Below are 1,153,433 nucleotides of genomic sequence, written 5' to 3' on the forward strand. Positions count from 1 at the left end.
CTTGGGAAGAGTTGGCGAAAACTAGAAAACTGGCACAGATTGATGCTTTTAGTTCCCAGGTTGTTTTGGCTTAGAAACCAAAGAAACAGAGAGAAAAATCCTCTCGTCATTGAAATGTGACTCCTTATTTTCATCCTTCTTTCCCCTTTATGCACTCTAGCCTTATCCTTGATATGGGGAAGTGTATAAAAATTGCCATTTCATTGCTCATGACCTGCCCTATGAAGACAAATATTTGACAAGATAGATAGTGTTCAGGTAAGAAAATCCTAGACTAACACCTCCTGTGTGAGAAAGAAAAGGAAAGGAGAATATAAGGAGGAAAAACATGAAATGCTGGCAAATATGACCTGCCAGGAAATTTGTTTGTAAACATTTGCCTGGTTTTAATTTCAATATTTATGATTTTGTTATATTACAGAGCCTTTGACATTATTGTTATCTTGAGTAGTTTCCCAGGGAAAGGCAGGTAAGTGATCAATTGCTTTAGGGAAAAGTCATTTATTGGTGTCAAATAAGATTTTCACAGTTAATATTATATTCTGGCAATTACATAAATTAATCCAGCAAATCCAGCAAAGCTTATCAAGATTTTTCTGGATTTGTCATGAACATTAAAAGTCATCAGCATATATGGTAATTTGTACTGCCTACAATTAACAGTAATCCCTTTCGTCTCCTGTGAGAATCTAATAACCAGAGCTAATGGCTTTAATGCTAAAACAAACAGCAAAAGATCTCAGCATTCTCTCTTCCTTGTGGCTTTTGAAAGTTAGTTACCTGGTGTGTGTAGAATAATTTCATGGTGCACTTTTTTGGGGGGGAAGAATATAACTGTTTATTCCTATTCCAACTAAGTATCTCAATACATCATAGAATATGTTATTTGATTAGGTTAGTTACACATGTTGTGTTTTACTAGTATATGGTAAATATTTAGAATGCTCACAACTCCTCAAATTAATCCATAACTGTAATCTTTACACATAATGTCTTAAGCTACTACTAATTAAATCACTAGTTCTGTCACTATAACATGGAGATAACAATAGTGACAGGGCTACCACTAGCTCTTACAAGCCCATGTGTGAAATTCAAAAACAAAACAAAAACCTTTTCCAAGGTAGATGGGGCTTGTGGCAAATAGGTTGACAAGCCAAACATGGGCTACCTTTTAGTCCCTGGCTTGCCCCCTCAGCTAGGTACCTGTGTGCAGAGCACAGCCTGCTCATGATTAGAATCCACTGTGATAGTAAGAGTCTACTTAATGAATTGAAAGGCACCTCTACAAGAGTTCCTATTAGGTGCCAATACATCTGAATAACCACGCTGACGAGAGACTATCATGTTTCAAAAATCAATACATTATCTGTTTATTTGCTAAGTAAAAACCATACAGATATTTTGATGTTTCAAAGGCTGTGCAAGTTCTTTTTCTTTTTTTGAACAATACCCAAAAAATATTAATTCCTATCAGTCATATGCTAGGAACTTTCTATATACACAACCTCATTTATCTCATGCAACAAACCTCATTGTATGAATAATGAAAAGTAAGCTTAGGTAAATGTGCAGGGAAGTGCTCACCAGTGGGCCTGGGCTGCTCGAATTCTGCCCATCCCCTCAGTCTCCAGTGTTGGCTATTGGATCCTGGGAGGTGACTTCTGAGCCTTTGGGGAATCCAATCTACAAGAGTATCTCTGCAGGCTTGAGGCCTTTGGCCACACCAGATAGTTTATGCCAATGAATAATTTTTGGCGAATACCTGCTTTTGTATGTCTGAAGATTTGGGCCACTTTATATCAATTCGGGAGTTTGGGAGGCTATGAGTAGCTGAGGTTAGTCATATAGGTGTCTACTCTGACACCTCCTATGTGATTAATCTCCAATTACTAGTAAAACTCTGAATACAGGGTTGGGTGAGTTTCCCTAGTTGACAATACTTCACATGTTTTGTCACACATCATGGTTGGGAGAATTAAGCACTGTCCATGTGACTCCTTTGGGGACAAATGGAAGTTTGTGCCTCGTTTTTCTTAGACTCCTCTCTTTGAAGTTTTCCCTTTGCTGATTTTAGTCTGTTTTCTTTCCCTGTAATCAACCATATATGAGTATAATAGCTTTTATGGGTTTTCTGAGTCTTTCAGGAAATCATGGAGCTTGAGGGTGGTCTTGGGAATCCCTGACACAGGAGGTTATGTGAGTAGTTTGGTCATGCAGATAATTGTGGCACATCTGGCAGTAGTTGAAGAGAAGTGAAATGGAAAGATTGGGCATCACTACAGATTCTTTCCTTTATAATAGTAGCCTAATATGCAAATCGACTGAACTGCGGAACAACCAGTGGAACGACCAGTCGCTGTGATGCGCACTGACAACCAGGGAGCAGACACTCAATGCAGGAGCTGCCTGCAGCCCACAGGCCCCAGGCCAGCCAAGGTGAGCATCAGTGGGGGCCCCCCATCACCCTATCAGTCACCCCGCAGAGGGAGGTGACCAGCGGTGGGGGTGGGTGGTGGGGCCAGCAAGTGCCCCATAGATTGGCCCTGATCACTGGCCAGGCCTAGGGACCCTACCTTTACATGAATTTTGTGCACTGGGCCTCTAGTAGAATATAAAAGGATAATAAGGGAATGTTATGAATATCTTTATGCCAGTAAATTAAATAATCCAATAAATTCTGTGAGAAAAACTCAGGTACTGAATTATCTCAAGAGGAAATAGAAACTCTAACAGTCCTCTATTAAAAATTAAATTCATAGTTAAAATATTTTCCACTAAAGAAAACTCATGAATTAGATGGATTTAAGAGTAATTCTATCAAACATCTGTAGAAGAAATAAAACAAATCTTACACCAATTCTTTCAGAAAATAGGAGAGGAAATGCCTTCCAGTTCAATTTATGATACCAATATTAACCTAGTACAAAAAACCAAACACATTTTTATAAGAAAATAAAATTAAGGATTAATATTCTCTATGAATATAGATACAAAAATGCCCAATCAAATAATAATGTCTCTCATTCATTCCACACCTATGCCTCATGAAATATATCCTACTAATATCTGACTGAGAAAGAAGAAAAATTAGGCTTTTATAGAGATGATTTTGCATAATATACAGGCACCAGCCAGAATTCAATGATGTAGCATCATAGTCTAACTTAGGAATGGTTAAGAAGGACAGTGGGGAAAAAAATCCTCCCAGTTGGCAGAATATCAAGCAGTATATCTTGTCCTGTTTGTCTGGAAAGAAATATGGACAAAAGAAAAGATTCACAGGGATTTAAGGGAAATAGCTAACAGTTTATCCAAATAATCAAGACCTGGAAATCACACCATTAGGAAATCAGTGACAAGGGACTATGGGGAGAGATATGTGACTGGAACTTTGAAATGGCCACAGAGTGTAAGGATATTTGTGACCCATGAGAACGCTCACCAGAGCACACCCACTGCAGAGGGGCTTTCTGTAACCAGGTGGATGAGGTGACCTGCACTGTGGATGGGATCATGAATAACGTGGACATATGACATGGAAGGAGATTATGCATGCTCAAAAAGAGGAAATTTTCCATTCTGAGGCATATCTGGCCACTTGTGCTACTAAGTGTATAGTATGGCAATACCAGTGTTAAGTCCCAGATATGACATCATTCCTCATGAAACCAGCTAGCCACACTGTGGCAGGTTGTTTATACTGGCTTTCTTCCATCATTGAAGGATCAGTAATTTATCCTCCCTGAGCTATTATATTCGTTGTCTATAATGCTTTTGGTATTATCACTCATGGAGATGCGCTGTATACGTTGAACCAGTGACTAATGTGTAGGGCTGTTTCCCCCACAGCCAGAGCACATGAACATGGGAATCAAGGTGTGGAAGTGAGTCTGCCTCCATTCACTATTAACTCTTATAATTCACATGACAAATTAATCTCCCTATCTCCATGTACTTGGGCTCTATTGGTTGAGAGGCCTTAGTTCTCAAAGGAGAAATGTTTCTGCAGGAAATACACTCCTTCCACTGACCTAGAATTTATTTAAGATTTCCCTAGTTACTCTGGGATCCCACTGCCAAACAACTAAAAAGAAATGAAGGTTGTCACTACACTGACTGGATAACTGATTCTGATTAAAGAGTTGCATGTTGGAACCTATTGACTCAGCATTTCAGCTGTTTGGGGTTCTTAAACCCTTAGGGCAACCTAAACCTTTTACTCCTGAAGTACATCAGTCATTAGTGGTCCTATCTAAATTGAATTGCTTTACTCTTTATTACGCTTTACCACGGGCTAAAGTCTATTGGGGAAGAGAAAAATCATACAAGTACAAAATAAATGCATAATTACATGAATACATAATTATAAAATATGCTAAGTATTATAAGAAGAACCTAACAGGGAGACCAAATTTAGATCAAGGGATCAGGAAAGGACTCTGGAAAGATCTTGATGATATGCTTGGGCTAGCAGGGGGGAAAGCAGAAAGACCATTCCAAGCAGAATGAAATGCTGTAGAAATTTTTCCTTGGCCGAGGAATTGTGTGAGGATTGATGTGCCAGGGTGACAGTGGTAGTAGATGGGGCTGGAGAAGTAGGTCAAAACCAGGGCATAGGAGGAGTTGCATATGATAGTAGGGAGTTTGGACCTCTTTTATTAGCTATGAGAAGACATTGAGAGGTTTAAAGAAAATGAATGATGTGATTATGTTTTATAAAGATATTTACTGCTAAGGACATTGATTGCATTAGAGGTGGCATGAATAGATAACATGAGGTTGATTATGAGGTTACTGTAATAATCCAACTAGGAGTTAATAGTAGTGGCAGATGGAGAAAAGTACAATGGATGGCTCAGAAATATGCAGTGAGAGTGAAGAAGACTTGTACTATGAATTGGAAATGAGGAAGAAGGAGGAATCGATGATAGTTTCAAGGCTTATGGCATGAAAATCTGGGTAAATGGGAGGACCATTTACTGAGATGTGGGGACAGGAATTCAAGTAGGTTTCAATTGGGTTAACTTTTGGATATATTATTTTATTATTATTTTTCTAATCCTCACCCAAGGATATTTTCTACATTGATTTCTAGAGAGTAGAAGGGACAGAAAGATGGGGAGAAACACACTCAGGAAAGAGAGAGAGAGCAGAGAGAGAAAAAATGCCTCTTGCACATACCCGGACCACCAGGGATGGAACCTGCAATCCAAGTACGTGCATTTGACTGGGAATTGAACCCACAACCCTTTGGTATGTGGGCCCAATACCCTAACTAGCCACATAGGGGCGGGATATGTTTTTTGTTTTGTTAATCATCACCCGAGTATACCCTCTCCATTGATTTTCAGAGAGAGTTTGTGTGTGGGGGGGGGGGGGAGAGGGGGGAGAGAGAGAGAAACATCAATGTGAGAGAGATACATGGACTGGTTGCCTCCCACACAGGCCCCTACTAGAGGCAGGGAGCGAACCTGCAACTCTTGGGTCCCGGAGCCGTTGCTGAGCACACTGGCCAGGGTTGGACATGATATTTTTGATATGTTTGATGAGATATCAAGGGGAGATACCCAGTGGACATTTGGACCTATGAATTCTAGTCTGAGGTAGTGATTGTGAGTCCCTGGCAAAAATGATTTTTGAATCTCTGAAAATAAAAGAGGTCAGCTAGGGAGACAGAGAAGGAAAAGAAGGTAAGTGAACCTAGGACAGGTTGTGGAACTCTAACACTGCGAAGAGGGGAAAAGACAACAGAATAGTAACTCCATGTTCATATTATACTAGAGGCCCAGTGCACGGATTTGTGCCCTGGTGGGGATCAGTGGTCCTCCGTGCCGCCACAGCCCAGCCTTACCTACCAGCTTGTCAACGGGCTCCAGCCTGCTGTCCGCATTGGTCCCACACAGCACAAAGTAATATAGGAAGTGGTAGGTGGTCCAGGAGGAGCTCAAGTCGGGGCTGGGCGCCAAGCTGCTCCCGCTCATCCTGGCCCCGCTATGCCTGCCACCACCACTTGGTAGGCTCACTGCTGCTCTGTTGTGGTCTCTGCGTGCCCACAGAGGGTGATACTGGTGCACCCATGACTGCGCGGCCACTGCTTGTCATTGCAGCCTCGCTCCTCACATGGTGCCGGAGAAGCAGCTACAGGCTGGCGCCCAGTCAGTCTGGATGCTGGTCCGATCCCAGTCTGGTTCGGATGGGGGAGGGCGGGAGTCCATGGGAGAGGTTCGTGCGCTGCAGCTGTGCTCGCCAGCCATGAGCCCACCTCTGGCACCCACTGGTCAGCTGAGAATGCTCCCGCTGTGGGAGCATACTGACCACCACGGGGCAACTCCTGCATTGAGTGTCTACCCCCTGGTGGTCAGTGCGGGTCATAGCTACCAGTCGACTGGTCAACAAGTTGCTTAGGCTTTTACATATATAGATAGCTTATGCTAGTAAATGATAATTATATAGCATCTATTATCATAGTTTTATAATAAATAATTACATAATTGCATTTAAGATGCTACTGTTGTTTCAGATGAATATATTACATGTGATAAATATGCTTGCTAGTGTAATTGTTCCTTTAAGAGTTAAGCATTCTGATGTAGAGTCAGAAACTTGAGTTAAAATTCCACCTCTGCCACTTAGTAGCTTATGTGAGCGTGCAAGCTGGCTAACCTTTTAAAACCCCAGTTTTATTGTATGTAAAATAGGTATACCAATATGTCATATAACCATTAAAAGAGTTACTACCTAACAGGTATAAATCACGTTGGCAGGTACATAACAAGTACTTTAAAAATGGCTTATTATTGTGTGGTTAGTGTTGTCCCAGTTGTTATCTTTAGAATCTAGTGGTTGCTGGCCTTTCTCTTCCATTCCCAGGTAGTCACGTGGCTGGTGCCTGCTTCTCCGTAGTGACGTCTTTCTTGGTCTGGACTCCAGCACTAGCAGGTCTGCCACATCCCTGCTGTCTCTTTCTTTTTATCCTCTGCACAGCAACCTTCTTAAAATATATATTGAATCACTTTAACGCTCTCTTTACACATTTTCAATGGCTCCTGTATTTACTTAGGATAAAATTTAAACTCCTTAACAAGGCCCAGAAAGCCTCACATAATGTAGTTCCTGTGCATTTCTCACAACACATTTTATGCCACTTTCATCCTTGCTCACCACTCAATAGCCACACGACATCTTCCCCCGAGCTCCCTCTTGCACCAGGGCTTTTAATCTTGCCCTTCTCTGTGTCTGGAGCATAGTTTCCCTTTGTGTGACAGACTAGACTCCTTTTAATCCTTCTGCCTTAGCTCAGAAGTCATCCCTTGGCGTGAACTCTGCCCAGTCTAAAGTATCCTCTCTTACCCCTTGAATTACTCTCTATCTCATCCTCTTAATTACTAACAACATGAGTTCCATTAGGGCACTTCTATATCTCCATATTTAGCATAATGCCTGGCACATATTAGGAGCTTAATAAATACGTGCTGCATACGAGAATGATTATTGCCATCCCTTGGAATCGCTGAGGGCATAGACTCTGCTTTGTTAACCACTGTATTGCTAGCATCTAGCACATTGACCAGCACATTGTAACTACTCACACATATCTGTTGAATGAAACAATGCATGCATACATGAGTGAATTAATTAATCACAAGTGATTTTCCAGTGTTAGCATCTCGGATAGCTAAGACTACATCCTTCATCACAAAATATGAGCATGTTAGCACATTGGAAAAGAAAAGCAATGCCAGCAGTACTTATAATCATCATGTAAACTATGAAATCAGCATGTCCTAACTGTGAGCTCTTTGATAGCAGAAAAGCTTTTCCCTTTCCATCACTGCATTTCAGCTCTTGGTACACAATCACATGTAGAATTTCCCTTTCCTGCTGATCTACAAATAAAGGGGACATATAACTGTTATTACAGCACAACTTTAGACATGTTTACTCCACAAATGCCTTTGAGCCAGTTGCTTCTGAGCAATCAGGGAATATATTGACCCATGTTTCTGGGCAGTGAATTTTCTTCCTTTTCACCTGTGACTGTCATTCAAATTATATGATTCTTCCGCAGACTGGGCAAACTGAAAAGGGGAGTGAATAAAAAACTCTCAGCTGCAACATTGGACCTGCTACACATATTCCCACAGCTAATGCAGATTAGGTTGTTTTAAAAATAAATTGCTAGTGTGAAAAAAAAAGTTCAAATTAAGAGACACACAAGTGTATAGATCTAGATCATATCCCTTACTGATTTGTCCTTCCTGACATCTATTGGGGCTGTTGTAACCCATGTTTCTTGTTTGATTTAATAGAGGGGCAAAATCTCATGTTTGAGAATTTATATTACATTTCTCTCGGGTGCACAGTTTCTTTCCTCTCAAAGCTAAATTCAGGTGTACTCCGGGATTTCTTTGACTTAAAGGACATTCTTTTTTTTTCTTCCTGATTTTTAATTAATTAATGTTTTTAATTTAAATTCTTTATTGCTTAAAGTATTACATAAGTCTCCTCCCCGCCCCCGCCATTGACTTCTCCCTGGCCATCCCCACCCCCAGCACATGCCCTCACCCACCACTGTCTGTGTCCATTGGTTATGCTCATATGCATGGATACAAGTTCTTTGGTTGATCTCTTAAAGGACATTCTTGACTTGATTGTGTTAGAACTTTATAGTTACTGCTAGAATTTTATGATTCTCTGAGATTTAATGCTCTGATTCTGGACCCCACCTCTAAGAATTTTCTCCTTGTTAGAACACCTAGTCCTAGACCTACCTACACTGACATTTATGTTCTGAGGATTAAGGCTAATGTTTAAAAAATACAGAGTTCTTTAGAGGAAATATGCTATTTTGGTTCAACACATTAGTGATCCAGCAGAATCTTTTCAGTTATAAAAATCAAATCAAATGTGTTTACCAGAACAGTGCTTCCAATGTGAATGCCACCCACACGTTTTTATATGTCGAGCATATGCATAACTTATTAAAATATCTTACAGATGCAGTTGGATGAAAATGATGCACTTGAAATTTAATAACATTTAATTTACCAAGTACTTCTTCACAGTTCTGGCATAAAAGACCTCACATTCTGTTTGGTAGATTTAGCAATAGAACTGTAGTAATAGAACTGAATCTTTTGGATAATTTAGTCCTCTCATATCACTCTGTCATCCTGGTAGAAATTGCATCTTTCATTGGGAAGTTTTCTACTTGACTTTAAGACCAATCTATATGATAATAACTGTCTGAAGTCCTCAACTTGACATACACTTTCTGTGTCTCACCTGTGTTCTTTTAATTTATTCTGCTTGTGTCTTCTAAGTTGATCTGATTGTGTTTCAAATGTACCACAGAAGATTGTGTTTCTTTTTTTAAAAATATATTTTATTGATTTTTTACAGAGAGGAAGGGAGAGGGATAGAAAGTTAGAAACATCGATGAGAGAGAAACATCGATCAGCTGCCTCCTGCACACCCCCCACTGGGGATGTGCCTGCATCCAAGGCACATGCCCCCGACTGGAATCGAGCCCGGGACCCCCGAGTCCGCAGGCCAATGCTCTATCCACTGAGCCAAACCGGTCAGGGTGAAGATTGTGTTTCTTTAGACTCAGAAAATCAAGTCATTTTTTTTTTATGTTTAGCACAGCACCATGTATGCAAACAGGGAAGTTATTAGTATCTTACAGATTACAAATTAGGCACAGCTAGAGACTGTATCAATTTCCTTAGGCTAATTAAAATAGTGAAGCAATAATTTACTAATAGTGTTGAACTTTGCCCACTATTGAATAGGCAAGGAGTAGAATGATCTGAGCCTTTTTCTTTATATTCTACTAGAGGCCTAGTGTATGAATTCATGCGCCAGTGGGGTCCCTCGGCCTGGCCTGTGGGATTGGGCTGAAACCAGCTCTCCGACATCCGCCGAGGGCTCCAGGATTGTGGGAGGGTTCAGGCCAGGCCAAGGGACCCCACCAGTACACAATCGGGGCTAGGGAGGCATGCGGGAGGTTGGCCAGTTGGGGAAGGATCACGGGAGGGCTCCAGGGCATGTCCAGCCCATCTTGCTCAGTCCTATTCGGCCGGGCCCCAGCAGCAAGCTAACCTACTGGTCAGAGTGTCTGCCCCCTGGTGCTCAGTGCACGTCATAGCAACCGGTCATTCTGCTGTTCTGTCGATTTGCATATTGGCCTTTTATTATATAGGATTATGAAAGATATATTTTCTTACATAATGTTTGGCACATAGTAAAATCATTAAACAAATAATACTTAAATTCATTAAATTATATTGAATAAAAGTAATTTTTAATATAAAAGCTAGCACTAAGGAAGTTTAAAGCTAAATGGAAACAACATATCTAAAATTAAAATCTGACCAATCTGTTTATTTTAGAGCACATGTTATTGAGAATAGTTGTATTTTGAACCCAGATATTACTTTTTTTTCTATGACTTCAGTCTTATAGGTCAACTTAACAGATGCTTGGAGACTGAATTTAGAACCTTGAGTTAGGCTCCTGGATCCACAACCACAGTACCTGTCTTAATAGTTGTAGTCCTACTGAGTTGCTCCAATAAAAAAAAAAGATTCTGTATCCAAATTCATTTGGGCAGTGTTGTCTATAATAGCTATCTCCTAATAATTCATAATGCATATTAGTATAGTAAAGCTCTGAGGGCATATATATATATATAACAACATTTTAAAAATTATATTTGACCATGTGAGCCTTTTTTCAAGTAAGTTCCATTAATATCCCAAAGATCTAATGTTCTCTTCAACATATTTTGGGCAATGCTATCTTAAGGAGCCATTAATAATTTACATTAATTGTGAAAGCAAGATGAAGAAAAAGTAAACATGAATATTTTTAGCATTAGAAAAAATTTTAAGGGGTGCCCTTGAAGGAGGAAAAAAAAGCAAAGCATGGATCTATGGGGGAGATGGAGACCAACTTGACAATTCATCAAGTTGTAGTCTGACTGCAACTTCATAATTACTGACAAGTACTGTGTGTACATGTAGGGGATCTCATTTTATTCAGGAACTATTGTCCATGGTGGTTCAGAAATAAAATTAATTTGGACCAGGGGGTAAGAAATTTAGGATAGTTTAATTTGTAATATACTAGAATCTAAATGGAGATGAAAACATTAAAGGAAAATCAAAATCACAACATTGGAGAAGGCCTTGAAAGATCCTAGTCCATTTTGGAAGTTATTTAAAACAAAACACACCCAATTACTTTGTTGGTAAATTCTCCTAATTTTCATAACTGTTATGTCACTAAATTCTTTATAATATCGAATCCAAATCACTTCTCTTAAACTTAACCCTCATGTCTTGCCTTGGTGTGCATATTGATTTACTGTCACTTAACGGAATTTTGTCATTTTTAAATCTGAAAACTTAAGCCTTCCTTGTCCTTAAACAGAGGGATTTAAAATGTATTCTGAAGCTAGATTTCTGTCACAGAGAAAATGGCAGCAATGCCTTCTTCATCAGTGTGTTCAGAGCCTCCCGCACAAAGCAAGAGACAGCTATCCAGAAGTGCCTATTTGCTGGGAAGGCCGCAAAGAGGTTTTCAGTACTGTATTTGAGAAAGAGTTGGGATTTCTCTACATTTGGCACCTGAAACACAAAAGAAGTTTATATGCGAATAAGTTACTGACTTAATCGTTGCCCAGGTAAATAAAGTTAGGCAGCATGTGAATTTGTCAATTCTCTTTCAAGTCAAGTCTGATAAGAAAAGAAGGACTTTGTTGGCTTCAGGTGCTTCAAGGGCAGGGAGAGTGCAGGCGCAGGTGCTCAAAAGGGATCCTGGACAGAGGCTCTGCTCCCAGAGTGCTTTTGAACACCGTGCAGAATGCCTTCCTCTCCCTTCAGTTCAATAATTAATGTCACTATTCCTGCAGCTTCTCCTTGAGTTGCACAGGCAACTCAAGGCTTTCAAAGGATTTCACTTAAGATGCTTCATTTCATGGCATATTTTGGTCTTGATGGGTATATTGTTATACCTCAGAGTGACACAAAGTGGAGATAATTTTTGAAAAATAAAGGCTATTTTGATGAAGTCAAAATAAGAGTCACTGAACTGTTTGACAGAGTATTTTACTAAATCTTTATCATAAAGAGGAGATCAAAGCGGTCACATGATTGGTGCAGCACTGTGGAATTGGGCTCTAATTGGAAGCCAGAGGATTATTTGCACTTGACATGGAAGGTGACTTTGCCTCAAAATCTACAATATCTACACAGGTTGGCACTCTCAAAAGGGATTTCAGTCCAGAGTCTCAAATGAATTCTAAGGGAATGCTGAAATGGAAGCCACTTCATGGAGAAAAGAAAACACACACATACACACACACACACACACACACACACGCACACGCACACGCACACGCACACAGTCACACACTCAGTCTGCCTCTCTTTCCTGGGCTTTGAAGAACATGATGCTGTGGCTGTAATCATGGAGGGGAGAGCTGTCCTCTGTATTTTCCCTAGGGTTCTATTTCTGTGAGTCTCTGGTTCAGAGTCTTACATGTGCTTCTAACAGAATCACGCATGTGCTCTCCTTTATCTAGAAAAGCTATTTTATTTCATATGTAAAGGCTACAGTCATCAGATGTGGTACATGCTGGACATGATTTTCTACCACTTATCGTGTTTTATGCTAAGTATTCTCAAACTTATGTCGCATATTTTATATATTAAAATTAGTTTTAGCACTATAATTATACTCGTAACTTGATTTTTTATTTTTTCAACCTGTTATTCATTGATACCCAGGTTTTAGTTCTAAGAGAGACCTTTGTGATCACATGCTCTAAAGCACCATTTTCATCAGTCTGGTACATTTATTTATTTGCCTCAGGTCACATGATCGCTTATTAAAAGAGTGGAAATTAGAATATAGACAACTTGAAGTCATCTGCAATCACAAACTCTTGGAATGCTTATTGTGAACTTAAGAAACAGTTTTAAAATTAGCTGCTTTTCATACTCCAGCAGTCTTGGGCACATATTGAGTTCTCTCTCAATATTTGTAGACTGAATGCATAAATAATAGATGTTGAATAATAGCTGACTTAAATCATGATTTCTGTGCACTTGTTTGTTTTATTTAATATTCTAAATCAGCCTTTATCCATTTATTTCTTCTGCATAAATTAATAAACTCACTTTATGCATAGATTCATAAGTTTAACCTCTTCATAATTATAAACTTAGCCTCTTTTGCATGGAGACAAAGTGTTAGCCACAGTCTTTTCTTGATTTAAGTAAATTGTTTCTCATATGTTCATCATACCTATGCTGGCCCACTTGGCAAGACATACCCAGCCTTCTTTGAGTTGGGAGATAACATCCTCTACAACATTTGGAAGTGCCTAATGGGAATGAAAAGATAAAAAGTAACCCAAGTGCCAGTGAGTTCTTCTTTGATACTTGAAATGTTGTCTAGGTTCATATCAACCTTTTTACATATATCTCAAATCAAGATAATAAGAAAGCCAATTTTTAATCAGAAGTTTATTTTGTTCAAAAAAGTTATTTATAAAGGCGTGTGTTTTTTTTTCTGTTCAGCAATTATAGTTTAACATTAATATGGCAAAGTCACCAGAAGGAGAACAATGACATCTGTGATTTAGACAGGCCTCTTTGGTAGTTAACCATGAGATGTTATGAAAAATGGAAAGGTTTCTTTTGCTTGTCTATTTGCATAGGTGCTCTATATATCCATCAGGGATATAGCACTTACAGTTTAAGTAAGATATATCTGAACTGACATAAGTAAGAGGTTGGAATCATCTATCTTTGTATTAGTGTCTATATGAAGACATTTATACATGCAGTAATATATATGGATAATTAAAGGTATATTGATTTCAATAATATTTTTAAGGAATGTAATCAATCTTTCAAACTTTATATCATTTCTGATTCTTAAAGTCTTGGTTCTAAGTATCAGGATTATTCATTAAATGATCCACTTCTATTCCTCTTTGCTTTTACATTCTGAAAATGCCATAATTAATTTTTTTCTCAAAACTATATATATTGTCTCTCAGATTGCTTCTTTATGACATCCTCAGCATCATCAATTTCAAAACTGAGATGCACCATCTTATGTTTAATTACCTATTACTCAGTGGTTATGAATACTGTTACTGCTTTTACTCTTTTATGTCTTACTCTGCTGTCCTCTCTCATTTTCACATAAACTGGTGTGCGAACTGAAATAGATCCTGGAGTTGATTATCTTTACACTTTGGTCTAGTAAGGTGCTATCCTTGAATAGGTTTTATAGGCAATGTCAGTTAAGTCTCTCACTTTATCCCAGTAAAATCCTCCCAATCCAACAACCTATTGAGCATTTGGGAATCTTTTCTGATTTTCTATATATGGTTTCTTAGCCTAGCTTTCCAAACTTCCATGGTGTAAATTTAAATCTAAAATGTACTTGAGATTTTCCTGAAAAGTGTTCTTAATATAGACAATGTTTAATTGAAGATGGTACTGTAACTGTAGTTTAAATACATTCTCCTGAATTGTCATCAGGTGTTTAAAACAGCAGCCAGTAACGTATCTTCTTTTCAGCTAAGCACCTATTAAAGCTACTGGCTGTATTTGTTGGAATGAAGCCATTCCAGACTGGCTTATCAATCAGATATATAGTTTTGACGTACCCTCTCCACGTAGTCATATCACTGCAGTTTCCTTTTAAAAATGAGCCAACACATCTACTTTTAGCCCTCAAGTTTCTTGCACCTCTCTAATGTACTTCATGAACAAAAGTATAGAATAACACAGTTCCTAATTTATAGAGACACTAGAAGCCCGGTGCATGGATTCATGCACTGGTGGGGTCCCTCAGCCTGGCCTGTGCCCTCTCGCAATCCGGGACCCCTTTGGGGGATGTCAGACTGCCGGTTTTGGCCAGGCCTGTGGGGATCGGGCCGAAACTGGCAGCTGAACATCCCCTGAGAGATGTAATAGTAGGCAAAGTGGCAGGCAGCTAGGGAGGAGCCTGAGCCCAGACTGGGCGCGCAGCTCCCGCTCATCTGGCTCCACTGCGCCTGCCACCGCTACCACTTGGTAAGCTTGCTGAATGGTGCTCCCACTATGAGAGCACACTGACCACTAGGGGGCAGCTCCTGCATTGCACGTCTTCCCCCTGGTGGTCAGTGCACATCATAGGGACCGGTTGACAGGTTATTCGGTTGTTCAGTCATTCTGTCGCTTAGGCTTTAAATACATAGATTATATTCTCAAAGGACAGTTGTAAGCTAGGTGTTTGAAATGACATTGTTTTTCCCCAAAACAGTGCTGCACTGTTGTTGCTTAGTTTCCTTCAGTAGCCTTCAAATTTTTATCCGTATACTTTACCCTAGTACCTGCCTGGTATATAGTAGATACTAAATAAAATTTGTGGAATGAATGACTGAATGTAATGCTAACACTGTAAAACTTAATCACAATGTAGAAAACCATTGCTATAAGCAAATGTTTTCAAATTCTACTTTGGGATGATGCCAGACTTTTCTGAGATACGCTAGAGTTAAGAACTCTTACTCATGCCCCCACTGGAGAATAGAAACTCCTCTGGCTCAAGTCTGCCTTCCTGGGAGCCCTTAAAGTCCTGCATGGCTTACTCTCCTCCCTTCTTTCTTCTGCTGGTTCAATGATTTGGTTTCCTGCTTCCTGGTCCTTTATGTGGTTTTTGCATATTTTTACTTAAACTGTTATTTCTTAAATAAGGAGAAAAATTTTATTTCTAGAAGGGTTGTCTCTCTTTTTTTTCCTTCCTTCCTTGTCCTAATAATAAGTAAAGTATACCACAAATTTAAAAATAAAGAAAACATCACAAAGAAACCCTAAACTGCCTTCTATATTTACTCTTTGTATTTTCTTTTCTGGTTGTTTACAATAACAATATAGAATTTTATATAAATTCTAGATGACAGAAGTATTTTTACTCTCAAAGGACAGTTAAAAGAATTTTCTATTTAGAGTGTCTGTGGTTAGGCTGTCCTGGGCCAGAGTCCAACAGTGGAAAGATTAAGGCTTCATGGGTCTTAAACAGAGTGTATCAGTCAACTTTGGCCAAATTGATACTGATTAAAAACCACTCTGAAACTCAGTGACAGGCAACAATAAACAATTTTTTCCCCTTGTTCCTACATCTGATATTTGGCTGGGGCTCAGCGAATGGAGACTGGACTTGGCAGCAAATTTCAATTGAGGTTTAGATCTGCTTCACATGTTTCTCACTCTTCTGGGATCTCTGGGCTACTCAGGGCATGTTTTTCTCATGCCTGTGGCAGAGCAGAAGAGGACAAACCTAGATGCATAAACATGCCTCCAGCCTCTGCTTGTTAATCTCCTATTGGCTAAAGAAAGTCATATGGCCCAGCCCCAAGTCAAGAAGGAGACTTAAACTCCCCATCTTGCAGGAGGAATGGCCAAGTCACATGGCAAAGGGTGCAGGCAAGGAAAGGAATGGACTTGAGAACAACAATGCAGTCTCTCACCCCGGACGAGTGGAGATTATGTGAATGCCTCAGCACAGCTAATAATTTGGCACAGTTTAAAACCAATGCTCTTTAAATAGTTGTTTAGTGTTTATGTAGTGGAGGGGGAGAGAAATGAATGTCTATTGGAATAAACTGTGCAAAGAAATATTTACTCAGTAACTTCATTTTGCTGGTCAAACCAGGGTTACTATTTTGAAGAAAAAAGAGACAAAAATAGTGAAATAGTTAAGAATGCAGGTTCTGAACCAGGTTGCCTGGCTTTAAGCACCAGCGCTGCCCCTTACTGCCTGAGTGATATAAGTCAAATCATTTAACCTCAAGTTAGATATACTTATTATTAATATGGTTGCTGTTTTCTCTTTGGATTTATTTTTCTATATGCCAAGGCAGCAAACTTATGAAGAGGCAAAGAATTGAAAATTTTTAAGCAATAAAAGAAATTTCACTTCAATGAACTTGCATCAGTCAAATTTTGGAATCTCAGCTGATTGCAACTGACTTTTATCTGCCTACAACAGCAAATGTTCATTAAAAATATACTCAGGAGAGCTAGGTCTTTGGTAGATAGGGGTGTTTACTTGAGGGCATTATAAGCTTTCAACTTAGGATGAATTTAAAATATGACAACTTATTTCAGTGTTACTTTAGCACCCTTACAGATTGACCCCTAATGCAGCTGCTCCATGACTTTCCTCTCCGTCTTGCTACGGTTCTCCTGGTCCCAGATAAGGGAAGAGAGCAGATTTAGTCAGGGTGGATACTGACTGCTGATCCCTGAGAGGTTTTGAAACATCACTGGTCATATAAGGACATGTGCTCTATTGAGTTGGAAGGGGTACATTTGTAAGTTACTTGGAGAGGGAGGTGAGATTGCAAAAGGCATATTTGAATAATGAAGCTCAATTATTCTTTAAGGAAAGAGAGTTGGCTAACGGAGGGACTTTAATTTGTGTGTGTGTGTGTGTGACATGAAAATTTGGGACCAGGGTTGAATTGCAATAGAAGAAGCTGACCTTGCCCTCAGTGGAGGGTAGAGGAGGACCATGATGACTGCAATGTTCTCTCCTCTACAAGATAGATTTTGTTGAAAGCAACACCAATTTTTAAAGCCGTTTTCAGTCATCCATGTGTCTTTGTTTATCTCTGCTATGTGACTTAGTTTTCTTATTTTCAAGTCTGTCCTGCTGATTTGGTCTTGGGCCAAGGAGAAAATTAAGCTATGGTGGGTACATTATCAAACATTTATTAAATGGCTATTATGTTCTAGACATTCCTGTATATACTGAAGAGGAAAAAAAAAACTTGCTATTTTCAACAAACTAATAGTTTAACAGTGGAGTTTATCATGCAAACCAATTACTCCATGCAGCCCAACAAATTAATCATTGATTGAAGATAGCTCCTGGCTGAAATACTCATCTCTACTACGACTCCTGTTAGGGAAGGGCATCAAGAAGATGTGATCTCAGGTTTGACCTGAGGGCTGGACCTGGGCAGTTGGAGGCTCCCCACTCCCTCCTGGGTGCTTGGAATGTACACTCCGCTTGCCTGCCCTGCGCTAGAAGCTGCCCACGCACACAGCCTTGAGACGGGGAGGTGGTGATGAGTCTGGGTTAAGTGACTGAACCCTGTTAAGGTCTCTAGATAAACTTTCAGTATTCTGGCGGGCAGGTGTGGAAAGCTACTTGTCTTGTGTCTGCTCAAGACAAGCCACATAAATCAGTTCCCTTGCTCATGGAACCTGCCACCTACCAATCTAGAGTGGTCTGCCTTTTTCTCAGTCTCTCCCTGCCCTCCACTTATTGGGGCTGGTTTCAACTTATATTTGGGAAGTTTCCAAGGAGTTTGCAAAGCAACAACTTCTTTTTGATTTTGATAATAACAGCTTAGACAATCACCCACACTCTGGCCAGTAAGTACCCTGGCTTCCTCACTTCCTCTGATCTTGACCTCCTCATACCCACTTTCAGGGTTATTAAGCCCTGTCTATGGTAGTAGTGGTCTCACCATTAAAATATCAATTTCAAGCATCCTGTGTGAAACCATCACATCCTATCTTTTAGCTCATGTTCCCTGGTATTCCAACTTCATTTGTCCTTCACTCTGTCAGGACCTTCAATCCATAGGCCCTCCCCCACTTCCACACCACTTTTCTCAGTTCTCCCTTCCCACCCTCACCCATGTCCCCACTTCTCTCCTTATCTAGCTTCAAAGTCAATAGCCTTTAATCACTCTCTTGCATACACCGAAACTCATTTGCTTTTCTCTTACCTGACAAAACTTTTACCCTATTAAATATAATTCGTCTTCATTTTTGACTGCAATCAATTAGCAGAATGTGTCTGAGGGAAATACCCAACTGGTCTCTGTCTCTCTGTCTCTCTCTCTTTTGGAGGCCTAACTTTGTAAATTTATTTATTTAAAAAAATATTTATTGTTAAAAGTATTACATATGTCTCCTTTTCCTCCCTCCCCCACATTGAGCCCCTTCAGCTCACCCCACCCCCTTGCCCCAGGCCTTCACCACCCTATTGTCTGTGTCTATGGGTTATGCATTATATGCATACAAGCTCTTTAGTTGATCACCTCCCACCCACCTACCCTTCTTCAACTTTCTTCAGAGATTCTGCACTCTGTTCCGTACCCCCATGACCACAGGTCTCTGGTGAGTACTCAGCCCTGCAGGGCAATCTTACTACATTTCTCTAGTAAATTTATTTTCCATCTCTCTGAGGTGATGAAACTTTTCTCACTCTTTTTAAACTTCTATTACTTTTTATCCTTCCTTATTTTCAGCTGATGACAGAAGCACCATCACCAGACCTGCCTCCATCTTTGCTCCTTTCTGCTTCTTCTCTAGTTTCCGCAGATGAACAAATGCTCCCTGCTTCTCCCTGAAGCCAGGCTCCTTCCTTTGGGCACTGGCTCCTCCACTCCCTCTTATTTCCTGGCATTCTCTGGGACTGCAATGTCCCATCTGCTTAATCAGTATTTTTCTTTTTGACTGTATCATTCCCATCAGCTTATAAATGTGGAACAATAGGTTTTTGTTTTGTTTTTTAATATTTTTTAATTGATATTTTACAGAGAGGAAGGGAGAGGGATAGAGAGTCAGAAACATCGATGAGAGAGAAACATCGATCAGCTGCCTCCCGCACACTTCCCACTGGGGATGTGCCCGCAACCAAGGTACATGCCCTTGACCGGATTCGAACCTGGGACCCTCCAGTCCACAGGCCAACTCTCCATCTACTGAGCCAAACCAGTCAGGGCTGGTACAATAGTTTTTATCTTTAAAAGAAAAACCCATTCTTGACTTATTTTCCCTTCCTGTTATCACTCTATTTTTATGCCTTCTTTTTTTATTTTTTATTATTATTTTTTATTTATTGTTTTATTGCTTAAAGTATTACAAAGGGTATTACATATGTGTCCTTCCCCCCCCCCCCCCGCCCTTGACAATCCCCTGGCCTCCCCTACCCCCCAGTGTCTTATGTCCATTGGTTATGCTTCTATGCATGCATACAAGTCCTTCGGTTGATCTCTTACCCCCCTCCCTCCTGCCCCCCAACTCTCCCTGGCCTTCCCACTGCAGTTTGACAATCTGTTTGAGGCAGCTCTGCCTCTGTATCTATTATTGTTCATAAGTTTATAATGGTCTTTATTCTCCATGAATGAGTGAGATCATGTGGTATTTTTCCTTCATTGACTGGCTTATTTCACTTAGCATAATGCTCTCCAGTTCCATCCATTTATGTCTTCTTGACAGTAAAATTCCTTGAAAAAAAGTTGCCTAGAGTTTGTGTATCTATCTCATTTATTTTTTAAAAGGGTACTTTAATCACTATTTTCTTTTATATTTTAAATTTTATTTATATTTCACTTATATTTAAAATTAATTATATGTTTAATATACTAGTATGTACCCTAATTTTTAAAAATCTCTTAACAATATATTTTTAACTAATCAAATATAGCTTAACTTAATAAAAAGAATTTTTCTTTTATATCTGTAATTCCAACTTGTTTGGGACAAGGGCATTTCCTCAACGAGTCATTTGATCCATCTCTTTGAAAATAGCTATGTAATATTTCATTGTGTGCATTTGCCATGTGGATCCTTTTCCTTTTGGCATTTTGGTTGTTTCTACATTTAAAAAAATAAACAATAAGGTTGTTATGAATGTCTTTGTGCAAATTGTAGTTTTATGTGTAATCAGTGGGCCAAAGACTATCTATATTACATTTACAAAAACTTATCTTTATTGTTGAGAGAAATACAGACATACCCCTTCTTTCCCATTGACCCCTGTAGCCCGCTCCCTCCCCCCACGGCAGGCCTTCACCACACTATTGTTGTCTGTATCCTTGGGTTATGCATAGATGCATATAAATTCTTTGGTTAATCTCTTCCCATGCACCCATCCACGCCTGACTTACCTTAGAGATTCATCAGTCTGGTCCATGTTTCTCTGTCTCTGGATCTATTTTGTTCATCAGTTTATTTTATTGTTTAGATTACACATATTAGTGAGATCATGTGATATTTGTCCTTCTCTGACTGGCTTATTTCACTTAGCATAATTTTAAAGCCTTTCCATATATATTTCTGGGGCTTTGTTTAAAAGCCTTATAGAAAAGGATTGGTCTAAGTTGAAGGGTCAATATGAGAACAGAAAATTGTGGGCTGCTCTGAATCCTCCCTACTCTTACATCAGTGCTCTTTGGAGAGAAGGCCATGATGTGAGTGAAGCGCATTACAAAGATTTTTTATAGGACCCTGGGAGGAAAAGGCTCGACTTTATAGCCTTATTACATTGGTGAAGTGAGGAAACTGTGGAAGCATGGAACAGAGAAGCAGCGTGGGTCCCTGCATTGTTCAGTAGCAAGAGCATTATCAGCTTAGTTTAGGATTAGGACTTGGGCCAATAGACCCTCTTGTCAGTGTCCAGACAAGGCAGGAGAGAGTGACTGGTGATGGTTACCTGTCAGGAAGATTATATAGAACTGGGTCCTTGTTTAGTTGAACAGAACTGGAGACCATAATTAGTGAGATGGGTACCTGTGAGCTGAAGTCGATCTATACAATAAAGAGCCTTTCTAGGTAGGGCAGCGGAGGGAAGAGGGGTGAGCTGGATTGGAAGGGGCCATGAGAGAGACAATGGCGAAGTTTTTGTGTTTATGAAAGTTCCAGGAGAGATGGAGAAAAAAGATTATACGTTTTTCCATATCTTGTGAATGTTCCTAAGAGGCTGCAATACATATCTAAATTCCTTTAATTGTTTTTTAGTTGTTAGCCTTTTTTTTTGCGGGGGGCGGGTGGGGCGATAAGACATCATACTATGGCTTGCTTCCAGGTAGAGTAAGTTGGCCTGGATTAATATAGCATTATGATCAGGAATATTTATCTTGGCAACTTTGAAAAGGGCAGAAGGTCAAGCAGTGGCTATTCCGTTATTGTCATTGGTACCTAATTGTGTCTTTGGGTTGATGGGACCTAGGGAAACGGGGTTACACTTACAATTGCTGACATTTACAAACTGTTAAAGGAGGTGTGGATATAATATGAATAAATTAATATATTCTGTGTTTTCTTTTTTAATTGATTTCAAAGAGGAAGGGAGAGGGATAGAGAGATAGAAACATCAATGATGAGAATCATTGATCAGCTGCCTCCTGCATGACCCCTACTGGGGATCAAGCCCGCAACCCAGGCATATGCCCTTGGCCAGAATCGAACCTGGGACCCTTCAGTCTGCAGGCCAATGCTCTATCCACTGAGCCAAACTGGCTAGGGCTATTCTGTGTTTTCAAGTTACATTATGCCACAAGCCACACTGTTTTTTAAATTGCACATCTTATCCATTTTGATGAATATATGTATTTATGAATGCCAAGAACAATAGGAGTCATTTTGTAACAGGTTTTAGTTAAAAGTCAGCTAATAGCAAAATATTGAGAATTACGATCTACTTGACCAGGTAGAGTTCTGAAAGCTTGAGAAAAAATTATTCTGTTTAAAAAATAACTGTGGATAAACAGGCTGAGCCAAAAACTGTTACTTTACTGATGATGGCAATTAATTGTACTTACAGACTTATTTAATTTGTCTTCATGGGAATAAGACTTTCCTTTTAAGTAGGAATGCAAATATATTAAATACCATAAGTGGCATAGTGCATCTTGCTTTGATAGCAAATTAACATTCAAAAGTGGGCATTTTGGAATTTCTTAAATATATCCTATTTACTGTGCCCCAGTGACATTAAATGTATCTGCAATGATGTGACGCAAATAAATCCAAGGCATGATTAGAGTTTTAAACCCCAAATTGCAAACCAGGGTGACTTGTTTTTTTCTAATATTCAAATGAGGAGAGCAAGCCCTTAGGCCCTCCATCACCTTGTGTATCAAAATCTGCGGAATGAGTGTGAAGAGTCCGCTTTTAATACCGTGGAACAACTGGTGTCTGAAATGTCACATTTGGGAGATTTTATGGTGTCACTTAATGTGAAATAAAACATGAAGGGATTTCAGGGGAAGCTTGTCTGGATGTGCCAGCAGGCCTCTCAGCTGTGTGGTAGGTGAAGGCCTAGGGCCTTCATGGTCCACCTTGTCATGTAGTCCTTGTCAGCCACTCTCTCTTGTTCTCTCAGAAGTGCAGGCTCCTGAATTTTCACCTTTTGTTAAAGTCAACAGGTATTTTTTATTGCTTTAAATTCTGCTTGGAAAGAGACAGAGCATTAAATATATCAATTTATTTCAAAAGTATATTTGAGATTCTACAGAGGATACTAATAAAATCAGGTGCATGGGCCAGCCATCCAGGAATGCAAAATTAATTGGGAGACAAGATCTGGAAATATAAAAGAGTCAAATAATAAAAAAAATATGTGGTTGGGTGGGAAAATGAATGTTACTAAAGGAATACAGAGGTGGGAGAATGTGTTCTGGTAGGAAGTGGTGAGGAAATGTTGCTATGTCACTTGAGTGCTAAAGCCTGGGCAGGATTTCTGTCGGAAGTGAGGAAGGGGAGTGGGTTTGTAGAGACGAGGCGCAGTATATGAGTAGAGATAAGAAAGCAGGGGTCTTTGGATGCACAGTAGCAGCAGCTAATGACATAAATACATTTATGTTAATATGATGCGCTTCTGAGATGATTCGACGACAGGTATTGTTTATCCAATAGTAATCATAGGGTGGGAATGTCATATTTGAAGGAAAGGGAGGCAGTGAAGAGCAGTTTCCTGGAGATTAGGAGGTCTGAGTATTCGGCTCCATGCAGTTGTGTCCAAGTGACTTAAGAAGTGTCATTTTATTTTCTCCTCATAAGATGAAGTAGTTGGGTAGGATACTTTTGAGGTCCCTTCCAACTCAGGGATTTTTTTTGAGTTGGCTTATGATAAGCTGGGGAAAGGAGTTTCTGGACAAAAGAAACTTTAGGCACCTTTTAATTTGTGCTGTTCAGATGCCCTATTATTACATGTGAAATGGAACCATTTATCCTACACGCTAGAAAGACAGTAGATGTTCTACAGGCTGTTGCATTTTGCCCTTTTAGACTAACTAGACTGTGAAGTTTAGCAGCTGATGTAAGATTTCCCTTTTGGTTATTCTGCAAGAAGAACGAGGTTACTTTACTCTTTATAAGAGAACCCTTTGAGAATAAATGGCTTTAATGTTTCATAGGGTCAAACAATTTTGAACAGCCGGAGTGCGTTATTCTTATCTTGGCTTAGCAGGTGTCCCTGAGTCAGAAAATTCTCTAAATATTTAATGGGAAGCTTGCGAGGATTGGTCTGTTTTTTCCTTTGGACCAGTCACATCCTTAGTATTTATTAAGAAATGTCTATATATTCAGATTTATAAAACTTTATTATCTAAATTTGGTTCTACTGTCAGCATCCACTAACATTTATTGAACACCCACTGTTTCTCTGCCATTGCATTATGCATTAGGACGCTGCATATTAAGGTCTTTTTTCTCAATGACTCTGAAATCATTCTTTTTAGGTTAGAAATAGGAGTTGAAACTGGGTATAATAGTAAAATCCAGTGACCCAATAAATCATCGCAAGGTTTATATTCCTTTATCATAATTTGATATACTGTATTCATCTATATATAAATTATCTTATTATATATTACATTTATTCTCCTGTTATTTAAATATAGCAGGTGTAACTAATTTGGATATCAACCATCTGCTGTGTTGTACACATCTCTATAAAACTTTATTCTACAATCTGGGATATATCTAAAAATATTCAGAAGTAACTATATCATCAGTAACCTGTCATAAATAGTGACAGTCCCAGAGAAATAAAAAATAGAAGCAAACTAATGAATGGTGAGATAGAAGCCCGAAAGTAGCCCCTAATTTGACATTAGATTTAGAAGGTCTGTGTGGAGGCAGGGCAGCATCACAGGAAGAAGCTGGGTGTAATTTCTCTTGCATAAGTTGTGTGGCCACACAATGTGCAGTGTTGTGATGAAATTGTTTCCTATCAGTTAGTAGCTTCCAACAGAAGGACAAACATCTAGGATTCTTCTCCTTCATCCATGGAAGGAATAGTGTCGAAATTAATGAGTCACATATCTTCTGTGCATATAAGAACTATAACTATATAGTTCTAAGAATATCTTTAAAACTAGTGATATTAGAATTTAAAAATATGTCTCCTATGGGTCCGTGATGAGCATCCCATCAGTCAGATTCAATTGCCTTTTGTTTTTGACAGTTCTAATCCTTATTGAAATCACTGTTTTTGAGACTTTCAACAATGTTGGCCATTCTTCCCCTTTAAGACAAAATTTCCTCCTTTCTTAAAATAAACAAACCCTTATTAATAACACTAGAAAGTACAACTGAAAAAAATAAAAGGAGATACTCACCTGTAATGTACCACTGAAAGAAAGTGCCACTTTTAAAATTTTTTTTCTCACTTTATTATTTTTTCTTTTTTAAAAAATATATTTTTATTGATTTCAGAGAGGAAAGGAGAAGGAGAGAGAGATAGAAACTACAATGATGTGAGAGAATCGTTGATCAGCTGCCTTTTTGCATAGTCCTTACTAGGGATTGAGCTCACAACCCAGGCATGTGCCCTGATCAGGAATGGAACTGAGACCTCCTGGTTCATAGGAACACCAGCCAGGCAGAAAATGCCACTCTTAACAATATAGTATATAACCAAATCTTTTCTTTCCTAACATATATATTTAAAAAATGGAATCATCTTTGCATATGGTTCTAAAACTACTTTTCTCATTAAACATTTGATTTACCATTTCTCATGTGAGCAAATATTTATAATAGGTATGAACAGCTACAAATCAGATCAGTGCAAAAATTGAAAGTATTTCATAATTGCATGTGTTCTCCTTGATTCTAATCCTCTTTTGTTGTTGTTTTTGTTTTGGCTTAGCAGCAAAAACACTTAAATCTTGAACTTATTCTCATCTTTTCCAATTTAAAACTCAGGCTCTTTTTGGCAGTCAGTGTAAGTACTACGATCTCAGGTACTACTCAAAGTTTGCTCTCCAGATTTCTTTCCCTTCTAAAGAGTTTTTCCCTCCCTCGTTCATTCTCACTGTGATTTCAGGTGCTTGTGTTCATCTGAGTTGCCAGGGAAGGATGGGTGGTCTGTGATGGTTAGGTGAGGAGTGGTGGGTAAGCAGTTCTCTCTCTGCTGCTTCTTGTCACTAGTGTCTTTGCCTGTTTTGGTCCCTGCCACTAGGGATGGCTGCTGCAATCACAGCCCAGGGCCAGTAGGGTAGAGGAGGCCTCCACTGATGTCCCAATGGAATGGCTCCTGTCCTTTTGTTGTCTCTGTGCAGTTGCTGATTACTCTGTAGGCACTGATGGGCATGCTGGGATCTTAGCGCAGATGACAGTGTGTGAGGGTGCCTGCCTTGGCCCTGTGAGGCTATGGAAAAAGGCTTGTGACAGGCCATGGAGGGATGAGCATGCAGGGTTAAATACAGCTGGTAAAGGACATGAAAAGCTCAGTGCTCCTCTCAGAGGAGGCAGGGCAGTTTGTGAAGCTGTGTTGGAGAATGATGAGGGGAGGGTGGAGGAACTGTTGAGTTCTGAGACATTTGTTGGGTCCTTACTGATGGTAGGTGATGGTGGGTGAGGTGCATACTTGCTATGATCAAATGGGTCTCAGAGACTTTCTCATGATTTCTGCTGAAAGAGATGACAGATGTGGAGTTTAGGAGGACTCTACTGAATTTTATAAAAACTCTCATGATTAGGCAAAATACATGTATTATAAAAACTTTTTGAGATTTTAAAATATCATACTGAGTTGGATGGGTGGCTTAGTTGGTTGGAGTTCAATCCTTACATCAAAAATATTATGTGTTCAATTCAGGTCAGGGCACATACCTAGGTTTCGGGTTTGATCCCAGTTGGGGTGCACATAGGAAGCAACCAGTTGATATTTCTCGCTCACATAGATGTTTTTTTTTCTCTCTCTCTGAAATCAGTTAGATATCCCCAGGTGAGAATTAAAATAATAAAATTATACTGATGATAAAAGTGATCTTTTGTCTTCTCAAGGACCTTCCCAGTGGGCTGTTGAAGTAGTATTACTGCTTGAATTCAACTATAGAAGGAGGCTATTAAAATTTCAACTAGTCCTAATAAACGAAATGTAGTACTTTAATAAATATTTACTGAAGATGATGGTAGTTTACATTGAGAATTATGTAAGAACAAGATTTATGGTTCTTGTGTCTTGGGTTGGCACAGTGTTTAAGGAGGTATTATTGTCTTCATTTTACTAGTATAGAGGAAGAGTCTAAGGTTCAGGGCAGTTAAATAAGTTATAGGCAGGATTTGAACCTAATTGTGTTTTTTGTCCAGTCCCTTACAATAGGACACTACAGGCTCATGCTTGTAGTGTTTTCATATAAATGACCTTGTTTGCATAGATTAGTTTAGTTTTATTAATGCTCTTCAAAGGTCCCAGAATGTCAGAATTTGTTTTAGCCAACAAAACTTGTTGTAAACTTATGTTAGAGTTATATCTTACTGATCCTCAGAATCCACATGTCCTTGTTGTCCTGCAAATGAGTAGGTTAAAGGAACATGAACTCCTGTTCACTAGAAATCTCATGGTTTTCCTAGGAAAGCAAACTGCCATGAAAACTTGATTAAAAGGAACAAGTAAAACTATTACATTTTTATTCTATAATTTCTATTTTATTAAATTGTTTGATCATTGTTTATTATTCATTTTATTTAATTTTCCCCCTTTATTTTATTTTATTATTTTTCCCATCACCATTTATCCCCCATGTACCCTTGCACTTGTACCCACCCACTCCCCCCACCTGCAGTCAACACCCTGTTGTCCATGTCCATGAGTTCTTTTTCTCTTTTTCTTTTTTGCTCAATCCCTTCACCACCCTCCCCCTGCCCCTGCCACCAGAGCTGTTCTCTATCTATGAGTCTATCTTAATTCAGTTTGTTCATTAGATTCTATATATGAGTGAAATCATATGGTATTTGTCTTTCTCTGACAGGCTTATTTCATTTAGCATAGTGCTCCTCAGGTCCATCCATGCAATTGCAAAGGGTAAAACTTTCTGCCTTTTTACAGCTGAGTAGTATTCTGTTATGTGAATGTACCATAGCTATAGTAAGCAGTATGGAGTTACCTCAAAAAATTAAAAATGGAAATGCCTTATAACCCAGCAATTCTACTTCTGGGAATTTATCTGAAGAAACCTGAAATACTAATTAGAAAGAATATATGCACCCCTATGTTCATTGCAGCGTTCTCAACAATAGCCATGATTTGGAAGTCCAAGTGTCCATCAGCAGATGAATGATTATTCATTTTTAAAAACAGCTTTATTAAGTTATGATTTACATGCTAGAAAATTCACCCAGTGTGAGTGTGCAGTTTGGTGATTTTTAGGAAATGTATCCTGTTGTGCAATGATTGCCACCATCCAGTTTTAGATAATTTCCATCAACTCAACATGTTCCTCACTCTCTTGCCTCACCCTAGTCCTGGCTCTGCCAGAGACTGCATTAGTCCATTTTGAACTTCATTTCCCTGTGGGCATCAGGCTCATCTTACTTCTCCTGCTAGTAGCCCCAAGGCTCAGTCTCCTGAAACTTCCTTAATTCATTTAGATTCCTGCCTCAGTGCAGCAGTCTCAAGTTCAGTTCTCCTCTTAAGCAAGGGGCCTAAAAGCTGTTTCCTGATGTCGGTGACATACAAACATTTATCAGAGGTCCTCAAACTTTTTAAACAGGGGGCCAGTTCACTGTCCCTCAGACATTCCACACATGCGCACTGCGGGCCCAGGACAAGTCGGCTGCTAAGCAGGACAGGCAGCTGCGGCAAAAACACCCGGCAGGCCGGATAAATGTTTTCGGCGGGCCGCATGTGGCCCATGGGCAAGAGTTTGAGGACCCCTGATTTATATTCTTAGGCAACATGGCCTTTGGATTGTTTATAGTTCATTTCCATTCAGCCTAATTTCTTTTTTGGTTCTTTGTTTGAGATTCCCCTTACGTTTTCATAAAACATCAATGCATTGAAAAATATGTTACTTCCCTAGGACTTACTAGTAATCTACATAATGAAAGCTTAAGCGACCGTTATGGCAGAATGACCAGAATGACTGGTCGCTATGATGTGCACTGACCACGAGGGGGCAGATGCTTAATGCAGGAGCTGCTCCATGGTGGTCAGTGCACTTACACAGGGGGAGTGCTGCTCAGCCAGAAGTTGGGCTCATGGCTGGCAAGCCCAGTGGTGGTGGCGGGAGCCTCTCCCACTTCTGCAGCAGTGCTAAGGAGCAGAGAGCCAAGCGGTAAGGAGCAATGAGCAGGTGGGTGGTAAAGAGCAAGGGGTCCCGGGGTGTGAGAGGGATGTCAGACTGCCAGCTTAGGCCCAATCGCTAAGCCGGCAGGCAGACATCCTCTGAGGGGTCCGGGACCCCTTGCTCCTTACCTCTTGGCTTGCTGCTCTGATCTAGCCTAAGCCAGCAGGCGGGAATCCCCTGAGGGCTCCCAGACTGCGAGAGGGCACAGGCCGTGCTGAGGGACACTCCTGCCTCCCCCCCCTCGCCCCCCCCCCGTGCATGAATTTCATACACCAGGCCTCTAGTTTTATTATAATGAGAGAAGCTCTCAAAATATGTAGTCAAAGTATATTTGAAATAGTGACAGCTAATTTTTTTTAAAGACTATTATTTGTATATTTCATTCAACTAGAAAAATATACCTTACCATTTAAAAAAAAGCAGAACTCATTTTTTTCCAGAATGATTAGTAGATTAAAAGTGTAGACCAGCAGTTCTCAACCTGTGGGTCGCGACCCCTTTGGGGGTCGAATGACCCTTTCACAGGGGTCGCCTAAATACATCCTGCATATCAGATATTTACATTATGATTCATAACAGTAGCAAAATTACAGTTATGAAGTAGCAACAAAAATAATTTTATGGTTGGGGGTCACCACAACATGAGGAATTGTATTAAAGGGTCATGGCATTAGGAAGGTTGAGAACTACTGGTGTAGACAATAGGCTGACCAATAAATATTTTCCAACTGATTGGTTTGACCTTAAATAATAGAAAAATTTTTATTTTGACTCATTCATCAGTCCTTAAAATAGTACAGCTAAGTGCTTGGTGATTTTCTTCCTTGACTGTGATTAAGCCCCTGCTAAGGCGGTGAGCCTGACCATGTTCACAGAATGCTGATTTGCTTTCTTAAGGTACTTTGCTCACAAGCAGGGTTTCTGGATGTGGTATATGCTCTGAAGCGCAAGAAAAATAAAAAGTGAAGCCTTCCCTGTAAGGTAGAACAAAGTTACAATTTCACCCTAAACCTATGGTGAATACTCTAATTATTAAACGTTCTACTTCAGTGACAATAAAAATGAAAAACAGTTGATTTAATTAAGAAACTAAAGAATTTTCTTCCCTGAAATATCTAAGCTGTTGTTAGAGAATAGTAGGAGAAAGAAACCTAAAATAATTTTTTTTTTTTTAATTTAAGGAACAAAAGCAGGCTTAATGGGCCCATGGTCCAGTTCCTTTTAGTAACATAGGCTCTCTCTGGGCTCTGGTGCCTTTCCTGCAGAACAGTGGTTCTCAACCTTCCTAATGCCATGACCCTTTAGTACAGTTCCTCATGTTGTGATGACCCCCAACCATAAAATTATTTTCGTTGCTACTTCATAACTGTAATTTTGCTACTGTTATGAATCATAATGTAAATATCTGATATGCAGGATGTATTTTCATTGTTACAAATTGAACATAATTAAGCATAGTGATTAACCACAAAATAATATGTAATTGTATATGTGTTTTCCGATGGTCTTAGGCGACCCCTATGAAAGGGTCGTTCGACCCCCAAAGGGGTCGCGACCCACAGGTTGAGAACTACTGCTGTAGAAGAAGGCATTGGATGGGAGGGTATCTAAGGTGACCAGCTGAGCAACATAAAGCAGTACTCATAGCCGGAAACAGACAGGCCTGGCTGCAAAGTTCTGCACTGTTAGTGAACTCAGACTACTTAGCTACCTAGCATGGCTAGTTTAGCCTCCACATAAGAAAATGAATATAGCCCTGACCAGTTTGGCTCAGTGGATAGAGCGTGGGCCTGTGGACTGAAAGGTCCCAGGTTCGATTCCAGTCAAGGGCATGTACCTTGGTTGCGGGCACATCCCCAATAGGGAGTGTGCAGGAGGCAGCTGATCGATGTTTTTCTCTCATCGATGTTTCTAACTCTCTATCCCTCTCCCTTCCTCTCTGTAAAAATCAATAAAATATTTTTTTTTTTTTAAAAATGAAGATAATAACAGCCTTACCTTATTAGAGTGCTTTGAGGATTAAGTGAAATATTGCATGAAAAGTGCTTGGTACAAAGTAGATGTTGAATAAATATAGTCAATATTATTGTTGTTCTCCTCTTGGTTCAGGGAACTTGTGCCAAATCAGTTATAAGGCTGGACCTTTTGGCTTCCTTTGAAATAGTGCTCTATATCTCATAATAGAATGAGAGAAATAAGACACCTTAGAAAAGTTTCTGAAGAAGCTGGAATTTGAATATTTCATTAATGAATGTTATGTTGCAACCACCATATTGAGGAGTAGTTTCCATAGCTTAATTCTAGTGAGCTTTATATACCATGAGAACTAAACCAAATTCTTGTAATTCAGAAGGAAAATTTAAACATTTAAGGTAATCAACTCTATTCTAATCATATTCTTCATCTTATTAAAATGAAAAATTACTGTACATCTCATTATACTCTCCTGACTTTTTGTAGGCCTATGACCAGTATAATGTGATTCAGGCCTTCTGTTCATCGCCCAACTCCACTTAGTGGCTGCAGGAGAGTAATTAGCTTAGTTCGGTGTCTTATGTTCATTTCAGATCTCCATGAGGCTTGATAGTAACATTTCAGAAAAATGTACTGACAGGAAAAGGTTTAGAATGCCAATTTTGGTATCTCTGAGACTTGGATGTAGAGTGGTTCTCTCCTAAAGGGGTTGGTAAATACAAAATATATTTTTATATGTAAAATTCATATAGTATCTATCTATATATATAAAAAGCCAGCAACCGGAATGCCATAATGACCAGAACAACTGGTCGCTATGATGCTCCCTGGGGCCAGAGAACCAGCCTAATCAGGGGGTGGGGATGACTGGCCAACCTCTCGTGGCCCCTCCCCCCAGCCGGCCCCACCCCTGAATGACCTCTCCCACCCCGATTTAGGGCAGGGCAGTGGCCAACCTCCTCATGGTCCTTCCCCCTGGCTGGCCCCGCCCCCGATTGAGCCCCCACCCCAATCGGACCCACCAGCCAATCACCCGTGGCCCCTCCCCCCAGCCAGGCTGGGCTGGCCAGCCAACCTCCTGCCATCTCCTCCTCCCAACAGGCCCAGCCCCGATCTGCTCTGATTGGGGCCAGGCCAGCCAGACCCCACCCATGCACTAATTCATGCACTAGGCCTCTAGTCCTATATAATAAAAGAGGAACATGTAAATTGACCATCCCTTCACTACGCTTACCAGCCAATCAGGAGAGTATGCAAATTAACCCAACAAAGATGGCAGGTTAATTTGCATACACAGGTGCCCAGTGGCCTGGGTCTGGGGGACATCCTCAGGATCCAGGCCGCTCCTAGCCTGTAGGCCCGCGCATAGGCCCTGAGCAGCCAGGGTCCCAGAATGCCCCGGCCACTCCGGGCCTATGGGCGCAGGCACCAAGCGGATGTTCCTGCCCTATGGCTGCTTCCGCCTGCGCCGGAGCCAAGTGGCACCTGGGTCCACGCCCCCAGCCCAGCACCTATCACAGGGCAAACAGGCCAGGCCAGACCTCCCTGAAATGATCGTGGGGGAACAGGCCAGGCCTCCTTGCCATCGATCGCAGGGCGAACAGGACAGGCCAGGCTTTCCCGATCAATCATGGGGCAAACAGAACAGGCCAGGTCTCCCTGCGATTGATAGCGGGGCTAACAGGCCAGGCCATGCCTCCCCGTGATCCCAGGCGAAGAAGTCGTTCAGCTGACCAGCATGCGCTATGGACCTGTTCGGGTGGGTGGCGCGGAGTCTGGAGCCTCTAGCCTGCAGCCACAGGAAGTCTCCCTCTCCCCAGGGTTAGGAGCACCAGCCCAGGTCCACCCAGCTCCTGGTCCTGACTGTGGGGGTGAGTTCCTGCAGGCTGGGGTTTGATCCCTAGGCATTAGCAGTAGGAGACCAGTGCCTTTGTGTCCGGGTTTTAATTGGACAAATGCCCGGCGGTCCTGGGTGCCAGCTTAGCAAAATCTTTTAGGAGGAGAATTCTGTCTGGGTTTCCTCAAATTCCCTCAGCCACTACTCACCCCTCTGTAAAGACGCAGAACAAGTGAGGCCCCTTAAATAAAAACCAGAGGTCTCCAGCAACGGTGGGCCTCTCTCATCACAGTCATTTGGTCTGAATGGCATTTGAGTATTTATCTAGGCACCATGACAGGGAACACACAAGCTCAAGTCATGATCTCTGCCCTTAAATAATTCACAATCTTATTAGAGTGAGTGGATGATAAAAGCGCCGTAATAACATCAGAATGTAAGGCAACAATACAGAGAGGAACAGAGGCCATTGCTAGGATGATTTTCCAACAATTAGTACAAAGAGTATGTGCTGTGAATTAAATAAAAAAAATATGTGTGGAAGTAGCTGCTTCATGAGTATGGGATCCCTTCCTATTTTAAAGGAAATTGAGTTCCATGTGAACTGTGTAATATGCTATGATATCTGAGGCACAGGACAAGGGAGGCCCTAAGTGTACTATGCTTTGATATTTGAGTCATTCTTTATTGTTCAATGTGATTTATTTCTGCACGCCTCAGTTTTGTAATAGTTAAATTACTAGAATAATACATCTTGCTATAAAATATTACTAGAAGAGCAAATGATCAGGTGACGTTTATTGTTATTTTCTATAAATGAACACAATCTCTGGTATGCTAAAGTAATAGGTATTATAGAAATATTCAGATAGGGAGACTTACAGGCTTAATTACAAGTGAGGCTTACTATTACAACCCAAATTTATTGCTTAAAAAAAAAAAGCAGGGAGCCAACTAGAAACTGAACCAAATATAAGCCCTTGAAGGGCAAATGTAAATTGGATAAGCTTTGCTATTAAAAGAGCAAGAAGAAAAAATTCAGATGCAAGAATGAGAAGCACATTGCATCCACTCTAAGTTGCTGTTAAAGAAAAAGAATGATATACTATGAAAATACTTAATACAGATTATAGAGATTTGTTCAAAGAGGATTACCTAGAGTAGGTAGTATTTCAGTTAATATTTTTTAAATGTGAACAGGTTACCTAGATAAGAAAAAGGTGTAGGGGGTCCCAAATTTCAGAGGGTGCAGGCGGGGCTGAGGGACCCCCCAACCCCCATGCACTAATTTTGTGCACCGGGCCTCTAGTCCTATCTGCTAAAAGAGAAACATGGTAATTAGGCGTACCTCTGCTACGCTTCCCATTGGCTAATCAGGGCGATATGCAAATTAACTGCCAGCCAAGATGGCGGCCGGCAGCCAGGCAGCATGAAGCGAACATGAGGCTTGCTTGCTTCAGTGACGGAGGACTCCAGCGTTCCCCGCCTGCTGCTGCCGGCCTCTGAGCTTGCAGTTTGAAACATTGTTACAAATATAGAAGCTAAACAAAACCCCAGAAACCTGCTTTCAGCCAGCCGGGATCTCAGAGCTGGAGTTGAAACAGTGTTTCGATTATAGAACCCAAACAAACCAGATACCTGCTTTCAGCAGTGGAGGCCTAAGAGCTAGAGCCAAGACTCAGAGCTAAAGTTGGCCCAGAATAAAAAGAAAAAAAAAGAAAAAAAGGAGCAGTTGGGAGCTTCAGTCACCCCCAGCCTGAAAACAGCCCTCAACCCCTCACCCAGACTGGCCAGGCACCCCAGTGGGGTCCCCCACCCTGAAGGGTGTGTGACCAGCTGCAAACAGCCATCATCCCCTCACCCAGGCTGGCCAGGCACCCCAGTGGGGACTCCCACCCTGATCCAGGACACCCTTCAGGGCAAACCAGCCAGCCCCCACCCGTGCACCAGGCCTCTATGCTATATAGTAAAAGGGTAATATGCCTCCCAGCACCAGGATCAGCGGAGCAGCGAGGCCTCCCGGCACCGGGATCAGCGTGACAGGGGCAGCACCCAAACCCCCTGATCGCCCTGCGGCTCTGTGTGTGACAGGGGGCAGGGCCACAACCTCCCTATACGCCCTGCTCTGTTCGTGACAGGGGAAGGCGCCCCAACCCCCTGATCAGCCCTGCTCTGTGCCTGATAGGAGCGAGCTCCCCAACCCCCTGATCACCCTGCGGCTCTGTGTGTGACAGGCTGCGGTGTCCCAACCCCCTGATTGGCCCTGCTCTGTGCATGACAGGGGTTGGCGCTGCAACCTCCCCATTGACCCTGCCTTGAGTGTGACAGGGGGCGGTGCCCCAATCCCCCAATCGGCCCTACCCTGAGCGTGACTGAGGGTGGCATCGCAACCTCCCAATCCGCCCTGCTCTGTGCATGACAGGGGGCGGCACCCCAACTCCCCAATCGGCCCTGCTCTGAGCCCGACCAGGGGCTACACCTAGGGATTAGGCCTACCCTCTGCCACCCGGAGCAGGCCTAAGCCAGCAGGTCGTTATCTCCCGAGGGGTCCCAGACTTCGAGAGGGCACAGGCCGGGCTGAGGGATCCCCCCGTGCCGAGTGCACAAATTTTTGTGCACTGGGCCTCTAGTATATATATAAAAGCCTAAGCAACTCTTACGACTGGTCAACCGATCAACTGGTTGACCGGTCACTATGATATGCACTGACCACCAAGGGGCAGACGCTCAACGCAGGAGCTGCCCCCTGATGGTCAGTGCACTCCTCAGCCAATCTCCCACACTGGCCAACCTCCTGCGGTCCCTCCCCCTGCGGTACCTCCTCCAGGCCAGGTGGCCCTAATTGGCATGATTGCCAGCCAGGCCGACGGACCCCACCCATGCACAAATTCATGCACTGGGCCTCTAGTATATAAAATGTATATTAATATGTATATTGAATATAAATATATAAAATTATATATAAATCTGTTGTGTTATATTACACTAGTAGCCCTGTGCACGAATCTGCGTGCCAATAACTCACTGCCAACCTCTAGTAGCTCTCTGCCCATTGCCCCTCCCTCCTGTAGTTCCCTCCCCCTGTCCCTCCTCATAGCTTGTTGCCCTGCCCTCTCCTGTAGCTCTCTGACACCCGCTTGTAGCTCACTGCCCCACCCTCCTGCTGATCTGTGATCTGGTCGTTATGCAGTTGGTCATTACACTTCACAGCATAACGACCATTTGCATTTTACATCTTTTATATTATATCTATCTATCTATCTATCTATCTATCTATCTATCTATCTATCTATCTATCTATCCATCCATCATCTATCATATTACTGGCATAGGAAGCTGTTTTTGGAACAATAAGCTTGAAGTTATTGAGAGCCGTGTGATTACCAAGTAATTGACTTCATTTATGGGCCAGGCCAAATTGCATTAATTGAGTTGATCACAAATAATAGTCCCAAGCACCACTGCATCATGTGAATAATGACCTCAGGTACACAATACTATAATTAAGACTCTAGTTCTAAGTCATACTTAACCAATTTGTTCTTGCTTCTTGCTAAGTGAGGCATTTCAAGTGGCTTAACCTTAGCAGCTAACACGGTGGGGTTGTTACTGTAGGGCTGAAAAGAGGAAACAGGCTGATGGCCCATAGAATTATCATAGAGTATAGTCTGAAAAGATAGGCAGATCAAGCACCATAGTGAGGTGCAGAATGAGGCATAGATAGAAGGTAACACTGAACCCTGCAACTAAGCAGACTCTGAAGCCAATTCCTAAAAAATACCATGAGCTTCTATTTTCACCTCAAATTCTGATAGCTTTTGAAACATCTAGTTGGATGTTGAACAATTTTGCATACAGACTCCAATGATTTTTTCAATTAAAAAAGAGATCTGTTCCCTGGTGGGGGTTCTCTTATGGCTTCTCGCCCTATGTTCACAGCATGTGGCTGACTAGATGGTGCCCTGGATTCCAGTCAGAGGAGCTGGGGTTGTTACTGGCCAGCTAAGTGATGTGGGAAAGCAATATAGACCTTCTGAATATTGGTTCCTTATGTGGAAAAGGGATTATAAGGATGATTTCTTCTAAAAATAAATGAGGTAATTGGTATTAGCATGAGAACAGTATAAATAATTAATGTGAAATGTTTTATACAAATAACATTTTTAAAATACTACCATAATTTTATCTGTATGTCTAATTAATTTACTTCCCTACCCACTCCCAGGCTACTCATTCCTTTGACTTTGGCTCTTATTATATGCTTTCAATTACATTATCTCTCTCCATGGATCCTATTGTATTTATCATGTAGTTATTTGATGTTTTCCCTTCTAACGTGTAGGATCTATGCTCGAGGACCTGTGTCTGTTTTGTTCACTACTGTATCACACAATCTCTATTGGGATACCAAGCAATACCCAATCTCTATTGGGATACCAATTGGCTCTCAATAAAATTTGTTTAATGAATGAATGCAAAGCAAAAAACTTTGTACTTATTTGTCTGATTACATTTGTGTACTATATCTGATTCACTATATATGATTACTAACATATAGAAAAATCACAATATTACACAACCAGGCTAGTCAAAGGTTATAACTGGAAAATATAATAAACTGTGTCAGAGTCTTCCATCCTCTAAACTAACTTCTGGTTTCAGTCAGTTCTCTCTCTCCCTAGCCGAGCTCTTCAATCTTTACTCATCTCTTTCTGATGTTTTATAACTCTTGGTTGGGTTGGGTAGGAAGTTACGAAATAGTGGAAAGAACTCCCACTATTTGGAAACTTCTGCCAGGTATTTCTTGACAAATTTTAAGGCCTTTTTTCTCTTTAGACACAATTCAATTTTCATTCTTTATAATATGGAAATTTCTCCCTTTAAGGTTTAGTATATGCTACTATCTTCTGAATAGCTAAAACACACAGGCACTGACACTAATAAATTCCACTTACTAGCTATGTGACCTTTATCAAGTTTCCAATCCCTTCTACAATTTTCCCACCTATAAAATGATGTGAATGATAGCACCTACTACATAGAGTATAAAGTGCTTAAAAGAATGTCTGACACTTACTAAATACTTAATAAATGCTAGGTTACATTGAAAATCTGGGTCTCTAGTTAGTTTCTCTTGCCATACTTCACAGCCTTCACTCCCAAAATTATAGGACCTGATTGTCACTTAATTGAACAGATCTGACATCTTGGGGGATAGGAATCCATAGCTTGATCCCTCAATTAGATTATACATTTCCTAAAAGTAGGGACCATGCCCTGTCACATTGCCTAGTATATAAAGAGTACTTAATATATATTTGTTAATGGACTTTCTTTAAAAATATTATTTAATTTCTACTTTCCATTCAAACTTTCCCTCAATAAGTTTAATTTAGTGTATTTCTTCTATCCCATCAGAAACCCCCAAATTAGTTTGCATTACAGTAGACATGTCAGGGGTCATACCTTTTTAATTATCACTAATTAAGGCAATTAGTTACAATTAATAAGCAAGAAAAACATGGATGACTCTGGACCTGTGATTTCTTTAAAGTCTTCTGGCTGCTGGGCCTTGCTGAAAGTCCACTTATTAAAATGTTTAAAATATCAAGGATCATGAGACTGCCTTGCTATTAAAGTAAGACCAAACCAAACAAAAAGAGACATGGAAAAAAGAGTGTCAGCTTCAAATAGGATAACCAGCTGTTATGGATACCTTTCAATCAGTCGGAATTATGGACCAATCACACAACATATAGCAGTTGACTAGAGGTGAACAAAAATTAGGTCAATCTTTGAACTATTTTAACAGGCTCAGAGTGCAGAAGAAAAAAAAAGAACTTAACTTGGTGTACTGGCATCTGTGGGACAGGAAGCTGTAGTCAAGTGTGCTTTTTTGTCATTAAATTGATCCACTTTTGACAAATTTGGAAATTTTCTGTCTGTCTCTAATTGGTTGGTGTGATCCAGATAGGACCTACCTTACATTTATTGCCACTTTTCACTCCTCACCCCAGCTGGAAGCACTCACAGCTGAAGCTGGAAACAGGAATAATAAAGAGGCGTTGTTGCTTGGTTCCCTGTAGTCTCTGCATCTTTAGTTCTTCATAGGAGAACAGTGCTGATTGAGAAAGAAAGGGACTTTGGCAACTGTCCAGAACCACATGTCCTTAGCCTGCTTTAATTAGGGTGGAGAGCTTGTGGGGGAGGAAAATATTTTATTCTACACTTCTAGGTTTTCTGGCTGGTCTAATAATTAAATCAGTGAGACATATTAATAAGAGAAAATAATCAAATTTAATTACATACGTACCTATGGCAACCTCACACACGAAAGAATCAGAGACCCCACATACATGAGAAGTTCAGAGACAGGAAAGGAAAATAGGGTATATATGTCATCCTGAGCTAAGGAATGAGGTAAGGCACCCTGGGGCTTCAGAGGAGAGGAGACTAATTTGCAGAATGATAAGAGCAGATGTTCAGCAATTAGATGTTTGCCCTGCCATATAGATAGATCACACAAAATTATTTCTGGTAAAAACTCTTATGGGCAAGACCCCTACTGTCAATTTTTTAAGGTAGAGGGGAAAGATTTTTGAGCCTGCAGGGTCTCTGTTGCCTTCAGCTCAAAATAATCCACAGTGGCACATCTTGGGGAGGCCTGCCTAAACCCCTTCAGCTCATGGGAGATGAGAACAATTTTCCACCTTCTGTTTTCCCTTATATAGTATTATCATGTTTTGATTCTGAAATAAAGAAAAAAATCAGATTTTCCTTTGTAATTCAAATCTGAAATTTTTTATTTTTAAAAATTTTCTTCAACTCTCTTTTTATGACTTACATTAGTTGTGTTCTTTAAAAAAACTCTACATTCCCCATCCTCATGGCCATTTAATTTTCTCTTCCACTCTATTTAAATATATTTCAGAGAATGTGATAAGGATGGTAAAAAAGTAGATACTTGTAATCCCCAACTTCAAGTAAATCATGGAAGATTAACTTTATCTTTCTATAAAAAATGGAATAGTGTGTGAAATGGGCAATTTGAATATTTTCAGGAAAAGAGGATTCTTGCCTTACTTGATTGCTTTAAACCAATTGGAGAGATAAAAAACATCGAACACTTGCTCCCCCCTCCCCCCAGCTCTTCTCCTACCAGGCACGCTCCCCTTTCTAAAGCACACATTGACAACATAATGAACACACAGCACAGCTGTCAAAGGAAATGTTTGAGCCCTTGTGAAATTACAGGCTGCTGCAGAAATGACTTAAGCATGCCATTAACTCTTGCTGCATTTAGAACAAATAAGCCACCTGCCCTTTAGGTATTATCTGATCTGTTTGAATAGACTGCTATATAGACCCACATAGAAGACTGCAAACGTTCTCCAATTCTGCTCAAAGAACTGCAGCTTCAGCACCTCACGCGTCCTTTTCTCAAAGCTTTCTTCTCTACCTCAGCCTTTGCATATATTATAGAAACAGTCACAGGTCTGTCTCCTGTGTTAATGGAAACCTCATTTTTGTGATTGTTGTTACCTAGTCCTGGGCTGCTGTATCTTTGAGCTATGCTAGTCTGAGTTTAAACCTTCGTGCCCTCATTCCTATAAAACAAATTGTTTGGGCATGAATCCACATCATGACTAAAAGCCCTTTGCTATCAGACATGGGTACAATTGCATCAACAATCTGAAGTGGCTAAATTAACTGATACCACGCTGCATTCCCATAGCTATTATCTCTCTAGCAAGGAGGTCCCTGTTAGGTATGTGCCCTCAGGAGCACTACCCTTACCTTTCTGTGCTCTTGGTCAAACTCTAATTTAAGGGCAATAAGTACTGCTTGCACCAGTCAGGTTCCTGGCAAGTAACCAAGGACACACTGGAAATGTGTAGGTGGAGGAAAATTTGATAAAGTGTTTCTTTGCTAAGGTATGGGAAAGCATCAGGGACCATGTGAAACCTGAGGGATATTGGAGTGGCTACTGCTACCGCCCAGAGGTCTGAAGAGATAAGGCAAGAAAAGCTCCTGAACCTCAGGGAGAGAGAGAGAGAGAGAGAGAGAGAGAGAGAGAGAGAGAGAGAGAGAGAGAGAGAGAATGGAGTGGGCCACTGGACAGGAGCTGTGATCTTCCATCAGAACAGGGCATGGCCAGCCTGAGGTAACCTTTGGGGGGGGGGGCGAGCTGAGGAAATACAGGGTGGGAAAAAGTAGATTTACAGTTGTTCTTATGGAAATAATTACAATAATTAATAAATAATAATATAAAAATAAACTGTCTCCTGTACTTACAGCTATAAACCTACTTTTGCCCGCCCTGTTACAACTCAAGCTCACTCTCCTGCTTCCCCCAGATCTCTGTGGGTCCTTGCCACTGGCTGAACTTACTAGGAAATCTAGAGGGGGAGGGAGTCGGTGGGGCAGTCTCAGGTGAGAGAGCAGGTGGAGAATATGAAGTGTTCCTGAGGGCAAATGGAGGACATCCAGCTCACTTTCTGAGAAGAAGAACTATACATGGTTCTAGTGTTTTCCAATAGTTTGTTCCTTAGTCTCCTCCCCCGATTCCAATTTATCCTTTAAACTGCAGCCAAAGTATTATTCTCAAAGCAAAGCCGATTCTATCACATTCTTACGGAAAGATCTTTCATGGCTCATTCCATAGGGCATAAAGTCCAAGTTCTTTATCATTCAAGGCCTCACAAATCTCCTTTCCAACTATGTTTTGACCCTTTGCCAACCACCTCCCTTTTACCCAAATCGATTTCTTTAACCTGACAGTGTCCCAAAATTTCCCTCCCACCCCATTTCTTTATTGCCTCTCTTCCATTCCTCTAGATGGCTCTTAACTCTTGATAACTTCCTCCGTCTTAAGATAAATTACAAACATCACATTTCCATGAAGCTGCCTTCTGTCATCCTAGTCAGAAATAATCCTTCTCGCCAATATGCTGCCATGGCATTTTTGTTTGTTTGTTTTCTTATAACATTATAACACATTCTGTCTTATGATTAATTGTGGATATGTCTGCACATGTCTCTTGGTAGACTACGAACTGTACCATATTCACGTTGAAGCTCAGGGTCTGATGAGAAATAATTCCTTTCACATGGAAAGAATAGCCCTGGGTTGAGATATGCCAGGAGTGGCCAGAGATGGTGGAATTCATGGGTGAATCCAGGTTGTGTCTGAGTAGGTAGAAAGAGGGTATAGATGTGCCATGTTAGTCTGAGGAGTGAATGAAGATCTAAACACAGGAAAGCAAAACCAAAAGGGAATCAGCTGTTGGAATGGTTCTGGAAACAGTGAGTGAAAGAGTACACGCATAATGTGAAAGAGTGAAACTCGCTGACCGTGAACCAAGCTGTGAAGTACAACTATGCTTAGGGTTTCTGGTCATCTGAGCATCATCTGTGTGGCTACCTGTAATGAAAAGAGTGGGGTTAGGCCATGAACACGAGTGCTTTGAAAGTAGGGCCATGTTTTATTCATCTTTGTAATTATCTCTCTCTCTCCTCCACCTACACCCCCTTAACATCGTGTCTGGAGTTTAGCAGGTGCACTAAATATGTTTGTTGAATTGACTGGAAGTCTGCAGATTTTATTTATATAAAAATATTGTACAGAATGTGAAAAGATATGTGTGTACATAATGATGATATTTTAAGAACAGCTAAAGATAACCTGTTGTAAATAATTTTCAGAAGTGCATCTTTTGTGTAGGCTGTTATACCCACCTCAGGTAAACTTGCCTTCAATGTGTCTGTGTAATTGAGGGATGTTGGGTATCAGATATCTGTACCCATCAAGTGCTTATGTGGAGTCCGAGTTATGGAGGTAGGGTGGCAATAAGAAAGTGAATTCAACCACTGTGGTCCTGGACATGTGGATGGTGTGGGAAACCTTTGCCTATTTCTCAGATGCCTTCCCTCCATGGCATGTTGGAGTGGTGTGAAAGAATAAGAATTTCATAGTTCAATGCTGCCTGAATAAAGATTGCCTGCCTTTTGAGGATCAAAATAATGTACACCTCAGAGGGTTGTTCTCAGGATTCACATAAGTTAATAGCAATAACTTAATATAAAAAATAGTCTAACAGAGTCTGTCATGTAGTAAGAGATCCATAATTGTTAGCCATTTTTGTCATCAATAATTATAGGAAAGAACTATGGTTTCCAAACACAGTAACAAGAAGATCTGGCATGGTAAAAGCATGTCAAAAGGACCAGAGGTTGCACATATTTTTGTGAGACTCGGTGGTCAGAAATAGGAACAGGGAGTGGCTGTTGGGATTTTGATAAGGTCATTACACAGAAGGTTTTAACAACTTGAGTTCTCTACATTAGGAATGAATGGTTGCGTAAGGTATGAATTCTCAGTTCTGGAAATATTTCAAAACAAGTTGGTTGTAAAGGGTAGTGATTTGGACTATAAATACAGTTGATAAACCCTGAAAATGATTTTTAAATTCTAAAAGCACCAAAGTCCAATTACTTATTATTATCCTAATTACCTCTTAGATCTAGCTCTTAGAGTCCATAGTCCTGTGGTTTTTCTCTTTGTTATTGGAAACCATTTTGATAGCTTTTTTGCAAATCTTGTGCGAGGAAGTGGTTAAGAGGAATCACTAAAGGATGAAAATGTGTAGATGGCTTTAAGGCTGCCATTTATTATGAAATGTACCTGTAGCCAGGTTTGAACTGATATAAGCATGGAGGTTGCATAAGATATATGCCTAAGGCTGCTCAGAAAATTTAGTCTCTTCGGAATAAAGTTTTTAGTGTAATGATATATTTTCAACATAATATTCAAAGAACAAAATTCAATTATATGGCAATAAACCACCCCATCTGATTTAATTAAATAATGTATTAATGCAGCCCCCCGTGGGTCCTAGCTCTTGGAGCCCTGGATTTCACCACTGTTTCTTTATCTCAAGTCCTAAATACAAGCAGAGTTTCATTAGACCTTGAGTTTTGTTTGAAAAGGATGGATAGAGTAACAGGAAAAAGTAAATGGGAATAAAGTTGAGTGTGTGTGTGCATGTGTGTGACTTTATGAATATACTAGAGACCCGATGCACGAAATTCGTGCAAGAGTAGGCCTTCCTTCCCCCGGCTGCTGGCAACCGCTTCCCTCCGACACCCAGGACCCTGGCTTCCCTCGCAGCCCCAGCTTCCTCCAGAAAGACATCCAGTCTAATTAGCATATTATGCTTTTATTCTTATAGATTATTGCTGTGGATTGAATTGCATATCCTCAGAATTCTAATGTTGAAGCCCCAACTCCTGATGTGATGGTATTTTAGAGATGGGGCCTTTGGAAGGTAATTAGGATTAGGTAATATTTTTAAGGTGGGGCCCTTTTATGGGATTAGTGCCTGTTGGTTTGTGGATTGGCTCCTGTACATGGAGGGCAAGGGGAGACCAAAGAAAGAGGCAGACCACTCTAGTTGGTAGGTGACAGGTTTAACAAGAAGGGAACTTATATACAGGGTGGGGCAAAAGTAGGGTTACAGTTATGCATACACAAAACAGCTTATTCTTGTATTATTAATGATTAATTATTGTAATATTTTCTATATGAACAACTGTAGAGCTACTTTGCCCCACCCTGTATAAGGCTTTTCTTGGGTGGCCACAAGGGAAGAAGATCCTTGCACCCACCCACCAGAATATTAAATGTTTACATAAAGGCCCTAACTGGGTTCCGTCCCGTATACCGTCCAGGTGGTCTCAATCCCACATTACTCTCTCAAGGTTGCATCCTTGAAACCAGTTCCTATTCTGGGAACTGGGCAGAACCTGATGAGCTTCAGTTGGGAAGACTGAAATGTATATAATGGAAGCTGGTGTCAGAATGGAGGTTAGAAAAGAGGGAAGTTAGGAAAAACTTGCAAGAACAGAGATGTTTCTCATGTTCTCTTGGCCATTTCTGCGGAGTCAGCTGTCCCTTTTCCTGGACACCCAGGGCAGTGTGGCATTCTTCTAACGGCACTCTCCACGGTGTTCTTTCTCTGCCTTGTCTGTTTCACCAGCTAGACTGTGAGTACCTTGACATTGAGAGAGGAGCACTTTTTTTGTAGTTCTAGGGTTAAGATGGTGCCTGGCATATGCAATTTGCTTAATAGTTGCTGAATGGTGGATAAAATAAATGAGATGACATACCTGAAATTGTGCAAAACAAAAATATGAGACCAATGATACTACTATGGAGTAGAAGTAGTTAATTTGGGGGACTTGAGAGATTGCAGAACATGGATTAAGGCTGCAGGTAAACATTAAATTGACTTAGTATTTTTCAAGATAAAGAGCACATGCTGTGAGAAGGAGGAAGATCATTAGCAAATATGTGTTCTCACGGTCTAAATAGGGAGCAAGCAGAATGAAAATGATGAGCACACGGTCAACACTCAACACTGGTGTTTGATGAAATATAATGGAGAATCATGTGTAAGATACAACTTTACAGCACCAAGAATAATTTAAAAATATCATCACTACCTCATGGAAACTTGATACATACTTTTCTAATCAACTTCCCATTTTCTTAACCAGTCTCGGCTGAGGATCAGGAGATGCTCTGAAGGTAAGGACCAGCCTTGAGAGTCGGGAAGTGCTCACTTAGCCACCAGCCACTAGTTTTGTGAGGGGCTCCAGGGGGCCCATACCCATTTGAATGTATATTGCAACCCTTCAAGGATACTGATGGACCGAAGTTTTAGTTCAATGAAAAGGGCTTGTCCTACTACTAAGTGATGGGCTTTCTTCTGTCGGCTGTTACTGTATCATATCCCACGCTGTTCTGTCAGTTGCCATTTTCCAATTACTTCCTAGCACTTTATTCCCTCTGTATCTGTTGAGACAAAATCAAACTTTAAAAAAAAACATGCAGAATTCATAACTCATAGTAAAAAAGACTGTGAAATGCTGAGAACTTGAGGCTTTCATCTGTCTTGTCAAGAAAAAACTCTCCATTTCTAATTTGAATTAGGCCAGACATGCCCAGGATAATTTGAGGAGCTGCTGGTTAATAAGCTGCGGTTTACAGATTGGGCCTCTACAGGCTTCCTCGAGAGCACATCGCACGCTAAGCGGTACACTCTCATTATAACCTCGGCCCAAGGAGCAGCCCGTTTGGAGGCGGTGTAATGATGTGATGTTATATATCATAAAAGAGAGAGAGAGAGAGAGAGAGAGAGAGAGAGAGAAGACAAGAATTAGTAGGTTATGGTAACTCTTCCCTGCCAGGGCAGGCTGGTTCCCTGCAATATTTCTTTGAGTGCTTTTGTCCAGGCCTGTTTTAAATTTCCTGGGCAACGGAGCCCATGCCTCTTCCCTGGAGAGGCCGTTTGGCTGTCGAATGGGCTTCGCTGTCAGCAGACTCCCCCTTAACGTTCAGCCTAAGTTTTCCTTTGATTTCATCTCATTACTGCTATGATCCTGCTTTTGTGCACCCCAAACAATCCCTCTGTCTCCTTCACATTTACCCTGCCCCTTTGCTTGTGAATGTCTCCCTGCACCTCTCAGGCATTGTTGGGACCACAGAATGTTTGCCACAGTCTTTCAAAACTTTCCACTCTTCCTCCATCCACCTTGGTGCCTCCCCTGTGAGTTCTTCCCTCTTTGTTCAAACTTTGCTGATTTGTCAGGGCCGGGAACAGCACACCGTATTTCACAGGACATGATGCTCCTAGGAGCGTTCTTCTGCTTCTCTGTGATGGATGCGTTTATGGACACAGCCTAAAACTGCATCGCTTCTCTTTGCTGCCAAACCACACTAAGAAAGTTGAGGCCTGATGTACTGTCTTCCGGGGCTCACACTCTGTTAAACGGGAGAAAAGAGTTACTCACTGGGCATCGGCGATTGGGCATGTGCATTTGGCCATTTTTCTTTTCAAAAGTCTGCTTTAGACTCTTTGACTGGATTACAGTTTTATTAAGGACCGAAGAGAAAAACAAATTGCCCAAATAACAACATTGAAAATAATAATACCTTGTCCTCTGAAGCAGAGCATTTACTTTTTTTACCCTATAATTGCAGTGTGATGATGATAAAGTGAATAAGCTCTAACTTTACCTGTTCACCTTCCTGAAAAAAATGAAGCACATGGTTTTGGAATAGATATTCTTTCCTAAAAAACTTTGCAGTTTTCCAGTTTGAAAGGACTGGCAAGTTAGAGTAAAAGAGAAATGAGAAGTTATTAAAACTCACCTTCCTTTTGCTCATCAAAGATGAGTTCACCCATGTGTACAGGCCAGATTCCAACTGAAAAGATTCTCAGAAATATTTTGTTGAACTTAAGTTACATGGAGTACAAATACACGAATTTTGTGCACCGGGCTACTAGTTAAGATATAATGAAGCAAAAGCTATTTTTTATTTATTGCTACTTGGGATTCTACCTCTTTGCCTTGGCATACGGTTGACCTCATTTGTTCACTCTGAGTTCACTTTTTGGGGGGTTGCATCTAGATTGATTCATCCATAATTCCATCCCTTGAAACAGTGGTCAGGATAAATCTTATACTCCCTCCCTCACCCCCTCGATTTACTTAGCTTACCATGCAGGTAGGTGACTATTGGGTTGGGACTTTAGTCCTCTGCAGAAAAGCTGCAGTCGCCGAAACCGGTTTGGCTCAGTGGATAGAGCGTCGGCCTGCGGACTGAAAGGTCCCAGGTTCGATTCCGGTCAAGGGCATGTACCTGGGTTGCGGGCACGTCCCCAGTAGGAGATGTGCAGGAGGCAGCTGATCGATGTTTCTCTCTCATCGATGTTTCTAGCTCTCTATCTCTCTCCCTTCCTCTCTGTAAAAAATCAATAAAATATATTTAAAAAAAAAAAAAAGAAAAGCTGCAGCCAAGGAAGTTTGATGATGACAGCTGATATCTGTGTGCCAGCCTCTAATTTTTGATCTTTAGTAAAAAAAATCACTGATAATATGATTGAAGTATGACGCTAGGTCATGTTGCTATGTTGACCAATCATATGATGTTGATGTTCACTGGTACTGTGCTGGTCACTCTTGGGTTCTTCCGAAAAGGATAAGCTCTAAGCTTGATCCACAAAATGATTCAAATTTCTTGTTAGAGGCAAGAGTAATACATGGAAAATTAGAAAACTGTCAATGGTAGTAAACCGAATGTTCTATAAATTCATAACATTTATATATTAAGTGGTTCAGGAAAGTCTGGCAGTTCAGTTGTTGGTAAGGAAGGGAGTGATCTTGGGACACAGACCTAAAAGCCATAATGAGCATTTATTGAAGACTTGCTATTTGCGAGGGATGGTGCTATGGTGATCCATCTATCGTACTGATAATTTATTATCTAAATTCCCCATCTTTACTGATGAGTCTCAGAGAGGATAAGTCACTTGACTCAATTCATCCAGGTATTAATAGTGAAGTTTAGATTCATACACGGGGCTTTTCCCATGCAGAGCTTCTGCTATTGATTGCTGTAAGAGAAGGATTGGAACTGGCCTTGAAGTGTGGAGATTCTTACAGTTTGAATGAGAATTTTTTGGTATTATTTGCCATCTGACCAAGGAATCTCATCATGCTTGACTTTTTCCTTAAGCCCACAGCAACTTTTTTCTCAAGGAGAGAAATAATGGCCAAGAAATAATGGCACATGGCAAATGAGACATCATCCTGCCAACAGCTAGGGCTCTGCATGTGGCTCAGCACAAATAGGGCTCTTCCTCCATCTGTTTCCATATCTTAACCCCACCTGGACACAAAGAATGTCAGATTACCTGACAGAACTTGTGGAAAGAAGTAAGACAAATATGGCAAGGTTTATCCCAGAGTACAGGTCCTGGCTCAGCCCAGTGATGTGGGGCACAGGGCACTGGAGAGTGCCAGAGAGAGAAGCTACTCCCACATATGTGAGCCACTAGTGTCCTGTCACTCCAAATAACCATTGTGGCCCAACTATAATCATGAAATTTGATTCCACTCAGAGTAATGTATTCAAGAGTGAGAGAAGGAGCACAGAAACACTTTGTCTCCTCATTAGACATGTGATGTTGAAGAAGGAGAGGAGGAACCAGGCATGCCCTGCTAGGGAAGTGTGAGCATCAACTACATTATAGAGAGAATCTGCAGATCTTGAAGGCCACTGAGTCACCAGTGTGGAGACATCCCATATAGATGGTGACTGGGTCTGCATAGCTGAGGAGCCAGGGCTTGAGGTGCAGGTTAGGAAGTCTTTTGCACAGAGATCCCAGGAGAGAGCAGAGAGCAAAGAGGCTAAATAGTCAAGAAAATTCACTAGAAAGTGGTCATTGGCAGGAAGACAATCCATTAGAAAGAATATAAGAAAGATGGTAGTATATGTTGAAACCTAACTCCTAGTGTGATGGTATCAGGAGGTGGGGCCTTTGGGTCATGAGGGGAGAGACCTCATAAGTGAGATTACTAACCTCATTAAAGGGACCTCTGAGTGCTCCCTTGCTCTTTCCGCCTTGTGAGGACACAAGGAGAAAGAACTAGGAAGTAGGTCTTCGCCAGACTCCCAATCTGCCCATGCCCTGACCGTTGACTTTTCAGGTTCCAGAACTGTGAGAAGCAAACACTTGCTGGTGAAGCTGCCCAGTCTTGTGGTGGTTTTATTGTAGCAGAGAGAGTGGACTGAGACAGGGAAATGGAATGTTTGGAGATGGGCAGTTGGACTCGCTGCTTAATTCATCTCCTCCAACTCTATCTCATACACATGAGACAGCAAATCCTTTTGTCTGGTGTGGTAGATTGCATTTTGTGTGCGAGCAGCTTCCATCTGGGGAAATTTGTGCCCAGTATTTGATGAGTTATCTTGCTTTTTAGTCCACTATTCCCCATCTTCTCTTCTTCACCAGGTCTGGGCAGGACCCAGACTGCCTTAGATTCTGACTTCCTCTTCCTGCTATGTGGTGCCTGCATAAATCTACCAGGGGTTTCCAGAGACTTTTAAGATGGTAACTTTTCCATTGGACACTGTCTTCCTGTGAAGCTTCCCAACCTTCTTTGTCTTGCTGGAGAGGAAGGGACCTGGATTTTCCCAGGGAGTGGGATTTGGCGATAGGAAGCAAGGAAGGGCTAGGAGGGAGGGGATCAAGGAAAGGATGATTGGGAACATTAATCTGCAGTGAAAAAGGCAACAGGGCACAACCAACGTGTCCAGCTGACGGACGAGGCTTAATGGGCATTAGGGTTAGTGGCATGGTGGAGAGATTTGGTCAGGAAATGTTTTATGAAGAACAGTGGAGAGAAAAGCTCTGAAGGGCACTTTGCTGAATAGGTGAGCATGATGGAATGGTCAGGTACACTGAAGGAAGACAGGAAGAAGGATCTAACCTTAGCCAGGTGCTCACAGGTAGACACTCAACATACGATTTCTGATCTCATCTGAACTTCAGCTGTGTGGGCTAGTTGTAATCCCCATTTACACATGAGGAAAATTAGATGCATAAAGTCAAATGACAGACTTGCCTAGTGTTATAGAGCTGTAAATTGACTTTCAACTCAAGCTGAACTTATCCCAAGTCCCTTATGTTTTTCTCTGCACATTCATACTTTGCAAAGAATAAGGAAGCATTTGGAGGAGAAGGAAATCAAAGTGATAGGAGATGTGTATGGGCAACGCGTGCTTAGATTATAATACAAGCTGGGATGGAAATCTGAAAGAGGCAGATGGAGTCATTAGAGATGCTGTTACTTTTCCTTTCCAGGTGTCTGTAACTCACTGCTCCTTCACATGAGATACAGGGTTGTTTTTTGTTTGTTTGTTTGTTTTGTGTGTTTTTTTTTAAATAAAAACAACTATATTCCTGTATTATAGTAACACAATATAGCAGCCCTCTAAACAGGGTGCTAATAATGTAACAATGCATTGCACCACATCTTTGCTTCTGGATATTTTTATTGTAGTATCCCGCTAGGAGTGAACTTTATTTGAACTGCAATGAGCAAAGTGTTTTGGGAAACAGGTCGTTTTCCTATATAGTGCATAAGAATAAACTTTTCTCAACGTCAACTTGTAGTATCACATAAGCCAAGAGATTGTCTTGTTGCTAAGGATGCTATGTAGCCTTTGGACAGACAGAGGTCAAAGAGGAAGGTTGTCAGGGCCAGCCTGACAGGGTTGAGCCGGGCTGAGGCAGGGAGGTGGGAATTGAGAAAAGAAAGAAAGACAGGAAAGCGGGGTCGGGAGGACCCCAGTTCTCTTGATGAACTGAAGCGAGTTTATTAGCTATACAATCCTATTTATACACAACACACTGAATAGGAGGTCTGTCAAGAGGAATTTATTCTTTGTTCCTCTTAATCTCTAAGGGAGAGACACAGCAGAAAGACAAGTTCTCAGTACAGCATATCTCAGTAAATAGTTACAGACTTCTTGGTAAGCTATGAAAGGCTGTTCTTATTCTACAAATGTTGCTCTCATTCTACTGATAATCGCCAACCAAACAAGTCTGGAAAAATTGTGTGGGTAAGGGTCCCAGCCTTGCTAGCCCTTCATGTGCAAGGACCTTGCCAGCTTACATCTGGCCCCCAACAGAAGGTGTCGGTCCATGGAAACAGAAGACACTGTCTGGAAATACTTGAAAAATAAAGATACAATGTTTAGTACTTCCAGAGGAGATGTAGCCATTTGCTGTTCCTGAAAAAGCAAGCAATTTAAAATTCAGCTCTGAGATTTTTTTCTCATCTGATTAATTTTGCAAAAAAGTAGCATATTTCCCAAGTCAGATTCCACTATTTCTATGTTAATCCTCGATCAGAAGAGCAGATCTTAGTAAAAATAAAAAGAAATGTTATTCTTTCTATATTTTACTTTTACTTTGAAATCAACAGTTAAAAAGTTAAGGAAATCAAAATAAATATTTTGAGAATGAGCATTTTGTATAATGAGTCAAATTAATAAGTCCAGTTTGTCAAAAATGCTTCAAGTAATATCATTCATTTATTAAGCACAGTAAATATCAGTAGAGTAAAACTTCAGCCATGCAAAGCTTTTTTTGCACATCTATGTGATAGAAGGACCAACAATTTAATGCTGTCAAGTGATCTAAGTGATCTTGTGTGTGTGTGTGTGTGTGAGTGTGTGCGTGCGTGTGTGTGTGTGTTTGCAGGTCTGTATTGTTTCCTCATTAGGTACCCTGGGCAAATCTAAATATCACAACAGAAAAACAGATTTTCTGCTTTTATTTCTTCTGGGGTGAACATTTGGCTCTCCTATTCATTTATCTTTCTTACGTATTTGTTTGTTTATATGTCCAATAACTGAGAGTATAGAAAAAACAATATTTTCAGCTCTTTGCAATTTTTCTAGGATGCCAGGTTCTGTGAGAGACCTGGCTTATTAATGTACCTGACTTTTCCAGCATTTATCACAAATGTAAATGAACAGTCAGCGGTGTAGCCTGTTTCCAGGATTGCTCTGATGATCATGTTGCTATGGTGATAACAGAGCATCCAGGTTCATGAGGCAGTATTAGTAATGCAGCAGCTTGAAACTTAATCAGCACACCGCGACTTCTCCCCCATATTTCAATATCACTTCGGCAAATTGAATTCCAGGCAGTTGTCAGTCCAATGTATTCCCTGTGGTTTCTCCTCTGCAGAATTGCCTCTTTATTCTATACACTGATGATCATGGAGTAATTGAAATCTGCAGCTGTTTGTCATGCTATTTATACAACTCTGCCTTGTAGTCAGGGACCTTTGTGTAGTGTGCACTGCAGGTGACAATTAGATCTAGAAACCTTTTTTTGCTTGAACAAGTGAGTGATTGTTTTCCCCAAATATGCCTGATTTGGGTACTTTATGTGATACCTTGTTTTGTGGGGGGACAGTTCAACCAAGGTTTAATCACAGCCTATTACGGCAGTGTGGCAGGGCTCTGAATTCTTAGCTTCCAAGGGTGGTGAGACAATGAGAGTGTTGAGAAAAAGGGCTCACTCCTCAGGGAAGGTGCCCCTGGTCCCCCAACAATCTGCTCTCCAGCCGTGCCAGAAACCGGGCTCTCCAGCCCCCTGTGGCCCTGAAACATTTACGACAATAGATGTGGAAACACAATTCAGTGTGTAGAAGAAAGCAGGACCCGGGCCTGTGGCATGGCTGGGGCGCGGAACAATGCTTTCTCTTCGAACTGCTTTTGTAACCTGGGAACTTAAGCCCTTTGCTCTCTTCCAGTGAACTGTTCCATTATCCAGTCTACCCATAGCCCTTTGGCCTTGTTTTGAGGGTCACTACATGACTTTCTTTCTCTGACTCTGCACTCCAAGGGAACATAAACTGTTTCATTTGGAACCCAGCTGTGCCCCTTCTCTTCTCCTCTCTGTAATGTGGGCTGATATAATTGGGAAGCTGTTGCCTTCCCCTCCCAGGTGAAGGCAGGTGATTTTATTTTCTGGGTCCCCCCCGCCCCCATCAAAAAAGTGGGCATGATAGCATGAGATGGGAACGGAGGATTTCTGTTTTCATAAAGTAAAATAGTGACTGGAGAGTTGTGGGGTCTTTAGAGACTCAGGAGGGATTGGTCCTCTTGTCACCCCACGACCCATCATAGTCTTCCTACCACACTGTCCTTGCCCGGCATTGACTGAGGACCACAATGACCTGTTCCAGCTGAGCCCCTCCCCTGCTGTGTGCATTCTTCTCTTCCCTCAGCTGCCTCCCCCTCCCTTCCTCTTGCTGTTGTATTCAGACATTGACATTGTCTAGGGGTTCTTTGTACAGTTGAAAAGTTACTGAAGGTCAGTTTGTGAACAACCCTTTTGTTGTGCTGTGGAATACCAACTGGCTACAGAAAAGAAAAGAAAGGTTGCTAGAAAGCTCTTAATGGGATAATCAGCAACAAACACGGATTGTATCTCCTCACTGCACAGCCAGGCAAATGTGAGAGCTAAGTTCTGCACTGTTTTGCTACAGTGTTGCTTCCCCTCCCCCATGATTTATTAAGACAGTTGTCCAGCAATTTGACAGTGTTCTTACTTAGCTAGCTCTTGCCTTCTGGCCAATAGGTATGCCCTGCAATACTTCTCTCTTCACAACAGATGGCTTTGCATGTTCATAGAAGAGCTGATGGCAAAGCTGAAATTTAGTGGATTGATGGTAGTTGTTGATCCTGGAAGTATCTCTTTAGCATCAATTATATTTATCTTTTATTTCCTTAACGATTTCACAAGTATCCCTCCTCCCCCTCCTCGATCCCTTTCAATAATACTTTAGTTCAAATGCCAATGGAACAAATGTCAAGGGCAGAGCTGTAACTAGGGTGGAGGGCATGGAAATTCAGAGGATACCCAAATAGAAAATAACGTTTGAAAAGATTGCTACATTTACATGTTTATAGCATAGGCCCTCCTTCAGCACTGCAGAAGCAGCTGATCTTAATACCTACTTAGCAAGAGCGAGTGGCTCAGCCCTAGCCAGTTTGGGTCAGTGGATAGGAGTGTTGGCCTGCGGACTAAAGGGTCCCAGATTCGATTCCAGTCAAGGTACTGAGCCACACTGGGATGGTAGTTGGCGATCCTGGAAGTATCTCACACTGGGCCAGGATTATACATTGATGATATTAGATAATCTGAAGGATTATGACCTTGTATTTGTGGATTTTGGTTTTTGATGACCCCAGGTAATCCTTTCTATACACAGAAAAAAATCATGTTTAATTCCACTTAAAAGTGGTTCTCCAAGTATGAGACTATCCTCGGTTCCAGTCTGAAGGGTTTCCAGGGTTTTGTGATAATCTACTAAACCCTCAGGAAATCCTGCAGGAACAGGTCCTCTTTAGACCACTCCTTGGAATTCTTAGGAGAAAAACAGAGAAGGGATGGAGGTATGAAATAGGATAGAAAGGAAATTATTAGAGTATATCACAAGGAATAAGGACAGGTGTGGCTTTGGGAATTGTTCTTTCAGTTATATATTATATATTCATACAAATTACGTATATAGAGAGGTTTGTTTGTACTGAGTTACAATGAAAGATACATTTCTTCTTAATTTAAAGCAAGTTCAAAAAGATTGGAAGAGCCCTAGCCAGATTGGCTTAGTGGGTAGAGCTTCAGCCTATGGACCAAAGGGGCCCAGGTTCAATTCCGGTCCAGGGCACATGCCTGGGCTGCAAGCTCGATCCCCAGAAGGGGCATGCAGGAGGCAGTCAATCAATGATTCTCTCTCATCATTGGTATTTCTATCTCCTCCTCTTCCTTCCTCTCTGAAATCAATAAAAATATATTTTAAAAAAGTTTGGAAGATACTCTAGGGTTTATTCATGGGTGTGAGTAGCTGAGGATAAGGCAATTGGAGGAGTTTGCATGTCCTAAATAATCTAGAAAAAGCCAGCCAGTTCCTGAGCCTGTTGTGTGTGGGGAAAGTTAAACCACAGCACACTCAGAGCAGACAGTGACACACTTCTGAGGCTTCTGTTTTAAATTTCTAAGTCTTCTTCACAACTAAATACCTTTAAAGCTAGTTTTTTTTTCTGTATCTTCCAAATACAAGTTTCTTTGAAAAATAAATAAAAAGCTAACCCTTTTTATTGAAACTTTTATACTCACTGAATATATAGTCAGTAACTTTTACACACAAACACACACACAGGCACACACACACCACCCTGATTTCCTTCAAGCCCAAACAAAATTTCCCAGTTGTATGTTTATTTTCATAGCCAAGATAGCATCATTTATAAAACATATGAACTTATCGAGATTAAAAATAAAGACACCTCCAAGACAAAACTTAATGACATTAAAAACAGTACACCTCAGCCAAATGGGTATATCCTAGTTAAACAGATTATGTTTCAAAAGTTCATATTTTATGAAAATTATTTAAAGTTTAAAACCATGTCTCCATGTTATCATTTGATAGTTAGCTTTTCAAGCAAATCTGTGGGATCCAATGCAAGTGTAATATGAGTAAAACAAACCCATAATTACTTCTGAGTACCTTTGACCCTTGGGAAATGGAAGTGGTTGTTGGCGAGGTTAATTTTAGGCCAGGATAAGCCTCTGGTAGGTGGCGGGGCCTGGGGCGGGGGGTGGGGGGGTGGGGAGAGGAATAGTTTCCTAGGCTTCTGTAATAAAGCACCACAACTAGGAGGGCTTAAAACAACAGACATTTATTTTTGCACCATGCTAGAAGCTGGAAGTCCAAAACCACGATGTCAACAGGGGCATTCTCCTCCTGTGAGAGGTAGAAGCATTCCTTGTCTCTTAGCTTTTGGTGGTGGCTGTGAATCCTTTGTGTTCCTGGGACTGCAGCTGCATAACTCCCGCCTCTGCCTCAGTGGTCACATGGCTGTCTCCCACTGTGCCTACATTTTATAAGGACACTGGGCATATAGGATTAAGGGCTCATTTTAACACGGGATGATCTACTCTTAATGAACTACATCTGCACTGATCCTATTTCCAAATAAGGTTGCATTCTGAAACATGTGGAGTTAGGACTTTAACATCTCTTTGAGGAACACAATGGAACCCCTAATCATGAGCCTTTCTTTCTTCTTTTTTTTTCTGATTGATTGATTTGAGAGAGAGAGAGAGAGAGAGAGAGAGAGAGAGAGAGATTCATTTGTTGTTCCACTTATTTATGCTTTCATTGGTTGCTTCAATAAGGGTTAGACCAAAAGTGAGGTGCATTATGTAACACCTGGTGAACTATAGAAAGGGGTGAACAAAGACTGTTGATTGTGAGTCAAAATCTACTCTTAGCACTCAGCTCCTAAGCAATGGACAGCAGTATAGAGGGGTGAGAGCAGGGGCAAGAACTTTGTAGCAAATTATTTTTCCTACAAATATTCTTTTTTTCTCCAGGCTCACTTCAGTGTAGATGGCTCTCCTGAAAAAAGTGAATTTCAAGGACCAATTTCTAATCTTGGATCCATTCTATAGATGCTGTGCTAGTCATTGTCAGCAGCAAACTGTGGGACCAAAGACACTAAGGATTATGGTTCAGACAGGGGAGCACGGGAATTAACGTTAAGGCAGATTTTATCCTCCATTGGTGTCTCAGAGAATTGTTTTTTAATGTAACAGGATCCTGAGATCCCATTTTATTTCTTCCTTATCCTTTCACAGGTACACTATTAAACTGATTTAAAATCTGAAGTAATATCACAACTCTACATCACACTGTTATTTTTAGCAGGCTTCTTATTTAATATGCGAAGGGAAAAAATGAAAGCAGGAGAAAGTATAGACTGGAAAGTCAGTCTCCTTCTCAGCCCAACAGTACATGTTCTTGTTTTATCTTTATAAGAACTATGGAAAAATATTTCTTCCAGTGTTACCTTCATTCGTAAAGTTGCCATTCCTGGTTCCTACACAGTAGCTCTGGTGTGATGACTTGCTTTTCCAGGATAAGAAAATAGTTTGCTGATAACCAGATTCTTTCTCTGTTAGTGGCCACTATAAAGAGTTAAAAGATGGTGGTCAGGGTGACCAGCAGAGTTCATAACCAGGTCACCTCTGGCTTCCATGTATTGGACCTAGAAACTCCTGAGAACCATATGCAGGAAAGCACACCCAAACTGCAGTTGGAAGGAAAGGATTATCTGGGATATGAGATTTATTTTTCTCATTAGAAAAAAGGAAGAATGGGCTTCAGTGGTGATCTTTATTTGGATGGGAACTTAAAAAGCCAGGGATGCCGATAGTCCTCATTAAAATGCCACCTGTGTGCTTCAGTCCTCCAGGGAAAACCACCCACAGGAGGTAGGGTCTAGTGTGCTCAGGAAATCCCAACCACATCACTTACTTCCATGCAACCCATAATCCAGTTTCTGGTTTAAAACATTAAAATTTGCTAAAGGTGTTTTGCCTTTGACTTGTGGACTCCAATGAAAGGGTATTATTATAAAAGGTTATTGCAGCCAGGTTTATGAAAGCCCTCTCGATTGAGAGGGAAGAAAATGCAAGTAGACATTATAAAAGGTTACTTTCTGTGCCGCTAAAGAGCCCTTTTGGTTTCAGTTTTCCTGAATGCTCAGGAAAGAACCAGAGAATTTGTTGCAAAGGAATAATTGCCCCGTACATTACACAGCACAGTAGGGTTATAATGAGTACTAGAGGCCCTGTGCACGAAATTCATGCACTCGGCAGGGGGGTCCCTCAGCCCGGCCTGCAGCCTCTTGCAGTCCAGGAGCCCTCGGGGGATGTCTGACTGATGGCTTAGGCCTGCGACCCCTGGGAGTCAGACATCCGTAATGCTGCCATGGAAATGTGGGAGAGGCTCCCACCACTGCGCTCGCCAGCCATGAGCCCAGCTTCCGGCTGAGTGGTGCTTCCCCTGTGGGAGCGCACTGAACACCAGGGGGCAGCTCCTGCATTGAGCACCTGCCCCCTGGTGGCCAGTGCGCATCATAGCAACCAGTCGTTCTGCCATTTGGTCTATTTGCATATTAGCCATTTATTATATAGGATGAGGAAGTACAATATCGAGCCAACCCTTTGCTTTATGGTAATAGCTTGCCTCAACTTATGCAGAATGCTGAGCAACCAGATAGTTTTGTCCAAAGGATAGGACTGCAATTGTTTTGAAAGTTTCTTGGGGGAAATGCAATTAGACACACAATTTAATAATGCCAAAGCAACTGAATGTGATGAGAGGAGCCCACCATTCTTTTGTTCTTTCTATGCAATGTAAGGAAATAGCAAGAAAACGATTGCATTATAACTAAATGAATTAAACAAAGCTCCAAAACATAAATTAGAATTTAACTACGCCATTAAAAACTAATTTAATTTGCAAGCCATCATTACTAGATAATAAAGACCCACTGCAAAATGCGCAACAATGTCTTGTGAACATGTGAAAAAAACAACAACAACTAATAAATCTCACTGAGCAGATGAGTTTCTGTTACATTAGCAGATAAAAATGCTGAATGGGTGTTTCAGTATATAATGAAAACTAGTAAGTAATGGAACAATTGGTTTACTTATTTTATTTATTTATTTAGCCATAAATGGTTTTATAGTTAAAGGAAGGCCTCAGGAAAAGTTAGAGAAGTACATAGTGTATGGATCTGCTGGAATAAAACCTGCTTTCAAACCAAAATAAAGAAAAGACATTTAAATGTTTTGTTTATCCACATATGAAATATAGTCTATTTCATTCAAGTGCCAGCAATATCTCATTTTAGCTAATTGAAAACCTGATGGCAAACACAGCCTTTTTCCTATAGTGTATCTTATTAATTTGTGCTGAGAATAACAAGGTATACATAAAAATTTCAAGAGATGTGTGAATGAAAAATGTGTTTAGTTCCAGGGTTACCATTTTGAAACTTACTAAGAAAATATCATTAACATTTCCTAATATGATTGGAACACAATAAAAAAAGGTTTGAAAATGAGTTTTAAATGTATGTTCTCTAATAAAATAGCTAATGATAACTACCTTCCTCCACCTGTGGTGTTATTGCTGGCAGAGCCAAGCCTGCTGGTAGAATTCAGTACCCTCACTGACGGTCATCATGAGTGCTGCCAGCAGATGGCAGTAAAACCCTGCCATTCTGGTCTGGCCTGCTCCAGCATTTACAATTATTACCATTTTTATGGCATCACAGCATTAATATAGGGTGGAGATAAAAGCTTATGTACTTCCCCTGGTTGTGCCATCCCCTTTGAGGCTGTGCGGTGACTGTGTAGTGATCTGCCTCAGACAGAATGGACTGACTCTTCCACATGTTGACGCTCCCATGGAGATTTTCAGTCACATGCTGAATTATTGCGGTCATGATTTTATTAAATTGCTAGCTGATTTGATACGGTTGGACATGCTCACTGTTGTGGACTGAATGTTTGTGTCTCTCCCACTTCACCTCCTCCCATTCACATGTTTGAGCCCTATTCTCAATGTGACGGTGTTAGGAGCTGAGGGCTTGGGAGGTAATTAGGTTGGCATGAGGTGATGAGGTGGAGCCCCAGTGATGGGATTACAAATGCTCTTGAAAGAAGAGGAAGAGACACCAGAGCTTATCTCTCTACCCTCTGAGCAAGAAGTGGTCATCTGCACCTTGATCTTGGACTTATAGTCTCTGGAACCAGGAGAAATAAGTATCTGTGGTTTAAGCCCCTCAGTCTATGGCATTTGGTTATAGCACCCCACCCTGACCAAGACATTCATTTATGTGTTATATTCCATTATGAAATCTTCATGTTAAGAAAGGTTAACATTTCGCCTAAGCGTCCTTCCCTAAATCACCCCAGTGGACTGACCCTCCGTGCCCCTTTTCTTACTCACAGCTGGGAGTCACACTGCTTTATCTTGAGACTTTCCATGTGTCTATCTGCTTTCTCACTATCATAAGGACAAGTGTTCTATTTTATTTTATTTATTTCTAAATATATTTTTATTGATTTCAGAGAGGAAGGAGAGGGGAGAAAGAGATAGAAATATCAATGATGATAGAGAATCATTGATCAGCTGCCTCCTGAACACCCATCACTGGGGTTTGAGCCCGCAACCCGGGCAAGTGCCCTTGACCAGAATGGAACCCGGGACCCTTCAGTCCGCAGGCCAATGCTCTATCCACTGAGCCAAACTAGCTGGGGCAAATGTTCTATTTTAGTTCTCCGATCCCCGGCACTCTGCCCAGGGTTGGGCAGTTTGTAGTTACTCAAAAATTCTTGTTGCATTGACTCAAGTCTGTGTGAAGGCTCAAAGGAAGTAAGCTTTTCTATATTGCTCCATTTTACAGAGCAGCTAAAAGATGTCTTTCAGTAGAAGCCAGAAATTCTTGCTTTACAAAAGGAAGCCAAAAACTCCTAACTTTAATTTTGCTGAGCATACAAACAAGAAACTTTACTGATTGTAGTAATTAATAAAAATATAATATATTGAGTTGCATTGCCCAACTATGAAACGGGGCCGTGTTCTAATAGCAACTTTCTTACAGTTCATTCCAAAGAATGAAAAATTTTAAATCGAATGAAATGGCATGGGAGACAGAATATCAATACTAAGGTGAAATGAACCTTTAAATGCAGAATTATCAATAAATGTGTAATTGATTTGGGGAGAGTAGTCATAGATATAGTCATTTATTTGTGAAACCACTTACTTTTTGTTAATGATTTATTGCAGAAGAAGTGAGGAAAGACTCTTGCATTTCAAAATTCTGGATGCAAAGTGATGAAATAATTATCCAAACAGCACTTATATTACTTTCCATGTCACACAACATTCTTTATTATGTTATATACTAAACGACAGCTTAAAATGTCTAACTTGAAAGACTCCACCTATAAGCCATTATTAATATGAAAACCTTTACTGAGCCCTCGGGGACTTTCAGCCGGAGAACGTTTCCCCCCACAACTCAACTCGACTTGTCTTCACAGCTAGATTTACTGGGTTCGTGTGGCAAGGAGGGATTTCAGTGCTGCGCCTGCCCCATCCCTCGCTGCAATGGCCTCTTGCTAGGACCCATTCTGGGACCCTCTTGTCTTTTGAGGAGATGGATTCTTCCTGCTGGAGGATTTTGCTATCAACACTTGGGCAGACAGGGAGGATTGCAGGGCCCGGGTGCATGTGCTCTGCTGTGCGGTGGTTATTTAGTGCTTGGGCAGTGCACTCGCTCACACACTCCTAGGTTTCCACCTTGGCAGGTCTTCTTTTGACAGCCTTCATTCAAATGAATCCATACAAGAAAGGAATAGGCTGCTGAATGAGCCTTCAGTATCTGAAAAGCGTCTTCCAATTATTTCCATGATGGGGATGAACACAGGCCAGTGACAAGTTAAAGCTTTGTAATGCCCTGTTTTATAGTGAGGAAAATGGAGGTACCTAAAGAGTTTCATATCAGCGGTCTGTTTATAGTAGAAACGAGGAAGAAAATTACCTACTTCTCTGTGTTTTTTTCTCTAAGGAGCAAATGAAAAATGGAAATGTAAAAAAAGTGCTTTGAATATGAGTATGAGTGTTCACCGTATAATTGTATTGTTAACAATTGAGAGACCAGGCCTTGGGAGCAGATAAATCAAATTCCGTGTCATAGGCCTCATGATGTGAGGAACAGTGATCCTAGTGAGTTGCAACTCATGTCATTATGTCATCAATGGGCCAACATCCCCTGGTTCCTCTGCCTTTTACAGAGATTCAAATAACACCATACTTCAATAAAAACCAAAATGATAGGCCCATCTTCAGAGACCTCTCTCCCACTGCTGCTCCTCTTCTCTGTTCAGGAGACTGAGCGTGGGTGGGTGGAGGTGGTATTTTATGTTGGAAATAATTTTCTCTTGTTCTGGGCTTTTTAGTGACAAAGGTCATCATCAGCAGGGAGTGCTTGTTAATCTAGCTGCTCCTGCTTATCTTTGTCACCACATTAATTTTCACTAAACAGGCCAATGTGGCATTCCTTTGTTCCTGGGGCGGAGGTTGGATTCCGCATTCAGGTGGTGGCATTTAGCAGCAGGTTCTGCTATTTCTTCTTCATCCCGGTGGTACATTGGTGTTGCTCCTCACAGAGTTAAATTGTAGTAGGGAAACACGCAAAGAAAGCTCAAAGATGCTGTCTTGCATGGAACATAATGCACTGTTACAATAAACTGAGCTTGATACAATACCAGCAGTAGGGAGCACAGTTATTTATTGCTTCAAGGGAAAATCAAGCAAAATAGCTACAAATTGTTTAAAGTACACTTCCCCCCATCTTTCTTGAGTTTCAGTCTCTTTGGCTACGAAACAGAAAAGACCTTTGTTATTTCCTGAGCCAAGATTTTCATTCCTTGGTGTGCAGTGCTCGCCTTGGCTCCCTGCAAAGGAGCGAACTCAAAGCAAACTCTGAGAGCAGTTGCCTCCGAACCATTGCACACATGTGTGGAAAGCCAAGCGTGTGCTCCAGGTGGATATGCCTCCTGTAGCCTCGGCCTGGGAGCTGTGGTTTGGGAGCTATCTCGTTACAATGCCAAATCACATTCCTGCTTTCCACCATGCCTTGGGACAATCAGCCAGAATCCTGGGGGTGGACACTATTTTTTTTTAAAATATATCTTTATTTCAGAGAGGAAGGGAGATGAAGAGATAGATAGAAACATCAATGATGAGAGAGAATCATTTATTGGCTGCCTCCTGCACATCCCCTACTGGGGATCAAGCCTGCAACCCAGGCATGTGCCCCTGACTGGAAGCAAACCTGGGACCCTTCAGTCTGCAGGCTGATGCTCTATCCACTGAGCCAAACCAGAAAGGGCGGGTGGACACTATTTTAAAGTGGTAGAGGAGTTGAGTACAGAGTCAAGGAAAACACATGGAGAATCTTGAATTACTATGTTTCCCATCATTTCTGATCCACACCGCATCATTACATTATCGTGCAAGACAGTGACAGGCTAACACACAGGCATGACCCCCTGGCAGAGAACTTTGCGCCCCGTAAGTTGTCACTGATGTGGACAGTGTCAAAACTCTCAGGTAACTGAGAGGCAGGTTGCCTCTATTAGGCTGAAGGGGCCACCATGAGGTTGAGAAAGTGTGTGGAAATGTCTACGTTCAGTGACTGCAGCACGGGACCTCAGCTTGTCATTGAAATAGCATGGATTGCTTTGGCAATGTATTCTATCATCTTTACTCTGTCCTCAGAAGGTCTCTTAGAGTGTAATTATTGAAAGTAGTGAATAAAGGAAAATCTGGTTAATGATAGGAACTGGCAATCTATGGAGACCAGGAAAGTAACTGAACACAAAATCCGTATGTCTACAGGATGCTATGGATTATATCAGTAGACATAGCATGCTGCTGATATTGTACATTTGCAATTAAATCTCAAGTAAATGTTAAGAATCAGAAAAGCAAAGACCCAGAAATTCTACCCAGGTCCAACTTAGAGACCAACTGCTATAAAATGGACTGGGCTTGAGACACAGATGCTGCTATTTAGCAAAAAGTCAGCAATGCAAACATTGGTTTGTTTGGCTTTCTTAAGTAGAAACAGGATAAAATACTTTGCAGAAATGAATGAGTAAGAATGTGATGATAACCCTTATCAAAACATTGAGAATGATGGCCTAAAATAACACATCTAGTAAATGGCAGAGGAGTTAAGGCAGATGCAGACATTGAGTATTACTCAGCTAAAGCCAGTTATGATGTTTCAGAGCAACATTTTCTTCACATGAATTAACTGGTTGGATATTATTTCAATCTGGACATGCATTGGTATCAGTTAGGAATGCAGTGTCTCTTTGTGGTTACTACTGTGTTTTTGTTAGTAGGGTCCGTCCATCTGTTGTTATAGAAATTGCTCACAGATTATTCTTTCATTAATCCCACAAGAATTAATTGAATATATGCTTGGGATTGCTGGGAATACAAACATGTTTAGGACTTAGTCCCTGTACTCAAGGAATTTATAGCTTAGTAGAAATATAAAAAAGTGGCTTATAACATAACAAATAATTCAAAGAAGTGCATAATTAGTGCCAAAAGTTAGATCCTGTGGACTTTGGGCAGCTCCCTTTAAAACAAAGCCATCGACTAGATGGTCAGCTGCCTGCCAGTGGTTTGACCTTCATATGTTGCATAACTTTTCTCAGCCAAATTTTATATATTTACAATGGATATTATACTTCTTTACTGAGTACCCAATAATATGCTAAATGAAAAAGTGCTTTGTAAGCACTTTGCTATGTTCTGGACTATAGTTAGGATTCAGATGAGGGCAATGTTGCCTCAAATAAGTAGAATGATACAGCATTTGGCCTTTTATGCCTGACTTATTTTAGTTAGCATAATGTCTTCAAGGTCATCTATGTTGTCTGGTGTGTCAGAATTTCCTTACTTTTAAAGGCCAATTAATATTCTATTGTGTATCCATTTATCTTGGTCCTTGCTGCACACTTGGGTTGCTCTATACCTTTGACTATTGTGAATAATGCTGCTATGAACATGGCTGGATAAATGTCACTTCGAGATCCTGCTTCTGTGTTATTGAGTTGGAGGAGTTCTTTATATATTCTGAATACTAAGCCCTTATCAAATATATAATTCGCAAATATTTCTCCCATTCCACAGGTTGCCTTTCACTCTGTTGATGTCAAGTCCTTTACTGCATAAAACATTTAAATATTTATGTATTCTTTTGTTGCCTGTGCGTTTGGTGTTATAACCAAAAAATCATTGCTTAATCCATCATCATGAAGTATTTTTCTCTTTTCTTATAACAGTTTTACAGTTTCAGCTCTTTTTTTTAAAAAAATATATTTTGTTGATTTTTTACAGAGAGGAAGGGAGAGAGATAGAGAGTTAGAAAGATCAATGAGAGAGAAACATTGATCAGCTGCCTCCTGCACATCTCCTACTGGGGATATGCCCGCAACCCAGGTACATGCCCTTGACCGGAATCGAACCTGGGACCTTTCAGTCCGCAGGCCGATGCTCTATCCACTGAGCCAAACCGATTTCAGCCAGTTTCAGCTCTTAATGTTTAGATCTTTGATTTAATTTTGTGTATGCTGTAAGGTAAGGGTATGACTTTATTCTTTTTGCATATGGGTATCCAGTTTCCACAACACCAATATTTGAAAACATTCCTTTCCCCAATGAATGAAATGTTTTGAAGAATGGAACACACATAGAGTAACTAAGGATCTAGTCAAAGAGCAACTGACAGGTTTGTCTGTGGTCTCATTCTAGGCTGAACATTGAGTTTGGTAGTTTGGACTTAATTTAGGAGAGAGTAAGATGCCATTGATTAGGGCTGTAGCTTAGGAAAACAAACTTTTGGCCAATGCAGGAAGCAAAAGAGAAAACTGTAGAAACGTTTTTTTTTCCTTTGTTAACACCTATCATATCTAGTATAGAAACTCTTACAAATGGTATTGACGGATACTTTCACATTTTTATCACCTATAAAGCCTTTTTATGAATTTTTTAATGTGAATTATTTTTCTCATCAAAAATTTTATTGCTCATAATTCAGAACTTGGAAAATACAGAGTGGCATGAAGAAAAAACCCAAATCACCATTAATTCTATAATCCAGATGTCACAACTGCTAATATTGGCTGCCTGCAAGTCCAGTTTTATAAACATATGCATTTTATGTAACTAAGACTAATATTGAATGTGAAGTTTTCCATCCTTGCTTTCCTTTTTATTTCACTTGGCATTGTTCTATGAGCACATTTCCTTCCCATTTTAATGAGTTTTAAAGTGTGCTTAAGTAATAAGTATTGCAAAGGGAGGCTGGAGAACTGCCTCTAATCTCCATAATACACAGACTTGCTCTGGGACCTTTACCCAGATATTCAGCCAATCAAAACCTCACTTTCAGTGCCTGCAAAATTGGATAATACTTGCTTCCTATTCCCTGGGGATGTGATGCAGAGCAATGAGGTAATGCCTGGGGATTGCTTTTCTTCCCTATCAGCAAGGTGCTATGTGTGTACATACGTCTTCTTATATCTGGCCCTTGTTGAGCCAATGGTGGAGTGAGGAGGAGCCACTTTCTTTCCTTCTCTACTATCAGCCCCTGCATCCTCTCTCGGTGAGCTTGTGGGTCCGCCTTCTGTGTGAGGGGCTTATCACAGAAACACACAGCTGCATTGTGTTTCTGCAGCTACAGAAAATATTTATGGCCTGGAAAGCAGTCACTCTCGATGATTTTATTAGTGTGTTATGAACACACAGACAGTAACAGGAGCACCCAGTAGCATCTCAGTATTCCAATTTCATCTGTCCCTCTAGTTATATTTATCGTTGTTCTGTAAATCGGAGGTGCTGCTGCTGCCTCTGCTGACAGTGTTTCTATCTGTGCAAGTAAGTGCGGCTGTGACCTGTTGTCCTTGCCACACTCCCTATGTGTGCCATTTCTCTGCCCATTGCAGGGCCGGCATCTGTTAGCGTATCTTCCTTTGGCCACATAATGGAATGGACAAGATGATTGTTTCACGCCTTTCTTCTGATTACAGAGTTCCAGGATGACCTATCACCATTGCCCACATACCATGCCTATAATGATAGGATTCTCAAGTGTTCATAGAATGGATTTCTTTTGGGGAAGTTGACTACATTATTCATTTTGTGAGACCATGGTTTATGTGTTTTCTGCAAACTTCTTTTCGCTCTGAATCCACTCAGTTTTCCATAGGTGGTAATTGCATGATTTCTCTGTAGTCCTCATGACAGTAAAAGGCACTAGATAGCCGACCTCCTTCTAACAGCCTCTTACACTGAGTGCTTGCATTCGACAGCATCTTTAGAGTCCTCCTTTGTCATCCTCCAAACAGCCTGTGGCATAGGATCACACGTGTATTTTAAAGATGAGGGTACATAGGTTTCACATACCAGAGACTTACCTTATGTGATCAGCCAAATCAGGATGCTCACTCAGGGCTCCCAGCGCTAGCCCGGTTCTCTACCCACTGCCAAAGGAGAAAACATGAATGATTTACCAAGTAGAGCAACTGGAAATAAGAAATCAAAGTAGGAATTTTGGACGGCCATATGTTAACTCAGCGCTCTTGTCTTAACTTGCTGGTGCTGCTGGCGCAGGTCAGCAGAGAATCTCCATTGCCTTTGCAGTGGGTACACTCTGCAGCACCTGAAATAGCACCCTGGACAGGCAGCAAGGGCCTGAGGTCTCATTCTGCTGTCCAGACCAAAGAGTGAGCTGTTTGTTTTTGCTGCAGAGGCCTTTAAACACCCTATGTATGTGAACAAAGCCTCCAGCATCCTGAGAAATCTGTCCAAGTTATCAAGAGCACTTAAAAGTGCATTTCTGAATAGCAGTCTTTACACTTTATTCCATTACCCCTCATCTGTGCATCTTGAAATGCATTCCCAGCCCAGTTTTGTTAATCCTTCCACCTCTAATATGAGGAGGGGAGCACCGCTTTTATATCCATTTTACGGAGGTGCAGACCAAGTGGCGACCCATGCCCAGGGAGGCGTTAGGCGTTCTGACTTACAGGGTCTGGTGAGGACAGCGCTGATCCCCTTGTGCCCTCCCGCTCACTGTGATTTTCAATTTGCTTTATTGTCTGGAGAGAACATTTTCATTTTTTTTATATTTGGATGATAGTTTCCAGTTTCATTTGCACCATCAGTCTTGTAAATGTGTTTGTTCTGTAGAAGGCCTGGTCAGGGTGACATGTCTCTCATTTTTGGTGGGGGGAAGCAGGGGTAATCTAGTAGATAGGAAGACCTGCGCCAAAATGAATCATTTTCTTTGCTTCTTAACTCTGCTGAGTTTATCATATGCTGAGGGCTTAGATTTAGATTTAAAAGGACTGGCAATAATGTCCATGACAATGATATTTAAAGTTGTAATACAATACCTAACTTATTTTTTATCTCCTAGTGCTGCTTATAAATGTATAAATATAGATAGACCAATCTTAGAAAATTAAGTGGAAATCAGAAAATATATTCACTAAGTTTTTTCTTTTCTTCTTTTCTTTTTTAGTTATGCTCAAGGAAACTGACAATGACCATTTTTCATTAAAAAGCTTCGGTTAGTATTACAAACTGGTTCTTGCTGGCCATTATGTTATGAAGTGCAGTTTTTGTCTATTTTAATTTTTTTAAAATATATTTTTATTTATTTCAGAGAGAAAAGGAGAGGGAGAGATAGAAACATCAATGATGAGAGAGAATCATTGATTGGCTGCCTCCTGCATACCCCACACTGGGGATTGAGCCGGCAACCCAGGCATATGCCCTGACCAGGAAATGAACCTGACCTCCTGGTTCATAGGTCGACACTCAACCACTGAGCCATGCTGGCCGGGCTATTTTAATTTTTTTGAAAATGAAGGATAATTAGAGCTTAATAGAAACTGTGCAATGTGCTTGATGACCCAACAGCAGAGAGGTCCTATCTGCTAGTTCTGTTTAGTGACTGATCAGCGCATGCTGAAGGGATTAATGAGTGAGTGAGTAGCTAATAGAGAAAAGAGAGCTAATAGAAATAAACTGGACATTGGAGGGCAATTCATGCCATCCGGATAGAGATCAATAGGAACAACCACCAAGACTGTATTAACTGACCTCAGGAAAGTCCGGTGGGAAAAGCTGTAAGTGAGGAGATCTAAGAGTAAGTTTTCATTGAGGGAAAATAATCCAGAGGAATGGTAAAGGCATTGAGCCCAGCAGGGCAGGCACAACTCTCCCAGATTCATTTCCTTAAAGAACAAATGTGTGCTGACGGTTCTGTGCCAGGCCCTGCGCTAGTGGTTGAGCCTACAAAAGTCACTCCAGTTATGGCTTCTGTCTTCAGCTCAATTCAAATGGAGGACACAGACTGAAAATCTGATATCAGCATAATATATCATTATTGATATAGTAGAAATAAATACCTTATAAGATTCATTAAAATATATAGAAAGGGGGTGGCCAATTTTGCTTGGTAGAGTTACAGAAGGTTTTACAGAGAAAGGAACAGGAAAGCCTTTTGTTTTTGTTTCATTTTAAAGTTTTCTATTCAGCCTACCATGAGGAACTAAGGATGGGTTCTTTACATTCAGCATCTTTAACCTCATGGCTCTGCTATTCCCACTTTATAAATAAGACAACCGAGGTCCCAGGAGCCAAGTAAGGTGTCCAAGATTGGCCAACTAATGAGTGCATCCAAGCCACTCCTGTGCAGCTGCAAAGCACATGCTCCTTCCTGCCACCGGCTCTGCAGGCTTAGGAGGAGCTCAGCAGGCAGGTACAGGGCAGGGAGAGGGAATTCTCGGCAGCAGGGCAGCACCTTAAAGTGAGGGAGGCAATAGAGAGCGTGGAAGCTTGGAGGGGCTGGGCATCTCCTTGGATTAGGAGGGAGGGGCTGTGTTCTGGGCAGCGCTGTCTGAGAAGCAATAAAGGGATTCTTAATGTCCTTTCTAGCCTGGAGGCTTTATCACAGGTAAGAAATTACCACTAGCCTCAAGGGGCTTATTAAATCCTTCGCTACTTTGCCAAATATTATTAAGTACTTACTATTTGCTGCCAGGCTCTGTTCAGGTGCTGGTGATACAGCAGTAAGTAGTATAGAAAAAGTCCCCGCTGTTAGGGAGCTTGCAATAGAGGGTAACAGAAGCCAAACAAACACACATTGTTAGATAGTGAGAATGGCTGTGACACCAAAAAGTAGAGAAAGAGGATAGAAACAAATGGTGTGGGTTACATGGAAAAGTCATCTACAATAAGTTGATATTTGAGCAATATTCTCTAGTAGGGGAAATCAAATATATATATATATATATATATATATATATACACATGTATGAGACAACAGAGAGTGAGTATAGTGACTGAATGAGACAGTATGTGATAAAGACTGAAAAAAATACTGGAAGGGACAGAAAATAATTTTTAAAAAGAAATGAACACTTATTGAATATGCTGATGTGTTGGAGAACCCTCACAATATGCCTAAAGGCCATCATCTGTCCTAATTTTACACATAAAAAGCTGATAATTAAAGAGGTAGATAACTTTTCTTAATGGCATAGATCCTGGATCCAAACTCAGATCTGTCTGAACCCATAGCCTGTGCTGTGCCTCACTCAGGATTGCAAGGACTTTCTCCTGGGACAAAAATGGGAAGCTTAAAGGAGCATTTCTTGGTAGAGGGGGCGGTGTCGGGCTTCAGAGGATGGGTGGGATTTTGATATGAGAAAGATGAATGGGAATGGAACACCCAAAGCAACAGATAGCAGAAGGGAGAAATTCAGGGTTTGCCTAAGAGCAAGTGGGGTTAAGCCCAGGCTAAGAGTGGACCCACAGGGAGAGATGAGATTAGAAATGGAACCAGATTTCAGAACAAAACAGAAGTAGGAACAGACCCCCAGGACATGGATGGCCCTGCAGATGAGTCTGACTTTTAGGAGGCCATGGGGAGCCGCTGAAGGTGCTCCCAAGGGAGAGCTGCTCATCTGTCGGCTAGATAAGCCCTTTGGGGAGCTCTTATAGTTCTCTGTTTCTCTGATTATTTTATTAAACTCACCAGATTGAGCAGCTGATTGGCATGAATATTATCCACACTTGCTCACTTCTGGGTTAGATCTAGCATTAATTTGATGCAATGTTACATCAAAGAAAGGTATTTGGACATAGCTTTGCATGAAAAGCTTCAGGTGGGCCATTCTCAACTGACTCCTTGAGAAACAGCATCACCCCAGATATCACATTGCTAGATGTGTAATTCTTGGATGAACTCCACTTGGCTGATGCAACCCCCAACACACCGACAGGATGCTGACAGGATGAGGAGGCAGAGGCTAGAAGTGTTGGCATTACAGTAAGCATCCAGAGGGATGTTATTCATGAGAGAAGAAAGATCACAACTCAATTCACCTTTGCTCCCAGTTGGAGAGCAGATTACATTCTTTACAGTAACGTGATGACTCAAGCCACCTGCAGAGGAGGGAAAATAGGCTGGGGCCAGTTCTTTAAGGAAGAACTCAGTGGTATCATGAGAAACCGATATATGCCAACATGATGCCATGCAGGGTCAGACTCCCAGAGTGTCCCTGAGGCATTTTTGGTGGCTATTATGTAATCTGCCCTTTTTGTGTTTTCTGTCTATTTTTCCCCTTGTGTATTGTATATCCCAGCCTATGTATATCAAGCTGCTGTATGCCAAAGGCGACAGCCAACATGTTTTTGAAAATCATCTTTCAGGTAAAATTTTCATTCTGAGACATGGTTTCATAATACACTGTAATGAGAAGGTTCAATCTATGAATGGGCTTTGAAGAGAGGTTTGTGTGTTCTTGTAATTGTTTGTAAATTTTTATATTTATATGCATTTTCAGGGGACTAGTCATGAAACTTTAAAAGATTCTATTACCCTGTTAAGGTCAAAACCCCTTTACTTCTCTTGGAGTTTCTCTTGAAGAAATAGTGAATCCCAATGACAAATGTCCACTCTCAGTTCCCTTTCTCTGGCTTTACTCACCCTCCCACCTGCCGCATGGTGAGAGTTCAAAAAATCTTTGGTGTTATTATTACTGTACTTGCTGCTCCATTCTTCCATGCCGCAAAAGTGGGAAGATGAGAAATATCCAAGTCATGCTATGGGGTGACTGAGAGGGTTCAAGACCCTGTGCCTCCTCCCCCACCCCAATTACAAGGTGCTTCTCCTGACACGCAACTGTGAGAGGAAGATGCACCTCCCTTTTCTTCATTCAGTGTGGGCTACGTTTTATGCAGTAGATTGTACACAGCATTTCATGCTTGGTCCCCTTAACTGAACCCCTACACACATTTGAAAAGAAACATGAGATAATAGTTTCAATTAAAACTGCTCAATCATTACTTTTCTTAAAGAGCTATTATCCACTACACAGAACACAGTATCTTGAAGAAAAAAATTAAATAAAAAATTTTGAATGAAGATTTCAACTTTTTTTTTTAAATAGCTAAATAATATATGTGGCTTTAGATACCCAAGTTCCTCAGGAATTACTGTAAGACAATTCTGATGATGGGACAGTTCTAAAAAAAAAATAGCTCTTCAAACAAGGGTGACTTTAAGAGATGTGCAGGACTGGATCTGCCTGTAATCAAATCACAGCCAACCTGAAGACATCAGATTTAGAGGCCATGTGACACAAATTCATCCATCCTTTCCTTCTCACACATTGTATTTCATATTTCTTCCAACACTTCTTACTATTCTTTAATGGTCTGTATCCTCTGTGTGGAAATAGGAACATTCAAGGTTGCCATGGACGTATCAGTGGAGATTTTTTTTGTTTCAGTCTTTGTTTATAATTGTAAGTGTGAGAAAGGTTGAAATCTTTTTCTCCTCCATATATGTTCTGGCAGTGGAAATATTTTCCATGGTGTTACATATTAATTGGATCCATAATAGCAATTTTATCATCCTGAGGAGTTAATCTAGCTTGCCTGACTCAACCTTTTAAAAAAAAATATACATTTTTATTGATTTCAGAATGGAAGGGAGAGGGAGAGCGAGATAGAAACATCAGTGATGAGAAAGAATAATTGATCAGCTGCCTACTGCATGCCCCACACTGGGGATCGAGTCCACAACCCAGGCATGTGCCCTGACCAGGAATCTATCTCTTGGTTCATAGATCAACACTCAACTACTGACCTGGGGCTGACTCAAACTTTTTATAGTTTCTTTTATATTTCTAAAGAGTGTATAGTCAACATATTATCTCCCCAAATTACCAATATTTTATGTCATTTGTTCCCTTGCATGGAATTATCTGATGTTACAAGTTTTCTGTTTCTAAATATCTGAAACAATTTGATAACTATGGCCCATCAAAGGTTCAGTTTCTTTTTCTTCAGTATTGCACTTTATTTAGACTTTCTCAAAATTGAATAGCACACGGCACTTTCCAGCCCATAATTCTAGCCCACCTAGGTCATTGTTAGTTTTATTGCTTTCCTACCATGTATTGGCTAACTATTTCTACTTTGTATCATCAGCACATTTCATCACCTTACAGTATTTTCCTTCTTTTAGGTCAGCAAAGTAACCAAAATCAATACTAATGCTGATCCTTATGACATACCACAAGTCACTTCCCTCCATTTGGCTCTATTTCCATTCACAAACACCTTTGGCTTCAATATCCTATCCAGGTCATTACCCACTTCAGCAACTTGTTTCTTCTAATTCACAGTACGTCTCCCTACAGAACATGTCTCTCAAAGGAGAGCATGCTTCTTTTTAAAGAGACTCTCATGTCTATTATCAGAGATCCCTTTAAACCAAATATAAATACCTTTTGAGAAAGCAGTGGCCATACGATAGCATGTCACTTCTCAAGGAAAAAAGAACTCAATTATACTTCAATAGGATGGTGAATATTTATTAGGTAAAATTCAGGAATGGGAGACAAGTTATGCAGATACTAGAATAGTTTCTGATTCACCCTTTGCCACTGGTGATCTCAGAAAAACCACTTAACCATTATGTTTGATTTTATCTTTACACTGGAATTCCCATTAAGATTGCATTAGGTTGCTGTTCAATATCGATGCAATAATAATACATTGAGAACATCACTGTAAAGAGAGGGATTTAATGCCTACTATCAGAGAGTGAGAAAGAACTTATTCCTTCCTTGGAAAAGGGGGTTCACGGACCTTTATTATAAAGTATCACTATATTTAAGATCTGAGGAAGCCTAACCATTTAATTTAGACCCAGGAATTTTATAATAACGATTCTGAAGCTAACTCAAGAGCTCAATTAATTGTCTCACAGGTCATAACTAATGAAAAGAAACTTAAAATATTTGCTTACATTATTTTTTCTACTTTTGTATATGTCTTTAAAGAGTTTAAGAATAAAATACCCAAGAGTTTCCAGGGTATTTTAACACCCCACCATGTTACTAATAATATTGTGGATTTTCAATACTCTGTGCTCTAGATTTAATGATTTTTAAATGCAATCTATTTTCTTGTGATATTTTCAATGTAGTTCATGATAAATACAACCTGGCACACTTCATTTGCTATAAAGATCAATGCCCATTGTGCAAAATTATATCATGTCTATAAATCACCACTTTGCTCTAATTTCATCAAAATCAAAGGGTTGGTTGACTAACTACTTCTGTATTTAAAAAAATCACAGTGGTCTCTGTAAATTTAGCCTGAAATCTTGTAGCTGACAGATAATTTTATAGCATGTGTACAATATTGACTAAATCAAATTCTTAGGTTAATTCTGATTAAAAAAAGATACCACATGAATTCTGAAGGCAGTGAATTAGAAACATAAACACAAAAAAGTGATGGAAGGAGCTGAGGAGAACAAAGGTAATATTGATGTAACTTGCAGGGACATCATGCTGCACTTCTTCCCTTTGGTTAGACATGGGCTAGATTAGGGTCTGTCTACCTCTAATCATTTTAGCTGTTGTTGTAATGAATGTCAAATTATCACAGTCTCCTAAGATTTCAGTTAGGAAGACCTTCTGCTGAATCTTTTACCTTGTTTCCTTGCAGTGCAGCAGGAATTATAATGAAGAAATTAAATCGTTCTTCATAGACAATAGGAATACAGTCCCAAAAGCTTTTACGATTTGATGTCCTCTTGGCAACAGCATTTATTGAGTTTCAGATTTGTATTTTGGAAGATTGCTTTTTTTTTTTCAGGACAAAAATAAGTGTCTGAAATAACAATATCCTTAAAGTGAATGCAAATACCTATGTCTTTGTATTACTCAATAATTTATGACTCAATCCCTTAGAAATACCTAGGCACAGTGGAACCTTTGTTTACAGTTAAGAAAAAGCTAAAAGATACTTAATTTCATATAAAAATATTCAATGAGTGCCTATTATGTTGCAGGGATTGTGGTAAGTGCCAGGTGTATAATTGAAAAGGATAAATATACCTGCTTTTAAAAAGCCTGTGTTGTAGTGGGGGATTCAGAAATACAAACAAGGTGACAGAAGCTGTGAAAGGGAATGAGGTATAAGGCTCCATGGGAGGACCAAGGAAAGGCACAACTTAACCTGGATTTGGAGAAGTCTCCCTGCAGGAGGAGACAGATAAACTGAAACTGAAAGGAAGGCTAGGAGAACAGTACTCTAGCAATGAACACGGGAAAAGGTTTAAGAGACTGCATGGAACAGAAGTAGTGGCTCAGTAGAACTGAATGATCATGATGATGATGGGAATGGTGTTGGTGGCAGAGAAAAGGGAGGCTAGAGAGGCGGACCCGATCTACCCATGCTGTAAGACACGGTAGACTGAATTGTATCTGATGCAAGGGACTGATATTGGAAGGTTTCAAGGGGGACAGTGGTCTAATTACGTTTACCAGTATTTAGAAAGATCAGAGAAATCATTAAGCAACATGTAGCAAGAAGCTGAGCTTTTAGTATCTGGAGTCATGGAGAACACAATGCATGCACTGTAGATTTTTTTATTAGATTCAATATAAATAAACTTCTGCTTTTAGGAGTCAGGTAGTCTGGATTTTTTGACAGATCTTCTGGCTAAAAACAATAGAAAACATTGATGTTCTGGTAAAGAATTAAGAAATTCTCATAGGCAAAACCTAAGCAAAAGTGAGAACTTGGACAGGTAACTGGAGCAATGTGAACAGCTAGCTTTCACTCTGAGAGTATTGCCAAGTCTAGGAGACCTAATCTTTATGTCCCCACAGGGCATAGAAAATGCGAGAAAAAGTCTAGGTCCTGCTTAATATTGGGATTAAAATAAAAGACCTTATATGAAAATGGGACTTCAAAGCCCTGTACCCTTGGTGCAAAGATGAAATAAAAACTTGAAATAATAATATTCGCCTTGCCACTCTTATCACAGCAAAGGAAATTACTTCTCTCAAAGTTTGGGATTAATTTGAAGGAAAGGGATCTCTTTTAAATATCTAGCTTCAGAGTGCTCATCAGGTAGGTTGAAGTGGTGTGAGATTGATGTGTTTTAGGAAGAAGCAAATACTGTAAGATCTGAAGGAATCCATCTTTAAGTCAATTCTCAAAGAATTCCCATGGATACTCTATGGAATATGAGCTCATAGCCCGAATCCCAAAACACAAAAGAAACAAAATAAAAAAGTGAGAGCTTTCAGCTACCATCTGGTAGTATCAAGTTCCTTCCTATATTGCTAGTATTAGAGAAAGCACAGAAAATAAGCATGTTTAGTTTATTTATAGAAATAAAATATATTTTAAAATGATGAAGGAACAAGCTAATAAAAATGACTAAGTAAATATGAAAAAATAGATTTCTAGAAATGGAAAATTTGTTTTTTTTAAATTAAAAACTCAGTGAGCATGTTTAATACAGATTGGAAACAGCTAAAGAGAAAATTAGTGATTTGGAAGACACAGCTGAAGAGATTATGCAGGATGAGGTTCCAAGAGACAAAGAGTTGGGAAACATGAGACTTCAGGATCATAGAACAGAGAGTGAGAAGGTGTAGCCTATATCTATCAAAGTTCCAGAAGGAGAGAACACAGAAAGTGAGGAGATAAAATATTTCAAAAAATAACGGCTATAAATTTCTTAGAATTGATAAGAGATACTATTGCTCAAATCATGGAAGCCTAGGAATCCATTCATGAAAGGTAAAACAAGAAAATCTGTCTCTAGATTCATCATCATAAAATTACAGAATAAAAAAAACAAGGATATTTTAATTCAATATAGAAAAGTTTGTTAGGATAAATTCTATCCATATTAACATCATAACTTATTACATATAGAGGTTTTCCCATATTAACATAGTACTTAATTATAACTAATCAGAGAACATCTTGGGTAAAACTTTGGCTCTATACTACTTATTTATTAATCATTTTATTTTAGATTGTACCTAGTTTTTAACCACATGATTATATCGTAATATAACTAGGACTCCTAGAGTGAAAAGAGATTATATTCCATTTCTGACTTTTTTTTTTCAATGAGGAAATAGAATTACTGCTTTCCTGTATCATAGAGCCAGTTAATAGTTGCAGAAACATGTTTCAAATAAAATGTAATCCTAAATGATAATGACTGGTTAGTGCTATTCCCTTTTTTTAGTCTGATGAAGGGAAACACTAGTTTCAATTATATCACGGATAAGACTCATCTGGTAGGTAACTATTCTTTGCTGAAACACTGTTGAGAAAATAGACAAAAAATTGGAATCTTTTTTTTTTAAAGATATATTTTATTAATTTTTTACAGAGAGGAAGGGAGAGGGATAGAGAGTTAGAAACATCGATGAGAGAGAAAGATCGATCAGTTGCCTCCTGCACACCCCCTACTGGGGATGTGCTTGCAACCAAGGTACATGCCCTTGACTGGAATCGAACCTGGGACCCTTCAGTCCGCAGGCTGATGCTCTATCCACTGAGTCAAGCCGGTTAGGGCAAAAAATTGGAATCTTTTAAAATAGGATTTTCATGGGCACGGTGGGAATAAATATTGTTTTTTGGCTCAAAGTCACAAATAGAATTTTAATTAACCACAAAATAATAAAATTAAATGTAGGGATTGGAATTACAAGTCACAGATACTCCTTTCCTCAAGATACTGAGAACAGTACAAAGGCACTTTGCCTTCTTCCAGTGTTGCATGTGGGTACATTCTATTTCTAAATGAAACCTACGTTCTAACTTAAACAATTGTATGTCCAAAGCAATTAATAACATCTTATATAATAAAAGTATAGTATGCAAATTGTACCCTCAACTGGGAGTTTGACCAGGGGGTAGGGCCGGCCGGGGGAAGGGAGGAAGGCCCCGGCTGGCAGCTGTGGCGGCGGCAGCAGGTGGCTGGGGGAAGGGAGAGAGTACCCGGTCAGCAGCTGGCAGCTGCTAGGGACCCTTCCAGTGCACAAATTTTGTGCACCGGGCCTCTAGTATCATAACAATTACTGTTCTCTTGCTGTACCTAGCCTGTATATTGATGGAAACATCAACACCCCTATTTTCTTAGCCCCTCATCCCCATAAGCTCTATAGGTTTCATAATGTCTCCACTTTTGGCTTCTTTTTATAGCTATAGTTATTCCTGTTTTCATAATTTTCTAGGATATTTTAAGTTCATATATACTGAACATCACCACGATTTCATTTAGGTGAATGGCAAAACATTTTTTAAAAAAGGAAATGGTTAAATTATGCTGTAAAGAAGAACTATCAGAAAGGCGTGGAAGGAAATAGATGCACCGATTTGGGGTCCAGCGGTGTAAGGGCAACCCACATGTGATCCTGTGAGTGTCAAAGTAATTTCACACAATGACAGGGGTATGCACACCAACTCTTGTGTGTCTGTCTGTACTGAGGGAAGCCTCTTGCTAGGAGAGAACCACTTTTCATGACATCCGTTTGTCCTCACCAAGTCCATGTTTTTGTTAGAACAAAGGGTGAATAAAGGTGGTGTCTTCACACCAGATGAAGGGAAAATGAGTGGCTGGGCAGGAGGAGAATGAAACTCATTCCCTGCTTGCTCAGTCCCTCTCTGGTTCCTACCACTGCTCCCTCTAGATGGCAGCAGCACTCTTTCATTCCAAGACTGTTTTGTCTTGAAAAACAAAAAAAATATCTGTTCTGTCTCACTCTCCTGCATAGTTCTCAGATCTGCTGGGCCACGATTTAAACAGCGCTTTGATGCTGCAGGATGTTGGCGTTCACAAATCAGGTCTATCCTTTCCTTTTGTCTAAAAAGATAATATACTGCCTTTTCAAAGTCAATTAACACTAGGGCAAATGCAATGGGGAAAGCAAAAGGCCACTTTCTAAAGGGTTGCCTTGAAACCTTTTGATATCCTTCAGTTTTCATCCAGGAATTGCAAATCATTGGGAAAAGAAAGGAAATAATAATGAGTTCATTTTGTTTCTTGATAACACCCAATAAGATGGCTTAATATGGCTCTTCTGCTTTATTTCCTAGTGATGCCCAGGGTGTGTGCAGAGTGCTGGCTGGTAATTTCTATGTGTCTTGAAGTCACAAAGGCAATGCTTTTGGGCCAATTTATGTACCGGGAGAGGGCAGTTGGAGAGAATCACTAAAATGTCTGCATTGCACTGTGGCTAAATATGTTTTTTTTTTTTTTTTTTTTTTTTTTTTTTTTTAATAAAAGAAAGTGGTCCAGTTTGTGGCATGGCAGAAGATAGGGAGGTGATAGTAGAAATGGCAAAAATTATAGGACTCCCTCCTACAGGATAGCCAGGGTCAACTCCTCCCCCAAAACAGTGCCGCCTGGCCTAGGCTCTAGAGTTGGTAAAAGAGGCATAAACAGGGGGCAGTTCCTGTTCCCACCAGGGAAGGACTCTGAAATCATGGCTTCAGCATCAAGATGGTTCTCAAATCAGCATCTCAGAATGTTACAGCTCAAGGGTGTAAAACCTTATTTGAATTTCATTTAGAAAACAAGCCTGGACACTCCAAAACAATAAGCAGAAATTTAAAAATAACCATACACGTTGCAAATGAGATTATTAACAAATTCACTTTTAAATTGACTGCTGGCACTAATCCAGTCAGGACATGTGGACCTGGAGCCGTGCGTGGCTCACACCCCACACCACATGCTGCCCGGGCAAGACTGCAGGCACAGTTCTTTCTTGTTTTTATTTTTTTGCTTTAATATAGAAAAGACCTTCAGTTGGTTTAATAACCTTTCCTTCTTGAATAAGGAGTTCCTGTTTGCAATCACATGAATAGAAAAAGACCTGCTCTAGAAACTCTGGGAGATGATTTCATGCTTAGCTACAAAAATAAGGTTTTGAAAGAGCAGAAAGGATGGAATAATGACATAATGAGCAATTTCTTGTGAGGTAAATTATTACTCAGGATTTTTTAACGATCTTTAAAAAAAGCAAATAATAATGATTACAATCCTGCAAATACTGTTGCCTGGTGGGAGGCAGCAGTAGCTTTGCTGGAAATACTGCCAGGTGCCTGCACTTCCTCCTACCACACTGAAGCCTGAAACATTATAGACCCAGGAAAAGTCCGGTGCTCACCAACCGGCAGTGTCTCCTTGCTTTGATTCTCCTGCACTCCCAGCGGTACAGGGAAGGACAGACACCGTGGTGAGTTTCTTTCCCCCGTCTGGGTCAGAGTAAAGTTTGAGACCTCAGGTCAATTATAAGCTAGCAAGAGCTGGTACAAATGTTGCTATTGGGGTGCAGGTGTCATCCGAATACCCATGGTCTACCCACAATTGGGTAATTGAAATTAGTTGGAGGAGCAAAGGAGAGGGTGCGTGCAACCTGAATTCACAGGTCAGCCTCTCCTCCTCGTCCTGGTGTTCCCATTAGACCCTCTGCTTCACCGAGCTCGGGCTTTTGATCTTCTCCACCACTTCACAGCTACTGGGACCCATTTGATTCCCATTCTCCAAAGCTTTACTAAGGACAAATATCTCTCTTTGCATTCAGTTGAAGATTTTAGCTGCGCTTTGGGAGAGAGTTGGTGAGAGCAGTTAGGAAGGTCTAGGAAGAGGGGAAGCACAAGGAGGAATGATTCTCTACCAGCATCAGAAACTCTCAGCCAGGGAGGAGGCAGCTGATCCGAGGCAGCGGCTTACAGTGCTCTTGACTATTCCTGGTCTGATTGTGCTCTCTCTCCCACTGCTGTCAGGATGGAGTCCCGTGTCTGTCTTCCTCTCAGCTCCTATGTCAGCACATTCAGTACATGTGACACAAGATTGTCACCAGAATCAGCCTGGGCCTCCCCTTGTCAAAAGGACCATCAGCGCCTGACCCTGCTCTTCCCAAGTGACTCAGGCTCTGGCAGGTGCTACGAGTTAAAATTGAGTTGTGTGGCAGCTGGTCTTGGAACCCCTGTGACAGACCAGCATGCCTGGAATGGGGACAGTGCAGAAGCTGCCCTCGTGGTCTGCGCCTACACCACTCCTCCTTCTGGACAATATTGCTGCTTTCAAAAAAAAAAAAAAAAAGCTGTTTTATCTTAAATGAAAAAAAAGTGTTTTCTTTTCTTGCTTGTTTACCCAGTGCTCACCATTTTAAAATCATGCAGCATCTTCATTAAGGCGTAAACTTAAACAAAACATTACTCCTACTTACATTTTTCTCCATGTACCAACACACACCTCAGCAAGCTCACAGACAACAGTCACCTGGCAACAGTTTTTCATACATTCAATGATTTCAAACTCTCACATTTCCCTCAAGCAGAGCTATATATTTCACCGTTTCTCTCCCTCTTATGGCTCAAGAAAAAAGCAGCCAAGAAAGGGAAACTATATTCTGTTTCATCAGTTATAAATGATTAGAGGCCCGGTGCACAGATTCGTGCACTGGTGGGGGGGACGTGGCCTGTGGGGATTGGCCCACTGTGGACCTGTCCTTTGAGTGGCTGCTCCCACTGTGGGAGCACATTGACCATAAGGGGGCAGCTCCTGCATTGAGCGTCTGCCCCCTGGTGGTCAGTGCACATTGTAGTCATTCTGGCCATTCTGCTGTTCGGTCACTGGGCATTTATATATATACTAGAGGCCCGGTGCACAAAAATTTGTGCACTCGGGGGGAGGGGGGGTCCCTCAGCCCAGCCTGTGCCCTCTCGAAGTCTGGGACCCCTCGGGAGATAACGACCTGCTGGCTTAGGCCTGCTCCCGGGTGGCAGAGGGCAGGCCCAATCCCTAGGTGTAGCCCCTGGTCAGGCTCAGAGCAGGGCCGATTGGGGAGTTGGGGCACCGCCCCTGTCATGCACAGAGCAGGGCAGATCAGGAGGTTGCGATGCCACCCTCAGTCACGCTCAGGGTAGGGCTGATTGGGGGGTTGGGGCACCGCCCCCTGTCACACTCAAGGCAGGGTCGATGGGGAGGTTGCGGTGCCACCCCCTGTCACACACAGAGCAGGGCCAATCAGGATTGGGGCTCTGCCCCCTGTCACTCACAGAGCAGGGCCCATCAGGGGGGTTGGGGCTCTGTACCCTGTCACTCACAGAGCAGGGTCGATCAGGGGGTTTGGGGAGCTCCCCCCTGTCACGCACAGAGCAGGGCGGATCAGGGGGTTGGGGTGCCGCACCCTGTCACACTCAGGGCAGGGCCGATGGGGGGGTTATGGCTCTACCCCGTCACACACAGAGCAGGGCCCATGGGGGGGGGGGTTGGGGCGCCACACCCTGTCACACACAGAGCAGGGCCGATCAGGGGGTTGGGGCACCGCAGCCTGTCACACACAGAGCCACAGGGCAATCAGGGCATTGGGGAGCTCCCCCTATCAGGCACAGAGCAGGGCTGATCAGGGGGTTGGGGCGCCTTCCCCTGTCATGAACAGAGCAGGGCGGATAGGGAGGTTGTGGCCCTGCCCCCTGTCACACACAGAGCCGCAGGGCGATCAGGGGGTATGGGCGCTGCCCCCTGTCACGCTGATCCCGGTGCCGGGAGGCCTTGCGGCTCTGCTGATCCCAGTGCTGGGAGCATATTACCCTTTTACTATATAGAGGCCTGGTACACGGGTGGGGGCCGGCTTGTTTGCCCTGAAGGGTGTCCTGGATCAGGATGGGGGTCCCCACTGGGGTTCCTGGCCAGCCTGGATGAGGGGATGATGGCTGTTTGCAGCTGGTCACACACCCTTCATGGTGGGGGTCCTCACTGGGGTGCCTGGCCAGTCTGGGTGAGGGGCTGAGGGCTGTTTTCAGGCTGGCGGGTGACTGAAGCTCCCAACCGCTCCTTTTTTCCTTTTTTTTTGTTTTTTTATTCTGGGCCAGCTTTAGCTCTGAGGCTCCAGCTCTTAGGCCTCCGCTGCTGAAAGCAGGTTTCTGGCCTTTGTTTACCTTCTGTATTTGAAACAATGTTGTGATCCTGCTGGCTGAAGCCTGGCGACTAAAGCAGGTTTCTGGGGTTTTGTTTAGCTTCTATATTTGTAACATAGTTGCTTAGAGTTGCAGCTCAGAGGCCGGCAGCGGCAGGCGGGGAACGTTGGAGTCCTCCGTCACTGAAGCAAGCAAGCCTCATGTTAGTTTCAAGCTGCCTGGCTGCCGGCCGCCATCTTGGCTGGCAGTTAATTTGCATATCACCCTGATTAGCCAATGGGAAGGGTAGCAGTCATATGCTCATTACCATGTTTCTCTTTTATTAGATAGGATATATTAGTGGCCTGGTGCATGAAATTTGTGCACATTAAAAGGGGATTAATTAGAGGAAATATTTTAATATTGCTATTTGCCCTTTATAATAGAAGTGTCAGAGATGAAAGAAAATTAGTAAAATGTATATGAAAATCTTCCTCCTGTCAGAGTCTGGGGTGCACCATGGGACCTAGAGTCAAGTCTCCGCCCACCCACGTGCGCCTTGAAATCACGTGAGACCCAGATCCAGCCGGCCCCACCCCCATTGAGCTAGATCCAGACCCGGCTGGTCTCACCCTTGTCAAGCCCCACTGGGCGGGGTTGCAGCCTCAGCTCCCCTGGCCCGGTGCTGGGTGGAGGGCACAGCCTTAGGTCCCCCGTCAAGCCCCACCAGGCGATGGGCATGGCCTGAGTTACCCCATCAAGCTCCGCCTGTCAGGGAGCGTGACCTGAGGTCCCCCGGCCCGGCGCCGGGGTGGGGGTGCGTCCTGGGGTCCCCCAGCCTGGGCTGGGTTGGGGAGCACAGCCTGAGGTCCCCCGTTCCAGCACTGGGGTGGGGGGGAACACTATGAGTCCCCCATCAATCTCTGCCTGGCAGGGGGTGCAGCCTGAGGTCCCCCGTCAAGCCCTGCCAGGTGTGGGGGTGCCGCCTGAGTTCCCCTGGCCTGGCACCAGGGTGGGGGGAGCTGCCTGAGGTCCCATGTCAAGCTTTGGTGGGGGAGGACTGGGGGGGCCACAACCTCAGGTTCCTGCTGATTGCTAGTTAAGGCTCATTATGTGAACTTGGCCTCCGCTGTGGGTGTAGCCATCTTGTGTTATGGAAACCCCATCTCCACTGTGGGTGCTGTCATCTTTGTGGCAGAGTGATGGTCAATTTGCATATTTTCTCTTTATTATATAGGACTAGAGGCAGGATGCATGAAATTTGTGCAAGGGGCTCAGCCCTGGCAGCCCTGGCTGTCTTGACTGGCCCTTGCAGTTCCTCACAGTCCCTCGCAGCCTTGGCTGGCCCTTGCAGCCTTGGCCAGCTCTCAGCGCTGGCTTCGTCCAGAAGTTCATCCAAAAGGACATTTGGAAGGTCATTTAGCTGTTTGGTCTAATTAGCATATGAGCTTTTTATTATATAAGAAGATAGATTGCTTTAACTGTGTAAATATTTTCTGTAATAGTTTACTAATCCATGTGTGACTTTTTCTCTAAGTGACCAGGTATTATTAGAATTAGGTTCCATTGCAAGTGACAGAAAGGCCAAAATGGAGTGATTTTAACAGAGAAGAATGGACATGCAGGCTATCCTGGGCTGGCCCAGCAGTGCCCAGCTCCCTGGGAATCCAGGTTCATCATTTCTGATTTATCTACCATCCTCATCTGTTCCTTTGTCTGAGGTGGCTGTTGATGGTCCATTTGTATTCTCATTTCAGATACCAGGAAGAAGAGAGGAGAAATAAAAAGCTTACTCCTTCACTTCAAGGTTACTTCCTAGGACAGTGGTCGGCAAACTCATTAGTCAACAGAGCCATATCAACAGTACAACAATTGAAATTTCTTTTGAGAGCCAAATCTTTTAAACTTAAACTATATAGGTAGGTACATTGTTATTAACTTAATTAGGGTACTCCTAAGCTGGCCTTTGCTAAAAACGTCCTCAATCTGATTGAGGTACATTCGCTGAGGTCGACCCCTTCCAACTCTCCCATCCACACTCGTCTTGTATACTTGTTTCAGATAGACGAGTGTGGATGGGAGCGTTAGAAGGGGTCGACTTCAGTGAACGTACCTCAAAACAATGTACCTCCTCCATGCTGCGTATCCCACGGCCTACCTGCGCCGTGTCGCCCAACCGACCGACATCCCCCACTTCTTCTAATGCCACTTCTTCAAAATAGACTCGCCCAGGCCGAAAACCGACTTCTGCGCATGGGCCACAAAGTTTCAATCGCACTGTACATGCGTGCCCGTACGTGGTATTTTGTGGAAGAGCCACACTCAAGGGGCCAAAGAGCCACATGTGGCTCGTGAGCCATGGTTTGTCGACCACTGTCCTAGGAGTTTCAAAACACATTTCTGGTTATATTCCATTGGCCAGAACTTGGTTATAAGGCCACACAGAACTTCAGTGCAGTCTTTATTTTGTGCCTTCATGTGGCCAGCTGACATTCAGGGGTTCTGTCACTGAGGAGAGAGGAGGATGGATATTGAAGAACACCTAATAGTCTCTGCTATAGGTCAAATATTAAAATTTAGATAAACTGCAGAATTTGTATTCATCTCTAGGTCTTTTGTTCTACTAGATGAAATACTTTCTTTTCTTGAGAGGAATAGACGACAGAGACAAACATGCAAACATGACGTGAGTTGCAGTTGTTAGCAGGTTTTGAAAACTTCCTGGTGGATTGCACAGAGGCTTAGACACTATTGATAAACAATATTGGAACTTGACTGTGCTCCCTGTCACCCTGAGGAATTCAGAGTGAGGTCCATCTTGGTGCCCACCCAAGGGCATTTTCATTAAGTATTTCATGAAAAGAATTTCCTGTGAACTGCAGGTCACAGCATGGAGACAAGGTTATAGATTACCAGCGATGGAAACAAAACATAGCTTGTAGCTGAAAAGTATCTGGCATTTTAAGGAAAGGTTGAAGATGCTTAGTAATGCCCTTGGGTTTAAAGACAGCGAGGGTTTAAAGCTTCCTTACAGAATGGGGCTTGGCATCTAGGTCTTCACCAGCTGCCGGTTTTCTGGGCCAGCAGGACCATCCCATCATTGGTTGAATATTTTCCAGTGGTTACATCTACACAATTAAAACGTATTAGTATATAGATGCCTATTCCTCACCCCCGGGATGCTAATTTATTGGCCTGGAATAGGGCCAGACAGTGGTATTTTTTTAAGTTCCCCAGATAATTCTGGCACTCAACTAGGCTTGAGAACTAATAGATTAAATGCCTCCAAACCAGACACGTATGAACTCATACAGGAATCACATGGGGAGTACCATCAAACCAAGAGTAAGTCCATGAATAACTTTAATCTTTGGGAGGTGGTTTAGTCCATACATTCAGTAATTTATTACTTTGCGTTTATATTTTTGAAGATTCAGTAATAGTTAAAAGCAAAGACTTGGAGTCAAGTTTATGTGTATCCAAAACTCAGTTCTACCAATTAACAGCTGTGCAATTGGGAACAGTCATTTAATGTTTATATGGTTTCCTTTCCTTACCTGAAATGGGGTTTGTGGGATTCTATGAAAATAATTTTTTATTATTCCATAATTATATTTTATAGTATGTCTTTAACATTGTTAGGACAGATATCATTAGTATACTTTGGTGACTAAATACTTACAGGGAAGTTAAGTACCTTACTCTGGGTAATTTCATTAATCATATTTGTGCATCTCTCCAATGTGTAATTCCTGACTGGTTTAAACCCTCTGAGAATATAAAGTGTATATGTACTATCTGGGGGAGTTAGGCAGCCAAGTCATGTGTATAGAAGGGACAAAGTAGAAATATAGACAGTATATTGTAGTGGAGGTTGCATATTAACTACTGAATTTATTTTCACTATGGTCTATTTTTTAGCAGAATAGAGTACTTCTAAATTCCCCTTGTGGGCTTTGTGGTCAGGTGACTTAATTCTTGCAATTGGAATGTGAGTAAAAATGTCATGTGCCACTTCTGGGTCTGGACCTTAATTTCCCACTTGGTGGTACCTATATGTGGCAGACTATGTAGAAAATATTGCCCTAAAGAGCAGTGGAACAATAAAATTGAAGAATTCCATGTGCTGCAGGACAATCCTGATGTGAAATGCCCTAGGTCAGTGGTCGGCAAACTGCGGCTTGCGAGCTACATGTGGCCCTTTGGCCCTTTGAGTGTGGCTCTTCCACAAAACACCGACTTCTGTGCATGGGCCACGAAGTTTCAATCGCACTGTCCTTGCGCGCCCGCACGTGGTACTTTATGGAAGAGCCACACTCAAGGGGCCAAAGAGCCGCATGTGGCTCGTGAGCTGCAGTTTGCCGGCCACTGCCCTACGTTGTTGTACAAGAGGTAAATTAACTTTGTTCTTTAAGTGGCTCAATTGTTTTGTTTATTTGATAGGGATGCGTAGCATAGCCTTGCCCTGACAATACTATTTACTAAGCTTCCAATTAGTTGGACATTCTACAGACAGTGATTCTGCAGAATAGCAGCAGCAGCAAGTAGCACCCATGAATTTATTAGAAATGGGAATTTATTAGGATCTCAGGCCCCACTCCAGATCTTCTGAATCAAAAACTTGGGTGTGAGGCTCAGGAGTCAGTGTTTTGACACATTCTTCATATTACTCTAAAACAGACTGAAGTTTGAGAACCACTGTTATGGGGGAAGAAGAGGTTAGGGAAGGGTAGGAGAGTAGAGTAGACTTGAAGTGCTTTAAGAAATGAACTTGCAAATTGAATTCCAGGGTTTGAATCCTGGCTCTGCCACTTGCTCTCTGGGTGACCTTGGGCATGTCAATCTGTTTCTCAGTTTATTTATCTGTATGGTGGGATAATAATTGTACTAGGATGATAATAATGGAATTGTTGTGAGGATTAAATTAGTCAATATGTATAGTGCATTTAGAACAGAGCTTGGCATGCGATGAATATTATAACAGTTTTTTAAGCAATGAAGTTGTGTTGCTGAGTGAAAATTGATCTGTATGAACAAAAGGTGTAGAGGTGGGTCACATAACCTGTCTATAGGAAACAGTGGATCTAAGATTTATCTAATAATTGAATACACATGTATTCCCTTGCGTGGACACTACAAGAACATAACTCAAGAATTCTGTTGTTATTGAGCTCTTCCTGACATTGAGTCTCCTTCTTCTAGTCCCAACTCTGCAAAGTTGCATAGAATAAATTTGATTCTTTTTCTACATTGACAGTCATTCTTCTGGAGTGATAGTGGCAGTGATTACTCCAGAGGAATCTGTCTATTTATAAAAACAACGCTCTGGTCTCATTAAAAACAACAACATTTCAACATAATAGCTACAACTTCCCCCTCTTGCTGCCATTCCTCCACACTCAATCAGCTTTGTGATTTCTCCCTTCCCTCTAGATCTCAAAGCCTGGTCACATTATCCAACTATGTCCCCAAGGCAGGAGGGAGCCTTTAGGGGTCTATAAGCTAGATTTTAGCACTGAGGTTCTGGGGAGGAAGGGCCACATTGCCTCTATTACCTTTGAAGAGTATGTCACAGAGTCATTATCCTTCAGGGGTCACCTTGCGAGCTCTTTGTTTCCTAGGTCCGCTGCCCTCCTATAGACAGCTGTCAAGTCAAAGCCAAGCTCTCCAGTGTGGACTCATTGCTTTGCATTATCAAGGGGCCATATTGCACAACACAATTGTAGTTGTACTGGAACCAAGTCATAGGATATTGTATCAATAATCTATTATAGGTCCCCTTTAACTCCCAGGTAATAGTAGTACAAGCTCTCTTGTCTCTTCCTTCATATCACACCCAAGTCCTAGTTGGTATCTTTCCATTTCAAGATGCCTCCCATGCATTAAACACACACAAAAACATCACCGTCCCTTGACCCCCAATCCTTCCTCCAGCTACCACTCCCCTACATTAGCAAAATGTCTTCAAAGAACTTTTTGTATATGCTGTCTCTACTCCTTCATCTCATATTCTTTTGGTGTAAAAATACATATTTATTGAGCATTAGCTCTTTGCAAGAGACTATATTAGGTGCTGGGGTAAGTAAAAAGAAAAAAACACACAGATAAGATATTAAGGGCTTTAAACATGGGTTTTTCTGACTCCTAACTCTGACTTAGACTCCACTCTGTCTTGAAATGATCTAATATCTGTAATTCTAGCCAATTTCTAGTCAGTTTCAAATGTGGTTCTCAATCATTCCCGTATTCATCAGAAGACCCTCCGGGGGGCCAGAGTTACAAAGCACCAAGGCATTTAACAGCTTATCTGTCTGATTTTAATGTTCTATAAAAGCTACTTTTTATCGAAAAACCTGGGCTTTTACATCAAGTGATTTGACATTAATGCATATACCTCTTTAGAAGTAATCAAAGAACTGAGGTTTTCTATCAAAGTACCTGATTGCACTTTAAACTTTATTTTTCTATGAAATGGCATGAACTGAGAACACTTCTTATGATTTAGGAACGATTATACTCCTCTCTATTCCACCCTATCTTATATATAGTAAATAATAAGTTCAGGCTTACAATCATAGAAGAGAAATTCCAAGGTTTGGTATAAACACAGTTTATTATTGCTGCTGGGAGGGTATATATTTCAACATTAAAAAGACCTTGCTAGTTTATTTTAGACTAAAATACCAGCAAATGTACACACAAGAATCCTTACAATTTTCATTTCCTAAGCAACATTTAGTCAAGTATTAGAATCTTAGCACTGCTCTGATATTGCTTTCAGAACCAGGAGATACTGCTTTCCTAGGAGACTCATGCTTCTTCTTATTAGAAGCTCAACATCTGTTTCTCTGCGGCCGAAAGAGAATGTGGCTAATGAATAATAATAAAAAAAAAAAAAAGGAGAAAATCTGAAATCAGCAGCAACTTCAAATCTCAGCAATTAGAATGCCAAGGGCTCTGTGACTTGGCATCCTTAGGAAATATATTGTGAAATAGGGTAAGAGCAAAAAAGACTTAGGTTGAATATCAGAAAAAATTCAGGAGAGCAACACATATTCAAAAGAAATACGTCTTCTGAGCAGTAAGGGACACACTTGGAATCAGACTAGACCCAGTGTAGAAAAATATACTGAAGAAGTACTCTTGACCAGTAGAAAATGCATGCAGTGACCAAAAGATGATTTTCCCGTTATTAATATGAGGATTTCTAAGTAGTTTTTATAAATCTAAAAATATATCTAGTTTGAGATGCATGTAATTAGTCTGAGAAAATGTGGGTACTTACTATAAGCATTTACTGTTGCTCTTTTCTTTTTTGTGTGCTAAAAAACCACACATACACACACACACACACACACACACACACACACAAAGTATTTTTAATCTTTTTCTTTTTCTCCACCTTGAAGCATGATGAATAAGTGAGTTGTTATTTGTAATACATACTATGGAATGAAGATTAAATGTTCGTCTTTGTGGAGAAGAAATTTCTTTCAACCAGATATGTTATGGCTTCCTCCTAGAAATGAGTTGTAGTTTCACATGATGAGAAAAGTATCAATTATCTAATTATATGCAGGTATACATGAGGCACTGAGCAGACGGATTTGCACAGTTACAGCTAATCTGGCGTCTTGGCAATCTCTCTCACTCTCAGAGCGATTCAGGTGAAATTCCCTAATGTTTAGTAGGAAGCCCAGTTGCCTCTGTGCTGATCTGTTCTGAGTTATGGCTCTGAGGAATAACATTACAAGCTCCTGAATTTGGTTGATGCAGGCTTTGCTTTTCAATTAATCTAGGATTTCAGGGACAGTGTAATTCCAGTATTAATAGCTCAGTGTTACCAATCAAAATCAAAACCTCTCCCTATACCCGGCTAGTTCACAAAGTTGAGAACACAAAGAATTATGACTGACTTCTGTGTACATTCTCAGCCAGATGCGAAGGTCCTTAAAACATCGCCTATGCTAGCCAGCATTAGGTTCACCACCTTCTGTTTATGACTGCTTATGGCTCAGTTCTTACCAAAATGGGAGTAATCACGCAGGGATTTTGAGCTCAGCCTGGTCTCTGCTTCTGAAGTGGCTTCCTTACTGCCTGTTAAAATTCTACCCCCATCACGGTCCATTCCAAAGGCCACCTTCTCCACGAAGCCTCTCCGGACCCTGACTACCGCAAGCCACCTAGTCTGCGTTGTCTCCTTTGCCCCTCCCATTGTCTGTTGCTTCCTCATTGCCTTTCCCACAGTCTCCTTTTCATATTTACTTGAGTCTTTCCCTTCTCCCCAGCAGGCTATACCTGAGCTAGAAACCGGTACTTAGTCATACTTCCCGTGGCACCTAGTGTGGCGTTGTGCATAAACTGTGTGTCTGACATTAAACCCATTCTCCAGTAACAGTGAGCACAGGCTTTATATCAGTCACTGGGTGGACACGATGACAGGCTGTAAATTGGTATCCTCAAAAATGAGCAAAGTGGTACATAGTTAAGACTTGTGAAAAGATAACTATTTTATAAGGAAGAAAATAAAAGAAGTCAAATGAGAGGTAATAAACACAAAATGGGAACATCAATATGTATGTGGTATAGGACGGCATGGAGTAGGCAATGAGTGCCAAAGAAAACTTTACAAAGAAAATGCCAGCTAGTCCACGAAGGATACTAGGGACAAAGATAGGAATCCATAGAGGAGCCAGAATCCCATGCAGAAAAAAATAAAGGAGCAAAAAGGTCAACCTGGATGACCGGGTATATGCCAAGTTCTTAAAGGCTTAGGGAAAAGCTTATTCAGTGCCAGTCAGAAACCATTGCAAGACACTGTCTCAGGAAAATTCATCTGTGTTCGTGTGTAAAATGTTTTCAAGGGAGTTCTTCTAACACACATTCAAGGCAATTCTCCATGTAAAGAATGACAATCATCTATGCTTATACTGTAGACATGTTCACAAGGGATTCATTGCTTTACATGGTGAGCATAAAATTATTTTTGTTCAACTTTTATAAAACTCGGAAATATCACTAGCATGTAACACAAGATACATGTGCACGCTGCATTTGTGCACAATGTAGTTCTGGTTCATAAGGAAGAGTGTCCTGAGACAATGTGCTTGCACCATTTTATTTAGCTTTTAAGACTTTCTCAGAGACTAACCTTCAAAGATCTCAAAAGTAAATATTCTGGCTGAATAGAAATAGACAAAGTGCAGAAACTTAAAACTCACAGATTTTTTCTTGAAAAAATGTTGCAATGACTTCTAAACTTCCTTGAGACATGAGAGATTCACAAGGCCCACTCAGCCATCTGTTTTAGCTGATTTCAGACCATTTCCATCTTTTCCAGAGACACGGAGACAAAGCGTGTGAGAGCAAGTGTGCACACACACACACACACACACACACACACACACACACAGTGTTCTCCATATCAAGTTTTAGAAACTGTTCTTTTCTTGGTTTTATTTAACCAGTTATTTAGCAATAATATTTGCTTTTATAAAGTTATGGTTATTTTTAAAACAACAGAAACTTTTTTATACCTTTTTTTCTCTTTTAGCAGCAAAAAGCAACTTGGACGATTATAGCAAACTTTAAAAGTCAATGTTACTAAGTGTCCCTTCCATGGTCACGGGATTATTTAGTTTGTATTTTTATACAGTATTTAGAAGCTTTTGGGGGATGCTGTGGAAAGTGTTCTTGTTAAGAATTATGAGATGCACATCTAAATATGTATTATGAGAGTGTTATGGTTTGAATCATGTGTCCCCAAAGGATATTTTGAAGTTCTAGCCTCCTGGTACTCAGGATGTGACCTAATTTGGAAACAGAGTTTTTGTAGAAGTAATGTGGTCTTTAGAGTGTCACTATGAAGAGGGATGAGGAGGCTCAGACAGAGGCACAGAGAGAAGGAAGCCATATGAAGAAGCAGGGAGAGGCCATGTGAAATCAGAGGCAGAGATTAGAGTGATGCATCTACAAGCCAAAGGATGCAGAGGTTTGCCAGCAACCATCAAAGAACATATCCCTAGACTCTTCAGAGAGATCATGGCCTTGCCAACACCTTGATTTTGAACTTCTAATCTCCAAAACTGTCTCAGGATAAATATCTGTGGGTTGAGCTATTCTAGTACTTTGATATAGCAGCCCTAGCACCTACAGAGAGCCATTACAGTGCAGCTCTGAAAGCAGATGAATTCGAGAATGCCACAGCGGATGGCATTTTTACTCAAACAATTGAGAAGAGCACAAGTAGGCTTTCCCCTTAAGGACCTCGCACACCACTGATGCTTTTGCCATGATCTAAGGCAAAGAAATGTTGTCAAAAAGTAACAATACCAGCTATCATTGAGGGCTTCAGTGCCAAGTCTTGTTCTAAGCACTTTCTATGTGTCATCTGGTTTATTCCTACAACTACTTGTATGAGATAGATATTATTATTCCCTTTTACAAGTAGAAGGACAGAGGTTAAATAACTTGCCCAAAGTTACAGAGGTGGTAGAGCTATGTTGGAACCAAGACAGTTTAGCTCCTGAGCTTGCCCTCCTACCAGTGTTCACTTCCTTTTTACTTTCCCCAGAATCCCATGGCATTATGCCCTGTTGGAGAAGTGGAATCAGAAAGAAGGGAATCAGTGTTTACAGAGCTCCTAAGTGAGTGACATACTTGGATATGTTATCCTGTTTTATTATTTAATACTCATAACAAATCTTCAAGGCAGTTGTTATTTGTATAGCTTACAGATAAAGCATATGTGTCACATAGTTTGTAAATGGTGCCAGGATTTGAAGCTGAATCTAATAAGTGATATTTGTTCAGTGCCTACTCTGTGCTAGGTACTTTGTTTCTTTTCCCTTTGATCTTTACAGCAATCTCATCAGGGAGTTGTCTTTGGGAGTCATGCAAATGAGGTACCAGGAATGAACAGCAAATCTCGAGTAAGTTTCAGCCTGTGGAAGCAGGCTTGCTCTGGGTTGCTGTGCTATATTGTCTATGAGATGTGTAGGCTATAGATCATACAGAACTTGTTGTGGTTAAGAGAGAAGGTGTAAAATAAGTGAGAGAAAGGGCATTGGCTTTAGGCTGTGCTACATGCATAAATACTAATAGGTGTGGAGCTTTCTAAAGTTGGGACAAATGCATCAGTGGAAAGGAAACATGGCATGTGAGGTTAAGCTAGTTTCTGGCTGTGGAGAAGGTAGTTCCCCATGGATACATATGGGACTGAAAGCTTGATCCTGAGGTAGGAACCATTGGCTTTTTTTACAGTCCCGTCATGTGTCTAGGTTAGATTAGCCGTTGTCTGAGCCAGGTGGCAGGTGCCCATGCATGACTTACTTGATGTCTAGCCAGTATTCTTTTTTTGTTAATCCTCACCTGAGGATATTTTTCCCATTGATTTTTTTTTTTTTTTTGGAGAGAGTGGAAGGGAGGGAGAGAGAGGGGGAGAGAGAGAAACATAGATGTGAGAGAGACACATCGATTGGTTGCCTCCTGCACACGTCCCGACCAGGACCGGGGATTGAGCCTGCAACCAAGGTATGTGCCCTTGAGTGGAACTGAACCCATGACCCTTCAGTCTGCGGGCCAACACTCTAACCACTGAGAAAAACTGATGAGGGCAAGCCAGTATTCTTGACTGTAAAATGTCCTCAGATTCTGTGAGTCAGATTGGCTTCTGCCTATGTTTAAATTACTCCAGGAAACCTTCGTGTATAGCTGTTGAAAAGGTTCCAGGTATCAAGCACAGGTATAATTCCCATTTTCCAGATAAGGATCTGACACTTAGAGAGATAAAGTACCTTGTCCAAGGTTAGATAGCTAATAAATGAATAGCCAGGATTTGAAGTGTGGTCTATTGATGATTACGACATATATCAGAGTATAGCAACATATTCTCTTGCAGAATTTGTCACCTGTCTTGCTTGTATAATTTTTATTTCAGCAGTTTCTCCTGTTATTCAAACTTTATGTGAAGCTATTCCAGCAAGCATGTGTAATGGAGAATAGCATCAAATCTTGGACAGTCTATATTTAGAAACTATTTTGGATGCCACTCATCCTTAAACTATTGCTGAATTTTTCTACACATTCCCCACTCCTCAGCATTCTTTGCTTCACAGAAAATTGTCAGGAAAAACTTATTAAAAATGGATCACTAAAACCTGTAGTGGCTCACCTTTCCAATAATAAGTGCTTCTAGCTTCTGTGCCATGCGACTCAGCTTTGGAACATTTTAAACACACAGGTGTTCATGTCTTGCCCTGGACAGATGCTTTTAGGCTGGGTACTGAGCAAATAGGTCAGTGATGGCGAACCTATGACACACGTGTCAGAGGTGACACGCGAACTCATTTTTTTTGGTTGATTTTTCTTTGTTAAATGGCATTTAAATATATAAAATAAATATCAAAAATATTAATCTTTGTTTTATTATGGTTGCAAATATAAAAAAATTTCTATATGTGACACGGCACCAGAGTTAAGCTAGGGTTTTTCAAAATGCTGACACACTGAGCTCAAAAGGTTCGCCATCACTGAAATAGGTTATGTATACAAAAGTAACTTTTTAATTATGAAGGGTTATATGTCCATAATAATCTTTCCATCCCCCACAAAAAAAATCCCAGCATGAAAATAAAAAGTCCATATCTTACCTTCAAAGTCATTTCCAGCTTCAGGAACAACTTCTTACTGGTACAACTTTGGTTCCTTTTACAACTGGTTCCTAATGCCAGGTAATGGCTTTCATAAGAAAATGCTTCATGGGTGGATCTGACTCACACCAAATATTGCCACATACTGATTATAGGATGAGAAGCAAGCTCATTGAGCTGACATCCAAAGTTCCTCATCTTCTTACTCTAATTCCATCTTTCTCTGGTCTGATGTTCTAGGCACAGGCATTTTCCAGATTCCAATGTATTATTTCACGTTGTTCTCTCAGAGTGGTATGTCCTAACCTCCATTCTCTACCTATGATTTTTATTATTACGATGAACTCACTTCAAATGAAATTCCTCTATGAAAGTGTCATTTAATCTATTTTTAAACTGTTTTTTGGGGGGGTCATTTTCCCTGATACTTCCAGAACACTTATTTTATTCTATTAAGAACTATGTGATGACATTGCACGCTATGCTTATTTAACTCACCAGAATCGAACTGCAGACCTTCACAGGAGAGTAAAAGCAAGAGATGATGAGTAGAAATCTGTTGTTCCCACAGTTGGAATCAGTTCTCCAGGTGCTTTTTAAGGTGTTGATCCATGTGAAACTGTTAAAGTTGGACTCTACTCAATTTTCATGTTACATTCTAACTTTGGAACCCCACTTCCCCAGCCAGATACTAGTCCCAGTAATTGTTTGCATGTGTTTGTGCAACCCTCTCATATACTCACTAGAAGCCAGGTGCACGAAATTCATGCACCGGGGGGGGGGGGGTTGTCCCTCAGCCCAGCCTGCACCCTCTTCAATCTGGGACTCCTCAAGGTATGTCCGACTGCCCATTTAGGCCGGATCCCTGTAGGAAGTTAGACTTTCCTCTCACAATCCAGGACTGCTGGCTCCCAACCACTCGCCTGCCTGCCTACCTGATTGCCCCTAACTGCTTCTGCCTGCCAGCCTGATCACCCCCTAACTGTTCCCCTGCCAGCCTGATCGACGCCTAACTGTTCCCCTGCCAGCTGGATCACCCCCAACTGCCCTGCCCTACAGGCCTGGTCGCCCCCAACTGCCCTGCCCTGCCAGCCCCATCACCCCAAACTGCCCTCCCGTGCAGACCCCGTTGCCCTCAATTGCCGTCCCCTGCTGGCCCAGTCACCCCCAACTGCCCCCCTGCCTGCCCAGTCACTCCTAACTGCCCTCCCCTGCTGGCCATCTTATGGTGGCCATCTTTGACCACAAGGGAGCGACCATCTTGTGTGTTTGAGTGATGGCCAATTCGCATAGTGTTTGTGACTAATTAGCATATCAGGGCTAATTAGCATACCCCTCTCATTATTGTGTTGGAGTGATGGTCAATTTGCATACTGGTTGTGAATAATTAGCATATCTGCCGTGACTAATTAGCATACCGGGGCTAATTAGCATATCCCTCTCTTATTAGATATTTGACTACTTGTACACCAAGCACTAGTTGAGTATTCCCCTATTTCTTAGTTTCTTGAAAAAGGAAGTAACTGCTAAGCAGAGCTTAGTGGTTAAAGTTCTGGCCTTCGGGGTTACTCTGCTAGGATTTGAATCTCACCTGTACCTCATCCTTGGGTGAATGACACATATTCTAGTTTATCTAGGATGGTCCCTTTTTGTACTGACTGTCTTGGCATCCTATGTAGTTAGTGCCTCCTTTACTCTAAAAATGTTCTGGTTTAGATGAAAAACTATATAATCACCCTTCTTTGGCATATCTGACTTAGTTTCTTTAAGCCTCAGCCTTTTGGGCCTTAGAATGATATCTACTTAGACTTATGTCTAAAGCATGAAGAACAGAACCCTGCACATAGTGAACTTACGTTATCCATTAGCCATATTTCTTTATTGTTTTGTTTACACGTGGAGTGTGTTTAAGTCACACAGTCGAGAACTCACTCACCAATAGTCAGGGCTGTGGCTTCCTCCCACAATAACACTCCCTCACAGTATTTACTTTCAACTCTCAGAAAATTATTTTGATATACAAATTTTGTTAAACCATGACATTTCATTACCACATAAAAAATTGTCATTATATTTACATATATATATATATAAACACCTATACATGTATCTAGCTAATCTGTTTATAGATATATAGACACATGTACAAAGATAGGTTCATAAAGTCTTAATGTGAACATGCCCTGCCCTCCCAGATAGGATGCTCTGATGTACTGCAAAGCATGTATGACATCTACAATATTCCAATAATCTGAAGAATATGGATAATAAGACATAATCTTTTATGGCTTTATGAGCTCAACTTTCAAATGTTTTTAAGAGCTAAAGGAATTGAAGAAATCAGGAGTCAAAATGACTTCCACCTAATGAAATACTAACCAGTTTTTGGGTTTTATAGAGTTGGGGTTGAAAAGCTCTTTTAGAAATACCCTTAAGTTAAAAAGGCAGAGAAAAAGGCAATGATTAATTAGGTCACAAGTTTGTTAACATAAAACTTTGTAGAATATTTATAGCTTTCTAAGCTACTTATTACTAAGACCTCAGTAAGTGGTTGAGAATCTGACCTGTAAAATACGAAACTCACTTAAATAAACAACTACCAAGATCAGAATAAATGCTCTTTGCTTTATAAACCTTGCTCTTTTAGTTGCGAGAGAAGCCATCTAGAATGCAGTCTCATTCCCAGGGTTCTGAGAAACATGCCATTACTCCTTCCACTTTGAGAGAGGAGCCTGCCAATCAAGCAAGCTTATTTTGCAGGTCCTGCAGGGGAGGAATAACCCATTAAGTTTTACTCTCTCTTATTCTTGGTAGCACTTTATCTGAAGTGCCCATTTACTAGCACGCTCTCTAACTGGGCTGAGTTATGATGAAAGTGCTCTCAGAGAAGTCCAGGGCATCTGCTGCAGCCTTTGCCTTACAAGAATGAGTCTCTGTTTACAACCAACATAGGTGCAGTGCCCTCTCTAGTATCTACACAGAGCCTACTCCCATGAAGGATCAGAGGAGATTCCATTGTTTTCTGGTTCTCTCACGTCACCTGCTCTACCTTAGAAGTCAGTGGGCTTCATCTCACCCTTTATAATGACAGATGTAACAGTTCCTCTTGAGATTCAGATCTTAATTTTTCAGTTTTTTTTCATGTCATGATAAAAAATTCTGGGGAATATAGTGTCAGCTTCCTTTCAGATTCATCATTTCCATATTTTCATCTGCTACAACTGTTTAATTAGGAGAGGCTTCTTTTGGTAGGCTCCTTTTGTATAACTTTAATGAAACTGAAGAGCATGAAATGTGGTTTCCCTGCTTTTAAATGAAGCTACTTTTATAGAAATAAGATGAGAAATGGAGAAATTGTTGGAGTCACAGTGCATGAAATTAAGGGAGCCCAAACTGTATTGCCAATAGTGCTTTTCCCTCCTTAAGTTGATGTTTTGAGGACTAAGGTTGTGGTTGATAACAAACAGGGCTGATGCTGCTTTCTTTTTAAAAATTTTTTTCAAGTCCATAGTCTTCTGAAAGACATGCACTTAAAGATTTAATTTGTTGTTGTTTAGGAAAATTGTATGAAGCAAACTCTGTGAGGGAGAGGGCTATTTTCAAACAGCACAAGAACAAATTAATGATGACATCTAGTTATGAGATAAAACCTGAAATTGTGCTGGGTTTCATGTAAAGCAGGATTCAAACATGTAGAATTAGAAAAGGATAATTACAGAAGATTTCAAACAACTTGTACTATAATCAGAAGCCATGTAGTAGGAGGCCCCACCAAACCAATAGGGTATTAGTTTTGCGGGTATTCTAGTCATCATCAACTTTTCTATCATACATTTCTGTCTCTACAAATACAAAGGAAAGAGATGAAGCAACAATTTTCTTATGCATTAATTAATGTAACAACCACTTTGGAAATTCAGGTATCAAATTCAGATGGTCTGCATTGCCTCACTATATAACTTAGACTAATGTTATAATAGGCAGTTTTTTTGTGGGGGACAAAAGGGGTAGATTTAAAAACTGGTTATAAGTGCCAGTTCCAAATTATGAAGCTATTGAGACATTTTTTTTCTGTTGACCTAGAATATTAGGTGATTAATACTCTTAGAACAAAGAGACATTAAGTAACCCCAAGTTTAAGGAGAGAAGTTCCAAGAACTAGCAACATTTGGGGCCAGAAACCTCCATCAGTGATTATTAGCTCATGAGCCTCAACCTTCACTCCAGCACCCGCGCACTCCATGCAAGAATATAACATAGCATTGAGGAGGCGAAGACAAGAGAAGTTCATGTGCTCATGTCTCAGTGCTGCAACATTTCCCTTTTCTCCTCAAGGGCAGCTGGGTGTTTGTCTACTTCATTCCCACCCATCATGTAATATGGGGAGTTAGGAGCTGAGGGATTTGGAGGGTCTGACCAAACCTATTTTCTGTTGTCAGAGGGCTGAGAAGTGTGGACACTTCTTAGAGCCTCCTGATAAACTCAGAAACAACCCTCAGTCAGCACTTGGACTTCTGACCTTCAGGGAGCACAGGTTGGTCATTAAGTGTTAGCCAGGAGATCGTGGACCAGCAACCAGGAGGAGGAGGCCACAGTCAGGAACAGTCAAGAACTCTGCCTCTTTTTTCCGTCTTTCCTCCCACCTACTCTAACTCCAGAGAAGTAAAGTCTTGAAAAGTTAGTCTGCAGTCCCTCATCCACTCAAAGGTCTCAGCCGCACAGAGCTGTCCTGGCCCTGCTCTCTACCTCAAGCTTCTGGAGCCCCAGACCTGGCCTGGGCTGGGGGAGGGGAAGCAAGAGATAAGATTTAAATGAAATAGGAGAGTAATTTTAAACTGGAGCATGCTCTAATAATTGGGAGTGAACTGGAATGCAAAAGGCTTGCTAAAATGTTGGGTAAAACAAGATTGAAAGCAGTGGTTGGGAAAAAGAAGCAGATTCTACCCAGCAATTCAGTTAAATCAGTTTCCATTTAGTTGTTTTGTTGACTTTTGATCTCTTTTTGTAATTTTTTTTTTTTTTACTTTAGGGTAAAATCACTGAAACAATCCCTCTTTAATCGACTACAATTAGGCAAATAAAAGCAACAAATGCTGACTTTTTTTTTCAAATCAAAAATCTCTGATGTTTAATGTTACATTAAAAATACTCTGCAAGAGAAGAGACTTCTGTGAAAAAACAACAAAAACACACAGAACAAGAAATCTATGAAACTCACAAAATTGCTCTGCCTTCTCCTTCTTATCATTTTTTAAACAGTGCAATCAGGTAAATAATGTTATAATTAGTTATTTTTCAGGAATGGTTAATTTTCTATTTTTGCTCTGGGTAATACTTTTTCTATCCTGCTATCCCTCTGTTTCAGTTGGGTGTTTGAGGAGACTGGTGTGTATGGGGGTTTATTGGAGAGTGCTGTTTGAATCACACTTGTGAGGGAATGAAGGTGGCAGGGAGAAGTCAGTTGTGATACAGTCATAACAAAGAGTTGTCCTGAAGTGCCACTTGGGACTGGGACTTTGTCACTTTCTGCATTGACCATTCTTGGATGCAGGATACCCTCAGGAAGGGAATGTGACCTGACTCAACTGAGAGTTTCAGCTGCCAATACTCCCACCAGTGTGAGCTGGTAAACCACCTAACTGGAAAAAGGAAAACTCAAAACCCCAAACCCAAAACTTCACAGAACCCTCATTTGTAGTGTTTGCCTATTTCCATAGTGTAAATAGTCCCATCATGGCTGATTTCAAACTACTGAATGAGAATTGGGGAGAGATCCCGCACATCACTGATTCAGTCTTTGGCGGAAGGGCCTTAGCAGTCCCCATGACATCTACCTCAGTTACCTCTTTTCAGGTACAGTAATACTATCAAAAATTTAAACATTTTCAGTTACATTGGGTACACCATAATGAATAGTTGCAAGTTTCAATTCAGTGAAATTAAATCACCCAGAGTGAGAAAGTCATTTATATCCCATGATATCCCAATAGCCTATTCTTTTGGCAGTCTCATGCTCTGAACCAACAACAACATCTGCTGGCAAATTATTTGCTATTATTTTCTGCCTCTTTCTTAACCTACCAGATCAGAACATCCTATGTTCACTGTTCCGTATTCACCTATAAGTTAAAGTATTTACTTGTAAAATGTAAATGTAACTTTTGAAATTTTTTCATATTCTGATTGGGATGTCTTTATAAAGACTTCAAACACATAATAATCATTTTCTGCAATCCGCTGCTACCTTTGGCCAATTTTAAATTTATTTCTCTATGACTTCAGCCCTACTGATTTTCTGAAGACTTAGGAAGGGCAGACAGTATAAAAGGACCAGTGAGAACTGAATGGAGAAGTGCCGAATGATGGGCACGCTGTGGCTATGTTGCCTTTCTGGAACCCATAGTGATTGCTAATCTCAGAGCCTTATCTGCTTTTCTCACACATCATCAGAGATGGGCCTGTCTCCTATTAAAGACTCTCTCTTCACTTGTCTACTGTGGAATTGAATGTAGTAACCTAACTTCTCTCATTCTTGTCCCTAATATAAGGAAAAATTGTGTGCTTGTAATGTACAAGATGCATAATATTGTTTTATTAGATGAGACTGTATTACTTGAAAAACTAAAAGAAAGCAGACAGGGCCCATGAAATAAGACACAAGTGGAATTTTCAAAACAATAAGTTATTTTTATTCTTTGTAATAATAGCTATCATGTGTGTCATTGGAGTGTAAAATAGATCCCAATTTTATTTCTCATCTACTTAATTTCTTTGTGAATTGGTGGTTTTCTTTATTTCTGGAGATGGCTTTCTCGAATTTACCTACCTTACTTAGACAAGAAAGCTCCAAAGTCATTAAGAAGGGGCAGAAATATGCATGATATGTTAGTTATGGCAAAGGCTAAGCTGCCGTAATAAAGGGAACCAGATACAAAATGGCTCAGTAAGATAGAGGTTACTTTTGGTAACAACCAAGCCTGTACAGGTCCAGGTGATAGGGATGGCTGTGCTTCACAAAGGACACGGCCCTTGAGGAGCTCATATGTATTCTGCCTTGCTCCGCCATAGTCACCACCCTCTAGATTGCTGTTCTAATTGGCGAGGCCCCTGATGGGATCTGGAATGCTAGCAGGCTGTCTTCAAGTCCATGGGAAGGGGAAAAGTCCAGAGCAGGAGGTTTCTCTTTAACAAAGTAACAATGAAGTTTTAAAATGCAGATGTCACTTCTACTCACATCACTGCAGGCTGGACAATGTTTCTAGCTGGATGGCATGAAAGTATGTGAGGGCAGATTTTGGGGGAGAGCTAGCAGTCTGCCACTCTGGCCCCTAAATATTCATGTATAGATTTCTTACCATCTTCTTGGTCCCAGGAGAGAGTGCCTAAACCCTGATCTATTATGGCATCAGATAGATCAAAGTTTAGGAACTCCAGGTGTGATGGACACTTCTCTTTAACAGGTCCAGGTAAAGTTCTTCATGATCTGGTGACTATAGAGCAATAGACAAATTGTAAACCTAAAATATGCAATTCAAAACTGTCACACAGAGACAGACAAATACCATATGATTTTACTTATATGTGGAATCTAAAGAATAAAATAAACAAAGAAACAAAATAGTAATAGACTCATAAATAGAGAACAGACTGATGTTTGCCACAGATGAGTGGGATAGGGGGACTGTGTGAAAAGGTGAAGGGATTCAGAAGTACAGGTTGGTGGTTACAAAACAGGCACAGGGTCGTAAGGTATAGCATAGGGAACATAGTCAATAATATTGTATTAACTATGTATGGTGCCAGGGGGTACTTGAAATATTGGGGGGGATCATGTTGTAAAGTATAGATTGTCTAACCACTATGCTGTACACCTGAAACTAATACAAAATAATGTTGAATATAAACTGTAATTAAAAATATAACCTCCCACTCAAAAAATGAAAGAATTGGAAAAGTTCTGAGTTATTACAAAAAATTCTGCCCTAGCACTGGAGCAGCGGAGTATGGTCAGTATAGCCATTTAACAACCCTCTTTTCTGCTTTTTTAAAAAATATCCTCACCAGAGGATATGTTACTATTGATTTTAGACAGAGAGAGAGAAACATCGATCAGTTTCTTCCCATACTCACCCCGTCTGGGGATTGAATCCTCAACCTAGGTATGTGCCCTGACTGGGAATCGAACCCACAACCTTTTGGTGCATGGGATGATGCTCCAACTAACCGAGCCACCCGGCCAGGGCTCAGTTTTGCTTTCTGGAAGAGCTCCCATGTCCATTTTCCTCTGTGGACCCTAGCTCTATCCTTTGCAAGCATCTCACTTGTCAGTTTTTCTCTATCTGAAGTAGGTATTGAAAAGTTTTTGCCATCTGCTCTGGCTAAAGCTGGCCTGAGGCCTAGAGTTTCACCAGACTTGTGATTTCTTTGGTAATCCAATTTCCTAAAAAGGAACATAGACCTTCGATCTATTTGCTTCCATCCATCCTTTTGACAGATAACCTTAAATAAATATTTTTTTTCTAGACGGAGTCCCATGTCTGCTGATCCTCTTTTATTTGCTGGCATCTCTGCCCAGTCCATCCCCAGTTCTTCGGATAGGCTTGGGCTGGAAGACTACACTCTCCCACTAACTTCTGTACTAGATGCATTTCATGCTAACACACTTTTACAGGAGGTGTTTGACAGGGACCCCAGGTAATACACTTATGTCCTACTCTTCTCAGGTGTAGAGCAGCTTGAGTTTCCAGTTCTGTGAGTCCCGTTTCCAGGTTCTCAGGTGATTTAGATAGCAGACTACAGACAGAGAGTTTCATTGAACAGATGTGTAGTTCTTCCCAGGTCTGCCTTCCAACTGGGAAATTCATGCCTGAGTTTTTCTCTTTCTTATGTATCTTATTAAAAGTGACAAGGAACAACTAAGCCCTAAATTTCTGGTTGTTACCCACCACTTTCTCTAGAGTTAAAGCTCCTGGGGCCCGCTTTCTGACTTAACACTGGTGAGAGTTTTGCTAAATGCTTTATCAGCCACAACAAGGGGTACAGAAGGCTAGTGGGTGATCTAGCTCTTCACTGCCTATGACCACCTAATTTCTAAACCAGTTTACAAATATATTTTAGGTTTTGTTACTTAGTGTCCTGCTTCCAGGTGATGATTTTTGTATTAGTCAGGCTAAGGCAAGGAGAAGATTATGCTGCTATAACAAAACAATCCCAAAATATGACATATATATGAAGTACCAGTCTGGCTGGTCCAGGTCTTAGGATAGTTCTGCTACTCAAGATCACTGGTAGACCTAGATTTCTTCTGTTGTGTTGTTTCACCAATCCCCACCAATATTTCAAGATAAATTAATATCTTATAAATTACACTATGCTATTACTATAATTTTCCTCCTGTTTCACAAATAGTAAGGATCTAAAGCCATTCTGCACAAATGCCTTTTTGACTGGAATTGTTAAATTAACCATTGTCTCTTCATTGGAGGCAGTCCAGCCCCCTTAGCAGGCATTTGTGGGGATGTACAGGGCAGTTGAAATGTCTGGTGACTGCTATAAGTATTTAATGACCAAGAGGCCTGAATTTAAGGTGAGGGACATGATTGCAAAATAAGCATTGTCCCACCCAAAGAGTGTGAAAAATTAAGTTTCCTATTCTCGGCCCTCATTTTCAGGTCATTAGTTTCAGAACTGAGACAAGAATATAGATTTTCTGACTATTTGCTAGGCTCAATTTCTAAAAACCAATTCATGAAGAACAGTCTTGAGGGAAGTTATAATTTTTTTAAATTTTTGCTGTGCTCTTGTTTCCCACCTGTTCTATAGCAGCAGAAACTTACCTGCATAATTCTGGTTTTTTCTTGCTGTATTAGAAGAGTGAAACATCTCTTAAAAATAGAATGACAGTTGTAGGGACAGGAAATAAACATCTACACACAGTATCTCTATATGCATGTATAAATAGGAATACAAACAGACAAATATAGACTGACAAGTGCAGAAGTGAGCGGGCAGCAGGCTTGTATCCAACCAAGTGCTTAGAAAAGAAGCAGGTGGCACCAGGAAAAAGAGGTCTCAACACTGATTAACACGGTGCAGCCAAGTCTACCTTGTATGTTTCCTGCTGCAAACCATGTAACAGCAACAACAAAACGAAGTAGAAACAAAACATAGTAAGAACAATAATAATAAACACTGTGACAGGGCTCCCAGGGAAAGCCAACATGTTGCGTGGGAGAATGAAATCAGGGGTAGTAGATATGTTGTCTTGACCCAGGCACGAAAGGTCAATAGAAGAGCAAACTGTGACATCATCTGAGCCAGTTGTCTGGGCAAAACAGCATATTGTGACTGCAGATCCAGCAATGCCCCAGAAGAGGGATATTATACTGTTTGGCCTAGTATTTTTGTGTCCTTCCCTTTCAGGTATAGTTTAAACAATGAAAAAATCTGTTATGAATAGAGATGACAGATTTTGGAGAAGAGACTATAAAACTAAATCCAGTTTGTGAATATGCTGAAATAGGACTATAAGCACAGACTATGGAAGAAGCTACAGTAGGAAGACTGTGCCACCGATGACAGAGTCTGCTCTGAGAGTGGGTGTTTGCTCTGTTTAGAGTCTCAAACTGTCAGGTTCTGGAGCTCCCCCTGAGTTCCCCATAATGTTCTGATTTCAAGTAGTTTCATATATGGCTAACGAGGGAGTGTAACTTATTATTTGCCTCCTTCGAAACCTGTCCCATCTTTATTTCTCTTCAGCTTGCACTAACTGGCATTTTCAAATTTCAAATCTGGTACCAAGGAAGGTCACCTTATGGAGTTTTTTTTACCTACTCCTTTTCTCAGAACTCCTAGCTCAGTAGGATTTTGTCTTTTCTCAGTGAATGGCACCCTCCCATTCCCAGGCGTATAGAATTTTACTATTTTTTTTTAAAGATAGCTTCAGTTTAGCAACTTAGTGGACATGGTTGAAAGATGAGCTGGCTAGCCACTTACAAGTCCACATGCCAAACCTCTCCTTGCTTAGTATTGTCTAATCTGGAGTTCCAGAGTTTAGAATGGGAGGATGTGGGAGATATGTAATGCAAGATCGTTCTTTTCTTTCCCCCATTGCTGCGAGTTCTTGCTGCTCTGAACTGCACAGCCACAGTTGCCCCATGACAGCGAGGGTGGCAATAGCATGTCACTAAAGTGTTTCTTGTACATCTCATTCTTGAGTCTTCCGTGCCATAGCTGCTCAGACCATCCAGGTGTCTCTTTGCCTTCTCCCAGCTGGAGTCCAGCCTGCACTGTGTCAAGTGGTCTCTCTGGCTGCGTGGAGAGAATCAAGAGAGAGAATCTTGGACAGTTAGAGCTGTAAGGGAACTCATGGACCATGTGCTTCAGCTCCCCTTTTGCAGAGCGGGGAAAGGAATGAAACACTAGCCGGGAAGTTAATGAGGGCAGCGCTGGTCCTGGAACCCAGGTCTCTTCTGGTCTGTTTGCAGGAGGCCATGCCTGTTTCCTTGCCATCGACGGAGACTGCACAGTGCTATCCAAGTATTTTCTCTATAAATAGACATTTCTCAGGGTGCTTTATTCTTCATGTTCTGTATAATAACACTGTCACCAGCAGCAACTTACTTCCACCACACAGTTAGCAAACTGAAGAATGAAAAAATCCCACTCCCCTCCTTTTCTTTCCCTTTCTGTATTGTGACTCTTCTCCAAGGAAGACCTGGATTGGATAGAAAGAGGAGGGATATTTGAACCCCTCTTCTTTGCCCTGTGTAATTTCTGTATTTTAGGACAAAAATTGTATCTTTGTTCCAATTGCCTAAGAAGATGGTAGATTCCTCTGCCCCCATGAGAAATCTCCTTCTTTTCCCGTCATATCAGATTTGATCTTGAAGTGCTACATGTTGTCTGATGGCCTTGCCTAAGATGTCAGGTAGCTCCATGCCACTGTAACTGGAGTCATGGTAATCACTCCTCCCAGTTGGCTGCATCCCCTTCTCTCTGTGATGGTGTCTTCACTGACGTGTGTTCAGGTGTGTTCCCTGATGGGTACTTGGGCTCGTGACTGCCATGTGGTGTCAAGACCGACACGAGCATCACTGTCTTCTGGGCGATAAGTCTTTGAAAAAGCATTTGTTAGGGATTTGTGGGAACCCTGGAAGTCTGGGTGTGCAACTATAGTGTGATAAGCTCTTTAGTAGTCCATTTATTTGTGTTTTTTTCCCATTTAGCAGCTTTTTACTGAGTTCCTATTCTGGGCTGGCTGCTGGGGTTACTTCACTCAGAGGGACACAATCACTGCTCTCCAGGAGCTCAGAGTCCAGTTGGGGAGATGGAAGAAATGTGAATCCTATATATAATAAAGAGCTAATATGCTAATTAGATGGAAAGCTGAACGACCATCTGGACAACCATTCAGATGACCTTCCGCATGAAGCCGGGGCTGTGAGGGCTGGCCAAGCCTGCAAGGGGCTGCAAGGGTTAGCCAGGGCTGTGAGGGGCTGCAAGGCTGAGCCCCTTGCATGAATTTCATGCATCAGGCCTCTATTTATTACATAAACTAATCTGATAAGCACTGCGAAAAAAGGCATATTGAAAGCATTATAGAGGAAGCACAAAGAGATTGAATTTCACTTGATCCAAGAAGGCAGAGATGTCTCCTGGGTGTGGTGATGCTTGAGTGAGTGTGTAAGGACAGGTAGCCATGGGGACCAGGTAGTCAAGCAGAGGGCAGAGCCCATGCAGCAGCACAGAGCAGTGAGTAGACATGTCTTCTTGGGAAATCACAATATTTTGGTAAGGCAGGGGGGCTACATGAGAAATAGAAAGGCAGTGAAGGCCCAGATCACAGTGGGCCTTTTTAGTTAAACTTGGATGTTGAACTTTACTGCAAATTTAATGGAAGCTGTTGAGGCATAATGTTACCAGATTTATGGATGGGAAAACTGACCCAGGCAATAGGGTCAGGGGTAGGTTGTGAAACTGAAGGCAAAGAGATGGGTTAAGAACCAACCATAGTTGTTTACACAGAAATGTTGGCTTGAAACAAGGCTGTAGTAGTTGGGGATTGACAGCTGGGTCCCAGAGCTGTTGTAGTCTTAGAATTGTTGGGACTTGGAGCTTGCTGAACATGGAGAAGGAAACAGACTAGGATATTAGCAACTGAACTGGTACCAATTACTGAGATAGGAAGAGAAAAAGCAGGTTCTCTGATGGGGTGAGGTTGGGGTGGGGAACATGGAGTGACATGCCCGTGGCCCATGTGAGTGGACCTGTCTAAGAGGCAGTGGAACACACAGGTCTGTAGCTCAGCAGAAATACCAGATGAGAGATAGGGAGTTGGCCAGTGGCAAATTTATGGTGGCTAAACATTTACATATGGACAGGGTACCCAGGAAGAGAAGTGGTATGAATAAAAGAGTGGGTATGAATCAGGCTTCCTGGCTTCTCATGCTGGCTGTACCACTCCTGAGCTGTGCTACTCTGGGCATTACACCTCACTCTCTAAACCTTGTATTTTTAATTGTAAAATGAAAAATGGCAACCACCTCATGCATGATGTGAAGTGTTTAGTCAAGTGCCTGGCACATTGTAAATGCCAATCAATATTGGCCACTATTATTGATATTATTAAATTGAGAGTCTAAGATGGGAGCTGCCCAGAGAATTTCAGATATGAGCTATTTAACATTTCAGAAGAAGCAAAGTGAGAAATAGCAGGAGAGTTGGGGTTAGCCATGAGCAACTTAGAACTGGGGAGGAGAATATATTTAGAAGTGAGTGGCCACCAAAGTCAAATATGACTGTGAGTTCCAGAAGGAGTAGGTCTGACAAAAACATTAGATGGTGAAAGCAGAAGGCAGTGTATTTGAAAGTAAATGGACGATGAAGATGAGTGTAGAATACTGTTTTAATAAGTTTGGCTATGAAATAAAGAGAATGTCATTATCTAGAGGAGGTTTTGAAAAAGAGAAAGGACTTTTCTAAGTTGGCAGGAAACTGGCATGTTCATAAACTGAAGGAAAATAAATTGTGGGATGGTGAGAACCAGTTTAAAACTCAGTGCTGATCTTTCCTTCCTATGCTAGATAAAGTGTATTACATCCTGAAGTCCAAGGTCAAGAGAGAAAAAAGAGCCAGCTTTAGCTGATTTCTAGGCATCGTGCAACATGCTTTTCATTCACTTATGTATTCAGTCTTCCTGGAGACTTGGCAAGAGAGTTGCCCATTAATAATTATTTTTAAAAATATATTTTTATTGATTTCAGAGAGGAAGGGAGAGGGACAGAGAGACAGAAACATAAATGAGGAGAGAGAAACATTGATTGGCTGCCTCCTGCACACACACCCCCCTCCGCCCCCTACCGGGGATTGAGCCTGTAACCCGGGCATGTGCCCCCAACCAGAATTGAACCCAGGACCCCTCAGTTTGAAGGCCAACGCTCTATCCACTGAACAAAACCAGCCAGAGCCCATTAATAATTCTTATTTCCACCCAAAGAAACTAAGACTTATAGAGAGTAGGTAATTCACCCAAGGTCACAAATAAACGTTGGGATTTACCATGCTCTGTTGCTTTCAAAGCTTGTGTGGTGTCTTCTGAGCTACCCAGTGGTTTCATTTGCAGGATAGATTTTTGGAGAGTGGATATTTATTATGATGGATGGGTGTAGCAGACAACTTCAGCTCTGCCCACATTCCCTTGGGTCCCTTCAGATTTTCTCTGCACATTGGCTCACATTGCTTTCTTTTTCTATAGCCAGTACCTGCACCTTTTCATTGGAAGGCTGTCCTTAGGCTGTAAGAATGTGAATGTGCTTTCCTGTGTAGAAAGTAGGAAATTCCTGGAATAATAGGTTCTCTAACACTTCCTTATACTCCTATTCTTTAAGCAATGCTCAATGGATGCCATGGGGTAATACCCAACACTCTAGCCGCTGATAAAACTGAAGTGTGACTTACACTGTCACCAGATTCCCTCCAGGGAATCTGCTAATTACCCTCAATGGCAGCGATTTTCAACTGGTGTGCCACAAAAATGTTTAAAACATGCAATACTTGACTACTTAGTCTGGGCCACTGACCTCTTTTCCCTTCAGTTGCCAGATAAAAAAAATAACAGTTAACACAACAATAGCTGTCCGGTGTGAATGAATCAAAATTGTACCAATTTTTTTTTATCAGATCGGCAAAAAATATATATATATATTTTTGGTGTGCTCAGAATTTCTGTAACTAGTTTACTAAATTTCATCTCATGTGTGCCATGAGATGAAAAAGGTTGAAAATCGCCGCTCTCTGGTTCTTTGCTAAGTATCACATCTTCACTTGTATTTCTGTATGAGTTACCTATTATAGTTGTAACAACGTCACAATTTTAGTGATTAAAAACTAATAAAAAATAAAACAACAAAAGTTTTTCATTGTTCTGCAGAAGTCCTGTTGGGGGTCTCACTAGGCTGGCTAGCGGGACTGCTTCTTTCTGTAGGCTCCATGGGAGAATTCAGTTCCATGTGATTGAGGCTCTGTTTCCTTGGTGGCTGTCAACTAGTTCCACCCTTATCTCCTAGGGGCCTCTCTCTGGTCCTTGTCCATGGCCCCCAACATCTAAGAGCCAGCACAGGGCATCAGACCCTTCTCATGCTGCCATCTCCCTGACCTACTCTCCTGCCAACCCTTTCATATTTAAGGCCTCTTGTGATTAGATTGGGCCCGGCCGTCCATATAACTCAGGATAGTCTCCCTATTTTATGATCAGCTGACTAGTAACCTTAATTCTATTTCAAACATCACTGGAGGCAAAGATGACAAAACAGAAGCTGTCCTTCTTTGGGCAAATCTTGAGAAGACACGTTTGTTGGAAAAGACAGTAATGCTGAGAGAAACAGAAGGCAGCAGGAAAAGAGGAAGACCAAACATGAGATGGGTGGGCTCCATAAAAGAAGCCATGGGCATGATTACAGGAGCTGAGCAGGGCTGCTGACGGCAAGACACTGTGGACATCACCCATTCATAGGATCACCAGGAGTCAGAGCTGACTCAGCAGCGTGTAACAACCTTACTTCTCTTTTGCTGTATAAGGCAACATGTTCATAGTGTCTGGGTACTAGAAGGTAGACATCTTGGAGAGGGGAGCATTGTTCTGCCTACTATAATCTCTTTGTAGTCCCACACCCCCTCTGTTTTTTTTTTTGTTTGTTTGTTTGTTTTTGGTTTTTTTGTGTTTTTTTTTTCTGGAAACAGTTCCTAATAAATATTTTCACAGGGATCTTTGTCTTATGGTCTGCTTTGAGGGAATTCAACTCAAGACAATGATGAATGCTCTGAATTCAAGAACTGTTTTGGTTAGTGGATTGGGAATAGCTGTGAGGAGCTTAGGTCAGCATTCTAAGTACAGGCAAAAAACAACCATTGCTGGGCCTGCCTACGTACTTGCTGGGCTCCCTGGCTCTCCGGCAGTCAGACAGGAAGAACAGGGGAAACGCTGCTAATGAGATTCTCCCCACTCACCTGAAATCGTCTGCACATCATCAGCGGCCTTGCCCACCAGCGAGTCTCTGTGCATGGCATTTATAAACACAAACATGCAGCTTTCCGCAACTGTCAAAGGTGGCAGCTCATTAGCTAGCAGCAGATACCAGCCAAGGCTGGCCCAGCCCTGATTCTCGGTGGTGAGGCATAGAAAATGAACATGTCACCCAGTTCAGGGTCGATATGCAAAACAAGAAAGGAGGAAAATGGAAGCTTGACAACCTGTCACGAGGATTACGAGCCGCCTTCCAGAATCCTGTGGGCTCCAAGCTCCATGTACACACTTAGCCAGTCAGTGATCTATCACAGTTCTTTATCTGCTTGGCTCTGTGCATCACTTGGGTCTGTTTCATCAGGTGCCCAGTTCCTTGTCCTCTAGTAACACAGACACTCCCGTATGTCCCCTGCAGGAGAGTCGCCAGTGTTCATCTCTACCACTAGTGCACACATTGAAACCTGGGACCTTTTCGGGTGTGTTAGCCAGGTTAATCACAGGCTCTGCCAGGTGACAAAAGGAGGAGGGGGCTCTGAGCAGCCCTGCTGAGCAGAGCTTATATCTGATCCTTGAAAACAGCACTTCAGAAAGCATTAGTTAGAAGGCTGTGCCTGAAGGAGGCCTGTGTTCATGGTTGTGATATATGCCCCAGGCCTGCTTTTCCTTTGCCTCCACTCCCTTTCTTTCACCAGCCTAAAGCTTCAATTTATACTTCCACTTTCCTTTACAACATAATCCTCACTCCCTGAAATTTACACCTACATTCCAGACTCCACATGACGGCTACGTTCAGAATGCCACGCATGAAAAGGCTTTTATGATGTTGAATTTTATACTTCTCAACAGTTTTTTACCACTCCTTTCAAAATATACATTCTTAATATCCCAACAAAGGGGAGCAGATTAAAAAGAGAAATACCATAAAGTAATTCAGTGAAGAACTAATAAAAGATGCAATCAATCAAGTGAGTGACAGAAGTTTCTCTTACCATCAAACCTAATGGTCTCTTTTTCTGGTATAAAAGTGCTCCATTAACAGTGTGAGTCTTTTATTTCGGTAATTCACACAAGTGGTTGCCAGATGTAGTTTATTTTCAGGAGGGCACACTTACAGAAGCAGCACACTGAGTGGAGACAGAGTTATCTCTATCTAACGTACTCTCTGGTGACCTTTCAGAGTGGAAATAGCAGTGAAATCCTAAAACCCAACCTCTCAAAATCAGATCCAAGGAGCACTTCACATTTAAAATGATGGTCGGATGTCAGGGCTGGTCTATAGAGAAATGAAGAGTGATTCTTTGCCTCACCATCAGTCGACATTACACAGCCTCGGTTTGCTGGGGGCTCCCCCTCCCCTGCTGCACCTGCCAGCTCCCTCAACCCGCCTGCCTCTGCTGCCGGCTTGGTATCTGCTCTGACTCCCTCACTGCAATCAAAGCTCACCTGTTTGAGCCCTCTTTCCCTCAAATGCTTCTTTTCTACAAGGTAATCCAATCAACTAATGTTTGCTAATATATTCACCCTGTGATCGATAAGTTTCTACTCTGAATGTCCCTTAGTAAAGGGCACTTTCTGAAGATGCTGCCTTTCACCCAGGGATGGGTGTCAAGTAGAAGGGGAAGTAGATGGTTTCAGAGACATGGGTTGGGATTCAAACGAGTAATGCATTTGCTAGTGCCTCTGGATAAGTTATCCATGTCCTATGTTGATGAAAGTGTGTATAATAGTGCCTGAATTTTATTCCTTAATTCTAAAGTATATATTGAGTACTCTGTTTGATGATTAAATGAGAAGAGGTGGATTAAAATATTTAATACAATGTCCATCTAAAAGTTATTTTTCTAAAAAGTTTTTAAAAATCTAGTGAAAATTTCTGGGAAGATAGTTTTCAGTTGTATAATTTTTCTTCCCCTTCAGTTCATATCATAAGTTGGCTGCTTAGTCCATGGACCAAAGTGGGCCTGGTTTTGGGTGTCGTATATCAAAGGTGCTTTAGGAGATGTTTGGGGACATGGAAATCTAATCCTAGTGAAATATGGTAGACAGTTCTACCCCAGGAAAAGTCCATCTATCGTTGAGAAGATAGGGAAGTACATGAAATTAAAGACTTTTTATGAGTAGATGAATGAATAGCTTCTTCGGTTAATAACCTTGGGGACATGGATTTAGGGGTAGAATGGGTGTGTTAGTTAATAATTACATGCCCTAAGAAAAATCATTTAAACTGTCCATACCTTAATTGAAAATTAAATAAAATTGTAGCCCTGGCTGGGTGGCTCAGTTGATTGGAGAGTCGTCCCATGCACCAAAAGGCTGCAGGTTCCATTCCAGGTCAGGGTGCATACAGGAAGCAACTGATCGATGTTTATCCTTGGGTCAGGATTAAAAAAAGAAATCTATTTGAGATGTAGCAGGTTATCTCTAAGATTGTTTCTGGGTCTATAAATCTCTGCAAATTGTATTCTTGTGAATTCCTCCAATATCACACTATAGGAGCTGCCATTGTACAGATGATATTTGGATCAAGCCTTGATAAAACCCCTGTACGCACTTCAATTTCTTTCTACATTTCATTGGGCTGACCCTTCCCTTTTTTTTTTTCTTCTTTTACCTTCTCTCAGTTTTTCTATTAAATCTCCTGTGATGGGTAAGTTAAGGTATGGATAGAATTTACTTTATACAGGGCTTGCTAGACAATCACATCCTTGAGGGATTCAATAAACCACTTTTTAGTATAAAGGCAAAGAGAAAAACAATTCAGACAAATGAGTGGGATGCATTACAAGAATGGGGAAGGAAGAATTTATAAATAATCAACAGTTTTAGGATGAGGACAAAATATTTTGCTGAAGGTAAGCAGAAGAAAGAAAAGCAGATCAAAGCTCTGTGGCTGTACAATAGGGCCGAGGAGTAAAGGCTAATGTTTACTGAGTTTTCTCCATGCAGAAGGGACTGGGCTAAGGGCTTTACTAAAACCTTAAAAAGAGGATACTTTTAATAATCAGGCTAAGATGAGGAAACCAAGGTCCAGAAAACTTAATTTTATTACCCCAAAGCAGATGGGAAGTGGCATAGTCAGCAAATAGATTCAACCCATTTGGCTCCAAAGCCAGGGCTGTTGGTTACTATAGTGTATGGCTTTCTAGAACCTGAAAATAGGAGTTTGGACAGAAATGATGTATAAGCTCTATAGGTGTTCACATGAACATGACAGATAGGCACTGAGCAGATTAAAAGCTAAGTTGAGTTAGATTGGAAGGATATTTCTTTCTATTATTATAAATGCCTTTGGGGTGGGGTGGAGATAGGGGAGGTTGCTTTATCTGCGGCTTATATTCAATGGGGACATTGGATATACCTTAACATCTATAGGTTTCCTGAAGTTAGTTAGTCATAGTTAGCATGGAAAAACATAAGGTAGCATAAGTACATTTTAAAATGAAAAAGAGTGTATGTGTGTTTGTGTGTGTGTATTTGCTGAAGTGTTATTTGGATGACTCACTAAAAAGATAGGTTAATGCATTAACTGAATCTTTCAGTTGTTTAAAGACTAATCTACTCTCTTGCTTTATGCCAGACTAAAAGGGCTTCCCATACAGTTACATAAAAAAATGAAATAAAATATACCAAAAGGTGTTGTCCTTGAACCTCTCCCAATACACTTGTTTAAAATAAATATACATAAATAGAATAACCCACCTATTGGAGTCACCCAGTGGCTTCGGGCTGTATATATTATACATATTAATAAACTAGGGAATGTGGTTCCTGCCACACTCATTTTGTTTTCACCCTCCTGATGGGGCTCTTGCTGTCAGAGGCTTCCTTTCAGATAATGAAAGGCAATTCGAGACACACAGATTCTTTCCTTCCTCCTCCCAATCCTCTGTCCTGTCATCTCTGAGCAGCAGAACCTTCCATTAGTGTTCATTCCAATAAACCAATTTCTTTGGGTTTATAAGTGACAACTTTTAAATTAGCGGGGATCCATGCCAGTGTTTCAAAGGGGGGTATCTCCATGTTACTCTCTCACAATTAGGTTTTAATTAGCAAGGTCATTGCTAATTTAAGAGAGTGCAGCAGGGCACTTTTTCTCTCCCCTTACCCCCTCTTCAGTAATGTCTGGTTGATAATTAGATGGTATGTTTCATCAGGACGCACCTAGATGAGGTCAATAATGTCAACAAGCAAGTAAGCCAGACTAATCCCTACAGTACTTACCCATAGATTTCCTCTTTCATTATAACTTTGCCCTGTTTGTCTGTCCTGCTTCTGTGACTTATGGATGAGATTTAGCAAAATTATGTGCTTTTTAAAAATGTGCTAAAAAATGTTCACTCCCTTTAAATAGTTTAGAATTGTTCAGAAAGAAGAAATAAAGCTTGATATTAAGTTTGGGCAAAAGTTGCAGGGGGTTTAAAAGCCAGGTTTATTTAATGAAGACAGGCCATTTTCAACTGGGGACTCAGTAAGAGGGTAAGTCAAACCAACATGCTGGGGGAGCGAGCGTTAGCCATTTAAGTTCTTTCCCTAGATTCAAGGGTGAGTGGGAGCAATGACGTATGCTTTTGTCTGCTATGGCCCATGTGTCATTTGGTCCTCCCAGCTGATTGCAGAACATCTGAACATCAATATCTTTACACCACATGTGCTATCATTGGTGGACTCTCCATATCTCATTGTCCACAGCCCCCACATCATGTGGAAAAAGCTTCAGCATTGTATGCTCATACTGAGCTGTGGGGATGGCATATATCATTATAAACCCCCTTTCTGAAAGCTCAACTGCACCTAGTAAGGGCAGGCCAGCTGCTCAAACCAACAAAGCAAAACTAAAAGTTCACAAGTTTTTTTCTCTCTCATATAGCAGTCCAGGGAGTTGTTCCCAATTTCATGCATCTTTCAGAATCATCCCATAAAACCCGCTTCATGTTGTTCTGAAAGAGTAACTATGTTGAAAAGAACCAGCCTTTTCCAGTCTCGTACCATACATACCCTCTTCTTTGAAACTCCACAAAACACTTTGATGTAAGATGTTTGAAGTTAATTGCTGTGTTGTTGTGTTGTATAAACAAAACTGAAGCTTCAATTTGACTTATGGTCCATCACCGTGGGCTGCTGTGAGGCAGTGGTGGCAGACAGGGTGGTCTGCAATCCAGCCCCCAGAAACGTGCATTTTAGGGCTGGAAGGGATCCCACAGGTCTTCTCCTCCTGGAGGACTAGATGAGGAGTGAATATTACTAAAAGCACATTTGTGAATGCAAATTAGAGAATCACTCTGAGATCAGAGTAAATTTTCTATTGGTTTTTAATGATTCGAGTGTAATCATTGTTACTAAGGTAATTCTTGAAAATGTGTGAAAAAGCAGTGTATAGTTAGATTTAGCAGGATGAGTGATAATTCCTGTGTCAGTGTCATTGAGATGACCAGCTGTTGAAGAGATTTGTCAACAAGTTATTTCTTATTAAGGTCTTCTGTGGCTCATATAGCAGTCCAGGGGTCTGCTGTGGCTCCTTCTGGCTGTATAACTCAGAGGAAGTACAAAGGTGATAATGAGTTGTTAGGAAAAAAAAGACAGCCTAGAATTTCAACTCCAAACCAGCAACTTCCATTTTGATAGTGTCATTCAGCCTTCACGGCAAACTCTCTAATTAACTCAAGCTCCAATGAGGTCTGACTTGTGTTATTTGGATTCTGTTTATGGTTAATTATTGTGCTTTTCGGATCAATATTGTTCAAATATCTAGTGCATATTTGTAAGTAACGTTGGCATCTTTTCTTTTTTGATGACTGCTAATATTCTTTCCCAGGGTAAGAAGCCACATCTTGCTATTCTTAAGGAAGGCTATCATTTTCTCCAAAGAAGGAGTGAGTGCTATTATAGAACCTGACTGAAAGCGTTGGCAGGTAAAAGTGTGTGGAAAGCAGAAAGCAAAAACCCTGCTTCTCTCACTGTGGGCTTTCACAATGCTCCCACAGAGTTACTGAATTCCTGAAATGGATCAATTTTATCTGTAAAATAGGTGAAAAATGTATCCCAGCAAGATAAACCCTGAACTTCTTCTGAGTTAAAAAAGCAATAAGGATGAGTAGGGCTTTTGCTTGAAGGAACAGACACACATGAGACAGTATCCGGTGACAAAGCTGAACTCTAACATGGATTGAACTCCAACGTCAGATCTGTCGAGAAGGCACTTCATATTGTCATCTACACCAAATGAGTCTATGTTGTATAAGGCAGTCTGGGGAGCTGAAAGTTTACCTCTATACAGCCTTACCAAGGTCTTTGTGGCAGTGGATAATTCAAGTCAACAAATGTTTATTGACCAACTATTATGAGAACATCACTGTGTAAGATTCTCCAAGGTTAAAAAAAATAAGCAAGACATAAACCATGGTATCAAGGTATTATAAACCTAACAAGGATAAGACAGGTAAGCAAAATAACATAAGGCATAATATGACATGTCCTTAGACTCTATACATGCATATACTGTTGGACATTGAAAGGGAATCATGAAAAGTATTTTATATAGTTAAATGGAACATCAACTCCTAAAGGGCAAAGGCTATGCTTTAGGTCCTGTATAACATAAAATACTCAACATATGTAACATATTTTGTAAGTTTTTCAAATCGCTGTGGCTGTATTCATTAACAACTGTTGACCAAGAGATAAGTGAAAGCAAAAAATGTCTCATTTAAAACATTGGATTTGAGGAGAACCAAGATGGCGGCATAGGTTAACGCTGGAGTTTGCTGCTTTGAACAACTACTTCAAAAGTGAAACCAAAAAACGGAAGGGACATCACCCAGAACCACAGGAACGCTGCCTGAGTGGAAGTCCTACAACTAGGAGGAAAGAGAAACACATACGGACACTCAGAGGAGGCGCAGTGCTGAAGTCAAATTCTGAGGTGCGGAGTGCGCGAGCGGGCTGGCGGCGGAGGGCGCGGTTGGCGTTTTCAATCGGGAGGGAGTCGCAGACTCTGAGCTCCAGATCCGGGCGAGTCTTTAGGGACCCAGACTCAAACGGGAGAAGCGGGACTGTCTGGCTTCGGTCAGAGCGAGTGCAGCTTTCTCTCTGAGCTTTGCAGCGGGTGCTGGGACTCAGAGAGGCAGAGCCCCTGGGGACAGGACTGAGAGCCGCCATAACTGCTCTCTCCGGCCCACCCTGTTGATCCTGTGCGACCCGCCCCGCCCAAGCCCTGCACACAGGCATTTGCCGGATAGCCTCAGGCAAAGGCTAGATTAGCACCTCCCTAGAGGACAGAAGTTCTCTCACTGCTGACACAGCTGATTCTCATAGCCACTTGGCCTGGAGGTCAAACCCTCCCTGGAATTAGCTACAACAATCAAGATTTAACTATAAGACTGTGAACAAAGACCACTAGGGGGTGCACCAAGGAAGCATAACAAAATGCGGAGACAAAGAAACAGGACAAAATTGTCAATGGAAGATATAGAGTTCAGAACCACACTTTTAAGGTCTCTCAAGAACTGTTTAGAAGCCGTCGATAAACTTAATGAGATCTACAAGAAAACTAATAAGACCCTCGATCTTATATTGGGGAACCAACTAGAAATTAAGCATACACGGACTGAAATAACGAATATTATACAGACTCCCGACAGCAGACCAGAGGAGCGCAAGAATCAAGTCAATGATTTGAAATGCGAGGAAGCAAAAAACACCCAACCGGAAAAGCAAAATGAAAAAAGAATCCAAAAATGCGAGGATAGTGTAAGGAGCCTCTGGGACAGCTTCAAGCGTACCAACATCAGAATTATAGGGGTGCCAGAAGATGAGAGAGAGCAAGATATTGAAAACCTATTTGAAGAAATAATGACAGAAAACTTCCCCCACCTGGTGAAAGAAATGGACTTACAGGTCCAAGAAGCGCGGAGAACCCCAAACAAAAGGAATCCAAAGAGGACCACACCAAGACACATCATAATTAAAATGCCAAGAGCAAAAGATAAAGAGAGAATCTTAAAAACAGCAAGAGAAAGAAACTCAGTTACCTACAAGGGAATACCCATACGACTGTCAGCTGATTTCTCAACAGAAACTTTGCAGGCCAGAAGGGAGTGGCAAGAAATATTCAAAGTGATGAATACCAAGAACCTACAACCAAGATTACTTTATCCAGCAAAGCTATCATTCAGAATTGAAGGTCAGATAAAGAGCTTCACAGATAAGGAAAAGCTAAAGGAGTTCATCACCACCAAACCAGGATTATATGAAATGCTGAAAGGTATCCTTTAAGAAGGGGAAGAGGAAGAAAAAGGTAAAGATACAAATTATGAACAACAAATATGCATCTATCAACAAGTGAATCTAAGAATCAAGTGAATAAATAATCTGATGAACAGAATGAACTGTTGATTATAATAGAATCAGGGACATAGAAAGGGAATGGACTGACTATTCCTGGGGGGGAAAGGGGTGTGGGAGATGCGGGAAGAGACTGGACAAAAATCGTGCACCTATGGATGAGGACAGTGGGTGGGGAGTGAGGGCGGAGGGTGGGGCGGGAACTGGGAGGAGGGGAGTTATGGGGGGGAAAAAAAAAGAGGAACAAATGTAATAATCTGAACAATAAAGATTTAATTAAAAATAAAAAAAAAAAAAAAAAAAATAAAACATTGGATTTGCTCCAGTGAAGGAGGCCTCTAGCCATTTATTTCCCAGATTTAGTTCTAAGGCCATTTTAGATACTTAAAATATCTCAAAGGAATTATAAGAGAGTCACTTATGCTTAGGGATCTTGATAATTTTCTTATGAAGATTACAGTGGACTGAATTTCAGGAGCAGATATGGAGTCAAATTAGAATTCTTGAGTCCTTTGAAACAGTGACATCCCCAGGACTGGGTGAATCTTAAAGAAACGGCAAGAGTGGGATAGCCTTTCCTAACATTAATCTGTCCGTAAATAGAAATCCTAGTGCATGATTTTCCCCAAAATAATCTTTGTTGGGCCTTCAGAACCATGGAGATTTGGGTTACATCTATTTTTTCAATTATTCTAGTTACTCCCCATATAATTTGTATTTTTCGTTCTGAATGAATCTCTACAGTTATACTGGAAATCTATGTCTTGTGAGGGCACTGGAGCTAACCTTTTTAAGTACTCAGAAGGGGTGGGTGGAGGTTGTCATACTTTAGCTTTAAGACTGTATGTTATTTGAGTTCGAGGACTGGACTTTATATCCTATTAATATCCTCAACAACATAATTCAGTAAATATTCATGTGGACTCAAAGTGTCAAAGGAAGGGGCATTTCTACTTTTGATATCAAGTCTAAGAAATGTCAACACTGAGCTCCAATTCTTAATTGAAATTTTTGTTTATTTTAATTTAAATTTGTACTACTAAAACAGCCTGTAGATTTTGTCTTTGATGGGATCACTGTATCACATCAGACAAACTTTGGACTATGTGTAAGTCTATTTTCCTCACACAATATGTCCCATCAAGCTAGTGAGAAAGGGAGACAACACAATGGTATAATAGGGCATTGAGTTCAAATTATAGAATTCAAATTGATATTATTATAATAAATATGAGGCTGAATCAGGCTGTGCTGATGGGTTGCTAATAAATTACATTTTCCCACTTGCTGCTCTGATTTTAAAAAGTAGCAATCGGAAATTAGGGGCTTAAGTGAAAAGGCTTGAAATGAATTTTAAGGACTAATCTAGTTCATTTTTCTACCATTGGCAGATTTTGGCTAAATTCTTCCATAGAGGGACGAATCTTTCCTATTTGAAAACACCTGCTGGGAAGGAAATTCTAGCTTTCCCCATAATATCATTTAGGATCAGTGAAAACAACTTGTTTCCTTCAAAAAATTAATTCTCAGTTATTTTGTTTCTGGCAATGCTCATTTCAGGAATAATAAATTGCAGTGTGTCACTTTTTAGCAAAGGGTTTTAGTAGAATACATTAGATGGAGAGAAATATGTATTCAACAGCGAAGAAAGTTTTTTCTTCCAGATCAAGGTTAATTCTAATAAGAAAATAAAGGTCCATTACTAATGCCTTTGCATTAAGGCTCACTTCCTCTTGAGTGAGCCTGAAGGATGTTCCTGAATATCAATGTTGTACGAAATGCTTTCATTATCTTTGCAGTTTTGTTTATTCAAATATTATTCCCACATGTGATTTTTTCATGTACAAACTAAATAGATGCAAATACATGTCTTTTAAGAAGTCTGTAAATCTTTCATTAATGAAGGTGCCCTTCAGTGCAACGGGCCTATTTGGGGACTGTTCAAAGATAGGTTTATTCTCATTAATGTTATTTTTTTATTTTTTTAAGTTTAATCAGAGATGATAAAGTACAGATCAAATAGAAAGAAAATTTTCTCTTTTTTGATATGATTCAAGTCTCTTCATCTTCCTGGTGTTCCAGATAGTGGATTGTTCTCAACACAGCAGGATTTAGGCCTTTATGGAAGAAAGGGTTAGCTTCACCTGATCCTGGTGACCAAGGAGAACCGCTTGAGATAAGCAGAGAAAATAATTGTTATTTGGTTAGTTGACTGTATAATTTAAATCATTAACCATATAAACACAGCAATGTACTGTGACTAAAAAGCAAATAACTCACCCTTATCAAAAAAACTGTAGGCCCCCCTACTCCCCCACTGTGAAATTAGCTATCAATTCACATGCAATCCCTGATAAAAAATGGTGGTGAACCAGATGCATGGGTGCATAAGAATGGAAGTAATTGTTTGTGGTTTTCATGAGAAGATTGCCAGTTTGCAGCATTTAAATTACACACAAACTGCTTTTTACATCTCTAATTGTGGCTCTGTTGTTTTCAGGGAGGATTGAATTGACTTTGACAAACATAGACTTAGAAAGAACACAAAGACATGAAAACAGCACTAAATTTGCCCCAAAAATGATTCAGTGAATAATTCTGCAGCCTTCTATGTATTCTTTGATATGCCAAAATTTCCTTTATTTTTTTTCTCCCTAAGGGGCAATGCTGACTTTGGTTAGGTAATGAGGGTAGTAACTGCAGAGATGTTGAAAAAATCAAGCACATGACTTTCATGAATGGTTGTATGCCTGCTCCTTTTCAGAATTACTTAAATTTAATGTCGTCCTTTGCCTGTTCCTTTTCCTTAGCTCTTCAAACCCTCCATTTACTTTCAGCATTTAATTCATCTGCGACACCTTTTCCTTATTCAAATCTCTCTATATTTCAGTTCTGGGAAGGGTAGAAACAGGGTCCTATTAATATTCTACTCATCACTTTTTGCTTTAATCCTTGACTTCTCTGTAAAATAAGGCCACTAACCTCTTGTGCCTAAAGAATGAAAAGCTGGCTTATCAGAGGCACAAAACCATGAAACAAAGAGGTAATTTAGATTTTGAATTTGTAAAGCCAACTGAATGTGCAGTACTAATTCTAGTGCACAATACAACAAAAGAACCGATCTCCAAATCTACAATTCAGTATTGGTTTCTTTTGAAAATTTGTGGTTCCTAAAGGGTCACACTGAGTTAAAAATGTGGTAGTGAAGATAAACAATAGCTTAGCCAGAGGGAATTCAAGGTACCTATGTTGGGCAAAAAGACCATGTTAAAGCAGAAAACAAATGGGGGAAAAAATAAAAACCTACATTTGGGCAATAATATAAGAAAAATTGCTCACGTTTTGCATGGCACAGCCTATGGAAGTGCATGCGGTGAGAATAATTAGGAGAGGCGGTGTACAGTGTGAGTTTCCAGAAGGGCTGGCCCCATGCAGCTTGCAGAGAGGACTGAGGTAGGCCTTCCCTTGACACTCAAAGGAAAGCAAGGAGCCCTGCATCCCATAATGTTCAGGAGCTCTTGAGGAAGAAGAGATGTGGGACACTTTTGTTTTATATGCCTCTTATATCTTTAATTTTGCATTAGCTTTTTGCAACAAAGCTTTCCATGAAGCTATTTGGAATTTGAAGCCTGTGGAAGCTCCTGGATGCCACTTAACCCTTTGAGTGCCAACCAATATCCTAGGAACTATGCTAAAATTGCCAAGGCATTTTTGCTGATTTTACAGCAGTTTAGGGGAAAAATTATGAATCGCAAGTAAATGAAGATACATATTCAAAAATATTCCACAATATCTTCGACAAAATCATCATCTTCACAGCAGGAATTGACATATTTAGCAATATCGTCATCACTGATAAAAGCAGACTTAGAACTGGACGCCATTTCGAAGCTTTAGGGCTACAAAATCTGAGTAAACGTCATAAAATCGTAGTACCTGTAAAAAATTAGGCAGATAAATGCCAGTGGTCAATTTTAGAACTACAAACATTCGGCATCACAAGTAATCTGCACTTAGGTGCCATCTGTCAATAAAGAGTGAACGACTAGCATCTAATAGTGACACTGCAGGAGGAGCGCGATTCTGCTCCCCGGCACTCTAGGGATTAAAATCGGTACCCCTTTCTGTTCATTTAATTTGTAAAACCTTACCTTTCAGTGCACTATTTGGTAATCTTCTCTATCTAGAATGTTCCTTTTAATGGCAATTGTCATTTCCCTGAGGGCTGTCACTCTTTGGTAGGACCCTTAGCTGCCAATGAAGCTCAATCCACTTTTCTGTCTGATCATATCTGGCTAAAAATGAGGTGCAACCCACCTGCCTTTCTGGCCACATTTTGAGGTCCCCGACCTGACGGTGAATCAGTTAAGCTTTCAGGATATGAAACAAGCTTAGTAAGATTTTTATAAATATTTATAACTTACTGGAACTTAGTTCTTCTATGTAAAATAAGCAGGTGTACCAGAGGGTGGCATGCTTGACTTTTTTTGAAATTGAAGATCTCATCTCCTTTAGCTAGCCTTTACTACACAACACATGGCACACATATGCACCATAACACTCCTGCAGTGACCAGTTACTTCGGCTTGATCAAAAAAGGTTCTGTGGGACCTGGGATGGGGAAGAGGATTGAACCAGCAGACCTCAAATAGGGGCTGCAGGCTAATTCTAAACAAATGGGGGAGAGCAGCTGCCCATAGTTCCCAACATGGTTGGCAAACTGCGGCTCGCGAGCCACATGCGGCTCTTTGGCCCCTTGAGTGTGGCTCTTCCAAAGCCTTAGAAGTACCCTAATTAAGTTAATAATAATGTACCTACCTAGAGAGTTTAAGTTTAAAAAAATTGGCTCTCAAAAGAAATTTCAGTCGTTGTACGGTTGATATTTGGCTCTGTTGACTAATGAGTTTGTCGACCACTGGTTAGGCTAACTCAGAAGGGCCTGCACATTACAGCACAAAAATTTAATTTGGAAATTATCCCGCCTGCAATTATTATGGCATCTTTGGTTACCTGAAAACTCACTCTCTCCATCCCCAGTAGAAGACTTTCCAAGACTGTCTTATTTTTAAATTATGTTCTGTGAGGAAGGGAGAGAGGGAGAGAGTGATAGAAACATCATTGATGAGAGAGAATTGTTGATCAGCTACCTCCTGCACTCCCCTCACTGGGGATCAACCTGGGCATGTGTCCTACCAGGAATTGAATTGTGACCTCCTGGTTCATAGGTTGACGCTCAACCACTGAGCCACTGTCTTTTTTTCAGACACAATGATAAATCTACTAACCCCTGACTGGAAAGAAGGTGACCTCATTTATTTTTCAGAAGCCCATGCCCTTTGTTGTTATTATTTGACTTCTATTTTTACGTGAAAAATTTGGGCTGAGTGACCTAAACTCTTGTTTTATGTCTCTTTGTGGTTAGTAATACATGTGATAAGGGAATATTTTTAAACATTAATATTTGTGCTTTCTCCATTTCTTTTCAAGACCTTTCCTTTAGTCAGACACAGATATCCACTTTGCTTCTGGGGAAAAGTAGGATTTTTTGGGGGGAAATAAGAAGAAGCAATTAGTTCTTTTTAAAATTTTTTCCCCAAATGAGCTTTTGAGAATGAAGAATAAGCCATGAAGGTAGCAAGTTAAAGGGTTTGTATCATAACAATGGCTTTGAAAAAATAGAAAGAACCATTCAATCTTCCCCTCTGCCTACAGTGACCTAGAAGGACAGCTATATAGCTAGATAGGGGCTGGGAGGAAAGAGGAGTGGGTATGACCTGAGAGGCGGTCTGTAGTAGGAGCTGAGAGGATTGGGGGATACTTTTTGGAGAGGAGCAGGCCTGTTTAGAAGACTATGAATCAACCTTGGAAGTCAAACAGGATCCCTACCACTGAGTTTCACTGTTAAGGCAATTATAAAGGCCACTCAGGTTTAAGAGGAGGGGACACACAGAGGTGGGCAAAAGTAGGTGTACAGTTGTGAGTACTCAAAACAGAGAGTCTGCCAAAACCGGTTTGGCTCAGTGGATAGAGCGTCGGTTTGCGGACTGAAGGGTCCCAGGTTCGATTCCGGTCAAGGGCATGTACCTGGGTTGCGGGCACATCCCCAGTAGGAGATGTGCAGGAGGCAGCTGATCGATGTTTCTCTCTCATCGACGTTTCTAACTCTCTATCTCTCTCCCTTCCTCTCTGTAAAAAAATCAATAAAATATATTTAAAAAAAAACAACAACAAAAAAACACAGAGAGTTTATTCTAGTATTATTGTTTATTAATTATTGCATTATTTGTATTACAACTGTACACCTACTTTTGCCCACCACCATAGACCTCACCTCTTAATGGAGGAATGTCAATGTCAATTGTAAAGGTGTATGGAGCAGGATGTAGGTTATTATTACAGTGTTCTATGACAGACGCCACAGCGGCTTAGTGTATACAGAGTGCTCCAGATCCTTAGAGGACACAGTGGATTCTAACAGTGCGAAACTCCCAAAGAAAGACAACCAACAGCTAAAAGCTCTTCGGTGTTCTGTTATAAACTTTTTGGCTATTTTGGATAAAGTGACATTCTCCTGAATTAAAAAGAAACTTCCATAAAAATCGACTTTCCATTTCATAGACATGTAATTAATTTGTCTTGTAATAGAGATATTACACATTGCCATGATTTATATCTACCAATTTTATTTCAAGATACTTTGTTATATTTTTCCACTTTTCCTATTTATCTCATCTATATGAATACTTTTTGATATCTGGGATGAGAGCATACGCTGGAACTTTTAAGTAAAATTCTTAGGCTGTAAAGTGAGATTCATGTTTTATATATTGAATTTTAATGTCTACAGGACAAATACATAACTGCTTAAACTGTAATATATTGAAATTACCTCAGTGGAAGAAAAATAACTATTTTTATCTTGATTCTCTCTCTTTTTCTGGATTAGTTAGGCTGCTTTAGGCTACAGACCTTCATAAATGCTTAACCAATGTGGACATCTGTTACCTTACTAATAAGTATTCAAGAAAGTGGACTTCTCAGGTCAGGGCTGTGGCTCTGCTTCTCTGGGGAGCTCTCAGCTCTGCCCAGTAGTAGCATGGCTGTGGCAGTTCTAGGCTTTGCATCTGCTGACAATAATGAACAGCACAAATGAGAAACATTTTCCAGACCTCCTCTCCCTCATATTTCTTTGGCTACAACTGAGTCACATGCCCACCTCAAACAACTACTGGCTAAAAAATAGGATCAGCTTGATGGGTGTCTACCAAAAAAGATTTGGTAGCTGAGAGCTGGCATAGGGTCATGTTTCCTATATCAAGATTTGGCAAAGTATAGCTGTGGGTCATATCCAGACTTTTGCCTATTTTTGTAAATGAAGTCTTATTAAGTTACAGCTATATACATTCATTTACTTATTGTCTATGGCTGCTTTCACACTAAAACTGTTGAGTTGAGTAGTTGTAACAGGCACCGTGTCACCTGCAAAGCAGAAAATATTCACTAGTTGGTCCTTTATAGAAGAAGTTTGCTAACTCTTATCTTAAATCGTAGAAGAAAATTGGGGAAAAAGAGAAGATAAGACATTCAGTAGACAATAGATCTTACTAAATTTCCTACTTAATTTTCCAAAAAGCACCTTATGCTAATTTCCACAAACTCATAGATATTATTACATTTATACTGTGACATTTTATGCTGTGATTTTATGTCAGTTGTTCTGTTAGGTTATTAAGGTTATTATACAGCTGTATGTAATTTAAAGGTTTTTCCATGCTCTGGATCTCAGGATATAATCAGCTGTACTAGGTTAAGATTGTCTTTCTCTCTTTGCTTTCCAGAGTGGCCGCAAAGCCCTACTGTCCTCTAATCCTATCAGCAACAAAATCACATTTTCTTCTCAATATTCTACTTAGCCAAAATGCACAGAAATGAATAACTAGAATGAAACTTCATGAAGGATCTAGTCTATTTAAATATTATTTTTTATTTTAATTTTATAGCGGTTTTAAATTAATAATAACATTTAGAGAAAGATGACAGAGAATTCCAATATACTCCCTGCTCCCAAACATGTAAAGCCTCCCCCATTATCAACATCACTCACCAGAATAGTACATTTTTAATCAAAGGTGAACCTACATTGACACATCATAATAATCAGAAGTCCATAGTTTACCTATGGGTTCACTTTTGGTGTACATTTCATGGGTTTGGACAAATGTATAATGAATGACATATGGTTTTCACTATAGTATCATACAGAGTATTTTCACTGATCTAAAAATTTTCATTGCTCTGCCCATTCATCTCCCCCATTTTCTACCCCTGATAGCCACTGATATTTTTACTGTTTCCATAATTTTGCCTTTTCCAGAATGTTTTGTAGTTGGAGTCATACAGTATGAAGACCGTTTAGATTGGTTTCTTTCATTTAGTAATATGGATTCAAAGTTCTTTCATGTATTTTCATGGCGCGGTAGCTCATTTCTTTTCAGGGCTGAATAGTATTTTATTGTCTGGATTTACCACAGTTTATTTATCCATTCTGCTATGTAAGGACACCCTGTATGCTTTTAAGTTTTGGAAGTTGTGAATGAAGCTATATAACATCTCTGTGCTGGTTTTGCATGGACACAAGTTTTTAATGATTTGGTTAAATACCAAGGAGTGAGATTGCTGGATCATATGGTAAGAATATGTTTAGTTTTGTATGTTTAGTTTTCTTTTGTACTCTGTTGACATGATGGATTAAATAAATTGACTTTTGAATGTTTAACAAGCCTTACATACCTGGGATAAGTCTACTTGGTCATGGTATATAATTATTTAAATACTTTTTGGGTTCAATTTGCTAATATTTTGCTGAGGATATTCATGGGGATATTGCTTTATAGTTTTCTTGTAGTGTTTCTGTCTTGTTTTGGTATTAGGGTAATGCTGGGTTGAAATAATGAGTTAGGAAGTATTTTTCTCTACTTTTATTCTCCTAAAGAGATTGTAGAGAATTGGTATAATTTCTTCCTTAAATGACTGGTAGAATTTCCAGTGAACCTACCTGGGCCTGGTTCTTTCTATTTTGGAGGGTTAATAATTATTGGTTCAATTTCTTTAATATATATAGGCTTACCCAGATTGTCTATTTCTTCTCATGTGAGTTTTATTTTTTTATTATTATTTTTTAAAACACATTTTTATTGATTTCAGAGAGGAAGGGAGAGGGAAAGACAGAAACATCAATGATGAGAGAGAATCACTGATTGGCTGTCTTCCACACGCCCCCCACTGGGGACTGAGCCCACAATCAGGACATGTGCCCACGACTGGAATCAAACCTGGGACCCCCTCAGTCTGAAGGCCGATGCTCTATGCACTGAGCCAAACCATCCAGGGCCTCATGTGAGTTTTAGTGGTTTGTGTCTTTCAAGGAATTGGTCCATTTTATCTAGGTTATCAAACTTGTGGACATAGAGTTGTTCATTACAGTCCTTTATTATATTTTTTTTAAACATTTTTTAAAATATATTTTATTGATTTTTTATAGAGAGGAAGGGAGAGAGATAGAGAGATAGAAACATCGATGAGAGAGAAACATCGATCAGCTGCCTCCTGCACATCCCCCACTGGGGAAGTGCCTGCAACCCAGGTACATGCCCTTGACCGGAATCGAACCTGGGACCTTTCAGTCCGCAGGCCGACGCTCTATCCGCTGAGCCAAACTGGCTTTGGCTATTATATTTTTTAATGTTCATGGGATCTGTAGTGATGTCCCCACTTTCATTTCTGATATTAGCAATTTATGTTCTCTCCCTCTTTTTTTCTTAACTAACCTGATTTATCAATTTTATTGATATTTTGAAAAAATCATTTGATTTTCCTCTATTGATTTTCTGTATTTAATTTCATTGATTTCTGCTCAGCTTCTTATTATTAATTTTCTTCTGCTTACTTTGGATTTAATTTGATCTTCTTTTTCTAATTTTCCAAGGTGGAAGCAGATTATGGATTTTAGATGTTTCTTCTTTTCCAGTGTATGCATTCAATGCTATAAATTCCCTCTAAACTCTGCTTTCAATGCATCTCACAAATTTTGATAATTTGTGTTTTTATTATCATTTAGTTAAAATATTTAATTTCCCTTCAGATTTCTTTCTTGACTCATATGTTATTTAGAGGAGTATAGTTTAATCTCCATGGTTTTGGGATTTTCCAGTTATCTTTATGTGACTGATTTTTAGTTTAATTCCTTTGTGGTCTGAGAGCAGAAAATTTGTAATTTCTCTTCTTTTAAGTTTGGTAAGGTGTGTTTTATGGCCCAGAATGTGTTAATTTGGTTTTTATTTTTATTAGCAGGTCAATTTCAATCTAAGCAGAGATCAATGCAGATGAATCAAAACTATTTTCTGAGAAAGCCTGGGTGCCTGGGCGCACCTAGAATCCACTACTAGGGTTTGGAGATAGAAGGGGCATTGATTTAGCATGTGTTCCAATTAGTACTTTTTAGAATAGCGAATGTGAACCTACCTTTTACTCAAGGATGAACTAAGTTATAAGCAATTTAGAAAACCTATTTACTGGATAACATTGCCTTGAAGACCTTGGTCTAAAAGTTTAATTATGAGAAACAATATTACATGCTGGAAGATATGTGGTTCCGTTATGTCTTCCTAGGAAGACAGATATTTAAAATTACATCCTTCGCTTACCTGAATATCTGCACATTATATGCTTGGGTTGTATTATTTGCACTCTTATCACAGTTGTTGTTACCAAAGCATTCTTTGTCATTATGTCCTCACTTGGTACCGAGAACTGTTGTTAGAAATAGCCATGTGCAAATCCCCCTTGCACAAACTATAGAGATGTTGTTGAAAATATGTCTGCTCTACCACTCGGATAGCTGTATCAATTTTAGCATGAAATTCAGCATGAAAACTTCATCTTTTCTCAGTACCTGGAGTGTTTTTAAACTCATGGCTGATGAGAATTTTTTCCAGTATTATACTTTCATATATAATTATGTATAGACTTCATGTAAAACATGCCAGACCAACAGGAAATCTGTGATTGAAACAGAGATAATAGCTGGGTATACCCACTGCACCTGTCAAGGAGAGACCTGAGATGGTTTTTGGGGAAATCTCAGGTTCTGCTTAGTTTACTGGAATCTACCCACATACCTATATTGCATTCCCACTTGGCTTCACTCACCAAGAAGCCTAGAGTCATGTTGGTAGTCCAGCTTTACATTTTCAAACTTACATTACTTGACCTAATTATTCTGTCCCCACTTTATCTTTCCTCTGTATTCTGTATCTTTAACAACTACAGCCACAAAATATTTTTGTATAATAAAAATATTTATTTATAGAAAATGCTTCAAATCCCTTTTTAAGAAAAGGTAAAGTATAATTTGATAGTTACAAATATTTCTGGGTTTGTGACCAATAATTTCATGAAGAATCTATACTAAGCTCATATAATTGTTTTATGCAACATAACAAGTGCCCTCTGTCATATCCTTCCATTAATATTCTAAACTACAGGTGAACACACAGATTAGCACCTATATTTTTAAAGTGTTTGCTGGCCTCCCTGTCACCTGAAGGCACAGCTGATAAAGGTGAGAACTGTAGGTGGAGGCTTCACCTTATAAAAGTTGCTCTTATTTCTTGCAGGGAGTATTTTTCTTTCCCCCTTGAGATTCAAAAATTATATTCATTTTTGCTTCCCCCATACTGATGAAGCTAGCTGAAATCTTAACTGGTGATATGCTCCATCCTTCCCTCTGTTAGCTTTTAACACAATAGAGTGGCAGACCTTTCAAGGGGTTTTCTCAAAACCTCTCTGGGGTTTTGCTCCTGCTCTTTTAAAGACTTAACTTTATGAAAGCATTTGGAGCCTGTACCATGCAAACCACCAGACATAAAGTCTTTGACACTCTTCAGTGTGGCATTTCTCTAAAGCTGACATCTGTAAAAACCCAGGTCTCTTTGGAATCAATTGAAAATCTGAAATATTTTTAAAGCCTTTTGTATAGAAGAGCAATATGCAGATAGCTTAGCAAATTCAGCTGTCTCTGCAGTAGGCAGAGGAGGAGGTTCGGATAAGTTGTCTCACTGGTATCCTTACCTCCTGGCAGACACCTGCTTTACCTTAAGGACCAGGCATTCATTCCACTGGGATGCAGAAATAGTTTTAGAAATAGTTGGTAGAATTACCTCATATCTGCCTCTGGTACAGGTGGCTTCAATATTTCTGGGTGCATAAATGAAATAACGAAAATAGGCTCTTCATTCCTAGATTTGATATTCTGTCTAATTGGGCGCCTGTATTAAAGAGTGATAGTTAATAGATATATTGAACCTGGGCAGATAGCTAATATGAAGGCTAATAGAATCCAGAACACTTTCATTTCAACACATTCCCAGAATAGCTACACTATCTGAATAAAAAATAGTGGCAGGATTATCTGTTTTAATAGAGACAGTGATAAACCAGAAAGTGTCTAAAGAATAGAGTTCAGGATGGGAAAATATTTTAGGGAAATATTATATGAGGAAAAGGTGGAAGAATCATTTTTACCCCCATAACAGAAAATGGTGTGTGTGTCTGTGGGGTGTGTGAGGCATGTGTAAGTGTGGTTGCGCACACGTGTGTTTATGTGTGTAGTGTGTATTAATATGCAGGGGTGTTGGAGAGACAATTTTGAGGGCTAGCATATAGAAAAAGTAGAAAGGTATCAGATGTAAACTATGTGGCTTCAGAGGTTGCCCTTATCTATCATCTATCCACCCTTCCATCCATCTATCATTTACCTACCTACCTATGTCTGTAATTATTTTAGCAATTAGTTGATAGCAAGTGGAAAGTGATGAAATTACAGTCACTGATGATTTTCGATAATTGTTGGACCCCTCTTAGAGGGGCTGTGGAAGGCATCCAGCCTCCAACTTGGTTTAGAGAATTCAAACTGAAAGTGCAATCTGAGCTCTCACATTTCTCCAATTTTAGTTCAGCCCGACATCTTTGTTCCTGATTTCATCTGACTGGCGTCGTGCAGGTTCCAAAATAGGCATGCCTATGATTTTCTGCCTTGTGTAGTCTTAGAGGTTGCTATAGAATTATGACTGTTTTTTGTCTTTTTGGTGATCAGAGGTGTTTTGGACAGCTGGAACCTTCTTTCTTTCATCAGAGAAGAACTAACCATTTCTACTTGTGGCACCTCCTTCAAGATGGTGGGTCTCAGTGTTCTTTCTGTGTGCAATTCTCGCATAAGTCACGATGCACAGCATAGCAGCTTCCTTGGTTCTGTAGAAAATTCACTGTTTCCCTAACCATCTAAGTTGCTTCCACCGGAATGGTTCAGGGAATAGAGAGGACAAGATCTGACACACTGTAAAGTGAATATTATTGGCAATTTCTCAGAAAGGATGGACATTTCCTTCTGTCTCTTATACTTTATGAAGTCACCCATTGGTGCCACATTGCCTGGTTTCTTAAGGGATACATGCTGAAAGACACGCTTTTGGCAAATGTACACTGTTATTTAAGACATCCAACCATGTGTCCGTCTAGCTCCCAGATGGCCCATTCAAATTAGGATAATTCAAAGAGGGTTTAATGCAGATACTTTTTGATACTTTTTGCAAAAGTGTGGGATGGGTATAAAGAAAGTCAAAGGATAGCCACAACTCAGAGACTAGTACAGTAGACCTTGGACTGCCAGTAGATCTCATGGGAGTAGAGAGGAGGCTATTACTTTGACCTGAGAGGAGGGAGCCACGTAGATAGATATTTTGACAGGAACTTTGACCTCAGGTTGAAGCTGAGAGCCAGTTTGAGAAAAAGCAGAAAATGTGAGAACAAATATCCAACTCAGTGATCTGATCTCTCCTGTCTCCTGTAAGACCACCCACTCCCTTTTTATTTATTGTAGCCTCTTCAGCCCCAGGTAGAGTTTGCATCTAATGATAACTCTTCTACTTCCATAGGATGGCCCTCAACATTCTCCTTTTGATGTAGTCTTTGCCATCGAGCTTCTGGAGCCCAGAAGACTCTGGTGAAGGGTGGAGCATAGACCCAAGGTGGTGAATGACATGTCTCTGGCACTCAGCATTTGCCTGCTCTCACAGCATGGAAAGGCCTTGATTATATCTTTATTATTCTCCATGAATACCTAGAGCAGACTATTTGCAACCCCATCCTCCTTGAACCTTTTGTTTTAAATGCTTTTGGAGAGAGTATTGCATAAATAATATGCAGGGAAAGGACTTGGAGGAAGGAGATTACTTTAGTCTTTACCCTTCTCACACCAACAATCCTCTCCCCAGTATAATGACCCTGAGCAGCACTTGTGGTTTCCTTGCTGACTTCTGTTGTGACAGTGTCACATTTCCTATGGGTAAAATCGAAGGCCATCTTCGGTGTTTCTCTTGATTTTGGATTGAGGAAATTCAAGATGCCACAACCATCCTGAAATTCTCAGAAAACCCCCCACTGTCCTGAAATTATGCTAATAGGCCTGAAAACAGTGCTACAGCATGAACACACGTCTACTTCTATGGACGTAAACGCCGTATTGTTTCTCATGGAGAATTAGCCTTGTCTTCTTCCTCTTGTATTCTTGTTAGGGAATAAGTATTGTGAAGATGCTTTGGTTAACGCCACAACCTGTGTTTGATGTTTGCTTCTTTCTTACGTGTTGCCGAGTGAGAAGTCAGAATTCTCCTGTCGGCAAACCCTGGGCAAGAATTTGATTTGTAATGTCACATAAAGCACATACGACCAGGGTTTTAAAAAATAGAATTTGTAGCATATATTTGGTAGATCTGAGAGAAACCATGACTGGTTTTGAGATCTTGATGGGAATTAGTTGTTTTTAAAGCAAATGTAAGGTAGTAGTCTGGGAAAGGTAATTGATAAAAGCACATCACAGGTGGCATAGAGCAAATAAGCACCATTCTCTTCTGTTAGCCTTACTCAGCCTAACCAGAAAATTAATGTTCTAAGGATGACACAAAGATTCCCTTTTGGTTTTGGTAGAGTTAGATGAAAGTAATAATAATTTGCATGCATTAATATGCATGTTATTGGTAAAAGAAAATCAGAGGTTGCATGATATTGTACCCTGCAACATGATGCAGGAAAAATAATCATGCTTAATTTTATATTTTAAATAGGTCTCTGGCAAACGATTTTTCTACTTTTTAACCTAAATCTAGGGTTGGCAAACTTTTACATAAACGGAAGATAGTAACTATTTAAACTTTGCAGTCCAGGTGGCCTCTGTTGTATCTACTCAGCTCTGTCAGTGTAGCTCAGAGGCCCCCATATTCAGTACAAATAAATGCACATGCCTGTGTTCCACCGAAACTTTATTTACAATATAGGCATGAGCTGTACTCGGCCTGCAAGCTGTAATTTTGAATGCTTGACCTAGTTCTAACCATTTATGTGTCTACCATTTTTAAATGTTATATATTAATGCTGTTGGTGATATTGGACTAAAATTAGATATTTCAACAAACTGGAATTATGAGATACTTTACCAGAATTCAGAATGTTAGGAGATAATAATATCCCTAGCAGTAGCCACAAGAGGATAACACTCAGTAGGTACTGTCACATTTTAAAGCAGGGGTGGGCAAACTTTTTGACTCGAGGGCCACAATGGGTTCTTAAACTGGACCGGAGGGCTGGAACAAAACCATGGATGGAGTGTTTGTGTGAACTAATATAAATTCAAAGTAAACATCATTACATAAAAGGGTACGGTCTTTTTTTTTTTTTAGTTTTATTCATTTTAAATGGGCCGGATCCAGCCCGCGGGCCGTAGTTTGCCCACGGCTGTTTTAAAGCTACCATGAGCATCTCATGATTTTTGTGGTTTCAAAATGAAATGTTAAGTAACGTTATCACACACATAAACAAAATAATCTTATCTAATAAAAGAGAAACATGCAAATTGACCGTGCCTTCACTACACTCACAAGCCACGCCCACCAGCCAATCAGAGCGGCTATAGGCAAATTAACCCAACCAAGATGGCAGCCGGTAGCCACGGAGCTAGAGCAAGCAGGAGGCTTGGTTGCCCCGGTGATGGAGGAAGCCAAGCTTCCCACCTGCCCTGGCTGGCTGTGGGCTCTGCTAAAGGCAACAAAGTTTCAATTATAGAAGATAAATAAATATCAGATACCTGCTTCAAGCCAGCCTTCACTGGGAGCTTGGGTGGCTGGGGGCTTGGCCAGCCTGCAAACAGCCATCACCCCCCACCCAGACTGGCCAGGCACCCCAGAAGGGACCCCCACCCTGAAGGGGCTGTGGCCAGCCTGCAAACAGCCATCAGCCCCTCACCTAGGCTGGCCAGGCACCCCAGAAGGACCCCCCCTCCCTGAAGGGGGTGTGGCCAGCCTGAAAACTCCCCTTAGCCCCTCACCCAGGCTGGCCAGGCACTCCAGCGGGGACCTGGCTAATATAAATTCAAAGTAAACATCATTACATAAAAGGGTACAGTCTTTTTTTTTTTTTAGTTTTATTCATTTTAAATGGGCCGGATCCGGCCCGCTGGCCGTAGTTTGCCCACGGCTGTTTTAAAGGTACCATGAGCATCTCATGATTGTCCCGGGTGCCCCGGGACACCCTTCAGGGCAATCCAGCCGGCTCCCACCCGTGCACCAGGCCTCTATCCTAAATAATAATAGGGTAATATGCAAATTGACCCTAACAGCAGACCGACTGGGAATGACTGGTCACTATGACACACACTGACCACCAGGGGGCAGACGCTCAATGCTGGAGCTTCCCCCTGGTGGTCAGTGTGCTCCCACAGGGGGAGCTCTGCTCAGCCACAAGCCAGGCTGACGGCTGCCAGTACAGCGGTGGTGGCAGGAGCTTCTCCCGCCTCCTCAGCAGTGCTAAGGATATCCGAATGCAGCGTAGGCCTGAACCCTGCTGGCAAGTGGACATCCCCCGAGGGCTCCCAGGCTGCCAGAGGGATATCTGACTGCCAGCTTAGGCCCAATCCCCGAGGGAGCGGGCCAAAGCCAGCAGGTGGACATCCCCCGAGGGACTGCGAGAGAGCACAGGCTGGGCTAAGGGACCCCCCTGAGTGCACAAATTTTTGTGCACCGGGCCTCTAGTAATAATAAATAAAGAGGGTTGGAGGAAACTTAGAAGTGACAGATGTTTATGGTTCAGACTTCAATGATACTTTCATAGACGCATACTTATCTCCAAAGTGTTTTCAGCTTTTTGTTTCAACAGTATCTCAATAAACTGGTTAAAAAGAAAAAGAGTCCTCAGGACTGGTTCCAGACAAGCGAGAACAAATAAACATCCCCAATATGCTCTTGCAAATAATGTATCAATGTGATCCAGCTATTGAGCACATAAAGACATTAATTTCATTGTATTTCATATGGATCCCTCAAAAACCAAGAAGCTGTACCAAATATTCATAGGGGATTTTTTCCTAATTTGAGAAGATTTTTTTTAGTCAATCATGAGTTGAAAACAAAATCTCTTGTTTTTTTTCTTGCCTTTGTCAATACCCTCAGCCATAGATTACCAGGAACACATCTATAGTTGAAAAAGTTGGGTTTATACCTGATTGAAACTAGAAACAACACTGGATTGTGAGCTGATCATATTGAACCTACAAGGCTCTTTGTTGTTTGGTGAGAATTAATTTGGTCAATTGACTTCAATAGTTTCATTTTTATCATGGTAGAATTTTTTTCTTAGTCTACTGATGTTCCATTTATTGTGTAAAAGACACCACAGTGAATGGAAGATCTTCATTTAAATGAATAAGATTCACTTATTCACACAAAAATATTTACTGAACTAGAAACAAACAATCATGGGGACTGACCAAGACAACTCTAGTAATTCCCTCAACTTGACCTAACTTTAGGTAGGTTTCTTTCTGAATACCTCTAACCTCTTACCTCTCTCTCCTTAGATCACTTACTCTTCCTCTACCCTTTGTGATATAAATCTCCCAGTCTTTTGCTAGCTTTATAACCAGAAATGTCTTTCTCAAAGACCTGATTCCCTATCTGGTAGGAGTCTCACTTTGATAGGCACTAATTAGTAAACATAGTTGGTATAGTGACATTGACCAATCTCATACTAATGCCCTTAAGTACTTTTCCATTAGCTTACCCTAAACTTAAAAACTCACTCACTTTTTGTTTTAGTGGAGCTGAGTTGAATCTCTCTCTTATTGCATTATTCTTGAATAAAGTCTTCCTTATCTATTTTAACTCCATCTGGCACAATTTTTCTTTGATAGGAACTATGAGTGTCTCAATAAAGGGCAATTAGGACTTATAGGATTTGAATTTTGGTGGGGTATTTTTGGGGAAGCTCTAAGGAAGTGGGAATCTCATTCTGTCAGGAAGCAGGGAAATTCTATGAATGAGAAGTTCAGTAAATTTTATTCATAGGGAGGGCAGACTAGAGTGAGGGCAATGCTGTAATTGGTAAAGAAGTAACAGTCACATATTTAATGGGGGGATATTTTGTGGATTGCATAGTGACCTGGCTTTTGTCTCACTTTATCATAATATCAGGGTGACCTTGTCTGATATCATGTTCTGATGTTCTCTGAGACTGTTTTTGTCCAACAGAAGAACAAAATGACCTGATTGTGAGTGTCAGACCCACTTGTAATAACATTGAGGCCTAAGTGTGAGGTGTGAACAGCTCCCATATGTGGAGAGCGGCTTCTTTTTCTTTTCTTTTTCACGTTGTTAGCCAAAAGGGGAAATATTACTGCTGCGAATATTTCTGCTTTTAAATGACTAGAACAAAATCATGATTTTGGAATTCATATTTTCAGAAAACCAGAGGGTCCATTCAAACATTTACATTCTCTCTAATTCTTATAACAGTAATGTTATCTGATTAATGTTGGTCTTGAGGAACCTTAAGTAATAGTATGAATAAAATGCCCCCCAGAACTTACAAAATCAGGACTATTATCTATGCTTACCATGTACTCTTAATCAATTAGTGTTCTTTAAGGTTGATTACTGACAAATTTAGGATTTGTTTTATCTTGGAATGAAGGTTCTATAATAAATATCCCATGAGCTCATCTGTTTTTGTTTAAGTAAACAATCATTCCTACAAGCAAGGTCTTTGCCAGAAGTGAGCTGAAGTTTCTCATTAAATGATGTGCCAGACACTGGATTGTGAGCTGATCATATTGAACCTACAAGGCTCTTTGTTGTTTGGTGAGAATTAATTTGGTCAATTGACTTCAATAGTTTCATTTTTATCATGGTAGAATTTTTTTTTTAGTCTACTGATGTTCCATTTATTGTGTAAAAGACACCACAGTGAATGGAAGATCTTCATTTAAATGAATAAGATTCACTTATTCACACAAAAATATTTACTGAGCATCTCTTACATAATAGACATTGTCCTTCCTGGAGACTGGTAAACATGAGTTAACAAAACAGACTGTCATGGATCTTAGCATTTATGGAGACAGGTGATAAATAAATCAATAAACAATGTGTCAGTGTTGTGAATGAAAACAGAATTGGAAATAATATATTGGATGGGGGGTATATAGAATAAGTTCTCTCTGTGAAGCTAAATTTAAGTTGAGTCTTTAAAGTTGAGAAAAGATTAGTTACACAAAAATGGAGGTGAAGAAGGAGTTCCTTTCTTTCACTCTCCTTCTTCATTTATCCATCGACATAGCTTTAACTAATAGCCTGATGCCGTTGTTTTATTTTATTTATACAACATTTGTTTGTTTGGCTGGATCTTCAACCCTCATTAATTTTTTTTATATTGCATTTACACTTACAGTTTTTATTAATATAGATACTGTTACAGTTTGAGTCATAATGTCTCACAGAAAAATATTGCCTTTAAGTTGTGGAGGTAGGATACCTAACCTGTCTTGCTTTGGGAATTCAGTTAGTTTTGTATGGTGTTAAGGACAGTTTTCTTTTCATCAGAGTTTCTGACAGTGAGAAGTGCCAGCTTGTATTGGTAGGTTTGATATATAGAGAGACGTCATCTAAGTCCTTTTCTCTATTGCATTCTCTATAAGTGGCATGGACATTTTTGACAATAAGTAATGTTCCTGAGTAAATGAATGCAGGGAAAGCAAATGTATCTGTTATCATTGGTGCCCGGAGGGGTTCAGTGAACACTGTGAGGTCCCAATCCTTTTTTTTATGTCCAAGTTTTGGAAATCACTGTGGGAAAAGAGGAGACAAACATACAAATGAACTGGAGGAATGTCAAAGGTTTAATTTTGTATTATTGTTAATGTTAATCCTCTTCAGGCTGTGTAAACTTTGTTCAGTTAAGCAAATACTCTGGAAGACAAAGATTTTATATTTGCTGGGAAATTCACAGTTGCAAATGCCTGTGAGTTCTCAGTGTCCTTAGGAACCTTAGCAAATAACTAACAGATTTGCATTTTTCTCCTACCTAGAGTGAAAGGTCTCTAGGTCCCTTACTGATCAATGACATTAAATAAATACTTCGAATACAGGCACAGAGTTGGCAGAAGGGCTTTGGGTTGATCTTTGATTTTGGAATAGATTACTCACAGATACTGTAGCCCAGTAAAGAGAACAGAATTAAAATTACATTTATAATTATATTTGGATTGACTCCATATGCACTGTTAACATAAGGTTTTATAAGTCATGACTTTTATATATCAGGTGGGTCATGTAATTTTCAAACAAATATTCAATTCAAAGAGAAGCAAACTCATGTAGTGGGAAGCCCCCACATGCCTGACCTATAACCACTGATAACTTAAAAAATTTACATTGGAAAATTCATGCATAGTATTTTACCACAAAATCATCCAATTTTTATGGCATAAGTTTAGGCAACAGGAATGCTAAATTCATCAAACTTACCTAATTTTTGATGCTTCATAAATAAATAATGAAAGAAAGTAGATAAATCCAAATCTCCTTTCCACATATTTATTTATATAAACGTATGCTGTCAAGGATTTCCATAATAATTTATATGGGGAAATGCTTGACAGGGTTTTGTTTTTTTTTTTTTTTATCAATCCTTGTCAGAGCACTTTGACTTTCGTCAAATTTATGAATTCCGTTTTGCATATGGCTAAAATGGAGAAGGGAGATGGTGAGTTCCTAAAAGTCACAAATCAAGATACTGAAAACTTGAGTGAAAAAACATTGATTTTCACCTGAAAAGAGTTATTAGAAGCCAGGGGATGTTATCAGTAAGAGTGGTGCAGGGAAGGAGGTGATGTGGTCCATGGGCTCCTGGGATAAGACACAGATGTGGGGGGAGTTCAATGAAAGGATGGTCTAGTAATTGTTTATAGCCTGTGCTCCATGGAACTAATATTTTTTGCCGATTTCTGCTTTTTAATGAGCTTTTAGTCATTTTGTTGTTTTACCTATATGTTTTGGTAATAAAAAGTAAGGATACAATTTCTGACTTTCTTTTTTATTCATTAAAATCAGTCACCCAATCTTGGGATATCAAAGCCATTCCTTTTTTGTTCCCCAATAAGAGGCATCTGCAGCCAAGCCTGAAAGATGAAGAAAACTCTTGACTCTGTTCTTAAAAGTCTAGTTAAGAAGTAGCTCTAGCCTCAAATTCAGGGAGTAAGAATGTCACCACAGGTAGCCACAGAGCACTCTTCCTAATTACATAGGAAGTTAAAGAGCAGGAAGCCTTTGAGATTCCCTTAATATGGGAGCCTGCAGGCCCAGTGGTCATCCTGCTGAAGAATCCTCCTGGCTGGAAGCCGCCGAGTTTGCCTGAGTAAAGCTGAGTAATTGTACTCACTGGAATACGATTCTCCCGGAAGCGTAGTGAGTCTCCGAGGGACACACTGGGCTCCTTGGAGAGCTCATGGAGCATTGCACAATTTTCTAGTGAGCTTGTGTAGTCTTGGCCCACTTTAGGAAATAATACAGTATATTTTTGCCTCTAAATACACATCTGACTTTCATTTCTTCGACCCAGATCCTGGGACTAGGTGACAATTTACAGCAGCAAGGGTCCTCTGTTTCCTTTTATGCATTGCTTCTTTTTGAAAGAGGCAAAATCACTTTGCTGACAAAGTAATTTCTAAAACTCGTCTAAACTGCAACCAGGTTATTCTTTTCTTTTAAAATTTTCTGACTCTACTCTCAGTATTAAATTATTTCTTTCCTTTATAACCCTCCTCTAGCCTGCATGCTTTATATTATCAGCGTTATCCCAAGCTTCTTTTTGGTCCATTTGTCTAATCCTTTAAACTTACATTAAATGTCTTCTTTGCTATTTATTTATCTAAATTGACTGATTTCTCATTCTTTATAGACACAAATCTTCCAAGAAGTCTAGCTTCCTTAGTTAAAACAAAGAGCTCTCATTCAATCAACTACAGTTCACCACCTTGATCAATTTCTCAACATGACTCTATTTACCTCCAGGAATCATTTTCACTCAGGTTTCTTAGACATTTTTTTTAATCTGGGAAGAAAAAAAGTAAAAAGTCTCAGTTTTGAGTATAAGTTTAGTGCTGTACCTGTAAGGGTGGATGAAAGGGGCAGGACAGACATTATTGAACATCTTACACTGACTGGCCAAGCACACACAGGGAATTCAGACTAATGGTCCTTTAACTCAGTGTTAACCAGGGTAGAGAAAGTGGGGTCTATGTGGGAGATCCAGAATAACCCTCTCTATTCTTTAACACCCCCCCATTTCTTAGAGTATAAGGGTCCTTCAATCTCACTTTTCAGGGTGGGTTGGAAACCCATTTATTTTCATTAACCACAGTTCTCTTTTCTTTGTCTTCTGTGGTACTAGATTGTCCACGACTAAAATTTCTCTGATTCCTCTATAGATGAGCCCAGAGATGTGGGGGATGAGCTTGAACCACAATGACTTGAGGGTACTGAAGATAATTAGAATGTTTATACTGCCATATTGCTTACTTCTCAACAGATCCCAGTGTACAAATGAAGCAACAGTTCTCTCTCTCATTTTCACTACTTGACTAGTTTTCGTACATTAACTTTGATTTTAATATATGCCCAGCTTCAAAAAGGGCGAGGGGAAATAAAGAGATCCTCTTTGTAACACTTTTGTCCTCTAAAGACACCGTTTGAGCCCTTGAAAGTAGGACTGGCTATTTTCATATTAATGGGTAGAGAAACATGCTGAATTGGGTTATCAGGGATAAATTTAAGGAATATGTATTATCACTTCCCTGTTCAAAAACCTCTGGTGGTTTCCTGTTCCACAGATGATGAAATCTAGTCTTTACCAAACACTGTCTTATCCCTGACTTCCTCCCCAATCTCATTTCTCACCACATTTCCTTGAACATTCTTTTCAGGCTCTGTTAGCCATTCCTTGAATACATCACATGTGATCTCTTTCCAGAATTTCTGTACTTGTGATTCCCTCTGCTTGAAACACTTTTCTTCCTAATGTTTATCTTACCTCTCTAGTCAACTGTTACCTCCTAGGAGAGGCATCTCTGACTACTCTATTTAAAGGAGCATTATAAACTGTTGAACAAAAATAGATAGAGGCAAAGAAGCATCGAACAGACTGTCAAACTACAGGGGGAAGATAGGGGAGGGGTGGGGGGTGGGAAGAGATCAATGGAAGGACTTGTCTGCATGCATATAAGCACAACCAATAGATGTAAGACACTGGAGTGGGGGGGTGTGTGGTGAGGGCATATGCTGGGGTGCAGGGGGTAGGGGAGGCTGCGGAGAGGTCAGTGGGGAAAAAAGGAGACATATGTACTACTATTTGTAATACCTTAAACAATAAATAAATTAATTAATTTTAAAAAATAAAGGCACATGCTCATATAGCTTTTCTTTCCCCATAGTCCTTATCATTCGCTGGGATTAAATTATATAAATTGTCCATGTAGGGGCTTTATTCACATTCCCCAGCAATGCCTGGCTCATAGGAATCAGTCAATAATTATTAACCAATTTTTTTAAAAAAATATATTTTATTGATTTTTTTACAGAGAGGAAGGGAAAGGGATAGAGAGTTAGAAACATCGATGAGGTCTGCCTCCTGCACACCTCCTACTGGGGATGTGCCCACAACCAAGGTACATGCCCTTGACCGGAATCGAACCTGGGACCTTTCAGTCCACAGGCCGACACTCTATCCACTGAGCCAGACCGGTTAGGGCAATTATTAACTAATTTTGATTTTATTAATGGGTCACTGTATTGGTTACTACTTGCCTCATCAATGGGCTATGGTTGCAGTTGGTACTGCTTTAGAAATGCCAACCTTTATTCCTTGAGAGTGATGATGGGATGATGGCTGGAATACCTATAGACGATGCAAAGAGTAGATTTTACTAGAGCATGGCTCTACAGTCCAAGATGGTAGAGAATATCAAGACAAAACATAACACATGGGCTTAATTTATTCAGGAAAAACTGTCAATGTGACACATTGTTAGTCAGTTGTGACCTGGGATCCAATGAATTAAGTTTGAATTGATATTTTGTCTTTAATAACAAAGTCATCTAAAATGTGGGTGACATATCAGTGACAGATTTATTTACCTCCTCTAGTCAGGAATGAGTAATTCCTAGGATGAGTGATTTTTCCATCCTAGAATGATGTTACAGGAAAAAAAAATTGGTTTATTTCTTTGGGGGTCTTCCTGCCTTCATCCATTTACAGACAGATTTAAGAGTCAGTTACCTTGCCAAATATTCTAATTATTGAGGATCACAATTTTAAGACCACTGCACATTGTCCTCAAATGGACCCATAACCAGAGGAATTTAATATATTAATTTAAAAATGGGCAGCAATGTTTGTGGTAAAAAATAACCTTGTAAAACTGGCACATGGGTTTCCTTGTCCATACATACAGTGACTTCCCTTTCTTCCTGTTTCAGTGGAAGGTGTAAGTGTCTATTAACATCTAGTTTGGGGTAAGGGAAAAAGAGGGCAGTCAGGGATGGCTGGTATAAACATAATATCCCCATAGAAAATAGGTTCTCCTAGCCAGCGAACATGCTAGGAATTGCAGACTGGATATTGCTTTGTCAAGACTGACCTCCTATCTTCTCTCTCTCTCCCAATTTTTTTGGGGGGAGGCAACCAAATTTTTGGTGGCCTTGTTAAAAAAAAAAAAAGACTGACCTCCTCTTGGCATATTTCCTCTGCATGATTATACTTACAGAGTCTCTGTCTTTTTCTTTGTCTTGAGTTGCAGTAGCACATGATTCTCCTGGCACCACAGCCATGCACTTGCAATGATAGCAGGTAGAAAAGGAAATGCTGTCTTTGCACCACAAAATTTCCCATGGATTTAACCATCTCACAATTTCTTTTGGGATTCTGATACAAAGTTAATTTAGTTAAATATAAATTACAAATACTAAAACTGACTTGAAAAGAAATATTGTAAGTCGTATCCCTTTCATTGTAAGAAATTTCTTCTTTGACCGTGAACTTCATCTCAATAACTACATTATTAAACTGCTGCATGTAGATTTCAATTAGATCCTAATTTAGACTAATCAGTATGGCTTTTTATATATTTGAGTAAAAAATCTTTTATTTCTGTGAATTACAATCTGCACTGCATCCCAGCAGGTCCAACATTGCTGTGGTCTTTTTCCTTCAGTGCAACTGTAATCCGTATTCTTAAGGTTAAGAACACAAAGCCTGCAATCAGCTCATTAGTGGATTTGGGCATTATGTTCACATTGCACATTAATTTTATCTCAATTACTTGTAGCTAAGGAACAAAAAAATTTCCTTCATATCTGCTGCCTTAAAGGTTATTGAATTCAATCATATCGAGATAATAGTTTTAAATTAACATTTATTGAACTTTACAGATTTGCAGTTCTTTAAATTATTGAAACCGGTTACTCAAATCACAGAAATGGCATCTGGGCTGGATCTGCTTGACTCCAGCCTCTCTCTTTCGCTGGTCATCAGCTTCTCTAAGTCACAGATTGGGTAATGTGTCTTCCTGTTTATAAACTTGAGATGCTTGATTTAGTTTACAGAATTAAGGTCAAATTCCTTTGCTTATTGGTCAAGGCTATTTATAATCTCAAATCAATTTACCTTTATAGCCTCATCTTTTGCATGCACTGAGATTCTTCCACACCTACCTTCCATGCACTGACCTTAACCAACAAGCCAGAGTTTTCTAGTCATACACACACTCTCATGTCTCTGGAATTTGCCCACACTTTTTGTTCTTTCTGAAATGAGCTTCCTCCCTTCTTCATTTGGTTAAACCCAACTCAACCAATATTTCATCTCCTCTATTCAGCTTACTCCAACTTCCTAGTTATAATGGTCTCCTCCAACATTTAGCATAAAGGAAGGGTTTTACTGAAAAGTAATAATAAAGTACTGATTGCCAGTTAAGCTCTTAGACCTACTATATTTTAGGGTAATTCTATTTATTTTAAAATGAAACACCTTCATTGAATGACTTGTGTGGAAAAACTTTGCTTTGTTATTTATGTTGTAGAACACTACAAACAAGATTGCTTATGTCAGCTGGGGTATTAGCCTGTGAATCACATAAACTGCAATCCCTACCAGCTCATAAAGAGGGAATTCACACAGAATACTGAAGGCCTATTGCTAGGCCGGGTCTGGCTGCCCTGACTTACTCAGGAAAGGACCCTGACTATACCCCTGTTCTCACATCTGCCCATCTGCCAATGTAGAGGAGATTACATGCTATGTGCTATGATGATAGAGGAAACAATAAGGTACGGTGGGATGATTTTAGAGAATGAAGGAAAGTTTCTAGAAGGAAGTATCATTATCTAGAGACTTGATGTAGGGGTCAGTCAGAGTAAAAGTAGCAATAGGAAGAAGTGAGTCTCAGAGAGATGAAGGAAGCCTGGAAGTAAAAGACCAGAGAAGTAAAAGTAATTCAGGATGGCTGGAGCACTGACAGCGTCCCTGTGTGTACATGTGTGTGCATGCATGTACTGCACGTGTGGGTACATGGGTGTACATGTGTGCACTCATGCATGTGTACATGTATGCTTGTGTGTGCGTGTGCATGTGTGTGCATGTGTAGTGGAGGCATTTCGTTGAGAAAAGAACAAGAACAGTAGAGGCTGAATGTTCTAAGGAAGTGTAGTACAATAGTCAAACACTTAAAAAAATAAAAGTAGCTTTTAAACATTAATTTTTTCTTACCTGGTTATTTTTAGAGTTCTGTCAAACAATTAGCATTTAATGAATGCCTACTATGTGCAAATCGCATTGTGTTGTGGAGAACAAAAAAAATATTGAGATCTTATAGTAGTATGAGAGATAAAACCTGCATACAAAATAATTATAATACAAGGTAGAAAGTGATACGTGCCATATGAGAGATAAAAATAAAATGCAAAGAGTTCAGAAAGGGAGAATTCACACATTTATGTGTGGCTGACCTATTTTTACTAACACTGACAGTCTTAGCTCTGTGGCTCATCTCACCCATGGGGATGTTAATTTTGCAACTACTTTGACCTTCCATAGGGCACAGTCTTTATAAAAATATCCCATCTATGAAACAAACTTGGAAAATAGGAAGAAAAGATATGACACAAACTTGGACCAATCTGTAGGCTGACAGTCTAATGGCATCAATGCTGGAGAGTTTCCTGGTTACAGCTCTAGATGCATGGGGGCAACAGAAGTGGAGGCTTATCATTCATTAAATATGGGAGCAGTACCTGCTAAGTGTGCACCAGTGTGGAATTTTCATTGCTGATAATAGGCAAAGAGATAAATGAAGAGGTAATAAAAATTATTGGTGGTAGGCTTTTGTATTGTGTTGTGGTCAGCCTCTGCTTACCCAGGCATCTACAGGCTCAGCTCCACGAGTTGGTGATCCCAAATTTGCTAGGTCTGGTAAATGGGAGTTCCAATGCATTGAATGAAGAGAACATAGTTCTGCTCGATGTCTAGCTTTGTGCTCATTGAATTGTGATAATTTCTTCTAAGCCCTGATGAAATTGCCTGGATGTTAAGACTGAGTTTCACATCTTTTCATCTTTAAGCCGACCGTGCTATTCTGTAGGAAGTAATGATTACTTTCCATCCCCCCAAAGTAGAGTGGTCAGAGGCAAGAACTTGTGCTGAAATCTGAGCCACCAACACACATCTCTAAAAGGCAAATGCTGCAATGCAACAGTAATGGGAACACACTAAACTTAGAGTTGGAATCCTGATTCAGGAGCTTAGTAGTTATGTTACTAGGGCCAATAGATGAATCTCCTTAAGCTTCTCTTTAATCCTTTGCAAAACGGGTAGTTCTGGAATTAAATGTGAAATATAAACACAAGGCTAAGTCTTATGCTGTATGAGGTAAGGTATTATTTAGTAAAGATCAATGGCTCTTTGGTATTAAGAAATGCTTTTGCTTTTCCCATAAATTTATACATACGGACATTTATTATAGGCAGTCAATCCATATATCAGTAGGTCTGTTCTTCCAGATGTGCCATTGGAGACACCTTCACAAAGTGGAGATGAGTGTGATTTTATCCACCTTTTCAAGGGTAAGTACTTGCAAGCTCACTAAAGAAGTGGTCATCTTGTAAAATTCCATCAACTGAAAGTGAACTGTGTGTGATATTATTCCATCAACTTCATTTTCATACATTTCACGTAGCCTGTAAGCATCTAAATGAAAGAACATCTCAGAGAGGAAGAAAGAGGACAGGATAGTAATTACAACCAAACTTTCCTTGTGCTGACAGCAGCCAACTCATTTATTAAGTCAATGTAGTCAAGTAACACAGCAACATCACACTTGATTGAAATCTTGGCCAAGTCTGACAGATGTTCTCTCCTCATTGTCAATCTCAAGTATGTTTTAATGAGTTTCAAGTGGCTGGAGCTCCCTCCGCAGATGCCTCTGTTGCAGAGATTGTGAGCAGATTCTTCAGGGCAATGGGTTTTGTATTTAATAAGTGGTGCAGGGTAGGTAACAGGGAGAAACCGTTGCTGGAAATGCACTCACAGTTCTGGAAGCAGCCGCTCTCAGCCTGGAGTTGATGAGCCTCCTTCAAATCAGATGCATTCAGAATAGTGCCCCAAAACTAGTCTGTGTGCTTAACACCTCCGATCTTAAAAGTTGATAAGAGTATTTCAAAACCTCAATCTCTTTGGAGATTTAAGAGGGTTCCCACTTTTGGAGACCCACTAAAAGCCATGGAAACATTTTAAAAATTGCCTTTTTTTTTTACACCATTGTTCCTCAGTGAAATTGCAGTGTCTAAAGGGAACAAAGTTTACGAAGTGATTCCAGTTTTACTTGTATGTATTTTAAGTAGATTCAGGATAAGATTTTAGATGCTTTTAAAAAAACAGTTTTCAGATAAATAGCTTGATATTCCTACTGCTTTATAGATCTGCTCTTTTCACTTTAAATATTAAAAATTACTGCTTGTGTAGAGAAAAACCACGAGGATAATATTTTCTTTGATCAATTTCTATCTCAAACAAAATGGCTTATATATTTTGTATACTATGCCATAAAAATGAGTATTGCTTAGCTGCTCTCGTGTATTAGTTTTTTCCACACCAGGGTAAATCGACTTCCTATTACTAGTCTGTATCTCCAGTTTAATGTCATAGTTCATTTCTTTTTTCCTTATTCTTTTTTATACATCAGACCTAAACCATTTAATGATATAAAGTGTCGTTACCTAGTGGTCTGAGATGAACAACAAATTTCTGAGGAATTACTATGGTCTTATATGCAGGGATTGTTTAAGAGGAAAGAAACTCTTGAGAAAGCTGCAAACTTCACTATAAGTCAGAGGAGATGTTGTTGAAGTCCTAATTTTATTTATCCAATGCATTGTCTAAAGTAAATGGAACTTGCAGATATTAAAGGAGTGCTCTGTCAGACTGTTGATATTTACAACTTCTCATACTTCATGCTTGATTTGAAACCCCTAGTCTGCCAGGTAGCCAGATGTTAAGTAAGGACATCTCTGATACATTAATTAATATTAGCTACTGCAAGGTAGAAAAAGATCTTGCTTCTGGGAAGGTATAGGGTGGAGCAGAACACCCCTCCTCCACATGTGGACTGGGGAGTGTGAAAAGATTTTAAGAAAAAGAATATTATCCATTAGGTTTCTATAGCTCCCTGCCCTGCAAGTTTCCAGAGCCTGGCTGCTGCATATAGCAATTAGCTGATGCCAGAGAGAAAATGAGCAGTGAGAGCATTCTCTGGACTGAAGTGTGGTGTGTGACAAACACAGTGGAGTCTGAAAGAGCTGCTTGTTAGTTAGAAACTAGTCATGGGCTGGCCCCAGGGTCTGAGTAGTAACTGTAGATTATTCATTCTCATCTTTCTTTGGGCAGCCTTGCCCTCCTCAGGCATGCCATGCCCTCTGGGAAGTTGTTAAGGGCATTGCCAAAAAGTACACAACATTCAAGGGGAACACCAACTGAGGAGAGAATTCTTTGGAGACTTGGAAAGGCAACCAATAAGGTAGGCATGGAGGCTGGGAAGGAAGCTTTCTTCTTTCCCAAAGAGAAAGGCAGCAAGGGGTGAGGTCCCTAGCTGTGGGCTGATTCCCCAGGGCCAAGATGGTGGGCTGATTGAAGGTGTGTAAATAGACCACAGCGTCTATTAATCTAGAGAGCATATTTGCATGTGCTCATTCAAATGTAAAGCTGAAAGGTGGCTCAGATCAACAGCAATACTTGAAGTTATTATTTACCAAAGCAGCATTCCAGCGTCCTTGGCATTCTTATCACTTTGTGGGCAGGATACATGGGCTGAAAAGCTCAACCTCTGAAAAAGGGCAGCTCTGAAGCCGTAAAAAGCCACTAACTGCCTTAGCTGATTACAGAGCAGGCTCTTCAGACCGCCAATTTCTCGGCAGGCATTCCTGCCTCACATTTTCCTACTTATTTTTCTGAAACTCTACCATGAATTTTAAGCTACAAAAACACAAGCATTTGTTTAAGAAGAATCTGGAACCTCTCTGAGACACCGGTGTGCCGGCTTATTGTCTGACACCAGCTGTAACCACTTCAGCAGGTGAGCACTTTGTACTCATCTTGAAGGCAGTAATTGGTAAGTACATTTTCTGCCTGTAATCAATAGCTTTTATATTCAACATAATATTTCTAAACAAAAAGGAATATTAAATTGACTATACAAGCTACTGATCACAGGGAGCAAACGTCTTTTCCACATGCCACTCCACATGACTGAGTAATGCCAGAATGCTACAGTGCGACCAGTGTGACAAGCGCCTCTATCATTAACCGATTCTTCAGTCTTTGAGAACCAAAGAAGAAAATAAATTTCGTTACCAAATCCCCAATGAAAACATACCTTGTATATAAAAATAATGTCCTCGTTGTGATATAAACCTAAAAGTATGGTTTGAAGTAGTGATCAGTTTCTGTGTGTGTGTGTGTGTGTGTGTGTGTGTGTGTGTTTAAACATGAACACAAAACTTTGATTTTCACTGAAACACACATCTTTGGTCTTCTCCATGACTGGTAAGAATTGAGCTTCCCCTTTATTTCTCTCTCTCTCTCTCTCTCTCTCTCTCTCTCTCTCTCTCTCTCTCTCTCATCTCTGCCTCTGCCTCTATCTCTATCTCTATCTCTCTCTCTCTCCATCTAATCTGTATCTATCTAATCTATGTTTATGTCTGTAGTAGATTCTCCACTTATCCTTGGGGGACATGTTGCACCCCCGCAGTGAATGCCTGGAATAATGGATAGTACCAAAGCACATATATACAATGTATTTTTCTACTCGTACATACCCAGGGTAAAGTTTAATTTATAAATTAGGCACAGTAAGAGATTAACAACAATAACTGGATAACATTATAATTAACCTAGTTATTAATGAAAGGAGCAAAGGACAGGGCAGATTTTATAGGTATGTCACCTGGGCAGCTTTGCCGGGAAGCTGCAGTTTAATTCTCCCCAGGGAGCCACCTGGTCTATTCCCTGCAATCACTCAGGGCAGTGACTGGACAGGGGAGAATAGACGCATGCCTGGTAAAATCTGGGTGACATAGGGAAGGCACTTGTTTGTCAGTCACACCTGGGAACAGGTCATTGGCACTGCACGAATGGGAAGATTTGGACATTTAATCTCCTAAACAAAGAAGCTTGCTCTCTTGTGTTTTGGGGACTCTTGGGACTCTTGTAGGCATTGCGCCCTCTTGGCTCCCCTGCCTTTTCTTACATGGCTCCCACAATGGACTAATGGATAGCAACTAGACTAATGCTGTACCAGACCCAATTCCAATGGGGAACGGAAACTCCGGACTTTGGCTTTGCTTCTAGCTCTACTGAGTCTCCAGCTGCCCTTCTTCTGGGACTGGATTAAGGGAAATGGGACTTTGGAAAACCCAGGGATGTAATTCCATGCAAGTCAAGATCACTCATCCTCCTGTGCGAGTCTCAGGAAATTCTTTTTCTTGAGATATCATAAGGACCTCACTCCCAGCACCCAATGGGGAAGGGGATACTCCACTGGTAACAATAATATAACAGAACAATTATAACAGTATACTGTAATAAATGTGTGAATGTGGTTTCTCTCTCTCTCTCTCTCTCTCTCTCTCAAAACATCTTATTATACTGTACTCACCTTTACAGTTTCTCCTCGGCATATCTGAATTGCTAGCACCATTGCCCTCCCACTTTCGGGCCATTATTAGTAAAACGAGGGTTCTTTGAACAAAAGCACTGTGATATTTCACCTTGCTCTGATAATCCAGATAGCTACCCAGTTACTAATGGGTGGAAGAGTATACAGTGTGGAGACTCTGGATAAAGGGATGATTCACGTTCCAGGCAGGACAGAATGAGATTTCATCACACTACTCAGACAGCACACAGTTTAAAATGCACAGATTGTTATTTCTGGAATTTTCCATTTGATATTTTTAGACTGAGATTGACTGTGGGTACCTGAAACCTCAGAAAGTGAAACCTGGAACAAGGTGGGACTCCTGTGCACAAACATGAACATATATACCGATATTTACACACACCCTTATATTTGTACTGATTTACACTCCTTGATCGCTCGGTCTTTCACATGACTAAGGGTATACCTGTCCTGATTTTTGTTTGCAGTATGGTCTCTGTGCTGTGTTCAGGTTTTCCTGTGTCAAAGCAAACCCCTCAGGCGACAGCATCACTGGGATATGGGTACATTTGAGGCACCTGACTGAGTTGGTAAATATGCAGTGTACTTTTCGCTTGTGGAGCTTAAAGCTACTGCTACACTCTTTTGTATCTGTGTGAAGATGCCCTCTGCTATCCAGACCAGGTGAAGGTGTGTTTCCATAAAAGGGGCACTTTTTTTTTCTTTCTGATTTTCATAGCATTGTTGCATGGGCTAGCAGGGACCTTGTGTGCACCATTTCCTATGAACTTAGCTGATGAATTAAGCACTAGTATTTTTCATATAAATTCATAAAAACAGATAGTTTGTGGATGATCAAGAATCAGACAAAATGGACTCTTTCGAAACTGAGACTAGACTGCAAAGATGTGAAACTTTGTAACATGTTGCTAAGCGAATCAGAGGTGGAATTCAGACATCACCAAGGAGAAATGGAGTAACTAAGAATCTTTGAATTCAAAATTTAAAATATAATGTAGCCAATCTTATATCATAGACTCCACCTTCACACTGACCACTCCATAAATAATAAAAGAAGTCCTTAGAGAAATTTATTTCTTCATATTTGGTACTTTGGAAGGGTACTCTGAAATACAAATATGTAGAAGTCAGGCAGAGTAGCATGGGGATTTTTTCCTGCTGTTACAAATAGACCAAATTTAAGTTAACAGTAAAGTTACATACAGTAAGCTAACAGACTTTTTTAAATGGCTCTAAACCAATATTTATTCTGTGCTATTTAGTCTCAATACACAAAGTACTGTGAAAAACTTATACAGGTAGCTTTGATTTTGTGCTTTAATATGGAGTCCTGAAGTACTTGAAGTCTCTGTACTGCTAACAGCTTATGGGTGATGCACTGGCCATCCTGAAAACTTCCCCATGAACAGGATCTTTATCTTTGGTTCAGTCTCAAAGGCAGGTTCAGTGGAGTCACTAAGGGCACAGTAAGAATATATAATAAACTAGAGGCCTGGTGCACTAAATTTGTGCACTTGGGGGTGGGGGACCCTCAGCCCAGCCTGTGCCATCTTGCAGTCTGGGAGCCCTTGGGGGATGTCCGAGTGATGGCTTAGGCCCACTCCTCATGGGGACCGGGCCTAAGCCAGCAATCAGACATTCTTAGTGCTGCTGTGGAGGCGTGAGAGGCTCCAGCTACTGCCACTGCGCTCGCCAGCTGTGAGCCCGGCTTCTGGCTGAGCAACGCTCCCCCTATGGGACCACACTGACCACCAGGGGGCAGCTCCTGCATTGAGCATTGCCCTCTGCTGGTCAGTGCGCATCATAGTGACCGGTTGTTCCAGGGTCAGGCTGAAACCAGCTCTCTGACATCCTCTGAGAGGTCCAGGATTGCGAGAGGGTGCAGGGTCCCCCAGGAGGGTCCCCCAGGCTGAGGGACCCCACTGGTGCACAATCAGGGCCAGGGAGGGACGTGGGAGGTTGGCCAGTCATGGAGGGACCGTGGGAGGGCTCCAGGGCATGTTCAGCCTGACTTGCTCAGTCCCTATAGGCCAGCCAGACCCCAGCAACAAGCTAACCTACCGGTTGGAGCGTCTGCCCCTGGTGGTCAGTGCACATCATGTTGAGCGGCCTTAGCATATTATTAGTATATTACACTTTGATTGGTTGAACAGATGACAGGACAACCAGACACTTAGCATATTAGGCTTTTATTATATAGGTTATCTCCCGCCACTGAAAGCAGGTCCCTCTTGTAGGGTCTATGGATGAGAGAAGACAGCTCTCTGACTGAGCACATAAAAAGAAAAATTCAAGCTACCCTTTAGGGTGCTAAGAAAAATGCCAAAATGTAAAAGTTCAACAAATAAGATACCCTAAATAGGGTAGGGAAAATATTAGTAATTTACTTTCAGAGTAGACAAGTAGACTGTACTGGTTGCTTTTAAAAATACACACCCACAGGCAGAGAAACATTTGCCCAAATTGTACAGGGATGTGACAGCTCTAGGTAATGCTTTTCACTTATAATGAGGTATTGTTAAAAACATTCCTGCTTTTGTGCATGTGTCCAAAGGTCTGTGGCTTCATTCACTCATTAGAAAGATGAGCTGCTTTTTCATGCTTGTGTGTTGGAGGGAAATTCATTTCCTTCGTAGTGTTTTATTCCCTGGGGGAAGCCACACAAGGAGAGCTGTTTGTTGTATGGCGGAGTGTTTTAGACAGCATTAGATCCAGGAGTTTGTCATTTTGGGGACAGAGTCACATTTTAGAGCAAGACCAGTATGCACCTTAGTGTATTCTGCCCTTTTCCTGCAGAAGCATCCTGTAGAGATCGCCAAATAGCAATTTCCTTAAGTCATAGTACCAGAAAGTATCTCATTCTCAGCAGAGAGACATTTTTCCCAAAATGCACTCTGAGCTATAAGATTCCACTGTAAATCTTACCTCTCCTAAGGCTCAGGGATCGTTCTGAGGGGGTTTGTTGATGTTAAGTGGAAGACCCAATAGAAAGTTGTAGATTAAATGTTTTTAAAAAATGTTATACTTAAAACATTTTAATTTTAATTTTTTTGCAGAGTTTAGGACACACACCTATTCATGGATCCAGGTACTAATATGTATATACTAGAGGCCTGGTGCACAAAAATTTGTGCACTCAGGGGGTCCCTTAGCCCGGCCTGTGCCCTCTCCCAGTCTGGGACCCCTTGGAGGATGTCCACCTGCTGGCTGAGCCTGCTCCCCAGGGGATTGGGCCTAAGATGGCAGTCAGACATCCCTCTGGCAGCCCAGAAGCCCTCGGGGGATGTCCACTTGCCAGCGGGGATCAGGCCTAAACTGAAGTCAGACATCCTTAGCGCTGCTGAGGAGGTGGGAGAGGCTCCCACCATCACTGCTGTGCTGGCAGCTGGCAGCCTGGCTTGTGGCTGAGCAGAGCTACCCTTGTGGGAGTGCACTGACCACCAGGGGGCAGCTCCTGCATTGAGCGTCTGCCCCCTGGTGGTCAGTCTGTGTCATAGTGACCAGTCATTCTCAGTCGGTCTGCTGTTAGGGTCAATTTGCATATTACCCTTTTATTATATGCCTGGTGCAAGGGTGGGGACTGGCTGGTTTGCCCTGAAGGGTGTCCCAGGTCAGGTTGGGGGTCCCTGCTGGAGTGCCTGGCCAGCCTAGGTGAGGGGCTGAGGGCCGTTTTCAGGTTGGCCACACCCCCTTCAGGGAGGGGGATCCTGCTGGGGTGCCTGACCAGCCTGGGTGAGGGGCTGAGAGCTGTTTTCAGGCTGGCCACACCCCCTTCAGGGTGGGGGGTCCCTTCTGGGGTGCCTGGCCAGCCTGGGTGAGGGGCTGATGACAGTTTGCAGGCTTGCCAAGGCCCCCAGCCACCCAAGATCGCAGTGGAGGCTGGCTGGAAGCAGGTATCTGGGATTTATTTATCTTCTATAATTGACACTTTGTTGCCTTTAGCTGAAGCCACAGCCGGCCAGTGTAGGTGGGAAGCTTGGCTTCCTCCATTGCCTGGGCAACCAGCCTCCTGCTTGCTCCAGCTCCATGGCTGCCGGCCGCCATCTTGGTTGGGTTAATTTGCATATAGTCGCTCTGATTGGCTGGTGGGTGTGGCTTGGAGCATAGTGAAGGTAAGGTCAATTTGCATGTTTCTCTTTTATTAGATTAGATAATAAACCATAAATTCCCATATTCCAAAATAATAATCCTAAAACATTACTTGGATCAGCAGAATAGAAAGAAAATCAATAAGCCTATTATTTAATGAACTGGTTGAATCCATAACAATTCATAATTTCTTGTGCAGACATAATCTGGCATGGATATTTCGGCCACAGCAAAAACTTTATAACTACCAACCTCATCACAACACCCATGGTGTCTTTTACATTTCTGGAATTTTCAGGTTTTGTACTTCTTAATCTAATTCAAACTATGCAAATAGCAAAGCTTTTGCAAGCACTTTAGGGACTTAATTCAATCCTCATGGCCAGTGGAACACGATGCTGTAAAAACAAATGACACTTTCAATTTGAATAAATATATTCTTTTGAATACTTAAAGCTAAAAACTCTGAGTTGCAATACACTATTAGTGGTTACTTGGATTGTCATATCTGAGGATGAAACATACTTAACATATTAGATGTGCCTAAAATGAAGACTCTACTTTTTCTTTTCTGTAGAAAATGGTTCTAAGTCATCAGGCAAAATGATTCCACATGCTGTCGGCTGACTCAAAATGTTTCCCATATTATGTTCCTTGTCTAAAGTAGGGACCTGATTTGCATCTGAATATATGTAGTCAACTAACATGCACTGATGTTAGAAATGAGAATTAATGGCTTTTATAAGCACAGTTGAGAAAGCATGTCATGTAAACTGCTGCAAACTCTGGTTTAGTATATGAAAATGAAGCAGCCAAAGGAAGACCTAGTATGTTCTAGGCTTCAGGCTGCAGCCTTACATAAGAAAGGTGAGATGACAGACAGCAGATGGATTTATCTTTTTACTTTGCTGAAAAACTACAAATCAGTTTCCTATAAACAGATCTCTTGGCCAAATACAGCTTGACAGTAATTCTATAAGAGTCATTGAGGCAAGAAAACTGATTATGTCTGATGACATGAAATAATGTTAAGTCGGATAGGTCACATGACTTATATATATTAGGCTAGGGAATCCATTAAATATAACCTGTTTAATGAAAATGTTTTTCTGTGTACCAATGATTTCAGCATTCATTTGCTCTTTAGGATGTTAAATAATTCTTATACTTTTTAAATTTTTACCCAGAATAATCTGAAAGTATTCCTGAAACAGTTTTTAGATAGCAAGCAATATTAGATGTTTAAAAATTTTAAAGAACATCAGGTCAGTGTAAGTGTTTAAAATTATTTTTTTACTTAGACTAACATTGAAAATGCATATAGGATTTAGGTAATGAAATTTCTCATGAGAGAAGACACAAGACGTGATGTGCATAAAGCACTTAATCAATTATAGTTTAAAGCTTCTTTTATTTCCCTGTAATGTTTGAAGGCAGACCCAAACTAGCTCCAGAACAGTGATGGAGAGAGATTCTGAGCATTACAGCAAGGCTCTCAGGCTGCACTTAATTCTCATGTAATGACATCTGGCAAACATTCTAAGATGAAATTTTCAATAAATGCTGGCAACTAACACAATTCATTATGGTTTCTCCTGATAAAGGATGTGGGCAAAATTGCTTTGGCTCTAAAAGAGCTTTCGCTTCATTATGAGACCGGATCAATCACCATCAGCAGAAGATACTCATTGGGCTACTTCTTCGAGGCTGTTATGCACTTTGTTATCAGGGCCTGTTGAAGGGACTAAGAAATTGTTTCTATTAGGCAGGCATTATTGCTAGACTTCTCTAAGCTAAATTTGCTTTTAAGTGTATTTTTTAGTAAAGAGATGGAACAATCAGTCTGAACTGAGACCATTCTGAGATCAACTGCTTATCCCTATAAAAGCATTGCATTTAGATGACATTTTATTTGTATCTCTGTACAAAAAGAGGTGAAAATATATATTTTTTTCACTAATCTGAGAAAAGGAATCAAGTTACTCCCTGATTGCTATGCATCTGGGATGAGTGGAGAGGTTAAATTTCACATCCAGCATCTGTCTCCTCTTTATAACATTTTTTTTCTCGTAATGAAAATTTGTTTATTTATTTATTTAAAAATTATCTTGTTGACAGTATTATAGCTGTCCCTTTTTCCCCTCCCTATCGACCCCCTCTACCTCACCTCTGCCCCTTCCCCAGGCCTTCCTGGCAATATTGTCTGTCCATGGGTTATGCATATATGCATATAAATTCTTTGGTTAATCTCTTCTGGAGCTGCCCCTTCCCTCTGAAGCTTGTCAGTCTGTTGGATGCTTCAGTGTCTGTGCTGCTATCGGTTGAGGTTGTAATATAAACTAAAGCTCAACGACAGACCTACCTGCTTCATCATTTCATGTCTGTTCTGGTGATGCCAAGGAAACTATCTGTTCATATGTAAAATAGACCTTAAAGGCTATTAATTGCTAAATAACAAATTTTTTTTACCTAAAGAATTTTCCACCAGCTTTTAAAGCAATGCTCCCCTCCCCCCATCCTGAAGCTCATGCAACACTAAGCTTATAGATGTAGGCTTAAAGACAGATATCTTGGAATGAACATACAAGGGGGGCCTGAACACAGAGAGAAGAAATCAGATAAAGAAATTAAGACGATAATGTCCATGTCTGGGTTTCAGTAGAGACATGAAATATATATGGGTATCATTCCCAACACTGTAATACCTCCTTTGTCTACTTTCCATGTGCAGACTATCTCCTGGTTTTCAGACTTTCTTTGCATTATTGAACCCTTTGAATAATGCACTGTGGTAAACAGAGGGGTGGGTGGATCCTCAAATATTTTAAGCAGGAATCCTGACCAGACTGTTTAAAAAAGAAAAACTCTTTCTGATATATAACACGTATGATTTTTATGACCCCACCATGCTCACATTTCTTACTCTGTTATCACTCTCCTGGCTCTCCATCTGATTTCCATAATGTATGTTCATCGTGCACATGTTTATTACAGCAGATTGCTAAGTTAACATCATGGCTTTTCTGCATTTATATTTTCTTCCGATTTAAAATTTTAAGAGACACCAAGGCAAATATGACAGTTACGTAATAAAGCTGAAATTCTGTCTACGATTGGAGTACCTTGGGACTTCGACTGCCTGTGTGCTTGTGTTGCGTTGATCAGAATGAGTCTGCCTGCAGTGAGCCCTGGGCATGCTTTGGGCCGTGAAACTTAAGGGGATTGAGGGACGGTGTAATCATTGGGAGAGCAGCTTAGATGCGATTGATCGATGCTCATGAAACTCACAATGGACGTCTCTCTAGAGGGGCATATTGCAGTTGTGAAGTCAAGCAAGTGTAAGTGTGATGGGGTAAAACTTCAGTTTTTCTCCAAGTAAAGAAACTGGTTCAGAGGTCACAGCTGATGAATGATTAACTGCTCCATTCTTTGGGGTGTCTGCAAAGATGGGCTAGTATTTACTAAAAACTATTGCTAATTCTATACACATTTGCTCTGGGCAATTACAGAAAGGAATTAATTTAAAAGAACTCTGGCTTGCTGCAATCAAGTGTTGGGAATAATTGCACTAAAAAATCTCTGCTGAAAGTGAAATGCTGATGGCCCAATGGGTTTGGGTAGAAGGAACCTTTAGAAGTTACGCAGTATAGCTTCTCCTGTAGCTTGAATGACTGCTAGTGGTCATTTCAGTGTATGGGTGGGATGCTACAGTGATGAGAAGCTTCCCTTCTTGCAAGACCATTGCTGTTTTATTTACTTGGAAATTTTACTTAAATTTGTCTTTCTATATTACTTATAGTTTTAGTTTTGACATTTGAAGCACCACACAGTTCATTCTAATTTTTTGCAGTCTTTAAAATAGTTGAATGAAGCTTTTAAGTTCCTTCTGTGCTTTCACATTTCCAGTACTTGTAATTCTAATATTCATCACATGACAGAATTTGTAGAACCTTTATTGTTTTTGTTGATATCTTCTGGATAACTCCAGTATGTCAACATCTTATCAAAATGCGGAGCCCAGAACAAAATACAATGTTCTGGATTTGGAGGGAAAAGTTTACAGTACAATGGGGTATACCTTATCTTTTTGGATATTATTTACCTACAACTTAAGGTCATATGAGCTGCTTAAGCAGCCACATCTTATTATCTTATGATGGGCATTTAAAAAAATAAGAACTGCTCTTATATTAGGCCCATCTCACTCTGAAATTGTATAGTTGACTTTTGAGCATTACTTAATCTTTTTTTTTTTTGTTAGTTTCTTCAAAGATTTTTTTATTGATTTTTAGAGAGAAGAGGAAAGGAGAGGAAGAGAGAAAGAGAAACATTGATTGATTGGCTACCTTCTGCATGCCCCCTACCAGGGATCAAGCCCAGAACCCAGGTATGTGCCCTGACCAGGAATTGAACCAGCAACCTTACTCATTTTTCTGAGTCTTATCTCATTGTCTAGATATTTTTCAATAGCCGTTCCGCAATTGCACTGATGTTCACTGCACTGGCATACATTCCATCTGTGCTTGAGACTTAAAGGTAATTGAAAGCAACTTGGCTATCTTTCATCATATTTTGTGTGTGTGTCTACTTTAGACTTTTGTTCCCTGGTAACCAAGTTTGTTCTATCATTTCCAATTTGAGGATCACTGCTTTTATTAAAGAAGTGGAAGTAAATATAAATTGAATAGCTTTGCTTTTTCTCTGCCTCTGGTTATCATTGGAGCATATATCTACTACTCTGAGGCTGTCTCTTCCCTTTTCCAAGCACTTAAATAAAGTGCATGCTCATTGTGTGCTAACTCTGTAGTAGATATGGAGCTAACAGTTTTATTTACATTATCCAATCATCAAAAATCCAGTGCAGAAGTATTGTTATTCTCATTTTACAAGTGCAGAACCATAAGAGGAACTGGGTAAATTTGCCAAGACTACACAGTTAAAGAAGCAACATAGCCGGCTTTAGAATCAGGTCTATCTGTCTTAAAATCTTACTCTCATAAGCAACAGATTCTGTGATGTCATTTTAGAATATTTGGCATTTTATTTTAAAGCCTCAATGTAGTGTTTTTGCCGTCCTAATAATATTCTTAGTCTCTCCCCACCCCTAGGTTTGTGTTAATGTGTTTTGTCTGGTTTTGGCTATGCGACGTTTCCTTCCATATTTTATACTTGCCTTTTAAAAAGTCCAGGTTCATTACATTGGTCTATCTATAGCTACATTGGTTCCTTTTGATAATTCCTGGTATTCCTTTATTTAGATTGTATTTTCAGGATGATTTTTTTAAAAAAGCTCATTCTACTTGTGCCATATATCTAAACTTTAGGAATTAATAACCTTCATAAATGAGTTTAGGTTGCCTAAACAAATCTCTGCTCAGCTATGGCCATTCCCCACGGGTCCACTCTAGTAGTTTCATCACCAGGATGCTGCATGGGTATGGAGGCCATTCTAAAGGCATCAAGCAGGCAATGCAGGGCCTGTGACTGATCGCCTCAAAGACGGCAGACCTCGTTTTCCGTGGTCACATACAGTGCAGCACACCTCTACCCACACTTGTTGGTCAGAGTCACCTATTTGCATGTATAGGTTACACTAACCTCTGTGGTTGGTGCCAGTGTAGTGAACTGAGAATTATCTGGCTAATTCTGAGCCTGATAGTTTTAGTTAGGAGGGAATAGTTTAGAGGGGTGACAGATTGTTCTTTATTTTTTAGTTTTCAGTTTTGAATTGGTTGCTACCGGACTATTATCAGACCTCATTTCCAGACTTGTCTAACCATATTACCTAGGCAGAATTTAGGTTCCTTGGGAATCTAACCATTGAAAAAATGTAAAATCCCATAAATTTTCCATTTTTCAGAAGAGAATATGACTCTCAAAATTATATATTTTTCATTTATTTAAAGTTTTGTAATGGGAAGAGAACACAATTTTGCAATATAATTAATAAATATACTCATTTGCTACTTGAATTTTTTGGTTTATATTTAAAGGTACAGTTTTTACCTCTTTTCCCTTTTTATAAAAAGGCTGCAGTAGTTAATAATTAGACATAAATATATAATATTCATATTTTCCCACCATTGTCCTGACAGTAACTCCATGGGAAGCCCTGAAACGTGGACACTTTAATTCCTTCAAATTCAAATGTGGCCTCAGACATAGAAAAAGGCCCTATGTAAAACTCCTGCCTAGCACAGAAACCTGACCATCTGGCTCCATGCTGTGAGACAGGAATAGTGATACTACTTTCTTCTTCCAGTTTGGTAAGGGGTATCTGAGAACTCCTTACAGATGGTAAAACAATTAAGACATTAGTTATCTAAAATTTGGCCTTGGATTCTGAGCACTCCTGACTGCCACTTCAGTCCCATGAAAGTTGTCCTGTATCGTTTTCACATCTCACATCCCGTTGCTGCAAATCCCTTGCTCTGATGCGATTCAGTAGAGAGCATCGTCTTCCTAGTCAGATTCAGGGAGTCCTGCATTGAAAGAGTGTGTCTCCTTTGTAAACCAACACATCTTGTTCATTAACACAGCTCAGGGTAATCAGGCCGCAGAGCCAAGAGCCTGTTGGAGGAGGTCCAGAATGTTCCAAATCCACATAGACAGGAAGCAGATTGGGATCTGTCTGGAAACCAGAGTTTGCCCACTAAATACTACCTGCTTGCCCTGCAATCGCTGATTAGGAAAACAACAAGAAGGACATACCCAGACACTGGCCCTAACCCCCACAGAGCACTCCTAGAGGAATTAGACTGACCTTCCCCCCCACTCCCCCCCCCCTCCCCCGCCCCATCCCCCAGCTTTATATAGATACTAGGGACACTCTCAGATAACCAATGCTGCATGCTATTTACTTCCTCTTTCCCTCTGTTCTTCTGAATGACACCACTTGGCAGGAGGTTTTGCCACTTTCATGCGGTTCAGGGCCTGAGTGGGTAGGAGGCTGCCTCAGTGGAGATTTATCATGTGGAATAATTCATTGGACCATATGTTCCAATGAATATATACAGAATGTAAATACATCCACTGAATTTCTCATTTGCTACCAGAGGGAATCCATCTTTCACATTTTCCAGCAGAGCACTTGACTGCAGATGTTAGAAAATATTTTGCTTTAAGTTCTATTCTGACTGTTCCCTCTGGTCTGTTTTACCTGGTTTTCATTTTCTGCTAAAGTCTTAAGCTCCGCGTGAATATTTAATTTAGAAATGCCATCAGCACCCTTGGGTATTCTCAGACTGATTATTTCCACCGGGATAATCTCTCCTGGCATTTGCCTATCTTAATGCACTGACAGTGTCTCCCAAGCCACCTGTTTAGGCACTTACTTGTACTGATGCGATGCAGGAAAGGATTTTATTTTAACCTCTGATTCAAGCAGCATAACAAGATGGGCTTCTCATTGTTAGAGGTCCTGCAGACACATTCAGTGCTGCTCAGATAGCCCAGTTCGTGTGCCCTTTCTGTTCCCACCTTCCAAGCCAAGCCAGTGGTCATTCCTCTGAATGACATTACCGTGAATTGCTTTAGCTAAATTTCAAATCAGTGTTGACTGAGCTCAAACAGTGTCAAAATGTGGATTAGTGACCATGAGGATAGGGAGTTAATACCGGAGTATGGGTACTTTTAAGTGAGCTTGTCCTTAGATAGGGTTTGGAGGCATGCATAATAAAAAATAATCTGGAGCGGGGGAGAAATAGAGTTAAGAAGGAGGTAGGAAGGACCAAGGAATAACCGTGTCTGCCTGTATTTTGGACGGGATCCTGAAGATAATTTGTAAGTCACTGAAGATGGTTTCTTACTGCCTTTTTCATGTGTTTACAGTGAGTTGTCAAAGTATGAATTTGATGTCCAGACTATTTTGAGACCTTAAAAATGGAAAACCTTGGTTGTCTCCTATTAAAAGTTATTCTGATCTCTCCCCTTCTACAACTTGCTAAATTGAGCAAATGCTACTCCATGTGCCATTCAGGATAGTAAAGGGCAAATAGAGAAAGATAAAAGAGAATGAAAAACTATTCATGAATACCACAGAGGAAATAAGTCAGCTATCTTCTTTTCCACTTTTACTGTGGAACCTCAGAGATCTCTTAAAACCTACTGACCTTCTTCAAGTGCCAAGAGCTAGCCATGGTTTGGATGAGATAGATTCACGCTCTGAAAGCAGAGACGGGAGACAGTGGGGGTGGAGTATAAATTGGTTGTGGTTGGAATGATAGCAACTTGCATGTGACACATAATATAGGCATTTGACTATTCATATTTCATTTCCACCTGTGAGCATGTAGTGAAAACTAACAACAGAATTAGGAATAAATTGCTGTCAAGTAGATAACAGTTATAATTTTCTATATAGTTGATAAAATATACCTTTTAATTTTTCTCTTTACCTGCCTTCTCCAATTGTCTAATGAAGAAGCATTCCCTCTCATTTCTATGTCCCCGGCGGTGACCTGTTAATATAATAACCCAGGCAAAATAATAAATAAATAAACCTACACAAAAACAAAAACACTTGCCATTGGTTTACTACGATTGTGTGAAAGAAGCGTGTGAGAGCAGACACAGCTGCTACCCAAAAGACAGCTTGTTGGCAGCCTGACAGCTGTTGACTGTTTGAGTCTTTAAGTGCCAGGGCCCTGAATGCCCTGCAGTAATCCTATAGAAATACTGGAAACTTTCCAAGTGTAAGACACCAAGGATATAACTGTCACGCCTGCTTGTGCCTTCTTTTATCAAATGTAGCTTTATGTTATCAAGTTAATGTCATTTCTGAGCCAGAAAACAAGAACAAGAAAGAATATGCCTTCCAGAAAACCAAATTCAAAATGGCATCTGGCTCTCTGGTACCATGATTGTGGATTCGGTTAAGTTGCAATTAATGATACAAGATCAGGAACTTGGAATTAGTTTTTAAAATTTGGCTGCTTCTATTATTTAAGCCAGTGGTAAATGTGCTTTTACCTCCATCTCAAAGATGCCCAGTGCTTAGCATCGTAAAAATCAAATAAAAACCATTGTAAAACTTGCTTTACCTTAGGATTTCACAGATATTCAGTAGAGAAATGTTAGATTATTAAATAAGAAATTTTATAATTTGCCAAGTTGTGAGAAAAATAAGTAAAGATGAGATTCTGTGTTAGAGTTTGGACCTAACATGAAAGAATTTATAGATGTGTCTATAGCTCTGTCTATACTTACGTAGAATAATTGGAAGTAATATATGTGCATGTCTGTAATGTGAGACTGGTTTACTGATCCTTTGTCACTAGATTATAAGGAAAATCTTTAGCCAGGAGTTACTAGAATAATATATTGGTTCTGATTCTGCATCATCTTTTAGTTTCTTGTTGTATGTCGTTGGAATCAGGCTTTTTTATGTTGTGCTGGTCTCTTGTAGACGGAATGCTATGATAATTGAGAAAAATTTTTAGTTGATTTGTATGCAGTTGTTTAATGTTCATTCTCTAGGACACACCAACTTCCACTGCACTATCTATTTTTGTGTCTATTTGTTACTACACATAATTGTACGGTGCTGGAGAGACAGTTCTTTATGTGCTCTTCAAAATGCATGCAAATGCTTCCAGAAAAAAAAAAATGTTTACTGCAGCTGCAATGGGAGGGATTTTTTTCTAGTCTCCCTGATGTTAGGAGAAAATAAGAAAACTTCTGATTAGATTTCTACCTGGGAGACTTTATTTCATTTTCAAAAGTTTGCCTCTCTGATGGTTTCCCACAAACAAATATCATATGGCCTCTCCATGTAGGAGTTGGGGCAAAGAGAGGTTTTATTGTTGCATCTTCAGAGTTTTGATGTCTAATATACCATATTTTTATGTGTATAACATGCCCACCCCCACCCCCCCCTTCCAACTCAAAATTAAGAAATCACTATTATTTATTTATTTATTTATTTATTTATATATTTTTATTGCTTAAAGTATTACAAAGGGTATTACATATGTGTCTTTCCCCCCCCCCCCGCCCTTGACTATCTCCTGGCCTCCCCCACCCCCCAGTGTCCCATGTCCATTGGTTATGCATATATGCATGCATACAAGTCCTTCGGTTGATCTCTTATACCCCTCCCTCCTGCCCCCCCAACTTTCCCCGGCCTTCCCACTGCATTTTGACAATCTGTTCGAGGCAGCTCTGCCTCTCTATCTATTACTGTTCAAAAGTTTATAATGGTCTCTATTATCCATGAATGAGTGAGATCATGTGGTATTTTTCCTTCATTGACTGGCTTATTTCACTTAGCATAATGCTCTCCAGTTCCATCCATGCCGTTGCAAATGGTAGGAGTTCCTTCTCTTTTACAGCAGCATAGTATTCCATTGTGTAGATGTACCACAGTTTTCTAATCCATTCATCTAATGAAGGGCACTTAGGCTGTTTCCAGATCTTAGCTATGGTGAATTGTGCTGTTATGAACATATGGGTGCCTATATCCTTTCTGATTGGTGTTTCTGGTTTCCTGGGATATATTCCTAGAAGTGGGATCACAGGGTCAAATGGGAGTTCCATTTTTAGTTTTTTGAGGAAACTCCATACTGTCTTCCATAGTGGCTGCACCAGTCTGCATTCCCACCAGCAGTGCACAAGTGTTCCTTTTTCTCCACATCCTCTCCAGCACTTGTCGTTTGTTGAATTGTTGATGATAGCCATTCTGACAGGTGTGAGATGGTACCTCATTGTTGTTTTGATTTGCATCTCTCAGATGATTAGTGACTTTGAGCATGTTTTCATATGTCTCTTGGCTTTCTGAATGTCCTCTTTTGAAAGGTGTCTATTTAGGTCCTTTGCCCATTTTTTGATTGGATTGTTTATCTTCCTTTTGTTAAGTTGTATGAGTTCCCTATAAATTTTGAAGATTAGGCCCTTATCAGATATGACATTGGCAAATAAGTTTTCCCACACAGTGGGTTTTCTTGTTGTTTTGTTGATGGTTTCTTTTGCTGTGCAGAAGCTTTTCATTTTGAAGTAGTCCCATTTGTTCATTTTCTCTTTACTTTCAAGTGCCCTCGGAGCTGTATCAGTGAAGAAATTGCTTCGGCATATGTCTGAGATTTTGTTGCCTTTGGATTCTTCTAGAATTTTTATGGTTTCCTGTCATACATTTAAGTCCTTTATCCATTTTGAGTTTATTTTTGTGTGTGGTGTAAGTTGGTGGTCTAGTTTCATTTTCTTGCATATATCTGTCCAATTTTCCCAACACCATTTATTGAAGAGACTATCCTGGCTCCATTGTATGTTCTTGCCTCCTTTGTCAAATATTAATTGAGCATATTGGTTGGGGCCAATTTCTGGGCTCTCTATTCTATTCCATTGATCTATATGTCTGTTCTTGTGCCAGTACCAGGCAGTTTTGAGAACAGTGGCTTTGTAATACAGCTTGATATCTGGTATTGAGATCCCACCTACTTTGTTCTTTCTCAGGATTGCTGCAGCTATTCGGGGTCTTTTTTTATTCCAGATGAATTTTTGGAAAGTTCGTTGTAGATCTGTGAAGTATGCCGTTGGTGTTTTAATGGGAAGTGCGTTGAATTTATAGATTGCTTTGGGTAGTATGGACATTTTAATGATGTTGATCCTACCAATCCATGAACACGGTATGTTCTTCCATCTGTTTATGTCTTCCTCTATCTCTTTTTTCACCGTCCTGTAGTTTTCTGAGTAGAGGTCTTTTACCTCTTTAGTTAAGTTTATTCCTAGGTAGCTTAATTTTTTTGGTGCGATGGTAAATGGGATTGTTTTTGTAATCTCTCTTTCTGAAAGTTCACTATTGGTGTATAGAAATGCCTCAGATTTCTTGGGGTTAATTTTGTATCCTGCTACATTGCCAAATTCATGTATTAAGTCTAGTAGCTTTTTGATGGAGTCTCTAGGGTTTTGTATGTATAATATCATGTCGTCTGCAAATAAGGACAGTTTTACTTCCTCTTTTCCAATTTGGATGCCTTTTATTTCTTCTTCTTGTCTAATTGCAATGGCTAATACTTCCAGTACTATGTTGAACAGGAGTGGTGAGAGCGGGCATCCCTGTCTTGTTCCTGTTCTTAGGGGAAATGGTGTTAGTTTTTGTCCATTGAGTATGATGTTGGCTGTGGGCCTGTCATATATGGCTTTTATTATGTTGAGGTATGATCCTTCTACTCCCAACTTGCTGAGAGTTTTTATCAAACATGCGTGTTGGGTTTTGTCAAATGCTTTTTCTGCATCAATTGATATGACCATGTGGTTTTTTTCTTTCAATTTGTTTATGTGATGTATCACATTTATTGAATTGTGGATATTGTACCATCCTTGCATCCCTGGGATAAATCCTACTTGGTCACGGTGTATGATCTTTCTGATGTACTGCTGAATCCGATTTGCTAAGATTTTGTTGAGGATTTTGGCATCTATGTTCATGAGGGATATTGTCCTGTAATTCTCTTTCATTGTGTTGTCTTTACCTGGTTTTGGTATTAGGGTGATGCTGGCTTCATAGAATGAGCTTGGAAGTGTTCCTTCCTCCTGAATTTTTTGTAGTAGTCTGAGGAGGATAGGTTTTAGTTCTTCCTTGAATGTTTGGTAAAATTCCCCTGTGAAGCCATCTGGTCCTGGGCTTTTGTTTGATGGAAGCTTTTTGATGACTGCTTCAATTTCTTCCATAGTTATTGGCCTATTGAGATTTTTAGATTCTTCCTGATTGAGTTTTGGAATGTTGTATTTTTCTAGGAATTTGTCCATTTCCTCCAGGTTGTCTGGTTTGTTGGAGTAGAGCTGTCCACAGTATTTTTTAACAATCATTTGTATTTCTGTGGGGTCTGTTGTTATTTTGCCCCTATCGTTTCTGATTTTGTTTATTTGGATCCTCTCTCTTTGCTTCTTGGTGAGCATGGCTAGAGGTTTGTCAATCTTGTTTATCCTTTCGAAGAACCAGCTCTTGGTTTCATTGATTTTCTGTATTATTTTTTTGGTATCTATGTCATTTATTTCAGCTCTAATCTTTATTATCTCCTTCCTTCTGCTCACTCTGGGTTTTTTTTTTTGTTGTTGCTCTCTTTCTAATTCTTTGAGTTGTAGAGTTAGATGATTTACTACCATTTTTCCTTGTTTTTTGAGATAGGCCTGTAGAGCTATAAACTTCTCTCTCAGGATTGCTTTCATTGCGTCCCATAGGTGTTGGATTGTTGTGTTTTCATTGTCATTAGTTTCCAGGATGTTTTTAATTTCGTCTTTGATCTCATTGGTAACCCAATCAATATTTAATAACATGCTATTCAGCTTCCAAGTGTTTGAGTATTTTGGGTTGTTTTTATTGTAGTTTATTTCTAATATTATGCCATCGTGGTCTGAGAAGATGCTTGGTATGATTTCAATCTTCTTGAATTTGGGGAGACTTTGCTTGTGACCCAAAATGTGGTCTATTTTTGAATCTGTCCTATGAGCACTTGAGTAGAATGTATATTCTGTGGCTGTGAGGTGAAGTGTTCTGAAGATGTCAATTAAGTCCATCTGATCTAGTGAGTCATTTAGGATTGCTGTTTCTTTGCTGATTGTTTGTCTAGAGGATTTATCCAGTGATGTCAGTGGTGTATTAAAGTCCCCTACTATGATTGTATTGTTGTCGATCTCTCCTTTGATATCTTCCAGGAGTTTTTTTATGTATTTGGGTGCTCCTGCATTGGGTGCATATATGTTTATCAGGGTGATATCTTCTTGTTGTATTGATCCCTTTAGTATTATGAAGTGGCCTTCCGTATCTCTTGTTATGGCCTTCACTTTGAGGTCTATTTTGTCCGATATAAGTATTGCTACCCCAGCTTTCTTTTCCTTTCCATTTGCCTGAAAGATATTTTTCCATCCCTTCACTTTCAGTCTGTGTGAGTCCCTTCTAATGAGGTGGGTCTCTTGTAGACAATAAATGTATGGGTCATGATTTTTTATCCATTCAGCCACTCGATGTCTTTTGGTTGGAGCATTTAGCCCGTTTGCATTTAAAGTTATTATTGAAAGGTACTTGTTTGTAGCCATTTCTTTTTTTGTGTGGCTGTTTTCTTTCTGAGCTTTTTATTTCTTCTTTTTACACCAGTCCCTTTAGCATTTCTTGCATTGCTGGCTTGGTGGTGATAAACTCCCTTAGCCTTTTTTTTTGTCTGTGAAGCTTCTTATTTCCCCTTCAAGTTTGAATGATAGCCTTGCTGGATAGAGTATTCTTGGATTCAGTCCTTTGCTTTGCATCACTTTGTAAATTTCCGTCCATTCTTTTCTGGCCTGATTTGTTTCTGTTGACAAATCATTTGATAATCTAATGGGAGATCCCTTGTATGTAACTTTCCGTCTCTCTCTTGCAGCCTGTAAGATTCTCTCTTTGTCCTGAACATTTGCCATGGTAATTGTGATGTGTCTTGGTGTGGGTCTTTTCGGGTTCACCTTGCTTGGGACTCTCTGGGCTTGTGTGACTTTTTTCTTCCCCACCTCAGGGAAGTTTTCTGATATTATTTCTTCGAATAGGTTTTCTAATCCGTGTTCATCTTTCTGTTGTTCTGGCACCCCTATTATTCGTATGTTGTTTCATTTCATGTTGTCCCAAAGCTCCCTTAGACACTCCTCCTGTCTTTTAATTTTTTTCTCCAATTGAAGTACAGTTTGGGTGTGTTTTGCTTCCTGTCTTCTAATTCACTAATTCGGTCTTCTGCTTCTCCTAGTCTACTGTTGATACTTTCAATGGTGTTTTTTATTGCAGCTATATCGCTCTTCATTTCTTCTTGGGTCTTACTTAAGTTGTTGATTTTTTCATCTGTTTCTTCTTGCTTCTTGCATAAGTTTTCGATTTTTTCCTCCATCCGGTTTATGCACTCTAGGACCCTTATTCTGAATTCTTTTTCTGTCATGTTGCATGCCTCTGTATCACTTAGCTGCTTTTGTGGCGAGTCCGCCTTTTCTTTCCTTTGGGGATTTCTTTGTCTACCCATGTTTGATCTCACTGACGTATATAGATATTGAGTCGTTCAGTGGCTGCTCCCTAGCTGCCAGTGGCTCCTCGGGCTGTGTTTGGTCCTTAGGTGGTTGTGGTAGCTGCTGCTCCTCTGTTGGTAGCAGGTCCTCTGATGGGTGCTGTTCACAGCTGTTGTGGCTCTTCTGGCTCGTGGAGGGAGGCTTCACACACATCAGCTGTTCCTCAGACAGAGCGTGTGGTGATCAGGAGGCCGCTGTTGCTTGGATCTGCTGCGTTGATTTAAAGGCACAAAATACAACACAACAAGGCACAACATACCAGGCACTGAACACAAATGTATTTACGGTATTAATAACCCCAAATAAGGGTGGCCACCCGAGCTAAGAGAGGTGGGGGATAAGGAAGAAAGAAGAGAAGAAGATAGAGAAGAAAACAGAAAAAAGAAAGAGAGAGAGAGAAAAGAGAATGAAGTGGAAGAGGGGAGGAGACTATTCATATAAGGAGAAAACTCCGATAGAACCGCCACTAATCCCAACAAATTCCAGCAACGGATCCCCGGAGTGAATACAAACTACAAACAATCAATAATATCAAGCGAGGGAAGGGAATACAGAAGCACAAAAATAACCGGGCGGGGGAGGGGTATGGGAAACAGAAAAATAAAAAGAAAAGGCAGAACAACCTCACAAACAATCCTTAAAACAAACAAACAAACAAACAAACAAACAAACAAACAAAAAACCCCAATATACTCAACAATCAAGCAAATAGCAACAAAACAATAGAGAAAAGAAGAGAAAAAAAATTTAGATAGTGAAGAAAGATAAGGAAGAGGTGTATAAGGATTTAGAGCAGGTGATTGGAAAAGGGATATATAAGTAGGGTGAAATTTAGACGGGGTAAGAAGAATAGGGAAAATCTAAAGCAGGAATAGGGTAAGAGAAACAGGACAGCAAAAGGGGAAAAGTGGGGAAGAGGGTTTTAGCACAGCAGCACAATTGAGGTAGAGGAAAATGATGCTAAAGGAACGATGAAAATAGAATGGAGAACCCTAGCCCCAAAATAAAATAAAGAGAAAATAAAATGACACTTTAAAAAAATGGTAAAATGGTAGCAGTAATAATACTGGTTAAAAATAAAAATGTAGTAATTAAAAGAGTAAAATCAGGTGATGAAAAAAGAAAAAAAAATGGTTTCTTAGTTAAAAGGTGAAACAATAATTAAAAAAAAATAATTAAAAATAGGCTGTAATGAAGGTGCTTCAGATCTGCTCCTCTTTCTGGCGCGCCAGGTATTCAGGAGAATGTTGAATTTCCCTCTGATCCACTGTTCCTCCGTGTTGTAAGCCACAGTCCTGATTTTAAGGCAGGCTGTATTGGTTTCCCAGACAGCCCTTATCTGTATTTACAGAAGAGTCAGTTCGTGGCTCTGCCTCTGGGTGGCAGTGTGTCGGGATTGACCTCTGAGGCTATAAGACCTCTCTGACCAGGAGTTCTCTATTGTACCTGAAGCTGGTTTGGGAAAGTCCTCCGCCCAGAGCTGGTTCCCCAGTAGTCACTCCTCACTCTGTTTCCCAGGCTCCCCCAAAACAACCTTCCCTTACAAGCTCTGCGACTGACCCCAACTGGGTAATCCCATGCACTGGGTTCAACAATTAAACGCACAGATTTAAGAGCCTGGGAAGTTGTGTGAACTCGCAAGGCTCCACCTTCCAGATCTGCGTGGAGTCTCTGCGTGCGCTCTGGCTCCTGGCACCGAGTAGCCGACAAACTGGCATAATCTGAGGCTGCCCGTTTGTGTCCAGTCCAACTGTGGGCTTATTTATAGCGTTCCCTTCTTCCAGCAGCCCTGGGGGAGCCCTTCCACACTCGTGGGTTACGCTGGCTCCAAGGGCCGCGGTCTTTGTGGGGCGCAGAGTCCCCCCCCCCCCCCCCCCCGCTGCGCGCGTTCCACTCTCCAACCTAAATTGCAAACCGCATCTTTGGGGGAAGTCTAACCTTTCTGTGGGGAGAAGCAGGGCTCCTCTGAGTTCACATAGTCGCGCTGCTTGAGAGCCGTTGTTGCCAGGTTAGTAGCTGGTCTCTGGATGCCAGTAACAGCCATTCAAGATGGCGCGGTCTCTGCAGCTGAGCTGGCGCACCTGGAGAGGTTTCAGCCTCAGCCTCTAACCGTTCCCTTTTTCTAAGAGTTCTCTGTCTATCCTGGCTGCAGACTGTCTCTCAGCTGAATCTCCTCTGCTCATTCGGGCTGTATGCTACCCGTTTCAGCTGCTCGCCCTTATCTGCTCCAGGACAAGGCATCAACACGTCCCTCTAAGCCTCCGCCATTTTCTTCCTCCAGAAATCAGTATTTTAAACATTTTGCTGGTTTTCCTCTTAAGGCCTTCTTCCTTTTTGGCATCTTAAAGAGTTGTTCTTCCTGTTTTCTCCACTATCTGATCATACACTTAGTGGGAGGAGGTTCAAATTGTCTCTCTGCTGCTCTATTTCCATGCTCTTTTGCATAGCTGATGACATTCAGTTTGAATTTTGCAGAGTAAGACAAACGCTTACCGGTATTTATCTTTTTATTTTTTGACATCTTTATGGGCTCAGAATGTTCCGGTCCCTGTTACATCTGCACACTCTATGGCATCAGCTGATGTCAGTAACAATAAGGCTCACGATTAGAGGAAGCATTTTGACAAGGTATGGGCAGTTATGCACCTGCATGACTCCCTCTTCAGCTGACTTCCATATATAAGACACCCCTCTATTTTCAGTCTAACAATTTTAGAAAAAAAATAGTGTATTATACACGGAAAAATATGGTAATCCCTGTTGCATGTGAGCTACATGGAGAATGCTATCAAGCATTGCTGGGTAGCCCAGGAGCTAGTTCTTGAAGCATTAGCAGGATTTAAAGAGGTTGGAGTATTAAAAAAGAGGAATTATAAGCCCATAAAACCTTTCCAGTAAAAGCTCATAGGAGATAAATATGGGAGAAGATTGTTAAATGGTGGTCAAACCTGTGTTGGCTGGAGTATTTGTACTGGACAGAGATGTAAAGGAAAAGGGTAGGAAGCTGGATGGTCCTGTGTCATGAAGGGTCTGATTTTGATTTCATTCAGTAGGTTGGGGATCTATTCAGAGCTTTGTTTAAGAAGATTCATTTGGTAGTGTTGTAAGCAATGGATTTGGCTCCTGTCCTTGCTCCCAGGGAAGGAGCTATCAGTTAGAGGTTTCTGTAAATTAGGTGATGTGACAGGAGCCTAATGCAGGATGGTGACACTAGGGATAGAAGATAGGAGATAAATGTAAGAGGATATAAGGAGGACTCATTTATAAAAATTTGACCATTTACCCATATTCAGTTTCCAGCATCAGTGATGAAGAATATAAATATAACCCTGAAGTTCTCCACTTGTATTATTGTGGTGGAGTTATTTCCAAAAAATAGGCAAGAAAATAGTGTAGGACAGAGTGTATATTTTTGAGTTACTTTGTAATGTTTTCATATGAATATAGATAAATTTGGAAATTAAAAGATAAATAGATGATGGAATGTTTGATAACTACCTAATATTCACTACATTCCATCATTTAAATCCCCCAAATTGTTGAAAAGCATGAGGTATATTGTAAAAGAAACTTTCAGGTACTCAGAAATTAATGTGCTCTTAAAAAGTATTTTCTTTTTCTTTAGCTTTATGGAAGTATAACTGACAAATAAAATTGTACATATTTAAAGGGTATAACATGATGATTTAATATATGTATACTTTGTAAAATGATTACTACATCAGTTTGATTAACACATCCATCACCTCACATAAGCAACATTCTTTTTTGTGTGTGGTGAGAATGCTTAAGATCTCTTATCTTAGCAAATTTCTTATTTACAACACAATGTTTTTAACTATAGTCACTGTGCTGTATGGTAGATTTCCAGAACATACTCATAACTAAATCTTATACCCTTTGACCAGAATTTCCCCATTTTCTTCACCACTCAACCCCTGGTAACTACCATTCTACTCTCTGTTTCTGTAAGTTTGACTTTTTTTTTTTAAGATTCTACAAGTAAGAGAGATCATACAGTATTTGTTTTCTCTGTTTGGCTTATTTTACTTAACATAATGCCCTCAAGATTCATCCACGTTGTTGCAAATAGCAGGTTCCTTCCCCCCCCCCCACCCATGGCTAAATAATATTTCATCTTCTTTAAGCATTCATCTATTGGTAGACACTTAAGTTATTTCCATGTCTTGGCTGTTGTGAATAATGCTGCAATGAACATGGCAGAGATTTCCCTTTGAGATACTGATTTTGTTTCCTTTGGATATGTACCCAGAAGTGGGATTGCTGGATCATGGTATTTCTATTTTAAGTTTTTTAAGTCTCTGTACCGTTTTTCATAGTGGTTGCACAAAATTATATTCCTGCCAACATTGTATAGAAATTCTGTTTTCTCACATACTTGTTGTTATCTCTCATCTTTTTGATAAAAAACAATCTAACGGGTGTAAGGTTGGCAATACTTTATTTTTAATTCTCAGACCTTGTTGGGGCTTGATTTAAGAAGACAAATCCATGTTTTCTCATTTCAGGAGAGGCAAACCTGTGCAAGACACAACTTTTTAAAATAACTGACTTTGTAGAGATACTCACTATAAAAGCAACATTCTGTCTAAACTTTTGCAGTTAAATAGCAGGAATTAAATATAGCCAGAGTGGCATTTCTGTATTTAGCCACTAAACTAAATTGAGATGTGAGGCTTCATAAATGGTCAAAACAAAACAAAGAAAATAATCCCATTCCTTATCCCAAAACTTTGTCTTATTTTTGATACTTGGAAAAAAATATCTGAGCTTTTTGGAAATTAACACTCTGGCTTATTTTCTCGCCTAAGCAACTGCCTGTGGGATGAACATGTGTGTTTCATACTGAATGCACAGGCACACTGTTGGGTATCTGTTCTTGTCTGTTGGCATATGCTTAGCAACCCACTTATATTTAGTGGCATGTAACATCCTCAAGGGAAATTTTGATTGCTTGAGGAAGAGGAAGGAATGATAATTGTGTAAGCTAAAATCTTTTCAAAGGCTCTGAGTTGAAGTTACATGTACAGTCTTAGGGGTTGTGACATATTGATGTGAACCACTTATGTAAGTAATATTATGTCCCCTGATCTAGTTGATTTATAAGTGTCCTTATAAGTTTCTACTCAACTTTCTATTGCATTTCTATGTTCATGGAAAGTTGCTTTTAAAAAGATTTACAACACAAACAATGCTTTGCACCCCTGAATCATCTGAGATGTACACAATCGTTATCAAGTGGCTTCACAAATAGGCTCTTGAACAAAAGCCCTATTTTAAGCAGGATTACTGACAGGAATGCTCACTCAATACTGGGGCTCCCTGGGATTTTATTTTTCTACTATAATATCCATAACCAGAAACTTTCAAACATATAAAATAGCAGTTATTCAGAGATATTAAGAATAGCATAATTAATTCAAATGGTTTTTGATGGGATAATTTGAATTTTATTACATTTCTATCCTGGACTATTTGGCATCTACCTAATGCATCGATGAAAATAGGCATCACCACTATATAAATTATGAATTGTCTATGTTTCATTCTTTGATACCCTTTATAAGGGAGGGAAAGCATATGTTTATATCTTCAGAAGTCATTCAGGATTCAATATAATGAGTACAGACTTTTGCATTATTTAATGGAAAAGTTTTCCACTTTCTGCACTTGTATCTGAAAGGAACTAAGTAGAAAATACAATATTACACATTAGGAACTTTGCTAATAATACCTTTACTCATGCTGCATTATTGACTTGCCTATATTTAAAATAATACTGTGCTCAAACATGTTTGAATTACTAATGTCTGTAGCAAAGTAAAAGACAAGAATTTACCATTTTATTCTGCAGTACTATTAGTTTTTCAAATTCTCTCTGCTATTAATAGGTCTGTGGTTAATCCTGAAATACATTACATTTCAACTTTTCAGTATTTTGAATTAACCAACATAATCTGTTGGGTTTCTGGCAAAAAGTTTATGCTTCATACTTTCTTACATGCTATTTAAAACTCACTGGGCTTAGCTTGGCTTACCAGAAAACAAGGAATGAGACATGAAAAAAAGCTAAGGGGAACAACACAAATGCATTATGGGCTTGGCTACAGTGGGGCGACATTGCTCTAATCCCATAGGACTTTCTGAGGGGCCTATGACATGTGTCTGATAACTCTCTGTCTAAGGAATCAAAGGGAAAAGCAGTTATCGATTGGTTCCTATTCCCTATTAGTCAAGGGGTGAGTTCATGGACACAGGTTAATTCCCTCGAATTTCTGGATTGGACAGATGTGAGTGCCAGTGGGTTCCCATGGTTTTTCTGAGGTTTGGCATCAAAAGAGCCTTGGGGCCCTAGCTGGTTTGGCTCAGTAGATGGAGCGTTGGCCTGCGGACTGAAGGGTCCCAGGTTCAATTCCGGTAGGGGGCACATGCCTGGGTTTCGGGCTTGATCCCCAGTGGGGGGCATGCAGAAGGCAGCTGATCAGTGATTCTCTCTCATCATTGATGTTTCTCTCTCTCCCCTCTCCCTTCCTCTTTGAAGTCAATTAAAAAAAAGAGCCTTGGGGCAGGAGGCAAGGTGTACTTCAGGTTGCAGAGGTAGGGAGTCGGTGTATGTCTGCTCTGAACTGACCTCTAAGGCAAGGGGCTGGACTACAAGGTAAAGCCAATACAATTTCGTGGTATATAAGAGGTGTTTAATGCAGCTGTGTGGATCCTATATCTGATACTGTGACTTCATACCCTTTTTGAATGCATATATAAAAATCTAATGAAAATGTATACATTAACCATTTTACCATAGTGTCTTTCTTGTCTCCTCCCTAAATGTGAACAATTTCTGCACCTAACCATTGTCTTCTGTTTATGGAATTGGCCTAGATAAAAATCTGGGAGTCATTAATCCAACTATTCACCAAGTCTTGAAGATTTAATGTGCAAAATCTTACCCAAATCTATCCTGTTCAAGCCACCTCTGGTAATATGGCTTTCACTAGTGGCTGATTATTTGGGGCATCTCTTTTTTTCTTTGTTTATAATGGTCTTGGGCAATTAGCCATATAAAATCATTTATACTCTCTTAGCAAGTCTCGACAACTCACCATGATTAGTGGGGAAAGTAAAACCTGTTATGACAATTTAATGGAATAATATGATTATTAGAATATGAAGCAATATTTTGTGTATGGAGAATCAGTAGGGTGTGAAAGGGGAGTGAAGCAAAGGACATGGAAGAGGATTCTTATCACAGTTTTTCAAAAGAGTTACAGAGGGATTCACTTCATGTTTATCTCCTCCAGTGAAACCAGGGGCCCTATATTTTCTATATGTGAAGTTTGTATTTCAATGTATTGGTTATCAAACACTCAAACAGATGGCAAACGATTTTTGAGGACTAAGATATTTAGAGCATATGAAGAGATCAATATGAAAATTATAGTGTTTACAAAGTGCATTTTGAGTAAATCACATGTAAATATGTGCAAAATTTAAAGAAAAATTCTGCATATGTTACTGGGCATAAAATACTGCCCATTTTACAAGGTTATTCTGAGGCTTAAAAAATTAAAAAGTACCTAGAATAGTACATAGTACATATTATTGTATTATTTTTACCAAGTTTTATTTCAATGCTCAAGAACATAAATTTTAAAACTAACTGTGCGAATCTTGAGAAGATCTTTTCTTCTTTCCTTCAAATATGTAACTTGCCTAGAGTAAGTAGTCCTTTGCTTTATGTGTGTTGTGTGTGTGGAGGGGGGTGGGGTGGGGAGGGGTTTATGGGGTTGCTCACAGAACTATCCACTATTTAATTAACAAAATTATAGAGGAATTATTTCTACTTTTTGTATTTTAGAACCTACAATTGTTAGCAGTAGCAAGCACTAAATCCACGGTGGTCATCCTAATGACCAAATTATGAAATAAGATTCTTAATTGAGGAAACATAGATGTTACTTTTTGTCTATATCTTTTTAAGTGGAATATGGTATTCCCAAGTTGTGGTCTTTCTAATTTAGTGATACTGTAATTTTCTATAGTATTTTCTAATTTATTGATACTGTAATTTTCTGATTAAACATAATAACACTGTTTGAATCAGCAAATGAACATCAATTCCAAAAGAACTTCATTAACATTTTGTAGAAAGAATTTTGTGGTAGCTGCAATAGAAAGAAGGGAACCATCTAATTCATCAGGGCAGTCGTTTTCATTAAGACCAAGAACTCTGAGGACAAAGTTCCAGTCATCCATTCTATTCAAGGTGAGCTGCTTTCAGTTTCCTTTGGCTGGAAGACTCAGAGCGGGATCATCATCATGGTTGTTGATCAGTACAACTTCTGGGGCCTTTTCACTGGCACAAGAACCTATTACAAGGGAGAAGTCAATTAATGCCCATCACAGTTCAAAAAGCTTCCCTTGAAAATCAGATAATAGCAAATGCTTCAGTCTAGCAGGCTTCTATACTTACCAGCAGACTGCAAGGGTTGATCACCAGGGTTTTGTAAAATGAAAAGCCTCACGCCCTTGATGTATCCAGGCAGGGGATAATTCTGAAGTAGATTTTAGCAGAAACCATATGAAATATCACAAAAGGCTGTAAGATGCCACACAGGTTGCACCAGGGAACATAATGTGTCACTCACCACTGACTGTGTCACCTCCTGCCTGTCCAATCTGCACAGGAGCCCAAACAAATAAATTTGTGCTTTTCTGAGAGAAAGAGGTTTCTGTTTTCCTCTTTTCTAAATTATACATTATCAGTAAAGAATGAGTAATTGCTAGGAGAAAAATGTGAAATAAAATTAGTTGCCATTAGCACATTTCTGATAATGACATTAACTTAAAAACTTTCAATAATAATTTGGAGCATTTCAGGGCAGAGTGGCTCCACAGTGACTGGGGACTCCTCACCTTGGTCCCATTACTGTTAACAGGATTCGTGAGTGTTATTCCATACAAAGTATTTTGACAATCCATCCCTCTGTGTCTTTCACACTGTGGAAACAGGAGGCCACTGGTAAAACAGAAATGGAAGTTAACATGAAGAAATCCATATTGCAATGGGGAAGCCATTTGGGAGCAAAATAATATTCCAAGCTCTAGTAATGTGCATGATAAAATGGATCCTTGAGCTCTTAAATATCTTGGGCTTGAGCATTATCAGTCAGTGTTTGATGTTGCCCACCAGAGTGAGGGGTGAGCCCTGGGGAGGAAAAACAGAAACAAAGACTAGCATCTCATCTCTTTTTGAGATGCAGGATAATGTAAGAAGAACATGCTAGTCTGATTAAGATTTAAATTGAAGAGTATATATATATATGGAGTGGTTATATATATATATATATATATATATATATATATATATATATCAGAGAGAGAAACATTTCAAATTAAATTTTAGATTTCTCAAAAGATATTTGAGGCTTTAACCAAGACTTAAAAATAATCTTCCAATTATATTATTTACTGAATCAGTATTTAGTTTCTAAGTACTCATTAAGATATTGGACTCTTCCTCCTTATATATCTAATGTTCTCTTTGTAATCCCTACATTTCTATGTAAGGGCTTATATGTCTCCTGAATCAATGGGTTTTTTTTGACAAAAATAATATGTACTGGGTTGAATAGTGCCCCCTTCAATTAATGTTGACCAGGCACCTGTAAATGTGCATTTGTTTGGAAATAGGGTCTTTGCTGTTGGAATCAATTTAAAATGAGGTCATACAGGAATAGGATGGTTCCTAAATCCAAAATCACTAGTGTCTCTAAAAGAAGACAGATACTTGGATACAGAAACACAGATGCACAAAGAGGAGAAAGCCCTATGAAGACGGACACCTTAGCAGTGGTTCTCAACCTTCCTAATGCCATGACCCTTTAATACAGTTCCTCATGTTGTGGTGACCCCCAATTTCATTGTTACAAATTGAACATAATTAAAGCATAGTGATTAATCACAAAAACAATATGTAATTATATATGTGTTTTCCAATGGTTTTAGGCGACCCCTGTGAAAGGGTCATTCGACCCCCAGAGGGGTCGTGACCCACAGGTTGAGAACTGCTGGCTTACAGAGATGCATACATAAGACAAGGATCACCGAGGATTGCTGACATCCACCAGAAGCTAGGAGGAGACATGGGCTAAATTCTCTCTCAGTCCCTTTCAAAAGCAACTGCCCTGCCTACACTTAAAACCAGATTTTCAGCCTCCAGGAATACATATCTGTTATTTTAAGCCACCCATTTTGTGGTTCTTTGTTATGGGAGCCCTAGAAAACGAATACATAATCATAGTTTGCAACTTAATGGGGGAAGTTTGTGCCTTCTATCATTTTCTTCTTATTGAAAATTTTCAATTTAAACTGTGACTGCTGACATGGTCTACTTTAGTTCTTTGATTTGGATTTCAATATAATTCCTATGCTAAAATTAGTGAGAGAAATTAGTACTACTTCTTTCCTCAAGGACTATTATAAGAGCAAAGAGTGAAACACACATCTTAAGTTTAACAAGAGGTTGAGAAGAGTAAAAAAGAGAAGTATGGACCACACAACCTTGACTTCAGGCACTGAGAGGAAGAGAAGCTTTTGTTAGGCCCTCACACCCCTGTTCCTGCTGCCTGAGACCTCCCTCTGCCCCACAGTCTTCAGCATGAAGGTTCAGTGCCATCACCATTTTACCTAATCTGAGACCAATGGATCCTTTTTACTATTTACCTTTTTAGTTCATGCAACAGAAGTAGAATAGAGAAATAGTGAAAACTACTTTGTGTGAAACTTTAATTACTATTTAAACAGAAGAAACCTAAATATTTATTTCCTATATTCTAGTTTTGGAATGTACATAAGCCTGATATGGGTACTGCTCTCTGAATGAGACTAATGCTTATCAATTGTCACACATGTACCTGGAACATATTTATCTTGTAAATACTGATTTCAGATTTTAAATACGTGTCCAGTAGATCCCAGCTTATTCATTGTATCTGGTTCTTCTTACACTTGCATCACCAAAATGTATTACTTGAAGAACTTTTTGAAATTTTGACAGTGTATAGTTTTGCTGAAGATGGCCATCTTCTGTGTTCACTAATTGCCTAACATGTTCATCTTTAGATTTATGAACAAAGATGGTAATGACCAATCCATTTTTTTTCCATTTTACATCACTTACTTTCTTGTATTTATTTTGTATACATATGTTGTCAGCATTTTTCTACCTACAAATCATAAGACCACAAAAGATGAAAGAATATTGTTACCTGCTCTTTTAGCAAAATGAGATTGTCCAGGTACTTATCCCAAAATATTACATGATTAAGTCCTTCTGTCTGTTAAATGATTAAATGAATAAGAACACTCTATATTTATTTCTCTTTTGACTTTAAAAGTATTATTCACTCATTGATCTTGAATTTGAGAATATTCATATAGGATATCGTCATCTGAAGAAAGACTCACAGTCTGAGATTTATTTCACTTATACCATTAGTCTCATCATCATCATTCTAGTCTAGAGCTGTTGTTTGTCACTTTACATTCATCTTCTGAGTCATCCAATAATTGTGAATCATCGTCCTCTGTCAATTTTCTTCTCTTGTCAGGATGAGGAGAAAATAAAATTTTTGCATTCTCAACTGAGTTCAATGAAAGCTTAAAACAGACAACAAATATTGCATCTCCAGTCTGTTCTCTTTTCTCAAAAGATAATGATATAACAGTTTGGTCAACTCAATATGAAAATCTAAGGATGATACAATAGTGGTTATTTGTTTTGCTATTTCATGATCTTTCTAGATAATTCCATCATTTTTCTGTTTTATTATTTTAATATTTCTTAGCATTGTTAAAAATAATCAGTGAAAATTGATACAATTCTTAGAATGCTGAAATTACAAATCATTTCAACGTAAAAAGTATCTTAGATTTATAGAAAGGTTGAATGGGCTCATCATATAATTATGAGACAGAATGGATTTTCTTCATTTAAAAATGAATTTTTTCTTTGTTCTTTGCAAGACCTTTAATCAAAAATAAAATAGTAAGTATCATGGAATATCAATCCTTACAACTAGTTAGAACTTCTTATCAAGAAAAGCTCAAAACTAAAGCTGTTTAGCATACAAATCCTCCATTCATTTTGCTTTTCTCTCCTCCTCCATGTCCTTTGTCATTTTCTAATTTTGGCATTACTTTTTCCTTTTATATTGTTACTAGAGGTCCGGTGCATGAAATTCATGCACTGGGGGGGGGGGAGGGGGGAGGAGAGGGTGGTCCCTCAGCCCAGCCTGCACCCTCTCCAATCTGGGACCCCTCAGGGGATGTCCAACTGCCGGCAGTTGGACATCCCTCTCACAATCCGGAACTGCTGGCTCCTAACCACTCATCTGCCTGCCTGCCTGATTGCCCCTAACCGCTTCTGCCTTCCAACCGGATCGTCCCCTAACTGCTCCCCTGCCGGCCTGATCTCCCCCAACTGCCCTCCCCTGCTGGCCTGGTTACCCACAACGTCCCTCACCTGCTATCCACATCACACTTGACTTCTGTAGTCACATATCCCTGTGACCACACTGGGAAAGGTTCTCTACCTTTAACACTGTGTGCTTAGATTGGGTCCACCTTGATAATCCCGGATACTATCTCCATCTCAATTTAATCACTCCTGTAAATTCCTTTTGCCATGTCAGGTTCACATTAGCACAGATTCTAGGGATTGGATGTGGAAATCTTTGGAGATCATTATTCTGCCTGTCACATAGTCTAACCAACAGGTCTGCACTTCTGTCTTTGTTATGCCTGTACTTCCTTTTGTGTATTATTTAATTATCTGATCATATAGAAGAGCAACTTGTAAAGATTTAATGGGTTTATTAAAGTGCCTTCAGCTTTTATGCATAGTCGAACTAACATGTTCTTATTTAATTAAAATTTTGTTTTAGAGTCTCTTGAACTTTTCCCAGATATCTTTCCATTTAAAATCTCTGTCCATCTGTCCTAATATTTTTGGAAGTATTTGTAGTCTCAGTTGTAGAATTCTCATAAATCTAGAGATAATATTTCCCCTCTTCCCTACCTAAATATAGTCAACCTTGAAAAACAAATTCTCCAGGTTTGCTCCTGTTGTGCTTAAACTAATTGGGAATATACAATTGTCTTTTTACATGCTTTTCTGAACAAATATGTGGAGTGGTAATATATGCAGTGGTAAGAAATGTGTGTAGAATAGAGATATTTTGATCTTTCTCTTTGCATATGGTGAAAACTTGTGAATAGACTTCAAGCCATGTGGTCAGATTTTTAACAGTTCTTATCTTGGCCTCACTCAGCTCAGTTGTCTGCTTATTAAAGGACATTATCCTACAGGCTTCTTTGCAGACCCAAAATGTTAGTTCACCCTTTTTGTGCATATGCCATTGATTTCAATGTCTCCAAATATTATGGGTACATTGTTATTTTTTAATACAGGGTGTCCCAAAAATATATATGCACTTTAACAGTCAATAGCTCAATTTTAAAATGAAATGTATTTTAATAAAAACTGCCTTTATCATTATTAAAAGTGTATACATTTTTTTTGGATACCCTCTATACATCATTAAATCCCATATCTCAAAGAAAAATTTATCTGGAGTCCATTTCAGTTTTATCCATCCCTCTTTTTGAATTTTCTGTACTTCCTTTTCATATACCATAAATTAGTTCAGATCTTTTTATATATTCACATCACATTTTGCAAGGTAGATAAAAGAAATTGCTCTCAAGTGATGGGATTTTTACTTGCTGTGTTTCAGCTTAAAATATACTTACCCCCCCTCCCCCGCAAAAAAAACTAGTTTCATAAACATTTGCGACGCTGGTTGCATAAAGGAAATTGCTGACACAGCTGAACGGCATCTATAATCGTGCAAATGATATGACTGCGTGGGGAGAGTGAAGAAGATAGAAGCAAAAATTGGGCTATATTTTCCAGTTAAGTCTCAGTATGAAAAAAGAGACTAATACCACTTAGTTATAATTTGGAGTATTTGGAATGTTTCTACTTTGTAGACACTTGGCCAGAGTGCTCCAAATGGAGCTATGTTCTTATGGACCAAATGTGTTATATGCTAGTGGATTAAGGATCTCTGATGATTTGAGAAGAACATGATGTGCTCTGGAAAAATTCACCTAACCTTCAGGTTATTTTCTTTCTTCTTTTTTTTAATATAGAAGGAATATTACAGAGCTTTCTCTGTGGTGCCAAATGGCTAATTATAATGTCTGAAAATTATGTATATTTTAGAATACTATATTAGTCTATTAGATCTGCATTTGTCAGATCTCTTTCCTCTGTTTCAGTACAAATTCTATGAACACAACTTCTGAACCTCCAGATATTAATCTATTTTTTTGCAATTTCCTTAAGTTAGGATCACAGTTCCTTTGAGTAGCCTTTTAAATCATATATTTTTGTTTACTAAATTACTGCCCTAGTGTATAATATTGCCTCTTTCCCACTAGTATATGTCTGGGAGGTTTTTGTGATTTGTTGGCTCTGTAGTCCTGCTTAGATAGAACCCCGACCTAACCTCAGTCTTGCCTGTTTCCACTTAGCACTTGCGTGATTTTGAAAAAGTCATTTTTCACTTCTAAACTTTAGTTTTTAGGTCTCCAAAGTAATGAGGTAAAATCCTATTACCTCTAATCTAGTCTAACCTCCCAAGGAACTAGCTATGGGTCACACAGATTGGGAGTGGCAGAAATCTGGTTCCAGAGCTCACTTGCCTACTGCCTATATCAGGAGGTCTTTTTTTTCTTTTCTCCTTTTTCTTTTTTTGGTAGATAGGTGCTCTTCCTGTTGCAGCCAACTACAGACAAATCACACTGTAGATCTGTTACTTCTCCAAAGGTCATTCCCTTCCTTCCCTGAGTTTCTCAAGTGCCTCATGCACTCCCTCCTTCCAGAGCTTATTACTATGAAATGTCCATTTCAATTTTAAGTGACAATATCTTTGTAAAAAGCCCAAAGGGGCACTTTTATTAAACTTATTTGACTAAACTAAGACCTAACAGGGGTTCTAGTATGTGTTTTTTTTCAAGTGGACATATGTTTAGTCCTTGAACCTTGCTAATTGCAAGCTCAGTGAAACACAGTATTAATTTTAAAAATCTTGCAAAAGAATTTGATTTACACCCTCTTGTTTTGCCAAGTTTATGGCTAGATTATCTTTGAGAAACAATTGTGAACTATTTGAACAAGCCTACTTTGAGATCATGTAGAAACAATTTATTTGTGTGTGATTATACCACACTATTTTCTGTTCCTCTGCTCTTTATTTTTATAGAGGATTATAGCAGATGCTTTAGACTTTGTGAGAAAGGTCAGGTTGTTCTCTCATCTCTATTGGCATTAGGAAGAATACCAATGAGAAGCTATTTGTTATACTACATTTAGACAGTTGCATTTATACACTTGAAAATTGAGTTTACTTTGAGACAGTTATGGATGAAGTAATGGCAGCATTACTTAAACTGTGAAGAGTAAAAGCTCTTAATTCACAGTAGAAATATAAACTGAAGTGCTTCTTTAGTACCTTGTGCTCAAGGTCGATTTTGGCACTATTCAGAATACACATGCTGCCCATCTCCTTGTCTGTCTCTTCCTCACACTGGGAGCTCTTCTAGGCAGGGAATATCTACCATTCTAAGCACAAAACTCCAGCAAGGTACTCATTCACTGTTTTTTTTGAATGGATGAACAAATAAATGAATGAATTTTTGGTCATTCCAATAAGCAAGTCACATTTTTTGGCAAACCACAGTTACCACACCATGGGTGGGCAGAAAGAATGCAAGAAATATTAACAGTCTGAGTATATGTGTGTTGTGTAGAAGTAAAGCATAAACATTGAGAAGGATGGTGGTATTATATATTATGATCTAATCCAATATAATACACATACATGTACTATAATACTATAATAAATATGTTATAGATTTGGGTGGAGGGAGCGCCTATTTAAGTTGTAATTTTCTAAGAAGTTAGAAAGTTAGGGCAAGATTTCATATGAACCAGTAAAGACTTACTTTAGCCTAAAAAAAGACTTTGAAGCTATAGCAAGAAATAAACACCAAGTAACTTCGAAGATGTGGTTCCAGTGGATCTGTCGTAGTAAGATGCTCAGGAAGAAAGGCATCGAGGGGCTGGTAACTCACTAACACATCCACACGTTGGAATTTCTGTCTTTGGCTTAGCCTAACTTAGTCTAATTGGACTAAGCCTTTCCAAAGTCTTCCAGTTTAAATACTCCCAATGCATTCCAACTCTCCTTTATAATAGTATTTAACATATTGTGTTACAATTGCCAGGCTGTTCAATAGGCCTTCTCTCATGCAGGGACATCCGCTAAATTCCTAGGGTTGAAGAAGATAGGTGCACCTGTCTTCTGAAGATGCCAGAAACCTGGTTCCAAGGTTATCTTGCTTTCCTAACATTCCTCTAATCCTCACGATTATCCCACTACCTCCTAACCAACTTATGTGAAGAGGAGTATAGATATCACAGAGGAATTGGTAGAACAGGAAAGATAATGTCAGTGTGACAGGGACACAGAGGAAGTGCTTTGGACTTTTATCTCTTATTTCAGAGAGAGGAAAGGGGGCAGCCTTGCTCTCTTTAAGCCAAATAAGAGGGTGTGATGGTTGAGTTTCCATTTCAACGTGGCTGGTCATAGTGCCTAGATATGTGGTCAAACATTACTCTGGATGTTTTTCTGAGGGTGTTTTTGGATGAAATTAGCATTTAAATGGGGGAATTTTGGCTCTTACCTTCTGTCATCTGTACTTAATTGTCTAATTTCAGAATTTAGCCTTGACAGACTGGCTTCTTTGACTTAACAATGTATATTTAAGAGTACTCCCTCTTCATATATTTTATTACACACAATGGAAATTTCTAGAGATTTCCCATCTGTATTTAAGGAGAAATTTTATCATGGGGACTATAAATTAGCTTAAAGAAATGCAAACTGCTATAAAATTCAATCTATGCCTAATATCTTCCGTTTGCCCTTGCAAATCTACTTTCCATGTCTCCCACCTGCATTCCAGTTCTGGAAGGCTGACTTGTAGGGAATTCATTGACGGGCTTCTTTGCCCTCTGATCTTGATGAGATTAAGTTAATGGTTGGTCCTATGGAAGAAAAGAGGAAAGGCAGAGAGTGAGCCTATGATTTTACTCTCCGTGTTCCCTCTCTGCCTAGTGTCCTGCTTGCATGTGTTCTTCTCAAGGTGGATCTCATCACAGAATTTATCATTTTGGTTTTTAGTCATCCTCCCATCCCCTTTCTTCTGGGACCTGATGGTGGTAAGAGGATAGCAGTATTGCACTACACCTTCTGGTTCCTAAACTAGGCCCTCCCATTTGTAAACGGATCCTTTATTAAGCCCTTGTTGAATTATCCTACTTTGAGTGTACTAAACCTTTACCGTTGGGGTCCTGACTAATATATAACCTAATCAGGCTTTGCTTCACAAATACCCAGACTTACTTCATAAAAAAATAACTCCTGAAAAAATATGGAAGGATAACTTGTTTTAGCCCACACATCTGTGAACTCCACTCCCCTCTCTCTGCACTCAGAGATCGAGGATCAGGACCAACTCCTGGGAAAGGTATCAGTTTATGAGAGAGCCTAGAATACTAATTCTATCTCAAGCTTCTCCTTGAAGCACCTTAGCTAAGGTGAGTCACTAGTTTTTCTCGTCATTGTTTTCTATTATGCTTTTTAATAAGAAAGATGACTTTGTATAAGAGGCATATTATAACTCCTCAGGCCTGAGTATTGTGCATAGCTCTCATCTTTGCTCTAATGGCCCTGCTGTTCATTGCAGGGGTTGAGAGTACACCAGAGGAGAGAGCTCCATGTGGACTTTGCCAGGGAGAGCTTCCTTTGCAGGGGACGTTTTCTCCATAGCATTAACACAAGGCACACGGATCTTGGTATTTCGTGTTCACTTCTATCATATACATCATCCCTAAGACTCCTTACCCATGATTTTCAGCCTTATTTTTGTCAAACTCCTAATTAACTGGTCAAGCCATTCACCACTGCCCAGGATTCAATGTATATTTATACCTCTGGCTATTTTTTCTGCATTTTAAATTAATATCCAAATGTCTGACTTGCAACTTGGTCCATAGGAGAATTTTTATATATTAACAGACTTTCTACATAACATCCTTATAGACCAAGAACACGTGTAGTACCACTTGATTCACTAGGCTGTATGTTCTGAATCAGGGTAGCCTGTTTAGACCAAAGAGTCCTCCATTACTGTAAAAACCACTTTTGTTTTTTTGCCTTCAAATATAAATGGTTGAAGCAAGAGTCCCTCCAAAATCAAAAGTAATGCTGCCTCCAAAATCCAAGATGCCTACCCTATGCTATGCTCCTTTGAGTTGTGGGAAGTTTGAAGTATATTAACTTACTTTTGACTTTAGATACAACATATGCACCAGATCATTGGAATTCTAATACTTAACTAATATGTTAGGTGCCTGAGGTTTGTGTGGTTGATTTTCTACTCTTCATCTACCTATGTCTTATTAGGACAGAACCATTGGCATAGTGTCAATATAGTGTGTGGAATTAAAAGACCAAGTTCCTGCAGATTATATTAGGACAAAGAACCTAAGAGTTACATAGCTCTAAGGCATTTCTGTGAATCTGTGCTGCCATCCTTCCCATGAAAATGTAAATTTGTTCCAATTTTCCTTGGTGCTGTGTTTAAGGAAAAGACAGACATTGACCACATTGATATCTCCACACTAAGGACCAGATGTCATGGTGGCATGCTCCACATGAGATTCACATCTGGCAAAGCAGTTATAATTGAGGCCACCAATTTGTTAAGAATATAATAAATAATCCACCATTATTAACTATGACTTTTATTTTATTTTATTTGTAGAGTCTCACAGACTAACTGACTAGTTCTATGATGGGTGTCATTACCCTACCTCCTCAAGCCTTTAGTGAGGGTACTCATTTCTGCAGTCCCTTACTGTATGAGAATTGTTTCTAATTTACTATCTTGGCTATTGGGGGTGAGTTTCAGGAATTTCTATTTAATTCTTTCTAATAAAATTGGCTTCTACTCTACAAAGCTAAGTAAAACAAACAAACAAACAAACAAAACAAAATAAAACAAAACAAAACAAAAAATAATGTGCTTTCTGCCTGCTTCTAAGTATATCTATCTCATACTAGGTACATATGTTTAGTGACTGGGAAATAATTTCAGGGTGAATTATTTGTCCATTGTGTTCTCTGTAAGACTTAGAGCCAAACTCCATTTTTCACCCGGCCTTCATAAGCTCCCACTCTAACCCAAGGACAACATTGGCATTTGGATCTCTTGGGATTAGTGTCACCTCAGACGTCAGAAGGTATTTAGCCGTATTTGTAACATTTGGATATTCTCTCTTCCACAGTTCCTTGTTAGCATGGCAAATGGAAGGATCAGAAGAATAGACTTGTAGTCATATCGCAAAAACTTTCCTCAAAGGGAATGGACCTTCCCTTTAATCAATAGATTCTGAATCTGCAAACTGACTTAGTTCTGGAACTGGTTGAGGGACTCAAATTTTAATTGTGGTGGTTGCTTTGAGCCTTCTGATGACTAGATCTTGATTTCCATGCTCATAAAATTAAGCAGCACCCATTAAGATGTCAAGCTCTTCCCTCTGGGGCACCATGATATATTAGCTGCTACTACACATATCTTAGGTGGAGATATTCTAATTGCTCCCTCACATTAATGCCACTTTGATAATTATGTCCACTTTGCTTCAAATGGTTAGGTTCTACCAGCACTGACATTTAGGAATCTTATCATTGCTACTAATTATAAGGAGCTAATTTTTTAAAACTTTCTTAGATTTTTAATTATTTTATACAAAAGTTATCATGGTTTTCAAAATAGAGATGTATGCTTGAAGTAGTGTAAAAATGTGTTGTGATCATATAGTTATCTTTATTAACCCATTAATTAAACAGGTACCACACTATTAATGATCGATTTATTATATTAAAGTATTTTAATTAGCAGTCTTTTATAGGAAGTACTTGCTTTCCTTCCATTATTATTATTTTAGCAATTAAATAGCTTTTAGTAAGTTCATGATGAATTGTGTGGTTCTAAATATATAGTGCATAGTGTTACATCACCATAGCATCTTTTTCTTTGGTCGTTAGTGTCTACAGTTATTAAACTAAGAATGAAATGGAATTTCAATACAATTTGTAGGAAATGGACCTCTGTGATCCATCTCCAGCATGGTCAGCTTTTGATGGAATTTGCTGAATTTCCCCAGGGCAAACAGAATGCAGGGAGGAGAAAAGAGGATATAGGAACAAAGAACTGTGCATATGGGCCAGCATCATGGAGGTACCCTGCCTCCCCCCCACCCCAGGTGCCTACCTCAACTAGATAGGGGGAGGGAGAGGCAGCTAGAAAGGCCCCAGCCCAATTTTTTTAAATGGCCTAATGGGATACCTCAAGACCTAGGAGACCTATGAGGAAACAGGTGATCCCATAGTTCTCAGCCAATGAGGAACTGGAGGAGGGACTGAATAAATAGGGTATGTTCCCTGCCCCAGGTGTGCCTGTACAATGGGATGGACACTCACTCTCCAGAACTTATTAAAAGTCTCATTTTTGCCATACTTCTATCTCCAGGTCAGCTATTTGAATTCAGACAGGTGAGCATTTCTCACAAGTTCAAGCATAAGCACATTTTTAGGGAGAGAAGAAATAGATGTTTCACATTAGTTGGAAAGAAAGAAGCTGTTTTTTTCAAATAGAATGGGAAGATTTGGTCAAGAAGATAAATGCCAATAATATTTACATGTTTGTACACTAAAAGCTTAAACTTTTAAACTACAGTAGTTACTTATTTCCAGTTTTTAAAGCTCATTGTCTTGTTAGGGCCTTGCTTGGTCTCTGTGACATAGAGCAGTTGCCTCGTCTATAATGAAGGGGGCTCACTTCCACGTGTATCCCACCAAATGCCAGCCTGCATAGGACAACTGCCACTCAATATGCCAGGGCCTCCCTCCCCTGTGATTTTGTATTGCCTTCATAAAGGAAGTGTCTTCTGGGTCTTCTTAGAGAACATAGTCCAGTGCTTGATTTTCAGATCTTACTTAATATATCCATTCTAACAATCCCATTTCCTTGTGCTTTCTGATCCTTTCTTTCCACCTATGTTAAAGAAGTTCCAGAATCCACAACTTGTTTCAAGTTAAGGCAAGAGGGGATCCATCTCAGCAAACAATTAGGATCTACTCGAAAGATGCAGACAAGAGAGGAACCTTTTCTCTAGTAAGTGGAAAGGGGCTGCTTTTGTTGGCCAGGCAACTTTGAGGTTTGAGATTCAAGATTCTCAAAATTCTCCACCCAAATGTTCTCATCCTAACATCCATTATTTTTCTTCAGAGCCCACAATTTGACACAGGAGATCATTGAGGTATACTTTTAGTTTCCTTTGCAGCTTTGTCACTTTTATAATTAGATCCCAAGCCTGACTTCCTGTGCAGTGTGCCCCGAAGCTACTGAAGACAAGAATTTTTGTGAAGTTTCACAGAGACCTATTGATTTTTATGATATTCCTTTAGCTGGCAATTAGCTCTCCTAAACCTGTCATTTTTTCTTTAGAAAGACTTCCAGTGCCATATAGATCAGATGCCCTTTACCACAATTCTTCCAATTATTGTTGTTCCCATATCAATCACATGAAGCTTTGTTATTTGTGATACCACTCATTCTAGTGGCAGCAATGGGGTCTCAAAGACACCCTTAATACAGAGCAATTATCTATTCCATCATTCCACCTTGAAGATCAGCTTTCTAGGGCCACTCTTCTTACCAATCATCTTAGCTGGGATTTTATAGTAAAACTAGAGGCCCGATGCACGAAATTTGTGCAAGGGGCTCGGTCCCTGCCCCAGTGGTGGCTGCCTCTGCCTCGGCCCCCTCCACAGCTTAGTCCAGAAGGTCATCCAGTCTAATTAGCATATTATGCTTTTATTATTATAGATAGCCTGAGGCAAAGCACTCAGAGTTAAACATCTATCTATCTATCTATCTATCTATCTATCTATCTATCTATCATCTATCATCTATTCATCTATCTATCCATCTATCTTTTTAATCCAAGGGCAGTAAGAGAGGGGGAAAAAGAAGTAAGACAAAAAAGAGAAAAAGAAAAATTAAATACAAGCTATTGAGTGACAGAGCTGACCATATCTTTTATAAGAAAACATACTCACCCAGTGCCTTGGTCACACTGAAATGGGAACATTGGCCTGGAACCCATGGTGTTCCTCTGGGCAGGATGGTTCCTGGATTCTTGTTAGGTGGAGTAGGTGGAGTTGAAGAATGAAACCACTGATGAAAGGTGGTATAGTAAAAGGTGGAGATTTATTGAAAAACAAGCACAGACTCCCATGTGGGGAGGGGGGAAGAGTCCCACTAAGTCCCTTTTCCCTATGGTTTATAAAGACTGAAGTTTTTTTGTGCCTTGATATCCCTTCTGATTGGTCACTATCCCCTCTGATTTGGTCACTATTGCAACTTCAGAGCTCCCTCCTTCTTTTCCCTTATTGTTTCCCTATTCCTTCTGGGCTTTCCTCTTCCCTCTCTAAATGAGGGGCTTTCTTCCCTTTATTCTGTAAATGTACACCTTCTACAGCTCCCAGCTCCCTTATTCTATGGAAATGCACCTTCTGCTATTCCAACCTCCCCTTTTCTATGGAAATGTACTCTTGGCAGCTCTGTAGCCTTGTGCTTTCTCCACGGACCCCTTAATTCCTAAAATTTCCTAAACCTGCCTATTTCACCCCTAAAAACACCTTTCAATATGTGTGGTCTGGAGAGGTAGTATGACCTAGTGCAATTTGCAGAGGTTCATGATGAAGCTGGAAGTCTGTAAACTTCATCTACTGGTTCCTCCTTGAATTTTGTCTCTCAATGATCAAAGTTTACCTTATAGGGTAATAATTCCTTTATATGTCTAAATTATGTTTCCCATTCCCTTTAGGAAATCAGAGAGCCTCAATGCCATATGTTACGGCTCTTCAATTGAGCCTAGGAGTGGTAGGAGCAAATAAATTCTCCTTGTGTTCATTCATATTGGACTTGGACACTGCAGCTGCTCTGCTTCCTTCCTGAGGCGGTAGGGGGAGGGGAATGTGGGGGTAGGTAGAGGAGGGGGTAATGGTGGGGGCTGGAGGGAGAAGCAGGCCTGGCCAGAACCCAGCTCAAGTTACTCCACTCTCTATCTCCTGATATGGTAGCTAGGCTTTCTGTTGAGCAAAATATCAGAGGGTATAGATTGCAGGTAGAGATGAAGAAATCTCTGGAGATACATAAGTAGACCTTATAGAATACTGAAATAGAAGACTATAAAGACAATGAATCAATACAGAAACTACAGAAATAACAAATTTTGTTTCCTTTCCATCTTTTTTAATATTGTGTCTTTTCTAAATTATAGCATTTGCTATTTATTACATACTTATTGTATACCAGGTATATAGTATCTTAAACCTTTTACATATTGTTTCATTTTTATAACATTGTAAGGCAGCCCCTACTATTGCCCCCTTTCTAAATGGAATGAAATGATGACTTAGGGATGAAGGGGCTTGCCCAAAGTTTGAGAGCTAGGAAACAATGGAGCTAAGGAAATTCCAAACTAGCTAGTTGACCTCTAGGTAGTCTTTATGGTGCAGACATGAGCAGTGCACTGTGGTGCTTATAGATCTTGTTCACCTTTTGCAATTTTCATCTTGTCTTGATATAAGAACCTACCTAATTTATAGCAGGGTAAAATTAAGATAACAATATTACTTACATCATAAGGTTGTGGCGATTAAATAAATTAAGCCAAGAGAATAGCTTAATTTATTTTCGGTAGATAGTAAGAACTGAATACCAATTAGTTATTACTACTATTATTATTGACATTATTATAACTATTACAGTTGGCCATTCCTTATATAAAAATTCTAACTGTAGTATATTCGATGTAATAAATAAAAACCCTTCAGAAAGATGAATGCTTCTTCCATTTAGTGATTGATAAAAGTAAGTTATAGATATTCCAGTCTTAGTAGAGGGCATCATAGTGACCTGCCTGTTCTCTTCCTAGTCACCCCAAACCTGCCTCTATTTCTTTACCTGAATCTTGAACTTTCTTGACTCTATTTCACAGAGTTCTGCCTGCTGTCTTTGGACTTTGTTTCTGTTTCCACCGAGGATCTGCTTTCTGGGCTCCTAATGTTTGAATGAACTTGGGGACTCCAACCTGACCAATTTGGCCCATCAGAACATAACCCTAGTTTGGACTGGCTCTTTGGTTGGCCTTCATCTTCCTTCCTTCCTCCCTTCCTTCCTTCCTTCCTTCCTTCCTTCCTTCCTTCCTTCCTTCCATTTTACTTTTAATCCTTATCTGAAGATATTTTCCCATAGATTTTTAGAGAGTGGAAGGGAAAGGGAAAGACAGAGAGAAACATCGATGTAAGAGAAACACATCAATTGGTTGCTTCCTGTACGAACCCGGACCAGGGCCCCAGGCCCTGGAGGAGCATGCCCTTGACCTGAATCGAACCTGGGACCCTTCAGTCCACAGGCTGACGCTCTATCCACTGAGCCAAATCAGTCAGGGCTGGCCTTCATCTCTTGAGGTTTCCTTCTGTGCATTCAGTAACCTTACATACTGCTTTTTTTCCTGTATAATCCTGACATCGGCACAGGGAGGGTCACTCAATCATTCCAGGCACCTACTGTACATCTAAATTTTGACCAGCAGCTTCTAGATTTTGGATCTTGTGCTAAGCATTTCAGAGGAGTCCTTCTATTTTGTGAAGTGAGTAAACCCGTTTAGGAAACAACAAAAACAAAAACAAAAAAAACCCCAAACTGTAGTTCTTACAAGGAGTCTTTAGTTTAGACCTACACAGGTCCTACTTGATGATCCCTGAAAGCAGAGAACTTTATCTAGCAACACACCGTGGGCTCCCAATAGAGTTGTCAGACTTAGGAATAAAAATAAAAGACTCACACTCAAATTTGATTTTCAGATAAATGAGAATTTTTAAAAACTATAAACTATGTCCCAAATATTGTTTAAGACCTATTTATACTAAGAAATTATTTGTTGTTTATCTGAAATTCAAATTAGCTGGAGCCCTGTATTCTATCTGGCAACCTTACCGCAGAATGGCACCTCCTGTCACATTTATCACTGGAGCCAATCATCTAGTTCTCTGTTACCTGACAGCTATTGAGAAATAGTCATCCCTCTGAATGAAAGGGCGAGTCGTCGCGGGGCCTGACCACGCTGCTGGCAGCCTCGGGCACCGACTCCCCAGCCCACGGCGGGAGCCTGGTGCAGGCTGCCACCCGCCTGCCGCCCCCAGACCAGACCCACGCAGCAGCAGCGGCGGTGGGGCGGGGCGTGTGCCCTCGCCCGAGGAGATGGAGGACGTGGACTTCCTGTCTGGGCTGGAATTGGTCGATCTGCTGGACCCCCAGCAACTGGACTGGCCCCTGGAGCCCGGGCTCAGCTCGCCCTGGAGGGGGGCTAGGACTGCGCCCTCCATCTTGCCCTGGGTCCTCCATTTTTGGGGCGGCTGCCATGTGCTCAGGAGAGTGCCTTCTTCCCGGAAGCCCAGGCCCCTGCTGGCTACGCCCAGGATTTCTTTACCCAACTGGCGCCTGGCCAATCGGCGGGGCCCACAGTCCCCTCCCCTGCCCTTACTATAAAACCCACAATACCATCAGGCCTCGCTCTCTCTCGGCCACTGGGCTACCGTTGCATCGGTGAGTGTGGTCGGGGAGCTGAACTAGTTCGAAATGAAGGACTCTTTGCTTTTGCATCGGACTGACGGGCTCCCTGGGGGTCCTGGGAACCTTGAAATCTGGGCACAACACTATAACTTCTTCTTATCCTGATCTCAACGTTCTGTTTCCTTAGGGTGAAAATATCTTTGGGTTACCTTACATCTTGTTTTGTGTGGGTTAGTACCACTTTATTTTTGTCTTGACATAAGTGCTAACAAGTCTCACTTTTAGGGGTGTCTTGGTTTGTATAATAAATTATGACATTCCCTCCTTGATTTCCTGCTGACCCTATTAGTAAGTAAATTGGCAGCTTCTTTCCTTCAGAGCCACACTCTAAATTTCCTAAGGTGCCACCATGTTGACGAACTTACTTCCTTTTTGGACCCTTCATTTTTGCAAATCACCAGGTGACACCATGCTGCCTAAGTTCACACAGACAAATATTAATCTCCTGAACAACCACCATTAGTTGCAGTAACTTTCTGCACTTACTAGTATGAGTACAGAGAACAAGAGAACTGAGCAAATACTTGATGAATTCAGTAAACATGAGTGATTAACACAGATAAGTCAGGTACAAAATATGCAAATGACATTTGTTTGAAAGTACTTAGGTAATTTACACTTCCTTTCTAAAGCCATGGTGAGGATGTTGTCTGCTACATGTGATATATAGCAATCATTGATTAGATTACATTTTTTAGTGATTGTGCTGAAGTAAAATAATTTTCTTTATATTGCCTCAGGTCACTATTTCCATTTTACAGTTTCTACCAAATACAATTCTGGTATCAAACAAAAAAATGTTTAGTCAAAGAATAAAGTTGCAATTTGATTCCCATGAAATGTCAAATAACTTGAACAATTGCTTTCTCCCCTTGATTCACCCAGTTCTGTTTTATATTTAGGTGTGTGTGTGTGTTTGAGACATGGGCTTTTGTGCACACTCATAGCAGTATGTTGCTCAGTCAGAGAGCATCTGTATTCTTCCTTTCATAAGCATTACATAAACAGAGTCAGATAACTTCTCTATCTTTAACAAAATAATGAGGGATAAATGCCACTCTTAGTTAACCTGATACATATATGATTATTTTTATTACATATATGATTATATATAAGCCAATATATTAAGAGTATTCAAAACAGGAGAAAGAAAATCTCTCAGTAAAAAAACATATTGTAAGAATATTTATATCTAAATGTGTTTTTCACTTAAATGTTAAAAAAGTTACTTAGAACTTATTAGAGGAAAACAAATATGTCATTATATTTCCTTTATGTTAACTCATCCAATGTATAATGAAATGCATTATTATATCTTAGCAACTATAATTGGATTTTATTTTTAGATAGTAAAATAATAGTTGTCTTATTAAACCTAAATCAAAGGCTTTTTTGGAAAGCTTAATTTGAAATAATGCTGCTAATTTAATCAGTATTTTAATGGCCTCTAAGGAAAATGGGGAATGTTTTATGAATGTTTAGAAATGATGTAAATATTTCAAGAAGAAAAATTGAAATAAAAAGTGTAAAGTAATACAAAGCTACTTAATTAAGTAGAGAAGACATCAAAAAGAAAATTCCAGGTGACCTTAAAATGATCTTATGAGGAGCTCACATTAAGATCACTCAGAGGGAAGGCAGGGGAGGGTAGGTGGGTGGGAAGAGATGAATCAATGAACTTGTATGCATATATGCATAACCTATGGACACAGGCAATAGGGTGATGCATCCCTGGGGTGGGGGTGGACTGGGAGAGGTCAATGAGGGAAAAAAGGGACATATGTAATACTTTCAACAATAAAGATTTTTTTAAAAAGAAGATCACTTTGACTATAATGTGGAGGATAGATAGGTGGGGTTCAGAGGTAGGAGTGGAGAGATCCAATTATAAACATTAATTATGTCCAGTCTTTTTATATATCAGTTATATTCAATAAAGCTATTCAAAGAAACATTAAATAGAAGGTCATTGTTGTAATTCTAGTGAGACATAATTTTTGTCTTGAATTAGAATAATTGTAGGAATGAAGATAGAATAATTAGATTAGAGAAATATCTTAGAGGTGGAATTTATAGGTGGTGTTGAATGATTGGGTAAGGTTGGGGGAAAGTATAAAGAATGCTGAAGAACTAAAAATGACTTTTAGATTTCTGGAATGAGCAATAAAAGGATGTGAGTACTATTTATATAGAAAAGGAAGCCTATAGGAGGAATACATTTCTGGGGCAGAAATTGAGAGCTCACTTTAGGCATGATAGACTTGCCATATCTCTCATATAGCCATCAGAGTTATTGGTTGGCCTGAAGACACATTTGGAAGTCACCAGCATGTACATGGTTTTTGACATCATGGGGACTGGTGAGATCACCTGGAGAGGGAATACAGAGAGAGAAGAGCAGAGAGCCAAAGCCCAATTCTGAGGAGGGCAGTATTTAGATGTTGTTAGAATAGGAGAGATGAATAAAGGAGAAAGGAAACCCTAGAGAGTGTGATTTAAAAGAGAGAAGTCAAGAGGTTGGAGGGTTTTAAAATCCAGAAATCCATTTAGGATGTCTTGTAAAGATAAAGAAGGGAGATGTATATTCTTTGGATTCAGGAATTTCAAGATATTGGTGAATGCGTGGACAGGTTTGGCTAGCAGACGAGTTGAAGAGGTGGAGTATGGATTTGAGGAGAGGAGAAAAGGTTTGGGCGTGTATGAAGCATGGTAAGTTTGTTGGGCTCTATGCCAGCAACAGGAGAGGGCCTGATAATTTGTGGGAGGCTGCACAGCAGAGATGACAGATATGTCCTGTATCTCTTATCTGTGGCCACATGTGTGTATACATGTGGGTATGCATGTATGTGTGTGTGTGTGTGTGTGTGTGTGTGTGTGTGTGAGAGAGAGAGAGAGAGAGAGAGAGAGAGAGAGAGAGAGAGAGAGAGACTGGGAGAGATAGAAGGGGAAATACAAACTAGGATTCAAATCCAGGTTTATCAGCCTCTGAAACACATGCCCTTTTCACTATGCCACTCCAAACTCTAACTAGTAATGAGATTGATTCAATACATATTTTTTATTACCTTCTAAAGTAACACATGACAGTTAACATGTATAAAATGCATACTTATATGGGCAGGTAATGGTTTAAGCACTTTACATTTATTATCTCATTTAACCCTTACAGCAGTCATATGAGATCCCATTTTACAGATGGGGCAACTGAGACCCAGGACATTTATGTAAATGTTTAGAGGTTCAACAACTAGGGTGAATGCACTCAGGTTTCCAACCAGGCAATCTGGATCCAAGGCTCTTACTCTAGGACACTTCTGAAAAGGAAATTTTGACAGGCAGAGGGAAAAAGGAAATACAAAAAGACAGTCATTATTTCTGGAGCTTGGTAAGCTGGGAGAGGCTGCAATTGGCATTTTATCATTGGCTCTTTGAGCCCGTTCAGTTTGGAGTTTAATCCTAACAATGGCAGTGCCTTGACAAATTCTGAACAGTCAGGATGAGACGTGCTTCTAATCTGTAGTTGGCACTGAGCATGAAAAGCGAGCAGGCTCTGTAGAAATGGAATGTGCTTTGTAATAACGACTTCAGACACAGAGGCTTTTCCTGCCCTCGTCTCATTTCTTAGGCGCTCTCACTGTATAAGGTCCCCGCTAAAGTGATAATTGTGACTGCAACCATACCAAGTGAAGCTACAAACTCAAAATCAGTTTAAATGATAATCAGAAACTTGAAGGAAGAAAAGCAAAATAAATCCCCACACAAAGCCAGCCAAAGTCCTATTGTAAAGTTTTTGTTTTCTTTTTAAAATTCCTATTAGGTTCTAAAATAAATGTTTTATGAATGTGTTCAATTGCAAATTCTTTGGTTAAACCTTAACTCCCCATTCAGCATTAGTTACTACATGCTGTATTTTAGCATATCAATCTACTGGACTTCTATTGAACCAATCATATCCTAAATTATCATTGATCTGTTTAGGTGTATATCACAGTTTGTTTAAATTTGGTTCAGCAAAGATTTATGTCGCACTTTCCGTGAAGTAGTTTCTATGCTAAGCATCCCGACATCATATGCTGAGTGACTTAGAGACCTATAATAAACACTGAGTTATTGTAAAGGAGAGACTCAAATCTTTTAAATTTGTTATCTAGCAAGACCAAACTAGATATATCTGAGAAAACCAAACTCTTTATCATCCTTATTTGTTGCATACCTAAAATATATGTAATGCAGTATTTTAGCTTATCTTATTTAGTGGTAAAATCTTGAGTTAATTCCAGAGCCAATGTTTATAAAGACAATATATTTATAAATAAATGCATATTTAATAAAAGTATTTCTTGATCTTTAAAAGAGCAAATTCCTAAATTCTAAAAAGAAAGACAAGTTTAAACAATATATTTTATCAGAGAAATATTGCCTGTCAATAAACTTATTGTCAAATAAGCCCTCTACCGTTACACATTTAGCAAGAAAGAAAAAAATGTGTCTGTCGAGTTGATTGGCTTCTACTAGAGGTGTAATTACACTTCTGACTGTGAGCCAGGTGGAAGTTCTGACCATCTGATGATAACAGTCAGTTAAGAAGGGACTTGTTTACTTACAAAATTAAATTGGAGCATATTGAGTATTCAGTTACAAGTCTTGACATTTCTTTTCAAATGTAGGTTTAAAAAATATTTATAGCTCTCCAGAACAACTACCTCCTGGAGAAACTGGAAACTGAAAGAAATGTATGTTTTGATTGTATGTATCAGAGAAATTATGACCGCCAGCAGCCCTTAATCCAGGGAGAAAATTCATAATGTGGGTTTATCGAAAAGAAGAAAGAATCACCTCCTCTATCTTGCTCTTGTCTGGGCCTGCACTTGGCATTCTCATTCTCTCTCTCAAGAATGGTTATATCAAATGGTAAGAGTACCATTTGCAACGGCATGGATGGAACTGGAGAGCATTATGCTAAGTGAAATAAGCCAGTCGATGAAGGAAAAATACCACATGATCTCACTCATTGATGGATAATAGAGACCATTATAAACTTTTGAACAATAATAGATACAGAGGCAGAGCTGCCTCAAACAGATTGTCAAACTGCAGCGGGAAGGTCGGGGAGGGTTGGGGGCAGGAGGGAGGGGGATAAGAGATCAACTTAAGGACTTGTATGCATGCATATAAGCATAACCAATGGACATAAGACACTGCGGGATAGGGGAGGCTAGGGGACTGTCAAGGGCGGGGGGGAAAAAGGACACATATGTAATACCCTTTGTAATACTGTAAGCAATAAAAATAAATAAATAAATAATAAATAAATAAATAAATAAATAAATTCCCACACAAAAAAAAATATATTTATAGGATAAGTAATATGAGGATAGGAATTTCTTAATAAAAGGATAATTATTATAGAATAAACAGGGATGGAGTAGTGGCCAATTTGCCAGTGGTTCTAAAGAGTGATTAATCTGAAGTAAAAAAATTAATCCTAGATACATAGAATCAACTCCTGTTGTCATAGAACAATTATACCATTACCACATTTATTCAGAAATAACTCAACAGAGGGAAAAGAAACTGAATGGTTATAGTACTGATTTTTAAGTTTTAGTTGTATTCAGTTGTCTCATAAAAGTATGGTCTGTGTAAAGTATGAGAATCATCTTCTGTGGCATGGAACTTTGTTTCAGATCATGGGTGGGGAGTTTTTATTTTAGGGGGAATTCTTGAGATTGGAATTTTGGACTTGAATTGAATCTACATGGTTTTAAATTATGGATGTTAATGATATAATATAGATTTTTTTACATAATTATTCTGTTACAGAAGTGACTTTTAAACTTGTACCTTAGTGCACACTTTTCACATAAATGAATAAATTTTATTGTTAACTGAAGCTTAAATTTTAAACTTCCCAAGCTTATAAATTTTAAATAATATTGATTGAAATAGATTTAAATATTTTGATTTTGTTTTTTCAGTTTTACATGGAGGCCTCTAAATATAATGGCTTTTAGAAATGATTCAGAAACATTGTTGGGAGCATTCACTATCATGCTGGGTTATAATACTCAGCAAAATTCATGGCATGGTTTTCAACTTTTCAGTCTCCCCATTGCCTTGCCCATATTTCCCTCTTTCATCTGTTCTCCTCTAGAAGAATAGCATTTCTTTTTCATTTTAGTCTCATAAGTCCACTGATACCTAGCGACCAGAGAGTCAAAAGTGTGAGAATTTTGTCTTAAGAGAAAATGACTGAGTGGGAGGTCAGGGTTCTGCTATTAGATAGCACTGAGCAAGGGGCTTTTTTGTGATTCTCGGGCTTGTGATAGTGTCAGTGTTTTTAGATTTCTTACCCCACTATATTCTAGAGGTTTGAGATCTGGAAGCCAGTTTTCTGGTATTCATAGTATTATGAAATAGTTAATAAAAATTAGATGGCCAAAATTAATGTGAGGGGCATTTTACACCTCTTCTAATTGAAAAGGCAAGTGAAACAGGTGGCTTTGAAAGACTACATTTTTCTATTTTAACATTTCTAGGATATTGATTAGATGTTTGAAAAATACTAGGAAAAATAATACAGGTTTGGCAGATTTCTATGTGAAGTTTCACAAGCAATGAACAAAAACCATAGCCAATTTCACCCATCTATGTGCAGATGGCAAATGGCAAGAGCAGAGATTTCAAATATAGATGTAGACATATATATTGCAAACAGCTGTAATAGCTGAAATACATGCCAGAAGCCTTAATCATTCTGGATTTTTTCCTAATACATGCTAGCATTCAAAAATAGACGTCTCTCTCCTACAACTGCTGTAGAATTCTTTGAAATAGGCAAGTGCATCGATGATATAGGAACTTTGCTGTGTGCTGATTAGGCTACATTTTCAAGGCTCCTTGACAACTGGTTGATTAGCAAGATTCTCATTGCTGATGATTTTGTGTGCATAACTCATGACTGATGCAACTTCTTGTTTTTGCTACTGAGTTGGCTGAATCAACTGTTTTGTTGGGTGTAGACTTGCCAATACCAAGTATCTGGATGAAAACAAAGAAGCTGAATTAACTGCACATTTTATATTTGTTTACAGATGCTCCTCGACTTAGGTTGGGGTTGCATCCAAGCCCATCTTGAATTAAATAGATCATAAGTTTGAAATGCATTTAACATACCTAACCCACTGAATGTCCTAGGTTAACCTAGCCTATCTTGAACGTGCTCAGAGCACAGTGTACAAGAACTCTGGCAATGCAGTGACTGTACAGTTTCAGTTGTTTACCCTCGAGAATGCATGGCTGACCGGGAGATGTGCTCACTGTTGCTGCCAGCATTACAAGAGAGTGTTGTATTACACATTGTTAGCCTGAGAAAAGATCAAAATTCAAAATTCGAAGTACAGTTTCTACTGAATGTGTATTGCTTTCCCACCATTGAAAAGTAGAAAAATTCTAAGTAAACCATCATGAGTCAGGGACCACCTGTATCTGTCATTAATTAGGTAGAAAGGACAGCTAAGATTTTAGGGCTATCTTTCTCTCTTTCTCTCTCTCTCTCTCTCTCTCTCTCTCTCTCTTACTGAAGGAGTTCTTATGTTATAATTTGAGCATTTAAAAACATTCTGAGAATGTGTCTGTTAGTTGAAATAATCGTTTTGTTTGTAATGAAAAAAAATAACAATGAGTTTCTTAGCAGAGAAAGAGAAAATGTTATCTATATTACTTAAAAAAATCACCAACAGGGTCACCACTAAAGTTCTTAGACACTAGTTATTGTTAGCTTTCCAGGAGTCTTCTTTATAACTTAGTTATAATTGAAGAGGGCTTGTAGTAGTAGATCCACTGATATCCCTTTGGCCGCAGAGTGAGGGATGGCACATGGGTTGGAGTCTGTGGCTCTGGGTTGCTTCTGTCTCACATGTATGACCCTGTGTGAACTTCACCAAGTATCCTCATCAGTGAATTGAGGATGAAGATAATATTATCTAACTCAGGAAGGATGAAAGATGATTATGGGTGTCAAATGAACTTCATAAACTCTAAAGTGACATTTAAACGCTAGCTTACATGTTATATAGAGGATGTGAATCACCATCATTTCTCATTTCTCACAGTTTTCTGGCATTTCACCTAGTTAAGAACTCTGGCTATATATTGTTGACATCCTCTTTCCTGACTGTGACAAATAATTTCTTCTTATTCTACCCATTTCAGGACTATTGCTTTTCTCTCTACATTCTTCTTTCTTATATCTCCTCTCTATACCCCAGGCACTACATGATCAGAATCATCATTGTATCAACAACCTCAAGTCTTTAGGATAGCCTTATGTGGCTCTTACTCATCAAAATTTAAGAACACATTTCAGAAGGTAAAGGGTCAAACATTAATAAGAATAGATTCTGGGTGTTCTTTTTTTTTTTTGAAAATTTACTAACCAAGACTTTTATTTCATAAAAACTGTTTCCTAGGTGGGCATTATCCCTCATTAAACTGCTAATAAAATATGTGATATATAAGCATACATTCAAAACATGGGAAGACGACCAATATGTTAAGGTACAAGAAGCTAAGTTTGGAGACAAATGTGTCCAACAGAACTAAAAGGAGCTAGACTCTACTTACCCAGCATTTGGAAGCCTATATTTCATGTCTCCTACAGATGCAAATTAAATGTTATGAAGTAATTATTACTTAAATAACACAGCATTACTGGGTCATATTGCCTTAAATTGATAAATGACTTAATAATCCAACAGGACAGAGCTAAAGGTAATAGTGCTGAAAAAAAGGAAATTATTGAATATATTGGTATTTTAAAATTAGCATCATTTCTCTTATAGTGTGAATTTCTATAGTAGTATGTGTGTTCTTAAAAATAACTATATTATGGTATGGAGCTCAAATCTTATACAGTCTTATAAGAAATAGACTTACTACAGTAAAAACATACAATCCTAACCTCATCTTACTTTAAGCATCTTAGTTGTATTCCAAATATATGCAGTAATATTACAGTAAATATAGATAAGCATTGCAGTATATTTTGAAAAAAGACATTGCTTGCTTATGGATAAATATGGTGAAATGTGACATTTGAAGTATCTTGAAGAAATAGAATAAAAGACATTATTATTTTTTTATACTTTAAAATATGTTTTTATATTTAGAGAGAGATAAAGGGAGGGGGTAGAGAGATAGAAATATCGATGAGAGAGAAACATCACTGATTGACTGCCTCCTGCATGGCCCCCACCAGGGATAGAGCTCACAACCCAGACTTGTACCCTAAGCAAAAATTAAATCAGTGACCTCTTTGTTCCTGAGTGTATGCTCAACCACTGAGCAACACTGGCTGGGCTAGGACACCATTAGTATTAAGGCAAAATTGTGTCGTTAGAGTTGACACATGGATGCTGGGTAGTGAGAGCTGTTCTGTGGCAGCTCTGTGCCCTGCACCCTCTGCAGCCACCCTCATGGGACAGAGGCCTGTGGGGCCTGCCTCCTTTCTGCGATTCTAGCACTCTTGTCTCTGTGGCGCACACCACACCGTATATGCTCTGAGGCCTTTTCCTTTGGAGCCATCATGTGCTCTCTCATTTCTTTTAGGAAGATTTTATTACTTTAACTTCCCAGTATCTCTGGTTTTCAGTATTTATGATATTTGAATTGCTTTATTTGATAGTTTGAACAGGAAAAGTATATAAACCCAGAAGTATAGCATAATGTGTATGGGTAAATATATTAAAAAAGAAGATGAGGTACCTGAGTGTTTTGTGTATTCCTCTGCAGGTCACTATGTTCAACTGGGTAGTGTTTTTCTCTTTTATGTAGTATTTTGTGGCGCAGAAAGCATAGCTGTCTTGTGAAAAATCAGTATAAGTTAACATGGTTTTGTGTTTTTATTCTCCTGTTTATCCTCAGTATATAAACAAGTCCAACCCTTATAAATAAGGATTAAAACAGAGAGCGAAACAGCACTGTTTTCTGAAGTTTAAGATTTCCTAAGCTAAATGTGATTGGTTGTGTATAAAGCCTATGCATTATTTAAGAAATTGCACTAAAATGTTGCCTTTGATAATTTATTCATTGTTACTTATGAACACCCCCACCCCCACAGAAGAGATACAAATCCTCTCTAGGTAAGACAAGAAGATAAGAAAGTAGACATGGCCCTGGAAGACGTGCTCAATGGTTAGAGCATTCTCCTGCGCACCAGAGGGCTGCAGGTTCGATTCCAGGTCAAGGGCACATACCTGGGTTGCAGGTTCAATCCCTGGCCCAGGTCTGTGTGTGTGTGTCTCTCTCACATGGATGTTTCTACCTCTCTTCTTTCTCTCCCCTTACCCCCTCCCTTCTACTCTCTCTAAAAAAAAAATAGAAAAAATATCCTTGGTGAGAATTAACATAAAAAAAATTTAAAAAGTTAGATATGGTTGAGGGTTCTAAGAAAAGCTGTGCCCTGATACTTCCTTGTCCACTTCCTGGTAAACTCTTGAGAAGAGAGAAAGTGATTACCCCAACTACACCTGTCAATGATGAACCTGTGTTCCAGTTTCCATTTAGAAATCTATAGGCACATGGCATGGGATCAAGGAGACAGATTGCTTGAAGGCAACCCAGGCAGCGCCATTAAACTCTGGGACCCACATAGTCACAGAAGAACACCTAAATAGGCATGTGCTCCTGGGAAGGGGAAACAGAGTGTGAGGCAGTAGACCTGAAGTGGACACATGGCTATGATGAGGTCTTGGTGGTGCCTTGTCCTATGGACCCTACCTCCAGTGAGTAGATGGGGATGAAGGTATCTCAGTGGAGGACACTGTGGATGGGGGCGGGTGGTCCATAGCAGACATCCAGATGTGACAATGTGTATACTTAATTGGATGCCCTGCAGACAATGACAGGGCATGAGCTGCCTCCATCTATTGTTATTTATTTATTAAAAAATATTTATTGAATACCTACCATATTCTAGACACTGTCCTAGCCACTGTCAGAAAGTGTCTGGATTTACCTAAGTCTTCAGATGCCATCCTAGAGAGAAAGAATTACCTTTCAGTCAATACCATATTATATTTTTTGCATATTTATTTTATATTATCTGTGTTCTTTCCACTAGAATATGTTCTACAAGATGTAGGAATTTGTAGCATTCATATTGCTTATAACAAATCTAGCACATAGCAGGTGGCCAATAAATACTCACCGGAACAAATGATAACTCAGGAATAATGAGATTATACTGAGATAGAAATGATAGAAAAATCAAAACATGGGTTTGTTTTTTTTATATCTGAATGGATGACTGGAAAAATCACTCTCTGCTGTAGAGTCCATTAAGTCATGAAACTATCTTTATGTATCTAAAGTAATGCAGGGCCAGCAACTGAAGGCAGAAAACTTTTCTATATCTATGTTCACCTAATGTTGGGAAACAATATGCCTCATAAAATTCATGAAGAGATAGTAATAATAATAATAAATAATAACAATAGCTTTTCAAAGTTAACTAAATACCTTATACATACAGAAATCTCTGGGATGATATTGCTGGTGCTGGAGGTGGGAAGAATGTGTGTGTGTGTAATAAGTCAATGAGGAGGAAGCATAATTAGTATATGTGCTCTTGACTTTGATTTAGATCTCTGCTGTTCATTATAATTAATATTAGCCACATATAGCTATCAAGTACATTCCAGGTAGCTAACCAAATGGATTTCAAAGACATACTACAAAATGTAAAATATCTCAATAATTTTTACATGTTAAATTAGAGTATTTTATATATATTGGTCTAAGTAAATATATTGTTAAAATTAATTTTATCTGTTTCTATTTCTGACTACTAGAAAATATGAGATTGTGTATGTGGCTTGCATTATATTTCTGCTGGACATTGAACAGTACTGGTCTAGACCTTTTTGCTCAGACATATTCACTGCTATTATCCTCATACCTTGGACAGCAATATCATCCTGTCACTTGTCCTGCTGCTCCAGTAACCACCTACCTCCCATTTGACCTCCTTCCTCCCTCCCTTCCTTCCTCTCTCCCTTCTACTCTCTCTCTCTCTCTCTCTCTCTCTCTCTCTCTCTCTCTCTCTCTCTCTCTTTCTCTCTCTCTCTCTCTCTCTCTCTCTCTCAAGAATCTATCATTTCTAAATCACAGTTCAGAGACAAAAATGAATTTGATGACTAAGACTTCATTTTATGGCTAGGAATTACATATGGTTCTTTATTCTTTGAGTTTCTTATTTTCCCTCTGCTACGAGACATGCATTCTCTATCACTGCATTAAACATAAAGTTAGCAATGAGCTCACAAAAAGATGGGTGCTTGCTGTTACCTTAGGCACTTTTTTACAAATAAAACTTAGGGAATCATACATGGATTTTTTTACTTCCACATGGTATCAATGGTAACAATAAGTGGGTTGGGGCTGGGTGTAAAGATAGGACTATAGATAGCACAGAACATATAAACAATCCAGACATTTATAAAAGGAAAATATAACCATTGTTGGCAGGGGAGAGGCTTAACTTCTTGAATGGCTTAACTGCTCTGTGTCTGATGCTGTCTATGGAGACTTAGCTGAAAGGATAATTTCAAGAATTACATAGCTAGCACAGACATATAAAAATTCTATTTAGAAAAAAGTACTTGTGTTCACCCAGGACACCTAGACAGGCTGACTATACTAATCAGATCACTTGGATGATTACTGTAATTTCCACATTTCTGAATTTATATAGTGAAAGTCGTATAAGAAAAAAAGTATATTTGGAAAGAATTACCTGGTGTAACATGTTCATTTTCCAAATGTGAAATCTAAAGAGGTGATGTTCAGTGTTGCACAAGAACTAAATGGAAACCTAGATTAAAACTGAGGTTTTCTGGTTTTTAGATTATTCCTCAATAGAAACTGAAGGCAGGAAGAAAGTTCCAAATGTGTTCTAACAATCTCACTGCTCCAAGGACTAATGTTAGAAAAATTGATTTCTTATTCATTCTTATTTTTCTCTTTGGCTGACAATATGATGGCATCTATAATGAGAAACGTTCCTAAAATTTTTAAGTATTTTATTTTGTAAGGAGTGTCTCTATTCATTGTACCTCCCATTAGCTCAGGCCTCCATTGCAAGAAATTTGGGAAACAGATTGGTGTTGCACAGATGTGATGAAATCATTTTTTTCAAAGTCTATGATGAAATTGCAGAACCCAAACAAGTTTTGAAATCTGGATTTCATTAGCAATATTCATGTGGTTGACTGTGCCATTTTTTGTCTTCTTAACCAATCAACACTTTCTCTGTAATAGAGATTGCTTTCATATTGCTTCATAAATAATTTTCAGTTATCCTTTGATACACACAGTAACTTTACACTTTTTTAAAGTAATTGAAATGACTGATAACGGCTATTATTGCTCTACTTGTCCATTTGTGAACTTGTTTTAGTTCTTAGGATTTGAACTATTCATATTTTCTCATAGAGCTTTCTTCTTAGTTTTCTATATGGCCTCGTAGTTTTTTTCTTCTCTGCCCCTGGGAGTCAGTGTATTTGTTGTCATTGTCACTGGAATTAGGAGAGGGGAAAAATAGAATCTCCTGAATGTACCTTAATGATTGCTCCAAGAATCAGGTAATTTATATTTAGGTGTTGTGTTTTTTTTTTACCAAATGTACAAAGTGTCCATTATGTGCAGGACACTGTGTTTGGTTGTGGAAAGGTATGGATGTGAATGATGATATCAGAAACTACAGACATATGATGAAAATAACACAATGTCTTTTCCTTGCAGAGGCTGATAATCTTTAAGTCTCGTATTTCCATTCTTTTTTGTAGATGTTCAAGACAGTCTCTTAGAATCCAAAGTGAACAGCATTCTGACTTTAAAAATATCTTAGATTCTCTGTTCATTATTACCTAAAATTTCTTTAATACACACACACACACACACACACACACACTCCCATTCTGTTTTTGAACTTCCCATTGGTAAAGAATGCTGATCACCCTAGCCAGTTTTTCTCAGTGGATAGAGCATTGACCTGAGAACTGAAGGATCCCGGGTTCGATTCTGGTCAAGGGCATGTACCTTGATTGGAAGCTCCTCCCTGGCCCAGGCCCTGGTCAGGGCTCATGCAGGAGGTAACTAATCAATGTATTTCTCTCTCATCAATGTTTCTCTATCTTTCTCTCTCTCTTCCACTCTCTAAAAATCAATGGAAAAATATCCTTGGGTGAGGATTAAAAAAAAAGAATGCTGATCATTCCAATAACTTACACTAAGACAAACTAATGCACCTGAATATTCGTCTTATATTTTATAAAGCAAGCAAGAATAAATAAAGAAAGCATGGTGATTGAAGGTAACACTTTAAAATGTGAGATTTATATTAAGAAGTCACCACAAAGACTGAACAAGCTATTCAGGAATTATTAAATACTTTCAAAAAGTAATTTTCTCTTTTTAAATAGGAGAAGAAATTTTAATTTGCAACCAGATCTAAACTTTTTTTTTGTAAATCACCACCATTTCCTTCAGAAGAGGGGAAGAGTAATTTTTATGATGCTTCTTTTTCTAAGTGAAGGTTGCATTGAAGCAGCTTAGTAACGGTGCTCATATGTGGAGTGGAATTTTTTTAATGTGTTTTATTGATTTCAGAGAGAGGAAAGGAGAGGGAGAGAGAGAGAGATAGAAACATCAATGATGATAGCCAATCATCTATTGGCTGCCTCCTGCACATCCCCTACTGGAGATCAAGTGCGCAACCTGGGCATGTACCCTTAACCAGGAATCAAACCGTGATCTTCTGGTTCATGTCTTGACATCAACCACTAAGTCATACTGGCTGGGCTGGAGTGGAATTTTTTCACCTATATTCTGAATTTCCATTTTACCCTTGTTAAGTGAAACCATAATTGTATTGAGTTATCAATAACTAAAAATTGCAATGAGTTTCATAGTTCTCTCTCTCTCTCTCTCTCTCTCTCTCTATATATATATATATATATATATATATATCACATATATTGGATAAATTATATATAATTTCATCCCAAAAGTAATTTTCTTTTTTTAAATAGGAGAAGACATTTTAATTTGCAACCAGATAATTTTAATTTGTAACTAGATAAATTATACATAATTTATCTAATAATAATGATTGAAATGTTAGCTTTTAGATGAGATATTACATAATTAATACATATAAATTTTGGCTGGGGCTGTGTGTGTTCAGATGGCATGAAATGGAGAACTAAGACACATAGCATTTTCTTAGTAATAAGCAATAATAAACAGCTAAATGGTAATAGCCACAGTGTCTGCTTATAGGTTATAGTTTATACTGACTACTCAGCAGGGATGTTTCATACTTCTCCACAGCTAGTGTACTGGAGTCTGTTATTCATCCCTGCAAAGAATATGTTTTTGTTCAGACTTCATTTAGGAGTATGTGGACCCAAAATATCACATTTCCCTCTTAACCTACAGGGCAAAATGAGTAACACACATTTCACTAAGAAAAGTTGGGAGGAAATACAGAATGTCTAATGTAGGCAGGAAAGCTACACAATCACTAATTGGTCACAAATAACTAGTAGCAGTCATTTTAAGAATAGAAAGAAGAAAACTGAAGTCTCCTTAGAAATACATTTGGTAAAAATTAGGAACCTAAAGTGAAATATAAGCAATTGTCTTTAGAAAAGAAAGAACATTTTAAAGTAATAAAGTTAGGGATATACAAGTCATATGACATAGTACTGGTGTAGATAAAGGTGTGAAAAAAATTATTGACAAACAAAATAACAATTTAAACGTCTTACACTGGAACAATTCAGACTAAGCCAAAAGAAAGACTTCTTTAGCTGAACTGAATTATGCTGAAGGTAAGTGGTTAACTGTATGATAAACTATAATCTTACCTCATAATAGCCAAACATGGTAATTGACCATACCTTCGCTATGCCTCCCATTGGCTAATCAGCGAGATATGCAAATTAACTTCCAACAAAGATGGCGGCCAGCAGCCATGGAGCTGGAAAGAGCAGGAGGCTTGCTTGCTCCAGTGATGGAGGAAGCCAAGGTTCCCCACCTGCTGTGGCCTGCTCTAAGCTACACTCAAAGCAACAAAGTTTCAATTATAGAAGGTAAATAGACCCCAGATACCTGCTTTCAGCCGGCCGTGGACACGGAGCTGGAGCGCAGGAGGCTTTCCCTCCCACCCGCCCTGGCCGGCTCTGAGCTCCACTCAGGCAACAAAGTTTCAATTATAGAAGGTAAATAAACCCCAGATACCTGCTCTCAGCCAGCCATGGCCATGGAGCTGGAGCCTTGGCGATGGAGGAAGCCAAGCCCTGGCCGGCTCTGAGCTCCACTCCAGGCTACAAAGTTTCAATTATAGAAGGTAAATAAACCCCAGATACCTGCTCTCAGCTGGCCGTGGCCATGGAGCTGGACCCTTGGCGATGGAGGAAGCCAAGCCCTGGCCGGCTCTGAGCTCCACTCCAGGCTACAAAGTTTCAATTATAGAAGGTAAAGAAATCCCAGAAAAAAAAAAGAAAAAAAGGAGAGGCTGGGAGCTTCTGTCACTGGGGAGGCTTGGTCAGCCTGAAAATGGCCCTCAGCCCCTCACCCAGACTGGCCAGGCACCCCAGTGGGTACCCCCCACCCTAAAGGTGGTGTGGTCAGCCTGAAAACAGCCATCAGCCCCTCACCCAGGCTGGCCAGGCACCCCAGTGGCACCCCAGTGGGGACCTCCACCCTGAAGGGCAAACCAGCCAGCCCCCACCCATGCACCAGGCCTCTATCCTATATAATAAAAGGGTAATATGCAAACTGACCCTAACAGCAGAAAGACTGGGAATGACTGGTCACTATGACACACACTGACCACTAGGGGGCAGATGCTCAATGCAGGAGCTGCCCCTGGTAGTCAGTGCGCTCCCACAGGGGAAGCTCTGCTCAGCCACAAGCCAGGCTGATGGCTGCCAGTACAGCGGTGGTGGTGTGAGCCTCTCCCTCCTCCTCAGCAGCACTAAGGATGTCAGACTGCAGCTTAGGCCTGTTCTCCACTGGCAAATGGACATCCCCCGAGGGCTCCCTGGCTGCCAACAGGATGTCTGATTGTTAGCTAAGGCCCAATCCCCTGGGGAGTGGGCCTAAGTCAGCAGTTGGTCATCCCCCGAGGGGTCCCAGACTGCGAGAGGGCACAGTCCGGGCTGCCCCCCCCCCCCCCCCCCCCGTGCACAAATTTTTGTGCACCAGGCCTCTAGTTTTTATTAATAAAAGGATTTCAATGATTCCTGTACCTCCATAAAATCCTAAATCAAGCCACCCTCCAGAGATGGAGTGGGCCCAAATAGCAGTAGCAATTTCCAATAGATGGCTACTTAGCTTGGAGTTACTGAGAGAACTTACAGCATTTAGTACTAAATCTGTTTATTATTTCCTCTGACCTTTATGGAGCCAATTTAATTAAATATGTGACACAGGGGCCCTAAAGCAGAGACCATTTATTGGATGACAGCAGTCAAAGCAGGAAAGGGAAGAGAGCCCTTCTGCTTCCAGAGATATGGTGCCTCTTAGAGCAGGAAAGGTCTCCAGGGTCAATACAAGGAAACAGCCAAAAATTGGAACAAATTTCTCTTTCACTAATTGTGGTTGCCTGGCCAGCCTGGGTTTCTATTTCCAGGAGAAAATATGTGAATAGAAAAGTATCTCATATCAAGGGAACCCCCCCATCTGTTTTGTTTTGTGGGATTAGCTTCACCTGGGCCCTATGTACAGAATGGAGCAAAATGTCAAATTGGCCTCTTCATTCTTTTATCCATCCATTGGCACTTTGTTTTTGCTTTATGTTTGTCTGATGAAATTACCTCCACTTCTTCATGTTGCCCTAATGTGGACCCTTTTATTTTTTCCCTTCCTCTCCAACACAATTTTACCCAAACAGGACTCTTTGACATTTATTATATCCAGGAAGCACCTCTGGGCTGTCTTTGTCTCCTTCAAGTCCATTTAGCTAATAAATACTTGTAATGTTTGCTTGACCAACATTTGACCAACAAAATTATGTAATTCATTTTTTTCTGTTCAAATTAATTCATAAGCAATGTACAAATTTCAAAAGGCAGAAAAATGTGTGCTCTGAAAACACCTTTTTCTCATTCCCACAACTAAATTGACCATATTTTCCCTACAAGAGCAGGTTCTGTTATAGACTGGTATGTCATTAACAGCTTCATATGTAATTTTCTAGTGATTCTCTTTTTTATCTATCGTCTATCTATCTATCTATCTATCTATCTATCTATCTATCTATCTATCATCTATGGTAGCATTCTCTACATATTGATCTGCAACTTAATTTTGCTTAACTTAGCATTATGTCTTGGAAATTATTCCCTATCAGTTTCTGAAGTGGCCTCGTTCTTTTAAAGCACCTAGTATACTCTTTTATAGATATGCTTTATTTATCCAGATTCTTATTGATGTTCATCCGTGTTGGGACCAACATTATAAATAGTGCAATACTGAATATTTTTGTATATGTGTCTTATAGCTTTTGTACCTTTAGCTGTGAAATGAGGGAGTTAGTATATTTATACTGCCTTCTACCTTCTTTTATCTTCTCCCAGCATTTGTTATGTATGATACTTTCCGATACTAGATTAATAGTATTTACACTCTTTTCTATAATAATAACCTGTTCTAATGCTAGTGTCATATTTAAGCAGACTTGGTGCTTACTATCAGTCCTTTTGCCATTGTTTCTTTGCTCACTCCATAGTTGGCTAAAGTTGGTCCTTTAATAGTTTTTCTTATGAAGGCATCTTGAGAGCTACTATATTCTCTGAGGTATTGTATATGTAGTGCCATGTATTTACTATCTTTATATTTGAACAGTATGAATGGTATTTATCCTTTTTATTATTTTCTTAATCCATACCTTTCATGTCTTTTACTGTTTTTAGAATATACTTTCTGCTACTCCCAAAGTGGCCTTCAATTCTGTGATAAGCTTAGTTTTTCCACTTGCCTAAATTGTGCCAGCTTATGTATTTTTCCCTTCAGTTGTTTTGCCACTCCTATATTCAATCAAAAATATATCTAGCCCTGGCTGGTGTGGCTCAGTTCCTTGGGTATCATCCTGTGCACCAAAATGTGGCTGGTTTGATTCCCTGTCAGGGTACATGCCTAGATTGCAGGTTTGATCCCCAGTAGGGGGCATGCGGAGGCAGCTGATTAATGTTCCACCCTCACATCCATGTTTCTCTTCCTCTCCCTTTCTCTTTCTCTAAAATCAATAAAAAAATATATATTTTTAATGTATCGACAGCACTTAGTGTGTGCCAAGCACTATTCTAGGGACTACTAATAGAGCAGTTAAACACACACACACACACACACACACACACACACACACACACAAAATGTCTCCTCTCAGAGCTTACAGTATAGCTAGATATTATATATCTGTGATTATGTTTATATAAGTGATTAACTGATTGAACTTTCACAAAATTCAATCCAATATTTTTATCTGATCAATGAAAAGTGATTCTTTGAATATAATTTTTTTTATTGGCTCCCCTCCCCCCATTTTTTCCTTGTGGTATTATAATCTTATGCAGATGTTTTATGGGTCATTTTTTTACTCATCCTTTGATAACACTATTTCCTTTTAGACCAATTATTTACATGATTTTTTTGGTGGGGGGACATGAGAGAGAGATCAGGTCCATATTCTAATCCAGGGGTTAGCAAACTATAGCTTGTGGCTGTACTATGGATCATACCCTTGTTTAGTACAAGCTGTGAACTAAGAGGGCTTTATATTTTTAATGGAAGGAGAAGGAGTGCCAGGGCTGACCAGCAGACCCTGAATGACTGATGAATGGATTAGTATGACACAATGTTTGCTGTGAAAGAGAGAGCTAAGGGATTGCCTGGCTAAAGGAACCAGACAGCCTTGATCACTTGCCTTCCTAGGCTTTTATTGTAACAGCAGTTTAAGATAAGTTTATCTTTTAGATACAATCAGTAGGGTAAGTAATCTTTGGAGGACACATGTGTTTGCAGTGTCCTTTTGATGGGGCAGAGGCCATGCGCTCAGAAAAGTGCCTTCTTCCCGAGCCCAGGCCCCTGCTGGCCACGCCCAGGATTTAACAAGACCCGACTTGCGCCTGGCCAATCGGCAGGGCCCACAGCCGGCTCCCCTCCCCTCACTATTCTCACGGGGGGCACTCGGTTTCCGGTCGCTGAGGCGACTGGAGGCCCGGGTAGGGTTAGCTAACTCAATAAAGGACCTTCTGCTTTTGCATCGGACTGACTCCCTGGCATGGTTTCTTGGGGATCTTGAATTCTGGGGGGCTCGCCGGGATCCCCAACACCATGAGGGACCCCCAGTCCGGAGGGCCTGACTGACCGCGGTAGGTCTTTTGTTTGTGTCGTGTGTTTTGTTTTGTATCTATCCGGTGTGAGCTCACTTCTGAAATCTGTAAATGCCTGTAAATGCCTGTAATAATGATCTGAGTGGATGCACAGGATCAATAGGCGGGAGGAGCCGGGGGACGCCTCGATCCTCCATCTGAAGGGGTATAGCTTTGCTTCCTCGGAGTCGGAAGGTCTGTAGGAAACCCCTTAATCTGAGACAGGCAGGAGGAGTAGGGGGCCTCCCTGATCCTCCATCTGAAGAGGGGAAAATTTGCTTCCGCGGAGTCGGAAGGTCTGTAGGAACCCCTCAATCTGAGAAAAGGCGGGTCGCTCCTGCTGGTTGGCGCGCAGCCATCGTCTAGCTTTCGGTTTTTGCTTCCATGGAGTTGGAAGGCTGTACTTTTTTGGGCCCTTTAGTTGTTTGTGTTTCCGTTTTATTTTGTGGACTTGCTGGATTAATAATTTCAAGGAGATTGGGGGAGGCTTTAGAGCTCCCTCAGGAATGGGGAAGTTGTTAGGAATTGAATGGATTGTTTAAACTCTGAATAAATGTCTGGTGAAAGTGTGTGAGTGTGGAGGGAGGGGGACTGCCCTCCCCCCTCCTTTGTGTGGCAGTAGGGCGGCCGCCTGAGTGAGGGTCTGTGTAAACAGGTCACCCCCTCCCCAAGTAAATGCGTCTGGGATTTCTATGCACGTGTAAGGAGAAAAGCTGGCTTAAAACTAATGTGAGCACCGTCCGATTTTGGATAGGGTTTTGGGCTAGCGTCTCCTTTCAAATGTGCAGGATAAATCCCAAGCCTAACCCATAATAAAGAACAGTTTTTCCAAAGAGGGAAAAAAAAAAAACCACAAAAACTGGTCCTTTGTTAATTAAGAAAGCTTTTCTTAATGGAGGGAGGAGATAGTCGCCTCCTGCCTGCAGGAAAATCTTAAAGAATGTCGTCAATTTACATCTGAAAAGACCAGGGAGGCCAAAAACCTGTCTTGCAAGGCTCGAATGTGGTTCTCCAGAGCTGCTTGAAAGTAAAAAGTAATTTGCCTCATGAAAAATCTAGAAGACAGAATTAAATCTGTTGGTTAAGTATTGAGAAATGAAATCTAGAAAACCCTGCTTTCCTTAAACTAAGGACAATTAAAGGTTATGTCAAAGTCTTTAAAAGGATTTCAGGTAGAAACTGTGGTTTCATACTGATCTTAAAGGGCTCCAGTTACCTTGCCAACTCAGTGTTTGGGAGACCCAGGATATGCCTAAGTTTAACCTAGGTTCTAGATAATGTGTTTACTTAAATATGTATCTTTGTTGTTTAAAATTGTTTAACTAGTGCTAATCACCTAAAAATTAAGGCTAAAAGTTCTAGCTACCTGGAAAGCATGGCCTTGGTGTGATAGGAGGAAAAAGAAATGTTAAATGGATGGTAGACCAGTGAGCTGGGACTGGTCACTAATGGTGAATTGTGAGAAGGGCTGAACGTGGCCTAACTTCTCTTTCCTTGGTACCCCTGAAACGTCAGAGGGTACTTCTGGCCTTGGTTTTCCAATGTGTTTAATCTGTCAATTTTGTTGTTTAGCCGAAATCCTCTTGAATGACATTGAATGATTCTTTTCTTCCTCTTTAACTTTTGGGGGATTGTGTGAATGGATTAATGGCTTCTAGATGGCATTCACCATCTCTGAGACTTCCAGAGAGAAGTCAAAACTCGAACTGGCTACACAACTGAAACTGATTTGTTGGTATTTTGTGGTATAAATGTGGACCGTTTCTATCTGGATGAGACATAGGTCAAAAGTCCTGTCCTAGGATGTGAGAAAGGGAGGCCTCCACATCTGTTCCTGTCTGCTCAAGATCCCAAGACTGTAAAGGTACTTGTTCACTAAAAGGGTGTAAATGTTTATTTGATGTTTGTATGTCTACTTGGGTATAATTATTTGTTCATATAAATGTGGAAGTATATTCTGTGCTAGGTTGGGATTTTGGAATTCTGGGGTAGATTTAAAAGGTATTTGTGGCTTTTCTAATCTGATTGGGACATTTAAGGGTGGGGCTCACAGTTCCTCAGGGCAGAGATTCCATGGGCCCTTCCCCCTGCCTGTGCTGAATTAAATAATGCAGGCCAGTGTCATTTAGCTTGCTGGTTAAAGGAAAACAATGGGCCTTAGAATCTGTAAAGGTGGGCGGGAATGAAGCTGGTCTAATGTACTGAAAGGGTTTGGTACCTGTTGCTGCTAGCAAAGGAGGGGCTGATACCCACTTCTAGCACACTCCCTTGAAAGAGGCCTGGTTGCTGCTCTGCCAAAAAGGGAACTGGTAGAAAGACAAGAAAGCAGAGCCCTGTAACTGATAAACAGGGTTCCATCAGGACTTTGAAGTTCTCCAAGAGAGGAGGACTCTTTCCTTGAGAGGGCTCCAGAGGGCGCACGAGGACATTTGGTCGCGCCTCCGCGCCATCTATGGGACCAGCCCAACCCCAACTCCTCATCAGCACAGACCAGGAGATTGGGTCTACATCAGAAGGTACTGCTGGGAGACCCTAGAGCCACGTTGGAAGGGTGTGGTGCTGAAGACCCCCACCGCTCTCAAGGTAGACGGCGTCACGACCTGGGTCCATCCGGAAAGACTTCATCACCAAATAGAGTGTCGATCGAGATCCACGCAACCCGCTCAAGCTCAAGCTACGGCGTGCTCGACCTGCGTGATGCTGGTAACATTAAATAGATTTAGATAATGCCTGCGCCTTCATGGACACGGCTCCAAAATGACAAGGACAATTCATAGGATCACATGTCTAGTATCATGTTTTATTGTATTGATATGTTATATTGACCTTTGATTCTTTTGCAGGTTTGACTGTATGTTGGCTGTCCTGGAAGGGAGCTGTGTGGGGTGACCCCCAAAAGTAAAGGGTGTCTAGCTGCCAAGAGGACAAGTGCCCAACTGGGCAGGGAAGGGTGCCCATCAGGTTTTGGTCTCTGTTGAGAGACAGCTAACAGTTGACAGCCTGTAATACTGTCTTGCAGGCCTGAGTCACCATGCCCATGTCAGGGGTAGTAAAGCTGGAAAAAGCCTGTTTAGATTAGAAAGTCTGAGGCATGGACCAACAATTACTGTTTTGTTTTAAATCCATGAAAAGAAATTAGCAAGGAAAGTCAGAAAATCTTAGAGTAAATCAGTATGTTTTTCTCCTTATGTAATTCCTCCAAAATCTGGCAATGCTAAGTAAGTACGTTTCTTTGCATAGATTCAGTAAGACTGGTGCCTAGTAGTGGTTTTATTAACGGAAAACTTTGACTGGAGTATCATGTTTTAAAGAGCCCTATCTGAGCTCTAAAGACTTGAAGCCACTAAGAATGCCACGAAGAAAGCCTGGTATCCTGCCTGGGAGCCCTGAAGACGGCTGGCGCTGGAGCGTCAGGCCCATGCCCTACCATCACTGGCGGTTGGTAAGAGTAGAAGGGGAGCAGTAAAGATGCCTCTGCATCCCTGCAGAACCCCCACACACTCTGGGCCGCAACGAGTAGGAGGGCTACTGAGATGGGCCTTAAAGCCTGGAGCATGGGCTCAGGTGGAGTTGCTACAGGTGAGGGATTCACCTAACTCAGCAGATACTGCAGGCAGGCCTGATGGCAGCTGGATGGCTTGGCTTCCTGGCCCTACGGGGCACATTAAGGTTCAACCATGAAATTCCAGCAAAGGTAGTCAGTTACCATTCTTGTTGTGTTTATGCAAACATCAGGACAGTAAATAAATTAATCTTTATTTGGCTTTTTAATAGCCATGGAGGAATTTTAAGAAGAAAAATCCTATTTCAATAGAAGTTGTTAAAGCTAAAATGGTTTCTTTCCCTTCCACCGGACCATTTGTTAAGTGTATAAAATAGCTCAGTTGATAGTTCTGTGTGCTCACTACGGGCCCCTAGCGACGGTGAAATAAAAGTGCAGTCCGTCTCATGATTGAGCCGGAAGTTCCAAGACAAGGGGGGAATGATGGGGCAGAGGCCATGCGCTCAGAAAAGTGCCTTCTTCCCGAGCCCAGGCCCCTGCTGGCCACGCCCAGGATTTAACAAGACCCGACTTGCGCCTGGCCAATCGGCAGGGCCCACAGCCGGCTCCCCTCCCCTCACTATTCTCACGGGGGGGCACTCGGTTTCCGGTCACTGCGGCGACTGGAGGCCCGGGTCGGGTTAGCTAACTCAATAAAGGACCTTCTGCTTTTGCATCGGACTGACTCCCTGGCATGGTTTCTTGGGGATCTTGAATTCTGGGCATAACACTTTAATCAAGGACACCCAAAGATTAAGCATAAGGATTCCAGTAAATACCGGGGGCGGGGGGGGCGGTGTCTGCGCGTGCACAGACTTGTTTGGAAAGGTCAAGGAATAATCAGGGGTACTGCCTTTGGCACTCCCCTAAGTCGGAATTCTGATAAACAGGGCAGGCCGCCATCAGCACTCTTCCCTTATCTCGAAATGTCCTCCTTACAAACTTTCCAACCAAGTCTCCTGTGCTCCCCAACATAGGAGGAGGAGTAGAATGAGGTGGAGGTTACAGAAATTGTATGGAGCCCACAAAGTTTAAAATATTAATTATTTGGTTCTTTACAGAAAAAGTTCCTCAATCTCTGTTTTATGCTAACAGCAATCTTAAAAGAAAATAATGTGTTAGAAAAAAACAAAATAATGTGTTAATGAGTTTGTTAATCTTTATTCCAGGAAACTGAGATTAACAATGCAAAATAGTTCTCACCAATCTCCTTTAGCTTGCCTCAGAAACAGTCTGCTTCCTTCAAGTATGGCTGTGTGTGTGTGTGTGTGTGTGTGTGTGTGTGTGTGTGTATGTGAGTGTGTGTCTGATTTATCACTTTGCTCTCTATTTCCTGATTCTAGAAACAATGCCAATCTTGGTTCAGGAAACACTCTGCTACCACCATGTACAGGATTTTCATTTATGCAAGTGAAGGATTGCTGGTTTTCTCATAAGTATATGTCTCTTCTTTGGAGAATAATGCTCGGATGCCTGCCTCTGAGACCAGCAGCTGAGGGTGTATTCTCATGGACTTTCCTACACTTCTTTTCTAATTTTTTCCCTACATTTTGCAGCTTTTCCTCATATATTGTATTTGACTTACAGATGATATTTATTTCCATCAAAGGTGGACATTGGGTTCCTGCTTCCTTTTCTCTTAGTTGTATTTATATAATTTCTCAAAGCAAAAGAGGAAAACATCTACATTAGTCCCATATTGAAAAATGAATTGTCTATTTTAAAATAAACATACTTTACTTTTTAATTTTGGAATATGTTGCCAGAAAACTTTGAGGAACAAAAACAGTTATGTAAAATAGTAAAGATGATAAAATTGCAAGCACAAGTTGTCACTACTGTGCATGAACAGTAAGTTCCTATCAGACCGCCTCATAATGAAGTACAGGGCACTATTGTAATTGCACACCATGGCTAATCCCTCAGAGCCTGTGTGGTTGATCGGTTGCACTCTGCCTCATAATTTAAGCATCCAGAAGGACAACTTAAGAAGTATGGGAACAACTTGAATATTGTAAAGATTCGACAGAGAGAGAATTGTCCAATAAGTCAGTGACCATCAGTGCTTCCTCTGTACCACTTTACTCTGAGTATCAAGTAGATCATTACATTCTACTTTACAAAGGCAAGAGAAAGGTTTCTTTTGGAGATATCGCAGATGTGAAATAAATCAGTTAAAATGAGAAGCTAAAGGAAAATATATATACAGGAGAACTGGTTGCTTGAAATAATGTGGTCCAAAGAACAAGTAGGTTAGTGACAGTGTCCTGACCATTAACTTTGTTTCTAAGACCCTTGTCATGTAGGGAGAGATTTTAGGATAACTAGATGAGTCCCATTTGAAAGTATAAATGAAAAAGGAGATTAAGTTCATATTGGAGTTATTTATTTTAGTTGTTCTTCACACATATTAACCTATAAGTGAAGTTTAAATCCTTTAAATTTCACATTGTGGATCTTATCTAAAATCATCTGGCCTTAGCTTAATTTCCAACACTTTGCATTTGCCACGTGTTTGCAATATAATTAAAAAGTAAGTTTGTTCTGTGTGCTCTCTCCCACCCTCATTTCCACCCAGGACATGAATTCCTAAAAAATTTGCATAGTAACATTTACTTTCTTTTCTGCTCCATGAAGGAATATAATTAAAAGGGTAAAAGGCATTGAGCTGATGGCTCATAATGCACTAATTCATAATAGTGTATTAGCATTCTGATTAAAATAAAATACCTAATGGAACTGGAGAAAGATTTCGCTCTCGCCCTCATTATATGTATGGGGAGCTCTGCGATGCGGGCGAGGGTGCAGCACGGAGGCTACCGTAGTGAGTGCTGCTTAGGAAGCTATTCAACGGGAGTTTCTAAACAGCTGTTCCCAAGCTTCATTAAGACTCATTATGAGTTGTCATGTAATGGAGAACTTATATTTTTTGATGATCTCTGCATACCAGTAAAGATAAAAGTATGTCTTAAGGCAGCACTAAAAAGAACAGAAGTTGGTACATATTAAAAATAGATTACTAAAATGCCCTAGTTAGCTGGCACAGACCTTAAAAGCTTGGTACAATCATTCAGATTTAAAGGGAAAGATAAAAAGTGACTAAACTCACTGAGCTTTTAATACATCAACTGTCATATTTTAGGGGAAAAAACCCCTCTATTCTGTCATATGAAAGCTACCTGGCGGCCCCAAAGATTGATCTGTACCTCTCATCATGGGAATTCAGAGAGCTGGTGTGGTCACACCTGAGCAAGGCATCCTGATGGCTTTTCAATTGTTAACTTTAAGTGCAGGTAGAATCACATCTCCCCTGCGTGCATCACACTCCAGACACCTTTCTCACACCACGCGGAGTGAAAGGTTGTCTCAATTCTTGGTCAAAGTATGAAGATCTCTGATACACTGTTCTGTATCAACAGAGACCTGCAGAGTGAATAGATACACAGAATGGACTTGGCAGGATTTATTTGGGAGAGCAGAGGATTAGGAGAATTGGTTTTAAGTGTTGGGACTGTTTTTACAGAGCAAGCACACTGGCTTTTACTTAGATCAGTGGTTCTCAACCTTGGATGCACATTAGAATCACCTGGGAATCTTTTTTAAATCCTGATTTCTGGGCCTCATCCTCCAGAAATTCTGTTTCTTTGTTACTAATGTTGTGGCCTCACCCCATAACAAAGAAACAGAATTTCCGGAGGATGAGGCCCAGAAATCAGGATTTTAAAAAGATTCCCAGGTGATTCTAATGTGCAGCCAAGGTTGAGAACCACTGACTTAGATTGTCAATAAAGTAGCAAAGATTTTTAAGGGATGCCTTTATTTACACTTTACGAAAGGTAAGAAAATATCACATCTGTATCAAACATTAATATTGCTATTAATTAGAGTGTTATCTTGGGAAAGATGGAGATGAATGATGGTGACTTTAGCATCCCCAACTGTTGGGGTCCAGCCCCAGCGGGCCCAGGGGTTCCCATAGGTGTGGACGGAGTCAGCAAAGAATGAAGGAGACGGAGACAGCATTCAATTGATCAGCATAGTGAGTTTCTATATTTATTCTCCTATTACATCTGTATTTATACCAGTTGATTTTAATCCTATCCATTCTGTTCCAAAGGTTAGGGCGTTTGTTATCTCCATTCCAAGGTCACTACTCTATTGTTCTGTTAAGCTACAAGGCAGTAACTGAAGGAGATTATCCTAAGTAAAGATTATGTAGCTTAATCGTGATTGTTCGTAGTTGAAGTGATTAACTACCTGCCTGGCACTTAGGTAAGGGGTTTTACTGATTCATTCCCTTCCCTAGTCCTGCTAATCCCTAACTCCAGGGAAAAATCCCTACCTGGGGAAACAACCTTTCTTGGGGAGGTGGTCCTGTTTCAAACACATAGCGCTAAGAAGGGGAGCAAACCATATGCCATATACGCCAGGTCCCTTGAAACATAAGCTGTGCAGATGTTTCTTCCCTGCAGCGACTGTGTCAAGCAGCAAGGGTGGACCGGCTTCTGGCAAATTCCGCCATCTTTATTTTTTAAATGACAGCGCGTGTAAGTCAGTGGCCACCTCTGGGATTGGGTTGTTTAAGACTCAGAAGACCTGTTTGTGACTTTGCCAACAGGTCAGTCCGAGGCTTAAACCTATATCAGCTCTCCACATCCAGCCAGCCAAGAGCTGTCACTCTTCCAGCACATGTAACACTTTCTCACAGTGCATTTCCTGTCACCACAGCCCTCATCCCCAAACCTAGTCACACTCATCCAAAACTCTGTATGCCTTAGAAAAATTGAGAAAATGCCAAGCAAACAATTTTCCTGTTGACCAGTTGTTTTGTTTTGTGGAGAGGAAACCATGTGTTGTTGGTACATTGTACATTTGCTGGGGGCAAACAGAAGAGCAGATTGCCATGAATTCAAGACAACTTGGAGCTTCTTGGAGAAAACAACCTTTTTCTAACAGAGAGCCAGATGTGAACGTGATTACAGAGGAGTGGGCTTTGGGAACAAACAAATGCAGGCTCGTGGAGCTACAAATGCTGCCGAAAGCTGAGAATGAGGGGCACCATTGAATAAGGTGTGCAGGGAAGAGCAAGAGAAAACCAGACCTTTGTGCACAGCGATTTATGAAAAGTGTAACATCTCTTTTACTTGAGATTAGTGTAAAAGGGAAAAAGTTGGCATTAGGTGGGGAAAGAGTTGGTATTAGTATTACATGGTATGGAAAAGAGAAAAGTGAATAAAGGCAGAATGGGTTAAAGGAGAACATTTTGCCTGTTCTTGAAATGTGCCCAGATTATTATCATTTTGATTCTAAGATTCCCCGCCCCCCGCCCCCCACCCCCCACCCGCCCCCAAGATACCTAATTAGTTTTGTCAATCAGTTGTTGCAAACCAGACTATTGGACAGTTTCAAAGTTGATAGAATGTAAACCAAGGTCTTGATATTGCCAGCAGGTGTGTTAACAATTTGGAGACACGAGGAGAATTTAAGAAACATTTATTATGTTGGTTGCCTATATCCTGAAGAGATACCTAGGTAGAATATGAGCTTCCTGTTGGAAAGTTCTGATTGCTATTAAGTCTGCTCACGGATTAATTTGAAATGGCCATTTGAAACGTCATCGCTGAGGACGTGCTGTCTAACTCCAGGGCAGCAAGTCTAATGTTCTCCCTCACACTGGCTTGCTCCTCTTCCTATCTATCCTCTCATCATCACAGACATTTGCATAGTAGCTGCAGTTTCAGAAGAGGCTTTCTTCCCTATTATTCCACAGCCCTGACAGGAAGACAGGACCAGAATTACAATCCTCATTTCAGAGAGGAGGCTGCCGGAACTGGGCAGGCCATGCAGCTACTTAGTGGCTGCCCTGGGACTTCAACAAAGGTACCCTGAGATCTCAGCTGCAAGCATGTTCCCTCCTTGAGAACACGCGGCCACACACCCAGCTACAGAACAGGAGTGTCCTACGGAAGAGATGACTATTTTTGGTTAGCCCATTTCCTAGAATTCCTGGGAAGATTTTGAAATCAAACTTACAAGGATGGTGACTATTTTTGCCAATTGAACAGACATTTTGGAGGTTTCTGCAGCTTTTTTTTTTGGTCTGTGATTTCTTTTTTAAAATTACTTATATTTTAAAGAAATTGCCTGTTCAATATACAAAGCTTTTAATGTAAAGCCTGTAGGATAACTCATTAGGTGGAAAGATGACAGGCAATTCAGCTGGGCCATATGGACTCTGGTCCTGTCTTATAATGGATAGAGCCACCTTAGTTTTATGCTGAGTTTCTCAAGGCCCCTAAGGGTTTAACAAACTGTGCAGGGCTGTGTGAACGACCCGCTCTCCCCATGAAGACAGTGAGCATGCTGTGCTGGCAACACCATGCAATCAGTTCTCAAGATGGATCCTCTCAATTCCCGGTGCAGCTGCTGAAATAAGAATGGAATAATACAGAAAGGGCTTCTCTAAAGTAGGGCGGAACTCAGATGCTAAGAGGTCATGGTCTTCCATTTTGTATTTTTGCAAGCTTATTTCTAGAGGTTAACACACAGGATTTTTGCTGCTTTACATAAATAGCCATTGAAATGACTTGACTTTCTTATGTATCATGCCATGTTTCCTCTGATGAAAGTGAGCAATTATTTTGCCATGCTTTCCCATGCAATCTGTATTTCTCCATATGACAGGTTCTTTCACTTATTTCCCATGTAATTCAGACTTTCATTTTGATAATTCTCAAGGTCAGAAGGAGTTGGGGTTCAGATAAATATCATTTAAATATAGTCAGTCACGGGCCATTCGCTGGAATAGGTTTTATTTCCTCACTATCAAAGGTGCAATGTGTTCTTTCTGTGTGTTTTTTTTCCCTTCAATTCAGTGTATTCTCAGTATTGCATGGTATGTTAATTTGAAATATGAGCTCTATAGAGTATGGCAGGAATACGGAAGTTAAGGTGAATGAATTTTGTTTTTCAGGCCCATGAGTCAGACCAGCCTTTGCCATGATGTGTTCAGTGGAACATTAACCCTGTGTTGTGAAGAGGGCGTGTGAGTGTGGGCAAGAGGGAGGATATTTGAGAAATGCTGTATGTTTCTCTGAATTTGTAATGCACATTAGAATCTCAATGTCCTTGAGAATTCCCATAATAGATTTTTTTTTAAAAAAACTTTCTTTTATCTAATATTTCTTAAATTCACAAGTATTTTATTGAACTGGTCAAGGCCAAGATTTTTTCAAGGAAAAAAAAAGTAAAAATCCTTGCCCCTATGGAACTCAGAGTGGAGGACACAGGCAATAAGCAAATTAACAGTGAGTCAAATGGTGCAAAATGCTATGGAAATGAAAAAAAGAGACAGAGAGCAAAGGAATGGGGGTAGAGGTGGAGACGTCGAATATTTATTTGACCACAGAGTCTGTATTGCACATGAGTAATCATTCTTAAGGCCCACGGAACTAGCATTTTCTACAGAAAACACTTTGGGAACCACTGAGTTGGACCCTGAGTCAGGAACCTTGGACAGCTCATGTTCTACATTCATGCTCTGTGTTTCTTTACAGAAGATGATTTCTTTTGAAAGTACCCTACATTCCAAGTGGATTTTTCTGTATTTGACTAATAACTGTGATATGTGAGCTAGTGCCTATACAGTACTTAAAATTTTTAAGACTAGCTTTACCCTTAAAGGGAATTAAATAGATAACAAAAAATCAGATTAAGAACCACTAGATATTGGTGTTATCATTGGGTAACAGAGATTATCTTAAATCTAATTAGCAGGCTTGGTAACCTAGATAATTTGCTGCATAACTGGATATTAACAAATACTTTTCCAGTTTATTAAAGTATAGCTGCTTAACTTTCATCAGCAGTTCCTGGATGATAGAGACAAATATAATTTGGAATAAGATTTAAATAAACATAAGAATGTAGGCTTATATACCTATTAATCAATCTGAATAATTCACAAAACACATTTATGGTATTTCCCCTATGTTAGTTAAGAAATCTCTATTGAGTAACAATTTGTCAAGTACTTGACCAGGCATCCAAAGGGCAAGATTAATAATGTTCCTCCAACAAGAGTAGTTAGCAGTATCATGTGGTAAGGTCAGTGTATTTTCAGAAAAACATAAGGCAGAGGGAGGAAGCGAGGTGGACGAGTGACATAACCAGCCTTACAGTGTCAATAGGGAGGCTTGGGCTGCAAAGGACAAGACTGGGGAAGTGAAGCTTAGGAGACTTGCAACAGTTCAGGAAGAGAGAAAGAGGTTGGCAGATATTTACGCTGACTTCCTTCAAAGAAAAAGGAGAAGCCATCAGATAGTAACTCCTTCAATTTCTACTATCAAATCTGCAAAACTATCTGCATATGGACTAATTTTTTCCTCTTTCCTCTCCTTTTACTCTTTCTTCTATGTAAGTAGGGCTACTTTATGTACCTGTCCCCCAGCACCCATACCCGCCCTCCTGGCAAAGGGCCTGTGGCTTTGAGTATTCTGATTCTTCACTGTGTCCCTCTTTCTCAAGTTCCTTGTCATCAGATTTTACATGTGCTCTGTTACGATATTTTTTTAAAAAGAACTCACCAACCCACCAATACACCAACCAGTGAACATCACTGTTCTCACAAAACTCTGACAATTGTCACTCTGGAACTGATTACACTTGCCACTCACTCTGTCCTCAACGGGCAGCAATCCCCTCTGTGCACACTGCATTCACCATGGTTACCGAAGACCTTCCCTTCCCCAAACTCAATGGGCACTTTCATCTTTGTTTTGATGGTTTCATTGCACCTGTCACTGTTGAACATTTATTGCTATTGGAAACATCCTCTTTCCACAACACCACATTTTTCTAGTTTGTCTCTCTATCTCTTACCACTGTTTGTCAGACATTTCTCCTCCTCTCAGCTGTTGATTTGGCTAAGGTTTTCCCTGTACTTTCCGCAAGTAATGCTAATCTACTTTCATGGTTTGCTATTTTTATTTAATATGCCAAAGACTCTGAAGGGTTAGCTTCCTGTTGAGTTCTCCCTCATTTTTCTCCTAGCATCTTTAATTCCAAAATAGCAAATATTAACATCATTTTTATCCTAATACTTTTTCACTAATGAACTCTAATTTTTCTGTTGCTTAAACTGAACTGGAAAGTTTGGCAACATCTCTGATTATTCTTTCTTCTTCTGTGACTACATCCAAGAAATTTAACAAACTTAAATTTATTTATTGAGTGTCTACTATGTGCCCAATGCTTGCAGTATGATCGTAAATAAAACATGTAAATTCCTAACTTCATAGAGCTTACAGTTTAGTTGGAGAAGTGGACAACAAATATAACAATAAATCATATGTAACCAGTTGTGATAGACATTTCAAAAGCTAAGCTGTAAATAAAAGTATTGAGGGTCTAGCATTAAACATGGTGTTCAGGAAAGTAATATCTGACCTGAGACCTTGAGCATGGTAGTAAGTCAGTGACGTGACACTTGGGGAGAGAGTGTTTGAGGTAGAGAGAAAACATCCTATAAAGGCATCAAGGTGGGAGAGAGTTCGCCAGAGGCCAGTATTAAAACGGAAATGTGTTTGCATTCCTCGCTCCTTAAGTCTCTAAATCAGGGGTCCTCAAACTACGGCCGGCCCGTGGGCTACATGCGGCCCGCTGAAAACATTTATCCGGCCCGCTGGGTGTTTTTGAGCTGCTGCCTGTTGTTTAGTAGCCGACTCGTCCTGGGCCGCAGTTCGCATGTGTGGAATGTGCGCCGCACTCTCCTACTCCCCTTCTTCTCTCTCTCTCTCTCTCTCTCTCTCTCTCTCTCTCTCTCAACTCCTCCTCTCAGTCTCGGGTGTGATTGGGCGAATCATGAGCTTGCCTGTGCAGAGCCTGTTGCTGCCTGAGGACCAAGGTAAGAACAAGTTAGGATTTTTTTTTTTTTTTGAAGTTAGGAGGTCTATTTTTTATATATATATATATTGCAGTTAGTAGGACCTTTGTTTTGAAGTTAGGAGAGCCTTTTTTTTTTTGAAGTTTTGTTTTTTTACTTCAAAATAAGATACGTGCAGTGTGCATAGGAATTTGTTCATAGTTTTTTTTTTAAACTATAGTCCGGCCCTCCAACGGCCTGAGGGACAGTGAACTGGCCCCTGTTTAAAAAGTTTGAGGACCCCTGCTCTAGATGCTTAATGTGGTTACTAAAACTCTTCAGCATTGTGCCCCTGGCTCTCCTGGCCCCACCTCTTTCTCTGGCACTTGGATCTTTTTATTTGTTTTGCGTGGGACTGACTTCCTTTTCCCCCCCAATATGGGGAGCTTTCTTTAATTTGGAACACAAGCTCTTTCCTTTGCTGCCAAGAGTGACCTCACTGCACTCTCTCCTTTCCCCGGCCAGTCCAGACTCATTCTTCAGGCCTTCTCAAGGGGCCTCTGCTTGGCTGGCAGCCACACCCTCACCTGTGGCAAGAGATGGGTTCACATAAGCATCTGTGCTCTTCTTTCATGACTAGCTTTGCTCTTATTGAGCGTCAGTTGTCCCTGCTAGACGGTAGATTTATGAGGACAGGGACCCCTCTGTATTTCTTCACTCTTTACCCTCAGTGCCTAGTACTATTCCTGTCATACTGTAAGCACTCATAAAAAGGGGCTGCCTGAACGAGTGAAATGAATGAATGATTGAATATTGAAAGAGAGATAAACATCAGGGTCATAGCCAGATGTTTTAACATGGTTCACTCCTTCTTTTAAGTCTATGTTCAAATGTTGCTTTATCGGAGTGCAAAGGCATGAACACCTCATCAAAAATAGAATCTCCTATGACTCTGTCCCACCTTAACTTTATAGCACTATTCTCACTTGATAGTATATATTCCTTTCTTTATTTTAGAGAGAAGCCACATAATAGGCACATAAGTGAATGTAATAAGAATTATAACTAGAATTTAGACTTAGGTTCCAATTCAGAAGACCTATTCTGTTTCCTTTTACTTAACTCAGAAAAAGCAAAAAATAAAAAGTGTTTTAATGATATGTGTCCTTTTCTTCAGATGTTGACCTCTAAGGATAACTACTTATATGATAGAATTATGTGGTTCCTCTTTTTGCTGAAAACAGAATCATTTTTCCATGTCGGTTGCCCTGTTTTTTTTCCCTAGGTTACCCTGATTATTCACACTTATTTAACCTAGTGGATTCATTCCTCTTACTCTTTCAGCTCAAAGCTGCCTTAAAATTTATTCTGCATAAAAAAAACAGTGGCACTGTCAGTAACTTACTTTTCTAAGTCTGATTCTTGTGGAAAAATTCTAAAAGGGTTTACCTTGGTCTTTTAACATCATAACATTTTCAAAACAACATAACATAGCAAAAATAATTTGTAGAGAGTTACACAGTGATTTCCCAGCACCTCTCAGCACCCTGTGCCAGCTGGTGCTCTCAGGGTGAATGGCTGGATGATGGCTCAGTTCCCAGGGAGGAGGAAATGAATATCTAAGCAAGTTTTTTGTTTTGTTTTTAAGTGCAATTAAATTCCCTTAAGGCAGGCACTGTTTTGTTCAAAGTTGTTTTCCCTGGGCCTAGGTTTGTGCCTTGCATTTTGTGAATATACTGAAAATAAATGTGTTGAATTAAATAAGTGAATAAATGAATACAAAGAAGCAAAAGGAGTTCACATAAACAGAGAACTAAGGTAGTTTTTTTGGAAGGAGCATTAGATATGATGTGTAAGATATGGGTTTTAATCTCTGGTCAGGATAAACAAGCCACAGACTGTTCAGGCATTCATATAACAGGGATACTGAGACCACAGATGACTATTGTGAGGATGAGATGAAATAACATGAAATATGTAGCACAGGCTGGATATTAGGTAAAAGTTAAGTGTTTTATCCATCTCCTCTGAACCCTCCTTTCCTTTACTTCTTTGAGCCATTAATTGATTTGCAAATGAATGGGAATAACTGCTTCCTTGGGCATTTGTTTTTGGTTTCTTCATAATTGCTAGACTTCAGCACTACTGACACATTGAGCCAGAAAATTCTTTGTTGGGGTTGGGATTGTCTTTTGCATCATGGGATATTTAGCAGTATCCTTGGCCTCTACATGTCAGATGCCCGTAGCACCTACCTGGTTGTGACAAGCAAAGATGTCTTCAGATATTGCCAGTTATCCCTGAGTGGGATTGGGGCAGTGGCTTAAGTAGCTCCTAGTTGAGAACACTGACTTACAGGATGACTAGGGTGGACTAAAGAGAGTTTCCCAATTAATGGGTTTCCTCCCAGCCTTAAAAGATCAAGATGCTTTATTCCAGACCCCAGGGGAAGGTAAGTAAGAATAGGGTTATCTAACATTAACTAATTTTCTCTCACTTACTCTTCCTCACTGGCAATCAGTTCACTGTAGCCTTAGGATGGGGGGACTTTGCTTCCAGCTTCCTGAAGCTGCCACAGTTTACATTTGATCCTGGTATAAATATTAATATCAGTCCCATTTATTTTTAAAAGTGTCCCTATTTGGACAGTAAGCTATATGATTACCTTAGCCTATGTAGTGACCACTATTCTAGATGCTGGAATTTCAGTGGTAAAAAGATGCAAAGTCCATCCTTCCCTATTTGGAGCTGACCTTACAGGTGGGGAGGAAGAAGATAAATAACTATATGTATGTAATGCTAGTTAGTTACAAGTGTCATAGAGTATGCAAAGAAGGAGCTAGGGAGTGACAGGTGGGAGCTAGGATCATCCTTTCAATGATGTAATTGGGCATACTTCTTTCAATATACTGCATGGATATTGTACAGACTTCTCATGGCTCTCTCTAACCTCCATTTAAGTTCAAGGAGCAAAACCTTCAGTTTGTTTTTGTTTTCATATCATACATATGAATCTCTTTGGCAAATCTAGGTTTTGTGTGGCTTTAAGATTATACAATAGCGCCTGTCCAGCATGGCTCAGTGATTGAGCGTTGACCTATGAACCAGGAGGTCAGGGTTCGATTCCTGGTCAGGGCACATGCCTGGGGTGCTGGTTCGATCCCCAGTGTGGGGTGTGCAGAAGGCAGCTGATCAATGATTCTCTCTCATCATTGATGCCTCTATCTCTCTCTCCCTTCCTCTTTGAAATCAATAAAAATATTTTAAAAATTGTTTTAAAAAAGATTAGAATATAGGGTGTGTGTCATCTATTAAAATAATATAAAATTATGAAAAACAGTTAGATGAGAGGCCCTAAAGCTCAAGCTTTATTAATGTCGTGATTAATCCACGCCTGGGGTCAGAGGTGATCAAGGGCTCAGGGTAGAGCCCTGGCTGGAAAAGAAGAGTGAGAACTTTCCTGGAGGGTTTATATCTCCCCCAGGAATCAGTGAGATTCACAGGCCTGCTCAGTGAGTGGACGAGCCTGAGACTTCATTAAAAACCCAAGCCACACATTTTTTTCATAACGTTGAGTGCATACAACAAATGGTGGCTGGGTTACCTTCAGCATTTTATTGTAGGTCAGTGATTGGATGCCATTTGTGAGATAGTTCACAAAGGGAGCTTTGAGGTATAGGTGATTTTTCAAGTGCCATTCATGTTCCTAATGATAGCTGGCTCAAGCAATGAAGACTGTTTAGTGAAAGTAAAGGATGCCTGACTTTATAAGAAGGGTGTGGGTTTCATGCAGTTTATTTCATTAAGTAAGCTGCTCCATTGCAAGCAGATTCAGTAGCTCTTTGTTCTTTCTCTTAAACCCCAGAGCTTCAAATTGTGGTCCTATTTGAAATATGTCAGCTGAGGTTTTAGCCATAACACCAGTCTTATCTTTTCAAAAGGATTGGATCAAAGTAGCTTAGTTTTCTTCTGAGTTTAACAGGGAAAATGGCCTGTGGCTGTCACTCTGTAATGAGAACTTTCCCAAGTGGCCAACACCAAAGAAATACAGTGATGTGTTGACTTCATGTTTATCATCAGAAATTCCAGTCCTTATATACATATGTATATCTCACAGCTCTTTGGAGAAGGGCTGTACGGGTGGTAATTCACTATTTTACCTATGAAAAGACCTTAATGAGAACTGAGTATTTCTTTAATCTGGGTCAAAATCTAGGATAGTGACCGGTGTCAAATATCCTTAAACATCAAACCCTGCTCCAAAAGGGAATGTGTTATGGAAACAGACAGTTTGCATTCATGATAGGCTGGACACTATATACTAAATTGGGAAAAAGAAAAACCACATTTAGGCATTTGTACAAAGCTTAAATAATGGAATTTTTTTCTATGAGCACAAATATTTCTGCTACTAAACCAGAACTATATTCTTTCTTTACATATTAATTGTTTTTCTTATATTATCAACAAGAGTAAAAAATAGTTTTTTTTTTATTTTTTAAACTATATTTTTATTGACTTCTGAGAGGAAGGGAGGAGAGAGAGAGATAGAAACATCAATGATGAGAGAGAATCACTGATAGGCTGCCTCCTGCACGCCCCCCCCCCCACACACACACACATACACACCACACTGGGAATTGAGCCCTCAACCCAGGCATGTACCCCAACAGGGAATCGAACCATGAACTCCTGGTACATAGGTTGACTCTCATCCACTGAGCCATGATGGCTAGACAAATAGCAGTTTTTGATGTGAGCTTTTCCCTAGTGGAAGTATGTCCTTTAATAAGCAAGGGAGGTGAGGTGGTTTGTGCTTGCCTTCTTTCTGTTCAAAGCCTAGAGAAGCTGTTTTTTCTATTTTTCCTCGACAGATTATTTTGCTCTGATGTTTCAGTTAGTATTTGTTGTTCTCTATCTTCTAATATAACAACATGTAGACTTTTGGAAATATCTTACACTAGTGCAAGCACTGGTTTCATTATTACACTGTGCACGTATATCTGAGTGAGAAATGGCTCTGAAAATTGGATGTGATTAGAAAAGTCACTTGTAGTGTCAATCAGTCTGCCTAAATGGGAAAAAAAGTTTGAGATTTCTTTAAAAAATGTTTTTAAAGAAATTGTGATCAAAACTAATATATATGTATATAGGGTGTCCCCCCAAAATATAATAGCCTGCAGGGGAGGGCAGTTGGGAGGGACAAGGCCTGTAGGGGAAGGCAGTTGGGGTGACCAGGCCTACAGGGGATGGCAGTTGAGGGGGACCAGGCCTGCAGGGGAGGGCAGTTGGGGGCGACCAGGCTGGCAAGGGAGGGCAGTTAGGGGTGACCGGGCCAGCAGGGGAGGGCAGTTAGGGGCAATCCGGCCAGCAGGAGAGCATTTAGGCATTGATCAGGCTGGCAGGGGAGTGGTTTGGGGGTGACCAGGCTGACAGGCAGAAGCATTTAGGGGCACAAATTTTGTGCACCGGGCCTCTAGAGTATACACATACACACACACACATACACACACACACACACACACACACACACACACACACACACACTGAGTGGCCAGATTATTATGACCACCTGATGTTTGTAGGCAAATTAGCTATAATTTCGCACTGAAGTTGCTAGAGGGCCAGACCAATTTAAATAGGGAAGAAGGTTGTTTACCACGACAGTAGAGGTGATGTTTTTCTGAAGATATAGGTAAGCAATTCAATTTAACAGCCTTTGAATGTGGGATGATTGTTGGCGCTCAGAGCCATGGAGTATCAGCAAAACAGCCAAAGGCCTGTTCGAACACCTTTGCTGTCTGCAGTTACCAAAATAAAACATCTCCAATTCGCACAGGAACACAAGGATTGGACAGTCAAGCATTGGAAAAAAGTCATGTGGTTCGATGAATCATGTTTCCAGTTGCATCAAGCAGATGGAAGAGTGAGAATTTGGCGGAAATAGCATGAAAGCATGCACCCCACATGCATGAGTACAACCCTTCAAGCTGGTGGGGGCAGTGCTATGGTTTGGGGCATGTTTTCCTGGCATGATTTGGGCCCTTTAATTCGTGTGGAACAACATCTGAATAGCACAACATACCTAAGTATCATTGCTGATCAAGTTCATCCTATCATGTTGATGGCATATCCCAATGGAGATGGCTTCTTCCAACAAGATAATGCGCCATGCCACGGTGCTCGTATTGTGCAGGAGTGTTTTCAAGAACATGAGGGAGACTTTTTACCTTGCTTAGGTGTCCCCCACAATCACCAGATCTCAATCCAATTGAGCATTTGTGGGACGAAGTTAAAAGAGCCATCAGGCAGCTAGTTCCACAACCATCAAATCTCACAGAACTGGACAGTGCTATTCATCAGGCATGGTGTCAGATTCCTTGCATCATCTTTCAACATCTCGTGGAGTCATGCCAAGAGGAATTGCCGCCATATTGAAGACAAAAGGTGGCCCAACGAAGTACTGATGGGGTGGTCATAATAATCTGGCCACTAACGTTCAAATATATCCTACGTTCAAAGGCTGTTAAATCGTGTTGTTTACCCATATCTTCAGAAAAAAAATCACCTCTACTGTCGTGGTAAACAACCTTCTTCCCTATTTAAAATGGTCTGGCCCTCTAGCTACTTCAGCGTGAAATTATAGCTAATTTGCCTACAAACATCAGGTGGTCATAATAATCTGGCCACTCAGTATATATAAACAAAATATTAAAAGAAAGCAACACATTAAAAAAAAGGGCTTTTATTAAGTAAATTAATCCTCTCACATAAAACTTTTTGAGGCACAGACTTACGTCCTTCCCTATATCTATTCTTCCCTTTCTCTTTGTAACACGATCCCAGATATTAAGTGGACACAGGTACACAGCTCAAAAGACTGCAGTTCCCAGACTCCCTTAAAACTGTTATAAGCACAAAACACCGCATGCCCCTTGCATATTAAAGGACATATTTCCATTAGGGAAAGCCTCAAATAAAAGTTACTAATATTTTTACCTCTGGTGATAATAAAATATATGATAAAAATATATGTAAAAAAAGACTGTTGTTCTGGTTAAGTAGCTGAAATATTAGAGCTCATAGAAAAAATTGCCGAGTTATAAACAAAATGCCAATTGGTGCTTCTAGAAAGTTTTCTTAGAAAGGAGAAATTATGCCTCTTTTCTGCCCTTTGATCAACTCATTCTCTGGCATATAATTATGATGATTGAAGTTATCAGAGCCATCGTGGCTGAAGGCCACATCTCAGAAATGGCCGAGAAGTTATTCAGTTAATTCAGGCTTTGATTTAATACTCCCCCTTCCCCCCAATAGCATAGTGTAACAGAGTAATTGTGACAGACTAATGAGAAAAGAATAGAGTCATATTTGATCTAAGAATAATGTCTTTAAGCTAGAGGAAGTCAAAAGAGTTCCACAAAGAGCTCCAGGAAGAGTTTTACAAAAGAAGGTTTCACATTCGTTTGAACAGTGAGATGCAGTGAAAGAATGACTAGAGAAGTATTAGTTATGCTGAGCTCACAAGATCTGTGCCTTAGCATTTAGTACTATATTTGCATTGCATGAATTCTGTCTGTGGGTACTGACTTGTATAGTGGTTCATCAGCAGTAAGTGTAATAGTACATTCTCAATGAAAAGTTTTTGAGATAAAAATTTTAAAAATAATTTTATGGTATAAATTTTGCTATACATAATCTGATTGATTCATCATGATATTGGATTAGTCTATAAAATAAGCTCTTACTTAGTTTCAGGAAAACAATGTTGTCCAAAATATTAAATTAGTGCTATTAAATTTCATGAGATGCATTATTATGTATTTGACTTTCATATTTTAATCTTTCAACTTTAAACAGTAGAAATATATTGCTGACACTATGCCTAAATTCATTTAGGAATATTACAATACAAATAACAAGTTAATACTGGCCACCTGCCAGCATTTTTACCTTTAAAGGGGGCATGCATTTGTACATGAACTAGGATATAGTGGAATGAACTAGGATACAGTGAGGGAATATTTTCCCTGTGACTTTCATGTTTTTGTAAAGTTAATTTGTCTTTGGAAATCACATGAACTTGTTCATCTAGAGTCACATTGTATGATTTTTAGAAGGAAGACTAAGTTATCACAATATGAAAATAGATATGCAATTATATATATATATATATATATATATATATATATATATATATATACAAAAAAAGACTAGGATTTCAACCAATCAATATACGATTAAAAGGCTCATCTGTGATAAAAGGCATAAGGTACTTGATGAAGTACTTCTTTGCATTTAGAAGTGGCATTCTAAAAGAATCAATAGTACACTCGATTTTTAATTTTGCATTTAAATTATTTGGACAAAAGGTTTCTCCCAACCTATTAGCCATTCTAAAAGTCTTGGAATGGGCTTAAACTATTTTGAACAGATCTAGATTGTGAAACAGGTCTTTAGTTTTTGCAGCCGAAAATAAAAAATTGAGGCCAAAGGGTAAAGGACAGCATGGTTTAGTCTTTAAATGGAAAGAGAACATAGACAAAGAGAAAATGATCTGGTATTATGTGCTCACATCAATGGCAGTAATTAAGCTTTGCAGTATCATTAGATATGATAACAATAATTTATGGCCTTTCATGGTATTTCACATGCTAAGCATACAGAAGCACATGATAGCAGGGCCCTTAATATTTCTCATTGTTCTTTTTTTTTTGCTAAGGAAATAATTATATTCAATTGTCAGGAATTAGAGAAATACACAACACAAATCTGGATTTTTATGTCCAAAAGAGAAAAGATCCTGTGTTTTGTGCCTTTTAACCATCTGCAAAATGTATGGTCGTAGTAAAATGCTAACAAGATATTGAGGTATTTCTAAGAGTACAATATCTAAATTTATAAAAGTTAATTTGGCATTATATTAAGCACAGAGTTAATGTTCCTACCAGCCTAACAACTGAACTATGACATATTATACCATAGTGTTAAATTGAACCAAGGTATTCTGGGTTTGGATTGTGAGAAACCAGTCATTAATCCATTTAAATTGTCTCACGCTGTGGTTAGTGTAGAGAAAACCCCTGTATGTACCCTTTGGAAATACAATCTCCATGACAGGAACTGAAAAATGCCTTAAATATTTAAATACTGCATTTATATCAACATGATGTGATCAGCCTTAATGGATAACTGTGTTTATTTTCTCATTTGTACATTAAATTAAAAGGAAGATCTATTTTTTATTTCATTTTCAAGGCATATTTATAGGGATCATCATAATAATTAAATTAGAATTTTTTTCTTGATTTTGAGCTGATTCTCCAACTGCCCAATTTGATCAGAGCAGCAAGGCAATTGCAGTTCTAAACCTGATTTTTGAATTCCAGTGTCAGTTTGAAGACATTTTTTTTTTTAATACAGTGCTATGTGATTTTGAAAATTTATCAGACACCAGTTTTTGAGGCATTGTTTTAGAGAAAGTTGACTCACTCATCTCAAAGGACATGAAACAAAGGTTATAGTCTTGCATAGTCACAGGATTTAAATATATTATGAAAGTTATCAAAGGCAATGTAGCTAATCTTATCTTTCTTAATAGATAGCTACAGTACAACCTACCCTGTGTTATGTCTGGGTGAGGTTCTTAATGATTCATCTGTTTTTTTGTTTTCTGGCTATACTTCTAATTCAGACAATCTTGTCTTGAAGTTGAAGCCAGAAAACTAGCACAGAAGCAGAAGAGATGCTCTGTGGCATCTGGTTCTTAGGATAATAATATAAACACTACTTTTAGCCACATTTCAAGGTCCCTCTCTACTTACATCGATAACATGTTATTAAGTGCCATAAAATCCCCTTTTCCCAGTTGCTAACTGAGCTGACAACTTGACTCTTCTTTCAAAATAAAGCTTTAACTTCACAGAAGTTACCCATAAACACATCTTGTTCGTCCATTAGAGGCTTTTCACTGAGGAATGTAAGCCCAAGAGCTGCACGTGAACCTACTAAATAAAAAGATAGATTAAAAATGTAAAACAAAACCCAGAAATAGATATTTACTTATGTCTATCTGACTGGGACTTCCAGACTTTGTAAAATAAAATCCTTACTCCTCAAATCGCTTCGCCCCACAGACATATTTCATCCCCACTTCTGACACTATGCAATCTGATGCATTCCAGCTAATTCTTGATATCTCAGGAAACTAAGCTTAGAAGGTGCATAGTACCCATGAATAAGGATGCTTCAATATAGCAATATCAATTAATGTGATACAACATATTAACAGAATGAAGGACAAAAAACAAGTGATCTTTCTCAATAGAAGCTGAAAAGGCATTTGACAAAACCCAACATATTAAATAATTTTGTATTTAATTTTAAATGTTTTAAACATTGAAAACAAATTTTCTATAATATCTGAATATGACCAACTTATAGCACTTCATTGTCAGTTCTTGACAGCCTGAGAACTCTGAGGGGCAAGATCTCAGCAGCATCCTCAAATGTAAAATAAAAATAATATTTACATCATGGTGCTGTAAATAGTAGTAGCTATTATAACTAAAGAGACCACAGTGTAAAGATGTAGCTTGCCATGTATCAGGGGCTCAAATATGGTGGATAATAATAGGATGAGAATGATGATGATGATTTGCTCTTTGTAATCTCAAGGCTTCAACAATTCTCAATGATTTAGTGGATTTGAATGGTAGAATTCAAATATAATTGATACATGAGATTGATCATTGTAATCTATTCATTATCAGAAATACACTGGAGTTGTGATATAACCTAGGTACTTGAGATATTAACATTATTTAAGGCTTTTGATTACAGAGCTAAAGATTTATACCTTTTTTCCTCTACTGACTTTCCCACATTGGTGAGTTTTTTTTGTTTTGTTTTGTTTTTCATTTTTCAGGCAAGCTGCCTCTTCAATTAACTCTAGAAATAGGATTCAAATGAATGCTTCTGAAAAAGTAGACAGAAGTAAAGGCATAGCTCAAAAAGTCAGTATTCCTATCTGAAGTCATCTTACAAGGGCGTGAAAAGGGAACTCTTGAGCCATTTCTGTAACATTATTTTCCTTCCAAACTGGCAGCTTGTGTTATTTGTAGATCTAGCTACATAATGGTCAATTTATATTTGAACAAAAGAAAAAAATGAAAGAAAAAGAAAACATCTAGGAAACACCAAAGTATTATAAGTGTGTTTGTTTTCAATGCCAGGTAATTAAAACTGTGCTTGTGTATTTACATGTGTGTTTCCCTCCTTGGTTATCAGTGAGGATTCTCACCATTTCTCAGATTGTATAAATTAGCCCATGAAGTCTTGGGGGTTGACTCTTCCTCAAGTCATTTATTATAGTATGATGTGCTTGCAGTGCTATTTAAATTGAAAAAAAAAAATATTTTAAAAATATGCAAGGCATTCCTATCTAATAAAGAGGGAATGTGCTAATTGACCCTCACGCTGTCACAAAGATGGTGGCACCCACAGCCAATAAGGAGGGAATATGCTAATTGACTGCCACACCCGCAAATATGGCGGCACCCAGTCCCCTCAGCCCCACTGGGGCAGCAGGCATGTGGCAAGGCCGGGCCCACCCCCAGGCAGGCCCGGCCACTCCATGCACCTGCCTCCAGAGTCCCCAAGTCCCCTCAGCCCCCCAGCCGCCCAGGGCCACCTGAGGCTCAGGTAACCAGGGCCAGCCCAGGCTTGCGCTGCAGGCAGTGGCAGCAGCAGAGGTGTGATGGGCCGTCGTCACCTTTCCCTGATCGCCGGGTCGCCTCCTGCCCCTGAGGGCTCCCGGACTGTGAGAGGGAGCAGGCCAGGCTGAGGGACCCCCCTGCCCCCACTTCCAGTGCATGAATTTTCATGCACCGGGCCTCTAATTTAACATAAAAAGGAAAACCTTTTAGAAAACTTACCGCCAATTTAAACTCCAAGTGTCTCTTGAAAAATATCTGTTAGGCCACGTTTTTATTGGACATGAGTGCCAATGAATCTGCCTCTGTAGCTGGGGTGTTAAAATTAGAAAAATAATTGAATCCAATTTTCCTTGATAGCTTTGGAGGGATAAATATGTTAAAAGTATTTTTGCAATGAAGAATATTCTTTGACAAAGAGCATTTACCTTGTATGGTTTTATAATTACTGGTGGAAATGAGGAGGAAAGGAAGAGAGTGTATTGCTCAGACTGTATTCTGGGTCTGTGGTCCCCAGACTCTCCTGGAAGAGGTTGCTTATGAAAACTTATATTTGCCCTGGTGGATCTGCTATAATAGCCACTGAACACAAGCCTCAGGCACTCTGTTGTTAACTAAACTGAGGAAATGCCACTGTAATTCTAACTGTAACCACTGGAATATGGAGCAACGTGAACTGCAGCCAATTCAGGATGAGCCATACAGAAAAGCAATTTGTGCAAAGAAGAGTCCTGCTGAGGTTTGGCGTGTGATGCATGTTCCCACACACGGTGGAGGAGGCGATCCCCAGTCCCATCTAAAGAGAATGGAATATGGTTCTGAAACGGGGTTCATCAACCACATCCCTGTGTACCACAAACCACATCAACCTCAGCCTCGGCTGGCTAGGTAAATTGTTCCTTGTTAAACCACACAGAATATGCATTATTCCTTAGAAAAAAAGATAGGCAGACATGTTCTTAACCTATTATGCTGATAGGCTTTTCAAACATGAGGACAACTTTTGCCTACCAAATCACTGATACACTTAGCACATGCATGGTATTTGGAAAGATCCTTTTTCTTTCTACTTGTTAATTTTTATGCCGCTGTATCTCCTCACTGGACGGACACACACACACACACACACACACACACACACACACACACACACAGTAGCAGTAACTTCTAACCTTAAAAGTATATGTTTGGAATGGTAGAGAAAGAGTATACCCAGGAGATCGTCAGTTTTGCTAGCCTGGAGGTTTTGTGTAACTCTTGACAATGTTTAGAAGAAATATGAGCATGTGACTTCAACATGGAAGTGTGCTGGTTGTGTGTGCCAAGTGTATCTATTTATTTTCACATCATTTAAAAAGCTGTGGCAGATTTGAGATCCTCTCTGTGACCTTTCCAAGGTCTATGGGGTTCACTTGGTTTCTTTGTAGAACTCAGCTGAGATTTAGCAACTTGACCCTCTAAGGCAGAGGTTCTCAACCTGTGGGTCGCGACCCATTTGGGGGTCGAATGACCCTTTCACAGGGGTCGCCTAAGACCATCGGAAAACACATATATAATTACATATTGTTTTTGTGATTAATCACTATGCTTTAATTATGTTCAATTTGTAACAATGAAATTGGGGGTCACCACAACATGAGGAACTGTATTAAAGGGTCGCGGCATTAGGAAGGTTGAGAACCACTGCTAATGAATGAAGCATGAAGTAGTGACAATACAGAAAATACTTAAAAACTCTATGAATGGGAAAGTTTATCCCACTTTATGATCTCTAAAAAAAACAACAACAACAAAAAACCAACCAACCAACCAAATTCAACTTCTGTTTTTTCTTTTTAAAATGCTTTATTGGCTGCACAGTGATCTTTAAATAAACTCCAAACTCTTAGCTTTATCCTCCAAAGCCAGATCCTTGCTCTGGTCAGCAACCTTGCATACTGTGGATCCCTCCTTACATAGTATTTCTTCAGATGCAGTGCTCTTGTATTAGTCAACTCGGCTGTCATAACAAAATACCATTGATTGGGATTATGTAAATAACAGGTCTTTATTTTCCCACGGCTCTGGAGGGTGGGAATATGAGAATAGGGTGACCAGCATGGGTTTTGGTCAGAGCTTTCTTCCTGGCTTGCAGACAGCTATTATCTCAGTGTGTTCACACAAGGCAAAGAGAGGATATGAAGGACACAATACTATAGGATGAGGGCCTCATCCTTATGACTTCATTTAAACTTAATTACCTCCTAAAGACCCTATCGCCAGATATAGTCCCATTAAGTTAGGGCTTTCACATATGGGTTTGGGGGGGAAATAATTCAGTCCATAGCATTCTGCCTCTGGCCCCCCTCAAAATTCATACCCTTGTCAGATATAAATTACATTCACTCCTTCCTAACAGCCCCCAAAGCCTTAACTCATTTCAGCATGAACTCTAAAGTCCAAAGTCTCATGTAAAGATCATCTAAATATGACCTGGGTAGACTAGATGTATGCTATATCCAGAGATTAAAGTCCTCTCCCGCTATGAACCTGAGAACGCAGGCACATTGTGTGCCTACAGTGTACAGTGATGAAACAGGCACAGGGAAGACACTGCCATTCCAGTAGGAAGAGATTGCAAGAAGAAAGGAGGACATGGCCCAAACAAGTCCAAACACTAGCAAGACAGCTCTTTGGCCAGAAGTTCTGCCATCCGTGCCCACTGGAGTGTCAGTGTCACCTTCATAGCTCTGCAAGGGCCCTGCCCACACCGCTCTCTGCAAGGTCAGCCTCACTCCTGAGGCACTGGGCAAGGTCATTCTGGCCCTGCAGGAAACCTGAGCCGTGGTCCACCCTTTGAAACTGAGGGAGAGGAAACAACGCTGCACACTGAGCCTCTGGGGGAGTGGCAGCTCTGATGATCTCTGAATTGCCCTGGAAATCCTTTCCACTTTCCTTGAAGAATAATATGTTTATAGTCTAAAAGCACTATGATCTGGCCCTGTAGAATCCAAGAAGTCTGCCAGCCTTCCTTCATTCCATTCCGCATTCTGTGTCCCCGTTAGTGTCTTTCCTGGTATAACTTCCTCTCCCTCCCTGGTTTCTGCTGAGATGGTTGATGAAGTCCACGGGTTGCACTCCTGATTGCTTCATCGAATGGTTGCTCAGCCACACCTTTAGTGTTCTCTTCAGAATAACCCTTCTAATTGTTTTGTGATATGAAGAGTAAGAATTTTCTGTCTTCAAGTTCTGATTCTCCCTCCCACCTCCCCTAACTATAGTTCCTCAATCTCTCTCTCTCTCTCCTTGCCGTAAGCAGTCAGGAGGAACCAAGTCACTTCTTCAACACTTTGCTTAAAAATCTGCTCAGCTAAATACCCAATTCCATTGCTCACAAGTTTTCCTTCCTCAAAGCACTAGAACAGTTGAATTGAGTTTTTTGCTGCTTTATAACAAGGATTACCTTTACTCCAGTTTCCAATAACATGTTTTTCATTTCCATCTGAGACTTCACCAAATTCACCTTAAATATTGATATATAGGGCATGAGACTCAAAACTTCCAGCCTCGACCCCTTATGCAGTTGCAAAGTCTCTTCCCCATATTTAGGTATTTATTATATCAGCACTTTACTTCTTGGAATCAAAATCGGCATTAATCAGCTCAGACTGCCATAACAAAACACAGGACACTAAGTGGCTTAAGCAACATACATTTATTTTCTCACAGTCTGGAGGCTGGAGGCCGAGATCAGAGTGCTAGCATGGCCAGGATCTGCAGAGACCCCTCTTCCCGGGTTGCATACAGCCCGCTGCTCACTGCGTTCTCTGATGGCGGAGAGAGAGATCTCTGATGTCCCTTCTCTTCTTAAAAGGCCACCAGTCCTATTGGATTCGAACCCCATGCTTATTTAACCTCGTTTAACCTCAATTACCCCTTACAGACCCCATTTCCACATTCAGTCACATTGGGAGGACAGAAGCTAGTTCATAGTGGCCTCTTTAAGTTCCCCACTTTGGGCCTTTGACATCTACTCTTTATTCTACCTGGAGCACTATTTCCCCAGAGCTTAGGTGGTCAGGGGAGCCCTTTCTGGGAGGATGACTTCGGGCTAGAACTCCAGCTTCATAGATATTGGGGGTCCTGGCTATGGGGAAGTGCCCTCAGCAAAGGGATAAATTTAGCGAAAAACAAACAAACAAAAACAAATACTGAGGCAGAAACGAGTTTGGTGGATATATTTGGTGGGTATATCAGTTAGGAATGTCTAGTCTGCAAGTAACAAAAAACTAGACTACGTAGCTTAATCACACCTAAGTTTATTTTTGACATAACACAAAGTTTGGAGTAGACAGATTTTAGCAGGCGTGCTAAAAGTCATCAGTACCATGTCCTAAATTTTCAGGAATTTGTGAACTGGTTGTAAAGCAGGTATTTTAAAAAATTAAAAATTTTGAACAATTAAATTATTTTTTTAAAAGGTTATAAATACTCTGTCTAAACTCATCACTTTCTAATTATTTTACTACATTTCACTTAATATTATTTATTTAAACTGTGGTAAAGATATATATATATCGCTAATACATATATATTATTGCACATATGGTCTTAACTTGATAGTAAGTGATGTTACATTGCTGCCTTTAAAATGAACATGGTATTTGCATAAGGAAGTCAGCAAATGCAACATATGAGGTTCCTTATCCCACCAACCACCTCCTGCATGGAAAGCTGCTTGCTAAACAATAACACATGATTGCTCTTGAGGCGGTTTCTTTATAGTAGCAAGATGTCTGTTGCAGCTCCAATTCTAACTTCCAAAAGGTCAAAGAAAAGATGAAGGGCTGGGGTGGGGGTGGGGGTGATGAGTGAGAAATGGTGGGGAAATGTGATTCCTCTTAATTAGAAAAGCAAAATCAGAAATGTCATAGGCCACTTCCAGCTTGATATTATTAGGGAGACGGGAACTGGAACGGGGGGCCGGTGGGGGGGGGGCTGGCTAGGCCATTCAGGGGCCACCTAGTGTTTAAGGAACATGGACTCTGAAGTGTTGGGAATTAAGAAATAATGGTAGAATGATGCAGATGAAGAGGTAAGACCAATGTGATTAGAGACTAGATGACATTTTATAACCTTCCCTCCCACTTTATATATGGCAATCTTTTTATGTTATTAGTGTTCTACAACACAATTTCTAAGACTTCAGAGTATTCCATCAGTGAATTCTTTCCCTAAAGGAAATTCAGTTAATGACTACAGCATCTGAATATTATTTACTGCGCAGTGTTTATCACTCACGGTCAACAACCCAGACCACATTTACTTGTGTTTTATGGGGAAAAGAAAGGGACAGGGGATAATCTGCTTAATGTAGAATCAGAAGTTTGTCAGGGGAAAAATTGCCATTTTCACGTTTTGATTATGGTATTCACTTGGAGAAATAAAAGAAAAAAAAATTAGGAAATAAAAGACAGTTTTGGCACCTTAGCCTTAAGCTTTCTGCATTAAAATAAGGGGGAAATAATGTTCATATATCAAGGGAAATAGGTTACAAGCTGAAGCCTGCAAACCTCTTCACACAATCAAATGTACTGCCAAAAGGAAATTAATGGTATTCTACTTATTTTCATTGAAATAAGGTTAGAGACTCCAGCTCTGGTAAAAATGTAGCAACTGAATGCCCAATTGAATTAATTGAACTCCCTGGGAAGGAGAATTCTAGTTATTGCTTTTCTATTTTTCCAAACTTGTTGCTATTAAGTTACAATGGGCAGTTACAGCCTGTGGTAGCATTGGCTATGGCACTGAGGGTCCAAAGCTGCCAGTTCCCCCCTGAGCAGCCTGGGAGGAAAGTCTCCCATTTCGCTGTATTGAAAAGTTGGAGACTCCATCTGTTTTAGAGCTCTTAGTTTCCAAAGAAGCAGAAAATAAAGGAAGGTTTTAACGTGAAAAATATGGGGCCTTTTTGTTTCAGAGCACACTCCCCCTTACACTTTCCTACAAGATTCATTTAAGAATTAAGGGCTGACAATCCTGTTGGGGGACCAAAGACAATTTGTAGCCTAAAGGTAGACTGATCTTAAATGTAAACCAGGGGAATAATGGGGCATCAGAAATCAAAATGAAGGGAAATGTTACTAATCTCTTTCCATTAAAAAGGAGTACAATTTAAATTAAGGATTTTTTTTTCTCTCTTCTTTCAATTATAGTAGAGATAGGGCAAGCTCTTTGTACCAGACCAAAAAAAAATTTGTGCTGGAGTCAAGATATTCTCCCCTGCTGTTACCAACAAGTAGCCCGAAATAAATACTCTATTTTAAAAAGAAATTTGACTGATAGCTCCTGTTTGCCTTTCAGGTTATCATTTCATTTTTATTTGCTATAGTTCAGCATTTTCATTCAGAGACCTACATTTCTGGTCAGAAAGGGAAACAAAGTGGAATCAAACAGTAAACGAAGGGTAGAGAAAGTTCTTCTGTATATAGTTCACTCCAAATGCCAGAATTACAGATGGTGTGTTAACCTGTGACATGCAATTCTGTTCTTACGTGTGTGGTGTTTTTTTTGTTTTTTTTTTGTTTTGGATAAGAATTCGAAAACTAATAAAAGTGTGAAAAACATAGACACTGTTTCCTGAGAGAGCCCCTTTCCATCTACTGTTGCACTCCAAACAACATGGGGAACCCAGAAGCTGCTGCCTTTTTGAGCATCTTGACATTTCTCTTAAAAGGAAAAGATGGGCTGCATTTTGAGTTCTGTACATGGCTTCTCTAGATAATGTACTGGGTGCTTACCATGTGTCAGTAATTCTTCCAGCTCTCTGTCAGCGTTGTCTTGTTTAATCTTCCCAATAACAGCATGGGGTGGTAATAGCATCTCCTTTTTATAGATGAAGAAATTAGGGCTTGAAGACATTTAGTGACGCTGCACAGCCAATAAGCAGTGGCATGATGGGAAAGCCCATTTCATTCATCCTTACAAGGAATTGTTTCCCAATGCAAAACACGGGCAAAAAGATAGTGAAAAGACAGCTGCGCTACAATACATAGAATATTTATTATCCCTCACCTTCTGAGACCTTTATTCATAATATGGTAGGAAGAGGCAGAGGTGGGGATGGGTGGAGCCAGGTGTCCAAGCTGTGGATTTGTGTATTCTTCCTCATGGTAGACTAGAGAATATGCAAACCTGACACAGAAAGAAAAAATGGGGAGGAAAACCAGAAAAAATAATGGGCTGCATGAGGTTTAATAGCTATAAGCATTTGAAACTACCTATAGATAAGTTTCAAAATGCCTATATCCCTGAGGGACAATAATTATGAGTAGGTGTTATCTATGGATGCTGGTATCTGGAAAGATAAAAACCACTCACCACTCATTTTAGATTCCAAACATCCTAGGGATCCTGCTCTAAGAAATAAGATGACTCCCGCATGTTTGGATTTCCTATAACCTTAGAAGTTGTTGTGCACTTTGAATTGGCTTCATCAGAGTCAAACATAATGCATATTCTTGAGGAACTTTTACATGCTGGAGTATATCCATGGAAATAACTCCTTGAATTCTGAAACAGACTAGAGACCAACCACTTTTCAGATTAGGAAGTGTTGCCAGAGAAATTAATGGGTCAGACTTCCCAGATGCAAGTGGGACTGAGGCTCTTGAGATATCTTCAGAAAATGAATTTTCTAAGACTCGCATGGAAGGATGGGATGTGGGAGTAGGCTTTGTTTGTGTAAAGTTGTATTCCTCCCATTCCGAAGTGCCCTGCCCCTTAAGCCAGTCCTGAAAGAGTGGCAGTTGGGAGTTCAGCAAAGTCAGGAACAGGGCCAGTGTCCAGAGTTTCTGTTCCTGGCTGCAGTCAGGGGTAGTTTAGTATTCCAGCCAGATTCAAGTCCCTTAGTCCATGTGTGGAGCCCACACGGCATGAACCACGTGGGGTGCAGGGGAGCGTGCCCCTGAAGCAGGAGTCCCAGGAGGGCCTGGCACCCTGGAGCCAAGAGAGAGAAGAAGGGGAGAACTTTTCTCTGTTTGGAAGTTTATATAGTTAGATTTCATACCCTGTAGTGGCCAAGCCCATCCTGGCCACTGACTCGTTTTCAGGCGTGATTGACGTACAATTAGCCTCCCACATCATTCAGACCTTACTGGTCATGTGTATAAATTGCCTTTGTCTAGTCTCTTCCCCCCATTAATTAGCAGGGAACAGACTTGGAGAATGGTAAATGCACCCTTTTGGCAAAGCTGTATTAGTGGCATGCTTATATTTAGTTTTCCCTTTCACTTCGTTCCTGTTAAATAATAACCAGGTTATTACAGTGGTATCAGAAGAAAGGACCAGAAAGGCAAATTAGGGTAGGGTTACCTGAGGAAATAATATACAACAGAGCAGATGAGTTGAGATAGTTCTCACCTGCTTTTGGAGATGGTTGTTGTGAAAGGAGATGTGGCAATTCCTTGGGAAACATCCTGTGGCAGGGTAATGAGCAGGCCTGTGACAGCATGCTCCCCTCAAAAATGCCACCATGGTTTTAAACACGTGTTTAATGGTCTAGGTTTTTAAATATTTGATCTACTTACATTAATGTATGGCTTTACTCACAGGAACTAAAGCTCCTTTACCAGTAAAAGCAGTAAAACCATAGATTAATTATATTTACTATGGGAACTTGCTAGAAGTGGATATATATATATATATATATATATATATATATATATATATTTAACCCTCTACCTCCAAAATAAAACTCACATTGAAAAACATTATTTAAATTGATTAATGAGAAGGTTCACAGCATATACCAGGTTTCTAAAGGAAAAGTAGAGTTTTCTAAGGGGAAAAATGACGAAGAAATAACTATGAGATTTTCACAGAAGAAAGGAGGTACTGGCTGTTTACCTATAGAGCAACTTCTCACTACTTGCATAGATGCAGTTAGTAGAGTCAAATTGAAGGAGATGAACTCCACTGTTGGATATATTCTGGTGTCTTGTGTCACCTGAAACCAGGAAGTAGATAAACAACTATTTTATGAAATCAGTCATGAAATATTTATGAACATTAAAAAAAAAATAAAGTGGACTTAAATGGCAACCAATATATAAAAAGTTGTATTTTTTTTTTTTTTTTAGTGTTAATCTTTGTGGAAAGTTTATCATCTTTTTATTGTAAATGCAATACTTCTAGTAATACCATATTCCTCTACTTTTTTAAAATCTGCAGAAAAGCCGAGACCGGTTTGGCTCAGTGGATAGAGCATCGGCCTGCGGACTGAAGGGTCCCGGGTTCGATTCTGGTCAAGGGCATGTACCTGGGTTGCGGGCATATCCCCAGTAGGAGATGTGCAGGAGGCAGCTGATCGATGTTTCTCTCTCATCGATGTTTCTAACTCTCTATTTCTCTCCCTTCCTCTCTGTAAAAAATCAATAAAATATATTTAAAAAAAAAATAAAAATAAAAATAAAATCTGCAGAAAAATTCTTTAATTGTTAAATGCATCTTATTGATTTGCATGTAGTCACATCATAAAAATTTAATAGAGAAATTTTGAAATGGCGAAACACAAAGTATGAATAAAATTTTATTTTAAGCAAAATAATTGAAAGTTTATAAATCTCTCAATTTAAAAAGTTTTAAAAATTCATAATTTGAAAGTTTCCATTCTGAGTAAATTGCAAAACTGTGCTTATGTTTTTGCCACTGGCAGAAATATTTTCAAATTGCATTTATGTGTATTAGGATGTCTTTGAGTGTCTTTGCTAAATACTGGCTGTTTTTTAAGAGAAACCTATTACAATTTAAAAGCATTTTTAAAATATGCTATGTAGTCAAGTCATAAAGTAGTCATTAAATGATGGTATGAGCCTAAGTGCTGACATTTTTTTCTGAAAAAAATCAATAACTTTAGAATATAAATGACATGGCGAAATATTATTATTGTGAACATATAATTTATTGATATATTATGCTTTAAAAGTTAAAAGCAAAAATACATTATAATGGCTGCAAATTTGTGATCCTTATACTATCTTACCACTTTATATTTATTCTTTTGGGAAAATATGCAGGGACTAATTATGAATTTAAGTGACCATTCACATGAAATGCAACCGATTTAAGTGATTTAAACCAAAGACTAATACTATAATGTATACAACTCTGGGCATTTAGGGTGTGCACAGTTGTAATCTAAGGTAAAATCCTGAAATTTCATTAAAATTATATTTAAAAGGCTCTACAACCTTTGTTGCTCTATGATGAGGTTAAATGTTTAATCAATCCCCGGGAAGGTAAATGGGTCAGCCATAGTTGAATTATATCAACTATAATTCATTCTAGGCTTGGGTTGGCACCTTTCTCCCTTGAAATACACAGGCAAATGGAAAAAAGTAGATAGAGTTTTTTTTGAGAGGGAAAATAGAATCTGAGTGAACAACAAGCAGTGTCTGTGGAAAAGAGTATGAGAAAGAAAAAATAAAAGTGTATGTGCTATTGTGGTTGTGGAGAAATTGCTTAATGCTAAAGTGCTCTCGTTCTCTCTCTCACACACACACACACACACACAAACACATACACACACATAAGGGTTATGCATGTTGTGCACGTTTACAAAAGATAATCTTTTTTCATAATTTTTTTTCAATTACAATTTACATTCAGTACTATTTTGTGTTAGTTTCAGGTGGGCAGCATAGTGGTTAGACAATCACATACTTTATAATAAGTCTTCCCCCTGATATTTCCAGTACTCAACTGCACCAGGCTTAGTTATTACAATATTATTGACTATATTACCTATGCCAAACTTTACATCACCGTGACTATTTTGTAAATACCTATCTGTACTATGTTGTTCTTTAAGCAGGTGCATGCATTCATTATTGTTCTTAACCATTCTGAGACTAGAGGACCAGTGCACAAATTTGTGCACCAGTGGGGTCCTTCAGCCTGGCCTGTGTGATTAGTCTGAAACTGGCTCTCTGATATCCCCTGAGGGGTACTGGATTGCGAGAGGGCATAGGCCAGGCCGAGGGACCCCCACTGGTACACAATCTGGGCCCGGGAGGGATAAAGGAGGTTGGCCAGCCAGGGAAGAACTGAGGGAGGGCTCCAGGGTGTGTTCAGCCCATCTCGCCCAGTCCTGATCAGCCAGACCCCAGCAGCAAGCTAACCAACCGGTCGGAGCGTCTGCCCTCTGGTGGTCAGTGCACATCATAGCGACTGGTCAACTGTCTGCCCCTTGTTGGTCAGTGCACGTCATAGCGAGCGGTTGAGCGGCCTTAGCATTTCATTAGCATATTATGCTTTGATTGGTTGAATGGACGACCGGGCACTTAGCATATTAAGCTTTTATTATATAGGATGACCAAGTTTGGGATTTATTCAATGATGGACTATCTGTGCAAGGTCTGCTTCCTCAATAGTGAGAGAACTCTTGTCCTTTAATGGTGTTATGACTCTTTCCCAACTCCAAACATCTATGTAAGGTGAATATAAAGATAAAAAGATTATATTTTAGAAAAATATCTGACTTTTCATCTGCATCCATCTGTTCGGATTAGACCTCACTAGATGCATTTCACTCCAAAGCACTGTTAAAATCGTGTCACATTTACTTCATGCTTCACATACCTGACTTTATTTTATAGGTGAATTTTTCTCTAGAATGATTGAACTATACTTTGGAGTCATACAGGGTAAAATTCCAGACACATGCTGCCCCGTGTGCTTGCGCCTCCATTAGGGACAATCACGCTGCGCCATAATTTCGACTAACATTGTTGGTTTGATGCATGCAGCCTTACTTTTCTGTCTTATTAGACCTGGAGAGGGGGGATGAGAAGCAATTTTTTGTTTGATGAGGTGCCTAGCTGACACTTAGGCCTGGATTTCTAAAATGTCCTGAAGCTAAATTCAGAAGAAATGGAGTTGATTTTTGGTAGGTCCCTGCTGCCTTTTGAATGACACTATCCACTTCTATTGGTTTTGATAGGACTATTATATAACCTGTTATTATTAAGTTCTATAACCTTGGGCTATCTGCGATTGTGAACTTTCTCTTGGTAACTGGTTCAGGTGCTTTGCACTATTTTGGTTCTGGGGCAGACTCAAGATAATACTATCTGTAAGGTTCTACTTTATCAATTTGCACTAATTGCTCTGAATTGCAATTAAAAGTTATTTGGACTTGGGAGAGGCATGCACATTCTTAACTGTCCAGTTAGGACCATTTATTAATGGTTAAAATGTCATAGGATGCCAAGTGCAAACAAGAGGAAGATGAATACCTCTTCTCCTGGTAACATTTTCTTCACCTTCCTGTCCTATCATATAGATTAATGTGTTGTTTTGGGAAAGGGCTGAAATTGGCTAATACTCTGAAATGCTGCATTGAGAAGAAAGGGCTTCTTGGAATCCATACGTCTTCATAAAAAAATGTTGACTTTTGAGACAGGCTGAGATGGAACATTGTCTGTTTTGCGGATGGCTCCTAGGCTGCAAGAGGACAAATCATTTTCCAAGGTTACTCCCATCCAGATTGATCTTTGTTTTCATTTATGTTGCCCTAGAATCATAACTGCACAGACATTGGTAATAGAAGTATCACAGTACAATATGAAAAATAGAGTCCAAATAATAACCAGCTTAGTTACAAGTTAAAGAAAGTTATATAAATATGAAGCAATAAAATGCTCTTGCTTTGTTAGTGAAGGTCTTAGAGTAGGTGGAAAGTGAGATAAGTCTTACTATGTATAATGGTAGCCTGACAATGTTTGTTACAAGTGAGTAACAGATTGACAATGTACTAGAAAACTGGGAAACACATGGAATAATAGCAATGAAATTAGTGCATTGGGGGGGGGGTCCCTCAGCCCGGCCTGTACCCTCTCCAATCCGGGACCCTTGGGGGGATGCTGGTTTAGGCCCGATCCTGCAGGGATCCCCCTCGCAATTTGGGAACACTGCCTCCCAACCGCTCACCTGACTGCCTGCCTGATTGCTCCTAACCACCTCTACCTGCCTGCCTGATCACCCCTAACCACCTCTGCCTGCCTGATCGCCCCTAACCCCTCTGCTTGCCTGCCTGCCTAATTGCCCATAACCGCCTCTGCCTGTCTGCCTGATTCCCCTAACTGCTCCCTGCAGGCCTGATCACCCCTAACCACCTCTGCCTTGGCCCCTGCCACCATGTCTGAAAGGACATCTGGTCTATCTGATCTAATTAGCATATTACCCTTTTATTAGTATAGATATTATTGTGTGTTTTTTTAAAATATATTTTATTGATTTTTTACAGAGAGGAAGGGAGAGAGACAGAGAGTTAGAAACATCAATGAGAGAGAAACATTGATCAGCTGCCTCCAGCACATCTCCTACTGGGGATGTGCCCACAACCCAGGTACATGCCCTTGACCAGAATCGAACCTGGGACCTTTCAGTCCATAGGCCGATGCTCTATCCACTGAGCCAAACCGGTTTCGGCAGATATTATTGTTCTTTAAAGATCCAAGTTTATTATGGTGATTATTAATTTGTCAGTAAAGTAAAAATTGTTACTCATGTTTCTTTCTTGCATGTCAAAATGTATTGCTAATTTATAAGCATCAAACTAATGTAATGTGTTTTCCCACCTCCACAGTGTCAATATAATTTTGTATCTGGCCTGGCCAGTGGAAAACAGCTTCACTAATTGGCTGGATGAAATGGCAGTTCTAATACCTCAGGTATTCAGTCAACCTTCTTTCACTAAAGGTCAGGCATATGTACACAATGCAAACATGTTGTTGTTTTTCTCACGTTGGGATGTGATATGATGTGGTAGTTAGAAATGTTGAAAATTGACAGTTTCATAAAAAAGTTACTAGTAAATATTTCATATGCCCTTCAAACAATAACCATTTTAACAGGGTTTAAGGCAGTGATTAATGTCTTCATAGTCCATTTTATCATCTTTAATGTAGTTGCTCGTAAAGAAATGGGAACTTTAGGAAAAAACAGCTATATGTATTTAACTGCCTATGTGGACATGTGCCAAATTTAATTTTTGGTTTTATTTCTTTAACTTGACTTCTTCATTCACTTTTAAATTGACAAATAATCTTAATATTTACCTGAAACTAATCAATGATAACCTCACCGAGTATGGGTGGCTCAGAAACAACCATAGTGGAGGGGAGTATTGACTCCCAATCTTCATGTTGCTTTAAACATTTATTTATCAGTGTGGAAGTTTCTGAAGTGATTATGCAGTGCTATATATTTGCTTTCTTCAGAGGTTTAGTGCTGCGTATTTCAACACATTAGTTCACATACTAGAAATCCTGTCTTTTATAACAGATGATTCAGCATCTTGAGGCCTGTAAAGACCAAGCCTCACATTTCAGAGATCATGAACCTTGTTGCTTCTTCACTCAGCCCTTCTGATGTGTCTACCCAAGTATACAGTTCTACCCACAGTACACGGGGCAGAGGGAACATTCTTTCTGGAGCCCTGCAGGCAATTAGTTTCTGTCCTGAAGCATTACATTTGGTTGCTCCTATTATTTGAACTTCCATAACTAAAACAGCTGTTAGTGGCCACAAAATCAGCCAGACTTTGTAAACCCATAGCTCTAGAATTGTATTGGTAACCTCTAGTTACAGCAAAATTCATACACCATCTTTACTCTTTTCAAGATGACATTAAACAAGTCCAGAATTTTATGAACTGAGATCTGGCATTTAGAGATGGCAATGCTCCTTCCTCAGAAATTAAACAGAACTTAAAAACCATTCTAGATAAAAATTCTAGATAAGGTTTCAAAAAGTCCCCAGATCTTAAGGCAAGACAAAGATATTATTAGCCTGATTTAATAGATTCACTTCTCCTTCTTTCCTCATGTTCATTTTAAACATGTAAAAGCTGGTCTACCAAAGACCTCCACATTTCCAAATCATCAAACTGCCTTCACACATAAGCTCCCCTTTCTCCAGCAACTCAAAAAAAAAAAAAAAAAAAAAAAAAAGCTCTATCAGTGACCTCCATATTGCTAAATCAAATGTTTTGTGCTATGTTCTCATCCTATATGACCTCTCAGCAGCACTCAGCACAGCTATCCACAAATCCAATTTGGAACACTAGCCTCTCTCTCTCGGTTTTCTCTGCATTGTACCATCCTCATTTTTCCTAGCGTTTTGCTGACTGCTCATTCCCCATTTTCTTCTCTTATTCTATCCCTAATTTAAAAGTATACAGTTCCTCAAGTTCCTCAGGTTCATGTCTATTTTGTATAAATTCTCCACATAAAGTCATCCCATTTTTATGTTGATGACTCTTAAAATGTATAATTCCAGCCCAAATCTTTCACCTAGTTCCCAGTCTGATTGTCCACCTGACATCGTCACATCCAGGTGTATTTCGAGTATTTAAAATTTAACATACCTAAAACTAAACCCTTGATTTCTCCCCCATACCTACCACAATGTCAATTCTACCCCCTACTTGTTCCTATCTGGAAAGTTTACTTTGTGCCTGGTACAGTCTTGGGAATTAACAATGAATAAGATGGACATCATCCTCCCCCACAGAAATCCATATTCTAAAGGGGAGGCAAACTGAACAGAACATGGGAAGATAAAATAGCTATAATTAATAATAACTGCGATAATAGTTAACCTCCACTGAGTATTGTTTAACAATGGGGAAGGCTTCTTCACCTCTAAATTTTTTTTTCTATTGTGTAACTCCAGGCTTGTTTCTATCCTTCCTCACTCCTGAATGATGGCTGAGTATGGCCAGAGCTTGTAGAGCTCAGCTCCTTCCTCTCTCCTTCCCTCTTGGATGTGTACTTGACTGTGCAAGCAAGAGCTTGTGTCCCGAGTGTTTAGAACCCAGGTTCTGCCCCCTCAGGGGAAACCTGCAGTTATTTTATCCACATTCTCCCATCCATTCCTCTTAAAATACTACTTATCTATGGAAAGCATCTTCTTTTGATAGCTCACTCCTTCCCTTTAAGTCTCAAGGTAACTGATCCTTCTAGGGTCTGGGAAGGGTTTCAGAGTTTTTTGTGATCCTCACCCTGAGGATATGTTTATTTTTATTTTGAGATAGAGAGAGGAGAGAGAGAGAGAGAGAGAGAGAGAGAGAGAGAGAGAGAGAGAGAGAGAGAGAGAGGTGAGAGAACTATCGGTTGCTTGCCTTGCGTATGCACTCGACTGGGAATAACCTAGGTACTCTCTGACTGGGAATTGAACCTCAACTGTTTTGGTTTACGGGGATGATACTCCAACCAACTGAGACACCTGGCTAGTGTAAGTCTTTCTATTGTGTAACTCCAGGCCTCTTTCTATCCTTCCTCACTCCTGAGTGACTGCTCAGTATGGCCAGAGCTTGTACAGCTCGGCTCCTTCCTCTCTCCTTCCCTCTTGGATGAGTACTTGACTGTGCAAGCAAGAGCTTGTGCTCTGAGTCTTTAGAACCCAGGTTCTGCCCCCACAGGGAAACCTGCTATCTAGAACTTGGAGCCAGGAATCTGGAGAAATAAGCTGGTAATAACATTTTAGAATAAAAATATACATATGGATAAATGTAGGCTTCTGCTAAAGCTGAGGTGGATGACTGTGAACATTGGTGATGTTTTATTAAATATAAACCATGCTCATTCTGACACTGCTTTTAGAAACTTTTATTGGCTAATGTAGCCATGTTTTTTTTTTTTACAGAAATAAAGTTAGCTCTTACCTCTTGACATGAGATCAAGTGAGCCTTAGATTACATGGCATTTGTTATGTTTGAAGGTCACAGAAATTTACAGTTTTGTTTTTTCATAGAGAAGTAGTTGTTTATATAAAGGAGAGACCTGATCCCCATCAAAGATTCAGAGCTCAAAAGGAGTTTGGTCCTCAGTGAAGCAGTAAGTTTCAAAAACTGCTTTGATAACAAAGTGCTTTAACAGAATGCCACAAGGGCAGAGCTCATCTTAGTGGAGGCATGCACCTTTGAAAAGCTATAGGCCACATACCTTGAGAGGCAAGAAAAATCTCAAATGAACAATTTAACCCTGCACCTAAAAGAACTCCAAAAGAGTAACAAACAAAGCCCAGAATAAGTAGAAGGAAGGAAATAATAAAGAGCTCAAATAAATGACATAGAAACTAAAAAAGATACAAAAGATCAATGAAACCAAGAGCTGCTTCTTTGAAAAGACAAATAAGATTGACAAGCCTTTAACCAGACACATCAAGAAAAAAGAGAGATGACCCAAATAAATAAAATCAGAAATGAAAGAGGAGAAGTAAACACAGAAATACAAAGGGATGCTAGAAAATATTATGAACAAGTATCTGCCAACAAATTGGACAACATGGGTGAAATGGATAAATTTCTAGAAACATACAATCTTCTAAGATAGAATCAGAAAATCTGAATAGAACAATTAAAACTAACGAAACCAAAAGCAGTAATAACAAACTAACAAATAAACAAACAAAAAACTCACAGCAAACAAAAGCCCTGGACTGGATGGCTTCACAGGCACATTTTACTAAACATTCAAAGAAGAACTAATACCTATCTTCTCAAACTATTTTTTTTAAATATATTTTATTGAGTTTTTACAGAGAGGAAGGGAGAAGGATAGAGTTAGAAACATTGATGAGAGAGAAACATTGACCAGCTTCCTCCAGCACAGTCCCTACTGGGGATGTGCCCACAACCAAGGTACATGCCCTTGACCGGAATCGAACCTGGGACTCATCAGTCCACAGGCCGACACTTTATCCATTGAGCCAAACCGGTTTGGCATCAAACTATTAAAAAAAATTCAAAAGGAGGGAAGATTTTCAAGCTCATTTTACAAGGCCAGCATTATCCTAATTCCAGAACCAGATAAAAACACCACAAAGAAAATTATAGGCCAATATACCTGATGAACATAGATGCTAAAATCCTCAACAAAATATTAGCAAATCAGGTCCAGCAATACACTGAAAAGATAATGATTAAGTGGGATTTATTCAGTTACAATATTTGCAAATGAATAAACATGATACATCACATAAACCAAAGGACAAAAATCACATGATCATATAAATTGATGCAGAAATAAAACATTTTACAAATATTTTTAAAAGCACCACCCATTTATAATAAAAACTCTCATCAAAGAGGTATAGAGGGATCACACCTCAACATAATAAAGGCTATATGTGACAAATCCACAGTCAATATAATATTCAATGGGTAAAAACTAAAATCATTTTCCTTAAAAACAGAAACAAAACAGGGATGTCCATTTTGCCAATCTAATTCAACATAGTTTTGGAAGTTCTAGCCACAGAAATCAGACAAGAAGAAGAAATAAAGTCATCCAATTTGGAAAGGAGGAAGGAAAACTGTCATTATTTCAGGTGACATGACTATATATAGAAAACCCTAAAGACTCCACCAAAAAACTATTAGCATGGATAAATTCAGTAGAGTAGCAGGATACAAAATTAATATTCAGAAATCAGTGTCATTTTTAAAATGTTTTTTTATTATTGAAAGTATTACAGATGTCCCATTTTTAAAACCCACTGACCCCTTCGACCCCATACCCGCCCCTCTGAGGTCTTCAGCACACTATTGTCTGTGTCCATGGGCTTTGCACATACGCATATATGTTCCCCAGTGAATCACTCTCCACCCACTCCCTCAACCCTACCTTCCTACTGAGATTCATCAATCTGTTTCATGCTTCTATGTCTCTGGATCTATTTTGTTCATCTGTTTATTTTGTTTATTAGATAGCAACCAGAGAGAATATATGCACCCTATGTTCTAGCAATGCAATTTACAATAGCTAAGATCTGGAAATAGCCAAAGTGCTCATCAGTAGATGAATGGATAAAAAAAGCTGTTGTACATTTACACCACAGAATACTATGCAGTAGTAAAAAGTAAGTATCTTTATCATTTGAGACAGCATGGAGGGACCTGGAGAGTATTGTGCTAAGTGAAATAAACCAGTCAGAGAAAGATAAGTATCATGAACTCACTCATATGTGGAATCAGTGGCATTTTATATACCAGTAATGAACTATCAGAAAGAGACATTAAGAAAAAATCCCATTTATCATTGCTATACGTAGGATTAAATTTAAACGAGGTAAAAGACCTATACTTAGAAAATTATAGGATACTGAAGAAAGAAATTGAGGAAGATACAAATAAATGGAAGCATATACTGTGCTCATGGATAGGAAGAATTAACATTAAAATGTCTATACTACCCAAAGCAATCTACAGATACAACACAATTACTAAAATATGAGTGGCATATCTCACAGATCTAGAACAATTATTCCACAAATATATATGGAAACAAAAAGACCTTGAATAGCCTTACCAATCTTGAGAAAGTAGAACAAAGTTACAGGTATCACACTACCTGATATCAAACTATACTACAGGACTAAAGTAATCAAAACAGTATGGTACTGGCATAAGAACAGGTATACAGACCAATGTAACAGAATAGAGAGGACAGAAACAAACCCAGGCCTTTATAGTCAATATTTGATAGAGGAGGCAAGAACATACAAAGGGGAAATGGCAATTAAAATGCCTGAAATGTTGATTCTACCAATCCATGAACACCATATATCCTTCCATTTGTTTATGTCTTCCTCTACCTCTTTTTCAGTATGTTGTAGTTTTCTGAGTACAGGTCTTTTACCTCCTTAGTTAAGTTTATTTCTAGGTATCTTAATTTTTTTTGGTGCAATGGTAAATGGGATTTTTTGTTGTTGTTGTTTTTCTTTCTGTGAGTTAATTATTTGTGTATAAAAAAGCCATAGATTTCTGTGTGTTAATTTTGTATCCTGCTACATTGCCGAATTTATTTATTAAATCTAGTAGTTTTCTGATGGAGCCTTTGGGGTTTTCTATGTACAATACCATCTCCTCTACAAATAATGACAGTTTTACTTCTTTTCCAATTTGGATTCCTTTTATTTCTTCTTCTTGTCTGATCACAATGGCTAGCACTTCTAGTACTATGTCAAACAGGAGTGGTGAGATTGGGCATCCCTTTCTTGTTCCTGTTCTTAGGGGAAATGGTTTTAGTTTTTGCTCATTGAGTAGATGTTGGCTGTAGGTTTGTCATATAAGGCTTTTATTCTGTTAAGATATAATCCTCTATTCCCACTTTGCTGAGAGTTTTTATCAATAAAGGGTGTTGGATTTTGTCAGATACTTTTCCTGCATCAATTGATATGATTATGTGATTTTTGTTTCCAATTTGTTTATGTGATATATCACATTTATTGATTTGACCCAGTAATCCCACTTGTAGGAATATATTCCAAGAAATCAGAAACATCAATCAGAAAGGATATATGCACCCCTATGTTCATAGCAGCACAATTTGCCATAACTAAGATTTGGAAACAGCCTAAGTGCCCATCAGAAGATGAGCGGATTAAAAAACCATGGTACATCTACACAATGGAAACTATGCTGCTGTAAAAAAGAAAGAACTCTTACTATTTGCATCAGCGTGGATGCAAGTGGACAGCATTATGCTAAACGAAATAAGCCAGCTGGATAAAGATAAATATCACATGATCTCACTCATTTGTGGAATATAATAAACAACATAAACTGATGAACATAAATAGATCCAGAGACAGAGAAGCATCAAACAGACCGTCAAACTTCAGAGGGAAGGCAGGAGAGGAAGGGAGGGTAGGATATCAACCAAAGGACTTGTATGCATGCATATAAGCATAACCAATGGACACAGACACTGCGGGGGTGAGGGAATGTGTGGGTGGGGAGATGGGGGTGGCTGGGGAGAGGTCAACGGGGCAAAAAGACATATGTAATACTATATGTAATACTTTAAACAATAAAGAATTTTTTAAAAAAATGTAAAAAAAAAAAAAAAAAGCCTGAAATAAAATGAATGACAAAGGTGCCTCAGATAAGATCTGATGACTAGGGCTGCTATCACAGCAAATTTCTAAGCTTCCAAAGAATGAAGTATTATGTCTTTATTGCATTCTCCCCAACCCCACATACATTTTTGGAAGAGTTTGAAGAGATGTGTATTTTCTAATTTTGGAAGAGACATAGTGCCAAATTTAACCCTTTGTGGAAATTTTTTCTATTTGAGTTTAAATTCCTAGGTCAGATAGGTCATAGATTATGGACAATGGCATCTTGATGAGGCTGAAACCAAGATATTCTTTTCTCTCCCCTGCTTAGATAGCACTGAGTTTCTGAGGATTTTGGCAGTCCTAAGCCCTGGAATCATGAATATCATTCCATTTGGAATAAATGTTTTAGAACTTGGGGATTGGCTTATTGACTCAATTTGGTGGCTATGGATTTTCATGAACTCTCAGGTTGTTTAACTAGGCTTAAGACTCTCTTGAACTAACTGGACCTCTGAGGTCTTCCTTTATTTTTTTAAAATTTATTTTAAATTTAATTTTTAATTAATCTTTATTGTTGAAAGTATTACAGATGTTCCCTTTGCTTGTTTGTTTATTTGTTTTCCCCATTGACCCTATCCACCCTGCACCTGCCCTTCCCAGACCACTCCACTGTCTGTGTCTATGGGCTATTCATATATGCATATAAGTTTTCTGGTTAATAAATAAAGACTCCATAAACCATACTAGATCTAATAAATGAATTCGGCAATGTAGCAGGATACAAAATTAACACCCAGAAATCAATGGCATTTTTATACACCAATAATGAATTCGCAGAAAGAGAAACTAAACAAACAATCCCATTTACCTCTGCAACAACAACAAAAAATTAAGATACTTGGGAATAAACTTAACCAAAGAGATAAAAGACCTGTACTCGGGAAACTACAGGATACTGAAAAAAGAGATAGAAGAAAATATAATTAAGTGGAAGACTATACCATGTTCATGGATTGGTAGAACCAACATCATTAAAATGTCCATACTACCCAAAACAATCTATAGACACAATGCAATCTCCATTAAAATACCAATGGCATATTTCACAGATCTAGAACAAACACTACAAAAATTTATATGGAACTAAAAAAGCCCCAAATAGCCATGGCAATCTTGAGAAAGAGAACAAAGTTGGAGGAATCACAATACCAGATATCAAGCTATACTATAAAGCCACTGTACTCAAAACAGCCTGGTACTGGCACAAGAACAGGCATGTAGATCAGTGGAACAGAACAGAGAACCCCCAGATTGATCCAAGTCATTATCCTCAATTAATATTTGACAAAGGAGGCAAGAGCATACAATGGAGTAAAGACAGTCTCTTTAATAAATGGTGTTGGGAAAATTGGACAGGTATATGCCAAAAAATGAAACTAGACCACCAACTTACACCACACACAAGAATAAACTCAAAATGGACAAAATACTTAAGTCATGAAGCTATAAAAATCCTAGAAGAAACTATAGGTAGCAAAATCTCAGATATCTCTCATAGCAATATGTTTGCGAAGACCTCTCATAGGGCAAAGGAAACTAAGGAGAAAATAAATAAATGGGACTACATCAAAATAAAAAGCTGCTGTACAGCAAAAGAAACCATCAACAAAGTGAAAAGGGAGCCTACTGCATGGGAGAACATACCTCCTCCCTTCTTAAGCCTACTGCATGGGAGAACATACCTTCCTCCCTTCTTAGGGATAAGCAGCTTGACATGTGAAATTCAGTGATAATGAAATGCTCCCATTTTGGAAGGCACTCCTGGCTTACTCAGTGGCTATCTCTGTATCTAGGTTAGGTTTCCTTTCTTCACTCCTTTTTCCAGCTTCAGCTTTTTTTGTTTCTTTCAATATTTTTATCCCTAAGATTTCTTTTTTTGTGAGACTAGAATGCATTAAAATTTACTTTATCCATATTTTATACTATGTGAGTGTATTCTATGTGTTTTACCTAGTATATTACCTCAAACAAAAGTTCCCTCTGTTTTCTTTACAATTCCAACAGAGAAATATTTTTAAAGCAAATGCTGAATATTTTGATCTTTTTAGAAGTCCTATAATAATATTTTAGTTCTCTTTAAATAAAATCCATATTCCTTAATGAGCCATGTTAAAGCTGTTCTCTACCTGCTTTTCCAAACTCAGACTTCATACTCTGCCCGTGACCATCACTATCTGGGTACACTGGCCTCATTTTATTGTTCACTCCCTGCTTGTTCCTTTAGGTATTTCAGGTCTGGGCTCACATGGTACTCTCAATGCCTTCCCTAAGCACTACATCTGGACAGGTCTTCTCACCTTTGCTTTGTGCTAGAGCACTTACCATAATTTGCAACTATATGTTTATGCTTGCACTTTCTTGATATTTATCTTTTCCAGTCAACTGCAACTTCCTTTAAGTCATGACCACCTTTAAAAAATGTTTAAGGTAATCATCACTTTGTGCCGAAACCGGTTTGGCTCAGTGGATAGAGCGTCGGCCTGCGGACTGAAAGGTCCCAGGTTCGATTCCAGTCAAGGGCATGTACCTGGGTTGCGGGCATATCCCCAGTAGGAGATGTGCAGGAGGCAGCTGATCGATGTTTCTCTCTCATCGATGTTTCTAACTCTCTATCTCTCTCCCTTCCTCTCTGTAAAAAATCAATAAAATATATTAAAATAAAATAAAATAAAAAGATAATCATCACTTTGTATGACTTGTGACTAGAATTCAATAAATTCAGTAAGTTTTTTGAATGAATGAATGAGCATCTGAAAACTGAATTATCACAGATGGCTTTCTTCAAGATTCTTCAAGACTCAAACACAAAACAAAATCTAAGAACTTAGTATATTTAGATTCAAAATTTTTCTAAAGAGATTTGATAGTTTTTAAGTTGTCTAACAGTGATAATAACAAAAGCATTAATTAGATTTCTATTGTATTTCTGAGCAATATGCAAAATGATTTGGTGTAGTTTCTGATCACAGAGAAATGATGACTGATGACACTGAGGAATATATAATAAAGGTTTTAAAGAAGAGTTCTATCTATTACACTCATTCAAGCATGTGCTCTAATGATGCAATGATTCTTTTTTCTCTAGTTCCTTTTTTAAAAAAATTATCTTTATTGTTTAAAGTATTACAGATGCCCTCCCTTTTCCCAGCCTTGACCCCTCCACCCCACACCCTATCCCCTGGCCTTTACCACACTATTATCTGTTTCCACAACCCTGTTTTTGTTTTGTTTGTTTTTTAATAACACATCCCAGCACTGTGGTCTGAGTACAAATTTCTCTAGGACATGAAAGTGCATTTAGACTCAACCTAGTTATTATATTCTAGAATTATTCTTAAAATGAAGGGAGAGGAACAAGGAAAGGAGAAGAACCATTTAAAAGTAAGACACTGTTGGTGGAAATGCAGACTGGTGCAGCCACTATAGAAAACAGTATGGAGTTTCCTCAAAAAAGTAACTGCCATTTGACCCAGTGATCCCACTTCTAGTAATATATCCTAAGAATCCAAAATCACCAATCAGAAAAGATATACACACCTCTATGATCAGAGCAGCACAATTTACAAAACCTAAGATCTGGTAACAGCCAAAGTGCCCATCAGTAGATAAATGGATAAAATGCTATGGTATATTTACACCATGGAATACTATGCAGCTATAAAAAAGAAGGCTCTCTTATCCTTTGAGACAGCATGGAGGGTTGCTGGGGGCCAGACCCAGTGGGCCAGGGGTTCCCAAAGGTGTGGATGAAGTTGGGGAAGAATGATTTACACGGAGACAGCTTCAGTCTCCGTGGATCTTCCTGTGCCTGACTGAGGCCACAGAGAAAAATGCAGAGGCAAGCTGAGCCTTTATTTTATAGTCAGAGGTAAACAAGGTAGTGGTTGCCACAGTTACACTGTTCTTGTGAGTTTCACTTGTTTTGGCCACTTCCTGCGCCTCCCTCAGCCCATTAGCTTCCCAGATAAAATCTAGGGAACTTTATAAGGTCAAGCCTAATTATGCTAAGAGGACTGTGCCCTCTAAGCTGGGACTTGTTCATGACTTTGCCAACAGGTCAGTCCGAGGCTTAACCCTATACCTGTGCCCCACAGAGGGGCCTGGAGAGGATTATGCTAAGTGAAATAAGCCAGTCAGAGAAAAACAAGTATCACATGATCTCACTTATATTTGGAATCTACTGAACAAAACAAACTGATGAACAAAATAGAATTCTAACATTTGTGAGAAGCCACTTAAATCAGAGCACGGGTCAGTGAGCAGTTTCTAAGGGAATCTATTCCCAGTCAGAATCAGACTTTTTTCCTGACAACATGCAATTACCTTCCTCTTATCCAACTGCTATTTTCAGCTGCCATCATGCTGCCCAACCCCCCAGGGCATTGAGGTCAGTTTCAAGCCTCTTTCAATTTTCCATGATTTAATTAAACAAAACAACCTAGTTATATCAGAAAGTTACTTTTTTCTAAATTTTCAACATAATAATATTAGTGAATATTTAGATTTCTTTGACACCTTTTTAGGGAGCTTCCTGGATAGTAAATGAGCTGCCAGATTTTTCTGTCACATAATTCCTCAGAATTACACTATTCATCAAAAAACTTCTGGCTGCCCAAATATTATCTTTAAAAAAGCATTAGTTTCATTATTTATTAAAATGTAATCTCTTGACTCTCTTTTAGATGTCTTAGATTAGTGGACTTCAAATATTTGTTGCTCACATAGTAGTTAAGAGGATTGTGAAAAATAGTATATTTCTTGCACATTTTTAAAGTTAACTAATATTCTATATTATAACAGCAATTTCAAAATATACAATCTTCAATATAACTTACATATTTACATTTTTAAATAAAATGATTAAATTATTCTTTAAAATATCTCCAATGGACTCTAAATATCATAGTGATTTGATATGACATCATTTATGTGAAAATACATGAACAAGCTGTTCTTATATAATCGAATATTTACATCATTTCTTATTTTCCTTTACCTTTATTTTATGCCATTTATCTCAAAATTTGTCCTAATGTATAAAGACACAGTTATTAAATAGCAATACCGACTCAAGAAGAGGCACATTGATTAATGAAGCAGAATTGAGTTGAGAAGCAGATCCGTGCATATGTGGGAATTTCAATGAGGAGCAGTGATGCAAAATGCGTTTGATACAAGTTATATCTCCTACTTCAAACCATACATAAAATCGTTAAATAGATTAAATAGTTATGTGTACAAAATTTGTAGAGTAAAAACTATGAAAGATAGTATTTTTTACCAATTTAGGGAGAGGGAGAATTTCCTAATTAAATTATCAAGGAGATTACTAAAAAGGCTGTCTAGAAAAGCTTTAATTTTATCTAAATAAACAATGTAAAAATATAAAAGGTGTTTTTGGAAGAATTACCATTTGCTATATAGAGTTCAGGCAAAGGATTTTTTTTTTTTTTTGCATTGCTGTTAAAAGTTCTCCAGTACCTTATTTGTTAAATGAAAAAAGCAGTTGTTAAAATAGCAGCAATAGTGTTGACTATGTAAACATTACACATTTGCCATATAAAAAAACACCAAACTACAAGATGGCTATATATCCACAAAAACAGATCCATCTCTGACCGGTTTGGCTCAGTGGATAGAGCGTCAGCCTGCGGACTGAAAGGTCCCAGGTTTGATTCCAGTCAAGGGCATGTACCTTGGTTGCGGGCACATCCCCAGTAGGAGGTGTGCAGGAGGCAGCTGATCAATGTTTCTCTCTCATCGATGTCTCTAACTATCTTTCTCCCTTCCTCTCTGTAAAAAATCAATATATTAGAAAAAAAAACAAACAAAACAGATCCAGAGTCAGATAAGCATCAATCAGACAGTCAAACCTCAGAGGGAGGGCAGGGGAGGGTGGGGGTGAGGGTGAGGGTGAGAGATCAACCAAAGGACTTGTATGCATGCATATAAGCATAACCAGTGGACACAGGGGGGTGAGGGCATGAGTGGGGGTGGAGGTGGGGAAGCAATGGGGAGATCAGGACACATATGTAATACCTTAATCAATAAAGAAAAAAAAAATCATGTCTCTATTAGAAAATGGTGACAAGGCTGGCTTTCACTTTTAGTCTACATAGTTCTGCATTTTTTAGTATTGTAAGGAAGTATTCATGTATTACTTTAGAAAAAAAATTTAAAAAAATCTGGCAGGATAAAATCTTTTCTGTCAGGATTGCTTCACTTCCAGTGTCGCATTCTTTTCAGCCCTGATCAGCTAAGGTGCTGGTACTCTGAACAGCACCTGCAGCTATTTTGGTGAAGAGGGGTTGTGTGTCAGCAGTTTTCATTCACCTGTAGTGCCTCCAGTACTCACTTGCCTCAGATGAGCCCTGAGAATTGCTGTGCTTGTCGAATTCCTACTTTCTGAAAACCCTTTTTCATATAGTTTTCCCAACACCTTTACATCGGTAGCTTCTCCCATTAGCAGTTGCTTCCTGTCAGCCTGGTCCCCTGTCCCTGAGCCTGGTGTGCGGGCATCATTCTGTCTGCCCCGGGAGTGGCGCGGTGGGATTTGCTTTCTTCCCAGGTGCTTTCATCACGTGCGTTAAATACCAATCTCAGGGCCACGGGCTCCTCTGCGTCCTGCGCCTGTTGGGTTGAAGGTCTGAGCCACGCGAAGGGAGCTCTGGGTTGCCCGAAGCTTTCAGACAAGGTACACTCTCATTGCCTGGCTGTTGGGTGGGCTGCGACCCCCAACCCTCTGGGAGTTCGTTTTCCCTGCTTCTGTCTAGTCCCCAAACTCTTGCGCTTCCCTGCCAGTCCATTCCCAGCTGTCTTCATTTTTCTTTCCGTCCATTTGTGTCCGAAGAGGCTGACTGTGTAGCCTTGGGGTGATCAGAGGGTTGGAGCAAAGAAAGTTAAGAATATTTATTCCCCTGCTGGTTTCTCCCGATAAAGCCAATTTTTTTTTTCTCTTTACTGGAGCTACCAGTCTCACAGGCTTCTAGAAACTCCTCCTCCTCCCCACTTTATCTCTTAGAGCCTAGAGATAGTAACTATTGCTTGTTCGGGGGTTTTAACGATTTCTTTAAAGTGTCTGTAATACAGACATGTTGCCCATGCCTTTGGTAATAGGTCCTTTTTTAAGTTTCTTCAGCCACTGTTTTTACTGTGCCCTCTGTTCCGCCACGACTCTGGTGTAAACGAGCCATGGGAATGGGGCTGGTATGGCCCACGCTTACTTAGGTGCCTTTCAATTATGGCCCTTAAAATAGCAGGGACACTGGCTGGTCCTTTGGCTTTGATTTTAAAAATCTCTTTACTGTTAAAGACAAACTTTATTCATAATGTAAGTAACGCACCAGTTCTTCTCGGATCACCATTATTACAGAAATACTAAAGACACCAGAGGCTTCTTTAGCCCTTGGTTGAAGAACACAGTGGTATTTTAGGATTGATATCCATGCTGATCAAGTGGGTTGTAAATCTAATTACACCTATAAAACTAGTGTTGACAGTTGTGAAGTTAGAAAACTCTTAAGTTCATGCTTAATCTATTCAGTCTTAAATTTCTCTCTTTTTAATTATTACATTCCTTGCTAAGTGCTAAGCCATATTATTTTAGTGTCTTCTCTCATAAGATCATAATTCCTTTTTGGGTATGTTTATCATAGCACTTTGTCCATTGTCTGTGTTCAATTGACTGGTTAATAATTTGATTAAAAGGCAGAGTCATATGTAAGGTAATTGAAGCTGTGTGGTTCAATGTACCTGATTTGGCAGCGGACAAGAATTTCTTCAGCAAATATTTATTGAATGTGTATTATGTGCCAGGCACATTTTAGGGACAAGGTTTTCATGTAGCAAAATTTTATAGTGTAGTAAAGCTAAAGTAATTTTTATTGAAACACACACACACAAAAGTGCAAAGTGTGTCTTTTTAAAGAGTTGCTATCCATTGCCTTTTAATGCATAGCAAAGTACACTTTATTATACCATTTCTATGGAAAAAAGCATTCTAAGTATTAACCAACTTTTAAGTGGATTCTTGGCTTTCAGTCTGTTTAAATTGAAAACTCTTTGTATGCGATCCCTTTTAACATTTAGAAGAGGATGCACTGAAGGCTTATAAATCTAGGTTAAAAATCAGAACTATAAAAAAAGTTAATTTAATCCTTGCTTTAAATCATTTTTTGGCATTTCTCCTTGCAAATGATAAGGAAAAACAAATGTTGATTTAGAAATTAATTAAACATAGACCAATATACTAAACAAAGGTTTGACCGTTACCCTAAATTTCAAATCAGAAAGAAATAATTACATTGAATGACACCTATCTGGTATTGAGGCAAGACTACAATGGATGGGTGATTATTGACTTGTCTATTTTGGGAGTTGACTGGCCTGGGAAGGTGATAGTAAATCTGCTATAAGTGGTGGTCACACATTATTACTTCAATTGGAGATCATCAGTTCCCCAAAATGCTGTCCATCTGTCTTGAAATATGTTCAGTGCATCACTCATACTACAAAAACCTTCTTTTCAGGCTCTTTAATTTGGCAGCTGTATCCATTTTTAAGTTTAGCTGGGTAAAGGGTTTCTTTTCTTGTAAGATGAGTCATTTATCAAATCCTAGTGTTGCTTTTGTCATAAAAGTTTAAATGTAATTCTCAACATGATAATGATGCCTTCTCATTTAGTTGTTTTAATTGTTCAAGCCTCCTTCACCTTTATCGTTCTATTTTAAACTAGAGTTACAAGTCCTATAGTAATTTGAGATTATTTTTGCATCTAGTCTTCTCAAAGACTTAAGAAGACCGACAGTGTCATTTTAGTCACTTCTAGTGGAAGAATGATAGAGTGATCCAGTGAGTCTTTTTCCAACTCTGTAAACTTCATATTCCCAAGGGGAATGGTGTAGCACTTGGCCATTTGCTCTGCCATGTTTCTAACATTTATCATTGTCATTTAGAAGCCTCACCTTCCACCCCATGAGGGTACGTGTGGTACTTCTTGAAAAGCTGTCACGCTGATTATTCTTATTTTTAGGTCTAGAGTGTATTTGTTTCTATTTGTCTGACAGCAAATAGCATGGTAATAGATTTTTCAACCAGACTTCATTCATGGGATTTGCCATTCCTCTGTTTGTGTTAATGCTAGAAAATATCTCCTGTGCATAAAAACACTTGCACCGTAGGTAAGACTATACCTGTGAACTATGCTTTAAGACTCAGCTTTCAAAACAGCCTCTTGGGGCATTATTTACAATGAATCAATATTTTTAGAGCTCCTGTGTTCAGGATGCCTTTAGCGATAAATTATTGTGTTAGTTGATTCTTAGATTGTTTGTTGTACATTTATTTGTTCCTAATAGGCACCTATAAATCTCAGAAAATACGTTCTGTTGGATAGCTAGTACATCTGATTTGCAACTATTTGGGTCACAAAGTGAAACTTCAATTTAGAAAAGAAACAATCAATAGAATAATTAATTTTCTACACACATCTCAGAGTAATTAGTTTTCTATATACATCTCTGCTACTAGACCTGGAGCCTGCCTGAAAACTCCTCTGTTTTGGAAAATGTGATCATCTTGCAAACATCTATTTTACTCCTTGCCCAATGTGAAGCCCACTGTGTGGTAGTTATGTGATTTAGATGAAATCAGCTTAACCCTGATCCATAATCCATGTCTCCTGACACAGGCATTAGTTCAGTGACGGGCATGTGGCCCAGTTCAAAGCCAAAGAGTGCCTAAAGGGCTTCATTCAAGGATGGGACAATTAGCACTAACCTCAGGCTGTGTTCTGTAGTATGGGCGCTTCATTCAAGGATGGGACAATTAGCACTAACCTCAGGCTGTGTTCTGTAGTATGGGCAGCAATGTATTGTCCCCTCTAGGATTGCTGTTACATGACATGCATAAATAGGCTACATTAAAAAATGTATTTTTTATTGATTTCAGAGAGGAAGGGAGGAGAGAGAGAGAGATAAAAACATCAATAGTCGGCTGCCTCTTGCACCCCCACTACTGGGGATCGAGCCCACAAACTAGACATGTGTCCTGACGGGGAATAAAACCATGACCTCCTGGCTCATAGATCAACCACTGAACTACACCAGCGGAGCTAGGCTGCATTTTGAATGGTGCCTCTTAGTTATGTGTAAAAGGAGCAGTGTAATACTCTAAGACAGTCCTGATTGAGTTCGGCTTAATCGGGCAGTCTTGTGCTGTGAGGGAAGCCAGTCTGAGGACAAAGCTGATATGAGAGTAGAGCTTAGAGAATTACAGGACAAGGGAGTTGCATGTGCAGACAATTAATTTTGTAATAATGGCACAATGGTATTACATTTGATATGTATGGAATTTTATTTAATACATAAATTATACAAAATTTTATTTAATACAGATAAAGAACTTGAAGAGAAGCTAATTTCAGATAAAACTTTCACCATGAAGAGTATTGGTCATTTAAAAAATACCATTAAATTAAGGAAATTATGAAAACAATTAAGAATTTAGCACCAACATATTTTCTCCTAATTAAATGCTCCAATTTGAGAGAGTATTACTGTGAAGGAGAAAGAAATTAGCATTGTATACTTTCTTCTCCTCTCCTTATATTTTTCTGTTTGAGAAGACTCATGACATTTATGGTTTTCTGCACAATAACTTCCCTTTTTTGGAGGGGTCTTAGTTCTACACATAAATGGATTTACTGCTCATATCATTCCCTTCCCATGGCTTCTCCATCCTGGCCTCTTTGAGCCTTCTTGTGCTCAGCTGCAGCTCACTCTTGAGCCCTGTTTTTATTATGGAGGGTTCATGAGTATTGTATTTCCTAACTTTCACTGTAGAGACTACATGCTCTTATTTTTGTAATTAAGTGGCAACCTAACTACATATACTTTTCTTGATAACACTTCCTTTCCCTTGGAATTTCATAAACACTACTTCAGTTTTTTACTGGCATTAAATATTACTAGGAAGTCTCAGACTAACCTCATTTTTCTCCCCTTATAGATGACTGTTTTTATTTATTTATTTATTTTTTAAAATATATTTCTTTATTGATTTCAGAGAGGAAGGGAGAAGGAGAGAGATAGAAACATGAATGATGAGAGAGAATCATTGATTGGCTGCCTCCTGCACACCCCACACTGGAGATGGGGCCCGCAACCCAGGCATGTGCCCTTGGCCGGAATCGAACCTGGGACCCTTCAGTCCGCAGGCCGATGCTCTATCCACTGAGCCAAGCTGGCTAGGGCTAGATGACTGTTTTTAATTGAATGGAGGAAGAATTCTTTCTTTATTTCTGAATTTCTGTAATTTAACTCTGATTCATTTCTACCTCAGTCACTCTGAATCAGATTTTCAAAGTAAAGCATATTTCTTTCAGTTTGCAGATTTAAATTTCTACACTTTAGTGTCATTTTCCTTTATTATAACTATGAATGCCTATCTATTCTTTTGTTTGTTTGGCATCTCTGCTTTAGGAAGACAAATGACTTTTATGCTGTTTTTTTCCTTGCTCTCCCTTCTTATTCATCATCATAGCTCTAGTTGTAATTTTGCTGCCTCTATTTCTATGTTCATTTGATTATCTCAAACTTTTCATACAACATTAATTTTATATTATTTTACCCATGTTTGTTCTGATTCTTGCTATTTAGAATTTTCTTACTATATCAGAAATTGTGTGTTTTGCTTCTCAATTTATTTTCTTAGCTCTGCCATGGTCCCTTGCTTTGTATTTTGTTGTTATAGCATTTTATCTTTGAGCTATCATTGTTCCTCTTATCTTTAAACACTTAATTGAATTTCTTTACTAAGGTCTTTATAGTGCAAAATGTTGGTAGGAAATCAGCCAATGCTTCCTGGATTACATGTTCTACTGAAATTATTTTTCTGAACTGTATAGTATTACATCACTTCTTTCATCTTGCTCATGATTTAAAAAGCTCCATTCAGATGCTATTGTTCTGATACAGTACAAGCTAATTCTTTTTGATACCTAATGTACTTCTGACACAAATTAGTTTATCTTTCAGCACACTTTTACTCTCTCCCTGGCTTCATGAGAGGAGGATAATTACCTTCCTTATTGATTTTGTACTTCCCATGTGACACTGATTTTGGACTTCATATTTCAAGGCCAATAGAATGTGAGCAAAATGTCATGGAGAGGCTTTGAATGTGTTTGCATGATGAGTTAGACTCCTGAACTTCCACCTTCTGCCATGAGAGGAACATGTTCTGATTAGTTGCTAGTCCCAGAACGAGGAACTATGTGGCGCAGAATTAAATCCATTCCCAATCCTTGAGCTGATCCATGAGTCTTCCAGCTAAACCCAGGAGTATTACAACTATTCTGTAGACTCATGAGTAAGAAAAAGAAATGTCTTTTGTAGTCTCTAAATCATGGGGTTGTTTGTTATTCAGCCTTACTGCTACATAAATGGATTAATACATATCTTCCCACTGTATGTGGATATTGTTTCTTCCTCTCAAATTGATTGTTTTCAGTGTACTGAAGACAGGGAAGGGGTTAGTGTAGCTGAGGCTAAGACAAACCTAGGTAAGAGAAAGCCCCTTACATGTCCTTATGAGGGTGATATTTCATTCCTATGGCTTTGACAATTTCTCTCTTTTAGTAAGTACCATGGACGATGCTAATTCTTCTACTGACCTGCATCCTAGCTTTGGTATTTTGGGGCTTTTACCTCTGAGTTTTCTCTAACCTTTTGCAGAGCTGTTTAATCATTGCCTTAATCAGCTTACCCTCAAATTGGAGAATATCAATACAAATTCTTAGACTATTACTGAGATACACTTTCCTTCCTTGCCACTAGCTCTAGGGAAAGAGGAATTCATTTATGTATCATGTAGAAATGCCACATGGAATACTTAAATAAGCCATAGACACAAGTTCAGATGTATTTTTGTACAGGAAGTACATTGCCTATTTAAAAAATCTAGCTGAGAAGAATTTTTTCTAAAATTATGTGCTAGTATATATCTCAAGTATATATTGCTTCAAATTGAAATAATACTCATTTTAGTACTGCAGAAAATATCTAGGGGAACTCAGCTCTTATAAATGTAGAAGGATTAAATATCAACACTAAGGTGGACAGATGAAGACTTGCAAACATTACTATGCTATGGTTATTTTTTTAAGATTTCATACTGTATATGCCATATATTGACTACTAGGAAGTCAATTGAAAGTCAGTAAAATGAGATATTTCTTTAGCATCTTATACTATACCTAAAAATGAATATTTAAATTTGCTCATGCCACTTTATGTACAGGAGTCCACTAATTTATACATCCTTACGCCAGCTAACTTGTGATATTATGAGTATGTTATTTTTGCTTGATTTAAACCTGACCTAATTTATTGAGGTGAGCTGGTGCATGACCTAGGAGTTTTCAAATACTCCATTAGGAATGGATTTAAGCATTTTTTATTATTATTTAATGCATCAGCAAATAGAGAAAATGGCTTAGCAGAATCATCTTTCATCTAAAACTGGTAAAGGGATCTGTATCAATATTTGCTGGAATTAGCATGTAGTAGATTAGGTTATGAATTATACAACAATAATATTTATTTTAGAAATTGGCCTTCTTTGCAAAGGCCAGCTTTATTGGGAAGTAAGGGAGGAAGGAGAAATGATTTTAATGCATATCGATTTTGACAGTTCTCTTGTATTATCCCAAAGAATTTATACCTTAAAAAAAGACTAAAATTTATTCAGCGAAATGTAGGCAATGAAACCAAATGGCATTGGTCTGTGTAGCAAGTTATCCTGCTAATAAAGTGGAATGGAAGCAAATTATCATGAATTGAGGAAAACCATCTCTTGTTGGCTGGCATAGGTTCATTTAGAATTTAAATCAACTTTAATTACTGGAAAGCTGAATTGTTCATTAATGGTTTGTCTGTAGCCACAAAGATAGCAAATTTAACAGTGTTGTGAAAATACTACAGCACAGCACCTTCAGTCATGGGCATTGCCTGGAAATGCAATTAAAGTTGATTTACCCAAGATCATTTATTAAATCAATGGCAACAAAGCTTTCAAAATCTTCTGTTTTTGTTTTGTTTGTTTTTTTTTTTTTTGTTTTTTTTTGTGTGTGTGTGTTTGTGTGTGTGTGTGTTTTTCTTGTGGCTTCTACTTTTTGAAGTATGCTCTCTTAAAACTAATTAACCATAGATTTTTGTGATCTCTTAATTAGCAATAGGGAAGGTGGTATGTTTGTGTTGTAAGTATGGAGTTGCTTGCTAGGATTGATAGAGAGCAACTACCATCAGCAAATTCTCCAGTGGGTTATTCTGATTCACGTGAATTGGGTTCATATGTATTCCTTTCAGGCCAAATGGAGAATACTGTATGAATTATTCTAGAGTTCAAAAAAATTTCAAATTATAGATATATCTGTTACAAAAAATTAGAAGTATATGTCTTATTTCAAGACTTCCTAAACACAACATTTGACCCAAGTTTGAGGCATAACTCAGGAGTGAAAATAAACCTCTACTTAAAAGCTGACCTGTCTTTTCTTAGCAGACAGTCAGAGGGGTGCTCACAGAGCAGAGCTGTCATGGCATTGGGTTAACTGTGACATTTTGAAATGATTGTGGCTGTAGAACTTCCTGCAGGCAGTTACTGCTTGCTTTGTTAAATTGTACGCATTTTTCAGTCAAACATTTTCCTGGCTGCATCAAAGGTGTTGAGTAACTGTGTTAACCTTGGTGTGTTTTGGCAATAGAAGATCAAGTAAAAGTCAATAAATGTCTCCCACAGCCCTGATAAACTCCCTGGGCACAAACGGAGGTGTTTATGAGCTGTGGGGGACAATTTGGTCAAGTATACCTTTTCCTTCAAATTGCTTATTGCCATTTTAGTGTTAGCAGAACATATTTCAAGTTACTTCTTTGACAGAACATATTGGGTGGCACTGGGTGCGTAAGCTTCTGTGTTTTTATGAGAAAGATGGCAGTTACCCATTTTTGTGCACTGTTATCTTTTAGCTTTAAGTATCCACTGACTGGTAAGCTGGACTTTGGTCTAATATTGTTTTTCTTCATTTTGAGCAGATCTACCTAATCACATCTCTTTACAAAGAAACATTACGATGGGTGCCCTTAGAATTATAACATTAAATGCTGTAGGGTGGAAAATACTTTAGAAATGAATTCAAATTTGTAATTAGAGTTGCTTTACTTGAGTTGACTGTTTACAGTATTTTTCTGCTTTAAATTTATGTTCTAAGGATAATCATCATTATTACAAAAACAAGTACATTCTAACTAGAAGAAAAAAACAAAACAGATGTCCTTTTAGTTTTTCAGAAGTAAAAAGCTGAAAATATGACTTAGGATTTTACTTATATTCATATCTCTCTCCTAAAAAGTTTGTTATCGTATATCATCCTATCTAATAATAGACAAACATGGTAATTAACCGTAACTTTGCTACCCTTCCTATTGGCTAATCAGTGAGATATGCAAATTAATTGCCAACCAAGATGGCAGCCAGCAGCCAGGCAGCTGAAGCGAACAGGAGGCTTGCTTGCCTCAGTGAAGGAGGAAGCCAACGTTCCCCGCCTGCCACTGCTGGACTCTGAGCTGCAGTCTAAGAAACAATGTTGCAATTATAGAAGCTAAACAATCCCCAGAAACCTGCTTTCAGCCAGCCGGCCTCGGAGCTGGAGTTGAAACAGTGTTTCAATTATAGAAGTGAAACAAACCCAGAGACTTGCTTTCAGCAGCCAAGGTCTCAGAGCTGGAGCCGAGCCTCAGAGCTAAAGCCGGCTCAGTTCCAGTGACAGCCATAGAAGGGAAATAAATCCCAGAATAAAAAAAGAAAGAAAAAAAGGAGAGGTTGGGAGCTTCAGTCACCCGCCAGCCTGAAAACAGCCCTCAGCCCCTCACCCAGACTGGCCAGGCACCCCAGTGGGGACCCCCACCCTGAAGAGGGTGTGACCAGCTGCAAACAGCCATCATCCCCTCATCCAGGCTGGTCAGGCACCCAAGCGGGACCCCCACTCTGATCCGGGACACCCTTCAGGGCAAACCATCCAGCCCCCACCCGTGCACCAGGCCTCTATCCTATATAGTAAAACGGGAATATGCCTCCCAGCACCGGGATCAGCGGAGCCATGAGGTCTCCTGGCACCAGGATCAGCAGAGCTGCGAGGCCTCCTGGCACCAGGATCAGCAGAGCTTCCCAGCACCGGGATCAGCGGAGCCGCGAGGCCTCACTGACCCTGTGTCAAGTGGAACCACAAGGCCTCCCAGCACTGGGATCAGCGGAGCAGCAAGGCCTTCTAGCACCGGGATCAGCGGAGCCGCGAGGCCTCCTAGCACCGGGATCAGCTGAGCAGCGAGGCCTCACTGCCCCGGTGTCAAGCGGAGCTGCGAGGCCTCCCATCACTGGGATCAGCGGAGCCGCGAGGCCTCCTGGCCCCTGGAGCAGCATGACCGGAGGCAGCGCCCAACCCCCCCCTCCCCCATCACCCTGCGACTCTGTGTGTGACTGGGGGTGGGGCCACACCTCCCTATCCGCCCGGCTCTGTTTCGTGATAGGGGAAGGCACCCCAACCCCCTGATTGGCCCTGCTCTGTGCCTGATAGGGGGGAGCTCCCCAACCCCCTGATCGGCCTGCTCTGTGTGTGACGGGGTGGAGCTGCAACCTACCCTTCATCCCTGCCCTGAGTGTGACAGGGGGGAGTGCCCCAGCGCCCTGATTGGTATTGCTCTGTTGGTGATGGGGCAGCGCCCCAACCCCCTGATCCGCCCTGCTCTGTGTGTGACAGGGGGCAGTGCCCCAACTCCCCTATCGGCCCTGCTCTGTGCGTGACAGGAGGTGGCGCCGCAACCTCCCCATCGACCCTTCCTTGAGTGTGATGGGGGCGGCTCCCCAAACCCCCAATTGGCCCTACCCTGAGCATGACTGGGGGTGGCATTGCAACCTCCTGATCCGCCCTGCTCTGTGCATGACGGGGCAGCGCCCCATATCCCCAATCGGCCCTGCTCTGAGCCCAACCAGGGGCTGCACCTAGGGATTGGGCCTGCCCTCTGCCACCCAGGAGCGGTCCTAAGCCAGCAGGTTGTTATCTCCTGAGGGGTCCCAGACTGTGAGAGGGCACAAGTGGGGCTAAGGGACACCCCCACCCCTGCCAGTGCACAAATTTTTTTGCACTGGGCCTCTAGTAGAGAATATAAATTTCTTAAAAACTCTGATATTTTAAAATTTAAATGTTGGTCAAAATATATCCTTTTTGAAATGAAAGTTAAAAATCTATTATCCTTTGTGGTAAATATTCAAGCTGGCATATTTTAAAATGAAGTAAATGTAAAAGGTTAAAAAATTCATGATTCAACTTTTTCCTCTTAATTTCTTCTAACACAAAGGAAAAAAAATGATTTTGCTTAAATTTTGGCATACTTTATACTTTGACTATAGAGACAGATATGTAATAAGTAACTATTTGGGAAGAACAAAAGAAACATATTTAACTTATTGAAATATATTTAAAGTAAGGCTGTTATTTAATTTATTTAGTGATTCTGGAGGATATTTAAATTTTTCCTTGGACTTCTGATAGGTACAAATTACAATGTCATCTGACATTATTTTTTTCTAAAATGTAGCGTATATGTAACAATAAAGTTTAGTGCCTATGTGATAAACTAACCACTGCTTTTAGAAAGGGTAATGAAGGTTTTACACTCTGGTTTTTAGGCAAGATTATGTCTAGCTGGCCTGGAATTCCTGATGATCTTTACTGTAGACTTCATAGCTTCTAATAGTGCCCTGATCAATTTCCTAGGAAACTTCATAAGTTCCTCCTTGAATGTAGCTCAGGACAGTTTCAGCTCTGCATTTTCTACCACCACTGCCTGCATTCATTCACAGCCACTTCCTAATCTGTTCTATTATCTTTTGATTGTTGTAATATTGTACTATTTTACTAAAGTCACAAATAACTACCTATTGGCCCAAACAAATGACTTCTTCCTGCATCTTATCTTCTTATGTCTTTGCCCCCTGTGAGGCCATTGACAATTTCTTTCTTCCCTTCCCTCCTCCTTTGACCACAGTGACACTGGTGTTCCTTGCTAGGACTGCTCTTTTTCAGTTTGCTCATGGGCTTTCTCATTCATCACCACAATTCCAACTCTCACTATAGGCTGCTGACTCCAGAATTTTTCTCTATTGCTGACATCTCTTGACTTTCAGATCTTTAGTTCCAATGCTAGTTGATGGACATGGGCTCTGTACTTATGTTCATGCCTAATTTGCCATTTCAGTATCCTTCACCTTTGCTTCAGACACTCATTATCCCCCTCCTCCAATATTTTTACCTACCTCCTCTCCCCTAACAGTATTGCCTACGATCAATTAGTCATCAAGTCTATCAGAAATGTTTTCAAACATTTCTTAAATTGGCCTTTTCCTTTCCTTTTATTTTTGCAATTGCCATTCCTTCTTGGTTGTTATAACTGCTGGATAATTTATTTCTCTGCTTTCTATATTTCTCCTCCTCTAATTTAAACTCTACAATAACTCAAATGTTACTATTTAGAAGGATCCAATTCAATTGTGTCACTTTCCTGATCACAAATGTTGTTCACGCCTTCTTTTCAAATAAAAGTGCACACTCTATCTTCCTGGTATTCGAGGCCCTCCACAATCTGTCTTTACACATTTTAGCGACCTTTATTTCCTATATATCCTTTTCTAAACTCCATGTCTCATCTCCAATTTTTATACAAACATTGTGTTTTAAACATTTCACCCACAATATTTTGTTTAACTAGTTCATTGGGAAGTCACAATTCATTGAGTTTTAAACATGGCATAGCTTTATTCCCCCCTCCCCCAGTCATGCTCTTACTTTTCCTGAAATAAATCATCCTTGCTCTGGGGGTGTCATCACTTCTTTTCATGACATTGGCTGGCTTCAGTTTTGTGACAGTCTTATTTCAAGGCTCAATCCTGATTCAAAGTCTTTCATCTTCCCAGTATAAGGTAGGGCCTTGGCTCTTGTGACTTGCAGGGGGAGTTGAGGATTGGTTTGTGGTCTGCTTTTCATATACCGCTCCCTCTCTGCACTAGCTCCTCCAGTGGCGATTGAAAGTGCAAGAGGAAAAATGCAGATGTCCTAAGTTACTCGCCTCTTCTTGTTTGGCTCATTGGAATGCTGGTGGCAGGTGGTGGCTTCAGCCTGCCCATCAGTGAGGGTCTTAGAAGAGCTCTTTATGCTTTCACAGTTCCTTGGAAGGTTTGGCCAAATTGTTTGGTTGACTTCCAGCTATTGGCATCATCATGACACATTCTTCTGATAGATGAGAGGTTTTTTTTCTTTCACTACTCTGATGATCTCAATACAACCTGCCCACCTGGGGCAATTCTCAGGCTTGTGGGCATCTGTGGGATCCAGGGTTTCAAGGAAGAATGGCCTGATCCATTTATAGTTTGGCAGTCTTCCCCTCTCTCCATTTATTTCTTCTCCTGCTTGAGTAGTAGAGGGAGATTGGCTTGTAGCCCGGATGTTCCCCAGATGGCTAATAAAGGAACAAAAAGCTGTTTCTATATCTTATGTGGTCAGGGGAAAATTGGCAAAGTCACTTGTAAAACCAGTGTTCATGAGCAGAGCTCCCTTTTCTAGCCCTTTGATAGCCCGTTTTCACAAGCACTAGTACCACTCCCCTAAAAGGGGGCCTCTTTCCTAATCTTGTGCTGTCTATTATGGTAGCCATTAGCTGCATGTGGCTACTGAGTGCTTGAAATCTGACTGGTATTGATTAATACATATTGTATGTGTAAAACACTTTAGATTTCATAGACAGAATGATAAAGAATATAAATTTCCTGATTTTCAAAATACTTATATATTAAAATATGTTATTTTAGGTACTATGTTATTAAAATTAATTTCATCTGTTGTTTTACCTTTATTGTAACAATGAGAAAATTTTTAATTACATATGTGGCTCAGATTATGTTTCTATTGGATAATGTTGCTATGAGGGACAGGAAATGTCAAATAAACTCTACATAAAAATTTGTTTCACTTTATAGAGTCCATTAAAAAGTTTTCCTTGCCCTAGCTGGTTTGGCCCAGTAGATAGAGCATTGGCCTGTGGACTCAAGAGTCCCGGGTTCGATTCCAATCAAGGGCACATGTGCGGGTTGTGGGCTCGTTCCCCAGTAGGGGGCATGCAGGAGGCAGCCGATCAATGGTTCTCTATCATCATTGATGTTTCTATCTCTCTTTCCCTCTCCCTTCCTCTCTGAAATTTTATATATATAAAGTTTTTCTCTATTTATGCTGTCCATTTCTAAAAGCATGGACCAGAATTTATTTGACCTGTATATTGGATCAACTGGTCATTCCACCTGGATTATAAGTATTAGATGAAAGTCAAGATATTTTTTAATCTGTAAACTTAATAAACATTATACAGGAAAATGTACAGCACTATAAAAACCAACCAATGTTAAGGCATGACATCAATAAAATGGTGCAAGTTGTTTTCATCATATTTGTTAGTATTACCAAAATATTGCAATTATTTTTGAAAACTAATCTAAAAATGCATCCTTTCCCACAATTGAAGTCTGACTTTAGGTTGAACACTCCTTACTGAACTAAAACACATTGTTTATATCTACTTATGTGAGCAGGGGGACATAGGTTATATTATTAAATGAAATGCACATTTGCTTTTTTAAATTTAAAATGATAACATTCTAAACATTTATGAATATAAATCATCATTAACTATAGAATTATATGAATGTATATCCTTGGAAAGCCATAGAGAATTGTTATAAGAACAGTAGACTCTATCAAGGTTACCTCTATTTTCTTATTACAGTCATTATGAACTATTTAAAAACTTAAAATGAAGTTGTCCTTTTCCTTCTGCCTAGATGTCATATCTTCTTGGTGAAAGAAATATATAAAAATATTCCCCTTTGATATCTGATTAAAGGTATAGTGTGCCATAATTGGTATTCTGATTGCACTCAGATTCCTCATCATCCCCATTTTTTGTTTCAATACTGTCATTATCACAGTTTTACATTATCATACTTACAGCATTTATGAGGTATGCAGAGAAGTTGTAAAAGATGAGAATTGTAGTTGTGGAACTTAGAAAAAAATATACATGAAGGATTCTGAGAAAGACATTTAATGGTGAAGTAATAAACATGAAAATAAATAACAGTAAGTAAATGGCACCCAAACAAGGTACGTTATGGTGCTCTTCTAAATCCAAATGGAAAAGTTTGAAATTTCAATATCGTTGACCTAATCTATGTTACCTGTTTGACACTAGTAGAAATCTATTCTGTTTTCAAATTTCAGCTAGATTTTAGGTAGGCAGTATGAAGAGAAATAAAATGTTCAGATTTTGTTTTGTGTTTTGTCCGGGATTTATGCTGTAATGGGAAATTCTTTGAAAGTATAAAGCACATGACTGTGGCAGTGCTTTCATTCCTTTTGAGCTGCTATTTTGAGCTGCTAAGTGCTGACCACATTTCTACTTAAAATGAATAGTTCTAAGAATGCTAAAATCACTTTACTATATGTGTAATTTAAAATGTAAGTACATAGATTTTATTCAAAATAATGCATATAGAATATACACACACACACACACACACACACACACACACATATACTAGAGGCCTGGTGCACAAAAATTTGTGCACTCGGGTGGCAGAGGTGGGGGGGGGGGTCCCTTAGCCTGGCCTGTGCCCTCTTGCAGTCTGGGACCCCTCAGAGGATGACCACCTGCTGGCTTAGGCCCGCTCCCCAGGGGATTGGGCCTAAGATGGCAATCAGACATCCCTCTGGCATCCTGGCAGCCCTTGGGGTATATCCACTTGCCAGCGGGGAGCAGGCCTAAACTGTATTCGGACATCCTTAGCGCTGCTGAGGAGGCAGGAGAGGCTCCCACCACTACCGCTGTACTGGCAGCCATCAGCCTGGCTTGTGGCTGAGCAGAGCTCCTCCCATGTGAGAGCGCACTGACCACCAGAGGGAAGCTCCTGCATTGAGCGTCTGCCCCCTGGTGGTCAGTGTGTGTCATAGTGACCAGTCATTCCCAGTCTTTCTGCTGTTAGGGTCAGTTTGCATATTACCCTTCTACTATATAGGATAGAGGCCTGGTTCACGGGTGGGGGCTGGCTAGTTTGCCCTGAAGGGTGTCCCGGATCAGGGTGGGGGTCCCGCTTGGGTGCCTGACCAGCCTGGATGAGGGGATGATGGCTGTTTGCAGCTGGTCACACCCCCTTCAGGGTGGGGGTCCCCACTGGGGTGCCTGGCCAGTCTGGGTGAGGGGCTGAGGGCCATTTTCAGGCTGGCGGGTGACTGAAGCTCCCAACCTCTCCTTTTTTTCTTTTTTTTTTATTCTGGGATTTATTTCCCTTCTATGGCTGTCACTGGAACTGAGAGCTAGCTTTAGCTCTGAGGCTCGGCTCCAGCTCTGAGACCTCGGCTGCTGAAAGCAGGTATCTGGGTTTGTTTGACTTCTATAATTGAAACACTGTTGCAGCTCCAGCTCTGAGGCCCGGCTGGCTGAAAGCAGGTTTCTGGGGATTGTTTAGCTTCTATAATTGCAACATTGTTTCTTAGTGTGAAGCTCAGAGGCTCACAGTGGCAGGCAGGGAACCTTGGCTTCCTCCATCACTGGAGCAAGCAAGCCTCCTGTTCGCTTCAGCTGCCTGGCTGTTGGCCGCCATCTTGGTTGGCAGTTAATTTGCATATCGCTCTGATTAGCCAATGGGAGGCATGTCAGAGGTATTAGACAAGATATAGATAATAACTTTTGTATTTAAAGAGATATCAGCCTGGCCAGTGTGGTTCAGTATTTGAATGTTGACCGTGAACCAGGAGGTCATGGTACTCCCAGTTCAATTCTAGTTCAGGGGATATGCCTGGGTTTGCGGGGTTGATCCCCAATAGCGGGATGCAGGAGACACTCAATGAATAATTTTCTGTCATCATTGATATTTCTATTTCTCTCTCCTTCTCCCTAAGAAACCTCCCCTACCTCTAATATTACATTAGTTATTATAGTTGATTCACAAACTGCCTTCATAGGGGATGTTGGGGGAAAAGGGACTGATCTCTTTGCTGAATAAAGAGTCAACCTTTATAGTTTGGTATCATAAACCTTAATAATATGAGTTCAATTAACCTTGTTAGACTCATGTTTAAACATTTAAGTTTCCCAATGCAGCAGGCTTAATTAGTGTCCATACTTTTATTCATATTGTTCCTGCTGTCTAGTGTGCTTTTCTTTATAGTTTCTTTTTGCTCAGATTTACAATAACCAACTGAAATGCTATATATTCCGTGAAAATTTTCTCATTCTACCACAAAGAGCTTTCTTCTTGCTCCTATAGAGTAATTTGAAAAAACATTAAGTTATATGTATTACATGATCTAGAACTGAACATCTTAGGTACATAAAAATAAGACAAAAATGTTATAGATGTCATGACATTCACTATGCCTTAAGATTAGGCAACACTGTTGTCTAAGTCTAGTTTGAAGATGTTAATTTCACAAAAATTTATTCACAATGTTACAGAAGTCTCTATTCTTCTCCCAGTTTCACACTTCCTCCAAATAACTGTATCTAGTACAGTTACTTGCAAGGGAGACTTAAGGTAAATCAATTTCTATTTGTATTTTTCTAGATGTTGTCATTTTCCTTGCCATTCCCTAACTTTCATGCAAATTAGTGTATGATGATTGAAATACCTATTTTGCATATGGTTCAGGGAAAGTTATCTCTAGTTTTACATCAGAAGGGACTAAACTTTATAGACCAAATGGAGACCATAGCCAAGCTGGTATGACTCAGTGGTTGAGCATCAACCTATGAACCAGGAGGCCAGGGTTCGATTCCCAGTCAGGGCATATGCCTGGGTTGTGGGTTTGATCCCCAGTGTGGGGGAGGCACACTGATTCCCTGTCATCATTGATGTTTCTATCTTTCTCTCCCTCTCCCATCCTATATAATAAAAGCCTAATATCCTGGGTGAATGTCAGAAAGTTGGTTTTGGCCCTATGGCAAAACAGTTGGTCCCTATGAGGTACACTGACCACCAGGGGCAGACACTCAATGCAGGAGCTGCACCCTGGTGGTCACTGTGCTCCCACAGAGGGGGCTCCGCTCAGCCAGATGCTGGGCTCAAGGCTGGCGAGCACAGCGGGGGGGGGGGGGGGAGTCTCTCACGCCGCCTCTGTGGTAGTTGGACATTCCCTGAGGGTCCCCAGATTACAAGAGGGGGCAGGCTGGGCTGAGGGACCCCCCTGCCCTGTGCACGAATTTTGTGCACCGGATCTCTAGTTACATACTATTATTATATGCCTTCATTCCTCCAATTATACCAGAAACCACAGAAGAGTGCTCCTGTGGTTGGGCAGCAGTGACACATACTCTCATCTGCCACTGCTCAGGTGTAGGAGCAGTGCCCAGTACTGGGGAGAGGCTAATTAAATTAATTCCAGTGGAAAGTGACAAGATGACTGAGCACAATTTGAGTGCCCCAAAGCCCTTCCCTTCCTCTCTATTTTCAGCATTGCACAGTCTCTTCTCTTTTGCATCTCATTCACAAACTTAATAACTGCCGTGTGATACCCGGTTCGTTTTGGTCTTGTTCAAGCTGCAGTGTGAATATTTGGCTTGTTCTGTGACTGATGAGTACAGCAGGAGAGAGATATAATTGCTTTGATTCCACGGAAGTAAATGGATACTCCCCTTGGAAACTCAACTTGCTTCATTTAGACTCAAACACGTCAGGCAGATGCAGGTGATCAATTCACAGCATATGATACAAGTGAATATCTTACTCTTTTATGTTCTGGTTTTAATGGAATAGCAAACTAACATCTGCTGTTCTGAGCATCACAGATCTGTTCTTTTTGAGGTAAAGGTTTGCTGAGCATTGATATTTTGCTAAGAATGGAGTGTTTTGTGGCGATTAGACTATACCATATTTTGATGTCAAATTCAAATGTTCTTGGAAAGGTAATTTTATGTGTGTGTGTGACCTATTGAGCATGAGCTATGATAGATATAGTTACAAAGAAAAGGTACTTAATTGATAACGTTCTGGGAGTGGATAAAAGAATAGAGAAGAGAGATTTTTAAAGGATAATTCCCTATTGTCAATAGCATATCAGACATTCTTTGAGACTGGTCTCTATAGAGCACTTTTGTTCCAGATAAGGAATGCTATTCAACACTCTACTCATGAGTATTTGCTGTGGTATTATTTGGTGTGTCTGAAAGCAATTTCTACCTATCAAGATAGACCGGCCAAAGGAAAGTAATAGTAACAGGACCTTTCTCTGAACCGTGAAGTAATAGGGTTGCAAGCTTCCTAAGTGCAGTAGAGAAATATTAGAATGGCTAAGTATTAGAATGGCTAAATCAAGAGTTTAAATTTTTTCACTTTAACATGACTGATATTTTTAAGGGTAAGTTATTTCATACATTTAGACAGTGGTATATATAAGATTACATAAGTTACACCTGTTAATTTATTTTTCTGATGGAATAATCTAGGTTGCAATGCAGATCTTTATGTCTTGCTGGCATAACATTGGTAGTTGCAAAAAGGACATGGTGAAGCAGTGTAACTAAGGATGCATAGCATCACATTTATAAAATGCAACCCAACATGCATCTTCTGCCTCATTCACACGCTATCTTAAAACACACACAAAATAATAGACAAAACCCAAACACCCCTGATTATAAAACAAAACAATAATAATAATTCTATTATTCTTGGCTCTCATACTTTATTTTACCTGAAAACTCTCAAAATTTCAAGCCCATTTAAGGCTGAACATTATTTTTAAAGGCACAAGAGGAATACATTTTTTATTTATGAGAAAAACCATTTCTCAATAAAAATTAAAAAAACAACAAGCAGGATTTCTCAGTAGTTATAATGGTGGCTTTGGGCATTATGTCCTGTTGTCAATCAATTTTTTCCACCCTACAATCCAATATATTTTTGCTAAAAATTTACTTTTACTTAATAGCTTATGTGTAGGCTGCTCATAAGTGTTCATAGTCACATACTCAGGAGAACTGTAAATTATATACTATTTTATAAAGAATTTGGAGAGTTAAACTAAACATAAAAAAGTTGAAAGATTGGAAATTTCATTTTTTGATTTAATCAATAAAAATGAAGCACCTGTTTGCCATAGTATAAAATAATAATAATAAAAAGTCAGGAATATGGCACCGTATTACTGCGGTTTCTAAAGTTATCAAGCATTCCTGTTGAGAGTGATTGGACCTATCAAGATATAAAAGAGCAGCTGGGGACATTTGAAGTGGCAATTTATATTTTGTGCAACCCTAGCCAGAGACGTGAGCAGCAGCATGAAATGGTAAAAGGATGTTTAAATCAGGCCAAGATGCTCAAAAATCTTATCAAAAAGACAAATTAATATAAAATGGGCATCTTAATACAATTAAAGATACAAATATTTGGTTGAGATATTATAATTTCAATTAATAGTTACTCAGAGCACTAGAAATAAACTCAATATTTAGATTACTTTTATTTACATTACTTTTGAAATATGGGATTAGTGATTACTACATTTATGTTTTAAAGATGACCTACAGTTGAAAATAGAAACCAGCATTGTATCAATTAATGTTTATTCAATTGGCAAGTACTCTTTAAGCAGAAGATTATCAGGGGTAAATAATTGATAAGGGAGAGGAGCGAGTAAGGGAGCTGGCAAGCTCAGTTTTAAATTTATTTTATCTATGAATAGTGGCAAAGATTAATGCCCATATTGGTAATTCAGTGTGAAGACTATATCAAGTTTCTTACAAATTATCTCTGTGCATCCTTTTAAAGATGCAAAACCAAATTTAGCAAAATAGCAGAAAAATAGTTTTCATTAGGGAACCCAAACTCTTCTCTTTCTACTCTGTATTTAAATATTTGACATATTAACAATTCAAGTTGCTGTCTAAAACTTATATGATCATTTACTAAGTATTCCCATAGCTACTTTGAAATGTTGTACAGTTCTTTTTCTTCAATGCAAGCAAAATATTTTGTATAAATAATTATATTAGCTCTAACTCTGCTTTTCTAAATGACAAACAAAAAAGTAGGTGATTGAGAACTTTCCCAAAACATCAAATTATGTGCAATTAATATCTGATTTGTCAAAATTTCAGCTATGGTATATTTAATAATGGGGCTTTATATACCTGATTTCAAAGTGGAGGAAATCATTAATTACCTTGAATGGATCAGGTTTAGAATTGTTTCTTCTATTACTCAGAGCTTATTGGTATTATTATGGAGTAATTGTGTAAAGGTGTAATTATTTTGCAACTATTCAGTAGAAGTATCAATTAAAGTGGCTTTTTAATTTTTCAAGATTCTGTTTTCTTCTGTTGTCTGCATTGAAATCTGAAAGCATTCTAGTCTGTTTGTATCATTCTGTAGTTCAGCGGTTTTTAACCTGTTGCTCATGATCACATGTCATAGAATAGGCCTGACTGATGAATTTGTAAACTGAGGGCAATTCTCTAGGGCAGAACCTATGCCATTTTTCCCCCATTAAAGAACACAAATTGAATGCAACCTAGGGAAGGTGATGTGGAAGGATAACCTTGAGCCATGCGAAAACAATGCTTGATAGTAAAGTAAATTATCTCACAAATTTGGCTCTCAGCATTATTAGGGACAGATTATTCAGGGTGTACCATTGAATTTTGATCCTCAGTGAGGAGTTCTGATAAAATGGTCCATGTTTTTTCCTTCGACATTCTTAAGTGACTTTTGATTCTTGGCTGCCAGGGTTTGAGAGTGGGATATCTTCTAATTTACAATGATGGTCAGACAAACACTTGAAACAACCTGGTCAGCCAGAATATACTCTCAGAATACATCACCTGGAAGATTCCTTTTTATTGTCCACGGAGGCAACATTTAATTCACTGTGGCTTTTCCTTCCTGGAGCTTGCCCAAGATATCTCTTAAAAACATACATCTCAAAGATCTATTATGCACAGAGAGAATTTAAATACTACCAAATTTTTAGAGTAACTGCAAGCACGTTGAATAAATTCTGAGTTCCTGACCTTGGGAGAGTCATAGTCTATTGTAAGTAAGCATAATAACAGGCATGACATGAGTGTGTGTTGAAGGAGGTCACTGAGAGGATGTGAGTGCTGGTTGACCCCCAGGTGGGGCCAGGCAATCAGAGGCTCCTGCTCCCTCCCCGTCCTTGGAATGTGCATTCTGCCCACCATTCCTACATCCTGCCAGCTGTTTCAGGGAGATAGACTTGAGAGAATGAGGTGTTGTTGAGACCATCTGGCCTGAGTATGTGACAACCCCATTAAGGCCTCTCTATAACCTTGAAGATTCTGTTGGGTTGGTGCAGAGGTCTCCTTATGTTGCAGGCACCTAGGACAATCCTCATATATAAGTTCCTTCACTTAGTGAACCTGCCATCTACCCATCTGCAGTGGGCTGCCTCTTCCTTCAGTCTGTCCTTGCCCTTCAAGTCCAGAGTCCAGTTTCAGATTTCACCCAGGGAACTCTAGAAGTTGTCAGTGACAGTGAGCTGCAGGACTGCAGATAATTTTATATTTAATAACTAGGGGCCCGGTGCACGAAATTCGTGCACTGGGGGGGGGGTTGTCCCTCAGCCCAGCCTGCCCCCTCTCACATACTGGGAGCCCTCAGGGGATGTCCTAGTGATGGCTTAGGCCCGCTCCCTGCTCCCCTTGGGGAACGGGCCTAAGCCACAGTCTGGGCTCCCTTTGTGGGAGGCGACCGGGCTGATCAGGGGAAGGCACCAGCCCCATCACCTCGCTGCTGCAGGCACTGCCAGTCACCACAGCCACCAAGGTTTTTTCATCAACACGGACTCCAGTCCCTTCACCATGAAAAAATGACAACTTTCTTTAGGCATTTTCAAGATGTGTCTTTCATAGGATATGACATTTATTTATTATTTTTTTTTATCCTCACCTGCGAATGTGTTTTCATTGATTTTTAGAGAATGTGGAAGAGAAAGGGAAAGACAGAGAGAAACATCAAAGTGAGAGGAAAACTTTGATTGGTTGCCTCCTGCATGAGCCCTGACCTGGGCCCCGGCCAGGGAGGAGCCTGCAACCTAGGTACATGCCCTTGGTCAGAATTGAACCCAGACTCTGCAGTAGGCAGGCTGAGGCATTATCCACTGAGCCAAACCAGCTAGGGCAGGATATTACATTTCTTAGCCCTCCAGCAGCAGACCTTCGTTTTTTTCTCCAGGAGAGTGGTGAAAAACCCTAGATCACCTTTTTGGATTCTTATTACCCAAGCTACTAAGAATATTACCAGTGGCATACAGGGAGCTTAGCCAATGAGTGGTCAGAAAAGGTGTTTCCTCTGTAGTTCACACCAATCTCCGGCTTGGCCCCTCACACAGGCCTGACACCTCAGCCAGAGACATCGACCCACATCACCCTCTGATCGCCGGATCGGCCCCTTGCCCAGGCCTGACGCTTCCACCAGAGGTGGCCTGGGCAGGGGACCCCCATCTCCCCTGATCACTGGCTTCTGGGCGGCTTCTGGGGCCGGCCTGAGGCCAGGGATGGCGGCTTGCACTGGCGGCTGCGCTGTCCTGCCCTGCCTGCAGTATGCAAATTAGCCGCCATCTTTATTGGCGGTTAATTTGCATATCACACTGATTAGTCCATGGGAGGCGTAGCGAAGGTACGGCCAATTACCATGTTTGTCTATTATTAGATAGGATTGTTTTTCTCTTATTAATTTTCTACAAATTTGAATGAAATCTAAAGTTAATGAGCAAATACTATTTTTCTTCATAAAATAACACCCCCTTCTTTACATTTACTGTTAGAAAGAACAGCGCTTTTTTTTTCCCTGAGAGGATAAGCGACCTTGATATTGGCTTTCCCATGGTGGGGGTGGGGTGGGTGTCTTCCTACAATTACCTCTTTCTCTATTATTGAGCAGCATTAGAGTTGATGAGTGAAGGAAGTGCAAGTGAGAATATGAGAGTGAAGGGGCCAGTTACTCTTCCTTTATTCATATTGACATTAACAAAGAGGATGCTAATGCTGAAAGAACTAGCTTATATTTATTGTTTAATGTAGCCCAACTGCCCTACTCTACATACGTGATTTCATTTTATCCATATAACAATCTAAAGGGTTGGGCATTGTTATTATTTTCTGTTTTACAAATAAGGAAAATTAGAGAGTTGACTTAATTTTCCCAGGATTGCAAAGGTAGATCTAAATAGCCAAACTAAAATTTGAGCTCTAATTGCAATTGACCAAAATTTTTAATGATATATCTGTAATGTAGAGGATTGGGCAAAAGTATGTTTACAATTGTGCGTATATGAAATACAGAGTTTATTCATGAAAACTTTTTGCTTCTCTAGGAAGTATTTTAAATACACATAGAATGTATCCAGTACATTTTAATAAGGCCAGGGATTAAGTAACGTTCAAGAATTATTTGGGATCATAACAGTATTATTGATCACTATGTTCCCAGTTTTAAACATGATGTCTATTGCATACAGAAGCTTAATAATTATTTATGGAACAAATTATTTAAATGAGTGAACTAGAAACAGACGGCTTATTTCAAAAAAAAGTGGTATTAATAGCGAAGTGCTTTTTAAGGAGTCTTTCAATAGCATGCAAGCCAAAATGGAACCCACTCTAAAAAACTTTTTTTAAAATTTTATTGATTTCAGAGAGGAAGGTAGAAGAAGAGGGAGTTAGAAACATCAATGATGAGAGAGAATCACTGAGAGCCACTTCCCTCATAATTGAACCCACAACCCTGGGCATGTGCCCTGACCAGGTATCATCGAACCGTGACCTCTTTGTTCATAGGTTGATGCTCAACCACTGAGCAATCCTGGCTGGGCTCTAAATAACATTTTTAACCATTAGAAAAGGGCGTGTCTACCTTATACTCCTAAAGATCAGAGTAAATGCATGTGCCTCTAGTAATTACCTAAGTCTTATATTAAGAACTGAGCTCAAGTCAACCACATTAGGAGCATCTGGAGTTGGAGTTATCTGTATCTCCTAGTGAAGATACAGAATTTTCCAAAACATGCTGAATAGGCACATCTTAGTTGTAATCAATAACAACTAACTCTGGAGGTCTTAAAGTAATTTACTTTTATTTACGTTGTATGTGAGCTCTTAGAATCTGGGGGAATGATGAGATAGACTGTAACACAGAGAGTGATTATGGGAATCTGAAGGGCCAGGCAGCAGAAATCAGAGCAAGCATATCATAGTGCAAGAACAGGCAGAGTTCTTGCTACCTCTACTGATGGCCCTGAATCTGACTACTAACTTTTTTCAATCCTTGTCTCACACTTTCATCATTAAACATTTCTCTTACCTGCAAGGGGACAGTGAGATGGAGAATCTGACTTCTGCAATAGTGAGAGGTAGCCATTTCCTCCCACTTGTGCCGTAAGGAAAATCAGGGAAGGAGGGTGCTGGGTACTAAACAGCCACACAGAGAAGTATCTCACCCAAAAGGAGATGACCACATGTGGAATCCATCAATAAGACCATCTTATCTTTTCAAACCTCAAGTCTAGTTGAAATGTCAGGAAAGAATAATGGTGTTTCAAAAAGGAATCCAACTGTGTCCCTAAAAGGATAGTGGGACACCTGTTGACAATATGGTATGTTTCCTTTTTGGATTAGATGGGAACATCAAAGCTGTGAGTGTGAGGATGCAGGGATATACTTTTTATAAAATGTACTAGTAAGACTCGGGTAACTACAATTCCCAAATCTTTTGTGCTAAAAGCTTGACATACCACCTACTACTAAATAGAATTGTGTCTCTCTTAGGTACAAAAACTTAGTCAAATTAGGAATTTTTAAAAGATTGTTAAAAATAAAAAGAAACCTTTAAGAGGGCTTGGATTTCCTGGGTATGTATGGTGGGAGTAGCAGTGCTGATTTACCTGAACCAGTTATTGCAGTGTTACCTACCTGCAGCGGGCTGGAGACAGGCGTTGAACTTAATTTTGCATATACTTCTTGTGTCCAACAATTTGCAAGAAGACAGAGCAGAGGGAAAAGAAACATTTTTCTAATTATTGTTTTCCAGTGAGCACTTCCTAGATATTTAATAAGCTGAATCCAGAACTTGTAATTTGTAGAATTTTTTGGTACCTTTGGAATGAAAGAAATGGGTGTGGTGAAATCTCAGTATACAGCCTATATATATATATGTGTGTGTGTATATGTGTATATATATGTATATATATGTGTGTATATGTATATGTATATGTATATATACATATATATATTTGGTATATGAATAATACATGGTGGAAAACATGGCAAACGAGCAAGTAACTATCAAGAGAAATGTGCCCAAGTTATTTCAGAGCCCTTTAGGAGATATCAAGGATTAATAGAATTATAAGGTACTTTGAACAGCACATATGAATGGTCTATGGAATCATTACCCGATTCTTAAATACAGCTACCTTCCAGTTTGCAATAATGAAAATGGTGAAATTTCAATGGGTGTTATTTTGTATATCTTCAGCTATGAGACTAAGACTAATATATAGAGCAGAAAACTTCCTATGATTAGAGTGTCAGAGTGTCAGATTGGTCTAGGGGTATTACCATATAACTGTGCTGACAGAGGTAAGCAAGAAATTACTTTTGTCAGTGTCTAGAGATTATATCATTTTGATAGTGTGTTTAACAGTGATTTCTGAAGTCCTTGCTAACTTCCATGCTAAATGGAGAAGATGGTCTGTGATATGATGTGCCTAGATTTACTAGCATATTGGTTGATATTATTTTGGCATAATTGTATTAACACAAGATATGCGCTCCTTGAGATCTTAGGCCTGATGTTGGTGAAATTATACCCTAGACAAATGGTCATTATGCATCAGTAGACAAAATATACAGTACCATTCAGAGCATATTAGACTTAGAAAAAGTGGTTTTGTTAATTTTAAAATTTATTTTTATCACATGGTAGATTCTGTGAAATGTATAACAGAATAACATCTTGCAATCTGGTGTAAATATTAACAACCTGTGTTGTCATCTCAGGAGGTTGGAATTGGGTGTATGGGGGTAGAAATATTAATTTTACCTGCATTATATTTTCATTAATATTTTACAAATGTAATTTCAAACAGTACTTCTTAAAATTTATAGATTCACAAAATTGTATTTTAATTTCACCATCCTTTTGCTCTTGATGCTTATTATATTTATTTGAAGACAGTGGTCATCACCATATCAACTGGAACTTAAAGGAAATAAGAATATTTCTTTAGCAGGTTTATTGAGTCTGAAAGATTTTATCTATATTCAATTCATCAAATCTCATTTTTAAAGCTGTGATTGGAAGAAAATGCTGTTCTTGCTACCTTAGTTGTGAATCAGTGATAAGTCTTTTCAAGCAAAAAACTGATCAGTAGTTATTCTGTGGTTGGATATAAGAAAACTTTCATATTAAAAAAATAAACACCCCTGTCCAAAAAACCCCACAAACAAACAAAAAATAAAGGTTAGTGCACAATTAGCCAATAATACTAGATTTTTCCTTTGGCTTAGGTAGTTTCTGATCATGGTCTCAACCCATACTGGAATTAAATTTATTTCTGTGTGCATTTTCACTTCTTTAGACATCAGTAACCCTGAACTGGAGGATTGTGAAGGTTCATGGAAAGTACCAGTCATGGTCCAGAGGAATAACTGAAACAGATGCCTAGGAGACAGCATGTTTTTCTCTGCCAAAGGTATGCCAGTGTTCTGTTGTGTTTTTTTTCAATTTAAAAAAAGTTATGATGGGCAAATATAGAAACAACCTCATTTCAGAGGCAATAGTTTGCTATTTTGAAAAATGAAATTTGATAAGACAATTAGTATGATGCCTGTGAGTAGATTTATAAACACAAATCATGTATAGCTATTTTTCTAACACATGATAGATAGATAGAAAACATATTTTGTATATTGGTAAGGCAACTTACGCTTCCAGTGACAAAGTATTACTAAGTCCAAGAATTTCTTACCCATAATGTATCTTACCTAACAGAAGCAGGTGTCTTCACACAAAGCATATGAATGGAAGCTATTTTCTCAATCATATACAGTGTGTCCCCAGAAACTGCATATACAATTTGAGTAATGATAAGGGCAGTATTTATTAAAATACATTTCATTTTCAAAATGTAATAGAATTAGCCCAGCCCACATGGCTCAGGGTTGAGTGTCTACTTAGGAACCAGGAGGTCATGGTTCAATTCTGGTCAGGGCAAATGCCGGGGTTGTGGGCTCGATCCCCAATGTGGGGCATGCAGGAGGCAGCTGATCAATGATGCTCTCTCATCGTTGATGTTTCTCTCTCTCTCTCTCTCTCTCTCTCCCTTCCTCTCTGAAATCAATAAAAATATATTTTTACAAAAGTAATGGAATCAGCTATTAAAGTGTATGCATATTTTGGGACACTCTGTATATGCTACAAATAAGTTACTCAAAGTGCAACAAATATCACATCAGTGGATTTTAAGATATTTTATTTTAACTTTAAAAGGTAATGGAATTTCTGTATTTTCTGTGGCAAATTAACAATGCCATATACCACCTTGAGTGCAATATTGATTATATCACTTTATAAAATCTACTCGAGGTTTAAGTTACTGAATTTAGCATCTTATTGGTCTGATAATTGCATTTCAGTTTGCTTTGGGAAACCATGCCTGGATTAATTGAGTCATTATAGTTAAAGTTGGTAATAAACAATAATAGGAAATATTTTTCTGTTTAAGTGCTGTTATTGCCTTTAACCATTTTGAATTATTAAACTATCCAAATCAATACTGCTCACTTATTTTTAATGATGAGTTCAATGACATAAAAGAAAACAGTTTTAGGAAATGACTTTCTTTTTGAAGCTCAGCACATGATGCTATGTATGCAGAGGGCAGAGTGAACTTGCAGCAGCTTTTGGCAGTTTTAAAATTATTGTTAATTAACTTTTCTGCTCAAATTCCTGCAAGCTCAACTGTAGTTGATGAGTTATCGTGCAAGAGCCAATAAATCCTGAAGTAATTTCATAAACATAGTTATTTAACCTAAATTGGATTCTCCATCAATTGAGACAATCAATTTTTAAATGCCATATTATTGTGAGTTTTAATAATACTGCTTTATGCTTATATTGGTTTACACTTAAAGAACTTAACATTTGTGCATTTTAATATTTCTCTGGGCAAAGTACTAAACTAGGAATATAACTCATAGTAATGTGTATGAAATGTATACTTAAAATATATTTATTTGCCAAATCTGATATGTAGCAAAGATGCCATGGTTTTTGATGCAAAGAAGAGAATTATGAATCAGTAGCTTTCAGCTGTAGTTTCAACCTTACCAACTATAATTTACATGAACTTCAACAAGATTTCCTGATACTCAGTTTATGCCTTGGCAAATGGAAATGATGCACCAAATTCTTGTAAAGGTATAGAGTTAATGTATCAGAAATGTCTTGAAAGTCTTTTACAAACACAGAGGATTATTTTTATCTATTTTTCATGAATTCAAGTTTGTTAAAATCACATTTCTATATAGCTATTTTTATATTATGAAAATTGTTTCAAATTTGTTTCCTAAATTAATATGGAATATATCTATATGTGTGTGTGTGTGTGTGTATATATATATATATATATATATATATATATATATATATGTATATATATATATATATATATATATATATATACACACATTTTTTCTTAATTTAAGATTCAATGTGCTTGCTTTAGAGGATTCTACATTGACAAATAAGATGGAAAAAATGATCTCTTAGATAGTAAAATATGCAAAGGAGATCCTGGGTTAAAACTGGAATATTTATTTGATTTTGAAAGAATTTTAGGAGTGGTGATGCATTTGTTTAAGCAACATGTAAACAAGTTTTTGTTTAAAAGAATATGTGCTTGAAATACATGTTGCTGGGAGCTGGTCCATCCTTGCTGTTTCAAGGGACCTGGCATATGTGGCATTACTGTTTTTAATATGTTTGCTCACCTTCTTGGCACTATGTGTTTTAACCAAGGTCTCTGAGAAAGGTTGTTTCCCCAGGTAGGGATTTTCCCCTGAAGTTAGGGAGGGAATAAAACCTCTTAACTAAGTGCCAGGCGGGTAATTAATCACTTTAACTACGAACAATCATGCTTAAGCTACATAATCTTTACTCCCTGGAATGGAGATAAGAAACGCCCTACCCTTTGTAATAGAGATTGATAGGATTGAATCAACTGGTATAAATACAGATGTAACAAGACAGCAAGACACAGAACTTAGAACACAGAACTTAGAACACAGAACTTAGAAGACAGAACTAAGAAGACAGAACCAGGAGGCACAGAACCTACACAGAACGTTCTCTAGAGACAGAAGAACTTTGCTGGGGAGAACATGGCAAAAGATCCTGGACTGAACCTGACTATAGAAATTGGCAAGAGAACCTGACTAGAACCTGGTGACCGAACCTGGTTGGAGAACCTGGACTGAACCTGGCTGGAGAACCTAGCGAGGGAACTTGGCTACAGAACCTGGCTGGAGAACCTGGAGAACCTGGCTGGAGAACCTAGCAAGACAACATGGACACAGAACCTGGCTGGAGATCCTAAGCAGAACTTCGCTGGAGATCCAGACCAGAACTTGGCTGGAGATCCTGGCTAGAGATCCTGGCTAGGCTGCTGATCAACTGAACGCTGTCTCTGTGTCATTCCTTCTTCGCCGACTCCATCCACACCTTTGGGGACCCCTGGATCCTCTGGGGTTGGACCCCGGCAACATGTTACAGTGAGATAGAGTAAGATTCTACCAGAAGCCTAGATTACTCCTTTTCTGAAAACAAAATGAAATGGGGATACAAATGAGATTGATTTGTTTCTGGATAGCTATTGTGTTAAGCAAGACTAGTTCATGCATTCATTCATTCAGATACTCTGTATGACTGTGTCTTGTATGTTCATTGATAGGTGCTGACTCAGCAAGGGTAGGAAAGAATGGTTCTGGTTTTAGATACTCCCACCATAGTGGGGGATGAAGACAACAATGTGCCATAATAGGCACCTTGTCTTCTGTTTTATTCTCCCATTTTATTCCAATGGAAGAAATTTCAGCATTACACTTTATTTATCTAAATCCATATTACTATTTTCAGTATTCTGCCTATATTATCTCATAGAATTGTAGGTGATGCAAAGATCCTCTAGTTTCATATTACCAGTTTACAGAGAGTTACACAGATTCCATAGCCCCAGAGTTGTTTCTGGAAGATGGAGAGCCAGACAATGGGTATTCCAAGTTTCAGAGTATGTTCTTAATTCATTTTAAATTCAGAAAACAGCCAGGCTGGTGTGTCTCAGTGGTTGAGTGTCGACCAATAAACCAGGAAGTCACAGTTCTATTCTTGGGCAGGACACATGCCTGGGTTGCAGGCTCAATCTCCCAGTGTGTTCCCCCCAAAATTGTACATGGACTTTAGTCAATTTGCTTGTTTTGTATTGAGTTATTAACTAACATGGGTGTGCAGAAGGCAGCTGATCTATGATTCTCTCATCATTGATGTTTCTATCTCTCCCTTTCCCTTCCTCTCTGAAATCAATAAAAATATATTTTAAAAAATTCAGAAAACATATGAAAGTCCTAGATGTAGATAATATGTTTTTATTTATGTCTTTGTTATTTGTATCTAGCTACACATCTACTTATGGTGACCATAAGTTGATGAAGGGTATCCAGAGAGAGGGGTAAGGAGAATGAAGAAGGGATATGGATGGTCCAGGAATGGGAAGGAAAGAGAGGAAGGGGGAGGAGAGAAAAAGAGAACACATTTATATTATCCACTATAGATAACAAAGCAATTCAATGGATGCAGAATATTAAAAATTATGTGATTATACAGGGAAACATGATTCGTGTAGTCAGATTTGTAAAGATTGCTCATGATCACAATGATTTCAATACATCACAAAGCTTCTAATGTCTACTCAGAACAAATGAATATGATTACATTTCTGATGTCTTAAAGAGACAGATCTATGAAATATGAAACATTAAATTAATTAAAGTGTGAAATTTTGATGCTGGTGAAAACTACTAGTAGTTTAAGATATATACTAGTTCTTTTGTGTCCCAATTCTTGCTTTTTCCAGAGACCATCCACCTGTCTGCCCCGATGACACTTCCAACTGATTTTTGAGGTCAGTGTAAGAGCAGATTCCTTTTATGCCCTGGGTTCTTTATTTAACTGCAGTTATACTTGGCCATTGAATAATGCTGCAGTTGAAGGAAAAAGTCAGCTTTTAATTAAGTCTGTGCATCTTGTCGAGCCGCAATAAGGAGCTCTTGAAGCCCAGCTGGGAAATGACTGGGTAACCATTATTAGCTCCTACTCAATGGGGTTTCCAGGCTTTGCTTTTAGTCCTTTTGCCTGCCTTTCAGCAGGTAATATTCTACCTTAAGGTGACAATTTTAGGTCATAAAAATATCAATATTTAGCCATTATGGTCTTTTTTTAGTTTGTTTTATTCTCTTGTAAGTGGTGAGGTACAGTGGCTCAACCAATGGACTTTGATTCAAATGCCAGTTTTTTTCCTCAAGAAAAAATTAATAATTCCTAGGTCTTTCTATTGTGAGTTTTCTTTTGAAATCATTATTGCTAGACAATCCATGTTCACTGGTGATAATTATAGATTTACCTCTTTAAAAGTAAAGTTGGTTCTCTGCTGTTTTAAAATGAGTGCCAAATTTCACTAGGATAGCTTTACACATGTCAGGTTTTTGGTGTAATTTTTGCTGGTTATTTCCTACCTAGACTCAGTACTCTCCACATGAATTTTTCTTATTTTCCATGTCAATTGTTAAGACTAATATTTTTTCCTATAATATAACATACCAAGTAAATATTTAGTCAATTTGCTTGTTTTATGTTGGAAAGGATATGCTAATAACTTTCACTATGGATTGGTTATATTGAGTTTGTATTGAGTTATTAATTAACATGAAGCAAATGGTGAGACAATCCTCTCATATGTTCTGAGACATTCTATCATCCATATTGCTAATCCAATTCTTCCATACATTTTTGGTCACTTGATGAATTAATAGTTAAGATTAATTAAGCATTATTTTCTCCCTGTTAGACCTATTCTGTTTCCATGCATTATCTCATTTAAGTCCCATAAAAACCTATAATAATAAAAGCATCACATGCTAATTAGACCAGACAGCCGGATGACCTTCTGGACGAAGCCAGGGTTTCAAGGGCTGAGGCAAGCCTCTGTGACTGAGAGGGCAGAGCCCCTGGCACAAAATTTGTGCATCATGCCCTGACCGGTTTGGCTCAGTGGATGGAGCGTCGGCCTGTGGACTCAAGGGTCCCAGGTTTGATTCCGATCAAGGGCATGTACCTTGGTGCAGGCACATACCCAGTGGGGAGTGTGCAGGAGGCAGCTGATCGATGTTTCTCTCTCATTGATGTTTTTGGCTCTCTGTCCCTCTCCCTTCCTCTCTGTAAAAGATCAATAAAATATCTTTTTTTAAAAAAAATTGTTCATCGGACCTCTAGTTTATAGATAAGAAACAGAGGCAGAATGAGGTTAAGTAATTTGTCCAGTGTCATTGGCTGGTAGGTTGTGGACACAGAGTTTTAACTGAGAAGTTGTAACTATAGGATTGGTCTCTTCACTTTTCTCTATACTCTACATCAGCAGAGAAAAAGTCCATGTGCAAAAGTAGACTAAAAGAGGTGTGTTCTAATATGTATCTTTAGTGTATACATAAAATAAAATGATTATATAATATACATGCTGCTTGAAGTATGTTTTTATTCTCAGAAATATATCTAAATATTTTTTCTGCATTAGAATAAATAATATTCTCTAACATGATATAATAATTATATCAAAGAATATCATAATATGAATAAAACATAATTTACTATTCTCTTCTTTTGAATATTTATTTTATTTTTAATTTCACCATCTATGTTGATGCATGAATGTGTTAGTCAGCTTATAATACTACTAGAGGCCCGTTGCACAAATTCGTGCATGGGCAGGGTCCCTCGGCCTGGCCAATGATCGGAGCAGATTGGGACCCTCTCTCCCAGTCCCCATTGGGAATGATCATGGCTGGCCAACCAAGGGGAGGGACCACCAGAGGTTGGCTGGATGCAGGAGGTTGGCTATGGAAGTGCACTGACCACCAGGGGGCAGCTCCTGCATTGAGCGTCTGCCCCCTGGTGATCAGTGCGCATCATAGCGACCGATCGTAAAGGTCGCTTAGGCTTTTATATATATAGATAAACTGTGTTAAGAGATGGCTTATAAATAGCAGAAATTAATTTCTCACAGTTTCAGAGACTGTAAGTCCAAGATCAGAGTGCCAGCATAGTCAGGGTCTGCTGAAAACCCTCTTCTGTTTTACAGATTGCTGACTTCTCATTGTATCCTCACACAGGGAGCAGAGAGAAGAAGCAAGTTCTCTCATGACTCTTTTAAGGGCAGTAATCTCATTTATAAAGGATCTACCCTTTATAATCCTAATTCTAGTCTTAATACTATCACATCAGGGGATGGGTTTCAACATGTGAACTTAGGAGAAAAACCAACCAGTCTATAGCCATAAGTAATTGTTTTGTCAGATAAATTTTTAGATAGAGAATTTTGGGACCAAGGAATTTAAGCATGTTCTCTGATGAGTCACTTAGCACTTCAGTGAAGGAAGCACTCTGTGGTGGCTCCCTGCCCACTAATAAGTTGTATCCTTGAATAATCTTTTCTTAACTACAAGAGGAAACCTGTGAGATGTTCTAGGCAAAAAAATATTAGAAGGGTGGTTCTGGTCAGTGTGACTCTGTTGGAGTGTTGCCCCATACACTGAAAGGTCCTGGGTTAGATTCCTGGTCAAGGCACATATCTAGGTTGCGGGTTTGATCCTGGAAGGTGTGCTAATGAGAGTCAACCAATGAATGTTTCTTTCTTTCTCTCTCTCTCTCTCCCTCCCTCCCTCCCTCCCCCTCCTCTGTCTCTAAATCAATAAAAAAAATATCCTCAGGTGAGGATTGAAAATATATATATATATGGCAAGGGCGATTGGAATTCACTCCATTGATTAGGTTACCTTATATGGTAAAGATGATTTTTCCCCCTGATTTATGTCCCAAATTGGTTGCTTTTGAGTGGGTCTGACTTAATCCAGTGAAAGCTCTTAAAAGAGGATATTAGGCCCTTACTGTGTTCAGAGATGTTTTCCTGTTGACCTTGGTTACGAAAGCCAATGTGTTCTATAGCTTCAAGAAAAGGACTCTGCCAATGAGCTTGGTAGCAGATTCTTCCCCAGTCAAGCGTCCAGGTAACAGCATAGTTCAGCCAACAGCTAGACTGCAGCCTTGAAAGATTCAGAGCCAAAGACTCATGCCTGGCCCCCTGACCCATGGGAAATGTGAGATAAGTTTGTGGTTTTGTTTTTGTTTTTTGGTTTTTTTGCCATTAAGTCTGTGGAGCCTATGGTATAAGTCCCAGTCAGAGTAAACATCTGGGAACTAGAAGATCTGATTGTGTAATTCCTGGTCTGAGTGCAGAAGACCAAAGTTCCAGTTCAGTCAGCATGGAAGAGAGTGAATTCTTCTCCCACCTTTTTGTTCTATTCAGATCCTTCATGGTTTTGGATGATGACCACCTCACCCACATTGGAAGGGCAATCTGCTTTATTCAGTATTTTAATTCAGATGGTAATTGCATCCTGAAACATCCTTCCAGACACCCCCCAAATAATATTTAGCCAAATATCCAGCCAAATATCCGGCACCTTGTATCCTAGTCAAATTGACACATTAAATTAACCATCACAGCCCTAACCGGTTTGGCTCAGTGGATAGAGTGTCGGCCTGCGGACTGAAGGGTCCCAGGTTCGATTCTGGTCAAGGGCATGTACCTGGGTTGCGGGCATGTCCCCAGTAGGGAGTGTGCAGGAGGCAGCTGATAATGTTTCTCTCTCATCGATGTTTCTAACTCTCTATCCCTCTGCCCTGCTCTCTGTAAAAAAATCAGTAAAATATATTTAAACAAATTAACTATCACAGAACAAATAAAAAAATGCCGCAAGGTAAGTGCTCAAGACGTGCAAAGTCCTTCAGAACAGGGCAGGGAAACAGAGGGAGAAAAAATAAACTTGTTGATGGTAAAGGGATATTCAGCAAGGATTTTTTCAAATGAGATACTTCAGCTTTATAAACTCTCACCAATATAATCTTTAATTCAGTTCACACTGTTCTCTCATCATCCTATATAATAAAGAGGTAATATGCAAATTGACCCTCATTCCTTTGCGTCATCAGAAGATGGCTGCCCCCATGTCATCACAAGATGGCCACCACAAGATGGCCTCCCCCATGTTGTCACAAGATGGCCGGCAGGGGAGGGCAGTTGGGGGGACCAGGCCTGCAGGGGAGGGCAGTTGGGGGCCATTGGGTCGGCAGGTAAGGGCAGTTGGGGGCAATCAGGCCAGCATGGGAGCAATTAGGTGTCAATCAGACCAGCAGGGGAGTGGTTAGGGGGTGATCATGCTGGCAGGCAGAAGCAGTTAGGGGCAATCAGGCAGGCGAGTGGTTAGGAGCCAGCAGTCCTGGATTGTGAGGGGTCACAGATTAGAGAGGGTGCAGGCTGGGCTGAGGGACAACCTCTCTCCCCCCCCCCCCACCACCAGTGCATGAATTTCGTGCACCAGACCTCTAGTTTTAGAATAATTGTAACCTTTGTACTAAGTCGAAGTGATATAGAAGGTTTGTCAAATATGGCATGTGATCACACTGAAACAACCAATAACTGGATTATATACTCAATATTATATTAATCATTTTCATAGTTTCATAAGGTTGATTCTTGTTCTGGCCAGCTCTGTATCAATTTGGTTAAGTTGGGGCTCATGTTCCCTGAATCTCCTTTCCTGTATAGTTTTGGGCTAGAGTTGGCAGAAAGAGGAAAGTAGGTAGGATTTGGTGGACAGAAGTGTAGAAAACAGTCATTACTCACATAATTGTCATGATCAGATATTGTTATGATCAGAAACAGAAATGTCTTGTGGGTCCCACCTTGTTTCTTTTTCCTGCTTATCTTCTGGGTAGATAGCCCTGCTGGGCAACAGTAGCAACAGATCCAGAGCAGACATGTGATGATGGGCACACAGAGGTAGTGGCTGCTACACCGAGGCCATGGCTTCTCAGAAACCTCTCCAGAAAATGCCCCTGTGCAGCTTTACTGTGGTGGTTGAACGGGCTTGGCTTCTTAAAATTGTTAGCAAGCTCTGACTTGTGCACAGAGTCAGTGCTTTCAACGGACTAAGTAGAGACTTTCTCTGATCCTTTCACTCCCCCTTCTAGATGTCTATTTACCCAGACTGCCCACCACCCAGACCCAAGATTGTGTAAGGGTTTTGTTGCAACTAGGTTCTAGTCCCGCTCTGCTTTTCTGAACAAGCACTGACCGATAGACACAGTTATATTACTCTTTTTTGTACTGCAGCTCAAAGACGCTGATTGCTTTGACTAGGGTTGTACAGCGTGTACCTGGCCAAGCTGGGATTTGACCTAGTTGATCTGACTATAAAGCAGGGATCCTGAATTCAAATGGTCTCAGAGGACAGACAGGTTAGGTAAGGTAAAAGTGCAAGAAATATTTACAAGCCTAGAGTAAGAAATATTTCTCAGAAAGAAGTTATTGGAATCTTCCAGCATATGACTCTGTAAAGTTATGTACTCAAGTTTCATCGAGAACTGAAGTCTTAAATTACCAACCTAAACAACTTGATTTTAGTTTAAGTCAATGCATTCAGCTTTTCCCAGTAAAAAAATAAGTGAATATGTTATACTTAAATAACTAAAGGATCCTCCAGACAATTTTTGCACCAAAGGAGACTGCTCAAAAATTAAAACCAAACCTCTTTTATTGATTAATCATCCTGCCATGTATAAGTCCGACCTATGTTTAGCTCTAGATGATTGCTAATATGTAGAATTTCTGGTTTAGTGTGATCTGATTTTCTGATATTTCAAAAGATGTCGACAGGTTGAATTTTCAAATAAATTTCCCAAATTGAATTTTTTTGTTAAAAAAAAGTACAGAGATCGAAGGACCTTCCACACACTTTGGGTCATTTCTGATAGGGAATGTGCTATACTAAAATGTCCCTATCATTTTTAACACCGTTAATACACACTGAGTATATAGTTGTGGATGAGCATTTCTAAGTCTGATGATATATAGGAACTTGGTACGTGTTAACTAGATAACGTTTTTTGGATAAAATATTCTCGTATATGAAAGCTAAAAGTCATAAACTAGCTGAATCATTTGTACTGAGTTTTTCTATATGTTAATTAGGTAACTTACAGGCCAAGGAATGAGGAAATGGAATAAAAATTCTCCACACCACTCAATTCATTATCCACTGTCATCACCATTGTAATGTGTCTTGATTTATCCCTGCTATTAGTCCCAAGTGTATATTACTCATGGATCAATTATGATATTTTTATTTTTCTTATAATCACACACTAAAAAATGTAGTACTTAATCAATTAGTATCATAATTCCATCTCAAATAATCATCAATGCATCATGAAAACCTTTATAATGATACTAGCATTTTTATTCCCTTTCAGTACGATAATTAATGTCAATTAGCGATTACTAAAGATATAAATATTTTAAAAATAGCCTTGATAGAGACATAGAATTACTTTAGAGATACAGATTTACATTAGGAATAATTTTTATAAAGTGTTTTCTTTAAAAGTGCTAATACGACAATGACTGAAAGCAACCACTGGTGCACATTTATCATCAATTTCATTTTACGCTGACTTCACTAAAAGTTAAAAATTCTTCCTCTTCTCTATTTTGGGAATGACCGATATGAAGCCTATGTGATAGTGAGCATGGTAGCTGTCTTTATCCCTCAGGAGGCATTGGAGAGGAATACACGAGTCCAGTTGGAAGTGGTTTGTAAGCAATTTTTAGAGCAGATAGCATTTTTTTTTTTCTGTGTATGATTTCACATTACTTGTATCATAAGATTGCAAAACCCAAAGGCAAGCTTTTTTTGTTTGTCTGATTCTGAGGTCAATTTTTAAAATTTAATTTTCAAACTTTTTGGCATCAAAATTTCACATTCAGACTTCAGATTTCAGTTCTGACATGTAAAGAGCTTGCGAGCTGTCAGTCTTATCTTTACACCAACAAAAAGTTAAAGAAATTGAAAATCAGTGGTTTTTCTTGGACCCACAAGAGGACTGAATTTTCAGGACAAGCTATCACCCTGAAATATGAAGAGGCAGGCAAATACAATAATGAAAATGGCCTTTCTAGCAAAGGCATCACTTTGTGACATTTTCAAAGCATTTACATATTCTTAAGGAAAAATAATAGTTTACAGCTTTCAAATTCTGCTGTCCAGGGAACAACCAATGTTATCTTTTTATCCATGTATAAGGCATACCTTGCCTCTAGAAGAAATAGATCTCCATATAAGTTAAAGGGAGACAGACACTGGGGAGTGAGGGCTTGTTCTGCGGGCAGGAGTGGGAGTGGGGGAGGGGGACAGTCGGGAAAAAGGAGACATATGTAATTCTTTAAACAATAATAAAAAAGTCATTCAGATATACCTGAATAAGTACATAATCAGCAACATTACTAATATTCCTGCCATGTTATTATATGTGAACTATACATCTTACTAAAATAAAGGAGACATTCCTTCCTCCTTTCCTTTCTTCACACTGTCCTTCCTGCAAATATTCATTCATTATATATTCATTGCTGACTATTGACCTGGCACTGTTCTATGTGCTGGGAATCTATCAGTGAACAAAATAGATCTGCCTTCCAGGTGCCTACGTTTCCAGTGGGGAGAATGGTAATTGGTAACTCCCCTGGGGTGTTTACTGGGAAACAGGGGTGCTTCCTCGCTCATGCAGATTAGCTCACTTCAAACCATGATAGGAACTATCAGCATATTTTACAGATAAGGAGAAAATTAATAATTTGGCTAAATTACACAGCTAGTTGCTCATAGCACTGGGACTTGAACCCAGGCCATCTGGTAGTGAGAGGCATTAACTTAACTATTAGATATACTGCTTACCTATGGTATGAGTGCTGGCCTAATTTATATACCAGAATCAGTTAGTTATCCATTGGAGTTATATTTTTCGTTTTTCCCTTCCTTATTTCATAAATGAAGTGTGATCTCTGCAAAAACTAGAAAACATGGAAAAGTTATAGAAAAAAAAAGAAAATAATCTGGAATCCTACCACTTGGAGATAGTCACTATAGAAATATATGCAGATTTATATGTATGTATGTATGTATGTATGTATGCATGTGTGTGCCTATGTGTGTATTTCGTGTATGTAATGCTCAATATGTAACATTTTGAAATCTTCATTTTCACTGATATCATTTTAAGTTTGCAGTAATTAGTTTTATATGTCTAGCTTTTAACACAAAGAATGCAATTAATAAAATCTAAAAGTATCATCAGGTATTTAGCTAAACCTCTGTTATTGGATTTTTTTTCCTCTCATAAACAAAACCTGGAGGGTAAATGTCTGGCTTTTCTTTGTTTGGATAAATATTTAGAAGTAGAATTATTGGAGAAAGAGTAAGTGAAAAATTTCAGAAAAGATTTTGATCCATATTGCTAAATTATCCTCCAGTAAGGTTTTATTTACCAATGATATACACATGTTCCAGCAGTCTCTTAGCCAATTAAACACAGATATTTATGTTATTCTTAATTTTTTCCAATCTGAGAGATAATGTAGTATCTCAGGATATGAATTGTTTTCACTGGATTTTCCTAGTAACCAAATAATTATTTATTTCGGCTTTTTTTTTTTTTTTGGATGGACTTGATTTTTATTTATTATCCTAATCCTGATTTATTTTTTGAGAAGTGTATTTTTGCTTGCTTTCTATTATTTCTGGAATTTCTGCTCACCTGTGGTATGCTTACTATATATAAAATTTTATTGATTTCAGAAAGGAAGGGAGAGGGAGAGAGATAGAAACATCAATGATGAGAAAGAATCATTGATTGACTGCCTCCTGCACACCCCTCAGTGGGGACTGAGCTCACAATCCAGGTGAGTGCCCTGACTGGGAATTGAACCATGACCTCCTGGTTCATAGGTCAATGCTCAACTATTGAGCCAAGCAGATGGGCTCTATGTTTTCTTTTTAAATGGATATGTTCTAACCATTTGTGTCTGTCTTTTGCGTATTTAGTGCTCAGTTACATATGTCTAGCTTTTAACACAAAGATTGCAATTAATAAAACATAAAAGTACCTCAGTTATTTAGCTAAACCTCTGTTGTTGTATTTTTTTCTTTCATAAACAAAATCTGGAGAGAAAATGTCTAACAGTTTGTAAGAAAGATTATTTTGTTGCCGCTGTTGTCATTGTTTAGAATTCAAAAAATCTAAAGCTAATTAACTATTACCTTTTTACTTCTTTTAGCCAGGATTTTGTGAAGTCTTTATATTACCAAAATGACAGTACAATATCAATGTTAGTCACTATATCAGTCCATTTCCGTATTAAATTTATACAACCAACCACCAATTGGCAAGTGAGCTTTAAAAATACCAGATCCACTATTCTATAAATGATATAGTTGCCTGTGTAAACTTACTCTTTTTACCCAATTGGGGAAGATTTGAAATAATGAAAGCTTTGTTCATAAAATGATTGTGTGTTTTTCTCTTGTGATCACACTAACATATTCATTCATTCCTGGGTTTTATCCATTTTATCAAAATATGTTCAAAATGCTCCCAATTTCCTTAGTGAAAAGAAATAGCTATACAAAATTTTATTTTATTCTAAAATGCATTGCTAAACATCCTGTGGATTGTTTAAAATTATGCAGACATTATGATAGACCCTCAAATACTGATTACAATAACAGCAATAAGTACACACTAAAAATATGCTCACTTTCCAAACAAAAACAAAAACAAAAAAATATTAATAAGTTGCCTTAAATTTCTAGCCACAATCCTCTTACCTGAGTGAGACACCTCAATATGCTATCTGGTAGGTTTTCATTTTTATTAGACAAGACCAAACTCTCTGCCTCTGCCTTCATATCTAAAAGAGAAAAAAAAAGACAAGTAAATAAAGGACAGCAGAGCCATGTAACCACTGCTCTCTAATAGCCTGCCTCCCACCCACTGTCTTTTCCCCATCAGAACTGTGATGGCCCTTTAGGAGGCATCATTTGCACTCAAGAGTCCTGCCTCCCCCGTTAGTCGCTCAATACTCCTTCACCTTTTGTGGCCGTAACTCTGGCTGATGTACAATTTTCAAGATGAATAGTAGCCACTGTAGGACGAAATCACCCCCCACTTCTGTCCAATATGAAGTCATCTTTCTGGTGTTTTATCAGCTCTTCAGTCAAAGACCCGGCCTTGCCCGCAGTCCTCGCTGCCTTTCAGACAGTATCCATGAAGCTTCCCAGACAGTCCACATCAAATTTAGGGTAAAGCATTAAACAAACCTAATGGTTTTCTTATATAGTTGTATATCTTTAACAAACATTTAAAAAAGGAAAACATTTTATTCTTCTTTAAAACACTTCTTTCTTTGCCTAAAGCCAGTAAAATTTGTGACAGGGATGAGAATTAGTAGAACCTATAAAAGTCTGTTGATGTTACTTATAAACAGAATTACAGAAGAATAACAAAATCTTTATACCCAGGTGAGGGCTAATTTGCTTCTTTGTGGTCCGACATGAGTCCACAATTAGACCATACTTTGTCAGCCCAAATATTCATGTATCTTCTCATTTTAGCTGTTGCGTGCTTTGACTAGTCTATATCCCTGGCTAAAGGAAAACTAAAGATAAGAAGAGTTATTTAGAGATAGGGTTTATTTTTTTATTTGATATGATCATTTTTAATACATGTAGGTGAATGCTTTAATCTAGTCATATCAGAACAAAATAATATCATTAGTGAGGTAGCGGAATATTAAAATGATATTTGTGATATTGTTATGGTTTCTTGGTACAAAAAGAATGCTGGCCCTGTTGCATTCAATTGGACAGAATGATCATGCCTCATAAAGTTGTCAAGTTAATCTTTTTATGGATGTTTGACAGGCAAATAAAGATGAAAATCATTGTTCCAAAAATTGGGGATTATAGAGCTCCTACAGAAATATACATGTTCAATTTAATAGTGATAATCCTTCAATTTAGAAGGGCAGCATTATCGGCCTTGATAATATTTTTTAATATCAAGGTCAGAATTTTATCTCCCACATCAAAGATACTTTGAAAAATTACTTGGGGACCCGATGCACACTGTAAAATTGAAAGTAGTGATCTTACAGGTCTTAGTTTTTTTTTTTTTAGAGAGAGATATGAAAGTGGAATTAGAAACTGTGTGTTTATAGGTTAAAAATAATTTCTTGAAGGTTATTTTCAATCAAATTTTATAGCATATTTAAACTACTTTGTCTCTCTTAAGGGAATTTATCACTATGGTTATTCGTCCACCAAACTTGTCCTATTAAATCTCTAAAAGAAGTTGAAGAACACATTAATACATTAAGAATGTTTACTGAAGGTATTTTTTAGGAAGCTTTGACCTTTATATGCAGCTTTCATATGTGGCCTTGTGACTGTTGCATTTCATGTCATAACAAGAAAACATATAAAGAAAAGTTTTGAGCAAATATAATTAAATATACTACACCATCATTTTAGTCAGTTTTGCTAAGAGCCTTTATTTTTATATTTTGATGATACAATTAAATCATTTTATATGAGTGTAATATGAGGGATACAGTATGGATTTCTCTGTCAGTGAGCATCTTTCTCTTTTTTAACAGAGACAATTAATTTTGATTTGTTCAGCTTAAGGTTAGAATTTCCTTAAAAAAGAAAGAGAGAATAAGTGAAGAAAGAAAAGAGGGAAGAAAGGAAAAAAAGGAAGGAGAGATCTTCATGTGTTTAGCCAACTTTAATTACAGGATCCAGTGTGTCATATTGTGAGCTTGACATTATTCCACAAGGGTGAGGACAAGTGGCTCTTAATATGCAGAGGCAATGCCTACAGCCCATTCACTTTAGGTTACTATCCTGCCTAACTGGTAGCATTAAAGTTGTATAGAAATCTTATATCAACAATAAGGAATGATCAGTGAGAACCATAGAAAAATTGGGGTCACAGAGGCAGAGTGACTACTTCTTCAACAGTGCCAGAGGAAATGGGAAAGATTACACACTTATTCTACATTTCTCCTTTTTTCTTAGAGAGCTGATTAAGTGTTCATGTAATATGAATAGCTATTGTATAGTAAAAAAACAAAAAACAAAAACAAAAGCAATGCTTGTAGTTGCCTTTAGCAATAACTGCAAAAATACATTAATATATTTAATGAAAGTAATTAATATTCTTAGAAAAACTATCAAATCAAATCAATATCCTTATGGAGATACTTTAAGGTAATGAATCAAGCACATGGTCTTTGAAATTGTCAAATTCTAAAATTTTGAAGGCATAATTTAAATAATCAACAAAGCAACTTTAAAATTTTTTATTTTATTCTAGTAAGAATACTTAACATGAGCTCTAACTTCTTAACAAAATTATAGGTTTGCAATACAGTATTGTTAACTATAGGTACAGGTTGTAGAGCAGATCATTAGAACTTATTCATCTTGCATAATTGAGACTTTGTGCCCATTAATTACCACTTCCACATTTTTCACTTTCGCCATCCCCAGGCATCTAACACTCCATTCTCTGATTCTGTGATTTTGACTATTTTAAATAATTCATATAATTGAAATTAAGCTGTATTTTTCCTTCTCTGACAGGCTTATTTTACTTAGTAGAATGTCTTTAAGGTTCATCCATGTTGTATATTTTGGAATATTCTCTTTGAAGGATGAATAGTATCACATTGCATGTAGAGAACACATTTTCTTTAACTATCCATATTTGAATGGAAATTAATCTTGTTTCCATATCTTGATATTATGAATGATGCTGCAAAGAACACAAGAGTGCAGATACCTTTTTGAGATCACAATTTCAATGATTTTGTATATATACCCAGGAGTCGGATTTCAGGATCAGGTGTTAGTTCTATTTTTAATCTTTGAGAAAACTTTATACTGTTTAACAAAGTGACTGCGCACCATTTTTGTTGTTTGTTTTTTTGCTATTGAGAAGTTGGGGTTCTTTATATAGTTTGGATGTTAATGCTTTATCAGCTATATGGTTTGCAAATACTTTCTCTTATTTAGTAGGTTGCCTTTTCACTCTCGCGATTGTTTCCTTTGCAGAGCAGAAGCGTTTATAGTTTGATGTAGTCCCACTTGTCTGTTTTTCTTTTGTTACCTGTGCTTTTGTTGTTATATCCATAGGATCATTGCCAAGACCAGTGTCATAAAGATTTTTTCCTAAGTTTTCTTCTAGGATATCTATACTTTGGCATCTTAAATTTAAATATTAAATCTATTTTGAGTTGACTTTGTGTATGATGTAACATAAGGGTACAATTTCTTTTCTTTCTTTCTTTCTTTTTTTTTTTTTTTTTTTTTTTTTTGGCATGTAGCTATCCAATTTTCTCAACATCGTTTGTTGAAAACACTTTCCTTTCCCCAGTGCATATTCCTGGCCTTATTGAGTCGCAACCTTCACTAGAGCCTCCCAGGTATAATCTGAAACTGGCCCCCATACTTGGAAGACAGGAAGGAACCTAAGAAAAAAGGCAGACCACTCCAGATTGGCAGGTGGAAGGTTTAATAAAGAAGGGGACTTCCTTGAGGCTTGTCTTGGGTAGCTGCAAGGCAAGTAATTTTCTGTCTACCCACCCAATCTTAAAGTTTATACAAAATCCTTAAATGGAGTCTGTCATATACACAGGGAGCCTTAACAGGGTTCAGTCATGTACCCGGATTAGATAGTTCCTTACTATATTTCTGTCTTAAGACTGTGTCGTTGGGAAGCTTCTAGAGTGGGGGTGGTAAGCAGAGTCCACATTCCGTGCCCGGGAAGGAAGTGGAAGACTCCAATTGCCTGGGTCCTGCTAGTGGGTCAAACCGGAGCTCATGTCTTCTTGTCGACCTTCCCCACAAGGACCCTTATAAAAAATTAGTTGACCTTATATGTGTAGGTTTAATTCTAAGTTATTTTATTTTACTGGTCTATATATATTTTTATCACAGAACCATACTATTGTGATTACTGTAGCTTTGTAAAATATCTTGAAATCAGGAAGTGTAAGGCCTCCAGTTTTTTCTTTCATTCTCAAGATTGTTTTGGCTACTCAAGGTCTCATGTGGTTTCATATTAACTTCATCATTATTTTTCCTATTTCCATAAAAATTGCCAGAGAGATATTTAATAGAGATCGCATTGAGCCTTAGATTCCTGTGATTAAGATAAACATTTAAACAATATTATGTCTTCCAATTCATAAACACAGGATGTATTACTATTTCTTTGTGTATTCTTTAACTTTTTCATCAATTTTTTATAGTTTTCAGTGTATAATACTTTCACCTCCAAGTTGAAGTCCTTGTTGTTACTTTTGCTGGGGATCCTTGTATTTATTTGTTCTTCATAAGGAAAAATGTGTTGTATACTGTGTTTCAATTCTTTTGGGTGTTGGCAAGATACATTTTGTTCCTAGGTAAAAAAAGTTGAATTTCTAAGTCATTTTGCTTCATTTTGTACCCTATATTTTTCACGTATACATATCTATCACTGTTGCTCAGGATGACCTTAATGGTACCCTAAGCTTAACTAAACTTTACATAGGTTTTTCCCCCCTTTGAATTTAGGCCCCTGAACTCCCTTTACAGAGAACATTGACTCTAGAAAACTTTTAATTGTAAATGTTTCTTCTGTCTTTTAAAAAGCCTTTTGTCAATATTGCAGCCCAAGACTGTCTTTCTCATGGATCTAAGAATCATCTCTCTGAAATGTCTTTAAAGGAGATAGCACTCCCATCGCCCAGTCTTCCTTTGAGAGTAGAAGCCTAACTTTGGTAGGTGTCTCGATCCAACCTAGTCCAGAAGGTCAGAATTTTTCCTTTTCCTTTGGGTAAAGCCAGTTAGCAACACAGATGGGTCTATGATCTCCCTCTCACTGCGGCCTTTTAGAAACATTGTTGCCCTTACTTTCAGTGTAGTTGAGTTTAGGTTTAAATTTGGTGACTCTTGTCTATGAAAGTAGCCAGGAAGAAAGTTTTCTATGTCTGTTTAACATTTTCTGTTGCTTTTCTTTTTTTTTTTTCTTCTTTCTTTTCCTTTTTTTTTTTTTTTTTTTTTTTTGCTTTAACACCATGTCTGTAAAAACAAACAAACAAACAAACAAACAAAAAACTCATGCTAAAATCACGGATAATTTGTTGACGTTAGACATTAGACCTCAATCTTTCTGAGGTCTTAATCCTTTATAAACATTCAAAATTGCAGAACTTTGGTGAAGATCATGTTTATTGTTTATATATATACATATTTTTTAAAGAAATTGGCTCTCAAAGCACACTTTGGTGAGCTTGTGTTTAACATTGAATGGAAAAACCAATTCTGGAGAAGAAAGTACGTTTCCCACAGGGCTGAGAAGTTAAAGACATGAAGATATGTATGTGTGTAACCATATATATTTTTGAGGTGTGGGGACTAGGGGAATTACAACATAGGAGGATATAAACCAGCCGAAGTTAAGAAGATGAAAGAACATATATGCATAACCCATAGACACGACAACACTAAGGTGTTGGCCAGAGGGAAGGGGGGATGGTCCAGGGCAAAGTGGAGTTGGGCAAGGGGCGGGAGTGGGTGTGGGTGGTGGGTGGAGAGGGTGGGGACATCTGTAATAGTGTCAACAATAAAACCACAAAACTATTAAAAAAACAAACAAAAACAATACCCCCAAACCTGCACTCTGTCCGGTTTGGCTCAATGAATAGAGCATCAGCCTGCGGACTGAAGGGTCCCGGGTTCAATTCCTGTCAAGGGCACATGCCTGGGTTGAAGGCTCAATGCCCAATAGGGGGCATGCACAAAGCAGCCATCATTGATTCTCTCTCATCATTGATGTTTCAATCTTTCTCTCCCTCTCCTTTTCTCTCTGAAATCAATATAAATATATTTTAAAAAAGATAAACCTGTGTTCAAAAGATATTAAAAGGTATTTATTTTAGTCATATACTTCCTTAGGCAATGGCATTTGATCCACCTACATGTTGGGAAGGAAGAACCAACAGGAGGACCAGATAGGTAGCTGAGGGAATTACTGTTGTTTATAACTGCCTATGGTAATTTACATGTTTTTACTGTAACCACAAGAGAGATCTTTAGCTATTGTGATTGCTGCTTTTATTTTATTGGAAAATTCTCCAGGAGTTTCCATTGAAGATAGACTGGAAATAAGTTTATTTTTAAAATTTTCCCTTTGGACGTTTTCAGTTATACTCAGTATTTGCCTGCATTTTCCTAAGGATCTGAGATGTTATTCCTTCACAGATAAAAAGGGAAGTATGTGAAACTAGGGCACATTTTATCTTTTCCTCCAATGTTAAAACAGCAACAAAATATTTGCATATTTTTCAAATTGCTTTGTGTACTTTCTGAAGCAGTGCTAAGCAAATCAGCATATTTGTCTAAGTAGGAAATAATATCCTAAAGTACACTGAGAAACCTAACTTATTAAAAAGCTTTTTAGTGTTCGTGTGCTTCTAACATGAAAAAAAAAGAACAAAACAAACCAAAAATCTACAACATATAAAAAGACCATAAATCTATTAATCACATTAATGGCTTTCTTGAGGGCACTTGAGCAAACTTTAAAAATGCATTTAAGTATAAAATTTAAAAGTTAAATTCTATGGAAAGAAAACATGTCATTTGAGCAGAATGTTAACTGATTTGGAGGAAAAAATATACCAGGAAATTCAGCCTACCATATTTGATGAAATGTTCTTTATGTGTCATTTCACTGGGGATAAATTTTAAGCAAAACTTTGATTGTTTCTGTATAATTTCCATTAATTCCAAAAACAATTTGGCTTTATTTTTTTCAACCCAGAAATAGTCCCTTTCCAAGTTATATTGATCAGAGTTACATGAAATATGGTTTAAAATACAATATCTAAGTACCATGAGTTGGCTACTTTTGATCAGTCGTTTTGGTTCCCGATTCTGAAATTGCTGAGTAGAAAACATAGTAAGAATGTGTTATGTCTTCCATTAATTTTGGTACCATACCATAGGTACTTGTTAATTCAAAGTAGGTATTTTATATGAAAAAAATAGACTTGTTTTGGAGAAAAGTCCTTTCAATCCTCCCAGCATTTTGCATGTGGGCACTTTCTACAGCTTCTACCTGAAAGCGGCACTCAGTGATTCTCTGCCAGAGCCAGCCCCGCCGGAGGCACGATCAAAAGCATCCACATCAACAGATTTCTCCTCATGCCAACTCTGTATGACAGTTCAGATTAGAAATATGTACCAACTGTTCTATTTCCTACCTTTCTTGGTTTTGGTAAAGTGACAAATAAAACAAATAAAAGATTTATCAACTTTTTTCTATAGCTAAAATGTCAAAGCTAGCTTTCCAAATACAACAAAAACAACAGCAGCAACAACAAAACCTGTAGCTTCTAAAAAATGTCAGGACTTAAAGCATACTGCACTTGATTTTTTAATAATGAGACCACACACAAAATTAAACTGAAATATAAGCTATTTTCCTTTTGGATGAGTATAAGAAGAGAAAAAGAATATATAGTGCCTCTTGTGAAAATTGCAGAACAATGGAAGTATGCCTAGAAAAAGGAGAAACGAAAAGAAAAGCCCAGCTCATGACTCTTTTGTAGATGACATATAACTTGACAGGCTCAGGGGCTGATGGGAAATAGGAAAAGGCATTTATTGACTGTTACTCAATCTACTTCCTGTGTGATTTGAGCCATTTCCTATAACCTCTATGGTCTTTCATTTCCTATTTTTAAAATAAAGATAATACTTGCCATTTCCATCTGAACGGGTTCAAAGGAGGAATGAAAAAGCTTTGCATATTGTAAAGCATTGTGTGAATGTGAAAGAGTGCTACTGTTTGAACCCGTCTGTAATTTATAGACTGATTATTAAAACTTTTAAAATATATTCTGTTCTTTCAAAACACTTAACATGGGTTGTGGAGCTTAGTTGAGTTCAATGGAGTCTTGATTTGGTCCATGTCGTTAGCTGATTATAACAGGTTTTGGTTATACTTCCTGACTCACTCACCACCCTTTCCTAATCTTTCTCTTCCTAGTTCATGGCAAGCAGTGACCAAGTGCCAGACACTGAGGGACCATCTGTCTTTCCAACCAAGATGTGGTGGAGAGATCTGAATTAGGGTCTCGTTGTGCATCAGTACCAAGGGATGAAGAATGAGGAGAAGGGAGATGGTAAAATATTTATGCTGATCATACATTGGGTCTTGCCTCTTCTTGACAATGGAAAAATATCTCTGCAGGTGACATTAGCCTACAGCAGTGATGGTGAACCTTTTGAGCTCAGTGTGTCAGCATTTTGAAAAACCGTAACTTAACTCTGGTGCCGTGTCACATATAGAAATTTTTTGATCTTTGCAACCATAGTAAAACAAAGATTTATATTTTTTAAATTTATTTTATATATTTAAATGCCATTTAACAAAGAAAAATCAACCAAAAAATTGAGTTCGCGTGTCACCTCTGACACGCGTGTCATAGGTTTGCCATCACTGGCCTACAGGCTGCTCTTAAGAACAACATTTCTCTGGATAGGTGCCTATGCCTTAGAACCATTATTTATTCTAAGAATGTACCTGAGGAGATCTGTAATGCTGTGAATAAGTTTTCATTCAGAGGCATGCCCAGGCTGACGCCTTCCTTCATGCCTGTGGTTGGAAGGTGGTGTTTGGGTTGTGGCTTTGAGTGGTAGCTTGTAGTATCTTAGGCATGTTAAGAAAACTTCTCCAGAAAATGCAAGGAGGTGTAGTCACTGTATCAGAAATGTGGTTAATTCTAATGTGCCAGGCAGGCTGCTATATTCGCCACCAGGCACCATAACTGTCTGAGTGTTTCTGCCCCATTACCTCTGCCCCAATGCAGACCAGGCCCCTTATTCCTTACAACAGAAAAGACAAAGCTAATATGTGCTTAGAGAGGAGTGGTTGGATCCTTCAGCAGAATGCGTTTCCTACTCTATTATTCCTGGACCCAGTTGTATTGACATGGTGTGTTATGGTGAGCATGGTCAGGTAGAGGCGGCCCAGGTCTCTTTAAGAGACTCAATTATGCATTTTTCAGAGGCACAGAAGCAAATCTTTTCTCACTGAGAGAAGCCATTGCAGATCTGGAAGGCAAAAGTCCCTCCCACACTTTTCTACCCCCCATTAGTCTTCAGGAAACTTTTCTGTGGAGCATCCCTGCATTAAGATGACATTCTAAAGGTCTGGGACAAGAATCCAGGAAGACTATTTCAATCATCTTAATGAACCCTGTATTATTCCAGTTATCTAACCAACCCCTCAAATAAGACAGTACTTCCAGAAGGTATAGACACATTAATCAGATATCTCAGAATGATAGCATTAGATGAGGCTTTAGTCAAAAATCTTCTAAAGCAAGCAGTAATCTCTTAAAACAGCACCATTGGCAAACAGTATCTAGACTTGAACACACACAGTACCAGGGAGGGCACGTGTTCACAGGGCTTTTTGGTGTGGGAGAAAGCACCCAGCTTTGGGGGTAAAAAAAAAAAAAAAAGTCTGGTGTCCTGCTCTGCCCATTACTGTGTGGATCCAGTCCAGATATTTTTCCTTTGGCTTCCTAATGTATTTATAATGGAAGAGAAAAACGATATCTTTTTCATTGTGCTCATCTGAGCATGAGGTACGAGGATGTAAATAAAGAATCACAGAACACGCTTAATAATTGGCAGTTTTCTTCCAAGCCTTTTCATGGTCAGAACCTGCTTTCTGCCTTATTCAAATACTGCCACAGACGATGTGACCCCGAGAAAAGTACTTAACCTCCCTGGGCCTCAACTTCTTTGAATGTAAAATGAGTACCTTGGACTGATTGACTCTAAAGGCATATTTCATTAAAATATGAAACATCTTGGTAGATTTTTGAAGACGTTACCTTCACTTTTGTTCCCTTATAGCCATCTGTTATCTTAGGCTTGGCTGGGCTAGACATAATTACTTTTTCCCTATGGAGTCAAGAAACAAACTAAATGGCAGTGTCCTTGAATAATTTATTTGACTCCTAGAATTAGTACATTATCATTGTTGCTATGGAAGAAGTAATTTACATTTTGAAAGGGTATTTTGCTTCTTTTATCTCTGAATGTATTTTAATCCTTTTACTACTTAGAAGACATGACTCTATTATTTTATGTCAATACTTCCCATATCCTGTGATTTGGGTGGGGTCACTTATTATCTTCAGTGTCTGCTGAGGTTAATGCACTGGACTCTGAGTGCCTGCATTCAGTTAATGAATTTGAAGCAGTTTCTGGAGTGTGCATACCGGCTGGTACCTTATCAGCCCCTAAGCTTGTTTGCTTTCTGTTGTGTGATCCTATAGAATAATAGTTTATAGATACACAGAATTTAATAATGAAAAGTAGGTGTCAGATTTGGGACTATGTAGTGCTATGGAAAGAATATATTTTCTGTGATCAGACATAGAATCAAATCTATATTTTAACATTTATTAGCACTTGACCCTGGCTAGTCACTATACTTAACTTGAATTGCTCTTTCTTCTCCTATAAAATGAGGACACCATTGACCTTAAAGTTGGTTGTGATATTGAATGAGGAATTATTTGTCAAAATACCTTCTAAGTATTTTCTTATACTAATGCAATGCATTAGTTTGATTAGTAAGATTATTTGGTTGCTATCTATCAGTTCCAGCTAACATTATCTTGGAAAGGTTTCTAAAGCAAGAGAAGATGAATAATATGTAGTATAGGAGAATCACTGAGAAGGAACACCAGTAGCTGGAACTAGTTAGAATAAATGCCTTGGAATTAGTGTGATGGCAAAGAGAGCACAAGACAGGAGAAGAGGAAGTCCTGAGAGTGGGTGTGGGAAACTAATTTTTATTCATTTGAATCCTTAATGGTAGTAAATATATGTGGTCAATATGATTATTTACCAATACTTTGGTTCTCTTTATTCTAGAAATATTGTAGAGTTGCATTTACCTGCTCCTTTGAAGTCAGATGTGGCCATGTGACTTGCTATAGCTAATAAGGTGCATAGAGTTGTGACATGTGTTTAGGTACCAGGTGGTCACTCCCTCAGCCTACCCCTCAAATAAGGACATGGTGGAGCAGGGTCCCTAGCTGACCAATGAAAGTTTTGAAAAATGAGCAGGGAACAAATTTGTGTTGTCTTAAAACATCTTTCTGGGGTTTGGTTAGTTCAATATAAACTGGAATCTCCTGACATATAGAATGTTATGATAATTAACTCATCCAGAGCTTTAAGAGAATCTTTGCTCTTTCCTTCAGGTGAGAAGCCAAATGCCAGGGTTGGGTGGCTCTTAATCAGGGGAGTGTGAGCATGAGGCAGAGTTGTCCTCTCACAAGAGGGGCTAGGGACTGGCTGTGCTATTTAAGTCCCATAGCCCAGGTTGTGCCTATTGCCTAGTGACTACTTGACCACTGCTATTTCTACTGTCTCCTGTCTGTCCATCACAGGTTTAATAAGAGTAGTTATTATACATCTTGATATGATTAAGAAGAACCGTACAATCCTTCACTACACTTATTACATAGCAAGAATGTATTAAGAAACACAGAGTTGCCTGACCAGCGTGGCTCAGTGGTTGAGTGTCAACCTATCAACTAGTTCAATTCCTGGTCAGGGCACATGCCTGGGTTGTGGGCTACATCCCCAGAGTGGGGCATGTAGGAGGCAGCCTATCAATGTTTCTCTCACAGTGATGTTTCTATCTCTCTCTCCTTCTCCCTTTCTCTCTGAAATCAATAAAAATATATTTTAAAAAAAGAAACAAAAAGTTGTTACCTTTAGGTGCATTTACATTGGATAGACAGAAGCTCACAGTAGCAATGCATACAATGGGGGAAAGGGGTAACTTTCATTTATTGTCTTCTTGTGCACTTACTTCAAGACCTTTCCATCCTACATTATTCTGTCTCATTATCTCTCAGTCTCATCCCAATGCTCACCTTTGTTTTGTACTGTTTGTCACCCAGTGAACTCCAGGGAATCCTTGTAATATCAGCTCAATTGTCAAGATGCAATCCTTGATCTCTCTGACTATGTAATATAATCAGATTATCTACTGATCTGATTGAATGCCTCTTTCTTTTGTAGCACTTACCATGATTATAATTTTTACATTTAATTTTGTAATTGACTTACTAGTGGCTGTTTTTCTCATAAGTCTGTAAACCAAATCTGTGTTCAGTCACCATTGTATAATCAGACACTAGCACAGTGCTTCACACATGGTAACACTCAACAGATAATCGTTAAGGGAATAATGAATGCAAGTCACTGTGATGTCATCTAACATACTCATCTTTTTTCAACCAATCAAAACCTGGGAGATAGGTAGCTATGTCTTCATTTTCAAAATGAGGATTGGTTTAGAGAACACTTGTTGATCAGGGAGCTGGATTTTGAATCCATGGTTATCTGACTTCAAAGCCGTGGTCTTTCCATTACATGCTTCTGCCTTGCCAGAGACTAAAAGAAATGCTTTAATTTTGAGGGAGTTAATAATGCATGGGACTCGAATTGAATATAATTTGATGCTGTTCTGCTCTGGAAGAATTTTTTATTATCCAGCTGTAGCTTTGAGCCTTCATCTCTTATCAAAAAGAGGTAATTATCTTTATTAGCAGGCAAGCTCATTTACTCCCACATAACTTTGATGCAGTTGGTAAAAGTATATTTTCTTTACTCCTTGCTCACTATGAACTGCCATATTCCAAAGCTGTCAAAGTTTGCAACCAGATGGCCAACTATTATTCACTCTTTAAGTTCCTCTGCAGCAATGCATCATCAGGTCCCAGCAAACAGTAACATAGGAAAACATATTGTCTCGTCGCTAGTGTCTCCAAATGTAGCTTTCACATTTGTTATTCCACACTTGTTCCTAATTAAAGAAAGCTCATTTCCAATTCTCCTGACGGATATCTACCATTTCAATAATGCCCTTTATGTGTGTCCTAGGGTATTCATCATTGTCTTGTTAACACAGTTGTTTTCAAATAAAATGTTAACTAACAAATTTTTTTCTTGACTTTTCTATAAGTCTGATTATTTATTTCTATTCGGCATCCTTTTCAACCTGATGCTATCATTCCACCAAGGCCTCATACCCAGTGACATCTGCCATCTGAAACCTGATATGGGCGCTTTGCCTTTTTAAGCTCTTTATCACACATTATCCCTCTACTCCCCCTGCCTGTCTGGTATCTTTCCAGCAGTTCCCAGCCACTGTCCCCTTTTCTATCTTACTTCCCTGGGTTGTTTATCTCACACTCTCAGCCTGCCCCACTCTTTGCTCCAGTTTGCGGAGGTCTAATACCTCTCATGCCATTCATTTTACTATCATATTCATTGAGCTTCTTAAGAAGATCAGCTTGTCTCTGTGACTTAATATCTAGTTCTTAATTTTATACCTAAAAGATAATACTCAAAGAAAATTATTCTTACCATCTCAGCTCTATGTTTGAAAGGCATCTGATCCTATCGTAGTGATATTGATTTGCATTGTGAATTTGTTGGCATTTAAAATAAATTAAAATTTTGTCTTAGCTTATAATCAGATTATAGTAGCAGCATGAGTCCATCTGACTTTAAAAATCTAGAGAGAGCCATTTGCTTGATTACTAGGTCAACTAAAATTATACACCTTGAATGTATATTATAGGGCTAGAACTGGCATTTCTGTGATAATGACACTGCTTGTAAAAATTAAAGCATTTGACCAAAAGAAAATTTCTTTTAATAGGAACATTAAATTATAGGGAGCATTTGCCTTTTTTTTTTAAAAAAAGAGTGGGTGGCAAGAAGTGGGATGCACTTGCTTTTAGTGCTCAGAAAATGCGATAGGAGGTGAAGGACAAAGTACCAGAATCCTTCGATTATTACTCCCACAGGTTTGGGTTGTTTGTGAGGTAATTAGTGTCATAATATGGGACATTTAAAAATCTGGTAACAGTGTCCTATTAAAGTCACAAATATTAACCTGACTGAATTATCACATACAAGTTAAGTTTCTGTAATAGTATGAAACCAGATCAAAAATGGATTCAGGTTAGCACTACTGAGAAAGAGGAGATGGACCTAAATATATTTTACCTATCAGTTCTACGCAGAATTTTAGTGGAAAGCTTATTTCTAGAAAGGATAACTATATTTGCTTGGGATATTTATGAAATAGAAAGTATGATGAAGCAAGCAGAGATGAGGTGATCTTGTTAAATATGTTTGGTCAAAACAGACTTAGCAGAATAATATTTTTGGACTTTTAAGTATCAAAGTAGTAACATACTGGATTATATCAATAAATTATATTAATAAGGAACACTGTATTAGCTTTCTGTGTTTGTCAACACAGGGTAAAATACAATCACAAATACAAAACCAATGTGCATTCCACATTTCAAAATTGGACAATGACAAAGTAAAAATTCAAAGAGAGATGGTCAACATGGTATAGAATTTAGAAAGCATATTATGACTATTCATTCATGTGATAAATTCATCTAGCTCCCTGGCAGGTGTTGGAGATACAGTGATAAATAGGACAAACATGGCCCCTACCTTATAGAAGAGAAGACAGACAATTGAAATCACAATGAGGTGATTAATGCGGGGGGGGGGGGGGGGGGAGCAGAGAAAATGAGGATATATAGAAAGAAGTTTAACAAAGTTTAGGATCAGAAGAGATGGCATGTGGAAGGTCCAGAAGTGAAAAATAAAGGACTAAATTGTTCTCCGTACAATGCTTGGTGGATCAATGAAAACATGATGCTAAGAGGAATTGAGAGTAAGTCAGGAAGTTTGGTGAGTAATTTCAAGGGAGAAAGGGAGGAAAGATAAAGCAGAAAGATTTTGGGCCAGGTACTGAGTATTCTATAAGCCAGGCACTGGAGCTTGCATTGAATTCTGGGAACAATGGAGCAGTTCTTGGCACTGCACATCTCCAGTGAGTGGTTTTCCTGCTGGAGTCTAAATACGAACCTACAGAGCTATACAGGGCACAACCTCTGCACCTGTCGGCACTGGCCCCAAATGGCAGGTCTTCTCATAGTTGTAAGCAGAAAACACATGGATATATATATATATATATATATATATATATATATATATCCCAGTGAACGAAATTTGTGCACTGGGCCGGGGGGTGGGGTGGTGTCCCTCAGCTGAGCCTGCACCCTCTCCAATCTGGGAGCCCTCGGGGGATTGGGCCTAAACCAGCAGTCAGACATCCCCCTCACAATCCGGGACTGCTGGCTCCCAACCACTCGCCTGCCTGCCTACCTGCCTGATTGCCCCTAATTGCTTCTGCCTAACAGCCTAATCGCCCCCTAACCACCCCCCTGTCAGCCTGGTCCCCCCCAACTGCCCTCCCTCCCCTGCAGGCCCGGTTGCCCCCAACTGCCCTTCCCTGCTAGCCTGATCCCCCTAACTTCTCTCCTCTGCCAGCCTGATCCCCCTAACTGCTCTCCCCTCCTGGCCTGATCGCCCTAACTGCCTAACTGCCACCTTCTCCCTTCTCCCGCGGCGCTGGCCTTCTTCCTTCTGTCTTCTCCCTTCTGCTTTCACCTGCGGCCTCTACAAAAAGGGCCATGGCACTGGACCGGCCCTCACAGCTGCCATGATTGCAGGCCTTCAGCCATTGCAGATGCTGTGGCTTTGTCTGGAAAGACATCCGGAAGGACCCGGAAGATGTCCAGTCTAATTAGCATATTACCCTTTTATTAGTATAGGTTATGTGACAAAAAATTGTCCTTATTATTGGATCCGGCAGTTAGTAAGATAGTCAAGGTCTCTATAATCGTGAAGCTTCCATTCTAGTATGGGGGATATAGAAAAAGAATTATCACTAAGTAAAGAAAATCATTTCAAATCCTGATAAGTGTTATGTGCAAAAAGAGATGACATTTGAGCTTAAATTTCAAAGATGAAAAGGAATTAGACATGTGACTACCTGGAGGCACAGGACATTGGGAACAGCAAGCACAAAGACATAGGCAGGAATCGGTATTCTGGGTATATTCTGGGTTCAAGGAACAAGAAGCAGATGAGTGTGGCAGAGCACAGCATGTGCCAGCGAAAGTGAATGAGAGGAAATCAAAATGGTTAGTAAGGACCAACAACATAGGGTCTTGTAGAAATGGTTGAAAGAAGTGGATGTGTGGATATGCATGAGAGAAAACAAATTGAAATCAGAATAAATGTATTTAAACATGGGGTATTAATTCACTTTAAAAAGGAAATTAAAGCTAATTCTATGTTGCTGCTCTCAACCAAATTAGGTGGAATGGGTAGTTGTGAAGAGAGGGAAGATTTTGGTTCCACAAACTGTCCAAACGTGAATGGAGCTGCCTGTCTCCTGAGATGCTCATGCAGTCAGTAGAAGGAACTTATATGAGGCAGGGCCAGCTGGCCTCTATAGTCTCTTTCCTCTGCAAATGCTTTTAGTTCATTTGTGGAAAATAAGGTACATGAAGATTTCCTAAGTCCAATAACAGGTGCTTTTGTCAACTATGTTTATTGACACTTGTAGTAACCATGTACAGAGGAGAAGATAGATAATGAGGAGGGCCTGTTTCTTGTTCTGAAGCCCCATCTTTTTAAACAAATGGGCTGCAGGCTTGCCTTATCATTGCTTCCAGGTGACATAATTCTATCGTGTTTTCATAGGCCAGAGATAGAAAAATGTAACATTTCCCAACAAAAATACTATTCTAAATAGGATCGTCACACTTTAGAAAAGAAAATAAGTCAGCCCATTTTCCACATTCCAAATAAAAGCACTGAGCAATTTTTATCTTTTCTTTTGTATTTTGAAGCATATATATATATATATATATATATATATATATATATATAGCCGGTGCATGAAATTCGTGCACATTAAAAGGGAATTAATTGCCCTAACCGGTTTGGATAGAGCATCGGCCTGCAGACTCAAGGGTCCCAGGTTTGATTCTGGTCAAGGGCCTGTACCTTGGTTGCGGGCACACCCCCAGTGGGGAGTGTGCAGGAGGCAGCTGATTGATGTTTCTAACTCTCTATCCCTCTCCCTTCCTCTCTGTAAAAAATCAATAAAATATATTTTTTTTAAAAAGGGAATTAATTAGCAGAGATATTTTAATATTGCTATTTGCCCTTTCTCTATAATAGAAGTGTGAGAGATGAAAGGAAATTAGTAAAATGTATATGAAAATAATATATAAATTTATTAATAAACAATAACAAAGGATATAACAACAGCAGAGGCATGATATAAAAACAACAAAAACATGATATGAAAACAGCAGTGATGCAAACAATGGTTGATAAAGTGATTAAACTTATTCCAATATCTCCCTGTACACCACATTTAGAGTGAAAATACTTTCAGAGTGCTTGACTAATTTCCCTTGTGATGAAGTACTTAGAACTTTAACCGTAACATCACATGCTCTTCAAACTCGAGAAAAAGCAACATATAACTGACCATGTGCGAAAATGGGTTCAGGTAGGAATATGCCTACTTTGTCTAGAGTTTGTCCTTGTGATTTATTAATAGTCATCACAAATGCTGGCATTACGGGAAACCGTCGTTGAATCAGTTTAAATGGGAGGCCAGTGTCAGATGGGGACAAATTAATTCTTGGAGTCAGAACAGCCTCTCCCTCTGCAGATCCTGTTAATACTTCCGCTTCGATAATGTTAAGTCGTAATCTTTTGATAATAAATCTGGTACCATTACAAAGACCCCATTTACTATTGATATTTCTCAATAGCATGATGATTGCACCCACTCTCAATTTTAATTTATGACAAGGCATTCCCGAAGGAGTAATACTATTAAGAAATACTATGGGAAAATTTTCCTTTTCAGCATCATCTGTGGAATCAGTGGAATCATAGCAGTGGTTCTCAACTGTGGCTGCACATTAGAATCACCTGGGAATCTTTTTAAAATCCTGATTGCTGGGCCTCATCCTCTGGAAATTGTTTCTTTGTTATGGGGTGGAGACACAACATTAGTAACAAAGAAACAGAATTAAAACTTTATTGTGGGGAGCCGCTTCAGCATTTTGGACAGTTTCAAGCCTTGGACTGATGAGAGGGCACAGTCCCCTCATTGCCACGTGTAAGTCCCAGCTTGGAGGGCAGGGCCTTCCCAGCACAATTATAGCCAACAGCTGTAGTTGTAAGCTTGAACCTATGGCCCAATGTGCCTGAGTGATGTAGGCTTGATAGAGTTCAGGTGAATGTAGTTGAGTAGGATTGAAACCCAGGAGAATGTTGTAAACGTCTTGGTCATGCTCTTACTTTGCCTCATAGCATCTGCTATAAAATAAAGGCATGGCTGTGGGCGTGGTCGCTGTCTCTCAGAGAAGCAGCGTCCCACCGCGACCTGGCTTTCATTCTCTTGTCTGTCTTTTCTAAGCCTTTTAGCCGCCCCTACTCAGGTTCATCCCTGGCCATGCTGGCGCTCAGCATACTTTAGAAAGATCTGCCTCCACGCTCGGAGGGTGGGTTCCTGCCTCAAACCCTGCCCTTACAGGAAACAGCTCTCGGAAACAGCTCAGGGGAGGGCACAGCCGTTGCCAAGACAACCCCTGAAGGACTGACTTCCTTCCTGTTGGTCGCCAGCCAGACCCTGGTCATGATGAGCACCACCCATGGTTTTTATATAAGTAGATATATATTTTTATCTACTTTTTGAGATTACATACAACATCTTTACACCTGTTGATATGGTTAAGAGGGGCATCATAATCTTCCTAATATTACATTTATTGTGCAGCTAGTAATCTGTCATTTAGAGGTACATGGGAATGGGGTGGCCTATTTCAAGCAGTGGGTTTAAATGGAGGAGAATTAGCTCGTGTTCACTGAGGGTCTCCTTATGGGCAGACATCATCACCTTTCCACTGATCAGGATACAGACAATAGTTTTCATCTTGGCTTAAAAATCGCACTTGCATTTGAGCCCATGGTCTCTCTAGCATTTGCTCTGAGAATAAAGTAAAGAAATTATCAATTGTAGATTAGTTGACTTACTTGTTTACTTTATATTTATACATTAATATATGTACTTGATGTTTTTGGTAAGAATTTTCTAGAATATACAGATCTAAAATTTAAATCTCTTAATTTATCTTTCTGTCTTAGTGTAGCAAATAACAGAGGTGGACTATCTTCATCTCCATTGATTACAAAACCTTCAGGATCCTGAGGCACGGGGACAGGGGACTCATAGATAGGCTGCCTTTGCCTGAGGATTTTAAAAGGGACATTTGTCAGTGCTTTAATGTGGTGCTCTGAAAAGTTATGCTTTTCCCACTTGAAATAGTGTCTTATATAAAATGGCATTTATATAGGAAACACTGAATTTTGACTTGCTGCCCAAATACTTCCTCAGATGAACAGGCTCCTTAGGAATGTGGACAGAATTTCCTTAGGACTGATGGGTTGCTTTTAATCATTTTAGTTTTCTGCTTTTGTGATTCCTGCTGTTCCATTTTTTAAGAATTCATTTGGTTTTACATTAGCCCATGTCCATTTAGTACAAGATGAGAATAACATTCTTTTGCCAGATCATCAACTTTTAAAGGATTCATCTTCACTAATAAAACAACTTTGAGGATTGTGTCAATTAGCCAAATCCTTGGAGCAGAGGCTGGACTTTTCTCTGTGCCTTTTTAAAGGGCGCTCTGAGCGGGACCGCCATGTTGCATTAGAACTGTGGCAGTGGGCTCATGGCTTTGGTAAACACATTTTATATTTCCTTTTACTGAGGGACAGTGGTCGTGAGAACCTCCTCATACTTCAGTGAAATATTTCTGTAAAAGGAACAGAGTTGACCCTGTGCATTTGATCTGAGCTAAAGTTAACAAAAACTGAAACACAAAAGTAAAACAAACTCTTGAAAAACAATCCTTTTATAGACATAAATAATGGCAAATATATAAGATTTAAATACTTAGCTTGATTTCTTGATCTTGACATTCAGATTTTAGTGTCTTAAGCTTTCTCAAAATAGTGCTGATTGCACTGATGTTTTAGCTGCATGTGCTGTTATATATGCATTTTACTTCCTTTTTTTGTTGCTTTGGTTTTTTTTTAGATTGTAATATAAAAAAGGGCGCGGTTCATGCCTTTTGTATGATGCAGAGCTTGATGATATGAATTGGTTATTGATAACAACTATAACTATATTTTTTAAAACTTTCTTGAGCAGTTGGGACTTGAATATAATCTCCACTGTCCTTCAGAAAGTTTTCAAACGGATTTTTATCCCTGTAAAGGGAATAAGAGTCTGTATTTTCCCATAAAACTCTTATCTTTGTGACAATTTTCAGCTTTAAAAAATTAAATCATGGAAGAAGTTTGCATAGATTCATGCTCCCTGTGCTAAAATTACATTAGAAAGGAAAAGTGCCTGAAAACAGAGATAATACAATGCAAATTGTTCTTTGCATGTCATTAACCTGACATCTATGATGTGCCTTGCTCAATTTCAATATTTAATAAGTGTCCAATTTCCTAAGTGTGAATAAAAATTAGAAACAATAACAAGTAAGTTACTTTTCAATAAATAGACATGTCCTCACTGATTTAAGAATAGTAATTGGGTGTAGCATATTAACTGAATGGCCTAGAGCAATTTTATAATAATCTTCTAAGAGCTTAGGGGGAAAAAAACCCAACACTTTATTACTTTTAACACACTGCAGTTACTGCTTCTCTTAATTCATTTTCGTGAGCTGTCAATAAATTTCACTCCATTAGATGCTGAATTTAATTAGCTTCAGGGTCACAATTTATGTGATTTCTAAGTTGTGTGCTATTTACAACGTTTCTTAAACGTTACCTATGGCAACATAAATATATTTAATCTATAGCCAGCAATGGACAATTATTCTTCATCCCTTGGATATTAAGCACTCAGTAGTGCTGTTTCTGGTTCTTTTCCAGACTCCTTTGCTATGTTATATGGGACCAGGACTGGCTACATAATTTGTGATTCTTAATGCAAAATGAAAACACGGGGTTCAAATATTTGAAGATGGCAACAGTGGAGCAGGAGAGCACGGCCCTTTAGAGCGTGGTGTCTGTGGGCTGCCAGTTTATACACCCTTCGAATCAGCCCTTTGTATGAGTGTAAAATTTTCAGACTTAACACATTCTCTAATGTGTAAAAATTATATTCCTAGTACATATTATGGCTGAATAAATAAGGGGAACTAGAGAGTGGCCCACCTTTTATACAGGCAGGGACTTTGCACTGTCTTTGACTTCAGCAAAGTTGACTTAGGCTCATAAAGTAACTAGAATAGTCTTTAGGAAAAGATAAATTACCCTCTGATCAAATGTTTGATAAGAAGATCTATATCCCAAACTAGATGATTCCAATAGCAAGCATTATTTTTGAGTTCCCACGTCCTGTTCTGAATTAAGGGTCTCTTCATGATAATGAGCTTTTCTTTAGAACTGAGATGTGGTGAGGAATTCTGGTTGTCTGCCTGCTCCCCATTCTCCTGTCCTTTTCTGGTTATCGGAATACTGGCAAGGTGCTGTACTGAAAAGCTACCTTTACATCCTCCTTGAACACACATGTGACCAACACATTTTAAGTAAAATTCCTTTGCTATCTTCTTTTCCCTGTCTGTAATGACTGTGAAGGCTGAAGTTTCTGCAATTATCTTTGAATGACACAGCAACCTTGAGAATAATAGACAAAACTTATGGTGAAATAGAAAGACAAAACAATCCTGCTTTCTTGATGACATTAAAGAAATGGTTAAGCAGTCCAGGGTTGCCTTCATTAATGAATAAGACTCTAATTTATTGAAATCTCTGCAAAACAGTTTGTTGGTTGCGGCACAGTCTTGACTGATACTTCCTTTTTTATATTTTGTTTTATTCCATACCTACATTTGCTGTGGTAATAACAGGTTAATTTAGAACATCTAAATAATAACACAAAACAGAGAAAAGTTATTAAAGACAAAACAAATAAAACTCCACTTAACTTTGTTAGAATGGCTTTAAATATCTGACCAATTGTTTCTTTTGGTTGTTCTCTACAGTTGATTGGGCTTTTATTAGTTTTTGTTGTTGTTATTGTGCTTGGCAGTCTATTTTCTTGGTTTCTTGCAACCTGTTACAAATTACTATCACATTTATTAATCATATTTCTTCATTCATCTAAGCATTATGCCATACTAATGACACAAAATAATAAGATATGACATATTTCCTTAAAGGATTCATAGCTTAATAAGAGAGAAAACATAAAAATATAATTTAAAATATAACCTGGTAAGTGATAAAATAGAAGGGAAAATAATATGGGTTTTCAAATCCACTAAAGCAAGTATCTGCCTAGAAAATTTAGGAAGGCTAGCATATATCCACCCTGAAAGAAATACCTTTCAGAGTTGATGATGCTTAGCCCACTGCTAAATAGATAAAACATTGTTCTTTGATTTTTTCCACCTTTAGAAATAAGAATGTTCGATTGAATTCATATACTATTCCTCCTTATAATATCTAAGGATAAGATGTGATTAAAAAAATAAACTCCATTTTTTAAAAGTAGAATTGCTTTATTTCCAGAAATGTATTAGGATCCATTCTATAGGTAGCATGCATTTTTTTCATTGATTTTATAGAGATAGGGAGATAGAGAGAAACATCAGTGTGAGAGAGAAACAATCGGTTGCCTCCCATATGAACCCCAACTGGGGATCGAACCCACAATCTGGGTATGTGTCCTGATCAGGAATCGAATCCACGACCCTTTGGTACATGGTACAATGCTCCAACCAACTAAGCCACAGGGGCCTGGGCAACATGCATTTTCTTGAGTAAAACCTACATAGTCCATCTGCCAGAAGGTGACATTAAATTCTAAGTTACTGTTGCCTAGAGAGTATTTGGTTACACTCTAAATTTCATACTTAATGTTTCTGCTATTTATTAATTTTCAATATTTTAGTGGAGCTGTGTCCAGCTGAGATAATACATTTCTTTCTCAACAGGATTCTGTCTACTTTTAGTAGACAGCTGAAAAGTATAATTTCACATATGTATGATAAAAAAAGAAAGGCAAAGCTGCAGTTGATAAGAGATTAGACTAGGGCAGGCTTCTACATAGATAGAGGATGTAGCCTTTATCAGTAGATAAAACTTCAATAACTACTACCCTCTTAATTTGAAAAAGCAGATTTCCAATTTCAAAACACTTCTAGATATATGAAATATCTAAAAGCAAGTCAAATAATGCAACCTACTCAGAGCTTCAAACTCAAAAAATACAGCAGAAAAACTAAAATCATACATATATCTTAACCTACTCTGAATACCTAAAGTGTTATAAAACTTTTTTGTGATTAAATCTATGTAGACACATATACATGCAGTCAAATACTTTATACACATACTAGAAAATTTGAAAACACAACAAGAGACAAGAAGATATATTGTTTTGAATAATCTACCATTTTTAAAGGATTGCTATGAATACATTTTTATAAATATAAGTATGTATATTTACAACATTATCATCTAGTTCTATATTGCTTAATACTAACATAAGTGGCATAATTCAGTTTTTTAAAAACTTTACCTTGCCCTAGCCCGCTTGGCTCAGTGAATAGAGCATCAGCCTGCGGACTGAAGGGTCCCAGGTTTGATTCCGGCCAAGGGCACATGCCTGGGTTTTGGCTCAATCCCCAGTGGGGGGGGTGTGCAGGAGGCAGCCCATCAATGATTCTCTCTCATCATTGATGTTTCTATCTCTCTCTCCTCTCTCTTCCTCTCTGAAATCAATAAAGAAATATATTTAAAAAAATTTTATCTTAACATTTTGGGAGAGTTCTGGAAACAAATAGAGCATATGCAATCTGAACATATACCCTTTTCTTCTCTACTCCAAGCCCTAATCAGTTTGCTTCCCCTGAGCCTCATGGTAGTTTGTGCCCTCAGGCAAATGAGTGTAGACAAGTGAGTGTAGGCAAGTGAGATCTTGATTTTGTTGGAGTTACATGGAAAGAACTGGCAACTGGAAGCGTTAGAATAGTGTGGAATATAGAGCATCATGGGACATTATTGTTTTGGAGAATTATAAAAACTGTAGCAACATTAACCTTGTTTGAATATATCTGGTTTCTCTGGGCACAAAGCCAATGGATATCTGGGCCAAGCCTCCCCAAACTCAAGGCATAGATGATTTAGGGAGTCCAGAATGAATTCTTTGGAGGGGTTCAGAAAAGCCTGACAACCTCCTTTTTACTCACTGTTGCCCTCCTTTTTACTCACTGTTAAGAGAAGTGGTTATTTTGTCTCCCAACCCCTGTGTGATTCCTGTTGCTTAGGAATAACAGTCAGATCTGAGCCCCAGGAGCTCAGCTTGATGAACTATGACAGACCTAACCCAACCAGCCTGCAGAGTGATCAGTCTGGTGAAAATAATATTCATCCAGCAAATCATAGCTGTTACATGAGATGGACAGCCACTTGAACAAAATGTAATAACAGAAGCACAAAAGGGAAATAAAGTTCCACACTGAAAATAAAGTAAAATAGAATGAAAAAAAAATTAGAATGAAAAATGTGATTTGTCATCAAAACAATTTACTAGATTATTTGAAGATTTGATACTCACCTGAGATCTGAACCAATGGTCTATTAAATGATGTACACCAAATAGTTCAAAAATAAAGGCAAATTATATAAACATAGAAATCACACACACAAAAAAAACAAAAACAAAACAAAAAAACAACGCAAAAAAATGACAGAAGAAAGAGCCTGGTAACCTAACAAGTGAATAACAACATAGTTTCAGAGAAAAGGAATAAATGTCAGAAGTAATAACAAAGAAACAATAGAAGAAAAATTTTCTGAGGTAAAGTGAGCTCTGAGAATCAATAGTTGAAAAAGTTGATTTACTTCCAGACTGGGCTGGAGAGAAACAGTATACACTTATATATAACCTGACTTTTTGTTTTCTAATGAGAAAGAAATCAATTTTGAACTTTCAGGCAAATAGAAAAATTACTCAGACTGGCATTGGACTTCTCGTTTGCAACTATGGAAAATACAGTATTAAGAAAAGAGTATCTATAGACTGCTCTATCAAGGAATCCTTACATATTAATTTGCCAGGTAAAAACAATTAAATACATTTAATAGCTCAGAAAATACAAGCATCTAACTCCTTTGAATAAACCATTCAAGGAAGAAGGTTTGGACTAACTTTAAAAAAAATGTGAATGAGAACAAAGGCCTCAAGATAGAAGAGATAACAGAGTGAGTAATTAAATCTTTTTTTCACCCTCTTTTAATAATTAATACTAAGTAAATAGGGTTCACTAAGAATACATAATACAGGGGTGAGCAAAAGTAGGTTTACAGCTGTTCACATGGAAAATAATACATAATTAATAAATAATACGAGAATAAACTGTGTTTTGCATGCCTAATCCTGTTTCTGCCCTAATTGAACTCAAAGGGATATACAGTAAGGTACCTTCCAATAATGGAATATGCCTTAAAGTACTAAACTATCTCACCAAACTTATGCATTGGGAATGGCTTACAGGTCAGGGAGGGGAGTGATAAAAACACTCTACTCCTTTTCCAGAGGTGAGACTTGGGGGAAAAAAGCAGAAGAGAGAAAAGGTAAAAATAGTTAAGGGTTTTATCACAATATGGTGAGAAGAAAAAGGAAGGTTTTGTGGGCAAAACAATCTATTTTGATGGGAGAAATTTTTTTTAACTTAATGAACAATTTTAAAATATATGTTTTGCTATTAGGTCAGGGAGAAATAATTTTAAAAATAAGGGTAAAATTATCATTTCAGAGCCAATGATAATATTTAAAATGGATGGATTTCCCCCACCACTAGCATTCAACGCCCTTGAAAGAAGTTTTTTTCTAATTTTTTTATGATGTTAAGTCTTAGATTTGCAATTCACCACCCAAACATCACCCGTGGAAATGCAAATAGATTTATGGTATTAACCTAAAATGCTTATTAAAAGAAATGGAATATAAGCAATTTCTTTCTGAACACAAACACTGTTCTGTTCACAACAAGTAGAGTATGTTTTCTAAAGATTTATCCTTCCCAAACAATGCACACTGGAGTAAATCAAATATCTTCTCTACTTTAGACACTGATCTGAGGAGCAAAAGATTTTAAAGATTTTTAACTGCTAATCTTCAAAAGAAGATAGGAAGGTATTAGATGATGTGGCTACAGATTCTGTCCTGAGAACCTATAAAAGTTTCAGGAATTAAAAGAAAAAATAGTCCACCTCTACCTTCAGTAGCATAGCATTTTTAGAGCAAATTTTTGCCCAATATTAAATGAAAAACTGAAATCCAGAGTGTGTTAGACACTGAGGGCATATAAATACATATAGCTTCTATGAAACAGATAAGCACAGTGGCATTTAAAGTCAGACTTTATGTATATGGGTTGGAAATGAAGGAATGTAAATACTCTGTGTTCTAATTTGCATCCATTTAGAAATCAGAACTGGAACCTCATAAATTTCATATTGAATGATATATAAATATCATAGTTTAGAGGACACATTTTCAATGCAGTGTTATGCTCCCAAAGTGAAATTCACTGAAGTGAGTAAAATGAATAGAGTTGAATGCCCCAGGTATTAAACTGGAAACATAATCTGTAGGTATTTAAAGTGGACTCTAAATAGCCCCTGATATTTTCTGCAGACTGTGTAAGCAAGTTTCTAAATTTGGCAGCACTATTAAGCTCATGTAATTGTCTTCTGAGTTTCAAACAGGCTTCCAGTGTTAGGTGGGTTTTGCATTTTTCTAGAAATGTCAATCATTTCCTGAGAGTCACTAATTCCTCGAGAATGTCAGCCATAGTCACACTTCAGTGTCTTTTTTTCTGCCCCCACTTCAGCCACTGGAATTATGTCAGAGAAGATTTGATTAATAACCAAATCAGTTGCCCCTGGGCGCACTCAGGTTCAGCTAGGGATAGAGTTGTATTATTTTTAATATTACTAGTTAAATATCACTGTATCCATGATGACTGATAAAACAAATTCATCATGTGCACTGTCCTGACGGGGCACAAAATGGAGAGATGGCCTGAATGGAGTGGGCCACCTCAGCCCTGCTCATGGGACCTGTGCGTTTCCACCACCCCATTCACCTGACAGTATCGCACAATCTGCATGTATTAAACAGTATTAGACCAGGATAGAGATTGCAGACTGACCTGTTCCATGCAGAGTTGTATGACCACTTTCAAGTGATATTCTTCTTCTTCTCTTGGTCCCTTCTTTCATTTCTATCATTCTCCTCATACACTCTTCATTGTCTATTGTCTTCTCCTCAAAATGCCTTTCTTTAGGCCTCAGATCAGATCGAAAGGCCACTGCCACCTGGGGGTGGGCACGGGGTGCCTAGTTTCTCCTGTCACAATACCATTCTGAATTTTTTTTTTATCAGACCCTGCTTCTTACCTGTGTTAGCATCATTGAGAAAAGTACCTTTGAGATTTGCTATAATGCTTTCCTCACAACCCCCATGCTCTGTCTTAAGGTGAAGCTATTTTATAAAGAAATCCTTTCAATTCTTCAGTTACAAAACCATCTATTAAATGGAGCTCAGACCTTTTTTTATTTGAATTCAATTCTATAATAAAGAAAGTTTCATTTTTTAAAAGTGGAGAGTAAGTCCCAGTGGGAAAAAATCCTCTCATTTGGTTGAAGACAGATAAATAATAGAGAAAAAGATAACTGGATTGTGAAAATTTGACTGCATGGAGAAGATAATTTCAGCTCGAGAGCTGTCAGCACAGAGCACAGGAAGAATGATAAAATAGGACCAGAGATACTCCAGGCGAAGTCAGTTTTGAATGAGCATCTAATAATACTGAACTACCTGTGGACATTTGGAGAACATTAAGAAGACAGTAACTAAAGGCATCATTCTTTATACTTTGTGTTCTGTGGTATCTGAATATAGTACTAAAATCACAGTAATTTATATGGATGCCAACATTTTCTTCATGCATCACTTAAATGATACAAAATATTTAAATAGACCAAATGACTGGAAAGAGACCCACAAATGCAAATAATTGTTTTTATGTTGTATGAAATTTATATATAAGCGAATAATTTTACATATAAATGATATGATGTCATACATACTTTTAAAGTCTTTGTTTGTATTTTCTTTTTCAATCTTTTCCCTCTCTCTTCCCTTCTCACCCACATCACTTATTCTCATAAGCATGTCAACAAGATACTGTGTATTTGTAACATATAGTTGTAACGTCATAGTTTTCTTTGCAAGATTTTTATTGTTCACTTTTTACATTGAAGCTAAAATCCGTCAATTCTTTTTCTTTCTTCATTCGTTAAGATAAAAATCCAGTTTTATTTTTCTCCTGATAGAACTAATATTAGTTTAATTCTGTAGTCTGTTTACCATTTCACTTTTCACAATAAATGGAATGGCCACCTTGGACAAATACCCAATTCTTATATAAACTAGGATCTATTTCTGCTTATGTTCCAGTGACCTGCTCTCTCTTCCTCCTCCAACATCACTTTAAGCTAATTATCATAGCACATTGATTTTCTATTGCTTCTCTATCAAATTACCAGAAACTTGGTGAATTAAATAATTTAAATATATTATCTCATAGTTCTATAGGGCAAAAGTCTGACATGGATCTCACTGGGGTAAAGTCAAAGTGTTGGCAGGGCTGTGTTCCTTTCTGGAAGCCCCGGGGGTAATCTGTGTCCTTGACTTTTCCTGCTTCTAGAAGCTGCCTACTTTCCTTGGCTCATTCAATTTTTTCCTGCATCTCCAAGCCAGCAGCAATGGCTCTCATCATTCTTATGCTGCCATCTCTCTGATTCTCTGAAGTCTGAAAGTTTCTCCAGTCCATTTAAGAGATGATGTTAAGGGCTTTATAATTAGATTGGGTCCACCTGGGAAGTCCAGGATAATCTTTCCATATCAAGACTCTTAACTATAATTACACCCTTTTGCCATGTAGTCAAACGTATTCACTGGATCTGCAGCTTAGGGCATGACCATCTGTGGGGGCCATTATTCTGCCTAATAAATGACTTTGTGTTAAGTTCTGATACCAGATAAGGCTAATATTTGACCTGCCCCCATCACTGTTCTTTTTTATACTTGTCTTGCTATTAGTCAGAATTTATTCTCTACCTTATACTTTAGGAATGTTTAACAAATCTAGAAAAAATCAATTATAGTTTTAGAATTGCATGAACTATTGGAAACATCAAGATTTTCAGACAACATAAAACTCCCTGTTTATGTAGCTTTGACCCTGGTAATGATAAGCAGAGGGACATTTTCTTAGGATTCCCAGTCAATTGAGAAATAATAAAGAAGGGGGGAAATTTGTGTAACTGTAATCTTAAATTTTCATTAAAATGCAGCATACCTTTTTTTTTTGTAAATCCTCGAGGTCTTTATACCATAATTTCTGGGCTAAAAGTGGAGAATGTGACAATGCACACAAAACACTCTACAGCAAGCATGTTAAACTCATGGCCCGCGGGCCGCATGCCTTGTTTATTTGGCCTGGCTTAGCCTTTGAGTTTGACATGCTTGCTCTACAGCCTACATGTATTTTAAAAAAACAACAACAAAAAACAAGCCTTGCTGATATCATGCCACAGCTAACTTTGTGTGTGTTGTGTATGTGAAGAATTAGATGGTATTGGACTGTCACTGAAAATTCTGTCCAACTATGAGGAGTACATTTATTTATTGATCGAAAAAGTTCGACTAGGGTGATATTCTTGCCAAGATTAGGACGGAAAAAAACTAGTCCAAAATAGGCTGGTACTATTTGTACACACACACACACACACACACACACACACACACAATTCATATTGAACTGGGATCTTTTTAAATCCAAGTTGACAAGAATCCAGAGCCAGGTTAGGAAGTATATTGGTTAACTCTCTGTACAGCTGCAGACCCGTCATCTATCTCTTCTTCCAGGCACAACTGCAGGGACTAGCTTTGTGTGGACTCTGACAGCTTGGTTCAGGTGCAGCCTGGTTTCAAGCTTGTATCTCTCAGTGGCATTTGTGCAACCTCCAAATTCAGGGGAATTAACACTTTGTGGGGAAAAGGAGCTGTTAACTGTTTCTCCTCACACACCTGAGACGTTCTTTTTGATGAGAGTCCTCCAGGCTACTCCATGGGCCTTTAATGCTCTCATCTTCTTTACATCTGACACATCTTCCTGGATAAAACCTTTGGATTTTTACCAGGGCATTGTTGCCTAAATATGACTTGCTCTGCATTCCTAGGCTTGCATTAATCAAAATCACTTTGAGCAATGTCTTCTATTTAGGCATTGTGAGACGCAACTCTTAACATTTTTCTAGAACATACTGCCTAAGGACAGAGTCTCCTGGAGGCCTGCCTGCCCCCTGCAAATTCACCAAAATGTTCATAAGACAGAACATGTATAGAAAGCTAACTGAAAGGTTTATGGGAATGCTTTTCAAAGCCCACAGGAGATGAGTTACACATTTCTGAACCTTTTGAAAACAAAATCCGGAGAGTTTATGGATTCTAAACTAAGCTCCCAAGATATGTACTCTAAAACCAATATGTAAAATGTTATCCAGTACTTGGTCTTCATAAGTGTTATTTTCTCTCATGTAAAACTCCTGATGTCAAATATAGTCTCCCAGAGTCTCTCATCATTATTTGCCTTCTGGTAGATGTAATTTCCTCAGGTTTCTGAATCATTTCTAACCACTAAGTGAAGTCTTTAGGTGGGTCTTCCCTTAGGTCCTAAGGCTTAGGACATAATCAGGCCATTGAATGCATTACCAGTTACTGCTTTAAACTGTTTCCTCTGAGCCAACAGCATGACTGCCTTGCAGAGCACTTACCTGGGAGTGTCACAGCACTCGTTATTCATGAAACGCTGAGCACATGTGTATTTAATGTGGATTCCTTATTATTATTATTTTTTTGCATCTGAAAAAAAAATCAAGTATCCAGAATCATTTTGTTATTCCTAGCATTTGTAAATAGTTTAAATTCCAGAGTAAATTTGCATAATTACTTATCATCACGGTCTGCCAGCTATTGCTGTGTATTCACAAGGAGACATTTTATAGGCATTAATTGGGTTTCAGAGATTTGCTTAGACATGCCCTCAAGGAGCTCACAGTCTCATGAAGGAGTTTACAGTCTATGAAATTGCCTTTTTCAATTGCCTGGAAACATGAGGTTATTTGATTTCTAATTCCTCCATTTAATGTAGGCTTAAAATACACCAAAAGAAGAAAATAAGATCTTTAGGATATTTGGAAATTCAGAAAAATTGTAGCTTGTATAAAGTAAGTCATTTGAAGTTTTTGACAAGATGAAATGTCTAATTCCCAGTAGATTTTGGACAATACTCATTGCTTTAAGAGTTCTACATTGCTTGTTTTGGGGGAGTGGGATTTAACATACAAATATAAATTAATTTTTGCATTAATGATTTCTACACATGCACCTACTTGTTCAGTTATGTAGCAAATATTTAACCAGCTTCCACTATGGACCAGATATTTTGAAAAATGCCAAGGATACAAGAGTGAACAAGACAGAAGTCCCTGCTTTCATGGAGCTTTCTTTCTATTGGTGGAAAATCACAATAAATAGGTAAACAAACCTGAAAAATAATTCTAATTTATGTAAAGCAAGTAAAAGGGTGATGTGTTAGGAACTATATGTGGCCATATTTTAGATCAGGTGTTTGGGAGTTCTTTAGGAAGGTGACATTGAAGCTGCAAAAGATAGGTAAGTCAGAAAGAGAAGGGCAGCATCCCGAGGAAACATTTCAGGAGAGGCAGGGGAACACGAAGTGACTTGTGGGACTTCTCCAACCTGCAATGCCGGTGGTGGGATGGGACCAGTGTTTAGAAATGATGCTGGACATGGAAGCAGAGGCCACATCATGCAGCACCTGGAGGCCATGATGAGTTTTCATTTTATTTAAATGCAATGGGAAGCCAATGAAGAATTCTGAGCCGAACTGGACCAGTATAAATCTCTGTTTTAAAAGTATGAAGGTAGCAAATATAAGTTTTAAGAAGATTGCTGTGATAGACCAATGCTTGACCAATAGCAGAAAGATCAGTAGGTAGTAAAACCAGTTGGGATCACGTGACTCTGGGTCTGGGGACATGGACCCAGTCTGGAGGAAAGTCCTAAAGAAATACTGGAAACCCTATCCTTGAATCGAGGAGAAGCTGATGGGATTTCATTTAGTTGATTAAAGCTTTTGCATCTGAGATGAAGAAAATAATTATTGGTAAAATAGAAAAACTGAGAAAGAGGAAGTTTTTAAAAGACTAGTTATAAAAAGAGTGTACTCCAAGTTGGCCCGTGAGTGAAGTAGGGTGATAGTAAGAAAATCCAAGTGCACTTGAGAGGGGTGAAAGACAACAAAATGATACCTATCCCCATATAATTTGCAGTCGGAGAATCCTTGCATTGCCTTATGATATCTCTTTCAATCAAGTTGTGTGAAAGAATTGAAAATATAATGTGAAGAATGTGTAGAAAAAAGGGAGCATTCATACTCCATTCCCAAGGTCGCAGCCTAGAACTCTGGGGAAGTAGGATTGCATGAACCAGGAAAACTTCTGTGTAAAGATACTTCTGAAGTGTTTTTTTTAAATTTTATTTATTTTTATTTTTTTATGGATACACTGGCCTAAAAAAAGAGGCTGTTGTAGTGATTTGTTTATGTGCATCAAAAACCCATCAAAATCAAAATCCATCAAAATCATTTATTGTCTCCTCAAGTAACAAGCAAACAAGTGAAGGCAAGAAAACCAATGCCTGGAAGTGCAGGCCCTGGGAGGAAATGAAGAAAATGTAAAGAAAAAAAAAAATAAAGAGGTCATTCCAAGATAGTAAAATTGAAAATTAATGCAGAAAAACATAGACACATCCCAAATGTAGGAAGATCTATGCAAGTGATTATGCAAATGAAGTGAAAGGGGCTAAGGGTTGAGGTTTCTTACAAGTGAAAATGCCCAAAGGATTTATCTATGTCAGTCTGAGGTTCATTACTAGAAAATGATTAGAATCAATGCTACGAAATCAAGCAGTACCCTAATGGAGAATTTGGCTTATAAAAAACAATAACAGAATTAATGAAGGGGCTTTGACCTTTAAGTTCAATACATATTTAATTTGTTTGTCTGGGCAAAACTTAAATATAAGGGAAGCCATTTATTGTTAAAGCCATGTAAAGTGCAATGATTATTATGCTAATAAGACTGGATAAGTAAAATCTCTTTATAAATGTCATAGATTAAAAATGGATCATACTAATAACTAGAGCAATGACGATTTCATGATTTTAACACATCATTTTACTCTAGCTTTGTCTTTTTTAATTTAGTAATTTTATTTTTAATTATGGGGATAATAATTATTTGAATTTCATAAAATTATTCACATGTACTGCAGTTTGAAGCTTTATGCTAGATATTTAAAATACATGAATCTTTTCATGATGCCAGTTGAAGGTTTTTCTAAAGGAATGAACAGCTTAAAATTACATAAGAGCACTTTAAAAGAGAACAGTTTGCTTTCACAGTTGCTGCTTTTGGTGTTCTAGCTTGAAATAAAGGCTGTTCATGCATAAGTGGCTCTCATATTTTGAATCAATTATCTTTGCAATTAGTGAACTTTTTAGTTGCTCTCAAGTCTGAAATGTTCAGATTAAATAAAAGAATTGAACTCATTTATGACCTTTAACATAAATATTGTATATTTCTAAGGTTTCACAGATAATCTTTCAAAGTACTGCAATTTTATAAGTAAACTGGTTCAGAGAGTTGAGTTGTTTGTGTAGTATTTTGGGGGAGATGAATATTTTATAATAGATAAAAATCCTCCTAATTTTACTGCCAAAATATTTTACAAATCATCTCCCCTTACTCACACTTCCTTCATCTATACTTCAGCTCTCCTCAGGTAAGGCCCTGATCATTTTTCTCATGCTAACCCTCTGCTTTCAGTTTTTCTGGTTCATATTTATTTGCCTGTGTGTTACTTACTTGTCCATTAATATCCAACAGGGTTATAACTTCTTCCAGTATGCCTTCCTAAACTATCTTTCCTTTTTGTGTATATTTCCACCAATGAAATCCTATTTTGGTCATGTTACCCAACCTTCAGATAAGGTGAAGATTGGCTCATCTTTAATATAAGGTTTGATCAGCTGTACCATGCCAATGATTACTTTAGAAGAGACACGTGATGCCTTGTGACCAATGAAACATGAAGAAAAGCCTCCTGGGGCACTTTCTAAAGGCAGGTGTTTTTGGATAGCGAGAGAGAATGAATAGAAAAGAACTACCCTTTTTCCAGTTCCAAGCTTATCATGTCTAGATGTGATTACTGGATCTGCTGCAGGATTAAACCAACTTAGAGAAGGAAATTGCTGAAAGAATCACAAAGAAGCTGAGCTGGTGTTTTAGTCTGCATAGCCTGGAGCCTCCTCTACTGATAAGCTTCTTGTCATTTGACATAGTCAATCTCCTTTTTATTTAAGCCATTTTGAGTTATTTAAATCACTTCTAACTGCTAAACATAGAACTGAGTACAGCTGAAATAGGTGATATGCCTGATGACAGAAATTTGGGACATGGAATACGTTCAGCTTCCTTTTCTATAAACCATTGCCCATACTTCCACCAAAAAGACAGTTATAGGTAAAGAGAGTATAATAGATTTGATGGAAGTCTACCCAAATAAGAGAGGAATGCAACAGTGGAGGTTATGGGTAACTGAAAAAGAAGAAGAAAAAAGTGGTCTTTTTCCTATTTCCTGATTTTTCAAAATGTGACTTGGAAAAAATGAGTGTATTAGTTTTCCATTGTTGTTAACAAATTACCACACACTTAATGGCTTAAAACAACACGTTTATTATCTCGTTTCTGTGGGCCAAAATTCTGGGCATGGCTCACCTGGCCTTCTGGTCAGGGTCTCCCAAGGCTACATTAAGGTGCTGGGCAAGTCTGTGTTTTCATCTGGAGTCTCACTGGGCAGAATCTGTTTCCAAGCTTATTCAGGTTGTTGGCACATTCGTTTCCATGTGGCTCTGTGACTGATGGCACTGGCTTCTCTGGCTCTTGCTGGAGGATGCCCTCAGGTCCTGCAGGTGACATGCAGTTCCCTGCCACATGGCCCATTTTCATGGGCAGTTCACATAATAGCAGCTTACTTCTTCAAGGCCAGCAAGCGAGTCTTATGTGGATTAGTGAGACAGAGTCTTATAAACATGTCATAACCTTGAGGGCACTACACTAACTGAAACAAGCCAGAGAGAAAGACAAATACTACATGGTGTTACACGTGGAATCTTAAAAAAAAAAAAAAAAAAAGTCAAATTCATAGAAACAGAGTAGAAAAGTGATTTCCAGGTTGGGTGGGGGAAATGCAGAGAAACTGATAAAATGATAAAGCTTTCAACTATAAGATGAATAAGGTGTAAGGGTCTAATGCAGTGATTCTCAACCTACCTGCCCTTTAAATACAGATCCTCATGTTGTGACCCAAGCATAAAATTATTTTTGTTCTACTTCATAACTGTAATGTTGCTACTGTTATGAATCGCAATGTAAATATCTGATATGCAGGATGGTCTTAGGTGATCCCTGTGAAAGGTTCGTTCGCCCACCAAAGGGGTCGCGACCCACAGGTTGAGAACTGCTGGTCTAATGTGTAATGTGGTGATTCTAATTTATAATGCTGTATTGTAAAATTGGCATTTTCTAAGAGGGTAGAACTTAAATGTTCTCACAATGAACCAACAAATAACTATATAAAGTGATGGATATGATAATTAACTAGATGTGGGATTCTTTCACAATGTATATACATATCAATAAATCACAACTTATGCATTAAATAACTTCCAATTTTATTTATTATTTTTAAGTATATTTTTATTGATTTCAGAGAGGATGGGAAAGAGAGCTAGAAACAATCAATGATGAGAATCATTGATCGGTTGCCTCCTGTACACCTGCTACTGGGGATCAAGCCTGCTACCTGGATATGTGCCCTGACTGGGAATTGAACCATGACCTCCTCAACTACTGAGTCACACCAATTAGTCTCCAATTTTATTTCTAAATTAACATCAGTGAAGCTAAAAATATCATAAACTAATCATGAGACTTTGGGCATAGTCCGTGAGAAGCAAGTTACTGGTCTCACTCATTCTCAAGAAGAGGGAATGTTCAGGGTGTAACATTTTATAGCTCTGTTTTCATGAGAAAAACCAGCAGATTAGTGAATAGTATTTGTACTATTGGCTGGAATCAAATTGGATGTCATTCTATAGCATTGGGAACTAGATTAGAGTAATGGGGAGAAAACTGCTTTATGTGACTATTCTTTACATACATTGCACAATTTCACTAATAAAAGTAATAACAAAAAACTGTGCCTTTAGGGGAAAAGTTGAATGCAATAACAATAAATCATTTTACTGATATTTATATTTTATAAATATGTATTTATATCTATCAAAAAATTCAAAGAAAACAGCTCCATCTCTAAAATTTCTAAAAGATGAACTTTGCTGTTGTGCTGACCTAATTCTGTCTCCTTTAGCCTCTTTCCCTAATAAAACATTTATTTATAACTTGATATTCAGTGAGGGAATGTCTTTCTATTGAGACTTTGATATTATAGCAAAGAGAATATTTTGAAATGGTTGAGATGGAGACAAAGTATAATGCAAACTGTGGACCTAATGCCACTTTATCTGTGTACCATTCAGAAACTGAGTTTGTAAATGGCAGAGAGAATCTATAGAAGCAGTTTCTAGTACTTTTCATGAACCATCTTATCTAGCTAGCAATAAGCCAATGTTAACTAACAGACCTTAGTATGAACATTTATAGGTATCATATCTAAGAGAATGAACCCAGATACACAGAATGTTTTTCTTTGTTTTAAAAAATTTATCTTTAAAAAAAAAGACACATATGTAATACCCTTTGTAATACTTTAAGCAATAAAAAAAAAGTAAAGAAAATATCTTCCATGGAAAAAAAAAAAGAAAATTTATCTTTATTGTTGGAAGTATTACAGATACACCCCTTCCCCCTACTGACCCTGTCCACTCTGCACCTCCACCAGGCCTTCACTGCACTATTGCCCATGCCATGGGTTATGTTTATATGCATGTCAGTTCTTTGGTTACTCTCTCCCCATCCCTCACCCCCCTTCCTCTGATATTCCGCAGAATGTCTTTTTCTTTTATTAAAGATTTTTTTATTGATTTTTTTTTTAAGAGAGAAAGGGAGAGGGAGAGAGAAAAATATCAGTGTGAGAGTGATCACATCCATGATCTGCTTCCTGCACAACTCCCACTGGGGATGGAGCCCACAACTTGGGCATGTGCCCTCCTGATTTGGAATCAAACCAGCGACTCCAGTACAGGGGACTGTGCCCAACCAACTGAGTCACACAGGCCAGGGCTACAGAATGTTTTTGAACATAACCTTTTCCCTCAAGTGTGGACTAGCTTTTTATTTCCACAATATCTTATCTTTGTTAAATGGTCTTTGAGGAACTGTGATTATCCCAAGGTTAGAAAAAATAAATAAATAAAACCAAGAAACAAAGCAAAACAACATCAACAAAAATTATGTAATACTTCTTAAGCCTGAGCTCCAATTTTGTGCTGGAAAGTCTGGGATCTAATAAGAAAGCTATGTGTAATTTTATTTAGCCTTCATCTTAACTCTATAAGGTAGGTTCTATTCCCATCCCAGTATTTGGATGAATAAATAGAAGACAATAGGATAACCCCCCCAAGAAACATATTATTGTCATATTCCAGTCCAACCCCGGCAGCCTTGACTCTAAAGATCTCAAGCTGAACTACTGTGCAACTGTGCCTTATAGCCACTGTGTAAAAGGGACAAATTAATATAAACATGAGGGCATCTGTTCCTTTAGCTGGTAGATGAAACACTTTAGTAACCTGGAATATTTTATATAGAGAGCACCAGGGGTATATTGTTTATAATCCTGAAATATTTTACTAGTAAAAGACAGGAAAATGTACATCAGGAATTTTTCTGTTGCTGTATTAATGGAGATCTTGTGATCCTTATGCTCATGATGATGGAAAGGGATGTTAATGATGCAAGCAGATTGATGAATAATGAAGAGGATAGTCGGTGTTAAGTGGACTAATTTAGATTATACTTTTGAAAGTTTCCCTGGTTTATAATTGGGCTTGTGCATTGACTAGTGCTATGGAGTGAAAGAAAGATACCATGAAACAAAATAAATAACTTTGTGAGCCAAGTTTTCTCTCCCTCGTCCATACTTTTGAAAGATTAATCACATGCCAATTAAGAGGGACTCTTATTGACAGCATTAAATTACATATTTCCAAAACTGCAGTTGAATAGGAAAATCTTCCAAAGAAAGTATTCTATGTGGTTTAAAGCAGCAATTTCAACCATGTGCCACAAGAATTTTTAAAACATGGAATACCTGACTACTTAGTCAGGAGCACTGACCTCTTTTGTTATCGTTTGTCAAAAAAATAAAATAAAAAAGACTACAATCAATGCAATAATAGCTGGCAGTGCGAATGAATCGAAATTATACCTACTTTTTTGTCAGATTGGCAAAAATATGATATACTGTTTGGTATGCTGCAGAATTTCAGTACTAATTAATTTACCTGTGCCATGAGTTAAAAAAAGTTTGAAAATCGCTGGTTTAGAGTAAATTTCCTTTTGGGTAAATTTTTTACCTTTTATTGGATTGCCTTGTCATAATGTAGACACAGTTTACAAGTGAAAATGAAAATGCATTAAGTGACCTCTGAAGGGTGTTGGGAAAATGCACTACCATTTTGTAAATGGCTTTCAATATGAAATGTGATAGGTACTTTGGAATTGTCCAAAAAGCAATCTTGAAGCTTCAAGCAAGGTTAAAAAAATGTCCAAACTATTTGAGGGTGTCCTCCAAACTATAGGAAACTGACAGTTTCTATACAGTTTTGCTGGCTAGAAAAAAAAGTCAATGCAAATAAGGAAATTTTCCCACTAGTAGAGCCATATAAGGACATAGGGTGAGGGATATATATATATATATCTACTGAAGGTCATGTACTGAATCTTTATACTCAATTTTAAGTATTTTCTATTTATTTTCAAAATCTTTGTAACTGACTTTGTTTTGTTAATAAATCTAAATTTAAGAATTAGGCTATTTGATTACTGAAATATGGCCCTTAAGTTTTCATATGCAAAAGGAACTTATTTAAGTAGGCTAACCAGTGCAAATTGTTCTTTAATGTGTGTTGATGAATCTATTAGAAAGGGCTGGCAAAGTAGGTTTATATTTAATGGTATTTTTTCATCCATGGCCATTTACTATTGACAAATAAAGGTGCTGTCTATTTGTGTTGAAGGGAGGTAAAATAAACATTGTCAATTTTACTTTCCTAAACTGAGTACCAAAGTGCTGCCTCCTCACAAGGCTATTTTTTATATAATTGGTGGCACAGGTTTATCACGGTTTCTCCCTTAACTCAAATAAAGCTATTTCAACTTCTGAATAAATATAATCCTTCCCCTTTTAATATGAGAAAAAAAATCTTTTAAGGACAGGCTCAGTATTTTTCCTTTGGTGTTGAAAGTGTACAATTATTGGAATAAACAAAGGCATGAACAATATCAGTTGATTAAGTGAGTTTCCCTTTTTAAGTTATGGAATCTGTCTCTATTGAGGGACATCTGAAAGAAATAAAGAGCTTTTGAATAAAAGAAAAGCAAATTCTCTCTCATGACATAATTAGGTCAGTGGAGACTTTACTCTTTGTTTCGGAGATCCTGTGGATTCTGGGGTACATTGATCATGACGGAAAATTTGTCTCGAGCTAATGGAAATAGAGATCTATTTTTTATATTGAGAATAAGTTCAAGCTACATTTTAACTTTATGAATGGTAATTAAACAAATTAGCCTGCATATACTAACAGTTACACAATATCATCAGGAAAAGTTGCATTTATTAACAACCAATTGTTGTATTTCTCAATTTTCCTCTTCAATAGCTAGTGTTAGAATCAAAGGAATTTCAGTATAACCGAGTGTGTGTATTTTAAAGAGAAAATGCTTTGCCTAAAGTTTATTTAATGAAAGTATCCTTTGTTCTTTTTACTTCTCTCTTTGAGATCTTAATAATTCCATATTATTTATATTCAATATTTTCTAATGAATTTACTGCTTCATAATTTCTGGACTTCCTTAATTTCTAGTTTTCTACTATCTTACTAATGTTTTTCAGCCACTCACAAGCATAGTTCCTCCCCAAGTCTGTCAGTATTGCACATGGATTTATGTACCTGACCTCAAACTTTGAAATCCTCAGGGTAGAACCAGACTTATTGCATTGTAGGAGCAGGAGAGTAAGTATGGCTAAAACTTAGTGTGCCAGGGGTAGAGTGTCAAAGAGGTTTGCAATGTAGATAGAGCTGAGGTCAAGCAATATATTTTGAGTCTTATTAGCAGTGTTTTAGGCAAAGAGGTAGCATGCCATCATTTATGCTTTTGGAAGATGACTCTGAGTTCTGATACAGACAATGGAGTACAAGCTAACAAAAAAGCTATGAGGCTTTAGAGGCAGCCCAATTGCTAGTGATTGTGGCTTGCTTAGACTGGTTATTATGGAGATGAATTTGCATATATTTTGGAGTTAGTGTTAACAGACTTTAATGATTGATGAGGAAGAAGAACTTGTGGAATGCACTCAATGATGGTGACTTTTACTGAGATGAGGAGGACTAGGGAAGCAAAGAATATGGGTATTAAGAGTTCAATTTTTAGATGATTATTAGCTATGAATAACTTATTACTATGTAGGCAGTTGACTGTTTGGGTCTGGAACTCAGTGGAATGTTCAGGCATAAGAAGGAGGGAAGTGTGGTGCCACAAAAACCAAAAGAACAGTATTTCCTGTGATTCCAATGTGCTGGTAACAAGTCAAGTAACTTAAGTAGAGACGTATGTTGAATCATCGTATTGAAGAACATAAAGGTGAAATGCTACTCTCCTGTTTCAGTAGACTGGTGACCATAGATGCTTAATTGGAGTGAGTAAAGAAAGTAGAGACTACGGATTTTATACCAAAATGGCTCTGCATCAGCTTTCCCCTCAGCATTTCTTCTGCTCTGATTAATGCCCTATTGCTTATCATTTGAATCTTTGAAATAATCTCAGGACTACTTTCTGCTTATGTAGGTTATGTCTCTCCTCTACAGAATGGCTCTTCATTGATTGGAGCCATCTTATTAAACATGGCAGACTATCAAATGTCCAGTGGATATTTGACAATGTTCTATGAGTACAAAAAGATGAAACCTTTGTTCTTATACATTTTATGCATTTGAAATTTGAAATTAACTGTTTTTCATGGAAATTCTATTACACCCATAATAACTAGTTAAGTTTTTGATAATGGACTGTAAGTACTGTGCTGGACAGTTGATCTAAGCTAGCATTCATTTAACAGGGAGTAATTTGTCTTGACTAAGGTATTTTCATATAAATTGTATTTCATTAATTAAATTTGCTACATTTGCATTTTTATTGTAACTGGGATTTTGCTTTATTGTATCCCCAGCTCACAGAAAGGATCAATAGCTTAAAAGTCACTCACCAGAGCATGAAGGTAGCGATAAAATAGGATCATAAATATTACAGCACAGAATAAGGTCGTAAATATAAATATTGACTAGGACTCATGTTAAAATAAAGAATGTGAATTTGCTTGTTCTGAGAGCAAATCTTCTGAGCATGTAATGATTTCTTAAAGGCAGTAGCAAAAGAAAATTGCAAACAGGAATACCAAAGGAGATCATCTTAGATTTGTTAAGCCGGTAACCATTTATACCAAGTTTCAATGTCTCAAGTGTTTTGAACTTTGACAGATGGTTGCATGGAGGCTTCACAGTTTATGTGTCAATTTAATATTCAGTGACCTCTGTAGTAACAACGATTGGATTTTACCCACATGGGAGGAAAATCACCATTTTCTATGGAAAATTATTTACTTCAAATAGGAGAGAAAAAACAAAACTGAGTTTATCATTCCAACCCATCCTTCTTCAAGATTTAAACCAGCTACAGCATCCTTTACCTTTTCATTTATCCACTGACATCCTGGATCAGACAATTCAGATTCTACTCAGCACACCTTGGATTCTCCAAGATGTACATAACTCACTAACCCTATATAATAAAAGGCTAATATGCAAATTGTCCCCTTGACTGGGAGTTCTACCAGGGGTTGGGGCTGGTCGGCCAACCTCCTGTGGCCCCTCCCTCTGGCTGACCCTGCCCCCGACCACCTCCCACCCCCAATCGGGGATGGGGGCTGGCCGGCCAACCAACACCCGCAGCCCCTTCCCCAGGCCAGCCTGGCCCAATCACCCCAATTGGGGGGGCTGGCCAGACCCCACTTATGCACGAATTGGGGCACCAGGCCTCTAGTATATCTATATAATAAATGCCTAAGCAACTGTTACAGTGGAACAATCAGAACGACTGGTCGCTATGATGTGCACTGACCATAAGGGGGCAGCCGCTCAATGCAGGAGCTGCCCCCTGGTGGTCAGTGCACTCCCACAGGGGGAGTGCCGCTCAGCAAGAAGCCGGGCTCATGGCTGGCAAGTGCAGTGGTGGTGGTGGGAGTCTCTCTTGCCTCCATGGCAGTGCTAAGGAGCAGTGAGCTGAGTGGTAAAAAGCAGGGAGCAGATGGGCGGTAAGGAGCGAGGGGTCCCAGACTGTGAGAGGGCGCAGCCGGGCTGAGGGGACCTCCCTTCCCAGCCCAGTATTTTTGTGTACCGGACCTCTAGTTTATATACATATATACGCCTAATTGCTATAAAATACCTAAGTGTATCTCTATGCTCTCTTCAGAGGTAGCTTCATTCTCAGGCAATCTTCACCCCTGTTGTGGCAGAGAGATCAGGCCAGTGCTAGCTCTGAGCTTCTATATACTTAAGTCAACGCTCCTCCCAAAAGAACCCTAAAGTCCGGGGGAAGACTCTGGTGTCCTGACATGTCTGCTCCTTTTGTAAAAAATATATTTCTTTATTGATTTCAGAGAGGATGGGAAAGGGAGAAATAGATAGAAACATCAATGATGAGAGAGAATCATTGATGGGATGCCTCCTGCATGCCCCCTACTGGGCTTGAGCCTGCAACCAGGGCACATGCCCTTGGCCGGATTGAACCCGGGATCTTTCAGTCCGCAGGCCAATGCTCTGTCCACTGAGCCAAACCGGCTAGGGCATGTCTGCACCTCTTAACCATCACTGGGGCCAAGGAGATGGGACTGTCTGATAGTTTAAATCCTGGCTCATCTGCCTGGCCTTGTGTTGATGATGAAAAGATTTCCCATGTGGAAAAACTGCTCAGTTAGCCAAAGAAAGGTGAAAGCAAAGTGCAAGGGGATGCCAGCAATCCCTGCTGCTTAGAAGATAAAGGGTATGCATGTGAAGGTGAATAATTGAAATGGGAATTTTGGACTAATTTAGTAGAGTGCATCTTCATCAGAGTTTAATATGAGCAAACAAAAGCATATACAACCTTTTCAGCAGTTTTGCTCTGTATACTTAGTGAGAAGCTCTCGTTCCGGTATATTTGGGCATATAATATAATCAAACCTCATTTATTTCTCCTAAAGCTAATTGAAAAAGAGATATACATCATCATTATGACACCTATAGGTAATATCTATATTGCACTATTGATTAAATTTTCTGAATCCGCTTTTACACCTTAAATCCGAATGCAAAGATGATTCTGACAACAATGGTGATGAAATCATTTTAAAGCAATCTCACAGAGTCTCATCTATTGTTTATTGTAATGGGCTTCTGTTAATATCAATATATTTCTGTAAATTGCCTTCTCAGTTCACACTAATGAAGGGAAATACAGTCCCCCAGTAGTTAATTAGTACATAAAAAATTGTATTTGAGAACAAAAGGAGATAAAGAGATATGCTATTTTCGTACTATTTCCATTCCTTTGGGCTCTGCAAACTTGTTGGATATTACACACATTGCTAGATTAACATCATTTCATGCATCTCTGATACAGTGGATTAATAAAAATACTAGTTATACGCATAAACCTAGACTTCTCTTATGGTGCACTGTTAACATGTATACTTGTGTGCACACAGAGAGACACACATATTTTCCATGCATGTGTTGAATGTTAGCACCCACTCTCCACCCAGGATGCTGGGGTAGGAGGCCTATGGTATCCTTACCAGTGAGCACTACAGTCCTGTGCAGCTGATGTTCTCATCCAAGTAGCCCTCTCCAGCCACTGAACAGAATGTATTCTTTGCATTTTTTTCAACTGCAGCTCTCTGCCATTTATTTTGTTCTCTAAAATATGCCCCTGTCCCCAAAGGACAGTACTTAAAGAAATAAAATAAAATATAAATGTCACAGTGCAAATCTGTCTAGAGATGCAAAGGAAACATTTGAGTGAAGTTTAACCTGAAAGAGATACTGTAATCTACTGAGGAAGAAATGTGGGGCGGGTCAATTAGTGTTTGATGGCCATCAACTGGCACTATAAAAAAATCATAAATATCATTCTAGATTGATGAATAGAATAACAGTTATTTGTTTGTAGACGGGAGAAATGCCAGAGACATGTAGTGCTCTCAAGGTATTGGGAGAAGTTTAAAAAAGTATTTCTAATACCTAAAAGATGCCACCACATCTAGGATGCTATAGCATTGAATAAAGTATTTCCAGGAAAGCATACTTCTATCAGCTCAAACAAAGCAGGCGTTCAGATGGAATTTCTCTGAGTGTCCAGCTTTCTGCAAGTGAAGGAATAAGGAAACCTGGAGAATAATTGTTTCTATGGATCAAAATATATAACCACAATTGCGAATACTCTTTCTTGCTTATAACAAATATAAATTCTTAGAATATACTTTACATCACATATGCAGTGTCTTATACTATTACTAAATATATCATTGTTGTGAGCCTCTTGACTTTCTCAAAACATTAAAGCAGAATTCTTTTTTACAGAAATGCTATTTGTGAATGCCTTGTTAAAATGACCATTTGCCTCATTTTTCTTTAACATATTCAATACAGAAGTGTAGCTAAAAGCACACTAAACCTATAAATACTATGTTACTTTTTAACTAATAGTATTAATTATAGTCACATTCCATCTTGGCTTAATTCAGCTACAGTGGCAGCAAAAGAGGAAAGAAATGACAACAAGGGCTTTGTAGTCTCCATTTCCTTTTCCTCTTTTCAGTTTTTTATTAAAAGGAAATATCACTTTATCATAACTTTATTATTTATCCTTAAACACAACTGTAATTTCCAATTATTATTCATCTTGATAATTAATGAAATTATATTAGACAAGTTTCTATAATATATATAGTTCACTCTCAAACTGTCTAATATTATTACTAATGAAAAAAGATCCACAATGAATGGTACTTCACCAGTTTTTAAGTTAATGTTCACACTGGGAGGATGCTGCGGATCATTGGCATTAACTAATGATGACCTGAGATCAAAGACAGAGCCCTTCTGAACTCCAGCTTTCAAGGTAGCATAATAAGTCTGAAATGTCAAATAAAATCTTCCAAAAACGAAATTTAAACTATAGTAATGGCCCATCAAAACTGTCAAGCTAGCTATCCAAGTGATATGTATAAAATTGATGATTTAAAAGACTCTAGGAAAGAGAAATAGTTCTAGCCAAATGTCCAAAAGCAAATACTTACACCCAATTACAAAAGAGTAAACTTTGCTAAAACTGTCATGTACTGTGGCTGACCTCCTGCCAGTGCCAACAACACACAAAGTAACTGACCGCAACAAAAACAAAACAAACGAGAGAAAAAAAAATCAGTGAACAAAATTAATAGACTTCCAAATGGCAATTTTAATCAAGACACACTATTTCTCCTGTTGTCTGTACATGCTTCCTTCTGAAGCTCTAAAAATCTTGGTGTCTAGAACACACAGCTGTTGAAAGTGCAAAAGCACAAGGCTGGGGTTTGGCAATCTGGAAGAGAATGACAACTCCTAAGAGCACACAAAGTGGCTTTGATAGCAAATCCCTGATTATGTAAAATTAATTACTATCCTTCTGATCAGAACACTCTTTTCTCTGTAACAGTTGTTGGAATTAACGATAATAAGATAAAAAATCCTTCACGTGTGACTCCAACTCCACTGCAAGCATTAAAAATAGAGCTGTGAAATCTTCATGAAGCCTGTGAGTTGAGCATCCACCACTTCCCTTCTGAGAGAGAGAGAAGGCAAAAGACAGACTTATGGAGGATATTTAATTAAAGTTGGAATGAACATTAAAGTAGAAAAATTAATTCAAAAATCTCTTTTCATTTCCACTAAATCAGAAACAATTTAAACACTGAAGTGGAAACTGGGAAAAAAGAAATAAAAAACAACAACAACAACTGCCTTAATTAATCTGGACTTTTCCATTGTGCTTATGGGATTCTAGCTCCAGTATTCAGTTGAACCTGTTTGTTTCAATTATTTGTCTATTCTTTCATTCACACATTCATTCAAGTATTGATTGATATATGCTTTCAATCATACATTTATTTATTAACATTTTCTATTTGTTAGTCGCTGGGTTATATATGGAATATGAAAAAAATGTATATGGCATGATGCTTGCTGCTATAGTACTTAAATGGACAGACCAATGTGTTAATCAGCCTGGGTAACACAATGCTCACAATTTAAGATGTTAAAGCAGAGGGGGCAGGATTAATGCTTCCTGTGCTAGTGTGGCGGGTGTGGTCAAGTGAGCTTTCAAAGAGGTGATGTTATTTGAGCTGTTTCTGACAGTAGTTTAAAATTTACCAGAGAATCCACAAAATCTATACTTAAACAGGAAGAATATTTTGAGGAGCATTGACATTTGCAGATAATTAGAAATGACAAATTTGAGACTTATTTCCTATTATGTTTCACATAATTGCATATTTCAAGCAATAGGTAGTCAGATTTATATGTAATGAACAAGTAGAACTAGCAAATGGAATAATAATTCTTGGGGAAACTGTGATTATATTTCAAATTATGTCAGTTATGACCACAAGGCCAACAATATGAGTGAGGTAGGTTACTAAAGGGCATCAAACTTCCCTCCGTAGTTATTTAATAATTACTAAGCAGGATGTGTTAAATGAGAGGGTCATCATCTCTGACTTATTAATGTAACTGAGATAGGTTTATTTCTTCTAAGTATGCTTAGCATACTTAAATGGGACCAAATCCTGAGTGGAAATTCTGAGAAGAGGGTTTTCTGCTAGAGGAGATTCTACAACTTAATGATGATCTAGGACAGTGGTTGGCAAACTGCGACTCGTGAGCCACATGAGGCTCTTTGGCCCCTTGAGTGTGGCTCTTCCACAAATTACCACGTGCGGCTGCGCACATACAGTGCGATTGAAACTTCGTGGCCCATGCGCAGAAGTCGGTATTTTGTGGAAGAGCCACACTCAAGGGGCCAAAGAGCCGCATGTGGCTCGCGAGCCGCAGTTTGCTGACCACCGATCTAGGAGATGTCACCATATGGTTTTATTGAGATGGTATGAAATCGAATTTATGGGACAAATGTTTCTGTTAAGGACAGAAAAATTGTGCAAAATTCTAAGGCACTAGGAAATATTAGATTCTTGACCACTTTCCTTCAGACTTGATATGGAGAAGAATATTAAAATCTTAAAATATTTTTCTGGCTCATTGAACACTTTTACTTTTTACTTTATTATCATATATTTTTCTGGCACCCAGTAGAAGCTTAATGTAACCAATGAATCCATTTTATTGTTGATCCACTGTAATATCAACACATTATTTGTTCTTCATTTAAAATACAGAAGCAAAAATTTGTATGAGAATGTTCATATGTCAAAGATGAATTTTACATCTGTAGCTCTTGCTCTATAAATTTATACCTTCCATGGTACTGACTCAGTTTTCATTAGCAGGAAACAGGTCACATTTGGATGAGTGTGATAGGAATATATTTATATTTTCAGGCAAAAAGTCTGGTTTAATATTTTAGTAGCCTGGGTTTCCCTTAAAGCAGAGACTAAAGCAAAGTTTTATCCCAGGGAATAGAGACAGGGTAAAGCCAGGAAGGGAGAAAGCCAAACAGAGATGGGTATCAAGTTGTCTACTCTAATAGGCTCCCTGGGCTCCTTATGAGAAGCCTTACACAATGTCTCAGAACTTTCCACCAAGGCAAAAAAAAAATGTAGACATGTCTGTTTATTGACCTTCATCACTAATTTTCCAGTAGCAGTGCTGTACATTACTGAGTGGGGCACCTGTGTGAGTGCAAAGTATGGTGCTATGGGCATCCATGCTGTGGCTCAGAATGCCCGGGAGGGAAGAGGGATGTATGTGGTGCAGATCTGAGTCAAGGCTGTTGGTACCTGGGTGAGATAGTTGAAGGTTGTGCAGGACTGAGGATGACAACACTAGGTGTAATGAGAAGAATGGTCAAGATGTTTTGAATTGGAACCCAAGAGGTGCCTAATACAAATGTTGTGTGCTCCTTAACACAGAGGGAAACTTGTTTACAAATCTGAATGGACAAATTGATAAGACAGATTTTATAGTGAAACATAGCAGATAAATATGCAGAGCTCTAAACTATGACCATATCCCCTCATTTTCAATAAATTTCAATGATGGCTTCCTTCTCACCCTGTGCTTAGGGAGGAAACCGCAAACCTGGAAATCTATGTTGCCAGGAAGCCCTCTCTCTATTGGATCATTCCCATTATTGTACAAGCTTGCTTTATTTCTCCAAATTGTGAAGTACCCTTCTTGATTCCACTTATCTCCAGCTAATACCCTATAATTAACAATAATGCTCCTCCAGTTTCATGATCTTTCCATTCTCTAGTGGACCCTCCATTTTTTTTTTTTTTTTTTTTTGGTAGATGTCACTTTACTGAAAGAACTTAATCAAGGTTACCAATAACCACTGTATTTCTGAATACAATGACCAATTCTCACTCTTCATCTTATTTCAATGTAATCAACATTTGACCTAGTTAATCACTCTCTCCTTGAAAAACTATCCTCTTTGTTTTCATTCTTCTCCTACTTTGCTGGCTATTGGTTTTCAATCTTTGCAAATTCTTGTGGGTTCTGTTCATGGATATTTCTCCTCTAGCAATACCTGTTTTTGTTCTTGTTGTTGTTGTTGTTGACCTTATCATTTCCTATCCCATCTCTGAACCCATGAATCCAGAATACATATCTCTATCACTACTGCTCCTGAAAGGTAACTGCATAGTATTGTTTGCTGATAATTAGCACTTTACAGGATTAAGGCATATAACATCATTGCATTATATTTTCTTTCACCTATAGTTTAGAGACATTGTTACTAATGCACTGTTGTTGTTTTTCCCCTTTTGACTCCAGGACACTGATGACTCTTTTTTATTTTTTTCTGAGAAATATGACTGAGGTAAGATAAGAGATAGTGGTGGGAAAGAACAAGAGGAAGCAAAGGAGAGAGAAAGAAAAGAAAACTCGTGGTTAAGTTTAGAAACTGAATACTTGCCCTGGTATAAGATGAGAGATGCTTGAGCTTTTTTTGAGCAAGGACTTTATATGGTCACAGTTACCAGGGAGAAAATATCCACAGAAGATTCTAAAAGGATACAAAATTATGAAATTTCAACATTACTTAACATAATTACGCGGATAGTTTTGCTAAACACCAATGGGGTAGAGATCATTTGATTATGATAAACTGATTATATCTTTTACTTAATTATACATTACAAAGTTATAAAGCTCTACAATATCTTATATTCTTATTAAAAACATATGTTAGTTTATGTTCTCACCTTTTCTATAGCTGGTATTATGGCCTTTGGACAGTTCTGTCATAATTCTGATGACAATTTTAATTTCCTTTTTGAGAGAGGGACATGTTAGTGAATAGGATCACTCTCTAGGCTGCTCCCCTCCCCTATTTGCTCTGCTTTTGATGACAAGTTGAATTGCCCCAGCCTCCCTAGACTCCTGTCAGAGACTGCCACTCCTGCAACCAGTGAGCCTCTCCTGGGGCTTTTCCTGCCATCTCCACCAGATAGCTCTCAGTGCCACTGTGCCAGCAACCATGCTCATTCCAAAATGGTAGCCTCACCAACTGCTGCCCTGGCAAGGTGTCCCTCATGCTGCCAGTGGATTCCTCACAGATTCCTGTGATCTGAGAAACAAGGGATCCCATGGCATACCTCTTCTGTTCTCCTCACCGTTGCTCTCCTGTGAGTGAGAAAGGGCTGAAATTGGTAAAGAACCGATTTCCCCAAACAAGTCCTTGACTGTCATTCTCATAATTTTCATCCTAGAAGAGAGGGGATAAACTGGATCACCCTATGAAGACTCCAAGCTCTTCTTTAGTCACTCTTTAAATACTAGACGTTTTGCTTAACTCCTCTCACTACTAAAGTCTTTCCTTGAACTCATTTTTTTTTATGCTTACCCTGGCTTTGCAGCCCCAGTTTCCCTTGGCACATACTCATTACCTACATTATTCCTCCCAGTATCCCAATGTCCAGTGCACATCTGGACATCATGTTTGTTTAAAAAAGTAGTAAAATACCTTCACAGTCTGAGCATATAAAACATATATTGAGTTTGGATTCAAAGAAATATGACTGTATTCCAGCTGTACTGTTTACTAGCAGATTATATTTGAGCGACTTTTAAAGATTCTATGACATTCATTTCAGTATCAGCAAATTATCCTCCAAAGTGGATATTAAGACCATTCTTATAGAAATGTAAGGATTACAAATAAATCATATAGCTGGGACTCAGAAAATGGTATTAATTATAATCATTTATTTTGAAACAAAGTAAAGTGACATAATAATAAAATTAATTGTTACAAAATCATTATTTTAAAAGTAGGTATTTTCCTTCATTCAGACTTGATTCTGCAGTTTTTGTCCAGTGAACCTGATTTTATCCAACTTTCTCTTGTTAGATGTTTTACTTGGTTTCTTTTTCCTCTGTTTCAGGATAGTAAGATATCTTTTTTTGGTGTTACTAATAAAAGTCTAGGTCAGGGACATAATATTTGTACACTTAATATTGATGCTTGTTATTTTCTCATGCAGGAAAATTTTTCATATTCATAAGTAGGATGTTAATTGTAACACATTTTATGTTTCTAAAAGAAATGAACATTTTTGCAGAAATTTTAAAAATTACATAAATGCACAAAGGAGAGCACAAAAAACAATCACAAATGAACTAAACAGAGGCAATCAGTTATAATTTTGAATAGACATCCATTAAGAATGTGTGTATATCTAATCAAAATATGAGCCTACTACACATACAATTTTGGAACCACTCCCTTTTTATCAAACTTGTTAATAAAGGGTGATATATCATGTTAGGAATAAACTTCCACAGCATCATCATAATGAATACATGATATTCATAAAATGGATTTACTCTATTTAGCCACATTCTTATATTGCAGATTGGCTATTTTCTATTTTATTACAATAAACAATGCTACAATGAGCATTATAAACATAAATCTTTATGCACATCCTTAATCATTTCTTTTAGGATAAATTACTAGAAACAAAATTGCTGTGTCAAAGCATATGCATATTTTATTTATTCATCGTAACCTAGTTTTTAATCATAAAGCAATAAATGCACTTTGGAAAAAGAAAGTGGCTTCACCTCATGCCCGAGAGTTCCATCCTACTCTTCCTGATAGCATGGCCCAGATTTCGAACTTGCCTAACCAGCCCTCACAGTCAACCACTATCTTATAAATACTCTCTTAATATACAAGGTGGGGCAAAGTAGGCTATGGAATACATGAAGAACCAAACCATATATATGCCTTAGAATAATTATGTCTAACAACACACTGACTTTTGGATGAGTCCTAACTCTAAACAGCTTGTGTTTCATCCTAATATCTCTCAAGGAACTCTGAACAATTGATAGAACAACTAGACAATCAGACAGCAAGTACACAGAAGGACTAATCAAAACTAGTAACCAGCAGGATCTAATCAATATTTTTAAACCACTCCACCCCACAACAGCAGAATATACATTTTTCGCAAGGAACATATATTAAAAATAGACCATATCCTGGGGCATAAAACAAGCCTCTATTATTTAATGGTATTGAAAACATACACAAAGGTCTTCTTCTAACTACTATGAAATCAAACTAGCAATTACATAGATACGGGGAACATTTTCATATACTTTTAAATTAAGCAACACCATGATTTAAAGAGGATGTCTCAAGAAAATTTTTGTCAAAAAATTACAGAAACACATAGAAGTGAATGATAACCTAACATATCAAAATAGAACTATGACAGTGTTAAGAGGGAAGTTAACAGTACAGGTTTCCCCCACTATTCAGAAGTGGAGCATTCTTATAAAGTCTTCGTAAGGCTAAAGGGCATAAAGCAATGACACAATTGCCACTAATTTCTATGGAAAATTTTTGAGTATTTCAGACACAAAATTCAATACATGCACAATATCTTTATTTTATTCATCATGATCAAAACACTTAATCACAGACAGTTTTATGATAAGTGTAACATGCCCTGATCAATGCTTCTAGGCCTTTCTGAAACCTTACGACACACCTTTCTAATGGAAGAACAAAATACATTGAGCTAAAACACAGAATCTCACAGACACAGTTCAAAGCTCTGGTGACCTGATGCGCACTCATAGATACTGAGTGTGGTTTTCTGGGGAGGGCCTTCTGACTGTCTGGGGTGTGCGCTGCTTCATAAGCTGGCTGCAAAGTAAAGGCTGAAGGCTATTTTTGCATTTTACCTTTTTTTGTAAAAACAAAAATCCTTTTTGGATTTCTTTTGGTTAGTGAAAATAGGTACTAACGTGGTCCTTCATAAGAGCAAAATGATGTAACACAAACTTTTGAAAGACAGGATACAAGATGCCTACATTAGAAAAGAAGAAAAGTCATGCCACATATAGAGACCACAATAGAGGAAAGAAAAGGCCCCAGAGAGCACAGCAAAGGAAACCATCAACAAAATGAAAAGATACCCCACTGAATGGGAGAATATATTTGCTAATGATACATCTGATAAGATGTTAATATCCACAATTTATAAAGAACTTTTACAAATGAACACCAAAAGAACACAAAGAATGAAATTAAAAAATGGACAAAGGACCTGAATAGACACTTCTCCAAAGAGGACGTAGAGACGGTCAATAGACATATGAAAAGATGTTCAACATCATGAATCATCAGAAAGATGCAAATGAAAACCACAATGAGATATCGCCTCACACCTGTCACAATGGTTATCATCATTAAATCAACAAACAACAAATGTTGGCGAGGATGTGGAGTAAAGGGAACCTTGTGCACTGTTGGTGGGAATGCAGATTGGTGCTGCCACTGTGGAAAGCTCTGTGGAGTTTACTCAAAAAATTAAAAATGGAACTGCCTTGGGACACAGCAATATATTCTGGGAATATATCTGAAGAAACCTGAAACATTAATTCAAAAGAATATATGTGCCTCTATGTTCATTGCAGCGTTATATACAACTAGAGGCTCAGTGCACGAATTTGTGCACAGGTGGGGTCCCTCCACCTGGCCGGCAATTGAGTCAATCAGGACTGTCTTACCCAGTCCTGATCGGGGCTGAGAGGGCCGGCCAGTCCAGTGAGGGACCACGGGAGGGCTCCAGGGCATGTCCGGCCCTCTCATCTAGTCCCAATCGGCTGGCTGGACCCCAGCAGCAACTTAACCTACTGGTCTGAGTGTCTGCACATCATAGTGACTGGTCGAGCAATTGACCTATTGGTCAGACACTTAGCATATTATGCTTTTATTATATAGGATAGTCAAGTGGAAGCAGCCCAAGTGCCCACCAGTAGATGAGTGGATAAAAAATTTGTGGTACAGTTACACAATGGAATACTACTTGACTGTAAAAAGAAAAAAGAAGGAAAGCTTACCTTTTGTAACAGCATGTTTGGACCTGGAAAGTCTTATGCTAAGTGAAACAGGCCAGTCAGAGAAAGACAACTACCACATGATTTCACTTATATATGGAATGTAATGAACAAAATAAATTAACAAACACAATGGAAACAGACTAATAGATACAGAGAACAGACTGACAGATGTCAAAGGGGCGAGAAGTTAGAGGCCTGAGTGGAAAAAGTGAATGAATTAAGCGAAACAAACAAACAAAAAAAACTAAAAACCTTATACATAATACACACAAAGAACAGTATGATAATTACAAGAAGTAAAGGGGATAATGGGGGTAAAGGGGGTATAAATGGTGATAGAAAGAGACCACTTGGGGTGGTGAACACACAAAACAATAGACACGTGATGTGCTGTAGAATTGTACATTTGAAACCTATATAATTTTATTAACCAATGTCACCCCAATAAATTCAATAAAAACAATGTAAATAAATGGAGAGATACACTGTATTTATGGATCAGAATACTCAATATAGCAAATATGTCAATTCTCCCCCAAATTATATATTGTTTTAATATAATTCCTATGAAAATCCCAGCAAGATATTTTCTACATATAGAAAAGTTTATTTAAAAACTAGAGGCCCGGTGCACAAAAATTTGTGCACTCAGGGGAGGGGGGGGTCCCTCAGCCCGGCCTGTGCCCTCTCCCAGTCTGGGACCCCTCAGGAGATAACGATCTGCTGGCTTAGGCATGCTCCCAGGTGGCAGAGGGCAGGCCCAATCTCTAGGTTCAGCCCCTGGTCGGGCTCAGAGCAGGGCTGATTGGGGAGTTGGGGTGCCGCCCCTGTCATGCACAGAGCAGGGCGGATTGGGAGGTTGTGATGCCACCCTCAGTCACCCTCAGGGTAGGGCCAATTGGGGGGTTGGGGCACCGCCCCTGTCACACTCAAGGCAGGGTCGATGGGGAGGTTGCGGCGCCACCCCCCTGTCACGCACAGAGCAGGGCCAATCAAGGGGTTGGGGTGCTGCCCCCGTCACTCACAGAGTAGGGCCCATCGGGGGGTTGGGGCTCCGTACCCTGTCACGCACAGAGCAGGGTCGATCAGGGGGTTGGGGAGCTCCCCCCCGTCACGCACAGAGCAGGGCCGATCAGGGGGTTGAGGAGCTCCCCCCTGTCACTCACAGAGTAGGGCCGATAGGGGAGTTGGGGCGCCGCCACTGTCACACTCAGGGCAGGGCTGATGGGGAGGTTATGGCTCTACCCCGTCACACACAGAGCAGGGCCCATGGGTGGGGGTTTGGGGCGCCACCCTCTATTACCCACAGAGCAGGGCCAATCAGGGGGTTGGGGCGCCGCCACTGTCACACTCAGGGCAGGGCCGATGGGGAGGTTATGGCTCTACCCCGTCACACAAAGAGCAGGGCCCGTGGGGGGAGGTTGTGGCCCCGCCCCGTCACACACAGAACCACAGGGCAATCAGGGGTTTTGGGTGCTGCCCCCTGTCGCGCTGATCCCGGTGTTGGGAGGCATATTACCCTTTTACTATATAGGATAGAGGCCTGGTGCACGAGTAGGGGCCAGTTTGTTTGCCCTGAAGGGTGTCCTGGATCAGGGTGGGGGTCCCCACTGGGGTGCCTGGCCAGCCTGGATGAGGGGGTGATGGCTGTTTGCAGCTGGTCACACCCTTCAGGGTGGGGGTCCCCACTGGGGTGCCTGGCCAGTCTGGGTGAGGGGCTGAGGGCTGTTTTTAGGCTGGCGGGTGACTGAAGCTCCCAACCGCTCCTTTTTTTCTTTTTTTCTTTTTTTTTTTTATTCTGGGCCAGCTTTAGCTCTGAGGCTTGGCTCCAGCTCTTAGGCCTCCTCTGTTGAAAGCAGGTATCTGGTTTGTTTGGGTTCTATAATCGAAACACTGTTTCAACTCTAGCTCTGCGATCCCGGCTGGCTGAAAGCAGGTTTCTGGGGTTTTGTTTAGCTTCTATATTTGTAACAATGTTTCAAACTGCAAGCTCAGAGGCCAGCAGCACTGCCATCTTGGCTGGCAGTTAATTTGCATATCGCCCTGATTAGCCAATGGGAAGGGTAGCGGACGTACGGCTAATTACCATGTTTCTCTTTTATTAGATAGGATTTACATGGTAGAACAAGAATAGCTAAAAAAAGTTTTAAAAATTATAAGATGGGAGAAATCTGTCTTGCTGATTTCACAACTTACTGTACAACTAATCAATACTGTTGATATTGGCAGAGAGATAGAAATATAGGTCAATGCCAGCCAATAGAGACCCCTAATAAATCTGTAGAGATATCATAAGTGATTTTTGACAAAGGTGCAAATGCAATGTAATAGAGGAAAGATATCCCTTTGAAAACACAGTATTAAAGCCTGGACATCTAAAGTTAAAAAAATAACAAATAAAATCTTACATATTATACAATAAAATTAACTCAAAATGGATCATGAACTTAAAAAATAAAATGTGAAATTGTACAACTTAAAAAAAAAAACAGAAAAATCTTTGGAATCTAGGTCTAGGCACTTGTTATCAAAAACATGACTCATAAAGGAAATAGTAAATTTCACTGCAAAATTAAAAAACTTTTTATCTGTAAAAGACCATAGTATGAGCAGGAGAGACAATGAAAAGACAAGCTATGGACTGTGAGAGAATATTCGCAAACCACATATTCAACAAAGGACTGCTATCCAGACGATATCAAGAACTCTCAAAACTCAACAGTTAAAAATCAAACAACCTAAGTAGAAAATGGGCAGAGATAAACATTTCACTGTAGAGGACATAGAGTTTGCAAATTAACACAATATTTTTAACATCATTAGCTATTAGGGAGATTGAATTTAAAGTCACATATCAGAATGGCTAAAAGGAAAGAAAAATGATGACAATATCAAGTACTGGTAAGCAGTGGAGATACTGGATCATCACTCAGCCTTACTGGTGAGAATGTAAAGAGAAATAGCCACTCTGGAAACCAGCTAAGTTGTTTGTTTGTTTTTTAATCTTTTAAAAAAATATATACTTTTATTGATTTCAGAGAGGAAGGGAGAGGGAGATAGAGAGAGAAACATCAATGATGAGAGAGAATCATTGATTGGCTGCCTCCTGCACGCCCCCTACTGGGTATCGAATGTGCGACCCAAGCATGTGCCCTTGACTGGAATTGAACGTGGGACCCTCCAGTCCACAGGCCAACGCTCTACCCACTGAGCCAAACCAGCTAGGGCTAAGGTGTGTGTGTGTGTGTGTGTGTGTTTTAACTAATCATATAACTTCCATGTATATAATCCAGCAATTTCATTTCTAGGCATTTATCCCAGATAATAAAAACTTATTGTCTGACACAAACCTCTGAAAAAATGATCAGGGTAACTTTATTCATAATAACCCCAAACTAGAAACAACTCTAATGTCCTCCAGTGGGTGAATAGTTAATTGGACCAGGAATACCTGGAATATTCGTCATTAACAAACAAGAAGGCGCTATCAATAGATTGCAACATCAATGAATCTTCAGAGAAGTTTGCTGAATGAAATAGGCTAGTTCCTAAAGGTTATATAATGATTATGTCTATACAGCTCTTGAGAATTACAAAATTATAGAAATAGAGAACACTTTAGTGGTTGCCAGGAGTTAATGAGACTGGGGGTGGGGGCGCTGTGGGCAGGGAAGGTGTGCTTGATGAGAAAGAAATGGGTGTGACTATAGAAGGGCAACAGGAGAGATACCTGTGTTGATGGAAATGCTCTGTGTCTTGACTGTTTCAATGTCAATACCCTGGTTATGACATTGTACTACAGTTTTGTAAGATGATAGCATTGAGGGTAAATGAATAAAGGTAAGTGGAATCTCTCTGTGTTATTCCTTAGAACTGCATGGGGATTTATAGTTATGTCAAAATAAAAACATTTGAATTTTATAAAAACTAAATCTACAACATTAACAAAGTATATAATATCTCTTCTAAATGCACTCAATTTTTATGAGTGGTGAAAATACTAGTTTTTGCAAATACATGTATAGATTTGTCTCTGTTTAAGCATATCCATTAGTAATGAGCATTTGAATATGGCACTACCATTTTCTGCCTATTGAACTCGCCCATTAGTCTGTTAAATATTATTTCACCATTCCCATTCCTTCCTACAATAGACGTTAACTTTATCATGCAGTATTATTATTCCTCATTATTATTTTTCAAAACTAAATTATGTTAAGTATATGCTTCTCTTGAATATATTTTTGAAGTTCCTTAATTATAATACAGACAACAAAATAATAGCAGGTATAATCTATGAGCCATTAAAATGATTTTGCCCATGAATAGTAGTATAAGGAAAGTATAATATATTAACCACACCTCAAGCAATTTTTAATATGAAAACAAGATTAAAATACTTTGAACAAATGGCCATTGTTAATGTCGAATGGAATGCTCCATGAGTACTTCTGATGACTTTGGTAGTTTGTCAAACTATTTTAATTAAAGTAATTTCCTTGTGGGGCAATCATGTCGCTCATTAAAAAATCTGAAATATGTATTAAAGGCATCCTAGGCATATACTAATTCAAGCTTTTCATGTGAGAATGACAAAAGGTGTAATCAACTAGTAGCAGTTACAGTATCATTGTGGGTAAAAGGAAGTTTGCCTACAGTTTTCACAGAAATAGTCACATGAACTTTGGCAAATATTATTTTGCAAATGCCACTCTTAAGAGCAGTACCACTGGCAGTAACCTGACATTTACAAGTTTTCTAAATAATGCAACAAAAGCATTTTCAAGGTTCATGTGCGTCTTTCCTTATGCAGACTTGGCAGTTCCCTTCAATAATTTAGCTTGTTTGGACACATCTTACTGAATCATGCTTTTTGAATTGAAAATATACATTATCTTGAGAGTCAGTCACGCACTTGCAGAAAGTCTGCCTGTTGATTCTCTGCTTCAGATGGCCCTCTTTGGTTTTATTTGGCCTCTCATGCTCTTCTTGATTAGATGGTAGATCTGTGGCAGGTAAAATGTATGTGGACTGCATTTGTCCACTAGATATCTGCTCAATTAACCCAAGTGTATATAATTTTTTTGGTAAACTGGCTGAGCATCCAGACTCTTAAAAGTTTGACTAGCAATATTTTGGATTATTTCCCTAAATAATCTAGTTTCTTTCTTGGAACCCTAATTCTAACTACTGTGTTCCTGATTCACTTTACCGTGAATCACACAGTTTCTCATCCTCTTCTTGTTTGATCCACTCTGCTCATTAATGTCCATCCTAAGCATATACTAATTCTTACGGTAGCCTGATTCACATTGTCTAACAATACTGAAGACTGAAACCTTAATAGGTAAAATATGGGGAATACAGTCATGTGAAATAATGGATCACTATTAAAATTTCTGACTAAATAATTATTAATGTATCAAAAATATATTTTTCTGTGTTAAATAGACATATTATCCTAGTTAAAATTTAATAAAACTCGTGTGTGTGTGAACTTATTTAAAACAAAATTTATAGACAAAGTCAGTACTTATATGGTACTTATTTTCATAAAGGTAAAATTTGGAGTCAGAGAGACTGAGAATGCATAGCCCCACTCATTTAATAAATTCAGCAATTTAAGCAAATGTCATAACCTTTCACATGGAGTAATAATGTACTTAAGCCTATGATAAGCATATAGCAAATATTCAATAAATGATGGTTCTTACTACTGCTATTATTATCACTGCCTTTACTACCACTGCTATTACCACTAGTACTCTATCCACTACTACTGTGACTAGAGGAAAAAGAAAGAATAAAAATACAGAAATGCAAATTATCATTGATGAACATTGATAGTTTAATGGTGGGAGGGGTTATTTACTTGTACCTTCTATCTTATTAATATTTTATGTCTCAAAATATTAAAATGCTCTTTTATATTGTTAGTCTTTTAGAGCACTTTTATTTTCCCAGCTCAGAACTCCTGGTAGATATGTTTTTCCTCGGCTGTGACAGTTCAAATAGTTAGCAGTTAACTTTTGGTCACCATAAAAGGAAAAAATTCCTTTCATTTGGAATGTCATTAGTTTAGTTGATAGTATCATTCTTAAATGTGAATGAATGTGGAAACTTTTTTATTTTATCCCAATTTGCTTGAATGGAAAAATTTCACCTGCTTAAAAATGACTATGTTTGGAAAGAGCAGTAGCATTAAAATTAACAGAAAAAGAAAGTGGATGTTTGCAATAAATAAAATGTTAATTCTTATCAAAAATCACAAATATTCTTGAATATTTGAGTGTGTAATTACAAATGAACTTTGATTCCTGGATATATCCAGTGTCTAAGGCAGGGGTGGGCAAACTTTTTGACTCGAGGGCCACAATGGGTTCTTAAACTGGACCCGAGGGCCGGAACAAAAGCATGGATGGAGTGTTTGTGTGAACTAATATAAATTCAAAGTAAACATCATTACATAAAAGGGTACGGTCTTTTTTTTTTTTTTTTAGTTTTATTCATTTCAAACGTAGTTTGCCCACGGCTGGTAAGGTGAACTTTCTCCAATTGTTTCTTGTTTAAATTGCAATTAAAAATAAAATTGCAGTTTTTCAACTTCCAATATATTTCTGCTGTAAGCTGATTCTATTGCATCATATCCATAAGTACATAGAATTTTATTCTATTTACAGAACTTACTGAAGAAACATTTGTTGGTTAACTACTAAATTTGATTTACTATACAAAATTATTTCTGTGTAGAATGCTGTAAGGTAAAAATGATTGTTATACAATCATGTTCTTTGTTCCTGCACCATATGGAAGCTAAAATTATATATAAAATTATACACACACACACACACACACACACACACACACACTGAGTGGCCAGATAGATTATTATGACCACCTGATGTTTGTAGGCAAATTAGCTATGATTTTGTGCTGAAGTTGCTAGAGGGCCAGACCATTATAAACAGGGAAGTAGGTTGTTTACCATGACAGAAGTGATGTTTCTCTGAAGATATGGGTAAACAATGAGTTTTAATAGCCTTTGAACATGGGATATATTTGAACGTGAGTGACCAGATTATTATGACCACCTGACCTTTGTAAGCAAATTAGCCATACACTGCATCATATGGGATATGGAAGCCGAAGCCCTGTTCGAACATCTTTGCTGTCTGCAGTTACCAAGATATAACATCTCCAATTCACACAGGAACACAAGGATTGGACAGTCGAGCATTGGAAAAAAGTCATGTGGTTTGATGAATCACGTTTCCAGTTGCATCAAGCAGATGGAAGAGTGAGAATTTGGCGGAAACAGCATGAAAGCATGCACCCCACATGCATGAGTACAACCCTTAAGCTGGTGGGGGCAGTGTTATGGTTTGGGGCATGTTTTCCTGGTATGATTTGGGCCCTTTAATTTGTGTGGAACATGTCTGAATAGCACAACATACCTAAGTATTGTTGCTGATCAAGTTCATCCTATCATGTTGATGGCGTATCCCAATGGAGATGGCTTCTTCTAACAAGACAATGTGCCATGCCACGGTGCTCGTATTGTGCAGGAGTGGTTTCAAGAACATGAGGGAGACTTTACCTTGCTTAGGTGTCCTCCGCAATCACCAGATCTCAATCCAATTGAGCATTTGTGGGACGAAGTTAAAAGAGCCATCAGGCAGCTGGTTCCACAACCATCAAATCTCATAGAACTGGACAGTGGTATTCATCAGGCATGGTGTCAGATTCCTCGCAAAAACTTTCAACATCTCGTGGAGTCAATGCCAAGAAGAATCGCCGCTGTTTTGAAGACAAAAGGTGGCCCAACGAAGTACTGATGGGGTGGTCATAATAATCTGGCCACTCAGTGTATATATTTATATATCCCACATTCAAAGGCTATTAAATCGTGTTGTTTACCCATATCTTCAGAAAAAAAATCACTTCTACTGTCGTGGTAAACAACCTGCTTCCCTGTTTATAATGGTCTGGCCCTCTAGCAACTTCAGCGCAAAATTATAGCTAATTTGCCTACAAACGTCAGGTGGTCATAATAATCTGGCCACTCAGTATGTATGTATATAATTTTTTCACATGTTCTGAAAGTTAGAAGTTAAACCATTCCAAAAATAAAATTTTGGGAAACATACATATTTTGCATGTGATGGTAAGAGATGACTACAGTTCTATAAAGGGATTGATGTGGCTTTATTCACCAAATAGAAGGTTTGACTACCAAGTTTGCTGAAGGCTATAGCACCTTCATGGTGTATTTGCCTCCCAGCTGCACTTTAGTGCTCAAAAAGAAGCCACAAATAACCAGAAACATGGCTATCAGGATGTGAAATGTTAAAATAAATTTCACAATTGACTCAATAATTTCTACATGTCTAGGGAAGGAGAATTCAAGAGCTAAGCAACAGGGAATTTATATGCCTGGAAATAATCTGTTTCAGTTTTGCAAAACAAGTATAGTTTCCTAGGCAATTTAAACATTGAAGAAAAATTAAATATTTAGAAAGCATGTTTGTACAGATTTATATCAATTTTTAGAAGATTGTATATATCAATTTAAGAAACACTTTTAGATTCTCTCCATGGGTATAATTAATTAAAATATGGCATTCATAATTATAATATCTAAATCTTTTTTTAATTGAAGAAAATGTTGAAATTTAATGCAACATAAATATATGCGATAGCTTAGAAGAGATAACATATAAGCAGTTGGATAGTTGAAATAACAATAACAGATAAAAGGCGATATGGTGAGGAAGAAATTCATTACTGTGATTTCAAAATACGTTTGTCATCAAGAAATATAATTAAAATCATATTTTATGGAGATTTTAAAATGTAAGAGTATGTTTATGTCTAATAAATCACTCAATTTAAGAATCTACAAATGTCAAAAGTCTAATGCCAATTACAACGTAATGAACATATTGTCAATGAGGAGCTAACCTAATTGTTAATCCTCATGTGAGGATATTTTTTCCATTATTTTTCAGCGAGAGTGGAAAGAAGGGAGGGAAGGGGAGAGAGACAGAGGAAAGAAAGAGAAACATCAATGTGAGAGAGACACATCAATTGGTTGCCTCCCGCACGCGTCCTGACATAGGTCAGGTATGGACCCTTGACTGAGAGTAGAATCTGCAATCCATTGGTACATGGCTTGACACTTTAAACTCTGAACCACACTGATCAAGGCTAATTTTCTAATCTATTCCAAATATTTTGCTACCTGGATCAGTGTTTTTTCAGACATTATTATGTATAAGGATAACTTAGAAAGTTTGTTTAGAAGCAAATGCCTAGATCCAGTCCCAAAAATTATTGCTAATTTAGTGAAGACCAGAAACCTGCTTAAATGGACACTTGAAGAAATTCAGAGGAAGTTTAACAAAGTGAAAGTCTTTTATTTTTTATTTATCTTTATTGTTGAAAGTGTTACAGATATCCCCTTGCCCTCCCCCATTGACCCCCTTCAATCCTGCTCATGCTCCTGCCGCCTCCCCAAGACTTCATTGCACTATTGTATGTGTCCATGGGTTATATGCATAGAAGTTCTTTAGTTAATCTCTTCCAGCCCCTCCCTCCCTTTTGTCTGAGATTTTTCAGTCTGTTGTATGCTTCCATATCTCTGGATCTATTTTGTTCATTAGTTTATTTTGTTCATTAGATTCCACATATAAGTGAGATCATGCGATACTTGTCTTTATCTGACTGGCTTATTTCACTTAGTATAATACTCCTCAGGTGTATCCATGCTCTCTCATAGGATAAGAGATACTTCCTTTTTATAGCTGCATAGTATTCCATTGTGTAAATGCGCCCTATGTTTTTATCTACTCATCTACTAATGGACACTTTGACTGTCTCCGGATACTAGCTATTGTAAAAAGCACTGCTATGAACATAGGGGTGCATACATTCTTTCTGATTGATGTTTTGGGATTCTTAGGATATATTCCTAGAAGTGGGATCATTGAGTCAAATGGCAACTTTCCATTTTTAATTTTTGAGGAAACTCCATTCAGTTTTCCATAATGGCTGCACCAGTATGAATTCCCACCAGCAGTGTACTAGGGTTTCCTTTTCTCCACATTCTAGGCAGCACTTATTGTTTATTGATTTATTGATGGTAGCCATTCTAGAAGATACCTCATTGTTGTTTTAATTTGCATCTCTCTGATGATTAGTGACTTTGAGCATTTTTTTCATATATTTCTCGGCCATCTGTATGTTCTCTTTGAAGAAATGTCTATTTATGTCTTCTGCCCATTTTTAATTGGGTTGTATGTCTTGCCTTTGTTAAGTTGTAAGAGTTCTTTATATATTTTGGAAATTAACCCCTAAAAAATCCCATTTACCATTGCAACAAGAACAAAAAAGAATAAGATACCTTGGAAGATACCAAGGAGGTAAAATACCTGTACTCAGAAAAGTTCAGGACACTGAAAAAAGAATTAGAAGAATAATAAACAAATGGAAGAATAAACCATGTTCATAGATTTGAAGAATTAACATCATTAAAATGTCCATACTACCCAAAGCAATCTATAAATTCAGTGCAATCCCCATTGAAATACTAATGGCACAGAGGTAGAACAAATACTCCAAAAATTTATATGGAACCCCCAAGACTCGGAATAGCCAGAGCAATCTTGAGAAAGAAAAACAAAGTAGGAGGCATCAAAATACTAGATATTAAATTATACTACAAAGCCTGGTACTGGCACAAAGACAGGCATATAGATCAATGGAATAGAATAGAAAACCCAGAAATTGAACCAAGCCATTATGTTCAATTAATATTTGACAAAGGAGGCAAGAGCATACAATGGAGTCAAGACAGTCTCTTCAATAAACAGTGTTGGAAAAAATGGACAGATACAAGCAAAAAAATGAAACTAGACCATCAACTTACACCATATACAAGAATAAACTCAAAATGAATAAAAGATTTAAATCTAAGTTGTGAAAGCATAAAAATCCCAGAAGAAACCATAGGCAGTAAAATCTCAGACATCTCTGGTAGAATTATGCTTATGGATACATCTCCTAAAATAAGGGAAACTAAGTAGGAAATAAACTAATGGACTACATCAAAACAAAAAGCTTCTGCACAGCAAAGCAACCATTAACAAAATGGAAAATGGATCCCACTGTATGGGAGAAATATTTGCCAAGCGAGAGTATTTTAGACTATACCTTGAATACAGTATACTTCAGTATTTAATATACCATCAATTTTTAGATGTATCTTATAGTACCATAAGGAAAAAAAAGTCAATTATATAATCTCATTGATTGTAAGATACATCTTAATTTTAGAGAAGTTAAAATGTGTTAGTCTTGGCATTGCTGTAATACCATATCACTTATCTCTACCAAGCTTATCACTTTAGCAAAATAGCAGTCAATTCAAAATCAAACTCTCTAATTAATCTCTGATTCAATCAGTCTTATTTTACTTTATACTTTGTGGCAAGAGTGTTGATATGAATTTTTTCCTGTTATTTTTTGCTGCATAAGGAAACCATCACCAAATTTAGGATGTTTAAGTTATGATTTATGAATATTTGACTTGTTTCTGTGACATGTCTGGGCTTAGCTAGGTAATTCTTACTAGGTAATTCTTACTTACTTTCCAGTCAAATGCTGGCTTATGTTGCAGTCAAAATGAGGCTGAATTTAGCTGAACTTCCAAAATTGCTCATTCACAAGACTGGCAGTGGCTGCTGGCTATTGGCTTAAAACTCTGTGGGGGATTTTCATTTGGGTGCCTTCTTGGCCCCTGCATGTGGCTTGGGTTTCATTGCATGGATCTAGTTTTCTGAGAGGGAGCATCCTGAGAGTGAATGTGCCAAGAGGCTCCGTCTTAAGCTGCAAGGCTTCTTCTGACCCATCCTCTGGTCACTATGACCAGAATATCGCCTCCTCTGCATTCTGTTGGTCAGGATGAGTCACAGTCAGCCTAGAGTCAAAGGGATGGGACTACCTAAGGGCATGGCCACCAGAGGTCTGATAGGGCACCACCTTTGGAGACACAGAAGCTTTACATAATGTCTAATTTAATCTTCATTACAAATGCCAGAAGGTACTGCCTTAGCCACGTAGAGCTGGTTCTTTGGATAGCTCATAGAAATGGACACATTTTAAGAACAGCAAGTTCTTCCTATAGTCTTTTGGTGTAGTCACTGACAAATTAGTTATTTAAAAGGTTTCCCATTCTATAGTTACCTGCTTAAAGGAAGACATTTGCTATTTCAAGTTCATGAGGTCAGTGAAATACCTTTGACTGCAGAACAGTCATTATGGGCTCCCCACAATTTCTCCGTTGTCATGCTACATATTCTCATTCCTTCTGGACTGCTTCCTCTCCTTCCTTTCTATCCATACAGCAAGGACACACACAAAAATAAAGGGTTAATTTTGAAAGAAATTAGCATGCTTGATTGGGAAACCATAAAAAAAGCCTACACTGAATATCAACCAATTATTGCTGAGCTGCTGTGTGCCAATACTCTGCTAAGTGTTTTATGTTTCCTATCTAATTAAATTCCCACAAAAAAGAAAGTGATGCAGACATTATTACACTCATTTCCCTGAAGAAATTGAGGTTAAGAGAGGCAAGTGACTCTCCCAAAACTAAAAATGTGCTAAAGAATTATGTGTCTACAAGGAAATGCCTGTACATCTATCTCATGATGGGTATTTGAGTTTTGCCTCAATTGATACTGAACTATTCTTTCTCCCAGTAATTACTCAACACTTCAAGTTGCTTTCTAAGGCAGTTCCTAATTTATGATAATAAGTTTGTATTGTTGGATTAGAGGAGGAGACCTGTCTTCCCACTGCTGCTGTGGCAAAGAAAATGTATGCCGCTCCCTCAATGCTGTGTCAGGTTGTCTCCATAATCTTAAAAGAGGAGGCAGAATTTTGCTGTTGTGTGCTGCTTAAGAACAAATTTTGATGTGCTAATATTCCATTCCTACCTGTTCTGATGCTGCTAGAAATATAATGTTACCGTCTTGTAAGCACTATTATATGTCAATATAATGGGATTTATGGTGAAATCTAAGAGCTTGTCCCAAAGGTAGTGCTATGGAGAAACTAAAAGACTAATCAGTAAACGAATGCCACAGATTCTTATACTATGTTTTTCTGGGTTTCTCCTACATTTGTTTGCTTCTCATGCAGCTTTGGCAGCTTTTGCAGGTGTAAGACAAAGGATGTTGAGATTGGATGGAATATCCTGCAGAGTTGGGTGTGTGAGTTTAGGGTAAGAAAGAGTCCACTTTGTAAAGCAAATTGCTGTGAGTGAGCTCAGTCCCTGCCTGATCAGTGTTGGTTTGTCCTAGAAGTTGCTTTGTCCCCAGTTTCTGTTTGATCATTGTTGGTCTGTCCTACAAGTATTTTTACACATTGGTCAATACAGGTAAATGAGAGATTAGCCATGATTCTCTCTCTGTCTCTGCTAACCTGTAATACCTTATCACATTCCCAGTATTGTTTTCGGTCTGAAGGAAAAATATATCCAGTCCCAATCTTAAAAGGAACTGCCTATGAACAGCTGAGTTAGAATTATGTGATATTTCCTTCCATGTTTTCATTTAGCAAATACTGTACCTATGTGCAGCCATCGTGTGCAACAATGATCATGCCTGCCATCATAGGTCTTGCCGTCTAGGGGAAATACAGACATGCAAGCAATTAAGTGATGGGAGGGTAAGTACTATGATATGGAAAGTAGAAAACACTAGAGAAACACAAAGCAAGGGGGTCTTCCCCCTAATTTGAGGTCTGGAAAAGCCTTCTCAGAGGAAGTTACTTCCAAAGCATAAGAAAAGTAAGAATTTATCCAGGAAAAGGGGCTTAGTTAGCCACAGGAACCAATTTGTGCAAAGACACAGCCGTGAGTGAGTAAGACCATGGTGGACCAGAAGAACTGCCAGATGGTGGCCTGGCTGTGACACGCAAGGTGTAGGGTGAAAGTGGGAGTTCATCTGGCAGTTTTAGCAGCGGCCACACTGTGAGGCTATGCTAAGTATTTTAAAATTTATAGCGAAGACAAGGATTGCCAATGAAGCTCTTTAAAGTGAGGGAAGAACAAAAGGACCTTTGCAATGAATAAATAAATGAGTCCCTCACAAGGTAACTTGGAGAGTAGACTAGTAGATGGGGAGAAAGGTAATGACTGAAGACAAGGTGGCCTTGGAAAGTGCTTTCTGACCATTTAAGTGATGACCCAACTGAGTGATTAAGGAGCAGCACTATTCTTTCATTGGTTAATCCAACAGAAATTTATCCTGTATCGACTGTCTTCCAAGTTCTTGTTAAATCCTTAGGAGATAAAGACATGGACACACCAGACACCATCTTTCCCAAGAAGTTTATGTATATACACTAATACTAGTAGCCCGGTGCACGAAATTTGTGCACATCAAAAGGAAATTAATTGTCCTAACCGGTTTGGCTTAGTGGATAGAGCATCGGCCTGTGGACTCAAGGATCCCGGTTTGATTCCGGTCAAGGGCATGTACCTTGGTTGCAGGTACATCCCCAGTGGGGAGTGTGCAGGAGGCAGCTGATCAATGTTTCTCTCTCATCGATGTTTCTAACTCTCTATCCTTCTCCCTTCCTCTCTGTAAAAAAATCAATAAAATATACTTTTTTAAAAAAGGGAATTAATTAGCAGAGATATTTTAATATTGCTATTTGCCCTTTATAATAGAAGTGTGAGAAATGAAAGGAAATTAGTAAAATGTATATGAAAATAATATATAAATTTATTAATAAATAAACAGTAACAAAAGGATATAACAACAACAGAGGCGTGATATAAAAATGACAAAACATGATATGAAAACAACAAAAACATGATATAAAAAGAACAGTGATGCAAACAGTGACTGATAAATTGATTAAACTTATTCTAATCTCTCCCTGTACACCACATTAAGAGTGAAAACACTTTCAGAGTGCTTGAATTGGTCATTTATATTGGGAATGAAAGGTTCTTCCACCTAGAAGTAAATTTGCAGCAATTCCTGTAGATGCTGTGGCTAAAACAGTACCACCACAACCTCAAATATAATGTATTAAAACTTTATTGTGGGGAGCTGATACAGTGTTTTGGACAGGTTCAAGCCTTGAACTAATGAGAGGGCACAGTCCTCTCATTGCCACGTGCAAGTCCCAGCTTGGAGGGCAGGGCCCTCCCAGCATAATTATAGCCAACAGCTATAGTTGTAAGCTTGAACCTATGGTCCAAACACGTGGCCCCACATGCCTGAGTGATGTAGGCTTGATATAGTTCAGGTGCATGTATTTGAGTAGGATTCAAACCCAGGAGAATGTTGTAAACCTCTTGGTCACACCCTTACTTTGCCTCGTGGCATCTGCTATAAAATAAAGACACAGCTGTGGGCATGGTCACTGTCTCTCAGAGAAGGAGCATCCCACCGAGACCCAGATTTCATCCTCTTGTCTGTCTTTTCTAAGCCTTTCAGCTGCCCCCACTCAGGTTCACCCTTGGCCATGCTGGTGTGGCACACATTATAAAGATATGCCTCCACTCTCTGAGGGTGGGTTCCTGCCTCAAACCCTGCCCTTACAGGAAACAGCTCCAGGTAACAGCTGGGGGCTGGGGGGAGGGTGCAGCCATTTCCCAGACAACCCCTGCAGGACTGACTTCCTTCCGCTTGGTCGTGCTTCTGGCCATGATGTTACTCCCAGGGTTTTTATATAAGTAGATAGTATTTCCAAAGGTAGCTTCAATAATAGATCCATTACAAATCATTTCACTTCCAGGCTCCGCTCCAAGGGTAGGTTTCTGCCTGAAACCTCACCCTCCAGGAAACAGCTGGGGGAGGGTGCAGCCGTTTCCAAGATAGCTCTGCAAGACTGACTTCCTTCCGGTTGGTTGCAGTTCTTGCCCTGATGTTACACCCAGGGTTTTTATATAAGTACTAGAGGCCCGGTGCACAAAAATCTATGCACTCAGGGGGGAGGGGGTTCCCTCAGCCCGGCCTGGGCCCTCTCCCAGTCTGGGACCCCTCGGGAGATAATGCCCTGCTGGCTTAGGCCCGCTCCCAGGAGGCAGAGGGCAGGCCCAATCCCTAGGTGCAGCCTCTGGTCGGGCTCAGAGCAGGGCCGATTGGGGAGTTGGGGCGCCGCCCCCTGCCATGCACAGAGCAGGGCAATCGGGAGGTTGTGATACCACCCTCAGTCACGCTCAGGGTAGGGCCAATTGGGGGGTTGAGGTACCGTCCCGTCACACTCAAGGCAGGGTTGATGGGGAGGTTGCGGTGCCACCCCCTGTCACGCACAGAGCAGGGCCAATCAGGGGGTTGGGGCACTGCCCCCTGTCACTCACAGAGCAGGGCCCATCAGGGGGGTTGGGGCTCTGTACCCTGTCATGCACAGAGCAGGGCTGATCAGGGGGTTGGGGCACCGCCACTGTCACACTCAGGGCAGGGCCGATGGGGAGGTTATGGCTCTACCACGTCACACACAGAGCAGGGCCCGTGGTGGGGGGGGGGGGGGGTTGGGGCACCGTACCCTGTCACACACAGAGCAGGGCCGATCAGGGGGTTGGGCGCCTTCCCCCGTCCCGAACAGAGCAGGGCAGATAGGGAGGTTGTGGCCCCGCCCCCTGTCACACACAGAGCCGCAGGGCGATCAGGGGGTTTGGGCGCTGCCCCCTGTCACGCTGATCCCGGTGCCAGGAGGCCTCGAGGCTCCGCTGATCCCAGTGCTGGGAGGCATATTACCCTTTTACTATATAGGGTAGAGGCCTGGTGCACGGGTGGGGGCTGGCTGGTTTACCCTGAAGGGTGTCCTGGATCAGGGTGGGCGTCCCCACTGGGGTGCCTGGCCAGCCTGGGTGAGGGGATGATGGCTGTTTGCAGCTGGTCACACACCCTTCAGGGTGGGGGTCCCCACTGGGTGAGGGGCTGTTTTCAGGCTGGGGGTGACTGAAGCTCCCAACCGCTCCATTTTTTCTTTTCTTTTTTTTTATTCTGGGCCAGCTTTAGCTTTGAGGCTTGGCTCCAGCTCTGCTGCTGAAAGTAGGTTTCTGGCCTTTGCTTACAATGTTGCGATCCTGCTGGCTGAAGCCCAGCGGTCTAAAGCAGGTTTCTGGGGTTTTGTTAGCTTCTATATTTGTTACATAGTTGCCTAGCATTGCAGCTCAGAGGCCTGCAGCAGCAGGCGGTGAACGTTGGAGTCCTCTGTCACTGAAGCAAGCAAACCTCATGTTAGTTTCAAGCTGCCTGGCTGCCGGCCGCTATCTTGGCTGGCAGTTAATTTGCATGTTGCCCTGATTAGCCAATGGGAAGGGTAGCGGTTGTACGCTAATTACCATGTTTCTCTTTTATTATATAGGATATATGTCAGGTAATACTTATTGTATGGAAAATCAAACATGATAAGGAGATAGAGAATGCGGGGACAAAGGTGTCCCTGTTTTACATGGGGTGGTGAGACAAATGTACATATCCTAGTCATCTCTTTTCTCCGGATGCTTTTTATCTGAGAAAATGAAATTTGTACTGTTTATCCATTCATTCAATATTCATATGGTGCCTCACTGGATATCCACTCTGAGGCTCTGGGTGTCATGGCAGGGGTAGAGGCAGGAAAGATCAATCAAGCAGTACTTAGTAGATCATGTTAAAGGTTAAAAGGTTTGGATGTTTTTCCTGTGGATAACAAAAGCCATTGTACTGTTTTAATTAATAATTCCATGTGATCAGATTTGTATTTTTAAAAGAGTCTTCTGGCTGTAAAGGAGAATGAATTGATTAACAGATCAGAATGAGTTCTCTTCAACTGAAAGTAAAAGAATAGATTTTTGCCTTGCTTAATTATTAGTAACTGGAGGCCTGGTGCATGAATTCATGCACCAGTGGAGTCCCTCAGCCTGGCCTGTGGGATCAGGCCAAAACTGGCTCTCTGACATCCCCCAAGAGGTCCCAGATTGCGAGAGGATGCAGGCCAGGCTGAGGGACCCAACCTGTGCACTATCAGGGCCGGGGAGGAACACAGGAGGTTGGCCAGCCTGGGAGGGACTGCGGGAGGGCTCCAGGGTGTGTCTGGCCTGTCTCACTCAGTCCCAATCTGCTGGACCTCAGCAGCAAACTAACCTACCGGTCAGTGTCTGCCCCCTGGTGGTCAGTGCACATCATAGCGAGCAGTTGAGCTGCCTTAGCATATCATTAGCATATTACGCTTTGATTTCTTGAACAGATGACAGGACGACCAGACACTTAGCATATTAGGCTTTTATTTTATAGGATAATGGATAAATTTCTTTCCATTCAAGGACAAGTAATTTTTTTACTATGAATGAAGGGTTTTCTTTTCCCAAGTAGGATAAAAAGTTGCTTGGGTTAAAACAGAATCTCATATTTTTAAAAAATGTGTTATCACCCAATTCTTTGAATTCCTGGCATTTGTTTTCAGACCCATAAACAAATTTCTTACGAGTATACTGTTTCCTCTTTAGTGCTGAACTTACTCTTTTGTGAAGTCTAAGATGTGAATGTGTGAATCAAGTGAACTTACAAAAATCACCAAGAAACCCTAAAGTGTCTCTATCTATTGATTGGGGACCTTTTTATCTCTAAGAGAGAATAATGTTGTTTTTTTAATATATTTTATTGTTTTTTTACAGAGAGGAAGGGAAAGGGATAGAGAGTTAGAAACATCAATGAGAGAGAAACATCAATCAGCTGCCTCCTGCACACCCCCCACTGGGGATGTGCCTGCAACCAAGGTACATGCCCTTGACAGGAATTGAACCCGGGACCCTTGAGTCCGCAGGCCGACGCTCTATCCACTGAGTCAAACCGGTCAGGGCAAGAGTAATGTTTTTATCTATGACATTTGATTGACAGACAACACTCATTCTATTAAGACAACACAGCAGATATATTTTTGTTTCCATTCCTAAACATCGTTTTTATTCACATTTTATACAAGTGCAGTGTTAAAATATTTTTGTATCTAATGCTATGTAAGAAAGTATCTGGATACAGCTTTTGGCCATATTAAAAATGTCTCCTGTGCCATGTTGCTCAGATGGCATGTTTATGAATAAGGTTTCAAAGCTCCATATGCACAAATATGAAATATGAAGTCTTTCTCCAAATACTAAGAATACAGCTCATTCTACATTTGCTGCTTTATAGTGCTAACATTTATCTGCATCTCCATATCCCAAGATTTGCAAATGAGATGAATTCTGTTGCAGTCTGCCGCCAAATATAAACAGCTGGCGCTCTTTGGCAAGCCGATTCATCTGAACATTTAATGCAGCCCTTCCTCTAGGAGCCTTTTATCATCAGAATTTAGGGAGGGACAGTTTCTTGGCATGTTTCAAAGGTACTATTCTCTAAAGTCTTACAGCCCAAGGATTCTCTTGATAACTGTAATAATAAGAGACTTGGAAAGGACAAGATATTAATATTAAAAGCATTGTGAATGAAATATTATGAACTTATAAGAGGGTGTTTCAGGGAAATGTTCTGAAATTTTAACTAGTCCGTTTAATAATGTAAAATTATTTTAAATTACTTCTAAATGGAATAAAATTTGGTCAGTGAAGTTTTGAGTAGACACACTATATCGAGGTACATAGTAGGGATGAGAAAGAGTTTAACTATCAACATGAAATAAAAGAAATATATTTCTCTGGTGAGCCATCCATATGTGGAGCATGCTTCTATCATTTCTCCTCATGTGTAAGTCACATTTATAAAGTTATAAATAACAACACAGTAAATAAGAAATCAGGACAAATTTTTGGAAGGAAATTATATCAATAACTATAAAAACAAGAAGAGAAACCAGTGTTGACTACCCCTCTTGTATGCTGGGCATGGTGTGTAGCGCTTGCCTTTAGGCTTTGCTCATCCCTTTGTTCTTGGCCAGTGCTGACCTGTAGAACTTTCTGTGATGTTGGAAATGTTCTCTAGGTGTGCTGTCCAATTTGGCAGCCGCTAGCTCTCTGTGGCTGTTGAGCACATGAAATGTGGCTACTGCAACTGAGGAAATGCATTTCAAATTTTATTTCATTTAAATCAATTGAAACATGTAGCCATCACATGTGTAGACCATGGGAAGGATCTTTCTCTCTTTAACTATAGGACATAGGACAGCCATCCCACCCACACTTCCCAGGGGGCTGGGATCTGCACAAAGAAGTAGTTCCGGACTTCACTGTCTATCACCTCAGCATGGGGGACCAACTGACTGGGAAGTCTCCAGCAAACTAACAGTCATTCTAACAGCTCATTCAGAAGTAGTGGTAACCTAGGTGAGGAGGATATTTTTAGCCACCCACGTGAGCGGTAATCATTATCTTAACTGAAAACCAAATGTGTCACAGGGAAGCTATGGCTAGAGGCCAGAAACTTACTGTTGATGTTATAGGTATTACTTTATGATGTTTCAAAATGTTTGTTTTTATGCTAGCAATCATAAATTATTTATCTTACCTCAAAGACACTAATAGTTTTGAACCACTTACATTTATTTTAATTATAAAGGGTAAACACAAATGGTAAAGATTTTATTATTATTATTTTAAGAGTTTATGTCACTGCAAAGGAATTTAAATGGAAATTTATTATCTGCAATATATATATGTTAAGAAACCCCCCCCCCAAATCAAGAAACAGTAGAAACTAAAAACTGTAATAGGGGAGATAAGATTCTCTTAGAAATCATAATTGCTGAAACATACTTAAGATATTTATCAGTAATAAAACTAAACAAAGAAGTTAATATGTACTCGCTATATCCTGCATGGCTGACACTCTAAGTGGTTTATGTGAGTTATATCCTTTAATAAATCTCTAAAATGAGTGCTATCATTTCCATTTTATAGATAAACATGCTGGGATCTGGAGATATGAAGTAATGCTCCTTAATTCTCATAGCATGCAAGCAGAGTGGCCAGAATCTGGATCTAGGTTTACACAAATTCATTTTTTACCAACTGGATGAAAACTTCAGAAGCTCTAAAATTATTTCATTTGGCATTATAGATCGTTGGAATAAAAATTTTCTGTAGACAAAGAATGTCTTTTCCAAAGAAAACAAATTGGTGACAGAAAACCTAAACTCAAATACATATACATTTACACATATTATTAGGCATGTAAATGTCAAGATATCTGTTTTTTGGCATGTGTACTTTGAGCATAACACACCAAGTCTGTGATGATGAAATCAATTACATCCTGCAGTTGTGACACTAGACAATCTGAAGGATACAGGAGAGTGTTGGGGCTGCTGCTGTCGTGTAGGGTCTGATTGGCCTTATAGAGCTGGAGGGTATTGTGTCCACTCGCCAGCTTGGCCAGGTGCATGACCACATCTCTGAAATCAATGTAGAACTATTTCCAGAGGAAATGAAAAAATGTTTCCTCTATTCTTTTTGACAAGATGTCATTACCAGTAGCCTTTGGGGGAGCATTGCCAAAGCTTCATGAAAAGTATGAGGCCATTATTTACTTTTGATACTCCAAGCCTAGGTCTGAAGCAACAGATAATAAGACATTTTGTTAGTGAAGAGTAAGTCTCATTGTGACTCTCAGCCAATTTTAAAAATATAGAACTGAGCTCAGAACATGGGTTTCATTGTAGAAGCCCTCATTTTTCATCTACTTGGGGTTTTTATTCGGCTGCTAACATGGGTCTTAGTATAATACACACATAATATGACCATTGAAATACCTTCCTTTTTACTTTATTACTGTTCCAGTGAGGGTTCATTGCTGGTTATTTCATGATTAGAAGTTAACATTAGAAGGATTTTGAGCATTATATATTGGAAACAGGGTTAAAGAGAAGAACAATGAATCAATTTCTTTTCTATATGAACATATATACAACACATTTTAAAATAACTTTCCTTTCTGATGAAGGGAGGCAAGTGACATTAGTATTGATAATGATATACTAGGTGTACCAGTTAATAAAACGGATTTTTTTTCAATAGATGGAGTTACACATATGTTGATATATATGCGATTTGATATGTATGTTATTTTGTTGTATTGACAGAAAGCTTTAAAACTTCATATGTCAAATTTGTTGAAGGTGTTAACATCATAGATATTTTTACACTTAAAATGTCAAATTTCATGCCAAAAAAAAGAGCATTTGCGGGAAGTTTTAATTCATTACTTTATTCTGAGGAAAAAGTTATCCTATACTTCGTGAAGCATATGGTGAACATGTTCCATCTCAAGATATTTGTGAATGCTGGTTTAAACGCTTTAAAAGTGATGATTTCAATGTGAAAGACAAAGAACGTCCAGGTAAAATGAAAAAGTTTGAAGACCAACAATTACAAACATTATTGGATGAAGCTGTGTGTCAAACTCAAAAACAACTTGCAGAAAGATTAAATGTTGCTCAGCAAATAATTTTCGATCGTTTACAAGCAATGGGAAAGGTTTTAAAGGAAGAAAAATGGGTGCCACATCAACTGAACGAAAGACAAATAGAAAACCGAAAAGTCATCAGTAAAATGATGCTTCAAAGGCATGAAAGTCTTTTTTGCATCAAATTATGACTGGCGATGAAAAGTGGATTTATTTTGAGAATCCCAAATGCACAAAATCATGGGTTGATCCAGGTCAACCATCAACATCGACTGCAAGGCCAAATCGCTTCGGAAAGAAGACAATGCTCTGCATTTGGTGGAATCAGGATGGTGTGGTGTATTATGAGCTCCTAAAACCAGGTGAAATCATTAATACTGACCGCTACCAACAACAAAAAATCAATTTGAACCATGCTTTGATCGTGAAAGGACCAGAATGTGCCAGAAGACACGGCAAAGCAGTTTTGCTTCATGATGACGCACCATCACACACTTCAAAACCAGTTAAAGTCACGTTAAAAGACCTTGCCTGGGAAGTATTACCCCACCCACCGTATTCACCAGACCTTGCTCCTTCAGATTACCATTTGTTTTGATCAATGGCACACGCACTTTCTGAGCAGCACTTCAAAACGTATGAAGAAGTGGAAAATTGGTTCTCTGAGTAGTTTCCCTCATAACAAGAAAAATTCTATTGGGACAGTATCCACAGATTACCTAAAAGATGGGGGAAGTGTGTAGCTAGCGATGGACATTACTTTGAATAAAGCACTTTCGATGTTTCTCTTGAAATTTCAAGTTTTCATTGATTACAAAATTCACCATTATTAACTGGTACACCTAGTATTGAAAATTGCTCTAGCCCAGCTGGTGTGGCTCTGTGGTTGAGCTTCAACATATGAAGCAGGAGGTCATGGTTTGATTCCCTGTCAGGGCACAGGCCCAGGCTGTGGGCTCAATCCCCAAGTGTGGGGCATGCAGGAGGCAGTTGATCAATGATTCTCTCTCATCATTGATGTTTCTTTCTCTCTCTCCCTCTCTCTTCCTCTCTGAAATCAATAAAAATATATTTATGTATATATAATCCACTCATCTGCTGATGGGCACTTAGGCTGTTTCCAAATCTTAGCTATGGTTTGGAAATGGCTATTTATTTTTTAAAAAGAAAATTGCTCTAGATTTTGATTCAGTTTACATGACTCTGGCTTTTAGTCTTAAGTTTGAGTCTGCTACCTAGCTGAATCATTTTGAGTAAATTACTTAATCTCTGTGATTGTATTTTTTAACCTCCCTATAAATAGGGGCAAATACCCAATGAAACACTAGATTTGAAAGTAACTGTAGAAGCATAGATGTGAAATAGTGTTATTATTTTATTATTTAGTGATATGAGAGCAGTGTCAAAATTTCATGAAGAAATGTTTACATTTATTGTTTTTGTTTAAAAATTTTAATTTTAGTTCTTACCACTGAGCATGTGAACTTTCCTGTGTGTCTAACTTCTTCAATTCTGAAAACATTTACAGCAGATATTGAGAGAAGTATAAGAATGTCATTTAACATGCTGATTTATTTCAACAGTTGAGGTACCACGAAATTTTGAGAAAAATTCAAACTGAAACTGGCTTTACCCAGATTATTATACAAAAGTATAATTTGGTTGGTATGAGATGTCATTTGTGATTTTATACATGATCTTTGTCTAAAGGATTAGTGAGGGAGAAGGTTGCTAACATCTGTAGATTTGCATCGATATTTATTTCACTTTTCCTTATTGGTTTAATACACATTCCAAATACAGGGACTAATCCTATCAATGTCACACATAAAGATGTTCAGCGAGTGTCTTTAGCATTACAAGTAGGAATGTAGAGGTTCTCAAAAGGCTATAAAGGAGCTTGAAAAACTTCCATCTGCTTACCGTATTTTTCTGTGTATAGACGCCCCCATGTATAATACACCCCCCACTTTTCCAACCCCAAATTAAGAAATAAATATTTTAAACATAAAACAAAACACATTTTTATTTAGTAATTATCACCGTGATAGAATTTGAATAGATTACAGTAGGTAGGCAGAGGAGGGACTAGGTAGTTCTCTTTGGGGGAGGAAAAGAATAGGGAATCATTTCTCAAAAGGAGGTGATACTGGAGTTCAAAATTGAAGGTTGACATGTTGTCTTTTGAGAAGTGGTTGTCATTGTGAGAAGGGTAGGAGCAATGTTGAGAATATAGGTTGTCAATAACAATGTGGTCAATGGTAAATAATGATCCCCCATGTTCAGGGAACAGCATGAGGAAAAGCAGCTTGATGTTTTTAAGAACTGTAATTACTGCATTATAGCTGGAGCACAGAGCATGAGGTCATTCTCACCAAAGCTAAGAGGGAGGTGGGGACCAGACCATGAGAGGCTGAGCATTCCATGAAAAACAAAATTCATTTTGTCACTTTGTCTGAAAATTCTCTGTATCATCTTTAATTTTTCCTTTTATGTCTTCCATCTTCTATTGACTTAATAAAGTCTGTTTTAACATGCTTTGTGATATTTCTTTTTTTCTCCCTTATTTTTCCTGTTACCATTACTACTGTCATTCACCTATTCTCTAATTCAACCACTATATTTTTAATGCTAGTGCTAAGTACTATTCTCAGCTATAGGGAAATAATCATGAACAAGAGCAACAAAACAGCAGCCTCCATTAAGCTTGTAGAAAATGAATACACAATTCATCTGTTAAATTTATCTTATGTCAAGAAGTGATAAGACCTGTGAATAAAGTAAATTGTGGTCCAGGGATATTGAGTTATGGAGGTTGCCTTGCTGGGTAGGAACATTAGGCAGTCTGAGGAGATTCCAGATGAGACTTGGATGAATTCCTGAACCAGACATGTGCAGGCTAGGGAAAAGAAGATGCAGAAAGAGTAGAGCAAAGGTGCTGTGGTAGAGATGAGCATGGTCATGTAAGGATGAACATGAGCATCTCTCACAATTATTTCAAGTCGAATTAATACCTTATTTGGTGGTAATGATAGTGGTTCTGCTTCCTTGTTCAAACACTGGAAGGTACAGGTATAAGTGACTGGAGTAGACTAAGTGAGAAAGAGTGAAGAGAGTAGTGTGTACATATCTGTCACTCTCGCACTGGGATAAAACACAAGAACATTGTATTAGATATTCTTCTAATGCGTCTCTCTATATAAAAGCCTAAGTGACTGAACGACTGGCCTACCATTTGCTGTGATGCACCCTGACCACCAGGGGACAGATGCTCAATGCACAAGATTGGGCTCCCTCCTGTCTGGATTGGGCCTGTGGGGATCGGGCTTGTGGGGATCAAGCCAAAACTGGCTATCTAACATCCCCCGAGGGGTCCCAGATTGCAAGAGGGCACAGGCCAGGCCGAGGGACCCCACCGGTGCACAAATCTGTGCACTGGGCCTCTAGTCTATATATATAATCTATCTATATATAAAGAGGTAATATGCAAATTGTTTGGGAAGCCATAACATCATGACCACTCAGGAGGAGGCTGCGCATGCAGGTGGGTGGGAGGGGACTGCGTGTGTGATGAGGCAAGCCACAGATGGCTCAGGCCAGGAGAGAAGAGGCCCTGCTAGCTGCCACAGCTATGGGGAGGCCCCGAGAGAACAGGGCCTTTCAGCCACGGCGCACTGGCAGTCCCGCCTCTGCGCATGAGCTCAGAGGAAACACCATTTCTGACCACTCATTGGCTAAGCTCCTAGTACGCCACTCACAGTAGTCTTGGTAACTTGGTTAATAAGAATCCAAGAAGGTGATCTAGGGTTTTTCCACCTCACTGCTGGAGGAAAAAACGAAGGTCCACTACTTGAGGGGCTAAGAAATGTCATATCCTGTCCTAGCCAGTTTGGCTCAGTGGATAGAGCCTTGGCCTGTGGACCGCAAGGTCCGGGTTCGATCTGGTCAAGGGCATGTACCTAGGTTGCAGGCTCCTCCCTGCCTTGCAGGAGGCAACCAATTGAAGTGTCCCTCTCACATTGATGTTTCTCTCTGTCTTGCCCTCTCTCTTCCTCCCTCTCTAAAAATCAATGGAAAAATACCCTCAGGGTCAAGCTCATCAAAGACAGAAAGAAAGAGTGAGAGAGTGAAGAAAGAGAAAGAAAGAAAGAAAGGAAGGAAGGAAGGAAGGAAGGAAGGAAGGAAGGAAGGAAGGAAGGAAGGAAGGGAGAGAAGAAAAAGAAAGAAAAGAAAAAGAAAAGAAAAGAAAAGAAAAGAAAAGAAAAGAAAAGAAAAGAAAAGAAAGAAAAGAAAAGAAAAGAAAAGGAAAGAAAGATGTCATATCCTATGAAAGAGACATCTTGAAGATACCTAAAGAAAGTTGTCCTTTTTTCGTGGTGAAGGGACTGGACTCCGTGTTGATGAAAACACCTTGGCAGCCATGGCGGCCAGCAGTGGCAACAGCAGCAGGGTGATTGGGACGGCGCCTTCTCCTGAGCAGCCGGGTCACCTCTCGCAGAGGACATCCTCTGAGGGCTCCCCGACTGTGAGAGGGGGCAGGCTGGGCTGAGGGACCCGCCCCCCCTCCCCCCGCAGTGCATGAATTTTCGTGCTCTGGGCCTCTAGTTTAGTATAAATACAAAGCATCTTAAGAAATGTGAGACTAAATATAATATTTAGTCCTACCATTTACATAATTCAGCTAATTGACATCTCATAGAATATAATGTGATACTGTCCTGATTAAAAAAGCATTTCTTCACTTGTATGTATTTGAAATATAGTTAGCCATTGTTAACATTGTATTGTGTAATATGGAGTACTGTGGGTTAAATTTCTTGAGGCATCTCTAGAAGTGAAATATTTTTATCTACATTAAATTCAGGCTTCATTCAGTATTAGGAGTATTAAATAAAGCTTTATGAAAATACCTTAGCCCTTAAAGGGATGACTCACTGTTATCTTCAGAACTGCTCTTTTATTAATTTGAGAAAGGCATACAATTTCACCCATGCATTGTTTTCCACTTTGGAATGTGATCACGTTTCTATTAACACCACCATATTTTTAGACTGGCAGCTGTAAATATTTTTAAAATTCATTTCTGAAAATTGCATCTGTCATGGTGAGGACTAGTTCCTTCTTAAGATTCAGCAACCCATAGTGCAAATGATACAGTATTTCTTAAGAACTTCACCTTATCAAACATTGTTAAAATGTAAATAAAATAAATACAATGGGATTTGGACCCATGGGGTGCCTCTAATAGCTTTTTCTCCTTGACATGGAGCTAATATGAACTGCATCTAACCAGTTGATTTTTATAAGATTGCAGAAACTGACAGTTATTTTCCACTGCTGCTTGCCACTGTTCTATCTCATTTTAATTCCAGAATCAATAGACAATACCAATACCTATGAATTACATGTAAAAAGGAATTTATGAATTATAGATGAATGGGGACAGTTATTGATATTTAAAAGCATCATATTTCATGTTGAATATTAATAGGAATGAAAGACCAGAGGAATATAGATACTGAAAAAATACAATATTTCAAAACAGGGTAGATTCTTTAAACCAGGGGATATAAGAGTAGCTATTAAATGAACTTATAGTGAATTCATTTAGAGACAATTTCTATAACAGACTAGAGATGAAAATTTATGATTGAAGGACTATTATAATTAGAAAAAATCTAACCTAGACATTAACTAAAAAGGTAGTGCAAAAAATTGTCCTATATTGTCATAGTGTCTATTGTATCATTGTTTGGTAATATACGACTGCTAAAAGGAAGACTACATGACCATATGAAATGTAATAAAATATAATTAAAAACTTTAATTTTAAGGTTTCAAGTCATTCTTAAGAAAACAGGAAAATATTTGTATTCAAAACTTGTGAGATGACATCATAAATTATTACTTTTATAAACTTTGCTGGCTAAATTGATGCAAAATGAGGGTGACTGGGCCTGTGCCTTTGGAGATTAGGGTTCTACTTTCTTAATTTAGATAATCCAGAAAAAGAATTTATCTGTTCCCTTCAACTGTAAGGAATTGGGTCAAGCTCATCAACCCACAAGAAACTAACAAACCAAAATATTAACATGCAGTCATGGATTACTGTATAATGAAAAATAAAAGAGAAATACCAAGATGACTGGAAGGTGTGCTGAGTGAAAAACATGTTGCATTTCCAGTAGGAATGTCATTTATTATTTATTCATCAAACGTGTATTGATGTCTGAGTTTTACCAGACTTTTTGCTAGACACTGAGATAAAAATTCAAATAGGTCATAGTGTCTACCATTAAAGAGCTTATTGACTAGTTAAATGAAAGCCAAGTAAAAACAATGATAGCCCATGAAGGGGAGGAGATTTGAAATTCAAGTAAGGATCAGAAAGGGCCTCCATGAGAAGTGAAAGGAGGTGAAATAAAAAGGAGAAGTCCCTAAGGGAAGAAAATCATGTGTTCCTGTGGGAGGACATGGTAACAAATCAGGGTGAGATTCAAGCATGAAAGCAGGTATGGCTGCTCTTCTTCTAACCATAAACTTCTCTCTACATTAAATCCTATCCATCATCATGCAACTGAGTTCTAGTGTATACCCTATATTTACTTATTCATTCAACTAAGAAATTCTTTGAGTAACAACGGTGTGCAGGGAACAGTACTAGGCACTGAATATTGAGTAATGAACAAAATGATATCATTGACCATCAGAGGGCTTAGAATCCATTGTTTAAAAATACCTTTCCTGATCCATGTACCAAGTTATCTTCCCATGTTCTCTTTCAAAGTTACTGATCTTTCTACAGGATTTCTATTGCCTAGTTCCTCATTCTTTACCAATTTACTTGAAATCTTTCCACTTCACTTTGCACTCTACTCTTGATGATATCACAACAATCTCCATGTGTCAAAGCCAATGGTCACATGTTATTCAAACTCTCAGCAGAATTAGACACTATTGGCTGTTCCTTTCTCTATAATACTCTTTCATCTTTTGGCTACAAAGACAGATTCTCCTATATTTCTTTTACATCACCAGTTCCTTCTTCATCTCCTTTACTGGTCTTGTCTGACCTCCAAATATTATAGTGTCTCAGGTTCATCCCAGATTCACCCTTTATCTTTTCTCCTCTCCACCCTCTCTTCTTTTCCTTCTCTTGTCTCAGGAATGTGTAATCCTTAACTTTTTTTTTTTTGAAAGTCATTGATATAGGGATACAGAAGACAGTTTAAGAGGGAGAATATCAGGATTAGATTTATATTTTAAAATAATATTTAGCAGTCTCCTAAATGGTCATCTTAGTGTGTATTTGTGATTAGACAGAGTAAAGATAGTTGAATGATCATACTCATGAAAATCCTATATAATAAAAGGCTAATATGCAAATCAACCAAACAGCAGAATGACTGGTCACTATGATGCACACTGACCACCAAGGGGAAGACACTCAAGGCAGAAGCTGCCCCCTGGTGGTCAGTGCGCTTCTACAGGGGGAGTGCTGCTCAGCCAGAAGCGGGGCTCACCTCTGGCGAGTGCAGAAGTGGTGGCGGGAGCCTCTCCTGCCTCTGCGGCAGCGCTAAGGGTGTCTGACTGATGGCTTAGCCATCAGTTGGACATCCCCCAAGGGCTTCTGGACTGTGAGAGGGTGCAGGCCAGGATGAGGGACTCCTGCAAGTGCACAGATTTCATGCACTGGGCCTCTAGTAGGGTATAAGCTCCAAGAGCCTGGGATATTCTTGCTTCCTGCTCTGGGAACTCTTCTCTTTGGGACATGTGCAAATTAAATTGACATCATTTTTCTTGGGTTTCTTTCTTCTATACTTTATACATTATACACTTTTATGTTAAAATGAGACTATATTAATAACTTTATAGCATACCTTGGTCTGTTTATATTCTATTCATGATGTTGAAGCTAAGGTATCTTGGTTTCTGTGAGGTGGGCATAGAAATAGTATAGTCCCAGTACAGAATTTCAAGACTTCTTATTGAGTGATGATTTATTAAAATGTAAACTTAATTGTGAAGTGTTATTTTCTAGTCTCTTAAAAGATACTGAGATTATTTGGGGAATGCTTATCAGCCTATGCACAACTTATTAGCTAAACTTAAATGTTCTGGTGGCATAATGTTAATTTGGAATTATCCACACTGTTGTCAGTGTGCCAAATCAGGGTACATGGTAGCTTTTCTTGAGCTTCTCGACAGAAATTTCCTATAAATAGTGACCTCTTTATTATAAGTTGGAATAAAAAGCAAATAATTTTTGAGCATTGAATTGTTCTAAGTATTTTACTTATATGGATTAGCTTAACCCTCACAAGAACTTTATAGAGAAGTTAAACAACTTGATTATGCCACAAAGCTAGCAAGACCTGCAGTTTATCTCTAGAACCTGTGTTCTTTATCATCAAGGTATTCTGTAAAGGTAGACTTATGCCATTAGATCAGTTCTAAATCTTTTCCATTGGGAATGAACATATTTTGTGGTCATGTTTTATTAGTATCATGACTGAAGAGGCTAAATATGTTTCTGAGGCAGGTAGGCCTGACAGTAGGAAATCTCTACTTCCTCAGCCACCTATCTGCAGTCTTTCTCAGCTCATTGTACCCAGTCACTTGTCATGCTGGGCCATCCCTGGATATTAAAATGTGGACACTTGAAGATGATACATAGGCTGTATTCAACAATACAATTACAGAAGATAAAATATAAGTAGCCTTGGGTGAATCTGATCAATATTTATGGCTTAAATTTGATAATTAAACCCCTCCCAAATAAGTGCACATCAAGAAGATTCTACTTATGCAATAGTTGGATACTTATTTCAACTCTACTATTTAAAATGTCTTTATGTAAAGGGACATAAACATTGGGAGTAGAACCAATGAACTAGAGTATCAGAATCTTAGCTATCTTCAATAAGGAAAATAAGTTATTACAATACTAAATTAACTAATTGTAGATTTGTCACTATGACAGTGCCACATCGAACATTTAGGAGTCAATTTTATATTCTTCCTTGCTTTTGCAGACAACAACAGTGTCTTCCTGATTAGGAATATAAAAGTGTTCCTTGCTTAGATCTCCATCCTCTGGTTCCATTGCAGCATGTCTTATAGTCTCCATTTGGGTTTTCTATTACAATTTGCTGAAGCACATGTTAGAGTCTGTCACTGTTCATTTGTCTTGCTGTAGGGTTCACATGTGTGTTTTGCCAGTAATAATAATGAGATGATAACCCAAGCACATGGTTTACAGGAGCTGGTAAGAGGAAATGGAACACTAACCTCTTATGTGGGAAGGGAATGGTGGGTGAATGTGTTATAGTCATGATTAGCTGGTTTATTAATATTAATAATAGCCAGAGAGCAAAGGGGAGGCCAGACATTGTAAGCATAGTCACCTGGTCAACTTCACCAGGAAGCTACAGCTTCATGCTCCCCAGGGAACCACCAGTCAGTTCCTTGCATATCACTGTGGGAACAGGATTGAACAAAGGGGGAGATGGGCATATGCTCAGTATAAGTAGGGGTGATGTAGGGAAGATGTTTGCCTGTCAGTCATCAGAGGAGTACAACATCTTGGAAAGTTAAAACACCCAAAGATTTCCTTCTCTTGTTTTATCTCTCTCTCTCTCTCTCTCTCTCTCTCTCTCTCTCTCTCTCTCTCCCTCTCCCTCTCCCTCTCCCTCTCCCTCCCTCCCTCCCTCCCTCCCTCCCTCCCTCCCTCCCTCCTTCCCTTCCTTCCTCTCTCTCTCCCTCCCTCCTCTCTGGCTCAGTGATTAGTATTTGTTCTGGTCTCACAGACTTCACAATTAACTAAGGGATATGACTTTCTCACCTCACACCATATTGTGAGATCATTTCACCTGCAGCATGTTATTTTCTAAGATGTCATAGTAGAGCTGTATTTATCACTGAAGTGGGATTTAATGAAAGATATAACAGGGGCCATTAGTTATTTTGAAAGCTCTGAAGGACCTTAGCTACTCCTTTTATGATGGCTATTCCTCCTTCCTTATCCCCCAAAGATTATTTGTTTCAGATAAAGTTTTCCTACCTATAGTTATTAGTTAGCTCCTTCCCCTCTCTTTGTCCTTTTTCGTTTTAATTATTAGGAGGGGTGAAGGGTGAAGTGAAGTTTAGCAGGCTAGTGGCCCAGAGATGTGGCATGCAGAGACTGCAGCTGTAATTACAGAGTCACTGTGTGGAGCCTTATAAGAGGATGTCTTCACTGTGCAGCCTTCTGTTTTGTCAATACTTTTACATCAATACTTGGCAGTCAGTTTTGCTGCTTTAGGGTTTCAGCCTATGAAACAAAGTCACTAATATCAAATTGAAGCTATTTTGCATTTGTAGTTGACAAATCCTATTTCAGAAATATGCATGAGCCCAAGGGTTAGATCAAGCTTTTAACATTTACATTTTTTTCCTGTGGGGAAGTCTCTGATCCTCTCCTAATTTACCTGTTGTTGATTTCCTGAATCTTTTTAAATCCCTTACAACTGAGGATGGTCTCTCCATCAGAGAAGCAATTAACCAAATCCCTGACTGGAGTGTATGTGGCATCTGTTATAAAAGTATAAAAGGTTAACTGAAATCCCAGCACACAAAGGCGATGTCAGCCCAGAACAAGTCAGCACAGAGACTCTCCTGCAGGGGACACGAGGTTAAGGTGGGGTGTGTGCACAGCTAAGAAGATGCTTATTTGAATTTGTTGAATAGACTGCAAATTTGTTTTGTAGACTGCAAAATCTGGAAGGTTAGAAATGACATGTCTATTATAAATCAACATAATTCATATTCTGCAGCTTTTACCTGACAAAAGAAATTGGACTTAGTTTTTCTCTGTGCAGCTCCATATCCAAACAATGAGTTGTAGATGTGTTAACTTTCATCACACATAAGTGCTTAGGTTTTTTGGTGTTTTTTTTTTTTAAGAAAAAGAAGACAAATTTTAAAAGATTACGCATTGCCTAAGGTAGATGTAAGCAGTTAACAAAGAACTAATTTGTTGTTATGGATAAGCTGGCCTCCTTTAACCAATTATTGTAGGATGGAATAATAAAAATTATTAAAGTATTATAAAGAGAAAACTAATAATTATTAATTAAATGGGCTGGAGTATAAAATTTTAGATGGAATAATGTCTTAGGTTAGAGATGGCCGTAAGTTCTCTGACACTCCTCACAGTGAGAGGAGGGTTCTAGGTCTCCTCCACTTGAATCTTGGTGGGCTCAGTAAGTGTGTATCTGTGGGCTATGGCAGAAGTGATGTGCCCATTCCTGGGCAAAAGACCTTAGTTAGTTTCCATTTCCTATCTCCTGGAATTCTCCCTGTTAAAGCCCTAAACTGCAGTGTAAATCCAGCTATTCTCCTAAAAAAGTTATGTGGCTAAATCAATCCCTGGCAGACATGAGTTTCCATACTTATTTCCCACCCATATGTCTCTGTGAGTAAAGGGAGAAAGAAGGAAGGACCTTTTTAGTTACGTATGGTTCCAAGATTGGATTAAGAAGTCAGGCTCAAGTGAATCCAGTATCTCCCTCAGTGTTAACCTTTGCTAATGATGTTAAGATTATGACAACCGAGAGCCTCAGATGAAGAAAAGAAGGCTCTGGGACCTTGAGGGTTGTTCCCCAAGTCCTTTCTTCTCATATGAGACACGTATCTTTGGCCTAGAATAATAAAGGGGATTTCCAAGAGAGACTTTGTGAGTTATTACCTCACACAGCTGCAAGAGTGATCCAGTTATGAACATTTCCATTCTATACCCCTGACTGTTGTGTAGCTTACATGACATTCCCCAGGAGTCAGGCCTGATACATCCATATATCCTTGGTTTATTTACTAAAAACAACTCTCAAACTGGAATTTTCTGCTAATGGCTTTCTATATAAAAGAACCATTCCTTCTAGAAAATATCATTTGTCTGTTTACCTAGAGGTGTAGTTGACAGGAAGAATAAACAAGATCACCTGTCTTTTTTCCTTCTCTGGAAGAAAGTAACTGCTGAAGGGAGGAACTTGATCATAGGCCCACAACTTTAATCTTTCTTTCTCTCTCTCTCTCTCTCTCTCTCTCTCTCTCTCTCTCTCTCTCTCTCTCTCTCTCTCTCACACACACACACACACACACCACCACCACCACCACCAACAACAACAACAACCACCTCTCTTCTTTTTATCATTTTCCCTCTTTCTCTCTCACTTAAAAGTACATGTGTACCTTACTTTATTTCCTATGACTCTCATTAGTGTCCATGAGCTTTTTACTCACAACTCTGTTAAATATAAAACGTAGATATTATTATTTATACTTTTAAAATGAGCAGATATTTGTGGTTTGAGGAATTCTATTATATTTTTCTAACTGACAGCAACTTAATAGGCAGTCACTGCACACCTCAGTGCATCAGGCACTCTCTGGATACCAGGGATTTAAACAGAGCTGAAATCTTACTGGGATGTCCCAGTACTCCTGTATCCATTATTAAAGTGTTACAAGGTTTGTTTATTGATTTTCCTCCTTTTCTCTTTGTCAGTTGCTCTCTGGGTCTACCTCTACTGTGACTTAGCAACTAAAGTTTAATACCTGGCTCAGGTGGCTCCCATGACCCTGCTTCACATCAGAAATTAGATTCTATCCATTCAAAAAACAGTTAATTCCCCTTTTGCAAATCTTGCCTCCTGGCCACCTTCCTTAGGAAGTGTCCCAACTTATAGGACTAACCAGTGCCTTGCCTAAAACCACTTCTTGGGCCAACAGGGGACCTCCCTTCCAGGCTACCACAGCTTGTATACACAGCACTCTGGCCAGAACTGCACAAACCACAGCTCTAGTAGCAGTGCAGCCTCTAAGACAGCGGTTCTCAACCTGTGGGTCGTGACCCATTTGGCGGTCAAACGGCCCTTTCACAAGGGTCGCCTAAGATCATCCTGCATATCAGATATTTACATTACGATTCATAACAATAGCAACATTACAGTTATGAAGTAGCAACGAAAATAGTTTTATGGTTGGGTCACAACATGAGGAACTGTATTAAAGGGCGAGAAGGTTGAGAACCACTGCAAAGGACCACTGTTCCTTGACCATCAGTGACTGCCTCCCATTGAGTAGGGGCCTTCTGTTTCCTCCTGCCTTACTTTCAGTTGCCTTTATATGGATACCTGAAGGAACTATAGCTTTTGTAGCATTTGGACCCAGAGTTCCAAAGAAAAGCCTATAGAGAAGATAGGCAGGTAACAATGGGGACACATCAGGCTCTGGTCTAGTGCTTAACCACAGGAGCATGGCTGACACTTCTGGGATTTGGGAAGAATAATGGGACTTTGATGAGTGATTAGGGACTTGGTATTCCCAGGAAGTGGGTTCCATTTTCCACCATATTGTTGAGATTTACCTTTACTTAATGTGGGAGGAGGTCATTAAAATTAACAAAATGGCTGCTGGTCACTTCATTAACATGATTCAAAAAAGAGTAGGTACATATGATAAGGCAACCTTGGAAGGGCCTGTTCAAAGTATAGCTGAACTAATTTGAGTACTCGATTTACTGTTATCATTCTTATTTTGTAGATGAAGAAACCAAGGCATTGAGATATTATCTAAAGCTTAAGTGGCAAAGCAAGGATTTGATCCCAGCAAAGTGGGTAACAAAATCCACACTCCTAACATGCTACATCTTCACATTATATATCTCTCATCTTACCTAGGCAAATTGCTTTACCTCCACAAAAACTGACACTTCGATGAAATTGAGCATTGAAGGAATAATACATTTTTGAAATTTATGTAGTGTGCTGCATTATTCTGAGGTCTTCATTCCTCCTTATTACAGAATTAAACAACCCTTATTTTCAATATGCGACATTTCAGTAGCTTCCAGTGGAGAGAGTGGAATATATGTTTCTACCCCATTAATGTTACACCTGCCCATGTGACTTGCTTTGGCTGGTGAAATGTAAGTTAAAGTGGCAGTGTCATGGTTACAAAAGAGGTCTTAAAAAGCATTAGGCATTTCTGCTTGCCACTTTTCTGTATTGCTGTCATTGAAATGAGATTTCCTGGGTTAGTGCTGTCTCCAGACTGATGTCAAATACATGTAGCAGATCTGAATCCAGCCTTCATCTTGGAACCAAGTCCCAATACTGTGTAACATTCAGGTGCAACTAAAACAGAGGTACCCATATCATCCAAAACCACAGTGGACCTGAAGACCCAGAAGCAAAGGAGTAAATGCTTATTTTTGTAGGATATTGAGTTTGCGAGTCCTTGGTTTTGCAATATTATTGAAGCAGTATATGACAAATACCTTCAATAAGAGATAAAATATAGGATAGTCTAAGAGCTATAAAAACCATTAACAAAATTGCCATTTGTTACACACACACACACACACACACACACACACCAAAAACAAAAAAATCTTTGTAATCATGAATAATATTGTTGATATTAAGAGAAATTGAGAATATAAATCACCTAGTGCCTATCAATTTAATGAGAAAGTATTGGAAATTTTCATGTTTTTCCTTTATGTCAAACCATGATGCTGATAGTCATTTCAAACAAATCTAGTACTAAGAATTTCTAAAATTAACAAATTTTTTGACAATCATTAGAATAATTCAATAAAAAATCAGCACTGTAATTTATATATGTATATATACTAGAGGCCCGGTACTCGAAATTCGTGCACTTGGGAGGTCCCTCAGCCTGGCCTGCACCCTCTCGCAGAGCCCTTGGGGGATGTCCGAATGACAGCTTAGGCCCGCAGTCGGACATCCTTAGTGCTGCCAGGGAGGTGGGAGAGGTTCCCACCACCGCCGCTGCACTCGCCAGCCGGGAGCCTGGCTTCTGGCACACTCACCACCAGGGGGCAGCTCCTACATTGAGCATCTGCCCCCTGGTGGTCAGTGTGCATCATAGTGACCAGTTGTTCCATTGTTAGGTCAATTTGCATATTGGCCTTTTATTTTGTGTGTGTGTGTGTGTGTGTGTGTGTATGTTCACCTTGACAGTGTTGGCTAATATCCTATATAATAAAGATGTAATATGCAAATGGTTGTTACTCCATGAAGCGTAACAACCGACCACATAACGACCAGATCACAGATCAGCAGGAGGGTGGGGTAGCGAGGTACAAGTGGGCCGCGGAGAGCTACAGGAGGGCGCAGCGACCTACTGGCTATAGGCAGGTGGTGGAGAGCTACAGGAGGGGGCAGGGCAGCAAGCTATGAGGGAGGTGTGGGGGGAGCTACAGGAGGGCGGGGCAGTGGGCAGCTAGCTACTGGCGAGCTACTGGCACACGGATTCGTGCCCAGAGCTACTAGTAGTTTAATATTATTTAGAGTATATAGTTTTTAAGTTTTTGATTTCTATAAAAATTTATGTTACTGGTTGTTAAAAAATTTGAATATTCCCCATCTTAGTACCATTTCCATGTTTACCTGTCTGATTGGCAGGAGTAGAAAGAGTTTTTTTGGAGTCAGAGCTTATAAATTGGGGGATTCTTCTTAAGAAAAAGTACATAAATTTATGAGTGTAAAATCAGTTTAAAAATGAGTATATTTAAAACAGAAAATAAAGTATAGCAAATTATTGCAGTTTTGGAGCTTCTGGTCTCTTAGGCAATCTACCATAAATTCTCACATCAGAGCTTGCCAATTGCACTCTGCCATTCTTGCCCTTCTAGAATTCCTGACAATTTCAGCAAGTCTCACCATTCTCAAGGGCTATGCAAGGGGGAATGAAAATGAGTTTCATAGTAAATCTCCCTCTGTTGATTGGTGACACTCTTTCTTAAATGTTTATTTAATTCCCATATGCATTTTTAAATTTAAAGTTATTTTTCACCTGTACTACCTTCACACTGAAACCTCCTATGTTTATTAAATGCTTTAAGTACAATAATTAATACTACATTATAACTGTACATCTGATATACCTCCTGCACTCAAGAAGTTTATTATCTGACCTTAGGTGGTGTGGCTCAGTTGGTTGGGTATAGTCCTATGTACTGAAGGGCTGCCAGTTTGATTCCCAGTAGGGGGTGTGTAGGAGGCAGCCAATCAATGTTCTGCTCTCATATCTATATTTCTCTCTCTCTCCTCTCTCTAAAAATCAATAAAAAAAGCTTTAAGAAAGAAGTTTATTATCTAAGGGAAACTGCCATGGTAGTAACAAATTCTAATATAAATAGCATTGTAGTAAAACTATTTTGTTCACAGCAACTAGGAACACAAAGGAAGCAATAGACAGTATGTTTGGGGAAGCAGGAAAGCCATTGTGGAAGTGATGAAGCTTCTACTAAATTGTGAATCATGGGGAAGTTATTGGTAGGTGGAGAGAGAGTGGCAGCATTTGAGACAATGCTATGGCTCCAACATAAAAAAGTGATAAAAGGCACAGAAACAAAACACAGTTTTATTTATTTGTTTAATTTTTTTGTTTTGGTCAGTCCTCACCAGAGGATATTTTTCCATTGATTTTTAGAGAGAGTATAAGGAAGGAGGAGAGACATAGAGAGAGAAACATCAATTGATTGCCTCCCACACAGGCCCCAACCAGACCAGGGCTGGGGATCATGCCCTTGACCAGAATCAAACCTGGGACGCTTCAGTCCATAGGCCGAGTCTCTATCCACTGAGCCAATCAGCTAGGGCCAGAACACACTTTTAGATACCGATAAAAAAATAGTTACCAGCATGATTGGAATGAAGACTATGAGAGGGGCCTTATGATGGAAAGCTGTGATGCCGCCTTAAGGAGCCTGCAAGTGTGGAAATGTAACCTGTTATAAACAGAAGCTTGGCATGATCAAATTATCTTTTGGAAAAACAATTTTGGCAGTGATAGGAAGGAGAATTTGTAAAATGAGGTTTGAAAAAGGGAGTGGAAAAACAGTTTAGAAGGCTGTTTTGTAGTTAAAAGTTTTTTATACTAATCAGTTGTGATACTGCTGCTTGATTTAAAACAAAAGAACCATAAAAGGAAAATGATCTGCTAGGATATATGTTGTTTTGTAATATCAAATGGCTTTAAAACTATTCTTTAACTCTAAGTAAAGCAAAACCATCTTTATTTTATCTTTTGACTAATATTCAAAAGTGACAGGAAACTGTTCACAAACAAAATCTGGACATGAAAAAGATTTTTATAGTGATGGTTTTTTGTTTTTTTTAAAGTTAAAATTTTTTGAAACTGACCAATGTCCATGAGGCTTACATGATTTTGAAAACATAGTCACATTGAGAGGCCATGTTGCTTTCCGGTGTAAACAGAGATGAATTTTATTCTTTGCATGAAGGAACCAGGAAGGTAAAAAACATAATATATGAGGGAGAGAGCTAGGGAAAGACCAGGAAGACCAGAGGAGGAAGGATTGTGGCTCAACACAAGCTCAATAGAAATATTCAGAACAAGTACCCAGTAGGGATTCAATGGCTTAAAAAAAAAAGGGAAGGGGAGTTAATAGGTGATTGTGAGGGACATGAAACACTAAAAGAGCAGAGGGATATAGTGTTAGAAAAATGCTGGAGAAGGCAAAAGTTCCATCATTTAAAAGGTGAAAGTAAAATCAGTGAGCCTTTTCATGTTCAATGGTGAAATATCTGGCTGTGAAGAGCAGATCATGCATGCTTTTTAAACATTTATTCAATGCAAATTTACTATCTTGAAGCTTTTTAAAAATTATACCAATCTACCCAAGGAAACAAACACTTAAAGCAACATTTAAATCCTCTGAGAATTATTGGACTAGTGTCTAAAATTGATCAAGGCAATTCCCACTTCTATTCTCTTTGATTCCTGCTCTATCACAAATCCCAGCTCCAAATATCTACTTTAAAATGATATACTGGCTCTGCACAACTCCGATGACACATTTTGAACTTATCTTTTTGCTTGATATGCGTGCTTTCCTCTGGAAAGGCTTCTTATCTTTAATCATTTGGTCTCACCTACATTCTGCTCCTGCTTTACTGGGCTGACCAGTTATTCCACACATCCAGGTAAGGTCAGTAAATATAATCCACAGATAGAGAGGAGCTTACTGAGGTCAGAAGTCAGGAGAAAATCAGAGAAATTTTCAGAAAGAAAGAACAAACAAGATGGCTCCTGCACCTGAGTGGAGGATATGTGTGACTAACATCAGACAATGTAAATGTGGCAGAATGTGAAAATATTGGATGCTTTCTGAACTCTGACCTGGCATATTAATTTTTGTAGTAAGAAGGACCTCTGTTGCATTGCAGAGGCATAGATGTGTTTTCTCAAATCTGGATTTAAGGAAGAGGGTTAGATGGGGGGCGGGGGGGGGCGCAGCATAGCTAAGTGCTGATCCAGCAAAATGGTTGCAAGGAGAACATACTCTTTAAAGGAAGACATGACCTTTATGTTCCTGGTGTCTCATACAACAAGACATTAGAGCATGTTATGGTGTCATGGAAAAAGCAAAGATTGGTTTCAAGATCTGTAGCTTATTCTGTGAAGTTGAGTAAACCATTTATTTAACTGTTCTGAAACTCAGATATTTTTTAATCCAAAAAAAGAAATTTTAATAACTATTGGGATAAATGTGATGTGCTAATGTATATTAGCATGTAGGAGGGTGGAATAAATGAACAAGCAGGTCTTATCTTCCTATCAAAATAGGGCATTTGCAAATAACTGGTGCATATATTCTTCACACCAGGATAAGGTTTTGTCAATACTAAGAGAGGCAAATTTTATAACAACACTCTTACGTTATCAACTAGTCTCCTATTAATCTGACTCCATTAGGTACGGACATAACTTTAATTTGGATAAGTGACTGGGTGGGCTTCATGGAAATGAAATTTTATTTGAAATGCTGTAACTATTGAGTCAGTTATTTTACTGTCCTTCTTCATATCAACTAAGGTGACTGATACCTATATTTTTACATTATATTTTGGATGTCATACTTTTAAATATTTTCTCTTTGTGGTAGACAATATTTATCCTCTTCTTATCAAAATATTCCCAATTAAATTTGAGAAAGTTCTATAATATACTTATACAATCAAGTATGTTGCCATAATAGAGCAGTCTTCTCTAGATAGAGCATTTGGGTAATTAGTTGCTTTAAAGAAAGTTAACATAGAACCACATGTTCACAGTGAGTATCTCCATAAGACAGGATCATGGACAATGGTTTTACTTTCTTTCTGCGTGTTTGTGTGAATTTTGTTTTATACAAGCAATTTAAAAATTATATAATATTAAACATTCTAAATAACTGTTGGTTAATTGAATACAAATAATGTTCCTAAATATCCTTATTTAACAATCTTATTTAGCGTATGGAGAGGGAAGGAGCTAGGTGTTGGAATATTCTTTTCTGGTGTGCCTGATATTTGGCTATAAAATGCTACTATGTTTCTCTCACTCAGAGTTCTACAAAATAAATAAAAGAATTTGTTGAGACACTGACTCCAGAGGATGAAATGGAAAATATATGTAGTTTACTCTGCATGAAATTAGCTAACACATTGAGCAGAGAACGTACTAGGGATTTTACATCTGTTATTTTATCTTCACAAAGGCTCATAGGTAGGTGTTATTCCTTATTCCTATTATAGCACTAAACTTAGGGAGCTTGAGTTATTAGATTCTCTGGTCATGTGTATCCAGGATCTAGAGGTCTAGACAAAGGAGCATTCTACTGATTTGGCTTCAAATATAAAGACATTTATGCATCTCTTGCTTCATTTGTCCATTTTTACCTACATCTGACTCTCAAATCTGTTCCCAAATTATTTCAGAACATAAGCCATTTAAGTCACATCAACCTCCTACTTAAAAGTCTCTGGTGGTTTCCCATTACATTAGAATTAAACTCCTGCTTGGTCAGTGTGGCTCAGTGCTTAAGCATTGACCTTATGAGGCCAGGAGGTCACCATTCAGTTCAAGTCAGGGCAGACGCTCAACTTGTGCCTCCATCCCCAGTGTGGGGTGTGCAAGAGGCAGCCGATCAATGATTCTCTCTCATCATTGATGTTTCTCTCTCTCTCTCTCTCTCTCTCTCCCCCCCCTCCCCCTCCCTCCCTCCCTCCCTCCCTCTCCCTATCTCTCTGAAATAAAATATATTTTAAAAAAACACTCCTTCACGTGGACTACAAGACTGCAGCATCTATTGCCCTTCTCTCCAACCTCAACGTGACCATTCTCTTTCTTGTCTCAGTGGCCTTCCTTTAAATACTCACCACTCATTCCTATTACAGGACCTTTACAGTTGCTATTCTCTTTTCTGTTCATGACTGTTATAGTTGCTCACTGGTTTTGACCATTCAGTTCTTTGTTGGAATATCTCCACAGAGAGGGTGTAAGACATCCATTCCTTACATTCTTAGCCAAAGTAAACTCTCCTCCCCTCCATCCTAATGCTCTCTGTCCCCTATATTATTAAATTTTTATTTTTAGTACCTATCACTATTAAAATTATCTTATTTACTTGTTCATATGTTTATTCCTTTTTCATTTTCAGCTTTATTAGGCCAGGGGTTGTATCTGTTTTGTTACTGATTTTCATACCAGACCCAGAACTGTGTCTCAGACAGTATATGTATATATATAGAGAGAATGAATTGATAAAATTTGATATGATACTAAATAAATGTTTAGAATACCTTAAATATTGGACTCACATGGCCATAGTATCGAAATATTCCTGAAAACTTGCATAGTTTAGAAAACTTTTTGAGGTTAGATTCTTCATATTACATGCTCATGAAACTCATATCTGAGCACTTCCAGGAGTTAAAAATGCATTGACTCCCAATATAAACCATACGATCTACACTGATACACAATATCTTGAGTTTTATCTTAATGTCAATGGGAAATCACCACAGACTTTTAAATTCTTCCTTGGGCTTAGTTGAAAGGTGAATGCCTTTTTAGCCCATTTCCATAAATGAGACCACCTACTAGGGCCATTGAAGTCTTAAAGTTTGTAATATACATTGTGAGTCTTATCTTTTGTAGGCTAAGACATCGTAAGTACATTTATTTTATTTTTTATGTCCTTCCGATGTTTTTTATGTTTCTTTATGAACATTTTCCATTTTTACTGTATGTCTTCTGCATTGTGGGACATGGAGTTTGTGGAACACATAATTCATTGTTCTGTAGCCTGCTGGTAAATGCTGAACAATGGGGCTCTATAAGGATAGTTCTGACGTGAATGTTGGCTGATATACTGGTTTACTCTAATGAGTAAGATGAAAGTAAAACAACAAAATCCTAAGTCTTTATTCTTTCATCAATGACATGAATGATTTCTTTGCTGAATTGGATAATGGATTTCAAACATTAGAAATATATTGCTCACATTTTTGAGTTATTCAGAATGTCTGTAGACACAGACATACTTTAAGTTTAACCACAGTTCAATAGCGAAGGACAAGGCAACCTTTAAGTTTAATATGTTTTATAGGACAGGATTTGTATGTATAATTTTCTGACTTCTGTGGATAAATTCTCCCATGATTAATATTATAGGGACCAATATGTCCGCACTGAACACAAAGTTGGGAAGCGGTCCACAGAAGCACACTGCTTATATAGTATTTCTACTAGAAAGATGGGATTGAAATAACCTCAAGAGTGTAGATAATAGAATATATATACAGACGGGGTGACCACTTATTGACCCCACCTGTAAGCACCCTCACATTAAGAATCTCTCCCATGGGACAGGCAGTCCTGCTCTCCTTTTTCACACATGTTACAGGAAAATACGCAATTTAAAAGAGAGCTTATTACTTTGGAGCAGGATCCAAAAATAAAAGATGTAAAGAGAAAGCAGGCTATCGAAAGAGAAAAGCACATTTATCGCTGAAAGTTAACATCTAAAGACTGTACACCTTGATTCCTTGGCATCACACGGTGTGCTTGACCCAGAGGGTGACTTGTTTTTGAGGTGGGAGAAGATGGGAGCAAGAAAGCTGTGAGATTAACAGTGGGGAAAATAAATGCAGCGCAAAACAATGTTCTCCCTGTTTTTTAATTTTAAAAAAGCTAAGCCTTTGCATGGTTAAAAAAAACAAACACCCTAGTTATAAACATGCATTGCTTTATTGCTTACATCTTTCCTTGGGGCACATTCTGTTCTTCATTTCCCTGACTTGTTCTCTGGTCTGCAGTTTTGAACAGCAATTCACTACAGAGATCCCTGGGTTAATTAGTGAAGAAAATCATTCTGGCTTAAGCAAGCTAAGTTTGGATGAGAGCACAGAATTCTAAAAGAAATTGAAACTTACATTGTGCTTAATTGGCTTTAACCCTTCAGCATATTGTGTAGAAGTACACTGGGTAATAATATATGCTGTTGCAATGTGCAGATGCTAAAGTGTAAAATCCTTTAAATGCAAGCAGCACTTGTCACTCCATCAACTATTCAAATTGTCAGAGATGTATCAGCCTACCCTAACTACCCTCTGCAGGCAATCTGGAGCCAGCCTGCTGTTTAATAACCAGCATTTAACAAGAAATAACATGTAGATGTAGTGTGTGGTTTAAAACATTGTGTTAAGCGTCATTAAAACCAAGTCTCCTAAGAGCCTTATTAAGAGTCCTTTCCTCACCATAATAAAACATTTCTCTGTGAGTGTTTCGATCTAGCTGCTAACAATACAAACAAAATGCCTCTTAATTTAGCATCCCACTAGAGGGCCATTGTGGTTGTAGAACTGTAAAGGCAGGAAGGAAAAAACAGCCCTCAACTACCCTTTCCAAATCCCACCTAATCAGTGATGCTGAAGCAGTAGGAGCCTTTGATTTTAGAATTTATTTTTACAGGGTTTTTCCTTTCCTTTTATTTATGTGTGGTGATTATTTGGAGCTCTGCCTTTGTTCAGGACGGGGAGGAAAGGTTGCTGATGAGTAAGAAGTGGGCCCTGCATCATGGGGTCAGCAATCTGAGTCGTTGGATGGGCTGATACAGCTTTCAAGACAGTACATACATGAAACTTCTCCTGTAAGAATTCGCATGCTCTTGATTCCACTATTTATTTGAAAAGAAAACAAAAGTTTCCTACTCTACAATCAAGCTGAAGTCCCCCCCGTCCTTTTATTACAATAGAAAATACATGCACAGTTATTAGTTAGTAGATATATAATTCAAATGTTCTATGACATAAATGTAGACGAATCAATTCTGTTTCAGGAATCCCTCCCAATTTTCTCTGTACACCTACCCCCACTGCTTCACAAGTACTTTACCAAAAAATTGACAGGTCACAATAATGTTGACAAATCACAATAATAATACGCTAAAAATTAGATTTAGGAAAAGATTCCATTCTAATAGTTTGGTCTACTGAAAAACTCTTCTAACCTGCAGTATTTATTTATTTAAAAAAAAAATAACCTGCAGTATTTAAAGTGATTCAAGTGGAAATATAAAGGATTGTAAGTGGCCAGTTGATTGAAATTGACCTTTGCTTTCCTTTGAAACGACAACCAAGAAGGAGAAAATGTTTTATCTCATTTCTAGTTAATCTTACCTCCAAGGCTGAGACAAGATGCCAAGCGCAATTCTTTTATTTTCACTCATGTTGTTTATCCAAATGCTGCAGGAAGAAGTATGTTTCCCAGGTTCTCTAAGGTTCCCTGAAACATACAGTTCCTGGTCTTTGTCACTTAAATATATTGAGGCTCAGGAGTATAGTATTTGAAATTCCGTAAACATATTAAACTTTTAGTGAATGAAGTATAATTTACCTTTAAAATATAGTTGAACAATTGGAAATATTTAATATTCCTCAAAAACGTTGTTTTCTCTAGTTAGGATATGTACTTGGTTTTTTTTAATGCAATTTTAGTAACATGATCCATAAATATTTTTCTGAATATAAGTTGGTAGACCAGACAAACCAGTGTTATTACTCTTATTGTAAATTTTTTCTGGAAACTCTCAGGTTAAATGATATGAAATTTCCATTTTAGAATACAAAAATGTTCAACAATTGGCAATTTTATATGATTGAATTGTTTCCTTCTGATAAGAGCGAATTTCAAATCTGCTTTTTAAAATATATTTTTATTTATTTCAGAGAGGAAGGGAGAGAAATATCAATGATGAGAATCATTGATTGGCTGCCTCCTGCACACCCCCTACGGGGATCGAGTCCACAAACAGGGTATGTGACCTTGACAGAAATTAAACCCAGGACCCTTCAGTCCACATGCTGATGCTCAATCCACTGAGTCAAACCAGATAGGACTCAAATCAGTTTTAATATCATTTTCTCTGAATATAAAGTTCAAACAGCCCTTTTTTTTATGAAAGAATGACTCTAGCACATATGTATGTCCTTAATACAGTCTTCCGGAAAACTCAGGGAAGAGGGCCAATACAAGCTTTATCAGCGTGCCAAGCGTTTCCTTAAACTGGTTCAATTTAAAAGTGCACACTGATTGTGAAGAAGGAGAGAGTAGGAGATTGAATTACTTACTTGTAAGGGTACCATATCAAGAATGTGTCCAAATGACCATTAGAGGAGAATATTGTATTCTCATTCTCTTCCTTACCTCCAGATAGGTAGTGCTGTGACTTCACTATCTTTTCACCCCATTAAAATTCACTCATGGCTTAATGAAATCTGCCAGGTGATTCCTAGGAGGCCCCTCGGGGAGTGAGCTATTAGTAAAGTGCACAATATAACAAGAATGGTAGACGATGAAATCCATTCACACCAGTATGATATGATATATTATCTACACTCAACTGTGGTTTGCTTTTGAAATCTCTCCATAGTGTGTTCATATGTGGCATTTTTTTTGTATACCATTTCCTCTTTTCAGATACACTAAGTATTTCAGCAATTTAAAGAAATTTCACAATATTTTATATTACTAGAATGTATCTCATCTGAAGTTAATCCATAAAAAAGATCTTATGGAATTAACAGTTTTAATATAAATTACATCATTATGTTTTAACTCTTACAAATAAAATGTTATATAGAGATTATGATAATTTTCCAGAAATTGAGAAGCTGACATTATAACTTGTTATGCTATCAGGTATTGCTGTGCAATTAAAAGAAATCCATGCTAAAATGTGAATATTCATTTTGCAAAACCAAGTTTTTGAATGCCTACTTATAGGTTATATTAGGCATTGTGGATGCCCAAATGCAAATAGATAGGCCTTGCCTTTAAATTACTTATATAGTGGTGCACTGGAAAACAAACATAAGAACCCGCAAGAAGAGTAAAGGGCATTGAGACCCTAAGAGAAGTACCTGTGTTTAGTCAGAAAATGTTTTCTACTTGTGGAGACCTGAGGACTGGGAATGTATCTTCCAAGCAGAATAGGCAATGTGAGTAGCAATCATGCAATTACAGAGATTTGAAGGAGCTTGGAATGTTCGGGTAAGTTGTGAGGTCTAGATCATTAGAGCAGTGCTGTGCAAAGAAATGTAAATTTCATCCTTCATGAGAATGAGAGGCAGTGGGAGATTTTGAGCAGATGAGGAATATGGTGAATTTAATTTTGTGATCGATCTCTCTCATAGCAGTGTGTAGATAAGTAGATTGAACAGGGGTGAGACTAAGGAGTGAGGTGTGACTCTCATAGCCCAGAAGAGAGTTGATAAATATCCACACCAGTGCACCTGAAGTCTGATGAAGGTAAGAGGATGGATTAAAGTGGTATTTAGGGAATGGAATTGATTGGACTTAATAACTGGTAGAATATAAAATGTAAAGAGGATAGGAAAAAGTATTTAGGATTATGTCTGGCTGAATCTCACATTTGTTTCAATTATCATTTATATTCTGAAACCACCTAATACATTTCCCCAGCTCATCCGACTAAATTCTCCCTTTTGGTTTCTAATATTTAGTTTAAACTCATCATGACCAATTGCTCTCTTGCTCCCAGAGATGCTCCCCTTTAACTTACCTTACCTCAACATATAACACCATCATTTATTTATGGCTCAAGCCATAAAACTGCTTGGAAGGCCTATATCTCATTTTCTTTCTCTCCTCGTATCCAATAAATAACCCAGTCCCATTGATTTTTTCCTATAAATATTTTCTCAAATCTTATCTCTACTCTTTATTCCCACTGCCACAACTTCCTACCACCACTTTCTGCTAGAAATCTAAGCTACCAAAATTCCTTCCCTATTTTACTGAAATAGATTTTTGTTTCCCCAACATTACCTTTCTTCTCTCTTGCTCTCCAATTCATACCGAAGCCAAGTGATCTTACTGAAACCAACTAGGTGTATCCAAAATCCTTAACATTGCCTATTTGACTTTGGTCTCTGCCATCATCTAAGCCAAATCTCAGACCATTTACTACCTCCTACATCCATACAACTTCTGTGACTCAACTATACTGTCCTCTTTTTTGCTTCAGCAAATCAATATATTTTTCTATCTTCCTGAAACGTTCCTCTTTTTCTCTTACCTCTTAACATGAGAACTCAAGTTTCTCAAGTCAGCTCAGGTATTTTCTCCAGACTAGGGTAAGACCGTAGTAATAAGTTTCCTTAATGCTTTAAATCATTTTGTGATTGTATTATTGCATAAATACTCTTCACAAGGAATAATGCAAGAGTATGAAATTGGAGTATAATGTTTTAGACTTGGGATGGTCATAAGTGAAGGGATAAAGTTGAATAGGGAGAAGGATAATAAATAATATTTAAGAGAGAAAGGATCTGGGGGTTAATGTGTTTATCTACATCAGATACAAGACAATTAAATGACTTCAGGATAACAGTAAGCATTGGAATGTTGAACAGTTTGATACCACAGGCATCAATGTCAGTAATGCATGTGTAGGAATTCAATAGAGAGTTGCATATGCTGATTGCAAGGATGTTAAGAAAGGAATGATTTTTGAGGAACAGTATGGTGCAATGACTTGGAAACAGCAATGGGCTGCTAGGACAATGGAGGAGGTTATTGGCCTTGTGGAATTTATTCAGTATTAGGAAAAGTGTTCACATCAAGATGGGAAAATAAGATAGGGCCCTAGATGCATGGACTAATGTGAGGATGAAAGTGATAGAGAGGAAAAATAAAAGATGGTTATACTTGGCGAATGGCAATGAATAAAAGGAGAAATATAATTTTTCTTTCAATGTTCCTGAACAGAATTTAGATTAAAATTATTCTGATGAAAAAAACTGACACAGCCTCCATGTGGTTGGAGAGGTAATATGTATATCCTGCTGTTGAATCTCATTTGCACTGGAAGGATGAAAGTTAGACAGGTCTCTATGTCTAACAAGTAGACAGTAAGACAGGTGGCATAAAATAAGACAGGTGGCATGAAATAGCACTTGGAGAAGGCATCTTCAAACTATTGCTTGTGGGCTGAACCTGGCCCTGTGGCTGTTTCTATATGGACCCAGAGTTAAGAATGGTTTTATATTTTTATATGGTTGAAAAATATCAGGAGAAAAATGGCATTCATATGAAATACTTTATAATATGCCATGCATTCTTCTAAATCTTGGCATTTATTAGCTCATTTAATCTTTAGAGCAACTCTGTGAGGTTGGTACCATAACTCATTTGTAGGTGGGAGAATTGAAACTTTGAGACAGTAACTAAGTAGTCACAGGTAACAGAGCCAATGAGTAGTTCAGCTGGAAAAGAAACTTAGAGAGTTATAACAGAGAGCCTGTGTTACAACCAGCTTTCCTGTATGAAAAGTCACCACACTGTGAGGGAAGTGTAAGTGCAAATAAGAGAGAGGCAGGAAACACATCCTCGTGTTTTCCCAGCATGAAGTTTCAGGGAAGCAAGGAAGACTTTGTAGGAGATAACACCATGTTTCCACCACAGTGACAGACAACTCGCTTAGAATTCTAATTAATCAAAATGTTTTCCCTCCCCAAGAAGGAATTTCATTATCTTCATTAATAGAGTTTATTTATAAAAATTTAACTCAATTGTTATTATTAGTAGTATATTTTGAATCTCATCAACTGAAAATTTGTGGAAGTTGGTTGCTCTCTCTTATTTTTAAGTAATTCTTAGTATTCTTGATTTTGCCTTTTGACTCACAAAACCTAACATATTTACTATCTGATTCTTTTTAAAAAATATATATTTTATTGATTTTTTTACAGAGAGGAAGGGAGAGGGATAGAGAGTTAGAAACGTCGATGAGAGAGGAACATTGATCAACTGCCTCCTGCACAGTCCCCACTGGGGATGTGCCTGCAACCAAGGTACATGCCCTTGACCAGAATCGAACCTGGGACTCTTGAGTCTGCAGGCCGACGCTCTATCTGCTGAGCCAAACTGGTCAGGGCTATCTGATTCTTTATAGAAAAATTTTAACAACTTTGACTTAGAGTATTAATCTGTAAGTTAATTCACACCAGATTGAAAATAGGGATAAGTCTGGACTATATAAGATCATGTCTATCATGATATCTGATAAGACCAGTTGAACTTTTTGCATCCTTTCATATTTAGACATTGATTATCAGTCTTTGATCCATTTTCCTATTCCTCCTAGTTTCTCACTAACTAGAGGAACCAAACTAGACTGTTTCCCAATGCATGGAGTCTGCTTTCTCCAAAGGGGATTTTGGCAATGGAAAGTACATCTGTTCTTACTGTTTGAGATTTCTTTGTTAGATTGTTCCTCCCTCACAGCCAATATCAGTTGTCCCTTGTGCATATACTTATGTCATTTCTGCCAAAATTTACCAGATGTTAGTTATATTACTGAAAAAGGAAGATGGACAAATTCCAAAACCCCAGATCAGTTATCTCCTGCCAATGCTCACCTTAAATGCTAGGGGATAAGTTATACAGCAAATTCTCTGTGTAAATCATCTCACATAGACAATTTGTGTCAATCAAATTTTATCCTAGTGTGTGCCTGCTGTTATATTTGCATATAATAAGGAGGCCTAACATAATATCGTTTTTGTTTCCAAAACCAGGATTATATTATTGCATTAGTCTTAGTTTAATTTTCTATTTTCTACATATCTATATATCTAAGAGAAAATGAACTTGATGTTCCTGATATAAATGGCAAACACCATCAAATCTAGACCATTAATTCCTAGTTCAAAAAGCCGTAATGCCAAGGAGAGAAAGTTGTATAGAACCCATCGTCTTTAAGAAGACCAGTCAAGGGACACAGCCAGCCAGAGGCAAGCTCCCAGGATAGAAACAAGAGAATACATTTTCTCAAATAATTCTCCTTTTTTTTCCAAATTGTCCTCCACAGATCTCCATTGACTGACCCCATAGTCAGAGGGTTGCATGTAGAACTCAGGCTAGAAAATGGTGGGGAGTAAATTTGGAGAGACCAATAGAAGATATTTCTCATTACTTCCCTTATGCAGTCAATAAATACTCACCAGTACTTATGTACCTATCATTGTACTAGACCTGGATATAGTACAGTAAATGAAGCTCACTCATGGTGTATCCAGGAGTCATTATGGTGGGTAGGGTAGTGTTATGGAGGGAAAGAGTTAGTTCAAGCAGTGCTAATAATTAAGGATACAAACCAGATGTGGATTAAATAAACAGTTAAGAACCACAAGTGAAACATTGCTCTCTTTTGCTCAGAGACTCCTAACAAGCATTCTCTGTTTACCTGTTAGCTCAGTTGCTATAAAGCTACTTGCTCTGCACTATTTTTTGCAGACCTGCCACTTTTGATTCCAGGCTGCTCATGAAAACTTCCACTGGCTCTCGATTTGATTTCCTAAAGTGATAGCTCATGCCTTCCCACTTTTGTACAGTTTTACTTCCTGTGAGTCCTCATATGAAGCTGAGCTTGGCCAGAACCCTTGAAATGGAGTAGAAGGGATGTTTCAATAAGAAACTCGGTCTTTTCACTCAGTGATCTTACTGAGCCTCAGGGTAGGTTTGGAGGCATCTCTCTTTCCCTGCCCATCTTTTATTAAGTCCCATAAGTTTTTACCTCTGCAACACATGTTGGAGGTTCTAGGTCAATACTATCTGGGCTTAACTAGGAATAGAGTTGCCTGTTGCAAACATCCATAACGGTTTGCCTCTGTGCCAAATTTGCTATCTCTCATGGAATGGGAGTGGTTAAAAGTATCTGCTGTTCTATTTGTACACATTCACACATATGACAACAATGTGTTATTGTGTATGGTGTGACTAAAACCCTCATCCTAGCTAGCAGCCACCACACAGAGAACACAACAGATGAATTCGTTTTGATTTCAAAAATTATATACATTCTTAATATAAATTATTTGTTTAATTAACACCTTCTGCCTTAACAAGAGAGGTGTTAGCATATGGATGCATCTGTTGAGCCTGGCCTCCTGATGTGAAAGGCAAGATTTATGAAATTGAAACATTTGCAGAGATATATGAACACATTCAATGGCTATAATTGGCATAGCTCTCATTTAACCAAATGGTTTTGTGGATAAAAGTGTAAAAAGGATTCACAGTTCATGATAAGATAAGCCCTCATTCAGCATAAACATCGTCTTTAGCTCCAGTATATATCAGCTATTTTGGTCACCATAATAAATGCAGTTTGTTAGACATTGGGATTAACCAGAGGAATTAGCATTAATTAGAGAAAGCTTTGGGGGGAAAAAGTGACTTTGTAAAAGTAAGTAAGAGAACTTAGAGGGGAAGAGAAAGGGATGAGCTCTGTACTTGTGAGTCCGAATTTGATTGTCTCAGGATTGTGATGCCCCTTCTAAGGTACATGTAGGAAAAGAAACAATTCTAATATAGAAAATATATAAATCAAAAGGTATTTTTTAGGGAGGTTAGGGTAAATCAACTTAGTGTCCATGATTGGAGCTTCAGTTCAGTTTGAAAGGTAAGTAGGAATCAGTGCTGGGCTCAGAGTGAATGAATGGATTTTAGTAGATATATAAATAGTGCGAGAAGTCGACTATAGTCCAGCAGCTTCCGCAATAGTTTATCGTAGAGTGTTTATGAGGAAAACCAAATATATGATCTAAAGAAATGAATAGGCACGAGAAATATATGAGTGAGAAAAGGTTGAAATAAATGAGTCACTGCTTTAATCCTTTGAAACTGTGAACACTTTATCAGTATTAATAATGGAAAAGGTTTTAAGAACAGAGTTTTGTCATTGGGAATGAGCAAATAATTTCTGTATAGAAATACTAGGTTTTAGATATTGATGTGCAAGTAGAAATATTTTTAAGGGGTCAAAAAGAAAACAAAATTGATACAAAATAAGGTCACATTTCCATCGGTAGAAATGTTCAGAAAATGTGATATTATTGGCTGACCAGCAGATGGAACAGATGCTGCAAATTTAGCTTTTCATCTGTTTGACTTTTCCAGGTTTATTGTTAACATAGTCTCCCTTTAAGCATTCCTGGTGTGTGTGTGTGTGTGTGTGTGTGTGTGAGCATGCGCATGCGCTCCTGTGTGCTCTCTCTCACACACACATGCTTTTCCTGCTGTCTTGCTGCTCTTTGTTTGGCAGTGCTGAGCATCAGCATTAGAAAACAGGCAACAGCAGGTTGAGTGCTAAATGAAAGTGTAAAAATAGCAGTAGCAGACTCAATGATGTGGTGAGATGTCTAAGACTAGGGGATTAAGGGAAAAGAGCAATGGCTCTTTTCCAGTTTTTGCTTTAAAAACATGTAATGGAGTAAGATATAACCATTTCCATATAATTAAGATTAAAAAAATAACCACCAATCTTAGAAAAATTGCTAGGCCTAGTTAACAACCCCATGACACCTAACCCGCTCCCTCTGAAGTCCTAGTGGGATAATGACAGCTCAGCCTAAAGGAGAAGTAGGCTCAGACATTGCTGGTGGGAACATTCTCAGATGAATCATGATAATTTCTAAGAGCAAGTAGAAACAGAGAGAGAGAAAATGAGTAAATGACTTAACGACCTCAGATGCTTACAAAAATACATATCTGAAATGTCTGTAGGTGAAAATGTTATGTTTAAAAAATGGCAATTTTTGCCACTCAGGTTTTACCATAAATACAATTTATTTTATATGTCACACTGAAGGATCACACAGGAGGATGCAGACTTCTTGGAAGTGAAAGGATAAAGAAGAGCTCAGTACCTGAAAGTCTGTGCTCTGTAAAAACATGTTGTAGATTCAGGAGAGCCACCTTAACCCTAATTACATAATAGAAACATTAACTAGAGAAAGCAGTCGTACTCCTTTCCAGAAAGCCCCAAATAAGAGGTAATTATCCAAGTTCATTATTTTTCTTTGTTTTAGTGCTGTTTCCTGTATCCTGATTCCATATAAACGAAGTAATTCATAACAATTTAGAGAACTCATTTTCCTCCATTTTGGGCATTTTGTGATAATTATCCCTCCTTCAGAGAGCCCTCTGTTCTCTTATCCACAGCCTCTTTTCAGCTTCCTATTTTTTAAAAAAGACGTTGACTTGTGTTTCCTTTAACACAGTTTCATTTTCACTTTGATATTTGCTACTTGATCAATAATAATCCTGTGAAATAATTTCCTAAGGGCAAGCTGGACCACTCCTGAATGAGTCAGCTTCCAGATGACTAACGGGAACCAGAGGCCCTTCTTAGTGTCTGCACAGTATTTCCTTCTTCTTCCTGGAAACTTCCCCAAGATCAGGTCTCCTCTCAGACCCCCTCCATCCTTCCAACTTCCCTGCCCTCCTTTTACTTTAGAGAAATGCTTCTTTCTCCTTTCTGCTTTCCTTCAGAGGAACTCTCACTTTCATTTTTTTTTTTCTATCATAATAGTCCTGAAGGCTCCTCAAACCCCATCTGAAGCATTAGCAATTGAATAGGACTTCAACTTTCTTTGTAAATTTCAAGATTAAATTTCAGGAAGTGAAGAAAGCATTTTCATCTCTCTTAGTATGACAAAGAAAATAACTTTCAATATTAGAGCAATCCAAACAATTGTAATTCTGCCACACAATCAATAAGAAATGTTTATCAGGAGGTTAGTCGATGTAGCTGAAGGCTCATCCCTTGTCACTTTCCACCTCAGAGGGTATTGAACCCTTCCTGCACTCTGACCTGTCACCTGCCTGCATCACTTTACCTTTCTGAAATTTAATGGCCTTAATTGTAAAGGGTAGTAATAATTGCTATTTAGTACTGTGATATCGTCTTTGTCTCTTTTAAAATTAAATATATAAAGCAACAAAACTTTTCTCTGACAATACCTTATTCTCTCTAACAAATACATACTAATTCCCTCATGGAATCTTTTAAAATTAACTAGGTGTAGTTAATTTGATGCTTCAAATCAACCTTCCTCCATCTCAGAATAATTTAAAAAATTTGGACGAATGCTACTGTTTTGTACTTGTATTTATTACAAATATTTTTGTCTCCTTCTCTCTGTGTCACCTATGGCTTCAGTTATTTGAGAAAAAGAGAACGCATTGGCCATTCTGTTGATGAACTTGTTAGCTTGTTGATTAACTAAGATAGAATTCTTGATCTCCTGTCATTCTCATCTAGGTTATACCTGCTTGATCTGTGTTTTTCACATACTTAAAGAATAAAATAAGTAGCCATGTTTTCTCTTTCAAGTGGGCTTCTATGCATGGTGTGGTAGACCCTTTGACAATCAGATTCCCTGGTAGGAAAAGAAAAGTGGGCCCAGGAATGATGATGCAGCCACAGCTCTGCAGCCTGCCTCATGGTCCTCAGCCCAGCTCTGATTTTATCTGTAACTACAGTAGATGGTTCTTTATCAACTCGGATGCACCTCACACTGACCCATCTAAAGGTGGCCGTGTGTCTGTCCATCCTCTGCCATGGAGAATTCTCTGACAAAACAGGAAACTACTTAACCTACTCTGGCATCTTTTAAGGGAACAATTCTGGATGTCTTATTTTTTATGCTTCTAAGAAGGTTTCAAAAGGTCAAGCCAACCTATCTCATGGATAGGTAGTAACCACAGTGTACATTCTTACCTAGGTTTTTCTTTGTTCTATGTCCAGTCTACCTCCTCCTTTACTCCTGCCTCATGATATTACCTACCAGATAAACTACTTTCACCCAAATGGTCTCATGGACAATGACCAATAGACATAGTAAACCTAGGTATGGGGAAGACAAATGTAATCATGTGGTAAGGTTTAGGTAGAAAGAAATGAGGGGGATGCCGTTTTTGTTCTGGATAGTAAGCTCATCCATAGTGGGACCCAGCTGACAACTGACGAAACAATATACGTGGTAAGGAGTAAGGAGTTGAGGTCCAGCCAGCAGAGGGCTCCTGGCCCTCCCATCAGAGGACTGAATTTATGGGATTAGAGGGCCCGAGTCAGAAACCCAAATGTGACACTGGTTTAACATGTCAAGTAAAGTAGTGAATGCTGTGAATCAGAGGTTACATGGACACCCCAAACTCATTCACAGAACGTGTAGTACTATGCCTCAGAAATAAGATAATTCCAAACATTCTGGGCTGGTTGCCCAAGGTCATATGACTACTTTTGTTTCTGTTTCCAAGTGAAGGGCATTTTTCATTTTTTTTTTTACTTTATCCTCCTGTCTGAAGAAAGTAGGAGCTGATGAAGATATTTTCCTATTGTATTTTATGTTAATGTAGTGGAGGTGCTTGGTGGATAGAGACTTGGAAGAAGGAAGGAGGAATACCTGCCTCCTCCCTCTGACCTCAGAGCATCTGAGTAATTTCCATGGAACTTCTCAAGTTCTTCTGATAAGTTAGTTTTTGTTGAGATGGGACTCTTGTCTTATTTGACTTTGTGTTCTCCATAGTGTCTGTTTGGTAAAAAATTTTGATACTTAATCAGCTGTCACAATAACTTGTCTATTGATAAGATAAAATGGATAATTCATAAGGGGATGCTTGTATTTCTGAAGCAGTTAGAGCAAAGTAGAGAACAGGTGGTACCTTTAAGCTCTAGGGACAACATCCAACCAGTAACTAGATAAACAATAACCATTGAGATGATTTAACTGTGTTTTTCTTTTCCTGGAAAACAAAGTTGTCCTGTGGCATAGTTTGGGTTATTATAGTGGGTGTCAGGTGAAAATTCTGTCATAGGAGCTGATGGAATCTTATGAGTCATAAGATTTGTGTTAAAATTTGAACACAGTCACTTGATGACCATATAACTTTGGGCGAGTTCCCTGGTCCCCCTGTTTCCCTTGCTGCTAAGTGAGTGGTTAGCTTGAAGTATCTCTAAGGCCTCTTCAAGTTCCAGTGATTGTATTCTAGTCCACAACAGCTCACATGTTCATAAAATATTATGGAATTGACAGTAAATGAGTAATCAAATTCTTAAGTGAAAAAACTGAGTCATTTTTGGATATTTATACTAAACATTTAATGATCATTTTATTCCTCTCAAAATGCATATTTATTTTTAGTTTAGACATTGAGGTGTAGATTTAAGTGTTGTTGGCATTAATGTTCTGGTCATTTTAATGAAAGACTAAAACTCTTGGGAGATTAAAGATTCTAAGATGCAAAAAACCTGGGAAATTTAAGCTACATTTTTGTGAACCAACTGATTTTTCAATTGTCAAATGCATTTATATTCATATTCACAATAGATTTAATTAGAGATTCTTAGCATATTTTAACCATATGATTAAATCCTTTATAATGTTTGAAGACATTGTTCCTAAAGGAACAAATGCAATAGAAACAGATGTAAAAATCAAATAAGATAATATATATGAAAAAATCTATATATTTAAGCCTAATCAACCATTCTACCATTTGACCTTTCAACTGGTAACTACGCTGTGTACTGACCACCAGGGGACAGAGGCTCAATGCACAGGCATGGAAACATGGAACAGACTTATGAATCTCAGAGGGAAGGGGTGAGGAGTGAGGGCAGAAAGAGATTAACCAAAGATCTTATATGCATACTAGAGGTCCGGCGCATGGATTCATGCAACAGTGGGGTCCCTTGGCTTGGCCTGGCCTGCGGGGATTGGGCCAAAACTGGCAGCCTGACATCCCCTGAGGGGTCCTGGATGATGAGAGGGCACAGGCCATGCCAAGGAACCCCACTGTTGCACGCGTGCACCAGACCTCTAGTTTAATTATAAAGTGCTACACACATATAAAAAACTATTACAATTAGTGTGATATAGTTACTAAAATTGTTTCCACATAATTAGAAAAGTCAAACTGACCAGTTTTTTTTTTTGTTTTGTTTTGTTTTAAATATATTTTATTGATTTTTTTACAGAGAGGAAGGGAGAGGGACAGAGAGTCAGAAACATCGATGAGAAACATCGATCAGCTGCCTCCTGCACACTCCCCACCGGGGATGTGCCCGCAACCAAGGCACATGCCCTTGACCAGAATCGAACCTGGGACCCTTGAGTCTGCAGGCCGATGCTCCATCCACTGAGCCAAACCGGTCAGGGCCAAACTGACCAGTTTGATGTAATATTCTTATTTTTATTCTTTCTTTCTTTCTTTCTTTTTTTTTTTTTTTACCTAATTACTGGTTGGATGTTGTATCTAGAACTTAAATGTACCACCAGTTTTTCTTATAGCTGCTGATTTTAGTAATATGTTGATCTGGGCTAAAGGATACCAAGGTGAACCAATGTGTGTGTGTGTGTGTGGTAAGATTTTGTGGGTTTTCCAAGCCATTTCTCAGTGAAGCCTTAGCCCTTTATGTAGGATAATGATATTTATGAGCCAACAAGAGTGTAATAGTCAGAAGTGGAGATTGAACTTGCACTCTAAGGGTAATGGAATAAGGGGATAGCACTGTCAAATTACAGTCATTTAATTGAATCAGACTCACTAATGGTAGAGACTGAGTCCTCTTCTGCTATGTTGGGACAGGCTGGTAGAGTTAGTGTGAGAACCTTCAATCCGCAGATTTTTTAGCTTGCCCCATAAGGACTATAGACTGCTCATAGCAGCATTCTTTTCACTCTAGGTGAATGTATAAAGGGGCTCTTCAGATCTCCTCGGGCCACAACCCTCCAGTTACCTCTTTTTTGAAGACTAAGCCTTCGGAGTGCCAAGAAGAAAAGGTCAGCATAATGAGAATATAATTAATTATTCCTTGTGATGAGTACATAAGTTAATTTCAATGTGCAGTGAACACTGCATTTCCCACCCTAATAGACGTTGAGCCCCTAATATGCATACCCTATAGAGGAGAAATAAAACGAGTAAATTATAATAGTGAAATTAGAATAAAGAATATGTTTTCTAGATGAGTTCTTATGTTCAAAGTTGTTATTTTATGTTCTTATCCCAGTTATTTGCACAGGAAAATACTTTACTGTATCTGTGAAAGAATCAAGCACCCTCTCTGGCACATCATTCCAGGCTCATTTGAAGCATTTTTGGGTTGTGGGCAGCAGCCTTTATACTATTTGCATGGCTGAGGGGTTAGGATGTAGGGTAAGCTGTACCTGACAAATTACATTTTTCCCCTGCAATTCTGATGATATAATTATGTGCTTCATGTCAGCCTGCTCCCTATGCACAGAGGGCAGAATTAGACTCACTGAGGCAATAGAAAAATCAGCATTAGAATACAGATTCCCTAGAGTTATACTCAGTTAGTTGGTTCACTTGGTTGCTTCTGAGGTGATTCTAAATCGGTCCTAGTGTCTTGCAGGTATTTTAGACATCTGCCAAACATGCCTGTAAATGTGGTTTATGTGGACATAGCCTTACACAGTCTGAACTTTCACTTTTTAAAACCAGATAAAATTTTAAAATAATGTAATAAGCATTACAAAATATGAACTTGATAATTCCCTATAAAAACTAATCTCATAACAAAGAAATAAAAGGGATGGGTAAGATATGCCATGTATAGGACCTGAAGTTTATAGTCTGATTTTCATTGGGACTATTGTCTGATTACCTTTGGCCTATGCAGAATTTCTGTCTTTGCATTGGGTTATCTTTATGTTGATGTGAGTGGCTTTTATTAGAGAAAGTATTAATAGAATGTTTACCCTATTGGCTTTCATATTCAGAATCCTTTCCAAATAAACACATTTTAAAATGGAAATAACCGTTCACTCTATTTCAGTCACATACAACCTTGAAAATTTATAGAGGACTAAATGCTGCTTACAGCACTCTTTCTTCTGCTGTTCAATGCCATTGACTTTAGAAAATATCTGAAAACAGACATCTCAGTTCATTGCAGCTTTTTCCCAATTTCCCCACAAAGTTCTCTTTCCTTATTTCATTAAAACCAATTAGGTATATTGCTCTGGTGGAGATTAATGCTGCTAAATGTCAATGATGTGTCTGCTTTGAAAAAACTATTGAGCTGAAGAGTAAATAGCAATACAATAAAAATGCCCTGACACCTTCTTGCAGGAGAGCAGAGAACTGCACGATGGCAGGAAGAAGAAAGAAGGGGCTAATAATGGTTGATCACTACATTGATCTCAGTAGTTTATGTGTCCAGAAAATGAACTGAATATACACACTTAAAACAAAGCAAATAAAAAGGAGAAATCATAGCTGGTCATAGCAGGTGGGTCATAGCTAGTGGGTGCAACCTTTGACATAAGTGAACACTGTTGACACTGTTCTCAAGAATGTGTTGAAAATAAAAGTCACCTTTCCTCTTGTTGATGGCTTAGATTTTCATTAATTAGAAGCATTCTTGAAAAGCCTTGTTGTCCTCCAGGCATAGGAATTGTGTTGTTCATCTCTGAAATTTAGTTTCTATAAGACAGTTCACTGTGCAGAAAAACACCAGATATAAGAAATACTTTTCTTAGTTGGAAAGCAATGTAATGGCTACATCAGTGACCAGCAAGCGACAGCAAGGGCACCAAATCTGACAGATCGCCTGTGTTGTAAGGACTTTGTGTGCCAAGAATGATTTATTTACATATATAAATGGCTGGGAAAAATCCAAAGTAAAATAATGTTCTGTGTTTTGTATAAAAATTATAATGCAAATGTTTTTTATTTAATATATATATTTTTATTTATTGTTTAAAGTTTTACATATGTCTCCTTTTCCCCACTTGTCCTCACCCCCCAAGCCATTCACACCCTGGGCAAGCCCCCACCGCCCCAGTGTCTGTGTCCATTGGTTATGCTAATATGCATATGCATGCAAACAAGTCCTTTTGTTGCTCTCTAACCGCCCCCCCCCCCGCCATTTGTCTATTCTTGTTCATCAAATTAAGTTGATCATTATATCCCACATATGAGTGAGATCATGTGATATTTATCTTTCTCTGACTGGCTTATTTTGCTTAGCATAATGCTCTCCATTTCCACCCATGCTGTTGCAAATGGTAAAAGTTTCTTCTTTTTTTATAGCAGAGTAGTATTCCATTGTGTAGATGTACAAAAGTTTTTTAAACCACTCATCTGCTGATGGGCACTTAGGTTGTTTCCAAATCTTAGCTATTGTAAATTGTGCTGCTATGAACATAGGGGTGCAAAAACCCTTTCTGATTAGTGTTTCTGGTTTCTTGGGATATAGTCTTAGAAGTGGTATTACTGGGTCAAATGGGAGTTTCATTTTTAACTTTTTGAGGAAACTCCATATTGTTCTCCACAGTGGCTGTACCAGTCTGCATTCCCACCAGCAGTGCAGGAGGGTTCCTTTTTCTCCACATCCTCACCAGCACTTGTTGTTTGTTGATTTGTTGATGATAGCCATTTTGAGAGGTGTGAGATGGTACCGCATTGTTGTTTTGATTTGCATCTCTCGGATGATTAGTGACTTTGAGCATGTTTTCATATGTCTCTCAGCCTTTTGTATGTCCTCTTTCAAAAAGTGTCTATTTAGGTTCTTTGCCCATTTTTTGATTGGATTATTTATCTTCCTTTTGTTAAGTTGTATGAGTTCTCTGTAAATTTTGGAGATTAAACCCTTATCTGAAATATCATTGGCAAATATGTTCTCCCATGCAGTGTTTTGTTGTTTTGTTGTTTTCTTGTTGTTTTGTTGATGGTTTCTTTTGCTGTGCAGAAGCTTTTTATTTTGATGTAGTCCCATTTGTTTATTTTTTTCTTAGTCTCCATTGCCCTAGGACAGTGGTTGGCAAACTGGCTCCTTGAGTGTGGCTCTTCCACAAAATACCATGTGCGGGCACGCACATACAGTGTGATTGAAACTTCATGGCCCATGCCACGGGGCCAAAGAGCCACATGTGGCTTGTGAGCCACGGTTTGCCGACCACTGCCCTAGGAGCTGTGTCTGTACAGATATTGCTACGACATATGTCTGCTATTTCGCTGCCTATGGAATCTTGTAGGATTTTTATGGTTTCCTGTCTTACATTCAAGTCCTTCAGCCATTTTGAGTTTATTTTTGTGTATGGTATAAGTTGGTGATCTAGTTTCATTTTTTTGCATGTATCTGACCAAATTTCCCAGCACCATTTATTGAAGAGACTGTCTTGACTCCATTGTATGCTCTTGCCTCCTTTGTCAAATATTAATTGAGCATAATGGCTTGGGTCAATTTCTGGGTTCTCTGTTCTGTTCCATTGGTCTGTATGTCTTCTTGTGCCAGTATCAGGTAGTTTTGAGAACCATGGCTTGGTAATATAGCTTGATTTCTGGTATTGTGATCCCTCCAATTTTGTTCTTCTTTCTCAGGATAGCTGTGGCTATTCAGGGTCTTTTTTAATTCCAGATGAATTTTTGGAGAGTTTGTTCATCTTTGAAGTATGCCTTTGTTATTTTAATGGGGATTACATTGAATCTGCAGATTGCTTTGGGTAGTATGGACATTTTAATTATGTTGATTCTACCAATCCATTAACATGGTATGTTCTTCCATTTGTTTATGTCTTCCTCTATCTCTTTTTTCAATGTCCTGTAGTTTTCCGAGTACAGGTCTTTTATGTCCTTAATTAAGTTTATTCCTAGGTATCTTAATTTTTTTGTTGCAATGGTAAATGGGATTGGTTGTTTTGTGTTTTTTTTTTCTCTTTCTGTGAGTTCATTATTGTTTTATAAATAAGCCATAGATTTCTGGGTGTTAATTTTGTATCCTGCTACATTACTGAATTCATTTATTAGGTCTAGTAGTTTTTGATGGAGTTTTTGGGGTTTTCTATATATAGTATCATGTCATCTGCAAATAAGGACAGTTTTACTTCTTCTTTTCCAATTTGGATATCTTTTATTTCTTCTTCTTGTCTGATTGCTCTGGCTAGCACTTCCAGTACTATATCGAATAGGAGTGGTGAAAGTGGGCATCCCTGTCTTGTTCCCGTTCTCAGAGGAAATGCGTTTAGATTTACCCATTGAGTATGATGTTGGCTGTAGGTTTGTCATTTAAAGCTTTTATTATGTTGAGGTATGATCCCTCTATTCCCACTTTGCTGAGAGTTTTTAATCAAGGAAGGATATTGGATTTTGTCAAATGCTTTTTCTGCATCGATTAATATGATTATGTGATTTTTGTCTCTCAATTTGTTTATGTGATGTATTATATTTATTGATTTGCAGATATTCTACCATCCTTGCATCCCCGGAATAAGTCCCACTTGGTCATGGTGTATGATCTTTCTAATGTAATGCTGAATCCTATTTGCAAGAATTTTGCTGAGGATTTTAGCATCTGTGTTCCTCAAGGATATTGGCCTGTAGTTCTAGTTCTTGGTGGTGTCTTTATCTGGTTTTGGAATTAGGGTAATGGTGGCTTCATAGAAAGAGCTTGGAAGTCTTCCTTCCTCTTGAATTTTTTGGAATAGTCCGAGGAGGATAGGTTTTAGTTCTTTGAATGCTTGGTAGAACTCCCCTATAAAGCATCGACAAGGGCTTTTGTTTGCTGGAAGATTTTGATCACTGCTTCAATTTCTTTGGTAGTTATTGGCCTATTCAGGTTTCTTTTTTATTCTTCCTGATTGAGTTTTGGGAGCTGTGTTTTTCTAAGAATATGTCCATTTCATCTAGGTTGTCCATTTTGTTTGAATAGAGTTGTTCATAGTATTTTTTCATAATTGTTTGTATTTCTGTGGGATCAGTTATTACGTCATCTCTTTCATTTCCCATTTTGTTTATATAGGTCCTCTCTCTTTGCTTCTTGGTGAGCCTGGCTAAAGGTTTATCAGTCTTGTTTATCCTTTCAAAGAACCAGCTCTAGGTTTTGTTGATCTTTTGTTTTTTGTTTTTTGTCTTGATGTCATTTATTTCTGCTCTGATCTTTATTACTTCTTTCCTTCTGCTTATGCTGGGCTTTTCTGGTTGCTCTCTTTCTAACTCTTTGAGATGTAGGGTTAGATAATTTATTACCATTTTTTTCTTGTTTTTTGAGGTAGGCCTGTAGAGCTATGAACTTCCCTCTCACGACTGCTTTCACTGTGTCCCATAGATTTTGGATTGTTGTGTTTTCATTGTCATTTGTTGCCATGATGCTTTTTATTTCTTCTTTGATCTCTTTAATAACCCAATCATTGTTTAATAGCATGCTATTTAGCCTCCAGGTGTTTGATTTTTTCCATTGTTTTTATTGTAGTTGATTTCTGATTTTATGCCATTGTGATCTGAGAAGATGCTTGATATGATTCCTATCTTCTTGAATTTGAAGAAACTTTGCCTGTGTCCTAATATGTCGTCTATCTTTGAAAATGACCTATGTGCACTTGAGAAGAATATATATTCTGTCGCTTTGGGGTGAAATGTTCTGAAGATGTCAATTAATTCCATCTGATCTAGTGAGTCATATAGGGTTGATGTTTCTTTGCTGATTTTTTGTTTAGAGGATTTATCCAGTGGTGTTAGTGGGGTATTAAAGTCCTCTACTATGACTGTATTGCTGTCAATCTCTCCCTTGATAGCCTCCAGAAGTTTTTTGGTGTTTTTTTTTTTATGTATTTGGGTGCTCCTGTATTGGGTGCATATATGTTTAACAGAGTTATATATTTTTATTGAATTGCTCCCTTTAGTATTATAAAGTGGCCTTCCTTATCTCTTGTTATGGCCTTTATTGTGAGGTCTAATTTGTCAGATATAAGTATTGCTACTCCAACTTTTGCAAATGTTTAAAAGAAAGTTTCAATCTGGACTCAACCAGGTATACTTGATCATGTTAAAAATAGTATCTTTGTTATTAAAGTTTTGAATGCATAAAAAAAAGAGAAAGTCTTGTTGGCACACAGCCACACCCATCCATTTTTGTATTGTCTGTCTATAGCTGCTCTTGCAGAACTTCAAGGGAGCACTGAGTAATGCCACAGATACCAATTGGACCACAAAGCCTAGAGTATTTACTAAAGAAAAGGATTGCAACAGACAGTTATCTAAGAATACTTTGGAAGCTTGAGGTTTAATTTATAACCTTTTATCTTTCTGTATCTATCAATTTATAACCAAAAGGAGAGGAAGAAAACTTTGGTAAGGGGACAAGAGGAAAGAAAGCTGCAAAATTTTTAGTTTTATTTAAGAATTAAAATTTACTTTATTAATATTAGTCAGGGTTTTTCTAGAAAAACAGAACCAATATGATATATATATTTTATTAATATTTCTAATTACATATATATATATCCCATTTAAATAAACAAGCGTATTGCTTTTTTTTTTATTACCAGTGACTTCAATAAATATACTTTAATTTATCTTAGTTTTGTATATAATTAAAGGCCTGGTGCATGAAATTCATGCGGGGGGGAGGGGGGGGGAGGTGGTCCCTCCGCCTGGCCTGCACCCTCTCCAATCTGGGACCCCTCGGGAATGTCCAACTGCCTCTTGCAATACGGGACCCCTGGCTCCTAACTTGCCTGCCTGCCTGCCTGATCACCCCTAACCCCTCTGCCTGCCTGCCTGATTGCCCCTAACTGCTCCCCTACCGACCTGATTGCCCCTAACTGCTCCCCTGCTGGCCTGATCAACCCTAACTGCCTCTTCCTCGCCCCATACCTGGGACCCAGGATTCTCTCCTCCGCCATAGTCATAGTCACCTGGGACTTGGGCTTCCCTCCCTCTGACCAGCGCAGGCACCCAGGACCCGGGCCAGCTTTGCCCAAGCCGGCTGCAGATGCCTGGGACCACAGGGCGGGCAGCTTGTTCCTCTCCCAGGCTGCAGCCACAGGCACTGGCACCTGGGACCATGGGGTGGCGGCTTGTCCCTCTCCTGGCTGCAGCCTGGCTAGTCCCCATACCTCTGTTGCGAGCTCATTTGTGCTTGGCTGGTCCCCATTCCTCTCACATGAGCTCATTTGTGCCTGGCTAGTCCCCATTCCTCTCTCGTGAGCTCATTTGTGCCTGTCTGGTCCCCATTCCTTTCTCCCCAGTGATGAGGGTCTGAACCATTACAGCTTGTTGGCGTCACGACATTTGCTTATTAGCTTTTTATTATATAGGATACTAGAGGCCCGGTGCACGAAATTCCCTCAACCCAGCCTGCACCCTCTCGCAGTCCAGGAACCATCGGGGAATGTCCAACTGATGGCTCTCTTGTGGGGAGCAGTCCTAAGTCATCAGTTGGACATCTTTAGCTCTGCTGCAGAGGCAAGAGAGACTCCAGCCACTGCCACTGCACTTGCCAGCTATGAGCCGGGCTTCTGGCTGAGCAGCTCTCCCCCTGTGGGAGTGCAGTGACCACCAGGGGGCAGCATATGCATTGAGCATCTGCCCCTTGGTGGCCAGAGTGTGTGGTATAGCGATTGGTCCTTCCACCATTTGGTCGATTTGTAGGTTAGCCTTTTATTATATGGGATTGTACGTTATGAATTGCATTGTACACTTATGGACTTTTACATATACATACTACATAGTTCCAAACTCAAAATGCAAATTGTTATTACCATTATTGAGAACTATAAACTTTGGATCTTTGGTGATGTGTCCTTCTCCTCTACAAGCCATTATGGGTTCTATTGAACAATGAACTACATCAGTACATATACACATGTAAATCAACACAATAAAAGATTATCAATTTTCTAGACTAAGATTTTTGAAAACACTGGAAAGGGAATAGAAATACTTTTCTTGTGGACTGTCTGGGATTTAGAACTCATGTTTTTTTTTATTCCTACTTTTAAATTCCCAGGGCCTTTTTGAGAGCTAGGTCAGTCCCAGGAGCTTGATTTCTCTTGTATCTCCTACATCTAATTATTCTAACTTCTTTCAAAACTGCTGCTGTCTACTCTCTTCTTGGGGATCCCTTTCCTTGATGACTGACTATAGAGTGGGTGACTAATTTTCCAAGGAATTGATAACTATCTTGTTAAGTTAATGCATATTTTTTTCATTTAAAAAATGTTAACCTTTTAAAAAAAATGTGGGAATCCTCAAATCAGAGATGTAAGGCAGTCAAAAAGAGAAGCTTTTAAAGTTTCTACAGTTGTTGACCTCAGGTATGTAGTTATTACATCCCTTGTGAAATGGAGTAGTGCTCTAGGATTTAATATATGAGGCTTCAAGCATGTAGAAGTTACTCAGAGGTTCGTGACATATAGTAATTTTTTTTTTTTTACATTTGGAGACATTTTTTACTGGAAGCTTGCAAAACTTATAAACAGAAAACTCAGGTAAGACAGGCTGTGACTTTTCACATTCCAAACCTTCTTTGCTGGATCTATGATATATTCCAGGTTTTGTCTCCTTGCCTGTCTAGACACAAGACAAATAGTCAAACTCTTTCTTGAAAAAGCATCACTGCAGGGTTCATAATAGCGCAGACTCTGAAGATAGATACCTGGGCTCACACTCTGTTTTTTGCTTCCCTTAAAAAAATATATATATTTATTTGTTTATATAAATTATTTCAGCCATTTCTCTTGTTAGCTTTCTCTGGATGGCTCTGCTCTCTGCTCGGGCTCCACAGGACAGATCTAGGCATTTCCCTTGTGGTTATAGGAGTTGCAATCCTCACATACTCATAAAAAGTCAATCAGAGGAAGGGTCTCATGTTCCTACTAAAGCCGAGAAAGTATTAGTATTCTTCTCTCTGAGCCAAAAGGTGTGTGGGCAAAAGATATGATTAGGGTGATGTGCACAACTCATGGTCCTCTCCTGGAAATTGGAGTTGAAGTAAACCATCCAAAATATACACAGGGTTGATGGTGTGTGGGAATACCTGAGGAAAATTTGATGCCCTGTTCAAAGGAAGAGGTAGATTAGCTGCAGGGCAGCAAATAGTGTCTCACATGAGGGCAGAGAGCATCAGGTTGTGACTGTGCCCAGCAGATGGCCTGCATCCACACTGCAAGCCAGCTCCATGCCCCCACTCATCTCCAAGCATGCAGTGCTTCTTGTTAAGTAATAGAAACTCTTTCCTGGTGGAATATGACCCTAAAAAAAGCCAAATACCTGTGCTAGTGTGCTAGGCAGGATGTTAAAAAAACAGCAAAAGAGACCAGCCAAGTAAAGGAGCTCACCCATTTGGAAATAAGTATCTCAGAATTCTGTGATGAATATCAAGCATCAGCCCTGTTATCTTCCTTTATTTCTCTAGTTGAAAGCATCTTATTTCCTCAACCTCCTTTAAACCCAAAAGGTGTGTAGACAGCTTTCTAGCAAAAGCAGTTAGGAGAAATAGCCCAAGCCCTCTTTTCTCCAGAGGGCTTCTGTCTTTCCAAAAATATTTGAACAGGGTTAAGACTTGAATAGAGTTACACTAAGTCTTTGATTTTGTGCTTGCTGATTTTATTTTATTTTAGGTGGTGTAACAAAATAGCTCTCAAATCTGTTTTGATCTAACCCTCGGTCAAGTACTAGCCAAGCTTTATACAGCAGTTTCCCAATTTACTACTGGAGAATCCACCTCCCCAAGCCATTCTTTAGAATGCTACCAAAATTATCTTTACAGATATTTGAAACATATGTCCAATAAGAAAATATAAAATCTTTAGTTTGATTGCCAAACTTCACTCTATTCTTCTGGGTTCCTTTTTAATGTATTAGGCACCCTAAATTTCATTACTTAGTCACTATGTTCTCCACCTGCTTTGATATTTATGCCTCCACAAATCTAATCATGCCGTTTTCTTAGTTTGAAATACTCCTTTTCTTCCCCCACTTCCATCTGCCTTTTGTGACTAGTTAACCAGTGATCTACTTGAGGTGGTTTTTTAAAAAATATATTTTTTATTGATTTCAGGGAGAAAGGGGGAGGGAGAGAGAGTTAGAAACATCAATGATGACAGAGAATCACTGATTGGCTGCCTCCCACATGCCCCAAACTGGGGATTGAGCCGGAAACCTGGGCATGTGCCCTTGATCGGAATTGAAACCAAGACCCTTCAGTCCGCAGGCCAACGCTCTATCCACTGAGCCAAACCGGCTAGGGGGAGGTGTTGTTTTTTGGTTTTTGTTTCTTGTTTTAAAATATCCTAGTCAGAAATCATTTCCTCCTGGAAGCTCACTCTGTACCTCTGTTATCGAAAGCATGACATTGGAGTGGTGTCAAAGTCAGCCTCCCCATTAGATTAGATAACTAGGGAATCTGAAACTCATGTGCCACATTCTAACTTTGACACTAACTAGTTGTGTGACCTCAGGTAAATCAACTTAAATGTTTAGTTTTTCCATCTGTACAGGGCATGGCACAGTGCTTTGGGGGCTGGCTCACATTATCCGCTATCACCTTCTTTCAAACCCTTTATACCAAATTCACAGAACATGAATTTCACACCATGCCTACCAAGACACGTTAAAAAACTATAGACCAATTGTTTTTGGGGGGAGGGACAGGGGGAATACAATGATCAAAAGGAGAGAATGTGATTAGCAATGGATGTGACATTGCAAACTTTCTTTCGGGGACTGTCCTTGATGGATACCTTTTTGCTTGTTCTTAGGTTGAGAGTTGTGGAGGTTATTAGTAGCCATATTATTTATCCCCAAAACGCAGGCATATTTGAGAGTGAGACCATATCTATATTCATTACTATATCCCCAAAACAGCTCAGTGTCTGTCTCATAGAAGGAGCTCAGTAAATATTTGTTGAATTATTCAATGGGTATATTTGTTTCATTAAAGTAACTTGAATATAAGAGGATGGCAATATCATTACTTCCCCTCTGTAGAGCACATGAGTGGATTTGTTTAGGGTATGAAGCTAAAGAAAACCCATTTGACTCTGTCCTCTTAGCACCAGAATAGAAGAGCAGACCCTAATACCATGGCCTTATATTCTCTGATAGTTTGTGAAAGGGTCAAGTGGTTACATAACGTTTTTGGTGTTTTGAAACCAAATGTAAATGAACAAGGTACTAAAATTCAAGTGAGTAAGTATTGTGTACAAACTTTTATAAGTAGTATAGTTTGAATAAACACATCACTAGATTGGTGGATTGATAGCAAAACAAAATTTCTGAACAATTAAAGAAAGGGATTCAGGAGAAGACTTGTCTTAGCGGGCTTTTAATACACATAAATTTGATTTATTTTGGAAGAAGATGCTCGTTAGAAGACATATTTATTATAATTTAAACCACATATTTAATTCTAGTTTATCACCTTCTCCATAGCCCCCTAGTATTCCAAATGATAATTCTGTGTATCATCTTCCTTTTTCTAAGTAATATAAATCCCTTAATTGGAAGTTGTGTATGTGCTTGTATATCTATGTAAGAGAGGTGTTCTGCTTCATGATTTAACATATGCATAATTAGCTCTGATCAGTTCCCAGAATGTAATGATCAAACTTCCCATCTCTAGGTAAAAGTAGATTTACTCTTGGAATCTGTCTTGTTCTTCACATTGGCTATAACTTACATTCCCAAAAATGTAAGGGATCTCCTGCCTTATTTAGATATATCTTAAATTCAAAGCATATATTTTTGCATGAGTCTATTTCTGGTCACTGCCTATATCAATAACAGACTGACTGCTGGTCCAAACTGAGCACCAGATATACCATACAAGCAATGGGGACATTTTTGCTACAGTAGTATCCCGGATGCTGGGGCAGCAATTGCACCAGAAGTAGTGAGCATGAGAAGGTAAGCAAACCCTCTGTCCATATTAGGCTCAGTGAAGGGGAATTTAGCCCTATTGGTCAAAGATGCTGGCCAAAAATATTTAGGTTAAAATAATTCTGATTTTCTCACTCAGTCACCTCCACAACATGTTAGGTCCCTCTAAGATGGCCAGCAAAAGACATGATTTGAGTCAATACAAGATGGTAGAGATTCAGATTTCAGTAAAACACTGCCATCGGCAGCACACTGCTTATACAGTAAAGTAGATCAAGATCTTAGTGGTCATTGAGTCTCTCCAACTGAATGTACACTTTGCAAGTGCGTGAATTTTGGCTTAAGAGATGGTTTATCTCAGAATCACATATGTTTGTTAAGACATGAAATGCTTTCAATAGAGTGTATTATAGTATTTTGAATACATCCTCTGCCTATTGAGACCAAGAATAACTAACTCTTTTAAAAAATGTTTTTTAATTGATTTCATAGAGAGGAAGAGAGAGGGAGAGCATCATAGAAACATCAGTGATGAGAAATAATCATTGATTGGCTGCCTCCTGCACACCCCACACTGGGGATTGAGCCCAAAATCTGGGCATGTGCCATGACCGGGAATTGAACCATAACCTCCTGATTCATGGGGCAAATCACAACCACTGAGCCACACCAGCCAGTCAAGAATAACTAACTTATTTAATAGGCCTTGGACTTAATGGTCACAATGCTTAGTGATAGGTTCTTTTAATTTACAACTCAGTCACCTCCCAGAATGAAGTTAATCCCAAGCAGGATGGGTCACATGATCACATATTTTCCTTTCTTTTGACTCAGGTCTAGAACAGGCCAATACTTTTATTTATTTATTTTATTTTTTTGTTTTTTATCTTACCTGATTTGGACCTTGATGCATGGCCACCCTATTTCATTGCAAATGATTTCTTCGTTGCTGCGTTCCAGAAAGAAGGAATGGATATGTCTTGGTTTCTTCCCTTTCAGAAGAATTGATACATTCCTTCACTACCAGCTCTACATATGAAGAGGTGAAATAACTTTGGCAAACACTATATGCAGACAGACGGATAGTCAAGTAAAATATCACTACATTCTTGGTCCAGGAAAAAGGAACTTACCCACTTATATTTGACAAATTAGCAGAACCTCTATAAAAACAATCCCTTGTAGGGCAAAGATCTGTTTCTGCTAATTAAAACACAATACCATGCATGATAAAACGTAACAACTACATATGTTTATGGGCCTAATAAAAGAGCCTCAAAACACATGAATTAAAGTAAAATATAGACACTTCTACAAAGTAGTAAAAGATTTTAACAGCATTCTTTCAGCACTCAGAGAACAAATCTCAAGACAGCATGGTATTGGTGTAAAGAAAGACAAATAGATCAATCGAACTAGATAAAGAGTCTAGAAAAAAAGCCCACGTATATATGGTAAATTGATTTTTGACAAAAGTGTAAGGCAATTCAGTGGGTAAACTTGAAAGTCCATCACATGGTGCTACCGGACACACTCCTGGGAGACCAGAGAAGGAAACATTAACACATCTTACATCAAACACGAAAAATTAACTTGAAAGGAATATCGACCTAAATATAAAGACTAAATGATAAAACTTCTAGAATAAAACATAGAAGAAAGTATTTGCCTTGGGATAGGCAATGACTTCTTAGATAGGACAAAAAATATGAACAATAGAAGAAAATAGGTATATTGGACTTAATAAAAATTCAAAAATTTTGCTCCTTGGATGCCAACATTAAGAAACTAAAAATCAAGCTATAGACTTGAAGATATTGCATGCATATATCTCCCAAACCTGACAAAGGATATGTTTGTAGAGTATATAAAGAACACTCAGAATTCAACAATAAGAAGACAAGTCTACAGAACCCAAATATTTGAGTTGACACTTCATTAAGAATATATATATTCAACAAGCAGATAAAAAAAACCTCAACATTATTAGTCATCAGGAAAATGCAATAATTTAGAAGAAACCACTCTATGTACATTGGAAATTAAAGAGACTAAAAAACACAAGTGCTGATATGAACGTGGAGCAACCAGAACTCTCATATTCTACTGATGAAAAAAGCTGAAAAAAATTGTTTGACTTTTCCTTAAAAATGTGGAAACACAAGACCTGCCAGATAAAACAGCCATCCAGTTCCTAGGTATTTACTCAAGAGAAATGGATATATATGTCCACACGAAGACTCATACTCAGATGGTGATAGTAGCTTTACTAGTAATAGCCAAAAACTGTAAATACCTCAAATGTCCATCAACAGGTAAAATGCATGTGGGTATATGCAAGCTGGAATACCAATCAGCAATAAAAAGGATCAAAATACTGATAACTGCAGTAAAAGTGATAGGTCTGAATTTACTCTGCTGTGTGTCAGAAGTCAGACACAAAAGAAACCATACTATATTATTCCATGTACACACATACAATTTTAGAAAATACAGATGTGTTTAAAAATGAACTTAGGCTAATTAATTGTTGCCTTTGAACATGGACAGAAGAGAATTAAGAATGGACTGCAAAAGAACATGCTTTCTTTTTGGAAATGTTGGGAATTTTCTGTATTTTTATTGTGCATATGGTTTCAGAGATGTAGTCACCAAAACGTATCTAATTGTATTCTCAAATAGGTGCAGATTACTGTATGTAATCTATGCCTCAATAAAGTTGATTCACAGGTAGCAATGCTGGGATTTAAATTAATAATTTTCTGGATCCAAAACAACCTTGTTACCCAGTATATATATATTTTTTCTCTTAGTATGTTTATACAGTTTAACAATTCAAGCTAAGAGCTTTGCTGATGTGGCACAACCATACTGGATACACTCATTCCCACTGTGGCCACGAAAGAACTACCTCTGCAGAATCTTGGTAGTCATCATTGTTCTGTGAAAGTGTGAACTATTACTTTATGACAATATGTGAGGTCGCCATCATCCCACGCTCCACACTCTATTTTTGTTTTCATCATTGTGTACCAACCAATAAGCCATTCAAGATTCCATGATGGAGTGGAAATGGAAAGAAGCTAATTTCAGCGGACATTGTCATTTTCTCTCTGTGCTCTCTATCCCTATTATCCCAAGGCTGTTACATCTTATGCTAATAGGGCCTCACTATATTCCTTGTTCTTATTGTATAAAGCATTTTTTTACATAGGATAGTCCTGTATTATAGTGTGGTTGGATATAATTAGTTTGAATCATGCCAGAGCTAATAGATCCTTGAACTTGTCGGAAGTCATTGATGTGTTTGTTGGTTGTACATGTATTTTTAGGTTTGCCCTTTAAAGTAAAATGTTGTGGTTGGTTTTTCTCTCAATTACCTGTTTGTCTTATGATTCAAAAATGCAAAAGGTAATAATTTGATTTTAGTCATTGGAACTAGGTATAATTATTCAGCAATTCTTCCTTCCCTTTCACAGATAAATGAATCAATAGAGTTTTTCATGTGGCTAAAGAAGACAGAGCACAAACAGGGTTATGCCCATTACCCTGGTTACACAGCATTTGTATTAAGTCATTTATAGAATTTTCCACCAGATATTTTCAACATAGAATATTAAAAAATTTTGTGGTTTTCTTTCTTGGTTTTATTTATATCATATTTGCCTGTGTTTAAATTTAACTCTGTGTTTTTCCATAGAGGACTGAATTGCTCTCTTTTTTTTTACTATTAAAAATTATTTTGAGGATTGTAGTCCATTTTTGTGTTGTAAATCTTACAACTTCCTTAAACAGTACATCTGGGAAGGGTTTTTCTTATTACTTGATTTTGTAAGGGTGTGTAAACTTAGAATTCTAAACTAAAATTCCTAAATATTGTGTTTTTTTCTCACCTCTTCTTTCCTTATTGCTTGATTTTAATTTCTAAAACCATTTTTCACAGCTTCAGTTCTGATTTTGATTTGATTTTGACTTGATTTTGTTTTCTGCTTGACCAAGTTTGTATCCACCCTGTTTTGGGGGGCTGGAAGGCACTCAAATGTAATGAATGAAAAAGCATCTTGAACTCACAAGGAAGTGAACTGTAACCTAGTTGTACTACTGCATAGTTGCGACCATAAGTGAGCTTTTTAATTCCTGTGGGTAAAATAACAGGGTGGTAACTACTGGTTTCCTGTGCTGGTGCTGTATTCTTCCCCACTACTCTGGCCCTGAAGCCCATTCCTGGCATCTTCATTCAACCATTCTTAGTGATTCAAAAGCCCTTTCTGATTTCTGGCTGACTTTTAGATATTAGAATGTTCTCAGTTCTTACATTGCAATTACTTTGCTGTCCTGAATTTTCCTGTGCCAATTATTTTATTATTCACAATGTGAAGCTGACCTGAGTGAGGGTCACAGTCCTGCTCTTATCTTTCTTTTTTTTCCAGATGTAGTAATCAAGTGTTCCACAGTGAACTTCCAGAATTTAATTCATGTGACAGAGTCATTATTCACTTTCAGTTTTATTTGTTTAAACGATAGAAAATGGAGTTAGAAATCAAGAGAATAAAATTAAAAATATTGGTTAAGAAGTTCTCCAAAGAACATCATGAATTTCCCCATGCTGTATTTATTCCTGAGTTATTAAGATTTTAAGTTTAATAATTATCATTGCTATGCTATAAAGAATATTTGGAAATAAATGTAACAAAAGAGACTCAGAATAAACTCAGTTCAGTTATATGAAGCAGTATTCTCTCAGAGTTTTTATAATTATTTTATTTAATAGTATTTGTTACTGTTAAATATATTTTTAATTAAATTTATTGGAATGGCATTGGTTAATGAAATTATATAGAATTTGCCCTGGCTGAGTGGCTCAGTTTGTTGGAGCATGGTCATGTACACCAAAATGTTGTGGGTTTAATACCTGGTCAGGGTACATACCTAGGTTATGGGTTCCATCCCCAGTTAGGGCATGTACATGAGGCAACTCATTGATGTCTCTCTCTCTCTCTCTCTCTCTCTCTCTCTCTCTCTCTCAAACTGTCTCTATCATTCTCCCTCCTTTTCTCTAAACATACCCTTGAGTAAGGATTTAAAAAATTATATAGGTTTCAATTATTGTTAAATATATTTAATAACTTTAATTTGCATGGTAGTTCCTAGTTTCATTGTAAATATTTAATAAAACAAGTAAGACTTTATTTTTTTAATATATTTTTATTGATTTCAGAAAGGAAGGGAGAGGGAGAGAGAGTTAGAAACATCAATGATGAGAGAGAATCATTGATTGGCTGCCTCCTGCACGACCCCCACTGGGGATCGAGCCCGCAACCTGGGCATGTGTTCTTGACTGGAATCAAACCTGGGATCTTTCAGTCTGTAGGCTGACACTCTGTCCACTGAGCCAAACCAGCTAGGGCAATAAAGCAAGCAAGACTTTAGACACAAATTCAAACAAAAAATTCTGAAACATTTATTTGAAGTATACCTCCACCCTTGACATAGTATTTCTTAATTAATGCTCTAGCCAGCATCTTTAAAATAAAAAAACACAAAAAGCACTCGTAGTTGAAATTTTGGGACTGCATGAATTGCTGTTTATGAGACCTGATTTTCATGCAAAGCACCTAAGATAATGCAAAATAAAATTCTTTTCAACAGTGATAGTGAAGAGTCATCTCAAAATTTTTCCAATCCCAGTGCACCTTGTAGGGATAGACTTACTTGCCTGTTTTGTTTGGGAATTAAAAAACAAACAAACAAACATCAAAAGGAAAGGAGGCCAGATGAATACTTTTGCAGCAATTAGAAGTGCTGCATGTAGTGAACTGCTAGTATCTATGACTAATCGAGATAGACAGGGCTGTTCATTGCTAATCACAAAAGATATTGGCCTGTCCATAGGAGAGAGGCGTGGTTACATCAAAAAGGGCAGTCAACTACTACTAGGGCAAACTCTGTCTGGAGTGTCTGCGGATGATAAGACAAAAGGACTGAGATAAAATAAAAAGCAGTATTAACAATCTCTAAATAAGAATAATTATTTTGTGCTCATGTATGATATGAGAAGATGCTTTCTTTTGTTATCTTTTACAAGGTATATATTTTAAAAAAAACACTATTAAGTCATGAAATTCACTGTCATAAAAAGTTAGTCATGCATAATAATTGTTCCTTTTAATATTATAAAAGACTTAAAAATTTATAATTTTTGTATATTTCCTAAATAACCTGTAAGTGCTAATTATATCCCAGTATCAGATCAAGTGCAGCACACAGGATGAAACCAAATGGAACAGGTGGATTGAACTTCTGTGGATGGTAATGCAGTTCTGTTTGTTTCTGGCATACCATTATTTATGTAAACATGCAATTAAGTCTTAGCTTATACTTCATAAATGATTCTTTTCTGCCAAACACAGGGTTAGCTTTCTGTTTAGTTCCGTTGTTGTTGAGGCTTCTGTTTGGATACCACCTCTGGATTCTAGCAAATACCCTTTTTTTTCAGAATTGCTAGTTGGAAATCTCTTTTTTTATGTGTTGTCACTGAATCATCTCTGTTCTCTGATTATTAGACTCTTTGGAAATGTCCTACTTTTCCATATCATTGCATAAGTCCACTTATCAAAGAATAACAAAAAAACTGTCAAAGTTCAGAGGTTTATAAAAATGTATTTTTAAAATTTCAGAGCTCTAAAAATTGAATATAATTAGCAAATTATGCTACAGTGAGTAAAATACTCAACAGAATTTTGAGGAAATGTTTTTTATTCTTTTCTATAAAATGCAACTACAATAACTTAGTTAAACAAAGAATACTATGAGCTAGGCTCACAGCTGGTAAGTGCAGTGGCAGTGGCGGGAGCCTCTCCTGCCTCCATAGCAGTGCTAAGGAGCAGCAAGCTAAGTAGTAAGGGGCAGTGAGCAGGCAAACGGTAAGGAAAGAGGGGTCCGGGACTGTGAGAGGGTGCAGGCCCAGTGGAGGGACAACCCCCCAATGCACGAATTCTGTGCACTGGGCCTCTAGTTTTACATAAGTGGGAACAGAGACATGGGAATTCAAGTACTTTCTTAAGATCACACAGCCATTTGATTTAGCAAGAATTTAAAGCTGTATGATTTGGCTCCAAAGTTCTTAACTTTCATTATTATAGTATTTTTTCCTTGAGGGGCAGAAGAGCGACAAAGTTCTTTGGCCAGAACTTTGACTTAGTAGGATGGGGTAAGCTTGACTTAGATTGCTATGGAATAAATATAAGTATGGGTGTATTTTTAGTTTTGTTTTTGTTCTTTCAATGATTGCTGATACTCAGCTCCAGAGAGAGGACTCTGGAGACCAGGTATAGATTTTTGGTTGCCTGAAACAACTTTAAGTCTTATTAAGCCATGAAGAGATTAATATAAAGTAATAGCCTCAACTAGCTCACACCAAAATTCCTTTGAGTATTTACTTAACTGCCTTACTACATTTATTCAATTCTAGGACACCATTAATTTTAGAATGTCTGGGTATACAGGAGGTTTAACTAAAATACTAGGAACTCATTGAATGTAAGATACCAGAAAATCTTGGAAATTTGAAAGCACATTGCTGTTAATCAATAACACATAACACTATAGTGTGTCTTTGTAGGTGATTTGCTGACTCTCAGGGGGTTGTCCATGACTGAACAAAAATATTTTGGAGAGGGCAGGACACAGATAATTAGCATAAACTTTACTGAGATTGGCTGCTGAGAGCTTGATCTCATGAAAGTCTAATTTTATGATTTTTTTTCATCCTTAAAGGGTTGTTTTCCCCCTCAGCCTGATGAAATCTTACCCTGTTCTCTTAACTGTCCAGACATGGACTGGTTATTACAGATCCTGGAAGCTTTGTGCTTTGGACGATGTTTTTACCTTGCCTTTCAGACCTGAACCAGTGACCATAGCCTTCCTCAAAATGTTCTTCTAGAGGCAACATTGCATTGACCTCTGAGAGTCCCAAATGAGCACATCCTTCAAGTGAAGTCTCCTAATTCTGGTGTTTGAGCCCGAAACCCGAGCGTGTGCCCTGACCAGGAATGGAACATGACCTCCTGGTTCATAGGTCAGCACTCAACCACTGACCCACGTTGGTCAGCGCTGCATGCAGTTCTTTTCTTCCTACATAAATGTGAGACATTTTAACCTATTGAACAAAGCCAATGATGAGTTATTTCCTGCACATTTATTTTTTAAATGGTGCTATTGACCTCCAAACATTTAATCATTTCTACTCCAATTTGGGCTATAGATGCCCTAGGTATTTCATTGCTCTTGGAGGTACCTTAGTACATAAAGAAGCCTGTTGTACATGGTCTTCACCAGGCTTTGCTATCTTAATCACATGTACAGTCAGGATTTCCTAGATTTTGGGTGACATTTCATTTGACCTTCAGATGGTTTTTCTTATTATTAATCTACTTCTATGAAGAATATTATCTTTTATAGCTGAGGCATGATTCTAAGAAATTTTATGTATTAATATAGTGTTTTTTAACATTTTAACAGTTAACCTAAGAGGTTAAAGAACTTACTCATAGTAATCAGTTTGCAGTAAAGCCAGGTTTTAAATTTGGGCAGTTTAGGTAGAGTTTGTGCACTCAATCGCCATGCTTTACTGCTGTGAAAAAGGAAGGTGGCTTTAGAGTTGGGGTCAGAGAATTAAGGTATTTCATGTCTCATAATCTCAGTATCCTCTATGATTCACATGTATCAAAAGGTCCACTAGAATTGAGAGTTGTGAAGCAGATGTGAAGGGGGTGGCAAAAGTTTGGTCAGAGATCTCCCATAGGTATGATTTTTTCCTATCAACACTCAGAAAATCACAGACTGTGTTATAGAATGACAGGGAACCAGGGTGTTGAGGACAATGAGAGAGGGTGATCAGATAAGCAGACATCAGGATGAGTAAAGACGAGAAGCTTCCAGATGACTGTTCATATGGAATGTTAAAGAATGATAATTTTCTCAGTATGTGAAAGATGCCATTTTGTTATATTTCACTAGAGGCCTGGTGCATGAATTCATGCACGGGTGGGGTCCAGCTGGCCCTGGCCCTGATCGGGGTGGGAGGGGCTGATTAGTGGCAGGACTGGTGGGGTGAAGGGGCTGCAGGTGGTTGGCTACCTGGCCCTACCCCCTGATTGAATTCTGGGTCGAACTCCTAGTCAAGGGGACAATTTGCATATTAGCCTTTTATTATATAGGGTTAGTGAGATATGTACATCTTGGAGAATCCATGGTGTGCTGAGTAGAATCTGAGTTTTCTGATCCAGGATGTCTGTGGATAAGTGAAAAGGTAAAGGATGCTGTAGCTGGTTTGAATCTTAAAGAAGCATAGGTTGGTGAGAGGAAGAGTAATTTGTGGTGTAGACATCATATGCTCAGAAAGCAGGATTTGACCAAAAGTTTCAAGCCAGAATATGGTCCCAGAACAGCTAGTTAATGGGGTGCCTTGGATATGTTGGTCAGGGACAGAATGATAATTCTACCACTGCGATAGAAGTGGCTTCTGCCAGAAGGACCATTCAGACTTTCCATTTGAAGTGACTTATCAACTAATTCTCTCTGATTTAGTTGTAGGCATATTTGATAAGGCTGTTCTTGTTTATAACTTGAAGTAGATTGGAAAACTGCAATGATTTCTCTGACAAGATTTTAAACATAGAAAAAATTGCCAAGATCAGCCTAATATATAGTTCTTTTATTGCACATAAATTCTTCTGCCAAAATCAAGGGGCAAAAGAGGGGTTTTGTCCTGTTTTGACTTTTATTACTTCAACAACATTTTAAACTATTTTTTTATAGCTTAGAACCTCTCTGAACATATTGTAAGGAGTCACTGGGCACAAGCTGTATAAAAGAGTTATGCAAAATAATCACAAAGTCTAGGATGCTCCCAGGTTTAGTGCATTTATTTCACTGTCAACAGACTCATTTGGGTACGAAGCAGAATTTTGGTCTTCTACTCCTGTGTCCTAAATATACCTCAAAATCTTCTCTTTCTCCCCATTCCCATTGTTATCCCCTTGACTCAGGTCACCATCAACTCTGCCTGGAATGCTGCACAAATTCCTAACTGGTCTCCCTATTTTTCATCTTAGCCGCCCTCCTGATCTTTCTCCACATCGCAGCTAATGCCATCTTTCTAATGCAGAAATGCAGTACCTCTATTTAAAGACTTTCCATTCTCCATATTTTGCTTAGTTAAAAAGTCCAGGGCCTTTTCTGGATCAGTTTATCTCTCTAGTCTTCTCTCTTAACTAGAGGCCTGGTGCACAAAAATTTGTGCACTCGGTGGGGGAGGTCCCTCAGCCTGGCCTTTGCCCTCTCGTAGTCTGGGACCCCTAAGGGGATGACCACCTGCTGGCTTAGGCCTGCTCCCCGGGGGATTGGGCCTAAGCTGGAAATCAGACATCACTCTGGCAGCCCAGCAGCCCTCAGGGGATGTCCACTTGCCAGCGGGGAGCAGACCTAGCTGCAGTCGGACATTCTTAGCGCTGCTGAGGAGGCAGGAGAGGCTCCTACCACCACCACTGTACTGGCAGCCGTCAGCCTGGCTTGTGGCTGAACAGAGCTCCCCCATGTGGGAGCACACTGACCACCAGGGGGCAGCTCCTGCATTGAGCATCTGCCCCCTGGTGGTCAGTGTGTGTGTCATAGTGACCAATCATTCCCAGTCTTTCTGCTGTTAGGGTCAGTTTGCATATTACCCTTTTACTATATAGGATAGAGGCCTGGTGCACGGGTGGGGGCTGGCTGGTTTGCCCTGAAGGGTGTCCCGGATCAGGGTAGGGGTCCCACTTGGGTGCCTGGCCAGCTGGGTGAGGGGCTGATGGCTGTTTGCAGCTGGTCACACCCCCTTCAGGGTGGGGGTCCCCACTGGGGTGCCTGGCCAGCCTGGATGAGGGGCTGATGGCTGTTTTCAGGCTGGCCATACTCCCTTTAGGGTGGGGGTCCCCACTAGGGTGCTGGCCAGTCTGGATGAGGGGCTGAGGGTTTTCAGGCTGGTCAAGCCTGCCGGCGACTGAAGCTCCCAGCCTCTCCTTTTTTTCTTTTTCTTTTTAATCTGGGATTTATTTACCTTCTATAATTGAAACTTTGTTGCTGTTCCAGCTCTGAGGCTACGGCCTGCTGAAAGCAGGTATCTGGGGTTCGTTTAACTTCTATAATTGCAACTTTGTTGCTTAGAGTAGAGCTCAGAGCCTGGCCGCATTCCTCCATCACTGGAGCAAGCAAGCCTCCTGCTCGCTTCAGCTGCGTGGCTGCTGGCCGCCATCTTTGTTGGCGGTTAATTTGCATATCTCACTGATTAGCCAATGGGAAGCATAGCGGAAGTACAGTTAATTTCAATCTTTGTCTATTATTAGATAGGATGTCTAGGACTTGATTAGAAAACTCCCCTCATCTCTATCCTGTTTCCTTTCTCCTACCCAATTCCTGATTCCCCCTTCAAGTTTCAGTTTGGATGCTTTTTCCTGTAAGAAGACTTATTATTCCTTTTAGACTAGTTTAGACATTCCTTCTTTGTGTTCCCAAGCACCCTGTACTTATTACTTTTTCATTAAAATGTTCAACAGATCTTGAAATCACCTGCTTCTTCAAATAGAGTATACACCCTTTGAAGTCAATGTCCACATCATGTTCATTATTGCATTTCCAGTCTTGAGCCCAATGTCTGGTATCCAGTAGGTGATCATATGTCATTGATATATTGAACATGATTTGACATTACTCCACTGCAATATTTCTCAGTTCTCTTGGGTAAAGAGTACACAGTATCAGTTTTAGATGATTTTTTAAGACATAAAGCTTGGTTTTATCATGAAACTAGAGGCCTGATGCACAAAATTCATGCAAGGGGCTCGGCCCTCACAGCCCCAGCTGCCTTCCGGCCCTGTGGCCTCATAGCTCCACCCACTGGTCATTCTGGAAGGTTGTTCAGGAAGGTTGTTCCAGAAGGTCATTCTGCCATCTGGTCTAATTAGCATATTATCTCTTTATTATATAGGATAATCTGGAAGTGTCTGATGTATTAAGCTGATTACTCTGTCCCCCTGAATCAGAAAAGTTCCAGTTCCCACTTTTCAGAGACAGTCTTCCAATTTTAACTGTGTTTCTCTCTCACTCAGAAATGTTCCTGGGCCAGCTCTCCAGAGATTCCAGTCTGTCTTTATTTATTTATTTATTTATTTATTATTTATTATTTATTATTTATTATTTATTATTTATTTATTTATTTATTATTTATTGGCTTGTCTTTAAACCATCTTTCTCTTGCTTTTAGCTCCCATTATCCTTGGATTTCACCTCTGACTCATCAAGCTTTCCTCTTACTCACATATCCACATCCATATGGCATGAAACTTTTTCTCTAAATAGTGCTTTGTATTTTGGTCAAAATCTGGGCCATCAAAATTCCACATATAAATCCCATTAGGTAACATATAAACAAACAGATATAAAGCCAAAGAGTTTATGCAAATACACGTGTCTGGGGAGAAACTTGTAATCCAGGATTGGCAAGGATAGGCTAGGCTGCATGTGATTAAGAAGCAGGCATTGCAGGTGGGACACAAAAGTCTGTAGCTGCCATTTCAGGACACCTGAAAATACAACAGGTATTCCAAAGCATAAATGCATTTTTTTCCAAAAGCAGGTCAAATTCAAAGTAAATGATTGCAAATTCTCAAATGTCTTTGAATTGTATTTTTATTTTAAACACTAGCCTTAGTGTGGTGATCACAGTATAAGGTATATAAATGTGAAAGCACTATCTTGTACACCTGAAACTAATAGAATGCTGACTACCAACCATACTTAAATAAAAAAGAAAATAAACACTGATTTTATAAGGTTTTTTTTTAATGACATTATGTAGCTCTGTATACACTGATTTATAGGCAGATCTTATACTGACACAGTTATAAATGAGCCAAATAGGAAGTATGGTTATAATTTTATACAGACAGATTTTTTTTTTCATCTATAGCGTTGGTATCGTCTTTATTTTCCCCAAGATAGTCCTTGGTTAAGTGATATTTTAAGAAGCCACCAAGAGACAGATAACAGCATCTGATTACTTTAGGGTTAATCATTAGCAACATGATTGTGCTAGTGACATTATTTATAGTGTTCAATTAAATGCCAATTTAATGACACTCCACATTTAAACAGCACTGCTGAGCTTTATGTAGTTCCAGGCCAGAGGATTGACCAGCTGTCCACCCTTGCTGACCCACCGCATGCCTTTCCTTCTATCTTTCAAGGATGCAGGTAATTGCTAGTCCTGAAGGAAACTCAAACAAGCTATTGTCTGGCTGTATCCACGATGCCTTTCTTAATAGGCACTTCAGAGTGCCAACTACCCAACAGAAACCTGGGCTTGAGTGTTATTACCCTAGGACTTTTGTTTCATGAAGCCTTGGCTGCATACTCGACATTTGCAGCTTTTTATTGCACCTTGCATTTTGAGAGGAATAATGGTTGCATTACCACTGACTAAGCAGCTGCCGGTTATCTCTCCACCCAACCAGCTCACTTGGGCTTTTGGAAATTGGGTTTCCATACCTGAAAAGTATTTCCATTCCAAGAGTGAGAGCACACAAACTGACCATTCAGCTACTGATAATTTTAACTGCCAGTCCTTGGTAATTTGCATTTAGGAAACCATTTTGAACCAAAGTGCAACTAATGAAATGCATCTTTTACTAATAGAGTTCTATAAATATGCAATGTTTTGCTTATTCAAATATCCTTATGTGGAAGACAACAAACGTGAGGTCATTTTTGCCCCATAGTCTCACTAGCTACTTGTTCAGATATATTTTCCAGAAGACCTTAGATTAAAATTCTGGAATGTTACTGTATCTTGAAGGTATCAATCCCATCCCCCTCCTGATTTTTTTAACGAAGTCAAGCTGGTTATTTTTCCTGATAAAGAAGATACGTGAGATACAGTCTCTGTCAGAGGAAATCAATCTAGTAGAGAGAGAGAAAGAGAGAGAGAGAGAGAGAGAGAGAGAGAGAGAGAGAGAGAGAGAGAGAGAGAGAGAGAGAGAAAATAAACAGAAACAAATAATGCAGTGTAAATAGGATGATAACGAAAGTGGTATTAAACTGGGCAATACAAAGGAGAGAGGCATTCTTGTCAAAACAACACAGGAAAAAAAGAAAGGAAAGACATACAGAAAAAAAATGGGTTGAATTGCCAATCTGAGGTTATTTAGCTCTTGGTTCATAAAGCTATATAGTCGGAATCTAGAGTATAAGTTTTTAATTGTACTACACATCACCTATGAGCAAAATCTGTGAAAAAGAATTGCAGCAACTTGAGTAATGTGAGAATAAAGGTCTCAATTGAATTCCTAATATAATATACAGCAAAATCTGACATATAGCAATTGCAAACATTTTATATAATTAGTAATTATTCTTATGGAAGGTAACCAAATGTTTTCTATTGAGAGTATATTTTTATTAAAAAAACATCCACCTCTATCTCTCTATCTCTAATTGTATCTCTATCTATATTTATCTATCTCTACCTCCACCTATCACTCTCTCTATCTCTATCTCTATCTCTATCTCATCACTACCTATCTCTCTCTCTACTCTATCCATATCCATATCCATATCCATATCCATATCCATATCCATATCCATATCCATATCCATATCCATATCCATGTACTCTATTTGGAGAAACAGAGAGAGTGTCATATATTATATACCAGATATTAATTCTATAGGAGATCTATCAAGGAACCCTATTTTATGGCAAACTACATTTTGAGAAATTCTATTTTAACTAAGTTATAAGAAGAGACAAACTATACTTTAATACACTGGTTTACGATGGGTATACCTTTTTTATCACTCCTAGCTACTCAAGTGAGAATTTAATTAAATGTTTCTTACTTGAATAAATAATCTAATAAAATGAGACGAGTGATGTCTAGTGACTGGAGGGGACTGTCTTTGGTGATTGATGGCTCTGCGAATGCAATGCTGAATCTTATTTTACACTGCATTTCGACCTTTAAGTAGTGTTTGATCTCAATCAAAGCCAGTCCGAATCAGAATATTGAATCAGTATTCGTGGGGTGGAACATAGTAATCTGGTTATTTTTCCTCTAGGATTTTAGATCAATTATTAGAATTAATAACATTTCTTTTTTAAAATATATTTTTATTGATTTCAGAGAGGAAGGGAGGAGAAAGCGAGAGATCGAAACATCAGTGATGAGAGAGAATCATTGATCGGCTGCCTCATGCACATCCCCTACTGGGGATTGAGCCCATAACCCACGCATGTGCCCTTGACTGGAATCGAACCTGGGACCCTTCAGTCCACAGGCCGATGCTCTATCCACTGAGCCAAACCAGCTAGGGCAATACCATTTCTTAATTTGTGGAACAGTATCATTATAACTCCATGTAAAATTTCTTCCTTGTGTAATTATATTTTATTCCAATTCCTATATTTTATCCCTTTTTTTTTGGTAACCATCTACCACTCCCTTCTTACCCTTACCCATCCCTCAGGCCTCTTTTCTTCTTAGGCTGTTTCTGTCTTCAAAGGAGCCCTATCACACAGAATCAAAGATAGTCCCGTGCTGGCTCCACAGTCTGGTCCATGGGAAACAATCCTGTGTTCTTTGCCCCAATAGTCTCTGCCTCCTCACACTGCACATCTTCGCATCCTGCTTCAAAGCACACAGTTAGCCCACCTTTGCTCCATGTATTTCCAGGCAGAAGTCAGAAACTAGACTTCTATGTCCACCACTGTGAGGTGAGTTTTAAGTTCTCCTAATGGCAAAGAATGAAGCACCCTCCCCAACTCTTCCTATGGACTAGGACTCATGAGAAAACCAATCCCTTGCTACATACAGAAAATTCCCTCCCCAGTATTTATATCATCAGTGTTGGTAAATGGTGTTAGAAATTACATGGTGTTTCCTATAATCTTTGAAAGATGTTTATCCTGAACTGGAAATTCACCTAAATTATGTTTTGATTATCTTAGTACTTGATCCAAAACATCCATAAGAAATGAGGAAATAAAATATTTTTGCAAACCTGGATATATTCAGCATAGCATCTTCTGGTCTCTGTATGGTAAATAAGTGAGATGTAACATCTATAGTGGTTCTGCCTCTGCTAATATCCTGGTACACTTAGTCATCTATTTAAAAGGGCATCAAATGTTTTATCCAGTTTTGTCTGAATTTTTCTTGTGAGAACAAACTATCAGTTTGGTGTACTCTAACACATAAGTGTATATTAAAAATAGTTGTGTCAAGTATTTTGAATAATATGATTATTGGGATCTATCTATCTATCTATCTATCATCTATCTACAAACTTAAGATCCATGTTTAGAAATATCAAGCAGAAGGGTCAAGAAGCTAAAAGAAAATAAATTGAAACTCAGCAGCCATAAACAATGAAAAGAAGGGTGTAGGAGAAGAAGACTGGATTACAGGTAACATGAGAAGATAATTTCTACCCCTCAAAATTTAGGATCCATTACTTCTATGAGAGAAACTGTAAATATAGTTGCTTTGCAAATTATTTATTTAATATTTTTGTAGGTGAATAATAAACTTCAAATCATTGCATAGTATAAATTAGAAATAGTTTAAAAAAACGTATTTTCCTGGAAGGAAAAGCTGTACATTTTTAAACTACAGTGATTCTTTCTAGCGTGTTCACTTGGTAGGTTAAGCATAGGATAGATGAAATCTCATTTTTTTAAATACCAATTTTGTGTTATGTTTAGAATAGCTGTCAGTTTTAGTAATAGTAGAGCTCTGTTGGGAATTTCTTCTTTCAAATTAATATCTTAGCATTAAGGTTAAAAAATAATAATAATTCAGATTCAGGGCCTGGATGGATCAGGTAAATATGTTACAGGTTTAAAACTTACTACTTGTTTATACAGGTGCTATGATTCTGAGTCTGATGGAGACCTTTAACATAGTTAACAACCTCTGGTGACATCTGTTCCCTGCAATCTATGTACCACTAATGAATCCTATTTTGCCTAAGTCATGCTTATACTGTGCTAAAGGACTTTTTTTAAAAAAAGTTTTTCCAATCCTAATGTCTGATGGGCTGTTAGAGAAATGAAAATCTTTAACAAAATCAAGAAAATCAAGTCTGGCACCTGTTTAAATGGTTATTTCACAATATGTTGAAAAAATCAAGCTTAATCGTCCATGAATGCATTTCTGAGTCTCACATTGGTCCTTGGGTGCATATAACACAATACAGAGATATGCAAGTGATACATTGCTGGCTTATTTGAGACAGTTCTCTCTGTTAATGTTATGAATGGTTTTATAGTGGCATTTGGATGAGTATAACTGATAAATCCCAGTCCACTTGCTTTCTAAGTTCACTACTTAGCATTCTTTAATTCACTGGTCTTAAAGCATTTTGAAATTTAAGGATAAAGTTGAAGGATTGAGATTTTAAAGTTCAACTATGAAATGAGACCTGGAGAACAGGTTAATTTGGGGCTAGCTTAAGGTCATTTATCATTTTACAGGAAAAAAATTGAGGTGGTGCAGATAGAACTGATAGGTGATTGATGACAAGATAACCGGTTGTGAGAGCATCACTGGAACACAAACTCCTCACCTGCCTCCCATCCACAGCTCTGTCTACAAAACTGAATCCAACTATTTAGAGATGAGAGAAATATACTTCCAGTCTTAAATCATCAGACATTTACTTAAAACAAGCATAAACTAATAAGTTATACTGCCTTAGGTCTGCTACTTTCATTCTTATTCATAAATAACACTTCACACATACTAAATGGTTGATAAATATTTGTTGAAATGAATTAAATTTATTCAAGGATAAATATAGTATAACTCAACTTTCCAAGGCTTCACTACATTAATATTAATTCATGAAATTCACTAGCTCTGAGGTTCTACCTACTCAGGAATGGTATCTGTCCTTTACTTAAAAACTGTTGATTCTGAGAGACCCCAAAGCAGGTGGTCTCCAATGTGTTCAAGAAAATGTCATCTCATGCTGTTTTGCTTTGAATCAAGGAGCCTCATTTGTATCTCTGCTCTCTGAACCTGTCATTTTAATACTGCCCCACAGGGCAGTGACATCCTGCTATCGTGGCCACCATGCCCTACCAAATGCCGAAGGAGTTCTATTATCAGGGATGCAGGTGGGAGAATGACTCTCCCCACATTTCTGTGATTCTTCTCTCCCCCCAGCACTGCTAGGTCACACAAGCTAGTGAGTGGAGGAGCTAATGTTTAAAGTTAGTCTGGCTTTAGTCTCTGAGCAACTACCCTAAACTGGAGTGTGGCAATGACATTCTTTCTTCCACATTCTCCTCCAGTCTCTGGGGATCAGGCACAAACATGCCTCTCTTCCATTTTCAACCAAACTAACATTTGCTCTTAAATTTATTGAATAGGTCCTTTGTAGGGGAACGAACTGGAACGGGCTTCCTCTAGTTTCATTTTCTATAAATATCCAGCTCTGCTCCAACTTCTAACCCAACTCATTGCAATAAAACGGCAAGCTCTTTTATTTTGTGATATTATTTTATACTTATCTTTGTATTTTTATAATGACTTATTGATATGAGAGAAACAGTCTTATTTTGAAAAGCCAAATAGCACTATTCAATTGTTTGTTATTCTATGATACATATCTTTTTACGATGCTGCTGCATTAACAATAACATTTAAGTGACTTAAAATGCTATTTATAGCTCATGGGTGTGCAGGTCATCCAAGGCAAGTCACATGACTTAGCTCAGAGCTAGCAGGGAAGGATGGATATCCCCCTAGTCCAGCGGTTCTCATCCTGTGGGTCACGACGCCTTTGGGGGTCGAATGACCCTTTCACAGGGGTCGCCTAAGACCATTGGAAAACACATATATAATTACATATTGTTTTTGTGATTAATCACTATGCTTTAATTATGTTCAATTTGTAACAATGAAATTGGGGGTCACCACAACATGAGGAACTGTATTAAAGGGTCACAGCATTAAGAAGGTTGAGAACCACTGCCCTAGTCTATTAGGAGGTACCACAGAGCTAGGATACAAAAGGTTTGGGTGTAATCCTGTTACAGGGACAGGATGAAAAGGTAGAACAATAATCCATTTTACCACAGTTGAGAATAATGGCAATGACAATAGTGATGATGATGATGATGATGATGATGATGATGATGATGATTAGGATATAAGCAACATTAAGCTATATTCACCCTGAAATTTTTATTCTTAATGTTAAAGACCTAATAATGCTTGCACAAGCTGTTTTCATGAAAGCTGGTGTGTTTGCAGGAATCAAAGCTTATACTGTTGCTATTATTATTATTATTATTACCATTTATTCACATATTTGTGTTTTTCTACCTTTAATGATGCGATAGAATACCGAGCTCTGACAGTTCTTTTTTCCGTGCAAAGAATATTTTCACCCAGCTCAATGTCCTCTGCTTAGATTAAGATAAAGAAAACACATTGGTTCTATCTTATGGAAACAAGGATGAATGATAGCTTATTGGATCAATAAAAAATTGTTGCCATTTGGAAAAGAATATGCACAATGGACAACAATTTGCTTGACACTTTTAAGTTTTTATGTTTCCGTAGTATACTGCATAAGTGTTGCATTTATTCATTGCTATCAAGATAGAAGAAAATAAAAGTTACCCCATTAGTACCATAGAATTGTATTCCAATATGTTTCATCACCTGAGGGACATTCCACAAGCTATGAAATTCTCAATAAAATTGGAAACCTCATTGAATTGTCTCACACTGAGTTGAACACCAATAAAACTACAATTTCATTGGCAAGTGCTGGCCAGCAAAAATTGGAATCACATTGATTTATATTATCATAGTTTAATATCTTTTAACAGACATTGTCCCTAGGTTCACTCCTCAAATAACTTTCTTCTATCTTTAAACCTACCGCTTCTGTGGGACTTCTTTCCTTAGGAATCTCATCTATTCTCATGCTTTAAGCACCAATGAGTCCTGAAATTGTACCTCTAGACCAACATTTCAGTCTCCTTGACAATCTGTCTTACATATCCTACAAGGAACTGAAACTTGGCAGGTTAAAAAACAAATCCATTCATATCCTCTCCTCAATATTTCCCAAAATGTGCTATTCCTCTTGACTTTTTCATTTCTGTAAATAGGTCTAGTGTATTAAACTTGGAGCTCTTATCCTCCCCACGTCTCTTTATATTTAATCAATGCAAATTCTGTGTCTACAGCGCATAAATATTTTATCCCCACATTTTAATTTTTAGTGCAATTCTTCTACTGCAGAACCTTCTAATTCTCAAATTCTTTGAAAAATCTTTCCAGGTGTAGTTCTCAGGTTTACTTCTCTTGCTTTCTTAATTCATCTGTAACATCCCACTGTTGATTAAGCTTCCTAAGGTGCCTTTCTTCTGCTACTCCAAACTTTATCTATCTGTGGGGTCTACTTCAAGTGTCATTAACTTGGATATGACTTTTTCTAGTGTCATAACCATATATAATGTCTTGTTCTTATGAATTTCCTTGTGAATTTTATCATTCACATATTGCCACCCAGGATTGATCATTTTTCAAATGTGATCAATTTTGTGTTTGTGCCTCCATTTTCCCCTACTAGCACAAGATTGTCTCCTGATGCCGAAAAGAATGCCACTTATCTTTCTATCCTATTATTTGCACATAAAAGATGAACTTTCTTACTAGATTTAATCAGCATCTCAATTCAGGCCCTGTGAATTCACACTTTATTTCTAGAAAAACCAGTATCCTTATTTTTCTCCCAATGCTTATGCAATTGAGAAATTACCTAGAGTCACAGCAATACACAGAACATAAGTGCTTGCAAGTAACTATTAAAATTCTTTTGCTTTGATTTATTGGAAAGCATTTTCCCCCAAACCGAGGAAGACATTAATGTCCTCTGTTGGGATAAAGTGCCCATTAAAAATATTGGAGGTTGTTCTCTCTGAAGAGCTGGGGTATTGGATCAGAAGCTCCTGTCATTGACAGACTTGATATAAGTACCTTCCACAGAGTAGGTGTTACATATCTTTTGCATGAATTTACTTGGATGGCATTGATTTTAAAAGTGGTGTGTTTTTGGTAAAAGTAAATGAGGCATCCCACTTCGTCTTAAAATTTGGTAAAACCTTGATTTGCAGGAGAAAAACAGGGAGATATATTATTTATATGCCCAATAATTCTTTAGCTAAGTATCCTCCACAGTTGCTGTTTTCTGTTTCTCTTTATTACCCAATCTAAACCAGCATGAACTGTTTCTCCCATGAGACTTAGAGTTGAACATGTGCTGAATCTTGCAAGCATATTTGCTATGAAAATAAAAATAAGTACGGCTCATTTGAGATGATCTCTTATTTTCTTGGCTGTTTTTTGGGTTGCCTGATTCTGATAGTACATGCTCTCCCTCAGCTTCTAGTTCATGAATTGACAGTAAATAAACCATGATTCTCTGGTGCGAAAATGGACAATTCAGCAATTAAAGACACAGAAAATGGAGATAATATATTTACTTTAACACTGCCTCCATTATTCTAAATCCCTTAACAACAGTAATAAAATATTTTAAAAGAGCTCTCAGATGCAGTAGAAATTTAATTTTCTTCTCAGAAAGGGGAATGTGTTCATAACTCACCAGAGAAGACAGAGCTTATAAGTTATTCAGTTCTTCTTATTGTGATAAAATTGGGGTACAGAGTTATTCATTTTCTTTTTCAACGCGGTTGACACACATAAAGATAAATAATTGAAGTAAAAATTAATGCATGATTTACAAACTGTTACTTTGGGAAATATAAAGTCTTGGTGGTTTTAATATTATAGATCAGAATCTCTCTCTCCCTGTTTTCATCCTCATCCTACAAAAGGCTTTGCTGATGCTCAGATGTGAGAGTGCAGTGTCGGGAGGGGTATGCCAGGTAACAGGAAGCAACTTTTATCTAGGCTACATTCACACCGGTCGTGAAGCTAAGCACCCACTCACCTGTGGGATGAGTTTTTCAGATAGTCACTCTTCATCTTTGCTTTACTTGCTGTATAAGCCACTGAGTGCTTGCTGGTACAGGAGATTCGGGAGGAATGGGCCACATTTTCCTTAAAGAACTCTTTTTGGCCAGTGTTGTCTAATTTCAGTCGCAGCATTGCAGCAGATATTCAGGAAACATCATCTCTAAACAATGCCATTTCCGTTGACATCAAGTTTAGTGTGAGAGATGTTGATGTTTATGTAGAGTTTAAGTATGTTTTTAAATATATCCTTTTTCTTATTATAAAAGCAATTTGTGGATTTAGGACCCTGGGAGAATTTTATAAATACTTAGAAGGAAACAGCATTTCCCATCCCATTGATAACATTGCCATGTGTTTTACTTCATTTATTTTACTATGCATGCACATAGATATATGTCTATGACCATATATGTGTGCACTGAATATTACATTTCAGTATATGTATGTATACATATGTATGTACACATGTATAAATGTATGTATTTGAAGATTGCATTTTCCTATTATATTGTTGCTAGAAATATTCCCATGTCATTAATTGTGAAAAATATTACACAAATGGCTGTATAACAGTCCAATGACAGATATACTCTGATTCATCTATCCATTCTTCTATTACAAAACATTGATTTTTTGTCTGTTTTTATTATAAAATGTGCTATAGTGAATTGACTTCTAAGGAAAGTTAATTTTATATAGTGAACTATCTTCTTTCAAAGTTTACCATATTCTAACTAGGTTACAGTTTTCATAGTAAAGACAGTTCTTTTTATTAAAAACATACCAAAATATTCCTTGTGATATGTGATACAGGTGAAATTATTTGGCACTTTAAAAACTGTAGGTCCCTTTCTCACATTAATTAGTCCTTTTTTTATCTGGCTGTCTTTTTCTGACTCTGTTTAATAACTCCTGTCTGAAACTGCTTCCTTCTAGAACTCTGTAAGACTATGCTATATAGGTTGATCTCTTGCCTGTATGAACAATTTTTGTTTTCTTCTGCTCATATTTCAAGTAACACCCACCATGTAGTACTCCGTCTTCTTTCTGGAGGAGCTTCATTCTGAAGACACCAATAACCAATGCCATATGAATTAAACCTATCTTTGTTTACACACATCTCTTACTATTAGGAAAGACCCTGAGTCGTAGAATACACTACAATTTTCCCTTTCTATATACTGAACACAATACTATTAGCTCTGCTACTACTGATAATAGCAATGCTCAGGGGCCATTTACAATATATGCCAAGTATTATGCAAAGTACTTTCTTTTTATTCATCTAAATTAGCCTTCAAAAAATTCCATGAGAGGGGTATGGTCATTCTTATTTCACAAATAAGGGATATGATTCCCAGGGTGCTATTTGGCCAAGGCCTATATGACCCTAAAGAGCAGATATAACCTATTACACTATCCAGGTGCATCATAATCCATACATTGCGCAGAGAGCATTGCCATATTCAAAAATAGCTCCTTTGTAAGTCAGGTATTTTTTTCTTAATAACTAATACAAAACTCAATACAGAGCTTAACCATGGACTCCAACAATGATCCAGAGAGAAAGTAATTCAGAATTTGAACATGAAATGTGAGACGATAGATCGTCTCCTTATTAAACTTCATTAGCTCCTTAGTCCCATACTTGAGTGCATCCCTTTCCAATGCACAAGACATGTTTTCATTATCCCATTCCACTCATTCTTGTTCTCCTCAGCCAGTGGGGCCTGGATGCTGGATGTGGGCTGGGCATGTTGATGAATGAACAACGCAGACCTGCAGATGTGTAGAGCTGTGGGGCTCAGCTTTTCTGGTAGTATGAGTCTATTCCAGGAAAAATGTCCTGTTTTGGGCTATGTGGCTCCCCGTTCACCTCCTTTGTTTACTTCTTATGGCTCCAGAATCCCTCGCTTTCTCCTTCCACATCTGTTGTTACTTTTGACTAATATTTCTCTCCTGCAGAACGTAGTCTCACTATCATTCATTCTTCTGATTAAGAAAGAACCTGATGACTCTCTTGCAGTTTTCCTTCTAGGCAGGTTACTTTATCTGTTAGCAACAAAGAAACAACACAAATTTAATTTTTAAAAAGATGTGGCCAAAATTCTGTTGGAGTGAGGAAGCCCTAAGCATACAGTCCCCATAGCAAAGGGGTCTAATTGTTAAAAGCATCAGCTGGGAGTGTAGACCTGGACTTGGTCCCAGCTCCCTCACCTGCCCAAGTCTGTCAGAGGCTCAATGCCCACATGTTTAAAATGGAAAAGCTGTGAAATTTAGCTGTATTTCATAGTATAGATTGCAATTACTGTCTTCTTTGTTTTGTAGCAATGAGCAAAGAGGGAAAGTGGAAAAGGAAGCCCTGATAGTAACGGAATGGAGTACTGCTCAATACTCAGCTAGCTGGGGTGCTGTAGGGAACCCTACAAGGTCAGTAATTGCTTCCTAGTTAACTGTCAATAAATACATGCAGTCTGATTGAATTTGGGTGTACTAGCCAAAGATAATTATTGCATTTTAAAGTGTATTAAAATTGTCCTTCACCTTGTCAAATTGCTAAATTTGAAAAATGCTAGTATGATTTTCACTTCAGGTTATTTCCTTGATCCCTCCTCACATTCATTCTCTTCCTTGCTGGCTGCTGAACTTCATGTTACCTCTTTAATTTTGCATCTTTGTTTCCTAGCATACGCTCATTTGCATTTCTAAAATCAGATGTTCCTTTCGTATAACACAGTATCCTAATTAAAATATTAAAAGCTGCTTTTTGAATGAAGAGAATTTACATTGCAATGAAAAATGCTCCGAGTGATACAGGATGTTTTCTTTCTATATTTCAGTGACACTTTCTCTCTAAATTATTTCAAGTCAGGAAGTTAACCCTCTCAGCCCTTAGAGAGATTAAAAGTCTGGGGGAGAAATAAGCAACCAAAAGAACTGTGGCAAAAGAAAAATGTTGTTGAATTCACAGTAAAATTTTGTAAAAAAAAATATTTTAATGTACTTGTTTTCTAATTAACTCCTACCAAGGTGTCATATTTTCTCTAATGATTGATTGATTAACTCATTTGGCCTTTATGTGCAGAGTAGATTTATCACGTTATTTGGCTCATTCTTCTCTTTACTCTGTGGAAATCCTTTCTCTTGTTTCCTTTTCCTTTTCCTTCCCTACCCACCTCCCCCCCTCAACCCCCCCCCCCCCCGCCATCTCCATTCTCATCCCACTCATGCTTGCTGAGATGCTTGAGTAAATCCTTGAAATTTCCTGTAAGTATCTATGCATCTATATGTTTTTTATGTTAACTAAATGATGCCTTATTCTGTTTCCTACTCTCCTTACCCAAGGACCTAGAACTGAACCCAGCAAGGCTGGGCCAGCTTCCTCACTCTAGAATGCTTTCTCACCCCACTTCCTCAGAAGCATGTAATGCCATTCTCCTCTTGAATTTTGCGATTGTAATGGGAATAAGTGGTAGGTCATCAGGCTTTGTTTCCTAAGAGTATTTGATGCAGCCCAGAACCTCATTGTCCTGAGGGGCAAACACGGAAGAAGGGGCAGGAGAGTCAGGGTGCTGCATGAGGCCAGTTTGAGTCAAAAGAAAAGAAAGGAGAAAAGGTCATATTAAAGAAATGAAGTTTCTGAGTGCTTATAATTAGAATAGTGTATTTACATGGTGAAGTACCTTGGTGATGTTAAATCTTTATTGCATTCCTGAAAATCACGGAACGTACATTGTATCATTTTTCATAAATTAAGGGATTCACTTTTTCTGGTCTTCTTTCTTTACTACAGTTGTACAAATCTAGAAAATCATCTGATGCCAAAATTTCTGATTCGGGTCCGAGTTCCTTGTCTTACGAAATCGAAGAATGAGTTCACGGACAAAGACGGTAAGTGGACTCAAAGTTTATGGAGAGATAGATGGACTTCCTGCCGCAAGGAGCAGCAGGGAGGGGGCCCAAAGCAGGCTACCAGTGACGCTTCTTTGTCTCAGGTTCCAATGTCCCTTGAGCCAGTCCTGGAAAACCTCTTGCTATGTCTGTGTAGTTGTCTGCATTTATTCAGCTTCCCACCCTAACGAGGCTGTAGGCTCTAAAAAAGCAAAGGCTCTTTTCTACCTTACCTATGACTGTATTCCAAGCCACTAGTAAAGCACTGTGCACATAGTAGGGTTAATAAATATTTGTTCCATATATGAAGAGTGATCATAAAAGTGGATATCCTCCTTGTGCAATTAACATAATAGCATGAGTATTTCTCTATGTTACAGTATTTACTTTTAAGGATTTTTATATGGTTTGCCATCTGTTCGTTGCATAAAAATCAACTGCAAGATTGTTGGACTCTGACTTATGTTTATCACCACTATAAACAAAGGTTTTTAGCAGTGCAATCTCCCTCATCGGTTCTTACTATATCCTACTTTCCCTGCACTTCTATAAACTACAGCTAAATCTTTGTTTAAAAAAGACAGGAACAAAGTCCTAATTCAAAGACTAATGAGCATGGCAGAGCTAATGAGAACCATCCTAAAACTTTCTCTGTGGTTCTTTATGCCTGCTGGCTGACTTTGTAGTTTAATGACATCACAGAAGCATGAAAGACCTCCCTCCCCTTTCAAGAGTATGGCCTCTGTTATTCTAGTGAAATTTAAAATTCACTTTCTTACTCTAATCACCAATTTTACATAAAAGTATTGAAGACATTGTCTATCTTTAAATTTGTTAACTTTGTTATTTGATAGCTAGTGATAATCATTTATTCATTAACTAATATTATTATGATTAGCTACAATATTATGTGAGGTTCTGAGGCCCAGTTAAGTAGGATTAGCAACCATATAAACCAAATTTATGACACACTTCAAGATCAGAGATATTAACAGAAATATGTAAAGTATATTGTGATAAGGGATGTTTCTCTTCCGTATCTTTTTTACACACTGGTATCTGGGAAGCTGCAGCAGTAAGAGCTGTGGCCTGAGACTTAGATAAAAAGTTGCTTGTCGGGTAAGGGAAAATTTATCATATTTTTAAAATAATTGTTATGGTTGAAATACATAGCAGGGGACAATATCCTGACTTTTCTGAAAGCAATTCAAAACATTCAAGTAAGTTCACTTTCTATATTTTGAACGGGAGGTAATTTGAATATACAATTAGAAATCTATATCATTAATATATAAAATATAAGTAATCAGTATGAAAACTATCAAGCAAATCTGTAAAGTCTCGCCTTTTAAATCATTTTCAAAAAGTTGTTTGGAAACTTAATCAATTGCCAAGCAGCAATCAGTTACAGATCAGAAAGAGACTTCTTTACTTCTTAGAGAAGATTAAAGCTAGATTGTCGTTATTGTCTGAGAAACATGAATCAATTTTAAATATAGGTTTTTTTGGGTACTGGAATAATAGCTTTTTCAGTTGAGAGTTCTGGGTCCTTTATGCAAATATTGTTACCTGAGTATATCTGAAATTTCCTTTTGAAATCATCTTCAAAGTAAGGACAGATCAAAGTACAGAATCCTAAATCAAAACAAGCAATCGTATAAAAAAAAAACAAAAACCGTTTTGTTTTTGCTCTAGTTAAAAGCACATTAATAAATGCTGTCTCCTCAACATCATTACAGAGAAGCAAATTTCACATTGGCCCTCTCAAATGCTTACCCTAAAGAGCAAGAGGGCCTGGTAAAAACTAGGAATGTAGGAAACTGTTGTTTTATACACTGAGGAATAGCAGCAAATAGTAACTGTAAAAAATAAATAAAGGTATGCAATGGAAACATGTATAAAACCTTTGTGCATAACTTTGCCTTACCACTTCGGATTGTTGTGATATGCTTATATTTCTTTTCTGTTACATAAAGATCTAAAGGATAATACCATGTCCCATTTATCTTTGTTTCATTAACACTTAGAACAAATATCTGCCTCACAATAGCCCCTTCATAAGTGTTTAAAGAACTGAAAAAAAAAGTCCCTTTAATAATGGGGTGTTTTTGAATAACTATGTCATGGACAAGATAGAAATTTGCCCCACTGTTAATTTTGTCATATGTATAACCTAAAAGGACTTATAAATGAACTAATCAAATAATATTTCCTTTGGGTTATTTTTCTATCCATTTAAACAATTGCATATATTTTACCTTAAAGTATAAAAGCAACTTGAAATACCATCATAGTAAAGCTATGAAGCTTTCTTTAACCTTTAGTTTCCTTTAAAAATATAGTAATTTTTCACTACAATGAGAAAATTCATAAGTTGAAATTAGTTATTTACAAGAGTTTAAATAACACAAGGCTCTAAATAAATCAGAAGTCCCAGAATGAACATGCATTCCATTTTACCTTATTTTTCAATAACTTAAACAAAATAACTGAGTTACGGATGTTTCATATGGAATAAAATAAATTTTTAGATTTGCTCTATAAAAATCTGCATATTTAAAACAATATCAACATTTAATAAGAATAATTATAAACAAACATATTACACAGGGATGTTCTTTGAAAAATATTCTATAGACTTTTAATAAAGCTTAAATATTGGTTTCAAATAAGATTGTCTCGTGAGATGTCCCTTGGAAATAAAATAAAAAAACAATTAAAGAAAACTAGAACTCAGTGGTATGATTAACACTCAAGTGGTTATAACTTATTTATGACTTGTCTAATCTGTGGATAATTGAGAGTTGATGTTACAGAATTACAGTGGTGTGCAAGGAAGTTTCTGCATTGAAATTGTTACCTTGTGCCCAGCCAGTGTTGCTCAGTGGTTGAGCATTGACCTATGAATCAGTAGATCAGGGTTCGATTTCCATTCAGGGCATATGCTCGAGTTGCAGGCTTGATTCACAGTAAGGGACATGCAGAAGGCAGCAGATTGATGATTATCGCTCTCATTATTAATGTTTCTATCTCTCCTTTCCGAAATCAAAAATATACATATTTTTAAAAATGAAATTGCTCTTTTCCTTATAAGATAGAATAGAATAGAACCTAGTCCTGAAATTAGATTATATTGGTCTGAGAATATCGTTTTGATCTCTCTCTCTATATATATAAAAGCCTAGTGACCAGAATGACTGGTGGCTATGACTCGCACTGCTGCAGCCAATGAGCCTGATCTGGGCACAAATCAGCCCCCAACACCCCAATCGGGGGTGGGATCGGCTGTCCAACTGCCCAAGGCCCCTCCCCCCTTCTAGCCCCCCACCTATGCATGAATTCGTGCACTGGGCCTCTAGTTCATTATAAGTTAAATGCTGCTTCTATTTAGTTAACATGTCAACAACAGCAGAAAATATTTTATTTGATTTCCATTAATAAAAAGCAATCATAGTTTCCATTTTATGAGTAAGTCCATATAAATGTATTAGAGATCACAGGTCAGCTTATTCCGAGATATATACTTATATCTACATTGATATTGATACCTTTTGTATTTATATCTAAATTATTGGCATACACATTTATATACATCTGTATCTCAAAGGAGTTTCCTGAGTCCTTATGAGTCCAGAGCCATGTTAACAGCAAGAAGTACAATTTACCTGGCTCCTGAATCCACCCACACAATGTGGGAACTCAGCCTTCTTTAAAAATACTTCAATTGTGCCGAAACCGGTTTGGCTCAGTGGATAGAGCGTCAGCCTGCGGACTGAAAGGTCCCAGGTTCGATTCCGGTCAAGGGCATGTACCTGGGTTGCGGGCATATCCCCAGTAGAAGATGTGCAGGAGGCAGCTGATCGATGTTTCTCTCTCATCGATGTTTCTAACTCTCTATCTCTCTCCCTTCCTCTCTGTAAAAAATCAATAAAATATATTTTAAAAAAAAATACTTCAATTGTTTCTGGGATTCCCCACAGTGTCTCAAAGGTACGTACAGTCTCTTCATGTTCTCCTGCTCAAGCTGTTCCCTCCCTGGTTGTTCTCTGCATAGCTCACTGAAGGCAGTATCCTTCCAATACACCAACCATCAGCACTCTCTGAAGAAGGTCAAGGTCTAGTCAAGAGAGCAGGTTCTTTGTGCTCCCAGAGCTGCAAAACCTCAAATAAGGAAAAGAAAAATACTGTTACCTAAGAAAATAATTATAAGACTTATTCCAAAACTAAGTTGTCAAAGTATACAAAGTACATTTTATTGCATATGCTCATTAATTAAAATAGTGTCTGAGTTTACAATATTCAGATCACTCTAAATTCAGAAATTCAAGAAACATAAGATAGAAGGATATGAAAAAGTCAGAATTATAGAAATAATGTCTCAGTAAGTGTTGAGTAAAAGAAAATCTATTATATGACCTCCAAAATAAATAAGTATTTAGGAGTCTTTGTGAAGCTCTTGGAGAAAATGAAAATGTGTTTGTAAGATCTGTGGTTTGAGGTTACTGGGGACTCAGGAGCAGGAGAGAATGTGGGCATACAGGATTGAGCAAAAGAGCTTAGATGGTAAACAAAAACTTATTAAGTACCTGCTGTGATGCATTAGTTAGAAAATTAGCTCTATTGGTTATGGCATTATGCTAATGAGTCCAAGGTTGAATATTCCCCATTGACTTCAGGGTCAGTTAGGTGTGCTCTTCTGTGGCCTCTAATTACAAGGAAGGCTTGGTAGGCTCTTCACATGCACTGCTAGGGTTCAGGGTGCAAAGCAATCATGAGACCTGTGGGGCTAAAAAAATAATTTTTTCACATTTTCTACATTCTTCTACCTAGGCTAATAATCAGATTAACAGAGACAAATATAAACAGGAGAAAATGTCCAAAGTTTATGATGGATGGACATGCCAAGGGGTGTCATAAGATATAAGATTCCCAAAATGCTTTGGGCAGTTGAGGTTTATATGTCATTATGGACAAAGGAAAAATGGGGCAGGGGTCTAAGATTTCAAAGGAAACATGCAATTTACAGGTAGTTGTGGAAAAGCTGAACACACATGACAGGCAAATTCTTGCTAGGCAACCCAGAAACAGTGGGTCACGGGAGCTGACCCAGGTAACAGGCCCCTGCTTGGAGCCTCCTATCTACCATGCTTAATTCAAATGAGGCTGGGGTGGCAATGCTAATATTTCCTTACTGGAACAGGTCTTTCCATCTGAATCTCTTGGGCAGGAAAGGAAGAGGGTTAAATGTTATTTCCAAGTCTTTTATTCCTTAACTAGTGGCCCAGTGCACGGATTCATGCAATTGAAAGAAAATTGGGAGCCCACGCCGCCTGCGTGCCCAGGGAGTTTCCACATCCCCATGAGCCACTGGGAAGTCGTGTGGGGAGTCTGTCCTCCTCCCTGCAGCTTCCTGAAAAAATATTTCCAAATGTCCCTTCTGCGGCCAGGGTTGTGCCTTGCTGGCCAGGAGGTCCTCAGTGGATGCCTTGGGTTGTGCTGGATGCTTCCCACTGCTCAGAACCAGATAAGAGATGCTCTTACGTGAACAATACAAAGTTGGAGGTTTGGGGGGGCAAGGGTGCTCTATTGCCCACACCCCCACCCTTCAGATTCATCTCTCTGACTTTTATCCTGATTGTCAGTGGCCACAAAGTGGCCAGTTATATTGCTGCCTTATCCTGAAGCTCAGGGGCAATTGGTAAGGGATGAGATTTGATCTCGATACCTGAGGCAGAGTTCCAGGAGCCCAGCAACTACATCAGGCTCCTCCTGGTCTTGGTTACTCTGAGTGTCCGTGCTTCAACCATTCTCTGGAGATTGTAACTGCAGGCTTATGGGGTACGAGAGATGTAGCAGTGTGGTAAGTGACAGGCGGCCGGGCAGGAGCCCGAGCTGGGGCCGGGCACTGAGCCACTCCCGCTCAGCCCAGCCCCACTGTGCCTGCCCTCCACGGCAGAGGCAGGAGAGGCTCCCGCTGCCATAGCTGCACTTGCCAGCCATGAGCCCAGCTTCTGGCTGAGTGGTGCTCCCACTGTGGGAGCACACTGACCACCAGGGGGCAGCTCCTGCATTGAGCATCTGGCGTATCATAGCAACTGGTCAACTGGTCAGTCCAGTCGCTTAGGCTTTTATATATATATATAGATAACTAGCTTAAAATCAATATCCCAAAAGACATATTTTGGGATGGCGAAACTTTAGTCTCCTTTAGAACTCTATATATCCATCATGTCCACTGGATGCATACTCTCCAGCCATATATACTCCAGTGCTTATTACAGCAACATCTGCGATATACGTATATGAAAAAATATAGTCATGAACAGAAACAAAACTAATTTTCTTAATAATTATTTTATTTATATTTTTCTTTTATGTTAGCATTAGAGAATGTTGTGGTGAGATTCAATGAAGCATTTTGGTATTGTGTACAAAAAGTCATACAAATATTCATATATTTTAACTTAAGAATCTCTCTTGAAAATTTAACTTGGAAATAATCTGGTAACAAGAAAATGTTATATATATATGTATAAATTTATTGTAGAGTTGTTTATGTCAGGCAAAAATTGAATGCAAGCTAAATGAAATGTCAAATCATAGAAGAGTGCCTTTTTCAGTTTTAGAACATTACTGTATGGAATGTTATGCATGAAAAAAATGAAATATAATTATGGCAATTGAAGGGGAATATAGAAAAACTCATGAGAGAATACTAGAAGAAAAAAAGTGTTAAATGTTAAGTATGTTATGAATGTGACTTTTGAATTTTTTATATGAATACAGCTATTTGAATACACACATACACAAAGAGAGGAACAAAAATATATAAGAACTTTATGAAAGAAAATAATTTGCTTCAAGTGGTGGCAGGCAGTGATTTCTGTAGATTAGGGCTCAAATATGTAGGTTCTATAGTCACACAGACATGGTTTTGAATTTTGCCTCCTCTTTTTACTAGCTATGTGACCATAAGTAAGTTACTTTAACATTCTGTACTTCAGTCTGTTCATCTGTAATTCTGGGATAAAAAGGATTGTTAATCTAAGAAATCATTCTATTATTTTAATTCTGTTTATAAGGATTATTAGCCATTACCCTAAGAGATAATTCTAGCCTCAGAAGGATGTTTGATCATTGAATAAAATTATTCATGCAAAGGCCCTGATCCTAAACTAGTATACAATATATAGTTGTTGTTATTGGAGCCATGAGAATAGTAATTATCAATATTTTCATCATTAGTGATTTTGTATTTTCCTAGTTTTCATTCTTTAACTTTAATGATATCAGCAAATATCTAAATACTTACTCTTAGGCAGGGGTCAAAAGCATACACTTCAGAATCAGCCATTCCTGGGTTTCAGCCCAGCTCTGTCAGGCTGGGTAGATATCACTCTTAGACATCTGTGCTATCTACCCAACTTGATATTGAATACTTAGCTGCTCAACTGTTCCTTCCCAGCCCAGGAGTGGACTGCTCAGGAATTGCTCATGCCTCCCTCCTCCTGAGGGCCTGGGAGTTCGGAAAAACACTGCTTAAGGACACTCCACTACTAACTAGCATGGTGGGCAGAAGGAGAGACAATTTCACTACCTGTCCCTGCAAGTTGACTCTGTATATATACTTTAAAAAAAAAAAAGATAAAATAAATAGCAGCCCTTTGTAAGGTGGCATAAGAAGACACATGACATTTAAATCAAAATGTTGTTAGTGTCTTAGCATGTTTCAATAAATGTTAAGCAGAAGTATATTTATTCAGATATTTTCTCTTCTCATATATTTTGAATCCAGTCAAATGTTTTTTCCTTATATTCAGACTCCCATACCTTTTTCCGTTTTAAAAACACGTCAATCAGCCTTACAGCCGAAGGCAGTGACGTGCTGACGGAAGCTGAGCACTACACGATCTGGTTTCCAATTCAACCAGCATTTTGCTGCTCTCAAAGTTTGGATAAATTATTTTCTTTTAAAATGGAAAGTGAAAGCCTCATAAAGATTAATCTCAGTTAATAATATTGGGGGGGGGGGGGGGGACAGGCTGCCAGGGATGATCGTGACATCTTAACTTGAGCAGGAAAAGTTTTCGTATTTGAGGTGATGGATGTGTCTTTGGTGTTAGTGAATCTGTTTTTGGAATTTTCTTTCCTCCCATGATTTTATGAACCAAAATGTAATGAGTTTTCATTTCACTTTAATCCATGAAATTTTTCTCTTTTCTTTTCTGCTCATAATTTTCCATTCTGTTTCTTAATTATTTGGCTCCCACCTCTGTTTCTAAGTTATATTCCCTCCACTGTAAAGTTCATAGCTATAAAAATATGCAAGCCTTCATTCCTATCTCAGAATTCTCCCTTAAGGGACAATGGCAAATCTCCAAATACCTACCAGAGAGCACTTGATTGCCTTATTGTCACCTGACATTTAACATTGCCAAAACAAAATTAATTAATTTCACTCCACACCAACTCTCTTGATATTTCTGTATCATGTTTCTACCCATAGATGCAAACTCTATATATTTTCTTGGTTCATATTTCTTCATCAAATTCAATAAATTATTGATGCTCTTTTTTTTTGGTTTATACTGTCTTTGAGATTTTCATCTTTCTCCTAGAATACTTGGAAAATTATATTTAACAAGTGAAAATAGTAATGTCACAAACTTATGTTTGAATGATGTGATAGCCAGCTCCCAAGTAGGTCCCCAATTATTTCCACCTTCTAATATTCATGTCCTTGTGTAATTTGTTCCCACATTCTATTGGGCAAGTCTGAGAGGTTAATAGAGCTCAATGAAATTGATAACATGGCACTTTTGAGTTTTTGATTTAAAATATACTGTAGTTCCCATCTTGGCCATGCCTTCTCTCTTGCCCTTTTCTCTTGGTTTACTTCTGCCATGTAATAAGGAGCCCTGTAGAGAAATCCATATGGCAGGGAACTGAGTCCCACTGCCAACAGTTAAATGAGTGAGCTTGGAAATAGGTCCCTCGGCCCCAGTTAAGACTTTTGATCATTTCAGCCCTAGCAGTTTGTAGCCTTGTAAGAGACTCATCATCAGAGACATGTAGTTAAGCTTCTTTCAAATTCCTGACCTACAGGAACTGTGTGAGTTTTAATAATAAATGTTGGTTTAAGATAAGATTCGAGAAAAGTCGTTATTTATCAATAGATAACTAATACAATGACTTTCTAACATAAATAGGCTATGTATATGATTATATTATTTTGAAAAATTAGAGAATGAAGAGGCATCCAGCAGAGCTGTGTTGGAGTCACGCAGTCCTGTGGAGAGGACTCTGCCCTGAATGGAGAGAGGGCTCAATGGCCCTGGGAACATGAGTATCTCTACCCATAAGGCTCTGTTAAAAGAATTAAGGATTAGAGGCAGAAGAGATGTTAAAAGTATCTAAGTTAACTCGAAGCAAGCACTTCTTCGGCAATCTTTTGACAAGTGACTGAAAGTATCTAAAAGGAAAAGAAGAGATTGACTTAAAATATTTGAAAGTTATGTTAATGGCTATGGTAAGGACCCAAATAGCAGTTCAAGCTCTGATGAGAATAACAAAGAACTTGCTTCTTTACCTTTTAATCTCACAACTATAAAATGTTAATTGACAGGCCCGTGCCTATGTGGATGATAAATCTGATGAAGCTCCTGGCACACTGAGTGGAATAGTTGGTGTACAGATGTTTTTCCCTCTAAAAACAAAGTGTTCTTGCAGTGTTTCGTGTTCAAGAATATATTTATCAAACTCCAAGGGTTTGGGCCAGATTTCAGATAACAGGTAAGCATCTATCCAAGGAAGAGAGAGTTCCTCAGAAATAGACTTAGTTGCTAAGCTAGCAGCATATGCTCAATATCTTGCCACCTCGCAGGATCAAGGGAAGACAGAGCAGCATTAGTATCCATGGAAGTCTGGATGAGGTAACGTCTTTAGCAGTGGTTTCATGAAGTTACTTACAGGCTTTAATTAAACACCCATTCAACTGTTGGGGTAATAGCTCAGGAGACGTGAGAAGCAATGTCCCCATGTAGATTTGGGGCTATCTATCCCAGTTTTCTGGACTGTGAGTCTGCAATTATGAAATTAGCAAATTGTAATGCTCTATTAAGCTATTAACCATTAGAAATGAACAGAAGTCTGGAATTCTGATATAATATATGTGGTTCTGACTTTCTTTTTTTTAAATATATTTTTATTGATTTCAGGGAGTAAGGGAGAGGGAGAGAGAGAAATAAAACATTAATGAGAGAGAATCATTGCTTGGCTATTTCCTGCATGCACCTTCCCTCCCTTTCTCCCTCCCCCCCACAACTGTGGATGGAGCCTGCAACCTGGGCATGTGCCCTGACTGGGAATAGAACCGTGGCCTCCTGGTTCATAGGTCAGTGCACAACCGCTGAGCCACATGAGCCTGGCGATGTGGTTCTGACTTTCATCATGCTCGTTGATGTGATGACAATAGAGTTGTAAATATATAGGAACTGCAGATTCAAATGAGACTTTTAGGTACAGTTTAAATACTTGGAGGTTTTAGAAGGTATATCTGTAGTGTTCTTTCCTGTAGAAATATGTGACAATATTGTCATGGTTAGTTCATCCCCTGATTATAGACGCCATAATTAATTCTGAGTTTGGTAGCATTTAAAAATTTTACCTAAATATTTTTATTCTCTGAAAATTTTATTTGAAATCCTCTATGAAACGGTAAAGCACTATATACTATTAGGTTATATATATTTTAGTTAGAGCATTGTCCAGATACACCAAGGTTGTGGATTCCTTCCTCAGTCAGAACACATACAAAAAGCAACCCAGGCCCTGGCTGGCATGGCTCAGCTGCTTGGGCATCATCCTGTTCACCAGAAGGTTCTGGTTCCGTTCCCGACAGAGCACACACCCAGGTTGTAGGCTCTATCCCCAATGGGGGTTGTACAGGAGGCAGCTGATCAATGTTCCGCTTTCATATTGATGCTCTTTCTCTCTCTTTCTTTAAAATTTAATAATTTTTTTAAAAAAGAAGCAACCAATTTGCCCCAACTGGTTTGGCTTAGTGGCTAGAGCATCCGCCTACAGACTGAAGGGTCCAGGGATCCATTCCAGTCAAGGGCACATGCCTGGGTTACTGGCTCGATCCCCAGCAGGGAGCATGCAGGAGGCAGCCGATCAATGATTCTCTCTCATCATTGATGTTTCTCTCTCTCCCTCTCCCTTACTCTCTGAAATCAATAAAAATATGTATTTAAAAAAAATTTTAAAAGAAGCAACCAAGGAATGCATAAATGAGTGGGACAATAAATCAATTTCTCTCTCCCTCTCTCGCTCTCTCATCAATTTTTAAATAAAAAAGAAAAACCCAAAGAAATTAATATTATCCTATGTTGATTTTTTTTTTTTTTTACTAAAAATATGCTCCCCTCAGAATGGAATTCTTTTGTTTTCTGGCATTTCCTCCAGTTTCTCAGATAATGCTTGGTATACTACATCTCAAAACTGACGTTCTGAATTATAAAGAGTTTCAAATTGCAAGTTGTTTAAAGGCAAATTAATTTCAGATTTAAAAACCATTCAAGCTCTACTTTAAATATCACAAATTTACTTGAAAACTAAACTTCAAGTGAAATTATTTTCTTAAAATTCTACACATATGGTAGAGATCGACTACATTGTATTTGGTAATAATTTTAACAATAATTTCCTACTTGGGGGATTTTAAATGCCATCTTCCAAAAAAGGTAAAAAAATAAAAAGGGATGTAGGCAAGTAATGAAATGTTTACTTTCTCTATTTCAATAGAACTTTCTAATGAGTTGTGACTGAATAAGAAAGCCTTAGCCTATTCCAGTGAGGCCCATAAACTGAATTGTCAGAAATTAACTGCATATGTCCTAGAAGTGCTGCTGCTGGATCACAGCCTGGCCTCTTCAAATGGCAGTATTGATCATTTCCTCTGAAATACAGGTAGAGCTAATTATAAATTAATCAAAATGATTAACCTCTGCATTTCTTCAGCTAATTAATCACTTTAAAAGATGTCAAAGGAAAGCCCCAGGAGACCATTTTAGCTAAGGTTTTTGTTTGAAGTTAAAAATGCACAAGAAGTTAAAAACTAGTAATTTACTAATCTAAACTGTTGCCTTATTTGGGAGGGTACCATAGAATTGGTAATATTCACAGGTTTACTTCATTTTATTCGGAAGGCATTAAAAACATCAACTTCCTACTTTATTCTATAATGTAAGAGTATATGGAACCATATGTTTCTTTGGGGAAGACCAATGCAATAGACTTTTGATTAGTGGAATCCCTGGTTCTTTGAACACCACCAAAATAGACAGTACCATGCTCTCATCTGCTTTCTGACTCAAAGAGCCAGATGAAATTGCCATTTTGTAGGCCTCAAATAGTCAAATACTGACAGTTCTATGTGGACCCAACAAATGAAAGCTCTACTGATAGAATGTATATTGAGATACACAAAACCATGTTTAGTGTCATTCCTCACAAAATGTATCTTTTCCTCAGTAGTAAGAAGATATTAAGTAAAACTCCAAATTGGTTGGCATTCAATTTCATCATGGTGTAATCTCTCAAGTTGAATGATTCCTGGATACAGAATCAACATTTCCACTCCTCTATATCTCTGTGATTTTGTTGCTAACAATAATTTAGAGTTTTTTGAAGATGATTTATTTCCTGTAATCAAAGCCTGTGACATTCTCAACAGTTTTTACTAGCTCACTACCTGATCCACCTTCAGATTGCTTCTCAAACTTAATTCAAACCTGAGAGGAGGATGGGAAAGCAAACAGAGGGAAGAATATTGTGTTTAATATAAAGATTCATCTTGAAAAGAATGTTTTAGTGAGAATCATTATAAGGTGCTGAGAGTCTGTCAAGCTTTGGAATAGATCCCCACCAGACAAGCTAGCTGGAGACATGGGACTTCCACTTATTAGTACAAGTATCTTAATTTCTTTCCGCCTTAGGTTTTGTGCTTATATATGATATCAGTCATAATATTGTTTCCTTCGATTCATTGTAGAGCTGTTGTTGTAATTTTATTTTAATGAAATGATGCCTGGAATATAGGCACAAGATATCTGGTACAAAGTAGCTTGGAGAAAATGTTAACTAATGAAGTTCTCTCCTTACATCTCAATGTTATTTTATTATGAATATGCAGCTTAGAAGTAGAGAATAAATATTAAAATTAATATTTCTTCAAAATTTTATTGTACACTTGTCTATCTTTCAAATGTTCTACTAAATAGAAACAAATGATGCTCCATCGTAAACGTTTCATAATTGATTATTCTGAAAAACTAAAAATTTCAAATTCTGATATTTTATTCAATAGAGGCATTCCATTTAAAAATATTATTTGTATTACACCAAGGGAGTTTGTACATAGATCATGAATCTATCCCAGGATAGCAACTACCTAGTAAATAGGTCCAGATGTTTAGGATAACAGCTTTCCACCTGCATGTCTTTAGGACTCCTTTGGTTTCTCCCTCTCTGCCTCCCACCAAGTTCCCTTCTGTCATATTTTATTTAATGGAGCAGATGTGAAATAACTAGAGACATACCGAGCTTTTAAAAAATTGAACAATTACAGATTTTATCAGCATGGCAATAAAAAGTTATCTTCCAAATGCAAAACACCATTGGGTGCTGGAAACTATATAAATAAGTTTATAATGCTCACATTAAGATTCACTGATTTTCAAAAATAGTTAATATGACAGCCGTAAAAAAAAGCTTTTGTGAGGGGAGATGGATTTTTCTTATAAAAAACATACTCCAATCTACACATAATTTGAATCCAAGTAGAGTTAGAGAGATGGGGAGGTTTAGTTTCCTAAGCGAGTGGCATAAAGATAACAATTACAAGGGGTGAGTCCTTAGAGAAACCTGCCCTGTCTGGATAAAGGGAGCTCCAGTGATATGTTGGGTGGGCCCTAGGATGGGTATATTCCTATGCAGATACAGCAGCCATGATTCTGTCGGGCAGGTTCCCTCCCATCCATGATGCTGGCTCCTGTGACAAGCTACTGAGGGGCAGAACAATGATTACACTATATGTCCAATTGATTCTGCCTCTCTTGTGAAGTGTGTCAAATAAATTGCATTTTTCCTGAGCCCATTTAGATGGAGTATTATCCTGCTGTGTTCTTTTGGATCCTGTACAGATTTCTGATTGCCGAATTGCAACACCAATCATAATAATTATCTATGTAATAAGTTCACAATATGAATTGTTACAGATGGTCACATTTTCTATCACAGAGCAATCAAGCTTATTTGTACAATCTACTTGCTCCTAGATAAAACAAAAGGCAACATGTAAGTTTCTGTGTGTTCATCACACATTATAAGTGGCAATTTAGGCCCCATATATCAGAGAAAATGAGAGATGATAAGAGAGAGTGCTAAAGAACTTTTCCATAAAAGCATATTTGGATTTTGTTATTAGCTTCACAGATATTATCATTATATATCCAATTAAATACTAAAGATTTGTTGTTGTTTTTTTCATAGCAAGCAATTTCTTTTTTCCTATCTAAAATCGGAAATTAATTTTTAGGAAAGAGGACATGCAAATGAGCTACAATTCAAATATAATAGCAGTATAAATTATTGAAATAGATGTAGAGCATACTTACGGCCTTCAAAAATGACCTTCCAGGAGACCACCTTTGGAAGCAGTGTACCCTCCCTGTCACTTTAACAGTTGCCATGCGGTGCTTTAGTCAACAAGCCAGATCTGGTCACCATTTTTGGGTGGCATCAGAACTGGAGATACTTTGCTGATAGTGGCACTTTGTTTTTTTTGTTTGTTTTCTTATTGCTGATTCTGAAACATGGCCCGTTTTGCTTACCAATGTTTTCTACTAGTTTGCCAGAAAAATTCATTACAGCAAAGGAAAAATTACCTCTCCTTCGTCTACTTAATATTTATCTAAATTGAAGGAAACTTTTGCTTTATGAGAGTAACTATACAGGGCATACTTGAAAAGGCTAGCTGTGCTGTTTATCTTACATCTAAACATGACCAAATGTAAATACATATTCATCAATAACGGCCATTACACATGTGACAGTAAGTGTTAAGATGAATGTCATAAACCCATTTGAATAGACACACAACCGTTGTGTTACCTGAGAAATGAAGAATTCAAATACTCTTCAAAAATAATAACATACAAAGTGGACTTTTTTAAAAAAGCTTTTCTGGACTAATATACACATGATAAAATTATTAGAGCTAATATAATTTTTAACTCTCTTTTTGAGCTGCAATTCTGGTTTATTTATATTTTCTAAAAGCGTGGCATTCTCTCTATTTTACAGAATAAATCTTTAAATTTCCTAACTTTCTGATTTGCAAACCAAAGGACTGAAAACTGTTCTGGGACAGCCAGAAGACATCAATAACTCTTTAAACTCAATCAGAAACTAAAGATAACAGACACTGTGTTCCTTTTGATGCTCGGCAGATAGTTAACTGAATGATTTCAAAATATTCAAATATAAATAATTCACACTCAGTATTATTTTCATTAGATATTAAAGGCTGCATAGTACAGTAAAAGTCATATAAATATGCCATGGAGATTTCCATAACTATGTGTTTTTTCTCTGACTCCCAAGGATGTGTCTTCTTCTAAGACCATGTTCTTACATAAATTATTTTTATGATTACATACATATTTCTTTTGGTGGCTCTCAAGAATAAATGTTACAATAGCTAACATTTATTTTGTGCTTATTCAGCTGTGTATTGTGGCAAGTGCTCTATATAAATGATTTGATTTTCACAACTACTTGAAGAAGGTACAAATATTCCCATATTGAGTTCAGAAATTTGATGTTTAGTGCCATTACTTAATTTATCCTACCTACGTCATTTAGCTGGATCTAAACATACCTTTCTCATTCCAGAATTGGAAATCTTAAACAGTTATTTTCAAGGAAAGTATCTAGTGTTGAAGAGTGTATAGACATACAAAATAGCCTGTAAATATCTCTGCTTTTAAAATGTGACCTCCAGGTTCTAGATGTCATATCATCTTCTCAAGTGGAAATTATTATGACATATAAATATGGAATGCATGTTTGCCAAAGATTTATTAAGTCATTAATGATTGTACTAGTAAAATGGTCAAGATGTTTCAAAGAGCATTTATGTGCAGGTATTTATGGGTGTTTAAAGGTTAGAACTTGTTAATGCCCAAGAAAGCCGTAAAAAACAAAAATTGGATGGTCTGTTTCCTAATGGCCACTATTTACATTTTTACCAGACAATAACAAACTGGCATGTAACTTCCAGAGTTTCAGCCCTTAATTAATAGTAAAAGCCAAGCAAAAGTACATCTTATATAAGATGAAATAATCCTGGCACAAGCCTGATAAGCAATGTTCTTGCACTTGTTTGGCCTTACTTGCATATTTGAGTAAGTTTTCTTTACACAATTATTAATGCTAATTTCTGATACTTGGTTTGTGGCTCTGATGTCATTCTCAGTGGAGGTTCCCTTAATACTCAAGCTTTCCATTTAAGCTCTTCTCACTCCCTGATATTCTATAATTTCCTTGTAAAGCACCAGTGTGGGTTTTCTTTATTATTCCTCTTTAGCTCTCTGAGACCTCCTCTGTGGGAAAAAACCCCTGGAAATTTATATCCATTATTACCTCAAATTATTATTACTCTTTATTTTTTTTCTTCTGTTTTTGAAATATTTTCTAGATATTGGTACTTTTTCTTCTAGCCTCTTTAGCTTGTCATTTAATCTTTTTCAAAATTTCTTTCCATTTCTTTCTCTGAAAAATTTTCTTCTAATTTATTATTTTGCTAATACATTCCTCATCTGTATCTGTATGACCTAATTCCACCTTTTTTTAAATAAATTTTGATTTCAGAGAGGAAGGGAGAGGGAGAGAGAGAGAGAAACATCAGTAGTGAGAGAGAACCACTGATCAGCTGCCTCCTGCATCTATTTTTAATTTACATCTTTCCTTTTATCTTTTATTATTTATTTAGTTTACTAATTTTAAATCTTAATAAAGATGTTTCAGTACTTCTAGCAAAACTAGCAGTTGCATTTCTCCCATGTCTTATTTCTACCTGAGTCTATTTTCCTTTAGGCCTGTAACCTCTCTGTCTTTCAGTGCTTATGGAGGAAAATCAGGCTCTGCATATCAACTCCAGTGTGCTAAAGCAATCCTGGGGGAGGGGGTGGATGAGTCCTAGAGTTGAAAATTCTAGGCACCAATAAGCCATTAGCAATGACTGACCCCGTTAAATAAATCCTTAGATAAATGGCTTCACCCTTTACCTCCCAAGGGAGAATCAGCATTAGGACAGATAATCCATACAATCGATAATAATACACCACACAGGGCATTTGGAGATGGGGTGGAACAGAGCTGTTTGTTTCTCTGTGTCAGCTCTCTATAAGCACAGGGCTCCTGGGCTGTTCTAACTTAGTTCTTAAAGACACCTGTATTGGAGCTCTGAGTAGTCATATGTGAGGGGCAGGTACTTTTTGGTCCCAAGATAATTTTATTAGAGAAACTGAAACAGAATTCCCAAGGATCCCTCTTATTTTGTACTAGAGGCCCGGCGCACAACATTCATGCACCGGGGGTGGGGGGGTGTGCCCTCAGCCCCCCAGGGATCAGGCCTAAGCCAGCAATCAGACATCCCTCTTGCAGTCTGGGGCTCCCACAGTCCAGGACCCCTTGCTCCTTACCACCCGCCTGCGAAGGCGGGAGAGGCTCCTGCCACCGCTGCTGCACTCACCAGCCATGAGCCTGGCTTCTGGCTGACCAGAGCTCCACCTGTGGGAGTGCACTGAGCACCAGGGGGCAGCTCCTGAATTCAGCATCTGCCCCCTGGTGATCAGTGCGCATCATAGCAACCAGTCGTTCCGTTATTTGGTTGATTTGCATATTAGCCTTTTATTATATAGGATGCTCACAAACTGCCTTCTTCCTGGTTAAAAGCAGCCCCCCCCCCCCCCACCCACACACACACACACCACCACCACCACCACCACCACCACCACATACCAGTTTAACTTCTCTATGTCACCACAAGATTTTCATATGTTATATTTATAGTTGATTGGTTTGTTTTTCACTTGTATTGTTAAAGCCATACAAAACTTGAAATAATGCACTTTTATTCATGATTCACAAGTTTATAATGTGAAATGAGCAACATAAAGTGAAAACCACTTATAGTTCAAATATGAATTCTTCATTGTCAAGTTACTATGAAATGAAATAATAAGTTCTGTCAATGGAAATGCTCCATATTCTATGTGCATTTAAAAGTGTTTCATGGAAGAAAAAGAAAACTTAAATATCTTTCAGTCTTGATTATTTTTATGGTGGCTATCACTGAATTATCACTTAGAAATCTTCTGTTTTGCAAGGCAAGGAAACGGCAAGAATCTGAAACATTTATTTAGACCTGGTTGAAAGGTGGCAGGAAAATTGGGCCTTTCATCTTTTCTCCAGTGATTTCTTATTCAAACTCAGCTGGAGTTCTGGGAGCAGAACGTTCTGCTTTTTGGATCTCCAGTCAAGGGAACCTTTAATTCACTCCATTTCATAATAAATCTAGGGAGAGCCAGTTATGACAAAATAAGTGATAGTATGCCCTGCTCAAATAGTGTGTGGCTTTCAGTTCTGGCAAATCATATATTCTCCATTCATGGATTTAATTCAGGCAAAAAATGTGAAAAATAATAGGCTAATGATATGCCCCCTGATTGACTGTACATATATTTAAACAATTCTAAGCAATTTGAGGTTGAAAAGTTTCTTTGCTGTTTGTATTATAAGTAACAGAGCTATGCAGACATTGTTATATGGGGTTTAGAGCTCAGGTTTTGTGTACTAATTATTTTGCAAGGTATTATAATCTTAGCCAAAATGTTTGTATTTTTTTTCTTTTGCATTTAACTTTTAAAACATGCATAGCACCCTGGCCGGGTGGCCCAGTTGGTTAGAGCATGGACCCTACACCAAAAAGTTTGCTGGTTCAGTTCCCATTCAGAGCACATACCTGGGTTGTGGGTTTGATCCCCAATTGAGGTGTGTGTGGGAGGCAGCCAACAGCCAACGCATGTTTCTTTCTCACATCGGTGTTTCTCTCTCTCTCTCTCTCTCTCCCCCTCCCTCCCTCCCTCCCTCCCTCCCTCCCTCCTTCCTGTTTCCCTCCCTTCCTCCTTCCTCTCTCTCTAAAATAATAAAAACATATACTTGGGCAGGATTAAAAAACAACAAACATGCATAACATGTGATTATCCAAAAAACTGATGAGCACCCATGACTCTTCCCTTGTGAAAAATAATATTATAAAATTAAATGTTCATTTGAAGAGAAACTCGGTGTCTTGGCACATGGCAGAGAGAGAAATCAGTAGCATGATTCCATGAAAATAAGTTGGGGAGTGAATTCCATTCGATGCGAGATGATGATGACCAACTTTGGGAAGAATTGATCCTTGCTGTCTTCAGGATCACACCGACTTTGTATCAGGATGTTATATTCGAGAGCTACTAGTTCATAGGCCATTCAGTCAGCAACATTGATCTATGTACAGAAGAACTGGTTGTTTTTCTTATATCAATTCTGGTAGAGGTGATCAAGGCTGGGAATGAAAAGGGTTTAGTGCACAGGTGCTTCTACTACCATAATGCTTCTGTGTTTCAGGTCATAATACATCTCCTTAACTCAGATCCCATTTTTCACATAATGTAATAACAACACTGCTGTTACATAGTGATTGGTATTATAAAGTGTGCTGTGAGATAAATGCTAGTATTATGAAAATCCTATTAGCAAGTCCCTGTGTACTGTACATGCAGGGCAGATTTATTAACATACACTCTGTAGTCCCTTTCCTGAAAACAGTTTTACCAGCTTTGAAATACTGTGCAGTAATGCCATTAATAAATGTATCTAATTGCAGTATATAAAAGTGAAACACTGAATAGCTCGAAATGGCTTCTGTGAATGGTGAGATTATTTCAAGTAGATGCACTGAGCACGGACGCACAATGTTCCCCCTTTTCCTACTACTGTATGTGAAGTCATAGATCATTAAAGTGCATAGTCAGTCGGTTAGGCTAATGAGAAAATGTTGGTTCTTTTACCAAAATCTGCCAGTAGATGGCAGTGTGACTGTTTTATAAGGACTTTTCATTCCACATGGAGCTAAAAACTTGAGATCATTCACATTTGCTACCTAAATTACTGTAATTTCCCCCCCAAAAGGGCTCCAATAACCATTTGAAACTATTGTCTAAATAATTGATAGTTACAAATGAAAAGCCAAGCCTAGAATTTCTAAAATGATCAAAGTTGTTTTAATTTTCCATTGGTCATAGTTGAATAAAAATAATGTTACAAACTATACCATCAATAATTAGGGGTTATAGAGCCTCCTTTTCAAACTAAGGCACTTTTAGCAAATTCCTATTAGACCCTCACTTAGGCACTGTGACCAGCTCTGGCCCACTGGTGCATTCACCATTTATTACAAGACTCAGAAATGATGGTACTTTGAAATTCATACTTCAGTTTCTTCTTTTCTTTTATCCTTTCAATTTTCTTCTTGTCCAAATAAATAATCCCTGTTGTTTTTAGGGATACCTAATAATCACAGGCATATGTTTTATATATATATATGATATATAAGTTTACTTATATATGACATGTAATAACATATAATCTACATATATAAAAGCATAATATGCAAATCGACTGGACGGCAGAATGACCGGTTGCTATGATGCACACTGACCACCAGGGGGCAGACATCCCAGGAGCTACCCCCAGACCACAGATCCTGATTGCCTGATTGGGGCCTGCCAGCCAACCTCTTGGTCCCTCCCTCCTGGCCTGCAGGCTCCAATTGCCTTATGGGGAATGGGGAACTGGGAACTAGGGGTGGGTGGCAGTGGACGTGGGTGGTGCCAGGCCAAGGGGGATGCCAGTGGGGCCCCAATTGCCCTGCCGGTCGCCACACACACTGAGGGCGACCAGTGGCAGTATCAGGGGGCAGGGATGGCTGCAGGCAGCCAGGGAAGATCAGCCCTGATCACAGGCCAAGCCTAGGGACCCTACCTGTGCACGAATTTCATGTGCCAAGCCTCTTGTATTAAATATGTCTGAAATAAAACAAAGCAAGGTAGGCAGTCTGCATATACTTTAAGAGGGCATGGCTTTTGAATCCATTTTAAGTTATAAAAACAAAAAAAGGATGATATATTCTAGAGAGACATTCTGGGACTTGAGTTTTGTCTAATGTGAAAATTCTAAGAAAAGGAAAAAATTGGTGAAATTTGAAAACATTTTTACCATAAGATACAAAATTATTATTTATCTCTATAGAATTATTTAATTGTATTGGGCCTTAAAGTTGTGATCCCAGAGGGGAGAGAGTAGGGGTGACTGGATAAATGAAAGGATTAGCTAAAGAACATATATGCATTCTCCATAGGCAAGGACAATGTGTTGAAGGTCAAGGGAGAGGGTGGAGGTGGTCAAGGGAGGGAAAATTGGGGACATCTGCAATAGTGTCAATATTTTAAAAATTTTAATAAAAAACAAAGAAAAAAACTTGTGATCCCATTTTAGTGTGTGTGAAGGATAGAGCTGAAGCCGTATTATCAGGAATGGGATGCTATGACTGGGGAGTGTGGTATAATGGGGAAACAGTGGTCAATTAACAAATATGATTACTGGTCATAGTCTAACCAGTGCAAAGTCAGTCAAATAAATTGGATTACCATTTTATCACTAAAGTGAATATCGGTAACTTGTCAATATCAAGTATTTCATCACTCTAATATATATTGAAAGTCCAGCTTCAATTTGAAAAACAAGGCTCACCAAAGTGGAATAAACTCAACTCTGAGGAATCCTTTTCAATCCAGGATCCAAGACCTAATTATATTCTAATCCAAATGAACTAGAACTAATCAGTTCACATATGGGAAATTGGGATTTTCAAGGGCTGGCTTCTTTCTTTCCATAAGTCATAAAAGAAGTTTTTTTGTGTGTGTTTTTTGTTTGTTTGTTTGTTTTGAAAAGCAATTGCTATTCATTATTTTTTTAAAAATTATCTATACTGTTAAAAGTATTACATATGTCCACCTTTCCCCCCATTGACCCCTACACCCTACTCCCACTACCTCCCCAGTCCTTCACCGTTCTAACGTCTGTGTCCATGTGTTATGCATATATGCATATAAGTTCTTTGTTTAATTTCTTCCTTCTGAGATACGTCAGTCTGTTGCATGCTTCAATGTCTCTGGTTCTATTTTGTTCATTAGATTCCACATATAAGTGAGATCATGTGATACTTGTCTTTCTCTGGCTTATTTCACGTAGCATAATACTCTCTAGGTCAGTGATGGCGAACCTATGACACGCGTGTCAGAGGTGACACGCGAACTCATCTTTTTGGTTGATTTTTCTTTGTTAAATGGCATTTAAATATATAAAATAAATATCAAAAATATGTCTTTGTTTTACTATGGTTGCAAATATCAAAAAAATTCTATATGTGACACGGCACCAGAGTTAAGTTAGGGTTTTTCAAAATGCTGACACGCCGAGCTCAAAAGGTTCGCCATCACTGCTCTAGGTCCCTCCATGCTGTCTCAAAGGGCAAGAGATCCTCCTTTTTTTACAGCTGCATAGGATTCCATTGTGTAAATGTACAACAGCTTTTTTATCTTTTATTCACTCATCTATTGATGGGAACTTGGGCTGTTCCCAGATCTTAACTATTGTGAATTGTGCTGCTATGTTATCCCATACAGTGGGATTTCTTTTCATTTTGATGCTGGTTTCCTTTGCTATGCAGAAGCTTTTTAGTTTGATATAGTCTCATTTGTTTATTTTCTTCCTTTGTTTCTCTTGCCCTGGGCGATATATCTGTGAAAATTCTTCTACGTGAGATGTCTGATATTTTGCTGTTTATATTTTCTTATAGGATTGTTATGGTTTCACAACTTACATTCAAGTCTTTTATCCATTTTGAGTTTATTCTTGTGTACAGTGTAAGTTCATGACCTAGTTTCATTTTTTTTTTTGCATGTACCTGTCCAAATTTTCCAACACCATTTATTGAAGAGATTGTCTTTATTATTTGAAAATGGAGGGAAGAGCATACAATAGAGTAAAGAAGTCTTTTTGAATGTAGTAAGAGAAAGGCCATAGACCACACAGGACCCTAGATTTGTATTTACATACAGTGGGGCCTTGACTTACAAATTTAATTTGTTCTGAGACAGAGCTCCTAACGAGCTTTAGGAGCTCGTTAACTCAAATTACTCTATCAATTCAATGCAAAAAATCAGCCAAGAGACAGCTGGTATCTCAAAAAACTCATTAGTCGGGACACTCGTAACTCAAGGCCCCACTGTATATAATTTAAAGAATAAGTGGCCTAGTGTTTAAAAGTAGGGATAGCAGCCACGGTTAAAATTTACATTTTAGTATTTATATATATTCAATAATTGCTTTGAAATTTTTAATTTTATGATTTGAAAAAAAATTGGTAGGTCTCTCTTATGATTTATTTCAGATGAACCCTTGCTGGAATTGAAGAATGAATCCACGGATAGAAAGTGGTATAGCAAAGGTGGAGATTTATTGAAGAACAAGTACAGACTCCCAAGAGGGGAGAGGGAAGTGTCCCACGGAATGGACTCCCATGTAGGGAGGGGAAAAGGGTCCCCCTGGGTTCCTTTCCCTATGGCTTATATAGTCTGCAGATCCTGGTGCCTTGATATCCCCTCTGATTGGTCAATATTCCCATTGGAGTTGGTTACTATAGTAACTCCTGGGCTCAAAGGTTAAACCTCACATGGGACATGTGAGGTTCTCCCTGCTCCTTCCCCATTGTTCCCCTATTCCCTCTGGGCTTTCTTCTTTTCCATCTGAATGAAGGGCTTCCTTGTCTTTATTTTGTAAATATAGACCTTTCTTGGCTACTTCCAGTTCCCTTGTCTTATGTAAATACAACTGTTGCTGCTCCCTTGTCTTATGGAGATGTAACTGCACCTGGCTTCCTTGTGTTATGGAAATGTACCTTCTCCCAGGCTGCAGCCCTGCACTTTTCCATGGACCCCAATTCTAAGAAGCCCCTAAGCCTGTCTATGTTCCCCCATAATTCCTGCTTCGGCCTTATAGTTTGTACTGCAAGGGCAAATACAGAAGAAAAATAAGTAGCTTAATTCTCACTGTTGAAATTGGGGAAGAGACTTCCCTCCCGCTTTTTTTTCTTAGAGCATTTACCTTAGAAAACGTGTAGTACTTTCTGGGCTCTCTGAAATGTATAAACGGTAAATCCTTTACAAGACTAAATAAGCCTTTTCTCAGTTGATCTTTCTTCAGCTTTATGACCCAGGAAAATCTTACTCAAGAACCTGCAAGCTATCTCTTTGAAATGCTAACATCAAGGGAGGTAGCACTACAGTCTCTCCATTTCTGATGGGAGACTTGGAGACTAAATTGATGTTAGTCACCTTGCTCCAAGGAGCAAAACTATTTCTTGTCATAAAAATGAGTTGTTTTTTTCTCCAGATAAAAGTAATGTTAACATACATGTTTGCCACAATTACCAGGTGAAGTTAGGATGAAGTATTTATCCTAACAATGATGTTGTCATTGTGGCAATGAAAGGAGTTTTTAGGGGTACAATAGGCAGGTGTAGGGAGTTTTAAGAATTCGGGGGTCCATGCAAAAGACATACATTTACAAAGAACTAAAGACACCACAGCCTAAAGGGAGAGGAAGATACCCATTCACAGGAGATAAGGGGAAAGCCACAGGGAGTAGAAAAACAAAGGGGAGAAAGAGGAAAACAGATTTACACAGGGAATGGAGAATTCTACCACAGGAGGGGGAGAATAAGAGGGGGATCCCATGTGGAGTTTGAACATTGAAGCTACTATAGCAGTGGTTCTCAACCTTCCTAATGCTTTGACCCTTTAATACAGTTCCTCATGTTGTGGTGACCCCAATTTCATTGTTACAAATTGAACATAATTAAAGCATAGTGATTAATCACAAAAACAATATGTAATTATTTATGTGTTTTCCGATGGTCATAGGCGACCCCTGTGAAAGGGTCGTTCGACCCCCAAAGGGGTCGCGACCCACAGTTTGAGAACTGCTGTACTATAGTGATCAATTAGGAGTATATCAGGACAGGAAGAACTGCAGCCTTTATAAACCTTAGGAAAAAGGGGCTTAGTGGGCCACTCCTTCGGAACCCCTCCCCACATGGGAGTTTGTGCTTGTTTTTCAATAAATTTCCACCTTGTCTTATACCACCTTTTGTCCATGGCTTCATTCTTCGAATCCACCTGGACAAGAACCCGGGAAGTCATTTTTGCATCCTGCCCAGAGAAAACCACGCATTTCAGTTTGATATCCCTGTTTCAGCAACAATGATGTTGTCAAGTCTTCTTATTTGAGGACTAGTTATTGTTTATTTTGAAAACTTTGAAATAATGGGTTGTATTTGCTTGGCCATATAAAAGAGTGCAATTTCTTTTTGTCTTGCAGAGTCTTTTCTGATTGCCCAAGATACTCATTACTGAAGTATGGTACCTATTTGCCTTTTTCACAATGGACAGGTTATTTTGATTTTCTGAATTGTATAAATCATCCCTTTTGATTTGTTGGGCCCTAAGACCCCCGGAGAGTCCAGCAGAGGAGGCGACGACCCCAAGTCAAACGCAGAGACCGAGGCTTGATGCAAGAGCAAGAGGATTTTTATTACAAGCGCAGCGCAGGGGCTCTCAGGCAGGCAGGCAACAACACAAAGGAAGTGCTGCTGACTGGAGCCCCGAGCAATTGCAGAACACGGGTTTATAAAGGCAAAAACCACACGCAGGTGGCCGGAAAACAGGGAACTGGGTTACCAGTTAACTCATAACTCATCTTTTACAGGGACAGGTCTTTGTTATTAGTTGACTCATTTCCTAAGGGGCCAGGGTGGTCTGGTATGCGCAGGCCGATCCCGAGGAGTGATAAGATAACTATGCTATGACCAGATCAGGGCGCCAGAGCTTTACGGGAAAGGTCAGGAGGGGGAAGTTCTCTTTAATCTTTACATTAACCAGAGCTTACTGGAAAAGCTGGTCCAGGGGGAAGGGGGGGGTTTTCAGCGGCCTTACATTCCCCCCTTTTCTTGTGGGAAGTTCCAATCATGGAACTACAGGCTAATGTTTGAGGGTACAGGCTGATACCGCTGTTGAAGGACCATTACCTGAACTGCACTAATCCGGTCCTGGATGAAGGCGATTAAGCGGTTTACTATGCATGGCCCGAATGTCAAAAGGAGGAGTAAAATGATCAGGGGTCCCACGAGAGAGGATATCAGGGTTGTGAACCACGGTGAGCTGTTAAACCAACTTTCAAACCAGCCTTGCTTGGCCTCTCGCTCTCTTTTGCGAGTTTCTAATCTCTCCCTAAGTTTTGACATGGAATCCTTTATCACCCCTGAATGATCAGCGTAGAAACAGCATTGTTCCCTGAGAGCTGCACACAGCCCTCCCTCCTTTAAGAATAGGAGATCTAGTCCTCTCCTATTTTGTAGGACTACTTCAGACAAAGAGGTTAGAGACTCCTCAAGTTTAGTTATGGAGTGCTCTATATGTTTGAGGTCTTCATCTATAGCAGCTCTGAGCTCCTCAGTATAGGTGGGGCCTTTAATGAGGGCTGTTGTCCCTGTTCCTACTCCTGCCGCGACCCCTAGACCTAGGAGAGCAGCCAAGGTCAGTGAAACAAGTTCCCGTTTATCCCGATGGGAAGGAGAATAGGAGTCAAATTCTTTTTCAAATGCATTAGCTTGATAATACATGATCCTGGGGACTAGTTGGACAAGGATACAATAATCTTGAGAACGGTTAAAGGCCTGGGCTGCTAAACATGGAGTAAGTCCCGTACTACAGGCCCACCATCCCCCTGTTGGGGGCACTAAGTAATAGCTTGCAGAGGAGGGATATGCCAGGTTCTCCTTGCAGAGATGCTGGCGGTCCTTTGGCACTTGTCCTATACATGTGCCTTGCCCTGAGACCTCAGTAAGGGTCAACTTCCCCTGCTGTCCCCACGAACAGTGGTCATGGCTGGTGGTGTTGGTATAGTTTCCCTGGAAGGCTATGCCCTCATAGTAGGGGGGCCCTGTAGTTAGGCAGAGCCAGCAAGACTCAGTTAGGTTAGACTTGGACATGTTTAAAGAACTAAAGGCCCCCTCTACCAAGCCTAATAGCCTCTGACCTGAGTTTGTCTCTAGTTCTATGGGGTTGGCCTGTTCCTCCCTGGAGGCTGGGCTAGTTCCTGCCACGGTGGTGGTGGCAAGAGGCCTTTCTTTCGTGGGGAGCTGCCGGCTGGACAAGACGGTGTTGGGTCCTACTGCAACTGGTGGCCTGTAATCCTGTACATCTAATCTTATCTTAAAAAGGAGGCCATCATCATGCTGGTCCTTATACAGCCGGATCCCCCATGTCACTCCCCAGCGCCACTTGTTTAGGTCGTATGACCGCCCAGCTGAGGTGAAGGAGATATTCAGGGCGTTAACCCAACCCCTATGTCCGGAGGTTTGGCTCTCATTTCTCCGAACCTGGATGAGGTCCCACTCGGGGGGCCCTCTGATCCAATATCCAGTACCAGTTGTCTCACATCCCCATTCTGCACAGAAATACTCTCGTTCAGATCCACAATTCTTTCTATGTCCCTGCCTGTCTTTGGGGCACACATAGAATTGGGTCATCGTAAGACGCTCACGGGCCCCCAGATAACTACAGTGAACTCCAAATTGCAAATCTCTTCCTTTTCCTATGTAAGCTCGGGTCTCTATACCTGCTTTAGTCTCTTCTACTGTTCTCTCAGGGAGGTCCCATAGTCTGTATCCTGCTGCCATAGCGCAGAGGTCTGGCGTTAAGTCTGGCCACCATGTCCCTTTAGGTGCTATATTGGTGACCGACCAGGCCGTCTGTCCGGTGTGGGGGGACATTACCCTCCAAGTTAGTCTCTTTGGGGCATGGGGGTTGCTACTTATCAGCGGCAGGCTCAGCAGGAAGAGGGCGGCGGCAAATCCGTAGCTTGAGAGGGTTGTCTGTCTTCTCCACAGTCCATCCATGATCGGTGTCGTCTGATGGGGGTGCCCGCTTGACGTGGGAGGCGTGGATCCAAGCAGCTACACCGTCTACCTTGACCGCTGTTGGGGTTGTCAGCAATACCAGGTGGGGTCCCTTCCACCTCGGCTCGAGATTAGCGGCCCGATGGCGTCTGATGTACACAAAGTCTCCGACCTGGAACTGGTGGGGGACTTGCAGTTCTCCTGGTTGGTAGAGGGCGGCCAGGGGAGTCCACACCTCCTTCTGGACAGTCTCGAGGGCCTTCAGCCTGGCAAGCAGGGATTGAGGGGTGTGAGTGTCTGTGGGCACGGACCAAGGGTCAGCGGCTAGGGGCGGAGGGGCCCCAAACAAAACCTCGAACGGTGTCACCCCCAAGGGGCCTGGGGTGTTTCGCGCGCGGAAAAGGGCAAAGGGAAGGAGGACCGTCCAGTCTGCCACGCCAGTCTCTAAGGACAATTTAGTCATAGCCTCTTTTAATGTTCTATTCATTCTTTCTACCTGACCTGAACTCTGGGGCCTGTAAGCACAATGCAATTTCCAATCCGCCCCTAGTATCTTGGCCATTCCCTGACTTACCTGGGCAACAAAAGCTGGACCGTTGTCTGATCCAATTACCTTAGGAATTCCAAACCGTGGAAAGATGTCTTCTAAGATCTTCTTGGCGACCACAGTTGCAGTTTCTCTTTTGGTAGGGAAGGCTTCTACCCAACCTGAGAAGGTATCTATGAGAACTAAAAGATATTTATAACCGTATCGGGCGGGCTTCACTTCTGTAAAATCCACCTCCCAGTAACTCCCGGGCCGGTCTCCCCTGAGCCTGTGTCCGGTCCCGACCTGGGATGAATGTACATTTACCAGCTGACACGCCTTGCATTGCTTAACTACTTCTTCTGAAAGGCGATCGAGTCCTTTGACATAGTGTCCCGTTGCCCGGCTGGTGGAGCTGAGGTGTTTGGCCCCCAGGTGGGTAAGGCGATGCAGTTGTTGGAGGTAGGCAGTGGCTGCCGCCCTTGGTACTACCATTTTTTCCCCTGCAGTTCTCCACACTCCTAGTTTGTCCTTATGGTATTTTTCTGGCCTTTTAAGCAGGTCTTTTTCCTCCTCTAGGGTGTAGTGGAGGGTCTCTGGCTGTGGTGCTGCGGGGCCAACAGCGAGGGCGAGTAGCCGGGGCCCTAGAGCGGCCTGCCTTGCCTCGGCATCCGCTTTCCTGTTTCCTATAGCTGTTTCCGAGGTCCCTTTCTGGTGGCCGGGACAATGGATGATAGCTACCTCCTGGGGGGCATGAATGGCTTCTAGGAGGTCGAGGATTTCCTTTTTATTTTTAATTTCCTTTCCTGCTGAGGTGAGGAGACCTCTCTGACGGTATATAGCCCCGTGCACATGAGCAGTGGCAAAAGCATAACGACTGTCAGTATAAATATTAGCCCGGCTGTTCTCTGCCAGCCTGAGAGCCTGTGTCAGAGCAATTAATTCAGCCTTCTGGGCCGAAGTCCCTTCGGGCAAGCTACTAGCCCAGATAGTCCGGTCCTTGCTGACCACAGCCGCTCCCGCCACCCTCTTACCTTCATAGAGGTAGCTGCTTCCATCCGTGTACCAGGTGAGTTGAGGTTCTGGCAAGGGGGAATCTTTGAGGTCTCTCCTCGGCCCTGTTTCCTCTGCCAGAATGTCACGGCATGAGTGTAGGACTTCTTTGCTCTCAGGATTTACTTCCGGTAGTAAGGTTGCTGGGTTGAGAGCTACCGGAGCCCCGAAGCGGATTCGATCTTCACTTAGCAGGAGACTCTGGTAGTGAGTCATCCGGGCGTTGGATAGCCACCGGTCCGGTGGCTGCCGGATAACACTCTCGAGAGTGTGTGGGGCCACCACAGTTAGTTTCTGCCCCAAGGTAAGTTTGTCCGCATCTCTTACAAGCAGGGCAGTAGCTGCAATTGCTCTTAGACAGCCTGGCCACCCCCTAGCCACTGGGTCTAGTCTCTTGGATAAATAGGCTACCGGCCTCTTCCAGGGGCCTAAGGTTTGAGTTAGGACCCCCCTGGCTACTCCCTTTCTTTCATCTATGAACAGAGTGAAGGGCTTGGCCACATCTGGTAAGGCCAACGCTGGCGCCGAGAGAAGAGCCTTTTTAATGTCGTCAAAGGCTTTCTGATGAGTCTCCCCCCACTCGAAGGGGTTCCCTTGTTTTGTCAGCGGGTATAGGGGCTCCGCTAGGGTTGCAAAACCTGGAATCCAGAGGCGGCAGAATCCAGCTGTTCCCAGGAACTCGCGTACCTGCCGGGGGGTCTGTGGTCTGGGAATCTGGGTGACTGTGCTTTTTCGGGCTTCAGTGAGCCACCTCTTTCCCCCTTCTAGTGCGTATCCTAAATAGGTCACTCTCCGCTGACATATCTGGGCCTTCTTGGCCGAGACCCGGTATCCTAGGCGGGAGAGCTCTAAAAGCAAGGCCCCGGTACCTGTTTCACAGTCCTCCTTAGTAGCTCCGGCGAGGAGAAGGTCATCCACGTACTGGAGAAGGGTGACTTGCGGGTGGTCAGCACGGAAAGCAGCCAGGTCTTGATGAAGAGCCTCATCGAAGATAGTGGGGGAATTTTTGAATCCTTGCGGAAGTCGGGTCCAAGTCAGCTGCCCCGTTATTCCCGAATCTGGGTCTCTCCACTCGAAGGCGAAAATATTCTGGCTGGCAGGATGCAGTCTCAAGCAGAAGAAGGCATCTTTTAAGTCTAGGACTGAATACCACACATGGGACGGAGGGATAGAGCTTAAGAGATTGTAAGGATTGGGGACCGTGGGATGAATATCCTGTACCCTCTTGTTGACTTCTCTTAAATCCTGCACCGGTCGGTAGTCATCAGTTCCGGGCTTTTTTACCGGGAGGAGTGGGGTGTTCCACGGGGAGTGGCACTTAACGAGGACTCCAAGGCGTAGGAGGCGTTGGACATGAACCTTGATCCCCCTCCAGGCTTCTTTTGCCATGGGGTACTGTCGTACTGCAATCGGGGTTGCAGTGGACTTAAGCTCTACTATCACGGGGGGCCGTTCGGTAGCTAAGCCCATCCCTGCGGTTTCAGCCCAAGCTTTGGGGTATTGCTGTAACCATCCCGCTATCCTCTCGTCCTTTCGGACATTACTCTCAAACAGCCGATGCTCGTCTTCGAGCTGGAGTGTCAAGAGAGTAATTGGCTCTCCATGTTGGGTCAGGGTCGGCCCCCGTGGGGTGAAAGTGATCTGAGCCCCCATTTTAGTTAGCAAGTCTCTTCCCAGAAGGGGGGCTGGACACTCGGGTATTACTAAGAAGGAATGAGTCACTCTTCCCGTGCCTAGATCAACTGTCCGGGTGGTGGTCCAGGAATATTGCTCATTTCCCGTTGCCCCTATCACCCAGGAGGTCTTCTGGGAGACTGGTCCTAGTGGTTTCTTAAGAACTGAATATTGGGCCCCTGTGTCTACCAGAAAGTTAACAGGCTTCCCCTCCACCTTAAGAGTTACCCTAGGCTCGGGGAGGGGATCCGAGCCCCGACTTCTTCAATCACTATCTTCCTGGAGTGCCAGCGCCTTCTTTGCTAGTCTCTTTGGGCACTCCCGCTTCCAATGTCCTTCTTCCTTGCAATAAGCACATTGATTCTTCCTTAACGGTGGCCTGTTGCCCAGGGCCCCTGCCTGTCTTCCTTTTCCTCTCTCCTGTGGCTTACTCCCTTCTATTGCTGCGGCCAAGATACGGGTTAGTCTCTGCTCTTCCCTTTTTTCCTTTTTCTCCTCCTTCTCCTCTCTCTCTCTCTCCTTCCGCTGCTCCTTTTCCTCCTCGGTCTCCCTCTTATGGTACACTTTCTCTGCTTCCTTAACTAAATCTTGGAGGGTAAAGTCCTGCAATCCCTCAAGTCTCTGCAGCTTTTTCTTAATATCTAATGCTGACTGCCCTATGAAAGCCATAGCTACTGAGGCCCTCTGCCCCTCCGAGGTGGGGTCAAACGGGGTGTACCGTCTGAACGCCTCCATTAATCGCTCGAGAAAAACAGAAGGCGGTTCAGTGGGCCCCTGTATGACCTCTCTTACCTTAGCCAAATTCGTGGGGCGCCGAGCTGCCCCTCTGAGGCCGGCCACTAGTGTCTGGCGGTAGACCTTCAGGTGCTCCCTACCTTCTGCCGTGTTGAAGTCCCAGTCCGGCCTGGCCAGAGGAAAGGCCGCATCCACCAAATGAGGGAGTAGAGTCGGCCGGCCGTCGGGGCCAGGGGCGTTCTTCCGGGCCTCCAAGAGGATCCGCTCCCTTTCCTCTGTAGTAAAGAGAGTCTGAAGAAGCTGTTGACAATCGTCCCAAGTGGGCTGGTGAGAGAACATAAGGGACTCAACCAGCCCCGTTAGACGCTGGGGATCCTCTGAAAAGGGAGGGTGGTTAGTTTTCCAGTTATAGAGGTCTGCCGAGGAGAAGGGCCAGTATTGGAGTGGCTGGAGCGGAGCCGTTTCATTATCGTCTCCGCGGGGGGGTGGAGGCCCGTATGGTCGGAGAGGGCAGGCTACGGTCGAATCTGGAGACGCGGGATGTCTCCTCTGACTCCGGGTTCCCTGGGCCGGTCCCTCTGTTGGAGGGGCGGGAGGAGGTGCTGAAGGCTCCGGTCTCCCCGGCGGCTCTGGCTGGAGAGGAGAGGGGTAAGGGGGTGGAGAGTCCAAGAGGAGAAGATCGGTTTGAGAATCTGCCAGGGGACGTTTCGTCTGATCTGCGGCGGGAGGGGCCTGGGCCACGAGAACCCGGGAGGTTCCGGATGGCAGCCAGGGTTTCAGCCAAGAGGGAGGGTTCTGGACCAGGTCCTGCCAGACGACAATATACGGCTGCTGGTCTGGATGGCCCGCCGGGCCTGATTGGAACACCTTATTCTTTACTGCAAAAATAATAGACAGGTCAAAAGTCCCGTCCGCTGGCCATCCCACGCCTAGGGCTGGCCAGTCGGATGAACAGAAAGTCTGCCAAGGACCCTTCTTGACACTGACGGAAAGATTGAGTCCCCGACTCCGGACGTCCGTCCAGTGTGCTACTGTAAGAGAAAGAGGGGTGCTGCTTCCGTGGCCCATGTTACCTGGATGGGAGAAGAGGAGTAAAAGACAAAAACAAAGAACAAACAATGACGCGACAAGACACCGGATCCACAAGAATTTACCCAGATACAGAACGGCCGCTGAGGGATGATATCCCTCCCTAATGCTAGTCCGGCCGGACACGCGAGTGCCCGTTGCCGGACAGCCAGAACCTGAAGTGACCAAGACCTCTTGGTCACCGCCCGATCCTGGGGCGTCCCCCAGGGTGACAGTTTTTCTGGCCGAAGCCCCTACGACCAGAGGAGCCGACTCCTTACGGAGCCGACACCCTGTCTTCCTGAAAAACCGAAACTAAGAACGAACAAAGGACAAGACAAACACTGAATGACTCCGGAGTCTGCTTACCTCCAAGACCGATCCCAGCGCTTGAAGGGGGTCGCCTAATCCCGGACGAGCCCCCAAATGTTGGGCCCTAAGACCCCCGGAGAGTCCAGCAGAGGAGGCGACGACCCCAAGTCAAACGCAGAGACCGAGGCTTGATGCAAGAGCAAGAGGATTTTTATTACAAGCGCAGCGCAGGGGCTCTCAGGCAGGCAGGCAACAACACAAAGGAAGTGCTGCTGACTGGAGCCCCGAGCAATTGCAGAACACGGGTTTATAAAGGCAAAAACCACACGCAGGTGGCCGGAAAACAGGGAACTGGGTTACCAGTTAACTCATAACTCATCTTTTACAGGGACAGGTCTTTGTTATTAGTTGACTCATTTCCTAAGGGGCCAGGGTGGTCTGGTATGCGCAGGCCGATCCCGAGGAGTGATAAGATAACTATGCTATGACCAGATCAGGGCGCCAGAGCTTTACGGGAAAGGTCAGGAGGGGGAAGTTCTCTTTAATCTTTACATTAACCAGAGCTTACTGGAAAAGCTGGTCCAGGGGGAAGGGGGGGGTTTTCAGCGGCCTTACAGATTGAACGCCTTATTGATTGAATGACTATCCCATTAATTGTGATCTTACTGGTTATCGAAGCACATTCTTCTGTACCTGGGAAACAGGACAGCACAATTACCCTAAATTGTTTTAGTGGCCACAGATGGTGCGTTCCAGCTGCCTCAGTGGTCCCGAGACCAGGACAGCACAATTACTCTAAATTGTCCTGACAGCTCAGTGGTCGGGAGACCCGAGGGCTCTAGATAATGTGTTTCTATCAACTCAGTGATCCGGAGACCCAAAACTGTAATTTAGATAACATGCCTAAGTTTAACCCAGGTTACCCAAGGGCTCTAGATAATGTATTTCTGTCAATTCAGTGATCCCAAGACCCGAAACTGTAATTAACATGCTTAATTCTGCATCTGTAATCTGCTTTTTTGGGAGCCAGGTGCCACATTCCAAACCCTGGGATGTAATCAATACCTTTGTGACTTTTGCCTATATAAGTCTGGTTTTGCCACCATCTCATTACTATGAGATTTGGGGATGACCCCTCATAGTCCCAGATTGCAATAAATGTGACTCTTTAATTCGACTTCTTGAGGCGTCCTTCTGTGACTCGCGGGGTACATTACAACATTACTTTCTGGCCTAGTGCTTATTCAGTAATAGAAGGATTTTCTTTTTCTACAAACTTAGTTGAGAGGATTTCTGGGTTGCGAGATTTTGTTTTTAATAATATATATATTTTCTCTACATTATTTAACCAGAATTTAGTTTTAATTTTCTTGCATTGGATTTTCTTCCTACCTACTCAATTCAACCTTAACTATTACTCTGGGCAAGAGCAGATTTCTGTACTAGTTACCAATTCCTATTGATAGAGTTGCAATTTATTTTCATTGTTTCTCATGGGAGATATTGTGTGCCGTATAGTATTCTACATTCTTTCAAATAAAGCAATCAAGCAGGCATAAAGAAGAAAGCCATCAGGGAAAATTTAATGCTTTGCAAAATGAGGAAGTAAACCTTTTAGATGAGTTTCCATTTTTAAAAATCCATTGTTTTATATAAAATGCCTTAGTCAATAAATATAGCTTTGTTTTTCAACATTTGTGGCTACAGCAGTGTTAAATATGTAAAAATACTAAAACACTATTCAAGATTGTATAATTTCATTGGTGAAGGAAGTGATATTTATTATTTTAAAATTTAAGCACATTTCCTATTAAAATAGAATCTTATTTTTAAGAAAAATATGAGATTGGATGTCCCATGGAAGTGGTCATATCAAAATAATAATTCATGGTGAGATATCTGTATTTTAAATTTCTTTCCTTCAACTACCCTTGAAGTTGTTCTTTAATCAGTAGTTTCATTAGACATTTTTCCATCTGCCACTATCATATACATATGGGATTCATAAAACCTGTTCTTTGAAGTAATGTTTTGATATTTATTTTTAAATTAAATGTCTGGATAGAAGGTTATATACATTTAATTTTGCATAATTTTCTTAAAGACAAATTAGAAAAATATATTTGTCTTTTATAAGGGGCAAATTTTCACCTTTTAAAAACATAGAATAATAAGTATAAAACATCCATAATTTCTAAGTTTTCTCATTCTTGCTGTTTTAGTTAGAAAACTATATGCAAAGCTATGAAATAAAGCCCACCTTAGTTCTTTAATAGAATTTGCAAATCAATCTTAAAACATAGATTCTTTAAGAAGAGGGAGTTGGAAGAATAGCAAATATAATCTGAGTATTCTTAATATCTGAACTCTGTGCTATCCAAGGCCCTCTAAATGATTAGGTGTTGAAGGTTAGATTGGATGTCATTCAAATAACAATTTTCCCTCGACTGGCAATAATATCATAGACTGGCCTAAGACCTCAAAGTCATAACTTATTATCAACCTGTCTTCAGTAAAGATGTTATTTCATAAAAATCTCTAAGGTGAAAGGAAGTGATTTAACTTGCATTCAGCATCTTTTACCTCCCTTACTTGAGGAGTGGTATACAGCAAATTTTCAATACTTATTTCTTTAGGAAAAAATATCATGATTAATTCATTGTTAAAGGTATTACTTTTAGAAGATTGACATTTCACACTGATTTAAACCAAGTATTTTTTCTCCAATCAGTCAGCTATATTGATGTCTTTAAGTGTTCTCAGTATTATACCAGGTATATTTGGGTGCTAAACAAAAGACTGTGGCAAGTTCTACTATTGAAAATAAAAGTTTCTTCATTTCTCAATATACTTATTCAGATTTTTAGCTGTAGCTTTGATAACATGGTGAGGTTAAAAATCTGAAGGCTAAGTGGACTCTTAGTACTACAGAGTTAGAAAGATCCTAAGAATCTTAGTTGGTTTCTTCCTTCAGTCAGAACTATATCCTCTCAGCTATGTGAGAATAAGTGTAAGAATATTTTCAAGAATAACAATCCGTTTTAATGTGTAGCAACCCTGAGTCTGAAGGAACTGATCACATGACCAAATCTGTAACTTAATAAAATGTTTTTCACTAACTTTCTCTTAGGTGGTAGTAGAGTTTTCCTGATTCTGTGATATAGTTTGAGACAGGTAATCAGTTGTCCTCAACTTGTGACTTTTCTGATTTGAGTAAGTAAATTTTTTACTTTCTATGATTTTAGTCATTGGAAGGTAAATATGCTTAATTTATTTTTAAGACATATCTTAATTTTAAAATAGTATCTTAATTTCTAATCATATTCAGGAAGGTCTGCATTTCTAGAAAAGTCATTTAAATTTTTTTCAGTTTTCTTTCTTTCTGATTTAGAGTCTTTTCCTGAAAGGAATAAAAATTAAGATTTGCCTTACTATTATTTTTTTTTTTTCTTTCTAAAAGCTAAGGAATCTACAGTTTATTAAAGTTTACTTTGAAATTCTCTATATTAAGACATTCTTTGGGAAGAAAGTATTTTTAATTTAATATGAGTTACATCTACATATTTAATAACTAGTACTTTAAAGTGAATCATTGTTATAAGACCTCAGACATTTAGTAATTATTCTTACCCTGATTCATACCAGACTGATGGTAAATTCTTTCTTCTGTGACATCTTCAACTATATTTAATACTAGTGGCCTGGTGCACGAAATTCATGCACATTAAAAGGAAATTAATTAGAGGAAATATTTTAATATTGCTATTTGCTCTTTTTCTATAATAGAAGTATCAGAGATGAAAGAAAATTAGTAAAATGTATTTGAAAATCCCCCTCCTGTCAGAGTCTGGGAGGAGACCCAGGGTCAAGTCCCCGCCCACCTGCGTGGGCCTTGAAATCACACAAGACCCAGACCCGGCCAGTCACACTCCCATCAAGCCCCACAGGGTGGGGGGCGCAGCCTCAGGTCCCCTGGCCCAGCCTCAGGTCCCCTGGCCCCGGCGCTGGTGTGGGAGGCACGGCCTCAGGTCTTCCGGCCCTGGCACTGTGGCAGGGTTGTTGTGGCCTCAGGTCCGCCGGCTCGGCTTCCAGTCCCCAGCCCCAGCTCAAGGGTGTGAGGGTGTGAGGGCGCGAGGGTGCGAGGGCGCAAGGGCATGAAGGCGTGATGACTATTTGCATAGTAGCTCTTTTTTATATAGGATTCTGATCTTATAAAGGCCAACTTGGTTTTATGTATCATCAAAATTCTAAAATGGTAAATTAATTGTTTATTTAGAGTTAGTTTCATAGCAGTGATAGCAAAATGAAAAGGAAATTGGATTGATCAAACTAAAATATGATTAGTATTGTCATGTTCTGTGAACTCCAAGAAACCATTGTGGGGATTACTGAGAGCCAATGTGCTGACTCCTGAATTTGCTGAGTCCCCATATTCTCCACTGGGAAGGGTTTTAAACGTGTTTAAAATTGTTTTATTTCGTATTATTATCTAAAATAACAATTGGTAGTTCCTAGCAAAAGCTAGATCCTTAATATGCCCAGAGTTTAGAAGTAATTAAACATAATTATATTCTTTTCCAAGGTTGCGTTGGAAAGTTTGCATATATAGGTCTTAGGAGAAAGTAACTGATTAATAGTGCCCAATGGGGGAGTAGCAGCTGTGAGACAAACAAAAGTCCTGGAATCGAACACTCTAAGTTAGAGGAAAACAGTGTTCAGTTTCAAACAATTTACTATTTCTATGACTGAAATGCGCATTTTTAAATATATGCATGAGTGTAAATATAACATTATTCATATTCGTATCTGAATCAGATATGCATCCCACACCTAATATTTACATCATGATTTCATTATTACTGTTGCAATTTACATTATTTATTTTAAAGGTCACGGTATGTATATTATCATGTATTTTTATAGCTTCTGTTCTGTATTGCTAATGCACATTTATATAGGCAAAGAAAAAACATTCTAGCTTACTGATACCCAATTGTAACAAATTTTCATTGTAAGTTTGAAGACTAGTAGCTAAGATATTGCATAGAACTAATTTCTTTAATGATATTGTTTCATTACATGTATCTTGACTCTACAGTGATACAGGTCCACAATCCATTGTCCACAATGATGAAATCCCAAAGTATGAAGATCACAACTATTTTTGAAACCAATTTTTAAATATAACCTTTCCCAAACTATTACTATTTACAGTGTTTATCTTTCTTCATATGTTTCTCTGCATATATATTAAAGTTTGATTACTGTGTGGAGTGCCTTGAGAATTACACAATCCACAATATATGCATCAAATTAACCTTAAAAACTTGATAAATTCTAAATTACCAAGCACATCTAGCCCCCAGGGTTGTAGATGAAGAATTGGGACTTGTGTTATTTAAACCAAGGTGAGATTTTAGACCCTTCTATTCTGAATTTGCATTTCTTAGATTATTTGTATGTCACTAATTTGTTATTGAAGGACAGATAGAAGAACAAAATGTGAAATCTGGAATGTAGTTAGAAATCCTTTACTTCAATCATGAGCCCTCCTTTTTAGCAAAAGAATCTGTTGGCTAGTAAAGTAGATTATTATTTTTTTAATTATGCAGCTAATAAGTGAATGATTGAAGATTGAATCCAACTCTGTCTATTATCACCTCCTGGAAACAAGAAGTGAAAAGTAAGGGGGAAACTTGCTATGGTAATGTAAAGAAAAATGTGAGATCCTGCCCTTCAGCGGGGGGGGAATTGTATTAGAACAATAAGATGACCCAATGGAAAAATAGACTCTGACCTTGGCCTCACATCATATAAGAAGGCCAATTTAAGATGAATCATGGCCCTAAATAAGTAAAATAAAGTAAAGCTTTAAGAAGAAGATATAGAAAATTATCTTTCTTTTCTTGTTATAGTCTGATTTCTTAATTACGGGCACAAAAAGCGCAAACTATAAAAGAAAAAAGTAGACAATAACTTGGACTTCAAAAATAAACAAAATTATATTTATCAAATAACACAATAAGGAGAAGGAGTTGCAAAATACAGAAAAAAGATGTCCACAAATTTCTGACATATATATATCAAGATATGTAAAAAATTAACACAAATCAATGAGGAAGATAAACCACCCTATGAACACACACACACACACACACACACACACTGTTGAATTCACTTCACAAGAGGGGGTATCCAGAAAAAGACCAGTAAGCAAGTAAAAGGGGGCCCAACAATAGTAATCATTAGGAATATGCTAACTAAGGCACAGTGAGACAGCTGTACACCCACCCAAACTGTGAGGACAAAGAAGAAGGCAATATGATGTTTTGCCAAGCTTGTGGGCAAAGTGGAATGTCCCTCACTCTGGACTGTGTAAATAGGGAAATTATTTTGGAATACTGTTTGGCAATATTTGCTATTCATCAATACACACGGATACATCTAGCAGATATTAATTACAGTGAGTGAAAAATCAAGCCAAGACTAAAGGAAACCGATTGAAGTCCAAAGCTGGGCAAAACTAATCTTGTGATAAAATTTAGAACAGTGGTTTCCCTGGAGGATATATGGATTGGGGAGGAATCCAAAGGAACTTTATGGGATAATGGAAATATTCCACATCTTTGTGCTGTTACAGTGGAGATACGTTCATACAAATTTCTCCTGAAGCTGCACACTTAAAATTTTGTAACACCAGTAACCAAGTGGAATTAAAAGAAATGAATTTAGTTTAACATGAATCTCCTCCATATTATGGGCATTACCTAGAACATGCAAATTATTTCGCTCAGTCTTATCTTGCTAAATTTGAAAGAAAGAAACTCTAAGCCTAAATAGAATATTTTTTTTCTCGAGGCCTAGGATTTGGCAGTGCCAACTGAAATAATGTAAGAAGAGAGAGCAAATCTGAAGTATCTTTGAGGAAATATATCTTTCATGTAGAATCTTAAATTTATTTGGGATAGAGCCAAGTAAACTATTTACCTATGATATATGCATTTTAATTTTGAGGTTTCAGGTTCAGTCAAAATCATAAGAATTTACAAGTAACAGATAGAGGAAAATACATAATTCTCTTGATAGTTAATTTTTATTAAACAAATTCAATAAACTTTATGAAATAAATTCTTTGTAAATGAACTAAAAAATACATGATCATTTTATTTTTTTAAATATATTTTTATTGATTTCAGAGAGGAAGGGGGACGGAGAGAGAGATAGAAACATCAATGATGAAAGAGAATCATTGAAAAGCTGCCTCATGCACGACCAGGGATCCAGCCCGCAACCCGCGCATGTGCCCTTTACTGGAATCAAACCTGTGACCCTTCAGTCCGCAGGCCGACATTCTATTCACTGAGCCAGACCAGCTGGGCCATGATCATTATTTTCTAACAAATATTTATTGTTCTTTATAGGTCCAAATTAATTTCTGTCATTTAAAACACTGGATTAAAGTTTAAGCTATTTCTTCTTTAAATATTTAATATAAAGTGATAAAATTATATGTATTCAAAGAGCAAAATGATTTACAATAATATTAAAATTTTAATGAGTGTTCTGGCTTTCATGTAAAAACTATCATGGAATGAAATAATTTGAATCAAAATAGCAGCACCTTCCACCATCATTTATTTTATCAATTACATTTGTGGCTCAAAAGCTCAATCTTGAATCACTTTCCTATTTATTTATGTAATTTCAGGACTTTAAATTTTTCCTACTGATTATGTCAATACCTGTCTTTTCATGTGTTGTGGGCTGAGCTACTTACATGAAAAAAAAAAAGTTGATGAGTCAATGGTGTGTCATATTAAAGCCCTAATTATAAAATTAAGTTATATCCTTTCAAAATACATTCAGAATCCCTGGTAGAGTTCAGATTTAAAAGAAGGTTTTCTATAGGGAGTTCTTCTGTTCCCAGAATTGCCTTCCACAGACTTGATTTTAAATTCTCACTCTCTATGGTACCATACATTTCTTTTTTTTTTTTTTGTCCAAGAAGAGAAACAGATGAATGTCATTATTTTTAATGATTTAGATTGGCTCAGTTTGGAAGTTATTTTTTAGGATTCAATTAGATGCTTTGAGAAGTTATTTTAACACTTAGCTTTTAGAACTATATTAAAATACAAGACTGCCCCTTTCTGCATACTGTCCTTGTATTTGGCTTGCAAAGTATAGAGGCTAGGAAGGGGTAGAACTTGATTTCAAACTCACCTTCTACTTTAAGCCCACTATTATTTTCACAAATTGGCATTTATTAAAAATACTAGAGGCCCTGTGCACAAAAATTTGTGCACTGTTGGGGGTGTTTGTGTCCCTCAGCCCCACTTGTGCCTTCTCACAGTCTGGGACCCCTCAGGAGATAACGACCTGCTGGCTTAGGCCCGCTCAGGCCCAATCCCTAGATGCAGCCCCTGGTTGGGCTCAGAGCAGGGCCGATTGGGGAGTTGGGGCACCACCTCTTGTTATGCACAGAGCAGGGCGGATCGGGAGGTTGCGATGCCACCCCCAGTCACGCTCAGAGTAGGGTCGATTGGGGGGTTGGGGCGCTGCCCCTGTCACACTCAAGGCAGGGTCGATGGGGAGGTTGTGGCGCCACCCCTGTCACCCACAGAGCAGGGCCGATCAGGGGATTGGAGCGCTGCCCCCTGTCACGCACAGAGCAGGGCCTATCAAGGGGATTGGGGGTCCGTACCCTGTCACACACAGAGCAGGGCTGATCAGGGGGTTGGGGTGCCGCCCCCTGTCACACACAGAGCAGGGCCGATCAGGGGGTGGGGCACTCCTCCCTATCACACTCAGGGCAGGGTCAATGGGGAGGTTGCAGCTCCACCCTGTCACACACAGAGCAGGGCCCATGGGGGAGTTGGGGCGCCGCACCCTGTCACACACAGAGCAGGGCTGATCAGGGGATTGGGGAGCTCCCCGCTATCTGGCACAGAGCAGGGCTGATCAGGGAGTTGGGGTGCCTTCCCCTGTCACAAACAGAGCAGGGCGGATAGGCAGGTTGTGGCCCCGCCCCCTGTCACACACAGAGCCGCAGGACGATCAGGGTTTTGGGTGCTGACCCCTGTCACGCTGCTCCAGGGGCCAGGAGGCCTCGCTTCTCCGCTGATCCCGGTGCTAGGAGGCCTCGCTGCTCTGCTGATCCCGGTGCTGGGAGGCCTCCTGGCTCTGCTTGACACAGGGGCAGTGAGGCCTCGCGGCTCCGCTGATCCCAGTGCTAGGAGGCATATTACCCTTTTACTATGTAGGATAGAGGCCTGGTGCACAGGTGGGGACTGGCTGGTTTGCCCTGAAGGGTGTCCCAGATCAGGGTGGGGGCCCCGCTTGGGTGCCTGGCCAGCCTCGGTGAGGGGATGATGGCTGTTTGCAGCTGGTCGTACCCCCTTCAGAGTGGGGGTCCCCATTGGGGTGCCTGGCCAGCCTGGATGAGGGGATGATGGCTGTTTGCAGCTGGTCACACCCCCTTCAAGGTTGGGGTCCCCACTGGGGTGCCTGGCCAGTCTGGGTGAGGGCCTGAGGGCCATTTCCAGGCTGGCAGGTGACTGAAGCTCCCAGCCACTCCTTTTTTTCTTTTATTCTGGGATTTATTTACCTTCTATGGCTGTCACTGGAGCTGTGAGCCAGCTTTAGCTCTGAGGCTGGCTCCAGCTTGAGACCTCGGCTGCTGAAGGCAGGTATCTGGGCTTTGTTTCGCTTCTATAATTGAAACACTGTTGTAACTCCAGCTCGGCTGGCTGGCTGAAAGCATGGGGTTTGTTTAGTTTCTATAATTGCAACATAGTTGCTTAGAGTGCAGCTCAGAGCTGGGCGGCGGCAGGCGGGGAACCTTGGCTTCCTCCATCAATGGAGCAAGAAAGCCTCCCTGTTCGCTTCAGCTGCCTGGCTGCCGGCCGCCATCTTGGTTGGCAGTTAATTTGCATATAGCCCTGATTAGCCAATGGGAAGCATGTCAGAGGTACAGTTAATTACCATGTTTGTCTATTATTAGATAGGATTTGGCAGTATTTATTTTCCCCCCATAAAAAGTAAATGTTAAATCTTTTTTTAAAATCTTTTTGAAAACCTTAAGTGTTTTCCCCTGTTCAATCAACTCAGTATTTGGTACATGAAGTCATGTAACCATTTTGGTTGAATCAGTTGACACACAGTTAATGAACTATTAATCAATTATATTGAAGGCTTATAGATTCAGTTTTAATGGACTTAAACTAAAAGTATAAGAGCAGTATTGAATCCAAAACAGACTCGTTTAACTTCTTGTATAATACTACTGAATTTATCTCTGAAATATAGTTTGATATAATCATTATATTACAATTATTATTACATTTTGGGGGGAAGTAATTTCATTGTATATTTGTATTTGTTCAGGCTTCGTCTTTGTAATACCTAAGTGATAGCATATGAAATAAGGCAGAATCCTTCATTGGGTTGTGCTTAAAACTTAATGGCAAAGAGAAGGTTCACCATTTGGTGTTCTTGGTTAAAGCTCTTCTCTTATGGCCATGATCATATCATAAGTGTTCTGACTGCAGTGCCAGGGGGAAATGAGTAAGTGTGACACCATGAGTGGGTCCCTGGACTATACATAAGATCTGGGTCCAATTTCAGCTCTGGTCTTAGCAAGTTATGGCTGTTAGTGCCTCTCAGTCTGTAAAACATGCTTCTTGTAAAATCCGAAGTGAAGTTTCATATCTAAAAATTATCTTCTACCTCAATTGGTCTTTTATTTTAGAATCACTTAGGTAAAAACTTTTGAATTCATGTAAACAAGACAAGTGTTTTTTGTGTGTTGTTTAAAAACAAAACAAAAGTTTGTCCTAATCCCTGAAATGATAATTTGGGTCCAATAGTAATTTGTTCCTTTGGTTTATGTTAATTAACATGTTTGCTCTCCTTGGAAGCAGTAGCATAAAGGACTACTAATTGTTCCTTTCCGTTTTAAAAATTAACTTTAACATATTTACATGGAAGAAAAACTACACAGTGGCAAAATAAAGGCCTAATATTTCAATTTTATGTGAGTTAATATATGCTACCCTATATATCTTGGTAATTTAAGATACATTTATTATATTTGGTTTCACATAATCAAAAGGCAGAGTAGTATTAAAAGGTTAATTCAAATACTAACTTTTATTGTATTAATTTTAGTAAGGCATAGAAACAGTATTAGTAATTTAAAAATGTGTTGCTTATGAAACTATTTAAGCACTTGTAAATTGAATTGAATTTCTAGAATAGTGCCAACCAAGAAATCATCTTCTAAACATTTCTCAGTCTCTAGTGTTAAACATTTTGCAAAAAAATATTTGCTGATTTCATTAATATGTAAAATGTATTTGCATGTAAATATTAAAAGTATTAAATTTAGTTTGCAGGGTTCTTTTTAATTATTTCTAGCTAGGTCACTCATAGAGACATGATAATCTGAGATAAGATTGGGGAGCATCTGAGATAAAAAAAGGAAGCATGGATGAAGGATGAAATTTTATTTCTACTTCAGGCAATACGATGTCCCCTCTGTGGGGAATGAAGCTGTCCAAGCTTCCACAATCAGAATTTCTCATTTGGTTGATTGTCTTTACAGAGAAATCTCATCCTAAGTCTTCTTTTTTTAAATTTTTTCCAATTACAGGTTGCATTCGATATTATTTTGTACTAGTTTCAGGTGTACAGCCTGGTGGATAGACAATCATATACTTCACAAAGGATTGCCCCCAGTATTTCTAATACCCACCTGGCACCATGCATAATTGTTATATTATTAACTATATTCCCTATTCTGTATTTTATATATCTGTGCCTGTTTTGTAACTACCAATTTGTACTTCTTAATTCCTTCACCTTTTTTTACCCAGTCCCTCAACCCTCCTCCCCTTTGTCAAACATTGGTCTGTTCTCTGTGTCTATGAGTTTGTTTCTATTTTGTTAGTTCACTTATTTTGCTCTTTATATTCTACATACAAGTGAAATCATGGTATTTATCTTTCTCTAACTGGCTTATTTCACTTAACATGATACATCTATGCTGTTGCAGATGGTAAGCTTTCATTCTTTTATTAGGGGTCCAGTGTATAAATTCGTGCACCTTGAAAGGAACTGTGGGTCACAAGGCTGCGGTGGGCACAGAGGTAGGTCTCAGGCCATCCTCAACACCCCTGCCTGGTCCCTCCTGCTGTGGCCCCTGGTCCCCTGTCTGCAGGCAGCCCTGCTCCCGCAGCCACTGCTCCCATGCGCTGATGGTGCAGTATGATTGGGGCCTGTGCCAGCTGTGGGTGCTAGTGGGGCCAGTGCCAGCAGCAGGTGTGAATGGCGGCTGCTAGCCCTGATCGCCCATCCCCCTGCCAGCAGCAAGGGGGAGGTGGAGAAGCCCTGAAGGGTGATTGGGGCCAACAGCCACTGCTCGCACCCACTGATGATGCTGAATGATTGGGACCGGCACTGGGCACCGGCAGCGGGTGTGAGCGCTGGGCGGGACCGTGGTGTGCAGAAGCAAAGACTTTTCAGTAACCACCAGAGGCTCGCCCCGATAACAGCGACCAGTGCCCCGCCTTGGTCTGGCGTCCCCACTCACCTGCTCCACCATCCTGCCATGGCCAGTATCCACCACGTTCTGCACTCTGCTGCCTGCTGCCAACTCCCGCCATATTCTGTGTGCGCCCCTGGTGGTCAGCGCACGCCAGAGTGACTGGTTCAGTTCTGCCATTCAGTCTATTTGCATGTTAGCCTTTTATTATATAGGATGGCCAAGTAATATTCCATTGTGGACATGCACCATAGCTTTTTAAAAAATTAAATTTATTGAGGTGACATTGGTTAGTAGGATCATATAGGTTTCAAGTGTACATTTCTATATTTTCTGAATATTTAATTGTGTGCCCACCACCCAAAGCCAACCACCTTCATCACTATATTTTTGGCCCACTTTACCCTTTACTACACCCTCACCCCTTTTCTCCGATAATCATCATACTGTTGTCAGTGTCTGTGAGTTTTAGTCCCACATATGAGTGAAATCATATGGTCCTTAGTTGGTTTGTTTTTTTATTTACTTATTTATCCATTGTCTATTGATGGGCACTTGGGTTGCTTCCATAGTTTGACTGTTATAAATAACGCTGCAATGAACATAGGGCTGCATATATTCTTTCAAATTGGTGTTTTGGTTTTCTTCGGATATATTCCCAGAAGTGGAATCAATGGGTCAAAAGGCAGTTCCATTATCATCCTAAGTCTTGAATGAGGTTTTCAAAGCCATGTCTGAGAAACACTTACCCTGGGAATCCCAGACTCACTGCTTAAGACTCTCCCACTGTCTTCTCCATCTCCATTGAACTGCTCTTCTTGTGACCCTGCTAGCACAGACTTCTTCCAGTCCGGCTTTCTCTCATGGTGTTCATTCCATTTAGAGCCACCTCCTCATTCACCCTTAAACACAGTTTAATGTGTTTTTCTTTCAAAAGTATTCCCACAGTTTCCGGGCCCCACCTATACATTCCATTTCCTGATCTATCTTCCCACTCACAAGATCATATTAGCTAATTGTATTATATATGTTAGAGTTTACCTTAAAGTAAGTTCAATGAGGACATGGATTTTGTCTAATATGCCTTCATTCAGAATAGATCTTGATACTGATTAAATATTTTTTAAATGAATAAGTGGTTGTCTCTTTTCCATGGGGCTATATCTGTTCTCTGTAGAGATGTTTTGTTTTATATACTATAGAGTTATTAGGCTTGAGGGCTTCAGAGAAATACTGGGTGGCTTAACTCAGGTGACAAGAAACAAATTTTCCTGAGGATGTTTAAGATTATGAAATAGATGAATTAACTGTAAACCTGTATCAGGCTTCAAACAAAAAAAAAGGAAAAATGCCTTATTATTATGGGTCTAGAAATACCACAAACTACACTATAGTTCTGAGGAGACAGTTGTCTTATTTCTAATTATCTCTTTGAAATCCACCAAACTGAAAATGTATGCTTAATATACCCGCATAATACTTTTAGTCTACAGATGGAATATTTGGTATAACATGTATTCTTTTTTTCTCATAGATTTTACACCCTTGCAAAAAACCTGGGGACAAGTGCTAAGTCATTTGATTTTTTAACTCTGAATTTCTTTGCTTTAGGATTATAAATCAGACTCTTATTGTCACTTTAATGCAGAAAGAGTTCTTTTGTGTTCATAATATAGATCAAAATGTGATTTAAGTCGCATCTTGTCAAGGTAACTCCTTTTTAAACTATGAGAAGAGACTTGGCTGTAGCCCAAAACTAATGGGATCATATTTTATAATAAAAAGCAATATGTTAGTAATAGAGGCTTTGCTGCTTCTCACAGGCTCCACAAGCACAAAATCTTGTCAGTTTTCACAGCTAATGCATTTTTTTGGTAAAGTCATAAGCTCTTTAAAAAAGCCTCTGTTTAATATTGTGGAAGACAGAAATTCTAATTTTCCTACGGAAGCAGTGAAAATAGAGATCTTAGCCCGGAGGAATAAGGTATGAGAGTCTAACTATCAAAGGAATCCCATTTTGCAAAGAGAGACCATCAGAAGGTAGAGTAGTGTGAATATAAAATGGAACAAAATTTCAAATGGAACATATTTGCCAGTTCGTATTGCCAGTTCTTTTTCACATCCCCAACATTTTATAAATGGATCCTTCAACAGATCAAATGTAAGGAGATGACAGGAAGTAATTTATATTGTTCACATCTACCATTTAATGACTCCTGTGAGAAATGAAAGCTAATTTCACTTGTGTTTGCATAGACTGCAGACACTGGGCATGCATTGCTTATGTATGGCTACTTGTCTATAATGTAGTGAGATATTGATATGAAACTGCAGCAGAAGTTTTGATAAAGGTTAGTTGCTTAAACTTGTGACTTCTGTGACTGCTGGCATAAGAAAGCCAAAGATATATTGTACAGAAAAAAAGACCAGTGGACCCCTTATGCCAAATGGGGGCAGTTCACTTAAAAATACTGATCACATTAACAATCATCTTCTTAGAGGAGCCTGTCAGTTTTATTTATTGTTTATAATTTTTTTTTATGAAAAAGAATGTCTAGTTCAATCTACAACTTTAACTTATGGAAACTTTATTTTTCATTTTCTGCATAACGTGAGATTTTCAAAGCTCTCCTTTGTCTATGAACTCCCTGGATTTTCAAAGATTTCAGCTTTTTAAGGATATTCATGTGGCTTTTATTTGTTTGCTTGTTTACCCCCACCCAAGAATATTTTTCCATTGATTTTTAGAGAGAGTGGAAAGGAGGAGAGACAAAGAGAAGCATCAATGTGAGAGAGCCGTATCAATTGGTTGCCTCCCACACTCGCCCTGACCAGGACTGGAGATCAAGCCCATTCTGTCACCCTGTCTTTATCACCATTGCCATCACTGTCGACCAGAGAGTCTAGTCATTTATCACCTAGACTAGGGATAGTCTCTTGGTCATTCTTCCTAATTCCTATTGCCAACATAACTTTCCACATACATATAAAAATCAACTGTAAAAACATATATAGCCTCGAGTCTTATATGGCTTTGTCAGATTAGTTTAAAGGTTGAGTAGGTATTTGGCAAGTTGTTACCTCTTCAATGTCAAGAATTATCTCTGCCCATCTCTTGAGTTTTATCTCATTCCTCTGGACTTCCATGCCTATGTGTGCTTCAGACAAATGAGAATTACTTCAACTGGTTCTATACACGCTTTCTCCCCTCACATCTAGTCACTGAAACAGGAAATTGCTTCTTACTGGAGCTTCTTTTCCTCAACACTACATTTTCACATACATAAGGTTATGTCATCCTTTTTGTATTGACTAAGATGTCATACTTTGCTAATCTCCCCAGAGCAGATTGGGTGCCCCAGTGAATGATACTCCTGCATCTCTTTTAATAAAACTCATCAAAATTATAATTATGTATTTATTACCTGTCTTTCCCTCTAGAATTTAAACTTGATCAGGGCAAAATAATTTTATTTCCTTCACTGAATTCCTTCTATCATAGACAAAGAATGAATTCAGTGAACATATGAGTATTTATTGAGTAAATGAATATAATTTTTATTTGTGATTATTTTCCCATTATACTATCCATTTCTGGAAGTATCATGCCATCTGATTTGTGGATATATATATATATATATATATATAGTAATTTAATTCTGCCCTTAGTCAGTGGTAAATATGATTTTTAAGAATTGAGACTCTTCTGTAGAGAGCATATTTATTTTGTAGTAGTTAAACTTACCATTTAAAAATTATTTAACAATTATTATTAACATCTATGAAAATGACTTGGACAAGATATATAAGCATAAAACCTAAAGATTGTCAGAAACCAAATCACAAATTTTGAACCTCATTAATTGAAGTCATACCTATACAACCCAGGAATTTCACTTGTTTTATATGACAGCAACTCTATGTAAGACTCTTGTATCCAGAACAAGTCATAAATTATTACATTTAAAAGTTTTAACTGACCTATGGAGATGTGGTCTTGTGTGAATTAAATAAGAATGTCATTAAAAATGATCTATAATTTTCATATTATTGAGCTATGATTTGATATTTTCTGTGATTTTGTCAAATATACCCCATATTCTAATCTCCCTTCTGTCACAAAACTACATTCCACTGCTAATTATAAATCATCTTGAGGTCTTTGGTTGTTCCATAATCTTCAGAAAGAAAAATGCCATTGGTAATTTCCAATCAAAAATATATGTGGCCATATCTTTGTCTTCTGCTCCTGTCTTAGGCTGGAGAGCACATGCAAGGGATAGGGGCTCATAACTGCTCTGAGTGACAAAGCAAGTTATAAACAATACTCATTTAAAAGAGTGACAGTGTCTAGAAATCTCAGTTTCAAAGTACTAGTGGATTTCCTTGAGATGACATTTTTTAAAGTTACTAAGTTTTCAAATTAGGAAATGCATCAATGTGGCAAAGCTTACTAACTTTCCATTCTCACACTACCCCCCTCCATACCTGTATTAGTAGGGTCCATGGAAGCCCAGATGGAGATTACATTTCCCAGAACTCTTGTGTTTCCTCACAACTAAGTTCTAGCTCATGGAAACTCAGCAGCAAGTCTCATGCTGACTCCTTAATAGAATACTGTTCCCTCTTCATTTCTTCTCTTCCTCATTTCTAGAGTAAGTCAGCTGGATGGTGGCAAAATGTCAGAAGAAATCTGGGTCCTTAAAACATCTGTGGATGTGATAGCTCCTAAACTATCTGGGACTGAAACATGGAGAAACATGCAATTTGAAGAGATATTTATATTTTTTCATAATCATCATTTTTATTTAGTACATAATTCAATTAAATTATAAATACTTATGGGTATATGTATTCATAACTGTATCCATGTGCATGTGTACATTTTAAATTTTGCTGACATACAGATTAAGTAACATTTTCTGTTATAATTTTTTTAATTGTACAAATGTGATATGATTAGGCAAGGGATTATTAAAGAGAGTGGACTTGAATGTTTTTCAAACAAACTACTTATTTGCTCTTTTTGATGGAAAATGCTTGAATATAGGACTACTCTGTCTTAGAAAATATAAGTAAATTAAAAATGACTAACTGAAAGTTGCCGACTGTTTCAAATGCTGTTGTGCGGCTCTCAAAGAAGTAGAAGGTAGATGATCCCTTTCTGTAAAGGCCTCGACTTGATGAACTTATCTTTCATCTCTTTCTATATTCAGAATAAAGTTTTATTTTAAATCATGAAGACTGTATATATGCCTAAGAAAGGCTCCATAACATTACCATGAATATTAAATCTAACTCTAGATCTCCAAATAAGCAATGTTAACTACATACATATATACATGAATTGTTTCAGTTATTTTTCTTTATATTTTAAAATTCCTTTTGTGTTCAGTACCTGTTAATATTTGCATAGAACTAACATTAATGGCATTCATAGTAACAGTTATTCATTAAAGTGTCTTTATACCAAAATGCTATATAGTGTCTTGGGCTTTTAACTCTGATATTTATTATTAATATGTAACTTAAGAGTCTGGTGAGTCACCCAGTAGTCATTCTCAGATCATCACAGTCACACACAGGAATAAATGTTACCGCAGGGATCTTACTAACTCAGGGCGTTTTTTAAGATGTCTTATGTTTACAACTTTAAAAGGCAAATTTTAAATTCTGATTTCACAGAGGCTAACGTAAGCATGATGCTCTAAATTTGGCTTTTCAAATAAGTATCATTACCAGGAAGCTTGAATGCCCACTAGATAGGCTGGTGACAACTTGATTGTGTTCAGACACTTTCCCAAATTAGGTGCTATGTTTGAAAACTTGGCCAAGTGAGATTGACACAAGCTACTCGGGGAACAGTGAGAAAAACAGAAGGCAGATCAAATTCGGGCTGCCAGTCCTTGACAGGCTTGCTTTAACTCTCTCTCCCTGAACTTCATTGTCTTATGTTCTCTCTTCGCTGAAATGGAGACACGGAGGTTATGACAAGCATGTGAAAATAGCGAGTGACTTATTAATGTTGGCCACGACTCTGGGATTACAGAGCAGCGCAGTGCAGCTGCTGGGGTGGCCTTGCCTTCCAGGCCAGGCAGCCCTCTCCTGGGCTGTCCAGACCTGTCACATCCTCTCTCAGAAATAAGATCAGTGCATTCATATGCTCCCCTACCTCAAAGCTCAGACTGACTTGTCACATTAGTATTTTGCTTAAATCAATGCTCCCTGAAATTTTAGAATGTAAAGTGCTTGTCTTGAAATCCCATTACAAGCTCTTTTTAACATTCAGTTTGCACATACATTGAAGTAACGGACATTCTTAACAAACAGGAGTTTTCATTTATTTATATTCATCTAATTGGAATTGGGAAAAAACAATATTGAAGCTTTTTTTTTTTTTTACAAAATGGACCTAATAGTTAATAGTTCTCTTCCACAAAACTAAATTTTGAACACTTAAAAAAATCTCTATTCACTTTGAGACATGATTGCCTTTATTCTTCTGTCCTTTGTTGTTGTTTTGTTTTAATGAGAATGCCATTTTTATTGGCTTAAATTTGAATAGAGAAATGCAAAGGCTGTCCCTGTAGAGCAGTGGTTCTCAACCTTCTGGCCCTTTAAATACAGTTCCTCATGTCGTGACCCAACCATAAAATTATTTTCGTTGCTACTTCATAACTGTAATGTTGCTACTGTTATGGATCGTAATGTAAATATCTGATATGCAGGATAGTCTTACGCGACCCCTGTGAAAGGGTCGTTCGGCCGCCAAAATGGTCGCGACCCACAGGTTGAGAACCGCTGCTGTAGAGCAATAGTTCATTTTGTTTCTCCTGCCTCCGGAAATTTAAAACATGGCATTGTCAATAGCAATAATAATACAAACTTTTGGGAGTAAGTCTGCCATTGCGCACAATGATGGCTTTGAGTTTAGAAGATAAATGAGGAGAATTTGGGGGGGAACAACTTAACATTCCTAGAGCAAACTATTTTTCTTATTTATCTCTGAAGGGAACAGAAGACAGCTAATAAAATTACTTCATACCTTCTTTATTTTTATGTTTTTAGCTCTTCACTGTTCTTTCAAGAACATATCAGCTGCCTGATAAAAGTGTATATGCATTTTGACTCTCACTATCTCTTTCCAAAATACAATTTTTATCCAATTACTGTTTTTTTATTCTGTATTCCTAATATAAATTTTGGTTGTAATTATGAGATAGATTAAGAGAGCAAATCATTTACCCAAGGCTTATGTTTCACTGAAGTTATTAGAAAACAAACTGATCATGTAATGTTTCAATATGTAGTTATTGATTAAAGTAGTGATAATATTTAAATTTATTGCTGTTTTATCATATAGAAGGCATTATCCTAAGTACCTTACATATATTATTTCTTTTTTAGCCTCACAGCAAACTCTAACAGAGGTGTTATTATTATCCCAATGTTATAGGTGAAGAAACTAATTCTTTCAGGGTGCTAATAACTTGTTTAATGCAAGGATGGGCAAAAGTAGGTTTACAGTTCATATGAAAATAATACAATTAACAAACAGATAATAATACAATAATAAACTATTATACATACTCATAGCTGTTAGCCTATTTTTACCAACCTCAATGTATAATGAAACTAAGTAATAGGAGTTAACATTTCAATATTACAGAACAATCCAGAAGTGGTAATCAGGTTTGTGCCTGGTAGGCACCAGGTGGCTGATAAGTAATGGAAGACTTTAACCTTCCCTCAAAGTCTGTCATATCATGAAAGTCTTATGACTACTTATTCCAAGCAAGAAAGTAGGGTGGGTTTGACTTCTGTATGTGCTGATATTGACTCCTTGTCTCTATAAAGCTTTATGTGTGATTGAAAATAGCTATGTCTTCTGAAGAGATGGTATATCTTAAGAATATTCAACTCAAACAACAAAATTTTTGTTGAAATACTGATGAGGGTATCATTCAAAATTTCCACATGTACTTTGGATCCTCTGAACTTCCCAATAATCTCTTACACACACACACACACACACACACACGCACACGCACACGCACACGCACACACACGCACACGCACGCACACGCACACGCACACGCACACACACACACTATAATGTGAGGAAACAAGGCTCTGAGTGATCAGGTAGCTCAGTTCTAAGTCTGTCTCTTGGCTCATTTTATTCTGGACACACATTTTTCTTTTCATTCAAAACCTTAAATAAAAATCACAGTTGTTTTCTTTGCTAGATGTATTAAAGAAAATAAATAATCTTCCTCAAATCATTAATTTTAGAGAGGTACTAATATCCAAGACATAGAATGATTTGCAAAGTTTGAATATTTTATTTTATCGTCCTACCAACTTTATGTGATCTTTGCAAGTCAATTTCTCCAAGGTTCAGTGTGTGGTCTGTCAAATCAGAAGCTGATTTGGGACTTTCTGTTCTCTTGCACTGACGCTGTGGACGGCTCAGTCTGTTTCAAGGCCAGTGTTGACAGAGCCAAAACGAAATCGGACCTCATGGCTCTGTTCCTATTCTCTCATCACTCATGTTCTCATTTGAATTTGTGTGCAGACAGCACGGGAACAGGCTGGCACATCCCAATTCTCGGTGCACACAGAGTCGATGTGCAAAGGTCTCCATATACACTGAGCTGGGGGAACAGAAGGGACAGGGATGTGAAAAGCATTGGGCTTCTAAGTTTTAACAGTTTGATGGAGAAGCTCTGATTAATATCTTAGGAACAAACTGGAAGGCTAGCTCATTATTTAGTGTTCTTAATGGTAGTATTTAATTAAAACAAAATTGCAGAACAGTAATCAACATTTAGCTGTTCCTAAAATGTGTGCTTTGCTTTGAATATGAATTGAGTCCCTTTGTCCTCTGTGTGCAGTGCTTTCCACAAAACAAACACCCACCTTCTGTTTGGCACTGTGTTGCGGTTTATTTGCCATACACCTACCTAAGGAAGATAGCTCTTTCCCTTTACTTTCTTTACATTACTGTCATGTGTTAGTATCCTGCTGGCTGACCATGAAGTATATCTATGTGATGCACAAAAAGAGTTTCTTAGTCAATTGACCAAGGTCAGGGAGACAAACAAATTGGGATTAAGTGACCTTGAACAAGTCTCTAATTGCAGGGAGATTTAAATGAAATAACATGCACGTGTGTGTGTGTGCGCGCACACATACACACACACACACACACACACACACACACACACACACAGCACTGTACATGGAACATAGCAAGCACTCAGCTCTGGTATTCCTTATCAAAGAGTTTAAATAAAGACTAGATAATCTCTGTGGATGCTTCCAAAATTGAGACAAATATTAAAAATGTTGTCATTTGTGGTATTTTGCAATTAACACAAATCAGATAAAATATGAACCTGAAAATTATATTGGGGAAATTAGACACATTAAAAAGGAGGGCATAGACATTTGACAGTAAGCATTTCAGAAGTCAGAGTGGCAGAGTTCTAGAGTTTCTAATTATTTCACATATCATTCCTTTTTTTCAGTAAGAAGTTAATGTTAAAGTATATATAACAAACTCTCCTGCACCACTGACTTTCAACCATTTCAACAGCAAGATTCACTTTCCTTAGCGTTCCTAACCCTCAGTAGATTTGTCAATGCATTTGCTATGCAGTGAGCACCTTGCTTAGGTGCGAGATTTATATTGATTTGGAAATATCAAAAATATTACTGTATTCATGCACTTGCTGTGATTTCTTAGAAATGCTTCTTAGAAACCTTGTGCTAAAATTTTGTAAGTTTTCTTATGTTTGTACATTTCTGTGGAGTGTATAGAAATGTTTACTTAAATTATGCATATAATCCTGTAGAGAGTGCTTTATCATACTCTTTTAAAGTTTGATGTAACTAACATTCACTAAGAGACATGACTTGCCTCAGTCAGGTCTTGCTGGTAAGTGCTCAAACAAAGCCTAACACTCTCTGGCTTCAAGTTATCTGCACATTTTACCTACACCTTGTGCCTCCAAAAAGGATATAGAGTGTAAATGGAAGCCCCAGCAGCCACTTGGAAGTTCAATATGTTTGTGTGACAAAAACCTGGGCTTTGATTTATGAATCAGTTTTTTGGTGACTCTTTATTAGAATTTTAAACCATCACTATCCTATTGTCAAATAACACATACCATAAGAACCCCGAGTTCAGCTCACCAGATGGTACAGCCAGGAGACAGAGGGAAGACCCAAGTAGATTAAGTGCGGAGCTGCAGGGGGCATGTGATTAGAATGCACAGCCTCCATCCATGCTTCTGATGCTGGGTTGCTCTCTCCAAATGTCTTACCCAAAAAATATGCACAGAAATAACATTCATTTGTGCTTGCAGCATTCATTAGTTACCCCAAGTTTTCTCTGAATATCAAATACGTGCCCAAGTGAGATGAGATATAAAAGCAGCAGGCAGTGCAGACCAGTTGCCCAGGGAATACTGCCAGTCCTCAGCGGAGAGGCTGTGTGGCTGAACCTCAAGGCCCCTCCACGTGTATCTCTAAAATTGCTAATATTGGGGCATTTGGGTTGGTCATCAGCTTTAAAGACCCTAATGAATTGCTTTAAACAACACTTGACTTTTAAAAGATTTATGCACATTTGTACTTTGAACATTAAATCTCTTCCATCTTAGTCCCCATGTTTTCATTGTCACAGTCCTTGCTTGATGTGTCTGTCCTGTGCTTCCCCTGTGTATGACCTCATAGTTCATCACTCACAGTTCCTTCCTCTTCTCCTTCCATGTCCTGTTTCCCTCCCCTGTAATTCTAACTAACCTCCATTTATTCCTTAAGTGACAGCATGCCTCAACATATTTTTCATTGTTTACTGATTCATTTATACAACTGAGTAGAGGGTGTCAGTGAACCAATGCACGATGACACATACAAGGCTGGCAGGCAGGGCATGGGAAAAACCAAGGGGAGGTGGGCGGAGATTCTAAATTGCTCAGTTGAGGAGATCTGTGTTCCCCAATCAATATTCTTTGCTTTAAAATTGCTCCTGGATTTATACATAGTGACACTATTCAGAGCTGTATATTTCCATCTGTGCTTATAATTGCAATTTTGATTTTTTTATTTGGCTTATAAACCTATCCCAGCTGGGTTTTCTTGTGTGGCTTCATTTTGGATGACAGAAATGAGATCTATTTAATATTTTAAGCATATTGCAGCTTAAAAAGTACTTTTGCATTCTACCCTAGGGCAGGTGGTTTCATTTACATTTTTTAAAAAAGGAATTGGAGGTTATTGATTATAAGTTGTCATACAGTGCGTGCGCGCCGAATTCATTTGATTGTACACGTTACAAATCTCAGTCTTTCCTCAACAGGTGGTCTAAGGTTACTAAGCAGATAGATTTTTTTAAATGACCGCCGTTCCACTTCATTTCTAACAATACCCTTCTTCCTCACTCAGCAACTCTTGTGGGCACCTTCCAAGTGCCAGACTCGGTGCTGGCTGTTGAGTACATGCAGGTTTTCTAGATGCACCCTCAACCTGTATAGCTTGATAGTAATTAGCGCTGTTTCCCAAATAGTCCAGTTCTTCTGGGCATGTGTCAGAATTTAACTTCTATCTCCCTTGTCTTTTTTGGTGCATGTGACCAATTCTGTCGAATAGGTTGTGAGCACAGGTGTCATCTCAGGGTAAGTTTGTCATTGTGGGATCAGTCAGTCTTGATACTGAGACCAGTCATGCCCCTGGTAGGGGAGATGCTATCAGCTAGCCCATTCTGAGAGTGAGGACAATGACAACACAAGAGAAGCCCATAGTTTATACCCGATGGGATTTGGACATTTGAAGAAATGACACTTAGTTTTTATTAAGTTACTGACTTATCGAGGATTGTTGGTTACTACTGCATAATCTGTTGTCCTAACTGACACAGAAAGAAAACTTTCAAATTGAATTGCAAACTTTATTTCAAAAGTTCCTCATGGTGACTGGAAAGTCTCTCTCTCTCAGATGTATATATACACATATCCTCCTTTGTATAATTTATGCACGTACATTTGCCACTTAGTACTATTAATAAATTCCAAGGTAAATGTATTTAATGAAATTTTTGATTTAAGTGAGGAATATTATATTTTATTTCCAGTCCCCCCAAAGTTAGATCCATTTTAAAAATAATTCATAAAGTAAATACTTATAAATATTACTTTTCTTATTAAGATATCAAACATATAAAAAATATTTTAAATCACTTAGTAGGAGGAAAAAACCGAGTAATTGGAAGAAAATGACCAACTTGTAATGAAGTAGAATGTGTAATCCAAGCTTCTCTAGCCATGGGAAACAGCAGAGAAAATGATTGTTCTGTCTCATTCACTCTCACTCCAGCTCTTCTGCAAACATGTAGATCGCAAAAATAAGCAACTGTAAGAAAAATCTACTTCCTCTTCAATGGGGACAAGGTTTGAGGTCTGATAAGAAGATTAAATTGGGATATCTATTAGAAGGGGGGAGTGAGTAGCAGAGTCTTTGAAATACATCTTAAATATTAATATTGGTCCCAGAGTGCTACTCAAATTCTGAGTCACAATAGCTTTGAGACTGTAATCTAGACCCATGCCAACATTTTAAAGTTGGAGGCGTGCCCAGCCAGTGTGGCTCAGCTGTTGAGCATTGACCTATGAACCAGGTAGTCATGGACCGATTCCTGGCCAGGGCACATGCCCAGGTCTAGGGCTTGATCCCCAGTGTGGAGCTGATCGATCTTTCTCTCTCATCATTGATGTTTCTAACTCTCCCTTTCCCTTTCTCTCTGACATCAAAATATATATATTTTAAAAAGTTGGAGGCTTCTTTTCCCTTCTTTAGTGAGAAATCTGCAGGTTGCAGAAATGTGTATGTGGTCTTCATGGAACAGCTGTGAGACAAGGCGAGCACATACCCATGAGTGGAGAGAATTGCACACATGTCTGCCAGGCCCTGTGTCTGTGCTATCTCATTTAAGTCTCACAGTTCTCCTAATATTGACACTACCCCTTCCATCGTTTGATGTTCCTCGGCTAATACATAAAGGACCATAATTCCATGTCATTTCTGCCAATCCTCTTTCCACTAGGGAGGCCCTAATAACAATGATTTGTTATCAAACTAGCACACCCATCATTTAAGTGTCGAGAACTGAACTTGTCTTTGAATGCAACCTTCCCAGTTATCTTTTAAAGATTTAAAAGTTTTCTGTCTTCATGACACATATATTTTATGCCTAAAGTATCTGATAAAGTAATTGAGCTAATAGCAGCGCTAGACTCCAGGAGGCGGCTTTAAATCATCGAGCGGACCATGGGTAAGGGGCTCTGCGCTCCCTGTCAGCGGGGCTGTAAATGATGGTGCACTAGTCCCCAGCTCCATACATTCCAAAAGGAGACTCACATACACCCCCCTTTTTCAAAACACCCAGCCTTCCTTTGCATAAAAGCAAGAGACTCTAGGGAAATGTTCACATTAATATCCACATCAGTAAGGGGAATAAAAGCAACTTGGCTGGCAGCATGCACAATTGGGGACATCTGCAAGATTCATAGTTCTGCCCTGGCAACTGAGAAGCATCCAGCTCCTTTTCCCTCATGCCTTGAACAAACGTAACGGCGGGCGGAGGCTATTTCTGTAGCTGTCACTAAATAGCTTGTCCCATGCCGAACCAAGGGATGGGACAGGATGTCATACCTCAAAATAAAACTAAAATAAATTAGGATAAAAATATAAATTAAAGGACCCCTTTACCTACTGTGAAATTTGAAGTAGTTGATTTCTATCCCCAGATGGCTTTTACTAGTAAATCCGCCTGGTGAATTCTAATTTATTCATACCAGAAGGAGTATTTGGCTTATGTTTTCAATACTCTGGCTTAATCCCTACCAGGTTTTTCTGACTCATGCTGTGGAAATGTATGCTAGAACAGTGAGTGACAAGTGCGTGAGGCCTCCTCCATTCCCTCCTTCCCCTTTTCTGGCCTGGGTAGCATCGCCATTGACTAAGAGAAGCAAATTGCAATTGTTAAACGAAAAGTATTCCTTTTTTTTTTTGGTTCAAACTATTTTCTTTTCTTTTTTATGGTAATATTTCTTTAGAAAACTCATAAGTAAATATATTGAAGTCATTATAAAGTGGTGTTCCAATGTCATGAAGCAAAGCTCCCAGAAACATGGTATTCTAGTCACTTTGCACAATGTGTTTCTAATGTCAATAATTCCCCTTCAGTGTAATGGGATTTTGTGTCATTGACATTCTCATGAGGTTTTTTATAATACAAACCCATAGACATGATGTTACAATGTCAAATAAAATAAGCCAGCAAGTCTGTGGAGATGTATGTCAATGATGCAAATATTTCTAATCTGTAGAAGTAGCAATATGTCAAGATGATGGCAAATAATACAAGGGGATTTCTGAGAATACTATTTTCTGGAGTAAAAACAGTGCAAAAAAGGATGTCAGTGCAGTTCTATTGAGACAGTGATCTGATTATCAATACTATAATAAAAGAAAGATTGATAGTGTTTGTGATCATATGAATTTTTTCTAAATTTGGGGAATTGATATTTTTATATTCCCCATTGCAAAACACTGAAGAGCTTTTGTATTATAAAAAGAAAATATCGGGTTTTATAATGCATCCAAACCAAGAGGCAGAGAGGCTATCTTGGGATTTTAACATCAAGAAGGCATCCATATTTTTGCTCTGTACCTAATCTAAATCTATTAACCACTAAAGTAATAATTAATATTATTTGCTCCCCTGCTTATTTTTAGAAGTGGTTTAAGTTTGGCAAAATCTGAGTTTAACATCTCTGTGTTCATAAAACTTTTGAAATCTGATTTTTTTAAAAATGAGGCATGACCTTAATCAGATAAATGGAGGAACAGAAAAAAAAAGGTCACCCATGATTTATTTAATTCTTAAGTGAATTCAAGATAATGCCGTAAGGAGAGTGATTTGACCTTACTGGGTGAAGCAATTTATTATAAATAAAGATATTTTTGGTGCCACTCATTTAAGTTTTTGCTCATGGATGGGGTCCAAAATAAAATATTAAATTCATGATTTTGAATTATGGGAGCTATTCAATCATTGCTGCTGGAGCACCAGACATAAGTAGGCATTTCCGGCAACAGAGCTATTAGAGTGATAGTGAGTGCTGAGGGAGCCTGTCCGGGAACACCACTTGAAGCAATAATCAAAGGCATATCATAGCCCTTCAGAGGAAGAGGAGCTTATAGACACAACACATGTCTCCGACCTTTCAAACTGCTCGAAGTACTTTGAAGCACGCTGTGTCTTCTTGTATCATAATATTCTTCTGATAGAAAATAAAGGTGAGGATTGTTCTACTTTTGCATGTGGAAATGGATACAAGCTCTGACAATTGTAGTTCTTTTTGATAATGTAGCATCATTTGAATCTAGTGACTTAGGTCCAAAATATCCCAATTTTTGCTTGCATCAGGGTAGCTCAAATGTGTATGTAAAATGAGACTATTTTTTAAATATTCTACCTTTTGCTTAACATGATGTTTTTCCCACATATCAAATTGGAATTAATTCTGGTTTTTAAATGCCCCCATTTAGTTTCTCTCTTGTGAAATTCCGTATCTAGAGGACTGTCACTACCGACATCAGAGCTTACTATAAAGCTATAGTGACCAAGACAGTGTAATATTGGTGAAAGAATAGACACATAGATCAATGATACAGAATATAGATCCAGAGATAGACCCAAATAAATATTGTCAATTAAGTTTGGATAAAGGAACAAAAGTAATGCAACAGAACAAAGATTATCTTTGCAACAAAGGTGCTAGAACACCTGGACATCCACAAGCAAAAAAAAAAATGTAGAGATGCTTCATAGAAATAAACTCAAAATGTATCAGAGAACCACGTGTAAGATGAAAAACTAAATGTATGGAAGATAACATAGGAGAAAATCTAGATGAACTTGGGTATGCAATGACTTCTTAGATATAATACCAAAGGCACAATCCATAAAAAATAAATGATAATCTGAACTTCATTAACATTAAAAATCTTTCCGCTCTATGAATGATAATGTCAAGGGAATGAGAAGACAAGCCACAGTCTGGAAGAAAATATTTGAAAAAGGTACATCTAATAAAGAATAGTTATCCAAAAATATAAAACACCCTTAAAACTCAACAATAAGAATATGAATAACTTGATTAAAAAATGGGCTAAAGTCCTCAACAGACACCTCACCAAAGACATACAGATGGCGAATAAGCACATAAAAAATTCTCCACATCATATGTCTTCAGGGAAACAAAATAACAATGAGATACCACGACATACATATCAGAAGGCCATGGTCCAAAACACTGACATTCCCCCATGCTGGTGAGGATGTTGAGCAACCAGGACTCTCATGCACAGCTGGTGAGAATGCAAAATGGTACAGCTGCTTTGGACAGTTTGGTTATTACAAAAACCAAACATACTCTTCCCATAATCCAGTAGTCATACTGGGTATTAGTTAGGGCTCTCCAGAGAAACAGAACCAATAGAAGATAGGTGCAAATATAGACATATATCGCTGTATCTATAGAGATACAGAGATACATATAGAAATAAAAAGAGATGTAGATGCTAAGATTTATTTTAGAAATTGGCTAATATGAATAGAGAAGCCCCAAACACCCAGAATCTGCGGTCTGAAAGCTGGAGAACCGGTAAAGCTGGTGGTATAATTCAGTCCAGGGCCCAAGGCCTGAGGACCAGGAGTCCCAATGACTGAGGGCAGAAGATTGACATTTTAGCTCAAGCAGAGAGAATTCGCACTTCGTCCACCTTTGTGTTTTATTCAGACCCTCAAGGGATGCCCACCACCTGCATTGGTGAAGAAGATCTTCTTCTCTCTAATCTTCTTTAGAGACATGCTCACAAAACTACCAAAAACATGTATCTTTGAGTTTTAGTTAATGTATTTTTAAGTTTTTACCAGCTCTCTGGCTATCTCTTTGCCTAGTCAGGTTGATACATGAAATTAACCATCATATTCTCCCTGCCATTTACTCAAAGGGCCTGAAAATGTATGTCACACAAAATCCTGCACATATTCATAATTGCCAGAACTTGGAAGCAACCAAGCTGTCCTTCAGTGAGATAAATGGATAAATAAATATTGGTACCAGTACATCTGAGTAATGGGATATTATTCAGTGCTAAAAAGAAATGAGCTTCAATAGAGGAATGCGTAAAAAAGCTGTGGTACATACATACAATGTAATATGACTCAACCATAAGACAGAATGAAATCTTATCATTTGTAACACCATGGATGCTATTATGCTAAGTGAAATAAGTTAGAGAAAGACAACTACCATATGATCTTACTTATATGTGGAATTAAGAACAATATAAATGAACAAACAAAACAGACACAGACACATATATACAGAGAATAAACATGGTTGCCAGAGTGGAAGAAAGTTGGGGGACTGAGAGAAAAAGATGAAGGGATTGAGAAGCAGATTGGTAGTTGCAAAATAGTCATGGGGATGTAAAGTATAGCCTAGGAAATATAGTCAATAACATTATAATAACTGCATGGTACCAGGTGGGTACTGGAAATATCAGAGGAAACACTTTGGAAAATATATGATTATCTAACTACTATGCTCTACACCTGAAACTAATACAAAATAATATTGAATGTAAGCTAAACTGTAACTTTAAAAATTAAATTAAAATGAACTGTCAATCTATAAGAAGAAATGGAGAAAAAATAAGTGCACATTACTAAGTAAAAGAAGCCAATCTGAAAAGTTGGTGTACGGTAGAATTTCAACTATATAACATTTTGGAAAAGACAAAACTATGGAGACAGTAAAACAGATCAGTGGTTGCCAGGGGTTGGAAGGGTGGGGATGAGACAAATAGTCAGAACCCTTAGGATTTTGGCAGCAGTGAAACCATTCCGTGTAATCTATATATAAAAGCCTAAGGGACCATTACGACCGGTCGACCGAATGAGCAGTTACTGTGGCACGCACTTACCACCAGGGGGCAGACACTCAGTGCTGGAGCTGCCCCCTAGTGGTCAGTGTGCTCCCACAGCCAACCTCTTGCAGTCCCTCCCCAGGCCCGCCGGCCCCGATTGGCGCTGATCACCGGCCAGGCCAAGGGACCTCACCTGCGCATGAATTTGTGCACCGGGCCTCTAGTGTTATAATAAGGGATCCATACTATTATACCTTTGTCCAAACCCATAGAATGTACAACACCAAGACTGAGTGCTGATGTAAACTATGAACTGTGGGAGCTAGTGATGTATTGATGTAGGTTCATCAGTGTAACAAATGTACCACTCGTGGGGGATGCTGATAATGCAGAGGCCATGCATGATCAGAGGCAAAGGGTACATAGGAAATTCTTTATCTTCTGCTCAGTTTTCATCTATTTATTATTTTAAAATTATTTTTAAATCCTCATTTGAGGATACAGTTTTATTAATTTGAGAGAGAGAGTGAGAGAAAGAGAGAGAGAGAGAGAGAGAGAGAGAGAGAGAGAGAGAGAGAGAGAGATATCACTTGCTTCTGTCCATACCGTGACGGGACCGATCCCACAACTTAGGTATGTGCCCTCACTGGGAACTGAACCGGCAGCCTTTGGGTGCACAGGATGATTCTCTAACCAGCTGCACCACACTGGCTATGGCCCTTCTGCTCAGCTTTACTTTGAACTTAAAACTCCTCTAAAAAACAAAGTTTATTATTAAAAATAAAATTCCATTTCAGGTAATTGGCCTGCTATAAACCAATATAGATTGATTTTTATTCAGCATTTATTATGTCCCAGAAATTTTACTTCTTACATTAATATGCCTTAAGAAAAATTTATAAACCCTGTTTTATAAATATGAAATACAAGACTTAGAGATCATGATTAAGTTGCCAAAGTCAAGCAGCAACGGTAAATGTTCAGGTATGTGTTGAGCTCCAAAGCCTGTGCCCTTCAGGGAGATTCTTTGCTCCACCCTCCACCCACCCATCCTCCAGCAATCTGCCAATACTAATTGTGGTTTGTTCAGAGAATAAACCATTTCTGGGCTTCCTGCCTCCTTTTTCCACTCAGCAAACTATGCTCTATATTTTGGGCAGGGATTCAGAATAATTGGAGTGTTTATATCTTCTGTAGAATTTTTTATTTAACAATTAATCCATATCTACAAACATAAATACAGGTAGATTGTTAGGCCTGGCAGGCAGTGTCATTTCTTATTTTATCTTATTTTCCCCTTTAAATTTTGTTGCCTTGAATAAGAAGTTTAACCTGGGTATTAGTATTTGTAAATTGAATTTTTTCTAATAAAAATACTTTAAACTTTATTATATTGAAACTTTACTATAATACAGGATCAGTTGATTCATTGTTTAGAATAAAATTATAGTCACATTCATTTCCAATATGTGCAAGTTACATGACAAAGGATTCTTTTAAACTAAAGCAGTGAGTAATTTTAGGAAAAAAGATTGTTCATATAAATAACTTTTCCCTGGATTAATCTTTTTGTTTTCTGTAAATCCAAGTTAATAGGGGTGGTGTTCCAACTAGATAATGATTTTAAACTTTATACACAAACATTTTTGTGAAAATGTTGAATGTTTCAACCACTATCATTTTATGGGATGAGCCTTTATAAGAGCTTATTGGAAATAAAAAGCATATAGGAATTTAGAGTGTATGTAGAAATTGTTTGCAAGGAATTGAGTAAAATTTTAAGTCACATGTTTTACACGTAGTTAAAGCAAAACCATTGATACTATCTCATGACTGCATTTGAAAATTTGAAATAGATTTTATTTGTTAGGGGCTTTATACAGGATGCCCCACATCTATCAAATAACTATGTATATTTTCTTTGTACTTTAAAAAACGTATTATTTACTTGTCTCTTCCCTTCACATTTTGCTTTAGCCCAGTGGTTCTCAACCTTCCTAATGCCGCGACCCTTTAATACAATTCCTCATGTTGTGGTGACCCCCAACCATAAAATTATTTTCGTTCCTACTTCATAACTGTAAATTTGCTACTGTTATGAATTGTAATGTAAATATCTGATATGCAGGATGTATTTTCATTGTTACAAATTGAACATAATTAAATAAAGCATAGTGGTTAATCACAAAACAATATGTAATTATATATGTGTTTTCCGATGGTCTTAGGCGACCCCTGTGAAAGGGTCGTTCGACCCCCAGGTTGGCGACCCAAAGGTTGAGAACCGCTGCTTTAGCCTGTTCTGGGAACAAGGCCCAGTGCAAACCTTATTCAGAAATTATTAACAGTTTCACAAAGGTGACAGCAGAAATTTAAACCACGTGCAGAGCCCTTTGAAGCATGGGTTCCTGTGCAAACTATGCATGTCGTGTGCCCGTGACACTGGCCTGGACCTACTCCCTAGGCTGCTATGCCCTAGAATTTCCTGTCTTTTGTGGTTAATCTTTACATAACTATACCCCTCATTCCAGCACTCTGATGTCTAAAAACAGCTATAAAATTCTCAAAGATAATTTTTACCTACGTGTAATTTGGTTGACATATTATATTTGAGTACTTTATTAGTAGTCAGACTTGCATGAGTACCTGCTTAGTAGTCCAACTAAGAATCAAACCAATCATATGAAATTAGTTTATAATCCTTATGACTGATCAAATGGTATCACTAAAAATGTATTTGTGGAAATTTAAATAATCCTAATGAAATGCATCTTCATAAGAAATACCATTATTCCTATAGGTTTAAGATGTTTACTTTTTTTGGTGAAAACATCTTGGTATTCAAAGCCATGTTATCCTAGTAAAGCTTGCCACACATGATATACATTATAATTAATTTGAAGTGCCTTAGGTGAGCCAAAAATTTCATAAAGTTCTTAAATGAGAATTATTATTGTTTTAAACATTTTTGTAAATCGCTCTTCTTATCCTTAAAGGATACCACATATGAGCTATTGCTAAGAAAAATTAAATTGAAGTGCCTCAAATCTACAATTTACATTTAAAGATTGAATAAAGATAGGCCTTGTAATTTATTGAATAGGCTTATAAGTAACATTAGGAAAAGCTCATTACTTATAAAAATTATTTCTTCACATTAACTGCTCTTATATTTTTATTTGGAATGATGCAGCTAAGAGGTGGTGAGAAATATTTGTAATAGCAGGTCATGAGGATAAAGTAGGGACAGTGTCGTTTAATCACTATTTATTTGTTTTTGAAATGTGCTTAATGGAAAGGATGAGTAACTGCCTTGCTTCAAAAATAATTCTATTGCCTGGAGTGAGAGATTTGAGTATTAGCATAACATTCTATTTATGTGAGTTATGTTGTAGTTTTGTCATTTTTTACATTACAGTGCAGAGAATGCTACTGATTTATTGTTGCATTTTTAAAGGGCAGTGCTATACTGAGACCAGAGACTGAAAGAAGCTAAAAAACATATTTGTCAAAAACTCAGCCTGACATAGTATATGATCACCATTTGCCCTATTTATAGGGCTGTATGTAAAAGTAAGCTAATCTAGAAATCTCAGCCATGATTGATGTTTTCCTATTTATCATTTCCAGTGTTTCATTTTTGGTTTTTCAGATGGTTATAAGATACAAGATATATGAAGTTATGTGGGAGTGAAAGAATGCATAGTATTTTCCATTTTCATTATGTTCCTTTGAAGGAAATTATTTCCTGAATATTCATCTTGGGTCCTATCAGCATCCACTATAATCAGAGTAATTTAAAAAATATCAGGTGAATTATGAATACCTTCTCAGCTATGCAAGTGAGATGTTAAATGGTTATATAATAATTTGACTGCTGCCGAAACCGGTTTGGCTCAGTGGATGGAGCGTCGGCCTGCGGACTGAAGGGTCCCAGGTTCGATTCCGGTCAAGGGCATGTGCCTGGGTTGCGGGCACATCCCCGGTGGGGGATGTGCAGGAGGCGGCTGGTCGATGTTTCTCTCTCATCGATGTTTCTGACTCTCTATCTCTCTCCCTTCCTCTCTGTAAAAAAAAAAATAAAAAAAAAATAATTTGACTGCTATGCTGTAGTACATATGGTAATTGTCACCAAAGTGGAAAAAACACTCCTGCTTATAAATTATAAGGGCTAGAGAACTTGAAACTTCACAAGATTACTTCCCAGTTGAACTATGGAAAGCAAAATCCAGCTGACAATTTTTTAGGCAAGCATTTAGAAACATAGGGAGTGAACTTATAAGTTATTATTCAAAAGCTTAAATGTATAAATATATTTGCAGTCTATTATGAAACTAATTTCTTAATTCAATCTCAAGACTCACAAAAGGTAAAAATAATAGCTATATTTGCTTTCGTTTAAAAATATTTATCAATAAAGCTTAATTCTGATTGAAAACCTCAAAGTAAACAATAATAGAGTATTTTGATATACAAACTAAATTGTACCTAAATTGTACTTCTTTGAGATTCTATACATCACAATATAATTATCCAAGGTATAGGCAGAGCAAGAAAATATAGTAAGTGCCTTGAATAGTATTGAAGCCATTAGGTGAGGAGACAAAAGTATCCCTGAAAGAGAAGTACCATGCAAATGAATCCAAAGATTGTAACCTTTGGGCTCAATGTGAACAAAAGTGTCGGATTTAAGGCACACAGTTAGGCTGATTGGACTGGCTATGCTAAATGACACTTACTACAGTGGCCATAAAACGTTTATTTCATCACTTCAGTCAAGAATAAAACTAAGCCAAGATACACTTTTTAATTTCATAGATACTTTAAATATCATACTCTACCTTGGAAAGATGATTTTGTTTTTATTGTGGGGAAATTCAAGTGGTTAGTGTTTCTAGACTTCAATACACAATAGGGCTAAGAATGAAAAATATTGAATTAGTAAAGCTCCATCTATAATTAACACTTACACCAGCCAAGGAAAATATTTTATTGCAACTGACCTGAATAATAGAGTGGGATGGAAGGAAGGAAGCCTATTATTTGAGACACCAAGTGAAAACTATGAAATACAAAGGGGAAAAGGCAGTTTCATTTAGAATAAAATATTCATGTTGATAACTTACATAAAACAAAAGATGGAGTGTTTTCTGCAGGGAAATTACTTTCTTTGATGAGCTCTATTTATGCATGATGGAGTTTTAAATTTTTGAAAACCCCCTTGGTTATTTTTCTTCCTTTCAATTCTTGGGGTTTTAATTTCAAACATAAACAGATGTAAAATTTCTTACTAAAAGCTTCTTACTCTGTTTAAATTCGAATTTATGACACAGAAAACAACCCAGAATGCCTTTTTACAATGATAGTGATTGGGAAATCAATATTTAAGGCATCAGTCTCATGAATTGTATGGTGAGCAGTGGCTCCATTCATTTGGAAACCACTCTATGATGAAATACACCTTAATTTACTTTGGTCATTTTAACATTGTTTTGTTTCAAGCATATTCTCAGGGGATCCTGAGTATTATATCTGCTAACTACAGCTCGAGTTTGGGAGCAATTTCATTTGAGTGAATTCTGCTATATATTAACTTTGTTTGAGTGGCCTGCAAGCTGCATGCTAAGGTTCAAACATTTACTTCTTGAGGATAGAATGCTATTGTTTTTACTTGGTAATTTCATGTGGGAGACATTTTAGAAGCTGTACTGGCAAGTAAAGATTTGAATCTTATGGTTAGCCTATACACCCTAATCAAAAGACAAAGAAAATACAATATACACCATCTCTAAATACTTAGATTCCAATGGTAGAACTTGAGTCAAGATGGGAAATAAATCTTTCGGTCTCAGTATGCAAACTTGATTGTGCAGCACAGGGTCAACATGCAATGTGACATTATTTGAAGGAGGTTGTCACACAAGAGTCTTGGACAAGAAGGAGCAGAAGAATGAGTGTTTATAAGTTGATGTACATCACCAGCAAAGTGTTCATGGAGGCTGCTTGCATGAAATTGTCTGATCCATTAAGAGCAAATCTTTAGGGAAATGTTCTGAGTAACACAATCTTAAACAAAGCTCCCTGGAATTACCAAGTGTGGCAGAATGCCTGTTATTAGGATAGAGGGACTCTGAATGTGTTGCCTACATCAAAATAGGTTGCAAATCTCTCTCAGTGGCCCAATTCTGCACTCTAGGACAGTGGGAATCAGTACTATGTTTTCACACCTTGTGATCTAGCAAAATATAGTGATTGCAACTAGTGTTTTGGAGGCTCAGGAAATGCTGAACAAAAAATTACTACACTTATGCTTACAATTATCTATAATAATAAAAGGTTAATATGCTATTTAGACCAGACATCTTCCAGATGTCATTCCAGACGTCCTTCCTGACGAAGCTGGGGCCGGAGGGAAGCCAGCATGGGTCCCGGGTGCCTGGTGGCAGCTGGAGGATGGAAGCCCAGGTCCCTGGTGCTGGAGGGAAGCCAGAGGAAGGAAGGCCTACTCTTGCATGAATTTTCATGCATCAGGCCTCTAGTGTATACATAATATCCAACATTGACATTCATACTCACATAGTGAGCCCTCATATTGAGTTAGGTAATTGAAAAACATGTGGATTCATAAAAAAAATAATGTTTCAAAAAATTGAGAATTTTAGAATTTCTTTGCCTCTAAATTCGAGACAGTGGTTTTGTCAAACTGGTGTAAATTTGCCCAATATTTATTGATTGTTAGTCCCAGCAGATTCAGAGACAAATGCAAACCATTAATGCCCTTGAGAAGCTCACAACTAGCTGTGATAGAGAAGTCAATCAAGTTTTTATAGCTTAAAATGGTAAGTATTTTATACTAGTAAGTACAAGTTATTATGCAAGTGCACTTTTCTCAGTAGGAAATAGGAGAAAGGTTTGGAGATGAGGAGGAGGAGTTGACTTCTGAAGTGTAAATGAGTTGGAAGGCTGTGATGGGGTGTGGGACTATATGCAAAACAAGACATGGGGATATGAGAAAACATGAACCGTAAAGATAAGAGGACATCAGACAGTCCTGCCACAAAGCAGCTGGGTCATTGGAGAGGGCACTGTTTGGCAGCTAACACTGGACTGGGTCCTGGCTTTCTCCAAACACTCTTCTATAGTCTGTGCAAGCCCTTAACTTCTACATCTCATTTTTTTTTAATCAATACAATATGTTCAATAATATCTTGCCTGCTAGGTATGCTGTGAAGATATGTTTTGTATATGGCACAAACAGAGTGGGGATTTGAAAAAGAGTATTTAAGGAGGTTACAATTATCAGCATTGACTGTAACCACAGGTTTCCGATATGGCTGCATATTGGAATTACCTGGGGAACTTTAAAAAATACTGATGCTTGCATCTCACCATCAGAAATTCTGACTTAGCTGGACGTGGTACAGTCTGGATATCTGACAAGGCAGAACACAGGGAAAGATGAGGATTAATAAGTAACAAAACAGGAAATAACTTGGAAATGTCTTCTTCAGAGAAGGATATATCCAAGTACACCAATGTGCTAAGGAATAGTTTTCTTTCATTGCATATAGAACAGAAAGCTCTCCACGCTCAGGTGTGGTTGCTAAGTGTTTAGCTTGTTCCAAAGTAGTTGAGCCCTAGCCAAGAGACTCAGTTGGTTGGAGTGTTGTCCTGTACACCAAAAGGTTGCAGGTTCCTTTCCCAGTCAGGGCACATACCTAGCTTGTGGGTATAATGGTCAGGGTGGTAGCGACACCTACCAATCAATGCTTCTCTCATTCATTCTCTCCCTCTCTCCCTCTCTCCCCCTCCCCTCCCCCTCCCCTCCCTCTCCCCCTCCCCTCCCCTCCCCCTCCTCTCCCTCTCCCCCTCTCCCTCTCTCCCTCTCCCTCCCTCTCCCTCTCTCCCCCTCCCCCTCCCTCTCCCCTCCCTCCCCCTCCCCCTCCCTCTCCCCCTCCCCCTCCCTCTCCCCCTCCCCCTCCCCCTCCCTCTCCTCTCCCCCTCTCCCTCTCTCCCTCTCCCTCTCTCCCTCTCCCCCTCACCCTCGCCCTCCCCTCCCCCTCCCCTCCTTCTCACCCTCTCACCCTCCTATCTCTCTAAAATCAATAAACATATCCTCAGGTGAGGATTTTAAAAAAAACCCACAAAGTAGTTGACTTTGGGGAATTAAACCAACCAAGGCAGAGATTTTGCATGATGGAAGTCTCTTCTGATATGAAATATATCAATTCTATGCTTTATATGTTGGTAGAATACATTGTAGGTCTTTAGTTTATTAGAATGGCATAGGGGCATGGTACAGGTAATGAGGGAATCGAATACTGAGGATGAAGAATCCTGGAGCCTTTACAGTTAAATCCATCTAATTAATATGCATCTCAAAAGAGACTGGGGCCCTGCTTTGAAGTTGTGAAATACAGCCAAAGCAATGCTGCCTAAGCTTTTAACCATAGGTTTGATGACTAGCAACAATATTTTTAACTATTGTTAGGAGAGAAAAAAAGTAGGCTCAATTACAGCAGAATGGATTTTAAATGCATGCTAGAGAAAGTGGTGGTTTGAATCTCAAAACAATTTACTTCTTTTTTTCTGGCCTATCACAAATGAGCCCTGATATTCTACCCTGATTACCAGAGAAGTGATTGTGTGGCAGCATCATATTCTCTCATATTGAACATCAAAGAAAAACCAACAGAAGCAAAATTCTTTTAAACAGATTCAAATTCCTCAGGTCTAGAGTATATTTTTTTTTTCATGAAGAAGAACTATGCTGGTATTTTGATTACGAAAATAAAATACAATACACTACACTGTTGTGATTGTTATCTGGGACCTCCAGATAAATGAATTATTTTACCCATGTATTGTTTTTCCCATGAAAATACATCAGGCTAATTGGGAAATAATTAACTACATTTATTTTCTCCCCGTGAAAGTCTTTTGGTATTGCAGAAATATTTCCCTGTGAACTATATAATCGCTGAGATATTTCCCACCTAAAACCACTCTGATTACTTTGTGCCATTTTTGGGATAGAAATGCTAGAAATCCCAGCATCAACAAAAGATATTGTATTAAAGATCTTTAATTTAGTGCCATGCTAGGGAACCTCTATAAAGTATTTTAGGAATAGGAATTAAGGACCAGACTATAGTTGGAGCATATAAGGATAAGAATTAGTGATATGTATCCATTCTTGCATTTCTTCAAGGTCAAACTCACATACTTGCTAACTTGTGTGAACCCTTAGGACTAAGAAGAGCGCCTGGTAGCTAACTGCGCTCAAATAAATAAAAAAGCAGAGCCTAGCAGACATTTCATGCAAACTGCACTTCCCAGAGAGGCCTCTGAGCTAACCTGCTGCCTGCACTGTGTTTCTGCCCTCTGAGACAGCACTTATTAAGGAGTTCCTGGAGTCCTATTTCAACCAGTGGGACTGAGGCTTTCCCATCCAATCAGAGCTGTAACAGCTCTGACCAATCAGAGTGGCTCTATTCTTACCCAACAGGGACCCGGTGGTAGGGGGACTTCTGACTATATAAGCAGCTCCCCTCTGGCTCCTGGAGTGCAGTTTGACATGAAGACTGGAGACTGTGTTTCCCCTGCTGGAGCTGTAACACCCAGGAGCATAATGAGGCAGAAGGGCACAGGGCAAAGCTGAAGAGGGGCTTGGTCCAGGGGCAGCCTCACAACCCTGCTGTTTTCACAACAGCGGAGCCTGAGCACTATGGAGCTGGACCACAGCACTGTTGTTTTCACAGCCAAGCTCTATTACAGTCAAGCTGTTTGCACTTAATCAAGTTTTCTTCTTCACTGCATCCCAAATTGGGGATTCCTATTGGTTTTTGAATTGACTCCAAGGACTATCAGTTAACACTTGTCTGTGCAGGCTGGAATCTCCGCCCCCCCCCCCCCCCTCCACACACACACACACACACACACTCAGCATTTATACCAGATCCCATCCCAGTCAGGCACTGGCTTCAAACACACCAATTATCTTCATGTAAACAAATCCAGTGATCACTTTTCAGTACCCATCTTATTTTACTTTTCTGTAGTATTTGATGGACTTAGTCCTTTATTGACACATTCTCTTTGCTGGTGTGCATCAGACAAAGACCACCCATCGTTGAACAAATTGGTCTTTGAATACTTGGTGTGAGAAGAGATGCTGCATACTCCTGGGAACTGTGGGGCATGTTAATGAGAGTGTCCTAGGAATTTCTCCTTATAGGTCAGGGGCTGTGTGAGGTGATTTGGAGGAAGGGTTGAGGAAGTGAAATTTTCAGAACTGGATACTTTAAAGAAGCAATGGGTTTCTATGCTGTGTATCTTATTTTTTATTTAGTTGGTAGAAGGAATAGAGTTAGGCTAAAGCTATAATTAGTAAAGCAGCAGCAATCACTCTGATAGTTGGGAGCAGGGAAGTTTGGAAACGTTTGTTGTTTTCATGGTGCTCTTGTTTTTGTCTGGGTTCAGACACGTAACAGAGGCCCCTTGTTTACATCTCACTCCATCCTGGCTACACAGTGACATTGCCTCACACTGGCGTTCTGTGAAATTGTTCACACTCAACAGGAAAACACCGTGGCCTCGCTTGGTGTGAGGCCAGCTTCCAGCCGACAGCTGTTGGACTGCCTTTTCTTTCTCACTGTCATGGTGCCATATTCTCTTTGGCTTCTTTCTATCTATTGGCCTGTTCCTTTCCAGTCTTTCTAACACTATCCTCTTCCTTTATGTGATCTTTAACTTAGAATTTCCAAGGCCTTATATCTGGATCATCTTTTATATTCTTCTACACTTCTTCCCTTTGATTTCTTTGGGCTGGACTACTTTATACCTAAAAGATGGGTTAAAAAACTATAGCTCATCAGTCATAGACAGTACACAGCACCTTTTGCCAAGCATATAAGATAGTTTTTATATGTTTAGATGGTTGGAAGAAACCCAAAGATGAGTAATATTGTATGAAAAATATATTAAATTCAAGTGAGAATGTCCAAAGATAAAGTTGTTTTGGACTATAGGTGTGTTCATCTGTTCAGGTATTTTCTACGGCTGTTTCCTTGCTGCAAGAGCGTGCTGAATAGTTGCAACAGAGAAAAGCCGAAGTTATTTACTAGCTTCCCCTTTATAAAAATTTTTGCCAATCCCTGCTCTAAAATAATATGTTCAACCACTATTTGGAAGTTTTACTTGAATATTTCAGTCTCTTAAATTACCTAAAACAGAAACTGTACTCATCTCCATTCCATACCATGAATCTGACCCTTTCCTAGTCCTGTCCATCCTAAATATGGGGCCATTGTCTACACAGTTTCTCACACCAGAAACCACAAGTTATCCTGAATGTTTACCTTTCCTCTGCCTCATATTTATAATTCTCTGGAAAGCCGATTGTTTCCACTTCCTAACTGTATCCTAAGGTGGCCACTCCGTCTCCGTTTCTTCGCCATCATGCTGTGTCACACCACCACCATCTTGTGTTCCCTCTGCTCAAATAGCCTCCTTGTTGGTTTCCAACTCATGTGACTCTAATAACTCTCCAACCCATGGTGTCGTCTATCATTACATCTGGTCTATTTCCCAATTACTGTAAATTTTTACATCAATATTTGTGTTCAAATTCTATATGTTTATTTACTTGTTTATCATCTATCCAAACAGGTAAGGTTTAGGAAGAAAGAGTCATGCCTTTTATTTTTGTTATTTATTTATTTGTTTAATTAATTATTTAATATATTTTTATTGATTTCAGAAGGAAGGGAGAGGGAGAGATTGAAACATCAATGATGAGAGAAAATATTTGATTGGCTGCCTCCTTCATGCCCCACACTGGGGACCAAGCCTGCAACCCAGGCATGTATCCTGACTGGGAATCAAACCATGATCTTAGTTCTTAGGTCAGCACTCACCCATTGAGCAACACTGGCTGGGCCAGTCATGCCTTTTAGTTCATCAATAAATATAAGTACTTTGAATACTATATTCAAAGGAGGTCAGTAAGTATTTTTTTTTAGCCAGTGACTGATTTGGTTAGAGACTACAAAGGTACAGGTCTTTTACATCCTTGGTTAAGTTTATTCCTAGGTATTTTATTTATTTGATACAATTGTGAATGGCATTTTCTTAGTTTCCATTTCTGATAGATCATTACTGGTGTATAAAAATGCAACTGGTTTCTGGATATTTATTTTGTATCCTGCTACTTTACTGAATTCATTTATCAGTTCTAGTAGTTTTTTAGTGGAATTTTTAGGGTTCTCTATGTATAGGACCAGATTTTACTTCTAGGAATGCATGAACTTTCATCTTCTTCCTGTACCTCAGCAGTACATTATTATTATTTTTTCTTTCAAAACAGCAATGCATTTTTGGTAATCTCTTGCACTTCTTTTGTAATTTAAAAATTTTTACTTCATTAACCATTTGGAATAATTAAAATTGAAAAAGAATATTTTAAAAAAGACTGCAAAAGTAGCGGTAAAATTATTACCACCACCCCATACACATAGGCACAACAGTCCATTTCTTAAGAGAAAATTTTTATAAAGTCCATTGATAAACATGCTCATCAGTTATCAATTTTGTCCATGTTCATCAGTTAGCCAAACCTCACTTTAAATTTATAGCCACATCTATAAGAGAGGCAGTTTGCTCTGGGAAGAAAGAGATAATATTAACTTTAACTTGACTTTAAGAATTAGATGCTTGTCAGCTCTTGTATTTGGTGGCGCTGATGGTACCATTTTCCTAGCAAACAATTCACATACATTATTCTGGTAATTCAAGAGCTATCTCAAAATATACTAGTTAATTACTATGATATATATATATTTTTGCCAAGCATCAGTGTACTGCATTTTATACAAGAAGGAACTATTTTTAAGTAGATCTCATGTAGAAACTTGGAAATGATACCAAGTTTCTTACTGAATACAATACTGAAACCAATACTGAATACAATTCTTAACAGTACTAAGATAAGAACATGGACTAACTATATAAGAACTGTTTTGGTATGTTCAGTGCTGGGGAGAAACTGCTCAATGGGCAGATTAGGTTTTAGGTGGAAGCAACATGGTGAAATGGCCATAGGATGCTGCATGAAGAAAGTCACTTGAGAACAGATTTTATAAAGCGATAGAATGAGGCCAGATACAGGGCTTTTCAGCTAAATTACCTGATAGAAAAGAAGGCAGTGAGTTGGCAGTGAAGTGGAGAACAAAATGGGATGGCAGGCAGATGGAGAATCAAATAGAGCAGGAGAGGAGACAGAGAGTTCTCTGTGTGTGAAGCAGAAGAAAAGAAAGTCACTAAAGTGGAAAAAAATTAAATTTTGACAGAGAGTGAGGAAAACAAGAACCATACCACTCAGAAGTTTAAGTGTCTTCCCAAGTTTTGAATAATAATTTGGATTTTAAAATATTCTTGCATAACTTATTTCATGTGACCCTTACAAAAACAGTGAGTCTGAGTGAAGTGAGGCAGGTGGTTCTATTCCCATTTCACAGATTAGGAAGCAGAAGTTCAGTTCCTAGAGTCACACAGGGGGAACATAGCATAAGGGAGAACAGAAGTGTTCTCACTCCTACGTGATTATACTTTCCATTACACCACGTCGCAGTGTGGTGTTAATCTTTAACAGGAGGAGACCAAAATCTGCTGTGCAGAAGAGAATCACTTAAGGCAGTGATCCAAAGGAAGTATCTCTTTCCCCCCACTCACTTAAGCTGTCATCACACCCACGAGAATTCAGCGAGCCAGAAAGAGACGATTGTTCTGAAGGAGCAGGGATCACATTTATTTATTTTCTAGGTACTGGACATACACCAGGTACCAAGCGTTGCAGATACACTGGTGCAGAAAATAGCTGTAGTCCCAGTCCTAATGAAATTAATTTTCTAGTGGAGGATAAGCTTTTTGTCAAGTAACAAAAATGAGTATTTGAGGACAAATTCAAATATTAAGGCTGAGTCAACAGTACTTGTGGGGAAGCATGCGACTTGGTTGAAATGTCTGTAAGGAGGATTCTCTGAAAGGTCGGGGGACTCTGAGGGGAACTTGCCAAAGGTGGCAGCCCCTACCTTGACTTTTCCAAATAAGTCCGATCCCCTGGGTGTTTTGCAGGAATCTCTATGTGTAGTCTTTAAAGACCCAACCTTGTAGAAACATATACTTTCTCAAGGATACTTGCCCTGATGATTGTATCTAAAGGTTAATTTGAGTTCAAGCTGTTGTTAAAATAAAAAGCCAACGAGGCAGGCAAACAGGCTATTTGCTACTAAAGCAAACTAGTCCCTTAGCTGTCTCTTTCACAGAAACATGTGTCAGAATAATCTGTTCATCCGTCACTCAGGGTCTGCTGGTCAGCCGTGGCAAGTACTATGTGGAAAGACAGGGTCAGGAGATATCTGCTTACTTGTGACAATGACTATGGGTCTACGCTCCAGAAGAAGAATAGGAGTGAAATATCTGAAGGGAAGCAGCGCAGGCAGCCATTAGGAAGGCTCTTATGTACTTATGAGGAAGTAGAAGGGTCTGGTTTGACCAAACTTGTAGTTTGCTAATGTTTGTATACCCCAAATTATAACCAACAGAGTAGACTTCTTTCTTCACTTAAATATATGCAATGATATTGAGCCATATAATTTCTATTTAGCATTTTTTCTCAAGTGATGGCCTAAAAATAGAGAATAAAATGATTGCTATAAAATATTAATTTCTGGTAGAATATATACATATATCTATATCTATATATATATCTATATATGTGTGTGTGTGTGTCAAATAATGTGTACATGATTAGCAGTCATGAAATAATTATCAGTTAATTCTTTCAACATATATGCATTGAAAACCTAGTAAGCACAACATGTGTGAGCACCTTGCTGGGTGCTATTGTAAGCTTCTTTTCTTTTTTTTTCTTTATTGATTAAGGTATTGCATATGTGTCCTTATCCTCCCATTGCCCCCCCCCCCCTCCACTCATCCCCTCATCCCCCTGGTGTCTATGTCCATTGGTTAGGCTTATATGCATGCACACAAGTCCTTTTGTTTACCTCTCCCCCTTACCCCCAGCCTCCCCTATCTTCCCTCTGAGGTTTGACAGTCTAATCCAGTGATGGCAAACCTATGACACGTGTGTCAGAGGTGACATGTGAACTCATTTTTTTGGTTGATTTTTCTTTGTTAAATGGCATTTAAATATATAAAATAAATATCAAAAATATAAATCTTTGTTTTACTATGGTTGCAAATATCAAAAAATTTCTATATGTGACACGGCACCAGAGTTAAGTTAGGGTTTTTCAAAATGCTGACACGCCGAGCTCAAAAGGTTCGCCATCACTGGACTCTAATCGATGCTTCTCTGTCTCTGAATCTGTTTTTGTTCATCAGTTTATGTTGTTCATTATATTCCACAAATGAGTGAGATCATGTGATATTTATCTTTTTCTGACTGGCTTATTTCGCTTAGCATAATGCTCTCCATGTCCATCCATGCTGTTGCAAATGGTAAGAATTCCTTCTCTTTCACCACAGCATAGTATTCCATTGTGTAGATGTACCACAGGGTTTTCATCCACTCATCTGCTGATGGGCACTTAGGCTGTTTCCAAATCTTAGCTATTGTAAATTGTGCTGCTATGAACATAGGGCTGCATATATCCTTTCTGATTGGTGTTTCTGTTTTCTTGGATATATTCCTAGAAGTAGGATCTCTGGGTCAAATGGGAGTTCCACTTTTTACTTTTTTGAGGAAACTCCATACTGTTCTCCACAGTGGCTGCACCAGTCTGCATTCCCACCAGCAGTGCATGAGGGTTCCTTTTTCTCCACATCCTCGCCAGCACTTGTCATTTCTTGATTTGTTGATGATAGCCATTCTGACAGGTGTGAGATGGTACCGCATTGTCATTTTGATTTGCATCTCTTGGATGATTAGTGACTTTGAGCATGTTTTCATATGTCTCTTGGCCTTCCTTCTGTCCTCTTTTGAAAAGTATCTATTTAGGTCCATTGCTCATTTTTTGATTGGGTTGTTTATCTTTTGTTAAGTTGTATGAGTTCCATGTAAATGTTGGAGATTAAACCCTTATCGATGATAACATTGGCAAATACTATTTTCTCCCATGCAGTGGGCTTATATTTTAATATTTGACCAAAGAATGGCGAGATCATGATTAGAATAAAAGGAATTCTTTTTCCTTGAAAAAGCCATTACCATATGTGTTGGATGTACTTACATTCTCTGTATCTCTGCTGTCTCTTTGCCTTAGCCTCAGGTGGGGCAGGACAAAACCAATTCTCGCTGTGCTGTCATGATGAAAGTGTTCTATATCTGTGCTGTCCCCTATGGCAGTCATTAGCTGTGTGTAGGTATCAAGCATTTGGAATGTGGCTAGTGGAACTGAAAATTGCTTCTTTCATTTTATATAATTTTAATCTAAAAATCTACATGTGGCTAGTAGCAATTGTACTGAACATTGCCACTTCAAAAGAATTCAGGAAAAGACTTTAAGTTCCCACTGTAATACTTGTGATACATTTGATATGAATTCAATATTTCTTGTATCTTGTGCCTGGATATAATTGAAAGGGATGTTTTCTTGCTATACAGGAGAACTTATCGTAAGGTAAGAAATGTAGGTGTGAACAGAAGCTCATTTTCCCAACTCACTTGGGGAATAACAGCTGAACTTGTTTATATCAAAAAAATCTGCCAAAACTTGTAGATAGAATTGTACAGTAGTGAATTTTTTTTCAAGGACCCAAAAGAATTAAAGAAAACAGTTTTCTTTATGTTTACCATTTGAGTAACAGCCACTTTCAAAGAGATAGAAACCATAAAATAAATGAAATAAAATTACTTTTATAATATACTATTCAGGGAAATCTAGTGGTCATCTGAAGAAGACAGATGGGACTTAATTTGTGGCCAGCCAACTCATTTCTCTCCATCATATCCAATATTTAGTGCTTCTATTAGACATCCTTTCTCTCTAAAATATTTATATCTGACCATGAATGCATGCAATTGAATGTGTTCATTCAGAAGGTAGAAAGACAGTGTATAGAGTGAAAAGTGTATTTCTTTTCTGTTTTTACCATAGCCATCCCATGCTTAGAGACTGTGCTTATTATCAGTTTTCTCATTTGCTACAAAAACAGGTATTTCTTTATTGGGGACCTCATGTGGTAGGCATTGTTCTAAGCACTGTTTTATTGCAGTGGGGAAAACAACAACAACAACAACACAGAAAAAAATTCCTTAAATTACATGAAAAGGAAGGTAATAGGTAATAAGAAAAAAAAGTAAAATATGTCATATTTTAAATAGTAATTCATGCTACAGATTTTTAAAAAGGATTTTAAAAGCAATGAAGCCATGAAGGATGAAAGGTAATAAATAAATCAGGAGTGCCTCATTTTGGAAAGCAGGTTTCTTTTTAAACAGGATGAGCAGAGAAGAAATTTCAGAGATTTATTATCATCAAAGATGTGAAGGACATAAGGCAGCAAAACAGTGGAGGCAGAACTAAACATGCAAATCCCTAAGGTAGGAGATTGTCTAGCATCTTCCAAGAGAGCACCCTTTTACCTTAAAATAAGTGGATACTTTGGGTCTCTTATTGATATTGTACTAACCTTCATGTAAAATTATGAGTCCTATTTTTTAATGTAATGATCTATGTTCCTTTTAGGCATATAAAGGTTTCATTTCAACTGAATAGATTTTTTGTTTATAAGAATACTAGTGGCCCGGTGCATGAAATTTGTGCACGGGGGAGGGTATGTTCCTCAGCCTGGCCTGCACCCTCTCCAATTTGGGACCCCTCAAAGGATGTCCTACTGCCAGTTTACAGGGATCGGGCCTAAACCGGCAGTCGGACATCCCTCTCACAATCCAGGACTGCTGGCTCCTAACCACTCACCTGCCTGCCTGCCTGCCTGATTGCCTCTAACCACTCTGCCTGCCGGTCTGCTTGCTCCCAACTGCCCCCAACCCCCCCGCTGCCAGCCTGCTTGCCCCCAAATGCTCCCCCGTCAGCCTGATCACCCCAAACTGCCCCTCCTGCTGGCCTGCTTGCCCCTACCCTCCCTTCCCACTGTCCTGCTCATCCCCAACTGTCCCCTTGCTGGCCTACTCACTCCAAACTGTCCCCCCCCCCCCGCTGTCCTGATCACCTCCAACTGACCCCCACTGAGGGCCTGCTTGTCACCAACTGGCCCTTCTGCTGGTCTGCTTACCCCCAACGGCCCTGCCCCCCACCAGCCTGATCACCCACAACTGCCCTCCCCTCTTGGCCTCTAACCGCCTCTACCTCAGCCCCGCCACCATGGCTTTGTCCAGAAGAACATCTGGAAGGTCTCCCAGTCTAATTAGCATATTACCCTTTTATTAGTGTAGATGAATTATTTTATAGAATGGGCATTTTATTACAGATGGTTTCCTCATTAGTGAAAGAGTAAAATTAACTACCTCTCAGAGTTGTGGAAGCGTTACCATTACATCATGCCTGCACAGTATTCCACACGATGGCTATCACACATTGGGAGCACAATAATGCCAGCTGCAACTATCTTCACAAATACATTTAAGTTAACATTTTGATAATTTCATATTCGGTACAAAACAATCTGTCTTATATCCTCAATGAAGGGACAGATCTTATATTAAAAAATAAACTTGGCCTTTGAAAAGGAACGCCATCTTAGATATTTCTGTATTACAAATATATTTCATAAGAGAAATAATCAGACCCTAATGTGTAATTATTTTACTTAAAGTGAATGTGTAGTTAGTAGAGATTATAGCTATTAGAAAGATAGAAGCCCTATTTCAAATCGAGACTCGTAAACTATTTGATGGGGAAAAAAGACACACATGATGCAGAGAACATTATAACAATAATTCACCAGTAGGAGGGTGTATTAATTTTTTGACGTAAAATCCTTTGCCTTGTGAGGCCTCTCCAGCCTCAGGGCAAGGGTGTGTAGGTGTTCATTTTATCTGCTTCCCAAGTGAACTTACTGATAACTTTCAAGAGATTTAGATTATTTCTCCACAGAGGAAGCAAAGAAATACTTTTAATCATTAACACAAGAGAGTTTGCCACTTTTCAGTGGGGAAGACATTGCATACTAGCTGCTTTAGCTGGAAAGCTGTTGATTAGTTACACAAATGTGTTAGAAACACATGATCTCCCAGCACCATTTTGCATGACTAGTGAATGAAGAAGCATGTTTTTTTATATACTTCATTTAAAATGTTAGGCTATTCTTATCAATTATCATATGCATGTAAAATATAAGTCTTTGTGCTCATACAATTTCTTTTATATGCAAGTATTATTTATCAAGAAAATATTCATGAACAGAAAGAAAAGAAGGAAATGATAAATGTTGGTGAAAAATAACTGAAGGCTTTTGTTTTGTTTTAATATGCTGACATAATTTGAACTATGATATATTACTAGGTTTCTTTATTATAATAACATGTTGACAAATGATGCTGTGAATGGATAATCTGTAATACTACAAACTACAGATGAGGGAGGATTTTGTATAATAACTTTGAATCATCCTTTCATCAATATTCCTCCTTAGAAGTACATGTAGTACTGAGAGGGGTAGATTAACTCTTTCAGTCCGTTAATGCAATTTTGAGAGTGTTAACATGGTAGTGAAAAATGTAGTAAATAAAACTACAGTGGCTCTAAGAGAGAATGGCTCTATAAATGCCTTAATAAATACAAATACTTTGAACACTAGTATAAATGGTTCTGAGGAAGATACTCATTTATAATTAGAGCTATTACAAAGTAAAACTCGTTAACTTTCCTTTTCCTTTGTGGTAGAGAATTGAAAAACATATTTTAGGAAAAGAACATGAGTTTTGCTTACCAGTTGTTTCTTTTTCAGAAGAGTTCATTTTTACAGGTTGAGGTATAATTGGCAAATAAAATTATGCTTTTAAAGTGTATAACATGATAATATGACATACTTACATATTGTGAAAGTATATGTAATGCCTTTGCATTAATACTACCATAACCTCACATGCTTAGCCTTTTTAATTTTTTGACCGGCACATGTAGGTTCTACTTTCTTAGTAAATTTCAATTGCTATAGAATACAGTGTTATTAACCCTAGACACTGTGCTGTACAGTGAATCTTCAGACCTTATGAAAGTTTGTAGTATCATTTTAACATTGTCTCCCTGTTTCCCTCATCTGCTGCCAGCCATGGACAACCAATTTTTTCCTGTGTTTCTATGTGTTTGACATTTAAAAAAATTTCACATATAAGTGATATTAATGCGTGTGTGTGTGTGTGTGTGTGTGTGTGTATCATATTTTCTTTATCCCTTCATTGCCTGATAGACACTTAGATTGTTTCCATACCTTCACTGTTGTGAATATTATAGCTAAGAACAGGACAATACAGAAATCTCTTTGAGATGATAATTTTATTTCCTTTAGATAGATACTCCAAAGTAGGATTACTGGATCATATGGTTCTGTTTTTAATTTCTTGAGGAAGCTGTGTACTGTTTTCTGTAGTGACTGCACCAGGTTACATTTTCACTAAAGTGCATAAGGGTTCCTGTTTATGCCAGCACCATATTCTCTCAAGAGTGCTTTGATTATTTGGGATCTTTTGTGGTTCCATAAATAGGTTAGGATTTCTTTTTTATTTCTATGAAAAGTTCTATTGGAATTTTGACAGGAACTGCATTGACTCTGTAGTTCACTTTAGATAATAGGAACGTTTTAACAATATTAATTCTTCATTCCACAAAACTGAGACATAAAGAGATTAAGTTAATTGCCTGGAGTCACACAACTACTAGTAAATTGGGAAGAGAATGATACCATGAAGATGTTTTGTTACTTCAGAAAAGTTGCCAAGACCTCACCTAAGTTTGTTTTATGATGTGAGGCAGCAGCCTTCAGAGTGACTGTCTTCTGTCTTGTTCTAAGTACAGTTGAATCATGTCTCTCTCTAAGACAATCCTTACTCCTCCTTTCTTCATCCCCTTTATTCAGCTCTCCTCGGAGACATATGATATTCCTCAACTCTTCCTCTTGTGACCCATCATGTCAATAGATTATGTTGGAAATCTCATGGATGTCAGGACTATCCTAGTTCTAGTCTAAAGCAAAATTAAATGCTATAATATTGGAAAAGCTATGAGTTAGCCACAACCCTCTGGAATGATTTAGAAGAACTTTTACAGCTATAATTTATTGAAGCTACACATTGATTTAAATGGCTTTCAGGCACTATCCCATTTACTTCTCACAATAAACTAACATAAGGTTGGAACTACCATATACCCATTTTAGAGATGATAAAATAAATACTTCAGAAGGTTATTTGCTCCAAGTTATAACTAGTTCTTGGGATCATCCAGATTAAAGTCTTATAAATATGCTTTATAATAACAAACATTTTACTTCTTTTTTTTTTTTTTTACAAATTATACTTTCTAAAATGTAATCTACATATTTTAATGCAGAAACTTGACTATAGGCTTTTTATAACACTGGATCATTAATTCCCGAGAAGTTGAATGTTTTAAATAAGAGTATTTAGCATATTATAGTTTTTACATAAAGAAAGGAGAAATTAACTTTGATCCACAAATATAATTTCATCTGATAATGTGAAATACTTTCTTGCTATTAATCTTATTCTTCCCTTTTGAATAAAGTTGAATGCATGCATAACCTAGAGAATAAATATGTTTTAAAACTAGGAAATATTTTATATTAGTTTGTAAAAAAGAGTTACATTTTATTTCCTTGCTCCTTATATATTTATCCTTAAATAAATCAAAAGATGTTTGAATTAAAAACTTTCACAGTACCTACATATAGTAAGTACTCAGTAACTACTTATAATTTATCAATCAATTATATATAATCAATTGACTAAACATTTTGGGCTAAAGTGATCATCTAAAATATTCTAGAAATCATTTAACATTTTTATTTATTTCGCAGGGCAAAGATTTACTATATCTTACTATATCATTACACCTTGGGTTATTCATTGTACTAATCACTAAGGTTGTAAAGATGAAAAAGATACAAGAATCTCAGAATATAGCAAGAAATGCAAACCAACAAATCATATGACAGAAATACATATGAGGTTCAACAGGATGATGTTCAAGAGAATGCCTGAGTTTATAATGCAGCAAAGACCATGGAAAGCTTCATAGAAGATGTAATGACTTACCAAATACCTACTCAACCTTAAAGCTAATCTGTCAAAGCCATATAAGACTAAAGAGTATATATGTTTTTATAATTGGTTTTTGTGTGGATGTAGAAAGTTATGTTGGGAGCTGGAACATTGTGGTAGGCAGAATAATGACCTCCCCAAATCCAGGTCATAATCCCTGGAACCTGTAATGATATCTCATATCACAAAAAGGGACTTGCGGATGTGATTAAGTTAAAGATCTTGAGATACAGGAAAGTATCCTAGATTATCCTGATAAACTTAAGTTTCATCACAAGTGTTGTGATGACAGGGAGGCAGAGGGAGATTTCACTACAAAAAAAGGTAAGCTGATGATAGATGCAGAGATTGAAGGATGTGTTTTGCAGATGGAGAAGGAACATAAACCAAGGAATACAAGCCAAACAGATGTGGAAAGAGGCAAGGCCACAGGGCCTAGTGCTTCTTTTGGAAAATCACTAATTTTATATATAATAATGTAATTTTATTTCTAAGATTCTATGAGTCACATGCCTAGATTTGAATTTCAAAAATACAACTTCAGTACCAAGTCAGAGAAATAAAAATAGCAGGTGAGAAATGGCAGGAGGACCAGTGTGGAGAACACTAGATGACATAAAGGAGAGGTTTACCCTGTGTGGTAGCTCTAAGGATGAAGATAGAGGCACATTCTGAAGGTATTTAGAATCCAAAATCAACAGTTTCTGATTGGATTATTGGGGTGTTAGAGTCAGAGAGAATTCTGAAATTGTTAACTTGGTCAAATGAGTCATTTGGTAACTGGTCTAGGAGTTAACATGCATAGGAACAGGTGCACGGTTTTGCATATATTGAGTTTTAGGTTCCTGTTGGACATTTTGTGGAGATTGATATACTTAAAAATGAAAATGGAATGTAATTTTTCAATGTGCCAATGTGGACTTTGAGGTAAATGAAGCCCTTCCCCTAGAGGGAAATGAAAGAGTTCTAATTCCAGAATCCTAGGAAACGTAAACTTTGAAAACTCTGGGTATAGAACATCCAATAAGAGAGAATGAAAAAACAAATAGTCTGAATGGAAAAGCATAATGCAATAGTGACCTTTAATCCAAAGAATGAATTCTCTTGAGATGTGTCTCCTCTTGCATATTAGGAAGAGAGATGGTGGAGAGTAGGCGATTGCAAAGCAGTGTCAACAATGCAGATTAGATTATAACTCATAAATCTATAGATGATTTCCCCTGAGATTTGAGTTAATGAGATAAAAAATTAAGGTCTAATGGGAATATGTGGGTCAAAAAGGATATGAACTTGCAGGAATCCATAAAATACTTAATATGTGTGCTCTTTTTTACTTTAGGGTGTTTATTCTAAGTTTTATGTTTTTATAATGATACAATAATAAACCTGCCCCTCAAATGTTATGAGGCTCAAATGTAATTGTATTAACACTTTGTGATTTAAAACAAAATTCTCAGCCATTTGAGTTCATGGTTTTTATGCAGATTCATGCTGTTATTGTTTCTAGTTAGAGGCTAGGGACTTGTACACTCTGGGAAATGAAATTAGAAGAGATGAAACACATTTATATACAGTAGAGACAAGGACATCAGTTGATCTGTGAAATGTGAAGTTTCTGATGCAATCAAAGAAAAGGACATTTAGGAAGGAAAATGTTATTTAGCTTTCAGTGCCCTTTTAACTTTGGTCACAGTGTCACTGTGGTCATCACTCCTGAGTTGCAAAGTATTATTCTCAATTTTCATAAAAATATGTAGCCAGACTCTAATTTGTATGAAACCAGAAGGCATTCTAAACTTCCTATTTCTTTACTTCATATTTCATAGATTCTTTGATTTGTTCCATAGGCTATAAAAATGACTGTTTTTCCTAAGTTTTACTCACATATTTTATTTCAATGTATCCTTCTTTTGAAGTAAAGATAATTTTCCTACTAACTATTAGTCACTCTAACTTGAGCTGTTATAAAATATAAATCAGGGTTAATTAATCTCCCTAAGGGTATAACAATGGGATCTTTTTACATTTTTAACATATTTATCACACCAAGCTTCATATATTCATATATAATAGACTTGCATCTTGTTTCCAATATGGAATTAAGGAGCTCAGAATAGGTACACATTTCTCAACACCATTTCCCCTTCTCACAAATAATTTAGGCCTTGGGTTCATTAGGGATATTTGGTGATTCCCTTGACAACTTTACAAACTTTTCTATCAAGGCCCTTTTGATGCCTGAATCACTGGGTACATTATTTCTATGAGTCTGTCCTTCCTTAAAACATTCAAATACATATTTTACAGAATATTGAAAGATCCCAATAGAGTGGATGATCAATAAAGAACATCTTCCTTTGGCTTCCAAGAAAGATTTATAGAGATTTTCAACTTCCTTCTCTGACTCACTTTCTGGTTAGAAGATTCACAGAAGATTCACGCTGAATGGTGATGGGTCTGCCCCTGTCTCTAATTGGCCCCTGGTGTGTTATCGCTACTGTCATCTGCTGTTATAGACTCTTTATCTACATGAGATCACTTGGGAGGTAATATAACCCACCCATTAATACCTCAGGCTTTGAGGTCAAACAGATCTCTTCATTTCCGGGATTTGCCAGTAACTACTCATGTAAATTTGGGGGAAACATTGTATTTGTGAACGTCAATTTTGGTCATTTGTAGATGAGGATGGTAGCACTTATGCATGAATAGTTTTGAGGTTTATGTAACATAATGAAAATAAAGTGTTTAGAACAACTAATATAGCCCAGCTTAAAATATGAATTGCTTATGGTTCATTCTATATGAAGAATATATTTGTTGTCAGTTCATGACTGTTACGAAATATAATTTAACTAGAGGCCCGATGCACAAAATTCATGCAAGAGTAGGCCTTCCTGCCCCTGGCTGCCAGCACCAGCTTCCCTCTGGCACCCGGTACCTAGGCTTCCCTTTCAGCCTTGGCTTCATCCAGAAGGTTGTCTGGAAGGACGTCCGGTCTAATTAGCACATTACGCTGTTATTATTATGGATAGTTGGATATTAGAAATAGGTGTTTGGGACAAGAGGTATAATCTCTTAAATCTCTTTTGATGTTCCATTTTGTGATTTACTTTAAAGGAACTAATACAATGGGATTTTAAGATATTTATCAGATTTGTCAATGAAGTCTCCAGTCTCAAGAAACAAAAAGGCCCTAAAATAGTAAAGTACATTGTTAAATACAAATCCATCATAATAAGGAGTCTAAAAAATTAGGCTCCCAATTCCAGGTATTCTAAGAAATTGATTAAATTTTTTCTTGGCATTGAGTAGTCTAGTTAGAGGCTCATGTTTCAAAAAACAAACTTTTAATTTCAATTCTTCCACTCACTCTGTCTGTTAATTTTTATCAGTAACCCCTGCTTCTCTATTGATAAAATGTTAATACTAATGTCTTACCTCACCTAGAGAATAAATTAGGAAAGACAGCAAAAAATTCTTTTGAATGATAAGATTATAATAAGTAAAGTTTGTGGTGTTAACATAGTCTAAAGTTGTTGAATTTCAAATTTCATAAAACTTTTTTTTTAAACTATTGTGGCTAATGTAAACTATTTCACTAGAACAGTATAGACATTTTAATATTCAGTGATGGTATTACAAGACCTAGCATTGCCTAACTGCAGTTCCTTGTTCTGTAGAAGGGTGAGCATCCTTCTTTTATTCTTTCGTCCTCTTTAAAAAAGCACTACTTGCAAATTGAATTTTTTAAGGCTAAAGAAAAAAAAAATCCTAATAGAAAAGTAAAATCTCAACTTCTTGGCCTGAAACCATGTAACACTGTTTTTCAGACAGAAAAAGAGGAAGAGTGAAAAATGTGATGAACCCTTAATACTATAAGCTCCTCTAACTGAGATGTGGTGGTAATTGCTTTTTATTTTTTTGTAACATCTCCTGGAAATGGTAATGCTTTCAAGTGAGGATCAAAGAGAATGACCTATATAAGAAAGAGATTGCAACATGTAGTTACATTTTTCATCCTTTGTAATAGCCTTCTTGCATCCATACTTCTAATAAGAAATACAGCATAATGCTCATCATATTTAAAAAATGAGTTGTCACTAAGGTCAAATGGGATACTTGGAAACTAGAAAAAAAATATGATTTAACCAATAGATGTATCAGTAGATAGATCACTCTTCACATATCACACTTCTCCAGTTAAAGAAAATAACACCAACCGTTTAGTAATATATATTTACATGTCTCCGAATTGTAAATGTACATGTGTATTTGCATATGTATATATTCTATACATATATTTCTGAATCTTTATGTATATATAAATATAATTATATCTATGTACACCATATATATCTGTATGCACTCACTCATATATTATCTATTTCTGATGCAGTGTAGCTGTGTGTGACTCATCAGAAATAGATAATTTATCTGTTTTCCTATCCAAAAGATTCATTAAAAAGGAGGGTTTGATATAAGGAGAGGTGATAAAATGATACTGTTTTTGAACTTATAAACACATTAAATTTGTGTTGTTTTCTCAGCCCTAAATTTGGCTGATCAGGAGGTGTACTTCAAAATATGTAGCTACTGGGAATTTTTCACATGGAAAGCGATATCTTGCAAACCCTTCACAAGGCCAATTAAGTCATTAGTGTTATATTCTCTACTGTACAAGTTTTCATAGAGGTTGTTGCCTAAATATATGAATAGTAACATAGCGCATCAAATATTGCCAATGATGAAAGTTATCACAGGAACCCAGAGTTCTTTGGAAATTTTCAGTGTCTAGGGGTTGGTAGAGAAGGACTTCACTGATACCAGGAAAAAGGCAAACCACTTAATCCACAAATTTTACCAAGGGTTGTCCTTTCGTAATCCTTCTTCTACCAAAAAATTAAAAAATATCTGACACTAAAATATTCCTTAAAAATGATGGTGCTCATCCTCTGATATGATTTATAAATGCTCTAGATAGCACGAGGTGAAAGAAAACCTCTTTAGTAATGGCCCAGGCCAGGTGGGTACATTCAAAATAGTCATGTTTGTTTTGATTGCACATGATTCTATCCTATAAAAACATCTGAAGTGGTGTTCTGTGGTTATAGCATCACCCTCCTTTCAAAAGGCAGAATTAATTTCTGTGTGGAGTCTAGACAAAGCCTGCCAGAGGATTTCAGGGAGGCCGGGTTATCCGATGGGCGCCTGCCAGCACGCGCCTAGCAGCTGTGGGACAGAAATAAAGGGCCATAGGACCCAAAGGAAATAGAAATGGATTAGTCAATATGTCTGCAAGAAAAGGAAAAGCTTCAATAAAGAGACAGCTGCACTTCATTTTATATAACAGACTTACTTATTCCATAGAGAGCTAGCTATGCATTTCTTGAATATGTTTATTGAATTTTATTTGTCTTATAATCATGATAAAATTTGATAGGTATGCCTATTAAAATATTTTTCCTATAAATCCACCTCAGCGCAACAAACCAATTAAATAACAATGAAATGCCCATCCGCCAGGAGAATAGTGTTCAAATAAGACACTTAACATATAAAGTATTGAAAAAAATTTGCTCGCAGTTGGAACTCATCTTAAATTTTAAAGGGAAACTGGCTACCTCTTGGAGCAGAGCACCCTGGAATGAAGCCCTTCTGCTTCTGTGTAAACATCTTCCCAATATTCTACTACTCCACACTCTGCTGAGGCTTGTACTGCCTGGAAGTGATATTTTATAAATCAACAAATGGATTCAGACTCAACTAGGGAGATAATCAAAAAGAGATACCATTTGTCCAAAATGAAAATGCTTAAGCAAATGTGGAAATGTGTTTTACATTTACCAAAATTATTTAAGAGCCTGGAAACTCTGTCTTCAGAAAATATATACTGCAGAAGTCCCTTGGATTGTTTATTCAAATTTAAAAGACAAAATAACTTGTTAAAAAATTACCAAAAATGTATTAGAATAAAAATAACACTAGTCATCAGAGATATGCAAATTCAAATGACAATAAGATACTACCTCACACTTGTCAGAATGGCTACCATCAATAAATGAACAAACAGCAAGTGCTGGCGAGGGTGTGGAGGAAAGGGAACAATTGTGCACTGCTGGTGGGAATCCAGACTAATGCAGCCACTGTGGAAGACAGTATGAAGCGTCTTCAAAAAAGTTAAAATGAACTGCCTTTTGACCCAGCGATTCTACTTCTGGAAATATATCCTAAGAAATCCGAAACACTAATCAGAAAGACTATATGCATCCCTGTGTTCCTAGCAGCATTATTTAGAATAGCCAAGATCTGGAAACAGCCCAAGTGCCCATTAGTAAATGAGGGGATAAAAAGCTGTGGTATGCCCCTGCGCCGCTCGTGGGGGGCCCCAGTCCTTCTGATCGAGGCCAAAAAAAAAAAAAAAAAAAGCTGTGGCATAATTACACAATAGAATACTATGTAGCTGTATAAAAGAAGGAACTCTTACCTTTTGTTATAGCATGGATGGACCTGGAGAGTCTTACGTTAAGTGAAATAAGTCAGAGAAAAACAAATACCATATGATCTCACTTATATGTGAAATTTAATGAACAAAATAAACTGACAATCAAAGTAGAACCAGAGGCAATGAACAGACTGACTGCTGTTAGAGGGGAGCAGAGATAGCCTGGATGAGAGGAGGTGAAGAGATTAATCAAAGATCATATATGTATAGGCCATGGACATGGACCGCAATGGGGTGATGCCTTGGGAGAGGGATGCTGGGTGGAGGTGGGCAAAGGGGGAGAAAAAAAACAAAAGAAAATAAAGCCATCTATATATAAAAGCATAATATGCTAATTAGATTGGAAAGCTAAACGCTCTTCCAGACATCCTTCCAGACGAAGCTGTGGCTGCAAGGGCTGAGGCAAGCTGCTGCCACTGTGAGGTCTGAGTCCCTTGCACGAATTTCATGCATCGGGCCTCTAATCCTATATAATAAGAAGCTAATATGCAAATAGACTGAACTGCAGAACAACCGGTCACTATGATGCACACTGCCCACCAGGGGACAGATGCTAAAGGCAGGAACTGCCCCCTGGTGGTCAGTGCGCTCCCACAGTGGGAGCACTGCTCAACCAGAAGCCAGGCTCATGGCTGGTGAGCACAACAGCAGTGGCGGGAGCCTCTTCCACCTCCACGGCAGTGCTAAGGACTGGGAAGCAAGCCTAAGCTGTCAGTCGGACATCCCCTGAGGGCTCCTGGACTGTGAGAGGGTGCAGGCCGGGCTGAGGGACCCCCCCCCCCACAAGATCACAATTTTTGTTCACCGGGCCTCTAGTATTATCTATAAAGAAAAAGAATGGGATGCTCAATAAACATGGATTGACTGAATTATTAATTTTTAAATGTTTTAATATAAATGAATTCTATATTATGAATACTCTAAGGAAATTCTCCCTGTAATGTATGGTATATATTAACGTTTACTTTATTAAAATACTACCAGAAGTTTTCCTTGATAAAACCTGTCATATAAGTAAAAGAAGCTTTAGAATTTCTGTGTTTGCCTTTTGTACCCATGGGGCATTTATTTCTTCCTGGAGATTCTTTTATCTAAAGGGTCTTTAGTTTGTATCTGAAACAAATTGAATATGTAAATTGAGATAAGTGTACAGATTTGTTGTTTTGATTTTTGATGCTTCATGTTTTCATTTTAGCAGACAGTGAAAATCTTTTTTATGTACCATGTTAGCCAACAGAAAGCATAATATTCTTCATGAAGATACTAGTATTTTGGCTAAGTTAGAAATCTGTAACTTCAGGGAGAAAACATAGAATAAGAAATATCCATCCAGTTAAATAACTCTCTTCAGAAAGGACTGCACAGATGAAGAAATTACCTTTGGGAATTAGGTTCAGGATTTTTGGAAAGAGCATGAGTTTCCTGATTTATGTGTATACCCTTCCTTTATGAGATAGCTCTGGGAGAGGAACCTCACTCAGTGTCTTTTTTTTTGGACATAACAGATATTTTCACATGCAAAGAAGTGAAGGTCATATTTTCTCACAAGTGTGGAAAGTCTATTTGCTTTTTGGATTGTATATTTGGATTCTAAACTAGATTGTAAGGGCTAGAATAGATCTCAGATATTGTGGAGGTTAACCTCATTTTACAGAGAGAAAATCGAGCTTCAGAGTAACTGCATTTAAAGTGCCTCTGATTTGTATAGGATACAACCCGCAGGCAAAGGGTGAATTACAGGGAATTCATATTCAGATATACCGTTTTAAAATGTTTCTACTTCTTTGTTGCCCCTCTACAAACACTTATGTGATCATAAGAACTTTACATGCTTTTAATTCTAAATCTCATCTTTCCTCCTCCATCTGTTCATCTGGATAACAGTCACCATTGAAATGGTTGTGGATGATGAATGATATCATATACTTAACAAGCTGTTTTAAATTATGGGATTGTAATTCCACAAAAGGTTGTTGTAATAAAAACAAGTGGCTTATGTAGCCAACAGGACCCTTGTATATAATGTTATCGTCTCATAATTCAAAATATGCATAATTGTTATTTGATGTAGCACAAGAGTTCAAGAATAAAAATCTCATTTATTATTTATAGTTCAGTTTTAGGCTCATAAAATGTCCTAAAAAAGAGATGTGCCTTTTACCATGCCAGCTTGACTCTACATGATGTTAGTCACTTGGAATATTCAAGTTTGCTTTTTCAGCACATATGTCAGCTGTCTCTTTAGAAGTGAGAGTTCATAGTTTTATTTTCAAAAATCATGTGTACATAGATATTTACTTTAGGCACATAGATGTATGGAATCTGAGAAAGGCCATTCTTTCTCCATGACCTCCAAAAACTAAGTTTAAAGTTTTCACTCATAAGTAGGAAGTATTTTATCAGGTATGTGTTAAGCTTATTTCTCTATTCATGAGTTTGATTGTTATTTATTCCCTTTACTTAAGAGAGCCCTGAGTCTAGATGAAATAAAACAGTGGTAAATTTTTTTAGTATTCTCTTCTTTTAACTCTCTATGACGCAAATCTAAAAACCTGGAGTTGTCACCAAGCAGGACAAGCTGCAGTTACTCCAACTTGCTCACTGACACATGGAAGAGTTGAGTGGGAAAGGCAGCCCAGGGTCTGCTGCTCAGCAGTTCCTCACTCAGTCCAGAGCCTTGAACCTGCAGGGTCTCAAGGTGAACATTTCGGCATCCATGCTGACGCATAGATATCAGCTATGGAAAGGCTCACATTGCTGCCCAGCACATGATCATATAGGGCATTTGGCAAAACTGCATTTATATCCAATAGCATATTATATGTCCATATGTAAGTTATTTTCATTATTTCTGTAATTTGAAAATGCTATACTGGGATTTAAAAAGAAAAGTATCTAAATATTTAAATATTTTCTTTCTTTCTTTGCATGTCAGCAGCAAACCCTGGGCTTCCCTTCCACTCAACTATTCCATGGTGTCAGTGAGCAAGTTGGAGTACCTGCAGCTCTACTACATAAATTACTAATCATTTAGTGTTAATATTATTCCAATAGAGTTAGCAAAGTAATTTGTGCATGCGAATTTAACTTTTGTGTCCTGATGATCAAAGCAAAATAACCTTTAATCTGTAATATGCAGATAGGAGACAAAGCCACCACAATATTACATTTCTGATCCTCTACCATACATCTCAAGAGGAGGTTACAGTTGAAAATATAACAAGGCTTTAGTGTCGGTCCCTTCTTTTGATTTTTAATTTAAAGAAATACAATCTAAATGCCAAATTCATTATTTTCTCCTTAAAAATTCACTCATAACCTTAAGTAGCAATATTAATCTATACAACATACATTTTAAATGTTTAAGTATCTTCTTTCTCAATGTTTTTTTAAAGGTACCAGTGTAATTCAGCCCACAACTTTTCTTTCTTTTCCTTGTTAGCTTTGTCCAGATTTTCAGGTCATTTTTTTCCCAATCAGTCATAGTTTAAATATTATTATTTAAAAAATGGGAATATATTTAAACAAAGCCTATTTCTTTAATTTTTAAGGAAATGTAGTTAATAATATTATAAGAACTATATATGGTATCAGATGAAATATTTTATAAACTAATCATAGGGTAGTATATATGTGCCTGTGCACGCACACACATCCATCATGAATATAAATTGAAGGAAAAATAAAAATAATTTTTGCTCATCCTTTTAATTTGATGTATAAAAATTGGCCTCATAGAGATTAAATGAATTGTGCATGTTTTTGAAGCACTGTTAGGTATATAATTAGGACCCCAGTTTCCAAATGCCCCCTTTACTAGCAAACAATTGTGAGAATTCCAAATGCATGTAATTGAAATAGCTGTCAGTCAACCACAATCAATGGAATTATGCCAAAGACTTTAAAGAACTCTCTGAGTATTAGGAAATGGCCAACATGACTGGCTCTGCACCGAATTATTCTGATGTTTGTTTTTGTTGGGTAGCATAAAAAGACACAACCATGTAAAGTGCGTCCCAGTGCTAAACCCATTCATCCAAGTTTCTGTAGGCCCTTAAACTTTTAACGGCCATGCCTAAGAGCCTACTTGAATGCTCAGCTGATATACTATAGATACAGGAGTTCAGTGTGTATTTCTTTAGGAATGTTATGTCTTATTGCCTTTTGTCTGAATGTATTATGTCTCCCAGTTACTGTGCAGAAGTCCATAAAGTAGTAGATAACTACTACACTTCTGAGATAAATGTCTCACGGGGCATCCACCAGCTGGAATCTCTCCAGATTTTGTTTTGACACAAAATAGTCTCAATTGCTTGAGTCTGGCCTCTGGCTTGTAGCATTCTTGGCAGTCTGGAAAGTATTGCAATTTAGTGAACAAATCATGTACAAGGGAAGTTTAAGTGGCATTGAATTAAAACAGGATTAATATTAGTATAAAGGCAGTTGAGGGGAGTAGGGCTCTACAGGTCCTTCAGAATTTTCACTGTAATAACCTATTTTCAAGGATGGCAAGCCAAGCTGATAAATTTGTCTCTAAAATTAAACCTGGAGAGTTATTACAGGTATAAGACTGGAAACATTTATTGGCTGCCTCTGAAAATTTCAGCCTAGTCCCTATAATGGTAAAACGGTTTTGGTCACAGAGTTGGTAGATCTTAGAATTTTTTTATTTGTTTGTTTTAATTATAGTGTGTGGATCTACTTTGATGATAAAATTAAGAGATTTAAACAAAGTAAAAAATGGAAAGGGTCCCTAATTTATTATAAAATAACAATAAATAACATGTCAGAGTATTGCAGAATAACGGTATCATATTTTTTATATTTTTATAGTGCATTAGTATACTGGTGGGTTTGTACATAGATGTGTTACATATTTTATGCTAATAGATCTAAATTAAAATAGTATTAAAATGATTCAAAGGATCAGTGATGCACTTTTGAACAAGTCTCTGGCATTAACCTTTTGGTAACCTCAACTTGGTGAGAACATAAATATCCTGGGACAGAAAAAAATATAATGTAGTCAGTAGATTTCAGAAGAGAATCTCATGAAGCTATGACTAAATATATTTTCTGAGGTTGCTTCTTTTAAAAACAGTTCCTTGCCCTAACTGGTTTGGCTCAGTGGATAGAGTGTAGGCCCTCGGACTGACAGGTCTCAGATTTGATTTCAGTCAAGGGCATGTATCCCGGTTGCAGGCTTGATCCCCAACTTCCATTGGGGCTGGTGCAGGAGGCAACCAATCGATGTGTCTCTCTCACATCAATGTTTCTCTTTCTCTGTCTCTCCCCTTCCCTTCTACTCTCTCTAAAAATCAATGGAAAAAATAGCCTTGGGTGAGGATTAACAAACAACAAACAGAAAAAAATGTTCCTTGCAATGCTGTGCAGTATCGGCTTGTTGGAAAATGCATCTTTATGTTCAGTTGAAATTGTATCCTCAGTCCTACCTCTCCTTAGGAGTAGCACAAAATAGCTTTGATGGTCCCCACCACCATTTTGTAGTTGCTCTTTTTCAAGTTTGATATTTACTGGCCCTTCCAGTAAACATGAGTAAGAGAGAAACATTGAAATGTGCAGTTGAGAGATAATGCTCTATGAAGACTCTAACTTCCAGGGCTTTCAGAAATGCCTACTTCAAGACATAGGATAAATCTCTCCATTTGGACTCATTTATGTAAATGATGTTGTTCCCCTTCTCCAGAGAATTGCTCTCAGGTGACACTTTGCTGCCATGGCTGACTCCGTCAGTCAGAGGTTCAAGGCTGCCCCCCCCCCCCCCAGTTGCCTTAAGCAGTATAACCCTGCAATGGGTTGTATGCCCCTGAGCCTTCCGCTAGAACCAGGTCAAGGCTGAACTATAGTTGAGAGAACATCTTCATTGGTTCCCTCTTTCTTCCCTTCAGACTTCAGTTCTCACAGTCTTCTCCAAATGAACACTCCTTCAATTGCTCCCAAGCCCCTGAACACCTGTCTTGGGGCCCTTCCCTGCTAGGAAACCAGCCTCTTGTATGTAAAAGTATATGTAAAAAGATTAAGAAAAAATTCCTTATTAGAATAAATAAAGCAGCAGACAACTTTTCTCATCAGTAGCTTTTTGGAGTAATTATATGTAATCTTCCCTAAGAGCAATTAATTTGGTTCTAGAGATATAATTCTTGGGATTTTCCAAAGTCCAATTACAGCCTGCTCTTCACAGTGCTTGACACTGCTTTTGTTGAGATCTGGGTACAAAAAAAAAAAAAAAAAAGCTCTAGCTGTCTGATTATCTCTTGCACAACTCATCCATGTAAATTAAGTAGAGTTTATTCTAGACTCTTTTTTCACACATGAGGCACAGGACACTTAAAGGAAAACACTCTCTTACCTGCCTCAGCATCGTCAACAGTTGTTTTGAGATTCACACTAAGCATATATATGTTTAGACAGCTTTCTGTGGACTCTTTAGAGGCTAAATTTACATTATGGCACAATTTCAAGTCATATTGGATAATCCAAATGGAATTTTAAAAAATTGAAGAATTTAGAAAAGTAAATTTCCTAAATGTTCGATAGATACATTCTGTGCACATATAGAATCTAGAAAATATTTCTCAGAAAGAACAGGGAAGAAGGTCAAAGTTGAGAGTCATATAGATGTCTATAATAGCATACAGTTCCACCTTTGCTTTACTCTGGGGACAGTTTTAAGTAGATGAACTTTCTCTTCAAAGGACTCCTAACTCTCAGTTGCTCTGCTCTCTCCCATTCTAATGCTTACATTCACCAGGGCCAGGAAGCCAGTCACCAGCTTGGCCCTAGGATGATATCCCAAGAAGGCACCAGCCCACTGAATCCCTTTTTAAATCCAGAATCACTGTTTCAAAGTAACCATTTCCTGATAATTGTTAGGAAAAATATTTTGTGTAAAATGCATTTTAAATCTCACGCTTAAGAGAGTGAAAGCAAAGAAAGAAAGTTGACATCCATAAAAACTAAATGACAGTATTTGAATCCTTCAGGTTTTACTCATATTCTGACAGTGATTTCTTAACTCACAAAATGGATTTCATCCATGATGGCATTTTAAATCTCCCAGTTATGTGTGCACTTTGAAAGAATATTTTCTTAACCTATAAAGTAAACTAAATCAGGAATTTTACTGGGTCAAACAATCTTTTTTATGAAATAGTTTCTACTTTTTTAAAAAGATAGAAAGATTTCTGAGAAAATATGGTATAGAAAGTCACACAAATGCAAACCTTTATTACTGTTTTACAATAAATTTAATAAAAAAAAGTAAGTCAAAATTAAACCTATAACACGTAGACATAAAAAGGAGGATAGATAGACCCATATTTTAACTTTAAAGGTATAGTTTGGGAGCAGAAATTTTAGCAATTAATAATAGACCCATTATCTATTGCTCTGAAAATTATCTGGTGAATGGACAAGATTTCTGTAATTAGGAATAAAAGAGCTAGGGGTGGAGGTAGGAAAACAAGAATAAACAGGCATACCATGTTTTTCTCTATGCCAATAGAGGGTTGGGATTTGCTCCATCACAAGTTTGAAGCAATTTGACAATCCTGGAGAGGTTTTGGATTGTCACAGTTCAGATTGAAGACACTACCTGCATCTATTGGGTAGAGACCGAGAATGCTGTCAAGCATGCAAGGTCCAAACATCTCCTTGCAAGGAATTATCTGGCCCAAAACATCAATCATGCTGAAGGTGAGAAACCTCTTCTAGGCTAAAGTTTCTCTCTCCCTCCAACAAAAAATTATGACCAAAAAATTATTATATTCACAAAAATAAAAGTAATGAGTATTTGTCTACTCTTTGTGCTCTGTTAATATAACTGCATACAGCACTGTAGAATGAACTATGGGGCATTCACTTATGGGATTCTCAAATTGGACCGTTTTTTAAATAAATAGACATAAATTATATATTTGTCCATTTCTGTACATCTACGCCATTACTGTGTTCCAGTGGGGACAACTTGCCTCATAATTTCCATTCTGTGGAAAGTTTTATGGGCAGTGGGGTTGACTAACCCAGTAGCCTCAGGGTGGCTTCTTGGAGGATGGCAGAGTGGCTACATCAATACATTTCTTCCCAGGTTAGCTTTGCCTTTGGGCTTTTCATTATTGTTTCTATTTCCTATAAGGTGGGGTTGTGTACATTTTTTTAAGGATCCCCCAGAAAAATAACACTGGGTGGCAATTTCCCTCATTTATTTCTTAAATTCTTATTATTGGTGGTTGTGGTAGACCTAGCAAATTCTGTAAAAGCTATAAGCAAATAGTTGTAAATCTAACATGCAGAGAGCTGTTAGATTCCCTCATGCGATCAGATGTATTTTTAATAAGAATTGTCTTTGCTGCAAGACCCAAAAACCATGATTGTTTACAGACAGTGATGCAATTGTCATACAGCTCCCTCCAGTGGGAGGTTATGTACAACTGACAATAAGTATTGTGAGAAGGTTAGCTTCAGGAAGAGTTTACAAGGCAGGTGTAGTCCCCAATTGGTTTAGAAATGCATTGGCCCAGGTAATCTTATGCTCTATACATTGCCTTCCTTGTATTTATAGCTAAGTGGCCAGGAAGAAAGTTCATGGTAAGAGTCCCTTGACCGTGTGGCTACTGCAAGATCTTTCCATCTCAATTAATACTGGAGGGAGAGAGATCAATATAATTAATAGGAAAAGAGACCAATATTTGTAAGGGCATACATTGTTGGCAGGGGTTATTTTTATCATTATCCCAAGGATTAGGAAGAGCTATAATTTTATATCTATAATTTTATAGTTTTTATTGGTGCAGACTCTGGATTACAGAGTTTTAATTTGATTGGACCTATCATGAGCATCCTGGGTATAGCAGTAGGTGCATACTATCTCTGGGCATTTCTTACATGAGACTTGGTAGGAAGTGGTTCATTGCTCTAATTGGTAGTTAATAATAATAGTGGGTTGTACCTTATTTGAAGTAAAAGTTAGCCCATAGGGTTTAGAAGGAATTTAGGACTTACATGTGGCATTTTGGAGTCTGGTTTTGCAGAGGTAGGTGTTGCTAGTAAGGGTTGATACAGAAGGAAGAGTATGATCCTCAGGGTTGATGTATGTGATAATGTTAGTAGGATTTACTAACCTGATTAGCCAACAATGCGGTTCCCATTGTCCCCAGTCTGACCCGCGTTATGTGTCTCCCTGTGTTGTACATGGAGTGTGTTGTTTCCAGACATACCTTGTCTGCAGTGGGATGTAAATTACCAGGACAAGAGTGGTCCACAAATGGATGTGTAGTGAACACTGGAGAGGAAAGGGCACGGAACCAGAGTAAGGGTGAAAGAGATTATCTGTGGCCAGCAGTATAGGATCTGATTATACCCTGGCTTTCCCCAAAATATTGTTACCCAATCCAAGGGTTATTAGTTCCACTTCCTGGATGCCAGAAGTAAGGCCAGGTTTGTTCCAAAACCTGCCATTAGTTGAGGAAAGCACAGTTGACCTTTGATAAAACAGGGCTTAGGGAAAACGACACCTCCTGCAGTCAAAAATCTGCCATCATTCTTGTCTTTCCCCAAATTTACTGTAGTTATTCTTCAGTATCCATAAGGGATTGGCCCCAGAACCATCACAGATATAAAAATCTGTGGATGCTAAAGATCCTTATGGAACATGGCTCAGAACAATGAATTCAGGCGACTCTCAGCATCTGCAGATTCACCAACTGGAGTGAGAATACTGTTTTCAATCCATGGTTGGTGAGCCTGCATGTGAAAGGAGGAACAGAGGATACAAAAAGCCACCTCTCTTGAAAAAAAATCCACGTAGAAGTGGACCTGCACAGTTCACACCTGTGTTGTACAAAGGTCAACTGTAAATGGGCATCGGATAAGGTTGCCTCTCTTTCCAGAGAGTGGTAAGCAGTTTGTTTGGCTTATGCTGAATGATGCGAGGCTACAAGCTGATGGTTCCTTAGTGGGTGGTTCATATAGGGCCTTGTCAGGACTAAAGGGAAAGAGGGCGGCTCTGGATTGATTTTATTTATTTATTTATTTATTTATTTATTTATTTATTTATTTGATATATTTTTATTGATTTCAGAGAGGAAGAGAGAGGGAGAGAGAGGCAGAAACACCAATGTTGAGAGGGAATTATTGATCAACTGCCTCCTGCATGCCCCTCATTGGGTATCAAACCTGCAACCTGGGCATGTGCCCCTGACTGGAATCAAACTGGGGACCCTTCAGTCTGCAGGCTGACACTCTATCCACTGAGCCAAACCAGGTAGGGTGGGACTCTGGATTTTCTATGAGAGAGAAGAGAAAGGTGTGAGGACCAGATGGCTGTTTCTTTGCTATGGGCAGCAATGTCAGGGTTCCCACATCTGTAAAAACTGGTGATTGGATGTGTCTGGTGTGTATATAAACACCAGCAAAGGTTGCAGTATCTCTCTCAGTGGTCTCCATGTTTATTATCCATTTAAACATGGTGTAGTGATGCTGAGTGTGTGCACATGTGTATATATTTAATGCAGTCAAAATTTTGAACAGTGTTTTTTACTATTTGGGGGACTATTGACTTCCAAATTCTCTCTAGTTTTGCAAGTTCATTATGTCTTTCTGTGATACTACTGCTGAAGCATCTATAACAATAAAACCATAATATGCTAATTAGACCTGACAGCTGAGTGACCTTCCGGACATCATTCTGGACATCCTTCTAGACAAAGCTGTGGCAGCAGGGGCTGAGGCGATCAGGGAGGCAGGGGAGCGGTTAGGGGAGATAAGGCAGACAAGCAGTTAGGGGCGATCAGGCAGGCAGGCTAGCATTTAGAAATGATCGGGCAGGCAGGCGAATGGTAAGGAGTGATCAGGCAGGCAGGCGAGTGGTTAGGAGCCAGAGTTCCCGGATTGGGAAAGGGTGTAGGCTGGGCTGAGGGACACCCCCCACCCCCACATTCACCCCCCACCCCCTCATGCAGGAATTTCATGCACCAGGCCTCTATTGATAGTATAAGAAAAAAAAACCAAGCTATGTTATTTTGTGATTCTCATTTGTGCATTTGCTTTGGGATGAAATGGGAACCTTGACCTGTTTGTAGGACTATGGCACCCCCTGTAAAGTAGTTTTGTTTACCCCTCAGTAACATTAGCAGCCCTTTCATGGATAAGGCAATAGAAGACCTTTGTAGGTATCCACCATTGTTAAATCATATTTAATGACTCCTCCCACTACAGGGAGAGGCCCTATGAAATCAATTTGCCTGTTCTGACTCAGCCCTTCTCTGTAAAATTTTTGGAGCCTAAATTACAATTAATATGATAAATGGGTGATTGTCTGCTACAGAGACTTCTGCACTACCTCAATGGCAAACAACTTTAATAATAATAATTTTATTTAATAATAATTTCTATTATTTTTAATGATGATAACATGATGGGTAAATATGCATTTTATTATAATTCTAAACACTATTTTTAAAAATAATTATGTAAACTTCATGACTTTAAATAAGTATTGTTTTAGAGAATTCATTGGTACACTAGAAAAATACTCTCTAGAGAATTAGTTTTGTGAACAGGATGGTTTTAACTCCAATTCCTGATGTAACAAATAAAAATATTTGAGTATTATAAAGTCTATTTTGGTTCTTACACATAGAGTTTAGAGTATAGAATTGATATTGTATAAAGATATGATTTTAAGAATAATAATTTACAAATAAACATATATATTTTGACTTACCTAGAATATCTTTCTAAAACTGTAATTTTTCTATCTCCCTAGGAACACTTGAAGCAATTTCAACTGGCATTATACTGGCCGGTAAGTTAAGTGCCAGAGTACATTTCATGCACTTGGGCAATAGTCTTGTTACTCTCTGTGAAAACATTCTTTAATCAGAAATGTCTTTCATTTTGACTTTTTCATTTTTATTGTGGCCAAGATTAAAAATAATTTATGATTGTAAATTTTATGCAACGGATTTTAGGTCGCCTAGCTACCTACCTTACTTGGTATTCCAAAAATGTTATTCTATATTTGAGTACCGTAAACACCAACTCTTCTTAGAATAGAAACAGATTGTTTGACATTTGGTTGTTCTTTATTTCGATAATAGTGGTGCATAAAAAAAAGTTTAGCTTTTTAAAAAAAAATTTGTCAAGTGAGCTTAGAAAAATAGTTGATTTTACTCAAGGATTTGGCCATGCTTTAAGTATCAGACAAAAAAAGCTGGGATTGATAATGGTAATATCAAAGAGGATACTTTCTTCATTTCAACAGTGCTTATAAAAGATCAGTTTTCATGCCAATAATTGCTAAACAATAATTAATAATTTCATACACTCTCTTAATAACAGGTGGAATGACAGGAAGAATGACAGGATCCCAGTGTTATTGAAAGTGGGATCCTAACAGCTTTGTACTATTTAATAATAAGATAGCAAACAGACTTTGGTGCATGTTCAATTTTGGGGTATGCCAAAGAAACTAGAGTTAACAGCTGAACAAATAAATCATGTTCAAAACCGTGGTTGAATTTAACAAAATTTATTCAGCTGGTTAAAAAGATTGCTGGGGACACTATAGGTAAGGTTTCCAAAATGTAATTGGGAATGTGAAAGCGACCCATAAGAAAACTTTTAACTGTATGTATTTATGCTTCACTCCAGACCTTCCTAGTGCACAGAATAGTTACTTCCATGGCTGTTATGAAGTTGTATGATCGAGGGAAATTCATTTTTCTGTTCCTTCATGATAACACATTCTAATGGCTGTAGTGACATGAGACCATTTTTAATGCAAAGGCCATGGATTATGGGAACCATGTGTGAGATTTGAGTGGAAAAAAAGTAATTTTCAGTATGCTAATGCTATGCTGTATTGCTGAGAGCTTAATGGATCAATAGAAACATAACGTAAGTCCTACATGCCATGTAAACTGTTCTAGCAGCTGAATGCAAAGGAGTAAAGAGAAACTAGTGAAAATAATTGTAATAACATTGTATTTAACCCAAATATTCAAGACATTATCTTTTTAGCCATGTGATCAATATAAAAATTATTGAAATAATTTAAATCTGGTGTATATTTTATACTGATAGCATATCTCAGTTAAACTAGCCACATCTCTATCATTCAGTATTCACATATTGGATAATACAAGTTTAGAAAGATACCTAGATCACCTCTTTACTTGATTTCAGTAATACAACAATTTCTTCATAAATGTATATCTCTATCATCGTATTAAACAGTGATTAAAATGAGAAATTTAGTCTTATGGCTGGGATATTTCTCTGTAAAACAGATATTGATTCATGAAAATTAATATTCTTCAAGTGGAAATACTTCATTTATACACAGTCGTTTAGAACTGAAAGGCATGATCTCCCAGTTATAATTTTTTTATTGATGGATTGTTCTTACATTACAAAAAGCTTTTCTCTGTTGTGTATTTTAATTGGGTGTGTTAATATTGTTTTAATGTATAAAATGGATATATGGTAAAACAGTTTCATGGGATATATGCTTATAATTGAAATTTTATGAATCCAGTTGTATCTCTTCTATTTGTAAAGAATTGAAGTTCTGTAGGATCCTTACCACCAGGAACACTAAAACCAATTTCATTTACCTGCCTACTCTGTAACAATGTCTTATCTTACTGAATGACACTCTAATCCCTTAACTTGTCTGTCACCACTCATCATGAGATAAAGAGCTGACCCATCTCTGAACAGGTAGCCAAACTGATTATTTGCTGATGAGAAAAGGAGATAGTGGATATGTTCAAGAGATAGGCAACACCTGGATAATGACAAAGGAAATGTGGGTGGTCAAATACTCTGTCCCCCCAGGGCAGTGTCTGCCTGCTCAGACAGACTGTAAAGGCATCAGGGAGAATTCAGATCATGACTACCACTTACTCAGATCACCATAAGAAACATTAATCAACTGGTTTGGCTAAGAAAACCAAAAAAAATTAAACAAAAAAAATCTAAATAGTCAACCTTGATACAAGTAAAGGAAACTTGTCATAGCCGATAGCAAATACTTCATCACATTGTTAAGGTTCACAGGTCAAATTTATTAAGTTAATTTGATTGATTAAGCAGTGGTTAAGTTCTTATGTTTAAAAGTTCAGATTCACTATAAACCCATGGGTTTTTTAACTTCTTATCAACATGTTCATTCTGTCTCAATAGTGCAGACATATCTGCTGTTAACCATTTTATTGGCATTTTAAATTTTAACTATCATAATAATGGACCACTTTATTTGAAAATTTAAATATTCTATTCTTTTAAGGTTCACTAAGCCAAAACACTTCCAGTCATAGCTGTAATACATAGGTCAAGAATTTGTACCCTTATTTTGAAAGGGGAAACTGTTATTCTCTGTTATCTATTGCCAAAGCAGAATGGAATGAATGCTAGTGAGTATCAACCCTTGAACATTAAAGATAATGATTTGAAAAAGTAATAGATACTACTCTATCTATATAAGAAAATTTTATGGCAACAACATATTAAAATGTCCACTGAAGGTATGTAAATATTAAATGTCCATTTCAAGTAATAAATTACAAATAGTAAAATTAAAATATAAAACATGCAGCTTAGGTTCTGAATGGACAAAAAAATCAGTGACTGTTTTAACTATATCATAGTTCTGTGTTTACATAATGTTCCCAATTCCACCTACGAATCTTATCGATAAAGAGGATCCAGAGCTCACAACATGAAATGGCTTAGGAACTTGCAAAACAGTAATGCCCTAGAAGAGGCATTTGAAATCATTCTATCTAATAATAGACAAACATGGTAATTAACCATACCTCCGACACGCTTCCCATTGGCTAATCAGGGCGATATGCAAATTAACTGCCAACCAAGATGGCGGTTATCCGTCAACAAAGATGGCGGCTAATTTGCATACTACAGGCAGGGCAGGACAGCGCCATCCTGCCTGCCCCGCTGCAGCCCGGATGGGACCCGACCCAGGGCAGGCTGGTGGCACCACAGCGATCCGCCGCCGGACATGCCCACAAACGGCCCTCCTGCGGGGATCCCTGGCTGGCGGGTGCTAACGCACCGATCAGCCACCAGCTGCGCCCACAAGCAGCCCTCCCGCGGGTATCCCGGGTTGGCGGGTGCTAATGCACGGATCTGCCAACATGCACACCCGGCTGCCTTTGCCCTGCTCAAACTATGCAGCTGGGAGAGGGGAGTGGGGCCCCTGGGAGCAGGGCGGGAACTGCCCGGGGTTTGCGTCATGCAGCCCAGAGCGGAGTGCGAACTCTCCCGACCGGTAGCTGCTTGCTCATTCACTTACTTGCTCATTCATTTACTCATTCACTCGCTCATTCATTCACTCATTCACTCACTCAGCAAAACCTCTCAGGTCCCTGGCACCACGCCAGGCACTGAAGTTGAAGCAGGATAAGACAGAGCTATGTCCTCAACATGTTAGTAATTCAGTTGGGCGAAGCAGGCACATGAACGAGGCAGTTGTATGCACAGATGCAGTGTACTGGGTTCTGTGAGGGCTGTAACTAACGCCGATTTTGTTCTCTTGATAAAATGGGGCCTCGGGAGCCAGGCTGCCCCAAGCCTGTAGGCCTGTGCCTCGGCCAGGAGTGGCCGGAGTTCCGGAACATGACAGAGGATGCAGGTCGGGCCGAGGGGTCTGGCACCACCCCTCACCCTCTCCCCCAAGTGCACAACTTTTTGTGCACTGGGCTACTAGTCTAGTATAGAACCTTTATTTTATGGATATAAAAACATCTGGTGATTTTTTTTTTTTTTTTTTGCCTAATAATATGTCTTACACTCACAAAGCCTACATTTACTTTTTTTTCATTAAAATATAGTTGTACATTTCCTTTGGGAAATTGGCCCCCTGTGATCAATGCATGTGTGCATGTGTTTTTGCTGGCCAAGTCTATATCTCCTCAACTCCAGAAAAGAGACCTAATTGGCTTCCTGATTAACCAGGCAGAAGCACACTGGGACAGAGCCATGGTTAGGACTGTTCTCCTGCTCATGGGAGGAAGTCCTTTCTTTTTCCACTGGGTTTCAGATTGTGAAGCCTCATCTGGAGTTATTTTGGTCATCTTGCAGACATGCAAGGGAGATTGTGTTTGAGAACACAGACACTACAGAATTGAAATTAGTACTCCATACAATGCTCCTGATCCTTCTGTCCCTGATGCCAATCCTAAATCAGGACTTTGTAATTAGGGGAGAAAAGTTAATTCAGTTTGGACTCAATACAGTTTATATTTGTTGCCCTCAACTGCAAGTGTCTTAGTTGGTTAAAGATATTAAAAATTATAAATTTTTCTACATTCAAGGTTTTCAAATGGCCGACAATTAAATTGGAGGTCAGTGTAAGGACCAGAATCTCATTTACTGGCTTTCAGTTTATTGTTCTTACCTCTGTGAAATGCTGTATCCCTCAATTATCCAAGCTAGACTGTGGAGCACTGATTGTGTGGGGAGTTTCACTATGTCATTGGGTGCTGAGGTTTCGCTTAGTTTAACTATTGATAGTACCTTTACTACATGGGGAAAACATCCATGTTACTCCATAATGGTGTACAAAGTGTGTGTTTATATCTTTTGGAATAAAAATACTTTTAAATATGAGAAAATAAGTAGCAAACTAAGGAACAAAAGACAAGTGGGATAGATTTTATTAAATTTCAAATTATTCCCTTTCCCTCTGTCAGGTAGTACTTCCTAGTAGTTCTTTCCTGCCAGAAGATTATACATTTCTATTTTGAAAAGCTTAGTGAGGCCATGTGACCTGATTTGGCCAATGAAATGTGAGCAGAAGTTATGTATATTACTTTGGTGGAAATATTTATGGGTGACTTCAATGGCTATAGTACCCAGGTATTCCATTTAACATTAATTTAGGTGTTGCTGTGAAGGTATTCTGTAGATATGATTAACATTTAAAATCAGATGAGTTTATGTGAAGGAGATTATTCTGAATAATCTGGGTGGACCTGATCCAATTAGTTCAAAGTCCTAAAAAAACCCCACAAAAACTAAGGTTTCCCTAAGGAAGAAGAAATTCTGCCCTTAGACTGCAATGTCAGCTTTTACCCAAGAACTGCCAGCTTTTTCAGCCCGCCCTTCCTAACAGCCTCCCTCCTCCCTAGGGATTTCAGGTTTTGGATTTGCCTAATCAACACAATAAATCTCTCTTTCTCTCTCTCTCCCACAATTTTCACTATGTTGCAAGACAAACACACACACACACACACACACACACACACACACACACACACACACGAGGCAGAGATTCAGGCAACCTGTAATGGATAGTATGAGAACATTTTAATCTATACACACTATTGAGATTTGGGGGTTGTTCTTACATATTTTACTTTAAACTGACTGGCTCAGGAAATGAGGTAGAATATGTCTAAAACTGTATTCCAACTTTTCTGAAAAGTGTTCTTTCTATATTTACAGTCTGGCGTCTATCAGTTTGCGTTAATGTAGAGTCATCTCCTGGCCAAAAACCTATGTGTGATCCCTCAGACCCCACTATACACAATTACAAAGGCTTTACTACCCTCCTCACCTCAGGCTTGTGGTACAGTCAGTGCACTGTTGTCTCTAAGGGGAGTTACAACCAAGGACTTAGCCTCCTTTAGTGACTTAAGTTCTTACAGATCTTACCTGTATTCCTAGCCCAGGTGCCTTCATTCAGAGGGCCCTTGGCCATGGCCTTTCCCAGTGTCACTGTCAAGACTTCCTTATAAATATATTTTCCCCAGTCTGACTCAGTACTTCATGCTTTTCCACTCCTTCCCCAGACCCCTGGGCCCATAAAATGACATAACCCTTTTGTCTGGGGGCTCTCTCAGCAGTGAGATGATCCCCGAGTCTGTGCTGACCCACCTAACCCTCCCAGGGCATCATCCGATGGGGAAGAATGAGAAGTTTTCTGCTCTTTGCCTCTTGCTGATGCTGATGTCCTGATTAAAAGTTTGATGGTTCTTTGATGCTGAATAGACTGCTCTAACGCTGGCAGCTCAGCTCCCTCCAGCTCAGTTCAGCCTTGAACAGTCACAACAGTCTGCAAAGACCACTGAGTCATTTTTGACACCTTTTTTCTCATTATGGCATTTATCCCATTGTGAATTAACATTGGGATGTATTAATGAAGTGATCGTGGTCCTTTCATCACTTCTGCTGCTGTCCCTGTGGGTCCCGGCAACATTGTCTGTCACCCTGATTAGCATTAGTGTCAGTGTAGCCCCGCCATTCTCCCGATTGCTACTGTTGTCTGTTCTCAGAACAATAGCCAAAGTGACCCTGTGAACAGACCATGCTGCTTCTTAGATCATCTAACATCTTTACAATGACGGGCAAAGCCCTGGATGTTCTATATCGGTGCCCAGCACCTGTGTGACCGCGTCTCCCACACCTGCTTCCCAGGCCATCCGGCTCTGCTTCCCGGTACCTGCCTTGCTATCTCTGTCCCCTCTTTCAGGTCTTTGTGTAGATGCTGCTTTCTCATTAGGCCCTGCTCTTTACTTTATCTAAAATGGCAAAATGGCAGCTCAAACCTACACACCTGATCCTTCTTATATGGCTCTATATTTCTCAATAGTAGGTATCATACTATACCATTGTTATTAGTTATGCTTATTATCTGTTCCCTCTTTTCAAGAGATTAAACTTCAAATAGGTTGAAATTTTTTTTTTTCACTATGTTATCTTTTCTTCACTTAAATGAAGCCAAAGTTCTAGAACAGATATTGGCACAGAATAGGTGCTCATTAAATATTTTTCAATGAGTGAGTGGGTTAAAATTTTATCTGTAAACACACAAAAATAAGAACTGTCCTGGATTATGACCTGGAAAGCCTGTAGTTCTCGCTGTGTTCTAAATCATTCCTCTGTACCCACTATCCCCCATCCTGTCACATGTCATACCAGCATGTGGGCCCCTGTCAGTCCTCTTCTGCACCCATCTACCAGCTTACACCCTAGTACAGTGATGGCAAACCTATGACACGCGTGTCAGAGGTGACACGTGAACTCATTTTTTTGGTTGGTTTTTCTTTGTTAAATGACATTTAAATATATAAAATAAATATCAAAAATATAAATCTTTGTTTAACTATGGTTGCAAAGATAAAAAAAATTTCTATATGTGACATGGCACCAGAGTTAAGTTAGGGTTTTTCTAACTGCTGACACGCTGAGCTCAAAAGGTTCGCCATCACTGCCCTAGAAGCTCTGGCTTCCTGGCCCTGAAAGCCATAGTAGATTGCAGAATAGTGTGATAAGCCAACCACAGACAATGGATTATAAGGTGTTATGTGTCACCTGTAATAGATCAAGCTTAATTTTCACAGATTATTTTATTGTCTAATTCAAAGGATGTTTATGCAACAATTTCCAAAGTCCTACATAAGAAGAACTACAGTTAAGCAAATATCATGGATGATTACACTTTTATTTGTTTATTTTCTCAAATTGCAGGAACATACTGGGTATTTTTAATTACTCTTTAATGAACCATTTCACATAATCCAATGGACATTTTAATATTAATTCATGAATTCCAGGGGAATGCAACCATGTACGTGAGACTATTTTATACATAATGTATAAGTACACATACACACAGAGATATGCACATCTATAAGATGGTCTAAAGAATAAAAGGAGTATACACACACATATGCTCTTTATTTTACTTACTAAGTGATAACAATTTGACACTCCATATACTTAGAAAAGTTAATTTGGCCAAATGGGAAAATGGATAAAAATAACTCCATATTTTTCCCAATTGAAAAAGATTTCATTACTTTTAACTTAATCATGTAGTTTAAATTATTTATATTTTAAATTTTGGCAATTTGAAAAATTTATGGTTTGTACTAAAATTGTGAGGGCCTATAGAATGATTTGAAAACCAGATTGGATCTTGTCTGTTTTAATTTAATCCATAATAAATGAAGAGATTAAAAATTCAGTCCAATAGCTCTTTTAAAAATTAGTTTATCCATAAGACTCTTTACTTTGTCCCATATCTAAGTATCTATACAGATATTAAACATTAGATTTTTCCATTATGTTGACTGATTCCGGTCATCTTCAGAGTATTCCTCTCCATAGATGTCAGCACAATGGATGTTTTAAAAGCTGTTGTTTTGAGTTATGATCATCAAGGGGAGGAATATAACACTTCTAGGAGAATGTTAGCATGTCTGTAGAATGTAAGATTAGCTTGCGCTGGTGGGGAGAATGTATAGTAATAACAAACATATGAAATCCTTATAATGGGGTCTCAAATAAAACTAGATAAAGAGACATTCTTTGAGGGCATTTTATATATTTAAGAAAAAAAAAATGTTTCCCAGTGCTGCTGTAGTCCTCAAAACACAGTGAAGGTCAGTGCAGTAGGAAATGTCTCCGCTGATTTAGATAAATGTGGCCTCATTCCAATATATTTTGTTTTTCCTTTTATCCAATTGAGAACCTACCACAGGTTTTTACTGTAGGCTGTCAGACAGAGCACAAATATTTCATAAACCATTGTGGACTTACTAAGTTGGCACCAATTTTAGCCTTTAGGAAAGTTTACTTCATGATTTAAAATGCTTCCTCCTCCCTTCTTTATTACAGAATACACAATACAGATGTTTTTGTTTTGAAAACCTAATGTTAATAATATCTCCCAATCCATGTGCTGGTATTGTTATTACATAAATTGGAAGGCATAGATCATATTGCAGAAATGAATGTGTATACAAAGATGTGCTGTTGATGAGTAATTTACATTAAAAAATACCTGCAATAAATCAGCCTTTTAAAAATTTGATAATTCTAATGTTTAATGTATGCCTGCAGTCTGGTTGCCATAGTAAAACAAATAAGGAAAAGTCAAACATAGAATCATGTGATAAAACTTTGGAACTTGAACATGTATTTCTTTTTTGAGTGTTAGTCTAAGCTAAACACTCTTAGATAAACTTAACAGATAATTGTAAATTTGTGTGAGAATCCTATATGTAAAGGATTATTGTTGTCACCATTTTCCAGACAAGAAAATTTAGGTAACGTTTCCAAAGCTTCGTATCTACTGAGTAGCAAAGGGTGATTTCAACCTGGATATAATGTTTTCAGAGGCTCTACTCTTAACCACTGGGCCACTCTTAATCTGGATAAAATGTAAACAAAGAGATAAAATAGGTAGAAAGTTGGAGATAAAGGACCGAAGAAGTAGGATTCACTGATCAATAAAAAATAGATTAAACAAATGTACAAAGTAGTTGAAAAATGTAAAACAAGTTTAGGAATAATGAAAATATGTCAAATCATAACAAAAGCAGTAGTGTTTTATTTGAATAAGATTACATATATGCACAATAGACTATGTTAAGAGAATAAAACCATGTTAAAAGGAAATAAAAAGTTTAGCAAGATAGCAACTTGAAGTATAAGTCCTAACAGACTGACCTAATTCAGAAGCCAAGGGATGCCCTGTGGTCAGGACGCCAGCTCTCTGTGTGGTTCCTGCATTCACCATGGAGGCATGCATTCCTCAGGTGCACATTGAGGGTCTCTGGGCCACAGGCTATGACACAAACACTGAAGTTTCAGGGGAAAACAAAGCAGAGCCAGACCAGAGTTTTCTCTGCATCCCCAGTTTTCTGAAATTTCACGATTATAAAAATACTTGGAATAAGTCATTTCTCATTCATTATTTTAGCATTTGGCTGGCTTTTTATTTTACTTGTATCCACATGTTCTCAAGCTCTGGAACCCTTACTTTTATTATTCCCAGATAATTATATCTCTTCATATTCCCCACCCCTGCTCTCTTTATGGAGCTCCTATTGCTCAGGAAATTAATTGCTTGAATTGATTATGTAATATTAGTATGTATATATATATATATATATATTTTTTTTTTTTTCCATTTCTTTGTCTTTGTGGCTTTGGGAGGAGGATTTTACTAAATTCTTCCATAGAACGTTTTTTAAACGTTTATTTTAATTTTTTAAATTCATGTTTAATTCGAGTGTTTATTTGTTTTACAGTTGTTCCCTCTATAGCATCTTGGTATTGTTTTACTGGTGCATTTTCTTTTTGCACTTGAAAGGTATTGAATTTATAATTATTTTTTTAATTTAAAAAATAAAATTTATTGGGATTTTTAATTTTTTTCTTATTTTGCATTATATTTTAAGCAGGTTTTCCCCCTGTTTGTTTGACCTTAATGATTTCTTCTGCAAGTGGCTTTCCTTAAAGTCTGGGTGTCTCTTATAGTTTATTCATATTTACCATTGAAGCATAATATGGTTATTGGAAGTTTTGTAGAATAGGTGGTGTTGGGTGACTGGTAAATCTCTCTGCAAGGGTGATCAGGGGGAAATCTGGCTTTTTATTGAAAAAACTCTAGTTTTCCATGGGCTTTTTTCTGAGGTAGATCATTTGCAAAAGGTAAGGAATCCTTCAAGTTCCTGCTAGGATTGAGGGGAGGAGTAGTCCATAATTCAACATATAAATTTTAATGTTTTCTAGATGAAAAATACCCTCACCTTCAATGATACCAAGTGTCTCCAGGACTATAAACTGTATTTCTTGGAAGTAACTTCCATGTTTTCCCAAGCGGAAAGGGTAATTACCTATTTACTTGTCCTTGGAGGAAGCATCTGAGAATGTAACTGCTTGTCATGTAAACTTTTCAACCATCTTCCCTATAATCAGTTCCAGATAAACTTCCTCCCTTGTAAGGTAACTGAACTTTTATGTGTCCCTGCAGGATGAATCAGCCTGCTTTGGAACTCCTCCCCACTGAAGGCTTAGGTTTCATTTTTTTCTCATGTAACATCTTGTTATGCATCAATTTTGCAGCTTACAAAATAGGTTGGCAGCTCTTATCTGTTGTAGAATCCCATCTTATTCTCTTTTCATTTATGGATTCGCACTAGTTTTAAATCTATTTTCTGGGCTCTCAGCATATTCTGGAGAAACACTTGTGTATTCAGCCTCCCATACATGACCAGAAGGAAAAACCATCTGTTGACCAATGTAATGAGCAACCTCAACTAAAATGTGACCGTAGCATTATTACATCTGAGTTTATTCCTTCTATTCAAAGAATGGATTAATAAATCACATTTCAATTGCATGCTGCAGGATTGTGTATGTCATATGGAACAATTGTTAAAGTTATGGCAGATTTATTCTGCATAATCTGGAGGTACTTATTTTACAGGTACTTACACACATTATTTATTTTTGAGCCTCACACATATATCTCCTTGTACATATCCACTTATACATATACTCATCCAATTGCTATTACAAATCACATTTATTGAGTGCCTTCAATGACTCGGATCTGGGACTCACTGGGATTTCAGAAGTTGCTAACTTGTAATTTTGGCTTTCAAAGAGATCCCAGTTTAACAGAGTTCCAGTGTGTGTAGAAATAATTTGGACTATAGGAGCTTAGGTATCAAACAAACTTTCCACTTCAGAACACAGCAGAGACTCAGAAAGTAAGTAGTGAAAAGCTTGTGTGAACTAAAATAATCCTCATATCTCTCACAAATTAAAGTTTCAATGCTGTGTTCATACAAGTTCTCTCTAAGCTCTTTAATGGATTGCATTTGCCCATATTATAGATTTAATTCTAAGAAGCATAGTTGTATGACTTACCAAATTGTACAATATTCAAAGTAGCAAATAAAGTTGTAGACAGAGCTAAGAAGGAAGGAAATGATGCCTAGCTCTCAGGGAGTGTCTACAACAAGCTATACCAGTGGAGTTAAAGGTCAAGGGCATTCCTGATTCTGCTGTCTATTAAACAGGTAACCTTGGATTATCTGTGAACTAGAAAAATGATTGGGCTGACCTTCAAGAGTTCTTGGAAGGATTAAATAATACATGTAAAACACATGGAAATTAATAGCAGCACAATTAATGTTAAGCTACTATTACTATTACTAGAGTCCCGGTGCATGAAATTTATGCACGGAAGGGGGGTTCCTCAGCCTGGCCTGCACCCTCTCCAATCTGGGACCCCTCAGAGGAGGTCTGACTGCCTCTCACAATCCAGGACCGCTGGCTTCTCACTGCTTGCCTGCCTGCCTGCCTGCCTGCTTGCTTGCCTGATCGCCCCTAATCCCTCTGCCTGCCTGCCTGATTGCCCCTAATCACCCCTGCCTGCATGCCTGATCGCCCCTAACTGCTCCCCTACTGGCCTGATTACCTCTAACTACCTCTGCCTCACCCTGCACCTGGGACCCAGGATTCCCTCCTCCAGCCAGTCGCAGGCACCTGGGACCCGGGCTTCCCTCCCTCTGGCCAGCCACAGCTGCAGGGGACTGTGGGCAGGCAGCTTCGCCTGGGCCACAGCCACAGGCACCCAGGACCATGGGAAGCGTGGCTTGTCCCTCTCCTGGGCTGCAGCCCTAGCTGCTGATGCCCGGGACGGTGGGGTGGGCGGCTTTCTCTCTCCCAGGGGCTGCAGGTGCAGAAGCAGCTGCTGGTGCCCGGGACCACAGGGTGTGCAGCTTGTCCCTCTCCAAGGCCTCAGCCTGGCTGGTCCCCATTCCTCTCTCCCCAGTGTTGAGTGTCTGAGTTGTTACGGCATGAGGGTGTGACAACCATTTGCATATTAGCTCTTTATTATATAGGATTATTGTAACACGATGAGTTGTGATGAGTTAGTGTAGTTCAAAGTAGCTCAGCACAACTCTAGACCTTTTGATTCTTTCGCATAGTATAGTGTCTGGGAAGCATGTCAGTCAGGATCTATGTCACAAAGAGAAACAACTCTGAGTATTTAACATTCTGTACAAAGGACACTTACAGAATAGTTGGGAAGCTAAACAGAATAAAGGACATCGAGGCACCCAGATGTCAGCCACAGCCGAAAGCCCTTCTCCTCCCTGAGCAGGAAAGAGGAATCCAAACGCTCAGAATGTCAGACTGTGCAGGACAAGTGGACACAGACTCTGTGAGGGAGGAAGAGACCTGGTTTCTTGCTCTTCCGCCACCTGGTCCCCACTGACCTCAGAAGCTGGGAAATCCAGGGCTCAGTCATCTTCCCCACCCACCCCCCGCTCTTGCCTGCAGTGCAGGGCAGAGTGGGAGCCAGCCAGGAAGGATGTGCAGACCCAGGGGTGTGGGACCTGCCGCAGACACTCACAAACATGATTGTGGTACCCATACTATGTACATGATTCCTAAGACCATTGACTAGTCAGACCGAAATGCACCCAAAAAGCAGTGATTAAAACAATAATTTTTAAATTATGCAGAAATCTTCAAATTCAAGTTCAGAATTCCATTGCATTTAAGTTAGAGAGAAGGAGGATGTATGGTGATGCGTGCGTGTGTGTGTGTGTGTGTGTGTGTGTAAAGAGAGAGACAGAGAAAGAGCAAGAATACTTCCCAGGCTGCATTAAGGGTCTCTTATCTATGTCTGTTTAGCACATCCTAACCTTAGCTTTGTGGTGAACTTACCCTCTTTGAGTCTTTCTCTTCTGTGCCTTTCCCTAGACTTAAGCTAGTAGAGAGCTGGGATCTTTTGTTGTTCATTTCATCACTGTAGGGCCAGACACTGTCTCTGGCACATAGCAGAGGTAATAATAAATATTTGTTGTCCCTCTCCAAGGGACAAAAATTGAGAAACAAAAAACTATTAGAACCACCTCTTCAAATTCTTTGTTCAAACATTGCTGGAGATTAAATGTGAGGAAGAGGCAGCATAATAGTTCTTAGAATGCAGGGAAAGCAAATTTGAAAGTAGTATAACTACTTTGCTTTACTATTTCTGTGTATTTTAATATAATTCCTTAATGGGAGATTCCACAATTCCTCATACTTTGCAATGAAAACTTAAATGGAATTTTTTTCTTCTTTTAAGAATAAATAGGTCATTTGTTATTCTAAATTTTATTTTTTTGTTGCCTTTTTATATTATTTATTAATATATTGATTCTTATCAGATTATCAGTTCACGAAATATCCCCTGATTTAGAGAACTCATCCTCAAATGGAAGCCAGCAGTGAGTGTGTGTTCTGGCTGCCACTTCTGTCACCACGCTGACTGCCAGGCTGCAGCCAGTTGATCTGAGTGACTGTGGAAGGTATTTATTCTTTTTCTCTCTAATGCATGCACCCCCCCCCCCCCCCCGGCAGCTGTATGATCTGAGAAGAAGCTGTATTAAAAAAAAAAAAGAGGTTTTTCCTGCAAACAAGGAATGTACTTACGACACGGTGTCTTTTTCATTGTTCTGTTTAAGATGTTTTCACTGGTCTGTTTAAGATGGTCCTATGCAAATACACATTAATGTATTCAAACCAAAATAGAAAAATAAATACTAAAACGTTGCCAAGTTTGAAATCACATCTGAACCAGGTTGTTTTAAGTGCACTCTTTAGGGGTGTCATGCACTTTGTCTATTTCTCCTCAACACTTGTCAAATACAAACTAAACCATTCTGGAAGCCGTGCACTGCCCACCACTTGGATGGTAGCCACTGGGAAGAGCAGGTGAGGGCCATCTGTGAGTGTGCACCTTCCGGTCTCTGCTCCTAGTTTCCAGTTTTTCTTTTCAAACACCTCACCGTCCAGTCAGCACGGAGGCTGAATGCACAGCGGGGGCGCTGACTTTCAGTTCCTTTTACCTTTTACAACCATATTGCTGACTGTGCATTTTGAAAAAGGTCTTAAACTAGTACCTGACAAAGTTATTTATAAAAATAGTAAGACTTTGATGTTTCTGTTTGCTCCCTCTGAAGTGTGCAGTGGCAGTGAAAGATCTTGTGGACTGAATGACCTTCCCAAGGGTAACTTTTATTAGGAACCAAATGAGTCTTGCCTTTCACAGATGTTTTTTTCTAGGCTTCGTATGTGCTGGGAACTCCAGAGACAAGCTTCTTGTAAATAGGCACTCCGTTGTGGCCCCCACACGTAGAATTCTTGTAAAATAAAATTGTTGAAAGGTGGTTTAAAAGACCACCACCTCTTTGGTACAAAACAACTTTTAAAAATTATGTCCAATAACTATAAAATGCTCTCTCAGTAATTAATGAATAGAAATATTGTATATTTATTGATAAGAGTAAAAATGTCTATCATTGAATTCTTCCTGGGAAATTCAAGCTTTTTATTATCTTGTATAGATAACAAAGTAACTAGATGATAGTGGACATAAAATGAACTGGGTATTTTTGAAATTTGAGAATGAAAATTTATCAGCATGTAAGGTAATTCTGGAACCTTTGGGGGGTATTTTCATGTCTCAGGTCTTTCCTGCATGTTGGTTTCTGCCTAAGCCCTTGTTCTGACATTGAACCTCTGGACTTCGGTTACCGTTCCTTCCAGGGGGACTGGCCCTGAGGTTCTTGACCTGGCTGGCCTCTCTTTTCCTATCTCATCCCTCATATGAACAAAAATTCTTCACTGGTTCCTCTGAGACCAAGTTATGACTTAGGCAGTAATTTACTGAAGGTTTGAAAATGATGGAAGGAGAGAACAATACTGAAGGCCTTGCATGCCATATTCAATGAGTTAACACAGGACTAAAGGAAATGCAAAAGCAAGACACATCTATGCAGGGTATCAAGCTGAAATTTAAAAAAAAATAACTTGCCAGGAAATTCATTTAAAACCAGTTTGCTTTTACTCTCACCCCCAAATAAATGCACCTATCTGCTGCTTGTATTGGCTGCTTTGGCCTCCTGCAGACACAACCCCAGAGTTTCCCATGTCAGCTGTTGGATGTCTAAGGCAGGGCTGCATCACTGCACTGAACAGTTTCAGAATTTTTTTAATTGCTTAGAACAACACAAAACCAGCATTCTTTGGAAACATATTGATTTTATGTGAGAAACTGACCACACTCCATTATAGAGGAAATATTCAAGAAAACAATGTTACCTTAATTAATTTTCCCCACAGTTTTATTGATAGTAAATACTATTTATGTATATAAGTTTCTATCTAGTAGTAATTAGCAGTTTTTCTGCTAGTTGTTAAAGCATTTAAAAATAATTTATATAAACATTGAATTCTTCACTTTGTCTATTTACCCTAACAACTTAAAGGGCAAGGCAACAAGGATAATAAATTTGCACCTGATTTGCAATTCATTGGTATTCTATCATCCTTGACTTGTATTCTTAGGAATTCTTCCTATTTTTGAAAACTTGGCCATAGATTTTTTTAAAAAAGGGGGGGGAGGGAGTTACAAGAGAGATAAAAAATATGAAAATACTACCATAATTCCTTATTTAAATTTAATAAAATATAGGAAAAAATCAGAATACACAAACACATATAAATATGCAGTTTAAAATGTATCTTAAATGTTCCCCAATACAACTATGCTTTAAAATTAGATGTTTTTAAAAATAAGGTCATGGTTTTTAGAATCTATGCTATATTTAACACTTGCCTTAGTGTCTTTGATATAATATATTCAGAATGATTTGTAATAATTATTCTACTTGTTATAGATGTTCACATTTTTGCCATGAAAATATATGCATATTTTAAATGAAGTTAATATAGGGATTTTGTTCTTGAAATTTAGTTTGGTTGCCATTTAAGAAACAATAGAAATATAAAGGTAGTAATTTCAAACACAAATAAATTGGCTGTGATTATACAAAGGAAAGTTAAACAGAATTTAACATCCTGTTTAGAATATGATGTCAAAGTCTACTGAGCATTTTTTTTAACTCAACCAAATACATTTTTATGATTATATTCAAAGGTCATTTAAAAAAAAGAATATTAGGCCTAAATTTAGATTTCTAATTCCTTGTGTCTTTCAGACAGTGCTATCCAATGGCTAGGATCTGAAAGATGTTTTAAAATTTCTGTTTGAATCTCCTATAAAATTAATTGCCAGTTTTGTAATACATTTTTATATTATTTAATAACTAGAGTCCCAGTGCACGGATTCATGCAATGGTGGGGTCCCTCAGCCTGGCCTATCAATCTGGAACCCTCTTGCAATCTGGAACCCCTCTAGGGAGGTCGGACTGCTGGTTTTGGCCCGATCCCCACAGGCCAGGCTGAGGGACCCCATTGGTGCAAGAATCACTGCACCAGGCCTCTAGTATGCATATAAGATCTTTGGTTAATCTCTTCCTGCCCTCTGCCCTCCCCACTTCCCTCTGAGATTCATCAGTCTGTTTCATGTGTCCATGCCTGTGTATTGAGCTTCTGCCTCCTGGTGGTCAGTGTGCTATGATAGCTACCAGTTGAACGATTGAATGGTTGAACTGTCGCTTAGTCATGCACAATTATCTATACTGAGTACCTACCTATAAAGCAATTTTCCCCACAGCACACTCACTGACAAATGACGAGGGTCATCAAAATATTCTAGAATCTTAGAATCTGCCACTATCATAAGTTAATGTTTGTAATGAAAATTAGCAGTGACTACTTGGCTTTCTATATGTCCTTGTGAGAGCAATTTGCCATAAGTTAATACACATGCCCCCTGAGTGAGCACTCATAAAGTTGTGCATGTGGGTGGTGGTGGCATTTTCATGAAAATCTAGATGGAATTGTCTGTTCTTTGAATTCTTCCCCATCCTGATACCCAAGTGAATTTCATATATGTTAGGTCTTCTTTTTAAAGAAGAACTGAAAAAAAAAATAAGAATACTCTTTTTTTTAAGCAGATGCATCCACTTAAAGTTCTATACATACACACATCTACTTTTTATTATTTTACTCTATGAGAATTGAGAAAGTAAATCTAAAATTGTAGAGTGTAAACATTCCCACCTGGAAAAACAAAACAGGAAAAGTAGCAAATGCTATAAAATTGACTATGACTATGTTTCTGCATTAGCATCTTTTGTGTCCAGCTACTTATTGATGCAATGATGCAGACATCAGTATATTTTCAAGTCTTCACATGAGCATCCATGTCCATAGTGAACCTCTGATGCCAAAGTGTATTTTATAATATTAATTTTTTTATTTTCCCAAAACCCCTTGGACTCTTTGATATTGAACACATTTTGCCACCATATTTTTCCTCAGATTAGGTTTCCTATTTATATGCTCTTTGGAAATCCCAAGCTGAACTTCATGGGAATACCGCCAAACCACTGGGCACAAACAGGAGTAGAAGACAAACACCCCATATTCAGCAGAATACTATTTTAGGGCAGAGGGCTTAGGAAAACTTTGAGTCCAGTTGAAATTGCAGGGAGGATTAAAATGGCAATAAGTGCATATAATTAACCAAGCTGGAATTTGTTCAGGATACCAGGGCCAAGCGCTCTTTTAATTATTCACTTAATGGGTCTGTTCATGCCAAAATAGCCACCCTGCACTGAGGCTGGCAGCCTGTTTTCAGAAGTATGCCCTCATTTGTGCACTCAAAAACCACACAGAAGTTAATTGCTTATCTAATGCCTCCATTTTTGTGCCAAGATTCCAGTTTTGACTCATAGGTTAGGTACATGCATAGATCATTCTGGAGATTTGGGAGATTAGTTTAATAGTAGATAAATCAGTTCTGTTTCATTGAAATGGTTTACACATAAGATTCCAGATCATAGAATCTTCATCTTTAAGGATATTCTGACCTTAAAACTTTTTTTTTTTTAAAAAAAGCTACATCTTACTTAAAGGAGTCCTGGACATATGATGCCCATTATTATTTTCTTTTAATAATCAACCCAGTGACGTCATAACTTTAACGCTTTATTACTTGTCTCTCTCAGAAGATGATTTCAATTATTTTACTAATTAGCCGATGATTCAGATGTTTCTAAACACGCTGGGATCCAATTTCTCGTCAATTTGCTGGGTTTCTCACATTTTATTTTTGTGCCTCAGTACCCTCTGACTGAGTTAAATTTTTCCACTTACTCAGGTATTTCCTCCTGGAAAAGATTGACATGGATTATGAAGTAATTCCACTTTCCTGTAAGTCACTGACGCCCCCAAACATGAAAGAGACTCCTCAAACTTTTCCGCAAGCCCTGTAATACAAACAGATGTGTTCAGTAGACACTCTTTCAGGGAATTATGGGAAGCATAAGACAGTTTGTTTCAATTTCTCTTTATTATTGTGCTGGCTCTGAAGTGACTGATGCAGAGACAAGTGTTCAATTCTTCACCTGTGTTCCCACTTCTCTCTAGCATTGCCTCTTCTGTCTTTTCTATAACCTGTCTCTAATTTCAAATACAGGCTCAGAAAGGTATTTCTACACTTATTAAAATAATCTTGCCTTCCTTAAATTATATCATAAACACAAAGTGATGTAACTGCAATTAAAAATCTTACTGCTAACACAACTAGGAAAGTTAAATCTGACAGTATTAACAGGTTGCCTTATTATAGGGTATGTTACTTAAAGCAATTAAAACAATCTTTCCTTTGGGGATTAAAATATATATTTCATACATTTGACTTGAAATGTGATATAACATATATATATATATACACACACATATATATGAGAGAAAATAATTAAAATGTGTGTTTTTTTAAATTCTGGGTTTAATATTTTAAGAAAAGCACTTACAAGTTGAAATGTGTTTCAAACTGGTATGACAAAGATGATGAGGCTATAGAAACAAAATTATACCAATAAAGGAGTTTACCAAACCAAATTTTTCTGCAATTAAAAAAACACCTCAGGGTTTTTAACCTCCTTTACCTCTCTGAATGTTCAGAATGAAACTAGGAATTTTATAAAGCTGAGGAAGATGATATGCAGATGTTGTTACACGTTCATAAGTGGAAGAACCGGAATTTAATACCAGGTTTGTTGGCTGAAGAGTCACTTCGTTTTTGGAGATGCCATAATTCTGTAGAAGAAAATACCAGCTAATTTGATCTACTCTGGAAAGTCAAACTAAAATCAATTAGTATACAAATTCACATGGAATTTGGGTCTATATGCAGAACTATGAAGTGAAGAGCTATAGTGACAATAAAATAAGAGATAAGATCAAGAATCCTTATTTAAAAACAAATCTTCATAAAGGACTAAGTCAGCTGACATCAATAATTCTCAAACAAAATTCATAAAGCTCTTTTCCAGAATGCTTTAATGAATAGGTAGGGTGTACACAGCAAGGGATGAAACAAAACAACACAGAACATGTGATCCGGTACAATTGTCAAAAGATTTTTAATTCATAACATGCCAAACTAAATTTAAAAAAAACAACTAATGATTGTGCAGGTGTTTGGACTCATTAGGGAATGATGCATTCCAACCTGCCTGATGGCAGATGCGTGCCAGTTCTCTCTGAAGACCAGTGCTATTAACATAGATTTTTCTCTTGGCAAAAACATGAGCTTTAAGTGTGAGAAAACAAATACCACCATATTGTCTAATAGAAAAGGTATAGCTGTACAAAACCATAAGAATGGACTGGCAAAGGAAAAGCAGTAAACTAGATTTTGCTTTAGCATTTTTAAGAATGCCACAATTCAGTATATTAATTTCCCAAATCTTGAAAGAAAATTTATTTTAAAGGCAGATACTGCATGCTAAAGTTACGGTTTTGTACATACTCAGTACTATGGTAGATGCCCAAAGCTGAGCATGCCCCAGTGTTAGAAGAGAAGCTGTAGAATTAGTAAATAGGCATGGTTATTATAGCTGATTGTAGGGCTATATTTTCAGTTCTCTGTTTTTGTTTTTGTTTTTTGATTCTTTAATAGAAGTAAGTAGACAGAGAACCAGCCTTCTTTCATTGCAAATCTTTGAAGAAACAAGCTGTTAATGTCAGGAAGTGGACTATTATTAACTATCATTAATTGAGCATGAGTATATAATTCTTTGCCCATACTTGGGATAAACTATTAGAAGGCTTGATAGAAAAGAAGACAAAATGTCTAAATTTCTCAAATTTCTTTAGTTTTCATTGATTTCAGAGAGGAAGGGAGAGGGAGAGAGAGATAGAAACATCAATGATGAGAGAATTATTGATTGGCTGCTTCCTGCACATCTCCTACTGAAGATGAGCCCCCAACTAGGGCATGTGCCCTGACCTGGGATGGAACCATGACCTCCTGGTACATAGGTTGATGCTCAACCACTGAGTCATGTTATCAGGCTAAATTCCTTTAACCAGGCCCACAAAATTAGCATCTCAAAATCCATGCACAAAAAGAATGGTGTTAATTTCAATGTTAATAAAAAATCACTTCCCACTAGAACTTACCCTCCTTATATAACTTATCCAAGACATTCATGATGAATGTTTTGTTTATTCAAAATCAAGGAAACCACATTTAACCATAGTACTCCTTAAATTAAATAATAAAGAGTAAATGACAGAGTATGCAGTAAAGTTTTCAAATATGTATATAAATATGCTTTTTACCACTTAAAATATTTATGTACAAATGTTTCTATTTACACTATTTATTTTTTTGAGAACAGGGATGATCCTTTATTCATTGTCATATATCCAGTCCCTGGAATGTAATAAAAAATTTGTTGAAAGTATTTCCTTTCAGCTATAAAATATACCATTGCCTTTAAAATTTAAAGGTTGGGACTTTTTTATTTGTTAAAATGTTGGTTGCAATCCAGCAATAGTTACAGGAAACATTATTTGAACCAACGAAATTTCTTCAAAGTTGCCAATTTCCATTCTCTAATTTTAAATATGAATTTTTATGCATGCTTTTAAAAATGTTCACATTTAGAATATGAAAAATGAAGGTCTGCAAAAGTTAATTTTAGATGTTTCTAATTTCAATATATGTAATATACTAGTTACTGGTCTATTAAAAATTACATGTGTAACCACAAACAGATTCAAAAACATAGGACTTAGGTATTTGTAGGGATATAAAACTGAAAAATGTAAAGACTCCTTTAACATAACAACTTCCAACTTCAAATATCTACCCTCAACATAATATCATACCGTCCCCACGAAATGTCTAAATCCTCAAATTTAAACAGTTTTAAGATGGAGATAATGAAGAAATTGTGGAGGAGCGTGGTGTTCAAGAATGGTGAAATCGTAAGGTTTACTTCCATGATAACAAGTCAGCCCCATGCAGTTTCATGGAGGTCAGCAGAAGAGAAGAGACAACTGGTCAGAGATGAAGGGCATTTTCACTCACTGCACAGCAGAAAGCAGGAGCTGCACCTTCACATCGGTTCCTTTGCCTTGCAAATCCCATGGGACAACCCAGAGGAGGACCCAGTTGGATACTGCCTACACAGTGGGGTTTAAACCCTAAGCTAAGAAAGCCCTCATCTTTTTAATGTGGTGATTTGCACACTTGCCCAACTTTTGCCCTGGAGGAAGACTATCTTTATTAAGAAATCTGCACTCTGCCCAGGTGGCAGGCTCTCTATGTTTTGAATTTCTTTTTCATACAAGCCTCCCTGCAAGAGAAGACATTCAGAAATGCGAGACCCCCTAGAGAATTAGCTTCTAATAGTGTGCTAGGCTAGACATATAGATCTAAGATTTCATTGTTTTCAACACCAAGCACATCATCTACTGGTAGAATCCAACAAGAAAGCTGGACCTTTAACTTTACTTGCACGTCTTTTTCTCCTCATCTATTCATCAGTCCTATATGTATCTAATATTTGTCAATGTTGTTCACTTTATTTCTGTTGTTATTGCCGTCATTTAGTTCTTCATGATCAATAACTTGGTTTTCTGCAAGAGTTACCTTACAGGTTTGCCAGGCCCAGGTCCCGTTCAGCAATAATGCCTTCTTTATAAATGCAGCTGGGATGGTCTAAGATGCAATTCTGAGGAGGTCGATCTCTTGTAGAAAAGACTTTATATGTTGCCTCTGCCTTCAGGAAACAATCTCTTTTAATGTCTTGCAATGTACTAAGTATATATTCCTCCTCAGTGCCTCCTCCTAACACCCGCTCCTCACTCTATTTTGTAGATCCACTGAAGAACTTAATGTTCCAGGATTTCCTTTCAATACCTGCTCATTCTTCATGGCTCAACTTAGATGTAATTTCCTCCAAAATGACCATTTGACTCTCCCCAGTGCAGATTATGCAACAGCACACTTCTCCTTTAACATCTCTAATTACACAGCCATTAAATTGCCTATTAACTTGTTTTTCTGTTTCACCAGGTAATAAGTTCTATGATGGTAGGTTCCCGGGACCCATACATACACATGGCATGTGGTAACCACTTATGAATGCTTATTGACTATATGAATAAATGAAGGAGTGAATGAGTAAGTGAATATGTAATGGGGTGCTCACTTTTATGGGAGTTGTTCAAAAGAGTAATGTATTCCAGAATGATGGGAACCAATTAGGATCAATCCTGTTATTGGACACTACTTTAATATCATTTTTTTTTTCCTGTGAGCTCCTACACATGACATTGTTCTGACCTTACTGGTATCCACAATGATGCCACTTTACAGAGAGGATTTTAAATGTCAGCCAAGTCTAACTCCTCGGGATCTTATTCACTAAAAAGAAGCAGTGGGAAAATACGACGGGTGGATATGTGTTGAGGATTAGAGCACACTGGGGACAGAAATGAAGCTACCAATCTCATTAGCTGTCTTCTGAGCTGCCAGATTCTACCTAGGTTCCCAAGGTGAAAGGCTAATAATTAATTCAATTTACTATCTATTCTGTGGAAAGCTCCAAAGGTTAAGATTATGGAGGACCGATGAGGGCAATCTTTTATACTGTTTAAATTGCTGTTTAAATTTGAATTAGATTCTAACGGTGACAGTTTGAAACTGACACAGTTTAATTCATTTATCACCTTCCCAAACTGCCTACCTGGCCTAGCTTTAAAGTATGCCTTAAATAAGCAGTCAGTCAGCACACTGCCATGCCCATTTTTATTATTTGCTTGGAATTTAAATACAAATAGCAATTGCTAGTCTTGTCAACTTTTTTGTTCACTTTCTATTATTTTTAGCTTTTTCTACTATGGGTCTTCCACCTGCCATTAGATATAATATTTTTATTGATAATATATCTCATACTCCCCAGGACACAGCCTTTTGTGGGTAAAACTATAATAATAACAATAATAATAATAATAATAATAATAATAATAATAATAATAATATAGTGTTTATGATTTACCAGGATATAGATAGAGATATAGATATAGATATAGATATGCTCATTTAATCCCCTTAACAATCCTGTCAGATAGCTATTATTATCATTTATATTTTAGAGATGAATAAACTGGACTCCAGCACACAACATTTTTCAAGATTAAAGAAGTAGGGAGTGATAGAACTGAGGTTCAACCTCAGAAACAGAAATGCTTCATTGAAATTCTATACTCCTCAAATTCCTCCAAGGCATTCTGTAAATTCTGAGAAAATGTGGTTTTCTGCCCATAGACTTGCACTTGGCTACCACTTGGCAGTCGCCATTGCTCCTGTTTCCAACTCTGGCTTTCTGGCAGTCTCTTGCTGCTATGCCATTGCTGTTTCCCGAAGGACGGAAGACTAGTAGTCTGAAGGTGCCTGCCTCCTCCCTCAGACCTGCCATTGACAAATATTGCCCTAACTCTTCTACAGGCCTCAGTGCTAAGTCAAGGCACTAGGGACTGCGTGCAGGGACATTTTCTGCTGCAGCTAGAAGGTGTTCAGATTGAGTCTGGATGGTGTATAGTAAAAATATATACACAGTCCCTGAGTGATAATTTCTTCCATCACTAGGGATATTTTAAAATAATAATACTAATATTCATAAAAAGATAACTGGCAGACAAGTAGATTAGGAGAGTATCTTAATCCAGTTAGGGATTGGACAGATTCAACATCAGATTTCATTCTTCATAAGACTTGGTTTAATTTTGACTTTCCCTTACAAATAGTGACCTGTTGAGATCCTGGGGTATATGGGCCCTCTTTGTTGGTGGGATTTGAACTTCTTGGCTTAGCAAAATGAGACTGCCAAGGTTCACTTAGCTTTCAGCCACTTAGTTCCTATGGAGGGTTCTCTCTTTTCCACGTCCAGTGCGGCTAGAGAGTGGTCGAGTTCTTTGAGTAGGGGCGGCTGGGGATTGAGAAAATAAAAGAGACAGACACAGAGATGGAAGAAAAAAGCTGGGACCGGGTGGGACCTCTGTCCTCTTCTGATGGAGAGACAGAGACCCAGTACTGAAACGGCATGTTTATTTTATACCCAAAATACCAGGAAGTTTCACCAAAGGTCAAGACAAAGGAGCTTGGGTGGGCCCAAGTCCTATTCATTCCTGGTACTTGGCTGGATTTACATAATAAAACCCACTCCCCGGCACCTGGGCAAAAATGAAGGTCAAACTGAGAACACTTGTTCTCAGATGTGTATCCAGGACTTGGCTTTGCCTGTGACCCTGGACTCAGCTGACAATTTATTAAAGAAATACCCATGTTCCTTCCCAGGTGCTCTCTACAAGTTCCTGCTTTCTACTTAGATTATACTTCTTAGAAATTGGCAATGTTTCAAGTGGAGAACTTGTACAGGTCACACTCACTTCCTTTGGGTTGCTATTATCCTATGATCTTTCCCCCTCAAGTCCTGGCAGCTTTTGTAGCCCTAAAATCCAATTATTAGTTTCCAAAAATAATTTTAGTTGAGAATTCTTCACACACACACACACACACACACACACACACACACACACATTTCAATTTATTTATTTTTTTAATTTGTCTTGGTGGGAGATTTGGTCTGCCACAGGCCAAAGCTAAAAAGGCAAGTTGGAATATCTTTTTTCTTTTGATAAAGATATGATACCTGATCTTGGGTAGTTGAGGAATCCTTTTGATTATTACCATTTTAAAAACTGGACCTGGAATCTTTATTTTTTTATTCCTTTGACAAAGTAAAAATCATCTGAGTGAAAAATGTATTTAATCTCAAATCTCATGATTAATATATGAACATTAATTTTAGTCATATATTATGAATATCATCTTCTTAATTGAATTCTTTCTTTTATAGATAATCAAAATGAGATCCTAATGATTAAGTGGAATACTTTTTAAGAACCTTTTTTTTTTTTTTTACTAAGAGCTAAGAATAATTCATAAGAACTCCCTTTTTTCTGCTAAGAAATTGAACATGTTATATATTTTTAGTAATGTTTAATCCAATGCTGAACTCTCTGTTTGAAAGAGTATCATGGCCTCATGTTCCTCTAGGAATAAACCAATATTTTTATGAATAAAAGATCTGATATATCACATTATTTTATCTGGGTTGTTGAATCAAGTAAAGATTAGCCTCACCTGGATGATCAATTCAAAGAAATAAACTCTCTATGCTATTTTAGCTTAAAAGGTTAAATGAAATGTCAGTCCATTATTATGGAATTTCAGTACTTGGTTGACTTTGAATGCTCTGATACAGTAAATAACATTGGAATGAACTTTTAGAATGGCAGTATTTTTCAGAACACAAATTAAATCTTTGTAATGGCTCTGAAAAGTTCAGTGATAACATCATTTTCAGGTCCATACACATGAGTGATTGAAATAATGAGATAATTTTGTATTAATCTCTTTTTCTCTGTTAATTTAAAAAGAGAACTCATATTTTGAATATTGCATATATATTATATTATAGCTTACATTGGCTTTGAGAATCCATATATATATATACATACAGGTTTAGGCAAAATTAGGCTTACAGTTGTGAGTACACAAAACAGAGTTTATTCTTGTATTATTATTTACTAGATGCCCGGTGCATGAAATTCATTCACAGGTAGGGTCCCTAGGCCTGGCTGGCAATTAGGGCTGATTGGGGTCTTCCATCTGCTAGCTGGGGCCTTCCTTCTAGCTGCTGGCTGGGGCTTTTCTTCCCTGGCTGCCGGCTGTCAGCTGGGGCCTTCCTTCATTCCGTGCTGCCCCCTGGTGGTCAGTGCACATCATAGCAAGTGCTCATGCTCCTGGTCTCCTGGTCGAACTCCTGAGGGGACACTTTGCATATTAGCCTTTTATATAGAGAGATTAATTACTGTATTTTCTACATGAATAACTGTAAATCTACTTTTGTTCACCCTTTATTTATTTATTTTGACTCTTTTACATCAACATAAACATATTTGGAATTCTTACATTACTTATGTCAAAAGTAAATATTAAGACTTTTTTATCACTATTTTTTTTAATATATTTTATTGGTTTTTTACAGAGAGGAAGGGAGAGAGATAGAGAGTCAGAAACATCTATGAGAGAGAAACATTGATCAGCTGCCTCCTGCACACCCCTCACTGGGGATGTGCCCGCAACCAAGGTACATGTCCTTGACTGGAATCGAACCTGGGACCTTTCATTCCACAGGCTGACGCCATATCCACTGAGCCAAACCAGTCAGGGCTAAATATTAAGACATTTAAGAATACATATAAATATGGATAAAATTGAATAAAGAAAATAGTAAAATGTAATGGACTCCAAACTTAGTTTCTTTTTCTTATTAAATATTTTTTTATTAATTTCAGAAAGGAAGGGAGAGAAAAAGAGAGAAACATCAATGATCAGAGGGAATCATTGATCAGCTCCCTACTGGAGATTGAGCCCGCAACCTGGGCATGTGCCCTGACTAGGAATTAAGCCATGACCTCCTGGTTCATGGGTCAATGCTCAACAACTGAGCCACACTGGCTGGGCCAAATTTAGTTTCTAATTCTCATTTCCTTTTATTTTTATTTATTTATTTTTTAAATATATTTTATTGATTTTTTACAGAGAGGAAGGGAGAGGGATAGAGAGTTAGAAACATCGATGAGAGAGAAACATCGATCAGCCGCCTCCTGCACACCTCCTACTGGGGATGTGCCTGCAACCAAGGTACATGCCCTTGACCGGAATCGAACCTGGGACCTCTCGGTACACAGGCCAATGCTCTATCCACTGAGCCAAACTGGTTAGAGCTCTCATTTCCTTTTATAGAGTTGATGGATGCTTTTGGAGAACTCACGTTGTAGTTTTACAAAAATTATTTGGCTTACATCAATTTCAATGAAAATTTATACTTTTCCTATGATCTCTCACATTTATTTTTAATTATTTTTCTTGAGGTTTTATCGTATCTATATCTACATGTAAAATCACTCCTACCTATCTAACATTACAGACATGAACACAAAAGCAAAGCCATTAAGTCTCTAGTGTAAAAGCATCCTAATTTCCATTCCTTGATATCCCAGGAGACTTACCTGATGTTCCTGTAGAATGAATTAAATGTTGATTTTTTAATCTATTCTGCATTTTTCTTAACCTACTTACAGCAAATTTAAAAAAAAACAGATCTTATTTTCTCACATAATTATTTTCTTTCATTCACTGCAAATATAATAATTAATTTCCCCACTTTAAAAAAAACACAACATTATGTTTTGTAATCAGTGTTATGGTCAGCAAGTCATAACCATTATTAGCAAGAATTCAAATACTTGGACACTTCTTACACTAGTAAATAATAGTGTACCATCTGTTAAGTTATAAAAATACAAGACCAAGTTTTAAAAATAGATCTGTTTTAATTAGTTGGTAGCAATTTATTCAGCAATTTAAGCACTGTTTATGTATTTAAAATCTTGAGAAAATATAAAATGTAAAATTCTGGAATGCAGGCTTTTTCCCCCTTCTTCCTTGTCCCCTGGTTATCCAAGTCTCCTCAGAGCACACTTCATATAGAAGTACTAACAGCTATAGTTTATCTTAGAATTGATGTTTGAAATACATTCCATAGTGACAATAGAAACTAGATGTGCATTTTCTCTACTTGACTTTGAGCTCCTTGAAAAGTAGAGTCTAGCTTAATAAGCTTTATGCTTCTCATCTGGAAGAATGTCTGGCATATGTACTTTGTTCTATAGGAGCATAAATACAAGTTATACACTCATAGATTTTACAAGACAAAGAGATTCTAGAGGTCATCTAGTAAGAAATAAGAATCCCCATATAAAAAATAGGCACAATCCAAGATCGCACTATTTGTTGGTAGAAGTTTGTTGATAGAGTCATCCCAGATATTTTGGGTGTGTCAACAACTCTTTTGGTTATGTAGCCGCATTTTCAATATGATGAACCTCATTATCATACTTTTTTCCTGGTACATTGCACTTTCTGGAAGCTGAGCAACCTGATCTTTAGGTGTATTAACACAGAATCATGCAACAATCACAACCACATCCATAGCTAAAGGTTTATTGATTTTCTATTGCTTGGTAGAGATGTAAAGTTTGTTTTTGTCCTTCAAGTTCTTTTTAATTTTCTTTGCCATTTGTTTTGTTCTTGGAAGTCCCTTTAGAATGTAATGTGGAGTTGAGGTTTATTTCTTTTCTCAGTTCAATCCTCCTATCAGGGACAGATTTTCTTGACATATGGTTGGCTCTTGGTGTATATTTTCTGTGTGGTGTCTAATATGTATGGTTCTACAATTGGAAAATTATCCTCTGTAACCCAGGTGGTATTGTCAGTATTGATTTGTGCAGTTGATGGTTGCTTTGGAGAGGGAAAGTCATTCAATTGTATCAAAGGGCTTTCAGTAAAAAGCAATTGGTTAAGCCTGTACTAAACAACATCTTCAAAAGCTGTCCTGAGTAATAACCTTAAATTTAATTCTGAAGTTTCCTCTGCATTACTGTATTGTGCCTTCTCATTTAGTTAAGACATTTTTAAAGAAAACAAAAAGAGGTTTTTGCTATGGATGCTTGCTAAGCATTAATTCCACTAGGCAATACTTTTTTGTACTAACATAAATTTTCTCAGCTGGCATGTGAGTTTGGTGGATATAATAGTAGTCAGCTTTCTTAGAGAAAAAGCACAGCAGTCTGTCCTTGAGTGCCTATTTTAGGGACAATTTAGAATTGTCACTTACTACAATTTTCTTATAGAAAAAGAAAAACCTTTATATAGTCTGGAAGCCTGCTTCAGTTTTCTAGTTTAGAATTATTCACATTAAATAGGTTGAAGCTATTGTTTCAGCCATGATTTGCGTGGGTTTTAAGTTAACCAAAATCTATGAATTTTTACATATGCCAAATTTGGGTACCTATTAACACATAGCAAAACTTCCTATTAACTTTTGTTGGTAAAATATATATTTACATACTATGTAATATACATTAATAAAAGGGACGGATGTAGAGAGAAAGGGAGGAAAGAGAGAGAACTCAGGAGCCTCGATCCTGTTCATGACAAAGCTAGTCCCATGAAGAACCATGTGCCAGGCCAACAAACACTGTACGGCCATGTGGGGAGATTGATGGGGCCACGAGGAGAACTTTCTTCTCTGTTAGAAACAAGTTAGGGCCTAGGTCAAAAGTAGGCTGAATGATTTGATTAATGTTAGCTATTTCTCTAGACTCAGAAACTTAAATAAACGTGGGTCCTGTTGCTCTACTAGGAAGAAAATACATGTAAATCTACAGAGAAAAGTCAAGCAATAACACAAAGGAGCCAGGAGACCAGGGAGAGCCCATCCGGGTCCAGAGCCTCCTGCGCTAACATTCTTGCCAAGGCCACCCCTGAGCAGAAATGCAGTCTAGCTGTGCACCTGACTGTCGTGGCTGCATGGGACAGAGAATGAGCAGAGCAGGGAATATGTGATGAAAAGACAAGTCATTGTGTTTACATGAAATAGCAATAGTCCTTGGCCTTGTTTATGCCTCTAGTAGACCCTTGGAAATAGGATGGTCAAATATTAACTATCATTTATAGGTTCTGAACCCTAATCTATGTCCTTGAACTTGACAGGTAGTCTTTCTCTTCAAAGATAAAGTGGAAGGGGCAGCAGACTAGCATGGCTAAGAAGCCCCTTTTACAGAAACCTGATACTGACAATAAAAATTGTGGGGGTGGGGGGAAGAATAAATGAATTCCAAGTTATAAGATAAGATGCAGGTGAAAAAAGTTGATGTTAAATTTTCAAAAGGAAAGCCTCAAAGCAAATAAATAGAGATGGAAAGTCAAACAGCAAAATCCTTTGTTTAGTTTTTAGGCAAATATATATATATATATAATCTCCTATCTAATAAAAGAGAAACATGGTAATTGGCGTATGACCGCTACCCTTCCCATTGGCTAATCAGGGCAATATGCAAATTAACTGCCAGCCATGATGGCGGCCGGCAGCCAGGCAGCTTGAAACTAACATGAGGCTTGCTTACTTCAGTGACTGAGGACTCCAATGTTCCCCGCCTGCCGCTGCAGGCCTCTGAGCTGCAACTCTAAGCAACTATGTAACAAATAGAGAAGCTAAACAAAACCCCAGAAACCTGCTTTAGTCCGCCGGGCTTCAGCCAGCAGGATCGCAACATTGTAAGCAAAGGCCAGAAACCTACTTTCAGCAGCGGAGGCCTAAGAGCTGGAGCCAAGTCTCAAAGCTAAAGCTGGCCCAGAATAAAAAAAAAAAAGAAAGAAAAAAAAGGAGCGGTTGGGAGCTTTAGTCACCCCCAGCCTGAAAACAGCCCTCAGCTCCTCACCCAGGCTGGCCAGGCACCCCAGTGGGGACCCCCACCCTGAAGGGTGTGTGACCAGCTGCAAATAGCCATCATCCCCTCATCCAGGCTGGCCAGGCACTCCAGTGGAGACCCCCCCCGATCCAAGACACCCTTCAGGGCAAACCAGCCGGCACCCACCTGTGCACCAGGCCTCTACCCTATATAGTAAAAGGGTAATATGTCTCCCAGCACCAGGATCAGTGGAGCTGCGAGGACTCCCGGCACCAGGATCAGTGTGACAGGGGGCAGCGCCCAAACCCCCTGATCGCCCTGCGGCTCTGTGTGTGACAGGGGGCGGGGCCACAACCTCCCTATCCACCCTGCTCTGTGTGTGACAGGGTAGAGCCATAACCTCCCCATCGGCCCTGCCCTGAGTGTTAGAGTGGCAGTGCCCCAACCCCCTGATTGGCCCTGCTCTGTGGGTGATAGAGGGCGGCGCCCCAACCCCCTGGTGGGCCTTGCTCTGTGTGTGACAGGGTATGGAGCCCCAACCCCCTGATGGGCCCTGCTCTGTGCGTGACAGGGTACAGAGCCCCAACCCTCTGATGGGCCCTGCTCTGTGCGTGACAGGGGGTGGCGCCGCAACCTCCCCATCGACCCTGCCTTGAGTGTGACAGGGGACGGTGCCCCAACCCCCCAATCAGCCCTACCCTGAGCATGACTGAGGGTGGCATCACAACCTCCCGATCGCCCTGCTCTGTGCATGACAGGGGGCGGCGCCCCAACTCCCCAATCGGCCCTGCTCTGAGCCCGACCAGGGGCTGCACCTAGGGATTGGGCCTGCCCTCTGCCACCCGGGAGCAGGCCTATGGCAGCAGGTCGTTATCTCCCGAGGGGTCCCAGACTGGGAGAGGGCACAGGCCAGGCTGAGGGAACCCCTCCCCCCCCGAGTGCACTAATTTTTGTGCACCGGGCTTCTAGTGTATATATATATATATATATATATACATACATACATATATATATACATACATACATATATATATATATATATATATATATATATGTATTTACAGTGTAAATAAGTACACAGACATTCTATATCTTTCTAAGGTTACAGAAATAAATTTTATAATAGGAAACAGCATATCTTTACACGTGAACAGAGCATATGTTTTAGCTTCTCTTGGGGAGAACAATCACTTGACAAATGAGCCTGCCGATCTGCAGACTTCCAGAACACATCTGTCTAAAGCAGAGCCAAGTTAGGGGAGGATTGTGTGCACAGAGACCACCCTCCCCCACTCCCTTGCCTTTTCCTTCGTGCTCTTTCACTCACTCCTTTCTGCATAGGCTCTTCTTGTCCTTGGAATGGCAAGACCTGAATGTAGATTGTGGCCCCAGAGGAAATATACAGATAACAGGTTATGAAATTTTTTTACATAATTATTGCCTTAATAAATGCTAAGAAAAAAATAACAACAAATGATGCATTACCTATTGCCTAATATTTTTAGGCCTTATGTTTCTTTTCTCAACAATGAGCAGGTTTTATCAGCTATTTTTCACATTGGGAAGCGTAATATTTCATATATGTTGTCTAAATATATTTTGTACACATGGTCATCAATGTTTTATTCATTGCTGATAACTCAGTATACTGGATTCATTTCTGATTGTTTATATAAAACTAAAAAGAGATTGAAATATACAATCTGTTCCCTAGGGAAATGTAGTAATTGATATTCTTTTGACTTGAAAAGTATACGTCCCTATTTAAGTACATGATTTTATTATCAGAAATTGAATCATAGCTATTGGAGATTAGGATTCAGGTGTTTTTTTTTTTCTTATCAACTATTTTGAACAAGAAAAATAATTCAAAATATATGCAGTAAGATATATATTATTCATGACTTATATAACAAGTCTGGCTACTTCTTCTGGGGTTTATTTTATTTTGAATGTGATAATAGTTTTCTTTTAAATAGGTTTCCATTTCTAATGGAGGAGGAATAATTTTTTCACTGCCCTTCTGGGTTTAATTCTGATAGAAGGAAGTAGGTAAAGAAATATTACCTCAGGAAGCTCGAAGTTTGGAAAGCATATTTTTAAGATTTAGTTTTAGAAGGGAGAAGAGGGTGTTGTTCAAAATTACAGATTTTATATGGTTGTATTCATTCTGATTCATATGTGAGTGTGGTAGGCAACCTCTAAGATGCTCCCACTAATCTGCACCTTTTGTATTCATGGCCTTGTGGCATCCGCTACCCTTGAGAAACTGCTTCTAACCAATAGGACATAGCAATATTGAGTTGTTACCTCTATAACTAGATTACAAAAGATTGCGGCTTCTATCTTGTTTGCTGAATCTCTCTATTACCTTCTTGACTTGAATGCTCTGACTCAGTAAGCTGCCATTTGTAGATCTTTACATGGAAAGGACCTGAAGGTGATCTTGTTCCAGAGATTGCAAGGAACTGAGGATCTCAGTCCAACAACCCATGAGGAACTGTATCCTGCCCACACTGTGTGAAGGTGGACTCTCTCCAGTTTAAGTGTAAGCTGGCCAAAGCCCAGAAATATTTTGTAACCTGTGAAATACTCTAGAGTAAAGGATCCAAGTGAGCTAAACCTGACATCCTGATCCACAAGGATTTGAGCCACTAAGTTTTGGAGTAATTTGTTAGGTAATAATAGATAACTAATACACTGAAATATGAATATATTTCTTTATTTTGCCTATAAGGTATTTGAGATAACAGAATGCTTCATTGTAGTTTATAGAAAATCAGTTTTTAGAATCTATAATTAATGCTTAAGTACCACAATTCCATGCTTAGCATGTTTTATGCATATGCTTATCCTATATAATAAAAGAGAAACATGCAAATTAACCATCACTCTGCTATGTTCAAGCCACACCCACACGCCATGCCCACAAGCCAATCAGGGTCGAGTATGCAAATTAACCCAAATAAGATGGTGGCAGCCATGGAGCTGGAGCAAGCAGGAGGCCTGGGTTGCCCCTGCGATGGAGGAAGCCAAGCTTCCCACCTGCCCTGGCCGGCCCTTGGCTCCGCTCAAGGCTATAAAGTTTCAATTATAGATAAATAAATCCCAGAAAAAAGAAAAAGAAAAAAAGGAGAAGCTGGGAGCTTGGGTTGCCAGGGGGCATGGCCAGCCTGAAAATGGCCATCAGCCCCTCACCCAGGCTGGCCAGGCACCCCAGCAGGATCCCCCCCACCCTGAAGGGGCTGTGGGCAGCCTGAAAACGGGCCTCAGCCCCTCACAAAGGCTGGCTACACCCCCATGGGAGAAGAGTCTCCACTGGGGGGCTTGGCCAGCCTGTAAACAAAAATCAGCCCCTCACCCAGGCTGGCCAGGCACCCCAGTGGGGACCCCCACCCTGAAGGGGGTGTGGCCAGCCTGCAAAGGGCCCTTAGTCCCTCAGCCAGGATGGCCAGGCACCCCAGCAGGACCCCCGCCCTGATCCGGAACACCCTTCAGGGCAAACCACCTGTGCACCAGTCCTCTATCCTATATAATAAAAGGGTAATAGGCAAATTAACCCTAACAGCAGAATGACTGGGAATGACTGGTCACTATGACACACACTGACCACCAGGGGGCAGATGCTCAATGCAGGAGCTGCCCTCTAGTGGTCAGTGCACTCCCATAGGGGGAGATCTGCTCAGCCACAAGCCAGGCTGACGGCTGCCAGCACAGCAGTGGTGGTGGGAGCCTCTCCTGCCTCCTCAGCAGCGCTAAGGATGTCCGACTGCAGCTTAGGCCTGCTCTCTTCTGGCAAGTGGACATTCCCTGAGGGCTGCCTGGCTGCCGGAGGGATGTCTGACTGCCAGCTTAGGCCCGATCCCCCGGGGAGTGGGCCTAAGCCAGCAGGTGGACATCCCCTGAGGGGTCCCAGACTGTGAGAGGGCACAGGCTGGCCCAGGGCGCCCCCCCCCCACCCAAGTGCACAAATTTTTGTGCACTGGGCCTCTAGTATTCTAATGTAATTTGCATCATTTTAGAATACATTATATATGACAGTTGAACAGTACACATTATCTTAGAAAAACTTCATTTTATTTGTATTTAGTAGAGGTTGTTCATTAGTACATATTGAAGAAACAGCTATTATAAATGTTATATTTTACAGTCTTAATTTCAAAATTCATAGCATATGGTTTAAAAAGAATTAGCATTGATTAATGGCCAGCTTCCAAAATAAGTAGAAGATCAATTTATTTCAAAGTGACATCACTTTTTCTATATAAGAATGTTTTGATAGTCCTAAGATAATTCATTCATATTCTGAACACAAATTTGAAGGTTTGAAATCATTGTCATGACATGTGATGCACCCAGACACGTGCCTGCTGCTTTGCTGAAACAGAAGAAACAGTATACAGAGCAATGGTATTTAAAATGCACAGCTTACATTGGACTCCTTGACAACCAAGTGACGATGATGGATCCGAATGCAATCCTGACTTGGAACATCAATTAGGAAAATGGCAAAGGCCTTTCCAGCATTATAAATGACTCTGTGAAGCCAGTGACAAAAGCTCTCACTACCAGTAATTTTGCATGATTACAGTTTGGACAAAAGATAAGCTGATGAGGGCGAAGCATTATACTTATGAAGCTATGTAAGATTTCTCACTAGATGTATGACTTGAGCATGATCCCAACAGCTCTGTGGCTCTAAAACACACCTATGCCAAACAAATTGGAGATTTAAGCCACAGTTTCTTCTGTCGTTAAATGACAGCTATGTTTTTGAGATATTAATATCCAGGTTCATATCATTTACATAGCAGGCGATTTCTATGAAAAGACATATATGCATGTCTTGATTATCAGTTACATCAATTACTGACTATGACAAATTATTTATTTTCTATTTATTATAAAATTAGCTGCTTCTTCAAAATGTCTTAGAATATTCTGTTAATACTACATTCTGTTAGCTTTATATTTTCAGGGAAAAGCATACATCCTACATTTATTTTATGTGACAAAAAGTAGCAATCCCTTATGATTAAATTTGTAATATATTTGATGTTAGCTTTAAAGTATAGTGCATTTCTGAACTTCCCTGTGCTCATGATATGATATATTGTTTGTTGACATATGTGTTAAAAATATCAAACATCCACCTCAAAAAAAATTATGCTGTCACCACTGACATTCCCACCATTTCTTCTGGAGCCTGATCTTTAAACATGGAAAAATTTAAGAATTAATGATAATCCAATACTTTCACTTTCTTTGGATTCATAAAATTTAAAGTTAAAAACACCTTAAAATCATGAAATGTAAGCCCTGCATTTTCCACATAAGAAAACAAGGGCTCAGAAAAGTTAAGCGACTTCTTTAAGGTCAATAAATTGGAAACTTCAATAATGTCATAAAAAGTCGAGGTCCATCACAGACCAAAATGTCTTCTTAAAAGACAGAGAGAACCTTATAAATAATTGCTGTTGTACCATCTCTGAATATTTAGTATCTAGTTAAAAAAAAATAGAAACCACTCTAGATATTTCAAGCAGAGAAGGGTTCCACACAGGGTATTGATTATATAGGTGTTAGAAGGCGCTGGAAAGGCCACTGATGAAGGAAGTTATTGCCAAACAGAAAATAACTCATTCCTTCTGTGCTTCCAAACTCCTGTCAGTTGTCCATTGAGGGGAAAACTTGAAAGATGACAAGAGCGTCCAGAAAATGTAGTTTGTAGACTTCTGTACACTAGTACAAAATAAATTATAAAAGTCTATTGCAAAGCTGACAGTCAACAAACAGGGGTGACATAGTTAGAAAGAAGTGCTTCTGATTCCTTCAGAAGTACTACATGCTCTGTGCTCTCTGTTCTATGATATTTCCAGAGAAATAACATTTTTATTATTTTGGTCAGTGGTCAAGTTAGGAAGGAGAGAAGCAGATTGGGCTAATTAATTTTCAGTTCATATCCAAATAGAGTCATTATATTTCCAGCCAAATGAAGCACACATAAATATTCCTTCCACTTATGAATGCCACCCGAGCCCACCCTTTATACGCTGTGGACAGATCCTCAGCAGAAAGAAATCTCTGTGCCACCAGGATTCAGCTGTGCCCCCACATAGAGCTTCTCTTTTGCATGTGTACTAACCTTAAAGCATGTCTCAGATCTATAGGTTTCTACTAAATAGAATCTACTCAAGAAGGGATTTAATGAGCAATAGTGTTTTTAGCTAAAATAACTTAGGAGAGGTGAAATAGAGGTTCCCTTCAACGTTTAAATTAGACATTTAATTTAAGCCTTTCTTGTTAAATAATAGCCTTCTTAAATAATTTCCACACAGTCTGTAATGTCCCTTTCCTGTACCTTCAGAGTGATTTAGGTCTTGCTTCAAGTCTGTAAAGTACACTCACCAGCACCCACACAGGCCCTCAGGCCCAGCTTCTTGCTAATGTACATCCTACAGCTCAAGTTCCCAGGAAGAAGACTCAGAGAAGTATGTGTTTGTGAGGCAGTTTACTGGAGAGTGCGTTTGGATCTACGCTTGTGGGAGAGTGAAAGAAACGAGTAGAGGGAGGTAGATGATAGACTCAGATGCAGTCACAACAAAGGCTCAGTATATTTCAGAAAGACCTCTGGACCAGGCATAGTCCTTCCTAAACTTGTATAAAGGAGCTGAGCCATCAGGCCTCACACAGACCAGTCATTGGAAGTGGCTTCCCCATGATAGTGGTTGACTTTGGATGAGGGAGCTTTTGTAGCTAACAGTTATCATCTGTCAGCTATTAACATTGTCAGTTTCTGGGGGTGGAGTGAGGGATAGTTTTGTCCTAAAGGAGAGTTCTGGGCATGCACCACAGGGTCCACTACTAGAGAGAGAGAGGTACTTCCATATGCTAATAAGAAAAATAGGAATGTTAACCATATTGTTCCAACTTTCAATGAACAAATACTTTTAACTCTTGTAAAATCTAATACATCCTGGGATGATGCTAATGTGAAGATTTAAAACAATTACTTAGACCCTTGTCCAGACTTTCTACCTCTTGTACATCTTCTCTTGCCCCTTATTTTATGAATTGAGACATGTCATCATTGATTTACTCCATTGGAGGCCTCATTGCTTAGCTCACTTCACTTATTTAACTACTGAGTAAATTTATTGCTCTCCCTTCTGGGCCACCTTCTCCACCCCATCCTAGCCAGATGAGAGCCCTGCTGTGTCTGCAAAGACTTTGAGCCTCCTCTTGGAACATAAAGGATAAATAACTCTTGATGGCTAAGGTCAGAAATATTAGAATGCACAGGTGCCTGGGTGAGCTGGAGGAATTCATTGCCTTGCTCTTCTTCCACAGCTCCTCCAAATAAGAAATAGAGCTCACGCTATGTCCCTGACCTCTAAAAGAGATGCAATATTGACACCCCTCCCCACCTCAATGTATGTAGCCAGGATAACTCAAAACACAGCCTCACTGAGTTATTAGGATAAAGATCTCCTCAACAGTGAAATGGATTATAAGATCCTCATCTCAGTGTTGAAAAAACAAACTCATAATGTGCTCAAAGGTGCTCCTTTGAAATATTTTGTTTCTGAATCTCTCAGATACTTCTGAGGCCTTTAGTTGGCCGAGTAGTATGTGTAGCTTTCAGATATTATTTGGGGCAAAGTTATTTATATTCTAAGTGAGTTAATGGTCTTTGACTTTGAATGACCCCAAGCTTACTATCCTCCTAACCAGTGGTGGAGAGGCTGTCTGCCCTGAGTTGAAGGGCTCCAATTTGTCAGGAAGACAACTTCAGCAGCTCTCTAATCTATCCTATCAAATAAAGAGGGAATATGCTAATTGACCCTCATGCCATTGCAAAGATGGCGGTGCCCACAGCCAATAAGGAGGAAATATGCTAATTGACTGCCCCACCCTAAAAAATGGCAGCACCCACAGCCACAAGATGACTGGCAGAGGAGGACAGTTGTGGGCGATCAGACCAACAGGGGAGGACAGTTGGGGGTGACCAGGCCAGCAGGGGAGGGCAGTTGGGGGCGACCAGGCCAGCAGGGGAGGGCAGTTGGGGGCGATCAGGCTGACAGAGGAGGGCAGTTGGGGCCGATCGGGCTGGCAGAGGAGCAGTTAGGCGTCGATCAGGCTGGCAGGGGAGTGGTTAGGTGGTTATCAGGCTGGCAGGCAGAAGCAGTTAGGGACAATCAGGCAGGCAGGCAGGTGAGCAGTGGGAGCCAGCAGTCCCGGAGTGTGGGATCGGGCCTAAACCAGCAGTTGGATATCCCCCAAGGGGTACCAGATTGGAGTGGGTGCAGGCTGGGCTGAGGTCCATCACCCTCCCCACACCCCCGTGCACAAATTTCGTGCACCGGGTCTCTAGTCTCCTATCTAATAATAGAGAAACATGGTAATTAACCATAACTTTGCTACCCTTCCCATTGGCTAATCAGCGAGATATGCAAATCAACTGCCAGCCAAGATGGCGGCCGGCAGCCAGGCAGCTGAAGTGAACAGGAGGCTTGCTTGCTCCAGTAATGGAGGAAGCCAAGGTTCCCCACCCGCCGCAGCCCAGCTCTGAGCTCCAGATGCAACAATGTTGCAATTATAGAATCTAAATAAACCCAGATACCTGCTTTCAGCCAGCAACGGCCTCAGAGCTGGAGCTGGATCTCAGCTCCAGTGACAGCTATAGAAGGTAAATAAATCCCAGAATAAAAAAATAAAAAAGAAAAAAGGAGAGGCTGGGAGCTTCAGTCGCCCACCAGCCTGAAAACAGCCCTCAGCCCCTCACCCAGACTTGCCAGGCATCCCAGTGGGGACCCCCACCCTGAAGCGGGTGTGACCAGCTGCAAACAGCCATCATCCCCTCATCCAGGCTGGCCAGGCACCCAAGCGGGACCCCCACCCTGATCCGGGACACCCTCAGGGCAAACCAGCCTGCCCCACCCATGCACCAGGCCTCTATCCTATATAGTAAATGGGTAATATGCAAACTGACCCTAACAGCAGAATAAAAAAAAAAAAAGAAACAGAAAAAAAGGAGAGGTTGGGAGCTTCAGTCACCCGCCAGCCTGAAAACAGCCCTCCGACCCTCATCCAGACTGGCCAGGCACCCCACTGGGGACCCCCACCCTGAAGGGGGTGTGACCAGCTGCAAACAGCATCATCCCCTCATCCAGGCTGGCCAGGCACCCAAGCAGGACCCCCACCCTGATCTGGGACACCCTTCAGGGCAAACCAGCTGGCCCCCACCTGTGCACCAGGCCTCTATCCTATATAGTAAAAGGGAAATATGCCTCCCGGCACTGGGATCAGCGGAGCCCCAAGGCCTCCAGGCACTGGGATCAGCGGAGCTGCGAGGCCTCCCGGCACCGGGATCAGTGGAGCAGCAAGGCCTCCTGGCCCCTGGAGCAGCGTGCCAGGGGCCAGTGCCCAAAACCCCTGATTGCCCTGCAGCTTTGTTTGTGACAGGGGGTGGAGCCGCAACCTCCCCATCGGCCCTGCCCTGATTGTGACAGGGTGGAGTGCTCCAACCCCCTGATCGGCCCTGCCTTGATTGTGACAAGGGGTGGCATCCCAACCCCCCAATCAGCCCTACCCTGAGTGTGACTGGGGGTGGCATCTCAACCTCCCTAACTGCCCTGCTCTGTGCATGACAGGAGGAGGCACCCAAACTCCCCAATCGGCCCTCCTCTGAGCCCGACCAGGGGTTGCGGGGCAGGTACCTAGGGATTGTGCCTGCCCTCTGCCACACAGAAGCGGGCCTAAGCCAGCAGGTCGTTATCTCCCGAGGAGTCCCAAACTGTGAGAGGGCACAAGTGGGGCACAAATTTTTGTGCACCGGGCCTCTAGTATATATATAAAAGCTTAAATGATTGCCTGATCATTCGACTGTTCGACCAGTAGGTATGACACACACTGACCACCAGGGGGCACACACTCAATGCAGGAGCTACTGAGCTGCAGTGACTTGGCAGCTGTGGTTCTTGGTTGACACACCTGGAACCAGAGAGGAGGGAGCCTGACTTCAGGGTGTGTCACAAGAGAACTGCCCCCTTGCAATCTGGGACCCCTCAGGGGATGTCAGAGAGTGGTTTCAACCCAATCCCCGCAGGCCAGGCTGAGGGACCCCACTGGTGCACAAATCCGTAAACTGGGCCTCTAGTATTAAATGATACATAAGGTCAAAACTTTTCTGCTCGGTTTTGCTGCCTGTGAACAGCCAAGGCTGCCTCCTGGTTTTGAACTTCCAAAATAGCTCCTCTAATACTAAGAATCTGAGGGCTCCCTTCTGCTCACGGAAGAAGTTAGGTTTCTTCAGAAAGACTGTTATGCATCAATGTCAAAGAGGCTTGCGTAGCCGTGCCCTGTAAGAGGCCTCTCAGGATTTTACATATATGTGTGAGTCTTTTCTCCTTGATGCTGATGTCTGGTAAGAAACTTGACATACACATCCCTGCAGTGTCCTCATTACTGAAAACATTCAAATACTGCCACCCACAGTGACAGATGCATTTGTGAATTTGAGAACATAGATATTCCAAACGGGGACACCTGAAAAATATATCAGATGCCATTGCCTTCTTACTCTGAGGCCTGCCCCCTCTCTCAGAATGTGGCATGTTCTCACCACACCTTAGTCTCTCTAATATATGGCACATTTCTTTTATACTTTTAAAAAATACAGTACCTAGTTTCAAACATTGGTTCTGCAATCTTTTTAAAAAAATATTTTTATTGATTTCAGAGAGGAAAAGAGAGGGAGAGAGAGATAGAAACATCAATGATAAGAGAGGATCATTGATTAGCTGCCTCCTGCATGTCCCCTACTGGGGATGAAGCCCTCAACCTGGGCATGTGCCCTTCACTTGAATGGAACCAGGGACCCTTCAGTGCAAAGGCCATCACTCTATTCATTGAGCCAAACCAGCTGGTGCTGCAATCTTAAGAGCCACACATATGATTCTAGTTTAGCCACTGAAAATTATATAGGTCCTAGAATCAATCAAAACATAACTGCCTTTTGAGGGGAATACTCAAAATCTTCAGAAATTTAATTATTATCCATAAACTTCTGCACAAGCCAGTTAGTAAGAACATGGTTTTTACTAAAATATACCATAGGGAAAACTTAGGCAATTTGTGTTGAGCAACACATACAATTTCATTTCTATGCACACACACATGCCCCCCCCCCAACCCACCCAACACACACACACACACACACACACACACACACACACACACACATTCAAAATCAGGCTTCTTTTTAAATATTATATCAATGGTTTTTAATAGAAGGCTTTTCTCTTTGTCAAATTTTTATCCACAAAAACCTCCCTTTTTTAAAAATGTAGAGCAATTTATCTCAAGCTCAGATTTATAATACTTTTTTCTGCCTATCATTTTTTGGAACTCCAGACTCCCAGTCTCCAAGGGAGCTTATTAAAGTGTTAAATTATTAAACACTTGTTGTTTACTCAGCTATTATTAAAGGAAGCTTATAAAATCTTCATCCAACACAGGTATATTTAATTTCAGGAGGTGGGATGGGAGTATTCTACTGGTAACAAGGAAAAAGAACCACTAATTTTTTATAGCCTCTCAAAAAGTAAATTAATTCAAATTCTCACAATTTGAATTGATGGTTTTATAGCATTGAGTAAAACATTCTTCCTGGTTGTTCTATCTAATCATATACCCATTTAAAATGAATTTTAATACCTAAATACAAGTCAAAGCCATTGTCAGTATTCCCTATATTTCTCTTTTGTTCATGACACTGCTTTAAACATATACTGTGTCTTTTATCTCTTCATATCATTTTGAGGGTAAAGTAATTAGGGTTATAGTACATCAATATAGCATAAACAAAAATGTATTAAATTTAATGTTAATGTGTGAAATTTATTCCAGAAGCCAAATGACTTATTGAATAATTCTATTTACTAAACTTTCTGAAGCCACTATCCACTAGTTTTTTGCTGGCTTTTTCATCTGTCTTGATATATATAATTATATATTAACTAGAGGCCCAATGCACAAAATTCATGCAAGGGCCTCGGCCCTGGCGCCTGCCCACCGCCAGCGTGGCGGGAGGCCTCTTCCGTGGCCCCCACCCACCACTGCTACAGCCAGGTGCCCCTGCCACCTCTGCCTCAGCCCTCACCAGCTGCAGCTTTGTCTGGAAGGAAGGAAGTCTGGTCTAATTAGCATATTACACTTTTATTATTATAGATTATACTACATATAACATGTATTTATATGTATTTCTAGTCGCATCTTTCCTTAAAACTTTCTATTTATAAAATTGATGTGCTCATAAAGATTTTCCCTGAAATTCAGCACTTCTCCATCGGTTATTAATGCATAGCTGAGGAGTCCTTTGGGTGCACAGAGCCATGAACTCATGCTGCCAAGTGCTTAAGTAAATATGCTTTCAGCATGCTTTGCCCTCTGGTCTTCTCTATCTCTTTCCACATTCTACATTTCTACCCAGTTTTGAATGAAGTCTATGAAAAACCATATATTTGACAAATTCCATCCAAATTCACTGGTTGAGAGTGTTCCGATGAACTTTCCATTGACATTTAAAATCTGCTAGACACTACACTATTCCCAAGAGTAGCTCTGTCATTGGGGCTCAAACCTAATTTGGCTGTCACAAAATGTAGAATAAATTTGGAGATTAAAAAAATAGAGTTTTACCTCTCTGGTTAGCATTAATATTGTCTCCAAGTAGCAGTCACCCTTTCGCAGGCACATGCAGTAGGGCCCTGGAGGAAATCTCGGTCATTCTTGAGACAAAGGAATGTTACTAGCCCAATAATATTGGAAGGAAATACAGATTGCGGTGACATTAGATGCCAGAGTGGGTATACTGGTCTGTGGAGGATGAATCAAGATACAAACAAGAGCACAAACACCAGTCTCCCTTCTTCTGGAGATTTCAGAGAGGCTGAAGAAGCTCGTGTTTGTCCCCGGTAGAGAGAAAACTTGATTGGCATCCTCTTCTACGTGTGTAGCTTCTGGGTATTGAAAACAAAAAGACTGAACAACTAGGGGGCACGCCAGAAATGGTGGAAAGAAAAGATAGTAACTTTCCCATAGAATGTAATGTCTCCAAGAAGTTTAAAATGATATGAAATCCTAAATTATAAAAATCAAATTATTCTCTGGACATAATAGATGGTATGAGAAAGGAGCATTTGTACTGCCATCTGCTTCTGATACAATGAATAACTAATGCACTTCTGAATACATCAGAAGCTCTCTATAAGTATTTGATAAACTAAGCATAATTAAATGGAATGGATTAAGAAGTTAGAACAATATCTTAATTTACCCATAAGTTTATCTATGCCTTTAAACTGTGCGCAGTATTCTTTGTACTTTAGTAGGGGCTATGGATTCAAATATAAAAACAGGATTTCTCCTAAAAAGCTAATTTCTCTTGATCTATTAGGGGAGGTACACTTAAGAAAGAAATTAATAATACTTTGCCAAGTACAATATAAAATAGGCCTATGAAAGAGGTTGTACAGAGGAAGTCTGTGTTAGAGACATGGGTTTAGAAAAAGCTTTATAGAATAAGTAAGCATTACAGAGAAAGAATAGTCATTGCGCAGGCAAGAATAGGTTGAGGGCATTTTGAATTAAGGGAAGAATTCATTCAGAAACAAAAGAGCAAAACGACAGTGTGTGTTCTGGAGGGACAAATAAATCAGCATTGCAATGAGTAAAAGACCATCCTCGGGAGGGAAAAGGGAACAAATATTGGAAAAGCTCTAATACGCTAAGAAACTTGACTTGTGCCCTTCACAATGAAAAGACACTAAAATGTGGACATCTTGAGGGCAGGACAGGCACTTCATTATTTGTAAAAAATCCCTAGGCTCCAAACAGTGGATGGCACAGATGAGCTGTAGATTTTTGTTTATTGATTTTTGTTATTTGTTTTAAGTGACTGAAGAAATGGATGGGTGGCCAGATCGAATATTTTTTGTTGGAATGATACCATTAGATGTGTGTCTTTTTTTATTAAAAATTTTTAATGTTGATATAATTGCAGGTGTCCCCCTTTTCCTGCCCTTTGCCCACCTACTCCCTTCTGTCCCTTCCTTGGTCGTCATCAAACTATTGTTCATGTCCATGTGGTACGCATCTATGTTCTTTAGCTAATCCCTTCACCTCCAACCCCTACTCTTGGGCACTGGCCAGTCTGTTCCATGCTTCTGGTTTCATTTTGTTTGTAGTTTATTTTGTTCATTAGATTCCACATATATGTGAGATCATTTAATATTTGTCATCTCTGACTGGCTTATTTCACTTGCATAATACTCTCCAGGTTTACCCATGCTATTACAAAGGATAAAAGTTCCTTCTTTTTCACAATGTAAATTATTTCATTGTGTAAATGTACCACAGTTGTTGTTTTTTATTCACTCATCTGCTGATGGGCAAAGCAGATTGTAAATAATGCTGCTTAGATGTGTGTCTTAATCTATTTGACTATAAAGTGCAATTTTATAGGTAGGATGTTGTAAACCTGCACATAGGAAATATAGATAAAAATATCTATATAATAAAAGTCTAAGCAACAGTTACGGTGGAACAACCAGAATGGCCAGTCACTCTGATGCACACTGACCACCAGGGGGCAGATGCTCAGTGCAGGAGCCTCTCAGCCAGAAGCCAGGCTCATGGCTGGCAAGTGCAGCAACAGTGGCGGGAGCCTCTCCCACCTCTGCGGCGGTGCTAAGGAGCAGTGAGCTGAGAGGTAAGGAGCAGCAAGCAGGCTGGTGGTTAGGAGTGAGAGGTCCCAGACTGCGAGAGGGATGTCCAACTGCCAGCTTAGGCCCGCTCCCCCTGGGCTTCTGGACTGTGAGAGGGTGCAGGCTGGGCTGAGAGACCCCCCCCACCCCAGTGAATGAATTTCATGCACTGGGCCTCTAGTTATAAAATAAAACAGAACTTGTGTGTTAGAAGATTGTAGATTAAGGTAATGCCAGTAATGTGGACAAAAGAACGTGGATTTGTGACATGAAGAAATATGTGATATTTATTAGTATGTTGGAAATGGGGTTATAGGAAGAAAGAGAAGTAGAGAGTAATTAATATTTTCTGACCTAAATGACCAAATAATTGGGAATATCACCATCAGAAGAATAAATCTGTTGTTTAGATCACCAAGTTTGTGGTAATTTGTTACAGGAACAATAGGACAATAACACTCTACCTCAGTATGTCATCACAGTTTGACCAGGGGCAGGGCGGAGAAGCAGTGTGTATATATGTGGATACAGTACAGTTACAAGATGTTGTAAAATAGAAACAAAATAAACTACCAGCAATGCCTATGTCAGTGAAGAGTCATATGGAACTGATTGCCTACAAGATTAAGAATGAGCTCAAAGAAGGAGGACATTTGCATTTATTCTTTTTTTTTATTATTATTAGTTAAGGTATTACAAATGTGTCCTCATCCCCCCCATTAACCCCCAACCTCCCCCCCACACACAAACTCATGCTCCCATCCCCCTGTTGTCCATGTCCATTGGTTTGGCTTATATACATGTATACAAGTCCTTCGGTTGACCTCTTCCCCTTACCCCCGCCCTCCCCTACTTTCCTTATGGGGATTGATAGCCTGATTGCTGTTTCTCAGTCTTTGGGTCTGTCCCTTTTCATCAGTCTATGTTGTTCTCTATAATCCACAAATGAGTGAGATCATGTGGTATTTATCTTTCTCTGACTGGCTTATTTCACTTAGCATAATGCTCTCCAGTTCCATCCATGCTGTTGCAAAAGGCAAGAGTTCCTTTTTTTTTTTACCGCAGCATAGTATTCCGTTGTGTATATGTACCACAGTTTTCTAATCCACTCATCTGCTGATGGACACTTAGGCTGTTTCCAAATCTTAGCTATGGTGAATTGTGCTGCTATGAACATAGGGGTGCATATATCCTTTCTGATTGGCGTTTCTGGTTTCTTGGGATATATTCCTAGTAGTGGGATCCCTGGGTCAAATGGGAGTTCCATTTTTAGTCTTCTGAGGTAGCTCCATACTGTTCTCCACAGTGGCTGCACCAGTCTGCATTCCCACCAGCAGTGCAGAAGGGTTCCTTTTTCTCCACATCCTCTCCAACACTTGTTGTTTGTTGATTTGTTGATGATAGCCATTCTGACAGGTGTGAGATGATAATGCATTGTCGTTTTGATTTGCATCTCTCGTATAATTAGTGACTTTGAGCAGGTTTTCATATGTCTTTTGGCCTTCTGTATGTCCTCTTTCGAAAAGTGTCTATCTAGGTCCGTTGCCCATTTTTTTTATTGGATTGTTTATCTTCCTTTTGTTAAGTTTCATGAGATCCCTGTAAATGTTGGAAATTAAACCCTTATCGGTGGTATCATTGGCATATATGTTCTCCCATGTAGTGGGTCTTCTTGTTGTTTTGTTGATGGTTTCCTTTGCTGTGCAAAAGCTTTTTATTTTGATGTAGTCCCATTTGTTTATTTTCTCTTTAGTTTCCATTGCCCTAGGAGCATTATCAGAGAAGAAATTTCTTCGGCATATGTTTGCGATTTCGCTGCCTGTGGATTCCTCTAGTATTTTTATGGTTTCCCGTCTTACGTTTAAGTCTTTTATCCATTTTGAGTTTATTTTTGTGTATGGTGTGAGTTGGTGATCTAGTTTCATCCTTTTGCATGTATCTGTCCAATTTTCCCAACACCATTTATTAAAAAGACTGTCTTGACTCCATTGTATGCTCTTGCCTCCTTTGTCGAATATTAATTGGGCATAGTGGTTTGGGTCGATTTCTGGGGTCTCTATTCTATTCCATTGATCTATATGTCTGTTCTTGTGCCAGTACCAAGCTGTTTTAAGAACAGTGGCTTTGTAATACAGTTTGATATCTGGTATTGAGATCCCACCTACTTTGTTCTTTCTCAGGATTGCTGCAGCTATTCGGGGTCTTTTTTTATTCCAGATGAATTTTTGGAACGTTCGTTCTAGATCTGTGAAATATGCTGTTGGTAACTTAATGGGGATTGCATTGAATCTATAAATTGCTTTGGGTAGTATGGACATTTTGATGATGTTGATTCTACCAATCCATGAACACGGTATATTCTTCCATCTGTTTATGTCTTCCTCTATCTCTTTTTTCAGTGTCCTGTAGTTTTCAGCATATAAGTCTTTTACCTCCTTAGTTAAGTTTATTCCTAGGTATTTTAATTTTTTTGGTGCAATGATAAATGGGATTGCTTCTGTAGTTTCACTTTCTGTAAGTTCACTATTGGTGTAAAGAAATGCCATGGATTTCTTAGCATTAATTTTGTATCCTGCTACATTGCCGAATTCATTTATTAAGTCTAATAATTTTTTGATGGAGTCTTTAGGGTTCTGTATGTACAGTATCATGTCATCTGCAAATAAGGACAGTTTTACTTCTTCTTTTCCAATCTGGATGCCTTTTATTTCTTCTTCGTGTCTGATCGCAATGGCTAGTACTTCCAGTACTATGTTGAAAAGGAGTGGTGAGAGGGGGCATCCCTGTCTTGTTCCTGTTTTTAGGGGGAATGGTTTTAGTTTTTGCCCATTGATTATGATGTTCGCTGTGGGTTTGTCATATATGGCTTTTATTATGTTGAGGTATGATCCCTCAATTCCTATCTTGCTGAGAGTTTTTATCAAGAAAGGGTGTTGGATTTTGTCAAATGCTTTTTCCGCATCAATTGATATGACTAAGTGGTTTTTCTCTCTCAATTTGTTTATGTGATGTATCACATTTATTGATTTGTGGATATTGTACCATCCTTGCATCCCTGGGATAAATCCTACTTGGTCATGGTGTATGATCTTTTTGATGTACTGCTGGATCCGATTTGCTAGGATTTTGTTGAGGATTTTGGCATCTATGTTCATGAGGGATATTGGCCTATAATTCTCTTTCATTGTATTGTCTTTATCTGGTTTTGGGATTAGGGTGATGTTGGCTTCATAGAATGAGCTGGGAAGTGCTCCTTCCTCTTGGATCTTTTGACATAGTCTGAGGAGGATAGGTTTTAGGTCTTCCTTGAATGTTTGGTAAAACTCCCCTGTGAAGCCATCTGGCCTCGGGCTTTTGTTTGCTGGAAGCTTTTTGATTACTGCTTCGATTTCCTCCATAGTTATTGGCCTATTGAGATTTTTAGATTCTTCCTGGTTAAGTTTTGGAAGGTTGTATTTATCTAGGAATATGTCCATTTCCTCCAGGTTGTCTAGTGTGTTGGAGTAGAGTTGTTCATAGTATTTTCTAACAATCCTTTGTATTTCTATGGGGTCTGTTGTTATTTCTCCTCTTTCATTTCTGATTTTGTTTATTTGGGTCCTCTCTCTTTGTTTCTTGGTGAGCCTGGCTAGAGGTGTACCAATCTTGTTTAGCCTTTCAAAGAACCAGCTCTTGGTTTTGTTGATCTTTTGTATTGTTTTTTTGGTCTCTATGTCGTTTATCTCCGCTCTGATCTTTGTTATTTCCTTCCTTCTGCTTACAGTGGGCTTTTTTTGTTGCTCTCTTTCTAATTCTTCGAGTTGTAGAGTTAGGTCATTTATTCTTATTGTTTCTTGTTTCTTGCAGTAGGCTTGTAGAGCTATGAACTTCCCTCTCAAGACTGCTTTTGCTGTGTCCCATAGGTTTTGGATTGTTGTGTTTTCATTGTCATTTGTTGCCATGATGTTTTTTATTTCTTCTTTGATCTCACTGGTGACCCAGTCGTTGTTTAATAGCATGCTATTTAGTCTCCATGTGTTTGATTTTTTTGGATTGTTTTTGTTGTAGTTGATTTCCAGTTTTATGCCTTTGTGGTCTGAGAAGATACTTGATATGATTTCAATTTTCTTGAATTTGAAGAGACTTTGTCTGTGACCCACTATATGGTCTATCTTTGAAGATGACAAATGTGCACCCGAGGAGAATGTATATTCTGTGACTTTGGGGTGAAATGTTCTGAAGATGTCAATTAATTCCATCTGATCTAGTGAGTCATTTAGGATTGATGTTTCTTTGCTGAGTTTCTGTTTAGAGGATTTGTCCAGTGGAGATAATGGGGTGTTAAGATCCCCTACTATGATTGTATTGCTGTCAATCTCTCCCTTGATCTTCTCCAGAAGATTTCTTACGTATTTGGGTGCTCCTATATTGGGTGCATATATATTTACCAGAGTTATTTCTTGTTGGACTGCTCCCTTTAGTATTATGAAGTGGCCTTCTTGATCTCTTTTTATGTCCTTCACTTTGAGATCTAATTTGTCAGATATAAGTATTGCTACCCCGGCTTTTTTTTCACTTCCATTGGCCTGAAAAACCTTTTTCCATCCCTTCACCATCAGTCTGTGTGCGTCTTTTTTTCTGAGGTGGGTTTCCTGTAGACAGCAGATATATGGGTCATGTTTTCTTATCCACTCATTTACCCTATGCCTTTTGACTGGGGAATTTAATCCATTTACATTTAAAGTTATTATTGATAGAAACTTGTTAGTCGCCATTTTTGTTCTTTACCGCTGCATTCCTTCTTTGTTTCCTGTTTTTTCTATTTACAGCAGACCCTTTAGCATTTCTTGCATTGCTGGTTTGGTTGTAATAAACTCCCGTAGACCGTTTTTGTCTGTGAAGCTCCTGATTTGACCCTCAATTTTGATTGATAGCCTCGCTGAGTATAGTATTCTTGGATTCAGACCCTTCCTTTGCATGACTTTGTATATTTCATTCCATTCCCTTCTTGCCTGATGTGTTTCTGTTGAGAAATCGGTCGCTAGTCTGATGGGGGATCCTTTGTAGGTAACTTTCTGTCTCTCTCTGGCTGCTTTTAAGATTCTTGCTTTGTCGTTGATGTTTGCCAATTTAATTATTATGTGCCTTGGTGTCGGTCTTTTCGGGTTCATTTTGTTTGGGACTCTGTGAGCTTCTTGGATTTGTGTGAGTTTTTTCCTCCCTATATCAGGGAAATTTTCTGTTACTATTTTTTCAAACAGGTTTTCTATTCCTTGCTCAGTTTCTTCTCCTTCTGGCACCCCTATTAATCGGATGTTGTTTCGTTTAGCATTGTCCCATAGTTCTCTTAGGCTCTCCTCCTGCTTTTTAATTTATTTTTCTAGAAGTTGTTCTGTTTGGGTATTTTTTTCTACCTTGTCTTCTAGCTCGCTGATGCGGTCCTCTGCTTCTTCTAGTCTACTGTTGATGCTTTCTATTGAGTTCTTTATGGCAGTGATGTCGTTTTTCATTTCTTCTTGGTTTCTCTTCATTTCCTCTTGGTTCTTCTTCATTTCCTCTTGGTTCCTACACATATTGTTGAATTGGTCTTCCATTCTTTTCATCCACCTTATGGCCATTACTCTGAATTCTTTCTCTGACAGGTTGCTTGCCTCCATTGCCTCCATTTCGTTTACTTCCTTTTCTGATAATGCCTGTTTTTCTTTCATATTTGGGTTGGTTCTTTGTTTCACCATGATTTCTCTTCTCAAGGTGTTTGGTTATGTAGTTCTCTCTCTGCTGCGCTGATTCAAAGGCACAAAATACAACACAACAAGGCACAACGTACAAGGCAACAAACTAAATGCATTCACGATATTAATAACCCCAAATAAAGGTGACCCCCCGAGCGAAGAGAATTAGGGGATAAAGAAGAAAAAAGAGAAAAAGATTAAAGAGAAAAATAAAAAACAAAAAGTAGTGCTGAAATGAGATTGGGAAAAGGGAGAGAAGAAAAAAACAAAAAGACAAAAAAAAAAAGTAAGAGAATGAAATAGAGGTGGGGAAGAGGCTATTTGTATGGGGAGAGCGAGGGATTGGAGATTAGATATATAAGTAGGGTGAAATTTAGACAGTGGGTAGAAAGAAGGAATAGGTAAAATCCAAAGTAGGAATAGGGTAAGAGAAACAGGACAACAAAAGGGGAAAAGTGAGGAAGAGAGTTTTGGCTTAAGGGTAAATGTGAGCTAGAGAGAAATGATGCTAAAGGAACGATGAAAATAGTGTGTATAACACTAATCCCAAAATAAAATAAAGAAAAATAAAAAAAATAATAAAAAATAAAATGACACTTGAAAAAATGGTAAAAGGATAGCAATAATACTGGTTTAAAAAATGTAGTAATTAAAAAGGTAAAATCAAGTGATGAAAAAAATAAAAAATAAAATAAAAAAATAAAATAGGTTCTTAATGAAATGGTGAAAAAAGAATTAAAAATATATATATATATATATATATATAAATATTCGGAAGTGAAGGTGCTTCAGATCTTCCACTCTTCTTTTTGGCACGCCTCAGTCCTGCCAGGCATTCAGGGGAGTGTTGAACTTTCCTGTGATACACTGTCCCTCCATGCAGTAAACCACAGACCTGATTTTAAGGCAGCTTGTATTTGTTTACCAGACTGCCTTTATTTGTGCTCGCAGAAGAGACAGTTCGTGGCTCTGCCTCTGGGTGGCAGTGTGTCTGGATTGACCTCCGAGGCTATAAGTCCTCTCTATCAGTAGGGTTTTTTTTTTTTTTTTCCTCTATGGTATTTGGAACTGATTCGGGAAAGACCACTGCCCAGAGCTGGTTCCTTGCCACTGCCCGCTGTTTCCCAGGCTCCCCAAAAAGAACTTTCCCCTACAGGCTCTGCGAATGACCCCAACTGGGGAATCCCATGCACTGGGTTTAATAATCAAATGCACGGATCTAAGGGGAACTGTAACAAGAGTCTGATAGTTGTGCGAATTCGCAAGCCTCCACCTTCCAGGTCTGCGCACACTCTCCTCGCGCAGTCTCCGCGCGCCCACTCGCCCCTGGCACCAAGCAGCCAGCAGATTGGCAAAGTCCAAGGCTGCTCCTTTACATCCAGACCAGCTATGGGCTCATTTTTTGCGTTCCCTTCTGCCAGCAGCCCTGTGGGGCCCCTTTCCCACTCGCGGGTCACGCTGGTCCCAATGGCTGCAGACTCTGTGGGGCGCAGATTCCACCCCGCGCGCGAGCTCGGTCCTCCCTCCAACCCGAACTGCAAACCGCACCTTTAGGGGATGTCCAACCTTTCCGTGAGAAGAAGCAGTGCTCGTCTGAGTTCAGGCAGTCACGCTGCTTGAGATCCCTTGTTTCCAGGTTAGTAGCTGGTCTCTGGATTCCGGCAACAACCACCCAAGATGGCGCAGTCTCCGCTGGTTAGCTGGCGCACCATGAGAGGCTTCAGCAGCAGTCTCCAACCGTCCTTTTTTTTCCTGGGGGTTCTCGGTCTTTTCTAGCTACAGACAGTCTCTCAGCTGAAAATCCTCTGCCTATTCGGGCTGCATGTTACCCGTTTCAGCTGCTCACCCTTATCTGCTCCAGGACAAGGCACAGGACACGTCCGTTTATACCGCCGCCATTTTCCCTCCAGCTATTCTTAAAGGCTGTCTAATGAGTATGTGGTGAAGGAAAAACCAGCTTATGGAGAAAGAAAAGTTTTATTTAGGTCATGTGTTGAAATGAGCAGTACTTAGACAATGCGGAAACTCAAAATCTAGTATTTATTTGTTCAGTCTGAATGGAAATCAGAAATTGAAATTTATTCTATTAGCTCCTGAAAACAGCCACTGTGTTTGAACTAATTGTATGCAAGTGTCAACCTGACCACTTTGAAACCTGATTATAATTGATGACTTAACTTAGTAGCTTTATGTGTATTGAACCAGGCGTCTGTCTGCAGAGATAAGCTGGGTTTTCTGAAAGTTGGAGGATACATCACCAAGTCAAGAAATGTAGACTCATTTTTTTCTAAATAAAACTAATTAAGCAACCTCTTTTCTGATGTGCTAAAAATAATTAGGCATTCATTAATTCCTTGCACTGACTTCTGATCTATGCACTCACTTTTCCATTCAAGGCAGTGACTTTTAGGGGTTCAGCAATCCCCTGGCAGACATGCTCCTTGGACAGTTTCGGGGTTATTTCTCTGTGCTCTGAACTGCTTTATAATTGCAGTGAAGCCTAAACAGTTCTGCTATCAAAAGTTTGAAAACATTGTAAGAATTCAAGGAGAGGAGGAGGAAAGGATACAAAAGATTCAATGAAAGGGTTAGAAGATAAAGCCTCATTTAAAAAGTGGTAAGTACTTTAGACAGACAGGAGTAACTTCAGATAAGTTGGAAATGCATTTCCGGGAAATCAGAAGTGTTACTCAGACAGTATGGGAAGGAGAGGCTGCCACCAAAGATGTGGCCATTATTTTCTTTACTTTCACAAGGATTTGCTTGGATTTTTTTGTACCAATATTATAATATCACACTAAAAACATTAGTCACAACTTATGGAGGCATTTATGGCTAAAATATAGAGAAATTATTCTAATTTATGTAGACAGAGCTAAAAACAAGCAAAGCACCCAGTTACTAAAGAAGCACAATGCAGAGCGACATAACTTAATTTGCATTATAATTTTCAATAAACATGAATTTTTGCATAGGAATAGACTTGGAATCCATAGCAATTATATTTTATTTTTGCATATTTATATGAGAAATAGCATAATAAACTTAGATCTTAAAATTTCTATGAATAACAACTCAGGTTCTTAATTTAATTCCTATCAAAGTATCCTCTGTCCACAGTTTAAAATGACAATAATGAGACACAGTGTTCCATTGCTCTACTCTTTCCCATCAGTACTATTTCTTGGACTCAATCACATTTGCCCTTTTATTTGTTGTCTAATATTTACCTCAGTAATTCTAAAGAATGTATTTATGCCACAGAATTCTATTTTTCAATATAAATTTTATATCTTCATTAAAAGGAAAATGAACATTCAGCTCTTTTACACACATCCTTCCTCCTGTAATACTTCCACTGTAATTAAATTACAATTTAATAAACAAGAGGAACCTAAAGAAGACCACACCAAGACACATCATAATTAAAATGCGAAGGCTAAAGACAAAGAATCTTAAAAGCAGCAAGAGAAAATCAGTTAGTTCCTACAAGGGAACGCTCATATGACTATCAGCTGATTCCTCAATAGAAACTATGGAGGACAGAAGGGAGTGGCAAGAAATATTCAAAGTGATGAATAGCAAGGACCTACAACCAAGATTACTTTACCCAGCAAAGCAATCATTTAGAGCTGAAGGTCAGATAAGGAGCATAGACAAGAAAAAGCTAAAGGAGTTCATCACCACCAAATCTGTATTATATGAACTGTTGAAGGATATTCTTTTAGAAGAGGAAGAAGAAAAAAAGATCGAAAGCATGAGCAACAAAATGGCAACAAATTCATACCTTTCAACGATTGAATCTAAAAATCAAAATAAATGAATAAGAAATCTAATGAACAATATAAACTGGTGAATAAAATAGAATCAGAGCCGTAGAAATGGAACAGACTGATGATTCTCAGAGGGAAGGGGGAGAGATTAAACAAAGATCTTATATGCAGATATGCATTACTATGGACACAGACAATAGGGTGATGAAGGCCTGGGGTGGGGTGGGAACAGGGTGGAGGGGGGCAAGGAGGGGGAAAAAGAGGGACATCTGTAATACTCCCAACAGTGAAGATTTTTTAAAAAAATTAAGAAGCACTTAGTGTTTACATTGTAATTTTTTTATATCATTTACTGCCAAACCACTGTGTTCCCATAGTGTGTCTTTTCTTTTTGGAAAGTATTTTATTTTACATAGACACCATACCCAACATTTATTCCGCTTCACATACTCTGATTGAACTAAAAAGGAGGAAACTTCTCTCCTAAAGTAGCACATCATTTCCTCTTCTTTCCTCCTGGGAGGCACCCTTCCTGAGATCAGTCTGGACTGCCCAGCTTTGCTTTGAAATACATTGGTGACTTTGTATTTGATCTTACAAACTAGAACATCTTTGAGAGCCAACGATGTATTATTAAAATTACATCAGTACAGATGTGAACCAGGACTGCCTGGAACCAGTTAGATGCCCTCTGGTCTCACCCTTTTATTTTCCTGTTCCCAGTATTGCATCCCTTCCTTTTACTTGGTAGTTTTATTTGTTTTTATTTGGTCTGTTTTTCCTTGTCCTATGAGAATAGTTCATGAGCAAGTACTTCAGACTTCATGTTGTAGTTTGCCTTGGGATAGTATTAGGGACAGGAAGTCATTTTCGGTCAGAATTCTGAAGACATTTTCTTCATGCTTTATAAGTTTCAGTGTTGATGGTGAGAAGTCTGAGCCATTTGGATACCCTAGTCTTTGTATTTATCTGTTTTTCCCTCTCAGGAAGATTGATGTATCTTTTGCCTGTGATATTGTTAAATTTAATTCTCTGTATACTATATTTTACCACTCTGGATGCTTTAAAGATCTCCTACTTATACAAAGTACTCATATTTATCATTATGCTGTGGTTTGTTGTGGAGTTTTTATCATTATTACGTATGCTAGGTACAAGGTGGGACCTTATAGTAACAGATGCTGTACTACATATAGCATGCTTCATAAAACTATGTTTTCTTGTAACGAGTACAGTATCTCATCTTATTTGTTGTTAATCTATCAGTATTGTGACTTGTTGCAATCTAAGTTCTGGTTTGCGACTCTTCACTGTTATCACCTCTTCAAGTTCTCTTTTTTAATTCTGGGCTTATATACTTTTTAGCTCACTTGCTGTCCTTTTAGAGGTTTTTGACTGAGGAATAGAGGATAACAATTTTGTTCAAACTGCTGTTTTAAAGAAAAATTTCTATTATAAATCTTATTTTAAAGAAATCAAAATGGTCTGCCTCTCTGATATTATCCTGAATGACACCTTGAACCAAGCCCATTTTTTCTTTCTTTTAGATTCTTAGCATTGTCGCTGGGCATGCAGCTGCTGGCTAGAGACTGACGGTATTTCTTCACAGCCTCGTGTGTAGTTAGGCTCTGTAACTAAATCTTGCCAGGAGCATGGATGTATGCAATTTCTCTTATATTTACTTATTGGTCTTCACATTCCTTTTCTTCTATCCAAAGAGATGGAATGTGGCATATAGTGACCCAACTTTAACGTGTAACTGAGGGCCCCTTTTAGAGCATGGCAGAGCAACTGGGGAGAATGGACCCAGACACCTGAATGATCGCTGGAGCCAAGCTGTGCTGCTAGGCTGGATCTCCCACTTCTGGTGTGTTTTGTGAGCATCAATAACATTCTATCTTATTGGAGTTATATTACGGATTGCCCTAGCTAAAGAATCATAACCAGATCATAAACATACACTAATTATTAGGGCAATATCACTGAAGGCTAGTGATTTATATGGAGCCCTTCAGATGTTCTGCACTGCTACCCCTTCTCTCCCCAAATCTCCTCTATGAATGCATGGGCACATGTTTGTGCATGCGTATGCACGTGCACGCTCGTGCACATGTGCGTGCACGCACACACACACACACACACACACACCACACTTACAGATAAACCCACACATATACTGACTATAGAAGGATGAGGCATAATATCACAGACCAATGCAGAAGTTATATTAAAACCATGAAGACATGGTCCAGCCATTGAGCCTTAATGCTTTGACTAGTGTTTCCCAATGAAATAAGCTACTTTGACTAAACACTTTTAAACTTTCTCCAGTAAATCTTATCCTAAGCAGGTTTTCCTTGATTGTCCTGGGGCTAGTTTAGCATTATAATCAAAATACTTTTTAAAACAGTGTACTTTTATTAAATATGCATTTGTTACTTAAATTTTACAATCGGGGTTATGCACATATTCTCTGTTCATTTGTATTTGGTTAATTTTTAGAAGAGCCACCTGTTTGCAAGGAAGAAAGAATGTCAATTCAAATTTGGGTGAAAGCCAAGTTTCACACATGACACACTTGCTGGCAGCCAATTTAGCAGCAGAAAGCGCATCCCAGAGCAGGAGAGAACCGCCACATATATCTTTAGCATGAACACCCAGTGGTTCTGCTGTCTATAGATATAGTAGTGAGAAAAATTTAAAAATGAAGAACGCAATCTCCAAAAATAAAGAGCAGGGAAGTGTGGGAAACCAGGTGTTACATCAAAGAGAGATTTGTTAATGATAGTTATCTGAGTTGAAATAATATGCCAAAATCCAGGTTGTTGCTAATCATGGCAAAAGCTTCAGGAGTCATAAAGTATGCCTGTTATGGTGGGAAAGCCAAGCATAACATAGATTCACTGCTTGTAAAGACACTAGAGTAAGAGAAGACATTGAAGCAAGTCCACAAAGCACAAGACACAATATACTTCAGATTAAATAGACTTGAAACACTAGACTGCTGCACCAAGTGATTAAAATAATTAAAGTGAAGCAATTGAGATGTAAAGACGAAGGTGAATGTTCTTAGTGAAAGCAGCATAGCATCCGCTCTCCCAGTGAAGGGTGCAAGGCATTCTGGGTCTTGACCAGGAGGGAGCTTGGTGCGGAGCCTTCACCCAGGGCTGCCTAGCAACCAGTCTTTCCGGGGAGGGCGGTGTATAAATTAATCTCTTTGGTAAGCATTTGTAACTATTAATTTAATTAGCAGAGGCAGTGTAGCATGAATATCCTGGTGCAATAGCAAAATATTAATGAATATTTTGAGATTTTAACCTTGAATAGGCTCATTGGAGTCTGTGCCCTAGTCATAGTGGGCCAAGAAAAACTCATTAAAAAAAAAGTAATGCAGGAGACTTTGTAATCAGATTTTATGGGGTTTTAGGAAAAGGGTACAATTTCAATTTTCTTCTCTGTTCTCACTGCACAGAAATTTGTTGTCTGGCTTTAAAATTGGAGAGGGAGGGAGGGTGTGTGTGTGTGTGTGTGTGTGTGTGTGTGTGTGTGTTTGTTGTGTCTTAAACTCTAAAATTCTATGAATCCCAAATAACCTCGCAGTATCCTAGTTTTAATTGTAATATTCCTTAGAAGACCCATGGTTTTATCAACATAGCTGTCTTGCAGACAAACTGTACCATACACCTTGCAAAGACGATTAGTAGCTAGCCAGAAGGGCAATGCTCAGTGATAACAAGAAACGTTCTATGGCTTTGACTCTGAGGCTGAGTGTTCTTTGCCCAAAAGGCTCCTGCACAAACCTCTCCATTTCAGTTTAATAGAAGACAGTCGTGTTTCAGATGTTTCAGAAAGTCAAGCTCCACCAAAGGCAGATCACCTAGCATTTTATGTACATTTTAACAACTTTTTCCTTTGGCAAAATGCTTTAACGGATACTAGATCTTGACCTCACCAAAACCATTTTGTGATAAAACTTAAATGTTGTCTCAAACTTTAACTGAGATATACAAAAAAAGAAAAAGAAAACCTCTGAAACCTTTCTTTTGCTCCTCTTTTTTTTCTTTCCTAATTAAAGAGTAGAATTCAACAATATTTTAGTTTCTGCAAAGAAAACCAAAATCTGCTCTTTTTCCCCCCTCTGGCTACTACTGTGAGAATGATGCCCTTCCATTTTATAAGAGGATCTGAAGTTCTAAATTGGTCTGTAGGATACTTGTGAACTGATTACGAGCAAGGCCAAGGATGTTAAATGCCTGGAGAAAAATTTCAAGTCAAAAGGAAAGAGAAAAACAACCATTACAGTCTCAGAGATGGTTATTCAAAATCATAAAGCCAATGTCTAACCTATGAAAATGTAACTTTTCCATGGATAGGAAAGAAATATGTGGGTGTGTATATATGCGTGTGTCCTATTTCCTAAATCCATGAGTATTTTTAAATAGGACATGCAGTTATAAGAATAGTTATTTAAGTGAAATTTACCAACAATATATAAGAAAGAGGCACAGAGGCAAACATTTTAGTTTTTTCAAGTACCCCTTTGGACAAGAGAACAATCAAATCAAGTAATTTGTTTGAAACTATGGATCCAAACTAAAATTCTTATCTAGAGATGTATTTGTCCAACCATTTAATGTATTACCCCTAAAAGTATGTTCCTGGACTGATACTGTCAGTATCACCTGGGAAATCCTTGAAACACAAATGATTGCGCCCCCTCCCCCCCCATACCTAAGGAATCAGAAACTCTAGAGATAGGGGTTAGTAATTTCTTCTAAGAGTTTTCCAGGTAATTCTCATATACCCCAAAGTTTGGAAAGCACTGCTTTGATCTCTCATATGATATATACCATACAAGTCTCCAATAAAAATTTCATTTTCACAATACCCTGGCAACTATTATCAATATTATATTGTTAATTCAGATGGGTTGCATTTAAAATATTTTTAAATCCTGTTCTTATTTTTCTGTTAGTGGGATTTTTAAAAATTCACAAATTTCTACACATTCATAAAATGCTAAAATAATACTTTTTAAAAAGGCAGAAAAACTGACAGAGATTATCCACAAACAGCATTTTGTTAAAGAATGTTCTAGATGCATCTCTGTGTGTGTGTGCAAACCTATAGATAAGTAATCATAATCTGTGGTGTTTGGGTGAGGTAAACTTTTAATTTTTTTGCCAAAATATGAATTACATGTTCTTCTAGTGAATTTCTGCTAGGTTGTATGTGAAGTAAAAAGTCTCAAAATCTCTGCACCAGTCACTTTTTTTTTCTTGAAAAATGTGAATGGCACAGGGTCTCTGTGGCTGCTCTGAGCTTCATGAACCTTCTATGTTAGGACCCAGGCTGAAAGATCAGCCCCAACCTGAAATATGCTGTTCTCAGGATCAAGAGCAGAATCGCAAACCAAAGCACACAACCCATGTAAAGTCTTACTCCGAAGTGATATATGTACCATCCAACCCCATCCCCTGAGCAAAGCAAGTCAGAGGCCACTAGTGACAACAGACCCTGCTAGGATTGTCCCCTACAGAGAGTGCTGGAAATCACAGGCCAAGAGGCTAGGGTGTCTGAGCCTTAGAAGAAGGGAGTTTATTCTTAGAAGCAAGAATAACACAACATGCCATAGGTATTTGTTATCACTATTGTCTTTGTCCTCTGCATGTCAGCTATTATGCAAATATTATTTCAATTTCTTCACCATCCTCTTGTCCTTCCTTCAGGACTTTCATGCAGTCTGCTTCCACTGACTGAATCCCTCCTCTTCACCATCAAATCGCTGCTCTCTTCCCCAATACCCTCCCTATCCCAAGGCCATGCCACGGCCTCCTATTTCCTGCATTGAGACTTTATGTCCATTATGTAGCTGTCAGAATAGTTAATCATGACTGTATTCTATACTGATGATTGATTTAATGTTTTACTCCAAAACTAGTTTCAAAGTTACACGAGGACAGGGGCATAGCTTATTTCTTTCCATCGTATCTTTAAACAAGGTGTAGACAGGGTAGTAGCCCCATAAAGAGTCACCGAAGGACTGAAGGGATATTTCCATTTGTTACCAGTGTGAGATTTTTGTTCCTTCTTTTTGTTACGATAATTTGGGAGACATGCAACCTCTCCTTCTTTTTTATATATTTAAGTAAAGCAATTGAGTCTATATTAATTTATTAGCTTCATAGTTGAGGCAATATTTTTTCTTCTTTGAAAAAGATCAGTGGGAGAGGAGAACCAAGATGGTGGCATAGGTTAACGCCGGAGATTGCTGCCTTGAACAACCAACTCAAATTACACCTAAAAGACGGAACGGACATCATCCAGAACCACAGGAAGGCTGGCTGAGTGGAAATTCTACAACTAGGAGGAAAGAGAATATCATACCCAGACTCAGGAGGCGCAGTGCTGAAGTGAAATTCTCAGGTGCAGAGTGCTCGCGGAGCGGGCTGGCGGTGGAGGGCGCTGTTGTTGTTTTCAATCGGGAGGGAGCTTCAGACCCTGAGCTCCAGAGCCGGGCGAGTCTCTAGGGACCCAGACTCAAACAGGAGAAGCGGGACTGTCTGGCTTCGGTCGGAACTCGAAGGCAGCTTTCTCTCCGAGGTTTGCAGCGGCTGCTGGGACTCTGTGAGGCAGAGCACCTAGGGACGGAACTGAGAGCAGCCATAACTGCTCGCTCTGCCCGCCCTGTTTGACCCCATGCAACCCGCCCCGCCCAAGCCCTGCACAGAGCCATTTGCCAGATAGCCTCAGGCAAAGGCTAGATTAGCACCTCCCCAGAGGACAGAAGTTTTCCTACTGCAGACACAGCTGATTCTCACAGCCAATTGGCCTGGAGGTCAAATCCCCCCAGTATCAACGACAACAATCAAGGCTTAACTACAACAAGACTGCACACAAAGACCACTAGGGGGTGCACCAAGAAAGCATAAAAAATGCAGAGACAAAGAAACAGGACAAAATTGTCCATGGAGGATATTGAGTTCAGAACCATACTTTTAAGGGCTCTCAAGAACTGTCTAGAAGCTGCCGATAAACTTAATGAGATCTACAAGAAATCTAATGAGACCCTCGATGCTATGATAAAGAACCAACTAAGAACTAAGCATACACCGACTGAAATAAAGAATATTATACAGACTCCCAACAGCAGACCAGAGGAGCGCAAGAATCAAGTCAAAGATTTGAAATGCGAAGAAGCAAAAAACACCCAACTGGAAAAGCAAAATGAAAAAAGAATCCAAAAATACGAAGATAGAGTAAGGAGCCTCTGGGACAGCTTCAAGCGTACCAACATCAGAATTATAGGGGTGCCAGAAAAAGAGAGAGAGCAAGATATTGAAAACCTATTTTTTGAAGAAATAATAACAGAAAACTCCCCCCCCCCCCCCCCCCCCCGGTGAAAGAAATAGACTTACAGGTCCAGGAAGCGCAGAGAACCCCAAACAAAAGGAATCCAAAGAGGACCACACCAAGACACATCATAATTAAAATGCCAAGAGCAAAAGACAAAGAGAGAATCTTAAAAGCAGCAAGAGAAAGAAACTCAGTTAACTACAAGGGAATACCCATATGACTGTCAGCTGATTTCTCAACAGAAACTTTGCAGGCCAGAAGGGAGTGGCAAGAAATATTCAAAGTGATGAATGCCAAGAACCTACAACTAAGATTACTTTATCCAGCAAAGCTATCATTCAGAATTGAAGGTCAGATAAAGAGCTTCACAGATAAGGAAAAGCTAAAGGAGTTCATCACCACCAAACCAGTATTATATGAAATGCTGAAAGGTATCCTTTAAGAAGAGGAAGAAGAAGAAAAAGGTAAAGATACAAATTATGAACAACAAACATGCATCTATCAACAATTGAATCTAAGAATAAAGTGAATAAATAATCTGGTGATCATAATAGAATCAGGGACATAGAAAGGGATTGGACTGACTCTTCATGGGGGGGAAAGGGGTGTGGGAGATGCGGGAAGAGACTGGACAAAAATCGTGCACCTATGGATGAGGACAGTGGGTGGGGAGTGAGGGCGGAGGGTGGGGCGGGAACTAGGGGAGTCATGGGGGGAAAAAAGAGGAACAAATGTAATAATCTGAACAATAAAGATTTAATTAAAAAAAAAAAAGAAAAAGATCAGTGAAGTTGTACCCTTACACTTCCTCTTCCAATTATCTTTCCAGATTTTTGTGCTTGTTTTGTGGTGTTTGCCTCAGTCCAGTTTGTTGTTTTTATCCCGTAGTATTTCATTCAAGAACTTTGAAATCTACATTCTTCATTATATACATAATTTCTAAAGATTCTTTACATTCAGTCCATTGTTTATAGAGAATTAAAACTCACATTTATTATTTATAATCCATGCCCCCATTTTTGGGGGGTATCTCTGAGTGAGTGCTGGGTTTCTCCAATAAATAAGGCTTTGTGGGTGTGAGATACGTATGATAGAACTGAATCCTCCCATTTATAAAACTCCCTTTGTGTTCATGTTAAAGTGAATTATAATGTTACTGGTGTAGAATAGAATTTAAGCATATTCTTTTTCACTTAAATTCTTTGGAGATTTTTTGTTTTTGTTTTTAATCTGTCATTGTTAAAATACTTTATATCTTTGGGGCTAATGCAGAAGTCTTCACTTAAAATCCTGGGCCTCCACTCCTAACACCCGACTGGTTGCCGTAGGGTGAACTCCAAGGACTCATCTTTGAACCAAAACTTTTCCTCTGTGTCATATGAGTTATCATTTATTTATAAAGACCAAAATCTTCAACTTGGCCTATACATGATCTTATCCCAACCTACCTCTTCTGCTCAAATTTGCCAAGAGCAAACATTAACATTTCTGTCCCCAGTTGCTTAAAAAGGAGATATATTACTTTTAACCAAAAGATTTCTATAAGACGGATACTATTTTCATCAGGCAAAACTAAGGTCTAAGAAGTTCAATAAGATTGGAATTCCCTGTACTAATAATGCCTCAGCTCTCATTGCCACTTTTTAACATTCATCTGGGCATAACCGACAGCATTCACGGAAGACAGGGAATCAAAGGTTGTTGTTCTGCTGTTGAGGTGACATATGTATCAAATCCTAACCCCAGTGGCTCCAACCAATCTTTTTTATACATTAATGTTATACTTTCTATAAAAGTAGAGGCTTACACTCAAAATTCATTCTTCTCTTTTCCTACAATTGTACAATCTGGGATATTGTGGAAATTATTTCATTAACTGGCAAACAAGCAAGAAGCAGTGAAGCCATCCAGGGATTGGGTTTCAGAGAGCTTCAGGAAGCATGGGACCAGCCGCTCATGTTTCAGCCTTTGCTAATGTAACCATTGGAATGGGGACTACAGCATAGCAGGATTTTGAGATATGAATCACCCAAGTATAGAGAGGTGAGAGAAATGGAAATACAGTCCTGCTTCTTCATTTTTGCTGAAATAATATCCCTCTATGTCTTCCTATTTTAAAGCAAATTTATTTATTTACTAGTATTTATTTTACTCATTTTTCCAAATAATTGACAAAAATCTAGTTTTGCGTTTTTCATAGACAAGGCAAGAAGTTTATTTTTCTCTTTTGCTATAATCGATGTAGGCTACTTTAAATGCCCAGTTACAACTTTAAATCTGGAAACAAATGTAATTTTTCTGAATACAAAAGTACATTACTAAGGAAAAGGTCCAAGCAGATGGAGTATCTTTAATATCATTACCATGCACACCATGTGTGTGTATGTGTGTTTGGGTTTGTATGGGCATGCATGTGTGTTATCAGTGAAAATAGTTGTGCCGATCAACTATCAGAAAACTTGCCTGAGATAGATAAAATGTCGAGGGCGTTTTTATCTCACACAACCCAAAGTCTAGAAGTAAGAGCGTTCCGGGCTCCAGCTTTATTTATCTGCCTTTCCCCCAGCGGTTCCCTCAATGGTATGCCGATATTTTCTTATTGATGCTTTTCCCCTTCAAACTTCCTTTTCTAATGGCCAGAAGATTGCTGTTAGCAGAAAACAAGTTTATGAGCTTTCTTGCTCACTTCTAGTATAATTAAGAGAAGAAACTGTCCCAATACCAAAGAATATGAAATTCTGCCATTTAGTTTGACTGGTCTCATTCAATACCAATCATCAGAAATTAATCTGCATTGATTAGTCTTAGACATGCCCACCCCTACAGTTGGATATAGGGTCAACTTCTGAGTCACATGGGTTACATAGCAGTGGGTGGTTCCTGAAGAAAATTGGGGGTTTGGGGGAGATCGTCATCTGTGAAGGCAACAGACATGTCTCCTCAAGAGAAAGTGCATCTCCTTTGTAGAGACTTTAGGGACCAACTAGATGAGAAATGTTTGAGAAGTTTATTTTCTAATATAGAGAATAATGGTTACAGACTCAGCCTCTGCAGTGCCATTGTTCTGGATTCGACATTTAAATCCATTGCTCAGTTGCTGAGTAAGTTTAGCCAAGTTACTCTTTTGTAAAATGGGGAAACTATAGTACTTACCAAATAGGATTTTTTCTCAGTCATTATGTAAATGAGATGATTCATGGGCTTGACAATAAATGATGACTTTATTTTTACTATTAATTTTCCTTAAATGTCAATTACGTGTTTATCAGATTTTATTAAATTTCCTAGACCACGTTTAACCCATGAATTCCACCCTTCACTCATCATAGGAAATGCTTTTACTTCTTCTATTATATATATTTTCTGTTTGTGTAATGTTCATTCTGTTTAAGTAAATGTTCATTATTTTATTTGTTGTTTCAAAAAATAAAATAAAAAAGAACACAAAACAAAAAAAACACAAACGACTTCAATTGGATGCATCTTATTCAACCAGAAATTTGATTTATATTTAAGAACACTTCTTTGGAAAGAACTGAAAGAATGTAAGTATATATTGTAGTTTGAAATGGTTTTGTGAACTTGTAGGTTAAATGTATTCATTTAATGCTTTTATTAATGTCTTTCTTTTTTTAAATATATGAGTAGCCGTCTATCTTCGCCTAATTCTAAGCACTTCAGTTACTGAAGAGACTCTTTAGGAGAGTGGATGATTTATAAGAGGAAGCGTCAATTTAATTCATCTTCTTTAGCTCCATCTCAGGGTGGCTGTGCTTTATCAAGCAGATGGCCAGCTGAACCGGGTTTCATGGAGCTCCCCCTGCCACAGAAGGCGGTGACATTAAGCGGTGACTCTGTTTATAGATGATAAATAATGCCAGACTCCATGCTGCCTTTATATGTCTTTTTGGAGCACAGACTAACCTTTAAAGCTGTAAATTACAATTTCCCACCATCTACTGCACTGCTAACAATGGGATGAGTCCCCTGTGTTTAGCTGAGTTAACCAAAATTTTAAAGTTCAGAGGAAAGAGACAGGGATTCTTGTTTTAATGCCACATTCTACTACCCCCTCCCGCCTTTTAAAAACCTTATCCAGAGCTCCATCTCTGGCTTGTTACACTTTGCTGAACATTCAGTGCTCAGGTTAAGGTAAACACGGTCCTTTATAATCCTTCCCAATCCCTCTTGATTAAATACTGCTGCCCGGCTCTAAGTGCGAGCAGAGGGGCCAGTGAAGCTGCTTCAGCTTAATTGTTGTTGACGTTCTTTTTCTCTTGGGGCTTTGATGGAATGTTCCTCTGACATTTTTTAGAAGTAAAACTGCCTTGAATTCCCATACACTTTATAAGAATGTTTACATTAGTTTGAGAGTCTGGATTCCCCCCCTAAATTAACTCTTAGAAAGAGACTAAGCATCCGTCATGGAAATACTTGGTGAGGCTCACAGAGTACTAGGTGCCAACATTATACTTTTTAAAAAATGTTGCAGGCTAGTTCTGATAACTATATAAATTCATAGATCTATAATGCATTACATAATTCATATTTGTTATATCTAAACATAATACATGTGTATTATATCATAATAGGTAAATTTTTATAATAAATTACAATAGCTTTTATATGCATGTTCATATATGCTTAAGTAATTTAAAGCTATATAGAATTCATTTACATATATGCATATTAGGTAAAATGAAAGGTCAACATTTGTACTGAAATTAGTTCCACACTACCAAGTATATATGATCTAAAGTTTTTGTTTTGTTTTGTTTTGTTTGCTTAAACAGTTTGTCGGTTTGGATGCAGCAAAATAACTTTATTTGACGGTTTAAAAAAACACACATTTTAGCCAGCTAGATAACATACCTCAAACTATTATGTATGCATTCCAGAAAAATATAGGAACAGGGTTTGTACAGGTTGGTAGGAGACAAGCAGAGAGTTTTTACTCAGTGGGTATTGCAGTAGTGGTCTAGCATCAGTGCCCTTGGATCCTGGAAAATATTTACAGTCATGGATATTTTCATGAGTTCCATGGAAACACCCATTATGAAGATGCTTTGTAGTGCCTTTATCATTTATAATTATTATTTTAAAATCTGTCTCTTTCTTCTAACACCTGGGTCATATCTGACTCTGTTTCTATCTCTCGGCACTATGCTGTTTATTTGGAATTTTTAAATATCTTACAAGTGTTTTAAAAACCAGACATCTAGTGTAAGATAGTGGAAATGAAAAATAAATCGTTTTAATGCCTAAAATGGCATGCATTTCCTTCTGCTAGGTCTTCAATTTGGGCTTTTAAGTTGATTTAGACAAGAGTTGCTCTATTATACCTGCCATAAGCAAATGTTTATTGTTTCTGGAAAAAGATAACATAATCCTAGATCTTGAATTAATTCCATAATTTTTTCAATAGCAGTTAAATGAAAGATACAGTATTGGCAATGACCCAAAATATCAACTAATATTTGACTTTTGTAAGTTAAGACATAATAGAGATTCTGACATATTTTTGATGTTTGGCCATTGACAGGATTTAGGCTTTGCCCTTCCTTTCCCACCACCACACTTCTGGTATTTTAGATAAAGAAATCCTTGTACCCCTCTGGACCTCTCTTTGAGCTCCACAGCCCTAACCTGCACATGTGAATCCTTGTCAAGCCCCATCCCCTAGCCATGTTCATGTTCAGTTGATTATAAATCTGGTCACCCCACTTCATCCTTTTCCAAATATTCATATAAATTGTTTCGGTGTTTTAAAAAGGTAATTTGGGTATTTTAAAGAAATACTAGTAACGGTATCTATTGGGTTGGACACTCACCTTGTTTATATGTATGTTGGTGTGTGTCTATGCATACTTGATTAGTGTGATTATACCAAATAAAGGAGTAAAGGTCTGCTCAAGAATTATAAACTGCCGAAAGCAAACAGATGAATAATGTTCAGTTCTGAAATATAGCAACTATTATAGTGTAATAGTTTAATATTTTTCTTTAACAGTTTAGCTGTGTGGTATCATAATGAATGGAAAGGCCAAGCAAATATGAGCCACAAATACAGACTCTGTGTGCACGCACATGGATGCGTGTATAGGTTCAGATGGATATTTCAAAGAACTTGGAAAAGTTCAAGTAAGAAGAGACATCATTTCATACTAAAAACAATATACATTGTTAAATATAATTATGGAAGCTTGACTATCTCTTTGTTCTTTAAATACTCTACCTAGAGAAAGCTTGGGTGCCTGTCTCCGTTTCAACAATAACTGTACAGTGCTGGTAACTGCTTTCTGTGTACCTCTACATGGGAGCCGTCAAAACCATCAAGCCTTGAACATTTTACTCCTACTCATCCTATTATTCTGTTTAATCCTTTGTTTTACCTATTTTTATTCTGATGAGAGTAATAAATCCACATAGTTTAAAAAGTCAACTAGCACCACAAGGCCATAATAAAACATTAGAACTTCATCAGCTTACTTATCCCATTCTGAGTCTGACTCCTGACAAATGTTTCAGCTTTTTTAAAGTTGTGTTTATTTCCATACTTGAAAATTATATATTTTAGTGCTAGTTTTTGAAGTATGAAGTTCAGACATTATTTCATTTTATGAAAGGTAAGGAAGTATCAGTCTTAATTACTATTCTTGCTCCTTTCCTCCATCCTTTTTATGCTCATATTATGCTTTAAAAATAATATTAATATTCCTGCATCATGATAAACTATGTAAATATTGTGTTTATCGTATTTTATTTTCTTAAAAAATATATTTTATTGATTTCAGAGAGGTAGGGAGAGGGAGAGAGGGATAGAAACATCAATACTGAAAGAGAATCAATGACTGGCTTTCTCCTGCACGCCTCACACTAGGGACTGAGCCCACAACCTGGGCATGTGCACTGACCAGAATCTAACCTCGACCTCCTGGTTCATAGGTCAGCACTCAACCACTGAGCAACACTGGCTGGGCTACTGCAAGTATGTTCTCTCATCTTTTTCTGTAGAAGAGAATTGCTTTTAAAAATCATGCATTTTCTGATGTACCTGTCACATAAGTTTCTACACTTAAGATTGCTGCAGAGTTGTCATGCTGAGAATTCTCTTCATGCTACACTTCTCTTTGCTACTCGCCTATGGTAAACAACTGCTGGGTCCCATGTCCTTTTTTTTTTCCAAATTTAGTTTATCACATTTGGGAAACCTGTTCTAGTTGCTTTTGAGATGAGATATAAGGTATGTAAAATTTTCAAAACTTCCATATTTCACTCTTCCTTTTGTGGTCTCTCTTCACAGTTTGCCAAGTTTCAGAATTTTTAGGTTGAAACTATTTTTCTAAAAATTTTGATGGCTTTGTTTCATTGTCTTCGAAATTCCAGTGTTAGAGACTTCTAATGTCATTTGTATCCAAATTTCATTCTATGTAACTGTTGTTTTATTCTTTAGCAACTCTAGAATTTTTCCTTTTCTGTGGCATTCTAAAATTTCATTAAAATGTACACTGTAGGCCTATTTTAATTCATCTTTTTCTAACTTTTGGTGAGTTATTTTATTCAATTCTGGCAATATTGGTGAATTATTTCTTTGGTAATTTCCTGTCCATTTATTCTTTTGTCTAGATTCTTATTAATTGTGTATTAAACTTCTTAGATTAATCCTCTTAACACTTCCTTGCTATTATCCATTCATTTTCCTCTTGGTTTCATCTTCTTAGAGATTTTCTTATCTTGCCTTCTAATGTTTATATAATATACCTTGTAATAAAATGCAATATATAATATTTGAGAATAAAAAGTTTATTTTACATTTTGACTTAGCTAGATGAAAGTTTCAATACAAATTGATGATTACCTTTTTATCACCTTTAAATTTTGACACAAAATACCTACATTTTGAGGATTTGTAAATTACTAAGATGTAGATAAATGCAATTAATAAACATGTTAAAATTTATTTTAATGACATGGTATAATGAGTATTATACCTTTGAGGAGCTTATACATCAGAAAAGAATCGTAATATGGTTTATTTGGGAGCCATATTGATTTATGAGTTTAGATCACTTTTCTATTAAATGGTGATGCATCTGAAAATATTGAAAATTAGCAATTAACTCTTAATAGTGAGCCCAATGAATACTACTTCTCACTTTTTGTGTGATTTATTTTTGAATTATTAAATGTTGATTGTTATTTCTCTCCCACCTCTCTAACATTTCTAGTTGTTATGTTGTCCTGTAACTTGTCTCTTTATATCCCAAATATGTGGATAGTCCCAAGTGTCCCTGTGTCAGTACCCTCTTCTTGCTCTCAACTCTCCCTGGATGCTTGAAATTTACTTTTGTATTTATGACTGCTGTTGATACTGATGACTCCCACATCTTATATCCAGCATGCACTACAAATCTATGTACCCAATTGTTTATTTAAATGGACCATAGGGACCTCAAACTCAATATGTCCAAAAAAGTAACCCAGTTTATACACTTTACAAATCTACTCCTCTCACAGAATTTCAACTTTATATTAATGACCTCACAATATCCTCAATAGCCTAAACTAAAAAACAGGTTTTAACCCAAAAGCATCATCTAATTTTCCACATTCACTTGCTCACCAACTTTGTTGATATTACCTCTCAAGTATTCTTCAAATCAGTTCTATCTTCTCTATCTCCAATACCACCACCTCTTCAGAGGGACAAGCTCTGTGCCTCTATGATAGTCTAGGAACAATCTCAGGCTTTCCTTCATGGTGGTAACTAAATAATCTGTCTGGATTATAAATCTTAATATGTCACATTCATACCATTGCCAGACTAAAACCTTCAGGATGAAGGCTGATTTCTTTTGCTGGTATTCAGAGTCCCCCAGGATGCAGATTAAGGTATAACGTATGCCTCCTCATTCCTTATACTTTATGTCACATTTGTGGTGAATTACAAGCAATTACCTTGACTCACTGTGCTATGTTACCAAACTTTATCTTTTTCCTGACATGTTGCCTTTTCTCCTCTATCCAGACTACTTCCTGAAGCCATCTCCCTGTCCTTCCAGTTAGATTGACCTTCTTTTATTGTTCTCCTTATTTACTGTCTGCATATTACTCATACAGTATTTATCAAGCTTGGCTGTGAATAGAGGTTTCCCCAGCATTGGCTCCCCAGAGGTCAGCAAGTGTGTATGGTGTAGTAGGATCTCATTTATAGTTTCTCAACATATGAATGATTAATTCTACTGGATCATTTTTTCTTAATAAAATAAGAGAGTAAAATAGTCAGTCTTGGATCTAATTAGGACCACCTCCTTGAGAGAGAAAGCTAAAGCAAAGGGCTAAGTTGATGGAAGTGGTTAACTAAATAAAATCACAATTCTCTTTTGAAAAAGGAAAGGTGGTGAAAAGGATGGTATGAAGACCATCAAAAGTATCTTCCAGATGGTAATATTTTAGTGATAATATCTAATTAATGTCAAATACTGAATATCTATGACAGAAATGATAAGAAAAATAAGACACCACTTTTATTATATATATATATTTACAAGTGTATATGTAATACACATCTATTAGGTGTTCCTATAGTATAATACATTATATCATATAAAATTATTATTTTTGTTTAAATGTATAACAGCTATTTCCCATTACTAGAGACATTAGACTTCTAAAAAAAAAATGTTGGGAGGAAAGAGGCAATAACATTCTGGTAGTGATTCCGTGGCTGAGCCAGCTGATGCTAAGCTATTCAGCGGGAGAACAACTCTTGAAGAGGGTAGTGAATTAGGCTGGCTGAAACTCAACAATTCTAGAAAAAAAAAACACAGCACATAAAAACAGATTTAGCCAAGAGGCAGTGAAGGACTGAGCACTGTTAAAGACTTAATGAAACAGATGGCCCATTGTTTTGCAATGGAGCCACTACAATCAAGTCTGTTTTTAACCCATTTTAGAGATGCCTGTATTGATGTTTCAAAAAATGAGACTCTAATCCTGGAGAACTTCTCAAGCAATAACATATTTGTCCTGAACAGCTGAGTGATAGTGATGAACTCAACACTACTTAGGAGAATGGATTTGGTAGGGCTCTGTATTTATTTATTTTTAGTTTGAGATACTTTAATTTCTATCTTGAATAAATTTCTTGATAAAAAAAAATGGTAGAGAAGAGTGGGGAAATATAACACTGATTTTTGGTCACCAATTTTCATGTTGACAAAATGGAAATAACCACAGGTTATGATGTTTTAATAATAAACAAGATTATTCAATGACACATCATTTTATAATTTGTCTTATAGAAACTAGAAAATGTGTTTGGCTAGTCCAAATTTTGACTTATACTTCAGTCATAGGGAAGAGATATGGCCCTCTGGTGGATAAGAAAATGAAGTTGACATTTGCTTGTGCAATTAGAAATAATACTGACAGCTCCTACTTGCTCCAGCATACTCTTGCTATATTACTGAAAGGAGTTTTAGGGATAAAATAGGCAGGTGTAAGCAGTTTTAGGGATAAAGAGTGTCCATGGGGGAGGAAGGCAAAGATGAGGGCTTGGAGCAGCCAAAAAGCATACATTCACAAAGAGAAAAAAAGGGGTGCCACAGGATAAGGGGAGAGGAAGACATCCATTCACGGAAGATAGGGAAAAGCCACAGGGCATGGGAGTAAAGAGGAAACAAACTTTCCCAGAGGAGAGAGAAATGCTGACAAATGGGGGAAAGAGGAAAATAGATTTTCACAGGAGATAGAGAATTCTACCACTGAAGGGAGAGAGGAAGACAGGGCCTGCATGTGTTTTGAGCTTTGAGCTGATATTCTACCAATTGGAAGGTAGTGTGAAGAGACAAAGAACTGCAGTCTTTATAAACCTTAGAAAAAAAGAGTTTAGGGGATTACCCCCTTTGGGACCCCTCCATACATGGGAGTCTGTACTTGTTTCCAATAAATTTCCCCACTTTTCTTCTACCACCTTTTGTCCATGGCTTTATCCTTCGAATCCATCTGGGCAAGAACCCGGAAAAGAAATAACCCTTGCATCCTGCTTAGGATAAACAACCCGACCCAGTTGGTTCCACCAGACTCATTACTAAACTTTCTTTTCACTTCCCTTACATTTTCAATTGTTTTAAGATAAGTTTTGTGACACTTAAATGGCCTATTATTGAATTACTGTTATTAAATATTCCATTTATTTATTAATTCAGCTTTCTTTAAATGGGTGGTAGAAGCAAGCACGGGCCCCTTCCTTTGCCATGAATAACCATTACAAATGTTTCTGTTGATACAGTAACACAACGCAGTTGATTATCTGTCACCTCTAATTAAAAGGGACAGTGTCTTTATAATATGGGGTACAGACATAGTGTTGACTATGGGACTACTTCCCTCTTCACTGGTTTCTCTCTTCCCCTTACCCAGCATTTGCTGAAGGGGTCATCTATACTCATTATCTGCTCCTTCACAAGTGCCATTCTTTATCCTGAACTCTCTTGATTTTGGAGCAGACACTGTTTTGAATTTATCTTACTTAGTTCTTCAATTTATTTAATTACCAGAAACAAATGTATCTTCTCAGACCTCATCCTGCTTGAAAACTCTGCTGCATTTCTATTAGTCCCTGAATTGTATGTCTTCCCAAAAAGGAAGTACTGTAGCCCCATTTGAAGATTCAGTTACTCACCCCCCTGAGCCAGCCAGTTACCGAGAGTGCAATGTGTGTTATCGTCGGCCTCAGCTCTCCGGTCTTTGAGGTCCAGCCTTGCTGGGGTGGGTCTGGATTTTTTGTATGAGTCCTAAACATGATTACTAAGTATGTATGTACCAAGTTCCAGTTGTTTGAAGTGTTTAATCTGTCTGAGAGGGAGCCACTGGGTTTAGCATATAAAATTTACCTCTTGCCAGCCAGCCTTAATTTAGTCTTTATAACAATCACTTTGAGGTCGTTGTTTAAAATGCAGATTCATGAACCCTTGGGAATTGCCTAATAAATATACATTTTAACAAGTATCTTCAGGTGCGTGTGATTTTCTTGTCTTGGAAGCTACTAAGGAAATGAAGTTGGTGATAGGACACTAATAGGATATTTCTGAAACTATTGTATTTAATAGTTGCTTAATAATGAGCATCACTTGTCAACTTTACTTCTTCCTGTTGTGGCACATTTGAAAGCATGTTAAAACATGCCTAAGTCAAGTTTGCTGCCATTTTTCTAACTTTTTGTCAGTTTTTATTATGTTGTGTCAAAAATTTGAGGTATAGGTTATCTGACTATAAGTGGCTTCAATGAAGATATTTACTAACCGTCATGATAGAATATCAAGAAGTTGCAGTATTATTAGGGTTAGTTTGGTGACTCAGTAATGTTATCAAGGACCCAAGTACTCCCATAATTTTTTGCTCTTCTGCAAGTATGTTGATATTCACCTTCAGTCATAAGCCCAAGACAGGATGCCATACACAGTTAAAGAGCTGTCATAGAGAGACAGAACTTAGAAGACAGAACCAAGACACACAGAACCTAGACACAGAACCTAGACACAGAACCTACACAAAACCTAGAGACAGAAGAACTTTGCTGGAGAGAACATGGCAAAAGATCCTGGACAGAAACTGGCCACAGAACCTAGAGACAGAACCTAGCGAGAGAACATGGCAAAAGATCCTGGACAGAAACTGGCCACAGAACCTAGAGACAGAACCTAGAGACAGAACCTGGCTGAAGAACCTGGATAGAACATGGCAAGAGAACCTGACTAGAACATGGTGACCGAACCTGGCTGGAGAACCTAGTGAGGGAACCTGGCTTTATTTCTGTGGAATCAAACTCCCAAGTTTCTAAGGTTTCTTTCTTCTCAGTCCTGCTAAGGAAGAAGTCCCATTTTGCCTTTAGCAGGGCGAAAATCAGAGCCAGTGTCCAGAATTTCCTTTCCATGTCTGCACAGTCCAATGCAGCATCGAGCTGGCTTAATTTGTGTTCTCCCTCTGCAGTCCATCAGTCCCTTGCCTGTGTGGTCCGCAGGTCCACATGGCTATGGAGGACACACAGGTGAGTGCAAAGAAGCCAAAGCGAGCCAAGAGCACCGGAGAGACAACTCCTTTGTTTAGGGGATTTCCGCTGTGGGAATTCACAAGTGTCTTGAGGGAAGTGGCTAGAAGACTAGAAGTCGATATGGTTTATATAAAATAAGTGAAGGGTTGGGTCATTCCAGGTGGAGTGGACAGGGTATGTAACAGCATGGCTTTTGAGAGAAGTTCAGGCTAAGAGTGGAAGAAGGAAATCCCTCTTCATCAAGCACTGATACTTCTGGTTTGGCCGGGATAACAGAATTAGAAAACCTGGAAAGGGGACATGCTTCTTTGATGCAGGACTTGGCTGTCTTAGTAAGGTGATTGGTCTTTGATCCATAATGAGGAGACATTACAAATTTATACAGTTAAGAGAATGGGGTTCTATCTTATTCCTGCTCTTTGCCCATGGATTATCATTTAATCATTATAATAATCCAGAAAGACACATAATTTTATTTTACGGGTGATAAAAAGTCAATATTATACAAATAAAATAATGCTTCCAAGTCACAGTGAGTTAGATCTGAAATTCCTTCTCTCCTAAGGAATGTTTCAAATTGTCTTCTATCTCTTCCTTAACAAAATAAGTGTTAGAATGATTTGGAAAGAGGAGAGACTAACAGAGAAAGGGACACTAGCTGGGAAGGTATTTAAATGGCCTAGGTTAGAGGCAATGAGAGTTTTAACACTAAGGAGTGAGCATAATGGAATTTTATATCTGTAATTACTAGATGTGAAAAATATACCTGCCATTATATTTGGTTTTGGAAAATATTGGTATAAGAGATGTTATATGATTTAGTTTCAATCTGATGAGAAATGTACAAGATTATTAAGCTAAATATTAAGCTAATTTAAAATTGTTAAATTGACCTGCTATTTATCTTAGTTACCTAAAACAACATTGGGTGGAATTTTATATTAAAGAATAATAAAAATATGTACAGCACTGGATTTCCTTTCTGTTCACACACTGGGACTGTAGTCCAATTTTAATATAAATAATATTCTAATATATGTTTTTCTATCATTAGCAATGTAATAACATGAAGAAGCAGTTTATTTCAAAAGCTCCTTTCATCCAAAGAACTCAGTTATCATAAACCTTAATTACATTTAAAAGTCTCTGGAGGTTAGATTAATTTATGTAATCTTCTCTGAGGGAATCACTTACAGATAATGGTGTTATCTAACAGTATACCTACTAATCAGATTCTTTGAAGCACAGGACGACGTGAGTCTTGATAAAACATGATGCTCATAGAGAGTTTTATTTTTTTGGTGTCACTGTTTAATTGTCCACAGCCTTCATAAACCTTCTCTAAATTACAATGAAATGCTCTAAAAACACACACCAAGGGTAGGAGACAAATTTTCTCTGTAGCCAATGAATTGTAAGTTTTGTGCACCCACCTATACATCAATTTCCATGGCCCTGGGAGGTGTCCTAAATGTGTTCACAAGGTCATAGGCAAATCATACACAAACCCATAGATGTATATTGTGGATAAAACTCTCTGGGTATTGCTTCCTGGGTAAATAAGTTGACATTTTGGACCTAGTTTGAAAATAAAAAAGTTTACACTCCTTACTTATATCATTAACAATAATATATTCCAGCCAAAAATATTAAACAATTGTGTGCTCAGAGAGCAATTTCAAAGAGCATTATATAGGGAGGTAAAACAGGGAAAGAATGAATTTCCCGATATAGTTGGAAAATGTTGAAAAAATAGTTTTGAGCTCTATAAGTCCTTATTTATTTTTGAGATAAACACAGTCTCAGAGAAAATATTGTGGAACTTTTGTGCAAGGAATATTGTGCGAGGGATCAGGAACTTCCATGAAATGTCTGAAATAAGTTGAAATTTGGACCAGGCTGCATAGACATCAAATAATTGGAACTGTACTGTTCAATTGGATTTTCTGTGATGATGGAAATGTAACTATTGAACAATTGAAAAGTGAGTAGTAAGACAGATGAACTGATATTTTTATTTATTGCATTTAATTAATTTGAATTTAAACAGCCATATGTTGCTAATAGCTACCTTATGACACAGCAAAAATCTGGACTTTATGGTAATAGACAGGATGTGTAGCTCTGATGGGCTAGGAGTACATTCAATAGAGGGGACTTATTGAAGAAGAATACTGCTGATATATATATAAAAATAGAGAATAGAGAAAGCATGAAGACCTGGAGAGGCAAAGAACATAATCTCAGTCCCTGATTTTTAATTCCAGTGTGCGTGGGACCCAGGTCTTACTTTCTTTGTCATTGAGTTCGATAAGAAATCTGTCTTTTCCAAGCATTAATTTATGTGAATTACTTTTAACCCAATTTGACTTGTTGAAAGAATCAAAAAACAAAAAGTAAAATGCCTTCAGAATTTCAGGGGCCCACAGGAACAATCTCAGCCCTGCATCCCCTACATAGGTCTAGGGAGTGAACTTGCTTCATGTCCAGAATGATGTAGTTGGTAGAGCTTGGGTCGATAGGTTTAGATCTGAGCTGATATCTCAGCTCAGTCACTAAATTGTGTGAATTTGGGAAAATAGATAATAATCTGTTAACATCACTTGATCATCTCTGAACTGGGATGGAGAATAGTCAATAGCAACACCAATTTCACAGAAATGTGGATGTTAGAGGTAACCATGTGTATGCAGAGCCTGTGATAATGACTGGCACAGAGTAGGCAGCTTACTTTCTCTTTCTCACCTCCTGCCCATGCGCAAAGCCTGCAGTGCTAAGTTGATAAGCCTGTCATGTTATGCGAGATTACTGGTCATGGTTCTTTCCATATGTACTGTCATCTTTATGAGAGGGAAGGAGGGGAGAGAGGGTAATTTTTAATACTCATTTTTGTAGAGAATGGCTTAAAGTCTCAAAGCTGTGTATAAAAACCTTCACATAGACTGTATTTTGTTTCCAAATTAATAGTGAAAGGCAATACTACTGAAGCAATCAAACAAAATGCCATAATTAAGTTTAAATTATCTGGAACATTCCATAGCAATCTCAAAAATGCATTGTTACCTCCTTACCTAAGCTTTGGTAAAACTAAATAAATAAATTCATGAAAGAGAAATATCCGTATAAAGGAACATATCTTCCTTGGGCAAAATGCAATCTTTCTGAAAATGAAAAGAATCACATTAGAAATTGTAATGTGTTACTTTCATTCCAATCTTAAACATCTATGAAATAAAAAAATTTTCCAATTTCTACACAAATGTTCTCTAGGCTATATTTGCATACAATTGTAATATATATGTACTATGTACAGAAAATAAATGTTTGTCTGTCAAGATGGGGAATGGAAATTCTAAATATATCCCTGTTTATACATTGGCCATATAATCAATTAGATGAATTAAATGCAATGTATGTCCTTTAAAAGTTTTAGATAAGTAACCTACACTATCATAATCAGTTATTTTAAGTACGATAGCCTAGTATGGCTGAGACAGAAACTATTACTTTTACTCGAAGCACTGATGCCTCATCTTGATATGGAATATTAGGTTAGGTGTTTTAACGTTTGTTTAATTTAACAGGAGCAATTTCTGCACTTATTTGTTAAATGCATTTTGATTATTTCATGTGTCTGGAGGCTGAAAATGTCATAATTAAAAAAGCAAATTGACCATGATTATTAATTGAAATAAAGACATTATTATTAATTGAAATAAAGCTTGTATTGCACATAGACTTGGGTCAAGGTCTAAAATAACAGGCTTAAATGCAAAGCATGTATCTATCAGTCACCTGCACATCTCCCAGGCACCTAAAATGTATATGTTCAAATGATATTTCTTTTCTCTAAACTTTTCCCTCCTCCCTCTAGTATTCTTTAGCTAAATAATAAGATGCCATCACTTGTCCCCAAGGACAATAAGTAGGAATTATCTTCAGATTCTTTCTTTTACTTATGATTTGTCTGCCTCTAATCTATAATCAACCCCAGTCTATTCTCTTTTTAATGTCTGTCATCTTGCTTCCCCTCTTCCATCACCTGTGCCCTTCCGATAAGTGAGGCTCTGACCATATCTCACTTTGAATATTATAATAATCATATCAATTCATTCTTCACTCTGTAACTAGAATAATTTTTATAAAATACAAATCCAGTGCAGTTTCTGTTCTGCCTCCAAACAGACCTAGATCTGTATCTATATATACCATGGCTTCCATACTCTTAAATTGGACCACAGGTGTCCTTCTGTATCTGATCTAATAAAGCCCTTGTCCACTGAGCTCTGGATCTCCTACCGTGAGATGTTAGAGCATGTCGCTCCCTTTTGGAAAGTTGAAACATCCCCTTGATTCCATATTTTCCTCTAAATATTCCTCTATTTTTATTATCTTCCCTACTGCAGACCATGCTTTTGAAAGTTAGACCTGACCTCATTGTCTATACTTCTTCACTCATCACTCAATATATCTCTCTCTCTAACCAATCCATTGAAATTGCTTTTGTCAAGATAAAAAATACCTTATATATAGCCTAGTCCAATGATGTTTGTCAGATTTTATCTTATTTGCCATCTCAGCAGGATTCTTCTTGAATTACTTTCCTTTCTTAGATTTTGTGTCAAAAACCAGTCCCTGATTTTTTGCCTCACTAACTACTCTTAGGGTTTTTTGTTGTTTTTTTGTTTTGTTTTGTTTGTTTTACAAGTTCAGGCATATCCCAGCATTGCTCTTGCACCCTTTTCTTTATATATATTTTTAGGAGCTCTCATCCAGTACCATGTCTTTAAACATCATGTGGCCAAATTTAGATCCATAGTCAAACATTCCCATGAACATGAGGCATATACCCAATCATGTAATCTTCAATTATACAGGTAAAGATCATGTTAAACCTAACGTATTAAAAATAGAATCTTGGCTTGTGTCTCCTATTTCTAGAATTTTCCCATTACAGTAGATGAGAACACTGATCATATAGTTACTCACACCAACAAACTAGGTGCTGTTCTTGATTTCTCTTTCTCAATCCACTATATGCACATATCCCTCTGAATTACTCCTTTTTTTTTTCATTTTCACTTCATGACCATGAAACAGGCAAGGGATACACTGAAAAAAGGTGCATTTTGTTGAAATTATATATGTCTGTTTATCAAAGTAACTAATAAGAAAGAGGAAAGACAAGTCATAGTGTGGAAAATTTTGACCACATGTATAAGTGATAAAACACTCATCTATCAAATGTAAAGAATTATTATCTATGGACATATGGACAGTGGTCACATATAATACTAGTTCTGTTGTTCTATAGCCCAATTATAATAATATTGTAGTGTCATAAATAATAACCCACTGCTCACTAGTATAAAAAATTTAATGTCGCCAAAGCTGGTTTGGCTCAGCGGATAGAGTGTCGGCCTGCGGACTGAAGGGTCCCAGGTTCGATTCCGGTCAAGGGCATGTACCTGGGTTACAGGCACTTCCCCAGTGGGGGATGTGCAGGAGGCAGCTGATTGATGTTTCTCTCTCATCGATGTTTCTGACTCTCTATCTCTCTCCCTTCCTCTCTGTAAAAAATCAATAAAATATATTTAAAAAAAAATTAATGTCATTGAACCATCATGAAGTCTCCTTTGAAGAAGATATTATTTTGCCTCATTTTATAGATGGAAAAGCTAAATTTTAGAGGACCTAAGTAGAATAACCAAAATTACTTGGATTTGTATTTGAAGTGGTCTAACCATAGAACCCAGAGAGCTGTTAGGTCCTAATAATGTTTTGCCTGCTTTTAGCGACACTGGATATATATGCTTCACAGAAATGGGGTATCGAGTTTTCTTTTCCTATTTCTTTTTTTCTTTCTTTTCTTTTTTTTTTTTTTGCTTTAAACTTCCACATTTTGTTCAGAGTTAGTGATTGACACTCCCATTGACAAAATAACTAGATCAATTTAGAAATTGCTAACTTGGGTTTTATTTTTAAAAATAATATCAACCTTTAGATTTCTTCTGGATTAAGCCTGGGGATGTGACTACAGAGATGAGTCAAATTTCCCATTTTAATGTTGAGATGGCCTCTATATCAGAATCTGATGGGCTTTTGATTGAAAAATGTTCAATAATTATTCTAAATGTATGGCATCTCTGTAAAGACAAACTCAGGAAAATATCATGTTAAATTTTACACATATTGTAAACAGATTTCCTAGGGATGATAATGCCGGAAGCCGGTCCATCCTTGCTGCTTGACACAGTCGCTGCAGGAAAGAAACATCTGCACAGCATATGTTTCAAGGGACCTGGCGTATATAGCATACTGTTCTTAATATGTTTGCTCCCCTTAGCGCTGTGTGTTTTAACCAAGGTCACCTCTCCAAGAAAGGTTGTTTCCCCAGGTAGGAATTTTTCCCTGAAGTCAGGGAGGGGATACCTCTCCTAGAAAGGTTGTTTCCCCAGGTAGGAATTTTTCCCTGAAGTCAGGGAGGGGATGAAACTCCTTAACTAAGTGCCAGGCGGGTAGTTAATCACTACAAACAGTCATGCTTAAGCTACATAATCTTTACTCCCTGGAATGGAGATAAGAAATGCCCTAACCTTTGTAATAGAAATTGACAGGATTAAAATCAACTGGTATAAATACGGATGTAACAAGACAATAAACAGCAGAACTTCGCTGGAGATCCAGACCAGAACTTGGCTGGAGATCTTGGCTAGAGATCCTGGCTAGGCTGCTGATCAACTGAACGCTGTCTCCGTGTCCTTCCTTCTTCGCCGACTCCGTCTACACCTTTGGGAACCCCTGGACCTGCTGGGGTTGGACTCCGGCATGATAATAATTCTAGTTGACCATTGCTGTGAGGGAAATTAGACTAATGCAATAGACACCTCTATCATATAGGCAAAGTATAGTACTAAAAGAGGAAATATGTGGACAGAATGTGGATAGTCTACAAATATATAAATCAAATGAATTGAGCATGACCAGGGTACTCCCCTCCCCATACTATGTCCATAGCAATCACACACTCACAGAGCCACTACAAATCACTTCTCTTCTGCCCTTGTCAGTCTTAATGAATGGTACCATTCAGTTGCCAAGGGCAAAAATATGGGCATCAGATGGTCACTAAGTATTCTGTTCTTTAGCATCTCTTATAAATGTTCTTTCATTATTCTGATCCCCCCCCCCTTATTCCAGAGCTTAATTATTGTGTTTTTTTGTTGTTGTTAATGTTAAACTCTTTTGATACTTCTAATTGGTCTCTCTGATCACAAAACTTCTCCTTTTTAATTTCACTCACCAGGCTCTAGCTCAGTGATCTCTCTAAAATGCTTATCTTGGCAAATAGAGTCATAGTGAAAATCAATAGTCAGAAGAGACGAGATAAATTCTTCTAGAGAAATAATTCTTAGAATATGGGAAGGAAATGAACTAAAATCTCAGAAATGTAAGAAATAAGCTCAGTTGCTGAGAATGAGTCCAAAGTTCAGAATTTAAGGACTAATGATTGAGGATAGGCTTATTAGTAGAATTGGTTTTGAACTGATAATATCTAGAATTTTTTAATAAAAATACTAGCTCAAAATAGAAAAATATCCTTACATTGAAACATTTATAATAATTACATAAGTTACAAAATTAATAAGTTCAGGAATTATTTTGTTAAACGTATGTCTAATTGATTAGCTATATGTGTCTCTTTTAATCTACTTTATGTTTGATTTTCAGTCTTGATGACTTTGCAACCGTGTTTTAATAAAATTTTGCCTTTTTCTTTTAAATATTTTACCTTTAAATCAGTCACTCACAGATATTGTAATTTTATATGTAAATCTGTGGCTCTTCAAAGCACTTGGACATCATTCATTTATTGTAATTATCTGCTAATTTTTTAATTAGTAAACTTAAAATTTATATAATTTTAAAAACACTATAGTCTTTCCTTAAAGTTTCTTAACATTTGTAACTTTGAATAGGTATTCTTACTCTCTAACATGAAGTCATCAATACCTTGATGATATCATCTCATGATTTTGGAATGAGTGGAGGGAATCCATAGGCCACTTTAAAACATCTCTTCTTACCTGAAAAGTAGTTGGCACAGTAGTTGGCTTTAAATTTTTCCAACAGAAAGATGTAGTTGCCCAGTATGTTGCTACAGAATGGCTTTTAGGTTAGCTTGCATTTTTTATAAGCTGCCAACTTTATTCTCCCTATAGACCCCCAGCCTTTCATCACTGAAAATTTACTTTTGTGGTCGAAGCACTCTTTCCTTTGAGGGAGATGTGGCTTGCAGTGAATGCAGTAATGCCTTCCTTTATGCCATGGCCCAGTTCAGAGTGTAAACATCAGCTCTATCTCAGAAGGAACTTGAGGGATAAACTTGTGTTTTAAGGCATCGCATCATTGTAATGCATGATGCCAAGCACTTCAGTTTTCTATGTGGTCAGTGTTCAATCTCTTCATAACTCTGCAGTGTAGCCCTCAGCACATGCTAATCAGAGCAGGAGCAGCTTTTGCTGGTCCCATCTCTGAGCAATGTTCTCTTGCTCTCATTGGCTATTTCCTCCTAAGAGGGCATCAATACGATTTTTAAAAAATGTTTTTACTTCAAGTTCGTTCTCTCTCTCTCTTTTTCTCTCTCTCCCTCAATTTTAGAGACATGGCTAAGAAGTCTAATCTCCCTCTCCGCCTCTCTGTCCCTCTCTAGTACTTGACATTTCTGTGCACGCTGACCTAAATCCAGTTGCTATTATCTGTGACTCTTTGTCTCTCTCTGCTTCTAGAGGCCTCTGCAGTCACGTATACCCCTATAGCAGGACCGAAGTGCTGTAAATGACAGCTTCTCTAGGAGAGCTTTCAACCAATAGTTGGTGGGAGTTAATGGATATGAACCTTAAAAAAAGTTTTCTCTATTCTGCAGGTATGATTTCTGTGTCTCTATTTTGCTCCATATATTTATTAACTCTCCTTCTCTCTACTGAACAAATTTCTTAATTTCACAAGACTTCTCTTTCTCCCTTGTATTTTGATCTTGTATAAATATGCAAAGGGCTGCATAGAGTAATATGGTTTAATTCATCTCTGATTCTACATCACCATTAGATTTTAGTGCCTTCTGCAATTTAACTGGCAGCTGCTCAGTCAGGGTTTCCTAATTACAGATTTTCAAGATAATTTCATGTGATCAGTTTAGCCTACGAATTAATTCACTGGGGGCACAAATCCATCACCATCCAGGGCCTTTGAGTTGAGGTTCCTTAATATGATCATAGAAAATGAATCTTCTTTCTTTCAGTGAAATTAAGGAAATAATATTCTTAACAGGTGAGTGAATAGGTAGAATATCTAACATACCCGTAAAGAAATAATCCTCCATGAGGTGAACTTTTCAGGAAATACTTAGGCTTTCCCTGACCAGTGTCTGGCTTCGACTGAAATGGCTGAGTCATCTGATTATATGTATGTTAAATGTGTTAAAAAAGAATAACACATTTCTTTTTTACTCTCTAAACACCCAATTCAGCAAGCATAAAGACACACATAGTATGCTGAAATCATTAAGAAGCTGAACCTTGCTTATTTCTAGTAATCCCCTAACAATCCTAAATTCAGGTTAACATCCCACCAAGGAGATGTGTATTGTTCTCTTCCCATGGGCATTCCTTAGCTCAAGGCTTCCTGCTATTTCCATGCTATCCTTGGGGCATAAGGAATCTTTTTGAATCTCAGCAATCAAGATTAATTGCATAATATAATTTTTAAAAATCAAAATTAATGAAAACATACATGATAAACAAAGTAATCAAAATTTTAAATAAAGACAGGATCATTAACTATTACTACTAATTTTTCCTTTTGCCACAGGTTCTAACGTGGCTCAGAATAGTGCTGTTGGCCACATACTGTCCCTAAACACCAAACCTGCTATTTATTTACAGAGGAGAAAGTAAGAAAGGGACTCTATATGTTAACTCTCAAAATAGTATCCAGCAAAACATGGAAGAGATTGTCTTTGGAGAAAAAATCTCAAAAACAGCAGCCTAAACTCACATATTTAGAGCCTAATTCTGTTGAAATGCCATCTATTGAAACCTAGTGAGAAGCTTGAGACCTCACATCTTTTTGAAGAGATGATTGCTAGTCTTTATGATGCCACAGATGGGCTGAGAACATGGTGGCTTAAAGGTAGCCTCTCTATGCCTTTGGCACCTGTAGTCCATTCTCATTCATTTGTTTCCTTTATAATATTGCCTGGAATTAACCTACAAAAGTAAGGAAAGATTACAAAAAATATCAATATGCATGATGAGTACAATGTGCAAAATAATATATTATGATTTTACAATGATTATAAATTATTTTATTTAACACCAATAATATAATTCTATATTTACCTACGAATTACATATTATATTTCATATATTTATGTGATATATACAAAATGATAGTAAAGTGAGTTTAACAATAAATAAAGATGTTTATGAGCATATTGCTACCCTATTTATGCCATGGAAAAATATTTGCCAGAACAATTCCTCACTACTAAAAATAAAATAAGTGCTAACAAAGCATAAATACTCTGAGCCAGGTACACTATTAAATATGTCAATAGGCATTAATTTATTTAATCCTCATAAATAGCCCAAATGTTGAATACCTGCATTTTACAAATGAGGTGAAGAAAACTTGACTAGGATATGACATGCCCTATGTGGTTGATTTGGGATTTGAACCCAGGTCATCTCACATTACTGCCTTCAGAAAAGGAATTTGGGCTGGAGGGGTCACCCGGTCCAACCTCACATTGTTCTAATCAGGAAGGTCAGGCATTTTAAGGAAATGAGGCTTCAAGAGATGGCATCTCTGCGTAAAACTTTGGTAGTTTTGACTTGTAAAATGTAAATTTTCTTATTGTTTGTTAGACTTCTTCATTTTTTTCCTACTTTAAAAATCCAAATCTCTCTGAATGTGTAGCCTGAATGTTCCCTTCTCCTGTTTCATGTTAAACAAAAATGTTTTCTTAAATTTTCTGATTTTGAAATAAAAGCATGCTCATTATTCACCTAATTACTGCTAATTTTTAATTTTAGACAATGAATACATTTCACTCTTTTAATCCACTAAAGCACTTACCTTGAGAAATATATAGACATTTTAATATCAGGCCATATGTAGCCAAAAGTGTATTCTGATGAAAGAAAAGCAACATACATAAATTATCCAGCAAGAAAACATCCCATTAACTATAGATAGCTGACCTTCATTGCATACAAAATGATTTATAATGTAGGCTGTTTTTGTAAAAGAAATTTTAGGAGAGGCCACAGTTGTCTAGATTTTGGCAGTGGTTTGGAGTCATTTTGTAATTGAGCATTAGATTTAGAATTCAATAACATCAACAATGTATTCAGATTTTATCTTAATTGGATGCAATTAGACCAAGGTGTGCTTTTCATAAAATTAAAGATCTGAAGCACACTGATATCAAAGACACCAATGTTCTGTGTTTTGCTAGATGAAACAAATTGAACTTTTATATGCTATTGGGATTTCTACATATTTATGGAGATAAATGCTAGTAGTTCATATTCTCCTTGATTTTTCCTTCACAGGGTTTAGGAGAGAAAAAAATATATTTTATATATAAAAACCTGAAAATTCATTTTTCATTCATTCATTCGTGCATTCACTCATTCATTTAACAAATATATTTTGAAGACCACTAAGTGCCATACATTATTCTCTAGGGACAGCCTAGGGGATATTCATGAAATTTCTTGACATTTGTGGAAGATTAAAAATAATAATGGAGATACATATATTTAATAAAATAGAATATATTTTATATATAGTCTACATATATGTACTATATATACATTACATAAGTACATAGTATATAAGATAGATAGATAGATATAGATAGATAGACAGACAAATAGGTGATAGGTAGAGATACTATATGTTCTATCTATAGTCCCTACTTTGGAACTCCATAATGAAACAGCTTAGGAATAAAGAGAAAATTCAACTGGAAAGTGCTGGAGTGGAAACAATAAAATTTCAGTTAAAGTTAGGAGATAAAATTAATATAGTTGTGAGGAGTAAATAGAAATGAGATATTTGTTTATCAAGGAAGAAAAAAAAACAGTGAACACATTCTGGAGTAAGATGAACAAAGGACCTTTGGAGGAAAAAGTAAGCAGAGAACACTTAGGGATTGGAAGCTAAAGAGAGAAAGGAAATGACCAGAGAGACGGGACTTGTAGGTGACTTAATATAATTCTCACAATAACTCTATCAGATAATCAGTAGTATTCCCATCTGTAATTAAGTTTCCTAGGATAACAGGGTCTGGCATTTGACCACAGTCTATGTAATTGTGCGATACAGTAGAGACTAATTTTTAAGGGGGTGACTTTAGATTCAAACTAAATTCTACTTCTGCCACTTACTTGGTATAAAAATTTGATAAAGTTGCTTAATCTCTCTATATCAGAGTTTCATTATCTGTAAAGTGGGGCAATAACAGCTCCACTGTTATTTACTACAATAAGCAGGTTTTTTTCTTTATTGATTAAGGTATTGCATATGTGTCCTTATCCCTCCACTGCCCCCTTCATCCCCCTGCTCATGCCAAAGGACTTATATGCATGCATATAAGCATAACCAATGGACACAGACAGTAGGGGGGGGGGGTGAGGGCAATAAGCAGTTTTGAGGATCAAATTGGTAATTCATTTTTATCTGCTGAGAAAAATGTTTGGAATATATAAGCGCTCAATTGAACTTAGCTGATGATCTTTCTATTGCTTATAATTTGGCCCTACTTTGTCTTTTAGTAGCATGAGGGAGGGAATTCATACTGTAGGGGGAAAAAATCATGTTCAATCACTAGAGAGGGGCTATGACAGCCGGCTCTGCCAGGATTTCTCTCAGGTACATGGTCAGGGAGAGGGATTACTGACATCATTTGTCAGAATCTAACTGGACTGTAACTAGTAGGCAGGTTTACTGTGGATTGAAATGGGAATACCTGTGGGATCTTCCATTACATTTCCCCTTCCATGTGGCAGGAAGACCAAGGTAAGGCCTCCCTCTATCTTTAGGGTAAAATAACTAACCTGTTCTTTCTTTCTACATCTCTTTTGCATATAGCTGGGTGCACAGCTATGTAGATTGGGTCATTTTGTCCAAGGTCCCTCCCTACCTCCACCTTGTTAAGTTCTGTATTGTTTACCTTTTCCGAGATGTACCGAGACAATGTGCTGAAATCATCTGATATTTATTTGGTCCCAAGAGGAGGTGGACATTGTGCAGCTAGCTTGGGGTCGCATATTCCGACTCAGCCTTGGGATAGCAGCTGGTTGTGGGAAATTGACCTTCACCCTCATGTTGTTCCCTGTGTGTTGAGTACACTTGAAACTATGGGGAAGCGGGCAGATGCAGGCCTGGTCTTCCCTCCATCCAGAAGCTCTCACTCACAGTCTCTAAATGGGACCTGTTTTTCTGTTGTTCCCTGACTCCCTCGAATTCCTTTTTTTTTCTCTTTCAGAGTGCTTCAACTCTGAATATGCAAATGCCTACTGAAGGGAAAAAAGTTTTACAAGCACAATTATCTGTGTGCTGAAATTTTAATTGAACAGACTTCCATTAAAATAATATAGTGTTGAATAAAGTAATCATTTTATCATTATTTATAAAAAAGTGTTACATATTTTTGCTTGTGTTATATAGCAATATAAAATCATGGAAATGTATTAATTTCTAGTTTTAGTGCAAAATTAAAAATTTAAAATATAATCACTTCTTAAATAAAATTACAGTTTCTTTTTTTTCTTTATTATATCATCTGTTCAGCTTTGATTATTATTTTATTTAAAAAATCTTTATTGTTGAAAGTATTACATATGTCCCCTTTTTTTTTTCTCTCATTGACCCCTGAAAGCCAGTCCACCCTAGGCCTCCACCACCCTATTGTCTGTGTCCATGGATTATGCATATATCCATACAACTTCTTTGGTTGATCTTTTCCCCTTACCCCACCCCTGCTTTCCTCTGAGATTACACAGTCTGTTCCATGCTTCTGTGTCTCTGGATCTGTTTTGTTCAACAGTTTTATTTTGTTCATTAGATTCCACATATGAGTGAGATCATGTGATTGATACTCGTCTTTCTCTGACTGGCTTATTTCGCTTAGCACAGTACTCTCCAGGTCCCTCCATGCTCATTTTGTTTTAATAATAATAAATTATATTCTTAACATTTATTTATTTTAATATTATTATTTATCATTCAATATGTGTCACTTTTAAACTATATATATGTATATATATATGTATATATATATATAGCTACAGTTTTTTTAAACTATAAGATTAGAAAAGTTAGATTTATCTGTAAGATTTTTCTTCACTTTCGTCTCCTTGAAATTTAAAATACAAAGACTCTTTTTGTTTACTATCATCAGAAGCAGAATTGTGATTATCATTAGCAATTATATTTAAGATACTCTTCAGATCCCACTCTTTTCAATTTGTAACACAAATTCGACATTTACCCTCCAGATCAGGACCCTTAGGAGAGACGTCTGTAGCTCTGCCTGCCTCAGAACTGGGTGGCTTCTACCTTGGAAGCACTTATGCTAACCAAACTATTTACACCTGCTGACCCCCCTCTCCATCCATCATCAATCAATCAGCAATCAGGCAGCTACTTGATAATTAGTCAAGTGGAGGGAAAACACTTCAAAGAACTAAAAATACTTTCCCCAGTGACTCTGTGCATAAAATAATTATTTTCACTCTATTAATCCACTTACATGTTTCTGTGCAGTAGGGACACTAAAAAGTGCTGTGCACATAAGTATAATTCACTGTATGATATGCTGCTTTACTCGGTTACTAGGAAAGCAACGCATGCCAAATGCAGACAATTCCAAGGTATTACATATGTAATATATATTTTTTCATTTTATGCCTATTGCCTTTATCACCTTTCTTGATAAAAGAAGAGTTTAAAAAACAAAAAGGAGGCATGTAGACAGAAAGTCCCTAGAGCTATTTGGTGTTCAGTGCCAAACAATGCTTGGACAATGTTGGGTACATGGTTATTGAAACCTCACAAATATCATATAAAAAGGTACTATTTTTTATCAGCAAACTTTACAGAGGAAATCTGAGACAGAGAGATTAAGTGACTTAGCCAAGATCATACAGCTGATAAGTGGCATTGCTGAAATTCTAACTCAGACAGCTTGGCTCCAGATTCCATATCCTGGACCACAGGGACTGGTAAGATATAAAACTACATGAAGGGTTAGACACACACAAGCACATCAATGCGAAACTCAGGGTGTCTGCTGTTCTGGTGAGTGTTTGTGTCATTGGAAGCCTTATACCAGTACTTATTTTCACCAAGTATCACATATGGAGATGATCTCTACCAATAAGATAATAATAACAATAAAGATAATAATAGTAAAAGTAGTAGTACTTAATAACTGAGTGTTACTCTGTGTAAGACACTACACAGTTCTTTACACGTTTCCCCTCCTGTGACAGTTTGCAGGGCCCAACTCATATTTCCAGGTTATATATTTCATCACTGCTCATTACAGCAGTGAGCAGATGACTGCTCATTATTTACAGAACTAGGGGCCCAGTGCACAAATTCATGCACCTTGAAAGAAACTGTGGGCCACGAGGCTGTGGTGGGCACAGAGGCAGGTCTCGACCCATCCTCCATGCCCCCGCCTGGCCCATCCCGCCATGGCCCCCAGCCCCCTGTCTGCCAGCAGCGCCACTCCTACCACTGCCACTCCCATGTGCTGATGATGCTGGCCTCGCTCGCACTTGCTGATGGCGCAGAGCAATTGGGGGTGGCGCTGGCAGCGGGTGAGAGCGGGGCGAGCACCTGGCGGGATCGTGGTGCATGAAAGCAAAGAATTTTCAGTAACCACCAGAGGCTCACCCTGATGACAGCAACCAGCGCCCCACCTGGCCTGGCACTCCCATTCACCTGCCCCACCATCCTGCTACAGCCAACACCGGCCATGTTCCGCACTCTGCTGCCAATGCCTGCCATGTTCTGTGTGCACCCCCTGGTGGTCAGTGCACATCGGAGCGACCGGTTGTTCATTTGTTTGGTTGTTGTGCCATTTGGTCTACTTGTGTAGTAGGTTTTTATATCCTAATAATAAAAGCTCAGTGACCGAATGGCAGAATGACCAGAACAACCAGAGACCAGAATGACTGTGGTCCCTCCCCCGGCTGGCCCCACCCCCTAGCAGGGACCCCCACCTGGATCTGGGGCCCTCATCAGGGCAGGCTGGCCAGCCCCCACACATACACTGGGTCTCTATCTTATATAATAAAAGGGTAATATGCAAATTGCCCCTAATGGCGAAATGACCAGAACAACCGGTCAACCAGTCACTATGAGGTGCACTGACCACCCCCCGATCCCCGATCTCTTTCCCTGACCGGTAGGTTCTGATCACCTGATGGTGAATGGGGAACCGGGAATGGGTGGCGGGGAACACGGGTGGTACCAGGCCAAGGCCCCTGCCCCACCAGTCACCCCCCACACAGGGGCAGAACTGGCGAGCTGGTGGAAACAGCTGACCTCTTGATCCCTTCTCCTGGTTGTCAGGCTCCGATTGCCCAATGGCCAATGGGGAACTGGGGGGGGGGGGCGGGCTGGTGCAGGCAGCTGGGGAAGATGGCCCTGATCACAGGCCAGGCCTAGGGCCTATACCTGCACATGAATTTCATGCGTCAGGCCTCTAATATATGGATAATTACCTTTAAGTTACCAATTTTCAAAAACTAGGTGAAAAACTTTCAGTATGACTCATTATAATATTACTTCACAGATTTTCACTTTTAGTTGGATCTGTATGTCTCTAAGTTTTGGAATTGACTCCTCCCCCAACCCCCACCAAGTGTTTTCACAGAACACCAAACATGGAAAGAAGCTTTGGTAGAAGAATCTTTATGCTTGACTTTTGTCAACACTTCACTAGCAATTTTAATTGCTACAGATATTTATGTACACACAGATATATCAACTCTGCATTTGATAACTGCAGAAACCATTGCATTTACAGGCTGAGAATATATAAATTAGTGTGAGGTGTGAGTTAGAAAAGATATAATGCATATATCTACTTCACTTCGTCGGTTCCCATGACATTGGAGAGATCCAGCATGTATTTTAAATATCTGCCCTATGATTTTAATAAACGTAACTTGCCCAGCAGCTGTGCAAGCATGTCTAATGGGGCTATTTGTTTCTGCAACACAGTATCTTTTACATAGAGATACAAATACAAAGAGACCAGAAGCTTGGAAAATGTATAGATGTATTTCACATGCATGTTCTAAGAATTATTTTCTATTTTCCTACACTTATAACTTAATGGAGTAATCTTTCCAATCTTTGTAAATTAACACACTTTTTCTCAGTAATCATTCTTTTCTTTATAAACACCAATATACTATGACAATAAAATAAAATATTGTGAGGGGGGAAATGAAGAATAAATAATAACCATAGCAAGCTGATACTTTTTATCTTTTGAATTACCACTTATTTTTAGAAGAAGAGACTTTGAAAAAAAACACTCTTTAAATATTTAGGCTTGTATGCCTTTCTGAGTAGATACCATTTCCAAAAGTAGAACTTTAAAAGGGAAAATATTGATTTTTTTGTTTTGTTTTCTGAGATAGGAATCATTTGTTATCCTTAAATATTTGTGTATGTACTTATACTGTCCCAGGTACTAATTCTCTTTTCTGATGTATTTACATGCAGAGAAAAAACAAAATAATATTTTAAAGCAGGACTTAGGAAGAAAAAGTGAAAAAAAGGTGGGGAGAAAAAGGAAGGAGGGGGGACAATATAGATGTCTCACAAGTCAAACACTTATGCCTCATTCATATATATTATATATAAATTTATATAAATTTTTATATATAAATTTAATAGTATATATAAATTTAGTAGTATATAAATTTAGTAGTGAAAAGAATTTTATAGACAAAACAGTCAGTCCTAGGGAATAAAGAGAGGGTCCATGGGAGAGAAATGCATAAATGGGGGCTTAGAGACACCAAAATACAAGTATTTATCTTACAGAGGATAGAGAAATGCCACATGATAACGGGGGGGAGAGGGGAGGAAGACATACATTCACAGAGAATAACTAAAAGTCACAAGAAATCAGGAAAAAATAAAAAATATTTTCACAGAGGATAGAAGAATGTTGAAAGATAAGGGGAGAGAAAGTAGGGGGGCACCACATGGGCTTTGAGCTTTGAAATCAATACTATGTAGTGGAGTGACCAATGAAGAAAGCAAGGGGATCCTAAATTAAGGAAGGTCCAATTAGAAAGGGTCAGGATCAGACAAAGATCAGGCATATATAAACCAGAGACAAAGAGACACAAGGCAGATTTATATATTTTAGATTTTTGGATTTAGATTTTTTTTTTTTTTTTTTGAGAGAGAGAGAGAGAGAGAGAGAGAGAGAGAGAGAGAGAGAGAGCGAGAGCAGGCTTTTCCCATTTGGGCCCCTCCCTCCCCAGGGGTCACCTTTGGGGACACCCTGCCCAGATGGAGTTTGTATATGCTTCCAATAAACTTCTACATTTTTATTAAGGAAATCTGTTAGTCCACAAATTTATTCTTCAACTTCACCAGACAGGGACCCACTAGAAGTCTGCACCCTGAAACCCACATTTCAGTAGCAATCAAAGCCAGAATAAAAGCTTCTTATATGCTTTAAAACAAGTGCATAAAACTTAATCTCATAATTACCAAAACTCTACCAGATTTCTTATGATGTTAGCTCAGATAGAGATCCAACAAGGTTAAGTAGGAAAGGAAAGAGATAAATGAGAAAATCAGAGGATGTACCAGCAACAGACATGTGCAGAAAGTGACAGCAAAAGAAGCATTGAGCTTAGGGCAGAAATAAAGAGATAGAGACATCGCAAAGGGTCAATAAACCTTGGGGAAATAGGAGTAAATGTTAGCACTGAAAACACATAAGCACTTGTGTCTGACATGTTCATTTCTTACTAAATGTGTGATGTTTCACAATATATTTATCTGAGCATCATTTTTCACATAAAATAATAGTATTGATAGCAACTATTTTAATGCTTTTTTATAATTAAATGGTATAATTATGTAAAAGTGCTAGCACAGAGAATATTTTAAAGATACATTGCAAAAATTATTTCACATTATTGATGAAGAGTAATGTAAAAATAATACCTAAAACTATATTTACAGGACTGATTAGAGAGAAAGAGAGAGAGAAAATAACGATGAAGATAAAATTTAAAAAAAGAGAAAAATCAGAGTTAGGCATATGTCTAAAGAGAAAGAGACACAAAGTTAATTTTAACTCAAGAGATACATTCTTCAAAATACAGCAAATCAGCATAATTTAACGTTATGGATGCTATCTCAAAAAGTACAAATTATCCTGACTGGATTTTGGGAATACACAAACTTGATGTCTGTTACGGTAAAGAAAGGCCAAGATCAAAGTCATATTTACTGTTTTTCCCTTTAGTTGAAGAAAATAGAGTCCCTCAGAGTAAAAGAAAAGTCAGCTTTGCAGGAGTTTGCCAGTGAAAGCTCCTGTTCTCCAACCTATGACCAAGAGTAGCTGAACGCCCAGAAGATCTCTCTTTTTTCTTCTTGTCAGTGGGAACTTGCTAACATTTTCTGCTCTGAGAATTAGAACATGTGGTTTGTGTTTTTGCCAACAATGAAAATAATAATGTTTTCAAAGAGAAGCCTTCAGCTATTTCCACCAAAGGCTTTTAAAGTCATTTTTCATCTGCACAATTATAAATTGAGATCCCAGTTTTTAATTTTTGTCTTACAGATCAGACTGCATTAAATAGAGAGCTACATTGAGTTCAGTATTCATAAGCCCTCCATTTTAAAAGTTCAAAATTTTAGCCTTTTTTTGAAATGTTGGATACTTTTGGAATGGATATTTAATTTAAATATCTCCAAATTTCAGTGAGAAACTATATAAATAAGTAAATTTTAAAGAAAGACATTCTTAAATGGTGTCATGTGCTGAATAAATGATGAGTAAATTTGCTTTGAGGATATCTAAATAGCAGGTAAATGTGGAAGCACTGGCATTTTGACCCACAAAACATTGCATTTAATATATGTCTGAGCATATAGAATTTAATTAAGAATTGATTTAACTAAAGAAAACTGCTATTTTTATTAAGCATTTGGGTTTTGCTCTTAAGTTATAAGCTAGATTTATGTGTCTTTTTCCAAGTCATAATGTCTGCTTAATTGTTATGTTTCCAAACAGTTGTTGGAATACAATGTTGTGTTAGGACCTACCCAAAGGTGGTTTTGCCCAGTTTAAACTTCCAAAGGTTTGAGGAGGAAGACCTGCAAAGCAGTTCCTCTGGGATGACAGCTCCAACTCCGTTTGAAAGTGGCTCCATTATATTATTTTTATCATCATCATCATCATATTTAAAATCTGATACCAATCTAGATAGCATCTGCACTGTAGAAAGAATTGTGCTAAGGGAAGAGAGAGGGAAGTTACAAATAAATAAATACATACACAGAGACATATATTTATTTTTATATTTATTTAAAAATTTACCAGCTATACAAAGACAAGCAATAAATGCAATGCTATTGTTTCCAAATTCCTAAGCAGAGCTCTTTGTGCCCATTCTGTGCGAACTCTGTCACTGTGCAGGATAATTGAGTGCCATTGTAACGCACAGCTTTACCCTGCTCAGAAACCTTCAGGAATTAGCAATAAAGGCAATTTATGCATCAGAGATTATAGCAACTCCTAGGAAAAGAACTTAAAAAAAAATAAAAATTTTGACATGCTACTTTCGGAATACATATCATCGAATCTACACTCACGGATAATATTTTAACTATTCTTCCAAAAGAAAGAGATAGCATTAAAGTAGTTAAGTGATCTGGTTTTGCTTTTCGGTTTATTCTCAAAGTACTTTTGGGTGTTTGTGTGTGTACAGTGCCATGTTCTCAGTTTCTTTTATTCACCAGTGATAATACTACTTCTCTACTTCAAACCTAGATCTCTATTTTGGTATTCTACTCAGGAATGTTCCATTTGATCTGATTTCTCTCAACCTTTCACTCAATCAAGTGATGTTCTCATTTCAAAATGCTAATGTTCAGCTTTATATAGCAGGGTTGAGAACCTGTAACAATTCCATTTATCTGTGGTAACTAGTTTAGTTTTTTTTTTAAAAGGTCCTTTACCATAAAGAGTAATAATCAGTCTCAGGGTTTTTGTTTTTTAAGTTCTTAGTTTATTAATCCACTCATGAAAAATCTGCACGATGATGATGGAAAAAAATAAATTAAAAGAAAAAACAAAACTAAAATAAAATAATATATTGTTGAAGGTAAAAAATAAACACTCTCAGCAGATGCAAAAATAAACACACCATCATTTAAAACACCTTTCTTTCTCTTTGTGGTGTATTTTTATATTGTTTATCAGCCACTTAGGGCCTGTTTCTGTAGGTCCCAACAACTCTTATGTACAATCATTTTACTATCCCCAAATAAGTATCAGTTAAATCATTCAACCAATAAATAGTTTAAATAGTTAATGTTTGAGAAATGTTTTGTTGAAATAACTTTCTACACTCAAATGTAGCTGTTCCTGTTGATGGTGCCATATCAGCAAATGAAAACTAGATAACTTTCCTGTCCCTTTATGTTCCACGTGACTAGAAACACGGTGTATCCAGTCGGCCATCCCCAAACGCCAACTCTGATCCCAAACAAAACGGACATCGTGGCCCCAGCCATTCAGATTATTTTGTTTGTCTCTTGTTCTTTATTCTTCATACTATTAAAGCATTCTGTCTTCAACCCATCTTGCAGTTCTCTCAAAGGAGACTGTCTACTTCACGAAATGTTAAATACACCTAAATTGTCTTCTTCAATCATTTTTTCACAATTTTTAAATTGAAAAACCTATGAAGTGTTTAGTCTAATTAAAAGCTTATGTCTAGTGCCCAGCTGGCATGGTTGAGTGTCAACTTATGAACCAGAAGGTCGCGGTTCTGTTCCAGTCAGGGCACATGCCCCGGTTGTGGGCTCAATACCCAGTGTGGGGTGTGCAGGAGGCAAACTATCAATGATTCTCTCTCATCATTGATTATTCTTTCTCTCTCTCCCTCTCCCTTCCTCTCTGAAATCAATAAAATTATATATATATATATATATATATATATATATATATATATATATATATCCATATGTATGTGTGTGTGTGTGTGTGTATTTTAAAAAGTTTATGTATAGTTATGTTTCTTCTCAAGGAGAAGTTAGAAATTTAGAGCACCTAAGTCTTTAGTATACTGTGCTGGCATTTAGAAAATTTTAATAGAAATGCAGTATCTATTTATTTATTTATTCAAATCATGCTTTTAGAACATCTATATATCAAGTATTTTAGTAGAAAATGGGTTTTTAGTAGTGAACTATATGAAATGTTTCTTTCTTTATAGTGGTGCTTATTTAGAATTGATTCATTTGTCCATTCCTATGTTATTTGCGTTCATTTATTATAAGCCTTTTTATTCAGCATTAATTATATAAATCATCTGGAAATGTATGTATACGCATTTTGTGTGTGTGCTTTATTTTAACCATAAAATTCATTAGGGCATAAATTTTCAAATCCCTGTCTTAAGATTGGTTATAAAACTGTACAATTTAGATATCAATGGCAAAAGAAAAAAATAAAAACCAGCAAAATGGTACAATGTTTAATTCATTTAATTTAAATGTCTTATTCCTAATTGTGACTATAATTATTTCACATTTTCTCATTAAATTTCCCATTCTTTACAAATGGATACTGGTATACATGGTAGACTTGCACATGTATATACAGATGACAACTCTGTTATGAACAATATTTTTCCTGAAATTCAAAGCAAAGAGGCATGATGGTAGTTATTTCACTGAGAATGAAATAAAAACCTTTGAAGGCAGAGATATGTTTTTATATTGAATAATTAGTCTCTTTTACAGGTATGCTTTATGTCATTAATGCCATAGACAAAGTAAAGGACAAGTAAGATACTTTTTAACTCAAATGAATGTTCATTCTCTAATAGCTTAAGTCAGTTTTACTGATACATGCACTCATGTCAGGATTCTCTTAAATGATGATAATGTGGATACTGGAAGGCCAGTCATATTTAATAAGGCATATGGCCCTGATGGCCTATTTGGGAGTTTGAATACTGGAATGTTTAGTTGGCACCAGGAAGTATGGGATAATGCCAAGCCCTTTTCATATATATGAAGTGCCACATTCATGATCTCTACACCGTCTGTTGGTTATTACTGAGATGGAAAATAGAGCAAGGTTAAATGTTTCTCTCTCAAATTTAAAAAAAAATTAAGCCAAACAAAAGGTCTAATTCTCTCTTGAAACAATGTCGTTAGGCTGATTTATACAAAAAGACAAGATATTCTATTTTGACTAAAGTGTGGGTATATATTTCAATGTGAAAGTTTACCACGATGCCGGCTATTACTATTTTAGAAATTTAGACAATCACTGAAAACATTTTTTTCATAAAATATACTATAGTTTTATATTTTTGTGATTTTAGGAAAATTTTCTGGCAAAGTTTAGAGTGATCAGCATAGATAGGGGGGAGTGACTTCACTTCAGAACCTGGTCATAAATATTATACATTTCATGAGTCATGTGAGAGACCTCCTTGTACCAATTTTTCAAATTCTTAAACATTACTTTTGTATGCTTTTCTCTTGCTTTCAATGACTTTGATTAGATAAGTTATATTGGTAGGGCCCAAATTTTTATTTTATTTATTTATTTTTTTAGTTATACTTTATTTTTATTGATTTCAGAGAGGAAAGAAGAGAGTGAGATAGAAACATCAATGATGAGAGAGACTCATTGCTTGGCTGCCACCTGCACAACCCCTACTGGGGATCGAGCCCACAATCTGGGCATGTGTCCTGACCAGGAATCCAATGGTGACCTCCTGGTTCATAGGACTATGTTTAACCACTGAGCGACACTGGCCAGGTCCTGATTTTTATTTTAAACCTATTTGCATACTTCCCTTTGAAAACATCTTACATATTAGCATTGTTGCTACAGAAACATAGCTATACATTTCCTATTTATTCCTTTCGCCCTCTGAGTTCTCATTCAGGTACTATTTCAACAGGGTGAAAGGCAAGGGAATATAGTGGTCTTAGAGCAAGACTCCCTGAGTTTGAATCTCAGCTCTATTACCAACAGGGTATGTCAAAATCTGTTTGAGCCCAATATCTTTATCTATGAATAATAGTGGACAGTGACTGTGAGGAATAAATGAGATTAATATAATGAAATATAAGGAATGTAAGTAAATCATAAAAGCAGTTTCTATAGTAAACCGTACTTATGATCATTAATGATAATTTGCATTCCATGAGTTCCCTAATATGGATTAACCCAAAGTAGTTGTGGGATTTTAGTTTCCTGATTTCAACAAGGAACATGGAATGTTTATAAATCAGTACAAAATGTATTTATCAAAAAAGATGTGAAGTTAATTGAGCGAGGGAGAGAGATATTTGTTTGGAAAGATATTTTTTATGTTCTACCTGAATTCCCACTTTCTTGGTAGAGGGTTAAAAAAATAGATGTTGACCCTAGCTGGTTTGGCTCAGTGGATAGAGCATTGACTAGTGGACTGGAGGGTCCCGGGTTCAATTCCAGTCAAGGGTACATGCTTGGGTTGCAGGCTCGATCCCCAGTAGGGGACGTGCAGGAGGCAGCTGATCAATGATTCTCTCTCATTATCAATGTTTCTATCTCTGTCTTCCTCTCCCTTCCTCTCTGAAATCAATGAAAATATTTTTAAAAAATAGATGTTACCCGAGTTCCTTTAGCCATTTCATTTATATATTCAAGTTTTCTTTTTAACCTTTGTATTTAATCAATGTTATATTTTTCTACTCATAGACATAGTTTTGTTTTGTTTTCTCTAGTGTAGTGATAAAATTTATGTCATGTTCCCATTGAAGGCTCAGTTGCATTCACATAGCATAGGGCTGAATATTCAGAATATACTGAAATGGAAAACAACAACAACAAAACAAACCTAAAAACATTAGTTCCAAATGCTGTGATTATGTATTTTTTCTACACAGGGCTGCTTTACTAAATTCTTCTGCTGAGCTTTGACCTTCCATTTTTCCATTGCAGTTCTGAATTCAGCTAGAGAGGACTCTAAGCTAATATGGAGATTCAAACAAATTAGAAGAGCTACGTTAGAATGGACCAGTCCTGCCCGGCTGGTGTTGCTCAGTGGTTAAACATTGACCTATGAACCAGGAAGTCAAGGCTTGATTCCCAGTCAGGGCACATGCCCGGGTAGCTGGATCTCTCCCCAGGAGAGGGCGTGCAGGAGGCTTCTGATCATTGATGATTCTCTCTCATCATTGATGTTTCTATCTCTCTCTCCCTCTCCCTTCCTCTCTGAAATCAATAAAAATATATTTTTTTAAAAAAGAAAAGAAAAAAGTGGAAACAGTCCTGAATCATGAAAGGAAGAGTTGCAGGTACTGAGAATATTTTACCTAATGGAGAGAAGGCATCACAGAGGGTGACCATACATCCCGGTTTCCCTGCTATAGTAGAGGTTTATACCTATTATTCTAGCATAAGTTTTAATGCTAGGCCTTTTACTCACAAATGCATCTCAGTTTTGGCAACAAATTATATGGCAACCCTACAGATAAGGTACATAACTGCTTTTAGTTGCTTGAAAGATTGTCACATGGAGAAGACATAGGATCTAAGTGTGTATGAGCCAGGGATAGAAATAGCTCAGTGATTTGAAGCTTTAAGAACCCACCTTTTTGAATCAGTTTAGAAAGATATTTTAAAGTTCAGAAATAGCTTCTGTTCGAAGAGGAGGAACTACTGCCATTGGAGATGTTTAAATATAGAAACATGACTTGTCAGGTTTGTCAAGGGATGTCAAGCATCAGATGGATCATTGAATTAAAGGACATGTAAGTTTCCTTGTAAATTTTAGTCTTTGAATACTAAACATAAGAAAAATAAGAATAGCACTATTACTTGAGTACTATTATCGAATTCTTGTAGTTAACATTTATTTATTTTATATATTTTTATTGATTTTAGAGAGGAAGGGTGAGGGAGAGAGAGAAACATCAGTGATGAGAGAGAATCATTGATCAGCTGCCTCCTGCAAGTCCCCTACTAGGGATCAAGCCCGCAAACCCGTCATGTGCCCTGAACAGGAATTGAACCAGTGATCTCTTGGTTCCTGGGTCGATGTTCAAATACCAAGCCACACCCAGCCAGGCTGTAATTTAACATTTAATTATTCCTCTTGATTTATGAGAGACAACATCCTTATCTATTCTTTTCCGCTTTGTTAATGAAGAAACTGAAGTTTAGTGTGGTTAAGTAAGTTGGCCACAGTCACTATACATTCTGTAGCAGTGGTTGGGTTCAAATCCTGGCATCTGTCCCATAACTATACTACTGACCATGTTTATTATCATTAATATGACTGAAATACCATACATATTTATAGTATTGATATTTTTTATTGAGTACTCACTATATCCAGGCACTCCGACATACACTTTATACATCTCCTTCTTACAAGAACCTTATGAAATATTTATTTTACAAATTTTGAAACCACTATTTAATGTTTATTAACAGCAAGATAGATTTGTTTAATATGTATAAGTTCTAGGTAAAATTTTTGCATATTAATTCCTCTATCTTTTCTATTATACTTTCATAATTACTATATCAATGAAAATAAAATTACTTAAGTGGATAGTTCACTTCATAAGTTTTTAGCTCTAAAAATAAGAAAATAAAGTAATTCAGATTAATTTAGCATCCCTGTCTCCAACAAACAAAAGAAAATAAAACAAAAAACCCAAGGATGTCTGGGATACAAATTAGTTTAATTTTTGAAGATAACAATAGTTACAATTGATCAAATAATTTATTAATCAATTTTTGTATGTCCTGTTACTAGTTCTTAGATTCGCACACATTGAGTTCTCTTGTTCCCTAGCATATTGAACAAGTATCCTTTATGTGGCCTCTCTTATTTTGAGTAAACACTTGCAACACATTGTTTTAATCTTTGTCAAGCAAACAATGGCCATTGTATTTCTAATCTTTTTTGAAATCTTTGGAAAGGATTCATTCTTATTCATTTATTTATTTTAAATTTTATTGGGGTGACATTAGGCTTCATGTGTGGATTACTAATTTAAAAAATCCGTATATAGGACCAATATACACTGGAAAATTTGCTTGGAGCATGGGGAGATTTGTGCAGTGAAATGCATGTGAATTCCATCAGAAGGAATTTAATTTCTTGTCTGTTATAGAAAAGAGAGGAATCACCTCTCCTGATTCTAATGCTATTCTGTACTATCTAGTGAAGGAAAAATTAAGATTGTGACTTGAAGGCAGAATGTGCTTCACACAAATATACAGGTATTATATACAGGGGTGGGCAAAAGTAGGTTTATAGTTGTTCACATGGAATATAATACAATACTTAATAAATAATACAAGAATAAACTGTGTTTCACACACTCACAAGCACAACCCTACTTTTTCTCACCCCTATATATAATGTTGAATAGGAGGTTTTGAAGTCAATATCTCAAGAAAAAGACAATAGACACCATGACTTAATTTCCAGAATGAACCTTTCAGGATGGTGATAATTTTGTCTGACTATTCTTGCAAAAAAATAAATAAATAAAAGGGAGTAAATTAATTGATCAACATGGCAAAATTAGAATGAAAAATGCGTTGATCTAAAGCATACACTGTTTAACACAAATATAGCGTGTTGAACTATATTTGATTTACTTTTAAGTGACTTTCCCTGAAATTGTTGGGACTAATAGATCTATTTATCCTTTTTATGGATAAAATATTTAGATGTAAAATTAGATTAAGTAAATATCTCTGGAATATCATATACATGAAAAAAAGTTTCAAGAGAAAAATCTTTCAAAACAAATATTTGATTTAAAAAAACATGGACTTACATTTAAAGACTGACTTTTTTTAGAAATTAATTTCCTATTGAGAATATTTTTATAGTCAAGTCATCTCAGTTAACAGCATGAGAACAAAATGTTATTCTGCTCCCCTGGAGACATACTCTAACATTGTAGTATGTTTTTACATATACATTTTCTATTTTTAATACTTTGTACAGCTCAGTTACACAGTGTCACTGCAGGACACAGGTGCCTCTTCAATTCCTCTGTATTGTAGTTGACACTCTACTTTCAACAAATTGTAGAGGATCTCCAGTGCATTAAAAAATAAAATCTGTGAGAGTGGGGATCAGTAACAGGGTCAAAACCTAAAAGGTAACAGCAATATAAAAAGACTAATAAGGTAGGAAGTTGAGTGGTAAATAAATTTGAAGCTTTATCTAGAAAACAGAATATGCATAGTGAATGTGATTCTTTGTGATATCCCTCTTAGGTTTCTATCAAACTCCTGATGACTTTAGCTCTAAAAGTTCGATTTGATTTAGTCACTCATGTCGTCTCTGAAGCATCTCAGTAGATTACTTGACTCCTACGTTTTTCTCTACATAAACATGCAGCCTACTGGAAGAAGCCTCAGTCTTCTTTGCCGAAGTTCATACCTGTGTGCTTAAACCCCTCATCAGCTGTTTCCACCTAAAGATAACACTTTACTCTCCATCAAGTGCTGTTTTAATCTTGGATTTTCACTTTAAATGACTAGATATTATCCAAAGATCTTTATCTTTTGTGACATCCATTAATGCATCCACATATTTTTTTTCCAAGTTAAGAATAATAGGCTAATTTTTTTTTGCACTTTGCATGAAACTGTAAAACTTTCTTTTTCAAAGACAACATATGCAGGGGTATTCATTACTCCACCAAAATAGATCTGATATTTTGGTACCCACAATTCTCCATCTGTATGCCAGATGCTTGAAGTCATGTGGTACTGCTCATATTTTAAACAAATAAATGTGAAATATGCAAGATGAGTAAAGGGCAGTGTTAATGTTTTACATATGTGCCACCATTATTCAGTACTATATTAATCTTTCTTGAGATTTTAAATATCACTTGAAAAATTAATGCTGCAATACTGGAGAATGTATATATAGAAAATAAATCAACATACTTAACTTCTTAGTACTAATCTCATGCATGGTAACATTGGAAATTTTTGTAAGGCAAAGAACATACACTTTATATTGACATGAAACACAAAATATAAAAAGTTATTTTAATTGTGGATACATTTTATATGAAGAATTGCCTTCTTGATTTCAATAATATTTTTTAAAAATTATTTATTGGAATATGTTAAATTAGATAAAATAAACATTTTTATAAATTCAACTTCAAAAATTGTTAGGAAAACAAAACCTTAGTAACAAATGTATAACACGTAGGTTGATGCAACTTAAAATCATTATAAACATATTTCTGTATATTTTCTTATCATTTTGAAACTTGACATTTTTTAGATCCTCTTTGTTGATATCTTGTAATAAGCATAGTTGTTGAGATAGGTTATTTATCCTATTAAGTTATTATATGCTTTTGCTGTTCTTTGATTAGTTTCCTCTTTCTTACATCAAAATTCTATTAAATAACTTATTAAATGGATTACCTGCCTATAAATATATTCTTTTCAGAGAACCCCCCTCAAGTACTTGTGTTTTTTTCTTTTTGGTTTTGTTTTGTTTGTTTGTTTTTAATATGTTTAATTGATTTCAGCGAGGAAGGGAGAGGGAGAGAAAGATAGAAACATCAATGATGAGAGAGAATCATTGATTGGTTGTCTCCTGCATGTCCCCCATTAGGGATTGAGCAGACAATCCAGGCATGTGCCCTGACTGGGAATCAAACCATGGTTGGTTCAGAGGCTGACACTCAACAATTGAGTCAATCTTGTCTCCCAAACAGACTGTTAGTTCCTTGGGGAACTTATCTTTTCTTACTATGAACACTTAAGAGTAAATCACAGAGTACCTTGAATAGAGTAGGGACACAATAAAGAGTTTTTATTTGATACAATTTGACCTTGTCATTATTTTCTATGAGGATTCAGCTATTAGTATATATAGAGTTTGTTGTTCTACCTTTCAGCATGTTGGATGTATAGTAAAACACTTATCTCACTTTTGCATGTCACATTAGGAAATATGTAAATATAGCTCTGCAATTTTAGAAAATGCCCTCTCAATTATAGATTTATTAAATCCAGAAGCTGGTCATACCAATTGTTCTTTCTAAACAAATATTGCTCATTTAGCTTAATTCTCAAATTCTGCTAATAATTAAAAGTGGGCTAATAAAATAAGTATTTTCATTTTAGTGAGAAACACATTGTGTTTTTTATAAGATTCATAAATTGAGAGACTGAGAAAAAGAATGAAAATAAGTCAGTATTCATATTACTATATAATCTGTGATACTTCTAATAATAGTGAATTAAATATATATATTAAATATTAAATATATATATATTTAATTTCAGAGAGGGAAAGGGAGAGATAGAAACATCAATGATGGAGAGAATCATTGATCGGGTGCCTTCTGCATGCTCTACGCTGGAGGTCAAGCTCATAGCCAGGGCATGTGCAAGACCAGGAGTCTAACTATGACCTCCTGCTTCATGGGTCAACGCTCAACCACTGAGCCATGCCTGCCAGGCAATAGTGAACTTTTTAAGTTTTCCTTTGGGAACTGTTGGCCACAACTACAAGATACCACAAACAAACTAGTTGAAACGAAACATATGACAAATAGAGGTTTGGAGATGGGATACCAATTTTGTAAGACTTAACAGGGTAGATCACAAAAATCAAAGTGTTTCATTCTTGGGGCCAGTTTCATTTTGTCATCCTCTCTCGGGGCTGAAATAGAAGCTCCATGAAGTCTGTAATGTTAATTGCTCCATCCTCAGTGTCTAGAATAGTGCCTGGCTCATTGCATGCGCTCAAACAATATTTGTTGAACTGGTAAAATCAGGTAAATCTGGTATCCTAGCATCCACAAAAATACAGAGCCAGAAAGTAAAGGAAGTCTTTCTTGTTTGCTAAAACAAACAAATAAAAAACCCCAAAATTAAAACAAACAAACAAACAAACAAAACCATGGAAGGACAGCTACTAGCCATGTCCAGATCACAGTCTTACTCCTAAGGTCAGGATGGGCTATAGGACAGTTGAATCAAGGAGGGCTGCTGGGAAAACACATCAGAAGCCATGGAGGACGGAGGACTATTATAAAGTACATGTCACTATGTCTGTCCTTTAAGTGTTTGTTCAGTGACAAAAATAAACACAAAAATCTCAGTTGGAAGTACAATATATGGGCAATGTAATTTTTCCTGAGGAAAAGCATGGGGTACAATCTCCCAGCAGGAGCAAATTAATTCAAGTTCCTCTGAATGTTGTTTTCTCTACCATCTCTTTGAATTTCTAAACTTCTCAAAAAAGGCTGAGAGTCCTTTCAGTACTTCTAAATATTCACTGAAATTTCGATGAAAAGGTATAGAAAGTAAGGTTTCAAGTCAGGTAGCAGATGGTAATGATAAATTTAAACTACAGTGTCAACCCTGAACTACATATTATTTGGTTTTTAGTGGCTTTACTTGTTGTAATGTATCAAAATGTGGATGATATTTTGAATATTAACAGTGGGCTACACAAATAAGGACCCAAATTGGAAAACTAGAAAGCAGTTAGACTTGCTCTAGGAACAACATGAGTAGAAAAGATAAGGACTTCAATTCTATCTTTTAAGAACTATCATTCTAAAATGAAAAGTATGTGTTTTCTAAATCTTTCTTCCTACTCTTCCCTACCTTCAACTTCCTAAACTCTAATTACTAGTGAAAAAAATATTTTGCTGTTATCTACAACATGATTTAGAAATGAATATTATTTTGTTGTTGTCATCGAGTCTGTACTTGTTATAAATATGACAAACTCTTATTATTCCATCAAAAAAGTCATCATTTAAATTATTCTTCACACATTTTAATGGAGTTCTGCATTGTTCTTAATGAGGTCAGGCCTGCGAGATAATATGCTATCATTGGCTGAGTTCTAGCTATTTTGTATGCCTTATACATTTGACAAGCAGACAGCTTCAGAAGCAATTCATTTACATAGAAAATGTTTCATCATAAGCAAACCAAAGCATGCCTGCCTTCAAATATAGAAATTTGTTGGTGAATTGGTAGTTTTATCTTGTGGATAATACATATGTGTGTATAAGTATATAAATACATTATCTATCATCTATCTATCTATCTATCTATCATCTATCTATCTATCTATCTATCTATCTATCTATCTATCTATCTATCATCTACCTATCATCTATCCACACATGTAATATATATTTTCTCAGACTCAAATAAAAAAAGATAAATGTTTTTGGTAACTGAGGGAATTTGTTTGACATTCTTATGTGGTCTTTTGTTCATTTGCTTTATTTGTTTATTTTTTGTTTCAAAGCTATTAAATCATTTAATTAATCAGTATTTAACAGGGACACTATACTTAGCGATTAACAAGCATTTTGTCATTTAAAAATGAAAAATAAGTTTCACACACACACACACACACACACACACACACACACACCCGATAAGTTTTGCCCTGTATTACTTATGAAGAAACTGAGGTTTTGAGTCTCCGTTCACTTTTTTAAAGTAACAAAACCTGGCTACACTAAAATATACCCTTATGCTATAAAGGGGAAAGAAGGGTGGGTCAAATTTCTGTGTTTTTTTTTTTTAAATTAAATAATCAGTGATTAGATACATAGTTTACAGACATATCTTATGTTTTATTAAAATTTAATATCACTTTTGGGGGCATAAGATGAAACATGCTTTAAGTAATGTATAACTTTTATGGTAAAACCATGAGCTATAATCCAGTTTTATATTTTTTAATGTTTCTACATGTAGAAGAAATCAGCTTAATAATTTTTATAATTATCTAATCAATATAGTATAAGACAAATTGGTGAAGAAGCATTAAATACTTCAAAATTAAAATTAATGTGGATAACTCATTTGGTTTTTTCATTTTAACCCTTAAAAGCAGCCTATATCAGGGTGGATTTTGTAAATTGAATATGTTTTGAGTGAGTACAGATACCTGAAGCTAGTTCTTATATTTTATTCCTTACTGATAGATCTTTCTCACAGCTACTTAAATTTGTTATCTTTCTTGATTTATTTTGATTTTCAAAACTGAGTTTGATTTACTTCAGTGTGTTCTCAAAGAGCATGGAAAGCAGAGATGGTTTTCTTTTAACTTATATTCATTAAAGTGAATTGCAACTAAATAATCACTCAGTTGCTACCTGATCCATGACGACCAACATTGATTGCCTTACATCTTTTAGCAAGAGAGCAGACAATAAAAAGTCTAGAAAGTTTAGATGAGGTGGTTTAGAGAAAAGTTATTGGGAATAATAGGTCCTATTTGTCTAGTCAACCCAGGCACACATGCCTTTGCAACTTTGGGAAATATGACATCCACCCATATTGCAGAGCTTATCCAATATTCATGAATGAAATGATGGACATTTCTGAAAGAAAATTGTAAATACTATTAGTGGTGTATTCTATTCAACTTTGTACTCTTGTCTACCCCTTCATTAAGTGAGAGGAAACAAATAGGAAATGATGTGTCTAAGTGAGAGTAGTCAGAGTGGGTATATTAGGTGCTCCCTGCTCCCACTTTTGCCTCATCCCTGAGGGTCCAGAGCTCCTAAGAAGTAAGAGTAGAGTGACAAGTGGAGATGAGGAAAGAGAGAGATTCAGCAAACCTTTCTTTTTTGTGCTTTGAAATAGAAATAAATAGTTTTCATGCAGTACACTCATTTGAATCGGCTAATCTATGATTTTTACAAACCCAGTATGGGAAATTTGAAGGAAACCAAAATGGGATCTAGATCGAGGAATCTGTTTCCAACCTAATTTTGGCCAAATTTTGGATGGTGGTAATCTGGAAGGATACTGAGTATTTTGAGAGCATTTCTTACTTTCTGATGCTCAGGATCCCGTTTAGACTGAGCTCATATTGTGGTTATGTATTGGCTCTTTTATAGGAAATCCACACAAACAGATATCCATTTCACATTCAAATTTTAGCAAGTGGCAGCAAAATTATATGCTCTATATACATTAAAATCGATTTTATTTTTAGGAATTGTCACTGAAAATTACACCTGTGTCTGGTGAAGAGGATATATCTCCCTTATTTTTACCCACCCATTATTTCAACCATTTTTTTTTTTGGAAAGTCCTTTGCAATATATTTTTAAATACTCATTCATTTCAAATAAGGAAATAAATTTAAGTGCGCTGATGAAAATAGAAGAAATCTCTAACCGATCTAGGTAGGAATCCCCTCTTCAAGTTTAACCATATTATTTTTCATCTTGCCAAATGTATCATCTGGGCATGAATTACCAGGTGCATGTGGAGTCCATTATTGACACATTCATCTGATTTCTTTTTCTTTTGCAGTCCAACAGCAAAAGCTGTAATTCTGATGGCTCTTCTGTTTGCAGCTGCACCGAGATTGATGACAGCGCGCTCTTTTCCAGCGCAATCCCCACGGGCTGCCCTGGAGGTGGGCCCCCTTTCCAATGCCTTGAAATGCCCTGACAGAATCTGTCCTCCAGTTTTATGTCCTCAAAACCCTTTTCATGGTCACTAATTTCATCTCGCTGCTGAATATTTCATTTTAAAGAGAACGGGCTTGTGTGTGCTTTCAGCCTCCTCTAGTCAAGTGGTCTCAGGCTGTTCTGTTTTCAGCAAAGCAGGCGGAATGCTCTTCCTGGCAATGAACAAGAGTGTCTTCCTTTCTTTTTGTGTCGTAGCTTTGGCTTATTTCAGAGAATATTGAATGATCACATGCCCTCACATTCTGTTTTATTAATGATTTTGTCATAGAGACCCAAGTATGTATAAATGGTGGGTATTCGGTATGTATACACAGAGATATAAGGATCTTATCTTTAAGATTAAAAATTAGATCTCATTTTATATGCATGGAGTAGGTTCAGTTAGGAAGTAGTCTGATATTTCTCCATTTCCCATCTCTCGGCAAGGGAGTTAAGCAGAGGTCACACACATAGGTTACCAGCATGGGCTGGGCCAGGGCCTCTGGCTTTCACCGCTGCCTCTGCCATTTATGGCCATGTGACCTGGAGTGAGTTATTCCACTTATCTATCTCAAATTCCCTCGTTTGTGAGAAAGAAAACTACCAATCTCCAAAGGTTAGAGTGAAGAGTAAATTAAGGAGTTAAAGCATTAAAGGTAGACATTGAGACTAATTATTAAATAAATGTTAGATGCTATGCTTCCAACAAATAAATGCTGATATCTGAAGAAGGACGTTATGGCTTGATGTTATCTAACAAAATTTACTATGTACGTATCATACTTGTTTTTATTTTTTGGCATCTAGAATGGTGCTTAGACATATACCATCAGTATGTATTTTGTGATTGATTGAGTGAATGGATGAATGAATGAGGGATGATTATATGAAAGAGTATATATGTCATTGGTATAGTTATTCATTAATAATTGGTTAAATATATTTTGAAAATTTAAAGACAGGCCATTTTGAGAAAATAAACTTTAAGGACAGGAAATGTTAGTTAAGAACTCCAAATACATGGAGACCTTTAGAATTGGAAGAGATGTAATACTATGTAAAAGACACTTATTATGCAAGTGCCATCAGGCCTGGAATCCTGCTCTTAGCTCTGCTGTGAAATCTTAGTTAATGCACTTCATAGCTCTGGAATTCTGTTTTCTATTAAAATCTACTGATTTTGCTAAGTATATAATTGTAATATTTGTAATTGATTTCTGATAAACTATAATAAAATAACTTCTTTTTTTTACCCACTTACACCGTTTGCCAACACTTTTATAGAACCCCTCCCTACCTGGAAACTATAATAAGATTATATAAATTGCTCATTACCTGTTAAGATCTAGGTTAAGATAGACTTGAGTTCTGATTCCATGTCCTTTTCTATAGAAAAGCCTAAACTCCTTTCTAGAAATTCTACAAATACCTCAAACCATTATGTTGTTTCAGTCACTTCTTGCTTCCACATTCCTGTCTCTACTCATGCACCTTGCACCTGCTGCTTCATCTGTATGACTGCATCAACCCCAACATGGTCTCAGCTCCTTCCTTTGAATTTCCCCCCAAAGCCTAAAGACATGAGGCTTAAGTGAGATTGTTCAGAAAATTTTAAGCAATTAGAAGCAATGAATTATAACAGGAACATGAGCTATTTAATATTGAATAGTTGATACTCTGTGTTCAAAAATCTTCTTATTGTTTATTTGGCTCAATGGATCTCTCTCAACTTTTTTATTCTCCCCAACCCAAATCCCTTTTCACTTGGAATGTCCATGGATAGAATTGTTTCTTCAGTCTTTTTGCCTCCTACTTCATGTTCACAATCTAATTCCCTGTTACCTCAATCCTTTTCAAGACGTTTTCTTAAAAATGACATATTTTGTTCCTAAAAACATTTTGTTACTGACAGTAATTTTGCACCTCCTAGTTTTGGTCATGCATATTCACTTTTCTGTTCCAATGAGATATGAGAAAAAGTGATTTGTTCAACCTCCTTTTTTTTTGTTTTAAAGTAAATGGCTGTAATTTCTCCTTCTTTGCCTTTTCTCTGTCCTGCATTGTCGTTGACAGCTGTTGTGACCATCTGTCTTAGACATCATAAATAAGGTTGACACACAAGTAGATAGAAGCCTCTAGAATTCTGGTGCTTTTGAAAAGCAGAACCATATACCACATAATTTTAGACTTTCTTGTGAAAAAAATAAACTATTTTAGTTGATCTGTTATTAAGTTGGGTTTCTATTACATGTAGTGAACTTATATCTTAATAAATTAATAATTTTTTGAAGAGCAAGGCATTTGAAACCCAAAAGCCAGTATGATATTCATAGTCTTTTTGCTTTTCCAATTGTTACATTCCTTCTTTAAGGCAATCAGCCAAGAATTACCAGTTTCTTGAGTGAATTTGGTGACTGGGTGATGCGGAAGACGAAGATTGGTGGCTCCGCGGCTCATGCTCAGATACTCAGCTTATGTGAGAGCACAGCAGAAGCCACAAGCTGTTTCTCAAATGAAGATTAATGATCTGTAGAGACCGGAATAGTTCTACTCTGAATCTAAAGGCCTGTGCTTGAATTCATCTGTGAGGGCCTGCCTCATTCCTTCCAATCTGTCACCAGCATTTAGAGAACCTGAGATCTCATGATTGTAAAATCCCAGGGGCACATCAGCTTCTATGGCATTTGGCCTTACTGAAAACCCTTTTAATATATATATGTTTTTTGGACCCCACTAAAAACTGCAGCTTTTTGGATTTTTGGTAACTTGATAAGAGTAACACATCCAAATGAAGTGCATGTTGAAATTTTAAAATAAATATTTATATAAAAACTAGGGTAGGGTCCCTAGGCCTGGCTGGAGATCAGGGCCTATCAGGGCCTTCCGGCTGCTGGCCGGGGCTTCCCTTCCCTGGCTGCCAATTGGGGCCTTCCTTCGTTTCATTCCACCCCCTGGTGGTCAGTGTACGTCATAGCGAGCGGTCGAACTCCCGGTCTCCTGGTTGAACTCCAAAGTGACACTTTGCGTATTAGCCTTATATACATATATAGATTGCCTGACTAGATCAAAAGCTATATACCAGTTTATATGCATACACACACACACACAGAATATTCAGAGCAACACTACAATCACATTGTTAAATTATGATAAGCCACTGCCCTTCTCCAAATACTTTCATCTTCTGCACAGGCCACATAGGCAAGTTAATGGGCACAGAGTGGTAATCAAGACTCTTTCATTTGTCAAGCCCAGATGGTGGCACAGATCCGATATCCCCTCAGGGATGCAATACTGTTTTTACTTTACAATGTTGATAGCTAGAGCCTTTTACTTATCTTTTTGTACCATAACAACCCTACTGCATGAAGCATGCAGCTAATGTAGGAGTTCTGCCATTGTCTAAATATATCTTTTTCGGCTACGTAGTCTAGGAGTAGGGAAATAACAAACACCAGCCAGTGACAATGATAATTACCCGGAAAATGCAGGTATATATGTTCCTTCCTTCTGTTCCTCCATTCTCTAAGTTACTTTGTGTAGCTATCAAAGGAAAGAATTTTGTATCCTGATTATATTGAGTTACATATGTCACTATTAATGGGTGTATTACATATGCAAATCAAAGCATATTGAATTTTACATAAGCTACTTATTATGCTCCTGACTTAACTTTTTTTTAATCTCATATGGACACAATTCTATAAATGGCACACTTGGACATATACATTTACTGGGCTTAAATGCCTTTTGTTATCTGTCTTCAATTTATAGTGAAACTACTGAGCATCATTCAGTATTCAACTATGCTTTTAATTTGAATGAAAGTTCTAAGTTGACCATGAACATAAACTTTAATTTTTGTTCTAAGATACTATTGTTAGTTAATTTAAAGTCCTTTCCTTTATTATTGCTAACTGCCATAGTCTGACATCCGTCCTCCAAATGAAATGTGACTTTGATGGATAAACTCAATTAAAGCTCAGGCATTAGATAAGTTAAACAGAGAATTGGGCTGATCTTTACCAATCTACCTTTAAAAATACAATAACTATTTCAAAATGAAGCAGTCATAAATTATACTGAAAATATATGCTAGTAAAATTGGATTGAAATCCAAAGCAATTACTCTATGTAAATTTCTATTGCTTATACAGTAACATTTTTTCACCCTTTAGTATTGAATCTTAGAGATACTTTTAAAAAACAAAATCAGCCAAAACCGGTTTGGCTCAGTGGATGGAGCGTCAGCCTGCGGACTGAAGGGTCCCTCGTTCGATTCTGGTCAAGGGCATGTACCTGGGTTGCGGGCACATACCCAGTGGGAGATGTGCTGGAGGCAGCTGATCAATGTTTCTCTCTCATCGATGTTTCTGGCTCTCTGTCTCTCTCCCTTCCTCTCTGTAAAAAATCAATAAAATATATTTTTAAAAAAATAAAAATAAAAAACAAAATCAGAGAAATTCCCATTTTCTTTCTTTTCCTTCCCAAAAATTTTAGCCTCTTTTATTATATTGAAATTTATTAAAATATAGAATTACTAGAGGCCCGATGCACGAAATTTGTGCAAGGGGTTCAGCCCTCGCAGCCCCGGCTTCATCTGGAAGGTTGTTCGGCTGTCTGGTCTAATTAGCATATTATGCTTTTATGATTACAGATGAGACTAACAATGTAGATTTGATCATAATCTGAGAACACCTACAAGTAATTATATTTAATTCTCTCTAATATTTAAAAATTATTTAGTGTCTTGCATATGAAAACCTCTAATCTTAGCATTTATATATTTAATCATTAAATTATAATTTGTGTCTCCTTTACAATAATAGATACAAGAAATCAAACTTGGCTATATAAGCAAATAAAATGTAGAGAAACATAAATAAATAATTTGGTTTGGTATGATAAATACTTTCCTATGTATCTGTCTATTCTATCTATCTATCTATCTATCTATCTATCTATCTATCTATCTATATCTATCATCTACTTATCTACAGATACAAAGAAGAATATAGAGACAAAAGTATCTAACATAACCAAAAAATTGGGAAATTATTGAAGCACACCATTTAAATTTAGCAGAACCTTTACATATTAACAACCAACTCCATTATGTTGAAGTAGAAACAATGAAGAGAATTTTTGTTTTGTTTTTCCAGTTCCAATACAGCAATAAGTCTTGCTGATAGTATGTACCTTCCATGCAATGTGATGAAAATGGCACTGTAGCTGTGTGGTGTCCCTTCAAAAACACAGAATCCTCTTCTAATGAGTAGAACCAATCAGACAAATCCCAATGGAGGAACATTTTACAAAAATACCTGATCAGTACTTGACCTTAAAACTGAAAAGGTAATAAAAAATAAAGTAATCTAAAACTGTTACAATTAAGCAGACCCTAGGGAAATATGATAATTAAAGGCAGTGCATTTTCCTGGATGGGATCCTAGAACAGAACAAGTACATTTGGTAAAAAACTAAAGGAAGCTGAATAAATTATGGTGTTTGGCTGATAAAAAATGTATCAGTATTAGTTTATTAGTCGTGAAAAATTTTAACTGTAGAGGGAAATGTGTGTGGAGTATATGGGAATTCTCTATTCTTGCATCATTGATGTGTGAATGTGTGTGTGGCTTGTTTACTATTAGAACTTCTTTTTAAATATACCAATATGCTTTCATACTGGGAGACGAAGTCTCTCAATGTTGCTTTCCCCTTTGGATATTGCACCACTTTTTCCTTTGCCTTTATAGAAAAACCCTTGGAAGAGTGGCTATATTCTGTCCATTTTCTGTCCTCCCATTTTCACAGGAACGGCCAGACACCAGCTGTCATATCCACACCTCCAGGGAAACTACTTTAGTCAAGGTTACCAATAGTTACTCCTCCCTGTTTATTTTATGTGATTGAGCAGCAGCACTAATAACCCCCTTTTTCCTTGAAATACTTCATTCACTTCCATGATACCACAATCTCCTGACTTTCCACTTAGTTCTCTGTCAGGTCCTCTCACCCATATCTCAGGTTCCTCTTCATATCATAGACCTCTTTTGCCTGAGTGTCTAGCCACTATCTATCTTTGTGATTTAATTTTACAGTAAGTCCTTTCACATTGTCTTTAATTCTCATGGCTTTATACCCCATAATTTTTTTATATGCTAATAACCCAAATGTGTATCTATCTTCAGAACTCTCCTCCGATTTCTGGTCTTATATACCAGTGGCAACTCAACAACTTCACTCGGCTGATTAATAGAAATTTTAAATTTAACTTGCCCCAAAATAAGCTCTCTTTTTCCTAGAAGAAAACTCACTGTTACAAGTTTTACCAATTTCTGTTATTGACCACTCTATTCTTCCAGTTCCTTAGGCTATGGTTTGAGAATCCTATTTGACCCCATTTTTTTCTTATAAACTACATCAAATTCCCTTTGACCTATGTTTTGAAAAATACCCAGACTCAGAAAACTTCTTATAAACTATCTCCATCTCCAGAACCCTTGGTACAAGCCACAGTTTCCTTTCACCTGAATTTCTGCAGTATCTTCCTATTTGTTTTTTTCTGTTTTGTCTACACCTGTCTTTTGTCCACACACAAGTTGTCACCCTTGATTCTGTATTGATATAGTATATAACCTTAATTAATATTGAGCCAAAAATCCTCCAATGGCTTCAAACGTCATCTCATTGCCTGCAATGTTTTCTCCAGATACCTACATGGTCATGTTCACACACCTCCTCTGGCGTTTCTTTTCCTTTGGCCTCAACTTCTCCAGAAGCTCTAGGTGGACTTTCTTTAAAATCGCCACCCCTTTATCCACAAACCCTATCTCCATTCCAGGTATTTTTCTCCTTAGCACTCATCACCACTTATTCTATATGACTTACTAACATAAATTTTAATATTTTACTCTCTCCTGCCACCACCTCCTCCCCAAACTGGAATGTAACATTTAGGAAGTTAGAGGTTTACTTTCTTATATTTGTTTTTATTCCTTCTAAATACTCAGGTCCACAAACAACACCTGCTTATAGTAGTCACATTAAAAATATCTGTTGAATATAAAATAACAGGTATCTTTCTTTTCTTCCTCTTACTTGCGGAAGACCCACCTTAGATTAGGTCTACGCTCATTCTCATTTCACTGCTTGCTTATTTATATGAAGTTAATCCTTGGCATTATTTTTACCATGTTCAGACTACGCTTGGTTTTGAAGTGCTTTGTGGCAGAATAAGTATTGTTGTGATGCAGACATTCTCAGACTGCGGCCATGTGTTCTTGGAAGTCGGCAGAGGAACAAAATATAGGCTGTATCAATGTGCAAGTTACAAAATCTTGTTGAAAAGTTTTGCTTTGTTTAATATTCTTGTGTTTGTGGAAGCTGGGATAGTATAAGATACTAGAGGCCCAGTGCATGAAATTTGTGCACTGGTAAGGTCCCTAGAGGCTGCCCACCACCAGCCGGGGCTCCCTGCCTTCCCCCAGCCAGCCCGCCCCCCCTGGTTGAACTCCTATAAGAACTCTGGTGGAGGGGACAATTTGCATACTATGCTTTTATTACATAGGATAAAACCGATTAAATTCTGTATTTCTGAAGGCAACTGACTTTTTGGTAAAATATAACTTAAAAAGTGCTAAAGTCTTTTGCATGAGGGAAGAGTATTAGAATATGCTTAAAATCACCCAAAGTTTCCAAACATAATGAATTATTTTATGTTTGTTCAAAAGCTAAGCTTAGTTGTGACACTAAAATAATGTTGCTTTTAAAGTCATAGCTCATATTATTTTTAAGAATTTTCACCGAGGCTAATTATAATAGTGTGAAATAAGAGCGTTGCTTATTGAATGATTATCAAATAGCTAGAAAATGTTAACTCTGTCCAGATCCACATCAGCATCAGTAAGTCATATATAATTTTATGATATTTACTTAAAAATTGTTTCCTCATAAAACAGCATATTTTCCTTTGGTCAGAGATGAACTAATTTTCAAAGCATGAACAATCCAAAGGTGAAATAGGTGGAACAGCAGCTACATAGGAGCATCTTAACAGCAGCCCATTCCTGGTGGCACAAAGGACCACAGTGAAGACTCAGTAATTTCTCCTCTGGAAGAGAACTCTTCCTGATCTCAGTTATTATGTTACAGAGACTCTATTTTATCAAATCATCTCATTTTCTAGATGACAGAGCTATTGGCAAAAGAGGTTGTTTGGATATCAGTTTTATATTTGATCATTGCAATATATTTTGGGTTCTCATGCTTATGGGTTGTTTTTTTTTTTTTTATTGCTTAAAGTATTATAAAGAGTATTACATATGTCTCCTCCCCCCCACCTGACATTCCCCCGGCCTCCCCTACCCCCCAGTGTCTTATGTCCATTGGTTATGCTTATATGCATGCATACAAGTCCTTCGGTTGATCTCTTACTCCCCCCCCACTCCCACCCCAAACCCTCCTTAGCCTTCCCACTACAGTTTGATAGTCTGTTTGATGCTGCTCTGCCTCTGTATCTATTTTTGTTCATCAGTTTATAATGGTCTTTATTATCCATAAATGAGTGAGATCATGTGGTATTTTTCTTTCATTGACTGGCTTATTTCACTTAGTATAATGTTCTCCAGTTCCATCCATGCTGTTGCAAATGGTAAGAGTTCCTTCTTTTTTACAGCAACATAGTATTCCATTGTGTAGATGTACCACAGTTTTCCTAAGCTTATATTTAACCATTACCTTACTTGCTTAGCTGTTATAAAAATAATTGAGGAAAATAGGTTTTAAAGGGTGGTTTTCATTTTTATTTTGACAGTTTTCCATTATATTCATGTCAAAAGAGAAATTTTTTACTGGTGTATTTTGAAAAATTGTAGACATAACAATGAAAGAAAGAAATATCGAGAGACTGTGATATGTACTCACCCAGTAATTAAATGTAAATTGCTTCTTAATTGATTTTTAAAGCTTTATTTAGATATAAATTTAAGTGAAATTTTAAAAGCATCATGTTGAGCTAAAGTAATCTAGCATCATTTATGGCTTTTTGGTTTCCTAAATATTTATTTTTCTAAATATCTGTTATTTCTTAAGGTTGTGTTAGCAAGCATTTTGAGGCCACAGTCTTTTTCTCATTTTTTTTTTCCTTTCACATTATAAAACTTAGATGTTTGACAAGTACTTGAAATTATTTAGCAGTTATTAAATGAATAAATAAAAACTAATTTATAGACTCAAATCATAGAGATTTATCAATAATGTAAGTAATCACATTGGCATAACCAATTCTATATAATAGATGAACCTATTTGTCTTCATCTATTTAACATGTATTAACTGTTTAATACATAACTGTTCTATCATAAGGTATTTATCTATGTAGAAATGTTTTTGCACATTGGTCAAGTGCCGATGTCAGTGTCAACAAGTGTTAATCAGGCATCTATAAAGTTTCCAGTACAGAGTCTATTATGCCAGGAGCCGGTCCATCCTTGCTGTTTCAAGGGACCTGGCATATATGGCATATTGTTCTTAATATGTTTGCTCACCTTCTTGGCACTATGTGTTTTAACCAAGGTCTCCTCTCTGAGAAAGGTTGTTTCCCCAGGTAGGGATTTTCCCCTGAAGTTAGGGAGGGAATAAAACCTCTTAACTAAGTGCCAGGCGGGTAATTAATCACTTTAACTACGAACAATCGTGCTTAAGCTACATAATCTTTACTCCCTGGAATGAAGATAAGAAACGCCCTAACCTTTGTAATAGAGATTGATAGGATTGAATCAACTGGTATAAATACAGATGCAACAAGACAGCAAGAGACAGAACTTAGAACACAGAACTTAGAACACAGAACTTAGAACACAGAACTTAGAATACAGAGCTTAGAACACAGAACTAAGAAGACAGAACCGAGAGAGACAGAACCTAGGCACAGAACCTACACAGAACGTTCTCTGGAGACAGAAGAACTTTGCTGGGGAGAACATGGCAAAAGATCCTGGACTGAACCTGACTATAGAAATTGGCAAGAGAACCTGAATAGAACCTGGTAACTGAACCTGGCTGGAGAACCTGGACAGAACCTGGCTGGAGAACCTAGCGAGGAAACATGGCTACAGAACCTGGCTGGAGAACCTGGAGAACCTAGCAAGAGAACATGGACACAGAACCTAGCTGGAGATCCTAAGCAGAACCTCTCTGGAGATCCAGACCAGAACTTGGCTGGAGATCCTGGCTAGGCTGCTGATCAACTGAACACTGTCTCCGTGTCCTTCCTTCTTCGCCGACTCCGTCTACGCCTTTGGGAACCCCTGGACCTGCTGGGGTTGGACCCCGGAACTATTATTTTTTTGTGATGTCTGCCCAACAATCCCAGGGGCGAAGCTACAGAAATCTTAACATCTCAACAAGTAGAGCCATGTACTACCTGACCAAGGATATTTCTCTACTCTTTGTAAACCTGCTTTTTCTTCATTCAGCAGCATTTATTGATTGTCTTCCATGTGCCAGGTATTAAATTGAGTGACATATTATTGTAGCTCTTCTAAATGGTAGTGTTTGTTGTTTTTTTTTAGAGACAAATCAAGCACACTAAACAATTAAAAACACACTCACAAATTTGCTGTCTAAACCTCTATTTCTATTTTTTGTATTTATTGGGTTTTATTTATTGGATTACTAATTAGTAAGCAACCACTACTATATATTAGATATTGTCTGAATATTTGGCCAGTGCAAAGAAAATTTCTTCTAGAAAATGATAAACCCATAAAATGGCTGAAATTCCTTCTAAATTACATTATGCATAAAAAGAATTATACCAGAAATCAATGAAATTGAAACCAGAAAATCAATAGGGAGAAAACAAAACCAACAGCTGGTTTTTTTGAAATAACCAATACAATTAATAAGCCTCTAGCAAGGCTAAGAAAAAAGTGAGAAGACACAAATTACAAGTATCAGAGATGAAACAGGATATCATTATAGATCCTATGGATATTTAAAAAATAAATTTAAAATGCATATAATTTAATAAATTAAACTCTGCCAAAGGCTAAAATAGAACATCTCCCTACTACCAGTAGCCACTTTTAAATTATTGTCTCCCGAAGATGCCCATTTTTCACTTTTTCTGCTTTTAAGATCTGCTTTTTTTGTTTCTTGGCCATGAATCTAATGCTTTTTCATTGTTTATATAACAATTTTAAAGTATTTTACCCCTGCTCTGAAAGATGAGGAATTAAATGCATTTAAGCAGTTTTCTTCTCATTTTCTGCCTCCCAGTGGTGAAGTAATTTATTCATTCATTCAAAATGTGCGAGGTATGATTGTAAATTCTGGAAATAAATTGTGATTTAAATGAATACCTGCTTTAATGAAAACTTCTACAAGGTGGGAAAAGAAATTACTGAAATAATATATCAGATATATGCAATAATGCATTCTTTGAAAACAAAGTAGTGCACAGGCATAGAGAGTGATGGCAACGTGCCGGTTCTTGAATAGGGAGTTAAGTGAAGCCCTCACCTCCACTTACAGGGGAGACTCAAGCACAGGATGATGATAGAAGTCCATCTTGTCGCTGTCTGTGAATGAGTATTCGACACAGAGATGAGCACTCAACGGGAAGCTTATTTGTCATATTTGGGAGAGAGTAAGCCAGCCTGCATGGCAGGCAGCATGATCAATGAGAATTGTAGTGATGAGCTGAGAGTCAAGCAGAAGCCCAATTATTCAGGATTTTGTAAGCTGTGGCAAGGACTGGGTTTTCATTTGATGGAAGTGAGAAGCCACTGGAGGATTTTATATAGAAGTGTGACTTCCATTGTAAAAGTGGTTGTTTTCTTGAAAGTAGATGGGGACGTGTGTGTGTATGTGTGTGTGTGTGTGTGTGTGTGTGTGTGTGTGTGTGTGTGAGAGGGAGAGAGAGAGAGAGAGAGAGAGAGAGAGAGAGAGAGAGAGAGAGAGAGAGAATTATTGCAGAGGATAGATGATAGTGGCTGAGAATAGCATGGTAGCAATCAAGGTGGCAAGTACTGGTCAAGTTTGGAGATTTCTGTTTGTTGTTGTTGAAGTTGTTAATTAGTTGTTTAGTTAATTGAAGCATAACAAATACAGAAAAGTGTAAGTCTCCTATGTGCCACTCATTAATTTTAACAAAGCAAACATCCACAGAGCTATGGTTGGGATACAAAAATATACCTGCTGTTGCTAGTTGTTGAAGTTTTTTATTCATTTCATTTCTATAGCCTTATGTGCCGAGACAGCTCAGCCAAGGGTTCGAAAGCCTGAGTGAAGGTGGCGAAAGGATGAAGAAAAGACAGACAGAGAGAATAAGCTGGGTCTAGGTGGATCTTCCTGTGCCTGGCTGAGGCCACAGAGAGAGATCCAGAGGCAAGTTGAACCTTTATTTTATTGCCAAAGGTAAACAAGGTAGTGGTTACCATAGTTACAATGTTCTTGTGAGTTTCACTTGTTTTGGCAGTACTTGTGGCACCTCCCACATCCCATTGGCTACCTAGGAAGGATCTAGGGAGTGTCATAAGGTCACACCTAAATATGCTAAGAGGACTATGCCTGAGACTTGTTTGTGACTTTGCCAACAGGTCAGTCTGAGGCTTAACCCTATAGCCACACCCTACAGCCTTATATTATCTTTTTGTCTGCATATGCTAGTGGGCATTTAGATTGCTTCCTACTCGCAGTTATTATGAAAAATCCTGCTATGATTATTGTTGTAAATGCTTTTGGGTGAATGCATATACACATGCTTGTTTATATCCTAGTAATAAATTTTTAGATCATAAGGTATGCATATTTCAACTTTAATAAATATTGCCAAATACTTCTTATATCTATATAATTTATTCCTACCTGCAGTACATGTGCAGCCTAATTACTCCACTTTCTCACCCACTCTTGGTATTACCTATCTCTTGTTATCTCCGCCATTCATTTGGGTGGGCAGCAGTGACATACTGCATTTTAATTTGTTTACCCCTAATGACTAATGAAGTTTTGTATTTTTATAATTTTTAGACAATTAGCATATTCTCTTTTGTGAATTAAAAGCTTAAGTCTTTTGCAGGTTTTTATTAAGTTGGCAGAATTACTTGTAATAACTTATAAATATTCTTTATGTATTTAAGATTTAAGCCTTTGATCATTATATTTATTGAAAATATTTTCCTTCACTCTCTGACCACTGCACTCTATTAATGGTTATGATGATGGTAATTAGTTCTTGATTTTAATATATTCTAATTTATCACTTTTATCTTTTATATTTCATTATTTTTATGTCCTGCTCATATATATATATATATATATATATATATATATAATCTCCAAATTAAACATATATATTTGTGTGTATGTATACACATATATATCCAAATTGAGTGAATATATATACATATCAAAACTAAATATATATACATACTAGAGGCCCGGTGCACAGATTCTGCACTGGTGGGGTCCCTTGGTCTGGCCTGTGCCCTCTCGCAATCTGGGACCCCTCAGGAGATGTTGGAATGCAGGTTTTGGCCCAATCCCTGCAGGCCAGGCCAAGGGACCCTACCAGTGCATGAACCCATGCCCCGGGCCTCTAGTATGCATATAAGATCTTTGGTTAATCTCTTCCCGCCCTCCCCCTTCCCTCTGAGATTCATCAGTCTGTTCTATGTTTCTATGCCTGTGCATTGAGCATCTGACCCTGGTGTTCAGTACACATCATAGCTACCAGTTGAACAGTTGAAAGGTCACTTAGGCTTTTATATATATAGATATAGATCCAATATATCCATCACTGAGTATTTCAAAATGAATAAGATATAGCCCTCTCTATATACCTTAAATTTATCTCAATAAAGCTTTGTAAGTTTTAAATGCGGAAGTCTTGAAGATTTTTGTTATATTTATTCCTAAGTAGTTGATAATTTTTCATCTCAAATTACATTGACTATAACTTTCAGTGCAATAATAATAAATTGGTTGCCATCTCACTATTAAGCATAATGGTTATTGAAATTTATTTTAATATTCTTTAGTAGAATGTCAGATTAAAAATCTCATGCCCATTTCTAGTTTAGTAAAATTATTTGTTTTACATCCTAAATAACTTATGAATTTTTCCAAAGACATTCCTACCTTTCCAACTTTATCACTATTTTTACTCTGTGTGTTGTTTTTTTCTGTTAATGTGACAGATTATATTAATAAATTTTTCAATGTTAAACTATTTTTGTTTTATTCAAATAAAGTTATTCATCATGTATCACCCTGTTTATTTATTAACTAGGGGCCCGGTGCACGAAATTTGTGCACTGGGTGTGTGTGGGGGGGAGAGTGTCCCTCAGCCCAGCCTGCCCCCTCTCACATACTGGGAGCCCTCAGGCGTTGACCCCCATCACCCTCCGATCGCCTGATCGGCCCCTTGCCCAGGCCTGACGCCTCCGCCAGAGGTGTCAGGCTTGGACAGGGGAACCCTATCTCCCCCCGATCACTGGCTCTGACCCCTGCCCAGGCCTGAGGCCTCTGGCCCAGGAATCATGTCTGGGCAGGGGACCCCTATCTCCCCCCGATCACTGGCTCTGACCCCCGCCCAAGCCTGACGCCTCTGACCCAGGCTTCAGGCCTGGGCAAGGGGACCATCATATCCCCCCAATCCCCGGCTCCGCCCCCCACCCAGGCCTGATGCCTCGGCCAGAGGAGTTGACCCTCATCACCCTCTGATCACCAATCACCGGATCGGCCCCTTGACCAGGCCTGAGGCCTCCGGCAGAGGTGTCAGGCCTGGGCAGGGGACCCCCAGCTCCCCGCGGTTGCAGGCTCCGCCCCTGCCCAGGCCTAACGCCTCTGGCCTAGGCGTCCGGCCCGGGCAGCGGGGACCCGCAGTGGCAGTGGGGGGCGCCGCGATCGTGGGCTCTGCTTTAGGCCCAGGCAAGGGACCCCTAGCTCCTGGGACTGCCAGCTTCAACCGTGCCCAGCTCCCATCGCTGGCTCCACCCCTACTTCCTGCTATCACTGGCCAGGGCGGCAAAGGCGCCTGATTCTCCGATCATGGCTGGGGGGCAGGGCAAAGGCGGCCCCAGGGCCGCCTTTGCCCTGCCCCCCAGCTCTTAGCTCCCCCCTGGGTTTCAGATCACTGTCAGTGGCAGGGGGCTTCTTCCTGCTTTCCCTTTCGCCTCCCTGCATTGTGCCTACATATGCAAATTAGCCGCCATCTTGTTGGCAGTTAACTGCCAATCTTAGTTGGCAGTTAACTGCCAATCTTAGTTGGCAGTTAATTTGCATATAGCCCTGATTAGCCAATGAAAACGGTATCGCCATACGCCAATTACCATTTTTCTCTTTTATTAGTGTAGATACATTTTATTTTTCATAATTGTATAAGATTTATTTTTCTATGTATGTTTATGAGAAAAATGTATAATTTACCTTTCTTGTGTCAGCTTTGTCAGTTTTTTAAAATCAATAATAGTATACCATCCTTATAAAATGACTTGGAATCAGGATCTCTTTCACATGTAAAGATGGCAAGATTTACTCATAGACTTCATCTAAGTTATGAGGCAGAAAAGTCAATGATGATTACAAAGCTTTTAGTACTTTTAAAAAGGATTCAGATGAACTGATGTGTTTTGTGAAATCCTCTTCTAAGTTTTTGTTTGATTGATTGATTGTTTTTCCTGCAGTGAAATAAGGAGCAAGGTTATCAGCTAAGAATGGCCATGATGATGTTATGGCTGAAAGTGAAGAAGTATGGGACCACTACCTTGGAAACCGGTGAGTCCATTGAATAAAGACTTAGAAGGAGTGTTATACTGACGAATAATGGAATCTAAAATGTGTATGTGTGTGTGTGTGGGGGGGGAGGGGGGTTTGGCTCAAAAGTGAAGAAGTATTCCTATGGAATAGCAAAGAAGTGACATGAAGATTGAAAATATCTTTGTGTTGTAGGGGATTTCGTTGATGATAGACCATGACTTGAAACAGATATAATGACAAAATTTCAGGGGTTGGTTAGGAGGATAGTGGATTATCCTAAGGTGTACAGGATCATGTATCTGGATAATAGAAATTACTTGAGAGTCTTGGACTTTGTGTGTTGATAGATTATCAGGGATGAGTCATGATGGGATTAGTCCTCATGGTCTCTTCAAGAAAAAGAAATGGTCAGTTTAAATTGTGGTTCTGTTGCCCTAGCTGGTTTGACTCAGTGGATAGCACATTGGCCTGCGTACTGAAGGATCCCAGGTTCGATTGTGGTCAAGGGCACATGCCCGGGTTGCGGTCTCGATCCTCAGTAGGATTCTCTCTCATTAATATTTCTATCTCTGTATCCCTCTCCCTTCCTCTGTGAAATCAATCAAAATATATTTAAAAAATAAATTGTAGTTTTGTTTTAGAAAGTGATCTCTTTCTTTGTACTAATAAGCTAAACATTATTGGAGGAATCAGTTTTGTCAAAAAGCTAGGAAATTTGTCAGTTGTTTCATCAACTATGAGATATCTTAGTCTATTTGTGCTGCAATAAAAGAATACTATAGACAAGGTGGGTTATAAACAACAGAGATTGGCTTCTATCAGTTGTAGGGACTGGGAAGTCCCAAATTAAGGCATCATCAGATTCCCTGTCTGCTAAGGACCTTGTTCGGGGTTCACAGACTACCATCTCTTCACTGTAATTTCATATAGTAGGAGGGAGGAGGGACCTCTCTGAGACCTCTATTATTAGGACACTAATTTCATTCATGACCTAATCATCTCCTAAAGTCCCCACCTCTAAATATCACCAAATAAGAAATGAGGTTTCAACATATGAATTTGAGTATTCTCCAGCTGTTTTCTTGATGTTCCAATGTTTCGATTTGTCAGTTAATTTTAATTCTCCCTACATCCTTCTAGGTTGTGTCTTCCTGGGATTTAACCTAGACAATTGGCACTGACCTTTTTGGCAATTTTCTCCAGCTGTTCCTTTATCTGCTTTCTTTATCTGCTAATATAATTCTATTTAGGTTCAGTTTTCCAGAAATCCATTGCTATCTTTGGCCCACTAATGGATTGATCTTTTGTTATTAACATAATCATAGATTTTCTTTTTTTCCTAGCAGAATATGGGAATGACCTGTAATTCATAAACTATACTTTGTTTACATAATTGCATCTATGGAATGATAGATTATACTACACAGAACAGATAAAAATGCCTTTAAAATATGGTCATAGTATAAAAAACAAATATCAATTGAATACTTGGGAAACTATTTAAATAAGAGCACCAGGAACTCTTTGGCTCATTTTTATAATAGTGTAATATACCTGGGATATTAATTTAACAATTATTGCAAAAAATAGAGAATTCAGAGCCTATGGCAAGACATCATTTATTGTTAGTTTTCTTCTGTTGTCTGTATCTCTAAGAAATAAAACTAAATTTTGGTTATAAAATCAAGCAAAATTTGGTTGTTGGAGATGGTCAAAGCAGTATTTTGATTGAAATACTGGTAAACTAGAAGCTTATTCCTGCTAAACTTCAAGGATACCCTTAGAGGAAGAGTTTTTTTCTTCAAGGCTACCCTTATAGGTTCAGTGGAACAAGTGAGTAAAGGTACTCATTGTTAATGATACCCAGGGGACATATTTTTGATGCATACATGGGTTTGTGTGTGTATGCTTATGTGTAAGTGTATGAGCTGAGTTTGAGGGTTTAGAATTTCTTTTATTTAGGGAAAGAAACTCTAAATATTAAATAATAAAATAACCTTTTCTCCTACTTTTTTATCCAAGTAATATGAAATATTTGGTTTTAAAAAATTGAGAACTTTATAGTATAACTTCTTTGTGCATCCAAATTTTATGTGAAAATAGAAATGAATATATGTGTATTTTAGAATTGTCCTAAAATTAAATGACTTTCACCATGGAAAGTATGTAAGAACCCAAACTAATAAACATCCTATACATGTTGCTCACTAACTATCTCACTTGCTGCCATCAGTGCAATGTGATTTTGATCTTTTCTCTTCCCTTATTCTTGTTTTTCTATTTTTAAAACTCTGTTTTTCCTTTTCTGTAACTCCATATCCTCTTTTATACCTATCCTTTTATTCTGTGTGTCTCTCTCTTTCACGAAGCTTGCCTGGTAACTTCCCACTTCTCCAGCTTATTAAATTCTGCCAAAGAAAGTGTCAGATTTATCAGGCAAAGACTGAATCTTTCATAACTAGATGCTTGAGAGGCCAAGGCTATGTATAATTGTAACTAGAGAGCTCAAAATTACTGGGGAAAAAGAGAATAGCAATTTTCATTTAAGTAAATTATTCATACGTTAAAAGTATGACATATCCTTAAGAATTGCATAAGGTTGAAGGACATTCCTTTGTCCGGATCACTTTGCTGTATTGTGAATTTTTCTGAAGGTCACATGTAAGCTAGTGTACAATTCATCCAATTTAATGTTTTTAGAATGTAAATAAATTTAGCTACGTTCCATTTTCTTAATTATTTGTACAAGGTGTCCTTCTGTTAGGAATCTGAAAGGAGTTATGAAAGAAATGCCTTTGAAATATGAACACAGTTGTAAACCATATAAATTTGTAAGTAATTGAAATGAAATAGCTTATTACTAACACATCATAGGCATCAATTTTTAAAGGTTATGAAAAAACTAAAGATAAACATATTGGCTTAAAGAACTTACATTAAATATATGAAATGCATTACCATTTGAAGTTCACTTATCTTTTCTCCAAATTTTACACTATAAATTATCAGGTCTTAAAAAATACGTAACTCTGAAATACATTCATAATTTAAATGAACAGAATCAGAACTTGAATTGGCAAATATTTAATTTTGTTTTTAAGAAATTTTAATTTTTAAATTTAACATACTTATAAAACTGTGGAACAATTTTCTATTTCAAGAAAAAATATGCAATCAGTGCCTAGTTATCTCTGTAAAGGGTAAACTACTAAGTTTTTTGTTTTCTCAATAAGATATTTAATGTTGTGGAAGGGGAATAATTTAGGTAAAAGTATAAAGACCTATAAGCAAAATAAATAAATAAGCAAACAAATTGTCTGTACTATTGACTTTGCCAAATTTAAAAGTATAACCTGAACTAAGTTAGTGTTCTGTGTCTCGATTTCATTGTTTAGAAATTGAAGGATTTGGTCTAGTGATTCTGAAAATTTCCATTGTCTTGAAAATAAGTAAGTTCTATTACAAGCTCAATTACCTCATTATCTTTGATGGTCCAAAGAAAGTGTGATTAGCAAATATATTAAGGTTTTGAGTTGATTTTAGATTGGGTCTTTGATTAATTTCTCAACTTAGAATAGTATCTAGAACAAAGTAGAATATAGAAAGGGTTGTGAAGTAAGCATGAGGAATGGGAAAGCTTTGAGTTGTGTCATTAAATATATTTAGAGATTTATGTTAAGAATTGAAGATCCAAAAATAAAGAGTAATAGCCTTTCTTTAGGCAGACTTAAAGACTAATAGCTCTTCTTTTATCAGTCCTTATTATGGCCACTTTATCATAATTGTTGAACTAGGAATATCTGTCATCCAAGACAGATATTCTGATTAGCCTAGAGACCAGAACAATTTATTAAAAATATGGCACTAGTTTTGATTAAGGTTTATTTAATCAAAATACATTACTAAAAATTGTCACCATTCTTTTTTATTTATTCAGCTTTTACCTTAAAAAATTTAAAATTTACAGATGAAAACAACATTATTTTGAAATGTCCACACATCAGAAGAAAATGTGAACAAATATAAATATAGAAATGTTTTCTGTGGTAATACTAGAATTTATACTTTATTTAGAATAGTAGATTAGAATAGAAAATATTCGAGAACTTTGAAAAATTATAGCCACTTAATCAGCTGAAGAAGATAAAGCACCTATGCTTTAAAAAATAGTAATAAGGTCAGGAATTATTAGTACCTCCCTTTTAGCCTGGGGACAGGAACCTTAATCAAAGTATAGAGAAGACCTAAAATTTTCCAGATGGATGAGCTTGCCATGTTAATGCAAAATAATATTATACCTTGTTTATTGAAGACTTTGTGCCTACAACTTAAACCCCACAATAAAAACTAGGTAAGGACTAGGGAAGGCAGTTAGGTTTCCAATTGACAGAACCTGCCTATCAGTAATTCATAGACCAAGACCCTCGTGTGAATGCAGCTTTAAAATACAGATTGAAAACAAAATGTCAACTAGGAGTATATATTTGAAGATTTAAAAGAGATTGAGAATTATTGATAAGGGGTAGGATATAGCATGTACATGTAAGATATAAATATCACTTCTTCTGTGAAATGAAAGAAGTAGAAAAACACAAGTAATGGTTTGGAATCCATTAAAGTGATAAAGACAAATCAGGCCTGACCTAAGAACAGTTGAAAGTAAAGCCTTAGTCCAGATTTCTGGCTTGTTTGGACAAGAGGAATGAATGCAGTAATGAAATAAACATAATAGAAATTATGAGTAAAAAGGCATGAGGTTACTTTCTGTGACAAAATCATGTCATTCTTTAGAAAAAAAGGAGAAAGGAGAAGAGAAAAGAATAGGAAGAAAATAGGAGAACGAGCGTTGGTAAAAGAAAAAAAAGCAGTTCTCGGATCTCACAAATACATGCATAGCTTTCAGTATTTGCATTAGTCAAGTGATCCAGAGAAAGAACTAATAGGATATATTTATGGACAGAGAGGGAGAGGGAGAGGGCGAGGGCGAGGGCGATGTTCAGCAATTAACTCATATGACTATGAAGGCTGGCAAGTCCAAATTCTGCAGAGGAGCCCAGCAGGCTAAAGACCCAGTGTTGCAATGCAAGTTGAAAGTCTCTCTGCTGGATAATTCCTTCCTATGGAGGTCAGTATTTTGTCCTATTCAGGCCTTCAAAAGATTGGATGAGGCCTACGTACATTTGAAAAGTTTGATCTCATGTATGAGCACAATAGTTCAACCGAGTTGACACATAAAATTAACTATCACAGGATTATTTCTGAAAATTGACATATGAAAAGAAGCAGAGTTAACAGAATCATACTCTTCTGGCTCTGCCTCTTATAAACAGTGAAACAAGTTATTTCACCTTTCTATTTCTTTTCTGATGTTGGTAATGATAAAACCTATTTAATGGTGTTCTAAAGACTCAATGAGGTAATCTTTATGTAGTCCCATGCATGCAGTAGGTGATATATATATATATATATATATATTCTTTACCTCTCATTATGTTATTAATATGCATACAATGTCATCATTACCATTATTATTGCAATGATATAGGTCACTGCTTGAGGTAGCCTTTTTTTGGATGAACATTAAAAGTGAAGTGTATATTTGAAAGATGTTTCAAAATGGAGAGTTTAATTGACATTTTGAAAAGAAAAACATATTAAAGTTTGACTTTTAGGATCAATTTACCTAAATTAGTCAAATTAATCTAGATGAGGCCATGCATGTAATTTCTTTCTATGTGAATATTGACAGTGTGTGACTTCTGAGTAGATTTTTGCTAGGCTTCTTTAGCCTCTGAGGTATCAACATATTTCAAAGTGTAACAGACAGTTATTATTTTAACATATATACCTTCCTAACTATTTACTAATGCATAATTTTGTTTTCTCTAAGTGTCTTATGACATTTAAGTACAGTCATCTAGAGCATTACCCAAAACAGTAAATTATTTTCATTCAATTCTCAAGGTTTCCTAAAGTTCTCTTTCATGACATTTGAGATATGATTCAAGAACTAAAGGAAATAAAACATATTTGTCAACTTGGGAAAACATCTTGATATTGGCTTTAATTTATAAATATTTATTTTATTAGCATTAGGTAATAAACTATATTGTATTTTCGTTTTTTTCTTCATTTTATGATATGGTTCCATCACCATTTATCCCCCCTAGAACCTGTTCCACTTTCACCCCCCTGCATTCACCACACTATTGTCCATGAGTTCTTTCTTTTTTTTTTTCTTTTTTACCCCCTACAGAGCCCTCTGCCTGCTCTTTATCTAGGACTCTGTCTCTCTTTTGCTTATTAGATTACTTCAATTTTTCAATGCATAAGCATTGTGGGTTTTTTGTCTTATTTAAGAAATTCTCTCGTATGTATTCTCTCTTTAATAGTTTTTTCTTTCGCTTTAGGTTTTTATTTTATTTTTTTAAATATATTTTATTGATTTTTTACAGAGAGAAAGGGAGAGGGATAGAGAGTTAGAAACATCGATGAGAGAGAAACATCAATCAGCTGCCTCCTACACACTCCCTACTGGGAATGTGCCTGCAACCAAAGTACATGCCCTTGACCGGAATCAAACCTGGGACCATTGAGTCTGCAGTCCAATGCTCTATCCACTGAGCCAAACCGGTTTGGGCCACTTTAGGTTTTTATTAATCCATAAGCTAATTGAATTAGAGATCAAAATGTAAATGACATATGATATCAAGTAAAGATCCCACTTACATAAGATCCAAATTTATATACTATGTGTGTATAGGTATGCATGCATGTTTGTATTGGGGAGGTTTCATTGGGGCAGCAACTCTAGAAAGCTATTTGTCAATAGCTTGTATATTTAGAAATATCCCAGCATATGCCCACAAAACATAAAAGAATACAGGTTGCAACGCTGTTTATAGTAGTAAAGATGTGGAAACCATCTAAGTGTTTACCATTGGTTGAATGGGTAAGTGAATTATTATATAGTGGAGGCCCAGTGCATGGATTCATGCACTGGTGGAGTCCCTTGGCCTGGCCTATGCCCTCTCGCAATCTGGGACCCCACCTGTGCATGATCCGGCCTGGGAGGGACCAGAGGAAGGCTCCAGAATGTGCCTGGCCCATCTCACCCAACCCAATCGGCCTGACCCCAGAATCAAGCTAATGTAGTGGTCAGAACATCTTCCCCCTGGTGGTCAGTGCACATCATAGTAACTGGTCAAATGGTCAAATGAATGGTTGGGCACTTAGCATCTTAGGATTTTATTATATAGGATGCTATCTATTTTTCAAGTACCTCAGAAATGTAAATCAAACTCAGTTATATAAATTAGGATCACAGAGTCTGGAATAGTTGATTTTTGTTTTCCTAATAGACATTGTGTATAGAGAACAGAGAGAATAAAGATTACCTTTGCTAAATCACCACATGATGTGAGAGAGACTTGATATTAACTATACCATGCATTAATAGAAAAAACATTCAAGTTCATGTTTTTTTTTCTGAAATTTTGTGAATTTGAAATACAATTTTTGATCTCTTTTGTAAGCAAAAACTTCTGCTATTGTAAAGTCATTTAGTAAAAGGCTGAGATGACCTTTTAATTTTTGGTTAAAAATATATATTTCATATATTTCAAAAGTGAAAAAGGAAAATCAAGAGAGATAATTGGAGACAAAGAACATTATAAGCCCAACAGACGCAAAATGCCTGCTAAAGGACAAAGAAGCAAAGAAAAGATTGACAAAATTACTAAAGGCACCATAAGACAAGATGACCTGGCATAGGAGTATTTAGGCTTCAAAAAAAATTATAATAGTGATCTGATTGTATTTAACCTGGTCAAAGTCTGTACTGAAGTATACCATTGTCAGAATTAGAGAGACATTTCAGTGCATTTTAATATTCTTAAATTTTGTTATTAAATTTAGAGGGGTTTGAGGGCATATGAAACTGTAAAGAGCCCTTGTAAGGTCTTACAGGAAGTAATAGCTTAATTAACTTTGGAGAATGGTAATATTTGGCCAGGCCCCAAGGTTTTTTGGAACCTGATATTAAGGAAGCTAAAGACATGAGTTCAATGCCTTAAGGAACTTGTAACTATGTTCCGTAGGCACAGGCTTTCCTAATTGTCCTTCAAGGCATCTCTGATTCATGCCACTCATCCCAGAGAATGGAGCACAGGGGCGGGAATGAATCACTGCTATGGGAAATTAGAGATAATAGAACAGGCACCCTGGTGGCATTATAAAGGTAATGACTACCTAGGAGGAAATTCCCAGTACTTTTTCAAAAGCTAATATTTCTTTCTTTCATCTGTAGTTTTGTTTAGGTTTTATTTTGTTTTTTGTTTCTGTGTGCAAATGTCTTTTTTTATTATTGTATTTGGCGGTTCCAAATTTGCCATGGCCAGTTTATTGGGTGTACCTATATGTTCTAGAAGCACATAGAATTTGCAGAGATAAAGACAGATAATTCACGTTATTGAGAATATTCCTTTTGTCATCCCATTATGGGAAGCTCCAATACAAATTTAGTGGAAAGACACCGTTGCCTGAAATCTCCAGAGAGGCAAGGTAGGTGGTCACCAAATAATTCTGAGTCCTTTAGCTTGCATTATTTGAAGCATACTTTGTTGTTTACTTAACTATGAATTAAGACTACTATTTTTTGTCATTTTACTTGAGATGAAGAAACTGTACTTTGAAAGACATACAAATTATTACAAGTAATAAAAAACCTCTCAATTATCTTCAGGTAGAGAATCCCTTGATAATAATTTATATTTCAAATTACAGTGGGTTTTATAAATTATTAATAATTTAAAAACAAAGTATGGAAATGAGCTTTACCTTACCTATAATGTATCATGTGCAATTATGTAAGTATTATATTATATTATATTAATTATATTATATTATATATTATAGATAGAAAAATCATTTGTTAAGATAAAAAAATCACACATGGGTTATTCAATCTTGAGTGAAAATAATGATATCAAAAAGTGCATATTATTGCCCTAGCCAGTTTTACTCAATGGATAGAGCAGTGTCTGGAGGACTGAAGGGTTGCGAGTTTGATTCTGTCAAGGGAACATACCTTGTTTGCAGCCTTGATCCCACTCCTATCCAGGCATGCATGGGAGGCAACCAATTGATGTGTCTCTCTCACATAGATATTTCTCTCTCTGTCTCCCCCTTACCTTACACTCTCTCTAAAAATCAATGGAAAAAGTATCCTCGGGTGAGGATTAACAAAACAAAACAAAAAATAAGTGCATATTATCATGTCATTAGACAACAGTGCCTATTGCTGTATAGTATATCACTAACCAGAGATCCAGTTACATGAATCTGAAAATACCTTCATCATGACCCTAAGCTGTTTTTATAAATTAAAGCATTCCAAAGCATTGACATAAATAAAAGATTTGTTTGTTTGTTTAGGAATTACATGGCTTAGATAAAGGTTCACTCAAAGCTATTTCCAAACACCGCCCCATCAAATAGCTTCTTAATGTGTTTTTTGTATTTATCAAGAAGATTCTTGTCATGGTCGGGTGAGCTGGCTGACTTTAAATCTTGAAGCCTCATGGGCCTCCCCCTGGAAAGGAAAAAGAATGAATTCAGTTCCGTACTTCCCTTGAAATCCAGCCCTTATGTCTAATAGCTTTAAAATTAGCAGTGAGCCGAGGGGAGTCATTTAGTGCTGCTCAGAATGTTAAAGCCTGAAGAGCCTTTTGATTTGAACCCTAGGAAGCTTAAAAATTTTGTTTTATCTTAATATGAATTTAAGATGTTCACTTTATTATTAATTTGATAAATGTATGAGGCACAGTGCCGCTTCTTGTCCACCTCTTCTTGCAAATAGCATCCCATCAGGAATGAACTTTCTCTGCCTGTAAAACAATGTCCTAAATGGACAGTTTATTTCTTCATACATTTTTAAGAGGGAATATTGGTGCATACGAAGTTGACTTATTCAGGTAATCCATATCTGTAAACACTCAACCCTGATAAATCACATCTTGGTTGCTCTCATTCTCTCTGGGAGATCCTGATTTATTTCTGTGTATGAATTGAAATTAAAATGGAAGGGCTAACCCATTGTTTAGTGACTATTAGGTTAACATCACTGAGCTTGATGTATTACATGTATTGTCATGTGAAATTCATAACACAACGAGGTAGGTATAGTTTTCCCCATTTCATTAGTGAGGATACTACTACTAAAACAATTTAGGTGACTGTCCAAGATCTTACAACACGTTTAAGCTTGACCTTCTGTCTGTGAAATGAGACCAGCTGTATCTTCATCACTGAGCAGCTATAAGGCTACAATAAGATACTGTATATAAGTTATCTGGCAGAGAGTAGATACTCAGTGTGAATACTTGTGTGTGTTACTGTTCCTGTCTTGGTCATCATAGGAATGGATGCATGGTTTGCATTAGAATCTCTCTGACTTTGAATTCCTTTCTAACTTCAAGTTATATTTTTCAAGAAAATCTCACTTTGGTGTCTTATGATTTAAGTAGAAATTATGTGTGAAAGTTTGATTTAAATTTTTATATAGAATAAGAACAATGCTTAAATATACATTGGACTCATTTCAATAGAGTCGTAGTCTATAGTATTGCCTTATTTTAAAAATTAAAAAAGTTTTACAATTAGATTTACCTATAGTTAAATATGCTCTTACTAAGTTCCAAAAACATGAAGATAGACTCCTGAACCACTGAGTATGGCCTAATGAATTCTCAGTGAACTACAAACTTTGCAAGTCAAAATGTGCTCTCATTCTTTTTATTTAATATCAACCGTAATTAAATGTTCAAATCATGAATATTAAAAACATCTTTAAAAAGAAATGACTTTTCTAAAATAGAATACCACTTGAATCATACTGATGACCCAAAATATTCTACCTTTTTTAAAATGAGAGGTTGATTGATTTCCACTGACAAATAAAAATTACCACATGCTGATTTGAATAGGTAATGAACACAGGCATTTATATAAGATGGATCAAAGGCTCTTTTTGTATCCTTTGCTTCTATGGGTAAGTGTTTAATCAATTGAAACCCATATATGTTATCTACCTCTACTTCCACACCACCAACATCATAGGCTTTACACACGCACACACACACACACACACACACACACAATCTTGATGAAATAAAATGTTCTAATTTTTTGCTTTTTCCCATTAAGTGTCAATAAAAACTGATATATAGAATTCCTTTTCACTTCTTAATTATATGCCTGAAACTTCTTAATTATATACCTGAAAAAATATATATATAATATTATATTATATATATAATATTATATATATAATATTATATATATATTATATATATATAATATTAGTCAGAGTTGTCCAGTAAAATGGAACTAGTATATGATAAGAAATGAACACACTCAGTTTGGAGAGAGAGGTCCCAAGACCTGCAGTCAGAGCACTGGAGATGTAGGAGAGCCTGTGAGCCATTGCCTGAAGGACTGAGAACAGAGCGATGTAGTTCCTGTCCCAGACCAGCAGGCTGTGACCCCGGAAGAGCTGAAGTTTCAGACACACTCCTAAGGCTGGAAAAGACCAGCATCTCAGCTCAGTGATCAGTCTGGAAGTATTCCCTCCCTCTGACTCAGCCATTTTGCTCTATTTAGATCTTTAATTGTTTGGATGAGGATCATCCACAGTAGGGCCTGAACTCTGCTTTGCTCAATCTACTGATTCAAATGCTACTCTCATTCACAAACATCCTTGATTTATTTATAGTGTTTTGAGTATAACTCTTTTTATATGTTTTGCGTGATTGCTGGAGGTATTATATCATATATGCAAAACTTACTACACTCTACAGAAGTCATAATTTCACCAGTATATTTTTACTAGGAATATGATTCTGTTTTGACAGATTTGTTTGGGTTTTTTTTCAACATCTGAAAAGTATTGAGCCATTTCTTTTCTGGCATCTCTGTTTTCCAATGAGAAATACACTGTCATTGTAATTGATTTCTTTTTCTCCCATATTGGTAATGTGTTCATATTTTCTGGCTGTTTTTTAAAAAAAGTATTTGTCTTCATTTTTCAGGAGATTAATTATGATATGTCTTGATATGGGTTTGTTTGACTTTATTTGGTATTTGTTCAGTTTCTAGACTGTAGATTTTGTCTCTTGCCAAAATCAGTTTTTACCCATAAGTACTTGGAGTACATTTTTGAGCCGTGTAATCTTTCCCCTGTCCTTCATGAAATCCAATCACATGAATGGGAACTATTTGGTTACAGTCCAACAGGTCTCTGAAGCTTTGTTGATTGTTTTTTAAATGAACTATTTTCTCTCTGATTAGATTAGTCAATTTCTCTTATTCTGTCTTCTTAATTGATTCTTTCCTGTCTCCTCCATTCTTCTGATGAGGCCCTCCAATGAACTTTTTATTTTGGTTTTATATGTTTTTCAAATCTAAAGTTTTAATTTAGTTATTTTTATTATTTTTATTTCTTGGCTGAGACTTTGCATTATTTTATACTTTTCTTTTTTTTTATTGCTTAAAGTAATACAAAGGGTATTACATATGTGTCCATTTCCCCGCCCCCCCCCCCACCCTAGACAGTCCCCTAGCCTCCCCTGTCCCCCAGTGTCTTATGTCCATTGGTTATGCTTATATGCATGCATACAAGTCCTTTGGTTGATCTCTTACCCCCCTACCTCCTGTCCCCCAACCCTCCCCGGCCTTCCCGCTGCAGTTTGACAATCTGTTTGAGGCAGCTCTGCCTCTGTATCTATTATTGTTCAAAAGTTTATAATGGTCTCTATTATCCATGAATGAGTGAGATCATGTGGTATTTTTCCTTCATTGACTGGCTTATTTCACTTAGCATAATGCTCTCCAGTTCCATCCATGCCGTTGCAAATGGCAAGAGTTCCTTCCTTTTTAGAGCAGCATAGTATTCCATCGTGTAGATGTACCACAGTTTTCTAATCCATTCATCTACTGATGGGCACTTAGGCTGTTTCCAGATCTTAGCTATGGTGAATTGTGCTGCTATGAACATAGGGGTGCATATATCCTTTCTGATTGGTGTTTCTGGTTTCTTGGGATATATTCCTAGAAGAGGGATCACAGGGTCAAATGGGAGCTCCATTTTCAGTTTTTTGAGGAAAATCCATACTGTCTTCCATAGTGGCTGCACCAGTCTGCATTCCCACCAGCAGTGCACAAGTGTTCCTTTTTCTCCACATCCTCTCCAGCACTTGTCGTTTGTTGATTTGTTGATGATAGCCAGTCTGACAGGTGTGAGATGGTACCTCATTGTTGTTTTGATTTGCATCTCTCCGATGATTAGTGACTTTGAGCATGTTTTCATATGTCTCTTGGCTTTCTGAATGTCCTCTTTTGAAAGGTGTCTATTTAGATCCTTTGCCCATTTTTTGATTGGATTATTTATCTTCCTTTTGTTAAGTTGTATGAGTTCCCTATAAATTTTGGAGATTAGGCCCTTATCAGATATGACATTGGCAAATATGTTTTCCCACACAGTGGGTTTTCTCGTTGTTTTGTTGATGGTTTCTTTTGCTGTGCAGAAGCTTTTTATTTTGATGTAGTCCCATTTGTTCATTTTCTCTTTTTTTTTTTTTTTGTTTTTTTTTTTTTTTTTAAATATATTTTATTGATTTTTTGCAGAGAGGAAGGGAGAGAGATAGAGAGTTAGAAACATCGATGAGAGAGAAACATCGATCAGCTGCCTCCTGCACACCCCCTACTGGGGATGTGCCCACAACCCAGGTACATGCCCTTGACCGGAATCGAACCTGGGACCCTTCAGTCCGCAGGCCGACGCTCTATCTACTGAGCCAAACCGGTTTCGGCTGTTCATTTTCTCTTTAGTTTTAAGTGCCCTAGGAGCTGTATCAGTGAAGAAATTGCTTCGGCATATGTCTGAGATTTTGTTACCTTTGGATTCTTCTAGAATTTTTATGGTTTCCTGTTGTACATTTAAGTCTTTTATCCATTTTGAGTTTATTTTTGTGTATGGTGTAAGTTGGTGGTCTAGTTTCATTTTCTTGCATATATCTGTCCAATTTTCCCAGCACCATTTATTGAAGAGACTATCTTGGCTCCATTGTATGTTCTTGCCTCCTTTGTCAAATATTAATTGAGCGTATTGGTTGGGGCTGATTTCTGGGCTCTCTATTCTATTCCATTGATCTATATGTCTGTTCTTGTGCCAGTACCAGGCAGTTTTGAGAACAATGGCTTTGTAATACAGCTTGATATCTGGTATTGAGATCCCACCTACTTTGGTCTTTTTCAGGATTGCTGCAGCTATTCGAGGTCTTTTTTTATTCCAGATGAATTTTTGGAGAGTTCGTTCTAGATCTCTGAAGTATGCCGTTGGTATTTTAATGGGAAGTGCGTTGAATTTATAGATTGCTTTGGGTAGTATGGACATTTTAATGATGTTGATTCTACCAATCCATGAACACGGTATGTTCTTCCATCTGTTTATGTCTTCCTCTATATCTTTTTTCAACGTCCTGTAGTTTTCTGAGTAGAGGTCTTTTACCTCTTTAGTTAAGTTTATTCCTAGGTAGCTTAATTTTTTTGGTGCGATGGTAAACGGGATTGTTTTTATAATCCCTCTTTCTGAAAGTTCACTATTGGTGTATAGAAATGCCTCAGATTTCTTGGGGTTAATTTTGTATCCTGCTACATTGCCAAATTCATGTATTAAGTCTAGTAGCTTTTTGATGGAGTCTCTAGGGTTTTGTATGTGTAATATCATGTCGTCTGCAAATAAGGACAGTTTTACTTCCTCTTTTCCAATTTGGATGCCTTTTATTTCTTCTTCTTGCCTAATTGCAATGGCTAACACTTCCAGTACTATGTTGAACAGGAGTGGTGAGAGGGGGCATCCCTGTCTTGTTCCTGTTCTTAGGGGAAATGGTGTTAGTTTTTGTCCATTGAGTATGATGTTGGCAACATTATTTTATACTTTTCAAGTATGTTTATCACTTTTCCTTGAAAAAAAATTTAATGGCTGCTTTAAAATCTTGGTCAAATAATTGTAGTATTTCAGTCATCTTGATGCTATCACCTATTTATTATATTTTTTTCATTCAACAAAATTTTCCTGGTTCTTAATATAATGAATGATTTTCAGTTGAAATCTGGACATTTTTTTCTATTGAATTTATTGGGGTGACATCCTATATAATAATCCTTTATATTAAAAGGGTAACATGACCCTAACGGGAGAATGACTGCTCAACCAGTCACTATGAGGCACACTGACTTCATCTTGGTCCCTTTCCCCTGGCTGGCAGGCTCCCATTGCCCGATAGTGAACAGGGAACCGGGGAGAGGTGGTGGAGGATGTGGGCAGTGCCAGGCCAACACCCCTAACATGCCATTCACCCCACACACAGAGGGCAACCCGCGGTGGAGGTGGGGCCAGCGAACAGGTGGAAACAGCCAACCTCTCGGTCACTCCCCATGGCCGGCAAGTTTCAATCGCCCGATGGCTCATGGGGAATTGGGGGTGGGTAGCGGTGAGGGGTGGGGTTGGTGAGCAGGCGGAATGGCCGACCTCTTGGTCCATCCCCCTGGCTGGCAGGCTTCAATCACCGATGGCATACAGGGAACCAGGGGTGGGTGTTGAGGGACATAGGCAGCACCAGGCTAAGGCCACCGCCCTACCGGTCACCCCATACACAGAGGGCGACCTACGGCAAGGATGGGGCCAGTGAGCATGTGGGAACGGCTGACCTTTCGGTCCTTACCCCCAGCTGGTAGGTTCCAATCGCCCGATGAGGAATGGGGAACCAGGGATGGGTGGCGGCAGGGGGCATGGCCGGCTGCCTGCAGCCAGGGAAGATGGCCCTGATTGCAAGCCAGGCCTAGAGACTGTACCCATGCACAAATTTTGTGAACTGGGCCTCTAGTTGGTTCATAAAACCATACAGGTCTCAAGTGTACAACTAAATAAAACATCACCTGCATACTGCATAGTGTGTCCATCACCCAAAGTAAAGTCCCTTTCCTTCCCCATCTCCCCTCCTTTGCCCACCTCCACCTTTACCTCAGCCCCCTTTCTCTTTATCGCATATATATATATATGTAAATTATTTTTGCTTAGTCCCCTCACCTTCTTTCATTTAGTCTCACAGACACCACACCCCTCTGACATCTGGATGTTTTCTTATTATTTGTTGAGACTTTGGTTCTGATTTAGAACTTACTTTTGCTCAGGCAGGGGAAGAGTGAGTGCTGCCTCATATTGCCAAGTAGATGTCCAAGTCCCAGCTCCCCATGTAGTCATTTGATGTCTGAGCTTAGGAGTTTCTCACTTCAGCTGGCAGTGTTCATAGCTCCTGCTCCCCATGAGGTCTCCAGGGACAGCATGGTGGTGGCCTTGTTACCACTGGTAAATGGTGAAACACCGACTTCTCCCTTGCCATTGTCTAACACCATCCCTGTGTGGGTATTGGAGCACCTAGTTTTAGCCTCCAAGGGTGAAAAGTCTATGCTGTCTCTTTGTTCTTGGATTGTGTGTATGGGCATGAATCCACAGTTTTTACATGACTTTTGGTTGAAGAAGAGCAATTATTATCAAAAAGCTTTCTGTCTTTCAGAACTGTCTCTTTTCTGGTTCTGATAGAGCCATTTCTCTCTCTCTCTCTCTCTCTCTCTCTCTCTCTCTCTCTCTCTCTCTCTCTCTTTCTCTGTCTCCCCATATCTATGACTGTACCATTATAGCTATTGATTTTGCTATTATTTTTTTAAAATATATATTTTTATTGATTTAAGAAAGGAAGGAAATGGAGAGGGAGAGAGAGATAGAAACATCAGTGATGAGAGAGAATCACTGGTCAGCTGCCTCCTGCATGCCCCACACTGGGGGTCAAGCCTGAAAACTGGGCATGTGCCCTGACTGGGAATCAAATCTTGACCTCCTGATTCATAGGTCGATGCTCAACCACTGAGCCACACCAGCTGTGATTTTTGCCATTCTTTACCTATATCTATTTTTATTCCCAAACTCATACCCACACTCACATTTATCTACACTCATACCAATATCTTATCATTAGTTTTTATAGTCAATATTTTTCTTCCTTACCTTTATAGGATAAAGCAAACTTTTGACTCTTATTTTATACATGGGTTCTTCGATATATATTTGCTATCTGTATGAAGCCAAAGTAAAGCCAGTTTATTTTGAAATATGAAATATACCACATTATATATATATATATATATATATATATATATATATATATATATATATGAAATCACTGACCTCCCCTCCCCCATCTCTTTGTTTGACTAATGACGTGGGGCTGTAAGATGAAGTATGGTAAACATTTTTTTTCTTAGTAGGATATAATATTTGTGTCATTCTGTATGTAGTCTTTTGTTCTTTATAAAGGAACAACATTTTGAAATATACTTTATAATCCAAACATTTCTCTAATTCAAAGTAAACCACATAGATTATATGATTTTCAATGATAAGGCTTATCTTTCATTCACTCTTTGTTACCGGCTCCAATGACTGTGACTCATGCTCATTAGGTGATGGTTGAGTCAATAACTGAATGGCAAGGAGTCAGCCAACATCTAGTGGCAGAGTGTTCCAACCGCAAAAATGTCAAGGGCACTGGAGACAGCATGATGAGCAGGAGGCAATTATGTAATATAAGGATAAAGAGGAAGGGATTATAGAAAGAGAAAAACGTAGGAATGAGTCCTGCAGTGTTTCAATATTTGCCAAAAATATGCTGAGTACACAATAGCTTCCCAACACATCTATAAGAATTAACACATTAACTTAAAAGTATCTAGAGAAACTTTATTTACTTTTGAATCACCCCTATTTATAAGTAATAATAAGCTAAAATACAAAAGCAATCAGCCAGGCCCAAATTATATGGCTATGTATAGTATCAAGTGTAAATATTCCATCTATGCTTTTTCTAAATAATGTTTAAAATCCTCCAAAAACATTAATAACTTATTTCAAAAGAAATACTACTGAATGTGTGCTTTAGAGTCCTACTTTTCTCATTTGTTGTCTGGTTTGTACATATGTAAGTGATGCCCAGAGTCTGTCTCGGGGTTGCAGCAGTGGCAGGGCATTGCCCATGCTTATACCATGGCCTGTATTATGTGATCCTTCACCTAGGTCAACTGGTGAGGATGGGACTTAGGGCTGCATTCATGTTTCCTTTGGCTCTTCTCAAGGGAGGAGCTGGAAAGAAACAGATTTCTGTGTGAAAGTCTGTCTGACCTACTGCATGTTTCCAAGAAAAAAGAGAAGGTCGTTGGTGTCACCGTGGTCACAAACGATCATGGAATCCCAAGATGAAGGAGGAAAGGAAGGGCCACTGCTTGTTGGAATCTTAAAAAATATAGTGCTAGAAAAACTTTGTAAGCTATTAACGTGCTACTAAAATTACATTGCACATTTGTAGTTTTTAATCTCACTTGTAAACTGAAAATGCCAACTTTTTTCTCCCTAACCTCCAAGCTCAGCTGTTTCACCCTTGGATTCATGGCAGCTTCATTTTCTTTGTTTTATTTTTTTAATTAAATTTATTGGGGTGATATCTATATATATATAAAAGCGTACCACCTGACCATTCGACCATTTGCCTGGTAGCTAAGAAGCACAATGACCACCAGAGGGCAGACACTATGACCAGTAGAGGAGGGAGCCTGATTCCTCGCAGAATGGGCCGTGGGTTAGGTTGCTGCTGGGACACTGTCGGTCCCGAATCTGCTTCACCTGCACCCCAGACCCAGAGAGGATGTTCCTCAGGAGATGATGGAGAGCTGGTTTTGGCCCGATTCCCACAGACCAGGCTGAGGGACCCCACTGGTGCATGAATCCATGCTTTGGGCCTCTAGTTGGTTAATCAGATCATATATGCTCAAGTGTACATTTCTATGAAACATGATCTGTATATTGCATTGTGTGCTTGCCACTCAGAGTCAAAACATCTTCTGTCCATATTATTCATCCCCTTTACCCTTCACTACCCCTCACCCTCCTTTTCTCTGGTAACTACCATACTGTGGTTTGCCCTTTCAATGCCATGTGGCTCCTTGCAGGGTGACTTAGAAGCTCTAAAACCCCTTATGATATTGTAATTTTTAAAAAATAAAAGACGACACATGCCTCAAAATTCACAACCCATTGGCATTCTCTGAAATGTCTTGAATGGTTGCTACTGTTTCTCACAATTGTAAACTGTTTGATATAGACTTAGGTTGTTAGTAGCTATCCTTTGACTACTTTTTGATTCCCCTTGATTTTTTTTAAAATGTAGTTTCCTATATAACAATCAAGTTGGAACAAAGACTACCTAAAGGTAAGAAGTTTAATACATATTGCATAAAGCTTGAGGATCCCAGGTCTATATGCCATTGAAACTGAAAGTATTCTAAGTTTTTATGAGTAGGTAGGTAGGAGTTACTGGTTGATGGAACTTGGCAGTTAAAACTGTGCTGGTTCAGTGCCCCAGTTTCCTGGATTTAGCCTGACTATTTATCTTCTTATTCTAGGCTCTCTGTGACTATTACAAAAACATCCATTCATAAATAAAAATACAAGAACTCTCCTAAGATTTGCAGTGCTGGGCTAAATCAGGAATGTAAACATGGGCTCTTTGTTTTGTCTTGTGTTTACATTTGTTTTAATTTTCTTCAAAATAACTTGAAGTTTTATGTCACTGTTTTGCTATGACATGACACTTTATGGGAACTTATTTAAAGGGAAAAAATACAGTTCTCTACACCATGAGTGCAATTTATAAGTAATTAGTTGTAGGCTCAGGAATTGAAACGACACATCTCCATATTTTATTGCCAGGAATTTTTATCCCCTCAGGCTCTTTTCTCTTATGTGAAAGTACTGCTAGCACATAAGTGATTTTTAAATATACCAGGCCCTCAAGAAGAATAAGAAAGCAAGATCTCATTTACATGGAAGTGATCAAAATGAGATGCTCAAGAAAGGTAGTGTCTATGACTCTTTTCAGTGATCTAGAACATTTCCTTATACTTTGACATTCCTTTGAATATAACCTTGAAAAGCAACGTGAAACTCATCCCTAAAGCATTGTTCATGGGGAACCTTGAAGACACCAGTGGACTGCAATGTCCAGGTTGATTTTTACTATAAAATGCATCACAGAAACAGGCATCCTGTAGTGAGGTTTGTTGGTGACACGTACTTGATGAAGAGAGGAAAGCTGATCACCAAGCCCCATAATGAATATGGGGGTGAACATCAAGGAGCAAGTTGATAGATAATTGAATTCCTCTCCACACACAAAAATGAGCAAAAACTTAGCAAATAGATTTTGTACTCTTCATCCAGCACATTCATATGTCCAGAGTTTATTGATAGCTACAGAATCCTGCCATTCAAATTAAAATGTGCTTATGGGTCTGCAACAAAGTAAACTGATGAACAAAATTGAAACAAAGCCATGGACACAGGGAACAGACTGACTGCAGTCAGAGGGGAGGGAGGTTAGGGGACTGGATGAAAGAAGGTGAATGGATTAAACAAAAAAGCATATATATATAACACAGACAACAGTGTCGTGATAGCCATGGGGAAGGGGTGTGGGGATAGTTGCAGGTGGGCAAAGCGGGGAGGGGCTAGAAACGGGGATGGAAAAAGACTTTGCTTAGGGCAATGGGCACTTGATGCAGATGATGTTTTCTTGAGTTGTATCACTGGAACCTGTATGGTTTTGCAACCAATGTCACCCAAATAAATATAATTAAAATTTTAAATTAAATAGGAAGGTAAAAAAGTAAGAAAGAAAAAATGTACTTACGTATCTGGCATAAAATGAAGATTGCTGGTTGCCACCTTCAACTTTTTTTTTTTTTTTTAACAGAAAAATCAGCGTCTTCATGCAAAGAATGCAGGCTTCTGTTCCTAAGTTAAAATGAGGCTACTATATATCATAAATAAATAAATAAATAAATAAATAAATAAATAAATAACCAGGAAGTGGAAGGAACAGGAATATTTTAAATTATCTTGGGAGAAAATTTCTGCTATTCTTGGGTAAAGCATAGTAAAAGAAAGCTACATACAAGATTTTTAAATAAGATTATCTTCCAAAATTATGCATTATGATTCTACCTCACAATGCAATGAGATTATTGGTGATAACTCTCTAGTAAACTCAGGGCAACAATATAATTTTAAAACAAGCCTTTTATTCTTACAGTGGTGCTTTCCAGCCAACTCCAGAACTTGAAACAAGCATGGGAAACACTTTTCAGCATTCAGTAGAAGTGTCTCCAATGCTAGAGAAGGGTTATAGACACAGATTAGGGTCGGTTTCAGTAAAATCTACGGTGGCTCCGTGGTTCAGGAGGAGTGGTGGTGGCTTCACAATCCACCATCATCTTGGGTTTGTGACACTGACTATGTGAGAACAGTTGGATTTTTTTTTTTTTGCAAGAAATTATCTCTATAAATGAGTTTCTTGAGTGGCTTTGTTAAAATTATACTTCAAATCTAAATTTTAGAAGTGAGGTAACAAAGGGGAGCTTATCTGAAAATGGAGAGTGCTTTTAGTTACACTCTACATTTCACAATGGAAAGGCTTGATTTTAATCTCAAACGTCAAGAACATGGAAAAATATTGTTGTAACTTCTCCTCTGCTTCCAGTAAGTATTAAGTTGAAAACAGTTTCTCCTTCAAACTTTCTTCACAATAAATGACACTTACCTCCTTATCACAAAAAATCATGTATGAATCACAACTAAATGCTAATAGAAAACTGCTTCATGAAATGTAGGTTATTCTTTTAGAGAAGTGAGCCTAGTAGTTGTGGATGAGCCTTTTAAGCTTATAAATTCAATTTAAATTGCAAATGTAAACTATCAGAAGGAAACACCTGTAAGTTTTCCATCAGGCATCCACTGGTTTTTAAGCAAATCAATAAATTGTAACAGGACAATGAATGTGCACCGCACAATCCAAACAAATAAGGACTATCTTCTTATTATCATAAAAGCAATAAAAAGGCTTGCACAGCATTCTTCCTTTAATTTGTCTTTCACTCTGCACCATAAAGATAAAAAAGTGCTGCATTTCCAAGGAGCATATTGTTTTACTCTGTATGCTTTTCATCACTGAAGTTTAAAGAGTATTGTTTTTTAATTTGCTGATGGAATCCATCAATTAGGATTAGCTTAAAAGTTGTGGGAGGATAATGACAAGGGTTATAAAGAGAAGAGGGATGTGTAGTATGAATTAATGGTGCTTTTATGGCACTTTTCATTGGATTCATGGCTGGGCTTATCTGATAAGTAAATAACTTATGGATATGTCAAAGCTGAGGAAGGAGAATATGGTTCAAGTAATCTGATTAGCAACACTCATGTGAGAAAGATGGGATTAACCTCTGTGGTTAACTGTTACTAAATCCTTGTATATGAATATAATTTTTTAAAATGTTTAGTTCCTTGGCCTTCATGTCATCTAAGCAAAGTCTTTATTTCTGTCTGCCACTACCCAGCTACCTGACTTAGGAACATTTGCTAAGTAAGGTAAAACTTATGAGTCTCCATGTTTTTGCCTGTGAGAAGAAATCTTGACATTTTCTTCCATCTTTGAGGCTCTGTGATTCTAGTTATCCTATTGGATGGTGAACTAGGTAACCCAAGTTTACTAAATGTGGCTCCTGATTACAAGTGGTAAACTGTCCTACCTAGTGTTAGGAAGATGTGATACTCATTAAAATGTATAATTGATCTGATTATATGCAGCTCTTTAAGTAGGAAAGCTTAGCTGTCTCTGGTGAAGTTCAGAGTGAAACTTAACAAAATTTCAGATATTTTCCCACTGAACTCTGCCCTAAACCAGAAAAGTTATCCTATATATAAAAAGGCTAATATACAAATCGACCGAACTGCGGAACAACCAGTTGCTACTACACGCATTGACCACCAGAGGGCAGACGCTCAATGCAGGAGTTGCCCCCGTTGGTTAGTACACTCCCTGAGCACCGCTCAGCCAGAGCCCTAAGCCGGGCTCACGGCTGGCGAGAGCAGCAGTGGTGGCGGGAGCCTCTCCTGCCTCTGCATCAGTGCTAAGGACGTCCGACTGACAGCTTAGGCTAGCTCCTCGGGGGATGTCCGGCTGACGGTGCAGGCTGGGCTGAGGGACCCCTCCCCCCAAGTACACGAATTTCGTGCACCAGCCTCTAGTCAATAATAAAAAACATGGTAATTCTTTCCTGAACCATAATTGGCACCCGAGCTGGGGTCAACCTAGAACATTTTGGACGCTTTGAGACATGAGTTATTAAAGATGAAGTATCATTGGTGGCCTAGAGAGAAAACTTGGTTTTTGGAAAGATAAGAAAAGAGGTTCTGTGTAGGGTCTCTCAACCCACCAACAATTGGAGACAAAATGAACATAAGCAAAATCTCGTCCAAATTTGGAAAACAAAAATGTTGAATACAAACATTGCTATTTTTCATTTGTTATGTTTTAGCACAGATTTTCTCTGAGGAAAAAATAGTCCATAATTCATAGCCTGGAGAAAATTGCTTATGAAATGAATACGTGTTGGCATTTAACAAACAAATTAGATCATTTCATCATTCTGTATTTTGACATACCGTGCCAATAATGTTTAAAATCTACTGTGAGTTGTTCAGTTATTTCAGGAAAGAATGGTGACGTTTCATGTGTTTTAAATTCATCAAAAGAAAAAAATAAAATGTTTCTATTTCAACCAAGTATGGCAGTATAATTAAGTCAGTCAGATTGAATTAAAACAGCTAAATTAACTTGAAGCCCTTTCTGCCATCCACTGTAAGTCTGCAATTTTTAATTAATGTTTAAAATGCAGTTTTCTTGTAGTTGATATATAATTTATAACTATAAAACAAAATATGTAAGCTTATGGTAATTTGAATATTTTCTTCATGAAAGATTCTTTTGGCCTTACAATGATAGAAAATAAATGCAAATATAATTTAGCTCTTTTCTAATTAAAATAAATGTTTCACTTTCTTGTTCTACTTTTAAGTAAATTAAAACTTAATATACCATAAACCCAAGTAACTGGGGTATTAATAGACTTTAAATTATAGTTTATAAACTATGAAGTCTGAGCTAGATGGTTGCCAATTTCCCAAGCGTCCTTTTTGAAATTCTAGGGTAATTCCAAATCATATTCTATAATCAATTATGAACAGAATTATGAACCCTTAGGGTAAATACATATAAATTCATCAGGCTACATGCAATATACAGTCTGAGCCTTGTTTTTCTGGAAAAAAAGTCCATGACTTAATTAGATACCTATTATAAAAACTTAATTATAAACAAAATACAAAATTTAATACTAAAGAATCCATTTAGTTATATATTTTAAAAAACGACATCTCACCATGTCATAATTTTATATGACCATGCTGAATTTCTTATGTATATAGAAATATAGAATGATTTTGGAAAAATATATAGTCTTCAATTTTAAAAATAGTTATAGAAAAATCAAATGCTCAAAATAAAACTGAAAAATGAGCTTATGACTAAGTTATTGGTTTGTTGTGCTATTGGAATCTGTGAGATATAAAATAAAAATGTATGGAAATCTTACAAGTTGATATGATAGAAAAACCTTTAGAAAAACCAAGCAACCTCTTTTTCTGTATTAAAGGCTAACATAGAAATTCTTCAAGTCTATAGATGTTCCTTGCAACTGTACCAAATCTATATTTTAAGGAACATGAATGCATAAAGATTCAAAGTTATGCCAAGTGATGAAGAGGCAGAGCTATTTACATTTTTAAAAATTTAAATTTTGATGAAATTATGTGATGACTATTTTTTGTTCCCCCCCCAAAAAAAAATAGAATGAGCTTGCATCTCTTTCACTTATTTTGATGCTGACATTTTTTGTAGGTAAATCTATTTACAAATATCTCCTAAGATTATATGTAATAATTTACTAATGAAATTCTCACCAAAGTAAGAATAACAATAAATAATATAAACTAAAGCCATTGCCTTTGAGATTAGGAAAAGATTTCTACATCCAAAAATGTACTTTGACCATTCACACATTTTAAAATAAGAAATGTTTAATAAATTAGTCATGCAACCAGAGGTTTCAGGTACTCACAGTCAACTGTACTCTTAAATGGAAAATTCCAGAAACAAACAATTCATAAGTTTTAAATTGCTTGTTCTGAATAACAGAATGAAATATTGAGCATCCCAATCACCCAGCCCAGGATTATCCCTTTATCCAGTGTCTCCTTGCTGCCCACGCTCCTGCCCATTAGTCATTAGGTAGTCACCTCTTATCAGAGTGACTGCCATGGAATCCTAGTGCTTGTGTTCAAGTCACCCTTACTTTACTTAACAATGGCCCCAAAGTGCAATGAGGCTGGCAACTCAGATATGGCAAAGAGAGGCTAGAAAAGATGGATACAGTGCAATAATGTGCTTTCAAAGAGAGAGAAATGAGAGAGAGAGAGAGAGAGAGAGAGAGAGAGAGAGAGAGAGAGAGAGACCACACTACATAACTTTTAATATAATATGTTGTTACAGTTGTTATATTTTATTAGTTATTGATGTTGATCTTTTACTGTGCCTAATTTATATATTAAACTTTATAATAGGTATGTATGTACAGAAAAATAAAACATAGTATATATAAGGTTAAGTACTCTCCGTGGTTTTAGGCATCCCTGGGGTTTTGGCATGTAGCCCATATGAACAAGGCAGGACTACATTACATACCAACATAACAATAGTGTTTAGCTCTATGAAATAAACTTGTTCATGATTTTTTCACCCTTTTATGTTTAGTATTTTCCAATGTTATTTAATAAACATGTTTTATTTAGTAAAAATAAAAATGGGAAATTATTTTGATAAATTTTTGTTTACACATATATGTACACACATCATGCCCATAATTAGTACAAAAAATAAACAGAACCAAAAGTTAAGAAAGAAATATACTATAAACCTTTAAGCAGCTATTTCTGATCATGAGAATTTTAGTTTACAACCTTGTTTCTACTTTTTTGAACTTTCTAACTTTACTTTATTGAGCATATTGGTGGTAAGATATATGTATTTTAGAAATTCTGTATCATCTCTAACATGATCATATTTAAAGAATTATCCTATATAATAAAAACCTAATATGCAAATCGACCAAACAGCGGAATGACTGGTGGAACGAGCAGTCGCTATGACGCAAACTGGCCACCTGGGGGCAGATGCTCAATGCAGGAACTTCCCCCAGCCCACAGGCCCCAGACTAGCCAATGCGAGTGCCAGTGGGGGCCCCATCGCCCCTCTGGTTGCCCCACAGATCAGCCCTGATCACCAGTCAGGCCTAGGGGCCCTACCCATGCACAAATTTCATGTGTCAGGTCTCTTGTTATTTAAATAACATTGACTGTTATATTGTTTGCATTTGTTTTTAAATCTTTGTTAAGGGGATTTATGCTTTAGGAAACTTCTTTATCCAGAATCTCCCAAAAATATGGTGAAAATTTATTTTTAGTTTTAAAATACAGGTGCACAATTTTGGTAACTTGAATATAACCTTAAGTATTTTAAAATTTTAGTTTTTGAACATTTTTACTGATGTTGTACCAGTTGAGTCAACATTCTGTTAAACAAAAATTTTGGGTTACTCAGAGATTGAATTAACTGGATGACATCCTTTAATCAATTTTAAATAAAAGCCATTAAAAGAATTATAATGGAAAAACCTATTCAAAGCATAATGGCATAGAATACTGTATAAGTATAAAACTCACTAAACATAATTCATCCTTTCCTTATGGCTGAGAATTCATAATGCCAAAGAGTCTTATAATACACTGCCCGTGAACTTGAAGTCAACCGTATTTCTGTCGTAAATATGATTCTCACTGTTCCACAAACATGTTTTGACTATTTTCACTTCAAGCATTCTCTGGAAGTAAAGCAGGTTCTTACTTCCCCCTCACCCATTATCACCCCACACATTCTTTAGTTGATCATTTCAAGTGACCAGTCTATGCTGTTAGTCTCTCCTTTTAAATGCTCTATTTTTCCTTCAAAAGCTATGCTCAGTGAACTTCAATCTCTCATAATTTGCAATCTAATTTACAAAATTCAATGTTTAAACTAGTGCAATCTATTTCCACTTCAGAATAATGGTTACCTCTGGGAAGGATGAAGGAAATGAGGTAAGATGAACATATCTGTATCATTTTATTTCTTTACAAAAATAAAATATAGTATTTATTAGAAAAATAGTACATGTTAAAATGGGTGTGGATATATATAGTTGTCAAATTATATTATAAACATGCAGTTTTACTGCTTGCAATATATCACGAATGAAAATACTTCCATCTTTCCTAAATTAACTGAAATGTCAATTTGATGATTCTTGATATGTTTACAGGGTTATGGGCATGCTTAACACTAAAATTTGGTTTTGATATTTTAATTTAGTTTTTCTTTTTTGAAAGTAACTCATTATTATTTTATTTATGTAGATTTATTTATACAGATTAATAGGTAGCAGTGAATTCAGAAATTCACAGTAGAAAATATGTCAATATTCTATATGATAGACAAATTCTAAGGCCTGTCGGAGATATTTTTAAGGAGAATATTATACTCATGAAAATAATTATGTCCAAAATATTTAACCAGTCTTAATAATTCTTGCTGCCATATTTACCCTCACAGGCAAGAACTCTTGAATGGAGTCAGAACGCTACTGAAAATGTCATTTTCATTGACAAGTTTCAATTTTGGAGGAATAGAATTTTCTCCTTTTCAGTTCTTGTCCCTAACTATTTCACTCCAATCAGTACCAACCCCAACCAGGCGGCCTTTCCCCCCTCTTTTTAAATATTATTGTTATTTTTATTGTGATGTAATTGATAAATTTGAAAGATATTAAAAATGTACAACACAATGCTTTGATATACATATACACTGTGAAAGGATTCCAGGCATCAACTTAATTCACACATCCATTGCCTCACATATTTACCATTTTTTGTTGTTGAGAACATTTAGTTCTTACCCTCTTAGGAAACTGTAGACAACAATACAGTGTTACCAACTGTGGTCACATTAGAGCCTCAGACCTTAATCATCTTATACAACTGAAAATGCCTACCCTTCTACCAACTGATCTCCAGATAAAAGAGGATAAATAGGAAGCCAAAACATAATGATACTATAATATCATCATAAGAATTGCTTATTAAGCAAGTAAGTGAAGGACAATGTCTCATGCCAGCCTGATAGCGTCCATACCAAGTGGGTATCATTGTTAGCAGAACAGATGAAGCATCCGAGATTTGGGGAGATTAGGTAGCGGGCACATTCACTCATCTAGGAAGCAGCAGAGTGATTTCAAACCGAAAGCCACCTGATGGCAGTTCCATCACCCTTAGCAGCCACACCACACAGCTGCACACACAGAAGCCTCCTGAAATCGGAACACTCAGCATGTGCAATTCATATAGCACCACAGAATATTTTTTGGCCCTCTGTGTCCAATGCAACTCAAATCTTGGTCATGTCTATTAACTTAGTAATCCTTTCAAAGAGCATAGCTAAGGTGATTTAAATTTTTCTTAAATATCAGATTAATACCAACGGAACTTAATTCTGAGAGAAAATGAAAACTGAGTAATACATCTGAACAGTTGGAGTGAATTAATATTCATTCACATGATATCCATTTCAAAATGAGAAACCAAATGGAATGGAATTTCTCAACATAATTAACAGTTGCAAATATGCTTTTTATTTACATCTGAATAATTGCAAGATGTAAAAATGTCTGTTGTAGTAAAACCCAAGTTAAAAAAGCAACTGTTTACATTGTACTCTTGAATTAGAGATATTTTAGGGAGGATCAAAGATAATAAATGAAGATTAAAGGTTTATACAAAAATTGAGACTAGAAGATGGATGATTTAGAAATATACATACACATATATATTTCAGAAGCTATGTTATGTCATAGTTTATATCCATTACTAACTAAAAGCCTCATACTATAAGAATGTCATTAAATAACTATTTGCAATACTTATTTAACTATTTCATGTGTAAATATAAAAATAGTATATTGCAATTAATTCCCAAAATATCATCTACACCAGGGGTCCTCAAACTATGGCCCGTGGGCCACATGCAAATACAAATATTGTATCTGTTCCCGTTTTGTTTTTTACTTCAAAATAAGATATGTGCAGTGTGCATAGAAATTTGTTCATAGTTTTTTTTAAAACTATAGTCTGGCCCTCCAACGGTCACTAAGAACAGTGAACTGGCCCCCTGTTTAAAAAGTTTGAGAACCCCTGATCTACACTAATAAAAGAGACAGATGCAAATTGACCATACCTTCGCAACACCCACCAGGCAATCAGGTGTGAGTATGCAAATTAGCCCAACAAAGATGGTGGCTAAATTTGCATATGCAGGCGCCCAGCGGCTGGGGCGGGGTGGGATGCTTGTGTCATCACCATGGCGACGATGCAGGCATCCCACACCACCCCAGCCACTCCAGGCCTCTGGGCAGCATGGGCAGAAAGGCGGCTCTGGCCAGAGCAAAAGTGGTGCTGGAAGCCAGGGGAAGGAAGGCCCATTCTTGCATGAATCTTTGTGCATTGGACCCCTAGTATAATATAATAGATTAAAAATCAGGAATAAAATGAAGCTAGTGCATGTGTATCTGAAATATGCAATATTTAGATTCTGTCAAAAGTAAATTCTTCAGAAAATAATACTGTATTTATAGTTATATAAAATAGAAATTTGAAGATAATTTAGCATTTATAATTTTATTGTCAAAGACATCATATGATGCACTTATACTGCTTCCCTGCAGTCGATCTGTTGTGTTTGTTTTGCTTTATGTTTATTTTTAGACCTTTTTTAGACTATTTTTTCCCTCAAAAAGAGATTTGTCATGAAGCATTATTTACTTTCTCTTGTCTGGCAGTTCAATTTACAGGTAGCGCACTTAGATTGGCACGTTCCTGTTTCCTTCACTTGTTCTCATTAGCAGGGAGTCTTAATCTCTTCTCCCCAGTGCCCTTCTGAATAGGCACACTATATCACTATCCCATTGGGATCTAAACAAAGAGTGAGTAGAAAATTAGGATCACAACCAAGTAAGTATAAGAATAAGGTCATAATAATGAAAAATCAATAGTACATACAGAGGCATTTTTAAATTAGTTTGATGCTTGTTTGTGTGGTGCTAATGTTACAATTTCCATGATTTCACTACTTTTCAGTTGAAATCTATGACAGTATCTTCCACATGCTTTCATCATAACACATATCTTATTGGACTCTATACCAATCCCACCCCTGATTTGATTTTCAGTTTCCACGAACCTGCTCAATACTATTTTTCATGATCATAAGGGTTCCTACTATGTTTGTAAGTGAATTTGTATGTGTACAAAAAACTGTAGTGGCCTGTTCTGAATTGTGTAATTGTCTTTCCTTCTTCTTGCCTTTGTATAGAGATGAGTAAAAGAATAATAGAGGCAAGATGAGTTTTCTTCATCACTGTTACGCTGACTATAAATGCTTTTGAGATCCCAGTGCAGCCATGTGGAGGGAGGAATGAAATACCTGAGCAGCAACATCCCAACCTGATGCCATAATAGGCATTGATATTACACAGGAGATGCCCAGCTGGGTGTGGCAGAAGGTGCACACAGGAGAGTGAGAAGTGCAGCACTGTGTAAGCACTGCACAGGTTAGTTCTCCCAGAAGACAATGCCATTTAAAAATATATTTTTACTGAGTTCTTAGAGGAAGGGCTAAGGAGAGAGAGATAGAAACATCAGTGATAAGAGAGAATCATTGATTGGCTGTCTCCTGTACACCCCACACTGGGGATGGAGCTTGTAATCAGGGCATGGACACAGGCAATAGGGTGATGGAGGCCTGAGGCAGGGGCGGGCTGTAAGAGGTTAATGGGAGAAAAAGGGGGATATATGTAATACTTTCAACAATAGAGATTTACGAAAAAACAAAAACATGCATTTAATTTTTTAAAAATAAATGGTAACCCTTTTTAAATTAAAGTACTGTTGGCATACCATATCATATGAGTTTCAGGTGTGCAATATAGTTATTTACTATTAATATACCTTACAAAGTGACCACTGTGACATCTAGAAACCATCTATCACCATACTTAGTTACTATGATACTTTTGACTATCTTCCCTATTCTATACATTGCATCCCCTGTGATGTATTGATCTTATAATTGGAAGTTTGTCCCTTTTATTTCCCTTCACCTTCTTTATCCATCCCCACCTCCACTCGCCTCTGGCACCCATCAGTTTGTCCTCTATATCTATTACTCTGTTTCTGCTTTGTTTTGTTTGTTCACTTGTTTTTGTTGTTTTAATTCCATGTATAAGTGAAATCACATAATATTTGTCCTTCTGTGTCTGACTTATTTCACTTAACATGCATTTTAAAATAGGTTTCTAGAATTGAAAGAAATTTTAACATTCTCAAAACCCTTACATATTTCTATTTCATTTAGCACATCTCTATAATTAACTCCATTTTTCCCAAATATACAATAAGATTGACACTAATAGTGTGATTTATTCGTGCTGATTAAATTCTCCCCTAATTATGAAAGGCTAAAAATAGGGCTAAATATTCATTTTGCATAGTTAAAGATTTTTTTAAAATAACAAAACGGATGTTCTTATCAATTTACAAATAATTACTTTTCCTTTTGATTGCACATACATGTTTAAACTTTCAAAATTATTTGTATTAATATGTATTAGCATTAGACCCTTACGAAGACAATCTTTCATTTCACATCTGTCAGATATTAATCCCATTTTTGACATCAATATTCATGTTTCTGACATAAGCACTTTTGACCATTATACATTTTTAAATTGTCAGCTTAAGATTTTTTAAACACTATAACTTGGCACAGTTCTAAAATGGGAAGTGATACAGATCTAAAAGTTGCATCAACAAAAAAACAAAAATTAATATTTTGAATTAAAATTTTATATTTAAATTTGAGAAAATTAACACTAGAGTAAAATATATACATTATGCAGAAGATTCAGTCAGTAAAAGTGTAAAATGAAAAGATAAGATGTCTGAAAAATAATAACCCTTCTGCATAATATAATTGTTGTAGATTTTAATTAAAATTATGTTGGCAGTCATACATTCATCTCTGTAGTGTGATATTTTTCACTAAATGGACCAATCCAACAAACAAAAGTTTGTCTTTATTATAAGCTTCTACAACTAGAATAAATTTAAATCCCTCTTAATAGCTCAAAAATTTTTTACAAAATATTATGTATCTGTGTGTGTATATATACCTTAGCATCGAAACAGAGCAGAAAAGTGTGTGTGTGCATGTGTGTGTACCTGTGTACTCTTAATGCCCATCACTATCATATTGCAGTGACCCTATGTCAACCAGGAGAAGGTTGGAAAGAAGAAGCAGAAACAGGGACAAGATTCTGAAGGAGAAAATAGACTGTGAAAAGTTGAATTGTCTCAATATCCACATTTAAAACTTGTTCATAGCTCTTAAAATAAGTCTCTTTGGTATTATAGATGAGTGGAATTGATCCCATTTTTTGTTTTTTTTTACCAACTCACATGGCAAAGAATTATGTAAAGATGTCATTTTATGAGTTACCATATCATGGACTGTGTTTACCAAAGATAGGACAGTGATGTGGTTCTTCCATGCCACTGGCAATAAGGGACCTATTATTATGGCAAATGTGGAAGTTTTTTAAAAAATATATTTTATTGATTTTTTACAGAGAGGAAGGGAGAGGGATAGAGAGTTAGAAACATTGATGAGAGAGAAACATCAATTCAGCTGACTCCTGCACACTCCCTACTGGGGATGTGCCTGCAACCAAGGTAGATGCCCTTGACCAGAATCGAACCTGGGACCCTTCAGTCCGCAGGCCAACGCTTTATCCACTGACCCAAACCAGTTAGGGCAAATGTGGAAGTTTTAAAACAATATAATAAAGCCAACAAAAATTTTGGTCTGCTTTCTCTCATCAGTTTGCACTGGCAATTCTGAATAATGTCAGTGTTAAGTATTTCTCCCATGGGGACAGGCTGTTCCCACTGTTAGCTATCCCTCTTGGTAGGCCATTGCTCATGGACAACTTCCCTAATCACCTCAGGTTAGATCAGATACTCTTATCACCCACTTCCTCACAACCTTACCTTTATCTTAGTGCTTTCCACAATTAAAATAAGTAGTTATGTATTTGATTAATCATATAACCTTTGTTCCCATCTAAATTATGACCTTTAAGAAAGGAAAGTCATTTTCATTTTTTCCAGGGTAGCCAGTGAGCCTTGTATTCTGAATCTGATAGATAGATGCTTAGTGAATTCTTATGAAATGAATGCATGAAAGATAAATTAATGGAAAATGAACTAACGAATGAGTGAATGAATACAGCCTAATATCTAACTTAAACATTCATGAAATTTTTCATCAATTGTGTCTAGATTTTAGAACCCTGAATCATACTATTATTTATTTAGGCATCTGTAATGGATTGAATAAGTCATTCTCCACTAAACCTTTATTTAGCTGAGACTGTCAAATGAACATGACTAAACGATTTTCAAAGATACATGGTTTTTATACCTTTTTCTTGAAACTGAGGGTGAGATAATGTAACCACTATCTTTTTTTAAAAGAAATTTCTTCAATTGAAGACATCAAAGTGATATTGCTTTAGTGATATTGCTTGATGAACACTTGTATCAAATTTTTAAGAAATTCTTTTTCTAATTTCTTTTTACTAACTTTTAAATGATTTATCACCTACTATTATATGGCACTGCTGCATCTACAAGTGCTTCCTTGATGCATTACAACCAGCTATGTCTCAGTTGATCGGGTGTTAGGCCTTTAGTCACAAGTCACAGACACCAAGGATATTTAATATGTTTTTTAAATATATAAGTGAAAATCTTGAGGTGTGTAGTTTCCAGGTTCTTTTAATTTCTCTGATCAGGTATCTCTTTAGCTTTGCCCCAGCACTGGCTCTCTTTGTGGTTGTAGAAGGGCCATAACACTTCCCAACATCACCTCACAGCAATCTACACAAGAGAATCTTTTCCAGAACCCTCAATATCAACTTCCCTTCAAGTCTTATTGTCCACAAGTGAGTCACATGCCCATCTCCAAGCAGAGAGGAATGACATCACTGTGACTGACTCAGGCCGATCAGGGTCTCCTGGGAGTCGGGATTGTAGCTGCCTTCCCCTAAATAATGTTCCGTGAATAAATTCCCGAAAAAGGCATGTCTCTCCGTAAGCTAGAAAGGTTGAGAGCCCTCATAATTCGGTAATAAAAATTTCTGCCACAGTAAGTATTTTTCAAAAACTTTCTTAGTAACCATATTTTATAAAGAAACTTTGAAACTATTATTTATACTATACACTATAAGTCATTAATACACTTTTTTTTTGCATCTTGACTTTTGGATTTTAGAATAATGCCCTTTTTCTCTACTATTTAGTTGATATTGTGTTGTTAGTATACTGATTTCTCATTAAAAGTTTTAGAGATATGGAGCATGATTTAAGGAATAGAAATAACTTCTAAAACAGAAAACTGTCATTTAAAAATGATAATTGAACCATTTCTTTCCATTTTTATGGGTTTTAATCTTTTATTGTGAAATGTTTTAAAAGGTTTTCAATGTTTATGGGTTTTTGGTGTTTTTTTTTGCAATTAGGTTTTGGACAGATTCTTCTTTTTTTTTTAAATAGATTTTTGAAATGAGGTCATCCTTTAATAGTGTGATTCACTGTCTGGGCTCCCTTGGCAGCATCATTCAGTCCCTTCATGGTTATGGTCTTTGTACTAAATGGTAGGCTTCACACATTTCACTAGTGGAAAATTTATTATGCTTTTCTTAACAACCCCACTTCCTCTTATATATAAAAATCATCTTACTTATAACATTAAAAAGAAATATATTTTGTATTTACCAGTTACTGAAATGTTGGATAATGTCTAGAATGTCCTTTAATGTCGAACAATGTAATTCATAACTCCGCTGCAATTCTTCTCAGAGCAGAAAAACATTCTCCAATATGAAGCCATTAAACAGAAGGTTTATTGCAAAATTTAAGAAGTGCTATAGAAAACATAGTTCTTTTAAAGTTCCAGAATCACCCCAAAAGCCTAAAATATGCCAGGATCAACATAGAACAATATAGTTTGTTAGGCATAGTAGTATAATTATCTTTCTTCCTTCCTGGTTCTGAGGGGTGGAGAATAGATAGGATTCTTAGTGGGTGAAACAACAATTTTTGTTGATAGTTGTAAATAAAGGTCCAGTATGTCTCCAGATTTGTGGATACCACAGAGGACTTATTTTATTCCCACAACTCACACTTCCTATTTGCACAGCCAAGGAGTCATGCAGAACTATGCACAATTGGCCCGTAAATGATGTGGGGCTTAGGGCCCTCATACAGTAGAAATCTGCATATAATTTTTGACCCCCGAAAAATTAAGAACTGTTAAAAAAACAAAATTAAATTAAATCAAGTAAATTTAAAGATATATTTCTCTTTAACGGGCCCTAAATGGTGTCACTCCTGCTAAAAGCTCATGATACCAAACCTAGATTTAATACCAGATTTAGCCATAGTTTCAACCTCTCCAAAAAACATAGCCTTAATCAGTCAGTCTGGAATTTTCCAAAAAACAGGAAGGAGATAGTATGACACTTGGGTTCTCTTTACCCCCAAACCAGACACCATAGAGAGGTGAGATAATCTGCATAATAAGATCCCTCCCAGTCCCTTTCTGCCAAAAGATGTTCTGGTCTTAAAAATAATCCTTTCTTTTCTTTTGTTAATACCTCCTCTACCCTACCCTTTTTCCTATAAAAAACAAAATACTTTCATTTTGTACAGTCCCTAAGATGGGATACTTCCCATCAGGAATAACGTAATAGAATTGATTAGATCCTCAAATTTACTCCACTGAATTTTGTTCTTTGATACTACTAATAGCCTACTGTGACCTTACTTATAACATAAACAGTTGATGAACACATAGTTTGTATACGTATCATATACTATATTCCTACAGTAAACTAAACTAGAGAAAAGAAAATGTTACTAAGAAAATCATAAGGAAGAGAAAATGCATTTATAGTGTTTCTTGAAAATAATCTGTTTAATATGTGGATCTGCCCAGTTCGTACCAGTGTTGGTCAAGGGTCAACTGTACTTGAATTACAACCAAAGAAACTGAAAACTGAGGAACTAAAGAGAGAACCTGCCTGGTGTGCTTATTACAAGATGCGGAGGCCAAATAAGGCAATATAGGGAAGAAGGCTCTGTGTCAGACTGGAGAGATGAGGTAGGAGATCCTGTCATGCATAAAAGGTGATCCTTAAAATGCTAATTTGTTTTAATAACTTAATCACTCTTACTCTCTCCTAAGCATATCTTCCAAATGTCGGCAAATTTTCCTTTCTTTGTGAGTTCAGACAGGAACATGAAGACAGGAGACACAACCCCGCATACTTGAATGATTAGAGCATTGTATAGCTTCAAGGTGTACAAGAAAAGATTTAGATGTTTAAGATGCAAAACTTGATTGATTTTATTTGAGGGAATTATAATGTCTTCTGAACTAGTAATTTTATTTAGGAATGTTGACACGTTATTTTAGGTCAATGTAGGATAAAATCCAATGTGAATTTTATGGCAAAAGTAATTTTTTACATTTAACATTCTAAAGCAAACTATATTAAGTATCAGCTTAAAAAAACCCAATAGAGTTTGATTGAGACAGACTTTCAATCTGAAGTAGGGTAATAGAGTGCTAGAAAGTTGGATCTGAAAAAGATTAGAAATTAGCACATCTGATTCTCTTATTCAAGAAGGAGACAATTTGATCTCAGGAAGTTGAAGTGCCTTGACTAATGGCATGACTGTGGAACAAATGAGAACCAAAGACTTTGCTCTGGTGCGGTGTCTTATCCACTATGCTTTTGTATTAGGTTAGATTTTTTAACAATGAAAAGAACTGTAGTTGGAAAAAAATGTTTTTAAGAAAGAAATCCTATGAACATCTCTGTTAAGACATGAAGTGTAAGGTCTTATAATACTATAATTTGGGGGAGATTGAGTGGCCTTTATGATTTATGATAACTGGCATACTGTTCTTTTCACAGTGTTTTCTAAAGTACTATTTAACCGGTGTGTTTATTTTCTGCATTGGATTTCAAGGTATTTAAAAAAGTTTCTAACATTTTTTTCCATGGTATTTTATTTTCTCAGTGAGAAATTGCTTATAGTGTCTTCTTTTCCTGAACAGAATCTTTGACCTTGGTCTGGTATCAAATGAGTACTCTTTTTGATGTTGCCTCAAGTGTTGTAGCCATATTGATAAAGATCTGGAAATGAAAGCAGCAATCTCTTAATAAATCTGATTGTAGGAGAAAGCTTAATTGTTGAATTTCAAGAAAGTTTATTTAGAGTTAGCTATTTCATCTCAAGTAAAGTTAGTTGTGGGGATGCCATGTTGTAGGGAACTGATCACAATAAAAACTTGAAATATTGAAAATCTACAACCTAAGATGCATGTATCACATTAGACTAAATGTATGTGAAGGTCTCTATTAGGTTGCACTATGTGTTTTAGATTTTATGAAAGACAATGTTAAAGAAGATGTATCTAAGGAGGACTGCTATAGTGAAGAAAATTAAAGCAAATGAGGAACAGTTTTGCTGAAGAAAAGATAAGTGTGAGTTAGATAGTTGCTTCCAAGTATGTGTAGAGTGAATGTGTGCCTACACAGGCTTCTCAGTCACTTTTGTGGGGGAGAGCAGAACTAAAGACAGTAGTGGGCAATAGAATAAGGCCGATTTTGCCCTGTAGGAGAATTTTATAACAAGTAGAGCTGTCAAATTAAAAAGCAAAGTCAATTAACTTTGTAACTGGCAAAATCATAGTCTTTTCCTGAGTTGGGGGCCTACATCAGATGGAAAAGTTGACTCCACAATCTTCAACACTTCTCCCAATACTAAGTTTCTATGAGGCTACCATTAGTCTTGGCTCAAGATGATGATGAGTCATCCTCTGAAAAAATGAGAGAGTATGTTTCATGAAAGATGGCGGGAGATAAATACTTTTATATGTTCTTTAACTCATAACCAACTACATTATAACTCTCTGAGGCTTAAAAAATATGATAAAATCAAGGTAAATGTTTACCCCCATAAAATCTAATCATAAACTATATAATGCTCAGTGTAAAATAAAAGGACAAGTTGAATAAAAGGACAGATCTTGGAATGCCCTCCTGATGTGTACTTTCAGAAGGGAAGATGGTAATTAGAATAGCCACCCCACCTCACCAATCTCAAATACCAATTTTTACATTTCTACTCTGTGTTCTTTCTCCTTGCTCTTTTCCTCAAACTCACCCCCAAACCACGCAAACAACATCCATTTAGAAAGACACTGTTTGCAGCAGTGCATATGTACTCTGAGTGAGGAATCTAAAAATTAAGAAGATTTCTCTAATGTTGGACTCAGTACATTTATGAAAGCAGGGAAAGCTGCATCTAGGGCTTTTTAACCAAAACAGTAGAAAGGCTGTGGCTTGGTGGGAAGAAGGAAGCTTATAATTGTATGATATCGAAAATCCCTGACATTAGTTGGATTTTTTTTTAATACAAACATAGACATATGTTATGTCTATATGAGCCAAATGCTTTCCATATCCCTCTTTGATTTGTTGACAAGAAGCCTGAAGATAAATGACTTTAAAACCTTTGACTACGAATCATAATTCTTTGGTTTAAAGAATGCCCCAAAAGTAAAGATGAATTTTTTAATTTCAAATTATAGACACATGGTAAAATGAATTAGAAAATGTGAAAACTGCATATATTAAAATGTCATGCAACAATTTGTATATATGATTTGGAAAAATTTCTTAATTATTTACTTTTTATGTTTAGATTTAATAAAATATTAACAGATTTCCAAAAGTTGAAATCATTGCTAATGGCAACAACCCATTTAAATTTCATGAAACAATCGAAGTTTAGGTTTGGAAATGTAGTTTAAATCATGTCCTCTGTTCTTACACTTTACAAGTGTGCAATCTGAGGCTTAGTTGGAGACAGTACTAGTATATGACCTACTCTAGGTCACATAGTGTTTCTTTAGTGTCCACCAAATATGTAGTTCCATTCCAGGAACAACTGGAGGCAGAAGCAGCAATGTATTGGAAGTTTGTAAAACAACATGGATCAAGATTACATGTGACAGATTTCCTAACAGCTGTAATGTTTGTTAAGGAAATTTTACAAGGAGTCCCTGATACTGATTTCAAAGTAAGTCCCATTAAAAAAAATATTGTAAATATGAATAGTTTGCTCTGGAGAATAGGACCTATAAAAGAAATTCACTTTAGCCTGCAATTCTCAACAGTAAATTGATGCATATTCCATTCATGAGAGAAATTTGATTTATTGACTTATGTACCTTTATGTTCTGTTATTCATTAGTAGATCACAATGATTCCCAAGTTAATTCTAAAATAAAAATCATTAAGAACCTGCTAAGTAATTACCCTTACAATCAAAGTGCTCCATTACCCCTAATTTATGTTCACTTGACCTAAGTTCTCCCCCTTTTACGCAAACACACCAAAAATTAAAACTTAAAGAACAAGGTTCCCAGATCTTTATTACATTAAATTCAAAGATCATTCAATTTGTAATATTTTGTTTAAATGGAAAATCTTGATTTGATTTGAATAAATAACATCATTCATTAGTAAAGCCTATCTTATTCTCTTCTACTTATTTTTATTTTACACGTTTGATAGGTTCTTCTTTTCATTGTCTATTTTCGGATTCTATAGCCATGTTCAATCTGTCACTTAGAAATAATCCATAAACATTTTCTGTCTCAAACATCCCCCTCTAAACATATATGGCTTACCTATTAGGCATGCTGCTTGTATTTTCTCTTCAGCTTCTTATTTTTACTTTTTTTTATAGCAGAAAAATATATATTTTTATTTTTATCACTTGCTATTATTTTAAATATATTCATTTTTTTAGTAAGTGTTTACTGAAAAACAACTGTTTTGCTATAGGTGTATATATGAGCCACAAATTCACTTATGTGCTTGCATATTTATTTATTATTTATTTGAGTTTTCAAAGAGTTCAACTGAGAAATATGGAACAATATGGAACTACATGTTACAATGTAGTCTTCGGTTGGTTATTAGGAGTTATTTTTTTAGCACTCATTCTTGCTTACTTCAGACACACTGGCCTTGTTTCTTTTTGTTTGTTTCTTTTTTGTTAATCCTCACCTGAGGATATTTTTTCCATTGAATTTTGGAGAGAGTAGAAAGGATGGGGAGAGAGGGAGAGAGGGAGAGAGAGAAACATTGATGTGAGAGAGACACATCTATTGGTTGCCTGCATCCAAGGTATGTAACCTCAACAAGAATTGAACCCGAGACCCTTCAGTCTTCTGGCCAATGCTCTAACCACTAAGTCTACCAGCTAGGGCTGGCCTCGTTTCTTGAAGAATCAGACTCCTCTGCTCAGAGAGTCTGTCTCTGAGGACTCTAGGACAACATCCACCTGTGTCGTTTTCTGTTCCCTTCTCCTGACTTCCTTTTCTTCAGAGTATGTATCACTGACATGACGTTATCCTATATAATAAAAGCATAATATGCTAAGTGTCCGACTGATCAGTTGATCATTCAGTCGACCACTCGACCAGTCATATGACATGCACTGACCACCAGGGACAGGCACACCAACCAGTAGGTTAGCTTGCTGCTGGGGTCCAGCCAATTGGTACTGGGCAAGAGGGCTGGACACTCCCTTTGTCCTCCCACCATTCCTCCCTGGCTGTCCAGCCAACCTCCAATGGTCGCTCTTCAGCCAGCTGGCCCCCATCGTCTCCCATTGGGACTGGATGAGATGGTCCTGATCGGCCCTGATTGCCAGCCAGGCCGAGAGACCCCACTCATGCAGAATTCATGCACCGGGCCTCTGGTGTTATATAATTATGTATTTCTCCTTCCTTTGTGCAATGTTAAGTTTCACAAAGGAGAAAATGCCCCTGGTGTGTTTATTTCTATATCATTAATAGCTAGAATAGTGACTAGCATAGAAAACAAAAACATTTGATAAATAATTATTGAATAAAGAAAGAAAGAATGGGGTTTTATAATCCATTCACTGAGTCAGAAGACACCTTACATTTTTGTTAAGGTAAGCAAAACAAGGAGTTAGTCAGATGATGGGGCAAGCCAAGAAGGTAAGGTATAAAAGAGTAGAGGCAACAAAAGTACTTCTTTTGCATAAAACAATTGTTCTTGACCAAAGGTCTTCTATCTCATTAAACCTAGATGTAAATGATAGCGTCTGAGACAAGGAAAGGTTATTTGTGTTCTTCACCTACTAACCAAAGTTAATTCAGAATAGCATTTGAGTTAAGAATATATATATTAGTAGAGGCCCATTGCACGACATTCGTGCACTGGGGGGTGGGGTCCCTCAGCCTGGCCTGCGCCCTTTTGCACTGCTGCAGAGGCAAAAGAGGCTCCCGCCACTGCCGCTGCACTCACCAGCCGTGAGCCCAGCTTCTGGCTGAACAGCGCTCCCCCTGTGGGAGTGCACTGACCACCAGGGGGCAGCTCCTCTATTGAGTGTCTGCCCCCTGGTGGTCAATGCACATCATAATGACTGGTCGTTCCACCATTTGGTCAATTTACATATTAGCCTTTTATTATATAGGAGATATATATATATATATATATATATATATATATATATATATATATCCTATTCCTACAGATATTATCTCAAGTTAGAAGAGAATTATCATAACACTTTAATGAAACATATCCATAGTATACATTTTAGGGTCATCAGTAACATGGGGTTTTCTTATGCAAAATATGATTTGAAAATTTATGAGCTAATGTAAGTCTGTAATTGCCTATCCTCAGTTGAAAAATTCAAAAAGTTATATACACCTAGGCTTTATTATTTTTGTTTGTTTAATTGTTGGGGGACACCAATACTTATTAGGAGGACCTGACATGTATGGGCATGAGAATGTTGTTGGGACATTCATGCTTTTAATTCCTAAAATACTGTGTTTGATTATGTGGTACTGTGTAGGGAGGGGTGCTACATAATGTATGGGTAAAATCATGATTTCCTAAACTTGGAAACAATTCTGAATTGTGGTTTCAAGGTTATCAAATAAACTATTGCAGACCAGCATGTGCATAAAACACAAATTCATATCTAAATTTTTAATTTTCCTATGCAATTATAAAAACTAAACATTTTTCAACAGTATGTTAAAAATAGTAGTTATATTAGGATCATATAAAATAGAGAATTAGGCACTCTACCACAAAAAGGAAATTATAACTTAATAGGAATTAAACTTAAAATATATATTAAGAGGAATGTCTAGTAAATGTATAAAACATTTAATTGTACTGATACATTAAACTAGGATACTCTGTTTTACTATTAGGCTTTCGAATTAATACAGGGTTTTTTTTATTTTAACATAAGCAATAGGCAACCTCAAATTTGTAGAGAATTAATTAGTGCTACATTTCTGGAAAACATTTTGGAAATATAAAGTAGGTTTACAGTTGTTCATATGGAAATGATATGACAACTAATAAATAAACAATGCAAGAATAAACTGTTCACATACAGCTGTAACCCGACTTTCCCCTTCCTTGTATATAACCATGTCATGATTCCTAAAAAGTTCCATCTCCCTTTATTTGAGCAGTAGCTCACTTCCAACTTCCAAAAGGAACTAAAATTGTCATTGAAACCTCCGTTGAAGACCTATGTGTGGAGAAAAATTTTTCATTATATGTAACAAAACAGAAAGCTATTTGACTTTGGGTGGTGAACACATGATACAATATACAAATGATGTATTATAGAATTATATATCTGAAACCCATGTAATTTTATTAATCAATGTCACCCCAATAAATCAATAAAATGCATAAAATAAGGGGGTTGTTAAAGGTGACATAGTGTAATCATGTGATCAATCAAAATGTATTTTTAAAATGATTACAGTTAATTTTAATAACATATTAAAGTTGTATATTAATTAAAAGGCCAAGTACACAATTTACCATAGCTAAAATTTGAAAACAGTCTAAGTGCCCATCAGCAGATGAGTGGATTAAAAAACTGTGGTACATCTAAACAATGGAATACTACTCTGCAGTAAAAAAGAAGGAATTCTTACCATTTGCAACAGCATGAATGGAACTGGAGAGCATTATGCTAAGTGAAATAAGTCAGTTGAAGAAAGATAAATATCACATGATCTCACTCATTTATGGAATATAATGAATAACACAAACTGATGAACAAAAACAGATCCAGAGATAGAGAAGCAATGATCAGACTGTCAAACCTAAGAGGGAAGGTAGGGGAGGGTGGGGATAAGGGGCAAAGATCAACCAAAGGACATGTATGCATGCATATAAGCCTAACCAATGGACACAGACACCAGGGGGGTGAGGGCATGAGTGGGAGGGGGATGGGAGGGCAATGGAGCAATAAGGACACATATATAATACCTTAATCAATAAATTTAAAAAATAGTGTTAGTAATAATAAAAAAAGACAAAGTACAGATTTTATATAAAGAAATAATTTGCAAAATATTAAGTTGAAACATAAAACTACCATGTTGAAAATAATCTTATATTGGCAATTTTATATACAGTTATAAGAAAAGACTGCAAGGGGATATACCAAAATGCTCTTAGTGATTGTCCCTACAGGTAGAATTTGGAGTATTTTCATTTATCCATTGTGTTTTCAGTAGTTTCAAATTTATAAAGTAAGCATACATTTAGTATTTCAGGCTAAATATTATCTTAAAACAATTATTTGAAAAAATTCATGATGTATAGTTATACTTAATAGGCGTGTGTATCAGGCTGGCTATGAACAATTAGCTTATTTCCTTCTAGATATTTTCCATATCATTAGAATATATAATTGATAAACAAATGACAGTGTTTTGTTCATAGCTTCATGTGCTTCTTGGAGACAGTAATAAATGAGACAGATTTGGTTAAATCTTATTTATCTTTCATAACAAAGAGTCAGTATTTAAAGTATATGTTTATGTAAACATACAGAAGATGATTTTAATACAAATATACAAAAATGACTTCTTAGTTACCACTTAGATTAGTCCTTAAGAGTTTTTAGTTACTGCTTTATAATCATGTAAGGCTTAACTGAAAAGAAATTTAGACATAATGTCCAAACCCTTATTGGCATAGCTGTAATAAATTATTTATATGTAATGATTAATTATTAATAATAATATGTAATGAGTAATTATTAATAATAATTAATATGCATAGAATAATTAATCTATTCCATACTTATTATCTAGCCTAATCTGAGTCAGGAATTGGTCTAAGAACTAAAGATTTGAAGATTAACAAAATATTTCCTCGCATTCCTTGAGCTGAAATATGGAGGAGACTAATAAAAACCATCAAGCAGACTGTTCATAAGATATTTATGAATATATAATGAGGGTTAAAAGAAAATGAATAAGGAATCGAGAGAGAAAATAATTGTCAATATATTAGATAGGGTGTGAACAAAGCACTTCTCTGAGGAAATAACAATTAAGAGAGTTAATTTGAGAACTGGAATCAAATGGCAAGTTTTCAGTGTCGTGTGTTGCTTGGTAATTTAGTCAGTGTTGCAATCCTAATTTGATTCAAATTAATTTATATATTTAAAAATAAATTTGTTATTTTGTGTTACTGAAATTTATATCAGATAATAGCAAAGTGGAATATCTGATGTCCTATAAGGCTATTATCAATTCAACTGCAGCCATTTTAAATAATTCTAGTTAACCTCTCTTATAAGTAAATAGGGAACTTAAGATATATTGTAAAGTTTGTAAAGCAGTTGCTAAGGGGTTTCAGACTCATGGCTAAGAGTTTGATAACTAATATGATGAAATAAGACCCCTTTCGCAATATGAGGACATTTATTCCATTTTTTAATTTAGGCTACTTTTTCTTCTAATTTTTTTTATATTTCAAATAATGTTACCAGGCTCAGGATTTTAGAAATTCTCTTAATGTAGAGTTCAAGAAACTAAACATTTGGTTCTATTAGCTTGAAATCAGAAACATGTGGCTTTCATTTGGATTTTTTATGGGCATCTTTTTAACAATAGGGCAACAACGAAGTGATAAAAGGAAAGGTTATGAAAGGGATATTTCTGTTGTCATGCACTTCCCTTTCTTGCTCTTCTTTAACAATACCCCTCCCTGTACACGTCTAGCCTTCTCTTTCTTTATACCAGTTCCATTAGAGGCACCTCAATAGGATGACTGTAAGCTAGTCGGGTTAGGTTAAAAAATGTAATTCCTTCTTGTAGCAGCTCTGTACTTCGTATGGTGTGTACAAGCACCATACATTCTTAAGGATGGTCTCCTATGGTGTCCATGATAACCATTAACACATCAGGTGTTAAGTATTCAAGAGAGAGAAATTAGAAAGTAACAAAAGATTGGACAAAGAACACAAGTTTCATTTCATTATATCTGGATAAATGATACCTCAAGAAATTCACAGCCATATACCAAGGCAGAGCTATCTGTGTTTTTAGCATACCTTCCTATTTTCTCTGAGGGCAAATCAGTTATTTTAATTTTTTTCAAAGGAGAGTAGAAGTACAGACTGGAGAATAAGTTTTGGAACATGACGAACAGTACCGAAATAAAGTCATACATATTTAAGATGACTTATATTACTAACGCTCATGTACATTGTATATAACACTAATACAAGACTGGATTTTTTCCTCAGGAGTCCTACACTCCCAGAGTGGGGTTATTGCTTCATTAAATTACTTGAAGTTTGCCCAATCCCATATAGAATGGCATCATAACCCAAAGTAGTATCTCAGTGCTGGGGAGACATGAAGGGTAACATTACTATGATTCATTTTTAGAAATAGGCAATGCACTGACAGGCACCATGCATACATCGAGTGCAGAGGTAGAATTACTCCACATAGAATAAAGAGCCTTCTGAAGGGGAATGGAATGCAATGCATACCAAACTTTACAGCAAGGTGGCTCAAGTGAAAACTTGGCTGATGTTTCTATTGTCAACTTTGTTTCTCTGAACTTATAACTCAGCTCTAACCGATAAACTCAGTCCAAAAAAAATATATATATATCTGTGTCTATTTAGAAAAGGTAAACATTTAAATGTCGTCAGATAAATTGTAAGACAGATTCTCAAATAGGTATGAATCCCTATTTTAATTGTTGGCACATGAGAGGGTAGGTCAAACTAAAAATGATGGCTTCGATTCTAAAACGGAACAGATTGAAGATTCCAACTCTGCCCTTGGTTGCTTTCTAGTTAGTTTATGAACAGACCAAGAAACAGAGTCAGGGAGGTAGCTACGAAAATAACTGGCATGAGCTGGCATAGCTTCCCCAAACCTCTTCCCAGCGGCACGCGGAAGTTTGGTGGTCAGGGCAGTGTGAGCAGGCTGAAATGCCCTCCGGACCAAAGGGCTCCAGGGCCCAATCAGCAGGCAGAGGAAGGAAGCTGGTCGTGAGGCCTCCTCATCTAACAACACTCCCACACACTAGCCTCTAGCTCAGTGGTTCTCAACCTTCCTAATGCCGCGACCCTTTAATTCAGTTCCTCATGTTGCGGTGACCTCCAACCATAAAATTATTTTCGTTGCTACTTCATAACCGTAATTTTGCTACTGTAAACAATATGTAATTATATATGTGTTTTCCGATGGTCTTAGGCGACCCCTGTGAAAGGGTCTTTCGACCCCTAAGGGGTAGCACCCACAGGTTGAGAACCGCGGCAGAAACGATGGGTGGCTAATTCAATTCAAATAGATTAAAATGAGACACGATCAGAGATTCCGTTCCTCAGTTTTACTAACTGCAGTTCAAGTTCTCAGTCTCTGCGCTTGACTAGTGAACCATTTGGACAGCACAGATAGGACATTCGCGTTGTCACAAGAAGTCCTATTGGACGTTACTGGCCTAGCCCATAAGGCGGCTCGTGCTCTGCCACCGTGGCTTGTTCCTCTCTTCTCTTTCTTACTGGGTCATGAGGTCTTCCAGAGGTCTGGCTTTTCCCTACAGTATCAACGACTATATCAAATATATGCATATTGTTTAAAATTTCTGTGGGCAGCCCATGCCTTTCTTTTCTTTGTGAATGAGAGGGTGAAGTCATTCTACTATTGTCCTGGGGTAATAAAAGCACTGAAAGGGTATCGCTTTGCTCATACAGTTTTCTTACCCCAACGTGTGTCCCACCCTCTTTTTTTCTACCTCAATTCTTTTTTTTGCTCCCTGCAGCCTTTTAAAGCAAAGTCCACTCCCTAAAATAATTTCATAATTTAATAGTTTTGCATATTTAATGGCATTTCTTATGCTTGTAGGTTAACTGTAGGATTTAGTATTCTTCTTGAATTTAAACATTATTTCCTCTACTTAATTACAGATTTGTGTATTTTTGTTTTGTTTTGTTTTGTTTTTGTCTGTTTCCCAGTGCCCATGGCTTTTATTTCAATTTATTTTCCCATAAGGTTAAGTATCTGTCTTGCGATGTAGGACCCGCAGTTAATATTTGTTGTTTAATTGATTTTCAGCATTTTTTAAAGTTTAAAAAAGGTAAGAATTTGGATGCAAGGAATTCATTAAGTTCAGAATATCTATGGGAGGGGTTGGATGATGGGGAATTTGGCACCACAGTTCAGTTTCAAGACATCAGCTTTCATAGGTAGAAATTTAATCTGGTCTGGATCTCAGATTTAAGTAGAATGCAGTTAATGAATTCACTTGCACTAAACTGAGAAGAGGCAGGGATATATGAACCAGATTTTAAATTATTAATTTTTACTGAGAAATAAATATGTTTGATGACTGTTTCTTGTGGTGGTGTCCCCTGGAAAGTATTCAGTGCATAGGGCTACGGTGTGAGCCTTCACCTTCTGACACAGTCATCTCTAGCTAAGCTTTGGCTACCAGCTCAAGGATAACCTACTAAGATTATGAACACAGCTTTAGTAATGTTTTTATTTTTGTTTTTGTTTGAAAACATATAACAAATAAGGGAAAAGGAAAAGACATGAAATACATCTTTTAATTTAGAAACACATTCAGCCTGGCCGGTGTAGCTCAGTGGTTAAGCATCGACCTATGAACCAGGAGGTCACAGTTAGATTCCAGGTTAGGCATATACCCAGGTTGTGAGCTCATTCCTCAGTAGGGTGCATGCAGGAGGCAGCCAATCAATGATTCTCTCTCATCACTGATGTTTCTATCTCTCTGTCCCTCTCCCTTCCTCTATAAAAATCAATAAAAATATATTTTAAGACATAAAAATAAAAGCATATCCAGATTATAATAAAATAAAACTTTGGAGATCTAAGGCAAACATTGAACATTAATCAGGTTTCTTTCAATTCTTGTTGCTGTGTAGCAACACTTTTTTTTTTTAATAACAGAAATGGCATGTATTTTATATCCTGTGGTTTAACTCATATAAGACCAGCATATTTTCTTTAAACATTTTGGGGTATCTGGTTGTTGAGCCCCATTTGTCATCTAATTTTAACTGATATCACTACAAATATAATTATACATTGTTTTAAATGATAAATAATTATTATTTTCTATTGTCTCACCAGTACTCCTGCTATTCATAAGTTTCATAATTTTAAATAAAAACATTTAATATTCTCCACATAATGTAAGAGATTTCACATAGGAACTATGCATTTTTGAATCTGCATAGCAGCCCTTTGTGTCCAGCCAGTATGCTGTTGAGTTTCTGTAATTATCCATTTATTAACAAGAGAAAAGCATCACTTTACATCACTGTAGCTGACTAATTGTCTCATGTGGACACTCTGCCTGGAGAGTCTAGTTTACTGTATTTAACTTAATAGGTATTTTTTTAAAAGATAATATTACCTTATAATTCAATAGAGATTTTTGCTTACAATACTAAAACTGAGTTAAAGAGAGATCACTGGGTCTAGAATCACTTTATTTCGATGTAAATACTATCTCTCCAATAATGATACTGTTACATATAATGTCTAAGCCAGGAAATGGTTTTTCTGGCCCTGGCTGCCAAGTATAAGAAAAAATATTTCACTCTACATCACATTTTAATAAATTCTGTTAAATAACATTAGGAACATTATTTTTATGTTCTATGGAATGGTATCAGAAAATAAAACTCTAGTTTTCATCAAATTTAAATAACTGAATCATGAAAAGTATTTGACTCTACCACTATATTTCCCCTTGGCAATTACTATTTGTCATTAGTTAATGTTTTTACTTTTCTCTTTTTTGCACTTTTAGCGCTCATGCTTCTGCAGTAGAAAGGGGAATTTCTAGTCAGCTTTTTAGTGGATTTTCAAAATTATTTGAAAAACAATGACCTTGTTTTCATAATATTAAGGGACAGGAACATGCTGATCTGTTATTTATCCATCAGAGAGTTTTTAGGGGTTTTGGTTTTCTCATTCCAAATTGTGTTATCTAATCTTTATTCTTTGCTCTGTGGTTAAGCATTATAGGCTGATCTAACATATTGAGAATTTGCCAATCCTTCTACTTCTGTGAAACCTTTTTGCTTTCTTTTAAATATCATAAAATAGTGTGAAAATATTGACATTTCAAAAAAATTCCATCTGTTGCATAATAAAACTATTCTTTCCATCTATACTTCATACTCAGTAAGTGTGTAAGAGATTTTTTTTAAAAAAGGGAAAAAATCTGAATGTAGATGTTTCTATGACTTTCTAGCTGTGTAAATACACTTAAACCATGCACTCTTCCTGAGAATATATAAATTTGGAAAAATGATTTACATTTAACTTCACAGATAATTGTTAAAATATTTGGCAAAATCGATAAGTATATACATATTCAGGTAAAATATTTGGTTATGATTTTCTCTTTTGAATTGGGTCGATACCGTTTTTGTTCTATTACAGACTTTTTCAATCTTTCTCTATATTTTTCATTTATAAGACTTTTGCAATGACATATGACTAAAGCATATTTCCTGACAGTTCAAAGGAAGCCTGGTGTTTGATGTTTATCAGGTATGTTCTAAGGATCAATTTAGATTTAGGGCAGTGCTGTGACAGATGAACAAATGTCCCTTTTATCAATGACTTCATTAACAGAACTGTCCTGCAGGTTTGTACTAAAACATTTGATTCCTTCTTTCATCAGCAAAACAAAATATCAATAGTTCAGTCGTCTGTCATAGAATTCAATATTGGATTGACGTTGAATCATTACCAGTATTTGCCAAAGGCTTAACCGAGTCACTTGATATTTTGCTCTGCTACACATGTTAACTACACATGTCTTTAGACACAGCACTCACTGAAAAGAGTGAGCAATGGGAAAGAAGCATTTTATTTCAGTTCTATGAAAAATATTCCCATCACCACCCTCTAATATATAAGCGAGTCAGCCTAGAACCTGGGTCACTCCTGGAAAGAGGGAAGTAGGAAGGAGAGGTAGGCTGTGCTTTACAATTATCTGATTAATTTTCAAAACGCTCCTTTGGGTTAGGTATTGGCATTCCCATTCTATGAATGAGGAGATTAAGACTGAGATATTAAGTATATGGACTGTGACAGGCACAATGCCCCCCCCCCCCAAGAAGTCCATACCTTAATCTTTAGAACCTGACAATATGCTGTTACATAGCAAAAGGAACTTTGTGTATGTAATTAAGGTCATGGAGCTTAAAACGTGGAGGTTATTCTAAATTATCCAGGCACAAACTACTCATGTGAGTCCTTGAAAGCAAAACAAAACCCAAACAAGCAAACAGACAAAAACATTCTCTGGGTGGAGGCAGAAGAGATGAAATGGAAAGAGAAGTCAGATTTGAAGCATCTGTCACTTATATGTGCTTGTTAATGACATTCAACATGTTCTCTACAATACTGTAATTAATCTCCATGCATTTATTTTTCTTCCCAGAATGAAAATGATGGAATGGAAAAGAGAACACCTTATTTAAAACTTTGTGATTTGTAGTGTTAAATAAACTTTCATATTGAAAAGATGCAAGTATTTGTTTAAATAATGTTTTGCCCTCATTTTTACAGAAAGCCAGGATAGTAAATATCCATGTGAACATTGCCCTAACCCTGCTTTTGCAGTGGTGTATTTAAAAATACTTTCAGTTAACAGTAATTTTATGTATATATAAGGACAGAGATATCAAGATTATGAGATCATGAGCATGAGGCTTCTGGACCAGAGAAACTGTCTGTTACTCACGGGGTAGCATCTGTGTCACTTCCCTGAGTGCCACATCCCCCACAGGGTGACATATAAGAGAATCATAGTTCATCTGCATGTGCAGTGGATTCACATTACAAGAGGGCGACCCCGAAATTATGAGACCAAGAGCTTATATAGGTCCTGCAGGCAAATAATGTAAACAATTCCTCCCGAGAGGTGCAGGGGAAGCCTTTGTCCTTATGTATTCTGCTGGAATGGAGGCAAATGTCTCTGGGTAGACATCTTTAAAACGCTAGCTTCCAAGGCTTTTGCTATTCAAATATTCCCTTGATTAGAAGTCTTGGACCATGACTTTGCAAATCATGAAATATTCATAGAAAAATTCTCTTTCAACAAACAGTCATCCTGAAAATTAGTAAACATGCCCAATTATTGCTTGCAAAGCTAATCAGATCACCATATCTATTATCCAGCCCCCCCCAGTTGTTTTTCTCCTTCAAATCCTCTTCCAAATCTCCACATCTAAGTTTAATATTTGCTCTATATTTAGCATACTGATTTTAGACACTACAACCCCACCATAATCTGATAACTGATATATATTAAAAAAATAAACCTCAGGAAATATGGGTTTGCATTCCTGCTAGGTTCAGGGAAAGATTCCAGACTCAGTTGCTGGGAGTTCTGAGAGCCTTCTTGCACTGTTTAGGTCCAGCCACAGTTTGGTCCATCCTGTAAGTGATATCTACTTCAAATTAAATATTGCCATGGGTGCTCATGGGTCCTGTGACTGGGCAGAAATTCTAGCAAAGGATTCCAAGAATCTGCCAGGTGGTGCATTGTCTGACTCTATAGGGCGAGGAGCAAACAAGGTTCATGAGAGGCAGGATCATCTCTGGAATTTCTGAGACATTTCCTTGGCATTGACTATCTCCCTTCTATTCCAAGAACTCTCAAATTTGAAAGAAGCTAAGAACTTCAACTTACCTATATCAACCAGGGTACCCAGAAAGACAGAAATTGTGTGTGTGTGTGTGTGTGTGTGTGTGTGTGCGCGCGCGCGCATGTATGCATATACATCTATATATATAAAAGCCTAAGTGACCAAATGACTGAACAACCAAATGACTGGTCGACTGGTCGCTATGATGAGTGCTGAATACCAGGGCCAGACACAAGGCTCATGGATGACGAGCACAGCTGCAGAGGCGCGAGCCTCTCCCACCTCCGTAGCAGTACTAGTGAGTAGCAGCAGATGCAGTGGGGCCGGGATGAGCTGGAGTGGTGTGATGCCTGACATGGGCCCCTCCCCAGCTGCCTGCCACTTTGCGCACTACTACATCTCTTGGAATATGTCGGACTGCCAGAGATTGGGCCAAAACTGGCAGTCTGACATCACTGAGGGGTCCTGGATTGTGAGAGGGTACAGGACAGGCTGAGGGACTCCACAAATCTGTGCTCCAGGCCTCTAGTATATATATGAGGGGTATACACACACGTGTGTGTGTGTGTGCATATATAGAGATATACTAGAGGCCCGGTGCACAAAAATTTGTGCACTTGGGGAGGGTCCCTCAGCCAGGCCTGTGCCCTCTCGCAGTTGGGGAAAATCCCCCTGGGGGATTGGGCCTAAGCTGGCAGTCAGACATCCCTCTGGCAGCCCAGGAGCCCCCAGGGGATGTCCACTTGCCAGCGGGGACCAGGCCTAAGCTGCAGTCGGACATCCTTAGCGCTGCTGAGGAGGCAGGAGAATCTCCCTCCACCACCACTGTGCTGGCAGCTGGCAGCCTGGGTTGTGGCTGAGCAGAGCTCCCATTGTGGGAGCGCACTGACCACCAGGGGACATCTCCTGCATTGAGCGTCTGACCCCTGGTGGTCAGTGTGTGTCATAGTGACCGGTCATTCCCAGTCATTCTGCTGTTAGGGTCAATTTGAATATTACCCTTTTATTATATAGGATAGAGGCCTGGTGCATGGGTTGGGGCTGGCTGGTTTGCCCTGAAGGGTGTCCCAGATCAGGGTGGGGGTCCCACTAGGATGCCTGGCCAGCCTGGGTGAGGGGCTGAGGGCTGTTTTCAGGCTGACCACAGCCCCTTCGGGGTGGGGGAGTCGTGCTGGGGTGCCTGGCCAGCCTGGGTGAGGGGCTGATGGCTGTTTTCAGGCTGGCCACGGCTGTGGGCTGGAAGCAGGTATCTTGGATTTATTTAACTTCTATAATTAAAACTTTGTAGCGTTAAGTGGAGCCCAGGTCGGGTTGCCCCTGGCAACCGAGGCTACCAGCCTTTCCTTGAGTGGAGGCCATGCCAGCTGGAAGCAGGTATCTGAGATTTATTTATCTTCTACAATTGAAACTTTGTAACCTTGAGTTGAGCTCAGGGCTGGCCAGCGTAGGCAGGAAGCTTGGCTTCCTCCATCACCAGGGGCAATGCAAAATTCCTGCTGGCTCCAGTTCGGTGGCTGCAGCCATCTTTTTAACAGACTGACAGAGTGAGGAGTGGCAGTTAATTTGCATGTTACTCTTTTATTAGATAGGATAGATATATAGATATATTTATGTAATGTACACACATATACATATTACAGTAAGTGTATGGGGTTTAACTCCATTAAAAAGGTGATACTCATTATTATTTATAAACCATCTATATTATAAAAACCCAGTGGCCCTAACACTGTAATGACCAAAAACCAGTCACTAGGACGCTGTGTGCGTGGCAAGGCACGCATGGGTGGGCGGGGCTGCATGCGTGGTCAGGGACTTGACTCTGGGTACTATGGCATGGCGGGACTTGTGGGGGCAGTGCCAGCAGGACTTGGGGGAGTCCCGTGGTGCGGTGGGGTCTGGGGTCCCGGGTCTCACGCGATTTCCCATGGGTCTGGGTTTTGTGCGATTTTGCGCACTGGGTCACTAGTGTGCTCATAAATACCACTCAACAAACATGGTGAGAAGTGACAAATGTACACATACCCAATATTTTTGGAGTATTAAGATGAGTAAAATTTGGAGACTAATCCTCATAATAACTCTATACTCTTTATTTTAAATAGGACTTTTCTTTCATTAATAAATAACATAGTATTTAAAATGGGAAGGTCAGAATTTTTAGAGTTAGTAAAAAACTTTGAACCTCAAAACCTATCAGAGATGATGTAATATTTTTAGCATACATCTTTCCTATGGTTTATGTATTTGAAATATAACAGAGGGACATTTTCTTAGCACATGCCCTACTTTTACTTAATATTCTGAATCATAATATTTGTTCCACAAAAGGGTTGATAAAGCTTAAATTAATGCTCTATTATATATCCTTGTAGCCTTCCTTTTTCTTTGTACTGCTAATTTTAATAATTCAAATATAATCTCCCCATTTATCACAGTCTCTTATTCCCGTTTTAACTGTTAGAAGTAGTCATCTTGCCAAAGATTTAGTAAATTTTTCATTTTATAATTTTATCTGAAGCTTAATTATTGACCATAAAATTAAACATATATCATCTCCCTCCCAGAAATAGTCAATGGCATAGTTAGAATGTATATAATTAAATAGTGATGCATTACCACTGTATGAATGTTACAGTTTATAATCCTGTGAAAGCCAGTAATGTAAAAAAACCGATGCTATTTTTCTGTATTTTATTAAATAAGCATTCAAATTTTAACATAAATTAAAAGAAAATAAAGAATAGGTTTCTCCCTTTTGGAAAAAGTACAACTAAGGACAATACAGATGAATGAGATTTTTGTTGTTATTAATCCTCACCTAAGGATAATTCTCCCTTTGGCTTTTAGGGAGAGTGGAAAGGAGGAGAAGGGAAGGGAGGGAGGGAAGGAGAGAGGGAAGGAGGAAGGGAGAGAGAGAGAGAGAGACATCAATGTGGCGCTATCTCCCTTCTATTCCAAGAACTCTCAAATTTGAAAGAAGCTAAGAACTTCAACCTACCTCTATCAACCAGGGTACCCAGAAAGAGAGAACTGTGTGTGTGTGTGTGTGTATTTGTGTGTGTGCATGTATGCATATACATCTCTATATATGAAAGCCTAAGCAACTGAATGACCAAATGACCGAATGACCAAATGACTGGTTGTCTAGTCACTATGACGCATGCTGAACACCAGGGGGCAGACACTCAATGCAGGATCTTCCCCCTGGTGGTCAGTGCGCTCCCATAGTGGGAGCGCCGCTCAGCTGACCCACCAGTGCCAGACGCAAGGCTCATCAATTAGTTGCTTCCAAAACTCACCCAAACCGGGCCTGGGATCGAACCTTCACCCAGGTATGTGCCCTTGACCAGGAATCAAACCCTTGACTCTGGTGTGCAGGCTGACACTAAGTATTGAGCAACACTGGCCAGGGTTGAATGAGATTTTAACTATTAATTACCTTTTGGTATAGTTCTTCAGTGTAAAAAGCTTTACAGCACCACTTTTTCCTACCCCCAAAATGAAGTTATATTAAAAATGCTGATGCAATATGTTTCTTCAGAACATGTTGCTGGATTCCTGTCATAATGCAGGAGATTTCCTAGTGGTGTTTAACTCTAAAATGACTGACACACACACACACCCAACAGGCTGTAAAGATGGTATCTCCTCAGGGGGGCCCTTTCGCCGCACCTTGAGCTCTGGGAGTCCTTCTGTCAAGCAGCAAATGGCAGGAATGTACACTGACTTTCATATGTCATGTAAGTGACAGCAAATATCTCACCACCTGTTTTCTCGATGGTTTTTTCCTTGTAGAATACAGCATTTGGGCATACAGTAGAAAGACTATCTGCCCTATAATTTGAATGTATTTTCTAGAATTATAATCCCTTGGACAAGTCTCTACACAGGACCTAATTCTCTAATTTGCACTCTTCTAATAGCTAAAGTTGATAAAGGGGATGGATGATCACAGCAGATAGGAGAGAAAGAAGAATCTTACTCTGAAAATATAGTTGGATCCCCTCATGCTTTGTTCTGAATAACTTCCATTTTCAAATTCAGAATACTTGCAATATATGCCCAGTTTTTGGAATGTAAATGCATAAGGTTAATACTGCCTTGTCTTCATGAAGTCTAGCCAGTGACAAATCATTATTGTCTCAGGTGATGTTTCCTAGAAGTTTATTCTGAGCCAAAGATTCCCGTACTTCTAGGAGAAACCAAAAATGATATAGGTCACAGGAAAGGCAAGTTTAAATGAGTACTGTGTCAGTTAGCATTTTCTGTAAAACAGACCACACCAAAATCTATTTTAAAACAAAAATCTTGTATTGGCCCATGAATTGAGGGGTTAGGAATTTGGGCTGGGCTTAGCTGGGTGGCTGTTTTCTTGGGATGGCCTTCTTCATGTGTCTGACACTTGGTCTGGCTCTTGGTAAGGATCTGTGGCCAGAGGATTAGTGTAGCTTTATTCCCATGGCAGTGTTGATCAGGTCTTCAGGCGGAATAGGAAAGCACGAATCACAAAGCACAAATCCTTTTCATGCTTTTGTCTGCATCATATATGTTAATGTCCTGTTGCTCAAAGCGAGTTTCCTAGGCAAGCCAGAGAAAGAGTATGTAGGCATTATCCAAGGGCATGGACACAGGGAGAACAAATCACTGCAGGCCCCATAATGGTTAGTTCAGTGTATGTGCCACATCTTGAAGGGTCCAATCCCATTCACACACAGGATTATCTTGGAGGTGGCACCTTAGCTACAGGCATAGCAGCCTGTTTCATTCAGCACTCTAAGAGGATACATCTTCTGGCAATGCTGTATGTGGCTATACCAATAAGTCCATGGTAATGTGTCCATTTTCTCTCCTCTTTTGCCTTAAATCAGTCCCTCTTATCCAAATGCAAGATCTCTTTTTGGAAAGTTTTTCCATCAGCCACTTTTAACTGGTTGCAGATTATAGTAATTAAATTGATCTTACTTTCGACTTTATATATGCCACCAGGTTTCTGCATTTCTGACATTCTGACATATGTTTTTTGTTTTCTTTTTGGACACTAAGAAACCTAGTTGTATAAAAATATCTCTTACTGTCAGCACAAGACTGAAAAAAATAACAGCTACCACTGGGTTCTCCTATCCCGCATTCCTTATCACCATCGAAGATGGTGTCTGCTGGCTCTCTCCAGGATGGGGATCATCAGAGGAGGGAGTGGTGGTGATTTGAGGTCTTCCATAACACATGCACTCTGTCAAGTTCACTTCTCTGTGCCTTGGGAGTCTCTTCTCAACATTCTGCCAAGGAAAATCTGACATCTCCACTTTGTTTAATATAAGCCATCTTTCCCCCCGAGATTCACAGAGCCAGTCCAGGTGCATATTTGGACACAATCCAGGTACCTTTTCCTGGATGTTAAATCCAGAGTCATGGGAAAGTGTTCCCATATCAAAAACCCTCCATTATTCAACTTCACAGTCTGCTCCGCCTGGAATAGGTCCCTCAAGATCTATCTCAGGCATAGTTCCACACTTCTCCTGGTATATAATAACTTTATCCTGCAGCTCCTTTCCTGATTGGTCCATTTTGGCTCTTAGCTGGAGCAACATGTCTTCATTTGGCCCATGCTAGAATTGTTGAGGAAGGCCCTGAATTTTCTAGCAAGGGGAACCAGCTGTTTCTATGGGCCTGGAATACTGAGAGAACTTAGGACTCGATTTTCTTAAGCAGATTCTTCTAAATGTTCCTATTCCAAGTGTCAAAAGATTCAGGCTGCAACGATTCAATTCTGTCTGATGTTCTTCTATCATATAGTTAGTCCTTGGCTTGGTCTTCAGAATAATCTACCCATGGGCTATATGAGATGAAGACCTCTTTCTATGACTTGTATTCTAACATTTATTCCACATTTTAAATTGCTACCCGTACAACTTCCCCACAAGTGAAAATCTTACCAACATTGTTCCTGTTGCCACCTAGCCTCTGAGTGATCCTACTTAAGAAACGTATCTTCAAGATCTGCTATTTATACAAGTCAAATTTCCCAGAAGCTGACTCAAGACAAATAATCATGTACAAACGATATATTAAGAAATGCTCCCAAACTCTAGAGTGTAAGTATAACTCACAATTTTCCTGCATGGAGTCAGGATGCTGGACTTTTCTACCCTGAAGTTTATTGCCAGGCAAGGGGGACAAAACCATCAGACAGTTCTGGTTCTTTAGTGTGTGGATAATGTTATCCTAGTGCCTCAAAATGGTCCTCAAAAAGAGCTTTCAGCTGGTGAATGTTGAAATAAAAAGAGAACCAAAGACTACAAAAGTAGGATAGTGGTGGTGAGTGGGGTGGTGGGCTAGGAGTGGACAGTATGATAAAAATGGAATCTCATTCCCTAGTAGTGTCTTATAGAGTGAAAGGTCATCTCCTGTATTCTAAGTGAGAATATTATCATCATATATTGATGGTTTTTTCCCACATAATTTCTCTCAGGCGAAGAAAATTTTATGATCTGAGAAAATGTGTGATCACATATTTCAGCATTATTTAAAATGTTACGATGATAAGCAAAAGAATGTCCTGTGATGGATTGCCTATGACATTTTACAAATATCCTATTCTTTCCCTGTGTATTGCTCTCTCTCTCACCAAAATCTGTACCGCCTTTCTATTGATGTGTAATAAATTACCACCGACTTAGTAGTTTAGTTAGCAATACCTATTTGTTAGGTCACTGTTCTTGTAGCTTGGAAGTCTCCAAATGAATCCACTGAGATCTGTGAGTGGAGTCTCACTCTTAGGTCTCATGTGTCCTTGGCTAGGCTGCTCTCTTAACTGGAAGCTCTAGGGAGGAATCTGCTAACCTCTTATTTAGGTTGTTAGCATTAACCAGTTTCCGTTATCTTCTGTTTAGTTCCTTGAGGCTTTAAGGTTGAAGTTCTCATTTCCTTGCCGGTTGTCAGTGTGGAGTCCATTCTTAGCTTCTGGAAACTGCCCTCAGTCCTCTCCACCTTCCAAACCAGCAACTGAGAACCCCGTTCGGTTGCTTCCCTCTCATGCTTCTAACCTTTCTTATTTGGCTCATAATTTGTTTAATGGCATAAATTCTGTTCTATGTGTTTGCTTCCAAGAGAAGTGGGTATATTGTAAATATTATATTACTTACCATTGAAAGAAGAGTTTCATAGTCATTCAGTTCTGAGTTTACATGTTGTCAATGTGATCATGGGTAAGCCTCTGTGACTCAGTTTCATCAGCCTTAAAAGTGGAAAAATGCTTCCATTAAATTTAAAATTACACCTGTTTTACTATTAAAAATCTGTTAAACTATGATACTCCATATAATTTACAATGCATCTCTAGTTCTGAGATATTAAAATTTAAAAAATCACTCTATGAATCAATGAAATAATGTCTGTGCCCTATGATTGGCCTAGGAACTATTTTACATATGCCTAAAAACTGCTTGATGTTGAATTTGGGCATGGTATTTAGCTTAGCCAAATTATAGCTGTTACTGCGTTGGTTATGGGTGTGGTTGCTACTTCTTTGGCCTAATATCAGTCATTTCCTCAAGAAGAAAGGAGGAAAAAATGCCACTTTGTCTTCTTTTTTATTCTTTAGCTACTATTTTGATTGTTAAGAAGATTTGAAATTCAAGGGAGCCAGGCTTCAACCATGACAGAGCTATGACTAGCAGTGAGAGAAAAGGCAGTGATCTTAGAATATTGCTTTTAACTTTTGCTTTGGCTCGTCAGACGTGGTCCTTCCTTCTTCTCACCAGGAAGGCATGAGCCTTCTTTCTGCAGAGCTGCGGATAGATGTATCTTCCCTAGCTCTGCAGTTGCCTGGCGCTCTGGGTGAATATTATTGGGTCAGGTTCATGGCTTCAGAGGATTCATCCCCTTCATTTGGTATAAATTGGCATAGAAGCTTTATTATCTAGTAACCACAGGGCAGGCCATGAATTAGAAGCATGATTATGGAATCTGTAGCAAGCTTTTAGGTGATCTGGAATTAGTATGTGCCTCATTAAAAAGAAAAAATGAAAAGAAAAGAAAAAGGTAATGCTATATAGAACTGGAGGTCTATAATCCTAAAATCATTTGATGAAGACTTATAAATATTAGATATATAGCTAGACAAATGACTAATTCCTCATTAAATGTGTATGAGTATATGTTTGTACATAACATATATTGAATGGTACATTAAAAAAATGAATTAACCTAATTAACTTTTCTGTGACTACAATTGAAAAATGGAGACTTTTAATTTATACTCCATTCCTGTGATTCTCATCACATCAAACAGGGACATTATAAAGGTGGAGTACAATAGTATATCACACAGTATAAGAAATGATTTATTTTAGCTTTTCTTTGTATAATGTTACTAAAATTCTTATAGTGTATAATTTTCCTTTATGCACAATAAGATGAAGTCTTGAGTCTCACAATATAGGTCCAGAATGTGAATTCAGATGTGTGGGGTTTTTTTTTTACCCCCATGAGATAATCCTGAGAGTTATACTCTTATTTTTATCAAAATAATTTGATTTTTTTTTTTAAAAAGAGGGTTCAAACAGGTGGCAGATGGGAATGTTAGCCATTAGAGGATTTCAGGTACAAATCTATGTCTCACCTTATTCAATAGGAAATGATGAAACCAGAATACGATGGTTGGTTCCCATATTATTGAGCACAATCACTGATTCCAGAACTCAGAGAATAGAGAAAACCTAATTTCCTGGATCTGTGTCTCTGTGCCAGGCCACTCTGACACTCATATCAGCTGTGATGCTTTTAAAGATATTCTTTACCGTCCCTCTATGCCACCCCCACTTCTTCTAAAGTATTGCATCTCCTTATTTTTTATCAGGAAGTTTAATGCTGAAAGCGGTAGTCGTTTTTCACAAATATTGGGTATTATATGCTTTTTCTTTCCCCTCACTGGTTTTCAAGTGAATTCAGAACTACAGGGTAAACTGCACATAACTTTGCATTGAATCAAAGGACGCATTTCTTCCTGTTGTTAATTCTGCTTTGTTTCCTTTGCCACGAAGAAAGGTAGATCACTACATTTGCTTTTGACAAGCCTTTGAAAACAACTGCATTACCGCTCAGGTTGTATCAAAATAGAGAGAGCATTTTGCATACAACGTGCCCTTTGAAAAATGAATTGATCACAGAAAATGAATCTGACGGGGAAACTTCTCCGCGATTGCCTCCAGGTCATCAATTACTATTAGAGATTGTCACGGTGTGGTAAGCGGGGTCCATCGGCTCTGGTGGAAACTACTGTTTACACAGAGACCCCGGCTGATAGGTTGTTTCTTCCTTACAGTATGACTTTTCTTCTTAATATTAACATTCTGTGAACAATAAAAATATATCACTCAAAATATTAATGTGATTTAAAATAATTTTAAAATAACATGGGCAACACTGACATTTACATAACATCTCACCTCTAACACTTTTTTATACTTTGAATGCTATATATTTTTGTCAGTGAGAGAATAATAGAGTGTAGTTTATTTTTAGAGAGTTCAACATTTATTTGCCTATGTTCAGATGGTGTAAAATGGACAACTCTTATTGAGAAACCATTGCACTTTTTTAAATTGATTTGAGCTATCAAGCTAATAAGTGAATTATTTTAAAATGTCCTATTGTTTCCATAAAACCTGCTTTTAGATATGATAAAAGGTAAGTTATTGACTGACTTGTTTAAGAAGAGCGTGTTTTATATCTAAGAGCTTTGGGAATCTTTGTAATTGCATTCCTTGAAAAAAAAAAGTGTAAAACAGTTAATCTGTGGTGTTAAGTTCTTATTTAATGGAACAAAGAAATGTTGCCTATTTAAAAAATGTCTATTCATTCAGTAAATGTTTAGCATAACATATGTATATGTATATACGTATATTTATAATATTTTAATAACTATTCCTATTAGTAAAAACATACCCATATCAGTTGTTCATGTAATAATCCCACAAGCCTATTTCTCTAGCTGAAATTTTAAAAATGAACATCAATATATTCCCTAATCATACATTTTTAAATCATAAATCTTAAAACTTAGAGAAATTAGAACTCAGAAGGACACATTATAAAAATATGTATCTATAAATATAAATATGTAATAAATTAACCATTACCATTAGACAAAAAAATGTTAAATCATCTAACCCATATTGCTTAAAAAATATAGTCACTAAAAAAGAGCAAAGTGCCCTGACCTAGGTTTGAACTTGCAAAACTAGCAGCCCTCAAAAAGTTTCTAGCCTATGCACAACTCATTATGTCATCTGTATTTTCTGGTTAAATAGGCTTAATGCCACCCTTTATCTACCATTCCAAAAACATGTTTGAATATAAAGTGAGAGTAGTGCCCATTTAGGGACTTTTATATAAAAAATATAAAAAACACAAAAATCATTGTCATTTAGGAAACATAGAGTTTGTTATTAGAAATAAATGACTGTCATGTAACATCACATCATATTGCAAACTCCATAAAAGCAGGAATTTTTTTTTTGGTAAGTTCTGTTGACAGCTTCTTCTCTACACCTAGAACAGTGCCTGGCATGGAGTATTGCTCCATCAATACCAGGTGCCATTATGGATGGACTGGTTTGTAGCACTGCATTGCAACAAGTTTGAGTACCATGGTTCCAAAGTAGGTCAGAGACCATGTTATAACCATTTATTCTGTGAACATGGGAAGAAGACTTTCTGGAAAAACCATCATGTGGACATTGGTGACTACCTCTTCCTTTGCCTGATTATCTTTGAAAGGAGCAGAGTATTTCTCAATGAGACACTACGGTCAGGAAGCGAATATGTTTGTTTCTACAGAGTTAGGGCTTTTTGAACATTTTACTGGGACCTGGGTCAAAGCACAAGCCTTGGACATTACTGAGCAGACAGTGAGAGACCATCTGGAGAAAGGTACTTATCTAGAGGTATTTCTTCACATCTAACTCAAGGATGAGACCAACATCCAGACACAGATCTTGGGATATTGTTCTAAGGATTGTAAACTCTGAGAAATCCCTCTTATCTTCCCTCAGGAGACATGTCATTTACATCCCAAAGGGTAATATACCAGGACTCTTCTCCCTTCTCCTCTGGTGGAGAATGTGTTCATAGTAGAAAGTAAAGAATTTTGTCCCTCTCTTGGGTGTGGAGATAAAATGGACAGGTGTAACCTATACAACCTCAGATTCAGTGTTTCAGAGTTCCTCTCCTGTGGTTCGGCAGATCTGCACAAGGCTGTCCATCTGGCTCTCATTATACCATCCCAGGATTGGGATATTTAAGGCAAGGAGAAATGGTGCAGTTCTTGCTCTATGTAAAAACTCATCCTTTCCTACCTCAGAAATGTTGTGTTTACTTTCAGGATAATATGAATAAATATAGATAGAAAACAATCCTCACAATAGAATTGGCTGATGGAAAGTTGGGTAGAAGGAGCCTGACCTTCACACTTCATGCTAACCCTCCTTTCAAGCTCCTGCTCTCCCCCCAACCCTATTTCACATGACACCCACTAGCGACAGGCGCAAAGGCCAGAGGTAGAGGGCAAGGGAAAGCCCTATATTTGAACTCCCTCCCTCTCCATCCTGGATGGATTTTGGATATCAGTAGGATGCTCCAAGGTTTGCAATTTGCTTAGGTGTCCCCCCATATAGCGGTGTGAACTGGGTAGAAATGCTGGTACCTTTGGTAATTCATACATGCCACAAATGAGTTATATTGTGTTTTTATTTTCTATATATTGTGATGTTTTGACAACTTAAAAATGCCTTTCTGACTGTGGAGAGACCCCCCCGCCCATCCTGGTTTAGCTAATTCTTTCAGATGGCAAGGGGCCCAGCCAGGAGATGTCTAATATGTAAGCTAACCAATCCAGAGCATACCCACTCCATCTATCCATACACACCAGGCAGCAATTTCCTCTGCTTTGATCACCCCAGGGTCATGTATCAGACAACCAGTAATCATTCCTGTAGCCCAAAAGCACACTAAAATTGTTCAAACTAGACAATCCTAACACTTTTGCCCCTGCCCTACCTTGTTTTTCCCAAGGACAGTCTGATAAAACCTACTAGATCAAGCCCTCTCTTAGCGCCTGCTTTACTTCCTGACCAAAACCTGGTGTTCTTCCTGTGGCCTCATGTAGTTATGTTTCTTGTCCTAGGGGAACTATGAGTAATGTTAAACTTTTATTTTAATGGCTTTGACCTTTACATGTCATGACTCAGTCATCTTTATAAATTCAAATCCAGGCATGCGCAGAAATTCCTCTATGCTATAATTATTAGAACTGAAACTACCAAACCTGTTTTCCAGGACATGGGATATTCATCAAGTTATAATTGTCTTTTTCACTCCCATCTGTGGTTTTATTATGATGTGTCTAAGTTGCGACCTATCTTTATCTCCCTTCTTTCCTTCCTTCCTTCCTTCCTTCCTTCCTTCCTTCCTTCCTTCCTTCCTTCCTTCCTTCCTTCCTTCCTTCCTTCCATCCTTCCTCCCTCCCTTCCTTCTGTTTTTTTCTCTCCTTCCTTCTGTTTTTTTCCTTCCTTCCTTCCTTCCTTCCTCCCTCCCTCCCTCCCTCCCTCCCTCCCTCCCTCCCTCCCTCCCTTCCTTCCTTCCTTCCTTCCTTCCTTCCTTCCTTCCTTCCTTCCTCTCTAAATATTGCTTTGAGTTTACTGGGCCATTGGAGTCTGAGGATTGATGCCCCTCAAATTATGAAAATTCTCTGTTTCCTTCTCTCTCTTTTCTCTTACTGGCACTCAGAATAAATATAGGCTATGCATTTTTCTATCTTATAGCTCTTCTAACTTCACCTTCATTTGACCTATCTCTTCCTCTGGCTTTTCTTCCTTTAGCCAGGCTGTGTCTAAAAAAGTTACTTATAGAAAGCCTAAGAAACACACACACACACACAAATTAGTGAGGTCATGGTGAAAACATCAGCCTCAGAATTTAATTCTCTCTCTTTGACATTCCTTTATTTTTCCAATGAAAGAATATGATTCAGTTAGCCTTGGATGTACTTCATGTGACATCTAAAACAAACAAACAAAAAATCTCAAGTTTCATCAAAATCCTTAGAAGACAAGAATTTTTAATCAATTTTGTCCATCTATGAGGTCTTTAAAATGCCCTGGGAGTGTTGCCAAAGTAGTCATCATATGTGGCTAACATTGACATTCTGTATACAAATTTGGGGGTGGGGTAGTTGGAGGATTGACTCGGCTCTGATCCAATCCCTGCTTTTCATTCTAGGAGCCTGCTGACATAAGATTAGATCCAAGAGCTAATATTTGATATCTATACAGTATTCTGGTCATATTTCTATTGTTATTCTCAAATTATCCTCACTAACAGAAGTCAGGCAATGCAAGTTTGTTCATTAACTGTTTGCCATGAACTCTGCTTGCACTGCCTCAATTCTGGAGCAAATGCTGCCCCAAGATGCTCTGCCACCCCCTTAGATGGTCACCTGCGAGAATCTCTCCTCCAGAGAATCCGTTTCTCATTTCCTTGCTGAAGGTGGTTATCTGGTTAACATATGCACCTGCGTTTGTCAGAGTAACTAACAAAAACAGGCACAATAAGCAAACCCTGAAATCTCAGTGGCTTAGCAGATTTACATATTCATAAAGTCTGATGAAAGTGCATTGTCTGGAAAATCTGACTTTTAAATGCCCCATGGAACTATAAGAAAGTGGCTGAGTTTGCCTATCAGCTCCTAATTTCTTTTGCTCAGAAATAACCATACGCAACTTGTATCCTAGTCAGAACCAATCACTTGGGTCCCACCTACTGTAAGAGAGGCCGGTCAGTAAGGCATACCATGCATATTTGCTGAGCATTCAACGTCTCTGCCACAAATCCCATCAACTCCCCACCATGCCACAGAGTTTTTGCTCTGTTCTGTTTTGTATATAGCACCTCAAGCTTGTCTATGACAACAATAAAAAAAAAAACCCTATAGATTAAAATCACCAGATAATTCCCAATGCCAGACAGTAGGAACCCTATTTTAAGGGTTGGATTTTTTCAGACTTGGAGGACTTTTAGCTTTATAATATTATATGATCCCCTTTTTCTGTAGTCTCTAGTTTCAGAAAAAAATGTCTACGTATGCCATAGTTTTAAATCTTTCCTTGTCATGTATTGTACAATAACAACCTAGTATTTGGATGATTCAGTTTGAATTTTTAGAACAGGGCAAATGATCAGAAATTCAAGCACACCATCACCAAACTTTTTTCACTTCTAAATAAGAGTATAAATTGCAAGACTGATGGTCCAAAGATAGTTGGAGGATAACTCATTCCAGGATATAATTTCCTGAAATAGTTCTTTAAAAGAGTTCTTCAATTTAATGAACTCAAATAACAGAAAGCCTAAATTCCTATCAGATTCCTGTATTTTACACTTGCCTCAGCTATTACAAGTTTGAGCTAATCAATATTCATTATGTCCTCTTGACTTTAAGATGGTATTATTTAAATTCTGATGAATAATGTTTCTAAATTCTCAGTGATTAAAAAAATCTAGGTGAATTTACCACTGGTGGTTGTCTATTCTCCCTGCAATTGCTGCCATGGCCCAGCATTTGCTCATCCCTGGAGTGGCCATTTCCCACGTCCACAGGTTTACTCATGGGGCCAGGACAATAAGCCTGCCCATTACTTGTATCAGTGGCAGCTAACGGTGTGGGATATAGAGAGGGGGGGAATAGAGTCCTTGCTAAAATAAGTAGATTTTTACCTCATTAAAAATAAGTTGATCTTTTCATTAAACAAAACCTGAAAAATTTCCTGCCTCTTCATCTTAAAGTTAAGAGAGCAGCAAATATACTAGAACTAAAGATGGATGGTATGAGTTTGGTTTCCGCTTTTTCCTACATCAAAGACTCTTAACAGATATAGATGTTATATTTTAACTAGAGGCCCAGTGCACAAAAATTTGTGCACTGGCGGGGGAGGGGGGTGGGGGAAGGTGTCCCTCAGCCCCACTTGTGCCCTCTCACAGTTTGGGACCCCTTGGGAGATAACCACCTGCTGGCTTAGGCCCGCTCCCCAGGTGGCAGATGGCAGGCCTGATCCCTCAGTGCCTGCCCCGCCTCCCCGGGTCACGCACATGGCAGGGCCAATCCGGGAGTTGGGGCTACGACCTGAGTCAGGTCGCACACGGGACGCCCGCCGCCCCGGGTCACAGATAGCAGGCCTGGATGGCGGCAGGACAGGTGGGATGGTACTGTCTCACCCTGCCTGCAGTATGCAAATTAGCCACCATCTTTGTTGGCGGTTAATTTGCATATTGCACTGATTAGCCAATGGGAGACGTAGCAAAGGTACGGTCAATTACCATGTTTGTCTATTATTAGATAGGATTATCTAGCATAGCTTAGGATTCATTAACTTATTCATCTACTTAAAGAGATCTTTAAAAACTAGATATCATTGACATAAACAGATTATTAAGAGTTTTAAACATGATTTGATTCCTTTTTAAAAAATATGTTTTTACTAGAGGCCCAGTACACGGATTTGTGCACCGGTGGGGTCTCTCGGTTTGGCCTGTGGGGTTCGGGCAGAAATCAGCAGTCCAGTGTTGCCTACTGCTCTTTCCTGCTGCTCTTGCTCACCTCAGCCCTGCTGTGCCTGCTGCCGCCACGGCTCTGTAGGCTTGCTGCAGCTCCGCTGGAGTCTCCATACACCTGTCCTAGGGCAAGGGCGATACTGGCACACCCATGACTGAGAAGCAGCTGCAGGCTTGCACCCAGTTGGTCCTGATGCCCGTCCTGATCCTGGTCTTGGTCCCAGTCCAGATGGGGGAAGGGCATGCAGGGGAAGAGTCTGTGGGAAAAGCTTGCACTGCCACAGCTGCGCTTGCCAGCTGTGAGCCTGGCGTCTGGTACCCATTGGTCAGTTAAGCGGCACTTTCACTGTGGGAGCGCAGTGACCACCAGGAGGCAGCTCCTGCATTTAGTGTCTGCTCCCTGGTGGTCAGTGCGCAACATAACAACCAGTCAACTGGTTGCTTAGGCAGATAGATATAGATGATATAGATATAGATATAGATATAGATATAGATATAGATATAGATATAGATATATAATTTGATTTGAGAAGAGAGAGGAAGAGAGAGGGAGAGAAAGATAGAAATATTGATGAGAGAAAAACATCAATTGTCTGCCTCCTGCAAGCCCCCCACTGGGGATCAAGCCTGCAACTCAGGCATGTGCCCTGATCAGGAATTATCTGGCGACTTCTTCCTGCATAGGATGATGCTCAGCCAAGTGAGCCATACCAGCCAAGGGTGAGTCCTGTTATTTAGTGTAACAAAGTAGGATCAATATGGTGCCCAAAGATGCCATGTTGTGATGACTAAGAAATATTGGCCAACAACTATGTTATAATTTTGGTTTTTAAACTCCCCGCATTTTGGTAACAAAATAAATTTAGTCTTCTATAGGTACAATGGCTAAAATGTAATGCTATGCAATAGAGACAATTGATGCACAAGTACTTGAAGAAGCATTTAGCATTTCTTAATCTTATAATTTTAGTAAATCAATGGATCACTGAAGGAAGTTCATTGGAAATTAAATAATAAAATAATATGCTATTCATTTATGGACTCTGAACAGGACAATTGATCTGTAGCTTGGAGAAGGACTCATGTCACTTCCAGCTCAGACAGACGGAGGTGGTGGGGGAGGGGTGGTAGGTGAGGTTGGTTTGATTTCACTCCCTCCTAAACCCTGTGGAAAATATGAGGAAAAACTCTATGCCCATGTATCAAAGAAAACATGGATTAGTACAAATTATTGCATACATAAAAATACAACATCTTTAAGCTGTAGAGAGACAATATTAGCATTTCCAGGTGGTCTTCCCCAGCTCATTCTCTTCTTCTCCATGACTGCCTTCTCCATCCCTGACATTAGCGACTAACTCCCACTCAGAGGTCATCATGCCCTTCTGCTCCCTGAAGTGTTAAAGACTTTTGAGGTAAGAGCTTTCCAGTCCTAGAGTATTTGCATGTTTATAAGGAACTGCTGAAGACTGAAAAACCTCTAGGACTCTAGGAAAACGATTCTACTATTGCAAGGTGAGGCACTTGCAATTTAATTCTCAGTAAAACAAAATTCACGATGTGGTGAGGTGCATCATTTAACCTTGTGCAATGCCAATCCTGTTTGAGTAAAGGGAAAATGAGGGACTTGATAATACTTCAAGTATTATCTCAGCCTGTGTAAATGGCCTGGAATTAAGTATTAGAAAATTTTTCATCCCCATACCACTTTATTAAGATTTTACTCCAGCCAGGTTTTCTGTACTAAATGATATATTTGTAAACACAGGCACTAACACTCATGTATCCACACAGAGTAAATCCTGTGCTCATTTTCTCTCTGATGTCTGAGTGCATAGACTGCTTGGTGCCCTGTCAGTAATCTGTCCAAATACCACCATAAGGAAACTGGCAATGGGCACCTTGGTGCAGACTTGTCTTTCAAATAGAAATTACTAATTGTCTGGAAGGAGCAATAGATGCTATTATCTTTCCTGAAAAATATTTCAAGCACTAAATAATTCAAATATAAGTGCTTTGCTTATGCGTGGTCTAGTTTTTAAAAAATGACATGCTTTTATAAGTTCCTTTGAGGTTTAGGGTGATGGAACAGATGACAAGTCATAAAGAGGAACTAAAACCATCATAGAAGGAGAAAAAAATCTGATTATTGTAAACTAAAGAAATATATATATATATATATATATATATATATATATATATATATATATATAGTATTGCCTGACCAGCATGGCTCTGTTTGAGCATGGACCTATGAACCAGGTCAGGTTCTATCCCAATCAGGGCACATGCTCAGGTTGCAGACTTGATCCCCATTGGGGGTGTGCAGGAGTCATCCAATCAATGATTCTCTCTCCTCATTGATGCTCCCATCTCTCTCTTCCTCTCCATTCCTCTCTGAAATCAGTAAAAATATATGTATTTTTAAAAAGAAATATATATATATATGACATATAGACACAGAAGACCATATGGTGATAGCCAGAGGGAAAGAGGTTAGGGGGAGGTGGAACAATGCAAAGTGGGGATAAATGGGGATGGAAAGCGTCTTTGCTTTAGGTGAGGACATGATGCAGTGTGCAGATGATGTTTTGTTGAGCTGTACACTAGAAACCTGTATGGTTTTATTAACCAATATCCCCCTCCCTCAATAAATTCAATTAAAATTTTAAAAATGTACTTTTAAGAATGAAGGTGAATAGCAACTATATATGTTTTGTGAAGACTGCATTAAGCCGAAGAGGATGATGCTGAAGTAGAGAATAGAGCAATTATATTTGTGTAAGATATAATTTAATTTTATCACTTAAGCAATTAAAAAGGACACTGAATGTGCTTTAATGAGAGTGATCTGAGGATTTTGTGAAGATAATATCCATACAAGACCTAGATCTGATAACAGTTTTGTTGGGAAAAATATTTGTTGATATTTATTTATATGCTCTAAATCCAAGATTGCTGAAGATTATGACCAGTGGCAGGTATGCTGTGAGAGATATAAATAAAGGAATCCTTTGGATATGAAGAAAGGTGAAATATTTCTTAGTGACTAATCAAGACCCACCAGAAAACCTGGGTAGAGCAGCTCTGGTTGGACTGGCCTTAGCCAAGGACAAGGTATAAGGAAGATTCAGAAAACCACAAGGGACTTCCACGCCCTTCCCCTAACTAGGACCAGACTTTTCTCATGGAAAGCTATAAAAATAATTGTTGAGTGATTTCATTTCTCTAAGTAAGACAATAACTCATCAGAAAATATCTGTATATAATTCTTAAAATTGATACAGAGCCACGAGTAAAAAATGAAAAGAGAGGGTTCTGATCATTTCCAAACCTGACTCATTTTATATACTTAACTAACGGTACAGAAACCTATTTTCCCCATCACATGGTATGATTTGTGGTCACCAGTTAAATCAGATATTTTAAAATACAGTGTGATATTTCTAAGAAGTTCAAACAGTGAAAATAAGTTGTTTCAATTAATGTTTATATGAAAAGCTTTTTACTTTTGCAATACTTTGATTATGTAAGTGAGCTTACAGTTTGATTTTTATTACTTTAAAATTCTAAGAAAAATGACTATGAATGTGAAATTACCATCATTTCTGTCCCGGACATTGATAAATCAAATTTTATCATTTCAACCTTTAGAATTCCTTCCTTATGAAAGGAAGCCAATACCATTTTCATCTATATCCCTTCTAGGTATTTCTTCATGAGTCTTATAGCCAATAACATTTGCCAGTTTTACTAGAGAAACAGTATTGTGTTATAGGACGTCTATTACTTTACTTAAGGGAACTTCAATAAAGAAGCATTTTTCACAGGATATATGATTTAAAATCCTGGGTTCAATCATATTACTGACCCGATGACAGTGTCCTGAACCAGTCCATTATTGAATTAAGATTATGTGCTGGCCAGATTCTCTATCAGTGTCTGCAGTACCTTCTGGTTCTTGAAAATCAGCCAGGTTAGGAAAGAGAAGTTTAGATTAGTTTAGCTATGGCACTTATCTGACTGGACTTTAATTGTTTGTTTTCCTGAGTTGCTTATAAAACTTGTCCAGTGAGCAAGCAGTAATTTCATCTTGTCTCCATTAGATCTGTTCAATTGCTATTGATATGGACATATAGTAGGTATCTAATAAATCTTTGTGAAATAATTGAAGTATTTTCCCCAATATAGTAAAAGAAGAAGGACAAAGGTAATCTTTCTATGAAAACATCCAGAGGAATTTTCAACCACTTGTGTGCCAGATAGGTCAGCAGCGACAGAGAATCACAGAAACGCTAAGTGAACAGGCCACCAAAGTGTTTCATGCAGGAAGGTCACTCTGATGGTATCCATAGGGGGAAAAAGATGAATTTTCGGAGTTAAATTATACATTTAGAGAGGATTAAGGTGCATCCAGGCAGCTTCAACTTTGTCGATAATGATTAATTCTTAGTTTGTATGCTAGGTTCATAGTTGCTTAATTTGTTATTTTGCATAATTTACATATATGCAGCTTAAATTAAGCTGTGCACCATAGTACAGATAATTATTTTTTAAAATATAAAATATTCTACTCTTTTATGTCTTAAAAAAATTAATTATACTAAAAGTACTGTGCCATGTATACCCTATTTATACCCGATATTTTCCTGATCAGGGAGAAGGACCTTGTCAGAAGGTGGCAGTGTAGCGCTTTCTTTTCCAAAAGATAGGAAATGGCTTTTAAAATACTAAAATGTAGCTCTTTCCAGATGCAGGCCTTAGGGCCACGCTCAGTCCTGCAACTTACCTCTCATTGCTGGGGATGCCTCATTAGGAGATTAACTGTTTAAAATGCAATGCTAATGTGAAAGTTTCAATCGGGAAGTTCTGTGCATGTTAAATTAATCTTAAGTACTTTTATCTAGAATTCCCGTTTCCTTTCCATGATGCTTGACATTTCCAAATATGGCATACTTTTCCATTTGTAGACAATAAATTGAATATGGAATATTTGTGCAATTTCATATTTTAGATCTATATTAAATGCTGTTTAAGTTTTTGTAACCATTTAATGCAATGCTTTAGTATAAATAAAGCTTGCATTCTTAGCTATTTATTATGAAGTAACAATCTTTGGCAAACATTAAAGCATAATTGATTATAGAAAATAAACCCACATGCAAAAGAATGAGAAGTCACATTTGGTTTCCTGTAGGGTAAGAATGGGAATAGCTGATGGTAACATTTATCAGAAAGAAAGATGACTTATTCTTTTATCTTGGATTCAAAATTGCACTCTAATAAAAAACAATCAGGAAAAAAGTAAGGTTTTATTATGGAGTAATGTGATGTCATAATACAGGGGTGGGCAAAAGTAGGCTTACAGTTGTTCGTATAAAAAAAGATATGATTCTTACAGTAGCTTTATTAACTCAAAAGAATGTCACTCGCAACTGTAAACCTACTTTTGCCCACCCCTATATTTATTGAAATGATTAATTTTGTTTAAATTGTATATGGGCACATGGACATGAATAGGGATTGCGGTTTCTAATGTTTACTTATCATCTTTCTCTCTCTCTCTCTCTCTCTCTCTCTCTCTCTCTCTCTCTCTCTCTCTCTCTCTCTCTCTCTCCTGACATAACAAAAACCACCACCCAGTATTTCCTAAGCATGAAAACGAGTATGTGACTGACCAATACTTGTAGCGTTCTCTCCAAAGACATCCTTGCCCAAAACCTAAGCAGAGGAGATCCAGGGATCATTTCAGTAGACCAAATGCACCAACGCAAGGAAAATATGGAAAAAGACCCTAATTCAAAATATGTATTATTTTTTCCAGCAATATCAAGCAAGGTACAGCATAGGATTGATTAAATTCAGTTCAGTGTAAAATATCTATTCTAAAATTTATAGTGTAAAGTCAAGTTATTATTGCTTTAATCCTTAAAAATATTATATGCTAGGGACTAGTTAGCTTCATTAATTGTTTCTTCCCAGGTTCCTGATACATTATTTGAATTTAGTTTCTGATTATTCATTTATTTCCCTATTATTTACTAAATGCATGTTTTCTGAGACAAAACTCTGTGCTCTGGATTGTTTTAGACTTTGCCCTATATCTCAAGGGAAAATCCTTTACATTTTCCCTAATAAATGTCATTATATTAATGTATAAGATCCTTCAATAGTTTTACATGACTCAGCATTACAACATTGTTATTTTGTCTCCAGCCAAATTAATCAACCCTTGAACAACTTTAAAAAACTATGCCTCAAGAGGTGCCAAACTATTAAATATTTTTCTATTATAAGGGCTGAGAATTGTTCACTGCAGAGAATAAAGTACCACTTTTGCATATATTACCCAAACATTTTATGCTTCATGAAACCACAATAAATTTTCTTGCTGATTACGCCTGTAATCTAAGGATTTCCTGCTGTTTTATAGAGAGCCTTATTAATTTCATTCAAGTAGTAAAATTAGCACCTGTAGAGAACCCTTTAAGATTTCTTAACTTTTATCATGTTAGTAATAACCTATTCCGTTTATCAAAGAACAGTTGCTTTTCTCTGTCTCTCTATTTAGCCTCGGTGTTTTTTGGCATTTAATTTTTTTTTAAGAAAACAACATTGGATTCAGAATAATATAGCAAGAAACCTTAGCCTTCAACTCAATCAGATTTACAATAAATCAGGCTCTGAAGTTCGTTAAGCATTCCAGACTTAAAAAGAAGGAACTTGACCTTTCCTTTGAAGGATGTCAGCCTTGGATATAATTATGGAATATTTTCCCAATAGTACACTACTGGCTTGCACGAGGTAATGAAATCTCTTGTGTGACCATGCGAGAGAAACTGAGGCACTACAAAATGTCACTGTATCTTTTAGAAGTTTCTCATATGTAATGGAATGTTAACCATGCACATATTTGAAATGAGCCCAAATACTCTCTGAGACCTCTTTCTTTGTTACTAAGTGATGCATTACAACCCAGGAAGATACATAGCAGAGGCTTGGGCCTGAGTCTATGGGAGACAATGAAGGAAGATTCAAGAATAAATGACTTTGGGGAGAGAATGGTTTACAAGGTAGAGAATAAAACACACTCTTCCTAAATTCCTGTTGACAGGCTATATGCTGGATGGCTTACATATGATTTCTCCTCCATCCTCTGCTTGTGGTCTGTGTCCCCAATTACATTTTAAGCTCCCACTGAAAAGCGGAGGATTTTAATTTGAAAGTGGTCTGAGACAGGAGAAATGGTATCTCTTTTGCTGCAACTGGAGAAATTCAGTACCAGGGGAATGCACACTATTGTGGTTTTATGGCTTCTATTTACTCTGAGAAGTAGAAGAGAGTTAGCTGGAAAGAGAACATTTGAGGAGAATGCAGAAGGTTTGAAATTCTGATTGAGAAAGGGTGAGTATGATTAGGGTGACAAGGGATTGAATTGTAGTGACTAGGTGCACTTGATACATGATCAGCAGTGGTTCTATTCTTGGGCATGAGTGTTCTCTTGCAGTAATAACCAGTCTGATTGCTGACCAAGAGAAGGGGAAGAGTTTTCTTTGTTCAGGGATAAATGGTGCTAAGTTTGTGTAGTTAAAGTTTAATGGGCAACTATAGTTAACAATACTGTGCTGCATATTTAAAAGTTGCTAATGGAGTCAAACTTAAAAGTCCCCATCACAAGAGAAAAAGTATCTGTAACTATGTATTGTGACAGATATTGACTTACTGTGTTGATCATTTTGGAATTTATACACATTTCTTAGAATTATGTTTTACACATGAAATCAATGTAATATCATATGTCAGTTATATCTTTAAAAGGTTAATGGGGAAAATGATTATGGTGCACCATAAATAAAGGTCAACTTAAAATTTTAAATAAAGGTCAAGTTAAATTTTTCAATCTTTCTTTTTGTAATTAACTGCATTGAAACAGTATTGTTTCTCATATCCTTTATGTTTCATTTCAACTATAGGTTGCATTGGTAATTTTTATGTTTGCAGAATAGTTTTCTAGCTCCTATTGCTATATAATGAAATACCCTTAGCTTTATGACATGAAATAACTACTTTATAATGTACATGAATTGTGCAAGTTAAGAATTCAACCAGGGAACTATAAAAAATGCACTAACCACCTGTTAAAACTGATAAGGCAGCTTTATTTAAGACTATTATAATAGGAGTAAAGACTATTGCAATAGGGAGATAGATTAAACTCAACTGAGGGGAACTTTAAGGCCTTCTTGGTGAGCAAGGGGATGAGCTTAATAACTTGATTTGCAGAAATAATGTGGTTATAAGTATTTGGACATAGCATGTACTTATAACCACTTTGGGGAAAGCAGAAACTAGGTGGTATGCATATGAATAGTAGCAGCAGTAATATCAGTAGTAGTAGTGGTAGTAGTAGCAGCAGCAGCGGTAGTAATAGTAGTAGCAGCAGCAGCAGCAGCAGCAGTAGTAGTATCAGTAGGCAGAGCCTTCCACTTCTCTTTGATGATATCTAGAACCCATATCATATTAGAGATCATATCCTAAAAATTTATGTAATAATAAACTACCATATATTAGTCCTTTTTCAGTTGTTCAGTTATATACTAGTACTATGCATTACACTGTAAGAGAATCCAACTCTTGTAAGCTAATACACTTTATAAGAAGCCAAGTGGGAAGGTAACTATGGTGTGTATCCCACAAGTATAATAACAATTCAAATTTTATATGTTTTGGTAACTTTTCACATATTTTTAAATGTTCTAGATTTACAAGCAACAACAATTTTAGATTTTTCAGAAATGTCAGTTAAACCACTCTTACAAGTGGATGTATGGGAGTTTAAATTTATACTATTTTTAAAATAAAATTTATGGTTAGATTTTGAGTCAAGTTATATTTAGACATGAATTTCCCAACCTCCAGTGCAAGTATAATGTAAAGGGTGAATTACAGCACAGCAAGAAGCTGAAGTTGATCGTGTTCCCCAGGGTCTGTGGTATCCTGGTGGGCTGGATGCTCATATTGCTTTTGGTGAAAGCCAGAGGTCAGGCAATGCACAAAGCAGAGGTTAAGATAGAAAGAAACAAGGAATAGAAGCTTAAATGTTTGTAGGTAATTAATATCCTTTTGTTATTCAATTTATTGGATTTGTAGTTTTGCTTCAGTCTACATAACTTAATGAGCTACATGTTTTACTATCGTTGGCAAAAACAGAGTTCAGATACAGCTTTAAGAGCTCAAAATAAGAAAGTAAATAAATAAAAGCTATGCATCTAATTAAAATATACCCCAGTAGAAGCCTTCTCCCCAAAACCCCAATGATGTGAGATGTCATGAAATTGTGACTGTGGGCGGGGAGAATGGTGGTGGTGGGGGGTTAATCCTGGTAATTTACTGAGGACAACATTTATGTTCCTTGTTATTTTGTAAAATGATCAGTTTTAATTCTAGATGAAGTCTGAGCATCAGGTAGTCTGTCTCATTTTGTAGAAGTAAATGCTGCATAGGACTCAAACTGTCTACATAATTTCACTGAATTGGCATTTTAATTATTTTTTTAAAATATATTTTATTGATTTTTTACAGAGAGGAAGGGAGAGGGATACAGAGTTAGAAACATCCATGAGAGAGAAACATTGATTCAGCTGCCTCTTGCACGCCCCCTACTGGGGATGTGCCCGCAACCCAGATACATGCCCTTGACAGGAATCGAACCTGGGACCCTTCAGTCCGCAGGCCGATGATCTATCCACTGAGACAAACCGGTTAGGGCAGCATTTTAATTATTTTTAACCTTGTTGCAAATGTCAGAATGACCTGATTTCCACCTAAATAATAATATAGATACCAAGATATTAATATAATTATACAAATATGTATATATAATCTTCCTATCTGCATATAATATATATTAATATGTTTTATACAGTTCCTATGAAAAATTGATGTCACATTATCTCTCTAGTGACATAGACTACAACATTATATTCGTTTATGACAAGTGGAGAAAAAAAGTAAACTATGAAAACTCATTTAAAAATAATATAGCCATATTGAGCTGTGGGAAGTACTATTGGAGATAAGTTCGCTTGATGATAGAGTAGTGTTTCCATTCTATTGCACGCATGTGCGTAAACTGTGGGTCACTAAGGTAGAATCTGTGTATACAGGTAAATATTCATTGGGCTAAAATCAAAACACAAAGTAGAAAATCTCACATATTAAAATATCTCGGTGAGATATTTATCTCGGTGAGATAAATCCAGAATAACTTTCTATATTAAACAAATAACTACAGATATTCTCAATGTTAACTTAACGTCATGTTATATAGATTTAGTGTTTGATGCCTTAATAGCTAAGTGATGACTTTTTCTCATCCTAATTCCTTGACTTGGTCCCTTTCTTTTCTCTCCTCCTATTTCCCTCCTCCTCTTCTTTCTATTCAAAGACTGAACATAATATTATATCTCCATATACTCATGATTATAGGATTTTCCCAATTTTTATTTCATTTTCATGTCTACTTAAGTATCATTAAGAAGGGAAAGAAAAGTATCTCTCTTAAGGACAAGGGAGGAAGCATGCTATGCAATTTTAATGAAGTTTAAACTGGTATTCAGCATACTTCCATTTCCATTTCAGCATTCATTATTCTCTGCTACATGAATTTGTCAGATCTCAGTATTGGACAATAGAGTGCACTGTGTTTTGGGCTTGAAACTGGCATCAAATAATTAAGTGGTGGTGGGGGAAATACAACAAACACACACACACACACACACACACACACACACACACACAAGGAAAGAGGAAGGGAGGAAGGGAGAAGAATTGCATTGGTAATGCATACACTCACATTGCCTGTGGAAATAAATGAAGGGATCATTATTTGCTTAATTAAAATATTTCACTAGTTTAAGAATCCTATGCAATATTATTATTGACTTTTGGATAACATGCATACACATTAGTACTGAGTTATAGTTGCCCCATTTTCATGAATTTTCTGTGAGCTTTAATGATCTAGACTAGAATCCACCTATGGAAGTGGTTTCACATCCTGTCTGTAGGACAGCTTGTGCCTGTGCTTGCATCGACAGATGTGTGTCGCATAGAGCAAATCCCTGTGATTGAGTGTAACTGATCCTAAATGTGCATGTGTTTTGCACATTCTTTTAAGATGAAGACATTGATCACATGTTAAAAGTGGGTCATTATAAGAAGGAAAACTAAGAAACAAAATAGTTAAGCCAGAAAAAAGCACTATTTGTAATACTGATTTAAGCATAATTTGTTAAAAAGTTGTAGAAAGTGTGAGCTCAGAGGTTTTAAATTTCAGTCCCTATGATTCATTCCTGATATGAATCATTTTCTAAAATTAATTTATTAATTACAGCAGTTAAGTGTAATTACTCTACCTATTCAAGATTTTTATTATTACTTTTGAACAGCAAGATAAATTCAGTGGAGGGTAATTACCATAACAATAATTCAGCACGCATTTTCCGATCTGCTTGGTATAACAATGTTCTCAGGAGTGCCAGCTTCCACATTAATCAGTCATTCACGAACTTGCCTGCCTGTTCGCTGAGGCCTTCTAGAAGCAATTTAAAGGATAACATTTTTTCTAAAGGGAGCTGGCGGAGGAGATGTCCTTGTCCTGATTTCTATTTTGGGTTTAATAAAAGAATTAAATAAATTAAGGGGGGAAAAATGGAAAAAAAAAACAGTGAGGGAAAGTTTAACAAATAATCCTGCATACCAAACACACTCACACACAAAATAAAAATCAAATTTTCATGTTAGAAAAGAAAAGACTCAGAAATCATGCATCTTCCTGAGCAAGAAGCCTCAAGTCAAGGGCAGATACCTTTATTACACACCTTTTCCCAAAAATGTTAGTGCACCACTGCGAACTTCCCTCGCAATTAGCACTGTGCTGGGCACCTGTGATCACAGGCAGTGAGCCCTTTAGTGCAGTGGTTCTCAACCTGTGGGTCGTGACCCCTTTGGGGGTCAAACGACCCTTTCACAGGGGTCGCTTAAGACCATCCTGCATATCAGGTATTTACATTACGATTCATAACAGTAGCAAAATTACAGTTATGAAGTAACAACGAAAATAATTTTATGGTTGGGTCACAACATGAGGAACTGTATTTAAAGGGCCAGAAAGTTGAGAACCACTGCTTTAGTGAGAACAAGAAAGCACAACATAGCACTTGTCTGCCTTCTCAGCACAGCACTTCCAAATCGCTCTGGCTGTGTTTCAGGAGCAGTGTAAGTTCGTGTATACTCATATTGCACCAGTGGAATTCTGGAGAGAGTTTTTGAACATTTGGAGATTGTAACTATCCCTGATTCTGATGAAGGAATAGGCACTAATCCCACAAAGGTCTTAATGTCCACATTTTTTTTAAAATGCAGATTATTTCACTGGTTTGTATGTATATACTGTAAGTTAAAACTTTATGCCCTCGCCCAGCTGGCGTGGTTCAGTGGTTGAGTTGAGCATAGATGTATGAATCAGGAGATCACAGTTCGATTCCTCATCAGGGTACATGCCCAGGTTGCGGGCTCAATCCCCAGTGTGGGGCATGCAGGATATGGCCGATCAATGATTCTCTCTCATCATTGATGTTTCTCTTTCTCTCTCTCTCTCTCTCTCTCTCTCTCTCTCTCTCTCTCTCTCTCTCTCTCTCTCTCTCTCTCTCCCTTCCTCTCTGAAATCAATAAAAAATATATTTTAAAAAACTTCATGCCCTGTAATTTCTAGAGATCATTTTTCCCTATCATTTTGCAAGCATATGACTGATAAAGACAACCAGAGAAGCAATTGACTTAAAAATTGTTAATGTCTTTAATGAAATTAATGATTTTGCTTTCCTATTTAATTTAAATTCAATGGGAAGAGTAAGGGCATTGCACACCTAGTTATGCACAGCTGTTCTAGTCCATCTCCCTGGCACCTGGATTGTATGAGATAGGCACAGAGGATGCACTCAATTTTCACGACCTCTCTTCAGACACACTTGTCCCAAGCCAGCCATTCTTTACAAAGCATTTGGCTGTTTTCTAATAGCCAGGTTTTGTGCTTGTTGTGAATTGACTTGGATGAAATTTTGCTACTCATGTAAAGGAACTATAAAGACTACCTCAATCTTAAAATGATTGAGGGGATTTAGCATACATGATAATTTCTTGAAATAAATACTTGACTTTTAAATCCAACCAAATAAATGATGAATAAAAATAAATAATTCAGGAGCTGAGTGCCTGAGTGTCAAAAGCTCTTTTTTGATGGGTATTGAGTCTATTTCTGTATTGAACTAAAACTGAACAGAATGAATATATTAAATATTAAGAAATTAATATTGTAATCGTATTAAAACAAATTAAGTGCTTGAGAGAAGATGAGTGAAAATGAAAATGTCAGCACTAACATCTCTAAAATCTGTCAGCAAGGAGTCATAATACTGTCTAAAGTTGAAAAAAAAAACAAGAAATAGAGGTTTAAAAGAAATGTATACATTTAGAAAATATGAGACTATCTACACATGGGAGAAACATTATTAATGTTAAAATACAAAAGCATTCATAGAGAAGAATGTAAAAGATAAAAAGGAAGTGACATGGTTATTAAATATCAAATTTACTTGTCCAATATAAAATAAACAAAATTGCATAATACTAAATAGGTCTGACAATAAATATAAATGTGATAACTGAAGAGGAGTATCATTTTTGAATTAAATACACTATATAATAATAGGATTTAGTACTGAAACAGTAAAAATATTTCTCAATAGAAATAGTTAAAGTAATTATGGTTAACCCATACATTGAATTTGTTCACATTTAATAAATAAATTATCACCCCAAATTGGTAGCATAAACTGCTCTTTCCTTCCCTCCCCCACCCCCTTCCTTCCTTCGTCCTTCATTCCACTTCCAGGAACTGATAAACTGATTATATCACTGTACAGGATTCTCTGAGCAGGTTTCAGCAGTCTCCCCTCCTTTTTACTGAAACTCACTTACATTTAAGAAAGCTTTGAATGCATCTCCCTTGGCTCTCGGGAGCCACATTGCCATGTCCGTGTCCCCTGTGCATGCTCCTTGAGGTTGAGAAATGTTTCATTAGGCATAACTATATCTGATCTGCCAGATCCCAGGAGACTTCCTTTTCTCCAACAGGCACTTCTTCAGGGCAAGCAGAGACTGAAAAAGTGAGTGGCCAGCACAACTGAAAGACAGTATATTCATACCCTTGCCAAGGATCATTTAATGGAACTGACGGGGCAACAGAACAGAGCTACCAGTTGCTGTCATAAAGGCAGCTGCATGCAATGGTCACCTGAAACGCTTCTGAACCATACGATCCCAGTCCACTAAAATTGCCACTGTTCTAACTTCCTCCTATATTTTCTTAAAACACACATACATAAAGAACAGGAGGTCACAGATAAAGCCTCTCTCTGGTCTGTCTCCCTACCCACCCTCTGTTGGCTTTTCCATGTCTCTGCCTCAAAGACTCAATGTATTTTCTCCTTGATTTGCTAAATTTTTTCCTTTTATTTTTATTGTTGTTGTTTTTTAAATAAAGTACTTGCTTGATCTCCCCTTTTATCTGTTTAGTGGTTGCTAATCTATTCTGTTTTTCGTGGTTGCTCTAGAGCAAGATTCTTAACCTCAGCACTACTGATATTGGGCTGAATAATTCTTTGTTGTAGGGAGTCTGACCTGTGCATTGTAGAATTAAGGTAGATAATTTGAGAGCTGGTTGCATTATTTTTGTAAAGGGAGAAACAGAAAAATATTGTAAGCAGCAATATTACAAAATCTTTACTTCTGTGAACTATTTTTATTAGGAAACAAACAAATGAGGCATTGCAGATGCAACTGAGGGATCTAATATATTCAGTACCATGGGCAAAAAGCTTATATTATATAGCAAAAATTAAATAAATTTATAATATATAAATCAGGGATTTATTTGTCAGTTACAATCAGTAATTTCTAACCATGATTCAGATAAATATCTTAGTTAGAATATATACATTTGTCAAGATTTTTGTGGGTGAATATGGATATTTGCTCACTTTTATATTCTTCTCTATACCCTATGTAATAAAAGGCTAATATGCAAATAGACCGAATGGCGGAACAACCGAACAACCAGTTGCTATGACATGCGCTGACCACCAAGGGGCATGAGTGGAACATGGAGGGCGGTAGCCACAGCGGGTTGGTGGAGCAGTTGAGCAGGGGCACCAGACCAAGGCAGGGCACTGGTCAATGTCATTGGGGTGAGCCTCTGGTGGTTACTGAAAATTCTTTGCTCCTACATGCCACGCTCCCACCTGGTACTTGCACCTGCTGCTGGCGCTGGTCCCACTTGCATCTGCTGCTGGTACCAGAGCTGCTGCTCGCACCCACTGCTGGTGTCCAGCACCAGTCCCAATCACTTGGCACCATCAGCAGGTGCAAGTGGCAGCTGCCAACCCCGATCACCCCTGAGGGCTTCTCTACCTCCCGCTTCTCCTGAGGGGCGATCAGGGCAACAGCTGCTGCTTTTACCCACTGATGGTGCTGGCCCCACTCATACCTGCTGCTGGCACTGGCCCCAAATGCTTTGTGCATTCATCAGGTGCGAGTGGGGCCAGCAACCTCAGTGCGTGGGAGCGGTGGTGGCGGGAGCGGGGCTGCTGGCAAACAGGTGACCGGAGTTGTGGTGGGAAGGGCCAGGCAGGGGCGCGGAGAATGGACTGAGACCCGCTTCTTTGCCTACCACAGCCTTGTAGCCCACAGTTCCTTTCAAGGTTCATGAATTCGTGCACTGGGCCCCTAGTTTCTATATAAGAACTAGAGGCCCAGTGCACAAATTTGTGCATGGGTGGGGTCCGGCTGCCTGCCCCCCATTGGGTTGGGGGAGGCAATCAGGGGTGGGGCCTGCCGAGGTGGACGGTTATTAGTATCAAAGATCTTTGCGGTGTGTATACATGTTGTGCTTGGCTTTCAGGTGAGCTGAAGCTTCAGAGGTGCTTTAGTGTCAGGGACCCTTACAGCTTCCGTTTCTAAGCCTCTCCCTAGACAGATAATGCCGTTTCGTTCCCTGCTGACAAACCCTCTAAAGAGAGGCTGTGGTGCCCTAACCGGTTTGGCTCAGTGGATAGAGCGTCAGCCTCCGGACTGAAAGGTCCCAGGTTCGATTCTGGTCAAGGGCATGTACCTTGGTTGTGGGCACATCCCCAGTAGGAGGTGTGCAGGAGGCAGCTGATCGATGTTTCTCTCTCATTGATGTTTCTCACTCTCTATCCTTCTCCCTTCCTCTCTGTAAAAAATCAATAAAATATATATTTTTTTTAAAAAAGAGAGGCTGTGGTGTGATGTGGCTGCCCTCTTTGGTAGTAAGTAGTGGAGAGAGGACATAGGAAGATGGTGGTTGTGCTGGGTGGGCACCTCTCCTGGACACCTGACTGATGGTCCAGACCGTGAGAGGGTTTTCCTCCTGGTCATTGGTCATTCCGGTTCCTGCTCTATGAAGGCTGGAGAGCATTTAATTATTTAGAATCACTGAAGTTCACACTTCAGTGATGAGGGTGAGGGGACTATTGGGGGCAGGGCCAGAAGGGGGAGGGGCCATGGGCTGGCCAGTCACACCCCCAGTCAGGCCAGTTAGCTGCCACAGTGTGCAAAATAGCCACCGGTTGCTCTGGTCATTCTGGTCATTCAGCATTTTGGTCGCTTGGCTTTTATAGATATAGATATAGATATAGATATAGATATAGATATAGATATAGATATAGATATAGATATAGATATAGATATAGATATAGATATAGATATAGATATAGATATAGATAGATATAGATATGGCTCTGTAAAGTGCTAAAGAAAAGAAACAAAAATAGGATTAAATTATAGTAGTTTAGATTCTACAAGAGTGTACTTTATAGTAGTTTACATTCTATAAGAGTGTACTTTACTTTCATGGTAGTCAACCCAAGGATCTATGCTAATTATAAGGCACTAATTATTTTACCTAAAGAAATGAAGCTGTTAAAATATTCAAAATTATTTCTTTTAAAAAAGTTTCATTTGCACTGACATTTTACCAGGAGAAAAATGACAGAAGAACATGTTCTGGGCCATCAATCCTGGTTGTCTACAAAGGAATTAATCACCTCATGGGCCAGGCTATGTGTCTTCTCATCATCTTTGAGGTTTAGATATTTAAAAACATTCTGCCTCAATGCTCTTCATGTAAATGGACCATATGTTAAAAGTTTACAATGTTGCCAAGGTGTTGTTAAGACTCCTTCACGGTAGGAATTTTGGCTCATTATGCTTGTATTTAGCACTGAAGAAAAACTTACTCCAAGTCCTTTGTGGGAGTGTTCAAAGTTCAAGAGTGAAACTAGCATGGATATTTTGTTATTGCGGCTTCTTTCTTACATATGGTTTGTCAGAGCACAGATATGACAAAGAAGTATTATTGGGCTTTTGTTCCTAGTTCTCAAAGGAATTATATCAAACCCATGCTACCTGTATTGGGTTTTCCTTCTGGAAAACTCTGATATCTATCTATCAGTGTCTGTCATTCCATAACTTGATATTTTTATTGTTATGCAATGATTGTTTTCATCCACAAACTGTTTTATAAATGTTTTATTATTCATTTTTCATTTAAATGTCAAAATTCTTGTATATGATTTCCAAAATAATGTGGGGGAATTTTTTTAATTTGGCTTAATAGCACTATTTCAGTTCTGAAAATATCAGGTTTGAACAGCAACCTGTGACTAAAAATTAGCAACATGATATAATTATATTAAATATGATTTCCTAAAAATGGAATATAGATATAAACTTCATAAGTTTCCCCAAAACATCCCCAAAACTCAAAAGATACATGTCCTTCCAAGTTCATGGCAGCATTATTTACAGTAGCCAGGATATATAGAAACAAGCTAAGTGTCCAAAGAGGATGAATAGTGTATATATATATATATATATATATATATATCCCACATTCAAAGGCTGTTAAATCACACTGTTTACTCATATCTTCAGAAAAAAATCACTTCTACTGTCAGGTAAACAACCTGCTTCCCTATTTATAATGGTCTGACCCTCTAGCAACTTCAGCGTGAAATTATAGCCTAATTTGCCTACAAATGTCAGATGGTCATAATAATCTGGCCACTCAGTGTGTGTGTGTGTATAGGAATCAAGGTCCTACTGGTTTCACAAGATAATTTGAGAAATATTTGCTTTCATTCTGAATTCTGAAGAGTTTATGGGATTGAGACAACTTTCTTCCTTAAAAAGTTTGATGAAGCTAACCAGTGAACACATGTGGTGTTGAAATTTTCTTTGAGAGAAAAGAAGATTTTTAAATTATGAGTATCATTTCTCTAACCATCTATGTAATTCAAGTTTCTGTTTTTGTTTTCAGTTTTTATAATTTGCATCTACTAAGCAATTAATATTTGTCATGAAGGCTATGGTATTTATTAGCATTCTATTGTTCTTTATAACCCCATATTAACTTTTTAACATATGTGAACTAAGCAGTTATATTTCCTCTTTCATATCTAATTTTGGTAATCTCTATTGTCTTTGTTTTATCATTAGTCTATCTATATTTTTTAGTAATTTTTTAGATCTTTTTAAAGGACTAATTTGATTTCACTGATTTCTTCTATCTATTTCTTCTGCTTTGGCTCTGTTTTTTAATCATTTTATTTGGTAGATTAAACCTTGTCAAATTTGATAAGATTTGGGGCATTATCTATCCAAATACTTTATGCTCCTCTCTCCTCTGAGACTTTTTATAAGACAATATTCAGGAGGTGAATGAGAAGGAATAATTAAAATAAAAACTCCTGTTCTCTGGCAATCATAAGTTGGATGGGTTGAATCAGGCTGCTCTTAGAATATTTAGGGGTGAATAAATAGTTCCTGGTCTAATGGAATGACAGTGGGAGTAGAGAGCTGGGTCATCTGAAAAATAAGTTAAAAAGTGAGCATAATGACAGTGATGAATTTTGTTTGTTCAAGTGTGTACGTAGTTTTTGGTGTAGTTACTGTGTGCTTTACATTATTTTTTGAAAGAAACAGTGGCTATTCTGTCTTTATATTTTTTTTAGTTAACTTACCAGGAAGTACAGTATACATGCTTGAATTTAAAAAGTATTTAAAGATGATGATGGAATGGATCAAACAAAGTTTCCTGGAATTGCTCTGTGTTTTGCTGGTCCATGAACTTAGATCACAATTTCCCCTTATTTCCGTATTATTTTACTCATGTTAATCTCTCCTAATATTTGCCATACAACAGTGTGAATGTTATGCTGAAAATTACATAATCATTTCTAAGAATGAATAATATTTTGAGCATATGATATTTGGATAGCCAGATCAGAAGACCTATTCTATAAAAACACAAAATCTCTTCAATTACATAAATACGGTAAAGAAGAAAATCTAATTCTAACCTAGAAAAGATAAATGTACACATTACAAACTTCATGCTAACATCTTTCAAAGAAGATAACCTTGGGAACATTATTCTCTCTGTCTCTTTGCCCCATTGGTTGTACTGTGTGATGGTCAGACTGTCTTTATCTCTGCCCCTTTGTTTTCACTGTGTAGATTCAAACACACTTTTTAGCTTGACTAGATTTGTGAATAATTTGTTTGTTTCTGGTGAGTTTATTGCTTGGAAAAAAGTTGAGACTTTTGAAAAGGAAATGTAAACTTTTCCAGCCCAGCTTGACAGGTCTATTATATTTTAAATTTAGATTAAATGATTCATAAGTTTCCTGAGAATATCAGAACTCAGCTACCTGTTTAGCAGGAACTCAGCTTCAGGGTATCTATTTGTTAGAGAATATTTTTCTCAATACAAGTAACATCGATGTCTTCGTACAGAGAAATTTCAAGTTAGGAAAACTAGAGGCCTGGTGGACAAATTCGTGCACCAATGGGGTCCCTTGGGTGGCCTGCGAAGATCAGGCCCCAGCTCACACCCCAGCCTCACAGCCCTGCAGCCCCACCTGGCACCCCTCCTTGGCCTGGCACTGCTCCCTTACCAGCTCCACCAATCCGCCTGCAGAGCGGTCAATTGGGGCCAGGCCCCCTGCCTGGTTCCCTCAGTGCTTGGGAGCCGGGCGGCGGCCCCATCCCCCACCACTGCTGCTGGTCGCCATCTGCAGGGCGATTGGCAGGGCGATTGGGCCCCTGCTCAAACGGGCCTTTTCCTGGTGCCGCCTGCTCACCTGTTCCACCATCCCGCCGTGGTCCCCCTCTCGTCGGAGCCCATTGGGGCTAGCAGTGCCTCCACTGCCGCCTACTGCCAGCACTGCATTGCCAATGCGTGCCATGTTCTGTGCTGCCCTCTGGTGGTCAGTGCACATCATAGCGAGCAATCGAACTCCCAGTCTCCTGGTTGAATGACTGCCCGAGGGGACAATTTGCATATTAGACTTCTATAATATAGGATAGGCACAACCTTCTACTATAATGATTGCTGCTGCTGCCTAGTAGTGAAATAATTAAAATATATTTAGAGGTTAGTATATACTACACAAAGCTTTAACTACTCACTTGAATTACCTAATTTATTTCTCAAACAATGTGAAGTATATAACATACACATACCTATTTTATGCAGGAATAGAGTGAGGTGCCTGAAGTGTAAGCAACTTGCCAAAGTTGAACAGTAAGTCACAGTGTTTAGGTTTGAATGCAGGCTCTTGGTCTCTAAAGTTTATCCTCCAATGAAGCAATCCCATAATTAAGGATTGAGCTTCTGCCTGAACTAAGCCCCGAGATCACATCTTTCTTTTGAGCTATCAAGAGAGCCTGCTGCAGTTCCGTGTAAGCTGGCAGAAGATACGAGGTCCCTGGATCTGAAACAAAAGATGATAACTTCCAGCACAGCCAGCAGCCTTTGCTTCCTATTTCCTTGTCTCCCAAGTCCCACAGGGGCCACGCAGAAGCAGGCCCAGGTGGATGCAGCCCACACAGTGTGGTTGTGTCAAGGATCCCCAAGGGTAGGAAACCCCAACTTTGTAATAGAAGCTGCTAATAAACCTGACTCATCTTTGCTGTAGACATTATCTTTCTTTATTCTGGACAGAAAATAAAGCATTCTTGTCCTCTAGAGGAAGACGCTATCTCTATCATCCGAGGCTACTTGCCATATACAGATCCTTGAAAAGATGATGAGGAGCAAAAGTCGACAGAAGACATGAAGACATGTCATGGAGAATTGTCTCTTGACACTTTGCAAACTAGTTTGATTAGGCGAGTTATAAGATATCTATATCTATAATAATAAAGGCATAATATGCTAATGACACCTGATATCCTTCCAGGAAGACCTTCTGGACAAAACTGGGGCTGTGAGGGTAGCCCAAGTCCTAGGTGCCTGCCGGAGGCTGGAGGGAACCCCAGGTTCTGAGTGCCAGAGGGAAGCTGGTACTGGCAGCGGCGGGAGGAAGGCCTACTCTTGCATGAATTTCGTGCATTGGGCCTCTAGTATATGTGTGTGTGTGTGTGTGTGTGTGTGTGTGTGTGTGTGTGTCCTATAAAATAAAAGGCTAATATGCAAATAGACTGAACTGCATAACGAACAGTCGCTATGATGCACACTGACCACCAGGGGGCAGACACTCAATGCAGGAGCTGCCCTTTGGTGGTCAGTGTGCTCCCACAGGGGGAGCGCTGCTCAGCCAGAAGTCGGACTCATGGCTGGTGAGCGCAGCAGCAGTGGTATGAGCCTCTCCCGCTTCCATGGCAGCACTAAGAATGTTGTCAGTCAGACATCCCCCGAGGGTCTTGGATTGTGAGAGGGCACAGGCTGGGCTGAGGGCCCCCCCGCCCGGAGTGCATGATTTTTGTGCACTGGGCCTCTTGTCCTATATAATAAAAGCACAGCAACCAAATGGAACCAACTAGAATGATTGTTTGACCACAGTGTAGCAGCCACTCAGACGGTGGGTCCACAGCTGCTTGGCTGACTGGGATGAGCGGCAATCCCCGCAGGCCACCCCCACCCCCACCCAGTGCATGAATCACAGCACTAAAAGTTGACAGTTACTAAGCACCGTCAAGGCTGCATACTCTCCACGGAATCTCAGATAATCCCAGAAACCGCCTCACAGGGTTGATCTCAGGATTTCTAGTCATAGCTTTCAGAATGGAATGAGATCATCAGCTGTTAAGAAATTGAGGGAAAACACACACTGCTGCTTTTTCATTCTCTTCTTCCCTCCTTCTTTCGAGAAAAGAACAGTTGGCTCCCACAGCCCTGCCCTGAGCACTGTGCCGAGAGCTCACCAGCCCTTGGCTCCAAGTGAGTCTGTGATCCAATGGCCTTTACACCTGATGCCACTGCCTGAGCATCTTACTCAACCCGTATCACTGACTGAACACCCGTCGTGTTGCAGGTGATGCCCGGGTGCTCACAAAGCAGTAGGGAGCCAGATGCCCTGTCCTACAGACTGTGCATTCTGCCAGAAGAGGACAGGGGGTGCGGGGAGGAAACAGCCTCAGAAAGACGTGAGGTGCAGCTGTTAGAGGGCGCGGGCACCATGAAAACATGGGAATGAAGCCACATAGAGGCTCTGGCAGGGAGGGGCAAAAGGGGGCTCACTAAGGGAAAGTGGACAGATGGAGGAGAGCCAGGCCAATGCCTGGAGAAGGGCATTGGGCAGAGGGGACAACCACAGAGGAGCAGCAGGATGAGCAAGAGGCCGAGTGGAAGGGGTCAAGGCTGGGTTGGAGGGAGCACATCCTGCAGGGATTGAGGGCCCGTGAGAACCTGGTGTCCCCTGAGTGCAGGCAGAGGCACCAGGGCTGTAGGAGAGGACCCGCTGGCTTCTGTGTCAGGAGCAGGCTGAGGGGGAAGAGGAAGCAGGGAGACAGCAGGAGGCGACAGCACCCTCCCCGAGGGCGATGCAGAGATGGTGGAAACTGGCAGTCAAGGTGGTGGCTTTGGGGTGTGCTGGAGGGAAGCCAGAGCATGAGGAACCATGTGGGTGGGGGGAGAGAGAGGGGAGGAAGGGGGGAGGAGGCCCCATGTTCCGATCGGCCCCTGGGAAGGCAGGGTCTCCGGCAGCTGCCAGCAGGGGGCCTGGGGTCCGATCCTGTCCACTTTGAGGGTCTGACTGTAAAACCCAGACCTCAGTTTGAGCTCCACACGAGCGACATGGAATGTTCACAACCAGCCTCCCACTCTGACTTCCAGAAGGCGGGTCATTCCTGTCTGGCTGCCCTAATCCCTCCATGCACCCCCCCAACCCCAGCTCTCTTCAGTGATAACATATTGGAAATAAGCAAATGGTTTTATTTTTGGTACAAAAAAACCCAACAGAAACAGAATGTACAGTATTATGGAAAACAAGCATTGAAAAGTAGGAAAATGAAGCCCCCTTGTGGACACACAGATCAGCTGTGCCCGGAACCCAGGTCACATGTGGCATAAAAGGGCTCAGGGTCCAATGCAAAGGGCCTGCCCAGGTGGTCCGACTCCAATCCATGACTCCAGTTTCCAGGACCAAGAGGATCCCGCACCACAGAACAGAACTGCCCAGACCAGCCCCAAGTCCCATGGCCTAAGGCAATGCTTGCAGTGCTTCCGGAGAAAGAAATGCTCCTGAGATGCTGGGATAGGACGAGCAGATGGCTGCCTCTAACTCCCACCCAGGGTCTGTGATGCTCCTAGCCTGCCCCTCCCTTTCCCTCCCAAGTCCCCTCCCCCTCCCAGGTGAACCGCAGGTGGCACTTCCCATCCTCCGCCCTCCTCAGCTCCGCTGGCAGGTAGGGAGGGAGGCGGGGGGGGGGGGGGTGGCGGTCATTCGGGGAATCTGAAGGCCTCGAGGAAGTATTGCTTGAAGAGCCAGAGACAGTGTCTGTCCACCTGCCCCCCTGGCTGAACTGATTAACACAGAGGCCTCATGCGTGCATGTTTAGAACCGGTCTCCCTCCCTCCCTCTGACTCTACCACAGCATAACTTGGCTGTTTTGGGCAAGTCGACCTCTGGAGTGTTAATTCTCTCTCCTTTAAAATAAGAACAAGAACCCGGCAGTCATGGCTCAGTATTGAATGTCCACCTATGAATCAGGAGGTCAAGATTTGACTCCCTGTCAGGGCACATACCCAGGTTGTGGTCTTGATCCCCAGTGTAGGGCATGCAGGAGGCAGCCGATCCACAATTCTCTCTCATGATTGATGTTTCTGTCTCTCTCTCCCTCTCCCTTCCTCTCTGAAATCAATGGAAGATATCCTATCTAATAATAGACAAACATGGTAATTAACCATACCTCCTCTACGCTTCCCATTGGCTAATCAGGGTGATATGCAAATTAACTGCCGACCAAGATGGCGGCTGGTAGCCATGCAGCTGAAGCGAACATGAGGCTTGGTTGCCCCGGCGATGGAGGAAGCCAAGGTTCCCTCGCCTGCTGCAGCATGGCTCTGAGCTCCGGATGCAACAATGTTGCAATTATAGAAGCTAAACAAACCTCAGGTACCTGCTTTCAGTCAGCGGGACCTCAGAGCTTAGAGTGGCCAGTGATGGCAATAGAGTTTCAATTATAGAAGCTAAACAAACCCAGATACCTGCTTTCAGCCAGCAACGGCCTCAGAGCTGGAGCAGGCTCTCAGCTCCAGTGACAGCTATAGAAGGTAAATAAATCCCAGAATTAAAAAAAAGAAAAAAGGAGAGGCTGGGAGCTTCAGTCTCCCGCCAGCCTGAAAACGGCCATCAGCCCTTCACCCAGACTGGCCAGGCACCCCAGTGGGGACCCCTATCCTGAAGGGGATGTGACCAGCTGCAAACAGCCATCAGCCCATCACCCAGGCTGGCCAGGCACCCAAGCAGGACCCCCCCCCCCCCGCCCCCTGATCTGGATCATCCTTCAGGGCAAACCAGCTGGCCCCCACCCATGCACCAGGCCTCTATCCTATATAGTAAAAGGGTAATATGAAAACTGACCCTAACAGCAGAAAGACTGGGAATGACTGGTCACTATGACACACACTGACCACCAGGGGGGGAAACGCTCAATGCAGGAGCTGCCCTCTGGTGGTTAGTACACTCTCACAGGGGGGAGCTCTGCTCAGCCATAAGCCAGGCTGATGGCTGCCAGTACAGCGGTGGTGGTGGGAGCCTCTCCTGCCTCCTCAGCAGCGCTAAGGATGACTGACTGCAGCTTAGGTCTGCTCCCCACTGGCAAATGGACATCCCCCAAGGGCTGCCGGGCTGCCAGAGGAATGTCTGATTGCCATCTTAGGCCCAATCCCCCGGAGAGCAGGCCTAAGCCAGCAAGTGGTCACCCCCGAGGGGTCCCAGACTGCAAGAGGGCACAGGCCGGGCTGAGGGACCTCCTACCCCCTGAGTGCACGAATTTTTGTTCACCAGGCCTCTAGTCCTATATAATAAAAGCCTAATATGCAAATTGTACCCTTGACCAGGAGTTCCACTGCTCAATATGACATGCGCTGACCACCAGTGGGTGGCCCGGAACATGGTGGGCGTCGGCGAGGAAACACTGGCAGTGGGTGACAGTGGAGGTACTGCTGGACTCAGTTGGCTTCTGGGTGAGCAGGGTCACAGCTGCTGGGACCACAGGGACTGGTTAGGCTCACCGTAGGTTCATGCAGGAGCCAGTCTGCCGAGGCTGGCTGGGAGAGAGCACGTTGCCCGCCCAGCTTCTGTGTGGCACTGGTGGGTGGCCCAGAGGCCCACACAGCGTCCAGCCATGCTTACCACATCTCCGTGTGGGGATTCGGGAGCCGTGACACAGGTGGAGGTGGGTGTGTGGGGGCCTGAGGGCCCAGGTGTTGCCAGGGCCCAGAGGTCAGCTGGGACATGCCCTTCCATGCCAGATGCTTGCACTTCGATCACAGGCCAGGCTTAGGGACCGCACCCATGCACAAATTTCATGCACTGGGCCTCTAGTATATATATAAAGTGAGTGCTTTGTAACCTGTGCAAAAAGATTAGCCTCCTTGGGGACAAAATGGCTATGAAACCATCAGTTTGGTGGCTATTGAGTTCCAAGTGAATAGTGATTGTGAGTGTTGCATGTAACCAGGTTAGAAGATGCTGTGGTTTTTTAAGGTAAATGACAGTGACGATTTAGCATTAATAAGACCACACACAGGTTGCTGATCTAGAGAACTTGGAGATGGTAATAAAGTTGACTAAGAAGGAGATGCAGGAACAAAGGTGGATTTGAAAGGGGTTGGGTATGGAGAATTCAGACTCATGAATTCAGTTTTAATAATAAAGTGAAGGTTTAAATCCATATGCTTTTTTCTTAATGTCATTGAGCAAATGAAATAAATACACAGTCACACGTTTCAAGTAGACCAACTTTTCACTTAAAATCACAATCTGATTAAAACTTCCAAATAATCAAATGCTTTTTAAAATTTCTTTTTATGTGTTTACGTATAATAGATAATCTTTAAAACTGTGTAGCTGTATTAAAATTCAAAAAATGGGATAATGGGACCATGTAGAAATAAATAAAGAGTAATTATTTGCTGAAGCATGTTTGTAGAGATTATGAAGTTATAATTTCCAAAAGTCTGGGTCTTTCACCTCTTAAGTTATTGTATTAAGGTAGATACTGATTTTTTGTTGTTGTTTAAAGATATGCCATGAGACATTGTTTAGTGTTTATCTAGAAAAGAATTTTTCCCCATAATTTTAATTACCTGGTTAAATACTATAAGGCCTATTAAAATTCCAATAGCTCTAAAAGTGTGGAATTAAACCATGTCAAAAGCTTTAAGAGATTTTTTTTTAAAGCATAGAATGGTGATCTTGTCATTTTCTATTCATAATGTAGCAAGATTAAATTGCATAGTTTCATCCAATGGGGAAAAAAAAGTTTAAAAGAAGAAAGTTTAAAATAGTCTTGTTATTCTCGTGTTTTCTTGACTCTTGTTCCTCTAGGATATCTGAAGATATTTAGTTTCATTGTTCTCTGAGTGGCTCATGAATATTGCAGTTCCAAATGGTTGAATGTTCTTTTTTACTAGTCCATTTAAATCGAAGCACAACTATGTTTTTTATGTGTGTTGCTGGGAGACCTGGCGACTTAGGAATTTTTACTTCTATCTTTTTAACAATGAAACCATCAACTTTATAGGGACTATAACAGTTATGTTTATTTAAGGTTGCAGTAGAATGGATATAGCACATATTTTTCTTAATGTTTAATAATGAAATAGCTATTCGATTTTAAAAATCACATGGAATAATAGTTTCCAAACATTCAAAGCATTCGTGCACAAATAAAGAGGACTGAGTTTGATCGTACTCTATTTCCTTCTGGAAGAGATTTCCTTTGTGTGTTTTCACATAAGACTTTTCAGACGTATGAAGTGTCCCCTCATTATCGCACTAACTTGGACTTCTGTGTGAAATATACCACCAATAGAGATGGCCTCAAAGCACTGGCTCTATGAATATGAACATTTTGACCTGACTAAACATAATTTAATAAATAGTTATAGCATATATCTGTGCACAGAAATCCTGATTCTCATATCTCTTTATATAATTAAAATAACCCTGGGAAAATAGGAGGAAACAGATATCCTGTCATGATAATATGTTTAGAACAATGTGGAACTAATAGAAATCATCTAAGGATTTTTTAAAAATCATCTTCACATACATTTTAAGCTCAGGTTCAAAATGCATAGCCAAGTGCATATTGCTTTCAAACATGACATTTTTAAATATGAAGAAGAAAAAATTAAACAATGGAGGGAAGAGAGTAAGAGATCAACCGAAGGACTTGTATGCATGCATAGAAGCATAACCAATGGACATAAGACACTGGGGGGTGGGGAGGCCAGGGGGTTGTCAAGGGCGGGGGGGAAAAAAAGGACACATGTAATACCCTTTGTAATACTTTAAGCAATAAAACAATAAAAAAAAGAAAAAAAAGAAAACTTACATATAAATTTGGAGTTATAAAATAAATGGTCTCATTCATTTGTGGAATATAATGAACAATATAAACTGATGGACAAAAACAGATCCAGAGACAGAGAAGCATCCATGAGACCGTCAAACCTCAGAGGGAAGGCAAGGGAGGGTGGGAGGAAAGGGGAGAGATCAACTAAAGGACTTGTATGCATGCATATAAGCATAACCAATGGACACAGACACTAGGGGGATGGGGGGGCAATGGAGGGATAAGGACACATATGTAATACCTTAATCAGTAAAGAAAAAAAGACAAAAAACAAATAAATGAAACTAGTAAAACACAAGAAACAAAACAGGATAAATAAATTAAAATATCTGGAAATGATAAAAACATATATAAATATATGATGAAGTTGACTGTGCAGCTATGAGATTTTCTTCCGAGCACAGTACTTTCCTATGATTTATCCACATGATCATCTACGTAGCATCAACAAGACATGCCTCCTATTTACTTGAGAATCAGAGAAATGCCATTATGTGGAACTTTTAGCCTCAGGCTATAGGATTAAAGGGAAATTACAGCAGTTACAAAGCTAGTTTATGGTTTAAAATGACATTTCTTTTAAAAATTCAGAGTACAAATTGTAACCTACTTTTATATAATTTATTATATTAGTTAGTTTGCAAGAGAACTATGGGACTGAAAGAAAATTTATATGGGGGAAACAAGCTTGTTGACTCTGTGAGATTCCTCTGTGTGCAATGTTCTTAGTTTAGGATTTTGGTCAGAGGACACTGATGTCATTTTGGTAGAAACTCATTATCGCCTGCTGATGCAATATATGCAGGAAGTTTATTGTAGGATATATCCATACTATGAACACCAATTCCTCTTCTCTCATAGCCTAAGGCCAATACTTGAGAAATATTTGAAGGACAGAATTTTAAATTTTATTTTAAATCTCACATGACTTTTACGCATTCAATAATTGGTCATTCCAGAGCCTCTCATAAATTTTGAAATTTTATAAATGCTTAAGATAATGTTATTACAAATTTTAATAACGGATTGATTTAAGCTACCATTTTTAATAAAACTCAAAACACTGCAGAGGGTAAGAAATAAAAATTATAGCATCAGCTGATAAAAAACACCCCTATTTGGTAAGGAGAATAGTCAAAGTATATACATATCTGACAAGATTCACCTAAAACAAGACTTACTCAAGGCACTCAACCGAAGGACGTGTATGCATGCATATAAGCATAACCAATGGACATAAGACACTGGGGGATAGGGGAGGCCGGGGGAATGTCAAGAAGGGGAAAAAAAGGAGACATATATAATACTCTTGTAATACTTTAAGCAATAAAACAAAATTTAAAAAAAAAGAAATCTAAATTTTTAAATATATTAATGTGAAATAAATGTTAAAATTATAATCTATAATAATAAAAGTGTAATATGGTAATTAGACCAGACAGCCTAACGACCTTCTGGACGTCATTCCAGACATCCTTCCAGATGAAGCTGTGTTGGCGGGGGCTGAGGCTGAGGTGGTTAGGGGCGATCAGTCTCAGAGACTAGAAATTCATCTTGATATTGAGAATAATGCATACCTACTAAATTCTCAATTCCATTTTTCAAAGCAAACATATAAAATTAATTAAATACCCACTTTGTTAAAGAGAAATATTATCTCACCCGTCTAGTAAAACAGTTGGCCTAAAAGTCATGCAGTAACTTACACCCATCCCTGTCAAATAGCATACAGGACCATGCTGTTTTCAACCTATGCATGGATAAGCTCATTCTTGCAGGGATAATTTTTAAAAATGTAAAGGCTTAAACCACAGCTGTGTACAGAGCATCAGTTCAAGGTTGTTACTGGCAATTACATCCCCTGTCTCTGAAGAGTGTCCAGGCATGTGTGAAGAGTAGGATATTATTCTTCCCCCATTTCCTTTGCTAGCAACAACAGCAGGCTGCTTATTTTCAGATAATTACGGATTGCATGATGAAAGAAACAGACACATTTTTTGATAGAAAATGAGATGAAGGTGCCAACAAAGTTTGGAAGGTTCTGTAATGTGATGTGACTGCTGTCAGGAGCACAACTAGCTAAAATTAAAGAAACTGGCTACCCACAAAACTGGCAAAGTGGAAACAAAATAAAATAGATGCAAAGCAGAGGACTTTCTAAAGTTTTGATTTTGTACATGAATAAATACATTGCACCAAGGATGTTAACCTCTGTGTCTCAAGCAAATAATATGCATCTTGTCACAAGAAGACACTGAATACTTTGTTTTACAAGTGATTTCAAAGAATAAATTATTTCATTTTTATAATAACACCAGGCAGCCCAACCAGTGTGGCTCAGTGATTAAGTGTCGACCTATGAACCAGGAGGTTACTGTTTGATTCCAGGTCAGGCTACATGCCTGGGTTACAGGCTCAATACCCAGTAGGGGGCATGCAGGAGGAAGCTGATCAATGCTTCTCTCTCTCCCTTCCTCTCTGAAATCAATATATATAATATATAATATATATATATATATGTATATATGCCCAGTAATCGAAATTTGTGCATGGGGGCGTTGTCTCTCATACCAGCCTACACCCTCTCCAATCTGGGACCGCCTCGGGGAATGTCCAACTGCTGGTTTAGGCCCTCTCACAATCCGGTACTGTTGACTTCTAACTGCTCACCTGCCTGCCTGCTGGCCTGATCACCCCCAAATGCCCCCCGCCAGTCTGCTTGCCCCCAACTGGCTCCCTGATGGCCTTCTCACCCCCAAGTGCCCCCCTGCCGGCCTGATTGCCCCCAACTGCCCCCCCCCCACCGGCCTGATCAGAAGGTCTCTTGGTCTAATTAGCATATTACCCTTTTATTAGTATAGATATATACATATATTGATTCTTTGTAACTCCTGATATATATATATTAGGCAATAGTTGTTGTTGTTGTTTATTATTATTATTCCCCAGAAAAAGCAGGACACGGAGATGAAGTCACAATAAAGTAACTTCTTGTGAAAACCCAGTGCCACCCCCATATCTTCTTCTACCCAAGTGCTTTAGTGCTTTTTTCCAACTCCATTTTTAAAAATATTAGAATAATTTTATTTTTTGATGTTTACAAAGTAAATTAATAAAAATTCTCAAGAGTTTATGCCAAAACAGAATTATAAAAGTATTTGAAGAAGAAAGACATAATAGTAAATAATGTTAAGTATAGTTAATAGTAAATGTTATAGAGAATATGATTTGAGAAAATAATTGATATTATAAATAATTATGGGAAGAGTAAACATAAAGGAAAAGTTTAAAGAAGTCTGGGTGGTAAGTATAGAAAAGAAAGGGACAGCCAAAATGTGGTTATTGAAGCAATGAATTTTTAAAAATATTCTTAGAACCATCTAGCCACAAGGTTGTAAAAATGGAAACACTATGGAAAAGTACCAAATGTAAAGTGTGCAAAATTATAAGCAATATTTCTTAGAGATAACCACTTTGGGCCTTGTTTTTCTTTAGCTATTCTAGTCTGTTCTTTATAACTCTAAACACTACATTCACACTCAGGGGTAATATTCAATATTCTTAATAGCCAGGGCAGCAGAAGCCCATCCCCACCTGCAGGGGTGCTCACTACTCCTGAAGTCACACCAGCATTTGTCTCCTGAATACCAGCTCTATCTATATCTCTGTTGCTTAATTTTTCATATGAAAGCATTTTCTAGAACCTCCCCCCATGAATAAGTATAGTTAATTTAGTTTATAAATGACTTTTTTCCCTTACCTGTCTCTCTATCCATTTTATTTATGACCTTTCCATCAGTTAACTTTAGAATTTATGAAGTTTGGATTGTATGGGTCAATTTAAAAAAATCCATGTACATGTGGACTCATATAGTTCAATCCTGTATTTCTCAATGGTCAGCTGTAGTTGGAATGGTAAAAGATGTATCTTTTTTGTGTCTGGCTTCCTTCACTCAACATTATGTTTGTAAAATTCAACCATGTGGCTGCAAGGCATAGCCATTTATCCCAATTACTCTATAGCATTCTAGTATGTGGCTATACTGAGTTTATTTATCCATTCTATTGCTGATGGGCATTTGGGCTATTAGAAAAAAAAGATTAGTCTTTTCCATATTGGCTTCTTTTACTTAGTGCTATGTACATAAGGCTCCTCCATGTCTTTTCATGGCTTCGTAACTTGTTTCTTTTTAGTGCTTAATAGCATTCCATTGTTGAATATCCCACAGTTTATTTGTCCACTTACCTATTGAAGGACATCTTGGTCCCCTCCAATTTTTAGCAACTATGAATATATAAAGCTACTATAAATATTTGAGTGCAGGTTTTGTGTGGATATAAGTTTCCAACTCATTTGGATAAATACCCCAAAGCATGATTGACTGTTAAGTCATTTCGGAAGAGTATGTTTACTTTTGCTAGAACCTGCCATCTGTCTTCCAAAGTGGCTGCGCCATTTTGCATTTCCACCACCAAGGAATGGAGAGTTCCTTTTGCGCCAGGTCCTCATCAGCATGTAGTATTGCCAGTGTTTCAGAGTTAGCCATTCTATTAGGTATAGTAGTGTCTTATTATTGCTTTCATTTGCCATTCTCTAATGACATGTGACGTGGAATAACTTTTCATGTGCTTATTTCTCAGTTGTATATGTTGTTTGATTAGGTGTCTGTTTGGACCTTTTGCACATTTTCTAATTGGGTTATTTGTGGTTTTTCTTTCATTGCTGAGATTTAAGAGTATTTTATATATTTTGGATACTAGTCTTCTGTCAGATCTGTGCTCTGTAAATACTTACTCCTAGTCAGTACCTTGCCTTTTTGCAGAGCAGAAGAGTTAAGTTTTAATTGCACTCAATTTATAAATATTTTTCTTTCATGGATCCAACCCTTTGGTTTGTGTCAAAGTCATCACCAAACCTGAGACCACTTTGATGTTCTTACATACAGGGTTTTTAAAGAATTCTTGATTTTCCTGCTTCTAAGAAATAATATCTTTTAATGTGTCTCAGGATTCTCATTTCACAATTAGGTTTTCAAAGTTACCTTGTCCTCCCTAGTTGCCTCTGATTGCATCAGGGTTGGGTTTTCCATTTCAACCTTTGTCTTTTATGCTGCTCATGTTCCAAACCAATGTGACCAATCCTGGCTGTTAATTCATTTTCTGGAATGAATGACTAGTTAGAATTTTATAATGCAGTCAAAGGGAACATTCTATGCTGCAATTTCCTATACATATATCTCCCCCCTCCCAAAAAAAAAAAAATGTCTTCCCTCTGAGTAGGAAACTTCATGAGAATACAAGCAGGGTGTGACAGCCCACTGGTTTTATCTGACTATATTCAGGCAGGGAGCTGGCTCTCAGACTTTATCTTCCCCCACATGTATGAATTCCCAGTGGGAGGTAGAAATTAAATAATTGTGGAGCTGTGACTGTGTTAGAAGAATCTTCCATTGATATTTTTCAGTTTCATACCTAAGTCTTCACCACAGTGCTTCCCTTCAAACCACCATCTCAGCGGAGCTCATCTATCAGAGCTTCCATTGCTGCAGTCACCCCATCTCTCCCCACTGCACCCAGGTCTCTGTAAGTAATTCCCCTGCCCTCTGTTATGCCCCCCTGTAGCTTCTCCATTTCTATACTTCTCCAGACTCTATACTGAGCCACATTTTGGAATTTAGGAGACCATTGTCAGTGTGCATGCCAGTATCTTCACCCGGAAGCATACAGATGATTGAAAAATATTATTTTTAAAAAATATATTTTTATTGATTGCGGAGAGGAAAGGAGAGGGAGAAAGAGATAGAAACATCAATGATGAGAGAGAATCATTGATTGGCTGCCTCCTGCACACCCCCTATTGGGGATTGAGCCCACAACCTGGATATGTGCCCTTGACCAGAATTGAACCTGGTCCCCTTCAGTCCAAAGGTTGGTGAACTATCCATGGAGCCAAACCGGCTAGAGCATGCAAAATATTCTTCTTTTTATAAAAATATATTTTTATTGATTTCAGAGAGGAAGGGGGGAGAGAGAGAGAGAGAGAGATGGAGGAAACATTAATGATGAGAGAGAATCATTAATTGGCTGCCTCCTGCATGCCCCCACACTGGCGATCGAACCTGCAACCCAAGCATGTGCCCTGACCAGGAATGAACCCACAGCCTCCTGGTTCACAGGTCAATACTCAACCACTGAGCCATGCCAGCCGGCCAAAAAATATTCTTTATGTCTTAGAAGTTGTAAAGTTTCCCACATGAAAATAAATACACAAAAAATAAGTGCCAACAAAATATTGCTGAATTGCCATAATCACTGTGGAATTTCATAGACTTTGGTTTATATGTGACATTAAGATAGGAAGTGTTGAAACAAAGAATGACATAAAGACTATACTGGGCAGTAGATTTTACTCTCAAAACAAATATAACTAATGTCATAAATTATTTAAAATAGTGCTGAGAAAACAGAAATGAAAATAGTTTCTTGAATCACATTTTTAAAATGTATTGTCAGGTAGAGAATAAAATGTAAAATAGTAAAGCCTGGGTAAAGGCATAGCTTGACAAAGCGTATTGATCTTCATACATATAACTAAGTCATTTAATTGCAGTACATTTTTAAAAACTTCTAAAGCAGTCATGGAACTTTTATTTTTTAAATGGACACTAAACACCTGCACACCTGAAATTACATAGATTCATTAATTCTTTTATCTATGTACTAAATGCAGCATCAGCATTTTTACTAATCACTAGAGAGAAGTTAGCAATAGTCCTTGTTCCTTTGTGAATGCCACGCATTCCACTGCTGTTGCGTGCTTTACTTGTTCTTTCATCTCACTTTCTGTTTCTGTGTAAAGGAAAAGTAAATCTAAGAGAGAAATAAATAAATAAATAAATAAGAAGGAGCATCTGTAAGAAAAATTTGCTGCAGATCTACTAGAAGTCAGGACATTGTGACTGTGGCCTAAAAGTCTAATAACCAACATGTCTACCATTGCAGAAGTTGGTAATTCAGGATGAGAGGCATCTAGATGAAAAGCAGTCTCTCTCTCTCTCTCTCTCTCTCTCTCTCTCTCTCTCTCTCTCTCTCTCTCTCTCCCTCTCCCTGTTTTGCCTCTCCCTCTTCTACCTCTCAGGCTTTCTTTCTCTGTAAGCAACACACACACACACACACACACACACACACACACACACACACACAATCTGGGTTAAAAATTTGGCATTATATCCATTTGTTGTTCCCTTTGACAAGTTGCTAAGCTCTTTGAGGTTGTCTGTAAATAAAAGTAACAATATCTTCTAGGAGACTTTTGGGAAGATTGAATAAACCTATAAAAATCAGGAACAGTAGAAGGAATATAGATGTAACTATTATTATTACCACACAAAAGTATTTATCAAGTGCTGGCAAAATGTCCTAGTTTTGGCCAACATCCTGCAGATGCAGCTATAAACAGAAGTAGACAAAAGTATCCCCCTCATAAAACTTACATGGCATTCGAGAAAGGAATATGTACAAAGCTACAAGTAAAATAGATGTTATGTCAGAAGCTGACAGCTTCTGTAGGAAAAAAAAATAAGTAAGAAAAAAATAGGGGTGTCCACGTGTGTGTGGGGGGGTGCAGTTTTAAATAGGGCAATCCCATTAAATAGACATCTTGTAAATGATATGACAAAAATGTATTTAGTGAACTGAATATTTAGGGGGCAAGTGTCCCATTCAGAGGGATCAGAATGTACCAGGTCCTGAGGCTTGATTGGGCCCAAGGGGACAAAGAGGAGGCCAGCTTGGCTAAAATACTCTGAGAAGAAGGTGGTAGCAGATAAATTAATGGAGTTATATAAAACTGGATTATCCCAGGCTTTATTCTTTTGCCTTGAGTGGAATAAGAAGATATTGGAGGTCGTAGAGGCGAGTATTAAGAGGATCCTTCTGACTACCTGTTGAGTGGACAATAGATTCTCAGAGGTGGGTGTGGCCACGGTCATAAACAGGAAACATAATCCAGATGAGAGAAGAGAGTTGCTTGGATTCCTGTAGTGATGAAGATTGTGATGTGAGGTAGTCAGATTCTGAAAAAAAAAAACACAAAAAAACTATGAAAACAGGCTGGAGAGGATTTGCTGAGGTGTGTGGCATATGGGAGGAAGAGGGATACAAGCCTCCTGGCCTAAAAAACTGGAAGGAAGAAGCAGATAGTTACTGAGACGTGAAAGACTGTGAGAGGAGCAGGCTTGGGGCTGGGGGACATCAAGAATTCCATTTTAGATAGCTGATGGTGTGTCATTTTGGACACCCCAAGATGGAGTCCGCTAGATACTTAACACTTGAATGCAAGAAGAGGTGTGGACGTTGGTAGGACCGTGCTGTCATGGCATGGAAATAGTTTTTTAAAGTCCTGAGTGTGGATGACACCACCAGAGTGAGAAGCCCTAAGTAACAAGCCTTAATTCTGAGCCCCTTAAATACCAGGGTATTCTACACTTAGAAGAAACCAGAGAAAGACATAGAGAAGTGAGCAGAGAGAGAGCAGGGAAACTGGGAGTATGTGCTGCCCCAAAAGTGAATGGAGAACATGGTCTAGTTAGGACTGAGTGATAGACTGTGTGTTGCTACTTAAAACAGCATAAGGACTATGTCATCACTGGGCCAGTCCATTGGATAGTCATTCATTGATCACTGGATTGTGCAAGGTCAAAGTCATTGGCAACTACAGCATAGCAGTTTTGGTGGAACAGTGAGTTTGAAAGTCAAGTTGGACTGGGCTCAGGAGGGAATGATGAAGCAAGCATCAATGTTTTCTGCAAAGAAGACAGTGTAGTTTCAAGGGGTTGGGAAATTAGAAGAATTTAAATTCTTTTAATAGGAGAAGTAACTGTGATGGCATGCTCACAGAAAGGATTCAGTAGAGAGGGGACATTTGGTCAGGTAGGGAGAAGGAAGGGATGGCCTTAGGAGACGGCAGGACATGAAGCAGAGCTGGAGCGGAGAGATTGCCCTTAGATAAGAGCACGTTTAGTCCATCTGTGGGAACAGGTTGGCACACACAGCTATCGCATAGACACAACTGGGTGGATAAATGCCCTGTTTGAAGCACGGGGAAGTTGTCTTCTAATTGTTCCCATTTTCTCATTGAAATATGGGGCAAAGTCATTAGCTGGGCGTGATGATGGAGAAAGTGATGTGAGAAGTTGGAGGAAAGAAGCATGGCTGAGCACTTTCTGGATTCCTTGGCATATGGTAGACTAGCACTTTATTGCTGTTCTCTCCTATTATTACTACTACTAATATTACCACCACTACTATTATCACCGTATAGTTTGAATCCAAGACCTCTTGAAAACAATGTTTTAGCAAAAAATAATGATTTTAGTAAATAAAATACTGGGTAGTATGGCAATATTAGTGGGGAGGGACTTGGAGGTTTTTATATCTTAATGCACTCCTGAAATTGTGCCACTCGCGATACCCTCCTCTTCCCTTCCTTTATTAGATGACTAAGTACTGCCCAAAACTACCAGCTGACCCAAAACTACCTTGGTCAGTAAACTGTGTTTTCAAGAATAAGTCCTACTATATACATCCAAATTGCAGGCAAGATTTTCATAATCGAAAAATATTCACAATAAATTCGAGTTGCTCATTCTTAAAAAAATATGTATGCTATTCTAAAAGAAGTTGGAAAAGCAATTACTGTAATAAAATTATATTTATGTTTTCTATTAATATAAACTCTTTTTAAAAAGTGTTATATTCAATCTAAATAAAAGCTTGGAAATATGTACTTACACATGTAAATGTAACCATATTTTTATTTAAGGGCAAAATACTACACTTGATTTTTCTGTGCCTGTGTAGAATACCAGGCAGGCATTTTCCCCCCTTTGCTCTGAAAGGATATCAAACAATTTTCTTCAGCTTCTATAGTTTGTTCTGAAAACAATTTGTATGTGAGTCTTGAGAACTGAGACTACAGACAATTGTGTCAGTGAATAGAATTGAGTGAAGTGGGTGTTTAAAATATCCCTGGTCCCTGGGTTTTAGTAGTCATCTCACTTTCTTATACATTTAGAGAGAGGTAGGCGGACAGTTACATCTATTTCTTCATCCCACTTTTTTTTATTGCACATGTTATTTGCTGGACATGTTGGTCTCAGTTTACTGTTCAGCACCTTACCTTTGTAAAACATTATGTTGAGACAGGAATAAGTTGCTGGCTAAGGTTTAATAAGCATGCTGTAGTTTTGAATTAGTATGAGAGTTTATGACTTTATCTCCTTCTTCTTCATAAAAATAGCTATAGATTTCATCATTCCCCATTCTCATCTAAAATCCATGAAGGACACAGCATTGCCCCTCAGTATGAAAGAGGTGATATGACAGCTCTCATCTGCTGGAAATGCTTCTCCTTAGCATAGCTTAGGACATTTACACATTCTCGTGCCTGGCATCTTTTCTGCAGTATTATCCACGGACCATATTCAGGTAGCTGTCATTCTAAGTTTTCTCCCATTAATGTGGGTCTTCGGCATAGGTGAAGTGGATAGCTTACTTCCTCAGCTACAAAGGGTCTGCAGTGCATGCTATAGCTACAGAGAAGATGGAAAGGGGGCTCAATGTGGGGATTCAAGATGTCATGACTGAGAAAAAATAGCATCGTGGATAATATTGTGACATTAAAAGCCGAAGAAAATTACAGTGACATTAATCAGGGTCAGGAAAATTTCAAATTTTAAATTCGTCTTGTCTAGTGCTGGCTGGCTTGCACATTTCAAAAGGTGATACAGTGTGGAAAATGTGAAACTTTCAGGAAAGTCACATTCCACAGATCAAAAAGCTGCAGACAAATTTTAAAACTCCCTGCTAAGTGTTATATAGAAAATGGATGAGAATGGCTTGTTTTAGAACAACACTGATCACCGATTTCATTCATCATGCCTACGCAATGACTAAAACTCAAGCACAGGGGTCAGAGAGCTTCTAGGTTGGTGAGCTTGGGGAGATTTGGGGAGAGTGGTGCGCTTGGAGAGGATATGAAAACTCTGCTCCTCTTCCCCATACCTTGCCCCAGCATCTGTTCCATCTGGCTGTCCTGAGTCCTGTCTGTTACCGGGCTAAAGGGGTCCATTTGCCCGCATGCATCAAAGCCCAATGAGACAGAAATAGAAATTCTCAGCAAAGAAAATCAGGGTTTATTTTTAGGAAGTGGCCCAGGCCCAGAGACAAGTGAGTTAATGCTCAACAACATGGCTTCCTGATGGCTTCCAGGGGATGGATGATGTGGGAGGAAAATCATTAATCACAGTGACTAAAGGAGTTAGGGTTAGCGGGGGAGTTGACCATTGCATTTGGTTCTGATGTCAGCCATGGCACCATTTCATCTGGTTTTGCTCCTTTTCTGGGCCTGGAGCTGAAACACAACTGAGACGTAGATGTCATCTCTAGTTTAAATGAAACTCTGTCTCTGGGGTCAAAGACCCGAAGCTTTGTTCCTAAGGTTATTTGATGCTGATCAGAACCTCCTTGTCCTTAGGGCTTATGATTAAGGGAGTGGATGTGCAATGGAGAAGGCAGGTGAGTTGGGGTGCTGGATGAGGCCAGTATGAATCAATAGGAAAGAAAGGAGCCAAAGTTATATTAAAGAAATGAAATTTCTAAATGGTTACATATCCTCTTCTGATAAACTTATGGTCTGAGAAGTAAAATTTTTCAGTAAGTTCTGTGTGCCACTTTGGCAAATATATCAAGGGCAAAGGTCACTGGAATCACCAATCTATAGCTAGTTGGTCAGAAACACAGACAATAATCTGGGCTTTCAACTTACATCTGAAATGAGGGGTGGGGGCAGTTTTGTTGGACTGGGCCCTTAATCTGTGGGAGCTGATGCTATCCCCAAGTAGATGATATCAGAATGGAGTTGAACAGTAGCACACCCAGCCCGAGAATTGCTGGTTGAAACAGGTGATCAGAATTGTAGTTGGTGATTAGAACCCTTAAGAGGGAAAGGAGACTGTAGGCAGTTTCTACATTCTGGTACAGCAACAACTGCTTCATTATTCAGAACTGCTGACTCACATAACTGAAATGCATGATGCAGCAGCTGGACCTGCAGTTTTCTCCCTTCCCTGAGTCATTCCTACCTCCCTGCCTGCCTGTGAACTCTGGCTTGCTCAGCCAGCTACAGTTGTCTGAGCTACTGCTCTGTAATAAACCTCTCTCTCATTTCCCACTATATCTGTATCGGTATCTATCTCCATATCTATATCTGTTATCTCCTATTTATTCAACTTCCTCAGGTTGAATGCTGACTGAAATACAGTTTTTGTGGGTTTTTTTAAAACCTAGTTATTCTTTCCATATGTTCCTATACTCCTGACTGTAATTCCTAATTCCTATTCATGTTCTTGTTCCCTATGCAGCTTCACAAAAAAATCGAATATTTTTCTTCCTGTCCTACTTCTTTTTAGTTCCTCCCTCCCCTTTGTTCCTTCCTACTTTTCTTTTCTCTTTCCCTCCTTGCTTCTGTTTCTCTTGCTTCTATTATGTTATACAACTGACTAATTTTTCTTGTCATCAGCACACCATGCCATAAGTAAACTTTCAGATAATAACACTTTGACTCAGTAGATGCCAGGTAGAGAATGGAAAATTAATCTTAAAAAATGTGTATGGTATTTTGTAGAAAAACAGAGGGACTAGAGCAGATAGTTAAGATGACATTTCAGGCATTTCTAAGTCATAAAATAAGAAGGATGCATTTGAGAGAACCCTCTTTGGCCAGAATGACAACAAAAAAGTGTTAAAGAGAAGGGAGGGATATAAAGCCTGAAAATAGACAAAGGTTGGATTGAGGAAAACTTTGGATATCAGAAAAGAAAAAGACAATATTATGCATTTAAAAACCTCATTTCATTTTACTCTCTGTAGCTATTTAGGAAAACTATATTTCCCAGCCTCTTCTCCTAGGATCCTGGGATTAGATTCAATCCAAATAATTTTATGTAGCAATATACAGTATATGTATATACTGGTGTGTGTGTGTGTGTGTGTATATATATATACACACACACACACACACACACATACATATATATATATATTACATCTTACATATGCTACACAAAAATAATATAAAATACTCACTTCTGGGCCTAAGCAGTTAAAGACAAGTGTGCTTTTTTCATGCCCTCTCTTCCACTTCTATTGCGACCTTGGAGGTCACCAAATCCACATTGTATAGTTACTTACGGATGAAGGCCTATACCTGACACATGTTGGATTTATATGAGTGAAAAATAAACATTTAAGCAATATTTATTTTAGGGAAAAGATTGAGGGAAATTTTTAAAAACAAGATTATTTTAACTAATGATCCATGAAAAGATATTGCATCTTATCATGTGAAACAAATTAGAGGCAATTAAAGGATGCTAAGGAGACATATAGCATGAGCTGCTGCATGATCTTTGGTGCCTTCTGAATTCCTAAAAGCAGTTACGGAAATTCTCTTTCTTTACCTGCTACTGATTCAAGAGTATCCTCACACCTTAGTCAAGAGTTGCTGGTGTGCAGGAGGCTTTGTAAAGACATTAGATTGAAAATATGGAGCTCTATTAGAAAGCTATTGCAAGAATCTGGTTGAGCAGTGGCAGTATTTGAATTATAGCTGTAGAAGCAGAGAGAGGAAAGGCAACCTATGGAGAAATATCTGGGGACAGAATTGGAGAGCCTTTCTTAGTTAAAGTGGCTTGGAGATCTAAGACAAGTTTTCTCTCTGGTTTATACAAGAATAGTCTAACAAGGCAAATTAACATGTTCAAAACCAATGTCCCCGTTTTCACCATTTAACAGATTCATTTAACAACCCTATTTCTGTTCATGCACGGATACAAATCCTACACCATGATTTTTCAGTAGTGATTCTTTAGCCCAGGCATAGAAGGCTTCCAGGGTATAAGAGGAGGGCTATACAGGTAGGGACAGGGTGCATCTATCTCTGCTTTAATCTGAATCACACCTCTAGCACCTGTTTTATATATTGAGGCTCCATGCATATTTTTTCTTCCTCTGCTTTCTCTGTAATTTAGTATAATTGTTTCCATTTTATAGCATTTGCTTCAGTGGTGAAAACGAGGAGAAATTGCTCTGCACTGGAGGATGTTTTGCCTGGCAGTATTCACCGACCAGCCTCTCTGAACTCTTTGTTTGCTTTCACAGTCCCCAGGCATTTTTCTGTTCTTTTTGAACACCTCAGGATAGAAGGGTTCTGTTGTCCTACTTAAGGTCACAATCTCAGGACCAACCTGCATCATAGCCCAGTCCAACTTGTGAAGTTACAGATCTCAAGGGACTCCTCAGAATTCACACACAGAAGGACCATTAGAATGTAACCAACCCTAACAAACTGAAATGCTAGGGTACCTCGGATGTGCTGGCCAATTGGGCCCCTACAGAGGTTAACGCAAACACACGTACAAAAACAAAACCAAAAACTGCTGTTTGGTTGAATGTTCTATTGACAGTACATAAAACAGTGTCTGTTCCATAGTAAGTCTTAAATAAATATTTCCTAAATCAACATTCATCTAGCCAAAGCACTGTGGTAGGGTATGGAGATTCAAAAGCAATACAAAGAACACAAGTGCTCATCACTTTTGTGAAGAGTGAAATATAATAACCGTTATAAAGGAATGATAAATGCTACAGAAACTGTCTAGAGCTAGCATATCAACTTTCCCAGATATGAAGATACTTGATTCAAAATGTGAAGGTGGAATTGGAGTTCACAAGACAAAACGGCACTGGGAATAGCCAGTCTAAGCTGATGGAACACGTGTGAGAAATTGTAGGGTGTTAAAAAGGAAATGAGCGCTGCTTGTACATGTTACTGTCCAGCAGGGAAGCCCTAAACCAACATGGCCTCTATAATAAAGCACTGGAGGAAATTAGGTAGGTCTTAAAAATGTTTTTACACGTTTTAAAACTTCAACAATTTCTATCCCACATCAGGAGAGTGAAGTCTCTGAATGCCACTGAATGCCGCTGGAAATGTTGGGGCTAATTATTAGGCAGCATGAAGGGCTGGACTGTCTGGAAGTCATCTTCTCTGTGTTCGCATAGGCCCAGATTTGGAACTTGATGTCTAGTCGTGTGGTTGCTATTTCAGGTGCCTTTTAGGGACTATGATATCCCCAGTTGTCATTTTATCAAAAGTCTGGCCAGATGGCCATGTCAACGTTTTCCAGGGTTGAGGGGCGTGCATGGGGAAGACAGACTATCATACTGTGACCACTGAAGAATGAATGGACTCTAATTAGTAGCATTTATACTAGTATTAACAGCTAAGGAGCATCTACGGTGATTTAGATATTAAATGTAAAAATATCTCCGTTTTGTATATAGAAGTTAACTATTAGAGAAAATCTGCTCAGACCTACTCAACATCGGGAGCAGAGAATTCTGACTATAGAATGACCCATTTATAATTAAACATTCTATACAATGAAGCCATCACTTTTATCAAATATTTGAATACATTGTTTTCATTAAAAATTAAATATGATTTTTGTGATATGTATAATATTTAATACCATTAATATTACAAATTATTTCAGTGTTTCTAAGACGTATATGATTTGATTAATTATTTACAATGATGTTAGCAACTAGATATTCTACTGGCATTTGACATATATTAAAATTTTTTAAATAATTGATTAAGTTTACTTAGGAAATGATAAGACCAGAAATACTACATTATTTTATTTCCAAGTACAATATTTTATTCACTCTGCCATAAAATTTTATCAAATGGAGTAAAATTTTAAATATGGTTCCTTCTCAATTAAGGTTTTAAGAAATTATTGCATTTTAAAAAGTGTCATTTATGCTTTATTTGAGATTACTGAGGTTAATTCCAGTGTTCAACTATCATCATTTTCTCTAACTTATGTAGTTATACAATTAGTAAAAAGAGTTAGATAAAATATCATTTGGGAGCCAATGTATACAATATTCAAATATTTACATTTAAATATTTAACCTGCAATTTATTTTCGGCAACAAATAGTCACTTTTAGTAGTGATTTGTGGACTCTGTGTATAGTACTTAATAGACTTTCTGCTTGAAATAAAACAAAAGGACAGATAAGGCTTAAGGGAAAAGGTAAATTGAAATGGGAGTTGTGTTTGGTATTGTTAAGAGTAAAGATAATAAACACTTAACATGTAATTTAAATAAAAAGCTTCAGATAGTTAAAAACAACAGCTTTAACCTGCTAATCAAATATCTCATGATAGTTAGTGAGCCTGACAGAATAATTGCCTTCTTAGTCATAAAGTACATGCTTTAAATTTAGCCACAGGCTCAGAATTGAAAGTAAACGTTCTTATGAGCAAATCACTAGTAATAGCAAGCATTTGCAAACGACGGGTATTGTGTGGAAAGAGCTATTCATAGATGTTCACATCATGGTTGAGTTCCTGTAGATCTCTGCACACTCTCCCTGCTTCTACCCAGGCAAAGATGTAATGAGCATATGCTTTCAATTGAGGAAACATTTTAAAGATTCACTAATTATGTTTAAATTTTTCATTATGCTTAAAACCATTAAAATGGAAAGACTGGAAATGGAGCTGTAACCCTAAGGTTGAAAGTTATGACTGTTTTGTCACCTTTGAAACTTCATGAAAATTTTAAGAAAAGGTTGAACAAATTCTCTAATGTGAATGTATATATCCATAGGAACGATGATTTCAACCATTTTTTTCAGCATTTAAAATTTTATGTTAACTTTTTAATTTGGTTTTATTTGACTATGAATTTTTTTTATCTCTTGGGTATTTATAAAAGCCACAAATTATTGTTTTCATTTTAATTTTTGTGTTATTTCTCTAAACCTGAGTGTGAATTGCCTTCCTGATCTTTGAAGTCCCAAGCTACTACCTCTACCCCATTAATCCTTAGCTCATGTGGCCAGGGGGTCTCATATTCTTACAAAACCCCCATATGTACAAACATGATAAAGTTAGTAATGTTCTACTATTACTGTGCCTCAGGTTAATTTGATTATTCATCCAGCCAGAAAAATTTAGGAAGGTATAAGGAAATTATTTTTCTTCCCAGATAAACATTTAGAGTTTTAAATTGTGAATATGTTATTTTAATTATTTATTTATATTATATATTATAATTTTTGGCTAGGGTATTTGTATTTTATCTTGTAACTAGAGGCCCAGTGCACGAAATTTGTGTACTGGAGGGGTGTCCCTCAGCCCAGCCTGTGCCCTCTTGCAGTCCAGGACCCCTTTGAGGATGCCTGCCTAAGCAAGCAGTTAGACATCCCTCTCACAGTCTGGGAGCTCTCTCAGTCTGGAACCCCTCACTCCTTACCACTTGCCTGCAGTGGAAGCAGGAAAGGCTTCCGCCACCTCAGCAACACTTGCCAGCCATGAGGCTGGCTTCTGGCTGAGCTGTGCTCCCCTTGTGGGAGTGCACTAACCACCAGGGGACAGCTCCTGCTTTGAGCATCTGCCCCCTGGTGGTCAGTGCATGTCATAGCAACTGGTCATTCTGCTGGTCATTCCACCATTCAGTTGATTTGAATATTAGGGCTTTATTATATAGGATATTTGACCAGAATAGGTTAATATGTCAACACAAAGTAGCCTATTTTGTACTATGATGCAGTATGTGTCTATAAATGTTTCTTAGTCCCTCTGTTGCTAGTGGAAGTGGGGTTCTTGAGTATCATGAGGAAAGCATTCTGAGAGATCCACATGGAGAGTTGGAGCTTGGTGGTATTTATTTGAGTGGAAAGAGGAGACTACCCCTGGGTTTCCGATGTCTCATCCCCATCCATCCCCCCATTAGAAAGATCCAATCTTGTCTTCATTAAGCCCAAAACAAAAGCCAAGGTCCAAAAGTTCTGTGCCATTGGTTCAGTTCATATTAAAGCTTGGTCCATTCCAGTCTTTATCACCTTTTGGCTAGCTTAGCTTGTTTTCCCGACTCTGCTTTGCCTTTGCCTGGTGCTGTGTCTGGCCGTAATTGGAGCCTTTGCTGTCTGTTGCAGGCCCCAGGCAGCTACTAAGCAGCCTCATTCCATATCCAGGTAGTTTAACGCTGTTTCTGGCTGCAGTCCTGCAATCCATTGTTGTGCTGCTGTACTCAGGTTCCTACTTGGAGTCTGCATTTGAAGTCCCATGTGGCTTCTATGGAAAGAAAACACACAAACAAACTGGGTGAGCACCATGTTACCAGGCATGCGTGTGCACATGTGTGTGTGTGTGTGTGTGTGTGTGTGTGAGAGAGAGAGAGAGAGAGAGAGAGAGAGAGAGAGAGAGAGAGAGAGAACAGAGAGAGAGAGAGAAACAGCAAGAGAGAGAGAGACTTTGTTAGCTGGGATTATATTATTTTGGATCTGGGAAAGACCAGGTGCTTTATCAAAATAACCAATCACCTCCACAAGTCTTCCAAGGCTTGTGTTGGGTTTGCCCTCTAAGCAATCCATTCTTTCCCCAAGCTAGACTGAGAGGCCTCTACGGGTCCTATTTTGGTACCTCCAGGCCCATGCGCTTATACCGCCCTTTATTGTGGTTCTCTGGGGACTGTGTGAAGCTGCAAATCCCTGGTGAAACAAGCAGGTTTATGCTCCTGGTTGATTATGTTTAATAATGTCTGATTCCTTTGGGTCACAAACAAAGTCTCCCCAAATTCAAGAAGATTGAAATCATACCAAGCATCTTCTCAGACCACAAGGCCATAATATTAGAAATAAAGTACAATAAAAACAACTCAAAATACTCAGACACTTGGAAGCTGAATAGCATGTTATTAAATATTGATTGGGTTACCAATGAGATCAAAGAAGAAATTAAAAACATCCTGGAAACTAATGACAATGAAAACACAACAATCCAAAACCTTTGGGACGCAATGAAAGCAGTCCTGAGAGGGAAGTTTATAGCTCTACAGGCCTATCTCAACAAATAAGAAAAAATGGTAGTAAATCATCTAAATCTACAGCTCAAAGAATTAGAAAGAGAGCAACAAGAAAAGCCCAGAGTGAGCAGAAGGAAGGAGATAATAAAGATTAAAGCAGAAATAAATGACATAGAGACCAAAAAAACAATACAGAAAATCAATGAAACAAAGAGCTGGTTCTTTGAAAGGATAAACAAGATTGACAGACCTCTAGCCAGGCTCACCAAGAAGCAAAGAGAGAGGACCCAAATCAAAGAAATCAGAAATGATAGAGGCGAAATTACAACAGATCCCACAGAAATACAAATGATTGTTAAAAAATACTATGGACAACTCTACTCCAACAAACTAGACAACCTGGAGGAAATGGACATATTCCTAGAAAAATACAACATTCCAAAACTCAATCAGGAAGAATCTAAAAATCTCAATAGGCCAATAACTATGGAAGAAATTGAAGCAGTCATCAAAAAGCTTCCATCAAACAAAAGCCCAGGACCAGACGGCTTCACAGGGGAGTTTTACCAAACATTCAAGGAAGAACTAAAACCTACCCTCCTCAGACTACTACAAAAAATCCAAGAGGAAGGAACACTTCCAAGCTCATTCTATGAAGCCAGCATCACCCTAATACCAAAACCAGGTAAAGACAACACAATGAAAAAGAATTACAGGCCAATATCCCTCATGAACATAGATGCCAAAATCCTCAACAAAATCTTAGCAAATCGGATCCAGCAGTACATCAGAAAGATCATATACCACGACCAAGTAGGATTTATCCCAGGGATGCAAGAATGGTACAATATCAGCAAATCAATACACGTGATACATCACATAAACAAATTGAAAGAAAAAAACCACATAGTCATATCAATTGATGCAGAAAAAGCATTTGACAAAATTCAACACCCATTTTTGATAAAAACTCTCAGCAAGGTGGGAATTGAAGGATCATACCTCAACATAATAAAAGCCATATATGACAAACCCACAGCCAACATCATACTCAATGGACAAAAACTAACACCATTTGCCCTAAGAACAGGAACAAGACAGGGATGCCCCCTCTCACCACTCATGTTCAACATAGTACTGGAAGTATTAGCCATTGCAATTAGACAAGAAGAAGAAATAAAAGGCATCCAAATTGGAAAAGAAGAAGTAAAACTGTCCTTATTTGCAGATGACATGATATTATACTTAAAAAACCCTAAAGACTCCATCAATAAACTATTAGACTTAATAAAAGAATTCGGCAATGTAGCAGGATACAAAATTAACGCCAAGAAATCTATGGCATTTCTATACACCAATAGTGAATGTGCAGAAAGAGAGACTAAAAAAGCAACCCCATTTACCATCGCACCAAAAAAATTAAGCTACCTAGGAATAAACTTAACTAAAGAGGTAAAAGACCTCTTCTCAGAAAACTAAAGGACATTGAAAAAAGAGATAGAGGAAGACATAAAGAGATGGAAGAACATACCATGTTCTTGGATTGGTAGAATCAACATCATTAAAATGTCCATACTGCCCAAAGCAATCTATAAATTCAACGCACTTCCCATTAAAATATCAATGGCACATTTCACAGACCTAGAATGTACTCTCCAAAAATTCATCAGGAATAAAAAATGACCCCGAATAGCTGCAGCGATCCTGAGAAAGAACAAAGTAGGTGGGATCTCAATGCCAGATATCAAGCTGTATTACAAAGCCATTGTTCTCAAAACTGCCTGGTACTGGCACAAGAACAGACATATAGATCAATGGAATAGAATAGAGAGCCCAGAAATCAGCCCCAACCAATACGCTCAATTAATATTTGACAAAGGAGGCAAGAACATACAATGGAGTCAAGATAGTCTCTTCAATAAATGGTGTTGGGAAAATTGGACAGATACACGCAAGGAAATGAAACTAGACCACCAACTTACACCATACACAAAAATAAACTCAAAATGGATAAAGGACTTAAATATACGACGGGAAACCATACAAATACTAGAAGAATCCAAAGGCAACAAAATCTCAGACATATCCTGAAGCAATTTCTTCACCGATACAGCTCCTAGGGCATTGGAAACTAAAGAGAAAATAAACAAATGGGACAACATCAAAATAAAAAGCTTCTGCACAGCAAAAGAAACCATCAACAAAACAACAAGAAAACCCACTGCGTGGGAAAACATATTTGCCAATGTCATATCTGATAAGGGCCTAATCTCCAAAATTTATAGGGAACTCATACAACTTAACAAAAGGAAGATAAACAATCCAATAAAAAAATGGGCAAAGGACCTAAATAGACACCTTTCAAAAGAGGACATTCAGAAAGCCAAGAGACATATGAAAACATGCTCAAAGTCACTAATCATCGGAGAGATGCAAATCAAAACAACAATGAGGTACCATCTCACACCTGTCAGACTGGCTATCATCAACAAATCAACAAACGACAAGTGCTGGAGAGGATGTGGAGAAAAAGGAACACTTGTGCACTGCTGGTGGGAATGCAGACTGGTGCAGCCACTATGGAAGACAGTATGGAGTTTCCTCAAAAAACTACAAATGGAACTCCCATTTGACCCTGTGATCCCACTTCTAGGAATATATCCCAGGAAACCAGAAACACCAATCAGAAAGGATATATGCACCCCTATGTTCATAGCAGCACAATTCACCATAGCTAAGATCTGGAAACAGCCTAAGTGCCCATCAGTAGATGAATGGATTAGAAAACCGTGGTACATCTACATGATGGAATACTATGCTGCTGTAAAAAAGAAGGAACTCTTACCAATTGCAACAGCATGGATGGAACTGGAGAGCATTATGCTAAGTGAAATAAGCCAGTCAATGAAGGAAAAATACCACATGATCTCACTCAATTCTGGATAATAAAGACCATTATAAACTTATGAACAAAAATAGATACAGAGGCAGAGCTGCCTTGAACAGACTGTCAAACTACAGCAGGAAGGCCGGGGAGGTTGGGAGGGCACGAGGGGCGTGGGTAAGAGATCAACCAAAGGACTTGTATGCATGCATATAGGCATAACCAATGGACATAAGATACTGGGGGGTAGGGGAGGCCAGGGGATTGTCAAGGGCGGGGGGAAAATAGGAGACATATGTAATACTCTTTGTAATACTTGAAGCAATAAAAAAATAAATTAATTAATTAATTAAAAAAAATAATGTCTGATTCCCTTTGCCCCTTTCCTTTATTAATATCTACTTACCTATGCTGACACCTCCATGCCTATTTAAATTATGTGCCATGAAATAAGAGTAAGGAAAAAATAACTTAGGATGAGCTTTGGTTTACAATGATCATATGATTTTCTAAGATCTGCTGTGAAAAATTATGTATTCTCGTCTCTTGTGTTTCTTAAATTTGCTGATCAGGGTTTTTTGTTTGTTTGTTTGTTTGTTTTTCTATTTTTAATTTCAGCACCATGCCAATTTTTTTTTTTAATTATTGTTTTAGACTTTAGTTTGTTTTGCCTCTAAAACCCCTCTTAATATCTTAGTGACCAAGCAACATCCTTGTTTTTTTCCTATAGGCTTGAGTTTCTGTTTTCTGGAATGTAGTAAAAGGCAGGAATGGGGTTAAAGGAAGCAGTTGCCATAGCTTTCAGGATATATTAGTTAGTGCTCAGACAAGTTGCTATAAAAAGACCTCAAAATATAGTAGCAAAAACTACATCGAAATGTATTCATTTTCACATAAAAGAACAGAAGCATTCAGTCCAGATTGGTAAGGAGACACCCATCTCTGTGTTCAAGGCGTCTATTTCATAGGCAATTATTTTGACTTATCTCCAGGCCACTGGGTATAAAAAAAAAAAAAAGTTGGGAAAGCACAAATACATTCCACTGAAGGCAAAGCTAGATGTGGACATCACTTCTCACATCCCATTGGTGAGAAAATAAATGCTTATGTTAACAAAGGGCTGCATAAGAGGCTGGGAAGTGTATTATCTAACTATGTTCTGTTATTATATAGGGGAGGGATACATACTAGTAGGAAATTATGGGTCTCTGATCTTAACGCTAAAACAATCAGAGTAACAAACAACTTGTAGTGATTTAAATCAGTATGTCTACAACAATCTATGCATTTTCACACCAATACTGCCTACAACCCACAGGAAAGGGTATGGCACAAGAGAAAGTTAAAATGAACAATAGAGGAAGAACACCTTGGTCTGATTATCTGACTATTCAGGAGGGCCTAGGGCCCTGGTCGGCAAACTGCGGCCACATGCGGCTCGTTGGCCCCTTGAGTGTGGCTCTTCCTAAGCCTTAGGAGTACCCTAATTAAGTTAATAACAATGTACCTATCTATATAGTTTAAGTTTAAAAAATGTGGCTCTCAAAAGAAATTTCAATCGTTGTACTGTTGATATTTGGCTCTGTTGACTAATGAGTTTGCCGACCACTGGCCTAGGGAAATATTCAGATTAGCCTAAATTATTTAACTTGGAAGTAGATGAGTTAAACACATACACACACAATAGAACAGGCTTATTAGACTTCTGGTTTCATGGTTCTTTGTCTGACTGGAGCTACAGGCTTCCATGAGCCACCAGAGACTTGGCACTTCAAACGGAGGCTGATTATTGTGCAAAAGACAAAAACTATGATACACTTGAGTAAAGACAGTTTGCTCTTCTCTTAAGCTAGTCTCTCCATCAGAGAGATAGAGCTTTAAGCAATTGTGGTAAAAGTAAGACAGAATGATAATATTCTAATATTTAAAATGAGCATAATTTTCAAAGTCTAAGAACTGTACTATTAATTAACATTGTGGCTATGTTATCCATTGAGAAATCTTCTTTCCTGTGTCCTTACCATCATTTTACCATAAAATATTGAACTTAATCAGATCCTCAGACCTAGAGAATTTCAATATGAAATGTCATACTTGTCCCTCAAATCTGAGGAAGCCTAAGATTTAGTCATTTAATTAAAACTAAAATTATGCTCAATTATCCCTTTATTTTATCTATTTTAGGAACTATCGTGTCTTAAAATTCTTCTGGTGTTCTAAAATATTTGTATTTATGATTCTGTCAATGAAATATCAAAATAAACCATTTAGTTAGAAGATAAAATAAGCTTTAGGAAGTTATTGAAAAATTATGAACAAATTATTTAACTTTCTACAAATTATTTCAAGTTCTCTGGCATATATATATATATATATATATATATATATATATACACACACACACACACTCTTAAAGCTCTAATTCTCTGATATCTGATAAAGGGTAACTAGCACATGTTTTTAGATTCTAGATTTTTCTCATATAATCTGCTGTGTGTGTGTGGGGGGAGGGGGATAGGGATAGGGATAGGGAGAGAAAGCATTCTGGTTTACAACATCTATGGAGACAAGTGAATTGTAGCAGAAGACTGGAATGGAAAGATTTTTAAAATTCTGGTCTTAGAACCACATTATCTTGAAATGGCCCTGCTTGCCATTGCCAAGATATCTCTAGCGATGTCCTAATAATTGGCCCTGATGCCCTGAATTACTAATGGAACAGGTGTAGGAAAAGGTGGGGAGTTCACTGCTCCACGTTCACCTCCTCTAAACCCAAGGACTGGTAATATGCCACTTAGATAGAAAAGTTTTCCTCAGTGCTTTTTTCCCCTAAGAGTAGTTTTATGTAATAAGTGCCTAATTGTCTCCCAGGAACCATTAACACATTCTTCGCTTTAATAATAGAGCCACCTGAATTTTAGCAGGACACATTTCCACCTGAATAGATACTGCATTTCCTAGCTTCCTTTGCACCTTAATGTGGCCACATGATGCAATTCTGGTCAGTGGAATATAGTGGAAATGATGCTTAAAACTTGTAGATTATATCGTTAAATAGGATAAATTCTTGTCTTTCCCATGTCTCTCTTTCTTGCTAGCATGAAAACAACTATACACATATTAGCCAACTTGGACCGAGGGCTACCTTTTATACTTAATCTTTCAATGCATTTGTGGGGAAGATATGATGTACTAGCATAGACAACTCCCCTAGAACTATTAAGTGAGAAAGAAACAAAATTTTCTTGTACATAAGTTATTGTAACTTTAGGTCTCCTTGATACAGAAACCTAAATGTAGACCCTAAGTTATCCAGGATATAAAGAGGAATCCGGAGCCGGAGGAGTGATCAGGTAGAACAGTAGAAAATGCCATGAGATTCCTGAGATTTTTCAACTTGAGGCTTATTCCCTACATGTCTCTTAGTTCACTAGGAAGGACAAAACAAGGACCTGCCTCAAGTAATACAATTATCAAAAAGGTAGGTGATACCACCAGGGGACCATGAACACTCAAGACAAAGTAATCATAATCATATCTGAGAAGTAAACCCACAAAGAAAAATGACAACTGTAACACATAGTGCTGAATTTTTGAACTGAGAAGAATAAGAATTAAAGTTAATTGTGATATGTAAATGTCATGGAAGTTTATTCTGGGAGAATATTTGCAATTCAAAAAAACAGAAAAAGTAATAAAATAGAAATTTTACTTATGATGGATGAGATAAAATGGTGATAGTTAAGAATGGGTGAATGACCTGGAAAATCATATTCACAGAATTTTGCAGAAGGCAATGGGAAAGGATGAGGTAAATATTATGAAATTGGGGGATAGAAGTAGAGCCTGAGCATTTAGACATAGAATACCAAAATGAGAACAAATGTGTGAAGAAATAATGATAATAAACTTAAAATTAATAAAGTTTAAAATCTCATAGTCAAACAACTTATAGAATGTCAAAACAAACTTCCTAGTTAAAGGAAATATATACCTACACATGTTATATTAAAATTTAAGTTTGTCAAAGACAAAGGAGCAAATTCTAGAAACTTCTAGCAAATTCTTGTTTGTACATTTACCAAATAGAGAGAAATAGCTAAAGGTAACCATTCACTCTATGAAGATAATATAATATCATCCAGATAAAGACAATACAAGAAGAAAATTGTAGATTCATTACTTTTATGAATACAAATGAGAATGTCTTAGATAAAACAATACTTAACTGAATAGAACAGTGTATTAAAATTAATTCATCAGTCCCAGCTGGTTTGACTCACTGGATAGAGTGTCGGCCTGCGGATTGAAGGGTCCCAGGTTTGATTCCAGTCAAGGGCACATGCATGAGTTGTGGACTCAATCCCCAGTAAGGGGCTTGGAGGAGGCAGACAATCAATGGTTCTCTCTCATCATTGATGTTTCTCTCTCTCTCTCTGTCCTTTGCCCTTCCTCTTTGAAATCAATAAGAAAATAAAATTAAATTACTGCATCATATTCATATAAAATTTATCCCAAAACATCTTTGCTGATTTAACATTAAAAATGTTGCCATTATAATTTTTCATGTTAATGGACTAAATAGAAAGAGTATATCTCACAGATGTAAATAAAGCATTTGATAAAAATCAATACTTTAAAAAATAATGTAGAGGAGGAAGGTTTCTTACTATGGTAAAGGTTATTTGCCAAATACCTACACAGACACATTTCATTTAAGAACAAGAGAAAAACAGGGATTTCAATAGCCCCTCTTTAGCTTAACTGAATACTCTAATTATGGTATAAGAATAATGGAAGGATGGAAGGGTAGGTGGAAGGAGGAAAGGGGAGAGACAGACAGAAATATGGAGAGACAGAAAAAGAGATAGTGAAGAAAAACAAAAGAAATTAGAGTGCAAGGATTGAAAGGTATTCAGTAAAAATGTCATTATTGACAAATGATATAATCATCTACATAAAAAATAGCATCAAAAGTTAAATTTGAGGTGAGTAAGTTTTCTAGTCTCAAGATGAATATATAAAAATCAGGAGCAGTTTTCTACATTGACAATAATCTACTAGAATATAAAATAAAGTACTATATGTCTTCAAAACTATGAAATTGATGGGCACTGGTATTGAAAGCAAGGCTTTCATCCATTACCAGGATGTGAGGAATACAAGAAAGGTGGCCTGGCTGATTCTAACCATTCTGGGCAGCTCCTAGACAGAAAAGGGCAGCTTCAAGGTGTTAAAACTCTCAAGTAAACTCAAGGTCAAGAAACTAGGGAAATATTCCATCTTCCTTTTAGCTACAGTATTTATGTCCTTGAAAATCTAATTTGTAGCTTTTCTTTGCATATTCCTGAAATACAGCATATGTTAAATTCAAAGCCTCATCAAGTCTTCTATATAAAAAATAAAGACATTGATTGTTGTAAAGTGGGATTTCAAAATTCAGAATGGACCCACTTGGCATAATTGAAGGAAATCTGTTCTAAGGTGACTTTCTGTGTCTAATCAAATAAGTAGCTCTGAAATTTGTGTGCTAAAATATATTTCAAGTCCTGCCTAATTCAGAAGCTACTAAATAAAATATAAACATATTTTTTTAAATTGCTTCTACATTCCCTCTGTGCTTCCTAATTTTATGAGTTTTAGGTCTTTGTATTCACACTATTAATGAGAACATCCTATATAATAAAAGTGTAGTATACAAATTGTCCCCTCCACTGGGAGTTCTTCTGGGAGTTTGATGGGGGGGGGAGGAAGGGAGGGAGGCCCTGGCTGGCAGCAGGTGGGCCAGGGGAAGGGAGGGAGTACCTGATAAGCTGTCACCAGCCGCTAGGCACCCTACCAGTGCATGAATTTCATGCACGGAGCCTCTAGTATCTACATAAAATTTTACTTAGGAACCTTTACCTTTAATTGCACAAGCAATAATTTATTTCAAAATGTATTTCAGATATTAAAATGACATATTAACAAATACAGGGTTACTTGAGTAATAAATTAAGCATCCAAAATGCCAAGTTAATATAAATGCTTTATTAATCCAAAGGAATGAAGATGTTAGTTCTTAGATCAGAGCTTTTCACCTGCATGTACTTACCACAAAACAAATTGTAGTAAGATTATTTCATAAGTTTCTTAGTCTGGAGGCAAGAACATTGATTGGGAATCAGGATTTAATAAATAAATCTCAGAAACTCAGTTATATTTTATACTAATACAAACACTTCCTGTTTTCCAAGCATTAACTCTTAACCCCAAATCTACTTTCCAAAAGACCACACAGAGGGTCCTTTTCAAGCACATTTCTAATTGCATCACATCCATGCTTAAAATTCTTGAATAATTTTCTATTGTTCTTAAGATGATAGCTAAAAGTCCTCTTATCACTTAGGAGGTCTTACCTGATCTGAATTCTGCTAACCCATCTACACTCATCTTTCACTGTGTGGCCTTGCTCTAAACTGCAACTCTGCTAATATTACACTTCCTTCAGTACTATAGGTCCCAACCTCCACTGATACCTGGGAGAAGGTTATAAGTATAAAGAAATGATTATAGGGTCTTTAACTTATATATTTGGTTTCATTTTATAACTTAATAATACCCACCAGCGTGGGTACATAAACACACAATGATACATATACACATACAGATACACATACACAATTTAGAGCTGTATTGCCTAAACAGACATAACTCCACAAGTTTGAGATGACATAAGATGCATTAGGTCAAGCCAGAGAATAAACATAGAATATACTTCTAGAGGATCAATTTACCTCAAAGCTTTTGAGGAAAATATTTTATTGTCTCAAAAATAATGGATATATTATAGTGCATAGTGAAAGGTCTCATGAATTTTTAAGTGAAATCCAAACATTAAAAAAACAACAACCACAAAACTAACTTCACATTCAGAGATTCTCCTTTGGACTAAGCCTAATATTCCTTTGCTGTAAGGAGCACATCAATAGAATTATGAGAAGCATCACTACAAACTATCATTATGGTTTCATGCTGCTCGTTATTGTCAATGATTTTATTGATTATATTGGAGAGTGTGCTGATGAAAAAGTTTAGTTTCACTTAAATGGTGGAATTATACATTTACTCAGACTGACAAACGGTAGCCCCCACTACATGGCTCTCCACTAATTCTCTGGCCTAATCTCGCATGCTACTAAATTTATCCAAAGTTTTTGATGATATTTAACTCCTGGATGCTCCTAAATAACCTTAGATGATTATAAATCTGAATGTAAATAATAGTTCTTACATGTCTTGTTTTTATTATTTTACTCATGCCAAAATGAGTAAATCATAATTTTTTTAAGCTTTGAGGGATAAAGGCAGGTCATCAATGCCATAAATCAAGTTGGTCAGACCAGGTCTAGAATCCAGGTCTTATGGATGTCATTTACCATCTCTACTCTATTCCCTGTCACCCTGCTATCAGTGGGGTGCCCTCTGTGTCTGCACCTGTTACAGGTGGAAGTGGAGTTCTTAGGGTGCCACTAGGAAAATAATTTCCTGAGGCCCTCATGGAAGGATGAGGTGTCATGGAAAGCTTTATTGATGATGTGGAATTAAGGGGGTCCCTTTCCAAGTTCCATCTCCCTCTGTCTTGCCATGTAAAAAGTCCAATCTTGTCTTTAGCAGGTCCAGAATTAAAGCTACTGCCCAGAGTTTCTGCTCTAGATTAATGTCCAGTCTAGTCCAGCATCTGGCTAGCTTAGCTTGTGTTTCCAGCTGCAGTCCATTATGTGTGGGGTCCAAATGGCCATGGGCCATGTGGCTGCTTAAGTCCACATGGTGGGCTAGCAAAAGGGAGAGTGCAGGTCACAGAGAAGGCGAGAAATAGGAACAAAAGAGAGAAAGTTTCTTTATTTGGGGATTATAACTGGGAGCTTAACCAATGCACCCTTCAGGATTGTATGTGCTTGCAGTGGGTCCATCCTTCTAGCCAATTATCTTCTTTCCACCTTAGATTGACAGGCAAACGCCTTCCCTACATAATTGGACTTCACTCTCTTGCACCATCTCCCCCTAATCCCCCTCACAACCCAGGAGTTGAGGAAGGGAGGGGTGTTAATCCCCTTGGAGGGACAATGCTGTGGTTCCTTGGTGTGTGAAGCTGCCCAGATGACCATGCTTATAATGTCTGGCCTTCTTTTTTATCTTTTCATATTATTAATATTGATAAATTAGTTAATTATGAAGATAATACCACTCATTAAAAAGCCCTTCCTCTCTTTAACCTAGGATGTCCTTTCCTGTTCTGTTTTAATCCTACCCATATTTCAAAATAGTTATCCTTAAACCTTTTTTTTTTTTTGAATCAGAGTCTGATGGATATTGTAATGAATTTCATTGATTTTTCATTATGTAAAGGGAATAGCTACCTTAAGCTTCAGCTCTTCAAAGTAGTGCTCATTTGTATAATTATAGAAGTGCATTTACTTTTTAAATTTATTAATATTTTGATTACAATCATGTAAATGTTCTCAACAGCATGAATGAATACCAGTTAGGCAAATGGATCATTTAGGAGAAAATGCCTTCTCAATCACTCTGATTTCAGATGAATTCTATAAGCTTTTCAAAACTGAGGAGTATTCAAAAAATTAGTGCAGCTTTTAATTATTACATAGAACTCCAATTATTTGCCCTTTTTTCCTTTCCTGAGGAAACAGAAGGCTTTTCAAATTAGAATGTAATAGAAATGAGACAAATCCAACATTTTTAATAGGCATTTTTCACTTAGATTAGTCATAATATTAAATTACTTCTAACAAGCTCTACTGATAAAGATACACCCAATTTAAGTATAGAAAGTGGCACTAAAGGGAGCACTGAATGATAGAAATTGTTTTAGAGACTGGAAATCAAGTAGTTTTGCTTTCATTGTCAACTATCGTTTCTTTATTGCAAATCAAAGAAATTACTGGGTTGCTTTAATTGGTAGAATGCAGTCATTATCAAAAGTTTCCTTTTCAAGGGCATGAAATGTGATTGAAAAATGACTAATAGGTAATGTGTGGATTTTTAATTAGGTGGCTTCTGCCATTCCTCAGATTCCACAAAAGGAAATTTAAATAAAAGAACTTTAATGAAGAAACCGTTTTTCTTAGAGGCCTGAGATTTATTCCTCCTCCACTCTTTCTATGGTTCCTATTCACCCCTACAGTTAATTAGAGGTACTTCAAATTTAATTGCCTTTTCAGAAATTGTGCAGCTCATCACTCTGAAATATTGTGGTCCTGAACCCTAACTTCTCTGTACTTACTATTATTGATGACCTCTTTGACCTCAGGTTGGTTCTCTTTCTATGTGCTAGTTCAATGGCAGCATCGTTTGACCTCTCGAAGGGCCTTTCACCCAGCTGAGTTAAAATTTACAACTAATTGGCGAGCCTCAATCCCTCATGGCTAATTAGCCTTGCTCTGTGTCTGGGTTGGCATGCCATGGTATGTCTATAGTACTAATTATGAAATGAAGGGATATGGTGTATTTTTAATTTTTTCCTTTACATCAGATATCCAAATCATTATCCCTGGGAACACAGAACTCATGTCCCACTGTTCTTTGTTATAAATTATGAATGAATGATTAAGATTTATTTTTCACTTAATGGGATGTGGACTCTGGATGTGATGTTACAAAATTGAAACTAGGATTGAATTCTGGTACTTGATTACTTTGACAAATACAGGGATGAATTAAGTTGCCTGCACTTTTGGGGGGAATCACTAGCAAAAGAGGGTATTAATAGCATCAAGTTCTAATGCACACTCACCTCAACATCTATAAGGCAGGGAGAATGTGTAATCGCTACAGAGGTAAGAGAATTCTGACCTTGCTTCTTTCGCAGGATCATTGGAGTCTTGAATAACTGACCAAATATTTATGTTGTTTATATATCACCATATGTACCATAGTGAAAGTACAATGCCAGCAAATGGTTGTTTCTGTTTTGGCAGTTCTCTCATGTAATCCATGGAGTTATTTACATGTGAGGAAGCAGACAACCTATTAATTTTGATTGTTCTTATATATTGTTTTACTGTTTGAGTAGCTTTAGACCGTAATAAAAGGGAGGTAAAATAGAGTTTCAAGTTGTATAATCTTTCTCTTGAAATATTATGAATATATTATAGATGTAGAAAATAGGACATTAATGTTGTTAAGGACCTAACTTAACACATGTGAGGAATATTTTAGAACTCCAGAGGAGATTTTTTGAAATGATGCTAAACACTTCAGATGTTAGATATTTATTTCAAAAATATGCATTTAAATTGGTCTTATTCTCTAAAATAATTTATACTTAAAATGTTGGGAGACACAATTATTACCACATAAGCCCACTGTGTTTAGTCATGCATGTTACTACTACACAGTTTTCTCTGCATATAGTTCTCATATATGGCTGCACGCTGACAAAACCTGGGAGTTTGAAAGGACTGTGATTAATAGGTAAAGAGATCTAATGTAAAAAGGAGGAAGTGTTCAAGAACTGATTGTTAGTGTAAGCAAAAAGATGTCTAAGAATCAATAGGAAATTCTAGAAATCAAAAACACTGTAACAGAAAGGAAGACTGCCTTAGATGGACTCAAAAGTTGATTGGACATGGTCAAGGAAAAAAAGAGTCACCAGCCAGCATGGCTTAGTGGTTGAACGTCAACCTATGAACCAGGAGGTTATGGTTGGATTCCCAGTCAGGGCACATGCCCAGGTTGCAGGCTCCATCCCCAGTAGGGGGTGTGCAGGAAAAAGCCAATCGATTCTCTCTCATCATTGATGTTTCTCTCTCTCTCTCCCTTCCCTTCATCTCTGAAATCAATAAAACTATATTTAAAAAAAGAATGAGTGAATTTAAAGATATGCCAAATGGAAGAGCATTTATCATAGTATGATTTACATCTTTTCACAGGACTCTATATTAATTTAAGGTTATTGTGCTTAAGAGCACCATGATTTTTCTTTGCCCAATTAATTTGGGAAAATATTAATATTTATTTTGAGAAACTTTTTACTTGTTATTGTTTTTCCTGTTATTTGGGTGTTTATACAGACCAAAAGGCCTGACCTGGACCCATGACGAACAGTGCAGTGGTCAGAAACACAGGCTTCACAATCTTAATTGGGGCTCCACATTTCCGTGGATTTCACCTCCAGGAATAAGAAAGTGAACAGCTAAGAAAAACCACCTCATATTTCTGGCAGGGAAAGGGAAAAGTATCCATTTGAAATACATCTAGAGTGCAATCTATACCAAAGAGAATCCCCAACTCCAGGCCTTCTGTCCTTCCATTCTCACCAACAGTGGTAAGGGAGGTAGAAACACTGGTGAGGTTGCAGCTCAGGGCTGCAGGCCGCTGAAAGACTGAAATGTCATCAGAAGGTTATAGAGCGCTTCCCTGCCCCTCCACCTCCCCTGACCTCCGCAGGGCTCCAGTGTACTGACAATGGATTGAAGCTGAGAGAGCTGCAGGCACTCCTAAGGAGAAATTCTAGGGACCTCCGCCCAAAAAACCAAAATGAGAACATTATAGGACTCTGAATCCCTTGCACCTACAACTGGAGCAAAGATTAAACACACTTGATCTCTTAGCCAGATATACCTAATATCTCACATTAAGGCCTTTTACCTCAGTTCCTATTGCCTGATGAGTAATGCTGGCTTTCAATTAAAAATTCCTGAACATGTTAAGAGTAATGAAAAAATACAGTGTGGGGAAATAATGCAAGCATCAGAACCAGATTCAAATTTGATGCAAATTTTGGAATGACCAGACAGGGAATTTAAAATAGCTATGATTCATGTGTTAAGAGCTACCAAGAAAAAAGTAAGCAATATTATACTATAACATTATAAGGGATGGGGCAAGAATTGGTAATACCTATTCAGTTAAAAGATGCCTGCAACACTATGAATCAGTATAGTGTTATTTAAAAGTGGACTTTTCTTAGTTGTAAATGTATATTTGTACTATACGACAAGCATTAAAAAGTAAAAATAGCAGACAAGAGGGGAAAATTGGGGATATATGCAATACTTTCAACAATAAAGATTTTTAAAAAATAAATAAGTAAAATAGTTAAGTTTTAAAAAGCATTTTCTGGCAAAGTATGTATTCCAGTTTTGATATTTTCTATTAATTGATAATAGCAAATTAAAGATAGTGATAATTCTTAACTTATAGTCATTTCATAGATTAAATAATTATTTCTATATATGTATTTATATTAAATGTATTCTAATATAGATATATGCACATTCTTAGTTCTTATTCTCTGCAGAACTAATATACAGCCTTGACAGGTAGAGTCTAGTACCCACTTCCTTTTCTAACGCCTGATGGTTTTCTTGGACTGCAAGAGTTTAAATCTTAGAAGTTCCTGTTACTTACTACAGTAAAATTTAATCTTAATTAAACTGATACATATATAAATACTAATGCATATATAATGAAATTACAGATTACCATGGAATTTAAGAAAAAAATATAATGAAGTGTTTAATATAGTAAAAACAAACTTCCCAAATGTTACTCTGTATATTTTAAGTGAGTACCCATCAATTTTGAAAATACAGTCCTGTTAGTTGTTTCCCCTGTTTCCCATGCCTAAGGCATGACTGATCACCGTTGCACGAAGTGTAAATGGTGATAAGACCTTTATTTTACATGCTCCATAAAACTTGCATTTTTATTTTGTTATCAGTAGGTAACATAATACCAAAAAATAAGAATCTTTGAAAAAATCATGCCTGTCTTTTGGCTAAATGATAAGTGAACCCTCCTGGCAAGATAAATTAGTGCCTCCGTTGGTCTTTCATCTCCAGAGATGTCATGAGTCCGTTGGAGGTGGTGATAAGTGCAGCATGCGCTCCTCCAGCTCTCACATCAGTGGTGTTATCACCTGTGAGGCTGGGCTCAGCAGGGACTTCAATCTTCGGGAAGTCTTCATCAGTTTCCTCCTTTTTCATTTGCTCAGCTCCCTGCCCTGCACACCCTTCTGATTGTGTCTGCTATTTCCACTCTCTCCATGTGACTTGCTTGCTTTTCCACTGTGTTCAACTCACTAAGTATTTCAAGTCATCTTTTGTTTTCAATTTTTAAATGAAAATTAAAATAGCTGTTCTTCAAATGAACACCTATTATGGCCAATGGCCTATGTTTGGACCTATCTATATATATAAAAGCCTAAGTGACCATTCCGGCCTAACGACCAGAATGACAGATCAGCCAGTCACTATGATGTGCGTTGACCACCAGGGGGCAGACGCTTAATGTAGGAGCTGCCCCCTGATGGTCAGTGTACTCCCACAGCCAACCCACCATGCCCTCCTGCCCAGGGTGGCCAACCTCCCACAGACCCTCCCCCCAGCTGGCCAACCTCCTGTGGCCCCTGCCCCACCCCGCGGGCCAACCTCCTGCGACCTCTCCTCACCCCCCCCCCCAAATCTGGCCAGCCAATTTCTCAGGGTCCCTCCCCCTGGCTGGCTGGCTCCTTGATAGGCCTCTATTGCCGGCCAGCCTCAGGGACCCTACCTGTGCATGAATTAGTGCACCAGGCCTATAGTTGGATATATTTAAAAATATTTAGATTATTTTCATACAACTGATTACAAAAAAAGGGGGGGGGGGCAAGAGCAAACCCTTTCTCTTCTCCAAATCTAGAGACTTTGCTTGGACTAGAGGACATTAAATCCTCAAACTCTCTCTGCACCATTTTTATAGTCATTACAGGTAATATCCCATGCGAGTCCTCTGTGACTCCAGGTTAACTTAAAAATAAAGGAAGAAAACTATTATAAAGATTCTGGTGAAGTTTGGTTCTGAGCATACATGGACAGATGATTCTTGTGAAGTATTTTTTTATGTTCGGCTTATGTATGACTTACTCCCGGAGGCACAATCTGAAAGTGAGACAGATACTCAACAATGATCTCTTTACCAAAAATGTGAGGGTCACCTCAGTTGTGGGTCAGAGTAATTCCTACCTGTTGTAAACAGAAGAGACTTTTTCATCCTCCTTAAGAAGCTGGGCGGCACTGCTTCTGAACATTGATCTTGGTTCATGAGTGTGATCTTTCCTGGGTGGGTTTGCTGCAGCCCTTAGCCTGGGGATACTCAGAGAAGCTGGTGAAGGGCTATGAGAGGGCTAATTATTTGATGTTCTGTTTCTTAGATTATGAGAAGAATTGTAAGAAATAAACCCCTTTAATTTTCTTGTTAACCACAGGAGTGAGTGGGGAGCCTGAGACAGGGATTCATATGCTTATGCTTTGTGGAAAAATCTGTTCTTCCAGAACATTCTGTAAGGGGCAGAGAGACAAAGTCAAGGGAAAAGACAGGGCAAAATAAGGTGTCTGGCAAAGCTGAGCTTTCGTGTCATTCACAGGTAGCTGCTGGGATATAAATAGCACAACCAATTTTTCTCCCTTGGAACAAGATGGCTGGCTTCAATCTTCATATCATTCAGGTGTCTGCCACCAAAGGGGGAATGACTCCCACATTTGTCAGGGCCAGCAGCTTCCTTCCGCCCAATTCAGCGCTCTGGGGAAGACTGCAGCATTTACTCATTAGCCCCAGGATTCACAGCAGCAAAAAGTGTCTTTGGGCCATGCCCTAACCATTTGTTCTAGCAAGAGAACATGCTTTATAGCATAAAGTGTATATAAAAAACAACTAAACAGCATAATTAATGAGCAACTAGTATGTTTTCACTTTGAGATCAGAAATGGATCATGAATGCACCTATCACCATATCGTCCATATTATATAAGAATTCTTAGGTAAACGAAGGAAAAATTATTTTTTCATTTTTGTTGTAGTTGAGTATAAGTTTGTTACAGACGCGGGGTCGAAAACTGCTTTCTAAAGTACACTATGAGAAATTATACCCTAAAGCAGCAGTTCTCAACCTGTGGTTCACGACCCTTTGGGGGTTGAACGACCCTTTCACAGGGGTCGCCTAAGACCATCGGAAAACACATATATAATTACATATTGTTTTTGTGATTAATCACTATGCTTTAATTATGTTCAATTTGTAACACTGAAAATACATCCTGCATATCAGATATTTACATTATGATTCATAACAGTAGCAAAATTACAGTTACGAAGTAGCAACGAAAGTAATTTTATGGTTGGGGGTCACCACAACATGAGGAACTGTATTAAAGGGTCATGGCATTAGGAAGGTTGAGAACCACTGCCCTAAAGTATTATAACAGACAGATATTTTATTAGAATATAATTATTTAAAATAAACAGATTTAATGTGACTTTTGGTAATTTATAATAAGAAAATGGAAATATCCTAGGAATCCAAAATATACAGAGTAGGCAAAAGTAGGTTTATAGTAATTTATATGGAAAATAATATAATAATAAATACTAATACAAGAATAAACTCTCCGTTTTGCATACTCACAACTGTAAATCTACTTTTGTCCTACCCATATGCTATATATAGGTAGGATAAAAGTATATATATATTTCTTCAAAAGTTTTAAATCCTGTTCAGAAAAGAAAAAAGTGTGAATTAAAATATATTATATCTATTATTTATTATGGATTAATTCAAACAAACAAAGTTATTTAAAAGATTTTATTTTATTGCAGTATCATTAGATTCATAAACTATAGCAAAATGAATTTACTATAATTTAAAAACCTATGGACATCTGACAAAGAAGCATTTCCCAATCAAATTTATCATGAAATATATCAACCTCTTTTTTCATTTTTAGCTTTCTTTGTTAAACCATGCTTTGCACATATAATACTACACTGAGCCCCCAGACTGAAATGAATATTGGATTTAATGCAGATTTATGTTAAAAAGTTTTCACTAAGCAGAAGAGCATCTGGAAAATATATAAGATTATATTTAAAGTAATATCTGAAATTTCTCAGGTCACTGAAACATGATTTTACTAAAAGTCTGATTTACAGAATATATTCAAATAATAAAAATAGCTGATTAAATACATTTTCAAGATTATTTTTCTAGTTGTATTATATGTGTATCCACACATGTATGCACACATGTGTATATATGTACTTATACATAACTACATATAAAAACATAGACCTATGTATATGACACACACACATATAGAGGGAAATGTTTGGATTTTGTTTCCAGTTATTTACCTCAAAAGGTACAATGAGCTACAATAGTAGTTTCCTATTATTGTTGTAACAAATCACCACAGAATTTCATGGTTTAAAACAACACACATTAACTTTCTTACATTTCTGTAGATCAGAAGTCAGAAATCTCTTTCAGGTGACTGAAATGAAGTCTGATGCGGGCCTATTCCCTCAGGAGCCATTAGGGTCTAATTTATTCCTCACCTTTTCTGGCTTTTAGACTACCTTTATTCTCTGGCTCCTGTCCCTTCCCTTCATTTCAAATCCAGCGATATCACATTTTTCTCTCTGTTCTGTCTCCAGTTGTTCCCTCGCTCCCACCTTCCCTCCCTCTCTCCCTTCATCTTTCCCTTCCTTTCCTCTATCCTCCTCTGTCTTTCTCTCTCCCTCCCTCTAGTCTTTCCTTCCATCATCATACCACCTTCCATGTCGATGATCATTCTGCCTTCCTCTTATAAAAATGCTTGTGATTCCATCGGTTCCATCTATAACCTACAGAATCCCCCTATCTCAAAATCTTTAACTTAATCACACCTGCACAATCTTTTGGAAATGTATGATAATGCATTCACAGGTTTGGGGCTTAGGACATAAATATCTTTGAGGGGCTGTTATTCAATTTACCACAGCTACATTATAAATATATAAAAAATAATTTCAAATGTGAGATATATAAAATTAACTATGAGTCCTATGAGAAAGAGAAACTTTCAAACGGTGATGCAAGAGATAAATAAAATACATATGTAAAATAAATATGTAATAGAATATTTTTTAAATATATTTTTATTGATTTCAGAGAGGAAGGGAGAGGGAACCAAAAACATCAATGATGAGAGAGAATCATTGATCAGCTGCCTCTTGCACACCCCATACTGTGGATCAAGCCTGCAACCCAGGCATGGAATCAAACCATGACCTCTTGGTTCATAGGTTGACCAATGCTCAGCCATTGACCATGCTGGCTGGGCAGTAATAGAATATTAAAATCAAAATTATATTTTAATCAAGTGGATAGTAAAATTGAAAATTGTGCAGCTAAACTCTGTGTTCTAAAACAGGGCTGGCTCATTGCAAAGAGCATTTTATTCTGCAGACTTGTACGGAAATTGCTATGAACTTTTTTATGCGTGATAGCAGTTTCTTTTTAAAATGATGAGGAACTTCTTTTAGAAATTAACCTTTAAAGAACTAAAGTTCATTCCGTTTGAAGAATTTTTTTGATTATAGTAGCTAGAGTATGTATGATAGCTTACCATAACTGGTATTCCTTTATAGGACAACATATCTGCTCAGAAATGTCATTTCTGGAAAAAAAAATTGACTTTAGCAAATATTTAAGAAATAATATATCTTTTAAATATTGTAATTCCTTTAAACCTCTGGCTTTTATGGTACCAAATGGGGGAAGGGCAAATGCATGTATCTTTTTGTTATTATTACTATATTATTAAAATGATATTTAAATGGAGAAGTAGTTTTATAAATCTTTAATTACCTGAGCAATATGGATTATATCAATAAAAACTCTTTTACATGGGATTAAAATGATCTAAGTAAAATATTACTCTTCTGCTCCCTGTCCTATTTTCCAACAAGAGCTGAATTTTCAGTGGGGCAGCATGGTCTCAGGATGGCAGAGAACAAAGTGTGGAGGTGACCCTCAGAGGGAGGCAGGTGGAAAACAGGGACCTTGAAGGTTCTTTTGGAGAGCAGGAAGGGCTGGCGGCCAGGTGGCATCAGGAAGCCTAGGGTGGGAAATAATAAAGTGGGAAAAGCATAGAGGTGGGGGAGTGTTGGAAGACAAGGTTCTTTAAAGAAATGTCAGGAAGGCAGAAGACATCCAGGCACCAGGATTTCCTTTAAGAGTAAAAGGATGAACGGATTTGAGAATGAAGTATGAGAACTAACATTTATTTATTGTCTGCTGTGTACTAAATACGGGCTGATATATTTTGCAAAGGTTCTTTTAGTTATTTAGTGCACAGATTTATTAATTCATATTCTTATTTAAATATTAACAAGTTCTCATGGAAAAATGGTAGACTGCAGATTTTCAGTTTAGCACTCTCCAATTTCAAAGGCATTTTTTAAATTAGGCTCCTGGCTCCCTAATTTTGACAATTATGGAATGTCTTTACTTTTCTATGCAGTGTTTTGAGTAATTCTTTGAAAAATCTCATTCACATATGGCACAAAAAGAATACACTCTTATTGTATACTAGAGGCCTGGTGCATGAATTCGTGCACGGGTAGGGTCCAGCCGCCTGCCCTGATTGGGGCTGACAAGGGGTGGGGCCAGTCGAGGGTAGGGGCCGCGGGAGGTTGTGGGGGTCCAATCGGAGCCCAGATCTGGCTGCTTGGCTGCCGTAGTGCGCATCATAGTGACTGGTCGTTAAGGTCCTTCTGGTCGTTCTGCCATTCAGTCTCTGGGATTTTATATATATAAATAAGTGTATCTAATTTATACTAACCAATGCAAACTTAAGTCCTAACAGCTATTTGAGTTCATAGCATTTTTTTTTTTGCTTTGTTTCTAATATCTTATTCTAGGTTGATGACTTAAATCATGCTTTATTTATTTGTTTTTGAAAAATCTATTGTTCTTGCTCCACTAACTTCAGGGGGGAATAATACTTGCTGGGAGGAATATGACATCAGTTTATTTACTAAACGTGGGTAGCACTTCTGTGGTGAAATTTTTCTTGACTATTTCCCCAAAGGGCCACTGCATGTTTCTATTAAAACATGCATTAGACTACATTGCAAACTAATGTATTGTAAACATTTCTGTAACCTTTTCTACTATACTATTAGTTGTTTGTGTGTGGGGTTTTTTTGTTTTGCTATGCTTTTTATTTATTTTAGAGGAAGAGGAAGAGAGAGGGAGAGAAACATTAATGGGCTGCCTCCTGCAGGCCCCCTACTAGGGATCCAGCAGGCAACACCAGCCTGTGCCCTGATCAGAATCCAACTGGCGACCACTTGGTGCATGGACCAATACTCAGTCAACTGAGCCACACCAGCCAAGGCTAAACTCTCAGTTTTTCAGGGCATTCATTTTGTTCTGTTCTCATTGCCAAGCCTGGCATCTGACACACAGTAGATACTCCATATAATTTTTTGGTATAAAAAAGAAATCGTATTAAAATTTAAATTTATTTAAATGATGTCACATGTTTTTCACTCAGAAATTTTTGATAGAAATATGCTGAAGGTAAGTATTAAGGAAAATCAGAAAAGGAAAATAATTCTTGAAAGCGAATTCCTATTTAGTTACAGTTTTACACATAGCTCCCCTGCCCCAAAATGTAAATACATGAGCAACGATCTATCTTGTATTCATAATATAGTTCTGTTAATGTGTACATTACAATACTTTGTTTCAGTAGTTTGTGACACAAATCTAATATTTAGTAGCCATATTACTAATGAAATATATTAATGTACAATATTAAAAATGGCTCATTAAATATTTATGACTTAGTAGATTTTCTTACCTGCTGCTTTTTACAAATATGCTGATGGTTTGCAGTGCTAGGAAAGATCTCTACATCTCTTTAAACAGGGAGCCAGATGGCCCTCCACCATGACCTTTGCCCAATGCTATTAGCATCCAAGGGAGCTGAGAGGCGCTGGCTCATTATCCACAACCAGATGTTTTCTACTTCTCTGTCACTATTGCTAAGTGGCAGTTAATGTCTAGCACAATGGGTATTTGCTTGAACCTACGATCCATGAAATGTTGTCTCTTAAAATACAAATACCACCCACTAGCAGAAACTTCTCCCTCTGCATTTATAATTCAATCATTCTTCTTTATTAGAAATCATGCTAGAATCTTGGAATATTTTATTTAATATTTTTCTATATTTCCCAGCTGGCAGCAAGTAAGGATATTCTAGCCTAAGAAAAACATAAGGGTTACAAATTTAAATAATCCAGAAATTAATTATGAATATTTATGGTTTCTGATACATTGACACAATGTAATAACTCTATAAACACCACACAAACTTCTAATTACCCTTCACTTTCCAGAAAGCCTGATGCTAAGAAACGAGTCCAGTTGCTGGAAAGCTCTATGACAGCTCTAGACAGTTTTAATAGTTTCCTTTGAATTTGGCTAATGCAAGTCAGTCTTGCAGAATCAGATCTATTTTGGGTGAGCTGATGTAACTGAAATCATAGATAGATTTAAATTTGGAAGAACAAAGTATGCTGATCAAATTAGGGCACAGGGCGTTGTGCATATTTATCTTATTTTGGTCAAGGTAGGTGATACAGAAAATGTGTCTGGTGTGATTTTTCCAGGGTTGTCTTTTAATTGTGAAGGATCTTCACACCATTCACTCATCTACAATGCCAGAAACAGTAGAAAGAAGGCTGAATGTCTGTTACTATTGGTAAAGTGAGTTCATATATCAGGACACACAATATGGAGGCTACTCCAGTGCCTTGCCCCCATCGAACTAAATCGAAGTCAGCTGCACTTTTGGGAAACACCTGTCAGGAAAATCTGATACACAGGAATCACTATCTTCCAACTCAGTATTAGCTAGCTTATCTTACTCTACAGAATAGGACCTGCTGGCAAAAAATGAATTTCTTTCTCCTAGCCAAGCACACCCTAATTCATGTTGCCTCTTACAATTCTCTGCAAAACTAGCTGTTCCCCAGGTCCATGGACACTTTTGCCTTGAATAAGGACATCAAAGTAGTTACTACATTGTTTTAGTTTTGTCATCTGACACTATTATAAACTTTATCAAAAATTGTTTCAAGTTTTATTAATTGGGAAGATGTACCACAAAACTAGTCCTTCTCCTACAACTATTGCATTGTTTAGTGGGTTAGAAGACAGTTGATATGTCAACATTTGTTTCTTAATCCCTATTTAATATATTTTATATGTCAGACAGCCTATAATAAACTGTGCATGAATGATAACTACTAGAGGTAGAAAGCCTTTTTTAAATAGCAACAATTTAATGTGGTCCATTTGAAAGATCTAACTGGCTTTATTGAACAAATTCATGAATCGGGCAGCATCCAATCCAGCAATAGGAAGGAGCTCCCCTGAGCTGCAGACAAGGAAAGCTTTTAAAGACAGAGACAGGACAGCTGAGAAAAAGTGAAATTATTAGCAAAGACTATATTGTCTCCTAAGGTCCCCCTTAGGAGAAGGGGACCAGAAAATTCCAGATTGGTTGGTTAAGGGTCACATTCCCAGGGAAGGTCGCAGCTGTAATTAAGTTAGGTATTAAGTTTCGATTCCCTGACGTGGGGCTTTAACATAATGACTTCATTTTGAACCTGTTGTCTCTTTTATAACACTGTTATGGAGATTTGGGCAACCATGTTCTAATGAACGGAAACTCTCCCTGGCTTTCATTCTTCTCACTAAAGGATGGAGCTACCGTCTTCAGTACTAAATTTATTTTTATTTCAGTTGACTCTCTGATAAATATCTAAAGTCAAATTTTGACGGCATCATAAGATTTCATGACTTCTTTTCCCTTGGGGATGATTTGTCATAATACTTCTAAATTTAATTTTTCATTTAATAATATAGATGAATTAAAGGAGAACCCTTAGATAGGGCTGTCAATATCCCATAGCAAGTGCACTTAATAAAGTGTAGCTCAGAAGATGCAGCTTCAAACCAGGGCTAATGGCTTATTGAGCAAATATTGAGACTGAATTTTATACTCCATTGAATTCCTAAGCTGTGAGACTGTGCAAAATGCGACTGATAACCGTATGCACAGACACTGCCCTCAGTGTGATTTGTTCCATAGTAGCCCTGCTTGAAATGCTGTTTGAATAGAGCGCACTCTTGATTTTTTAAGATGGGATTCTTCTTTGAATTAAAAATAATGCCGATATCATAAAACATTTTTATTAGACTTTTAGGCAAAACATTTGTGGGTTTTTTGTTTTGTGTGTTTTTTTGTATATGTTAAAACCATGATCATCCCTAAGCAAAGTTAACCATGTGTATTCACCCAGATATTCTAGAACAGCAGTTCTCAACCTGTGGGTCGCCAACCTGTGGGTCGCAACCTCTTTGGGGATCGAACGACCCTTCCACAGGGGTCGCCTAAGACCATCGGAAAACACATATATAATTACATATTGTTTTTGTGATTAATCACATCCTTCCTTGGTGTGTCCATAGAACTTAATTCTAATGGCTAAAGGCTACATACCTACAATAGGTCACAGTTTTTAATATGCCTCTTTCTCACATTAGACTTCAGGGTCCTTGAAAACCCCTACCATTCTTATTGCTGCTGCATCTATGTTTAGCATATTGCATATAGCATAATGGTTCAGAGTAAATAATAGTTAAATTAATGGTTGGTTATATGAGGTCTAAAGCAAATAGAGATGTAATTCTCACACAAGGAATAGTTCAAATAGCAGTAGACTCGACCATAGCTATCCAGATTAAAAACAGAAGAGAGAACATTAATTCCTCATGCCTTAAGGCAGGTGTTTGGGGCCAGTTTGGGCCAGTCTAAAGGACTTTTGCTGATTAAGATATTTCCTCTCTCCTGTTTTATTCAGGATAGAAACCCAATGGAATATAGGGAGTGAAATTGTCAAAAGCCTATTTATCACCACTTGTGAATTTAGGTATCATTTTGCAGTGCTCTTGAAAGCAAGGAAAGTATTCAGACTCCATTCAGGGTCTCACTGACCTAGGCTAACATCAGAGTCCTCTAATTAGAATTGCATAAACCATCTATTTATGATCATCTAGCCAATCAAGTAACATTTCATTTCTATCACATGAACACTATCCAATAGGTTCACTGATGAACATAAAAGAAAATAGTGTGTGTAGTATTCCTGTATTCCGTACTAAGTCTCCTTTGTATTTGTGAATCACCCATACAAATAAAAGCCAATAAGGATGGACCTATTTCAGAGCATAGGTTGGATAAAGAGGAATGAATAGGAGCAAGGAGTAATTTTTAAAAACATATGATTTATGACTAAACTCTTTATCCATCTATTGGTAGCTTGACTTACATATCTAATAAATATCTCAAATTTAACCTGTTAGCTATTTGCAGCCAAACCTAATTCTAAATTATATAAACCTTGATATAATATGAAAGATAGAATTTCCTAACTGGAGACAAAATCTGAAATTTAACATATTGTAAAAATAAAATATCACATTGTTCTCTAGTCTTTCTAACTTTATCACAAGTAGATAAGACTTCAACATGGCCTGTACTGCTATTTTATGAAAAGAGGGCTTCTTTTCTTTTTGAAATGACCATTTTCTGCCTGGTTTGTTGTAAAAGACAAATGAAAAGCTATTTTGTGAAATGTTGGTTAGAAAAATTTTCTACTTCAGCCCTTTCTACTGTGAAGTAATAGCTTTACCCAGGAATCTAATTATCTGTAAGCGGGTGAGGCAGAGACATGGAGGACATGACAAGAAAATCGCATTCACATGGTACATTGTTATCATTTTATATCAGTAGGAGGAATTTCTTGGGTTTAACCTACTGCCCAAACTAGAGATTTAAAGATCTCTTGTTGGAAATTGGAAGTGCTGAGTGGACTTTAATGAGAAAAAAAAAATCTAATTTTATTGGCATTCTTTTATAGGGGGAAAAATTAAAGCATGAAAGACTCACATTATAAAAAATAATTTGGAAAATAAAGTGCTACTCTCCAAAAATTACAAAAGTAAACAAGATAACTGAATATTACTACTACTGAACTATATGAAAAATGAAATGATGCCATGGATGTACCTTGAGGATATCATGCTAAGCTAAATAAGTCATATAGACAAAGTTGAGAACCATATGATTTCACTCATATGTGGAATATAAAACTGGAAGCAACAGATGAACAAACAAAAAAAAACAACCCCAAAACTCATAGACACAGACAATGGTATAAGGGTTATCAGTCGGAAGACTGGTGGGGAGATTGTAAAGGATAAAGGGGGTTAAATATATGGTGATAGAAGTTTACACTTTGGGTGGTGGACACACAATGAAATATACAGTTCTTATATCATAGAAAGATGTACTAGAAACCTATATAATCTTATTAACCAATGTCACCTGAATAAGTTTAATAAAAAAGTAGAGTAATTGCATGCTTATACACATGAATTAACTCTTCTTTGAACTTATTTACAAAAGACAAAATTGCATGCACACTTCTAATAGGAAAATGCATTAAATACCAATAATTAAGTATTTGAACCAATTTGGTTAATATTTGGCTGAAATTCATATTCAAGATTGTTGGACAAGTTTACTTTAAAAAAGTGACTTTTTTCAATTGTTTCACTGTTGCATCATCCATAATAACCTATATTATGTATATATGTATATATACTATATAATTAAATAATTATCAAATAATTGAAGAAAATCTTACAATTTTATTAGATTTTTCTAGTACAATGATTTTTTGATCATAAAAACAAGAAAACAGTTGAAACATTTAATAATGTATAGCTGCAGTAATGCATTGCTTTTTATTGTCCTTTGTGCACGTAATATTCTATGCCCAATCATAATACTCTATATATATAAAGAGCCAGGGCCTGTTGCGACCAAATGAACTACCGAACAGGTTGCGTGGGGCGACCAAGACAGCAGGGGGGTTAGTGAGGGACGGCCAAATGACTGAGCAGCACACTGCGTGGGGTGACCAGGCCAGGAGGGGGTTAGTGAGGGACAACCAACGACTGAACACCAGGCTGCGTGAGATGACCAGGCCAGGAGGGGGTTAGTGAGGGACAACCAAATGACTGAACACCAGGCTGCGTGAGATGACCAGGCCAGCAGGGGGTTAGTGAGGGACAACCAAATGACTGAACACCAGGCTGCGTGGGGTGACCAGGCCAGCAGGGGGTTAGTGAGGGACAACCAAACGACTGAACACCAGGCTGCGTGAGATGACCAGGCCAGGAGGGGGTTAGTGAGGGACAACCAAATGACTGAACACCAGGCTGCGTGAGATGACCAGGCCAGGAGGGGGTTAGTGAGGGTCAACCAAACGACTGAGCAGCAGGCTGGTTGGGGCAACCAGGTCGGCATGGGGGTTAGTGAGAGGTGACCAAACGACTGAGCAGCAGGCTGCATGGGGCGACCAAGCCAGCAGGGAGGGCAGTGAGGGGCAACCAAACGACCGAATAGCAGGCTTCGTGGGGCGACCATACCAGCGGGGGGCGGGGGTGGGGCATTGAGGGTGACCAGGCCAGCAGAGGGGGGACAGTTAGGGATGACCAGGCTGGCAGGGGGGGCCGTGAGGAGTGACCAAACCAGCAGGGGGGGCGGGGAGGGCAGTTGTGGACAACCAGGCCAACAGTGGGAGTAGTTGGGGGTGACCAGGCCAGCAGGGGGGGGGCAGAGGGGTGACCAGGCTGGCAGAGGGGGGCAGCGAGGGGAGACCAGGGCAGCGTGGGGGGGCAGTTGGAGGTGACCAGTCCGGCAGAGGAGGGCAGAGGGGCAACCAGGCTGGCAGTGGGGGGCAGTGAGGGGAGACCAGTGCAGTGGGGGGTGGGGGGAGTTCTAGGCGACCAGGTTGGCAGGCGGGTGCAGTTAAGGGTGATCAGGCCAGCAGAGGGGGGCAGTGAGGGTGACCAGGCCAGCATGGGGGGCAGTTAGGGGCAACCAGGCCAGTGGCGGGTGGCAGTTGAGGGTGACCAGGTTGGCAGGGGGGCAGTTGGAGGCAACCAGGTCAGCAGGCAGAGGTGGTTAGGGGTGATCAGGCTGGCAGGGGGACCAGTAGAGGCAATAAGGCAGGCAGGCAGGTGAGCACTTAGGAGCCATGGTCCCGGATTGTGAGGGGGATGTCCGACTGCCCTCAGGATTGGGCCTAAACCGGCAGTCGGACATCCCCCAAAGGGTCCCAGGTTGGAGAGGGTCCAGGCTGGGCTGAGGGGACCGCTTCTCCCCCCCACCCCCCCGCTGTGCATGAATTTCTTGTACCAGGCCTCTAGTAATAATAATAAAAATAATACTATACTTGATGTAGTTTCAACACCACAGCCTATTTTAGGCTTTATCTTGTGTTCCTGTAATTGCCTATAGATACATCTTCCCAAAACCTTGATTTCTTGATCACTTAACACGTATTTCTCTGGCCCTTCTATTTGAATTTAATACCGTCTTTTGTTTTCATACTCTTCTCTAAATTTTGTTAACACTGAAAAACTTTGTTACCTATTTTACTTGCTGTTTGGTTATAAATGACTTCATGAAAATAATCTTCTTGTCAAATAGCATATGCCAAGAGCACCTGTCCCTGCCCAATGGCATCATCAGCAAAAAAGAGCCTGTGTCTGGAGCAGAATAACAATGTGGAACAAGACAGAAATATATTAGAGAGCTAGTAGGGCCTGGATGTTGCAGGATCTTGTTATTACTTTAATGACTTTTGCTTTTCCTTATAGTGAATGAGCCCATTGGAGGATTTAACCAATGGCTTCTTATTTGACTCCAAGGTAGAAAAAAAGAAAGCATGTTATTGGTATGAATTTTAATAGTATCATTCTAGTTGCCATGTTAAGTAGAATTACAGGTGAGCAAGGATTGAAACAGAAGACCAGTTAGATATGATGGTGATAGGAAAAAGCTATTAACTTTATCTCTGTTAATTCACCTCTAGACATATTAAATACTTAATAGCATACTGAAGTTCTAGATGGTTCTGACTAAATCTCATAGAATCCTCTCTTCAATAGAATGCATTATAGACTCTTATTTGTCAAGAGTCTCTACTAAAATATTTCATTTGCCATAGCTTAAATTAAATAAAAATAAAATCAACTTAAAGAATTATACATTTTTAATATATAAGCATGTGTTGTTTTTGTTCCCATTGTTTTTGGCCTATTATATTTTTGTTTATTTGCTTACATTATTTGGCTAATAATAGTGATGTCTAATATGTAAACAGATGTAGGTAAATGCATATGTTGGTTGGATGGCACGCACTTGACAATGAGTTTGACAATATTTATTCTAGATACTCTTGTCACTGTTTTTTTTAAATGTTTAAAGTGAGCTAGCTGGACACATGGTCTCTTCTAAGCTCAAGGGATCATATGTCTAAAATTCAAGACAACTGCATTTTGAAGAACACTTTTTTGTGATAACCTTCAAGGGCTAGTGAAAGATTTTCTTTCTTAAATTGGTTTAAGGAACTTCTCAATACAAACCACTTCCTGCAAGTGATTTCAACTCTTTACAAATTCAACTGTATAATTTTATGTTCATCACATAGGGGAATTAAGTTTAAAATTTTTAAGAAAACTTATGATAAGAATTTGATACTTATTTTTTTTTTACCCAGTTGCTTTTTCTGATAATATACAAATCTTTCTTAAACTCACAATTCTACTAGAAGCCAATCTACTGTTACCAAACAATTTTGGTAGCCTTCAGATGTCCCTAAATGATTCCTGTGTCTGGATATTCATGCCCTTGCTTGTGGACTGAACCTAATAATTTACTTCTAAGAAATATAATATTGCAAAACTGATAAAATATCACCCCGAGATTAGGTTATAAATAGAATGTGGCTACCTACTTGTGCTACCTTGCCGGTTCATCCTAAGGGATGCCAAGTGACAAATAGTGAAATTGGCCTCAGTAGAGTCTCACATGGCTGGGAAAGGAGGGTAACGTCCATCCACTTGCCAGCAAGAAACTAAGGTCCACAGTTAATAGCCCATAAGAAACTGAATCCTACTAATACCCATGTGACATATTGGAAGTCCATCCTCTAGCCGAGCCTCTAGATGACTGCAGTCCCAGCCAACGTACTGACTGCAGGCTTGTCGCTACACCAAGCCAGAGGACCCACATAAACTGCTAAGGTTTGAGGTAAATTCTTTGCACAGCAGTTTACAGAGTTACATTCTCCAATTTGCCATGTGATTTATCACATTTAAAATTCCTTCTTCATCTAAGAGATACCTGATTATAGAATAATATGGGGCTCCAGAGATTGTCTAAACATTATTTAAAACTATTATTTAAAAAATAGAAATATTTTGTGCAATTTCTAATTTCACCTAAGTATAAAAAGTTAAATAAACACAGATGTAAAATTATCCTGAACATTGTTTATTATTATAGTGTCAGTATTGGACAGGTCAATCTTGTTATAATAAATACATACAACACCAGAGAATATAATAAAATGTAGAGGTCATAAGAGTCATGGATATGATTACTTTATTACAGTTAAAGTGCTTGGTAGCAGGCAATTTACTTTTAAATTATACCATCATCCTGATGTTAGTATCTTGTCCCCTTTGTGGAAAAAGCTTCTCTACTTACTAAATATAATTGTTAATTTAAAATAACACCAATTTCCACCCCAGAAGCTCTATTTTGAAAAATGTTCTCCTCTCTAGTTGCATGCGTAATCTGCCAAACACTTTCTAAACCTGTGCCCCACGGGACAATAAACCTCCTCCTTTGCTGCCTGGTTGTGCACTACCAGCATCTCTGAAGTTGCTATTTGGCTAATAGCTCTATTACCTTTCATGCTGAGTCCAAAGCTTTACCTCCCTCAATCTTTACTTTTGCCAACTGGAAAATTTCCCATCATGTCAAGAAAAACCCACTGTGCCTTGTGCGTAGGGAATGGGCCCTCTCTTGCTGACTGACAGCTATTCAATAGAGAAAAGAGCCACAGAGAGATGCCGATACACGTATTAAGTGCAATGAAGAGAATAAGCTTTGTATTTCAAAATGTCACTTTTCTTAGAGTTCAGTGGGAGTGAGTAGATATAATAAGGTAATTTCTAGAGGGAACCATACTGTAGTTCATTGTATAAATAATTGATTTGATCAGCTGAAATTATTGTGCCTAGTCCTGAATGACCTTTCAGATGAATTGCAGGGTTTTCACTACAAAAGCAACCAGAGCTTATGGTAAGATGTCAAAATAACATCCATATACAGTAGTTTTCTATAAAAAGAAAGGGTATTTACATGGCATTATTTCCTTAGAATAACTAAAATAGCAGTTGTTTCCCTACAAGTAGACAGCATATTTTGGGTTTTATTCGTGAATTCAAGGTCAAACACTTAACTGGATTGTTTTAACCATGTCTTGTATATGAATGCTTTAAAGAATATTTTAAAAAATGAAATAAAGAAGCAAAAACATAAATGTGCTTACACAACAGGGAAGGGATTTCTTTTCATGAGATGAAGACATTATAATATCTTAAGAGAATACTTTCTATTAGGAAATTAACAAACACATTTGAAATTCTACACAATGATAGTGTTTAATATCTCACCATGGTCTCATTCCTTCCTTTCTTTATGTCCCAGTCCTTATTATAATACATCACTGATGTCTGATTGTATATTCTTCTGCTCAGAACTTTTACCTAATTAATCACATTATGTATTTTCATCTGCTTTATTAACACATTGGCTTATTTTAAATTACAGAATAGTATTGCTCATGCCTAAATATTGTCCAAATAATACAGATATAGAGATAATATAAAAATTAGGTATCCCTAATTCCCTTAATTTTTATTCTACAAGTGCACTCTTAATGTGGAACTGGAATCATTTTTGTACATTTTCCCAGGCCTTTGTGGAAAGTAGCTATGCTCACCACTATACCACCAACACTCCCAGACCTTTTGAGTGGAAGGAAGTAACAGAAAAGAAGCATATAACCAACAACAAAAACCCAAAGATAGGCAATGGGTACTCTGCAGAATGCTAAGTGGATGAGTGCAGAGTAGTTAAAAGGCAGTTTCCCTAGAATATAGGTCTCATAATGGGAAAAGTGGAGATAAAAGCCTGAAGCATAGGTTAGATTCAGATTGTAAAGGCAAGCACTTATTACGAATTACTGTCATAGATTGAATGGGCAGATATTACAGAGTGGATCATTCAACTCTATTCTACCTGTATGGTAAGATGTACTCCTTCTTGTTAGAGGTCACAAAGCTAAAGACTACATTTCCCAGACTCACTCAGTTTGGTTTCAAATTCAACCTCGCTTCCCCTCAGCAGAAATGACCATATGCAGTTGGAGGTTGGTTGGTACACAGTCTCTGGAGTACCAAGGGGAAATTTGTAGCTGGCACCCTGCTTGGAGGGCAGGAAGAGACCTGATAAAGAGGCAGACAGGCAGGTGGTAGTTTTAATAAGCAAGATAACTTAGGAGGCTTGTTGTGGGCAGATCTCAGGTCTCCACAACACACTGCTCTCTCAAGGCTGCATTTTCCTCGGTCTGGCTGGCCCAAGGAATCACATCCTCTTGATGACCTCCACCAACACCCACCCCACAGAACTGGCTCTTACAAGCTTCTTTCCCTCTCCCACAGTGTGCGCTGAGTGTCAGCATGAGATTTCACCAGCATGGAGGCAGCTCGTCTGGTGGCTCTGCGGTTGCACTGGAGGCAAATACCACAGCAAATAGGCCCTACTGATTGATCATTCAAATGTATTAAAGCCTGGAACACTTCTTTAGTCCACCAGGCCAAGGTGGTTACTTGTTAGTAAACTAATCTGCATGTAGGTTATAGGGGAGATGGTACCTTCATTAATGTCATGTTCTTTTCTCCAGTCTTGCATATCACGACCCTTAAAATGTGAACCCCCTTTTACTGTTTATTCAATGAGAGTGTCTATACAAGGTATCTAATCCCCTAATGGTTATAGCCTGGTTTGTTTGGCAATGGGAAAGCTTGAGTTAAGCACAATATGGTGTCAGTACAAACCAAGGCATATTTGGAATTCTCACTTGCAGGGTGGGGCCAGTATAATCAACCTGTCAATCCTTCACTTGTTGGGAACTCTGGTGGATGGCCCCAGGCACCTTTGGTTGTTGCCTTGGGCATTGTTTAGTGTAGACAGTACATGCTGTTCCTGCATTAGCAAGTCACTGTATTTCAAGGGCTATCTGGCATCCTTGGCAATATGCAGTCTCCTCCAAGCACTATGGTGGCCCCTCCTTTTGTGCACCCAATCTGCTGTATCTACTGAAGGGTCTCATACCTAGGAAAGGGCATCAGCTTCCTGATTGCCAGGGACTCTCAATGCCTTATGAGCCTGCACCTGGAAAATAGTGAAGTCTGCTTCAGGAGCTTGCAGGAAAATCGAAATGTCTTTCTACATATCCCGATCCCACAAGGATGGGTGTTCATCCATCCATTGGCTTCCCATTGTCCAAGCCATAGGGTCATTTTTTTTTAGGAGAGCCCAACTCTCAGTGCAAAGGTTAATAGTCATGGCTCAGGAGTAATCATGAGCCAGACTAGCCCAAAGCACTCAAGTTCAGCTCACTGGATGATTTGGTTCCTTCCTGTCTACATCCACATGGTGTCAGTGTTGGGCTGAATAGTGACTGTGGTCCATGCAGATGGATTGCCCAGACCCATCTAAATATCAGGCATTAGCAGGAATTTCCCCTGCTCCTTCTCTATAAGTTACAGGGGTTGCCACAGAAATAGGGGTGGGGGATTTGGAGAAGCTATGTACCCTGTAGGGCCTAGCCGTGCCCCCATTTTAGAGATAGTGGGCTGGTGGACAGAGTGCTTCTCTGCAGCGATTAGGTAAACCACTTGGTCACAGTGGGAGATTGAGTCTGGCAGAGGTGATCGATGAACATATTCTCAATCCACTTGGTGATACCAGGATATGCTGTTCCTTCATCAGAGGCTCTGTGTGCACTGCTAGGAGCAGTTGCTTTATGGGGATATATAAAGTTTCTGCCCCCTTTCAGAACTGAGACCAAAATCCTTGGGCTACTCTCTCCCTCTGTTGTCTCTGCCAAGTGCCCAGCATATACCTTCCAGAGTCACAGACACATCTAACTCAAATGGCAGCTCTTTGTGGGAGATGCCCAGAGCTTTAGTCTGCTTCACTAGCACTTTTGCCTTTTCAAAGGTAGCTTGCTGCTCTGATCCCCAGTCCCACAAAGAGACAGAGGCACTATGCCCCATGGGGAATAAAAATTCTCCTAAACCCCAAAATGCCTGCAAAGATTTACACCTCTTTTATGTTCTTGGGTTCTGGATAGACTTGTACCTTGTCCAAAAGCATCTAAGATACAGAGATAGAGGTTGATGGCCAACCTGGACTTTTCCTCACAGATGCCTCTTTTCCAAGACCCATTCTTTTTGGTCTCCTGGCTCGCTCACCAATTGTTGGTTCACAGTCTTGGTAGTTCCCCAGGGTGAAATTTGAAATTTGCCCCTGTACACAAAGGGCAAGGAAAGACTGAAGGAAAAAAGGGAGACAACTCTAGATTGGCAGGTAGAAGTTGTAATAAACAAGGGAACTTATTCTGAGTGACTGTAGATCTTTAAACCTTCCTGGTAGAATCTGAACAGTTTAGCCCCACTGGTTTGGCTCAGTGGATAGACTGTCTGCCTGCGAACTGAAGGATCCCAGGTTCAATTCTGGTCAAGAGCATGTACCTTGCCTGCCGGCTCCTCCCTGACCCGGGCCCTGATAGGGGCTTGTGTAGGAGATAACCAATCATGTGTTTCTCTCACATTGGTGTTGCTCTCTGTCTTTCCCTCTCTTCCACTTTTCCTAAAAATCAATGGAAAAAAATATTTTGGAGTGAGGATTACCAATTAAACAAACAAAAAGAATCTGAACAGTTTATACAGAGGCCTTAACTTGGTTCAGTCTGTGTACAGTCCCGGTCTCAATAACACATTACTCTCAAGGCTGCACCCTTGGAATGTCTCCTAGTACAGAAAGAGTGGGTTAAATATATATATTCCAAGGATAGGAGAGAATGTAAGGAGCCAATTGCCCAGGTCCAGCTCATGGGTCAACTGTCTGTTTAGTCCTCTTGATAACCTCCTTCAAAATGGGGGAAAATGGGATAGAGTCAGATATCTTCTATTTCTTCTGATAAGCTGATGTGTGGAGATATCTGACTTTTTTTTCTCTTCAGTAGTATAAGAGATGCTAATGGTTTTGTGGCTGTGAGAGGCATATCATAGATTATCTACTTTGCTACCATGACCAAGGCTGAGAAAGTAGCAGAGATTTTGATTTTGATTTCCCAATTTTCAGATGATGATGGAGGTATTGGATTCCTAATGGACAAGGTTTGTTGCGTTAAGAATATTTCTTGGGAGCCTGATCCACCTTTCAACAACTGTAAGTACCCTCATTAAATACATTTCTGTTTAAATTAGCTAGAGAAGTTTCTATTTTAGGCAACAACATGCTGTGTAACACTTACATAAAACAGATGTTTTCCTTTTCCTACTTATTCTACACCAGTGGTTCTCAACTGTGGATGATTTTGCTTCCCTAGAGGACACTTGGAAATGTCTGGAGACATATTAAATTGTCACATTGGGGAGTCTGCTAGTGGCATCTAGTGGGCAGAGCTCAGGGATGCTGTTATTGTATGGTGCACGGGACAGTACCAATACCACCAACACCCGCAGTGAATGATCTGGGCCAAAAATCTCAGTAGTATCGGGACTGATAAACCCTACCCTAGATAAAGTTCTAGAATTTTGACAGTAGGAGTAAAAAGAAGAGTTGCATGCGGGAAATATGTCAGAACTAAAATTGATGATGCAATTAACATGAAATATGAATGCCAGGCAGAATGGGTTTTTGAAAAGACATAATGAATTAAGATGCACTTAATGTTTTATGTTTAATTCATAAAACAAATGATACAGAGCTTTACATGTGCCACACATACATCTAAGTACATTATAATTTTTAACTTATGTAATTCTCACAACAACTCTGTGGGATAGACAGCATTATTGCCCGTTACAAGCTAACTGCTACACTAAATTATTCCAAATATCAGCAGTTTTACACAATTGAGGTTTATTTTTCACTTATGAGAGATTCTAATGGGAGTTAGCAGAAGCCAGTTCCTTTCATTATATGGCTTCTCTAGCTTTTTTAGAGTAAAGGCCAACCCCAGTGTGCCCTGTTTAGATTCCTAAGCCAAAGGATCACATGAGCATTAAAATGGTTATTTCATTCCACTAAGTTTATGTGGCTTGTTATTTAATATATAGACCACTAGAGCATTTATTGCAGGAATAAAAGATTCAAAATCAATCAATGTAATTCACCATATTAACAGATGGGGTATAAAAAGTATAAAATTATATCAATTAATGCAGAAACATTTTGAGAATATTCAACACACATTCATGAACAAAAACATTGAGTAAACTAGGAATTGAAGTAAATTTCTAAATTACTTCTAAATAGAAGTAAATCTTATAAACAGTATTTATGAAAAATTCAGTGATCAACATACTCAAAAGGCTGATTACTTTTTCACATAAAGTCAGTAACAACACAAGGATGTGTGCTCCCACCATTTCTATCCAAGTATTTACTGAAGGGGCTAGTTGGTGCAATAAGGCAAGAAAAATAACAGAGATTAAAAAAAGAGAGAGAGAAACCCATTTTACTTGCAAATGCGTGGTTGTATACATGTAACCATATTAAGGTACAAAAGAACTACCAGATCTTATAAGTCAATACAGGATAATATAAGATATGAGGTCAATTTTTTTTAAGTTATTGAGTTTATCTGTACTTGAATTTCTCTATTTTTTAATTTAAAAACCAATTGTAAAATAAAATTTAAATTTATACTATTCACAATAGCACAAAACCATCTGAGACCTTCATAATGAAAATGACAATATTTTGAGAGAGAAATTAAAGACCTAATGAATGAAAAGCTACACCGTGTTCATATATCAAAAAATTCAATAGTATTATGTCAATATAGTCCAAATCAATCTATGTGATCAAAATAATCTTTGTAAAAAATTACTCGGTGTATTCAAAAGCTGAGTCAAAAATTCATATGGAAATACAGAAAAACAAATAGTAAAACTGACTTGGAAAGGGAGGAAGTATGAGATCTTAATATCAGAGATCAAGATTTAGTATAAAGCTACTGTAATCAATGCAGTGTGATATTGGTGTAGTATAGAAATAAGTTTCAATGGAACAGAACAGATAGTCCATAAATAAATCCACAGATATGGTCTCTGAAATATGTGTCAAGTTAATTCAATAGAAAAATAAATATTTTTAAACCAGAATTCTCAACCTATTAATCTTAGAAATCATACCTGGAAAACAGTATCTGGCTATATTTTTGTTTTATTACCCATTAATGAATCATCCTGATGTCCACACTCACTCCCACATTGCAAATTATATAGAAAGTAATATAATATAGATTTAATTATTTGGCTGTTTAGTTAATTACTTGAATTCTAAAGTCCTAAACCTTTGATATATCCAGTGTCTCTTCTCAAATATCTTTGAAGTGTCTTTTATACAGAACTCAAAAAATTTCCTTTCATCTTTTTCTATCTATATACTAGTAATTTGTGGGTCAGGCAAGCGAGATCTAGTAAATGATGAAAATGTTGTAACAATTGAAATTTATAAAAGGATACGTTTACTCTTTGTAGGTTTTCTTTTTACCAATGCATGAAAACAATATTCTAGATTTGTTACATAAAATTTTAAAGTCCTCCTTATTCTCAAAATATCATTTTTCTTTTATTTTTGATCCACTGGGTACATTGGTTATCCTAAGTGTGTGCTTGGTCTACCTATTCTAAAGATTTAGCTTTATTAAAGCTTAAAGCCAAATTAAACTCAACAAGCAATGCCAATTCTACCTATAAGGTAAGTCCTTTAATAATCCTTGACATTGTGATATTTTAACAGCAATGGATTCTACTGCTAACCTAAAATACAAGCAAATGAACAAAAAAACAAAGAGGCAACATGTCTTTATTTGAGATCAAAAAGAGTTTCAGTTCTAGGAAGTACTGATTCAGAAACCCAAATTAATGCTCCAATTATGAGGTAAATGCCAGGGTTTTTTATTTTTAAAAAAATAGAAGAGAAATAATTACATGAAGAAGGAGTTGATTTCTGTTGGTGCTAATAATCCAAGTAAGGGATTTCTATTGGTGCTAATAAGCAAAACTATTCTTTAGCTAGACATGATGACTCTAATTCTAAACATTGTTCTTAATTTTAAGTCCTCATAGTCAGGATGTCTGCTTATCTGTTAACTTTACAAACAGATGCTTAGAAGACAATCTTGGTTTGGCCTAGATTCAATGCAATGTGCTATTGGTGTAGTATGGAAATAGTCCAAAGGTTATTTTGCCCAGTTCAAACATTCCAAAGGTTAAAGGGGGAAAACCTGCAAGGCTATTCCTTTGGGATGGTGTTTCAACTCCATTTTGAAATGGCTCTGTTTTTATTAATCTTCTTACTACTCAGAACAAAAATTTTAGAATCATAATCATTTTTCTTCTCATAGTAAAGAAGGTAGTTTTTCAGTGAAGAAAAGTTGAGAAAAGAGTGTTTCTGAGAGACATATTCTGTGTAAACTTATGGAATAATAAGCATAATAAGAGCACTTTTTGATTGGCAAAAGTACTTGTTTTGTCATATAATTACTGGTAAGACCACTAATATAATATAACTTTTAAAAAAGATGGTCTCTGCTTGCAAGATAACTACAATATCATGCAAAGGACTTATTACAAATGCTAGTAAGTATCATGCTGAAACCAAGATGATTTTCAAAACCTGGGCTAATGTTCACATTTATGCACTTTATTTTTATAACAAAAAATGTATCGCGAGATATTATGATCCAGTATAAGCAGGTGGTTAAGGAGCAAATAAATTACTGACAGATTTCTAATTATAATACACTTTTAGTCTTTTATGATAAACAACAGATGTGTTTACAAAAATACGTTATAGTAGAATCAGGTCAATAGAGTCTAAATGAAAAGGCTTAATTTATTTGTACTACCATTTGGATTCAAGGGGCTGGCCTATTTAAAAGAGCCACCATTTAATGTAACATGAGTTCAAAGGGGATTTATTTAAATGGGCCAATGAATACCTTTTACATTAATTTTCCAACTAAAAAGGAAAATAATTTCAGAGAGCAAATAGATGTGGGGGGAAAATAACAAATCGAAACAAAACACAATAGAGCAGATGCTAAAAGAGGATATTACAAAGTACAGGAGAGCTACATCAAATCCTTCTGTTTCCTAAATATCGATAGCCTTTTGGATATTTTTACTACTTAACTTTCTTAACATTCAATGTTGCTAGAATTTATTTTGTATCAATTATCTTAATTTCAAAACTTTCAATAAAGAATGAAAATAACATTCATTTTTAAGTGCAAGTAACCAAAATAATTTGATCATTGAAATATGCCTTGCTTGTAAGTTGATAAAATTCCAAGGATGAATTAGGCATTCAAACACGGGTTAGAGATCCACTTCTGCCATTCACTAGCTGTGAAGCACAGTGATATTTCAAATAGCTGCTTTTTCAAAAGCTAACAAGATATCATTTCAAACCCTATGATGTGCCAATCAATGTTGAAAATCATCCCAGGCCTTGATTCATTCTTTGGTATTATTTATATACCATTAAGGTGTTTCAAAGAACGACATTGATGGTATCAAAATCTATAGTATTATATCATACCTTGAATCTCTCAATGGAAGGTTAGCTTAGGCCGTATTTTTATGTATGCTTTTAATTTCTCTATCTCCATTTCTCCTTGTGTTATTTTCTAGGCGTTTTCTAATCCTTTTCTTTAACTTGGATTAACCCATCACGCTTCTAATTTACTATTGATATAGTTTAATGAAGGAAACTATTTGATCAGTCTTCCTTCTGAGAATATATAATATAAAAAGAGATATTTGACATTTGCACGTGGTGAATAGCAGCTGTAATAGAGGACAGTGGTTGGTGAAACCACACTTGGGTACTTTAGAAATTTAAAAACCATGAAAAACTCATTGAAGGGAATTCTTATGCATAGGTTCAAGAAAGATACATGATTTAATCTACACCTTTTTTCTAGTTATCTATTTGCTTTATTAAATACCACCTCAAGATTGGTAGATTAAATAACGCACACACCATTTTATGGTATAGATACGTGAAACTAGACTTCAGACAAGCACAATGGAGGTGTCACACCTGCTCCTCAATGTGTGGTTTGTGAGGTTGCAGCTTGGAGCAGTCCAATGGCCACGGTGGAGGGCATCTGGGGCTTCCTCACTCGTGTGACAGACTGAGATCAGGGCTCAGTGGGACCTGCCATCTAGGCTACTTACACACGGCTTCTCCATCTGATCAGAGCAGTGATGGCGAACCTTTTGAGCTCAGCGTGTCAGCATTTTGAAAAACCCTAACTTAACTCTGGTGCCGTGTCACATATAGAAATTTTTTGATATTTGCAACCATAGTAAAACAAAGACTTATATTCTTGATATTTATTTTATATATTTAAATGCCATTTAACAAAGAAAAATCAACCAAAAAAATGAGTTCGCGTGTCACCTCTGACACGCGTGTCATAGGTTCGCCATCACTGGTCTAGAGCTTCACACAGGGTGGTGACTGGTCAGGTCAGCAGAGCAAGCTTTCTTGGAGAACCAGGGAGAAGCTGCATGGCCATCCATAGCCTAGTACCAGAAGCCCCATAGCAGTGCTCACAGCAGACACAAGTCCACCCAGATTCATGCTAAGGGTATGTTAAGTCAGAACAGTGGAGGGTCTGAGATGTTAGCCACACATTACAAAAATAAGCCAAAGATGATGCCTATATGTTGGCCCCATGTTTACTTCCATCAGGCTGGGACCCACAGTTCAAACCCAGCCAGCGCCAAACTCACATTTTTGCAATCCATTTGTCTTACATATAGCCCAAGGAAGCAGACATTTTAGCCATTCTGAAACGGACTATTTTGCATATCCCATGGAACTGGTCCCCAAATCTGCTAGCCAGAGATATGTTAAATGCTGGGGCTCTACATGACTACAAGCCAGTACTTCTCTCAGAGTTCTCTGACTCAGAACTCCTCTTTATGATGTTGAGAGTCATCCTATGAATGGGTGAGCTCCTCCCCTGATATCTTTCCCTTTGGGGAGTTCTCCTGCCTTCCTCTCTCTACTTAGTGGCCCCTGTGCAAACCTGTCAACCCCTACCCAAAGAAAGCCTGTTATGTGTTATTGCCACCTGGTGGTCATATTTTCAGTTCCCAAATCCTTCAAACTGACTGCATTTATTTGCAAACAAACACGCCTGCCAAAGTGTGTGTGTGTGTGTGTGTGTGTGTGTGTGGGTGTGGGTGTGTGTGTGTGTTAGCAGCAGACACAAGGCTTTCTGAATCAGAGAAACAGAGAGCTGATTACTCATAGTAAAATGCAGCAGCCAGAGCCCCAATCCCCACAGAGCAATGGTTATCTGCACATGTACATTTGTTCACAAGGGAGGAACTCCCACATTGAGATTCTGAGATTTCATAGGGGTTGCTGATACATGTCCCCATCGCCCCTCCAGAAAGGGAAAGATTACTTATAAAACATATCTCTTTGAGGAGGGTGTGGGTTGGAGGAGGGGTTCTTTTCTCTGGTATGTACACGAATGTCTCCAAAGTGGAGAAGAAAATGGCATTATGTCTCTAAATTTTTTTAGAGGATTTTATTTTTCAAACTCTCTGTAGCTTGCAAGGATGTTAGCATAACAAACAGCTTTTGCTCACAAGACCTGGCCCATGCAAAAGCATGAAAATATTTAGGGGGACTTGTTCCCCAAGAGGGTAGAGACCCACCTCCTGAAAAAGGGACCCAGTAGAGGTAGCTTCTCTCTGTCCCATGATGTCTAAGACACAAGGGATTTGGATGAACCCAAAGGCAGTTTGGGCTTCAGTGACCTGGAGTTTTTTTCACTCACAGGTGTGGTAGATGGAATGTGATGGCTTAAAAGTTCTGCTCACCTTGGATTGTCAGCAGGAGCACCTACACATGACATCTCCATCTGTATTGAACTTCTCATATGTAGGATCATAGATCTAAGAGCACCTCGATACATAGCTTGTCACAAGCAAAGGCTTCAAGAGAGCCAGATGGAAGCTGCTGATTTTCATAACCCACCTTGGAAATCACATGGAATCATTTCTACTGAGCTCGGTTAGTTGAGGCGATTGCAAGGTTGACTAATATGCTACAGGAGGGACATGAACCTCACTTGCCCATGCAATGATTGCCAAAGTAGGGCCATATTTTAGAATTTCCACAATCTTTAAGAATGTTCAAAGCATGTCTGAGAGGAAGCATGTGAGTAAAAGTCCAAAGGTGTACATGCAAAAAAACTAAGATGTGCCCATTAGTTGTAGTTGCATCTGATGAGAGAACAGTTACTAGGGTTGGAACATTAAATAATAAAATAATAAAAGTAGATTAGGCATGTGATCAGTATTTCTGAATGCCAGGGTAAATGGGTTTGATTCTCTCTTAGGAAATAAAATTTGATCTGTCAAAAATTAATTTAGTAATAAGGAAAATGAGAACTTTGTTAGACTGCTATATGGTTTACTTATTTACTCATGTATTTTTATTATGTTCAGAGATTTGACATAATCGTTATAGTATATCTCTCTTGGTCTTATCATTCCTGGGATTTTAATAATTTATAAAATAATTAAAATACATCTTATAGCTAAAAAATTAGAAGAAAATACTATGCTATAACCTATAAATCTTTGCAGAAAATTGTAAGTATTCAATTCAAAGGCATAAAATATAATTGGGAATTTATATATTATTTAATTGCTTGATAATTCAAAAGACTAAATAAATGTTGGTCTTATTCCAGGGGACTCATAGATAAATGATTTGTAATATTCTCCCCAATTAAGACAGATATGAGCTAACATATTTTGGTGCCCAGACCAGGACAGAGACTTCACTTTAAAGCATTAATTTAACTCTAAAACATATAATTTCACTCATTTTAAAACATGAGAAAATACCCTTTTTTGCAGAAAGGTTGAGGGATTTGCACCTAGACCCAGAGCCAGTGAGCGCTAGAACAAAATTCAAATTCATGCCTCTTTATGCTAAAGCCAAAGCTTTTCCCACCCCATTCATCTGACTGATACATATTCGGTAATGTGGTGGGCACAGATTATTTCTTTTGTATTTTGATGTGTATTGTCACAATTTAAGCCAAAAATATGGAATTAGATGTTAAATTTGTTGGTTCAAGGAAACACAAATTATCCTGTTCTTCTAATGCTAAGTTATATTCTTTAGAAAACTTCCATCTTTTAAAAATATAAACTGAACATAGGGTGAACTAAGCTCCCCAAATTATCTTCTTCTACATCACTTGTAAATAGATAAGAAAGAGGAATATTTTTCAGTAGAGATATTAAAATATACACAAATGACTTATAATTAGAGATGTTAGGATATTTAATAATAAAGAATTTCTATTTTGGGATATTTAATTTTAGAGAAGAAAGGTCAGTTTAAAAGGAGAAATTCACATAAGTAAAAAGTTTCAAACAGATATAAAAATAGCTACAACAAAGATTTTTAAATAAGATCCACTCTTGATACAGTCAATTAAGTTTGTTGAACTAGTTTCCACATTCCAATTTTTATAGTGAGCTCTTCTATTTAAAAAAATGATTCTTTCCTATCTCTATGGTAAAGAAGCCAGTACCTACAAGTGCCCAGGGAAACTTGATCCAGTTGGTCCAGTCCCATAGTAGGATATATTTTGATTTATTACAAAAGACCCTTTCTCTGGTTGCAGAATAGTCCATTAGGGCAAAATAATTCCTGTCCCTGTGCTCTTTTCCATTACTTGGAGCCCTCGATGCTGTAATGTGACTTAGTCTCATTTGGCCTAAGTGCAGACACATGGGGAGAATGTACATGATGGTTCAGTGAAAAAGAAAAACAAACAAGCAAAAAACACATGAATGCTCTCTGTAATCTGAAGGAAAATATAATAATAGGACTAACAAATATAAAAGTGGTAAGCGAAATTTGTCAGGATCTCAGCAAAACCACTATATTTAGGAAATATACCAGAAGAGAAAATGCCTTTGAATCTGCAAATGACTTGGAGGAAGGGAAAATGTGTTACTTACCTACCCACTTTCTACTTGAGAGAGGAAACCACAGGAGAAAAGAAGTTTTCTCATCTCCCCCCACTATCCTATGTGTGGAAAGGTTAGATCAGTAAGTATATGCTCAAAGGAATGGAAGAGATGAAAGAAAGTGCACAGTTTTAGATATGTTAATAAAACATTTCCCAGGAATCTGATTTGAAAACTGCAAAGTTTAATGTGGCATATTGATAAAACAATTCTTTCAGATTTTAGAGTCAAAGCTCTGTCTTTTACAAAAAATAAAGACTTTTTAAAAATCTTTCCTTCATGATGCTAAAACAAAACCACTTAAGAGAGTGAAAATCTTAATGAAAGAAATAGATGGAGGAAGATAAGACACAATAAATTTGATTTATATTTTAAGCTTTCAAAGCTCTTCATTTTCCTCTGTGACTCATTTTACTTTAAATTACAAGATCAAAGATATTAAGCCGTGGGAGTTTTTAGCTCTGATTTTTATCTGAAGCAGAAATGTCACTAACTTCTTTAAGAAAGGCTGAGAAGGCTTTCTCATTTGGTAGTAAACATGTGCATTTTAAAGGGAAAATAACAGCTTCTACCATAATTATTATATATTTGCACTTAGGTCTAACATCTAAAATTGTTCTGAATATTCATCTTTTAATATCTGTGAAGAATTGGTTAATTATAATCTCAACTAAGTCTCTTCCAACTGGTAAAAAATATAACAAATATTTTTATTAGTCCTTATATATTAAAAATAGTAATAATAGTAATATTGAAATATACTAAAATTATATGGTCACATGTTTCACTTCCTTTGGCTATAAATAGCATATTCAGAAGACACTTGTTAAAGAATATTTGAATATATAAGTATTTGAATATTGTAAATCTCGTAATTATATGTGTTTAATAGTTCTTAGATAAATCTAGATCTCTTCCTCCCCATTGCTACTTACCTAGTCCAGGCCATCATCATTTCTGGTTGGGAATGCTGCAGTAAACTCAAGTCTCTTGTTCCTTGTTTAAAAACGCATACTGACTTCCTACTGGCTTTCAGGATGAAGTGTGTGAACTCTTTTCAGCAGGGATTGCAGTTCCTCATGGTCCAATACCTGGTTGTCTCTCCAGGATTCTTCTCTCCTTCCTTAACTCTTCTCACTGGACACTCAGTTTCAGAAATGCCTGCTCCTGTTGACACGTTCAGCATACCAATGGAGTCTCATCTAGCTAAATTCCCCTCAGTTCCTGACACCTCAGTATAGACATTGATGTTCTGTGACACTGTGTTGGCCCTCTCATCCACTCTGTACTGGGATCATTCCTCTGGGCTGCCCCAGCGCCTTAATAGTTTATACTCTTGTCCATATTTGATTGAATTATGAGCCTCTCAGGGATTGGGACTCATCTGCCAGGCAACTGGCATAAGGTAGGGAAATGGCTTCTCACGCTATAGATACTCAGTGAATATTTATGGGACTGGAAACAATTGCTGAAATCACTTGTAGAAAATATAAACATCACTTTTTAAAATATATATATATATATATTTTATTGATTTTTTTTTACAGAGAGGAAGGGAGAGGGATAGAGAGTTAGAAACATCGATGAGAGAGAAACATTGATCAGCTGCCTCCTGCACACCTCCCACTGGGGATATGCCCTCAACCAAGGCATAAGCCCTTGACCAGAATCGAACCTGGGACCCTTCAGTCCGCAGGCTGACACTCTAGTCACTGAGCCAAACCGGTTAGGGCTAAACATCACTTTAAAAACAAAACAAAAAAAAAAACCTTAATTATATTCTGGAATGTTCACTTTATTTGCATCTTCAATGGCTATTTTCCTTCTTAAAATCTAGATCTTAAGTTTCTTGTACACAAATGCCATTCAATAATTTTCTCTGGTGCTCTAAATAATTATCATTGTAATCTTGAACTGGAATTGGTACTCAACTTTTGACAAATTTAAATATAAAATAAATAAATAGCCTGGCTGGTGTTGCTCAGTGGTTGAGCATTGACCTATGAACCGGGAGGTCACTATTCCATTCCAGGTTGGGGCACATGCCTGGGTTGCAGGCTCCGCCCTAACCCAGTGTGGGGTGTGCAGTAGGCAGCTATCAGTGATTCTCTCTCATCACTGATGTTTCTATCTCTCCCTCTCTCTTCCTCTCTGAAATCAATAAAAATATATTTAAAAATAAATAAAATCTGTAAATTGTAACTGTCCTGACCCTGAAAGTATTTTTCATTGTACTGTATTTGGTTTTTATTGCTGACTTCACATCTTTATCTTGTTCAGTATACTTCTTTTTTTATATTCCAAAGTACTTTGAGTTGTTTTCCTATGTTTAAGAAACAATTTTCACAGAACAAAAGTTTCATCATTTACTGTGATTTAATTTAATTCATTCACATGAATATATTTTTAGGCATATTGGGTTAATTCTCTATTGGTACATGTATTTGGTAACATACAGATACAGTTTATGGGGTCTTATAATAACTAAGAATTAATAACAAAATTAACTCTAAGCTATTCTGTAGAAATAAAAAATGGAGAAAGTTTATAAAAAGGCATGAACTCATAAATACCATAAATTTTACTTTGAGTATAGTGGACTCATATTTTTGAACAGTGTGATTGGTGAGAAGAAAAATATGATGTTTAAAGATAACTTAATACTTTATTGAGAACTTTCTGATGGAGCTTGTTATTCCTTTTTATTATAAATATTCATCTAAACAGTGTCATTTGTTATAACATTTCTAAAAATGTATCAAATTAGTTCATCAAATTACTTTTATATAAACGTTGCACAAATATGATAAGAGGGGAAAATTTTTATTTTCAAGATTATTCATATGAAACATTATTTGGTCTGAATAGCTCAAACATGTAAAAGAACTCTAGTCTCTTTATAATGATTCCTTAATTTAAACATAAATGGAATGACTTACAGAGCATCTCACCATAAGGGTTAACACAAAAGAGCTGAAAATGATACCTAACTTATCTAGCTAAATAACTGAATTTCCAATTTAATTATACCTAGAAGAGGAATTCTAGCAGAGATTAAAGTGTCTCTGTTTGCATGTCTTAGGATGTTAAGGAATATGAAAGCATATTCTGAGTTTTGCACACAATCTTAACTGGAACTTACCAAATGAAAAATAGTTCCCAAATAAAGAATAAGTCTAAATACATGGTAAATTGTAGAAAATAACAACAGTGTGTTTCTATGATGTCAGATAGTAAAGCAATATTTCCAGAAGGAAATAAACAAGCAAAAAATAATATCTACATCAAGAGGAAAGCCAAAAACAAACGCAAATATTAGTATTTTTATGCAAACATTACTTATTGCTATTATTTGCAGTTTTAAAAGCAATATGTTGGAGGTTTTGGAGTAATGTTTACATATTTGTAAGCATGAAACATTATAAATTGGAATTGTCACTTTTGCTTTCATAAAGGAATTATACATGTATACATACATATTTCTTTTTTGAAGGAGTGTGCCACTTTTTAAACAGCAAAGTTTATTGTAAGCGGTAATTATGATACATGTAAAGATCAATTATATTTCACTATCCCTATCTATTTATATTGTCATGAAAATTGAAATATTCAATCATGAGAATTGTGTATGTATGGCATATGGCATTCAATAAGGAGAGAACAAATACCTTTTTAAATTACTCACCCTTGAGTTTTGTAGCTCTGCTTTATGAATGCATTTATAAGTCAATGGTCCTATTTCTTAAGGTGATGAATAACAAATGTTTATCTAAACCCTGGGCTATTTACTAACACATACATCAAAAGTTAGGCATCATACAATTATAGAGGGTGACTTTCATAACCACACAAACCAAAGAACCATTACTTTACTGCTGATATGCAAATTTCAAAGTGCAAAAACAATTTATGAATATCAAAAATAATTATCCCTTTTGTTTTATTTTGAATCTTTGAAAACGTTTGTTTTTAAAAGTCTTTTATAAATGTATTTATACATTGTTTAAGCCAAAATACACTTAGTTGCATTATACACTTGCGTATTAACAATGTTCGAAAAGGCTCCAAAACTTTATTAGTGAATTCCACTAAAGTATCCAGCCAAGAATCATGTCTCTTTTCATATTCTCAATTTACAAAATAACACTTACATAAACGAGATTTTGCAAGTCTGCCTAACGAACAGCCCTCAAATGTGGAGCTGTTGGCACATGGCTTTTTGCTTTCTTGTTCAGTGACCTGTGGTCATCGGTGGCTTCCAAGTGCTCTCTGGGGTCAGCGTGGCTTTTCTCCAGGCTGCAGACCATAGGTTATGCCCGGCACTTCTCCATGTATTTCTTATTCTGTGACCCATGCTGAGGGGTCAAGGGCTCCTTATGGCAAAAGTTTCTTACGGTGGCTGGCAGAAGGGAAGGCTGGCAGAACTTGCAATCGGCTTCCAGACTTCAGCTATGAAATGGTGCTTTGTCACTTCCATTGGACAAACAAGTCTCATGACCAAAACAATGGTCTATGAGGCAAGGATCTGTTCTTCATTGACAAGGAAGACAGGAAAGAACAGGGAATGGAGGAGGGTTTGGAATAAATGCTACTACTTACCACAGTGCTCTGGAATATACTAACAATGTGGTGTACTTGATGCATCAGCAATATAGCTTTGCAGGTAGCTTTCTATATCTACATAAAAGCTACTGATGGCTTCTTTGAATTTAACACAGATTTGACTAAAGATCGCTTACTATTTAATATTCACTGAATGAGAGAATACTTGGATTCATTTTCTTAATTGAATATGTGAACTTGAATAAGCTTTTATTTTTCATGCTTTACATTGGCACTTACATTGGCTATGTAAAAATATGTCTTTTATATATGTTTTGGTATGGCATTATATATTTTGAAAAGACAAATGTCCCTGTGAAGTAAATGTAATATAAATTCATGAAATATGTGCTTATAAGCATATATTTTGTACTTTACATTGAAAAAACTAATTATATTTTAGTCATCTATATATTATTGTTCTTCATAGTAGTCAAAATTTTGAACAGTTCCTTGATATCTTCATGTAAAAAGTATATATATATAAACCTTTCTGCTTTATTTTACTAAAGTGAGGAATAGCAGGCATATTTCTGTAATTAATATTAAAATCACAGAAATTACCATAAAAGTCTTAGGAACAATTTTTTAAAATTATACATCAGAAGTTAATATTTCACTTTGTTACACCCCTATTAATATTGCTTTAAAGTTTAAAGGACCACCATAAAAACAATTATTATACCATTTTGCGGAAAAGAAAAATACTGAGAACTTAATTATTAAATAAGCTAGCCTGTAATATTCATAGCATTTAGTTGTGTGTTTTATTTAACTTTTAAAAAATAATTATCACTCCAAGAAGATTTCCATCAGTTTCAGCTCTTTCTCTGTTTAGACCTATTGAGGAAAACAACAAAACACTAGTTATGTTCTAATTACCAGTTGCCCTGAGAATTTTTAAATTCAGATATCAACAAAAGTAAAATAATTGGAGGTGGTCAGTAAAGAGCTTATTATTAATTATTACTAGTGATCTATGACTAACTTGTAAGAAATCACATTACACAAATTAATTTAAAAAAAAGGAGCTCAGCTGAATAGACCACTATAACAATGAGGGACAATAAAGTTTTACATGTATTTTAGCGGCCATATTTTTTAATCCTGATGCTGATTTGGCAATTACTACAAAATCATAATAGAAAATAAATTTAAGTAGACAGATATTCGATGAGGGATATTTGCAGTTAGCAAGAGTTCATTTTTATGAAATGAAGATTTGGAATAACAAAAAAATCTACAAATAAACTATTGTTTGTAAGGTATTATCTCTGTTGAAAAGTAAAGCAGGCTCATGGCCAAAAATATATTAGGGCATAATAAGTTCATGTACATAGAAGGGATGAGGGCTTTATTATAATAATATCTTGCATTTAGATGGCATATTACAGTGAATAAAGTATATTCACATGCATTATTTTGAGGGTCACTTGGTAAGACCTCAAAATATCAAGGGAAGATAGATTTGGTAAGTTTATTCACATTTTATAAGTCACCCACCTAGGTTAAGAATAAATAAAGTATTCAAATCGACTACAGTGATGAGTGAGAGCAATGGCTCTAAACCAAACATTATGATGTAAGTCCAGAACTCTTTCCACTATTTTAAAGATGCTAGTAGACACTTATTGAATATCTATAGCACACCCATTTTCATTCAGTATTTTTTATCATGTAGCAGTTAGCTGGTTTGCTCAACTCATTCTTAATTGTAGAGAAGGAATTAGAACTTTTGTCTCCTTATGTGTAGTTCATTGTTCTTTCCATCACATCATACTCTGGGTGTTATGAGGTTTCATTGTGCATGGGATAATATCTGATATAATAAAACCTAATATGCTAAGTGTCTGATCATCTGTTCAACCAATCAAAGGGTAATATGCTAAGAGTGCTCAACCGCTCACTATGACATGCACTGACCACCAGGGGGCAGACACTCCGAACAGTAGGTTAGCTTGCTGCTGAAATCCAGCCAATCAGGACTGAGACAAATGGGCCAGACACACCCTGGAGCCCTCCCAGGGCCGCTTTTTGGCTGGCCAACCTCCCGTGTCCCTCCCTGCCCCTGATTGTGCAACAGTGGGCTCCCTCGGCCTGGCCTGCACCCTCCTACAATCTGGGACCCCTCAGGGGCTGTCAGAGAACCAGTTTTAGCCCAATACCACAGGCCAAACTGAGGGACCCCACTGATGCACGAATTCGTGCACTGGGCCTCTAGTATTTCAATAGATGACATATAAAGTTCATTTCAACTCTGAGACAATTAATATTTGACTTAATCATGATTTAATACTGTCAAATGATTGTATGTGGTACAAAATACAGAATAAAACTAAGTAAAGTTCACTCTTTGTAATTCTACATGGGTTTAAAGGTATCATTATTATATTAATGAAATATCTAATAAAATTATAAATGCTCTTTTCTCATAAAAAAAGCATAACAGGAAAAAATGTATAATCCCAGCTTCCAGAACCCTGTACATTTTGACTTTAATCATAAGCATTTTGCTGTGAACAGGACAGAGTTATAGAAGATAGACACTGTGACACCCTGTAGACAACTCATGTCACAGGACTCCATTTGAAATTTGAAGCATTTTAATGGATAATATTTTTTAACCATGGTGGAAATGATCAGAATGTAATCTGGCACAATTACTAGCAGGAGATAATCTAAGAATAGAAACTTGAGCATTTCATTTAATTGGAAAATACAGTGTTAAGAGTTGTATTGATGATTTAAAACCCATGTCATATGAGAACTATGGATAACGCTCTGTGTGGCCTCTTTGATTGCCATTTGGCTCCCAGAAGAAGAAATACTGCAGCTGATCTGTTAGTAACTGAATAGATATTGTACTATCAAATTTAATAAATGGAGTAATGATTTTAAAAAACACTGATGATCATATTTCATGATATCATTACTATAGCAATGATTTTGGCTTCTCCCATAAATGGCCTTTAGGGTTACATGCCAAGTTAGAGAACGTGTACATTTTCACATTGAAAAGCTACTAGTCATGAATCAGAAAACAGAGCATTCATTTATATATTGCCATTTGGAAAAAATCCAACTCCTTAAAATTGTGCATGCTGAACTATGAGGAAAAGAAAACGTTATACATAATATTATTACAGATCAAAGGCTACTATAGAAATTGATGAAGGAATTAGCATGCATGCAGGGAGAAAAGTAAAAAACAAAATTGTTTCTATCATCTACACAATTTAAGTAAAAATAAACTAATAAAAACATGTGTCAATGTAAATGATATTCATATATATTTCCAAAAATACATATTTATATGTTATGTAAATATGTAAATGTTGGAGCTTATAAGAAGATGAAATAAGTTTTTTGATTACTAAAGAACAGTTATAGTCCAATGCCATGCATGACAAATATGATTATATGACAATTTTTTAAGTTTTGACATCCATCTAGATTATAAATCTTGGCCAACTACCATGTTTTAAGCTTTATCAAACATGTGGAGAAATAAATTATTTTTCTTGTTCTTTATTCTCAAAATGTATTAAGTTTTATGAGACAATTATGTCTTTTATAAGAGGAATATCATAGAGCAAAATATGATTGATGTAAGAAAAATTCTTATTATAGATCACTAGTAGTTAGTACTAAAGAAAGGATCATAAAGCCAGAAAATTATTATTTTAAATCATATTTAAAATTAGAAAACTTGGAATGGAATTAAGAAATTAAAATGGAATTATAAAAACTAGGGCCAGAACTATCCATATCTATCTATCCATCTATCTATCATCTATGTATATTTCTTGAATTTGCATACATTAGAACATCCTTAAGCATAATATTGATCATAACATTTTCAGAATATTTTTGTTTAAACTCATATGGTCATTTGATATGTTTTACATTTGTTTATATTTATCCAGTTCTTGGTCATATGCAGATGATTTAATGAGGATTGGGTAGTTTTTCTAATTATATTATCCATTTTTTATTTATTCAGCAAATATATTAAACTAATTCCACATGCCAAGCAGAGTGTAATTTTGGGGACAGAGAACAAAACAGATATGCTTTCATCCCTCATGTAGCTTTCTTTCTAGTGAGGCAAACTAACATTAAGTAATCACACAGGTAAATGTATTCTTTAAAATTAAAATAAATTTTTTGAAGGAAAATTAAAACTACCAAAATCTAGCCATGCAAAGTAAAATATATAGCCATTTATTTCTCTGAAAAAATATAGAACATTATATTTTGATTTATTTCAATGCATTTTATCTTGATGGTTAATAGGGTTTTATTCTTTACCAACTTTACTATTGAAAACAATACTTGAAACTTTTGTTTTGCTTTTAGTAAATTACTCCTTAACAACGCATCACCCTGAAAGTGTTCCTGTAATTTTCAATTATGTCTGCATTACCATTAGGAAATAGTTACAGGTGCTTTCTAATAAATATCTTAAGTAAAATAGTAGATTTGTGCCCTGGCTGGTTTGGCTCAGTGGATAGAGTGACAGCACTCAGACTGAAGAGTCCAAGATTCAATTCTGGTCGGGAGCATTCACCTCAGTTGCAGGCTTAATCCCAGGCCCCAGTTCGCAATGGGTGCAGGAGGCAACCAATCGATGTGTCTCTCTCACATGGATGTTTCCCTCTCTCTCCCTCTCTCCGATCCTTCCACTCTCTCTAAAAATCAATGGAAAAATATCCTTGAGTGAGGATTAATAAAACAAACAAACAAAAAAAGATTTTTAAGCATACATAAAAATCATATGATATTGGTCTTTAATAATAGTTTACTATAACTACATTCAAACTCTACTGAGAATTTTTATTCCATTTTATTTTATTTTATTTTATTTTATTTTTAAAATATATTTTATTGATTTTTTACAGAGAGGAAGGGAGAGAGATAGTTAGAAACATCAATGAGAGAGAAACATCGATCAGCTGCCTCCTGCACATCTCCTACTGGGGATGTGCCCGCAACCCAGGTACATGCCCTTCACCGGAATCGAACCTGGGACCTTTCAGTCCACAGGCCGACACTCTATCCACTGAGCCAAACCAGTTTCGGCTTTTATTCCATTTTAATCTGGTCAGCTGTTCCTGTGGCTTCATTTTTTTCAACAAAGAAAATATATAAGATTAATACACCAGAAAATATGATCTTCTATTGACACTCTAGTTAATGATAAGTCAATTACAGAGTAAAGAGAGCATAAATTCTACTACACTATTTTATAAGCAGAAATTAAATAGATATTGGTGTTACAAACATATAAATTAAACTATGTAACTATATTCTGGATAAGTGGATGTAAGTAACATTTTGTTGATTAATCAATCAATATAATGTAAATAAAAGCAAATTTACCACTATTTTGTTTTTAATTTTGAAAACAGGCTACCGATCTAGTTAAAACAGAACAATAATAACCCTTATAATCTTAATAAAAATTTCATGTCATTTTCACAAGCTTTCATAAATGTTCTCACTATTGGCTAATATTGTGTGGCTAATGGGAATGTGAGTTAACTACAACTGCTCATTTCAACCCAGATTTCACAGTAGAAATAAGAAAAGACATTTGCCTCCTAGGTACTTACCAATTTCATTAGAAGGGATGGCATTGTTTTGCAGTATTGAGATTCTTAGGTGATGAAAAATACTGATTGCTTCTTCTTTGTAATGTAGCAATAGTTCATGTCTTGGAACTAGTTCTGTTGTCAAAGTGAATAATATTTTAATATATAGGTATGGCCTTATTCTTCCAGATAGAAAGAATGGAATGAATGTTGACATTAAGGGAGTCTGTTATCAGTCACTTGAGTAGTGTTGATACCAAATTTTTCTGATGATGTGTTTGCATTTCATGTAAGATTCTGGAAAAGAAAATCAGAGGCTGAAATGTGTGCACAATATCTCTCTCTTCGGTAAATTTGTGCAAGCCTCGAATCATATATTCTAGCAAAGCAGGAGGGCTTGTTGGAAAATGGGCCTTATTGGAAACTACATTTGAAATTATATTGTTTTTGCAGAGCTGTTATAGCTCTAGAAATATGTTTGATGTAATAACCATGCTGTTGGTGTCTAAGCCTTCATAAACTCTAATCTTCAGGCAGCACTGAAATCACCAAATAGATTTTTGCCAAATCAAAAGTCTAGTTCTAAGTATAACTGTGCTCATTATGAAATTAAAATCTACTAAAATAATGCTTCAGTATTTACAGCATTCATAATATTTACCCATGCAATCATTTGTTCAAAATTTGGAGTATCAACTGTGTGTCCTTATAGATTTAGAGAATTATTGAAAGACAATGACCTTCTTATCAAGTTGGTCCCTTTATAATAGCAAAGGTAAAAATAAACACAGCTAACATATAGGAAATGTTAAACATCAAATGATGCCATCCAATTTTCAGGTCTAGGAAAAATAAACATCAAGGCAAGAACAATAGAAATAAGAGGCAAAGGACTATGAAGTTTTGTGCATACTCTAATGACAGAAAAGAAATGTATGGGTACTTAGGCAACTTTAAAGTACTTAAGAGAGCTTGTGGGCCGCCTTTGAACAAAATACCGCATGCAAAATTAACTCAGTGAGAACAGCATTGGCAGCACCATTGGTTTGGATAGTGAAAATTATTCTTACTAGTTAATAAATTTGCCCATTTTTTCTTGCTATTATGAAAGAATACAGAAAGAAATATAGAGAAATAAACACCCTGAGTATTTAAGTGCGCAGAAAGCATAAAAGAACTTCATAAAAAAGAACAAAACATTGGAATCAGTAAAATTAGTAGGTTGAAAATGTGCTGTGGAAATGAATTTTCCTAGGATATTAATAGAATGAAAATTGTGTTAACTCATTCTCACAGTATATAGTTTTCAAAATGTTAAAAAATGCACATGGCAACACAAGAAAGCTGGGAAGTCAAAATATTCATCTAACAATGCATATACAATTTTTTCTAACATATGAAAAAGGCTATTAGGTTAAAGCTATTGGCAATGTAAAATTAAAGGAAACTATGATCTAATAAATAAAACTTCTACTTAATTATTTTGACATTCATTTTAAAATTTTATTTTTATTGTTGAATGTATTACATACATCCCCTTTTCCCCATTGCCTCCTACATACCACTCCCCCTCCCCCCAATCCAGTCCTTCACCTCACTATTGTCTGTGTCCATGGGTTATGCATATATTCATATAAATTCTTTGGTTATTCTCTTCCCACCCACCCACCCTGCCTTCCCTCTGCGATTCCTGAGTCTGTTCCATGCTTCTAGGTCTCTGTGTTTACTTTGTTCACCAGTTTATTTTGTTCTTTAGATTCTACATATGAGTGAGATCATCTGTCACTTGTTTTGCTCTCACTGTCTTATTTCACTTAGCATAATCATCTCCATGTCCCTTCAGGCTGTCTCAAATGCTAATAGAGCCTTCCTTTTTTACAGCTGCATAGTATTCCATTGTGTAAATGTACCACAGCTATTTTATCCACTCATCTACTCATGGGCACTTGAGCTATTTCCAGATCTTAGCTATTGTAAGTATGGCTGCTATGAACATAGGCATGCATACGTTCTTTTGAATCAGTGTTTTGTGTTTCTTTGGCTATATTTCCAGAAGTGGAATCACTGGGTCAAAAGGCAGTCATCAATAAATCAACAAACAACAAGTGCTGTTGAGGATGTGGAGAAAAGAGAAGTCTTGTGTACTTTTGGTGGGAATGCAGGCTTGTGTAGCCACTGTGGAAAACAGTATGGAATTTCCTTAAAATATTTAAAAAGTAAGCTATATTTGAAGTATTTTCCAGGAAGAAAGCTGCTACTATGTGAAATCAGCAGTATACGTCCCCGGAAGACAAGGAAACGAGTGCCTCTTGGAGGGGAAATCTACTTGGTACACTGCAGTACCTACTATTGTCACCCACTTGTGTCTCATATCACTTGCTTATTAACGTAAATTCAACCCATGTGGATATGCTTTTCCAGAACGTATCAGAGTAAAATGGGTGTGACCTATGGGCAGGCAAAATTGTAGGGTTGAATAAAATAGGGATATGGCCATCTGTTCATGCAACTTACTTTTGCCATCTGAGCCTGCATGCTGAGTCCTAAGTACACATATCCATATCCATTTTATAGAATGCTGATGGGTCTACCTGACATTTTAGGTTGGTGGGTCTGAAATGATTCAACTTGTGATACTCAGCGTTATATAGTCACTTAATGTTCCATGGTCAGATGCTCAGTTTCCGCCTGGTTCAGAAATACCCCAAGAGCTACCTTTTTGAAAGATGTTTATTAATCTTCTGCAAATGGCTTGGTCTTGCCTCATAACCCAAGGGGTGTATGTTGTGTTTCTCCTATTTAGGACTGCATCAACTCACCTCCATACTGAAATTCACCAGTATGGTGAATGAGCTCCTTTCAGAACCTGCAGAAACCTACCAGATATAGTGTATGGTAGCAGATGAGAGATGCTACATGTACTAGCAATCACTCAATTTATTAGAATCTATTTAATTTCTATAGGGACCAGATTAGCAAAATAGATAGGAATATGAGAGGATTACCACTTCTGCACATTGTGTAAGGCCAATCATCCCATTACCCCCCAGGTTGGGATGCTGGTTATGATTGATCAGGGAGATGTTTGTATACTTAGGGAATTTAGAAAATATTTGTGTCATGAATACAGAGATTAAGGAAGGAAGTGTAGAGAATTGAGAAATGTAAGCAAGTGCACAATAAATAATGTGCCACATTTCTATAGATGAAGTTTTAAAATATATGATCTGTTTTACATATGTAATACCTTAATCAATAAAGAAAAAAACTGAAAAAAATAAATTAAATATATGATTTTTTTAGAGAAAACAAAAATTATATTTCAAATGGAAGCAACATCATGTTGTCTCATTGTGAATGCCACAGTAATTTCAAGTAATTATTAATAAATTGTAGAAAAAAACTATTCAATACTTAACAAGAAAATGCATACTTCACAAGAAGTACCATGTTAAAAATATAACATAAATAGAGAACAGGCAACAGCTCTGGTGGTGGTGGGTGTTAATATTTAGAACCTTGCAATACAGATTATTTAATAAAGTCATAAAGGTAAGAATAATTGATTAGGATGGAAAACTTCCTTTTAAAACCCATCATATTGTTTACTCTAACTGCCTTTATTTTTGGTTGCACATCTTTTATTTTTATCTTCTTACCCTTCTTTGCTTTGTATCTCTGTCCAAACAATTACAAATGGCAAAAGACTTGCTTATCCCTCAAAACTTGAACTTATACCTTGTTTATCTTAAATGAAAATGATAGATGATTCTTCAATTTAAGAGCATCTGAAACTCCTTGACTGTTGAAACTATATCTCACATTGAAAACTATTCGATGAATACAAATGAAAACAAACAAACAAACACACATTTGAGGATTTAAAAGGAATAAATTTTGCAGTTCTAATATAATCTTAAAAATCCAATACAAATAAGTTTTGTACCTAGATAAATGTTTACTGAATTCATTGAATCGGATTGTGTCTGCTGCCTAGGTTTAATGTTTTTAGGTTTTATTTTACTATTTAGAATAGATAGCTTAGTAAAATACTGTGTCTTGCACTAATGTGAATAGACACATCTACTTTTGAAATTTGTGTTTGATAAATGGTAATCTGTTATCCACTCTTTTCCTCCAGACATACTGTCCAAATGTTCTTTCACAACTTAATATTAAACAAACTATCTTAATAGCATTGCTTTTAATATTTTCTTTGTACATATATTTATTTTACTGACTTTGCAAAGCCTTATACATGCCAAAATGATGTGTAATGCTTTATTTTACATAAGCAGAAAAATAATTCTCTGATAGTTGATTTTTAATGCTTCTTTTAGGTGATTAGATTAAAATAGTAAATGATATGACCTCAGTACTTATTTTTAAAACTATGTGTAAAGGCATTGATCTCTGGCAATTTTATTTTAAATAATAGGAGTCTTGCAATTAATTATGAGGTTGCTTACACATCATCTTTTCTAGCATACAAAATAAAGGCTATCATTCCTTAATTCACTTAGAAGACAATCCTATATAATAAAAGCGTAATATGCAAATAAATCAAATGGCAGAATGACCAGTCGCTATGATGCGCACTGACCACCAGGGGACAGACACTCAATGTAGGAGCTGCTCCCTGGTGGTCAGTGTACTCCCAAAGTGTGTGTGTGTTGGGGGGAGGGAGGGGGGGGGGTGCTCAGCCAGAAGCCAGGCTCATTCTGAAAAAGGCAAAACCATATAAACAATAAATGATCAGTGGTTGTCAGTGTTTCCTTGTCAGGGAGGGGCATGATGCCTAGGTCAGACAAGAGAATTTTAGGTCAGTGAAACTATTCTGTATTATATGGTAACTAGTGTCCCAGTGCACGGATTTGTGCACATTGAAAGGAAATTAATTAGAAGGAATATTTTAATATCTCTATACGCATCTTGCTAATGAAAAGAAATTAGGATTCTACCATGTTTTCTATCTATCTACTCCAGGAATTCGGTGAGGATCAGATGAGATGATGCACAGGAAATGCTTCACAAACATTTGGTTTAACTGTAAAATGTTTGCACCTGGTTATAAAGCAAGTCGGGTTTGGGCTGAAGAAACTCCAAGAAGGCTAGTCGCTAGGGAGAGGAAGCCAGGCATTACTATGTGATATCAATACCCAGCACCCACAGCGACCATTTCTGGGCTGGGCTGGGCTGGGCTGGGCTGTGGGCTGCATTTTGTGCCATGGGGTCTTGGCAGTATTGGCTGCGATTTGGTGGGGTGTCACTCTGGGGTGGTGGTTGGGCCTGTGTCCCACTTGGAAAAGCCAGTGTTGGTTTGTCGGCACCGGGACCACGGTGCCATTTATTTTTAAATGGCCAGTGTGCGTCATGGCTGTTCCTGCATTGAGTGTCTGCCTCCTGGTGGTCAGTGTTCATCATAGCTACTGGTAAGACAGATGCACACTTAGCCTTTTATATAAAACTAGAGGCCCGGTGCACAAAAATTTGTGCACTTGGGGGGGCGGGGTCCTTCAGCCTGGCCTGTGCCCTCTCGCAGTCTGGGATCCCTCGGCAGATAACGACCTGCTGGCTTAGGCCTGCTCCTGGGTGGCAGAGAGCTGGCCCAATCCCTAGGTGCAGGCCCTGGTCGGGCTCAGAGCAGGGCCGATTGGGGAGTTGGGGCGCCGCCCCCTGCCATGCACAGAGCAGGGCAGATCGGGAGGTTGCGATGCCACGCTAAGGGTGGGGCCGATTGGGGGGTTGGGGCACTGCCCCCTGTCACACTCAAGGCAGGGTCGATGGGGAGGTTGCGGCACCACCCCCTGTCACGCACAGAGCAGGGCCCATCAGGGGGCTGGGAGCTCCCCCCTATCACCCACAGAGCAGGGCTGATCAGGGGGTTGGGGCACCACCACTCTCACACTCAGGGCAGGGCCGATGGGGAGGTTATGGCTCTACCCCGTCACACACACAGCAGGGCCCGTGGGGGGGGTTGGGGGGCCACACCCTCTCACACACAGAGCAGGGCCGATCAGGGGGTTGGGGCACCACACCCTGTCACACACAGAGCCGCAGGGCAATCAGGGGGTTGGGGAGCTCCCCCCTATCAGGCACAGAGCAGGACTGATCAGGGGGTTGGGGCGCCTTCCCCTGTCATGAACAGAGCAGGGCGGATAGGGAGGTTGTGGCCCCGCCCCTGTCACACACAGAGCCGCAGGGCGATCAGGGGGTTTGGGCGCTGCCCCCTGTCACACTGATCCCAGTGCCGGGAGGCCTCTTAGCTCCGCTGATCCCGGCGCTGGGAGGCCTTGCGGCTCCGCTGATCCTGGTGCTAGGAGGCATATTACCCTTTTACTATATAGGATAGAGGCCTGGTGCATGAGTGGGGGCCGGCTGTTTTGCCCTGAAGGGTGTCCTGGATCAGGGTGGGGGTCCCCACTGGAGTGCCTGGCCAGCCTGCGTGAGGGGATGATGGCTGTTTGCAGCTGGTCACACACCCTTCAGGGTGGGGGTCCCCACTAGGGTGCCTGGCCAGTCTGGGTGAGGGGCTAAGAGCTCTTTTCAGGCTGGCAGGTGACTGAAGCTCCCAACTGCTCCTTTTTTCTTTTTTTTTTTTTTTTTTATTCTGGGCCAGCTTTAGCTCTGGCTCCAGCTCTGAGGCCTCTGTTGCTGAAAGTAGGTATCTGGTTGTTTGGGTTCTATAATCGAACACTGTATCAACTCCAGCTCTGAGATCTTGGCGGGCTGAAAGCAGGTTTCTAGGTTTTGTTTAGCTTCTATATTTGTAACAATGTTTCAAACTGCACGCTCAGAGGCGGGGAACGTTGGTTTCTTCCATCACTGAAGCAAGCAAGCCTCATGTTAGCTTCAAGCTGCCTGGCTGCTGGCAGCCATCTTGGCTGGCAGTTAATTTGCATATCTCGCTGATTAGCCAATGGGAAGGGTAGCGGATGTACGCTAATTACCATGTTTCTCTTTTATTAGATAGGATTTGTGCATTCGGGTGGGGGGCAGGGTCCCTCCACCCGGCCTGTGCCCTCTCACAGTCTGGGACCCCTTGGGGGATGTCCACCTGCTGGCTTAGGCCTGCTCCCTGGGGAGATTGGGCCTAAGCTGGCATTCAGACATCCCTCTGGCAGCTCGGGAGCCCTCAGGGGATGTCCACTTGCCAGCGGGGAGCAGACCTAAGCTGCAGTCGGACATTCTTAGCGCTGCTGAGGAGGCGGGAGAGGCTCCCACCACCACTGCTGGACTGGCAGCCATCAGCCTGGCTTGTGGCTGAGCAGAGCTCCCCCTTTGGTAGCGCACTGACCACCAGGGGAAAGCTTCTGCATTGAGCATCTGCCTCCTGGTGGTCAGTGTGTGTCATAGTGACCAGTCATTTCCAGTCATTCTGCTGTTAGTGTCAATTTGCATATTACCCTTTAATTATATAAGATATATATATTTTACACATTCCTAATTCTAAATATTAATACAAATGACAACAGCAATCAAAATTTACATTCTTTCTAGATTTGGGGAATTCTATAGACATACCCATTTAAAAATATAGAACAAAATATAATGAATTTGAAGATAATTTTGGATAACTGTAAACACAATGCATACAAATTTAAAAACACAACTAATTAGAAACACATAAAACTTTAAATTGTTTACATTCTAGATTTTATTTAAAATTCTGTTTTTAAAGTTGAATAATTTTCTATGTGTTCTCATTTAATTTTTAAAGGTTGAAATAGAGTTAACAGTACTGATAAACCCATTTAAAAATAGTGCTACAGTTGAAAACACTTTCCCCCAAAAGTATGGGTTTTGAAGTTTAAAATGTTTGTTAAATAAATTATATTAATAAAGTATTTTAATCAAATCATCAGTCTTTAGATAGGTATTTTTCACCAGAAATTGTTACAAAATACTATTATATAAATGATTTAAATTGATATGTGTTGCCAAAACCGGTTTGGCTCAGTGGATAGAGCATCGGCCTGCGGACTGAAAGGTCCCAGGTTCGATTCTGGTCAAGGCCATGTACCTGGGTTGCGGGCACATCCCCAGTGGGAGATGTGCAGGAGGCAGCTGATCGATGTTTCTCTCTCATCAATGTTTCTAACTCTCTATCTCTCTCCCTTCCTGTCTGTAAAAAATCAATAAAATATATTAAAAATAAATAAATAAATTGATATGTGATATTATATATATTTTTAAATGCATATTTCCATAGATTTGATATATAATACTATGGTCTCATACTGGCAGATGCCTTTCATATAGCTTATATGTCCACTAATTTGCAAACTTCTTGATGATCTAAATTTTTTATATCAAAAATACAAAGGCTAGAAAAGTGTTTTATGTTTAATTCTTTAAAAATATTTGTTGATAGTATTTATGAGGCTTATAACAGAACTCTCAAAAATTAAATTGCTGTACAAGCTACATTGGATATGGAGATATAAGGTCTCACACTAGTGCATTGTCACTGACTGCCTGTTGAGACAAAGAGCCTAAAAGATCTCATAAAGACCCTTAGTAATACATAGTAGCAAACAATAGAAACCTATCTCATTGATATCCTGTCACCATGATTGACTTTGGACAGATGAAGTCCTATTAGATGACATCAGATTTGTTAGAATCATAACACCTTATAAAATGAGTTAAATTTATAGTGGATCATGAGTATGGATGATACTAAAGTCTTTATCAGGTTTCAAGATTTATTGAAGTGATAAATCTGTAACTAGATGATTCTACCTCTTGCTGTTATTAGCTGTTGACATATCACTATCTTTTTTTTATGTTCAGAGTATAAATTTTAATTATTATTTATTTTGTTTTCAACTAGAGGGGGAGTATCCAGAAATTTTATTTCATAGAAATTCTCTTAAAATTATTAGTTTCTCTGTTGAGTCTTAGAGACTCAAATGGTATTTATTGGTTACTTTCTATATACTCCAGAAATTACTGAATACCAAGGAAGGGGATGTAGGGTGGTGCGGAGGTGTTGGGAGAAGGTGGGGAATGGAGGACATGTACGATAGTCCAGATTAAAAATAAAATGCAAATCAATCTCATGGGTTGAAAATTAGAGGCTTACAAAGAAGAGAAATATTTGACTATAAAGACAAGGAAATAAAAGAAAAAGGAAAACAGTTTCACTGTGTCCTTAGATTAAAAACAAAACAAACTTATGTGCACTCTGCCATTTACTTGGTTTCCATAAATGTTGACAGGATAAATGTGTACTGTCTGCTTTAAATTGCTGATAAGAAGCAGTATATGTTATAATCACATTATCATTATTTGTGTCCAGAAAAAATATTTCCCTAAACTTTTCTAATCAAGAGCCATTATGATTCCCAATGTTGTTTTTTTGGTCAGTTGTGATGGCTCATTCAATCCCACTGAATTTTAATTATCCTTATGATGGAAGTTACTATCATTTCACCCTTTAGTCCTTTTCAGGTGTCTGTGGTTCATGATTAAACAAGTGGTTAGGTTTAGGTCATGGCAGCAGCTTTCCTGTTTGCCTTAGGGACACTACAGCTTGTATTTCAGGAAGTCACTTATTCATTTTTTCAAAATTCATTCAATGATTACTGAAGATAGTGCAGGTTCGTATAAAGTGCTAATACTTTAGAGCCCAGACAGAATTAAACTACAATCCCGCCTCTGCTACTCACTAGCTATCTGACTTTGTGAAAGCCACATAAACACTTTAGCTTAATTTCCCATTCTGTAGAAATGAGAATATTATGACCTAGATTAATCTCACTTATTTTTCTCTAGGATAAAACGAGAAAACATTCATAAGTGAACATAAAGTATTTGGACTGATATACAGCAAGGATACAGTCACTTACAAAATGTGGTGGTAGTGAGCTGTTGCTTTTTTTGTCTTCTGTTGCATTTACATGTTTGTGGTGTTGATGGTGTCATGCTTTTCTCTTGCATAATCATGTTGTCACTCTCAGGTCATGCACTTTGGGGTTGGTCCCAAGTCTAGTGTAAATCATACGTCCCTACAGCTGCTCAGTTGGCAACCCAGAATTCCATTGTTTCAAGGACTGATTCAAAGGGGGACACAGGAGCCGTTGCGCTCTAAGCAGGGCACTGTAGCTCTGATTTCTAGGAACTGCAAATGTCTTCTTCTTGATTCATGAGGAGTCTCTCTATCTAACGTGTTCTCTTTATAAACATAGCAGAGGTGGAGGGAAGCTCAAAGAAATGTAAAAAAAATCAGGTCCTCATGCCATTGCCACACTTTAATAAAATCACCCTGCGGAAAATATATTAATCTTTTTCTTTAAAACATTAGAAATATAATTTTCTCACGGTTATAATAAAATAGGTTTTAAATGACATAGAAAGAACTTGCAGTTCAGGAATAGTTAGATCTGTCTATGTATTTTTAAGACCTCATTTTCTTTAGAGCAGTTTTAGGTGCGTAGCAAAATTGAGAAGAGGGCACAGAGATTTACCATTTATTTTTTAGCAATAAAATGTTAAGATACCATATGTTGTATTCCAAATTTTATATATATATGTGTGTGTGTGTATGTATGTGTATATATATATATATATACATATACATACACACACACACATATATATCTGTTATACTTAAATGAATACACATTTTTACATTGCCAAATATAAAACATGCCATGTTTACATACTTCATGTTAGATCTTATTTTAGATGTAAGCTAATTTTTATATGTTTAGCCTTGCACTGATATATACTTGTCACAATTTAATAATTGTGATAAGTATATGTTCTTTTTAGTAATTGCTTCAGAAAATATTTTCAAAATTTGATAACATTCCTCCACCAACCTATCAAATGCCTCTTTCCCTTCAATACTTTCCAAAAAACAGAGAAAAATTAGTTATCATTGTAGAATTTTATATTGCGAACCCTAGACTTCACAACTGTCTTATTCAGTAGGATTTACTGTTGACTCTGTCCTATGGAAAGCAAAGATAACTCAACTCTTCTCTCTATTTGATGAATTATTAGTAATCAGGACCAACAAAAAATGAGAAACTTCATCTCTTTATACATAGCTTACTTCAAGAAAGAGAGTGACAGAGAGAGAGAAGGAAAATGTCACTTGCATTTATCACTATTAAACAACCATGTTTTCTTTCTTAACAAGTCTGTTGTACGTTGTATAGCTTCTATTCTGTCCCTGATTGTAAGTGACAGGCTGACAACAGTGGGGCATTTCTGTAGAAACCTTATCTTTACTTCTAAATACTGAAACCACAGTACCTTGCTGTTGGACTCCATGAGTCATAGCGTTTCAGACCATAATGTGTATGCAACAATAACACTATTTTTGCCAGATTTGTAGGACATAATTCTTTATAGAGTTATATATTGTGCTATGCTGTTTGGGTTTTTAAAGTAATATTATTTATGAATTACTTGGAAGTTGGTAAATAAGATATAAACTAAACTCTGCTAGCACTTTCACTGAACTTTTCTCCCCATTCTAAAATATTGTTATGTTTTTGCATTTTATTTCAAAAATTATTTTTCCTACATAAGATTAGCATTTGAGCAGGATCGTTTCAACTATATGATTCACAACTTGCTGCATTTGTTTTGTTTGATAAAAATAGTCTTATGCATTATTTAAAACATAAATGTAACACAATATTAGTTATTTGCTTAAAATTTCTGTTTATAAGCCCCTCAGACTATTCTCAGTTATAGAATACAAGTTTAATGTTTTTAAAGGATTTAAAGGTGTTTAACTTTTCTCTGTTTATTAATGTTGTCAGGCATTTTTCTTCCTGTCACCGTATCTTGGGGCTTGTCACCACATCTGTCATCATTTGCCAATATAAAAGAGGATCAAAATAATTGTGTTACCTGCCCGAAGTCATACAACTTGTGTAACTGGAATTCTTAACAAGAAATTACTTATGGGGAATGGTCTTAAATTTAACTGCCGACTTTGTATACCATTCTGTCTTTAAAAGTGTTCAATTGGTTAGCCAGCCTTGGCAACGGACACTTGGTTTTTCCACTGTATTTCTGGCAACTTGTTTTCTTTTTTTTTTTTCCCTTGTTTATTTATTTTTCAATTATACTTTACTTGGTTTCCATAAAGTAAAGGGGGGTGCGGAGGTGTTGGGATATCTGAAAGTAATCATTCTGTATTACTTTCAGATTTGCTGCAAAGTGGTTAGAAAGCCATGTACTTTGCAGAGTGGTCCCCCACTGCTTCAAGCACCCACCTGGCCCCATACATAGCTAACAGGATATTATCGACTGTTCCCTGTGCTGTAATCCATATCCTGTGCCTATACTGTAACTACCAATTTATGCTGCTGAATCCCTCTTAGTACCACAATATAAGTTTAGTCACTACCAAATCTAGTCAGAGTTTAGTCGTATGCCACAGTCAACATTTAGAACTTGAACTTGGTTTAAAATTGAAACTTCACTCCTACCTGGACATGGGTCACTATAAACTGATTCTGCTTTCATTTTCCCTTGAGTATTTCAACTTCTCCCCACTTTGTAGACTCTCAGTTGCTACCTTTTCACCGTTGGAGCAAGAACATAAGAATGATGTGTAACGATGTCCTTTGGCTGTTACCATGCAGAGCTGACATCTCACTGTCTGGACTAGGCAGGGATTTAAGCTTTCTCCCTCTTTCATGCATCACTCGTGAGGGGATTTAAGGACCCTCCTCCCCTCTATTATCTGGGTTTCTCAACTGCTCAACCCTGAGGTGGTATCAGAGTATCTTTTCATTGTGTCTTACTCCTATGTATTCATTCTGAGACACATACCTCTTGCACAAGGCATTTACATGACCTATACTGATCCACCAAAAAACATGTATGCATTCATTTTGCCAAAAGAATCTGAGAGAGTAGTTACTTCCTAAATTTCTGCCTTCTATTCAGCTTCTATTTTGATCCCCTGCTCATACTTCCAACTTCTCCTTTTTAGAAACTATAGCTATGACTAAGAGCTTGACCCTCTTAGCTCCTCCACATATTAAGCTCTTGGAGTTATTATCAAATCACCTATCCTACTTGAAATTAAAAATAGCAGTCCCACTGTTTTTGTTGGGAAAGGTGATGGGATCTATTATAGTCAAGAAACCCCCCTGCCACAACCATTCTCTAAATAAAAGATTAGTCTCAAGGCCTGACTCTTTTAATTCCTTTAATGCATGTGTACTTGGGAAGAATCCTCAAACTCATTACATCCATGTCCTTTTTCAAGTCCCACTAAGTGGTCTGTGTTATAACTCACTTTTAGTATATATATTATTCTGTTAAATTTTAATAACCTGTTACACTCAGAAAGCAAAAGGTAAATGAGTACTGAAATCTCCCAGTATAGGTTTATAATACTCATTAGCCCCCAAATATTATGTGTATATCAAAGTCATACTAAAGCAATGTTAGAATAAGATGTGTAATCTTGCATTCTTTTAAATATGGCTCAATCTACGGAATAATCCAGAGGAAGAAGGACTATCCAGGAGGTTTCGCTTTTGCCAGCATTTCCTTAGTTGTATATCCTTGTGTGCAGAAACAAAACAAAGTTCCACAATTTGGACTTATGGAAGGCAATTTTTAACAACTATATTTCTTGTCATTATTTCAACAGGCACATAATGATTATTGAAAACATTTATGCTGTGCTAGGTACTCTTCTGATGAAAATATGGTTTATATTTAGGTTCCAACATAGAAGAATTTATAATTTAGCTGAACACAAACCATTTCTTTGAACTATGCACAGAATAAAACAGGTGTTGGTATACTATTGATGTGAATAACATCAAAGCCACAAAATAATGTTTAATATATATTAAATCTAGCTGACTCTTCTGCTTATAAAACCATGGCATTGTGTTTTAAAGTCCTTGAACTTTTTGTCTTTAAGAAAAGTGAGGCTTGATGACTTGATAAAACCAACCTTCATAATACTATATATATATCCAACATCTTAGCAATTAGAACTGTCACCTCCTAATCAGACTCCCTTTTTCTCTGTACCCATTCTATAACTATATTTAGCCAGAGGGAAAGGATAAAATACTATGATAAATATGTACTATTAAAGAGATAGACACCACAGGACAGAAAGACGTATGGCAATATGAATGAGGAAGGAGACTGTGACAAAAGAAATAAATGACACATGTAGCTTAGACACCTGAGTAGGGACAGTTTGGATGAAGATGAAAGACAGGAAAATTAAAGCTAGAAGAGAAAGAAACAAAAATTACTGGAAAATGATATATACCTCCTAGGCATGGTTTCAAAACCTCACTGAGATAAGAAAAACCTTTGAAAGGCTAGATCATTAATCACTGGTATTTCAATTAGCTAATATTGAGTGGGATGGCAATTACCACATTGATAAGAAAGGGCTTCTTTTCCTGGAGGTAACACAGGCTGTTTCCTGACAGATTCTTTGAACAATCCACAGGAGCCTAGGCTATTATACACTTAGCCCTAATGTGGTTGGGAAATGAGACAAGGATGAAAAATAGGGTAGTGGTAGAGTCTTCTAAAGTCTAGTGATCACAATGTCATGAGAATGCCAATGCCCTTGAGGTTTCATGTGAAGGCATCAGAACAAAAGCAGTGGGCTTGAGGAAATAAATACAATAGGCCGCTAGAAAATGTGGAGTGCGCTTTTAAACCTTGATTAAAATCAATTTCAGTAAATTCATGAAAAAAAAATTTAATGGCAAATCGTAGACTGACTTTCTTACTATAGAAAGGTGTGTTTTCTTTCTCTGAAAGAAAATACAGAGTTCTACTTTCTAAACAGTTTTCCCTAGTTTAGGGAGAAATATAACAGCTTCAAAACTTCCCTTTAAGGGATCAGCCTATCAAAATAAGTTTTGTTGCACCTCCTGCTGATTCATATGTATGCATAGCTCTAAAGGTAGCTCTTTAAATATTTCCTAAAAGTACCAGGCTATCATCATAACATACCAGTATGTGGTTATTATAACCAGGGAAGGTACATTGAGAAAAGAGACAAATGATACCATATTACGCTTTGCAGTTTTCAAAAGCAAAATAGATTCAAACTTATGCTAATTTCAAAATTTGTTTTAAGTATTAGAAAGAAATATAGATGTTAAACTGTGAACGTAAACTTTTCCAAACATATCTTCTGAGGAATTAATTATAAAAATATAAATTTAGAATTAATATTTTTATGTCTAAAATTGGGTAAAATAATATATATATATATATATATATATATTTATATATATATACACACACACACACACACACACACACACACACACATCCTATCTAATAAAGAGGGAATATGCTAATTGATCCTCACACTGTCGCAAAGATGGCGGTGCTCAGAGCCAATAAGGAGTGAATATGCTAATTGACTGACACGCCCTCAAAGATGGCAGCACCCACAGCCACAAGATGGCAGTGCCAAGTCCCCTCAGCCCCACCAGCCCGCCTGCCTCCAGAGTCCCCCAGTCCCCTCAGCCCTCCAGCAGCCCAGGGCAGGCCTAGGCTTGTGCTGCCGGCAGTGGCAGCAGCAGAGGTGTGATGGGGCATCGTCTTCCCCTGATCACCGGGTCACCTCCCGCCCCTGAGGGCTCCCAGACTGTGAGAGGGGGCAGGCCAGGCTGAGGGATCCCCCCTCATCCAGTGCATGAGTTTTGATGTACTAGGCCTCTAAAAAAAAAAATATATATATATATATATATATATATATTTTTTTTTTGCTGAATCATTGCATTCTAAGTTTAATAAATAATATATGTCACAAATATATGTAACTTAAAAAATTAGCCTGTAATACATTAGCATCCTGTACACACTGAAGTGAAATAATGCTCAATTAAACATATAACATATAATTAATAAATGTTTCCATAACCTTTAAATAACTGATTCATTTAATTTGTATATTTATGAGTCAGGGCCCCAATAGGAAAGAGATGGTACTCTCACGTTATTAATTAATTTTTATGACGAGGTGTATTCTGAAGTGTGGTGGTGAAAGGAAACCAGGAGGACCTCAGGACTACCAGCAGAGTAAAGAGATCCCAGCCCTGTCCTCCAAGGAATCAAGGAATGGAGAGGTTCCTGGGACCCTGAAGAGGAGTCATGCAGAGGCCACACCTGAGAAAGAGAAGTGAATTTTGTGGAAGGAGGAAACCTGGAAAATAAATACTCATACCTAACGCTCCTTCCTCATTCAGATCGCTGGCTTGGTTCTCATTATTGTAATCCATTGTGAAGCTAAAGGACACAGGAGCCTATCACTGCCATGGCTGCCACCACTGCAGGTCACACAGCTATGGCATAAAGCAGGATGGCACAGAGCAGATAGGAATCTGGAGGAACAAATGAAGGCCAATGCACAGGTACATGTCAAGACATATGTGAGCATAAAATCTTAACTTTACTGAAAAAACTGTGAGATTTGAATACTGATAGTTTGTAAACATGTAGACTCCAGTATGTTCCTGTTGGTATACATACACATATGTACACATACCATACAACTCACCACATTTTCAGAAAAAAAGAGCAGAATGAAGAAAAGTGTATCAAATTCCTATTTTCTCTCATACACTATGGTAGGCTGCAGAGTCTAGGAATTAAAGAAAATAGTGGAAAAATGGTCTATCTTTAAACCTCTGTCAGTGAATTAACTTTAAACCAAGATGTAAATTTTATCTCAGAGACTTGTTGGAGGGAGCTATTGAGAGAGTCTATTTATATTTCTCCCTAATTTTTTCAATATTTGTCTTGGAGCCTTAGGAGAAGCCCCCCATCTCCCATATAGGAATCACAGGTGGAAATGACCACGTTTTAGGAACATTGCATGTCCCATGCTACTGCCAGTCTGTCTTGAATCCTTGTCTCATTTGTACCAGTGTGGATCCCCATTTCAACAAGCTTTGAGGAAAGATATTTAGCACTGATGTTGGTGGTTCTCAAACATATTCACATCAGTTTCCTCAGTGTGGTTTTAGCTGCAGTGATTAAGAAAGATGACACTTCTCCCTGGGATTACACAGTTATTCTGCATATTCCATATCAAACAGTCCTACCAGTGGATTGACATTATTCTCAGACTCTCAGGGAAGCACCAGGGAAGTTCCCAGGGTCACACAGCTGAGAAATGAAGTTTCCCTCATCAGAAAACCTGGGCCTTCTCGGTTTTATCATGTTTTTAGATTACAAGTAATACTACATATACAATCTAAAGACAGCATCTTAGTGATATTTTGGTTCTATAACACAAACTTGAATTTTTAATAAAATCATGTCATTTAAAAATATCCAACTCAATAACATATGACATAAAATATTATGTGTAACATTAAAGGAAGTATGCTAACAAAATGGCATGTTTTTTTTCAATTTTAATTGAAAGAGACAAATGATTATAGTAATATATTCTACACTCGTGCTTAAAACATCACTGTTCATAACATCACTCGTAAAGTGTTCAGAGTGGGTTCTTATTTATTTGTTTACTTACTTATTTTATTACTACTGAGAACATTTGATAAAGGTTGATTGTTTATTTGGGCCTGGCCGATGCCAAGTGATTCATGGTCAGTCTTTTCTTTAAAACACCAGGCAACCATGAAAGTTAGATAGTGTCATTCTCATTGCGAAGACATGAAAATGGAGTCATAGAGAGATGACGTACATGCTTCAGGTAACCCAGCCGGGAAAAGGCAAGTGTGGGGATCTGAACACAGGCCTTCAGACTCTCAAGGTTCAGCACCACCTTCCCTCTCCACTCCTTCCCTCTCCACTCACTCACCCACCAGCATGGTGCCTCAGCTCAGCTCCTCCTCCCCCCCCCTCCCCCTCCCTCCCCTCCTCCTCCTCTCCCCTCCTCCTCCTCCTCCTCCTCCTCCTCCTCCTCCTCCTCCTCCTCCTCCTCCTCCTCCTCCTCCTCCTCCTCCTCCTCGTTTTGGCACTTTAATGTTCTGTTGTTGTTTTTTAACTGAGGTCATTGTTTTGTTAATCTCCCTCATCCTGACTCTCCCTTACCTTAGGCAATTCTGCCAAGGGAGTACTTTCTTAGCCCCTAATATTGCTCTGAAGTTAGCCTTTTAAAGGCCATTGAACCTTGGATTTTGTGGCAGAATCTTGTTCACAAGCATTTTTTCTACCACTTTCCTCCCCTGACTTCCCCCATTCCTATTTTTTAAGTAAAAAATAGTCGTTATTATTAATTCTCTGGTCCATTTCCTTTGGGGTTATATTATTTTTGTTATACTTAAATACTGTTCTCTCTCTTCTTTTCTCAACTTACTCCCTTAATGGACTTGGTAATTATATTTCTCTTAAAATGCCAGTTCTGTTATTTGTATCAGATGTGTGAACTTTTAGGTTGCTATCAAGTGTTTCTGAGCTCAGTTTTTTTATGGAAAAACAAAGCAAAGCAAAACAATAAAACTACTAGTATCAGCCTGGGTCCAAACTGGAGATAACTACACAGTAGTTTAAATGTGATTTTTAAAATAAAGAATTACTAAACCATGATAAAAGAGTATAAGATACAAGAATAAAAGGGTAATATAAGAGCAAGATATAGGAAAATTCTCTCTGCAGTACCCTAGAACTGAGAGAGAATATCAACAGGAGGACAAACTAGGAAGAGGTTAAGACCTCCTTGGAGAAGGCGTGGTCTGGGCCAGAGGATAGCAGATAGTTCTGTGTTTGGTCAGGCAGGAGCTGTTCTGCAGTCATGGGGTAAATAGACCTAAATGCAGGCACCCAGTGCTGTGTGTGCAGTTCCACTGGATGCTAAGGAGAAGGCCCCGAACTCCAGATCAGCACAGGGGCTCTGTGGCACCTTTGGGGCAGGTGCAGTGTCTAAGGGCCTAAAGAGGGAATTTCTTCTCTGTCCCAGTTGCACCATGGGAATGTATCTTTCACATTTTGTAATATATATTGAAACTTAATTAGGAACTTCATAATACAATTATTATTTATGTACACTTTGCCTTCCCTTAACGTTGACCCTGCATATTTTCTCATTAATTTCTTCATTCTTAATACACAGCAGAATGCTTGGCAAAAAAAAATGTGCTGAATAAAAATGGGTTGACTGGACAATTGAATGATTGAAGGAGGTTTTTATCTTTATAGCATTGCACACTTCTCAGAAAATAATTGCTGTTATTTTATCCTTTTTGAATAAATAATCTCACAATTCATCTACCCTCTCCTACCCATTCTCTGTACCCCCCACTGAAGATATATTAACATATCACTTTCAAAGACTTGTCAAGGAAGATTTTTTCATTTCATGTTCCAATTTAGAAAAAAAAAGTAAGAACTTTTTTATTCTCTCTCTTCAAATCTTTGCAATAAATGCTCTTTCCATTTCTTTTGTTAGAATAGCATCAAGATGTTTTTATGTTTTCAAACGGTTGTATGAATAATACTAATAAACAATACCTAGGACTGATTAATTCAGAAGATATTATACTATATTTCTCATCACTTTAGGATAGGTACAGAAGAAATGTAATTTTGGGAGACAGAAAAGAAGGGTCTAGTAGTTTCTATCCTCTAAAAATATATTGGCATATTTTTATTTTCATGAGTTCAAAGTGATTTTGTGGTTTTCTTTGATTAGTTGTTTAGGTAGAAAATGACTGGATAACTAACTGGGAAAAGGAGGAGAGTGTTTGCCACACAAAGTCCTTGGACTGGGTCTTCTTTATTATTTAATTCAGAGAAGTAGCAAGGAGGTTTATTTTCCTTTTTTTTTTTTTTTTTGAAGTGACACTCTTTGAATTGACTTGCAGGTTCAGAGATATCTGTGTAATAAGAAACAAACAAAAAATCTTTTTCACCTTTGTTCAAAACCTCAGCCTGTGACTTACTCATTTTCTCAAAGCATGTTGTCAATCGCACAGCTTTTACTATATCTCTGAAGTGTGTCTTTCTTCCTCTTCACATCAATTCACTCAGCTCCATTTGAGAACTTCAGGAAGTTTATTTTGTATATTAAAATCCAGATAAATATGAGCATAATTGTACATGCAAATTCCTAAATAAAGTGAAAATTCTAAAATTGTAATATACTTCAGATACTGACCTAGAAAAAGAACAAATAATAATGGGGGGGGGGTAACTACTGATGCCTTGTGCCTATTAAGAGGTAGAGAAAGTAAACAAATCATTAAGTTGCTTTGTTGAAGAAGAGAAATGTAAATCCAGGGAGATGGGGTTTTTATCACTATAAAGAGACATTGTTGAGATTTCACCTTCAGTTCTTCTGTAAAACTGTTCACCATAGACCAGTAATTACCCTTGAGGGCCTTTGGTGAGAATTGAATTTTCATTCAATAAGGCTGACACTGGGCCTGGAGGGTAAGGAAGTCAAGCTAGCTGTTTGCAAATTAAATTAGGAGGAAAAGATAAAGATGCTGGGCTTGTCACTCTGTCAGTTGGATAGGCTATTATTGAAGCATGTGGATAGATGGTGACAATAACAGCTGTTTAAATCTTTCCTTTTTTGATTTGTTGGATTTACTGAATATACAGGAAGATGTAAAGAAAATTTAAATTTGTGTTTAGGTTTCTTTTGTTAGAAACAAAACAATTTGGCTATATTCAGCAGCAGGTAGAATCTTAAATATGAATACAGTGGGGCCTTGACTTACGAGTTTAATTCGTTCCGAGACCGAGCTCGTTAAGGAGCTCATTAACTCAAATTACTCTGTCAACTCAATGCAAAAAATCGGTGGAGAGACAGCTGGTATCTCAAAACGCTCTTTAGTCAGGACACTCGTAAGTCAAGGCCCCACTGTATATAAATATACCAATTGATATACAATTCAAATAATTCCTAAAATATTTAATCTTTATGTAAGTATTCTATAATCTCAGAGGGAAAAAATAGCTTAATATTTCAATAACCATATTAATTATGTACAGTTTATTTAATAAAATGAGTGACAACATTTATATAAGTGCACATATGTATGTGTGTGTTTTATTTATGTAAATTTTATATATTATATATATGCAATTCTTAGAAAAAGACATATGTAGTAGAACTGAAAATTAAATTTTATTATATTCTCAACTAACATTAAAATAGTTATCAGTTATTTGTCTAGAGAGTACATTAGTATTGTGGAAGGAGGAGAAATTTCCTCTTGAAAGGGCAAGGGCTACGCCCTCTATCTTACCCCGGATCCTCCATTTTTGGGCAGCAGCCATTAGCCATGTGCTCAGCAAGGAGCTTCTTCCCGGAAGCCCAAGCCTCTGCTAGCCACACCTAGGATTTCTTTAAACTAACCAATGACAATCAAGGGAAGTGAGCGCCATAGATACGACCACATCCTGTGTAACAGGACACCGACTTGCGCCCAGCCAATCGGCAGGGCCCACAGTCCTCTCTCCTCCCCTTACTCTAACCCCCCTATAAAACCCCTTTCCACACAGAGCTCGCTCTCTCTCTCTCTGTCCCCTGTCACTGCGTTGGCGAGTGTGGCAGACGGAGAGCTCGAGCTAGCTCGAATAAAGACTCTTTTAGCTTTTGCATCTGACTCAGCTGGCTCCCTGATGGTCTTTTGGGGATCCTGAAATCTGGGCATAACACCCCAACTTCTAATTTTTTTTAAGCTGTCTTATATTAAACCAACATGAGACAGATTAGCAAGAGAAAACCAAGTTTAATCACATATGTATGTATGGGAACCCCAGGAACATGAGATAGGCGAAGACCCCACATAGGTGAGAGGTTCAGAGACAGACAGGTAAAATGAGGTGTAACATCCTGAACCAAGGAATGAAGTACTGCCCTTTGGGGCTTCAAAAGGGAGACAATTTATTCACAGGACAAGAAGAAAACAGATGTTTAATAGAAGTTTTCCCTGCCCTATTTCTGATGATAATTGTTATTATGGGCAAGGACCCAATTTGAGGGCTCTGAGGAAGAGGTAAAAGTTTCTTTTGAGCCTGAAGGGTCTCAGTTGCTTTCAACTCAAAATAATCCATATGCCCAAGCTGCAACCTTGGGGAAGCCTTTTCTGAACCCCTTCATTAGCAAATATAATGTTTATAGAAGCAGCCATCTCACAGCCACTAAAGCAAACATTGATGGAAGTGACCATCAATGTGAGTCAAAAAAATCATTTTTGGTATTATTTGTGTACTCATTTATTTTATGTTTATGTGTGTTAAATAGCAGGTAGCAAATTCTGAACTCTGTACAAAAGTTTTATCATGTGGTCCTCCATGCAAACCATTTTATAGGTTGCTTAAAAAGTGACCAAATTACCGTAACTGGTTTGGCTCAGTGGATAGAGCGTCGGCCTGCAGACTGAAAGGTCCCAGGTTCGATTCCAGTCAAGGGCATGTACCTTAGTTGTGGGCACATCCTCAGTGTGGGGTGTGCAGGAGGCAGCTGGTTGATGTTTCTCTCTCATTGATGTTTCTAACTCTCTATCCCTCTCCCTTCCACTCTGTAAAAAATCAATAAAATATATATATATAAAAAAAAGTGACCAAATTTATGGGCCTTCTTAAATATATAAGCCTAACAAAGTGGGTTAAGATTTGAATGTGACATATTTTAATGCATATGTTATGGTAATTATACAATAAACTTGAATTTTTTCTCTCTAAAGGTCTTGTATGAAAAAGTGAAAGTAATACAAGTTATATGTGATCAAAATGCAGTGTCTCTTAGAAAATAATGAAGTAGAAGAGATCCTCCATCACTCTTATCTGCTGGAAGCTAATTCCAGCAGGTCATAAATACAAGAAGTTCATCAAAAGGTTGGTGGACCTTGAGCCTTCAGCAAGGGCTGGAGAATCATATGTTACTAGAGGCCCGGTGCACAAAAATTTGTGCACTCAGGGGGGAGGGGGGGAAACTAAGCCCGGCCTGTGCCCTCTCGCAGTCTGGGACCCCTCGGGAGATGACGACCTCCTGGCAGAGGGCAGGCCCAATCCCTAGGTGCAGCCCCTGGTCAGGCTCAGAGCAGGGCCAATTGGGGAGTGGGACGCCGCCCCAGGTCATGCACAGAGCAGGGCGGATCAGGGGGTTGGGGTGCCGTACCCTGTCGCACTCAGGGCAGGGCCGATGGGGAGGTTATGGCTCTACCCCATCACACACAGAGCAGGGCCCGTGGGGGGCGGTTGGGGCGTCGCCCTCTATCACCCACAGAGCAGGGCCGATCAGGGGGTTGGGGCGCCGCCACTCTTACACTCAGGGCAGGGCCGATGGGGAGGTTATGGCTCTACCCCATCACACACAGAGCAGGGCCCGTGGGGGTGGGGGGGTTGGGGCACCGCACCCTATCACACACAGAGCAGGGCCGATCAGGGGGTTGGGGCGCTGCACCCTGTCACACACAGAGCTGCAGGGCGATCAGGGTGTTGGGGAGCTCCCCCTATCAGGCACAGAGCAGGGCTGATCAGGGGGTTGGGGCGCCTTCCCCTGTCACAAACAGAGTAGGGAGGTTGTGGCCCCACCCCCTGTCACACACAGAGCCACAGGGCAATCAGGGGGTTTGGGCGCTGCCCCCTGTCATGCTGATCCCAGTGCCGGGAGGCCTCGCGGCTCTGCTGATCCCGGTGCTGGGAGGCATATTACCCTTTTACTATATAGGATAGAGTCCTGGTGCATGGGTGGGGGCCAGCTGGTTTGCCCTGAAGGGTGTCCTGGATCAGGGTGGGTGTCCCCACTGGGGTGCCTGGACAGCCTGGGTGAGGGGATGATGGCTGTTTGCAGCTGGTCACACACCCTTCAGGGTGGGGGTCCCCACTGGGGTGCCTGGCCAGTATGGGTGAGGGACTGAGGGCTCTTTTCAGGCTGGCGGGTGACTGAAGCTCCCAACTGCTCCTTTTTTTCTTTTCTTTTTTTTTTTATTCTGGTCCAGCTTTAGCTCTGAGGCTCCAGCTCTTAGGCCTCTGCTGCTGAAAGCAGGTTTCTGGCCTTTGTTTACCTTCTGTATTTGAAACAGTGTTGCGATCCTGCTGGCTGAAGCCCGGCGACTAAAGCAGGTTTCTGGGGTTTTGTTTAGCTTCTATATTTGTAACATAGTTGCTTAGAGTTGCAGCTCAGAGGCCGGCAGCGGCAGGCGGGGAATGTTGGAGTCCTCCGTCACTGAAGCAAGCAAGGCTCATGTTTGCTTCCAACTGCCTGGCTGCCGGCCGCCATCTTGGCTGGCAGTTAATTTGCATATCACCCTGATTAGCCAATGGGAAGGGTTGCGGTCATACGCTAATTACCATGTTTCTCTTTATTAGATAGGATTACCTATTGGAATGGCCAAAGGCATTTCCCCAAACCTGAAAAGGATGCATAAATGATTGCTGGCTGCCAGACAGCTGAGGGCATTTCAATCTACATGTTATTGCCCCCTACTGGCCAGACCCCTGAACAGCTCTAGGCAGTTCCCCTAATCTGACAATGGATTCTGTATACTAAACCTTGCTTTTGATTGTATATCTACTTTGCCTTAGGACAAATTGTGTTAATAAAGAGCAAAGGGTCTGGAGATTCAGGAGAACTTGGTTCCTTTAGCAAAGTCTTCTCTGGCTCCCCAAAATGCCTTCCAAAATTATGTTTTGTCTCTAGACTCTTTAATAATTTACAGCAGCCTCTTCTCCAGATTCCTGAAAACCCTTCTAGATGCTGGATTAAGACTCCTGGCACTTTTCTACCACAGTGTGTACCGACATGCCCTGTCCAGCTCTTCCTTGAGATGGATAACGCTAGAAGACCTCCTTAGTAATAGGTCCCAGCTCCTTCATGAAAACCCAAGGCGGTCACTCTTTGCATGCTTCCTTTTGTCTTCTGTGTCATCAAGTTATTCTCCTTTTGAATGAAACATTCATTTTGCTTCCCTATGCCTTTTATTTCTGCCACATCATAAAAAAGAACAAAACTAACACACCAAATAACAAAAACACACACATCTCTTAACCACCACACTTTTACTTCTAACTTTTGTCCCCTGCCCTCCCCCCCTTTTTTTGCTTCTCTTTAGAGCAAAACCTCTTGAGAACTTTACTTATTCACTGTCTCTTCTCCTAGAATCTTTGTAACTCATTCCCAACTGATTTTCACTCAGTGCTATGCTGGTAAATGTTTGACAGCCAGCTTTCTGGAGAGCAAAGAACTGAAATATTTTCTGATTTTTATGGTATAAATATGTACTCCTTCCAAGGCCGATTTCAAACTATCAGGGCCAATTGCAAGCTATTCAACATAGTGTTTAGAAAAATATATGCTCAATTAGCTTCCTTGAGGCTCTATTGTTTGTTTTCCTACTAATAGTATTAATTAATTAATGCTGTAATAACATTAATATTAACATTTTCAGAGCATGCCTTGATGCCCGTATTTAAACCTGCATTTTTGCTCTCTGCCTATTAACTCAATGTATATTTTTATATGCTTACAATATGACAGGCATTTAACCATGCATAAAAATGTTTTTAGTTAACACCAATCATCTTAAATTAGCTATTTTATTTAGATTAAAACTTCATATTTAAATTTCAAAAGTCAAAATGAGGAGAGCAGAGAATTCTGTTAAAATAAGTTATATTATAAGAATCATTAAAATTAGAACCAAAAGAGTGAAATATATACATTCACAGTAAAATAATGTGATATAAAATGGTATGAACCACATAGAAAAGCACATGGCACTAAGAATTTGGGATTTTATTGCCTTTTAACATCATTTCATTTTACAATCCAATTGGAATATCAGGAAAGAAAAAATAAAGAAAAGTAAATGTCAAGTAGAATTACTAAGCTGAACACTGCCTCAGCAAATTAAACTTTGTCCAGTAGCACAATAACTTTCTCTATTCATTTATAATTTTAGACTAATTTTACAAATTAACCTGAGGTACAACAGAATATGGATTATCTCAATTATAAAAATGTGATTTCCATTATCCTTCCATTATTATTCCATTCTACTTATATCCAGGTTAATAAGTCTCAAGAATAGCTTCAAGCCATAATTCACTGCTAGAAATTTCTCCATACAGGGCCCACTTGTTAAGTGTAGTTATCCAAAATTCACATTTGTCATTATATTTAAATATAATTTTAAAGACTGAAATTGTTATTGCCCCCAAATGAGAGGCTAGACATTCAAAACCTTTAAATTGAGTGAATGAGAGATGTGTAATCATAAACTTTTAATATCCCAAATGCTCCATGGAGATATGTGGTTAAGTGTGGGGACTTTTGATTCAAAACACTCCTCTACTCATTCTTTCTCTGCCAATTATTAACCATACAAACTTTTTCAAACCTCACTTACGTTGTTTATACTTTATGAACATAGTAAAAATTACTTTATAAGACTAATATAAAATTTATGTAAAATACTTATCTGACTTCTATTTCACATTGTATATTTAACAAAGACTTAAGGGGGAAATCCAAAACAATAAATTATACACTTTCAGAGACTATTATTAATTTTAATGGCAGTGTACATTTCCCAGCTGAATCCCAATGCTTGTAGTGTATTCCTGTTGCCTCAAATATCAATAATGAGATTTTATTCTCACTGAGATTATTCTTATTATCCCAGGTTCCATGGGACAATACCAGTTGTCAACAATAATGAGGATCAATTTCTTGATATTCAAACACTGTAGTCACCAACCTAACATTTAGTTTATTCTGATAATTCTCTAACTTTTTTGGCCAGCCATTCAAATTGGAGTACTCACTGTTGCCAAAACATGGAAAATGCTTGTCCAAGCACGTTTCATTTCTCTGGAATTCTTTACCTTCCCTGTTTACCTGTGTGAATTATTATTCCTCCCAAAAAGTCTTTGCTGATTTCCCCACCAACACACACAATCTATTACAGTCTTATCTGTTAAGTTTTGTTTTTGCAAGATCATGTGGCTCTCCTTGTATTTATAGTCATTTGTTTTTATTTAAGACCAAATATTGGATTACAGTTTTCTTGAATAGCAGTCCCATAGCTAACTAATCTTTTTATTTTACGCATTGTGAATCAGGATGATGCAGAGGCCATGGTTAGTTAGGAATGTTTGCTAATTTGAACGCAGAATGTGCATTCTTTTACATGCGCCGAGACAAATTAAATGAGTCACAAAATTTTAAGACTCATTCATGCTCTTCCAGCAAAGTTATTATTGTATGTTAATGTATTATGAAACTAGGAAGAAAAATATTTTATTCAAATAATGAAAGAAAAAAAAGATGCTCAAGCTAAAATCAAGGCAAAATGTCCCGGACTAGAATACTTCCAATTGGTATATTTAATGCATTAATGAACATGTAAGGTAGTGAGAGGGTTAGCTTGACAGGGGTCCAGTGGAAAACAAAGGCAGGTACAATATGCAGGGGCAGACACGGCAGTTTGAGCAGCGTAGTCACAGAAACCAACCAAGCAGAAATAACAAAATGTTTTTGGACTCAAAGCAGGAGGCATGGGAAACTAGGGAGGGTGTGCAACAATAAAGTGAATGGACACATAGTCACTGGAAGAGTGTAGGCCCCCTTGCTGGGCGAGAACAATGAGGGAATGTATCAGGTGACAGGTAGACATAGAGCAGGCTTGCAGCAAATATATACCCTTAGACTTCAAGCCTTCCTGAACAGCTCATTATTGGGCCTCCCTCTCCATGTGGAGAGTCTGAATTTGCTTATAATAAATTTTCCACACTTTTGCTTAAATCTTCTGGACCGTGGAGCTCATTCTTCTGCATTGTGAGGCATGACCCCAGGAAAAAAACCTTGTCTCACTGTACCTGTTATCAGTAGCGCTCACATTTTAAAAAGATAAAATACAATATTGAAAATTTGGCACCAGAAGGTATTCACTATGATTACTGTAATCTTTGTGTAAAATGTAAGTATGAGAGAAAACATTTAAAAATTATGATTAATGAAGCAAAAGTGAAGAGGCAGAGGGAGAAAAAAAAGAAGAGTTAAGAAAAATAATAACTAAATAGAAATAATTTGTAATATATAATAATCACAATAACTGTAAATAGGTTGAATGTAAGCCATGATTAAAGTATTACTATTGAATTTAAAAATTCTTCAACTACTTACATGAAACACAACAGAATATGTACATAAAAATGTACATGCAGCCGAAACAGGTTTGGCTCAGTGGATGGAGCGTCGGCCTGCGGACTGAAGGGTCCCAGGTTCGATTCCGGTCAAGGGCATGTACCTGGGTTGCGGGCACATCCCCAGTAGGATATGTGCAGGAGGCAGCTGATCGATGTTTCTCTCTCATCGATGTTTCTAACTCTCTATCTCTCTCCCTTCCTCTCTGTAAAAAATCAATAAAAATATATTAAAAAAAAAGTACATGCAGACAGATGGAAGATAAAAGGATCACAAAGATAGATCAAACAAATAATATGTAAAATAAACAAACACACAAGTTAATGAAAATCTATTTATGAAGGATAAAGAAGGGATACTACATAGCAAGGGAAGCACAAAGGAGATATAATAATCATAAAAATGCATGAACCTATCCATGTACCACCAAAACATACAGTACAAAGCCTGACAGCCTTAAAGAAGAAATTAACAAAATCACAATCAGAGTGGGTGATTTAAATACATCAAATAAAATACTGCCAGAATGATCAAGCAAACCAAGTTATTATAACTGATGGAAAATATTTGAACACTAAATTAGTCAGTAGGTAGGTTTCAAAGAAAAAGTGTTATTTGGGCAATGACTTAAAAAAAGTGAGAGAGTAAGCCCTGTGGGAAAAGGTTTTTAGGTAGAGAGAATGTCAGCAAATATGCCCTGCGGCCAGACATGCAGCTTGTGCTTTAAGAAAGACAAAGAGACTACCTTTAGCTGGGGGACAATAGGGGAAAAGGGATGGGGGCCAGAGAACCAATGGGAGGGAGCAGAGATACTAAAATCAGCTTGGAGTGAATTCAAGAGAGAAAAGAGGAAAATTAGAGATAGAGCATAAAGATAACACTGTCCGAGAGTTTCTCTATAAAGGGGAGCAAAGAATAGGGGCAGGAGCTCAAAGGAAAAGATATTTTTATTGTTTTTTTTATTGCCATTTTATTTTTTTAGATATAAGTTCCAACACCATGTTTGCCTTGAGAGATGATCCTTTGTCTTGGTAGAAGAGGATGGGAGAGGAAGGGATGCAGAGACCCAGTGGAGGAGACAACCTAAGGTCCCAGCATGAGCAGCAAGCCCTCTGGGGTCTTGGAAAACACCAGTCCATTTGCTCACATAGCCAGAATCAGGCTGGGGGACTAGCATCAATAACAAACCAAGAGGAAGCTGGTGCTTATAATCTCTATGTATTTTGTACGTATTCTATAAAAATCACTGAGCATCTGGGGGTGGTTGTCATGGTCTGCCTTGGACCATTGCACAGTACTACATTAATTACCCCAGCAGTTACATTAATCATTATTTAGTACATTTCATTCAGGTTTAGAACAAGGTCAATATCATGGCTCCAGGAAATCCCAGGGACAAGTGGAGAATTGGCTGGGATTATTCATTAGGTGAGTGTATCAGACTGGCTGAGATTATCCCTGTCCTTACACAACATAGATCCTCCCTCAAAATCCCCTTGATCCAGCTTCTGTAGCAACAATGATTAATCCTAATCATTCCAGCTCACAGAGTGACTCTGCTTTTGCTTGTTCTTTATGGAGGCATGGTGATTATGAAACAGACAAGTTTATGGTTACAGTTTCATGGAACATTTGTTTTATTCTTTGATAGAAAACTCTCTATTTGGCTATTAAGAAACCAATCAAGATCAGGAAAAATAGTCATTATTTGTGTAGGCTGAATTAAGCCCCCACCCCCACCCCCCCAAAGGACAGCAGGTTCTAATCCCTGAAATTTATAAATGTTATTTATGCAGAAAAAGGATCTTCTCGGGTGTGATTAAACTAAGGATCTTGAGATAGGGAGATTATGCTGAGTTACCCAGAAGGGCCCTACATGCCTAATTGCCACACATAACATGTACCAGTAGAGTGAGCCAGAGGGAGGCTTGATACAAACCTAGAAAAGAAGGTTTGAAAATGCTGGCCTTGAAGGTTGGGATGATGTAGCCACAAGCAGAAGAATGCTAGAAGCTGGAAGAAGCAAAGAACAGATTCTCTTCTTGATCCTCCAGCGGCAGCATAGCTTTATTAACACCTTGATTTCAACCCAGTAATACCGATTTTTGACTGCTAGTTTCCAGAACAGTTTCCAGTGAAATCCAGAGATAGAGACTTTAACAAAATGTTTGTTATTGCTTTTGAGATAGAGAGGAAGAGAGGATAGAGAGATAGAAACACTGATAAGAGAGGAACATCATTGATTGGCTGCCTCCTGCACAGCCCCTACTGGGGATCTAAGCCTACAACACTAGCTTGTACCTGCCCTGACCAAACCAGCAACCTCTTGGTTCCCAAGGCAATGCTCAACACTGAGCCACACCTGTCAGGCTAGAGTAGACTTTTTGAAAAGTCCATTCCACCACTTCGTAATGCCAGCATCCTGAGTTTGATCTGATGCATAAAATGACCACAAAATAACCATTTTATGACTGTCCACTTTATGGCAAAAGACACACTGCTATTAGACAATCAATATTTTGATAGCAGGAAGAAATGTACACAGTTTACTTTTAAGGGTCAAATACTGTGACCAGAGTTAACTGACCAGACTGCAAAAGTGGCACTGTAAACAGCATTGAGGTACCTCAAATAGTCTCAAGAAAATTTCAAAGTGCAATGTGGTCTCATTTACTCATGAGTCAAATGGGCTGAGTTTTGGCAGGGCTGCCAATTCCAGCATGCAATTGTAGCTTCTACTTCAGAAACATTATTGTTTAATTGGTGTCGAGTCTATAATGCTGGATGTGGTATCATGTCCTGTGTGATGATGAATTGCGGTACCAGTGGCAAAAATCTGGATGGTCCAGGTGTCAGTAGCAGCTTGATTCTGGTCTATTTGTATAGAGAATGGTCCCTTCCTGGGACCATCTTTATGAGTGATGCTGATCATTCTATCAGCATCTGTGCTTGGTTCTACAATTTGTAACCAAACTCAGACAAGAAGTGTCTATTACCTTCCTAATGGTCTTCCAATGCCACCACTGAGGTGGGATGACAGCTGCCTCCTAATATATGCCATCGGATTTTCACTTAGCCATACCATTGGAGAACCATTCTGGGAATTTAGGGGGCTCTTTGTCAATCAAGAACTTTATGGAACAAGTGACAATGGAAGAGAAAGAAAAGTTGTTCTTACAGGTATAATGGACACTTTTTCATATAACACTTGGCCAGCTACATTCTTAAATATAAATTTTTGAGTGAAGAGTGAGGCCTCTTAGGCCCTTCCCTCGTTAGTCATTGAGTCCAAGTTGCAAACTCCGAAATGATGGGGTCAGGCTAGAGAATTATGAAGCCTCTATGGTCAGGCATTCAGTTTCCATAAAAGCTTTATAGTCAGGTTAATAGGTGTCATTGATTTCTAAAGGCTTGTACTTGGTGGCTGTGTGGGACAGGCAGTATTGTTGTGCTGGGAAATGATATATCTGAGTACTCCACAACCATCAAATATTTTACTAATATAGCAATTCCCCTTCTCCTCCCGAGTTTCTTCTGTTGGATCCCATACCCGTAGTAAAGACAGGATTCTCTTTCTCTATGTGACTGTTCTTGAATGGGTGAATTTTCTCTGGCATACATCGATATCAATTGCACATTCAGAATGGAAAGAACAGAAAGAGTGCACTGAATTAGCCCAGAGACCCTCAAGTACAAGGTCAGGTTAGTTTCTCTTCTTCATGGAGAATCTTGCCGAAATCTGATTATTTGAATTTAGGAGCTTCTTCCCTCCACAGAAGCAGGTACAACTGGGCCTGGAATGCATGGGGTATAGGAAGAGGGAGGCTGGATGTGGGGCAGGGAGGATCAGCAGGGAGGATTTTTTCCTTTCAACCTCTGGCACCCAAGTCAGTGCAGACAAGAGTGCTGCTTGTCCTCCGTGTACTGCCCAGTAACTGGCAAGCACCTAGACCAGTGATGGCGAACCTATGACACGCGTGTCAGAGGTGACACGCGAACTCATTTTTTTGGTTGATTTTTCTTTGTTAAATGGCATTTAAATGGCATAAAAATAAATATCAAAAATATAAGTCTTTGTTTTACTATGGTTGCAAATATCAAAAAATTTCTATATGTGACACGACACCAGAGTTAAGTTACGGTTTTTCAAAATGCTGACACGCCGAGCTCAAAAGGTTCACCATTACTGGCCTAGACATAGAGGCCCCTTTCTCTGTGCCCTGTGCATGTCTCCATAGCTCTCCTCATTGCAGATTAGCCAGCGTGGAGAGCATCTTCATGTTGGTGAGCAAGGCTTTGCATTTGCTTGGGCATTTGAGTGTCCACTTTTTTTTTTTTTTTTTTTGCTGCTTAGTCAAACAAACCTCTAATATCTTTGGCTCACCCAGAGCTTAGTAATGAAGAGCAAGGTTCTTATTGCTAAAACCCTGTATTTTAACTCTGGGAACCTGATAACCACAGTGGCATTGCTTCCAGCTATGGTAGTGGGACTTGCTGCCCCATTGTCATTACAGAACCTCTCCTCCTACCACCAAGAGGAAAATAAACAACAAGCAAACCACCATTCATGTGTTAATTTATTTTTTAAAGAGCATCTTTTCAGTAATTTTATTTTATTTATTTTAAATATATTTTTATTGATTTCAGAGAGGAAGGGAGAGGGAGAGAGTGACAGAAACATTAATGATGAGAGAATCATTGATTGGCTGCCTCCTGAATGCCCCACACTGGGGATCAAGCCCATAATCCAGGCATGTGCACTAACCGGGAATTGAACCGTGACCTCCTGATTCATAGGTCAATGCTCAACCACTGAGCCAAGCCAGGCGGGTTCATGGGTTAATTTCAATTTGACCTCCCATTGGTCGGCCTTATTAACAATAGCATATTGAGAGACCCATACTCTTATTCAGACCAACACTTGGGCAATAGCACTTGCTACTCTGCTAATTATTGGGACCATAGATTGGATCTGAGAATGTGTATATATGATACACAGGTATATGTATATGTTTATATATATATATTTGTATATGTAAGTGCTAAAATATATTATATATATACAAATCATAAGCTTTTCTATGTAGAAAATGTCATAAAATGTTTTGCAATGTTCATATAGAAAATTTATTAAATTATCCTTTTTAGTTCATGGGGAATGTGAGGATAGACCTACATGAAGAATATAAATTCAATTCAATGAAGATCATAAAAGCAAATTAAAATAAGTGGAAAGAAATACATATTTTATTTATTTTTACTTCTTTCAGACCTAATCATTTAATCTAATGCAATTTTAATCAAAATGCCAACAGGATTTTGTGCTAGAACTTGACCTATGCATTCTAAGTTTTACTTGGAGTTATGAAATTGTGAGAATTGACACTCCTAGGCCCAGTGGAATTGACCTAGTTACCTGTATGTCAGTGAGCACACATAGGGTATGAATTTCAGGAAATGAAAATGATTATTTGAAATTCATGCTTTTCCTGAAAGCAGTGACCATTATCTGATTCCAACAGTAAGAATGGATACTTCTGTAGGCAAGTGACAGACTTCAATCTCAGATTTGATATTACCTGTCAAAGAATCCATTATTCACACTTTCATACACAACTCTCTTGTGTGGGGGTATATTGCTTCCTGAAAGCAGCCTTCTTAATAGAGTTTGGTTTCATGAAAAACACAGTATATTACAAATCAACCCAGTTAACTTATTGGGTAGGCCAACAGCAGCATTTTCATCTTGGACTCGTTTTATTAATGTAATTTATTCCTATTGTATAGACATCTTAAGCTTCCAAACACCAAATTTCTGCTTCTCTATTCATAAGAGAATGAAAAGAGCCTACAACAAAAGGGCTACATTTGGGGAGAAATAAAACAATATATATATATATATATATATATATATATATATATATATATATGGATATTTGTTGCATGGTGACTTGCTATATGATGTTAAATTAATTCTGTAATGGTGATATGTATTAGAAAAAGAGATAGAATGGTTAATAGAATCATAAACAAGTCTCTAATTAAGTGTATGTGCATATTTATTTGTAATATATATCTACACATAACATAGTTTAATTTTGTGGAAAAAAATGAATGTATGTTTAAAGAAAAATGAAATTACAATACATATCAACCACTGGTAAGTAAATTCTATAGATATGAAATGTAAAAACAGTTTATAAATTTAGTGAATGAAATATTAGCCTGTATTCACATACTAAGAGGGTGAATGCCTCTTTAAGCATAATACAATTTATAAATTACAGTAGAAACACTGATGAAAAGCAACTAAGTAAAATTATAAACTGTTCCATATTGTTTTTCTTAAAGATTCCACTCTGTATCCTTCATGATTACATTAGCTCAGTCCCTTCAAGAAACTTGCTTCACCTTGCTGCATAAAAACATACATGTTTGTATCATGCATATCAGTATTAAAAAAGGAGAGATGAATTGGGCACTACTTACCTCAGTCTGAAAAATGGATGTACAAAAAAATAGTGAGTCTGATTACTTAAGAAAATATGGAATGCCAGATAACAGCAATCCTCGTTGCTGCTAACCAGTAAAAACGAAATCCAAGTCAAGCTTCAGTTTTCACTATTAAGACATGAACAATATCAGAATAGATCAGTTAATAATGTTTTTGACTACACTATATTAATCTATTTAAACATATTTTTACTATATTAATAAAATGAAGAAAAGAATCTAGCTATGGCATAGACAGGTGCCATTGTATCGGAGTATTCATGCTCAGACCTCAACATACATAGTTCAGAAAATGTGTCTTGTTCTCTGCCCTTGAGTAATAATGTTTCCCCTGCTGCGGGCTATTTCTTATGAATCGCACAATTATCATTTTCCCCCTTGTACATACTAAACACGTTTTTATTATCATAAATCTGAAGGAGCTTAGTCACTCAGTAAACTTGACTTATGGGTCAAAAAACTTTCTCATCTAATTCTGTTGCCACTGACGTAGGTTAAAATCAGATCTCATAAGATGTAAATAATACCAGAAATATTTTCTGTTGACCCTACAGTTTTGGAAACTGTGATTTAATTAATCTTTCTGTGTGTTTCAATAAGTGTATGATCTTTAGCAAGTCACTTAATGGTTGTTAAAGTCTATTTTATCATGGGTACAATAATGCTACCTACTTTTTTGGGTTATTTTGAGGATTAAACTGGATAACATTATTTCAGGTAGATCTGTATGGAAAATGCTCATAAACATTAGCCTACAGTTAATTGTTTAGTTATGTTTCTAGTAGAAAAGACGATGATTGACATTATCTACACCATTGTGGGACAGATGCACAAAGCTAAAAAAGAAAAGATGGATATAACAGAACAGTGGGATTCAAATGTTTAGGGAGCTATGTTAGGACATGAGAATAAAAAGTTTTAAACATAAATTTTGGACATTAGAGGAGACATGAACTTGCTGAACTGTTTTTTTCATTAAGAAGAACAAATAATAACAAGTAAAACAGTGAATATGTGGGCCCCACATTAGTCTTGATTTCTTTTCAGATAAAGGTATATGAATGCTCTATAAAAACCTTGGTTGGAACCAAGATTCTTCTATGCTAGTGTATCATTTCTTTATTTTTTTACTAGTACAATTATTTCTTTAACTGACTATCCATAAATAGAATCATTTAAATAGTTTACCCACTTTTAAACTTCAATGTTACTTATTTTTGTTAAAAGATAGTTGACGAATTAGAATTTTGTTAAAATGTATGTCCATTTTTCGTAAATAATCGTACATTGCAAATAATTATATCACTTGAGGAAAAATATAATTTTCAGGGATTTTACATGAATAAAGGGGGAAAAACTGCAGCAGATAACTGGTGGCAGATAATTTATGTTGGTGCTTGAAGGATTGAGCTCCAAAGATTTATTTTGTAGATCAATTTTGTAGTAACCAGTTAACATGTGTGACTCTGGGATCCCCTCAAAGTATATGTGACAAAGCTCTGCAGAGCTATGTTAGCCATTCTTTCACATGGAATTACCATTCACCTTTGATTTTCCAGAATATTCTATATGTTTTATTATAACGCCTGAACTAAAACCTCATGAGAGAATTTGTCAGAAGTCTCAAAGTGCCAGGCCTGTCATACCCCTTTTCACTGCTTAACTCAGTGGGGTAACTCAGCAGTACGTTTTTTGATACCGTTTTAAATTAGCTGAGCTATTTAAACAAACTATAATGTTCTGCGGTTGGGTCTTAGTGTATTGATTAGCTTATGCAGCAGCAGTTCTTGACATTTTAATACAGAAAGAGTAATGTAAAATCAAGACTCAGCACACCCACTTTTTGATAAATATTAACTTTATCAAGCGAAATCTTTCAGCAAAATTTTCCTAAGAGCAAAATCCTCAAATTACTTGTGGCCTCTTCTGTTTTCTGGCTTGTGTTTTAATTTGCACTATGAAAAAGGTAGTTCACGTCTTCTCAAAGGTAGCCTATGGCGGAAAGGTTAGACTTAGGATAAAGAGTGTGGACTATGACACCACTTTGTTCTCTCCTAGTCATGTGACCTTGCGCACATTTCTTTACCTATGCAATGAGAGTAGTAATAGTCTCCACTTGACATGTTTACTGTAAAAACAAACACTTCAAACAAGGCTCAGCACAGTGTCTAATATACAGTGAAGACCACCAACATTTGCTATTCTGATTACTACTATTAAGACTAATTTTAGTGGTGGTTTTGTTTATAGTAGTAGCAGGATGAGGATTCCTTCCAGTTAGAAGCTCATGGTCAAGACTTGAGAAATTTATTGTAAAAAACATTTTTCTCCCCAATTTTACAATTTTAAATATTAAAACTTGTGTTTTAAAAACATTCTCAACTTCTCCCAAGTAATGTTAAACTTTCAAATCTGATAACAAATTTTGGATGGCTATCACATTTTAGATAACAGAAAAAATAATAATTATGCATACATATTTATGATAACATTTTTTTTACCTATAGGTGAAAAGTTTCTGAGTGAATTTTTGTTACATGTATGACCTGTTTTGTAATATATCTTTATTTCTAAACCAAGCAATTCATTTAATAAGCAACCGCTTGAGTTGAAAATGACACTTTGACCTGCACCTGTGTATTCTGATATCAATTTCTTTAAAAATATTTGTAACCTCCCTTCTTTCCCAATTAAATGTATTCTATTACAATATCAAATATAATGGTACCATTGTTTCATAAGTAGATATCTTCATTGCAAATATTTCTGAGAATTTCATCACATTATCTCATATTTTCAAAATATCAATTCCAAGTTTGTTTAATTCTTCAACATCTTCCTACAACTTAAAACAACCTCTATATCCCCAGTGCCTTTTTTTTATGAACAGTAGGACATATTTTCTGCTCTCAACCTCTTAACAGCTGTCTGGTGTTCTTTCCATCTCCACTCTAAGTTAAAGCATAGTTATAAATCCTTTTAATGGGTGTGCTGTAGCCTTGATTTTACATTCTAACCAAGATGGTTTATGACATGCCTGAGAATACACACCTTTCCAAATTCCTTGCCAAATATTAATTAGTAGTTTTATAGCAGGGTTTCAAGGACCAAGGGAATGCACTTTTAAAAAGAAATATAAGGAGCCCCGGCCATCATATTTTGGGCTTTACTCTGCAAGAAGTACTAAAAAGGAACATTACATTTCCACCCATAAGGAAGTAAAGAACACATTGCACTTCAGGCGGAATTGCAGCAATAGCCTCTCCACTGGCACCCTCTCCCCACAGGTAGCAAATATTCTGTAGGTTCTCTCTGCTGTGACTCAACCTTCAAACCTGTTAGACCAGCTTTAATGCAGACCATTTTAGCAAACTAAATACAAGCCACTAAAATACCTCTGCCTTATTCAGTTTCAATAAATTCTACCTTATACTAAAACTTGTTCTCAATGATAAAATCCTGTTTTGTTTGTTTTTCCATGAAGTCCTCTTCACCGGATCTTTACCTTCTCCTCCTTGCTCCTATGTGATGTAGCCCGTTGCACTTATTCTCCTTTTTTATTCAAGGAGGACTTTCGCTTCCACTCAGGGGGAATTGTTATCACTATTATTGCTTCTTATAGAACCCACAAGTTTTCTTCAAATAATGTTTGTCTGTATCACTAGATTCTAAGATGTAGGAGATTCTTGATCAGTTTTCCTCTTATTGGAATGATCAAGAGTTAATATAATGCACAGATCATAGCCATATTTATAGAGTGAATTCATAAGTTACATAAGTTCTTACAACACATCAAAATGATTTTTTAATGACTTTTTTTTATAACTAAATTTTGGCTTTCTTATAATAGCTGTGTTTGGAACTGGTTCCATAATTCCACATTTGCAATTATTTCTTTTATTTTTTATTTTAAATATATTTTTTATTGATTTCAGAGAGGAAGGAAGAGGGAAAGAGAGATAGAAACATCAATGATGAGAGAGAATCACTGATCAGCTGCCACCTGCATGCCCCCTACTGGGGTTTGAGCCCACAATCTGGGCTTGTGCCCTTGACTGGAATCGAACCTGGGATCCTTCAGTCCCCAGGCCTATGCCCTATCCACTGAGCAAAACCAGCTACGGTGATTATTTCTTTTAAAAACTTTAACGATAAATCCCTTCAGCTTTCTCAACTGTCATAAATCCACTGTTTAATTGATTAAGATTCCTAAAAGATGTTGCCAACATAATATGTTAAAAATATTCCTTTATTCTCATTTAATTTATATTTTATTTATATTTTATATATTACATAAATGTTTTATTACTACAATAAATCTAGTTAACATAGTTATTACCATAAATAATTACAAATACTTTTCTTCTGATGAGAACTTTTAAGATTTACTATCTCAGCAAAGAATAAATAAATAAATAAAATCTTGATTTATTTTTCTCCAAAATCTATTTGTTTCCTAGAATTCCCTATTTAAATAATAGGTATTGTTCTTCACCCAGTTATTCACGTGAAAAGCTTTAGAGTTATCATGTTTAATTCATGCTTCTCTCATGCTTCCCAACCAAACTATCAGAAAATACTGGTGGCTTGCTCTTAAAATTTAGTTTTATTATATGCACTTTATTGCTTTTACCTCTACCACTAGCACCATAGGACAAGCAAACCTCAAATCTGACCTGGAGCGCAGCTAACTTCCTTACTCATCCTAATTTGATATTAAATTAGACATAGTGGAACACCGAAAATTTAATCAAAATTCTATTTTTAGTCATCCTAAGATTAAGATATTTTCCCCATTTAGCAAAACTATATATTTGCTTTGTCAATCAGTTAACTCATGAGTTATTATATATACAAACAGAATATGAACTATAATAGTACAACTTATATATTTTTATATATTTGTAAACTTTTAAAAGCAATCTTTCATGTTATAAATTAAATTATGTTCCCTCAAAATTCATATTTTGAAGCCCTAACCCCCAATGTGACTATTGGAGATGAGCCTTTAAGCATGTAATTAAGGTTAAATGAGGCCATTTGGTTGGAGCCCTAATCACTAGTACTGGTGTCCTTATAAAAAGAAAGAGACATCAGAGATCTCTCTCTCTTCACACCCATGGACAGGTCACATGAAGCAATACCAAAAGGTGGCCGTCTACAAGCCAGAAAGAGGGGCCTCACCAGATTCCAACACTGATAGCACCTTGATCTTGGGCTTCTAGCTTTGAAAACTGGAGGAAAATAAATTTCTGTTGTTTAAGCCAACTAGTCTATAGTTTTCTATTATGTCAGACCTAGTCAAATAATATAGCAACTTACACAGTTAATTAGTTATCTTAAATGTTTGATTAGAGATGGTTGTTAAATCACAGTACCTTTTGGCTGGATATTCAGCATCACATCAAAATATATTCAAATCGCATGTATAGGTATGTGTTCTTCCTGTATTATAAATAACAGGTTTCTTAAAAATAATTATACTCTTCTGACTACTGCTGAGAACTAAAAGTACTGTATTTCTGTTTAAATTTTACTGACCTATAATCCATAAGAAATATTAAATTATTGGAGAATTTTTATCATTTACTACAGTTCAAATAATGTGATTTTAAATGCACTTATGCAGGAAAAACTAATAACTAATAATTAAAAGAAATCACATGCAACTCTTGAAACAGTTTCTTAATTGCAACTCATTAAACTAAATTGCAGCATATTATATCTATTATAATACCCAAAATAGAATTTTGTAATGGTCTTTCTGTCACTCTTCCCTGCAGTGTAGCATTAATTTATAATATGTGATGTTAAAGGAACTTTTATCAGGTAGCATTTATATTATGTATCATATAATGTACATTGTTTTTAAAACTCAAAAGTTATCAGTAGTATAACAGTTGAATTTTCCATTATATCTAATAGCTCACTCAAGGTTATAAGAGCCATACTACATAAATGCATTTTCTACCATTTGCATAGGCTCTTTCTTTCAAATCAACTTTTATGTTTGTAATAATCCATGCTACAGTACTTTACTATGCTATATTGCAAAGAAAAAATAGTGATTCTACTAAAAATGACAAAATAAAAATGCCATATCAGAACTCTCATTATATGTAAAATCTCCAGCTTCTAAATGGAAATCACAAATATTCTGGTGTAACCTTATTTTTTTTAGTTGGCTAGACTACCCTAAGTCTAATAAGCATATAGTAAACTTACTACTTATCCTATACCAATAAAATTATGCAATGTCTAGGAAAATTGTAGATGAACATTTACATGTAGAAGCCATTACCTCTTATTGATTTTATGTATGTTATGACCATGGAAAGCCAGAGTTGACTACTGAGAAAGTAATCAGGGAAAGGAAATGAGAGGCTCCATCAAAAAAAAGAATGAATTTTTTGAATGATTTTTTTAATTGTCTTAAATAGTTTAAAAGAGCCATAGTAGCTCATACATATACAGACAGTTTGTCCACATTTTCTATCTTTGCTTGTAAGTTTCCTAAGGATCACATCTTTCAGTCTGTTGATGGTTGGGTGTTTTATAAAGATGTTTATTGAAAATCTTAGCATTCAATAAACTAAAATCATCTTTAATGTGTGCATTAATTTTTTTGAAAAATCCAAGTGCAGGTTATCCAAGTGCAGGTTATATCCCTTTCAATTTTGTCTTCTACTTCTCCAAAGAAATAGAATGGATCTGATGTGAACTTTTTCACTTATAGCCGTCTCATCTTTACACAAAGCTGATCTTCATGACAAATGATTCATTACGGAGACATAGGTTCCTTTGTCCTCCACTCATCTTTTACAGATTCTTTATTCTGGATTTATTTTTTTTTGGGGGGGGGGGCAGGGGGATGTTTGTGCATACCCATGCTAGAAAATCCACCTAAATATCTTTCTTTTTGAAAACAAACATGAAGACACACTAAAAACCTCTTTCCTATTCTTATTTGCCACTTTAATTAAATCATTTGTTCTCTATTTACCTACAAGCAATCACTTTATACTCTGTTTCCTCACTTCCCATTTCCCTTTCTGTCTAGTGCATTCCATCCCAACACACGTACTACACTACTATGAACAAACTTTATCTTGTGTGATTTATCTTGTGGCATTTGATGTGCTTCATCATTTTCTCCTTGATGAAACATAAAACTACTCATATTTACTTGACACCACTCTCTCTCCACTCTGTTTCAGTTTAATTTGTAACTTGTAGTGTCCTTTAATTACTTATTTCTTCTCTCTGCATCGACTTAAGTGATACTATCCTTCTTAGTTCTCTTGGCTTTCCACTTTCTCTTAGAAAATGTCACCACTTCCAGCCCATGACTTTAGCATCTACGTATTGTCTATCTACTCCTGTTATCCTTGATTAAGAAGCCACTGTTATTTCTCACCTGGACAGCTCAGGTGCTCCACTCCTCACCTGTCCATATTCCACATTGGTTCCTCCTCAAATTTATCTACACAGTAGATTGGAACATCTTTTTAAAACTCTGAATCAGATCAGGATGAACATTGGCTTGAAATAGGCACATAGATTCTTATGATACTAAGCATAAAGGCAACCTCCTTCCCGTGGCCCTCCCCTGCTGCCGTGGGTGCTGTGATGCTCTACGTGCCCCTCTTCAGAACTAGCTCTCTGTTCCCTCAGCTGCTGCCAACGTTGGCTCACAAAGTTCACAGCTTAGTCCCTCTCCAGAAAATGTCATTCAGAGAGAACCATCACCCTATGCTATGGCCTCCCTGTGGAACCCATCCCACAGCGGGTATATAAAGACTTAGCCGCTTTGCCCCAAGCCTGGCCATTCCAGCTCCACAGCTCCCCACAGATCCCTTTTAAGCCCCCACTTCAGCACAGTTTGACTTCTTTACTCCCCTGTATATGCTGTACCTTAGGTCCAACCCCCAGGATGATATTCTACTCTGTTTCTTGGGAATTTGAAATAAAGCCCCTGTTCTGAGGCTGTGTGTCACATAAAATGTTACTATTGCCCTGGCCGGTTTGGCTCAGTGGATAGAGCATTGGCCTGCGGACTCAAGAGTTCCGGGTTCGATTCCGGTCAAGGGCATGTATCTTGGTTGCGGGGACATCCCCAATGGGGAGTGTGCAGGAGGTGGCTGATCAATGTTTCTCTCTCATCGATGTTTCTAACTCTCTGTCCCTCTCCCTTCCTCTCTGTGAAAAGTCAATAAAATATATTTTTTAAAAATGTTACTGTCATACTATGCTGTGCTCTTTTTTTCTCTTGCTTTAGCAAGAATATTTCAATATGCACTTGCTTCTAGTTGGAAAAAGCTTCCATTGTTCTTCATCATTTAGGTCTCAGTTTTAATGTCACCTCCACAGCTAGATACTTCTGTGGTAAACCCAGTTCTTCATGGACTTAAAAAATATCCTATCATATTGAAAAAAAAATTATAAATGCTTATCCAACCATCTCAATTGAACTTGCTTGCTTCTTTGTTCATGATTCCCCCTTCTAAATAGCATGCACACTATTAGAGGGAAGAGGATTTATCTCTTGTTCACTGCTCTTGCTCACTGCTTAACATAGAACAGTCATGCCTTAGCTCAAGCTACTATAACAGAACACCATAGACTTGGTGGCTTACTAACAAAAATTTATTTCTTATAGTTCTGGAGGCTAGAAGTCCAAAATTAAGGTGCCAACAGATCTGGTGTCCTATGAGGACACTCTCTCTGCTTTGCATACATCTATCTCCCGGATGTATTCTCAGATGGTGAGGGAGAACAAGAAAGGGCTCTCTCCCGTGTCTTCTGTAAGGCACTATTCCTATCACGAGCATTTAATTTTTATGGCCTAATTACCTCCTAAAGGCCCTAACACCAAATTATTATATTGGAGATTAGGGTTTTAACATGAATTTGGGAGGGACACAGATATTTATTTACTCCATTGCAAGGCATAAAGTAGGTATTCAATAACTATTTATTGACCACCCCCCTTCATCATTCCAAAATTCCAGATTACATTTTCAAGCATCTGAAAGCTGCAAATAGATTTCAGGATCATTATGTACAACACTGACCTAAATATTTAATTTGAATACTTCCTATTAAAATTTTAATTCCCTGGGTTACTGGATTTTCTGTATTAAACCATTTTATAACTTAGTAAACCAAATTTAATTTTGAGTTATTGTTGTTTAAATCATGTATCACTCTTTTTGGACCCCTCTTTATATGTAAGCATCTAATTATTATAAATTGGTCACAAAATTTTATAAAAGCTGTCATTCCATTGTCATTTGACTCTAGCCACTTTATTCACACCCACTCACACAATATTAAATTCTACTTCATCTTCTCCCACCTGGACTACTATAAAAGCTACATAATAATTTTACTCCTTTCATGTATTTTCCCAAGTTATGATCATTATTTCCCACTTGAATTCAGTGCTTTTTATGATATTGTTTACCAACAATATGGCAAACCTATGAAATCACTTAGTATCTGATGCATAGTGTTCAACATGAAGGCCTCTGTATAGATTTCTTCTTTCTTGGCTCTCTCCTCCTTAGATCTTACTCTTATTCCCTAATAATTAGTAGTATTTTATCTCTGCATATGCACCTACTATTTACTTTGTTTGGAATTCCTTCCCTCCTATTTACTTGGAAAATTCTTAAGATCTCACTAAACTATCACCACTTTAGGAAATATTTCCTGATAACTCCAGATTGAGAACTCTTTTCTTTTTGATCTAATAGGGTTTCGCTTAAATTCTCTTCACTAATTTTTGCAAGTTTATCTCCTTCAGATACTTGTAAATATTAAGGCAGTTATGTGTCTTCTTTATTTTTGTTTTACTGGTGCCAGGTACTGTGTTTGGCACTTATCTCACACTCATAAAACACTGAGGGAATAAAGGAGTATATGATGAATGAGTAGTGTGGCAGGGTCAGAGAGAGGAATGCGAGATAACTTGGTGGGATACAGTTTATTCTCAAGAGATTGTAAAACTGATGTTGTGAGAGTACATAAAATGATTTATGATCAAATAAAAATAATGCAGTTATTTGGGTGAGAGGGAGGGTCAAAAGTTTAGTAGTGTTTGATTTAAACTTCAACAAGTATGTTCCAATGCACAATGGAATGGAATTTTAAGTTTTATTTGTACAGCATTCCTGGAAAACCTACACAATTAAGGAAATATTGGATACTTTAAATTAGCAAAATAAAATAAAATAATAAGTACTTAGAAAATACATTGTAATATTGTCATTTATTTTTATAGAATTTTTAATCTCAGGGAAGCCATTTGATGTTTATTTTATGATCTTTGCATTATCTAATGTCAGAATAGATCATGAGTAATTAATTTCTCAAAATATCTTCCATATTAATATTAGATTCTGTCTAATATTTGCCCAATGTTTAAGTACAGAGGAACTGTTATTATGATATCTGTCCAATGCTTTAATATTACTACATTACTATATCTCATCTTATGGTTATGGTGATTAAAACACTTTTGAAATAGATTAAACAGTTGAGAAAACAAAACATATGGAAATAATGTTGTTGAATATTTATATAGTTTGTTGGTAGAAAGGAATGTTCCAGGTACAAAAATAAATGAAACATAAGAAAAAATTAAGTTAACCTTTAAATGTTTTCTTAAAAAGTGCAAGTAAAATTAAACAATGTGTATTTAAAGAGTTGAGTTAATGTATAGTCAATACTCAAAATCATAAAGTAGGTATTTCAGTGTGATGTGGTAGTGACAAATGCATTGTGAGAGGACTTACATCTAACAGGGAACCAGAGGATATGAAAGGGAGAATCTCACACATGCGCACTTCAGGAAATTTAAAAACTGAGGGACTGAAAATACCTGATTTACAGAGAACCAAAAATTATTTCCTGACCAAGGAACATTCTCCAAGACTCCCTCTCCACCCTCAAGACCATGAACTTGCTTCTAGGCCTCTGCTGAATGCTCTCCTCTTTGCACTCCTTGCCCATAGATGTAGACCACCCCAAACCCTCAGACTAGCCTATAGCTTGCTACAGTCTACATCTTCTGAGTAGCAATTCCTTGCTATTCTGGAATAAACTTAGTTTTTGCTCATTTGAGCTGCCTCAGTTTACCTTTTTTATTTAGGTTGACACTACAAAAATATCAGAATCAGATACTAATGCTTTTAAATATATTGGATATTTACCTTTCTAGCTATGTAACTTTAGGACATTTATATCACTTTTTTAGTTTCAATTTCCTCTTAGGTAAATTGGGAACAGTAACCATAGGTATATAGTATAAATGTGAAAAATAAAGGAGATGATAATGCATACAAGATGCTTATCTTGGTACCAAGTTCACAATCATGCTAGTTAAAATTATCATTATTCTTATACTGCATGTCAGAGAAAACCAACTCTGCTGGATTGCATATTATTTATAATTTATATAAAGTGGTAAAATGTGATTATTTTGTCCAGAAAGTCCATGTGAAGTAATCATTTAAATTATGCTCACTATAAATACGTACAATTCTTGAACTCACTAGTTTATGCATACATCATATACTTTGAACTTATTCATGTCTAAAGCAAAAGTAATTGTAGATGAATAGCTTCAATAAACTTAGCCTCTTGGGAATTTTACTTTTTCACAAACACACTGAGTACCAATATATTAGAGTATATAAACTATGTTTTCAGCCCATAAATTCATTATGGGATCAGTACTATCTGGTGTCAACCGAAAATAAACATTTGACAAATGAAAGAACATAATTTCTCTGAAAAGTCTGTGCTACAACCTCTAAAATAAAAGAATTCAGCACTTGTCATTTTTAAGTTATAATGATGCAGTTACCCCTCTTTATCATGCCTCAAAGGCACTGCCACCAACATATTATTGCAGGAGATATAGAATCATTTCTGTTTCTTTGAAAGATAACTGCTCTGAAGACAGATTGCAAAATGACAACTTTATATAGGAAAACATGTTTGGAAATGAATGGATGTAGAGAGAAGGCAGAGCAGAGCAGAGCTCTATAAATGAACTGAGAAGCTCAGCGAGAAGTTGGAATAATTAGAAGGGGAAAAACAGGAAAAGTAGAAACAAGTGAATGAACACGTCAAAATTGTGTATTATTAACATTATCATTCTTATAGTATTGAAAAATGAATGAAAGCATCTAAAAAGTTAACTCTTCCTCACTCTATATAAACCTGATACCATTTTTTAAGGCCTATCTATAAAAATAGCATTCAATTCCACCCTAAGTTGCAGAGATTTAAGCTTGCTTTGCAGGGCCCGTGGGGAAAGGGGATGACCTGAAGGGGCGGAGGAGTGATGTAATATTCTGTTGTTTATAACCAGGCTGCAAAGCCATGCACCAAAATTGAAAATCTGATTAACCAGATCTAGTCATGTTGAACTCTCCACCCCCTCCCCATCCAGGTTAGATAATTGAAAAAAAAAAAAAAAAAGCAATCCAACTACAAAAAGCAATTTAAGATATCAGTCTCTAGCTTTCACCTAATAATTGAGAAGTTTGAGTTCATAGAACTTTCTCTATACATATAACGGTTTTAATCTTAAGCTGAAGGATTTTCAATAAATCACCAACCCAAGAGGAGGAAATCCAATACAATAAAATATAATAGCCTATAAATTCCCATATACATGTATACATTTTATATAAAGAGGGTTTTTATTATCAGTCATTTATTTTTGTTTATATATAAGTATTTTTAGGCCAGGGCTTCTTGTTGCAAATTCTCTCTTGATTGTTGCTGTTGATTCAAGTAATTCAGAGAGAGGCCACTTGTTTTATTTAACATTCCATTTATTATTGTCTTTGCCAATTCTTAAAAAATTCTCATCAAAATATAGCAGGATTTATTGTTGAATAGCAAACAGCTAAAGTAGAACAAGGCATACATTTTCAGAGGTAAACATATTATAATAGTATGCATGTAAAGCATCTCTTTTAAAATTAGGTTTGTCTTATAAAATATACCAATTTTCCAATGGATGGAAAGCCATTGTATAGAGGAGTATATTATTAGACACAATTAATGAGTAAAGTAGTGCAGGTACTTTCCACTCTGATTTTTAAAGATTGCATTTGAAAGGGATACATACCTTTTTAAATCACTTCAACAGAAGTAATTACTCCTTGCCTATAGTATACACTACTCAAGGATGCCTGCTGGACTAGAAGGCATATCTTTTGATGTCTTATCAAAGGATCTTAAGCAAACCATGTTTTCTTCATAAAACATTTATTTTTCTGTAGATGCAGCTGCTGCTAATTTAAAACCAAAAGGATTAGAGATTGGTAAAATACAAGGTGGGGCAAAAGTAGGCTTATAGTTGTTAGTATGTGAAAGAGTTTATTCTTATATTAATAAGTATTGTATTCCATACAAACAACTGTAAACTTAATTTGTCCCCACCCTGTACTATAATAAAATATAACATACAAGAATAAATATTACAAGCATAATAGATAAGAAAAATAAATTGAAACACAGATGGAAATTAACAAAGCACAAATAAACTTAGAAGCATAAATAAAATAACTAGGTTTATTAAAGTAATAGATTTCCTGTCTTAATCATTGAAAAGCACACAAATGGCATAGCTTTGGATTTTTTCAAACTTTCTGTAACCCCATTATATGTGCAGTACACTTCTAATTTTGATTCAGGTAAATGAAGTATTAATAGGTAACCACATTGAGAGAAGAACATTGATTGCATGCATAATACTCTGGTTAGCTGAAAAAAGAACACGCAGTTGTTTTGTTTAGAGAGTCCCTAACATTACACTTAACTTTTATATTGATTTGTCTAAATTTTCTAATTATTTTATATACACAGAGATCAAGATCAGTGAAAAATAATTATTTGTAAAAATAAAATTTCAACTCTAAAAAAAGAGGGGATACATACCTTTTGGAATCACTTCAACAGAAGTAATTTGTATCCGCAGGTTAGGACTGTGGCAGCCTTGGTCTTGCTAGATTGAATAACTTGCCTTTCACTTTTTATCTGTATTTATAATTTGATTATCATTAAATGAACCAGAAAATAAATTTGCTTCAACAATAAAACCCACAGGCTTTTATGTCAGTCTTTTAACAAGATTTATTTTTAATAGATAGATATACAATAAGGGGGGGAAATCTAATAAAAGTTAAAAAAAAAAAGTCTCATTACATTGCTTTAGGCCACAGACTGAAAATTGGAGGGGAAAAACACACACCTTATTAAGGCCTAGTGCCTAGAATATCTAAAATGTTTTATAATAATGTAATAGTATACACCCAGACAGAGAGTTGGGAAAAGCATGGGACCTTCAAGGTGGCAACAGAATCAGTGGTCTTAGCTCTCCGACCCAGGGACATGAAGGACAGAGTGATCAGCACAATTCCCACAATTGTCACTTGATTGCTGTAATTCTTGCATTGGCAGTTTCTGCTCTTTGCTAGACACAGGTATCTTACCTCAAAGTCACACTTGCTTTGATCTTATGCTACTTTTGCCTATTCTTCTGTGTTTATTTCTGTAGCATTTGCTCCTGCATCTTATAGAAATTGTCCCCAGCACAACCACATTATGCATTGGTAGCATGTTCTATGGTCCTTTGGGGGAACTGAGAAATTCCCTCTGTTGTAATCGTTCTGCAGAAACAGAATGATTCCCAAAATTTAGTTTCAATATTTAGACTTATGACAACTGCTAACCTAAAAATAAAGGCCAAAGTGAGAGGCAACAAGCATTTGTTGGAGATACAAATAATAGTTGTTATCTATATTAATCTTTATGAACTATCTTCTTATCATCCATTCATATACCCCTTATAAGACCTTATATTGCAAACTATTGTAAAATTTATTTTGTTGAATAATTTTAGCATTAATACTGGTTATAACAGAATGAGCATGGAAATTAAAGTAATCTATAATTATGTTTTCAGATTTCTCCTTTGGTTATAGTAGTTAACTAATAATTAGGAGGGTATGAAATGTATATTAATTTGAATCTGAATTATCAAAATAACTCCTCTACTCTAAAATCAATTAATTAATAAATAATTAAAAAATAATGGCCCTAAAAGCTGTAATAATATTTAAATTGAAAAACTTCTTTGCTTTCTTATTGTGCCCTAAAGTTTACTTTCTGATAAAGCTTTCTAATGGGTAAAATGCAAAAGGTTATTTCAACCCATTTTCTACTGTTATATTTGAATAAAACCACTAAAATAAATGTCCTCAAAGTTGAATTCACTGTGCTTACTGAAATATGGGAAAAATTACCACCGTGACATTACCTGAGTAATGTCTCATGAGAAGGAATTTGATAAAAACATGTACAGAGTTTGAGATCTCGGCTTGAGGGTTTTAAAGCAGATGTTTATAAAGTGAGGCAACTGGTTAGGACTGAGCAAATATCCTGACAGAGGGTGCAGGGTTGGTGAACCCAGTAGGGTGAATATTTCGAAGACACTGTTGATGAGTAAATTTTTGTTCTGAAAAGTAAGCAGTTTGTCCAGCTGGGCAAACTTTTGGCAAGAATAGAAAGCTAGTTGGCCAAGTGGACACATTATTTGCTCAAATAATTCGTTCACCAGAATTTTAAAAAGCAAACAGTAGGTTATTCATGAGAATACAGTCTGACCTTTCTGGTTAAGAATTCTGGGAGCAAACTGTTCAGTGATGTTAATGTAGTTCATCTCAGTTCTTATTTTCGTCAATTGAGTTTAAGTAGATCATCTCAGTTTTCTGTCATGCTCACACCCATTCGCCATCCGTCTAACCTGGAAAATCAGCTGTTGTTACTTAGCTCTGCAGTCTCCCCAGCGCTGTGCTGCTGTTTGAACTGTCCGTCTGTACAGTAGTCCTCCCTTTTCTGTGGGCATGTGTTTCCAGACCATCAGTGGATACCAGAAACTGTGGAGAGCACCAAGCCCTTATGGATGCTATGTTGTTGTTGTTTTCTTTACATGCATACCTTTTCACGAAAGGAAACACTTATGGCTTCTCTTTGTATATCTGAGTTGCCAGCTTCACTACTCTTTGGGGCCACTATTAAGTAAAAGAAGTATTACTAGAACACAGCACTGTGATACCACAACAGCTGATTTGGTAACCAAGACGGCTACTCGGTGACTCACAGGCAAGAGCATCTAGTGTAGAGATGCTGGGCAAAGGGATAATTTTGGTTCTTGATGGGAAGGAGTCAAAGTGAGAGATTCCATCATGCTACTCAAAACAGCACATAATTTAAAATTCATCAATTTTGTTTACTTCTGGAATTTTCATATTTTTGGACAGGGTTTACCACAGGTAACTAAAACTGCAGAAAGGGAAACTGTGGTGAGAGACTAATATATATGCGTTTCTTGATTACTTTATAGCAGTGATTTTCAACCGGTGTGATGCAAGAATTCTTAAAGCATGTGAGAGCTGACTATTTAGTCAGGAGCGCTGACCTCTTTTTTTTTAGATTGTCAAATTAAAAAAATGACAACAGTCAACAGAACAATAGATGTCTGGTGTGAATCAATAAAAATTATACCTATTTTTGGCCACAGAATTTTGGTAGTTTGTGTGTGTGATAAGATGAAAAAGGTTGAAAATCACTGCCTTATGTGAAAGTCTCCCCCTCCCAATAATAAACTATGGGTTGATTTTAAAATGTGCTTGTATAGGTACAGACACAAAAAGTTAGACAATAAGAGACCCAGCATGAAATGATGTTATTTCATTTTTTGAAGCAACTAAAATATGTTTAGAGTAAATTTATAAATTTTTATTTTATATAAAATGCAATTGATTTGAATTTTCCTCTTTGGACTTTGAACTACTGAATTTACAGGACCCCCCCCCCCCCCCCCGCCAAGTCAACACCACCACCATTTTCTATGTGACTCCTCATTCACTGGGTTTTGCATTTACTACAGTTTTTTTTAGTGAAACCCATCTTCATGTCAGTGCAGTCTCCTTAGATTTAGCCTCTAAGTGGTTTCCCATTACCAATAATTTTATGCTGAGGGTTATTCTATCTCAACTGCTTATGATTATTTGTCCATGTGGGATCCACATGTCTTTGCTTCTTTCTGACACCAATGGAACCCCTTTACCCACACGTTTAATGTAGGTGGCAGTTAATTGAAGTGCTGATTTTAATTCCTAGCCTTATCTACAGATATCTAAGCAAGTTTTCAAACTGGGTGGTAATTTTCTGAAAAAATATGGACTACGTTTTTATTTATTGAAGAAAAATGGTTTACACTTCTGTCAGGGGAAGAAAAAAATAAAGAACACACTTTTCTATTTAATGAGATTTTCCTGTTTCTTAAGAAATAGCAATGATGATATTTACTGAATTTACTACCCTACTTGCTAATAAGAAACATCTGTAGGCAGCAACTCAGTTGGCTTAATATTCATAGTTTGCTTAGAGATAAGGGTAATTAAGGGAGGCCCTGGGTAATAATAAAAGAAATAATAGCTTGTCTTTATTTTATCAAGGTTCCTATTCTTTCTACTCTCTCCCCACTGGTAATCTAGTTTGTCTGTTTTATTTGTTCATACTTCACACAGTTTACACTACTTCATTTATCTACCTATATGTTTATATTTTTAAACCTTCTAAATTGTAATATGAAAGTATGTGATACTTCATAAATTACTGTAATTCACAGTTGGTGATGATTTTTTTAGGATACTTATTCCCTACATTTGACATAAAAACACTTTTTTTCTAGTGCTTTCCCAGAAATCCTTTTTTCCCCCCAAAGATAGGTCACAAGGGACCTGAGAGGCAGGCCTGCCTTTGTTCCATAGTCACTTCTACTCATCCTCTGGCTCTCCTTAAGACTGGGGATTTCAGTACAGATTTCCACATTGCCTTTCTAACACTTTTCTCTCTTCCATAAAATATATTTTTCAACCACTTTCTAATGGGCAAGCCATCCGCCACTTTGAGATCTGGATTTTATGCTTCCATATTATGTCTGGTCTTAGAGACCAGAGACAGTAATTAGAGGAATGAAGTGACAGATGTAGAGGTTTAAGAGTGGAGGGCGGTATAAGGGACTTGTGCTGCAGCAGGCTGGCAGGCACAGAAAGTAAATATCAAGGGGCGTCAGAGATGCCCTTCCGCTGAGAACTAAGTGCACTCCAAGACTCGGAAAGGAAGACCTCTTCCTCCGGACACTGTGCTTTCTGGCTGAGAATTAGAAAGTCATGTACTTAAAACGGTGATGCCAAAAGACGGGAGGAAGAAAACGTGTATGCGTGGGAGCTCGATGGCTCTGTGATTATGTTGAAGGAGGTAACTCGAAGGGATGGATGAGAGTACCCTGCTGGCAGGTCACCAGCACTTGATGTTTTGCTTGTCCCCATTGAAAGTGTTCAAGTAGCATTAGTATTAGAGAACCCACACCTATCCTACACTTGTAGCTGACAATGTTCAATATACACCTTCATCTGGGTAATCCTAGCTTAGGTCAGTCTAGTCCTATGCAAAAAAAAAAAAAAAAGCAGGGTCTATTTTTAATGTGAGAGCACATAAAGAAAAATTATGATTTTTGCTGCGAACTATGAGAAAACATTAAAGAGTTTATATTTGTATAAAATATTTTTATTCATATAACTCACTTATGTATTTCATAATTCACAGTACTTCAATGTTATGTAAATTTTATTGAATATGTTAAATTAATTTACTAGATCTTCTAATTAAAACATTCAAGTTATGTATGTTAAAATTATAATCAATGATGAAACCTATATATCTATTATCTTACAATTATTAATGTATATTTTCACTAATATTGCCTGACTCTGCTAATTACAAATGACACAGTTTCTCTTCAGCAGTCTGGGAGCCTTCAGGGAATGTCTAAATAACAGGGAGTGAGCCTAAGCCAGCAGTTGGACTTCTTTAGCACTGACGCAGAGGAGGGAGAGGCTCCCACCACTGCCACAGTGCTCACCAGCTGTCAGCCTGGCTTGTGGTTCAGTGGTGCTCCCCTGTGCGAGTGCACTGCCTACCAGAGGGCAGCTCCTGTGTTGAGCATCTGCCCCCTGGTAGTCAGTGCACTTCATAAGGACTGGTTGTTAATCTGCCATTCAGTCGATTTGCATATTACCCTTTCATTATATAGGATAATGACTTAGAACACTTTGAAGGACTTTAATTTTGTAGAAAGGTAGAATATTAACAGTGTTATTTTTAAAGACTAGAGGCCTGGTGCATGAAATTTGTGCACAAGAGGGGGGAGGTCCCTCAGCCCGGCCTGCACTCTCTTCAACCCAGGACCCCTTGGGGGATGTCCAACGGCTGGTTTAGGCCCGCTCCCTGTAGGATTGGGCCTAAACCGGCAGTAAGACATCACTCTCGCAATTTGGGACTGCTGGCTCCTAACAGCTCGCCTGCCTGCCTGCCCAACCGCCCCTAACCGTCTCTGCTTGCCGGACTAATGTCCCTAACTGCTCCCCTGCATGCCTGATCAGCCCCTAACTTCTCTCCCTTGCCAGCCTGATTGCCCCCTAACTGCTCCCCCCTGCTGGCCTGATTGCCTCTAACCGCCTCTTCCTCAGTCCCTGCCACCATGGCTTTGTCCTGAAGGACATCCAAAAGATGTCTGAAAGATGTCCTGTCTAATTGGCTTATTACCCTTTTATTAGTATAGATAATATCTAAAATGTTAACAATCACAAAGCTAATTCATAGTTTTCCAGAGCAGGTTCAAAGTAGAGAATATTTTAATTCTAATTTTTAGTGCATATTCTTCAAAGGGGATGATAGGTGTAAGTATTTCACTTAAAACCAAATAAAAAATTATTTTTAAATGAAATGCTGCTTGTCCCTATTCACAAAGCAATCCATATAATTAGCTTCAGAAGTTAATAATATCATTCCATTGAATAGGAATATAGGAAGCAAGACAAAAGAAAGCCAGTGAATGTAATAGTGTGCTTCACTTTTACAATTGGACAGGCAATTATTATTTCTGGGGATGTCATAGTCCTGCAATTTAAAATTTAAAAATCAACTTTAGAAATCTCAATTAAAACAAATTAATGGTTCCATTATAAAGAGTGGCCAAAAATACTTTGTAGAGGATTATAGCATATTATGTGTTTTGCATTTAAAGTTCAGATAACTTTTATCTACTATTTTACTTAATTTATGATAGCTTAGTAAGTATTAATATATAATTTGAAAATACTTTATATTAATGTAGTATTTGGTATTTTTAGATATTCAGAGTATCTATTTTTGAAACCTGCATAAATATAGCATATGTAACCCTATACATACTACAGAGATAGTGGTATAACATATATCAAGTAGTGATCTGTCAGATATTTATTGCTAAAAAAAATCTAATATCAAATTTTACACACACACATTTTAATTGAGGTAAAATTTACATATAATAAAATGAAAAAAATCATCAATATATTAATCAATTAGTTTTAAAAATATGGTGTGGCCATAACCAGTTTGGCTCAGTGGATAGAGTGTCGGCCTGTGGACTGAAGGGTCCCAGGTTCGATTCTGGTCAAGGGCATGTACCTTGGTTGCGGGCACATCCCCAGTGGCGGGTGTGCAGGCAGCAACTGATCGATGTTTCTCTCTCATCGATGTTTCTAACTCTCTATCCCTCTTCCTTCCTCTCTGTAAAAAAAAATTAATAAAATATATTTTTAAAAGAATATATGGTGTGAAACCAACATATCTATCAAGAAATAGAAAGCTTCTGCTACCCTGGGCGCTACTTTGGGATCCTCCCAGTCAAAAACTTTTTTTTGAAACTTAACATGTTATTAATATTGATCAAATTGAATGTTCCACATGCATTTTATTTTAATGATGTATCTTCTGTGTGCAATTAAGAATAACATATCTTCTACAGTCATAAGTTTTATTGGTTTTTACTAGTCAATTTGGTCAACATGGTTGATAATTGAGTGTTTTCTATTTTTCCTTGTGTTTTTCCTTTGATAGTATAGAGAGGAGGATATTGACATTTTTCAACTATAATTGTGAATTTCTTTCTTCCTTTTTTTTTTGGTTGTGGGTTTATTTCTCTCTTTTGTTCAATCAGGTTTTGCTGTAGATGTTTAGAATCTCTGTTTTAGGGCACATTAATATGATTGGTAGTTCTTCATGAGTAATCAACTATTTTATCATTATGAAATGGCCCTTGACAGCTGTCCTAGTACACCTGGTTTTGATTTCTACTTTTCTATTTTAACATATCCTTTTAGGTTTTGCCATGATAGGATTTGCATGGTATATATTTCCATCCTATTATGTTAATCTGTATTTTTCATGTTTATAGAGCATCTCTTATAATCAACAAATTTACTCATATTTCTATATGATAAACCATTATTTTGAATTATGATATGATTATATTTATATTTAACATAACTATATATGCTTTGGATTGGTTCTGTTATCTTAAATTTTTTTTCTGTTTGACCTCTGCTTTTACTTATCTTTTTCTTTTATAGTTTGAATTTACCTACTATTTCTTAGTATTATATATTAACTCTTTTATTTATTTTTTAGCCAATAGTATGAGTGTGTGTATGTGTGTGCACATGCATAAATTTAGGGTTTAAATATGCATCTTCAACTTAACATAATTTTTCATGAAAAAATTTATATTAGCACACGTAAAAAATAAGAAAGCTACAGAAGTATACTTTCATATACTGCATTTTACTCTGTAATGCCACCTGGTATTTTGAACTTTCTTTCCCATACCAGAGTTTGGGAAGGATTGGTGTTAACACTCTGTAAATGTTTGGTAGAATTGACTGGTGAAGCTATTTGACCCTGGACTTTCCTTAGTTGAGAGATTTTGATTACTGATTCAGTTTCCCACTCAATATTGATCTGTTCAGATTTTCCAGTTTTTCATGGTTCATTTTTGGTAAATTATATGTTTCTAGAAATTTACCCCTTTTTGAGAAAAATATGTTTCCTTGCTGCTTGTAAAATTCTCTTCTTGTGTTTTCAGAAAGTTTTGTTATTATGTGTCTTGGAGAAGATTATTCTGGATTGAAATTTTGGGGTCACCCATTGACTTCATGAACTTGGATGACCAAATCTCCCCCTATGTTTGGGATGTTGTCAGGCCCTGGCTTCTCCTTGTGTGACTCCAACGGCATGCACGTCATCTTGAGGGTGAATCATAGTCTGTCAACAGGAATATCAGGAGGACAAAAGTCAGTGAAATCTGCAGAGGATCCAGACAGCTATGATGGCCACTGGATCCTTCCTTAGTGACAAAATCTGCTGAATTTTTCTGCAAACGAATCTCTGTGACCCACAGTTGCTACTGCTGCCTGGCGACAATCAGTAGCCCTTGTCTTTCTTTTCTCATTCCTAGCTATCTCTGTATATTTCGGCTTTGCCTCTCTGGTTATGGTGAAACTGAAAAAGGGCCTTTGCGCAGTGTCCCAAAAAGACTGGGGGATCTGGTTGCTCATACACTTTTGTTGTGCCTTCTAGCTGACAAGTTCCCTGTTGTCACTGGGCAGCTTGGGGATAGCATGATGTAGACACCATGACGCTGTCTTCCTTCTTTTCTTGTGTCATTCTCCTCACATCTTTTTGCTCTAGTGCAGTGATGGCGAACCTACGACACGCGTGTCAGAGGTGACACGCAAACTCATTTTTTTGGTTGATTTTTCTGTGTTAAATGTCATTTAATTATATAAAATAAATATCAAAAATATACATCTTTGTTTTACTATGGTTGCAAATATCAAAAAATTTCTACATGTGACACGGCACCAGAGTTAAGTTAGGGTTTTTCAAAATGCTGACATGCCGAGCTCAAAAGGTTCACCATCACTGCAGTGTTGCTAAAATTTAAGTGGACCCCAGAGCTGTTTTTGTTAATGAATAGCTGTCTAATTGGGAACTTTTGTGGGGAGTCAGAGAGGCTGGGATCTCCTACATCACCATTTTGGTTGTTGAACCTGATTTATGTTCTTTATGGTGCTTATCACCTCCCATTGGTTGTCTCCATCCAGTTGAATGGATATTTGTTAGGTTCACTGTTGTGTTTCCAGTGCCGAGAAGATTCCTGCTATGTGATCAGTAAGCAAATAATTGCTAACTAAAAATAAACAGTTGAATTAATATTATAAATTTGGATGTCAATGTAAGACTATCTTTAGCATTGATGCAGAACTGGTATACACACTGAATCAGATTGGAATTATTTAGGGGAATATTAAGAAGTTGAAGATTGAGATGGGAATCAACTCCCTAATTAGATTTATTTGCTATTCCTTGGCAAACCTAACTTCATGAATGGCAAATGAAAAATTCTGCTTTGTACGTTGTATTCAAACTTTATTTACTTGTTTATTAATATTTCTTATACATTAAGTTATTGTTTCAAGGTGTTTTAAAGTTAGCGCAAGTAATTTAACAAACAAATGAATCATGTTATCTTAAAAGAACACATACAAGATGAAGTTAAAATAGTATCCTGAGAAAGATAAAAATGTGAGCATGTTTCTAAATTTGTTTCAAATATAATATTGTCAGTGCAGGGGAACTTTTTGTGTGCAATGCTAAGAGTCTCAGCCAAATGGAAAGGAATACCCTTGAAGCATGTATGTTGTATCTCTAAAAATAATATGCATATAATTACATCATCCCTGGTAATTTATTTTTATAAGTAGATATTAATTTAACATTCCCCTGATTTCAGGGAAACAGAGAGAAGATGAAGAATCCATTTTTCACAATAAGCATAAAAAGGATTCTTAAAACAGGGATGAGTTCATTATCAGCAATCCAATTGTGAAGGATGAATCATGTAACAGTGACTAACAAAGAACCCCTTGGAAGTCTTAGAATACTGACATAGCAAAGAAGGGATACTCTTTGGTAGCTGGCATTAATTCATTTCATCTTAAAATTGCTTACATGACATAAGTCAGCTCTAAAGATCTTAATATTCTAAATCTCATGTGTAGCTAGTATATTCTTCATAAAATTAGATGCTTCATGCTACTCATCTAATTGTGGATATGCATATATTTTAGATTAATAAAACTAGCTTTAAAAAACAGAAACTATCATGTCAGATTTTTATCATTCTTTGCAATATAAAGTTGACATATTAACGATCCTTATCATGTGCTGGATGTTGGTCTTTTTTTTTTCCCTCCAAACTTCTGTCCTTCACATATTCTCTTGTGGGTGTGACTAGAGCAAACTTACACTGGCCTCTGAGATCATCCGACTATGCTGTCATCACTTTCACTTCACATTCACACATTTCTCTTTTCACCCGGCTTACATTTCATGAAACTCCTTTGAGTTCCAAATAGCTTGTAATATTGTGGTCTGCTCATTGAAGTGTGTTAGAGCACAATACATTCTCTGAGGAAGAGAAAATCTATATTGCATTGTAATTCTAAAAATGTTTTTAAAATATCTGTCTTACATAATGTCACTGTCCTTTTATTTTATTTTTTATTGAAGTCTTAACGTGAGAAAAGGTCAGTTATATAATACATAGAATGCGAAAATTAAAACAGACAATGCAGAAACCTATTATTTCCCAGGGAGAATCGGTTTATGTGTTTGCTGCTCTTTAATTTTAATGTGTGACTCCTGAGGATTTTTGAATCAGACACTCTGCTCGGACTCAGCCCCCCTCCTGAGGCAAATACCACCAGGAGGACTGATCATCTCCATGTTTGCATAAAAGCTGAAGTGTGCTTCCTCTAGCCCAGGCTGAGGACTCATGCCTGTGCCTGCCTCTTGTCTAGCTTGTCCCAGGGAGCATTCCTCGGGTGCCAAGGAAGATCTTGTGCCCACGTGGGTTCCTCCCGGTTTCTGTGTCAGGTCCCAATGCTCTGTGCAGGATGACTAAGGTTTGGCTGCCAGCGTGGACCATGCCTGAATAACAATCGGAGATAGAAGCAGAGGAATAAGCTTAAATAAAAACTAAGAGCTCTGGCAGAGAAAGACAATATAGATTTGAAAAAAAGGAAGCAGAATTTTTTATCAGAATATTTAAGGCTCAGGTCACTCCCCCGCCTTTTTTTTCTGTTTCTCCCAGCCATAATTAGTTTTTCTTGCTTCTGTGCTTCCATAGTTTCTTCACATCTTTTCTGTTGCATTTACAATAAGCTCCCCTTGATTTTCTTATTTGTGTGTGTGTGTGTGTGTGTGTGTGTGTGTGTTATCTCTCTCCCTCAATTATAGCTGCTTAATAGGATGGATATGTATCTACACTGTGAAGTTCAAATAATCTAAAACACTACTTATTCATTGATTTGAATTGAGGTCTTCTGATTAAGGAGGGTACACATATATTTTCTACTTCTTCTTTCTGACATGCTGCCCTTACAGAAGCAATTTAAGAAAAAAAAAACTTGTAATCAGGATTAAAAAAAAAACAATCTAGGGAATAGGAAGAAAAATGAAATATGAGATAGCAATAAAAGGAAAATATAAAACAAATTGATAAAGAATTAAGTCACCTAGGAGAAGATATTGTCATGTCCAGTGCTATGGGCTGAGTTGTATCCCCTCCCCAATATGTAAAAACCCTAACCTCCCATGAGATGCATTTGGAGATGAAGCCTTCCAGAAATAGGTTTAGATGAAGCTATGAGGTTGGAGTCCCCATGATGAGAAACACCAGAGAGTCAGTTCTCTCTCTCTCTCTCTCTCTCTCTCTCTCTCTCTCTCTCTCTCTCTCTCTCTCTCTCTCTCCCTCCCTCCCTCCCTCCCTCTCTCCTTCTCTCCCTCTCTCCCTCTCTCATCTTTCTGTCTCTCTTCCTCTCCCATATGAGTTCACAGTAAGAAGCCATCCTCTTCAAGGCAGGAAGGGAGACCTCATCAGAACCCTATCATTCTGGCATTCTGATCTCAGACTTCCAGCCTCCGGAATGGTGAGAAAATACATTTCTGTGTTTAAGCCACCCAGTCTGTGGTATTTGTTATGACAGTTGGAGCTGACTTAGACAGATTTGGTATCTAGTAGAGGTCTGCCTTAATGTGTGAACATGACTTTGGAACTAAATAACGAAGAGGCTGAGAGAGTTCTGAGGTGCATGCTAGAAATATGGGTGTGAGGGATGAGCCTGGTGAAGTCTAAGACAGACAGGAGGAGCATGTTACTGGAAACTGATGGAAAGATGATTCTTTTTGTAAGTAGAAAAGGACTTGGTAGAACTCTGTTGTAGTGTTTTCTGAAGGAAAAATTCATGAGGGATAAAACTGGGTATTTACCTGGTGAGATTTTTAAGCAAAGTGTTAGAGTGGCAGCTTGCTTCCCACGGACTACTTATATTTCTGTATTGAGCATTTGTTATTTGTAATCATTGCATTAAAATATTTCACAAATTTAGAGCATTAAAAAGATGCACACATCTACAGATTTCACAGTTCTGCAGATCAGAAATTTGGGCAGGCTTGACTGGTTTCTCACATAGAGACAGACAATAACAAGTGATGTCAAGGATATAAAGAAGTTGGAACACTTTTGCATTACTGGTGGGAATGTAAAATTATGCAACCACTTTGGAAAACAGATTGGCAGCTCCTTAAAATGTTCAACAGAGTGGTACCAACACAGTGGCAATTCCACACCTACCTAGGTATCAACCCAAGAAAGATGAAAACTTATATGCACACAAAAACTTCTACATGAGTGTTCATAGCACCAGTATACATAATAGCCAAAGGTGGAATAAGCCAAATGTCTATCAACAGATGAATGGATAAGCATTATGTGCTATATCCTACAACAACATATTAGTTGGCAGTAGAAAGGGATGGAATACTGATATATGCTACAACATGAATAACTCCCAAATCATCATGCTAACTGAAGAAAGCTGTCTCACATTTTTACCATTAATGCAAAGTGATAAGAATTTAAAAATCTATAAAGAAAGTAGATTCCTTATTTCCTCGGCCTAGTGTAGGAAAGCAGGAGTGGGGTATGCATTGGGAATATCTGCTAAAAGGTACAAGATTTCTTCCTGGGGTAATTAAATGTGATACAATTAGATGATGGCAATGGGTATGTAACTGTAAATACACTATAAACACTGAGTCATACACTTTACAGGGTAAATTTTATAGTATGCAATTTCTATATGAATAATCTCTTAAAATTAAGATGAGTCAATTCTTATCCTGTAGCTTCCACACTCTCTCCTGGAGTTGTGCCAGGATCCTCGTGGTCAGAGAGGGCAGAACCATGGGATCAGTAGAAATGGGATCAGGGCAGCTCTCATGGTTCTTCCCATTAATAGGGATGTATTTCACTTCTAACCACATCATCATTTATAGCTCTCAACACTGTTTTATTTATGTATTTATTTATTTATTTTACTTTACTGGTAAAGGGATATTGTCTTCATTATATTTTCCTCCCTGGTTTTTAATATAATGTGAATATATAATATGCTTAACTCTTCATCATATACTTTATCATTTTAATCAAAATTGTATACATATTACTGGAATTATACATGCTATGCTTGTGTGTGTACACACATGAACACATGTATTTTTTATTATGTAAGAATTATTCTCCTTCCAGATTGTTCAGGTACCCTCCAAGATTTGCTTGCAAGAATTATGTCATTTAATTCTTTTGGAACAAACTTTATAAATCATCTCAAATTATAGCTAAACATTGAAAGATAGCAGTGAGATTGTATCTTTGTCTATCATTTTAATGAAGGTTAATAGAATTATAGATATGGTGACTTTCCATTTTAAAAATTTCTGTTCTTATGTAACCATTTGCTCTTTCCTGATTAATGTCACTTCTTCCCTGAAGGCTTTAGTAAAATAAGCTACAGCTTACAGCTTGCGTTTTGTTTGGTTTTCATTTTGTCATAGCTATCTGTCTCTTGAATCAGCATTAAGCTCCATTATCTCAAATATTAGTATGATTTTCAAGCTAAACTATTTCTCTCTTAAGCAGGACCTGATCAATAAAACCACAAGATTATATATTGCCTGGATTTTAGTAAAGACTTCTAAATGCTAATTATATTTTATATAAGAAACCCGAGAGAAAAATTTAAAATATATGTACATTTTAATGATTTCTCTGAAAACAAAATATTGTCTTGTTTTCATTAGGGTGTTGTTTGAAACGTTCTTTTAAAAAATGTGCCAGTAATGCTACTATGTTTCAGTACAGAAAAGAAACTGCAAAGGGACCTCTAAGTCTAAAACAAAGGACAATGTATTCCATAATACTTATCTGCTGATAATAAGCTGATTATATTTCCTCCAGCCCGCATAGAGACAGAGGTGGAATGAAAGAAAGTGTCCTGAGTATTAATTTACCTATTATCTCTAATGAAATTAAATAATACATGAGGGATTGTAATAATAAATATGCATTAAAACTCTTAACAATGCAAAATATAAGTGATCTCTTTAATTCATTGGCAGACAAATAAATTTCTGCTTTTTAAAAGTCAGATTACCCAAATGATTGTACAGTTAGCCTAAGTATCAAAAAAGGTATATTCTTTTGGGAAGAGTAATCACTCTAATGTTAATCTGCAGCCAAGTTTTTATCAGATGTTTCAAGAAAGAATTCCCACAAAGTATTAGATCAAAACAAACAGAAAAGTGAAAATAAGAAGTTGTTCATAGCCAAAGAGAATGCTTCTGAAGGCTCATTGATTGTATGAGTTTAGAAAACATTGTGATTTGGAGGGTGTATTTCTGTTTGTAGTATGGTTAACCCTGTGCTAATGGTGTTAGGTCTATGTTGTTTTTTTTGTTTTTTTTCATCTTCTGTAGCTACCACTGGATAGCCTATACACTTAAAATTGATAAGATATTGATCTCTCTAATATTTCTACCCTGTTTCAACATATACTTTCAAAATATAATAATCAGGAGTAGATAATATAATGATGATTTGTACAGTAGTCCTTAAAATTGAAACCTAATTCATTTGAACCTTGGCTTAAAAATAAGTAATACAAAGATTTATTGGAGATTGAGACTGGGAATATCAGATTGGGAGGTGAGGTAACAAATATAAGGAAATGGAGGGAAGAGAGAGAAAGAGAGAGAGAGAGAAAGAGAGAGAGAGAGAGAGAGAGAGAGAGAGAATTATCCAAAATGGTATGATTCCTAGTAGCTTGTATTCAGTGGAAACCCAGATGTTTAAAGATTTAATGAAAAATTACAATAGGAAATAGAAAGAAGCAGTCTTACACAGAAGCTTAAATTTGAATAATATTGTAAATTATAAATATACCTTAAATTGGTAGACCAGAAAGGGAGGGTAGTTCAGTTTGATTAATGGAAAACTGGAAAGTAATGGAGAGAAATTATTTTTGAGCAAAGGCATAAAATGTGTAATTTGAGAAGATTAATTTTGATAGTGGTGTACAGTGTTGATAGAAGAGAGATTTAAGGTAAGAGATAAAATATTCACTTAATCTGGTAATCTAGACACAGAATAGTATTTATTGACCGTGGTAAAAGAGAGGAATTAATGCCTCTTCACATTTTAAATGAATAAATGCAGGCTTGGATATTTATGTCTAACAGGAAGAAATGGGGGGAAAAAACTATGGGGAAGATTAGGTTTACATGTATTGCAGGTAAATCTGAATCTTTTTATTTTTCAATTACATATTACATTTAATATTATTTTGTATTAGTTTCATGCTTACAGCATAGTGGTTAGATAATCACATACTTTACAAAGTGTTCCTTCAATATTTCCAGTTCTCACCTAGTATCACCCATAGGCATTGTAATATTATTGACTATATTTTCTATGCTGTACTTTTATTTGTCTAAATTAACACAAATTTTGGTTTTTTTCTGAATAGTTTTGCTGTATACCCTTGTCTCAGCATAACTTTTATAAGAGTTTTCCTAGGCTCTCATACTCTGGCTTAGAATATCTTGAATCTTACATGTGTTTGCACTTTAATTCCCATTGCCTCTCTGTATGTTCAGTTTACATGATGCATTTGTATAGGTATAATTGAGAAATAAATGCTTTTGTTTTGTTTTTATCTTCTTTAAATTTTTCTTACATTTACTCAGGTTACGAAATTTATATTCTAGAACAACACATTGTTTACACACTCAGTGGTTTGGATCATTGTGTGGAAGGGAGAAGGACTTCTGTCAATTTCAGGGCAGAAGTCAAGGCTAATGACATCCCACACACTAAGGTCCCTTGAGAGCAAGTTTATTCTTCACACAGCAGACACCTGGCAGAGCAGGGCTGGCTGGAATGAAGAGTGGGAGTGAGTTGGGTCTTCGTGGGAAGTAGATGACTAAGAAAAGTTCCCATGGAGGACAGGAGAGTTTCAGGGATTAATTTCCTCACTGGCACCAGAGGAGGGTTAGCAAGGGCTTGTCCAGATGTAGGATCAAAGGAGAAAAGGAGCACTAGACTTTCACACAATATGTGGCCCTAAAGAATTTATGACAAAGGAAACACTGTGTTCTACACACTTCTAAGTATGTCAAATTAAGAGTATATGTTGATTAATGAGTAAAATATAAAATCATGATTTACATCAATATGTTTCTGTTCTTAATATTTTGGTAACATTTAAAATAAATTATTTTTTGTTTATATAATAAATTATTATTTTTGTTTATATAATATATGTTTGTATTACATATGACCTGACTAAATTCAATAGTAGAGGTATAGATATTTAAGGATATGTCTGATTTTTCCCATATTACATGATTCTTGGAAAGAGAAGGAATATTAATTCAATGATAATCTTGGTGTCAGCAAATTAGATGGGGGAGAGACAGGAAAGGAGTGCAGAATGAAACAGTACAAGCAAATGAATCTTTTTATCCCTGTTCATCTTCCTTGTTTTTTTTCTTTCAATTTTATTTTACATATTTTATGAAGCTCCTCTATTATTTTGTTGAGGAGAAATTTTATTTTTGATTTATTTCCCATGCTACCTCTTCAGTGTTGCAATCAGTTTTTCTATGAATTACACTGAATCTATAGCATTTTTAAAAAAACATTTTGCTCACCTTATTTTTGTACTCTCTTTTACTGCTTCTAGAGTGTGATATAGAAGGGTCATGATAACTCATCACATTATTTTTCTCCTTCATTGTTTCAAAGTTTAAAAGTCTGCATTTGGAATAATGCTTTGTGAGAAGCATTTATCACAACCCTATTTCAGTTGGTAATTTTTTTCTCCATAATTAAAGCATGTTTAAATGACTAAATAATCTCAAAATATAGACACATGTCCATTTCTTTATTGACAGTAAACATCTTGCACACATACACAAACATACTTATATATAACATAATTACCTTCAGATGTTAGTACATTCTGAACATATGTAGTGAACATTTGCTCCAAGAAATTTCAAGCAGAAAATTTAAAGGATCCCTGTTATATTTATAGGCTTTCATTAAAATTACCCATTCCATATGGGTACATTAAGAATATTTACTTCAAATATTCCATTGCGGTTATGTGTGAAACATGACCTCTGATCTCACCACATTAACGGGAACCTTACATCTCCAGTTTCAAACATTTTGAAGACAAAGTGTCTCATGCACTTGATATGTTGCCTTCATTGCATATCTTTTTTTAAAAAAAAATCTTCATCTAAGAATTGAGGATATTTTTCCCATTCATTTTTAGAGAAAGTAGAAGGGGAGAGAGAGAGAGAGAGATGAGAGAGACACATAGATTGGTTGCCTACCACACACGCCACCATTGGGGTCAGGAATGAAACTTGCAACCCAGGTACATGCCCTTGACCAAGAATTGAACAACCCTCTGGTGCTCTAACCACTGAGATACCAACCAGGGCTGCATATCTTGTTTATTATTCAAGTATTTTATTAATCTCTATGGTATTTTCCAAGTAAAAATGAGAATGATTTTTTTTTTGCTTTGAAATATATTTTAAACGTTAGACATACTTATATCTCCAAATCTTAAGTGGGCAGCCTGAGATAGTTTTGACAATTGTATATACTCACCTCGTCACCATCTAACTGCCATCACTGCTCAACATTTGCTCATGAGCCTTTGCACTCAATTCACCTGCCCGCACCTGAGTTAGTCATGTTCTACTTTTTCTCACCGTAGATTAGTTTTGGCTGAATTTTGTGTGTTTGTTTTTTTGTTTGTTTTTAACACTCTTGTTTGAAACTCCCAAATGTCTAAGGTACATAGGATACATTCTGTTTCTTTGGCTTAGTGGTAAAAACTGGTATGATAAGAGTATTAAAGGGGGTTAACCTTGTGAAATTAAAATGGGTTTTGAAAAAGTAATTGAAGTCGGAAAGTTAATTTGGCTGAAAATATAAACAAATAACAAATGTTAAGTGTTTTCCACTTTAAAATGCTTTAGAGAAATAAGGAAAACATTAAAACTACACAACTGTATCACAAATAAATTTGGAAGACTTTCGGGAATCCAGAATTTTCTTCCCTCATTTCCTTACTCTGAAGGTAAATTTCTGCTCTAGAGTTTTTCTTCGATACATCTATTATTCTCACTCACCACAATGAAAAAGAGACCAATAATAAAACCATCAACCAACAAATTCCCCGTTTCTCCTCACAAATATGTAACCTCCTCTCTGTACCCTCCACTCATTCTGTATCACAGTTGAGACTCAAAAAGGGCAAAACTTTGCATTAAAAGCAGAAAGAAGAATTTAAAGGACAAGACAAAATATATTTTAATGGGCAAGATCTGATGTTTGTGTGAAGCTAAGAGGCTCACCAGTGAATAATGCTTGTGAGCATAAGGTCATCTACCCTTCAGGGACACCTGCTATACTGTGTGCTCCACACATATGCTCTTGCCCAATCTTCATGACAAAGCTCTAAATTGTCTAAATTGTCATTATGTCTCCTTTAAAGATTAAAAAATTGAATTTCTTGAACTGGCAGATCCAGATTTATTCTTCATTCTCACTGACTCCCCAAACCACCATCTTTCTACTATGGCACATATAACCTTTATGTGCTAATGAGTTTTGGATTTCACCCTGAAGTCAGAGGAAGATTTTAAAGATTGTAATGACATGATCAGATTTGTGGGTTTACATGGATGAAATATAGTTATGTAGAAGAAATATAAAGACCTGGGGGAAGAAGAAAATAATTACAGAAAGATTTATAATTCTTACAAAGAAGAAAGTAATCTTCCTAGATGCTGGGCCTGGCCAGAATTTAGCCTATGAAAGTATATCTCTTAAGACATAACTTCACTATCAATAGGCCACATTTAAAGGCACAAATGGCCATAATTATAAATTATTGTATCAAGTGCATATGATGCAGCCCCATTTCCCAGAGGAGATACTTTCTGGATATGACAACACAAAACAGGGGTGTTTGCCAAAGACTACCAATCCTACTGATAAGATGGAAGATATTGTTGCTTACAAAATTATTTTATCTTTCAGAAAATTTCAGAAATGTCTACATTAAAATGTAAATTGTTCATCATTCAGACTTGAGTGATAAAATAGGACTATGATTAAGAACTGCTTTAAAAGATGTACATTATTGTAATGTTCATTAAGCTGATTGCCACATTCTTGTATCATTCATTCAGAAAATTTTAGAATTTCATGCACTATATTCTTAACAGAATTCTAATAATATAGATATGTAAGAAAATTAGCAAAATATAAAATAAATTAGAATAAGATATGATCAATGTAAGTAAGGGAGGTTTTAATTTTGGAGAAGAAAGTAGCAAAAGAACAATATTTTTTACAATATTAAAGCTTTTAAGTAAGAATATAACTGTGAATGAAGATAAAGAAAAAATGTTTTTCTTCTCTTATCTATACCAGTAAAATTAAAGACATTAGAGACTTTAATAATTTCTTATTCTGATTAATGCATGTTTAGTAAAAAGTTCAAAAAATTATTTTGAAATTCTTAAATATTTATGTATTTAGATTTCTTATTCAAATGTTCTGTTGTCCACAAACTAAGAGAGTCAGAATTTTGTGAAACTTTTACCCAACAAAAAATAAATATATTAATATAAGAGGTAGTTACCCTACAAAAATTAAGACAGATTTTCTATCGGCAAGAATCATATAAAATTTTATGTAAGAATCATATAACTATCATGTATATATTTGCCAATCCCTCTTAAACCCTCTCCAAATTTAAATGTACTAATTGACCTTTTTATGATTCTTAATTTATAGACTAACTATGGTACATATTTATCTAATTTTCCATATTTAAAACTGAAAAAGAAATTAGTCTGCAAAACATTAATGTTTTATTTTTATTTTGTCATTCTAATGACATTATTCTCTTATGTTTCTTCCCAATCTCTAAGGATGACTTTTTAAATAATGCCTAGCCAAGGCTGAATTCTTTTGAGAAGCCAAACCATGTTGTATTTCTTACTCTGAAGATTTTCATTTTGAATAGCTATATCCTAAATGTGCCATTTTATTTATACATTATAAGCAATGCATTGAATTGTTCAGGTGAAGGGATCTTGTAACAGAGGGCCTGAGTTCAAATTCTAGTCCACATTAACTGAATTTGGAAAAATAGAAATTAAAATATAAAATCAATTTCCAGTCTCCACAATGAGTGAGCACAACCTGTCTGTCTGGGTTGTGCTAAAGTTTAAATAATCTAGGTAAAGACAGTTTGTTAATAATAGTAGATTATAAAATGTTAAAAGGTAACTACTATATTATCTTGGCATTTGTGTGTTTAGTTATTTTATATTTTAATTTATTCCTTTTTTAAACTTATGGGTCCCTTTGCTGATTTCAAAGTCAAAACTAAGTCTGCTGATACATATACAAAGTCTGTTTTTTCATTAACTTGCCACAAGGGACCCCATCTGTCATTTCTTACTTTTCAGCCGGGGTTTGAAGGAGTTGGAAAGGAGAGTACAGTTTATAGCAGTGATAGCGAACCTTTTGAGCTCGGCGTGTCAGCATTTTGAAAAACCCTAACTTAACTCTGGTGCCGTGTCACATATAGATATTTTTTTTATATTTGCAACCATAGTAAAACAAAGATTTATATTTTTGATATTTATTTTATATATTTAAATGTCATTTAACAAAGAAAAACCAATCAAAAAAAATGAGTTCGCGTGTCACCTCTGACACACGTGTCATAGGTTCGCCATCACTGGTTTATAGGGTAGAAAGAGGAACTACTAACACGGTCTGTGATTCGCAAGTGTTTGTTTGGTGGGGCTTTTGGAAGCAGAGAAACATTTTAGTTGACTTTCTGGTACATTTAGCAGCTCTTGGTGGCAAAAGTGGGTAAGTTTGAGGTCATTTCAAAAGAGGAAGAGTTTTCCATTTTAGGGGTGGGGAACTTTCACTGGCCATGTATTTCCTGGAATAAGTGGGAGTCACAGGAATGATTTTCTGCTGTCAAGTGTCATGAAGGTCCTTGTGTGGAGTGAGGAGTCTGCCATGGCATGCAGTTCCTCACTGACACTATAATTTGTCTTTATCAAGTTTAATAATTTTAGCTGACTACCGCTAACCGCGAATGCTCCGCATTTATCATTCCCCAGTCTTAACGTTTTCTGCCTTGGCTTAGAGGGTATCATGCTATTCTCCCTACCTCTCTGCAATGCCCTCTCTGCCTCAGTCCAATATTTGTTGTTGTTCTTTTTCTTTTCTCCTGATGTGTAAATATTTTAAAAGTTCAGGCCTTGGTCATCTGTTCTCAATAGATTTTTTTTTTCTCCTTATGGATTCGTCTCTTAAGTATTACGACTGAGAGGGGGGAAAGCTAGATTATGTCATATGATTGCATTAATAACGACTCAGCTATAGCCATGCAACAAACTACACTTACGTATATGGAAAGTTGTTTGCAACATCATAGGCCAACATCCAGGAGTTGCTCTCCATGTCAAAGATCCTCTCCATAACTCCTGTTCTTGACTCTCTGTTATGTTGATTTCTGCACCTGATTGGAAGTCTACACTGCAGTCTACACTAGCCATAATACCGTCTCTCTTTCTAGCTTTACTTAACTCTACACTTTATGTGTGTGTGCAATTTACAGTACAGGATGCCCCTATACCCCTCCTCAATCACTGCCCAATCTCTGTTTTCCGAAAGTTACAATCTTTCATGTCATAAAAACAGTAATCATATAAACTTTACGTGGACAATACAATGCGCCCTGAATGTTTCAAAATACAGGACAAAGGGCATGGTGCCAGCAGTATATGGCAAACAAGGAACTTTCACCGACCCAAATGGGGCAGGAGGACAAATGAAGCAGCCAACAAATGCTGCTTTCACAGTCACAACTGGGTTGCAGTTAGTGACAAAATCCTTGCATGATTTGGCTATTCTCAGATCTATTGTTTCATTGCTGTGTTCTTTTATTTTCCTCTGAGCTTTAGAGATTTTAGTATAGAAAAGACCATACTAAATTCTCATTTGGTGAAGATCAAATGGGAAATTAACTGTAAATAGTAGTTCTGTATGATGCACATTATAAATATGCAGTAGATAGCCATTGCTTCATTCAGTTCTGGAGTCAGACAATCACTGACTCCTCGAGGCAACCCACCTCTCCCTTTCACAGCCACCACCAATCAGGTACTGGCCCAAAGTGCCTGGACCTTCAAGGACACTCAATGACCCCCTGATCTTGTGATTGAATGTGCCATCTTCTCACCACCCACTTCCATCTTTGGGGAGAGAGACTCACAGTCAAATGCACTCCAAATAAATCATCTTTGCAATTTCTGCTTCATTCTGGATATTGGTGAACTTTCTGAATACTTTTTGGCTACTTAACTTGAGATTTTATTTCATTAATTCACACCAGACTGGCAAAATAGATTAGAGTGTCCAATGCAATTCTTAGGGACTAGTTCTGTTGTATCCCATTATAAATATTCTATCTCTTATTCCAATTGTTTCATAAAGTGAAAATTTGCTTTTAATCGACTGCTAGTTTTCATCTCGTTACTGAAATGATTTTAACTAGAGAGCTTCTTGGAATCTATCCACTAATAGTATTAACTGTCTATATCAAATGAGTGATTTGAAAATTATATTGAAAGCTGATATGAACTGTGCTGCCAGTAACCATTTTAAAGAGAAAAAGCAATTCAAGAAGGTTTATGACTCTGATTCAGCATAAAAGTTAATGCTGCCTTTAGGTGTTTTTTCTTCAGCTTTACATCCTGAAAACAATACGAGAGAGAACTGAACAGCTGGGTTGAGGTAGACTATAACCCAATATTTTGTATATTTTGAGAAAATGTGAGGATGAAAACAGGGAAGGGTGACTGTATGAGTAACTACACGTGATGGGCAGTGTATGAACAGTTTGAATTTTGGAGCAAGTCAAATATTCATGTGAGAATGATAAAGTCTTATTAAATTTTAAAAAATCATAACTGACAAGTAAAATATTTATAATGCAGGATTGTAATATGTAAAATTAAATGCATGAATAGAATATGATTGTTGGATAGAGATGTTGATTTTTATTAAAAACAGATAAGAAGGGCTTTAGATTATGTAATTTCCTTGTTTATTTGATACTAAAATAAACATAGTTCTAAAAATTAATGGATTAAAAAAGATAAGTCAGAAGCAGGTGATTATTTATTCATTTATAAGGTAAGCTTATTGGATTGCTTCACTCAGCTTTTAGAAATTTTCTAAAACATTTCAGAAGGTATGGATAAACTGAAAGGTGAGTTATAATTTTCTAACATCAAATGTTATGAAACGAAGCAATGATGGTTTGAGAAGTAACTTTGAAAGATTAAGGGACATATTAGACATAGTGTCCATAGAAAGTTACAAGTACAAGATCACATCCCAGAAATTCTGCCTCTCTTGGTTTGAGTAGACTCGGATCATGTATTCCTTCTTTATAACAGACCTTATTTTTTAGAAAGGTTCAAGTTCATAGAATAACTAAAAGGAAGATGCAGAGATTTCCCAAATACTTCCCGCTTTTACACATGCATAGTCTCCCCATTATCAACATCCTCCACAGAAGTGTACATTTGCTGCAATTGATAAGCCTACATCGACACGTCATTATTACCCAAAGTCCATAGTTTACATTACAGTTTACTCTTGGTGTTGTAAATTCTATGGGTTTTGACAAATATATCCATCATTATGGTATCATACAGAATATTTTCACTGCCCCCCAAATTCTCTGTGCTCTATCTACCTCCATAAACCACTGATCTTACTACAGGACATCTTGATTGCATCTAAGTTTTGGCAAATATCAATAAAGCTGCTCTAAGCATCTATGTGCAGGTATTTATGTGGACACCTGCTTTCAGCTTATCTGGGTAAGTGCCAAAGAGCAAACTTGATGAATCATCTTATAAGAGTAAGAGGTAATTAAGAATTCCTCTGGAGCCCTGACTGGTGTTGCTAAGTGGTCAGAGCGTCAGCCTGCACACGGAAGGATCTCTGGTTTGATTCCTGCATTGCAGGTTTGATCCCCAGCCCAGATCAGGGCACATGCAGGAGGCAATAAATCAATGTGGTTTTGTTTTGGGTTTTGGGGGTATTTTTTTGCATTAATGATGTTTCTCTCCCTCTTTCCCACATCCTCCCTCCTTCAACTGTCACTAAAAATCAATGGAAAAAATATTCTCCGGTGAGGATTAACAACAACAAAAAGAATCCCTCTGGCTTTGCATGTTCTCCAGTATTCAGTGTCATCACTGTTTTGGATTTTGACCTTTCTGATATTGTATAGTAATATCTCATTGTGGTGGTTGTAATCCCCTAATGATTTATAATGTGGAGCACATTTTTGAATGCTTGATTGCCATCTGTATATTTTTTAAGGTGTCTTTCGGGTTTTTTAACCCATTTTCTACTTAAATTGTTTAGTTTTCTTATTGATGAGTTTTAAGAGTTCTTTGTATATTTTGGATAGCAGACCTTTATCAGATAAGTCATTTGCATTTTTTTAAATTTTTTCACATTCTGTGGTTTGTCTTTTCATTCCCTTGACAGTGTGTTTCATAGAGTAGATTTTAGTTTTTATGAAACCCAGTTTATCAACTTTTTCTTTCATGAGTCTTGCCTTGGATGTTGTTTCTGAAAAGTCATCATCATACCTAAGGCCATCTAGGTTTCTCATATATTATCTTTTAGGGGTTTTTTTTTAAGAGTTTGTCTTAATTGTTCAGGCTATAATAACTTGGTGGCTTAAAAAATAGGAATTTATTTCTCATAGTTCTGGAAGCTGGAAAGTTCACAATCAGAATGCTGGCTGATACGGTTATGATGAGAACTGTCTTTCTACCTTGCTGATGACTATCCTCTTGCTATCTCCTTACCAGATAGAGAAAGCTCTGGTGTATTTGCCTTCTCTTAAGGATGCCAATCCCATCATGAAGACCCCACCCTCCATTTAAGTCTAATTAACTCCCAAAGGCCCCACCTCTTAATACTATTACATTAGTAGTTAATGTTTCATATATGAATTTTGGGGAAATATGAACATCTGATCTGTAATAGAGTCTTATATATTTGTGTTTTACATTTAAGTCTCTGATCAATTTTGAATTAAATCTTTGAAAGGTGTGAAATCTGTTTTTTTTAAAAAAATATATTTTATTGATTTCTAACAGAGAGGAAGGGAGAGAGACAGAGAGCCAGAAACATCGATGAGAGAGAAACATCGATCAGCTGCCCCCTGCACATCTCCTGCTGGGGATATGCCCGCAACCAAGGTACATGCCCGTGACCGGAATCGAACCTGATTTAAATTATATTCCAATTATAAAAACTTTATACTTGCTAATACCTGCCTAACTAAGCCTTTTAAGTAATATTTATGTGTTCATGATATAAATGTTTATATATTAAAAGTCATTCAGCATCAACTAGATTAAATAAAAGAAAAAAATATATTATGAACAAATTCAATTCATTTCAGGAATGCATTGTTAATTTAACATTAAAGTATCAATCAATGTAATTTACCACATTAACAGATTAAAAGAAAAAAATCACATGGGGATTTCAATAGATGCAGAAAAATCATTCAGTAAAATTCTATGTCTCATCACAATATAAATATAAAGCCTTAAACCAGCTAAGAAGAAAGAGCCTTTAAACATTTTGACAACAGTGTTGGAAGAGACAGCATGTAGTAGACAGAAAAGAAGTGGTCAAGGATGGAAGGATATTTACATGGATCTGCTCCATGATTTTAGGGTCACTTCACTCCTTAGGGCCTCAGTCAGTTTCTTTCCATCAAAAATAAAGATATTAGAAATGTTTTCTGCTACAAATGTTATCTATCTATAAATGAGAGAAGAAGCCTTGCATTCTAAAAAATAGAAAACTAAAGTCAAGAAACTTAATTTTCCTTCCACATTAATCTTTGTTATAATTTTGGGCAAGTTACATAATGATCTTTTGAAATATTTTCACCTTTAAAAATGTCCCCTAAGGTTCTTCAATATTAAAGGTATATGATATTATGATTACATTTTTTTGGTCATGTTGCTATTTATACTTACAGGTCAAAATGCTACTGGATTAGTTTAAATCTGGGTTTGATTCCAATAAAGAATGAATGTCCTGCTTTATGTTTAAAATTTATTTATATTTACCTCGCTAATATTTTTTCATCCTCTGACATGAGATTCAATGCTAGGCAGATAAGTCACTTATTTTCTCTCAGACCCATCCATTCTTCCATATTCGTCTTGGCCAGCTTCTTCCTGACAGGCCCTGCAGTGGGGCTCACATGGAGACCCTGAGCCTGGGGAGAGGAGACCTGTTCCTACCTATTAGTCTCCTGTCTGCTTGGAGTTACTTGAGCATTTCCCTGGCCTTGTAGAAGCACTTCCTTCCTGGAGCAGTGGGATCATTTCCTTTTTTATTTTTTTAACATTTAAAAACATAGCTTGATTGTGGGTTTTAGAGACACCAGTGCCAACTAGCAAATGGATGTCCCCCTCTTAGAAGTGGGGTCTCAGCCCCATGGGGGGACCTTCCTCTCAGAGACACCACACCAGGTGGACAGCATCATCTCCTCAGAGGTCTGAGTTTCAGCTGCTTAGGGTCCCCCCATATTAAAATTCTTAAGTTTTAATATGCCAATCTCTTCTATTGTTCCCTCACCTCCGGGTTAGTAGCTGTTAATTAAGTTCACTGTGTTCATAATACCTAAGAGATTTTATTTTTTTTCCCCATTCTGTTACTTAATTAAAACATTCAAACTTAGTTAGCCATTACTTATCTTAAATTCCTTCTGCACAAAATACTAACATGGGTTCTGCCTTCTGATTGGCCTCGATTGATAAAATTTCTTGGTTGGTCAATGTTTAATATGTGGAAAGACTATGGAGCAAAGTTACTTAAATGTACATGAATAAAGCCAGAATTTGGTGTCACAGCAGACAGTGGCTTACCCTAGAGAATAGGAAATTTCAAATATTTGCACAAGTTAGATAGGTGTATTAAATGTTTGCTTAGCTTTCCAAACAGCTTAGCTAAGAAAATTCTCCTTCTCCAATGTTTGTATGGATATTGTATTAGTTAATTTAGTTTCTTAAAAATGATTTCATTTTGTCGTCTCTAAGATGCCAACTTAAATTTTAATTGCACTGACAGATATGTGTTCTATTTGTTCAATATGCATTCCCTGATGTTTTAATATTCAATTTAAAACAAAACAGATTTTTCATTATAATTCCAATATTCAAATATAATCTCACTCCCTCCAACAAAAAACATATTTTATAACCTAATTGTATCAATCAGATTCATGGCAATTGACTTAAAAAAACAACACAAAAGTGTACTTAAAGCCTATATAATCTTATTATACAATATCACACCAATAAATTTAATACAAAAACCAATACACACACATATACAAAGGTTAAAGGTTGGTTTTTTTTATAGATTTCCCAAACACTTTATAGTTACACAGAAGTGTATTTCTAATACTTTATAGCTGTACTATTGAAAGATTAAGAAGGAAATCTTGATTTTCCTCTTGCAATTGCAACTTCATACTGTTCTACAAACTCCTCAAATTATGGCTTAATATGAACTAGCTGAGTCATAAAGGATTTTATCATTTATTTTTTCTCATGCATTTATTTAAGTGCTGCATCATTAATATACATAAATTAATATTTGTTATTTGCAAAATGTTGATTTGCTACTTAAACATTTGGTACTAGATGTATTTTATATAACCAATGAAATATATATTTTTATTAACATGCTAGAATAAAAAGACTTTCTTCAGGGCAACTGTATTTACATGTGATATTTCCTGATAATGGAACGTGACAGTTCTTTTTGAGGTTTTTTTTCCACACTCTGTTTCTTCACATTTTTCTTTTTCAACTCCTATTTCTGGTAAATAAGTGATCTACTTTCTTAGTAAGGCATATAAATGTACCCTTGATTCTAGCACTTTCATCAACTGGTAATAACATCTCATATTATTAATAATGTTTATAAGATAATATTTTATTATATACTTTTTAAAAATTTTACTTAGAAATTAAGAGTCACAACTTAATAAACTCATGAACTAGTGTTTCAACAATTGCGTGACATTTCTTTCTACGTCAATCCTAGTTTTGCTAGACTGTGCTCACTCACTGGTATAAATTTAATAAATTTTTTAAAAAAAATATATTTTATTGATTCTCTACAGAGAGGAAGGGAGAGGGACAGAGAGTCAGAAACATCGATGAGAGAGAAACATCGATCAGCTGCCTTCTGCACACCCCCAACTGGGGATTTGCCTGCAACCAAGGTACATGCCCTTGACCGGAATCGAAACTGGGACCTTTCAGTCCGCAGGTCGACACCCTATCCACTGAGCCAAACCAGTTAGGGCTAAATTTAATAAATTTAACAAACCAAATTTCTCCTGGATTATTCTCCATCTCTACTGTAATTTACTTGAATCATTTGCATCTTGAGTCATATTTTCCAGGGGTAGTTTTCTTTTTTTTTTAAGTAAAATTATTTTTTTATTTAACTTTTTCCATCACCATTTATCCCCTCTATACCCTCTTCCACTTCCAACCATCCTCCTCCACTGCTGCAATCCCCACACTGTTGTCCATGTCCATGAGTTCTCTCTTTCTCTCTTTATTTTTTCTTTTTTGTTCAATCCTTCCACCTTCCCAACCCACTCAAGCTGCCTACCTGCTCTCAATCTATGAGTCTGTCTCTATTTTTTTTGGTAGTTAAGTTTGTTCATTAAATTCCACCTATGAGTGAAATCATATGGTACATGTCTTTCTCTGACTGCTTATTTCACTTAGCATAATGTTCTCCAGGTCCATCCATGCTGTCACAAAGGGTAATATTTTCTTTCTTTTAATAGCAAGGTAGTATTCCATTGTGTAAATGTACTACACTTTTTAAATATATTTATTGATTTCAGAGAGGAAGGGAGAGGGAGAGAGAGCTAGAAACATCAATGATGAGAGAGTATCATTGATCGGCTGTCTCCTGCACGCCCCCTACTGGGGATCGAGCCCACAATCCCAGCATGTGCCCTTTACTGGAATCAAACCCAGGACCCCTGAGTCTGCAGGTCAGTGTTCTATCCACTGAACCAAACCAGCTAGGGCTGTACTATACATTTTTATCCACTCATCTACTTATGGATACTTGGGTGGTAATTTTCCTATTTAAAAAATGTCATATTACCTTAATTATACCCATGACTGTGCTTTTCAGATAATACATTAGTAAACATATTTATTGAATTGATTTGCTTAGAGATCTATTCCATACCAAAAAATAAAAGAAAATGAAATGACATCTTTCTCAATCTGGTATCTCCATATGTTATTGTCCTTTTTAACTTCTCTTATTTGAAAGCATTAACTTCATGCAATCAATATTCAGTGGAATTCCACTTTTAGCAATATCTGAATAGGCATTTTATTAAACAAACTTCCTTCTGAGAACAGTTAGTAAAACAAGGGCAAAATTAGGGGACAGGAAAATTATTTTCAAATACCATGTCAGCAAATTACAGTCTTTTTTTTTTTAATTCAGAAAATGTATATCCTAATTTTTATGAATGACCTTCTGAATCAATTTCAGATTGCTAAAGTGTATCAGGAAGTGCTGCAGATGAACTCTAGGCATATTTTAAATATCTGAATTGATTTGCTTATAACCAATTTTAACAGGTTTTCTATCAACCATTTAAAAAAAATATATTGTTTTCTTCCAGTAATGAAATTCCTTATATGATAACAAAAGTCTGGGTTTTAATTTTATTCTGTCTTGATCAGGACCTGTCCCTGTAATATTTTCCAGAACTCATCCCCACATCCCGTCAGGATAAGTGGACCTTGCCTCCAAAATTCAGGGCATGTTGCCTAAACCTCACTTTAGAATCTGCAATAAATTATTAGTAGTGTTACATTTTATATTGTGCTTAGATTTTATATTTTGCCTTGATTTTATATTTATACTAGAGGCCTAGTACACGAATTTGTGCACCAGTGGGGGGGTCCCTTGGCCTGGCCAAAACCTGCTCTCTGACATTTCCCGAGGAATCCTGGATTGCAAAAGGACTCAGTCAAGGCCAAGGGACCCCACCAGTGCACGATCTGGGCTGGGGAAGGACGCAGGAGGTTGGCCAGCCAGGGAGGAACTGTGGGAGGGCTCCAGGGCCTGTCTGGCCCTTCTCACTCAGTCCCGATCGGCCAGACCCCAGCAGCAAGCTAACCTACCAGTCAAAGCATCTGCCCCCCTGGTGATCATTGCACATCATAGCACTGGTAGACTGGTCAACTGCCTGCCCCCTGGTGGTCAGTGCACATCATAGTGAGTGGTTGAGTGTCCTTAGCATATCATTAGCATATTACACTTTGATTGGCTTAATGGCCAACCGGACACTTAGCATTTTAGGCTTTTATTATATAGGATAGGATATCTTTCATAATAGTCAAACTTCACAAAAGCAGATGTCACGGTGTCTCCAATAACCTATAATAATGCATAAAATAAAGAGAATCATCTAATGCAGCCGTGGGCAAACTACGGCCCGCGGGCCAGATCAGGCCCGTTTGAAATGAATAAAACTAAAAAAAAAAAAAGACCGTACCCTTTTATGTAATGATGTTTACTTTGAATTTATATTAGTTCACACAAACACTCCATCCATGCTTTTGTTCCGGCCCTCCGGTCCAGTTTAAGAACCAATTGTGGCCCTCAAATCAAAAAGTTTGCCCACCCCTGATCTAATGGATGCAACTGAAAGAGGATGTGGAGGATGACTTTTCAAGGGTATTGGCAGAATCTGTGATCAGGGGTAATGCTTGCTATAATGTATACATATTCTTATTTGTAAAGATTAATTGTGCTTCCAAGGTTATGTATATTACACAAATAGTGCACTTGTCACTAACTGACAACTCAGTGTAAATTAATAAGGTAAACCTTTCCATGGTATAACCAGACAAAGTCAGTATTTTTAGTATGTGATCCATTAAATTATTTCCCTATCCCTGCAAACATCAAACATTATAAATATAACATAAAGTTAATTACTTTATTATTAAGAATGAAACACTTTTCAAAATATAACATAGAAAATTTAAAACAACCTCAACATTCATATTCCTATGTCGATGGACATTAGCTATTGTCAGTCACACTTTAGTCTAACCTGGGTTTAATTTGAAAACAAAAGTAAATTTTATCCTGTCTTCCACCATCGAATCTGAAACTTTTGTGATTCTGTCATGTAATTCTGTTGTTGACACAGTTCTGCCTCAAAACCTCTCAGTTTTCTAAACAATAACTGGCTACTTGTCCTTCTCAGGGGAAAACAAAGTGCATACTTTTGCTTTTGTTAATTCTGATTATCTTTGGATATTGCACAGCACAATATTTCTGTTTTATATGTCAAACAGGAAAAGATAAAGTAAAAGTAGTTTACAGTGCTCTGTCCATATGAGACAAGCAAAAAAGGGATTATAATTCATGATTACAATGCTATGATACTCACCAATATACATATTTTAATGTATATTTTTCATTACTCAGATATCACTCTAACAATTGCTCATTTTAACCATTCTATGAAGCTAACTCGTGGTTCCCTTCTTTATCTCCTTTCTTCTTTGTTGTACATATAGTATTGTTTTATTAAAAATGTTTATAGTTAAAAAGGTAGGAGAGGGAAGAAATTAACCAAAGAACTTATATGCATACTAGAGGCCCAGTGCACGAAATTTGTGCACCAGAGGATCGTGCCTAAGCTGGCAGGCAGACATCCCTCTTGCAATCCAGGATTCCTCGCATCTTACCACCTGCCTGCTCCCTCGTTACCGCTTAGCTCACTGCTCCTTAGAGGCAGGCTCCTTACCACTTGACTCGCTGCTCCTTAGCGGTGCCTTGGAGAGGGGAGACACTCCTGCCAAAGCTGCTGACCTCAGATTTGGCTGAGCAGTGCTCCCCCTGTGGGAGTACGCAGAATACCAGGGGTCAGCTCCTGCGTTGAGCGTCTGCTCCCTGGTGGTCAGTGAGCATCATAGCAACCAGTAGTTCTGGTCGTTCCGCCACCATAACGATCACTTAGTCTTTTATTATATAGACTAGAGGCCCGGTGCACAAAATTTGTGCACTCAGGGGGAAAAGGGGGTGTCCCTCAGCCCGGCCTGTGCCCTCTCACAGTCTGGGACCCCTCAGGAGATAACGACCTGCTGGCTTAGGCCTGCTCCCAGGTGGCAGAGGGCAGGCCCAATCCCTAGGTGCAGCTCCTGGTTGGGCTCAGAGCAGGGCTGATTGGGGAGTTGGGGTGCCACCCCCTGTCATGCACAGAGCAGGGAGGATCGGGAGGTTGCAATGCCACCCTCAGTCACGCTCAGGGTAGGGCTGATTGGGGGGTTGGGGCACCGCCCCCTGTCACACTCAAGGCAGGGTCAATGGGGAGGTTGCGGCGCCACCCCCTGTCACGCACAGAGCAGGGCCCATCAGGGGGGTTGGGGTGCTGCCCCCTGTCACTCACAGAGCAGGGCCCATCAGGGGGTTGGGGAGCCCCCCCCCCGTCATGCACAGAGCACGGCCAATCAGGGGGTTGAGGAGTTCCCCCCTGTCACTCACAGAGTAGGGCCGATAAGGGAGTTGGGGCACCGCCCCCTGTCACACACAGAGCAAGGAGGATCAGGGGGTTGGGGCGCCACACCCTGTCAAACACAGAGCCACAGGGTGATCAGGGGGTTGGGGAGTTCCCCCGTATCAGGCACAGAGCAGGGCTGATCAGGGAGTTGGGGTGCCTTGCCTTGTCACAAACGGAGCAGGGCGGATAGGGAGGTTGTGGCCCCACCCCCTGTCACACACAGAGCCGCAGGGCAATCAGGGGGTTTGGGCGCTGCCCCCTGTCACACTGATCCCGGTGCTGGGAGGCCTCGTGGCTCTGCTGATCCCGGTGCTGGGAGGCATATTACCCTTTTACTATATAGAATAGAGGCCTGGTGAATGGGTGGGGTATGGCTGGTTTTCCCTGAAGGGTGTCCTGGATCAGGGTGGGGGTCCCCACTGGAGTTCCTGGCCAGCCTGCGTGAGGGGGCTGTTTGCAGCTGGTCACACCCCCTTCTGGGTGGGGGTCCCCACTGGGGTGCCTGGCCAGTCTGGGTGAGGGGCTGAGGGCTGTTTTCAGGCTGGTGGGTGACTGAAGCTCCCAACCGCTCCTTTTTTTCTTTTTTTTTATTCTGGGCCAGCTTTAGCTCTGAGGCTTGGCTCCAGCTCTGAGATCCCGGCTGGTTGTAAGCAGGTTTCTGGAGTTTGTTTAGATTCTATATTTGTAAAAATGTTTCAAACTGCAAACTCAGCGGCCGGCAGCGGCAGGCGGGGAACGTTGGAGTCCTCCATCACTGAAGCAAGCAAGCCTTATGTTCACTTCAAGCTGCCTGGCTTCCGGCCGCCATCTTGGCTGGCAGTTAATTTGCATATTGCCCTGATTAGCCAATGGAAGGGTAGCAGAGGTATGGCTAATTAACATGTTTCTCTTTTATTAGATAGGATATGCATAACCCATGGACAGTCAATAGTGGATGAAGGCCTGGGGTGGGGACAGGTGCAGGGTGGAGGGGGTCAATGGGGAAAAAGGGGGGCATCTGTAATACTTTCAACAATGAATATAAATAAAAATATTACTATCAACCACATATCAAGACATTTTAAACTTGCTAGCAAGCAGGAAGGTGAAGGGAAAAATTTATTTGAAGATATTTATATAATCAGCTAATTTTAAGAAAGAGAAACCTTGCATTTTCAGTTCACAAGTTCTTACAAGTTCCATGTCCTTATTGGATTTTACATAGGCGTTCTGGGGCTAGATAGTGAGAGACGCCAGGTGTATGAACTTCTACTCTGGAAGCAAAATGAACACAGAGAAGAAGCAAATGAGAAGGCCACATCTGTGTCTCAAATTGGAATAACAGGATTTCATCCCCTATCAGTAGGATCCAATAGGGCTGACAAGCATGAAGGCAGGAAATGGTGTCACACAGAGATCATAAGCAGAGGACCAAGCAGTAAGTTCTCAAATTAAAGAGGCCATCACCAACTTTTTTTTTTTTTCAAGCTGCAAAAAATGAGGCAAAACACACAGTTGGCTCATTTCTTAGTTTTAGAACATTTTTTTCCCTCAATAGCCAACAACACGATTTTTGTAGACGCTGCCTCATTTCTTTGTTGATGAGTCTGCATTTTCCATTAAGAACTTTATATTACGTATGTTTCTGCAATCTATGACTGGACAGTCAACTTTCAGCATTATTAGTGTTAATTAAATCCCAGTTAAGATTTTAATACAGAGTATCTTTTACCCCAAGATTTTACTAGAAAAAAATATTATTAAATTATCCTAATAGTCTACTTCATTTAATCTTAACATTTTCCATTTTTTTTGTATTTATGTAACTGAAAACTTATAGAATCATTTTTAATAAGACATAACCATTCTACCATACATTTCTCATTTTTGATTATTTTTGTCTCTTTTATCTTGCAATTGGAAGCATCTATTGGCAGTAAAAAAACCAATATTTTATCTGATCTAAATTTTTCTTAGGTTTTTAGGTATATTTTTAATATTGGAAGATGGAATTTTAGAATGCTTACTGAGTTTACATATGAAATCATATAAATACATGTACACCATTCATCATGGATAAGACATTTTGGGACAGTTTATTGAGAAAAGTATTTTTCACCATATTGTATCTTTCTATGTTTACCTGTTTCAAAATTTCCTGTAGCCTTTGGTTAATATGTACATTCACCCGGAGTTTAAATGCAGAGATTATGGGGGTAGAAATCTCCATGTTTTAATGGTAATTTTACATAGTAAAGTTTGAGAATTATATTCTTAATATTTTTCATATTTCAAATTCAAACGTATAGTCTAGAAACATTGCCCACTTGAATCATTTTTAATAATAAAACCATTAATAATGCAAAAATAAACATTTTAAAATGAGTTAAGGCAGAATGATCAATATATTTCTTCAGGAAAGGGAGTTCTATTAGATGACATAATGTTTTAAAAATTTTTTAAATTATGGGTTTTCAATATTTTATAAAATTAATATTCAAAATAATAAATGAATAAGTAGCAGTTATGGCTTACATATATGGCCTTGTTCTAAGTGATTTGCATATATCACCTTTCTTATTCTTCACACCACCCAGTGGGGTTTATATATATCTTATCCCTGTTTTATGGAGAAGAAAACTGAAATACAGAAAGTTTAAGGAATTTACCACATGTAAAAAAGAACAATGATGGCTCCCTGTGCTCTCCAATTTATGTTCATTGCCCAAGTGGAATAACATTAAAATAGTCTAATAATTTTGCATACAGGATCTATGTACAGTGTGAGGCAAAATTAGGTTCACATTTGTTCATATGGAAAATAATACAATAAATAATGAATAATAATAGAATACGCTGTGTTTTACTTACAACTGTAAACCTATTTTGCCCTACCCTATATGTGGAAACTAATTTATGTTTTAAAATTATATATCATACATAAAAAAGAAATAGTTTTCTGAAAACAGTACAAGTATAATACTTCATGATAGTTTTACAATGGATATTATTTATTTAACTATGCCTACTTTGTAGGAAATAATGTTCATAAAAAGTATTAGTATAATGTAAATGTCTATTAAGTTATTTTCTAACCATCCTCAAGATATTAACTCAAGTAATGATTTATCATCATTATTTCAGCATTAATTTATTTACTTTGTATTTTTTAAATGTATTTTTATTGATTTCAGAGAGGAAGGAAGAGGGAGAGAGAGATCGAAACATCAATGATGATGGAGAATCATTGATGGGATGCCTTCTGCACAACTCCTACTGGGGATTGATCCTGCAATCTGGGCATGTGCCATGACAGGGAATCGAACCTCAACTTCTGGTTCTTAGGTAGATGCTCAACCACTGAGCCACACCTGCCAGGCTTTACTTTGCATTTTGAATGTAATGCTTTAAAAGGGGTTTGAGATAAACCACTTAGTAAAACTTGTGATAAAAAAGTTAAAAGTGATATGTGAGGGAAAAGGAAATACTGTTTTAATTATATCTGAGAAAGGAGGAGGTGTTAGAAGACATTAATAGACAAATTAAGCATCAACAGTAAGGTCCCAAGGGCATGAGAAGGATGAAAAACAGTGAAACATTTCTTAAAATAATCAACATTACTATGTAAAAAAATGAAAATGTCATCTGGGTAAAATAGTCATAGTTTGTTCAAATTAAAGTTTATGTTTTATTAAATTAAGCATTTGAAAAATGCATAATAAAGAATCACACATTTTTTTATTGATTTTGTAAACAAATCATGTAGTTTCATAATTTTCCCAAAGGCTTGTAAATTAGATATTGCAAAGTCCTAGAAGTCAATTAATAATAATAAAACACCACCATTACTGCTGATCACATATTCAAAGTTCTACTGATCCTCATTAAAAACTTTCTGGACCCAAAGAGGGTTTTACAAATATTTTGATACAAATGTCTCTGACCATTTGGCTTAGAAGCCTACCTCCACTAAGAGGAATAATGAAAAGAAATAAAAGGTATTTCTGGCCAGTTTAGCTATAGCTTCTCTCTGATTTTAGTCCTGTGGACTATACAACTGCCTAAATATCCTATATAATAAAGAGGTAATCTGCAAATTGACCATCACTCCAACACACAAGATGGCCGTCCCCATGTGGACACAAGATGGCCAGCAGGAAAGGACAGTTCTGGATGATCAGGCCAGCAGGGGAGGGCAATTGGGAGGGACCAGTTCTGTAAAGGAGGGCAGTTGGGGGCGATCAGGCCTGCAGGGGAGGGCAGTTAAGGGCGACCAGGCCAGCAGGGGAGGCCAGTAAGGGGTGGCCAGGTCAGCAGGGGAGGGCAGTTAGGAGCAATCGGGCCGGCAAGGGAGCAGTTAGGTCTTGATCAGGCTGGCAGGGGAGTGGTTAGGGAAGGGGTGGGCAAACTTTTTGACTCGAGGGCCACAATGGGTTCTTGAACTGGACCAGAGGGCCGGAACAAAAGCATGGATGGAGTGTTTGTTTGAACTAATATAAATTCAAAGTAAATGTCATTACATAAAAGGGTATGGTCTTTTTTTTTTTTTTTTTTTTTAGTTTTATTCATTTCAAACGGGCCGGATCCGGCCCGTGGGCCGTAGTTTGCCCACGGCTGGGTTAGGGGGAGATCAGGCTGGCAGGCAGGTGAGCAGTTGGGAACCAGCAGTCCCAGATTATGAGAGGGGTCCCAGATTAAAGAGGGTGCAGGCTGGGCTGAGGGACACACCCCTGCACAAATTTCATGCACCGAGCCTCTAGTCTATAGAAATAAAAGCATAATATGCTAATTAGACCGGACATCCTTCCGGGCCACCTTCTGTATGAAGCCAGGGCTACGAGGGAAGCCTGGGTCCCGGGTGCCAGAGGGAAGCTGGTGCCAGCAGCCGGGGGAAGGAAGGCCTACTCTTGCAAGAATTTAGTGCATCAAGCCTCTAGTTTACTTATAATTGTTTTAATTTTTGGTAATTTGTGACTTTCAAGGAATCTGTCCATTTCAACCAAGTTGTTAAATTTAGAGATGTACAGATTTTTTTTTACCATATTATCTTTCTATTTTTGAGTGTCTGCAGGATCTGTGATGTATTTGCCTCTGTAATAATGATGTTTCTATTTATTTACATATTTTTTCGTTTTTTCCCTCAGCATGGTGTTATTTTTGTTCTTTAATATTTTACATTGTACCTACTGAGCAGAAAGAATAAACGATCACCACCTTAATTCATTAGGGAATGAGCTGAAGAAGGTAAGCTTTAGTCTACCTACCTCTGGATTATCTCCAGAATTAAGGAATAACCTTCAGAAATTCCAACTGTGAGGCCAGACGTTCACTGGGGTTCCTTTTGAGCTGTATAGCTTGTATCATTGGGGTTGAAAGAGTTCCAGAATTTCTGCTCTGTTTTTAGGAAGCTTTTTACTTCTTAGTCTTGTATAGCTTCTGAGTGCAGCCCATGTTTTGAGGGCAAACAGATGAGTGACACATGACGTTCTCTGTTCCGCTTTTCTCCCTAGGCTCCTCATCTTCCTAATTTTCAGTATCATTTCACAAATCCTCCCACATATTTGTTTTTTCTCCACATCTTCATATTGGCCCTCAGCTAAGGAAACCCAGATCCTGAGCCTCTTCTATAGCAGACAGAATTGGCAAATGTCTCGGGAAAAATGCAGGTACCTTCGGGCAAGAAGTCTTCACACTTCTTCTTTTTTTTTAATATATTTATTGACTTTTTACAGAGAGAAAGGGAGAGAGATAGAGAGTTAGAAACATCAATGAGAGAGAAACATTGATCAGCTGCCGCCTGCACACCCCCAACTGGGGATGTGCCTGCAACCAAGGTACATGCCCTTGACCAGAATCGAACCTGGGACTCTTCAGTCTGCAGGCCGATGCTCTATCCACTGAGCCAAACTGGTTAGGGTTTCACACTTCTTTATCATTCACCATCGGCCCCTTGTTCATGGTCCTTCCTTTCAAATTCTAATTTCTCCACCAGATATCTGATGTCTTCAAACACACAAACAAATAATTATATAATAACACAATTAAAGGGAGAAACTAAGATGGCGGCATAGGGAAACACCGAAATTGCTGCCTCCTACAACAACTTCAAAACACAATAAAAAGACAAAACGGACATCATCCAGAACTTACAGGAAGGCTGGTGGAGTGGAAATTCTATAACTAGAAGGAAAGAGAAAAGCACATTGAGGGCCAGGAGCTGTGGAAGTAAAGTGCAAAGGTACGGAGGCTCGAGAGTGCGCAGAAAGGGGCTGGTACCTGAGGATGCGGCTGTCTTTTTGAATCGGGAGGGAGTCACAAGCTCCCTACTGCTCTGAACTCCGGTTCTGAGAAGTCTCTGGGGACCCAGGACTCATACGGGGAGAAACTGGACTATCTGGCAGCAGGCAGAACTCGGAACTCGAGGGCGGCTTTCCCTCAGAGGTGCTTGCAGCAATTAAATTATCAGGACACTGAGACGCACGCAGCCCCATAGGGCAGGGCTGAGAATCCGCTATAGTTCCTTGCTCCGCCCTTTGATTCCCTGAGACCCCGCCCCACCCAGGCTTCGGCAGAGGCTTTTGCATATGAATGCTCTGGCCCTTTGCAACCGGAAAATTACCTAACAAACTGCAGCTGGGCCACAGACCCAGAGCTTCCAAGAGAAGGCCCAAGGCCCCACAGCAGCTTGCATTGCTTCACAGCTGGGCCTCATCAGGGCACCTCCAAACTCCAAAAAAGGAAGGGGAATCTGCAGATCTCTTCATAGCTCCTGCTGGGTAACGGGTAACCTCCAAGAGCCAGTGTACCCAGTGGTCAGAGTGGGACCATCCGGATTACAACTCCTCAGATACATAAGGGACACACCCAGGGGGCAGACTCAGTGAACACCAAAGCTCCACTGAAGCAAGTCTAGCCCCAGAAGGGTGTCTTCAGCACAGAAGTTCTCCCACTGCAGACACAGCTGATTCTCACTGCCAATTGGCCTGGAGGTCAACTCCTCCCAGTGATCCTACAACAGTCAAGGCATAACTACAACAAGACTGTGCACAAAGCCCACTAGGGGGTGCACCAAGAGTGTCCACCTCAGGTAACGGGGGAGGCTGAGCCACTGGGCCCTACAGGACAACTAGCACACAAAACCATTCTACCAACACAGAGAAGCATAAAAAATGCGGAGACAAAGAAACAGGTCACAAATGACAGAAATGGAGAAAAGCAAACAACTGAATATAGAGTTCAAAACCACGTTTATAAGGTTTTTCAAGAATTTTATGGAAACCGCTGATAAATTTAGTGAGACCCTCAAGAAATCTAGTGAGACCCTCGAGGATATGAAAAAGGACCAACTAGAAATTAAACATACACTGACTGAAATAAAGAATAATATACAGAGATCCAACAGCAGACAAGAGGATCCCAAGAATCAAGTCAAAGATTTGAAATACAAAGAAACAAAAAATACCCAACCAAAAAAGAAAAAAGAAAAAAGATTCAAAAAATATGAAGATAGTGTAAGGAGCCTCTGGGACAACTTCAAGCGTACCAACATCAGAATTATAGAGATACCGGAAGAAGAGAGAAGGCAAGATATTGAAAACCTATTTGAAGAAATAATGACAGAAAACTTCCCCTACCTGGTGAAAGAAATAGACTTACAAGTCCAGGAAGCGCAGAGAACCCCAAACAAAAGGAACCCAAAGAGGACCACACCAAGACACATCATAATTAAAATGCCAAGAGCAAAAGACAAAGAGAGAATCTTAAAAGCAGCAAGAGAAAGACAGTCAGTTACCTACAAGGGAGTACCCAGACGACTGTCAGCTGATTTCTCAACAGAAACCATGCAGGCCAGAAGAGAGTGGCAAGAAATGCCGGGGTCCAACCCCAGCGGGTCCAGGGGTCCCCAAAGGTGTAGACGGAGTCAGCGAAGAAGGAATGACACGGAGAGGGCGTTCAGATGATCATCATAGCAAGGTTCTCTAGCCACGTTCTGGTCAGGATCTCCAGTGAGGTTCTGGTTAGGATCTCCATCCAGGTTCTGTGTCCATGTTCTCTTGCTAGGTTCTCCAGCCAGGTTCTGTCCAGGTTCTCCAACCAGGTTCTGTAGCCATGTTCCCTCGCTAGGTTCTCCAGCCAGGTTCTGTCCAGGTTCTCCAGCCAGGTTCAGTCACCAGGTTCTAGTCAGGTTCTCTTGCCAATTTCTGTAGTCAGGTTCAGTCCAGGATCTTTTGCCATGTTCTCTCGCTAGGTTCTGTCTCTAGGTTCTGAGGCCAGTTTCTGTCCAGGATCTTTTGCCATGTTCTCTCCAGCGAAGTTCTTCTGTCTCTAGAGAATGTTCTGTGTAGGTTCTGTGCCTCCTGGTTCTGTCTTCTTAGTTCTGTGTTCTAAGCTCTGTATTCTAAGTTCTGTCTCTTGCTGTCTAGTTACAACTGTATTTATACCAGTTGATTCAATCCTATCAATCTCTATTACAAAGGTTAGGGCGTTTCTTATCTCCATTCCAGGGAGTAAAGATTATGTAGCTTAAGCATGATTGTTTGTAGTTAAAGTGATTAATTACCCACCTGGCACTTAGTTAAGAGGTTTTATTCCCTCCCTAACTTCAGGGGAAAAACCCTACCTGGGGAAACAACCTTTCTCAGAGACCTTGGTTAAAACACATAGTGCCAAGAAGGTGAGCAAACATATTAAAAACAGTATGCCATATATGCCAGGTCCCTTGAAACAGCAAGCATGGACCGGCTCCTGGCAAAGAAATATTCAAAGTGATGAATAGCAAGAACCTACAACCAAGATTACTTTATCCAGCAAAGCTATCATTCAGAATAGAAGGTCAAATAAAGAGCTTCACAGATAAGAAAAAGGTAAAGGAGTTCATTACCACCAAACCAGCATTATATGAAATGCTGAAAGGTATTCTTTAAGAAGAGGAAGAAGAAAAAGGAACTCTTACCATTTGACACAACATGGATGGAACTGGAGAGTGGATAAATACCACATGATCTCACTCATTTGTGGAATATAATGAACAACATAAACTGATGAACAAGGACTGATCCAGAGACGGAGAGGCATTGATTGGACTGTCGGGCCTTGGAGGGAAGGTAGGGGAGGGTGGGGGTAAGGGGGAAAGATCAACCAAAGGACTTATATGCAAGCATATAGGCCTAACCAATGGACACGGGCAACAGGGGGGGATGAGGGCATGGGCAGGGGAGGGGGGGTAGGGGGTAACGTGGGGATAAGGACACATATGTAATATCTTAATCAATAAAAAATATATTTAAAAAAATAACACAATTAATAATGATGTGTATTACATATCATGATTGTAAACAACTGTTACTCGTTTGTGTGTTATTATTATTCTAGAGCAGTGGTTCTCAACCTGTGGGTTGCTACCCCTTTGGGGGTCGAACGACCCTTTCACAGGGGTCGCCTAAGACCATCGGAAAACACATATATAATTACATATTGTTTTTGTGATTAATCACTGTGCTTTAATTATGTTCAATTTGTAACAATGAAACTGGGGGTCACCACAACATGAGGAACTGTATTAAAGGGTCGCGGCATTAGGAAGGTTGAGAACCACTGTTCTAGAGTGTACTTAGTAAAAATTAAAAAAAAAAAAGACTTCCTGTAAAACATTATACTCTATTATGACAGTAACAGCCTCATTCATCTAATGTTTACTGTATCTCTTAATTGCACTATTTTTGTGTGTGCTTGATTTAATCTCGTGTTTTTTTGTGTAGTAACATGCTACAACGGCTTGTAGCCTGGGAGCAAAAGGCTAGACCATACAACCTACATGTATTAGTAGACTATACTAACTAGGTCTGTGTAAGTGTTCTCCATGTTGTCCACACAATGACAAAATTGCCTAACAACTCATTTCTCAGAAATGCATCCTCCTAGTTAAGTGACATAGGAGTGTACCATACAAAAACACATCCACACACATTTTACTTGATTTTTGCCTCTTTAAATGCTTTTAATTTCTACCTTCTGATGCTTATTTGGTGCAGTTCTTATTTATCTTCATAAAGTCCTAAACTAACAAGATTAATGTATACTTTGGCATAAATCTTTTGTGTGCTCTGACTAGTTTCAAAAGCCGAATTTTAAGTTAATATTTTAACAAGTATGCTCTTCTTGGGTTTTGTACTTTTGTATAGTGTCAAGATAATGAATGACCATATTAAGGACATTTCTACATGTCTCATTGAGGATATAACATACCAAATTAATTCTCATCAGAGTCCAGATGAAGAAAACTGTTTTTCTGAAGGTACTGTGAGTCGTCTTATTAGAAAGTAAGATGAGTAGAATTCACTTGATGCACTTTTTTACAGACTGGCGGAAGACGCTGAGCTAACTTTTAGAATCAAGAGTTTATGCTTAGGTCATCTAATTATTTTTTAGTGAATTTAGCTTTTTCTCTCTTTATTATTTATGCTTTGCCCTTTAGTCTTTATTTTCAAGGTTTTTTGCTGTGTCCCTGATATTATAATCAGTGTAACTGTATTTTAATTTACTTTATGGCTCTGTATGAGAAAATTTTTAAAACAATTTTGATATTGGTTACATAGAACTAGAAAATGTGTATCTCTACAGTTTCTTGAAAAATTACACTAAATAAATTTACCCATATGGCTAACAAACAAATTGTATTACATTATGTAAATTTTAAACAGAAATACTCATTTTTAATCCAAATGAGAGTATTTTAATTTAGACTAATTTAGAATAGTTTTCCAAATTATCTAATTAACCAGAGGGGAAATAATTGTTAGTTTTTATTTCCTTATTTTAAATCAATTAAAAAAACATACAAAATAACTAAAAATAAGAAAGATAATAAATGTCATTTATGTATATTCCCATCAACTACACGCAAACAAATGTAAAATATCTCTGTTTTAAAATTAAACATATTAACAAAATTTCATATAGTATATTTTAATCGAACTATTTTATCTTTATGCAAACTATTCATCTTGGCAGATTCATAGAAATGTTGTCAAATTTGGCCGTCAAAGTTAATATTCTCTTGTTCCATGAGTAGTTCCAACAGATAGCTTTTCATATCCTCATTATCTTTTGGTTTGTTTGTTGTTTCTTAACACTCTTAAATACTAATTAATATGGCAGTAAATCTATACTTGTTTGTTCTTTCCAAAATTAGGCTTTTGTGGATCCCTGCGGCAATTTCTTATTATAAAAGGCTGAAAGTAATGATTTGTTTTCACAGAAGTTATGTGTAATATATTTTAGAAGATACAAGCTTCTGTATAAAGCCCTAAGTAGAATTTATTAGTCCTTGCTTTACTTTCCTATAATATAGCCATTAACCATATGTGGACATTTAAATTAAAATTAATTAAAAGAAAATAAATTAAAAAATCAGTTCTCTGTGTTACTAGCTATATTTAAGTGCTCCGTAATGAATTGGGGCCAACTGCAATTACATAGGACAACACATGTAGGCAACATTTTTATCATCAGGAAAAGTACTATTGAATAGTACATGACTAAATGATTTCTATTGGAAGTTTCTGTTCAATAGCATGACTTTGCATGACAGCATCATACAAAATACAATAAGCCTGCTCTTTCCCCTCTGTGTTTAACTGAGGATTTTTTAGATTGTTAAGAATATATTTATAAACTCCACAAAATTCAACATAAGCAACACATTTTTTTCTTTAAGTACATATACATACATTCTAGAAAGTTTGTCATCTTGGAAAGGTTTCAGTGCTTACCAGTTTAGAAGCAAGATGTATGCCTAAATAGAGAAAATATCTTTAAGATAATTTATAGTTAAGGGATTGTGTTAGAGGGTGATTTTCTGAGGGTGATTTGTAGCTATTATAGAACACCTATGCAACCAAACCCAAACCTATATGAATGTTATTGTCTTCACAAATCTCCATTCAAATATCTTTTAAGTTCAACATGAAATATTCTTCTTTTCCCTCTATATTTCATTATAGAGAGAAGATTCATTATTCTTTCACTTAGCCATTTATTCAGCCAAAAATGTGTTGAAAATAACTGAGAAAGCATTGTGAGGGTTATCCTATATAATAAAAGCCTAGTATGCTAAGTGCCCGGTCATCTAGTTGGCCACTCAACCAATCAAAGCATAATATGCTAATGATATGCTAAGGCTGCTCAACAGCTCACTATGACGTGTACTGACCACCAGGGGGCAGATGCTCTGATAGGTAGGATAGCTTGCTACTGGGGTCCGGCCAATTGGGATTGAGCCAGATGGGCTGGACATGCCCTGGAGGCCTCCCGCAGTACCTCCCCGGCTAGCCAACCTCTCGCATCCCTCCTCAGCCCTGATCATGCACCAATGGGGTCCCTCAGCCTGACCTGAGCCCTCTCCCAATCTGGGACCCCTCGGGGAATGTCGGAGAACTGGTTTTGGCACGATCCTGCAGGCCAGGCCACGTCACCCAACTGGTGTACGAATTTGTGCACCGGGCCTCTAGTGAATAATAGATATAGAGCTATCCCTTTGAAAGTCTTATAATCCTATATGCAAATTCAGATATGTAAACACACCCATACACATATATGGAATTGAATATAGGAAGAGTAAATTGCCATAGGAAGGATTTATAAAATATATATATATATTATACTATAAATATATATATATATATATATATATATATATATATATATATATATATATATATGGCAAAAATAGGTTTATAGTTGTTCATATGGAAAAGGACATTAATAAATAATAATGCAAGAATAAACTGTATTTTTCATACTCACAACTATAAACCCACACATATATGTATATCTTAACATGTTGCCTGGTACCAGGAAAATTCCATGCCAATTTACTATTATTTATGTTATAAATTGAGAATTCAAAGAGGAGTTTATTAATAGGTATGTAGTCTGTCAGTTATGTAGATTTAAAGGCTGATTTGAGCCTTAGCCGGTTTGGCTCAGTGGAGAGAGCATCGGCTTGCAAACTGAAGGGTTCTGGGTTCAATTCCAGTCAAGGGCACATGCCTGCTTTGTGGGCTCAATCCCCAGCAGGGGCATGCAGGAGGCAGTTGATAAATGATTCTTTCATCATTGATATTTCTCTCTCTCTCTCTCTCTCTCTCTCTCTCTCTCTCTCTCTCTCCCCTTTTCTCTCTGAAATCAATAAAAATGTATTTTATAAATAAATAATTAATTAAATAATTAAATAAATAAATGGCTTGAAGTAGGTACCTAAGAAGGTGTCCAGCAACATATTAAAAGTACAAATAAGGAAAAAAAATGCAGTCAACCATACATTTTATCCATTCAAGGGAAGGACTGATGGAAAATGAAAGCTAAGATGGAACAATGCTAAATATAGTTCTCTAATATTAGTAAGATAATAAGAAGCTTGATTTGTCTTTAAATTCTTCAAATAAAACAGATAACTGCTATTATTTCCAACATACCCCTTGTTGGTGTGGCTCCAGAAACAGGGGAAACAATTCATCATCTTATTCTTCATTCTGTGTTTCCTACTCAGTGGTTTAAGACAGAAACTCAGAAGTTATTTCAAATTCTTCCTAATCATTCATCTTTAACAGGACATTAAACCTCCAATCTTATTGCATCTATGTTCTAAACCTCTCTGGAATCTGTCTTGCCCCCTTTGTCCTGCCTTTATTTTATTTCGTATCATATGCCTCTTCTGTCCCATTTATTCCCAATTGACAGCAAAATACTCAGACTTCTAAACAAGTCCCCCAAGTCTTGTGTTCCTTTACTTGAATATGTCAGATAAACAGGCTTCGCAATGTCTGCTCTGCTCTGCCACAGCAGTAGACACGAGGTTAGATTAACGCACTCCTGCGAAACAGCAGGCTGCTCCCAGCAACAAGTGTATATTGCTTTGAAGAGTAGTAGAGAATGTACAACATTATTTTCAGAGAAACAGCATAGAGTGTTCCCATGTCTTCCAGTTCCAGACACAGCTTCGATAATTCAGTCACTCCAATTTGGGACATGTGTGCTAAAGTGTGACAAGTATGGGCAGACACAAACTATTTCAGCTCAGAGAAGCCGTCATTTTGAGGATCTCTTAATCTTTCGTGCTAAGGTAGGCATTCAATCCCTTCAGAGGAAATGGACTAATTCTTATTCTCTGGTTTAGTTGTATCCTATAATTTGTGTAATTTCCTACATAATAAATTACCTGACAAAGAGTACATAAAAAATTGTACATGAATGCTCAGAGTAGTGTTATTCATTATAGTCTAAAAGTGGAAACAGCACAGATGTCCATCAAGTTGGATGAGTTTTGACAAATGTTTACAACCATGTAAGGACAACACCAGTTGAAATATAGAACATTTTAATTCACCCCCAAAAATCACTTTAGCAGTTAATTTCTCTACACCCATCCCAGGAAACTGACTAGTGCCATTTTTTAATTGCGGAATAGATTGGACTAAGGTTTCTGTGTGAACATGTCTTATTGGAACTTTACATATATGTATACATACATATATACTATATACTATATACTATATACTATATACTATATACTATATACTATATACTATATACTATATACTATATACTATATACTATATACTATATACTATATACTATATACTATACACTGAGAGGCCAGATTGTTATGACCCCCCCCCCCCCAATCACACTTTGTTGGGGCACCTTTTGCCTTCAATACTGCAGCGATTCTTCTTGGCATTGACTCCATGAGATGTTGAAAGGTGATGTGAGGAATCTGACACCATGCCTGATGAATAGCACTGTCCAGTTCTGTGAGATTTGATGATTGTGGAACCAGCTGCCTGATGGCTCTTTTAACTTCATCCCACAAATGCTCAATTGGATTGAGATCTGGTGATTGTGGGGGCCACCTAAGCAAGGTAAAGTCTCCCTCATGTTCTTGAAACCACTCCTGCACAATATGAGCACCGTGGCATGGTGCATTGTCTTGTTGAAGAAACCAACTCCATTGGGATATGCCATCAACATGATAGGATGAACTTGATCAGCAATGATACTTAGGTATGTTGTGCTATTCAGACGTTGTTCAACACAAATTAAAGGGCCCAAAGCATGCCAGGAAAACATGCCCCAAGCCATAACACTGCCCCCACCAGCTTGAAGGGTTGTACTCATGTAGTGGGGTAAAGGTTTCATGCTGTTTCCGCCAAATTCTCACTCTGCCATCTGCATGATGCAACTGGAAATGTGATTCATGGGACCACATGACTTTTTTCCAATGCTCGACTGTCCAACCCTTGTGTTCCTGTGCGAATTGGAGACATTTTATCTTGGTAACTTCAGACAGCAAAGGTGTTCAAACAGGCCTTTGGCTTCCATATCCCACATGATGCAGTGTATGGCTAATTTGCCCACAAACGTCAGGTGGTCATAATAATCTGGCCATTCAGTGTATAATATATTATATATCATATATCATATATAATGACATATCATATGAAAATGTATATTTTATAAATCCTAAATTTCATGTAAACATAAGAAAATCAAGAAAGAGGAAAACATTATAATTCTTTTGCAAAAGTGAGATATTAATCAACATAGACATATTACTAGTGGAATCAAATGACAGCATGATGAAATTAAGAATGAAAAATGATGACAGGCAGAATCCAAACTAGGATGACATTTCACCGACCAACATTGGGAGAGAAGAGGTGGTGATATAATCAAACAGTTTTGTTTGTAGATTTTGCCACATTATAAAAGTGTTTTCTGCTGTTAAATATGAGCCATTCCTACAAATAAAATAAATGTTCCTAAATTTATAATCCTAGGACATTATGGGTAGTATTAGAAGAAATAACAAATTTTAGAACCAAAAGATTTCTTTCAATAGGCAATTTTGACTCATCATCCTATATAATAAAGAGCTAATATGCTAATTAGCCCAGATGGCAGAATGACTTCTGGAACGACCTTCTGGAAGGACCAGTCAGTGGGGGGGGGGGTGGGGCCACAGGGCTGCAAGGCTGCCGGGGCCACGAGGCAGCCGGGGCTGCAAGGGCCGAGCCCCTTGCACATTTTTTCGTGTATCGGGTTTCTAGTTTGGTATAGTTACCTTAACTTTGCTAGATAAGAATGCTATGATACTCAAGTATTCCCAAAGCACTACATGAAGATTGTATAACCCTGACACCAAACTTCACATAGGATTGTAGAGAGAATAAAATCTATAAGCCGATTTCACTTATAAGACAAAAATTATAAGAAAAATATTAACAAATGAAAACAAGCAATATATAAAAACAGATCCTTATAGTTTATTGAATTTGGGTTTATACCATGACTGCAAGTGGTTAAACACTAGAAAATGAATCAGCAGAAAAATTATTTAGCAAAATTAAATTTGCAGAAAAAATAATTTGATATAATTAGGCACCTACTCATGATAAAAATAATTCTTTAAAGCAGGCATTTAAAATGTGTAGCACCATGGAGCACACACCCACGACTCCTGTGTTCCTGCTATTACAATGAGAAAAAGCTTCCCAGAGCAGCTGCTGCTCCTTCATCCAAGACCCACATTTAGCGAAGTTGCTCTACCACTGCCCAGCTGCACTCACATTTGAAATAAATGTTTAGGTCCTATACTTGGTAGTTATGCATTGAAAACTACTAGAAACGTTTCTATCTTTCTCTTCCCACCTTTCTCTACCAGCGAAAACTACTAGAAAATTTTTGGGTTCTAAGCTTGGTGGTTATGCAATGAAAACTACTAGAAACTTTTTTATTTTTCTCTTCCCGCCTTTCTCCATTATTAAAACGCTCTTTAACTCATAAATTTTGTGCTTTCCTGCTTGTGATTAAATGCTTTTTAAATGCATGCTGAGATTACAACAAATGCTTTCCATATATAATAGGTTTAGAACTTATTCCTTTGTTCTTTTATGTCTCTTCAACCTTTATTTCTTCTTTTCCATAGTTTTTAATACATAACATGTTATTTTGAAATATATAATTTAAACTATATTACTATGAAAGTTATTTCCATCCAGTGAGTAATGAATGGTGCTTAGGGAAGTTGAAATATATTAAAATAGAGTTCCTTGTATATACACGAGACAGGTTATACAATCTATTTTGAATTTGACTCTCCCTAAAATAGTTGTCTAAAGGATAAAATCTTAATTTTGAATATGATTCTTTAGTGTATATAGTTGTCACATGTTTATACTGAGTATAGGTTAATTATATATAAAGATAAGAAGAAGAAAAATTAAGCCATGCAAAGTTTTCAAAATCTATATAGATTTTACATCACTTAAAGTAGAAATTTGACATAAGCAAACAATGTCAGAGGATATGAAAAGGACTACTAAATTTCACAATGGTCTCATGGTTTTGAGAATTCTCAAATAATTTATAATTTAATTGAACTACTCTTTTGTTAGTAGTGTGTTTTAATTTTTATTTAGGGCTCATGAGAAAATTATTAACTTCTCTTTATATATTGATCATCTATACTAATAAAAGCTTAGGTGGCCCTCACACACGACGTTGTCACAAGATGGCCACTGCAAAGATGGCCACCGCAAAGATGACTGTCACAAAGATGGCCACCGCAAAGATGGCAACACGCATAGCAGAGGCGGGGCCCAGCAGAGGAGGTGGGTCGTGGCAGGGAAAGACAGTTGTGGGTGATCAGGCCAGCAGGGAAGGGTAGTTGGGGGCAATCAGGCCAGCAGTTAGGTGTCAATCAGGCTGGCCGGGGAGCAGTTAGGGGGCGATCAGGCAGGCAGAAGTGGATAAGGGCCGATCAGGCAGGCAGGCAGTTGAGCGGTTAGGAGCCAGCAGTCCCAGATTGTTAAAGGGATGTCCAACTGCTGGCATTCGGACATTCCCCAAGGGGTCTCAGACTGGAGAGAGTGCAGGCTGAGGGACACACTCTCCAGCCTACCCCCCCACCCCCTGTGTGCAGGAATTTTGTGCACTGGGCCACTAGTTTAAAATATAATGATCAATAAAAATGGATTATTATTTTAAAATTTTTGATTATATTTGTGTCCTCAATGATGCAGCTTTCTCTCAAATCTGATCATTCAATGGTTTTAAATAATTTTCATTTTCTTAATGACTCCTAAAATTATTTCTTTATTTTAGGTATTTTATATTAAGTATTTTTTAAAAATTCATTGCTGATTTTTTTTTTTAAATCCTCACCCAAGGATCTTTTTCCATTGATTTTTAGAGAGAGTGGAAGAGAGAGGGAAAGACAGAGAGAAATATTGATGTGTTTCTCTCACATCGATTGGTTGCCTGCCCTGCCGGGGAGGAGCCCGAAGTTCGTGCCCTTGACCAGAATCAAACCTAGACCCTTAGGTCCACAGGCCAACACTCTATCCATTGAGCCAAACCAGCTAGGGCCATTGCTAAATTTCTTAATCATCCTATATTTAATATAATAAACAAATATTTACTCAGTCTCTTGTGTTGTATCAGCTATTGTTGTGTGAGTGGTTGGGATAAGCCAGTAAATTAGTCACAGTCCCTCCCCCTGTTGTGCTTACATTGCATGTAAAATTTCAATCTAGGGGCAATTTCAATGGTAACTAAGGAAATAGAAAGAACCTGTCTGTAATACCGGCCTCTGAAACTCATAGCTGAATGGTTGTAGAAAAGTTACGTACATTCCCTGTACCTTAGGTTGCCACAAATAAGTGGATTTGGGGGTTTAATAAATAAATATGGGCAAAAAATTTACACAATTCCTACTATTTTGGTGGTTTTTATTACTGAGACAGACAATAAACATAATGCATAATTGGGAGTATCAGGGTAGATGGCAGGGATGCAATTTTTGTTAAGATATTTGGGGTAGTGCTCACTGGGAATGTGTCATTTAAGCAAATAATTGAGGGAGGTGAGGGAAATGGTTATTTATGGGGGAAATCATTCTAGACAATGGGGACAGCCATTTGCAAACCCCTGAGTTGTGTGTGAGGAACAACAAGGAAGCCAGATGACTAAATCACCATGTGTCAGAGAAAAGATAGTAAAAGATGAAGTCAGGGAATTAATAAAGCCCAGATACTGTAGGGTTATATGTTACATGAGGATCCATGGAGGAGATTTAGGAAGGAAGCATCAACTCAGCTATCCTCTGAAATGGACTGTAAGGGAAACAGAAGTAATTAGGAGCTATAACAGTAATCCACCTGAACATGACTGGTACTCAGACAAGACAGTCAATTACGTACTGAAAAGCAATTGTCTTCTAAAATAAATGTTTATTTTGAATTTTCAAATTATTAATTAAAAGTAACTCTGATCAATGAGTTCTAGGAATTAAATGACCAATTGAAGAAGTATAGTAGGGACAGAAACCATAAAAAGAACAAAGCTTTTAGATCTTAAACCTACTCTCAGTGTTGCCTCTACATGTAATGCTGTTCCTCCTAGGGAGTTTGCATCCCTCCTCTCTCATCCACATGTTCCCCAAACTTCTCTTCTGTTCTGCATAGACATTAAATTTTCTGCCCTGCTCTTAGTATAGACCTGGGCTCCAGGATCTACTGGATTTTGTGTTTATTCCCATAGATGTGTGTAATTTATGTTTTAAAAATATTATGTCTATTTTTTTAGAATGCAGGGGATGGTGATGTGTACATTTCTTCACTTCCTTCTGATCTCTATGATTTTTGGAGCTTGAGTGGAGACATTTTGGTTCAGGTAGCTAACATTATTCTATGATAACAAGAGAACAAAAGCTATTAAAAGCATGATTGATAAATGGTCAGAATGATTATAAGGTAAGAGCCCATGGGTATGAGACAGAAAAATCAAATTAAAAATGATTATGGATTTTTAAAATGCTATACATTCAAAATAATATAATGTGTTATGAATATCTACATGATGATAAATTAAATACACATGTAAGTTTGTAAAAATTCTAACCACAAAACACCATTTATAAAATTTAAATGGCACTACATAAAATTGAATATTGGAATTGTTTTCTGTCAGTTTGAATTTTTAACTTATAATATCAAAAACAAGTATGCACATTTAGATTATAATTTTGTAATGAATTCTACCAAATTTCAGAAAAAAATTAGTAACCCTACATTTTTTTTTTTCAGTATTAAAAAAGGATAAAATATTCCCAACTCACTTTCTTCCTTAACGCTCTTAGACTCAATTTCTGCTTGTATTGTTTTTGTGTTTTCCCCTCTCAGACAGATATTGATTATTTTTCCAATGAAGGAAGAATATCTTCCTGGTTTTCTATTTTTATTTTTTTTTATTTTTTTTATTTTTTTTTTATTGCTTAAAGTATTACAAAGGGTATTACATATGTGTCCATTTTATCCCCCCGCCCTAGACAGTCCCCTAGCCTCCCCTATCCCCCAATGTCTTATGTCCACTGGTTATGCTTATATGCATGCATACAAGTCCTTTAGTTGATCTCTTACCCCCCTACCTCCTGCCCCCCAACCCTCCCCGGCCTTCCTGCTGCAGTTTGACAATCTGTTTGAGGCAGCTTTGCCTCTGTATCTATTATTGTTCAAAAGTTTATAATGGTCTCTATTATCCATGAATGAGTGAGATCATGTGGTATTTTTCCTTCATTGACTGGCTTATTTCACTTAGCATAATGTTCTCCAGTTCCATCCATGACGTTGCAAATGGTAAGAGTTCCTTCCTTTTTAGAGCAGCATAGTATTCCATCGTGTAGATGTACCACAGTTTTCTAATCCATTCATCTACTGATGGGCACTTAGGCTGTTTCCAGATCTTAGCTATGGTGAATTGTGCTGCTATGAACATGGGGGTGTATATATCCTTTCTGATTGGTGTTTCTGGTTTCCTGGGATATATTCCTAGAAGTGGGATCACAGGGTCAAATGGGAGTTCCATTTTCAGTTTTTTAAGGAAACTCCATACTGTCTTCCATAGTGGCTGCACCAGTCTGCATTCCCACCAGCAGTGCACAAGTGTTCCTTTTTCTCCACATCCTCTCCAGCATTTATCGTTTGTTGATTTGTTGATGATAGCCAGTCTGACAGGTGTGAGATGGTACCTCATTGTTGTTTTGATTTGCATCTCTCGGATGATTAGTGACTTTGAGCATGTTTTCATATGTCTCTTGGCTTTCTGAATGTCCTCTTTTGAAAGGTGTCTATTTAGGTCCTTTGCCCATTTTTTTATTGGATTGTTTATCTTCCTTTTGTTAAGTTGTATGAGTTCCCTATAAATTTTGGAGATTAGGCCCTTATCAGATATGACATTGGCAAATATGTTTTCCCACACAGTGGGTTTTCTAGATCTGGTCAGATTGTTCTCATCAATTTTAGGTCCGAGGCTCTTCCAGAGATGCAGAATAGGGAAAGTAAAGATAATTGCAAAGAACTAATTTTTTTATTATTATTATTATCTGACATCTTAGTTACACTTGAGAATTAGACGGGGGATAGAGGAGTCTTCCCTCGTGCAGTGGCAACAGCATCTAACTCATGTGATGTAACCTATGGGGAAAGGTCCTTTCTTTTCTATATAAACCATGAAGAATCAGCTACATGACACTAAAGTTTTTAGGCTGTCTGATTTTGGCCTTTCTTTAACTTAACTTATTAATATTTCTCCAAAGGATTGACTTTAAATCGCCACTCAGCATATATTTCCAGAGTAACTCTACAGTTCTTGATTAGGCTCACAGAATACTATTTAAGCCTTGCTTTTCTTTCACTTTGTATAAGGCAAAAAAAATTTGAAGCATAGGCGAACTCATTTCTTTGAGTTCTGCTAAATGATTTGTTTCATTTCGGATTCGTAAATTATAAACCCCATTTGTAAGAGAACAATCTGATCATAGCTGTGCTGCTCTGCATTTTAAATTAGAATTTTGGAAATCTGAGGACTTAAATTAAAGCTCATACCCAAGGTAACACAAAACCCTCCACTCTATACTCACAAAGAGAGTAATTATATATGAGAACCTGAAATTAGAAGCTGAAATTAGAGCTATATTTATTCAGTCCCAAAGAACAGCTATTTTTTTTTAGACCTTATAATAAAATGATTCCAGGTAAGATAATATACACGTCAGAGCAATTCTGTGCCACAGTTTCTAAGCTCTTATTTTTTTCTCAAATATATGGGATCCCTTTAAAACTCCCTTTGTTACTAAAAAAAATGTTTTAAATTATTTGTAGAAATGCAATATTTGACAGGTTTTCCCTTACATTTAGAAAAAACTAAAAGTGCTATGTTTAAATAAATCTCCTTTTAGTTATATTTAATATTCATAATAGCAAATGAAATCAATTGATGTCTCAAGACTTTCCATCACTGTGATAAGGAACATAATACTTAAATTATAAAACATATTTTATACAATATTTAGTAGTAAACAATAAATTATTTTATAATAAAGGATATGCAGAAAATAACCATGAAAATAATGACCAGCCTATACTGAGCCCTTGTTTATACCAGATGTTATACTAATAATCACAAATGTTATCTCCTTAACCCTTGGTAGCAACCGTGATATTTATATATTTAAACAGATCAATTAGAACCAGATCAAGTAAAGCAACAAATGCCAAAAACTAGCTCAATCTTGAAGAAATAATATTTTGGTGTTATCAGTGGTGACAAAAACCTATTAATGGTCTTTTATCCTGATGAACCTGTTTAATCTGCCTCAATCCAGTAGTTTGTCGAAGATCACCAAGTCTCTAGAGATTCACAGACACACCTTTGCATATATGTGTATGTATTTCTTTATTTTTTAAGCAGAAAAGGGAGTTATATTACATAGCTGTTGTCCATCAAATTAGAGAGAGAAGTAAAAACTTTGAAGTTTCCTATTTATAGGTTTTAGTTTTTAAATGGCTTTACTGAAGTATAATTTCTACACCTATTTATTATAATTTGATGGGTTCGGACATATACATAACCCCATGAAACCATCATCACAAGCAAGTAATAAACATATCCTTACTTCCAGTCCATCTGCCCCTTTATTATTTTTATTTTTTTAAACTATGGTGGCAACATTTAACTGAAATATAATTTTTAAACAAAAGTTTAAGTGTACAGTACACTACTGGTGACTCTAGGGACTATGTTGTACAACAGATCTCTAGAATTTATTCATCTTGAATAACTGAAACTCGATACATGCTGTATAACAACTTAGACTACCGAATATTATCGAAACTTCATTTTCTGGAATGAGTTTGTTCATTATCTTTTTACTCTCATAAAGGAAAAAATAACGTTGTGCAACTGCACAAACTTTGGGCTTATTTTTAATAACTCCATCCTGGTTTATAGGAAGATACTTTTTAGTAATCATATATAAGCTGTAACATTAATTTATAATATTCTACTTAATTTATAATACAGGATATTTTCTTTCTTTAAACTATAGAAAGAATTTGCCAATTAATCTCCCAATTAAAACATTAAAAATGTCTTCTTCACACTATATTAATGTGAGAGTATAAATTGATATGACCTTTCTGGAAGGCAATTTGGAAATGAGTATCAAAGGCCTTAAAAATATGCAAAGAACAGCACTTCAGAAGTATATCCCAAGGAAACAATTATGTGAGTAAAAAGATCCACAAGAATTTTATTGCAACAGTATCTGTAATAACAGTAAATTTAAATTTTTCTAATTGACCAACAACATGGGATAATTTGAATAAATCTAAGTTAATAACAATCCATACATTTTAAGTAATTTAAAATTTAATAATATCAAGCAATTGAGTTATAAAAATATCAAATTATCACATTAAGAATATAGTCAATTAAAATTATGTATATATGTACATATACACATACTTATATTAATCACTGTAGTGTTCAAGAGCAAAGACTAATAAAACAATTGAATACAAAATGTATCCAACCAAAAAAATAGAAGTAATATTTAAGGTGAGTATGTTTCAACTACTATTGAAAATAATTTTATAAAGGAAATCATTAAAAATATATTAGATACAAATTGACATTACATTAAATGAAGGAGTGAAACATTTTATCCAAGCTTAGAAATAATTATGGTCATGGTATATTTCAAATATTTAACAAGATATTTTCCTTAAAGAAATCTCTAAGTGTGTTTTTAAGGGAAATAGAAGTTAAGTCATTTTGTTATTTAAAAGAAAGTCTGTTATAAAAATTATATGGATTAGAGTCCTGAATAACTATTTAAATGTATGTTGCATGCATTAGAGCATTTGATATTATTTATCCTAACCTATTATTTTTATGCTTAGTTTTCAAAGAAGTGCAGGGTACATAAGACTGCCCAAATATTTCAGTAGATTTTCTTCTTGTTAATTTTGAATGCCTAAGCAAGCCTTGGTATTTTCTATTCTCAATGCTTTCCTCAGACACATATTTGTGTTTGGAGTCTAAAAGGATGTGATCTTGACTTCTCTATAGATACTTTTATATCCTGTAAGCACTGAAATATGTGGATATGTATTATATATATATTTTTATAATATTTATATATATATATATACACACATATATATGTGTGTGTGTGTGTATATACATATATATATATATATATATAATCTCCTATATAATAAAGAGCTAATATGCTAATGGTCATGATGCCTCCATGCCGTAACGACGGATCAGCAGGAAGCTGCATGTTTGGAGAGGCACGTGTGGGTGGTTGAGGACATGAAGCTGTGTCCCCCTTTGGTGAAACTTAACGGGGGTGGGGTCGGCCGGGTCTGGGTCTCCCCAATGGCGGTGGGGCTGGCCAGGTCTGGGTCTCGCGTGATTTCGAGGTGTGCGTGGGTGGGTGGGGACTTGACTCTGGGTCCCATGGTGCGACCAAGACTCTGATAGGAGCGAGGAGGGAGCTAGATACCCGCACCCAGGACCCACACAGTAGGGCAGCGGGAGGCCCATCCCTCGCAGAATCGGCCGTAGTTCAGCTTGCTGTCAGTGGCCTGACAGCCAGCAATCCCATTCACCCGCACCCAGGACCCACACAGCAGGGCGTTGTCTCTGACACTTCAATTATAGAGAAAGGGAAAATAGCAATATTAAAATATTTCCTCTAATTAATTTCCTTTTAATGTGCATGAATTTTGTGCACCAGGCCACTAGCATGTAATATATCCTATATAATAAAAGGGCAATATGCAAATCGACTGAATGGCGGAACGAACACCAGGGGCAGCTGCTCAACGCTGGAGCTTCCCCCAGCCCACAGGCCCTGATCGCCTGCCGCCAACTTCTTGGTCCCCTCCACTGGCCACCAGGCTCTTATTGCCTGATGGTGAACAGGGAATCAGGGGTGAGTGGCGGTGGGCATGGGCAGTGCCTGGTCAAGGCCCCTGGCCCTCCAGTCGCCCCCACACAGAGGGCGACCGGCGGCAGGGGAGAGGGGCTGGCTGCTGGCAGCCAGGGAAGTTGGCCCTGATTGCAGGCCAGGCCTAGGGACCATACCCATGAACGAATTTCATGCACCAAGCCTCTAGTATGTGTATGTATGTATATGTGTATATATACATACACATATACATATATATATGTGTGTGTATATATATATATATATATATATATATATATAATGTGTTTTCTGCTATAAAATAGTTTGTAGTCTATTGATAATCATTAATTTCATGAGATAATATCTCAGAGATCAACTTCCGGTATAACTGCATAAGGAGCTCTGCTTCCTTCCCAGCAAAAGTGTTGAATATTATTTTTAAAAATAGATTTTATTAAAATTAAAAATTCAGGCTCCATGAAAAATACTGTCAGGAGAATGAGAATGCCAGCCACAGACTGGGACAAAATATTTACAAAACATATCTGATAAGTTACTGTTACCCAAAATATACAAAGAACTCTTAAAACTTAAAATTAGAAAAACAAACAACCTGATCTAAAAAATGGGAAAAGAACTAAATAGACATCTCTCCATGTTTTTTGTAATTCTGAAGTCGTGTGTTACTTGTTTTTCTGTAGTAAACACTCATTTACACCCAAGAAGATTGCTACTTTGAGCAGATAAAGGAGAATGCCATTATATTTGAAAATGCAAAAGGAAAACATCATATTAATAATTTTCATAATGCCATTGTTAGGAAATTACAGCTTTAAGTCACAATTTGACATTTTATACATCTAGGAATTGAACAGTAGAAGGCTAGCAAATAAAACTAGTAATAAGAAATAAATTGAAATTAGACCATGCTAGGTCTCTGCTTCTTTTGATATATTTTAATATATATTCAAAATATTTAACAATGTCCTCAAACTGGAAAAATTGCATGCGTGTAAAATCCAAGGCACAGACATGGACATTTATAGATTGCTGAATTGTGTATGTACAGTTGGTCTACCTCCTTCCCTATTAATCAATTAGTTTCTATACTTTATGAGAGTTACAGAAGACAAGAGCAATATCATTTTCAAAGTCAAAGTCATTTAATTATTCTTAATATGTCTAATTAAGTCAAAATTTCTTACCATCTGCTAAGATAGTCATTATACAGCCAAATCAAAGTCCCCAAGATAGATCTAAGATGTCTCTCCAATTACAGTAATTTCAAACAAAAACAATCATCACAGTATTGCTAACCTGCCACCCAAAGTCAGGGTATCTAGTAACTAGCATAGGCTTAATCATTGAACATGAAAGCAAAGTTTTTATTTTATCAAACATGAGAGAAGAGAATCAAGGATATTGGAAATTAATTGAAATCATCAAGATTGGGAGCAAATAACTATAATCATGATAGTGTACCAGGAATGAAAATTAAAAACAAGGAAGGCCTTGGCTCAGTTGGTTGGAGCATGGTCCTGTAACCAAAAGTTCATGGGATCAATTCCCAGCCATGGCACATACTCATGTTGCCCATTCAATCCCCAATTGTGGTGCATAGGAGGAAAGCCAATCACCAACCGATCTCACTCTCTCTCTTTTTCTCTCTCTAAATCAATAAACATATCCTTGGGTGATGGGTGAGGATTTAAAAAATTTTAAATTAAAAAAAAAGACAGGATTGACTACAATAACTATAAACTGATATATGTAATCCTTTTTCAGCTTCCATATTTTATTTCAGGTGAGAAGGATAAAAGCAGACAATCATTTGCTGGGCTAGGACTTAGAGCTAAGCCTAATGGTTTCCTTTTAAACATGAACAATTTCATATAACATCAACATCAAGGATACACCGTGACTGTGATGAAGTAAGACAGTTTGTCTATGTATAGGAAAAAAGCAATACACTTACTGTGCAAATGGCAAAAATACCAAACATTCTCCTATCCTGGCTAATATGGCCTAGAGAAGCAAAAACATACTTCTCACCATAAATGCAATATTTGAAGAGGGCAGGAAGGAATGGAGCACTACTAGTAAGTACAGAAAGACAAGAAGTGAATATGAATTAGAGCATCCTATATAATAAAAGCCCAATATGCTAAATGTTCAGTTGTCTGTTCAACCAATCAAAGTATAATATGCTAATGATACGCTAAGGCTGCTCAACCGCTCGCTATGATGTGCACTAACCACCAGGGAGCAGACAGTTGACCGGTTGACCAGTCACTATGACATGCACTGACCACCAGGGGGCAGACGCTCAATGCAGGAGATGCCCCCTGATGGTCAGTGCACTCCCATAGGGGTAGCACTGCTCAGCCAGAAGCCAGGCTAACAGCTGGCAAGCACAATGGCAGTTGCGGGAGCCTCTTCCGCCTCCACTGCTGCACTAAAGATGTCCTGAAGGCTCCTGGACTGTGAGAGGGTGCAGGCCTGGCTGAGGGATTCCCCCCACCCCACCCCCAAGTGCACAAATTTCATGCACTGGGCCTCTATATGTAATAAGGACGTTAGAGACACTAAAGAGGAAGTTATAGTAGTTCCAAAGGCAATGATATGCCCCTTTAATAGACTTCTCAGTACTTTTGAATGATCAGAGTACTCTTCAAAGTTGATATAGCAAGTCTATGGCTAGTGGGAGTGAATTACATGCTCAGGAGAAATGGTTGTATGCAACTCTTCTGGCTCCATGTTCAGTGACATCACAATTGCCCACCTTGGAAGCTTTACACCATGGAAACTGACAAAGTAGACTACTTCAGATATTTGTATTTGCCTCAGATGGTGTTTGTTTGCTTACCTTAATAATTTCATGACAATAAAATGAGGATGTAAAATGTTAAAAAAATTAAGATTCTGGGACTCCTTAAACAATCATAAGATCTGACCACAACTGGCCTGCATTGTTTAGCAGAAATTATACAACTAACCTTTATTAGAGAGTAAATGTGCTTGCCAGTCAGTCATAGACCTTATCTCTTTATTTGCATTAACAACCTGGCCCTTTCAAGCAAATTCCTTTTGACCCTTGTCTTCATCTCTAAGAATTAAAAAACAATCTCTCTATAGATGTAAGTGTTCCTGGCTGGTGCATTTTGTATTTTCTCTGATATTTTACTCTAATGGTAGATGCAGCAAAGATTCACTAAACAATGACAACCATACATTAGTGTTAAGTTGATGATAATAATAGCTATAATAGAAGACTTTGTCACACTTTATAATTGACCAGTTTGCTGATTTGGCCTCTTCAACTATGGTGTGTCTCTCCACATAGAAAGTATTTTGACCATTCCTCATTGCTGTCAGAACAAAATACAAATTTTACTTTGGATACTGAAAAAAGTAAATTACTTTTTAATAGTGCGATCAAACTATACTCTAATTACAATGCCTACATAATTAGATTGATTAAAAATATACATAGGAATAAATATATCTTAAGCTTATTTCATGTTTTGAATGAATGTATAAATAAATTCATGTTATTTTTATAATATAAAGGATTATAATTTATAATTTAAATTAGGAGACTAATTTTATTAACTGTTGATATATGTAACATTTGTGTGTTTTTTTTCTATACTCCTACTGAGAGTCTTATCTGCAATGAAAAGAAAAATAAAATAAATATATTCAGCACAGAGTTTGAAGTTTAGGGAGTTAGCTAATAACACAGGTAAATTGTTGATATTATTTTTCTCAAATATTAGTGAAACTATGGCAAAGGAAAACTTACATGGATTATTCTAGATTTTATAGTCTACTCAACTATCATATTAGCATAAATATATTTATAATAGTCTGTAACATGTCACCACTGAAATATTGTGTACGTTTAGTTATCTAACAAAGCTTAGGGTAAATTAATGTATTTAAGTAGAACAAATAATAATGAAGTAAAAGAGAAAAAAAATGGCTCATATATGAGAAGTATTCTAAATGTTGATTTTTTTTCTTAATCATTAGGAATAAATTTGGAGGGCTATTGGGTTCTTGCTAAAGAAAACTCGATTTATTTCTATTTTTATTTTTAAAAGTTTGTATGGGGAAGTGGGGTGGAATTGCCAACATTCTTTACAAATGGAATGGGAAATACTGTAACAGTTTCATGAAACTAGTAACCTTTAGGCACAGGCTGGCCAAACTGTAACATTATAATTATCAATTTAAGCAATTTTTAAACTTTTTCTCTTATGAGCCAGTGAGTAAAAATGTATCATTATTTCTTGTGTGTATTGGTTGAAAATATTAATGAATTAAAGAATTAAAATGGACATCAAAATTAAGCTCATAAAATCAAAGCAATCAAAACATCTATTTTCAAAGCTACTCTAGGCAAATTTGTAAATATTATTTCTCAGTATATTTTATATCCTGTGTTTCTTTGTCATAAAAAGGACCATCATAAAGTTTCTTAAGATAAAAGCTATTCAATCACAATTAACATATCTATAACATATTAATACATTAACGCATATTATATAATAAGGAATGTATTATATGCAAATAACAGAACTTAAAATAGCTGTGAAATAATTATGATTTGTGAATTTTGAAAATTTGTGAAAAATCACTGTCAATTCATAACATGTTAATGGAAACTGAAGTCTTGGCATTCAACTTAAATAAACAGCACATGTCAAATATTGGCTAAGGGTTAACTGAGCATCCTTCTCTAAAGGAAGTTATGTTTAATATCTAGAGATTAAAGGTTCTAATTGTATTATTAACATTTTCCTGAGAAAATAGACATATACTACTTTATTAATACTTGTTCAAACACTGAGAGTCTTCAAATAACAGCCTCGTTTTTCTAAAATGTGTTTTTATAGCAAGAATGTTAATCTAAGTTTCCCTTAATTAAATGTATAAAAGAAAACAGATTAGATTAAAATGTGAAAATTTTTTATCAATTGTGTTGGAAAATTCTCTCATCCCAGTAATGATTCTAAATCTAGCAATTTAAAATAAAAACATTCAGGCCAGGCTGGTGTGGCTCAGGATTGAACCAGGAGGTCACAGTTTGGTTTGATTCCAGGTCAGAGCACATGTCCAGGATGCGGACTCAATCCCTAGTGTGGGATGTGCAGGAGGCAGCAAATCCATGATTCTCTCTCATCAGTGATGTTTCTATCTCTTTCTCCCTCCCCCTTCCTCTATGAAATAAATAAAAATATATTTTTAAAAGATAAAAACAGACATCCTTGTGAAAAAGAAAGTGTTTTTATAATAAACAGGTTATATTAAATTATATGCCCTCCTGCCCACTTTATGTGAGGTATTACATATATAAATATGGGCAATATCAGAAAGTAGGAAATATGCCACTTTATCTTCAAGTCCACTCTTGTACTGAGACCAACTCTTAGGAAGGGGCGGGAGCACACGAAGTTGGGAATATATCACTGGGCTCCACAATTTCTGTTTAACAATACCTCCATAGGTCACAATATCAGAATAAATATAAAAGAGAATAAAATGTGAAGAAAAATAGAATTAATTTGCTTCAAAATGTGCTAAAGCAGGATAGAAGATAGCATATTAAAATTGTTATGGAAATGGTGAGCCATAAATCACAGTTCTATTTACTCTATGACAGTATACATCTCACACAGTATTCAGCGAGATATAATATAACAAATATAAACAGCATCTCACTGATAAATCTATCACCGCTAATTCCTCTCCACTTGTAATACTTCTTTCGTCGATAGTTACAAACTGGAGATTTCAAACAAATGCACTGTATTCTACTTACAAGAAACTCACTTCAAATATAGATGTAAATAGAAAGACTCTTACAGTTTAAAAAAAGAGAATTGAAAGCTACAGGACATGGTAACACTAACCATAGGAATACCAGAATAGGACCTTTCTTCTGAAAGTATACGTCTGGTCTCCACTCCATCTTGACCTGATACATAAATGACAATGTGCTCTGTTAATGAAGCTGCTGGGAACAGGCCTCTTCTCATAATGCCGTGGGAGTGCAAACCATTACATCTGTAAGGAGGATGAATGAGTTTCATTAAAATTACAATTTTAATATTAAAATTACAAATGGATTCACTCTGACTCAACTGAGAAATATTATGTATATATTTTTCTCATTAAGGTCATTAATTGCAGCACTGTTTGTAACAGCAAAACAATAATTAAATAAAATAATCTAAGAGTCTTTCAGTAAGATAATGTTGAAATACAATACTAGAATGTGCTGCTGTCATCAATGAGTAAGCTCTCTCTGCACTTATATGGAAACAGACTCCAAATATATATTAAGTGAGAAAGCAAAGAGCAGAGGAGTATATATGTTTTGTGCATAAACAGTGGAGGATAAGAATACATTCACAAGTGGAAGAATTTTCACTAAGATACTCTGGAATGACAGTTATCCGTGAGGATTATGGGATTGCTGGAACACAGGGAGACCAGTGAGAATTTCACTGGATGACTCAAACTTGTGAATGTATTTTCATAAAATAGTTAAATGTCAAAAATAAACCATGAACCTCAAATATTAAAATACTTCTATTGATGCCCCAGCTGGTTTGGCTTAATGGATAGAGGGGTGGACTGAAGGGTCCTGGGTTTGGTTCTGGTCAAGAGCACATTCCTGGGTTGTGGGCTTCATCCCCAGTGGGAGGCATGCGGGATACTCCCTATCAATGATTCTCTCTCACCATTGATGCTTCTCTCTCTCTCTCCCTCACCCTTCCTCTCTGAAATAAATTAGAATATATTTAGAAACAAAACAAACAAACAAAAGCTTCCGTTAAGTTATAAAGATTTCCATTCTCATTCACGGGAGCCTAACCATTTTCTTTGGTTGTTCAAAACCGTTATTGTGTCTTTTCATTCATACCCTTATTATTGTAATTTTTTGGAAAAGTTAATTATCTCAGGTAACACAAGAAAAAATAAAACAAAAGTTTAAATCATCTTGACCCATATGATGAAGACAAAATACCACTATAGACTCGTAAAATTTCCAGAAAATAGCGCAGAAAAGAACTGATTGAAAACTCTGGCAACAAATTGAACAGCCAAAAATGAATAGGTCTACCTTTGCGAAGGGTTGGGATAGCAACTTTTCACACCTAGAGTTGTTTGTTCCTCTCAAGGTTTGTTGTTGGGAAAAATGAAATAGTTTATGCACAAAGACAGCTTTCATCAAATCCCAGGTGAACCATGAATGCCCTCTGGGCATGAACAAAATGGATTGAGTTTTAAACTTTAGGGCTTTGAAATAGTTATTTTAATCATATGTAAAAGTTGTTTAAAATAGGATAAATGTACCATTAGTTTTATTAATGTGAAATTACCACAAGCTTTCCATATGCTATAGTTTCTGTAGTTTTACTTGAGACATTTACAGATGTATTGTCATATAAACACTTGTGGACAATCTGGTGGCTAGCAGGACAGTATAATTGTATCCTTTCTCATTTAAAAATTATTATAAAAATTTATTTAAAATATTTGAGAAAAACATTTTCATTCCTAAAACTCAATAATTCATTTGTCAAAGGTTTCTGGACTTCAATTAAGAAAAGTAACCATGATTGGTGAGTAAAGTAGTCATTTTTACACTTTACTTAATTTCATTAATACAACTTCAACGATAGAAGTAGGGATTTTTAACCTCATTTAACACACATCAAAACTGATAAAACAGAAGAGAAGTAATTCAATCATAAGTCTGCTTAACAAAAAGTATATTTATTAAAGTATAAGCTGTGTGAAACCCTACCCTTCAACTGTCACACAACTAACTCATCACAGTGACAGTATTCACTGCTCCATTATAAATCCTCAGTGATGCTGTTTGAGTTCATGTTTAATCTGGGGTTTGAATGCTCACTAGCATCCCATTTGTCCATAGGTGAGAATAGATGTGCTTCATTTTCTAGCAAGTGTGTTTTTCTTTTAGATCTAGGACCTCTTTTAGATCGAGATATAAGAAAGATAATTGACTTGGAAGACATTTTATCATGAAACAAAAGTAATCCATTCCCAGCTCCATTAGTCTATTGGACAAAAATTGTCCTATCACTAGGTACTTGGTTATGCGCAGTATACTATCTGCACATAACATAGTTTGGTCGTGTGTAAATTAAAGTATCTTTGTAAGAAGCTACAGAAAAAAAATGGATGAGTGAGAGAAAAAATTTCATGTAGGTTTCATCATGTCATATAATCTCAGGTTTATAGATTATTAAAAGTATTGACTAGAAAAATTACAGTTCATTCTGATTGTGTCTACTGATTTTTGATTTTTGTGTTCATGGGAAAAATTCTTTCTTACCAACTGTTATTGCTATCACTAAGGTAGAGTGAAAAGATGAACTTCAAGGGCAACTCCAGACTGACAGGAATGTTGACTGTTTTGTTCAAAACAAAACAAAGCAAAACAAAATTATGTAGCAACAATGATTCTGTGCAATGTGTAAGATATCCAGTGCCAACACAGAACAGGCCTTATTATTTTTCATTCAAAGGAAAACAAATTATAACATCCCACCCAATGCTACAATAGATCAGGATTTTAATTAGGCAGAATATTGTGCCAACCTATTCAAGAAGCACAATTTATATTAGAGATAGTTATAGATGTTAATATAACCTAAATGGAATGAGACATTCCTTATTAATAGGTAACTGATGGTTAAAATTTCTTCAAAGCTAGTGGGACCAAGGAAATCCTCCTGAGTATATAATTGGCAAATTATATATATATATATATATATATATATATATATATATATATATATACATATACATATATATATAATATAATTTACTTACAGTCTAGAAAACAACATAGAAATAATTACCCCCAGCATGATACAAACTGTTATCTGTGTTACATCACAAAACTTACACAAGGAATCCCCACTTTACCTTTTTTAATGTTCTGATTGAGAAGAGCAATACATGTATGGGTGGTTATTAACAATACTTTTTGTAATAAATTATTACAGTGCATCAAGTATCACATCTTTGTATTGAGCATCATCACTGTCAGGTTTTCACTTCTCTAATGACCCACCTTAAATCCCAGGCTCCAAAATTTAAAGAATTGCTTCACAATTAATATCAACATGTTTGTCACTTTCTTGCTTCACTGTAGACAGCTGGCAAAAATCCCACTCTTGGATTAAACTTTCTGACTACCCCATACCTGCATCTATATAGCTGATTATGTCTGGAATCAAAAAATATAAAAATAAAACTCAACCATGCATACTGGTTTCATATTTAAATTATGATGACCAAGTTCACAGGGTATTCAATATTTGTTCAGAGCATTTAAAAACAAATAATTTTATTGCATCACATGTAATAAATAGGTAACTTGGATGTCTTGGATTCTGTTTAAAACACTTAACATTACAACTCGTGTTTAGATCTTATGTGAATTTGCTGTCTTCTAGTGGGTGGTAATTTTTGACCCATTCTTTTCCATAATGTTTTTGTGTAAGTTTAATTTTATTAAAATGTATCTTAATTTTTTTTTGTTTTTTTTTTTAATATGGAAAATATTTTTTAAATTTTACCTTATTGTTTAAAGTATTACAAACAGTAGTACATATGCCTCCTTTTTTTCCTCATTGACCTCCCCCCCAGCCTCCCCTACCCCTCGGCACATGCCCCCCCCCCCCCAACCGTGTCTTGCGTCCATTGGTTTTGCTTACTATATGCATGCATACAAGTCCTTCGGTTGATCTCTTACCCCCCCCCCCCTCCTTGCTGGAAGCCGGTCCATCCTTGCTGCTTGACACAGTCGCTGCAGGAAAGAAACATCTGCACAGCATATGTTTCAAGGGACCTGGTGTATATAGCATACTGTTCTTAATATGTTTGCTCCCCTTAGCGCTGTGTGTTTTAACCAAGGTCACCTCTCCAAGAAAGGTTGTTTCCCCAGGTAGGAATTTTTCCCTGAAGTCAGGGAGGGGATGAAACTCCTTAACTAAGTGCCAGGCGGGTAGTTAATCACTACAAACAATCATGCTTAAGCTACATAATCTTTACTCCCTGGAATGGAGATAAGAAACGCCCTAACCTTTGTAATAGAAATTGACAGGATTAAAATCAACTGGGATAAATACGGATGTAACAAGACAATAAACAGCAGAACTTCGCTGGAGATCCAGACCAGAACTTGGCTGGAGATCCTGGCTGGAGATCCTGGCTAGGCTGCTGATCAACTGAACGCTGTCTCCGTGTCCTTCCTTCTTCGCCGACTCCGTCTACACCTTTGGGGACCCCTGGACCTGCTGGGGTTGGACCCCGGCATCTGGCGCCCGAACAGGGTTCCCTTAGGTAAGTCCCCCCGTACTTGGGACGGATAGGACTGCACCGTAGGGTGCTGCAGACCCCCCCCCCCTCAATAGAGAATAAGTAGGGTAAGCGGGTAGTTAGTACAGAACTTAGATTGACAAGATGGGTCATACTGAGTCTAAAGAAAAAAGACTCTGTATTAATCTTTTAACGCATATGCTTACTAACAGAATTGGAGTTGAGGTTTTTCCCAGTGAGACAGAAAGTTTTATAGAAGAAGTATGTCAATGGCTTCCAGAGGATGGAACTGTTAATTTAAAAACTTGGGTTGAAGTAGGAAAGCAATTAAAGAAACACCATGAATCTGACAAGGTCCTGCCATGTTTCTTTTCCCTCTGGGATTCAATCTGTGACACCTTGGCACCAGAGGCAAAAACGGTTGAACTTTCTCAAAATTTAAATAGTCCCTCGGCTCCACCCAGAGAGGACACATCATCATTGTCTTCAGCTCAATCTAAAAGCAATTTAGCTATGCCTACTGATCGGGAGGAGAATAAATATCATAAACATGACCATTGTTCCTTTCCAGTCAGTAGAGAGGAGAATGGCCCTCCCATTCAAAACAGGCTCCCCAAATTAGAAAGGAAGCCTAAACCAGGTCCTGTGGCTCCTATGAGCTCCATGTCTAAATTTCAAAGGGCAATAAGAGAAGCTGAAGCTAATGGAGATCTTGAATTCTCACTCTGCTTCCCAGTTACATATGAGAATGAGTCTGGTGGGAATAGAAACCCCACCTTGGAGCCTATACCTTACAAAGTACTTAAAGAATTAAAATTGGCCTGCTCTGAATATGGACCTCTAGCTCCTTACACACAAACCTTGGTAGAAACCCTAGCCAGTAAATGGATGACTCCTTATGATTGGTCACAGGTTTGTAAATCCTGTCTCTCAGGAGGCGATTACTTATTATGGAAAACTGAATATGAAGATCTTGCTAAGAAAGCTGTAGCCACTAGCGAAAAAACCAGAAAAAGAATAACCCTAGACATGATATTAGGAGAAGGTGATTTTAACACGGCTGAGGAGCAAATGAATATGCCCACAGAGGCACTTACCAAAGTAACTAGTTGTGCAGTAAGTGCCTGGAAATCCCTACCTTATACAGCAGGAAAAATCACCACCCTTACAGAGGTTAAACAGAAGGTCGAGGAACCATATCAGGATTTCCTTTCTCGCCTCATGCAGGCAGTCAAGAGAGTAATCAATAACAAAGAGGCAGCCGATATCCTAATCAAACAACTGGCTTTTGAAAATGCTAATAATACCTGTCAGGCTTTATTAAGGCCGATTCGCAGAACAGGAACTATAAATGATTTTATAAAACAGTGTGCTGATGTAAGTCCAGCATTTATACAGGGTGTAGCTATAGCTGCAGCTCTCAAAGGGGAGACATACCCTCAATATGTACAGGCTATAGGACAAGCCAGCAATACTACAGGTAATAAAAGAAATATGAACTGCTACTCTTGTGGCTTATCTGGGCACTTTAGCAGAGAATGCCCAAATAAAAATAATAATACTCAGGCCAGATGGCAAGCTCCTCGACAGCCTGGAAATACATTAGGGAATAATATTAATCCTCCAAAAACCGTTTGTCCCCGATGTCAGAAAGGATTCCATTGGGCAAAGGAATGTAGATCAAAATACCATAAAAATGGTCGGCCTTTAAACTCTACAAATAGCTCCCAAAGAGGTTATATCCCATCACCTCAATCGGGAAACTTGAGAAGGGGCCAGCCCCAGGCCCCTGCAATAATAGGGGCATCAACCTTCAACCCCTTTGCAAATTTCGATCAGTCAGTGACCTCTTCAGGGCAACCCCAGGCAGTGCAGGATTGGACCTCCACTCAACCACCCATGCAGTACTAACCCCAGACTCGCCAGTAGCAGCCATTCCTACAGGAGTGTCTGGGCCACTGCCTGAGGGAACTGTAGGTTTAATATTAGGACGGAGCTCCACCTCGTTACAGGGGATCTTAGTCATCCCAGGAGTTGTTGATGCAGACTACACAGGAGAAATACAGATTTTACTTTCCCCACCCACCACAACTATACAGATTCAGCCCAACCAGAGAATTGCCCAATTAATCCTGTTACCAATACATAAAATAGGGACAGCTGTTACCCAGGAAGCTAGAGGGGCCGGAGGCTTTGGATCTAGTGATGCAGCATTTTGGATACAAGAAATCCATGCTACTAGACCTACAAAAATTTTACAAATTCAGGGAAAACCAATTGAAGGTCTATTGGATACAGGAGCAGATGTTTCCTGCATAGCAGGGAAGGATTGGCCCTCTTCATGGCCCACGCACACCACCTCCACTTCCCTAGTAGGACTAGGCAAGGCATCTAATGTAAAAAAGAGTTCTCAGATTCTAACTTGGACTGATGAAGATCAACATTCAGGAACATTCTGTCCCTATGTAATTACGACTATCCCCTTTACATTATGGGGAAGAGATATCTTGTCTCAAATGGGAGTTGTATTATATAGTCCCAGTGATAGAGTAACATCACAGATGCTAGACATGAGATTTAATCCAGGAAAGGGATTAGGAAAGGAAAGTAATACCTCACACTCCTCGACAGGATCTGTAATTGGGGCCATTGCCCTTAGGACTGCTGATCCCATAGTCTGGAAATCGTCACAACCAGTATGGGTTGAGCAATGGCCCTTAACATCTGAGAAAATATCAGCAGCCCGACAATTAATTGATCAGCAATTAGCAGAGGGACATATAGAGCCATCAAATAGTCCCTGGAACACACCCATATTTGTAATAAGAAAGAAATCAGGCAAGTGGAGACTTTTGCAAGATCTAAGAGCCATAAATGCCACCATGGAAGATATGGGCTCCTTACAACCTGGATTGCCCTCCCCTGTGGCAATTCCACAGGAGTATTGTGTTGTTGTTATTGACTTACAGGATTGTTTTTTCACTATACCTCTTCACCCAGCTGATTGTCAAAGATTCGCATTCAGCATACCATCAGAAAACTTTAAACAGCCTTATCAGAGATACCAATGGAAGGTTCTCCCACAAGGGATGAAAAATAGTCCTACATTATGTCAAAAGTTTGTAGATCAGGCATTGCAAGTTATTAGAAAGAAATTTTCAGATCTATATCTTATTCATTATATGGATGATATTTTACTAGCTCATAAAGATCGGGCTACTTTACAGGAAATTCTTACTCAGACCATCCTTGCTTTAGAAGAACATGGTCTAAAAATAGCCCCAGAAAAGATTCAGACTGAACCTTCTTTTTCATACTTAGGCAGAATATTACATACCTCTACTATCACCCATCAGCCTCTACAATTAAGAAAAGATCATTTAAACACATTGAATGATTATCAGAAACTATTAGGTGATATCAACTGGGTCAGGCCATATCTAAAAATAACCACTCTTGACTTAAAACCTCTATTTGACATTTTAAAGGGAGATTCTAACCCTAAGTCTCCCCGACAATTAACTGTAGAAGGAGAAAAGGCTATAGCAAAAATAGAACAGGCCATCAATAAACAGCAACTACAGTATCTAGATTATTCCAAATCTTGGGCCTTAATTATTCTAGCCACTAAATATACTCCTACAGGATGCTTGTGGCAGGAAGGACCATTAGAATGGATACATTTACCTGTCACTCCTAGGAAGATTGTACCACCCTATCCCTCCCTAGTGGCCACTCTCATTATCAAAGGTAGACGACGCAGTATCGAACTCTTTGGAAGAGAAGTTACTGAGATAATAATACCTTATAAAAGAGAACAATTAGACACACTATTACAATTTGAAGAAGAGTGGCAAATAGCTATAGGTAACTTCCCAGGACAAATTTTACATCATTTGCCAAGATCACCTATATTGCAATTTCTCTCCCTACATCCGTTTATATTTCCTATCAAATGTTCAAAAGAACCATTATCACCTCCTGCCTCCTTAGTATTCACAGATGGTTCCTCTAATGGTAGGGCAGTAACAATCATTGACTCAATAACCCATGTTCAACAAACTCTAGAGACGTCAGCTCAGAGAACAGAGCTTTTGGCAGTCATTTATGCTTTTGAACAATTGCAACAGGTTCCCTTTAACTTGTACACTGACTCTCAATATATAGTTAAATTATTTCCTCATATTGAGACCGCCTCTCTCCCACAAGGAAGAACAGCCATTTTCTCTTTGTTAACTCAGCTACAAACTTGCATTCACAAACGAGAAAAGGCTTTCTATATTGGACATATTAGAGCTCATTCCTGCCTACCAGGACCCTTAAGCGAAGGAAATTATCAGGCGGATTTACTAACTCGCCCAGTAGTTTGTACAGCTCTAGAAGAAGCCCGGCGGTCTCATGCCATTCACCATCAAAATGCTTCTGCTCTCCGTCTATATTATCGCATATCTAGAGAAGCTGCTCAAAGTATTGTGCGTGACTGTGGCCATTGTCCTACTCATTTTCCTAGCCCTGCAACTGGAGTTAATCCAAGAGGACTTAGACCCTGTGACTTATGGCAGATGGATATTACTCATGTCCCATCTTTTGGCAAACTTTGCTATGTGCATGTTTGTATTGATACCTTTTCTCATGTTATCCTTGCTTCTGCACGTACAGGAGAAGCCTTTAAAGATGTAAGTCAACATCTATTCCAATGCTTTTCCTACCTAGGAATACCAAGGGCACTTAAAACTGACAATGGGCCTGCCTATACCTCTAGAGCTTTTAAAAACTTATGCTCTACATTTGGCATCGCACATACTACAGGAATACCCTACAATCCTCAAGGCCAAGCAATAGTAGAAAGGGCTCACCAAACTTTAAAAACACAAATTAAAAAATTACAAGAAAATGAGTTTAAATATTCCTCTCCTCATCATGTTCTACAACATGCTCAATTTGTAATTAATATACTAAATGTAGATTCTGAGGGAAATTCCCCGATGTACAGGCATTGGAACCCTGATCTAACTAAACCTAAAGCCCTCGTCAAATGGAGAGACTTGCTTACAGGAGCCTGGGAGGGACCTGATGTACTTTTAACCTGGGGGAGAGGATATGCTTGTATATTTCCACAGGATGCAGACTCACCTGTGTGGATTCCAGACCGTCTAGTCCGACCTTATGTCTCACCGCCCGCCATCTCTGCCTCATCATAGCACACCTGACCAGTGCCCGTCTGCAGCAGATGTGCAGACCTGAGCTGGAACAATCTGTCCATTGGGAGGATCACATGTGCCTCCGTTTTGTCTTTCCACATGTCCCAGCTTTGCCCCACATCTCCTTTCCTTTTTCCTTTTTTTAAAATCTAACTACTTGTTTGCTGGTTCTTTGGCCTTTCTCCTTCTTTCCTGAACACAGCCTTTTCTAGAATCTCCCTACCCTACTGTTCCAGGAAGGGCACCTCCCTTTTATGCCGTGACTAGGGGTGTTTGGTATATGCCCCATACATGGAGTTGTCTTGTGCCAAGAGCCTGACATCCTGGGCTGAGAAAGCCCTGTTCCAGGACTCTCCTTTGTCCTGTATTGGCGCCTCTTACCCTTGTGCCAAGAGGGACCCTCTTCTTACAATCCAATTGCCCATAGCTGTTGCCTGAGCTCTCTGTTCATGCTGAGGTTGAAGCCTCATGGTGGCTGGTACCATGGATCTGTCTCTGGCCCAATGGCGTAAGCTGGGCCCTCTCTAGAGAAGAAACCTGAGTTCCCTATGATCAATGCCAGAGCCCCGCCAACAGGCGAGGGAATCCAAAGGCAGTTGCTGGGCATGGAGGCCAGAGGGACATAGGCTATCAAGGAGACAACACTGAACCTCACATCACCCTACTTGGCCCAGAGATGGCTGGTAGTCAACGACGGGTAAGACTCCACAGGGTGGGGCAACCTAAGACAGGCACAGTCGGGGGCCAGTAGGAGAAAACTTGGGGTGCAACAAAGGTGGGGCACAGACCCCCCTCCCCAATGGTGCAGGGGCTTGAACACTCACCCCTTCTGAGGAAGGTCTCCTGTCCCCATGGCTGCTTCCTGCTTCCCATGCCCAGCTCAGATCGGGACCCAGGTAAAGACAGAGACTGGCTGACAGCAGCTGCCCTCTCACTGCAACAGGACTTGTTTCCCATTTCTACCTTGGACCACAGGGAAAGAGGCAGCTGAAGGAAAGGGCTGTGTCAGGATGCTGCATTCTTCCCTTTCTTCTCCCTCTTTTTTCTAAACACTTCCATGCCTTGTAGTTCTTTTGCTTTCTCTTCTTTTTCTACTACCCTCCATTTTCCATATCAGCTGGATCCAGAGGGCACAGCTTACTCCTCCTCGGACATCGACACCACCATCAACCACGGCCCTGATGGACCCTTTGATGCAGCCCTTCAACTTGCTGACGCTTCGGGAAGCCTGTCGCCAGTGACGCCGCCCGCTAGCCAGACCAACAAAGACAATCAAACCAACAACTTGAGGACAGCTGAAGAGGCTGGCAACCTTCTACAGGAATGGGGCTCCTTCTGCGCTCCATCCACTATGTTTATAGCTATGCTCACTATCATTGCTTGCCACTCTTCTTCCGAGACTTAAATGGCCCAATCTGAGAGGTGGCCACTGATTTGCATGCGCTATCATTTAAAAAATAAAAAAGGGGGAATTTGCTGGAAGCCGGTCCATCCTTGCTGCTTGACACAGTCGCTGCAGGAAAGAAACATCTGCACAGCATATGTTTCAAGGGACCTGGTGTATATAGCATACTGTTCTTAATATGTTTGCTCCCCTTAGCGCTGTGTGTTTTAACCAAGGTCACCTCTCCAAGAAAGGTTGTTTCCCCAGGTAGGAATTTTTCCCTGAAGTCAGGGAGGGGATGAAACTCCTTAACTAAGTGCCAGGCGGGTAGTTAATCACTACAAACAATCATGCTTAAGCTACATAATCTTTACTCCCTGGAATGGAGATAAGAAACGCCCTAACCTTTGTAATAGAAATTGACAGGATTAAAATCAACTGGGATAAATACGGATGTAACAAGACAATAAACAGCAGAACTTCGCTGGAGATCCAGACCAGAACTTGGCTGGAGATCCTGGCTGGAGATCCTGGCTAGGCTGCTGATCAACTGAACGCTGTCTCCGTGTCCTTCCTTCTTCGCCGACTCCGTCTACACCTTTGGGGACCCCTGGACCTGCTGGGGTTGGACCCCGGCACCTCCTGCTGTAGTTTGACAGTGTGTTCGATGCTTCTTTGCCTCTGTATCTATTTTTGTTCATCAGTTTATAATATTCTTTATATTCCACAAAAGAATGAGATCATGTGGTATTTACCTTTCATTGATTAGCTTATTTCACTTAGCATAATGCTCTCCAGTTCCATTCATGCTGTTGCAAATGGTAAGAATTCCTTCTTTTTTTACAGCTGCGTCGTATTCCATTGTGTAGAAGCACCACAGTTTTTGAATAACTCATCTACTGATGGGCACTTAGGCTGTTTCCAAATCCTAGTTATGATAAATTGTGCTACTATGAACATAGGGGTGCATATATCCTTTCTGATTGGTGTTTCTGTTTTCTTGGGATATATTCCTAGAAGTGGTATTATTGGGTCAAATGGGAGTTCCATTTATAATTTTTGGAGGAAATGCCATACTGTTCTCCACAGTGGCTGCACCAGTCTGCATCCCCACCAGCTGTGCACCAGAGTTCCTTTTTCTCCATATCCTCCCCAGCACTTGTCGTTTGTTGATTTGTTGATGATAGCCATTCTGGCAGATGTGAGATGGTACCTCATTATCGCTTTGATTTGCATCTCTCAGATGATTAGTGACTTTGAGCATGTTTTCATATGTCTATTGGCCTTCTTTATGTCCTCTTTCGAAAAGTGTCTATTTAGGTCCTTTGCCCATTTTTTGATTGGATTGTGTTAAGTTGTATGAGTTCCCTGTAAATGTTGGAGATTAAACCCTTATCGGAGATAACATTGGCAAATATGTTCTCCCATGCAGTGGGTTTTCTTGTTGTTTTGTTGATGGTTTCTTTTGCTGTGCAGAAGCTTTTTATTTTGATGTAGTCCCATTTGTTTATTTTCTCCTTAGTTTCTATTGACCTAGGAGGTGTATCAGTAAAGATATTGTTACTACAAATGTCTGCCATTTTGGTGCCTATGGCTTCTTCTAAGATTTTTATGGTTTCCCATCTTACGTTCAAGTCCTTTATCCATTTTGAGTTTATTTTAGTGTATGGTGTAAGTTGGTGGTCTAGTTCCTTTTTTTTTTTCCCAAGTATCTGTCCAATTTTTCCAACACCATTTATTGAAGAGATTGTCTTGACTCCATTGTATGCTCTTGCCTCCTTTGTCAAATATTAATTGAGCATAATGGCCTGTGTCAATTTCTGGGTTCTCTGTTCTGTTCCATTGATCTATATGTCTGTTCTTGTGCCAGTACCAGGCAGTTTTGAGAACAGTGGCTTTGTAGTATAGCTTGATACAAAAATATGGAACACTTCACGAATTTGCGTGTCATCCTTGCGCAGGGGCCATGCTAATCTTCTCTGTATCATTCTGATACCGAATTTTTGGACTGGCACCTGGATTCTTTGTCTGCCGGAATTGAAGAATGAATCCATGGACAGAAAGTGGTATAGCAAAGGTGGAGTTTTATTGAAGAAAAAGTACAGACTCCTACATGGGGAGAGGGAAAGAGTCCCACAGAACTGACTCCCATGTAGGGAGGGGGAAGAGTCCCACAAAGTTCCTTTTCCCTATGTTTTATAAAGGCTGCAGTTCCTGTATCCTGATATCCCCTCTGATTGGTCAATATTCCCCTTCGAATTGGTTACTATAGTGATTCCTAAGGCCCTCCTTCCTCATAGTACTTCCATTCCTCTGGGCTTTCTTCTTTTCCATCTGAATGAAGGGCTTCCTTCTCTTTATTTTGTAAATATAGACCTTTCCTTGCTACTTCCAGTTCCCTTGTCTTATGTAAATGCAACTGTTGCTGCTCCCTTGTCTTCTGGAGATGTAACTGCACCTGGCTTCCTTGTGTTATGGAAATGTACCTTCTCCCAGTCTGCAGAGCTTTTCCATGGACCCCAATTCTAAAAAATCCCTAAACCTGCCTATATTCCCCCAAAATTCCTGCTTCAATTCCAATTTTAGTATATGTGCTGCCAAAGCGAGCACTGTATCTTAATTTTATAGTGTTAGTATTAACAGGTTTAAGGCATCACTCTGTTATTTCCCTGTTTGTTTGTTTTTATTTATTGTAAACTCTTAATTATTAAGTATTTATTTAGTTTTCAGGAAAAAACACAGTCTTATAAAAATAATCAAGTCATGTCATTTCACTTAAAATTAATAAAAGTCTGTAGGGCATTATATCATATCATATAGATCAAATATTGTGATAAATTACAAGTGATTACAAGTTTTATTTATTAAACTTTACCTCAATTTGTTGCTACTAATCTATTTAAGAAAGTATTCAATAACTGTTTTCATATAATTAAAATAAATTAAATTTTTGGAAACAAATTTTTATTAATACAGAAAAAACTAACTAACTCACATGATTTAATGATAAAACAAAATATTAAAACAGACACAATTATATTACATAAGTTTTGAACTGTAGTATTTCCTTATGTGAGTACCAGATCTCATGAGGTGTACCGGAGACTATGATAGTTAACCAAGGGTTTTCACTTATACCAGAAATCAATATTTGATCATCCCTTTCTTTGTATTTTACTATCTATAACAAACCATATGGATTAGTCAGTCATGTTTTTAATTAGGAGACAAATTTTCTGAAACTATATGATAAGTTCTTACAATAGAGACATCTCACTTGTACAGGTGGAGTGCCAGGTAAAGACAAATAGTCTAAAATAAAAATGATAAAGGGAGCTCACTGAGATATTCATCAGACAAGTCAAAAGCCTCTTGGTTCAGTGAAGGCTCCTGGCAAAATCATTTAACACATAGCTTTAAAGTATTATAGAAAAATATTTTATTCCCCTTATATAGAAAATGTCTTCTCATGATATATTATATATTGTTTGATTGATTTCTTTTAAAATTAGCAGTATATTAGGCTGAAAATGAAAAGCCAATGGAAATGTTAACATAATTTATACAGGCTGCAAATGTTAAGCAGTTTTATTCATTGTGGGAATAAATCTATCCCTCTGTTTGAAACTATCAATTAAAGTGAAGGCTAAAATTTATTAAAATAGATGTATAGCATGATATTCAATATAAGCAAATGCTTCATCTATCACTACTAAGTAAATGATTACAAGGAAAAAATTATCTGAGAAAGATGGCACCTCAGTTTCAATTTATGTCAAATTAAAAACAAAGTATTATGGTTAACTTACATTGTAAATACTAAGCACAAAGCCCCTATTAATTTGCCTAAAGTTTGCAACCATGTTTCCTTAATGTAGTCACTATTTCAATGAGAAAATATATAGAATTTAAATTTGTATGAGCATTTTTGAAGCAATTAAGTGGCAAAAAAAAGTTATTTTAGTTGAAACAATACAGAAGAAACCAAGTATTTTCTTTCTTAGGGGATTTTTAATCGTTTTAAATGTATATAATACTGGAAAAACTTAAGTGACAGAAGTGATAAGTTATGCATTAAAATCTATACATAATTTACAAAAATATGTTATCTCTATTTTATACATGAAATTGAGATTCACGTAGTTTAACGTTTAGGCCATAGTCATCAGGTGCTATTTTGGGTTAATATTTTAGCTCAAATCTGTATCACTCCCCAGCGTGTGTACTTTCCCAAATGCCCCACTGTCTCTTGTAAAACACTTTGACTCTGATACAGCCGTGGGCAAACTACGGCCGGTGGGCCGGATCCGGGCCGGATCCAGCCCGTTTGAAATGAATAAAACTAAAAAAAAAAAAAGACCGTACCCTTTTATGTAATGATGTTCACTTTGAATTTATATTAGTTCACACAAACACTCCATCCATGCTTTTGTTCCGGCCCTCTGGTCCAGTTTAAGAACCCATTGTGGCCCTCGCGTCAAAAAGTTTGCCCACCCCTGCATACATTGGTAAGAGTAGCAGTTCAACTGAAACTAGGGTTTGCGATATGGTCATTGTGTTCATTTTTGAATATTTTAGAGGTAATATTTTAATTATTACCCAAAAGACTCACTCTCTGATTGGGCAGTTGTTTTGAGGCTACAGCTCTTGTTTAAAAAGGTTTTTCTAGTGAACCAAAATACTCCTGTCAGTTACCTCTCTCTGGGACAGCCTGTGTTGTCCTGTCTGCCAGATTGACACCAAATATGCTGCTCCCCCTGAGGAAGGGCTGTACACCTGCACCCGATCAAGGTCAATGTTTGCAGCCTAGTTCTCACGGGCTCTCCAGAAAAATTCTACTTCCATCCCCACCCGATTACCTCAGAATTAATCATTGTGATTTGTGGTGATCCGCCAGAAAGAGGACTATACATCTCTGGTATTTCAAATCAGGAGAAGTCATGTAAATAATTTGGAGCAATGAGATTTGTGTGGAGGTGACAGGTGTCATACCTGAAGCTTTAAAAGCCAATTCACGGTGAATCTTACAGGAGAAAGTATTTAATTATTTATTTGGAGTTTTAATCAAACTTTTCTTAATTATTCTGAATCCAATCCAGTTTTACTTCATTATTGAATTCAATTTACATTCAGAGTTGCAACTCAGGAGTTTGATCTTGCTATTTTCAAAAGATCATTTCTTTAGTAAATTTAAAATTTAAAAAAATATATATATTCCACATCCACAAAGTGTTAATAACAAATATCCGATATCTAGGTTTTATCTAAAAACAAGGAAATGGAACATCTTGAATATTCATTTGTAGGAGCAAATATCATATCTTTCCCATGAGGAGACTACAAGTTTATTTTCAGTCAATTTATAATATGTTGTCATAATCCTCTTTACAGTTTTCTCCAAACTGGATTTAATGCCACTGAATGAAATTAATTTACTGAGTTCTGTGGTATTGGATTGATTCTCTTGATAATCAGATATTTATTCAGCTTTCATTGTGGTTTAAAAGAAGTTGCTGCAATTGATGCAGGTAGGATAAGATTCAAACTATAAAAGCAACTAAAAATATAACTTAATTTCTTAAAAATTATCTAATTTAGTGACATGAATTTGATCCATAATTTCTGTATATTAATTTACCAATAGTTTACAAACAGGATAATTATCTAATTAATCATACAGATGATACATTTGAGAATGAAAGCAGTCTTCTTAATAAATTAGATTCTATATCAGACATAATATGTAGTTTCCTGGAAAAACATGACATAGGTTTAACTTACCTATAAATAACTTTAGGAGAAGTACCATTTTCTTATCCATGATATCCTCTCACTGAGTCTACCCCATAATAGACACTTAATAAATACCAGTAGAAATAAATCATGGATTAATTTTTCTTTTTTAATATATTTTATTGATTTTTTTACAGAGAGGAAGGGAGAAGGATAGAGAGGGATAGGGAGATCGATGAGAGAGAAACATCGATCAGCTGCCTCCTGCAAACCCCCTACTGGGGATTTGCCTGCAACCAAGGTACATGCCCTTGACCCGAATTGAACCTGGGACCCTTCAGTGCACAGGCCAACGCTCTATCCACTGAACCAAATCAGGACGATGGATTAATTTTTCAAAAAAAATTGTAATGCCTTCTTTATAGTCATTTATTTATTACAAAATTTATCTATTATACCTGTAATTCAAATTCCATTAACTTTGACATTTTATTTTTATTTATTTTTTAAAAAAAAATATTTTATTGATTTTTTACAGAGAGGAAGGGAGAGAGATAGAGAGTTAGAAACATCAATGAGAGAGAAACATCGATCAGCCGCCTCCTGCACATCTCCCACTGGGGATATGCCCGCAACCCAGGTACATGCCCTTGACCGGAATCGAACCTGGGACCTTTCAGTCCGCAGGCCGACGCTCTATCCGCTGAGCCAAACCGGTTTCGGCAACTTTGCCATTTTAGAGAAGCATTGGTATGTTAAATATTTTCAGACCGTTTATATTCTGTGAAATAGTCTTGACTGCACTGTATTAGTACTTACTTATCTCTTACTGATATCAGTTTTTACATCAAACAACATACATTTACATTAACCTCACTTATTTAGATGCAAGTGTTGACTCAGTGACAGAAGCAGAGCAGTGGGAAGTTTGATAACTTACCTTTAAGCTCAGTGTCAATGATCAGGGGATTCATAAAGATGATCCTTTCTGCCTCATTTCTGCTGGGTGAGATCAAGGAATCTGGTACTTTGAAATAAGGTGTAATGGCAGGCAAATAATTAAACTCTGAATGGAATATTCAATCTTATTTACCCAGTTTCCAAATGAAATCTATGTTTATAGAATTCTCATTACATGATGGTCAATAGGAAAGCTTTGAAAATGCTACTTTGAATACAAAATAGAGCATGATGATGGCTGCCTATTTCATAATTGGGTAACTTAGGCTTATGGAATTATAATGTCAACTACAGTTTAAGAAAAGGAAAATTTCATCCTCAACCTTATTACAATGACAAAGATGAGCAGAATTACTTTATATAACATGTGAATGAGACATTGCCAGTAAGCCTAAATAAGAACAAGAAAAAAGCTGTCAGGGGTCTACACTGTGAATCTTTGACTTGACTGTATGATATAATCAATATAATGATCTTATCTATAGTAAATCTCTAATATCGTTGGATTGGTAGGCTCCCATGGTCCAAGCAACAGTGCAGTTTTACACATAACCTTGATTTCTATAGAGCCTCTCTTGCATTACCTACTGCTAAAAACTGGCTACTTTCTGATTCAAGTGGGTCCAAACAGTTATTCCCAAGAATGGTATATACTGTCCCCACAACCCAAGGAGGTGCTGCAAAGACTGAGCGCCTCTTTCTTACGTTAGGGAGCACAAGATAAAACCCTTCATCCTCTCGCCAGGCCAGGGGGAAGGCTCTCATGTGCCACATAGGCGACTAGACTTCTAAGCTTCACCAGTGTGGCAGATCTCTGAATCTCCGCAAGTTTATCTCCCTATTAAGTTGTTCAGCTAAGTCATCACTTTCTGACCAAAAGGTACAATTAGCATGATGCCACCGTTTCAGTGACAGTGAGGGACAGTGAGATATTATGCAAAATGCAAAAATGATCAAGGCCCTCGTTACCTACATTATGAGAACGTAGAGAAGATTTAACAAGTCGTTGGAAAGCAAAGGTGTCCTGCTCTTCCTGCTGTAACAAGCCAGGTTTGATATTCATGTTGGTGGGGTTTGAGAAGATACTCTGCTCGCTTTGTTGTTGCTGTTGTGTTTTTCTAGTCTGTTTTCTCTTTTGGTCAGATTAGATCATTTCTGTTGCAATGCATGCCAATTCACTGTGGTTGGTGACTTTTATTAAGCAAAAATATTTTCCTTTGGTTTCTACTAATTAAGCTGACATATACTTTAAAAACATCCAATCACCAATTGAACTAAATATTAGTCTTCTTTATGTTTTCCTTGGGGGAGGCCCTTCGAAAATATCGATATTGTATTTTAGTGATTTTCCTATCACTCCTGGTTTATTCCCATTCAGTGCCTGTACCTTCTCTATTTTGTGGGAATTTTTCTCCTTTCTCTGCCCCATTTTTACCTGTAGATGTTCCACAGGGATCAATTCTTTGTTCAATATTACTTTTGTTCTCAATGCTTGGCATACTTTATGCTCATGGCGTTTACCATCATCTCTATCATGGTTTCCAAATCTCAGGCTCACGAGCTACATTTTCAACAACCAATTGTACATTTTGTTCTACTCATTCAACAGACAATTAAACACACAAAACATTAAAAATAAGCTTATTGCATCATATTTTTTGCCAGTTAAGTAAAAAACCTAGGAAATGTCTGAAATAGTCACTCCTTCTCCCCCTCTCCCTCCCCCCCTCCCTGCCCTGGGGTGTGCACATTCAATCAGTTACAAATTATTTTTCTGCTTAAATTCCGTGAAATTCAAGGATTTTCACTCACCAAAGTATAAAATTTTACATGATTTTAGCATGATATACAAATCTCACATGACAAATTAGCATTTGTTTCTTAACCAAACTACCTAGGCCACAATAAATGAAAGCCGTTGGCCTTGGATTTGGGTGAGACTGTTTATATGTTTTGACTGTAGACATATATGTGTCTAAATATATTTCTATATATAGATATATTCTGTATTTTATAAATATTACAAAGAGGGATGATAAGAATCAATAAATATGTGGAAACAAATTAGATTTGTCTTTCCTTTTTTAACTCAAGAGAGATATTCAGAGTTCTGGTTGCAGGAACTTTCTTTGAAAAGGGCATTTGTTGCCCTAATCGGTTTGGCTCAGTGTTAGAGCATCAGCCTGTGGACTGACGGGTCCCAGGTTTGATTCCAGTCAAGGGCATGTACCTTGATTGTTGGCACATCCCCAGTAGGGGGTGTGCAGGAGGCAGCTGATCGATGTTTTTCTCTCATCGATGTTTCTAACTCTCTATCCCTCTCCCTTCCTCTCTATAAAAAATCAATTATAGCCCTAACCGGTTTGGCTCAATGGATAGAGCATCGGCCTGCGGACTCAAGGGTCCCAGGTTCGATTCCGGTCAAGGGCATGTAGCTTGGCTGCAGGCACATACCCAGTAGGGAGTGTGCAGGAGGCAGCTGATTGATGTTTCTGACTCTCTATCCCTCTCCCTTCCTCTCTGTAAAAAAATCAATAAAATATATTTTAAAAAATCAAATATATATATATATATATATATATACATATATATATTTTAAAGGGCATTTGTTGAGCAGTTAAAAAGAAAAGATCAAAATAAGGTGAATCTCTCCATGCATAAAATGTACATAAAATAAGTACATTTGGTAGGAAAAGCACATCTTTCTTTAGCATTGTTTATAAATTATGATTATCAAAGCATTTGATTGCTTTTAATGTCTTTGTTCACCATGAGCTATCCTTTCTCTATTTTTACATCTTGATGATCCTGCTTACCACTGTTCCTGCCAAGCTGTTTCTAGCAGGGTCATACTGCCAGAGGTCATAACTCAGTATATATTCTAAGTGCTTACACTTTCTCTCTCTGTAGTTACCCCCATTTCACCTCTTGAATACAATGTCTTACAGGAATGCTTTGGGCTTTTATTTATATTTATTCCCCATAAATCTTCAGCCTAGCAAGCTAGTGAACTAATAACCATCCGTTTACTGCCTGCAGATTGGCTGACTTCCAGTGCTGCATTGTTAGTGACTCGGTTTAGTCTTTTCATGTTATTTGCTTAATAGTATAATTTTTGAGAACCTGCTGAATACTGCTGTTTTTGATGCTACTCTTTATAGAATTATCACATGGGTACAAGAAAGTATGCATGAAAGGTCAGAGGAAAAGGATGGTAAGCCAGTTGAAAATAAAAGTGTGTTGTTAGGACAAAGTTGTGATTCTGAGAAAATAAAATAATTTTGGTCATAGCTAAATAAGTAAAAGACATTACTGAGGAGACAGAAGAAAGCTAGGTATTTAGAGGCGGGACCACAGGAAAGGAAGTAGAACTGAGAACCCCACTAGGTGGAGTTACTAAGGCACCCCAAGGGGTGGGGGGGAAGGGCACTCAAAACAAAAGCATGAGCTTTAAAATGAATTGATATTGCTAAGACAGGCAGCATGCAGATAACCAATCACAAGGCTGTAAGGTGTATAAACCAATCCAAAGGATATTGCTAAGGCAGAATTCTTTGAAAAGACCAATGAGCGAGACTACCCACCCCCTAAATTAAAAGGTGCACACTTCTTCCCTCTCTCTCTCTTCTCCCTGACACGCAGTGGGCTCCTGATGTTCATTCCTGTGTCAGGGGAGCACATCCCTGAGCCCTCATGGCTCATGACCATGTGGGCCTCCACACATGGACTATCAGACTTTAATTAGCTTGGATACTAAACTACAACCGACTCTAACGTGGAAAGGAAGCTCTAGACACTGGGCTGCTCTTGGAGCCCCAGCTACACCTTTTCACGACTGGCTTCTTTCAATAAACTTTGCTCTCATTGATTTAGTCAGTGACTTCATTCTTCGATTTTGGTGAGACAAGAACTCAAATCCAAGCAACACTCACATTTTTGGTATCATTACTATATGGCATTATTTGAGAGAGTGCTTTTTCTATCACAGTCCATATACTGAAATCTTCCTCATGGGAGATGATATTTTATTTTTTCTTTAATTTATGTTTCTGGCTTACTCAGTTTTCACAGGCTGAATGTTATGAATTTCTGTCATTTTTATATTTACATTGAACCAATTTACATTGAAAAAAATTTATGTTGTGATATATTATATTTAAGATAATCTGATTTAACACATGAGAAATTTTCTTCCACACAGTCTATTCCAACTTCTTTCTTACTTTAATGTGTCTTTACTATTTGATAGCAAGAGCTAACAATTGAATGTAATCTAACTAATATATTTTAAAATCCCAAAAATTATATTCTGTGGTTGTTCTGTATTTTTTCTTTGTGCATATCTTAACTTTTACTGTTATCAAATCATTACATTTAAAACAATACTGCCATTTAACATAGTTGATGGGTTCATCTTTGGTATATAAAAATTGGATAGCTGGAGTTTAATATTTTGTGAAGTTCATGCAATATGCATCTCACATGACTAAACACTGTTAAATGAAATCCTTGCATATGTTCTTGAAGTAAAAAAATATTTAGAAACAAGAGACTAAAATGATAATTATTAAAACACAAACATTTCATTAATTACATAGAAATAATAATTTTTTTAAATAATGAAATCTGTAAAGTGAAGATGAAGAAGGCTAAAAAGGTTCGCTTTTATCTCTTTGGCTTAGGTATACATTCTAGAAGAAAAAGTAAAATATAAGAACCCAGATAATGAGTTTCTTCTCTGAGAAAATCCACTTGACTTCTATGGCCCTGTGTAATATGAAGTTGATAACTAAATCTACGTGCGTTGTAAACATTCTTAAAATGTTACTGTTATTATTAGTTTTTGTTCCACATTTAATATCTCTTTGATAGATAAGGATAAACTGTTGACTTATTTGACTAAAAGTTTGTAATATTTATTAAAGTTTGGTTGCCAATATCACTATAATATAAACACTATTAAACAAACAGTTATACAATTTATCATCTGGTTTAACAGTGAATACTATCACTAATTAAATATCTGGATGCTATGATATAAAAATTTAGGTAAAATATTGTTTCTACAATTTTATAAAAATATTTTATCAACTGTAAAAATTCAAATAAGCAATATTAAATTATATAAAATTAAAATATTATTTTAATTATTTAGTGTTAAAATATTAAGTTTACACACAGCAACATGGCATTGAGCAAATGCTTCAGAATTATTGGTACACACAAAACAATTAAGATGTACTATGAGTATGCAAGTATTTTAGCTCACTGGTGGATACAATCACAAGTTGCTATTTCATTAATCATGTCCCCATCTAAATATTCATTTCAAAACAGATTATATTTGACTATTAATATATTTCTTCAGATGGTGAAAATTATATCACTTTATAAAATGTTATAAATGTAACACAATGTATATAATTTTTTTGAACAAAATGTGGAGCTGATGTTCTTTATGCACGAAATTCATGCACATTAAAAGGGAATTAATTAGCAGAGATATTTTAATATTGCTATTTGCCCTTTCTCTATAATAGAAGTGTGAGAGATGAAAGGAAATTAGTAAAATGTATATGAAAATAATATATAAATTTATTAATAAATAAACAGTAACAAAAGGATATAACAACAACAGAGGCATGATATAAAAACGTCATAAACATGATATGAAAACAACGAAAACATGATATAACAACAACAGTGATGCAAACAATGACTGATAAAGTGATTAAACTTATTCTAATATCTCCCTGTATACCACATTAAGAGTGAAAACACTTTCAGAGTGCTTGACTAATTTTCCTCGTGATGAAATATTTAGAACTTTAACTGTAAAGTCACATGCTCTTCAAACTCGAGAGAAAGCAGTATATAACTGACCATGTGCAAAATGGGTTCAGGTAGGAATATGCCTACTGTGTCTAGAGTTTGTCCTTGTGATTTATTAATAGTCATCACAGATGCTGGCATCACGGGAAACCATCATTGAATCAATTTCAATGGGAGGCCAGTGTCAGATGGGGACAAATTAATTCTTGGAATCAGAACAACCTCTCCCTCTGCAGATCCTGTTAATACTTCAGCTTTGATAATGTTAGGTCGTAATCTTTTGATGATAAATCTGGTACCATTATAAAGACCCCATTTACTATTGAGATTTCTCAATAGCATGATGATTGCACCCACTTTCAATTTTAATTTATGACACGGCATTCCCGAAGGAGTAATATTATTAAGAAATTTGATGGGAAAATTTTCCTTTTCAGCATCATCTGTGGAATCAATGGAATCATCACTCAAATATGTGTGAAAATCTCCATCGAGTATATCCAAAATTTCTTCATTTAATTTTTGAACATGCTCATTTTTTGGACAAAGAATTGCACATTTAGATATATTTTTAATATTATCTATAGATATAGTATTTCCAAAGGTAGCTTCAATAATAGATCCATTACAAATCATTTCACAGGGGATTTCAATAATATCCATTCCTAAATGAAAACTGCTATCAAGTTTGCCATCTCCAAGTTTTACTAACCATTCACTATAAGCAGAATCCTCTGATTTTATATTTGTTGTAAGAGACAACTTTCTGAAACATCCCCAAACATTGCAGTACTTTAAACTCGTTTGTACTATGGCCTATCACATAGCATGTAGTATAATACTGAGATATTGTCAAAAATCTCTTTCAAGAAGGAGAACTTTCCCATCAAATACAACACTTAAATTTCTCTTAGTAATCTGTCTATGGCATTTATAGCATGATTGGATGCCATGGTGCATTCATCAATAATGAGAAGCCGGGCCTTTTTAATAGTTTTAGCAACTTCACTCTTTATATTGAGTCTAGAAATTGAAGTTTCCTTTAATGGAATAGGTAATTTATATTGGGAATGAAAGGTGCTTCCACTGAGAAGTAAATTTGCAGGAATTCCTGTAGATGCTGTGGGTAAAACAGTACCACCACGACCTCTAATATAATGTATTAAAACTTTATACAGATATGCAGGTGAATAGGATTCCTAGCTGGCAGGCCCCTGACAGCAAGCTGGCCACCTGTGGATTCCGTGAGGAATGGGGCTCCCTCCTCCCTTCTGTCAGGGTCTGGTTTGAAGGCTGGATTCAGTACTTCCACACTCTGCTCCGAGGGTGGGTTCCTGCCTGAAACCTCTCCCTAAGGGCGGGTTCCTGCCTGAAACCTTGCCCTCAGGGGAAACAGCTGGGGGAGGGCTCAGCTGTTTCCAAGACGACCCTGCAGGACTGACTTCCTTCCACTTGGTTGTGCTTCTGGATGTGATGTTACACCCAGGGTTTTTGTATGAGTAGACTAGAGGCCCGGTGCACAAAATTCGTGCACTCACGGGGATGGGTTCCCTCAGCCCAGCCTGTGCCCTCTCTCAGTCCAGGAGCCTTGAGGGGTGTCAAACTGAAGGCTTAGGCCCACTCCCCCTGATTGGTTCTTCTGTGGAAGCTTTCTGACTATGGGTAGAGGAAGCTCTCTGTCTAGGGGTAGAGGAAGCTCTCTGTCCAGGGGTATTGGTTCTTCCCTGCTCAGTGGGTTTTTGCCCAGCCAGGTTGCCTTAGCAAATAGTCAGCAAGCTGTATCCTGTTAGTTTTGGATTTCCCTATTTTCCTTCCCTCCCATAGTCCAATCCCTATCTACTTATCCCTCTTCTATCTCCTCACTACCATATGACCCAGAAATTTAATTTCTGAGTATCTACACAAAGAAAACAAACAAACAGCATCGAAGACAAAAATAATAATACACTAATTCAAAATAATCTATGCACCCCATGTTCATTGCAGCATTATTCATAATAGCCAATATATGAAACAACCTAAGTATCCATCAATAAATGAAAGCAACCTAAGTATTCATCGATAAATTATCAAGAAAATGAGTATGATATTACTCAGCAGTAAAAAAGAAATAATGATGAAAAAAATAAGTAAAGGAAATAAAAGGTATGATTTTCAGTTATAAAATAAATATGTCATAAGGATATAAGGTACAGCACAGAGAATGTATTTAATAGTATATAATAATTATACAATCACTTTTAAGATATATAAATTTTGAGTCATTATGTTGTATACCTGAAATTCATAATATTTAATAAAAATTACATATTAGAAATGTTGATATCCATAAAAATGTTTTGTGTGAAAAGCATTGTTCATATTTCTGGTAGAATCTGAAAAGAGTTGAGTTTTTCTGTTTCCATACATTTTCCAATCCCTAAGTGAATTGTGCTGACTATGAGAATACAAAATAACAAAAAGCTTTCCTTCAATAAACATCACAAACAATAAATCATATATCTCAACATTATATGATCTATATTTTGGTTTAGTCTACAGAAAGGAGAGATAGCATGTCAGCATCTACCTCAGTATGATTCTGTGGGTGAACAAAATAGAAAATTTTAGATACTTAAATACTAAAATCCAATTGTCAACTTCCTGAGAGTATTTTGTTTGTAATTCTTGATACGTTTTTTTGAATCATCATTTGTAATGTTCATAAATTTGGCAATAATTCTGTTTCTTCATAAAATATCAATTTTAAATGAATAATGCTATTACATGAATGAAAATGACAAAATAAACAAAGTTCTCTCTATTACTTTCCTTAGAAAATATGCATCATGAATCTTTTTTTAAAACAATAAAAGTTCAAATACACTGAGAGTGTATTACAAATTGCATAATTGGAAGGTAAAAGTGTGCAGTGGAGTGAGATATTAACATGATTAAATTTTTAATGAAGGTTTGTCACAATCCACCAACCACCAGCTACAATATTTGTAATATGAAAAGGACCTAAAACACACTGCACAATTGATAATGGATACCTAAGGTTTAATTAATTTATTTAAATTTTCTACAAAATAATAGCAATAATTTTCTTCTAAATTCTTACATGTGAATGAATTCATTCCTCATTTAAAATAGTAGGTGGAAAACTTGAAAATATAAATTAACTTTAATAAAATAATAGAATTCAATATGATAGTTTTCTTATAAATTTGGCAAACACCAAATACTAAATGTATCAGATAAATTTTTCAAGTGATTAATAAAATCCTTTAATAACTGTTTAATTCATTTAAGCCTTATGTCTAAATACTTAGCTGTGAGCATACTTTATTTTATATTTTACATCTTCCTAAAGATTAATCTGTAATCCATTATAACTTTCTCCACATTTCCCCTTTTATCATACATCCTTATATTTATAACTTTTCAGATTATGATTTTGAAATAATTATAAATTTAGAGAATATATATATATTGATAAAACATGCTCTTATGTCTTACAAGTAGTAATGATGCATTGAAGGTATAGCATTAATGTCAGTTGACACATGTGTTAGCCAAGATTCCTAATAAGTTTTATGGTAATTTTATTGTCATCTAATTATTTGAGAAAAATATTTTAAATTTTTCAAAGATTTTGCAAGGATTCAATGATACCTGGTCTTCAATAGATATTACAAACTGCAGCTCTCATCTTCAGAATAAATTTTCTATTTGCCTATTGTATCTAATACTGCCTGCCTTATTAGGAATTTTATATTATTTTTCTCATTCTGTCTCTCTCTTTCCCTCTCTCTCTTTTTTCTCCATTTCTCCCTTTCCTTCCTTTCTCTTTCTCTTCTAGTCAACTTCTCCTTATAAAATGGATCCATTCCATCAGTTTAGCATATTTAAGCTTTAAACAAAAACATTAACACAATTGAAAAAATTCTGGTCCATAAGTTATTTACTTCTTTCTGTCAATTTTTGGAAAATATATCTTCATATTCTCAATTTATATTTTTTCATAACATTCAAGTCTATCACTCAGATGTTCCCATTAACCCGATTCTATTAATCTTATTGGAATGCTTTGCTTTGGAATCATGGAGAAAAAACTAGATTCTTGTTGTCAATAGTTTTGGATATGGATAAACTCTAATTCCTTTAAAAATAAAATTTTGTAATGTGTAAGTATATACTTTTTAATATAGTTGATATAGATTAAACACAAAATGACATTACTAATATTTAAATACAGAGTAGAATAAAAACTTCTTATAAATCTTTAGCTTTAAGTACAAAATACTCAGTCATTGTCCTTGATAAAAACAAAAGCAAGTTCATAGGAGATTGAGCTGACAACAGCTGGCCTTAGAAGAAATACATTTAAGTGCAAAAAATATCGTTAGGTAGGGTGAAATGAAGAGAAGTCAGGGAAAAAACACATTTGTAATACACTGCAAAATCACTAAAGCAATAGCTTTGAGAACCTTACATCTGCAGAAAATCTTGTGGGTCTGAATTCAATCCAAACCTGTCAAAAATATTGATGAAAAAAATGTGTCTTTATATTTAAGTAAACATGAATTTAGGAACCTACTCCCAAATTTAATTATTTCCATAAGAAAAGTAAAATTTTCCTCAAGCTACACTATTTAGGCATGACGATTTAATTAAGACACAGATGATGCCAGCGAAATTACTTTTTACTGAGGCACTGAAGTAGCTATTGACAAATACAAGTGTATCGAATATTATAATCATGTTTCAGCAAATTGCTGTTATAGCTATTTTTAATAAAAAATTAGTTTCAATAAACCTAGTTTCTTTCATCACAGAGCTGACTGCAGCCATTGTCAATATTTAAACTCTAGTCTCCTTCTAAAACAGGATCTGAAGGTGTGCTAAATATCCTAATTTATTCTACTGTTACTTTAGTTCAGTTGCCAAAGCCATGCGTAATATTAGGCATACTTAAAAATTGTATCTACAAAATGGGATCAGAAAATATAATTAATTTTGTGTTTCCCAAACAATCCATGTTAAAATTACATGCACAGATAAATATGCACATTAACACATATGGGAGACGTACCGTTGGCAATGCTGAACTAGCTTCTGCAGTTTTCCTTAATTGATATGTTCTTGCTTGCTTGTCGATATTTTCATCTTCTATCTTTAAATTAACAGTCTAAAATTAGTCTTATTTCCTTGCTCTGGATTATGAAAAACATTTAAATTTTAAATTACTTTAAATGACTTCACATTGCAGGCAGTCCTTGCTCTATTGTCTCAAAAGGCACTTTATTATGATTTGCTGTAAGTCAGAAAATTATGAATCCAGGTTACTATCTAACAAACCATGTGGATTTTTGAAGTGTAGCTACATCATCAGGAGAAGTGTTTTATTATATTAAATTTTAATATTTTAGTCTGATATTATTGAGCTATTAAAAGGAAATCCTGCCATTTGCACCAGCGTGGATTGACCTTGAGAGAATTATGCTAGGTGAATAAATCAGGCGAAGGCAAATCGGGTCTCCTTATATGTGGAAACTAAAAAAATAAATGTTGGGGAAAATAGTTATAGAAAAGAAAGTCTTCCACCCATAGTGCCAAACTCTAGACATTGAGAACTGCAGTGGAGAAATATTGGCTATTTTATTATGAATGGCACCACCCAGGAGAATGGGGAGCTAATGCCCAGCAGCCTGAATTCCCCAATGGCATGGCATGTAGGTCACAGATTTTATAGGGCAAAATCACAAAGACAGTGTGGGTTAGGGGTTTGGAGTCGTGCTGGAAGCTGATTGGTCGAAAGTGAGGTAAGGGTTAACGAATCATTTCTTCTGGTCTTGAGGACCTCTGAGGTCTTTTCCAGCTTCCTGGGACTAATGATTTTGCAAAACACATTTCAACTTTTTTCAGGGAACAAGTTCTCCAATGATAATATTAGGCACAAAGATTTAGCCAAGATAATTTCAAATTTTAACAAGAGAAGAAAAGAAGTAAAGGAAATATGCCAAGTCCTTTCTTCTAAATATGTTTAATATAACACAGAATAGCACAAACTGATGATAAAATAAAACGCTGTGAACAAATGCATTTTTCTGTGGGAGCTTGCTGGCTCTCTAGCCTGCATTAACATAAAGAGAGAGATCTACAGGGTGTTTTATGGTGGGCAACATTGAGAAACTCATTTGAGAAGACATAACAAAGGGAGAAATTACAAGGAAATCATTCAAAAATTTAAAAGACAGACATGGCTCGGTATTTGAGTGTCAACCTATGAACCAGGAGGTCATGCCTCGATAAGGTCGGGGCACTTGCCCAGTTGCAGGCTTTATCCCCAGTGTGGGGTGTGCAGGAAGCAGCAGATCAATAATTCTTTTTTTAAAAAATATATCTTTATTGATTTGAGAGAGGAAGGGAGAAGGATAAAGAGTTAGAAACATCGATGATGAGAGAGAAACATTGATCAGCTGCCTCCTGCACACCCCTTCCTGGGGATGTGCCCACAACCGAGGTACATGCCCTTGACGGGAATCGAACCTGGACCCCTCAGTCCGCAGGCTGACGCTATATCCACTGAGCCAAACTGGTTAGGGCAGATCAATAATTCTTTCTCATCATTGATGTTTTTATCTCTCTCTCCCTCTCCTTTCTTCTCTCTGAAATCAATAAAAATATATTTTAAAAATAAACAAACACAAACACAGAAATACACAAAATGTAATATTAAAAAAGTGTTGCTTTTTATTAGCCAATTATTATTTTAAATACATTTTAAAAATCTACACACACAGCCCTGACCAGTTTGGCTCAGTGGACTGAAGGGTCCTGGGTTCGATTCCGGTCAGAGGCATGTGCTTTGGTTGTGGGCACATCCCCAGTGGGGGGTGTGTAGGAGACGACTGATTGATGTTTCTCTCTCATCAGTGTTTCTGGCTCTCTGTCCTTCTCCCTTCCTCTCTTTAAAAAATCAATAAAATATATTTTAAAAAATCTACACACACAGAAAAACCAACATGTTTAAAGAAGATGAGAAGGAAAAAAATACAAAGATAAGCATTTGTCAGGAGGGCTTTTCTGGAAAAAAAAAAAAATAAATAAACAAAAAGTCTTCTGATTCAGAGCAAGGAGTGGATTTTCTGTTTCTGAAGTGAATTACCATGTCTGAATAAAATATTATTTTATTGGACAAATTCTAATATGGATGTCTGATTTCCAGTATTAAAATGTAAAGAATGTTAAAAACAGTTTTTAAAATGCATATCATGTATCTATCCTGGTGTTGTGTGAACTATTTTACATCCTTGGGTAGCTGTAAGTGACAATCTTTATACTCCGTGCTCAGTCTTAAAAATACCAAGATAAAGTGATTCTTATCAAGTGCCAGTGAAAGATATTTTTTCTATTTCATTGTTGCCCCCATTTATTTTATTTTATTTTTTTAAAATATACTTTATTGATTTTTTTACAGAGAGGGGGAGGGATAGAGAGTTAGAAACATTGATAAGAGAGAAACATCAATCAGCTGACTCCTGCATACTCCCTACAAGGGATGTGCCCGCAACCAAGGTACATGCCCTTGACTGGAATCGAACCTGGGACCTTTCAGTCTGCAGGCTGACACTCTATCTATTGAGCCAAACCAGTTAGGGCATGTTACCCCCATTTTAAAGTTATAGGTTTTAAAATACCAATTTGAGACCCAGGGAAAATAGAATATACATCATTTGTTAATCCCCCTCTTTAAGTTACTTTGACTTCCTATGTAATTTGTGGGAATAGTTTGGACCTTAAAAGATCTTTAAGAATATCAATTGCTAAGTCTTTTTATTCAATGTTATTTAAGGGATAATAATATAATCACCACCAAATACAAATTCAATTGGGACAATATATTTTTCTATTTTGTTTCAAAGTAATAGTGGTATGAAATTAAGCAATAATTCTATGTTGTTGTTCTCCAATTCTGTTAATCAAAATTTTCTTAAACTTATATAGAAATATTTTGAAAATTAATTTTAAGGGTTAATTAAAAATTAATGACAAATTAGAATGTTATGTGTTTAAATACTGCTCTTGGTAAAACTCATCATATGTAATTTAAATACATTGTAGTAAATCTATACTGATGCAATTCTAATACAATACTATATTAAGATATTAATATAGTATTGTATAGTCACTATACTAAAATATTTTTTCTTTGTTAAAGGTAATTAATTAGTTGTTGCTGCCCCCAAATGATTGGTAGTTACATTTTTTTTAAATATAGAAATTTCTTATCCTCCCTTCAGTTTTTCTTTGGGATATCTCTCTCTCTCTCTCTCTCCTTCCATCATAAGTCTTGTTTTTGCTAGCTAAATACTAGCCCCTCTGACAACCTCGCCTCTTTATAACATAAGGAGCAATTTCTGCAGTAGTTTCTCATTCATTCTAGCAGATTATGTTGCCAGTGACAGATACAGGGAGAATATAAAGCAGAAGGTCCAAATGTGAAAATAAACACATTCAAGTGGTGGCCTGAGCAATTTGGACTGAGTGTGTCTTCGGATTCCCCAGAAATCCATTGTTGTGTTAGGCATACAGACTATAAATGCCAGAACTGATTCCACACACAGAGAAGAGCAGTTAATATCCTGGGTTCTTTACAAATGCTGTGAAATGAAATCATTCAGCTCTGCTCAAAGAGTTTCTGATTTTTAGTAGTTTCTATTGTGAACTAATGATAAACCAAGCAAGAAAAATATTTCTAAACCCCGTATATGAACTCCTAAGCATAGGCCTCCTTCCACTGGACTAATACAGATGCTCTGCATTTTGAACAATCATAAGGCATAAATTGTATCTATCTATGCTTTTCCCTAAGATAGTCTTAAAAATAGTACCTTGATTTTCCATAAGATAAACATACATTATTATAATAGACTACTGATTGAAATCATTTTCAACAATTAATATTTATAAAATTAAATTAGAATAATTTTTGCACTTATCAGATTTCACATTTAAACTTTAATAAAAGAAAAACAATTTCTGTCTTCATCTTTATTCTGTCTTTTTCTTCTACAAAGTGTATGGTCACAAGTTAACCTTGAAAAAAATAACTAGCTGAAGATAAAAATAGCTTAAGTTTGCAGTACAAATAACAAAAATGAAAATAAAACATGTTTCCTGGAGTGCGTATGATATATATGAGAGTTATTCTTATAATATATAAATCTACATTTACTATATTTATATTTGATTGGCTTATAATCTAATTTTGTTTATGTCAGAGTCTGGTTAAGTCTCTTCTAATTTTTATATCTGATCTATATTTTAAACTATGCATACCTGGTCATAGTTGAGTGTTTAAAGATTCATTTTAGCAATTTACTGCAAGACTAAGAAAATGAAAGACTAGTTGTAGGAAATTACATAAAGATTAGGCCAATTTTTAGAACATGAATGCCAAATTTGGAAAAAAAATTACAATAATGCAGCACTCTATTAATATGACCTTTAGAAAGTAATTTTAAGTCTTTAAAATAAATAATGGGTTTTCCTCCTTTTTACCTATTTTATTGTGGTGCTTTTACTGAAAACATCAATTTGTATTATAAGGACTACTTAGGACTGCAAGGAGTTTTTATTTAATGAAGGTCCATTTGAGCTGCCTAACCTTTATGCAAGGTATTTTCCTCCTTGAGGTTTAGTTGCTTTATTAACTTTGGGATGAACAAGTCTAGTAGAAAAACAGAAGTACAGCCTTTGCAATGATTTTGTGTAAACATAATATGAAATGATGACAAAAGAATAGACTTTAATGCTTAAATAGCTAACAGTTTATATCCAACTAACATTGTGTAGAAAGCTGTTAAATTTAAAATGAATCACTTGGTTACTCATAAAGTTGCATTGTATTTGATACTACATTTTTGGAAAAAGAAGAAGCACACTTATTTCTTATAGTATAAACTAGAGGCCCAGTGCATGAAATCGTGTGTGGGTAGGGTCCCTAGGCCTAGCCTGCGATCAGGGCCATCTTCCGCCTGCTTGCCATGTCCCAGTCCCACCCCATGGCCACTCACCTGGTTTCCCATGGTTCCCCATTTGCCATCCTGAGATCAGAGCCTGTGGGCCAGGGGGGAGGGACTGAGAGGTGATCAGTGCACCGCATAGCAACTGGTCGAATGGTCGATTTGGTCGTTATGCCATTATGGTTGCTGGGCTTTTATTATATAGGATGATGGAGAAGTGGGACTTATTTTTAAGGAGAATGGAATTTTATATGAGTAAAAAAATTCCTTCAGACCTAGCTGGCTTGGCTCAGTGGATAGAGTGTCAGCCTGCAGACTGAAGGGTTGCAGGTTCAATTCCAGTCAAGGGCATATGTCTGGTTTGCAGGCTCGATCCCCAGTAGGGGGTGTGAAGGAGGCAGCTGATCATTGATTCTCTCTCATCATTGATGTTTCTATCTCTCTCTCCCTCTCCCTTCCTCTCTGAAATCAATAAAAATATATTTTTAAAAATTACTTCAGTCAAAGAGATGTTGAAGTCATGATTTTCAGTGTCTGAGGAAACTTTAATTGACAAAGAATCTTTACAGATTTAATCAAGTTGAGCTAAGTTTATTACGTTGGACCCTAATCTAATATGACCAGTGTCCTTATAAGAAGATAACCATGTGCAGATAAGGAAATACAGGGTGAACACCATGTGAAGGTGGAGACTGGGATTGAAGTGCTGCTTCTACCAGCCAAGAACATATCATTTAAATGTATAAATTTAACTGTGAGATTTCATTAGTTCTTAGTCTAAAATAAATGATATTCATCTCAATCTAGACCAGACTCTATTCTTTTTTTTGTTCCTACTTTATACCATCATTTTAAATTGTTCTCCTGTAGCCTACTTCATACGTGGGGGCAATGATGTAGAGAAAACCTCATACCAGGCATACCAGGCATTCAAAGCCTGCCTGCCTGTTGAAGCATATTTCTACATTGTTCACACACATTCTCTGAACACAGACAGCAAAAGGCCGACGGTCAGTAAAGGGGCTGCCTTAACTTTCCTTCCTAAATGCCTTTATAGGAACAACTTTAAATGCTTGTCAACGTCCTTTAGATTCTCACGAATCTCAGTTCGATTTTTCTCTCTGCCTTGAAGTAGGTAGAAATCCTGATCAAAGTTAATCTTCCACCACATGGAGCAACCGTGTTTATCTAGTATCAGGATGCATCCTTTTCTCTTTTAAACTGGGAATTTCTAGAAGTTAGTGACTCTCGATGATTGGTTTTAGTGTACTCAACATAATTTCCACTTTGTATATTCAGTGTTTCTTGAGTTGAATGACAGTCTCTCCTCTACTTTCATTTCTGACTCCAACATGGCCAACTAATCCTAATTCATAATGCTTGCTTTCCATATTGAATTGATTAACCATTATATTTATGAGTTTATTAAATATCAAATCAAAGAGAAATGTATAGATATAGGTGAGTTTTGTAGGAAACACTGATGTATCTAGCATATGCTTTCTGATAAAGCCAAGCATTGCCATTGGAGACTGCTGTGGTCTCCTACTTAATCCTGACTCAGTCTTGGCCATCAGAGGAAATCACTACCCTGAACATTATGCTTGTCATTCCCTAGTTGCCTTTAGTTTTCCAAATGTGTTCCTCTGGATGTTTGTAAAATTTATGCTCATAAAATCAATGTACTTACTTGAATTTACATTGTATTTCTGAAATTTATCTATGCTCTTTGTAAAAAAACACTATAATATATTCTTAATTCTTGGATAGTTGAGAATTGTGTAAAACTAGTAAATTTATCAAATATTAGGCTTATTTCCAGCTTTTTGTTAATATGAAAATATTTTCACAAATGTTCGTGTATGTGTTTCCTGGAGCACATCTGCAAGAGTCTCTGGGTTATATACCTAAGACTAGAATTGCAGCATCACAGGATCTGCGTATCTTGCTCTTCTTAGAACATGTAAAATTTCTTTCTCAAGCAGCTCTATCAATGTGCATTCCTACCAGAAGTGCTATAAAAGTATTCTGGCTCCTTCATACCATTATTAACCAATATTTCACTCTTAAATTTTTGCTAATCAGGTTGATATAAAATGACATCTCATTGTGAGTTAAAATTGAATCCACTTATTATTTATCACATTAACATCTTCTTATGTTAAAGGCTAATATGGTTTTATTCTCCGGGAATTCTATCTTTTGCCCACATTATTGGGTCATCTATTTTTCCTAATGACTTGTATATAGTTTTTATATTTGCTAATCAGTTTCAAATATAAGTTTCCCACTCATACTTCATATTCCCACTTGTAATTGTTTAGTTTTATGAACAGTTCTTCTTATTTTGATATAGTCTCAATTATAATTTTTTACCTTTATTTTGTAACTGTCTTTGAATTTGAGAAATTCTTTATTAGCTTTATGTTATAAAATATTTTCATATAAATTCTACAAGTTTTATAGTTTTGCCTTTCATATTTACATTTCAATTTGTTTTGATCATATTTCAATTTGCTTTGATCAAATATTTCAATTATCACTGTATTTAAATATATGTAATTTATCGTAGAAGGTTTAAGGTGGAATTTTTGGTCATATTGTAATATAAAAGTGTTCTCTCCCTATTTTTAACACTACTGTTTAACCATTTTTTAAACTAATAGTCTAGAAGAAGAAAAGGATCTTTATTATTCCTTCTTGGTAATAATAAAATGTATATTTCATTTTTGTTTTTCTTGGTTGTACTAATTTCAGTTTTATGTTATATTTTGTCTTAATAGTACTCTTTTTTTAAATGTCTAAACTGGAGTATATATTGGAGAAGAAAAGTTCAAACTGGAAGCCTTAACAGGCGCGGTGTTCTGATTTGAATTGTAGCACATCAACACTTCACCATTTTCTGTCACTTTTTTGCCTGGTCCAGATGGTAGACTTGCTTGACTTGCCCAGTGTCTGGCTGAGTTAGGTGCAAACCATTTGAAATTCAATCAGTAGATGATGGAAGTGATGGCTGTTGGGCAGAGGATGCATTTTGATAATTTAAAGAGAATTTTATTTAGATGACAATGAAAAATACACGGTATGTTATACTGTGGTAAACCTGACACTTTTGGCATTAGGTTAAAATGAATTTTCCACTCAAAGAAATCAATGATATGCTTCTTCTTTTCCTTCATTAAGGAAATAATCCCCATTTTTTTTTCTGGCTTAGAATTTGTATATTAATTACATGCATGATATTTTTGGCTTCATTTCTGTGCATTTTAATAGACTTATTACACATTTTCTACAAAATATAAATATAGTAGATAAGAAAATGTTATGTAAAAGGAAAGTATTGCTTTCCTGGCCAGACCATGTTTTTGGTATAGGCAAATATTATACTTTGAGAAAATGGAAAAGCTGGACTACTCTTGATTTTACTTTAAATATATTATTATAAATCCATTTTTGTAATAACCTTGGACTATTAATATATACATTTTCACAAATTTGTGTTCTTATTTAGTAGACAAACTTATTTTGTGGATATTCACATCACTGTTCAATATCATATTTGTATACCTGCAGGAAGTGGCTTTAAAAATTAAAAGAGTCCTCAAATGACATACTTTAAAGCATTTCAGTGTTTCAAGAATAGGCCATATTCTTGAAATATCAATTTAAAAAGTGTAGGACTATTTTAGGTAAAATATTGTATATCACTGTTACCATGTAAGTGTAATTTCAATAAACTTAAGTTCGCTCTTGTTATTGTGATTATTTAATATTAAATATGTACTTTTCCAAGTATAAATTTTATAGATCCAAGAAAGACAAAAGTAAACAAGCAAAAAATATTTATACCAAGAAAGAATCTTAAAAATATATTATATTATATCATTCTAAATTAACATTATGGGAAAGAGGTTGTTGTCCATAGATCAAATAGAATGCCTAACCTCAACTAGCTGGTCAGTGGTACTAGATATTAAATCACTAAGTTCCATTCGGTTTACTGATGAGAAAACATGGGTTTAAATTCTAGTTTTACCCTAGGTAGTTTCTAGCACACATTATACATTTATAAAAGTTGGAAAAAGCTTCCTTTAAACAAATAAATTAGGAAAACACCACTTGTATGCAAAGTAGAAAGAAACTCTGGATCAGGGTCCCAGCAGAAAGATTAAAAAACAACATAATTAAGTTAAGGAAAATAAAGAAATCTTAATACAAATGTTAATACAAATACAAGGATCTGTAGCTTCGCAAGTTTTTTTCTTTTTTCTTTCATTAAAATGATAAGAGGAGACAGGGACATGTTGGGGGAGGAAGATTGAAAAATAAATACCCTAACATCACTCTCCTTCCTCACTTTAATCTCTTTTGGTGCTCCTGTTGGCCAGTCGGTTTAGGTGCCAGAGGACAAGAAAGCGTTAGGCAGAAAACAGTGGAAATTGGATCTGGATGAGCAAGAGATTTCCAGGATAGGTTCTCTTTCTCCAGGCTGCCAGTACTGAGGGGAGCCTAGAGAGTTTGGCAAGCAAGGCATGACTGGTTTTCAGCCTGTATTTTTTACCTCCTTGGCCAAGCATCTTGTACATGGTGTGTGCATCTGTTTCCACCACTGACTAACATTGTGAAATCGAGCAAATTACTCCTCTATGCAAAATAAACATAAGGATAATATTCACTTCACAGGTGTGTTGTGAAGACCAAATGTAATTAGCTGTTTGGAAGAATAGTACAAATCTCAGTAAATATGCAAGCATGTGACAATTTTCATATTTTTGAAAGAAGAGAACAATATTTCTAAGAGCTGTCCTGTACAAGGCTGGAGATCGACTAATCTCTCTTTAATACAAGTTTTCATCAGAATTGTGTTGCTCATTTTTAGTCCATTAGTCAGGTGCCCACCACACCTATCATGTTCCCACTCAGCTGTCTGAAGTTGATCCTCTTGTTCCTCTGTCCTGAAATGTTTAGCCAAGCTTTCATGGATGTTCCTAGCCCTTCCAGGAACTATGCTGGTCTGTTATTTCCAATTCTTATGTAGCCTCTTCTCCTCTTCATCACCACACTTTTGGTTTGCATCACATAGTCAGTGTTTTGGCGTTAGTCATGGAATAGTCTGGGTTAATAGTTTCATACATATTTGAAATGTTTTATAATAGCCCTTAGTAATAGTGGAAGATTAGATGGAGAAAACAGATCATTCAGGCTATATAATCAAATCACTGTCTACTTGCCCAATAAAAAAATTAGACAAAAATAACCTCCAGAATATTAACATGTCACATTCCACCCTGGTTTGGTCATATTTTGAATATTCCTTTTAAGGGACAAATCTATGGGAAATTACTAGTCAACCAAGAAAGAGTTTCACACTATTGACTAGGTATTGTTTTTCTATTGGAATTTACTAATTTGATTTAACACAGATGAAGTGCTCCTGGTTGACTCTAACAAGTACTTTACTTGTCATGTGATCAGTAACTGTGGTGTAGCAGTTCCAGATCACTGGAGACTTGGCCACATCAACCACATTAACAGTTGCCTTCTTGTCCAACAGAGCAGAATAGCAAGACAAATGACTTGTTTTTTATTTTTATAATTAAGTATTTAGATCCCCATTATAATTAGCCAGCCTATGTGAGCAACAGCATAAGTTAATCAAACGTCTAATATTTTCAAAGTCTAATATTCTGGCTCCTTATGGGAATCAGTATATATTAACATCTACAAACTGATACTGACTTGTTTGTTCCTGGTTCTGAAGAGCCTCTTATTACATAGTGATGTTTTCTTAAGCACTTGTTCACATGAGTTAAAAGAGCCTTTTTGTTGTTGTTGCTGATAGTATTACAAATGTCTCTCAGTTTCTCCCTTTTTGCCCCCCTCCGCCCAACCCCTCCACCCCGCCCCGTCTAAGCCTTTTCCCCGATATTGTCTGAGTCCATGGATACATGCATATATGTTCTTTGGTTAATCTCTTCCTGTCCCCTCCCACCTCTATCCACCCACTCAGATGTGTTATTCTCTTCCATGCATCCATAAATCTGGACCCATTTTGTTTGTCAGTTTATTTTGTTCATTTTGTTTATTTTCCCCATATAAGTGAGATCATGTGATATTTGTCTTTCTCTAATTGGCTTATTTCACTTAGTATAATAGTCTCCAAGTCTAACCATGCTGTCTCAAAGGTAAGAGCTCCTTCTTTATTACAGCTGCACAGTATTCCATTATGTAGATGTACCACAGCTTTTTTATCCACTCTTCTACTGATGGGCACTTGTGCTGTTTCCAGATCTTAGTTATTGTAAATTATGCTTCTATGAACATAGGGTGCATTATTCTATCTGATTGGTGTTTCAGGGTCTTAGGTTATATCCCCAGATGTGGGATCTCTGGGTCAAATGGCAGATTCGTTTTTAATTTTTTTTAAAGGAAATTCGATACTGTTTATACATCAAACTAAAAAGATTCCACACAACAAAAGAAACCATTAAAAAATGAAAAGGGGACCTACTGTGTGGGAAAACATATTCACCAGTGACACATTTGATAAGGGTTTAATTTCCAGAATATACAAAGAATTCATTCAATTCAACACCAGGAAGACAAAAAATCCAATTAAAAAATGGTCAAAGGACCTGGATAGACACTTCTCCAAAAAGGACATACAGATGGCCAATAGACATAAGGAAAAATGTTCAATTTCAGTAATCATCAGAAAGATGATAATTAAAATGACAATGAGGTATCACTTACACCTGTCAGAATGGCTACCATCAATAAATCAACAAACAACAAGTGCTGGCAAAGATGTGGAGAAAAGGGAACACTAGTACATTGCTGGTGAGAATGCAGATTGTTACAGGCACCGCGGAAAAAAAGAGCCTTATTTGTATACAACAATTTCATTTTTCTGTGAATAAAATTATACAATGTTAAAATAGAAACTGAAGGATATGAAACATTTTAAGGGTTTACTTGAACAAAAACCCATTGGAATGGGGTAGTGCCAAACCAGGAGTGGTTAGGAACCTCCACAGACAGAAGCTAGGAATAAACTTTTATAGAGAAAAGGCAGAAAAGGCAGGATATTATTGATTGGCTATAGTTTAAACGTTTACCTTATTTGGAAAAACCTAGTTGGCTATTTGTGACTGGTTATTCTTAGGTATTGATTTCTTAACCTTGAGATATTTACAGGTTTAGACTTTGATTTTATTTTATTTATTTTTTTTTTTTTTTTAATATATTTTATTGATTTTTTACAGAGAGGAAGGGAGAGAGATAGAGAGTTAGAAACATCGATGAGAGAGAATCATCGATCAGCTGCCTCCTGCACATCTCCCACTGGGGATGTGCCCGCAACCCAGGTACATGCCCTTGACCGGAATCGAACCTGGGACCTCTCAGTCCGCAGGCCGACGCTCTATCCACTGAGCCAAACCGGTTTCGGCGACTTTGATTTTATTTATGTAGGCTGCTAAGGTACTAGAACCAACTCAGTCCAATGACCTCCTCATTTAATTAATTTAATTTTAATAAAATTTTCTATTTGTGTAAGATATTTTGGCACACCATTTCATATAAAACTAACTATAAACCTGCAGTAATATTATTTTATTTTATAAAAAACGTGACTAAGCATTCACTGTGATTTTGCTATTCATATAGGAAACAAATGACAAATCCAATTTAACTAGGATTCTGCCAACAAAACTGAAGACTTTACCATTTTAACAACAGTCTTGCATTAAAAACATGATCCATCACCATTAGCTGTTGTGGTCATTTGCTTTCAGAAACTGTTAATTATCTTAGTTTCTGAAAGCAAATGACTACAACAACAAAGTTCACATTTAATTTCACTTTGAAAAATGAGACAAAATGAAATGTTTTATTTTGATTTTCTCTCTGCAAAAAACTAAATCTTTTCAAACAACTTTATATGTGGAATTTGGTTCTAATGTTTAGCATATTGATATATGTGTTACAGTATTAGATACATGTGCTAGACATCCAGGGGACAGAGGAAGGCACATAAGAATGGTCAATTCTGATTTCCTCACACAGCCCTCTCCTGTGACTTTGGCCCTCCCTTAGTGCCATATATAACACTTTATTATACCCATTTTGTCAGCAAAAATATATAGTGCTGTTTTTATTTTCTTACTAGTACCTGGAGAGTCTTTTTAGGTTGGATAGGTAGACATCTCTGTGGATGTTTAGGAAAACAGAAAAGAAACAAATTAATATGCCTATGGGAAGGAAAAATGCAGAGTTTAAGAAAAAATAACTAATGAGTTAGAACAAGGAGAGGATTTCGATTTTTCAGGAAAAGCTCAAGGGGAACAGTTAAGAAAATATAGGCAACAGGGAGTTCTGGATTGACATGATGACCACTGTGCAACTTAAATGCTCTGCTCCGTCTCTACTACAAAAGATTCAGAAAGCATCCACATTTTTGAAACTTTTATTGTCTGAAAATGTAAATAGTCCTTCCTTTTTTTTTTTTTTTTTTTGCTTTAATTTTAGCATGGGTTGAAATCACAGGTTGGCCAACAAAGCTTCCAATACCCAGCTTACGTGTTATGCACAGTAGTTGGTGGTCACTGGTTATGTTTTATTAACTTTGAACCTCTAGTAAAATTAAAATGAATGAACTATAATACAAGATACTAAATGTTTGATAAATAAATTAAATATAAACATAGAAGAGATGTAACAGGGAGGGAGAAGGGTAAGGATGGTGGATGAAGAAGAGGGAAGGAGGGAGGGAGAGGACATGGATTTTGACATAGAAAGCATTCATTGGAGCTGTCAGTGATCAGTTTTGATTGTCTGTCCCTGGGCAGTAGCTTTTGTGGGCCTAGGATGCCCCCTTTCCAAAATAGAGAGTATTGTATCTATTTTGAAATATCGAGAGATTCAGATGACAATGGGATTCAAAGGTATTTGAAAAACTCGATTATATTATGCTTACCTTAGACTTCCTCCAAGCAGAACCAGTTAGCAAATTTCAAGTCCTCTCCATTAAATATTTTTTCTCCCACACCTTTGTTTAGGAAAATGCATCATTTAAAAAATAACAGCTTCCTCTAGGAGCATGATCTGCCTTGTTAACTATACAGACACTTCTCTCACTTATCCCTCTTCCATTCCTTCTTCCAAACTGATCTTTTCTCCTCCTGGTCACTAACAAGGAATGCTGCCACTGTCGTAAACTGTGTTTTTAAATCAGGGAAACTGTGATGGAAGAGAATTATAACGCAGCATCTTAACTGTGAAAAGGAAGGTTTACAGCTGACCAAAGGAAAACATGAATTGACGTCTGTGAGGATTTGAGACTCTTTTAAATAGAATGTTTTTGTTGTATGTTTACATGAATCAATAATACTGAATTCTAATAAAAAATGAAAGCCAGAGTCACACACTAGTTTTTTGTTTTTTGTTTTTTAAAGTGACTTCAGCTTTCTTGTGAAAAATGTATGCTTCTTGTGGTTTCCAGTTAAAGTTTAGCTTTACATATAAGAGGCAGATGATGGTGATGGAAATAAATGTTCAAAGTCATGGAGCTCTTGAATAAGCAAGCCTCATTTTCTAGGGTTCAGTAGACATTCAATTCCATTACAATGCTTGAAAGAAATAATGTAGAAATCAATGTGGAATTTGAAAAAAGGGAGAAAATAATGTGTAATAATTATTTTATCTCCTTGAGGAATGCTGCACTATAAAAAATCCTCTAATCTGTATTTATCTTCCATTAGTACAGCATTATATGAGAATTTACTTTTTTTCTGAAAGCATTACTAGATTTGTTTTTTCTGTTTCTTCTTTGTGATACAGTATTGCTGTTTTATGCTTTTTTTATTTCTGGTCTCCATTTGTGCCTTTCATTTCTCATTGAAAATTTGGCTTAAAAGCACATTACCTACCTGAGACACTGGCAACAGACTTGTAGAATCTCTTCCTATAATCTGCTATATACAAGATTAAAATATTACTTTTTTCTTTATGTATAATTATGAAAATGTCTTGCCCTTGGTAAAAACAACAACAAAAACACACATCCACATCTGAATATACATTGTGTATTCCAACCACCTGGATAGCATTTAAGACCCTCACAATCTGCCCAGCCGGTGTGGCTCAGTGATTGAGCATGGACCTATGAACCAGTTGGTGACAGTTCGATTCCAGGTCAGGGCACATGCCAGGGTTGAGGGCTCGATCCCCAGTAGGGGGCATATAGGAGGCAGCCTATCCCTGATTCTCATCATTGATGTTTCTCTCTCTCCCTCGACCTTCCTTTCTGAAATCAATAAAAATAGATTTAAAAAAACACACAAAAAACCAAAACAATTCCCACAATCTGATAAAAATGTAAACTTCCAGCACGGTATTTCAATACCTTTTTCCTGAACCCTATGGTCCATTCACATTGCTATGCATTCTACACATGCACATATCTTTTGACTTCCCCACCTCTGTTCATGACAGGCTTGTCTGTTACTAAACAAGCCTGAATTACACCTTTTAAAATCCTAGCCACCATCCAAGGCCAGGCTATAAAGGCCTAAGGAAAATGACCACCTCAAATGCTAATTTCTTTCTCCTTTAACAAGCTGTAATAGTTTGTTCATATAAATCATACTCTTGACTTATATTTTTTATAAAATCTTATTCTTACTAAATGATTATAAAGAGGAATTGATCCTATGTTCTGTCTCCATTGCAGCGATTCACAAACATAACCCCTAGCCTGGGACAAGGCTACAGATTAAGTAAGAGTCAGCAGAAAAACTTAAAAATATACAGATTGACAGTTTATACCACAGTTTGATTCAGCATGACTGAATATCACATACACGACCCACCATCCAGGTTCAGAAAACTTTAACGTAATTTATTCCACAATTCTCAGTGAGAGTTCATTTTTAATGAAAAAAATAAGTGTAATGCATGCGTTTACACAAATGAATTAAGGAAGGAATGAAATGTTTTGTTAAGGAGAAATGCTACATTATTAAAGAATTAACTTTAGCTCTGCTTTTTAATCCTTTTGAGGTAAGAATTTAATCTTGCTAAGCCACAGTTTCTTCCCTGATGTATAAACTAAAGAAATAGCACTTGAAACAATTTTTTTAAGGGCTAAAATATTTTGTTGACATACAGCCTATGTTTTTGTGAGGCTTAGGAAAAAAATCGTTTCTTTTATTTCCCACCCAACTTTGCTTTTTTAATTAAATTTATTGGGATGCCATTGGTTAATAAGATTATATAGGTTTCAAGTGTATATTTGTATTATACATAATCTGTATATTGCATCCTATCACCATATGTTTGACCCCTTTACCCTTTAGTTCCCCCATCCTCCCCTGCCCTTTGTCTTATTTTCAGCTCAAATCTCCTTCTGCATTGTTGAACATGTGAGATGGAAATATAACATTGAGCATAATACACATGTCTTCTAGAGTTGAGATCAGATTAACTTTTAACATAGAAGTCAGGAAACGGAAGGGTTATAACCTAAAAATTGTGCTGAGCACTACTCATAGTCCAAGGGTGTCCCTCTCAGGCAAAGCAGGCATCTGCCCATACCTGAGCCCAGTGCAGTGGTAGTCTGCCAAAGGGAGAGACAAGCTCTAGGAACAGAATGTTCTAGTGGTTCTCCTAAAGGAACTAATTTTTTCAGGAACACAGTGTAAAGAAATTCAAGCCAAAGAACACTGTCAAAAACAATAGAGATTTTGGTGGTGAGGAATTCAAAGATGTCTAGTGATTCTACAATAACAACAAGCAAAACAAGTAGAAGCAAGAGAAGTTGGACGCACAGAGTTGTAACACATTTGAGAATAACAGCACAAAAGAAACAGGTACTGAAAAAACTGCACTGGTGGGGAAAATGGCAATAGAATGTAACTAAAAGCCTCAGGAAACAATGAAGAGAATCAGAAACAAAATAAAAAGATTCATATAATGAACTATAAATATATGTACACTTGCTCTCATCCTAGGTTCCTTAGAAGACAAAATTCTATTAGCAATTATAAAAATGGATTACTGAGTATGTAACATCCATATCATAATATGTACAACAGTGTTATCACACAAAAAGGGAATAGTGAATAAAACTATATGAAGTAACATTTCTATATCTCATTGGGATTAAGTTAGTATAACTCTGAAACTGATAAACTAATATGTGTATTGTAAGCCCTAGGACAACCTCTAAATATCTAGAATGGAAATAAATAAATAAGACTATCTCCATTTTTAGATGACATGATCCTGTTTAAAATAACTTGTAAGGAATTTATTTGAAAATAAAACAAAAAAAGAAAGCAACAAATAAGCAAACAAGAAAAGCAAACAAACTGAAACCCCTAGACACAGACAACAGTATGGTGGTTACCAGAGGGAAGGGGGTTTGGTAGTAAAAGGTAAAGGGGGTCAAATACATGGTGATCTAAGATGATTTGACTTTGGGTGGTGGACACACAATGCAACATAAAGATAAATTACCTAAATGTTTCACAAACTTTACACAAAGTAATAATAATTCTTCTGTTATTAAATCTGTTTCATTGGATTAGATGTGGTTGCTTATCTTTATATTGCCTCTAAATAAAGGTACATCTGTATCTTTCTTTATTCAATTTTTTAAAATATTATTCTTTTAACATTATCATACATATCAAAAGCAAACTTGGAATTACTTCAGTGTAGTGAAAAGTTATCTGAGAATCAGGATAGAGGAATTCTGGAGCCATTTCTCACACTCTCAAGTGGTGGAGACACAGAATATCCACTTACACACTCCAGGTGTCAGGGTTCTCATTACTGAGAATGTGCTGAGTTTTTAGGATGATATTTAAGGTTGCTTTCATTGTAATGGAATATGATTCTAGAGCTTTTATATTTCCATTCACAATTCTAAAACACAGCAATGGTGGTTGTAACTTCAAACATTATTAGTTTTTATTTCTGCTGTAAGCAAAACATAAAAGCCTTAAAAATCATTGTTAATGAGATTAATTACTAAAAACACTGTGGAAAGAATGGAGATGAAGGGAGATAGACTTTTCTCCTGGAAAAGAGATTCATCTTAAGGGAAGGGAGTTTGATTTTAAAATTTCAGTTGGGCTTTCCAACTGAATAATTAATCATGTGGATAAATTAACTGAATGCTTTTCTTGTTTTTTACTGAACTGACCTAAACATTACATTTGTGTGTGTATACATATTATAAAACTCTTTATTCTAACCCTAGTAATTCTAAATTATTCATGATTTACAGAAGGTCATTTGAACAAAACATAAATGTCTTTGTTTAGCAAATTTTTTTTTTAGCAGATCTTTTTTAGATAATGATATGAATGTAAACACGCCAGAAGGAGAAACGTGTTAATTTAGTTTGACAGATATTGCTGGACACTTACCAAGACTGAGCTTGACAAAAAATTGTGCTTAACACCAACCCCTGTTTGTAATAAGGTTAATGGGTGTCTAGGAACACAGACAAAAAAGCCTAAGGAGCTTTGAGACTGTTTATTTTTTTTAATTGTAAAATCATTACAACTAATAAAAGGTTAAGGAAAGGAGTAATTAAAATTTTATTAAACAATGTAACCCCAATAATTTTTTTAAAATATGAACTGAGAATACTGTATACATTTTTAAAGAGAATGTTGGACTAGAATTGAACTTTCAATAATGGCAGTAATGCCAATTAAAAGAATAAACAATGTTTGTACAGTACATTAAAATCTTAAGAAGCATATTGCAGAAAATATTTGATGTGTTTCCCATATTCTGTGAATATATATGGAAAATGCTCTCATACTTCCCTAATAAATGAGAAATTAAGAGTTAGAAGACATAACATATTTAGATCACAGAACCCCAAAGTAGGTCTGGACTCTGGTTGTTTAACAACTGGACTTTTTCTTCTTTTTTTTTATTGACTAAGGTATTACATATGTGTCCTTACTCCCCCCCCCCACATTGCCCCCACTCATGCCCTCATCCCCGTAGTGTCTGTGTCCATTGGTTATGCTTATATGCATGCATACAAGTCTTTTGGTTGATCTCTTCTCCTTACTCTCACCCTCCCCTACCTTCCCTCTGAGGTTTGATGGTCTGATCGATGCTTCTCTGTTTCTGGATCTGTTTTTGTTCATCAGTTTATGTTGATCATTATATTCCACAAATGATTGAGATCATGTGATATTTATCTTTCTCCAACTGATTTATTTCACTTAGCATAAAGCTCTCCAGGTCCATCCATGCTGTTGTAAATGGTAGGAGTTCCTTCCTTTTTATAGCAGTGTAGTATTCCATTGTGTAGATGTACCACAGTTTTTTAATCCACTCATCTGCTGATGGGCACTGAGACTGTTTCCAAATCTTAGCTATGGTAGATTGTGCTGCTATGAACACCAATCCTTTCTGATTGGTGTTTCTAGTTTCATGGGATGTATTCCTAGAAGTGGGATCACAGGGTCAAATGGGAGTTCCATTTTTAGTTTTTTGAGGAAACTTCACACTGTTTTCCACAGTGGCTGTACCAGTCTGCATTCCCACCAGCGGTGCACAAGGGTTCCATTTTCTCCACATCCTCGCCAGCACTTGTCGTTTGTTGATTTGTTGATGATAGCCATTCTGACAGGTGTGAGATGGTACCGCATTGTGATTTTGATTTGCATCTCTCCAATGATTAGTGACTTCGAGCATGTTTTCATATGTCTTTGGCCTTTCAAAAATATTTATTTAGCCCATTTTTTGATTGGGTTGTTTATCTTCCTTTTGTTAAGTTTATGAGTTCCCTATAACTGTTGGAGATTAAACCCTTATCGGTGATAACATTGGCAAATCTGTTCTCCCATTCAGTGGACTTTCTTGTTGTTTTGTTGATGTTTTCTTTTGCTTTGCAGAATATTTTATTTTGATACCAAAACCAGATAAAGACAACACAAAGAAAGATAATTATAGACCAATATCCCTCATGAACATAGATGCCAAAATCCTCAACAAAATTCTAGCAATCGGATCCAGCATTATATCAAAAGATCATACACCAAGACCAAGTAAGATTTATCCCGGGGATGCAAGAATGGTACAATATCCACAAATCAATAAACATGTTACACCACATAAACAAATTGAGAGATAAAAATCACATAGTCATATCAATTGATGCAGAAAAAGCATTTGACAAAATCCAACACCCATTCTTGATAAAAACTCTCAGCAAAGTAGGAATAGAGGGGTCATACCTAAACATAATAAAAGCCTTACATGACAAACCTACAAACAACATCATACTCAATGGGAAAAAACTAATAAAAAAATTTCACCTAAGAAGAGGAACAAGACAGGGATGCCCACTTTCACCATACCTGTTCAACATAGTACTAGAAGTGGTAGCCATAGCAGTTAAATAAGAAGAAATCAAAGGTATCCAAATTGGAAAAGAAGAAGTAAAACTGTTATTATTCACAGACATGATACTGTACATAGAAAACACTAAAGACTCCATCAAAAAATTATTAGACTTAATCAATGAATTTGGCAATGTAGCAGGAAACAAAATTAACGCCCAGAAATCAATAGCTTTTTTATATACCAATAGTGAACTTATAGAAAGAGAGATTAAAAAAACAATCACATTTACCATTACACCAAAAATATTAAGGTACCTAGGAATAAACTTAACTAAGGAGGTAAAAGACCTGTACTCAGAAAACTACAGGACACTAAAAAAAGAGATAGAGGAAGACATAAACAAATGGAAGAACATACCGTGTTCATGGATTGGTTGAATCAACATAATTAAAATGTCTATACTACCCAAAGCAATGTATAGATTCGATGCACTCACCATTAAAATACCAATGGCATATTTCACAGACCTAGAACAAACTCTCCAAAAATTCATCTAGAAAAAACAAAACAAAGCCCTAATAGCTGCAGCGACCCTGAGAAAGAACAAAGTAGGAGGGATCTCAATGCCAGATATCAAGCTGTATTACAAAGCCACTGTTCTCAAAACTGCCTGGTACTGGCACAAGAACAGACATATAGATCAATGGAATAGAATAGAGAGCCCAGAAATCGATCCGAACCAATATGCTCAATTAATATTTGACAAAGAAGGCAAGAGCATACAATGGAGTCAAGACAGCCTCTTCAATAAATAGTGTTGGGAAAATTGGACAGATACATGCAAAATAATGAAACTAGACCACCAACTTACACCATACACAAAAATAAACTCAAAATGGATAAAGGACTTAAATGTAAGATAGAAACCATAAAAATCTTAGAGGAATCCACAGGCAGCAATATCTCAGACATATGCCAAAGCAAATACCTTTACCGATACAGCTCTTAGGGCAGTGATGGCGAACCTTTTGAGCTCGGCGTGTCAGCATTTTGAAAAACCCTAACTTAACTCTGGTGCCATGTCACATATAGAAATTTTTTGATATTTGCAACCATAGTAAAACAAAGACTTATATTTTTGATATTTGTTTTATATATTTAAATGCCATTTAACAAAGAAAAATCAACCAAAAAAATTAGTTCACGTGTCACCTCTGACAAGTGTGTCATAGGTTCGCCATCACTGTCTTAGGGCAATAGAAACTAAAGAGAAAATAAACAAATGGGACTACATCAGAAGCAACTGGACTTCTTTCTTGCCCATTCATTTAATAGCACTGGATGGGAATAGCAAATGAAAGGAAAACTAAAATTTCTTAAAGGAATACATGCCTTTTGAAAATGCTATTATGAAACAACAGAGTAGTATTCCATATTTATATAGTATAAACTCAAAGAATTTAGATTAGTTTTCAAAGTAAAATCCAGAGTTAGTTGATACTCATTTTTTTCTTTCAGATTTCATTCTAAGACTTAAGCATTACCACTACAGAAGTGCTAGAATTTAGATAGTTTTAAGGAAATAAGAATGAAAGAAATAATAATATGGGGATGAAACTGTTATATTTGAAGAAAAAGATTACATCAGAGCAAGGTATTGATACTAACAGAATATAGTTGGAAAGGGAAATTTAAAATCACATTTTAAGACTTTACTCGATCCTCTGGCCTCTGGCCTCTAAAATTATGCAATTTGTAGGGATCATTTTAGGCCCTTTTCTGCCTTGGAATTCCCCTGCTAGTTATATTATTGATTTCCAAGATTTTAAAGGCCAGCTCAATGCCATGTTCAAACATGTATGTCTGTTCCAGATTTCTGTAATCTCCTACATCCACCTCCAACTATGTCCTTGATGTTTCTATTTGGTGTCTCTCACAGACATTTCAGATTTATCATGTCCAAAACCAAAATCTTATTTCTCCCCTATACAAATAATATCCATCCTCAAATTCCTTAAATTCACCAATCTCAGGAAATCACACTCTTATTCATTCAGTTGCTTAAACCATAATCCTAATAGTCATTTTTGATATACCTCTCTTTTCCTAACCTCCTGCAAATGGTATCTGCTGTATCAACATATCCTGTTAATAGTATGTTCCTTTTTCTCAAATCTACTTACTGGTACTCTTCTCCATCTCCAGCATCAACATCCTAATCTATTTATTAACTCCCTCACTTGGACAATTACAACAATTTCATAAACAGTGTCAACACGTATATCTTTCCAATATATTTTCCACATGGCAGCAAGGTAAGGGAATGTGTATGTCACTTCATTGCTTAAAATCATTTGATTATTTGCATGATACATGGGAAAAAAATCCAAGTTCCTCACCATATACACATATAAGGGTATATATTATCATATTCATTCTCACACAATGCAATCACTGGTCTTTGCTCCATTTCTATAGTACAAAGCCATTGTTTGCTGTTTTTTCTTTTCAGATATTTAGCTCTACCTTTCTGGTTTAAATGTCACATCTGTAAGAAAGTCTAGTTTGGTTATTTTATACAAATAGCCTCCAGCAAATACACCCCCAGAACACCAATATTTTTTTTATCTCAGCACTCTATTTGTTTTTCTTTATATATTTATTGCCATCTGATATTTTGTAATATAATTAGTGCTACCTCCCCTTTTAGATTGCAACCCCATCATAGTCTTTTGACTATTCTATCTTCAAAACCTAGCAAAATGCCATGCAGAGTAGATGCTCAAATGCATACCTGTTCAGTGAATAGATGAATGGACGGAATATTTAACTTGTATAGGCTTCTGTATGGGAGGAACACTGGACTCAATGTGAGGAAGCCTGGATACAATCTGATGGACTCTTTCACTGGCTCTCTCTTAGTCACGGTGGCCACCTGTAACATATACCATGAAGTGTGTTGCTTGTTGTTATGAATTTGCTAAAGCAACACTTTAGTGGGGAGCTCAGGGTCATGAATGGTGAGCCAAAATTCAAAAAAACAGACAAGAGAAACAGAAACAGAGAAGTTTATTACTCAAAGTTCTTGGAGGAAGTACTTTCCAGCATGCCTCCAGGGACCACATGGGAAATCAAGGAAAAATGCAGAGAGATACCCGAACCAGGACATAAGCCTTTATTAGACTGTGTGGGTAGAATGATTTAGAATTCCCAGGCCAACATTGGATTGGTCATTTTAAACCAAAAGAGTGGGGGTTTTGGTAAGTTCCACAAGGATCCTATCTAAGGAGCATATAAGAGGAAGGTGTTGGATGGTCAGGGAAATTGCTGATCAGAAAGGCTGTTGGAGATGTCTTATCATAATCTAACATTTACTTGTGACTCAGGTCTGCAATGTAGGGCCTGCACAGACGCAGGTGTCAGTTAAAGGTCTCTGCTGGCCAAAATGAACGCCAACACAGCTTAGCTAAACTCTCAACACTTCCAAACAACAGAAACAACGTCTCACATTCTGGATGCTGAAAAGTCCAAGATCAAGGTGCCAGCAGATTTGGTGTCTGGTAAGAACCAGCTTCCTCATTGATGGCAATCTTCTCACTGCAACTTCAAAGGGCAGGAAGGGGTGAGCAAACTCTCCTAGATAAAGACATTTCTAAAGTAGCTAATCCCACTCAAGGTGGTGCCAGCATCGCTTTCAAGGTACCTGCCTGCAAAAGGCCCCATCACTCTGGGCATTAGGTTTCACCAATGAGTTTACAAGAAGCACAGTTATCTGTTCCATGAAACCACATGGAAATATTTTAGTTTTAAGTTTCTTTTCAGATTCCTAAATCTGCTTCAATTTGGAGCATGTTCTGTGTCTTTATAAATTATCTCTAAATTAAAAGTAAAATTAATAAACAATTTCAATAAGGCTTTTAAAATATTATTTAAAATGTTTGTAGTAATTTAAACTTTGGAATATATTTGTCAGTTACAAAAATTAGAAATAATAACCTGTGTAATAAAGTTAGGTTTGTCTTCATATGTCCTGTGGTCTAGAGTATCATTTAAAAAAAATATGAGTTTAAATATAAGAAAAATAATAATTTCTTAGTGCATCTGATTAACTGATTAAATGTACTAACACACCAAAAAATATATCTAACTTGTCATTTAAGTGTGAATCATGAAATTTAGCTCACCTGAAATCGCGTTGGCTAAATGTATTTACATGTATGTCTTCCTCAGTATGAGTAAATAGACTGTTACATAAACTCCAGCACAAATGGTATATTATTCCTATTGATATCTGCTTTAGCAGTCATTTCCATAGTTCCTGGGACAGAGTTTGTACTCACTACATGCATAATGTCTTATTTAATGAACGACGCATAAGTGTCATATGGTATACTTGGCGCTATTTGAACTAACTGTGCTATAAAATCTTTTTGTCTTTCATTTTCATAAGAACAATTTTTAATTTGTTTTTACTTTAATTATTGTGCATTTGTAATGCAATCAATTGCCATGTAAGTACATGACTCAGAAACCAAAAGCTTGTCAGAGAAGAACAGACCGCAGGGGATGGGACAAAAGAGAGCAGTGCTGTGCTGGCTTCTAAGCACACTCTCACGACCCAGCTGTATGTCACTAAAGAGCTGGTCTGTCCTCCTTGTTGTAACAAATTAAATCGGAACGTTACAACAAACTTGTAAAACCCTGCACGCAATTCTTTTGATTCTTAAAGGAAGAAAAAAAAAAAAGACACAGGAGGAAAAGTGAGTAAAACACTGGTAATTTGTTTAGCTGGTCGTGCAGGCTGTTCTCCGATCAAATTTTGTTTCCCAAAGGAAGGCATCAGTTTTAAATTACACAGCAAGCAGGCATGAGAAAGGAAGCAAACAATCAAAACCTTCCCAGGAGGGGAAAGAATCAGGGAGAGCTCCCGAGATCACATTTAATAAATAAACACCTTCATTTCTGTAAGTTAATTTCACCACAGGAAATACGTTTAGTTTTAATTATATTGCCTTATGTCATGTTTTATAATAGGTACATGAGGTTCATTGACTTTCTCTTATTAAAACTTTGGCATTTCCAACAATATTGCATGAATCTTAAATCTCTGAGGAAACATAGCATATGTATGATTACTTGAAATGCTATATTCTCATCTTGTTCCATGTTAGTGACAATTAGATAGATGTGTTTAATTTTCATTTAAAAAGGGTCTTACTTTTAGATTTGTGTAGGAAAGACTAATACCTGTTAGTTGTGTTATTGGCACAAATAGAAAAGTTTGTCATCCAGCCCATTCGGTTGAGCATGGACCCAGGCACCAAAGGGTCGCTGGTTGGATTTCCTGTAAGGGCACATGCCCAGGCTGCAGGTTTGATCCCCAGCAGGGGACATGCAAAGGGGCAGCTGATCATATCGATGTTTCTCTCTCTCCTTCTCCTTTCCTCTCTCTCTAAAATTCAATAAAAACATATTTTAAAAAATAAAATAATTTTTTAAAAAGTTTTTCAAGTTTCAGAAAATATATATTTCGTAATTTCAGGTTTACTTTTTTTGTGATATAAATTCCTAGTCTTCATAATTATATACAGTCTTACTTTAACATTATCAGGAGAGTGACTATTTCCATGTTTTTGTACCTTTAGGGTTTTCTGAGCAAGGAAACTGGATTAAAAGACAAGTTTTGAAGTGAAGATATGACTGATAGATAGTGAGAGGCCTCCAGAGAGATTTTGATATTTATCTTCAAATTTGTTTACATTTCAAAGTGGAATGAACCTGGAGCCTGGGAGCAGGCTGTTTACATCCCAAAGCATTAGAGCGCATCAGGGAGCAAACGTTCCCCATCTCTCCGAAGGGGGCAGTGTGGAGCCTAAGAACTCCAAAGGTTGGTTCCTCTCCTGTGGTGTGTAAAGCCTCCTTTGCCTGTGCAGGCTCCATCTCTCTGGAGCTCAGGGCATCATTCTGAAGGGGGAGGATGGAGTGTAGGAACAGCAGTGGTTATTACTCTAAGGAATAGTATTTGCATTTAATCCAGAAGCTTCATGTTTGCTTTCAGAATCATATATATATATATATATATATATATATATATATATATTATTATATATATATATATTAATATATATATATATATATATATATATAATCATACACACACACACATACATACTAAGAATTATCAAACATTTAAATCCATGGTTTTAAAATGTATTATATGAGCAATTTTAAAGGTAAATGAGATTTATCTGAGCACCTGGCGAAGCTATTCTATAGCCTCTGATGGATTTGTTATTCTTATTTTTCTTTTTAGGGATAATGCATAGAAATGTTAAGGAAGATGCCCAAAGTCAAACCCAGACATTTAAAACTCACTACTTTAATAGTTATTATATAATGAATTGATTTATTGTGAGTCAAGGACTAAATGGCACACAGTGAGTAAATGAAGAAAACCATAGTGAATAAAGTTGGCTATCGTAGACACGGACAACAATTGGGTAGCTATGTTAGATGTGTGTGTTTGTGTGTGTGTGTGTGTGTGTGTTAATGGAGAACAATATTCTATGTGCAAGAAATTTTACTTATATGAAAACTCTGAAGCTTACTGGGAGGAGACAAACACAAACATTTGTCTCCATATTAACCTATTTGTGTATTGAGCATCATTATCCAAAGCAAGGTGTTTCAAGCAATGTACTTCCTAAGATGAAATCAATACAGGGTAGGTTGTCCCTGGGTCTCTGAGCTGGAAGACCGATACCATTCATTAGTTAGACTTGCATCCTAGGGATGATTGATGCACTACCTGGCATGTGTTAAGCATTGACTACATAACTGCTCTTCTTTTTATTATTCTTATTTCTGAATTGTATTTTCTTTTGATAAAGTAAGTCAAGGTTGAACATATATTACTTTAGATCAAAATTTGAAATTAGAAAAAAATGGAATAAAATGAAATTATGATGTATCACAGATGTTTGGATCAGCTACATCAATATTTATCTGTAAATGTATTGCTTTAAAGGCATTTATTAGTAAAGAAGAAAGGTTAAAATGATCTAAGTCTCCATCTCAAAAACCTAGGAAAGGAAGAGCAAATAAAGCCAAAAAGAAGAAATAAAACAATACAGTTAAGTTGATCAATTAATCAAATGAAATCAGATATCTAATATTTTTTAAAAATCAGCAGAGCAAAAGTTGCTCCTTTGAAAAAATTAATAAAATTCATAAGCACCTATCGTAGCAAATCAAAAAATAAAAAGGGGTACCACAAATTACCAATAAAATGGAGCATCACTACAGAGCCTATTGACATTAAATAATTATAAGAGGATGTTACTGAAAAATGTATGGTGATATGCTGGGGTCCAACCCCGGCAGGTCCAGGGGTCCCCAAATGTGTGGACGGAGTCGGCGAAGAAGGAATGACACAGAGACAGCGTTCAGTTGATCAGCAGCCTAGCCAGGATCTCTAGCCAGGATCTCCAGCCAAGTTCTGTTCAGGATCTCCAGCGAAGTTCTGGTTAGGATCTCCAGCCAGGTTCTCTGTCCATGTTCTCTTGCTAGGTTCTCCAGCCAGGTTCTCCAGGTTCTCCAGCCAGGTTCTGTAGCCATGTTCTCTCGCTAGGTTCTCCAGCCAGGTTCTGTCCAGGTTCTCCAGCCAGGTTCAGTCACCAGGTTCTAGTCAGGTTCTCTTGCCATGTTATATCCAGGTTCTGTAGCCAGGTTCTGTCTCTAGGTTCTTCAGCCAGGTTCTCTCGCTAGGTTCTGTCTCTAGGTTCTGTGGCCAGTTTCTGTCCAGGATCTTTTGCCATGTTCTCTCTCTAGGTTCTGTCTCTAGGTTCTGTGGCCAGTTTCTGTGTCTAGGTTCTGTGTCCTGTTGTCTTGTTACATCTGTATTTATACCAGTTGATTCCAATCCTATTAATCTCTATTCCAAAGGTTAGGGCATTTTTTATCTCCATTCCAGGGAGTAAAGATTATGTAGCTTAAGCATGATTGTTTGTAGTTAAAGTGATTAATTACCCGCCTGGCACTTAGTTAAGAGGTTTTATTCCCTCCCTAACTTCAGGGGAAAATCCCTACCTGGGGAAAAAACCTTTCTCAGAGAGGTGACCTTGGTTAAAACACATAGTGCCAAGAAGGTGAGCAAACATATTAAGAACAGTATGCCATATATGCCAGGTCCCTTGAAACAGCAAGGATGGACTGGCTCCCGGCAGTGATACATTTGACAACATAAATAAAATGGAAAAATTGCTTTAAAAGCCCAATTTAGTAAACCTGACAAAGATAAAATAGAAAATCTGGATAATTTATGCTAATTAAATGAATTAAACTATCCATAAGAAAACTCCATCTCAAACAGCTCTACTGGTGATATTTTCCTACTATTTAAGGATGAAGGTATACCAAACTTGTATAACCTCTTTCAAAAAATGAACACTTCCCAACTTGTATGAGGTCAACAAAACTATGACACTAAAATTCAGCAAGGACTAAAAAGTGACTTGTTCCCTGGCCGTTGTGGCTCAATTGGTGAGATGTTTTCCCATGCACTGAAGGGTTGCCAGTCCGGGGCAGGCAGGAGGCAACCAATCAATGATCAATGTTTCACTCTCACATCTATGTTTTTTCTCTCTCTCTCACTTCCTCTCTCTCTAAAAAGCAATACAAAATCATTTTTTTAAAAAGGATTTAACAAGAAAAGTAAAACAAAACAAAACAACACACAATAAGGCTCATAAGTATTGACAGACAGAAAAATCTGTACAAAATACAGAGTGTCCCAAAAATGTATACACACTTTGAATAATTATTAATTTCAATGGGTTAAATCTGAAAAGAAAGAAACATCAATTGAGCTATCAGTTGTTAGTGTGTATTTATTTTTTGGGACAAACTATATTTGCATTTTGAAGCCAATAATATATTAAAATATTGCAAGTTTTTATAAATTAATCAACATAAAATTCCAATTTAGTAGGGAAAATGAGAAAAAGCATATGCTAATATCAAAAGATACAGAGAAATGAAATGTCTATTTATTATAAAACTTTTCAGCAAAGTACAAAAGGAGGGAAACTTTATTTGATAAAGGATATCTCCAATAAACCCAAAGCTTACATTATAATAAGTAGAAAACATGTTTCCCTTAATTTGGGCACAAGAAAAAAGCATTTACTGTCACTACTTTTATCCAATGTTGTTTTTAAAATCGTGAAAAAAATTGCTATAATAAACCATATGCCAACACTATGGGTTATTAATTTAAACCTAATATTGTGCAAAAAAAAGTTGAACACATACATTTCATTATATAAAGAAAGTATAAAGTTAAAGAAGCTATAGAACTATGGAGTTTAAGTGTAGAAAAGAAGGCATAGGAAATAATTGATAGAAACATCAAAAGGGTTTGTTGGTTGCTGAGGAGGTTTACTTATACTCTGTAATTTGTCTTTTTAATTTCTTCCCTATTTTTTAATGCAATTTTATCATTTTTTAAAAATTTTAATTAGCATTCTCATACAAATGATTATTACATTTAAATTCATATCCCATTCTATTCAGTGGAATAAATCAACATTTCAAAAGGCCTTGATCTTTATTCTTTGATCTTTACTTCAGACTATTACATTTACCTATAATGTCCCTAATCCCCAGTTCTGTCACTTGAAAGTATTCCAGTTTTTCAAGGTCTATTTCAGTGTATCTCTCAGGGAAGGCGTCTCTGTGAAATTTTCCTCTATGCTCTCCCATTGTGCTTAGTTTGTAACTCTTTCTGGATCTATCCCAATCCAGTTTGGGTGCAGCTGGTGTTTATCTTCTTGAAATAAGGTTTAAGAAATGCCTTGAAGTGTATTGATCTTTTATTCACTGAAGTACTGAAATCAATGCTTTAATCAAGACAAATGCTAAAAAGTACTTAACAAATCGCACTTTTATGTAATCTTGGATCATGCCCTCCAACTTTCAACTTTTGGAAAAATACTGATTTATACTGTAATGCTTTTGGTAACCACCAACTATGGAAGGGGAGTTAAAGGTGGGAGGGATCAAGCTGCTGGAAGTTGTGGGAGAAATCACATGTCCCACCTGAACAAAGACCATTGTTTACACATGGGAATCCCCAGTTGGCATCTGTTATGCATTGATTATCAATTTGAATAATGCTGGGTTGGGTCCCCAAATTCTGCCCTGTCCCAGTTCAGTCCCAGTTTGATCTAACTTGAAACAAGGCTCCTTCTACAATAATTCATGCCACTCGCATTTAGGGGCCAGAAAGGACAGCACAATGTTGGCAAAAAAGGCAAGCCTCATCAGTGAGGAAAAATGAACCTAAGCAAAATCTGTTTCTCATTTCTTATTTAGGAAGGCAGTTCAATACCCTGCCTCTGTGAAATACCCTGGTTCTAGTTTTCCCTTTTGAGTGAAGAAAAGAGTTTTTAAGAAGCAAGGTGAATGCCACATATTTTCATGATTGGGATAATTTCCTCCCATTCTTCTACTAACATCAAAATCAGTACTTTTCATTCCTGCATTTTATAGTTTGAAAACATAACCCTCCTGGTATATCATTATTCAAAATATGAAGACACATTTGTTGGGATATAAGGGGCCAGTTATTAAATTCACTTAGAGCACCACCCCAGCTAAAAGGGAATGATACAAGCTATTCTACAGTTCCTTGAGTTCTTGAGTTATTTAGATTTTAATCTACTGTTTTCTTTATATTGTGAAAAATAAAACATATACCTATAATATACTAGAGGCCCAGTGCACGAAATGTGCTCTGGGGGCAGGGAGGGGAGGGGGTCCCTCAGCCCGGCCTGTGCCCTCTTGCAGTCCGGGATCCCTCAGGGGATGTCCCACTGACAGCTTAGGCCCCCTCTCCACGAAGAGTGGGTCTAAGCCGTTAGTCAGACATCTTTAGTGCTGCCACGGAGGCAGGAGAGGCTTCCGGCTGAGCGGCGCTCACCCTGTGGGAGCACACTGACCACCAGGGGGCAGCTCCTGCATTGAGTGTCTGCCCCCTGGTGGTCAGTGTGCATCATAGTGACCAGTCATTCTGCCGTTCGGTCGATTTGCACATTAGCCTTTTATTATATAGGATAAGAGATTATGTATTATTCCAAGAAAGCGCCAGATAGGTTAACAGCTATATTCACGTCCCTAGCAAAGCCCTTACCTCAGAAATCCTCTACCTGCTCTACTCCAGTGACCGCCACGTAATATTCCTGCCTTCTGTTACAATGTGACTAAACCTCACTCCAATATGCACCATTTTCTTAATCTTGAAAACTGATGGAAGAACCCAGCTTCCTATGAGCCTCCTAAATCTACTTTTTAGTCTCAGAATTCCCTTCCATTCTCTGATGGACATCATTGTCCTGACCTAGAATATCACCCATCCAAGTGACTTTATGCAATTTTCTGACCAAGAGGATATTATCAGCCAGTTAAAAAAAAACGTATTATCTTCAAATGCATAAGAATGGAAGCTTAGACATTTTTAGAGAAAGTGTGCTTATTCATATTTTCTAAGCTTCATGTTACCTACTCTCAAACTTAATCTTGATTTCTTTTTAAACATTTAATTTTGCCTTGTTGAATGGCCTCTTTTTTCATGCACCTGGTTTCTCAGCTTTGTATTGTCCATTATGTTCTTGATTCATTTTCTGGTCTTTTCACTCAATAGCACCTCATTTTCAATCTTGCTGAGAAATTTGAGAAAAAAGTCCTTAAGTTGCTTTCTTATTACTTTTTTTTAAATCTTTTCATATACATGTGTTCTCTTTATATATATATTATTAGCATGCAATATATAATATATGACTTACATATTATGCTTAAATATATATTTTATATATATATGCATATGTATAACTTATAGCTGTTACTATCTTACCCTTTCTAGACCAGATCTAAGCTACTGATCTTTGGTCTATTAATACTTTCTCATTCATATTTTTCAGGCCAGATGATAAGTTATCCTCTCTTTTCTAATATATACATATTTTATTTCACTTTTTAAAAACCTAGTGAAACACCTTCCTTTGAATATGAAAACCTATTTCACTCTTACTTTGTCCCTGCCTTTTACAACTCAGGTTTTCCTGTCAAAAATCATGGAATAATGGTTTTAGAAATAATTTTGACATTTGAGCCTGAAGACAGCCTTCTTTAATCTATTTTTTTTTTTTTATGGATGAGAAATAAAAATCCTAAAACTTAAGAGATTTGCTCAATATCACATTGCTGGTTATGGTCATAGCTGAGAATAATACCTTAAGTTTAAAATGTAAAATTCAGTTTCCTTTCTTCCTTCAAACTATTTTTTCTCCACCCACCCTATCAGCTCTTGAAATTCAGGTTTTTGCACTGATCAGCTCACCCTAGACTAAAAATACCTTTACTCCTACTTTCGTCATGCCAAATAAAAAATCACTTACTAAGTCCCATAGGTTCTATAATGTCCATGCTCTCCATTCCCCTGTCTTGTTACTTTCGGCAACTCCATAGTCCCCCACCGTATGAAATCTCACATGTACAATCATTATTCAAAGGTTATAAAAATAAGAGTCTAAGTGATATTTTTTTACTCACTCCCAAGCTTAAGTCATGCTATGGATTTACTTTTTATAAATGCAAGTTCTATTCAAATGGTGATGATTTTACTTTTATAAATATGAGGTCTATTTGAAGTATTCCCTTAATTACTCTACTACATAAAAACATTAAAAAATTAAACATTTAAATATACTACATCATCCATCTATTGAGCATTTAACACATGTCAGACTTACAAGGGGACAATGTTAAATTTCTGCCACTGAGGAATAATTGAAGAAAAAGAGATAACTTAATAAATAATAAAGGATACAACTCTATCACAGGATTACATTTATTGCCATATTACATTTGAGTGGGAATTTAGTGAGTAAATAAGCCTCATTGTCTCCCCATCACCCATAGATTTGGCAAGAACTCCTCACAGGGAACTCTGCCATATGATCCTCTCTTCCATTTCCAGCCTTATTTTACATTTAATATTAAGGATATGAAAAAGTGAGAAAGATACAGTCAGTTTCCTATTTTTAAAAAAGCAACTTGTCTATTACAATCATAAAATACAGAAAAATAAACTGATTTAAATAAGCAACAATAGATAGCTTTTATTTTAAATATCAGGGTTTGATCAAATTAAGGAGGACTAGGCAAGTGATAGTATTAGTACCCACTTGACTAATATCTGTGTTTCTTTCTATGATGGAAAGTCTGGAGTTTTAAATAATATTCAGCAGCAATAGACCACAAAATGACTGAAAAGCAGCCCAACTGGGTGAGACTCAGCTGTTGAGCATCAATTCAGGAACCGAGAGGTTACGGGTTTGATTCCCAGTCAGGGCATATGCCCAGGGTGCAGGCTCTATTCCCAGTAGGGGGCATGTAGGAGGCAGCCCATCAGTGATTCTCTCTCATCGTTGATGTTTCTATTTCTCTCTCCCTCTCCTTTCCTCTCTGAAATCAATAAAAAAATATATTTTTAAAAAGTGATTGAAAAGCAAAGGCATCAAGGCTTAGGGGACCTCCGCTATCAGGGTGATGGAAGGGAATAGCTCCCATGCCTTCCTGGAAGGCAAATTCCCAGCTGCTCTTCACATTCCAGTCTTTCTCTCTTCCCACATGCTCCAAGTAAGCGGTTACCCTGGAAGAACCAAGTTGAAAGGAGAAGGAAAGGGAAGGCTGAGTCCTCACCGTTCTACTCTCGCTGTGAAAGGGATTGATGTTTTTAAAGCTGTCAAGGAGCAGCTGTTTCAAAACAGAAAAGAAAAAAATAAGGTAGAAGGCCAGAGACCTACGTGGCAAAATCCTTTTCCACTGTAAATGGGAATAGGATTACGTTAGGTAAGAATAGCACAGTAACACAGTGGGTCTGTGCATGAAAGGGAGCGGCTATGCCCAGGAGAGCCGCCAGAGGGCGTGGCCACAGCGGGCACAGGGATGCCATGGCAGAGCCCGCTTCATTATGTAATTATAGATCTTATCCCAGAAGACCCGCTCCCCACTATTTAAGTAATGAGCAATTACAACCTCCATTGACTACGGCTTGGGACACAGACAGCCGCCACCTACTTGACCAGAGGTTTTAGTTGTGAAGCCTGAAGCATTACAGGTGAAATATCAAGAAAATGTCGTTAAAGCCTGGATTTAATTTTTTTTTAAAAAGAAGGAAAAGAAGGAAAAAGAATGTCGTTTGTTCTCTGAGGAACATAGAGTATGGTAGTGTTAGGTAGGAAGTTAGATGTGAGCGGCTGGGGTGGGGCCGGCCTAGGTCCTAAACTGGGGTCAGACCAACATTCAGACCTCTCTACGGGCTGCCCAGCAGCCAGCAGACCACCAGTGGGCAGGTTCAAATCCAGCTGGTTCTTGGCGCAAGCTCAGAGGAAAATAACAGGACCTCAATGCGACCCCACTAAGGTCCTGGACTAATTATAATAAAATTTGCATTGCAGTTTTGGCACCCCCTCCATGGGTTTCTCTGTAGGCATTACAGGTAAGGGCATGTGCAGGAGGAATATAGCTATGTAACCCTTATTTTCTGTCAATAACCCCCGAATGCAAATGAAAGTCTCCACCCAGAAAATCCCTTATTTAAACCATATAACCCAGGAGTTCTGGGCCACTGTCTCTCTCGACTGGCCCACTCCTCCTTTGGAGTAAATCTTCAAAAAATCCAAGTTTGCTTTACTTTCATTTTTGACTTTAAAAATTTTTCTGCATCAAGAAGAACTGAGGTCCCAGCCAGTAACCCCAATAGGTAACAGTAGCACTAAAAATACGAGAGGCAATTTAGAAAAGTGGGAAATGTTCTGAGGTTAAAAAAAAGGATTGTGATAGTTTAATTCTTACATTATTTCAGTTGTTTCAAGTTAGGATGTTCAACTAAAAGGTGTAACTTGTGAACCAAAGAGAGTTTGAAAAGGATAGAGCCAGAGCCCAAGAGATTACGCTTAACTGAGGCCTATGTTAATTGTGTGCAATCCTATAATGGCTGATCATTACAAATGATGGTCATTGTGAAAGAAATGATTTTACACAACTTCTGCTTCAGAGAATTGAAGTAAAACACATGTGTCTCTCAGTAGGAGCCTCTATAATCATATGACATCAATTAAAAGACCTGAACTCCTTTGAATCCATGACCCCAACTCCAAACTTAGATGTAAATCTACCACATGGGAGAAGGACCTCAAAATGATTGCGATTATATTTTGAGTAAAACTGCAAGTCAGGAACTTGAAATGATAACAAATTGATTCACAAATAATTCAATAGTTACATATCTGACTTTGTGAACAAAAATTTACCCTTACTATGGACAAAAGAAAATAGAACCATTCACCTATTATTTTTCTAATACTTTGTCAAATCTGTTTTTAAATTTAAATAGTTGAATGTATCCACTTGCCTATATTTTTGTGAAAGAGTGAAGGGAGACTATAAATACCGTAGGATTTCAATTATATGCGGAATCTAAAAAGCTAAACAAATGAACAACCAAACCAAAAACAAACTCATAGATACAGAAAACAAATTGGTGATTGCCAGGTGGGAGGAGAGTTGTGGGGGGTGGGTGCAAAAGGTGAAAGGGATTAAGAAGTACAAATTGCCAGGTATTAAAATAGTCATAAGGTTATAACTATAGCATAGGGAATATAGTCAACAATATAGAGATAACTATATATGGTGTCAGATAGTTACTAGACTTATCAAGGTGATGATTTTGTAAGGTATATAAATGTCCAACCACTATGTTTATATCTGAATCTAATATAACAATGTATATCAACTGTAATTGAAAAATAAAATTTAAAAAGCAAATAAATAAATGTCATGAGGAAGAAGTATGGGTGAATTCTAAAGAGTGCACCCTTCCCAATGTATATGTAGTACTCAGATTTCAGATTTCAGTTTGTTTTCCTAATTCTGGGTGAGCTAGCCTCCAGGAGAAACTATTACATGAGAATGCAACCCCCAGTTTGTATTATCTCTAATGGTCAAGTTACAGTTGGTTAAGTGACAAGATATCATGGTCAATTTTGCCTACAAAGGTTCTGTTTTTCCCTTGCCTTTCCAGGTTCCAATAATTACTCTTATCTACAGCCTTTTATACTTCCTGTTTGGATAGCATGCTTATTATGCAAAAATATTCAATATGTAGATGCAAAGTCTTTTCTTTCGTTTTGATGTTATTTATTATTCCTCCATGGAGGTAGATAGGTTTAGAAATGGATATTCTCAGTAGTCCCAACACCTCTTCTTTTTATTAAAGGTCCACTGTACTTTATCTACATTTCTGAAATGCATCAGTATCTTAAGGATTATTTCTTGGGGGTAATTCATCTATGTATAAACGTGAATTTAATGAGGCTATTTGTATTGACTTTATTTTTCCTCCAGTTGCTTTCCCAAATTCTACTTGGGATGTTGTACAATATATTTCATATTTCTTATTTAAATTAAATGCATTTTGAATTTTAAAGGGCAGGTATATCAAAGGGTTTCAGAATGTGGATCTGTACATATTGGCCGATGTTACAATGACTTTCAGAAACTGTATAATTTACTTGCCAGCTCACTTGCTGGGCTCTCAAATAGAATTTATCTGATGACTTCTGCTCTTGTCTCCCAAACCGTTGGAAATCATACTGCACAGGTCAGGTTTATGATAGGTTATGGTATTTTAGTTTTGCTTTGGTTTATTATAGTTGCTTATAGAAGAGGAACTAGGTTTTTGGGAGGTCACATTTCTGACCATGACATCTTTCATGAAACATTCTTTGAATTGACTCCTAGAAAAATCTTTTGGAATTAAATATAGGGAGTGAATCTGGGGGGGGGGGGTGTGGGGGGGTAGGGAAATGTAGAAATACCATTTAAAGTTCCCAGGAGCTAGTGAATCAAGTCAAAGGGCAAATTCTACCTATGCTCTATGATTCTGTGTTAGAAGAATATGCATTTCCCCCCTTTCTATCCAACTTTTGAATCCTGACCCCAAAGAATCACCCTGTTAATAGGTTCCCTAGCTGTTTGGTCCAGGGATCCAGTCTTTAGTCTGTGCTTGGACAACCAAATAGAGCAAATAACCCAAATGCTTTATGATATCTGAAATTAAATAACTATGAGAAATATTTCTTTTTTTATACAACAACAATAAAACAATTTAATTTAAACAAGGGTAGAGGATAAGGACAAACATTTTTTCAAGAAGACATACAAATAGCCAACAGGCATATTAAAAGATGCTCATAAATTATTTTATTTATTCTTTATTAATGAAAAAATTACAATATACATGTTATACACTTGAAACTAATGTAGTGTTATATGTCAATTACATTTCAAATAAATAAACGAAAGTTTAAAAAAGAGATTATAGTTTTCTATAGGTGTGTTAATCCATTTTGTAATTTCTAACTTTATTTGTTTTCCCTCTTTTTTTATTCATTTTTTTTTGAGTTTTTTTCTTTATTTATTAAGGTATTACAAATGTGTCCTTATCCCCCCATTGCCCCTTCTCTCCCTCCCCGCTCATGCCCTCACCCCCCTGTTGTCTGTGTCCATTGGTTAAGCTTATATGCATGCATACAAGTCCTTTGGTTGATCTCTCCCCCTTCCCCCACCTTCCCCTACCTTCCCCCTGAGGTTTGACAGTCTGTTCAATGTTTCTCTGTCTCTGGATCTATTTTTGTTCATCAGTTTATGTTGTTCATTATATTCCACAAATGAGTGAGATCATGTGATATTTATCTTTCTCTGACTGGTTTATTTCGCTTAGCATAATGCCCTCCATGTCCATCCATGCTGCTGCAAATGGTAAGAACTCCTTCTTTTTACAGCAGCGTATTTCCATTGTGTAAATATGTCACAACTTTTTAATCCACTCATCTGCTGATGGGCACTTAGGCTGTTTCCAAATCTTAGCTATTGTAAATTGTGGTGCTATTAACATAGGGGTGTATATATCCTTTCTGAATGGTGTTTCTGATTTCTTGGGATATATTCTTAGAAGTGGGATTACTGGATCAAATGGGAGTTCCATTTTTAAGCATGTTCATGGATGAGCAGATGAATGGATTAAAAAGCTGTGGCATATTTACACAATGGAATACTAAGATGCTGTAAAAAAGAAGGAACTCTTACCATTCGCAACAGCATGGATGGTGTTCATGATTGGTAGAATCAACATCATTAAAATGTCCATGCTACCCAAAGCAATCCATAGATTCAAAACAATCCCCATTAAAATATCAATGGCATATTTCACAGACCTAGAACAAACTTTCCAAAAGTTCATATGGAATAAAATAAGACCCTGAATAGCCGCAGCAATCCTGAGAGAGACCTAAGTAGGAGGGATCTCAATACCAGATATCAAGCTGTACTAAAAACCACTGTTCTCAAAACTGCCTGGTACTGGCACAAGAACAGACATATAGACCAATGGAATAGAATAGAGAACCCAGAAATCGACCCAAATCACTATGCTCAATTAATATTTGACAAAGGAGGCAAGAGCATACAATGAAGTCAAGACAGTCTCTTCTATAAACGGTGTTGGGAAAATTGGACAGATACATGCAAAAATATGAAACTAGACCACCAACTTACACCATACACAAAAATAAACTTAAAATGAATAAAGAACTTAAACATAAGACAGAAACCATAAAAATCTTAGAGGAATCCACAGGCAGCAAAATATCAGACATATGTCATAGCAATATCTTTACTGATACAGCTCCTAGGGCAATGGAAACTAAAGAGAAAATAAGCAAATGGGACTTCATCAAAACAAAAAGCTTCTGCACAGCAAAAGAAACCAACCATCAACAAAACAACAAGAAAGCCCACTGCATGGGAGAACATATTGGCCAATGTTATCTTCAATAAGGTTCTAATCTCCAAAATTACAGGAAATTCATACAATTTAACAAAAGGAAGATAAACAATCCAATAAAAAAAAATGGACAAAGGACCTAAGTAGACACTTTTCAAAAGAGGACATACAGAAGGCCAAGAGACTTATGAAAACATGCTCAAAGTCACTGATCATCGGAGAGATGCAAATCAAAATGACAATGAGGTACCATCTCACACCTGTCAGAATGGCTATCATCAACAAACGACAAGTGCTGGAGAGGATGTGGAGAAAAAGGAACCCTCGTGCACTGCTGGTGGGAATGCAGACTGATGCAGCCACTGTGGAAAACAGTATGGAGTTTCCTGAAATATTTCTTTTTAGATAAATAATGATCTGCATTAGAGTAAATGAGTCTCCACCATGTACTATCAAATTCTATTTTATGCTCTTTTCAAATAAAGATATGAAAAATGCTGTACTGAGATCTGTAATGATCCTGAATAGAGTTTTTGGGATAGTTTTAGTGATTCCTTGGAGGCACATTCTCAGCACTATCTTTGCCGGGGCAGTAGGCTTATTTCTCATTAGTTAGGAGAGATAAGAATGTTTTTCATCCTGCTATGGAACGCTCATCTCAAATAGACAAGCCAGGGATTTGCACAGCTATAGGTTAACACTGATCTTCATTAACAGTATGAGGCTTGTCAGGGAGTGAGTAGTGATCTTACACTTCACAGTGGGCTCTGGGGAGGAATTTCTGTTTAAGAGTAAGTTGGAGTTGTTCATTAGTGGCACACCATCCAAAACAAATAACAAACCCTGAAGCAGGAAGCTGTTTCCTTTAACTCACCTAAGCTCAAAGTCCAAGAGGTAAACGGGTTGCTTTCTACGTTCCATGTACAAAATTAAAGGTAAAAACCATATGAAATGTTACAACGTGGCTTCTCATATGAGGGCAATTTGAATCCATGTAACTGGGGTTCTTAATTATGTTAGGTGTGAATTGGCAGAATAGCTCATTGAATATATAATAATGAAACAGCAATATTTAGTTAACATATGCATTTTAAATAAATCTCATGATGCATATAATTAAGAGATATGAATGAGAAAAGAATGATTTGATTTTTTCTATCCCTTTACTAGTTGCTATTATTTTTTCTGACGTTATAATGAATATTCATCAAAGAAAAGTTTCACAGCTGAAGATGTAGGGAAAATTGTTTTAAAAATGACAAAATGGAAGTAATTTACATCTGGATTGGTGAGTTTCATGCAAGTATCTGAATCAACAACTCTCTCTCCCTCACTCTCTTTTCTTTCCTCTCTTAAACTTTCTTAAAAGTCATACCTCAGCTCTTATCAATTTCACCTCCTCATCTTATCTAACATACTAGTGGCCCAGTGCATGAAATTCATGCATGGGCGGTGGTTCTCTCAGCCCAGCCTGCACCCTCTCCAATCAGGGACCCCTTGGGGGATGTCTGACTATCAGTTTAGGCCTGATCCCTGTGGGATTGTGCGATCAGGCCTAAACTGGCAGTCGGACATCCCTCTCACAATCTTGGACTGCTGGCTCCTAACTACTCACCTGCCTGCCTTCCTGATCACCCCTAACTGCCCTCCCCTGTTGGCCTGATCTCACCCCCAACTGCCCTCCCCTGCCAGCCTGATCTCACCCCCAACTGCCCTCCCCTGCCAGCCTGATCTCACCCCCAACTGCCCTCTCCTGCTGGCCTGACGGCCCCTAAATGGCTCTGCATTGGCGCCCACCACCATGGCTTTGTCCGGAAGGAAGTTGGACATCTAGAAGATGGCCAGATGACCTGGTCTAATTAGCATATTACACTTTTATTAGTATAGACAGATTACATAAGATAGGATTGCTTAAATGGGGGGGGGGAGCCTTTTTCAGCAGGAGGAGATGCTCTTGGCAGACAAACACACATAATCCCTGTATCTGGCACTATACTGCCAAAGCAGTCATTAAAAAATTGAACCACTTTCTTACACCTTACACCAAACAGCTGTTGCCCTTAAAACTCCTCTTCAGTCTCCACCTTAGGTTCTGCCTTCATACTTCACCCAGATTTGGTTCTGATTGGTCAGTTTCTATGCCAGTCCATGTCTCTGGGCCTATCTCTGGGCCTGATCAGAGAGGCGGGGCTGGTCATCAGCCCCTGCAGAGGACTGAAGAGAAAGAGAGGTGTGGCTGCTGGCAAAGCCCTGAGAGAAAGCTAGAGGCAACAGCTGATCAATAGCTGCCATGGAGCCTGAGGATTAGACCCTGCTTCTCTCTTTGGGTCTCTCTCTGGGCCTGATCCACAGCCCCCTAGGCAGTCAGTGCTGGATCATCCGCCCATAGTGGTGCTGGGTTGCCATGGTGACCCAGCACTGACTGCAGGACTGACTTCCAGTAGGTCGAGCTTTCGGTCGTTACGGACCCTGGGTTTTTATATATTAGGATTGCTTGATGGTTACTAAAAAAGCATCATGTTTTTATACTTTTGTACATTTGCTATGTCAATCTTTATCTAAAATCCTTTCTCTTTCACAGTTATGAACCCCAAAACTGCAACTTCATTGATGTCTCCCAAGAAAACCTTGCCTGCAACATGTAATGTTATAGTTAAGTTTTTATGTTCATGTGAGGTCTTTAGCATATTTCTGGTATAATGTTTAACATATAGTGGTATAATTAATAATCTGTATTTCTGCCCAGCCCATGCATGAACCATATCTTCTTTTCTTATTCATCTTTTATCACAGATAATATGCCTATAATGTGGCAAAGATAAGCCCAATAAATTAAAATTACAAAACAGATCTGAATTATTTTAGTAAAATTTAAACCTTATATAGTATTGTGAACCAAATAATCAGAACAGACATTTAATAGCTATGCAATCAAAAATAAATTATATATGCTAACCTTTGCCAATTATGTTTTAAATAATTACTGTAAAGGCACTCTTAAGTGCCATTTAATTGATCTGTACTTTGAATCTTAAAATTATTTTCAGCAAATTACATGCTATGGTTCAGAATGATAACCCATGAAATACTTCTTTCAGTGTTGTTCATTGCAAAAAGTTCTCTGCCATTTTCAGAGAAAGTAATAACAAGACTAATAATAGTAATATCAATGGACAATAATAAAGGGGTTAATAGAGCCCAAGCTTTGTCCCAAGGGTCACTTATATTTTGTTATTTAATCACTACCACTGCCCTTTGATGGTGGCATTTATCAGTTTCACAGATTGGGAACAGAGGTACAGAGGAGCCCAGCAGATGGACTCAAGTCACAGTATTGGTAATTGGGGATCCAGGTGTCAAAAATAGCCATTTCAATGCTAGAGCTTTTGTCTTAACTAATTGAGGAAGACATAATATTCAACCTCTAGTTTGCAAGTAATCATAAATTCCATGGGGAAAAAGGGCATACTTTTTAGTGATCACTGTGCAATTGCATATTCATGATTCAAAATGAAAATTCTAAATATTCTGTTTCTCTACTTAGGTGACTGTAATACTAATAATATGTTTTGAAATGCTTAGGAAATTGTGTATGGTATAAAGACTCAGTGTTTCATCTTGTAAAATAAAGGGGTAGAGAATAAATAAGCCTCATTAGCACCTTGATCTTATAATTGGTTGACACATCTTGTAATATTATATATGGATGAATAGCAGTCACTATGAGTAGCAAAATGCATGTCACTGGAATAACTTTAAAGCAAATACTTATTTTAGGCTCAGAGTTATTAAAGATCCAAAATAAATTAGAAATGAAAATATCTCATCTATGTATGTGAGTTTTGAGAATCTAAACCATGTATATCAGTCAAATAAAAACCAAACACTAGCCCTAACCGTTTTGCCTCAGTGGATAGAGCATCGTGTGGAGTAAAAGGTCCCAGGTTCGATTCCGATCAAGGGCATGTACCTTGGTTGCATTCACATCCCCAGTAGGGAGTGTGCAGGAGGCAGCTGATCGATATTTCTCTCTCATCAATGTTTCTAACTCTCTAACCCGCTCCCTTCCTCTGTAAAAAATCAATAAAATATATATTTTTAAAAAGAGCAGACACTGGCCCTAGCCAGTTTGGCTCAGTAGATAGAGTGTTGGCCCATGGACTGTAGGGTCCCAGGTTCAATTCTGGTCAAGGGCACCTACCTTGGTTGCAGGCTCAATCCCTGGCCCTGGTCGGGGCACGTGCAGGAGGCAACCAATCGATGTGCCTCTCTCACATCGATATTTCTCTCTGTCTCTTCCCCTCCCTTCTACTCTCTCTAAAAATTAATGGAAAAATATCCTCACGTATTGATTAAAATAAAATAAAAAGTAAACACTGGACATTTACTACAGGAAACTGGCTTTCAAGAACATAGAAGTGACAAGAGTGCTAGAAGTGCAAAAACAAAATAGATCTGGGTGAGGAGCATAGAGAAAGGGGAGTTGATCCATAGAACACACGAGATATTAACTCCCCAGCTGGAGCCCATGCACTCACACTTGCTAAAACATGATTGGAAATGCTCTTGGACTCTATTCTGGTTTCAGGACAACAAATGCTTCTCCTCCTCCCTGGATCCTGGATTCACCAATGACCTCCTCCCACGGCTGTGTCAGTCACTCCTTACAAATTCCAGCTGTTGGATTTAGAGGAATTTTCTCATCATTTCCCACCAGGGCATCTTATTGGAAGCACTTAGCGGGAGGTCAGCTGGCAATTGAACTGGAGAAAGCGTTTGCACAGCAGCAGCCCCACAATCCACAGCAGCATTTAGAAGGGTGGGTGCCAGTCTGGGAGAACTGCAATGGCATGTTCCAGGAAAAATCACAGCCCTCTTCTCTCTCTCCAAGAAGACTTGCTTTCATGTTTGCTTGAAGTATTTTCAGTATCTGGAACATTTGATGCATAATATAAACTTTCTGTTGTACTGAAGAACACTATAGAATTGAGAAATGTTCTCCTGGTCCTTAGATATCTGATTTAGAATTCTTTCATGAAATCATTTTGGTTTGCACTGCAGTAGGTCACAAACAATAATTAGTATATTTACATGTCTTCTCACTAATACTGTGAAAAGAGAAATAAACTTTGGGAACTTTCATAGGAATGACAGGCACACATGACAGTGAAGACCTCAGGCATGCAGGGTGGGGCAAAGGTAGGTTTACATTCGTTCGTATGGAAAAAATTACAACAATTAATAAATAATAATACAAGAATAAACTGTGTTTTTCATACTCACAACTGTAAACCTATTTTTTGTTCCACCCTGTACTTAGAAATATCAATTAAGCTGATGAAAACTGTTTGGCTATCTCAATGCAGCCTTAAATTATACTCTATCCATGAATTACACCTGCTTATATCTCTTTATATCTGCCCTATTGTAGCCTTCCATGATCTATATCCTGTTAGTATCTTTTTAAAGCATCTTCTTCATGAACTGCCATGTCTCAATAGGCATACAAAGTCAGGTTTCTGACATAATTCTAACTCTCACAAATATAGTTACTGCTTTCTTTAATTATCAATGAAAGAACCGGAGATTTATTTGGGAAATAATATAAAAGCAATAGATAATCAAAAACCTGGGATTATTTTTTAAAATATGTTTTTATTGATTTCAGAGAGGAAAGAGATAGAAACATTAATGATGAGAATCATTGATCAGCTCCCTCCTACACACTGCCTACTGGGAATTGAGCCACAACCCTGGCATGTGCCATGACTAGGATTCGAACCATGATCTCCTGGATCATAGGTTGATGTTCCACCACTGAGCCAGGGCGGCCAGGCAACCTAGGATTATTTAAATGTTCTTAATCTACTATGGGATTTAAAGTGAGTGTAGATTTCACAGAACAGATTGAAAAAGGCTAACATTGAATGATGAAGTTCCCTGTTCTCCCTCCAGGCTTTGTGGACTTTAAAGATTATTTACTCTCTCTCTTTACAAACACGGAACAATATATGTAACAAGCACTGTGATAAATTTTTCTGATGAATAATCTCAATTAATTCTCACAACCTTAATCCTTGATTACTGTTATCCTCATTGCATAGAAATAAAAATTGAAGGTCAGATAGGTAACTTACCCAGGTAGGTAACTAACTCAAGGTCAGTTTATAAATTTGGGGGCTAGAATCTTATAATTTGCTGATTCCAAAGTTCCTGTGCATTTTACCCACAACAGACTGTCTCCCTCTTTAATCTTGGCTAATTTTAAGTTATAGAAAAATATAAATAATAACATTTTTTAGAAGCATAAATGAGTAAACCATTTAGAGAAGTAAAATCACATATATAATGACTATACTCTCTGGAACCCCAAAAGTTATTCAGTGAATTTGAATCCCATGCCCTCTTCCCATTCTACTAGAGGAAAATAAAACTAACAGTTTTTAAAAACAATAACGTTAATGGCAAGTGACATGGATTTATGTCAAAATTAAAATTGGAAGATGACTCTTCTAAACATATCAGAAATAAATGAGCGGTTCACTAGATAAATAAATAGTAAGATGCCCATGATAAAATCTATGGTTAATTCTGTTCTCACTTTGTAGAGGTTTCCATTTAAACTTGAAAGATGACCAATGTAGACAAAGTACAACCAATTGTAGAATTTAGTTAGATAGACAAAATATTTAAATTTTTCATTTATTCACTTATTTATTTACAAGTATATAGTGTATGCCAAGGATATGGCAGGAACTATGTTATATTTTATACTGTCAAAAAGAAGACATTCTGAGCAGATTCAGAAGTATAACAGGAAAACTGCTCTATCATGATAGCACATACCTGGTCCACCTAAAGTCCTAAAACAACCTCACAGGTCAATGACATGGATGAAACAAAGATTTCTCAAAATATCTGTCCCAATGTTGGAATCAAACTGTAAACTGTGAATATGCACAGATGGGATATGTTTTGATGTTTTATTTCTATGTATAAAAGCCTCAGAAAATAGCTTACCAAGATCAGCTTTACTAGTTCAGCTAGATGGAAAGTCTTCAATAAGTATTACTTTTACCTCAAAATCCAGTAACTGTAATTCCTAATACATAGATTTGAATATTCTTTAAAATAATAATCATATAATAATATTAATATTGATGTAATTCAATGATGTGATAGACACTTGATTTAACTTAAAAAATGACTTCTATTTTGTTCATATTGTGGACAAAAAATAGATATCCTTTCTTTTTAAATTTTTGACAGAATTAAATTGCATTTTTTTCTGATGTGTTAAACTGGAGAATATCCCATTGGTTTATGACATGGTGCAACACAAATACACACATAAAGCATATCCCAACATGACAAATGACACATCTTTTTAATATTAAATATTAGCTATCAATTCACACATTTGTACAGTGATAGTTTAGATTTTTTAAAAGTAGCAAATGGAAAATAACTTAAGTAATGTGTGTCTACGTAAAGAGTGAGCAAGTCATTTTCTGTCAGTCTTATTTTTTTAAAATATATTTTTATTGATTTCAGACAGGAAGGAAGTGGGAAAGAGCAATAGAAACATCAATGATGAGAGAGAATTATTTATTGGCTTACTCTAGCACACCCCACACTGGGGATCGAGCCTGCAACCTGGGCATGTGCCTGACCTGGAATCGAACTGTGACCTCCTGGTTCATAGGTTGAAGCTCAACCACTGGGCATGCTGGCCAGGCTGTCTGTCTTATTTTTTTAAATTCAAAATCTATTCTATTTCATTCTTTATATTTTACATAAAGTTACTTGTTAATAGTACTTCAATACAGTTTTATGATTCTCAATTACAGCATAATACTAGAATCTATACAGGTACCCTCATAATATTATAATGAAAAGTTTGCTAATTTAAATTAATTACTTTCTCTTAATATTTTTCCAATTTAAAATAAAAGAGGAAAAAATGGTCATTACCTGTCAATTACTATATAAAATATGAGTTTAGTTAAATAATATATGTGTATCTACAGTGGTGATGTGGCTGAGAATAGGGTTAAAATAAGACAAAGTTAGCAATGAGGGAGGGAGGAAATATGGAAGGAGAGAGAGAGAGAGAGGGAGAGAGAGAGAGAGAGAGAGAGAGAGAGAGAGAGAGAGAGAGAGAGAACTGATATGCCTGATATTAGAGCTGGATAGCAAACAGTATTTAATAACTCTGATACATTAAATTTTCTGAGAGAAATATCCCATAGCTGTACTTTATAAGAAGTGTCCACATTATGTCCCAGGTGATACTGTCACCACTAATTGAGTCAGAAATTAACACTGAAGCCAAAGATGGCCATGGCTGATTTGCTCAGTGGCCAATGGGGAGATCATGAGAGACAATAGCAAGTAGTGTTTAAGTTCTATCCTGTCCTCATTACTCATAGCTACATGATTTTAGGCAATTTATTTAACTTCTTTGCATTTCATTTTCATCATAACTAAAATAAAATATTATTAGTCTCTAACATGTTTTTATCAAGAAAAAATAAGGTAATAGTTCTAAAAATTTAAAACTGGTAATAATATATAATAAGCATCCCACATTGCTAAGTGACTAATAGATACTTAGAAACTTAATGAGTGGGTGGACACAGAGGAATTGTAAAGGGTTGATAATTGACAGTATAGTAATACAGAGGCCAATACACACACACTTAGAAACTTATAAAAGAAATATTAAGGAAGTAGAAACCATAAGATGATGACTCAAAGGCTCCATAAAAACATTTAAATGGTGTCCTATATGTCTGGTTATCAGTATCTCTTTTAATTTTTGCTCTGGATTCACATGCAGCTATTCTTTTGGCATTCCATTGGGGAATTCAAGGCTGTGGCCAAACTAGTGGGCAAGAGAGAAAGGAGCCAATGAGCAGATAACAGTCCCACGGTGTGGAAAGGGGACTACAGATTTTCATGATGAAAAATCTTCCATAAAGCATATCAAATTAAAAAAGTTAATTCAAGAGCAGGGTGCCCTTTCTTGGATAGCAAAAGAATGAGGGTCTATCAACCATCATTGCTACCAGGAGTATAGGGTTCAGATAAAGTTTAGCATTGTCAGAAAGAAAAAAAAAATCAAGTTATGAAGTGAAGAATAGAGTAAAAAGGTGTTTACTTTTCCCTTTAAAAGAGTGAAATTTGTTTAAAAATATCAAAATTGTATTTACATACCAGCAAACACCAATAGAAAAACCTTACTGGTTTAAAAAGAAATATATCTTCATCATTTCATGCCTTAAGGCATCTATAATAATAAAAGTGTAATATGCTAATTAGACCGGACAGCTGAACAACCTTCCGAACGAAGCCGCAACGGCAGGGGCCGAGGCAGAGGTAGTTAGGGGCAATCAGGCAGGTAGGTGAGTGGTTAGGGGTGATCAGGCAGGCAAGCAGTTAGGGGAGATCAGGCAGGCAGGCAGAGTGGTTAGGGGTGATCAGGCAGGCAGGTGAGTGGTTAGAGGAATCAGGCAGGCAGACAAGTGGTTAGGGGTGATCAGGAAGGTAGGCAAGCAGTTAGGGGAGATCAGGCAGGCCTGCAGAGTGGTTAGGGACTATCAGGCAGGCAGGCAGAGTGGTTAGGGGTGATCAGACAGGCAGGCAGAGGCAATTAGGGGTGCTCAGGCAGGCAGGCGAGCAGTTAGGGTGACCAGGCAGGCAGGCAGGCAGGTGAGCAGTTAGGAGCCAGTGGTCTCAGATTGCTAGAGGGATGTCTTGGCTTTTGGACAACCCCCGAGGGGTCCCGGATTGTGAGAGGGTGCAGGCTGGTCTGAGGGACTCCCCTCCCATGCACAAATTTCATGCACCAGGCCTCTAGTTTACTTATAAAGGCTTATTTAATCTTTTAAATAATTAATTCACTTACCAAATAATACCTGTTAAATTAATTTATTTACCATATTATTGGATTTATTTAGAAAATGGACCTAGAATTTACCTATCTAGTTTAATATTCCATGAATGCAGGATATATTTTTAAGATATCCACTATATGTTTTGTGCTAAAGAGTTATGCTTGAAGAGTTCCATTGGCAAGAAAGTAATTATCTTTTTGGACAATGCCTTGTTCCATGGTTAGATAACCATAACAGATTTAAATAGATGCCTTGTAGTCAAATAATAATGTATCTATCTGACTTAGGCCTGTTGTTACAAAATACCACAAATTGGGTGTCTTATAAACAACAAATTTTAACTTCTCAAGTTTTTGGAGGTTGGAATGGCAATATCAGGGTACCAGCATGGTCAGGTGAGGGCTCTCTCCTGATGGACAACATTGACAGACACTTGATGCAGGTTTAGGGAGACTGCTGCAGCCATTTTTTATATTGTAATGGCTCAGTGGTCAAGCTGGAGTGGTGTTCCCAGAGGCTGTCAATTTCTTGCCTTTTATGAGCAACTGAATTCATATAAAGATATGCAAATTAAAGCATTGAAAACAGCCTCTGGAATTAAAATACCAGGAGCTGCCAATTAAAAACAGAATGTATAGTATTTTTCATGCAGTTTTGTTTTGTAAGGCAAATTGTACTTTAGTCTCAAAAAAATACCAACATGCTGATCATACTAATTATTTCCATTTATTTTATTACTGAACATTAAATTAATGTAATTTGAACAAATGGATTACTCAGGCATTAGTTAAATGCCTTTTTGTAGTATCCAGTATCTAAAATCACAATATACTAAATCAAAATGAAGCAACAAACAGACCAAAGAAAAATGCATATTTACTATTCCATTGACATCTGCAATAAACTTATGACATATGATTATGTTTTTTGTTTGGTATATTGGTGATGTTTTCATATTTTATTTTCTGGACACATAAGAAACTCCTTCTTTTCTCTTAAGCTATCTAGAACTCATAATATTTAAGTAGACAATGCTTTCTAAAACAAAAATTAAGAATTTGTAAATTACTTTTTTTTTTCCTCTGAGGCACCTCTAGAATTTGGAAATTGTTATTCATTATTCCTATTTTCATGGTAAAAATTATATAATTGGAAACATTAACAAAAGTTATGCTTGGAGTAGGAGTGTTTTCACTCTTGGTTAAAGGCACCTAAAAGCAACGCTAATTATTAGTATCTATTATTTTCAATAGAGAAACAAAGAGGATAGTTACTAAACTGAGTAATACAGACAGATTTTCAAGTAACTATGAATTTGTAATTTCTGGGTGTCTATTAGATCATTTCAAAATGTCTAATCAATTATAAGTATTCTATTCTGTGGCCTCTAATATCTGTGAAACCTCTAAATGGGGTGTGTACACAATAATCAGCTGCATGCCTTTGACATGTCCTCCAACATAAAGCTACACACCTACACACACACACACACACACACACACACACACACACACACACTACATTGCAAGAAATAAGTAAATATATACATAAATGTAGCTAGTTAATATTTACATTTAATATTACTTGAATTAGTATTAGTCAGTCACTAAAGCCCTTTTATATATTATTGGAATTCATTCTCAAAATTATGTATTCTTTTCCAGCTACATATAAGCTTTTGTCTCCTTGATTAATTTGGGCTTAAGAATTACATTTTCTCCATATCAGTGTTCTCTGTCTGCTTTCAGAGTATACTGAATAGGTTGCAATCACAGATAATGCAAGAACAATTAGGAAAATAAACACTAGAAATGTTGACATCTGAGAAATAAACAGTAATAATATATTATCAGAAATGCATCTAGTTTAGTGCAAGTGGTGATGGTGGGGCTGTGTGTGCATGTGCGTGTGTAAGTGTGAGATTGTACATAATTGATATTATGCAGTTTATATTCCCTAATAAGTTGTTCAATATAAAAAAAGCAAACTTGCCGGAACCGGTTTGGCTCAGTGGATAGAGCGTCGGCCTGCGGACTCAAGGGTCCCGGGTTCGATTTCGGTCAAGGGCATGTACCTGGGTTGCAGGCACATCCCCAGTAGGAGGTGTGCAGGAGGCAGCTGGTTGATGTTTCTCTCTCATCGATGTTTCTAACTCTCTATCTCTCTCCCTTCCTCTCTGTAAAAAATCAATAAAAAATATATTTTAAAAAAAAAAGCAAACTGCTTCTAAGACTGTATTATGAAAGTATTTATTCACTTTTCCAGTGTGTGTTTTTTAACAATTTATTAACTGAATTCCCTATTTAGGTTTCCTACTCTTTTTTTTTTTTTTAATATATTTTATTGATTTTTTACAGAGAGGAAGGGAGAGAGATAGAGAGTCAGAAACATCGATGAGAGAGAAACATCGATCAGCCGCCTCCTGCACATCCCCCACTGGGGATGTGCCGGCAACCCAGGTACATGCCCTTGACCGGAATCGAACCTGGGACCTTTCAGTCCGCAGGCCGACGCTCTATCCACTGAGCCAAACCGGTTTTGGCAGGTTTCCTACTCTTAAAGAATGTGAGGACAGAATGTTGGACATAAGTGCTCTAAGCAGTAACATCAAGTGCATTTGCAAGGTACACTTCAAGACCAGGTAAAGCTTATGCTAAATCCTGACTTTGTCACCCATTAGCAGTGTGGCCTTAGATATATTATTTTATCACTTTCAGTTTAAATTTCTTATTTGTAAAATCTGAATAGTAAAATATATTTTATTAGGACTTATGAGGATTAAGTCTTAATTCTCAAAGTAATGCCTGTTACAGAGTAAACAATGTTTAGATTTTATTCCAAAATGCTGAGGAACTTAGTGTGTACACCAATGGCCATTCATCAATTTTCCTCCATAGATTGAAAAGGGAGTGATTATGGAGATTAATCACAATTTAGGCAATAAGAAATGCAAAGTTTTTTCCCCCACTCACATTGTGTACTTGACTTATAATTTTCTCTGCGTCCAATGCACACACAGATATGTTCAGAGACACACCTACTGAGACATTTTCGATGAGATGGCCTTAAGCATGCACTCCAGTGTCTACTCCCATGAATCAGTACATACTGAGATCTCTTATCACTGCTTCTAAATGCACACACATCAAATGAACACATGGCCGTTCATATTATGGATGTGCCAATGTTTAAATAAACGTTTCCCTTTCCATGGAGATTATCATTTTTATAATAACCAGTCTTTTATATTTTCATTTATGTGCATACACTTGTTTGTCTAGAGGACAACTGCTTGGTTGTTTATAGATTTTAAAATTTTTGGTAAAATAAAACTTAACCAACCTGCATTTACAAAGCAATTACCCATCAGTTCACAAGCCCACTGCTCCTGAAAAAGTACCCTTATTCCACACAGTTCTAGATTTTAAGAATCTTTTAAATGTGTGCCTGTGGGAGGGAACTAGTTTTATTTTTACAAGTTTCACAATCTTAGTTACTAGTAAAGCAAATCATTTTATATGATAACCAACAAGTTGTATTTCTTGTGTGTGTCACATGTTGTTGGTAATTTTTACTTGTTTTTCTACTGGTAATTTTATTTTCTTAATTCTGAGAGCTTTCTCTATGTTTGAAATATCAAATATTTATAAGCCAGCTATTTAAGTATATTTTTGGAATAACTATGTTGCTCATTGCTATATCTGTATATCCCTAAGCCAATATCAGAGTGGTTTAATTGGGACTGATTTATAGTGTTTTAATATCATACAAGGCAAGTGATAATTGTTATTTGTTAGAGTAGATTGCCAGTTATATTTTTTACAGCCAAATTTTCAAATCAAACTTTACATATATTTAAATACTTTGCCATAATGAACTTTGTGTCAATATTTGGGGAAAAATTACCAGTGTTATTAACACCAGTACACTCAGTTAATTGCTTTGATGGTTGAGTTCTATTTATTTTATAAATGATAAGGTAAAATTGTGCAAAATTTCATCTGTAGCCTAAGACATATATGAATTCAGTTTGAGACATAGATAGAAGTATTGTTTCTGACACTGGAATCATGGAAGGGTAATAGACAATAACATGGCTGATTACTAAAGTAGAAGATGTAAATTCTGCTACATTTCTATGCATTAAAAGCCTCAGAATCCCTGATTTTTAATATACAATACAATGAAGTGTATCAAATGAAATTCCCCATCTCGCCTCGTAATAATGTGGTTAAATCACAATGTGAACACTTTAAAGGGCAAAAAAAAATGGCTTTAGAAAACCTTTGCCTCACTAAATTTCAAGAATATCTCATTTTATTTCAAAATCTTATTGAACTTTTCTACACTTTCTTCCATGACTAACTTTGACAATATTAGCGTCTTGGTTGTCACCTCACCTAAAGAACCAAAGACAAGAATAGTGAATAAGTCTATGCCAAGATATAATCTAATAATTGGCTGTGCTGAAACTAAAGATGCAGAAGTGTGTTTAAAAAAAAAAAAGATGATCATGTATTTCAACTGTGACAGGGTGTCTGCTTAACCAAGCCCTATTCATAGTGATGCGTTGCAGTGGCACTGAAATAGCTTAAGGTTTTAAAAGTACAGAAGCATAGCCTATCACTGTCCTCCAAAGGGAATGCACCTCAAAATGAAGCTCCAATTTCTCTAATAAATGGTGAAGTTCAGGTATTATCGTGCCTGTGAGACCTAACTTGATTAAGACATAAATTTTTACTACACAGTTTTAAGCATTAAGAAGACAGAGTATCCTTATTTTTCTTTGAAGGATTTAAACTAGTATTCCATATCATGTATCTGAAGAATGCACAAAAGTTGTGTTTTATATAAGCATACCTAAACAATCAAGAAAAAAAATAGTCTGATGCTTAATAATAAGGTCTCCCGGGACAGACTTGCTGAATTCAACTTTTGGCTTTAATGTTTACAATCTGTGTGACTTCGGGAAAGTTCCTAACCTCTCTGTGGCTCCGTGTCCTGAAGATTAGAATAAGGAAAATAAGAGGACATCCATTGTGAGATTATTATAATGATAAAGTATTTTAAAATGTAAGATACTTAGAGAAATGTTCACTTTGTCAAGTGGAGAGATATTAAAATATTTTAGTGGAGAGACATAATTAGATTTTTATTTTTAAATATTTATAAGTGCTGGTTTGTGGGAAAATGCATTATCAGGTGGGAGAAAAGGTTGTACAATGAGAAAAGTTAAGTGGTAATTGAGGTTAGCCCAGCTTTAAAAGTTCAAGTTTTGGAGTAAGGTATAAGCAGGAACTATGGCAACGGTTCTCAACCTGTGGGTCGCGACCCCTTTGGGGGTCGAACGACCCTTTCACAGGGGTCGCCTAAGACCATCGGAAAACACATATATAATTACATATTGTTTACAGTAGCAAAATTACAGTTATGAAGTAGCAACGAAAATAATTTTATGGTTGGGGGTCACCACAATATGAGGAACTGTATTAAAGGGTTGCTGCATTAGGAAGGTTGAGAAGCACTGAACTCTGGGAATATATTTTATATGTGGAGTCCACAGAATTCTTTGTAGGATGAGTAGGTATGAAATATTTATTTTACTCCTGAAATAGAATGGGTCAATGCTTATCTTCAGAGAAGCCTCTTATTATAAGGCAAGATCAGGGAATATTATTTGATACACTAATATCTGATTTGGACACTTGGGCAAAGATAAGAGCAACTAACCAAATAACTAATGATTAATTTATGATTTCCTTTGTATAGTGTGAAATTCCCTGGGAGCACCCTAGGCCTGGACTTTTATTAGTGGTTTCCACCTGGTCGGTCAGACAGCCTAGGTTAGCTGTTTGATCAAGAGGCATAGATGACCCTGCTGTGAACTCCTGCCTGAAAAGGTCCTGAAATAAACACATCCCTGTGTCAACAGGAATAGCCCTGGGGGATCGGAGCCTGGTAGTCCCTCAGACCGCCACTGTTTGCCCACATTCTCTTTGTCATCATTAAAAGTCTCACATGAGTATGCTACCGGAATTCTTATGGGTCTTAAAAAAAATCTCCAAGCCTCTTGAATCTCTCCATGGGTTGCATAAAGGAAAGGAATAAAAAATGAGTCCTAGGTATTTGGCTGGAGCAACTGATTTAACCAAGAAGTAGGGCAGTGGCAAGGGTATAAATTTATAGAAACAGTTTGTTTTGTACATGCTAAGTTTGACATACTCATTAAGTGGAGATACTATGTAAATACTCTAAAATTCAGGGAATAGAATGAGGCTGTAAACTATGTACGTTTTATGTAAGGTTATTCATGTTATTTAATATTATGCAAGAAATGAACACGAGGAGAGTTACAGGGTGAATTAGGCATCGATCAAAGGAGGAAGAGCTAGCAAAGCAAACTGAGAAGATGGAATCATTTAGGAGATATGGAAAACAAGTGTGTAGTTGATAAGGCCAAGGAAAGTGAAATTAAGGAAAAAACATGTGCTAAATATTTCCAAAAATATAAGTAAGATAAAATAAAATAAATGCTATTGAATTTCATCACAAGGAGGCCACTGGTGATTTTTAAATGAGACATTTTATAGTGCACTTCACTTTGGAGAGAAAACTCTTTTGTAAGTCTCAATGGCTGAATTTATGAAAAAAAATCTTACTAAAGATATTTTTGTCATGTCAGAAAGCAGAGAAATGGGGGACAGTTATTGAAATGAGGTAAGAGCAATAATTTTTTTAAAAATAGGAGATTCTGTAGTATGTGAATATATTCTGGAAGTTACCTAAACGAGAGATGAGTAAGTAATAATATAGATGAAGGTCAAAGAAATTGCAGAAGAGATTTCCTTGAGAAGTCAAGACTTCAGAATCCCAGCACCAACAGCAGTGCTGCAGGGCGATAGACGCAAAGCTTCGTCACCTCTTCCATAGGAGGCTGTGGGTGCAGGTGCAGAGATCTTTACAGAAATAGTGCAGACGTGGTAAAGGGAAGATGAAGGAATTCTGGTTTTATCGCCGCTCTATTTTCCATGAACCACAAGCAAGTTCATAATAAGACATAAAAATGGAAAGAGAACTAATAGCAGGAATGAGAGGGAAATAATAAAGCTTGAAATGTGTATTTCAGAAGCAACTGACTCAATGTACAAAAGAATAATCTTATTACTCACTACCATCTTAATGTTTCATTTGAGGTGTACACGGTTGAATTAATTCAGGCTTAAATTTTTGATATTCATATGAATTTTTTTCTTTATTAAAGATTCCATTTCGATTGCTATCAAGATTTCACTCATTCTAGGGATGAGGGAAAAAATAGTAAGATTAAAACAAAATAAACACAATTTTCTCTGTAGTAGAATTTTTGTATAATAAATAGATTTTAAAATGTTATAGAATTTATTCAAATTTTATTTGAATTATTTTTTGAAATATATGTTTATACATGTAATCATATATATGCATATGTGTATGCATTTTGCCTTAATTATTTGCCTAAAATATTGTTCTGAGATCAACATACTTTCTTTTTATCAATTTCCAAATCTTTCTAAATTTATCATAATACTTTTCAAAATAATGGGAAGGTGGATATTGCTGTAACACTTTGATTTTGCCTAAACATATTGCTTCCCTGCAAGCCACATGTAACATTTCACTTAAGCTTGTGTTCCACTGATGCAAACTTTATTGTAATTGCTATTTCTTAAATGTGTCTTTACGTATTTTTCTCTGAAGATGTTCTGTTTAGATTCTAAGCATGTAGAAGCATTGCACTCTATCTATTTACCTAGCTTTGTACATATCTCTAACAGCTCTGCGGATATTGCCACTAATGCCAGCGAGTGTTTATATACTGTTTGCTTATTCATGACAGTTCCAAAATGTTTGGAAAGTGATAAAAAAAATCAATAACCTTGTGGTCATTGAAATGCTCCCCAAATTTCAATTTCAGTTATGTTTATATTCTCAATATTCCATGAACACTCATACTGCTTAACCATCATTTCCTTTAAAGTAACTGGAAATACATTTGCCACAAGTTAAAACAGTAGCTACACAAGTGAGGATTACAGACATCCCTATATTCATGTCATTTTTCTTCCTCCCTAAAGTGCACACATGCACACATGGACAGGTACAAGCCATACATTCAATTACTTCATGAAAGTTTCTCTGTTTTGATATATCAGCTTTGTAAATATGCCTCAGAGGCAGTGAATTCAAGATTATTGTATCACAAAAGTTATTTTAACAATGGCTTATTGTGAAAGAGGTGGATAGATTACTCAATTATTCTTCTCTTATTGTTGTCTTAGCAAAGTTCTTTAATTATCCCATCACTTGTATTAGTTTCCTGGGGCTACATAACAAACCACTACATTCTTGAATTAAAACAATAGGAATTCACTGTCTCATGGTTCTGGGAAGGCCTGAGATTCAAAATCAAGGAATCAACAGGCCACACTCCCTCTACAGAAGAATCTGCTGTTTATTGCCAGCTTTTCGTGGCTGGAGTCATTCCTTGGTTTGTGGCCATGTAACTCCAATCACGGCCTCCTCTTCACCATGTCAAATCCCCCTCTGCCTCACACTTCCAAGGACATATCTCATTGGATTTATGGTCAACCAAGATAGACTAGGATGAACTCCTCTAATCAAGATCCATGTTCACTATATATCTATATCTATATATCTATTTAGCTCTCTCTCTCTCTCTCTCTCTCTCTCTCTCTCTCTCTCTCTCTATATATATATATATATATATATATATATATATATAATGTTAGATTTTAGAAATTGTGATAATTCATTTTATATGTCTACTGTACTGGATTATGGAGTAGCCAGCTATCTGGTTAAACATCTGAGGATGTTATTGTAATAGATTAGCATTTGAATCAGTAGACTGAGCAAAGTGTATAGCACCCCAACCCTTAATGTGAGCAGCAGCATCCAATCCACTCATGGCCCGAGTAGAACAAAAAGTCGGAGGAAAGGGGGAGTCACTCTCTTTGTCTGACTGAGCTGAGGCAACAGTATTCTCCTGCCCATTGTGCTCCTATTCTTGGTCCTTCAGAACTTGGACTGAAGTCCACACTAATGGCTCTCCAGCTTCTCAAGCCTTTAAATGACATCCCAGGCCTTCCTGGGTCTCCAGCTTGCAGAGGGCAGATTGTGTGACTTCTTAGACTCTAACCTCCTTCTGTATATATTGGTTCTGTTCCCTTGGGGAACCCTGATTAATATACAAGTCAAACTCAGGTAGTCTGGTTCTAGTACCTGAGCACTTATATTTTTGGCTAGGATGACTTTGGGATTTTTAAAAGTACTTCCAACTTAACTGGGAGCATTCCACTAGAAAATAATGATGGATTAAATAAAAACAATAGAAGTATTGGCATAGTAAACAAAATCATCTGTTATCTTTACAATTGTTCTCAAATTATCACTTAAGCATTAACGTAAGTAAAGATACTTTTAATAACCTATACACATTATAATCATGAAGTTTAACTTACATATGCAAAACCAAGAAAAAATAATCACAGCTAACATCAACTTAAATGAGCTTCAGAATACCACATGCATGAATGCTAATTTTTAGTTCATATGCTGGTATTTCTAATTGGTAAATATGATAACTAATGTTTCTATACGCCACCTATTCAGATGTTTGAATAGTCCTGTATTCTGGCTCCAGGTTTCCCATCTGAAGTCTTATGGGGGAAAATGTATCACAGTCAAGGGCAGAGCAGTGATTGGAGCACAAGGATAAGCTCTGTCTTCTTAGATTTTGTGTCTACTCGAACACAAGACCCTGACTTTACGTGTAGTTATAGATTGTGTCAGGGGAAAGCTGGATGAACTCCTTTAAACAACCTCAGAGGGTAAATAAGTAATGCAAATCATTCAAGTGCCTTCCAATGCCCTTGAATTTTATCGAATATATTTTTAATTTAATAAAGTATCTAATACCATTGGAATTTGTGAAATCTTTCTCTAATACCTCTTACAGTCAGAGAGTAAAAGAAAATGACATAAGTCTGGGCTTTGGTGTTAGATCCCATCTTTTCCATCTAACAGCTATGTTCTAATGGGCATAGTAAAAATAATTTATTTAAGCTTCATGCCCTCTTTCATACTGGGTGGGAATAATAATAATTACCCAGTAGAGTTGTGTATTATATCAAACTTTGCACAAACTTAGACAGAATAAATACACAACAAATGACAGTTTTACTGGTTCTACATGTGCATCACATGGCTCTAAAGTTTGGCCTAAATTTTGAATTTGAAAGATCAGTTTCCTCAAAGGAAGCTATAACATGCAAAAATGTGGTGAGTGTATCTATGATGATCTTACCATTATGATTTGATATCTGATATACTTCAAACTTCACCTCATTTTTCATATTGTCAGTGTGGAACACTATGGTATATTTAGTTGGATATTCTCATATTTTGGTGCCAGCTTCTTGAGATAGGACTCCTTTTGGTTTGTTGTTGTTGTTGTTAATGGTGGTGTTTTTAGGTTAAGGCTCAAGCCCTAAGAAAAACCCCCAAAATAAATAAATGGGTTGGTAGTCCTACATTAGAAAGTGAGGCATTAGATAACCCATGCAGAATTATAAGGCAGCTATTTAAAATCATTTTGCAGTCCTTCATCCATCACCAATTGGATGACAAAAAAAAATCATTTAGATTGTGGAAATTGGAGGATTCCTGTGTGGTGAAGCACCCCCAACTTTAGGTAGGAGAGGGTTGATGAGTATTCACTCCTCATTTAAAGTCTTGTGAGTATACCACTCCTAGGATATTGCTGTGTTTTCTCTCAGTGAGCCTCTGGCAGCGGAGTAGATGTTGCACTTGCAAATTCCTGCTCTTCCTCTGATACAAAGCCAAAAGTGAGTGAGTACCAGGAACTGGTTGGAGGACCAGTTTCTATGAGTGTCAATATTGGCCCATGGTAGCTTTAAAAGGGACAGTTGTGCTCTGGATGATGTCAGAGGGTGATGCAACTCGCAGCCAGGGTATATCAATAGCTGTAAAAGTTGAGGGCAATTTGACAAAGCCAGCTCCAGAATCAGCAGTGCCCAAGGCTGTAGAGCAGTTTGCTGGACCTTCTAAGGCAGCGGTTCTCAACCTGTGGGTCGCGACCCCTTTGGGGGTCAAACGACCCTTTCACAGGGGTCGCCTAAGACCATAGGAAAACACATATATAATTACATATTGTTTTTGTGATTCATCACTATGCTTTAATTATGTTCAATTTGTAACAATGAAAATACATCCTGCATATCAGATATTTACATTACGATTCATAACAGTAGCAAAATTACAGTTATGAAGTAGCAACAAAAATAATTTATGGTTGGGGGTCACCACAACATGAGGAACTGTATTAAAGGGTCGCGGCATTAGGAAGGTTGAGAACCACTGTTCTAAGAAATTTTGAAAAATCTCCAAGAGAACTAAAGAGAGAAACTGAGCTTTAATCATTACGGTTTTCAGAGGAAAACAACGGCAAGTGACTAAAGTGCCGGTGAAGGCAGACCTTCCTCGGCCCCTGTCATTCCTTCTGACTCCAACTTTACCCTGGAAAAAGGCAAGAGCAGTCTAGTGACTGTTGATCAAAAGATAGAAAAGTAAGAATAATAAATAAGCAAACTTCCCTTTCCCTTAGTGCTTGGTTAGCCTGTGGCAGGTCCAAGCTGGGAGGGAAAGTTTTTAATTTGTAAAAAACTTCAGAGTTTTATGTTATTCTGGGCTATACAAATTAACTTATTAAAGAAAGACAATTCTTATGACTTGGAGAATTTTACACAACATGCATTATTCATCTTTGATGCTTTGTAATGTTCCATCATTATAGGACATAGACAAAATGAGTTGCCTCATCAGTGTGGAATACAAACACAGGCACATCTTTCCCTGCCCCATGCCCCTGTCCCCTGCCCCTCAACGTCCACTTAAGCCCAGCTGACGCTTATCTTTAGGAACACTAATATCGCCAATCTTAGGTTTTCATTAACCAAATTGTTGAATAATCTTGAGAGTTTGATCATTTCATGTTGTGGAAGGTAGTGAGGCAGGTCACTTCTAAACGCTAGGATGAAATGAGGGCTCAGAGATATACTGAGGTGCTCTGACACTTGAGCTCCGGCACTGTAGCCACTGCCACTGGGAGGTGATGTGACATACTGTTCCATCTAGTCTACTAGACGCCTGTTTGCTGCTGTAGAGACATCCTTGTTCAAAGTGCAAGGTCATAGCTCTTTCAATTCACCCCACATGCTTAAACATGACTCCGTGGAATACGACCTTAAGTCAGCGTGATAAAGTCCAGAAAAGCTTCAAGTTTAGCTACCTGCACTCCATCATCATGGTCCTTTGGTTGACATTAATTCGCCAGTCCATTCTTTTCCATTTTGTGACTTCCATATTCAAATCCTAGGTTAAAGTAAACTTATTCTTAAAAAAAGGTGGGGAATATTGGTCACTATCTCCAAAGATATTCGAGAATCCTTACCCACTTCAGTGCACTCTCATACTGGACATCTTAAAGGGTCCACAACAGAGAACACCTTCAAACCACAATGTTTTATTAAACAGGTTTCCTAGTCAGTGGTGACTGTATTTTCCCAATAGAATGAGCAAATAACCTGCTCTCTCCAACTTTGGAAGTAGAAGCAGCTGGTATATTTGTATATATTTTACTCCATCTAGCATCTTGTTATACTAAATATTTGACATATTAAATATTTTTTTAAATATATGTTACTGATTTTTTACAGAGAGGAAGGGAGAGGTGTAGAGAGTTAGAAACATTGATGAGAGAGACACATCGATCAACTGCCCCCTGCACACCTCTTACTGGAGAAGTGCCCGCAACCAAGGTACATTCCCTTGACCGGAATCGAACCTGGGACCCTTCAGTCCGCAGGCCGACGCTCTATCCACTGAGCCAAACCGGTCAGGGCTGATATATTAAATATTTGAATTGGAAAAGAGGAGAGAAAAATTCTCAGAAGAGCTTTACCCAACAATATATGGCCTAGATTAAAAATGTTTAGCAATTTAAATTCTAATTGTCCAAGCACAGCTATGTCTTGCTCTCTGGGAAATCGCTGCTTCAGAAGGCATGAAAATAGGTCCTTTCATCTTAATGTAATGTCATGAAAACACAATTGGTAAGCATTTTTTTAATTCATATTATTTGATCACACATCCTTTTTCTTTCTCTAAAAAGCCAATTTGCTGAAGTCTGTTTTAATTTTTAAAAATGTTTTATATTCTTAACAATGCATATTAATTACATTCAACTGAAGGTAGTAAATATAGCATAACCTTATTCTGAAGGTAGTAAATATAGCATAACAGATTCACTTACTACATTAACTCTTGCAAACTGCTGACTTGTAGTGCTCTAAAACATCCACAACATTCAATAAATTTGCTAGTTCAAGGCAATTTGTTAATAAACACTTTTCGTGGTTAAATGAAAAGTTGATGTATTATGAATAATTATGAATGTATATATTCACCATACAAAGTAGGTATTTTTAGAAACACCCAACTTTCCAAAGACAATTTCTAATAAAAATGTATGTTCTGGCACTATATAACCTTTAAAAGACATCTGCATTGTCAATAGATGGCAGCATAACTCTTTAGGATTCACGGGGACCAGTACAGTTTAACATCATAGCTCTTAGCATGCTAAAAATGGACATCTCAGTGCAGCTTTCTCATTGCATTTTCCTTACTTCATTGCATTAATGCTACACGTTTCCAAAAAAGAGGCGTAAAAAAATGTAAAGCACAAGTACTTTATGTTCTAATTTTCCTTTTTTAAAATTTTTTTCTAAGAATGTATTAATTTGGTGTCAGATCTATGGAAAAGATGTCCCTGTTGACACCTTACTATATGAACCTTTCTCTTTACTATTAGACCTTGAAATTTTAGTTTTACAGAGTATGTGAACTTAACTTACCAATAATTTGTCAACATGAAGGACACTTTTAACCAAAGTTTTCAATAAATTACTGAAAAGCATTTGGCCATCCATCTATTTTAGGAAGACAAGGATTTTAATTTGTGAGAGTAGAAAGTCTTCTTGAAACACTATAGTGGCTCTGCTTTAGTGGGAGAAAAGCAAGCTGAACTTTACAAATCTCCTCCGTAAAAGCATACACGGATCAGGCCATTCCTTAAGAAAAGTAGAGTTCTTTCCGGACTGTTTGCATTGTATCCAGGTGGCCCAAGCTGCCCCTCAAGTGGAGGTTGCTAGGGTGACAACACTTCTGTAGAAATAAACACTGGCTGTGAAGATCTAATTTGTTATCACACATAGGAGAAGAAAAACAGTGATTTGTTTCAATAGACAGGGTTTCAGACCTGACACTCTCACTACAAGATTAAAGAGAGCATCAATCACAGAGTGCAAACAAAAAGGTTCTAGCTCTCTAGCTTAGTGTTAATAGTTCTGAGCAATCAAAATTGTGTCATTACTTTATTTATATTACCGAAGTAATCGTTATCAATTTTGAAGAGAGATTCCTAAAATTTTTCTAATCCATTTTCTTTCTTACATTTTCATTATTAATTTACAAATACAGAAAATCACTCTCTATGTGATCTGCTTAATTTCACAAAGTCAATGACAGAGATCGTTCTATGATGTGTGTTCCCACCCATACAAAGAATTTAAATTCTAAATAACTTAGAGAAAGAAGAGGTAGTTTAATGATGGACACCGGCGTCCTTCATTATGTCCACAGGAAAAAATGATTTCTATTCAAAAATCCCTCCTTAACAACTGTTTCACATAACAACCACTACCTTTGGGAGGTTTTTTCTAAGTAAACCACTTTGTTTATTCATTTACCAATTATTGATCTATTCATTTCATATATATTTAAATGAACATCTATAATGTTTCAGGTGCTATGCTAGACATGATATGTTTATGGATAGGGTAGAAATCCTTCCCTTATTTCATACCCAGTAGGAAATGAAGATACATGGACGGATGATGTTATTGCTGTAGAGATAAACACACATATACTCTTCTAACTGACCTCCACCCAACCTTACCCCAAGAACTTCACAGCTCTATGTTTCCTTTGTACAAGAAACTGACTGATGACGTATTGTATGTGCTTCTCTCAAGGACATTCCAGCCAGTTTACATGTGTGTTTATGATGGGGAGCATAAGACATTTTGGGGGGGCTAGCAATCTGAATTTGTTCCAGTGACCTGCCTTCTACTGCACACTCTTGCTAGCCGATAATTAACTCCATTTGTGAAAGAATGTAGGAGACTAGTGGCCTGACTCTGAACCTAGTTAATCTGTGTCCCTAATGCACATTCCTGATTGCCTATAATGAAGTCACTGCCCCTTCCTTAATTATCTGGTCTTGCAAGACCTATTTACCTAAACACTCCCAATTTACAAGGGCCATAAGCCAAGGACGTAACAGCTTAACTAGAGGGCGGTCAGTGGCGCCATCCAGGATGGACATTAGATAAAATCTACTGGTACATTAACCATCTAACGGACTCCAGGGGAGCAGTGAGAGTCCACTACAGGAGCTTGGTAGTTAGGAAACAAAGAAATATATAAGGAGAAAATCCATTGTCTAAGTTGTTCAAGATCTGGATCTTTGAGTCCCCTGAGCCAGCAGTGCTGCTTTGAATAAAGACTTACTTTCCTCAACCTCCGAGTGTACAACTGTTTCTTTTTCCGCGCCAATTCCATAACATTTACTGAGTCAGTGACATCCAAATCCCATTTATGCCGGTCACACCTGATATTATAATTTGCTGACAAATGTATTAGTGCAAAAATCGTTGCTGGTTCTTTGAACACCAAGTCACAAACTATATTTTTCAAGAGATTATAAAAGACTAGTTGGCTGAAAAAATATTTGTCTTATTAGAAATTGTTATGCCAACTATAAAATCTTTTAAAGTAAAAAAATATATAAAAATGTAGAAAATGAAAAATAATCTAGAAATACTTTTAATGTTTTATTTTGTTTATGCTTTAACTTTCATTGTAGTTTGAAGAAACTGAAACTGTTTAGGATATATATTCTATATAATAAAAGCCCAATATGCAAAACGACCAAACAGCAGAACACGCAGTTGGCGGGGGGCGGGGCCAGCAAGCGGGTAGTGCCAGGCCAGCCAAGTCAGGTACTAGTGGGCAGAGGAAGGGGACGGTGATGGGGGGGGGGGGAGGCAGCGGTGGCGACTGGTGGCAGAGGGCCGATTGGGCAGGGCCTGCCACTCACCCCAGGCGCTGTTGCCCGATCTGCCCACCAGATGCTTCCCACAGAGGGAGGCCGGACTGCGGCTTAGGCCCCCCGAAGGCTCCTGGACTGCGAAAGGGTGCAGGCTGGTCCCTGTGGACCCTCCCCCGCCAGTGCACAAATGTTTACGCACTGGTCCTCTAGTGTGTGTGTGTGTGTGTGTGTGTGTGTGTGTGTGTGTGTGTGTTTGCTATTTTCTTATGCGGGCAAGCTGGTAGTCAACTCCAAGAAGCTGACCCATGCTGAAACCAATTGTCTTGGCTTTTTAAAACTGGGTGGATTAAAGCAACAGCCCCTGAGAGAGAATCCGTTCCATGCCTCCCTCCTAAATTCTGATGCTTGCCTTCAACCCTTGGCATTGTTTGGCTTCTAATTATATCTCTTCAATCTCTGTCTTCATGTCACAGTGTTGCCACGGAGGACATCTCTGAATAAGTATCCTTGTGTACTTTTGCATAATAGGATAAGTTCATTAATTGAGATTTCTGATTTGACTGAAATTCATATTTACAATTTTGAAATGGCTAAGCTACTTTGATAAAAATTGGGCACAATCATCTCTATTGCCATTTTATCTTCTATTAAAATAATTTTTCAGTAATATTTCTTTGAACCCAATACTTAGTGAGTGTCATACTAATGATGTAATGTTCAGGGACCAGATTGTTGAATTATAATTTTAACTTTGCCAATTACCAGCAGTGAAGCATTGGGTAAATTACTTGCCTTGTCAGTAAGGGGTGTTTATTAACACAATAAACACATGCAGTTTTACTGTGAAGTTACATAAATAACAATTTTCTAAGTTCTTAGAGTCATTGCTAACATTTGAATGAGGTTAATGATTTAGAGTAGGTATTTTGAACTGAAATGCTTGATTTCAGAACTTGGCTCTGCCACCATATATTCTTACCTAATATTCTTAATCTTTCTGTGCTTTTGTTTCTTGACATGGTAGATAAAGCTGTAGCAACTGTAATGTATTTAGAACTTACTCTGTGTCAGGTTTTATAATAACATCCTTAATTAATAATCTAATTTAATATTCATAACCTTTGCATCTTTTTACAATGGTTAAAACACTTTAATAAGCATTAGTTTATTAGTTCATCCTTCAGGTCTTAAGTTAGAAACAGACTCTTTGCTTTTTACATATATCAGCAGGTGCTATATCCAACATGGCTTCATTATAATTATTTTTTTTCTTTTGAGTCAAGATGGGGGCAATTAGGAGAAATGTTGGGTACACTTAAAATGTTCCTAAACATCCTGCTTCTATATACCAATGTCTATAAAGAGTGACTCTAGGGTGGCAAATCCTGTTAAGCAAAACCTAATTACTTAAATCAACAATTCAGAAGACTCAATAGACCTCCACTTAGGCACTGAATAGAATTGGAAGCTTCTGTTTTTTTCTTATCTTGTCTTGTTCCATTTGATTATTTCTGTTTTCTCAATTAGATTTTAAATTAAACTACTGTTTTTATCTCTTGTAGTCTTACTCAAATGCCTAACTCCTGCAAAAGTAACAGCTGTTCAAACAACAATGACTGTAAAATATAAACAAAAAGAAAACAGAGTTTTGTATGTGGGGCATATTCAAATTTTTTCTACCTTAATAATTTACACTATACCCAATATGAAAAATCATTAATAATGTCAGATATATGTCAAATAGATTATATATTCACAGATTTACACAGTTGAGACAACTCTAAATATTATAATATACCTGTGACCACAGCTTTCCTGAATTCTACTAGTTTCCTGGGAATAATTAATCTTATTATTTAGGAGTAAAAATTATTGAAATGTGAAGACTTCTTACGTTATGATCCAAAAATTGTTTTTAGATTTTTAAGTCTACCCTCAATTTTTCTACCACTGGTTATATTATCTGAAAACTCTTATAATGTCTAGCCTATATTTTTAGTCATATGTGCAAACAATATAATTTCTTTTGTTGTTGTTGTTAATCTTCACCTGAGGATATTTTTTTCCATTGGTTTTTAGAGAGAGTGGAAGGGAGAGGGAGAGACACAGAGAGAAAAATATTGATGTGAGTGAGACACATTGATTGGTTGCCTCCTGCACATGCCCCAACAGGGGTGAGAATGGAGGCTGAAACTTAGGTATGTGCCCTTGAACCTAATCAAACCCATGACCCTTCAGTCCTTGGGCCGATGCTCTCACCACTGAGAAAACCAGCTAGGGCACAGTATAGTTTCTTTATGGCATAAGAACTAGCTGAACAAGTGACACATGTTCTTCATTCATCCTGTAATACTGATAAAAGCTATTGCATTCAACAGTATTTGACATTTTTGGGTGGTTTATGTTTGTTCATTGGAGGTTTATGTTGCAAATTGAATATAATAAATGACTCAAATGCAGTCATGTTTTCAACTATATCTCAGCAATGCATGCATTTAGGAAAGTTTGATCATCTGTTCCTCTCAAGTCTCAGCGTTTTATTTCAGAGGTCCTTCCCCAGCTCCTGCAATCTCCTCATCCTCAGTTTTTCTCATGTCTTAGGTCTATCCGTACTTAGAAAAATAAAACATTATCTTAGTTTATGATATAAAGCATGTTATTTCTCTTCATCTCTTTCCTAACCTATATATGCATCTCTAAGATTTACACTCCGAAATAAAAATAAAAAATAACTTAATACTCAATAAAGGTACTTTGTTAAATAAACACAATTTTCTTCTCAAAATATATCACTGGGAACCTTTAACTTAGCATTTAAAATTTGTATTCTCCAATTTCACAGCTGCATATTTCTTGTTTAAAAAAGTTAGTAATCCAACCTCTATAGAATAGCCCCAAGGTAGGTGACAAATATATATGCTTTCTTTTTCTTTTTTCTATGAGATTCTTGTGTAATTAGGTAAAGGTTAGTGACATTCACATATGAGATAATGGAAAAGGCATATTTATTAAGATGAAGAAAGGAGATCATGCGTTTGAGGTTGGACATAATATATTTACTTAGCTATATGAATCAATGAAATAATGTCCAACAGAAAGGCGCGCGCGCGCGCACACACACACACACACACACACACACACACACACACGACTATAAGTTAAAGGTGGGCTCTGAGCTACAGATGGATACATGGCAGTCTTTAGCATTTATCTCATACTTGAAGTCACAGTCCGGATGAAATTCAGTTTGGTAAAGAAATAGAATAACAATGATTTGGCCTTCAGATTCAACATTGAGAAAATCCTACATTTAAAACTGACACATTAGAAAGGGTAAGCTAGCAAGGGATTCTTAAAAGAATGATCCAGAGCTGTGTAGGAATAAAAACTTAATGGTGTGGATTCATGGATGTCAAAAGAAGTGAGTGTTTCTAGGAGTAAGTAGTCAAGAGTGCTGAATGCCTTTTTCACTAAGATCTTCAAGTGTAGTGATGATGATAAAAGTCATATAAGAGTAGATTGAGGATAAGTGGAGATGAAGAAATGGAACAATTGTAGGAAAATAAAAACTTTCAAAAGCCCACCTTTGTAATTTTATAGATAGCTTTCATAGGAAGTTTGATTAAAAAAAAAAATTTTTTTAGGTGGTGAATCTTGAGTACTGTTTGAACTATGGAAAAAATTAAAGTTGAGGAAGAGCTTGCCTATATTAAAAAAAGAGAGCTGGTGAAGTAAATTTGAAGAGATAAGAAGTGTTGTGACCATGACCGTGAACATGGGAGGAGGGACTTCAGTCAGAGAAGTCAAAGCTCTCTTACAGTAGTTAGAAGACAAAAGATTGATATGAATTCAAGAAACTTTGTCTAGTTGGGGATGGGGGTTTTCTTTAGCTTAATTATCTGAGCCTTCATTAACTTTCTTCACTTTAGCATCGTGTATACAGTCAATGTCCTTAGACAAGAGAGACCTTTGGGGAATTACTCCTCCCCCATTTTATTAATGAATATATACAGACTATGAGTCAGCCTACTTAGCTTGTCCTCTCTGAATCATGGGTTTTCGCAGAAACTAAACTAATTAGACATTCCTAAGATTTTGAGTCTTGGTAATGAAGACAGATCTCATTTATTATAGCCGTGGTACAATAAAGTGGATCATTTCATGCTACCTAGACTCCAGGTTGCTGCCATTCCAAGTTGCGGCTTATCAACTAAAAAAGCTTTTAAGAAAAAAAAAAATCAGGAAATTGCTAATTTATCTTATGCTCAAGAATATGATTAAAGAAGGAATGTGTGTCTGTGTTATTACAATGTGTTTAACCTATTCATTTAATGTTATTATGGAAGCATTTAGCAGAGAGTCTGCCCTTAACTTGCTAGCATGAGTAACCATGTGTACTTCTAACAATGTATGTGTGTGGAAATGCTGTGTGTGTGTGTGTGTGTGTGTGTGTGTGTGTGTGTGTGTGTGTAAATGCAAAATTTAAGACTCATTAAGAACTGAAGGCCTATTTATTTAGCATATCTAGATGAAAAAATGTAAAGCCTTTATAGGGAAGAATGAATCACCAAGAATTAGACTTTGACACATTTCATAGATTTAGAACAGTTCTTAGATTTAAGATCCTTAAATAAACATCAGTTTGGCTAGCTAAAAGAGGAAACCTACTATACTGATATAAAACTAGAAATGTGCATCATATCTTGCCATCTATTTTCCTTTGAAATGACATGAGTATACTCAAAAGGGTATTTTGAACTGAGGAAAAAGACAAAGTCTAAACCTTAAAGGAAAAATACTGATTTTTTTTTTTTTTAGAGTTTTCAATATAAATCAGGATGAACTCTAATTCCTGAAGATACCAGATGCCATTGGGCTGCCCCAGTGAGACCGATGATGAATGGAGTTAGACCAGAGTGCATCTCATACTCAGCTCACTGGAACTTTGTAAATATTAGATATCCATTGTTCTAGTCTCTACCCTTGCAGTTGAAACAGATAACTTCAGTACCTGAAGAATCCCCGCTGTAAGTGTGGCCCAGAGCAAGAAGATGCTAGTCGCTAAAGCCAGGTTCCCCCATAAAGTCCTCAGCAGTGTGGTCCATTTCTGACCAACCATATTCAGTGGGGCCCAAATCTTCTATGACACATTTTAATATAAATAAATGCAGACATTTGTAGCAAGCAGACACATCACCGACAGCAATCACCAATTCTCCTCTGAAAGATAGACAGGATTAAGTTTGAAAATGAATGCTTGTCTTACTTTGTCCAATACAAAGCAAGTGCTATCAGATTTAACCCTCCCCAATGCAGAGTGTGTCTTGCAGAACTCTGTTATCCAGTGGAAGTTGTATATTCAAAGTGGCCTCAGCATGAACAGAAAATGAAAAATAAATTTATCTGAGTAGATATTTCAGTTTCCAAGATATCCTCTTACACACAGTATTCCTGCTGCAGAATAGCTTCTTCTTAGGTAATTCTGAAGAAAAATGAAGATGGGACATCCTCTGAAATATTTTGAAGTGGCAGGTTTGATTAGATATCTTCTCTTCTGTTATGAGCTAAGAGTGACCATTATATTTTGACAATGCATAGATTAAAATATGCTAATTTATACTTCTCTGTGATCTCTTCCTCTTGATTATTTTTCTTCCTTTTAGCAGGCTATTATTTTCTCAAGAGGATTTACAAGTAGCATTCACTGGTCATGACAAACCTTCAATTAACTGGCTGTCATGCAGTGTGTGTTATTATCTCATTATCACGTTGTCTTTGTGTTCTTTTTCCCCCCTCTTACAAGTTATTTATTTATTGCAGTTGGCCCACACAAAAGTTTAAAATTATTTTAAATGACATTTTCATTAGCATTAATACATGTTTTCATGAAGTTATTCTTGGGGAAAAAAATCCAGAACAAAACTTACATTTGCTGAAAGAAACAAGCTCCTGTATAGGAAACTGGCAATATAAGTTCTAGTTTTGTTTGCTTGAATGTATCTCTTAGGGCCGTGGATTCCGTATCTGTAAAATTAAAGAGTTATTCTAGGGCTTACTATGATATTGTAGATTTATGTTTGGCCATGCTATTATATAATGAAAATAATATATGATATAAATACTCAAATTTTAGCACAGTAATTGGCTTTAGGTCTAAAAAATTAACTGTGAGTTTGTAAAAATTAACTCCTATATGTTATCAGTTTCTTCATCTCAAACATGGAGTCAATTATTCTAAACATTAAGTATTATCACTTTTAGAATGTATGTTAATGGTTTCTGTTATAATCTTAAATATTTATAACATTTCATATCTCCATACGACATGATTATTATTATTCCAACTGGCTTGTGTCGCTTTTTTTCCCACATACAAAAATCTTCAACATTGTATAATATAGCCCACATCCTGCAGTTAATTGAATCTGTGTCTAAATTATCGAATGCTACTTCTATGCGGACCATACATCAGTGTCATATCGCAACAAAGCTCAATGAGAGCACACCTGGGAAAGCAGGACAATATTTTAGAAAAAAGTCTTTTAGACCTTTATATAATTAAATATAAATACATATTTAATTACATAAATATATATGAATAAAAACATATTATTCCTATTTGTCACATTAAAGTATTATAAAGATTAATGGATTTGATGAAGTCACAATGTATTAGACAAAGTTAATATCTAAATGAGAATCAGAGGATTGTCTATTGAAATGATAGCCTGGCAAAAGAGTTATTAAGCACAGATAGAATTTAGATATTAAAAAAAAAGAAAAGTCATGTAGCTGATTAGTTCATGGAGTTGGGTTGTGGTGGAGTATGCCAGATCAAACTCACATCCTGATTACTTGGGTATGGCTTTCCAGGCCAGGGAACATTCTCATTTGTGGTTAAAAATCTATCATCCCAGCCCAAACCGGTTTGGCTCAGTGGATAGAGCGTCGGCCTGCGGACTGAAAGGTCCCAGGTTCGATTCCGGTCAAGGGCATGTACCTGGGTTGCGGGCATATCCCCAGTGGGAGATGTGCAGGAGGCAGCTGATCGATGTGTCTCTCTCATCGATGTTTCTAACTCTCTATCTCTCTCCCTTCCTCTCTGTAAAAAATAAATAAAATATATTTAAAAAAAAAAAAATCTATCATCCCAAAGTAAATAAGGTACAACTACTCATTTTGTTTCTTTCTACATAAAAATTAATATTTTATACTGCAATTTAGAGAAAAAGTATACAAAAACAAACCACGTGCATTAATACTAAATATTTTTTTTCATTAATGTAAATTTGAAAACATTATGTGTACCCATCTCCATTTAACTCCAAACTGGACACAGTGAGCTTTCGCGCTTACACAAGAAACTCCAAACCCACTTTCATACCTGGAAATCAACTGTATTTACTATGTTGTGAATATGATCCATTCCATGTGTCTTCCTAGTCATTGATAGAATGGGAAAGCCAGGGGAGTCACAAATACAATTTACCTGATAATTTGTGAATTTTCAAATCATATCTCATTACTCTATCAAGACAGAATCAAATCTCTCCAGCTCTATTATAGCTTGCCTTACTATGCATAGCAGATTATTATTAATATATTTAACGCAGTACCAACTTTTGTCTTTTTAATTTATATGCTACAAATTATTTGGCCTGTTGTAGCTATTTATTTGTTTAAAAGGTTTATTAGTTTAGATTTTATGTTTATATGTTTGCCATTGGTTTTATAGGTGTGGACATTATTTTATTATATAGCTTAATAAATCCTACACTCAGCAAAGAAAGTCCTCCTTTAAACCAACCAGTTCAAAAGTAAATTTGAGATGGAATACTTACTGGGTTGGTCAGTTTTTAGCTTTAACGGGGGAAAAAAACTTCATGTTTATACCTACCTGTCTGAAATCCAAATATTTTTGTGTGTCATACCCGGGGATGTGTCTACTATATATGTGTATGTTTTGGGAATATACTGTATTTTACAGTTCATCGATAAGAAACTGTAAGGCCATTTGAAAAGTTCAAAAGGCTACTTTTCACATTAGTGACTATTTCTAACATTTTATGCTCTCTCCTAAGTTTTTTTTTTAATAACATGCTTCGTTTTTGCTTAATTAGCTAAATTATATACTTAGGTTCCAATGGAAAACAAACTGTGATTGGTATATTCCAATATTCCAATATTTTACTTTAAGCATACATTTGAAAATATATGATGTCCAGCATAAATATATCTCTTCTTCTATTTTGGTAGAGCCTACAAGTGTATAGAGCTGAAAAAAATTTCTAAACTCACAGTAAATGATTTATATCATTGCTTCCCCATTTCCCCATTTTTAGGGACAAAGATCCAAATAGGAACTAATTTCCAAAATAAGAAATTCCCAGACATCATGGTTATTCTGTATGTATTTAACACTAAAAGAGTTACCTTAAATATATGAAAGTGAGTTGATATAGCCGAGACTGGCAGAGCTTCCATGATTTCCTTCCAATTCTTTGAGGTCTCTTGTCCTAGCCTTCACTCCTACCAGCAGATCTGCCTCAAACACAGGGGAAAAAAAAACCTGAGCTTCATCGCACTGAACTTCCCATCATTATAAATATGTCATAGGTGTATCTGGCAGTCCTTCTTTTTGCTAGTCCCATATTTATTACCTCCTCCAGTCATCTTTATCTAATCTACTCTTTTTATCGTCCCACGTTTCTGTATTTTTAACCTTTCCCTTATATTGTCCTTGTGAATACACACAAAGAACACCTCTCAGTTTTGTGCCTCTCTCTAGTCATCACCTTATTTCTTTTCTTCCTTTTATATCCAAGTTCCTTCACAAAAGAGACTCCACTCATTACCCATTCTTTTCTACGCATTCTCCAAACACAGCCAACTGCTTTCCATTCAAAGCAGCCACTGGTGGGTGACACTCGTGTTCCCTTAACTTCTTTCACTGAATTCCTTCTTTTCAGTACTTATTGTTTGGCTGCTTTATAGAACCAGGTACTTTTAACTACATACATATCTTTATTTCGTAATCACTCATTCTAACTCTATTTGCTCCCTTTACGTTTCCTTTAGCAGGACTTTAAACCCATTTTCTCCCTGAATCATCTCATACGCTCCTAACTTCAAACAAGTGTATGATGATGATTCAGAAATCAGTAACCATCTCATGTCCAAATCCCCGATCCAGAAGTTTATACGTGGCCTAAGCACTTTACATTCATTTTCTTATTTGACCCTCACATTACTTTTTGAGCTCTTCAGAGATAAGAAAATGGAGGCTCCAAGAGGCTAAGTGATTTACTCTCAGGGGCAGGTGTGGGTGATGGTAAAGCCTCTTCCCTGAAGTCACTCAGTGCTATATACTTTCCTTAAGCAACTGGAAATTCCACTAACATTTCAACACTTTCACAAGTAATTCGCCCTCAGATTCTTAACCCTTCACCTCCCAGCCCCTACAGACGCTAACTGGTGCCAAAGTCACATTTGGGCATTATCTTGTGACCTGATGCTGCCACAGCTCTCAACCTCACCAAGGCATCCACAAAGCTAGCACTCTGGCTTTGTTCACTCAGCCTTTGGATTCAATCAGAAAAACATGCTTTACATCTTCTATTTATTCTCCTTGTAATCACATCATGGAACACTCCATTGCCCATTTAAAGTCTGCATGCCATAAACTATTTTATCCCCTTATTCTATACCTCTAATCAATTACTATATAGTCTCAATTTTAGTCACTGAATATGACTTGATTCTATCTTTTTCTTTGTGTTTCTACCACTCCTTCTTAGTTAAGTCAGCTATAAAGATCTCCTTAGACATTTCCCTCTGTCTGCTATACAGCAGCCAGACTCTATCTGTATTCTTAATTCAGAGAGAGAGAGTTTTTTTCCTATAAAATTTAGTGATCAATTGTCCTGCAATCAAGGAAACTTTATTCTTATTTTTTGTAAAGTGTATATAATAAAATTCAGACTCCCCAGGACTTCATAGAAGGCTTCATATCTATGTGATCACTGCCTATGACTTCCAGTTTATTTCTTCCCACCATATACTACTTAGATGATAGCTCTACATTTCTTTTATTTTCTTGAACTTTCCCGGCTGCTTCACATTTCTTTGTCTTTACTGAAGCTGACCTCTGGCCGAAACACTGCACTGGCTCTCATGTATCCTTACTTTCTCTGGGACACGCTACCTACTCGCCACCGCCTTGATTACCTGCTGCGGATGCTCATCCTTAAAACTGAGTACTCAGTTAACCAGAGTGAAACATCTCTGACTCATGAAGGAGGAGCACGCTATCCCCAATTGAGAACTCTTTTGTGTTCTTTTCTGATATTTATTAATGCACCATTTTATTACACTCCCTTGCTTATATGTCTATCTTTATCTAGATCAGCAATTTTCAAAAGGTGTGCCTCCAAAATGTTTAAAACATGCAGTACCTGACTATTTGCACAGTGGCACTGACCTCTTTCCCCTTAGATCAGTGGTTCTCAACCTTGACTGCACATTAGGATTACCTGGGAATCTTTTAAAATCCTGATTTCTGGTGCAGCCAAGGTTGAGAACCACTGTCTTAGATTGTCAAAAAAACAAACAAACAAACAAACAAAAATGACAACAGCCAACACAACACTGGCCGTCTGGTGGAAATAAATAAAAATTATACCTTTTCTTTTTTGTCAGATTGGCAGATATATGTTTTTTGGTGTGCCGCACAATGTTAGTAATTAATTTATGTATTCTGTGAGATAAAAAGGTTGAAAATTGTTGATCTAGAGGAATAAAGTATCGTCTGGACACTTTCAGAAGTATTAAACAGCCTTTGTTTGCCTTATGCCTAATACTGTCTCTGACATATATTGCATGCTCTGTTTGATATTTCTTTAAGCTTTATTTTAGAATACATATTTTTTCTATATGAATACAGTGTATAAATCAGTAATTGATTATAATAGTAATTTACTTTAGGGTTTGGTTTTATAGAAAACTTTTAAGAAATAATTGACTGACTTTCTCAGTTATTCATGTCTGGAGAAAAAAAAGCAGCATATTATTCAACTTAAATATTTTCCCCAAATATATTTGCTTTGCTATGCAATTTTATTTAGTTCACCATAATAGCTAGGAACAAACAATTGTTTGTTTTTGGCTGATTTTACAATGTGGGCTTCAAAAGTGATAGCAAATCTCAGTTCTAATTTAAAAATTTTCTTCAAATAACCTTAAGAAACATTATTAACTTAATCAGACAAATCTATTATGAAAGAGAATATAATCTTATACACAGCACAACTTTTAAAACATATTTGCATTTTCCTAGGCACGTCATTAAAAAGAAGTTACATTATTGAAGATTTGAGCGGTCATTAGTGAAGTCACAGAAAAAAAAAAAACCAATAGATTTTGAAAATTCTAATATATGAATGTGTCTTATTCTCTTAAGTTTTGTTCTTATTTAGTTGATTGGAAACAGAGACATATGCTTAGAAATTTCTAATTGGAATTACTATCTATGTAAACTAAAATAAAATATCCATGTTTCTCATTTCTCATTTAATTTATCAGCCTTTAAGAAATAATTGACTGACTTTTAGACAGAATAAATGTTAACAAAATCTCTTTGCTTGAAAAACGCTTGACAAGAAAAATATGGATGTAATCAAGGTACAAAACATGAGGCTTTCAGTTATACTTTCTCTCTAAATCAGGCATCAACCTCATTTGAAAAGGTCTAACTTTATATTTCTCCAACCATTGTAGAATTTAAATTTTAATTTAAATAAAAGAAAATAAGTAGGGAGAAGATTTCCCTACAGGAAGGATTCTCTCTCTCTCTCTCTCTCTCTCTCTCTCTCTCTCTCTCTCTCTCTCTCTCTCCTAATGGCCAGATTTCCAAACATAATTCTACTGAGTCTCTCCTCAAGTCAGATAATGTCCTTTCCCATTTTCAAATGCTACTCGGATTGTTTTCACTGTTCCTTTAAACATATGCAACTAGACACTTAAAAATAAGAAATTTGTTAACAATGCCTATTTCGTTTTAGAAAGGAGTACACTTCAGATTAAATATACATATTTAATTTTGTCCAAATGAAAAGTTAATATTAAAAATTCTAAAGTTTAAAAATACCTATCAATTCTTATAAATACATTTGGAAGTTCAGAGACAAATTCACTCAAGACAAATAAAAATCTTTTTTTGCATTGACTATTTATAAGGAAGATATGTTTCTAGTTATTCATTTCAGAATTGTATTAGTGACAGTGCAGACTCTGCCCTAATTATAAATTATAACTTATAATTACTTTTAGCTGAATAACAAGGGATTTAAATGTTTTTTGAGAAACATTTCAAAATAAATTCTCTCTGGTTTTCTTTCAACCCCACTTCCTCATATTCAGCTGCTTAGCAATTCCTTATGCAACAATGCAGACTTGATTAGAACAGGCTAGATTATGATTTTCCCTTTGAAAGGATATTTATGCTCATTATGGGAAAATGTGTGCTATATTGCGTATTTATGATCATCTGCAGTGGTTAGGCATTTGAACCTCCTAGATAGCTATCAGAATCATCACTAATAAAAACTTAGTATATGCACAATTGAAGGCAGTTTTCAGTTCTTCTCACTTCTCTATCAATCTCCACACCTAAGGAGTTTGACAGTGTCTTACTTTTGTAAATATCCTACTAATAAATTGTGTATAAAGAATTTTAAAGATATTTAATAAATGAGTCTTCCAAACTGAGAAAGCCCTCCTTTAGAAAAATTGTGTATCTGTGTCTAAGACAGATAGAATTGTAGAATGTTTAACAATAATATGACTCATTAAGGTTAGTCTAGTTAAAGGCATAAGGTATGATAATACCTGGGAATCCCCAGCTTGCACAGTGTCCTCTCATTCTCAGCCCTAGCTGTGACAAGTTGTCCCCTTCAGTCCCAGCAGGATCCCTCAAACCTTGTCTCCACTCGTTTTAGTGGCTTAGAAGATGACGGTGAGGAGCGGTGGCATTTTAAAAAGATAATATTCTCTCCGTGTATCAGTATTGCCATAATTTGGCGCCTTGGATATAATAGTATTACAAATGAATAGCTACATTCCATTCTATAATCATGAACTGCCAACCACTTTCATGTATATTAAATCATGTGAATATCATAATAAATCTGAGTCACGTAGTACAAACATTTACGAATATCAATCAAAATATAGGAAGAAAAGATCAAAGATGTGTAGTAACTTTAGCTGTAATATTTTAAATATAATAGTATGTAGAACCATGCAGTCTTTTTAAATAAATGGATATTTCAACTACATTATGCAGTATTTCAATTACTATTGCTACAGATATTATTAATAACTGGAGGCTCGGTGCACGGACTCGTGTACCTGTGGGGTCCCTTGGCCTGGCCTGTGCCCTCTTGCAATCTGGAATCCCTTGGGGGATGTTGGTCTGCCAGTTTCAGCCCAATCCCCGCTGGCCAGGCAAAAGGACCCCACCAGTGCACGAATCCATGCACTGGGCCTCTAGTATGCATATAAGATCTTTGGTTAATCTCTTCCCGCCCTCCCCCATCCCCGTTCCCTCTGAGATTCATCAGTCTGTTCCATGTTTCCATGCCTGTGCATTGGGAATATGCCCCTGGTGGGCAGTGTGTGTTTTAGCTACTGGTCAAACGATCGAATGGTTGCTTAGGCATATATATATATATATAGATATAGATAATATAAATTTTATTAGAATCTTTGTCCATCTGGTCATTTTTTTTAAAAAAAAATATTTGTATTGATTTCAGAGAGGAAGGGAGAAGGAGAAAGAGATAGAAACATCAGTGATGAGAGAGACTCATTGATTGGCTGCCTCCTACTGGGGATTGAGCCCGCAACCCAGGCATGTGCTCTTGACCGGAATCGAACACGGGAACCTTCAGTCTGCAGGCCAAACGCTCTATCCACTGATCCAAACCAGCTAGGGCCAGCTGGTCATTTTTTACCCAATGTATCAGTTGAAAGAACTGGGGACTGATATTGAGATCTTTAAATTTTACTTAAAATTTTATAGTAACTAGTCATCCTTAACAATAACACAATAGAATATTGGGTAACCACTAAAAAAGAGAAAGATAACCAAAAAAATGATGAAATAATGCTAAGTGACAGCAGAATAATAATAAAATGGGCAGGGAGAAAGAGAAGTAGGGAATGAGAAAGGGAAGGCATGTAGTTGTTAAAAGCATAGACTCTAGCACCAGAATGTAGCGGTTTCAATGCTGGAAATCTGTGCACATCTCCGGCGCCTGCTGGAAATCTGAGTGTGTGCACATCTCTCAACTTTCCCACTCCTTAGTTTCCCTATATGTAAAATGGAGTAACACTCTTCCCTGCCTGGTAAGGTCGTTAGGTGGATGAAATGGATTAACCTCTGAAAGCACACAAGAATTGCTAGGTACTCCATGACCTCTTTAGTATTACCCCACAGACTTGCTATCCGGGCCTTGCCAGCGTCCACCTCTGCTGTCCCTTCCTCCAGACACTACAGCCCTGGACTAGGGCACAGGACTTGGGAGGAGGACTTCCATGGGTTTCAGCCCCGGCTCTGGCCCTTGGGCAGGTATTTGTGCAGAGCAGTATAATGCCTCACTCACGCAATGGTTGTATCTAATATGGCCCACACAACTCACTGCAACTTCCATGGGATATATACAAAAATAATCTTACTCTCCCAATTCAAGGACTCCTCTGCCTGTCCCATTCCCAGTTGATCTGAAATAGGCCAGTGGTGCACAATGGCTTTGCTCCCTAATAGTAAATCATTAATACAACCATTTTTAAGTTAGCTTTGGGCAACACTGTGCTAAATGTGTTACATTCATTCCATTATTGTCCTCACAAGAACCCTATGAAGAAGCATGTTCAATCATTCCGACTTTACAGATGAGATTACTGAACCTGAGAGAGAAACCTGACTGAGCTAACCCTACAGATGATATGTGGCAGGGACTCAGTTCTGATTGGTCTGCTTCCCACAAACATTTCCTGTGCACCCTCTATGTGGAAGGCTGTGTGCTGAACGCAAGAGAAAAAGGCATAAGAAGTACTTTTTAAAAAAAAGTAATTTACAGGTGAGGAAGTTTAAGAAGGAATATGCCATAAATCACCAATGCAAAGCCCCTATGAATAGGTCAAAGTACTCTTGTTATTAGAGGGGAAAAACAAAACAGTTTCTAGGTATCCTAGCAATTATGAAATTAAAAATAAAAAGAATAGATTAGAATTGTAGTATTTTGTGTTTAGAAGCAAATATACAAACCACATCAAGCATGTTGTTTTTGATTGATGGGGCAAAGTTGATTTATTATAAAAAAAATTTGTATATGATGATCATGCAGTAAATTTCAAAAATATTAAGTATACAGTTTGTTGAATTTTTTTTCTAAACTTTTGTAACTACTAAGATAAAGACATGGCATAGTTCCAGCATAAAAATAGTCCTCTGTGTGCCCACTGGTAACCACCCATCATAGGCATTGCTCTTACCTTCGGGTTTGCCTGTTCTTGAAGTTCACATAAAGAGTTTGTACTGTGTTTTGTGTTGGGCTTTTTTTAATCCAATATAAAACATGTGAAATGCATCTATCTGTATGACTTACTGTGATTAAAGACAGATGACAAATAACAACCACCAACACAACACTGACTATTTTTGGCTGAAAATTACTGTTTGTGTCTTTAGATGCTATTTGCTAAACTTGGGATCTTCCAACATGTATATTATCAATAATTGCCTGTAGATCTCATCAATGTTCACATGATTATATACTGTGTCAGTATATTTTTAGAGTCCTTTAGAAATTTTTAAAAAGCTCTTATGAAATGCAAATCACTGCCATTTGAGGTCAATTGTTTAGTATATTCCCTTCTTGATTTAAAAGTCTACAAAAGGAATTTTAAAGTCATTAAATGACTGATAGACAATTTATTTCTGATCAAATTATAAAGGACTCAATTTAGCCTCTAAGAGTATAAATACTGCTTTAAAAATGCAACCTTCTTGACCAGCCAGCATGGTTCAGTAGTTGAGTGTCGTCCTATGAACCAGGAGGTTACGGTTCGATTCTTGATCAGGGTACTTGCCCAGGTTGCAGGCTCAAGGACCTACAAAACAAGCATATTCATATCTCTAGAGTGCACAAAATAATCATCAACTTCTGATGATAAATTTTTTATGAGCATTTTAAATGAATAATTTATTTATTAATAGTTATTTTACTCTAATAAGGAGGACACGATTATGCCACTATCAGATATTTAAAATTAAAATGGTACAAATGGTTTTCTTTAGAGAAAACATAAAGGAGCTTTCTCATGGCTAAACAGCACTTTCCTATGTGCTGCATGCATCAAAGGCTGCCCTGGAAATACACTGTGCATGTGCAGGCATGCTGCGGAGATGTGAAGAGATAAGTGGTAATGCACGCTGCTGATTTCTGAGCTTATCTCAGTGCTTCACCGAAACCTGAAAATGGAAAGGAAAACAATATTTTCCTACATGTCAGTAAAATAAATGCATTTACAGATTTACATACACTTTTAAATTTGTTCTTGGTTGTATTAATGATTATTAATCATGGTATACATATTTTATTAAAAAGAAATTTATAAGTGCATACAAGCAATCTGAAAACAAAAACAACTAACTAGAAACAACAGCTTTCTCAGCTGAAAAATAAAGGAAATTTTGCAACTGAATGATATTGCCTGTGACCAAAAACTTACAATTCATATCTGTATTTGAGGTGTGCGAAGCTGCCCAATTTTCCCCAGCAGTTCAGAGAAAATGCTTTCCATCTGAGACTTTCACAGCTCCATGCATTTTGCAAACCTCACCAGCACTTAAACAGGTTGCCTCCAAACTTCCCAAATATTTGTAAAGCTGTGAGCCTTGTAGCAAAATTCTGAGTTCCTGTGCCAATGTATCCAGAGGAAGAAAAGAGTCATGTATGTATAGCTGAAAAAGTTCTCAGAATTAAAATAAGATTCAATTCAATTTAGGGATTGGAGAGTGAAGGTTATTATAAAACCTATGCAACATGCTTGGTTTTTAGGTAGAGTTGCCAAATCAAAACTTCAATCTCTTGCTTTGTGAACATTACCCATGGGCATGACACAATGTCTGTGAGCCTTTATTTGCTCATTGAAATAATGGAGACAATGTGGATTACAATGGAATATTACTCAGCCATAAGAAAGATGAAATACTGTCATTTGCAACAACATGGATGGATCTTGAGAATGTTATGCGAAGCCAAATAAGTCAGTCAGAAAAATCTAAGAACCATATGATTTTAGTCATATGTGGGATATAAAACTGAAACTCATAGACACAAGACAGCAGTATGGTGAATACAGAGGGAAGTGGTTGAAGGGGTATTAAGGGGTAAAGGGGACCAGATATATGGTGACAGAAGATGATTTGACTTTGGGTGGTGGGTACACAATGCAATATAAAGATCATGTATCATAGAAATGTACATTTGAAACCTAATAATCTTATTAACTATTTAATAAATCAATACATTTAATAAAATGAAAATTACTTAATTATTCACAAAAAATAAACCATAGGATTATTATTATTAGAAATCCATATGATCTGACATGTTGGGATCACAGCAGATTCCCTGGGTGATTGGTAAGAGACTCTTGTTTGGCCAAAATTGGCAGAGTCTGGGGTCCAGACTCAATTTTAGGTTGCAACACAACATTCTCTGCCTGGTTACCCCGTGGGAAGGTAGAAGAAAAACTCACATAAAAATTAAACCCATGACAACACATGTGCATTGCTAAATGTATATACCAGAGCAATAACAATGAAAACGGAGAAAAGGGGGGATACTTACGGACTATTGGCATGGTAGACGAGGTTGGAATAACTTGCCATTTTTTTAGATACATAATAGGGAGTCTCAAGAAAGACTTCAATTCTGTGCAGTGCTACATACTTAGCAAAATACTTGGTGCCATGTAATACATCCACATTTAGTGATCCTGCTTGAATGAGTAAAATTTTTTTTGATAATATTACTTTAATGGTAACTTTAGCTTTTGTGTCCTCATAACACGTGATGGAATCATGGGAGAATAGGACATCAAATATCGCTGACATTCTTACAACATAAGCAGGTATTTGAGCTCTTGGTTTTGTTTTAAACAGTAAAAATGATTATTTCTAGCTCCTGGCAATAAGATGTGCTTGTGCTGTTAATAAATTGAAATTTAGTAGAGCTGACTTAATAGAACTGGATCCAGAAATTTAATGTTAATTTCTCTAAAGAAAACGCATACTAGAAAAAAGTTATGCCAGTTTTTTTCCTGCTATCAAGCACTCAAATAAAAGGAATTTCATTCAGTAACACTAAGAAGAGTGAACAGACTTAAGATTTCAAAAACTAAATATTCAGAAGAAAAACTAAATGGATAGTTCCATCTGAAGAGTAATTGGGTTAAAGAAGTATGCAAATGTCCTTGTTTTAGAGTGGTTGGTAAATCCCTGAGCTATAATGTGGTTGCCAAAAATCTAAATAAACTTCATTACAACATAATAGAACAGCTCAGCTTTAAAACTGGTCAGTTTATAGATTTCAGAGGCAGGGGATTTGAATGTATTTTCTTTGTTTGCTGTTAATTTCTTGCTTTCTGAAACCAATCTGTTACTGCCAATAGAGAATTATACATGCAGATATTGTTATAATCAGACATAAAATGAATTGTGGGCTCTTGTGTGTTTATGATAAATTATAAAAACTAGTTCTTTTATCATCTTTTTCAAGTGCAGAGGATATCAGTGTGGGATATTTTGAAACTTACTAATTTTGTTATATATTTTCAGCTAAATTAGCCAATTTTAATTCACTCACTGAAATCTCAGAGTCTATAACTTATTGGTTCAACCTGTTGGTGTTTGTCACTTTTGCATTTTAGAAGGATCAAAATCAAGTCATACGTCCTTTCACAAGAGGCTTTACTCTGTGTCCTATATTTTCTTCTTTATAGAATGCAATACCTTCACCAATCAATCCCAATTTTTTCATCCTACTAACCACAAAAGCCTCTTCTGATCAGATGCTATTTGTCCATGTACTGAAATCTCAACACTGGTGGTGCCTCTCATATAATTTTCCATATGCCTCTTCATTATTATTATTTGCATAGAAATCTATTGTTCAGTTTTAGGTTTTAGGCCCCAGGAAGAAGTGAATACAGAGTGTTGAAAGTAGGACCTAATCCCAAGTAGGATTTTATATGTGTGAACATATGGCAAATACTATTCAGAATGCCAGTTTTCATTCTTTATCCTATTTTAATTAATATGTGAATTCACAATCAGTACCTGTTTTGAAATTGCTGAAAAACAGAATGATATTTTAAAATTTCACATTAAAGCACGTTGTGGAGGTAATCCTATCTATCTATCTATCTATCTATCTATCTATCTATCTATCTATCTATCTATCTATCTATCTATCTTATATCACTATCACTCCATTCAGTCAAACATTCTGGATAGCAAATCAGACAGCATTTCAATGCAATGCTATTATTTTCAAAACCTAAGGTGGTTTCCTTCTGTAACATTTATTTTGTAATTATTCTTAGACTTCTCATGGATTCTCTTGTTTATCCTTTCATCTATATCCTTTTGTGTGCCTAACTAAATCAGAGATTATGGGTTCCCTCTCCCACTTCGTATCTGTTGTGGAATTTACTGGTATCTTTTTCGTAGGAAAAATCTTCTGAACGATTGGTGATTTATTGATTCTGTAATGTCATCAGGATTTCTAAGAGCAAAAGCCCTCAATAAAAAAACAAAAAGACTAGATGCTATGCTAAAACAAACTATAAAATCATGGAATCTCCTTAATCATCAGTTTCCTTGTTGTATAAATATTATTAAGATTGGATATCTCAAATGCTTAGTGTTTGAGAAACCAATAGGATAATGTAGGCAAATTTCATGGTTATATATTATTAATATAGTTGCTATTGTTATTTTAATACAAATATTATTAGTTTAAATTTGCTATAAGGAGTATTAGATTAATTAGATTTCCTTAGAACAATTATTGAAACAAAAATGCCAGTCTTTAAAAGTAATATAACCAGTAATTATGAGGGGGAATGTGGTGGGTGGACATAGAGAGGGTATAGGGGGGATACAGGGTGATGGGGAAAAAGAATTTAACCAGCAGTTTCATTAATGTGTTTTATAGTTTAGGTGCCAAACTAAAAATATAAGAATAATTGGTATCTAAATATATCTTTCTAATAACTTTTTATAAACACATTCTACATTTAAAAATTCAAAGCACATATATGTGTACTATCATTAGTTCTGCTTTGAGTATTATTATATTGTTCTCTTTTAAGTAAAAGCAATAATTTTAAGCAATATTTGTAATATTTAAATAATTATGTAACAAATATTAAGTAATCAGAGGTAAAATGAATATAAATCTAATGATTATTTCACCACATTTATGACCCTAAGGAAGAATAGTTAAATTTGTTTGGAGAATTTCAATATGTATGCTTTCCACAGTTTGATTTTATTGACCTATATTTGAATTAAGAACATCATTATGCATATAAATTTGCATTTTCAGTACATGTTCTTCCAGTTTCCAAGGAAGTGTAGAAATGCTTAACTTTCACTGCTTTTGACTAAAATCATGGGCATTTTATAGTACTTTTTGAAAACAAGCTAAGCATATGATGACATAAAAATTAGTTAACAGCTGATAATTATATTCATTTGTCTTTATAAATTCTCTCTATATTGATATCTTTGTTTAAACATCTTTCTGATATTTTGAAGAATTTAATTCTTTAGAAAACAGGCCGGGACATATATTGCAGAAGGGATATGGGCACCTTCAGGAGTTACATATTGGAGTCAGGCCGTTTCTCCTCCATTTTCCATGTAGGTTCCCTGGGCCAAATCATTTAAGCTTTTAAGCCCTCCCCACCCCAGGGAGTGATAGGAATAATCTTATCTACCTGAATATAATATAAGAATAAAATTTAATAATACGGTTAAATATTAATACCAATAGCTTTTATTAGGTTAAACTATATGAAACTGCTGATAAGTAACATGACAATTGCATGTCTCCACCCATTTTGTCATCCAATCTCAATATAAACATTTCTAAAGATAATGATAATGGGGATAGTGGTGGTGGAGATGATCATGACGATGCCATATGAGGAAAGTAACCTGGATTGTAAAGTAATCTAAAAATGATGTACTATTAATTATAATAATTTATGAAAAAATAAATATAGAATATTTTTTGAGGATTACTCATCAAAACCATTGGAGAAACCTGTATTAGGTTTACCATAGGTTTTTTAAAATTACAAATATATAAACAAATATTTTCAAACAATTTTTTCCTCCCTGTGGAAACTAGGAAACCTGCCTCCCTGAAATTTGTTTCAGTCAAATGTCAGAGATGTTTCAGGCAAAACTCGAAATTTTCCAGTAACAATATGAGCAAGCACTTCTTCCAAAAGTAAATGCACAAGGCCCAGCGAACTTAAGTCACAACTTAAAATTGTCCTTATTGTATGTGGTAATAAGAATCAAAATGGAGATCTCTTTATTACTCTGAACAGCTGGCTGCATAATATTAATTGTAAATTGTTTTTAAAGTTAAATAAAATGCAATATTTAAAATTGAACAGGGTACAAGTTAAAGAGAGTGATAAAGTGGAATTGTATGAAATACAATTAATTTAAATCAGAGATGACTAAAAAAGAGGGAGGCGGGAGAAACAAAGGAAAATGCAATAAACAGTCATAAAGAGGTAATAAAAATCTTACTAATCAAAAGAAAGCTGAAACCGAGATATTAATTTCAGAAAAACAAATAGGCTTCAGAACAGGAAAGACTGTCAGAGGTAAAGAGGAACATTATATTAAAAAAGTCAAACTCATAGAAACAGAAAATAGTACACAGGAGGCCAGGAGCCGGGAAGGGAGCTAAAATGGGGATGAATAATTTCTGGGGATCTAAGGCACAGCATGGTGATTGTAGTTAATAATTCTAAGTCTTATACTTGGCTCTCAGATAGCAAATCTAAAGTGTTTTCACCACACTCATAAAATGGTTAGTAAGTGAGGGGAATAAATGTGTTAATTAACCTGATTGTGGTAGTCATTTCTCAAATTATACCTATATCAAACAATCCTGTTGTATACTTTAAATATACACAGTTTTATTTTTTTAATTATATCTTGATAAAACTGGAGTGATGGAAGGAGGGAGGGGGAGAGAGAGAAAAAGAAAGAGAGAGAGGTGAGAGAGAGAACACATAAATTACTATTGTCAGAAATAAAAGCAGTCATGGCTACTGATTTCATGGGCATTTAAAAATAATAAGAGAATATTATAAACTACTCTATGACAACTTGATACATCATGGAATTAACCAATTTATTGAATGACACAAATTACCAAACTCAGTAGGTCTCTTTATTCATTCAGGTATTCTATTTTTCCTTCTATAAATGTTAAAGTTTACTTCAAAAAAAAGTTTATAAATTTCTTAGATATTAATGTATATTATTGTGAAAAGGGATCCTTTTTTCATATTATTGTTTTCTCTTTGGTAAATATGTAATGCACATACATTAAAACAGCTTGTATATTACTATACTGCATTGTTTAATCCCTCCTAATAATTCTGCAGTTGATTCTCTTGAAATATCTATAACTGCAAAATTTTGTAGTATAAATCATTTGTCTGTATGCTTATTGATATAAATAGTTAGTGTACAGCTTAAAATCATTAAAATCCTAAAGAAAATGAAATTAAACACATTTATTTTCATTGCCTGTAGGTATGAATTTAGAAACTCATCATGTAATACACAAATGCTTAGGAACATAATTTTGTTTAAAATCCATTTAAGCCCTAACCAGTTTGGCTCAGTGGATAGAGCATCGACCTGCGGACTGAAGGGTCCCAGGTGCGATTCCTGTCAAAGGCATGTACCTTGGTTGTGGGCACATCCCTAGTAGGAAGCGTACAGGAGGCAACTGATCGATGTTTCTCTCTCATCAATGTTCCTAACTCTCTATCCCTCTCCCTTCCTCTCTGTAAAAAATCAATAAAAATATATTTAAAATCCATTTAAGAATTTGATCATTACTGAACTATAAAGTTCTTTGAGAACAATAGTGATATATTTGTTTTAATATCTTCACCTTCATTAATTTAAAATATTTTGTTAGAAATTACATTTCCATTTTATTTGAATATGCATTTCAAGGCCCTTTATCACATTTTAATTTGATTACATTTGTCAGCACTGAAGAAGCAAGAAACTACTTAACATCCTTGCCCACAATAACTGGCCATATAAGAACCAATATACTTATCTTGAGGGAGCAAAGTTGGGGAGAGGATGGGGACCCCTTACTTGCAAATCTGAATTCCTTTTGAATTCTGCTTAAAATAAAATTTGTGGGAGTTTGTTTGAATTCTAAATAGAAGCTATTATAATGAAGCCGGCTGTAGCCTTTTATAGCTTTTCATCCTTATGACTGCTCTGTTCCCTACAGCATATCTGTGAGGAGCAGAAAAAGTTCACAGCAGATGATTATACTAAGACACCAAAGCCACTGGAGTGTGAGATAATCTTCTGAGCTGAGAATTAGTGTCTCTGGCAACCAAGCAGGAACCAAAGGGGAGTTTATTTCTCAGTCAGGTTTAACATCTGAGATACACCTGAAGCTACAGCTCTTTATTATTGCTCAAATCCATCCTTTTGATCATTTGGTTACATGTTAGTAAAGGTTATATTTCTCTCTCTCACTTATCTTTGCTCAATCCATGAAATGTAAATTCTCAAGACAATAGGTAAGCACATTCAATCAAAATAGGAGAGTTTCCAACATTGGCAATTTCATGCCAAGTATAAGCAAAGATATGTTTCATTATTAAACCTTTGAAGTACATAGGGTGGTATCCAATTTGCCTTGGAATTTTTCACATTTCTGATAAAATGCCATTAGGGAAATAAGCGTTCCACATCCAGAGAAACACCATAGGGTACAGACGAACATTATAATAGACAAGTAAAAACACAGTTACACAGCACAGGACTTGTATTTTTATTTAAAAGTTATGCTGCTACAGGAGAATTTCCTTAATCAGGATTAAAGTTCTATGACAAATTTCTTCTTGGTATGGAGAACACTTTTCACTTTTACATAAATGGTGTATTTTACTAGCTCCAATTTAAAGCAGAAGGATATATTGGTGCTATTTATGAATGCTTTCAAATTATAATTTCTATATTCACCTTTATATCTTACCCACAATAAATACAACCAATGTGTTATGCATTGTTATTTTGTAAATGTAGTTGTTGGTTGTAATATTTTCAGCTTGTGAAGTCAATGTAACTATTGTTATTATGTCTAAACCAACCCTAGAAAATATGTTCACAAACCATAATTAAGTAATTTATCAAGTATAGTTAAACTCTACATTTATATTTATGGAAGTTGACTTGAATCAAATGTCCTCTGTCCTTTGCTTTGAAAGAATTCAATTCAATGTTTGTAATAACTTTCACCATAAAGACAGAGCCACAAAATATTTTACAGATAAGCTTTATATAAATTGTCATAATAATAAATGTTAAATTTTACTGACTGAATAACACTTTATATGCATCCATATAGCTATAACTTCTTGATCATCTTATCTAATTAGCATTTATTTGGAAGGGATAGAATAATATATCCAACAAGATATTTCTAAAAAAGTGAAATAGAGATTTCATTTAAAAATACATGCATCACATTTAAAAAGAGAAAACTAAAGTAAAAGGTGAGAGAATGAATAGCCTGGGGAGTCTGACATCATGACAGTCAGTACCCAGCACAGCTACTCATGAGCACACTAATCAAGTTCACCACCATTGAGCATTTAATGCATTACGGTGAAACTGAACATAATCCAAAATATACATCATTAGGAGTCTGACATTGAAAGAGGCAGATTAACTCTTTTCTCTCTTAATTATAGAATCAGACAATAAATTTCTCTTCAGAAATTCCCAGTTTGTTCTTCTTGCTACAAAATCATAGGCTAGGCAAATTATAAATACAGTATATGATCTTTTCCCTGTTTTCTGCTGTCTTAGCAAGTATGTCTTTGCCTTCTAATATCTGTGTGGTATTTTCACAACAGGAATTGTCATTATATAGAGTTTTAGCTTAGGCATTAAATCATTAAGCCAGGAATGAGTAGCGATGTTAGGAAGTAGTAAAACACCTGTCATTCCAAACTGTCTTTAGATAATACTGAGTCTGCTCTGTGCTTATCACTGACCCATTAATTATGTGCTGAAAATTCCAAGCAAGAGCCCTGCTGTTTTCAAAATTGAGAACTCAATGCTGATTGGTTTTGCAAGAACTGCCAAGAGGTAATAAGAAGTGATTTAAGGGAATATGAAAACAAATTTTTCATTCTGTTTGAGGCTCTATTTCCGAATTCAAATAATGCGCAATGGCAGAAAATTCTGTGCCTCTAATTTTGAATGCCTGATGAAATATTTTTTTAATTAAGTCTTGATTTTGTTCTCTTATCAAGACTATTACATGCTAGAAATTTCTCTGTGAACAATATTCATGCACCTTTTAGACTAAATATTGTTTAATAAATTGAATCTCCATTTTACTTACTGACCTGAAATAACCTGAGATTTTATGTTTTCTCCCCACCATATAAAAGCAAGAAAATGAAATAAAGCCCGCCTGGTGCTGCTCAGTGGTTGAACATTGACCTATAAACCAGGAGGTCACATTTGGATTCCAGGTCAAGCCCATGCCTGAGTTGCCAGCTCCAACCCCAGTGAGGGTCCTGCAGGAGGCAGCAGATTAATGATTTTCTCTCCTCATTGATGTTTATATCTCTCTCTTTCTCTCCCTTCCTCTCTGAAATCAATAAAAATATATTTTAAAAAGAAGATGTATTATGAACAGTCAACAAAACAAACAAAAACATTTTCCGGACTCTAATACAATTCAGCCGTGGGCAAACTATGGCCCACAGGCCGGATCCGGCCAGTTTGAAATGAATAAAACTAAAAAAAAAAAAAAAAAAGGCCATACCCTTTTATGTAATGATGTTTACTTTGAATTTATATTAGTTCACACAAACACTCCATCCATGCTTTTGTTCCGGCCCTCCGGTCCAGTTTAAGAACCCATTGTGGCCCTTGAGTCAAAAAGTTTGCCCACCCCTGAATACAATTGGAGCTTGATGACATTGTATTCCCCAAATCATTTTTAAAAGGGAAAATGAAAATGTATTTACAAAGCCAATGAAAAATAAAAATAGTAATAAGAGAGCATATAAAAATGACCATAAAATTAGGAACACAACACTCTCCCAGAAGTAAACCTCTGGTTATTTCCAAGAAATCCTTAAGGAAAATTCCAGTCTGACTAAAAACTCCTGCACATAATAGATGTTGGATCAGTGTATTATCTCTTTTGGGGACTATCTGTTTATTAACTACTAGAGGCCCGGTGCACAAAATTCATGCATTCAGGGGGGCGGGTCCCCCAGCCTGGCTTGTGCCCTCTCACAGTTCGGGAGGCCCCGAAATCGGTCACCCAAAGAGGTAGGCCCCGCCCACCCATCCGGGGCTTCTTGATGGATTGACCCAAAGAGGTAGGCTGGAGCCAAGGGCGCGGGGCCACAGGACCCCAAGGTCTGGCCACGTGGCGAGCCGCTGGGCCACGTGGACCCGTGGGACCCCCAGGCCTCACTGCGTGGTGAGGACTGCGGGCCATGCATGCAGCATCAAGTCCCTGCCCACCCCTGCATGCCCGTTGCACACACAGTCTCCTTGTGACGGTGTGAGGGCATCATGGCGTGAGGGTGTGACGGCCACCTATTATTAGGCTATTATTAGTATAGATATATACCTTTTTAAAAAACTCCCTTTGAGGGTCCTATGACTTTATAGCATTATGATATATAAACTGCAAACTTCAAAATAATTAAATAATTATTTTCTGAAAACGCTAAAGGGGTCCTCCATTTAATTAACATTTTTGAAGTCTGTTTTATGCTGCTGATTCTAGTGCAGTAAATTGAGGCGATAAAGCCATTGCCCATCTGGAATTTATGTTCACAGATAAAGAATTTATTTCTTCTAAAAAGATGACACAGTTTATTATAAAATGTTGAGCTTTATTTTTTCTTTTTATTCTCTCCCATTCAAAACCTTTCTCTGCCTCAAAAATAATCTCAGTAAAAAGAGATCAAATTGTAACTTGAACCTTGCTAAAAAATTTCACGCATTGGCACATTACAACCTGGTACATTTATTTAAAAACAGAGAACAACATGCAAGGGAAATGAACTGAAATTAAAATCAGGATTTACAGTAACCTTGCACATTATCCAAAATTAATTTAATGATATGTGGGTCTAACGAAAGGAGACACTGAGCAAAGACACAAGCCTCTGACAGTCTTGGACAGATGTGAGATTTTCCACCAGTCACTAATGTGTGCCTTTATTCTTCAAGAAGTTTGGGAAAGAACTTGGTTCAACCAGATGAGGTGTCATGTAGCACAGATTCTTTACACTCAGGAAGCAGGTGCTCTGTGTGGCAGGTGATACCCTGGCGAGAACAGCAGCTGGAGATTACAGCCAGCTGAAGAAGGAAAAGTCAACAGAGCTAAGTGGCCAGTCAGAGGCAAAACCAGAAATGGAACAGAAAACACAGGGCTTGCAGAGCTGTGTCTGTTTCTCTGATGGAGGACACACCAAATGCTGGGAGTCATGATCACAAATGCACTATCAGGGTAGACCGAATAATAAAACACAGAGTTTAAAAAAAAAAAAAGGTTCTGAAAAAATAATTCAATTTTTCTGGCATCTTAGGTTACATGTTTGCTCCTTTATTTGACCTCCATTCCAATGCCTAAATCTGTTCTTCAAATCACTCCTAACAGTGAGTGAAAGAGATTACAGAGTAAGCCCTAGCTGGTTGGCTCAGTGGATAGAGCGTCACTCCTGGGACTGCAGGGTCCCAGTTTCAATTCTTGTCAAGGGCATGTACCTCAGTTGCAGGCCCGATCCCCAGCCCTGGTGGGCCATGTGCACTAGGCAACCAATCCATGTGTCTCTCTCACATCAATGTGTCTGTCTCTGTGTCTCTCCCCCTCTCTCCCTCCCTTCCACTCTCTCTAAAACATCAATGTAAAATATGCTCGGGTGAGGATATTAACAACAAAACAAACAAAAAGAACATAGATTAACTTATGCTTACATAATATCAGAAACTAAGGTAAGAAAAAGCACATGAAAAATACAATGTAAAACGATGATATCAGAATTAAATATAAAAACAAGAGCTCAAATACAAGGTCAAAAATTAAAACAATAAATGATAATATATGAGAAAAACATAAGTCAAAATAGCACAGATAGTAATAAAATAAAACAAGACACGAAGTCCGTAAATAAAAGCAACATTTGAAGAAATGAAAGAATATATTATTTTAAAATATATTTGTATTGATTTCAGAGAGGAAGCGAGAGGGAGAGAGAGAAACTTCAATGATGAGAGAGAATCATTGATTGGCTGCCTCCTGCACACCCCCCACTGGGAATCGAGCCTGCAACCCAGGCATGTGCCCTGACCAGGAATCAAACCCTGACCTCCTGGTTCATAGGTCAATGCTCAACCACTGAGCCACACCAACTGGGCAGAATATATTATTATTTTAAAATGAAGCAGGCACATGAAGAATGAGCTTAAGAACAGTAAGTAAATATTCCTAGGGGTAAAAGTTCCACACATACATATTCCTAGGGTAAAAATCTAGTCACACTGGTATGTGTAGGAGTATGCTTGTGTGCGTGCGTGTGTGTGCGTGCATGTGTACGTGCGTGCATGTGTGTGTAGGTATGTGTGTGTGTGAGTGAGTGTCTGTGTATATAATGTTGAGGAGAATCAGGATGGGAAGTAGTGTTAGAAAACTCAATGACAGTGAAATTCTTTCTTTGAAGCCACAAAGAAAGAAACTACTAGGAGAACAATGGTAATAGTAGATACATATCTTTTAAATCCACTTCGGAAAATGCATCGAAAGTTTGAAATAATAAGATAATTTTCATGGTGACTTATTACAAAATGAATAGACAAAGCAGACAAAATGAATAGACAAATAATTAGATTCCACATATAAAATTAGGAGTTAAGACATGTAATGGAAGACATTATGTCCCTTACCTTTAACAAACTAAATTTTTAAAATTATTTTTAAGAAATAAATGTAAACATAATGCATAGTACCACATGACTATAACTTCTAATTCGGTCCTTTTTAAAGAAAGACCAGAGTACTCAGAGATCTTGGTTTCAAGGGAGATAAATGCATTCTGTCTAACTTAAAAAGGAAATTCACTGGACAGATGCCAGGGTCTGATCGATTGAATTTAAGGTTCGAAGTTTTTGCCTAGGCAAAAAGTCAGAAACTAAAACAGCTTAGTTTGGAACAAAGAGTAAGAAGCACAGGGGATCTTTAAGCTAAATGGTCAGGAAAGGGCGTCAGGCCAGCATCAGGCCCTGCAGCAGCTTCCCTTGGATAAAGTGGTTGCCACCACTGGGTAGATATCTTTACTGCAGCAACTGCAAAACCAAGTTTTCTCTGTCTTTCCTGGTTGCACTGCTAGCACCAACTTTAAAACAGAAGGCAGCCATGCCCAGCGTGGCTCCGTGGTGGAGCATTGACCTATGAACCAGGAGGTCATGGTTCAATTCCTGGTCAGGGCACATGCCCAGGTTGCAGTCTCGATCCTCACACTGGGGCAAACAATCAATGATTTTCTGTCATCATTGATGTTTCTATTTCTCTCTCCCCCTTCCTTCCTCTCTGAAATCAATACAAATATTTAAAAATAAATAAGACAGCTGTTTGTTTGGACAGAATGCACGTGCTCAATTTTCTAGGAAGCCAAGAAAGAAACATTTGGGGCAGAGCAAGTCTTCCCTTGCAGATATACACAAGTGGTCAGCTCTGAAAATTCAATATATTTTGTACATACAAAAGACTAGCCATTTTGTTGGGGTACCATTGGTTAATGAGATTATATAGGTCTCAAATGTACAATTCTGTGATCCATGAGCTCTATATTGCATTGTGTGACCACTATGCAAAATTAAATCATCTTCTGTCACCATATGTTTGACCCGCTTTACCTTTCCATTCCTATCGTCCCATGCCCCTTTCCTCTGGTAACCACCATACTGTAGACTGTGTCTATGAGGTTTTGTTTGTTTTTCTTGTTTGTTCATTTGTTGCTTTCAGTTTTATATCCCCCATATAAGTGAAATCATATGGCTCTTAACTTTTCCTATCTGACTTATTTTGCTTAGCATGATTTCCTCAAGTACGATTTATGTTGTCACAGATGGCAATATTTCATCTTTGCTTATGGTTGAGTAGATAGTTAATTCTTAATAGAAATTTGCACTTCAATATAAGTTAATCTTATTGTAATGCCTTTCTTTGGAATCATGGAGAAAAAAACTGCTTTTCTGTTGTCAATAGTTTAGGAGATTATTTTTTGGATATGAATAATCTCTAGTTAGAGTTTTAAGAACAAAATTTTGTAATTGTGTAAGTATATACATTTTTTTGTTGAATATAGTTGATATAGATAAAACAAAGGATGACATTATTTTAATTGAACAACTGCAGGTAGCTAAATGACTAAAGGCATATTACCTACTTTTCAATAAAAGTTCCTGAAGGAATCTTTAACCTCTACTAAAAGAATCGTTGACCTCTATTAAAAATATGCATCAGGATAATTCGCTTCAGAGTCTGATATTAGATCAAAGCTAGAGGTTTTGGGGAATGAGTTTGTGCGTAATAGCCTTTCACCACCCTTCGCATTCTGCAAATTCTATCTCAGAGGTGCTCTTCGCAATCATTACAGTAGTGATGTTTCTTTAAAAAGCAATTATACCAGTCATTAACACCATGGAAACACAAGTCATAGCCAACATTGGTTCTTCCAGAGCAGTTATACTTGGAAACAACACAGGGTGGAAAAAAGGGGGACAGGTTACCTTAAGGCCATGGTTACACTTCATCAAAATTTCAAGTGGGGATTTAATTGGTCTTGAGAAGTTAAACTATTCAAGTGACGCAATTAAAGAAAATTATGAAAACTTTACCATGATGCATTGCAAATAAGAAATATTTGCATCTGGGACATTTGACAAACTATGGCACCCACGAAAAATATAGATGTGTCATATGGATTTTTGCAAAGTGAAATACTCTCGCCAGCCATCTAAATTCAAATACTGACTCTTCCTCTCTTATGTTGTGTGATTTTAGGCAAGTAACTTAATTTCTCTGTTATATCACATAAAGTCATCACACAACCTCACCTGTGCTAATATCCTTTGTATGTAAATAACCTACTTACCTGTGTGTACTGTCCTCTAGACCAGGGCTCTTCAAACAATTCCATTAGCCCTTGCCTGTTTTACTCGGTGGTTAGAGCCTGCAGACTGAGGGTCACGGGTTCAATTCTGGTCCAGGGCACGTATCTTGGTTGCAGGCTGGATTCCTGGCCTTGAGTGGGGTGAGTGCGGGAGGCAAACAATCGATGTGTCTGTCTCTCATTGATGTTTTCCTCTGTCTCTAGCATTGCTTTCACTCTCTCTAAAAATCAGTGGAAAAAATGTCCTAGGGTGAAGACTAACAAAAACAACAACAACAACAAAAAGAGCATACTATCATTAAAAATCCTTGGTGTGTTCTCAATACTTCTGTTTATGATGAACATATATGCATGTGCCATAGTAACAATGTTATGAGCATGATAAACAAAAGCCAAAATACAAGGTAGAAGAATGAGAAAAATATGAAATTATTTTAATTGTGGATTTTTCTGATTTATTAACAAAAATAATTTCATGCATAATTTATTTTTATAACTCTTGATTTAACATTGTGTGACATTCTGTGCTTTGAATGTCTAGGAATAAAGCACTGAAATTTTTTCTGAGACATTACAGTATTTATTTAAAAGGAGGCTTGGAAAGGATACAAATGTCTCAAATCTTCCTATTAAGTGTTCTGAACACAGCCTGTTTGAACTTGACATTAAGACAAACATGCCAATATTCTAGAAGTACCATTCAGACAACCAGAACCTCCTGAATTCAAAGCTGGACTCAGGACCAATTAGAGCTGCAGGCTGTGGTGCCACCCTCAAGTATACAGGTTACTGGACACTTCAAATGTGTATACAGTCCTTTTACAAATTGGGAGCAGAACACTGTATTTGATTTTGGTCAGTGTCATAGCTAAAATAGGTACTTCACTTAGATTATATATATGCCCCCAATTAAATAGGGGCATCCTTGCCTGTTTAAAAACAAAACAAAAATGATTCTTTTTAAAAAAAATATATTTTATTGGTTTTTTACAGAGAGGAAGGGAGAGGGACAGAGAGCTAGAAACATCAATCAGCTGCCTCCTGCACACCACCTCCCACTGGGGATGTGCGCACAACCAAGGTACATGCCTTAACCGAAATCGAACCTGGGACCCTTCAGTCCGCAGGCCGACGCTCTATCCACCGAGCCAAACCAGTTAGGGCACAAAAACAATTCTTACTGTCCAGTTGTATCAAAAGATTGGGTAAAATGTTTCTTCTACTTCAGCACCTATATTTTTACATTCTCTGATATTAATAATGTGTGCTTATACACCAGTGAGAATGTAGTTATATACACACAGGTGTGAATTGAACAGCGTTGCATCTAGCACGGCCAGTGGTAAACCTGAGGAGGGGCGGTGAAGGATTAAAGACAAGAGAATAGAGCTGGGGCTCGGTGGGACACTGTTCTCAGATGGAGAAACAGTGCCACAGCCTGTAAGCCTAGTCTTTATTTTATAGTCAGTTCCCACGAGGCAAAGCAAGGGCGTGGTCAAGATGTTTACAATGTTCTCATGAGTTTCAAATCTACTTAATTACATGCACCTGAGAACTCTATCAAGCTTTGTTTTGGCAGCACTTGCTGCACCTCCCGAAGCCCACTTCACTCAGCCCCCTGAGACCACAGGTTCAGACCATAAGGTCAAGCTTACAACCATAGCCTTTGGCTATAATTGTGCTGGGAGGGCTTTGCACGTGGCTTTGCCATGAGAGGACCATGTCCTCTCATTAGTCCGAGGCTTGAACCTGTCCAAACACTGTAGCCACTCTCCACAATGAATATTAGGAAACTCTCTGGGTTTTAATGTGGGAAGAGAACAGTTTTGATAGGTGATATAATACCATTGGCTCCAACAGAAAAATTATATTTATTGGCATATTTTCCGTCTCCCCCTACCCAGTGTAAGTTCACTGCAGGTAAGAATGTCTGTCTCCTTTGTTCACTGCTGTAGCTCTAGGCTTCCAGATATTTGAAAGCTGGTACACAGAAGGCAGTAAACTGATTCCTGTTTCAAGAATCAATTAACTTATTTTAACTGTTCTGCGAACTCCATAACCTTTTCCCAGAATTTTTAAGAGTCTGAAAAATAAGCCGCAACCGGTTTGGCTCAGTGGATAGAGCGTCGGCCTGCGGACTGAGGGGTCCCGGGTTCGATTCTGGTCAAGGGCATGTACCTGGGTTGCGGGCATATCCCCAGTGGGAGATGTGCAGGAGGCAGCTGATCGATGTTTCTCTCTCATCGATGTTTCTAACTCTCTCTCTCTCCCTTCCTCTCTGTAAAAAATCAATAAAATATATTTAAAAAAAAAAAAGAGTCTGAAAAATGGTTATTCCACCAATAGTTAAAATTAAAGAGGTATTAACTCAAGATTATATCAATCTAGCATATCTTTCTTCAGCGGTTCAAAAAATAGTATTTTTTATACCTTTTAGTTTTGAAACAGAATGTTGTAAGAAACCCAATATAAGACACAGTAGAAACCTGTGGACATCTATCCAATTTTACAGCAATCTTTCGCCACTTTGAAATTTGTTGTAAAGCGTGTTTCTTTTCAGATCTTCAGCAATGCTTTCCAAGCATCCTGGCTTCTGAAAACAGAATGTACTTAATTTCAATCCCACATTGTTTTGTATGTTTGGTGTTTTTTGTGGGTTTTGTTTTTTAGTGTTTTTTTTTAGAGCATTTTACCATGACAATAAGAACAAGTGTTACTTTCATGGCATGGGATATTAGAATTTCACTTTTAAATTTAAAAAAAAAAAAATTAAGAAGAACCATCTAGTCCTGCTGGTGTTGTTTAGTGGTTGAGTGTCAACCTATGAACCAGGAGGTCATGATTGTATTCCTGGTCAGGGCACATGCCCTGGGCTTTGGTCTTGAACCCCAGTAGGGGGTATGCAGGAGGCAGCCAATCAAAAATTTTGTCTTATCCTTAATGTTTCTATCTCTCTCTCCCTCGCCCTCCTCTCTGAAATCAATAACAGTATATTAAAAACAAAGAATCTTTGCCATTGATGAATATATTCTGGGGATCCAATATATAGAATGGTGACTATAGTTAACAATACTGTATTATATACTTGTAAGTTTCTAAGAGAGTAAATTTTAAATGTTCTCATCACACGCACAAAAAATAGGTAGTGATGTGATATTATGGAAGTCTTAACCCTATTGTGGTAATCATTTTATGTGTATGCAATATATATGTGTATCAAATTATTATATTGTACATGTTTAACTTACACAATGTTTTATGTCAATTACTGGAGGCCCAGTGCATGAAAATCATGCATGGGTAGGGTCCCTAGTCCTGGCTAGCAATCAGGGCCAATCTGTGGGGTGATCGGGGAGGGGCCTCTGCTGGCACCCACCTTGGCCGGCCTGACGCCTCCACTCGCCAGCCAGCCCTGCTCCCCGCTGCTGCTGCTAGTTGCCTCTCTCAACAGGCCTGGGGCCTGCAGGCTGGAGAAAGCTCCTGCATTTAGCATCTTCCCCCTGGTGGTCAGTGCACGTCATAGCAACCAGTTGTTCCACCAGTCATTCCACCGTTTGATCAATTTGCATATTAGGCTTTTATTATATAGAATATATCAAAGCTGGGGGGTGGAGGGAGCATTCTAAGTATTCTGCTGCAACAGTTATGACTGCATGCCCAATTAGCATTTTTATTAAAATATAAAAATATTTGAATCTAGTAAAAGCAGTGAATGATCAACCAACAATAAATATTTACTAAATGCCTAATTATTGTATGTTTTTCAGCTAAGAAAATGTTTTTTACCTTTTATAAAAACAAAGAGATGACATTATTACTCAATTTTAAGTGGCTCATGTTGATGTCATATATTCTTAGCACTGTATAATTATTTTTTACTTCAAATATTTGAACTCTTTGAAATATATAATTTGCATTGGCAGTTAGTCTTTTATTTATTGAACAGTAGGAAAGGGTGACATAGACAGAGATTCCTGCCAATATACTTTATTGTGGATATTAAAAACAGAGTGTGCATGAATAGAAAAGAATTCCAACATGGACCATCTCTTCCCGTTTGCCAAGTTCTTCATAGGCTGCTAATCGCTACTTGACAATGATTCAATGGAAACTGAAGTCAGACCACCACACTATTGCATATGTCATAGCCTATTGAGCAGCTGCCAAACATTAAACACCAGATGTCTTCATTGACCTAGGCTGGACTGAAGGCAGGGAAGAAATAGGAATGACTCTATTTCATCTCAAAATCTCCTATTACACTCAAATACACATATATTTATAAAAATCTGCTGAGCTGTACAAACAAAATATCAAAACTATTTATATTTTAGCTAAGAATTAATATGTATGTATAAACACATACACATACTTGTGTTTGTATATATGTAATGGGTATTTGGGGTCTTGTAGAATGGTCAGAGCTAATCAGTACTCCATATAAAAGATAAATAAAAAGGTAACTTAAAACATAAGGTGGCAGTCATAACATAGTTCATTAAATAAATATTGAAGTTATTTTAACACACTATAATACTAGAATATGTTGCTGATAAAATTTATGTATTTACAGTATGTATACACACATATTTCACATGTTAGGAGAGATTCCATAACTCATAATATAATTTTACAATAGCTTTTTATAAATCAAACTTCTATTTCTAAATAGTATATGGAGTTCCTATTGCTATATCTAACTCTATACCAAATTTCTGGAACTTAGAGAAAAACATGCAATATCATCATATATATATAATAACAGCCACACCAAAAATGAGAAAGAGAAAAATTAGAAAGATTTGGGAGATAAAAAATTATGATTAATTTATTAATCAAGTATTTTCATGTAATTTCTAATACATGTAATTTCTAATATTTAAATTAGAAATTAAATATTAGAAATTAAATTAGAAATTACAGCTTAAGAGAAAAAGCATTCATGTATAATGTGTAAGATGGTGGGATGGTGGGGTGATTAAATGACATACAGAGGAAGGAGCGCCCAAAAGATTTACACATCCTCCCACCCTGAGTCAGAGAGCAGCTTGAAGGGGTCTGCATGAAGACTGTGCCAAGCACGGGAGGGCCTCTGTCTGGGAGTCAGGGCAGTGCTCCAGGTGTCTGATACTAGAGTGAAGGGAAGCATGGCATCCAGAGAGGCACCTGCGGAGGTGTCTCTGGAAGGTGAGAGGAGAGAATCTGTCAGACAGAATGATAACATGCCCCTTGAGATTCCTGTGCCCTGGTTATTCAATGAAATATTAATGTAATCTGTGGATGGGCATGTCCCTGGTTATTCAATGAAATATTAATGTAATCTGTGGATGGGCTTTTTATAGATGAAGGTAAGGTTATTAATAACCACCTGAACTTAAAATAGTGAAGTGACCCTGTATTAAGGAGGTGAGCCTCATGGAATTACATGGGCCTCTCAAAGGGAGGATAAAGGCAGCGGAGTCATCAGGGAGATGCAGGAGAGGGGAAGCAAAGGCAGAGGTCAGACGGAGTCACTGCGCAGTGGTTCTCAACCTTCTGGCCCTTTAAATGCAGTTCCTCAGGTTGGGACCCAACCATGAAATTATTTTCGTTGCTACTTCATAACGGTAATGTTGCTACTGTTATGAATATAATGTAAATATCTGATATGCAGGATGGTCTTAGGTGACCTCTGGGAAAGAGTCATTCGACCGCCAAAGGGGTCACGACCCACAGGTTGAGAACCGCTGGCCTAGGGCTTGATCCACTGTTGACAGCATTGAGGTGAAGAAGAGGTTCCGTGGCTGTGAAATGCAGGTGGCATCATGCAGGTGGAAGAATGACTTAGCCAACAGCCAACAAAATATCAGAGACCTCAGTCCTGAGGTCTGATACTGAATTCTGTCCACAACATAAAGAAGAGTGGGAATTGATTCTGCCTTAGAGTTTCCAGAAGAGAGCACCATTCGGTTTTACTTAAAAAAAAAAAAAAAAAGTCTGATAAGATTTTTGCTGTACAAATGTAACCATTAAATTGGAAGAGCGAGGCTGTGCCATTTAAGCAGAAAGCTACTTTCTTTTTTGTGCCCAATATTTATTCGAATTCACTGTTTACTCTGGCATATTGAGAAGTTCTTAGTAGAGCCTCATTAGTCATTTTGTGGCCTTGTGTGGGCTTTCTGTTTCCAATCATTGGAAGCATAGGGTGTACTGTTTAGCATGCTAATGTATTACAATGAGTGCATAATGAGGCTAAGGGTTACCATAAAGTGAAATTGGTGGCCATGTTGGATGGAGCTGGTCTGTGCTGGTTTTAAACCATATATCAGTTGGATATTAGTTTTACTAACTCCTGGACAGTCTCTGTAACCTTTATTGGTTACAGCCATTTTGCTACTTACCCTATCTCAAAATTATATCTTCCAAATTTAAGAAAGAAGACACATACATACACTGTGAGGTTATATTATGCCATAAGTACTTGTATTGATTGAAAAAGTTTATCCAACTTGAACCTGACATCATCTTTATTTTTTTACATATCATTTCCTTGTTAGGATTACTGGCAATTGCGATGGTTACCATTCTCTCAACAATCGATTTACAGATACAAACGCTTATTTTATAGGCAAACAGAGGCCCTTTTTCACATACAATTCACCTGATTATGTGACCAAATTCACAGCCCAATGTCAAATTCCATTTGAGAACATACTTCTGGAGGTCAATTGGAAAATTTATCCTGAAATTGTATTTGTACAACTTTCAGAGGTAACCTGTTAAATACCACCTTGTAATAAAGAGTGAAGGAGAAATTTTCAAATCAAAATATCACCACAATTTGGAAATGAAATCCCATGATGTGGCACATATTTCTATTAAGGTCCACTAAGATTACAGAAATGTGATTTTTACATTTTTATAATTAAAAGTTTACATAACTATATTCTTAAGCATTTACTAGAACACAACATATTTAGCCTAGAACACATCAAGTTTTGCCTTTCTCAAAACAAAATAATTACTATTTTTTACTGCCATATTATATTGTGGGTTCTGTTTGTTTGTTTGTTTTTGGTCATTATCTATATTTATAAAAAGCCAGCGACTGGAAAGTTCTAACAACCAGAACGACTGGTTGCTATGAAGCCCACTGTGGCCAACAAACCCACCAGATCTGGGGGTGGGGCTGGCCAACCTCCTGTGACCCCTCCCCCCCTCTGCCTCACCCCTGATCGGCCTCTCCCACCCCATCAACCTGCAGCCCCTCACCCTAGCTGACCTGCCCCTGATCGCCCACACTACCCCAATAGGGGGTAGGGCAAGCCAGCCAATATCCTGCAGCCCCTCCCCCCAACCAGTCCCACCCCTGATGGGCCCTCGCCACCCTGATTGCCCTGGGACCCCTGATTGCCCCACCCTGATTGCCCCCCCACACACCAATGAGCTCTCACAGCCCCTCCCCGAAACCGGCCCAGTCCTGACCGGCCCATAGGGGTAGGCCAGCCAGCCAACCTCTCACAGTCTCCTCCTCCCAACAGGCCCAGCCCCGATCTGCCCCAATTGGGGCCAGGCCAGCCAGACCCCACCCGTGCATGAATTCATGCACTGGGCCTCTAGTCCTAATACAAGAATACAGTACTCCTCAAATTTTGTATCAAGACTTATTTGTTTATAAGTTTTAGATGTAGAGGATTTTATTGATTAAAGACTTTATAATTTATTAAAAATAAGCTAAATCATAAATTTTGGTTTCTATTAACTACCATATCCTCAAAGATATTTAAAACCAAACTTTTCACAACCATTTCAATAGCTAGCTTCAATCTTTTAACTTCTGTTTTCCTCACGTACCTTCATATAATCCCAGCAAACATTGTCCCTACTTCACATAATTGTGAAGGTAGCACACAAAATATTTAGATAGTTAGAAAATAGTTTTCAGAAAAGTAATGAAATCTTGTTTTTTTAGTTATTAAAAGCTGAAGTAGGCTAATTTTTGAGGTGAGAATAAAATACTTATAAAACATGTTTATTCATATATTGGGAGACTAGTATTTGGGTGCACAAAACTGTGATATGGCTTTAAAAAAACTGTTCTTATTTTAACTATTGCATTCCACACTGGAATGAACAACAGAGCAACACTTTCTATTATTTTTAAGTTTATCTCAAGCACTTTCTCCCTTTGTTAGCTGGTTCATCATCCTTAGCAATGTGTAGTGTGTGCACTGGACTGGGCAGTCTGATGTGAGTTTTCATCTGGTTTAGTTGATTCAGAATTTACCTTTATTCTTCTAAACCCAATCTTGACACTTTGTACCATTGTACAAAGAGTTACTAGCCTTTTGGATAGTGCAGTCAACTGAGTCTTTTTTTTAAGACTTTATTTCATTCTAGCATGTTATTGCCTTCTCCACCTGACTGGGTGCATATTGCTACTGCCTTTTGTTGCATTCTCTGGGAATTGGGCTGTGAGAGCTCTCTGTATGAAGTTCTACTGCTGGCCTGTTAATACATAAATGTTGTTGTATCTTACAGCTATAAACCTATGATCATTCTTACAATAAAGGACTATGTAATCTTAGTATAACCAAAAGCAAAAGTGTTCATTTCTTGCTTATTTGAACCTATTGTATTTTTATCAGTAGTAAAATTATGCAAAAGATCACTCCATGATACCATGTAAAATGTATACTCTACAGGTTTACAAAAGCTAGATTCCTAATTTTAAATATCATACTTTTCTATTTCCCTTAACATTTTCTATGCCAATGACCTCAATCTGTGACTATGGGAAAACCAACAATCTTAAGAAAGTTATTGATCAGAGATAATGGACTTGTAACACAGACAACTAAGATTTTTAGAAACTAGTAAAATTATCTTACTACATTATAACTTTAAATTTTATGTTTCCTGTGGATATAGCCTAGTTTTCTTCCTTTCTTTCCCAAACTCCTTAAAGATGTGTAGACCTGACACTTTTTTTGCTTATCCTTTGACCCACATATTTGATAGTATCTTTCTCTCTTGTCTTCTTTCTTGTACCATTTTCAAAATTGCTTTCAAGGTCTGAAAACCTAACAATTCTATATTCTTTTTACATGCCCTTTCTTTAAGGCTTTTATGTGGGAAGTGGGTTAGAGTTAGGTTGTTGTATTAGTAAACAGCATGAATGTTGAGTAAATGGGTTTAAAACCAGTCTCTTCCTTATAAGCTGTGATATCTTAGATAAGCTAAATAACCATTCTGCACTTCAATGTCTTCATGTGTGAAATAAGGGTTATTATAGTATCTACCTCATGGATTTTGTGTGATTATGCATAATGCAATTAAAATGTAAATATATTGCATACTAATTAGTAAGTGTCCTAAAAACTACTAATTTTACTGCATATAAATTATTTTTTGATTTCTACAGCCCCTATTTATTGGTGCAGTGATTCTCAAGAGAAGGACATTTTGCTTCTGAAGAATATGTAGCAATATATGGGGACAGTTTTGTCACAACTTAGTGGTGGAGAGGAGGGGTGGTATATCATCTAGTTGTAGAGGCCGAAAGTGCTGCTAAATGTCCTACTATACGGGACAGTCCTCCATTAAAAAGAACTATTCAGCCTCAAATGCTAATAGTGCCAAGACTGAGATACCCTGGTCTAATACAATATGTAAAACTGAAATGATATGATTAGTAGAAGAATCTTACAATGAGAATGGCTCATAAAAATCACTAAAATTATTTAAGGTGTGTATATAGTTTAAATATATTCAAGATGATGTAAGAAAGTTATCCTTTATCAAGGAAAGTGGGCAAGGGTGTAATTTTGGTTTATCTATTTCTCTAAGGCATTAGAATGCATAAAACTTATGTGTGGTGGCTTAATAAATGGTGAAATAGTCCTTCCTGTAGAAGTGATGAGCATCTCAAACCCTCCCAGGAAAAGTTTTCAAATAGAGCTTTCAAATGATGCCCAGAAAAAGATCATTGGATTTGATTAAGTAAACTTGAGGGAATCATTTTAGAAAAATGAAATATAATTTCTCGTGTATGATTGCATTAAGGAATTGAGTGAAAATTATATTTTCTAAAAATTTGTCAATTCAGGTAAGCAAATTAATGGAGCAGTATCATGAAAAGATGTTAGCACAAGAAACGACTTTTAAATCATTGTAATTGGATGGATATGTCCTGTTGGTATCCAATCCAGACTTATTTTGAATGGTAAAAAAACAAGATCGGGTTGAAGTACCTTGGAGATGAAAGTGACATAAATATTACAGTGACATAATTCAGACAATCATTAAGAATTTAGAGAAATCCCAGTACTCATAATGTAGCACAATTGCCTCCTTCTCCATTAAAGGAATTATCTATAATTGAATCCCCATTGCACTTTGTTCCTATGATTTTTATTACATTATGAAACATAGTTTTATTATTGTACAGATAGTGCCTCTTTTCAAATATATATTATGCTCTTTGGGGTCAAAAATATCTTTAAATGCATATAATGTACTGTAAATTTTAGTCAGTAAGTACACTTTTTAATATATTAAATTTTAAATTTATAGTTAATTGAATAAATTATATTTTAAATGTAATATCTGGAAAAAGCACATAATGGTAATTCTCATCCATTATTGCATATGAAAATTAAAAATGCATTGATTTATAAGAATAGATCTCATAATTTATGCTTTAAATTTATGCTATTTATTCTGCATTTGTTGTGTTTTCTAAAAAATTCATTTTATGAACTTGTTTGTTATCAGATGACAATTATTAAATTTCGTTGCAATTTCATTTTATTCAGGGTTTGTCATTTTTATAGTGAAAATAATTCTCTCTAACTCATATCAACTCAAACAAAGTTATGTCAAATCATATTCAATTCATTTGTGATTTCAGAGTTGTGACTATGGTAAAACACTTGTTCTCAAACCATAAAAATTATATTTTAATATAATATTCACTACTAGAGTATTTTGATTGTTATGAGAATTTAGTCTATTTGAATACAATTCTCTCAAATCCCTTGCAATAAAAAATACTCAAATCAATTTCAATGACCTTTGCATATTCATTAAAACTTATTAGACTCACATGCATATTAATATAAGAAACACAATTTCCATTTCAGTGTGCAGTTTCAGGAGCTCTACAATTTGAATATTTTAAAGTAGCTAAAATGCTATGTCATTGCCCCGATTAATCCAAAGGAAAAAGAATGGGTCCACAAAAAAGTAACTCATTTTAAGGTAAAATTATTCATTGATATATGTGCATGCACAATAAATTGTTTAAAATACATTACCATTGGAATTTTTTATGGTTAGGACTCATAAGAAGGATGCTAGGGTACCAATGCCTTCCTGAGTCATTTATCTTTCAATTCTGTAAATGTCATTTTCTCAGGCAGGCTATTTTTGACTCCTCGATCTAAATATTAATTTCTATATGCAATCATTTTTGTTTGAATAATATTTATTCAAAAGAACTATCAAAATCTGTAATAATGTATTCATTTTTCACATATAAATATTTATTTATATGATACTCCTTTCTCACACAGCTACCTCCTATTTGAACTGTAAACTCTATGATAATGGAAATGCAGTAATATTTTTTCACAAAACAACTTGCTGAATCCTTGCATTCAAAATATTGTTGTAGTATGAACACAAGAACAATAAAATGAAGATAATTGAAGAAAGATTACCCAGAAGCAAAGGGAAACGACAAAGGATTATAAATAATCATACAAAATTATGATAGAATTTCATGTTATATAATAATTTAAACATATGAACATTTAAGCATGGTGAGTGAAAATGAAAAAAAATAAAATAGAAAAATGTTTCTGATGTATAAAATAATTTTTGAATCTATAGATCTAAGAGGCTACATAGTAAGCTCTAAGGGACTCATTGCCTCGCAGGAAAAATTGATGAAAATGTAAAACCAGGAAGCGTGGTCAAAATCTGATATATTTATTTAAGATCAAGATTAAGGAAATTCTCTAACTAAAAGAAAGACCAAGTTCTACACATGTCTATGGTAGTGGGCATTAATAACAATAATAATAAGAAGAAGAATAAGAAGGTATTTTTATCTACATTAGAAAATTCAAGGAGGAAATAGAGTTTGATGAATTGAAGAAGGAAATAAGCTTTGTTCTTACAGTAAAAAATAAATTATTATCCTATTATAGTAAAATATAATAAAAGTTAAATGATAGAATAAAAAATAACAATAATTGCAAAAACTCAGGTTTTTACACTTGGATCAAGTAAATATACCAGCTTTATGAAAATATGCTGTCAAATAGCAAATTAATAGTCGGCACTAATGGGTATTGTATAAAAATGCTACAATGGGAAAATAGCCAAAGAGGAAATTGATAGGTCATTTCAATATATGAGTTTTATGTGTGTGTGTGTATGTGTAGTTGTGTTACAAAATATTGGATAACATACATTACATTTTTACCATACTTATAACTAGGAATTGGGATATTGGGTAATTATAGTTTCCTATCACATTTCAATCACCATCTGAATTTTTTTAAGTGAACATGTTTCTCTTTTGCAATTTTAAAAGCAAAATACTATTTTCATATTTTAAATGAATAGCAAAACTGAGACACATATATATATTTTATGTTATTTTTTAAATGTATTTTATTTATTTCAGAGAGGAAGGGAGAGGGAAAGAGAGATAGAAACATAAATGATGAGAGAGAATCATTGATTGGCTGCCTCCTGCACGCCCCTTCCTGGGGATCTAGCTTACAACCCAGGCATGTGACAGTGACTGGGATCAAACCCGGAACCCTTTAGTCTTCAGGCTGACACTATCCAGTGAGCCAAACCAGCTAGGGTCATACATATGTTTTAAAAACATTCCCAAATAAAGTCAGTTTGCTTTATATAGACAACATTAAATCAGCTGACAACAAAAGCAAGGATAGAATTTTAAATTTTTATTTTTTATCACATTAAGACTTATAATGAACTAGAGGCCTGTTGCATTGCCTTCATAGGTTTTCCTCCGGCACCCGGGACCCAGGCCTTCGCTCCAGCTGGAGCTGCCTTCCGTCTTCTGTCTTCGCTGCTCCGGCTCGCCTTCAGTCTTCCCTCCGCCGCTTGGAGCCTATGTATGCAAATTAACCACCATTTTGTTTGTGGTTAATTTGCATATTGCACTGATTAGCCTATGGGAGGCGTAGCAGAGGTACGGTCAATTACCATGTTTGTCTATTATTAGATAGGAGGATATTGTATATGTATATATATATTTATTTAATAAGAGAACATTTATTTGGGAAGTCACAGAGGTAGAAGAGGTAATTTATAGAAGAAATGGGCTTAGGAAACAAATTATAGAGGTAATGGAAGGGCCATTGGAGCTTAGAAGTGAGGAAGGTAAAGATGAGGGGTTTGAGGAGAGGGAAGGGAAAGGCTGAGGCTCAGGAGGGAAAGCTTGCTGGCTAGGTCCTCTGTGCTAAGGGTTTGAAGGGTGCAGATTTTAGGGGAGGTCCAAGGGGAAATTCTCAATAGAATAGTCAGCAGCTTTCCAGGCGTATCCTTTCAGGGTGTATCCTTTCACTGACTGATTGGTTGGCACCAGGCAGGGGATCATTATTCACTGCGGCTGGTCCTGAGGTCAGCTTTGGCTTTGCTTATCTGGTTTTCCTGCTCTTCTGGGCCTAGAGCTGAAATACAACTGATGCCTAAATGTTATTTCTAGGGAGGAAAAGGTCAAGGGGTCCAACTTTATGACCATTGAAATTCAAGGTCATGTCATAAATGAAACAACATAATATCAAAATAAATGTTAAAATCTCAAAATATTGAGAGAATTTTTTTTTTATGTAGGCAAATCTTTACATTCAAAATATCCACATGGAGTAGAATTTTTGTTTTACACTCATTAACTTTTAAGTAAAAATGATAGAAAACCCTACAACCACTGTGAAAGCACATTTACTATTTTTAAATTATTTATAGCTTTATAAAGATCATTTGCTTTTAGAGTACTTTAGAAAAACTTAAAAATGCAATATTGAAGAGCTCTTTTTAAAACATTTGCTTCATAATAGCTTTAAGATAAAAACACAATTTAATACAACAAAGAAACTTACAATTTGTTATACAAGGGTTTGCAGACATTTTTTTTCTTTTATATTTTCTGTGTTTGAGTGTGTGTGAATGTTAATGTGTAATATGGATGCATTTTTAAATACATTTTAATGTTCTCTGGTTATTTGAGCAGAGAAATCTGGAAACCTCCCTTTGTAATGAAGAATAGATATTTTTCATTTCTAAAACTAAGATTAACATTAAGGATTAAAATAACACATCTATTCAGTAGTATTTCAAAATAGTGACATGGTCCCAATTATTAATTTTAGAATATTATACCATTCGTGATTCATCAGACTTCTGTGAATATTTCCCTATAAAATGTTTGAGTTCTGTAACAGGTGATCTCTGTGATTCAGTAGTCATCTGACCAAGGCTGAATAAGGCCTTTGATTAGGTCATCAAAAGTCTTAACTGAGTTATTTTATGTAAAATATTTGCATCTCTCCAGATCATTAAAAATACATATGTAGGCCATACATTGTATCTATCTATATCTATATCTATATCATCTATCTATATCATCTACATCATCACTATCTATCTATTTTTAGAATTAACAACTTTTATCATTTCTGCAATATTGTCCTCTTTCAAAGGTCTAGATTTTTAAGCAGCTAAAAATAGCCAAGGAATAGAATATTTTTGGACATTTCTTTCTCTATATACTTACTCTCTATCATTCATTTAGCCAGTCTCCTTGGATCTAGTTCTATTTACTCCAAAATCAATCGGTAAGATTTATTCCTTATAATTGCCTCAAAGCTCTAGGCACTTCCTAACAAATATGGGTTGGCAGCTACATCTTGTCTAAAAGGCAGTCATGCTCATGGTGCAAATTGGAGCTACCACCACCAATCAAATTGTCAAATCAACTCACTAAATGCAAGATCTTGCCAGTGTTAAGTTTTACTAATAATATCAAGGATACAAGCAATGAAATAACATAATTGAAGCAGAGATTGAAGTCTGGGACAGCCGGACTGGCACTTTAGGTACTTCCTTCTGACATCAGACACATGTTCTCTGGCCCATAGTAATATCCTATATAATAAAGAGGTGATATGCAAATTGACTGTCATGCCATCGCACAAGATGGCCACCCCCATATGGTCACAAGATGGCCTCCACAAGATGGTGGGCAGGGGAGGGCAGTTGTGGGGGATCAGGCCAGCAGGGGAAGGCAGTTAGGGGTAACCAGGCCAGCAGGGGAGGGCAGTTGGGGTGATCAGGTTGGCAGGGGAGGGCAGTTGGAGGTGACTGGGCCTGCAGGGGAGGACAGTTGGGGGTGACCTGGATGGCAGGTAGGGCAGTTGGGGGCAATCGGGCTGGCAGGGAGCAGTTAGGTGTTGATCAGGCTGGCAAGGGAGTGGTTAGGAGTGATCAGGCTGGCAGGCAGAAGTGGTTAGGGGCAATCAGGCAGGCAGGCGAGTGGTTGGGAGCCAGCAGTCCCGGATTGTGAGAGGGATGTCCAACTGCCCCCGAGGGGTCCCAGATTGGAGAGGGTGCAGGCTGGGCTGAGGGGCACCCTCCCATACACAAATTTCATGCACCAGGCCTCTAGTATAGTTATAAATTCTAAGTAAGGTTTTTTGTGTCACCTTATATGATGGAGATCATTTGGGTTATCAAACAACTCCATTTTATAGCTAGAATGGTAAAATACTTGCATCACATTTTTTTTTAGACACTCAGGTCATAAATCCACAGATGGTGGTTTGTTTCCTGTCAGTAATACTAAACCATGGACATCACACTATTAGATTTCCATAGATAAGAAATTCTGCCCAGCAAAAAACATTAGTCTGTACTGGGTGATACAATTAAGGACAGGATTAGACTGGGTCAGCTGCTTTCTTCTCCATGAGGATATCTCCTTTCTAATAAGAGTAGACATGGGTCATAGCTTTGCTGCTTTAACATTGTTCTTTACAGGTGAGCTAGTATGTCTAATTGTAGGATAAAATATTTGCAGCATACTTACTCACACACCTTTGTGCATTCTCCAGAAAGCTTTATCAATATAAAAAGTAATATTTTGATTTCCATATACCTGATCTTTAGGCTATCTCTAACAATAGTTTTTTCCACTACTCCAATACTGTATGTCTAAAAGAAACTCATTTTCACTGCATATAAAATTCTTCCACTATAATCTGTTTGATATGTCTGCTGCTTCAAATAATGATAATTTTTTGCTAGTCACTAAAAAAAGAATTACAGGATTATGAAATACACTTTATGGATATACATAATCAAAGTCTAATAAACTTTGTAGTTTAACTATCAAGTATATTAAAAGGTTTTCACAAATTCAAAAGACTTGACAAATAATTTATAGCTTTATTCTATTTACATTATCTGAAGAATATTACTCATTTACAATACAATTTAATTCCTACATATTGTGATTGCTGTGCTCATATGATGGTTGAAAGCTATTATGCTATTAACTAATTCTTATTCACATTTCTATATGTGGATAAATTTGTTCACTTTTCTGGAAAATGTAGATATCATTTAGTATACAGTGTAATGAAATTAATATCTTTCAGGCTTCATTTGGTACTACAACTTATTTCACATTATATCTTCTCCCAATGTAATCTGCAGTTTTCTAATTTCAGTTAGATATTGTAATTACAACACACAACTCATATTTAAAAGTTAATAGAGTGAAATAGCTCACATTAGAATCCAGTCCTGTCTAAGGGACCCAGAGCTCCACCAGGGGCTCAGATCTACATCTGAGTCCCAGATATTCATCCCAAGGCCCAGATGTCCATTCTGGGGCCCAGACCTCAAACACATAATTCAGTCCTGTATCAGGGGCCTAGACTCCCCCCATTGTCCCAGGGGTGGGCAAACTTTTTGACTAGAGGGCCACAATGGGTTCTTAAACTGGACCGGAGGGCCGGAACAAAAGCATGGATAGAGTGTTTGTGTGAACTAATATAAAATCAAAGTAAACATCATTACATAAAAGGGTACGGTCTTTTTTTTTTTTTAGTTTTATTCATTTCAAATGGGCCGATCCGGCCCGTGGGCCGTAGTTTGCCCACGGCTGGTCTAGACCATCATCCCATGACCCAGAGGTCCAGGCAATGACCCAGACCTCCACTCAGGACCCAGTCCTCCCGCTGGGGCACAGCATTCTATCCCCAGCCCAGAGCTCCATCCCAGGACACAGACCTCCTTCCGGGGTTCAGACCTACACCCAGATCCAAGCCTTCATGCCAGGGCCCAGAAGTCCAACCCGTGGCCCAGACCTCGAACCCATCATCCAGTCATGTATCAGGGGCCCAGACCTCCATCCTGGGCTCACACCTACATCCAGGTAGAAGACTTTCAGGCTAGGCCAAGAAGTACATCCCAGGACACAAAACTCAAACCCAGGATCTAATTCTGTACCAGGTTCCCAGACCTCCATCCTAGTCCCAGACATGCATCTGGGGACCAGAACTCAATACAGCACACGGAGCTCCTTCCAGGGCCCAGGCCTCCAACCAGGGCTGAGACGTCCATCCCAGTTTCCAGACCTCCATTAGTGGCTCAGACCTACATCCGGGTCCCAGACATTCATGCCAGGTTGCAGACATCCCATGGCCCAGACTTCGAACCCATCATCCAGTCCTGTATCAGGGGCCCAGACCTCCATCCCAGGCTCAGAAATACATCAGGGTCCCATAACTTCAAGCCTGGCCCAGAAGTACAACCCGGGACACAGACCTCAAACCTAGGGTCCAATTCTGTATCGGGGGGCCAGACTTCCATCTGCATCCCAGACCTTCAAGCCAGCGCCCAGAAGTCCAACCCGGATCCCGGACATTGAACACTGAATCCAGTCCTGTATTAGGGGACTAGACCTCCATCTAGGTCCAGACCTCCATTCCATGACCCAGAGGTTAAATCTAAGACCTGGACCTCCACCCGGGGCCCAGATGTCCATCCCACAACCCAGCCCTCCCTCTGTCACATAGCCTTCCATCCCCAGCCGAGACCTCCATCCCAGGACCCAGACCTCCATCCAGGGCTCAGACCTACATCCAGGCCCCAGACTTTCATGCCAAGGCCCAGAACTTGACCCCGGGACCCTAACCTCAAACTCAGATTCCATTCCTATATCAGGTGCCCAGAATACCATCCGGGGCCAAGATCTCCACTGGGTCTCAGACCTACATCCGGGTCCCAGACCTTCAGGCCTATCCCAGAAGTAAATCCTGGGAGCCATACTTCAAACCAGGAATCCAATTCTTATCGGGGGCCCAGACATCCACTCCAGTCCCAGACCTTCACCTGCAGCCCAGACCTCAATCCCAGGACCCCACCTCCCCTAGTTGCCATATGTACACCCCAGTTGCCAGACCTCAGATCTACATCCGGGTCCCAGACCTTCATGCCAGGACCCACATGTCCATTACTGGGCTCAGAACTTGAACCCAGAATTGAGACCTGTATCAGGGGCCCAGACCTCCATCAGGGGCTCAGACCTACATCCATTTTAAGAGGTTTAAATATGTGCAGTTCACATACTCCAGGAAAAAAGAGCTTTTGAAAGATTTGAATCCTATCAGAATATTGGAACTGAAAATTAAGTATAAACAAACATCTCAGTAATGTAAATGCTCAATCTTCATTTTTCTAGTGAATGTCAACTTGTAGTATAATATGCTGCCTACTAGTGACAGATGTTAAGGAAATATCAAAATCATGTCACAAGTTAATATGTCTAATTTTTTTCCTATTTGCTGGTTTTTACAAGTGTATAGAATATCTCCGAATTAAAAAAAATTAAATACAATTTTAATTTGGTTTCTTTGGCCTAAATGTTGTAACCCATTTATATGTTTACTGGATATCAAATACTTCTATAATCCTTATGTGATATTATCCTATCTAATAAAAGAGAAACATGGTAATTAGCATACGACCGCTACCCTTCCCATTGGCTAATCAGGGCGATATGCAAATTAACTGCCAACAAAGATGGCAGTTAACCGCCAACAAAGGTGGCGGTTAATTTGCATACATAGGCGCAATGATGGGAAGCCATAGGGGAAGGATGGTGATTAGAAACACAGGTGGCAGGCAAGAGCCAGGAGGCACTGCCCCTGGCCCTGAATCGGAGAACCGGCCGTCTTTGCCTGTCCCCCTGTCGGTGATCAGAGAAGCCAGAGCAGGGCACGGAAGAGGGCGGCGCCCGCCTCTTCCCTGGCTGCCCCTGCCAGGGATGAGCAACCGGAGATCCCACAGCAGGAAAGGGGGGCCTGCAGCCAGCCCCCCTGTGCGCCTGCCCCTGGGTCGCTGCGGTGATCAGGGAGCAGGAAAGAGTGGCCTCTAGCCAGCCCCCATGTGTGCCTGCCCCTGAGTTGCCACGGCAATCATGGAGCAGGAAAGGGGGGGCTCTAGCAAGCCCCCCCTGTGTACCTGCCCATGGGATCGCCCGGGAGATCATGGAGCAGGAAAGGGTGGCCTGCAGCCAGCCCCCCTGTGCTCCTGCCCCTGGGTTGCCCTGGTGATCCCACAGCAGGAAAGGGGAGCCTGCAGCCAGCCCCTGTGTGCACCTGCCCCTGGGTCGCTGCTGCGATCCCAGAGCAGGAAAGGGTGGCCTGCAGCCAGGCCCTGTGTGCGCCTGTCCCTAGGTCGCTCTGGCGATTCCACAGGAGGAAAGGGCGCCCCACCCTGGCCACAACTCAAGGGAGAGTACAACATGCAGTGGAGGCCAGGAGCCTGAGAGATCAACAGAGAGGGGCACCTCCCAGGTGTGGCTGGGGGCAGGCCCCCAGCAGACAGACACACACACACACACACACACACACACACACACACAAACACACACACGGGATGCCTGCACCGAGCCTCTGCTGCCAGACTGTGGCCATCAGTAGGACATCCACTGAGGGCTCCCGGACTGAGGGGCTGGCTTGGCTGAGGGAACCCCATCCCCCAGTGCACGAATTTTGTGCACCGGGCCTCTAGTCTATATAATAAAAGCATAATATGCTAATTAGACTGGATGGCCAAATAGCAGAATGACCATCCGGATGACCTTCTGGATGAAGCTAGGGCTGCGAGGGCCTATTCCATTGCACGAATTTCATGCATTGGGCTCTAGTAATTTATAATAAGACATATATTTGGTATTTGTCCTGTTTTGTCACAAAATTCCTAAAACCCTTGGAATTTCTTAATTGATAACAATAACAAAGGTGATTTAAAAGCCTCTTTAACCACACCTGAGTTGACCATATAATTAGAGGGTTGGAACTTTCAGTTGCCCACCCTGACCTCCAGTGAGAGATCAGGAGAAGGCCTGAAGATTGACTCAATCTTCAGTGACCAATGGTTTAATCAATAATCCCTATGTGATGACGCCTCCATAAAACCTCAGTCTTATAAAAAACAAACAAATAAAAAAAACCCTCAGTCTTATAAGGGTTTGGAGAGCTTTTAGGTTGGTGAACACCAGGAGATGGGAGGAGAGTAATGAGCTAGGAGAAAGCATGGAAGCTCCTCACCTTTTCCCCATACCTTGTCCTATGCATCTCTTCCTTCTGGATGTTCCTGAATTATATTCTTTTTTAAAAAAATATATTTTATTGATTTTTACAGAGAAGAAGGGAGAGGGATAGAGAGTTAGAAACATCGATGAGAAAGAAACATCGATCAGCTGCCTCCTGCACACTCCCTACTGGGTATGTGCCCGCAACCAAGGTACATGCCCTTGACCGGACTCAAACCTGGGACCCTTGAGTCCGCAGGCTGACGCTCTATCCACTGAGCCAAACCAGTCAGGGCAATATATTCTTTTATAATAAACCTTTCATAATAAAAACATAATGTTTATTGAGTTCTTTGAGCCCCTCTAGCAAATTAATCAAACCTAAGGAGGAAGTTGTTCCAATCTACAATCCATAGGTCAGAAGCCCAAGTGCCAACCTGAACTTGAGATTGGCACCTAAAGTGGGGTGTGGGCAAGTTTGAGCCCTATGACTGACTGATCTCTTAACCTACCATCTCCAAGTGAACAGTATTAGGGTTGAGTTGTATTGCAGGACATCCAGCTGATTTTTGGACCACTGCCTGGTGGTGTGGGGACACTCCTTCCTCCCCCCGACACTAGAATGGGTACTAAAATCATATTACTTACATAGAGCATTTTCCATTGTCCTATGAAAATATGCACCATGACATCTCCTGGAAATATATTTTTAGTGTGATAAGTTATCATGCACCACGTTGTTCTTACATGAGTTGGACTAAAACAAAAATAACAACACAACACAACTTTTCTTTTTGACCAATTTATCAATTGAAAAGAAAAACTTATAAGCAGTAAAGCAATCATATATAATTATGTATGAATAAATGCATTCTTTGTAAATGACTGCAAAGGAAATGTGAGTTTTCACTAGGTTATAGTGTTTAAAAAATATGAAGTCCACATTAGGTAAACAAGATTTTTTTATTCAATTTTTTTCCATACAAAATTAAGTTGTTATGGATTTTCTAAACTGAGAGTGAATCACATTAAGTCTGATAAAATTATTGTTTGGATATAAACATTTAGGTTTTTTATAAAAGACAAACAGTGATAAAAGATTCTCAAAGCATGACATCTCAATTTAAAACAGCATTTAAGGACAGGAGATTCTAATGCAATTTTACATTCTTATCTGTCTCAATTCTTATAATTTCACGTAGTAGTAAATTTATAGCATAAGTTACTCAACTTTATTCCAATTATACTATTGTAAGTAACCAATAAAATAGCAAAAGACTTGACATAAATGTAAATTAAAATATATCAGTCATTGTTCTCTAGAGAAACAGAACCAATAAGATATAGTGTGTATCTATATCTATCTATCTATCTATCTATCTATCTATCTATCTATCTATCTATCATCTATCTATCATCATCTATCTATCATCATCTATCAGATTCACTCTAAGGAATTATCTCACAGGATTATATAATTTGACAAGTTAAAAATCCATAGGGCAGGACAGCATGGTGGAAACTCAGCCAGAATTCCAATGTTACAGTCTTGAGGCAGAATCCTTCTTTGTGAAACCTCAAGGTTTGCTAGTAAGTGCTCCAACTGATTGGATGAGGCTTATCCATATTATGCAAGGTAATCTGCTTTACTTACAGTCACCTTCTTGTAAATGTTCATCACATTTACAAAATACCCTTCACAGATGTTGTCCATGGAACATCTAAACATCGACTGATCTGAAAATGTTTTCTGAGCACTAACCTTGACCCTTCAAGTACACTAAGGGAGAGGGATGGGACGTTTTGAGAGGCACTAAAATTCTATCTGGTTTGGTTTTTGAAGTGGAAGTTTAAAATTGTTAAGAAAACACATTTTCAGAATGACATTAGAACTGCTATGAGACCTGCTTTCCTCACAGTGCCATTGATGACTATTTGTATGAAATTATAATATGCATGTGAAAGTTATTATTATAATTTTAGTAGTAGGAAAAAAGAAATCCTAGCCCAAAGGAATTTATAATCTAATAGCAGAGTACTGAAAAACATAGAATACCCTTGAACAGGTTTAAGTTTAGAATCAAGGATAGCTGTTTTGTAACATTCACAGTTAGAACCCAAATCTAACATTTCTAAAATTTCTCAAAGCTATGAGTCAACTTAAAATATATTCCCTTTTTCCAAATCTCAAATTTAAAAATCCAAGAAAATTGTCTGGTTGCTCTTATTTCTATTTTGTTTTATGCACTTGAAAATTTTTAAAAATTACAATGAATATTTGACTTTTAAAAAAACTTTACATTGATTTAAGACAAACTTTGCCAAAATACAATTTTTTCCCTGTAGCCATTTAATTACTCTTACCTAATTAGTCGCCTTCTACTTTATTCTCCTTAAATATTCTGTATGTTCATCTCTTGAAACTCGTCAATACCATTTAACATGGAAATAACAGGCGCGTCTCGGCACGTTGGCTGGTCTCCAGGGAACATTTTCTTTTATTGCATTGTATACCATCGCATGGCCTTTACTGTGGATTCACATGAAATGTGCCTGATAATTTCACTAGTTATAACATTCTCTTCCTGCGGGGAAGGGACTGCCTTGCTGTGATAACAAGCAGCATATACTAGTACTTTCCACTCTGAACTTCGAAGGATGATTTTCTGACAACTAATGCCGAAGATGCATCATTAACACCTGGCTGAAATTGCTTAATTGCATTTTTAAAGGAATTCAGAATATGTCACCTTCCTTTGAAAATTAAGGCTTAATTTATACTTGATGAAATCTCTCAAATATATTTTAGAAAACAAATCATTCTTTATGTTTCTTAAAGTGTATAGCCATGCAATCTAATCATGGAATCTATAATAATAAAAACGTAATATGCTAATTAGACCGGATGTCCTTCTGGGCGACCTTCCAGACCAAGCTGGGGCTGTAAGGGAAGCCTGGGTCCCACTGCCAGAGGGAAGCTGGTGCCAGAAGCCAGGGGAGGGAAAGCCTACTCTTGCATGAATTTCATGCATTGGGCCTCTAGTTTATTAGTAACATGCCTTGTATTTATTGAATAATAAATTAAAAACTTTGATTTTTCTTTATATTTTATGTAGTTAAGAATATTGCCTATGCCTTGTGTACAGTTCTCTAGTAAAGATGCATGCTCAGTTATCTGAAAGTCTGTAATGTGTACTTTATTGATATAACTAAGTTTTTCAGTATCTTCACTTTAACATAGCTTACATTTTTGAAAATACTAAAAGTAAGATACATATACTCCATAGTCAATACAATTTAATTATGTCTAATTATATTATAACTAGAGGCCCGGTGCATAAAATTCTGTGTGCTCGGGGGGAAGGAGGGGGTCCCTCAGCCCGGCCTGTGCCCTCTCGAAGTCTGGGACCCCTCGGGAGATAACGACCTGCTGGCTTAGGCCTGCTCCCGGGTGGCAGAGGGCAGGCCCAATCCCAAGGTGCAGCCCCTGGTCAAGCTCAGAGCAGGGCCGATTAGGGAGTTGGGGTGCCGCCCCTGTCATGCACAGAGCAGGGCGGATCGGGAGGTTGCAATGCTACCCTCAGTCACGCTCAGGGTAGGGCCGATTGGGGGGTTGGGGCACCGCCCCCTGTCACACTCAAGGCAGGGTCGATGGGGAGGTTGCGGCGCCACACCCTGTCACTCACAGAGCAGGGCCGATAGGGGAGTTGGGGCACCGCCCCCTGTCACACACAGAGCAGGGCCAATCAGGGGGTTGGGGCGCTGCCCCCTGTCACACTCAGGGCAGGGACGATGGGGAGGTTATGGCTTTATCCCGTCACACACAGAGCAGGGCCCGTGGGGGGGTGGGGGTTGGGGCGCCGCACCCTGTCACACACAGAGCAGGGCCAATCAGGGGGTTGGGGCGCCTCACCCTGTCACACACAGAGCTGCAGGGCGATCAGGGGGTTGGGGAGCTCCCCCCTATCAGGCACAGAGCAGGGCTGATCAGGGGGTTGGGGCGCCTTCCCCTGTCATGAACAGAGCAGGGTGGATAGGGAGGTTGTGGCCCCACCCCCTGTCACACACAGAGCTGCAGGGCGATCAGGGGGTTTGGGCGCTGCCCCCTGTCACACTGATCCCGGTGCCGGGAGGCCTCTCGGCTCCGCTGATCCTAGTGCTGGGAGGCATATTACCCTTTTACTATATAGGATAGAGGCCTGATGCATGTGTGGGGGCCGGCTGGTTTGCCCTGAAGGGTGTCCTGGATCAGGGTGGGGGTCCCCACTGGGGTGCCTGGCCAGGGTGGGTGAAGGACTGAGGGCTGTTTTCAGCTGGTCACACCCCTTTCAGGCTGGCGGGTGATGGAAGCTCCCAACCGCTCCTTTTTTCTTTTTTCTTTTTTTTTTTTATTCTGGGCCAGCTTTAGCTCTGAGGCTCCAGCTCTTAGGCCTCCACTGCTGAAAGCAGGTATCTGGTTTGTTTCGATTCTATAATCGAAACAATGTATAACTCCAGCTCTGAGATCCCGGCTAGCTGAAAGCAGATTTCTGGGGTTTTGTTTAGCTTCTATATTTGTTACAATGTTTCAAACTGCAGGCTCAGAGGCCGGCAAGGCAGGCGGGGATCGTTGGTTTCTTCCGTCACTGAAGCAAGCAAGCCTCATGTTAGTTTTAAGCTGCCTGGCTGCCGGCCGCCATCTTGGCTGACAGTTAATTTGCATATCGCCCTGATTAGCCAATGGGAAGGGTAGCGGTCATACGTTAATTACCATGTTTCTCTTTTATTAGATAGGATTATTAATAATATATTGTGTGCAAATGTCACATTAGTTTTTCCAGGAGATACAAAAGCGATTTTTTTAAAAAAAGGAAAAATCAATTTCATTGTTTCTTTCTTTGCCCATTACATGGTAATATGAAGGAAACAAATGACCAAGAAGGGGCACAAGGCACAAATGTCTTGTGTAATGTTGATATTTTGGTGATATTGGATATTTCCTCCTTGTTATTATTGCTTTTACCTTGTCATAGACATTTTGAAAATGTTTAGCAAAGGATATTTTGTTTGTTTTAATGATCTTCAATTTTGTCACTGTTTCAAGTGATAGGCATGTTTAAATGATCCTGACAAACACATTACTTAAAAATTAAGAATAGAAAATTAGATCTTTCTAGGAAAGAGAAGCTAATATGTATAGTTGATAAATTAGATATTATTTATCATACTGTTCTGTCTATGCTGCTCTGCATTTGCAGCTGTTTTATTTTGAAATCTACAAATATTTAAAAGATGCTTTTTAGTGGTTTTTTTTTTTCCTCTCTATGCCAACCAGGTTTTGGTAAACAGAGTATGTGAGACCTTCCATAGGTTCCCATATGCATTTATTGTTGTGACAAATATTTTAGGAAACTGATCAATTTTCTTAAGTAGGTCTGAGTGAGCCTTGTTGTGGTACACCGGTTCTCAACTTGTGGGTCGCGATCCCTTTGGCGGTCTAACGACCCTTTCACAGGGGTCGCCTAAGACCATCCTGCATATAAGATATTTACATTATGATTCATAACAGTAGCAACATTACAGTTATGAAGTAGCAATGAAAATAATTTTATGGTTGGGTCACAACATGAGGAACTGTATTTAAAGGGCCAGAAGGTTGAGAACCACTGTCAGGTAAAAGGTAGATAAATTGTCCTATATTTAAATACCTAAGCTCAAGAACAAAAAGAAAAGGATGTGAAGAAAATATCATCATTCCTTTACCAGTAATAATAGTGTTCCTCTATACATGGATGTTATATTATCTCAAAAATAATCCTATCTGCTGTCTTCTATCTCATATAATTCAGTTTAGGTTTAGATTTCTTACACTCCATTATCTAAGGCAGGCAATTATGGAGCTATAATACTATCAAAACTAAACCTTCAAAATCTCTCAATAAATATGATTATGAGTGACTTGTGTTATTTAATTTAGTTATAATTCACCCCATTCACTTAGTTAACTCACATGAATATTTCATATGAATAATTGACATTGGTGATGGTTTATAAAAATAATAAGAGACTAATATCATTTCTCATCACTTGTACTGAAGTCATTTAATAGGTAAGTAAAGAGATTTATGGAGTATGAACAGAATCTCTTGTCTTTTTGGTGTCCTTCTTCAAGGACACATGTTCTTTAATTTAAGAAAATATTCTGTCTGGTACTTTGGCACACATTTCCATAAATTTTACTTTATTCTCTCTTTTTTCTGTTTTACAATTGGAAGGGGAAAAACCTGCACTTGAGCCATTGGAGGACAAGTAGTAACACTCACTCATCCCCACTTGTTCCCCCATATCTACGTGTGCGTGCACACACACACACACACACACACACACACACAATCCAACCTGAAATTATGAGATCAGTAATACAAGTATTACTTTTTCTATAAAATGAATGACATTTAAATAAAAGCCATAGTTCCTGTTTACAAAACATCCACGACTAAAATTTTACATATCCTATCTAATAAAGAGAGAATATGCTAACTGACCCTCACACTGTTGCAAAGATGGCAGCGCCCATAGCCAATAAGGAGGGAATATGCTAATTGACTGCCCTGCCCTTAAAGATGGTGGCACCCACAGCCAACAAGGAGGGGATATGCTAATTAACTGCCCCACCCTCAAAGATGGTGGCACCCAGTCCCCTCAGCCCCCCCAGCCACCCAGGGCAACCTGAGGCTCAGGTAACCAGGGCTGGCCAAGGCTTGCGCTGCCGGCAGTGGCAGCAGCAGAGGTGTGATGGGAGCATCGCCTTCCCCTGATTGTCAGGTCTCCTCCCGCCCCTGAGGGCTCCTGGACTGTGAGAGGGGGCAGGCTGGGCTGAGGGAACCCCCCCTCCAGTGCATGAATTTTCATGCACTGGGCCTCTAATATATATATATATATATATATATATATATAAAATTCATATATATGAATCACTGTTCTGACACAGATCATTACTCATTATGTAATGTGTATTTCAGATAACGTTGCTTTGCTATTATCCCACCAAAAAGTTTTCTAAGGATGGGCTCCCTACTATCATACACATTTCTCTAACACTGACTTGTTGATTGTTTTTCACTGCTTTCCAGAGGTGAAAACACCATCTGAAAAATTGACTACTCTATCACTTACTAGCCCCTTCATATTAGCTGACCAACTATGTTCTTTTTTCCTCTCTGAAGGTAGTAGTTCATCCTCTCTCAGTGCTTCCTAACAGTTGTAATAAAAACAAACAAATGAAAAACAAAACAAAACAGCATTCCTTGAGACATAACTAAGGTGGGCGTAGTTGGTCAGCCATTGGGAAGGGATTGCCACGTATTAATGTCTGCATGTGCTTTCTCAGGAGTTTTACTTAGTATCTCAAAAAAAGTTCACTTTATTTGATTCTCAATTATACAAAAATGTCCACTGATATTTACTTATAGATAAAAATGTTTAATTACTACAATTTTCCCCAAATTTTACAACCACCACATCTTCTATTATTTGAAGCTCTATACTTTCCTCTCCATAAAATTATTTTTAATGGCTAACCACAGCTCATCTTTGGTCTTATAAAAAGATTTAGAAGAAAACAGGGAGCTAATACTGCAGACTCAAGCTCTATTCATTTTTAAGCCCTGCTGCTAATGCAGTTTGTTAAAGGGCAGGTTGAAATGTGAACTCCGTATATTAAATTCAAAAAAACGATTCATTTGGCAAAACCATTCATGTGAAAAATGTGTAAGCAAATGAGATGGAGTGAACCGTTTACTCAGAAGGCAAAGCTGTCATGAATGCTTCACCCATCACCTGGTTGAAAGTTTCTGCCTTTATTAATAACTCCATTATTAGAGAAAAATATCAAATATATATTTTTCTCTAATAAGGGAGTATCCCTTAACATGGAAAGGTGTGCCTGGTTTAACCATGGGGTGGAAAGCGAAACTTGTGTGCTCATGAATTTGAGATGCCACAAAACTTTTAAACTCAAACAGCAATTACCTTTATCCAACTTCACCCCTGACCTCAATCTTGCCCACACTAGGCCAGTTGTGCCCTACAGTCTGTGTTCTGCATGGCGGGGGAATCAAGAATTGAAAGCTTTTTGTTTCTGGAAACAAAGGATTATAAGAACTTCCATGTGCTGTTAGCAATCAGAACTTGTGGAAACAGCCATTATAATGAAGCACTAATCAGATCATTGAGTTGGGGGAAACACGTAAATTGTTTTACATGTCTCTATTTTCATATTTCTGCTTTGTTTTGTTTTGTCTTGTGATTTGTACAGTACTTGATGGCACTTTCAACACCTCTAAATTTCAACATCACTAAACCTAAATACATATTTTAAAAGTAATATGTTACCTGGTAGTGAATGGCAATTACTAAATAAGGACTAATAATGTCTATTTTAAAAAATGTTTACCAGATACTTCATTATAAAATTTATATATGCCATTTCATTTAATAGACATTTATTAGATAGAATATTTTACTCCCATTTTACAGATGAATAAAGTAAATATGTAAGAGGTTGACTATTCCTTCAATAAAAATGAGGTTACCCTAATATTACAGTTCATCTGTGCTTCCTCATAGATGTTTAAATAGTTGACCACATACTATATTGTAATTCAGGGCAGAAAATATTGTTTCTATTAAATGAAAATTGTTTGTGTAATAATCATTCTTAGCTACAAGCAGTCATTACCTATATAGTAAGGATAACAAAATATTCAGAAATTAAACATAAACCTATGAAAATATAAAGTACATTTTGTCCATGAAAAAAAACCTATTTTTGATTTTTCAAGAACAGAAATTGATTCTGATTCCTGGTATGATGGACTAAAACCAGGAGATCCACTGTAAAACAAAAACAATGCAGGTAATGCCAAAGTTCTGGGGAGGACACAGAAGCAGGAAGACTCTGATGGACACACACACACTTTTAGAGATGGCAAGGAGACATGTCCTGCATGTGTCTGTGGCTTTTAATATGGATGTAAGAGCAGTCTTTGGGGCATATATTCACTACCTGCAGAATACACAAGAAGCCCAGCCTTTCTGGCCAGAAAAAGAAATTTTGTAACCCTCTGAAACATGGGGTGCGGGGAGCGGATCCCCCCTTGCAGGTTCTTGCCTCACGAAGTTTGAAGAATAAAATTCTCAGACTAGAAGGACTTGTTAGTAAAAGGGTGGAAATTTATTGGAAGCAAAGACAGACTCCCATGCAGGGAGGGGTTCCCAAGTGTGCAACCCACAAAGACCCTTTTTCTAAGGTTTATAAATGCTGTAGCTCTTTGTCTCTTCATGCTCCCTTCTAATTGGACCCCTTTCCCATTTTATGACCCTGTGCTTTTCTAATTGTTCACCCTTTTGCAGAATATTAGCTTCAAAGTCCAAAACCCACGTGGCGCCCTCCTCTCTCTCTCCCCTTTATTTTGCAACATTCCTCTTATCTCTTGTGAACACGTTGCCCTCTTTCCAGCATCTGTGGACATTTCTCTATCCTATGTGAAAGTATGTTTACTTTTCCCCATACTCTGTGACTTTTCTTTATCCTCTGTGAATGTATGCCTTCCTCCCCCCTTATCCTGTGGCATTTTTCTATTCTCTGTGAATGTATGCCTTCTGGCGGCTCCCAGTCCTCACCCATGCCTTCCTCCCCCATGCACCCTCTTTATTCCTGACTCCCTAAACCTGCCTATTTTGTCCCTAGAATTTCTTTTACTATGAACATTAAGAAGATTAGAGGAATTTCAGTAAAAAAAAAAAGGAGCTAAAGAGGGAATTCCAAACCAGTTTCCACATGTTTTTAAAATAGATTTTTATTGATTTCAGAGAGGAGAAAGGAAAGGGAGAGAGAGAGATAATTATTGATTGGCTGCCTCCTGCACACCCCTCACTGGGGATCAAACCCGCAAACCAACCATGACCTCCTGGTTCATAGGTCCACACTCAACCACTGAGCTACACAGGCCGGGCTGTTTCCACATTTTGACTGAGCTTTGAACCATGGATGGAACAGATTCAAACCAGCGAAAGCAGCAGTTCTTAACTTGTGGGTCGCGACCCCTTTGGGGGTCAAACGACCCTTTCACAGGGGTCGCCAAAGACCATCAGAAAACACATATATAATTACATATTGTTTTTACATATTGTGATTAATCACTATGCTTTACTTTGTTCAATTTTTAACAATGAAAATACATCCTGCATATCAGATATTTACATTACGATTCATAACAGTAGCAAAATTACAGTTATGAAGTAGCAACAAAAATTTTATGGTTGGGGGTCACCACAACATGAAGAACTGTTTTAAAGGGTCACGGCATTAGGAAGGTTGAGAACCACTGAGCTAAAGAAACAGGAGCTGAACTGAGACCAGAGAAGCCACTCAAGAAATATTTCTTGCTAAAATTAAGGGGGAAATGCTGAGAAACATCACAGGACCCAGAAGCCTTACAATTTAACCTTTTCAGTATTGAGGATACAATCAAAATTAACTGAAATATGAAGAAACAAAAAATGTGACACATTCTCAAGATCAAAGAATTCTAGTTGTGTCTAGAACTGAGATAAACAAGATAATTAAGCAACAGGCAAACATCTTAAAGCACCTGTTGTAACTTTCCTCAACTGAGCATGGTTTCATTGAATGCGGATCTCAGTGGATAAATAGAGACCGCAAAAGGGAGCCAAATGGACATGACTGGACCAAAAGAAAAACATTATGAATAAAATACCAAGCAAACAAAAAGCTGGGATTGGGTAAAGATCAATGCTCCCCTCAGGCTGTTATTCTTGCAGGAAAACTTGTGTAGGTCACATAAGAATGAAATGCAAATGAAATGGTGTTTCAGCCAGCATACAAGGTTTTCAGGCAAGAGCATGCTTAGTGATCCCCTGTCAAAAGAAAGCTAACATCAAAGTTTTCTCTTGCTAATTTGAGTTTTGAAGACATGAATAAAAAAGGAGTACTGTCAGAAAGGGTGAAAAAAATGTTATTGAACAAGATTAAAGAGACAAGAGGATGAAGCAGTTCAGTTCTCTCATTAGTTGTATTTTAAAATTCAAGACTGAATGTACAGGTCGCAATGGCCACATTCCTTTGAGTTAATAAATCTATTGTAATAACCATAACCTGCATGCCTTTTCCCATATGAACATCTGAACTTTTGCCCACATCTGTTTTCATATGAAGAATGTGCACTTATAAAAAAAATGAGGTAGCATCCTAATATCAGAATTCAAGAGTGAGACTAAATCAACTCTTGTGCTGGGGTCCCACCCCAGCAGGTCCAGGGGTCCCCAAATGTGTGGACAGAGTCGGTGAAGAAGGAATGACACGGAGACAGCGTTCAGTTGATCAGCAGCCTAGCCAGGATCTCTAGCCAAGTTCTGGTCTGGATCTCCAGTGAGGTTCTGGTTAGGATCTCCAGCCAGGTTCTGTGTCCATGTTCTCTTGCTAGGTTCTCCAGGTTCTCCAGCCAGGTTCTGTAGCCATGTTCCCTCGCTAGGTTCTCCAGCCAGGTTCTGTCCAGGTTCTCCAGGCAGGTTCAGTCGCCAGGTTCTAGTCAGGTTCTCTTGCCAATTTCTGTAGTCAGGTTCAGTCCAGGATCTTTTGCCATGTTCTCTCCAGCGAAGTTCTTCTGTCTGTAGGTTCTGTGTAGGTTCTGTGTCTAGGTTCTGTCTCTCTTCATTCTGTATTCTAAGTTCTGTGTTTTGCTGTCTTGTTACATCTGTATTTATACCAATTGATTCCAATCCTATCAATCTCTATTACAAAGGTTAGGGTGTTTCTTATCTCCATTCCAGGGAGTAAAGATTATGTAGCTTAAGCATGATTGTTCATAGTTAAAGTGATTAATTACCCACCTGGCACTTAGTTGAGGGGTTTTATTCCCTCCCTAACTTCAGGGGAAAATTCCCTACCTGGGGAAACAACCTTTCTCAGAGAGGAGACCTTGGTTAAAACGCATAGTGCCAAGAAGGTGAGCAAACATATTAAGAACAGTATGCCATATATGCCAGGTCCCTTGAAACAGCAAGCATGGACCGGCTCCCAGCACTCTTGCATGATGAACGTGCTTTAAAAATAACAACAAAAAAGAAGATATACTTTATGGTATTTCAGAAGATGAATGATTCTTACAGGGTAAAAAACATTGGATAACTAAGAGGCCTGGAGATCTGCTAAACTGTCTTAGCGGATAAAATTAATGTCATCCTCGAAGATTAGTACCTAGTAATACAGCTGCCAAATGTAGAAGCATGCATTTACCTTTTCTATATTCTGAAGATTATCATTCTAATTTTGCTATTACCACCAATTTCATGATGAAATATGTGCAGATATATTTTGAAGTACACTTGTAAGTATATCAATAGTGTGACTTCCTAGCCATCGTTGACTAAAACATTATTGAATTTTTAGTTCCATGTCATGGAGAAAGAATTTTTCTTGATTTCTCAGTGCTCCTTCAAAAGTTCTAGTCTTCTAAGACTCTTTATGCACCATGAGAATTGTATCTGTAGCCACGTGTGACGTTAATTACACTGATAATTTGAGGGATGATACAATCCCTTACCTCCCTGAGAAAGCCAAAGGCTTACAGCTGTAAGCAAAGGAAAATCATGTTTGTTCCACCCTTACCTATGGAATACTCGACAACTCATCTAGGCCAGGGTATCTGTCATGGCTCTTTGTGTGTTACCCACCTGGGAGTAAGCACTGTGACAAGGGAACCAACATACATATCAACTGTGGAGTAATTAATAAGTAATCCAGCTTTTATTCAAAACATCTCCTGTTCTGATAAAAATTAATGTGGATAGCCCTAGCTGGTATGGGTTGGTGGATAGCACGTCGGCCTGCAGACTGTTGGGTCCTGGGTTTGATTCAGGTCAAAGGCACATGCCCAGGTTGCGGGCTTGATCCCCAGTAGGGGCGTGCAGGAGGCAGCAGATCAATGATTCTCTCTCATCATTGATTTTTCTACCTCTCCCTTCCTCTCTGAAATCAATTAAAAATATATTAAACATTTCTGAAAATTAAAAAGAATAAAAATTAATGTGAATAAAATTAATAAAGATGTATATTAAAAACCCAATATAAAAATATTGTCAAAATATTCACCAGAAAAATGATACCAAATAACTTTCTTACCAAATTGTTAGGAGTGCACATGACACAAATATAATATAACCTATTAATATATTTAATGGTACATAATATATAATATATCCATATACTTAAATAATAATATATTTAATATATTGAATATATCTGGGTCCAGGATATCTCTATATCTATTCCAGTTTGGCCTCTTTTTGGCTTTCTTTTTTTTCCTCCCTGGTTCATTTTTCACTATTTACTCTTTTCAAAGAAATTCTGTGTGTGTGTGTGTGTGTGTGTGTGTGTGTGTGTTTCTAATTATTCTGCATTTTTTCTAGATGGGAGGATTAGAATAACCGAGTTCCCCCATCACATGAATAAAAGGAAACAGAAGTTAGATTAATTTCAATGTTATTGCTCAAAATGTTGCAAGAAAATTGTGAATTTCTATGAAGACACAGGCAAAAGAGGGGTGTTACTCTGCTTAAAGTTGAAAATGAGGCCATGTAAAGAAGAATATGAAGAGTCTATAGCCGTGGTTGGCAAACCGTGGCTCGCGAGCCACATGCGGCTCTTTGGCCCCTTCACTGTGGCTCTTCCACAAAATACCACGTGCGAGTGCGCACGTACAGTGCAATCGAAACTTCGTGGCTCAGGCGCAGAAGTCAGTATTTTGTGGAAAAGCCGGTATTTTGTGGAAGAGCAACACTGAAGGGGCCAAAGAGCCACATGTGGCTTGCGAGCCGTGGTTTGCCGAGCCGCAATTTGCCAACCACTGGTCTATACAATGAGGAAGAGAAAACTAGAATTTTTAAAGATAACATGATCAATATAATGGAAAAAGATAATGGATCCATGGAAGGAATAATAGATATACTAGGTACTGAGCTGTAAGAATGGGTGGCATAGAATAAATGAAGGACAGGATTATGAGATGTGAACATAATGTCAAGTTCTAAAGACATTCCATAATTTTCTCAATTAGCTAATTACTCAGTACATATTTTTGACATTATTATAATGTTTCAGGTTCTAAAGAAAATAATATAGATTTTTAATCTTAAATAGGCTAAAATTGTTCTTGTGGGAAACCTTTGTACATAATGCAGGAGAGAAGGTTTCTACTCAGAAACCTTTCTGTTGCTGGAATGAGGACATTAGAAGACATGAAGGAACTAGGAAATCTAAGATTGGAATTACGTTAAGAGTTTCAAAGGCTAAATGAGCCCTATTAATTTAGTTTTAGAAAGTCACTGAAGCCCTTTAAAAGAGTTGTTTCTGAATGGAAGTTGGGGAACAAGACGGATTCAGATAAGTGACTGAAGTAGAGTGTGGATACAGAGGGCTAAGCATGCCTTCTACAGCTGTCAAGTACATAGTGTTCCCTACCTGACACAGGTGTTAAGCCCCCTGATCAATGCTGTACAGGCCCAAGCTATGTACTATGTCTATGCATCATCAAATAGTGTAAAATATTTTTTCTTCTTTTTACATCACAAGCTTGGCATGTCTTACTAGCATCCTCCCACATGGATTTAGAAACAGACTGTGTTAAGAATGTATTTGAATATAAATATTTGTGTCTGATACTTTCTTAATGTACATAAAGCAATTAAAATATTCATGCCATCTGATATCTAATTTATTCAGTGAAAATCAATATTCTGAGAAACCAATCTATCTACCAAAGGCACTGCTAAAAAGCCAGGATGGGAGCATGGCCATGTTACAGTCTTGCAGTTTGGTCTGAAAACATGACCTTGAGTCCAGAATTTACCATTTATTTGCTTCATGACCTTGGATATATGACTTGTATTGTTATTTGCCTTGTGTGTGTTTGAAATAAGACAATGCAAGTTTACTCTTTGACGTCGACATAATGTTATGAAAACACTTTTGGTGCTTTCTGTTACATTTTGGGTGTTCTGCATTGTTGCTCTTAGAAAACCTTGTCTTGCTTTGCCCACTTACACTAAAAACATAGCATTTTTCTTTGTTTGCAGGTCAAATATGGTGACAAAAGAAGATTGGACTTTAGGTGGTAAACACATAATGCGATATACAGAGGCTGTACCATAGAATTGTACACTTGAAATCAATATAATTTTATTAAGCAACATCACCCCAATCAATTTAATGAAAAACTAGCATTTTTAACCATATGCCTCATCATTGTCCAGGTGCACGAAACACTGCCATTTTTCCATTTCTAGAAATTCTAATATTTATTCTCAAGGAGGGTGGCTTTTTAAAAAATATATATTTTATTGATTTTTTTACAGAGAGGAAGGGAGAGGGATAGAGAGTTAGAAACATCGATGAGAGAGAAACATTGATCAGCTGCCTCCTGCACACTCTGTACTGGGGATGTGCCCGCAACCAAGGTACATGCCCTTGACTGGAGTCGAACCTGTGACCCTTCAGTCCGCAGGACGATGCTCTATCCACTGAGCCAAACCGGTCAGGGCAAGCAGGGTGGCTTTTAAAACTTTCCTTGATAAAGGCTCATAATGTATTTTTTCCAATCAGTCATTTCCAAGTAAACTGTAAGTAAAAACACACACACACACACACACACACACACACACACACACACACAAAAAAAAAAAAAAAAAAAAAGACCTAACCAAAAACCTACATTCTTTTCCTCAGAATATTTTAAAGTTATTTTACTTATTCAGTTTTCTACTATATGACATCAGGACATATTACATACCTCTCACCTCCTTTTAGCACAGACAGTCATTTTTTTTTAATTTAGCAAATCCTGTTACACATTCCCCATCCCCCCACCCACCTGATATATTAGGAAAAAAAATATTTTTCTAAAAAATATGATTTTGACAACTATGAGTTAATTTTTTTAAAGTGTCTTTTTATCTGTGTTTCTATCTTAATATGGTGCCTGACATATATTTGATATACACTGAATGGATACATGTTGATTGCAACCTGTAGACTAGTAGACTATAGACCATTTTTGGGTTTAAGAATCTGAACATAAAGTATAGACTTGTATAGTTATGGTAAAAAGGACAATTTCTACCCATTAAAGAAGTATTAAAAACTCTCTTGTTTGAAAAACTTCATCAGATTTTGTGAAGTAGCTTTTCGTTTAAATCATTGATTAAGTTTCTGTAAAAAATATTAAATATGGGGGCATTAGTAGCTCAAGAGTTCAAAGACATCTGGAAATATTTTAGATCTTTTTATTTAAAAGAAAACAAAGGATTATTTAGTCATTTCTTTCAAAAGACACACTAATGCTATAACAGCGAAAAATCTATTTACTAAGCTGGTATTTCTTTTATTGCTTTCCAAATAAACTTACAAATAAGGTAAAATCAATTAAAGTTAATAGAGACTTGAGGGGAGAAAAATAGGGAAGAGAGCAAAACAAATCTCATGATGAAATATTGGTTAAAAATGCAGTAGGTTTTTCTTCTTAGAGAGGATGTAGGTAACATACAATTTATTCCTCACATTATTTAGGATCCAAGAAAGAAAATGTTTGTGTTCATAGTGATGATTTGTCTTTTATTCTCTAAAGGTGGCTGGCACTTCTGTGGGACCTCCTAAACAACTGAAGTCCACAGACATGCAGCAGATTTTATTTTTTCTATCAAAAGTTTTTATCTAGTTTTTGTTATTGAGCACTTTTGACTTTGTAGTACTGAGACTTCATAGCCTCACTTAAGAATGGTTTTTATCATTTTAGATGGGGACACTCGTCTGCAAGTATAGTTGAGCCTGTAATCATGGAAAACAAAATCAAGGTGGCTGATCAACACACAGGAAAATTGGGGGAACAACAAAACTAGAATATAGCTGCAATTACAGCATCACATCATTAGGAAATTAATTCTGAATTCTCCTCTATGACCTTTGAATCATTACAGGAAATCGTGATTACATCCAACAAATATGTATTTTTCCATTTGATTTTCATATCTATACCTGGAATATGAATTTTAATGTTCTCAAGCTATATAAACTCATAAATTGATGGAGCTCTTAACAGACTAAGATTATGATTTTTGTGAGAAGTGAATCAAATAACGATACAATGGTGAGAATCAAAATTCATACAAATCAATATTGTGGGACTGAATTTTGAACAATTAATTAATAGTCCAGTCACCTATCTGCCTACAGTAAAAGAAGGGTGTGTAGCTAGGTGTTTTAATATATGTGACCTCGCAAGGCTAGTATTTACTATTCATTTCCCCAAACATCATTATCATCTTGGAAAAAAACAAGAGGAAAAGAGGTAGGCAGGCATAGCTGAAGAAAGGAAGAGAGCAAAAATTTAATCCCTGGAATCATTAATCCTAGAATCAGCATTGTTTAGGGTTTAATAATGATGTGCTCTATATACTGTTAGGCTTCTTATTAGCAAATTAAATACCTATCTGGTTATTACTTGCTACAAAAATGCTGTCTCTGTACCTCCCATAACCAGAAACTTTAATTTTATTTATCAATAATACAAATTATAAGTATATATACTTATATTAGATAATAGAAATGTGCATATATGGTGTTAATTCCATGAAACAAATATAAAAATCAGATTTATTATGTCTCAATCTCATTTTGCATATTAGAAGATAAGATACCACAAACACCACTGTTGAAGTATGGGAGATACATTTCTCTTGATTTTCAGGATGCAAGCCATCAGAGAGCCCAATGCTTATCTAGAAAGCTCACTACCACTTTCAATCACGGGCAAGACTTTTCAGGGTCAAATGAAATAAAAGTTCAAACTGTGTCTCAACTTACTGTACCTCCATCAATGTTCCGGCCCTCACGATTCTTCTCTACCAGTCACTTTCTCTTTTAAGAAGTGTCTCAGTTTATTGTATTCTTTATCATGTCTTTATTTTTGTTTCATTAATTCCTGTTGTCAGCTTACTGTCCTTTGTTATCTGAAAGAGATTTTGTGTTATTTCATCAACCCCTATTCCTTCTTTCTGCTTTAACTTTATAAAATTTGCTTGAAACAGGTAAATGTCAAAACTATGACTTTTATTTCCAAAATGGATTAGAACTTCTTTTGACCTTCAAAACAAGAACTGCAAGTGAAAAACATACAAGTCCTCAGATTTACACGTTGTTCATCAGAGTTTGCATTTTTAAAACATCAATCCTGAGTCCATGGTTCTGTGACTTAATGATAAATTGCTTCTCATCTGTGAATATAATCTCAGGGGCCATGGTTTTTTCAGTATAAAAAAAGTCAATCAAATTAGCCGATATCTAAGTCTCTTCCTGATTATCTATCATTCTTTCACTCATTGTACTTCTAAGTTATTAATTCTTTACTCAGGGGTGCTTAGAGCTACTATTTATTTATTTACAAGTCTTATAGCATGGTTATGGACCCTGTAATCTAGCATCACTTATCATGTTATTATATTTTCCTTAGATTCACTTATATATTGAATAATGGGGTTTTGAATATATATTTCAATTTAAATTTTACTGAAAAAAAACCTTACTGCTCTAGCATTTCAGTATTAAATATTATTATTATACTATTTTCCATTTTTTTAGCTTCCAATAAACACAATGTTGTTTTGCCAGCATCTATATAACCATCATCCTAAATCTAATCCAGTTGGTTAAATGGCTGGTTTAAAGATTCTTTTCCTTTTGGATATTTACTGCATAGAAATACTCCAATAATTTTTCTAAAACTCCCATAGTATACGGCATACAGAACTGTCTAAATTATAAAAGGCTGCAGACTTTCTATGCTTAAGAATTAAATTCTATCTTACTTAAACTAAACCAAGTTAGATTGCTCTGGGTGACTACTCATCTTTATTAATTTTATCCTGAATGAGCACACATGATATTCTGGGCCAGAGACAAATTTATTCTTATCACTTCACAGTAAAGAATAAGTGAGGTGGCCCCTTTGTCCTCATGCTTCCTCCTGGCATGAGATGATGAGAATCAATAGCAATTTTTTCCTATAAAAGCAGCCAGGCACTCCACAGACAAGCGGCCCAGGAAACACATTATGCCCCGCTTAGGAGGGGAAGGAGGCAGCTGTCCCACCTGAAAAGGTCTTCTTGGAAGAATAATGAAATGGAGTCCTTCCTCCAAAACATCAGAATGTAAATAAAATCCCTCTAGTATCCAGAAAGTTCAATGTGTCTCAGCTTTTATGGCATAGAAATGTCTTCACAGTCTGTGTCTTCAGCCCTTGTGACATATAGCTACCTCTGAAGCTAACTCTCCAGGCTGCTCCCCTCAAGAGCTTAACCTGGGCGCAGAGTCCAGGCTGCAGCCACTTGGTTCGCCCAGGGAGGTAAGAGAAATTTGTATCATCCCTTCAAATCAAAGCAATTCATTAGACAGATGCCATATTGTATATCTTCTTTGGTGAAGAGTGTCTTCATATCTTTTACCTATTAAAAGAAAGACAGATTTTTAAAAATCAAATTCTCATGGTATGTGAAGAGGCCTGGGAGACTAAAGCTGTTGACAATAGCACTGAGAAATCCAGGGAAATATGTTTCCCTATAAAAAACGGAAACTCATATGGCTTCAGTGCGATGAGAAGTCTCCATATCAGTCTTTGCTTTGTAAAGATACACCCAGAACATACTAACCTCCAGTACCTGGGGGTTTTGACGGACCTGGGCTGGCTTGAGCTAATTGGTGTTGGGCTTAGTGATATGTCTGTATTTTCGCTGGCTTCTCATTTGTTCTTTAACTCCTCCTGCAACCAGGAGGTTAGCATCGGAAGTAATTCTCCTGAATCACAGGACAGCAAGCAAAAACTCCCCAGATCGTTTGCATTTTCAGCGGAAGCTGGCAATTTGCACATCATCCTGCCCAAAGCAATCCACATGGTTGATCATGACACCAAAGGCGTAAGCACTGAAAAAATCGTCTACCATGTTCTCTAGACATGAGTAAAAAATATAGAAAATGGAGGCAAAGAGAGAAAAGGAAGCTTTGCTCACAAAGGGCCATGTGTCATGTTTGTAGTGGACTGTGGAGGATTTGCCCTCTAGGACAAACAATAGTGAGGTGTTGGTGCTACGGGGTAATAGCTGACCTGGGATATTTGATTATCTCTGACATTTGTGTTACATGAACATAGACTATATGTGGTTATATCATTTATTCTTTTCAGACACAATGAATATCAGATTCAATTTTAGTCATTTTAAAATGTGCATATGTTTTAAAGTGCAGAAAATTAAAACAATCACAGTGAGAGAATAAATATACAAATAGGTAATTGCCAGACCATATATAAACATAGAACTCTGACCACACAACCTTTACTGCAACCAGCCCAGAAGCCAGTCACAGCTCTTACAGTTTGTTTGTTTGTTCATTTCAAATAAGCACCCCCCAGCTTTATTGAAGTATAACAACAAAATTGAAATATATTTATTTTAAAAAATATATTTTTATTGATTTTAGAGAGGAAGGGAGAGGGAAAGAGAGATAGAAACATCAATAATGAAAGAGAATCACTGATCAGGTGCCTCCCACATGCCCTCTACTGGGGATCAAGCCTACAATCCAGGCAAGTAAATCAGGAATCAAACATGTGACCTCCTGGTTCATAGGTTGATGCTCAACCACTGAGCAACACCACCGGCTGGGCAAAATTGTAATATATTTAAAGTGTGCAATGTGACAATATGATATATCTATACATTGTGGAAAAAATTACCACAATCAAGTTAACACATCCATCACCTCATATAGTTACTTTTTTTATGAGAATACTTAAGATCTACTCTCTTAGCAAATTCCAAGAACACAATACAATGTATGAATTATAGTCACCAGGCTGTATATTAGGTCCTCAGAACTTGATATTACATTTCTTTAAACTTTACTGAGCCACCCTCAGAATGAAATGAGATTAATGTTAGCAGCAGCTATTAGACAAAGGTATGCTTATGATGGCCGTTTACTTGCCATGAGTCATTGAGTTTTTTATTTCCAAAAGCTTTTATGAGTCATTCAGTTAATTATTTTACATTTGCTCTCAATTTCTAGTTTCCAGCTAATTTTCTCTTCTAGTACTAGTTTCTGCTTTCACTACCAAGGCTATTTTACAAAAAACGTGAATGCTTCTTACCTAATATGAGACTGCTGGGAAAACAAACTCTGTGGATCACCCTTTTTGTTATGCTCTCTTCCTGATTAGTCACAATAAATTCTATGTTTTGGGCAATGATATATTAGCAGCTCTCCTGAACAAATCACTTCTCATAAAATGAACACATTATATTTCCCTGTACTTTATTTGATGGTAAAACTTGTATTAAATTCTGGCTGTCTAACATTCCATTCAAAATTTATCAATGAAAGGATGTATAAAGTATTATGTACATTAGATTATTTAAATACATATAAACATATGTAATTTTCTGTTGAAATGAAAGTAACATACAAAGGTATGCCAATGTACAGCTAAGTAAATTATGAAAAAAAAAGTGAGCCACTATGCACTGAGGAAAAGCACTTTACCAGATCTCTAAAGCTCCTGCTCATATTTCTTTTCAATCAGAACCTCTTTCCTAGTCTCCCAAGGAAATGGCTAAATTGATTTTGAAACCAATACATGACCACTTTGTTAAATGTATCTTCATATGAATAAAATTATAAAGTGTGTTGTCTTTTGGCTTTTCTCACTAAAGATTGTCTTTGCAATTCCTATGTGGAGTACCGTTACACTTCGTATTTTGACTCAAAGTGTCTTAGCCCAGGACTGAGGTCAGCCTAGAGGGCAGCTAGTTGCTCTTCACGTGCAGCAGATGCACACTGCACACCTAAATATGTTGCACTTCCCTTTTCAGCTCCCATACTCTCAGCCACCGTGCATCCGCTCGAATCACCCCAGGACTAAGTACCAGACAATTAGGGACATCTGTGCACCAGAATCAGCTGACCTTATTCAAAATTGCCAATCCACAGGACCCCCACAAAACCTGGCTAACCCCATCCCACTTGCCACACACAAGCTACCCCTCCAGCTCCAGCTTGCTGTTACCCTGAGTCTGGGGCAACACCTATGTGAGGCTACTTTGAAGCTGCAAATAAAAAATTCTTCCTTTCATCTATCTCAGGGTCAGTGTGCCATGTCTCACCATCAAAAGAATCTTCAGATGTTACAAAACAATAGCTACTGTAGATATAGTGTACCCATGCTTGCATAGTATTTCGTTTTAGAAATGTGCTAAAATTTCTTTGTATCATGATATTGATTCATGTTTTGGGTTTTATTTGAGGCGATTGCAAATAATTGTGTGAAGCACATTCTTGTCCATAAATTTTCATGGTATATACCGAGCAGTAAACTTGCTACATTATATCATCTTTAATAGGAAATGACAGTTTCCCAAGTGGTTTTTTTAATTAATTGTCATTCACTTGAGCATAAGATGATGCCTGTTATTGCTCCATTAAACTTTGTATGCACAAGTGCATTAAATTTCAGCAATTATCAGAGGGTAGGACATATTAGTTTTAATTTGCTTCCCCAGATAACTAATACATTTGGGACACTTTTCATATTTTACATTCAATTGTATATCATTTATGAAGTACCATATCAAGTCTGTTCATCATTTTTCTCTTGGATTTTGTCTTTTCTTGTTATTTAGTAATTCTTTCCATAATAACTATGTCTTTTCTTGTTATATGCATTACAATTATACTCTTTCCTTCCATGTCTTACCTTTTCTTTCTCACATTGATATTTATTAATGAATATAAATTCTTCATTTTAATGTAGGGAAATTTAGAGTTTTTTGTTTCAAGTTTGCTTTTTTGTCTCATTTTAAAGGAATATTATCTCCCATGGTCATTAAAATAGTATCACATTATCTTCTAGAGCACTGGTTCTCAGCCTTGGCTGCACATTAGAATCACCTAGGAATCATTTTAAAATCCTGATTTCTGGGCCTCATCCTCCAGAAATTCTGTTTTTTTGTTATGGGGTGGAGCCACAACATTAGTAACAAAGAAACAGAATTTCCGGAGGATGAGGCCCAGAAATCAGGATTTTAAAATGATTCCCAGGTGATTCTAATGTGAAGCCAAGGTTGAGAACCACTGTTCTAGAGCCTTTTTGTTGTAATTTTTAAATTCATATCTATTGGCTACCAAGAACTGTTTGTTTGTGTTTTTAAATACCATACACAAGGTAGGGGTGTAGTTTTTATCACTCCCCCGTGTCCCATGGTGAAAGTACCTTTTTTTCTACTTGTATATAATGCCATCTTTGTCATAAAACAGGTGTGCTTATGTGGATTGTTTTTATCTCTGGACTCCCTATTGATCTACTTACTCATTCACGTTTGTGTTGCTATTATAATGTTTCATTGCAATAATTTATAATAATATCTTGATATATGGTAACATCGATGTTCTTCTCCATATATCTCAGGGAGAGGACCTAAGCCATCAGTTGGACATCCTTAGCTCTGCCATGGAGGCAGGAGAGGCTCCCACCATTGCCACTGTGCTCGCCAGCGGTGAGCCCAGCTTCTGACTAAGTAGTGCTCCCTCCGTGGGAGCACACTGACCACCAGGCGGCAGTTCCTGCATTGATCCTTTGCCTCCTGATGGTTGGTATGTGACATAGCGACTGGTCGATCGATTTGCATATTAGCCTTTTATTACCAGTACTAGAGGCCTGGTGCACAAAATTCATGCATGGGGGAATTTGGGGGGGGTCCTTCACCCCGGCCTGTTACGACAGCAGCGTCCTGTGCCCCGATCTCTGGCCAGAGGCCCCTCCCTCCCTCCCTCTGTGTGGCCAGGGAGTGGGACACTGGGCTTGTATTGCCCCCAGAGGCCCCTCCTTCCCTCTGTGAGGCCGGGGTGTGGGACACTGGGCTTGCACCACCAGGGCAATGCCGCCAGCGTCCCACCCTGGCCACTATGGGTGCTGCCATATTTGTGACAGAGTGAAGGTTAATTTGCATATTACCCTTTTATTAGATAAGATATAAGACTAGGGGCCCAGTGCATCTTGAAAGGAACTGTGGGCTGTGAGGCTACAGTGGGCACAGGGGTGGGTCTTGGCCCATCCCCCCAGACCCTCCCGCTGCAGCCCCCCCCCCCCCCCGGGTCCCTTGTCTGCCAGCAGCCCTGCTCCCACTGTCTCCACTCCCACGCACTGATGGTGCCAGCCCCACTTGCACCTGCTGATGGCACAGAGCAATTGGGACCAGCGCCAGCAGCGTGTGTTAGCGGGGCCGGGGCCGGTGCCAGCAGCAGGTACGAGTGCTGGGCGGGACCACCGTGTGCAGGAGCAAAGAATTTTCATTAATCACCAGAGGCTTGGCCCGATGACAGTGACTGGTGCCCCACCTTGATCTGGCGCCCCCACTCACCTGCTCCATCATCCCACTGTGGCTGACGCCTGCCATGTTCCATGGGCGCCCCTGGTGGTCAGCTCTCATCAGAGCGACTGGTTGTTTGGTTGTTCTGCCATTCAGTCTATTTGGATATTAAGGTTTTATATAAATAGATTGCTCATATTAAATATTTTATGACATTAAATATTTAATATGGTTCAACCTAATAATTTCATTATTTGAGCCTTTTATTTCTTACACTGATTTTTCATGACTTTCTGTGCAGATGTTCATATATTTTCTGCCTTATTGCCTGAACTAGAGTTTCTATTGAAAGTTTAATGCAATGTTGACAGTGCCCATTCTAGTGCAGAGGCAAAGCTTTCACAAATTTTCCACGCTAATATGTCTAGTTTATTTCTATGGATCCCTTTACCAAATGGATGTTAAATATAATGATTTACTCTTCGGTATATGCTGAGATGATCATTTCGATCTTTCCTTTTTGTTCTTCTAATATTTTTAATTATATTATTTTAATAGTAAATAATATGCATTCCTGGAATAAACCCAAGTTTGTGAGGATGCATTATTCTTTATATATAAATTGATTGGTTTGCTACTATTTTGTTTAGAATTTTGTATTGGTGTTTAAGTTTTATTTTGTGCTGTCTATAATGTTTGGTACCTATTTTATACTGGCCACTTAAACATTTTAAGAAACATTTCCATTTATTTAGTTGCTGTTACTTATTCTATAACATTTTAGGAAAAGACACTAACTTAAGTAACACCATTTGAACTTTATCATGAATTTTAAAAATGTGAAGTTTAAAAGAAAAAATGTTATCTTTATCTTGTACTATATAAAGCATCTATAATAATCACTCCCCTTTTATTCATGATATTGGTTATATGCTTTATTAATTTTGTTATTTTTTTATTAAAGTTAATAGTGCTTTAAAATGTTAAACTTCATCATTCTATACATTCAATGGAATATATTTTCCATTTCATTAATTTCCACTCTCAGCTTTATTGCCTTAGTTCCTTTTCTCACGCTCTCAATCTCTCTTTCTCCATCTCTCCTCTCCAGAATTTCTTATTTTCCCTTTTAAATTTATCATCCACACTCCTTTCAAATTGCACTTTTAATAAAAATCAGTCACGTGGATCTTACTCTGTTCAAAATCATTGATGGCTATTTATTGTATGTTGAATCTTCTTGGTATGATGCCAGGCCTTGAACTATGCCCCATCTAACACCCCTTCTATATCATTTGCATTGTCTAGCTACTTAACATTAGAAATTACTAGTTACTTATCCTTATTTTATGTCTCCTTGCTTTTACAGATCTGGAAACCTCTTTCTTCCTGTTGAGACTCATACTTGTTCCATGAGTTTCACTCCTAGCCTTTCCTGAGTTCTTAAAACTGAAAATACCCCAGAGGAAAGGCAGGAGAGTGTGGGTGAGTGGAAAGAGATTAACCAAAGAACTTGTGTGCATATATGCATAACCCATGGACACAGACAATAGTGTGGTGAGGACCAGGGGCTTTGTGCCTGTGCGCACTAGAAGGGGTCTAGGGGGGAGGGGGATAAGGGGACATCTGTAATACTTTCAACAATAAAAATTTTTTAAAAAGAAAATTATTACTTAAAAGAATTAAAACAAAACGAAACATAAAAAAACAACAACAAAAAACACAAAGTGAAAGTAGTACCGTGAACCAGGCTTTTGTAGCATTTCATGAATACATATAATTTCAGTCCTAATAACGTGCTGTAATACTTGAGACTTCTCTAAATTTCCCAGTAGGTGCTGAAATAAATTTGTCTCTCCCTAACTGTTAACAAAGAGCCTGGAGAATAGGTCAGGCTCTAAATATCTTTTAAGGACATTTGTGAATGAATGCATGTCTTTAGAATTTAAATACATGGAAAATATTGGCATCATATGTTATATTTATTTTTCTAGAATTCATTAGAATATCTCTTAATATTTCATGGTACTCTCTCAAATCATGCTTAATATACTTTTAAAACAGGATGGAAATTTCAAACTTTCTAATTAATTTTTGGAGGTTTAATTTTACTTTATTTCATGAAGACATACAAGCATATATTTTAATTTCCAAGGTAAGCAATCTTTAAAATATAACAGTATGCATTTCTTTATTTTTATGAAAGCTTACTTTTATTGGTAGTGTCTTGCAGTACTGAGATTTTATAATTATCTTAGTTTTATGTCTTATTTTAAATGTATATATGCAGAAGAGGGCTTTGTGGTCAGTCAAGATTTTAGAGTAAATGTATGTCCCCAACTATTAATAGATATAGTGATTTATAATAAATGGTTGATTATCTTACCCAAAAGGCTCAATTCACCAGAGACTGTCTTTCTGTGAGCTGATAAAAATTGTTTGCTGGAATTAAAACTTGAATCTGGATTATAGGAAACCACACACATGCTCTACATCCTAACTAACCAATACCTAAGGTTTTGTAAAGTAATAATTTTACTCACAAGTTAGGATCTGATAATTGACCAAAATATAGCAAATACATAGACAAAAGTTTATTTAATTTAGGCTTTTTTTTTTTTTTACAATTTTTTTATATATATTTACATTAAAGATTTAAATAATCTTTCTTTTACTGAATTACTGTCCATAATATTTCAGATAAACACATCCAGGAATGAAGGTCAGCTTTGTTTTTACTAAAACTGTAATTACAGTAATTACATCATCTTCGGTTTTCAGCAAAAAGCTTCTATTTAACTGTGCTGTTCTATTATCTATGTGTTCCATTACAGATTGAATGTTATGCCCATCACAACAGCAACCATAACTTATTCAACTTCGTTTTTTACCT

General features: G+C 37.9%; 1 pseudogene; it reads right to left on the bottom strand.

Annotated features, from left to right (window-relative positions):
• Positions 1-992,798: 992,798 nt before the first annotated feature.
• LOC118659399 lies at positions 992,799-992,882 on the bottom strand (annotated as a pseudogene).
• Between the last annotated feature and the right edge of the window lie 160,551 nt (positions 992,883-1,153,433).

The sequence above is a fragment of the Myotis myotis genome, unplaced genomic scaffold, assembly GCF_014108235.1.
Source record: "Myotis myotis isolate mMyoMyo1 unplaced genomic scaffold, mMyoMyo1.p scaffold_m19_p_6, whole genome shotgun sequence".
NCBI lineage: Eukaryota > Metazoa > Chordata > Mammalia > Chiroptera > Vespertilionidae > Myotis > Myotis myotis.